Here is a 1,153,433-nt window from a genome sequence, read left to right as displayed (position 1 = left end):
CCACCGGGCCTGATCCGCCGGTCGGTTGCAGGTTTGCCTACCCTGCAGGCGCGGGCGGCGGCTCTACTCTGCCCCTACTCCAAATGGGGTGACGTGTCTGTCGTACCGGCAGGCCACTGGGCCTGTCCCGCTGGTCGGTCGCAGATCTGCCCACCTTTCGGGCACGGGTGGCGGCTCTGCTCTGCCCCTACTCCAATTGGGGTGTCGTGACTACCCCGCCTGCAGGTCGCTGGGCCTGTTCCTGGCACGGGCGGCGACTCTGCTCTGCCCCTACTCCAATTAGGGTTGTGTGTGTACCACGCCGGCAGGCTCCTGGGCCTGATCCGCCGGTCTGTCGCAGGTCTGCCTACCTCCAGGCGCGGGCAGCGGCTCTGCTCTCCCACTACTCCAATTAGGGTGGTGTTTGTACCACGCCGGCAGGCTCCTGGGCCTGATCCGCCGGTCTGTTGTAGGTCTGCCTACCTTGGAGGTGCGGGCGGCGGATCTGCCCTGCCCCTCCTACCACGCCTGCGGACCTCTGGGCCTGATCTGCAGGTTGGTCACAGGTCTGCTCACCCTGCGGGCACGGGTGGCGGTTCCGCTCCGCCCCCACTCCAATTGGGGTCACGTGGCCACCACACCGGCAGGGCCTGATCCGGGCGTGGGAGAAGGATCTGCTCTGCCCCTACTCCAGTTGGGGTGACGTGTGTACCACACTGGCAGGCCACTGGGCCTGACCCGCCAGGCTGTGACAGGTCTGTTTACCTTGCAAGCGCGGGCAGCGACTCTGCCCTGCCCCTCCTACCACGCCCATGTACCACTGGGTCGTGGGTCTGCCCACCTTGCGGGTGCGGGTGGCGGCTCCGCTCCGCCCCCTCTCCAATTGGGGTCACGCGGTCACCACGCTGGCGAGCCGCTGGGCCTGCTCCGGGCGCTGGCGGCGGCCCGGCTCCTCCCCTCTGGCTCGACGACAAATTGAGGAGACTCGGGTGTCTGTGCCTCACCCCCCCCTACCAGGAGACCAACTGTTTCTGTCGCCGCTGGTATTGATGAAGTTCTCTCCTCCACCGCTTTCTGATGACATCAGATCTCTGCCATGTTGGTATCCTATGCGAATGGCAGCATTTCGTTCCCCTTGCCGGGCAACCAAAGCAACGGGTGAGTCCTGACCGGCCCTCAGCAGGACCCGGACCGAGAAGCAGTTTCCGTGGGCTCCTAGCCCTGGGCCAGAGCAGTTCCGGGAGCCGGAAATCGGCCGCTCCATGCTCGGTGTAAGCTCCGATAAGAGTAGGCTCCAAGAAGCAGTCCCCGCGGGCTCAGTTCCGGGAGCTGGAATTCGGCCGCTTAGTGCTTGGTGTATGCTCTGATAGGAGCAAGGTCCAAGAAGCAGCCTCCGCAGGCTCCCCAGCCCTGGGCCAGGGCGGTTCCGGGAGCAGGAACTCGGCCACCCCGCGCTCGGTGTTCGCTCCGATAAGATCAGGTTCTAAGAAGCCCCCAGGCACTGAACCCTAGCAATCTGTCTGCAAGCCACAGGCGAATGGCAGCCTGAAATTACCTGTTCTATGGCTGAATGAGCTGCGGTCAGTCGAAAACAGGGATGGTGACGTCAGCTTTCCAACATGGTGGCTGCTGGCCTCCTCTGTGGTCTGACCGGTGTGGAGAACCGAGATGGACCGCTTCCTTCCCCCGTCTCAAACCCAGAATTCAGCCCTGAGTACGGTGCTTGCACGGCTGGCAGAAACTGCAGCGCTGTATTCCTGCGTCGCTATCTCCTCGTTTCCCAGCACGTGCTGCAGACTCTAGCAGTGGGGCGATTTGCTGAATAAGCAGTGTTACCCTCCGTGCGACAAACCTCTCGTGTTTGAGTCCCCGTAGCCGATCCTCGTGCGATGGAAATCCTTCCTCCAGGTTCCGGAGCACCCCACTATTGCTGGAAATTCCTAACAAGATAGCCTTTAGCTGTCCTGACTTGTCATACTCCCACACAGTGAAGCAGCACACGGGGGCAATGCACTCCCCTTGCCGCCATCTTCTATCTCCAAAATCCTAGGATGTAATTCTTAAGTGGTATTTCCCCCAATGAGTAATACAGATGTGGAAATACAGTAATACTGCACGGAAATGGCTCAGTTAAATATTAGATTGTAGTGCCTTATTCACATAATATCAGAGTAAAATACATTAATATTAAATATGTACAACTGGATAAATGTACACATGCATGTATTATAGATTGTTAAAATATTAGAGGAATTTTAAGAATTTAATAATCAATAGTTAAATTCTAATATTATTAGGTTTAATTGATATCAAATATTAATCTTAAATTTTGATAATTAATATGTAAGGAGACAACCTTGTTTTGGCCTGCTCATCCAATCTACTATTTACTATCAGCTTGTGAATGGAATCCTAAGTTTCTATATTAGGTGCAAGAAAAGAAGATATATGGGAAGCAAAAATATAATATAGCTGGCCATGGTTTTGTATGATTTTGTGTAATTTAGTTTTCATGTGTATAATTTAAATATCAAATGGCTCCTGGAGGCTTTAAAGGAAATATAGCAAACCTATAACCTATTCTTTACTCTCTCTTAGACTAATTATTTTGTTTTTCTTTAGCAGCATATTCATAGGGAATATAGCAACCAAATTCAGTTTTCCATGCTAACTTACAAGTCAAGGAATATTTTTTAGTGTAGATAAAATGTCACCATTCTCATGCTGTATTATGATTCTGAGATATATGATTCTGAGATATAAATTGATAATAAGGATAATAATAAATTTATAGTAAACTGGTATACATTGGTGGAGAATATTTCCTTTCTCTCTTTATATCATCTAGTAGCTTCAGTTCTTCTACTAGTACTAGATAACCGTTGATCCTTTTTGTTTCTTGCTATGAGAATAGGGTTCTCAAGGCCGTATATTTTGGTGCAAAGAGCCACTTCAAGATTGTATTCCCCAGAACAGCCAATGCATGCTGTTACTCAGTGACCGGTTTAGAATCATTGTATCAATGCAGTCCATCAAGGCAATTAGGATGCCAGCTCTGCTCTGTAATATACCACTTCCAGTTTTACTTTACCTGCATTTATTAGTTCAATTTAAATCACCACCAAAACTACATTGATCATATTTCTCAATAGACTAAAAAATCCTTATGTGTAAGGATTCTTATTTCAACACCATTTTAATCTCAGAGTCTAGAACATGTTAAAAAATTTAGTAAGTAATTATTGATTTAATGTATGAGTTAATAGAGCTAAAAACTATCTTGTAACAGATCCCCATGTATTATTTTTGTCCCTGTGATTAATTGGCATCTTTAGACAGAGAGTCGTCTGTCAGTGACTAACCAATTCTGTTTCCCTCATTTACAGCTAGTGTATTTCCAATTTTATTTCAGAATATTATGAAAAGAGTCAGCCCTGCCTGTCCCAACCCCCTAGATGTGTCACACTCGTGGGAACTGAGCAGTGTAGGAAAATGAAGTTGCTTGTAGTTGTAGTACAACTGTATGCTGCAGAGTGCTTCCTGCTACCTTACCTGTGGTCCCCACCCCCAATTAACATTCATTATTCTGACAAACTTTCCCTTTTTAGAAAGCATCTCTTGAACTAGAAAATCTCCCCTGATCCCTTGGCCCTAGCAGTGTAAACTGCTTCTTCTCTGGATTTCTGTAAAGTTGCATACCCATCTTATCTGTTCTTATCATGTTACAGTCATCTGTACTGAATTGTACATCATGTAGCTGCCTTTTGCATGAGGCAATGAGCAATGTACAGTACTTACCTCTGTACCCTTGAAACACAGGGTAGGGATTCAGCTCATGTGATTTGAGAGAATGAGTCCTGCCCAAATCTGAGTTGACACACACAGGACTCACAGCATTTCTCACCCCTCTAGCCTCATAACGATAGGAAGGAAATGAGACCACATATTTTTTAAGTGGTTGCTAACTAAACTTTTAATAATGAATTTGGAATTTGTAAGATTAGGGTTTACATTAAAGTCACCAAACTATTGTTAATGAAACTTTCTCAGGGAGAACATCTACCTATTACTCATTCTCTATATAAAGGAAGAAGAGCTTGCACTATAGCAACTGGGAGAAAAGAAAGGAAGGACTGGCTATGAACAACACTGGAATGAGCAACGACACTGCTTATGTATGAGGACGAGGAAGAGCAAGGAGTCAACAGGTTATTACATTGTGTTTAGCCTGACAGCTTTGTGTTTGAGGAGACTGACCGACAATAACCTGACAATAGTTTTGTACCATGGAGACCAACATCATTTCAGGCAGAAGCCAGAGAAGAAACATCATGAAAGCAGGAAACATGAAGGCCTGAGAGCAGAGGTTGGCCCCTTCCCACCCTTTCATTGCTGCCCACACTACTCTCTTCTCCTTCCCCAAAGCATTCATCCAGCTGACTGCTACTCATCCTTCAATAGTCAACTAAATATTTCTGTACAACTTAAAATTCATTAAGCCACTTGCATTCATTGTCTCATCCACCTGCATCAGCCTGCAATACACATTCCTATTTTATAGTCAAGAGAGTTGAGCAGTAATATGAAACAGAATCAAGGGTTGAGCAGGGGTATTTTTATTCTTCATTTATTTAATTTGATGTCATATTGGGTTTTCTAAGAGAAAGGAACATAAGGCATGACCTTTGACCTGGGGAGCCTATAATATTATAGGGAAACGTGAATATAAAGTACATGAAGTGATTAAAGAATAAGTGTGCATCAGTTGACTATCATTTAGTAACTACATAGTCATATGTTAATATGAAAATTAAGTAAAAATCTGCCATCTTAAAAATTCAATATTCCATTTAAAAAAAGCATCCTTTAAATATTTGATTAGTCTCAGTGGTCAAAGACACAGAAAAGTTCAGAACTTTAGAGATTTTATAGCACAACTACATTTTCTTTATTTGCCTATGTGGGACCTGTATCTTGAGAAACTGAATTTCTTTAGTTATGAAATGTATTTTTTTTAATGTCTGATGTCAAGGAGAATGAAGTATATAAATAAAAAAAGAAGAGCTCCATGAAGTCAGCATGATCATTAAAAAGAGGAAAATAAGCATCTATAAACACTATATCTATTTTACCCATTAGAGATTGAATAGGGAAGATAGAGCTCCCAGTGTGCATGGTAGAAATATAGCTGTAATATATGAACTTCATGTTTATTGGCTTTTTTGTATTAAAAATTCACTCTTTAATAATAGCAGAAGAAAATAAAAACTGATTTCAAAAGGGAGCAATTTAGTTCTCTGGGAGGTAATCACTCTGACCCTGATTTAAAATAATTTACAGAACATGAGTTCTCTATAAGGATCATATTTTGCTTTTTGAGGATTAGTCTTTTCCAAGCAGGAGGTAATTAGAATTTTTAGAGACTAGCGTTTGTGGCAAAGAAAAGGCAGTTTGGGGATTCTTTTCAAATCAGCACTCCATCCCACCCTGGTACCTCAATCCTGAACAAAGCTGCATAAAAATAGGTTTCAGTCTCCATGTCAAAGACATTTCACCAAATTCCATGTTTTTTACAAATGAAACAATTTTTTTCTTCTGCCCTCAATAAAAAATGAAAAACAGCTTTAGATCACTCTTCCTAGGAGATTCCTGCGATGTTTTCCTTCAGCTCTTCGCCACCCAGGAGATGAGTTCTCTATTTTCACTTAATGGCAGACTTTTAATTAGAAGAGCTCTACTACAAACAGGAACAAAGAGGCAGTGAAGTTTCTGTTTAAAAAATTAAGAAGAAGAAGAGGAAGAAGAAGCCGCAGCAGCTTGATTTTGAAAAAGGGCAGAGAATTCATTTGCTTTTATTTGTGAAATTAAACTATTCCTGTCTCCTTTCACAAATACTGTGATGCTGAAGAAGGAAGCACACAACTGTCTGGAGGCCCCTCTACCTCCAGGAGGCGAAGAGTGAGTCATCAAAGACACCCAGTTGTGTGTGGGAGTCATCACTGGGGCTCAAATTATCAGGCCAAAAACAACTGGGCCTGGCTCAGTGTCTGGAGCTGGTTCATGTCAGGGTTAACTCCCACTTCAAAGAAAACCAGCAGACGGGAAATGAAAGTTCAGGACTTCTTCCTTGGGATCTGTTTTCAAAATGGCTCATGCAGTTTGCCCTCTGCTATCTTCGAAGGCATATTTCAAGGTTTATAGTTACTATTTGCCTTTTATCAAAAGCCAATGATATGCACTGAAGATACACAAGAACATGTACATTCTTTTTCTTCTCTGATGGGGTTGGTGATGATAACATTGCTATCCTTTTGGAGAATGTGACTAGAAAACTTGATGAGTGACCCACACATTTGCAATAAGATCACATCCAAATAAAGTTGTTGCAAAAAAATGATAATAATTCATGAAATACGATTTTCAAAGAAATACTAGGATTTGGATGCAAGTTTAGTGGACAGGAGCAAATGAAGAACTTTTGAAGGAAGAAGAGAGGAAAATGTGACCTCACTTTCCTTGTTTAGTCAATACAAGTAAGAGGATTGTCCCAGCCGAATCATCTGTGCTTTCACCTTAGAAAGAAAACTACAGTTCCTCTGAGCAGCTTTGCTTTGGGGACATTTTCCTGATCCTTGGTTCTGTCAAGGTGTGAGGTCAATTTGCTTCCTCCTTTGTGCCACGGATTATGTTGGTACCTAGTAATCCAGATTTAAGGAGGTCTTGAGGGTGAGAATCAACCAGAGTCACCATAATTGTAAACAAATTGATTTCATCTAGTTCTATCCTAAGCTCGCTTAGCTTGGAAGTTACTAGGATCTATCACAGAGTTCAGTAAAACAAAACAAACACAAAAAGGAACTCTCTCCTTACTGTTTCTTGGAGCAGATGCTTCCACACGGTAACACTTATTTCTCAGCCGAGGCTGGCCTGGCTCTGTTCACTCACTGTGTCTTCACTCTGGCTCTGCCACTGCTCACCAAGACCGGAACAATGACTGAGGAGAGTCTGGCACTGACCAAGGGATACAGGGTAACTCCATTATAAAACCTCTTGACTCATCCGAAGGCTCTTACTAGTAGTATTTTTTACAATTGCATTAAAATGTTCTTTCCTTATTATATTTTCTCCTCTGTGTTTCATATTGTATAATATTCACATATTCTTTATCTAACTTTGTAAATAGTTAATATATACAAATTGTTCAAATATGAAAACATATTTTAAAATATGAAAGAAAAATCTTCACTTCTACCTATAAACAAAGAAAAACTTCTAGTGTCCCCACCATCACCCCAACCAAGGAACCTACCATTATTAGTTTCTTCTCTATCCATGCAGTGTCATTCAACAGTAAATATAAATGTTTCCTTCTTTACTCAAAATATAGCACTGTTTATATCTTTAATATGAGTAATATTAACAACTGAATACCTTGTCTTTCCTCTATCACTTTCAATGATTTTTTTTCTCTTCCAACAATGCTTTAGAAAATATTACTTAATATGTAAGCTTTTCTTTCATCTACATTTTTAAAGAACAAAAGTAAAAACAAACAAATTTAGAAAAAAAAAACAAAACACCTGATACATAACTTTACAAAGCCCAGGAAATGGTGAAAGGGGAATATCCTTGTTTAGGCCATATAGTAAGTTTTTAACCAGCAATACATTTTTTTTAAGGAAATATAAGATTTTACATGATGTAGATCTCAGAATTAAGGAAAAGTTTTCAAACCCTATAGAATGACTTAGCAAATACAGGAAGAGACAGAAAGATTTTCCTTAAAAAAACAGCTACTAAATACCAAAATCAAAACAACCACAAACAAAGGAAAAATGTGCTCCTTGGAGAAACAAGAATTCTTCAACCTAAGTAATATGATTAAAAAATAATAATAATAATTTAAAAGAAAATAGTATCATATACAATCAAAATTTCTAAAATCCATATGAATAAGGAAGCCAGAAGAGAGGAGAGAAGGGATACATAATTTACACAATTTTGAGTTGCTATTTTTATTTATATTGCTTTAATGCACTTATAAGGAGAGGCCTGATTTCCTTCTCTATCATATCTGTTTTGTCATGTTTCTTTCTCTAGAACTTACATGGTTTCCTTTACCTTATAAGGTTTCAACTGAAGGAAAACCTAAAAATGTTTTTCTCTCTACAGTTCTAGTTTAAAATCGTTTTTAAAGAACACATCTAGAATCACAGATGCATAGAAGAAGCTTCTGGGAGGAAGCGCAACACATTGCTCAGCCAACTGGAATACTTAAACACAAAGAGCAATGTTAGCACATAGAGTAAGCTTCATTATACAAGAGGAAGACATGACATAATGGGTAACGAACACGTTCAGACAAAGAAGGAAACCTGCACGTGAACTGAGACCAGAGCTGATGTTCCTTTTCCCTCCAGTTGTCAATCAAATCAGTTCTGTGTCTGATTTGATTCCAGGAAACTCATAAAATTCAGAACAAATTAGGATAATTTTCTTGGGAGAGAAAATCATCTAGCAAGAACTCATCTATAGCAATATAAAATACTGCTCTCTCTCTCTCTCTCTCTCTCTCTCTCTCTCTCTCTCTATATATATATATATATATATATATATACATATATATATATATGTGTGTGTGTGTGTGTGTATGTCTGGCACTTATAGTACACACAGTTCTGATCTTGTAAAGGAAGGGGCTCAATCACTTTATTTTTTAATAGTGGCAATATCAGTTTTGTTATTGATTCCTGGATAAACAGTCTACAATATTTTCCTTTCACTCCATTGGAAAGGATTATAATTACATAGAAATCTGTGATAATCTATTAAAGATCTCATGTCACTACTCTACCAAGCACTTAGAATGGAGTAACATTACTCCATACATGGCAATTAGAGTGCAACTAATTAGTGTCACTTACTGTGAGAAGCAACTGATTAATTATGTTTAGACACCGCCGCTGAGAAGAAACTCAGAGCCTCCAGTTCTAAATTGCATGCTCTGCCATTCAGCTAATAGAACATATCTGCTAGCTCCATAGTTACTCAGTATTTAATTCAGATTCACTCTTTGGCTAACACAGGCACCCCTGAAGTTCTTCACTAATGCTATGTTCATGGAACGACTGTACATCAAAATTACAGTGTACTTTTCCCTCTGTCATGTTAGGAGCGTAATTAGTGAGGCAGCTGTGCAGCTACCAACTTCTAGGCTCAACTCAGTGGGCACTAATGAATTTCATCGTCATAGAAACAATATCCTAGCACCACTATCACTTCAGCAACTTTCTTCAATGTTGAAAATCAGAATTACTAAGGAATCAAAGGAAGAATAAGCACCTTTGTCACCGTCTGCAAGCTATTGTGTCCAGAAAGCATTCTTAAGAATAAAATGCCACATGACAAATTTTACCAATTTCCCATTTACTCTCAAATCTCCAGTTTTGCTTTCCCAAGCTGAATCTGATGATCGTTTCTTCTCTGTCATCTCCATGTTTATGCCACACCAGGGTGGAAAGTGAGACCAGATGGTTATTTGAAAGTGCTTCGGCCTGCTTTGCAGCTGTTCTGAAATTTGTTCCTGAGCTGCTAAGGAGAGAATCCATATTCCATATCTGTTCCATGCAGGGAGCACAGAGGGGAGGTTCAAGGTGAGTATTTATTCCTTTTTTAAAATGCACTGAATTCTGCCCTAGGAAGCAAGGAACAAGTCCCAGAGGTATCATGAAAAATGATCCACAGTAGTAAACAGAGCCTGGTCCACTGCAGTTATGACAAGGAAAAGCCTCCTTGGTCAGTCTCTAGGTTGACAACTATTCAACTAATACAACTTCTCTCTCTTTTTAAATTTGTTCTAATTAGTTATATACGACAGTGGAATGCATTTGGACACATCATACACAAATGAAGTATAACTACTCATTCTGGTTGTACATGATGTAGAATCACACCAGTCGTATAATTATATATATATACAAAAGGTAATAATGTCTGATTCATTCTACTGTTCTTTCTGCTCCCATACCCCTTCCTTCCCTTCATGCCCCTCTGCCTAATCCAAAGTACCTCTATTCTTCTCTAGTCCCCTCTCTCTCTTTTAATATTCTCTGCATTAAGTCTTCCTTTTCCTCAGATACTGCCGAATTCTGAGCTTTTATTAGCTTCCAACTGCACTATCAGTATTATAGGTCATTGATCTCATACCTCAATATACTTATAAATAATCTGTGAATATACTTATAAATAATCTGTGAATCTTGTTCAAAGCAGACTCTAGTTCATAAGATTTTTGCATTTGGCTCGAGATTCTGTCTTTCTACCATGCACCTAGCTCAATGCTTTAGCTGGCCGACCACATTTTGAGTAACTAGCTTCTAAGTAATCTCCTTGTGTCCAGTTTCTCCCCTTCCAAAATGCTCTTTCATGTAACATTGGATTAATTTCTCTAAAGTGGGAAATTCTGAAATGTGCCCTTAGGACTTTCTGGATCCAACATCAGACCTAATCAATCATAATTTCTCAGGGTGAGGTCCCCGCATCTGCATTTTTAACTATCATTCTGTTATTCTCATGAGAATTACTATTACAAGGCAGTCTGAACCAGGGTTATTTTTCTTCCTGAAACATTCTTGAATGGTCTCTTACTGATTTTAAAATAAAATTCAAAATCACTTACCTTGGCACTTAACATCTTTTCCCCATATCTTCTTTCTGTAGCTTCCACATACTTAGAAGGAGAGAAAATTGACATAATAAAAATGATAATGATAAAAGCTGTCATTACTGAGGGTCTATTTATATCTCATTTAACCTATTGCAGTCTTGCCATTTATGTGTGCTAAACATACTTGATTTCATTTCATTATCTTTTAACCCTTCCAGGTAAGTGATATTCCCTCCATTATACAGGTGATAAATCTACATCAGATATGGGGCTAGCTTGAAAAGTGTGAAGAATTCAAATATGTATGTTGTTTGTGGTCTCCCATATTGACTAACTTGGAATGTCACTCATATTTGGCTTTATAAATCTTTCATTCTCAAATAATTGCTTGCAATAGTAAATAATTGTCATAAGGCTTCTGTATTTTTCTGTTACTAAATATACATGACCATTTTAATACACGAAATGAACATATATGCCAGACAAAAGTAACAGAGTTTTGCTAGGCTGATGAAATAAAATGTTTCTACTTTTCCTTTCTGCTTTCTAAACTTCTATTCAATTTCACTTCCAATATTCTATTATCTCAGAATAGCTTTCTAGACTATCTACAATAAATAATACTTGAAAAATATGCAGGCAACAAATCCATTGTAAAAATGTAAAACCATCTGTGCATTGTTCATCTAACACAGAAACTACTCATGTACTTTCTGCTGTCATATAATATCAACTAATCATAAAGAACTGTTGATAAATTTGAAGTAGTATTTACTGTTGTTTACAAAAGACATTACAAGGAAAATGTAAAAACTATTTTAAATTGGCACATGAGACTGAATCTGGCAATATTTTACATTAACACCTTATAAATGGGGTATATAAATCAACCATCAGATAGCATGTATTAAGAATCCATGTGCATTTGGTGCTATCTGAGTAACAGCATGAATACAGTAGACACATCTCTGTGATCTCCATTCCTAAAATGAAAAGTGTGGTATGGCAGAAGGTGCCCAAGCACAGTTTTATATTTCTTAATGTAATTGTCCCATTTGTCATATGAAGGATTAAGGAAAAGAGAGAAACCAATTTAGCACAAACCATTACGAATTTTTTTTTTCTCCTCGTGAAGTATCTCTAGACTACTTGGAAAATGACAAATGACTCAATATTAACTGGATATCATCAGCATCAAGTGAAGGATTTTGAATGGTCAGTTAGTAATATGTTCTGATTTTGAGAATAAATTAAGAAAAGCAATCAATCAGAAAGAAAATTTTAATTTTCTTCTTTAACATAATACAAGTAAAACAAAAGCATCTTTTTTTGTAATCAAAGGAGGCATTATCTTCCAAGTATTTTAATGAAAATTCCAACCAAATAAGGCAGAACACATATCTATATGTCTATACATCAAAAATCACAAGTAATATGGTCACATCATATGCCATCTGGGACACAGATGCAAATTATAAGTAACAAGAAGAAAAAGAAGAAGAATGACAAAAACCAAGGGAACAGTTAAAATACTACTGCTATGATTTCAGGTTTAAATTATTTTCTGTCTTCTCATTAGCCATGTTGAGCAGAACAATGAGTGCTGAGAGGCAGTATGCTCATTTCTTAAAATATTATACTGCTCCTTGCAGTTCAAATACTCCATATTTTCCATAGGAACTTCTCTTATGAATCTTTCACCTTATTGAACAAAAGGCAAATGAGGGTTATGCTGCTGCTTGAATGGCTGAGGCATCATTCATTATTTTAAAACTTCACAGTGAAACTTCCCAGGTAAAACTGGTTGTAGACATTAACCCATGCTTTAGACTCAAGGATTTCCTATTAGGAAACAAATGATATAACCCTATGTGGTTATCCTCTGTGTAATTGAGTTTATTTGTTCTACAAATTGAGAAATTAGTTATCTTCCAAATTTTCAGTCAGTGACCTCCAATATTCAAGTTGAAATGACATGAAATACTAGAGGATCCATCCTGTGAAGACTGTTCATTATCCAACAGGCTCCTGGAACCTGAGCATGAGTAGTCACCTTTTTTGGTGGTAGCCACCTCTTCTTCTCTTCCAGATCTAGCTCTTTTTAAAAACTCATTTATGATCATTAGAAATGTGTATGCCATGTCACTGGCAGAGGTGACCCAGCTTCATCATTCTCTTTTATTCAAAGTGGTATATTTTCTCTGGACAAAGCTATTAAATTTCATAAGCCAATAAAAATATAGATTTATTCAAAACAATGTTATCAATTTCTGCTTTACTGTGTATGCCTTATTGAAATCAGATGCTCCCTCTGCTCTCCAACACCCCCCCCCCAATTTATAGAAGAGCACCCATCAATTCATCTCTAAATCTTTAGTATTTCTCTTCTGCTCTCCTTCCCTCCCTCCCTCCCTCTTTTACTCCCTTATTATCTTCATTCATATTCCCTTTAGGTTTTAATGCTTTATGATATCTTTCTGTGGAAACTAACACTAACAACTTAATAGTGTGTTGTTCTAGGTTCTTGGTTGTACATGAACTCATAAGAAATCCTATTGCATTTAAAGAACCCGAAAGGCTATGAGTCATCAACAATTGCTTTTGATCTGAGCATCATTCTTAAGGGGAGAGTATTCAGGGACTTGCCATTTAAGAAAAAATAGAATTGAGGATTATAATGACCTAGGAAAGGAAATGAAACAACAGCTTTCTTTGTAATTCTTCCCATATACCAAAAATGCATGTGTATATACCTGTGAATATAATTAGAGGTACAGTGGTCTATATGATACTGATCACAAAATTAACAATAAGTTTCAGCTATTGGAACCGTGGTAGCCATTTCATAGTGTCTAGCAAGAAGTATAATGCTATCTTCACGTTTATTCAGTGCTTGATCAGTTATCATTTCAAATGAAATGAATGGAATGTTATTTCTAGAAGTTTGAAAACACACAGTAGTGACTGAGTAAGAGAAACATTGGAAGCAGCAGACCACAGGAGTGATTAACACAAGAGAGACCAAAAGTAACTTGCAACCATCATTTTACAGTATGAACATCCTTAGGACTGGCATCGATAAAAGTCTTTTTTTAAAAATCACAATATTATTTGCCTTTTGTTGAGTACATGTAATGGTGCTTTATTTCTTTGTTACATCTCTTTCTTAAAGTTAACTTTTCTGTATGTGTTTAGAAGATTTACTTTCAGAATTTTAATGGTTGAAAATTTCTTACCAATCCACTTCCTCCTGTGTCCTCCTCTGTGCTCGCTGGTGGACTTCTGTCCCATGGCAGAAGTACAGGGACACTGCAGAGCCAGTAACTGCAGCAGCAGGTGGTTTGGCCTAGGTCCTGCTTGGTTAGCTGCTTCTGTCGTCTCCAGCAGCTTCCAAAATCCACAGCAGTCACAGCATTCTCTCATCTTTCAAGAGTGGAGGAGTCCTACTCTGGCCCCGGGGTTCCTGCTAGGAATTTGGATTCAGTTCCCCAACATGTATATGATATTTTTTGTGTTTGTCACCCTGCAGGAATACCACTCTCAGGATTCAGCAGGCACATAGCTTTTGCCTCCAAGCAGCTCATTTTGGTTTTATTTCTGATTCGCAGAAATTTTGTGCATTTCTGAGTCACAAATATTTTTGGTTTGGGTTTTCATATTTTATTTCACTGTTTCTGGGTGTTTGGATTGGGATGGGGAGATTTTAATGCAGATTTAAAGCACTACCATGACCTGTAACCTTTGAAAAATTCTTTAAACTCAATTTAAATAAATCCAAACCTGTAGCCAAAAACAGTGGCCTGATACTCCAGATGCTGTAATAATTGGTGTGAACCTGTGATCGTTGCTGTGAGGTTTACAGTGAATGACAGAAGTTGTCTATAATAATTAGAACATATTTTTTTCTTTTTGAATAATCTTGAAAATAGAAAATTCTGGGTTAATATTACTTTATTAGGATCTCTGTGTGTCGCATGCTGCATGCATTCACATTCTTCTAATATCAGAATCTGTTCTATATCACCAGACATTATTCTTCATGTTTTAATGCAAAGAGTTTCTAAATATGTTGTGTGACTATTTCCCAGATAATAGGAAAATAACCTTCTCTAATAACAGTACAACTTCCTAAGAAACAGAATCAATTATGAGCAGAAAAGTCATCTTGAAAATGATCATGGACTCGAGTTCCTGGAGCAATTGTCCCACTGGTCATTTAGTTGTCGTGAAGTGATGGGAAGTGGTGATCTTCTGCCATGTGATGGGGAAGGGGCAACATGATCAGAACCAAAAGCTGGTAACCTAAAGAAGGAGCCTTAAAAATCACAGTCTTCTAAACTCAGTGGCAGAAAGTTCAAAGCTGCATTTATGGTTACAAAATAAAACGTGTGTGGTTATCCTCAGACAGAAAACTCCAAAGAATACTCCAAAGGCTCTGTAATTCACTAATCATAAAACCTGCCAAAGGTGGCCATGGGAGTTTTGGCTCCCGTGATAATTGCTGGAGCTTTGTCAGCTTGTGTGTCATGTATATGTCATTGTTCTTGCAGAGTGAGCAATTGGTTTCTCAATGCCATCTGGGGTTTTTTGGTTAAACACAGATGCAATGCCATAAGGCAAAATACCAACGGTAAGAAATAATAGTTTATATTTATCATAATGTACCAGCCTAGAACCAGAAGCCAAAACCTGCCTAATATTCAAAATGTGTGTCTTAATATTTATTGTTTTGTTGTGCTTTTGTTTTGTCTTCTTTTTGGTATTAGTAGGCCATGAAAAGGGTTCAGCAGTCACTCAATTTTGAGGAGGAAAGGGTGGTAGGATTTTGGAATGAATCAGAAATTGGCACACCTTTTTAAATAGGCTTAATGCATGGATGCAGTAGTCTAAATAATGATTTTGGAAACTCAGTTCACTTTTTGATCATATAGCCAAGAACTGATTATTGGCTCAGAGATACAATGATGAACATCACGGACATGAAAAGCCCCGTGTGTGTGTGGCATCCAAACGCCCTGCACTCTTTTAGGGAGGTGACTCAGATGACAGCCTGATCAAGACATTTTAAAAATATGGCATCATAATTATAATCTGAGGAGGCAGTGTTTCATTTATTTTTTCCCAGAGTCAATTAAATTCTGTACTGAAAGAACTCAGATTATTGCTTTTCTATAGGCGTTGATGAGGGTGTATGGAATCATATAATGAAAATCAATCTTAAATATACTTGGTCATTTAACATGTATTTACCCCTTAAATAACAGCAACCCATTGACTGAGGGTAGGCAGCGTAGGAGAGGCAGCTGCTGTGTCTAATTCAGAGGATGGTGTTTTTGCAGTCACGCCTTTCCATGAGGTCTTCATGTTGACAGCAGGGGCACAGTCCTCCAGATGTGCAAAATGCTTAGCATATTTTTGTTATTAAAAACTGAAATTTTTCTGCACATTTTTTCTGAAGTTTTTCCTTATAGAAAAAGGTAAATTAATAGCTCTGAAGTGGTTAGAGCTAGATGAAGTGGCAGTCGTGATCTTTAGTACCTTAAAGTTTAATTTGAAAAAAATCAGTTTAAACAATCCTATGTGTGTTGATTCTTCTGATATAAATATCTTGATATCTTGAATATAAAAGGTAAGCATAAACAAAGTTCTTTTTTAATAACTTTCTAAACAGCTCTGGGACATAACTTGATTTTGCTTGGCTTTTTTTTTTTTTTCCCCTGGTGCTAGGGATCAATCAAACCCAGGACCTCACACATGCTAAGCAAGCATTCTGTCACTAAGCCCTCCCTGATTGCTTTATCTCCTCTCTTCTTCAGGTCATCACATTCTTGAGTACCTGATTCACAGTCGTCTTGGGTGATATGTAACATTCGTCAGAATCCAAGGAAACTTTGGTGATCATTCAGTCAGCACATCTTCCCAACATCACTATTTTCTGATCTTATTCCTGGACTTGCTTTGTCCCGTGTGGTAGCTACTATTCACATTTGATGGCTGAACATTAGAAACATAGCTAGTTGTAAATAGAGATGTGCTAAGTGTGAGATACACACCTGATTGCACTTACTTAACCTGAAAATGAATGTAAAATGCCCCACAATTGTTATATATTAACAACATGATAATATTTTGGATATGTTGGGTTAAGTAAAATATATTTTTAAACCTTACTTTGCCTGCTTCCTCTTCATTTAAATGTGGCTACCAGAAAATTTAAAGTTAGGTATGTAGCTCACACTATGTTTCTAACAGGTAATGACATTCTACAGTGTTTCACCTCATCATTCCCTTTAGGTCACCCAGTCACTCAGTTTAGAGTAACGGTTTCTCTAGAGAAATCTTGAACTCCTGTGATATATGTTGTGCTAAGAGATAGTATAAATACAAGAAGTAGTGTGTGTGTGTGTGTGTATGTGTGTATGTGTGTAACATTATATAACTATGCAAATGGAAACATCTATAACTTCAGAACAACAACATGGACAGGACCCTCATTGTTGCTGACAATCGTAACTTTTTGGTCAGCACCCTTTTTCTTGCACTCAAAACAATGATCTCTCTTCAATCTCATCATAAATTCCTACTCTCTCTGCCCCAAATCTCAGAAAATGGGCTTACCTCATATGTTTTTGCAAATATTGAGTCCTTTGATATAAATTCTTCCAACACCCCTGCAGGTCACCAGTAGAATTGTTTGTATCTTTGCCCACATCTTTCTCTTACCAGCCAGTCTCTGAATGGAAATTTCCTCTTCTGTTCTTTTTTCTCACCTGTCCCTGTTCTCATAAGTAGAACCCCCTCCTCCAATATACTATACCAGACTTTCTCTGGCTTTACCAATTTTTCTTATACCACATGAAGCCAGAACCCAACCTACCTTCAGTGTCTCTGCAACATTACTCCTTAATTATCACACGTGTACATTTAATGACATCTATAAACTCTTTTTCGCAAGCTTGTAGCAATGATCAGGCAGTCCTTCTCTGTCTTATCCACTAATAACCTCCTATTGAGTGCTTTTTCTCTTATTCATCTCAAAGAAAATAAACAATACTTGCTCTCTCCCAGTGACCATTCTTTAAATTACTCTTCAGTTCTTTTCTTTCCATAAAAGCCAATCTCACTAAAGTCAGTAATGATCACCTAATTGATAAATCAGTCATCAATTTTCAGATCTCTGCTGATCCTTACCACAACTAACTGTTGAGCACTTACTCCTGTGACAACACATTTATTTGGTTATTTCTATTAGTCAGCAATTTAGTTTTCAGCTTATCTCAGGGTGTCTGTGTCTTTGCTACAGCTCTAAATGTTGGGGCTCCCCAGATTTTAACATGTTTTGTTTTTCCACGTACACTCACTTTGTGGTCTCACAACCACAAAAATGTCACAAAGGTTAAGTCAGTGTTCCGTAGTGCACAATTAAATCACATGGGAGAATTTTTAAAACTTTAACGCTTAGGTGCCATCATGGTAACAACTAAATTAGAATTTCTATGTGTTCAAAAGCTTCCCAGATGAATGTATCAATCAGATGAGTTTAAAACCGTTGATTTATGTTATTATCTATAATTATCTATATACTTTTGTCAAACAATAACACAAAATATTTAATTATTTTTGAACAAATTATTAAAAACATGTTTATTAAAAACATGTAAGAGATTTGGTAGATGAGATGGATAAAGATCTAGAAGTTTAAACTGTGTAATTGAACCATTTAAAATAATTACTGAATTATTTTCATAAGATATGGAAGAAAGATTAATTTTATAAGACCTAAGAAATTTTCCAAAAAATATCTCACTCTCAAATTTTCTCTTTACCTATATACATGTATATAGGTGTGTGTGTGTGTGTGTGTGTGTGTGTTCTTTTTTCTCACCTGTCCCTGTTCTCATAAGCAGAACCCCCTCCTCCAATATACTACACCAGACTCTCTCTGGCTTTGCCAATTTTTCTTATACCCCATTATTCTCATATTCATAAGAAAGGCTGAAGAGTCAATCAAAGCAAATAAAGTTCTTACATTCTGAGGAGAGGGAGGATTAGGATACTCACTTTTTACTGTAATGCATGCTTACATCTGTCTCTCCCACAAAAGCAGCTCTGACTTCCTGGAGGTAATCTGGGTTTTTTTTTTTTTTTTTTTTTCATGTCATGTGCTATCATGCTTGCCTATAAGCATGATTTAAATTATTTGTTACTTAATAAACAAATAAATCATATTTCACTTTTACTACCCAGTTACAGTCATGTTCATTGTGTGCACTTATTCATTTATTTCTTTTTTTTTTCTCACAAAACACTTATTGGATATCCTTTGTATGCTTTGCAGTGGAAGATAAAGAGAAACAAATTTTTTCCTGTTTCAATGAATATACAATCTCATATAGTATATGGAAAGTGTCAGACACTATTTGCTAAAAACATAAAAGTACTTATTAAACTAAAATAAACAGTGACTACAATATAATCCCTACTATAAATCAGAATTAGAAAAATATTCAGAATAAGATAAATAAATTTGGATATTTATTGGAGGGCATGGTGCTTATGAACTTTCTAGGTGGAAATGACTGTTTCTAGGCATTCAGAAAAATGGTTCTGGAGGTGAGAGCTCAGAATAGAGGGTTGAATTTAACAGGCAAATGTAGAAATCTTCAGAGGTTCAAGTCATATTTAGATCTTTGACAAAATTATAAAAATATGAAAATGAGAAGAGAATCAAAGGGAAAGTCCTGGGGGCTATTAACAAGTCAGTACAAAGAAGGGCTTTTCAAAGAAAACAAATGAAGAAGACTGGTCAGAAAGATGAAAGAAGAGCTTGTCAGAAATGGCTTCTACTCATTGCTGAAGGCTTAATGTCCCCTCTTCAATGAGGTCTGTTACAACATCAAATTAATACACACACCTCCCAAATGATTCTCTATTCCTGTCCCTGTTTTTATTTTCTTCCTAGAGTTGGAGAAAGGGAAAAAAGAGAGAAGAAAATAGGGGAACAGAGAAAAGCAAAGAGAGGAAATAAAGGGAAACTGAATGGAGCAGTCACTATTTGGGGCACGTGTCTTCATAGATTTCCTGTGGTCAAATCTTTCAATTTACTTAAAGAGAGGATGAGGAGTAGCTCAGTGGTAAAGTGTTTGCCTAGCATGTGTGAGGTCTTGGGTTCAAGCCCAGTACTGAAAGCAAAATTGCTCAAAGAAGCCAGAAATTCAGATATTTACCATATTTTTGGTGTTTCTAAAATATGTGTTTTTCAATTTTCACAACTCTGAAATCAAGACGTGTCCTGGAAATGGCAACATCTTATATGAAATTAGAGATGTGACATTTTTCTGTTTTAAAATCACAAAACACCATTTGCGTCAAACAATGCATTCTGTTGCCTTAGTTAGGAGGTTCCCAACTAAGAAAATTGACCTGAAGTTTTCACACAATGCCTTCTTTGCATCCCTACATCCTCTACCCAGCAATTAAAATGTTATACCTAATTTGTGTTCATACACGAACATTAGGCCCAGTCATTATTGTAGTTGTATAGTAAGGGCAGTATTAACTAGAAACAAAACAACCTCTCATTCTTAACTTTTGGACTGCATACAGTGTGTGCCAAATGCTACATATTGCACATATACAGATGATCAGTCTGTGACTTGGTTTTAAAAAAGAAAAAGAACAAGGAAAAGGAGAAGGAAGAAGAGAAAAATAAAAGAACCCAAGAAGGAAGGGGAACTATAGGCAAGGTGTCTTTTTGTCTGGCATTCACATATATGGCTGATGAATAAAATCTTGGTTTATTTTCCATCTCTTTTCCATTGAGATTATATAAGCTGTCTCTTTATAGCCTTTACCAGATGTTAAGAAATTATATAAATGAGACTTTATATAAATAAATCCTTTTATGCAAAGAAAGTGAGTAATTGAGAGGAAGAGTGGAAGTATATTTTAGGTATTCTAAGATTTCAGGAGAAGAATGAAAATTCTACATGATTTTCCTTCTATTTAGGACAAGGGAGCCCAAGAAATACAATTTTTTATAAGGAAAGAAATGTTGTTTCCATCTTGCTTCTTTCTTTTCATATCGAGATCTATTTATAGTAGAAAACACTAGGTGAGTTCTAGTTGATGCATGGTACTCAGAAAAGAAATGCAAAATGCCTGTTATTACCTTTCTTAAGTACAGGCAACAGTTTTATATTCCCACTTAATATGAAAGAACAAACTCTCCTGCCATTTTGATCTCATAATGTGTTTAATAAAAAGCTCTTAACAGTAAATGGTAGTGTTTGGTTCATGTGTTGACATAAATCAATTTAAAAACTGCAGGTTACATTTAATAGGTATTTCACATTTTGCAAATAGCACACAGAGAACAGTTCACACATTATTGCTTTTTATTTCATCACATTAATGTCAACAATGAGCTTTGATGTTCTATGATGTTAAATCACCTTTAAGGCCTTAACTTATCAGAGAAAAAATCTAGAAGTCCATTTATATAGAGATGAATAAATATGAGAATGATTTATTGACTGGCAAATTCTACATTCTAAATTTAAAAATGCAAATATAAAAGCAAGGATTTAAATATAAATGCATTTCTTAAGGGATTAGAATTTCAAGAAATGATATTTTATGTCTTAAGAAAGAGTTTGGGGTTTTTTTGGTTGTTGTGTTTTTTTGTTTTTGTTTTTGTTTTTTGAAACCCATTGTGCTTAACCACTTAACCACATTCCCAGCTCTTTTTACTTTGTATTTTGATAGGGTCTCACTAAATTTCTTAGGGTCGCAGTAAGTTGATGAGAAAAGAGTGCAAATTTAAAGGAGTTATATTTTAAGCAATATTTCAATGTAAATAGGAAGAATGACAAAGAATTAAGTATTTTATTACACAGGTTAACATATATTCCTTAAATATGTATATCTGAAGACCATGAAAAAAAGTTTCAAGGATAAGCAAAGATTAAATTAGACAAGGCCAGGACTTTAGATAACAGAATTGAAATATAGAGTCTATCTTTAATATGATATGGGGTTTTGATTGTAGAATTTATAATGCGATGTATCTGAATTCAAAACCTACCTTGATATATAATTTTCTTTTTTCATATTTTTGGTGAATTATAATTATACATAATGGTGGGATTAATTGTTAGGTATTTTTATATGTACACAATATAATGAATAATTTTGTCAATATAGTTCCCCAGAATTTTCCCTGTTCCTTCCTTCTATTCTGTTGGTCTCCCTTCAAATTTGTTGAGATTGCCTGCATACCTTCTTTTGTATTTTTTCCTTTCTAGATTGTATTCCTCTTGCTTATATTTTTCAGCTGCTATTCTAACTGGCACGAGATGAAACGTCAGTGTAGTTTTGATTTGCATTTTGCTTCATGCTAAAGATGTTGAATATTTTATCTTATGTTTCTATGTTTTCTGTCCAATTATCTTTTGAGAAGTATTTGTTTACTTCAATTGCCCATTAATTAATTGAGTTATTTGTTTGTTTCTACTGTTAAATTCTTTGTGTTTTTTATGCATTCTGGAATTCAATCCTCTCTTAGAAGAATAGCAAGTGAAGATTTTCTCTCACTCTGTGGGTTCTTTCTTTACTTTCTTAATTGTTTTCTTTGCTGTACAGAAACCTTTTAATTAGATGCCATCCCATTTGTTAATTCTTGATATTACTTCCTGATCTTTAGGAGTCCTAGTGAAGTAGTCATTGCCTACATCTCTATGTTGGAGTGTTGACCCAACATTTTCTTCTTGGAGTTGCATAGCTTCTGGTGTAATTTCAAGGTCTTTGATGCAGTTTAAATTGACTTTTATACAGGATGAGAGGTAAAGATCTAGTCTCATTCTTTTCCATATGTAAAACTGGTTTCCCAAGCACCATTCTTTGAAAAGTCCATCTTTTCTTCAATACTTACTTTGGGCAACTTTTTCAAGGAACAGATGACTGTGTCTGTGTGAGTTTTTCTCTGAATATTCTATTCTGTTTCATTGGTCTGTATATCTGTTTTTATGTGAGGTTTTGTTACTACAGCTCTCTAGTATAATTTGAAGTCAGGTATCATATTGCCTTCAGCATTGCATTTTTGGTTTAGAATTGCTTTGGGTATTCTGGGTCTTTTATTTATCGAAATTAATTTTAAGATTTTTTTTCTAGTTCTATGTAGAGTGTCATTGGTATATTGATGGGATTGCATTGAATCTGTATACTGCTTTTGATAGTATGGCCATTTTAAGAATATTAATGCTGCCTATCCATGAGTATGAGAGCTCTTACTATTTTCTAATGTCTTCTTCAATTTCTTTATTCAGTATTCTGTAGTTTTCACTTTATTGGTTATATTTAATCCTAGGTTGGAATTTTTAAAAATATTTTTAGTTGTTGATAGACCTTTATTTTATTTGTTTGTTTTTATGTGGTGCTGAGGATCAAACCCAGTGCTTCATACATGCTGGACAAGAGCTCTACCTCTGAGCCACAACCTCGGCCCTGGAACTTTTTTAGGCTATTGTGAATGAGATTATTTCCTTGATTTCTTTCTCAGAAAATTCATTATTTGTGTATAGCAAAGCTATTGATTTTGTATATTGATTTTTTAATCTGGCATTTTGCTGATTTTGTATATTAGACTTAGCAGTCTTTCAGTGGGACTTTCCAGGTCTCCTAAGTATAGGATCAAAACAACTGAAAGTGGTGATTATTTGACTTCTTCTTTTCTTATTTTTATCCCTTTTACCCTCTTCTCTTGACTAATTGCACCAGATAGAATTTCTAGTACTACATTGAATAGGAATGATTAGAGTAGCCATCCTTGTCTTGTTCAGGATTTTAAAGAAAATGCTTTCAGTTTTCCCCCATTCACTATGATGTTGACTTTGGTTTTTCTGTATATAGCCCTTATGATAATGATGTAAGTACCTATTATCCCTAGTTTTTTCAGTGTGTTTTTTTATAATTAATGTGTGCTGAATTTTGCAAATGTCTTTATCCATCAATTAAGATGACTATATAATTTTTGTCCTTAGTTCTATTTATGTGATGAATTACACTTATTGATTATATGTTAAACCATTTTTGCAAACCTGGAATGAAAACAATTTGGTTATAATGTACAGTCATCTTATCATATTATTGAATATAATTTACTAATATTTTGTTAAGGATTCTTGTACCCCATTTCATTAGGGACATTGGTCTGCAGTTTTCTTTCCTTGATGTGCCCTTATTTGGTTTGGGTATCAGCATAATCCTGGCTTCACAGAATGAATTTGGAAGCATTCCACCATTTTCTATTTCATGGGATAATTTGAGGAACATTGCCATTAGTTTTTCTTTAAAGGTCTAGCAGAAGTCTGCTGAAATTCTATCTGGTCCTGAACTTTTCTTTGTTGTTATATATTATTACTTCACCAATCTCATTGCTTATTAGTGGTCTGTTTAGATTTTCTGTGTCCTCTTTATTTAATTTTCACAGGGCATGTGTGTCTACAAATGAATCCATTTCTTCTAGGTCTTCCGATTTATTGGAGTGTAAGCATTCAAAATAGTCCTTAATGACTCTGGATTTCTGTGATGTCTGATGATTTCTCCTTTTTCATATCTAATTTTATTAATTTGGGTCTTCTCTCCTTGTGGTTATTTTGGTTAAGGGCTTACCAATCTTGTTCATCTTTCTGTTTCATTAATCCTTTGTATTTTTTATTATCTACTTCATTGATTTTGTTTCTGATCTTAATTATTACCCTCCTTCTACTGTTCTACTGGTTTTGAAATTGGTTTGCTCTTGCTCTTCAAGGGCTTTGAGTACATGGTTAAGTTGTTTATTTGGTATCTCTTGGATATTCATCTTTAGGCACTGATACATATAACCTTTCCACTTAGAGCCACCTTTATAGTGTTCCATAGGTTCTGTTATGTTGTATCATTATTCTTGTTTGATTTAAAAATTTTCAAATTTTTCCTGATTTCTTCTATCATTTATTCATCATTCAAAAGTTGATTGTTCAATCTCCATATCTTTACATAGATTTATAGGGATTATTTTTTGGTGTTTATTTCTAATTTCATTCTATATGATCAAATAATATATAAGGAATTTATTTGCATTTGCTAAGAGTTGCTTTTTGTTCTAAGATATGGTCTATTTTGGAGAAGGTTCCATGAACAACTGGAATGAAATTGAATTTGGCTGTTTTTGGATGAAAGATTCTATAGATGTCTATTAAGTCCATTTGATTTATAACTTTTTTAGGTTTGAAGAGTCTTTATTAAATTTGTGCCTGGACGACCTACCTATTCATAAGAGAGGTATGTTGAAATCACCCAGTATTATTGTACTAGAATCCATCTGAGTCTTTAAGCCAATTATGTAATTAGATGTTCTGACATTTGGGGTATAAATATTTGTAATCATTATTATTATTAGTAGCAGTAGTAGTACTGGAGATTGAATCCAGGGGTGCTTATCCACTGAGCCACATTCCCATCCCTCTTTTGTGTTTTATTTGGAGACAGAGTCTCTCTGAGTTGCTGAGGGTCTCACTAAGTTGCTGAGGTTGGCTTTGAACTCGCAATCCTCCTGCCTCAGTCTCCCAAGCCACTGGGTGTACAGGCATGCACCATAGCACCACTCTCATTATATATTCTTGTTGAACTGTCTCCTTTCATCAGTATAAAGTGAACATCTTTTTCTCTTCTTGTTAATTATGGCTTAAAATCTGCTTTTAGAATATGTGAGTAGTTACTCCTACCTGGTTTGGGGCTCTATTTTTCATGACCCATGAATTTCCATCCTTTCACTTTCAGCCTGTGGCTCTCTTTGTCTCTAAGGTGAGTGTCTTGCAAATACCATTATACTTTGGTCTTGCTTCCTGCCAGTCTACGTCCTTTAATTGGAGAATTAGAACCATGTAAATTCAGCATTTTTATACAGAGGTTTTTTTAAAAAAAAATCCCTGCCATGTTGATTTATTTCTGATGTTTAATTTGGTCCTGTTTCTCATTTGCTTAACTACTCTTTAAATAAGATTTGCTCATTTGGAAGCACTGGAATTTGTCTTTTATTTTTTCTGTATGTAGTATTTACTTAGGTATTTTTTGTACTGCAGATTAATATTGAATTCTTTTAGTTTCATGAAATTCTTTTAATTAACTTGGAAGATTTTCCCCCTCTTCTTTGATTATGAAGGATAGCTTTGCTGGTAATAGCAACCTTGATTTACAGTTATTTTCTTTGAAAACACATCATTCCAAGCCCTCCTAGAATTTAGTCTTTGCTGAGAAATCAGAAATAATACTGACTGGCTTGCCTCTAAATGTTACCTAACATTTTTCTCTTGAGGCTTTAAAAATTCTATCCTTGTTCTATGTTTGGCATTTTAATTATAATATATCATAGAGAGGTTCTTTTTTGATCTTGTCTCTTTGTGGTTCTGAATGCCTCTTATAACTGGAAGTTAATCTCATTTCCAAGATTTGGAAATTTTTCTGTTATTATTTCCCTGAAGAGATTATCCATTTCATGAGTGCTGAATCTCACAACCCTCTTGTGATTCTTAAATTTTATTTCTTAATATTGTCTCATATTTCTAGTATATTCTGGTCCTGGTTACTTATTCTCTTTTCTTTAATACTGTTTGAATGTTCAAGGTCACCTACTATATCTTCTAGCTCTGATTCTGTCTTCTGCATGGTTTACTATATTAGATTTAAAACTGAACATTTTATTTGATTTCTTGTGCCTTTTATTTCTAAGATTTCTTTCCAGTATCTCTATCTCCTTATTGAATTTCTCATTCATATTCTCTACTGACTTCCTTAATTTGTTAAATTATTTTTCTCTGTTCTCTTAGAATTCATTGATCATTCTTATAATGATTATTTTAAATTATTTATCTGGTATTTCATCCTCTTCAATATCTTTGGAGCCAGTATCTGTGAATTATGAACTTTAGGAGGTGTCATGTTACCTTTGTTTCTTCATATTTTTTGTTGGGGTTTATGCATCTGTTGGAATGGATTTCTCTTCCACTTTTGTATGTGGGCCTTTTAAGAGCACAGCCTTCTCTTAGCAAAGTGTTCTGGGATATCAGGTCATTGTGCATTTTTCAATAGATTTCCAAGAGTGTTTTGTAGTTTAATTCCCTGCTGGTTCTTTGGTGATGATAAGCATATTTTGATAAGTGTATGGTGTCATAGCTTGAGGATTCTACTTGTACTATTGGTATCATAAGAGTAGGGTCCTTCTTAAAGATATGGTCATTGTGCTGTATACAGCAGTGTGTTGGGGGTAATACTTTGTGATTGTTCTTCCTCATTCAACAACCCTACATATTCTAAAGAGACAGGAAAGCAATCTAGATTGAGAACACTCGAAGATGTAGTTTGGACTGTCTTGTGTTAATCTCTGTTTTTGCTGTAGCAATGTATGACCATGAGTGTGACCTCAGGGTACACCTAACTGTTCCTGGTGCCTGGTCATTGATTTGGGGTTTTTATCTACACTACTTTTTTTAGTAAAGCGTCATTGAAGTTTTAGCATGTTTAACTTGTGCATGAGCTTTCCCTTGGCTCGGTTTGGATGTAGTTCAGCAGCAGAGTTTCTATATCCCAGTAGACTCCCAGAACCTTACAGAAAATGGGGAAATAAACAACAGCAACAAGAGCAGCAAACAATATACAGCATGAAAATAAATACTCAGGGTCTATGATGACATATAAAAATACTAATTACCATAAAAATAGAATGGTAGGGTATCAGCAATTGCCAACAGTAATAACAATAAATAGCTATAAACTAGATCTGGTATTAAAGTAAACAACAGTCCACCTTGACATTCAAAGTACTGATAACTGCAACAACATAAGTGGTGGGGAATTACGTAAATCAAGTAGTTCAAAAAGATAGTAAAAGTCAGTACTTTAAGAGTAATGAAAATATGAGAGGAGAGTAAAGAAGTTTAGAATGTTCAAAATATGAACAGATAGAACATTAATCTCTAGGATACATAAAGAACTAAAAAATCTTAACAACAACAACAAAAAAAACCCCCAAATAATCCAATCAATAAATGGGCCAAGAAACTGAATAGACACTTTTCAGAAGAAGATATACAATCAGTCAACAAATATATGAAAAAACGTTCAACATCTCTAGCAATTAGAGAAATGCAAATCAAAATTACTGTAAGATTTCATCTAACTCCAGTCAGAATGGCATCTATTAAGAATACAAATAATAAGTGTTGGTGAGAATGTCGGGTAAAAGGCACACTCATACATTGCTGGTGGGACTGCAAATTGGTGCAGCCAATATGGAAAGCAGTATGAAGAATTCTTGGAAAACTGGAAATGGAACCACAATTTGACCCAGCTATCCCACTCCTAGTCTATACCCAAATGATTTAAAAACAGCATACTAGACGGACACAGCCACATCAATGTTTATAGCAGCACAATTCACAATAGCTAAACTGTGGAACCAACCTAAATGACCTTCAGTAGATGAATGGCTAAATGTGGTATATATACACAATGAAATATTGGTCAGCATTAAAAGAGAATAAAATCATGGCATTTGCAGGTAAATGGATGGAGTTGGAGAATATAATGCTAAATCCAACTTAGCCAATTCCAAGAAACCAAATGCTGAATGTTTTCTCTGATTTAAGGATGCTGATGCATAATGTGGTGGGGGCATGAGAGGATTAGATGAACTCTAGATAGGGCAAAGGGAAAAGGGGAGCCAGGGAGAGGGAGAGGTATAGGGGTAGGAAAGATGGTAGAATGAGATGGACATCATTACCCTAAGTACATGTATGAAGATACAAATGGTGTGACTCTGTGTACAACCAGAGATATGAAAAATTGTGCTCTATATGTGTAATACAAATTATAATGCATTCTGGGGTCATACATAGCAAATTAAAATTTAAAAAATAAAATAATGAAAAAATATGAACACAGAGAAAGCAGAAGATATGTAACAAGTGATGACTCTAAAGAAGAATGAAAAAATAAATAAGAAAAACAAGAGAGAAAACAAGATAATTTATTCCTATTAACAGGAGAAGAAAGGAGAGAAAAAAAAAGACAAAGACAAACATACCAAACCAAAATAAACAAAAAAATTCTAACCCTGAAAAGACAAAATAAAAAAACAATATTCATAATAATGAGAAAAAATAAATATGTATATGTATGTATATTCATGAACCAATCAGCACAGCAAAAACACAAAAGGGGAATTTTTACTGAAAAATTAAAGAATTATCTCTGCTGAGGTGGTCAAACTGTTGGGTAGTCACTACCTATGCCACTACCTTTCTTTCTGTTTCTTCATGGGCTATGTAACCTTTAGAGAGAGCAAGGGCTGTGGTGGTTAAATACATTCCTTCTTTGTTTTGTTACTGTAGCTATAATGGCCTGAAATTGAAATGGATTTTAGCTTCTGTTATCACCACTATGTGTTAGTATGAGAAGGAATGTACTGGAATTCTATTTTTGTCAGTATGGACTAGATCAATGCCCTTCAAAATTGAGACACCTGAATAATTCTAAAGGGGAAATTCCTGTGGTTGAGCTTAGATATAATCAGGCCTTTGGGACTTTTTTGGGGTGGTATCTGTTTTGGGAATATTAAATCAACATACATCCAGGTCTGGGCTGATGATTTCTTCTGTCCATCTAGATATCAGGAGCCTCCTGAATATTATACTTATAGGGCAGGGGAGCCAACCCTTAACAGGTCTCATGTACTCTCTCACTCATGAATATAGCCTTCCATCCCCAAGTGCAATCATTCTCACCTGTTCAGTTTCCCAGCCCTGTTCAGCTGGTCACATGAGCCACCAGATTGAAAGGGAAAGAGTTTCACTTCTTCTCTTATCTCTGAGCACAGTCTTTCCTTATCCCTCTGAGCACAGTCTTCTCTGTGCCTGTTTCAATCAGGTTCACTGTAGGGCCACAATAGGCACTTGCTGGGATAATGTGGCAATGTTTGCTATGATCTTCTGTGCTCCTGAAGCAGCAAGCTTCAGCATGGCCTATTCAAGATGGCTCTCCACCTCAGCAATCTTCTTGCCAATTCAGAAACACAGAGCAATTTTCAAACACTAGCTTGTTGGGCAGCCTCTGGTTCAGTTAACTTCAGGCTGCTTTTCTGTTTCACAAGTTTTTCTTCTGTGCCAAATGAACCTATTGTGTTTCTTTCTCTACTTTTGTTATTCTCCCCTCTGTAGGTGAACCAGTGCTGTCGCTGATGCTACTGTCTTAGCTTCAATGTACTCTTTCTTGTACTTTGTTCAATGCACCTGAATTATGGGTTTTCTAAGAGTCTCTAGCTGCCCAATATTGAATTTCAGTGATTCCCTCTTCCACCCACCTTCCTGAGAAGTAGTACTTCTACTGCTTGAATTCCAAACCTTAGAACAAGGCAGCCTTCCTCTAATCCACCATCTTGAATCTGCCCCAATAATGTAATCAGACCCATTCTTTTTTTTTTCCATCTAGAACAGTAAAATATTTATTTCAAAGGGGTGTTGTGAGAATTAAATGAACTAACAGCTACGTTCTGTTGTACTCGGTTAGCACATAACTAATCAATTGTGGTTTAGTTACAAATAAATATATAGTGCCTTCTTTGTGCAAGATGAATAAAACATAGGCTTTTATTTTGAGAGGGTAACTCTGGGAGGGGAGAAGATGTAATAAACAATTACAGTAAAATGTATGCTAAAGAATCAGGAGCCATAAAGGATACACTTGGCCTTGAGGCATCAAAGCTGCTTGAGAAAGGACTGTTTATACCAAAGTAATAAGAAAGAGTCTGTCCAGCTTTAAAAAAGACAAAGATACTCATGGGAATCCAAGGGAATCCGTAGGGTCAATTTCCAGAGAAACAACATATGAGAGGTTTTAAACTGGTTTATCTTACGTTAAAGGCAATTGTTTCAGAAAGATTAGAGTCTCCCAGGGTGAATCATTCTTAAACTCTGTTGTTAAGTGAGATTTTGCTTGTACAGATAGTAGTGTACAAGTCACTGTTTCATTCATTAACTCAGCAACTATTTACTTATTGAGCACCTATTGCATGTCAACCTAGAATCTCAGAATACAATCATGAGTAATTATGCATAGTTCCAGCCTTTGGGAACCCCAAGGTACAGCAGGGGGAGATGAATATTAATTGGATTCAAATAATTGCCTTCAAAGAAGAGTTTGATGTTAAGAGGAGTTGGCCATGTTTGATTAATTTGACTTATGTGAAACCCTATGGAAAGGTCTATGGAGCTGGAATCCAAAGGGTGAGTAGTGGAGGAAGAGGAGATAATTCTACTTGGAAAGTTTGAAATACAAATGCCTTATCAAACAATGAGTCATCGATGTGGAAACTTACTGGAGTGATAATTTTAACAATAAATGTGTATAAATAAATGAAGACCAACTAAATGAGAACAATTAAAAGGCTATTTATTCCAATGTTGCTATATCAAGGAAGTCAGCCACCATTACTTGCATTTTGGCTGAAACTCAAAGGCAGAAAGAGAGATGAGAAAGCTTGAGAGGAGAAAAAAGGAGAAGGCTTCAGGGATGGCCTGACTGGAGTTGTTGACCTGGGAAGCTGTGGGCACATGAATTAAGTGCAGGATATTTCATGTGATTGATAGGGGCTTTCTTAGGTTGGTTCTAAGTTGAAAATGTGGACAAAAATGAAAGATGTTATCAGTTATTAATCATGTCCTGGACATTTCTGAACCATTGTTACAAGGGTTATTATTTTGCTTTCTGGACTTGTAACTACAGAGAGTAATTGAATTTCCTATAAATCTGACCTATATTTGGGCTAGTTACTGTAGATAAGATGTTAGTTTCTTGGGCTGGTTGCTGCAGGTTGTGGTTTAGGATTCTATTTATCTATGGTTTGGCCACTCTCTGTTCATATATTCAGTTCTCACCCCTATTCCTTTTCAAAACTATAAGCCAAACAAAAATGGATATCAAATCCAAAGGGCTCTATGAATCAGCAGAAGTACATGAGTGCTACAATTAACATTGTTTTAAGTATGTAATTTATTGATGCTAAACAAACTAAAATTCAAAATATCAGGAAAGAAATCATTTGAGTCCAACTAGCTGTGCGGTGATAATGTGGATCAAAAAATGCAAAACTTATACACCAGGAGAGCAACAATATTTAGAACAAACATTTTATTATTTTATTCTACCTACTCTGTTTTTCACAAATTAATGTTTTAATGAAAAGTTTAAAAATAACTTAAAAAAATAACAGAGTACATAAAGGCCTAAGAGACACTTGTAATTGCTGCATCTTGACTTAATTTTAATTCAATAATCAAATTGGTTTTTACACAGGCCTTTTTTCTACAAAGTGAAAAATACTGATTTTTTTTGCCTAGTTTAAAACATTCATCTTTGTTCCACACTCATCTTCCAAAGCCATCAGCACAAGCATCAGATTTTCAACTTGTTTCTGAATTCTGTTTTAACACTTCTGGAATGAAAAAAAATTAAATATAAGATGATTTTAGAAATTTATTTGGATGGATTTGTACTTTAAAGTATCTCTTTCTCTGGATCTAGACTTCAGATACCTTTCTTAAGCCTTCTTCCTACCCTTTCTTCTGACAGTTTTCCCATATGGTTTCCAGGTTGGTACTAGAAATCTCTTAGCTGTAGAGTTACATCTATGAGGAACTATGTGTTCCATATATGGTTTCTTTCAATAAATTATTTTCTGGGACATCCAGGAGTTTCTACAAAGTGAATAATTTGCCTTTTTTTATTTTTTAAGAATCAAATGACTATGTTTGAATGATTATGTTCCTCACAAGGAAATTACTTGGACATTATCCAGCTAAAATTTAAACTCCATCTAAGAAAACTGAAATGATTAGCATGGAAAGATCATTATGATGATAAAATCCTCAAATTTCAAAACTCATCCAACATATTAAAGATAAAAATAAATTTTCCTAACATACATTATAAGTTCTGTCTTCTTGGGTGGTAATGGAGAAATAGTTTCTTAAGTTTGAGCTATTTGAGACAGACAACCTAACCTGTTCTTACTTCTGTGTGAGATAGGCTATAATACCCATAGCAAGAATTCATTCCAGACCACCATGATTAGGTTTGAATTCCCCAAGGAACAGATTCTTTGTGCCAAGGAAATAAATTAGGTAATGCACTATTCTTCCCTTGATTCTAGAGAATGATTCTCTATTTTCTTCCATTGGAAAAAACTTGATCCTTAAAATGAAAAATATTGTTGTTGATTTTGTGGAAGTCTACAAATTTACTTAAGGTCCACAGATCTATTGCCACCATGATCAGATCTAAGGACACACTTGGTTCTCCATGATCCAGCTTTGCTCCGTCTTCGACCTGCCCTTCATCTTCAGAACCATCTTGTCTAAAATGGTCTACACACTTTTTTTTTCCTTCTCTTAAATTGAAGGAAGTATCCCTCTTCTATTAAAGGCCAATTCTTTTTAATGTGAGTGAGGCCCCCCATCTTTGTTCTCAGGGACTTCACTCCATTGAGGATATCTTTTAACTCATGCTTCTTCAGCCTTTACCTCAGAGCATCCTGCTCGTGAACATATAAATAAGAATTAGTGTAGCAAGTATTTATTTTTTAAAAAATCAGTTCTTTTCATCATCCTTTTACTAATGCTACTCCACAACCAAATTTTTTAAAGGCATAATTTTATTCTCTTGGAAAAAATATTGAGTCTCTTCTATGTAACCATGTACTATTGGAGGTTCTGAGTGAAAACAGCTAGCAGAAATTCTGCCCTGGGTTAGGGGGGAGAAGAAAAGAAAAGGGGAGGGGAGGGGAGGGGAGGAAATAGAAGGGAAGGGGAGGGAGGGAGCGGGAGGGGAAGGAAAAACTGTAAAATAAAGCAAAGGTGAGCAGTGCATGGTGGTTGATAGAGAATTTAAACTTCAAGTGAGATTTCATCAAGAAGGAAGCTTCTTAAATTGTTTTTTGTTTCTATTTTTTTCAAGGTTTTGTTTCCTTATGTTTTCTTAAACAATAAGGACTAAGTGTTAAATTACACATAGTTCTCAGTTTATGGCACAATATCATTGGTCATCTATGCTTTTACTGCTCCTGATTTATTTCATTTTGTTTTCTTCTCTGTGTCCCTGATTCTCAATTCCCCTGGAGAAAGACTCACTCTGATGTGTTTGGGGTATGTCCTTGGAGGTAACGTGGTGGGTAGGAGAAGGTGGAGGAGAGGAAAAATAGGCAAAGAGGGAGAAAATGAGTATAATCATAATAGTTACTATGTGTAGTTGTTTTAATTTTTTATCCATGATTTTCTACTGTGGATTAACCATCTCTACCTGAGATAGTTAACTTATAAGAGAAAAACATTTATTTAACTAATGGTTCCAGTCCAAGATTGAGTGCACCTTTTGCTTTGGGCCTTTGGTGGTGATGCCATTTAATGATAGTGGGAACATGTGACAGAACCAACCTGTTATATATCACAAGCCAGGCAGCAAAAGTGATGGAGGAAAAGACTAGGTCTCACAATCTCCCTTGAAGACATGCCCCCAGTGACCTAAATACCTCCTACAAAAAGATACATAGCACCTCCCTGTAGAATCATTGTTCGAACCATGCCTTTCCATATGGACCACTAGGAGACACTCATCCAAACCACAGCAGAATTTTTTCTGTTCATAAAATTTGTCGTAAAATAAGGCATACAATATATATTGCATATATATGCAAATACATATATGTATAGAGAATAATAATGTTTTAATGAATATTCATGAATTCACAAGAAATATAGAATTAACAGGAAATAGAAATTCATGTACACTCCTCTGATTTATCCCTTTCCCTCCTCAACAGAGGGAATAACTATTCTCAGAGTTATATCAATAATTCCCTTTTCTGTACAGACCTGAGAAACCCTGTGGATATACATAATATACCATTTAGTGTTGCCTGTTTTTAGAAATTTACATAAATAAACATAAAGGGGTTTTTTTGTGTTTAAAAGCAATAAACTGCAAATATTTTCACAAGTTTGGATGTATAAAATTATTTTCATTTAGTTTTAAATGTATTTTAACTTCCCTTATTTGTAACAGTGTTTTAAAATTTTCCAGATGTAGAGAATTTGTCTATTTCTTTTTTTGTTTGTTTGTTTCTGTGGTCATTGATTTCGAAGTTATAATAAGGTTAGAAAATGAGGTCTATGTGTTATGTATTTGGTGAAGTCATTTCAATGACTTAACACACAGTTAACATTCATAAAATTCCATGTTTTTCTGAAATAATGTACAAGCAGAAATTGTTAGTTCCTCTGGCCATTTTCCAGTTTATTTTTTTATTCTGTTTCATTATACATAAAATAAGTAGTATTACTGTTGTATTATGGTTTACCTACATTTGTACCAATGTATTTAGCCTCTTTTCTCTTTGTATCCCCAATATTCTATCTGAAGTCTTTTTTTCTTAGGCTTAAAATGTCTTTCTAGAGAATCTTTTGGCTTCCACTGTGAAGAAGTCACTCATCAATATAATCATTTTTAAAAAATTATTCCTTTTTTGTTTTGATTTTACTGTAATTTTTCCAGGTGTATATTTGTTTATATATTTTATTATGTAAGTTTCATTGGGTTTCCCGTATCTAAAATCAATGATTTTAAACAGTTCTGTGAAACACCCAACTATTATAAAACAAAAATAAAAGAGAAAAAAGAATAAGCCATATTTAAACATCTTCTTCTGGATCTCTAATTCAGTGTATGCTAGAATCAGTTCATTATCTTCAAATCTTAACTCCCATAGTTTACTTTATTTTCTTTTATGAATAACTTCAGGCACAACTTCTAGCTCTGCCTCTAGATTTAACAAGCAGTCTAGTAATCTATAAGTTAAAAATTATTTTATAATTAATTTTTTACATTTCTAGAAAATCTTTGTTCTTTTCAAAGTTTCTTCATCATTTTAGAGATTGTGTTCTTGCTCATATATGCAAACTTGCCTTTGTTTTATTTGACATATTAAATAAGTATATGTCTAATAATTTCAATATTTAATATTTGAGCTTCAGATACTCTTTTGTTTTTTCTATTGCCCTTGTTCTCAGTGATTTATTTCCTTCTGTGTTTTGTGATTTGGGGGTGTACTCCATTCATTTTCTTAGACATTTTTAAACTTTAGAAATTGTGTTCCTCAAAATAAACTTCAGCTAACCATCTTGAAATTGGCCTTACACCAAACCAAAATGACTTTTAAGTGAATTTTAGTCCTGAGCATTCACAGACCACACAGATAGTATTAATTCAGGTCATAAGCTTATTTGAAGGCTGCCTTCTGGCTACGAATTCTAAAGGAGAATTTTTATTATCCTCTTGACAGCATTTAAGTATAATAGTGTGATATTTCTCAGTATGACTTCTGGACAGTTGTTTTATTTTTGATATGGAATATTTTGTTCTTTTGGGCTCCAGATTTATGTAGATGTCTCTGGTAAATATCCTAACTCTGGAAGTATCATGATCCTTATCACTCATTCTTTTTCCTTTCTAGTTATCAGTCTGAAGCTTAAGAATTTGTGAGCTTTATTGAAATACTTAGGGTAAGATTGAACTTTGGTATTTAATTATCTTATACAGTGTTCACTTTTACTTTAAATTGACTTTTGAAGATTCCTCTGCCTTCTAATTCAGCAATGTATTTTGGAAGTTCTTCACTTTATTTTTTTCCTTCTATTTTACTTTTAATTGACACATAATATTTGGACTTAAGTATGTGGAAAAGTTTCATAGTTCAGTACACACATGTGATGTATAATAATCCTAACAAGGTAATGAAGCTTTTACAACTTCTCAAATATTGTCATTTTTACTTGTTGGGAAACATCAAACTCTCCTCTAAGTGAAGCAATACAGGGACTGGAAGACAAACTGCTTGTTCTCATTCATTTGTAGAAGCTAAAAACGTTGAGCACAGAAGTAGAAAGTAGAATAGAATTCACTAGAGACTAGGAGCTGTAGAAATAGGGGGGACACTGAAGGGTAGTGAATGAGTACCAAAACACAGTTAGAAAGGAAAGTAGTTCTAATGTCTTTACATACAATAGGTAATTATGGTCAGTAATGCAAGTAAAGTAAAATATTTTCAAGGCATTTTTATCCAGTATTTTTTATCATTGGGAAGTTTATGCAGAGGATTTTTGTTGTTGTTGTGTACTATTCTGGTTCTTTCTTGTTTCAGCTAGTCAAAGCTTTAAGGTGAATACAAAAAGTTTTAGGCTGTAATTCTTTTAAACATTTTCTGACTGGAATGCTTTCCACAAAGGTGCTGAATCATCTGGAAATCCCTATGGGGCAAAAAATGAATGTCCACCCTGATCTTTCAATGTGTACTAAAATTAATTGAAGATGGGATATAGGTCTAGATGTAAAGCCTAATAGTATAGAACTTTAAAAAGAAAATGTAGGATGCAGAGTATCTATTTTTTTTTTTTACTTTGAGGTTAAAAAAATACTACAAGGACATATAAAATGCAAACCGTAAAACTGAAAAAAAAAGTTTAGATTTAACAAATTTTAAAACTTCTGCTCATAAAAAAACATTAATAAATCTTTATGATTTCTAACCCTATCTTCATTCCTCCTCCCCAAATGGACTGTTAACTTAGATGGCTGATAGTGACTATGGGTCAAAATTTCTCACATAAATGAAATTAATTTATCTAAAATACTCAAAACGCAGGGTTTCAGGTTTCCCTCTTTTCCCAACATTCTCCCTAAACACTGCAAGTCAGAGACCTGAGTCACATGACTGTTGCAGATTCAGGCTGACCTTCCAGACCACTCACACCTCATTTTAGGCACAGTTGGTTAACCCATCATTTATCAGAAATAATGATATATTTTGATCTTTCATCTGCCTCATTAATTTGGTTTTTTTATTATATAATAGAGTTTTAGAGTGGAACTGAAGATGTTTTTATTGGGCTTCCTTTAAAATATTGCATGTAATAGATTTCTTATACATCAATTTAAAACCAATGAACTTCAGATATGCAATACAATAAATAAACTTCAAAAACATAATTTTGACTCAAAAAGAAGACTGTAAAATGTTATAACATGGTACTATATATACAAGTTTTTAAAGCATAAAAATATTGTATATTGTTTTTAGTACATAATTAATCATGCAATAAAATTATGAGACAGTACATGGAAGTAAAAAACAGTAACTTCATGATAGTTGTTACATGTGGAGAGGGGAGAATAGAGGGACCTAAGGAACCTCAACTCTACCAGGTATATTTGTTTATCAAGATTTGTCCAAAAATGTGGGTGTATGCATAAGTTCTCATACATTATTTTACAGTCTTGTCATTATGTTTGAAATATTTCAAATATAAAGCAAACAAAACCAAAACATGAATAGAATCATCTAATTTCCTGGTTCAAAACTTTATATACCTTCCAATGCTACTTCAGACTAAATCTAAATTGCCTATTTGTCCAACTGTTTTTAAGGGATTTACCAAGTATTTTTCATTGATTTTTTTTTTTTTTTAGTTCTTTGAACACATCATACTCTCGTGTATCAGAGGTAGTTATGCTGTTTCCCTTTCTGAATTTTTTTCTTTATTTCTTGGCTCTGTGTTACTCCTACTTCACATATCATTTTAGACATGAGTTCTTAGCAAAGTCTCTTTTTTTCCAGTCTAAATTGGTTTTCTCAGTTATACTCTCTTAAAACACTTCAAATATCATTTCAAATGTTACTTTTTTCTTTTTAAAAATTCCAACAATTACATATGGAAGAATATGCACGTGCACGCGCACAGACACACACACACACACACACACAAAATCTGTATTCTGCTTCAGACTATAAAGAACAAAAGAACCATAGGCTATAGCATAGCTATAGCCTGTGGTAAATACTGCAGCAGTATCACAGGCTGCTGGAATACAATAGCAGTAAGAAGAGAAGCCTACATGGCAATCTATCATATCCCATACAGATAAGGGTGATCTCTGGTTAACCTAACCTCTTGTCTCTTAGGAACAGAGATAGATCAGGTTGGGGGTTAATATTTATTCCAAGCATGACTCAGGAAGTTAGGGGCATTCATCCTTCCCTCCCTCCTTCCCTGTCCCTTATCTTTTCTCCTTTTTTTCCTTATATATGTATTGAGATTTTACTATATGTTAATACTTGGAAATTTGTTAGCGTAGGAAATCCTACCATATAGGCATCTAATCCAGGTGAAATGGGGGAAATTCTGCAAAGGTCATCCACAGTGTGTATTACTACATCTAAACGAGGTTACAAATACCATTTGAATATAATGAATAAATCATACAGGATTTTCAGTCATCTATATAGATATTTTTTCCTAGGACTGCTTCTTTATTAATTGATTAAAACAAAGTACTTGTACTTTTGTAAAAAGTCACTGTAACTTTGCAGCAGGCACTCGCTTGTTTGAGATCTTGTAAAAGATGTACCCATTTTGCCTAAGATATCATCAGTGACAAGTGTTTATCACAGTTCAGTTCAATAATGATTAAACAGTTGTGAGCTCCTGGCAATATGAAGTTGTTTAAAAAACAACACAAAAGAATCATTAAAAGCCTTGCTTATTTAAAATATCTAAGTACCTTAATGAATTGCTTTGTTTGAAGCCAGATAACCTTAAAAATTGCCTCTAATCTTTACAGTGCACATAGACATAGACCATATCTAACTTCTAACATCAGAACACAATATTGAAAGGCCAAATAAAAGCAATTATGTTTATATTGGGCCAAAAATATTAATGAACCACTTTTGTTCAATTGTAATACTCTGATTTTCCAAAGATCTGTTATTTTTAGTTAAGAATACTAAACTCTGCTAAAGGATACTTATCAAGTTGAAACATATCATTTTATACATAATTTAATATATTATTCCTAAAATATTCTTAGAAATAGAGCTATATATTATTCCTAAAGTATTTTTAAAAATAGAGCTTTATAGTAACTTTCCCTCTAAATAATGACCACTCTTCTATTGATGTTTGAGAACTATATATTAGATTGAGAAATGCGTGTGTGTGTGTATACGTGTGTGCACATGTGTGTATACACACAGTGTATGTGGGCGTGTTTATATTCAATTTAACTAGAAATATTGAAGCCACTAATATATACCAACTGTTTTTCAAAGAATCCTTATAATTTATAAAACTTAACCAGGTGGAAACAATACATGCCCCATAGGATGACAATGTAATAAATATATTCTACTACTTTAGAGAGAAGTGGAATCTTAGAAATCATCAGAGTTAATATTTCTTCCAGCCAAATAATCACCAAAATCAGAATTTCTAGGCATGCAGCCCCAGGAAACTGCTTTGTTGTGTTTTGTTTGGTTTTTAATTTCCTCAGAAGTTTCTGATAACTTTCCAGACTGCAATTATTGACTTCTTTCATTTTATATAAAAGAATACCGAGACTAAGAAACAATGAGAAATGCAAGTGTGTATTTATATGGGTTTGTCTTTGTGTCTTCTAATCTATTACATTGGTCTTCATATCTATTTTGGTACCAGTACCACACTGCTTTTGTTTCTATAGCCCAGTAGTATACCTCTTTTATTTGAATTTCCAATTAATTCCTAAGATTTGGAAAATTTTCTAATTTTATTTCATTGAAAAGAACATGCATCCCTTGGTTTGTATTTCAAAATATTCACCTCCCCTACTGCATTGATTCTCACCTACCTCATTGATTGTCGTATTTGGCCTCCTGATGTTATCCCAGATTTCTTGAGTATTATGGTGATGGTTTCTTAAAAATCTTTCATTTATAATCAATTTTATATTCAAGATTATATACTTTCATGTATAACCACAAAAATGTCAAGTTATACTCTATGTATATATGATACGTCAAAATACATTCTACTGTCGTAACTAAAAAGAAAAAATTAAAAAAAAAAATTTTTTTTAAATCTTAAAACAAAACAAAAAGAATATATACTTTGTCTTCATGGCCTGAAAATCTATCCTCAGAGTGGTTTAGTCTACAGTGAGTGAATATTGGTGATTCTTTTCATTGAATTTTTAATTTGGTTTTTTGAGTTTTCATTTCCAAGATTTCCAATTAGTTCTTCTTCAGGATCTCTATCTCTTTATTGAAGTGATCTTTCTCTTCCTATATTTTCTCTGTAATTTTACTTCTTACATCTTCCTTTAGCCCATTGAACATTTTAACTATGCTTTCTAAATTCTTTCTTTGACATTTCCTTCACTGTGGTGTCAATGGAGTTAGTCTTGGAGGAGTTATGGGCTGTTCAGTGTAGTTTGCTCCCTTGCTTTTTCACATTGCCTATAAGACTACCCATCTGTTAGGATGGTTATTCCTTCTTGTAAGCAAGAAACTATTTTGTGAGCTTCTCTCTTAGGAGTCCCGGGTTTGGTGACTATCCAGGTATTGATATTTTAGCCCAATTTGTGGCCTCTGCTGATTCCAGTATCCGCACATGTTTGGAGACGCCACTGAACCTTATATACTACAAGTCACATCAGAACGAAGCCACACAGTATTCAACCCTTATGAAAATCAGAAAACTTGTTGATATTGATCTCAACAGTTCCTTTAATCCAGGTGTAACTTGTAGATAAGTTCTGAAATAGGTCAAAAACTTATATATTATATATAGTAAAATTGTTGTGATATTCTATGAAGGTTAAGAGGAGAAAGAGAGAGAGTTTAGGCAAAAGGGAGAGAAGAAGAAGAAAGATATGATATAAAAATAATAATACACACCAAGATAAAAAGGGGGGGAGATGGATGGTGAGGGGGAAGGTTGAGGCTGTAGCAGACAGCGTAAGAGAGAGAATGGGGGTAAGAGGAACAGGTGTAATTTGAGTTAATAAGAAAACAGAATGATTTCAATTTATACTTAAAACCATTAGAAGAAATACATCTTAATGGGTTGAAGGTACAATGTTGGCTATTAGGGTAATTACCATCAATCAAGATAAAGAGTAATATATATGATCAAAGTTGACATCAGAGTAACTTATAGTAAACCACACTAAAATGAAGACAAGTTCCTGTTGAATCTTGGTTTGGCTTTCATTAGAATGTGGGTCATTGGAAGAAATCCATTATTCTTTGGCTTTCGATCCCTCCAGAGGTGCTGGAGTGCAGGAGCCACTCCTCTAGTTTCTATGGACCTCCTATCAGACAGTTCTGGTTTGTCACCTCAAGGGCCTTGGCTTACTGCTCAGAGGGTGCAGTGTTGGATCTCTTGGTTGTTTCTGTTGTGTGCCATAGGTCAGCATGCAGGGCTCTGGGATATAGCTGTGATTGCTGTGGGTCACAGTATACCTGCTCCCCTATACAGGATCATTTTCAAGGTGGCCTAGAGCCTGGTGGCTCTCTATAAGCACAGGTCCTAATGTTATGAAATTTTCATGAATTATCTGTGGTGCAGAAGCACTCCCCCTGGCCAGTGCAACTCTCTACTGAATAAAGAGACTTGGCTGGTTCACCTGGGTTCTAGCTTCTACTGCCTCAGGTTGTAAACAGTAGCCACTGTTTTCCTCTCCTGACTTTATGATTGGGGAAGTATCCAGCCAGTGCCTAGACACTCACCAGTTGTGATCATGTTGGGGGTAGTTTCTCTTTGTTGCCTTGAACCTGGGCAACTTTCTACTTTGATCAAACTTCCTCTGGTTATGATAATTATCTAGGAACTTTCTTTTTAAGTTCCCTAGGACTCAGGCAATTTCTAGTCCTGACCATCCACTGGCTGCTGCCATAATTTATGGAAGTCCCTCTATGCCACTTGATATCAAGGCAGCTTCCCCTCAGGATGGGCCCCACAAAGACTATGGCCCTGATCAGTTCTTCTAGGCTCCTTAGGACTCAGGCAACTTCCTGCTGTGTCTCTCCCCAGTATCAGTGGTCAACAGTAGCAGCAGTTCTTAGGGTTTTGCTTTCTTCTACTTGGGGCAAAAACTGCCTTCCCCCTTTGATTCAGCTCTCATTTCCTGCCTCTTTGACTTGCAGGGGACCACTGGTCTCTGCCTGGGTTCCGGTGGATGCTGCATGGAGTGGGTGGAGCACTCCTTTTCTGCCCAGGCTTCTGGGATGCTGGGTGGAGCATTGGGCTCACATGTCTGGGGGTAGGTGTGCTCTACTCCCCTTATTCATAGTGATGCTGACAGGGTTTCAGTGATTTTTGCCTAGTGGCAATCCCTCTATAAGTTCTTTCCAGATGGATTCTTAAGAGATCCCTTTCAAGAGGGGCTGCTTCCTCTCTCTGGCTTAATTTGTTGCTATACGCAGGTGGGAAAATGCCGTGTCGATTGGGTGACTGGTCAACTGTGGAATCCACAAAATGACCTCTGAGCTGGGCATGACTTTCTGTTCACAATTTGGTTTTAAACTGCTTGATCTGCTTCAAGGACACTGCTGCTCCTATCATGTTTTAATATGGTCTATTTTTCTTTACTGATGTTGTTAAGGGGGTGATATTAAGAGCTTTTCCTCTCCCTCTTTCTCTCTCTGTTGTCCCTCTTGCCTTTCCTGCCCCTGACCTGAACTTGAGGTTAGGGAAATCTTCACTTATTTTCTATTCCAGTAAACAATCTTCTAGTCTTTCCAGGTCTCAGGCTTTGTCATATTTGGATCTTGGAGTGTTTATTCTGTCAACCGTCTCTCAGGTCTGCTGTTCCTTAACTCTCCTTTCTGTGTTGTGGGGAGAACAAGAATCACTGTCTAGTTCCATTCTCCCATCTTCTCATATTATTCCCAATTTACATGGTAAGACCTAGAAATAATCAACTGACTTTCTATTCCACAAATAGTAGGAACTTCACTGCCTCTCTGAGGATGTCTATGTATTGGTAGGAAGTACTTATTTTCATCTTTCCTGGTTGGTTGAATTCCTGTTTTCAATAGTTTGGCTTAAAGGCCATTCATAACTCTGCTTATATTATCCTTCTTCTGTTCAGGGTCAGAACATAAGTCTTTTTTGAATAGATTCAAAAGTCTTGTATGCACAAAAATCATTTGTGTGAAACACTGAAGGTCTGGTAAGGTAACAGGACTTGATCATAGCAAGATCACATTTTATATTACATCTCCATGTTGCTAAAAATCCTTTGGCCATTTCTTAAACTCTTGTTCTAGCTTCTCATCATGCTCTCTCTCCAAGTCTGTACTCCAAATTCACTGATTTGCAATGCATGACAGATGGTTATTTCATTGTGAGCTTGCCCCTCCTGCCCCTGACCAACCAACTTGAACGGGTTATTATAATGTTCTCTATTAGGCAGCTCCTATTCTTAAAGGATAAGAGTTTACTTTCAAAATTGGCACAATTATTTTCTTTGGGTTAATCAGTTTTCACAGTGATATCCATTTTTTGGCACTTGGATGCTCAGCTTCTAAGGGAAATTTTTAGGGTTGGATTGCTGTATAAATGGCTATTTTTATATTCATAAATGAACTACTCTTTGAGCATTTGAACCAATTTTATAGTATTTCTCAGGTTAGCATCAAAGAAGCAGGCTCTGTGCTGCCCTAAAACCAAAAAATTTACTTAGTGATCTAGTAGACTGAATTTCAAAATTAGTCTTTTCTCTTTCCATTAAATCTGTAAACACTGTTGGTAATTATAATCACCTCAGACAATTATAAAGAGTAATTGCAGGAACATGGGAAAGTAGAGGATCCTCAATAATTCATCCTGATAATAACTTTAATATTATACATTTCAATGTCATCACTACAAATTTGCTTGAGCTGGGTATCTCTAGTTTGATCTTTTAATGGTAAACTTTTATCTCTTTTATACCACTTATCACATTGGAACACAACAATCCTAGACTCACTAATCTATCAAATACCCTATGAGTTTATTTAGATCCTTTTCCAAAATCTAATCATTTTCCTTAACAACTTGAAAATATGTTTGTAAGCAAGTAACTTACAGTGGTTCTGCATCAGTCCCTGTGTAAATTTATTTTCCCAACTTGCTTTAGGAAAATTAATGAAAACAGTATAATTCAGTGGGAAAAATCGTTTTTACAATTTAAATACACAAGATTCAAGTTATATTCTTCCACTTATTAAGAATGTAATGAAGTGAAAGTAAATAAGTCTCTGCTTCAACATCAGTTTTCCCATATATAAAACAATGTATCTGTTATAGTATTTTTGTAATATTCAATTAGGCAAGACTCTGAAAACAATTATAAATGCCTTTGTCTTTCAATACATAGAAATTTCCTCTCACCTTACTTTGCATGTTTGCTACCAAATGTATTTTTATTTTAAATTTACCAATGATTAAGTGCATTCAATGTAGAACAAAATATTTTAGATGATATGATAGAAAGAGTAGAAATAGCATGTGTGAAGTCAAATACATCTGGGTTGACTCTGCTACTTAGCTCTGTGACTTTAGATAAATTATTCAACCCTTTTATAAGATTGTTTCTGGCATAGTTATGAAACCACTTCCTATGGTTGTTGTCAGAATTTAATTTTAAGATGGCCCAGAAAAAAGTCATCCATGGTTGCCTGCTTACTCCCAGGATAAGTAATCCCACCTACCTAATTGAATAGATAGGTGGTAGAGACTTTTCCTCTGTGTGTGTAAAGTAGCTGTCAATTAAAACTTGAAGATACGAATTTCATCTGATCTATTAAAATATCAAGTCCATAAAAAAGCATTTAATTTCTATCTTTACTTGATTGTATGTGTATCAGGAACAGGAAACCAAAATCTCTCAAAGATTTTATTTCGCAGTAGAGAAATTCACACAAAATTACAGGAGAATCAATGAATGAGCATCTAAGTGGTGACTTCAATATTTATTTCAGGGCCCCGTCCCTCTGACATATTAGTTAAAAATCTGTGTAATCCCTTACCCCTGTGTTTAACACACTAACGAAGCCACAACAACTGATTAGCCACTTGATTAAGTACAGGAAAGAAGACTAAAATGAAATACTTCAAAACAAGCTAGTGTTATAAAAATGTTCTCCTTTACTCTATTTGTTGAAGGAAAGCAAAAATTTTCCAGTGGTGACACATATGGACCCCATCTGCTCATTTAGGAATCATTCTTATGGGAAGAACAGAACCCTGCTCTCTGTTTTTGTTAGATAAACATGACCCATTAAATGAGTAAAGCTAAAAATGATTAGTATAGAGAGCCTCCATTCATTGTTGAACTGTTTTAAGAAGGTCGGTGTGCACATGTGCATGCATAAACGTGTGTGTGTGTGTGTGTGTGTGTGTGTTAGTTTCTTCTTTCTCCTGATCCTCCACTATCAAATGCCATTCATTATGAGAAACAATAATGTCTTCATCCCTACCTTAGCCTTTGGGACTCTGTCTTGAATCCCCAAAGAGCCTGTAAAGAGTGCCCGTTGTCTGGATGGATGGCGAGCAGGTGTGCAAGTGTTATTCTCATGGGCACTTTATCCTCCAGCTGAAAAGTGCTCAATCTGTTCTCATGTCACTGGTGTAAACCTATAAAATTTGAGAGTGCGGGTTCTACATGTTCATGGAAAATGATTTAGGCCTTGCAATTATGTCTGAAATGATGATTATGAGCTGGATCTCAACATTGGTATGCTATCAACTTTTAGGTCCTCACAAAGTTAATAGTCATTAATATCAAAGATGGGTTTATGTTGACAACTTCCTCCCCTGCAATGACAACAAATTAGTTCGGGCCTCAGTTAAAAAAACAAGGTGACCCTGGAAACAAGAACATTAAAACAGATGACAGGAAGAGCTACTATTTATCTCTAAGCAGTAGTCAAAGAAAAACCACCAGGAATTTTCAGAAGTGAGTAGCTTGTTTTGCTTAATTTCAGACCACCTACTGAAACAATGAATTTTTAAAAAATTGCTAAATTGTAAACTTAATTTATTCTTACTCATTTTTATTTCTCTTTTAATAAGGAATCTAAGAATTCCATAAACCAGAAAAACATATACTGTTTCCTGAAGGACAGCACCCCAACCTCTCAGCATATGATTAAAGATACAATATTTGCCAAATATGATTTAATAATTACTGTTACTTCAAGTGGATTTGTGCTTTTTCAGATGTACTAGATTATCTGACTTTAAAATTTACCCATATTCATAACACAGAGAAGCTAACATGAACAATATAAATCACTGTTTGAAGAATATTTGTTATAAATTAAAATGAGCTTGAATTGAAAATTTGCATTGGGTTTATCAGTATAGTGAAGCAGAAAATAAAAGTCTATACCAGAAAACTGAAAAACAGCCACAATACACCCTTTTTTGTTCATTTAGCATTTTTTTATGTGGTGCTGGGGATCTAACCCAGTACCTCACGTGTGCTAGGCAAGCACTATACCACTGAGCTACAACACCAGCCCAATTATACCCTTTTTAAAAAATAATTATTGGAACAATAATATTTAGGAAAAATATTTTAAAATAAAAAGTTGTCATACTTAACAGAGTCTGAAGACAACTACCAGAAATTGACTCAGTACTACTTAAACAAAAGGTAATAGAGTAAATGAAATCTAGAATGATGCCCAAATCATGTGGAAGGCTGGAACACGAGGCTCCCAAATCAAGGGGAGGCTGGGTTTGTTAGAACCCCAGCCAAATAACTCCACACTAGGCCAGGAGGATAACATGGTTGAGCTGCTGAGTTCTGGATGTCCAACTTGCCTCCCTGATACAGCTGGTGCTGGTCCCTGGACCTCACCTTATCCTACCTTACCCCTAAAATGGAATGCTGCATTTACTTCCACTGCCATCAAAGGAATTCTCTGTCATCTCTGTAGAGAGACCCAAAAAAGTATGTAGCAGCTGTTTCAGATTCTATAGTAGAAGACAGTGGACTCCTCTTCCCATAAATAACAAAGGAATAACCATTTTGTCCATGCTATGATGATATTAAGATCTTCCTTTTCCTGTAGTTCAGATTTTGAAAGTGACTTCTTCATGAGAAAATGCAACTATTGATTATTCAAACCCAAACACTCCCATCTTCTCAACAAATGGAGCACCTCAATTCCTTTTTAGGGCATGTGCTCAATTCCATGTTCAGAATTTGGGAGTGATATCTAGTCCTCTTCTGGCTCAGTCAAGATACTGATTCAATATTTTACCAGCTATGAACAAAATTATAAAAAACAATCTCAATACACATCACATATATAATTATGGTCCAGAAGAAAAAATTGCAAAAATGTATGTATGCACATGCACTGCACATACACACATATGTTGTCTATAAGCTTTGTACACAAACCTAAAGACACATGAATGTATAATCTATCTAAATACATATATGTATACATGTATATACAGACCTAGAGGCATAACAAGCAGTTCAAATCATCATTTTCATAGTTTGTCATAGCTCAACTGTATAACTTCCCTTTTCTACTTTATATTCCTTTATATGTACTCCTTAAACTTGACATACCCTTCAGTTGGTTGGGTATCTAACCTCTTATAGTATTCTTTGACTTTTAGTCCCAGAATTGGCAGTGAAAGGAAATATTCACAGAAATAACTGTGTTCTATCCACAGTCTTGCCACTCCTCACTGAATGGCAGCAACCCCATCTCCTTGGATGGTAAGAGTCAACAACCTCAACCAGCATAGATATGTTTTTGCCTATTAATTCTTGGTATGAAAAGTACCAAAAAAAAAAATAAGTTGGGAGTTTTTTCTATCTGTTAAGTGGAACAATTGTTGCATTACTTGGTGAAGTGTAAATCAACAGAGCCAATAGTCTTGGGAATAGAAAAGAAACATTTTATGAGTAGGTTATTTGGTATAATAGAGAGAGCTTCCCAATTCATCCTTTTTAATCTGGCTTCTACTTTATGTCTACAGAAGAAATAGTACCATTATATTGGTCACTGGTTCAGAACATATACTGTTTCCTGAAGGACAGCACCCCAACCTCCCAGGCATTGTCCCCAGATGGTGAGATAAATGAGACTTTTACAAAGCACTCAACCATTCTGCAAGGCCAGCTGCTTGTGGGAAATGGATTCTTCATAAGAACATTAAATTTATGAACATTAGCTCCAGGCTTTTTATCTTTAATTGTAAGTGAGAAAACATGTGGTAGGAGATGTGATGATGGCATATAAAGCATTAGTGAGTCTACAGTAGACAAGAAAAACAAACTCAGATTCAGAATAAATATCTTCCAACAAGAACCAATTGAATAAGGCACAGGTGGAGTATGCCTTATTCAAAATGCTCAGGACCAGCCTGTGTGGGACTTTGAATTTTTTAAAGTACTTACATATAAATAATGAGACATCTTGAGGATGAGACCTACCCAAGTCTAAATACAACATTCACTTATGTTTCATGTAGACTTGTATAACTTAGGATTCTATAGAGGAACAGAACCTACAGGATATGTATATGTACCATTATAAAAGGAAATTTATTAGATTGGCTTACATGATCAGAAGCTTTTGGTCTCACAGGGTGTCTGCACCAGAGACCAAGAGGAGACAATAACTTCTCAGTCCAAGCATCAGAACAAGAGGGGCCAATGATGCAGACCCAGTCAAGACTGAAGGCCTAGGAATTCCCTGGAGAATAGCTGGTTGGAGATCACACCACAAGGGTGAAGTAGCTGAAGTTTGATATCCTCATGAGAATGGCATCAGCGATCACAAATTTTATTATCCAAAAAGAATCAACTTTGCCTACCCAGGGCTTCCTCCTTATTCTGTCTTTTGCTCCATCTGGGCCCCAGCCTATTAGAGAGTCCCACCCACATTCATGGTGAGTATCCCCACTAAATTTGTTGTCCCACATGCCAATCATCTCTAAAAAAATCCTTATAGACACACCCAGAAAACTCTTAATCCTAGATATTTCTTAATCCAAACAAGTGGACAATCCAGATTAACCATCCCAATACCTATACACATCACCTATAAGTAATTTGATACATTATTAATGTGCTTGTGTTTCAATTATGTCTCCATATAAAGTCAAGTATGAAATATTTTCATCCATGAAGAAGTATTCCATTATAATCAATTAGTCATTATGTAACTAGTTGCCTTAAGAGAATGGAAACTCAGGATAGTCTGCTACTTGCAGACTGGGAATTTAGCTAAATCAATCTTGGTGAAAGCCAGTCTATTTTACTAAGTTCATGCCATTCATTCATCCTTGAGAATATGACCCTTTTAATCAGGGCCCTTTGCTACCAAGAGATATAATAATAGATGAGCTTCTTTGCATTTTGGAAGCAATGCATATTATATGGAGGGGTCCATATAGCACTTTTCCTTTGACCTGAAAACCTGACACTTTTAACTGAGTTCAGAGTAATATGAAGAAACTCCATTAAGTCCAAATTTTGACAAATACAGTTCTGCCACTTAGCTTCTTCTCTGCCAGGAACTCACCAGGCGTATGTTATCAGTGACTAAGAAATAAGGCTCAAGGACATCTACAGAACTTGTCAGCATGTGTGGGTTTTTGGGTGGCCGCTCTCATGTGACACATTATAAGACCATTCAAGGCATTTTACTCTGCATCTCTTACCAAAGAGTCATTAGTCACAGACTTGAGATTTTTATGTGTTCTTGATTTGGACTCTCATCTCTCCTTTCACTTTAAGAGAAAAGTGTGATATTTCATGACATTTTAAAACCCAGTCAAATACTCTTCCTTCATTATCTACTATGATTGCACTTTGGTGGAGCTCTAAAGCATTCACAGACTATCTCCAACTAGAGCCAGAATATCATGAAAAAACATTTGTAAAATTTATTCTTTTCTTAATTAATTTCATGAGTCATCTCACAAAGAATGCTCCGTGAAACCATAGGTGGTGTTGAATTGGGTTGTCAAAGCAGCAGATAGAGGAAGACAAGACGAACAAGAAACTGGCTCACGCAAATTTTTTGTTTCTGCAGATCAAATTCACAATCACTTCCATTTTTTTCCCTTCTGATTGCTCATAAAGTACCGTTCAGAATGCTGACTTTGTTGTTATTTAGATTAGAGAGCATCTGGTTCATCTTGGGCACCTTGGATTTTACAGCCATATAATCTTCAATGTCTATGAATGGAAGTTTTTCAAAGGTATCTACCAAAAATTGTAAGGCTGCGCTCCGAAATGCTAGGTGCGCCAGTGTCATTATTCTATTGATCCATAACTCATGCTCCACATGGTCATTTAATCTGCTAAGCTTACTGTGAGAACCATTGTGACCACTGTGTTAAGTATAGTTGCTTCAGTCTTATCCAACTGGTACACTTTCTCTTTTATGGACCTCATCAAAACTGACAGCCTTTCAAGACAAAGGTCAAAATGTTATGTTGACACCTCAGTGTAATACATCTTGACTTCAGAATGTGAAGAAACTTACTATGTCTCTTTCATAGTACTATAGGGCACAACAGCAACTTCCTCACTTTGAAGGGGACATACTTACATACTCCAGTCCTACAGAGGGATGGTTGGCAAATAATAGCCTGCAGGTCAAATGTAGCCTACCATTAGTTTTAACAGCCTGTGAGCCCTGCCTGAAGGTCTCACTGTTAAGTCATATGTACTTACATAATAACTTCGATTTTTGCCTTTTTACTCTCAAGTTCCAAACTATTTATTAGAAACTGGGATGTACAACCTGTATTTTTTTCCCACTCTCTGGCATATGCAGATATCTATCGATCTGTCTATCTCGTACCAAAGCATTTAGAATTCTCTCAAAATTCTATCAGGATAAGTAGCCCTTGATGATGCCCTATAGAATCACAAATTAGAGAAGGATCCTGAAGAGTAAATTATGCTACTGGCAGGTAAAAAGCAGGCTACTTAAGGGAAAAAACACTTGACCATCCCCACCTAAGCTGCATTGATTTGCCACAAGCTGTATTGATTTGCTAAAAAATCATGGCCCAATTAATTTTTGGATAACCAACTGTCATTTTCCTAGTTGAATGTATCTTTTGTACCATGCAAACTGGAGTTAAAAGATGATATTACAGAGTAGAGAAACAGGATTGAGGGTATGAGGAAATACTGCAGAATAAAATCTACCAAATCATGCTATCCCCATGTATGAATATACCACAATGAATCCCACTTATGTATATAATTATAATGCACTAATTAAAACAACAACAACAATAATAATAAAGAGAGATCAGTAGAGTAGAGCCAACAGATCAGGGAGAAGGAGAAGAGGAGGGAAAGGGAAGGTGCAGAGGAATGAGATTGATCAAATTATGTTTTATATATATATAATATATAATAAATACTAAAATATATAATAAATATAATAAATACTAAAATATATAATAAATAATAAAAACATGATATTATAGAGATGGACATCCTTGTATCTTTCTAGTCTTGGATGGTGGCTTTAGTCATTATAATTCTATCAAGGGTGTAATATTGGGTTTGATTTGCTCTTTTCATAAGGTAGGTAGCTCAGAGGACTTCCACTTGACCCTTCCTTTCATGAAAGCTCTTGTTACATACATGGCCAAGTGAGGTCACAAATATTGGGGAAATATACGTTCAAGAATTGAGTGAATAACCACAGTATTGGTTCATAGGAACACTGGGTATGATGAACTATGTGATGTATATTGTACTTGCTTCAAAACTCTAATTTTCTAAACACTTCAGATTTCTACTCTGGTGGTAGACATCCTGCCTTTTATTTAAGGAACTTTATGTCTTTGAACTATATGGGTATGAAAATTAGCTAAGAGACACCAACACTCTCTACTAAAATAGTCCAGATTAGATCTCCCTTTTCCTGAATTGGAAGTATTCTGGTATTATTACTCAAGTAGAACTTCACTAGTTGTGTTAGGCAGAATAACAAATCTGGAAGATGTCTATATCTGGACCACTGGATCTCTGAATATGTTAAATCACATGGCAAAACGAGAATTATGGTTTCAGATGGAGATAACCTTGCTAATTAACTTATTTTAAAATAGAAAGATTAATCTGGACTGTAACCAGATGGGCCCGGTGTAATCGTAAGAGCTCTTATAAGTGGGAAAGGTAGAAAGATGAGTGGGTCAAGATATGTGGTGTGATAACAGTTAATCAACCCACTGTTTTGAGGATTAAGTAAGAGCTCATGAGCCAAAGAATGAACTTGTCCTCTGGAAGCCACAAAGAGCAACAAAATGGACTCTCCCCAAGTCTCCAGAAGGGAGTGCATCTGAGCCAAACCTTGATTTTAACGTAAAGAGACTCATTTTAGACTTTTAAAATATAACACTATGAGATAGTTCATGTTGTTTTCTGCCACTGTTTGGTATTTTGTAGTAACAGGTGTAGAGAATTAATAAATTAATAAAATTAATAAGTAACTTGTATTCTATTAGCCCATTCCAAATGTTTCTGCAGGTTGAACCTTGTGATTTGCCAGGCTGGCTCTGCAATTTTTCTAGTAATCACACACTCTTTCTTTAGTATTTCTAGGCCTCTGCCATCTAGGGATCCTGCTACCTTCCTTAAAATCAGGGAGCTCACTTAAATGCAACATCTTCCAAGAACTCAGAAAAAAATTCACTAAAATGGGATTTTTTGTTTGTTTTTTTAATACTGGTATTTTTTCTCACCAGTGGTGTTTTCAAAACCTAAAGTGAAGAGAGTGACTTCTAGATCCTCCAGAGACATACCTGGGAGGGAATGGTTCATTCCTTATGAACATCAGTTTTTGTATTTATTCCAGAATGTTTCACCAAGAAATTGTGACACTGCAACCTGCTTCACATATCACAGTTTTGAATGTGGGTTTAATGAACTGACTAAATATCATTAAAAGTGTATCTCGGGGGGCCTGGGGCTGTGGCTCAGCAGCAGAACACTGAGCCACATAAAAATAAACAAAATAGAGGTATTGTGTTCAACTACAACTAAAAAATTAATAAATATTTTTTAAAAAAGTATATCTTGGAGGAAATCTGATTTCTCTAATTTTCAGTATCAAAAATGCGAATGAAGATTTTTTTTCAAATATATATTTTGCCAATTCCTTACCAAACTTCCTCTCTTTAATTTCTGTTGGATAGGAATTAGTTTAAAAGTAATCTATTCCACTGGTAACAATGTGCTTTGACTTGTGAGATAAACACATTTTAAACTCATAAGGACAGATCACTATTTAAAATAACTGAACAATCAGGCTTTCATTGAAACAATACATATTCTCGAAAAACTAATGGTACCCACCTAAATTATTACTTTTAAAGTCTAGACTTCCAAATTCTTTTCTTTTCTTCTTTTTTATAACTGTTTGGAGCACCTCGCCATTGTGTTATTTAATCACTTAAAAGAATGACAAAGAATTATTTCCTTGTTACTATTATTCCATCTTCCTGCAAAGTATTTATGAATACATTAAGTTATTTATCTTTGCAATATTTATTACTATCGGTATCTTTGATTCTCTCTTAAACTCATAAGCTATTTGATACTTTTGTGGACATCAGATTCTGTCAAGCTACTACTGGATTCAGGTCATATATTTCATGTCAAATATTTCATTTCAAACTCTATTTTAAGCCAGACAAAGTCCTCATCTTTTTCTGAAAATCTTTTAAATCTTACAAGAAAAAAGATATATCAAGCTACAGAATTTTCAAGATTAACTTCTAGTCAGATTTTCCTTAAAAGATTTATTTCCTCAAATGAAGAAAGTTCTTAAATTAAAAATATGATGCTTTTGGGGAAAGCTTAGTGGTGAAAATGTGTTAATGGATTAATGGTTGCTTCAGGGGAAGGTGTAATTCACATTCTGAGAGGAGCAGCTGTTCCATGATAAATGAGTGAGGGGTTATGCTTGTGGTTGTGGGTACTAGGTGGAGCGTCTGTCTGATTGACAGCTAGCAAGAGCTGATCAGATGGTGTTTTTTTGTTTGGTTGGTTGGTTGGTTTGGTTGCATTTCTGTTGCTATCATTTGTTTGTTTCTTAATATACTCTAGAACATGGCTACTTATATTAGACTGAAGATCTGGATCATTATGCCCTTCACATACCAGTGGTATTTCAGCTGGTATTAATTTTGTTGTCAAAAATACAGCTGTTGTAAGAAATATTTTGAATTTTTAGTACCATCTGGTGTGCTGAAGGAAGAAATAGTGCTCTGAGCATTGGCATCAATCCACTTTCTAAGTGGGTAATACTGGTGCTTTGAAAAAGGGGCTGTCAGAATGGGAGACGAGAGAGTCATTAATCTGTACTGTTTTCATCCTTGTATGGCACTACTACAAATACTGCAATACACCAATTAAAATAAACATACTTAGTATGTGTGCATGTTAAATTTTTTCAGAACATTTGATTACTTATATATAACGCTGGCATTATTAATGGCTCATTTTGGGAAATTTAAATATTGATAAAATAATAAAACTCAAATTGAGAGGAAGATGTATCAGGGTTAGTATTAGGCATAGTTAAATTGTTTTTCTCACCAACCACTGTTTTTAAAGTTTGTATCTGGTTTTCTATAAATATAAATTTACAATTAAAATACATAAAAGTAGCACTGCATTTGATACATGTATACTTGTGTAATGTTTCAATTGGGTTAAACAATGTCCTCAAACATTCATTGTTTTTTAATGGTGAAAACACTGAAAATCCTTCCTTTCAGCTTTTGCAGATATACAGTACAGCATTATCATCTATAGTCACTCCACTGTCCTTGCAGAACTCCTTACTAGTATCTAAATGCAAATTCCCCCAATGTTCTTTATCATCATATATCTTATTCAGATGTTCACTGAACTCACATCTTTCCCCCAAAATAAGTATTCATTGAGTTGGCATAAGTTAAAAACATGCAATAACTTATGACACAATGTATTTTGCTTCAAAGATTTGGGATTTCATTTTTCAGTTTTAGCTCCTGAAAGTTCCCCAAAAGTTAAAAATATAGTAGAAATAAGATATCCTGGCACTTTCCCAGGGCACACATCTAAGTAGAGTGCTAAAATATCATTGGTGTATAATAACATCACAATAAATGTTAGGAAATAAAGAAAATGTGTTTACCAGAAATCATTATACAAAGAAATATAAGTGGTAGGAGGGAATACTTAAACAGGAAAGTTGAAGTATAAAGTAGTGGAAATCAGGATCTCAAAATAGAGCACCTACATTTGAGAAAACAGCAGAAGCAAGGTCTCTCTTCACTTCCCCTTGCCCTTCTCACATGAAGCAGGTTATAAAGAATTCTCTGACCTTCCTCTGAAGTAGATCATAAGACTCTTCGTATGAGAGGTGCCCACTGTATAACCCAGAGGAAAGGAACATTCTCATTTCTGAATGAGGGACACAAAAGAATCTGAGGTGTTGCTGAGTTCTCCCTGTTTATCACCATTACATTATACCCTCGTTGTCCAATCATGTCTCTAAACTATCCACTTCTTCATCAAACTGAGCATAAAAATACGCAGATTTTCCTATTTCTATTAGTCTTTATTTCCTCACAAACTTTCCCATAGAACTTATTAAATAAATTTTCATTCTTTTCTCTTGTTAATTTGCCTATATTATAGGTGCCTCAGCCATGAACCTAGCGGCACGTGAGGGAAAGAAATGTTTTCTTCCTTGCAAGGGAGAGAACTGCCCCCCAAAGGCATTTTAATCATCTGATTAAATAATAACAAAATCTTACTAAAGTCTTTTCCAAGATAATTGTATTATCTTTTGTTGATAGAGTGAGAGATGATTTTGGTATCAAGGACTAAATTTCTAGAGAGAATAAGCTGAATAACAGTGACTTACATCTGTCCATTCCCCTGCAGCACTTTCATGTTCTTTTCCAAATAGATAATAAAAAGTACTAAGTGAATGCATTTATTAAGAAGTAGAAAATGAGAAACTCCCTAGAATACCTGTAGGTTTCAAAATAATTCTAAACTGGAGACACATTTTATAAATTGTGAAGTTTATATAACGCCCAGAGGATAAAGAGAAAAGGTGAAGCTTAATGTGCTATGGAGGTTCAGAGGAAGGCAGAATTTTATTCAATTGATCAAATGAACTGAATTAAGGGGAGAATGTCATAGAAGAGCATTCCAGATAACCTTAAGAAATAGGATTTTAATTGCTGATTTGAGGAGACAAGATGTCCAGTCCAAAGGAAAATATGAGCTAAGACTCGAACAGAAGAAAGTTTGAGGTATTTTTGAAGCAGCTAATAGTCATTGAGCATGAAGTCCTTGTAAGAAAAAAAATGGGAAATAAAATTGTAAAGTTTGAATCTCACTAAGTAGAACATGCAAGGGCTTAAGTGGTGAGTTTGACTATTCATTGGGAAACTGAAAGCTTTGAAATAGTATAACAGACAACATGGTCACAGGTGGAAGGACAGATGTTAGCAAGGGATAATGAGATAATAGAAGTGGGGAATCCAGTAGGTGGCTACTGCAGTTGTTCAAAGTTGCTGATGGTAAGATGTTGTTGATGAATTTTTAAAATTGAAAACAAAAATTTAGAGACAAATAAAAGCAATATTTTAGAGATTGAAGCACTAATACTTAGCAACAAAGCATCTTTGAAATTGTAGTGAGATGGGCAAAATCAAAGAATGATGGATAATCTCCAATGTTACCTAGCATAAAGCAATCAGAAAATGAAATTGTCACACAAAAACAAATGTCAAGGTGATAACAGGCTGAGAAGACTTTGTTATATATTAACTTGATTGATCATAATATGACTTCATATCCTTTCCTTCCTTGTAGCCTATCTTGGTGGAAGGGGATCTTGGAAAAGTGCCATTTATCAATCAACTGTGTGCCAGTCATCATGTAAGATGTCTTACATGATCCCTTTTAAATGCCAAAAAACCCCTGCAATATTGGTGGTTATCCATCCCTCCTTTAAGACAATGAAACTGAAGTTCTGACAGGTTAAATTATCTGATGGAAGTGCTATGGAGGTTCAGAAATAAGGGAGGAAATGTAGAACTTGAATTTAATGGTATCTGATTTCACTAAATAGAAGAGCTGTAATCTGATGGATACAGGATGAGTTGTATCTACAGAGGACAAGCAGACCTTAGGCAGGGAAGTTTATCTTTCTAAGCTAAAAAAGGAACTAATAGAGAAATGAGGGAGACCAAGCAGTCTTCCTCAAAGACAGATTTATTCTATGCAGTTAAGATAGCAGACCATAGGCTTCTCATTGATGGTCAGTATTGTTTAAATTTTACAGTGATTACAGGACTCTGATTTCTGAAATGTTAAATCCTGAAATAATAGAATTGAGACTATTGTATGATATGAAGCAGGCTATTGCTCAATGATTCACATTTTCTGTCACTTCCTTCTACTTAATACATTTTTTAAAAATAGGAAGAGATGTTGGATCAGATTAAATAATTTACTTATGGGTCTTAAATAGCAATGTGTTTATCATCCTCCTCTTTCACTTTACCTACTCTGTCACCACTTATAGTCATCAGATCTTCAAGGATGCTATATCATACATACCTCCTCCTAGTTATCTTCTGAAGCTCCCTGCATGTCCCAGTTCCTATGCTGTCATCCTCCCCAATCTATGACTGACCTTGAACACATTCTTGCTGTTTTACAAAACTCCCTAGACTGCAGCCTTTGTTACAATTTAAAAGTGTGACACTCTTTCTAAAATCCCTCAATAGACTCTCACTGCACCTTAGATAAAAGACTAAAACCCATAGAATGACCCAAATTAAATTCTGCCAGTCTTTGTGTGGTCAGGTATGGACAGTGGGTATGTCAAAGCCATTTGGGGCTGACTTTCCTATTCAGGATCATGATGGTTGGCCACATGAGTAGATTGGGGGGAAAAATAATTGCCACCCATTTCATCTGGATTTTTTAACGCATTGTTTTGTTTACCTTTACTTCATAGGGTTGAAGTCAATTTTTACCTTTTTTTGTGTACATATATGGACATTTTAAATGGAAGTAAGGGGGAGGAAGGTTGTAGTTGGAGTCCTGAAACAGTATTTCTGATTTGCTATTTTAAATTAGAAATCCTCATTGTTGCTTCAGAGACCTGTGGTAAGTTTCAGTCTTTGGTGAGCAAGCATTAGATAGTACTCAAAGAAAAGAAGTGGAGGTGATGTTTGCCAGGGGGTGGGTGACTTCCTTCTCTCACCATATTTATCTCCTTGGATGTTTTGAGAGTCATTCAGGCCCTCAGGGTATACAGACTGGAGACAATCATATTCCAGACACAAATCAACATAAAAGCTTTGCTCGGCTAAGACCCATGTCTGTATATATCAGACTTTAGAGCTCAGTTTTATAAACAAGGATGTTATACACACAGGTTATTTTATTTTATTGCACAGCTTACATCTAACTTGAACTCAAAGCATGAAAGCATCTCATCTTTTATGTACAAATATTTAAGATCTGTACACCCAAAGATGTTTATTTTGCTCTATATTCAAACTATTTTCTGAGGCCTAAAATCATCAGGACATAAAAATAAACTGTTAGAGAAATATAATTGAACAACCCTGAGAGAGGTGGTAAGAAGTGATGGGGACTAACAGAACAACTTAACCAAACTTCAAGCATATTTTGGAAAGAAATCCAACACTGAATTGAATGCAACAGAAGGAGGCCAGAAAAACATTGACTTAATTCATTCTTTAATTGGGCACCAGTCTCAGGAAAGCCACCACCCTCGCACTTTCTGGGCTGGGCAGAGATGCATGCAACATCCTGTCTGATAATATGCAATGTCCCAAACTCTCTTTTCCCCTTAACTTTGTTTTGTGTCCCATTTGTTCTAAATGACTATCCACTGGTCTTTTAAATTTAACGTTAGAAACATTTGACTGATAGCAATAGGTTAATATTATTCCTTCCGTTAGAATTGCATAGCCATAACTCAAAGAGGTCACTCTAATGATATTTATTGTAGGCACCAGGGCAGGGCAAAGGGTGCCTGAGCCTTCAGTCTTAAGTTAGGTACATAAGCGGTCACCCAGGCTATGGAAAGACACCAGATCTCTTTGTTCAAACCTCTGTTCTAAAGTACCCTTGGGCAAGTAAACAGATGGAAAATAAAGTATTTCCATCCCAAGTACAGAGGAATCGATTTCTACTGATGGTGAATAATTTAAGGGAAACTACAGATAATTTCTCCTTTTGATGTCTCAGATATAACAATCCCACCCAACCTTCCACGTTATTTCTGACTCATTTTCAATCACTACAGTTGACATTCCATTAAATAAATATGCAATGAAAATTCAAACCCCTATTTAAAAATTTTAAGTACCTGGGAAAGACAATACATTAGATTACTAACAACAGAGTTGTATTGTAAGATAAATAGGAAATTTCTTGGAAAAGAATTTGGAATACACAGACAAGATATAAAGTGAGAAGAAAAAAAATATGCAACATGGGGCATTTCTCCATTTTCTTCTCTGAAGTATTTCTCCTCTCTAAAACTTTAAGCCCAATTAAGATATAATCAAATGTGCTTAGGTCCTTAGAGTCATTAGAGGCCCCTAGAGAACAAAGAAGGGCTGTGTATGGGGGTTTGGGGGTGCACAGGGAGGAAGAGGAGAAATGACAGCGCCTGTGTCTCATAAAGCCACACATATCTGAATTTCTGCTATCCACCAATTCACTTTGTTTCTTAATGCCAGAAAAATAAGAGACACCTCCAGACAGTGCACACAGAAGACCTTTGTAACAACATCTTAAGAAGGCTCAGACAGGGCTCAGGGACAGAAAAATAAATATAGACGCTTAAGTGCAGTTGGTTTCATCCAGGAACATCAGCTCAGCAGGAACAAGACATGAAAGAGACCTATGGTTCAAAACACGCCACCAAGTATCTAGACTATTTCCTGAAAAGAGCTTCTTGGATATAAATACCATGGAAATACAAATATACATACCTTTTAGTAATGTCATTTCAACTGTTTCTGGACTTTGCTTTGTAATGACTCTGAAAATACAAAACAACTGGGTACAGAGAATTGTTTTTGACTCTTAATGAACATTTGGGTTAATGGGACAGTGCATTACAGTCCCTTACAGGGGTGAAGTAATATTCTAAGATGTGATGCTTTTATTGATGACCCATTCTAATTTTATTTGTATTTTAACTCATAGTCATTCACAAATTAATGTAGTAAGAAAAACAAAACCATAGCTAAATAAGAACTTGGTCCCCAATTTAAACTGGATTAAACTGGTCTTGTTTAACAAATCTGTCATTAGTTTAGTGATGATAATAAGTGGTTGCAACAGCCTCTTGTATGTTAGTAGGAAATTTGAAGAACAGATGGCATGAACGCATAATTTTAAAAACTTTGATTTTTACCACAGAGAAGTAATAGAGTTTAATACAGTTCCTTTAATACAGTTCCTTTGAGAATTTTTTCTTGTGACTGTGAGTGTAGAGTTTTCTGCATGTTTTTAATATTCAGTCATCCTGATTTGAACAAATAAAATTTTTAAAATATTATGGGTCAATTAGGGAAATTTAACCACTGAGAATATATCAGATCATGTTTAGTAATCATTGTTAATTTTAAAATGTAATAATGTTTTTAAATTGTTTTTAGAGATAAAAAGTGAATGTTAATAGTTGCAATGATATGATTCCTTGAATTTGCTTAAAATCATCCAGAATAGGATAAAATTATACAGGTTATGAGTTAATAATTATTGGAAATGAGTGATAGATACATGAAGGTTTATTACCCTATTCTTTAATAAAAAGTTATCATATTTTAAATAAGTTATAGGCCATGACTTGAGGTTGCAAATATATATATATATATATAATAATACATACACATATGTATATACAAATATATATATGTAGATGTACAAATATATTATTTACCATTTATGTATCATTTATATACATACATATAGGTATATACTTTTTTAAGAAATATTTTTATTAGTTATTGATGGAGCTTTATTTATTTATATGTGGAGCTGAGAATCAAACCCAGTGCCTTGCACATGCTAGGCAAGCACTCTACCACTGAGCCACAGCTACAGCCCCACATAGGTATATACTTATATATATAGATATACAAATATGTAATATTTAACTTTTCATTATACACATTCAAAAACACCGTCATTTGACTTAACAAATTATACCACTTAAATTTTCTATATTCTTATTTTTTTCAGTTTAACTTATTAAAATCAGGAGAGGTATGTAAGGTTATTCAAAATAATTCTTCTTGGTTAATCATTTTTCTAAGTATATTTTCCTCTTTATTTTGAATGCAAGTTTAATTCTATTAAAATATGTCATTACCTTTATGTGTATACATTTTATTGACCTATGTCTCTCTAGTTCTCCCCAACTACTTTGCCTTGAGTTTCAACTTTCACATTTATCTTTTTTTCTTTTCCTTTGTCTTTGCTTGACAATTCTTGAGCATCTCTTAGTTATTGTTTTGATGGTGGTTGTTCAACATTCTTTGACATTTTATGTCTAAGAAGCATATAGTGTTTTTTGAAATGTGAATATCTTTTCATTTAATTGATATGTACTGAAGCATATTGACTTTTTTCATAACTTCTTTGTTTTAAATTGTATTTCTCATCTTGAGGGTTTTTTTGTTTTAAGCTCATTTGTATGTATGTATGGTTTCTCTCTCTCTCTCTCTCTCTCTCTCTCTCTCTCTCTCTCTCTCACACACACACACACACACACACACACACATAGAACATATGGATCATTTTTGTTTCCTTTTGTTTTTTTACAGAAATTTGGTAATTATATAAACTGCTTTTAGTTCTACTAGTCGTAAAACTTTAGGCATTGTGAAAACATTCTTTAACCTTGTTTGTATGTATTTGAAAGCCAGTAATGAAAAGGTTTAGTTTCCCTCCACCCTATAGAATATGAGAAATTCAGCTTTTGGCTTTAATTTTTCCCTCCCCGTCCACATCCTGACATTTTCTACTGAAAGGTATAATTTTTTAAATAGTTATTAAATTATTTGCAAAAAAGCTCATCTTTCCAACTGCTTTGATTCAGAATTAATTCCTATAGAATGCATAATAACAAAAATATCTACATGTTATCTACGTGTTTTGTTGATTTTCATGTTTGTGATTTTAAATTATAATATCTTTTGTATGAAACATATGGTGTGTATTTTGTAAGCCATGATATTATAAAGCACAGAACTCCAATCTCACTTTAAAATATTTATTCCTAAATCTATAGTACTTATATAGTCTACTTTTTCAAACAACCCTATGAGAAACTATAAAGGGAGGAAACATTCCCTGTTTATTCTATGAGGGTGGAAGTACCCAGATACGAAAGCCACTCAAAGATATTACAAGAAAAGAAAGCTATGACCAGTATATTTTGATAACTTAAATATAAAATTCTTAAGTTTAGCAAATAAAATCCAGAAATAAGTTTTAAAATATTGTATATCATTATTGATTGGGCTTCATCCAGGGGCTACCAGGCATGTTATAATTTGATAATCAATCAATGAAATACCATATTAACAAACTAAAGAAGAAAAAACATATTATTTTCTCAGCAGATACAGAAAAAAATCATCTGACAAAATTCAACATTCATTTATGAAAAATATTCTCATTAAATTAGGTAGATGAAGAAACTTCCTCAAACTCATGAAGGCTACCTACCATAATCTACAACAGAAAACTCAGTGCTCTCTCTTTTAATCAGGAACAAGATAAGAAAGTTGGTTCTCATCCCTTTCATTCCACAATGTACTGGAAGTCCTAGATAGATTAGGAAGTTCAAGCTAAAACTCTTTTTACTCATAAATAATATGATTACTATGCAGAAAATCCTAAGAAAATCACAAAAAGCTGCAAGAAATAAAATGAGAATTTAGCAAGTACATAGAATGTAAAATCAATATAAAAACATTATTCCTATGTACTAGCAAAAGTTGGAAGTTAAAAAACTTCTATCTAGAAACGACACACACACACACACACACACACACATACACATACACACACTTTGGTCTTCACCTCACAACATACCTAGGAATTAGTTACAAGTACATCATTGATTTAGATGTACAAGCTGAAACTACTAAACTTCTAAGAGAAAAGAGAAGAAAATCTTTTGACCTCAAGCAAAGATTTCTTAGTACACCAAAACACAAACTATAAAAATGAACATTTATAATTTGAACTTCAACAAAACCTAAAGCTTCTGATATTTTTTAAATGGCACTTAAGAAAAATAGAAGCAAGCCACTGTTTCTAAGAAAATGTCATTTCAAAATATATATCTGACAAAACAAATATTCTAAAATGTATAATGGATCTTAGAACTAAATCATATGAAAACAATTCAATGGGCAAACAATTTGAACAGATATTTTCCCAAAAATATATGAAAAAATATTTAATTCTTTAGCTATTAAGAAAATGCAAATTAAACCCCAAATGGGGTACCATTTCACATCCACTAGATTGGCTAAAATAAAAAAGACTGACAATACTAAATGTTGACAGGGATGAGGAACACCTGGAATTCTCATACATTACTGGTGGAAATGCAAAGTGGTATTACCACTTTGTAAAACAGATTGACAGTTTCTTGTAAGATTGAATATTCTCTTAGTATATGATCCAGTAATTCAACTCTTGGATATTTATTGAAGAGCACTGAAAACCTTTGCTTACACAAACATGTATTCCAATATTTGTGGCAGCTTTATACCAGCCAAAATTTAAAAAAAAGGACTATCAATTTTTGAAGGGACAAATTATAGTGCTTCACAAAATGCAATACTTATCAATGATATCTTAATATAAATAATAAGAATCACAAAAGCTTTATGCTAAAGAACAGTACATACTGTATGATTTCATTTATATGGTACTCTAGGGACAGAAGCTGTTGAGTGGCTTTCAAAGACCAGGGCTGAGAGGAAGGGATCAACCACAAAGGGCATACAGAACTTTTTGCAGCAATAGAAATTCCCTATATCATAAAAATGGCAGTGGTTACACCACTGTGTACATTTGTCAAAACTTACTGAAATGTAAAGTGCTGAATTTTATCACATGTAAATTATAGCTGATTTTTAAAAAGAAACAAGGAGGCAGAATAATAGATTTGCAGACTAAAATTCTATGGGGCAAGTCAAATACAACATGAAGAGCTTGAGTAACTTTACACAGAACTACAGCAATAGAGGCAGAACTAGAAAATAAGAATACCAAACCAACTCATTTATTAATTTTGGAGAAATGCACCAAATATTCATCTAATAGCCACTGTGTATGTATAGCATTGTGCAAGTTAATTGAGATATAATAATTATTTAATCATAGCATTTATCTTCCTGTGCCAGAAAAGTAGTTGAAACATAGACCCATAAACTAATAATGGTTTTAATATGAGGGTAGATATAGAAAATGTTTCAGAAGTGCTGTGTGAGAATAGTGGACAGAGTTGGGACTTAACCTTGGCCTCTTCCCTAATTTAGTAAATAATTCAATAAATATTTACTGCTCTATTGATTCCATTCAAAAGTTTTTCACTGGAATATATGACTTGTACCTAGCATGGTCCATGTGTTGCTGAAAGGAAAATGCCCCATGAAACAATTCTTTTGGTAAATATTTCATTTTATCTGAAATCATTTGGCACTCCCACTATTAAAATAATGTCATTTTTATCTCTTATTTAGTAGGATAGAATTGACAGGGAGTGAAAGTGGAAATAAGACATAAGTTGCTCTTGAATGTAAACATCTTAGTTTGCCTTGGCTCTTGGTGCCAGCCGTGGGCCACTCAGCTCCCCCTTCTTGGGAGGGGGAGAATTGGCTGCAGTTGGGTTCCATCAGATTCTTCCCTTTGACCACTGCTCTCAATTCTCCTCCTTTCTTCTTCCCTCTCCTCATCTGTACTTCATCCACAGAGCATTTAATGTGGAGTCTGACAACTTTTTTGTCTCTCTGAGAAATGTATCAGTGCTTTTCTCTTTATGGAATATTCTTCAGAGATTAATTGCTTCCTCTTTTATTGTAAAATTTCTTGGAATGTCAAGTGTATTGAGAAGCACAAGGTCTTTAATTCCTTTCTGTCCAAGGAATTAAGATTCCCAGCAGACTTCAGACTTCTTCCCAAAGAATTCTCTGCTTTGGCAAAAAATGCAATTTTTTCAAGTAGTTGAGTGGTGATTCAGCAACTCTTACAGGAAACAGGAATCCAATATTTCAAAATCCATAATTTTAGACATAAAAAAATTCTAACCTTCCTCACAAAGATACATTGGAAACTCATTCTTCCCTCTCTTCAGGTGAAATTATAATGAGCCCTATAATATTATTTTCTAACTGTTGCTAACCAAAAGTAAATACATGCACAATCCATCTCCCATAAGAATAGCTTTGTACATTTAGTTCCAAATGCAATCAAAGTCCTTTTATTGTTTAATTAATTTCTTTGGATTTTACATACCCTATTAGCAGGAAGTCCAGTATTCTGCCCACATCTTAATTGTCTAAACTCTCTGGAGACTGTTGTAACAGGCTCTTGCTCCGTTTTACTTGCAGCAAGAGAATGCCAATCTGATCAAGTCACCATTTCTGTTTTTTGTTTGTTTTTACTGTCACGTGCTATTTTATTCTGAAAATCCTGACAGGCAGTGCTTGCCCATTGCTATGCAGGATGATTCTGTTTCCTTACAGCCTAACTGTAAAGGGTGTCCCACACATGAGCTCCAAGGTGCAGCCTTAAGCTCTCATCACTTTCAGTTCACATCTTATAAACCTAGAATCCTCGTATTCCTTTCTATGCTGGCAAACACATGCATTCCATTGAGCCACTCCCTCCCTATCCTCAGAACTATTAGAGCATCCTTCAGAGGGACTCTTGCCTCAGAAATCTCAAAGTGATTTCCTGTCCTCATTTGCACCTTGGCATTTCTGTCTATTTTCCTCATTAAGGAAAAAATAAACCACACACACACACATACACAGAGACATACAATCTCTGATGGGACAATGTCTTTAAATATGCCATTATTAAATTATTAAAATACTTGTATATGATAGGGTATTATACATGTATGTATATGCATATGTATACATGCATTTATATATTATAATGTATTTTATGTAATGTGTATCATATATGTTTGTATGTGTTGGTCTGAGTTCATTAATAGAGTGAAAAATACCTGTTAATTGAATACTATTATATACCAGCCACTGAAGTCAAGAGTTAATAAAGTATAATCTCCCTCTTCAAGAAATCTGAAAATCAAACAAACATGCAATTAAAATGGTGTATCATAAGTACCATTTCAAAGTTACACACACAATATAGATTGTAGGGGCAACATTCAAAGATGAAATTCATAAGAATAAAGAGGAAGAAGAAATTCAAAAGAATCATGTAGCTAGCAACAGATTTCATTCTATAGCTAGTCCATGAATATGGCACCTGATTTCCTTCTTTTGTCTTGGATTCCTGACATCACAGAGTTGTTTTGGTTTTTTTGTTTTGTTTTGTTTGCTTTTGTTTAGGCTTTATTTATAGCAGTGTAAATCATATTACAGTTTAGCTAAGTGCTTGTATCCTTATTTCTGCTATGGAGAAATAACATGAGCATATAGTTTATTCTTAGGAAATATGTTTTTATAAAGTTCAAATGAATGGAAAATAGTTTTATTGGCAATTATAACATAGAAAGCCTATTTATTGTATGTAAGGGGTTTTGATGCAAGTGTATCAAATTTAATTAAAACATCTGGCACAATCAATTTGTAAGATTTGACAAGATTGTTTATGAATAAATGAACTGAACTCCACTGGACGAACACAATTTAAACAGATTAATTTCAAGCAATGAAATAGAAGATGCAATTAAAAACCTACCAACCAAGAAAAGCCTAGGACCAGATGGATTCTCAGCCAAGTTCTACAAGACCTTCAACGAAGAATTAACACCAATACTCCTCAAATTTTTCCATGAAATAGAAATGGAGGGAACCCTTCTAAACTCATTCTAAGAGGCTAATATCACCCTGATACCAAAACCAGGCAAAGACACATCAAAGAAAGAAATCTTCAGACCAATATCCCTGGTGAACATAGACGCTAAAATTCTGGCAAATCACATATAAGACATATTAAAAAGATAGTGCACCACAATCAAGTGTGGTTCATCCCAGAGATGCAAGGCATGCAATTGATTCAAAATGTGGAAATCAATAAATGTAATTCATCACATCAATAGACTTAAAGACACAAATCATATGATCATCTCAATAGATTCAGAAAAAGCATTTGACAAAATACAGCATCCTTTCATGTTCAGAACACTAGAAAAACTAGGGATAGTAGGAACATACCTCAACATTGTAAAAGCTATCTATGCTAACCCGAGGCCATTATAATTATAAATGGAGAAAAATTGAAAGCATTCCCTAAAAAAAACTGGAACAAGACAAAGATACCCTCGATCACCACTTCTATTCAACATAGTCCTGGAAATTCTAGCCTGAGCAATTAGACAGATGAAAGAAATTAAAGGGATATGAATAGGAAAAGAGGAACTCAAACTCTATTTGCTGACAACATGATTCTATATTTAGAAGGTCCAAAAATTTCACCAGAAAACTTCTAAAACTAATAAATGAATTCAGCAAAGTAGCAGGATGTAAAATCAACACCCATAAATCAAATGCATTCCTGTACATCAGTGATGAATCCACTGAAAGAGAAGTTAGGAAAAATGACTCCATTCACAATAGCCCCCCCCCCCAAATTAATAAATACTTGGGAAAAAATCTAATAAAAGAAGTGAAAGACCTCTACAATGAAAACTACAGAACACTAAAGAAATTGAAGAAGACTTTAGAAGATGGAAAGATCTCTCGTGTTCTTGGATAGGCAAAATTAATATTACCAAAACGACTATACTACAAAAAGCATTATATAGATTTAATGCAATTCCTATTAAGTTTCCCATGACTTTCTTCATAGAAATATAAAAAGTTATCATGAAATTTTTTGGAAAAATAAGAGACCCAGAATAGCTAAAGCAATCCTTAGCAAGAAATGTGAAGCAGGAGACCTCACAATACTAGACCTTAAACTATACTACAGAGCCATAGTAATAAAAACAACATGGTATTGACACCAAAATAGACATATAGATCAATGGTACAGAATAGAAAATACAGAGACAAACCCACATAAATACAGTTATCTCATATTAGACAAAGCTGCCAAAAACATTCAATGGAGAAAAGATAGCCTCTTCAACAAATAGTGCTGGAAAAACTGGAAATTCATATGTGACAAAATAAAATTAAACCCCTATATCTCACCCTGCACAAAACTCAACTTAAAGTGGATCAAAGACTTATGCTCCAGAACAGAGACCTTGTGCCTAATACAAGAATAAGTAGGCCCAAAGCTTCACCATGTTGGCTTAGGAACTGACTTCCTTAATAAAATTTCTAAAGCACAAGAAGTAAAATCAAGAATCAATAAATAGGATGGCTTCAAACTAAAAAGCTTCTTCTCAAAAAAGGAAAAAAATCAATAATGTGAAGAGAAAAACCTATACAATGGGAAAAAAAAAAACCCTCACCATATGCACCACAGAGAGAGCATTAATCTCCAGGATATATAAAGAACTCAAAAACCTCAACACCAAAAACAAAACAAAACAAAAATAAATAGACAATAGACAGTTGACAGAAGAAGAAATACAATCAATCAACAAATACATGAAAAAATGTTCTAGCAATTAGAGAAATGCAAATCAAAATGACTCTAAGATTTTTATCTCACTCTAGTCAGAATGGCAATTATCAAGAATACAAGCAACAATAAATGTTAGCAAGGATGTGGGGGGAAAGTTACACTCATATGTTGCTGGTGGGACTGCAAATTGGTTCAACCATTATGGAAAGCAGTATGGAGATTCCTCAGAAAACTTGGAATGAAACCACCATTTGACCCACTCCTTGGTTTACACCCCAAGGACTTAAAATCGGCATACTATAGTGACACAGCCACATCAAGGTTTATAGCAGCTCAATTCACAGTAGTCAAACTATAGAACCAACCTAGATGCCCTTCAACAGATGAACAGAGAAAGAAAATGTATAGATACACAATAGAATATTACTTAGCCTTAAAGAAGAATAAAATTATGGCATTTGCCAGGAAATGGATGGAGACGGAGAATATCATGCTAAGCAAACTAAGCCAATCCAAAAAAAAAAAAAAAAAGCTGAATGTTTTCTCTGATATGTGGATGTTAATTCACTATGTGGAGGGCTAGGCAAAAATAGAAGTACTTTGGATTTGGCGGAAAGAAATGAAAGAGAGGGGAGGGTAATGGGAGTAGAGGGATAGTAGAATAAATTGGGCATTATTATCCTATGTACATACATGATTACATGACTGATGTAATTCTACATCACGTACAACCAGAAGAATAAGAAGTTATACTTCATTTATGTATGATATGTCAAAGTGCATTCTACTGTCATGTATAACTATAGAACAATAAAAAAATCAAGTGTTATATGACTTTGTAATAATAAACATTGAGAAAGAATTGAGCTTAGCCTACTCTTTCTTTCCCCCTTCATATCAACATCCATAATTCCATGTAACACACTTGGAGTGGCAAACACAGCCTAAGAAGCAAATGTCGTCAACCCTGTGCATGAGCCAACGTGAGAATCTCTCAACAGATTTTGTCTATCATTGAGTTGTTTTGACACATGAAATTTTGATTTAAAAAAAAAATGGAAACTTCAGCTGGGCACAGTGCTGCACTCCTGTAATCCCAGCAGCTTGGGAGACTGAGGTAGGAAGATCGAGAGTTTAAAACCAGCCTCAGCAATGGCAAGATGCCAAGCAATTCAGTGAGACCTTGTTTCTAAATAAAATACAAAATAAGGCTGGGGATGTGGTTCAGTGGTTGAGTACCCCTGAGTTCAATCCCAGTATACCCTCTTCCCCCAAAAAAGATATGGAAACTTTGGTATGCTTTATTTTTTTGGAACAAAATAATTGTTATTGATTTTAAATATTTTATTCTATTTCTTAAATTTATTATGTACATTTGAATCAAATAGGGGGAGGAGAAATGGTGGAAGAAGCATTATATCAGTTTCATTACTGTTCTTGGCTATTAGGGTGTTCCGGGGCCTTCCCTTCATCAGATTCTAAGCAAGACCAGACATACTGTGGAAGATGTTTAAACCTATACTATTTACATGCAATCAGACACAAGCAAGTCTCAACCACTACACAGACAGAACTTTATACCTGAAACTTAAATGACCATGTTATTTGAGCAAAACTTGGATATAATTTTGAACTGAATAAATAAATTGATGGATGTCAGTGACTGTATACATACGTCATCTAGGATGAGTTTAGGCAGGAGTTTGGGCAGAAGTCAGGTTAATTTTGACATCTATAATCCCTGATTTAATGTCTCAAATTTTCAAATCATTTTCAAAATACAGGAATGAGATGTCCTTCACTGATTGTGGTTCCCCTTGAAAACCTCAATCTGATGGGTACCTGTTTTGCAGGAAGGTGCATTTCTGGGAAAAGGAGCCGTGTTCTAGTGACCAGCACTAAGGGAACAACTGGGTGGAGTGGATGTGTGTAGACGGCCTTGAGGGGCATGTGTGTGTGCTCCTATTTACAACAGACATCTGTGTAATTGAGCAAATATTGGGCATCATGCCTATAGGACCTTCAATAGAACCTCCAGGAAAACACCAATAAGCAATATTGGTCCAATATTACTTTTAATGCTTTTAATTTTTTCTTCCAAAAAGAAGTAAACAAAAGACATTTGACCTTTGTTTTGTTTTAAGGTAACAGCTACCTCGTTAGATAGGGTTGGCTCATTTGTCAGATTATATTAGTTCAGCTTTGCCCTGGGAAATAATTCATGTAAAATCCCCAAATTAAGCTTGAAGTGAAAGCAACTTCGTCACATACCTAGAAATACTGCTCAAGGGGAAAAAAAAATGATACAATTTATTTTGCCCACCTTTTGGAATTGTATTAGTTTTATTAGTGTTAAAAATTGCAGTTATGTCAGTTCTGCTGCTGATAGTGGTTGGGTTCAAACCAGAGTCAGTGGCAGCTGCAAAAATAAGGAACCATCTTGTCTGTTGCCATGAGAGGATTAGTGTAACTAATAGCAAGCCAGCTTTATGCTAATCACCTCAGGTTTATCATGTCACAAAGTCACATGTCTCTACATGAGCTGTGTCAGCTGAGAAGCTTCCAGCCTAACCAGCAGAGAAAGGCAACCACCAAAGCCATGGGGCTTTCTACATTTAAAGGACAGATAAGTGGGACATTCTCTTCTGAAAGAACCATTCCCTTCACAGAAGTCCGCGCCATTCCTGCAGCTCTTTCTTGCCTCCTCACTCCCCCAGTCAAAGAGTCTCTGAAGAGAGATTGGTTAGAGGGTTGCTTCCAACAACCCAGGGCTCCCCTCCAAGAACAGCGCCGTCTGCTCTTCTCACGCCTCCACTGCCAAGTCACAACCCCTAGACGGGTGCTTTTTAAATGCTGTGAACCCATAATCACAGTAAGGAATTCATGTTCACCCAGACGGGTATGTATATAAAGTACATTTATGTGCGTACACATATACATAGATCTCCATAGGTATTTTAATATTATAACGGAAGAAAAAATTTATAAAAAATATTCCCCCCCAATACATGCCTTGTACTCTGATAGTTTTTGTTATTCTATTGTTTAATCTTTACATGATCACTGCAGCCTGCCAAGTTGACTTCATGGCAACCAAAACATGTAATGACCCACAGTGTATAAAATGCTGCCAAAATTCATTACTTCTTATGGCCAACCCATCACCTGAGGAATATTCTCAAAACAAGAAGCCAGGGCTGAGAAGAGGGGAATTAGAGGTAACTGCCAGTTAAGGAAGGCAGACATCTGCCAATTATTTACTATACGGCCTTGGTCACTCAACCTTTCAGTCTCAGTTTCTTCACCTGTTGAATGATCATGATAATAATAAAGTCTTCCATACAGGATCATCATGTGCATGAAATGACATAATACATGCAAAACACTTTGCTGGGAGTCTGAAACATGGTAAGAAGACACCAATGTTCTTCATGAGTTGTAAAACCCTACTGTTTTTATAGTTGGGTTGAATTACTGATGTCTAACAGGGATTTTCCCAACATGTCCTGATCTGCCTTAAACTCTGTGCCTTTGCTAGAGTCCAAAGTAGGTTAGAACTCAGTCACCTCATTAGTACCTTGCTGGCTACTAACTGGAGGTGCAAGGTACTAATGAGATGACCAGGCTGGAACTCAACTTGGGCCCCCACTAAAGGCTATAATGAGGTGACCAGGTTTTAACCTGTACTTGGCCTTATGTCCTGTAAATGTTGGTTTCCAAAGCAGGTGAGAACTTGCTTTTAAAAGACTATTAATATATCAAATCACAAGCCAATTTGAGTTTCTTTCTTTCTTTCTTTTTTTGTAAAGTATCATGTCATGAATGAGGGATGTAAAGGGAAGAAAAGGGCAAGGTTAGTTAGAAACCTAAGGTTAGTTAGAAACTATCCTATGCCAGTTTTCCTGAAGAACTACAGTAGATTGCATTTCACATTATTTAAGTAAACATAGGGACTTTTCCAGTGAATTATTCTCAACTTAATACAATAATATCCTAAAATTCTAGGTCCTAAATTGAATCAAGTAATAAGTGTTTATTGAATAACTAATACAACCACACTAAATTAAGCACTGCAAGAATAACAAGAAAATGCAGTATGATCCTTTTCCTCAAAGTGCTTGCAGTCTGGCTGGAGGAAACTGTTTAAAAGGTAATATATTGATAGAAAGTTTGAAGTATATTAAGGCAACAGGTCAGGAAAAGAGTGCCAGTTACAGTTTCCAAGAGAAGGATACCCCATGCCATGGGGGCCACCTGCAGAAACCCCTAATCAGGAGGCACACGTAGGATAAGACCTTTCATTGTAGTTTTTATGGGAAAAGCAGATAAGGCAGGGTAGTGTAGAGGGTTGGGTAGTTTGAATAAGTTTGGCCTATTTAGGCCATAGACTCATTGATTAGAACTAGGCCCAGGGTGATTGGAATAGTAGATGGATGGTGGTCCAGAATTTGAGATCCTGATAAAGGACATGACTGGGGTGTGGGCTGTAGGTTGGCTGGTTTGTAGTTGCAATGCATTCTCCCGGGCAAGTCGTTTACCATCTCTAGGAACTGAGAGCTCTGGCAAGGACAGCTCTTCCTGAGTCAGCAACAGCCCCGATGTCAAAGTATCAGAATTCGGAAAATAAAAGACACAGTCAATTTAGAAACAACCCAAAACTTGGTAAATATTAATAACACAATTTACCACTAATATATGTATGGTATACCAAAAAAATTTAAAGGATTTAGAGAAATTATTCTTAATCTTGTGATATATTGGCATCATCTGGGGAATTAAAATGGTACTAACATTAAATCTCCGTCTTACATCTGACTTAATTTGCCTACCAGGAAGCCTGGGAATCACAATGTTGAGGAACTTCACCCAGGTGATTTTAATTTGTAGTCCAGTTTAAGATCTGACACAGAGCAGGAGTGAGCAGGACAGGTGCAGACGGGTGCACTTGTACATTTCATGCCCTGTACCCAGCTAGCTTGTGTCTCATCTTTTTCAGTAGAGAAGAGGAAAAGGGGGAGATCGAAATAATAATACAATAGAAAACAATGGATTTAAGATGTACAGAGTACCTAATACATGTCAGGCCATTTTTAGGTACTTCAAATATATTATCTAATTTTCTCCCTGCAACATAGGCGAAAATAAATAGTAGCCTCATTTTCCTGAAAGGAAACTGAAACTCAAAAAGGTAAATGATTTGTTTAGAATCCACAGCTAATAAATTGGCAAATTCATACCTCTTCTCTTCAAAATTAGAATCTACCTAGCTAATTTTTTAGAAAAAAAAAAGAGAAAAAAATATCATTTTTTTTGCAGAAAGCCACCCATGAATTACTTGAGGGTCTTCTCTTGGTATAGCAGCCAGGGAGATTGTAGGTTTAAACTTGGGAACTATTCAGGGCCCTCCCACACAATAGATTGCCCAAGGCACATGACGTTTATCTCTGCTCTACTGGGAATATTCCTCATAGTAGCTCAGGAGATGGGTGTAACCCTTTGGGAACTGGACAGCCCACCTATAACTTTTTTTGGTGAAGAACATTGTATGGAAGGCCTTTGATGTTCCCCAATATAAATAAAGTCAGCGTGGGCTCCATTTTGCTTTTTAGGATAGAAGCTGGATCTATATGATCAGCTAGCCCATCTTGCCCCTGCTTTCTGGAAGTATTTTCTGTGTCCTGTGGTTTTTTTCATTCTATTTTTTCTTAGCTTTTATTTTGCAGCTAGCCCATTCCCTGCGGGGAACCTCATTTCCAATACCTGTTTGGGACATGGGTGAAAATTTTTCTCCTAATAATCAATATTTTCCCTAATAACTCAAACATAAAATTATTTCTTTGTATGCAACTACAAATTGTATTAACCAAATACAAGTTGGATTGAATATCTTTATAGCACAATCTGTGAGCCCTGACATAATTGACATTTATAATCATCCCCACCCCCCAGTATCTCAGTTTCTATTAAGCTTTTGCCCAAGCCCCATCTCATACAGTTAAGGTTAACCTATGAATGACAGCAGTTGGCATAGGACTGGGTTATACAACTATTGGTATTCCAGTATTTTATTTTTCGTGATTGGTACAAGATATGATCACATGAACGAATCAGAATAATTACATGAAGCCAATAAGAGTGTTTCCACCAAGATTTTAAACATAGACTCTGGAGAGATAATGTATTTCTATCTTATAGATTGTAGGCTCTAAAACACAGAGTAGAGCTTCTTTGAGATCATGTCTAAGGCATGAGAGAATGAGGCCAACAGGAAGAGAGATGCAAATACAAATAGAACCAAGAGATGAATAAGCTGATATCATTGTTTAAGCGTCTGGATTTAGTCAGGCTTAAATGCAAACATCTCCACCCATGGATTCTACAATTGTATGAGCCAATAAATTTTGTATTTACTTAAGCTGTTTTGAATTGAGTTTCTGTCTCTTTCAACTATCCCTTATGCATTCAGACTTTTCCAAAAAGCACACGTCTGCTCTGCTTAACCAAAGTATACTCAAAAGTTTGAACTAGGGAGTGCTTTTCTTCTGGTATGGACTTGTTGTATGAGCAGATTTTGCAGATCAAAGTTTAAAAGAAGGCTACAAAGTTAAAAATCAATGATAGAATGTTTTTTAACAGTCTTTTAGAGAAGAGGACTGAGATCTCAATGATAGAGGAGTCAATCAGTCAAAATCAATGACTAAGGTAAAGGAAGATTCCAAAGGTGGAGATCACAGATCACTACCCTCAAGAAGTTCAGTGCTTGTGGGGGAAATATGGAATAACCAGAGCGAGAAGGTAACGAATGCATGGTAAGCTGCCAAGTGAGCCCGTATAAAAGGAATTTAGGGTTACAGGTTACGTATGTTTAAAGAAATGAGCAATAGCTGTTGGATGGAGGTGGACAAAAACACTTGTTATTTTTTAAGGAAGTGTAACCTGACCTGTGCCTTGAAGAATGGAAGATTTACCAGGCAGATTTCCTTTATGGACAGAGAAAATTTCATGTAACATATATTGAATTCTTCGTCCATACTAGACCAATGGCAGTAGAACTTAATAAAGCAGAAAAAACCATCTCTTTATCTCTCTTTGTATCATTATTTTAATTTTTTTATATTCTAAGAGAGACACTTATTAAAAATAATGTCACAAACTATTTGAATTCATCATGGTTCTTGTCCTTAAGGGGTTTCAGTCTATTCAGAAATGTCAAATAAACAAGTCATTGTTTTGAATAACAGGAAACATAACCCAAATTAAGGAAAGTCAGAGCAGAATTCTTGGAAAAAGTAGCATCTACACTAACATTTTACTGAGGGCTCAGTAGAAGTTAGAAAATGTTCTTAAATGAGAAAAAGCACAATACACATGATTACTTCAAGGAAGGTCAAAGTAATGACATCAAGGTACTTCTGAGAATAGAAAGGACAACATGTGAATTTAAATACTTAGAGAAGAGAATGCTACAAAGATGCCATAGAGCAGCTGTTTCCTAACAATAGGGACCATTGCAGGTCTCTGAGACACATCCATGGAGTTTTTGAAGATAAATAATGTTAAATAATTTAAATAAATAATGATAGTACACATTTGCCTGTAAAAGCTCATTTTCTCACGAGCACATAGTGGAGTTTTCTGCTATACTTTTGAAAGGTCTACATAAAAGAGTGGATCTGGATCGTTATGTTCCAAATAACAAATCATGATATTACAAAATCATGCATGGGTTAAAAAATTTATTCAAGTTGCAAGACAGGCCAATGTAACTGACATTAAAAATTACATAAATATGGTTTCAGATTTCATATTGCAACTAATCTCTAAGAAAATACCACTTTTTAAATTTTGGTGTAGAATGCAAGATAAATATTCACTAAAATTATCTAAGATAGCTATTAAAAACTGTCTTTCCCAACTGCGTATGTGCATGAGTCTAGACTTTCTTCATCTCATACACAATCAAAACAATAGCAGATTGAATGAAGAAGCAGAAGGGGCAGTCTAGGTAACTTCCATAAAGCCAGACCTTAAAAAAGAGGTTCAAAATTATAGAACAATTATACTTATAACTAATTTGGGGGTAAATAAATATAGTTTGTAATAAAATGCTTATTACTGATATTTTTAAACAAATTAATATTTTATTTTATTTTAAATGTTAACTTTGAATATAGTAAGTAAATAGATATAACCCATATTTTCTCTTTGGGATCCTTAATTTTTAAGAATGTAAAGGGATTCTAAGGGCTGGGGATGTGGCTCAAGCGGTAACGCGCTCGCCTGGCATGCGTGAGGCCTGGGTTCGATCCTCAGCACCACATACAAAGATGTTGTGTCCGCCGAAAACTAAAAAAAAATAAATATTAAAATTCTCTCTCTCTCTCTTTAAAAAAATAAATAAATAAAGGGATTCTAAGACAAAAATATTGAGAGTGACTTCCACAGAGAGTGCCATAGGATTTGGCTTCAAATCTCTTTGAGATTTTTTTTTTCTGGACCCTGTGTGAACACTTCATTCTCTCAGTTAATGTTGAGTTGTTTCTCCTCTTCCATTCACTAATGGTCTCCAACTATCTGTTGTTATAAGCCTGGATGAACAAAGGGATCTTGCCTTCACATCACTACTCCACAATAAGACTAGCTCCTTTCATTTCCCATTGATAATGTGTCATGAGTAATAGCTGTTATTAGGACAATTTAAGAGAATCATGTAAGGATCAATAAGCAACAAGATCAAATTCACAAATATGCCTACCTCTCTGCCAAGCACTCTCAATAAAAACAGAAATTGACTGAGGAGACTATTCTGTTAAACAAGGGATACCCAGGGAACTTTGCATGTTTTGCATTATGAAAGGAGAAGCTTTAAGGCCACAGGGCACTAGAACATATGAAGACAGCAAAAAGTTATGACTTTTGCTGAACTAAACACTTGGGGAAATGGTTACACTGACTAATTCCTTATATTTAGGGCAAAAAGTCTGATTTCTTCCTTTGCTTTGAAGCCTCTGATAATTTCTGGCTGTTCGCCATCCCCTTGTTTTGATCTTTGGATAAGGATGTTATCACCCGAGCATCTCTCCTTCTAAGGTCCACCAGGGAAATCTTTCTGATGGCTTTCACTGGGACTTTCTATTTTACTCTTGGCTACTGAAAATTTTAGAAAAAGGAAGCATCCATTCAGTTACCAAGCTCTAGGATCCTCTGGAGGAAAATGATGTGGACATGGAATCCAGTGGCCCTGCAAGCCAAAAATGAGAGAAATAACAAGGACTCAGTGCGGGCCCTGTCTCCTGGGGCCTGCTCCTGGCCCTTGGCACGCTGCTCCTCCAGTGCCAGCCTCCCCTCACACAGGCAGTTGTGGAATTGGCTCCCAGGGTTACCAGGTTGCATTTGTTTCCATCTTCCTGGAACTGACCAGAGCCCACCATTTTTTTTTTCCAGTTATAAGTTTTGGCAAATTTGATTCCATACATCATTTTTTTCAAGTAAAAAAAATCTAGCTTCTCCTAAATTTTGATTTTTTTTTTTAAAAAAAAGGTCTTTTTCATTTTTTTGTTCTTTTCAAATAGCATTATTTTTAAATAGTTGCTTATTTCAGATTAAATCAAGCCTGGTAGAAAAGGATTTTTATGTCTGTTTTATTTGAATTTGCTTGTCAACATCCTTTGAAAGCTATCTATATAGTAATCTTTCAAAAACTTTTTTCCTGCCTGATTTTCCTTATAAAAATATCTTTGTATCAATGTTTTACCTTTATTTTACATTTTTCAAATCATTTCTTAAAAATCACTTTTCACTAGTCAATCCTTCAACAGCTGGAAAATTTATTTGCAACCATATATGAAGTACTTGAGTGCCCTCTCTTGTTCGCCTCAAAGTAAAACAGTTTTATAATCAATGAATTTTTTTCTCTCTTAGTGGAAGCAAATAAAATTAGCTACATCTAATAATATGAGTCAAATTATTTGTCTTATCTCTTTGAATATTTGATGTATAAATACATGTTATATTTCATTAAGAAGAAATGGAGTTATTGAAAGGATATCAACTTAAAGTACAAGCAACTTCTTTTATAAGTAGAATGATAGATTTTAAAATATAATACTGGTAGAGTTCTAATTTTTTTTAAATTCAGAGCATAAACTGCAAGTAAATCTATAAATAATAAATAATTATCTATAAATAATCATATTCTAATTGTCATTAAAAATTTTTATTAAAACCACTGAAATAAAGGTAACACAAATGTAAGTAATTTCTTCTGTTGCTGCTAAGTAATATGGAGCTATACAAAAGATATACTATGCTATTAATTTTAAAGAAAGTTCATATTCTATTTCTAAAGCCCTTCTTTAGGAAGTTATTGAAACAGACAGAAAAACATTGGTTTTTGTGCTTGATATGAAAAGCCAACTTGATGGAAGATTTCTGGATAAAATGACCTTAGAAGTAATAGGACTAAAATTCATGTAGGGCTCTATGACGATAACAGGGAATGCTCTCTCCTATAGGTTTAAGAACCCTATGCCATTTCGATTGCAATCCCTGAAAAGTTTGAGTAAGTAAAAAAGCACTGGGCCCTATGTAGATGTCTTCTGGAATCTCAAATGAGGCAGTTTTCAACCATAAATCCTTCACATCCTATGGAAAATGTTTCCTGAAGGCATGGAGGGAAATGATATTTATTAGAGGGATTTTTGAAAAGAAGAGCACAGCATAGGTTTCTAAATATGAGAAGATCTCCCTGCTCAGCTCCCCAGCTCCACGTGTTTTCCATTCTCAAGTGTGCTGGCTGCCAAATAAGGAACCTAAGTGCCACTACCACTGCACGTGTTAAGATTACTTCCACCAGTGACAGAAGTACTGCTAAGCACCTGTATGTGCACAAAGGACCCAGTCTCTCAACAGGGTGCAATAGCTGTTTGCAGAGTAGAGGGTCATGTGTTCAAGGACCATGTTATGTCTGATTCCCTCTGAGCCATGCTATGGTGATGCTACTGGATATTGCCAATACTGCATTTTCCTGAAGAAGTTTTGCTCTTTAGGCAAGAACTAGATAGATCACCAGTTACTAGAAATTTCTCTGTTCTGATGTTGAGCCTTAATAAGGAAAATCCAAAGACCAACTTGAGTGAGCCTCACAACTCCCCTGAAAGATAGAATCTATTATCATCTTTCTTTTCCCAGAGTGATTAAGTAACTTCACCCATAGCACATGACCAAATTTACTAGACAGAGGTAGAATCTGAACCCAGACCAATCAGATCATGTCTATACTGATCCTCACTCTAATCCTTCTCACCACACAAACTCATGCTATTTTTCAATGCTGTGTTCACTAATGACCTCCTCTCAGAAGCTTTCTTGATTTTTCTAGTCATCCATTGTCTCTTTCTCTCCTGAATTCCCATATACTATCTTTAGTTTTTCTCTAATGTTAACTTTGTGGTAATGTTTTTAAATTTATTACTTATATCTTTGCTCATCAACTAGTAAGTCATCAGGCAGTATATACATGTATTTACATACACACGTGTGTGTATGTATATATACATATACATATATACATATATATATATATACATACACACGTGTGTATGTGTGTATCTAAATATATATATATATATATATATATATATATATATATATATATATACACACACATATATATATATATACACATACACACACACATACACATTTTTTGCAGGAGAGGATGCTTACAAAGTTGGTGGTGAGATATGAAACAGCATTTTAAATAAAGTTATTAACTTTACATGCTTTTATGGATGCATTCATTCATTCTACTGGTTCTTATTAAGACCATTGATATGGCAAGGCCTGTATCTACATGCTAGGATTACCAGAGATTGATAAATAAGTCAAACTGATGACACAGTTTTATGACAGAACTACTGGACTATATGCAGTAGGATTTCTAAATATGAGTCTATAATGCACAATATTTATTATTAAGGGTCAGTTATTAGTGGAAAAACAGCTCATTGATGTATTGCTCATTGTTACTGACAGGGAACTCAGAATGAACAGGGATGTGAGGAGGTTTCTGTGGAATATCATGTTATAAAACCTAGAAGCATTACAGACAAAAAAAAAAAAAAAGGAAGCACATCACTTATACAATAGCAATGGACCAATGTGGGGAAAATGTGGGATTTTCTCATGTTTGAATATAGATAACCATTTGAAATAAGTTTCAGATGATATTGCTTTTTTTTTTTTTTTTTTTTTTTTTGGCAGAAAGCATGGAAAGACTTGGAATTCTTAACAAGTAAAAATGAACCAGGATCTAGTTCCATTTCACTTAGCCAGAAGATCACATATCCTCCTCAATGGGTTCAATTTTACTGGGAAATGTCCAAATTATTTAGCATCAGTTTCTGGGTAAGGGGTTTTTGTTGTTGTTGTTGTTTGTTTTGTTTTGTTTTGTTTTTGTGTTTTCCTGAAGAATTCTCATTAAGGTGCTATTCAGACCTGACCCTGATTGTCAGATATATGAATGTAACCTCAAGTTCTTTGACTACTTATGGATGAGATTGGAAAATGTCAGGTTGCAGTCAGTCCACAAAGAACTGTATTTGCATTAAGTGGCTTGTGATTGTGTGTGGTACCCCACTGCTAGCCCATCTCTATGGATAATTTATAGCAAGTTCAGACTCAAAACAAATAAAGTAACCTGACAGTTCGTAAGGGTGGGAAAGGATGTTGGTTCATGTCCCTGAAGACTAATCTCATAGGAAGGCCATATATTATATGAAAAAGAAATGTAATTTAACCTTTCTTTTCCAGAAAAGGCAGCCAAAATTTTTATATTGTTCCAGGAAGAAAATGATCTTTCTGCGATTTCCATTTACTCCTTCCTCACCAAAGCTATGATTTGATTCTTTTGAGACGGAAATGGTATTGCCACATTTTCATGAAGTGAAGCTTTAAATAAAATACAAAGAAGTTTCAGTGCACAAACCCCCAACCTCTCTCTTCTTTCCCAGATGAGACTCATTGTTGTCTTTAGCTTCTCTTGTTCATGGTTTGGGCTTCCTGATTACTACATCATTTGTTTCTCTGTCTTGTCTGACCCTTCACCACAACACTGAAGTATTCACTGTAATAACATGTGGGCCAAAATGAGCTCATGCTGATTAGCATAGAGTATGTAATTCCATAGGAATTTTATGATAATTGAGCAATAATTCTTGTATACCTATTAAACAATTTATCTGGAAAGCATATTAAAGTAACATATTTCCCTGAGGCTCTTAACATTATAAATTTTATTATAACATTATCTATTTTTAGGAATTCTCCCTCCTTATTGAAGACTTTCAACTTATTAGCTCAATAGCCTTGACAACAAAAGGATGAAAGAGGTAGAGATGTTCAAAAAGCTATTTTTAGTTTAAATCTAGGTTTATTACCAGCAATATGTCCCTATTGTGCTGCTTACAACAGCCCAAATAATCAGAGTATAATAGATAGATAACAAAACTGAAAGATAATTATTTGCTAAATATACATCTCTCTATCATTTTCCCTATCCCAGTCTTCTTTATATATGTATTAAGACACAGATGCAGTGTTTAGTTCTGACTAAGCATTTTGTTTTCCTAGTTAGTAGTCTATTGTGGATTTCTGTTTTTTCCTGAATAGGTTGCAGAAGGGGGTCTCTATTCAGAGTAGGTCTCAGAACAGTGAAAAAGGAATTAATATGCATTTATTCCCAAATATAGAATAAAACAAGTTTTACATACATCCTCTTACTCAATACTGATAACTACCCCCATGAGCTGGTTCATGTGGCCTCTTAGAAATGAGCAAACTGAGGCTTTCAGAGGATAGTATATCTAATCCACTGTTAATAGTTTTATCTGCTTAAGCGCAACAATTCCAAACAAAGCTTTATGCAAAAGAAATTCTTACTTTCTCCATTCTACCCTTTTATGGAATCATTGCTACACGCACATACACAAAAATACAAGCGTGTGTTTGCACATACTTAGGATACTGCACACTTATACCACAAAGCTTAGGGAAGCTGTCCTGAAATGGATTTGTCTGTAGGATCTCAGGCCATCAATAGCCAATGATATAACACAAAAAGCTCCTCATTCTAAATGAGTAAAATAGACATTTTATATATGCAAATAGCATATATTGAACTAATAAAACTAGAAAGACTAAGCATCTCAATTAGAAATCTTTAATAGGGTAGTTCAGATATCAATGTGATTAACCACCTTGTGCCCCCCCTGGTGTTTCTTTAGCCCCTCAGGCTAGGTGCTGTCCATATTATTTCTCACTGCCCTTCATGCTCTCATATCATCAGCTTTTTGAATGAGTTGTCAGGGCCACTTGTGAGGATCTTCCTATGGATTCTAATAATAGGTCAATTAGAGAGCCTGATGGTTGGGGAAATGACTTTGGTAACTCCCTCCTGCACGGTATGAGCGCAGTTGATGAAAGAATAGAACATTTGCTTTCTTTTCTTTGTTCATTCTGTTATTTTTTCTGCAATCCAATGAACCCTTTCTTTCCTAATGAGTTTTCTGCTCAACAGCTTATCAAGTTTGTCTCTTCCAAACTAAACAGATCAAACAAGCCTAGATCGTTGTCAGGAGACAAAGTTAAATCATTTGGGAAGGGAGTAAAAATAGCTCTAACTGAATCTCTACTGGCCTTTGGAGAAATCTAAAATATGTTCATTTTTCTTTCAAATTGGCTGGCTGGCTTCTTTCTTCACTCTCTAGCATGACAGTAAAGTGCATTATTTTTTTTATCAATAGTGTGGCAGTATTGAGATAAGGCAGGGGCAATCCTATTTTCCTCTCCTGGATGAAGACAAGCAAAACAGTGTGGTTTGTCAAGATGGATATTTCTCTACTAAGACAGTCCCCGGAACGGTGCTACATAAATGTTATTAAACTCCACATTAAACAGCCTGTGTGTGTGGGTACTGAGCCCAGAAGTGCCTGACAGCTAATGAATAAACATATACTGCATTTTTAGCAGGGCTTTTTGTAAGGGTATGCTGTCTGTACTTTTGGTAAAAAGACCCATTTATTTTTTGAAAGAACACATATGCTTATATGGAAACACAAGTAAACCAGGCAGAGTGTTTCCTGAGTTTATAAATAGGTAGATCTCTGATGGATTTGCCTAAAGAATTTCCAAGGGACTCAGCTTCATTCAGTTCAGAGAAATTGCTGCTGCTCCAACCCCACACTCAAGATCAGGTGGCATTTACCCATCCCAGGCCCTCTCAGGATGCTTATCTCCTTTTCAAAACATGGACTTGTGAATGCAAAGTTCAAAGGACTTTCTAAAGTTCAGTCCATTTGGTCCCTATTTGTAAAGAAAAAAAAGACCAGTAGGGATTCCCAACATAGAGTTTGGAACTGAAATGTTCATTCAGAGTAGTGGGGGCCTATGGGTGTGTGTATCCTTATTTGTGTCTGTGGGTTTACATTGTCATAGTGCCTTACAAACATTTAATACCTAGATGGAATACCTTACTTCCACCTTTTAGTGAAGGATGAAGGATGGCTTCTTACTTTTTCATCTCATGTATAATAGTGAATTTATTATACATTTTATAAAGTTTTTCATGATTTGTCTGTGGGATCTCAGGCCATCAATAGCCAATGATATAACACAAAAAGCTCCTCATTCTAAATGAGTAAAATAGACATTTTATATATGCAAATAGCATATATTGAACTAATAAAACTAGAAAGACTAGTATGTGATATAAGGATACATCTGCAATAAATTTTCAAGAATGAAAGCCACTGGGACTGGTGATGTGGCTCAAGCGGTGGCGTGCTCGCCTGGCATGCGTGCAGTCCGGGTTTGATCCTCAGCACCACATACAAACAAAGATGCTGTGTCCGTCGAAAACTAAAAAATAAATATTAAAAAATTCTCTCTCTCTCTCTCTCTCTCTGTAATAAAAAAAAAAGAGAGAGAGAGCGAATGAAAGCCACTTCTCACCACACTGTGGTGTCTCTGGTTTACCAAAGTGAGAACTATTGTGAACGGCTGGAACTTACATCACCCACCAAGCACAATGAGGCATTTGAAGGTTGAATGAGTGTAGTGATAGAGACATGCTGAGAAGGAAGTTCAGGGCAGTCAGGTTTGGTGACAGCTCTGTGGGTAAAGTCTTGGGCTCATCTTTGCATCATCACCTTGGCACTGGAACAGTGATTAACAACGGTCAGTCTGGGACTTTGAGCCTCTTGATGAACTCTGCTTTAGAACAAAGCCATCCTTCTAAGGAGGAGTTTATTGTGCTATAATGAACTGGAAGAAAGCGGAATGTAAAGGAAGGGAGATACAGGCACTCTGCTGGGAAGCAGGGTTGTTAAAAATAATGAGCAGCCTTTCACTTCCTTCTCTTTATTAACTCTCTGCAAAGGACAACCCGACACTTGATTTTTTAACACAGTCTCTCCTTTTAGTAATAGCCATCAGCAGATTGCTAAAAATGTTTCCACAACATGCTCCATGTGCCATAATACTTGGAACCACACTGCAAAACACTCAGTCTTTTCCTTCTTTTATTTTTTTTCCTTTCCCTTTGTACCTCTCAGAATTGGCTTTTCTATTAACTGCCTCTACGCTAAACACAAATTTGTCATCCCTCCCACCTCTAAAGTATACAAAGCTAGCATTTGAGGGGAAAGTTGAACGCTCATAGCAAAGGGAAAGAAAATAACTTTAAATATCCAGCCTAAAGTTCCATTCATTCCAAGTTTCTCCCTTGAACTGGCCCTGCAGGATTAATTCACTTCCAGGAATCTTTAGGAAAGGTTTCGACACCTAATTGTTGGCATGGTTTTGCCTTCAGATAGGAGAAATCTGAATGAACCAGATGGTTGGTAAAAGGCCAGAATTTTAGTCTTGAAGAGATTTCTAGAATGAATTATGAAGCTAACTACCCAGAGTTAGTACTTTGTTCCCTCAGAGAATGCTGCCTCAGTGCCAAATAACAGAATTGAACTCTTGACTTTTTCCCCTTGTAGTTAACAACTTAAGCCAAGCTTTTGATCAAAGGGAAGGAAGCACAACTGCTAAGACCCAAAGAAATTGTCAGCTTGACCATAAGTCTCTGTGACTGGGGATCCAAGTGACTCAGCCTTCCAGTGATCAGAGGATGAAAGAGGAAGTAGTGGTATTGGGGCACCTATTAGATGTCAGGACCCTGTCAGATACTTTATGACACTATTTCATGGAATCCCCATACTAACCCCAAGAAGTTGTCATTTTCAGTCATGAGTGAATGACACATAGAAGTCAACATTTATTCACTCACTCATTTAACAAATATTTATTATACAATAATCATCACCCAGGCACAGTGCTGGATGGTGAGGCTACAATGATAAAATGGAGAGAAGCAGCGATTACATTCATAAGGCTCACAGTTTAGTTAGGATGATTGCTAAGTGTATCTGTAAACCTGGGAGTGTTTCAGAAGGGGAAATATAAGGTGATAAGCAGCTATAGAAAATAGGCCATTTACTCAACCAGTCAACACATGACTATTGGAAACACTAAGATACCACTTGGCTTTTGGCTTCAGAAACCACGTAGTACTCTTATCAAGATATAATCCTACCTCTCCTGAATGCACCCTTGGTTAATATATTACTTACTAATGGCAAAACAAGAGAGAAAGATGTGTATTGTTAAAATAACCACATATATGAATGCTCACATAGGTAGAGCAAAACCATACTTCAATGAAATACTGGTGTCTATGAATATCTGCTAGAACTTTCTGTGCTAGTAGAAATGTGTTATATCTGTGATATACATGGACATATGGTTAGGAGCACATGAAAAGTCTCTCCATGTGACTGAGGCACTGAATTATTTTAATTAATTCAAAATTTAATTTTAAGAGTCATATGTGGTTAGTAACTATCATATTTGAAAACATAGTTATAATTTCCATGGGGCATGAAGCACTCTGAAACTTGTTTCCTCCCCATTGTCTTTGGAGAGGTTTGGGCATGCCAGACTAAGAAGCCTGTGGCAATTTGTTTCTGCTACGGTCATACTGAGACTCCCCATTCCACAGGAGCCTCGTATTTTGGGGATAGCTCCAAGGAAGATATTAGATGGCTATAAGAAACCAAGTCCAATCTAGAGTCCAATTAGATTCAATCCTAACTAGACCTGGATTTGTTTTTAAACCATACTATCCTCTTGGTGTTGGTGTTAGTCAATCTGGAGAAATTCAGCATTGGGCCATTTCAGGGAAAAAGAAATTTCTTTCTGGTTCTCTTGCAACAGCTCAATTGTAGAGGAGAATCGGGATCCCAAGGTCAGTCAGAATAGGAGAAAAAGGGTGGATTAATCTTTAGGTATCTGGTCACATATATCGAGGTGGATTCAAGTTCTCCTGAGATCAGAGAGGTAGCTGTAAGAAAGAGCACCCCTCCCCCCAACACAGTCACATTCACAAGCCTTTGGGTGCTGATGTCTCTTGGTGACCATGTGTCTTGACACTGTTATTTTGCTAGGAATCCTAATCAGAGAACAAAGTAAAGAAGAGGTGATTTAAACCTAAAAGAAATGAAACTTAATTTGCTTTAGATCCTTTTGTCAAAGCAACTTACTCATTACACGAGTTTATTTTAAATAAAGAAATGCTATCTATCAAGCAGTAAATTATATTAGTCCTGCTGGATATTAATGTATTCAATGACAACATCGACTCCACTGCTGCTGACTTCAGCTTCTACTTTTGGTTTATCCTGTGGCCTCAGAGACATTCTTTCAGCTCTAGATATTTTTCTTAGTAACATAGGTATAGTTTAAATCCCTCTTGGATGGCAATGAATTGACCATTCTTTCTCTCTGCTTAGGTCTCCTGGCTACTACCACCTCAGCCAATTACTTGACCTCACCACTTCCCCCTCCCCACTGTGAACTGATGCACACTTTTCTGACATGACTGCAGTTTATTACTAATTGGGCATTACTGACAGACTGCTGCCTCCAGGCCTGCCATGGGTCTGGCTGCCACTTCAGGAAGCAACATGAATCAGCATCATGATTATCGCTTGCTTTATTCTTAAGGAAAGGAAAGGAACCAGACCTTTAAAAATATACTACGTGTTGTATTTCAGTATGCTGTCCAGTTGCCAATTCTTCTTTCAAAAATTGGCCCTATGCAAACACTATTTAAAAGAAAGTTGGCTTGGGGTATGACTGATATCAGATCATTTCATGAGATAATAGTAATAAAAGTTTCATTTATTGGAAGCCAGTAATGTGCTAAGCGTATTATTGAAACATCCATTGTTGTATTCAGTTTTCACAATGACCAGTAAACTTTAAAACTTTGTTTTTCTGTTTTTCAGATGAAGAAATAACATTTATGAGTCTAAACAACCTGTCGAAGGTCACAGTTTGGAAGTCACAAACTCATCTAACTCCTGTAGCCAATGCTGTTTCCATCCTGATGGACCAACTTCTGGGGTGCAAGGTTCCAGAGAGGAGATAGAGATGGGAATGAAGAAAGGAGGGACCAAGTATGTCAAGGTGTCTAACTTCACAGGGTCAGTTGAAAGTGATAAAGTGTCGTCTGTCTTTCAATACTGATGTCACTTAATTTTGCCTCACACAGTACTAGGCACAAATGAGGCACTTGCTGAATGAAATAAATGTTTAAAAATCTGTCCTGAAAATATATTTTCGAGCAAGATTTAGACACAAACATTGTACTAAGCTTGCCCTGGAGAGAGCAAGCATGCAAAGGTCTTTCCTTTTGTGGGCTTATTTTTGGGCATGGGATAGAATAGAAAACAGTAATCAGAGCAATGAGCAAAATAATTTCAGATGGTGCCAAAGTGCAAGGGGGAAAAAAAGACAGTGTAAGGTGACCCAATGCTCTGAGTGCCTATGAATGCACAGGAGCACTAATTTAGACTCAGTGGTCTGCAGTGTTCTACTAAGAGGCCAACACCCAAGGAACCTTCAAGATCTGTAAGAAGACTGTGCCAAACAAAGGGAGCATCTCACTAAGTGGGTAGTACAGAAAGAAAAATTAAAGGTGCTTCCTGGGGTTTAAATTCAGCAACTGGCTGGACCTTGATGATTTACTGAAATTGGAAGACCTGGAGGAAGCAAATTGTGGAGGGGGAAATGTAAGAGTTTTTTTTTTTTTTTTAATTTCCAAAAGGCATTTCAATAATGCTTACTTTTACCAGGTAGACTCTAAATACAATGTCTTATTTCTGCATATTTCTATGAAAAGTTGATACATTTAGTGAATCCATCATTTTCATTTTAAATAAAAAGATACAAGTTATGTTCATAATTATTCTTTTTAAATTAGTTCTATTTTACCAGTCTGAATAATAGACAAATGAAAATCTTTAGGAAATTATTTCTAGTTTTTCAAACTCTGCAGTGTATTTTTTAACTACCAAATTGTATTCTTAAACATATTTTTTTAAAGAAATGCCATATGAAGCCAAAATTCATGTTTCTGTGAATCTTATCAAAAAGGTGCATAAAGGCTTACAATAAACTTTTCATTTTTTAATGCCACCATGTTCCTTGAACTTGAAGATTATGAATTAGGAAAATATTTCATTTGAAAAACCTAATGGTTTTATAAAGTGAGTCCTGGGAAAAACAACATCATAGTCACATTATTACAGTACAACTGTATGATGAAATTACTATGAAGGTGCAAGATAAGACAATTCTTTACCCTTTGTAGGGAAAAGAGTTAAATTTCTTAGCCTAGTCTTGCAAGAAGAAAGATTTCCCTTAGAAGCAAAGATTAGGGCTGTTGGAAGGGAATTCCAGGCAGATACAGATACAAATGTATCAATTGAGAACCTGACAGCTATGTGACTAGAAAATTTAACATCTTCTATCTTAAAAGAAAAATAACAATTCATTTAAAAGTCTTAGGATCTAATCTATTTTGATGTTTTGTTTCATTTTACATAAGTAGTTTTGCTCTCCCAGTGTTACCAAATGATGCCCATTTTGTCCACAATACAGAATGCCAATCACTGAAACAAAACAAGTTGTGCAAAAGAGATTTTACTCATACAGCACCAGTCCTGATAAGGCAGCAGCTCCAAATCTCAAATCCACTTCAAATCTACTTCCCAGCAAATAGACTTTAGTGGTGTTCATGGGATGAAGAAAATAGGGTTACCTAAGGTAGGGGGTAGGGTAAAGATGCCTGGAATAAGAAAAGGGGTGGTAATGATGGTCTACACATGCCTGAACAAATTTATAGCTCTTCATTGGCCTTGTTCAGAAAATGGCTGAGTAAGTGTGATATAGGGTTAGGGTTTTGGCCCTCTGATGTCAGAAAGTTACCCACTGGACAACACTGGACTATGCCCTGACCCAAGTCAAGGGTAGGTGTTTTTAACCAGTTTGAGATAGGCTAAAGCAACCTTTGAATTCCTAAGAAAATACTGAAGCAATTACAACAATAAGTCAGAGATGTTACCCATAGCAACGCCAATGGAGAAATACTGCTTAGCTCTCTGACTCCCAAAATTGGCAATAAAAGCAAGTAACTGAAAGCAAAAGAAGCTAGATGGTTTATTCAGGTTTTCCCTTGGATTCACCAATTTTAAAACAACTTCTCAACATCAGAAATAACAGCAAAATTTTAAATGTTGATTGGCTTATAAAGCCATTATTTATTACCTCAACACTATTCTGAAGATATTAGTTGAAAATTATAAAGATAATTATTTAAATAGTTGGAAGAATAACAGTGCATTTGCCAGAGTTCTAATACTTGCATAAACAAAATAACTGGGCAATCGACTGAAGCATTTATTATTTAATGAGATACTTTAGTGCTTTCAGCACTCTCTCCTATAAATATATCATTTTAGCATAAATGCCTTGTAATTTATAATTTTCATGTTCTTGGAGATTCTTATAAGTTAAAAGCATCTTCTATAACAAATTAAATTTGAACATAAAGTATGTTTCAACTAGTTCTTTGACCTAATGATTTACTCTTCACAAGTGCCAAAGAATACTGACTTCATTCAAAGATGATTATAAAATCTAAACATTTTAAAATGTGAAGGCTGTATAACTTGGCAAATTTGTACTGACTAGTCATTTTAATAATTTTTTAAAAATTTTGTTAATGATGGTGCTCTAGATATCTAACTTCCCTTCTATACTAGATTCAGCTGTTAACCATTGTTTATAGCCTTTGATGATTTCTCCTCTTAATCCTAATTGTGAAGGCAGTAGATTATGCAAATTACTAACAAATCTCCTACTGATAAGCTATGCAAATGAAGCACCAAGTGAGTGGCTATATTCTTTTGTCATTAATCAGTTGATTTAACTCTCCTAAAAAATGCAAGATGACATGATTGACCCCAACTTGCAAGCCTCCAAAGATCATTTATGTTGTCAATAATGTAGCCAAGAAAGCAAATGCATATTATTTGCATTTAGTTTTTAAAAGCCTGGAAGTTTTCAGTTGTCCTTGCAAGGGCTCCAGATTCTAGCCTCTCTCTGTTATATCTGCACCATCTATAATATCATTAGAATCCTAAGCAAACCCTGAGGAGGGGGAGTTGGACTTACTCAGTATGCAAAGCAACAATAGATGAGTTTTCCAGACAAGAGTTCTGAGAAAGAAAACCTGTTGGGAAAGAAAAGAGGGAAAGGTTTCAAGTATTGTTTGTTTTCTTTTCTAACTTGGCTTTTCCACACTCCTTTTTCTGAGAAGCCATTTGTATGTACAAATCACTTCGGTTTATTTTTAAAACCCACACACAGAGAGATGTTGTTTTGTTGTGGTTACATCCTAGTCAGTAGAGGCCCAAAGCTTCCCATCGTGAGAGGAAATGAAGGCTGGCTGGATCTTTAAGGAGTCTCTTAATGCACGTGGCTCCTTTCATCTCATGCCTGTGATAGCTGTGATTCAGTCCCTGGTTTATTTGCAAAGGTAGCTTACCGAGAAAATTGAACACAGGCTAGGAGGTGAGTCCCACAAATGGAACAAAGTTTGCATGTTTATTAAGAAGAAAAAGGACAAAGCAATTTCTTCCCTCACATGAAGAAAACCAATCTGCTATGTTGCAGGAGTCCTACAACTAGTAGAACCAAGGCACTTGGATGAGACAACAGAACATCAAGATAGATCAGATTCCAAAGTTTACAAATAAAAAATTTTGAGGTGCATATGCCCAGAGAAGACCAAATTTTCCAGTTGTGTGGCAGACTACGTACTCCAACAGTTTCATGTTTTTGTGCCTATGTGGACCTGGAATGCCCTTCCTGCAGCCAGAAGGACTGCCTGAGAAGAAAAGACATTTTCTTCCAAGACTGAGCTAAGACTCTCCTCAGCCTTGATTCCCTCCTCCTAAAGGGCAGAGGGTTATCTTTTCTGGTCACCTCTGTAGCTCTTGCTGCATTATAGTATTACTGTTGGACAGCCTGGCCTCCAGATTAAATTAGACTGAGCTTCATGAGGTTGGAGATCTGTGTAGGTACTTGAAGAATCGAGGAACCATGGTCTATCAGGTATCCAAATTTGGGTTCAGAAAACTGGATCATTCTAAGACTGGTTTGAATCTCTCCCTCTAATGATACACTTTCTGCCACTTAGTACTACTGAGCAAGTGCAAACTGGTCAACCCTGAATGGGAATTGAACCACTTTAGTACTCGATATGTTTCTCAGGAACAGAAACCACAACTAATAACAACTAATAATTGAAGAAAGTGAACTGGGAAAGGGAGAGATCATATTATCAGACAAAGACAAGTTATGTGAAAAATTTTCAATAAACTCACTGTGGTTAATCTGAATTGTCAACTTGATTGGATTCAGAGATGCTCAAGATTAAGAGGCTTCTGGGTGTGTCAAGGAGGGTGCTTCTAGGAATCATTGACACGTAGGACAGCAAACTGAGGGAAAGACCCACCCTAAATGTGGATAGCACAGTCCTATATGTTAGGGGCCTGGACAGAACAAAAAGGCGAAAGATCAAGGAGGCAGCAGAAGAGAGGATTCCCCATTCTTCTTTGGAGTGGGTTCCATTGCTGCTGTGTTGCAACGAGGACATGAGACTCCAACTTCTTCACTCTTCAGAGCAGGTTCTCACTGGTGACTCTCCAGGGAATTTCCAGGTTTTCTGTCCTGGACCAGGACAGCATCATTGGTTCCTCTGGTTCTGAGGCTCCAGCTTCTTAGACTGAGCCGCTACTGGTTCCTCCAGTTCTCCAGCTTTCCATCATTGTCAGTCTGATATATAGATATAGATATAGATAGATAGAGAGAGAGAGATATAAATGATTTTTTATATATATCACCTGTTGGTTCTGTTTCTCTGAGAACCCTAACAACTCAATATCAGCCGTACAGATTCCTACCTTGCTTTATTCCTTTCTTGTTTTTTCTTTTATGACCTGTTTTATTCAATAATTTAAAATGATGTTCCCACTATGATATAAAACCAATTTTTCTTGCTGTATTTTTAGTTTTTTGTTGTTGTTGTTGTTTTATTTTTTAAATACATGACAGCGGAGTGCTTTATTCCTTTCTGACCAGTACTTCCACAAATTGCCTAAGAAACCATTAAAGTTCTGAGTTTTTTAAAGAGATTATTCGTCTTTGAAGAAATGTGTTTTAAACCCATAGGAGACATGCTGATCTTACATTATGGTCTCTCTAATACCCATATTTAGGTATATGCAAGAATATTTAACAATTGGAAATAAAACTTTAATACAGTATTTATCAATAAATAATTTTAAAATATTCCGTCACTCTCTTTTGTCAGTAGTTTAAAAAGATGTCCCTGTCTGAACTATAAGACAGAAATCTTGCCTCTTGCCTTATTAAACTGATAGTCATTAGGTTCACTTGTAGTTTTTGACAGCCAGCAAGAGGCTGGGTATGCTGAGTCTATACCCTGACAGCCTGAAACTTGGGCCCACCCAGCATATACTGTTATCGTCACCATCTGGCCAATCTCTCCTTATCACCCATATTGATGCTGAGCCTCACTCCCCACCCCTGTCAGCATCTGGAGATGTGCACACAGATACAAATGCCCCTCCTATTTGAGACCACTCTGCAGCTAGATAGGGTCATCCTCATCTGCAGAACACTCTAAGCCCCAATATGCATTTTATCGACTGACATTTGGGTTCCATACAGTAAACCATTTACCAACTGGTTCTGATGCCTTATATTTCAACTTTTTAATGAATGATATGTTTGTAGTAGCGGTGAAAATCAGCTCTGCCTAGAAGGTTCTGGTCTTTATACATGACCAACAGTAAAAGTCTAATTTTCTTCAGCTAGCCAAGTAGCCATCTGGTATTTATACCATAATTTCTAGAAACTTGGTTTTGACATGAGGTCAGAAAGAGAATAGATAACTACTTATATCATTCAATTTTTTTTAATGAATTAAATAAAAATGAGCACTTGTACAAATTAAATACATTTTATCTCATCCAGTCTTTATATCAATCCTGTTTTCAGGTAAAATTATCATTTTATAATTGGGAAAGCTGAAGTGCAGAGAAATTAAATTGCCCAAAATTCATATGCTCACTTCAGAATTCAACCACTATGATATACCATCTTCCTATTAAGTAAATGGTTCTCTAAATGACCAGGTTTGTGTACTGAAGTGAACAGAAATATGGTTTGAATTATGATTTCCTCACTTACTAATTGAACCTCTGAAAAAATTACTTTACCACTGTAAGCTTTAATTTTCTCACCTCCAAATCAGAAAGAATAAACTTTCTTTGACATAGTTATTATGAGAAATAAACAATATAATAAACAGAAAATGATTACTATTGTACCTGGAACATAATAATTCTTTCATGAAAATTAATTCTGCTCTGTAAAATGCCTCTCATTGGCACTATGTGGGCAGGAACCATATCAGGCTCATCCTCATAATAACAATGATAAGGATAATACTAACTACTGTAGACCGAACCCTTGGCACATGGCAGGCACTGCTCTACTCTTTTACTTAGAATAACTCATTCAATCCTTTCAACTATCTTCTATATACATGAGATTAGTATTATCCTAACTTATACAGGTGAGGAAACAGGAGCAAGAAAATCATGTAACTCACTCAACATCATCCATAGATGGCAAGTGGTAGACCCTGAATTAAAATTTAAACCAGGCACACTGGCTCTAGAGTTTGTGCTTTTAACCACTGTTCACTCTTAGTGCTCTAGAGTTTCAATAAATATTTGTAGAGGAATTGTAATCCTGAAATTATACAATTATTATTTGTTGTGTTAATTTTTAGCTTTCTAATCCCTAAGAAATATGAAGCTGATATTAGACCACTAATATTTTTTTCATTTGAATGTTGATGAATTTGTTTATTGGTCCTATAAAGATAACAAGTTTGAAAGGACAGAGAAAATTACAAACAACAAAAACAATAAATATGGGCTAGGAAAGAGATACAGTTAAGAAGCCATACCAAACATGAGAGCCCAAGCTGGGGTTCGAATTCTATTAGCCTCATGAGAATCTAATACTTCCCAAGTCTTAAATATTAGCTATAATCTTTTTAATTGCTATGATTGGAAGAAAAGATAACAATGGTATTTCTTTCTAGAATATTTATAAACATTTTAGCAGGTAAAATACAAAAAAAAATAATAATTTGATTGTAGTTTTTCTTTCTGTCTGTATTGTCTCAAGAATACATAAAATATGTAATCCTAGTCACTTGGGAGGCTGAAATAGGTGGACCTCAAGTCCAAGACCAGCTTCAGTAAACTTAGTGAAACGCTGTCTCAAAATAAATAAATACCCTCACACCTCAGATAGAGCACTAATCTCTAGGGTATTTAAAAAACTCAAAAAGCTACCAAAAAAAACAAATAACTCAATCAATAAATGGTCCATGGACCTGAACAGACACTTCTCAGAAGATGACATACCATTAGTCAACAAAATAGGAAAAATATATTCATCATCTCTAGCAATTAGAGAAATGCAAATCAAAACCACTCTAAGATTTCATCTCACTTAGTCAGAATGGCAGCTATTATGAAAACAAACAACAATAAGTGTTGGTGGGGATGTGGGGAAAAAGGTACACTCATACACTGCTGGTGGAAATGCGAATTGGTGCAGCCAATATGGAAAGCAGTATGGATATTTCTTGGAAAATTGGGAATGGAACCCCATTTGACCCAGCTATCCCTCTCCTTGGACTATACCCAAAGGACTTAAAAACAGCATACTACAGGAACCACAGCCACACCAATGTTTATAGCAGCAAAATTCACAACAGCTAAACTGTGGAACCAACCTAGATGCCCTTCAGTAGATGACTGGATAAAAAAAAATGTGGCATATATACACAATGGAATATTACTTAGCAATAAAAGAGAATAAAATCATGGCATTTGCAGGTAAATAGATGGAATTAGAGAACATAATGCTAAATGAAGTTAGCCAATCCCCAAAAAACAAATGCCAAAAGTTTTCTCTGATATAAGGAGGCTGATTTGTAGTGGGATAGGGAGAGGGAGCATGGGAGAACTCTAGATAGGGCAGAGGGGTGGAAGGGGCAGGGCCAGGGCATGGAGTTAGAAATGATGGTGGAATGTGATGGACATTATTATCCAAAATACATGTATGAAGACATGAATTGGTGTGAATATACTTTGTATACAATCAGAGATATGAAAAATTGTGCTCTATATGTGTAAAAAGAATTGTAATGCATTCTGCTGTCTTATATAAATTTTTTAAAAAGCAAAAAACAAATAAACAAACAGGCCTGGGGATGTAGCTCAGTGGTAGAGAACTCCAGGTTCAATCCCCAGTACTATCAAAAAATTACATAAAATATTATCAATAAGTTAAAAAAAAGTATGTGCATCTTAGAAAAAGAAAACCCTCTTGTATAAAAAATGTTTGAAAATTCCATCTAAGGTAGAAGCACTGCTTTAATAAAAAAAGATAATCCTCTTTGACAAAAAATCTACTTTTAATACTTCATCCAAGTTATCTTTTAGTCTTATGTCAATTTAGAATTTGTTCATATAACATAGTATAATAGGCCATTTGAAAACTGAGACACAAATACTACTAATCTTAGTTCTTATTTATTAAAACATAGTATTTGTGAAATAATTCCATGCAATGAATTTGCCACTGTATTTTCTCATGTTTACTGTGATGGAAATTGTGAACTTGACCAGGATGACACAGATTTGACTATGTATCCTTTAAGGTGGTCAGAATCCTTTTTAGACCTGTGAGGTGGCCTAATTGACCGGTCACATTACTCAGCATTAAAAAAGAACAAAATCATAGCATTTGCAGGTAAATGTATGGCATTGGAGAAAATAATGCTAAGTGAAGTCAGCCAATTCCAAAAAAATAAGTGCCAAATGTTTTATCTGATATAAGGGGGGTGACTCATAGTGGGGTAGGGAGAGAGAGCATAGGAGGATTAGATGAATTCTACATAGGAAAGAGGGGTGGGAGGGAAAGGAAGGGGGATGGGGATTAGCAAGGATGGTGGAATGTGATGGTCATCATTATACAAACTACATGTATGAAGACTTGAATTGGGTGTCAACATATCTTGTATACAAAAAGAGATATGAAAAATTGTGGTATCTATGTGTATTAAGAATTGTAATGCAAAAAAGTACATGTATAATGGCATAAATTGACGTGAACATATTTTATATACAGAGATACAAAAAATTGTGCTCTATGTGTGTAATAAGGATTGTAATGCATTCCACTGTTGTGTATTTTTAAAAAATAATAAAATCAATTAAAAAATACTAACTTTTGAAACTAAAAGTCTTAATGCAAGTCATCTCAATCCAATGTCTGCTGTATTAATCACAATACAAATAGCTAAATATCAGGATATCCGAATGATATTTTGTGGAAAGGGAAGGATCTGAAGGCTGTCAAAGCTTGATGTACTTATAACCTGAAAGCTGACTCACATCAACTTTGACACTATTGTTCTACAGGAAATGCTCATCTTTGATCTTATCTTGAAATTTTGAAAGTAGTATCACTACTTTGCATTTGTTTGAGAGGTAATAAATGAGAAACAAGAATACAAGCTATTTTAAACTTAGAAAACATTCTCAAGTGAGAAATTCAGAAGGCAAGTAGAAACACTATAAACCACTATAACTATAACCACTTAGTATAATTCATAGCAAAAATAAGTAAATAAATGAACCAACAACAAACTTCCTCCAAATCTCTCATTTCCCAATTGTTTTGCATTGACATTGAGCAAATTAACTTATTTCTCTATGTCTTAATTTAATTAACTATAAATATAATATAAATTTTGAAGGCTTGTTATAAGGATTATAAAGAAGATGTAAAATTTCTGACATTTAGAGTGTATTTAATAAATGGTTTAGGGTTAAAATAAACCTTCAGTTTTGATATATATCATGAAACTAAACACCTAACACTGACTTTATAACCTGAATCCCTGTGTAATAAACTTATTAGTACATAGTCAAGCTAAAAGCTTGATTTTTTTTTTGTAACAACTAGCTGAGTCTCAGCCAATCACAGCAGAAGAGCTTCAACCAATCACAGGCTGAGAACATGCCCAAATAGTGCAATCGCCAAACTGGAATCAAAAAAGCTGTGTCTGTTCCTCATTTCCATTTTCTGTCCATAAATGCTGCCTGCCTATGAACTCAACCATGAACTCTTCTGCTGTCTAATTTGTAAATTATTCCTCGCTCAAGTAAATTCTATTAAAGTTACTTGTTGCAAGATTTTGTTTAACAATATATGGTATATGTATGTAGTGTGTTACATTTAAATTTTATTATACAATTTTAAAACAGCTATTGATAAGGATAAAATACAGAAGGTATAAATTAGCTAGTACCTCTGAGATGTTGACATGTATTTGAATGGGGTAAATAATTAAACAACCCATTATTTTAGCTTAAGTTTGTCAGATGAAATCAAATTAGAGTCTCAGCATAGAAGCAATTTTTAAGGTCCATCATCAAAATGATTTATTTAGATGCATTTTCAATAGTTTCTAATTTCAGAAGAGGCACACATTTCTCTTTTTGCGTTCCAAGCAAGTCAAGCAGAACCCTTTATGATTTGAGAAGCAATTTTCTCATTTGCATATTCTGGATGTTCCATTTAAATTTCTTGTCTTGTTTTTGTCTGTTTAAGCTTTTATTAATATTACAACAATTTGCATTTTTGTCCCCATAAAGAAGGATTTTTAAAGTGTATTTTTGTTGGTTCTGCTTTCCCTCAACACAATGGCATCTGAGCATGAGAAACTATTTTTTAAAGTTTTCTATTCAATTCAGCACTATAAGAAAATATTTTTAAAATTAACATAAAAATAAAAGCCTATGCATGTTTCTCCTGAATTTGAGCAAAGAAAAAAAATGTATGCAAACATCAAGCTGGTGAATTTCATTTTTGGTCCCCATGTCAACACAAGATGGCCACAGCAAAACCAGATCATTTGAATCCCATCTCACAAGAGTATTTCCAAGGCACAAGATCCACTAAAATTGGAATTCCATTGATTGGTTTCAGTCACATGCTCATCCTTGAAACTGTTCTAGAGGGATGAAATTTGCTCATTGGTTTAGGCCTAGGTTACAACTCTATTTCTTAACTGAACCTTGGAGCCCACCAAGCTTCCTGGCCAAAGGATATAAAAGTGTTGTAGCCTAAATCCCAATTAGAAATGATTGCTAGAATGAAGAATACGAACCTCAAGATGGCCAACAATCAATGTTTTTATCAAATATTCACATTATTTTGAAAAATCAGTTCAAGTTTCTTTCCATGACTAGTTGGCCAGTTTCTGAGGGCTGGGTTATTATCACAGCCCCTGACATACAATAGGCATTTAAATAGTGTATTGGCAGGCTTTGTCCTTGAGTTCCTTCTTAACATAGCAGGCAAAGAGACCCTGTATGGATATATCAGATGATATAAATCCCTACATCTTTCTATCTCATGTCTAGCAAAACCTAAATTCCTTATAAAGTCCAAAGAGCTTTTCACATTATGGTCTCCCAATTCCCTTCCGCTCTGTCTTCTTCTCCTGGTACTTCTTTATCTGGATCTCTGCTCCAGCTACCCTGGTCTCCTTGCTATTCTTCCAAAATGCCAGACCTTCTGCAGGTGGCCTTCTGTCTGAAGACCTCTCCTGTCAATCAGATCTGAGTTCACTCCTCTTCCCCCAGGTATTCCCTGGCTAGCCTATTTCAGTTGAATCCACCCTTGTATGAATGTCTGTCCTTCTTTATTTGTCTTTTCTCCATAGCATCATCTAAAATCCTTAGGGTAATTATTACTGTTCTGATCTCTAGAGTATAATGTTATTAAGGCAGAGGTTCTGGATATTTTTCTTCATGACTGTATTCCCAATTCTGTAGTGCTCAATAAATATCCATTGAAATAAAGAATATGCTTCTCTTATTCATCCTCCAATAACAGGTGCACTCCAACTCTGCATTTCAATAACTTTCTCCATCATTCTTGCTCCTTAACGTGGGTTAACTTCACTCACTCTCAATTCCCTGATTTCTGGCACAGAGAATATGCTCAATAGATAAGCAAGTAAAGGTGTATAATTTCTTGAGTGTACATTAGCAGTGAATGCTCCGAAAGATTTCAGGAAATATTACATCATATTTTGAAATTGAATTTTTGTTATGCCAATCTTGGAGCCCTTGGATCATCCCACACATGAGAAGTTATGTACATGCCCAAATGAACTTGTTCTAAATCTAACCACATCCTCGAATTTTCTTCAGCCATTTGTCTTTCAAGGCCCTTTCCCTAACACACACACACACGCACACACACACACACACACATCCAGACTTATTTTATCATTAAGTAGAGCATATTACAGCAATAGATTTATTAGCATGAACATGCTGGCAGGGAATGGAAGACTTCTGTTACTTTCACAAAGCTTTCTATAGAGTAGAATAAGAGGCACAGGCCTGCACAGACCCAGCAGGAGTGGGAGGGAGGAGGTGATGTGGTTGCTCAGGATTCTGGGGCTTCCTCTGGCCCCAGCACACTAGGGTGGACCTATCAGCATGACTCAATTTGAAGCCTCCTCAGAAGATTTGGCCAACTTTACTTCCTGCTCCAGTCAGACTTGGCTCAACAACTGAACAGGCCAAAGCCTGCTAAAGAGCCCATTAGCAGATTCAACAATACAGAGATAGGGAAGAGAGGAAATAAGGCAAGAACTGAACCCTTCTGTTAAAACAACATCAATTCCCCTTAATGTCATCCTTTATAAACAAAGCTCCCATGGAAGACTTGTGAAAGGTTTAAAATTCTCATGAGGTTTTTCTGACCTGAACACAATTTTATACCCACTGACAGGGCCATAATAATGTCAAAGTTCTGGTAATTATGAACCTAAATATGTTAGAGCATCAAAATTTAAAAAAAAATTAAAAGAGGGCCCCAAATAATCTGATATAATTGCTCGAGTCTATTGAGAATATAAATGAGTGGTTTGAATATGTTTGTTTGGAAGTTTGACTTAATTTTTAGAGGAGAATATACCTTTATAATTGCCCCATGAGTTGGAATAAAGGCCAGATACATATGGAAACACTCTAAGAAACTCATTAGCCTCCACTTCTGGATTTTAAACCTTCTAGTAAATATTGACTTAAAATTTTTGAGTCCTATCAGGCATCAAGCATAATGGCACTTTCTAAGTTTCTTGGACACTAATAATTATACCACTAATATTATGTGCTTACTATGCTCCAAACAAGACATTCTATGCTGTTGTAGAGAACTTGCTTTATCTTCATGACAAGCTCTGTGATTTAGGTAACACCATCTATTTATACAGCTAAGAAAATGGAGCACAGGGAATGTAAGTAGTTGTTTTCAGTCACACAGCTAGCAACCTGCAGAACAGGATTTAAATCCACATCCTGTGGCTTCTGAATACACACTAACCATCATACTTTACTTCTTTTCAGTGGATACCAATCATTCTTAGCAATCACTGAGTCCTTTTAGCCTGCAGACTAATGATCCTTGAGTTGGAAATAGAGGCTCTTAGATAAACATTCACAGTACATGCTCTATTCTCTAAAAGGAGATCCAAATGACATGTTTCTGCTAGCTGGAAGTGTGTTGGACCATCTATGTTTCCTTCCCAAATTGCCATTCTTGGGCTTGGCTCTTTCTGATTAGAGGCCACATTTATTCTATCTGGCTCTTGGATCCTCCTGTCATATCAGAAAAGTGGCATTGCTTGGCACTTCTGATGTTTCAGACTAGATTTAGGACTTGCTCTTCTTGGTATCATCCAGGATTGGCCCTGATTTGTATTTTACTGTGCTCTGCAGCTGGAGTACAACAGTCTGGAGGCCTAGAATGGATATGAATATTAACAATTCTATTATCAAGTGCTCCATATGCTTGTGTCTTGAAGCCCATTTGGTCATAGCCTGTTTTCCCCTCGTGGGCTCTGACCAAGATTGCTTATCTTAAGAAACATTCCAAATGAATACTTCAGAACATTTTCTCAAAATGATTGAATGCATCCTTAGGGACTTTTCAGATTTTTCCAAAAAGTTATAATTGTGAACCAGACTTTGCAACACACAGCATGACAAATGTTATCCTCTGGCCTTTTAATTTTGTTGAATTGTAGGATAGAGACATATTCAGATGCTACTTCTGTACATTCATCCTAAGCCAACCCGTGGATTGCTGGAGGAGATAGAGTAGCTACTTCTGTCAGCTTTTTTTTATGTCTAAGCTGTGATTTCATGAGCAACAGCACACTGAATTACTAAATAGGAAGAGTCTCTCTCTCGAATTAGCTAAAAACTTAAAAGACGATTAAGAACTTTTAGAGTAAATTTAGTAATATTTGCTAAATATAAATTAGGTATTATGTAGTGGAATAGACTACACAGATATAGGAACAAATAGTAAAAACAATGGTTAATAATTTCCATCTCTTTCTATGCTAAGATTGATACACTAAAAATTTATTTCATCTAATTGTCAGTACAATATATATATATATATATATATATATATATATATATATATATATAAGATAATCCTATTATCTCCAGCAAAGTAACTTGTTCAAAGTCATATGGGTAATATTTGGAAAAGCTGGATTCTTTTTTCTTTTTTAATATTTTTTTAATTGTAGTTGGACACAATATCTTTATTTTATTTATTGTTATGTGGTGCTGAGGATTGAACCCAGTGCCTTGCCCGTGCTAGGCGAGTGCTCTACCACTGAGCCACAACCCCAGCTCCCCCCAAAAGGTGGATTCTAATTCTGACTTTAATGTGCATCCAGAGACCTCAGCTTGAACCATTTTCAGCCAATATATTTATAGAATAAATCGATGTGATATGTAAATAAATTATTTTAATATTGTTTGTACTTACGCCTGATCTGTGGGTTTCAAAGGCTCCTCTTTGGTAGATACTCTCCTATTCCATCAGTGTGGCTGGGGTCCAATGTTCAGCAGATAGTGTGGTACCTCACAGTGAGCAACACTGGCTTTCCTCCCTGGTTGCATAATGCAGGAGAACTGACAGAATATCCTGCCCAAGACCATATGACCTTGAGCTTTGTATGATAACTTCTGGTGATTAAAGCTACAAAGCAAGAGGAAAAATGGCTATTTACTCCTGGGAAAACTGAAGTGTGGAGTCACAAGCTATTTCCCCTCTATGATTGTTTCACCATTACAAGTTCACAATGGAGCGTTATCTTGATGCTTTAAAATGTTTTCCCTAGAGACAGGTGAAGACTGACTACCAGAAAATACTGTCCTTGGTGGGTACTGCTTTTATTCCTTTTCAGTTCTTGGAGCTATTGGCTAATGAGTAAAATCCTGCAAAATAGTCAAAAATAAAGAATTGTGTAGGTCACGCTATGAAGTTTAGACTTTTATATTTTATCTTATTCCAACCCACATGCTCCAAGTCCTGGCATGGTTTCTTCCCAAGGTCTGGGTGTCACACATGTACTAACTTTTCACAGTCTCTCCTGGACCAAACGTGAATCAGACTCCATCCTCTTAGTTCTCTTTTTGACTAGGCTTGGGCTTGCACTGTGATCATAGACTGTTTAGTCTGGTTTTAACAATAATCCTGCTGTATCCATTTATGGGATATCCCCACCCTTAATATCTTATTACCCTGCCTGCCTCCAGCAAGCAACTTGTCAAGTAGATCAGTAGGAATTCAATCCCCATAGCTTTATTCCTCCTAATTTTCTGAGTACTCACTCCCACCTTGCTCCTTGGCTATTAATCTCCTTGTCCTCATCATATACAGAACTGAGCCTGATTTCACTACGCTACTATGAAACTTCCATTACAGTACTCCATCTTGAGTGAAGACTTCTTTACCATCTTTAATAAGCATCATGAAAATTTTTCCTTTAACACTTTTTAATGTCCTTCTGTTTTTTGAAAGTATCTTTTGAAATCAGCTACTCTTATAAACTTTGATTAATCATAACAGATGTGCCATTATTTCTGCAGAAATTTTAAACTTTATATCATTAGTTTTTCTAATTTTCATGAAAACCAAAATTGTTAGAGTCTGTAAACAAGTCAGGATGGCTCCTGGCATTTTTGCCAGAGAAATGTTAGAGTCTGTAAACAAGTCTGGATGGTGCCTGGCAAAATGACAGAGGGAGTGGTTTGTGAAGTAACACCAGCAAACCATTAAGTGTGGAGATTTCTTATTGGTTGACTGATGTATCTAGTTTATGCTAATTAAGATAAGCTGTGTGGAATGTATAAATACCGCTCCTGTCCTACAATAAAGGCTCCCACTCCTGCTGTATCAACGTACACAAGTTGCTCGTCACCCCCCGGTTATTTTGCTGCAGCCGGACTGCGGCACAAAATCAATGATTTTTTTTTTTAAATTTTGATTTATACTTAGTAAAGTTGCCTAGAAATTTTTATAAATATCTGTCCTGAACCTGTCATATTATCTGAGTGAAGTATAGAGATGAACTCCAGGTAATGTTCAGTTGTTTTTGATAATGAAGAAATACTCAACAGTATAGAAAAAAAAATAAGTCTACTTAAGTAGAGTCAAAGTTAACAAATGAAGCAGCTTTAAATTCAAAAAGAAACAAGAAATAAATGATGATCACGAACTATTAGGGCTCTGATCAAATTGTAAGCTTATTCCATTTTCCTAAACAAAACATGCCATTGAAGGAAATTAGTTTTAAAATCTTTCCAATTAAAACACTTCGTGGATTAAAGGTGCTGTTTTGCTAGGTGTGGTAGCACATGCCTATAATCCCAGCAACTGGGGAGGCTGAGACAGGAGGATCCCTTGCAAAATAACAAGGCCCTAAGCAACTTAGTAAGACCCCATCTCAAAATTTAAAAAATAAATAAATAAGGGCTGAGTGTAGCTCAGTGGTAAAGTGATTGAACCCCTGGGTTCAGTCCTGATATGTTCCCACCTCCACCCCCTGCCCCTCAAAAACAGATGTTGTTTTGAAAAGCTGCATTTTTTCTAACTTCCTGAAAATGTGCTTTGATAGATTACAACCAGAAGAACTAAATACAGAAGATGGATCCAAACAGATGAATTGCTAACATTCCAACCTGCTGTCTTAATTTGATAATTCAAACCCCCTCATGCAAGTATCCTAAACCACATTTAAATTATTAATTATGGTTAATAAGATAATGCAATAAGCAGGATGTGTTAGTTGTCATTCTAAAAGGCTTGCATAACTCAATGAGGATTTCTGGAAGTTAGCTTTTTAGACTTCAGGATCCCTTTTGTTTCTTCCTCCTCTTCCTTCAAGAATTTCAAGGGTAGGAACAAACTCATGCTATTTAAACTCTATCTGAAGTCTATCTTTGACGTTGGCATAAGTTATATCGGATATTATTTTTCATTGTAGGGAACGGTGGCAGATTTTCTCCAGGGAAGCAGACAATGAGGCAGAAAATTCCAAAAGGTTTTGGTTTACAAGTTTCTATGATTTAAATCTCTAGATTTATGAAAGATATAAAGCATCAAGTTTAAAATAAGCACTCTTTTAAATATAACTCAATTTTATCAAATGTTGGCATTTTTGTCATATTTTTAAAAGCCTTTTTAGTTATTGTTGTTGATGTTTTGTACCAAGGATTGGACTCAGGGGCAGTTTACCATTGAGCCACATCCCCTGCCCTATTTTGTATTTTATTTAGAGACAGCGTCTCACTGAGTTGCTTAGCACCTCACTGTTGCTGAGGCTAGCTTTGAAATTGCAATCCTCCTACCTCAGCCTCTGGAGCCACTAAGATTGCAGGTGTGCTTTCCATATTGGCTGCACCAATTTGCAGTTCCACCAGCAATGTACGAGTGTGCCTTTTACCCCACATCCTTGCCAACACTTATTGTGTTTATATTCTTAATAGCTGCCATTCTATTGGAATGAGATGAAATCTTACAATAGTTTTGATTTGCATTTCTCTAATTGCTAGCGATGATGAATATTTTTTCACGTATTTGTTGATTGATTGTATATCATCTTCAGAGAAGTGTCTTTTCAGTTTCTTGGCCAATTTATTGATTGGGTTATTTGGTTTTTTTTTTTTTTTTTTTTTTTTTTGTGTTAAAATTTTTGAGTTCTTTGTATATCCTAGAGATTAGTGCTCTATCTGATGTGCGCGTGGTAAAAATTTGCTCCCAAAATGTAGTCTATCACCTCATTGATAGTTTCTTTTGCTGAGAAGAAGCTTTTTGTTTGAATCCATCCTATTTATTGATTTCCTGATTTTAATTCTTGTGCTATAGGAGTCTTATTAAGGAAAGCAGTATAGAGATTCTTTGGAAAACTGAGAATGGAACCACCATTTGACCCAGCTATCCCACTCCTCGATCTATACCCAAAGGACTTAAAAACTGCATAACACAGGGACACAGCCACATCAATGTTTATAGCAGCACAATTCACAATAGCTAAACTGTGGAACCAACCTAGATGCCCTGCAGTTGATGAATGGATAATGAAAATGTGGTATATATACACGATGGAATATTACTTAGCAATAAAAGAGAATAAAATCATGGCATTTGCAGGTAAAAGGATGGAGTTGAAGAAGATAATGCTAAGAGAAGTTTGCCAATCCCAAAAAAACAAATGCCGAATATTTTCTCTGATATAAGGAGGCTGATTCATAGTGGGGTTGGGGGCAGAGCATGGGTGGATTAGATGAACTCTAGATAGAGCAAAGAGGAGAGAGGGGAAGGAAGGGGGTTTGGGGGTAGGAAAGACAGTGGATTGAGATGGACATCATTACCCTAAGTACATGTATGAAGACATGAATGTTGTGATTCTGTGTACAACCAGAGATATGAAAAATTGTGCTCTATATATGTAATATAAGTTGTAATGCATTGTGGTGTCATATATAACAAACTAGAATTTAAAAAAAAATAAGATTACCACCAGCACTGCAGTTGGCTAAAGTCTCTTTTAAGAGAAGTCTCTCAAATTGTCGAAACCCACAGTCTACCCCTTCTTCAATTCAGATGTAACCACTATCTTAAATTTGTATTTATTACACTACAAATAATTTCATACTTCATCATAATTAATAATATATCTATATATGAAAATATATATTTGAAATAGAATACATTTTCATCATCTCTTAGCAGTATGTTTTATGTTTTTAAAAATTTATATAATCATTGTACATTTAAAAATAATTATATGCTATATTTGTGATCCTAGTTAGTATTTTTAAGTTATATATTATTTTATATCCATTTTCTCCATTGATGGGGAAAGTTGTTTCCAACTTTTTTTCCTATGATAAATAGTTAGGTTTTGGTGCTCTCAAATGGAACATAAACAATTTTACACAACATCAACATCAAACAAGGCCATCTGTGACTATAATAGATCAGGACAAAAAGCAGGAGTTCTGCGTAATCCTGTTTGGATATAGACAAAAACATGAACATTGTTTAAACAACGAAAATGACTAAACGCACCTCTTTCCTGGCTAATAAGAGTGCTGATGCTTTTTTAGCAATTATAGCCTTAGATGTGTCCTAGACTTCTCTCCTTTTAGGTAAGATTTAATAAAATACCCAATTATACAATTACCCCACTTCTCGACAGTATTCATTTCGGAGCAAAATCAAACTTCCTAAGCCTCTCCCCATATCGCCAGGCACAGACCACAGTAGAGATGACTCACGGTGAGCGTCCTTCCCCAGCACAGCAAACAAGCAACCCAAATGGTTATAGGAGCCCTCCTAGTGGCCCTTGGCTGTAGGGCCCCAATTTCAGTGAGTCTGAAGATCTTTTCACTTATATATCAGCAAAGATAACCACCAGGGGTGCAAGCTGACTTTGACTCTGAGATGATCAGAAGGGGCTTCAACTCTGTTTCCTCTTCTTGCATTTACTTTCCTGAACTGCCTATTCATGCCCTTTTCCCATTTCTCTATTGTTTTTTTTTTTTATTTTGTTATATATTTATAAGGGCTCTTTATATTTTCAGGATACATCCCCTTTCTGGGTGCTGTAAATATTATTCAAATCTATAGATTTTACTGAAAATTGGTTTTTATACACTCATTTTTATTGCTTTTGCAATGGTTTGTGATTCTTGTACCTTAAGGAATTCTTCCCTATTTAAAGGGAATAGATATATATTTAAAAGTCATAAATATATCCTTTTCTATTTTCCTATTTGTTTTTGAAAAATATTAATTGTATATATTCTATTTATGGGAGGATAATGTGATGTTTACATGTACGCTTCCTTCTTCTATCCTATTTGTAATTTTGAAGTTTTTTGCTGTTTTTATATTTTGTCCACTAACATCCCAGAATTTATTTTGTCTATGGTGACAGTACAAATTAAATTTTTTCCAGTCTGGATAGTGATAAACCTTCCTGGACAGTCTTTCTTTCCCTAATCATTTATGAAGTTATTTCTGACAAATAGTAAGTTTCCAAAGAAATGTATGGGTCTGGTTCTTGATTCCATTATCCCATTATTTTTATCATTCCTCACTCTAACATTCATTTTTTTTTTAATTTAATTATTGTGCCCTATTCTTCTCCTTCGAGACACTTACTATTTGTGTTTAAATGAGCTTTTCTTTAATGTCTAATTTCTCATTAAACTAAGCTCTGTGTGGAAAGCTCAGTGTTCTGCATAGGGCCTAACACAGAGAGCACTCAATACAGAGATTCAGTACATATCTGTTAAATGACAGGATGAATGAGTAGAAGAATAAATTAACATTTATTAGAATATGGAATAATGCTAAGTCTAATGACCTGAACTTTAGCTGCATGTGGCCTCCCGGCATACGCAGTCACAACTCTTCTGATTTGAACATGCTACTGGGATTCCACGGGTCTTCTCTATTTACATCTCCCTGTTTGGGTTGTTCCTTAGAAGGAAGAGCAGAAAGTTTGTTTTTATTGCTTCACTTTGATCTCATCACACCTGTATAAATACTTAAAAATTTTCACATAAATGAACATTTTTCTTGTTGTTTGTATTGCCAACTTTTCGATATATTCTCTAATATTTACATCAACTTTTTCTTTTCATAATAATAATTATAAGAGCAAATACTTAAGTACTGAATACCATGCACAAGACTCTGATCTATAAGTCCTTTCAATATATTAGCTCATCTCATCCTCACCCTTCAGGGGAGTGCATCCTTATTATAGAGGAGGAAGCTATCACACGGAGTTTAAGCAGATCTCTAAAATCACATGGAGACAACTTCAAGTCTATTTATAGCTTATTTTACATAGACATTCTGATTTGAAATGCATTTCAGATAATATAGTTTATATAAAGGTAAGGAGGATATCCAGGGTGGTGTCTTGCTTCATTGGAAACTACAGGGCTGGCCTCCCCAAGTGTGCTGAGTTGTGGCTTGAAATCCTTAGGGAAGAAAGATCCTCCCTCTTTCAGGATCCATATACTGTAATAGAAAGTAGCACACTTACACATGCACACATACCGATTCTGTTTTCTCCTCTGAATTATCTGTTTCCTCCAGAGTTACTGTTGAGTGCTCAGCTGGCTAGCTTCCCTTTGCATCATACAGACCGGAAACTGGAAAGTCAACTTAGGAGAGGAACCTTGTCTCCCCTACTGTAACTTTTAAACTCTTTTAGAAGAAAACTCTTATTCACTGTGATGTCAATGTCTTTGTAGAGAGTCAGGTTTGGAATTAGTAGATTTGGGTTGTATCCAATTATTTTCTGTTTCCAAGTATACGGCCACTTGAAGGAAAGTATGGGAAATTCATTTTTTAAAATGTTTTTTTAGTTGTAGGTGGACACAATAACCTTTATTTTATTTTCATGTGGTGCTGAGGATGGAACCCAGTGCCTCATGTGTGCTAGGTAAGCACTCTATCACTGAGCCACAACCCCAACCCCGGGTTTAATAAGTATTTTTACTGATTATAAAAGTAGCTCATATTCATTAAAGGAAAATGTGGAACACATCCTAGCATAATGAATAAAATAAAAATAAACATATCTCCTAATTCATTAGAATGGGGAACTTCTTGAATCTGATTGACCTCAAAGTATTTAATAATAAAACCAAGAAATGTGTCAAACATTTTCCTCCTCTGATCTCACTGATTATCACTTAATAAGTTGCTTTCCCAGGATCACTCAGAGAACTACCTAATGAAGACTTTATAAATACTTTTCCTTTTCCAGGGCATAATTTGGCTCCAGAAGATCTGTCACTCTTGTAATTTTTAAAACATATTCATATATTTTTTTCTTTTCTTTCTTCTTCTTCTTCTTTTTTTTTTTTTTTTGGTAGAAATAGGGATTCTTTCAGTCATTATGTATCAACTTTAAAAGTCAGCAATTCCAAACCTGGTTTGTCTGTATTTTTCCTCTTTTTGTTTGTGCAAGTAAGATTTGAAAAATGCATGTGGGTTTTGAAACTCCTGCTGCGCCAGCCACAATTTCCCATAAAAGGGGGAACATTTATTTGTGTATATGAAGTCCTGGACAGCAGTACTTGGTTAGACGTGAGACAGATGTATGTATGCACAGCTGTTTGTGTTTAAGGACAGAATACAGACATAAATAAGGTTAGATATTCTTGGTTTGGTGCTAGAATATTTTCATATACTATATTCAAAGGAATATCTGTCATAACTGAAAACAAGGAGAAATTTATCAGAAACAGAGCACAGAGCCCTTCCCCTGAGCCAGGATAAACAAAACCAATATGGGCCTATCAAACTATGGTCTTGTAAAATAAACTTCATTGTACAAAAGGAAACCATCTTATTTATTCTTAAAGATACTGTCAGATATTTTCCTAAGGTCATATAGTATGTCTTCGATTAAATTAAAGGGCATAAGTAGATCTTTCTGGCTTGTCTATCATGATCAGAATTGCAATCATATTAAAAGCCAATAACACTAGAGAAGAATGTTTTGTGAAGAGCACTATTGCTGTCTCCACTATTCAACTCCCTTCCTGAACTGAGAGAAACAAGCAATCTTTTTTCTTTTCTCTGAAAAAAAGTTTATATTCCAATAATGCTGCTATTTCTCCAGTACGTTTCAATGGCAAAATGATTCCCAAAAAGAATGTTTTTCCCTACCAAATACCAAAATCACAGAAAAAAAAATATTACAAATCTGACAACCAAGCTCACAGAGATTTCTAGAGAGAGCCTTGGCATTTGTTGCATGACTTTGATGATCCAGAACTTTGAGAAGTATCTCAGGAAAAAGACTTACAGGAATGTTGCTAATTGCTTTATTTATTTTTATTCTATTTAAGCCTATTCCGATTAAGAAGTCATTCACATTATGCACAATCTGGAAAAAAAAATTTAATCAGAATTTATTCAAATAAAAAATGTGTAATATTTTTATGTTATGTTTAATATTTATTTTCACACTTGCCAGGATTTTCACATAGCCTCTCTCTTCCCCTCTCTTCAGGTCTTTCCTTGAAGAGCATTCTTTTAAAAGTTCAGAACAGACCTTCAAAGTAACTATCCACTTTGTTAGAAGGTACTCTTGTTTTGATGAAAACCCTAAAACAACTCCTTTAAAGGATTTGTTTAAAAGAACCTAAGACATAGTGATATCCATAAGACTGAAATGCTATACTTTATTTACCTAAGTTTGGACTTTGAAGAAGTGTTTTGATTTGTTTTGTTGTCAACCCAATAAATCATATTGAGAATCACGGGTGACTTACAATGTTCAAGATCCAAAGAAGACAACTAAGAAAAGTCTGTTCTTTTAACCTTGACTCTGATAACTTAGCCATTATTAAAATCATGTGATGAAAACAGAGGATTACAAAATAGAACTCCCTGGAAATAAAATATTCCATCCTATGTCTAAAAGTAGAAATAACTGGCTAATGTTTTATAGGTTTCAAGAATTATAAAATCTCTTTAATACCTATATGCAACATTTCTTTAATATGATTTTCAGAATTACATATTTGGACCATTATACATGAGGATAAATCTAAAAGTAAAATAATGGAAAGCAATGAAAAGTACTCTTCATGTATTTTACATTTAGTTCTGTAACACTTTCTTTCAACATTATATATCTGAGATTTATAGAGGCTGATTTTGAATTATCTAATTGGTTGTATCAGAAGTATTGAAATATATGAGAACCTGAAATGTGTTTATGCATTCTAAAAAGCATACATAAATTATAAATAACCAAACATTCCCCCAAATATTTTATAAAACTACAAAAGCTTTTCAAAAGTATGTCATATTGCAAAACTACAAAATTAAACTCCATGTTTGCCTATTTTTCCAGTAATGTGATTACTTTGCAAGAAATATCCTAAAGAATGAACAAATAGTTTGACAGAGAATACTGCATGACATATGCATTCTTTATGTGATAAGATATGTGGATTCTGAACAACTGCTACTATTCATCAGAACAATTTAGAAAGAAGAATTCAACAAAATCATTGCTTTAAGCAGGAAAAGAAGAGGCTTAAAATATGCATACTCATTGATACTGTTAATATGAATGAATTTCGAAATGAAAAATTTTGACAATACTATTTTTAATCATTGAAATGCTGCCTGACACTCAGAAATATGACAAACTTATCTCAATATCACACTTTTTAAAAATAAAGAACAAAGTACTTAAAATGTCCTAAATCATTGTAAAATTTACAACCACAAGAGGGAGCTTTGAGTGAAAAAAGTCCAAAGATTCACATGCCTTGTTCCTAAATTATAAACAACATGGTAAAAACCCAAACAAAAGAAGAAAATGGATAGACAGAAATTGAAGTGTTGAATTAGCTGCTGTATATGTCCCATTAATGTGCTAAGTCAAAAAAATTATACGTTGTCAATTTCAACCCAATGTATTTGTTAACCAGGTTTCTAGTTCTTTTTGACAAGATATTATTAACAATGTCAATAACAATAAAAACTACATTCTACTGAGCTTTTAATATATCCCAGGCACTACATGTAAAAAGACTGCATTCAGGAATGAGAATAGCATGATTTTCCTGACAACCCAATGAGGCAGGTTTGTGTGGGCATTTGCTTCTTGTTTGATTTTTATTGTTACTCTTGCTCCATCTCATGGTTTGGGAAACAGAAGTTTAAAGAAATGAAGAAAATTTTCCAAGGTCACTGAACTAATAAATGACAGATCTAAACCTAGACCTATTAAATTCTAAAATAAGTTTGCTAACATAGCAAATAAGGGTACAGGATACCCAGTTATTTTGAATTTCAGACCAACAATAAATAATTGTGGAGTATACATCCTGTGGGATATCTGAGATATCCATATGCTAAACAGTTATTTGTTGTTTTTCTGGAATTTCTTATTCATCTGGGCATTGTGCATAAAAACTGCCAACTCTACTTTAACACTGACCCAGAGTTTGAAGTCTCTGCTAGCCTGACTCTCCAAAGCCAGGAAGCCTGTGCTGGGATGAGGCTGGAATGGCCTCTCCTTTGCTTTTCCGGATAAGTGAAGCTCGGTGATAACTGTGTAGTTGCACCTTGAGCATCTTTCAGTGGTTCAGTGGTTCTCAAACCAGTGAGGGTAAATATCATCTGGGGTGCCTGCTGAAATGCAGATTCCCTGCCAGAGTCTTTAAGGAGACTTTAAAGTATGCATTTTAACAATACTCCTGATGTTTCTGATATAGGTGGTCCTAACCTAGTCCCTGAGAAATAGTGAAATAGTTGGCCTACTCAAGAACAATGTAACATTATTAGAAAAATATGCGAGAAAATTAGCTTAGGGACTATGTGAGGTTTGATGTAATCTGGAAAAATATAAGCTGAGGAAGATCCGACTGAATTTTATGTGGTCATGACCTAGATTTCAATAATATCATAAAAAGCAGGCTGATCAATTAAACTCAATATACTTTCGATAGTCTACTGCTGTTCTTCTAGACAATGGCCTTGGGAAATAAAGGCCAGTGTTCCTTAACATGCTATATACATTAAATTTTAATATTATCTTTCTCCTTACTAAGTCACTCATTTCCAATACAGTCTTACTCTTAAGTACTCAGGTTGGCATTCAGGGTACAGGTGAGTCAAACATTTTGACTTTCTCCTAAACTTTATATTATCTCATTGATTTTTACAACCTTCCTATAGACTAAGAAATTAAAGAGAAAACCAAATTTAAGTAAATTTGTATAACTAAACGTTTTTCTTCTAAATGTTTTAAAAGAGCTCAAGATCCTAAGGAATCTTGAAATGATATAATTAGGTCACTTTGGGATTTTTCTCCACACTCTTTTGAACATTACCTGCAGTTATTTTAGTCTCCCTGTTCTTAACTGTTACTCTATAGTTTCTCTTTTTAAAATATACACAGTATTTTAAAATCTTATTTCAGTAACAAAATGGCTGATTAAAAAAATACGCACATGCAGCTATTGAACCACTGCCTTTAATTTGCTGTTTTCTGCCTCATAGGAAAGACTGAAAGAAGCCATAAGCAGATATTAGCTGACTAGGACTTTTAAATGAACCATCTTTACTTTATATATTACCCACAGGATTATCCCAAGTTTCAGTCTGTATGCTGAAAGACAACATTAAGTAAACCAGAAATAAATCTCAGAGCCTTGCCTCAGGTAAATAGGCATAATGACTCTCCAGGGAGATTGTTAGGTCTGAATTATTTCCAAGCCTCCTTTTTGAGGAACCTGTTTGAATGAATCAAATATATCTGGGCACATGTACACATGTGTCTGTACACACACACGCCCCTAGAAATGTCTTACTTACATCAACATGCTCTGGACTGGTTATGTGAAAGTGGCTTCTCATCTTTCATAACTTACAGCAGGAACACTGTACAGCCATTTCTTTCATAAATAAAGATGTTTTCTTATATGTCATTCACTTTTTCTATATAGGTGAGTTTCTGGGAAAATAAGATGAAACTATACCATCCTTGCTAAAAATTATACACCCCCTCCCCAGTAGACAGCATGTAAAACTCCTCTTACCAAGAGAATTCTGGGTCCTTTGGCTTCCTGCCTATCATTTTCTGCAAAAAAAATGTCTGCAAAAAGTTGGATACAGTGGTTCATACCTGTAACTCCAGCTACTCCGGAGGCTGAGGCAGGAGCAGAGCAAGTTTGAGGCCAACTTCCACCACTTAATAAGACTCTGTATCAAAATAAAAAATAAAAAAGTTCTGGCAAAGAATCTCAGAGGTAAAGCACTCCTAGGTTCAATCCCCAGTTTAAAAAAAAAAAAAAAACACACACCTATCAGGATTTTGAATATAACTGCATTAAATCTATAGATCAGTTTGGAGAGGACCACCATGTTAACAAAACTGAGTCTTCCAAGATAACACTCTTCCAGTTTGTGGAAATATCTCTCCATTTGTTTAGGTCTTCTTTATTTCAGAAAGTTTATTTCTCTGATCTAGAGTTCTCATTGTGATCTTATAATTTCCATTCCTCTGATTAATATGACATTTCTCTATGATTTTTATTCACTGAAAACATAAGTTATTGTTGTTACTTTATTGAAGATGAGGATATTATCATGCTAAATTTTTTCTGATACATAATCCATGTTAAACTCACTCTCCATCAAGTTTTCTTTTTGCTTGAGAATGTGTGTTTTGTTTGGGGTATTCAATTGGGGTAATCTTAGAGTGTTTGCTAGACAATAGGAACTTTAATTTGTGGGGATTCAGGATTCTGCTATATTCTTTGATGAGTGTGGTGGGCTTTTTTAAAAATTTCTTATATACATGACAATAGTGGAATGCATTACAACCATAATTATCCATTCACAGCACAGTTTTTCGTAACTCTGTATATAAAGTATGTTCACGCCAAATTATGCCATTATACATGAGCTCTCTTATTATTATTGTGGCATGTATACACAATGGAATATTACTCAGCACTAAAAAAAGAATAAGATCATGGCACTTGCAGGGAAATGGATGGCATTAGAGCAGATTCTGTTAAGTTAGCCAATCCCAAAACAACAAATGCCAAATGTCTTCTCTGATATAAGGGGGGTGACTTAAAATAGGGTAGGGAGGGACAGCATGGGAGGAAGATTTGCATGTGGGATTTTTTTGGCAAGTAATTTTCCTGCCTGGGCTCAGGCTTCAATATCTTGTTTTTTGTTTGTTTGTTTGTTTGTTTGTTTGTTTTGAGTGGCATCTTCACACTCAGGCAGAGCTTTAACCTTTTACTGGGCTGCTTGGAGTCTGTTTTGTTTGGTTTCACTTTTATTCTTTCTTTCTTTTTTCCTACATGGTTTAAAGGTGAATAGAAAATATGGACAGACAGATTTAAGGAAGCCCTTTCTGGCTTTTAAGATTTGCTTACATTCTGATTAATGTTTTGTGGTTTCATATTTCTGATATCCCTGGGCATATTTTTTTGTGTCTTATTTTTCATCTGTTTATTTTTAAATTTTTGGTGTGTGCACTTGAATTGCAGTTAACCCAGAAAGAAAACTGTAGAGAGGAGAATTTACTTAAGGAGCTCCCCAAGTTTCCTCCTCCAAGTGAGCATGGATTCTCCACCAGATTCTCTCTTCTGTTCACTGCCAGTATCTTTATCATTGCTTCATGCACTACATCTTAGTTTTATAAATATTTTCTGTGAAGTAATTTTTCTGGTAGAGTCTTAAGTCTGTCATACCTAGAAATGAAACTCCCTACCTAAAAAAAACTGATCTTCTAAACTGCAAAGATATCACTGCAACTATGAATTAAGCTTGTTGAAAACACTGTCATTACTGCACTAGAGAAAAATGTCTTTTTATTGCTGAGTTCAACATGATTAAAACTTCTCAACTATTCCATGGCAGCCATTCTTGAGCACCTAGCTTCTAGGGATTCTGTATCCATGAACTGCAGTTTTCTCTTCATCAGTATGGCCCTAAGTCTATGATATAATATTAAATGGTAAAGTCGAAAGTGCCAGAAACTTGGTCATTGTTTTCAAAAGTCTTCTAAAAAATATAAAAGAAACCGGACAGCTTTGGCTAAAATGATACTGAAGAAATTCCAGAGGAGCCGTTTTCCCACGCCCTGCCCATTTTAAGTGTGATTCCCAGCACAGCTGGGCTCTTCCAGGTCTCTTTGGGAAACTGATTTTAATCTCTCCCTTTGTGTTTGGTGGATTCACCAATTTACTCAATGCATATTTATTTTTCAAACCTTTACTTCTCTTTCCCAGTTGTAGTTTTTCCTCTGGCATTTATCTCTATTTCTCATGTTTTCTTTTATGGACCACCCACCCAGTTTCTGGCACACCCAATATTCTTAACCTAACTTCCTAATGGAGCAGTCCTTGAATATCACTTTTATTCTCAAATCTTCACAGATTCATGACAGAGACAAGTTACAAAAACCTAAATTCCATTCCTTCTTTTACTTCATATGTTTTTTCCCAAAAGCTGACTTAGAGTTCTGCTCAAAATAGTGTAAATATTTACTTAGGCTATTGTCCTAATACCCACTCAGTAAGACATCAGTGCTAATAAAACAGCAGGGAAATATCACAGAGAAATTTCTACTTTCTACAGCTTAATGACTAAAGGGATCTTTATTTAATTAAATTTTATTATATCTCTTTTCTGCTCTTAAATAACATTGAATTTCTCAGGAGACCCTTATTTGCATTTTCCATTTCCTTTAAGTTAAGGATTATCTTGAATTCTTGGCCTGAATTCCCTATGGTGTGAGTAGCAGAAGGAATTTACCTCTTAGGCGTACTCTAAAGTCCCTCACCAGCTTCAGGGTGAAGAAGATTGCTGGCTGGGGCCATCAACAGGAGTACCTAAAAGTCTCCAATCATAAAGATCAGGTAAAATATAAGGAGGTTGAAAGAAATGATTTTTTAAAACAATTATTTTTATCTGTAGGGCAAAAGAAAGATAATTTGCTGATGTAACTGGATCTAAAATAGTTCAATGGTACCTCCTCTGTGTCAAGTACTATCTAGAGTATTAACACAACTCTAGTTGGTTCAGTTATCATTCTCATTCTACTAAAGTTCAGTATGTGTGTAAGACATTCACTAGATTTGGGCTTAGCTAGGGTGTGAACCCTGTAATTTGACACTAGAGTCCCTGTCCTTGACCACTATACAACACTGGGCTCTTATTGTATGTTGTTTATCCCGGTCTAAAGAAGAGTTCTCTCCAAGGGATTCAAACCTAATGGTAAATAGTTCATAACAGAGATGCCTATGTATAAGAAGGTGCTAAAAAAAAGTAATAACTCATCATTACATTAAATATTAAATTGATCTAAGAGCACCATTTTGTATATCAAAAATGACTGAATATCAACAACTTCAAATGGGTCAGTCTAATATTAAGTCAAAATACTTGAAGTTGATTCTCAGAGGGAATACCAAATAATATTGGAATTTAAAATGTTAGCTATTTCACAAAGACCTAGGAGTTAGTGAGATGTGGCTGGAGGAGATGACAGAAGTAAAGTCTCCTTAAAGATCTCTTTTGTCAATGGGGGAGTGTGGGAAGTAGTAATATGCTGGAGGGCTTATCTTAGTGAAGAGAGAGTAGGGAGCAAGAACGCCTTTGTGTGGGGGGCAGGGGGGTAGTCTCTTATTTTTGGAGCATGGTGGAAAAATGAGTATTTGATTATAGACATCGAAAAAGGAAGGGTGCTCCTGGGAAACTGACCTTCCCTGCAGGAATGTAGCCCGAATCCACAGAACAGGCTGCTCAGGAAGGGTGGTGGTCCTTCAGAAGTGAATAAATCCCTTGAGAATGGCAAGAGGAATGTCTCACACCTGGTCAAAGGCTAGCTCTCTGTGGGTGGTATCATCCACAGCTGTGCAGAATCTAAATATACTGGTGTTTTCTATGAACCACCTCTGTTGGAACACAGCAATGTAAGAATAATGTGTCCTAAGAAATTGTTCTACTTTGAACTCTGGGCAAAGTTCTAAACACTGCTGACATTTCTTCATGTTGAATAGGTAATGCTTTCTAGCACTCTTAATTGGGTTGACTGAAGTGACATACACTCACAATTTTAGTATTCTTAATAATTACATCTACAATTGTCCAAAACTATTTATGAAAACTAGAGCACACAACCAAGACTATTTAAGAAAAAAGGTTGAAAATGAATTCAGTGCTGGTGAAAATGATTAGTTGGAAGATAATTTTAGGTGAAATCTCAAGAGCCATATTTTTTCTTACTTCCCACTTTATTCCCCTTGTCTGTAGAAAATGGTGCTCTTGTGGTTGTTGTATGTTCTAGGCTTGTATAGCATTTAAGTACCTTTGAAGAAGGTTGGAATTTCATTTTCACTTTTCATACAGAATTAGCATATGTACTGGCAAATGACATACTTAGACCAAAACCAAGGTTATTGAAATGGGAAATGAAGAACTCAAAATTATGGAAAACAATATAATTTGAATACATTGCTTGATATGTCTATTTTAATAAAGAGTACTAAATTAAGCAGAAAGGGGGAAATGCATTAACAAGCTTTTATATAAGAGCAAAGTACAAAGAAAGCTACTTGAATTAGAAATAATAGTTGAAAGAAAGAAGGCTAAAAGAAATGGGTTGAATTATGACAGACTACATATCTATGAGGATGCTGGAAAAAGGCAAAAATTATAGGATATGCTAAGAAAAGTCATATCTGCTGATGGGAGTCCATGCTCAGGGCTCAATAGTCACTGAAAATGAAGGGAATTAAGACAAATAATTTTCTTACTAACAACGATCAGGTATTTTGAGCTGCTTCCTTAGTAGATTATACTCTTTTCTGATTAGACAGCCTGACTGAGATGTGACAAGTACTGATAAAACCGGAACCAAATAAAGTAGGAGAAAGGAAAGAGAGAAGAAAATTCCCAAAGAAGAGACACAAATTGAATTTTGGATCCTAGAATGAGGAGCAAGAATAGACTTTGAACTACCTGAAGACTGTTTGGTGAAGGGTGCTCTGGTTTTTTAGGAAAGTGATCTTGACTTCTTCCTGTATCTGGAAATGTTGTGCACTCCGAATACACTGGGTTTGCTTATTTCAGTCACTTGTGGTTAGTGGGCCGGATTTCAGAGCAGGCAGATGTAAGGGAGATAGAAACAAAGCCCTCCCCTCCATGAGAACAGCAAAGAAGCTTCTCATGTCTGTGAAGGGATCTCCTCCCTTGGGTGAGATCATTCACATCCCATATTCTCTCTCTTCCCTCACTACATTTTGTACACACTTTTGCTGGGAACTTCTTGTCAGTAACACAGTCATCCTAGTATAACAAGCATGATAAAGTAACCACTAGTAGAATAGAATAGCAGAATTAACTTCCAAATTAGCAAGGGGAAAATTTTTTTAAAGTCATAAAATCAAATACATAGCAATATTAAGAGAACAGAAAGGAGTAAAACCAAATATATAATGGAAAACTTAAAATGATCAAGATAATTTCTTTTAAAAGGCAGAATTGGAAGGTGGGGTTAAAAAGTTAGCACATGTTTTTAGGAGAAATATGCTAAAAACTATTAATAGATAGAAATAATAGAATGGAAAAAATGATATCAGCAAAATATAAATGAAATGAAAGAAGAAGCGGCAATATTAATAATAAGTAAAGTAAAATTTTAGGTTAAAATAACTGAATGGGATAATGACATTATGTACTAAAAGTCATAACCCATATGCACCAAAAAATAGATAAATATGTAAAGTGAGAATATCAGGAATGTATGTAGAACTTACTAGAAAATGAACTTATACTTGTGGGTATTAATACAACTTTTTAAAGATCAGACATACTTAAAAAATAAACAGAAAAAGATAAAGGATTAAAATAAAGAACTCTCCCTTTGATTTAAAGCATACAATCATAAGTGTGTGTAGAGAATGAGCACCAGAGAGAAAATGTCACTTCCCAATATTAGACAATTTATAATTTTTAGATGTTACTGGTATCCATATAAAATCAAGATATCATTTTACCACAAAGGCAGACTAGATAAGATCAAAATAGTAAAGATTTCATAGGCCACTTTTTCTGATCTTATATTAATTAAAAATATTAAAAGATAGTGGGGAAATAACTATATGAAACTATCTAGAAATTAAGACTTATCCTATTTGAGGATTTCTAAATCACAAGCTAAGATCCCAAATTACAAAACTATATTCAGTATGAGAAAATATTGCACCACAATCTATGGATACCAGCTCAAGCTGAAATATCTTCAAATTTTAAGAACATAGGATAACAATTAGAAAGAGACCAGCAAATTCAGTCAAGGAAAATACACAGAATTAATAGAAAGTACATAGAATTCATAATAAAACTTGGAAAAAACTGCTGAGAGCCATAGCCAAGTAGGAATGACACACGGCATTTTGGTTTGAAAGGTGATCTGCTGGGAATAGGGCAGCCCCAGGTTTAGGGTGGATCCGGCGATTAGGGTATATCCTGCTGCCCGCTCCTTTGGAGTTCCCGTTGAGTTCTCGCGGAGTTCTGAGAGTATTTGGTACACAGAGCCCGGTGGAGGGAGTGATTTTTTCCCAGAAAGTGTGTGTAGAGTGCCGGTGAGAGTTCGGGAATAAAGAGTTGCTGTTTGAATCTACAAGGCTTTGGTGGTGGTTCGGTTATTTTGTGCCCAGCCAGACTGCGGCAAACAACAAAATATATAAGATATATGAAAATCACATTATTATGAAATGTCCAATAAGAAAACAAACCCCTGGGGCCTGGGGTTGTGGCTCAGTGGTAGAGTGCTCGCCTAGCATGAACAAGGCACTGGGTTCCATCCTCAGCACCACTTAAATAAACGAAGATGTTTTATCCACCTAAAAAATTAAGAATAAATATTTTTAAAAAAACAACCTTAGCAAGCTTAATGAAAAATAGAGAAACAAAAATGATACAAGTGTAGAAATGAGAGGACACATGCAATTGGTAACACAAGAATTAGGAAAGAACACCATTGTCACCAGCTTTTCATTGCCATAACCAAAATACCTGACAAGACTAACTTACGGGAGGAGAAGTTTATTTTGGCTCCGAGGTCTCAGCCCACAACCAGCCTACTCAGTTGCTCTGAGCCTGAGGTGAGGCAGCACATCCTTATGGAAGGGCCCAGTGATAAGAAGCTGTTCAGCTCCTGGCAGCAAGCAAGCAGAAAAGAGAATGAAGGAACTGCAGGAACACCAGCCTTGCCAGGGCATGCCTCCGCAGTGACCCACCTCCACCAGCCTCACCCCACCAGCCTACAGTTAGCGCCCAGTCCTTCCATCGAAACGAGGGAGGACTGATTAGATGTCAGCTCTCACAATCCACTCACTTTCCCTCTGACTATTCTGGCATTAACAGATAATTTGGGGGGCACCTCACATACAACTGTAACAAATACTGTCCATCATCTATGGTAGCCATTTTTAAGGCCTAGGAGAAATTCTTGATTTATTTGCAAAAAAAAAAAGCAACAATTGACACACGTAGGAGTAGAATCCTGGACTTTACTGATTATAGACAGAATTTTAAATGTTTAGTAGATTTCTCATATTTTCATGTATCCACTCCCTAGTCATTGTGTATTTTTTTCTCCTCCTGATTTTGGGCTTGGCCATGAAACTGTCTTTGGCCAGTAATACGTGGGTAAGTGTGAGAGAGCCAATCTGAGCCTAGGCCTTCAGAAGGTTCTGGCATTTCTGATCTCTTTGCCTCTGACACAGCCATGAAAAGGATTTGCCCTTCCTAGCTGCTGCTAATAAGGAGATTGTGAGAGACATGTGACAACAAAGCTGCCTCAGAGCCAGCAAAAATCCATGATCTGCAACAGACTTGTGCATGTCTAAGAAAGACAAACTGAGAAAAAGAGAGTTCTTCCCTATAGCTGCAGACTCATGAGAATAGAATGGTGTGTTTAAGTCTCTGTGTTTGGGGTTAGTGTGTCACTAAGCATTCCCAAGTAAAAGCTAATGCATGCCAGTGTTAGTAAAGTTCTTCCACCATACACTGCACAAATACGAGAAGGTCTCACAGCTGATTTTTTCTCTAATCTTCCATGCAGATAATTTCAGAATTAATTAAATCTTAATTCCAAAACATGATATAATACAAGAGAGAGAGAGAGAGAACAGACAATAGGAGAGACAGATAAAGTTGGAGGGAGGTACAAAGAAGAGAGGTGGTGTGGGAAAGACAGAGAAAAGTATAGCCAATCTCATTTCTGAATATAGAATAAAATGTACAAATTGTACAAATGCAATACTAATTATGAATCTGATTAGTAACTGAAAAATGTTAATTTGTGACCAAATTTAGTGACAAGTATTTAATCATCTCTCCCTAAATATCTGTTAATGGAAATCCTTCCTGTGATTCAAGAACAGTTTGTCAAGGGATGCAACATGAGCTCATCTTTCTTCTGAAACACCAGTTCTGTTTATCTTAGAGGGACTGGCATTGCACCATGGCTTTTGAAAGCTCCATTCTGTTCTTTTCACTCCTTTTTCTCTTTGGGTTTCAGTTTGGGTGATTTCTTTTGACTTACATTTAAGTTCATAAATTCTTTGCTCAGTCTGTTGAGTCTATCAGTTGACCTTCTAAAGGCATTCTTCTTTTCTATTGCCATGCTTTTTATTTATAGCATTTTGTACCACAGGTCTCCTACTAAGATTGTTAAGTATTCACATTTTGAAACTGCTGCTGGGTGTGTGTAGATTGAGAACTGTAATAATGTTCTGCTGCAAGATATCATTATGAAATTTTCTTAATCTCTACTCCTGGTTTGTGCATTACAGTCTATATTTTTTCTAAGTGTAGTTACATCAGCTCTTTTTTTTTTTTTTTTTGGTTAATGTTTGTATAGTCTAGATTTCCCCCATAACTTTCTTGAACTGTCTGTGTCCTTATTTAAGAGGTCTCTTGTAAGCTGCTGGTAGTTCATTTTTGGCTCTTTATCCACTCTGAAAATCTCACTCTTTCACTTGAACTATTATTTAGTCCATTTACATCTGTTGTAGGTGCATATATCTGTGAGGAAGACCCAATGCTCTGCTATAGGGAGCGTTATTGGCAGACAGTCTACTGTTCTCTGTTCCTTTCAGGTCTGCCCCAGTAGCACAGAGGTACTCTGAAACAGATGTTCTTATCTTTCTAGTGCAACATGCATCTGGTGATTGAACAAGTTCTAAATGACAAGAAGGCTCAACCCAAGAGAGGACAACTCTGATGGCAATATCTGCTCCACAATTCCCTGCTGGGTTTGCTGGGAATTTGCTGGACCTGAATTTCAGTTCAGCCTCTCTTTCTGCCCAATTCATCTACCTCTGGTTCTCTCCTGTTCCTAAAGGAAGACCTATGACAAAAGCCCTACAGGTTTTTGTCACCACAAACCCTGAGTGTTGGAGGTCTCAGTTATCATGCCTGCAGTGCAAAGTAGCTTTAAAATCTGCCCAATGTCTTAAGCAGAGAGCCTGTGGAAGGCTTTGAAGCAGGCTCTTCCTTCCAAGGTACAATACCGCAATATATTTCACTCTGCCTTTAGAGTGAGCAGTATGTAATAAATAGGTAGGGGTTGGTGAATCTGAATCATCTCAATCTTCTAACATGTTACACCAATCCTTAAAGTAGTATAAGCTTTGCTGCCAGGATAAGCCCAAAGATTGCCTGTGCCCAGGTCAGAATCAGTAAAATCTCCAAGCAAAATAAGAGAAAATAGCTGGAGACTATCAGCTCAACTCAGAAAGCATCTTCCTCTTTCCGAGTTTCATTGTCTAATAGTCCTTGTTTACATGCTCTCTGATGCTATTTTAAATGGCAGTATTGGGTTTTGTTGTAGATTTTAATCTGCTTCCTCCAGTTGTTGAAGTAGGGACATTGATTTGCTGTGACCTCCCATATCCTATGTGATGTGGAAATCTCATTTATCTACCAAAGATGATGCTTTTATTCTTCTCCCTCTTCCTCCAGTCAGTTCCCAAGTCTCTTAATTCTACTCCTGCAACGTCCTTTCCATCCTGTGCCATCTTTTCTTTACCACCAACACCACTTTAGTTACTCCCTTATCTTCAAAGGATGATTACAATGTCACCTAATTTTCCCAGCTCTAGTTTCTGTCTGGTACAACCAGTGCTCTAGACAATTCCTTAAATTATTGGTGAACGCAGCTCTAATGATGTTGGTCTCCAGACAAAATATTCCCATGGCATTCTGTCCCAGTTGAATGTCAGATTTTAGTCCTGAAATATATCCTGTTTTATGACTCAGATTGCTTACGCTTCATCCAAACCTGACTACTTAGGTTTCCTTTGACATATTCCATACATTGCTACTATCTGCCCTTTGTCCATGCTATTACCTCTTCTTGACAAGTTAAGATGACAAGTATTTAATCATTTTTCCCTAAATATCTGTTAATAGAAATCCTCCCTATGATTCAAGTCATTGTTTAAATGCTGCTTTTTTAAATTAAAATCTCACTTATATTCCAACAGGATCTCACGATTTTCTCTGCTTCTAAGTATTTCAGATATGTAGTTTTTATGTCACTTGGCATTTACTAAATTCTATCTTCTTTTAAATTGACTTGTGTATACTCACAACTAAGAAGTAAAATTTTGAGGTCAGGAAACTGTTTATATTATCTGGTAAAATTTATTAAACATTTATTAAGCCCTTTGCACAAAAAAGAATAATAAGTATTTGTAAATGAACAGAAATGAGCCACATAGCTGATCAGAGTGACCTGATGTCTAGTTATATAGAGAGAGTTTCTGATGTGGAAATCTATTTTTATCTTTTTCCCTGTTGCTTCTCAACATGTTTCTTTAATACTAGCATCAGGAACCATTCAGATTTCCTCTAATGAATGTTTGGATCAAAGTAAATCTCCTGCTTGGTTTTCTACTTTAGCTTTATCACCCTCAAAATCATTATATAGAGAGGCATGATTAGGATCAAGTACAAAATATTTCTCTAAGCAACATCGTATATTTGCCTTAATTTATAGTTCAGCCTTTAAGTTGAAATTATTCAAATATTTGTCCACAAAGTACTTTCAGCATCTCAAAAGAATAATATAAACTAAACACAAAATGCAGCTTCTCAGTTTATGAGGTAATATTTATAACTTACATAGTTGGATGCTTTACATTTGCACGAATTCTTCCCAGAAATAGCCCCACCCAAAATAAAACTGTTCAAAGTGATGATACTTAATTTTCAAGTAAAAATAAATAAATGATGAAAGTGGGTAAAATGATCTGTCCAACCCCATTTGGAACAAAAGAGCATCAATGAGAAATTTTATAAAAGACGCAGAGAAACATTTATTTGTATATCAGCTAAACTCCTTTCCCCTTCGCCTGCAAAGTATCAACTGTCATGTTCTATAAAACTCTGAGTCATGTGGTTCCAACAAGTTCTTATCATTGCCTGTCATCAGCCTACGTGGACTCACAACTTGGAGAAAACAAGCATAAGTGTCTCAGGCTCAAAATGATTAATAATATAGTTGAAAGAGATTATAAAAGCACTGTTATTTCCTGTCACTGGATAATATGTTATAAGCTTTTTTGTTGTAGCAACATAAGAAAAAAAAAAACTTAATTCAGTAAACCTGGTTTAAAAATGAGCAAATGAATAAATGTAAATCCTGTAAATAAAACAAGACATGTTGTGATTTGCATACTTTCCAGCCGAATTTTCCTAATCTCTAAACATCAGGAGGAGATTGAAAAGGAGCAGATGAAGAGCAGGGACAAGAATATAGGTCTTAAAAACAGATGGCCTGGGGTCAGACTCCAGCTCCACAGTCAGCTAGGAAGCCTTCAGCAAGTTACTGGTGCTTCTTGTCTTACCCAGAGATTATATCCTGATTATGTCCACCATAAATTGAAAATACCATAAGCCAAAAAAAATGCATTTAATACAACTGACATACCAAACATCATAGCTTAACTGAGCAACCTTAAATGTATTCAGAACATTTCTATTAGCCTACCATTGGGCAAGATCATCTCATACAATGCCTGTTGTAAGGTAGTATGACTATTTCACAGGGTCACAGGGAGGTGTGTCTTCAGGCTGATGCTAAGTATCTTGAGAGAGTATCCAACTGGATATCACTAATTAGAGGAAAGGTCAAAATTCAAAATTTGAAGTGGGGTTTCTATTGATTGCATCTTGCTTTCATACCATTGTAATTTCAAACAATTGTCAGTAGAATTATCCTAATTATCTGTGTTATGATTTACATATGAGGTGTCCTTCAAAAGTTTCTGTCTGAGACAATGCAAGAAAGTTAAGTGGTGAAATGATTGGGTTATGAGAGCCTTAACCTAATCCGTGTGTTAATGTTAATGGCCTGGTAAGAATTAACTGAGTGGTAACTGTAGACATGTAGGGTGTGGCTGGAGGAGATAGGTCACTGGAAGTTGACTTTGGGGCATATATTTTGTACCTGGCAGGTAGAGTGTCCCGCTGTCTCTGTTTCCTGGTTCCATGTCCCCAGATGTTCTCCTCCAGCATACTCTAATGATGTTCTGCCTCACCTTGAGCCCCAAGGAATGGAGCTGGCCTTCTATGGACTGAGACCTCTGAAACCATGGGCCCCCAATAAAATTTTTCTCCTCTAAAATTGCTCTTGTCAGGTCTTTTGGTCAGTGAAAAAAATGAACTTAAATAATCTATAAATTAAAATCAAGGTTTCTGTATATTTTTTACTTTAGGGTATTGTTCAGTGATATATATACATTTGTCAATTTTATACATTATACATTTTATTCTATATAAATTATATCTCAACAAGAAGGCAAAATTGTTTAAAAATCAGCATTCCTGTCGGAAGGGGAAAATCACAGTAGTTATTATATGTATATGTTGGATAGATTAAATAAGATAATGCATATAAAATGCCTCACAAATCATAGGCATTATTATCTGAACAAATGACCAGAACATTGCAAGGTAAATGTTATTATCTTTTTTTGTTTGTTTGTTTCAAAATAGGGATAAAGCAGAGTTTCAAAAATTTATACTACCTAGCTAAAGATCTGAAGCTGAGCTTTAAATACTGGTCTGTTGAATGATTTAAGTTTTTTGCACTCTAATAGAAAATTACAGTGTGGGCCCTTTAGGAAGTTGGAATGGAACGAGCAGTTTGGTACAGATCTTGTTCCTTTCTTGGAGTGTAACCATGGGAAAAAAGCTGAAATGATTTAAATATTTTTTAAAAAATCAAATTTGTGATTTTACCATTGAGAATTTCGTAATTTGATACAGCAAAGGAAGGATACATTGTGGAAGATGGGAAATTCATTCCTGCTGTCTTTAATTGCTAAGGGAATATTTTTTTGTTTTCAATCTGTTTAAAACTGGTACTTTTCACACTGACAGCCTAATGGATGATATTACAAAGCAGATAAAAACACTTTGTGTATATCTTCTTTGGGCATGTGGGAAATATACATAAACATGGAATTGACTGCAAACATATTGCTTATGTGATTTGAATAAGAACAAACTCACTCTGAACTATATGGCAAATCTATATGAACATATTTCCAGATGACATTTCGTACATTATGAATTATTCTCTAAAAACTATCATTCCCACATAAACTGTTTATATTAAAACATTGCCAAATTTCTGCTTCACCACAGTTGAATTTAGTTCTACTTTAGGCTCATTACCTTTTGCCATTAAAGAAAGTGATCCTGAGAAATAAAAATCATTCTAAGACATAAATCATCAGCTTGATTTTATATCAGTATTGTAAATTCATTTATATCCTAAGACTCATTCTCTCTGATTTTGGAAATTCTGACATTTTAAAGAAATTATGTAAAAGATTTTACCATCATTTTGTAAACTTTATTGAAAATAAATTAACAACATCTTCATATCTAAAAATACAACTTTTACTTACTCATTAAAATAGTATGGGTGATTGCACTCAGGAAAAAAAAAAAAAAACCTGCATTGCGTAATTGTTATACATAGGCAACCTCAAAGAACTTTCAATTTCAAAGGGAATTTTCAAAGGGAAATGGAATTATACTGAAAGAACCACATACGAAATCTGTACTAAGGATGTCAATTAATCCAAGAGTAGAAGGAGAAAAGTAAAAAAGATATTTCAGAGAAGACATATTATTCTCATAATAGAAAGTTCAATTGAAAGGTTCTAATTGAAAATCTTATGTTTGATAGAGTAAGGACAGAGAAGATTTAACAGGGTATTTTAGTGAGAAGAACTAAAATGAGAAGAGACATAAAAACGCAAATCAAAAACCCAAGAGTAGGAAAATAAAAAGGAGCTCAGTAGCAAGTGGCATAACTACTACTATAATTTGGATCTTAAATGTCCCCCAAAGGCCTGTGTGTTAAAGACTTGGTCCCCGGACTGGCACTATTGGAAGAGGGTGAGAACTTTAACAGGTGGAGTCTGGTGGCAGGTCTTAGGTGATTGGGGGCATCCTTTAAGGGGATTGTGGGACCTTGGTCTCTTCCTCTTCCTTGTCCTCTTTTATTTCACATCTGGATCATTTCCACTTTCATTCCCTCAACACAGGCCCCAAAAGCAATGGGGCCAACTATCCCTGGATTGAAACTTCTAAAACTATGAGCCAAAATAAACCTTTCTTCTTTATAAGTGAATTACTTCAGTTGTGTGTTACAGCAACAGAAAGCCTACTAACACAACTACATAATTCAGGTAGTAGAAAGATGTGAGATGAATGTCAGAGAGGATGCTTGGAAACAGATGACAGAGGTTTAAAGATGCCAGGGTAGTTTTGATTTTTATTCCTCAGACTCTGAAATCCTGGTTTTATCTTTATCCTAGTAGGTGGTCTAAGAAACACTGGGGTCCTCCCTGAGATTTTTTAGGGAGTCCATGAGGTCAACACCATTTTCATAATAACACCAAGACAATAATAGCCATTGTCACCTTCATTGTGACACAGGTTTGCAATGTAGTTTTCCATAATGTGTACCATTAAGGCACATAGAATGCAGAGCAGATGTAAGAATCCTGGTGTCCTCTCTTCTGCCAGACACTATGAAGATTTGTGAAATACACAAACACATGCCATTCTTCTCAGTAGCCATCCTTTTGTAATATACAGTAATTTTCATAAAAATAATGATGTATTATGGGTATTTAAAACTAAACCAATAAATATTTTTGAAGTTATTTTTCTTTTTTCTCTCTGTGTGTTGGGGATCAAACCTAGGTCCTTGTGTTTGTGAGGCAAATGTCTACCACTGAGCTACATTCCCAATCCCCTTAGTTTTTATTTCAAAAACACTACATATCAATAGATAACCCCTCCCAAATTAAAAAAAAAAAAGAACTCTTCGAGATCTTCACAATTTTTTCCTTTTCTTCCCCCTATTCAACCCAAGGGGCCTCTACCGCTGAGCTACATCCTCTACCCTTATTATTTTTTTTTATTTTGAGACAGGGTCTCACTAAGTTACTGAGGCTAGCCTTGAAACTTTGGATCCTCCTACCTCCGTCTACCTAGTCAGTGGGATTACAGGTGTGCACCACCATGCCCAGTGGTCTTCACAAATTTTTCGAAGTTTAAAGAGATCCTAAGACCGAAATGTTGGCCAGCCACTGCTTAAATAGCAATTTGGTCTTGATAGACACTCAAGCATGACCTCTAGTGGATGCATCCAGCCATTTTTGTATACTTCTAGAAATCAGTTATCCAAACTAAAAGACATCATTTGAAACTCCACTGTTATTTCTTCTTGAGACTTCATTCAAGCTCTTCTATTATAGGTGCCAAATCTAGTTTCTGCTACATGGGTTAGGACTAGGTTTTTCCCTGGTGTCCCTGGGCCACTTGCTTCAGAATCTCTTGTGAAGCAGGTTTCCAAGGAAGATGCCCCGGTCTTTCTTAGAGCTTCCAATCAGAACCTCTATGAAGGAGCTCATCTGCAGTTCATCAAGAGCCCCACGTTGTTCTTATGAATACTGAGATTCATTTTTTTGTTCTGGTATATTTGCGGTGTCCTCGGGACCTTACAAAGAGTCATCATAAAATGGTGGTCTGGACTCCTGTGGAGTCAGACATTTTTACTCAGCTTAACTTCAGTTCCCCTAGACTGCATGCCTTTCAACACTCATCAAGGCAGAAATTAAGAATCTTGAAGTTGATGGAGCTTGTTCAAGGAAAAAGAAATACTCATGAGTCAGTTACCAGTGAGACCTTAATTCATCAGAGATACCACTCTACCCTCATGATGGAGGTCAGCATGAGTGAAACCCATACTTCTGAGGTTTGTAAAGTACAGAAGAGTCACGGGAGACTGCTGAGCCTAAAATATTTACTATCTGGCTATTTATAGAAAAATTCTCAGCCCCCTATTCTAGATGTATGATTTTTTGAATGTGACAAAGAAATCAGCCTTCCAGGGATCTTGCTAAGACATACATTCTGACCCTGTGGACCTGATGCTAAAATTCTTATGTATAATTAGCAATTTAGATGGTACTGGCCCATCAGCAACCTGAGCACGGGTTTGAAATGCAGAATCTCAGGCCGCAGGGCCATCTCATTGAGTTTGAGGCTACATGGCACCAGAATCCACAAGTATTCTCATGCCCATTAATAATGAAACCAGAAACATTGGCGTAAACTATACAAAGAGCATGGCTTTTGACTTCAGGCAAAGTGGGATTGAAATCCCATTCTTATACATTAGGCAGGTATAAGAATGCAGTAGGTTCTCAAAAGTCTCCAGACCTCATGGTCTGCATCTCTAAAATGGGGACAAAAATTCTTAGTTCACTCACATAAGAACCCTGTTGTGAAAATTGAACTAGATGATGGAAACCTTTTTTGAGTAATAGGCAAAAAATTAACACAACACTGGAGCAAAACTGTAAGGATCAAGGGTTCGCTATATGTAAGACACAGTTGTGAATAATTTACAAAGGTCTTGAGGTTCAGAGTGGGAACACAGCTTGTTTGACTTCACAGAGTTAGCTGCAGAAATACAGATTTGGTCAGCTTCAGCCAGTGGCTGCCAGCTCTTGCACTCTGTGACCATATAAGCGTTCCCTTCAGTCCCTCCCAGCACTATTTGAATGTCTGTGCCAATGATTTGTTACTTTTTCATGAACATATTCCAAGACACATATTCATGCCTTGCAAAAGAAATCTGCAATCCGGGTCAGTAAGGAGAATGCTCCAAATCTTAACACATATATGTGACCTTGCCAGAAAGTCCAAAAGCAACACAGTAAATCCAAAATTTTCCTAATTCATATTCTATGTTAGAGCAACTTTGTGAAATGAACCTGGAGCTTACACAGTTGACTGTTATGAGGACTAAATCACATATCAGAGGAGATAGCAGTATACAAGTACCTCAATTATATGATTTTCTTGTCTTTAAAAATCACCTTCCTGTGATGCTTGCAGGAGACAGCTTTGGCACCAAAGTCTCCATCTGCTTATAATCTCCCTTGCACATAAGGGGCTTTTTCAGAGTTTGTTGTTTTGCCCAGCAGGAAGTCCCGATTCCTGCCACTCACTTTCATTTTCCTTTCTTGCCCTTAGTGAAGGTCACAGACCTTGAAAACTTTCTGGGGAAGAGTACTCTATAAAAGATGCAACAGCATCCTCTACTGACCATGACTTATAATGCCAAATGGGCACCAACTCACCAGTATTTGAGCAGGTCTGGGTCACTGCTGCTATAGCGCACTTATCCATGATTTTATTTTCTTACTTTATTTTATGCTGATTTTGTTATTAATACAAAATGTTGGTGTTTCATTTTGAATTAAATGGCCTTCAGCAGGAGAGTTGTTTTGATAAGCACATAATTCTTATCTGCATGTGGTGTGGCCTTGTTTCATTCAGAACTGTAGGGACTTTCATTGTGATTCTCCCATCCAGTCTTGTTACAAATTGTACACTGTGTCTTTCTGCCACTGCTACTCCCAACATCATAGGGTCTGCTCCCACGGCCACATAAGCTACTGTCATCCAAGTGGCAAAGCTCCTTGTGCTCCAGCCTCAATGAGCCCATAAGCACTTTCCTGCCTTGGATTCAATGCAGAGAACACTCAGACTGCCACATATCACCCTGTAAGGGCCAAAGTAATATCCTTAGTTGTGGAATTTGCTGCCTCCAGAATCCCAAGAAGCCCAGAAGATACTTCACTTGCTTCTTTGTGGTAGGAGGTATAAGATGCAGTGCTTTGATTTTTTATCAGGACAGTATGTCATAGTACACCTCTGATCATTGCACCTCTAAAAGCATATATTTGAGCCATTGTCCTGAAATTTTAGAGTTTATCTCCTTCCACTAGAACACGTGTGTTTTGTCAAGACTTCCATGTACCACCTGCTTCTTGTTCACCTACTCAACTCTACATAGGTCATCTATGTAATGGATAATGTGATGTGTGGGATGACCAGATTATCCATGGTTTTTTTGGATTATGCCAAAGAAGAAGGTGAAAAAATTAACACAACACTGGAGCAAAACTGTTAGTATATTTTTGTTATTCAATCCTTATGATTATGAATTATTTATAATCATCTTTTCTTATTAGGATAGAAACAAATTCATTTGGTAACTCAGAAACTATAGACCATGTATCTGAGGCCATACTAATCTGCTCTAAGAAAGATACCAAATCTGACATGAAGACTCCACTGGCAACTATGATTTGGTTGAGATTCTATTAGGCTATCATCATTTTCTAGGACCTATCCAGTTTCTTCAGGGGACAGACTAGTGAATTAAATGGCAATAAGGTGGGAACACTACTCCTGCATCCATTAGAGTCTTCATATGGCACTAATTGCTGCTCTCTTTCTATAAGAATATTACTACTTGAATGTGATGCTTCTAGGTTTCCATCTTGCCCACTGTGATGGATTTTACTCCGCAGTTCAAGGGTTTAATGTGGAAGTTATACTAACTGCCAGGTATTGCAATTTCAGTTATATATCCAGGGATGGGGAATGATCACCAGGTGGGCCTATGGACCTGTGAACTTAGTGGGTCCACTATAAGTCAGAACTTAGCCATGATTCCATTTATTTCTAGACCACACACAGTGGTGATGTCCCTGTGGGTCCTTAGATATTAGTATCAGCTCAATCCTGTATCCAATAGTCACTGAAATGTGTAGAGCATTCCCCTTTCCCTAGTGAACAACATATGAATGAATGTTCATAGGACTTTTGGGGGGAGGACAAGAGGATTCATTACTATAAGTGGAGTTGAGACCCAGTCACTCTTTCAGTCAATATGTGCTGGATCTGAAAACTGGCTCAAGTCCCAGAACTTGACAAGGGCTGACAGTGCTTGGCTTCTTTTGATGTCTTGTGCTTGTGCGAGCTGAGTAGTGCCCTTTCTGATTCCTCTTGTATTTTGCCCCTGGGGGAAAAAAGTTCTATTAACCCTTTCCATAACTTTTGGCAGTTCAGGTCCCCTTGGACACCATTTCTCCAGCTTCTGCTAGTACATGTTGGCTAAGTCTGGCAGCGCATTTGGAATATAGTTCTTTTCCTTTGTTATTGGAATTAGTGAGTCCCCAGCTGCATTGTACAGTGACTTAATCCTACCTATATTTCCAATGGCCTAGTGCCCAGTAGGAGAGTGAAGTCTAGACCCAGAGAGGGACATTAAAGTCTTGTGTAAGAGAGGTGTCTGCATCATCTTCCAGGATGGGGGAAGTACTACATCTCACAAGAGAGAGGTCAGTCATTCTGCAGGCCCAGAAGATTTGGGAGGGTCTTTGGAGTCAAACTCTTCAGGGCCATAAGGTCCAGATGATTACATCTAGGGTTTCCCAAATAGGGTTCTACACTTTCTCTTCTTGTTGCTTCCTAATATTGCAAACATTGACCTGACAAGTTGTGATAAATGATGTTTTGTTTTTATTCAGTTCTAAGTATTTTGTAATTATAAGTTTTCCAACCTAAAATTATTTGGAATGTTTTTTTTTTGTAAATATTTTCTTTAGTTGTAGATGAACACAATGACTTTATTTTATTTATTTATTTATTTTTATGTGGTGCTGAGGATCAAACCCAGTGCCTCACACATGCTAGGCAAGTACTCTATCACTGAGCCACAACCCCAGCGCAAGGGTTTTTTTTTTTTAATATTTTAATTTTTTGTAGTACTGGAGATCAAATCCAGGATCTTGTAGAAAGCACATGCCCAGCCTGATAAATATTCTATTGTTTATGTATGTTGCAAAGGAATATTTATTCTATAAATATTTGGCACAGAATTTGTTAATTTACATTTGCTAATGCATTGTTTGAATTTACTAATGTAACTTTAGTTTCTGAAAAAAATATTCTAAAATTTCCTGCCATCATTGTATTTTTACATTTCTTTTTGTAGTTCTGTGAATTTTTGCTCTTCATACTTTGAAGCTATGAGGATGAATAATTTGGTTCAAGATTTCAGTGTTCTTCCTGATAAATACTTTTCCTGGTTATAATAATTATCATTACCTTTTCCAATGCTTTAGCTTAAAGAATATTTGGCTAATTTTAATAACACTGTCCAACTTTGTTTTGGTTAACAGTTGCCTAAGGCATCTCTTCCCTAATCTTTCACTTTAAATCGTTTGTAGTTGATACATTTTTATATGCATATTTTATAGAGCAGGTAAACTGAACTCTTTTACAAATCCAAGTTATGGATGCATTTTGATTCTCTTTTACCATGTATTTTGTGTTTTTCTTCATCGTGCTTTTTCTTGGTTTGCTTTCCTTCTTCCTTCCTCTCTTGATGAAGTTTTGTTTACCTGACCTTTATCCTATCCTTATTCAGAAGTTAAAACTTTTAGAAGTTAACCTCATAATTTTAAATATGCTTATTTGACTAAAGTCAAAATTTTATCTCTCTGCCTTCCTCTCTAAAATGAGGTCTTTGGAGTTTTCATTGCAAATCACTTCCTCCACCATTTCAAACTCCTTTAGTCAGCATTTGAGTTTCAAAAACAAGACATTATCTTGATTGTTCATTTTTTTTCAGTCAGTGTTTATTCACATCAACACAGATGGTTAGTAAAGTTTTGCCTTCATGTTCTGGCATCAACATCCTCACTGTTGATATAACTTCTTTAATGGTCATTTAGCAAGGGTCCATGAATAGCAAATGTGGCCTTGGATAATAAATGTACTTCACTTTTATTATTAACTATCTGAGTATTTGATATTAGAATGATCTCTCTTTTTCCTCTGCATTTTGAGCTTGGCTATGCATTTTGTGGTTGCTGCTGCTCTACCTTATTCAGCATCTCTGCAATAAGGGGGAGGTCCATATGACCCCAGTCTATGGAATGACTATAATCACAGGCCTTTCTAATGATGCAGCCCTTAGAGTTGGGTTTTCTTTTCCTTCCAAACAAAAACATCCTAGCTTACCAAGTTGGCTTATAAACCCAAATCTTTGGTTGAGATTGCAGAGAAGCTTTATGAAGTCTTTTCCTATGGTACAACCCAAGTTGAAGTGAAAGTGATTATTAGTTCCTTCTTCTTGTCCCTTGTACCATGAAGTGACCTGAATTATAGTACTGTCACACTAAAGGTCATCAACTCTGCATGTGGCAAGCTCCCACACTAGACTATAGTATCAGGAGTGCTGAGATAGTGCCTATTAGATGTATAATCCCAGCCCTTCCTCCTTACAGCATGGGAAATCTATAAATGATGTTTCTTGTATGAGAGAATGGGTGAACAAATAACTTTTTCAGGGCACAAGATCTTGGGCCTCTTTCTGAATTTGGGTGGCAGTTCAGATATTGCTCAGACTTCCTTACTAAGTTGAGTAGAATGGAATCTCAATAAAATGAGCTTTGTCCTTGACAAATATATCTAATTCAAATAAATACATATTACTTATAGGCTTCTTTATAACAATAATAGCAGTGGTAGCAATACTAACATGATGCCACTTTATAAAGAGCATGAACCTTGTGTTAGAGTTTGGTATGCATCCTCCAATGTAGCTGTAGAATGTGTCCTTGGAACCTACAAGGCTGTGGCTGTTGGCAGGTATGCTGTTACCAGGAACATATAATCAGATATTTGTATTTTCAAAAAATACTCCATATGTTTTTGACTTTGCTAAGCTATTAGTCTTCAGAGTCTCAAGTTTTTTTATTTTACATGGTTGTGAAATTTAAGTTTTTATCCCCAGTAATATTTACAAAACTATTTTAAAAGATTCCAGGAAGCCATGCTGGACCAGAATGACATTTAGCAGTTTTATATGGCTTATAACTTGGCATATGATTAGAATGAGAAATTGACCCACCCGTTTCTGTTACCAAGAGCATTGCCTCTAGCAGCACTGATCACAGACTGATATTAAACATTTTTTCCCTCTTCTTTGTTTCAGAAACTGATTGGTTCACTCTAGACAATATAAATTATTAAAACATATCTAGTTGGAGACAGGGGAAAAACCCAAATCATCCCCGTAGTTGATGCCATCAATATTTGCTGACACAGCAGCTATGCTTTGGGAGCTTCAACTTGCTCTGCTGATGCATGATGCTGCCACAGAGCTCCCACTGCTGCCTCTGGGCCCTGGGTGTAGCCATCTCCAAGGCACCATCTGTCACTAGTGCGGACTTCACTGCCTCTGTTTAGAGTCACCACCTTCTGAAGAAAGTGGAGAAGGTGATTCCAATTGAAGGAGCAGAGGTCATATGCCTGTGTCCTAGCTGCAAGGATGTCAGGAAAGCAAGTACTGTGTTTGACCCTTGCAGCAACTGCACTGGGAAACATGGTCCACCAAATAAAATAGGGGATTCACAAAGAAGGGTAGTTCCGATGAATCTCTGGCTAGATTCTGTTCAACTGTCCTTTTCAGTTATTTTCTCATACTCCTCCTCAAACCCCAAATCTGAGATTTTCCCTGCCTATGCCACATGTATTTTTCCCCCCAGGCAAGGCCTAACTAAAAACAAAAGCAAAAACAAGCAAACAAACCACAACTTTGCCACTTGGTGCTTCAGAGGGTTCTGAAATATTGTATACCAAACTGCATACCCTGTGACAGAAGAAAGCTGTTTACTTTGTTTCTTAGTCTGTTGGTGACCAGAGTTGTTTTCAATAAATATATGCTGCATCACTTTGGGGAATTTATCTCTTCCTGCCTAATTAGGGCATAAGACTAGGCTCTGGAAACTTGATCCTTCCTATCTAGCTAGACCTGGTTCAGAGAAAACAGAGAGATAGCCTATGAGGTGCCAAATTTGATATACTGGAAATGGTTACCAGGGAAACTATACTAAGAGTTTTGAAGAGGTATCCAGACTGAATAGTAGGAAATGTCTGGAATGATTAATGCCCACCCTGGGTGCCATATGCAAGAGCATTGGCACATTTCCTGGCATGTACCATATCTAACACAGATACAGAGAAAATATTATATATTTTTAATTTGATCACAGCCAAATAAGATTTCTCCAAAAGTCTCCTTTTATAAAATGATGGAAGGACAAAAAGACCAAGAGTAAGAACCAATACTAAACTGTGGAATAGAAAATAGTCTCCCTCTAAGCAGAGTCTGTGCTAATGTAACTGAAGTTGGCTATGCTCTGGCTTGGCTGGCACCTTGACAGACACGTCACACTGAGAGCATCTTTTTCAACCATCTGGGTTATACATTTGATGGAGCTGCCTAGAAAGCACTCACCATTACCTCCTAAGATGGTTTTATGACAATTCATCCTATGGCATTCAATTTTGGGTATGTTGAAACAAGAAAAATCAAGCAAGAAAAAAGAGCAGAGAATTAAATGGAAGTCCAGAGTGAGAAGGGGTGAGAAGAGCAGAAACAACAAACACAAAATGCCAATCTTGAGATCTAATTCACAAATTGGGTTGTGATTAATTCCTCCCAAGGTGATTTCTAACTTGGAGCTGATCAGGAGCACAGCAGGGATGCTGAGCAGAGACCATACAGCATCAGATGGCTCAAGGTAACCTATGCCATAAGAAAAGGCAAAGAGTTTCTCCACCGTCCCTGGGGCCCGGGGCCTGGGTTTCCCTCCGCCCTCTCCACACATGCATGGATGTTTGTATGCCTTCGGATGAGCTCACAAAAGCATTATCCATGACCTGGAGGTCCTGATGGTAACAGAAATGAAAGCAAACATTCATGAAAACTGGATGTGCCTAGCCTAGTGCCAACATTTTACATATAAATATTTGAAGTAACAAAGTAAAATAGGTTCTACCTATATCTCAAATTTATAATAGAAACCATGAAATTCAAAAAAGGGGAGTAATATCTCTAAGATGACAGATGCTGCTGGACTCTGGACCCCTCTGCTCACTGGTAATGCTTTCAAAGATGTTTACATTAAAATGAGGAATGTAATTTGGCACTTTCAATTAAAAGTGTATAATAACTCATTCAATTCAACTTTTTTTTTTCTTTTTGGTAGTTGTAGCCAGACAGAATCCTTTATTTTATTTGTTTATTTTTATGTGGTCCTGAGGATCAAACCCAGCCTCACATGTGCTAGGCAAGTGCTCTGTCACTGAGCTACAGCCCCAACCCTCATTAAATTCAATTTTTAATGTTAGGAAGGTAGAAGGGCAATTTTATTTCTATCAATTTTACAATTGACAATGTTGAGGTTCAAACGAAGTGTTTTGCTATGAGACTGTGTGGCTAGAAAACAATCAAGCACATCAAGAACTTTTTTTCACTCACATTAAGTACTAACTTTATGAATTTAACAAATAATAACTGTCAATTAATATATCAGACATGAATTATACTTTTACACCTGAAAAATACCTTAGGAGGCAGTTCTTTCAAATCTCTTATTTTATGGCTATGGGACAATCATAAGTTGCTGACTTGTTTGATAATATCTTATTCCTTACTTCAGCCTATTCCAGAATACTCCTGGGCTCCTTCCAAGTATCTTCTATTTACCAAATGAAGATTCTTAAAAAAAATTTATTCCATGAAAAGCCATCTCTTGGTCTGCTTCTGAAGGTCAAGGAAGATTTTATGTTGGTAAGAATGTTCGGGGGGATAGTAGGGGATAGGAAAGGCAGCAGAATACAACAGTCACTAATATGGCATTATGTAAAAATTGTGAATGTGTAACTGATGTGATTCTGCAATTTGTATTTGGGGTAAAAATGGGAGTTCATAACTCACTTGAATCAAATGTATGAAAGATGATATGTCATGAGCTTTGTAATGTTTTGAACAACCAATAAAAAAAAAGAATGTTCTCAGATTGAAGTTGTAGAAAGCAACATGTATGAATGCATGATATAGACATGGATATTATATAGACATAAGGATCAGTGTTAAGTTGGCTTAAGGAAGCCTCAGAGAATTTGCCCAATGCATTGCAAGCGATCATGTCACAAGCTCTCCAGCAAAGTGAAGAAGAAAATTGGTTTGGCCGCTTTTCTTTATCCTGCTGAAGAATAGTTATAAGTGGCCAGCAGATGCCACTGTTGTCAGTTGTATTTTTCAAGTTTCAGATACGAAAGGGCGAAGTCATTACAGAAAATAATGGGATGAGTAAAATGTAGCAAAAAAAAAAAATCAAATTATCTTTAAGAAATTATGTGGCAAAAGTACTGCAATAATTGGATTTATTATATACACTTTAACAAATATTCAATTAAACTCTTGGCAACTAAAAACTAGGCACTAAATTATTACAAAAAATAACAGGAGAAACAGTGAGACTCTTAGGTTTGAAATTTTCAAGAATTACAAGTTCATGCAATAGCCAGTGTTAATAGGTATATTTAATAGCCAATATGTAATCTAATCTGATGAGTGACATCAAAGAATAAAACAAAAATAATTCTACTCCTTTTCATTATTATTATGGTATCATAAAACAATTTTATCAAACTTGTGCTTATTTGTGAATTATTTATTACAAAACTTATTGTTAATTATACTACTATCTTTTATTTCTATTCAGGTTTCTAGGTATTCATAAATCTTTTAAATTAATTTAAGACATATTAAAGAAGACCCAAGTAACTGATTCCTCAAACAAAACATGCATGGTGACAGTTGTCTTCTTTAAGCTAGGCTCATAAATTGTACAGTGGGGAAAATAAGCTCCAATGAGCTCTTCAGGGACACCCGTATCTTCTGACAATATTCCTGGATTGTTTCTACATCTTAAAAATGAAATAAGTTCTACTGAGTATCTATAAAATACAGTTCATATAGATTTTTTTTTCATAAATTTTCATATGGAATCAAACTCCTAAATATTTTATCTTAATCACATGAAATATTAAATACATATTGGGTGGTAGATATTCTTAGAGTTATCATGAGGAATACAAAATGAATAGTTTCTGCCCTTAAGTGAACTTGTATAGGGTGGGGTAGAAGAAAAGCTTTTTGTCTAGACAGTTTACACTAAGCTAAATTGTTTCTACCATTACTTAGAAATGATCCATAAAATGGTGATGCTTCATAAGGTTGTTGCAAGGATTAAAGAAGGATGTAAAGTGTCTCTCAGTACCTGGCACAAAACAGTAACTGAATAAGTGCTGATTTTTACCCAAATAACATAATCTTAGCAGGTAAGAAGAGTAGTCAAACTCCTGTTCACATAGAAAGTAGAAAACAGTAAGAGATATAGAAAGAAATAAAATACATATGGAATTAAAAATAATGCATTTCAAACAAAATTGTCTGGGAAGGATTTATGGTGAAGGTCTCATTTAGAGAATGCTTGATGGAACAGGCAGAATTGTGGGACACAGTTATCTAAGATGGAGAAAAGAGAACAAATAAAGCATGGCACCCATCCTAGCCATCACTCCTACACTAGCATACCCTTTTCAAACACTGTTAGGAAATTAAGTGGTGACATTTCTGAATTTGCTAATTGTATCTGACAATATTCCTAGATTGCTTCTACATATTAAAAATAAAATAAAATAAGTTCTATTGAGTATCTATAAAATACAGTTTTTGTAAGTTTATTTAAGAGAATGTTTTCTTAAGAAATATATACTAAAGTATTAAGGGCCAGAAAGTCCTGAGATAACCAACCTATACTCAAATTATTAAGAATAAATAAATATGTGACAATAAATATGTATGTATGCATATCTGTATGTACATCTAAAGAGAAAGAAAAGGACAATGATAAAGTAAGTGTGGCAAAATGTTATAAGTTAATAAATATGAGCAGAGGACAGATGGCAACTATTAGTGCTTGCAATTATTTGTAAGTTTCAAATTATGTCAACATTTATAGATGAAGATGAAAAATATGAAGGTGAATTAAGGCCATCCAGTTAAACAAATGAAAGCTGAATTTGTACCACCTCACTAACAAAATAAATAAATAAATAAATAAATAAATAAATAAAAATAATTTTGGAGAAAGTTCTTTAAGTTGAAGGGGAATGATAACAAGAGAAACTCAGATCTATAGGAAAAAATGATGGGAGTAGAAAATAACAAGTACATGGATACATATAAAGTAAAATTTTATATTACCATATTTATTTAGAAAGATACTTTAAAATGTACATAAAATGTTTTGGAAGTTTATAGATTTCAAGGTACATTATGATAGATTAAGCATATATACTAGAATTCCTATTTGAGCACTAAAAAATTTAAACAAAGAGGCAACTATAAAAGAAAACATAAAATTGAATCCAGAAGAATCAAATAACTCAAAAAACAAAACAAAATCAGAAAAGGAGTGTTTTAGTCAGCTATTTTCCTGCTATGACTAAAAGACCCAACCAGAACAATTGTAGAGGAGGAAAAGTTTATTTGGGGACTCACGGTTTCAGAGGTCTCAACCCATAGACAGCAGGCTCCATTCCTCAGGGCTCAAGGTGAGGCAAAACATCATGGTGGAAGAGTGTGGCAGAAAGAAGCAGCTCACATGATGATCAGGAAGCAAAGCAGAGAGAGAGAGAGAGAGAGACTCCACTTTCCAAATACAAATATATACCACATAGCCCCACCCACAGTGAATCACTTCCTCCAGCCACATCCCACCTGCCTCCAGTTACCACTAAGGGATTAATTAATCCCACCAACAGGGATTAATTCACTAATTAGGTTAAGACTATGGCCCAATCATTTCTCCTCCAAACCTTCTTGTATTGTCTCACACATGAGCTTTTGGGGGACACCCCACATCTAAACCATAACAAGGAGAAATAAGGGAAGGAAGAACACATGAGACAAATAGAAAACAAACAGCAAGAAGGTAAACTTAAATCCAACTACTGCAACAATTGCATTAACTATAAATGGCTTTAAATTCTTTTTTTTTTTTCTTATTGGTACCAGGGACTAAACCCAGGAGTGCTTTACTCATTTTTTAAAAATAGATATATTTTTTTATTTAGAGACAGGATCTCACTGAGTTGCTGAGGCAGGCTTTGAATTCACGTTGCTCCTGCCTCAGCTTCCTGAGGCACTGGGATTACAGGCATGTGCCACAGAGCCTAGCCCAAGGCCTTAAATTTTTCAGGAAAAAAAAAAACACACAGAGAGATTGTTGAACTGGATTTGAAAATGAAAGGAAAAAAAAAACTGAACACTCATATATTATTTACAATAGCCATTTTTAAATATAAAAATATATTTTGGTTAAAGATAAAAGAATGAAAAAGAACATATTGTATAAATACTAATTAAAAGAAATTTGGTAAGGTTACATTAATACCAGGAGATGTAAACTTTAAGACAAGAAATATTACCAGAGGTAATGATAAGAGGATCAATTCCTCTCAAAGATATGACATTCACAAACAGGTATGTAAATAATAATAGAGCTTCAAACCCATGGGGAAAAAATGGCACACAAAGGAGAGAAATTTACAAACCCACATATATAGTTGAAGAATTTAATATTAACCAATAGCCAATAAGTTTATACTAAAATTAAAATAATATTACAGCAGAACAAAACTCAATGATTAAGACTACTTGTAAGAAAAATTGCATCTTTGAGTAATCAATACTGAAAATAGAAAAAAGAAATAGTAAGACATAGGAAAGATTTTAATATGATAAACTAACTTGATGAAACTTTACTTTTATAGAAAACTACATAGAATTGCTGAACAAATATTCATTCTCTTTAAGTGGATGTGGATATGTACCAAGATAAATCATATACTGGATCCTTAAAGAAGCCATTGCATTTTATGGAATTCTCCCTTTCTCTTGATAGACATTACTAGAAAATCAAAAGGAAAAGGTCTCAAAATATGTCACTGTTTGGCAGTTAGGAATATATTTGTGATTTTATTTTATTTTTTATTTTTTTTATTGGTTGTTCAAAACATTACAAAGCTCATGACATATCATCTTCCATACATTTGATTCAAGTGGGTTATGAACTCCCATTTTTTACCCCAAATACAAGTTGCAGAATCACATCGGTTACACATCCACATTTTTACATAATACCATATTAATGACTGTTGTATTCTGCTACCTTTCCTATCCCCTACTATCCCCCCTCCCCTTCCCTCTCATCTTCCCTCTCTACCCCATCTGCTGTTGTTTAATTCTCTCCCTTGTTTTTTTTCCCCTTTCCCCTCACAAACTCTTATATGTAATTTTGTGTAACAATGAGGGTCTCCTTCCATTTCCATAGTTTCCCTTCTCTCTCCCTTTCTCTCCCCCCACTCGTCTCTGTTTAATGTTAATCTTTTCTTCATGCTCTTCTTCCCTGTTCTGATCTTAGTTGCTCTCTTTATATCAAAGAAGACATTTGGCATTTGTTTTTTAGGGATTGGCTAGCTTCACTTAGCATAATCTGCTCTAATGCCATCCATTTCCCTGCAAAATCCATGATTTTGTCATTTTTTAGTGCTGCGTAATACTCCATTGTGTATAAATGCCACAGTTTTTTAATCCATTCATCTATTGAAGGGCATCTAGGTTGATTCCAAAGTCTAGCTATTATGAATTGTGCTGCCATGATCATTGATGTGGCAGTATCCCTATAGTATGCTTTTTAAGGTCCTCAGGGAATACACCGAGAAGGGCGATAGCTGGGTCAAATGGTGGTTCCATTCCCAGCTTTCCTAGGAATCTCCATACTGCTTTCCATATTGGCCGCACCAGTTTGCAGTTCCACCAGCAATGTACAAATGTACCCTTTTCCCCACATCCTCGCCAGCACTTATTGTTGCTTGACTTCATAATGGCTGCCAATCTTACTGGAGTGAGATGGTATCTTAGGGTGGTTTTGATTTGCATTTCTCTGACTGCTAGAGATGGTGAGCATGTTTTTAATGTACTTATTGATAGATTGTATGTCCTCCTCTGAGAAGTGTCTGTTCAGGTCCTTGGCCCATTTGTTGATAGGTTTGTTTGTTATCTTGTTCTTTAATTTTTTGAGTTCTTTGTATATTCTGGATATTAGGGCTCTATCTGAAGTGTGAGGAGTAAAAATTTGTTCCCAGGATGTAGGTTCCCTATTTACCTCTCTTATTGTTTCTCTTGCTGAGAAAAAACTTTTTAGTTTGAGTAAGTCCCATTTGTTGATTCTAGTTATTAACTTTTGTGCTATGGGCGTCCTATTAAGGAATTTGGAGCCCGACCCCACAATGTGTAGATCGGAGCCAACTTTTTCTTCTATCAGGTGCAGAGTCTCTGATTTGATATCTAGCTCCTTGATCCATTTTGAATTAACTTTTGTGCATGGCGAGAGAAAGGGGTTCAGCTTCATTTTGTTGCATATGGATTTCCAGTTTTCCCAGCACCATTTGTTGAAGATGCTATCCTTTCTCCATTGCATGCTTTTAGCGCCTTTATCAAATATAAGAAAGTTGTAATTTTGTGGATTGGTCTCTATGTCCTCTATTCTGTACCATTGGTCCACCTGCCTGTTTTGGTACCAGTACCATGCTGTTTTTGTTACTATTGCTCTGTAGTACAGTTTGAAATCTGGTATCGTTATACCTCCCGATTCACACTTCCTGCTTAGAATTGCTTTTGCTATTCTGGGTCTTTTGTTTTTCCATATGAATTTCATGATAGCTTTATCTATTTCTACCAGAAATGCCGTTGGGATTTTGATTGGCATTGCGTTAAACCTGTAGAGAACTTTGGGTAATATCGCCATTTTGATGATGTTGGTTCTGCCTATCCATGAACAGGGTATATTTTTCCATCTTCTAAGATCTTCTTCTATCTCTCTCTTTAGGGTTCTGTAGTTTTCATTGTATAAATCTTTCACCTCTTTTGTTAGGTTGATTCCCAAGTATTTTATTTTTTTTGAGGATATTGTGAATGGGGTGGTTTTCCTCATTTCCATTTAAGAAGTTTTGTTGCTGATATACAGGAATGCCTTTGATTTATGCGTGTTGATTTTATATCCTGCCACTTTGCTGAATTCATTTATTAGTTCTAGTAGTTTCTTTGTGGACCCTTTTGGGTCTTCTAAGTATAGGATCATATCGTCCGCAAATAGTGATATTTTAAGTTCTTCTTTTCCTATTTTTATGCCTTTAATTTCTTTTGTCTGTCTAATTGCTCTGGCTAGTATTTCAAGGACTAAATTAAATAGAAGTGGTGAGAGAGGGCATCCCTGTCTTGTTCCAGATTTTAGCGGGAATGCCTTCAGTTTTTCTCCATTTAGAATGATGCTAGCCTGAGGCTTAGCATATATAGCTTTTACAATGTTGAGGTAAGTTCCTGTTATCCCCAGTTTTTCTAGTGTTTTGAACATAAAAGGATGCTGTACTTTGTCGAATGCTTTTTCTGCATCTATCGAGACGATCATATGGTTCTTATCTTTAAGTCTATTGATGTGGTGAATAATATTTATTGATTTCCGTATATTGAACCAACCTTGCATCCCAGGGATGAATCCTACTTGATCATGGTGCACAATTTTTTTGATATGCTTTTGTATTCGATTCGCCAGGATTTTATTGAGAATTTTTGCATCTATGTTCACTAGAGATATTGGTCTGTAGTTTTCTTTCTTTGAAGTGTCTTTGTCTGGTTTCGGGATCAGGGTGATGTTGGCCTCATAGAATGAATTTGGAAAAGCTCCTTCTTTTTCTATTTCTTGAAATAGCTGGAAAAGTATTGGTATTAATTCTTCTTTGAAGGTTTTGTAAAACTCCGCTGTATACCCATCTGGTCCAGGGCTTTTCTTGGTTGGTAGTCTTTTGATGGCTTCTTCTATTTCTTCCTTTGTTATTGGACTGTTTAAATTGTGTGTGTCTTCCTGACTCAATCTGGGCAGCTCATATGACTTAAGAAATTTATCGATGTCTTCACTGTCTTCTATTTTATTAGAATATAGGGTTTCAAAATACTTTCTAATTATCTTCTGTATTTCTGTAGTGTCTGTTGTGATATTGCCTTTTTCATCCCGTATGTTAGTGATTTGAGTTTTCTCTCTTCTTCTCTTCGTTAGCATGGCTAAGGGTCTGTCGATCTTATTTATTTTTTCAAAGAACCAACTTTTAGTTTTATCAATTTTTTCAATGTTTTTTTTGTTTCAATTTCGTTGATTTCCGCTCTGATTTTAATTATTTCTTGTCTTCTGCTATATTTGCTGTTGTTTTGCTCTTCCTTTTCTAGGGTTTTGAGATGTAGTGTGAGTTCGTTTATTTGTTGGTTTTTTCTTTTTTTGAGGAATGAACTCCAGGAAATGAATTTCCCTCTTAAAACTGCTTTCATTGTGTCCCATAGATTCCGGTATGTTGTGTCTGAATTGTCGTTTATCTCTAAGAATTTTTTGATTTCCTCCTTTATGTCTTCTGTAACCCATTGATCATTCAGTAACATATTGTTTATTTTCCATGTGATGCAGGATTTTTCCTTCCTTCTTTTTTCATTGATTTCCAGTTTCATTCCATTATGATCAGATATGGTGCATGGTATTATCTCCACTCCTTTATATTTACTAAGAGTTGCCCTATGGCATAATATATGATCTATCTTTGAGTAAGATCCATGTGCTGCTGAGAAGAACGTGTATCCACTTGATGATGGTTGATATATTCTATATATGTCGGTTAAGTCTAGGTTATTGATTTTGTCATTGAGTTCTATAGTTTCTTTATTCAGCTTTTGTCTGGAGGATCTGTCTAATGGCGAGAGCGGTGTGTTGAAGTCACCCATAATTATTGTGTTGTGGTCAATTTGACTCTTGAACTTGAGGAGAGTTTGTTTTATGAACGTTGCCGCACCATTATTTGGTGCATATAAATTGATAATTGTTATGTCTTGTTGGTGAATAGTTCCTTTTAACAGGAAATAGTGTCCTTCTTTATCCCTTTTGATTAACTTAGGTTTGAAGTTGATTTTATTCGATATGAGTATGGCCACTCCTGCTTGCTTCCAAGGGCCATGTGAGTGGTATGATTTTTCCCAACCTTTCACCTTCAGCCTGTGTATGTCTTTTCCTATCATATGAGTCTCCTGAAGGCAGCATATTGTTGGATTTGTTTTTTTGATCCAGGTTACCAGCCTGTGTCTCTTGATTGGTGAGTTTAGTCCATTAACATTTAAGGTTACAATTGAAATATGATTTGTACTTCCAGTCATGTTTATTTATTTATTTATTTTAGTTTGGCTAGTTTTTACTTTTTGGTTGTTTTCCTCCCCCTTTACTGAGATACCTCCTGCTGTTGGTTTTGGGCACTGTTTTTCCATTCCTCTTCTTGTAGAATTTTGCCCAAAATGCTTTGCAGTGCTGGTTTTCTGGCTGCGAAATCTTTTAGCTTTTGTTTATCGTGAAAGATTTTAATTTCATTGTCAAATCTGAAGCTTAATTTTGCTGGATACAGTATTCTTGGTTGGAATCCATTATTTTTCAGCGTTTGAAATACATTGTTCCAGGATCTTCTCGCTTTCAAAGTCTGTGATGAAAAATCAGCCGTTAACCTAATTGGTTTACCCCTGAATGTAATCTGCCTCCTTTCCCTCGTAGCTTTTAATATTCTCTCCTTGTTCTGTATGTTGGCTATCTTCATAATTATATGTCTTGGAGTTGGCCTATTACAGTTTGGATGTTTGGGATCCTGTAGGCTTCCAGGATTTGGCAATCCATTCCATCTTTCATCTCTGGGAAGTTTTCTAGGATTATTTCATTCAATAGGTTGTCCATTCCTTTGGCTTGAATCTCTGTGCCTTCTTCTATCCCAATGACTCTCAAATTTGGTTTTTTGATGAGATCCCATATCTCTTGGATAGATTGCTTATGAGATTTAAGCATCTTTTCAGTATTGACTATATTCTTTTCAAGTTGATAAACTTTGTCTTCATTATCTGATGTTCTGACTTCTACTTGATCTAGTCTATTTGTAATATTCTCGTTAGCATTTTTAATCTGATTTATGGTTTCTTGCATTTCTAAAATCACTGTTTGGTTTTTTTTAAGATCTCTATCTCCTGGTAAAGCTCGTTCTTTGCAGTTTGAATTTGTTTGTTTAGTTGGTTTTCAAAATATACTTTCAATTCTTGGATTTGCTGTCTCATGTCTTCTCTAAAATTCCGTTCCATCTGAGTTAGGTATGCCTTGATTTCTTTCCCTGTCCATGTTTCTGATGCTTCTAGGTCCTCCTGTAGATTTAAGTTGTCCTGCATTATCTGTACTCCTTTTTTTCCCTGGTTTTTTCATGTTGTTCACGTTACTTTCCAGCTCTGTTTGACTGCTTTGTAACTGCTTTCTCCTATACATTTGTTTTGGCTTTGTTTATCTCTGTTGTCTCTCCTTTGTGGTAGGAGATTATGCCTATAGATGTTGGGCTTTATTGTACTTTAGAGCTGATTCATTCAATTTATAAAGGGCTTCCAGATTTTGTATGCATATAGTGATTTGTTTTTTGTTCTTAGGACTTTAGGTTAGGTGCTATGAAGGTATAAGGGTTAGTATGTCTTGGCTACTTTAGAAGATTGTTCTACTGAAGGGGGATGCTAACCGTCAATTGGATCAGGGTGTTGGTAGTAGCTAGGTATTTAGGAGCACTATAGACGGCCTCGAAGCATTCACCTGTTTGCGTTTAGACAGTTACACGAAATGGAGGACGTAATGCTTGGGATGAAAGTTGGGGGGAAAGGGAAGGAAGGTGCTCTTGAAAAGAAAGAAGGAGGGGGAGTTAGATAGCATAGAGGAGAATGGAAAGAACAATAAAACTTGGAAGGGGAGAGAAAGAGGGAAAAAGGGAGAGAAAAAATAAAATAAAATAAGAAATAAAATTAGGTCTTAGAGATCCATTTTCTTCTCTTCCCGTAGGCAAAGCTGTCCCCTCCGGGCTGAGATTTGCCCTCAATGTGTCAACAGCAATCCCTGTAAGGCGGCTCCTGGGAGCCTCTCAATCCTGTTGGTCCAGAGCCGTTTCACTTCTACGGCCCCTCCTCCCCTTCCTCCTGCCAGCCAGCCAGGTCCTGTTCACCGGAGGCGGTTCTCCAAGGATCTGGTTACACTTTCAGCCCCTCTGAGTGCTCTATTTCCCTAACGACTGAGCACTCTCTCTGTCATTCATCTAAGCCCCAGTCCTGTGGAGCTGTGTTCTGGGAGTCAATAGTTTAATTTTTCCAGACCCCTTTGGTGGGCACACCTTCGGAATCTGGCGGCTAAGACCATTGGTGTCGCCACTGGTGGTAATGGGAGTTGGGGGTCGAGGATCCCCTCTGCTTCCCTCAGCTCCTACAATCACGACCACTCCGCTGGCGGTAGGAGGAGTTGGGGGTCTGGAGTGTCCTCTGTTTCCCTCCTCCCCTACCGTCACGCACTCTCAGTTGGCAGTTGGGGGAGTTGGGGGTGGGGAGTCTTCTCTGCTTCCCTCCGCCCCTACAGTCACGCCCATGTCACTGGCAGTATTGGGAGTTGGGGGTATGCTGAGAGCCACGGCTGAGTCTGTATGGCCCCTGGCATTTTGCCAACAGTATTGATTGACAGGCGAGGCATTACTATCCGCCTCTGCCGCAACTTTTGAGTTCTCGCACTATTTTGGAGTTCTCGTGGGGATTTCCGGGGATTCCCCGAGAGTTCCCATTGGTTGGGGAAGTGCAGGAGGAGGGATTTCCGGGAGAGATATTTCCGGCTGGGGGTTCCTGGACAAGCCTCGTGGCACGTTCGGGAGGATTCCCCGGGAGCTGTGTGAAGTGTTTTCTTGAAGTTTAAAAAATAAAGTTTGTTCCTGCTTCAGTGGCTCGTGATTTGTGCCCAGCCAGACTGCGGCAGGGGTCGAGAGTCCTTTGGCCCTTATGGTCACGCCCACGGAGAGATTTTGAAGTTTCCCAGTTGTTTGTATCTGATGCGGGTGGGAGTCACACACCTGCTAAAGTAGATTCCGCTTTGAAGGAATCTCTTTGGCCGAACTTTGATGACTTCCCCTCTCTGCTATGGCGGGCCCCTGCCTCCTTGCTGGAGTGTCCGAAGGGAGGGGTGGAACTGGCTTGTCTCTGGTCTGACACAATCTCTGGTTTTAGTTCCCAGTTTGCTATTTCATAAAGGCTTGGTTAGATTCCCTTCACGTTGTCTCAGGGGGGGAGCCGTTCGCAGTGGGGGCGGGGCCGTTAGCAGAGCCAGGAGGGCACAGGCCATCTGCCGGGCCAGGCGGGGACCCTTCTCGCTGCACGGGGCCGCCGGGGGCGCCTGCAGAGCCGGGCCGGCGCTGGCCGTGGGCGGGGCGCCAGCAGAGCCCGGAGGGCAGGGGGCCGTTTGCTGGGTGGGCGGGGCCGTTTGCAGAGCCAGGAGGGCGCAGGCCATTTGCCAGGCCAGGCGGGGACCCTTCTCGCCGCGCCGGCCGCCGGGGCCGCTTGTAGAACCGGGTAGGCAGCGGCCTCGTGGCTAAGAGCCGGGCGGGCGGGGTGGCCGATCACAGAGCGAGCGGGGCCGCCAGGAGAGCCGGGATGGCGGGGGCCGTCTGCCGGGCCAGGCGGGGACCCTTCTCGCTGCCACGGGCCGCTGGGGGCCGCTTGCAGAGCCGGTCGGGCGGTGGCTGCGGGATTGGACCTCTGCGCCCGCGTGGCCGGCCAAGATTCACTTGTCTGGGGCCAACTGTCACCTCTAATAAACTTACTAATTCCTGGCAGGTCTCCTTTCAGCGGAATTTTGCTAAAAGTTCCTCAGTAGGTAGAATGTAGCTGTTTTAATGGGTGTTTCTGATCCGGTTAATGTGGAGATACTGAAAGTGCTGCTTCCTTGCCGGCCGCCATGTTGGAAGACTCCTATATTTGTGATTTTAAAGAAAGCAGAATTGGTGGCACAGTGAAAGTCGGAAGCCATGTTATCATGCACCAAAGCATGAAAGAAAGGCGAAGGTGAGGGGAACACCAAGAATGTGGATTCTCCCAGGGGATTTGACAGAGGGAGGGACACCATATGTGCAGTAAAGTAAGAGAGAAAATGAGGTATTTTTGTTTTAAAATATGAGAGAGGAGCAAATACGGTTTTTAAAGGAAGAGGAGGAAAGAGAAAAAAATGAAAAAAAGAATAGTCTATGGAGAAAAGTCCTGGAGAATTCAGAGTGGTAGGAAATAAAGAGCAGTTTTGGTGATCACCCTTTTCATTTTGAGACATGGTCTGTCTAATTTGCTTAGGGCCTCAATAAATTGCTGAGGCTGGCTTTGAATTTTTGATCCTCCTGCTTCAACCTCCAGAGCCACTGGGATTACAGGTGTGCACCACCGTACTCAGCTGTGACAAGAAATTTTTAAATGTTTTAAATCATATCCACATAAAACTGCTTTACTTTTATTTAGAAATGTTTGCTCCCCACCCCTTTTCTTTTTGGAGGAGTGGGGAAGGTACAGAGGAGAGGCAGAAGAGGCAGGAAGTTGAAGGGATTAATTTCCAATGGTCTTCTTTTTCTTAAGGAAAAAGAAAGTAATGCTCCCTACTAAGAATTTGGGGCAAAAAATGAGACAAAATATTTAAGTAAAGCAATAGTACTTTGAAATAGCTGCTATAAGGAAAAAGCCAGGAAATTACAACATCAGCCTCAGACAGAATTTTTCTTTTTCTTTCCCTCATTTGATCATAACATTTAAAAAGCTCTTCAATTTAAAAAACCCTAAAACAAAATTTGAAAAACTTAATGAACAAGCAATTCTCAGAAAAAGAAACCTCACAGTATATACAAAAGGATCTCCTCCACTCTAGCAATCAGATAAATATAAATTCAGACAATGAAATATTATGCTATATCCCATTAGATCAGGAAAAAAAAAGTTATATGTCCCTGAGAATGTGGATAAACTAGAATTTTTATATCCTGCCAGTGGTCATTTAAATTGACTTAACTAATGAAAAAATGTTCAACATCTCTAGCAATCAGGGAAATCCAAATCAAAACTACACTAAGATTTCATATCCCTCCAGTTGGAATGGAAATGATCAAGTATACAAGCAACAATAAATGCTGGCAAGGTTGTGGGGGAGAAGGTATACTTGTAAATTCTCCATGGGACTGCAGACTAGTACAACCACCCTGGAAAACAGTACAGAGTTTCCTCAAAAAACTAGGGATAGTATACCACCATATGACTCAGCTGTTCTATTCCTTGGTGTTTTCCCAGAAGATCTAAAATCAGCATATTATAGTGATACAGCCACCTTAATGTTATAACAGCACAATTCACAATAGCTAAATTTTGGAATTAACCCAGATGCCTGTCAATAGATGAATAGACTAAGAAAGTCACACACACACACACACACACACACACACACAATGGAGTTCTACTCAACCATAAAAAAAAAAAAAAGAATGAAATTATGGCGTTTGCCAGTAAATGGATAGAAATGGATACTATCATGATAAGTGAAATAAGCCAAACTCAGAAACTTACAGTATGCAGAAGCTAGAGTAAAATAAAAGAAAGGGGAGGGAAGGGTAGGATAACAAAAAGTACCAATCAAATATAAATTAATAGATGAGCAAGAAGAAGTCTAGTAGAGGAAGAAGAATGGGAGAAGAAGAGAAGATGGGAGAGAAAAAGGAGAGGGGAAGGGGGGACCACAAACTTAAGTCCATTTCCATGCATGTATGAGTTTGTTGGGATGAACACAACTACCACGTATAACAATAAAGAAAGATGATGATGATAGATATAGATAGATAGATAGATAGATAGATAGATAGATAGATAGAAAGAAAGAAGATAGATAGATAGACAGACAGACAACCATTTCAGGGAGTACTTTGGCAATTTATATGGAGGTTGAAGATGGTCGGATATGTCACAGGGAAGACGTGACAGATATGTCTGTTGCCTGGTTTGGGAAAGGATTGTAGGCCCCCACCTATCTCCCAGCTTCACACCCTCCTGCCCTGAAGATGGGAAAGATTTCTGTGTCCTAGGTCTGATCATGTGATTGTGTTCAGTGAATAGAACCTAAGTAGACATAAGCACTACTTGTGTGGACATACATATTGGAAGCTTTTTTCTGCCTTCCTATCCTTTGACTTTTGTCATAGGAAGAGTGTGCACCAGGCAGAAGTTGTTTTCCATACCCACTGCAACAATTTCTTTTTTTTTATTGGTTGTTCAAAACATTACAAAGCTCTTGACATATCATATTTCATATATTAGATTCAAGTTGGTTATGAACTCCCAATTTTACCCCAAATACAGATTGCAGAATCACATCGGTTACACATCATTTTTACATAATGCCCTATTAGTAACTGTTGTATTCTGCTACCTTTCCTATCCTCTACTATCCCCCCTCCCCTCCCCTCCCATCTTCTCTCTCTACCCCATCTACTGTAATTCATTTCTCTCCTTGTTTATTTTCTCATTCCCCTCACAACCTCTTATATGTAATTTTGTATAACAATGAGGGTCTCCTTCCATTACCATGCAATTTCCCTTTTCTCTCCCTTTCCCTCCCACCTCATGTCTCTGTTCAATGTTAATCTTTTCTTCCTGCTCTTCCTCCCTGCTCTGTTCTTAGTTGCTCTCATTATATCAAAGAAGACATTTGGTATTTGTTTTTTAGGGATTGGCTAGCTTCACTAAGCATAATCTGCTCTAGTGCCATCCATTTCCCTGCAAATTCCATGATTTTGTCATTTTTTAGTGCTGCGTAATATTCCATGGTGTATAAATGCCACATTTGTTTTATCCATTCATCTATTGAAGGGCATCTGGGTTGGTTCCACAGTCTAGCAATTGTGAATTGTGCTGCTATGAACATCGATGTGGCAGTATCCCTGTAGTACGCTCTTTTAAGGTCTTCAGGGAATAGTCCGAGAAGGGCAATAGCTGGGTCAAATGGTGGTTCCATTCCCAGCTTTCCCAGGAATCTCCATACTGCTTTCCAAATTGGCCGCACCAGTTTGCAGTCCCACCAGCAATGTACAAGAGTACCCTTTTCCCCACATCCTTGCCAGCACTTGTTGTTGTTTGACTTTAATAAAACAACTTCTTAGAATTCCTGAAGTGATTTTATGCATAGAGACTTGTGGTGAGGGATTCCTTTCTTACATGTAAGGACAATGAAAACAAAGTGCTAAATCACCACACAAATATTTTTATTATTTAAATGTTTATAAATTACAAGATTTTAATTATGAATGAAAACATTTCTGGAAAATGTAACATTTCATATTAATGTTTGTTACTGGTTTAAGGCACATAGTGCATAATACTTCTTTTCTGATACAGAGATCCCCAAATGTTTATTTAACCACATTGGCACAAAATTGCTTTAGCACCTTACGTGGTACAATATATCCTTCATAAATGTTTGGGGATAAAACACTTTGTGGGTAAAATGAGTACACCAGTATCTTGTAAAATTCTGTTAGTGGATTCTGTTTATTTTATTTTATTTTATTTTGGTTTACAGAGTAGGTTGTCATAGATAAATATTATTAGTAACCTGTCTTTTTAAGTTACATTATTACATAATACACAATTCTAAATTATTCACATAAAATACCATAATGCCCAAGAATTTGACTCTAAACAGTTAATTTTTATACTGCCCTTTATTTTCTGACATTAAGAAACCTCCAATATAAAATAACTTGACATTTCTTATAAAATTTGGTGTCTTAAAATATAATTTTACTTTTACCAAAATAAGATCTTTAAACTTTCAAGAATTTCTACTTTTCTATTTGGTTAATAAAATATAGTACATAACTTTGAAAAAATAGATTTTTAAAGACTAGATATATAACATATACAAGGGTTATAAAGGCATAAGAGTATATAAACAGTTTAAAAAGAACATGTTGCTCTTATAAGTACAATTGAATTAGAGGTAGGTTTTAAAAATCAAATTCTAATATATCATATCTTCTCTATTATACCCACAAAATTTTATGTTTAGTATTTAACCCAAACACAAATTCTTAACACAAAATTTGTACCACATTTTTAGGACTTTTTTTTTCCATTGAAGCACCATAATCCCCAATTAAAATTAAAGGAAAAATAAAACAAGGTGTCTAATCTGTATCAGCAGAAAGTATAGTGGCTATGTACTTCTTTGATATAACTATTTATTTGATATTCACCTGACAGTTTTAATAATGTTTATAGTAGTTTTGTATACATTTTCCCGAATTTAAACTTATTCCATTTCAAGAAATAGAATAAAAACCTCATTGTACAATAGGATATTGAGGAGGTTTACATATATGTTTAACAGTATGACATAATTGTGGTCCAGTGTAAGCTGTTAACAGCACCGTTGTCTGGCATAATTCATCACACATGCTTGGATTCCCTATCATAAATTATGTTCTTCAAAGTGATCCTGATGCATATATCTGTTCGTTTTGAAAGCCTTGAAAAACTCAAGTGATTTGAATCCATGATGAGCACCTTGAATAAAAGACAGACATACTGGACATGGAAATCGCAGGAAGAGAGAAATAAAGAAATGAGCACCAATTGTTTGCATGTTCCAGAAAAATCTCTCCCCATTGGGGCATACTTCCTACTTCTGAATGTTCATATCACTTGAATTGGGAGCCCAGTAGTCATGTGAGGAACACACTTTCCACAGAACCCTCCACATCTACCATAGACTTTGGTTCCATCCTGAAAATAGGAAGAGACAGAAGTACAGGAGAATATTATACAAGTTGGTTTCCATGTGCACAAAGCAGAATATGGAAATGTTTTGTATCATGTCACTGAACTCATTAGTTAAGGTGTCTAACAACTGCCTTTGATATAAAAAATCAGGTCATTTCAATATTAGTTCAAATTGGTGGTCATGGCAAAGTTAAAATTAGATAACCTAAGATTCTGAAAGTTATATTAGATAATAAGATTCATTTTAGCTACTTGATGATTGTAAACCACAAAATAGACACTTCATCACAATTCATATATTTTTCACCAAGGTATCTGCATCATTGAGTCATTAAAGCCTTTCCCAATTTTCTATCCAATTGTTACATAATTTTATATAAGATTCTCTTAAGTTAATTAAAAGATATTATACAATATTGACCTTAAAGGTAAAGAATTCATATTCTACCCTTTTACTGCCTCATGAAGCATTGCCATGGAGAAAAGCACAGAAGGTGATGAAATGGAGGGGGGAAAGCTGGGCTGAGAGCAGTAATCACAATTAGAGAAGAACTAGAAAGAGATGCTTGAGTAGAGTAGTTCAACGAGTGGGTGAGGTAGGCGGGGATGGGTCTAAGCAGAAGGTCCTCTCAGATGACTCTGTCTTCAGGACCCGAAGTCAAAAGACTAAAGACGTTTTTGTAGAATGAGACAAAAATAGATCGAACTCCTTTCATTTCTTAGGGAGGTAAGTTTTTGTTGTTGTTTTTAGTCTAGGTAGGAAAGGAAGAGTAGAGAAGGCAATTTTTGGTTCTTGGAACACATTAAAATGGAAATTGCTAGAGACCAGGTGTTTTAAAGTTGCCTTTCCTTTCAAAGGCTCATTTAACTCCAGAGAATCTGAGTAAGCAGAGAGCGAATGACTGTGAAACCTCAATTTTGTATACTTCTCTATTTCCAAGCACATTGTTGAAGTAAAAACTTAATCTTGATTGAATTTACTGACTAAAGAAAATATGTTTGCATTTCCATAAGTATATTTGGGTTTGATAAGGTTCGATTTTATACCAGGCCTGGGATTTCAAAAAAGGCTTTTATGTGGAACATTTTGATTGAAGTACTTCTCCATAAATTAAATAAAAAACAATCTTTAGAAAAAAAGTTAAATAGGAACAAAATGAATGATTTTACTAAATATTTACATCTTCTGATGACTTCAGCCAGGATTCCAGTCTTTACATTTAACCAAAAGATATCTAAAAGCTGCCTACAAGGTTAGAAAATTTCATTGAGCTCTCTACATTTATACTGCTCAGGATATACCTTAAATAAGTAATTAATTTTTCCTATTCTTTTGCCCAAAAGGATTAAACCTAAATATGCTGAATAAATGATTTAAAATAGTCATTTTTGAAAGCCTACTATATTACCCATAAAAGAAAAATAATAAACAATTAAATTATTTAATTATTAATTAAAACATAATTTTAGAGTCTTCAGAAATAAAATATTTTAAAGGTTATATGTGAGAATATTGCATTTCATATTCAAATAATATTCATATAAATAAAATATAACAGAAGTCACTTTTATTAAAATAAATAGAGTAAGCACGATTTGTTTCTGGTAAAGATTACATGCAAAATGGTGAAAACACTCATAACCTAGATCCAGATTCCGTGTGGGTGGAGCCAAGTTACCCAAGGCACTGTAAGTACTGGAAGGCATCTCTTGAAATGTACATGTTAGTATACCTACCAGCTAAAAATTAAGTGGATTCTACTTTGCATAGTACTTGTGCTATTGTTCAAATAACTATGAAAATAAATTATAAAAATAGTTACAGCTACATGCAGAAGTACTATATAATTTTACTTATATAGTTAAAATAACAGTGTTATCTATATAAAGATAGGGAAATATGAGTAAGACATAAATACTCCTTATTCTTGAAATCACTGTGAAGGATATTTGTTAGATGACAAATGGCTTCAACACTTCATCACTAAATCAAAGCAGTGAAGTAAATAAACCAAAAATTTACCCTCACTTTGAAATATTAAACACTATAAATATCTAATAATTAAAGTGGAATTAAGACCACTATCTCTGACTGCAGTATCTGCATGTGAAGTCATGATCTTCAAGCCTGAGAAAGACAAAGTCTGCATGTCCTCACATTTGGTACTTCATGTTAAGATATCTATACCCTGTGTATGGATGAATTTTTGTGTGTGTGAAACCTACAGTTGTACCGCAATAAAAATGAACCCAATTTCACTTTATAAATGGATGTTGTACCCCATTGTATGTCATATACTCACTATATACAACAACTCTCCAGTCATTAGCTCCATGAAATTTAAATTTGAGGTAGAGGACCTTTACTGCTGCTTTGCAGCAGAGAAATAGCTCCCACAGGCTCTTTGGTTGAGCAGGACTTACTTGGGATCTGTGTATTGTGACAGAGGCATACCTCCCCTGAGCAAGCCACTTCGCTGTGCTGGATATCTTCATCCCGGTTCCTGCCAAGTTAATGCTGAACTGTCCCTGGATTGTAAACAAAGCAAAACAAAAATAGATGGATTCATAAACTATTTAACAATGTTCTGTTCTGGAAACATCAAATGACTCAAATTACTTTTTCCAAGGGTCTTCTTTTATAAAATGAAAAATATTGATGCAACTTTATTGTCTTGAAAATGAGCCAGTTAAGGATCTTAAAAAATTGATTACCAGTGTCTTCTCAATTACAAATGATGACAAAATTAATACCATAGTGTTTCTTTGCTGAAGTTCAACCCCACATAGGATTCTACAGCTCGACAAGCAGAGCTAATGGCTCTGTAGCAGTTGGCAAGTCCCGACAGAGAGTTATCCACAGGGACTATCAATTGCTAGACTTCAGTACTCCTCTTGTTTCAGTTCCTTCCTTTCCTCTCTCCCTCCCTCCCTTCCTTCTTCCCTCCCTCCCTTCCTTCCTTCCTTCCTTCCTTCCTTCCTTCCTTCCTTCCTTCCTTCCTTCCCCTGCTCCTTTAGTCGCTTAGGACCTCTATAAAAAGCTGAGGCTGGCTTTGCACTTGCACTAACTCCTCTTGCCTCCGTCTCTGGAGTTTCTGGGATTACAGGTGTGTGCACCACACCTAGCTCCTATTTCAGTTTTTGATTTCTCATCGCAAATTCTTGGCTGTTACAACTGTTTCACGTATTTTCTGGAACCTACTTTCCTTTTTATGCTAAGAATATTACTTCTTTACCTACCACACAAAACTACTGAATGTGGGATTTTCATCTTGGCCATTATGTCCTTTTTAAGTTCCCAGAAGTGTACCTGAATATGTGATGCCCATATAAGACCATTGTGTGGGTCCCCTAGTGGCTTTGTGACATTATTATTTTCTAATACAGAGATCATTTTATGTCGAAATATTTCAAACTATCTTTGTTAAAAAACTTCAAATAACTGTGTGAAAAAGATAGACACTAAAATGAGTAACATCTTATTTACATTATCTTAATTCATCCAACTACCAATATTCAGTATTCATGAAAATTCAGAGAAATACTAAGGCATTCTTAGATCATGTCATAATATTCCAATGGCCTAAATCTCACAAATCTTGAGCAAGACTGTAATGGAATATTGAAGTTTACATTATGTGAATGAGAATATGATCTTGTCATGAAAGTTAAGGCTAAATAAACATTATATACATTTATAATAAAACATTAATATTGATAAACCAATTAAATATTAGTTTATTAATTTAAATTTTTTCACAGACCTATATTATATATCTCATTTAAAAATGAAACAGATTCAAATACATTTATAGTACAATGACACAAAATGGAGAATTTTTATAGCAGAAATAATCAATTTTAGACAAATTCCAAAGATTTATTAAGTACAACATCATTTGGTTATGAAATTTAGCATATGACTTATCTGTTTGCTTCATTTCTATATCCCCAGAGCAGGACCTAGGTATTTAATAGTGATTCTGAATGAAAGAATTAGATGCAGCATTATAAATATTAAATAATAGCAACATAAAAGCAAATATATAAACACACATATAGACCCATCAGACTTCATCCTGATAGATGACCCTAATACTAGACACAGGAGCATTTTAGGTTGTAGATATTTGAATTTGAAGAGCTAACTCCTAGGATAGATTATACTATCTGGTACTTAATCTGACATAGGTTTTGCACTGGTTACCTACGGACCCCATTCTCTCACAGACAGACTTCTCACTAAATAAAATTCTTCAACAATGGAGATGTATTCAGTGATGTTGGGGTGCTGTAACCAGGTAATTGCTGAGGGCCATACAGCGTTAACACACCTGACACTCATTCCACACTTCCATCATTCTCTACCTCCTTGTTCATGAGGCCTGGAAGCATCCAAATGCTCACACACTGGAACGGAAAGGAGAAAGTCCCAACTGACTGCTTAGAGGATTAGGGGGTCTTTAATCATTGGTCTAGAAATATCTACTACTCCATTTCTGTGGACTCATTTTCATGAGATTTACTTCTGTTCTTAGTCATTTAAAAAACTACATGCTACAATCTCAAAAAAAAATTGAATAATTTATTTGAAATTTGGGATGATGTTGACAGAGCTAAAAATACATTATATCCATTTGTTCAAAATAAGTTGAATGGTAGACAAGTGTCAAGTAGTGTAAGAGTTCAAAGTTCTCACTTTAAATCTGGTAAGTGAAAGAGCATAAATATATAAATGTAATGCAGTGTAGAGAATTACAGGTGCTGTAAGAAGGTAGTGGGACATTCCCGTGGAACTCCAGAAGTAATATTTGAGTGAATAATATTAATTACTTCAATTACAATACTTTATTTAAGATTAAAAGTTGAGCCTCTTTAAGCATGATCTTTAACCAAAAAAAAAAAAAAAAGTTCTGCCTGGGAGTTGCTAAATATATATGCTATTTTAAAATAGATCTTATTGTGCGTATTTAAAGTATTCAACATGACACTGCATGGTACATATAGATAGTAAAAAGGTTACTATAGTGAAGCAAATTAACATATCCATCATCTCTCATAACTACCCTTTTTTGCTTTTGTTTTTGTAGCAAGAGCAACTAAAGTCACCTCATTGAGAATGAATCCTGAATACAGTTTGAGCTATTACCTATAGACTTAAGCTGAACATCAGATCACTAGACCTGTTCACCTTCCATATCTGCTACTTGTACTTTTGGCCCCTGCCTACCCATCTCCTCTCAACCCCCACCATTCGCGGTAACCACTCTTTTGTTCTCTGTGTAACTGAATTTTTGTTTAGATCCATATATAAATAAAGTCATACTGTATTTTTTTCTTTCTAGATCAAGATTGTTTCATTTAGCTTAATGCCCTCCAGGATCTTCCCCACTGTAGAATACAGGTAGATCCTCATTCTTATTCTTATTCTTTTTTTTTGGCATCTATCTATCATTTATCTTGCAGTTTCTTTATCCACTCATTCACTAATGAACACTTAAGTTGTTTCCATGTCTTGGTTGTTTTTTTACAGGACCGGTGATTTCATTTTCTTTCAGGATGTGTCCAGAAGAAGAATTGCTAGAACATATGACAGTTATACTTTTAATTTCTGTTGTACTTTTAATTTCTTTAAAAAATTCCATACTACTTTAGATAATGGCTGAATCAATATACATTCCCACCCAAAGTGTCAGAGCTCCCTTTTTTTCTATACTTTCACTGACATTTGTTGTCTTTTGACTTTTTGGAGGTAATGGGGATTGAATCCAGGGTTTTACATGTAATACACAAGTACTCTACCACTTAGCTATATCCATAATCTTTAAAAAATATTTCATTTGGAGACAAGGTCTCCTCATAAGTTGCCCTAGCTAGTCTCAAACTTGTGATCCTTCTTGTCTCAGCCTCCCAAGTAGCTGGGACTCTATAGGCTTCTCCTATTGTACCTAGTTTTATTTTTTTAAAATATTTGTTTTAAATATTTATTTTTATATGTAGTTGGACACCATACCTTTATTTAGTTTATGTATTTTTATGTGGTACTGAGGATCAAACCCAGGGCCTCATACATGCTAGGCGAGCGCGCTACTACTGAGCCACAACCCCAGCCCCCAAGCTTTATTTTTTAACAATGCTAACATAACAGTTGTGAAGTGATATTTCCTAGCAGTGTTGATTTGTATTTCCCTGATGATTGGTAATGCTGAGCTCCTTTTCATATGATTGTTGGTGATTCATATGTATTCTTTTGAGAACTGTCTGTTCAGATCTTTTGCTCATTTTTTAACTGCATTACTTAAACAAGTAATTACCTAAACAGCTGTTGAGTTGTACAAGTTCTTTATAAATTTTAGATATTACATTTTATTTTATTGATTGTTTCCTTTACTGTGCAGAAGCTTTTTGGTTTGACAAAGTCCCATTGATTCTATGGCCTGAGATAATGTCTAGCTTTTCGTGTTCTAAAAGTTTTATAGCTTCTGGTCTTACATTACATTAAGGTATTTTATATATTCTGAGTTTAATTTTGTGTATGGTGTAAGATAAGGGTCCAATTTCCTTTTTTCACTTGTGCAAAAACAGATTTTCTGTATCACTTATTGAGAACCCTATCCTTCCCCTTCATGTCTTCTTATTTCCCTTGTCAAAATTTGTTGACAGTATATGTTTAGATGTATTTTGGGACTCTCTTTATTCTGTCCTACTGGTCTATGTGTCCATTTTTATACTAGTACTATACTGTTTTGAATATTATCATTTTGTAATAGAATTTTAAATCAAGAATGTGATATATCCTGTTTTGGTTTTCTTCTCAGAACTGTTCTAACTATTCTGTCTTTCCTTTTTCTATACAAATTTCAAAAATTTTGTTTTCTCTTTCTGTGGGAATGCCATTGGCATTTTGATAGGGACTGTGTTGAATCTGTATATTGCTTTAAGGAGCATAGATATTTCACTACTAATATTTCTTCAAGTCCTTGAGCACAGGATATTTCTTCCCTTTCTTTGTGTCTGTATCAATTTCTTTCATCAGTGTCTTATGATATTCAAGGACGAGATCTTTACCCTCATTGGTTAAGTTTATTCATATGTTTTTTGAGTTTTCTTTGATGCTACTGTAAATGAAATTATTTTCTTGATTTCTTTTTCAATTAGTTCAATATTTGTGAATAAAAATGCTACTGACTTTTCCAGGTTAACTTTGTATCCTCTAACTTAACTGAATTTACTTATTGGTTATAACAGTTTGCGTGTGTGTGTATGCATGCAGAATTTTTGAAGTTTTTTATTATAGAAAATTAGGCAATCAATAAATAAAGACAGTTTTATTTCATCCTTTCCAATTTGGACCTCTCTTTTTTTCCCTTGTTTTATTGCAAACCACAACAACAGAGAATGGAGTAGTGTTTGCTAAGAGTTAGGTGGGAGGAGCTGTCTAAGTCTAAAAGGGAAGTAGGGAGAAGATATTTGAGGTAAGAGTACTGTACTGTATTCTGATTATGGTAATGCTAACATGAATTTGTACATATGTTAAAGCTCAAAGAACTGTATAACAAAAAAGAAAAAGAAAACAATTTTTCTGTATGATATTTTAAAACATATAATAAAAAATGTGAAGGGGAGCAACATCTGTTTTAAAAAAGGAATTTTTAATGGGTTGCCAAACAATGCCCAACTATCTGCTATATGTATGGAATATACCTAAAGCAAAGGGACAGCTAAAAATAAAAGGGTGGGTAAAATGAACAAATAAATAAACAAAACAAAACATGAAAACAGGTAAATGGACATAAAAGGAGAGCAGGAATAGATCCTGATACGGGTCAAAAAGACTTCAAGTTTTAAATTACAGTACCATGACAAAGAGCTGGTAAAAACCATGATCCATATAAAACAGTTCACACGTGACTATTATGCATCAAACAGTACAGCAACAACTTATGGCAGAAACTAAGAAATGCAAGGAGACATAGAGAGATATACCCTAAAAATAGGAAAATTTAATATACCAGTTTTAATACCAAGACAGATCAAGTAAGGCAAAAAGGGAGAGAAAAGTTCTAAGCAATATAATTTAAAAATACATTTTATATATGTATATATAAATATGTTGTATGTACATATTTTATGTATATGTATATATACACACATATGTATATGTGTATGTATATATATATATATATATATATATATATATATATATACACGCACAAGTATACACACACATGTGTGTATCTGTGTATTTGTCAGTGCAAGGGAATGAATCTACAGCCTTGCACATATTAAGCATATGTTCTGCCATTAGGCTAACCACCCAGCCCCTGGCAGATCTTATATATTAAACTACTCACCTTGATAATAAATAATATATACTCCATAGATTTAATACACTGACTATACATACTCAAAATGGGTACTACCTATGATCCATGGGTGTTGGTTGAATGTGATTATTTCTCTTGCTCTATATAATCAAATATTAATTATAAGTCAACTAAAGAGATGCACATTAAGCTTTTTAAAATTTCTGTGGCTTTGTGGAAAGCAAAGAACATTTACTTTTCTTCACTTTTGACATATGCATTTGAAAGTCACATTACACTCTTTAACTTCATCTCACATTGCAATGTTGCAAAGTTTATTTTCCCTAAAGAACACCATATGTGTCCATTCTCTTTTTATCATTCATGTCCCGAGGTATTCAGTCATAAGCAAACATAGAGGATGTGGTTTTGATGAATCCCAAACAACAGAATAAGTTCTTTGTAACATCAAACATCTGGAGGGTATTCATGCAAATGTTGTATAACTTAACACAGAATCTGGTTTATATATTTGAAAGAACATCTCCCAAAACACTGGGCAGTTTGTATTTTTGGTAACAGTAGCCTAAGGCAGATAAATACAAACTGAATATAAATGGACATAGCTCCTTTCGACAGCACACATCTATGCCCAATAACATGTAATCTTGTAATGGAGCTCTACATTCCAGAACTGTCTCAAAAACCATGTGAGGAAGATAACACATCCTGATGGGCAAAAAGAGGGCCTTTTTATTGCTGGTTCTGCCTATAATTTTTTCAAGGATCTTAAACAAATTGGTAACATGGAATGTCTCTCTGCAACTATAAGCTGGAATTACACAGTTTATAGATACATAATTTTCTCAAGATATTTTAGGAAAAAAAATCAGGTTACCATAAAATCAGAGAAAGGGAGTTAGAAAGAAATGGAAATGGTTATCTTATTTAAAAACCTGATTATGCAAATGCCTTTAATCCAGATTCTACGCTCATCAAGAAATGATTTTTGTTTACAATAATTTATTTTGCACTAAGATATTTTCTAGGGGGAAAGTTCACGAAGTGAGATAAAAAGAATTTTGTTTCCACTTAACAATTAAAGAACTTATCCTTTTATCAATCCCCTGTAAATTTTGTTGATGTCTCATTTGACCAGACCTTACTCAATTCAATATAAAATAATAAAGACCAGATTTCCAGAACTTGGTCACCTTTCCAAAGAAATAGCATCAGAGAAGTCTTGTATTAACATACTGTTCACATATCTAGGTTGTGTTGTCAATTTACTTCTCTCCAATCAAATAAATGAAATGATCAAATAAGTGATCAGAAGGCATAGCTTAAAAGATGGATGGATTGTTCGACAAAGTTGAGCAGTCAGAAGATGAGTTGACCATTGGAGAATGAACATCCATTTAAGAGAATCAAGATGGAAGTTTTGTCAACAAAAGAAATGTATATATCAGGGAAAACACTATTTAGAATGTTAAAAGTTTTAAGTTAGACAACTTTAACTTCAGAACATGAAGAGATATCCAAAGAGACAATGCCAGGCTTCAGAAGCAGAAGGGGAGTCATGGGAAGGACGGATCTAGGAATGAAACTGAATGATATAGATAAAAGATAAAAGAGGCACCAGCTGGGAGGCAGTTTTTATCACCACATGCATAGAGTAGGAAATTGGGGGGAAAAAGTATGGAAGTGAGTTGAGCTAACTAGTAATAAAGATTGAATGAGAGTGTAGGATTCTTCTGCAAAGTTACCCATCTTTCACTAAGAGAGGAAGAACTTTTAGAATAGCAATTTGAAGGAGCCCATGGGCATTCTCTCTGGCAATAACTGGTGAAAATTAATATATATATATATATATATATATATATATATATATATATATATATTCCCTGAAGAGACTCTGCAATGAGCGAAACAAGCAAAATGCTTAATAGTTTAAGAAAGATTCCTCTTGGAGTCTTCCCTAAGCTCCAAGATTGACCTATAAACCACCCTGGTCAATGAGGAGTATTTGGTGTCCACAGGATGTTTTTGAAAGACTAGAGCAATTATCTAGCAATAGTGAAGACCAAATACTGAGAATTATGTCAATAAAGATGGATCAGCAAAAATCTCCATGAGGAGTCAGGGAAAGATAACTGAAGAGAGCCCAGCCAACACCACTGTCATTCCTGGGGGAAACAGCAAGATCAGGATAAGTATGTGAGCCCAAGGATGTACTCTCTGAAGTAAAACATCAAAGGGGTACACTTCAAGGGAAACAGAATCCACTGAAACAGTCCAGCCAAGTAATTAAACAAATATACACACCAGCAAACAATAATAAGAATTCCTAGATGGGAGGGGAAAACGGTATCCACAATTTCTAAAGTATTGTATCTAAAATATTTAACTTTCAACAAAAAAATACAAGACTTATAAAGAAAAACTGGAAAGGATGACATATACTCTGGGGTAAAAGAAAAGAGTCTTTGAGAGGTATGTGATCTCAGATTGAGAAAAGAGGTATGTGATCTCAGGTTGAGAAAAGATCAGCTACTATAAACATGTTTAAAAAAAGAAACTAGGCTTTAAACAGTAAAAAAAAAAAAAAGGATGGCGATAATGTCTCATCAAACAGAGAATATCATTACAGATACAGAAATTCTGTTTTTTAAAAATAGTTTTAGTCACCCGGAACAGGCCCAGCGGCCCGCCGGCGTGGTAGTCACGTCACCCCAATTGGAGTAAGGGCAGAGCAGAGCCGCACCCGCGCCCGCAAGGTAGGCAGACCTGCGACCGACCGGCAGAACAGGCCCAGCGACCCGCTGGCGTGGTAGTCACGTCACCCCAATTGGAGTAGGGGCAGAGCAGAGCCGCCTCCCACGCCCGGAAGAGGCCCAGCGACCAGCCGGTGTGGTAGACACGTCACCCCAATTGGAGTAAGGGCAGAGCAGAGCCACCGCCCGCGCCTGCAAGGTAAGCAGACCTGAGACCGACCGGCAGAACAGGCCCAGCGGCCCGTCAGCGTAGTAGACAGATCACCCCAATTGGAGGAGGAGCACAGCCGCCGCCCGCCCCTGCAAGGGAGACATTTCAACTATACAAGAGCAATATAAATTTTGGGGGGAAAATTTCAATAACACAACAGTTTCACCAAGCAGAAAGAAACACGAGCAGTATGAAAAGACAAGGAAAGAAAGGACCACAAGCAATGCAGGTCAACTCAACTTTAGAAGAGGTAATAGCTGCAGCAGATGGAATGTCAGATAAAGAATTCAGGATATACATGCTTCAGATGATCTGGAGTCTCAAGGAAGATATTAGACAGCAAAATCAGACAATGAAATATCACTTCGACAATGAATTACATAAACAAATCCAAGAAGCAAAAGATCAACTATACAGGGAGATAGAGGTTATAAAAAACAAACAAACAGAAATCCTAGAAATGCAGGAAGCAATAAACCAACTTAAAAACTCAATTGAGAATACTACCAGCAGAGTAGAACACTTAGAAGATAGAACATCAGACAATGAAGACAAATGAAGACAAAGTATTTCAACTTGAAAAGAACATAGACAGCTCAGCAAGACTGTTAAGAAACCATGAGCAGAACATTCAAGAAATATGGGATAACATAAAGAGACCAAACTTAAGAGTCATTGGGATACAGGAAGGTATAGAGGTCCAAACCAAAGGAATGAGCCATCTATTCAATTAAATAATACGAGAAAACTTCCCAGACTTGAAGAATGAGACAGAATCCCAAATCCTAGAAGCCTACAGGACGCCGAATGTGCAAAATCATAAGAGATCCACACCTAGACACATTATAATGAAGATGCCCAACATACAGAATAAGGAGAGAATTTTAAAAGCTACAAGAGAAAGGAAGCAGATTACATTTAGGGGCAAACCAATCAGGATAACAGCTGATCTTTCAACACAGACTCTGAAAGCTAGAAGATCCTGGAATAACATATTTCAAACACTGAAAGAAAATGGGTTCCAACCAAGAATCGTGTATCCAGCGAAATTAAGCTTCAGGATGGAAGATGAAATTAAAACCTTCCACGATAAACAAAAGTTAAAAGAATTTGCAGCTAGAAAACCATCTCTTCAAAACATCCTCGCCAAAGCATTACAGGAAGAGTTAATGGAAAATAACAATGAAAACCACCAGTGGGAGGTAGGACAGTAAAGGGGGGGGGAATAATCAAAGAGGAAAACAAACCATGTTTAGTAACAGAAATAAACAAATATGGCTGGAAGAACAACCCATATCTCAATAATAACCCTAAATGTTAATGGCTTAAACTCACCAATTAAGAGACACAGGCTAGTAGAATGGATCACAAAACAAGACCCAACAATATGCTGCCTACAGGAGACGCATTTGATAGGAAAAGACATACATAGACTGAAGGTGAAAGGTTGGGAAAAATCATATCACTCATATGGACTTCGGAAACAAGCAGGAGTGTCCATACTCATATCAAATAAAATAGATTTCAAGCCAAAGTTAATCAAAAGGGATAAAAAGGGACACTACATACTGCTCAAGGGAAACATACACCAACAAGACATAACAACCATAAATATATATGCCCCAAACAATGGTGCAGCTATGTTCATCAAACAAACTCTTCTCAAGTTCAAGAGTCTAATAGACCACCATACAATAATCATGGGAGACTTCAATACACCTCTCTCACCACTGGACAGATCTTCCAAACAAAAGTTGAATAAGGAAACTATAGAACTCAATAACACAATTAATAACCTAAACTTAATCGACATATATAGAATATACCACCCAACATCAAGCAGTTACACTTTTTTCTCAGCAGCACATGGATCCTTCTCAAAAATAGATCATATATTATGTCACAGGGCAACTCTTAGACAATATAAAGGAGTAGAGATAATACCATGCATCTTATATGATCATAATTGAATGAAACTGAAAATCAACAATAAAAGAAGGAAGGAAAAATCGTGCATCATTTGGAGAATGAACAATAGGTTACTGAATGATCAATGGGTTATAGAAGACATCAAGGAGGAAATTAAAAAATTCTTAGAGATAAATGAAAACACAGACACAACATATCGGAATCTATGGGACACATTGAAAGCAGTTCTAAGAGGAAAATTCATTGCTTGGAGTTCATTCCTTAAAAAAAGAAAAAACCAACAAATAAATGATCTCATACTTCATCTCAAAATCCTAGAAAAAGAAGAGCAAAACAACAGCAAAAGAAGTAGAAGGCAAGAAATAATGAAAATCAGAGCTGAAATTAATGAAATCGAAACAAAAGAAACAATTGAAAAAATTGACAAAACTAAAAGTTGGTTCTTTGAAAATATAAATAAAATCGACAGACCCTTAGCCATGCTAACGAAGAGAAGAAGAGAGAGAACTCAAATTACTAGCATACGGGATGAAAAAGGCAATATCACAACAGACACTTCAGAAATACAGAAGATAATCAGAAATTATTTTGAATCCTTATACTCCAATAAAATAGAAGACAGTGAAGGCATCGATAAATTTCTTAAGTATTATGATCTGCCCAGATTGAGTCAGGAGGATATAGACAACCTAAACAGACCAATATAAATTGAGGAAATAGAAGAAACCATCAAAAGACTACCAACTAAGAAAAGCCCAGGACCAGAAGGGTATACAGCAGAGTTTTACAAAACCTTTAAAGAGGAACTAATACCAATACTTTTCAAGCTACTTCAGGAAATAGAAAAAGAGGGAGAACTTCCAAATTCATTCTACAAGGCCAACATCACCCTGATTCCTAAACCAGACAAAGACACTTCAAAGAAAGAAAACTACAGACCAATATCTCTAATGAACCTAGATGCAAAAATCCTCAATAAAATTCTGGCGACTCGGATACAAAAACATATCAAAAAAATTGTGCACCATGATCAAGTAGGATTCATACCTGGGATGCAAGGATGGTTCAATATACGGAAATCAATAAATGTTATTCACCACATCAATAGACTTAAAAATAAGAACCATATGATCATCTCGATAGTTGCGGAAAAAGCATTCGACAAAGTACAGCATCCCTTTATGTTCAAAACTCTAGAAAAACTAGGGATAACAGGAACATACCTCAATATTGTAAAATCAATCTATGCTAAGCCTCAGGCTAGCATCATTCTGAATGGAGAAAAACTGAAGGCATTCCCTCTAAAATCTGGAACAAGACAGGGATGCCCTCTCTCACCACTTCTGTTCAACATAGTTCTCGAAACACTGGCCAGAGCAATTAGACAGACGAAAGAAATTAAAGGCATAAAAATAGGAAAAGAAGAACTTAAATTATCACTATTTGCAGGTGACATGATTCTATACCTAGCAGACCCAAAAGGGTCTACAAAGAAACTATTAGAGCTGATAAATGAATTCAGCAAAGTGGCAGGATATACAATCAACACACACAAATCAAAGGCATTCCTGTATATCAGCGACAAATCCTCTGAAATGGAAATGAGGACAACCACTCCATTCACAATATCCTCAAAAAAATAAAATACTTGGGAATCAACCTAACAAAAGAGGTGAAAGACTTATACAATGAAAACTACAGAACCCTAAAGAGAGAAATAGAAGATCTTAGAAGATGGAAAAATATACCCTGTTCATGGATAGGCAGAACTAACATCATCAAAATGGCAATATTACCAAAAGTTCTCTATAGGTTTAATGCAATGCCAATCAAAATCCCAACGGCATTTCTTGTAGAAATAGAGAAAGCAATCATGAAATTCATATGGAAAAATAAAAGACCCAGAATAGCAAAAACAATGCTAATCAGGAAGTGTGAATCAGGTGGTATAGCGATACCAGACTTCAAACTATACTACAGAGCAATAGTAACAAAAACAGCATGGTACTGGTACCAAAACAGGCGGGTGAACCAATGGTACAGAATAGAGGACACAGAAACCAATCCACAAAACTACAACTATCTTATATTTGATAAAGGGGCTAAAAGCATGCAATGGAGGAAGGATAGCATCTTTAACAAATGGTGCTGGGGAAATTGGAAATCCATATGCAACAAAATGAAACTGAATCCCTTTCTCTCGCCATGCACAAAAGTTAACTCAAAATGGATCAAGGATCTTGATATCAAATCAGAGACACGGCGTCTGATACAAGAAAAAGTTGGCTACGATCTACGTACTGTGGGGTCGGGCTCCAAATTCCTCAATAGGACACCCATAGCACAAGAGTTAATAACTAGAATCAACAAATGGGACTTACTCAAACTAAAAAGTTTTTTCTCAGCAAAAGAAACAATAAGAGAGGTAAATAGGGAGCCTACATCCTGGGAACAAATCTTTACTCCTCACACTTCAGATAGAGCCCTAATATCCAGAGTATACAAAGAACTCAAAAAATTAGACAATAAGATAACAAATAACCCAATCAACAAATGGGCCAAGGACCTGAACAGACACTTCTCAGAGGAGGACATACAATCAATCAACAAGTACATGAAAAAATGCTCACCATCTCTAGCAGTCAGAGAAATGCAAATCAAAACCACCCTAAGATACCATCTCACTCCAGTAAGATTGGCAGCCATTATGAAGTCAAACAACAACAAGTGCTGGCGAGGATGTGGGGTAAAGGGTACACTTGTACATTGCTGGTGGGACTGCAAATTGGTGCAGCCAATTTGGAAAGCAGTATGGAGATTTCTTGGAAAGCTGGGAATGGAGCCACCATTTGACCCAGCTATTCCCCTTCTTGGTCTATTCCCTAAAGACCTAAAAAGAGCATGCTACAGGGACACTGCTACATCGATGTTCATAGCAGCACAATTCACAATAGCAAGACTGTGGAACCAACCTAGATGCCCTTCAATAGATGAATGGATTAAAAAAATGTGGCATTTATACACAATGGAGTATTACTCTGCATTAAAAAATGACAAAATCATAGAATTTGCAGGGAAATGGATGGCATTAGAGCAGATTATGCTAAGTGAAGCTAGCCAATCCCTAAAATACAAATGCCAAATGTCTTCTTTGATATAAGGAGAGTAACTAAGAACAGAGTAGGGACGAAGAGCATGAGAAGAAGATTAACATTAAACAGGGATGAGAGGTGGGAGGGAAAGGGAGAGAGAAGGGAAATTGCATGGAAATGGAAGGAGACCCTCAGGGTTATACAAAATTACATACAAGAGGAAGTGAGGGGAAAGGGAAAAAAAATACAAGGGGGAGAAATGAATAACAGTGGAGGGGGTAGAGAGAGAAGAGGGGAGGGGAGGGGAGGGGAGGGGGGATAGTAGAGGATAGGAAAGGCAGCAGAATACAACAGACACTAGTATGGCAATATGTAAATCAATGGATGTATAACTAATGTGATTCTGCAATCTGTATACGGGGTAAAAATGGGAGTTCATAACCCACTTGAATCAAAGTGTGAAATATGATATATCAAGAACTATGTAATGTTTTGAACAACCAACAATAAAAATTTAATAAATAAATAAATACAAAAAAAGTAAGTAATAAATTGCAAAACTGAAAAAAAATAGTTTTAGTTGTAGTTGTCACAATACCTTTATTTTATTTATTCATTTATAGGTGGTACTGAGGATCAAACCCAGGGCCTTGCACATGCTAGGTGAGCGCTCTACTACTGAGCCACAACCCCAGTCCCAGAAATTCTGTTTTATTAAAAATAGCTAAAAGGGCTGGGGATGTGGCTCAAGCAGTTGCGTGCTCGCCTGGCATGCGCAGGGCGCTGGGTTCAATCTTCAGCACCACATAAAAATAAAATAAAGATGTTGTGTCCACCAAAAACTATAAAATAAATATTAAAAAATTCTCTCTCTCTCTCTCTCAAAAAAAATAGCTAAAGGAGAATTCTGGAGTTGAAAAGTCAATAACCAAGGTAAATTAAATTCACCAAGGGGGCTCAAGCAACAGATTGTAGCTAGCAGAGGTATTGGAAAATTTGCAAGATATCAATAGCAATAATCCAAACTTAAGAACAGAAGGAAAAAATGGAATAAAGAAAAATAAACAGAACATCAGAGAAATAAAGAGATACCATTAGGTGTACCAAAATATGCATAATGAGAGTACCAAAAGGAGAGAAGAAAGAGAAAGGAGCAGAGAGTTACATGTGAAAGAAAATAGATTTCAACTTTGAAATGTATTAATCTATACATCCAGGAAGTTTAATAGACTGCAATCTGAATAGATACTAAAGTTTGAAACCAAATATATCACAGAAAAGATGCTGAAAGACAAAAATAAAAAGAAAATCCTAAAGCACCAGTAGAAAAATGACCACTTACATGGAAACCCCAATAAGGTAAATAGTTGATATTTACTATTTATCTAGCCGCTGCTCACCAGAGGGCAGTGGAATGACATATTCAAAGTGCAAATGATCATCATCATCATCATCATCATCATCACTGCAAATCAAGGATTTTATAACAAGCAAATCTATCTTTCAAAAATGAAGGCAAAATAAAGACATTCTCAGATAAACAAAACTCAGTATTCTTATTAGCAGTGTATGGAAGAATATGCACAGACTATATGCAAATACTATATCATTTTATATGAGGAACTTGAGCATACACAGATTTTGGTTTCCATGAGGCATCCTGGAACAAACGCTCCACTGAAATTGGGGATAACTGGAAGTACAAGTATATGTTTCTATGTCACTGGAGTGACCACGCTAGTATTGGAAAAATTAGACTTTAAAATTAAAAACAAAAAAAGTTACTACAGTAAAGAAGAACATTTTATAATGATAAAAAGCCTATATATTAGGAAGTTATGATAAATAAAAATAAATAAATACATAAGCATGTACAACAAGACCCCAACAGAAATGAAACAAGATTGAACTTAGAAATAGATAATTCAGCAATTATAGTTGCATAGTTTCAGTGGACTGAAGAATCAAGTAGAAGATCAACAAGGAAAAAGAAGAGGTGAATAACATTATAAACGAACAGGGCCTGTAGTCTATAAAACACTTCACCCAACAACATTCTTTCCAAGCACACATTGAACGTTCTTTAGCATAAATCATATGTTACACCGTAAAACAAGCCTCAATAAATTCAAAAGGACAGAGACAATATAGACCATGTTTTTCAGTGGAAATGAAAGTAGAAATTAAACAAAGAAAAGAAGAAGGAAGAGGAGGAGGAGATTTGGAAAATTCACAAACATTTTGCAATTAAGCACCATACTTTTAAATAACCAGTGATCCAAAGAAAATGTTCTATTGTCAAACAAAAGACAATAGAAAATATTTTAAGATATATGAACATAAAAGCACAGCATACAGAATTTCTGAGATGCACAAATTAAGTGCTTGAAGGGAAGTTATTGCTATAAATGCCTATATTAAAAAGAAAAATGTCTTAAATCAAGAACCTAATCTTCTACCTTAAAACACTAGAAAAAGAAGAGACAATTAAATCTAAAACAAGCAGAAGAAAAGAAATGATGAAGATTAAAGTGAAAATTGATTGACTACAAAACAGACAAATATGACAGAGGGGATGTGACCACTGATCTTACAAAAATACAGAGGTTTATACATTCCATCAGGAATGTATTGGAACCAGTTAGATAACTTAGATGAAATGGACATCCCTATAAAGAAAACTACCAAAACCAATTAAGGAAGAACTAGAAAATCTGAATAGATCTATAATAATAAAGTGATTAAATTAGTAACTAAATTTCACAAAGAAATGTACAAGGTCAGATGGTTTTGCTGAATTCTACCAAACATTTAAAGAGTGAATTCTTCATAAAGTTTTCCCAAAAAGTAAAAGAATGAATACTTCCCAGTTCATTCTATGAAGCCATTATTTCTCTAATATCCAAACCAGACAGACACCATAGAAAAATGACAGAATAAAATCTTAAGAATATAGACAAAAAATTCTGAACAAAATTTTAGCCAAGCAAATCTAGAAGAATATAAGAATTATACACTATGACCATGTGGGATTTATTCCAGGAATTCAAGTTTGCTTTAATATACTAAAATAAATCATTATAATATATTTATTATATTAACATAGTAATAGACAAGAACCCAAAATCATCTCAATGGATGCAGAAGAACCATTCAACAAAACCCAACATCCCTTCTGGTAGCAATACTTAAGCTAAAATTAGAAGGGCACTTCCTCAACCTGATCAAGGGCATCTACAAAACACTCATAGCTGATATATCTACTGAGGAAGGACTGAAAGCTTTTCACCTAAAATCAGAACATAAAGAAATATACTCTTCTATCCAACACTGTACTGGCAGAGATGACCAATCAATGAGGCAAGACAAAAAAATTAAAAATACCCAGATTGAAAAGGAATTAGTAAAAGTATTTTTACTCACAGATGACATCATCATGCATTTAGAAAATCCTAAGGAATCTACTAAAAACCTATTCTAATTAAAAAATAAATCTTCATTTTTCTTTTCAGCAAGATTGTGGGATAACAGATCAATCAAAATTATGAAAGCAATAAAGAAGTTTGGGGGAAAATATGGAAATAAAAGATGAAAGCAAGAATGAAAATGTAATCTCTACATTTCACACATAATAGAACATCATTTCAGGAATGTATATAGTCAGTCTTGTGTTACTACAACAAAATACATGAGGCAATTAACTTTCTAAAGAGGAAAGCTTTATTTAGGCTCATGATTTTGGAAGTTCAAATTCAAGATTGTGCAGCCCCATTTGTTTGAGTCTGGCAAGAGCAGCACATTAAGTTGGGCGTGTATGCCAGAGCAAGGGATCTCATCACAAGCCAGGAAGCAGAGAGAGAATGAACCAACGGAGCTCCACAATCCCCCTCAAGTTTATGCTCCCAATGACCTAAGTACCTCCCATGAGGCCCTGCCTCTTGAGTCCATAGCACCTCCTACTACTGCCATCTGGGGACCTATCCTTTAAATATGAACTTTTGAGAGACCTTCATCCAAACAATAACAGAGTGCCACAGACCCAAAAAACTAATACTGATGCTAGTAGTGGTATATGAAAGTCACATGTTTATGTTCTATTCCTTTACCTTTTAATTAATACCCAAATTATGAAGTATCATGAAGGAGAAATAGTATATGAACAATTTAAAATTCTTGTTATTATATCTCTCAAACAAACCCAATATTTGCAAATGCTCTTCATCTAAGGTTTATCTATAATCTTTGAAATAAAGTGCATATAGAAACTTGTGCTTATTGATTTACTTATGCTTCTTGCAATATTATGGTAAAGAAAATGAAACAGGAGAAACATTTTCAATTTTTTTCATAATGAAGGAAAAAAATTAAATACATATTAAATACCTGTGGGCATCTGGCAGCACTATAGCAATCTCCAGCCGTGGCAAATGGAACTGCCTTACCAAATATTGTCTTGGAAAAAAGAAGGTCCGTAGCTAGAAAATAGTAAAACTCTTTAGTATTAAGATAACATTGCAATCTTTATTGTCAAATGTACACAGAATTTGCATACAATTGTCTTCAGTGTATTTACATAATGAATTCAAAAATTTAACCAAAAAGCCACAATTATAGTACATAGTGTAGAAGAGTTTCTCAATGAATACATGTTCTTTAATACAAAAATGTTCATCTCATAACTTACCCTAAAATTGGCAGGTACATCTGTAATTAAAACAGAAGATTTAAACCAAATAATTGATTTATTATATTTTATATCAGAGCAAATACTAAAATAAGAAAAAGTGAGATCAGGACCAAAATCACTAAAGAAAAAAAAAAGATTAATTAAAGAGAGATAAGTTATGCTGAAGTGCTTATGCACTGCATATGTATCAATTCATTTGGGAAATTAAGGACCACCAAACTAAAATACTTGCTGTTTTCTTTGATATCTTACATTACTGCATTATAGTATTCTTTTCATCTTAATTTTGCTGACACTATTAGCAGAATTTTCTGATTAGCAATAGCTGGGGATTCTACAATTATCAAAGGAACAAAAATAGAATCATGAGATCAAAAACAGGTTGAAAGGAATTCTAAAAGTCAGCTGCTTCAATCATTTAATCATGCCTGACTCACTTAAATAATATTCCAACAGAATTATCCAGACAGTGGCTATCAGCTTCACAGAGTTGTCACAAATTATTTCACTTTTAGAGAAAACTGCAAGATCATTGCATATCCCATGATGACACCAGTCCCTTGGAGGCAATTCTCAGAAATAGCCTTGCTGCAAAGAGCTATCTTATCTCCAAGAAGGGTTTCCAAAACTAAGAGCACTTCTTGGTGTGTGAAGCAAGCCAGTACCAGTGAGAGCCAATTGTGGGCATCTCTTCCCAACTCCACATATAATAAGGTCATGTTGGTAGCTTATAATTGGCTGTGTGCAAGTATAGATACCATGAAAACAGACACAATCCAACTTTTTCCAGCATATCTGGTCATTAAACATTTATACATCACTACTTATGGCTATTATGAGTTAGACTGGGGCAGAGCTAAGTATGTATATAGTCCACTTGACTCTGATCAATTTCAGGACATCTACCAAACTCCTATAGAACAACTACTTGGGTGGCTCAACATCTCTCTCTAATTTAACATGTATGAGATAAATGTGTTATCTATTTCTCCACATTTATTCCCTTGCATTATTCCCATCTCACCAAATTATACAACTATCCACCTGTTATTTTAGAAATCTTTCTGAACAGTCCATGTCACTTATTCCCACGTCCCTTCTGTGAGAAAATCCTATTAAATCAACTTCTTTAATATTTCACTATATTGTGACCCATGTCCTTAACTGTGTACCTCATCACATGAGATTCTTAATTATTTTCATGGATACAAGTTGTTCTCCCTCCAAGCAAGTATAGAATATGAGTTTCCCCTCCTCCTCCTGATACTTTTAGTCCAATGGCTTCTATGATGTCACAGATAAAATTCAATTACATACAGTAGCCCACCATTATCCATAGGGAATATTCCAAGAAATTTCTCAGATGCCTAAAACTGAAATGGAAATGAACCCTATTTATACAGTATTGTTTCACACGCACACACACACACACACACACACACACACCTATGATAAATTCTAATTTACAAATTAACCACAGTAAGATATTATCAGTAATAATAATAATAATAAAATTAAAAATGTAAGAATATACTGTGCTAAAATAAAATAAGGATTTCTTGAACTCAGGCACTGTAATACCACCAAAGCTGATCTGATAAAACAAAACACTGCCAAGTGATTGACAGGCAGGTAGCATATCCAGTATGAATATGCTGGACAAAGGGATAACTCATGTTCCTTGTAGGATGGAGCAGGACAGCATAAGATTTCATTAAATTACTCAGAATGGCATGAAATTTAAGACTTAAGAATTATTTATTTCTGGAATGTTCCCATTTAATAATTTCTGAACGTGGTTGACCACAGGTAACTGAAACCACAGATAATGGGAGGTCACTGTCATTTAGTACACATTGTTCTTCATGGTCTGTTCCATGGAGACTTCCTAATATGCTATCATCCCTCAACCTCCACTCAATTTATGGTTCAAGATAGCTGTCCTTAGAAGCTTCTTGGTGAAACAAATATTTATTTGTAACTTATTTTATATTGGGCACTGTTACAAATACTGTGAACACAATAGTGGATGAAGCAGAAGCTGATGGAAGCAGAGTCCTACCAAAGAGAGACTAGTAATAGAGTAAATTTCTATATTATGTTAGGAGTGATAATTGCTATGATTAAAAATATACATATACAGCATGGAAGAGCACTGGGGAGAGAGGAAGATTAATAGTGCCCTAGTGATCCTTCATGGCCTTATTGAGAAGGTGAATTTCAGCAGTTATACATAACTGTGGGATGAATCTTCCAGGCAAATTGAACAGTAAGTGAAAAGGCCTTAACACAAGGGCCTGCCTAGTGTTCAAGCAAAGAGCCACTGTGTCTGGAGTCCAGTACACAAGGAGGTGGGGAAGGGTGAGAAGCAGAGTGGTAATGGAGGTGGGGAGATCATGTTGAGTTTTGTTGATCAGTGAGAGAATTCTCTATTCACCCTAAGTTAGGTGAGAAATGTCTGGATAGTTTCAAGCAGAGTTTGTTTGTTAAGAAATCAAATGAGAGAAGCACAAGTCATAACACAACTGAAGTTCTATAGGATTGTTCTGGCTTATCTGTTGAGAAGAAAATCAATATCAGAAGTGATATGGACTTGGACCAATATGGTAGCAAATGAGTTAGTAAGAAAGGAGATTTGGCACCTCTTAGACAGTTCAGGCTGCCATAACAAAATTCCATAGACTGGATAACATAACTAACAGAAACTTACTTTTCACACTTCTGAGGGCTGGAAATCCAAGAATCCAAGATCAGGGTCCCAGCATGATTGAGATCTTGTGAAGGTGTTTTTGTTTTCTGTTTTTTGACTTGCAAATGAAGACCCTATTGCTGTATTTTTCCATGATAGAAAGCTCTGATAGCTCCTCCTTTACTTAAAGTGTGCTCCTCCTATTATGAGGGACCCTTCTTCATGTTTTCATTTAAACCCAATTTTGTGGAATAGTTCCATCTCTAAATATCATTGCATTGAGGGTTAGGGTTTCAACTTTTTAATTTTGGGAATGTGCAATTCAGTCCATTGTGGTATGCATGTAAAAGGTTCACCTGATATAATTTGATGATGGATTTCATATGGTTGTAGAAGAAAGAGAAACATTAAAGATATTGCTAGTTTTTAGCTACAGCAGAAGGAGAAGTTTATAGTTGCCACTTTGGGCAATGGTTAAAATTGAATTGAAGGTAGAGGTTTAGCAGGAAGTAGTAGAAGCTCAGTTATGTTTGACATACCTATGACACATTCACATGGATATACTGAGCAGACAGGTGGATGTTCAGGGTAACAGTCCAAGTTGGAAATATACACTTGGGACTATCATTTAATAGATGGTACTTGAAATCTATAGAGGGAGTGGGATCTCCAAGGCAATGAATGAGTCTTAAATGTTCCAACATTAAATGTTATGGAAGATTAAAAGTAATTGGCCAAGTTAAGACATAGTGAGAAAGACAAGACAAAAAGTGACCAGGAAAGGCACAAAGTCATTATAGTGTGGTGTCCTAGAAGGCAGGTGCAGCAGTTAAAAATCATGGAAGATGAAAACCAAGAATCTACCATTGAATTTAGAGGAATGGAGGCCATTGATAATCTTAATTGAGCTATTTCCTAAAAGTGGTATGAATAAAAAACTGATCTGAATGAGTTCAGGAGGGTATGGAGGAAGAAAAATGGAAGAGAGAGGAATGACACTTTTAAGGAATTTACTGTAAGGAAACACACAGAAATTGGACAGTGGCTAGAGAAGAAGAGAGTAACAAGGATTTGTTCTTAATTTTAATGGAAGAAACAAGAGCATTTTCTCTGTGTAACGCGCAAATTAAAGCAGAGAGGAAGAACTGATGATGTATTGTATTGATGGGGATAATATAGTATCTGACAAATTCTGTTCCATGGCATAGGTACAAAATTGGTGAAAGGTTTCATTTAATCAATACTTGAATTTTGCCACATTCATTGAGGAAGGAAAAAAGAAGAGCTAAAAATGTATGTAATTGATCTTGTACACTCAGGACCCAGCCCAATGACTGAAAATATGGCAACTTTGTTTGATAAATTTATGAAAAACAGCTAAATATGTAAATATATACTTAGCAGTACTAATTACCTGATACATAATAAAATAATAACCAATATTTTTAGTGCATTTATTACATGCAAGACATTGACTATGTATATCATCTCTTAATCTTCACCAAAAGTAAGAAAGAAAGATAAGAGAAAGAAAGAAAAAGAAAGACAAAAAAGCAGGAAAAAAGGAGAGAAAAATTGGGGGGCAATTTCTTATTTCACAGTTGAGGGAATTTAGACTTTAAAAGGTATGTTCAAGGTCATACAATTAATAAATTGAAACAAAGAATTTACACCCAAACAATATGACTCCAGAGTTTCACTGAAATCACTACTATAATTTGAATAGGATCTGTTCTTACTAACTCATGCAGAAATTCAATCCCCAAAGTTTTTTGTTAATTATATCAAGGGAATGGAAACTTAATTCTGTTATGGTGTTTTGTTGTGAGTTTTTTAGGAAATGATGAGATTATATTAGGTCAGTGGGGTGGAGCCCCTATGATTGAACTGTGGTGCTGCATAAAGAGATGGAGAGAGATCTCACAGACACAGAGATACCCACACATGGCCACCATGATGTGAGGCAGCCAAGGATGAGGACTTTGCCAGAGCCTGTGTTATGCCATTTGAATTTTCAGCCTATAAAACTATGATCCAAAATAAACCTCTCTCCTTTATAATACAGGAAATAATTTTGTTACATTAGTGAAAAATGAACTAAACATCCACTGTAGTAAATGTTGAAGGTTTGGTAAATGGTAGTCATCAAGTTCATCATCATATTAACTATAATTTAGATACTACATATTAATGCAAATACTGCTTCAATAAATATTCTCTTTTCATTTCTTTCTCTAGTTTATGCACTGGGCTATACACAGTTGATCCAATGAGGACTGAGATCTGTCTCAGCTTTTGAAATAAACTCTTTGCCTCTTTATGCAGGCATGTCACTTTCAAGACAGCAGGCTGCATCATGCTCAGTGTATTTAGATTCCATAAATATGTTTTGATTTGATTGTATCATAAATTAATTTCTAGGCAGTATTATAAATTAAGGCAGTATGATTCATTACTTGAGGTCCGTAACTAGGTCTTTATAATCCCCCCAACAATTACTAACTAGGAAACGGACAAGTCACTGAACTTCCATATATATATAAATTTCTCATCACTGCTTACAGTGTGATATAATAATTGCCCTAATACAGGATTGCTGACATATTAAATGAATACTGTATGGGAAAATGATTGATCAATTATAATTTATAATTAATGTTCATTATTAATTTAAACCCTGAAAAAAATACTTACATGTATATGTCAAAGAAGTTAATTTTCTTGCCCTTTTATAGTTGGTTTTTTTAAGGTAGAGGGTTTTGATTTGAAAGGGCAGTATCTTATCACTGCCACAACCATTACATTTTGATTAAGGGTACCCCTGATATGTCATTGCAGAGAAATCAGATAGCTAATAATACTTTTTAAATTAAGTAATTGTTTTGCAGTGCCAGGTCCTTCTCTAAACCCTGATTATCATATATATCAGCATATTGCTAGACTTTCATTAGGAAATGGAGGATTTTGTTTTAAAAATAGAGTCAGCACTTACTTTTAATTTGCAAAGAAGTAAGATCAATTCTTATTTTGCTGAAAACAGTATATCCAGCAGCTAGGTAGTCATTTTTACATGCACAGTCTTGCCTCCTACTTCCATTAAAAGGGCATTCATATGGATTTTGTAGTCTGTAACAACATTGGAATATTTTTAATCTTAGATAGTTATTAGACCCCAGCATGATGAATGGTAAGCTTTGAAAGTGGGAAAATAAAAAAATACTCCTGTTCTTCAATATCCTAATTCCAACAAGTTAAATGTGAAAGAAATAAAAATAATTCAATATACAAAACTAATATACGATTAATATACAATATTCTTGATGGGCAATTTAAGGATAGTTTGCAGAAAAATAATTCCTAATGTTTGTCACTGGAATTAATTTGATTTTTATGAAAATACACACAGATCTTTAGCTAGTCCCTTCTCTATTGTCCCACCATTCACCCACGTTTAAGTCAATTTCTCTGTGAGTAGAGCTTAACACTCATGTCTTTCTTATTAAATATGCATGGAAACAGATGGCTTAGGTCCTCATATGTCCATCTGCTCTTAAATTACTTGCCCCATATGTGATCTATTCAAGTGTCATACAAAGGTTAGAACTTCTAAAAGTCATAAAAAATACACAGATAGAACACAACACAGCTCATACCTAAAGCCATACACTTCAGAAAAGTTGTCTTCTTCACCTTTTACCAGTGATACATATTCCTTGGGGTTCTCCAAGTGCATGTCTGCACAGTGGACCTAAAAGAAAAATGCAAACACCTATAAAACTTTATCAATAGACAATGAACAGTGGTAAAGTCAACTAGGAACTCTTTCTGTAATACCTTTATTATTCTTCCCTTAATGTTAAGGTAATAGTCACCATCCTTGGTAATGTTGCTTTTAACTTGGATTTCCTTGCAGGTGGTAAATGATTTACCTTCAAAGACAAGTTAACACATCTTATCAACACTGAACAAATTACAAACACAGCATGAGCTTAATCATATAGATACTGCCACACATTGACGACCTGAACCCTTCAGGTTGTAGAGTATGTGACTATCATGTCCATTTATTTTTACACTTTACTAAAACTTCTTAGAAAAACTTACATACTAGGCTCATTTTTGAAATTTATTAACTTACAGTCATTGGCATAACATTTCCTTTGAGCATCTGGTTTTAAATGCTTCAGACACAGGTCACTGGACCCACCATTTTCAGCTATGCATTCTACTCTTCTCTCCATTATCCCACTTCCACAAGTCACTGAGCACTGTGAACAGAGTATAATTTACAGAAAAACATATAATAAATACTAAAGAAGTCCAGTAAGTCCATGCCTGCTCAGAGTAGGTCCTTTTGAAATAAATGGAGGGTCAATAAGGGTTAGAACTACTGAAGATAAAGAAATACACTGAAGACTGCACAGTTACAGATGGAAAAAGTTCTCAGTCCTGGACTTAAGTCTATTATTTCTCAGTTACTGGCTTCTTTTCATTTATTTTGTATACTTATATCTATAATACATTGTAAATACTTAATAAATATTAATTAACAAGGATATTAAGACTCCTAAGAGTTTTTTTCTCACTGAGTTAAGATGCTATTTGCAAAGTAGTATTTATCTGCTTTCCATCAATTAAATTGAGAATATGATATAGTGAAAATAATATTTATTACTCATATATTAGATTTATTTATTTCTTCACTTATTAGTAAATATGTTTTAAATACTTCCTCAAAGTGTAATCTCCTTACAGGGTTCTCTGAGGAACAGAAATAAGTATTGATATGGCATCTATTATTAAAAAAAGTTCCAGAAAGCATAGAGGAGAGATAAGATTATATGTACAAATAACTGATACATTAGTTTTCAGACAAAAGGAGATGAGACAACTCCAAGAATATAGCTAGACATGCAGATTACCAGGCATTCTACCCCCTGGAAAACCGAATTCAAAAAGTTTTTAATTCATTATTTCACACTGACCTTGCTCCATTTTCCAACTTTCCAAGTGGCCACATGCAAACAGCCTCTCATATTGCATTTGTAAACCTGAGAGGAAGGTGGCACAGGGCATTCTCGATAGGATACAGGCCAAAGCTGATGGAGCTTATGTTTCTTAGTAGACCGGATCCCAATGCAATATGTAATCCTTTGTTGATAACTAAATCCACAGTTACCTGCACACTTAAAAATACATAATTGCAAGATGATAAGAAGATGTTTTGAAACTTAACAACTAAAATTAAACAGTTGTTTAATTATTATTCATAATAATAATTATCTATAATAGCTGCATTATCTCCACAACAATCTTAGTTGATCAGCCTCATTTACAGATGGGTAAACAAAGTTTCCAAGCCATTTGCTCAACTTTTCCAGAGTTGTACCAATAAATAGAAAGAACCCAGATTCTGGCTAGGCTTTGTATTTTGTAAATTTTCTATTTATTTTTCAACATCAAGTTTTTTGAGTTTTTTACATATTCTGGGTGTCAAAGAGTAACAAAGATTTTTCAAGGTTACCACAGGGTCAAAAGGAAGAGAATAAGAATAAGGCAAGATAAAATCCCACATATGTAAAGAACTCAAAAAACTAATGTCAAAAAATAAATAACCCAATTAATAAATAGCAAATGAACTAGACTGACATTTCTTAAAAAAAAATGAAAAGGCCAAAAAAAATTGGAAAATCTGTTTAACATTTTTATCAGTCAGGGTAATGTAAACCAACTACACTGAGATTTAATTTCACTCTAGTTAAAATAGCATTCATCAATAAAACAAATAATAAATGCTGGTGAGAATGTTGGGGGAAAGGAACTGTTGTTAGGATTGTAAATTAGTACATACAACTACAATGGAATTCAGTATGAAAGTTCCTCCAAAGACTAGGCATGGAATCACCATATGACCCACTGTATACTCTTTGGTGTTTACCCTAAAGAACTAAAGTCATTATACACAAAATCAATTCAAAGTATATGAAAAACCTAAAAGCATAAACAAAAATTATACATGTCTTAGAAGAAAACATCAATATTCATCTTTGTGACTATGGAATAGGCAATAATTTCTCAGGTGTAATACTTAAAGCACAAAGACAACAATAATTTTAAAAGTTTGTCAAATTTGGCTTCCTCAAAACTAAACACATTTGTGCACCAAAGTACACTATGAAGAAAGTGAAATGACAACCCACAGACTGAGAAAAAAAATATTTAAATATCATATAATTGACAAAAGTTGGTACCTGAAAAAAAGTTCCTAACTTAACAATAAAAATACAAATGGGCAGAGGATTTGAATAGCTATTTCTAAAAAGAAGATATAAAAAATAACAAATAAGGGGCTGGGGATATGGCTCAAGCGGTAGCACGCCCGCCTGGCATGCGTGCGGCCCAGGTTCGATCCTAAGCACCACATACAAACAAACAAACAAAAAATAACAAATAAAAGAAGCTAGACACAAAAGACCACATGCTTTATGATTCCATTTATACAAAATGTCCAGAACCAGGCAAATCAATAGAGACAGAAAGGAGTTAGTGGTTATCAGTGACTAGGAGGAAAGTGGGAGAATGAGAAGTGACTACTAATAGGTAGAAAGCCTTTTAGGTGTGACACAATATTCATGGTGATGCTTGCAAAAACTTACACTGAATTTCTCTAAATTGCAAACACACAGACTTTACGATTAGCATAGAAGGACATTAAAAAGTCAGTAATGACTGTTATATGCTTAAAATATTAAGTATAGACATGGAGGACTTCTTAAAAGATAAAATTGAGCTTTAGATGAAGATGGTGATGTATGGAATGAAAAGTAAACTGGATCAGAATTAAAGGCATATCAGACATCAGAGAAGAAAAGATAAGAAATCTTGAAAACATCTATACAATTTATATGAAATATTACTCAATAATAAAAAAAGAATAAACTACTGATACATATTGTGACCTCAATGAATCTCCAAAACTTGTATTACATCAGACAAAAAAATAATTCTATTTATATAAAATCCTGGAAGTTCAAACTAATACAGTGACACATAACTAATATAGAAAATAGTGGGGGTTAATTGTGGGGTGAAGGGAGTATAGGGAGGATTATAAAATAGTACAAGGAAATTTTGGGGCTGATGGAAGTATAATATGCTATTTATTTTGTATATTATACTGAGCTTATGGATACATACATATGTCTAAACTTAAGCTGCACACTTTAAATATGTACAGTTGATTGTCAATTATACCTCAATAGTACTGTTTTTAAAAAGTGAGAACCATGCAAGACCCATTTGCTAAACTATTCCTAGTAGTTGGTTTCATGGATGGTACCAACGGACACTTCAGACTAACATTTTGCTGTTAGTACTCTACACAATCCAATGGTATCACTCATTAGATCAATATGCATACCCATTATCTGTCCCCACTTTCAAATTTGAGACCCAGCTGTTGTGTACAGGAACAAAATTTCTCAATTCCTTTTTTTTTGCCTTACCTGGGATGGGTCTCCTGTTACTACCACATATTTGCAGGGAGGGTTTCTGCACTTTTTGATTGACAGAGGCCTGGTTGAAGGGTCACAGAAACTTTCATTTACTTGCATGTTCTGGGCATCAACACACTTCACAAGCCGATGTGTCTCTTTTGTCTTACATGATGTTGAGCACTAGAAATGCAATAACAAAATGAACAGCACACTCTTATAGACATTGTCTTTGAAAGCTCACTCATCAATACTCACATCCAGCCACTGTCCCGCTATCCATTGGTACTGCACACAGTCCTGGCGCCAGCATTGCCTCTGAAAATAAGGCCGGGTGGACCGATCACACCTTTCTTCAGCCACCCGACCAACGCCTCTCAGTCTGCAGTAGACATCTCTTTGCTGAACTCCAGAGCCACAGGTCACAGAGCACTGCAAAGAAGCCCAGATGCATTGAACTATATAGCTAACAAATATCAAATTATATAAAAATAGCAAGATTGAGCTATTGCACATTTTTATTTCCTTTAAACATCATTTAATATTATATTATGCATTAGGCAGAAATTACATGTGTTGTAGCGTGTGTGTGTGGAGTGTGTGTGTGTGTGTGTGTGTGTGTGCGTGTCCTCTTTTTCAATAAATTGCCTGAAGCCTTCCAGAAACTTTGACAAGTGAATTATGTTATGCTAGACCACATCCAAATTCCCAATTGATAACCCTCTCTTTTGACTTAAATGCACTTGATGTCTATAAAAATGACCATGAAGTCATAAACTATTCTACTACATTGCTTTTATGTTACACTTAAATTCTTACACTATACACATTATATCTCAGTGAATAATGCTTCCAAGAGTGTTAGGTTCACCTTTTTACTTATAATATTTCAGTTTGTACCTATTAAGGGATCCATACATTTGCTATTTGTTGACTCCCAATTATATTTCAGTGGATAAGAGTTTGGGAAGCTACTGTATAACTTATAAATTTAGCCTCTCCAGGCCTCATTTTTCTTATTTGTATAATGAAAATTTTGTGTTATTTATATAATTTTACAAAACACTTATATATTTTTCTTGTCAAGAGTTTTCTAAAGGAGGTACCATGCTGAAGACACCAAGACTCAGAGAGTTTCAGTCACTTGCTGGCCTCGGTAAGGTAAGGTGCTACCTATGTGAGGAGGTTTCTTAGTCCATCCAGAATGTTAATTAGCAAAATAAGATAAACTAGGTGACTTATTAATGATAAAAATTTATTTCTCACAATTATAGAGCCAGAAATTCCAAGATCAAGGTGCCAAGAGATTCAGTGTATGGGGAGGGCCTCCTGTCTGGGTCATAGAGGACACTCTCACTGTATTCTGATTGGACATGACATCTCAGAATCATGAGAGCAATGCGTTCATGATCTAATTAATTTCCAGTCCCCTTTTTGTCTCATCACCTTGGGAGTAGGGTTCCAACATGAATTTTAGGAGAACATGAATATTCAGACTATAGCATTCTGTCCCTCACCCTGCCAAATTCATGTTCTTCTCACATGCAAAATATAGGCAGTCATTTCATCGCCATGGCCCCCAAAGTCTTAACTCATTACAGCATCAACTCCAAAATCTAAATCCAGAGTATCAATATCTAAGTCAGACATGAGTGAGATTCAAGGTATGATTCATCTTGAGGCAAATGAACCTGTGAAATCAAACAAGTCATGTGATGGGAAAGGCATAGGATAGACATCCCCATTCCAAAAGGGAGAAAAAAACAATGGGATGGGTAATAGGTCCTGAGCAATTCCAAAACCCAATGGGACAAATGACATCAAATCTGAAGTTTCCAGAATAATTCTAGGCTCAATGTCCTGATTTCTGAACATACTGGGGGAGAGTTTGGGCCAATGCCTTGCCTTCACACTCCAGGCACCTCTATCTTTTGAAATCTATGTGAAATGGCCACATTATCATAATAACGTGGTTATGTACTGTGCATGCCTGGGAGATGCACCACGTTGACATATGTAGCCAAAGCTAACCACCTATGCACCCTGGTGGGGCAGCCACTTCAGTGTCCACTGCGTTGGGCCCACTGAAGCCATACCTGAGACAGCAGAGGAGTGCTTTTCACCAGAATGTAGGGACTAGAGCTCATGGTGTGAGTTGGCACCAGGTAGCTGTCACCCTATCCTCCCCCTCAGCTCTGGCACTGGGGCCTATGAGGGCAGGGGTAATCCTTGATAATCTCTGAAATGCCTTTGCAGGTCATTCTTCCATTGTCTTGGACAACAGGCCATGGCTTCTATTTAGATGGCTGTGTGATATCCACATTGTCTTGATAAATAACTCACAGCGATGATTGAAATGGCCATCCCAATTAATCTAATTATCATTAGATAATTTTCTAATCTGATTATTAAATTTGGCCACAGCCTTCACGTTCTATATTGAATAATCTTCCTCATTTTGACAAATAGGAAACACTGAGAATATTTTAAGTTCTCTTACCCTTTGATTTATATTCCATTTTTTTAAAAAAATCTTTTTATTTATAGATGGACACAAAACCTTTATTTTATTTGTTTATTTTTCACGTGCTGCTAAGAATCAAACCCAGTGCCTCAAACATGGGAGGCAAGCGCTCCACTACTGAGCCACAACCCCAGTCCCTACATTTCTATTTTAAGTCACTTCTCTGTGGTGGCATTTTACAATAAACAGTCAGGAGAAATCAAGTTGCAACTTCAAAGCTGTGCTTAGTAACTTCTTTGATATCCAGTTTTATTACCTACCAGTTCTACTTTCCACAAAACACAGAAACCCTAACACAATTCCCTGAAATGTGAACACAAAGTAGCCAGATTCTTTGTAACTGTGTATCAAGGATGGCCTTTCCTCCTTTGCCTGCCATCTCATCAGATTGGCCTTTACAGTTCACAGTCTCTAAGATTGAGCTCTATCTTCGGTTCTTCTCTTTTCTTCTTGAGCTCTCACCAGAATTGCCCTTAATCCCTTCAGGGCCACACAGGATTTTGTAACATACACATCAAAACTCTTACAGTCCCCACACATTACCCAGTACCAAAACCACTTCCACATTTAGATGTTTGTTACAGCAGCATCCTGCTATCAGTACCAATTTTCTCTTAGTCTGTTTAGACCTCTATAAAAATATACTCTAAACTAAGTGACTTATAATCACAGGAATTTATTTCTCACAGTTTGGGTGCCTCAAAAGTCCAAAATTGAAGCTCCGGAAGATTTGGTGTCTGGTGAAGACTTGGTTCTGATTCATAAAAGATCATCTGCTTATGCCTTCTCATGTGGTAGAAGTACAATGACGTCCATTTAAAATTAGAAATCCCAAATTGTTTATTATTCTTCATTTCCTGATAAAGCTGTTTCATCCATCCCAGCTTCCTATAAACCATCATCTTGTGCTGAGAATGGGAGCTAAAACTGCCCTCCCCAAAACCCCTGGCACCAACATGCTCAGAGAACTTGAACTGTGATAGATCTATTGTAGATTGGGTCTGAAGTGTCCCCCAAAGGTTCATGTCTGAAGGCTTGTTCAGAAATGAGCTTTTGGACTGGGTGTGGTGGTGCATGCCTATAATCTCAGCAGCTCAGGAGGCTGAGGCAAGAGAATCACGAGTTCAAAGCCAGTCTCAGCAAAAATGAGGCACTAAGCAACTCAGTGAGACCCTGTCTCTAAATAAAATACAAATTAGGACTGGAGATTTGACTTGGTGGTCAAGTGCCCCTTAGTTCAATCCCTAGTACCCATCCCCCACAAAAGAGAGAGAGAGAGAGAGAGAGAGAGAGAGAGAGAGAGAGAGAAGAAATGAACTTTGGGGAAGTAATGCATCATGAGGGCTCAGACTTCATGACCTCATGAGTGGATTAATCCACTGATGGATTCATAGCTGAAGGAAGTATTGGGAGTTGATGGAAACTGTAAGAGGTGGGATCTAGTTAAAGAGAGTGGCTCTTGGGGGGCATGCCCTTGGAGACTGTATCTTGTCCCCAGTCTTTCTCTTTCTCTGCTCAGATGTTATGAGAAGGGCTTCACCAAGCCCTTTCAACATGAAGTTCTGCATCACCACTGGCCCAGAAACAATGGACCAGGTGACCATGTACTAAAACCTCTGAAACTGTGGGCCAAAATAAATCTTCCCTTTTCTAAGTTGATTTTCTCAGGTATTTTGTCACAGCAACAAAAAGCTGACTAACACAATATCTTGGCTAGCACAGATTGGAAAAGTCTACATATGTATATTTTCTGGCTTTTTCCCACTGTGAATCTAATATTTCTGTAGGACAGCACAAACAGAGAGCTGTCTTCCCAGTTTGGACCAGGCTATGATTAAATTCATTTTTATTTGGTATCATTTTCTCTTATTGATGAAGCAACCAAATTCAGTGGGTTCGGATCCCAGCAACCTCCGTGGTGACAGAAGAGACAAGCTAAGTCTCTGGGGTAGTTTTTCATAAGAGAGTCAATTACGGGGATTCCACCCTCATGATCTAATCAACCCCACACTCCACACCTCCTAATACTGTCACTCTGGGGTGCAGGATTTCAAACCATGAATTTTGAAGGGACATAAACAATTGAATCACAACAGTGGTAAAGCACAGTCAAAGCTCCATTCTTCCTGTTGAGCTCTTCTCACTCACTGCCTCTGGGGGTGGAAAGACTTCACAGTTTTGTAGCTGTGGAATATGAGGTTTTCTAAAACTAAGTGGTGAAAATCATATAACAGAGCTTGACAACAGCACAGAGTTGTGGTGCATCCTTAATAAGGTGCGGGGTCTAAGAATATTTATTTAATTTGTGAGTCCAGTGCTGTATATTCCCTGTCATCTCAGAAGAGATTTGAGGTAACACTGGATAGTATTGTGTGAAGACCCATCAGTATTCCCAACAGCAATATTATAAAAAAGAAATCAGGTTGTTCTTCAAGTTCTCTATTTTTACAGGAGTTCCAGAGTAACTAATTTCCTTTTTTATTTATTTTAACAACATTAACACATATCTGCAAAATATAATTTTGCCATGAGAAAAAAATATATAAATCCCACAAAATCTAAGAATTTAATTTACCAAGTAGGCTCCAATTCCTTGTACAAACTGTAGCAGCATTTTCACTATAAAGACACTGTAAAATTTAGTATTTCTATCTTGCATGTATAAGCAGCAACCGCTGACTTCAAAGAGAATTTGTATGCATAATTTTACTTATCTACATAATTCATATATACATTCAAGTTATGCTTAAGCTATTGAATTTTGCCAACTCATTGAATGTTTTCACAAAACATATATACCTCTTTGTAGGGAGACAAATAACTTAATATGTGCTGTGCTTCAGGAACACTATTAGATAGACTAAAACATCTGGATGCAGTTTAGCCTCATCTGAACCTCTTATGAAAACATTTAACCTATAAAATATGGCTCCTGCAAACTTTTCAGAGATAATTTCAAAAAAATAAACCATATTTGGAAAACATCCTGCCTCCAAACCTGAAAAAAACAATTCCTGGAAAAAACAAGTTCACAAAACATAGCTTAGCAAAAAGTTCTAATGAACACATATAATTTCCTATAATTCACTAAACCACACTGCTTTATTGTTCCTTTGATCCTAAGACAAGTTTAAAAAAAAAATCCACTGAGACCAGGCATGGTTACTATATTTTATCATGGCCCTCTCCTTCCCAAAAGGAGAAAAAGTGGACTGCTTTGAAAAAAAGGTAACTTTTGTTTTTCAGTATTTTAGGGAGTAAATTGATATGGTTTTAGATTTGAATAGAGGATAAATTTACTTCAATTTAATATTCCTCAACCCTTGTGTCATCAACAACCTGCAAATTCAACAGACACTTTTCAAACCTCTTCTTGGCTAATCTCACCAACACATTTGGCACAACTAACCACTTCCAGTGCATTAGTCTTACTTCTAGGATTGAAATCTTTCTGGTTCTAGGTGCTCTCCTCTTTCTTCTCCTCCTCACAGGGTCCTTACCTGACTCCACTCTCTCTGATCATATTTTAAGCATTGGCATATCCTACTAAAGCATATCAAAGGCTACTGAAGCTAAATGTTTTCGTAGCAGAACGCATCACCTTTACCTAAAGCCAGTTCCTCTTATGGTCATAGATGCGGTGAAGGCACTGCCATCCCTCTTAAGTGGCTTAACAGAATGGCCTCCCAAGTACATTACAACCCCCATACACTCATCCTTATTTTAGTAGTTTTATAGAACTACATATTTATATGCGTGTTAAATTTTATTTTAAAAATATCCCCAGATGATGTGTTTGAGGGCTTTGTGAGGCCATGGATGCAAGTATAACACAAATAATTGGAATACATTAAGTTAGCAACCCTACATAACTCAATTTTGATAGAAAAATCATACTGACACATAAATATAACATTGCTTAGACTAGAACTTGAAAGGCTTAGTGAAAACAGAAGATAAATTTTAGCAAATCCACAAGTTCTGTAGCTATTGTAGAACAAAGATAAAGAAGTATCACAATCTGCATTGCCAAATGGCTTCAATAATGCTGACTCACTTTGCCATTTAATAAATAATTATTTAAAATAAAAACAGTGAAGTCCTCTCTTGATGAGTTGGTTATAATTTTCATTGTGAATAAGGTTTTTGTTCCATTAGTTATTTGCAACTATAGTTTTTTCAAAAGAATCAATAACATAGTAGTAGTATGCCATTTTGAGTTAGAAACTCTAAGAATACCTAGTCCTAATCTTTCCTTAATTCTGAAATCTCTTTTACAGTAATGGTGAATGAGAGCTTATCAAACTAAACATAACCAAATATACTTTCTTAAAGCATTCACTATATCTTCAAAGCAAACATTTGATTTTTAGATGCCTCCAATGTTAGCAAATACTCTCTTATGTTGACCTAAAATTGTCTTTAAACTTTACCCACTTTCCAGAATCTGTTCTCTTCTATTAATTTGAACAAAAAGACGTCTACTGTCGTATAAAAGTATGAAGGTGTGAGGACTAGAACCATGGAAGCCACCTAATGACCATCAGGAGCTGACAAATGAACTGGAGATACGTCAATCCAACTCCTTGATATCGTGGAGCTGCTAAATCAAAATTAAAACTAGCCATGCTGTTTTTGTTGTGTAAAAATAAACATTAGTGCTTTAATCTGCTAATAATCAGGGCTTTTGCTGCTTACAACAGAAGACAGCAGGACTGATAAAACAGTATTGTTGCCATTTGATTGTTCTTCACTGGAAATCTGAAACGTAATGATTTTCTTAAAGTATGGATCCCGGAGTATGTATCCAAATACCTGACTATTAGAGCCAAAAAGTACAAACATTATCCTTCTGTTAATATAGCCTAATGTGCTTCTAGTCATTTAAGTCATTGCAGTTTAGTAAACATTGTGATCAACTAAATCCTCAGTTTCCTATGCATATAAAATTACTATATATTTTTCATTTAAGAACTAGCCATTTTTTACATGAATAAGCTTGCAATAAATTTAGCACAGGATATATTACATTTCTACTGAATAAATTACTATGTAAGAGCCTACAATTATTGAAACTATGCCCTTCTTGGCCAGAGAGGGCAATATATTATTAAGGAAATATAAGGATAAGCTAAGATACAATGATAATAATGAAATAATTATGATAGCAAACCCAGTGGGAAAAGCTCAAATAGATCTGTGTTCAGATTTCTGTCCCCCAATATCTCCTGGCCTGTGACCTGCACACGCTGCTTGTTTTTTCATCTGCATAATGGATGCATTAACCTCCAGTATACTGTTGTTTTAATAGAGAAGCTTCTCATACATTGTCAGGAAGGGAGTGACTGTCCCTGACTCCTCCCTCCCCCCCTACTCTTTTTTGCTTCACTTTTCTTGCTGAAGTACAATTATTTCTGCATTGAAAAATTCATTGATATATACCTCATCTCAGTCATTCAGAAGCCATCTTAAATTTTTAGAAAAATGATAAAGAAAGAGATTTGACAAGCAGCATTGAAATGCAAAAACAGAAGATTGAGAACCATAGCACCCAGCCCCAGAGGAGGGACGGCATCCCTTTCTGAAATTGTACCCAGCCTGCCTGCCTTAGTGGACACATCACTGAATACCCTGAAGACAGAGATGAAGGTATTCTGGATCCTTCCTTGATGGCACTAGGGACTTGAAAAAGATTAATTATTTTTAGGACTGGGGTTGTGGCTCAGTGGTAGAGCATTTGCCTCACATGTGTGAGGCACTGGGTTCGATTCTCAGCACCACATATAAATAAAATAAAGGTCCATCAATGTATATATATGTATATATATATATATATATATATATATATATATATATATATATATACATATATATGATTATTTTAAAATTATAAAATATAAATGCATATCTCAGAAATTTTTGAAAATATGGAAATAGACATGCATTTGGAGATGAAAATATGGAATTAAATACAAAATCACTTAAAATCCAGCATATAGTTTTAATTTGTCCAAATTAGGGGCTTCAGGTGGGAGGTACTAGATAGATTCATGGGATTTGGGAACTTATTAGCATCTTTGGCCCCAGCTCTGACCTTAAAATGTGAGAGAGAAAATATGATTTCAGAGAAGGCGAATGAGGCAAGTGGCTGATTCCATTTGGCTCAAGATTGAATAAGATTGAATGAGCCTCTCATTCTTTTCTAAATTATCCAGCAGGTTCAGCCTGATCAAGGGAAGGTAAGAATTCAAGACATGTTTTGTTTTTTGTTTTTTGTCCCCAAACATAGGGACTATTCATCTATTCATTTTGTCAACACTTAACTTAGTAGGTGAGGCCTGAGACACGAAAAAATCTAGTGGTATTCTCACCTTGAACTTAAAAAGGGAGCTGATATTCTCAAATACATACATGATAAAAACATCCCCTTGTTTGTGAAGGTCTTTTTTTTTTTTAGGACTTATTTGATTTGCCTCTAAAGATACACATCTGGACACAGAAGACAAATGGTCTTGTATAGCAATGTTTGTTCTTGTTTAGCAATTGTCATTAAAATTCATTACATTAAAGAAAAAGGATATCAACACCAAATGAAAAGTATCTCTTCAAACTCATTTGAGTACCTTTTTGATCAACAATTTACCAAATGAGCCTTTCCACTTAAAGCCTCATGTAAATGGTAATGAATGGAATTATTTTATAGCAGGTGATTTTATTAAAGCAATGTTAGCAATTTATACAAGCAGAACAAAGCAACAACCAGTGATTTTCTTGTAACCACCTCTGAAATTACACTTCTGTTGAATATAATATTATATGTAGTGCAGTGACAGCCTGCAATTGTGACTTCATATGGGTACTTTTTCTAGAATAAATCAAAAGCCAAGGACTTTACAAGTGGTCATTTGTTTCTGGCAGAGATTTAAGGACTGTGTGGGTGAATGAAGCTAATTTCTATGACAAGGAAAACCAATGTAAAGAGGAGAAAGCAGACTCAGTACAAAAGCCTCTCTTTTACAATCTATGCATGTTCAAATCTGTATCTTTGAAATTTCTGAAATACATTCCTTTAGTGGATCTTGTACAATTTCATGTTTGGTGGTAAGCCAAGGCCAATCTGTTAGGACTAATGATGGATTCACTGTCGTGGGGCTGGAGGTCAAAGGCCAGAAAGTGTCCTTCATGAATATCAATCACAGCAGCTACAGCAGCTGCATAGCAGCAAAAGCACCCTTGGGATCCATAGGAATATGGTCAAGAAGCAATGTCTCTTCCAGTTTCACTGCAAACCCCCATCCCCACCCTGCTCGTGGCTCCTGCCTGATGTCAGAATTTGGAGCTACCTGTTGTCACCTGGTGCATCTGCAACTTTTCACATCCAGTGCCCTTTTGGCATTTCTCCTCGGAGAAAGTTGCTTTAACATTATTCTGCCACACTGGTCCAGAGAAAGTAAGGTGGCCCTCTACTTTAAGTACAACCACAATATGACAAAAATAATAAGAGATGTTGAGATCCTTTGCAACTAAATGGAAGTATTCAAAATAAGAAGTATTTAGCTATGTATGAAGTTAGGTGCTTAGTGAAAAAGATATCCATTGTCTCTAAGAGAGAAAAAGATAGTGGTCTGATATAATTCTAAAGAAAAACCACGATTAAGTTTTAGACTTTCTGCTTGAAGACAATATAAGTCATAGAAGATATTAAGTGGCACAAGTATATTTGAGTTCTGGAGTTCACAAAATATGAAGGCATATAGTGGCCAAAGTATGTGGGGGGAGGCCATTGGAGACCTGGGAACACATAAATTAACCATTGAACTAGAGCAGGGTGGTGGCCATGGAGATTCAAAAGTTGCTTTGACAAGAGAATTGAGACAACCTATTGAACCACAGACACATAGTGGGAGCAAAGTAAGAGAGATAAGATGGATCTAGTTCTGGAACAACTCTGTAAATATTAATGACATTAAATATAGCAGGTTAATTAATTGTAGCAAGTCAATGAGGAGAACTTTTTAAATCATAGTCTCTTCTAAAGAGTGAAAAATAATCTAGTTACTTGACCAAAATTTAATGTAGAAGGAAATGCTCAAGAATATGTCTCTTTTTGTGGAATGAAAAACGGAGGGTTCAGTCAAACATCAGCCACAATTTCCAGCACGCTGATGCTTGGCAGAGGCTGCATCTTCTACAAGGAAATTTGAGACTTTTGCTCACTATGAGAACTTTTTATTCAATATGGATGATGAACTGGCATAGTACCATTCAAAAGCTGAGTGCCCTATATTGTGGTATTAGCTCAGGGAAAACGGTGATGACTTGGGAGCCCAGGGGAACCCCATACCCTCTAGCTGCTATTTTCTGTCCTTGTTTTCAATGGACTTAACTACTTAACTTCAGCATCTGACAGAAGGTAGTTCCACGCAGAGAACATAGGTTTCTTTTTTTATTTTCAGAACTAGTCTCTTTAAGAAATGGATAAGCAATTGTAGGTACTCTGGGAGCAACCAGAGGACTCTGTTGAAAGCCCAGCCCAAGGCAATCAGCCCTCTGGAAATTATTCCATTTAACATTTTTATCTTGTTCATGGCTTTTGTCCCATCAATATTTGCCAAGCTGGTGTTTGCTTGACAACCACTTTCAGATGTATGACTCCTCCAATTCAGATTTTGCGCTCTCTTCCCTGAGGAAGTCAGGGCAGGTTATCAATCACCCTTCTTTTACAACTGAATTATCAGCCTGGGCCTCATTTATTTGTGAGCTTCACTTCACCCAGGAGTCTTTCTACTCTAATCTCAGCCTAGCCTAGGTTATCTAACTTTCACTCCTCCCTAATTATCAATTTCCAATCCTGTCTGCAATTTACCAGTCACTTCTACAAGATGCAGTCTAAGCTGAAATCCAAGCTTTTGGGGATGGAAATAAGGTCATTCCTAAATGCAACCACAGCAAAATATATATCTTGCTGCTAGACTACCAAGATGATTATCAATAGTTGTCCCTCTAATATTCAGAAACAGAATGCCTTGTAAAATTTATAGCCACAGACAAATCAAATAACTAATTAGTTATTTAACTGTGGACTTAAACAAATGCATTTAATACTGTACAGTGTTAATTTAGATTATAGTGCAGAAAATTCAATAACAGAATAAAGTACACTTTAAAGAAAAAAACTTTCAAGGTTATAGGAAACAGAATAAATTAAGATTTTAAAATGCAAAAAATAATTTTATAATTATAAAATTCATCACATACCTCCTTCCATCTATTGGCTTTCCATGAAGGGCATCTGATAGATCTACAAACTTTGTGAGTTCGAGGTTTCTGCAGATGGCTACAATATTTTTCTTCTAATTTCCCTTGGAATTTGTCAATGCAAAGCACATCACGGTACTTTATCCCTTTACCACACGAAACTGAACACTAGAAAAGAAACATGAATGCCCTTGATTTATTTTTCTTAAGTTTATCTTCAAGAAATATAAAACAAAATGATCAAAACATCATTGCTTTGACATTCCTATTAAGATATACTCCAGTACTTCAAATTAGAATTTGAAATTCGCCAATCTGCCCTCAACCATCAATTGATGCTGATATCAAAAGGTATTCATTCATTCTACAAAAAAAGTATTGCTTGTCTACAATATACCAGGAATTCTTTGACACATGATGTTTTAGATATTTTAAAAGACTTCAAATAACTCCTTTTATCATGCATAATAAAACTTGCTTTCAGTTTGTAGAGTCACTTCCACCTATTATATTTTTATTCTCATATGTTTTTCCACACTGGAAAGTATGTTTTCCTTGTTAAAAACCAAAACAAACAAATAAAAAAACAATCCAATGACCTCTCAGAGCAGGGAACTGAAAAAATGGATACTTTATTTTTTAAAGTATAATTTCATTTAAGTATAGTTTTTTGCATCAATCCAGAAGACAAATCTCTGTACCTTCAATGTGTTTAGTGAAAAAAGAAAACCTTGTGAAATACAAGTAAAACTCTATTTTTTAGCCAGTTGTCTTTTTATGAGCCAGGATATTGAAATGTGCTGGAAAGAGCTTGGGCCCTGGCATTGAATATGGATTTTGTCACTCACAGATGAATGACTTTCAGGCACATTTCATCATCTGTCCAGGCATCAGTTTCTTCACTTACAAAATGGGAATAATGACACCGATCTTATAAACTTTTTATGAAGATTAACATGAGATAAAGAATATGAAATATCTAATCCAGTTCTCTTACACCAGGCAGATTCTCAGTAAACATTAGCTTCCTCTTCTACCATTTTCGTTCGTGAAGTCTCAGAGAAGATATTGACAATTTCAGCATGACACAGATAGCAGAGAAAGCAGGGAAGACATGGATCCCAGACAATTCTTATTCCTCTGAGACAGCTGTTGATGGTGTTTAATTTAGAAACATACTGAGCTCTGAGAACATTAGTTAGTATATTATGCATTTAATGGGTGTCATGAGTTCACAAACTATTATACTATCTAATGTGGGCCATTAGATGTTTAAAATTCTTTAAACTTCAAAAAATGAAATTTACCTTGTTACATTATTGGCAATACTGTATCTCATTTGTATGGGTAATGAACTTGGTGCCTTCATTAAGCCTTGCTATGATCATGTCCTAGATGTTTACTGCCCCCTTCACTAATACTTAGAGCCTTCCTGTGCCACTTGGAACACACTTAGTTCTTTGAAAACCTCTAATGAATTTCATATTCATATACAGATAGCATCCTTTCCTTCTACTGATGATCTAGACCTCCCTATATGCTCTACTCTTCCTGGACACTTATCTTGGGCACAACTTTGATTCTTTCTTCATTGTTTATTTTTCTAAGAATGTAAATATTGCACATTAAAAATATTATCAATTATCTAGCATATACTGTCATGGAGTGTGCTAATTACTTTGCATACATACATGTTCACACATGGAAGTTTTTCTCCTCAGATGTATGTAATTTTTCTAACATTTGGATTGTGATCTTTTGAAACAAAATAACATTCATTATTCTCCCTGTTAACCCTTTATTTAAAAAGTAATAATTATTGAAATGTGCAATATTCAATAATATTCATGTGCAAGTGCTTATAATCTAAAAGATACGTGCCATTTGTGAAATGAATTCTGCCAGAGTAGGTCTTAAATAATGTTAAACCCAGTGAGGATCAGAAAAACAAAAATGCTACGAAACAATAAGTATCACTAAAATGGTAGAAGAAAGAATATTGTGAAATTAAGAAATTCATGAAAAGTAGCCAATTCTTTCTAGGGTTTTTGGTAATTACTTAAGATAGTGACATTCACATTCAGTCTTAAAGGAGAAGCAGTTTCCTGATGGACAAGATGGGTGGTCTACATATATGCTTTCTATACCTTATCTATATATTGCTCATGTGTGTCTATTTTGTAAAATTTCCCAGGGTTCTTTTAACCATGCCAAGTATCCAAGAATCACACAGTAAATATGAAGCAAATTGTTAATATTTCTGGAAAGAATGATCAATTTTCAAAATACATAGGATGAGGAGAAATATTAAACTTGAGATTCTATTTTAGAATTCAGCAATATATTTCCTCTATGAGCAATATATATGAATGAAATGTAAATTCAGAAGTGCAGAGTACTATTAAGATTACTCTTCAGACAACTGAATGGTCTCCTACTCTAATTCTAGTTCATCTTCTATTTTTTTCTCTTATTCCTTATTTTAATCTATTAGAGTAATCTATACTATTGTCAGTCTAATTTAGATTATGACTAAACATAATTTAAACATAAACCAATTTTATCAACTTGTTTAGTACATTTATATTTTCAAATTTTTTTTTGGCAATGGCTCCTTATTGTTTTTAATCCATTCTCTTCCTTCTTTTGTGGATTTTGGTTGGCATAATTTCCCAGCTGTATTCTGCTACTTTTCACCATGCAAACTTCTCTATTGAAGTACAATGTAATTGCTTTCTCTTCAATCTTCAACAGAGTTTAATTCATTATCTTCTTTACCCAAACTAATCACTTCCCCTGGTGTTTTCTCAGTGTTACTTCTCCTTAAAGGCCTATCCACCTCTCACTTTGTTGAGTTCTTCTGAGTCTCACCTGGTTTTTAGCACTTCATTATTTTCTATATTTGTCACATGCTTTATCTACCCAGCCTCCTGGAGGTCAAGTCATTTTAGATTATTCACATCACCTACAAAGTAGCAGGTATAATAAATATCAAGTGGATTAATTGATGTTGGATTTTGGTGTAAGCAATTTATTTGTTTTTATTGCACACTAAACTAATTTATTTAAAAATTTTAAATTCCATAAAATATATTTATTAGTTAATAAATTCAAAGTCCTCTAGGTAAGATAGAAAAAATATAAAATCAGATAATTATACAATAAACTATGTTTTGAACACACATTTGAAAGTAGAGCTCTTTTTCTTCAAGATCTGAAGAGGACTAAGTACAGATCTCTTTTCTTGATCTAAAGAGGAATGAGGCCATTATTTTATCATGTCTGGAATTCCATGTGGAATTTCTCTGAAGTAAAAGGGAACATGTTATGCAAAGAATTGTGTTTTAGTTGGAATGAGGCAGCTAAAGAGTAAACAAAGAGTGAAATGTTACCTCTTTCCTCTCCCAAACCACAGTACATTCTGTGTTGTCAGGATTCCACAAAACAGCCATTGGAAGGGATACCAAAACATAGCAATTCTTTCCTCTTGTATCACAGCAATCACTTCTTTTTCCTGTACTTTATATTTCTATGCCTTCCTTTTCCCCTGAGATTTTCATTAATGCTGCATAATTCATTTCTAGCAGTCTGACAAAAGTGATATTTTTTTTTTCTGAAAGGTAACCTCTATGTCCCTTAATAAGAGGTTAAGACATAGCCTTAAGGAGAATGTCTATGGAACAGTAGATATAGGACCCAACCCACTTTGGAAGTGATGATACTGAATAAACACATAAATATCCTGAATTGACTACTCATATATTAGGTAAAGACAGATTTCTATTTAAGACAGCATTTGAAACAAATGTACCACTTGCAAGCACTAAAACTGTGGTAGAATCTCCAGAGTCATTTGGGATAGCTGGTACTTTCCATTCCAAGAAAATTAATTAGTCCCTCTTAACTTTGGAACAAGAATATCCTTGTTTTTAGAGAAAAGTTGTACATAATTATAGGAGAAGGCTACTTCTGATATTTGAGGTGAGGATCATTTTGTTTGTTTATACATAAATGTACCACAGAAGAATGAATGCATTGACTTAATTTGTGGGAGTCTTGATTAATTTAATTCTGGAAACTTAAATTGCTGAACAAAATTAAATAGGGAAGTTTGTTTATTTCTAAGAAATGGAAGTCTTGGGATTTGGGGCTTTTATAAACTGTTATGTTAATTTGTACTGTATTCTTTCTGACAACAGTGGGGAACAGTATTTGTACTGGGGAATTAGCAGATACTGTAGCTTGTTATTAAATAAATACTGAAATATAAGTGTTACACTCTACCTCAGTCATGCATGTGCTCTTCGCAAAGTATGCAAGCTGAGTAACTACAGGTAAATTTTTTACCCATATAATACTCCATTTTCCATTTATAATATTGGTAAAAATAATATTTACTTTCTTTATGGGTGAAGGTAAAATGAAGTGAGTTTTTTTTGAAAAGACAGAAATAAAACTAAGAAAACTGTAAAGATACTTGTAATGGTATAGAAAAATGTTAAAATTGACAAAGAATATTGCATAATACCACATTGATTACATGAGAACATGCTTAAAAATGTTTCTTTTTCCATGTTGTGAATAAAACAGGGAAGATAACATAGAGAAAAGAGCAAATGGAAACCTATGCATGAATGTCATTTTCTAGAGTGTACTCTGCTTATTCCCAGCTCAGGACCTTTGCCTCTGTCCCCCAACTCAGACCAGATTAGTCATGACTCTTATGAACTTTTTTTTAACACCTTGAGTTTCTCCTTTGTGACCCTCAATACACCTCTAATTATCTGTTCTTCATCTGTTTTCTCTTCCAGACAGATTACAGAATCTACTAGGAACAGACATATTGTAAGGAAACATGATAAATAGAAGAACCCAGAATCACTTGTTCCAAATGAAATTTGTCACGAATCATTCTTCATTCCTTCTAAATGGAGGAAATAATTCTAATGTATCATTAACCATAGGAAATTGCATAGAGGAACATCCTCTAAACTGGTATATATTCCACTGGTGGCACATGAACTGATTTTAGATGGTATACTTCAAATTTAATGGTTACTTACATAATAATGATCAACCTCAATTTTATTTATAAAGATTAGTTAATATGTAATTTGAAGGAAAAAAAGAATCTGTACTTTGGTCTATAGGACAGCAAGAACAATCAAAATTAAGAGAAAGAATTATTTATTCATTACATCTATTTTAACAGTTTAGAAAAGTAGAAATATCTATTTCATATGCCACTGAATAGTGTCACTTATAAATAAAATTATATATTTTTCCTTCCATGTCAACCACACAGATTTAAGCTAAAATTCTCTAAGATTATTGTTAAAAATAATATTCAACACTTAATATTAGGAAATGGCTCTGACACCAACTCAGTTCTATGCTAAGATTTTTTGATGACTACCAAGATAACAAGTTATTGAGAAGAATTTTAAAAATAAGCCTACTTTCCTTCATATGTAATTTCTTCATATATATTCTTGCTTAATAATTTAACATTTTCTAAACTAACTCTGTAACACAGGCTAAATTATTGCCAGTTTTCTAAATGGACTTTTGTGAGTAAATTTGTCAAAAATCCATTTTAAAATAACCAGATCATAATTCCAGATCAATTAGTGAAAACAAAAAATACCTTAACAACTAATCTGCTGCTCCCTTAACATTTCTCCTCACTGCTGAGAAGTAAATTATTAACAATTAAGTATAATATTTCATAATTTTATAATTGTAAACATTTTGTTTAATAATCCATTTTTCTTCTGAAAACCATACTGAGGTTGTTGATATGGCTCAGTGGGAGAGTCCTTGCCTTGCATGCTTGAGGCCCTGGGTCTATTTTGAGGCTAGCTATAAATTATGACATTTAGTTTTTTAGCAACCATAAATCAATAATCTAACTAGACATAAATGTAATAGTCATGACTTTTCTCTCAGCAATTTTATTTAATTTTTGTTTTCTAATGTTGTAATTAAGCAAATAAAAATAACAAGAAAATACAAGACTGAACAAAAATAATAAGGTACTATTATTCAATTTCACTTCGCCAACCAAAAGTTTTGGAATTTAATGGTTCTTTGCTTTTAAAACATACTCCTTAGAAATCAACAGATCATCAGATGAAGAACAAATTTTTACTTTATAACTAAATATCATATTACCTCTATGTTTTCCTGATAGCAAGTTCTCAAAGTCATTTGTTAAAGATGTAAACTCATAACCAGGTGACTGGTGTTATGTCTATCCCACTGCTCACCCTAAGCCAAGTATTAATGACTTCTCCAGACAACAAAGAAATCCCACGAAGGGAGTAGGATTTGTAAAGTATTCATAAACTCTTCTTGTTTAAAGAGCTTGTCTTAGAAATGTACTTCTTATATATTAGAAATCAAAATCTGTCGCAACACAAACCAAAAAATATTTCCATCAAGACAATGCAACACCATAATAAGAAGCATCAATGTACAGTAAATAGAGTGATCTTGACTTAAACACCAGTATGCTAATATAACTTAAAGAAAATCAGGTGTTGTAGTAGCTCTCATAAAATAATTTGAGAGGATTAGCTGTGCTTTCCTTAGTCTTTAAGTGACATTAAAAAGCATCAATGAAATTTTCAGTATTGGAGTATGAATCCTTTATCTCATTTATCTCATAACTAAACAATTTTATGCTCCTTTAGCAAAGTTAAATCAAAAGTTCGTAAGGGAAAAAATCTGGGCCATACTATTTTGCTAGAGAATTTTTTAAAGTGATATTTTAGTGATTGTTTTAAAAGTCTTTAGAACATTATCATGGAATAAAAGATTAGCATATGAAATTACCTATTAAATAGGAAATGACAGAATTTCCAGTAAAAATTGACCAGAAATTAGTTGTTTTGTAGAATAAAACATTATTGCATATATGTGTACATGTGAGTTGTTTTTGTTTTTTAAGAAGACTATTACAACACTAAATAAAATAGGTTGATTCTAAACCATTGCATGGTTAAACAGCATGGTTGTTGAGATCTTCAGGAAGACAGATATTTCTGTATTATCTATGAGAAAAGTCCATTACAGTAAAATCTTAGATATGAGTTCCATACAACTACTTTATTATTATGTTCTCTATAATAGAGAGAACCTATTTCTAAACTGAACATCTCAGTTTATTAGAGAAATAAAACATTAAATTAGTTAAAGTACAGTAGTGTATCCTTCTGTTTAAAAGAGCTATAGAAAGGACAAAATATGCATATGAAGAGTGTCAGCTCTGTAAAATAATCCCACTACTGTTCTCTTAATTCACTGCACATGTGGGCCAAGGAGTGAGATACTAAATCCACCAACAGGGTCCCCATTCATACTGTTTCCTGAAAGATTATGCTTATAATTTAAAGTTTCATGGAGTTTGAAAACTTCCTTTTAAACCTGTTACAAACATCCTTTGACAACACAGCATTAACAAACCAGGACAGCATTTAGTTTCTAAAGTATTTCCCACTGAAACATTTTATTCTATTGCAGTACATCTAATTATATTTAAAATTTGCAATTTTGGCCATTAAAAAAATTTAAGTAAGATTGATTTGCAAAGTGTTTGACTCACAATTGAAAGCACAACAACCAAAAAATGACAAATAGCCAACATATCCAGCAAAGTTACTTTATATTAGTTAATATCATCATAAAACTTATAACTTTAATTTCAATTTTGTGTTATAAGTTTTTAATTTTGAATGCATGGATGTGTATATTTATGTACATTCATAGACTTAGAGTTCTAAGCTGATCAATGCAATATGTGTGATCTCACATGTAATTCATCTGGCTAACTCAATTATAAGTAACAGTTAAAGATAATTTGCTGCAACTGTTAATCTTGTCTAAATTATAACTTTGGAAAGTTTTGTGATTATTTTCACTTGCAATGTAAACATGAGGAGAGTTTCAGTAGTTGATGCAGTGTCTTATGTAAAAACACATCTGTGTAAATGACACACATATCATATAATATTGTTTGCCCACAATTTAAATATTAGAAAATTAGAATGAAAAATTACCCCAGTAACTAATAATTAAAAGGTTCAACTAATAGATTAGTTTCAATAATAAGATTTGATGAAGAATAATTGAAAAATCTGCAAAGATTAATTATTAAACTCAGGTTTATTTTACTGGAAGAGTAAATGTAATTCTAATTCAAAATGTAAGCATTATTTGTTTTGAAAAACACTTAGGAAAAACTATCATTAGTTTGAAGCTTTTAATTTATTCTTTTAACTCTGCTAATGGCAAAGTTTCTGTGTGCCATAAAGAGGTAATGAACATTTCAGCCTCCTCTATAAAATTCATTTGCAAGTGGAAATCATCTAAAAATTTCCTGTTTGGAGTTTTCATTGACTTATTCAGTAACATGAATCTTTACAATTATATCCCAACCAAGAGAAAAATGGTATGGCAATATGAAATTGATGTAAATATTGTCTAATTTTAAGAATTATTTTGGTGGCATGATTGTGAACTTACTTATTATTGCTGTTTCTACATGAATCACAATGACCTGGGACATTGCTGTTACAAGAATGTAGGCACATTCCATAATAAAAAAAAAAAAAAGAAAACCCACTCCCATCTTACTGCAGAGAACCTAAATCCAGAAATATGAGCATCTGCCTTTGTGGGTGCAGCAGAGCAGAGAACTCTTCAGTGTGGTTAAACCATACAAAGGTAAAGGGACCAGAAAAATAACCAAATCACACCTGCCTAAAAATTATGACTTTTAAAGCATTACTTACTATGGAAACATTAACCAAATTCTTAAAATCAAGTGCTAACAATATAGCAGGATTTACCATTCAAGTTTCTGCATGTTTTATGTACAGGCTGTGGGAGTTAACAGAAATAAAGCCAAGAAGTTTGCTTTTAAGTAGGGTTATAAAGGTCCAAAAAGGAATATGCAGAGAGCTCTGTGATGAGAAATAAATGAGCTCTTTGAATGCTTGAAAAAGGAAAAGTCAGAGTTGAGATGAAAGGAGCGACCCTCACTGCACAAATTAATATCTACTTAGCATATGCAATAGAGGTCATGAGGGAAGGATGTGTTAGGAATTAATTTCATATTTTGGTGAATTTAAGCTAATTTAAAGTTATTGCTTTAATCACATAAAAATGAATTATATATGTTAAAATTGAAGGTGAGTTTCATGATTTGCACTCCTCGGTGGTAGTAGATGGAATAATGAAAAGGGCACAGAATTAGGAGTCAGACACTCACATTTGAATCTCAGCTGTCAGTAGTGGGGAAAACTTGGGATAGATGCTTAATTTCTGGTCCTCCAATTTCACAACATAAAGTGACAATAATACCTATGCTTCAGTGAGGTTGTGATATTAAATGATCTATAAGTGAACCCCTAAAACAGTGCCTGACACAATGAAATAAATGCATATTAAGCCTCTATTCCCTTTTCTTTTTCCTCCTTTCTCAAATTCAGAGGGAATATAAAATTGTAAAAATACAGTGTCTGATGTAGATTTGCCAATTAAACACATAAATGCAACATGGGCATTGTTCAAAGCTCCTACATTTGCAACTCACTCAGTGATGAGATAAGGAGACAGTGAGTCCATTGGAATTCCAGGGAAATTCCATTATGTTCCCCCTAAGACAAATTATTTTAAAGGTAGGGATAAGGTAGAATAAACCCCAAACCAAGAGAACAAATTTTAAACACCTGGTTTTAAGCAAAACAGATTTAGTTTAAAATGATAGAATGATCTTTTGTATTTATTTCCTCTCCCTCTTTTTTTCAACCCACAATGTCCAAGAGCATAAAACTATACTTCAGTAACTTAGGAAGATGCAAAGAGGATAAACGGAAAGGAGAAGACCAACATGAAGCAATACAGTTAGACCTGCAGAACCCCTGCCATGCTCAGCACCCAGAAGCAAAAAGTCAGAGAGAGAGCTTTTTCGCAAACAAATTAAACTGCATGGGGTTCTAGAAATGGGGCACTGGAAGAAGAATAAGAGGCTTCTATACATTGAATTCTCAGGTCTTTAGTATCTCTGCCCACATTCTACTCTAAGCAAGAAATTAGGGGGGTTCTTCTCTGGAGAATCTGGGTGTCCAAGAGAAAAGATCTCAAAGCACTGGCTTTCAGGGAAGATCACTAGTTACTCATCTATCCCAATGCAGTTTTCCAATCACTGATGCCTTACTCTAATGAGTTGCAGAGAATCATCAAAATTTGAAGAAAAATTTCAGTGGAAATGACAGAAAAACACTTTTCCTTAAAGAAAGGGTCTAATGGATAAAGATATGTAAGGGGAAAAATCTCCCCTCAAAAAAAAGATAACAGTAATTATTACATGTAATATAAGATGTCATCAAAACTGAAGGCAAGAATATCACAGAATGAGAGGACAGTGTGACAGAGGTACAGAAGGTTAAAATCATCCACCCTACATCAATGGAAGAAGATGGGAGGTGTGGGCGAAGGAGTCTAGGGAAGAGAAAATACCTGAACACTTAGGGAAAACAATTCACAGAGATTTTACACATCTGGACAAACACTTGAGAGGAAACAATGGTGATTGAAACAATAATAAAAAATTGAATGAATTTATGAATTAGGAAATGATTAACTTGAGAAAAAGTAGAGAAGTTGTACAAGACAGCAGGATTTTAAAGTATACGACTTGGCTTCATAATGACCCAGTGGCACTGACTATTGACTTGATCAAAATTTATTTGAAAGATAGACTGTAGAGCTCATGATTTTGCATAAGAAAGCTAAATTCTCATGCTCTATGGGGGGACGTCAACAGGTAATTTTTTGATACATCAAGAAATAGCAGAATAAGCCTTATTTGTAAATATGGAAATAAAGATAAGAAGATAAATGATTACTTCTAGAGTGGGAGAGATGAGCAGGAGACAGCTCTTTTTCTTTACTGACTTTTTAACACAACAATATTTTAAAATTTTGTATGTGTTACATTGGTAAAGTTGCATTCAGAATTATAATCACAGATATTTGATTTATTAGTGGAAATCAACATCTGCCGATATATTCTAGAGTTTTGGAGCTGCCTCATGAAGGCTACTTAGTGAATACATGAAAAGCATGCTTCCCCAATTTATTCATGTCATGAATTTGGGAGGATTTATTAAAATCAGATGTGAGTATTAATATGAAAGATGTATGCTACTGGGCAATCAGGAGAAAATAAATATTCTATTCTTGGGTTTAAAATATTAACTATGCTAAAGATGCATAAAATCCAATTTAATAATAGTATCTGATTCCATGTGTATAGGTTTATACTGATACAAAATCAGTGTAGAAAAACTGGATGACTAGTAAAAATTGAAATTTGATGCATTTTTGATCATTTTGATCACATATTACATACAGTACATATAACAAAGCTGGCAATATTCTTTATAGCTACATTCTTGATAGTAAGACCATTTTTTCTTCTACTAGTGAAAATTCTAGATATCACTCTTTGAGATGGTCATAATAAGGAGATTGAGAAGACTGAAGAATTGAACAAAATGTTTATATTTTACTAGGAAAATAGAAGACAGAAAACAATTGTCTTCAAATATTTGCCTGGTGGAAGAGGAATTTCATTAATTTCAACTTCAAGATGGCAGAATGAGAATTGGAAGTCAAAGTCTCATATGTGTATTTAGCTAAAGAATACTCCTAAAGAAAAGTGGGTTACATGTGCTGTGGTATGGTCTCCAATTTTAGAAAGGCTTGCTAGGACATGGGAGGTGTGTGTACTTCAATTAATACATTTGTTTAAATAATTTATGCTTTGTGTAAAAAGACAGAAAAGAGAAAATTTGAGAACTCTCCCAATTTTAAAGATACCCAAAACAACTAAACAGTATCTCAAAAGTATTTCAAGAATCTCAAAATGTTATTGTTTAGATAAATAATATTTATGGGTCTATAAAAACATATTGCATCATTATTGCTTACTTAAATGAGAAAAAGGTAAATTCTGTATACCCGAATTCTCCTTTGGTGAAATGGAACTTGTCATCCTTTAGTCTTAAAAATTATTAAAGAGTCACAGTTTGTATGGATTTCGGTATCCGAATGAAATTCTGAAGTTATTCCCAGACCTTTATATTTCAGTTGCTCACAAAATAATATTAAAAAAAATATTTTGCAATAGCAATTAGCTAACAATCTTTGTAACTAGTGTCTCTTTTCAACTAATTTTACTGAGCCTTATAAAAGGAAACACTTTCCCATTCTCTAAGAAACTGAGTTTTGTTCATTAGTTTTCTCAATGCTTTTACATTAAAAGTTATATAAAATCCTTGTAGTTTGAAAATAAAACACAAACTTTGGAAACCACATTTAATAAATTTTTTAAAAATCTCTAAAGCTCTCTCCTCAGTGTAGAAAATAATCTTAAATGATCTCTATATAAATGTAATACCTTAGTAACATAATAGTAATTTGGATATTGGAATGATTATTATAAGCAAATTTGTGTGTCTCAAAAATAGCTGAACTTTCCACCGAAATATATCCAAAAATTAGTCAATAAAAAGAAGAAATTATGCATAAGGATTCTAAACTTAATAAGGGCAGAAACCACATCTATAAATATTTACTGAATAAATAAAATAAATAAATGGTGTAGAGAGAAAATATACTTGTAGATAAGAGATCCTTTGACTTACAGATACCATCTGTATTTCTATTTATTTTTACATCTTTCTTTACATTATGCAGCTTTACATTATCTAGTATTTTTGCCCCAGAAATTTAAAAGCTGATATACTATTCTAAACTTCATATTTGGTAGAAAGAAAATTTAGTTGCTTTGGCATTTTTATTTCAAAAGGTGCATTTTGCCAAGTATACATGTAACAAAGACCTTTTAAATATAAATCTATTTTATTAGAAAGGGGTGGAATTGAATGACTTTTAGTCCCACAGAAAATCCCATGGGAAGCAAAACTACATGTAATAAACTTTTTTCCTTAAAATTTCTTTTGCTGTTCTGGTTTTTTGGGGATGTGCTGTGGATCTTTTGAGAAAAGAACCTATTCTTGGGTTCATCTATGATTGAGACTTTGCCCATGTTAGCAAAGTGAGAGAGAAGTCATGCTTAATTGTCTTTCCTACTTCTAGATATAAAAATTTTTTCTAAGGTTCCAAAACAAACAGTGAAGAGGTTCAATCTCAGAGGAAATGATGAGAACTCTCTCTGGTTGGCAAATAGGGCCTATTTTTCATTAGAGTAGAAGTATAAATTGCCTTTACAATCTACTAAATGAACATATTAGCACAGTTTCACATTATCATTTATACAATATAATTTATATATTTTAAATCTTGCACTATATTTAATGATATCTCAATCAGAACAATTAATCATTAATGACACCAAATGCCTTCTTGTTTTACTCATCAAATATTATTATATTTGGATTTATATGTTATGGGCACACTCTATAGAGAAGCAAATTTTCTGCTATATTTAACAATAAAAATAATCACAGGATAGAAATAGAAATGGTTCTATTATACAAAAACCTGGTAATTTTAATGATTACATTGAAGTGGAACTCTGATTGCTACCATATTTTAAGAATGTTATTTATATTTTAGAACTGGTTTATCTTAAAGTATTTCTTACTATTAATAAACATCCATTAAAAATATTTTTCTCAAAAAATAATTTGGTAGTTATCTAATTAAATAGGTATTTCAATAGTTTATGATTAAATATCTCAAAATTATTTTTTCCCCCAATGGTAGGGCTTGAACCCATATGCTAGGCAAGCACTTTACCCCTGAGCTACAGCTCTCACTCTCAAACTGTTTTCATAAAACTGTAATTTTTTTTTCTGGGAAATCTACTTTTAGTACTTCTTTCTACTGATTTTGAGTAGATTCTAATTCCAGAATTCTTCACTGAATATCAAAGTGATATTTAAATCATCTGAAAAAAAAAAGAAAACTAATAATGGTGAAATTTAACTCTCAAGTGAAAGAAAATTCATTTTTCCCCTTCTCAATCCTTCAGGATTCTTCTCATTCTGTGTCCCACCAAGCTCCTAAATTCTTTCCTTGGTACATGTATGTGGTTGAGTATGCAAGAATAATCATATACTTATTTTCATTTTACTATTTTTACTTGTTGTAATATAAACTGTTCCATGTCCTGATTCACTGGTATTTTTATTCTCCACATCTAACACATAGTGACTGTTACATAAATACCTACTGAGTGAAAAAAATAATGGAAATTCATGAAGATTATAAATCAGGAATTTTACATTTTCTTCAAAAAAGAACTGAGGCACATATTAGCTAATCTTTCTTCTCTTAATCAAATTAGTGGTGTAAAGTAGTACAATTTGTCTCTAACATTACACTTTCAAATAGTTTTAAAATAAATCTTTACTAAACACTTAAATCATGAATTCTGCTATTTTTTCTATTTGTGTCCACTACAACCCCCTTAGAGTATCCCACCCTTCTACTTACTGAGAAGTAGAAACCCCTTGTTTCTTTTCAGTATCCATGGCTGAGACTGGATGACAGCAGAAGACTGAAATGTTAGTTGATTTTCGTCACTATGTATTTCCAACATGGCACTTACATACAAAACAAAACAAAAAATAACTCCTATATAAGGTGAAGAATAAGAATCAATAGAAAGATGGCCAAAGGACTTCTATCAGCACTTTACTAAAGAGGATATCACAAGGCAATAGACATATGTGAAGGTACTCAACTTAGCCATCCAAGAAAATCAAATTAAAACCACCAAGAAATTCCACTACAGACTCAATAGAATTACTAAAATTTAAAAGTCTGATAATATCATGTTGGCAAGAATGTGGGGAAATTGGAATTCTCTTTAAAAAACCATGTAGAAGACTGTCTGTTTAGTAGTATTTATTAAAACAGAACATATGCATACACTATCCTTTAATGAACTCCTGTCTACATATCCAATGGATATGTATGCACAAATTCATTAAAAGACATGTAAGAAATGTTCAGCAGAGAATTACTTATAAATCCCAATTTTTAAAAAACAATCTCAAATGCTTGTCAACTAGAGAATAAATATGCATTACAAATCATAGTCATTCAAACAGGTCATATAATTTTGTTTTCAAAGAAGTAATACTAGATGGCAATTGAAAACTGCAATTGTATACAATATGATCAAATCTCATATATTGTGACTTTCACAAATTATCAAAATTCCATTCATCTAATGTTGACAAGCAGGCCAGCTAATTTGTGACATGTGAAGTCAGAAATGGAGTAATATAGTGACTGCAAAGAAGTAAATGCGAGAATTTCTGGGGTGCTGATGTTCTTAGTTTAGGTCCTGGCTGTACATATGTGATCACTTTGGAAAATTCATTGAATTGCATCTTTGTGATTTGAAATTTCTCTGTATTTTTTATGGCTATAAATGTTTACTTAAAGGAAATAAAACCAAACCTGAATCCAAATTGATTTATTTCTTATACTGGAGTATAACTTGCTTAAGTGGGTTTTGTTTCAGATTGTTTGATGTGTTATTAACCCTTTCTTCTGTATTTGGATTTTTAGTTTCTTGAGGAAAGGGAGTTTGTATTTACAGGATAAGTAATAATGGTTAGCAGAACACCAATCTTGATATAATGGGCCTTCTGATAATCCCTTTTGTATTGCTTCATTTTATTCTATAAATGTTCTCTTTAGGTAGGTATTATTCTCATTCCAAGAAAATGAAATCTTAGAAATGTTCAGTAATTTGCCAAAGATTATTCAGTAAAACATGAGTCTTACTGAATTCCAGGCATTTTAATACTTCTTACCCTAACCTGCAGGATGTAGGATAGATTTATTATTTAACATATTTCAACAAGCTTAAGAATGATGTTAGCTGGGTCAGTGGTGCATGCCTGTAATCCCAGCAGATCAGGTGGATTGCAAGTTCAAAATCAGCCTTAGCAATTTAGCAAGGCCCTAAACAATTCAGTGAGACCCTGTCTTTAAATAAAATATGAAAAAGTCTGGGGATGTGTCTCAGTGGCTAAGCACACCTGGGTTCAATCCCCTGAACAAAATAATAATGATGATGAAGATGATAATAATAATCTCTTCATATTCCTTACATTAAAGTTTGCATTTTCTCTCAGTGAATATTATCCTCTTTATGTGAGACTATATAATACAAATCTTGTCTTCATCATCAAATGGATCCCTCACAAAGCAGCATGCAAACTCAGTGCCCTCAATTGGCTTCTTTGCTCATTGTTCAATCTTTTACTCTCTTCAAGTTCAGGTTTCACTGATCCCTTCAAATTTATGTTTGTATATCTTCTACAAATCATATAACCACATTAGTTTATATATGCAATGTATAAATATATAATATATAAGAACACATGCTCAAAACATTTTATTGAGAAATATACACATACATACATAAAAATATGACCAAATAGGAAGTCAATTAGCAAATGTCAAGCAACATACACAAACTTTTAATGTATGATTGTCATGATTATGTAGAATAGACTGCTGAAAACTGACATGTAAAATCTGTATAATAAAAATTTAGAATATCTAAATGTCCTAATATTAATTAATGCTTATGTATCTTATATAAGCAGTCTCATCATATAGCACATAAGTGGAGAACTCTGGGAACAATTTCTTCTAACATCATCTAAAAATCTATTTCCAGATATCTTTAAACATTTTGAAGCATTATGCCTGGGAAATTAGTAGCATTACTAGAGACACACAGGCATTTTTACTTTCTTTAACATGGAAGTATAAAAAAAATAAAACATATTATGATTTATGTTGAGATTTTTCTTAGAGTTACTTTATGCTCTACATTTGAACTTCACTTAACATCAAAACACACACAATCTCTTTACTGTTTTATGATCTCATCATTGCTTCAAGTATCTGCTTACATTTTTCCTAGGTCATACATTTCAAACCTGCAGGTCAATTGTGTCACTTTTTTAAAGTGTGGTTTTTTTTCAGAGCATTATATCTAGGACAATCTATAAATCTTTGCATGTTTTCCTTTTTGGTAAAGCATAAAATCCATATGTACAAAGAAGGAAGACTATGTAATTAAACCTAAACTATTCTTCTAGGGTAGATCAAGACACTATTCATCTTTGCCAGGTTATGATGGAATGTGTCTTACTGGCTTAGGCTTTCTAGAAAGATCTGCTAGCAGAATTATTCTGTTGTCAACTACAGTGTTCATTTCTAATTATTAGGTTATTTTAACCTATTAAGCACCAAATATTTATAGCTCCTCAATATTGTAAATCACACGGTTGTTACTGAAATAAAATAGGAATCCTGCCCTGCACTCTGATCATCTGTTTATTACATTCATTGCAAAATTGCAAACTCCTTGGACACAAAGATTGTGTCTGATTTATTTTTAGTAATTTGTAGTAGATATTCATGATGTGGGGGAGATCAATGAGTGTACTTTAGAAAGACATGATAATACATACCTTATATATAATCAGAGATATGATAAATTATGGTATAATGGTGTATTAAGAATTGTAATGCAAAAATAATTAATTAATTAATTAATTAAAAAAGAAACACATGGTAGTAAACATAATACATGGAAAGACTATTTCAATACTTAGTAGATATTTCTATGATACATTTTCTAAAAATTTTATTTAAAAATTTATTTCCAATCCACTTACTATGCTTGTGTATATCTTTTCCAAACTTAAGAAAATAATTAATAACTATGAATGTTTTTACTCAACACTCCACTTTACAAAGTCGAAATAAATAATGGATGGGTTTTTGAAGCATTTCCCCACACATTACCTTGCCTCTGGGGCTGCTGCTGGTCAAGCTTCCTGAGCGAGTTTCTCCCACAATGGGAACTACAGTGGAAGGAGCCGCCCCATTCCACTGCTTAGCCCCTCGGTGTTCTTTTGTTACACACAACTGTTAAATTGGCAAACTTTGGATTTACTAGGTGTGTACTAATATTTTCACCTCATTTCTGAAAATGCTTTTGTTTGTGGCATTCCATTGTATTGTATTAATATATATTTTTCTACATAATAATATAGGCATTTTTTTTTAAAAAAAAAGAAACACTTTGAGGAAAGCAAGAGAATTAAGAGATTCAAATGGCTATTTGAACCTCTTTTTTTAAAAAAACAACTTTCTCATATTTTTTGTAAGAAAAATGACCTTTAAAGAAAAAAATGTATTTTCTTTACTTTTGTTGGTTAATCATCATTACCAGGACTCACTGGGACAAAAGTATCTGTTTGTCAAATATGATTTCTTTCTACATAGGAAGTAAAAACATCCTAAGAAAGTGAATTAGATTTTAATGTAGCTAAGTGGGAAAAAATATATAAATATAAATTGACTTAAAGAGAATTTGCTAGAATAGTTCAATTTCATTATGTGTAACATCCCTTACCAAATATAAAAAAAAAGAAAAGTAACGCTTACTCATCTTTTGAAGATTATCTTAGTCATAAGTACATGTTTTTAATTCACTAAACAAAATTGTTCATATCACTAATTTTTATTCATTATTCATAATATATAAAAGAAAAATATAAACATTTTTAGGATTTAAAAATTGATATTTAAACAATAAATCTTATGCTTAAAATCCCAATGTTAGTGTATAACAGAAATATTATCTTTAAAACAGCAGCAGCTCATACAAGTAAAATTACGAAAGCATACACTATTCAACAATTAAATATTTAATAAGAGAAATTAGCAGTTTGTTATTTAAGAAAAAAACATAAAGGAGGCATCCATTACAACATACAATCTGTTCAGTGACTTAAAACATTTCAGATATTGATCCAAGGAGTACAACTGAGCATACATATGAATTATGCAAAGCACAAAGCCACAACAGATCATTAATAAACAAGAGTTAAAATATAATAACATCACATTGAGAAATCACAAAAATGCAGTCATTAAATTAACAGGCATAGGTTAAGATTTATTTATTCTTTTTGTTATTACAGCACAAGATTTCCCACAACATGGAGAAAAGTTAGATGTATTCTTATAACTTTCTTTCTAATAGTATTTTAAATGATTTTGCACTTTATATTTTTATTTTCCTTTCAAATTAAGAGATTTCATGTTATTTGTTCACACACACACACACACATATACTCTTTACTTTTCTACTTAATGAATAGGATCTGTTAAAATTAGTTGCCCATGAAAGACTATTAATCTGATATGTTGACAAGAGGTATTCTGAAGTTTGGCTAATATGTAATAACATTGAAAAAGGCAAAAGATTAGATCTAGTTTTGATAACAAAACTTCAGATCCCCTAAGCCCTTTTAATATAAAAGGCTAATTTAACAAATAAATATTCTTCAGGTAATAAAAGAAATCCAGACACTCTAATGATATATGTGTACTTTATACATATACAAAAGTAAATAAATAAGTTTGTAAAAATTCTAATATAAACATTTATTACAATAGTAAAAACTTCATTTTCAGTTTATCAAGAAAAAAAGACATCAAAGTTCTTTCCTAGTGCAAAGACTGAATTATTCAAAGAACTCCTTTTGGAACAGACGTGGTAAACGATGAGAATTCTGTACTTCTGCCTTCCTACTTTGTAATTTTTTGTTATATGTTTTCTTCATTATTTATTTGTATAAGATTGAAAAAGATGTCTGTGCACAAGATTTGAATGAACACTCAGGTTTTTCACTTATGGCACCATTTATGTACAAAGATAGCACAACACAAATATATTGGAATTCCAACACAATACATAAAATTATGCAAAAACCGAAATAGATATGTAGAAAAGGTTGGTAAACCTAAAAGTGTTTTTGAATGTCAAATGAAGGACTGAAAAATATCTACCTAAAATTGATTCAAAAGGAATAATTGTAATTTTAATGGTCTGTACATTTTTTATGTTAAACTTAAAATGTATTATATTATTCATTAAATAGGACAGGGTCAGAAAGGGCCAAATAGTAAATATTGCAGGCTTTGCGGATCATACAGTCTATTGCAACTAATCAGCTCCACTCGCTGCTGGAATGCAAAAAAAGCAGCCTTAGATAATACAAGAACAACAAGCATGACTATACTCAAATAAAACTTATTTATAAAACTAGGTCGGGGTGAGGTGGTGGTAACTAGATTTAGATCAGGGGCTATACAGAAAAATCTGACTCAAAACACTTTAGTTTCATTATTTCAATATCTACCACAAAGCAGGAATAACAAGTAAATGTTTAGTGCATTGCGATTAAAGTCATAAATCAGTAAGGAAAATAAAACCTTTGTGCTGAGAAACCAATGCCATTACTACTCAGTCTCTAATCAGTGAATAGGATGCTGCTTTTTTAATTAAGGCAAAATTCTAAGAGGGTCTTATTAAGAACGATGCCTGACAACTAAAATCAATGAAGTGAAAGAGAAAGTAGAAGAGCTATAATAAGGAGAAATTGAATTTCCAATCTAAGATAGTTAATAAAAAAAGATTCCTTTTAGGGTGAGTTTCTATAGTATTTCTAATCCCCCTGAATGGACTGTAAAATCTACACGGATAAAAAATATGTTTTAATTAACTCTGTAGCATAGTGCCCAAGACATAGTAGATGACCAGTTAACATTTATTGAATAACTGTGTGAGTGCTTTCTATGGCAAAAAAAAAAAAAAAATTTTTTTTTTTTTTTTTTTTTTAGTTCCCACAAAGGGATGGTGCTCTGAAGTAGTGATTTTATTTTAAAATCTTCTTATAAAGTTAAAATGTTCTGTTGTTTTGTAACATGAGTCACACTTGGACTATAAAGATAAATTTCAGCCTGAACTAGAACTTGACCTATATCTCACTGTTAAAGTTTGTCTTGGGCAAAGCAAATGCTTTACCAAGGGTTGGGTCTAGTCAGAGAGGATGGTGGAATGGAACTAGACAGCAATTCCTGATCTCTCATAATACAGAAAGAAGGTAGTGAAAGATCAGCTGGCCTGAGACCAGATAAATGCTCTAAGATCCAATATTACATAGTTTGATACCTGAAGAGAATTGAAGCTTGAGTACTGGAGTAAAAAATAAGGACAGAGTTCCCTAACCCTGAACCCAGCTAGAGTGGAGGGAGGGAGGAGGGGCAACAGAGAAAGAAAGAAAGGAGAAAAAGGGAAAGAAAGAGCACATAAGCTCATCCCCTTAATAACAACTGGAAAGAAAAGCAGACCAAAATAAAACATGGCAAGAGCAATGGTGCCCTTCAAGCAAATCAAGCAGTTCACATTCAAACTGTAAAAAGAAAGCCAAGAAAGCTCAGCATTTTGTGGAACCCACAGGTGACCATTCATCCCCATCATTACTGCATCTCCTCATCACCAGATAATAGCAAATTAAACTAGAGGGAGCACCCCTGCAGTGGGATCTCTTATGAATCCACAAGAAAGAACTTCTAATTGGATCTCTACTAACCAAAAGTTGCTGCAACCCCCACACTTTACCTGGAACAAGGAAAGCAGGGTGGAGCAGCCCCACTGTGAAGTGCTAGCTTAACCCAGCACTCTACACAGCTTTCACAGGAGCCCAAGCAGAGACAGAGCAGTTGCCTGCAATTCATAGTGGCTGAAAGTGAGAGATCAGATCCCAGCAGGAAGGCGGTTTTGTCCCAAGAAGAAGAAAGGAAAGCTGTCAGCATCACAGCCACCACTGACACTGATGGAAAGCACATCATGGTGGGAAGTGGTCTCAGTCCTGATGAACCTAAAGGGACTGATCCCCAGACTGCAGCCACAGTCTGCATGAAACAAATTCCAGTGGGAAGCTGCCTAGGTCTCCAGTGGCATAGAGGGATGATCCCCAGATCTTGGCAGCAGCCAGAGAAAGATGGTTATGGAAAGATGTTGCCTGTGTCCCAGGAAGCTTAAAGGGAGGGTTCCTGGATTGCAAGCATAGACAGCAGGAGGTCAGTCAAGGTGAAAAGTTGCCTGGGTCCAAGGCAGTAGAGAGCAATGGTACCTTGTCTCAACCATGGCCACAGCTGGAGAGTGTCTGGACATGGACTGCACACTGCCTCAGTCACAGTCAGCAAAGGGAAGCAGCACCCACAATAAACAGTTTGGGGCAGTGGAAGCTAGAACCCAGGCAAATCACTTGAATCTCTTTACTCATTCCTAAGGACAATATCCCAGTGAGCTGCACTGGCAAAGGGGAATGCTTCTGCACTACAAATTACTCACAGAGAATCTACAACCACAGGACCTGTGCTTGTAGATAGCCACCAGGATCTAGCCCATTTTGAAAAGGATTCTGTAGAGGGGAGTGGGAACATGGGACCCAAGGCAATCACAGTGACCGCCCAGAGCCCTTGCATCCTGAAGTTCTGCACACAATAGAAACAACCATCAGACATAACTGCTGTACCCCTGAGCACTCAGACCCAGACCCCTGAGTTGACAAACCAGAACTGGCTGATGGGAGATCCATAGAAACTAAGGGAGGGGCTCCTGTGCCCCAGTATTTCTGGAGGGATAGAGGGATCAAAAGCCAAACAATGATGGACATCTTCTAACTGTCCAAATTTGAATGAAATCTAAACCAAAAGAATTTTCTTCAACTCAACCTGGTTTGCTATAAATACCTGTAACATCAACTTTGATTATATACATCAATTTTTATTTTGATTTGACAGTTGTTACCGTAATAGCTAACACTGTGCTCTCAACCCATCAGAATGTATCTCTTCTAATGCTTTAAAGCATTATTTGGATCATTCTGTTTTTGTAGCTCCAGTTTATACCTTACCCCTTCTTCTCCCTTTTATATTATCAGCTACTGCCTCAAATACCCCTCATTCTTTTCTTCTTTTTACCTTGAAATTATTCTTTTCTATCTTTAGTCTTTTTTCTCTCTTTTGCCCAGTTTTCTCCCTTTTACCTTTCAGTCTCCATATAATGGTAGCAATTTTTACAATATTTAATAACTACCTTTCCGGAACTTTACAAGATTATAACTGAATTAGAGAAATTGTAGAGAATGATATAAAGAAGATTTTCACTTTTCATAAGATTGAAGAGTATGCAGCTGTGCTCTGAAGTGACTGTAGTAAATAAGATTCAGTGGCTTCTCTCAAAGTGGTGTTGATAATGGGAAGAGCAGAAGCCACAAAATGAACTCAAGTATCAATACCTGGATATTTGCCCAACTGAGTGCTCTTACAGAAAAAAAGATCACAAAACAGTCCCTTGCCTACAAAAAGAAGCAATAAACATCTCAATAGATAGGTAGATATACAAGTAATGTGAAAATAAAAGGGAGCAAACCATCCCAAACAGGCTATAACACTTCAAAAATTGACTCCATTGATACCACAGTGAAGGAAATGTCAGAGAAAGAATCTTAAAAGTTTATGGTTAAATTGATCAGTGGGCTAAAAGAAGACATCAGGGGTAAAATTAGAATATACAGAAAGTGAAATGAAAGAGAAATCCTGGAAGTAAAAGATTCGATAAAAACAAATTAAATGGAAAGAATCACCAATATATTAGACAACTTGGACGATAAATTTTCAGGCCTTAAATACATAATCTTGAAAACAAAGTTAACCATAAAAAAAAAGCTTATCCCATATTCAAGAAATATGGGATAACATCAAGAGTCCAAATTTAAGAATCACTGGGGTAGATGAAGGCTCCAAAATACACACTAAAGGAATGTACAATCTTTTCAATGAAATAATACTTAAAATTTTTCTAAATCTTAGAAATGAGATGGAAATTACAAGATGCATACAAAACTCCAAATTCACAGACTCAAAAAAGATTTTCTCCAAGGTACATGATAATGCAAATATCTAACATGCAGAATAAGAACATAATTCTAAAAACTGTAAGAAAAAACCAGCAGGTCATATTTAGAGGGAAACCTATTTGGATTTCAACTGATTTCTAATCCAGACCCTAGAAACCAGGAGGGCTTGGGATAATATATACTACGTTCTAAAAGAAAATGAGTGCCAACCAAGATTATTCTATCCAGCAAAATTTTCCTCAGAATTGAAGATGGAATAAAAACCTTCCATAATAAGCAGAAACTAAAAGAATTCATAATCATAAGGCCTGCACAACAAAACATACTCAATAAAATATTTCATGAAGAAGAAATGAAAAAAAAAGAAAGAAAACCAGCATAGGATGAATCACACTAGAAGAATAGTAAATTTAAAAAGTCAGATCTGAATGAAGCATTAGAGATAAGTTAAAAAGGTAAGAAATAAAAACCATCTCTCTACAATAACATTAAATGTAAAAGTTCTAAACTCTTCAATCTTAAAACACAGGGGCTGTTTGGATGAAAAACAAGACCAAACAATATGTTGTTTGCAAGAGACTCACCTTACAGACAGACATCCACAGACTAAAGGTGAAAGGAGGTGAAAAGATATACTATACAAATGGTACTGGAAAAACAAAGAAGGGTAGCTACTCTCATATTAGACAAAGTGGACTTCAAGTCAAAATTAACCAGAAGAGACAAAGAAGGTTACTGCATACTGGTTATAAGAATCATCCAATAAGATATAATGATGGTAAATATTTATCTCACAAACAATGGTGGATCTACATATATAAAATAGACCCTCCTCAATATTAACAATCAAATAGACTGTTATAGAACAACACTAAGTGATTTCAACACACCGCTTTCATCACTAGATAGATTATCCAGACACAAACTAAAGATTCTTCAGAACTAAAAAATACCATTAATCAAATGGACCTAACAGACATCTATGGGATATTCCATCTATCCATGAATTAACTGTCTTCTCAATAGCTCATGTAATGTTCTCTAAATAAATAAAATTAAGAGTTAGTTTTTTGAAAGGATAAATAAGATTGTTTAACCTTTAGCCAAACTAACCAAAAGAGAGAGAATACATAAATTAATAAAATTAAAGTGGAAAAGAAAATATCACCACAGATACTACTGAAATCCAGAAAATAATTAGTAATAATTGTTATTTTGAAAATTCATACTCCAACAAACTAGAAAATCTTGAAGATATTGACAAATTTCTAGAGGCACATGATGTACCCAAACTGAATGAGGAGAATATAGGAAACTTAAACAGATTAATATCAAGTAATACACTGAAGCAGCTACCAGACCTTCAAAGAAGAACTAACACCAATTCTCCTCAAATTATTTCATGAAGTAGAAAAGGAGGAAACACTGTTAAATTCATTTTATGAAGCAGGTATCACCCTGATCCTAAATCAGACAAACACATCAAGAAAACTTCAGGCCAATATTTTTCAAGAACAAAGATGCAAAAATTCTTTTTTCAATTTGTTTTAATTAGTTATATAAGACAGTAGAATGCATTTTGACATATCATACATAAATGGAGTATAACTTCTCATTTTTTCTGGATGTACATGTTGTAGAATCACACCAGTTGTATAATCATACATGTACTTAGTGTAATAATGTCCAATTGACAAACCACATTACAAAAACACATTAAGCAGATAGTACACCATGATCAAGTGGGCTTTATCCCAGGGATACAAGATTGAGTTAACATACACAAATGAATAAATGTGATTCAATACAAAAATAAAATCAAGGACAAGAAGCACACGATTACCTCGATACAGAAAAAGCATTTGACAAAGTACATCACTCATTCATGTTTAAAACACTAGAGAAACCAGGATAGAAAGAATTTACCTCAACTTTGTAAAGGTTATATATGACAAATCCAAGGCCAACATTATACTAAATGGAGAAAAACTGAAAGCATTTCCTTTAAAAACAAGAACAAGACAAGGATGTACACTCTCCCCACTCTTATTCAACATAGTCCTTGAAACTCTAGCCAGAATAATCAGGCAAATTCAAGAAAATTAATGGGATACAAATAGGCAAAGAAGGGGTCAAATAATCTCTGTTGGTTGATAATTAGAAGACCCCAAAAAGTGCACCTGAAGACTTTTAGAGCTGATAAACACATTTAGTAATGTAGCAGAACACAAGATCAACATACATAAATCAACACTTTCCTATACTCCAATAATGAATCTGATGAAACATAAATTAGGAAAACTATCACATTCACAATAACCTTAAAAATACTTGAAATTAATCTAACCAAGAAAGGGAAGAACCTCTACAGTGAAAAGCATAGAATACTGAAGAAAAAAAAATAAAAGACCTTAGAAGATGGAAAGACCTCCCATGTTCTTGAATCGGCAGAATTGATATTGTCAGAATGGTCATACTGTAAAAGCATTGTACAGATTCAATGCAATCCCCATCGAGAAACCAATGACATTCTTCACAGAACTAGAAAAAAAGCAGTTCTAAAATTCATTTGGAAAAGTAGGAGGCCCAGAGTAGCCAATGGAATCCTGAAGAAGAAGAATAAATGTTGGAGGCATCATGATTCCAGACTTCAAATTATAATACAAAGCTATAATAACTAAAATAGCATCATACAGGCACCAAAGCAAACAGGAAGATCAATGGAATAGAATAGAAGACAAACACATAGATATAGTTATCTGTTACTAGACAAAGATGCCATAAATATATGTTGGAGAAAATATAGTCTTTTTAACAAATAGTGCTGGGAAAATTGGACATCGATATGTAAAAGAATGAAACTAGATCCCTATACCTCAACTCAAAGTGGATAAAGACCTAGTAATTGGACCAGAAACTCTGCAACTGAGAGAAGAAAATGTAGGTCCAACACTCAAACATTTACTTCCCTAACAAATTCCTAAAGCACAAGAAATAAAACCAAAATCAATAAATGAGATGCCATCAAATTAAAAAGCTTCTTCACAGCAAAGGAAAAAAATTAATCAATGAAGTGAGAGCCTCCAGAATGGGAGAAGATTTTTGACACTTCCTCACCAGACAGGGGATTAATATTCAGAATAAAAAAAATAATAAAAAACATAAAAAAACCTCAACAGGGCTGGGGTTATAGCTCAGTAGTAGAGCATAAGCCTAGCACATGTGAGGCACTGGGTTTGATCCTCAGCACCACATAAAATAAATAAATAAAAGAAAGGTATTGTGTCCATCTACAACTAAAAATAAAATTTTTTAAATAAAAAGAACTCAACAAACTTAACAACAAAAAACCTAAATAATCCAACTAAGTGGACAAAAGAACTGAAAAAAACACTTCTCAAAAGACGAATATAACAAATATGTGAAAAAATGTTCAACATCTCTAGCAATTAGGGAAATGCAAATCAAAATCACATTGAGATTTCATCTTCTACCAGTCAGAATCACAATTATCAAGAATACAAACAATAACAAGTGTTGGTGAGAATGTGGAGAAAAAAATACTTGCATACACTGCTTGTGTGACTGAAAATTAGTGCAACCACTCTAGAAATCAGTATGGAGATTCCTTAAAAAACTAGGAATGGAACCACCATATAATTCAGCTATCCCACTGCCTGATATCAAAGATATAAAATCAGCATTAGCAACACACCCACTAGCCAGACAATGGAACTAATCTAGGTGTCCTTCAAGAGATGAATGGATAAAGAAAATGTGGTATATATACACAACAGAATATTACTAAACCATAAAGAAGAATGAATTGCAGCCTTTGCTGGTAAATGGATGAAACTGGAGACTATCATGCTAAGTAAAATAAGGCAGACCCAGAAAGTCAAAGGTTGAATAAGTTTTCTCTGATATGCAGAAGCTAATACAAAATAAGGGGTGGTGGTGGGGAAGGCAGGCAAGGGGTATTCCATCAAACTAGAAGCAAAATCAGTGAAGTAAAGAAAGGAGAATGAGGGGGAAGGAGGAGAGACTGGATAAGGGAAGAATTGAGGAATGAATCTGACCTAAAGTTCCTAAGTACATATAAGAATAAACCACAGTGAATCTCACCATTATGTATATCCACAAGGCACTAATTTAAAAAAAAATGTTATAAGTAAATAGCAGAAAGGTTACTAGAGGGAGGAGAACAGTAGGAGGGAGGGAGGAGGGAAAGGGGAAGTATTAGAGACTGATTTAGAGAAAATTGTATTCTGTGCTTTTACAATTATGTCAAAATGAATCCTAATGTTATATATAACTAAAAAGAACCAATAAAAAATTATAAAAAAGGGTTAGTTGTAAAATTGCAGTTATGATTATTTTCTAAATAAAATATGATTTAACTTCATAAATACAATTATAAATATATTATAGACTCACATCAATTTTTCATCTGAAAGAAATGAACTTAGTTGTCCACGATTTAAAAAATCAGAAGTGACCAAAAAACTAATTCAATATACTTATGTATTAAATATTCTTCAGAGTTTAGATATCTGAAAACAACTAGAGAAAATAAACCATTCATGAGCAATATTTATGAGTTTGGTCTATGGCTCCAAAAAATAACAAAACAGAAAATTAAAATATTCCTAAACCACAGTAACTCCACACAGTGGAGAAAAATGAATATTCATATAAATTATTATATAAATCATACTTTTCTGTGATGTAACAAACTGTAAACAATTAATTTATTTTATGTAAGTAAATTTCTCTATCTTTTCTTTAATATAAATTTTCACATTTCCAAACAAAATAATGAGTTTTAACAATGATAAAAACAAGTTTTAAAAGATTGTTATTTGGTTTTGGATCAGTTATTGGACATTGACAGACAAAAGCCACATACAGTTATATGCTCAAACAAGACATAGCCTTGATTTGCCATTGTTACAAGCAAAGTGTTAACATTACATACAAATGTAAATAGTGAAGGCAAACAAAAGATGTAATGAAGAAAAATATTTCCATGGGAATAGTGCTATGGTTCAAACTTCACATATAAAAATAAATACTTATAGAACTATTAAATATTACAGTACTTGAAATTGAATCAATCCTTCTTCCAACTATCAATTTTAATAATATAAGCCAAGAAGGCAAACGGTCTGCTTTAAAAAACAATCAGAAATCATAGTGTGTAGATTTCATGATTTATAAAGAAAAGAAATTAAAGTAAAAGAAACCTAGTAAAATAAAACAAAATTAAGATTGAGAATACTATCGTACCGATTTCCATGGTCCCCGATGCCATGATACATCATCAGGGCAGGCATGAACATGACATTGTATCACACTAGGCGGCTTGTTTAAGATTTCACAGTTGTGCTCTTCTGACAGTTGGCCATTGGGAAACTGGCATATTACAAATCTTGATTTTATTCCTCCTCCACATGTTTGTGTACACTAAAAATAAGAAGAGGAAATATCAAGCCTATGTAACTTTACAGAGACTGTTATTCATTCTTGAAATATAATTAGTAATGCTAGAGCTTAAACATTTATTATTTCTAATTCTCAACATTTCTCCCTGAATTTAAGAGTTTTAATCCCATGATTATAAAAACTGACAGTTTCTGAGACTTATTAAGAAGATATTTCAATAAGGTATGAAGTCTATAAGATACTAATTGCAGGTTATGACAGAAACAAAACTGATTTACCTAAATAAAGAGTATCAATTATAAAATGTATGGATTATAATCAATGAATTATTATGTAGCCATGAGAGCTAATGAGATAGGTCAAATTTTATAAACATGGATAGATGTTTAATACATTTTATATAAAAACCAGACAGAAAACAGCATGTATAATATAAATCTGTTTTTGTAACCTATGCAGAACAAAAATCTAGCAGTAAATATACCAAAATGATAAAAGTTTGTATTTGTTTATAGTTTTCCTATGATTTAAACTTTTAAAATGAATATACCTACTAATACTGTAATACTAAAGTTACTTAATTTTGGAAAATATTAAAGTATATATGAAAAATGTACTTGATGTTTATTAGCACCTAGCCAAAAGTATGCCTTTAAGCAATGATTTCCAATAAATTCCCTATGAAGAAAATTACGTAATAAAAACAATTAAGCAAAAACATTTGACTAATTAAATTAGCTGATTTATATTATTCATCCCAAACTAACATACATCATTGCTTCTTACTCTTTCCCATTCAAAATATGGGTGGGATTAATATTCAAAGTGACCATTTTAGAAATTATCTTTACATTTACAGTGCCAAAGAGCACCAGGGCATGATGAAAGTGCTTAATAATTGACAACTATCTAGCTTAAAGGAGAAAAATCATCAAATGAATGACTAAACAATAGGAGTAAAATATAGTCTACATATCCACCTTGTTTTCTGTGTTTACATCAATCCAATTTTCTAAGATATTTGAATAATAATGTACAAAAGTTAGAAAGATATTAGTAATTCACAGACATACTGAGTAGCATAGCAGGTTCTATTTACAAATCTGGAATACACGCTTTCCTTCATGAGTGAGTGACTTACACACCTATTAAAACACCTATTATTAGAACACCTATTAAAAGAACAGGGTTTTGATCTTTCAATTAAGAAAAATATTTCTTTCCATATATAGTGAAATAAAATTATCCAGCAGTATGGGATAATGAGGTAATGTCAAAAAGCACTTTACTTTAGGTCTTCAGATATGTAAAATTCTCCACAAATTTGGGGAATCTTATGACTTACTTCTCCCCAGCTTCCATAGTTCCAGTGTGGACAAGGTCCCGAATCACAGTGCTTTGACTCTGGGGGTTTTGAGGCTGCATCACAGTAACTTGCACTTTGTCCATTCTCATCCTGGCAGACCACAACCCTACGCTGGAGACCTCCAGCACAGCTGCTAGAACACTGGCCAAAAGAAAATAGAAACACACATGAACTGCAGATTCCACAATGTGAATTTGCATGGTGGGAAAAAAAAAAAATCATGCCTTGACTCAACCCAAAGCAAACTTTGAATCATGAAAATCTGACAAAAACACTTAAATTTTACTGAGGGCTTCATTAAAATTTGTCGATGAAAGGTAGGACTTTCAATTATGCATTAGGAAATAATCTTCCACCTTCATCCTGAATGTTAAGTAAAAAGGAATTAAAGTTTTAAGATTAACTGGGAAGAAATTAAAAAACAAAAACAAAACAGTGTTAAGTCACTTGATTTTTACCTTGGTATTTTTCTTTAATTTGTATCATTAATATCATGTAAAATATGAACTACAATCATACCTTTGGTAGTTTACCATGATTTTACCCTAGTTTATTCCATGTCGATCACAGTAAGTTTTTGTTTTATTTTTTTCATAAACATTTGTAGTCTTACTTCTTAAAGGGTTTTCTCTTATTTTTATTATAATGGACCCTAATCAGATTATTTTTAAGTGCATTCCTTTGTAATCATAATATCACATTAGTCTATAATTCAATAAGAACTCTGGGGAGTTATAGTCTGCATCAAAAATGCTTAATCCATTTAAGATTTAAACTATTGATCTTCAGATAAATTTAGCATTAAAAGCATTTGATGTCATTATATACAGATCTGTTAAAGGGCTGAAATATAACAAAATTACAGAAATAATATAACTCAATAAAGAATAGCTTACTGATCCCCATGGTCCTGTTCTCCATTGGTTTCCTCTGATTGACAGATGGACCCCCTGATTTTGATTATCTTCGGGTTTGTGAGTTAATGGAAAATGCCTGCCTGGGAAATGGCTTGGCTGCTCAGAAGAACTAGGAAAGTGGCTGTACATGGGTGGGCAGGCGGCCAGGTTACAATCTTGTTCTATCAAGGGGCGAACTTCAGGGTCACAGTAATTCTCATCAATTGGCTGCTGGTGGTTGATGCATAAAACTTGTCGAGTTGTTTTTCCATGGCCACAGGATGCTGAACACTGACCAGAAATTTAGTCAACATTTACTATGTAATATACTTCATTGATATTATATAAAATATCATATATTATATTTAAACATTTCACTTCCTATTTTTTCATGAGGATACTTACAGGTGACCAATTTCCTGCTTGCCATTCTCCACAAGGGCTAAAGCAGACAGATATTTCAGCAGGTCTAGGTAAGTGTGCACAGTATGATTCATCTGCTATTCCATCATGAGCGTCACGACAGCTTACATAGCGGGCTTGATTACCTCTTCCACAAGACACAGAGCACTTAAGAAATCAAATAATATTGAAATGTTAGATAGTACCTCTCCCACTTTCCTTAACCTTAACTGTTACTCACATTTCTAAAACATCAAGTTTCTTGAGAAAACATAAATTAGAAACAACATTACCTGGCATCATTTCTCAATTAAATACAGATGGGGCAATAAATATTCCAGTTTAGATCATAAATTTCACAGATATAAAGTTTGAATGAATATAATGTTTTGAAATGCTTAGTTATATTTCAAAATTAAAAATGCTATGTAAGGGAATCTTAATATATCATTAAAATAATTTAAAAGACAATTAAAATTTAAGATGAAAGCAAATGATAATACTAAATACATTAAAACTTTCAGTTCAGAAAAATAACATGAAAATGTCCGTAGTTTAACTAAAAGTTGATGAATGCCTAATATCACATCTGTTTCTTATAACAACCTGTGACATAAGTATCATTATCCTCATTTTATAGATTAGAAAATCTATAAAAGGCTCAAATTTCCTGCACATAAACACAGGCTCTTGAAAGTCAGAGCATGAGTTAGCCATTAAATGACCTATTTCTAAACCCTACACTTGGTCCATACCATCAAAATACTTGAGAATGAATACATACATTAACTTAAGAAAATCTGTCCCAAACATTTTGCTGGTGTCTAAAGACCTCCATAAGAAATACTATATCACTTCAATAAATTCACTTACTGGGGTCCAAGAACCATGTCTCCACTGTGCTACCTTTCCAATAGGAACAGCTGGTAACGAAGTAGCCCCAACATTGGGGACAACTGGGCAGGGAGTAACTATACAGTCCTATTCAAAAGAAAAACAGATTTCAAAGAATATCATTTAATTAATCAACCACATTTAAATTCATTCTGGCATTTCATTGTCTCTATTAAATATCTAATTCAACAATAGTTGCATACCAAGTCACAAATAAATGATGTAAAGAATTTTATTTTCAAAAGTTCAAAGTACTGTCAAGTGCTAGCAGTGGACAGTAAGACTGAATATCAATATTTGGATCATTCTATCTGATAGTTGAAAAGTGAAAGAGCAAAGTCCTTCAAAAATACCACTAGACTGAAACATTCTGAAAGTACAGAGCTCCACTTTAAAAAGGCAAAACACACTTCAAAAGTCCATAATATTCATAATAATAGATCTTGTTATACAAGCACAGTTCAAAAAATGGGAATACACAAGTTAAATGAATGATGATCCAAAGGCAGATAAAGGGTAAGCTATGTCATAAGAAAGCTATAAGAATTTCAAAACCAAGAATAACAAATTCTATTTCATGCACACATTTTTAAAGCATAGAAGTTTAAGTGGAAAAAGTACATATAAAAATAATTTGAACATGTTAGCAATCCTCCTGATAAATAATAAATATTTTTATTTATAATCCACAAAAAAGGCTTCCTTTACCTGCCTATCACCTGGGCGACTAGCCCCTTGACATTCTCTGTCATCTAATACTGCACTAAAGAGCTCGCTGACACATTTAACAGCACGTATCTGATACCCAAGTCCGCAGGTAGCTGTGCACTGAAAGATAAAGATAAATAGATATCAAAAAACATTGTTTTTCAAAAATTACATAAACTTCCATTTTCTTAATAAATATATAGTTAATAATATACTTTCAGTAGATCTTCTTATACAAGCACTTTATACAAGATTCAAAAGACCTAAAATTAATAAATTCAATCATCATGCCTACTTATTTAAATACTTTATGTAGACATTACTAAAATACTGAAGTTCACAAAATGTATATTGTTAATATAGTTTTAAAAGTTATCATGTAAAACATATCATTAAAGGCCTGATATTTTGGAGGCAGACTCAATATAATTATAGGAACAAAATACTTTCAAACTCTATCTGGTGTATGTATGTCACTTAATACACTGAAGAAATTTCAAAGAGATAAAGAAGAAAGAGGTAAGAAGGTTTCCATCAACTTTGGTAATCTTCACAGGATAATACACTATCCACACTCATCCAGTCTGATCATTGCTCACTTTGCAGATTTCTAGCTTCCTGGTTGGCTATTCTAACAATGCCTATTCTAAATAAGGTAAAGATGCCAACGTAAGCACAGAATGTGAAAATATTTATAGTTTAATCAAAGCTAATAAAAACATGAGATTTGAAGACTCTTATTTAACTAAAGTGAATCCAAAAGCAAAGCTGAAATATTTACCACAGCAAAATTAACAGTAATGTCAAAATTTTGCATATACTCACAGAACTCCATGGTCCTACTTGCCAAGAAGCACATGAGTGAAGCTCACATGGTCTTAGAGATTCAGGTTTGGTACTTGGATTACAGAAGCCGTCACTCAAGTGATCTTCATTTAGTTGACACCAAACCTGCCGCTGCTTTGATCCTTTTCCACATGTAACAAGACACTGTAAGAAGTCAACACGATACATTACAAAATGATGCAAGGATCAATTTACATACTAAAATACAGCTGTGAGACCATTTCTAAGTTCGGTATAACCCAAATCCTCTACATACATCCACTGGGCAAAACCACCACCCCTAACTTCTGCTCCCCAAGTATCACTGAAATGTCCACTAGTCCTAGAAACAAAGATACAAAATTAACCTTAGAATAAGTATATATCCCAGGCCACTGCACTTTCTTATAAAAATAGTTATAGTTGTAGATTAGGCATCAGCAAATGTTATTGATAACTTAATAACTGTAAATAGTTTAAGGATAGCCATTTTAAAAATTTTACTGCCTTTAACAAAAAATATTTTTAAATGATAAAGTTAAATATGTGTGAATTTTATAAAGTCTTTGATGTGAAGTTTCCTAACACAATTTATAATAGTTCTAAGCCTCATGTTTTTAATGTTACCTCACTCCACTCACTAGCAACCCAAATGGGACAGGAAAATTCATTGCAATTCTCTACAATCATTTGAGGCAGCTCTTGACATTCTCTGTCAGCAAGACGGTGGCCAAAGTTGTTTACGCAATAAGATTCTCGAGACCGTTCTCCTCCTCCACAACTCCTAGAACACTGATTAAAAAAAAAAAAGAAAAGAAAAGAAAAAGAAAAACAGAAAAGAAATGAAAAAAAGATGACTTTTGGAGATAAAAAATTAAATTGTTTATAAATATGTATTTCAGAGAAATTAAATATTCAGTTAAGAAAAAGGAGACAACCTTCTTTAACCAATAATTATTGTACCTGGGACCATTCTAAATAATGCCATCTTGTTAAAACACAGTCACCATGGCATGGCTCTCGGGTAGGAGGTTTAATTTGGTCACTGCAGTCATGGTCATTTACTGGAACAGTCTGTCCTTTATGGATGGAGTACTTCATGCAGTGGACATCCAAGGATCTGTATCCTGAACCACAGTGGGATGAACATTCACTTTTGCCAATGATGTGCCACCTAGAAAGAAAGGATAATGTGCTATTAACACAAATTTAAAAGTGAATTTAGAGAAACTCATGCATGAAATTCAATTTTAAGAATTCTAAGAGCTAACAGAAATGCAACCTGAAAAGATGTAAAGATGTAGTTTCAAGAGATTATATAGCTCAAACTTTCAGATTACAGATAAAAAAAAAAAAGAAGCTTCAAAGAGATTATCTATTCCAATGGTACAATGCTTGAAAATTTTTCTCTTTTGATCAGAAATTCTACTTTTTTCCACATTAAATCTTAAATTGCTTCCAAAATATATATAAATGAAATATCTAGTTAAAGCTAGAGACAGGGCATCAACACTACATCTACTGATATTATCCTGACACTTGATAGTAACTTTGGAGGTATGTCCAAGGAAGTACAAGTTTCAAAAGCATTTGAAAACACTGGGTTTAGATCAAGATGAATCAAGTAGTTAGTGGCAGATTTAATACTATAACTGAAGACATCAGTTAGTCTGATGTTAGTCAATCAAATAGTCTCTCCGTTTGAAAACCTCTGACAGTACTTTGATACGTGAACAGAGAATATCTGGAAATCTGAATACATCAATAAAGATATAGTCCTTAAAAATTGGCAAAACAGTTTTTGTAAAGAATATCACACTCCTTCATTAATTCATTCCAATCTCTATTTAGACATGTTTGCAGGGAAAATATTTATTATAAGCAAAAATGCTAGTTATAGCCAAGTTATCTCAATTACAGTCTAGTAAGCAACCAAATTATAAGGATCCCTGTATAAAGAAGCACAGAATTCACAGAGTTCATTTCTGATAGCTTCTCAAGAATTTCATTGTGTTTTATGCGACTTAAAACAAGCAATTCTACCACTGGGCTAGGTATATAAAAATATATATACATATAAATTCTTATCCTTCAATACTGAATATAACCTGCTACAATGCAAAAATAAAAAATGAAAAACTGGAAGATTTTTATCGTTACTATTCTTAGTATTGGTCTGTTACCAATCATCAAAGGAAGAGGAAAGGATAAGAAATTTAGATTAGAAATACAAACTTTCCTGCCATGATCTACCATAATGTTGCTTAGTACCCAATGGATTAACTACTAAGATACCAGGAAAATTGATACAGTCTCTAATCCATAAAACTTATAAATTTAGGTGTTCATGAGTTCAATGGTAATTACAGAATCAGGCTACAGATATGTTGTTTTAGATCTTTAAACCATGGCTTTCAGACAAGAGTTTACTTATATTTATTTTACAGGCAAAATGACTTCTGTTTTCTAACAGAGTGTAGGACCTGGGTAACTGGTATTCAGCCAGTAATATGAATAAAAATTCAGATACATTTCTGAGTTTCACCACACATTAGTGAATCTGAAATTTTATAATAGAGGCAGATGATGGGTATTAGTGATATGTCCACTTTGTGTTAGGCACTGTTTTATATTTATCTCACTTATTAGTTTAGTTGCATTTATATAGTAGTTATATCACACATTATTTCCTTTTTACCTTAGTTCACAGTCTGTATTGCACTTTTCAGTCACAAACAATGGGTGTGGCAAGTGGTCACAATTTTGATCAGACACAATCACATGATCACTCTTACGTATGCAGATAATTTTTCTTCTACGAAGACCTTGACCAAAATCAAATGAAAATTAAAAATGAAATGAGAATTTACATAAGTAGAAGTTCCCTAAGTATTTAATTCTACTAAAAGCCTAAAGGATATATGTAAGAAAGCTAAATTTTCAACACTACATCTAAGATATGCTAGTATATTAATCTAGTCAGGAATGACTTTTTATAGTAAGTAAGCTGAATCCTAAGAGATTGAGAAGTTTGCTTAGTGAAGAGGAAAAAGGAAGGTGGGACAAGTACAGAGTAAAAAGAAATTCATCAGAGCCAAGACAGAGATTGGGGGAAATTGAGTGGCTAGGGACAGGGCTGATTCTATGTGGTACATGATATTATTGTTCCCCAGTATTTGCTTTCCCTATATATGAAGGGAAGTGCCCATTTCTGGTTGCTCAATGTCATAGTAACTTCCTGTGGGAGAAGATCACTTCCGTCTGTCAACTGGCATCAGCCTTATGCTGACCAACTAAAGTGGATGAGACCTATTCCAGCGATTCTCAGGCAAGGGCTGCTCTTTCAGCCTGGAGTCATGAATGAAAAGACATTGACAAAACAATAAAAAAAATCAGTGTTGTCACAGGTTGTAGGGGAGGAAGGCAAGATGAAATGGTGAGCACAGAGGACTTTTAGGGCTGCAAAACTTCACTGGATGATACCATCATCCATATATTTGTCAAAACCTATAGAATGTACAACACAAAGAATGAATCCTAATATAAACTATAGACTTTAGTTGACAATAATGCATAAAAATTGGCTCATCAGTTATACACACGTGCCAAACTAATATAAGATGTTAATAATGGAGGGAGAGAGTAAAGGATGCACAGAGGGAACAGAGAGGGAAGGGACAAGGCAGAATATTCAGCCTTTCTATCCAGTGTTTTTCAGTAAACCTAAAGATGCTCTACAAAGTAAAGTCCCTAAAAAGTTTTTTTAAAATGACAATGGTTGCAGTAACAAGTTGGAGTACAGCCATAACCAATTAGCAGCAAAACATGACATGGGCAATAAATAAACCTTCGTTCTAATCCATTGAGATTTGGTGGTTAGTTGTATGCAGCATAACAGCAAAAGTAAACTCAGAGAAATGGTCTTAACCAGCCAGAATAGTCTGAATTTACATTTCCTGCAATGAAGAGACAGTAAAGAGTTTAAGCGGTCAGAGACATGATCAAATTTCTGTTTATAAAGTTCCACTTTGTACTGCCAGTTGACTGAAGATGAACATATACGTTTATCTCTAATCTTTCCCAAACCCCCTTTAAAATAAAGAATTTTGAAAAGGCATATGTCTAAAAGAACAGGGAAAAAAGGAAACACAGTAAGCAAGATAAGAATTTTTTTAAATATGAAAAGCAGATGGGAATAGATTTTTGACTGTCAAGGATATGAATCCTAAGCCTATGAAGGTAGAGAGTAAATAAGGAAAAGCCTGTGCATGTCACAAAATCCAAAATCCAAAAGAAGTCCAGGAATCAAAGACACCAGGTTTCTCTGAAGAGGTGAATGTTGTGAGGGTAGGCCAGAAAAATTAATACTTGATTGAAAGGTATTTATGAAGAACAGTTAGATGACTACCCTTCTAGCCAAGAGCGGCACTGGCTAACAGAAGCCACCTGTGTCACTTGGCATTTTCTAGTAGTCACATTAAAAAGCAAAGAGAGGCAGGTGAGATTAATTTTAATAGCATTTATATTTAATCCAATTATCTGGAATTTTAATATAGCACCAATTTATAAATTATTAATAATATATTTTAAATTCTTTTTTCCCTATTTTTTCCAAATCCAGTAAATAATTCACACTTACAGCACATGGACTAGCCACAGGTGGACAGCATAGCTCGAGGAAAGGAGAACTTGAAGGAATAAGACACAATACAGGGAAGCCACAGCACAGCAGACTGAAATGGGGTGATGAAGTAAGTCTCCAAAGTGAAAGAACAGATCCCAGCCCCAAATCTCCATCCACTGTGGCCCCAAGATGTCTTCTATTATTCCCCACCCTATCATGACTGTCAGGAGATGGGAGAATTCCTCTCTTGGGCAACTGTTTAACCCAGAAAAAGGATCAACTGACAACAACATTTGGTTCTTCACCCTGCTGACAAACAAAAGAGCCTCTCAACAATCCAGTTATTCTAGAACAAAGCCTCTGGTTGACGCATCTGACACATGTAGAACTTTCAATTAGCATCTTGGTACTTCCTAAATATGAACAAACAGCCAATAATCATTGGAAATTCTAAAAAATCCACTAACAAAAGAAACAAAAACACAATATAACTAGAATAAAACCAATATGTCAGAGCAGAAGAAAACTCAAAGACTACACTTAATACCCTCAGAGGCCTAATAAAAGATATTATACCCATTAAATAAAAGTTATGAGAAGAAACCTCAAAACAGTGAAATGAAGAGAAGAAATTAGAAAAGAAATCCTCAGTTTAAGAGGCTGAGTACTCAAATAATAAAACTTTCAGAAAGAGAAGAGAAAAATGAGTGTGAGGAAATTATCAAAAAAATTAATGAATGCAACTAAATTTTTCAAGACAAAGAATCAGTGTTTCCAAATTGAAATGACATCCTGATTACTTAGGCAAATACAGAATAAATAAAATCAAATGAAGCACCAACATCAAGGTAATAGCATTGAGGGGATCTACAAAACTTCCAGAACCGAAAATACCCCATACAAGGGCATGAAATTGAAAAGCAAGCTGAGGAAACAGTCATAAAACAAGGCTTTCAAAATTCTCAAGGGAAATCGTCTGTTTCAGAATTTGTACCAAAGTACTGAGCAAGAATGAGAATGACACAATGCAATTTTCAGAGATGGGAAGCCTCTAACATTACCTTTCTTTCTCAGCAAAGTACTGAGGAGCATGTCCACCTAATGAGGGAAGGAAATCAAAAAGAAGAACTCGTAAGACTTAGAAACCAAGGAATCCAGCCTAAGAGAAAGTTGAAGGAAATTTCCAGGATAATAAAGGAGGGACATCTTGAGGTGATGGTCACATAAAAGCTCTAAAAAGCAATGCAAACAAATTAGTGCAAGAGAAAAGAGGGTCACAGACAAAGATAAAAAATGTGAAGGAAAATTAAAGCTGATAATATGCTTCTAATACCAGTAAAATGTGTAGTACTGACAGAAATCTTGAGGACTGATGACTTTCAGCATACTAAAAAACAAGTCAACAAGTAAACAAAGTTGAGGAAATGAATCTTGAGAGAAACCAAAGCCTATACAAAAAAAGGAATATGTTCACAGCATTCTGTGTGGTAAAAGAATTAGTAGCTCCTTTTTTTCATGCACGTGATTCTTTAAGGTGGTTCTCCTCGTCTGGACACCCCCATCACTTCTTACCAAATTTTCCCCAACCTCCCAGAATCGTAATATTCTTTATTTGGTGTGTCTACTGCATTTAAGAATGTGCCTTTTTTCACCTGTTGCTTGGCTTTGTCCCCCTAGGTCTCGATGTCCAAGGCCACAGACCAGCTTATTCACTCAGCACTGGAATATCAGCTCCCCAAATTCCAATTCTCTCCTGTAAAGTACACCCAGGGCCTTCCTGTGAAAGTGAGTCCTTCCTTCTTCTGCATTATCAAAGCCCCTGGTTTCTACTTTAGCATTTATCCCAGCTGACCTGGTGTCATCTACTACCATAGCCCTTCTCTGAGACACTACTGCCCAAGCAGTCACAGGAATGCCTGATCTCATACAATCACTCTGTGGGTCACTGTCCCAATGCAACAGGACCACAGTTGGGCCTCTTCCTCAATGAATCAGCACAGTTCCTTTGGTATCTGGTCACACCAGTTAACTAAACTGTTCCTCACATTCTCATCATCTGGGGCCACTGCCTCTGGTCACCTCCTTTCTCCTATAGGATCATCTCCATACTGTTCTAAGCTTCCTTTCATCTGACCGCTGCTCTCCTGTATTTTTAAACATTCTCTACTCTCCATGAAAATGACTTCTCCATTCTATATAAACTTCTCTATATATACCTCAGCTTCAATCTCCTCATAACCTTTTTCTGTGATCATCTCTGATACATACAGAGATATAGTATTGCATTTACCATTTTATTACTATTATATTACTATTTTAAATTAAGATATCTACTCATACTTCTTTTGCAACCACTAGACTTTAAAACCTGAATGCAGAACTGCAGTCTCATTAATAATCTAAAACAAAGCAGTCCCTAGATAATTGTCCTGCATTGAACACGGTATTACACAACTAAGCATCCAAAATTAAACATTACACAAAGACTCTAGTCTTTCTATTTGCTGTCCCTACTATAAATTTCTCTGCCATTTCCTCTCTGCTCCTTTCAGTTAATCATGCCACTAGTACAAATATATTTTCCCAGAGCCTGGGAAGGGAAATGAAAGAATGGTTGATATCTCAACACTAAAAGAGGGAGACAGGTTTCTAAGAAAGAGTGTGTGTAGGACAGTAGATGAGAGGGCAGGTAGGAAGTAAGTAAGTTAGAGAAAATTTCTGCAACTGCAAAAAATATATAAAAATAAAAAAGGATAGGGGGGGATGAATGAGAATGTGAAAATGTACCAGGAACAGTAAGTAGAAAGGGGGAGTTTTAAAAACAGGGTCTGTTGAGTAAGAGAAAAAAAAGAGTGAGAGGAAAAGTGAGAAGAAGAAAATAAAACTGTACACTTTTGTATGCCTGTGTGTTATGTTTATGGAAAGGAGGAGGATTCTATAGGCAACCCAACTCGAAGGAATTAAATGATAACAGCATGCACAGTTAAACCCCCATCTCTTTAATACTAACATACCTTGACACATTTTGGTACAGTCTTGCCATGGTCCATGTGCATCCCATGTGAACAGGTCACTCCTCTCCTCCATAGGGATGTTGAAGGAATAGCGTACATCAGGGTTATATAAATTACCCACACATAGCACCTCAATAAAGATATAAAGGAACATACAACTTATAAAAGATACCTTCTTCAGACATAATGTCTATCTTTAATAATAAATGTTAAGCATTTAACCAGTATAGATCACTAACATGATTAAAGTGAAGTCTTACTGACCACTGAAGAGTTACCTGTAAAACAAGTTCTTCTTCCAGTCTATCAGTACTGTTAATTCTTTCAATTGAGTTGTTTGATCCACTGTATTCAAAAATAGCTCCTTGTATGTTTATTTCCTTTTTTGACATACTTACAACAAAATTTCCATTTAAAAGAAAATTCCCTTGGGCATCAGATAAGGCTGTAAAAGGATAAAATATTGCTCATGAAGTCATAAAGCAAACCAAAAGTACAGAAAATGATTTTTTAACTTTTTAAATTAAAATCCTGTTTTGAATTCAAAGAATGGATTGTAAATTCATAGTAAGGATAATATTAAAGAAATAAACCTTATTTTGCTATACTGGGTATCTATTCGGTAAGCAGGTAAACTTTAGCATGTCAGCCAAAGATATTAGAATAAATTCACCCTACATTTTTCTGCCTGAAAGGGTCATCTTCCCCTATGGGGCACAGAGCTTCAGGAGGGATATATAAGAAGTGGTCAGGCTGAATGAAATCATGCCTGAACCAGATAGATCAGCTAAACCAATTGTGGTCATCAGCAGAAGGAGACAAAGAGCAACGGACTGCGGCAACACTCCATTTACACTTGTCTTGGAAAAAATGAATGAAGCTTTAACTCTAGGGTCAATAATCTAAAAGGCAATGCAATGACTACGCTGTTCTCTATACAGCTGTCTCAATCTTTTTGTAAAGTGGCACTCTATCACTGTTGAAATACAAGTGAATATCAGCTTCTCTGAATAATATTCCTATCATCTCCCTCGCTATTCATGCCCTTTCTTGTTCTCTCTCTCCCATTTGATGGGTAATAATATAAGCCCATTAAATACATGCATATTTATTTGTATAATATACACATACCATACAAAACAACAGTATAGTATATATTCATAATTTGTTGCTTTTTAAATTAAAATTGCACGATGTCTACAATAATGTGGTTGTAAAAAGACAAAAGAATTTAGGTATTCAAACAGTTCAACTTAATTAATTACTTTGTGGTGTGACACAAACTTGTAGCTCAGTTTCCTAAACTGCATAATAAAATCAATACATATTTCTGCCTTAACAGGACCTTAATCAGAATCAAATTTGGAAAATGTTTATAAAGTATGTAAATGGTAAAATTTATGCTATTTATTTTTAATTTTCAAGAGAATATATAATATTTAAAACTTTACAATAATAAAACTCTATAATAATCAAGTTCTTCTCTTCTTGTTTTACTAGCATTATACTTCTCAGTGGAACAATAACCTTTTGGGGAAAATGTATTTGACGTCCAGGGAACTGTACCAAAAGCACACAGTTGACTTACAGATAAACTTTATAATAAATACAATACCCCTCTGAAAAAGCAATCTTGAAGGGATTATTGCAAAATCAGTTACATGTTTCTGTGTATATGTGAACCAGCTTAACAGCCTTTATATATTATATTGAATTCAGTGAAGAACAAATAACATTCTATATTTATTTTCTAAAAAAGAAATTCATCTGTGTAGGAATCTGCACTGGATCAAAGGTAGAGAGTCCTATTTAAAGAACCATTGGTTACATTAAATCTAAGGAAAATAAACAAAGCCTTTGTGAGAAAAATTCTACACATTTTGTTACTTTTGATGATGAAATTTCATAAATGTTTTAAAAATCCTTTCTAGTGACTTTATGTTTGTTTTGCTCACTTCAAATCAGACTTTAATATTTGCATTTGCAGTTCTCCTAGAAAGTAACACTTCTAATCTTTTAAACTTGGGAAGAACCTGTGGTTCATTCTCGGGAAGATATAGGTATGTACATTTGGAACCTTAGAGAGACATACTGGATTATTTATCTACAGATACTGTAACATTTTTCTGTATCTATGCACAGGGGTAATATTTTTTAGCAGAATAAAAAAGTTTCAAATAAATGTAAAAGAATAATATATCAAAATATTTACATTTTATTCTCTTGGGGAAATAAATGATTTGCATTTATTAAGATGAAACTCACAAAACACAGAATTAACCACTCTTAAGTGAACAATTCAATAGCAATTAATATGTTCATAATGTGCAACTATCACCTCAATATAGTTCTAAAACTTTTCTATCATCCCCAAAAGATACCTTGCACCCATTATGCAGTTGTTTCCTTTACATTTGATTTTGGTAATGCCAAATGTAACTCCTAGAATAATCTGTTCACAACAGATTCTCATTCCCTGTTATAAATTTTAGTTATCTGGGCCAATATTTCATATTTTATTAATGTGAAGTAGATTATTTCTCTACATTATCACCTATTCTAGCATGGTAAATTACAGGTAAGTCAATTTTTAAGATGTTTTTCTGATGGAAAAGTTTTGTAAAATATCCTTTTCATGTTATAGCTAAGCAAAATTCTCTAAACTTTAAAGCTAATTTCAAAAATAAATGCCAAAAAGTTGCATAATTACTATTAGCTAAAAGGAAGAATTCTCTAAACACACAGGTAACTTTAACTGAACATGCATTTGGTTATCTAAAATATTCTTATGAAGAAAAAAAAACAATTAAAAAACAATTTTTCAGACTGGGGTTGTGGCTCAGTGGTAGAACAATTGCCTGGCAAGGGTTCAATTCTCAGCACCACATATAAATTAATAAATTAAATAAAGGTTTATTGATGACTAAAAATATTTTTAAAAAATACAAAGAAAAACAATTTTTTCAGAATTTTGTTAAAAAAAAGGACATATTTTGTGTAGCTTAAGAAGAACATATGCACAGCGAGTCAGATGACCTAAGCTACATAAGAACTGAAACTACATGTTTGCTCCAGGGATTCTTGTTGCCTTCCAGGAATTCACATCAACCACAGACCTCCATGAAATTGCACACAAACCACATATTGGCTGCTGCTTACTAAAAATGTTTACCAAGGTAATTGTCATCTTCTGGTTTTCCGGAATAGCTGTGCTGAAGAATTTCAATGTTTGTTGCTCCTGTGGGAATCTTTACAATGACATTGTAACCTGAAATATAATTTTATAAATGTTAAATTTCACAAAAGCAGATGTCCTAGAGGACATTACTACTAAATGTATGATATAGTCAGTCTTAATTTCATTTTACCTTTAAAAAATGAAACTGGTCATTCCTTTTGAACCAATACCTTAATAAGTTACTGAGGACTGGAGAAAAGCAGCTGTTATCTAGAAGCATATAGAGTTTCAGATTCTTAAAGTATAACTCTTCCTAATTTTTTATTTCTAAACTTCTTTTATTATCATTATTATTATTTTCAGTACTAGGAAATGAACACAGGGATGCTCTACGCTGAGTTACATCTTCAGTCCTTTTTATTCTTTGAGGCAGGGTCTAAGTTGCTGAGGCTGGCCTGAAATCTTCTTGCCTCAATCTCCCCAGACACTGGAATTACCGGCATGCACCACCATGTCCAGCATAGAATTCTTAACATAGGATAGAATAAAATTAGTATATTAATTGAGCCCCTTAAATGCTCAATTGGGGTATTCATTTTTAAGTGTGACTAATGCATTTAGATTTTCTCCTGGGAAAAATATGAAATTTCAAATGCTATTCACAAATCTGAAAGATATCAATAAAATTGGTCTTTGGTGTGATAATGTTAACAGATAGTAAGCAGCAAATTTCATTGCTAAGAAATAATAATAATGAAGAAAAAGCTCAATCTCTTTCATAAGGTTTTAGTTTGTAGTAAAACCTGGAATCCCTATATTTATTTGCCCCCAACAATCTGGATTCCCTATATCTACCTCCTGCCAAATTCTGCATTGATTTTTAAAAGCCTATTAATAAACTAGCTATGAGAAAAATTAAATGTTTACTGGAAGTAAATGAAAGTAATACCTCTATTGTACAAGACCAAATTCAATAAAGAAGAAAAAAAGAGAATACTATACCAAACATACATTAAACAAGAAAAAAATGTTTTCTTGATACAGAAAAATTCATATTACACAGTTGTCCAAATACTCTCAGGGTAAGTATACAAATGATTATATTCTAGTTACATTAATCTAAGTTTTCACTTGTCCTTTCTTATTAGTATTTTCCCCTACTTAATAAATGAGAGAAATTGTAATTTTTCTCATGCACTAAAATTTTAAAACTTGGGAAAAATTTAGGAAGTAGCAGTTTTATAAAAGCTTAAATTTGTGATCCTGATATCAGATTCCTTTGAATGGTCTTGCAACAGCCTTTTTCTATCTCTTTAAGGCATCCCATTTTAAATATAATGTGATAGATGATTTAAAGAGTCTGCATAAACCATACATACATATTAGTTGTAGATTATAAATATTCAAGAATAAATTCAACTCATCTTCTCTTCACTATAAAATATCCCTGTTCACTACTTCACTATTTATGTCTGCTAGTGCAGTTTTTCAAGAAAGCAAGCTTGAAACATTTCAAAGGCAACAAGATGAAGGTGACCACCAGGGGGCAGAAACGTCGTCAGTGCTATTCAAACCACTGCAAATGACTTCACTTTTCTCCATTTTTTACAAACTGATTAATTCACAGTACAGTTTTTGCAGGTTAACTATTTAATACTAATTTGAAATATGTGGCTTTTCTCCTTAAAAAATATACTTTTCAACAGATTATGCTAAGTATGTGTCATTGATAATAGAAGGAGAACAAATTGTATAGCTTTTGTGAAACAATGAATAAAAAAAAAACAGAAAAATAGTATGTCAAATCATCTAATAACTAATGATCATAAGTACCACTAACATGGGAAAGTATAAAATGTACTACACTTACTGTATAAATAAAAATGTAAATTTTTGAGTTTTAAGTTATACCTCTATAATTGAAGTAATTCATAATAACCCAACACACGTTTAAACACTTATGAACACAATTTAATGCTGAAAAGCATAGTAGTAAATAATACACTTTTACTGTGCAAGGCGAGTTTTAATGTTCTGCTTTTATTTCATAAAAAAGAAAAAAAAATGTTTGTCCAGAAAATTGTAGAATGGAAAATATTTGAGATATTCTCATAACAATTTTGAGTAAAAATGAAATCATGGCCCAATATCAATTATATCTATCATTCAGATACTGCTTGGGAAACCAAATGTGATGATAATTATGATTAAATATTATGTTAATGGTTTCATCCTTCTCCTTCAATCAACATTTTCAATATTGATAACAAAAACAACAGACTGACCAGGTCAGACCAAAAATAGTGTTTCAATGATAATAATTTAGAGCAGGTTTCCTGAAAAATAGTCATAAGTATATACATTTTAGATTACAGGAACAACACTAAAAGCACTTCATTCATTGGGGGACTATTCACAAATTGTGGTCAAATAACACTGAATTTACTTTTTCTCTCATAATGCACCTAATTTATCTTTAAAAATTAGATTTGTCTTGGATGGTGAATTCATGGATTTAAAAGTGCATTTGGTATAAGATGTAATTTTCTCATATTTAGGAAGTATTTCTTTCACAATCATTTTGAACTAAGAGTATGGAGTACACAAAACAATAACCAAGTGTTACTATTATACCTTCATTATATACTCACTACTAGATCAAGTAAAAGGGAAAACTTGAAGCAAATACACAGCTTACCATAATGGGCACTGTTGAAGACACCTGCCATTGTCCTGCATGAAGAGTTATCTCCACCACACACTCCACATTTGTCTCTCTTGGCCTTGGAGTTTAACACATGATCACAGCCAGCTTGCTTCAAAACACAATTAGTACAATTAAGACACTCCTTGAATGTATGTAAGAAATGAGAGCCAGACGGCTAGAGAGAGGGTTTAACAAAGATGTTGACTAAATGTCACCATAGAAGGTCACAATCGAAGTAGCAAAAGTAGTTTACAACCTGTATGAATGTATGTTCTACCATTTTAGGAAGCTCACATCATCTTTATCCTGATTCTGAATAGCACAAGCTAACCAGAATCAGCAAACTTAGTGCTTTATGAGTCATTATTAAATGACAGAGAATTGCCTAGTAACAAATTAATCATATTCCTATAGATAGCATAATATAAAAATTACTTTATTGGAATTCATAAGAATGTACCATGAAGCAGCAAAAGAAATATTTGGTTAGAGAAATAGAAAAAAAACTATTGTTATTAAATCACTATACATGTATAGAAACTTCTAGTTTACTTACCCGACACAGGCCTTGAACACAGATGTCATTGGTTTCAGTTCCACAAGGGGTACCATCAGCAACCCTATCCTTCAACTGGTAGAAGTTAGTGGTTCCAGCAACCCGACAATAGAGCTTACAACGATCTTTTATGGCAACTGTAAAAATTTTAAAAAGTCAATTTGGGGGTGTACAATAATAAAGCCATGTGTTCTAAGGTCTCAAAAAAATTTACACTAATGACATTATAAATACTTACTCCCACTGTACTTTGGAAGCCACCTCACATTAGGGGAAAGACCATTGATGTTGAAATGTTTACCATCAAAATCAGAGCACTGCTTCTCTCGAAAGTCTTGCTTGCCTTTTGGACATGAATCAGTGTTACATGATCGAAATTTCATCCTGCGGCCCACACAGTACTTTCCTCCGTTTCTTGGCCTAGTCAAATTCATTACATTTTAAAGCACATCAGTACAACATTATTTCTGCCATTTACTTCTATAATTGTTCCATTCTTTTCCAGGATCAGGAAAACCACTGATGTTCCACTAACATAAGTTTTTAAATGGAAGTATGTAAAGGGGATTTTTAAGCAATTCTCTGGCTAATAACTATAAAAATATCTACCTTCACATGGATGCTGAGGCCTGGAAGGCAGAACTAACAAAAAACTAATGATGCATATAAACGAATTAGAATAAACAAATTAATTTAAAAAAAAACTGATAGACTTTTTTTTTAGTTGTAAATGGACACAATACCTTTATTTTGTTTATTTAGTTTTTTTGTTTTGTTTTGTTTTTAATGTGGTGCTGAGGATCGAACCCAGTGCCTCACGCATGCTAGGCAAGTGCTCTACCACTGAGCCACAACCCCAGACCCTCATAATGAACTTTTTTTGTAAAACATCAAAATGGATGTTTTACTTTCTGAGGGAAAAAAAAGACATGTAATAGCCAAAGACAATAAAAAAGGAAGACAGCATGTTCAAAAGGAAGTATATGTGCATCTCCATCATGTATATACTTCTTCTCACTCAGTTCAAGGAGTTTCATGGTATCAATCTATATCCCTCTCTATTTCAACTTAATGCTGGAAAATAAAAACTCTTCAGAATTTTAGAATATAAATATTTTTAGTATAATGTAACTATTCTAAAGTTCAAATGAATTTAGATTTTATTTAGAGTATGTCACATTTCTGCATTAAAATGCTTTTAATAAGACATTGAAAGAATGTCACATTGATTGCCAAATTATATATCATACATACAACAGAAACTTTCCTTTAAAAAATCTTTATGAGCTCTCTAAGCTCTTTTATATATTTCAATGAGGGGGGGGATATGTTTACTTATTCAGCTAAATACAATGATGCATCTATAACATGAGCAGAGAATGAAAATGTGACACATAAAATTATATAAGACAATAAAAACTGCCAACCAAACTATAAATTTTCTCCAAAAGAGCCAAAACTAAGTGAAAGGATTCAGGACTTTTCATTAGAAATACAGTAAATGTGAAAATGCCAGTGTAACTGTCATTCATATTCAAAAATATTTCCTAACTGATATCAAATCAGAAAACAAATTTAAAAAAAGAAGAAAATGATTCTGTATCAGTTCCGATTATAAAATTTTATCTATTTATGTTTTTAAAAGTCTGAATCTACAAAGATATATAGCAATATGGTTAAAATATTCCAGAAGTTTTCTGAATCTCAGAAACTTACAGACTGACCTCCAGTTTTAGAAGTGAATGAAACTGGTGTTTACTTTCTGGTGCCTTGAGTTAATCTTAATTTACAGTGACATAAAAAAGACATACTCAGGATGATTACAGAGCCTGGCTGTGCTTTTGATTCCACCTCCACATGTTCTTGAACAAGAACTGTAAGGTCCCCATGGTCCCCATTCACCATCTACAGGTCGTGTCTCCATTTCTTTGTTTACACACAGCCCATGGCGGCAGTGCTACAAAAATAAGACACACAGAGAGAAATGACTCATGTATATCTAGTTGGAACATCACAGTTATTATAATAATATTATCAAGATTAATAGAAGGACAATATACAATTTAAAGTAAACCACTATTAATTCAGAAATAGGATTACATTTGACAACAACTTATGAATATTTCCTGTCTACTGAGTAACCATAATATCTGTGGAATGCAAAAAGAATCTCTTCCCTTTGAGACTTAGAGGCTCACTGGAAAAAAAAAAAAACATAGTAAAATGGAAAATGATGTTTTTTAAAAAGAAGTAACAAATATTAGTTTAATACTGCATATGTTCACGGTTTCATTATTTTATTCCAAGATATCAATCCTCTTTCCCACTCTTTTAGATAACTTTCTACATCTCATTCATCTTCTCAGATGACCTTGCTTCTTACTTTCATTGATAAAACAGAAACTTAGAGAAGAATCTGACCACAATTCCCTCCTACTCCTTCTATCCAACCAACAGCATCTGTACCCAGATACTCTTCTTTGTCATCTATTTGTGCACATGAAAACTCTATGATACTAAAAGAAGTCAATCCCTCCACCTGTGCCCTTATCCCCATCTCTTCTCACTACTTAAAACATTACTCTAGCAATTCTCCCTGCCATCTGTCTTATATCATCATTGGTTGGTGACAGCTAATCAAGGTGTCCATGCACCGAAATCAGTCTTTACCAGTTTGGTAAGCACAGAACTGAGAGTTTAGAAACATTTTTTTAGGCACATGATGCTGGAGACCAAACCTAAATCTTGCACATGGTATGCAAGTGCTCTACCACTGAGCTATTTACCCAGCCCCGCTTTTGAAACTTTTATAAGATTCTAATAGAATAAGTTTGTTTATTGAAGTAAATAATTTGAAAATTGGCTTGCATTTATTTTTTAAATGTGTTAAAATACACATAAAATTACTATCACAACCATTTTTATGTGTACAGTTCAGCAGTATTAAGTATATTCACCATGTTGTACAAGCATTCTCCAGAACTTTTTCATCTTGTAAATCCCCACACCCATTGACAACTCCCATTTATCCCTCCTTTTGCCTCCTGGTAGTTACCATTCTACTTTTTACTGTTATGAATTTGACTATTTTGGACACGTCTTATAATGAGAATCACATAGAATGTCTTTCTCGACAGGCTCACTTCACTTGGCATAATGTTGCTAAGAACCATGTTGTTGCATGTATCAGAACATCCTTCATTTTAAAGGACTATTAGAATGGAATATCATTCCTTTGTAAATTTCCATATATTAGCCCATTTGTACAAGGCTCTAATTCTCGATATTATTACATTGGCAATTAAATTTCAACATGAATTCTGGAGGAATACACATTCAAATCATACCATATGTATATATAGCATTTCATTTACCCATCTCCCCATCCATGCACTCTTGGGCTATTTCTACCTTCTGGCTGTTGTTAATAATACTGTGATGAATATAGATGTACAAATATCCCTTCAAGATCCTGCTTTCAATTCTTGGGAATTTAGTCCCACAAGTAGAATTCCTGGATTATAAAATGACTCTATTTCTAATTTCTTCAAGAAAGGCCATACTGTTTTCCACAGAGAAATTTGGAATACACTTCTATTTTCTCTTTTTCATTTTATCTTTCTAGTTATAATAATTTTTATTTTATATAAAAGTACCAGTTAATAAATAACCAGAAATTTTGAACAAAAGAATACAATCTTTTACTACAGATAGTTTGAGAAGTACTTCATTAGATCATTCCCATTAACATACACACTTCAAAACAATGGCAACAACGAAATCTTTCTTAGCTCTCACTTCCTTCACCAGCTCCAGTACTTTTCTCCAGTCTTATTATTGACTAACGCTCTCTGCCTATGTTCTCATAACATCACCCCAGCCAGGCTTTCATGGCCTTCATGAAATAGGCCTTCATGGCCTATTTCTGCATGAACCTGCTCAGGTTTAGGTCATGGATGTCTTTGCACTGCTATAACCAAGGGTCAGTTTTCATTCTCTGTCTTCTTTGATTTACCAGCAATATGTGACTCAGTTAATCACTCTTCCTATTTGATATACTTCCTTTCCTCTTGGTGTCCAGGACCATCCTTAGTCTTGGAATATGCTTGGTTTTCTTTCTTCTTTAATAATGAATCCATCACAAGTATCTTCTGCTATTTTTAATTTGTCTTTGTGTTCTCTTAATATTGGAACCAATAGCATCTGTACACAAGCTGCTTGCTCGTGTTTAATTGATTTTCTAAAAAACATTTCAAAAGGAATCTGGAAATCAAAATCCTGCCTCTCCCCCATCAAAACCTGCTTCTCCTGAATTGATCTAAGTTGTTCAGTGAGAAAGCTAGTCATCCTGCCTCTTCTTCCTCATCAAATTGTCCACATCAGAAACATTAGCAAATGCTCTGGTTACTTTTAAATACATCAAGAATTGAACTTTCTTCAACCTTGCTGCTCCCACTCTGGCTTGAGCTACCAGTGTCTATCACCTCTGTCACTGCAATAGATACCCTGCTTCCATTCCTCTTCTCTACTGTTTAGCCTCAACATGGTTGCCAGAATGATCCTTTTTAAAACCAGTTCTTAAATTAATTAAGTCAAATCAGATGATGACTCTCCTCAAATCCTTCAATTACTTTACTTTATGTAAACACTAAGTTCTTACAGTGTCTTCAAGGCTCTATATAATATTTTGCCAGTTAGTTCCTCCAAGTCTCACTCTCTTCACTTTACTCCAATGGTAAGGTGCTCTGTGATCTGCACTGAACACTCCAGGTTTCTCTAGAATTAGCAGTTGAGCTGTTCTTTGTTTGAAACTTGATTATCCCAGATATCCTCACAGCTAATCCCCTTACCTTCTTTAAGAGAGCTCATTTGGCAAACTTCATGAAGCTCTTCCTTGACCACTAGATTTTGCATTGCAATCTATCTTCTCCTACTAGAAAACTTCCGTCTTCTTCCTGCTCTGCTTCTCTTGTCTATGGCATTGATTAGTTTCATGGCACTATTATATATTAATTATTCATAATATTTCTAATTTGTTCCTGGAATGTAAACTCTGGGAAAGCAGGGAGAGCATCTGTTTTATTTGCTTATATATCTTTAGCACTGAGAACACCCTTGAAAAATCTTTGTTGAATGAAATAATCCTATTCTTAATTTTATCAGCAGAAAAAAAATTGCTTTGTGCCTTCCATTAGAACAAATTACCTAATAGCATAAGGCTGTTAGAGGTAAACAAAAACAAAGTATCAGAATAGACTGTATTATGTACAAGTGCATTTTGTGGGAATCTCCCAGAAACAATTAAAATAATCCTCATGTTCTCATGTGTGTTCTCTCTCTCTCTCTCTCTCTCTCTCTCTCTCTCGATATAGATATCTATAAATATCTATAGATAACATATATACAAACATATACACACATACATACAAATACACATACATACATAATTACATATAAAGAGAGAATATAGCATAAAAAGATAGGTTATACTATTCATCATGTAGTACAATTAACTCATATTCAGATGGATTCACAATGGCTTCACACAAATTGCTTTACTACCAAAAGTAACACAGACTCATTTTTTAGACAGTCACAAAATAAAGGAACTAAAGGAAAATGTTATGACACAATTTATTTATTTATAATGTCCCACCAATTAGAGGTTCATTTAATACTGAATAGAGATAACATATAGGGTTCACTATTTTTAATAAATATATAAAGAGAATGTATATCTGTCATGCCCCACATGTTGCAACCTAACTGCCATCTCTGTTTTTTAATCTTCACTGGCTTTAAAATACATCTCATTATCTCATCACTTTGACCTAGAATCCCAACCATGCCCACCTTTCGATCTCATACGGGAAATATCCAAATGGCTATTCAAATGGCTAGTAAGCAAATAGAATGATGCTCAAGATACATAATAATCAGGGTAATGCAATTAAAGTCACAATGAGGTTTCATTTTGTACTTAATTAAATTGGCTAATTTTTTTAAAAGATTATCAATATCAAAATCTAGAAAGAAATGCAGAGCAACTGAAACTTTCTACATTGAGATAAGTGCAGTGTTGCACATACTTTGGAAAATGGTTTGGCACTTTCTTATGAAGTTAAACACATGCTTATCCTATGACCCGCAAGTCTATCCCAAGAGAAACACAAACATGTCTACAAGGAGACTTGCACAGAGATGCTCATAGAAGCTTTGTTCATAACAGCCCCAAGCCAGAAAGGATCCAAATCTTATAGACAGGAGGGTAGGTAAATTATGTGCATTTGGACAGCTGAATTTCACTTCCATATAAAGGAACAAGTGCTGATGCACCCAAGAATGCGGATGAAGCTCAAAACATTATGTTGAACAAAAGAAGCCTGATCCACCCTCCCCGCAAAATCTACACTGTTTCCACTTACACTAAGATCAAGAACACGCAAATTAATCTGTAGAGATAGAAATCAAAACAAGAGGTTTCTTTGGAGAGACAGGAAATGATCCAGAAACAGGGGAGACTGAACTTTTCAGAGTGATAGGAGTGTTCTAATTTTAAGGGAGTTCTAATTTTGATTGGGATGTTGGCATTTGTATTTGTTAAAACCTATCAGACCATAAACATAAGATCTATGCATTGTACTCATATGCCTCTGTTTCAAAAAATAATGTTTATGCTCAAATTGAATTAGGCTACCCAATAAATTACCTATAAATAGTAGATCCCCATTTTGGCCACACGACATTAGTCCTAAAGATTCATGACATACAGTAAACTGAAAGTTTGCTAAGGAACAGAATAAGGTCCAATCCCAGATTGAATCAGGTGAACATCTTGGAGAACATTTCTTATTTAGTGGTCCAATAATCAATAGCCCAACATCCTCACTTCTAAAAGGTCTTTGTCTCTGCTCAACCTCAGAGTCAGTAACTCTCACAAATACAACCATTTCCCTCAAAAAGTCACTTACAGAGGAAATGAGAGGAAAAAATATAAAGTTATTTAAAATAATTCTTACCCCCTAAATAAAAATACCATACCAATTAAAAATCAAATTTTAAGATTCAGTGCTAGTTAAACTGAAAAATTCCATTAAAACTTTGATCCTAAAATTATAAAATGAGAATTAGAGTGTTACATCATTTCCATGAGTACTTCAGCTACTACATAAATTACTGAAGTTCCACATAAAACTTTAGTAATCAGTTATTTGTGATGTGAGCAACAGTCATAGGAAACACATGCCTTTTGGTGGAAAAGTGATTCCAAAGAAAAACAATAGCTGGTATAAGCATTTCCATAAAGCAACAGGTGGGAAAGATGCACTTTTAGCTACTGAATGGACTTTAGTTTTGAAAAGCGTTCAATCTTTGTCCAAGGTAAATGTAAGAAAGGGGCAACATTAACCAACTCATTGCCAAGGAAATGTTTTGTCTATATGAGGGAGTCAGAAAAGACTACCACACCAAAACCTAATATAGACAACACTCTTTGCTAAATCTGAAAGAACATGACTTTATCTTGGAGCATAAAGCACAATTTGACATCAGCCCCACCTAACATTTCCTTATCATGTTGAAACTTATCATTCAACACTGTATTGACAGATTTAGATGACTTCATGAGTTATGTTAGAATAGTAAACAAGTAGTTTGGTAGGCAGTTATTTTAGGGGCATAATGTATTTTAATACATGTAAAACCACAAAGATTTGAAGACACCACTTAACACATTCAATTATACTTGACTGAATTTTATGGGTATAAAATGTATGTAATGGAAACATCTTTAAATATGGGGGATTTGCTGAAAGGTTAGGTTCTTGACGTCTGTATTAATTTTAATAAAAATACTATTATATGTGTGTGTGTGTGTAATTATATGATGATTAAATCTAACTTTAATATTCATCTGCTACATGCTGAAAAAAGGGTAAAATTGAACATTCAATTCAGCCGACAATGTGTACATCCAAAAAACATGGCAATAACATTAATTCAACCAGCTAAACAAAAATTGACAGCAAGTAATGAACAGAGTACTGAAATGCAGAGCAATCACATCCTTGGATAAACTCTTGATACAAGACTCACCCTTTGAGAAAACCTACCATCCCAGGACCACAGTTTGTTCCATCTGCCAGTGGCATGTGTTGAGTGCGACAGCCCTTGTGAATTCCTTCTGCACTTGTGCACCATAGACGCCGGCATTGTCTCTGCAGAGAAACCAAAGGCAGGCAATCAAGCGTAAGCATATGATCACCCAGACCAATTCAGTATAATGCATATCATAAGTTGATCCTATCTATTTCCTAGTTTCAAAGTCAAAGCTGGAAATGGTTACCAAACATCCTTACAAAGTAAGTTCTAGTCATTGTTTTTCCTCTAAGCACAAAAAAATGGCAACATTTACTTTTGAAGAAAGGTTAAATTTTATTCATTGATGAACAATGGGAGAAACGAACTGGAGTATAAATATTAAAATTTACATGAGACATTTTTCTTTCTTGACGAGATATTTTTCTAAAGGGACTTTTTGTTGCTAAATGTTATTCATAATGAGTTTCCAAAAAGTCCTTTTTGATATAGTGGTGGAATGTATGAATAATGTGCATAAAATGCTGTATAATGTACTGAAGTTTCCTATTTTGTGAATATAATGCATACTTTAAATTTTTGAACAAAGGGTTCTGAAGTTTGCACAAGAAATTAAAATCCCTGCAGGGCCATAGGGTATATACTCAAAATAATTCCTTTCTTTTTCTGAATTTAAACTTGAAGTTTATCTAGAGTCTAAATCAGATCAGGAAGCAATGTATATTTTATAATGAAATATTAAGAAAATCTTTCCTCCTGCACGGTAAATGTTTAAAGGCTTATTAATATTTTTTATTATGAATTTAGGGTTTTAGGAATTATATTCCTATGTGTAATGAGATTTGCATGTCCCTACTTTCACTGTTAACTGACTTATCCATGCATTCATTCAATATTCAATAAGCATTTATTTTGGCACAGCCATTATTGTTGCAGATCCTGAACTGGACACTGAAAATATAAGTCGAGAATCCCATATCTGAAATGCTTGGAAATAGAAGTGCTTCAGATCTTGTATATTTTCAGGTTGTGGAATACTGGCACATATACAATAAGATAAATTGGGGATGGGACCCAAGCCTAAACAAAACTTCATTTGTTGCATATGCACTTTATATACATAGCATGAAGGTAATCCCTTTTACATTATTTTTAGTGCACTTGTGTTTTGACTAGGACACATATGAGATTGGATGTGAACTTTTCCATTTGGGGTATGACATCTATATTCAAAAACTTGGGGCATTTCAGATTTAGAATTTTTGGATTAGGGATGCTCAACCAGTATGTATGTGTTTAAATGAATAAATAAGTCTGCATTTCTGGACCAATGAGCCTCACAATCTAGGAAAGCAAAAATCAATTTGGCAAAGTTGTACAAAGGCATGAAGAAAGCAAAGTGCCTACTCTGCTTGGCAAAATGAGGCATGGATCTGCAAAAGCAGTGATATTGATTATAAACTACCTCCTAGGGCTGGGGATGTGGCTCAAGCGGTAACGTGCTCGCCTAGCATGTGTGCGGCCCAGGTTCGATCCTCAGCACCACATACAAACAAAGATGTTGTGTCCGCCAAAAACTAAAAAATAAATATTAAAAAATTCTCTCTCTCTCTCTCTTTAAAAATAAATAAATAAATAAATAAACTACCTCCTAAATTTACCATAAAGTAAAAGAAAATCATAATTAGAGATCCAGTAACAAAAGTGTTAGGATCATTTATTTTAATGGAAACTAAAAGAAAATACCATATTAAAATCCTCAAAGTAAATGATAAAGTAACAGCTTAGTGAAAAATAAGTTACAACTTTAATTCTTCTGTATTTGACTCTATGTAAAAGAAAATGTAGTATATGTTAGATTCCTGAGGCCTTTAAAAAAAACTCAATATCAAAACATCTACATTTCCCCTCACCCCCAAAAAATATCATTTGAAAATAAATATTTGAAGACTTTTAATTTTAAAATTTTACTACTACTCTAGGGCTCAAATTTCTAAATGAGAGTATTTTGCAGGAATCTGTGAGAATTAACAAATTTTAAGTATCTCACATAGTACCTGGTAAACAATAAGAACTCAACTAGTTTTAGTTTTTTATTTTTACCCACTTTCTTCCAAATTCCAGATTTTTCAGAGATTTAAAGACAGTTGTTCTCTTCCATTCAAGAGAATAAACATAAATTTTGAAATATATACTAACTATAACTTTACGGTAGTTCTTGAACAAAGGGACAGAATTTTTCTTACCAAATAAGGACACACTTGTGATCCAGGACCAAACATAAGCTCACACTGTTTGTTTACATCATACATTAACCCAGGCAGTTGTGAAGACAGGTCATATATTCTTCCATTCGGTTTATCAAGAAGGCATTCTCCATGGCCAGTGCTGTACCAATGACAGAAAATAACATGTTGTGAATGCAAGTGGATACATTTCAGTACCACATTCATCACATTTGCTGTTGTTCTTACACTTTCAAGAAGAATATTTTCCATAATTTAAAAACCAATGCATGTCAACATGCATAAGACAGCCTCACAGTTTACAAGGGATTTTTAGTATGATTGTTTGCGCTTGATTCCCAAGTTGCACAATACAAAAATAAAAAATAAAAAATAAAAATAAAAAATAGGCTGGGAATGTAGCTCAGGGTAGAGAACTTGCTTCAATATACAAGACCCCGGGTTCAATCCCCAATACCACACAAAAAAAAATTTAATGACAAGAAATAAACATAAATTCATTGCAATATAATTTATATCACAAAGTTGGGTCTACTTTGCTATCCAGTAGTAATGTCTTAAATATAATGTCCAAACTGTCAAAATGTGGAAAAAATAAAAATTAGTTTTCAAATCATTTGAGAGCACGGTTTTAGTTCTAAACCAACAAAAAAGGAATTTCAAGAAGTCTCATGCTATCTCCAAGTTTCATGTTTCTCAAGGAGAGAGAGCACAGCACAGTCAAGGTCACTGGCTTTGGGAGCTTACATTTTGGTGCCACCACTTCCTAGAATACTTAATCTCCCTGAGCCTGGGTCTCCTTATCTCTGAATTGAGAGTGGTAATGTCTTGTCATTTACTATTAGAGTATAGTCACATGCCACATAACAATGTTTTAGGCAATGATGGGCCTCCTATGAGATAGTGGTGCCATTAAGATTAGAACAGAGCTTAAAACTTCCTGATGCCCAGTGACATCATAGCTGTCATCATGTTGTAGTGTAACACATTACTCACACGTCTGTGGTGATGCTGGTGTGAACAAACCTACTGCACTGACAGTAGTATAAAAGTGTAGAACATGCAACTATGTTCAGTATATCATACTTGATAATAAGTGGTTTTATGTATTTACTATACTACACATTTCAATCTTTATTTTAGTATACTCCTCTTTATAATAAAATTTACTGTGAAACTCTGCTGTTATGCTATCAACAGCCTGACATTATATTCTGTTTACTGTGTTTCTTGATTACATCAAGGTTACATTTAGTGAATGACCTGCATCATACAGGTTTGAGAAAACATGTTCTAAGATGTTGACACAATGATGAATTGTTTAGTGAGGTACTTCTCAAACTGTATCCCCATCACTAAGGAATGCATGATTATACATGATATATTTAAATTACTTAGAAAAACAGTAAATAGCATGGGAAATATGTATGTCACTCCTTTTTTTATGAAATGCCCAATCTATAGAAAACTCTGTGAAAATGTTCAGCTACTTCAACTGTGCTAAAAGCAATAATTCATTCCACTGTAATAATAATTAAAAGAAATATTTTTGGAAACTTTTGCTGGCTAAAATGGCATTTTAATTTTTCAATAAAATGAACATGTATAAAATCTCCATTGAAGAGAATAAAAATATTATTCGTTTCTGAAAAAAAAGCACACTCAGTGGTATTTTTAATCAATACATTAGTTAATCATAGAAAAAAGCTAGATGAACTATGTACAGATCAGAAATTATATGTTGGGCTTTTAAATTAAATTCCCATATAAAGATAAATGATTCTCTGCTGGTTGTAATTATAGGTCATACTTATGAACATACATTCTAAAGCAAAGTTAACTAATTCCCATAGTTTTCATCAAGAGAAAGGTAGCTATAGAAAATACTAACACTGTTAAATTGGTGATTAGACTGTATATAACAGTAGAAAAAATAAAGGAGCAATGCATTTATGAGAAAAGATTTTCTGTAAAGAGCTTAGGTTTGCATTTGGTTAAGTTTCAGTGATAGAAACACCATTTAGATGAAAATAAAAAAGTGGAAAGTAGAGAAAATTGGCAGAAGGTAAATGAGAAGGCAAGAAAACTTTATCTGCCTCCTCTCTTCAGAGTTAGAAAGGGCCTCCAGAAGAGTATGCAAAGTTGGAGGCTCCACGTCTCTGTGCCTGTTCACAGCTACATTAACTGTGTAACTCATAATTGACTTTAGAACTATTCTCTGTTCTTTAGGAGCATCCAAACTTCATCCATTCAACTCCTCCCAAAATATGACTAATAACTTCTGAAAAACTCAAAAGCACATAAGAAGCTGTGATTGCCATTAAGTTTCTCCCAATTAGAGTTTTCATCATAATAAAGAGTTCAAATAAAAAACATGACAGGTAGGTATGAACTACAATAAAAATATTTTTTAAAAGGAGAGAAATTATATGTATATACATGCTTTTCTTTTTTTAAATATCCATTTGTGCAGTGAAAGTAAGCTTAAGTCTAAACAATGAAAAACAAATTTTTCATAATTTAAAGTTGGGGCCATTACATGATAATGATGTTTAATTCCAATTTCTTTGCATTTAAAACTATCATCATGTGGAACATTAAATCTAAAAATAAAAACATGAATTAAAGAATACACCTTTCATATCTCGTAATCTAGTAGTAAATAACCAATTACTCAACTAAAGAAATATAAATTCAGACTTACTCTAGGAATTCAGTGATGTATTTCTGACTACATTTTGACCAGGTCCAAGGACTCGTGTGGTAATTTAAAGTTGGGGCCATTACATGATACTGATGTTTAATTCCAATTTCTTTGCATTTAAAACTATCATCATGTGGAACATTAAATCTAAAAATAAAAACATGAATTAAAGAATACTATCAAAAATAAACACAACATTCGTAACATATCTCATATTTATACTATAATATAATGAAGAAATATATTAATCTGATTATATTGGATTTTTTTCACTCTTGATCACTCCATAAGGCAGTATAATTTCATGTTTGGAAGCACAGGATTTCTGAGAAGCACTAGATTATACCTGTGATCAGCTGCACTGTCAACTTGGCATCTGAGTCTAAACAATAAAAATATTTGGAATCTGGCTCACCTCCTCACAACACAAGCATAGCATTCACATAAAAATGCCTGCAGGTTTCAACAAGGATATCCTAGAGATACATGTGGACATATTAGGTAAGGCGATACCCCATTAACATTCTAGGTCTTTGAATGTTCATACAGTATCCAAAAGACTTCTTTAATCCCTGACTCCAAATCATTCTATACTATTCATCTGTATTATATGAAACAACCTAACTACTGTTTCTGCTCTACAATTATTAAGTAAAATGGATTGAATTAGAATAATAAAAAATTTCCAAAGGACAACCAATACTTCACAGTGATAGCAAAAATATTAAATATTAAGCAGGTTAACCACAAGTCCTACACTCTTTTACAGACTCAAGTAGAAACCCAAGTTTAGAAGAATCACCAAAATCGCCTAATTCAGGTTTTTGCATGCTGAGACTTGTATTTAAAACACTGTTTCAATTGAACTACTTACCCATATTCTAGACACCTAAAGTTTCTAAGGAAGAAAAGAAATTCTAAGCACTCTTTGAGAGAAAGGCTTCTATGACTTGTCAGCTTTGGAGACTAGCAAATGGTACTTCCTACTTGTTGCTGCAATACTTCAACAGTCTGTAGGTGCTCTCTTCAACAAACTTACAAAACTGGCTAAGACATAACTATGCTAAAAGGGAACTGAAAAGGTGCTAGTTAACTAAAAATTATGTCCATTTCAAATTTTTCTACATAAAAGCTCTAATGACATCTTGAGGAATAATCAGAAAAAAATGTGATAAAACTACAGGAGGTAATTCAGCCTCAGTTTCTTATTAGCAAAGTAACAAAAGAAACTTCAGGATATACTCTGGGGGTACAGTTGAAATCGTTTTTCAGAGGATGAGTTGTAGGGCTTTCTGATTTTTAATGGATGCTCAAAAGACATCATGGGAAATCATGGCCTCCATTCTTACAGCATAGAGTCCCAGCAGAATTTTAGTAAAGCAGGAATAGATAGCAGAATCACAAATTTTTATGAGAAAATATAGAGTGTTGGGGGGGGGGCTTTAAAAATATTTTAACAAATAGAAATTTCCATGGGCTATGTCCACTGTTGAGACTCTGAACTATAAGAGTAAGAAATTGTGTGCGATTTCCTCAGCACCAGGAGCCCCTGCAGGCCTTCCCATAAGATGGTATTTGGACAATACTTGGTCATGTATAGGGTAACAAGGAATAGAGGCAAGAAATGCTCGTCATGTAATCCAATAAAGTAAATCAAATAAAAGAATTGTCAAGTTCTAGTTCTTTGCTAAGTCTGTTGATTTATACAGTCTGTTTGACCTAACAGAACACAAAAGAGCTAGAGGTAGCACTGCAAGGATAAAAATTATTTTATAAAGAATTTTATAAAACTCTATCTCAATTGAAGATAGAGTTTTAGGTATTCTGTACAATGACAAATAGAAGGCACATTACTGAGGGAATAGAAGGTACTTACACATGCCCAAGTTCATGGGCTATAGTAAAGGCGGCACTAAGTCCATTTTCTTCACTAATAGAGCAGCTCCGTAAGGGATCACACAGGGTACCTAATTCTGCTAAGCCTGAAAAATTTTACATTTGTACTTCATCAAAATGGGAAATAACCATCAAAATCATAAAATAAGAACTAAAATTTAAAGCATTTAACCATTGTTATTACTCCTTAGAAATGAGTACAGAGTGAGCTGTTAATATCAAATTTTCTTTAAAAGTTAAACAAAGGATTGATTTTTCTGCAGCTTAGGAAATTATTGGACTCTTTCACTTAAGAAATAATCCAAAAAATATGGGGTGATCATATAATTTTTTAAAATATAAGAAAAGAAAAATATAGTTGGTTTTGTGTGGGCAGTAGGAAAGGTAATGAATATATTAACTGGTAACAGAAAAACTAACAAGAGAAGAAAAAATAGCACAGAACTCTACAAGTATATAAAGTGTTTTTAATTTTTAAATTTAAAACAGCATACAAATATTTAATTGTTGCCTGATAATTAAATGAGTAAAACGTTAAGTGGCTAAAATAGTGCCTGCCACTTAATATATGTTGAAATAAATAAAATGATTATGATATAAGAATTATTGTAAGTACTCAGTAATTTTGTAACATTTCAGCAATAGAAACTGTTATTATATATCAGAATCTACTCACTCCTATATAAAAATTAGTGGGCAACTCAAATATGCTGTTGAAAGATCAAGATAGTATGAATTGGTTGTATACCAAAGGCAGCAATAATTATGGTTTATATAGAGTCCTCTAAAAGTAATATAGATAAGAAGCTGAGTACAGTGGTACATGCCTGTAATCTCAGCAATTCTGGGGGTTACCCTCAGCAATTTAGGAAGATCATGTCTCAAAATAAAATTTAAAAGGGCAGGGGATGGAGCTCAGTGGTTCAATCCCTAGAACCTCTAAATAAATAAATAAATAAATTGATTAAAACCATAGATAAGAAATTCAAAATAAATATTCATTAGAATAATACATATTCCATCATTATTCAAGTTAGCTTTTCATTTTTTTTCAATTTACATAATACTATATTCTTTACTAATGCTATCATTCAATATTTAGTTGTCAATTTATATGCCCTCCTATGATTCCTTTCACAAAAGAAAAGATTTTTCATATAAAAGATTAGCATTTCTCAAGACAATACAAAAAAAGATTAGCATTTCTTATTACAAAGTTTCTGCATTTAGAAATTTCTTAATATAGAATAAGTAGATTTGTATTAGCTACTGTGCTTTTAGCTCCCTTTTTCAAGGTAATCTTTGATTCACAAAAGTTAAAAACATGAACATCTTCCTAGCATTTTAGATAGATTTTCTAACAATTTAAAACAATAGAATGCTCTGTTGTACACTAGAGAAATGAAAATTAAATTAAGGAATCTAAAAGGACTGGAAAAAAAAGTCAAAATCAAACAAGTTCATTAACCAAAAACGGAAAGATTTGTCCTCTTTCTGAACCTATTACTAAAAGGTTTTTTTCATATTTAGAATCAAGACCATAAGTAGGGAAAGGAAGAAAGGAAAGTAGAAAGGAAGGAAGGAAGGAAGAAAGAAAGAAATTAAATTAATTCTTGGACAAACTTCTATAGAGAATATAAGGAAATTCCTATTGTCCTTAAGATCCTAAAATTCATACTTGCATGTATAACTTTTTAGCCAATTCCCATGTTATGTGTTTGTTGTTGTTGTTGTTGTTGTTGTTGTTGTCAGAATAAATTCAATAGGAACATGTTTTCTTCATGGATATATTGCTGTTCCCATGCCTTAGTTAGTATTTCTAAAGGTCTGCCCAGTAGCTCAATTTTAATATATTTATTTTCAGAGGTGTATAGATATTTGAACACAATATCAACTCTATTATCACCCAAACTTTTTGTTTCATGATTAAAAATATAAAATTCTAAACTGAACATTTTAGTCCATAACAGATTTGTGAGGATATATATTACATGTGACTACACACCAGGCTCAAACACTCCTATAAATGGTCAACACCAAGAAGCACTGAAGTGAAGGATTAGTATTATGGTACCAGGCAGCCAGGTAATGGCTCATGTCTAGTTACACTCAAGCAGATTCTGTTTTTTTAAAAAAGTGTTTGAGAATAATAAGTAAGCTTGGGCCCAAACATGATACAGTTTCTATGTGTTTAGAAGAAGAAAACACTCCATAGACATCTAATTCAGTCCTCTTGAAGAATGGAAAACATTTTTCGACATATTTTGTAAAACATTCTCATGGGTCAAGGCAACAATACATACAAAGGAGATACACCAGGAAGCCTAGCAATTATTAACCAACACTCACCATATCACCAATAACCTCTGAATGTATTTTTGATATATTTTAGATGAGAAAATAAAATGAATAATTAACATAAGCTGAAAAGCCTTGGGTAAATTATTTATCCTCATCTATAACACAAGAATAATACTAGTATTGACCTTATAGTTTACTCTGAAGCTTAAATAAATTAAATTATAAAACCCCTTTACATGATGTAAGATACACAGGAAGCATTCAGATATTGTAGCTATAACTATCATCATTACTACTGATTTAATGGATAATATGCTTTCACTTTCATAGTCTTTATTTCTAAATGGCAGTATAGTTTATTTGCATAGAGTGCCTGAAAACTACAAAAAACATAAATAAGGACTTGAAGACCACCCACTTCTACAGGAATAGTCCAGAATGTCTAGCACCTAACAATTTAATAAAGTTTAATAAACTTTAATAAAGATTTGACAAGACACAGATATAATAAGAAATATAACTGAGAGATTTTTATAAAATGATTGATTCATAAAATATACCTAATTAATCCAGAGAACAGATTGTAGGGAGGGGGGAATTCAGTTGTATAAAACTTAAGAGCATCAGGCATTTAATTCCACAACTGAGTAAGAAGAGAGTTTTTAAGGGATCACCTAACATAAAGAAATTAGATGTTTAAGTACAAGTATTTTTTAGTGAATGCTGAGCTGCATGATTTACTAAGAAATATAATCTTCACCTCTGAAACCAAACACAGACATTCTCCCTCTCTCTTGCTCCCTGAAATAAGTATGCAATGCAGGCATACGTACATATACACACATTCGTATTCTGAACTAAATCCTAAATGGTAAGCAATAAATAGTTAAGAATAGAAGCTACTGTGGTAGTAAATACTGATAAAAGCAATATGGTTCAAAGAGTGAGGGCTTGCTATAGGAAGCTTCAAGGTGGATCTAAATCCTGAGTTTCCTGAATTAATCCAAGGACCCAAGTAATGAAGATTCTTTGGATTCCTACAAAATCCTCTCTTGAGGAAAACACACTTTTTGAACTGGCTATGTCCCAATCCCCTGGGTTAATATTAAGTAAATGTGAGCTCACAATGTACACAAACAAGTCAACAAAGAGAAAGCAGAAATGACATATCTGGGTCTGAAAAATTTCATATGTGGGAGTTTTCAGGGACTAATATAAAATTACTCCATATAAAATGTTTAAGGAAACATGAAATTCAATTACAAATATGAAAAAAATGTTTTAAAATGTAAAAAATGAACAAATAAATTACAATTAAGAATTAAACAGCATATTTTAAATTAAAATTTATGTTAAAATACAAATTTTGAAGGATTTTTGAAGGATTAGTTAAACATCTAATTAGATACAACCAGAGAGAGAGAGAGAGAGAGAGAGAGAGAGAGAGAGTAAAATGGAATATAGAGCTGCTTGAAGAGATAAAGAAATGAAGGTATGGAGAAAAGAATAAGAATTCAACACAGATGTAATCTGAAACCCAAGGTAAGAACAGATAGAATTAAATAACAAAATTTGAAATAATACAATGAAAAACAAATGACAATTTTCAGAAATGATGCAGGATAGTGATCAGCAGATATTGAAATCACAATATTTCCCAAATGGGATAAATGAAAAGAAATCTATCCATATTAAGGCAAATTTTTCATGAAACTACATTATATCTGAGACAAGAAGAGGATCTTATTAAAAAAAAAAAAAAAAAAAAACAGCTCATCGATGAATCTACAACTAAACAGGCTGCAATTCTCAATAGCAAAATCCAGATGACAAAACAATGACATTAGAAATACTGAAAGAAAATAACTGTCAACCTAATATTGGTACCTACAAAACTATATTTTCAAACTGAGAGTATATTGAAGACATTTCCAATAACATTCAAATTTTAAAAAATTTGCCACTAGTACATCATCACTAAAGAATAATTTTAAAGAATATAAATGAGGAAAAAAGGAAAACAACTTCAGAAACAAGATTTGAGAATAAAGATGAAATTATGAAAATTTTGTAAACATGGGAACAGATTTAAACAAATGCTGAATATAGCACAATGACATCCAATATGCAGGCTATGAAATGACACCAATAAAATAGTGGACAAGAATGCCAGGTAAGTTAGGAAGAAGCTAAACAAAGTTAGTACAAGCATCATTTATTTAGGAGAGAGCTGTAGACAGGTAAGGTATTTCTTCTAGTAAAAAGCCAGAGTACCTCCAAAAATAATAAAATAGTGTATATATTTTTTTTAATCTGTAAAGGAAAAATGGGATAATAAGACTAATTTAACTCTTAATAAACTTAGAGAAAGACCAAAAAAAGGTGGCTGTGAGGCTAGCATAGAACAAAATGTGATGAACAGAAAATGGTAATTATAACTCAATAATAGTAATAATAACAACAAATGGAAATAGAGTAATAAAGGTTTACTATAGTTAATATTTTTTTAAAAAAATCCTATGCTGTTTCCAAGAAGAGAAAAAAAATAAAATAAAACTAGTATGTAAGGACAACAAAAAAATTGGAGGATGGCTCAGGAAGCTGGGACAAGAGGATCACGAGTTCAAAACCAGCCTCAGCAGCTTAGCAAGGCCCTACACAACTTAGCAAGACCCTGTCTCTAAATAAAATACAAAAAGAGGGCTGGGGATGTGGCCCAGTGGTTAAGTGTCCTTAGGTGCAATCCCTGGTACTGACCCCCCTCCCGCCAAATTAAAAAAAAAAAAAAGAAAGGAAGGAAGGAAGGAAGGAAGAAAAGAAAAATTGGAGAAAATGATGTATCTATCTATCTATCAAATATCTAATAGGAGAAAGTTGGGTAGCAACTGTGTTATCAGACATAATATATTTTAAATACAGGATCTTGAAGAAAATAATATATATTGACATTTTTAAAGTCCTACTTAAATGAACAGATCAATGCTTTATGAGGATTTTACATGCTGGTTCTAAAGGTTTTATGAAGGGTTTCTTAGGATACAAAAGTACTAACCGTAAAAGAAGAGATTTCTAAATTATCTGTTTTTACACACAAAATAAAAAACAAACAACAAATTGTTAAAAGGTATTTGAATACTTATATAAAACACAAAAGGTTTAATACCAAGAAGTGATTTAAAAAAAACAACAACTAAAAAACAGTGGGGCTGGGGTTGTACCTCAGTGGTAGGGCACTTGCCAAGCACATATGAGGTGCTGGGTTTGATCCTCAGCATTATATATATATATATATATATATATATATATATATATATATATATATATATATATATAAAATAAAGATATTGTGTCCATCTATAACTAAATTTTTAAAAAATCAGGAAGAATACCACAGCACCAAAAAAAGTGCCATATTTCTTTCTCTTATTTCATTCCTAATAGAAAAGTAAACATCAATTGCCAATAAATATATGAATTGGTGTTCAAACTTGTTAACAATCAGGGAAATGAAAATTATGATTTTTGTGATATATATTATCTTTTGATTAGCAAAAATGAGAAACTTGAAGATAACCTCTATTGACAGGATACTATCAAATTGATGCTTATATTCTACTGAAAATATGTAAATTGGTATGACCACTTTTTAAAATAATTTGCTATGTCTTACAAAGTTGAACACAGGTTAAGTATTCCTTATCCAAAATACTTATAACACATGTTCTAAGATTGGAACCAAATGTTCTAGACTTGAAAAGTTTTCAGATTTTGGAATATTTGCACAGAATTTTCAGTTAATAATTCCTAATCCAAAAATCCAAATTCTAAAATGCTTCAAAATGTGAAACTTTTGGAATGTCATGTAGGCAGATTCAGATTTTGGAGCATTTTGAATTAGGGGTGCTCAACCTGCATTAGCACACATAGTAACATCACAATTCTAATGCTAGGGAATATACCATAGCTCTTATGGCAAGATTCATGACAGAAAAAAAAAAAGCTAGAATTAGCCCAAATATCCACTAATAGAATATTGATAAAATGTGGATGAAATATTTTACATTAGTGAAAACACATAAACTATGGCTCCAAATTTTTAAAAGAAGTAAAAGCAAATGATTTCTTGTTTAGAAACACATACATATGTAATGTTACTATTCTTCAAAAGATGAACATTCATGGTAGTAGCTACTTCTAGGACAGAAGCAGAGAAATGTAATAAGGATTGAGCACAGGCCATGTAATAGTACCAAACTAACCATTAAATCTAGTGATAGATTCATGGCCATCCATTTCATTATTTTGCTTTAAACTGGCATGTAGGTTATGATGTATTATTTCTCATGAATCAAATGTTACATAATAAAACACTTTAAATCAAGTACATCAAATTCATACTGCAGTTATCTTTAGTAATTGGAAATTAGTAGTTCTTGTTATTCTATAAAATTATAGAGGCAAAATTAAATAACAGTGACAAGTATAATTATTTATTAATACAACTAATAATAATTATTGAAATTTCAAATAAAAGGAAAACAATCTAAATAGTACTTTTGTTCAATTTAATAAACAATTATATAAGCTAAGTTTAACTGTTAAAAACTTACCTAATGTGTCACATTTCTCTCTAGCTCCACAAATGTCTTCCCTTAAAATAAAAGATACATTTTTAAACATTTTCAGAAAATACTTTTATGATTAGCCAAAACAAAAATAAAACTATTACCATAGCTAACATCAAAAAGCTCTCAAAATGTTTATGCACATTCGTGAACATCAAAAGGCATACTCTATATAAGCATGTCAAAAAACAGTTGAGGCTTTAACCAAGTCCAATGAAAAACATTCTGAGTAGATAGATAGTTTACCTCCCTACCTTTACACAGTATATATAACATTACTAACCTTCTTATCAATAATTCAATGTTTTATGTATTTATGTTATACAAAATAATGTTGTTCAAATGTTACCATGTTGCTTAAATTTTTTACTTCTGCATTATTTAGTCCCTGACCATTCAATTTGAAAGTTCTCTTATCTCTTTTCTATGTTCTTTTTCCATGGCCATTTCTTCCTCCCATTAAATCTATAATCCCCCAATCTTTGCAGCTTGATATCCAAATACAATGCAGAGCAGGACCATGGACTATGATAGAGCACTATTTGTAATTTAAGTCAATTCTGCTTTAATTTAAAAAAAAAGATAAATTACATGAGCTATATATGGCAGCTATTTTACATGAAGTAAAGATTTTTACTTCAAAATTCTAGTCAACCTCATTTCCTTGAGGTTGACTCCCAAGTGAAAGGTTTTCACTGGTAAACCAACCAACCAAATAACAAACCTAGGATTTATATGATCTGATAGTATTAGTACTGCAGAAACAAGATGTGATTTAGCAGTGTACATATGTACTCATAAAATGGAAACAATTTTATAATATCAGAACCTGTTTTTATTATAAATAAATAGGATTAAAAACAATCCTAGCAAAGGTAATCTGGTAATTATGATATGCAGTAAACATTAAAACAAGGAATAGATGGATGGATTCATTAATAAATGGATACATAGACAGATAGAAAGAAAGAGTACAGGTCGTCCAAAAGGGGACAATCAAATAAATTTAGACACTATTTTCTCACAAGCAACTGAAACATCGATAAGGAAACAAATAAAACCTACCCTGGTTAACTTAGGTTTATTTCCAGATATTATTCCTGTTAATTTCCAGATATTATTCTTAATTCTCTCATTCTGTCTTTTATGTAATAAAGTTTTTGGTTTAGACTAAACTATTATTCAATAACCTGAAATTGCTCATTCCTAAGGAACTACCTAGCATTCTAGTCTGAAAGAAAAGATGATTTTATTATGTTTCCATGGATCAATTCCATTTATTATTGACAAAGAATTAAAGTAATGAGAAGTATCAGTCATCATGCAGGAAAGAGAGTAAAGAATTGCAGTTTGAAGGGTTATTTCCAAAACTGTACCTGGTGATAAGGACAGCAGTATCATGGTGGGAAGGGTGAGCATCATCAAGAACATTCTGAGTTTGCTGCCATAAACAAAAGTTGCGTAATGTGGTAGCTGCATTAAAACTGATGACTGGTCCTTCCTACACAAGATAATAAGCGATTCAGTATGATGTCAAAACATTTATATTCTCCCTCTTCTCCTCCCAAGTTTATTGGCACCCACACAATTTATCAAACAGTATTTTCCAATGAACATGTGGCATAATTTCTCCTTCACAGTTTTATTTAAATATATTTTAGCAACATCTAAAACATTGTTATCAAAATTGAATCTAATTAGCAAAATAACTTTAAAAATTAACACATTTAAAATCCTTCAATCTTAGGATTGTAAAAATGAATTGTTTATTGATTTTTGTTACTTCCTTAGCTCAGTTCAACACTTTTGTTATCCTATTTTATTTCCATTCATCACAACAGAAAAGGGTAACATCACTCCTCTTCAAATTAAGTTTTTAAAGTAAATTTTTAGAAATTTCTAATAAGAGTTCTGTGGTCTACATAAAACCCTATTAAAAGACTACCACAGCCAGGCGCGTTGGCGCATGCCTGTAATCCCAGCATCTTGGGAGGCTGAGACAGGAGAATTATGAGTTCAAAGCCAGCCTCAGCAACAGCGAGACACTAAGCAACTCAGTGAGACCCTATCTCTAAATAAAATTCAAAAAATAGGGCTGGGGATATGGCCCAGTGGCCGAGTGCCCCTCAGTTTAATCCCCGGAACCACCCCCCCCAAAACAAAGACTACCATAAATAAAATTACATTTTAGATCTGTCCTTACCTGTTCATTGTGAATTACAATTACTTTTACAATTACTATGTTTATAAGATTTCCAATACTTGAGTCCTTGTAGATTGCTGCAACCTGAAGTAAAAAAACAAAAAAAGTAGGATTATATGTCTAAAATGAAAATTTCTTCTCAAAACAAAATTGAAACCAGTCCTAGAGCATCTATTCTCCAATTTAACTGCACAGTGAAGTCTCTTAGAGAACTTTTACAAATTCTCATGTTCAGGTCACATTCTTTTTTTTTTTTTTTTGTAGTTGTAGATGAACACAGATGCCTTTATTTTATTTGTTTATTTGTATGTGGTGCTGAGGATCAAACCTAGTGCCTCACACATGCTAGGCAAGTACTCTGCCACTAAGCTACAGCCCCAGCCCTCAGGTCACATTCTTTATCTATTAAATTAGGATCTCTATGGCTGTGAAATGGGCATCAGCTCTTTTTAAAGATGCTTTTTAAAGTCCCTATAGTGAAACAAAAGTTTGAGAACCAGTATCCTAAACCTTGCTACTGAGATTGGTCCATGTATTGGTAGCATCCACATCACCTAGAACTGGTAAGAAATATAAACTCTCAAAACCCTCTTAAACAAAATCCTAAGTGATTTGACCGCATAATAGATTCTAGAAACTACTGTTAGGGATGATTCAACAAGAAATTCACTTTATTCTGGGTCTTATCTACAGTTTAAATGACCACAATATTCCATAAAATTGTAAATTTGTCATATTCTTTTCTGGTAGTTTTATGTTATATTCTTTTCCATAGTTGCATATTTTCAATTCTGATTATTTTTGACATTTAACACTACTTTAATACATGGAGGTAGATTCATCTAGAATCATACAAATAGCTGTAGAAGAGGCCATACGTAAATTAGAATCTAACCCTCAATTGTCCAAGACTGACATGCAAATCTATGAGGCACTCTGGATGGATTCAGTTCATGATTCATATTAAGGTGCTATCCTCTTTCCAAATTCATATTCTTTTCTTATATCCCTCAAAGAGGTTATCACAAACCAACCTAGGTGTCCTTCAACAGATGAACGGATAAAGAAAATGTGGTATATATCCATACACACATACACACACACACACACACAATGGAACATTATTCAGTCACAAAGAAGAATGAAATTATGGCATTTGCCAGTAAATGGATAGAACTAGAGACTATCATGCTAAGTGAAATAAGCCAATCCCAAAAAACCAAAGGCCAAATGCTCTCTCTGATATGCAGATGCTCACACCGAATAAGGGGAGAGGGGGAATAGAAGTTCATTGGATTGACAACTGATATGCAGATGCTTACACACAATAAGGGGAGAGGGGGAATAGAAGTTCATTGGATTGAAAAAGGGGAATGAAATGAAGGGAGGAGGGATGGGAATAGGGAAGACAGTGAAATGAACAGAACATAACTTTCTATGTTCATATGTGAATACACAACCCCTGTAACTCCACATCATGTACACCACAAAAATGGGATCTAATTAGAATAAGTCATACTCCATGTACATATAATACATCAAATTATACTCTATTGTCATGTATATCTAAGAAGAACAAATTAAAAAAAAAAAAAAAAAGACGTTACCACTGCAAAAGAAATGCCTTCCACGGGCAATGCCTCTGCCTTGTACTCCTTCAGAGACATCACACGGTCTAGACACAAGCCACCTGTGCAGTGAAAACTACCTCTGATGCCTAGATCACCTTCTCATGAGCTACTGACCAAGCCAAGACAGCTAACTGCTTCAGGGAATACTACTTCCCTCATGTGTTTAATAAACAAATGTTCAGCATCTACTCCTTGCAATGTTTGCAGGAGATAAAAAGAGGACATGGTCCCTGGCTTTGTAGAACTTACAGTTTGCTAGAAGCAATGGGTACCAGGACCCTCACTCCATCAGCCAAAACTTCTTCTACACAATATATAACATGAACATGACTACTGTCAATGCCTCTAGTGCCAAAGATACCACTATCAGAACCAGAGCCAAAAGCATCTCTGGAGCTGCTGACACTGCTGGGTCAGCATGGGCACAAATACACATTCCAGCACCTTTATTGTTGTAATGGTGCAGCCACAAATACTTACAGGTTTGTCATCTTTACCAGCAGTAATGCCTTTGGCTCTGGTGGTAGCATTTTTTGGCAAGAGTGGTAGTAGCCCCAGTGGGGTTGACAGTAAGTTAAGGCAGTGAGTCAGATGATTCGTGATTTCAAGAAGGTCTGTTAGCACTGCAGTATTGCTCACTTTAAAATGAGAGCTGTGGAAATGTATAGTTGAATTTATAAATATTCGTTTTACATGCAACTTTTAAAAATATATTTGCCATAAGAACCAGTATACCTATATGTCTGGCTTTAGAGACTTCCTTTGATACTATGAGTTTAAAAGTAGGTATTTTCTAAGTCAAATTACAGGGCAAATGACATATAGCAAAAGTATTTATAAAGTCTCTTTTTTCCCAAATAATGAAAAACAGTTGTGTGCTCATACACAACAGGTATACCTTGTACTACATTTGGTGTTTAAAGGTACTGTCACTGAGTAACTCTATTCAATAATACTGACCTATGATTTAATCAATGGATAGCCATATGGCTCATTTGGTATTCACAGAATTTTAGAATCAGTATGTACAATAATGTGCTTTTCTCATCCATAAAACCAGTGCCCTATATTAGAAAGTCTTGATGGCAGTGTACTAGTTCCCTACTACTAATAAGTACATAAATGATAAGCAATAAATAAGTAAAGAACAAATACATAAAATAAATATTGAATGATTATTACATACCAATGTGTTGTAAATTTAAATGTATTAATTCATTTTAAAAAAGTTCAATGAGATAGAAACTATTATAGTGTACTTTTTACAAGTAAGAAAACTAAGATACAGAGAAGTTCAGTAATGTATTGAAGTTTAGGCAACTGGTAAACAACAGAACCCAATTTCCATCCTAGGCAGTCTGACTTTAAAGCTCTGACTATTTCATATTATCTTGCAAGTTTTCAGCATTTTATCTCAAGTTCTCATCATTATTTCTTGGTATAAAAACTACTTCAAACCCTGTTTCAACTCATTCCCTAACCTCTATTGCTACTCTCCTGCAGGGTCACTTGACCATGGCATTGGAGAAGTTCTATGTAGTCAAGAGACTGGGTTTAAATTTTATCTCTATTACCAATTACAAGACAGTTGGCTCAACCCTGAAAAATGGAATTACATATTTTGGTCTTAATATTGGCAACAATGTTGACCCACAGCATTGGGTCCCCTTGGCCACAATGCTCTTGTGTACTGAATTAGAATGAACCAGGTAATGTTGGGGGGTACGAATGATATTTTAGAACTTTTTATTATACTCATTAACACATATTATTTGTGCAAATTTATGGTTTCCACTGTGACATTTCTACACATGCATGTGTCATGCTTTGATCATGCCCACCCCCCCTTCTACCCCTACCCTTCCCCTCTCTCTCTCTTGTTTCCCCCAATGCCCTTTTCCTCCCCAAGTAGATTCTTTCTTTTAAGGTCATCTTTTATTCTTTCTTTCTTTCTTTTTTTAAGGTTTCCACATATGACTGAAACATGTGATACTTGTCTTTCTGTGTCTGGCTTATTTCACTTAACATGATGCCTTTGAATTCCATCCATTTTCATGATTAGTTTTTATTTTAGTGTGGCTGAAATTTGCCCCTTACTGAAAACATCAGGAATCCAAGGAATTGAAAAATATAAATTTAATTTAATTCAAGTGAAATAAATGCCTCTAATAATAGCAATTACGTCTGAATTCTTGAGGCTCAAATGATTTTTCTTACATTATTAAGTGTGTGACAACGTGAATATTATGAAGTAAGCCTTAGTAAACACAATGGCATGTGAAGCTTTCTGGCCTATAGTAAATACCTCAGGTATATTAAATAAAATATCACTGAATATCAAAATAAGCATGCTGAAGAAAATAATTGCTCTACTTACATGTATTTTGGTAGTTTAATAATATCTATAAATGCCATTTTAACTTGATGCTGTTGTCCAAATATGAGGATAAAAACTTTAGAATAGAAGATTGGAATATGACTGCTCATTTAATATACCTATTTCACTAGTTATACACATTTGTGTTCTTTCCCAGTGCTGCTAATTACAGATACCCTTTGAAAAAATAGAGATCCATGAGCTATATTCACAACATATCATGGAACTCTAAAAAGTAAATTAAATCACATTCACTTTTCTATATCATTGTTTTCAGACATTTTGTTAAACTGTCAAAAAGTTTAACAAAATATCACATTTGTTTACTTGGTGCAGGATAGGTAAAGGTAAATGATCTTCTTTCTAAATTTTGTGTCTATAGTCCAATAGCTTAATTCAATCACTTTCCCATTACATGTAAGAACTCAATGCATAAAAACTTTTTCTTTACTTTGAGCTTTCCTTCAAATAGCTTACTATCACATTCCAAATCTCAATCACATTTTCCTAAATTACGATGATCCAATCAGAACATTACCAATAATCCAAGTATGTATGTTTGAATAATGTAATCAGTACCTTCCAAAATAATGGGAAGAAAACATGCAAAACTTGCATGGTTCTTTCTTCAACCAGAAACAGCTGTTGACACTTAAGTGGAGGATGCATTCCTCTCGCCTCTTTAGAGAAACTTTGGAAATGGACTTCACAAGTAGAGATAAAACAAGCTGGACTAGATTTGATAAACTCTGCATATATGACCAATTGGCTTAGTTTGCCCAAGTGTGAAGGATTTGCAAAGAGACTTTATGAGACTTTCAATGCCAGAATTTTAAAAGTCCCACACAAACAGTAAGAGCTTTCATTTTTTTTTCTAAGTTGCCTCCCATCTTCAACATTATTTATATAGCGGTGATTGGTTTGTTACCAATAAAACAACAATGTGTATAGAGTACTTTATAATCTGATGACTTCTCTATATTCTCATTTGAACATTCTTTCAATGAAAGAAAAATGAAGAAAGCACCAAACCCAGATATTTAGAAGTCACCTGAAATTTGGCCTCTGAGTAAGAAAGCCGACATACACACAAACAAAAAAAAAAAAGAAAGAAAGAAAAGGAAAGGAAAAAAAAAAATCCTCAAAAAGAGACCCTCCTTGGGGCTGGGGATGTGGCTCAAGCAGTAACACACTCGCCTGGCATGCGCGGGGCTAGGTTCGATCCTCAGCACCACATAAAAATAAAATAAAGATGTTGTGTCCACCAAAAACTAAAAAATAAATATTAAAAAAGATCTCTCCCTCTCCCTCTTTAAAAAAAAAAGAGAGACCCTCCTAAATTTTTCCTCCTACTCCACCTATATTTGGAATGTTCCCCTTTTACTCAACCCTACTGCATCTGTCTCCCTGTAAATGAAAACTTAGTGCAAAACAGATGACAGATTCTACAAAAATCCCACCTTCAGCTAAAATCTGCTATCATTCTAGTAGGACTAAAAATCTAGGAAATAACATGTATACATGCATTGGTCTGTTATTCCAAGCAAAATCAGACACAGGTCTCTCCATGAAGTCAGACCGTTAGCTTCTCCCTCAAAGAACTCTGCTTTAAAACTCACATAGCCAACTTCAGTTACTTCATGACATGCCACAATATCTTCGTTTTGTTGTTGTAGATGACACAATACCTTTATTTTATTTATTTATTTTTATATGATGCTGAGTATTGAACACAGTGCTTCACACATGCTAGGCAAGCTCTCTACCACCAAGCCACAACCCCAACTTCACAATATCTTCTTAACAGTGATGATCTTAATTGATTTGCATGTAAAATCAAAATAAATATTTTTGAGGGTGGTGATGGCACCAAAAATGCATGCAAATATTCCAAAATTATTCTTGTATTCCTTTACTTCTTCTAGTAAGTTTCTCCAAAGTACTGACATCAGTTATCTGTCTCTTAACAGCTTCAAAAACTGTTTCATTTGTAAAATCTAATATTTTCCTTCAATATTCCCCTTAACCTAATTTTCTTAATAAGTGTCACTACTTAAACCATTTCAATTGCAAAGTTGATTCCAATATTCTATTTAATTGGTACCATTTCCTACTTTATAAACTGACATCCTCCACATCTAGTTCTCATTAGAATTTCTTGATTTTAAGTACATCACACTCACATTTATAATGACACACCTAAATAATTATTTTGGATTCAGAAGTGTAAAAAAATGTCATCAGGATAAATATCTATAGATATCCCTGTGTCATTTAAAACTTTCAATTTCAATAGACAAAATGAGTTTTGCATTATATAATTGCAGAAAATTACTTTGGATCATCTTTGTTTTTGTTTACCAAAATGTACTACATTCAGAAAAAAATATATTACTTTAATTTTATTCACTAATAAATTCTTTCAGTAATGTTCATTGAGCACCCACTTTGTAGATACTACATTTAGGCAGCATAGAACATGATATAATTATAAAAATTTAAGATAAAATGTAAAGTAAAATGATAAGACTCTCAGGATCTTCAAGCTACAAGAAATGTAACTGGTAATTTCTGGTTAAGGGAAATTGACAAGGTACTACAAATGTGTCTTAACCAAGTCTTTTCAACCAACTGGGTCTAAATTCCCTCTATGTGTACTTCTAGCTGTGGTATATGTTCAAATTATCTGAATCTGCATAAATAGGTGACCGTATCATTTGTCAACTAAATCAGAATACTCATGAGAATAAAAGGGGGTGCTTTTAGTAATAACTCTAAAGCAACTACCCAAATTCAAGAATGTTTCAGGAAGTATGACGAGTGTGTGTTTATATTTGTACACACATGTATACATGTGATATAGAAAGCTGCCTCTCACAGAGAACTGGTGCTTTTCACTAGCATTAGAACTTCAGTCTATGAACAATGGTACCAACATTGCTCAACAGAGAAATTAACATCAGATCAAAGACTCTTACACCTATTGTGATCTTTACTCTGAGATTGCTAAGATAGCTTTACTGGCAATAATTTATTTCTTTATCCCTAAAAACATATTTATAACTTAAAAGATTGTTTGTCCAAATTTCTGATTTAGGGAATGTAGCAACAGTACAAAAAACACACTCTCCCCTTGAGTAGGGTAAAGTTTTAAAATTCAGATTCAAAGATCAGTGTGACAAGGATATTCCCTGTCACTAGAGGGCAGAAGCTATGCATGTGATGCAGTAAAGAACAATTCAAGCATTTTCTATCAATGGTTTCACACATTTTCAAATATTTAGAAAGTTGTGCAAGTAACAGAATAGTATTCCTGGTATATATCTTTCTAAGCTAAACTTCAGTGAAGTCTAATTTCTAGATACAATTTGTGTACATGAAGAGTTTGGGGAAAAAAAACACATTGTTTTAATTATGTAAAAAAATTAAGTGCTTTAGGCAATATAAAAGTAATAATAAGTTACTTACAATTGACATTAGGGTTAGTACATAGTGCTGCAAATTCTGTCCATGATGCTGAACCATCTTAGCATCGGCTGTAACCATAACTTCCACATATCTTGGGTATGATAAAAAACGTTTATTCCTGGAATGTAATTGACTTCTTTCATCTTCTAATGATATATTTTTTGAAGTATATCTGAGAACTCTTTCCTTCTTTATATTAAGATCTTCATTCATGTTGCTATAGTTGTGAAAGCGTAAAGCAGTTTTCTTTATTTGATTTTCTGGGAGGAAAAAAGAATACAATATAGAGCTATTAAAAGTTGGACAGGACTAAAGATATTTCACAAAAGTGAATAGCCAAAATATTTAATACTTACACATCTGCCTCTAATATGAAACAATAAAAAGACAAAGAGTAACAAAATGTTTGCAGAATGTTCAAATTTTTACAGAGTATACTAACAAAATTGTATGTATGTCTTATTTTTAACAATTTTAAGTATTCAAAAATATCTATTAATTACTGAGTGGAAAATAAAAAGGGTCTTATAATTTAAAAAGCTGAGACCACATTAAAAACTATATAAATTAACAATTCTCAACATAAAATTGTTGAATACTGGAATATGAGATATGAGGCAGGATGAATTAGGTATATGTGTTTTGATAATGAAAAGATGTCCCTGACACATTTATAAATTAAAAATATAAGTAGCATGTAAAACTGGCTCCCATTTTTGTAAAAAATATTTCTCAAAATATATAAGTACATATTCAAAAATTTATATAATGAACCAAAAATGTCTGGAAGCACACATGTCAAACTTTTAACATTGACTATACTGGGTAGGTAGGAGAGAAGGGAATAGAAAAGCTATTGGAGCCAAGCTAGATGCCCTTCAGTGGATGGGTGAATAGATTAAAAAAAAAAAAAATGTGGCATATATATGCAGTGGAATTTTACTCAGCAATAAAAGAGAATAAAATCATGGCATATGCAGGTAAATGGATGGCGTTGGAGAAAATAATGCTAAGTGAAGTTTGCCAATCACAAAAAAAACAAATGCCAAATGTTTTCTCTAAGGAGGCTGATTCATAGTGGGGTAGGGAGGAGGAGCATGGGAGGAATAGATGAATTCTAGATAGGGCAAAGGGGTGGGAGGGAAAGGAAGGGGGCAGGGGATTAACAAGGATGGTGAAATGTGATAGACATCATTATCCAAAGTACATGTATGAAGACACGACTTGGTGTCAACATAATTTATATATAACCAGAGATGAAAAATTATGCTGGATACGTGTAACAAGAATTGTAATGCATTCCACTGTCATTTATTTTTTTAAAATCAATTTAAAAAAATAATTTCCTTAATATCTCAATGCCCTTTAACATAACTTGTTTTGTCATCATAATTTAATAAATAAAATTTTATTTATAAAACAGCACCTATTAATATTTTGTAGACTTAATATTTAATTATATTACATTTCCTTGGTACTTATACAAAAGTAGTATAGCAAATGACAAGGTAACCTTTGCAAATACCCTATATAAGTCATTACTCCAAATATACTTGCCAATTCAATTATGTCACTAATTTTAGGGGGATGGGGGGACTGGGGATGGAGTCTGGAGATACTTTATCACTGAAATACATCCTCCAGTACTTTTTATTATTTATTTTGAGACAGGGTCTCATTAAGTTGCTGAGGCTGACCTTGGGCTTACAATTCTCCTGCCTCAGCCTCCCAAGTTGCTCAGATTATAGGCATGCACTACCATGCTCAATTACATCACTTCTATGCAATGTTTTCCTTTCTATTTCTGTTCCATTAAGTCAAATGTTAAAATGATGTCTCCTCCTTTATTAATAACCAGTGTATTATGACCCAAAACTAATTTAGACCAAACCAAAATGCAAGATCATGCATGTCATGGAAAAATGATAATCTGCCTGCTCGAACATAAAATCCTTAAAAATTAAATCAGTGATTATAATACTTATACAGTATAGACTTATAATGCCAGAAGAATATTAGAAATTAATGATAATATAAACTACCAAAAATTGTTAATGATAATGTGAATAGAAGTCCTATTGCCACCTAACAGTCAACATGTATGTAACTAAACTCATCATTTTCCTCTCCCGTTACCAGTTCCCCTATTTCTATTGTGAATGAAGCCTCCCAGTGCCCATGATTCACACTCAAACCTGTACACCATCATGGACTCTTTCACTTTCCCCTCATACTTAGGTTCTAGTTGCCACATTTTGCCATTTCTCCTTCAAAATGTTCATTGAACTGCTCCTCTTATAATGACCTTTCCTTTAAACTCATACAGGTCTTTCTCAGAACACTCTTAGAATCAAGAACGCAAAATTAGACACAAAGAGTCCCCCAAATAGTTCTGCTATTATCAATTTATTGTCTCTCCCAGTCATATTTTATTTATGTCCAAAAATGTTCACTTTTAGAAATATTCATTTTTTTTCTCATCCTTATTAAGCTGAGATAAACAGATTTTCATTAGAACATCGGCATAAGATTAAGTCCGAGTTCCGTTTCTCATCAGCTCACCATTAAACACAGTCACTATCACAATCGCCACCACCAAACTGTAAATTCCTTAAAAACTGAGAAAACTGTTGGGCAATCTGTTCTAAGTGCTCAATAAATGTTCATGGGAAATAGAAAACAGGGTTAGGATAAAGAAAGGAAAATGGAGAATGGAGTTAGAAACCAGAAGGATAGAGAGGGAGGGAGATGTAAGAAAGGAATACACAGAGGAAGAAGACAAAAAGAGTTTATCAGTCCAGAATTCATGGTAGGGAAAATACTAATGTGATGTACAATAGAAGCAGTTAAAAGATAAATTACCTTCGACTTTTCTAACACAAGTATAATGTTTATTTTGCTATCTATGTGTAGACTGGAATTGATAAGAGTGCTATGTATTTGACCAGATGGAGAAAAAATATTTTCCCTTCTCCAACAGCATATAACCAGTCATTTTTAAAATTGGGGCATAAAATCCAAGGACATATATTTTAGTCTGTCAACATTTGAAATCACTTGTTGAATGCCCTACAGCTCAAAGAACTGAGGGTTCCTTGGAATAAAATGACCACGTCATTTTATTGTGAAATCTAACATATCTTCACAGAGTTTTAAGTTATTGCGTTTTCTTATTAATACTAATATTAACAATAATAATAATACACATAATACCAACAAAGAGTTTATTACCTACCATGTACTGGCACACTTCACATGTTAGCAAAACCTCTATGAAATAAGCACTGTTATTATTCTTATTTTATAAAGCAGGAAAATGAGGAACAGGGAGGGTAAATACACTCCCTGACCATGGTAATATAGCTAATAAGATATAAATCTGTAACACACTTATATTTTAAATCAGTGGCATTAAAAAACAAAAACCATGAAAACCTATAGTTCCCTATGATTTTTTGATATCATTAGAAATCTCAGACACTACTTTAGAATTAGGGCTTATAGTTTATAAATTATTTTATAATGCTCTATTTCAAAGATTTTCATAAGTTAGAGTGCCTTCTAGTAATAAATGTGGAGAAGACTTTCCTTTGGCCAGCTAAAACTTGAAGCATAAAAGAATCATTACATCATCACTCTTGCCAGCATCACTGAATCAGCTACTATTACTGTGCACATTTTAAAACAGACATGTGATACAAGTTAAGTGAAATTTCGAGAGCCACCAGGCTGAGTAAGTGGCATAACAAAGAAATGAATTCAGATTTCCTCAACATCAATTATTACAGCTAAATGCCATATCACATGACTCTTCCAAAGGTCACATGTAGTAATACATGCAGAACGTTGAGAATTTAGTAACCAGAGTCATGGGAAAAGCTGCTTCCTAAAAGACTAAAAGAGGGAACTAGTTAGTCATATTCACAAAAATATGGGCTTTCGTCCTCCCTGCATTACAGAAAGACAGAGCTGAGCCAGGACTTGAATATAAAAGCTTGCAGCTCTACTTTGGACAAAGATTTGAGATCAATCTGGTGCTGTTCATTCATTCAGTGGCCTTGAAGAAAGATGGCAATAAAGGAAACTCCCAAATAACTCTCATTAATGCTACACACAAGAAATTCCAGTTATTCCGTTATGTGTGCCGGCAGGACAATGAGGCACAGTAGTCATGTGTCACAGAATAAATGCTCTTTTATCTCCCACATTCTCAAGAAGTTTAAACCATAGTTCTTCCTCTGAAGTCAAAGCCAGTATTGTGATTTACAATGTCCTAAGTGTTCAGGTGAATTCACCATGAACTTAAAGAAGTTTACATTTCTGGCCTCTCACTTGCAAAGTCCCTTTGTAAGGCTTTGGAAGGAACATTAGAAATGTCGCAATCATAATTTTCTATTATTTTTCTTTAAAAAGTTTACTTTAAATTGTTTAATCTATAGGCTTTGAGAAGTGGTCATCAGATAATCCCAATTTGATAGATTATATGGCAAATTATTCAAATCATGATAATGGAGAAATAAGTTGAATGAAAATCCTAGTCAGTTTTGCACTGAGAATTTTACTAGTTCTTTCCTTTACCACAGAGTGTATTTTATTTATAAATATCTCAATCCCCTACATAGTTTTGTCTCCCTAAATACAAATAAAGTTTAACTGTTAATCCATTTGTCAAAAATTTCCCATTCCTTCTGAATCTCTTATCAATGACTCACATCTCCTTTTGCTCAAATGTATCCCCAAAAGTTCTTACAATTTCAGTATCTTAACTGCCCATCTTGTGTTTGTTCATATTTTGGTTTTATTTGACCAGCATCTCTTCACTAACTTTCCACAATTCCCTGGGTACCTATTCCCATCCTCTCTTTGTTCATAGCTACAAGCATTGCCCTGACCCCACTGGCAGGGTAGATCTGGCTGATTGGACCAATGCCTCCAACAACAGGGATTGGTAAAGGACAAGTCAGGGCAAACGGTAATCAGCCCCTATACCAGGACCCTTGCTGGAACTACTCGCAATACCTGCTGGACAACTGTAGAAATAAAACCCAAGTCCCCCAATGAGGCTTACACAGACCTTCATGAGCTTTCTTCTGCTTACCTTTGCAGTGTTACATCAACTTGCCATCTCCAAGAGTCCCATATTTTGTCTTTATCAACCACCTTTAGCTCCCTAAATGGGGTAAGCACTGCCTCATCTCTATAGATATTTGCACATGCTGTTTCTGCCATACAAAATGCTTCCCACTCCCTCCCTTTCCCTAACTAATTATCTGGAGGTACAACAGAAAAATAGGTGCACAGTATATTTCAAAGGGTCAGTAATCTCAATCCCTTCTCAACAGTAGATTTGATCAACAAGATGACATGGGCCAGAAGAAATCATCAGTCTTCCTAGCAGTGAGCAAGAAATGCTAACTTTAAAAACAGTGGAAGCCAATCAAATCTTAACAGAACTACAAAAAGTGGTTTGACACCATTATTTTCAAGATACTGGAATAGTTTACTCTTTGATTAGGGGTTATCAGTATAAAAGCTTCTTTCATATCTCAAGATTCAAAATCCTCTCCTATTCATTTCTGGGCTAATAGGAAAAAAATGTTAAGGAAAAAACCCTTGCCTTCCAAACTAGAAAACAGTGAATCATTATGTCTGCCACAAAACCTTCTCTAGTTTAATAAATGAAATACATAATCCTAATACAAAGAAGGGAATTTAAAAAGAAACTTGTTATATTAATTCTTCAGAATAACCACATAGTCCTTCCTGGAAAGAACTATTGTTTTCATAGCATCTGAGGACTACATAAGTAAACTCTCTGGTTTATATCATATTGGTTCTCTTAGTCATTTGTCCATTTCACATAATTCACCCTAGTTGAGAATCTTTAACTTTATTAAAAGTAAAACTAGATAGCATAAGATTTCATAAATAAATGAAATGAAACTAGAAAGCTCTAGTGATTATTGCCACAGAAAAAATAATGGCAATGCAAAATGAGTATCACATACAGGCAAACTGATCCTTCTCTTTGGAATATATTATTAATAATGTAATAGTACATTCACTGTTATGGCAAGAAGAACACACAACTGGCACAACAGGTCAGCTAATAGGATAACCCTCTACACATGGAACCAATACTCACACCACCTCTAGGTTTTACCTCAGATAGAAAACATCTGGAAACTGAGGATGAGTATGCTTCACAGTTACAGGATCAATGAGATTCGACTTTGAAGAAAGAAAGGGTATGTGTGGCTGTATAAGTGAAGTAGTTCTACTTCATAGGATTCCTAACCTTAAAACCTGATTAGGTCAAATTTCATCATGTAGGTTTTTTGTTTGTTTGGAACAAATTTTAACTCAAGAACATGACTGTAACAATAAGACTGAAGAATAGCCACGTAAGAAAATAAACTACTTTCATGAGCTATGGAATACTGATTAACAAACAAAGCAAAAGGGGATATCCAAATGATTGAGGCAAATAGTTTGTCATTAAAATATAAATAAATCTTTTCAGGTTAGTAGAGTAGGATCTTTTCTTAATAAAAGGTGTACCTGTTAAGTTTCCATTATAGCCTTTGCTGGGCTTAAACAGAAACTTGGGCACCAAAAGAAAGAAGGCTTCTTCTTGGGCATGTGGCTGAACTGGGAGATAGAAGAGGGACAGTGGCTTCAGGCTCTGCTGTGCTGACTCTAGAGGCCCCTGGGACATCCAAAAAACGTGAGCATCTTGCACTTTGTACACCCAAGGTTTAATCTTAAAACAGGAACTAAAGTTAAAGCATTTTCAAAAATTATGTACTGTTCAAATTAGTAATTAAAATTTGGAAGGCAGAAAAAATAAATCATAAACAAATAAATAAAAATAAATATAAAATAAAGTTTTATATTTATCAGTTGATCCTGTAACTGTAAAGCATGCTCATCCTCAGCTTCAGATGTTTTGATAAATAAAAATAAACATAAAAAATGGTTTAAAATGGTGGCCAAGAAGAGCACTTTAAAAAATGCTTAGCCAGGTATGGTGGTACACTCATGTTATCCCAGGGGCAGGAGGCTGAAGCAGGAGGAGAGAGTTTTCAGAGCCAGACTCAGCAAAAGCGAGGGGCTAAGCAGCTCAGTGAGACCATGTCTCTAAGTAAAATATAAAATAGGACTGAGGATGTGGCTCAGTGATTGAGTACCCCTGAGTTCATTCCCTGATACCAAAAATAAAAAACAAAACAAAACAATGCTTAACTCATAAAGTGAAAACAAAAATGACAACCAGCAAAAGAAATGTGAGGAATAATTAGAAAGCAGAGAAGCAAAGATGAAAATAAAACATATCTGAGAACCTAAAGAAACGGAAACTCAATTAGGGGAAGTTGACTGAGAGTTGGGAAATGTACTCCCCAAACAGTAACAATAAGACTAAGAGTATTGCTCTTGACAAGTAGAAGGTCAAAGTCCCATGTGACCTTTGAGAGAGCAGATTGCAGTAAAACAGGGGGCAGGAGAATGAGAATCTATCCTCATCTCTCTGTATATGTAGAGCTTGAGCTGACCTTGAAAACACCATTAACAAGTTATTAGTTCAAAATACCAGCCATGGTGATAGCCATGTTTACAATCCTTCTGTAATGACACCTTCTTGGCCAATAAATTTTTTTAAATGCTATAAAAGGCAATGATTTCAGAAATCAATAAGAGATTACAAACTGGTGTCTAACAAATCATGTTCAGCTCTCATTTTTAAAAAATCTAACAGCAAGGTGTAGTAGCACATGCCTGTCATCCCAGCCGCTTGGGAGATTGAGGCAGAAGGATCAAAATTTCAAGACCAGCCTCAGCAATTTAGTGAGACCCTAAGCAATTTAGCAAGACTCTCTGACTCAAAAATAAATAGATAGCTAAATAAATAAATAAATAGGACTAGGAATGTAGCTAGGTGGTCAAGCATCCCTGGGTTAAATCCCTGGTACCTCCTTCAAAAAAAAAAATATATATATATATATATATATACATATTTAACTACTTCATAAAATATAAAAGATCTGGCAATATGGTCCCACATTACCAAAGTGCCTTTTGCAAGGAGCATGTGCGTTCACTGCCCTATGGATACTCAGTGTCCTTCTGACACCTCCCCTCATCATTTCCAGTAATCACTTGATTTCTATAGCTGTAAATTATCTAATTGTGGCATTCATTTAAGAAGGAAACTGGCCAGATCTGAGAGTATCCAGGGTGATATGGCCATAGATGAAAAGAATGAATTCCTGCCATTTGCAGCAACGTGGATGGAACTGGAGGACAAGATGCTGAGTGAAATGGTCACAGAAAGACAAATACCACATGCTCTCCCTCACATGTGGAAACATAAAAGTTGACTTCATAGAAGTAGAGAATAAAACAGTTACCAGAGCCTAGGAAGGGGAGGGGGATGAAAAGAGCATTGTTAGTGGGTACAGTGTTGTAGCTGGCGAGGAGGAATAACTTCTAATATTCTACAGCACACTAGAATAACTATAATGGTTAACAATTAATTGAATATTTCAAAACAGCTAGTAGAGAGAATTTTGAATGCTCTCAATACAAAGAAATAATAAGTGTCTATGGTGAAAGATATGCCAATTATCCTAACCTGATCACTGCACATTCTGTACATGTACAGAAATATCACTCTGTACTTCATAAATATGTACAATTACTATATATCAAATAAAAATATTTTTTAAAATAAATTAAAGGGGGCTGGGATTGTAGCTCAGTGGTAGAGAGCTTGCCTCGCACGCATGAGGTCCTGGGTTCGATCCTCAGCACTACATAAAAATAAATAAGTAAATAAAAATAAATATATCAAAAATTAATTAATTAACTAATTAATTAAAAATAAATTAAAGGAAACATATTAAATTCTCAACTATTTCCTACTCTGGCTACAACCAGAGAGGTGTAGGTCTCAACTCAGAACTCAAACTCTGTTTTCTGACTTCCAGCTTACTAAGTGCATTTTTCCTTCCCAATTAAAACATTGTTCAGAAATACTTGCAGAATTTTCTTTATTCTAATCAGTGCACCTTCAGGAGAATCCTTCAAACAGGTGGTCCTACATATAAGTGCATTGTAGCCTCTGCTGACACTAAAACCATCTGGATTTTTCCCAGACAGAGGCTGATTAAATTATTATCTTCAAAGGAAAGGGAAATAATCTTCACAAAAATATAATTTTATTGAAAGGAGGCTGACTTTCAGCCTAGTGGAGTAGGAAGGGAGAACATAGGAGGAATAGATGAATTCTAGATAGGGTAGAGAGGTGGGATGAAAAGGGAGGGGACAAGGGATAAGCAAGGATGGTGAATGTGATGGACATCATTACCCAAAGTACATGTATGAAGACACGAATTGGTGTCAACATACTTTATATACAACCAGAGATATGAAAAATTGTGCTGTGTATGTGTAATAAGAATTGTAAATGCATTCCGCTGTCATTTATTTTAAAAAATATCAATTAAAAATAAAAATATAAAAAAAGAAAAAGCAGTTCTCATAAATTCATAGAAATATGCAAATAGATTACTCACAAATAAAAATCTTTAAAATCTTATCAAAGTTTTGAAAATGCTTAAGGAAATTATCTTCAATTTACTTTTTAATGTGTACTTTACTTGTTTGATATTTCAATCCTTTGTTGTCAGATTGCTTCTTTTCAATTTTAGTCTCCCTCCCTTCAGTCTCCTCTCATTCAAATCCAAAACTATCATTTTTAGTGTATGATGGTTATACATGACATTGGGTTCATTGTGGCATAATCATACAAGCATAGAATATACTTTGCTCCAAAACCATCTGGGAAAAAAAAAAGCCACCATATCAACTGAGTAATACTATTTATTTATTTATTTAGAAGATCATGAGCTTTCTTTGCTTTAAAGTTTGTTTCCCCAATGCCTATGGAATAGCCAGCAAAATCCTGAAGTTCTTTCAGGTCTGTGGCCTTGCCAGCCTCCCAGGACTTCACACACATCTGCACCCTGCTCTCTTGAAATGATAAATGGGTAACTCTTCTCTCTACACATCAGGATTCTGAAGATGCAAAATGCTATGCTCTCTCTTGTCTACAGCCCTTTTCTAATCAATTTTTATATACTTTGTAATATTAAGGACTCAATAACTATATGAACAAATAAATTTCGAAAAATTCAAGAAAAACACAGAAATTTAAAAATCAGTCAACATCCTAAAAACTCATTTAAAGATATTTCACTTTTCACTCACATTTGATCCTCCTTCCTACCCCAAGACATTCAGATGTGGGGCAGGGGTTGGGGATCACAAAGTCTCTTGATTGGCCCTTGGAGGATAAGCAATGAAGAATTATACTCAACATAATTCTGAGACATTTTTCTTTCCCCTTAAGTTTTATTTATTTTATTTTGTTTGGGTGGTGATGTGTGTGGGGTTTTTGTTTGATATATTTTTTTTTCATACTGTGGGGTTTCTTATTTGCTTGCTTTGCTCTTTCCCCTGAATTTTTTACTTAGAGTATATCTGACATCTAAGAACCTAGTATACACAATGGCTAGGTCTGGCTACCAAATTTAATTTGTATGGCTTCAAGACACACAGTGAATTCTGGCCTTGGAAACAATTTAATCTAATTCATCAAGGCTGAAGCCACTATGAATTGTAACACGTTAGGTTCATGACGAACCATCCATAGAAAAATGAAAAAAAGAAATCACTTTTCCTTCTCCATTTAATCACATTAGCTCATGTGCTAAATCCGTAGGCCCACCTGTTTGAAGGATTCTCCTGAAGGTGTGCTGATTAGAATAAAGAAAACCCTGAAAGTATTTCTGAACAATGTGTGAGTTGGGAAGGAAAAAAAAAAAAAACACCTTGGATGACATTTCACTAATTACATTCACAACTCTTCACTTTTACTAACAAAATGATGATTAGTAGCTAATTTTAGGCCATTAATTGATTGCCTTTATTAGTAATTAAAACTGTACATGTTAATTGTACCAAAAAATGGAGGAATTTAATTATTGAAAAGAATGAATACCACTTCATACATTTTAACAGATATTAAAAAAGTATTCGTGATTAAAATTAAATCCTATAGATTTCCATTCAATTTTTTATTTGTAGTTTTTAAAATAAATCTTTAGTATAAATATTTTTAAACAAAAGAACCCAGCTTTACTTGAATCATTTTCTTGCTGATAATTAACGCTGATCATGAATGTGAAACCCTGCATATCATTATGTGAAACATTTATGCATTCAGAATGTCTACTTGGTGGTTTTCTTCTTAAGAAGCTAAACAATTCATTAAACAAGTTGCTCCTGAATGGTAGATCAGAACAAGCATAAGCTGCCTTCTGTAGAGTTCTATTGTGAAGCTGTACCCATTTGTGTTTTCTTTGAAGCCATAAAAATGAAACCCTTATGCTCATATTAAAAGCATAAGAAAGGCATCTATTATGTCAATAGATTTAAAACAGGGCCTTAGACACAGTGAGAACCACTCCAAACTGGCACCCTTATAATAGCAAAGGTTAAGAAGTGCATTCCCAGGGAAAACCTTCAAAGGCCTACATATCATTATATCCCAAAACAGATGGCATCACAGTGTTTGGAACTATAGTTTATGGACACCTACAATCACAAATAAATCCTTTCTAATCCCACTCTTTTGTCTAGATTTTGTACTTTGATGATAACTGCAGGTGCCTTTTCTCCACTATATCATAGTACACCATTTTATAAATAATGAAGATTCACATAGATATACGGACACAACTCAATAAAAACAACTTTTATACAATGTATAAGTAAAGTATTTTAATGGTAGCAGATTTATACTTTGTAGTAATCTATGACTTCCAGATTCTAATCTATTATAAATCTTTAGTAGTCTGAATTTTACAGGAAAAATATGATGAAAATATACTTCTCTCCTATATTGCTGGAACTATAAATATGATTTTTTTAAAAAGCCTCTCCATAAAACAACGTGGAATTATTTAGTGTCTATTTATATACCACGGAGAAACTCTCAAACACAGGAGATAGGGACAATAACATTCACAGTGGCATCTTTTGTATTAGCAAAAACTACAAAGAAGCCACAAGTTCAAGAGGAAAACGAGTGCAGGAACTAGTCTACCAGTGTCTGATACACTCAGCAAATGCAGACTGAGCAGCAATGACAAGGGATGAACTACGGCTCCACACACTAATGTAGACGAACCCAGAAACAATGCTGAGCAAAAAGGAAGAGCCACAGCTATATGCAACTTATTTCCACTTGTGAAAGTTAAAAACCATGCAAAACTGAGCAATGTGATATTGTTATTTATGTTCAGTTGTACTTTTAATCTAAAATTCTGCTGAGAATAACCAAATCACACTACTGTGGATGACAGATGACAAAAAATTTCGTATGATTGTTCCCTATAAATCCCTTTTTTTTAAATTTAAACATAGTTTACTACAAAAATTATCTACAACAATTTCTAATAGATACTTACAAGTCAAAATATTGTTTAAAAATCATATACTTCAATATTGAATAACATATGCTCTCACTTACATATAAAATCTAAAACAGTTGAAATCATAGAAGTAAAGAGTAGAACAGTGGTTACCAGGGGCAGGTGGGAAGGGTTGGGGAGATGTTGGTTAAAGGAAACCAAAATTTCAGTTAAATGGAAGAAATGAGTTCAAGAGACATATTTACAACACAATGACTACAATTAATAAGAATGTATTAGAATCTTGAAAATTACAAAGTAGATTTTAAATGTTTTCACCTAAAAAAAAAAAAAAAGCTATGTGAGGTAACACATGTTAATTAGTTTGATATAGCCATTCCACAATGTATACTTGTTTCAAAACAATAAGCTGTACATGGTAAATATATATGATTTTTATATCTCAATTAAAAGTAACTAAATACTTAAGAAAATATGTAAAAGCTAAACCATAAGAAGATTTGAATTGTATCACAACTTAACAGAAAAGTTTGACTTTATAGGTTACCTGAAACTTCACAAGGTCTGTGAGACTGTAGAAAAGAACTCTTCAATTCCTGTCTATATATAAGATGTGGCTTATTGTGGTCTTCTTCATGTTCACTCCCATCAGCCTTCATTATAGGTTCTAAGAAATATTCACCATCATGTGCTTTAAATGTTCCCATCTGAAAATAAAGAAAACAAAAGTCAACATTTTTCCAACTGTAACTAAGAAGACACATTGCACCGCAGGTTAAAATGAGCACATGGGGTTAGCGGAGTGGCTCAGTAATAGAGTGCTTGCCTAGCATGAGTGAGGCCCCGTGTTCAATCACTAGCATGACAAAAAAGTAAAATAAAATAAGCACACAGAAGTAAAACAGCAGAACCTGTTTTACCACAAATGAACATAAAAATTTCCTTTTCAAGACTCATTCTTCTTTCTCCATTCTTATATATAAAGTCATGAAAAACATAAATATTCCAATAGGCAGAGCTGCGATAATAGGTATTCCAGATATAAAAAATGGCAAAAGCAAAGTCCTCAAAATGGGAAAAGATAGGTATAGAATAGTCTATAAATAGAAAAGGCTGTTTGATTTAGTCTGTGTAAGGCAATAATGTGAGATCAAGACTAAAAAGTAGGCTGGGTCAAAATTGTTGAATGTGGTGCTAGAAATTTGGATTCATCAGCAATGAAGAGCCATGAAAGAATTTTCACAAAGACCTGTCTTCTGAATTCCAGAATCCAGCACCCAAATTGTTGTTGACATCATCCACACAACATTCCCAACCTTAAGAGGTCTAAGACCATACTCTTTTTCTTTTTTGTGCTCTAATTTTTATTTTAAGTAAAATAAAAATTTTTGGTTCAGAGATTGAATCCAGGGATGCTTAACCACTGAGCCAAATCCCCAGCCCTTTTTATTTTTTATCTTGAGACAGGATCTCACTAAGTTGCAAAGGGCCTCAATAAGTTGCTGAGGCTAGATTTGAACTTGTGATCTTCCTATCTAAGCCTCCAGAGTCACTGGCATTATAGACATGTGCCACAATGCCTACACATACTCTAGATTTTGGGTCCAAATTTGTTGTTTTTTAGAAAACACTCCCTACTTCAGTAAATGGCCTCAATATTTTCAGATTTCTGAGACCAAAACTTCTTTTAGAGAAATCAAGGATGGTTCTTTCCTTCAAATCCCACATTCAGTCCACCTGCAAATCCTGATGGCTCAACTGTCAAAGTGTAATCAAAATCAAATGAGTTCTCCCATATTAGCACTACATCTATGATCAAATCTTATGATCTTTCTTCCTGAACTAAATCGATAGCCTTCTGTAATCTAGCTTCTATATATAGTCATAATAATTTTTTTCAACAAAAGTATGGATCATGTCACTCCCCAGGAAAAAAAGAAAAAAAAATACAACTAAGGAAAATCACTCAATAAAATCAAAAGTTCTTACAATATTCTTCAATATTCTATGTGATGTGTCATCCCTCTGTACCCCTCCATTCCTCCAAGCACACACTGACAACAATTAGGCTCTGGCTTTCTTTTCTCCTACTTTTACCTTATCTCAAACTAGAGCTCTCTCCTGGTGCCTTTTCTATTTCTCAAACATGACAAACAGAGTTCCACCTCAGGGACTTTGTGCTTACTAAACCTGCCTCAAGCACTTCTTCATGGGATTTCCCAGTTATCATTTCTTTGGAATCTCCACTCAACATTCATCACCCTATACAAAATGGAACTGAACCACCTCTCTAGTACCCATATCCCAGTTCACTTTCTTGATATCACTTATCACCTGATACATTTGTATTTATGCTTCTTTGTAACTTGTCTGATACAATCCACTGAAATATAAGCTCCATGAGAATAGGGCTTTGCTTGTACTCTTCTCTGTATGATTGCCACATACCAGATACTGAATAAATATACACTAAATGAATGAATTCTTGAGACCATAAGCTATGAAATTTAACTTAGTAAGATTTAATGTTAGAGGTGATAGGAAAAAAAAAAACTAGCAACTACAAGACAGGCTATAACCCAGAAGAGGTAACAAAATCTGAATAATGGTAATGGTGATAGTGATGGTTTGGCAGCTGGAATAGATTGATTACAAAGATATCAATGCCTAAAGAAAGTAGAAAAAGAGACAGTGAGAGGAGTGATAGAGATGATTTGGGGGGAAGATACAATTTACTAAAAAGAATTCAAAAAGATTAGATATCCTAACAGATCCCTTTCTACCAAGAAAAAGATGTCCAAGTTACATCACATATAAAAAAAAACCCTAGCCTTGATGGTTTCACAAAAGAATTCCACAATACCTTGAAAGATCAGATAATTCCACCATTATTGAACTGTTCCAAAATATAAAAAGAAAAAAAATCCAAATTATTTTTATGAAATTAATGTGAACTTAGCATCAAAATCTAGAAATGACAACACTAAAACACAACAAATGAATACAGAGCAAGCTCATATGTGAATATCAAGGTAAAAGTCCAAAATTATATTATCAAAAGGAATAATAAAATCTAGCATCACATTAAAAGACTAATACATGGAGCTTATCTTAGGAAAGCAAGTATGATTCAATATTAGGAATCCATTAATAAAATCCATAATAAAGTCACATGGCTTTTGATAAAATTAATAAATATTATTTTTTAAATTGTAAAATAGATGGATGCTTCCTTAACATAATAAATTACGTCACAACCAAAAAGACAACATCAAGCATAATGAAGACATAACAAAGCACTTCACATAGGTCAGGATTACAAAGATTCCCTTTACTATACAACAGAATTAGATAAAAGAAGGAGAATAGAAGTATAAAAATTGGAAAGGTAGACGTAAAACTGTCATCTTCCTATATTACACCAATATATACTTTAAAATAATAATATTAACTGAAAAACTACTGCTAACCCAAAGTAAATTTAGTGAGATACATATATCCAAACAATCGCCCTCTCTCTCCCTGGTCAGGTGAGGCTAAATCATCCAAGGTAGGCATATATAATAAAAATGGCTTTACTCCAATATAGAAGTCAGATATCATATTCTCATTCATTCTCTCTCTCTCCCCTTCTCTCTCTCTGATTTTATCTCTCTCTTCTTCTCTCTCTCTGACTTTCTCTCTCTATCTCTTTATATATATATATATATATATATATATATATATATGTGTGTGTGTGTGTGTGTGTGCGTGTGTATACCTCTATATTGATATATATTCATCCTTACATAATTCATATATCAAACTAACAATAACTTTGAAACATGTTATGATATACTCCTCACTTTACAGGTAAGACAAATAAGGAGTAGAGGGGTTAAGAAACTAGTCCCCAAGTCTCACACCTAGTAAGTGAGAAGAGGAACAGCCCAGCTCAACAATTCATGCCTTAACTCATTACACTATACAGTCATCATATGCCAATTTTGATAAGTTCTATGAAATAATCAACAAATATTTCATATGTACCTACTATGGACCAGACATAGTTTTAAGAGCTAAAGATACAAAAGTGAACATGACAAAATCCTTTCCTTCAAAGAACTTATATAGGAAAAGACAGAAAACATGTAAAAATGTAATACACCAATAAGTGCAATAAAAAAAAAAACTAGATCAAAAAGATAGAAAACAACAGGTGGGGAGACCTTCTACAAAGGGAGAGCAAGGTTGAAGTTGGAATAACAAGAAGGTAGCCATGGAAAACTTCCAGGGAACATTCCAAACAGGAACCAAATAGCCTAGAGACAAGGAAAGCTTGACAAGTCCAGGTGACAGAAAATGGTAAAGCTAAAGCTGTGCCAACCAGGAAAGATGGACTAGTAGCATATGAGGTTCAATCAGCAGAGGTCAGCACTGCTTGACTTTGAAAAGCATTCATCATCACACCTCAGAATATACAAACATATATTTACCTATACTTAAAACTAAGCATTTTTCCACTTAGAAAAGCATATTTCTGCAAAGAACCACTTCAGAAGTGATTTACTGAATTATAGGTAATACTATAGGCACAGGTTTAGTGACTGACACTCCATTTCTTAATTATAAATATGTTAAGATAATTTATAGACAACTTTTAAATGGTTGTTTTAAATTCTATTATAAATAATAAAGGTATATTTTAAATTGCTATTTTAATGGAAAAAACACTAATGCCATTTAAATATTTATGGCAATTGCAGGCATAAAATTCTCTTTACGATAATTACTAGATCAGTGTTTTTACTCTCTTTACAGTTCAAACATTTAAAACATTGCCTGAAACGGACACTCAACATTTCTGTAGAAATGAAAATTATGAGAACCAAGATGGTATCTGAGATTTTTCTCATATTCCCTTTAATAATTCTTTGATTTTCTTTCTAAACATTCTTAAGTTATGGTAGCCTTGAGACTTGTCTGGGATATATTTCCATGATAATTGTCTTTCTTTGCTGAAAACTAAAATATTTAGGAACTCTTAATGTGCTATTAGGATTGTATATTTTAAATGGTTTAAAAGTTAAAGAAATTCCATCAAATATACTAACTATAAATTAGTGTCTTTTGGTAAAAAGCAAAACTATACATATTAAGATATTTTATCTATTTCCTGGATAGTTTCCTAGTGACCTGTACCCTAGCATATTTCATTAATGCTACCAATATATAACCACAATCAAATATTTTCAGTATGTACCAAAATTCTAGCATTCTCTATTTTATAATAAAACTAATTTCAACTGTAATTATAAGAAGTAACAAAGACACTGGTTTTGAAATCTGAGTGCATGGATCCATGCAAAAATCCCTTTCTGCCTTTTAAAAAAAAGCTTGCTGAAGAGGGGAAATGTGATATCTAGGGAAAAGATGCAAATAGACATGAACTAGCCTGTTACTTGGCTAACTGCAACTACAAAACCACTTTGAAGAACATCATACTATTCCCAAATAATACTGAAAATTATTTACACCTGTGGAATTTCTTTCATGCTCCCTGGGCTCAAAATCTGACTATGAGGTACTTCTATTTTAATGTTCCAATAAAACTGCACATAGATCCAGCTCATGCTCCCATATCAGATAAAGCAAATACAGTTCAGTCCAGACTCATCAGCACCTCCTTTTAGTTGTGCTAGAACAGCTTGTGAAGAATAGTGCCTTTGCAACTAAAAAGTTCTTTCTTAAACAAAACCTTCAGGTTTTAAAATATAAAATTTGGGGGAAAATGTGAAATAACTTGTTTTTTTTAAATGATTTCTCTTTTGAATTATCAGTGAGGGACCTAGAAGTATTTTACTTCCATAAGTTTTTCTATAATCCATCCCATTAAAGGGAATTTCCTGTTCAAATAATAAAAATATTAAGGTTTTGCCTAAAGGCTCCTAAGGAAGCACTTAATTTTTTAAAAAACTTGGAAAGGAACCTGGTAAGGAATCTGAGGACTTAGCAAAACAGGTGGCTCATAGAATTACATTTAGATCATGCCATATTTTTAGAAACCTATCTGCAGATGAGCACTACAATTCGATTTATGAGAAATGTCAATCAGATTCCAAAAAAATACTTTCTTTCAATGACTATTAAGAATCTGCAAAACTAAATTTCCACTTGGGCAAGGGTACCTAATTTCTTAGAATAATAATTATCTATTGGCCAAGCTGCTTTGAAAGGCAGTAAATAATTATACAACTAGTTCCAAGTTATTCCCACAGGCCAAAATTCTTATGTTTAGAAGATTTTTATACAATTGTTTTTCCTAAAATATTCTTATCTCAGCATTGTGGCATTCATCCATGTATTTTTTTTCAAATACATGGCAAACACATGTACTGTTGCTACCAATAATGTGCTCTCAGATTTCATTAAAGGGTAAAAACAAGCACAAAACACAAATCCCTTTAACTCTCTTCCCAAATCATTACAGTATTCATATTAAGCAGTAGCAAATGGAGAACAACATATAAAAATAAGGTACTGTTGAACTGTTTTCTGAAATATGTAATGGTTTCCCATCTTTAGTCATACACCATATCCTAAACATATTTATAAGAAAGCCAATAAATGTGTACTATGTTTGCACTCATGGAACTTTGAGCAAGTTATTTCATATCTCTGACCCTCACTAGAATCATCTATAAAACTCTATAAAGTGCAAATATAGATCTTTATCACTTGGCACTATGTGAATTAAAAAGACAAATTATCTGCATAATTTTGTTTATTCCATTTCCAACAAAATGTAATATACATTAAGATAATGTTCATAATAGGAGCTCAATAACTGTCTTAGAATTGAACATATTTTCAAACAAGATGAAAAATTCTCCATTAAATACACATATGTTATAGTCACCCTTTGTACCATAGGCAGAGCACAAATGTTGCATAATAAAAGATCCCAACAATAACTCTGAGATTCATTTTTATTCTGGAATAGTCTGTTCAATGCATAAAGGTTTCTCTCCCTGACAATTCCTCATTGTAACACCAATGATCAGACCTAGGAAATAGTGTATTGAATAATGAATGAATCAATATGAAGAAAACATCAGAATTGGATCTGGAAGAACAAAGCAGAAAATTTATGGTAAAGTTTACTTTTCTCTTCTGACAGCATTCTTTACCTTCCCCAACTCCAGATCTTTAGAGATCTTTAGAGATCTGGAGTTGGGGAAAGTAAGAATGCTGTAAAAGTGAGAAGAGACAATAGAAAGGAAATCCATGGCTGACCCCTCACCTAAAGAGAATGGTCCTTTACTAAGTGCTGGTCCATCAGGATAAAGAAAATAAAAACAACTGAACTCATCTACCCAAGATTTACACTGCCAGAGGACTCAGGTTCAAATACTGAATCCCAGCAACCTCAAAAATGAGGAATAAATTCTGTAATATTTCTCTTTCTTTGAAGCACTGAGGTGTTTTTGAAGTCATATGAACTTCAACAAAATAGACAATTATCAAGGAAACAGCCACATTCTTGTAAAGTCTGGGTAGCAGTCCTCAGGTCAGCCTCTCCCAAACTCTCCCTAAAATGTCAACAAAGACATAAAATCTAAAATCACCATAACAGTGAGAAATTACAACAATGACAAGAAAAAGTATTTTAGATATATAACAGAAATTTAAAAATATATTAGAAATTTTTAAAATAATAGAAATTAAAAAATATTTTAGATATATAATAGAAATATGCTCATGATATATTGTCAAAATAGTATAAAGTAATATTACTTACAAACAAAAACAAAAATTACATAGATTAACTAGAGGGAGACATGCTATCAATATGCCAAACCATCTTTCCTATTAGTAGCATATATTTTTCTAGCTTATTTTAAATTTATTCATAATTATCTTGACATGTAATACTCTTCAATTATTACTTAGGCAAATCTAGCTATTTTTTTTAATTTGTGTATTTCCCTTTGTATTTTCCCCCATCTAAAGATTATAAACATATTGTCATTCATTGGTGCTGGGGATCAAACCCAGGGCCTTGTGTATGTGAGGCAAGCACTCTACCAACTGAGCTATATCCCAAGCCCCTTCTTTTAGTTTTGTAATAGAGCAATAGTTTTATTTGTCTTACTAGTAGGGTGAGAATCCAATACATTGTTTTTCCCTAAAATAGATTCTTAGCATTATAAGATTTAATATAAATGTCTTTGGCAACTGTCACAAGAAAATAGTTTAAAGCAATTATCAAAATTTGATCTGCCTTGAGAAGCCAAATCAGTTTTTGACAGATTATATTAGTAAAGAAACCATGAGCCTGACTCAAAATTTTTTGACGAATTTTATTGTAAAACAAACTATAAGCCCTCAGAACTATCCCAGCATTCCTGAAGCTTCCCTCCTTCGAGTCAGCAGTGCCCTCAGAACCCATTTAGATAAGTAATGGAAGAGGAAGGACAAGACCCTTATAGAAGGCAGGTAACTGATGACTTTCCAGAAAAATGAATCACGAAACATAATGAGGAAACTCCGCCCCTCCTGACAACCAAATGGTCTCCACAATTCCTCCCCAGAAGGAGTAAAAATTTTTTGTAGATCAGTGACTACTAGGTGTCTCGCTTTCTTCCTACAGGAAGTTAAGGTTAGGATACCGCCCATGCTGGTCATGCTGGGTTTGGAGGGGGTGCAAATAATTAGTCTTTTTAATTCACAAAGTGCCAAGTTCCAAAGATCTACATCTGTACTTTATAGAGAATATTGTGCATTACTCAGAGACCACAGAATCTCAGTCAGAACATGTGCAACTGTGAACATTCATAGACAAGAAGAGTATGTCTGCTGTGTAGCAAGAGAACAGCAAAGGGTTGTTTGGTAAATGGAAGGGCAGCCTGTGGTAGAGACTGTTAGTTATCTCCTGTCTTCTTCATGGGAATACTACTACTCCCCATTTCCCAGACTTTTTGTATCATGGTAAAGCCAGGAAACAAGTTCTCATCAACAGAATATACAAAGAAATTGTTTGTGACTCCTTTAAGTTGAAAACATCAAGACCCAGTATGCCTTCTCTATGCTTTTACTATGGTGATAAACGATTTATCTAGCTCATGGATATATTTTTAATTTAAAAGTACAATATTTTTCCAATTGGAAAGGTAATCTATATGACCAATACCTAATAGTGGTTGCTGGGTACTAAATGATAAAGTATTTATTGAAAAGAATGAGCATTCTGTTTCTTCCTTTTAGTGTAAACTGGACGGCTGAAATATATTTTATAGAAAAGTGTAATTATGATAAGAAAAACAAGAATAAAACCACCAGAATGTGATGTAAGCCTATATGAATAATGTGACAAATGGAATGCAATTAATCTAGGTAATATCTGAAAGTATTTAATCATACACAAATTATAAAAATGTCCAAGTACTTCAACTAAAATAATTTTCCTACATTGAATGGCTAATATGAAGCAGAACTAGCTAAATATTTGGCACATATTAGTGAACATTAACTATTTTAGCATATTCATTCACAAACATTAAGCATTTCTATATAATGCATTAGCCGCTAAAATAAATATGACTATATTTTCTGTCTTTAAAGTCTATTAATGGGATAGAAATGTAGACAAGTAACTTCAATATATATTGAAAGTATACATGCATTATATATTGCATAGTAGTGGGGTAAAGGCCTGATCATCACTGCCCCGAGAGGATTGGGAAAAGGAAGAAAAGCTCAAAATAGATCATAAAGAATAGGTAAGAATTTGAAATAAAAGATATTCTAGACAGAGAGAAGAGCAAATATAAATTTAAATAATTATTAAGACTAAAGGAAATCTGTGATTGAATCAAATAAATGTTTCCAGAATTTTTCTTTCTCACCTGCTCCTTTGTCACTGCCTTTCTTGTTTAATGGCCTCGAGATCACTAATTCATCTAAACCCTATCATTAGAATCATTTTGGTCTGCTTCTCTTATGGTGCAAATTCTAATGGGTCAGCTACAAGATTGCTCCCCTTCAGCACTACTGACAGTTTGATAACTCTTTGTTATAATGGGGCTTTTTAAGGATTGTGGTATGTTTAGCAACAACCCTGGTCTCTATCCATACTTGGCTAGTACTATGCTTCTCTCATGTTCCCATTGAGTATGAAAACAAAAACACCTCCAGACATTGCCAAATGACAAAACTGCCCCACAGTTGAGAAAGAACAACTGTTTATAATAATTCACCTTCCATGGCCACCTATTCTTATTCACTACAATATTACTCAGGTAACCTTTCTCCCTCACCCACAGTAGACTACAACAGTGGTTCTCAGTAATTCACTGCCTTCTCTGTAGCTTGCACCATGTTGCTGAGGAGAGATGTGCCTCCTATCACACAGAACTATCCTGCAATATACAGTTCAAGCATCCACAACTTTGCAATATATTTAAGGCTCTTAACAATTTGATTCTAACCCTACTTTTAACCCTTCCTGTGAAATCTACCCTATTGTTCACTATCCCTCAATGTCTAGTGGAGAAACTGTTTTAGTCAGCTTTTTCACCTCTGTGACCAAAGACCTGAAAAGAACAATTTTAGAGGAGGAAAAAATTATTTGGTACTCGTGGTTTAAGAGATTTCAGTCCATGGGTGGATGGTTCCATTACTCTGAGCCTGAGGTAAGGAATCACATCATAGCAGAGGAGGAAAGCAGCTCAGAATATCACCACCAGGCTGCTGAGAGGCTAAGCTTGGCTTGCCAGAGACCAAATAAATACCCCCCAAAATCATGCCTCCCAGTGATCTCCCTCCTCTAGCCACACTCTCTACCTGCTTCCAGTTATCACCCAGTTAACCCATTTGAGTGGATCAATGCACCAATTAGATTAAGGCTCTAAAAACCCAATCACTTAACCTTTAAACATTCTTGCACTGTCTCTCATATGAGTTTTAAGGACACCTCATATCTAAACTATAACAGAAACCTTCCTCAACAACTCCCTTAACACCTCTTTCCTCAAAGTTCTCATAGAACTTTTTATACACTCTTTTAACAGCACTTAATAGATTGTGTCTTAAGTGTTTATGTGCATGGTGTCACTGTGTGGTGACTCTGAGAGTGTCAAACATAGTGGACAAAGGCACTTTGAAACCCATCAACATTTGCTACCTCACCATTATTTCCCCAAACTATTCCCTGTCAATAACCAAATGTGGCAGGAACACCAAACAGACTTATTTTGAGAAGGTATGAGATTTTTCTCCCAGCCATGTCTGGCTCAAGGAGGGCTTTGCTGGATTGCTTGTACTTCCAAGTGGCCGAGGGTGTTTCTACCCAACATTTTCATTCTCTGGCTTCACCTGTTTCACACTTACATGACCCTATCCCCAAGTCTCCCCTTAGTTTCTCTAGCACAGGTACTTCCGTTGAACAAAACTCCATCTTTACATTTGCTTCTTGAAACCTGAATCACAACACTCTAGAATGTTGAAAGTACATGTATAGGGAATTCTCTCTACTGTGGTATGATCGAGTATTTGAGCAAGCACATGAATAACTAAAACCATTACGAGTTTTTTCCAACAAAATATAAATAAAAAATGGCATATGTAATGATCTGGGACTATATTAGTTATGGGAATGTAGGAAATTTGGAAACTGATAAAACTTAATTTTTCCAGAGCAGACAAAAAATAGTACAGACACCATTGATAGTTTCCATACTTTTATTTCCTGTTTGAACAAGAAATTACTAGAGCAACTCAATAATCAGTCATCCAAGAGCAGGAGAGCCTGACAGGCTGCAGAATGGTTCCTATGTGAAACTTCAAATAAGTTTCACATAGCCACTGCAAGCTGCTCTCTGAGAAAACTGTATAAGCCAGATGCAGTTTCTGGTTTTATGACATCTGGAAACTGTTTCCTTCAACCAAAAAGACTGCATTGCTTCAAATCCCACCAAGAAATAGTGAAGTTAGCTGACTAGGTGGTCAAGTTAATCCCTACGGGACTTTGGAAGAAGGGAACCCCTAGGTAATATGAGAAGAGAGCTACCAATGACAGGGCGATTGTCAGGAATAACCTCTGGAAAATGTATGCATCACATCCTGGCAAGTACATGACAATAACACCACAATTTATGAAATATTGACTCCAACTCTGGCAAGAACATTTTTCAATGTTATATAAGTTTACAGTTAAATATAGGAATATTAAATCCTGATAACTATATATTCTATCAATTGGTTAATAATGGTGGTTGATTAGCTATTACACTACTCATAGATAATTTTAAGATCCAGCTTCATTTTCATATCTACCATAGATTTTGAAGATGTATAAATAAATCTCTGTTCAGAAAAGTGTATATCATAACATAAATAAATACTCATACTTGTGGGAAAGAACGACTATAGAGAAGGAAAGACTAGGAAAGCAGGAGTTACACATGTTAAAGAAAGAAAATTTCTGGTAGACTCAGCCCTTTCTGGTTGTTGTGCCCAACACTTGGGAAGAAAACTAAACAACAGTAGTTATGGTTCAGTGATTCAGTAAAAGAGAAAACGTGTAAATACAAAGACTTCAAAAAGTGACAGAGTAAGGATGAAATATAGAAATTGAAAAAAAAACCATTAGTTCACATGTTTTAGGTAAACTCAACACTGAAACTTTGAAGTGTCAGTTTGAACAAATGATTGGACAGAGATAATATTTTCAAAGTATTGATTTGAATTTTTGTTCCTTTCCTTTAAAAGTCACATTCCCCAGCAGTCACCAGAGGATGGAAGGGTAGATGCTACCCCAAATGGGAAGATGGAAAAGTGATGGGTCAACTAAAGAAAATACAAAAGAGTCCTCCATAGAGTTTGGGAAGAAAAAGGCAAGAGAAGCCAAAGAAAGAAATGGTAAGATGTCTATGTGCTAATGTCTCTTACGTAGGTTAAAATTCCAGAATCAGAAGGCATATTAGATTGTTGAAATAGATGGCCAAGAGAAGTGCTCTAGCCTGCTTAATATGTAGGACTCAAAAGAGATTTTCTGAAACAGTTCTCTCCACACAGAGAAACTGGAGGTGTAAAAGAGTTTGGCAAAAGGAAAACTCAAGCTATTATTTATGGCATTAACTCTCAAATGCCATAGAAGGTTTCGCACCCTCGGGGAGATCTGGAAGATTACCATAGCATCACCAAACTAGCTTAACTGGAGAAGATACTGCACCAGGAATAAAGTAACCCTGTGTCTTAGGACTGTACAATGCATCAGCCTGACAAGAAATCAAACTGGTATTACAGCCAGAACTCAGCCAACAAGACCAGGGAGCTATAACTGAGCAAGAAAGGAAAGGCTATTAAGTTCTCAGGCCCAGAATTCAGCTGCTGGTACCAGAAAGGTTCAAACAGACTTGGAAGAAGGATATCACCAGGAACTTAAAGAACAAAACAGTACAATTTCCTCGCCTTTCTCCCAAATAATATAAATATCTCAGAACATTTTATGGCCCTGTATATGGTCAGTTGTCATCAATGATCAATGTATGCTTGAATCAACAGTGTATGATATACATTGAGCCAGGCTCAATAGCTCACTCCTGTAATCCCAACATCTCAGGAGACTGAAGCAGGAGGATCACAAATTCAAAGCCAACCTCAGCAACTTAGTGAGGCCCTAAGTAACTTAGTGGGATCCTGTCTCTAAATAAAAAGAGAATGAGCTGGGGATGTGACTATGTGGTTAAACACTGGGTTTGGTACTGGGTTGAATCCCCGGTACCAAAAGAAAATAAAAACAACTACAACAAAAGAAAACAAAAAAACCAAAAAAAAAGCAAGAAAAAATAACATCAAATGCTCATTTCAAAATATTCAGGAAAACATTTAATACAATGCAACATCACAATTTGAAGCAAAACTAAAGCAAAGCAAAAAGTAATTAGAGAAAGAAGAGATTTCTAAGTTAATAAGACAACTCCAAAAGTCCCTCAGCAAACTGCAAACAGTGTCTAATAGATTAACATTGGTCAAGCTAGACCATTATTAAGTACACAAGGAAACAAAGGTAAGTTAGGAAGTGAGGAGCAGGACCAGAAGGTTGGTATTATTTAGTTCTTAGACTTTATATCAACATCTATCTACAAACACCAGGCCCAGGCTGTGGGTACCACAATTTTATCCAGATATAAAGATTAAATACTAATCTGAGACTAAAAAGAAGAATCTGATATAATGTTAAATCGATTCTAAAATCTGCCAAAAGTGCTTCTCTTTGATGAAACTATTCATCTAAAGAAAGTTAATGTTAGATCAGGTTAGAAATATTCACAATTACAAATAAGTAGCAATTAAGTGTTTTAGTGCTAATATCAGAAATAGAAAAACTCAAAGAAATGCCACTAAAATAATTCTAATAATTCAGACTTAAAATTGGTTATGATCAAACTACTGAAAAGTTATCTATTTAGATCTTGATACCTCTTGTTATTTATTATATCATTGGAAAATTTTTATCTTTATGTAGGTATGCAATTAATTTTTAAATATTAAATTAAAAAACCTGAAAGTATCACTAAAGTTATCAAAAGCAAATAGCATTTAAATATAGGATTAATAATCCAGGATGATGACTTAGGCAACTATATCTAAACTGGCACAGTGACAAGAAAAGATGAATTCTAAAAGGGAATATGGAAAAAATAATTTGAATTACATCAATATTGTGAATCAAAATGAGCAAAAACATCATTCCTAATACTGTTTCCCATATGGACTGAGAGAAACAGCTCTAAAATACTGAATCAAGAAAATATATTGACCATGACAAATTTGCAGTAGTAAATCTAGATTTTCCAGACAAACTAAACATTATTTTAAAAGGCTATAGAAAAGAGAATTTTTTCCTTTGAAGTATAATTGACTGTGTAAATATTAGAGTATGTTTCTGCCATTCTGATGTTGCAGATATTTTACGTTTATCTACAGCAGAAAGGAAGGAAATTGTTCAAGGCATTTTGTGTAAATACAACTCAAGATAATAGCTTGAAAAAGAGCAAAGAATCCAAATTTACTTAGTAGTGGCCAACACTCACCCAAGAAGACATCTTAAACCTGCAAGGAAGTTATTCATTTGGCTTGGAGAGACCTTTTATTAATTTTTTATTCAATCATATAATAAATAGTGAATATGTTCTAAAAATATCTTTGAATACCTTTCTAAAAGTATGGTTGTTTTGGTTTGTTGATTGGTTTTTGCTTAAAAATATTGACAGTATTTGAAAACACTAGAACCCTTTAACCAAATTCTTAGTTCTTTTTTTAAAAAAAATATTTATTTTTTAGAAGTAGTTGGACATAATACCTTTGTTTTATTTTTATGTGGTGCTAAGGATCGAACCCAGGGCCTCCCATGTGCTAGACGATCGCTCTACCACTGAGCCACAATCCCAGCCCCCTTAGTTCTTGATTCTTCTTGAACATACATTTTTTCAAAGGAGTCACTGATGAAGTGAGCTAAGATCTGTTTTAGAGTAAACGTCCTTAACCTGGGGTTCCAAGAAACTGGATGGAAAAAAAAAAATTACGGCTTAATTCTCACTAACCTCTGATAGCTGAACATTTCTTCCAATTATGACTATAAGTGAAATCACAGACATTGTGGCTTTGATAACAATAAATTGACACTTTCATATTACATTAGAGTTCATGTAGCTATCTGAATTGCTTACGTTCATCAACCACAAAAGTACAGTAGTAAATAGACTAATAGCTTTTATTATTTAATGTGTTAATAAGCAAGTATATGTTACTATATCACAAATTGGCTTTGTAATATTTTGACTAATGAATTTAATTGACTTTCTTTTTAATATTATGTATGTTATGTTGTATGTTTAAAATAATTACTGAAAAGAGGTTCTGGGCTTAAGCAGACTGCTTATGTTCACGGGGAAAAAGCTGAGAATATGTTTTAATGGGAGAGAAACAAATCAAATAGTTGAATATTTTATTTCATTTCCTTTCTCCTCAGTAAAGTTTTAAAACTATCTTTGTCCTTTATTCTTCTAACACTAATGATCATTTCTCATTTGCAGGATGCAGGTCTTTTTAGATCACTTGAACCTTGCAGGTGCAATGCATTTTAAATAGATTCTACCTCCTCCCTGTTCTGTACTTCACAGATGAATGGTCATCCCTATACTATCAACCAAACAAAGTTCTTTTCAAACCTTGCCAGTGTGAACCTTTTCATTCCACACATATTCATTCTCTTATCATTCTACATTCCAGTTAATTTACCAAATTTAAGTAAATGTAGAGGGTTCTGCCTCAGCAGGTGACCAGGTATGGGTGCATTTAAACAAAATAGCCAGCCCTGCTGTTGGAAATCAGACTCCACTTATAGCACAACCCCCACAAGCCACACTACCTGAGGCCCATCACCACTCCATCTTCTGACACTTGTAGTAAAGATGCTCTCTCAGCTTTGCTCAGAGGCGTGATTTTAGCCTGCAGGCAGGGACTTGCTCATCCTGGCATTAAAGATTTCCAAACTCCTCTCCCCAACGGAGTGGCCTTTAGCTTGGCTTTATCTATATGTTAATTCCTCTGGTGGCCCACCATGAACTCCTAAGTCATCAAACGTCAACTAAAAACCCCACTGCCCGGCTCGCAGGAAAATGCCCAGGGATCAGAGCAAGCTTACCAGTCCTCCACATAAGCTGAAGACCGCTGTTTGATCCTCCCGCGCGTTGACCTGACCGCGATAGAAGCAGTGGCGCAAGTCTGGGGGCGCAGCGCTGTGCTCCTGTGCGCCGCGCGCGGGGGTTCCCAAGTGCACTTCGGTGTAGCCCGCAGCAAGGAAGGTCGAGTCCGCGCTCAGGTTCAGCTGGAAGAGCTGCCCATAGGCGCTGATGCGGTAGTGGGTCCTGAACGGAGTAGGTTCCAGAGCCTCAAAGCTGCGTTTCTTCCGGCTGAAGTGGCGGCTCTGAGGGAACACTTCACCGAACTCATTGACCCGCGCCGGGGTCACCACTTCGTAGGAGGCTAGTGTTTTCACCAGAGCTTCTGCAGCCACAGCGATATAGCCATTGAAACCTCATGCGCTCCCAACCCCAAATTTCTTCAACCAGTCATCTCCGCTAAAAGTCCCAAGATCCTGGTACACCCAGGGTCGGAAGAGATGCACTCAGGCAGGCGATAGCGTACACACCCACACACCCTCAAGCGCCTGTTGAGACTGTTCATGATCTGCTTTCCCACACCCCAATTTGTTCTAAGCAAAGACCTTGCCACTTATTGCCCTGGGCAGCCCACCTCCTACCCCGATCCCTCTTGGCTTCTCTGCCGCCACCCACTTGTGCCCTCTGGGTTCAAGCGCCACCCTGCCCCACGCGCCCCAGCCGCGTGGTCAAGGGAATAAGATGTGTCCCCAGTGCGCGCGATTCCTCGAAATCCGGTGCAACCAAGATCTCTCGGGATGCTTAGGACTAAATGGTCCTGGAGTCCCGGGATTTCCTGTAGCTCCAGAGTCCCTCAACCCACAGAGTTGCTCGCCCCCTCCATACTCATGTCCCACTCTGGCCTCGGCCCCCATTGCTGCTGAAGTGCCCCCCACGGTAACCTTACCTTGTCTGGGGTGGAAATGAACTTCCCAAGACCTGGTGATGAAGAGCGAAAGCTGGTAGAGCAGCCCGGTCAGCCACTTGGCCACCCGCATGGTTCCACCCAGGGGATCCCAACCAGGGAGACCAACCGGAGCCACAGGCCGCCTAGCCGGCTTTCCCCTGCGCTCCGCTGCTTCTCCTCCCTCGCGCCCTCCGCTCTCCCGCCGGCCGCCCCGGCGCCTCAGCAGCCTCCCGAGAAGTAGCCCGGGCCCCGCGCCGGCCAGTCTAGCCACACCGCCAGCCTCTTCTCCCTGAGCCGCAGCTTCATCGCACTGCAGCCCCACAGCCCCTGGCTCCCTCTTGGCAGCTTTGCTCCCCTTTCTGCGCCCACACAGCGCTCGGAATCCCTCTCCTTAAGTCCAGCTCAGCGCGGGGAAGCTACTCGACCTAGCAGGAACCGTGGCAATATAGCCTCCTCCAGCCAGGCAAGCGCCGGGGAAGAGCCCGCCCCTAGGGGTTGGCCTGGCCAATCAGTGTGAGACGCGGTCCGCTCCCCCTCCTCCCCAGCTCCCCCAGCCCCACTAGGACTGAGATCCTCTAGAGCTACTGCTCATACTGAGGCTAGAAGAGTGATGCAGGAGGCATCACAATATCTTATCAGAAATTATTTTGTTACTACAGGGCTGTAGTAACAAAAGCAATATGGTATTGGCATCAAAATAGACATGAAGACCAGCTGAACAGAATAAAAGACACAGAAACAAGCTCATATATTTAGCCATCTGAGACTCCACAAATGTGCCAAAAATATACATTGAAGAAAAGCTTTTTAAACAAATGATGCTGGGGAAACTGGATATCCATAAGTAAAACAATGAAACGAAATTGTAAATGGATTTCAAAAAATAATGCTATATGCATATATAAATATACCAGAGGGAATTTCACCTTTATGTATAAGTAAAAAGAATCAATCAAAACTGAATAAATAGATGAGCAAAAGGAAGACCAGTAGAGGAAAGAGATTCAGAGGAGGAAGGAAAGGAGAGAAAAAGGTGATAACTTGAACTAAAAATGAATTCTACACATGTATGATTTTGTCAGGTTGAACCCAAATATTATGTATAACTATAATATTTTAATGAAAGTGAGAGAGAGAGATGGAGGAGAGATATTGCTGTGAGCATGTGATGTGATGGGCAGCAAGAGGCTTGCCTGGACAACAACCCTGAACTTAAAAACCTCAGCATGATACAAGCATCCAGAGAGATGAGAGGTGCTGGCTATTAGGTAAGTATTAGATTGAAAGTTTTCTATTCCTTTTGTTTCACAGTAATTTTAGACTCTTCAAACAAAAAATAAAATAAAATAAATAAGCTATACTAGAAAGTTCTGGTAGGTAGAGGAAGCCACCAATGGAGCTTGGTGACCAGGCCTCATTTTCAAGAGCCTCTGTGTATGCCAGGAATCTCTGGGACTTAAAGAGTTATGGGGGTGGGGGCAGGGAAGAAGCTGAGTTTGCAATAAATAAGTACCTCTGAATGAAATTCATGAAAAGAATTTAGTCTCCAAAATTCCAGCTAGACTTGTTTTTATTTCCTTCTAAATACTCTTTTGTGTGTGTGTGTGCTTTATTTTGTATAAAGCCCTCCTCAAATTTATATAAACAATAAGATCTACAAAATTATTTACCCCTGCCTAGAGGTCATTATTTTTTAGTTTCTCCTGGTCATTCCACAGTATTCAAATACCCCAATGAGTCCTGGTATCCACATTCATTCTCCTCAACAATTATTGTAGCTCTGAATCCAGTTTTGTGGACAGCTGTCAAATTGAATAAACCTCAGTGGAAGGAAAAAGCAATCATAATTTCAGTACAAGTTGCCCTTGTTCTAAATCCACCTGATTGACTTACAGATTCAATAATTACTTCTCTCTATAACCAGAATGAAAACAAAAAGAGAAGCAGTGGTCAGAGTGGCTTGAAATCCAGTCAAAGGAGACAAATAATATGAGAGGAAAAAGTAAAGGAATAAATGGGTAAATCTTCCAAAGAGAATGGAATGCACTCTAATTTAGAACTTGGTTACCCCATCTTCCTCTACGCTCTTGACAATGGAAATTCTGGTGTCTTTGGATTGACATCTGATGACATGCCTCTTTACTTTTATGTGGTATTCTTGGTCCATTTGTTGTTCACCACAAAGGTGGAACAATCTTTTTCAGAGATGGAGAGTTTAATCTTACATCTCCCAAGGAAATCACCCTGCTTGGCCATGGTAATTCTTTCACAATTGCTACCCTCCCTTTGTACCCCTTTCTCACAAATACCATTTCATTCATCAGAGAACTTTAGACTGCTGGTGGAGGTTTTTTTCCCACTAAGTTAAGCTTACTGTTGCTTTACACAGAAAAAAAAAATGATTTTTCTTACACCTGTCTATTCAGTATATTATAATTTGGTCATTTTAATTATATTGCAATTCTGAATGCATCTTTACATCAGGAGCCAGGCTTTTCCACCTACAAATAACAGAGAACAGAACTGCACCTGTTTAATTGGCTGTCTGATTGCTGACTACAGACAAAGCAGATATTTCATTTCCATCACTGAATATTTGTCATTCAAACAGTATTTTCAAGGGAGCATTTGATTTTTTTAAGAATGGGAGGACAATGTGTATGCTCTGTGTCATTATAGTCTTTAAAGTGTTTAGCAAAGAGTATTATTTTCCTAATTTTTTAGAAAATTAATGTTATATTTTTATAGTATATAAGTAACTAAGCTGAATTTCTTCCAATCCTTTCTATATTCAAATGCTTTCCAACGTATTAGACTATTAATATTATATTCCTTCCCTACTAATGAAAATGTCATGAATAAACTAATCTATGATTATTTAAATCAAGCTGGTTCCTCATATTGTGCATTAATTAGAGGTACCACTCATGGAATTCTCTGCCATACTAGGCATACTATAGCAGACTTTAGAAAGGTTACCTTATTTAATTTACCTATTACCCCCATGAGAAATTAAGTAATTCACTATGGATCTCCTCTCATATTTCTTTGGTTTCAAATTCCATACTTTTCCATAGAATAAAGCTGAATATTCATACCAGCTCAAAACTTATGCACAGTTGTAACCAACAACAAATCAGAAAATGAAAGCCATATTTATATCAAATATAATTTTGTTTGACTTGTAATTTAGATAATTATCCTTATAAATACAAGCAATGCAGCCAGGTTGACACACTGAAAATATTTTCAATCTTGAGAAATATGAATACGCTTACTATTCTTGGGGGTTATATATACCTTGTTTGATAATTCTAATTCTGTAACCAGTATGTAAGTTGGACAATTTACCTAATGTAATCCTACTATTTTCCATTGTAGAATAAAGAGATGGTAATTTATATAATTTTTAAGATGATTTAAAAAGATAATACAGGTATTTGGCATAATACTGGGCAAAATATGGTCGTGCTGATTATTATTTTCATCATATTACTATAGGAGTCTGAATGTTCAAACCAGAGGGAACAACTGCAGAAAATCTGGTTTTCTAATACTAGTGGTTAGAAGTTGAGGGTGGCCATTTTCACAGTTTACCTCAGGGAGATCCTGAAATGCAAGACCTTCAGTACCAAAACTTGGAAAGTTTTGAGAAAATCGAGATGAATCGGTTGTCCAAATTCAGAGCTTTTCAACCAAGGCAATATTGAGTTTTTGGGCTGAATGATTCTTTGCGATTTTGCCCTGCACATTGTAAGATATTTAACAGCATTCCTTGCCTGTACCACTAGCTGTCCAGTAGCATCCTACCCTTGTTGTGACAGCCAAAAGTATTTGCAGACATTGCTAAGTGTCCCCAAGGGAAAAAAACTGGCCTCAGTTGAAAACTACTGCTATAGTGGGTGAGAATCTATAAATAGTAAATGCATAAAAGTGTGTTTGGCAGGATACCACATAGACACTGCTCCATTCTTAACTAAGAATGACCAATTGCTTAGCAGAAAATCTTTATGTATTTTAGCAGGTGTGAAAATGATCATCAATGCAAGCAAAGCAAAGTAAGTTGTGGTCATTCTGTGGATATTTTAAGAGAATTACCATTATTTCCAGGTATGCAGAGAAGAATCAAACTTCTCTGCTCTAACACATATCACACTCTCTTCTAATTGTCTTTTGACTTCTCCACTTTCAACACTTCATTATCAAGGTCATATGAGGAGGGTTTAAGAAAAGTATTTGAGGCAATATCACTAGTACTAAAGGTATGGGCCCCATGGAATAGGAAACAATTTAAAATGTTCACTAAATATATAAATACTAGCATTGAATTTTTATAACCTAGTGATAACTAGGCAAATTACTATCCAGTCTTTCCAGCTCTGTCTTTTAAATTGAAATATTTACACCATTCACATTTAGCATAATTATTGATGTGGTTATATTCAAGTTTATCATCTTGCTGTTTGTTTTTCATTTGTACTATAATACTTTGTTTCTTTTTCATTTTTTCTATTTTCCCATATTCTTTTAGATGGATATGTTTTATGATTCTGTTTAATCTCCCTGTTATCTATAACTCTGTCTTTTGTTATATAAGTGGTTACCTTAGGATTTGTAGTGTACATTTTTATCTTGTTCACCTTCAAGTAAGAGTGTGCCAATTTGATTTCTTCCCTCCCAATTTTTGTTCTGTTGTTGTTATACATTTAACATTTACATGTTACCATTCCCAAATATTGTTGTTACTTCCATTAAATACTCATTTCCATCTTGTACAATTTCCCTTCTACCTGAAAGGCTTCCGTTACCATTTCTAATAGGGAAAGTCTGCTGGTAAGGAAATCTTTAAATTGTTGTGTCTTTAAAAGTCTCCATTTTACCTCTTCTCTTGAAGCCTGGTTTTCCCTTCAGGTATTATATGTTGGGAGTTGTAGTTTTTTTTGTTGGTTTATTTATTTTGTTTTGCTTTTAATGTTAAGTATTTAAAAGATGTTGCAGTGTGAATAGCACTGCATCAGGACAGTTCACCTTGTTCTGTAAATTTCTTTTGGTAAAGAGAGAGAGAGAACTCTCAGCTCATATAACAGTTATCATAAACAAATAAGGAAGAAGCCATGTAGAGGAAATTAAAAAAATATTTAGAGAAGAGCAAGAAGGCTCAGCAGGAGCAGATATCAAGTAGCAACAAGGAAATACATGCTTTCTGAAGTTGAGAGCTGACCCTGCTTTATGGAACACTATATTCCTTGTGTGGAACTTCAGAGATTGAGTATTCCAACAGGTAGTTAGCAGAAGTCATCCTGGACCAAATTTTGTTCAGAGATGCAGAGGAAGTAGACTACACAAATAACAAAGTCAGAGCTTAGGATACAGTTTGCCTCTGTAACAGCTAAAAAGAGAGAGGCTAGATGGCTGCTGCACACCTCTCAGTCCAATATCTATTTTCTGAAAATCACCAGTCATCAAGGAAAGGAAATAAAAACACAATGAGATACCACCACAAACCCACAACATGAACAAATTTTAAAAATGAAGAATGCCAAAAGGTGGGAAGGATATGGTACAGCTGGAACTCTCATCCTCTGGTGGTAGGGATGCAAATTGCTATAACTGCAATATATCTGAAAGTTGTGCATAAATTTTGTATGTAATTTGTAAGTATATCTTCACATTCATAAGTATAAGAAGTAACATATGTAATAATGTGTGCATCAACACCTAAAACCTTATCAAAAAATACTAATTAGAGACAGAACTACACCCTACAGGAAAGGCTGGTATTGCATGATTCCATATCAGTGCAATATATAAAATTAACAGGAAAAACAACTTTATATTATTAGAAGTCAGGGTAGTGGATACTTCTTGGGTTAGAGAGAATAAGAGACTGGAGTAAAAGTGAGTGGGTTCTTAAGACTAGTAACCTGATGTTCCTTGATTTGGATTCTAGTTGTACAAGTGAGTTGTTATGCATCTGCCTTCTTTTGTTCATTTTTCTGCATAAGTGTTTAATACAATAATAATTTTTTAAATTAAGGTATTTTAATATTAATAAAACACTCCTTTAACGGTGGAGTTGTAGCTCTGTGGTAGAGCACTTGCCTGGCATGTGTGAAGCCCTGGGTTTGAGCCTCAGCACCATAGATAGATAGATAGATAGATAGATAGATAGATAGATAGAAGAAAAGATCCATTGACAACTAAAAAAATATTTTAAAAAATACTCCTTTAATATGTGAAAAGGCTTAAAAGAACTTCTGGTAATTAAATATTAAATTAATCTTTTGAGGTGAATATATATTTTCAGATATGATTTAATTCAATAATAGAATCTCCCAAGCCAAAAATATCAGAGAGACTCTGACAAAAAATATGCCCTATGACTACTTATTAGTCACTTGTCCACAAATTCAGTTTTTCTTTCAAACATAAAAAAGAAAGAGGGTCATATATTTCTTACAAAGAGTGTATTTTATTTAACTAAAATACATTAATAACTACATGGTACATGCTTTTATTTAATTAAAATACTTTCATCTGCATTTTCCTTAAGTACCATGAATTTTAAAAAAGAAAGGAAATAAGGGGGAAAAAGGGAAATCTAACTTCCCTTGTCTTTGAAGGATTCTTGAATCATTCATGAGATTTCTTTCTTAATTTTTTTACATTTTATCTTATTTAATTTTTTATTATAGTATTATAGTTATACATAGTACTTGGTTTTATCCTGACAAAATCATAATTTTTTAAAATTAATGGATTTTAATATTAATAAAACACATATAAAATCTTCTCTACTAGGTGTTTTGAAATATTCCATGGAATTTGTGTTCAGTTCAGGTTACCTTCTTTTCCTCTCTCTCCTCTTCCTCCCCACATTCTCCTTCCTCTATTCTACTGCTCTTTCTTTTGCTAGTCTATTAATTTATTTTATTGGTTCTCTCTACATATACATAAAGGTGAAATTCCTTGGGATATATTTATATATGCACATAGCATGGTTTTTTAAAAATTCATTCACAATTTCCTTCCCTTTTCTGTTTCTTCTTTTTCCCTCTCAATCTCCTTCGTTATTCCACTAACCTTTCCCATATCTTTAGGATATCCGATCCTCCCCTCCTTTTTTCCTTTATTTTGTGCTACCTTCTTCATATAAAAGAAAATATTCTACTTTATGAGTCTGGCTTATCTCATTTAGCATGATGTTTTTCGTCTCTATCCATTTATAAGCAGATGCCATAATTTCATTCTTCTTTATGGCTGTGTAAAACTCCATTGTGTTTTCTGTGTGTTTGACTTGTTTTTATTTTTGATATCTTGTTATTTTTATATATATTTTTCAAACTATATTTTATTTCATTGATACATAGTAATTGTACATACTTACAGATACAATGTGACATTTTATTATATGTATGCAATGCACAATGATCAAATCAGGGTAGTTACCATGTCTGTCAACTCAGACATTTATTTGGGTGGGTGTGTGCTTTGGAAACATAAAAAAAATCTTCTCTACTAGGTGTTTTGAAATATTCCACTAGCTACTGTCACCCATAGTTTTCCTACTGTACTATAGAACAAGTTATTTTCCCCTGCCAACTGCACCCTGGTACACAGAATCATTCTGTCTCCATCCCTCCCTCCTCTCATTTTTCATATCATCTTTTAACTACTATCTTATTTTCAACTTTTATGAAAGCAACTCTTTAGATTGTACATATGAGTGAGATCATGCTGTCTTTATCTTTCTGTGCTTGGCTTACTTCACTGGGCATAATGATTTCTAGTTCCATCTATGTTGTTGTAAATTATAGGATTTTATTCTTTATATAGCCAAATAGCATTCTACTCTATGTATGTACCATGTATTCTTTATTCATCAGTTTATGGACATACAAGTTGTTTCTATTTCATGGTTAAGGCCTATGGTGCTACAAGAAACATGTGAGTGCAGATGACTCTTTGACACTGAGTTCATTTTCTTTGAATAGCTATACCCAATAGTGGAATTGTTTGATTGAATAATAGTTCTAGTTCCGAGCTTTATAGTTACATATGGTATTTGCATTCATCCCAACAAAACTATACATGCGTAGAATTCAATTTCAGTTCAAATCCCCCCTTTTTATCTCCCCACTTTTCCCCTCCTGCCCTCTACTCTGCCCCATTGTTCTTCTTCTACCCTGCTAGACTTCCTTTCACTACTCTATTTATTTTTGTTTGATTGGTTCTTTTTACTTATACATAAAGGTGAAATTCCTCATGGTATATTTATACATGCATATAACATTATTTTTTAAGAATTCATTCCACATTGTTTTCCCTGTCCCATTCTTCCACTCTGCCTATCCGTCTCCTTCTTGTACCGTAATGATTTCCCCTATATCTTTATGCTATCCTATCCTTTCCTTTATTTTACTCTAGTTTCTACATATGGGAGAAAATATTCAACCCTTGATTTTTTTGACACTGGCTTATTTAGTTACCATGATGTTCTCTATTTCCATCCATTTCCCACCAAATGCCATAATTTCATTCTTCTTTATGACTGAGTAAAACTCCATTTTGTTTATGTACCACAAATTCTTAATCCATTTATCTATTAACAATATCTGGGTTGATGTAATAATTTGCTTCTGTGATTGTGCTGTTCTAAACATGGAAGTGCACTATTAGTATATATAGTATGCTGATTTTAGTTCTTTTAGATAAATACAAACAAGTGGGTCATATGGTGGTTCCACTCCATACTGCTTTCCAGAGTGATTGCACCAATTTGCAGTCCCACTAGCAATGTATGATTGTACCTTTTCCCCCATGTCCTCACCAGCATTTATTATTCTTGTGTTCTTGATCATTGCCATTCTGACTGGAGTGAGATGGAATCTTAATGTAGTTTTTATTTGCATTTCCCTAATTTCTACAGATGTTGAACACTTTTTCACATATTTGTTGGCCATTTTATTTTTGACATATTATACATACATGGAGTATAACTTATACCAAAGAAGATCCCATTCTTGTGGCTGTACATGTTTTGGAGTTTTACTGGTCATGTATTCATATATGAACATAGAAAAGTTAGGTTTGATTCATTCTACTGTCTGCCACGACCTGCACAGCCAAACCCCAGAAATCAGAGATGGGCAATGGTGGATTAAGAAAGACATACAAACACTAATAAAGGGAAAGCTGGGACTGGGTGGGACACCGACCTCTGATGAAGGAACAGTGATCCAGAGCTAGCTCAGCACATTTATTATATAGGGTCTCACAATCAGGAAATTAAAACAATTGGGACATTGTTCTCTATACTTTAAAAAACTATAGAACTTTCTATTGTTATTTTTTGTCACAATCCCATAGTTGCAATGCTAGGAATATTGTGTTATTATCCTGCTGTACCCAGGAAGCCCATTGTCCAGAATTTGTGCAAAGCAATTGTGCTTGAAGTTTGCAGTGCTTGCAAGATATCGTGGTTATCTTGTTCTGATCAGAATTCTCTATCCCTGGCAGCTGGTGTCTGAGTTTAAGGTCAAGACTGTAACTGTTTGATACTTTTGCACAGAACTTCCTCAGGCAGGGTTTTACCATACCATCTGGGAAATCTTGTCCTGCACCTTTGCACAGACAGTTCCCAGAACAAAGTGCAGCCACAGCTCCACAGCAAAGACCACGATCCAAGTCACTACACATTCTTTCTTTCTTATGCCCATCTTCATTCCTTTCCCCCTTGTTCCCCTTTATCTAATGCAATGAACTTCTATTCTACACCACATACCAGAGAGAACATTGTGTGTTAGCATCCACATACCATAGAAAACATTTGGCCTTTGGTTTTGGGGGGACTGGCTTATTTCACTTAGCATTATAGTCTGAGTAATATTCCATTAATACATTTTCATTATCCCCTCATCTGTTGAAGGGCACCTAGATTGGTTATTGTAAATTGAGCTGCTATGAACATTGGTGTGGAAGCATCAGTATAGTACTATATAATACGTATAGTACTGCTTTCCAGAGTGTTTGCACGAATTTGTAGTCCCACCAGCAATATATGAGTGTACCTTTCCCCCCTACATCCTCACAACATATATTGTTACTTGTACTCTTAATAATTGCCATTCTGACTAGAGTGAGATGGAATCTCTGTGCAGTTTTAATTTGCATTTCTCTAATTGCTAAAGATTTTGAGCATTTTTCATATATTTATTGACCAATTGTATCTCTTCAGTGAAGTCCTTGTTCAGTTCCTCTGCCTATTTATTGATTGGGTTGTTGGAGTTTTGGGTATTAAGTTTTTTTAGTTCTTTGTAAAGTCATAATTATTCTAAGTGGAAAAAAATTGAAAGCATTCCCTCTAAAAAATGAAACAAGACAAAGATGCCCTGTTTCAAAACTTCTATTCAATATAGTCCTTGAAACCCTAGCCAAAACAATTAGACAAAAGAAATTAAAGGAATATAAATAAGAAAAGAGAACTCACATTATCCCTATTTGCTATGACATTTTTCTATATTTAGAAGACACAAAACACTCCACCAGAAAGCTAGAACTCATAAACAATTCAGAAAACTAGCAGGATATAAAATTAGCATGCATAAATCAATTGCATTCCTATACACCAATGATGAAGCAGTGTAAAGAGAAATTAGGAAAAATATCCTACTCACAATAGCCTCAAAAAAAAAAACATTAAAAACCTGGGAATCAATCTAACAAAAGAGGTGAAAGACCTCTACAATGAAAACTACAGAACACTAAGGAAATAAATTGAAGATGACCTTAGAAGATGAAAAAATCTCCTATGATCTTGGATAGACAGAATTAATTTTGTGGGGAGTTAAAATTTTTTATTCTTTATATATTCTGGCTATTAATGTCATCAGAAGAGCAACTGACAAAGATTCTCTTCCATCCTGTAGGCTCTGTCTTAAATGCCTTTAGTTATTTTCTTTGCTGTACAAAAGCTTTTTAATTTGATGGCATCCTACTTATTGATTTTTGGTTTTATTTCTTGTGCTTTAGAAGTCTTGTTAAGGAAGTCAGTGCTGCACCTATAATGATAGAGTGTTGACCCTGTGTTTTCTTCTAGGAGTTGCAAGGTTTCTGTAGAATTGCTAAGTCTTTCTTTAATACATTTTGATTGGCTTTTGTGCAGAGTGGGAGATACAAGTCTAGTTTCATTCTTCTACATATGGCTATCCAATTTTACTAGCATTATTTGTTAAAAAGGTTCTCTTTTCTCCAACATATATTATTGGCACCTTTGTGGAGTCTCAGATGGCTAAATATGTGGGCTTGTCTCTGTGTCTTCTATTATGTTCCACTGGTCTTCATGTCTATTTTGATGCCAACATTATGCTGCTTTTATTACTAAAATTCTGTAGCATAATTTCAGATCAGGTATTATGACGCTTCCTGCATTGCTTTTCTTTTTTCTATTAATTAATTTATTTATTTTAATTAGGTATATATGACAGCAGAATGCATTTTGACTCATTGTACACAAGTGCAGCACAACTTTTCATTTCTCTGGTTGTACACAATGTAGCATCACACCATATGTGCAGTCATACATGTACCTAGGGTAATGAAGTCTATTTCATTCCACCATCTTTCCTGCCCCCATGTCCCCTCCTCACCCCTCCCTCCCTTTTGCCCCATCAAAGTTCTTCCATTTTTCCCATGCCCCACCCCCATTATGGATCAGCATCCATTTATCAGAACATTCGGCCTTTGATTTTGGGGGATTGGCTTACTTCGCTTAGCATGATATTCTACAACTCCATCCATTTATCTGCAAATACCATAATTTTATTCTCTTTTAATGCTGAGTAAGATTCCATTGTGTATATATACCACAGTTTCTTTATCCATTTATCTATTGAAGGGCATCCAACTTGCTTCCAGTGTGTAGCTATTGTGAACTGAGCTGCTATAAACATTGATGTGGCTGCATTACTGTAGTATGCTGATTTTAAGTCCTTTGGGTATAGATGGAGGAGTGGGTTAGCTAGGTCAAATGGTGGTTCCATTCCAAGTTTTCTAAGGAATCTCTATACTACCTTCCAGAGTAGTTGCACCAATTTGCAGTCCACAAGCAGTGTATGAGTGTGCCTTTCCTCCCACAACTTCGCCAACATTTATTGCTGTCTGTATTCTTAATAACTGCCATTCTGATTGGCGTGAGATGAAATCTTAAGAGTAGTTTTGATTTACGTTTCTCTAATTACTAAAAATGTTGAACATTTTTTTTATATATTTGTATATCTTCTTCTGAGAAATGTCTGTTTAGCTCCTTAGCCCATTTATTGATTTGGTTGTTTGTTTCTTTTGGTGTTAAGCTTTTTAAGTTCTTTATATATCCTGGAGATTAGTGCTCTATCTTGTGTGCATGTGGCAAAAAATTTGCTTCCAAAATGTAGATTCTCTCTTCACCTCATTGTTTGTTTCTTTTGCTAAGAAGAAGCTTTTTAGTTTGAGTTCATCCCATTTATTAATTCTTGATTTTATTTCTTGCACTTTAGGAATCTTGTTAAGGAAGTTGGGGCCTAATCCTACGTGATGAAGATTTGGGCCTACTTTTTCTTCTATTAGGTGCAGGGTCTCTGGTCTAGTTCCTAAGTCTTTGATCTACTTTGAGTTGAGTTTTATGCATGGTGAGAGACAGGGATTTTGTTTCATTTTGCTCTATATGAATTTCCAGTTCTTTCAGCACCATTTGTTGAAGTGGCTGTCTTTTCTCCAATGATGTTTTTGGTGCCTTTGTCTAGTATGAGATGACTGTATTTATGTTAGCTTGTCTCTGTGTCTTCTATTCTGTATCATTGGTCTACAAGTCTATTTTGGTGCCAATACCATGCCATTTTTGTTATTATAGATTTCTAGTATAGTTTAAGGTCTGGTATTGTGATGCCTCCTGCTTTACTCTTCTTGCTAAGGATTTGCTTTGGCTATTCTGGGTCTTTTATTTTTCCAAATGAATTTCATGATTGATTTTTCTATTTCTATAACCCTACTCATCAGAGTTAAAATATATACCCCAAAGCAAGACCTCAAAGACCCATCTCCTCAAGCCACACCCTACTTGCATACAGTTACATACAGTTAATTCCTATCAGAGGATTAATTCACTGAGTAAAGACTCTCATAACCCAGTCATTTCACCTCTAAACCCTCTTGCATTGCCTCACACATGAGCTTTTGGAGGATACCTAATATTTAAACCATAACAATCTTGTATCCTGCTAGTTTGCTGAACTCACTGATAAGCTTTAGAAGACTTGTGGTGGAGTTTTTTCGAATATTCTAGATATAGGATCATGTCATCAACAAACAAAGATAGTGGGCTGGGGATGTGGCTCGAGCAGTAGCACACTCGCCTGGCATGCGCGGGGCGCTGGGTTCGATCCTCAGCACCAGATAAAAAATAAAATAATGATGTTGTGTCCACTGAAAACTAAAAAATAAATATTAAAAAATCTCTCTCTCTTAAAAAATAAACAGAGATAGTTTGATTTCTTTTCCTATTTGTATCACTTTAATTTTTCTTCTCTTGCCTCATTGCTCTGTCTAGAGTTTAAGAAGTATATTGAATAGAAATGATGTGAGCGGAGGTTCTTGTCTTGTTCCTGCTGTTAGAGGAAATGCTTTCCATTTTTCTCTCTTCAGTATGATGCTGGCTTTGGGTTTGTCATAAATAGCCTTTTTAATGTTGAGGTAAGTTCCTTCCATCCTTAGTTTCTCTAGAATTTTTAACATAAATGGGTGGTAGATTTTATCAGAGGCCTTTTCTGCATCTCTTGAGATGATCATGTGATTCTATTTAAGTGGTGAATTACTTTTATTGATTTGTGTAACCTGAACCACACTTAAATCCCTAGGGTGAAACCTACTGTTCACGGTGCACTATCTTTGAATGTGGTTTACTAATATTTTATTAAGGATTTTTACATCTATGTTCATCAGGAATATTGGTCAGTAGTTTTCTCTGATGTGTCTCTGTCTGATTTGGTTATCAGGCTTATACTGGCTTCCTAGAATATATCTGGGAATGTTCCCTCCTTTGCAATTTCCTAGAATATTTTGAGAAAGACTGGCTCGTTCATCTTTGAAGGTCTGATAGAACTCAGTGCAGAATTCATCAGGTCCTGGGCTTTTCATTGTGGAAAGGCTTTTAATTGCTGCTTCAATTTTATTACTTGATATTTGTCTTTATTATTTTTTATATCTTCCTGCTTCAATTTGGGCAGGTCATATGTATCTAGAAATCTGCCAATGTCTTCTAGATTTCATTCACTAATTTTCTTTCAAACTATATAATGCTAAGTTTACCCAGGAGAATGTAGAGTCCTGATGGAGCTGATCATCATTTTTTCATCTTATTTAAAACTTGACCTTTTATACTCTACCACATATTAAGGCCTATAACCTGTTCATTTTGCAAATATTATAGAGCTCTTATGTAGAAGTATTTTTTTCTCACACAGTGAATTCATATTAAACATATAAACTGACTGTCTATAGAGTGACTGTAATACTCCATGAGAAGTTAAATATAATTGGAAGACTGTTTTACAAGGAAATAACTTTTTCTAAACATTTGCACAATTGATTCTGTTTATATGGTCTTTATATTGGAATGATGCAAAGCATAATGAACTGATGTGTCTTGCTTCTGAAAATTGATCTTTTAGCTAAGTATTTTCAAAAGTAATTCCTAGTAATTTATAGTCTAAGGTTCATATATAAAATGTTTCCTTCTAGACAAACTATTAAAAAGTAGTATATTGTGGTCTGGGGTTGTGGCTCAGTGCTACAGCACTTGCCTAGCACATGTGAGGAACTGAGTTTGATACTCAGTAGCACATAATAAGTAAGTAAGTAAATAAATAAATAAAATTATTATTTCAATCTACAACTAACTTTTTTTTCAAAAGTAGTAGTATATTCTGTATTTCATTTTGTAAATGTGACAAAATTCTAGCTATTTATTAGAGATAGAAAAGGTCAAAAGAATTATTACCCCCAAGACTTTTGAAATTCTACACTAAGGCAATGATATATGATATTTAGAAAAGACAAGATTAACTTTACTTTAAGGAGTTGTTAAATAAAAAATGGACATTCTGTGGCATTTAACTATTAGAAGGTTTTCCCAGCAGTGTGTGCAGGCAGTAGGGGGTGGCGGGGGATGGCAGAAGATCAGAGAACACAGGAGCCAGTCTTGGACTTTACCCCAGTGACATGACTGAATGTCAAATAAGGTGGAATAAAACGAGGATGGAATGAGAATAAGGCAAAGAGACTTCATCAAACAATGAAGGAAATGACAGCTTTATTCCAAGGGCAGAAGCAGCAGAAGAGAGCTGCTCTCTCCCTATAACTTAAATTACAAAACTCTGGAAGCAATGGGAGGAGCTAAAATTACAACTCTGTTCTAACTGGGGAGGTGCCTGGAAATCCATCAGGCTAACATGATGATGATTGAATGGTTTAAATATAAGAGTCTAGTGATATGTTTGCAAGACCAAGTAAACATCTGCACTCAGGAGAATATGACACCAGGCAAAAATTCATCCAGGCCTTTTCACTCCAGTTTGCATCACCACATATTTAAAAAGTTACAACCACTTCTTTTATGAAGATATTAACTAGTTAGAGTGATGTTAAGGACATATACACATCAAAGGAAAAATATGTCAAGTATCTTCGTCTTTCAAGGTCTCAATTTGTTTTCTTAGGTATGAAATGAGAAAATTGGACTGGATAACTTCTGGGAGTATTGGCATGTTATTGTTATGTAATTTCCATGATATCGAAGAAATACAAGATCACCAGGGAATGGAAGAGTTCATGAGCTGAAGAAGGACAATATGAATATTAAACTTTAATTATGAAGAGAGGGCAGCGAAACAAATGAATGGGATCCTTAGCTTGAAAAAATATTTTGTTCCTTGATGAAACAAAATAAGGTAGAAAACCAAAGGCTGAAATCAATATTTTGACATCCAAAGGAGGACTGTGAAGTTCCACTGAATTACATGTAGACAATCAAGTTTTAACAAACAGGTAAGAGAAAAGGTATACAATACATGATTGATTTTGAAATCTTCTGTAGTAGTGGAATTTATGCACATTGGTTTATTTTGTTCCATCTCCATACACTGCACACAAATATAAAAAGAATTAACTATTAGAGTGATAAAAACTGAAATAAAATCAGAAATACAGTCTTCGTTATTGCATGTTTTTACACAAATTAAGACCAAAATATATATTACATAAGATTGTATATATTTTACCAAAAAAATGAAATAAGAAAGACATTTTATAAAATACAGTCGTGCATTGCTTAATGACAGGAATACATTCTCAGAAGTGTGTCATAAGAGATTTTGTCATGTAAATATAATAGAGTCTACTTACACATACTTAAAAGGTGTACTCTGGTACATAGCTAAACCATACGTAGTTCATTCCAAGATACCATCTTAAAGAATTAGAAGAAAAAATGTTTAAATCTGAGTCAAAATTAGATTATTTAAGAGAAAATGTATTCTTGGAAGGACAGAATTAGTCAACTAGGAATGGGGGAATGGTCAAATAAAATGAGGAGTGATAAATATATATTGGATTCACAAAAAGGCATCATGGATGACTTTTGAGGAGCCATCAGTGTGGGACTGGAACAGACTGAAAGTGGACCTGGAGGTAAGGAAGGAGAGGCAGGGAGCACGGATACTCTTTCAGGTAACTGAGTTATGAAGACATGGAGTGGCCTCTGAGTGACATGGTTATAGAGGCACTTGTGCTTTTTCAACTTTTTAAAGATAAAAGTGTCTGGAACGTATTTAAAGTTGATGGGACAGAGCCAGTAGAAAGGGAGCAATTCAGATATGTACAGTTTACTGAATGTCATTTATTCCTCAATAAAATATTAAAATAAAATCTTAAAAATAAAACAAAAAGGCCTTTTAAAGATCCATAAGATTAAACCACTTAATGGAAGTTGCATAAATTTTGCCTGCCTTTAAGACCAATTTAAAGACATGAATACTAAAGCTTCCAGTGGACTATGTGAGAAATATCATTATAAATTTATTGGAGGCAGAGATCACATCTTCCTGATGTTGCATCCCAGGGACCTAACAAGGCCACATATCACAAGTACATAGCAGACTTAATAACATTGATAAATGTTTATTGAAATCAATGCTAAATTTTTGGATTTTTAAATCCTTGTGAAAATAAAACTTTGGATGCTTGTCTTAGGGACCAAAAGAAATTAGTACAAATTAAAAGGACAGTAGATTATGTATTGGAAAATAAATGTGCTCTCAATTTGTTGCATTTTCACAAGAATATGCATTATAAGAGATCCAAGTATACTTGTTAAAAGAGAGATCATTGAATTGAATTAAAGTATCGGGTAAGCAATATAAGTAAGATAATAGCCAAATGACAAGGATGGTTTCAGAAAATATAACAGGACAAATACAAATTTCACAGACTTTATTGTTGGTGCATGGAATTAATCATAAAACCAGAACTACATTTAGTAAAATAACATTCTGAGGTACTTATTATGTGCCATACCTGGGCTCAGTATTTGGATAAATTCTGTAATTTAGTCTTTCCAGCAACCTTGTGAGTCAGGCACTATTAGCATCCTCTTTTTTATTGATGAAGGAATTGTTGTTCAGAGAGGGTAGGTAATGTGCTCTTAAATACTAGAAATGCAGTAAATGTCAGAACTAATATGAATCCAGTTCTCTCTGTTGCCAAGTATATTCTCTTTACCACACTTTTCTCATCCAGTGTAATGTCTGTATTTGTCAAGCAGAAACTGAGGCCAGGGGATAATGTAAGTTGTGTGTATTTATGCATCTTGTTAATTGTTAAACCATGAACTGAATTCAAGTCTCTTCAATCCCAGTCCAACAATCTCTTATCCATTCTTCAAAGACATAAGCACTGATACATTAATTTCTCACATTTGAAATTTTACTCAACTTCAATTCATCAACTTAATGAAATAAAATCAACCCTAATTAAGTGTATGGATCTATTTTCCATCTTGGAAGATCTTGAATTGGAGGGGGAAACAAATACCCATAGGGGAAGTCAGAAAGTATCTCATTGGATACTTCCTGCCCTGCAAAAACTATTTGGTTCATCCAAGGCTAATTTAAGGACAGTAGTTCAGTAGTAGAGTACTTGCCTAGCATGTGTGAGGCACTGGGTTTGATTCTCAGCACTGCATATAAATAAATGAATAAAATAAAGATCCATCAATGACTAAACAAGTATATTTTTAAAAAATGAAGTATGAGAGTCCTAGTGAATGCTTGGAGTTTGGGGGCTAGAGAATATAAGTATGTGACTCTCAGCTGAAGCACTCTGGATAGAGGTGATATATGGCTGCACTTGCCCTTAGCAGCTGAGTGAGTAGAAGAATGGGCAGTAGTGGGAGTGTCAGTATACACTTCCAGAGTATGAGAGCATTAGAATGCATGAGTTCTAATGGACCAAATGAATGTCACTGAAGGAAGCCAGCTCTAGACTAAAAGTATTGTCTGATAGAGAAAGACATCCAGCAGAAAAGGTTTGTATGAGGTCTACCTTTAGGACAGAAGCCTAAAACTGAAGTTGCCCTGCAAGGTAAGACAGAGAGAATATAATTAACAATAGAGAGCAATGTAGAGTTCCTCCAACATTGGAGATGGGCTCCAAAGGTAGCTACAAAAATATAGTGCATGGGGGGAAGAGCATCATTTGAGCTTCTGCCCTACAGGAGGCACTGGCAGCCAGCTAGCAAAAGCAACATCAGTCAATGAGCAGACACTCTTCTCCTCCTGATCTCCAAAATTATTTCCTAATCAACTCCCTTTGAATTCATTCTACTTAATAAGCTGGTTTCCTTGTCTTCTGCTGCAGTTTCTAAATTGGTCTACTTATCCACAGTCTAGCAATTCATTAATCAATGATTTTATTTCTATCAACATTTTTCTAAAATATATTGCTTCCTTGCTCAGACTCTTTCTTGATACCTGCTGTGCCCCAATTAAATCATAACTCTTCAGTTCTCCTGGACAGGATTCAATAATCCTTTCTCTGTATTCACTTTCCAACATATAAGTGTTTTGACTAATAGTTGGACTCTCTGTGAAGGGGAACATCTCAAAAGAATCTTTAAGAATGCATTTTGGTCCCCCAAAGTTCTGTGACCATGTGCTTTTATTTCTCCAAACTTTTCATGACTAACACAGTTCTAAGATCTATGTCAGTCTCAATCTGAAATGCGTTTGTACTCCAAATCTAAATCCAACCCATGCTTCAAAGCTAAGCTCAAATATCACCTCTTCTTAAGACTGACTACCTGATTCCCCTATTGGAATCAGTTAGTTCTTTGTAGCTTCTTGTATTATTTTGGCTTTGATTTTATTTCATTCTACTTCATATTATAGTCATGTAACACGGGTAGAAGACAAAGCCCAAAATGGAAAATATAAATTTTAGACACAATAAGGAATTTTTTTAAAAATTAGAAGATTTTAGTTGCATGTAAATCCAAAAAGCCTTCTTGGAAGATATGACTGAGACTCTTGAACAAGTCCAGGTTCAAACAGCTTCCTGACTTGTGAGGAGGAAGCTCTTGACAGAGACCTGAGTGGGCTGTGTAGAAGTACTAGGCCTCAGTCCTGGAGCAATAACAGAAGTGTAATGGGGATGGAACTTGTGGAATCAGTAGTGAGCAATACCAGCCACCAACAATGAGTTTAGAAGCAGCTGGAGAAGAATTTTCAGAAATCGAGCCTAATAGGATTTTATGATCTTCAGGGCACCCCACGGGATGCTGTTTGTGAATGGGTTGTTACTTCATTGCAGGGAAGAAGGCTAGTTCTTGATGATGATGGTGATGAAGAAAGGAAAATATTGAAAAACATAAAAACATGGCCATGAAACCAAAGGGAAGATGACAAACCTCAATTCCAGAGCTGAAAACCTATGGGGTGGGCATGAGGGGCTTAGCAATGTCGTATGGGGTCAGTATCCACACAGCCATGGTACTAGTGGAATGAACATGGCAGCCATACCTGCAACACTGTGAAGTGTCAGAATCCGCAATCTCAGATGAATTACAGAACTAATTTAGAATAACAGAAACAACCACTTGTGGTTGCAGGGGGTCTACTCTAAAAGTCACAAGAAGCATATGTGAACCACTCCACCGGGGAAGGGATTTGGATTTGAGTTTCAGCTGTCTCACTCCCATATCCCAACAGAGGAGAAACTGAATGTAAAGAGTTGTAATTGTAGACACTTAATAAATGCCTATAATGATTTGTATCTTAAATGTCCCCCCAAAGGCTCTTGTGTTGAAGGTTTGGTCCCCCGCTGATGGCCCTGGTGGGAGGTGATGGAACCTTTACGAAATGGGGCCTAGTGGAAAAAGTTAGGTCATTGGGGGTGTGTCCTTGATTGGGATATTGGGACTCTGGCTCTACCTTTCTCTCTGTGTTTGCTTCCCAGCCACCATGAGGTGAGCATATATCCTCTCCTATGGGCTTCCTGCATTATATTCTGCCTCACTACAGGCACCAAAGCAATGTGGCCAAGTGACCATAGACTAAAACTTCTGATACTGAGCCAAAATAAATCTTTCTTTTTTTATTAATTGATTCTCCACAGTGGAAATTTAAGTAACACAATGTCTGTTGAATAAATAATAAACACATGATCATTTTCTGTAGGAAGCTTTACTACCAGTTCTTGCACAACAGCATAGCTAGTAATTTTAGTAATTCTCATTCTTTCACTATATCCTCAATTTTCCATGTTGTAGACATCAGTATTTTTAACTCCTGAATGTGCCTCTTCCCTCTTCCTCTTCATAAATGCAACTCCCTTCTCTTGGGGAACTCTTTTCTTTCTCCAAATATTTGACACTGGGAGGCTGCCAGACATGGGAACATGAAGCAGTCACTCAGAGTGTCCTGTTGTTTTAGCAATAGGGCTTGATGTCAAAAATTCATACAATACTCAAGCTTGGTTAATGAAAATGATCCACAGAAATGGTATGTACAGAAGCAGGGAGAGAGAAGCCCTGTCTTTCCTCAGAATCATGAAGCTGTCATGTTTATAATCTTGGAGCTTCTACTCCCTGCTATGTTCTCTGTCATGTGGAGAAAGCTAGTTTGCAGGAAAGAATGAAGCCTAGCAAAGACAAGCTTGTGTGTGTGTGTGTGTGTGTGTGTATGTGTGTGAGAAAGACAAATAGAGAAATAAGAGGAAGAGAAGCGAAGAAAAGAAAATTTTATTAGGAAGACAATAATTAGAATATTTTGTTTTTATTTTTATGAACAACTTCATGCTGCTGAAACAAAAATTATTTCTTTAAATCAGAAGAAATCACAAACACATGTAATAAAACATGTTGGGAAGACACATGTGACTGTTCATCACCGTATAGCCAATCCAGCCTCATCAGCCTTGCCTAGTTTAGACTGCTTAGTTCCACTCTACCACCACGTGTGACAGTAATGAAGGTTCTAGCTTCATATTCCCTGTGCCAGAAGCTGCATTGTTTTCTGTAACACTCTGGAGACCCACTGTAAATATTTAAAGCATGTCAAGCTTCTTATCTACAAGGGAGATTCCAAGCAAAGCTCTCCTAGAACATTAGAGTGGGGGTAAAACAGCCATTATGAAATCAGAAAGTTTTGTAAAATGCAAGTTGATTTTTCCTTATTTTAGAAGTTTTTATTTCTCACGGGATCTTTCTTTGTGTATCCTATTTCTGACTATATAGTCTTGCTTAATATTTATAAAGTAGATCACTACAGTGATTCTTAAAATCAAAGAATTTAAAGTAGAAGTAGAAAAGGGCAATCTTGGAATGGAAACGAGGCAAAGAATAATATGTTGAAGAAAAGTAAATCAAAGTTGTCTTGAACACCAACAGATTTGAAAGTTGAATTATTCAAGGCGGCAAATTTTCTGGATTCCAGCTCTATGCTGCAAGAATTGGAAACAGATAACAGAGGCATTGTTATATATTTTTCACTGCCAGCCTTCTGCTGCCACCACAAAGCACCCCAGTCTGTCTCTTTTGCCAGCCTGTAAGAACTTTACACGGAAGATAACAGAGTCCCTGGTTTTGTATTTAAAAGATAAGAATGTACCTTTAGACTTTTACAAAGAAGCTTCTCATCCAAAATTCTAATTAGTTTGTCTAATAAGGTATCAGGTAAAATTTACTTACATGATTTTATTCACATTAGACAACTGGTGTACAGAGACTGAATATGTAAGGCAGATAGTTTTTGAAATATGCAGAACATTCCCATCATTTCTCTCCAACTTGGAATCTTCAAATTGACATTGCCCAAATTTAGTTACCATAGGTTCACATAAACAATAGATAAATTCTCTCCAACTTTATTCCAAAGTCTGATGCCTCCTAACCCCATACGTTTTTAATAACTGGGAGGGACGTCAATGATACTTATTTAACTTTTTTTTCTTTCCCTTCTTTTCAAACAAACTCTTTTTTTCTTTTGAAAATTTCTACCCCTCACTTCAATAGGACAACCAATGGGATTGTCTTCCTACATGAAAGCTAGACTAGTCTCTGTAATTTGAGGTGCTCTCAGTTTTGTTTTGTTTTGTTTTTTCATTTTTTTTTTCTTTCTCTCTCTATAGACTACTTGGTATTAAGTACTGCTTCTCTAGAAAGCATCAGTCATACTTTGGGAGAAAACTCTGATAGAAAAGAGAGAAGAAGAAAAGAAATGGGTCAGAGCCAGATGCTACTCAGGAAGAACAGGCCCAGGGAAGGAGAATCCTGGCAACATCAAATGGGATGCTGAAAAGATGTGTGAATCAGATGAGCGTTTCTTCAGACTTAAGTGAGGTAGCTCATGGGAAAGCAGGACTAGGAGCCTGGTGTAACACATTCTGGTGCAGTTGTTTCCACCCTTTCCTCCCTCCTTCTGGGTTCTCCATATAACATAACCAGACTGACGTGGGACCCCCAACATACACCAAAAGATGTGAATGTCCACATTTCTGCCACCAATTTTGATTTCAGCTAACTCAGTATTATGGTGGCTGCAGACTTCTAGACAATGCATGTCTAAAAAAATAAGTTTAGAGGAACTAAAAGTCCCCACTCTATCTCTCAGCTAAAATTGCATACAGATGCTGCTCGGTGCTTGTATTAACTTGTAACTGTGAACAAATTATAAGGTTTTAAGATCACAGAAAAGTTTTTGAAGTTGAAAATAACCACCATTACAGACAAAATAACCTGTCACTTCTTTTAGAGTTCAGGGAAATAAAATGTTGTTAAGAAAATAAAACATCCTGGCTGTGTTCCAGAACATAACATTACATTCTCTTATACACTTCTAAAGTGCTTATCTTGAGTGTCAGCAAGTGGCTGTTTGTTTAAATTCAACTCCCTTAAAAATACTTAAGATCTTTTTCATTGACATTATGGACTGTCTGGTATATATAAGATTATGTGTTAACATTTTTCTAAAGGCAATAGCATCTAAACCTTTATATCATCTGAATCAAACTTACATGTTCTGCAAAACTCATCTACAAATCAAAGAAAGAAAATATTTGCTATGTTCAAAAAAAATGACAACTGTACATATCTTAATACTGCAACATGCTTATAATTTTCCTAGTTTTTATTATTTGAAACAAATAATGTACACAGTTTAGAATCTGTGTATAATAACTTAAATTTTCTGTTATAACAATAAGATGCAAGTTTCAGAAAACCTGCTTTACATTATTATTATGGAAATTTAAGTTCAGAAAAATGAAGTCTAATTATAATTTTATTCCATAATTTCAGGAGTATTGGTTTAATCATAAAATATAATACATGAAATAATTATATGAAATTTAAAGGGAAGTTGCTTTCACCAAAACTCTGATTACTCACAATATATACAGTATTTTCTCTCAAAGGGAAGAAAACCAGTTCTCTTGAGATTTCTCATCTGCAGCTGTATTCTACAGAGGTCTAAAAACCATTGAAATGAATTGCCCCAAGGTTCAACCCAGGCTTTTTCTTTGAAGGGCACACTGAGGGTAAATTTTTGAGCCTAATTATTATGCCACTTCAAATACACTCCTTCATCTGGATGGGTGGAATAGAGCCATCTGCACATAGGTTCAGCATCTCAAACGTCTACCCTTCTGACCCTTCTTAGTTCCTCTTCCTATAAGCCAAGCTATTCTGGATTTTATTTGTCTTATTCTATCTTTCTTACTCTCAAAGAGGGAAAAAACTTATGCAAAAGAAACTAAATAATGGTGCCAAGTGCTTGGGTGTATAAAACAGAATCTATCTTACATGGACTCTAAACTCTATATATTGTTTCAAATAGTGAAAATCAGGAAAAGATTTTTAAATTTTACTAGAAATATAGAGCCCAATGTATTTCAAATATGCCAGAAAGTTCAAAGTCTGAGAGCACCTTTTGAAGAATAGAATGATTCATCATACCATTTAACATAAATATTTTAATTTAGTTTTGCCTTCATGTTAATTGATGTTAATTCTTTTGCCTATTTGAGGATTATATTACTTGATATAAAGGTCAGGAGTTCTAGGTTTTACTCTACCATTGAAACACTGTATAACCTTGAGTAACTTATGTAAATGACCTATTCTATGTGATTTGTTCCTTTACTTTTACAGATACAGTACAGTGTCTTCAAATGTGTACAGATGCTGTTCTATTCACAAAAACTAAGTTCATATAAAAGGCTTATTGAATTCAGAATAGCATATTGTTACTTTGTATTTCCATTAATCATATGATACTAAAATTACAACTGATATTATGTTAGAGATCTGAGAAAAACTGGGACATTAAAAAGAGAGCCACATTAAAATATTCAGTGGAATCTGAGATTACTGCTAGAAACCCTTGGGAAACAAATTCTATGCAAAATGCTTATACTGTTCCATAGAGGGGCTCTAGACACTTTAAGATGGAGATAATGGACATTTTTGTTCCATGACATTTTCTGCCTCACTAGCCAATGGTGATTTTTTTCTGTGTTTAAGAATGTCTTATTCTATTTTCTGTTGCTGTTATGGAATACCTGAGACTGGATAATTTATAAAGAAAAGAAGTTAATTCTGGCTTATAATTCTGGAATTCCGAGAGCACGATGCCAGTATCTTTTTGGCTTGTGCTGAGGGTCTCAGAAGAAAATGGAAGGGAAACAGGTACATTCAGGAGAAGAGAAGAGGGCAAAGTGGTCCATACAGTTTGTAACAACCCACTTTCACAGGAACTACATTAATCTTTCCATGAGAGCATGAACTCTTAGGAGTTCTACTACCTATCAATACTAGTACATTAGAAATCAAACCCAGTAAGTTTTGGCAGGGATGAACCATATTAAAACCACAGCAAGGAGCATAGATTCTCACAGAACACCCCAGAGTCCATCTTAAACTAAGAACACGAAAGATCTTAAAACAAGTCTGCTTTTTCTCAGAGTTTCCCATGAAAATAGTTCAGCCTGAGCCAGGTGTGATGGTGCATGGTTGTAATCCCAGCTACTGGGGAGGATGAGACAGGAGGATCATAAATATGAGGTCAGCCTGGCAACCTAGCAGGACCATATATCAACATTTAAATTTTTTTAAATTAAAAAAAAAAAGATGAGAGATGGGGCTGTAACTCAATGACAGAGCGCTTGCCTAGCATGCATGAGGCACTGGGTTCTAAACTCAGCACCACATAAAAATAAACAAATAAAATAAAGGCATTCTGCCCATCTACAACTACAAAATAATTTAAAAAAAAATAAGTATGTAGCTTAATGGTATACTGCAAGGTTCTGGGTTCAATTCACACTGTTGGAAAAAGAAAAATAGTCAAGCTATAACAGTTGCAACATTTTTCTTTGAACATAAAGTTTAAGCCATGAAGCTGGATGCAGGGGCACATGCCTGTAATCCCAGCTGTTGGGGAGGCTAAGACAGGAGGATTTCAAGTTTCAAGCCAGCCTCAGCAATGGCAAAGCACTAAATAACTCAGTGAGACCCTGTCTCCAAATAAAATACAAAATAGACTGTGGATGTGGCTTAGTGATTAAGTGCCCTTGAGTTCAATCCCCCATACCAAAAAAAAAAAAGTTGTTTAAGCCATGATATTCATAGTTTTGAGACTTGGTATAAGAAATTTGTGTTAATTCTTTTAGATTAAAAAATGCTCTTGGGAAGATCGTATACTTCTATAGAATCAGTGCAGGGAGACAGGAAAAACTTTTCTGTGTGCATTTTGTGGTTTAGGCACACAACAGGTTCTCTTTTCTCTTATTTTCTTTTAATAGTCTGATGCTAATATATGCATCTAAAATCAAAAGTGGGTTAGGTTTTTATTTGGGATACCAAATTACCAATTATCAAGACAATTAGAATTCTATAACAGATATAGAGATAAATAGATCAACAGATAGATTCGAAAAGTATATAAGTAATCATCAGTAGGGAAGAAACAGTCAAGTTATTCATTCAATCAACATTTATTGAGTCATCATGATACGACAGGAAATGCACCAGATTAATAAATTAAATTCTTTATCCTATAAAAGGCAAAAAAGAAAATAAACTATTAAGTCGCAATGATTGTAACCATTAAGTTATAATGAATATAAAATAGGCCTCTATAATGAGGAGTCTGATTCCAACTTTGTTTTTAATGTTGACCCCTAATCACTTCATGCCATACCCTCCCCCCTGCCCTTTTGTTTCATGGCAAGGCATGATGATTAGAAGGCCTTAGGGCTCCATCCCTTGGTGCTGATGGAGAAGTTCAAACCATCCAAACCCAGTTCCCGTGGGAATCCTCACCACAGCCCCACCCTTTCATCACAATAAAACCCAAAGCTATTGGCTTCTTTTCTCACTTAAGACTTTCCAGACTTGCTTTTGTGCCTGCTCTGCTTTTCCCAGAAAGTCCCATTATGTGAGCAATAAATCTCTTCATACCATTTTGATGCGTGTGTGGTATCATCAGCCTTGACATCTGAACCAATTATGGGTGGGTGTTTGTTGACCTCTAGAGGGCAACCACAGAATACCCCCTATGGTCCTTGCCTCCTTCTGTTCATGTCCTTATATAATCCCCGCTACTAGAAAAGGGGTTGAGCCTAGAAATTGGCTTTGAATAAATAGAATATAGCATAAGTGTTGGGAAGTCCACTCTGAAATTACATTACCATGAAGATTCTGGCTTTTCTCTTACCTGTTATTGGTCTCTTGCTTGCTCTAATGGAAACCAGTTACACTGTTTTGAGGTACTCTATAAGGAAACCCACATCATAAGAAACTGAGAGATTGTGGTTAATAGCCAGTGAGGAACTGATGCCTTCATTCTATCAGCTTGTGTAGAGCTGAGCCCAGCCAACAACATGTCAGTGAGTTTTGAAGGATACTCTCCTTCATTAAGCCTTCATATGAGACCACTCTTCTGCCAACACCTTTGCTCATAGGCTTTGGCTTAGAGGACCCGGTTAAGCTGTGACTGGATTACTGATCACAGAAACTGTGATACAATATGTTGTTTTAAAACCACTAAATTTGGGGGTAATTTGTTGAATACCAATTGATATTGAATACAGTGGAGTGTTGCAGAAATACACGCAGATATTATTCTTTGGGATAATGGTGAGGGAAGGTCTGCCTGGTCTGGACATCATGAGTTAAACATGGAGACATGAGAAGCCTGGTGAATTAATGAAATGTAGGGGCTTACAGCAATTTAGTGTGGCTAGCCTAGAGAGTCTGAGGATGGTTTGTTGAGGGCTGGTGGACATGTAGAGTTTTACTGAGTCAGGATAAGAGAGTGCCTCAGAAGGCCATGCTAAGTAGGAGTCCCTGAAGAATTGTAAACAGAACAACATGATTATTTCTGTGTAACACAAACCTGTACTGTTTTCTCCCTGAGATTCACACATGTCCAGAAAGGTTTTGAGGGCTACAGGTCCAGGCACTCAGTAACTTATTTGCATGAGTAGTCAAGGAACTTCTTGGTAAATAGTGAGTCTATAAAAAGCAAGAGTTCCAAAGACTCTTGGAGTCGGTGACAGAAAAGCAATAGTTTTAAGCTTAGCAATACAGGGTCTGTTCTTCTGATTGCCCTGCTTCCCAATCCCCACAGATGGATGCTTGACCCCCAAGAAGAAGGAACTGAAATGACCAGTAAATAAACTAAAAGGAATGTTTAACAAGATTCCCATGGGAATCTCAGATCCCAAAACAATATCATTGAATCAGCAGCAGTGAAGTTAGTAATTTGGCAGGAAGCAAGGTACTGGCTTCTTTGCAAGGACATTGGCACCTTAGACTTTGGACACCAGCACTGGCATCAGTGCCCTGCTGAGGACTCCAGATCTTTCAGCAGAAGGCATTATTCTCTTTGAAATCCAGAACAAGACAGAAGAAAAATAGTTGACAACAAAAAGACTATTTCAGGTCACACATGAAAGCACTGACCATTCAGGATCCTGTAGTTAGAGAAGAATTTGAGGGATCTTGAGGTTCCTTTGAAAAGAATGTAGGTTAAAAGAAAACAAGTAGAGAGAAATACTATTTTTAATAAATAGGCATTATTTTTAGAACAGTTTAGATTTATAGAAAAACTGAATAGATGGTACAGTGTCCACATGCCTACCCTCTGCAGTGTTCCCCATTACCAGCATCTTACACTCAGGTAGTATAGTTGTTATAATTAATGAACCAATATTGATACATGATTATCAACTGAGGTCCACAGATTATTCATATTTCCTTGGTATTTACCTAATATCCTTTTTCTGCTCCAAGATCCCATACAGGGCACCACATTACAATTAGTTGTCGCATCTCCTTCAGTTTATCTGAGCTGTAACATTTTCTCAGGCTTTGTTTGATTTTGATGACCTTGATAGTTTTGAGGGGCATTGTGTCGGATATGTTACTCATGGTGAGACCAGGGTTATAAATTTTGAGAAAGAGCAATACTATTGTGGTATTGCTGTGCCATTTTTACTTCCCCCATTATCTTGGCCTGGGAAATAAACAATGTATAGCATTTTTATTTTGGAAAAATTCACTACTGCGAAGAAATATGGATTAGGGACAAGAAAACAAGGATTTTGGGGCCTGGGGTTGTGGCTCAGCGGTAGAGCACTCACCCAGCACATGCAAGACACTGGGTTCGATCCTCAGCATCACATAAAAGTAAATAAAATAAGGCATTGTGTCCAACTACAACTAAAAAAAAAATATTAAAAAAAAACAAGAATTTCGGGCAAGTTGAAGACTATTGTAATGATTCACATAATGAAGATCTGTGCTAAGGCCACTGTAGTACGAGAAAAGAAGAAATGAGACAAAAATACACTGAGAACTTAGAAATGGTGGAAGTCTACAACCAACTGCATACGAATGGGAGAAATCTGAACAAGTGAGAAGAAATGGTTAAAATGTAAAAGAAGAGCCAGCATGAGCCTGTGCCAAAGCCAGAGGAAGAAAAGTCTCATGAATGGCACAGTAATCCAAATGAAAGAGGACCAAAATGACCTTTGGATTTAGAAATTACAATTATTAGTCAGGGGCATCAGCATGATTGGAAAGAGTTGGCAAGTGAATGGAATGTAAGAAAATAAAAATAGTGAGTGCTCATAAACATGAACATTTATATTTAAAAAGAAAGGAGAATGATCAGGGTAGTTACCAGAGAGATTCATATAATTGAAGACTTTGGGTAAGACACAAGACATAAGCATGTATTTGTAGACAATATGGAGTGGAATGAATCAGGAAAAGAGATTGAAAATATAGCAAAATGAAAATTGGTTTTACAGCAGATGAAAAGATGTGATAATTGACAATAATAATAGCTGTACACATTAATTAAAGACTCTTTCAAGTATTTGAGTAGGACTTCAATGCATTATGTGCATTAAATTTAACATTTCTACCACATAGGTGTGATCTATTCCTGTTTTATGGATGAAAAATCTAAGATGCCAAAATGTGAGATAAGATTTGAACCCAAACTGATTAACTCCACATGCTATCTCACTACTTTATATTAATTACATCTCCAAAGCCTGGGTGGTAACCTGAAATAACAAAAGAGAAATCTGTGAGATAGAAGAAAAGCAATGAGTGTGGGTGGCACATGAGTGATTGCATAATAAATATTTGTAGGATGAATGAAAGAATAACAGAGTACAGATATAGATATATAGCTATAGGGCAGGAAGTTGACAGAGGCCACAGTTTACAGTGCTGATTACATCACTATAGATGAATGTGTACCTTGTTGTATAGGATCAGCACAAAGCTTATTTTACAGTATTACAGTTCTGTATTTTACCTCTGTGTCCTCACTTATCTGAATCCCACTTCCTCAGTAAGGAGATCGATTGGGGCTGATCTATTCCTTGAATTCCTCAGGTCATAACTGGAAACATGCTTCAGGAGGTTCCAGAGGCAAAGAGAAAGCAAAGTTCAATGAAAAGTTGAAATCCAAGAAGCTGAAAATCAAAGGTCCCCAAATAGGAGTAGCAGAAACAGGTTTGGAATCCAAGAGTGTGGAGCTGGGGATTTGAAATCCTGGGAGTAAAGAGCCAGAGCAAAGGCCTGGAAAAATGATCTCAACAGATGTTGCCTTCTGAGTTTTACTTTTAGCTGTCAGTCATGATGATGAATGGCCAAACTGGCCAGTTTAAAGGGTTGTGAGGGGTCAGATACCACCTCCAAGTATTGAATATACTGGGGTCAAGGATTATGACTTTTTTTTAAATCTATAATTAAATACTCTTAGCAACTGACACAGTGCCTGGCACAGACAATATGTTTAAAAGTTTCACAGAATAGAACAACAATAATCTGGGTTTAAACTAAAATCTTTCTTAGAGTGATTAATAGCTCTCTTTAATTATAAAATATTTGAATTTGAACTTAATAATGGAAATTAAAATGACAAAGTCACTTGAATTTGCATCTTACAGAACATACCTGGTTTATCATTAGATATTATTGACACAAATAATATTCAGTCCTATTTAGGATAACAAATGATTATGCTTCAAGGGAATAACAGAACTATGATTCACAAATTTATTAACTATTCTTTCTAATTGCAGACAGCTATAGTATTCCAAAACACTCTTACTGAAATCATAAGCAACCTAGATACATCACCCTGGTCTTCAAGTTTTCCCATATATCAGTTAGGAGTTATCTAGTAGAAATACTAGAATTGCTTTGGAAAAATGGTATTACTGTAGGGTTTAGGTCTTATGAAACTGTAGGACTAATGAAGATGTTTATGGAAAGCTACTGTCTCTCCCTCTAGGGTGGGCCTGAAGTCTTTGTAGGTCAATAGGGCTGACAGTATGGATGTAAAGCAGAGGTGGATGAGGACAAACCAGAACCTGGAATCTACAAGTTCAAACTAAATCCCTACATCTGTCTCTCACTGTCTCCAATCTTGAGATGTGGGTCACCTGAAGAAAGGACTCTCTTGCTTCTCTGTGGATCTGCACACATGTTTGCTCATGACTCAAGAATCTGAAGGAAGACATGGGGAGAACTGCAGGCCAACTAAAGGCATACAATAAGGACTTGGGCCAGCAGATCAACCACAAGTACGCAAGCTTCAACCATGCCTGGCCCTTTCCAGAGATTTTTAGAGCACAGTTTCTACTGCTTTGCCTATGTTTTCCTAATCCCACACAAATGTCCTATGACCAATTCTAATCTACAGTCATAGAGTAAAGGTAGTCAGGGAAATTCCATCTCAGATTCACAGAGTTAACACAATATAAAACCGCCATGCTATATGATGCCCACATGCTCTGCAAATTTGAGTTTGTCCCTTATTCAGGAACACTCCATGTGCTTTTTGCCAAGTTGTTGAAACACATCACCTTATTTCTGCTCAAGAGTAGGCACAGCTAAGTCTCTGCTGAAATGCTTGATACACTGCAGTAGCGGAAGTATGACACAGCACTAGAAGTGGCCAAGGCCAATAGACTTCCTTTTACTTCTACCCATAAAGTAGACATCAATGTCACCCCTGATCCCATATCAGCCACCTAGGGTTCTATAGTAATGAGTCAGATTTCAAATTCCTTGCTCCATGCCCCCATTTCTATATCTGACATTGCCTCTCTTTCCCTCCCTCCCTCTCCTTCTTCAAAACCTTTCCACTATGAGACTATGGCAATGGAATATATCTTTCTTCAGGAAAAAAAAAAAACACCTCCCTGTACCCTTCAGGTGTGATTAAGCCACATAGTCTAAGCAAGGAAACAGGACATTTCCTGAGGTTCGCTAAATTAGTCTTATCTAACAACATTTGAGCCAGGTGTAGTGACACACATCTGTAATCCCAGTGATGGAAGGCTGAAGCAGGAGGACTCAAAGTTCAACTTAGTTAGACCCTGTCTCAAAATGAAAAGGGCTGGAGATGTAGTTCAATGGCAAAGCCCACTGTGATCAATCCCCAGGACCAATAGCAACCTTTGTGGAAAACCAAAGTCAAATTAGCGTGTGGAGTGTAATCTGGCTCCTTTGTTAACCTTACCTGGAGTTAGATGAAAGCAGATCCCTGCTTCTTTCCTGCTGTGGTCTAGTACCATGACCATATAGTGGCAATGTTTGGAAAAAGAATATTCTCTAACACACACAAGCATATATCTCCCAAAATATTCAATGCTTTGTGGCATTTGGTAGCCTAAAACCAGACTTAGTGGAAGAGAGGAGAGAATTCTCTGTCTATGGAACACCTCCCCTAAAGATTATTTATTACTAAGTAGAAGTTTTAAAATCTCACCTTAAGTATTGGCTTTTAAGTTCATAGTTGCTTTGTGGTTTTCTCCAAGAACAATAGATCAGTGTTCATCTTATATAAACAAGGTAACTGCCTCTGGTGATTCCTACAACTTCCGGCACCAAATCAGTCTGTTCTGCTTGTGAAATGAAACCTCCACCTCTAGAAACAGATAATTCAGCAGCTTTTAAAGGATTCTTTTCTAGTTTAGTTAAAAAAAAAGCAGAAGTTTCAATCAGACATCTTATTGCCTATCTAATATTCCTCTTCATATAGATTGTTTAATATCTCTGAATCTTGGTTTGTGAAATGGGGATAGTACCTTCCATAAAGAGATATTATAAGAAATAAATGAGGTTCAGTGTAATTTTTGGCACAAACTTAGCATATATTAAATTTTTATCTTGGTGTGTTTGAGCTTCCATCACTAAATGTCATATACTGGATAGCTTACAAACAACAGAAATTTATTTCTCATAGTTCTTGGGGCTGAGAAGTCCAAGATTATGGCACTGGTAACTTTGGTGTCCTTTTTGGGTCCACTTTCTGATGCCTGCCTGGTGCCTTCTAGTGGTGTCTCCATGTGGTGAAAAGGGGAAGGCAGTTCTCAGGGGTCTCTTTTGTAAAGAGAACCAGTCCACTGTGAAGGCTCCACCCTTGTGATTTTATCATTCCCAAAGGCCTCAGCTCTTAATATCATCACCTTGGGGTTAGGATTTCAGCATATAAATTTGAGGGGGACATGGACACTCATACCAGCACTCAATGGAGAGAAACCACTATTATTATGTATTACTCATAAAATTCACTACACAGTATATATAAACAGATGTATTATATGAATACATATTCCTATATATGTCTGCTACAAACACCAGGAAAAATTACTTTTTCCATATTGTACACATATGTGAAGAGGAAATGGGACCTGGAGTGAAAGAGACAGAGTGATATCAAGTAAAGAAAAGTTCAGGGAAATAGAACAGACCTCCTACATAAATTAACTGTAGCAAAACCCCCTTTATATTCCAATTTTAACCTCTAGCAGATATGCTTAGTCTGTTTGATGTTAAGTCTCCTGAAGTCAACTTCCCTTGACCTTTATTCTTACTATTAAAATAATACTTAAACTATTGAGTACAATGAGTTGTGAAAAATTACCAGAGTTTTGCATAAGAACAGATGGTGATGTATTGTCTAATTTTTCACCTTATTTTTTATATTTATTTTTTAGTTATAGGTGGATACAATGTCTTTATTTTACTTTATGTGGTGCTGAGGATCAAACCCAGAGTCTCTCGCGTGCTAGGCAAGTGCTCTCCCTTTGAGCCACAACCCCATTCCTTTTTTTTTTAATATTTATTTTTTACTTACAGGTTTTTCACCTTATTTTAAGCTACTAAATTCTAGCCTGTATTTATTATATTTAAATGTCCCAAACTGAAACAATGCTAATTTTTTCCTGGTATTTTATTTCCTGGTATCTGTTATTATTTTCCTAAGTAAGGGTATTAAATCATATGGGAGGAATCTCTACACTTACCATGCTTTTCTCATTTAGCAAAATAATAAAAATAATATATCATTTGACTCTTATTGTTAATGAACTCTTTCATGCACACAAGACCCATGAAATAATTATTGAGATCCTATAGTATTCCAGTATTGTTATAGTACCTAGAAAAGCAGAAACAAGTCTGTTTCTGACTCTTCCAGAATTATTAAGTTGGCTACTACAGTAGGCATACATCTTATCAATAACTACAGAATATGAGTAGAGATAAACACAAGATATTATGTGGTAAGAAAGGAAGGAAAAATATTCTACCTAGGACAAAGGAGAAGTTAGGAAATGTGGTATCATGGAGGTGATATTTCAATTAGATTTTAAAAGACAAATCAAATCGGAGATGCTGGTCATAAATAGAGAAAGAGAATTTAAAGCAGAGAAAACAGCAAGAGCAGAGTGGCATGGACAGCTGACCAGCCATGAGGTGTCCTGGGTAAGGCAAGTGATGGTCCAGCACAGGAGTGTTTAGGAGCTGAGAGAAATAGGCACAGCAGGGAAATTTGGAAAGGCAGCCTGGGATGCCTGTGGAAGAATGTGGACTTTGACCTAACAGCACTGGATATTCATAGATTTATTCTCAAAATATGGACAGCTCAAATAATGAAAAAGTAAAAATCAAATAAAGAAATTTAACTCAGGCATGTCTTGGAATAAGCTTAGAAAGGAATGCAGATTTTAGTTTTCTTTTTTTAAGGTCCTTATCACTACACTGTGGAAAGACTTATTAGAGAACTTTTTCTTGTAGCTTATCTATCAGCAGTGACTGAAAACTATGTGTAAGACAATGTTTTGAATGCTCCATTTAATGTACAAGAACAATGTTTCTTTGGGGGCAGGAATACCTGTATAAGTAGAATGGAAATAACAGACTTGGGATTTCAAAGAAGGCTAGGATTGATCTATCAGAAGATAGTAGGAGCAATTTTACATGTGGAGGTTTATACTGTGATGTAAAGACTTAAAAAAAAAACAACAAATAATTATAAGCAATATTTAAAACAATGCCAGAAGGTAACACTTCTCTTTGAAAAGAAACTGAAACAATAATGGAAGGAATGCAAAATTAAAATATACTTATTTTGAGAATATCACCCGACCAGAGCAGAAGGAGGCAGAAGAAACACATTGATAAAATTATGTCATGTGCATGTATGGAAATTCCATGATGAAATCCACTTTTCTGTATAATTATTATGTACCAGTAAAAATAAATGAATTTCAATGTCAAAATTTCTAAAACTTAAATCATCTTTACTAACTTTAATGTCATAGAGAAATTCAAATTCATTTCAAATTCAAACCATTTAAATCCATTGACTCCTATTGGATTCTAATTAATACAGTGTATGTTAACTAGGATTCCTAGTTGGTTCAACTGTGTCAGTGAGAAGGCATTCTGCCATCTGCAAATAAATAATCAATACTGTTCATAGTTGAAGTGTATCTGAATGTGAACTAGTCCAGGAACTAGGAGATCATATTTTGGTCCCAGCTGTAGCATTAATATCCCAAGTAGCTTCACTGCAAACTATATTACATTTTTCAGATTCCTTTTTCCCAACTGTAAAATGAAATGGTTGGAAGAAAGGTTTAGATTTTCAAGCTCCATATGCTGAGAACCTCATTCATTTATTCACTCAGTGATATTTACCAGGCATCTGTGTGAGGTGCTGGAGACAGGCTCTGAGTCTATAGCAGTGGGAAAGCCAACAGAAGTCCTTGCTCTCCTGGATTTCACACATTCATGAAGGGAAACAATAAACCAAGAAGTAAATAAAATTGCTTCTGACAGTTTTAAATGTTGATAATATGATTAAGACTATCTTCATATCTCAAGGAGCCAGGGTTTGGTTTGGGTGCATGTGTACAAACTGATGTACAATGCAGAATGTACTTTGCCTACAGTGCTTTATATTGGGGTAGTGTGTCTTGAAATTAGGTCATCTGCTGGTACAGGCAGTAAAATTAAGATGTTTATAGACATTTGATATATTGTTCTTTATTGATTAGCCACCCAATTTAGACAAAGTTCCTTTTAAAATGTAATTATAATCTGAAGCATCTAGAAATACTATTGACATGGAAGTGAAAGTATATTTAAGTGATAAGAAGATTAGAAGAGGGACATTCCCTTGTTTCTTCTTGTGGCACCATCATGAACTGGAAGGTAGGTAATATTTGCCATGTGCAGAAAGGCAAGATAGAATGAATCAAGGATACATGATTTCCCCTAGACTCAACAGTTCTGCTTCCACATTTATCTTTCATTAAGTAACAGAACTAATTGTCCCTTTCCGTTTCATATTGGGAACACAAAAATAAGTATCAAGGGCTGGGGTTGTGGCTCCGTGTTAGAGCACTCGCGTAGCATATGTGAGGCACTGGGTTCGATCCTCAGCACCACACAAAAATGAATAAATAAAAATAAAGGTATTGTGTCCATCTAGAACTTTAAAAAAGTATTTAAAATAAATTAATAAATCAATGTCTAATTTCCCTAAATAGGAAAAGCTGTTTGTTACTATATATATCTACATTGAGTTTATAGGATGTAGATTCACAGAACATATATTTTACAACAAAATTGCCAATGCATAATGTCACTAATGGGTAATTATAATTTTTAAGAAATAAAGAGTGGATCTATGTTTTAGATCATAAAATAAAAAAAAATCCCTAAAAATCATTTTTCTATTATATGATTTAATAAATAAGTTCTACATCTTCCAAACATGTATCAGATACTTTAAATAGTACTAAGCAATATGGATCCGAATAAGATAATGAAACAGTAGTAGTTCAAACTGGATAATGAAGGATGTCTATTTCATTGACACATTTGTTCACACAGAAGCTTTGAATGCTAGAGAGGAGAGGATCTTCCCTTTACATGGATATCACATCCACTTTTTAAAAAAATACAAACAATAGGCTAAATTGTGCCTCCCTCAAAGCACGCATGGCTTGGCCCCCAGAACACTAATCACACTGGCTTACAGCAGAACAGCTGCTGCCTAAACAAGGAGCTCTGGGCAGTGCAGCAAGACAGAGGGGAATGAGTTGACCTCAGCCAGAGTCTGCAACAATGTAACTGCAGAAAATAATCCACCTAATTTCCAACAGTAACTAACTGGGGGCCGGGAGCCGGGGTACTCAAAGTCAGAGTTAAAGATACCATCAACTACTTATTTAGATTTAAAATTTCTCTTACATAATATGGAAAGAAAGTGTATATATTTAAGCCATTTTAGATAAGACTGGTTTATCTGAGCATAAAATTCTTGGAATTTTCTTGTAATTTCAGCCTGCTCAAAAACAGTAAATAATGACCCACTGTGCTCTGAAGAAAATACTAAATACTTTCTGGAACAATTATTTGGCCAATGTAGATAATCTGAAAATAAAAGACAAATTATTTTAAGATAAAAGTTTCTAGTCATACTAGGAACACTGAGAAATACAAATTTCTTCCAGCTCCTTACAAATATGACAGTGAGAAGCATCACAGTGGTCACGCCCAGTGGAGCACAGAACATTGTTTTGTGTGCTCTTGTTCTCATGGGCCCCCCGACAGGTTATGCTCTTTGCTCAATGTACACAAGCTCAGCAAATTGTCAGCACAGACAAAACTATGGACAGGGCCACAGGGCTTGGATAACTTTCAAACGAGCTGAGCTATCACCAAAGATTGTGAAGCTATCCAGTCACAGACATTTTGTGAATTGTCTATAATCTTTTCTCCTGTGTGACTCAGAATTGATTTGTATGTTATTAATTTGTACCTAATTTGAACTAGTCAGTGAATATTATTCACTTCCAATTCTATTTTAGAGGGGTGCATCTTGCTCTTCTTGTCCCAGGGTCTTCCAAATTGATATAAATAATCAGTGCATGGCAATGATTCTCAATATGTGGGGGTAAGGAAGAGGCCAGAGCGCCCCTCCACACACACACACATTATAGAAGTAAGACGCGTTGATCAAATGTCTTTCTAATCTTAAAATAATATCCTGTTTTGCTGACATGCTTTTATGACAATTTCAGAAACCTCTCCCTTATTATTGCATTAGATTTCCAGAGAAAACACTTAAAATATTTCTAAAATATGTGAAAAAAGTTTTTTTTTATTCTCCAGGGCATAACCAAATAATATTTGGTGGTTGACATAGTTCATCTTTACTTTCTCCTATGTCCTTGAATTTGCTTCCGCTATTTTCTCCAGCCTCCCACCCATTGCCCATTAACTTTTTGTTCTGAATTATTTTAGACAAATTGCCTACACGGATCTACTTGTTCAGTTTGTGTTGCTCACTCACATTCCCTAAAAACAGCATAATTGCTTTTGACTTGTAGATATGCTCATTACTTTTCAACTTTAGTTATCATTGGTCAAAAATATTGGCTGATAAGCTATGTTCTTGAAATATTTTTGCCACTTTTTGAAGAATAGAAGCCCTAATGGGGAATGCAAGAAGAAAGATTAACTCATTGTACTTTGGATGAAGCATTTCAGGTATACTGAGATTCATATTTGGCTTGTCAGATTGCTACTTTGACACCCGTTACAGACATGTTAGGAAAGCTAAGGAGATAGCAATTCATATATGTGACCAGACTGGGGCAGGAAACTAGTCAGATCCACCCTGCCCTGCTCCTTAAAACTTCTGTTTTCTCAAGATGTTGCCACATGTTCTTATAGGAATGGAATCATTTGGTGCTAACTTAATAGTATATTTAATTTTTGATATCAGGAATTGAACCCAAGGGCACTTAACCACTGAGCCACATCCCCAGTCCTTTTTTAAATTTTTTATTTACCAGGTTGCTTACAGACTTGCTAAATTGCTGAGGCTGGCTTTGAATCTGAGCTCCTCCTGCCTCAGCCTCCCAAGCCACTTGGGTTATAGGCATCTGACACTATGCCCAGCTAGTATATTAATTTTAAAAGAATCAAAGTGTGGGGAAGCAGGAAATATTAGCATATGATGTAGATATAATTTTTAATTAAACCAGTAAAAAAATTCACACAGTAATCAACTGTGCATTTTTCTCAGTGTATTTCATTAATGTAGGTTTTCTCCAGATTTTAGTTTTGCATCCTCATTAATTCTTAACTGCACAGTCTCCATGGGTGGTCTCATAACACCAGTTACATCAATTGACTTATGATCCCCAATCTATAGCTTTACCCTGTTCCTCTTACTTGAGCTCCAGCTTCATATGGGTTGCTGCCTGCTAAATCTCCCACATCTGTGTTACTTCCCATCTTGAATCTGCATGAATCCCTCCCTCCTGAAGGAGTGTGTTTACCTTCAGTGTACTCTACCTGGTGAAAGCCATCACCATTCACCTGGCTATCAAGCAAAACCAGAGATCCTGCTCCTCCTCCTTTGTCACCCCTCGTACCATCAATCCTGATTGCTTTAATTCAGGTCCTTTATAGATATTGGAGCTATCTCAGTAGACAAATTCTTAAATATATGCACTATTATAGTTCTTCATCACAGAATAGTACTAGGTATAAACTCACAGTTACACTTTCAACAAATATTTGTTAACTGATGATCACCCAATTTACCAAATACAATATACTTAATAGACTTTAATGTGTTTTTTTCAGCACTTTACATGTTATTTGTTTAGCAAACTTACTTTCATACCAGTAAATCTGGATTTTTGATAAGATATTTGCTGTGCCACAAAAATTAAATTGATCAAATCCATTATAATCAAATGCTCTACTTACTATAAGCCAGATATATAGTTTCATGCTTGATTTGGTTTGGTTTGGTTTAGTTCTAAGCAAAAATTATCAGAAAGTGCAAGGGAATAAAAGATGATGGGCAGAGAAGAGGCTTGGATTTTATTTACCTGTGAGATGTGAGGATCACCTGATTGATTAAATGTATTAATTTATTGGTACTCAAAGTGTTTCTGTGGATGAGCTGCACAGACAACTGGCAGCTTGTTGGGAATACAGACTCTAAGGTTCCATTCCAAGTATACTACATTACATTTTTTTACAGTATCTCTTGGTAATTTCAATGCATATTAAAGTTTGAGGAAAAAAACTGTATCAAATTATCTCAAGCAATAATATGTATAACTGAAGGAATATTGATCATGCATCAAAAGTATTTTTAAAATGATAGCCCCAGAAGAAAATGAGAAGAGTCTATTCCAGTATTGTTTACAGGGGGATAAAGTCAGTCTTCAGAGTGTGTCCACTAAGAAAGCCATCCCTCCCATGAACTCATTCTCCATAAGCGTTTCTCCAAAAAGAATGTATGCCTATCATTATACCTGTCTTAAATAGGTGAAGCAATAAGAAATCAATAAGCCCATTTACAACCAAAACATACTTGTGACCAAATATGGGCCCCTTCTAGCAATGGTAAAAGCTCATATCAAATAATAACCTAATTATTTGATATGGTTATTTTTATTTTAGCAAAATCCTAACTACAGTTTCTTCATTCTTCTTAAAGACTCAGAGAAGAGCCTTATTTGATAATCTGATGAAAATCTCCTCTTTTAGTAGATTGAACAAACCTTGTGTGGTTCTGTCTACCCCTGGAACTTGTCACCCTAGTTAAATGAAAGTTAGAAAAAACTCAAGTCTATAAAAAGTGTGATAATTAGACTTTCAGTGGCTTGGTTTTTCATGCTTTCTTTATTCCTCTTCATATAGTCATCTTTACTTTCAGCATTGTCATTATATCTTTCTTTTCTTCATCCCTCTCAGACTCCATCCTTCCAATTCCTTCTAAACCATTAATACAGTATCCCATAAATATCTCTTTGTTTGAACTATTGTGGGATCTTCATACTCAGGAAGTGTAAGAATTTCCCTTGTACAGTCTTCCAGATTGGCCACAGCTTCATTAGAAAGCATGACTATGATTTTCCTTGTATCTGGTGAGATGAGGAATTAAGGAATGTCAGTGGGTTAGGATCAAGGAATCGAATGTCCTTTTGCCAAAAAACCACTGTAGAAGTTCCAAATAGAGCAAATCTTTATGTCAGACCCATATCCATTCACAAGAAACAGCAGATTTTCTTTTGATCATCTAATGGTGGAAATACCCTGCATCCTGGCTAGCAGTGAAGAAATGTTGCTTCAAACTGGATTACTCATGCCTCCTACCATGCAAGGCTGCCTGTGTAAAGAACTAGCTCAAAATTTTAAAAGGAGGGATCAAGTGTCTTTGAGCGTATTTGGGGGTCTGACAAAGAACATTCAATTGCAAGCTAGAGAGGCAGAAAGCTAGACATGGGTTCTGCCACTATCTAGCAATAGCAGGTGAGTTATTTCATGTCTCGAACGCTCATTTCTTTAACTGCAAAATGAAGAACTGGATCTTGAAAGTCCTTTCAAACTAGCATCCTTGGTTTCATAGTTCATCATGAAAATTATTCCAAAGGGGAAAACCCCAGTTGCATTTAAATGAAATAAATGAATAGAATAAAAGAAAAAAGAGGGTGGAGTAAAGTGTGGGATGAAATTGTTCCAAACTGCTTGGTAGAATGAACATACAGCTATTGCTTTATGAACAAATGAGATCAATTTAACTGACAAATTCCTGCCATGCTTGTGGTCTATGGGAGTTCTAAGTCAGGCAGTCTTTTCTCCCTGGCAGGTCAGAACCTTGCCTGCTAATAGGCTGAATTTCATCAGTGAGCTTGGAATCCCAGAGAATATAAAGGGTGTTTGGGAGACATGGTGTAGACTCCTAGGAGCCTTTACTATTGAGGCAAGTGTTCTCTGTTCTATTTCACAGAGCAGTTTGACAGCCAGTCCACAAGCACTGAACATGGAACTTGCTTGTTCTCATGCTTTCTTCTTGAATGTCAGGTGGGAGTGGGATGAGAAAAAAGAAGGTATCTGCAAGAGCTATAAAAAACCCCAAATAAATCTTGCACTTTGATAGAAAATTGAAATTTTACTTTCATAATTTCATTCTTTGAGTCTCAAAAAACAGAAATGACCAGGAAGGGGCCCCTCCTCCCTTTTTTTCTTTCAATGCAATTATTTTAGAAATATTATTTTGCAATGCTGATTTTAAAACTTTCCCACTTAACTGCTCTTTCATTTCTGCAGGGCCTGAGCAACTCCTGAAGTTCAAAGATCACAGTGCTTTACAAGGCTGCTCAGTTTAACATGATTGTGTTCACACAGAGCAATGAACTGTAGTATTTCATGCTCTTTCAGAATGGTAACTGTTGGCAGGGCAAAACTATTGGTAATCCTTTCCACAGCTGCAAAATAGCCTCTGTGTATCATATCACTAAGTTTAGTGGCAATCAAAATGCACAATATCTTCTCAAATCTACATTTAATTGAATTATTAAGACTCAAAAATCAAGATGACCAAAGTTTTACATGCTTACATCCAATGATCTTATTTATAGAAGGTGCAAATTTAATGCGTTAGTAACATTGCATGAAATATGCATTGAATTTAACTAATCTCATCTGACAGTGGTTTATTTGGCTAGGATGCACAGTACTATACATGTGCCAGGAAGATTGCTATTTAATAAGCGGAAAAAAATGGAGCTCATAAATGTTTGTGGAGGACTGGAATGTTCTACACTAAGACAAAATTTCAGTGATGTATTATTTAAAAATTATAACAACACTTTGGAATTTGAAATGTCTGATGTACTGTGTACTCTAAAACTATATACAAATATCCTCTGTTTTGAGACAAATCAAGTAGCTTGTCTTTGCACTGCTACCCAGAGGAGTTAAAAATCAACAAATGAAAAGGACAAACTTCTCCACAGCTAGGTTCTTTAAGTCAGCATTAGAAGAAAATTATTCTGCTGTAGGATTTCTCCAGAAGTTTGTATTTAGAGACTGTCAACCAAAGGAAAACAATAAAAAATTGCGGGAAAAATCTTAAGTGGCCAAGAGAGATCCTTGACTAGAAATCACTTAGCAAATGTGCTGAGGATGGGATGTTAGACAGCAGCATTACACATGTTTTCTTGGTGTAAGGCAGGAAACACAGCATCTCTACATGTCTCATTACTTAAATGCATGAAAGTACCAAGTGGAACAGCTGGGTTTTTTCAAAGCTTTTACCCTTCAGTTAAAGTAACATGTTCTAAAGTTAATTGTAGGTTGCTTTTAAATATAGTGTGAGGGGTCTCCAATTTATGATTCTCCTTTTCTTTATTTCAAAGGCAAAAGTAGTAGTACTAATAGTGTATGTGTGTTGAAAATTTTTATAAGTTCATATCCTGATTATGATACTGATGGTCTTGGGAAATTCATTTTTAAAAAACCTTTTTTTTAAGTTGTAGATGGACACAATACCTTTATTTAATATTTTTTTAAATGTGGTGCTGGGGATCAAAACCAGTGCCTCATATATGCTAGGTAAGCACTGTACCACTGAGCCACAACCCCAGCCCTTATTTTTTTTAATTCTATTAATGCTACTGAGTAATTTTCCATTCTTTCTTCTTTAAAATATTCTAGTTACTTCTGACTTTTTATAACTTTATTTTTTTTATTTATCTATTTATTTATTTATGTGGTGCTGTGGATCAAACCCAGTGCCTCACATGTTAGGCAAGCACTCTACCACTGAACTACAACCCCAGCCCTCTCTATTCTTTATTAATCTTGAATTTTTTTAAATTTTTTTGGTTGTAGATGGACGCAATACTTTTATTTATTTTTTTAATGTCGTGCTGAGGATCGAACCTGGTGCCTCACACGTGGTAGGCAAGCACGCAATCACTGAGCTACAACCCCAGCCCAATCTTGAAATGTTTTTATGCACTTCATTCTTTTTTTAATATTTATTTTTTAATATTTATGTGGTGCTGAGGATCGAACCCAGGGCCTTGCACATGCTAAGTGAGTGCTCTACCACTGAGCCACGACCCCAGCCCCTATGCATTTCATTCTTTTAAACAATCTTCAGCAGAGCTTGATCAGAAAAGGTGGATAACCCAATCCCATCTTTTTTGTAGTCTAATAAAAGATGTTTCCATAAAAAAAAGGCATTAAGAGTCCATTAAGATCACTGCACATGTCCAGGGGAAGATAGGCAAAAGACATGCTCCTTAACTCTCAAGAGTTTATAACTTCATGATAATATAAAATTACATATAATTTTATATTTTTTATACATAAAAAGTCATACTTTTTATGGTAAGAACATTTAAAATCCCTCTTAATGATTTTCGAGAATACAATGTACTTGAGGAACTTGAGACCTGTTGCTGAATATTGGTTCTTCTCTCCATGGCAGTTCCTGAGACCTGTCCCAACCATATTATTTGTATCAACAATCTCAATGAGAAGACCAAGAATGATAAGCTGATGAAATCGCTGTATACCATTTTCTCCCTGGTTGGCCAGAACCTGGATATCCTGGTGTCATGGATCATGAATATGAGGGGCCAGGCCTTTCTTATCTTCAAGGATGTCACAAGCATCTTGCACTCCATGAAGGGTTTCCTTTTCTATAACAAGACCAGGTGCATGCAGTAGGCCAAGAATGATTAATATCATTGCCAAAATGAAGGGCACCTTTGTGGAGAGGGACCATAAGTAGAAAAGAGAAAGCCCCAAGAGCCAGGAGATCCCAGCGGCCAAGAAGGCTGTCTACAGACCAGTTCTGGGTATGCCACCGAAGACGCAGGAAGTCAAAATCATGCACCCCATGCTGAACTAGGCTCCCTATATACTACCCCATGGCATGATCCCACTGCCAGGCCTTGCACCAGACAAGATTCTACCAGAGCCATGCCCCCACAACAGCTTACACCAGCTTATGCCACCTGTCCAATTTTTTCCCAAAAATTCACCAAATCATATCTTGTTCCTTACTACATGCTATCCCGCTTTTCAACCAGTTCCCTGGCTTCAAGGAAGTCCCCAGGCAGCATGACATTGCCTTTGAGGAGTTTGACAATGAGATACAAGCAGGAGCAGCTCTGGATGTCCTGCAGGGCTTTAAGATCACCTAGAACAACACTATGAAGATCTCCTCTGCCAAGAAGTAAAATCTTTTCCCTAGGCTTGCCCTCACCCCTGTTCTGTGGCTGCCCTTCCCGCTTGGCTCAGATTCTGAAGATAAGTCCCCAGTTGGAAGCCTTTTCAAAGCCACATGAGTGCATGGTCACCATACAACACTGTAGTCAGAGTCTGTCCCCAGACCTGAAACCTTGCACCTGGTGCTTAAGGCTGGAATTAAAGTATGTTTTTGAGGTTGGTTTAAATATATTTATAATGCATTTTTATTAATTATATTCACCATACTGTATGATACATGTCTTGGATTTATTCCTCCTAACTGGAATTTTCTATCCTTTGACAACCATCTCCCCTGTCCCTAGTAATCACCTATCTAACCTCTACTTCTGTCACTTCAACTTCTTTAAGTCACACATGTAGCATCATGGAGTGTTTATCTTCCTGTGCCTTGCCTATTTCACTTTATACAATGACCTTCAGGCTCATCTGTGTTATCACAAATGACAGGACTTTCTCTTTAAAGCGGAATAATATCCCATTGTGTATATATACCATGTTTTCTGTATCTTTTCATCTACTAATAGACACTTAATTTCATTCCATACTTTAGCTATTATGTATAAAGCTGTAGTGAACATAGAAGTGCAGATATGTCTTTGGCATACTGATTTCATTTTCTTTAGATGTATACCTAGGAATGGCATTGAGTGATCACATGGTGGTTCTAATTTTATTTATTTACTGAGGATTTCTAGACTGTCTTGAATAGTAGCTATACTAACCCATATTTCTGCCAAGGGCCCCTTTTGTTCCACATCTTCCTAAATGCTTGTTAATTTTTGTCTTTTTGAAGACAGCCATTCTAACAGATGTGTGAGAGGATATCTCATTGTGGTTTTAGTTTGTAATCTCTCAAATAAGTGATGCTGAGCATTTTAAAATATAAACATTGGCTATTTGTCTTCCTTTGAGAAATATCTATTTAGTCCCTTTGCCCATTTATAATTTTTTTTGCTATTGGATTGTTCAAGTTCCTTATACATTTTGGATATTAACCCCTTATTAGATATATTTTTCCCATTCCCTATGTTATCTCCTCTTTCTGTTGATTGTTTTCTTGGCTGTATCAAAACTTTCGGTGTGATGTAATCCCATATGTCTATTTTTGCTCTTATTGCCTGTGCTTTGGGTTTCATTTCCAGAATATCATTTCATAGACCAATGTCATGGAGCTTCCCCCCTATATTTTAATCTAGTAGGTTTTACGGTTTCAAGTCTCATGTTTAAATCTTCAATCCATTTGACTTGATTTTTGTATCTGATATAAGATGAGGGTGAAAATACATGCTTCTGCTTGTGAATATTCAGTTTTCCCAGCACCATTTATTAAAGAGACTTTCTTTTCCCTATCAAGTGTTCTTGGCATGTTTTGCAAACATCAATTCATCATAAATGCATGGATTTATTTCTGAATTTATTTACTTATTTGTCCCATTTATTGACATCCATTATTTTATGTGTCTGTTTTAGCACCAGTACTATGTTGTTTTGATTATTATAGCTTTGTAGTATGTTTTAAAGTCAGGAAGTAATGATTCCAGTTTTGTTTTTATTGCTCAAGATTGCTTTGGCTATTTGGAATTTTTTGTGATTACATTATACATTTTAGGATTTTTTTTCTGTAAAAAAATACTATTGGAATCTTACTTGTTGTTTTTAGATATATATGACAGTGGAGTGTAGTTTGACATGTTATACATAATAAAGTATAACTTATTCTAATTAAGATCCCATTCTTGTGGTTGTACATGATGTTGGAGTTACGCTGGTTGTGTATTCATATATGATTATAGGAAAAATATATCTGATTCATTCTACTGTCTTTCCTATTCCCATCTCCCCTCCCTTCTCTTCATTCCCCTTTGTCTAATCCAACAAACTTCTATTCTTCCTCTCCTCATCCTCCCTTTTATGAGTTAGCATCTATATATCAGAGAGAACATTTAGCCTTTGGTTTTGGGGGATTGGCTTATTTCACGTAGCATGGTAATCTCTGATTCTATTCATTTACCAGAAAATGCCATAATTTCATTCTTGTTTATGGCTGAGAAGTATTCCACTGTGTATATATGCCACGTTTTCTTTATCCATTCATCTGTTGAAGGGCACCCAGGTTGGTTCCACAGCAGGACTATTGTGAATTGAAATGCTATAAACATTAATGTGCCTGTGTCACTGTTTTGAGCTTTTTTAAAGTCCTTTTGGAACATACTGAGGGATGGGGTTCCATTCCAAGTTTTCTAAGGAATCTCCACACTGCTTTCCAGAATCTCCACACTGCTCCATGACATTGGTCTATGAAATGATATTCTGGAAATGAAACCCAAAGGTTGCACCAATTTGCAGTCCCACCAGCAATGTATGACTGAACATTTTCCCCCACATCCTTGCCAGTATTAACTGTTAACTTTATTCTGATAATTGCCATTCTGACTTGAGTAATATGGAATCTCAGTGTAATTTTAATTTGCATTTCTCTAATTACTAGAGATGTTGAACATTTTTTCATTTGTTCACCATTTGTATTTCTTCATCTGAGAAGTACCTGTTCAGTTCCTTTGCCCATTTACTGATAAGGTTATTTGGGTTTTAGGTGTTAAATTTTTGGGGTTCTTTGTATATCCTGGAGATTAATGCTCTATCTGAGGTGCAGGTGGTAAAGATTTTCTCACATTATGTAGACACTTTGTTAACATTTTAGATTGTTTCCTTTGCTGTGAAGAAGCATTTTAGTTTGATACCATCCCATTTATTGATTCTTGATTTTACTTCTTGCACTTCAGGAGTCTTATTGAGGAGGTTAGTTTCTAAACTGACATAACATAGAGTTGGGCCTACTTTTTTCTTCTAGTAGGCACAGGTTCTCTGGTCTAATGCTTAGATCCTTGAACCACTTTGAGTTGAATTTAGTAAAGGGTGAAAGCTGAAAGAGAAGAAGGGAAAACTATCTCATTCACAATAGCCTCAAAAAAAGTAAAATACTTGGGAATCAATCTAACAAAAAAAGAGGTGAAAGACCTCTACAATGAAAACTACAGAATGCTAAAGAAAGAAGTTAAAGAAGACCTTAGAAAATGGAAAGATCTCCCATGTTTTTGGATAGGCAGAATCAAAATTGCAAAAATGGCCATACTACCAAAAGTGCTATACAGATTTAATGAAATTCCAATTCCATTCTGCAATTGGAATTTTAATAGAGATTGATTTGAATTTTCAGATCACTTTGGATATTATGGACATTTTAACAATATGAAATCTTCCAATCAATTAACATACTATATATTTCCACTTATTTGTGTCTTCTTCTTTCATCAATATTTTATGGTTTTCAGTGAATGGATCTTTCATATCCTTGATTAAGTTTATTCCTACATATTTTATTTTTGCAACTATTATAAATAACATCATTTTCTATATTTTTTATATCCTGCAACTTTACTGATTTTATTAGGTCACAATTGTGTGTGTGTGTGTGTGTGTGTATCTGTCATCTTCATAGTGTTATCTATAAAGATTTGCACCTAAGACCATGTTATCTGCAAAAAGGGACAATTTAACTTCTTCCTTTCTTATTTTTTCCTGTTGCCTAATTTCTCTAGCTAGTGCTTACAGTACTATGTTGCACAGAAATGGTGAAAATATTTATCCTTATCTTGACCCAAATCTTAAAGGAAAAACTTTCAAATTTTCATAGCTGATTATGATATGAGGTTATGAACAAATTTTGAATTTTGTCAAATGCATCTGAGATGATCACTGGGTTTTTGTTCTTCATTTTGTAATGCAGTGTATCTCATTTGTAGATTTCTGTATGTTAAAACATCTTTGCATCTCTGAAATAAATTGCATTTTATGATGATCAATGATCCTTTTGATATTATATTGAATTCAGTTTGCTAGTATTTTGTTGAGAGTGTTTGCCTCTATGTTCATCAGGGCTATTGGCCTGCAATTTTCTTTACTTGAGTTTCCTTGTCTGGCTTTAGTATCAGGGTAATTCTGGCCTCATGAAACAAATTTGGAAGTGTTCCCTCTTCTTCAATTTTATGGAAGAGTTTTGGAATGATTACAGTTAAATATCCTGTAGAATTAAGCAGCGAAACCATCAGATATTGGGCTTTTCTTTGACAGGAGACTTTTCATATTGATTCAATCTCCTTGCTCATATATAGTTTGTTCAGATGTGCTATATTTTGTGATTCACAAATTAATGTTTCAGGATATTTTATTTCATGTTCCAAAGGAGAAAACAGGTTTTGTTTTTGTATAAGATAGAAGCATAGGGAATATCTATTCATGCAGAATTATTTTATTACCATACCAACTTATAAATAAGGTAAATAAAATTCAATGTTGTAATCACATCAGATCCAATTTAGATATACAATTGTAAAACCCTTGCCACAATAAAGAAAAAATACACTTCAATCCTCTCCAAAAGTTTTCATGTGCCCCTTCACTCCCTTCACCCTTGCCATAGGCAATTGCTGACCTGTTTTCTTCCCCTATAGATCACTTTTAATTTTCTAGAATTTTATGTAAATGGAACCACAGAATATATACTGTTTTCTCCTACTTCTATCCATTCAGCATAACAATTTTGTGACTCACTCATATGGATGTTTATATTAATATGTTCTTTTTTATTTCTGAGTAATATCCTTTTTATGGATATACAACAATTTGTTGATCCACTCTTGTTTTGATGGACATTTGAGTAGTTACTGGCTGCCATGAAGCATTGTGTACAAATCTTCATATGAGGTTTTGCTTTCTTTTCTACTGAGAATATTCCTAGGAGTAAAAAGTGAAGCCATAAGGTATGTGTATGTTCATTTAGGACAGTGCCAAAATGTTCCAAAGAGGTCCTACCAATTTATAACCCCTTCAGTAGAAATGAACATTTCAGTTGATCCACATCCTCAACAACACTTAGTATGGCCAGTTTTTAAAATGTTATATATTCAAATATTTAAGGTGTGGCATTTCATTGTTAACTTGATACTAGAAGTCCTATTAATAACTACTGCTCTGAATAAAGGCCCTCTTAGCTTCACGTCCAATTAGCCCCCAAGAGTTTAATTAAGAGGTATGAGAGTATGTGTTGCTCGCTTCAAATGCCTCTGACTGCTTATTGGATAGGCAATTTTACACAGATATATAATGAGAGTAATTACAGTCAGGCATGCTTTTTTTCCTGTCCTAAATTTTGTTTATCACAGATATGCCTTTTTTTTTTTTTTTTTTTAGGAAAAACACTACTCCCTTGTTTCTGGTATGCCATTTATATTGGGATGGAAGCTATACAGTCTAGCTGTCCAACCCATGATTATAGTAGAGATCATTAGTTCAACAGCTCTACATAACTTATATCCCCATTTTCAAAATCTCTCTCACCACTGTCCTAAGGCAGCCAACTCCAATTAGTTATTAAAACAGGAAACAAATTGTATTTGCTTTCTGTATTTTTGGTTAGTGGCAAAAACTTTCCCAGTAAGTTGTACTTTTCCAAATTTTACAAATGGAATTGCATTCCTATAAGATAATAGTCAATGACGAAAGCAATAAAATATTGAGGCACTTGTCAGTGGTGCTTTGGAATACCTACCCTACTCATATTCTCTTCTGTCAATGTCTATTCTAAATTTTTCAAGGTTTTCTAGGCACCATTTTTGGTCATAGAGAAAATTAACTGAACATATGTAGTTAAGAAAAACGTACATTTAGACAAAAACAAAGATTCTTTTTACAGGGAAAATACTTCTTTCCAGTCTGCTTATTTAAGTGCTGATCTGGAAGCAATTTAGTAAATCTATTGCATGTAAATTATAATTAACTTTGGACAGAAATCATTTATTTTCTTAAAAAAAGAGGAAGATAAACTCAAGGACAAAGAGATCATGTTCAAATCTTAATCTCAGAGTTAAATGAGGCAGAAACAGAGCCAATATGTGGTGCCAACTATATGTATGTGCTCGACTGTTTAAATTGCTGTTACTGTCTACCATGCTACATTGTTATTTTACAATAACAAAATCTTACACATTTATTACTCAGAATACTCAGTATTATGAATATGATCACTTTAATTTATTCTGCCAATCACATAAAACTGAGGTGAATTGAAATTACTATACAAGCAAGCACCAAGCCTGAAAATGCGACTTTTAAATTCAAAGGTTGTTAATATGAGTGTCAGTGAAATTTCTTAAATAAAACCAACATTAACCATCCAACAAAATAGATGATCTGAGGCAGAAATTAAAATTCTGCTTATGAAAAGAAATAGTGGTGCTTTGGAATACCTACCCTACTCATATTTTCTTCTGATGCTCATAGCTTTGGCTTAGTGAACAATGGGCCCTACGTTTCCACCTCTCCAGCCTATAGATGGCTAGAGAGGTGTCAACCATTTTCAATCCTGAGTAAGATAAGTAATAAAAATTTAAAGGAATAGGTGCGGGGGGCAGGACAGAGGCATGGAGAAAAACAAAGATGACTGAACAAAAATATAAATAGAAGTTGTATCTTTCTTTCTGCACATCAAGGAATTTGAGATGACTGATTTTTTGCCTGGGGAATTCCTTCAAGGATGAGGTTTCAAAAATTATTCCTGTGCAAAAAAGCAAACATCTGCTGGCCAGGGGACCAGTTCAAGGCATTCTGTTTCTATTGGGGACTATACTGGCTACATCAGACTGAGCACTAAGCATACCAAGGAAATAGCCACAGCCTTCCATGGGATTCATAATCCTGGTTGAGCTTTTCATTATCTTCTTTTCTATCATATTTTCATAATCATCAATCTCACAGAACCTGTTTGTTAGGTGAAATGTATGTCCAAATTTACTCTTTTCTCCTGTTCTGGACCTCAGTTCCCTTGTGTTCCTTAGGCATTGCCTCGTTAGATACACATCTCCCCATTCACTCTTTTTACTCAGCTTTTATCATTAAACCTGTCTCTCTGGAGCTCTCACAGCACTGCATCTTACTACTTAGGGCCTCACTAAATTGTTGAGCCTTGCTTTAAACTTGTAATCTTCCTGCCTCAACCACCTGAGCTTCTAGGATTACAGGCATATGCCACTGCACCAGGTTGGTTTTTTACTATTTTTGAGCACTTGATGTAAGGTTATATAATTAACATGTTACCTGATTCTCTAGATTCTTAAATTTTTTTCTTTCCCTTCCCAATTAAGAATTTTGACAGACTCGGATGTACTCATAATTTCACACCTCTCATTTGCCCCTCAGCCTACTGCAACTGCCTTCTACTCTCATTCCATGATGCTCCTCTCATTATACCCTTGATCTCCAAATTGCCAAGTACAATGTCTTTTATAACCTGAGCAGAATCCTCCTCATGTACTCCACCAGATTTATTCTCCACCCTCTCCACTCTGTGCCTTGCTGAGAGAAACTGACTTATAAGAAGTACATCACCAGTTCTCCTTCCTCTGACATCAAATTGGATTTTTGTCAATAAGAGGCACCACAGGAGACCAGAAGATGGTATATGCTTCCCCAGTCCCTTCTTGATACACCATGTTTTGGCAGCAACCATGTTTCTGCCACAACCTACATTGGGAGGCCTTCTATAAGTACCCCTGCAACCCATTCTATTCTTAGTTACACCATTTGAAGAGGCTAGAGGTTTCCTGGGGCAAATCTGGTTGATTCAAGTTCTTATTATAAGTATCTTACTATTGTATAATGTATATTGTATATGTATAATTATCTTACTATTGAATTTTGTACTGTTAAACATCTCCTCCACCACGATATTCTCTAATGTTTTGATACTGTAAATTTTTTATTCCATTTTCAATCTACTTTGTCAGTTCATTTTCCTCTGTTAGTTTTTTTTAATTGGTATTATTGCAGAGCCTGGATCATATTTTCTTCATATTTTCACTAGGCTCTCTTGATCCAGTACCCTAATTGCCAAAAGCACAATGGTTGGTATCAAATAGGTACTCAATAATAGTTTGCTGTTTAAGTGAATTAATGCGTGTGCTGATGACCACCAACCTTAACCTCTACCTTGGGTCTCTCCCATGTCTATTTATATGTGTTTCTTATTCTCCTCTAAATAACACCACTTGGATACCTCACAACCTTCTCAAACTTGACACACACACAAAACTGGATGAATTTATCTTTAAGTCTGTGTTCTTTTATCCTCCATATTATCTAACTCAAACTTATTTACTGAGCCACTTAATTCAGAAATATAGAGGTAATCCTACACAACCACCTACTTCTACACATTGCTCATTAAATCTTGTTGATTTTACCATACTAATTTCTTATTTTTCCGTATGTTATTCTCCCTCTGCTATTCTCATCATTAAGGTTTTGGTGGCCTCTTATCTGACTAATGTGCAACATTTTTTTTTCTTGATCTGGATCTTGTTGGCTCCTCATTCCTTCCCTAAGGATTCTTCCAACAGCCTTCAGGCCAATCTTTTTATGTCATTTCTCTACTTAAAATAATTTAACAATTCTCATTTGCATGGCCTTCTTGATAGGCTTCCTACCTCACTTTCAAGTATTTCATCTTAAACTTCCAACAGGCACTTCACTTCAAAAAACAACATTACCTATACCCATTACAACTTTCTTTCCATATTTATTCTTCAAATTCTTCACATAATCCAAGACAACTTAAAAGTGACTTCCTCACTGATGTCATTGTTTGTAACTTCCTCTCCTTTTCTTGTTGCACATAGTTCTTTGTATTCGTATTATAAACCTGAACATGTTGTACCCAAATTTTTGTAAGACCTTGGAAAATATATCTTTACCTAGTTTGGAGTCTTCAGTGCCTATCACCATGTCTGCTGGGTGTGGAGTTTAATAAATAATCATTAAATGAATTGATCTTTAAGTTCCTGCTATTTCTATTCAGAATTACCATTCCTTTTATATTAGTCTAATATAACTGATGCTGTATTGATGATGTTTTAAATCTGAAGTCCTTAGACACCTGGAAATATCTGAGCTCACTGGAAAAAAAGAGTTATAAAAATCCATTTATCAACTTAGGAGTGATACTGACAAATTAGAAAATGTTCCTAGTGAATATGACTGGAATAGTGAGGGCCTGGAAATCTATATTAAATGAGAAATGGTTTTGAATTATGTGTGCTTCATGTAGAAAAGAAGAAAGTTGTAAGCAGGGGCATCATATGAACCTTCACATATATGAAGAACTTTTCTGGGAAGGAAATTAAACTTCCCCAGCTTCTCAGGGGGTCAAGCAATAATTGATGTACTATAGTATCATTCCTGTAGGAAGACTGTAGCTTGATATCAAAATACACGCCACTGTCATATATATCTAAAAAGAATGAATAATAAAATAATAAAAGAACAAAAAAGCAAAACTTTGACAAGTGGCACTGGATAATGATTTGACTGTCTTATGAAGTGGATGTTACCTCAAGGCAATTTTTTTTAACAAAAATACCAAAATGTGAAGAAGAATGCATTGTTATATATAATACTTAGGAATAAAAAAATTAGTGATGGGTTTATTAAATACATTTGAAAGAAATTGACTCATGACTCATTTAAATGAATTTGGGAAGTAGTTGACTAATGTTTTCATAACTTTTGTCTAGACTAGAAGCTTAAAAAGCACACCTGTGACTCCCAAGCTTCCAATAAATCATGTCTGGTAAGACAGCCTTTATGTACAATAAAAAATTCATCACCCACAATACCCACAACTATGAATCTAGAGACTAAGGATGCTGAGTTGTCACTGTTAGGATCCCAAATGCTGTTTCCATATATGTCTCCAGCAGATCTTCCAAAGAGCTTTTTGGCTTTGTGTTGGTACAGAATGTATGTTCCAAGAGTGGCTCAAGGAGGGGCAATTGTGGGAATGAATAAAAGTTTGGACCATCTGTTAGTTTCCACTCCATAAAGTTTCACCACCCTTCTTCATAAATCAATTCCAGGGGCCCTGATTCTTTTTCTTCTCCCCTGCCACTCCTACCCACATTTGAGACTTTGTCACTTTCTCGATTTAACACTTGGGAAAAAATGTTGTTCAAGCTGCACTAGTTTATTCTGTGTGTTTTTAGCTAAAGTGCAATACAGTTCTTCCAAATTATCTCACTGGGTAGATGTAACCATTTATTGAAAAACTCTTAATCTAAGTTTTCTATAACCTAGGAATTAATAAAATAATCCTTTAAAATAATTAAAACTTTTGTAGTCATCCTTAAGCTTTAGTTGCTAGCAGTTAAAAAAACTTTATTGATTAAATCATGTTGGCTCTCTCTGGTACATATCACAGAGCTAAATATCTCTGGCTAAAATAGCATTAAGAGTCTGAAGTCTACAGACTCCACTTCTCCAGGGCTCTGCCTTTGAATCACTCCTTAGTTCCACAGGCAGCTCTGTTACTTGAGAGATGAGACAGACATGCAAATAACTAGACAGAAATTGGGAAAGGTTAAATTTTTTTTTAATATTGATATATTAGTTTTAGGTGGACACAGTATCTTTATTTTTTATTTTTATGTGCTGCTGAGGATCAAACCCAGTGCCTCATGCATGCTAGGAAAGCGCTGTACCACTGAGCCCCAGCCCCAGCCCAGGAAAGGTTAAATTTTATTAGGAGTTTTGGACAACATCACCAGATTGGCATTTGCTTTATACACTGATAAAGTGGCATTTTGATAAATGTACAGAGAAAAAGAATGTGAATAAAGGGAAAGTTGGAGCAAAATTCACAGAAGCTTGGAAGTAGAAGTGTGTTTTCAGAACAAAGACACACAAAAGGTGCACCCTCTGTCCTTGTTCCCTATATTCTTCATCTCTGCTTCACTCTAGAATGTTGCTTTGGTGAGAGTGATACAGCACAAAACATAGAAGGTTCACAAGTTACAGAGGCTTTATCTCTGCTCTAAATAAGCTTCCAAAGAGGAAGATAAGACTAGTAGAATATAGGAAACGTTAACATATATAAAAGCCTTACTTACTGAATCCCAGGTCATTCACAGGTAAAAAATGCATTAGGCCTCCCAAATTAGCATTGATAATTTCTCACCATTTCTTTTCTCATAATCTTTGAAATTTCTCGAATTAATAACTCCAGATAATTAAAGATATAACCAAGCTGAAGCTTCTTAGCTCTACTATAAATTGAAGGGGCTGGATTAGCAGGTCATGAATGTTTTCTTAAGTTATAGTAGTGTTTGATTCTATATGTATAAATATAGTCAGTACATAATATCTTTCCTTTTTCTATTCTCTGTCTTCCCCTTGTTTTCTATCTTCCTCTCTCTCTCTCTTGCATACATATAGCATAAAAATGACATATAAGTTTTAACAATAAAAAAATCACTTAATCCTAATTTTTGTCCCTAAGTGAACATTTTTATAGTATATTTATAAACAGAGTACAATAATTAATATAAAAATACATCATATGTATATTGTGGGTGGCACTGTTACAGACAAAATGTGATTGTGAAGCACTTATAATATAAAATGGTTAATGACAAATGTGGGTCAACATCACTATTCATCCTGAAAAGAATATCAGAGACAACTAGAAGATATAATAGAATGCTTATTTCAGTAGCCTCACTGGGCTCATCAGAATTATCCTTGCCCCCAAAGTTTAGGCTCAAAGCAGCAATGGTTAGAGTGTCTAGAGATTTCATTCTAACAAAACTGACCACCCCATAACAATTCCTCAGTCCTTGCAGAAAAATGAGGTAAATGCTCAAATCCCTTGGAGAAGTTCCTCATGGTGATCCTGAACTCTTAGGGTCCTATGGGATTTTCAGAACTATCTTCAGGAGTTCAGGGTCTTTCGGGACTAGAGTTAGCCCAGGCCCCAGACAGACCCTGAAAAACAACTTCTACTTAGAACTCTACCCATCCTGATAGTGTCCAGTTACACTGAAGCCCATACACTCACAAGAAGTTCTATTACATGCGGTTTCTTAATGCCAAGTGTTAAAAAGGAAAGTGAGAGCTGTGGAAATGGAGAGTCAGCCCATGAACCAGGCCATGAAAAGTCCTAGAATGGTGGCAAAACCCAGGGAACAAGCATCTAAGCAATCCATACAAACGGAATCATAATGTATATTTCATAAACATAATGATATTTAGCTTCTCTTAAACATGTTGAATGTTACTAATTCATTAAAAGTATTTGGATAATTTCACAATAGGAATAATAAATAACTTGATCTAAATTAACAGCAATTGACTAGACTTTACTCGACTGTTATATAATGAATTATTTCTTGCAAAACAACATAGTACCTTCTATATGTTAAAAAATTCATAAACTCCATAAAAACTTTATTCTAACATCTGTAAAAATTTATAAAGAAGAAATCATATGGAAATCTTCACTCAGTAAATCTCAGTAGCAAAATACTTGGAGATATCTTAAACTTTCTGACTCTGGGTTTTAACAAATTTTGTTAGTATATTTTAGTACATTGGTTATAACATATTCCTGGAGAGATACTTAAATTGTACCAGAGGAAAACAGAGAGAGTCTTTCTAATCAAACAAACCACACTCTAAACATGCTCTGAAAGTTAAACTAAGTAAATTTTATAGAATCTTTGAATTAAACTAGCCTTTAATTAAACTAGAACTATTAGTTCTGCAACGATTAAATTATGTGTTGTCAACGTTTCCTTTAACTCCTTACATTTGGAAATTAATAACTTGATCAGAAAGTTTTACTTTTAGATAAAGTTTGATATGAGATGAGTATAATTTAACTTTAAAACTCATAATAACAACTTTACCTCAGATACAGTCAAATAGAATTTTCTAGTAATCCAGATTTTATACATTTTGTCAATGGCATCTAGTTCAGATTTGAATTGATTAATTCTAGGTTGTTAGAATTTAACATAGGTTGTACTAACATGTCATTCCCACAAAAACAAGTTTAAAATGCATTCAAAAAAATTTTTATGTTTCCTTTAAAAGTTTGTACACAGAACTTGGAAGGTAACCACAGAGGGCAAACGTATTACATATACAATGATTACAGAGAAAAACACATTATCAATTTGTTATTTCAAAGTCATAATGGATGAACTATGAAGAAACTGTCTTTGAAGCTTTTGTTTAAAAAATAACACTATCATTTTAAGAAGTGAACATGATATTTGGAACAGATTACTATAATTTTAAAAACAGAACCAATTTTAAACTTTAAATTATAAAATTATTTTAAATGTTTGTGGCTTTCTAGGAAATCTATATTTTAAATTGCCTGTGCATATATGAATAAATTACATATTCCCTTAAGCAACAATTATAGTGAAGTATTAACTACATGTTTTAAACTGGTTTAATAAGAACTTAGATAAAATAGGGAATAATGGAACTATGCCCAAAGGCAAAGAAAATTATTTTTCAACTTCTGCCTGTTATTACCACCATGATAGACTGACTTAACAGTAACTATTAAATACTGCCTTACAGAAATATTAACTTAAAATATTTATACCATCTTATAGTGTCATTAAAATAGTGACTTAAATATCTAAATCTTATAAATCTGGTAATTAAATTTAAAACATGGCTGCCCTAAGTTCTGAAACTATAAATTCAGACAAGTGTGTGAACCATCTCATAGAATGTTAATCATTCATAGAATGTTACCTATATATGAAAATGAGATGTAAAGTTTGTGCCTCCTTCTCAAGGTTTCCCCAATGTCTCTTGATCATGTAGTTCAATTATTTAGCAATTTGGGAGGATTAATTAAACATTTTAAAAAGAAAGACCCAGGAAGAGATTGTAAGATATCCCATACTAAAAAGATTATGTGGTTTATGCTTGACAAATGTGAAGTGACATCTGCTGGGCCCTTTTGTAGAATCGGATAAAGGAATTGGTTCATCAAAGAAAAAAGAATCCTTACCAGGAACCAATGAGAGGGACAATCATCATCTAAAAAGGAGCAGGGCCAAGTAAATGTTTCACAGGGCAAGGCTCACAGGAGATGAAAGGGGATGATTTTTGATTCATCCTACGTATACCACAGATAAGGAATCCTCCAGATCAAAGCCTACCAACATAATGGGAAGGAATTGAATACAACTAGATTTTAAAACTTCTGTCAAGAGTTTATCTTTTTCTTTTCCACATTTTTTGTTGGCACATTATAGTTGTTCATAATGATGGGATTTGTTTTTACATATTCATACATGCACACAATATAACTTGGCCAAAATCACTCCCCAACACTTCCCACCTTCTTCCCCTCATTCAATCTCCTGGTTCCTTTCCTTTACTGACCTCCCTTTGATTTTCATGAGGTTCCCGCCCCCTGCTTTCTTTCCCTTTTTCCTCTCTAGCTTCCACATATGAGAGAAAACATATGACCTTTATCAAGTGTTTAATGGGCAATAATGAATACATTGGCTGTATCAAGTGATCTTTAAAGATCCTCTCAGCTTTACTGTTGTAAATATTATGTTATGAAATAAGAACTAAGAGGACTTGTTTACTTTCAAGTTGGTATTTCCAATGGGAATGGTGAAGAGTATATCACTTCGCCTCGCAATAATAAATGAGGCTATGACAAATGGCTGGAATGTAGGTACTTAAAAGGTTTTCAAGAATTTCTGATACTATTTCAGGCAAGATTCCATAAGTTTTAACATTTATAAATGAAAATCATTGGGGAAAACATTCAGTATTTTAATATTAACTGGTCAATGAGTCTATTAAAGTGTATGAGCTAAATTTCAAGTATTAGGCTCAGATCTTCATAATATCTTCCTCACAATGTTGCAGTTCTCTTCTTATAGGTGTAGCAAAGAATTAGTAGCATTCTAATGCTACTAATTCTAAAGCACAGATTTGTAACTTTGTTTTGTGAAGACTCATTTGTCTCTTAATGATGTATGGCTCTTGGGCCTCATCATTCTAGGCAAAGGATAAATAGATAAATAGCCTTAAAGAGATATTTTGCTTATTCTGCAGAGAATCTCTGACCTGGCCTTCCTTAGATATGTAAATGTTCAGCTAGCAATGCCATTGCTCTGTCAGAAGATATGATAAAACACTATTTTGAGGATTTTTTTTTTTTAAAAAAAACTGCCTCACTCAAGTGTGAAATGAGTCAGGTACTTGGGAAAATATGGTCTACAAGGAAGCCCTCAAGTTCTTTTACAGCTGGATGATAAAAGGGAGGAACTAGTTAGTGCCTTGGTGAAGGATAAACTGGACCTTTGGACTTCATGCATGAAAGAGCTCAAACACTGCAGACTGGGGAACAGCTGGAGAAGGTATTTACAGTTCATGAGGAGCAATGTAGAAATTACAAACTCATAAGCCCACAGATGCTAGCTAGACAGGTGTATTGTCTGAGTGACTCGCACTAGAAGACTTGTCTCATCTAAAAGGGACAGCTGCTTCATGGCTCCCTACAATGACACTGGTCTAAATACTTCCATGAGGAAGTATTTAGACCAGAACTGCTAGACTTTCTAATACTTTAAAAGAACCCAGAAATCCAAATTTTCACATCAAAACTGCTTTTAAATGAACCCAATGAATTTTAGATTTTATTAAAGCACAGGGATAGATTCAGCCAGAGAGATTTACATGCCATCTCCAGTTAAAGGAAACACTTTGGTTACAAGTGACTATCTATACAATAGAACTAGCTTCAGGGGTAAAAGACCAGATCTTCAATACCCTAGAAAAAACTGGTGCCATAATTAACACAGGGTTTTAATTCACACAGAAGTTTTTCATATATTACATAGTGACACCTCTAAACAGTCTACTGTAAGGGAAACTACAGAAGAATGTTTTGCAGAAGGAACCCTCTGGTTCCCTTTCAAAGCTCGCAGAGCCAATGTTTTGTTTGCTTTCCTAGGGTCATGGACCTGGGTTCAAGTCCCCTCCCTCAGGACTCCGTCTCTGTCCTTATCTTATCATTTTCATTCATACTCCCCCTGCAGTTTTTGGAGATGATAGACAAATGGGTTGAAGGATAACAAATTAGGGAGCCGGAGAGGAGGGAGTCACATGCATAGGGTAAGGCCTTTATTTAACTTCTATTGGATTAGATATTGAAGGCAAAAATCTTTCATAGTTATCTTCTAACTAGCTATTCCACACTTAGAAATCTATATATCATTACTTGACCACATGGACCAAGTCAAGGCAGAAAAAGGAGTGAAATATATGGCCTATGTCTTGCATATGAATATTTTGAATCATAAACTGTTATACTTGGTCCAATGGAGACAAAGCTATACAAGTCATATATAGGAATATCTCATTTTGTGGCTCCCTGGAAATGGGCTCCACCTTTTATTATGTAAAACTATTGAACTCAAGCACTTTACATATTAAATAAGACAGTAAAAATATATGTACAGACCACTGCTCTTTAAACATTTTGGTTATGCTGAGAGTTTCCTATTAGAATAGGGCATATTAAAATTAAAAGAGGTGCATTAACTTGTATATGATGACATCTCTTATAATCTCAGAAATATGTCCTCTAACCATTTTTTAACCTATTATATTATGCACTCTTGTACTCTACTATGTAATACTCTTCACTCCTATGGCTTCAATTATTATTTGTATGCTCATGGCAATCAAGTTTTTCAGCCTTTGTCCCATACAACAAACCACTCACTAGATTACTCTTGACCTACCACATACTCACATAGCTCACTTTTATTCAGTGTTCAGACTACAGTAGTATTTTCTCGGAGGAACCTACTCCAGCCTCCAAAGACCATTTCTAATATCTTTCCCATGTACTTATCTGCTCTTATCACTGAGTTTTTTCCATCTTATGTTTATTCAATCAATAACTATTGAATGCTAGGTGCTTGGAATATAAAGGTAAGTAAGCACAAGCAAATTATGTGCTAGGAAGTGATCTAATGTAGAAAAACAATTAAATAAAGAAAAACATAAAGTTACACAATGAAAATAAGTACAAAATAGAAACATCATGCTGCGAGAGAATAACATGGGTATTTCAACTAGCCAAGGAGGTCCAGGAAGAAACCATAATAAGCATGAATTTGAGTTAACTGGGTAAAAGAGAAAGAAATAGAAATCTCAGCAGGTTGAAGAGTAGGTTGCCTGGAAACTACTTGAGGACTGGCACAGTATCTTATTTACAATCATATCGCTGACATATATAAAAGTGCCTGACCCACATAAATATTCCATAAATAATTGTCAACTCTAGACAATTGTCAACTTATTTACAATCATATTGCTGACATATATAAAAGTGCCTGACCCACATAAATATTCCATAAATAATTGTCAACTCTAGACCAACATCAATATTCAAGTGGGTGCTGTAAGACGAGGGATTACCACCAACAGAATGTTACAATGCTACTCTAGGCCAGCGTTTATGGAAGTGTGATATACGAACTAACTTCTGAGCTCCACCCCAAATCTACTGAATTTCTGTGAGTTAGATATGAAGATCCATATTTCTAGGAGCTTCCCCAACTAAGTAGATAATTTTGGGAAATCATTGGTCTTAGACAAGAAAATGGCAATGAAAGGCTTAATTTTTTTTAATGGTGCTGGGGACACAACTCAGGGTCACTCTACCACTGAACTATATCTCCAACCATTTTTAAGATTTTTTAAGACAGGGTGTCCCTAAGTTGCCCAGGCTGACCTCAAAGTTGAAATCATCTTGCCTCAGCCTCCAAAGTAGCTGGGCTTACAGGTGTGCACCACTGCACCCAGCAACACAGGAAATGGATTCAACTTTAGCCAACGGTTGTTAATCCAAACAACAGGTTCAGTTATCTTGCAAAGGTTGAGAAAGATGTCAACAGAGTCCCAACTATGTGAGCTACAGATTCATGGCACACTTCAATATGAAACAACAATTTGCACTCATTAATAGTTAACATTAATGTCAACAATTGGAGACAACAATATCCTATGCTCCAGGCTGAGTAATCTGTAAGATCTATGTGCATTTAAACCTCACAACAACACTATAACATAGCATTTTTATTACTCTCAAATTACAGTTAAGTAAACTGGACCACAGAATTATTTTCTAAGCTTCCCAAGATACACAATTAAATAAGGCAGAATTTTATATAAACCCAGGCAATCTATCTCCAACTGCAATCATGGAGAACCTTACACCTGTAGACTCAGCTCTGATTGGCAAAGTAGGAATCAGCAAAATAGAAGACTACTTTGGATCAGTCAAATCTCCTGGTAACACCTGCATTACTAGGAGAGGACCCATTCTAGTCCAGCTTTCTGGACCAAGGAAGATGAAGGAAGTGAATGGCTCCTGGTTTATTGAAATCTTTCATGACTTTTGGAGATGTCACTCTTTCATGCCCAGAGTCAATTGTCAATGAACTCAGAACACTTACCACTTCAGCTTACCACTGAGTAATTTCCCTAAAACAGGAAATTAGCTCCATCTTGTTCTCATACCCCAGACCGCACCAAAAGAAGACTGCCTGCAGCCTCTTGCTGCTGAGGTTTTTCATGCACAAGAGATATCAGCAACATAGGCCAAGAACAAATCTATTCTGTGAGAAACTCGTGTATGCATGCCAGGACAAAAAGTGAGAGTGAGGGTCTCATACTTCCATAAGCCTCACATCTCCTTCCAGTTCTTCCTTTCTCTGCTCACAAGATCCAAAGTTAAATCAACAAAGCTGCTGAGTAGCTGACCTCCACCCAAGAAATAAAATTCCAGTCTCCCTATTTCTCTAAATCCTCAATCTTTCTTAAGCAATTGTCTTAGATCACTCATCCTTGATAGAGAATATTGGAAACAGCCCTCTCTCTCCAGATTTCCTTCATGGACATGATCACTTCCAAAATTTAATGACTCTTGTCCTCCCTTGGGTCTATTTTTACATTGACTTGAAGGAGAATGGGTAAATGTGGTTGTTAGTGATAGAGTGGGCTTTATAATTAAGCAAGACTTACAAAAACAGTGGTTAGCCTGACTTCAATATGAAATATAAAACTTCTAGAAACTTTGCTATTCAGTTTTTGGCTTTAACTTATATATATATATATATATATATATATATATATATATATATATATATATATATATATATATATATATGGAATTGAACCCAGTGGAGCTTAATCACTAAGTCACAATCCCAGCCCTTTTTTATATTTTATTTAGAGACAGGGTCTCACTGAGTTGCTTAGGACCTTGTTAAGTTGCTGAAGCTGGCTTTGAACTCATGATCCTCCTGTATCAGCCTCATGACCTGCTGGGATTACTGGCATGTACCACTGTGCCCAGCTTTGGTTTTAGCATAAATTTAAGGAAAACAAGAAAATACCATTTGATATTATCTTACAAGAATCATCATCTCTAGCAATCAGAGAAATGCAAATCAAAACTACTCTAAGATATCATCTCACTCCAGTCAAAATGGCAGCTAATATGAAGACAAACAACAATAAGTGTTGGTGAGGATGTGGGGAAAAAGGCACACTCATACAATGCTGGTGGGATTGCAAATTGGTGCAGCCAATATGGAAAGCAGTATGGAGATTCCTTGGAAATCTGGGAATGGAAGCACCATTTGATCCAGCTATTCCTCTCCTTGGACTATACCCAAAGGATTTAAAAACAGCATACTATAGAGACACAGCCACATCAATGTTTATAGCAGCAGCACAATTCACAATAGCTAAACTGTGGAGCCAACCTAGATGTCCTTCAGTGGATGAATGGATTTTAAAAAGTGACATATATCCACAATGGAATTTTACTCATAATTAAAAAAGAACAAAATCATGGCATTTGCAGGTAAATTGATGGCACTGGAGAAGATAATGCTAAGTGAAGTTAGCCAATCCCCAAAAGACAAATGCCGAATGTTTTCTCTGATATAAGGAGGCTGATTCATAGTGGGGTAGGGAGGGAGAGCATGGGAGGATTAGATAAATTCTAGATAGGGAAGAGGGATGGGAGGGAAAGGGAAGGGGCAGGGGATTAGCAAGGATGGTGGAATGTGATGGACATCATTATACAAAGTACCTGTATGAAAACAAATTGGGTATCAACATACTTTATATACAAACAGAGATATGAAAAATTGTGGTATATATGTGTATTAAGAATTGTAACGCATTCCACTGCTGTCGTGTATTTAAAAAATAAAATAAAATCAATTAAAGATAAAAAAGAATTTATCTTGTGAAAAATACGTCTCTACCTTATTCCATTTTTTATCAGTCCATGAGAGTTTATGGTGATAAAGTGAACTGTATAAATTAAAATTTTTTAAAATTTTCTCTGTTACCTAAGTATCAACCCAACTATGAATGTAGACATGTGTATTATTGGATAAAAATTGCACCAAATCTGTTCTTGCTAGGAATAGCTCCAATTCAATCGTAGCTCAACTTCTCTCTGCAGAATCGTGATTCCATCACATCCTTTCCTCATTGTTAATTTCAAGCAGACTCTGCAATACATATCCCATATGTGTTCTTTTGTTTAAATTCTGGAAAAAATGTTATCTAAGGAAATATTTTAGAATATAAGTTAAAATGATAATTTGAGAAATTGGATTTAGTCTTAGATTGGAACAATCACAAAAGGAATAATAGAAAATGAGACAATTAGGTTATTTTTAATGATAACATTCTATAGGATTTCTGTACTCTGTTGTTTTTGTGACATTTGAATTTTAAAAATATTACATAGATAGAATCTATACAATAAGAGGATTGTTTACTGACAGAAACAACTGAAGAACATGTAAGAAGAACATGTATGTATGCAAAAATAACCACAGGTACACATACAGCTCAGGAAAGGGAGTAGTCAGGATAAAGAGTTGCAACATTATGCTGAGGCCAAGCTCCACACTAGAAACAATGAGAAGGTCACTATCTTGTCTACTCAAAGTTTCTTTTATAAATATTTCTCCAAGACCCCCACTTTGCAATAGAGTTAGCCTTCACACAGGAGAGGAGTCTGGAGTAAACACATTTTGTGTCTTTTCTAAAGTTTTCTAGTATAAAACCTTTCTCTTTCAGTGATCAGTGGTGGTTCCCACTTGCCCTCTGTTCCAAGTGAAGAGCATGAAATTGAACCCGTTTGCTCCCATGCGGACAACGCAATAACATGCCTTAATGAGTGTTTTGAATGTACTTGATTTCAAGTAGGTGGAACTCTATTTAGTTCTTTTTAAAACATTTCTTTCTATTTTGATCAAACACACAGAAAACCTTGAAAATATATGGTAATGACTTTCTTGCAACATTTTGCAAGAGATATCTAGGAAGTAACATATGCCTAAAACTTTTCTATTTAGTCATCAGAAGTTTTCATTAAATCTAGCCAAATAGATCTGATAAACCTATTTCAGTTCCATGATGAAAACAAATATTCCTAAGTAAAGGCACTGGTATGACATTGAATTTTCAGAAAATACATTTTAAATTTGACACTAAGAGCAATTTTGTCTCATAAAACACGAAAAAGAAATTTGCTTACCTTGCTGACTTATTTTCAATGATTTATAATTTTACAAGCAGACTTGTAATTGTAGAAATTTATAAGTGTATGTACTTCTTGAAATTATATTTAATTATAGTTATAGGAAACACTGGTAATTAAGCAATTGAAATATAATTTCCTAAAGTAGTATAGGTTTGTTCTTGCATCCTGGAGATTTGAATGGGCTTTGGTCAGATGGCATTTTCCTCAGGCACTACCTAGAAATACTATCTTCGAAAGGAATCAAACTTATTAATCTACTAATCACATTATTTAAACTTACTTCTTGATTTTTTGAGACTTTCCCAAATTTTCTTAAATAATGGTCACTTCTGTAACTCCCAGAATTGCATAAATAACCTCAAATAATAAAAAAATTATGGTTTTAATACACATGTTAAAGTGCAAAATATCATGTCCTTCAATTTATGACAATATTATCAATTTAATGTTAACTTTCAAATTCTAACTTTTTACTCATGTTTTTAATAAAAATCATTTGATTAAAATATGTTATGAGTAAATATAATTTTATACTTTGATTTTAGGGTAGTAAAGTCATGGTTTTATTAAAATACAGTGAGTAAACTGAAATATATTTACCCTTTTTGCATTCTTGTAATATTTGTGATTAATTTCAAATGAGATCAAAGAATTGGTTTAACTTAAAAGGTAGATAATACCAAAACAATAACAATACAGAATCCACAGTGGAATTATGTTTACAAAGTACTTTTACTTCTGTTAGAACATTTGATACATCAATTATCCCTTAGAAGAGAACTAGTATGTTAAGGAGAAAGTATGGGTTTCAGTATCTAGTGGATCTCCATATAGGCAACTTAACTAAATTCTAAGCCTCAGTTTCTATAAATAAGGATGTATTAAAGTAAATTATATTATATGTATATATAAATATGTTAAATGAACTCCACTACTGTGTATAGTTGTAATAACACTAATAAAAACATTAACAAAAGGGAAAAAAAGGTAACTTACAATGTGATTGTAAGAAAAATCAAGATGATACAGGTAATTCACTTAGCAGGTATAAAATCCCTGGCACATAGGTAGGATTCAAAATACCAAAACTATCATTAATATTTGTAGTCAAAATATCTGAATTCCTATTTCTATAATTTGCTGAGTTCTGGACAATTCAAGATCCTCTGCCTTGCATACAGGGTATTAATAATATCTGACTAGTCTTTGGACGAGTTGTTTTGAGGATTAAATGAGATAGTGTCTATTAAAGTAAAATTTTCAGATGAGGAAACTGAGAACTACTAGTTGAAAGTAAACTGCTCATTGTCATAGTACTAGGAAGTAGCAGAGCAAGGACAGGTAATTAAAGCTTTATTCCAGAACCCAGGACTCATTTCATTTTATCACACAGCTGCCTCTCATAAAGTTTTAAAGAACTTCCTTTGCATAGGCCAGGATTAGTTTCAGAGCATGGGATGGGATTAAACCAAAAAAAGAAGTGAAAGAATCTCAGCTGCTGGGGTGAAAGGTTATGGGAGTGGTGAGTTAGGACAGATAACATACCAACCAGTCTGCTTCTAATAATAGCCTTCCGTCTAGTGAATTCAATGTCCTAAAGTCAATCTTTGACTTAATCATTCATAGTTGTTCTTCCAAATCCCACTATCTTTTCCTTTAAAATATTTCATTATCCACACACCCTTCCCGCTTGCATAGATGCCACTGTAATATAGCTTTTATTGCTCTATTCCTGCCTACAGCAAACACCCTCCGTCTGCTATCCCCTTCCTCTGCCAAGTCACTCTCAGCAATACTAATCGAGAGTTCTTCCAAAGGTATCACTTCTAAGATTTATGAGAGCTGGGATCTGCCAGTGCTGTGCTGGAGCAGGCTCACACCAGGGGAGAAAAGGGACTATGAGCATTTCTTCTCAAACTTCACATTTGATCATGTCATGTGGATAGCCTGAAATTGTTCATTCTGGGTGTATTTATGCCATTGAAATCAGCAAATACTATAAATTAGGGCTTTCCCCAAGGAGCCAGTTCTTAAACATGTAACAGCAAAAATCACACAGTAGTCACTCATTATAGGCACTATGCACAGTGTCTGACACATAGTAGCACTCAATATGCATTTGCTCAATAAATTTAAATCATTCTCTAACTCAAAAATCTTACTTACCATACTTATAGTCCAATTTCTCGCCTAGCTGTCTAGACCTCCCTGACTTGGTTCTTCTCTATGAAGTCAATATTGTTGTCATTTTTTTTTTTTTTGTAAGACCAAATTCCAGTTAAGCTGGCACAGCCAATCTTGGTGCTGGCACAAACTTATCCTCATTCCCCTCCCCCCACCACTGTGTTTCATTTCATGCTCTTCCTCCTACTTGGAAAGATTTGTTCTTCTTCTGAATTAACAAATCCTACTAGTTCCTATGATCAGAATTTCACATCTTCCTTAAGTTTTCCGTCATTCTAGGGCCTTCTGAACTCTATAGTCCATTTAGTTAGCTTTTAATTATTTTGTATTGTTTTATTTCTGTTAGTTTTATTTTTGTAGCTATATCACAGACTCCTTGAAAGCAAAGTCTACATATTTTTCTAATTTGTATTTCCACAAATAAAGTAATATGTATTAAGACTCAAGAAGTTCCTCCAGCCCAGTGGTTTCCAAACACTTCTCCATTATCTTATGCAAATCATGCTTCTCAGATACATTCTAGACTGCTTCTCTTGGAGGCATTTGGTACACAATCCTTCCCCATCCCCATGCTCACTGTGCTCAGTGAGAAGAGAACCCTTGAGCTCCACTTCGTCACTGGCCAGCTCACCCAAACTGCAGTCAAAGGCATAGGGCAATCGTTGCTTTGACTTTCAAAGTTTTCCCAGAACACAACACATCTAAATGAAATAGTATTTTCTATATTAAGTTATAAAAAGTAATATAGGAGGATAGCAAAAAGTTAGATGAATGAGCTCTACTTTGTGATATAGAATTAAATATGGATTTCCAAATTAACAATTTTCAATAAATGACTAAATAGAGAACAATAAAATAAAATTTTTATATTATAACATATATTTAATAATATTTTTGCACTGTGTTGCATATTTGTATGTGTGTGCATGAATATTTTTTCCTGATGAGGTCGTTTTTATTATGTACTTGAGTCCTTACACATTTTTTTGCTGGTAAAATGATCTTTGTTTTATGAAATGATGGTGGTAATTTAATATAGTCTTAATAGCTTTATTTGCAAAATTAAAATTGGTAACTCAATGATTTTTTTCCTACATCCATCCTCACAAAATCTTAAAACTATATACATATTTATATATATTTATGTGTGTGTTTGTATTAGTCCATTTGGGCAACTACTATAAAATTACCATAGATTATTTTATAAATAATAGAAATTTATTTGCTTATAATTCTAGAAGTGAGAAGTCCAACATCAAGGCATCAACAGATTCAATGTCTAGTGAGATTTTGATCTCTGCTTTAAAATGGCACCTCTCACCGTGTCCTTACATGGAAGAGAGAGAGAATAGTAATTGATATTGCAAAAGGAACTGGAGAGCTCTCTTCAACTTCTTTCATAAGGGCACAAACTCTTTCATGAAGGTGGAACCCTCAAGACTTAATCACATCTCATAAGGTCCTACCTAATAATACTATTACAAGAAGAATTATGTTTTAACATGAATTTTGCGGTGATGCAATATGTATATGCAGTAAATATGTATGTGCAATAGAGGGTTAACTCAGGCTTGGGATGTCCAAATCTGGTACAAGTCTTTAAGACTGGCCCTCAATTGTCTCCTGGATGATAACCTGTAAGCCCTTGAAATATCTTGCCTAATAACAATGTCTTTGTATACCTGGGTTTGATTATTTATCATCAATTACATTACTAGTTGACATTTTTTTCTGTGCCAGAAAATTTCAACTAATATGTAATTGATGATGAATACCTTTTTTTGTTCACTGGGTCCCTATTACATATCTGTTTGACCTAGAGAAACTGTAAACTGAGAAGCTAAGGTTGGTTACTCCATGCCATATGACTGACCCCCAATACTAACCCTGGATACTAATCCTGAACACCAACACAAGTGAACTTCTCTCTTTGGCCACACATTATAACTGAGAGAATTAAGTGCCGTCTGCTGTCTTTGATTTCGCAGGTAGAGGACGCCTGAAAGCTTGTACCTTATCTCTCCTAGATTCTACCCTGTGTGCATTTTTCCTTTGCCCATTTTAACTTGTAACCTTTTGCTATAAACTGCAATTAGGGACATGACTTAAATCAAAGAATACTGATTCGTAGAACAGAGCCAAAGCTCTTGGCCATATAGGCTATGAGAGTGGCACCTTCTGGGGGTATTTAATACAGTGGACTTACCTTAAGCCAATTTGCTGGGAAATTGGGCACTTTGAGAAGTTAAAGGTGTAATAGAGGGATAATAAGAGGTTTGCAACTGGGATTATACATTTATCTGCAAATAAGATTCTACTTATAGTGCAAAAGGTTAGGTGTTTACGTTGTTGTTTGCTAAGTAATTCAGAGGATACAAAAATGGATCAGATCATGTTTCTGCCCTCATATTTCTTACAATCTAGTAAGAGAGAAAGGCCAATATGCTACACACTGATAATAATTCACTAAAGACTGAAATCTACCAGGCCATCAATTTTAACTCAAAACAATGCAGCAAATTCATCATCATTTTCTGAGAGACAGAACAATGATGTAGCTGACAACACAGATGGGTGAATTTGAATCCCAGCTTGCAATGCCAAAATTTCCCATGCGTTAAATGTGGGTAATAATAATTATATCTACCTCTTAGGAGTGTTAGGAGATGTAAAATGAGTTGATATTTTGAAATGTTTATTTAGTACAAGGTCTGTCATGTGGTAAGTGCTGAGAGATAACTTGAAGATCTATTTTCTTCCTGGTCTTTTTTTCTTTTTCTTTTTTTGTACTAAAGATTGAAGCCCAGGAACACTTCACCACAGAGCAATTCAACTACTCAGACCTTTTTTTTTTTCTTTGAGACTGGGTTATACTAAGTTGCTCATGATGGTCTCAAAATTGGATCCCCCGACTCAAGCCTCCAAAGTAGCGGGAATCCCAGCTACATGCGTGTACCATCACACCTTGTTGCTTTACCAATTTTTTGTTGGTGGTGGTACCAGTTTATCAATTCTTAACCTTGTCTCATACATCAGAAAACTATTTACATTGTTTGGTCTCATTTGAGGAAAGAACAAGACAAAAACAAAAGAGGGTAAGTAATCTGTATTATATCATTGCTTTTCTTATCATGAATAGAATGAAAATTCCCTCAGGATGCAGCATTTCTGGTTCCTGGGAAACTGTAAAACTAGAGTTACTTCACTTCACAGAAACAATCACGTGCAAATATTTTACGAAGTTCTAACCAACAGGTGAGGAAATTAAAGCCTGTTTGGAAATTAAAGTCTGTTTGGAAAAGGCTTGAATTCTAACCTAAATTTAATTTGCATCAGCTGGATTGGAGGGCTTCAATAAAAACTGGAAATTTCAGGGGCTCACAAACAAAATAAATTCAAAATTTAAGTTAACCTCATAATTGCCTTCTCCTGTCCAAGCAGATTGACAGAATGAAGCACAATTCTGAAATGCAATGACATTGAGTTACCCTGCACAAATACTTTTAGGAATTGGCCTAGAGTCTAATCAAAAAAGCATTGGAACAAAAGAAAGACTTCTATATTTGTTATATTTTCTTTAATCTAATTTAGTGGCAAAACCAAGACTCAACATTTACAATAATCATGTACATACCACTGGGATATTTAAAGGAGCAGTAGACCTTTTACATGTTGAGATGGTTATAGTTTATTATTTACTTAAAAATAACATAGTAGCCATTTTAAGTTAACTTTTCTTACTTTCTATCCTGTTGATTTAAAGCAGACTTTTCCTATATAAGCAAGCAAAATCTTAATGATTAATTGACAGCAAGAAAATTTAATCATGATCTCTTCTCCCCCACAAGAGGTAGCAAAGATTAAGCCTTTAAGCCTACATATTTCACTTAGGCATGACTCCTTAGCTGTTAAAAAAAAAAAAAAAAAGCCTTGGAAATATTTCCAGATAACACCCTTCACTGGTTTCATCTGAAGATACCTGAAAATGCTAAAATAAACTGTCCAAAATAACTTTTCAGAAATTGTGATCAAATCAAATAGCTCTATTTTTATAATATCTATTTTAAAAATTAGGACAAAAAATGTGATTCCATGAAAGCACAAAATTACCACATAAAAAGTGAGCAAAATTTCTCATGTTTTTACTTCTTAAACATTATAAAAAGTAGAACGATTTTAAAAATTGCTTGATTAACGCTAGAGAAAGGAGAGAAAAGGGAATATAAAACACAAAAAAGGCCTGTGTGCCACAGTCTGGCTGGGCAAAATAACCGGGGGTGGGGGGGAGAGTGGGGGTGGGGGGGTGACAAGCAACTTGTGAAGATTGAAACAGCGGGAGCCGCTTTATTGCGGGACAGCAGAGGTATTTATACCTAACTGATTATACCCAGCTTGTTTCAATTAACATCATCTAGATACTGCAATCAGCCAATAAGGAATCTCCATCATCTTAATGGCTTGGTGGCGTTAGCTCAGAAACCACTCCTCCTGGCAAACTGCCAGGCGCCATCTTGACTTGGTTGTGGCCCTCAACCCCTGTGCAATGGTGCATTCCTGGAATCCCAGCGGCTAGGGAGGCTGAAACAGGAGGATCACAAGTTCAAAGCCAACCTCAGCAAAAGTGAGGTGCTAAGCAACTCAATGAGACACTGTCTCTAAATAAAATACAAAAAATAGGGCTGAGGATATGGCTCAACAGCCAAGGGCTCCTGAGTTCAATCCCCAGTACCAAACACACACACACACACACACACACACACACACACACACACGAAAATAACAGACTTAAGTTAGATATACCAATAATTAAATTAATATAAAATATCTCAGTTAAAAATCAAAGATTATTAAAATGAATCAACTATACACATTTAAGTAACACATCAAATTAACAGATATACCATGCAAATATTAATAATTAAAAAGCAAGAATAGCAACAGTTGTACTTATAAAGCTGTATCAGTTAGGGTAAACTTCAAGGCTGAGGTATTGTTAGAGATAAAGAGAAATATTTCATTATGGTAGAAATGTCAAGCCACCAGGAAGATGCAAAACTCAAATTTATATGCATATAATAGTATAACCCCAAACTATATAAGGCACTATTTGACTAAAAACTAAAAGGAGAAACTGACAAATATATTTAAAACAATGAAGAATACACAAGGAAAAGAACGCACAAAGAAAAATCTAATCACAGTGGCTGTTAGTGAATTCAACCAAATATTTAAGAAATAATAGCAGTCTTACACATTTCCAAAGAATAACAAATTGAAAACACTTCCCAACTGATGAAATTTGATAAGGAAAAAGAATGATGGGAGTTGATTTTTAAAATAGTTTGTGGGAATATGGACATAAACTTTAAAGATGCATACAATTTTGGAACTTTTAGACTTTTTTTAACCTTGTTTTGATCTTGAATTTTAATCAGAACTCAAATAAATTACTATTAATGTGACTCAATTTTTTTTAACCAATGGAAGGTGGGGTTGGCAGTAATTCTAGTTAATTCAGATCCATGCAAATTCATTAAATCAGAATTTGAAATAACACTCTATAACATATGTTAGATGCTTTTCTTCCAACTGCCTTTTAACTTCTCCCCTGACCATGGCTTACCCTCTTCATGTGAGCATGCTCAATCACCTTTCTTCTTCAGAACTCTCCTTCACCCCTGCAGTTTCCTCTGCCACTCTATTCCTTTTCCCTGACCATCAGGACTTTAAAAAAAAAAAAAATTAACCTGATCTTTTGTCGCTATTTTTTAAATTTGCATTTTCTCTTTCAGCCTTAGCAATCTGATTTCCAACCATACCTTTCTAATCAAAGTGCTCTCAGAAATTTCCCCAATGAATCCCCAATTGCCAAACGCAATGGGAGCTTTTTAGTCTTTGTTTTACTGGACTTTTCTGGTGCATTTAACACTGTCAACATGGACTGCTTCTTGAAACAGTACTCCTTTGACAACCTTGACAATAATCTCTTCTGGCTTTCTAATCAGTGTGTTTCTGCTGGTTTGGATCCTTCCTTTTCTAACTATTTCTTATCTTTCCTTCAGGGGCCCAAGGAGTGTCCAAATTATAGATGAGTACAGCATCAAATAAAAATAAAATAAAAGTATTGTGTCCAACTACAACTAAAAAAAAAAACAAAACTAACAGCTTTTCAGAAAAATCTAATGAAAAACAAATTTATGGCTTACACACACGAAGTAGAATTATTTGAATATATTTTGAAATAGATGTCCTGTTCAACTTTTTAACATGCAGTATTTTTATTTAGCAAAATAATTTGCACATCCATAATTGCTATAGAAAAAGCTTTAAGAGACATTTAAGTTGGTTAAATATTTCCACCTATTTCACTATGAATGTACCTATTACCAAAAATTAAATAGTCTAGAAATAAAATCTAACATGTACTAGTATGTTGCCAGAAATTCTGATTTGTTGAATTTGCCTGGGTCTGAATCAATTAGAATTACTGCCAACTCCACTTCCATTGACTGAAACATTTGAAGTAATTTTAAATGCATGATGAGAAGTCGTATTATCATCCTTAAAATAAACAATAATATTCAGAAAAGGTAATGACCACACATTGAATCTTCTCTTTTGCTCATCTTTTGAAAATTTAAGAACTGCCTCTGAGTTTGTTTGTTTGTTTGTTTTGCTTTGTTTTGTTGCTTTCAAGATAAATCAGAATTTTCAGAGTTCAGAAGATAAATGACAAGATTAATAAAATATATGTTACTCTCCCTCAAATCCTTCAAAGACAATGCAGCTAATCACCAGGGCTTCAACCTCATACACAATTCAGAGACTGGGATAGATTCTTTCTAGAAGAACTTCACAATTGGCTCTTTCTACATGGGAAATAAGAACATAATTGTAATCTCCACCTAATAGCCTAAAGCTTTCCCCTTACTTTGAACTGACTTAAACTACACATGAATTTACAAGTCGACAATTAAAAGGAGAGTACAGAATATGGGCAAAGAGAGTACTGATCCAGATGTTAGAAAACTACAACTTTCATAAGTACCTGATAGTATTTAAATTAACTTGTCCTTTGGTTTAAAAAAAATGATAAGTTTTTACATTTGTCAAACACTTGTCTTACATCAGAAAAGCAGTGTTCTTCACCTCACTGTAAACTGATAGTACATTTTAAATTCTAAATGTCCCCTCAAATTAAGGGACAGCTATTTTATTAAAGTAACCATTCATAAACTTAATATATATGATTCTGGTAAATTCCCTGTTTAAATTGAGTTTGGCAAATTTACAAAATAGGAAAATATATGTTGAATTCACCCAAACAAAGCACTTCTACTATTTGTCTACAAATTATTATCTCTCACGGGTATTGACTCCTTTCATAAATTATAGCCTGATTAATAATCTAGTGCACCACAAAATTAGAGAAAAACATACCAAAGAATTTAGTATGTTTATTTAAAATTTTTAAATCTTTCTAAAAATAATTTTAAAACATTGTCTAATAAAAGTTATATTCTTTATTCTTTAGTTTGGCTTTATCTCTAATTATCACATAATCCTTTCATCAAATGGATATAAGTTATTAAGGAATGAAAATTTTCTAAGTAGGAAAAAACTCAATGAATGAGGAGAAATTTGTGTGGAAAAGTTACTCTACTTGGAAAGGTATAGCTCAGATTTGTAAATAAATTTTTCTGTTATGAAGGACATAAAGTTATTAAACTGAAACAGAATCTATAACTCTTTCATTATATTTCAGTTTTAGGTAAAATTTCTTCACCAAATATGAGGCCATTTGTCAAAAACAATTCTTTCTTCCTACATAAAATGTCTAGCTGCCCTTTGGGTCACTGTGAAGAATGGGCCTGAAAAACACAAATATGTATGTGCATTAGCATATAATCCAGTTCTAAGAAAGAGCCCGCTAATGTCAATTCCTGTGAGTCTTCATCTAGTGGAGAGTTTTGCAAAACTGATGGTGCCTTCTTTGAAAGTGTCTTCGTTCATAGTCACAACATAAAGACAGAATAAGGGATACCATAAGAGTGCGTAACATATCTGGCTGAAATAAATTTGAGCATTTTCAATTGGTATCTTAATGTCTGTTTCCCATTAATGATAGAACAAAGTACTAGAGGCAGCTAGTGCCTATGCCTCCCACCACCCCAGTTCAGCCCTGTCAATCTTCACTGCAACAGATTTTTCTATTAACTGACATGAACAGAAGTCTCCACCACGCCTGTAACCCTAGCTCTCAGCTATGACTTTAAAGATCTAGCAGAACCAAGATAAGATGAATGAGGCAGGAAAGAAAATTGAATCACATTTTCATTTTGTTGACCCTAGTCTGGACTCACTTCCATGCCAGGTTTCTTGTCTGGCCTTTACCATAGATCATCTGAATTTATCTGAGTTTCTTCTTGTTACCTTACAAACCTCACACTCTCCTCTTTCTGCATCTTCCTGGTTGCAATACCACAGCCCCCTTCAAGGAAAATCCCTGTCTCCTATTAAAACTGTCTTTCTCCATCCTCATCCTCCTCTATTTCTTCCAAATTGTCTAATGGAGAGAGAGAAAATCCTGAAAGCACCAGCCACTCCCCACAAAAATAAATACATTTTAACAATAATTTGGTATAGAGAAAAATAATATTTTTGGTCAAAAAAAGAGAATTACATTTTGAGACTGGATGAAAAACTGAATATCTTCCCCTCCCTTTTTCTGCACTTGTACTATTATTTCTTTTTTCACTCCTCAGATCAGCACATTGCCATAGAAAAGGTTAAGTGCCCAAGTGTGACCCTCTGTGCAACTTACTGGGTATATTTTCTAGGACAAGTAATTTAGTCTTCCTATCAGGCTCTCAATTGTACATAGAATTACAAAAAAATGCCTAACTCTTGAGGTTGTTGTATGGATCACACATGAAAAACATCACAAAAATGAAAATTTCTCCTTCATTATTTAGTTAATTCTATTATAAGCCCTAGCTTTCTATTATCTGATTCTAACTTATCAAACAATATTTTTCTAGTTTTAATCAAAGAGCACATTCTCTAATGCCACATTTTAAAATGTGTTGCAGCTTTAACTCTGTACAGTCGGTAACATTTTCTTAATGAACTACATGTGACACATCCTTCACAGTAAATAACTAGGCAAGAATAACTAAAAGCAAGACCTTGGCATGTGGCCAAGCTGTCATCATTGAAACTGGGTTTGGCTTGTGTGAAAAGAAGATGGTTGAATTTCCCGATAGTCCTACAGCAAAAATATATTGTCCATATGCCAAGCAGGCAGCAAAGAAATGAGTATATAGTGGTATAACTGCAGGCTTTTGGCATAGCTATGAAAAACACAGAAGCTACACAGAGTCACCACGTTTCAGGAAAGTTATACAAAAGAAGAGGTTAACATTAAAGAAATGTTTTGAGAGTCTTAAAGTAGAAGAGAGAATCAACAATACTGGCCAAATCTCAAGGTCTCAAAATAGTGGTCTATGGTTAATGTTGACATTTTGCTGTTAGGAAGACTAATGGTTACAGATTGACTAAACAACATTTACTGACAAAGTATAATTACACATTTTATTTTAAAGCCTCTAAGAATCTCTCCCCCACTAATTTTTAATCTGAATGACAATTCCTTTGGCAACCAGAAAGTAAAATGGCTGATGAGCTCAAGGCTACCCAGTCCTAGGAAAACCTAAAGTAGATTTCAGATAACCAGTTCTGATATTGCTCAAAGAGATAAAGATAATTCTCTCTCTTTGGAATAGCTTTCTTCTTTGGAATGCATTCTTCATATTAATTTAAACATTTCTAATCATGCTATGTGTTGGCTGTCTTTTTAAAAGTCTATATTAGGGTTGGGGATGTATCTCAATGGTTAAATGCTTGTCTGGCATGAGGCCCTGTATTCAATATCCAGTAACACACACACACACACACACACACACACACACACAGAGTCTATTATTAGAAAAGTGTTATTTCATTCAAATGTCAAAATAGATAAAAATTTATCTTTGAAATAATATCTCCTTCACTATTTCTTATTCCACAATAAAATTACTTATCTTGAATAGTTATGAGTGGGATTTATTTATTTATTTATGGTAAACAGCAATTTATTCTCACAGCTCTGTAGGCTGGAATATTAAGGTACACCAGATTCAGTATCTGGTGGGGCCCATTCCTTATAAGTGTCACCTTCTATGTGTGCTCACATGGCAAAGGGTAAATAAGCTCCCAGGCCTCTTTTATAATGTACTAATTATTCCATTCATGAGGGCTCTATTCTTATGACCTAATCAACTCCTCAAGGCCTCACCTCATAATATTATCACCTTGAGAGTTCAGTTTCAATGTATGAATTTGGGAATCACATAAATACTCAAACCATACAAGGCCTTCTCATCTATGTTTGGGGTTTTCTTATGTTGAATTTTTAAATTGACAAACTAGGCATGATGTCTGCATGGATAGTGAGTTGCATTTCAGAAGTGTAATCCTGAAGCCTTAGAGAGAACCCATATCTTCATAATGAGTAATTAGCCTGCTTGACTTTGCACTTAAGAGTGCCATGTTCAGTATATTGCATAATAAACAAACGTGCACTTTGCCCTGGAGAAGCCTACTATTTCTGTCTTCCAAGGCCAATTCTTATACCAGGGGTCAGCAAACTGTTTTTTTACAAGATAGAAAACTTGCTAAGCTGTCTGGGCCATATAGTAATGTTGCATTTACTGCTTTGCTGTTATACTATAAAAGCAAAAACAGACAATATATAAATAAATGGTCTTGGAATGTTCCAATAAAACTTTATTTATAAACAACAGATGGTAAGTTCATTTGACTTGACCCATGGCCATCTATGGTATAAAAATATCTCCTGAAAATATAGTATGAAACAAAGGCACTTAGTGTCTCTGCTTATAAAATATGTAGCAATGTAAGAGATCATAGAGAACTGTTTCCAAACACTATGAAGCAGTTTTCAGATATAATTTAAGGCCAGATATCTAAATAAATTATATATCCAGTGATACACACATGCACACACACACACACACACACACAATATCAGAGAAAATATCATTTAAAATGACTCTGTATAAGCAAACTGGCCCATTTATTCAATAAATGTTTATTAAGCATCTGCTTTGTGACGGGAATTATTCTAGGTGCTGGGGAAACAAAGTTAACAAATCAATAGAGTTTAAAGTGGAGTAGCAGGAAAGAGATCATGAACAAATATGCAAGTTAAGTGTAAATAAGTACTAAAGAATACCAAATAGAATGACTGTGAAACATTTTAATATTATAAAAACACAATCAACAGACTTAACATATAACCTAAACTGATACCTGACAGATGAGGCAAATGGGAAAAACCTGGAAGTTTCAATAAATAATTTTTCAAAACTGGCTAACAAAATGCAAGAAACAAAATTACAACTTTACCTCATATAATACACACAAATACTGTCTAGATGAATCAATAATCTGAACACAAATTAAAATTCAAGAGAACATGAAGAATATGTCTGGTTGTGGAGAAAAGATTTTCCTTCATACACTTTTTAAAAATATTTTTTATTTGTTCAGACTCTTATTTAATACTACATTTGTACACAAAAATTCCTATTCCAGGATACTGTCTATAATAGTAACATGATTTACACAGATGATCCTCAACTTATGATAGTTTGACTTGCAATTTTTCAATTTTACAATGATGTGACACTAACATACAACCAGTAGAAGCTATACCTGGAATTTTGAATTTTGCAGATGAGCTATACAGAACAGCTATTCTGTTTTTCACTTTCAGTATAGTATTTAATAAATATCATGAGATATTCAACACTTTGTTATAAAAAAGCCTTTGTGTTAAAATAGTTTGACCAAATGTAGGCTTATGTGAGTATTCTGAGCACACCAAAGGTAGACAAAGCAAAACTATCATGTTTGCTTTGTTAATTGTATTAAATGTATTTTGACTTATGACGTTTTCAATTTACAATGTGCCTATTGGAATTTAACCCCATCATAAATCAAAGAACACCTATAATACCAAAAGCTAGAAGAAATCAAATATCCATAAATAGGGGAATAGAAAAAATATGGTTCATATTTTAAGATAGAATACTGTAATTAAAATAAAGCATATTTAACTATGTCAATGTAAGTTTATTTCAAAAACATTTGGAGTGGAAAAAAAGCCAAGATGCATAATAATTTGTATAGTTTGTTAACATTTGGCGGGTTTAAATTATGTGCACATAAACACAATAAAATAGTACTATATATTTTCTATGGATGTGAACGTATAGAGTAGTAAAGGCTTTTAAAATTACTAGTATAGTTATTGCTAGTGGTACTGCAAATTAGTGCAACCACTCTGGAAAGCAGTATTGTGATTCCTCAGAAAACTTGGAATGGAACCACCATTTGATCCTGTTATCCCACTCCTGGTTATATATCCAAAAAACTTAAAATCAGCATACTATAATGATGAAGCTACATCAATGTTTATACCGACTCAGTTCACAATAACTAAGCTATGTAACCAACCTAGATACCCTCCAATAGATGAATGGATAAAGAAAATGTGGTACATATACACAATGGAATATTACTCAGTCCCAAAGAAGAATGAAATTATGGCTTTTGCTGGTAAATGGATGGAACTGGAGACTATCATGTTAAGTGAAATAAGCCATTCTCAAAAAACCAAAGGCCAAATGTTCTCTCTGAAATGCGGATGCTGATTCACAATAGGAAGGAGGGAGGGAGGAGTGGAGGTTCACTGAATTGGACAGGGAGGAGTTGGAGGAAACATAGGAGGGATGGGACTGGGAAAGACAGTAGAATGAATCAGACATAACACTCCTATGTTCATACATGAATACATGACCAATGTAACTTCACATCAAGTACAGCCACAAAAATTGGAATTTATACTCCATGCATGTATGTCAAAATACATTTTATTGTCATGTATAACTAAAAAGAACAAATTAAAAACTTTAAAAATATTAAAGAGGAAAAAAAAGAACTAGTATAGCTAACTAAATATAGTGATGATATTTGAAAAATTGTGGAGACGTCCAAAATTGGGAACAGCAGTCAATTGGGATTTTTAGCTTTAACTGTAACATCCTATATTTTAATTCAAATAGACCATATATTTACATATGTGGTAGGCTGAATATATTCCACCTCAAAAAATAGGGTGTTCGATTCTAGTCCCATCTTATAACTTTAATTAACCATATATGGCAAACCAGTAGTCTGCTTTTCACTATTGTAACTCAAATACCTAACAAGAATAACTTCGAGGAAGGAAGGATTTGTTTTGGCTTACAAATTCGGGCGTTGTAGTCCTTAGTCAGGAGGCCCCATTGTTTGGGGCCTGAGGGAAGCAGAATATCATGGCGGAAGGGTGTGGCAGAGGAAAGCAACTCAGCTCATGGCAACTGGAAAGCAGAGAGAGAGAGAAAGGAACTAGGGAGAAGATAAGCCCATCCAGGGCACACCCCAATATTCTATTTCTTCTAACTAGATCCCATCTCCCTGTAATTCATTGAGCTACCAGTGGATTAATCCACTGATGGATTAATTCACTGCTAACATCAGAGCCCTCATGATCCATTTACTGCCCAAAAGTCCCATCTCTGAACCTTGCTGCATTGGGGACCATGCTTTCAACATGAGATTTGAGGTACATTCAGATCCAAACCATAACACAGATATGATTACGTTAAGAATCCTGAGATGAAGAGATGATCCTAAATTATCTGGATGGGTCCTACAGGTGATCTCAGCCTATTCATAACGAGAAGTACAGGGATATTTGGCACAGAACACAGAGGAGAAGAAAGACCAAAGAGAGATTTGGTGATGCTGACCCTGAAGACTGGAGTAACACAGCCATAAGCAAAGGACCAGCAGCATCCCCCAGAAGCTGGGAAAGGTGGGGAAGAGAATATTAAGACAAGAGCTTCTGGAAGCAGCACAGCCCTACTGACATCTGAATTTCAGGCCAGTACAACTGACTTCAGACTTAGGGCCTCCAGAACTGTGAGAGAATAAATTTCTGTTGTTTGAAATCATCCAGTTTGTGATGATTTTTAATAGCGGTCACCGGAAATTAATGAAATGTTACTTATGCAATCTCTTAAAAGAATACACAGAGAAAAGAGAACAGCAAAAAAGCCAAAATGTTAACAGCTATTGGTTCTGGTCATGGAATGTGGTCATTATTAATTTTTAATAGCAGTCACCAGAAATTAATGAAATGTTACTTATGCAGTCTCTTTAAAGAATACACAGAGAAAAAAGAACAACAAAAAAGCCAAAATGTTAAAAGCTATTGGTTCTGGTCATGGAATGTGGTCATTTTTAATTTCTTCCTTTTCTGATTTTCTGATTAAAAAAGGGAAAAAGAGAACAATAAACAGGACAGGAAGAGGAGAAGGAGAATCACTCTGAGAAATTGTGAGAAACTAGAGTACTTAACAGAATTTCATCTTGGAGCTAAATTTCTCAGATAGGCTATTAATTTAAAGATCATATTGTTTTCTAAAATGGATTAATGTCCTTAAAAATCAAAGAACCATTCCTTTTAGATTAATTTAGTTCTTATATAAGTCCAAAGTTTTTGGAATACCATGAAGAAAATCTGGATTCTATGTAATATTCTTGGGGTTCCTTGCTTGTTTCCAGACACTGGAGAATTAGCATTCCATAGACCCAGACTACAGAGAGCTCGCTTTGGCCCGGAGCTTCTATGTCAAAGAAGGTCATTGGCCTCTGGTGGAGAGCAGAGGATTGGACAAGGCTATTAGTCACTATCTAAATTAGCAGTCTTCAAATTGACATATGTTTATCCCAGATACACCTAGATAGCACAAACACAAGAATATTTTTCAGGTGATTACATTTATAGGGATCCTAAAATAATATCCTAAGACCCTGATTGAAAAAGTGCCTTTGCTAGAAAGCAGGTTTTCCTTCCCCATATTACGTTCTAAGGAAAAGATAGCTTCTCCCTTGCAAGAAAATATAATATTCTCACCCACCCTATATCTTACAATGTATATTGCCTTAGTAAATACCTTAGCATTAACTAATGCTCATCCATGGATACAAACTAATTATGGAAAATAGTCCCCCGCCCCTCTCACTTAGTGACACGTTACCAATAACAGTTTATTTTTATACTTACCATTCATGTATCAAATTGCATATGTTCATGTTTTAACATTTGTGTATTCATTATTATAATAATTGAGAAACTTTTTTAAACTTAGAGCTTATGATCACAGAACATAAGAAGTTAAATCCCAATGTATATATACATTTGTATGAAAAATAAGTATGATGGGTACTTAATTTAGTATGTCTCTGAATAAAGTCATTATTTTTTGCACATTTATTTATTTTTGATTGGTACTTTCTACATGCAAGTAAAGGTGAAATTCTCTTCTGTACATTTTTATATGCATGTAACATGCTTTTGTTAAATCCATTTCATATTTCTTTTCTATCCTTTTCTATCCCCTTTTCTATCCTTCCTCTCTCCCTCTTATTCTCCTTCTTCTACTCCACTGTTCTCCCTTTTATACTTATGATATCCAATCCCCACCCCATGACCTTCTTTCCCTTATTTTTCTCTAGCTTCCATGTATGAGAGAAAACATTTGATCCTTGATTTTCTGAGTTGGGCTTTTTTCACTTAGCATGGTATTTTCCAGTTCCATACATTTACCGGCAAATGCCATTATTTCATTCTTCTTTGTGGCTGATCCATTCTTCTATTGATGCTTATCTGGGCTGATTCCATATTTTGGATATTGTGAATTGTGCTGCTATAAACATTGAAGTGGTTGTATTACTATAGTATTCTGATTTTAGTTCTTTTGAATAAATACTAAGGAGTGGAATAGCAGGGTCTTATGGTGGTTCCATTTCTAGTTTTTTGAGGAATCTGCACACTATAAAGTTATCATTTTAATGAGGGAGGTAAACCCAGGACATTGGGGTAAAGGATAAGAAAAGGAAGGCACAGAAGGAGGATGTACAAAGGAGGGCCAGATTTGTGCCCAATACTAAGAAGACTCAAAGTGGGGAAGGAAACTTATTCCAACAACCTTGGCAGCAACAGAGCAAAAGGATATGAGTACTGGCAAAATGGGTGTTTTCCTATTGCCAAGAGTCCTTAGACCTGAAATTTTTAACCTTTTGCTTCATTTATCCTCTTTAAAAAACAAACAAACAAATTTGGGAATGGGGCATATAATTCAGTGGCAGAGATTTTACCTCACAAGCATGAGGCCCTGGGTTCAATCCCAAGTATCACAGACACACAAAAACTCTCTACTTTACTTTTATTGCTTGATATGTTTGCTATTTTAGAAAAAAGAAAAACAGACTAGGAAAGGAAATATACAATGGGATGTAGTTTTACAAAACCATTCATCTTCTCCTTGATTTTACATTTTGATACTGTAAACAAACTTCTTTGTTGTTTAAAAAACAAACAAATAGAATTATAATTTTACAGAGGTTTAATTTTGGATTTTAGAATAACAATCATTTCATTAATCCCAATTGCTCCATTGAAGTATCTAAGCATCTCCAATTATAAAGGACATTTTCAACAGGCAGACCAATAATTATATTATCTTTAGTCTGGATATTTGATCAAGGAGTTTCCGGTCACCTTGGAGCAGGAATTTCTGTTTAGATTACCAGTCAGATACATGCTCTATATTCTTTTTAATCAAGCTAACAACTATTCAGGCAAGACTACAATGCAACCAAAAGAGACAGAGAAGCATGCATCTGCCAGGAGGGAAAGACCCACGTCACATCACCACACACTATGATGACCTGTTTGCTGTTAGTGAAAAGGCTCACTGCTTCTTTAACAAAATCACACTAAAATTCATTTTAGGCATATCCTTCCAGCATACAGTGGTCTAGCAACAGTCTATAACCTAATTCTCAGTCAATTTTAGATTATAAATCTTTTTAGAATAACTCTGTTTTATTAATCAATAACCCCACATGCCTTCTTTTGCTGTACTGATTCTTTTTTTCTTGATGGATGACACCTAAGAAATTTTGTGTTCAAAACCGAATTTTGAGAATTATTTCTCTCAAGCAGTTCCTAGTGAGAATTAAATTACCCTCTTAGCTCTCACATTCCTAAACTATAGGAGTAATGATAAGACCTTTTCCACTCTTGGCGACTGTCCCTTACCCCACAGACCCAGAATTTGAGGCAGAAGTAACAAGGGAATTGGATGAGGCTACTGTAGTATTTTTCTAAATGTTTCGAAAACATTTAGGGATGATCCAAGAGTCTCTGCTTCCTACCACTGAATCTTCTTGTCAAGGACTCTGGGGCCTGATTTTTGCTGAAAGGTTGCTTAAAAATACAGACCAGAGTTTTTTGGGGTTTTTTTCTAAATGAAATGCTTTAAGTGGGTATTTAAATAAATATTGTTATTCTCCAAGTCAAATAAACATTCAGGTAATTCTGAGCTTTGAAAGAAATTTAATTATCAAGGACAAAAGCCCCCTCATTTTGTTGAAAAGCTGAACAATTTTCTACTGTGTTTCCTTTTAAGTGGAGGCCTCTCAATAGTGTTCAACCCTCAATAAGAAAACTCTGGGGTGGACCCATCAGCTCTGGGTACATCATTATTTTTCAGGATGATTGGTGATTAACAAATGCATTATATCATCAACTTGCATTTATTAAGTGCCCAAATGAACATAATGTTATGCTGCGTGCTGTATGAGGCAAGTTAAATAGACACAATCCCTACCCTCTAGAAGGAAATTATTCATATTTATCAGATAGCAGCATGACGTAATCCATTGTTCCTTTCTTTTTGCATAGGTGTTCTAATACTGCTTCATTTCAGTATGGGAAAATCTGGCAACCATGAAACCAACTTTAGAAAAGTTTCCATTTCGTCTGATTAATTAAGGTGGTTATGAGAGAGCTTCCAAAAGGGTAGTAAACTTATGATTACCTAAAACTAACTCAAGGTAATACATGAATGACATTTCAACTTAAATAGCTGTATATTTATTATAAAACGTGGTAGAAGATATTAGTGGATTAGATCCTTAAATCATGATATAAAATGTCCTTTTAGATAAACTTTTTTTTTTTTTTTTTTTTTTAATTTTTTATTGTTGGCTGTTCAAAACATTACATAGTTCTTGATATATCATATTTCACAATTTGATTCAAGTGGGTTATGAGCTCCCATTTTTACCCCATATACAGATTGCAGAATCACGTCAGTTACACATCCATTGATTTACATATTGCCATACTAGTGTCTGTTGTATTCTGCTGTCTTTCCTATCCTCTACTATCCCCCCTCCCCTCCCCTCCCCTCCCCTCCCCTCTTCTCTCTCTGCCCCCTTTACTGACATTCGTTTGTCCCCCTTGTATTATTTTTCCCCTTCCCCTCACTTCCTCTTGTATGTACTTTTGTATACCTCTGAGGGTCTCCTTCCATTTCCATGCATTTTCCCTTCTCTCTCCCTTTCCCTCCCACCTCTCATCCCTGTTTAATGTTAATCTTCTTCTCATGCTCTTCGACCCTACTCTGTTCTTAGCTACTCTCCTTATATCAAAGAAGACATTAGACATTTGTTTTTTAGGGATTGGCTAGCTTCACTTAGCATAATCTGCTCTAATGCCATCCATTTCCCTGTAAATTCTATGATTTTGTCATTTTTTAATGCAGAGTAATACTCCATTGTGTATAAATGCCACATTTTTTTTATCCATTCATCCATTGAAGGGCATCTAGGTTGGTTCCACAGTCTAGCTATTGTGAATTGTGCTGCTATGAACATCGATGTAGCAGTGTCCCTGTAGCATGCTCTTTTTAGGTCTTTAGGGAATAGACCGAGAAGGGGAATAGCTGGGTCAAATGGTGGCTCCATTCCCAGCTTTCCAAGAAATCTCCATACTGCTTTCCAAATTGGCTGCACCAATTTGCAGTCCCACCAGCAATGTACAAGTGTACCCTTTTCCCCACATCCTCGCCAGCACTTGTTGTTGTTTGACTTCATAATGGCTGCCAATCTAACTGGAGTGAGATGGTATCTTAGGGTGGTTTTGATTTGCATTTCTCTGACTGCTAGAGATGGTGAGCATTTTTTCATGTACTTGTTGATTGACTGTATGTCCTCCTCTGAGAAGTGTCTGTTCAGGTCCTTGGCCCATTTGTTGATTGGGTTGTTTGTTCTCTTATTGTCTAATTTTTTGAGCTCTTTGTATACTCTGGATATTAGGGCTCTATCTGAGGTGTGAGGAGTAAAGATTTGTTCCCAGGATGTAGGCTCTCTATTTACCTCTCTTATTGTATCTTTTGCTGAGAAAAAACTTTTTAGTTTGAGTAAGTCCCATTTGTTGATTCTAGTTATTAACTTTTGTGCTATGGGTGTCCTATTGAGGAATTTGGAGCCCGACCCCACCGACTGTAGATCGTAGCCAACTTTCTCTTCTATCAGACGGCGCGTCTCTGATTTGATATCAAGCTCCTTGATCCATTTTGAATTAACTTTTGTGCATGGCGAGAGAAAGGGATTCAGTTTCATTTTGTTGCATATGGATTTCCAGTTTTCCCAGCACCATTTGTTGAAGATGCTATCCTTCAAACTTTAAAAAATGATTTGATTTAAAAAAATATAGTAAATGGCTAGTAGATGTGAAGGTAGAAAGAAGATAATAAACTTTAGAAAACATTTGATTAGAGTATGAATTTGGTATCTAAGTATCAAGAGAGCAATGCCAACATAGACAGGCTGGCTTTTCACATTAAACTGTCTCATTTGATATTGTGATGACTTTTTCCGCGTAGAAACACACAATTGAAATATTGGGTAAGAGACTGAATACATTTATAAAGTCTATCAAAACTCATTAAATAATTTAAAATTTATAGACAAAACCCCCAAACCATTATAATTACAATAATGTAATAAAATGTTATAAAAACAATAGAACAGTTAAGAAAAATTTTTATTAAATTTGAAATAAAAAAATACCATTGAGGCAAATTAAAGATATAAATGAATGACATATTGCTTGTAAATGGTTTGAATGACAATATTGTTCAAATGCAGTACTCCACAAATTGACCAGAGATTCAATGAGATTCTTTGTAAAATTTCATCTCTTTTGGAGAAATAGACAAGCTAATTCTAAAATTCATATAGACATGTAAGGGACCCAGAACACACAAAACAATCTTTCAAAAGAAGAACAAAGTTGGAGAATTCTCACTTTTTTATTTTCTAATTTTATTTTGTTTTCTTTTTTATTTGTTCTTTTAAATTTACTACATAATTAAGACAATAGAGTAATTCCTAGGCATAGGAATAGAAATGCAATGCAGCTTAATGAAATATAAATTAGAGTCCAGAAATAAACTTATATCCATGGATTTTGGGCAAGGGTGACAAGAAAATACAATGAGGAAAGAATAGTTTTTCAAAAAAAAATAATAATTCTGGTAAAACTGGACATCCACATGCAAAAGAATCAAGTTAGACCCTTACTACATCCCCTATTTATAATTTAGCTCAAAATGCACCAAGTAACTAAATGTAAACATTACAACCACAAAAATCCTGAAAGAAAACATAAATATAAATTTTTACCTGAGAAAAAGGTGCTCATTCCTTAGATATTACACAGAAGCACAAATAGCAAAAGAAAAAGTAGATGGGTTGCACTTAGAATTGAAATCATATAGAGTATCTTTTTCAGTCACAATGCAATACAAGTAAAAATCAACAAGAAACACTTTGGAAACTATACAAGTACATGAAACTTACTTTTGAACACCCAGTGAGTGGATCAAGAAAGAAATCAGAAAGGAAATTTAAAATTTTCTTGAAGCAAATGAAAATGTAACCACAACATAACAAAACTACTGGATAAAGCAAAAACATTAATAAGAAGGGAAGTTTATAGCAATTAACACACCAAAAAAAATAAAATAAAAAGATCTCAAATAAACAACCTATCACTGCATCTCAAGGAGCTAGAAAAACAAGAACAAAAATTAATTTAAAAAACAGACCTTAAATTAGTAAAGGGAAAGAAATAAGGTCAGAAGAGAAATAAAACTGAATCTTTTTTTTTAACACAGCAAATTTTACTTATTCAAGTAAGTGCTGTTTTAAAATGGTCCTCCCAGGAGGAATGCACTCATTGCCACTATACAATTCTTGCTCAATGTATTTTTGGAACTCCACTTTTGGACCTATCTTCAGAATCTTTTTATGAATTAGCAAGAAAATCAACTTTTCTGCTACATAATTACGTACAATGTAGCATTATCTGCCTCATTCATCAGACTTAGTCCCAGATGATTCCCAGTTCTTAAAAGAATTAAATCCATCTGGTAGTGTATAAACGCTGATGACTGTACATATTTATTTTAGGAAATAAATAAGCAAAAAGGAAAATTTCCATCAACCTAGCAAAAAGTTTCCTGTTTGGAATGATTTGGTATATCTCTTTTCAGTTCTTTTTCTATGTAGGTATATGTTTATAAGCCTATTATCAAGCCATATCACATACTCTTTTGTAACAAAAATTAAATGTTACTTAAGTGTAAGCAATTATTATTACTGTAATTACAACCATTTTTTCATTTGAAAGCATTTTTAAATTTTTTTTTAGTTGTAGATGGACACAATACCCTTATTTATTTGTATGTGGTGCTGAGGATCAAACCCAATGCCTCACACATGCAAGGCAAGTGCTCTACCACCTAGCCACAACCCCAGCCCCCATTTGAAAGTATTTTATGAATATTTATACACACACACACACATTAATTTATTGGCTACATAGAATTTCACTGTTGGTTTTACCACAACTTATCTAATCAACTTTTGTTAAAAGTCATGTGGTTCAAATTTGCTTTTACTATTATCATGGTGATACAACAAGATGCCTGATACATACGTCTTTGAAAACTTGTCCAGTTATTTATTTTTTAAATATTTGTAGAAATGAAATTGCTGAGTTAAAGTTTGAGTTTTGATAAGTTTTGCCAAATGATCGTTCATATTATTGTCCAGATATTGAGGGCCACGTATTGCTCAGGCCTAGAGGTAAACAAGGTTGACAAGATGTTTGTACTAAGATAATGTACCTTCCATTATAGGGATAGATTTGGGTCAATAAGTATAGGTTTGTGAGAGGGGAAAGAGTGGTTGATTGCCTAGAAGTGGCTCTCAATCTAGGGGTTCAGTGAATATTTTTCTGAGAGATATTTAAACTGAGATTCTGAAGAACAGTGGTTACGCCAGAAAAAATGTATTTCAGGAAGAGTGAAACAGTATAATAGATGAACCAGGGTTAAAATAGAATACATCATTCAGAGAAAATTAATCAAGTCCAGTTTATCCGGAGATATACATTTTTAGGGACAAAAAGTTAATATCTTTGCTATATGAAGAATTCTTACAAATGAGTAGAGAAAGTTTGATTACATCAGTGGGAAGAGACAATTCATCAAAACAGAAATATGAATATACTACATTTTTAAGTTCAATATCATTAATCAATAATGTGATTTTAATAAGAAATTTTAAAAATTATTTTGACCATTATATCAACACTGTTTCAAAATAATCAGTATCCAAAATCTGGCAAGGGGCAACATGAACAGCAATACCTAATAGTGAAGCACTTGGCTTTAGAGCCAGACTGCTAGGTTCAAAATCTGCTTCTTTCACTTAGCAACTATATGATCTTTGACAACTTTTTTTTAAGCACTCTAGGTTTTAGTATCCACATCTATAAATGGTACTAATACAACCTCATCAGGTTATTGTGAGGATTAAATCATATATGTAAGTGCTTACAGTAGCATCTGATGCATAGCGAATACACAACAAATGCTGTTATTATGCGACTTTCCCGAAGACTTTACAGACCATTGCATTCATATACTAACTCATAAGAGAAATGAAATTTTGGCTTACTTTCCAGCTTGACACTGTTACAATACTAATTTAATTACACAATACATGCTAATATAGTACATGTTAATGACTAAAGTCTTATATTTTAAAATAAATATTTATGATAGGATAACTTCCCTGATTATTATTCTTTTGAAGTTTGTGAAAATTGCCTCACTATTTTCACACATCTTTTTCCAAAATCCATGGTACAATACTTGTTTTAATTTTCAAATTGAAAAGTAAAATGTTAACAAAACTAAGGCTTGGAAATATATTTAATATTATACAGTGATATATTGAGAAAGGACATTCTTACCATATTGATAGTGTCCAACAACAATTTATATGCTATCCCCCTTTATTTATTTTATCCATTTATGTTCCTTCATATATATGTTTGTGTGCTATATGCATATATGTTCAATAAATAGTTCATATAAGCTATTTGAAGAAAAAAACTCATATACATAAGTATGTGTGCTGTGTACATATATATGTTTGTATGAATGTAGATACAAAATAAATTCTGCAGAAAAATTCCAAAATTCTACTTATTGCAAGCACTGTTAAAATAAGTGAATAAGCATGTCACTTCCAAAAATGACTCTATTTTAAAGGAGAAGCAAATCATTTTAAAGTAAAATTACATTTAGCTAAAAATGAATCCCATTACGTCATAGTTAAATTATGTACATTAGTAATACATAAATATAAAGTATTGAGAAATTATTTTTTAAGTAAAAATACATTTACATACACAAATACATCTGTTATGTTTGGATCTTGAAAAAAAATCTTTGTATCCCAAAGACCCAAGTATTAAAGGCTTGGTTCCAGCCTGCAGTGCTTTTAGGAGGCAGCGGGTCATTTAGGAGGTGGGGCCTAAGAGAAGTTAGGTCACTGGGGGGAAGCCCTTGAAGGGGATATTGGGACACCAGGCCCTCCTCTTCCTCTCTGACTTTCTAGCTGCCATGAGTAGCTTCCTCTACCAAGTACACCACAACGTGCTTCCTTATCACAAGCCTCAAAGCAACAGGCCAACCAAGCATGGACTGAAACCTCCAAAAAAGTGGGCCAAAAGAAACTTTCCCTCTCTTTAAGTTGATAATCTCAGGTATTTGTTACTGTAATGAAAATCCAACTAACCCAATACCCAACTTTTTATTTTATTATTTAATTTATAGGTGAGTTATACTCACTAGATTTCGTGGTACTTCGATTGCTACTTGAAACCGTTTTCATACCAGAAAATCAATATATATAGGATAAACAGATGTCATTTAACATAATTCTTTTCAGAAGGAAAAATCCTTTATTAATCATTTACTTTTTAGAAAAGAAACTATATGGTCTCTTGTTAAAGAGAAAACAAAAGGGCAGTCTCTAAGTCCTAGCACATGGGCTGAAATAGTTCCCCATGAACAGTCAGGAGCCTGGTATGCACTGTTCCAACTTCTATTCTGTCACTTAGTAAATACAGTACTTAATACCAATAAAAGCTATTAAGTAAAAAGGTAAGATTAGATGAAGTATAAGAAGTCCAGGGCAAAGCCTCTAAAAATACATGAACACTGTGGACCAGACTCTCTATGATGCTGAAAGCTTCAGGGTCTCTCACTTACACAGGCAGCCTCCAAGACCCCAGGACAGACCTCAGAACTGTGGATGCATGGTCATTTTTTAAGCTTGCAAAAATATTTGTATTCTTATAGAGGATTCTCCCTCCACCCCACCCCCTGCCATATTATGTGAATTTCAGGCCTCAGAAAACTAGAATTTATCCCTCTTCTCACTCTTGGAAAGACACTCACACTCCCTTTAGTGAGTCTTCTCTCCACTAAAAGTAAAAGGAATGCATTCTCTTGACATGTCAAGATCCTTGTTGCTCTTGGATATCACTCCAATAAGCTAAAGGAAAAAGGAAGGATGAAAATTTTCCAAATAATTTGAATTTCTAATTAGAAAGAAAAAAAAGGATGGTTTGTAGAAGTCTTATTATACTGCACAGAGTGTTAATAGCAAACTTATAATTCTTGTGTCCTACAAAATATATGTTGATGTTGTTATAAATTCCTGGCTATGGTTGAGGAAGAAACCAAGAAAGACCTCTTTGTATTATCATCCCACCTTATTCTAAAACACAGCTGCTTCTATAAAGAAAGGAAGGGAGTGGGCAGTAGATGCCTTGAACAGTCCTTAAAGTTTTACTTTGGTTACAATTTCATAGCAGGAGAGATGAGAAACATGCTAAGATTAGTGAGGGAATATAATTATTTAATAAATGACATCTGTTTCAAAGTAACATTAAAGAATTCAATCTTTTCAAGTGTAAAAACATTGAGAACTCTAAACTCCCCTTCAAGAAGTAAAGTATAAATTGAATAAAGCATTTCTGAAGGAGGGGGGAAAATAACACATTTTTTATATATTGAAAATTAATATGCAAGAAAAAGGACAAAACTGTGGAAAACAAGTGATATAAACAATGAATTAAGAAAGCAGTAAAGTTGGAACTTTCTGGTGTTAATATTCTTTTTAAACTTAAGTTTCTAGACATTTATTCCTCTTAAAAATGTATTCATACATGATACCAAAATACCAAGGAAATGTAAAAGCTAACATTGTTGCACTAAGATTTCATTATAGTTTTTTTCTACAATTTGTGAATGTCTTCCTAATTGTCTCTCATGCTGTCGCTAAATGATGCTTGTCAGAATTCTTAATGATGCTTGTCAGAATTCTTAATCCACCTCATTTGTTTCAACCACATGCCTGTTCTTTTCTTCACCTACAAAGCAACAATACAGGAATATGAAGTTACTGAAATGCTAACTGACTAAGGAGATTTAAATCAATTTCAGATAATTTTGAACTATTCTTATTCTTTGTACCTGACCTGAGTTGGTAAATAAATAATCAAAACATATGGCTAATGTTTTATTTTTACTACTTTTTATGTCTTATTCCAACCATATTTAATTTATTAAGCTGAAAACAAACATGGCAGGTTATAAGACATAAGCACATTGTAATTTTTATGTTAAAATATCACAGACTATCTCGACTATCTACCATGACTAATTGAAATATTTCATTTATTTTCAGAGCATCTTTAGCTTAAAGTAACTTACACTCCACATTGCCTCCAATAGTACTTCTTTTCATCTAGATAGATTCATGGATGCTTCAATGGTTTGGGTATTGGATATTGAGTTTCCACCAAAGGACCATATGTTACTGTTCAGTACTCAGGGTGGAGCTTTAGGAGATGATGGAACCCTGAGGAGGAGGGTCCAGTGGGAGGTTCTTAGGCCACTGGGATTGCGTTTTCAAAAAGAATGTGGAAGACTCTAGCCCTTTCCTCATTCTGTTTTGCACCCTGGCCATAAGGTAAAAAGTTTGTTTTGTCTTGTGCTCCTGGCTATTGTCATTTGGTATCCCCACCACAGTCCTAAGAGCAACCAGTCCACCCAGTCATGGACTGCACCCTTTAAAATCATGAACCAAAACACATTTTTTCCCTTCATAAGTTAATTATCTCAGGTGTTGTTAAAATGATAGAAATCTAACTAACCCAGCTGTCCAAAATACAAACAACATTTTCTAACATCCATTGTAGCTTCCTGTGGCATACAACTGAATTCTAGCAAGAATATGTGAACAATAGCTTTGTATTAAAAGAGGAGATACTGAAGAATGAAATCCACCAAATTATTATTGTTATCTTGTGTGCATATATGTAAAAATGAATCCCACTATTATGTATAATTAAAATGTACAAATAAATTTTTTTACAAAGGTGACACACAGTTTTTGTCTTTTTCTTGGTCTATTTTCCTTCCTGCCTGGTAGAATATGGATGGAGCAGTGAACTTAAACCATGAATGGACTTCGGGAGTTAAGTCCTTGTATATCTTTAATAACCTAGAATGTAAATTCAGCAACTACAGAGATTGGTTAATTGGATGAGAACTCAAGAACCAGCCATATTCTGCCTAAAAGAAATTCACTTCATTAGTAAAGAAATGCAGGCTGAAAATGGAAGGATGGAAAAAGATATTCCACACAAAAAGAAATCAAAATAGAGGAAGAGAATCAATTTCTGTATCAGACAAAACAGACCTGTTTTAGTCATTTGTTTTCTCCTGCTAAGACAAGAAGACCTGAGAAGAACAATTATAGGAGAAAAAGTTTATTTGGGAGCTCACAGTTTCAGAAGTCTCAATCCATAGACAAGTCACTTCTATTCCTTTGAGCGCAAGATGAGGCAGCACATCATAACCAGACAGTGTGGCAGAGGAAAGCAGAAGGGAAGCAGAGCAAAAGAGAGATTCTCCTCACCAGGACAAAATATAAACCCTGAAGGCATGCCTGCTAGGGATCCACCTCCTCCAACCACACACTCTCTGCCTACAGTTACCACTCAGATAATTCCTATCAGGGGATTAATTCACTGATTGGGTTGAGGGTCTCATAACCCAAACATTTAACCTCTAAACCTCTTGTATTATCTCACACATAAGCTTTTGGGGGTGTCCTCACATCTAAACCATAACAAGACCTTATGACAAAAACTGTAAAAAGGAGACAAAGAACGTCATGATATAATGATCAAGGGGTCAATTCTACAAGAAGACAAGAAAATCATAAATGTATATTCACCTAATGCCAGAGCACTCAGTTTTATAAAACAAATCTCATTAGAGCTAAAGGAAGAAATAGGATTCAATGCAATAATAGTGGAAGACTTCAAAATATCAAAAAAGAAACATCAAATTTAAATTATAATATAGATCAAATGGACTCCCAGACATTTCCAGAATATTTCATCAACAGCTACAAAATACACATTTTTTTTCATCAGCACATGGAGTTTTCTCTAGAATGCATTTTCATACATCAATAATGAGATTGCTGAGAAAGAAATTATTAAAACAAATCCCATTAACAATAGCTATTAAAAATACCTAGGAATAAATTTAACCAAGGAAGTAAAAGACCTCTACAATGAAAATTTTAAAGCTCTGAAACTGAAGAAAACATTAAAAAAAAGGGAAAGATTTCCCATGTTCATGGATTAAAAATAATTAATGTCCACATTACCCAAAGTAACTTACAAATTCAGTCCTCATCAAAATATCAATGACATTCATCACATAGCTAGAGAAAAATGTTAAATTTCATATGGATGCAAAAAAGGCTCCAACTATCCAAAGCCATCTTGAGCAAAAAAAAAAAAACCCAAAGGTGGAGCTGGGCTGGGCATGTTGGTGTACATCAGTAATCCTAGTAACTAGGGAGGCTGAGACAGAACTCATGAGTTCAAAGCCAGCCTCAGGAAGTAAGCAAGACCCTGAGCAACTTAGTGAGACCCTATCTCTAAATAAAATATTAAAAGTGCTGGGAATGTGGCTCAGTGGTTAAGTCCCACTAGATTGAATCCCTGATACCAAAGGGAAAAAAAAACAACAAAGGTGAAGATATCACAATACTGGATTTCAAAGTATGTTACTGAGGCATCAGTAATTCAAACATCATGTTGGAATAAAAACAGACACAAAGACCAATGGAATAGAATAGAGTACTCAGAAATAGTACCATGCCCTTATAGCCTATTGATTCTCAACAAAGGTGCCATAAACAGACATTGGAGAAATGACAACCTCTTCAATAAATGACTCTGAAAAACATGGCTATTTATGTGCAGAAGATTGAAACTAGACCCCTATCTTTTATCCTATAAAAAAATAAACTCAAAATGGGTCAAAGATCTAAATGTAAGTCCTAAAACTGTGAAACTACCAGAAAAAAAACATAGGCAAAACATTTTAAGGTATCAGTAATGATTTTTGGATAAACCCTAAAAGCATAGTATACAAAACCAAAAATAGATAAATGGGAACACATAGAACATCAAAGGCAACAGATAAAAAGCCAACTGACAGAATGGGAAAACACTGCAACTATTTATCAGATTAAGCATTGATATCCAAAAAAATATATAGGGAACTTAACTCAGTAACAAAAAATTAATAACCAATTTAAAAATGGACAAAGAATATAAACAGACACTTGTCAAAAGAAGAAACTCAAATAGCCACCAAATTTATGAAAAAATATTCAACTTCATTTGCTGTCAAGGAATGCAAGTCAAAATTTTAATGAAATATCATCCCACTTCAGTTTGAATGACTATTAGCAAAAAGACAAAAAAATTAACTATATTGGTAAGGATGTGGAGAAAAGTGAGATTGGAAGTTAGTATAGCCACTATGAAGAGGAGTCTGGAGTTTTCTTGACACTAAAAATAGATCTACCATATAATCAGATATCCCACTTATGGATGTATATCCAAAGAAAATGATATCAGTGTATCAAAGACACACAACACATCCATATTTGTTGCTGCATTATTCACAAAAGCTAAGGTATGGAATCAACCTAGATGCCCATCAATGGATGATGGATACAGAAAATGTAGTTTATATACCCAGTGTAAGATTAGTAAGTCTATCCTATCATTTTCAGTAAAATGCACGAAACTAGAAAACATTATCTGAAGTAAAAAAAAATTCAGATGCAAAATAACATGTTCTCTCGCATATGTAGATATTTTTAAAACGTTGATTGGACTGTATAATAGTGGTAGACACTGGGAAGAGTTGGGGGCAGGAACAAGGTGGGAGATTACATACTGGGTGCCTAAAAATAATTAAATAGAAGTAATATATTCAATAGAAGAGTGAGGGGACTATAGGTTGCAATAATCCATTATATATTTTGTAAATAACTAGAAGAAAGGAATTGAAGACTCCAAACTCAAAGTAACAATAAGTTAATAGAAACATTAACTACCTTGATTGTATCAGTACATACTAATATACTTATTGGAATATCATACTATACTCCATAAATATGTATGTTTTACATGCTAATCAAAAAATGTTGGGCTGGGTTGTGGCTCAGTGGTAGAATGCTTGCCTAGCACATGTGAGGCACTGTGTTCTATCCTCAGCACTACATAAAAATAAATAAATAAAGTTATTTTTTAAATGTTATATGTTTAAGGAAATGGAAATGTTAATTACTCTGATTTGATTATTACATACTATACACATGTGTCAAATTATTACCCTGTACTCCATAAATTTTGTATAATCAAACTAATAATTTAAAAGTTTAAAAATTTTTTAAATGAAGGGATAGATAAATTCAGTGGATACTTTTATCACATTCTTACTTTGGTAGAATTAAGTATATGCTGACCTGTCTCATGTCTTAAAAGGATAATGCATAATCTAAATTATTGCTGAGAATCTGAAATAAGATATTTGATTTCAAACCTAACAATGTGAACCCTAGAAGTTGAGTCACCTGAGGTCATAACAGATACTGTGAATACTGCTATGAGGAAAAACCAATCAGGTAATAGGAACAAGCAGTACTGTGAGCTCCTTGTACACAAAATCAGTTTATTTGCCTCAGTGTAGGACAGAAATCTACCAACTTTTCATAGTAACATTTTACTTACCCAGATTTTACCTACTCCTAGAATTTCATCATCATTAAACAATATAAAATTCTAGTTTTTAAATTTAGATTGATTTTTAGAAAGAGGGCAGGGATAGGCTTTCTTCCATCCACACATAGCTAAATTATGAACTCTAATAGTATATATGTGATATGAATAGATAAACTTGTTCTGCTGTACTGTGCACAGAAAAATAGTAAAGTTTGAACAAACACAGATAAAGAGATACTGCTATAGAAAAATCAACAGATCTAGATTTCTAAAGGGAGAGGGAAAAAAGTGAGAGCACAAAAATCTAAAGTAAAGGGGTAAAATTACAAAATGGGCTTTCAGACAAGCTGTAAGTACTCCAGGCAGTGAAGGATGACTGACGACTTGAATTTAAAACAGATTCAGCCAACAAGAAACATATTTTGTGAGGAAGGACAGATGCAATGGCTTGAGGGGAAGAAAGGAAGTAAGCAGTGGAGCACCAAACAGGAAAGAGTGACTCAGCTGCAGTCACAGAAAGGTGATCAGAGAAGAGAGGTTAGAAAGTACAAAAATGAATGAATAGAAATTGGCTTTGCAAGTCAAGCAGGAAATCTGAAATTTGTTTCAGAGTTTAATTAGACAGAGTGAAATGGTAGATGATACATAATTCACTGTCTCTCGTTCTCAAAATTCTTGAAGTGAGAAGAAGATGGGAATGTGCAGGTGAGAAAAAATTAACAGCTGCTACATTAGACAAAACAAGTAGAAAGGAATTCAAGCAAAGGACAACTCATTGATTACCTAATTTAGTAACTATAAAATGCAAAGAACTGTGATATGGTGAAAGGTTTTCAGTTCAATTGTTGGCTGTTCCTCTTACCATCTCATCATCTCATGCAAGCTCTTGACTTTGACCAAAAGAATCTTCACTGATAAAGTGAAAATAATAACCTATTTAACAGAATATAATCAGGATTATATCTAATATACATGTAAATCATGTTTATTATTATTGAAAATAAGAGCAAATATTTGTTTTTTAGAGTACTTTTAAGCAGAAGAGAAAACTACTTAGAGAAGTGGAGTCATGTACCCACAGGGAAACAGTGACAGAGCATACATTTGCCCAAGGTAGTGCAGCTATGAGGAAGTTCATGATTCAAAAGTCCTCGGCTATACTGCCTCAGTCTCCAGTTTCAGGAAATCTACAATCTAGTTGAGAAAGTATGTGTAATGCTGAAAAATGAGACAATAAAAGGTAACAAAGGAACTATGATTCCATGTCAAATGAATGTTAGACTCAGGGAGGTTTACATTGGAATATCTTTAGAAGGCCTCCAAAGAAAAAGAAGAGGAGTTATGCTAATGGGCATAATTGGAATTGGCTAATAAGAATAAGGAATAAGAACAGAAAAAAAAACAAGTGAAATAAAAGGCTAAAAATATAAAGCATAGTTTTCAGGTTACTTATTCCCATTTATGTGAAAGAGTTTCAAAATAAAACAGAATAGAAATGTAAAATACTGCTTACTTTGAACTTCAAATATTGAATACTCAATATCAACATATAGGATATAGCTATTAAAAGTATTTATTTACTATTTAAAAGAAGTTTCAAAATAAAGTTTCAAAATAAATGGGGCATACCAACCAGGAACAAAAAAAATCAATAAAAGAAAATATAGGACAAAATAAGCATAATACTTTAAATATTTTATATTTAGATTAAACAGTAGTTTTTAAAAGAAAAACATTTAAAATATTGTTTCTTAGTTTTAAGGCTTCTTTCAGAAATGAGGTTTAATAAAATACGGTTTCCAAAATGTTTATTTCCATTGGCCTTGAAAAAGGCTATGAGAAAAATTTACTCATAAGAATAGTCCTATCTAAAAAACTATTAAGCCTTATTATAACATGGACTTACAAAGTATAAAAGCTGCATTATATAATCTCTTTTTACTCTGTGGGAATTTTGAAAACACTAAACTAAAACTCAACCTGGAAACCCAGTAAAAATATATGAGAAAAGATCTGTGTTTAAATTAAAATGAAGATTACCAAAGCTTGGAGGTGCATTTAGGAAGCATAGATCTGAAAACAGTTACTACTTTCTGCATCTCTTTGTATCTTTCTTTGCTTTTTTGACTTCTGACAAAAGTATGAAATCTGAATGTTGTCTGTGTACTGGTAAGAGTGGGAAATATTGTTCAGGATGGTCTCTGGGAAACTTCTGAATAAGAACTTACCATATTATAACCAAAATGTTTGTTCCACTAAAGCATTTCTTATAATAATGCAAGTAGTATCTGGCAAGAATAATACATTCTATGATTAAAACCATGATTAACATTCATTATCAGCTTAGGTATCTACTTCCCTGGCAGGGCTAAATTTCCCAGAGGACTTATATGGAAAGTTAGAGAAGACACTGGCATGGCTTATGTATTATTTAGGATTCTTTCGTAACAAGCAACAGAAACCAAACTTGGATAACTTAAGTCAAAGCAAACATAATATGAACAGCTCTTAGGACCTAAGGGACGGCTGAGAAAAAAATGGGCAAAGTGAAACCAGACAACTTCAAAAGATCTTCCCAATCCCACGTGGACACCAGTGCACAGATATGAACAACTGTTTTTCCTATCTTTACATTACTTCACTCAAGAGTCAGTGTCTCAGGAGAGTAACTGATTGACCATGTGCATTACTTCCTTTCCTCTTGACAATACTGGGAAGCTCATGGGAAGCATTTGGCAGAAAGATCCAAAGAAATTCTCTGGTTTCTCTCAGAGCAAACCAGGCTCCTGGATTTTATACAAATGTATGAATGTATGAATTTTATACTTCATGCAGTGAAGGAGAGTAATATGAAAAGAACAAAATCAAGGTGACATTAGTAAAGGGAAAAAGTCTGGATGGGGCAGAGGGGGAAGCAAATGGCTATAGTAAGAATTTTCATGGAAGTTCTTCAAATGAAGCAGCCCAGGACATCCAAAGGCCTAGAAAGAAATAATGCTAATGTGCATTTATTGAGAACATAGAACATACACTATTAAATAACTCAGTATTGAGCACTGGAGAAAAGAAATGAATATAGAATATACTAATCAGAAAACAAAAGGCAATTTTAAAAATGCCAAAATAAAGACAACAGAGTTTTAAAAATAATTAGTCAATAAAACAAAAAATAATAAAATAAAATAAATACTATTGGCTAAGAGCATGGACTCTGGGACCAGCTTGGTTTTATAACCCTTAATGAGCTATTGAATCTCAAATAGTTCATATGACTTTGCATACCATAAAGATTGTTTTCATGTATAGATAAGGAAAATTCTTGAAACTGGTAGCATATGTAACACAAATTGCTATATAAACTTGGGAAACATATAAAGTTACTTCTTTTTTATTTTCCTAATTAATTGCTATGTCCGTACTTTAATAGTAAAGTTGCTACTTTAATAGTCAATTTGGCATCTTACCTTTGGATGCCTCTTTTCCTTAGAATTTTCCAAAATCCCTGGCTTAACCCAGTAGAAGAAAAGTTCATTCTGCCTTCTTCACACACACAGAGAAACAGAGAGAGTGCAAGCTGGTTCTGCCATTACTCCTTCCTGCTACCATATGTATGTTGATATTGAAAGTTAGTGCTATAGTCTTGTCAAATTGTGCATGTTCATCCCACTGAGGAGAGGATACCCCACACTTGGTTCCCAAGGTTACAACGGGCTATTCCGATTCTTTACCATATTAAAGATAAAGACCCAGAATTTCTGTCTTTTTTTTCCTCCCTAAAGATCTGAGAGTGTTTTGCCATTGAACCTCCTAAACCCCAAAATTCAGTTTACATCCTTCTCCCCCTAACAAGGCACTTTTCCAGAAATGACACTCTGAGTGTCTCCTCCCTCCACTTCCCAAAGGGATCACCTTCAGTGTCTTCAAGGTGGTTTATTGGCCTCAAAGACTCTCCCACTTTCAATTTCTTGATTGAGTTCATGTTGTCTTAGATATCAACTGTAAGCACAGTTTACTTATTTTATATTTTTATCAAACAATCTCGTTTGTGAATACCCATGCTCAGTGTGGGTGCATGAAGAGTGGAATCCATGGCTTGGGAAGCCTTGCAGGATGGGTCTTTCTGAGTGTTATACTATATAACCCATGCGCTCATACCATCAGCCTTCCTTTCCATTATGCCAAGCTAATGTGCTGCTCAATGCCTTGGAATCAATGCTCCCTCTGAAGGCTTTTCCCATGACTTTTCAAGTAGTTGATTCTTACTCTTCACTTCTCAGTTCCAATGTCACCATCTCAAGAGAGTCCCTCCCTGGATTCCCTCTCTATAGTCACTCTCTAGTTGCATCACTCTATTTCTCTTATAATAATTATTATCACTACTAAAATCTATCTTTTTAAATTTAACACTTTATAGTTATACATAGTAGTTGGGTTCATCCCAACAAATTCATACATGCTTGGAATTTGAATTCAGATCACGACCCCCTCTCTTTTCCCTCTCATGCTCCCTCCCCTCTCCTGTTCTCCTTCCTCTACTCTGCTAGATTTTCTTTCGCTTTTCTATTTACCTATATTGATTGGTTCTTTTTACTCATACATAAAGGTGAAATTCCCTGTGGTATATTTATATAACATGACTTTTAAGTACTCATTCTGCACTACCTCCCCTTTCCCATCCCTTCATTCTGCCTTCCAGTCTCCTTATTTTACACTACTGAACTTCCTTTTTTTCCCTAAACTTCCTTTTGTCTTTTTTTTAATATTTATTTTTTAGGTGTAGATGGACACAACACAATGCCCTTATTTTTATGTGATGCTGAGGATCGAACCTGGGTCCCGCCCATGCTAGGTGAGCGCTCTACTGCTGATCCACAATCCCAGCCCTTCCTTTTGTCTTTATATCATCCTCTCCTTCAACCCAGGTGCCTGTCAATAGATGAATGGATTAAGAAATTGTGGCATATATATACAATGGAGTTTTGCTCAGCCATAAAGAAGAATGAAATTATAGCATTTCAAAAAATGGATGGAAATAGAGAATATCTCGCTAAGTGAAATAAGCCAAACTCAGAAACTCAAAGGTCAAATGTTTTCTCTCATATGCAGAATCTAGAGTGAAATAAAGGAAAGAGGGGGGAAAGAATAGGCTATCAAAATAATTTATCTTTTTACTTTATTCATTTATTTTTTACCACCCTCAAAATGAAGGATCTTTCTATCTTGTTCATTTCTGTCTCTTTTGGCTCCTACAAATATTGCTGACATATTTTTTAATGCAGAGTAATACTCCATTGTGTATAAATGCCACATTTTTTTAATCCATTCATCTATTGAAGGGCATCTGGGTTGGTTCCACAGTCTTGCTATTGTGAATTGAGCTGCTATGAACATGGATGTAGCAGTGTCCCTGTAGCATGCTCTTTTTAGGTCTTTAGGGAATAGACCAAGAAGGGGAATAGCTGGGTCAAATGGTGCTAGCCAATCCCTAAAAAACAAATGCCAAATGTCTTCTTTGATATAAGGAGAGTAACTAAGAACAGAGTAGGGACGAAGAGCATGAGAAGAAGATTAACATTAAACAGAGATGAGAGGTGGGAGGGAAAGGGAGAGAAAAGGGAAATTGCATGGAAATGGAAGGACACCCTCAGGGTTATACAAAAGAACATACAAGAGGAAATGAGGGGAAAGGGAAAAATATACAAGGGGGAGAAATGAAGGACAGTAGAGGGGGTAGAGAGAGAAGAGGGGAGGGGAGGGGAGGGGAGGGAGGATAGGAAAGGCAGCAGAACACAACAGACACTAGTATGGCAATATGTAAATCAATGGATGTGTAATTGATGTGATTCTGCAATCTGTATATGGGCTAAAAATGGGAGTTCATAACCCACTTGAAGCAAAGTGTGAAATATGATATATCAAGAACTATGTAATGTTTTGAACAACCAACAATAAAAAAAAAATAAAAAATAAACACAATGTACATTAAAAAAATATTGCTGACATAGTGGGCACTCAATAACTATTTGTTAAACATAAAGCATGACTTTTATATATATATATAAAATATATATATCTTCTCCTTTATGTGAGAAATGGAGGAAACATCTACACTGTGAGAAACAAATAAGAAAACAAACAAGACAGCCTTCTGTTAGAGAACGACTACAAGTGTATATACAGGTGTATATAAAATATTAGAAATGGAGGCTTGATAAGTTTAAGAAGTTATTGCCAGATAATCCCCTTCTCAGGGGCAGGAACTGTCCTGCCCATGTTCACTCCATGCTTAGTATAGTGTCTGCCATGCTAAGTTAATGAATGAATTAGTGAATGACAATAGACTTCCATGTAGAAGGAAAAAAATCCAGTTATAGTACTTCATAAGAAATTATATCATTAGTATTGTCTTTCAGTTTTCATTTATTCATTCATAAGAATTATTGAGTACCTATTATGAGCTAGGCACTGTGACTGGTCTCATGGGACTTCATATTATGATGAGAAAGATATTAATCAAATAATCACTCAAATAAAGGCTTATAATTACAACATTAATGTTGAGGAATTGATTTAAATCACTGTGAAAATTATAATGCATAACTATTTAAATCAGATGTTATAATATTTGTCAGACAAAATATATATTTTGGTCATTACTAAAGAGAGATAGCTGGATAAGAAATAAATTGGTATTTTTGGCTCATCCACATAGGTTTACTAATTTAAATTAATTACAGAACAACTAACATGTTCAAATATTTATTTTCAAAGGAAATTTTCTCTATGTTCATCTTTAAGTTCATAAGTTGCCTTTAAAGTCACCAGTATTTGAGATGTCTATCATTCAAAATGAATATTTCCTCTTTTGAATTGTTTGTCTGAGTTCTTTTGAGATAAGAAGGATTGAATAACAATTTTAAGAATTTAAACTATCATGATAAACATATATGGATGAGCAAGTAAGTATGAAATGAGAAAATAAAGAAAGTACTAGTGTTTTTAAAGTTGGAAATATTGTCTTTATCTAGCAACTCAGAAATTATTTCCAAAATCTCCTAGGTGATCAGATGTTATTTTGGATGCATTGATGGTTCTTCTGTGTGGACTTTCATTTCTATGTCTTGAATGCACACTCAATAATATAAGCCAATTCCACAAAATTACTAAAAAATTCTTAAATATAATTTTAGTAGAAAAAAATCCACTATGGATATCCATATATAATTTAAATTTTTGTTATATCCTTTCTGTTGATAATGAGAGATTTAGTTTGTGTCTTTTTCCCACTTGGCAATTATTCATCATATTTAAGATCTAATACAAGTAGATATGGAAGATATAAACTATTAAAACATTGCATGTTCCTTGAATAAATATTCAAGAATGAAAACTGCAGAATACTTGACTTTTACCTGGGTTATAAATAAATCATTAGAATATTATATAGAGCTTATAGATTTCTACCACTATTAGAATGTTTTATATTCCTAGGGAAGGAGTATAAGTATATTCTCTACATTTGCAAGTGTCTGTAATACAGGGTCTACAGTTTTATTAGATCATACTTCCAAATCAATTCTTGATAAATTTATCATTGTTTGAATACTGTGATTACCATTTCATGCTTACTTGCTCTCAATGTCCCTCTCTTTTTCCTTTCATTTGTTCATTTTTCTCCCTCCCTTCCTCATTTCATTCCTTCTTTCTTCCCTTCTCTTTCCTGTTCCTCCCTCCCTTCTTCTCTCCCCTTTCTTCCCTTCCTCCCTCCCTCAGTTGCTTTCTCCTTCCCACCCTCCTTTCTTCCATTGGTCCTTCCTTTCCTTTTTTGATAGGCAGTACATTCACATATATACTTTATACATATGTAAAATATGCATAAAAAATTCTCTCCCATGTTTACATTCTATTACCCCAATTCTCAATTCTCAGTTCCATTCCAGAGAAGTAATCATTCTTTAATTTCTTTAGTATCTTTTCAGTTTCAATATGTGTATATGAACTGTATATTCTTACTATTTTCTCTTTAAAGAAATAAAAAAAGAACTCATAAAATACCATACACACTGTATATTTTTTTACTTAATATGTTGAGAAGATTTTACATGTTAGTACATAGCAAAATTTTTCTTTTTTTCTAACCATATGGTATTTCATTTTATGGAAACAATATTTTAAGTTATTCCATATAGAGGAAATTCTCCCAGATTTTTTTTGCTGTTTCTAATGTTTTTGAATTTTGTAACAGGTATACAATATTTTTCATGTATGCACATATTCTGTAGGATAAATTCCCAGAAATAGAATGCCTATTCAGGAGGTAAATGCATTTGTAATTTTGTAGACTTACCTGATTGCTTTTGTAGCTGTAGTGGTATGTCATCTCACAAGCAATGCAGGAGGTTGACACCTGCCCCCTCCCCCAGACACACATACACAGATCTACCAACAGAGTATAATCAAGATTTTGAATTTTGGCCAATCTAATAGATGAATTTGACCACTCCCCGTCTACCCCACCCCCACTCCCTGCCCAGATCTACCAACAGAGTATAATCAAGCTTTTGGATTTTAGCCAATATAAAGGATGAAAATGGTATTTAAGTAGACCTTTATTCAACTTTCTCAGTATAAATGATGTTTAACATCTTTTTCTAAGCTTTTGAGCCACTTGTATATACTTTTCTGTAATACTGTCTATTCATATAAACACTTCATATTTTATGCCCCTTTTTCTATTTGTTTATTAATCTGTATCTCACTAACTTCTAGGATGTCTATATATTGGAGAATATGTATAATATAATTTGCAAACATTCTTTCCCAATGTATTGCTTATACTTTTACATAGTTTCTTGTTTACATTTTGACATTATCATCCAGAAATTTTTTAATATACTTGATTTTATAAATCTTTTCTTTTGAAAATTCAAACATCCAGATTTTGGGCTGTGGTACAGAGGCCTTTTGCAATCTGATATACAGGAATTCACTCATGCATGTCTTCTTAATTTAAATAAGTGCATATTTTACATTTGAATCTTTGTTCTATTTTTTATCCATACTATAGAGTACATGAAATGGATATAATTTTACGTTTTCAAATGATTAAATCATCATCCCAGAACTATTTGTTGAATAATCCACTTTTCTCCATAATTTGAAAGTATACCTTTATAAGTTTCTAATTTCTACATGTATTTGGGTCTATTTCTAGACATTCTACCCCACTGATATTTCTGATTATGCTCCATTAACTATTGGAGCTTCTTATTAGTCAGGGTTTTCCAAAGAAACAGAATCAATCAAATATATCTATAGAAAGAGATTTATTATAAAGTATTGGTTCACACAAGTATGAAGGCTCAGCAATCTTGTCATCTGTCCTCTGCAAGCTGGGGACTCCGAAAAAACAGTGATATTAATTATGTTAAATTTATGTTTTAGCTCAGCAGACAGAGCAGGTAAATTCTCCCTTTGTCCACATTTTTGTTCTGTTCAGGCCTACCATCTTGAGGAAGGCAATCTGGATTATTTAGTCCACTGATTCAAATGCTAATCTCTTCTAGAAGTACTCCCATAGACACAGACAGAAATAATGCTTAACCAGATACCCAATGATCCAGTCAAATAGACACACAGTTGATCATCACACCCTTACTAATATATTTTATATCTATGCAAGTTAACTATTGTCATTTTTTTGTTTCTTTCTTTTTTTTTTTGCAAAGTTCTACAATTCTGATACACATATGTAACATTTAGAATTGGTCTAAACAAGTTTTTTTATGTAAAATCTATTAGATGATTGATTTGGGATTGCATTGAAGTTATGTATTCATTTAAGAAAAATGGGTATATTGTGTCTGATTAGTTTAAGTCGTCTTTTGAATCCTTTAGTGGGTTTAAGCTTTTCTTTAATAAAGTGCATCCTTTTCTTTAATAAAGTTTTTCTAAGTTTATTTCTAGATTTTTTTCCTTTGGATGATGTTGCAAATAGAATCTTTACTTCCCTTGTATCTTTAAATTGACGTTTTGCATATATGTAATTTATGGGGCCATATATTTACATACTTGTTATATACTCCAGTATGATTTAAATGTATACTCATTTTTCCATTGACTCTGTTAGGTTCTCCAAGTATACAATTATATTATCCTCAAACAGCAATAATTGTATTTCTCCATTTCAATTTGTCTGATTGTATTGGCTAATATCCCCAGTCCAATGTTAAGTAATAGTGGTGACAGTGAGAACCCTTGTTCTATTCCTGGTGCTATGAGAATATCTCTGTTTCCTCTCATTCTAATAAATTTTAGAATGAGACATAGTTTGTCATGTTAAAGAAGTATTCCTCTACTCCAAGTGTTTTTCTCTATTTTAAAATCAAGAAAATAGATGCTGAGTTTTTCCAAGTGTCTTCTCAGTATCTATGAATGCCCAAATAATATTGTTCTCAATAGCCTACTTACATGATAACATATGTTAGTGGTTTGTATATACAGATAAAACCATCAGTTCATTCCTGGAATTTAAAAAATGGGGTTATAGTATGTTATTTTTTAAATGTGCTTCTGGATTCTGCTTAGTAATAAGCTGACAGATAAACATATGCATTTATATATTAACATCTTTACATAATTATTCTCAGTAAGATTGATCTGTAATTTTGTTGTTTTGTTCAATCTATTTCAGCTGCTGGTATTAGTTAAAATAAAAGCAAAACTATTTTAACAAGGAGAACTGAGTATACAATGGAAAGTTCATCTCTCTCTCACATCACTATTTTGAGTCAAACAGTCAAGCTCATGGGGAGTTTCTATTTGACACTGTTATTTGTGTGGACACATTTGTTTCAGTTTATTCCTTAACAAACTCTCTAATGCTGCTTTTCTCAGTGTGGTTGAATCTGTGTGAGAAGTCTCATTCCAGCATGTGGCAAGAGGAAAGAAGGTTGAAGGGTACACATTCAATATGTGGAAGCCCAGAGGAGGAAGCATCATACATTCTGCTACTTACATTTCGTTAGCAAGAAGCTAGCCATGTGGTCATACTCAAGTACAAGGGAATCTCTAGGTGGAGATCCATGTGCCCAGGAATAAGTATGTTACTGTAAAAGAAGGGAAGAGAGATTTTCACCAGCAATTTGTAACCTTTATCACGGGTTTCATTGTCTTTGCTTTGCCTGGAAATGGTCTTTATAATATTCTGAAATAAACACTTTTAAAATTTTCTGTATTTTTATTTGTTTTTATTAGTTATACATGAGAGAAGAATGTGTTTTGACATATTATACATATATGGAATACAACTTCCCATTCTGTTTGTACATGATGTGGAATTACATTGATTGATCATTCACAAATGCATATAGGAATGTCCAATTCATTTTACTATCTCTTCTATTCCCATTTCCCCCTCTCCCTTCATTCCCTTTTGTCTAATCCAAAGTACTTCTATTATTCCCTACCACTCCCCACTTATTGTGTTAGCATTCTCATATGAGAGAGAACATTTGGCCTTTGATTTTTGAATTCCCTATAAAACCATCAGATTCTGGAACTTTTGCAAATACAGGATAACGGCATTTTTTTAAATTTAAATCTTGATTTTTTGAGTCAGTATTAATATTTTCTTGAAAATTTTACATTTCATTCACGTTTCCAAATTTATGTGCTTAAAGTTAACTAAAAGAATAATTACAATTCTTTCAGTTTCTCTCCTCTCTCTCTCTCTCTCTCTCTTTTTTCCCAGTACTGGGAATGGGACAGTGGACCTAGTGAATGCTAGGCATACAGAAAACTGAGGTTATGATCTTAATAGCAGATTAAGTACAGTGAATTAAAGAATTAATAATTTAATTCACTCTACCCCAGGCTTTTTTTATTTTTTGAGGCAGAGTCTTGCTAAATGGCCTAAACTGGCCATGAAATAGTGATCATCCTGCCTCAACTTCCTGAGTAGCTGGGATTATAGGCAGGTGCCATTATGCCTGGCAGTTTTCTTCTCTTTTGGTGGTTATTTCTCCTTTATTTCTTCTTGTGCTTTTGTTATGTTCATTATTAATTCTTTAATTCAGTTGTGATTTCAAAATGTTACAGTCCTTCCATGTTTTGTGATTTACTGACTTTTATGTTGCTAATATAGGCCACATAAAGTTTACCTAGAATACTATGTTGGTAATAAGAAGGAAATTTTATTCTCTATTCCGGGTGTATAGCTTATATTATTATACAATGTCTATCTTATTAAAATAATTTTTCTATATACAAACATATTGTTTCCATTTAATCTGTCATGTCTGGAAGAAAATAGTATCCTAAAAGTAGTATATTTCTATTTGTCCTACCTACATACTATATGCTTTCTGATTAATGCAATTACTTTATTCATAACTAAAAATTAAATCCATTATAATCCTGTGATCTGGAAATGTTAGCTTTATAAAGTCTCCCTTTTTTGTCTCATTTAATGTGTTTTGGTTTGAATTCATCCTAATCTGCTATTAAGATCATAACATCTGTTTTCTGTTTGTATTTGCCTTTTTTACAACTGTGTACATAACCATTTTGAATTCATTTGTGAGGTGAGCCTGTGGCATAAATCTCATAAAGTAAGATTTGTTCTAAAAACTTTTTTTGTTAATTAATCAAATATAAATATATTGATATGACATAAATTTGTCCTCATTTCCATCATAATTTAAATTGGCAGTTTGTATCAGAAGCTGAGAAGAAATTAGACAAGCAAAATATATATTGGGTGGAAAGCCTATGGCAAATAGAAGAAGCAAGGGTAGGCAGCCAAGCCTTCAGACCAAGGAGAGGACAATTGGATAGGAGAAGCCTCACACTGCAATGCAGTCTGGAAAAAGCCTTTGCCAACTTTTCAGAGAGTTCCAGAACAAAGACTGTGCATTAGAGAAGTCTCAAATTGGGTAGAAATGACCAGGCTTTAATACCCCTGCCATGTCAAATCACTGGCTGGAGATTCTGGAGAAAACACATTCATGACCCCAATACTGTTACCCATGCTGGAGGTGCTACAGCTTGAAGTTATACTGAATTGCACACCTCAAAGCAGACTTACTCTTGAAAGAGCGTCTGAACGAAATATCTCTATGGATGCCACACACATTCCATAATATTTTTATTCAAATATAATTAACATACAGAAATGCAAGATCTTAAGTGTACACAGTGAACAAGTTTTGACAAAGTCATAAATTCATTTACTCCATCCCAAACAAGATATAGAATATTTTCTTCACACAAAAAAAGGTGCCTTGGGCCATGAGATCCAATCAGTCTCCCTTCCCTCTGCCCACCCATCTCCCCCCACATACACCACACACACATATATAAACTGAGACAACCACTCCTCTGATTTTTATTACCATTGTTTATTTTGACGGCTTTGAACTTCATATAAATGGAATGAGACCACATGTTCTGTTTTGTTTCCAGCTTCTCTCATGCAATACAATGCTTTTATATTCATACATGTAATTGCATGTATTAGTAGTTTTAAATATTTTTAATCCATTGTATGAATAGACCATTTGTTTATATGTTTTCCTTTCATGGACTTTTGTGCAATTTCCAGTTGTTAATTATTACAAATAAAGTTACTGTGAATATTTTTTATACAAGGTTATTTTTGTGTGTATGCATGGACATGTGTTTTCATTAATCTTTGGTAAATATCTAGGAATGGAATTGCTGAGTCATTTTGTAAGTGTATGTTAAATTTATGAGAAACTGATGGTTTTCCAAATCATTTGTATCATTTTTCACAAATAGCTGGCTGTATGTTGGTTGGTATTAATTAAGTCTATACACCATTTTGGAGGAAACTGACATCTTAACAAATAGTTTCCCAAATAGTATATATCTCTCCATTTACTTAGGTCTTATTCTTTCAGAAATGTTTTGTCAACAATGTAAAAAAAATACGTAATCACTTGTTAAATGTTTCATGTTTTTATGCTATTGTTTGAAAGTTTTTCACTGTTTTTCATTGATATTATTTAGAAATAGTTTTTATACAATAACCTTGAAGTGCACAAACTACCTAAAATAATTTATTAGTTTTAGCTACAATTTCATTTGTAGATTCCTTTACATTTCTATGTATAACATTATATCTTTCAAAGATAAAAATTTGATTTCTTCCTTTCACAATTTATACATTTAATTTCTTTTCCTATTCTATCTCACTGGCTAGGACCACAAGTACAATGGGAGTGGGTAAGAACAGATATTATTGCCTTACCTCTGACTTTTAGGAGTTGTTCAACATTTCACCATTAAGTTTTCTATTCATTATGGATTACATGCTCTTGTTCCATTTAATGTCTTATTTTTTAAATTTTATTCCCAACAGTAAGTATAAAAAACAGGTTGTTTTGTCAACTAGTACAGGTGCTTTTTCTTATTTGGCTATTAGAGGAAAGGCCATTTAGTCTGATTCTAAACAGGATTTGAGTTGAGTTGAGGCTTGTCTATGGCTGTTAGGTTGAGTTTACCTACTCACAGAATGGAAACTGATATGACTTTTCTTGGCTAAAAATAATTCATTTCACTGTAGTACTTAGTCTACCAAGGCTCCCTTGCACCTAAGACACTCTTTTAGTTCCAAAGTATAATATTTACTTTATCCCCTATATTCTTGTTACCTCTAATGAGATCTTTTATGTCCTTTGACATCCTAATCATTAACATTTGGAAGATTTCAATTGTATCCTAGTTGGAATCTAGTTTGTCCCTTAAAGTGTGTTCCTTATTGTTCACTGTTACTAGTATTTCTTTCCCTTTATCTTCATTTCTCTAAAGATTTGTTTTTGCATCTTTCCTGAGATCTGCTATCCCTCCTCCTCTTGTTTTGTCATATCTTTCCTATGTTCGTTTTGCTTGTTCCATTTCTTTCTGTAGTCTTTCTTCACATGTTATTGCTTTACCCCCCCCCCAAAAAAATTAAAAGGCCTGTCACAAATTTTTGCTTTTTTAGTGGATACTTTCTTCTAGTCTGCTGGTGAATTTTGCTGCTCCCTTCCACATGTTTATCATATAGTATATGTATTGGGGTTGTGCCAGTATCCTTTATTACTCCTTATTGAATGGGGTTAATTTCCTGGACCAGCCACTCACAGGAGTTTCTTGGTTAGGAGAAAGAGGCCAAGATAATTTGTCAAGCTTTAGAACTAAAAAATTCTCTCCTCTGCTCCCTATAATTACAGCCCATGAGTGTTTATGATGCTTTGTTTAGCCCCAAGCTAGGTTCAGATTTTCTGCCTCTATTCTTGCTTAATTTCTTACACCATTGAAAACAAGGAATATAATTTTTCTTATTAAGAAAACTTTTTTTTTCTTTTGTTGCTGTTGAGGTCTGCTTTATTGAATACTTCTGTTACTTTTTCACTTCCAATCATGCAACTTTTTCCAGATCCCAGCTATTGCATGTACTTTAAGTTTGTTTACTATGTTGTTTGCAAGTTTTTTAAATTGTCATTTTCTTTAATGCTTCTGTATGATTTACAGGAGAAAGATGAAAATGCCCACTTGCACAATCATGTTCCTATCAGACCTCACTTAAAAGTATTCTGGCAGATGCCTAAATTCTAACTCATGTCTTAAGACACAGTATTTTGTCTCCTCTCTTGGATAACAAAAAATACAATCAGAAACACAGTGATCAAGGATTTAAAATGCTAAGTTCACTAATTTGTCTCATTAAAGAAGACATATAAAACGTTTCCCAATAGCGCCTATTAAGAGAAATTCTATTCATCTGCAATTATTAGAGTGATTCAATTACCAAAATACTTTTTTTTATCACCTAAAAAGTGATTACATGATAAAATAAGGATTTTGAAACTCCAGAAATAGGCAGAGAAAACTGTTACATGGTGCCCAGGTTTTCGTAGAGAACTAAAGTATAAAGAATACCTAGTAAAATTAGATGAGCCATGGGGAAGTTATAAGTGCAAGGATATATTTCACTGTGAAATTAGAGTAGGCATTGAAGTTGAAGGCTAGCCTCCTGTGCATTTTCTTTTAGGAACACTAAGTAATCATCAGTACAAAGGTCACAGAAGTATCTTATGAAACTAACCACTTATGCCTTTTTGTGGCTATAGAATTGATCAAGTCAGTTGTCAAAGGAAGGCCTGAGAGCATGGGGCATGAACTAAAAAGAAAATGAAAGAGAAATACACAAGGAAATAAACATGGATATTATTTTTATGTATATTAAAGTTTTGTTTTTTAAATAAAAATTTTGGTTTTAATGTCTGGAAATGAAGAATTATTAAAGATATTGAGGAGTTTTGCCTCATGTTCTTCCCCCATTCCCTCTAGCCCCAGATCATGTGGTACTACCCCCAATTTTTTCCTTATACGCAAAAAAAAAAAAAAAATGATACTTGTATTGCACTAAAGTAGACTGGAAATTAGTGGTATTAGTTAGTGAAATGTTAATTATCATGTTTTATATAATTATGATAAAACCATAACTACTAAGGAAGATACTAAATATTGAGTTTATATAAAATTTCAAAATAAACTATTTTCAATTTTTTAATGAGAAACTTAAATTTATTTTTCTAACCATACTTTCATAGTGTATTTCATGTATAAAATTGCTATGTATACTTCTTGGCCTAAATTTATGATTAAAATAATAATAAAGTGTTTGTGACAGTGAACAGTAAATAGTAATTGCTATTTAACTGTATATAAAATTTTATAGAAAATTTTTGGTAGTCATTCAATGTCTACAATAGTTGAGATTATACTTGAAAAAGCTAACAACTCTTCCTATTCTTGAAAAACTCAATGTTAAAACTTTCATGATAATGAAAATGATTCTCTCATATTTAATCAAATTCTTTCTTATTCAGAATGCCAAACTCATCATGAAGCTCCAATTTATAAGCCATACATTGTTAGATCTGTAATTTGCTTGTACACTAACAAGACAAATCAGCCCCAGATCCTAAGGAAAATCTCATATATAAAAAGACAGAGATCTGAGGCTCCTACCCGAAGCTACAGCCTCTCCCACCCTTTACTAGTCATACTTAAGCCACCTGGAATATGAGCTTTTCTCTAGGTCCACAGGTTCCCAGCCCTGGGCACATTGCTAAAGTGGCAATTTCCTGATGAAGCAGATATACAGGTGATAAAATAAACCTTTGACTAGCCTTAACATACTGAGGAAAAGCAGCTAGTGACAGATGTCATCCATCATACTTGCCATCTTTGGTGATTTCAAAATATATCATGAGATATAGTCCAGGTTGTAACTCTATGAAGTCTTAAGTAAGGCCATTCATGACCATTCTGACTGTCTTGATGGTTCTGGAGATTTGGAAGTTTGAGGGAGTCCATATCTCACTGCTTTTTAGTGTATTCTAGCACATAGGTTAGGAATCTGAAATAAGACACGGCCCCTTCAATAATGTGTTGAAGTGAGACCTTTAATTCCTTAATACAATGGCATGAATATAGCATCTACAAGCCACAAAGAGAGATACTTTGGGTAATGTTGGAGAGAACCTAGCAGTGGTTTTAGGGAAGGCAGACAACTGCAGGTAGTTACAGCTCAACTCTCAAATTTAGGAGTCCAGTCTGGTTCTAAATCCTAGCAGCAAAATGATCAAATGTTTTTAGTGCCTCAATCCCCTACCCATGTTAATATTTAACACATACTACACATTTGTAAGTGTACTTTATTCAGTACTAGTTGTTCTCAAACCTTACTTCTCAAGACTCTCATTTCTTTCATTTTTGTTGATTCATATTAGTTATATATTGTTATTCATTCTGATATAATTACAAAAGCATAGAATATAATTCACTCTAATTCAGTCTCCAGTAATTCCCTTTCACCCTTTCCTCTACTGATCTTTCTGCTATTTACTTATGATTCTTATTTAATTAGTATCTTTTGGATATACATAATGGTGAGATTCACTATTTATTTATTCTTTATTTTGGACTAGCTTCTACATATCAGAGAAAACATTCGACCTTTCGATTTCTGGGTCTGCCTTATTTCACTTAGCATGATAGTCTCCAGTTCTATTCATTTTCAAGCAAATGCCATAATGTCATAATATCATTTTTATTCATGGCTAATACTCCATTGTGTGTATACATACTACGTTCTGTATCCATTCATCTATTGAAGGGCACCTAGGTTGGTTCCATAGCTTAGCTATTGTGAATTGTGCTGCTATAAACATTGATGTGGCTTTATCTCGATAGTATGCTGATTTTACATCTTTTGGACGTAAAGAGTAGGACAGCTGGACCATATAAGGGTTCCATTCCTAGTTTTTTGCAGAATCTTCCACACTGCTTTCCAGAATGGTTCATTGCCTATGGAGCAGAATCAACAATGTATGAGTGTACCTTTTTCTCCACATCGTTACCAACATTTATTGTTACTTGTATTCTTGATAATTGCCATTCTAACTGGAGTGAGATCAAATCTCTGTGTTGTTTTAATTTTAATTTCTCTCATTGCTGGTGGTGTTAAACATTTTTTCATTCTTTCATTTCCTTCATTTGTTCATTCATTTCTTCTGATAAGTGCTGTTCAGTTCCTTTGCCCATTTATTAATTGGGTTATTAGGTTTTTTTGGTCTTATTTTTTGAGATCTTTATATACTCTGGATATTAATACCCTATCTGAGGTGTAGGTGGAAAAGATCATCTCCCATTCTGTAGGCTCTCTCTTCACACTGTTTCTTTTACTGTGCAAAAGCCTTTTATTTGATGCCACCCTACTTACTGATTTGTGGTTTTATTTCTTATACTTTAGGGGCTTTGTTAAGGAAGTTGGTTCCATGTCAACTTGTTGGAGTGTGGGTCTACATTTCCTTCTAGCAATTGCAAAGTTTCTGGTCTAATTTCTAGGTCTTTGATCCACTTTGAGTTATTTTTGTGCAGAAGTGTCATTTTTTGTTAATAAGGCCAATTTTTCTCCAACATGTTTTTGGCATGTTTGTCTCAAATCAAATAACTCTATATGGGTTTGTCATCTATTCTATTCCATTGATCTTCATACCAAGTACCAAGATGTTTTTATTATTATAGCTCTGCAGTATAATTTGAGGTCTGATACTGTGATCCTTCCAGCATTGCTCTTTTTGCTCAGAATTGCTTTAACTATTTGAGTATAATTTGAGGTCTGATATTGTGATCCCTCTAGCATTGCTCTTTTTGCTCAGAATTGCTTTAACTATTATGGGTCTCTTTTTTTAAATATCTTTGTTTGTTTATTTTTATGTGGTACAGAGTATTGAACCCAGTGCCTCACATGTGCTAGACATGTGCTCTACCACTGAGCTACAACTGCAGCCCTATTTTGGGTCTCTTATTTTTCCAAATGAATTTTAGTACTGTTTTTTCTAGTTCTGTGAAGCATGCCATTGGTATTTTAAAGGGGATTTCAATGAACCTGTATACTTTTAGAATGAACGTTTTGACAATATTAATTCTGCCTATCAAGCAGACTACTGCAGGAGGTCAAGCCCAGCGGCTCAGGCCCTCCCACACTAGCCTCTGCAGGACCGAGGCACACAGCACGCCTGGTCTACCCCTCCCCTGGTGGGGCAGAGACTGCCAGAGCCTAGCCTTTGGCGCAAGACTGTCCCTTATGACCAGTAGACTTCCAGGGGAGGTCAAGGTAGCGACCCAGATCCACCCTCACCAGCCTCTGAGGAGGCCCAGGCATAAAGTGGGCAAGGTCCACCAAACCTTACCCGGGGGTGGGGGCAGACACTCACCAAAGCCTAGCCTCTGGTGCAGGGCTGCCCCCTCTGATCAGCAGACTACCACGGGAGCCAAAATCCAGCCCAGACAGCCCACATAAGCCCATGTGGGATCATGGATCTCAGTAGGCAAGGTTCACCCTTCCCCTTGTGGGGCAGAGACTGCCAGAGCCTAGCCTTTGATGGAGGACTGCCCCTTCGGACCAGCATACTACCTCAGAAGGTCAAGCCCAAAGGCCCAGATACACCCACACTGGCCTCTGCAGGGCCCAGGTGCACAGCATGCCTGGTCCAGCCCTTTCCTATTGGGGCAGACACTTGCCAGAGCCTAGCCTCTAGTGCAGGACCACCTCTTCTGACCAGCAGACTACCACTAGAGATCAACCCCAGTGGCCCAGATCAACCAACTCCAACTTACCCAGGTCCCAGATCCAAGATGCACTAGCATCCATTGAGGGATACCAGCAGGGTCTGGAAGCCCAACATCAAGGTGAGGTACAGACAATCTGTACAAGTATTACAAGAATATAGGGAAGAAATTGTAATATCTCAGAGCCACACTTCAAGAAAGACAGACACATAGACAACATGAAAAAACAAGAGAAGAAAATGCCCTAAACAAACCAAGACACTATAATAACAGAACCTATAGACAGTGGTTGGAGAAGGATTTCAGAAGGTTCATAATTAAAATGATCTGTGAATGACCTAAACGAGCAAATACAAGCAAAAATTGATCACTCCAACAATGAAACAAGAGAGCAAATATAGAGAGCAAAAGATTACTTCAAGAGAGAAATAGAGATGCTGAAAAAAAAAACAGTTGGAAATCCTTGAAATGAAGGATACAATAAATCAAATAAAAAATTATAGAAAGCATAACCAACAGACTAGATCACTTGGAAGAAAGAATGTCAGAATATGAAGACAAAGTTTACAATCTGGAAAATAAAGTTGATTACACAGTGAAGAAAGTTAGAAACCATGAACAGAACATCCAAGAATTATGGGACAGAATCAAAAGACCAAATCTAAGAGTTATTGGGATAGAGGAAGGCACAGAGTTTCATACCAAAGGAATGCATAATTTCTTCAATGAGATAATATCAGAAAATTTCCCAAGCATGAAGAACGAGTTGGAGAACCAAATAAAAGAGGCTTATAGGACACCAAATGTACAAAATTACAACAGATCTACACCAATGCACATTATACTGAAAATGCCTAGCATACAGAATAAGGATAGAATCTTAAAAGCTGCAAAAAAGAGGAATCAGATCACATATAGGGGGAGACCAATTCGTATCTCAGCAGATTTTTCAACCCAGACCCTCAAAGCCAGGAGATTGTGAAACAACATATACAACATATCTGAAAGAAAATGGATGCCAACCAAGAATCTTATATCCAGCAAAACTAAGTTTTAGATCTGATGATGAAATAAAAACCTTCCATGATAAACAAAAGTTTAAAAGAATTTATAACTAGAAAGCCTGCACTACAGAATATCCTCAGCAAAATATTCCAAGATGCGAAAATGAAAAACAATGATGAAAATCAGCAGAGGGAGGGATTACACTAAAGGAAAATCTAACCAGAAGAGAAACTAAGTCATGTTAAATACCAAAAATAAACAAAAATGGCTGGGAATACAAATCATGTCTCAATAATAACCCTGAATGTTAATGGTCTAAACTCACAAATCAAAAGACACAGCCTGGCAGATTGGATGAAAAAAAAAAAAAAAAAGACCCAACAATATGCTGCCTCCAAAACAACAGAGCAGCAATGTTCATTAAAAAAACCCTTCTCAAGTTCAAGAATCAAATAGACCACAACACAATAATTTTGGGTGACTTTAACACACCTTTTTCATCACTAGATAGATCTTCCAAACAAAAGCTGAACAAACAAACTATAGAACTCAATAATACAATCAATAACTTAGATTTAACTGACTAGAATATTTCATCCTTCAATGAAAGAATATACTTTCTTCTCAGCAGCACATGGATCCTTCTCTAAAATAGACCATACAATATGCCACAAAGCAACTTAGTAAATAAAAAAAGTAGAGATACTACCCTGCATTCTATCAGACCATAATGGAATGAAATTAGAGATAAATAATAAAAGAAGAAATAAAATCCATTCCAATACCTGGAGACTAAATAATATGCTACTGAATGAACAATGGGTTACAGAAGATATCAAGAGGAGATTAAAAAGTTTTTAGAGGTGAATGAGAACACAGATACAACATACCGAAATCTCAGGGACACTATGAAAGCAGTTTTAAGAGGAAAGTTCATTACATGGAGTTCATTCCTTAAAAGAAGAAAAAGTAAACAAATAAATGACTTAACACTACATCTCAAAGTCCTAGAAAAAGAAGAACAAATCAACACCAAAAGCAGCAGAAGACAGGAAATAATTAAAATCAGAGCTAAAATCAATGAAATTGAAACAATTGAAAAAATTGACAGAACAAAAAGTTGGTTCTTTGAAAAAATAAATAAAATTGACAGAACTTTAGCCATGCTGATGAAGAGAATAGAGAAAATTCAAATCACTAACATACGTGATAAAAAAGGAAATATCACAACAGACACTACAGAAATACAGAAGATAATTAGAAACTATTTTGAAAACCTGTACTCCAATAAAACAGAAAATATTGAAGGCATGGAAAAATTTCTAGTCATATAATTTGCCCAAATTAAATCAGGATGATATATACAATTTAAACAGATCAATTTCAAGTGATACAAAATAGCAGATGCCATCAAAAGTCTACCAACCAAGAAAAGCCCAGGTCTGGATGGATACACAGCCGAGTTCTACAAGACCTTTAAAGAAAACTAAGATCAATACTCTCCAATTTATTTCAGGAAATACAAAAAGAGGCAGGACTTCCAAACTCATTCTATGAGGCAAATATCATTCTGATTCCAAAACCAGGCAAAGACACATCAAAAAAAGAAAACTTCAGACCAATATCTCTAATGAACATAGATGCAAAAATCTTAATAAAATTCTGGCAAATCGAATACAAAAACATATCAAAAAGATTGTGCACTATGATCAAGTGGGTTTCATCACAGGGATGCAAGGTTCATTCAACATATGAAAATCAATAAATGTAATTCATCACATCAATAAACTTAAAGATAAGAATCATATGATCATCTCAATCGATGCAGAAAAAGCATTTGACAAAATACAGCACCTCTTTATGTTCAAAACACTAGAAAAACTAGAGATAACAGGAACATATCTCAACATCATAAAGGCTATCTATGCTAAGCCCCAGGCCAACATCATTCTAAATGGAGAAAATTTGAAAGCATTCCCTCTAAAAACTGGAACAAGACAGGGATACCCTCTTTCACCACTTCTATTTAACATAGTTCTTGAAACACTGGCCAGAGCAATTAGACACACAAAAGAAATTAAAGGGATACAGATAGAAAAAGAAGAACTCAAATTGGCACTATTTGCTGATGATATGATTCTATACCTAGAAGTCCCTAAAAGTTCTACCAGAAAACTTCCAGAACTAGTAAATGAATTCAGCGAAGTAGCAGGATATAAAATCAACACCCATAAATCAAAGGCATTTCTGTATATGAGTGACAAATCCTCAGAAAGGGAAATGAGGAAAAGTACCCCATTTATAATAGCCTCAAAACAAATAAAATACTTGTGAATCAACTTAGATGAAAGATTTATGTAACGAAAATTACAGAACCCTAAAGAAAGAAATCAAAGAAGACCTTAGAAGATGGAAAGATCTACCTTGCTCTTGGATAGGCAGAATCATATTATCAAAATGACCACACTACCAAAAGCACTATACAGATTTAATGCAATTCCGATCAAAATCTCAATGACATTCCTCATAAAAATAGAAAAAGTAGTCATGAAATTCATCTAGAAAAGTAAGAGACCCAGAATAGATAAAGCAATTCTTAGCAGGAAGAGTGAAACAGGTGGCATCACTATACCAGACCTTAACCTATAATACAGAGCAATAGTAACAAAAACAGCATGGTATTGGCACCAAAACAGACTGGTAGACCAATGGTACAAAATAGAGGACACAGAGACTAACCCACAAAACTACAATTATCTTATATTAGACAAAGGTGCCAAGAACATGCATTGGAGAAAAAATAGCCTCTTCAACAATTGGTGCTGGGAAACTGGAAATCCATATGCAACAAAATGAAATTAAACCCCTATCTCACCATGCACAAAACTCAACTCAAAATGGATCAAGGACTTAGGAATACAACCAGAGACTCTGAGTCTAACAGAAGAAAAAGTAGGCCCTAATCTCCATCATGTGTGATTAGGCCCCAACTCCCTTAATAAGACTCCTATAGCACAAGAATTAAAACTAAGAATCAATAAATGGGATGGACTCAAATTGAAAGTTTCTTCTCAACAAAAAAAAAACAATCTGTGAGGCGAAAAGAGAGCCTACATCTTTACCCCTCACACATCAGATAGAGCACTAATCACTAGGTCATATAAAGAATTCAAAAAACTAGACATCAAAAAACCAAAAACCCAATCAATAAATGGCCCAAGGACCGGAAGAGACACTTCTCAGAAGATGATATACAATCAGTCAACAAACACATGAAAAAATGTTCATCATCATTAGCAATTAGAGAAATGCAAATCAAAACCACTCTAAGATTTCATCTCACTCTAGTCAGAATGGCAGCTATTATGCATACAAACAACAATAACTGTTGGCGAGGATGTGGGGAAAAAGGTACACTCATACACTGTTGGTAGGACTGCAAACTGATGCAGCTAATATGGAAAGAAGTATGGAGATTTCTTCGAAAATTGGGAATGGAACCACCATTTGATCCAGCTATCCCTCTTCTCCGTCTATACCCAAAGGACTTAAAAACAGCATACTACAGGGACACAGCCACATCAATGTTTATAGCAGCACAATTCACAATAGCTAAATTGTGGAACCAACCTAGATGCCCTTCAATAGATGAATGGATAAAAAAAATGTGGCATATATACACAATGGAATATTACTCAGCAATAAAATAGAATAAAATCATGGCATTTGCAGGTAAATGGATGGAGTTAGAGAAGATAATGCTAAGTGAAGTTAGTCAATCCCAAAAAACCAAATGCCGAATGTTTTCTTTGATATAAGGAGGCTGATTCATAGTGAGATAGGGAGAGGCAGTATGAGAGGAATAGACAAACTCTAGAGAGGGCAGAAGGTGGGAGGGGAAGGAGAGGGGCATGGGGTATTTAATGATGGTTGAATGTGATGATCATTATTATCCAAAGTACATGTATAAAGACACGAATTGGTGTGAATATACTATGTATACAACCAGAGATACGGAAAATTGTGCTCTATATATGTAATAAGTATTGTAATGCATTGTGCTGTTATATATAAATAAAAAAAATTTCTGCCTATCAAAGAACATGAGAAGTCTTTCTCTTCTCTACTGTCTTCTTTAACTTTTCTTTAGTGTTCTATCATTTTCATTGTAGAGGTCCTTCACCAGCTTTGTTAATTTCCCAGTTTCCAGGTTTTTTGTTTTGTTTTTTTAGGTTATTATGAATGAGACAGCTTTCCTCATTTCTTTTTCAGCAGATTCATTATAGGAGAATAGGAAAGCAATTGATTGATGTATACTGATCTTATATCCTGAAACTTTATTGAATTCGTTTGTCAACTCTATAAGCCTTCTGGTGAAGTTTTCTCCATCTTCTAAATACAGGATCATGTCATTAGCAGAGATAAGTTGACCTCTTCTTTTCCTATTTGTGAATCCTTTTAATTTCCCTTTCTTGCCTGATTGCTCTGGCTAAAGTTTCAAGGACTATGTTGAATGGGAGTGGTGAGCGTGGGTATCCTTGTCAAGATCCCTTTACACACTCAAAGAGCATTTTCTGACAGTTATGTGTACAATATTTACTGTATTAGAAATTGAAACTGAGAGATGTTTTAGATATTAATTCATTTAAAATGATAATAATAAACCTACCACCCACTAGAATACATTACAGTCAGTAAAAATAAAAACTTCTAATTAAATTTAGTGAGAAGCATAGATTTGTTTTACATTTAAAAAAAAAAAATCACTTTAATACCAGGACCAATAAAAGACAATTGGATTTCCCCATATACTTCTGCACTGAATCTACTGTGGTATCACATAACTTTAAGCTTTTGGGAAAATGAGAGAAAATTAAAAAGACAAATATCAACTTAGTGGGAAATTAGTTTTGATCTCAGACTTAATGAAAAGGTCCTGGGGAGGACCAAAGATCCTGTAAGCACAAATTAAGAATCAGCCCACTTATACTGACTTATTATATGGGTGTCATTTATCATATGGGTGTTGAAGGAAGAATAATGACAAAGTTCCTAAACACCACTGATTTGTATTTGAAAAGTGAGATATTCAAGATGCTTCCTGAAGGAGTCCCTGTGGTGCTTTTTTGAATGGGACAGCATTTAGGCTAAAGCTGTTTCTCTCTGGTATATGCTTTTGGTTTTAAGAATCTCGTGACTTTTTCAAACCTCTAAACAAAATTAATCACTCCCCAGTGGCACTTATTACTGAATTAAATGGGTTAAAGTTAACAGCATAACTTTATTCAGGAAAATCAGATAAAAATTATTCCCAGTATAATGTCTCTCTTAAGATAACACAGTAAACAAAATAACAAGTTACAAAAGTTGCAGTTAAAAAAATACCAATTCATTTCAAAATATTTTTAATGATGGTTATATTATGTATACAACCATAGATATGAAAAATTGTGCTCTATATATGTAATAAGTATTGTAATGCATTCTGGTTTCTCTTTTATTTTTTAATCAGCAAATGTATTGAATATATTTAATGTGTACAATACGATGCTTTGAAATATACATACAATGTGGAATGGCTAAATTAGCATATGCATTACCTCATTTTAGTGTGTGTGGTGAGAACAATTAAAATCTAGTCTCAGCAATTTTCAAGTGTACAATACATTGTTGCTAACTATGGTCACCATGTTGTACAACAGGTTTTTGAACTTGTTTCTCATGTCCAACTGAAATTTTGTATTCCTTGACCAACATCCCCTGAACCCTCCATCCTTTTTCAGTTTCTGGTAACCACTATCCTACTCTCAACTTGTATGAGATCAACTTTTTTGGACTCCACATATGAGATCATGGCAGTACTTGTCTTTCTATGTTTAGCTTATTTCACTTAACATAATGTCCTCTAGAACCATCCATGTCTTCACAAATAACAAAACACTCTTCTTTTTAAAGGCACAATTGTATTCTACTGTATATACATACCATATTTTCTTATCTGTTCGTCTGCTGATGGACACTTACACCTTAGCTATTATAAATCCCTTAGCTATTATAAATATTTAGCTATTATAAATAGTGCTGCAATGAATGAGGGAATTCAGTTATCTTTCTGACATACTGATTTCATTTTCTTTGTAAATGCACCCAGTAGTGGAATTGCTGAATTATATGGTAGTATTTGTGTGTGTGTGTGTGTGTAAACTCCATGCTATTTTTCATAATGGTTAAACTAATTTACATTCCCATCGACAGTGTATAAGGGTTCTCTTTCTCCAGGTCTTCTCAAATACTTGTTATCTTTCATTTTTTATGATAGCCATCCTAAAAGGTGTGAAGTCATATTTCATTGTAATATTAATTTATGTTTCCCTGATGATCAGGATGTTAAATGTTTTCTGATAAGCTCATTGAACATTTGTTTTCTTTTAAGAAATGTTAACTAGAGCCCTTTGTCCACTTTGGAGAGGTGCTGGGGATTGAAGAGAAGCTATATCACCAGTCCTTTTTTAAATTATATTATTATTTTATTTTGAGACAGGATCTTGCTAAATTTCTGAGGCAGGTCTTGAATCTGCAATCTTCCTGCCTTAGCCACTTGAGTCACTGGGATTATAGGAGTGCATCACTGTACCTGGCCTTTGCCTATTTTAAAATTTAGTTATTTGCTTTCTTGATATGGGGTTGAGCTTTTATATATTTTAAATATTAATCCCCTATTAGATGCATAATTTGAAAATACTTTTTTCTATTCCATAAGCAAAAATTTCATTATGTTTTCTTCCTTTGCTGTGTTTAGAAGTTATCTCAAAGACTATTATGCCCTAAAATGCTTAAAATGCAAGCCCAATATGTGTTTGTCTGTGAACTTTAAAGAATATTTTAAAAGCATGTATTTATGTAACCACATCCAAGTTGCATGACAGTCTGAAAATAAAAATTTACAATATATTAACAAATAATATTATAACAAGACACAAATAAAGATGTGTATGTTTCCATTCACACAAAGTTTAAAAATGGGCTAACCTATACAATTTTATATGTAAATGAATATAGAGGAAGTGAAGCTATAAAGAAAAGGAAGAAAGTTATGATTAAAGCTGGAATAAAGATAACTTCAGTGGGTGGGGATTTGTTAGTAGGGAGGATTTATGAAGAATTTCTTGAATGCCAACAATGTTATATTAGACTTGTGGCCTCATAAAATAAGTTGGGGACTGTTCCACATTTTTCTAATCTCTAGAAGAGTTTGTATAGATTTGAATTCATCACTTTTGAATATTTAGTAGAACCAGTCATTAAAGTCATCCAGGCTTAAATTTTTCTATACAGAAAAATGTTAGGAAACTGGTTCATTTAATGGTTGTAAGATTATTCAATTGTAGTATATTTCGGTGACATAATATCATTAAATTACATTTTTAATGAGCTTTCCATTTTATCTAAATTTTGGCATAAAATTTCTTATCACATCCTGTCTACATGTGCTACTTTGAGGGGTTTTGACTTTTATTCCATTAATACTGAAACATTATGTAGCCTAAAAATAATTACAAGATCAGATTTTCTACTTTTAGAAAAATTACTGACATTAGTGTAGAAGATACACTGGCTAGAATAAAGAATAAAGACCACCCAGTTAGATAATTAGCACAATAATCTAAAGAAAAGAAGATATGAACATAGAAAATAGAGTCATCAAAAGCTTCACTATGAAATTCAAAGAGAATGCTCTTTGAACTCAGAATAAGTGTTCCCCTATGTGAAAACTGCTTTATTGTTTACATAGCATTAAAAAATGTAATTAAAATTAGGTTCCTCTTGAAAATCATGTGCAAAAAAAATCCATTTTATTATAACCTAAGGGGAATTATAACGGTTTTAATAGAATCTTCACCTTCCCTTTTTAGAAAAGAACACTAGTCTTTTATGACCGGGGTTTGGGGTGGAAACAATCAGTTAAGGTTAAACCCTATTGTAGTAAAAAGTTCAGAATCCTGACCTAACCAGTCTAAGAAAATGTCACTAAGGCTTACTGCAAAAAGGGTGCCTTAATATAAAAGCATAAAGAATTGAGTTCCTATCCCCTTACATTCTCAACCGGATCCTGATGCCCAAACACCTTCAGCTAAGAATTGACCAGCTCATTGATCTTTTCCCTTTTAAAACAACCAAATAGCTCTAATTTTGCCTTCATTGTTTAATTTTCCTCCTTATAACAGGGTTTTATTTCTACATTTGTGGCTGAGTTGGGTATTTATTAAGAACACTTGATTAAGAAGACTTAAAATTAAGAAGATAGTTTAATATCTTATAATTTTAATGTTTTCCAATGTCTACATTTAAATGATTTCATGGATATCCTGACTTCTTCCCATAATCAAAATATTTCTTTAGTAATAGAGAGTCCTGCCTCAAAGTCTCTGAGAAAATAAATTGCTTAAGAAGATTAGACTTATTTTCTTTACTTCGAGGCATTTCTGACAATCCACACTGAAATTACACAAGATTAACTCCATTAACATTATTTCCCATTCTTGAAACCAGTAGATATTTAGAAAGCAGCATTTGGACCGAATAGTTCAAAATATATTTTAAGAACATCTCAAACTTCTTAGTAATGCTAATACAAGCATCATTTAAGGATTAGAATAGGGTGCTGAGAGGACAAGCAACATATAGTGAGCCATAAAATATAAAGATGTTGCTTCTTTTTCTCTTTGTCATTTAGTCTGCATATTATATTTGCAAGTGTATTTCAAATCAAATGAAAAGCTATAGAATATAACACTATTATCCCCTCAAAAATAGGGCTATTATCTTGTATTTGTCTTTCTCACTGCAGATCATAGAGTGCCTTTAATTTAGGGTCATTCAAGTATTTGTAGACTATTATATTTGGTGCTGCTTAGTGGCCAAAAAAAAAAAGTGTAAAGCAGAAGGTTTAAAAAACCAGATTAAAATAGTTCCATAGACATCAGCTCTCCCTAAGATGGATGCTACCGGAAATGTGAAAACAAAAAATTCCTAATATAGGCATTAAATTTTAAACTAGAGTACTAAACTGTCATTGGCACTATTAAAAGGTATAATGCATAGATTCTCTCCCTGGCATTATTTGTTGGCATGGACTACCAGAACCACTCTGAATAAACACAATCATAATCCATCAATTCTTTTACCTTCTACTTTCTGAAACTCAAGTAGTCTTCAAGGTTTTTATTTACAGAATTAATACCCAACCATATTAGCCAGGCACACTGGCACACACCTGTAATCCCAGCTACTCAAGAGGCAGGAAGATTGCAAGTTCAAAGCCAGCCTCAGCAACTTAGAAAGACCCTGTTTCAAAATTTAAAAATTTAAAGGCCTGAGGATATGGCTTAGTGATTAAGTGTCTCTGGTACCAAAAAATTAAAATAAAATAAAATGCAAACATTTCAGAAGTTGAGAAAAAATGTCCCATTTTGCTGCCTTTTGAGCATTCCTTCAATCTCTTTTCCAACCTTTCATTAATACAAAAAAACTTTGCATTTAGTTATGCAGCGTTTCATGCTCTTTTTGGTCTCTTAATGGTTGTTTCCAGATGGAAAATGTTGGGAAACACTGCTAGATAGTTTGAATGAACTTCTGAATCTCCAGATTTAGAGATAGTCATTTCCAGTTATTTAAAAAAAAAAAACTTTCTGTGAAAGCTAATTTTAATGACTTCATGACAAAACACATTGATCTCAATGGAAAGTCATTAAATAAGAATTTTATAAGAGAGCACAAAGAAGTAATAACAACTCTAAGAACACTTGATGAAATTTACTGAGTTTTACTTGGTGCCAGACACTATTCTTAGTGCTTCACAGGATTTTCTAAAATGAATTCCTTATCAGTAAAAAAAAAAAATTTTTCCCCTCCGGGGATTGAACTCAGGGGCACTCAAACCCACTGAGCCACATCCCCAGCCCTATTTTCATTTTTATTTAGAGACCGGGTTTCAGTGAGTTGCTTAGTACCTCACCTTTGCTGGGGCTAGCTTTGAATTTGCGATCCTCCTGTCTCAGCCTCCCAAGCTGCCACCGGTGGTTTTTATCAGTAAAATTTTAAGATATGGTACATGTGATCATTAGTACCTCTATTCATAATTTTATTTTATTTTAATTTTTTGGTACCAGAGGTGCTTAATCACTAAGCCATATCCTCAGGCCTTTTAATTTTTTAAATTTTGATCAGAGGTACCTCTATTCATAGTATTGGAGCCCATGTCTGAATTAAAAGTTCTCAACTACACCAGTATTTCTTAAACTTTAATCATTCACATATTATCATCATAATTACTGCTATATTTTCACTGTTATTTACTGAATACCCTTCAATTGATTCTCCCTCTTTAAAATTAAATTTAGTTTTAAAGGAAATACAGTATTATCACATAGACTAGACACCAAAATTGTTTGCCATAAATACACATTAAGTGGAAAAATACATTCAATAAAACAAAGCAATCTTACTAAATTCTAGTTAGATATTGCAGGCTGCTGATATTCCTGAGCATAAGATCCTAGATGTTTCTGCTAAAAAAAAAAATAAATAAATCAGCAAGCATTACTAATATATGTAAATTAGTATCAATCAGGTTTAAGCAGAAAAATTGATGAGAGGACTAAAAGAGAATTCCAACTTCCTTGCTATGCTTTTTCAACGATATTTAACTTGGACTAGGTACTATCTAAAATAACGTCCTAGGACCTATATGGTTTTGCATTTCACTACAAAACAAATCCCAAAATATTCTGCAAAATATTCCAAAATGATTTGGAAATTTCCTGGAGGATCTCTTTTATTTCTATTTTAGTTATGAATCTCAAAAGAAATCTTGTTTCAAGACACACTCCAATATGCCTATTAACTAGTGGTAGGCAATATCAAGCTAGCAGAAATGAACTTATCTAAAAACTCTGTCTTCAGAAGGCAAATATTGAGTAGATGAAATAGTACTGATCTATGAAGCATAATCAAATTCAACTATATACTACCTTCTTTGACCTTAAATAGGTCCATAACACTCAGATATGTTTCTAATCCACAAAAAAGAGGGAAGGGGGATGCTACCTCCCCATAGGGTGGGTATATGGACAAAATGAGACAAACTTGCATAACAGACACTCAATACATGACAACTGGATCAAAAGTTACATGTAACCTTTAGTTTTTTCCAACTGACAAAACATCCAGGTGTTTTTATCTTAATAAAAAGAACTCAAAATTGTTTCCCTGTAATAATCTATAGAAACTATTATTCAGTTTCAAATACAACCTTGAAAACTGAAACTAAATTAAAGGTCATGCTCATGAAGATCTGAAATATCCCATAAAAAGTATAAAAACCTGGGTGACTGGTCATCAGTTAGTCCAAAGTACAATAATATAATTCCTAAACTGAAAAAAAAAAATTATCAAGGCAAACATTATTGGTACATAAAAATGATTTCCCACATGAATAATATCTAAATATATTTTATAGTGGCTTAAAATAAACTAAGTCATTCTTTCTTCCTTCATGTATGGCTGAAATATTTACTAAATAAATAAATAAGATAGCTAAAATTACAGTGCCATCTAGAGGCAAAGTAAATAAGATGGCAAATTTTATTCCTTTCATACTCAACATTTACAAGAAAATTTTTTTTAAATATTTTTCCTTGTTGATAGAACTTTACTTTTATTTATTTATATGTGGTGCTGAGAATCAAACCCAGTGCTTCACATATACTAGGAAAGCGCTCCACCACTGAGCTACAACCCCAACCCCAGATTTTTGTAATTTATACACTCATTTTCTAATTCCATTTACAGAATATAACTTATGAAATAAAGTTAAAACATTTTTTTCCTAATAAAAAAATTTTACTACCTGAAGAACATCATTTCATTCTCAATAAACAAACTCTGAAGGCAATTTAAAAAAAAACAACAGTGCTATAATATCCAATTATTTTGTTTTGAGATTTATTTATTGGCAAGTTATAAAATTCCAAAAACAGTAACTTTTCAGTATTAAAAAAAAAAAAAACACTTCATCATCTTAAACGAACATTTTCTTTTATTTTTTCTCTTTCAAGCTTGCACCTTAAGACATTTATTTATAATAACTTAAATGTTTGTTAGGCACTTCTTATATTAGTTAGTACTCTTGAAATCCTCACACAAATCCTATGCACTGAGTAAAGTCTATATTAACATTCCTATTACAAATGTTGAAACTGAAGCTCAGAAACTTAAGTATCTTACCCAACGCTATAACTAGCAGAGCCAGGGTTCAAACTGGGGGAGTTTGTCTCCAATATTTGTGCTTTTAATCACCATGCCAACATGCCTCTCATTTGTAAGTTACTTACTTACATTTGTAGCATCTTTTAGGGGAGCAATAGTTTCTAATGTTACTAAATCCTTCATCATGATTTTTAATAACTACATGTTTGCCATCAATTTGTATATCTCATTTTATTTATATTGGTTATTTAATGCAGTCATTGAAATTATTTCTGATTTCTTTTACCATATAGAACAATACTGCAACAAGCAAATTTTGCACTGCAAAGAATTTTTTCCCTTCTTTTGAATTTTCTTATGCTGACTTTCCCTAAATGGATAGACTGACTTAAGTAGATAAAAGTGACTTGTTATTAATATATAATGATCCATACTGTTTTCCAGACTTCATCATGATATAATGCAATGAAAGGATGCTCAGATCTTCTCTTTTCAATTAAAACATATCTGTTCTTCTCCCCAAAACACAATTTAACTGACAAAAAGTCATTAGGATTGATACTATATTTATAGCAGCACAATTTACAATAGCGAAACTGTAGAACCAACCTAGATACCCTTCAGTAGATGAATGGATTAAAAAAATGTGGCATATATACACAATGAAATATTACTCAGCAATAAAAGAGAATAAAATCATGGCAATTGAAGGTAAATGGATGGAGTTAGAGAAGATATGCTAAGTGAAGTTAGCCAATCCTAAAAAAACAAATGCCAAATGTTTTCTCTGATATAAAAGGAGGTTGATTCATAGTGGGTGAGGGAGAGGGAACATGGGAGGAATAGACCAAATCTAGATAGGGTAGAGGGGTGGGAGGGAAGGGAAGGCGCATGGGGCTAGAAATGATGGTAGAATGTGACGAACATTATTATCCAAAGTGTATGTATGAAGACACTAATTGGTGTGAATATACTTTGTAAACAACCAGAGATATGAAAAATTGTGCTCTATATGTGTAATAAGAATTGTAATGTATTCCACTGTCATATATAAATAAAATAATTTTTAAAAAAGAATGATTCATGATGTGAGACAGTGAAATCAACAAACATTAAGTTTTTGAAATGGGCAAAATGCTTTCTTCTTTTAGCAACAGAAAAAGTAAAAATAATCCTCTTACTTATCACTTATGAAGATGACATTGTCTTGATTCTCAAAAAAGAATCAAATTCATTGGTAATTTATCAGAGCTGGATCTAAGTAGAGATCTGACTCTAAAGTCTGTATTTTAGATAATAACCCCAAAAGCTAGGGATCAATACATGTGGGGATATAAAAATTATATGAAAATATTTATTTCAAGTTTTATCAATTATTTGTTTCATAAAGGGGTAATAAATAACCTGGGATAGCTATTATAAAGAAGGATAACGATATTTTCCTCATATGTAGCTATAAACAATAATTTCAAAAACAGAAAAGGATGATATTTTTTAAAAAATATTTTTAGTTGTAGATGGATACAATACTTTTTATTTTATTTATTTATATGCGGTGCTGAGGATTGAACCCAGGGCCTCATACGTGCTAGGCAAGTGCTCTACCACTGAGCTACAACCCCAGCCCATGATGACATTATTAATTAGCAAAATGCTTCATCTGTTTCTCTCCAAACATAAATGATTTCAATGCAATCTAGTTTCACCTGTGTTCTAAGCAAGGAGCTAGAGGATATGAATACTATTTCACAATTTTTATCTTAAGTGTTAGCTTACAGCAATATATGGTATTAACAGTTTAAAACAATTGGCACCTTTATGACATAGAATAAAGTTCACTGAAGCATGATAAAATAGAAACAACATAGGCTTTCACACAGACCTTAAATTCAGACCCTGACACTTACTTGCTATATGCCCCCTGGAACTTTAAAGCATCAAATTCCCCAACTTCTCAGGATGCTGTGAAAAATCAAAGGAGACAACAATTACGAAGCTCCTAGCATATGGTAGACAGTCACGAAATTTTAGCTACTTTTCCTTCAATGACTGGCACACACACAATTAATCAAGGATATCAGTTTTGTTTTTTTTTATTTAAGGGTATCAGTTTTAAATGTCATACTTCATTACTTCCCTCAGACAAACTGTGGCATAACATGAAGCATCAAGATTAAAAGAGATCAAAAGAGATAAAGTTGATTCATCGATGTGGGAACCTTCCATTTTGACATCATGATCTCCCATTAGTTGGTATGAGAGATTATGGGCATGTTTCAAAATCTGTCTATAGCATCCTGGTACGTTCAGTTTCAGAGTAGGTACTTTAAACCTACATGTCTGTAGTCCATCTCTGCTAAGTGTTTCCTGGTACCATTGCCCTACTTGATTCTTTGGGTACTGAATATTGTATCCAAGTACGGGAAGAACCACCTGTGAATGGGAAAAAAAAATACATGAAACAGCCTTCAGAAAGATGTATGTATGATCATATTTTACTTTTATGACTGGGACCTACATCTGTAAAAAACAGTTCAAGATGTGTGGTGTATATGTGTGTGTGTGTGTGTGTGTGTGTGTGTGTGTAAATATGCACACTATAGTCAGCCAACAACATGCTTTGGACACTAAACTACAATATTTTTAATGCCACCAAGTAAAGAAAAAAGCAAACTTTTTTGTGAGTCCCAAATAAAGGACTCACAATAACTAAGGTGATTCCATTTACCAAGATGTGATTCTATTTATATGACATTCTTTCAAAAGCAATACCATTTGACAGAAAATAAATAAGTGGTTGCCAGGGGTTGTAGATGGGAGTGGAGGTTAACTATAAAAGTACATGGGGGCCGGCTGCAGTGGCATATGCCTGTAAACCCAGTGGCTCCTGAGGCTGAGGCAGGAGGATCTTGAGTTCAAAGCCAGCACAGCAACTCAGTGAGACTCAATCTCTAAATAAAATACAAATAAGGGCTGGAGATGTGTCAGTGGGTAAGCACCCCTGGGTTCAATCCCAATGCTAAAAATAAGTACATAGGGAAATTTGGGTAAGAGATGAAACTATTCTTTATATTTATTTTTATGACAGTCACATGACTTTATATGCTTATAAAACATGTAGAACTGTAAAGTGAACTTATACATAAATTATAACCTAATTTAAAAGTTTTTAAAAATTTCTCTAAAGCAGGGGGAACTGGTCAACATTCTGTCTTTAGGGAACAAGGTTTACAGTTAGATTTTAGTGACCGTGTTTTTTAAGCAAGTTTACCTGGTGTATTGTATATGTGTTAGCTGATTCCTCTTCTTCTGTCACCAGATGAACCTATTTAAAATATTTATATATATGAATAACTCCCAAATGTTAAAATTACCTCAAATTTCTCTAACTATTGCGTATAATTTGATTCCTATACTGAATATGCAAACAAACAAGATCTTTTCATAATTTGTCTCTGGAGACATAGACTACATAAAAACTAGAATATTTCTTCCTGCTTTAACTATTAATAACTAAAGTTGGAAAACAAGGAGAATGGTGGGTTAATCTGAACCAACAATCTTTTCCTGATTTATAAGTTGTTTTTTATTATGGTGAATCAAAACTCTGTTTCTGTAAAACAAACCCCTCTAATGCCACCAACCTCTGTCCCCAACAAATATCATAATACTCTATGCTGGTGTGGTGTTTGTCAACATTTGTTTCATAGAATAGTAATAAGTGTCACAGAGAGGAGGAAAAAAAAAAAAGATGTACATGATGAATTCATTTTGAAAATTATTGCTATCAACATTTAATATATAATATATATCATATAATATAGTGTCTACATCCCAAGTCTACTTACCCACTGAGCCACATTCCAAGCCCTTTTTTGCATTTTATTTAGATACAGAGTCTCACTGAATTGCTTAGTGCCTGCCTCGCTAAGTTGCTAAGGCTGGCTTTGAACTTGTGATCCTCCTATACAATTCTGATTTCTCTTCTATATAAAAGTTCAAGTATAAAGGCAGCTATCATCTTGGATTTAAAGCATTCTGATATTTCCAAAATATCACATTAAAAGGATTAAAAGCATTCTGATATTTCTAGAGCAGACATCATATAATATGCTATCTACAACCCAGGTCTACTTGCTTTCCCCTCAATTTTTCCTACTCATCAGAAATTCCCCTCCTCTTTTCTCATTTTAAGTTTTTTTGTTCAATTATTGGTAAACAGCCACTTTTAACAACACTCAGAAATGATATAAAGTTCTAATGCCGAGATGTGATCTGACCAAAATACAAGGGGTAGACAAATGATATAGGACTATGATCTTTCTTGAATCAAAACTTCTAGCTTTCTGTCTTCCATAGATTCATACACATAAGTATAATCTGTCTTCCATAGATCCATAGGCATATTAAATAACAAAACAGATACAGTTGTTAATCTAGTAACCCATCAAAAGAGGAAATGAGATTAGTCCCCTATAGTTTTTAATTACAGAAGTATAATATTGCATGCCCAATTATGCCATTTTTAGCAATCTTGTTCCTTTTCATCTTCATATTTTATAGTTTACCTCCTGTCATGCCTTTTCTTTTTTTTCTAAAGAGAGAGAGAGAGAGAGAAAAAAAAAAAATTTTTTTTTATATTTATTTTTTAGTTTTCGGCGGACACAACATCTTTGTTTGGATGCGGTGCTGAGGATCGAACCTGGGCCGCACGCATGCCAGGCGAGCGCGCTACCACTTGAGCCACATCCCCAGCCCCCTGTCATGCCTTTTCTTCTGTCAGTGCTAATAAAATATAATCAATAAGATTTAAAATATATAGTCTCTTTTTTCTGTTAGCAAAAGGAAATTCTGCAATTTTTCCAGCTCCAAAAAGAAGAATAGATACAATTCTGATCACAAAACTATCCTTGCAAATGTTATTTTGAATTAAAAAATAATGACTTAAGTAGATCAGCTTTCTCAAGTTTTTTTTTTTATTTCTGATTTTTAATTATTTTTCTGATTTTTAATTATTTATCAGAAGATCACTTGCATATCTTTGCCCACATGATGTAACTACAAAACCTATAAAATTGCTAAATTTCTTTTACCACAGTTTGAGAGTCTGTTTCAATCAAATAGCCATTCTTAGTAATAAGTGCTGTCCCCTGGTGATCACTTTCTTACCTAAATATTTATAAACCATCCATTTAATGAAACAGTGAAGCACACATCTGTTGTCTGGCTTGTACAACCTTTACTTCCACTTTTCTGTACTAGCACCCTCATTTTCCAGGGGATCTTCTTCCAATTCTCAGACACACATTAGGTGGCATGGTCCCAGGAACACAGACTTAGTCAGATATTCCAGTCTACATTAATTTGTTTGGTATGGACACGTGACCCAGGCCAGGCCATTCCTAACCACTAAGATTCAATTCCATGACTCCTGTACACATTGTTGGAAAAGAAAAGCCTCTTTCCTGCAGGAAAATGAATAGAGTTACGAGAAGTAAGCCTAGAGTTTCTAATAACTATCTTGCCGTCAAAAACATATGCCAGGAAGAAAAGACATATTATTTAGAACACTGCTTAAGTCCCTGGATATAGCTGCATCTGAATCAATCATAACTTTCAGTCATAAGGATAAATAAGTTCCTGGTGATTTTTCCTTAAATTAGTTTTACTTGAAACTAAAACACACATCTAGAATTTGTCATTAACTTAAATAATGCTTCCTTTATACAGAGTTTAGATCTATCTTTCCTTAATTTTTGAAAAATCAGGCCCCACAATCTAGTTCTTGATGCTGGCCCCTTTTTTATCTTCATGTAGTAGAGACCAATCTGGGTTAGGAGTCAAGAAGCAGGGTCTTTCTAGTTCTGTTACTTGTGTGACTCTGGATCTTAATTCTTATCTATAAAAAACAGTCTCACAGGTAATCCCAGAGGCTCAGAAGGCTGAGGCAGAAGGATCGTGAGTTCAAAGCCAGCCTCAGCAACTTAGCAAGGTCCTAAGTAACTCAGTGAGTTAATATCTCTAAATTAATAAAAAAAAAAAGGGGGGGGATGGGAATGTGGCTCAGTGGTTAAGCACTCCTGGGTTCAATCCCTAGTACCCTCCCCACAAAAAAAAATAGTCTCTAAAGTCTTTTTCTTCTTTAAAATTCAATTGCTCATATGATGTAATATATAAGCACTGCTCAAATCCTTTAAAACTTATTTGGGAGACTGATTTAAGATAATGCTGGAAAACAATCATTTATTCCTTTTTTATTACAATATTATAAAATAAATTTTCGCACATAATTTATGGAATCTAGTTTCATAATTTAGTTAAAACCCACAGAGATAACATACTACTTGAACAGAGAAAAAAATGAAAGGATCAACTTTTATGATATAAATAGTTATAATTTCATTAATGTAAATGTCATTAAAACATTGTTAATCTAACCACTATGGAAAACAGTATGGAGATTCCTCAGAAAACTTGGAATGGAACCACCATTTGACCCAGTTATCCCATTCCTCAGTTTATACCCAAAGGACTTAAAATTAGCACACTACAGTGACACAGCCACATAAATGTTTATAGCAGCTCAATTCACAATAGCTAAGATATGAAACCAAGTTAGATGCTCTCCAACAGATGAATGGATAAAGAAAATGTTGTACATATACACAATGGAATATTACTCAGCCTTAAAGAAAAATGAAATATGGCATTTGCAAGTAAATGGATGAAGCTGGAGAAAAATCATGCTAAGTGAAATAAGCCAATCCCCCAAAACCAAAGGCTTATAAAATGTTCTCTCTGATAAGTGCATGCTTATCCATAATTGGGATGGGGGTAGAAGAGAATGAAGGAACTTTAGATTGTGTAGAAGGGAGTGAGGTGTGGGGAGGGGATGTAGGAATGGGAAGGATGGTGGAATGAGATGGACATTATTACCCTACATACATGTATGATTACACTACTGGTGAGACTCTGCACCATATACAGCCAGAGGAATGAGAAGTTGTGCTCCATTTGTATACAATGTGTCAAAAATGCATTCTACTGTCATGTATAACTAATTAGAACAAATTAAAAAATTTTTTTAAAATGTTGCTCTGAAATAAAAAACATTGTTAGGAGGAAAAAAGGCAGTTATGAAATCATATTTACATAAAATCACATTTATAGAAAAGAAACATAATATTACATATTCTGTATATCATGATTATAAAACTTACTTTTCTTTTGACATTTTAAGTTTTGTGCTTCTAAGCCTTGCCTTTTCTTTTCTCAATGTTAACTAATGGAATAAAACCCCACTTTCTGTGGATATTTATGTAAAAGCATGGAGAAAAATCTAGAAAGTCAAACGCCAATCAACAGAGGTTGATTTTCCAGAGACAAGGAGGGAATCAAATTAAGGTAGCTAAAGGAATGAAGCCCCAACTGCTATGTTTTGACTTTAATTTTTCTTGTTTTGTGCATTGCCCATGTGATTTTTTTTTAAAGTCAATTCTTTAAAGGAAGTTTTAAATGGCACCATGCACCATTCTCACTCCATACCACTTACTATTTTTATTTTTCCATTTTCTTTTTTTTTAATATTTATTTAGTTGTAAATGAACACACAGTATCTTTATTCATTTTTATGTGGTGCTGGGGATTGAACCCAGTGCCTCACACATGCGAGGCAAGCACTTTACCACTGAGCCACATCCTCAACCCCAATATTTTTCCATTTTCTAACTTGTTAATCCTCAATTGACAGAGAATAGAAGCAGATGATCAAGACTAAGTAAAAATAAATAAAAAGTATGCTTAGTTTGAAAGTGTTTCCAAAATCAGAGGTTCTGAAAATTAATGTCCCTGATATGATAATTAAATCTCCTTGATGAATGATACTTACTTTAGTACTTGGAAAATGCTCATCAACATCTTCATCCAAACAGACCAAATCACCCTCCACTACTCTTGATCCATAGGTTTCAAGTCGGTAAGACGCTGCCTCGTTCCAAATTTTGCTGCTATATGCATGAATATAGAATAAGCGCATGGAATGGGGAAAAGAGAACCATGCCTGGATACAACCCTCCTCTGTCATGCCAAAGCGATGTAATGCCTCCAACAACGCTCTCTCTCGAACTTTGAATTCAGGCATCAATGAAAGTGTGCCTTTAGCATCCTCTGAAATGAAAAGCAAATCAGATAGCCACTTTTATTTAAAAGCCACTATGGAGATTTTTCTTATGCTGTCTAAATGAGAGGCAGTCAACATATATATGAAGAAGACTTTTTTATTTGTTCGTTTTAGTTATATATAACATTACAATGTATTTTAATATATTATCCATACATAGAGTATAACTTCCCATTCTTGTGGTTGTACATGATGTGGAGTTACACTAGGTGTGAATTCATACATGAACAAAGGAAAATTATGTCCAATTCATTCTACTGTTTTTCCCATTCCCATACCACCTCCCTTTCCCTCCAACCCACCCTGTCCCAATCCGGTGAACCTCCACTCCTTCCTCCTGGCACCCTGCCTATTGTGAGTCAGCATCCACATATCAGAGAGAATATTTGGCCTTTCATTTTTGGAAATTGGCTTATTTCACTTAGATGATAGTCTACCATTCCATCCATTTACCAGCAAATGCCATAATTTCATTCTTCTTTAAGGATGAGTAATATTCCATTGTGTATATGTAACACATTTTCTTTATCCATTCATCTACTGAAGGACACCTAGGTTGGTTCCATACCTTAGTTATTGAGAACTGAGCTGCTATAAACACTAATGTGGCCTCATCACTACAATATGTTGAGTTTAATTCCTTTGGATATATACCTAGGAGTGGGATAACTGGGTCAAATGGTGGTTCCATTGAAGGTGTTCTCAGGACTCTCCATACTGCTTTCCAGAGTGGTTGCACCAAATTGCAGTCCCACCAGCAATGTATAAGTATACCTTTCTCCTCACATCCTCACCAACATTTACTATTACTTGTATTCTTGATAATTGCCATTCTGACTGGAGTGAGATGAAATCTCAGTGTTGTTTTAATTTGCATTTTTCTAATTGCTAGTGATATTAAACTTTTTTTCATATATTTATTGACCGTTCATATTTCTTCTTCTCTGAAGTGTCTGTTCAATTCCTTTGCCCACTTATTGATTGGGTTATTTAAATTTTTTTGGTGTTAAGTTTTTTGAGTTTTTTATGTATCTTGGAGATTAATGCTGTATCTGAGGTACAGGTGGCAAAGATTTTCTCCCACTCTGTAGACTGTTTCTGTTCTTGATTGTTTCCTTTGGAGTGAAGAAGTTTTTTAGTTTGATACCATCCCATTTATTGATTCTTGATTTTATTTCTTGCACTTTAGGTGTCTTGTTGAGGAATTCAATTCCTAAGGCGACATGATGGAGATTTGGGCCCACTTTTTTTTTTGTACTGGGAATTGAACTCAGAGGCACTCAACCACTGAGTCACATCTTCAGCCCAATTTTGTATTTTATTTAGAGACAGATTCTCATTGAGTTGCTCAGCACCTCGCTTTTGCTGAGGCTGGCTTTTGAACTCAAAATCCTCCTGCCTCGGCCTTCAGAGCTGCTGGAATTAAAGGTGTATACCATCGCGCCTGGCTGGGCGGACTTTTGTTAAGACGATTTTTAACACTATCAGTTAAACCTAGCTATCCTTAAGACATTCATTGTATTGCCCTTCCTTTTACTTTCCTTGCTTTAAAAAAAAAAAAAAAAAAAAATGAAAAAATTCCAACATCAACATCAGTAACAGCTTGCCAGAATTCCTTCCTTTAGAATAGAGCTAAACTAACTTGCAGGTTATTCAGAAGACTGCCAAACAAACAGTAATAACAACAAATATTCCCAAGAATTAAATAAGCTTCTGAGCCAGTAGGAACTAGAGATTTTAAAGAGTTATTTTGGACATATACACAGAATTTTGGGAGTAAGAAAGGATTGAGACCTGGATCCTTTCAGTATACTATTAGGCCTCACTAATGAGACACTTTTTTAAAGCATAGATTACTAAGCACTACTGTAAAGATGCTCATTCAGGTAGGGCCTTATAATTGACATTTTAATAAATACACAAAGTGTTTCTCATGCACATTAAAGTTTAAGAATTATTGATATGAGAAAATTATCTTCACAGTCTCTATATCTATAGTAAGGTATAAACAAATAAGTCACCTTGAAATGTCTTTTATTATTACTTAGATTATTCATAAAGTCAAAAATATTCATACTATTTATATATTATGGTGTGACACAAAAATATTTCTCTTCTGTGAATAATTATCTATATTAATATGTATATGATTAAAAATAATGACTAGAGATTTGAAAACTGATGTCTTTTATTTCAATGTAAGTGAAATTTAGTACAAACAGGTATGTTGATTGGGTATTTGAATGAACCTGAAATGGTATGGTTGCTTTGGTTATTTTTTAAGTACAAGTACTATTTGTTCAGTATGGAGTATATGCCAGCCACTATTTTAAGGGTATCATTTAAATCTCTTAACATCTTTTAGGTAACATTATTAGCTAAAATTTACAGACAAGAAAACAAAAACAATGGAGTTAAATGGCCTGCACAAGATCACACAGGTGGAAAGTACTTAAGTGAAGAGTGAAGTCCATGCCTTTTGACTGCAGCCTCACTCATTGCCACTTTTCTTCACTGCAGCCTATTAAGAGTTTTATGTATACACCATAACATTAATCTAAAATTATGAAGGCTGAGAATCAGGAATATTTTACAACTAGATCAAAAACAATGCATAAAGTATTAAATATCAAAAATGAACTTTTAATTAGATTATGTTTCAATTCTTCACTGATTCTAATGAATTACACTGCCATCAGTACCATTTAAAATTTGGACCTCTTCTCTGCAGAGGATTTCAGCTTAGAAAAACAAAAATACCATCTTATATTATATATCAGTATGGCTATGTATGGGATAAAGAAACTAACATACCAGTTTGAAGAAAATATTTCTTTGCTCTATTTACAGGATCATCCAAGTCTTCTGGTGTAAGAAATAATTTTATGGCCTTCACCTTGAAAAAATGAAACAAACAAATATATATTTAATGAAAATCTCAACTTACTTTTTTAAAAACAAATTTAAATTCTTGGACACCCTAGTAGGATAGGCATTTAATGAATGATATTTGATGCTATAATTTTCTCTGGAGGCTTTCAACAGTTAATAGTCAATGTTAAATAAACCTCCAAAATGAACTAATTTTATATTTAGGTTTAAAACACTATAGACTGGGAAAAGTGCCCCCTCCCCCAATCACTTCCGTAATTCTTCTTTTGTCACTTTTCCTAAATTGAGATGTGAACACAAATATAAAGTAATGACATAAATATTCAATACACACAACAAAATAGGGAAGGAAGCAAGTACAGGGAAATGGCATGCCATTGATTTCATTTCATTTGTGTTCTCAATTCCCTGAATTTCTTGGTCTTAAAAATAACTGCCAAAATCTTAATGAAAAGATTCTCAATTTTAATATTTTATTTTAAATTTAAAAATGACATCTACTCAGTTCCTATATTTTATCACTGTCAACAGTACTGAGATTTATTTGTAGTATATATCTTAGAGTAAAAAGGGATCTTAAAAGAGGTCATTCAACCCAATCTCCCACTCAAGCTTCTTTTATAGTATTCAATCATTCAAAAAAAAAAATCAAAGCTCAAATTTTTTTTTGACATATGGAATCTAAACCACAATAAGGGGGTGGGGGAAGAAAGAAGTTCAGTACCTTAGATAAAGGGGAATGAAGAGAAGGACAGGGAAACAGGAATAGGAAAGATAGTGAAATGAATCTGACATAATTTTCCTGTGTACATATATGAAAAAACATAAGTGACACCCACCCTTGTGTACATCCACAGAATGGGGTCCTAATTAGAATAAGACATAAATGTGCATGTATAATTTTACCAACAGAGTCTACTATCATGTAAAGCTAAAAAGAATAGATTAAAAAATTTTTAAAGAATAAAGTGGTAAATAGGAAAATAAATATTTAAAAAAATGGAAAAGGAAAAGAGAACCAGAGCATTAAAAGTTCAATTGAACTTTTTAAAATATATTTATTTAGTTTGTAGTTTGTAGGTGGACACAATATCTTTATTTTATTTTTATATGATGTTGAGGATCGAACCCAGCGCCCTGCGCATGCCAGGTGAGTGCGCTACCGCTGAGCCACATCCCCAGCCCCTAAATATATTTTTGATAACTTTATTTACTTTTTTTTTTTTTTTAATGTGGTGCTGAGGATTGAACCCAGTGCCTCACTCATGCTAGGCAAAAGCTCTACCACTGAGCTACAGCCCCAGCCCCTCAACTGAACTTTTCAACAATCATCTGCTATGGGTCTGGCTTTCACAAAAGCTATATCCTTACTTCTCACAAAAATCTTGTGCTATACATGTTATCTCTATTTTACAGATAAGGAAACCTAGGCTCAGGAAAGTTAAATAGTCTCCCTATAGCAACACATTTGACAAATAGTGGAACTTAAGTAGAATGTATGCTGTATCTTATAAATCCCAAACATCTCTTCTTTCATACAACAAAATTTCAAATATTTTGTGTTAATTTTCTCTTCAGAGTTTTCCAGACTGAAGCAATACCATTTGTTAAACATTTTTCATGAATATGGCTTCTGGATCACGCTTTAGGGTATCAGTTATTTTCTAGTTGTTAAAGTCCTTCCTAAAATGTGAGGCCCAGAACTGAATACAAATTTACAGATGTGGTATAAATATACTGCTGTTAGCCATACTTCCATATATGATGTTTAATGCGCAATGCTTCTCAGAAGTTTTGCTGCTTTTCTCTTCCACTCAAAACATTAGAACACAAATGAGTGAGCATTACACCATCATATGAATAATCTTGTATTTGTTCAAATGTACAATTTTTATTATGCACTCCATTCCAATGTAAAAATATGTGAATATATAACATGTAATTATAAGTATAAATATATTAAAGTTACATATATACAAATATATGTGTGCATACACACACACAGACTTTTAACTGGTGAAATGCAGCTTCTTATTTGTGACATACATTTTTATTTTCATTTGAGACTAGTCAGATTTTGTTTTCAAATTTGTTGTTTCACTTTTAGTCTTTGGACTTTCTTTTATATGATTTGTGCGCTAGTCAGCTTTTTGTCGCTATGACCAAAATATCTAACAAGAACAACTTAGTCAGTCAGTTTAGCTCACAATTTCAGAGGCTGTCTATGGTCAGCTAACTTCACTGCTTTGGATCCAGGGTGAAACAGAATGACATGGCGGCAGGGAGTAGCAGAGGAGTGCTGCTCTGCTCATGGTGGTCAAGAGGCAGAGAGAAAGGGGGAAGGGGCCACAGGGAAATTGAACCATTTCAGGGAATACTCTTAGCTATACCCCACCTGTCTACAGTTACCACCTAATCAGTCTGTTCAAATAAGGATAGACTGATTATGGTACAGCTTCACAATCCAATCATTTCCCCTCTGAATATTTCTGCATTAACACAGGAGCTTTTGGAGGATCCCTCATATCAAAACCATAGCAATCTGATACCTGATTTCTGTATGTATAGGGTATGTTTCCTTTAAATCTTCTATTCGGTTCACTAAGAATTGAAGGAGTGTTAATTCTTTGCCAAGTCTCAAATGAGTATTATTAAGGTACACAACATGTGGTTTGCTTCTTTATAACATAATATCAAGAAAACAGTAATTGTTTAATAAATGTTCAATAAATATAATCTATGTGTGTATAAGTGTTCATAAGCTAAGGTTAAGAAAGCAAGGGGCTGGTTTATGTGATAAGTATAGATGACTCAATAGATAAGATTATATTTTCAAAATCCATACCATTTCATTCTTCAGCAAAGCCAATCCAATTTGGTCTGTATGAACTTTCCTTCCCTTCCCAAATCTCTGTGGTCCATAGTAATTCACGAAACCTTTATTCTATAAATACAAAATAGTCAATAAATTCAAAATAAATAAATATAATCATTGCATCAAAAATTTACCATAATCAAATGTTTTTCATCATATTTATTTTTTTTAAATCCTATAATCAGTAATATGTACTCAGGGAGCAAATAACTAGAAAATTAAAAGCACATAAGACCAGTGGAAAAAGCTTAAAAAATATGTCAGCTTCCCATTCACAATACTGAGGATTTCCTAGGACATGCAACCTTCACTGTTAAAGTCAGGAAAGTTCAAAGAAAACTGAAATGACGTTGGTTACCTAACAATAGGATCTGATCTCACCCTTAGGTTCTTTCTTATTTTGAGACTCTTCTGCTGTTAGGAAATGTTAGGAACAAGAAATATTTCTTTTCAAACCTCACAAGTCTTGACTCATTTATATATTCATTTATTATTTAGTTTGACTAGTTTCTTAAAAGCTGCGCCAACAAAATGCCACAATATCACTCCAGCAGTACTCTAGCTTAAGCCAACATAGCACTTAGATTCCAGGGTGGAGCACAGAAATCACCTTTTGATGGAGGTGAATTTTGATGCCATGTTTCCAAACTGCCATAGTACTCAGAAGAAATAGAAAACAGTAATTTACTGCTCCAAAGTGTATGTATTCAGCCAATAATTATTGTTGAACAACAGCTCAAAGCTATTCAGTAAAACATGCTAAGATAATTTATTATCAGTATGATACAAAAGGAACTCCATCTTTATGTCATGTACAAATCAACTGTAGTAGATTAAAGACTCTACATTAAATCTCAGTTGAATATTTTTAATTATTTCAAATTTGAATAAACTAATATCAGACAATAACTTAGAATGACCAGGATAATTTTAACTTTCCCTCCAAATTACTTAAATATAATAAAAGGTTGATAGCAATCAGTTATTACTATCTGAAGAAAACTTTAAAGATTCCTTATTTTCAAGGCTACTCAACTCTATTATTTGATCATGAGAATTAAAAGAAAGCTGACTATTGGAACATTGGGAATGGAACCACCATTTGATCCAGCTATCCCACTTCTTGGTCTATACCCAAAGGACTTAAAAACAGCATACTACAGGGACACAGCCACATCAATGTTTATAGCAGAACAATTCACAATAGGTAAACTGTGGAACCAAACTAGATGTCCTTCAGTCGATGAATGGATTAAAAATGTGGCATATATTTATACATAATGGAATATTACTCAGCAATAAAAGAGAATAAAATCATGGCATTTGCAGGTAAATGGATGGAGTTAGAGAAGATAATGCTAAGTTAGCCAATCCCAAAAAAACAAATGCCGAATGTTTTCTCTGATATGAGAAGGCTGATTCATAGGGAAGGAGAGGGAACATGGGAGGAATAGACCAACTCTAGATAGGGCAGAGGGGTGGGATGGGAAGGGAAAGTGCATGGAGTTAGAAATGATGGTGGAAAGTGATGGTCATTATCATCCAAAGTACAGGTATGAAGACACGAATTGGTGTCAATATACTGTGTGTAAAATCAGAGATATGAAAAATTGTTCTCTGTATGTGTAATAAGAATTGCAATGCATTCCACTGTCATATACAAATAATAAATAAATAAACAAAATTTTTTTAAAAATTAAATTTCACTTAGGTATATAAATTCAAAATCATTGTTGGTGCAATGCAACTCTCTTCACCTTTGTAACTATTTTAACAGTATTACTCCTTTCTTAATATGTAAGAGAAATTGACAAGTTTATAATATTGTCTTTTTAAACCAAAGCCTTACGCTTTGGGAAATAAATCCTGGAACATAACTCAATAAAAAAAAAGAAAAAGAAGAAGAAGAAGAAATAAAAAAGCTGGCTAAGCCACTCTTTTGACAGAGGATATATAAAGACATCAAAAAACTTTACACCAAAAAAATCAAATAGTCCAATTAATAAATGGACAAATGAATTAAACAATTCTCAAAAGAAAAAATATAAATGGCCAACAAATACATGAAAAAATGTTCAACATCATTAGCAATTAGAGAAATGCAATCAAAATTTTACTGAGATTTCATCTCACACAAATCAGAATGGTAGTCCAAGAATACAAATAATAGTAAATGCTGGAGAGGATGCAGAGAAAAGGAACACTTTTGCACTACTGGTGGGACTGTGAGTAAACTACTATAGAAATCAATATGGAGGCTCCTCAAAAGACTAGGCATGAAACCACCATATGACCCAGCTATACCACTCCGTGGTATTTATCCTGAAGAATTAAAGTCATCTTACTACAGTGATAACATGCATACCCATGTTTATAGCAGCATAATTCACAATAGCCAAACTATGGAACCAGCCCAGGTATCCATCAATGAATGGATCAAGAAAATGTGGTTTATATACTCAATATATAAATGTGGTTTATATACCCAATACGTTTTATTCAGCCATAAGGAAAAATGAAATTCTGGCATTTGCTGGAAAATGGATGTTAAGCAACATATGTGAAACTCAGAAGGTTAAAGATTGTTAAGGATTGTTTTCTCTCATATGCAGAAGCTAGAGAGGAAAAAGGAAAAGAAAGGTGGGAGTGGATCTCCTAAAATCAAAGGGAGGTCAGTAACGGAAAGGGACCAGGGGATCACAGTTGGGAAAAGAGGAAAGTGCTGTGGAGTGATATTGAACAAATTATGTTTGAGGATTATATTGTGTACATATATAAATATATAACAACAAATCTCATCAATATGGACAACTTATAACACACCAGTAAAAAAATGTAGAGCTAGGTATGGTGGTACATGCCTGTAATCTTAGCAGCTCAAGAGGCTGAGGGAACAGGAACACAAGTTCAAACGCCAGCCTCAGAAAATTAGGGAGGCCCTAAGCAACTCAGTGAGACCCTGTCTCAAAATAAAAAACAAAAAGGGCTATGATGTAGCTCAGTGGTTAAGTGTTCCTGGGTTTAATCTCTGGTACCAAGAAAAAAAAAAAAAAGCAAGCAAACTGGCTAAAGCTAAGATTATTTCTAATGGAAATTTTATAATATATAGTTGTATCTTCCTAAGTACCACTGGATGACTAGTAATAAATGTTATGGGAGTTCAGTGAATTCCCCCCATTTTTTAAAAGACATATCATTTTAGAAATAGTTTTTTAGGAAAAACAGAATTTTTAGATAGATCAGTCATGGAAAAAGGTAAAACGTATAGAATACATAGTCAGAGAATTCCTACACCTATGTGACAGTGCTAAATTTAAAAACTCTTTAGTTGAAATATATTTTCTAAGGCAGCTAAAAACCATGCTTTGTTTGTTTTCCTATTAGAGAAATATAAAATTATGCAAAAAGATCTTTGTGGTCAGAACTTGGATCAGTGTCTTTCTATGTTAGCTACAGAGTAGAATTACTTAAGAAGCTGTTTAAAAATACCAATGCCAGGGGAAGAGAGAGGGAGCATGGGAGGAATAGATGAACTCTAGATAGGGGAGAGGGGTGGAAGGGGAAAGGAGGGGGCATGGGAATAGAAATGATGATGGAATATGATGGTCATTATTATCCAAAGTACATGTATGAACATACAAATTGGTGTGAATATACTTTGTATAATCCAGAGATATGAAAAAATTGTGCTCTATATGTGTAATAAGAATTGTAATGCATTCCACTGTTATATATAAATAAAATATAACAGACATATAAAAAATAATAAAATATCCACATAAGAAAAAAAATACCAATGCCAAAGCCACACCCCAAATGTTCTTATTTAATTGACTTAAAAGTAGAAATTGATTGTTGAAATTTTTTTAAAGTTCCCCAGTATGAGAACTACTCTCAATTAGAAGTTGGCAAACCACTAACGCCCACAGGTCACACTTGGCTCAACATTCATTTTTAAAAATGAACTTCTATACACATGTTCATTCAGTTATGTATTATCTATGACTGCTTCTACACAAGGCCAGTTGATTAGCTGCAATAAGAACCATATGCTTACAAAGCCAAAAATATTTATTACTGGCTCTTTATAGAAAAATTTGCGGATGCCCTAGTCTAGATGATTAAAAACTGTGGTTGTATGTGCATATTTAAATAACTGGCAGATGTCACTTAAAAATTTAAGTAATTTTTTACTGTAAGACATAATAAAATGTGCATGATTTATTTTTATATATTGAAGAAAATTTTAAATCAAATTAAAAAGAAAAAAAATTATGTATAATTTTGAAAAGTAATTAACTATTTAACAAAGATTTCTAAAAGAATTACTGAAAGAATTTTCCAAAAACTAACTAAATAAATTCCCCTGACAAAAATAATAAAGAAGATTCTAAAAAAAAAAAAAGAAAGGAAGAAAAGAAAAAAAGAAAGAAAGAAATCTCTTTTTAAGCAAGAGATTGTTCTCCTTTCTCTAAGGGATCTCCATATACTGTATTTTTAAAATTATATTTATGTTATTTTAATAAAACTGAATTAAGAAGAACACAGAAAACAAGCCAAATAACCCTATCATTTTAAAAATAATTATGCACGCATATAAAAAGGTACAGAAGGTTCTGTTCTCACTTCAATGTAAAAAGAAGGACTATGAAGGTTTTCCTGTGATTCTCTATTTAAAAATTGAGTTTTCTTACCTTAACATTTTCTATCGCCTCAAAAATTCTCTCTCTCAAATTTACAGAATCATTTATTTGATTTTGTAAATTTCTGACGACAATATCAAAATGATTTCCTTTGAGCTGTCCAAGTCTAAGGGGCTTGCCAACAGATCGAATATTAAACACATTCATTCTTTTCTTTTCAATTTCTTTTTCAATATTTTTCAACCTGCAAATGATAAATTATATAGACTTGACTGAATCTTACATTTAAAAATTACTTTAATATAAGATTTGAAATGATAGTTGCCATGTAACTCCTTATACCAGAATAATACTTACACAGTATTTTTTCTGGAACATTCTAAAGTTAATGTTATTTCAACAAGTAATATGCACTAGTCACTATTATAGACTACTAAAAGAAGTAGTCCTATTTAGGAACTTGTACATGTATTACTTACTAATGCTATCATGGAGTACGTATGCAGAACTTCTGACTTCTCCTTAGTTCAAATGATAGGTGTTGATGTTTCCCCTGATCTGGACTTTGCTCCTTTCCTTGTCAGTCCCTTTCCCCAAAATTATCAAGAAAACCACTAGCACAGAGAATTTTCCTGAAATTCTGTTTTGAACACTTCCTTACTCAAACTTTCAGTTCTTACTCAACACCTAAAGTAGATCTCAGCTTTCTTAGAATGAATTTTAACATTCTGAAGGAGCCAATGAAAATTTTCTTTTACCTTCATATTCTGTAGTCTTTATAAAATTATGTTTTATTAGGAAATTGTTTATTTTATTATCCCTCTATATATATCTCTAGGTTTTTTGCATCTACTAAAATCCTGCTATTACTTGGAGAGTAATTAAAACCCCATACCATGAGACAAATGAAAGCAATCTCTCCTGACAGAAACTAGTAACATTTGTTTTCTTTGGTAGTTAAAAACTAGCTTTTTTCTCAAAGGTCCAAAATCTAAAGTCTTTCTTTCTTACTTATACTGTATTTCTTGACCGCAAAATCAAAAATCAGAATTTTTTATCTCTTATACAAGAAGCTCAGAAGAATTTAGACAAGTCTACTTGTAAATAGGTGAATACTTAAATATCTGATGAATAAGGATTAAAATATTAATATTACATCAAATTAGGCTGAATTTTGACCCAATGATTCAACTTTTTGATTCTGTCTTGAGGAAAGTACACATGAGGTATAGATTTAAGTATAAAAATATTAATCATAGTATTATTTATAATAAAAAAATTGAAAGAATTCCTATTTCCAAAAATAGGTAACTGTTAATAAATCTGTATCACAGACATGATTTTGAAATATTTGATGACATAAATTTTCATATAATTTAATTATTTTATTTTGAAAAGTAAAACATAAACTGCATATGTAATACGACTTTCATATATATAATAAATATATGTGTGATATGAATACATGGTAGAGTCTGAAAAATATCTTAAAAGAAATCAAAATGTTTATGCTAGTTATCTCTTAGAATAATCAGTGATTTAATTTATTTTTATTCTTTTTTCTACTTTCTAAATGTATAATAAATTTTTTTGCAATTACAAAAACTTTTAAAAACTTGATTAAGCTAAAGGGAAGCTAATTAGAGTATTTTATACTTAACAAGGATTATTCTAAATAAGGATAATAAAGTTATAAAAGTATTAAAAAATTAGGAAAAAATTATTCATGACACTTTCCTGAATATAATTCATATTTGAATATAGTACAGAATATTTAGAAACAATTTGGACAATTTAAAAATTGTCACTTCTCAGTTTTATTCTAAAACTTCCAATATTTTCAATGGAAAATTGAGACAAAACTCTATGTAGAAGACAATTATATGTATAATACAGAGTATTCTGGTCTATAATAAATTAATTAATGTTGATAGGTTAATCTACTTATAATAATACCTTATTACCTCTCTGGAGTCACTTTTCTCACAACCATTGCTTGATAGGTGATGGCTTTCTTGTCTTTAAGGCCTGCATAAGTAAAATCCGAAGGAATCACACCAAGTTTGATAGCTAAAAAACCAACTGCTTCAAACATCTCCAGATTTTCCTTTCGTAGGGTAAAAGCTAAAACACAAATTATCCTAGATTATTAAAAAAGTAGCTACCACATATCTATGACACTCTTACCAGACTATACAGATCAGGATAATGAACCAATTTAGATAAAGAACATTTTTAATTGAAATACAAAATCAGTATCATAGATTTCATCTGTTATTTTTTTAAAAGGAGTTGGCTCATTGATGGTCTACAAATAAAAAATAATAATAATCCAAATCCCTTAACCTGTCATTCATACCTGGCACAAATTTAGCTTTTCCATCTCCATATGTACCCCTTTCATTTGTGTACCCTATAATTTTGACACAGAGAACTTCTTTAATCCATGGCTAGATTAGAGCCTTCCACAGTTCTGTACTTTTTGTACAAGTCTCTCTGTCTAAATCGTGTTCCTTCCATATATTATTCATCATACTTTTTTTTATTCTTCAGGATCTAATAACAGCAGCATCTCTCCCTCAAATTCTTTTCAGGTTCCAAGGTAAAATGCTCCCAAAAAACAGATTATTCTTATTTTATTAACTATTATATTCAATGACTGGTAGTTCTAGGCTAGCAATCCAATTTAAATTTTGTACAATAACATTCATTGTAGGAGATTAAAGACTAGGGTTCAATATGTCATATATATTCCTGATAATCTTGGGGATGTCATTAGGAAAGGTCAGCCATGTAAGAAGGAATCCCCAACTCAGTTTGTTGCAAATTAGCCTAAGGAAATAAGCACTTTTCGTTCTTTCTTTTTTTTTTTTTTTTTGGTGCTGAGTATTAAACCCAGAGCCTTGTGGATGCAAGGCAAACACTCTACCAACTGAGCAATATCCCCAGCCACAGGAAATAAGCACTTCTGTATCTATGATTATTTGGAATTTCATTTAAATATTTTAGATAATCAAATCAATGATATTATCACATCTACGTAGAAGTTTATATACTTGAATTTAAGACAATGAGACTTTTAGTTCCAATTTAAAATAATCTAATTAAATTTATCTTTCTACACCGAATCTTATTGAAGTAACACAAAATGGGAACACTTACAAAAACTTAAACGTCACTAAATTTATAAGATATATAACTTTTTCTTATTTGTGAAAAATGAAGCATTACAAAGAAAATCAATGATACTAAATTTTAAAATTTAGTTTCAGACTTCCACCTTGAGCTATGTTGGAATCATGAATACCAGCCCATTGTAAACAATTAGAAAACTGAACAAAACATATAAAACAGCTGTTTTTGGAAACTGAATAACAGTGGTCACATGAGTTGAGTCCTGAAATGCTGCTGGTTTTCTACTTAGAAATAATTTCTGGACCACAACACATGGAGGTAGAATCCAAATAGAATAGAATAGTCTTGCTGAATTAAAAGGGTAAAGAGACTGGAGTTCAGGAAGGCTAAGTGAGCTGGAATTCACCAGGCAGAGTTCCAGATAAGAAAGATTTCCAGAAATCAGAATAGGTAATCCCTTGAGCTTGTTGCTGATTAACAATTTGTATATATCTAGGGTTAAAGGCTATGTATTATTAATCTAATGTTGCATAACAAGTCACCCCAAACCTTAGTGGTTTACAATGTTAATATATCTCTCATGGTTACTATGGGTCAGGAATTCAAGGGCATCTCAGTTGGGTGGATCTAGCTTAGGTCTCATGAAGTTCTAGTTAAATGTAGCTAAGGCTACCATGACTTAAAAGCCTAAGAGGAACTGGAGAATCCATTTCTAAAGAGAATCACTCACATGGTGAGCAAGTTTGTGTTGGCTGTTGGTGAGAGGGCTTAGTTAGTTCCTCTACAATGGATGGCTTCAGTATCTTACATTATAGTAGCTGGTTTTCCCCAGAGTAAGCAATCCAGGAAAAATGGACCAAAAAAAAGTATAATACTTTTAAGATCTAGCTTCAAAAGTCATATCATACACCACAATTACTGTCCTGTCCTATTGGTCACTCAGGCCAAACTGTGGCAACATAAGGAGGATTGGCACACTGAGAGCATCATGAATGCTGAAAAGTAAAATCCATGCTCTGAATCATATTTAATTTCCAATCCTATTCAAAATATACATATTTTCTATGGCCCCAAAGAATCATCCTATTACATCAGCTCAAATTCTAGGATCTCTACATCTACATCAAATTCAGAAATAAATAGGGCACAAGTTGGGTATATTTTCTTTTGAATTTACATCCCCAAATACAACTTCTCTTAATATAAAGGATACAAAGAACTGTGAAAGAAAACATAGATATTTTCACACACCTCAATATGTTGGGACACACATGGCATAAGCACTCTGGATTTCACATTCAAACTGTAATTATGAAGAAGTCACTGATCCTTAGTAATTCCATGCTAGCAAAGTAAATGTTAGTAGTCCCTTTATTAGAATTTAGTACTATCAATGTCTAGGAATTTGTTAATGGCTCTTACGTTTACCTCTGGTTCTTAGTTCTGGGAGGAAAAAAAAGTATTTTTCCATAAATGTCTATTTGTAGCAAAGTAGTTTTCCCACACTAGTGACTGCCTTTGCAAGTTTGGGAGTTCAAATACCTCTTTATTTAGTACTTACTGTCTGACCCTTTAAAAGAACTGTATGGATCTTCTTTGGATTTACTCCCTTAGACAAAAGATACTCAAATTTATTAAGAAAAGACCTTTCCTACTTTGGGCTAAAGCTGCAGAGATATATTTCCCCTAAAAATCCTAGAACTACTGTTTAAACAAGAGTCCAAGAATTACATGTTTAGAATCCTTAGAAGGCCTCTGTCTGTCTGAACTACTCTCTAAAGCATTATTACAAATCTTTCTAAAATTTTAACAAAATGATTTTATAATCACATCTAGATTTCCTTCTTAGAGCATGCTGTCTGGACCTTGCCTGGAAGCCACTTCTTAATTTAAACATCATGTGCTACTTGGAGTGATTGGAAATTTAAATATATATGCATATAATTTGCTTGTTTTTTTTTTTGGACACAGAATATCCAGTTCCTTTATATGTGACTGGTTTTCCATTAGAATTTTACTATAAGCAGTAAAAAGCCAGTTTACATTTCAATATTTGCCTGGAAATCTTTGAGCATTCCTTCAACAGATACATTTTCTGCTTTCCATTTTAACTAAAGATTTACACAATGTTAAATTTTCTGGCACTATATAACAAGGATCCCTTTTGTCTTGATTCTAACATTTTACTGTAAACTATCATAATAATCCCTTTTCATAATAGGGACATTCAAACTTCTGCCTAAGAATAGGTACCTACCAGTTTTAGGCTTTTGTTATAGAAGCAACCATTTCTGGTACCAAAATCACTATTAACTTCTGAATACTGCACTAAAACTTAGTGACATAAAATAATAATAATCATTTATCATCTGTTATGTACTGATTATATGTATATCCTCAAAGTTCATATGCTTAAGCCCCAAACACCAGTATGGCCAATTTGGAGATGGGGTCTCAAATGAAGTAATTAAAGTTAATGAGGTCATCATGGTGGAACCCTAGTACAATAGGTTTAGCATCTTTATAAGATACAACACAGCATTCTCATTCTCTTCCCTCAAAAGCACACAATGAAGGGCTGGGGTCATAGTTCAGTGGTAGAGCATTTGCTTAGAATGTGTGAGGCACTGGGTTCATTTCTCAGCACTGCATATAAATAAATAAAATAAAGGTCCATCAACAACTAAAAAATATTTTTTAAAAAATGAAAAGGACATGTGAGAGAGAAGGTGCTGATCTGCAAACTAAGGAGAGAACCAGACTCTAACATTACTGCACCTTGATCTTTATCCTGGACTTCTTCTAGACAAGAGCTCTATAATGGTCACAGAGTAAAACCTACTGTAAATTTCCCTTTAAACTTAAAATTTTTGAAACCTCAAATGAATCTGCAAAATACTTCTTACTTGACAAAACAAGACAACACAATTCAGATACTCAACAATGCAACAGCACAATTTTGGGCCTCTAAAAAAAGTATTAGACATGTGAAGAAGCATAAACACATGACCCATAACCCAAATAAAGATCAGTCCATGAAAGAGGAAATTAGTAAACATTTTTAAGGCTCTATCAAAAATAAACTCAAAGATTAAAGGAAAGCACAAACATAGTGAGGAAATTCAAGACCTACAAGTCAAGTGAATCCTCTAGAGATGGAAAATAAATATCTAAAATGAAATTTTCATTGGATGCTTAAAGTCTTTTTTACTAGTATTTCAAAAAAGTGTCATTGAAAAATGGCAAAGCAATTTCTCAAAATATTAAACACAGAATTACCATATAACCTAATAATTCTACTTCTATGTATATACCCCAAAGAACTAAAAAGGCAACTTAAATATAACCATATTCATAGCAGCATAATTCACAATAGTCCAAAAGTGGAAGTGACCCTATCCATTGGCAAATGAATGAACAAACAAAATGTGTTATATACATAATGGAATATTATTCAGCCTTAGAAAAGAAAGAAAATCTAACACATACCTCAATATGGATGAACCTTGAACACATTATGCTAAGTAACACAAACCTTCATTTAATAAGTATGGAGTGTCACCCTGGGAAGATGACAAAATTCTGGAGACAAATAGTGGTGATATTTGTGCAACAATGTGAATGCCCTTACCATTGAACTATACACTTAAAAATAATTAACATGGTTTTACCACAATTAAAAATTTTTTAAGGATTTTTTTTAAAAAGGATCCAGGTTTTATATAGATCTAGTTATTAAATATTTTTACCTTTTGATTCTCATAAAGCATTGCCTAAGCAAAAATATGGAGTAGGCAATACTTATCTTTGTCTCTCTCTTTGTTCTTGGGCTTGTAGGTATCCCAGCACCTTCATATTATCCTCAGGCAAACCATTAATTCTTCTTTTAATATATCCCTCCAACCATTCATAGCTTTACAAAATTTATTTAAATTAATATAAAAAGTTTCCACATTTGACTCATTAACTCAAATTAGTACTATTAGAATTTCAATTAGTATTAAAAATAAGAATTCCTAGAGCTGTTTAAATCACTTAACAGCAATTCTTCTCCCTACATATAAAGTTAATATTGTTTTTCCTTCATAATAGACTTATCTGCTAATATTTATTGCATGCCTGATATGTCAAATTCTATGTGAGCAGCTTTATCTTGGGAAAGTCAAGTCACACAACTAGACAGAAATTACCAAGAGAGAAAAAGATGCTAACGTTTAAGTAATTATTATATACTAAATAATTTCATGAGTTTCATTTAATCCTGAGAATATTATTGTAAGGTTTTACTACTATCCCATTTTTAAAGTACACTTAAAAGTTATGAATTGTGCGAGGCATGGTAGTGCACACCTGTAATCACAGTGCTTTTGGAAGCTGAGACAAGAGGTTCTGAAATTTAAGGGCAACCATGGTGGCATCTTAGCAAGACTCTGTTGCAAAATAAAAAATCAGAAAGGCTGGGGATATAGTTCAGTGATACAGCATCTCTGAGGTCAATCCTCAATACTGAGGAGGGGGAAAAAAAGATATAAATTGTTAAAATAATTTGCCTATATATTATTTCCATTTTCACATTTAAGGAACTTAAATCTTAAAGATATTTAAATTTCATAAATATTTTTGTGAACTAGAGTCATAATGAAAAGTTATACTCACATAACTCAAAAATCCAAACTCTTTTTCATTTATAACACAAAGTATGTACATGGTACATAATCCTGTTTCTGTGCCACATTAAACCGTGCAAACTTGGGTTACTGGTCTTCTTTTAAATGATTCACTAAGTAAATTTGTAAAACATGACCATATGAAATACTTTCCAATCTTCGAACAGGATACAGACCAATTAAACTTTGTCAGCTAGAATTGTACAGTGAGATTTCATCAGTTTCATCCGTCCTAGGAATTCTATACATCCCCTAAAACAGTGATTCTAAAAACGTAGTCCCCAAACCAATAGATAAAGTATTAGTGAAGGATTTGTAAAGTCCCCCTCCAACCCTTCTGAATCACAAATTGGAGTGGGACTCAAAAATTCATTTTACCAAAAATTTCTGATGATTAAAATGCATGCCAAAATTTGAGCACATCCTAGAGAAGACTGACACAGCCCAGTTTTAGGAGTCTTTACCATGGGTAGGGAAGTTTAATTGTTTTGGGTTATGGGGGGTTCTTTTCAACTTTTCCAAACATAGCAAACAAATTTTTCTTATCTCCAAAAACTTAATTTTAATTGATGTTCAAAATGTGAAATCAATAAAACTTTTTGAGCACAAAACAATGGTTTCAACACGATACAATTCAGACTATGTTAACTATAAACATCTTTATTACCCATATTATTCAGGCCAATTTTTACACTAATATAATTTGGAAGGATTCATCTTCCTTTAAGTAACAGACCAATATATTTTTTCCCAGAATCTCTCTAGCCACGTCTATTCAATTCATTGAAGGTATTCAGCTTCCACATAATTTTAAATTTAAGTAAGCTTATCCAAGACATGATTTTTTTATTTAGTTACCTGTATATATCACTTTTCTTTCCTGGCATTCAAGAAGAGATCTTTTCTTGTGCTTTGTTTTTTCCCGAAATCTTACTGTTATTACTACATTTGGATCACAAGCACTGTAAGTCTGTTCAGGAAAAGATTTGGTTTCCACAAGGTTTCCAAACTTCTTATTGACAAAATGGTGGACAGCTTTTCTGTGGTCTTTGTTTGCATCAGGTTTAAAGGTAAATTTGGAATTTTCTTTCTTTGCATCCAAATACTTAAAAAAGTCAAGTGCTTCTTCTTCAGATACCAAATGGCAAAGTTCTTTATACTCAAGATTTGGTTTTATAACAACTTCACTGTTTTTTCCTACAGTTATTAAGAAAGGAAATTTCTGCCTAATAGCACTGTGTAAAATAGCCCTTTGGTTTTTGTCAAGGATCCTGCCTAATGAGAATTCAGGAGATGGCCCAATTAGCTCAGTTTCTGAATTCCATTTCTCTTTTACATCACAGGCAAACTGATTCAGTAATTCATTTGTTTTTTCATCTAAAAAGAAGTTTAATACATCAGCATTTTCTTCTTCACAGTTGAAAGTCCTATCACTGATGGTATCTTCTTTTTCTGAATTAGATTGATGATTTTGGTCACCATCAGAGCACCTAGACAAAGTATTAAGTTCTTGGTAACTTCCATCTTCAAAGGACAAATTTTGAAGATCTAATTTTGGCTTTTTGGCAAAATTATTCAGCTCAGGTATTTTACTAACTGCATTAATTGGTTCATCAATGGCTTTATTAACTAACTGTCCTTGTTCATCAATCTCAATAACAATAAAGTCACCTGGTGAGCTTTTTATAGTACCCTGAAATCCAACATGCTCATTGATGAAACACAAAGAACTAAACCTGATTCTATAATGTGTATCCTCTTCCATTCTTCAATAATAATGCCTACAAAAGAAACAAAAAGACAATTAGTTAATCAGAAAGAGAAGTTGTGGCTAACAAAAAAGGGAAAAGGTTTGCAAGATGTACATAGATCTGTGTTCCTTTCAATCCTGAGTCCCCTTAGATGACATTAACAATTTATGACTATAAATCATGTGTATTTGACCCATTTTTGGCACAATTAGTGATTTATAAATTGATTTTCATTCATTTTAGTCTTCTGCCTACTATCCAGAATTAAAAAGGATCAATTTCAAGCTTACCAAAAAAAAAAAAAATATCTGTAGGTCCACAAAGAAAAGACAAGTACAATGATTTGTCCAATCCCACCTCTGGAACCTAAAACTTGCAACTAATTCCAGAGAAATAACAGCTAGATTTTATATATTAGAAGTTAAAATAGGAGAGGGGACAAGATCAAAAAAAAAAAAAAAAAAAGGTCAAAATTGATAGCTTAACAAAGTTCTAAATGCCAACTTACTATGAGTTTACATTTCATGGGAGGTCTAGGTTAGTCCTAGACTTTAAGCCTTCCCTAAAGCCCCCAATTAATATTGATATAAAAATGTGAGGTTGATTCAGAGAAAAACTGTAATCCTACCCTTGGCATCATAGACAAGAAACCCTTAGAGGGTTTTTTTTTTGTTGTTGTTGTTGTTTTTTTTTTTGAAGCAGTAGACAAGAGAATAGTTCTCTGAGAACACCTTCACTCAGTAGGCATAAAATCCACTGCTACCATAACTCATGGAGCTGTTGGAAAGATAAATTGTCCAGGGGGCCTCAATACTCAGTTTGTGTTATTCATATTATCCAGATAATTTATCATCATCTGGACTTTCATCTCATTTCTAAAATATACTGTACTAAACTGGACCAACTGAGCAAACCACTTCCCTTCTCAATCCTTTCCATTGTGCTATGCAGAAATCACAGCAAATTCTCTATATCCTAATTTCCTAGAAAATGTAAATGGAGATATACATTTTCCTTAATTCTTTAGTTTCCTACAGTCTCTTCTATTTCTTGCCCTTATTAAAACCTGGCTATTTCCCCAGGTTCCTTCTTCAATAGTCCTCTCAAGTAAAGTGGTTTTTGTTGTTGTTGTTTTTGTTTGTTTTTTTCCTACACTCATCTAGTTGAGGACCTGGAGATTATACTTTCTGTTTCCCACTGATCTTTCCCTATCATTTCTTCCCCTACCTCTAAAACTCCCAATTCCTTTGCAGATCATGCCATCAGGCATTATCCTCCACTGCCATCCTCTCTCTCTCCTGATGACTCATCTTTATTCACTTATAACTTCTGGTTCACAATATTCTTATCCAGCATTACATCATGATCATCTATATGGATAATCCATTTAATTTCTTGGTTTCTCGCTTCCTCAATTTCATTCTCAAGCTCCCACTTTCACTTTATTTTTGTTATTCTTTCTTATGGTCATAACTTTGACTTTCTCACCAAAAAACCTCTGCACAAACTGTAAGGATATGACTCCCTGATCACTCTCACTGTCCTTTCATCACCATTACTTTAAATACTTCCTCCCCCAAATTCTCAAGACTTTGTGAAGGACTCTAATCCCTGCGTATGTATCCAGCCTACTATAGTCCTTCTCGATGAGGTATCCAGAATGTTGTTTAAAAAGGTAAATCATATCACAATTCTGTTTAAAGCCCTCTTATTACATTCATAACAAAATTTAAATTATTTGTACTGGCTTTCAAAAACATTTTGCCTTCATTCTCCAAACTCATCTTGTACCTTTACCCCATTACCCACTATATTCCAGTTACACTGGCATTCTTCACTATCTTCATAACTGTTTTTACTACTTAAACTTGTCCTTATTCATATAACTATCTTTTAGGATTCACATTCTGAGAGGGTTATCCTGACCAATAATCCATAGGAATATGCAAGTCATTCTCTTCCACAAAATCCTATTTAATTTTCTCCATAGCATGTCTAGCTAATGTTTCTCTTTATTATTTACTGTCTATGTCCCCAAACCTAATATCAACTCCATATGAAAAGGAACTCTGCATTATGCACTGATTAACCCGTGTTTAGAATAGCATCAAGCACACAGTAAGTCTATAATCAATACTGATTGTTGAATGAAACACCTAAAACAAAATAAGAGCTTTAAGAATGAAAAGGAAGAAAAGGTGACTTTTGCCTAGGATAATCGGGAAAGACACAATATAAGAAGCAGACATAAGTCTTTGAAATAATTCAAGAGATAGAAACATGGCAGAGGCATAAGTAACGTGCAAACAAAATATGCAATATGTTAGAGAAAAATGGCCCAGATACAGAGCACTTAGAGGTGGGAGGTCAAACTTTGACAGAATTTTGGGGAAAAAAAGCTGGATTAAGGCCAGAGTATGAAGGACATTGAATGGTCTGTCAAAGATTTAGAATCGATTGCACCGTCACTAGATGACCACTGGAGATATTCGAGTAGAAAAGGAACACAATCCAAAAGGACATTTTTCTAAGACGACTTTGAGGAAACTGAGCAGGATGCATCTGATGGAGTAAGAGTTGGGAAAGAAAAACAAGGGGTTCAGCTGGAGGAATTGGCCCCGGAAGATGATCATCATTTCTTTCCCCACGAAAAGGAAAAAGATATGAAAGACTTCTAAACTAATGAAATAGGTGGAAAAAACTTGAGGGGACCTTGAGGGTGGAAAGGGCGCCCATTAAGGGCAGTATTCCCAGGCAGAAGTCTGCTGATGAGGGAAGAGTCGGGCGCTGAGAGCAGTTGGCTGGCAGTGGTTGAGGAACTGCTGGTTGAAGAGGGATACTGCGACGGTGTTAGAAACAGAGAAAGGTAGCTCCTTGTCCTTCATCCTCTTTCACCAATCGCCCAGGCCTGTGAAACTCCTACCGAAGCCACCCCTCCACAGAACTACAGCCTCGAGCGGCAAAGCCTTCACATCCAAACACTCTCCAACACTGACAGCAGCTCTACTTGTTTCTTCGCCCACCCCTGCCCCCCCCATACAAGGTGCGACCCTGGCCCACGTCACCCTTCTCTTGAGGATAAAAAGTAGGACTCCTCAATCCCGACCCGATCATGAACACAAACACGATCCCCACGTGGCGCCAAAATCTCGCACCGGTGTTAAGTCCAGAAGAAGGCGTTCCTCTGCACGCTCTGCGCATGTCCGGAAGCTTTTGATTTTTCAGCCTCCGACGGAGGCATATTTAAAGGGACAGGCTCACCCTTAAAGAATCGACCTTCGCAAGAGTTTCTCCAGTCGTAGAGCCGCCTACAGGCACCTAGAGGAATCAGGGGGCGTGGCCTTCAGAATGGCACCTCCCCTCTCCAGCGCTTCCGGGTGCGCTGGCGTTCCACTGCTAGCTCGGCCTGGCGGTGTCGGGTCAGTGCCTCCCACCTGACTCCCCGGCAGGTAAGGATTTCCGGCCTGTGCATCTCCTTCTCGGAAGGTTGTGGGAGTCGAGCCTCATTCTCTTTGCTCAGGGTTGTCGCGGGACCGCTGCAGAACGTAAATCGCCTTACCATCAAAGTAAGAAAAGTTAGGAAATAGGCTGCATGGACAGAGCTTGGTGGGTCCCTGGGGATCCAGAAGTTCGTCAAACCAGAGCACGAACCTGTGGCGTGGAGGGGCGTCACCCAGCCATATGTTGGCTCAGACACTCTCTGTTTCTTGGCTCCCAGGGTGTGTGTTCCTGAGCCTTTTTCCTCAGAACCAGGAAGTCAAGTCAGCACTCACGGAGATGCTTGTGGCGGGGGAAAGTTTCTCTGGCTTTCAAGATTCCAATTAGAAAGTGGAGAGGCATTGTAGGATCAGATAAGTACATTACCAGACTTGGAACATACGTGACGACAAGGAAGCAAAAGACACAAAAGGATAAAAAGCAAACCCTGAGAAAATACTTTTAGCCACTGAGAATGGAAACTAACGCTATTGGTACCTCAAAAACCTGCCTGCCCCAAGCGCCTTAAAAGCACAGGATATTAAAATCTGTCGTTTTCCCTTTCTGGTAGTGATCCTTTAGACGTCTGTTGGAAAATTCATATTTCTTTTATTCTCCTGTTTTCATACTAAACATTCATGGGAAGTTTGATTTCTATTTGTCCGAACTGACCTCCTGATCTTTCAGAACAAACTTACTCCTTCCACAGTCTTCCTGTCAGTATATGTCAGGAAATGTGTTCAAGTCCAAAGACCTTGGTGCTATCTTCTGCCTCCTCTCATCAGCACACAAGATTCTATTGGCTGTACCTCAGAATATACCAGCATCCTGGATCTTCTGCAGCTTCTCTGCTCTACCCACTAATCCAAGCTGCCAGCATTTCCCATCAGATTGTTGGTACACTCTCCTAATTTGTCTTTTCCTGCTTCTGTGTCCTTACTTCAACATACTATAGAATTCATTCATTTGCTTATTCCCTGACTTCTTTATTAGAATATAAGTTCCAGCAGTTAATTCTCTCCCCCCACCCAATTGTCCTAAAGCTCTATTTCCAGGAGCCTTCCAGCACAAAGAGACACTCTGTAAATATTTGATGAATGAATGACATTATATAATTTTTAAATACCCCAAACATTTTAAATTACTTACCATTGAGTTAAGTCATTTTTTTAAAAAGATACATGTTTATTTATGATATGCCAGCACATATCCCAGTTTGAAAAAGGCTACCCTGTAGAATTTTGTAGGAAGTTATCATCAGTTTTTGTATTTGGTGATGATATTGAGGTGTTCAAAAATAAACATTAATGACTATCTGGCATATTTTGCTAAGAGCATATGAAAGCAAATAATGTATTTTAGAAGGGTTACAAATATATTAAAACGTACTGTGCTTGATTAAATAAGACTACCAGCATCTGAAAAACTCAGCTATATTCTCATATCTATTGTTTGTACCCAACCAGTAACCCTTCAACACTACTGTAAATATTGAGGTTACATATATTTCTGTGCATTACTTTTAAAAACAATGTTATGTAATAAATTCTGTCAAAAAATAATTGTTCCCACACCCATGCAAACCCAAAGTCCATCATTCTCCAACCCCTATACATTCCCCTCCTTTTATCACAGTCTTAAACTGTATTAATTCATTTGACAAAAATGTTTTGAAGTCTCTTGGGGCATACTATGGGCATATGAACAGAAACGCATTTGGATTCCACAAGCAGACATCGATTTTAGTATATTGCAACCTCATCTAGTATACTTGTCCTCATTGTCTTATTTGAAAATATGAATGGTTTGTCTTCACCATAGAAATTAGTAATATGAGAAAATAATCATAAGGATACTTATAGATCCAGCACCACTTCTATTAATGCAGAGTACATCAAAGTACATTTTAAGGAGTTTAAAAAAGATGATACTTTCTATACAGTTTATTTTCATTATTGAAAAGCCATAAAAGCAAAATTAAAATCACCATAAAAATAATCATCAAGAGATAACCACTGTTAATATTTTGGTTTATATTCTCCTGATGTCCCTACACTATCATCTCAGCTGGAAATCTGGGTGCAGGAGAGCTACAAAATTTATTTCTGACCATGATGTAGCCTGTTTTTGTTCTCAATTCCCTGCATTTTAGCTGTAGTTTTTAGAATTATTGAGCATTTTGTACCTTTCTAGCTTTGTCAATCATGTATTTCTTACAGTTTAGAGAAATCTGGATAAATAAGGGAAAATAACTTGAAGGAGACAACTGCATAATCTATACGTAGACAGGATTTCTTAATTTAAAAATATCATCCTTTCATTCAACACAAATGTTTTCTGTAGCTGCTGAAGTAAATTTGGTTGAATTGCTACCCAGGAGAATACACAAGCAGGGAAGACAGAAACACAATAAAATATAATAATTGTTGTAATAGAAGAATGATCAGGTGACATTTTGGAGCAAAAGAGTTGATTATCAGGAAAAGCCAATACTACCTTCTGAGTTGGACTCAGAGGAGTAGCTGACTCTTAAGGTGCTTGAGCTTTTACTTAGCCCTAGATGACTTTGTGTCCTACTTCATAGAGGAAATGACATTGTGTGGGAGCTCTCCCTCTATTCTTCTTTTTAGATTCAGAGGAAGAGATTTCCTTCTGCTCAGCACTGACCTTTTCACTATCTCATTTGTGTCAACAACCAGCTTAAGCCTTAAACTCTTAACCAGCAGCTCTCAAAATGTGATTGGGGTCCCTGAAACTCTTTCATAAAGTCTGTAAGGTCCAAATCACATATGGATAAAAGATTCATTGAGTGCAGTGGATTTTAATGTGCAGTGTTCATTGATACAACTTTAGATTCCATATTTCAGCTTCTTTTCCTTCTTCAACTCCCTTCCCCTGTTCCTCTCCTTCTCTTCATAGATGGACATCTTGGAAAATCTATTTTTACCATTCATTCACTGTTCACTGTACTGTTCTTAAGTCACCACTATCCTTCAGGTTTCCAAATTTTACATACCAATTGGTATTTATTTGACCTCTCTAGATTTCTAGAATGGACACCAATCAGTCCCCATCCTATAAATCTAATATGGTACTGTCCTGATTTTCTTTTTGCCTCCATAACTTATCAAGTACTTTTTAAATTGCTTCTTTTACTTCATTCCTTCCCATTCTATATGTCGCTCGCTAATTGGCAAATTTATTTTTAACTTGTTTTCTCACCTGTATATGCAAATATGCTCTTAATTCATAAATTTTTTTAAATTTAGATGTTGATGCATTTTTATTTTATTAATTTATTTATATGCAGTGCTCAGAATTGAACCCAGTGCCTCACACATGCTAGGCAAGCGCTCTACCCCTGAGCCACAACCCCAGCCCCTCAATTCATAAATGAGAATAGATAAGTGAGCATTCTGTGCTGAAACCTCTCTGCTAAGCTCCAGACATTCATATAGCTACTTGATGCCACCTTTCCTAGATGGTGCCAGAAATAGGTATTTCACAAAATCCAGGCATCCTCTCATTATTCTCTCACTCTCCCTTTCCTCTAATCTCTGATCTCTTATGAATTTTCTTTCTTTCTTTCTTTCTTTTTTATGATATGGGAGATTGAACCCAGAACTACTTAACCACTGAACCACATTCCCGGGCCTTTCTTTCTTTCTTTCTTTCTTTATTTATTTATTTTATTTTGAGACAGTGTCTCCAGGGCCTTGCTAAATTGCAGGGGCTGGCTTTGCACTTTCAATCTTCCTGCCTCAGCCTCCCAAGCCACTGGCATTACAGGTGTGCACCACTCTGCCTGGCTATGAAATTGTTTTTATTTGGTCTCTAAACTTTTTCATCTTTTTTTTGTCTATTACCTGAAAGTATACTTTTTTTTTTCAGGCTTTCATTTCTGCTCATCCAGATTATTGCAGATGTTTTCAAACTGGTCTCCTTGCCTTGATATGGTCTCTTGACCTTGACTGATCTCTTTAATTTTTTTATCCAGAGGAATCCACTTAACAAAGATCATACAATACCCTCTTCTTAAAAATCATGAAGTTGCTCCTCTGAAACTTTTAATACTAATTTAAACTCCTTGTCTTAGCCTACAGAGCACGTAATGATTTAGCCCTCCTGTTTCTCCAACTTCATCTCTCTTAACTATATCACATACACCTTGTGGTCCAGCTATAATAGATATTATTTGAGCCTAACCCATGCTTTCTCATCTTTTTCCAGACTGTTCCTTCTATACAGAATTTCCTTTTGGGTTTATCATAACCTTTCACTCATCCTACTAACCTCTCACTCAGCCAAATATATCATAATATATGACACCAAACCAAATATGTCCTAATATACCTGATTTTGACTGCCTCTGCTTGATGCTCCTTCTCTGGGCCACATAACACTCTAAACATACCTCTTTGTTTATCATTGATTTTAATTGTTTGTATTCTCTGCTAGACTGAGCAACTTAAGAACAAAGATTTTCTCTTTGGGATAAAGCCTGATGCATATGTTTGATGAATGTATAAATGAATAAAAGGAAGGGAATGGTCCCTCTAGAAAAGAGAGTGATATGAACAATACATCAATTATAGAAGCAGGGTTATATGGCATGAATTTTGGACTCAAGAGTTCCAAATGAGTTCAAGTTCCTGATCTTTCAGTTACTACTATGCAGTATAAAAGTGGCAAAATTGTCTTAGTTACTGAAAGGATTAAATGAAATACATAATTCACCTAGTAAGGTACTGGGCAATAATTTGTTTATTCCTAAAATAAGCACAGAACACCAGTATCTACAATGTGCAAGTGTCTGGGTATATATTAATTCATAAAATCAGTATGGTCCCTGAACTCATGAAGTAACAACTAAATACGTGTAGTGATGAAAGATAACTAGGTAGAGAACAGGTAAACCTATTTAGATATGGTGGTCAAGGGAAGATAAAGAGAAGAAGTGAATATTGACCTAGAAGCCTATGATACAGAGACTTTGCTTTTTACTGTTGTTTATAATTTTTTTAATTTTTTATCCTATGAATGTATTATTTACTCTGTTAATACATTGTTTTGTATTTTCAAGAAAAAATAAAGGGAAGCAAAAATAATTGACAGAAAAATATCTGTCTTGAGTCATTGGAAGAAAAGATCACCATCTACTGAGAATGAAGGGCATGAAAAAAGTTAAAGCTACATAGAGAGGTAAAAGTATGAAATAGTCACTAAGAACAATGACACAAGAGAAGTAAAAAATAATAGCATTGAATGCCCAGTTGAAAAGGGATTGTCATAAACTGGTGTTCACACCAGTCTGTTCCATTATCTAGTTCTTTACAGCTGTATTCTACAGGTCTGGTAAACAAGTAAACTTGTGAGACTTATCCCTGGCTTCTGATCTCCAGAGTAAAGTTATAGAAGAAAAGGGAGATTGAGGAAATAAAGGTTCTGTTTAGAGAGGTGTTGAAATGGCAAACCACATATTTTGGCTTAGTAGGAAATGAATTGTGGTGAGGCAGATCTCAGGGACTCAAAGTATGTGTAGGGGATCGGGTGTGGTAGGGCTGGCCTACAAGCCCAGCCACTGGGTAAGTTGAGGTAGGAAGATCACAATTCAGAGGCCAGTGTCAGAAACTTAGGGACACCCTGTCTCAAAATGAAAAAATGAAAAGAACCAGGGATGGAGATAAGTGGTAAAGTGCCACTGGTTTTAATCCCCAATACCAGGAGTCGAGGAGGTGAGGATGGCAGGAGTAAAGGGGTCAAGGAAGAGCATGCTAACAAAGTATGTGAATGGACCATATTTTCTGTGTATGTGTTTGTGTATATGTGGTACTGGGGATTGAACCCAGGGGTATTCTACCACTGAGCTACATCCCCAACCTTTTCAATTTTTTTTTTAATTTAAGACAGGGTCTCACTAAGTTGCCAAGCCTGCCTTTAATATGTGATCCTCTTACTTCAGCCTCCTGTGCCACTGGGATTATAGGCAAGTGCCACCACAATCATCTGGGCCATATATCTTTTAATGCTATTAAATTATTTCAGTATATTTACTTTTCACTTTTACCAAAGAATATTGGATAGATTTTAATAGTTAAGTGTTGACAGAAAAAATTGTATTTTAAATGGAAAGATAAATAGACTTGATTCCCAAACATACTCACAGAAATTTTTCAGATAAAGTTAAAATTTTTGCTGCGTTGTATTAATTTCACTTGGCAAATATCAGTGTCAGAAAAAAAGTCCTACTGTTTTTATTGATATTTGTAGATGGAAAAATAAAGCAAAACCAGAGGACAACTTGAAAATGCATTTTAATTTGGATTTCTTCTTAGGACATCAACTAGTTGACTTTGGAGTGTTGCTTTGTTGTGTTATAATCAGTTGCCAACATTTCGTGCAGTATAGCAAAGTATGATATATGAGCTCACAGATGTCACCTCCAAAACTACTGTAAAATTTTAATGAGAATTTTTTCATATTTCAGGAATAGAAGATGAACAAACCCATAACACCATCAACATATGTGCGCTGCCTCAATGCTGGCCTAATTAGAAAGTTGTCAGATTTTATTGATCCTCAGGAAGGATGGAAGAAATTAGCTATAGCTATTAAAAAACCATCTGGTGATGATAGATACAATCAGTTTCACATAAGGTAACATAAAATTCTTTTTCTTTTGAAATTTTTACATTAGTAGGTAGAAATACCTATTAATTGCTTGTTCTCCTGCTATCCCTTCCCTTTAATTTTATTGACTCATTGAATTTAGGAAGTGAACCTCTCTATTGTGGGTAATAAGTCACCCCTTTTTGTTTTCTTCTTTTCCTTTTGCAATTTTTGCTTCATTCTTCAACTTGTCAGCTGGGCTAATATTGTGATCTTCAAAATAAGTTTTTGAGTTAGAGTAAAGAGTCTCACCTTTGCTCTAGTTCTCTGTCACTCTGTTTTACACTTTGAATTTTCAGATTGAAGGAACATAAGACTGTTGTAAAAATCTAGTAAAATTCTGGAGTTTAAACTTTTAAGTGTGTGAATCTCTAAGCACCCTTACCAATGTATTTTGGCAGTTTTTCAAATTGATTTTAAGGCTGTTAACTTGTAAGTGTTCATATCTACAAATGTAATTCTTAGATCATACCCAGAATTTTTCAACACTAGCTTCACATGATTTACATTCTTTGTTTGTACTCATTTTTTTCTTAGTGTAAAATATGTTGTTTTTTTTTTTTTTTTTGTCAGTCACTACAATTAAGACCTATGTCAAAATCTGTCTTTGAAAGCAAGAGAAAATGAAATTTATTTTTGGTATTCAACAATCACCTGGCAAAGAATCTAAAGCCTTGACACCTGTATTAGTCCTTCCAAAATATTTGCTGATATGAAGGCTTAAACATCTTAAATTACTTGTGAAAGCATCAAGTTTAAAACGTGAAAGCTACTTTTTAAAGATAGTTTGTTGATATTACTATTTAAAACTTGATAGTTGTGGGAGAGGGATAGGAAAAGAGCTCTTCTTTAGAGAATAATGCCAGGAAATAATGATTAAAATAGTGATAAAATCAGAAAGTTACAAATTTACAACCGCTAATGATAATTGGTTCATCATTGAACTTAAAAGCATAAGATAAAGGTTGTTGATGAACAGATGTACAAGATATCCACATATTACTCTCAAGTTACTTAAGAAGGGAAAAGTTACTTTTATCATAAAGAAACCTTCCTTAAACAAGTGATCAACAGTAATGACACAAAATGGCATTTTTTTTTTTTTTACCTCTGAATATGACACAGTGAAAAGGGTACATTGTCACCTACGTAGTGTTCTTACCAAAAATTTTAACCTGAATTTAATCATGAGAAAGTAGTAAGGTAAATATAGATTGTGATACATTATGCAAGACATCTGTTTTACACTTAAAACACTGTCACACTCACAGAGATTGAAAAACCAGTATGTTCAAGAACCCAGATTAGCAAAATGTTAGCAGTTGGTGAATCTAGACGAAGGGTAGGTAAATGGTTGGTCATTGCATTATTCTTTCAGCTTTTCTGTAGGTTTGAAATTTTCCAAATAAAATAGTTGGAGGAAAAACAGAGAAAGTTATATTGATTAAGTTTTTAAATGTTACTTCATGAAACTAATTTTTAATTTTAAAGTACTGAACGAAAAAGGGCTCTGTTTTCTTTCAATTTAGTTAAATATTAAGTATAGTTAAAATCAAAGGAGTAATTTCCTGAACGTGTACATATTCTATTTGTTTAATTAAGAAGGTGGATTTATTTTTTAAAATTAAATAAATAAAAATTAATTTAGTTAATAAGTCATGAAGGAAGTAATATAGCTTAGTATGTTGAAAGTACATCCTTATGTGAAGAGAAATCTGAATTTGGATCTCACCTTGGATGTATCTTATTGGCTGTGTGACCCTGGACTGGTTACTCTACCAGACCAACTTTGGATTTCTCATTAGTTAATTAGTTAATTAGTTAATTAAAATGGTAATCCTTAAACAAGTTCATGCATTTGCATCCTGTAGCCTACTAAGTACTCAGTAAATGTTAACTTTTATTATCATAATCTTCAGCATCTTTTCTCCTGCCTCTCCTTCCTGGCTTGTGGTAATTTTTGCTTGTTCTCCTGCTATCCCTTCCCTTTAATTTTATAGGAGGTTCTGTAAGCAAGACAAGGAGAAAGGAGGCTAATTCCTGTTTTCATATGAACTCAAATTATATCCTAATTTGTTTCTTTGTTACTTGCTTTTAAGGAGATTTGAAGCATTACTTCAAACTGGAAAAAGTCCCACTTGTGAATTACTGTTTGACTGGGGTACCACAAATTGCACAGTTGGTGATCTTGTGGATCTTTTGATCCAAAATGAGTTTTTTGCTCCTGCAAGTCTTTTGCTTCCAGGTAAACTGAGTGTGACCAGGGTATCAACAATTAGGGTAGAAAGACAAATGGCAGAAATGGAAACATTTCTACTTACTCTTACTTTCTTTCTCATATTAAATGAACCTTACATTTAAGAATTCCTTTCATTCTTTCAGCTCTCCCAAACTCTTTAACAAGCAGACACAGGACACTTCAGACTGCTGCTAAAGTGAGTCTGATCTCCACCATTAAAATTAGATAATTCTGTGCCATCGGGAAGTTCAGAACTTGTGTAGGCTGTAGGAAATTATTCTTTTGAGCTCTTGTTTTTTCCACCTTCAAATTCCACTTTGATGACACTCTATCATCATGATTTCCCCACACTGCATTGTAGTGTGTTAGTGTCTAGTTATCTTCCTTATAACCTTAACTTTCTCCCTTTGACGCCCTTTATACCAGTGGTTCTCAATCTTTATTGTGCATAAGAATCATTTGGGGTTCTTGTTGAACAAGGAGGTCTTTTCCAGACCTAGTCAGAAATTCTGGAGTTAGATTCAAGGTCTATGTTCTTAAACAAGTACTTCAGTGTTTCTGGTGCAGGTGGCACATGAGCCACATTTTGTAAACTCTGCCTTACTGTACCAATCTTTATTGTGACTGACAAGTTCTTACTAGGTAGCTTCTTATGTATGCTGTCAAAATATAGTGCCAACCTCTGAAAATTCAAATGTTATTAATTAATCTGAGTTCCTAGTTGAACTTTTTTACACACAATTTCTTATGGAAGGAATAAGTGTTTCTTATTCTGTATGTTTTTTATTCTGTTTTGCAGATGCTGTTCCCAAAACTGTTCATGCTGTACCTTGTACAGAAGCTACAACAGTTCAGCAGAAACAGATGCCTTTCTATGAAAAAGACAGGACATCTGTGATACCTGTGCAGAATCTTGAACAAAACCATGTGCTACCTGACTCTTCAAGTCCAGAAAATAAAAGTTTAGAATTTAGTGATACACGTAAGTAACATTTTCACTGCTCTCTTTACTAGTAAATTTGTCAGGATGACAATCACTGTTTTAAAATAAATTTCTCCTTCTTTCATTTGTTTAGCTGTCAAAGGCACACTGGCAATAGCTCTTGCATGGGTTTTTTTTCCCTCTTCATTTATTATGTATTATCTTCATTGCATTAACAAGTATCAGTGATTAGAGGTAAAGATATGCAATAAACAAAAACAAAAAACAACATAGAAAGTGGTAGGCTGGGGATATAGCTCAAAGGTAGAGTGCTTGACTAGCATGCATCTGGGTTTGAGAACCAGTACCACAAAAACAAAACATAGAAACTAGGGAAAAATAAGTTAATATTTCCATAACTTGCAATGACATTTTTTTAAAGAAATTATGTGACTTCACTTTGGGTAGTAACTAGAATGTTTGGTTGGTAAGATCACTAAGCATAATTTTCATAATAAAGTTTAAAATTTGTGTTTTAAACATGGTTTTACCCCATCCCATCTGTCCTGTCTTTTCTTTTGTATTTGCATATGTACGAAATATTAAGTTGAGAAAACATCAAAATTATTAAAACAAATTTCCTTTTTATTTAGTCACTTTTTCCTTATTTTATTGGCATTTTAGGTTTTCATAGTTTTTCATTTTATGAATTGAAGAATGTCACAAATAATTTTGATGAACGGCCCATTTCTGTTGGTGGCAATAAAATGGGAGAGGGAGGATTTGGAGTTGTATATAAAGGCTATGTGAACAACACAGCAGTGGCAGTGAAGAAGCTGGCAGCTGTAAGTAATGTTTTTAGGAGGAAAAGAATGAAAGGAATAGTTGCTTCCTGGTATGTGATATAACAAGCTTTACGTTAATCTTTAGGAAATATGTTATTTCACCATGTATTTTCTTCTAATAAATGCCTTCCTAAAGCTGGTAGTCCTTATCATTTAAAATTCAATTGAGAGGTATGGACCCCATCCCTAGAAAAAAATATTTTGCACACATGCATATGATCATACATACAATTTTGAGAGATGTGCAAAATAAAATTGAGAAATCCTGCGCCACATTGTACCTCATGAGTAATCAAAATAAAAATGATACTAAGAAAATATATATATATTTTGTATTACTTTTCTTGTTTAAAAATATAGTTTAGAAAATATATATCAAGACTAGAAATCTTCTTGTCTATATTCTTTGTTCCCATTTCTATTTACATATTAACCCCTTACTTTTTGATTTGTTATACTCTAAATCTGTTGTTATATCCTAAAAATATTAATAGATCGCATATATATACATTGTCATTCTTTCTCATATATGTTTCAAATATTTTATTTTCCTTTTGCATTCAAATTTGCCAGCTTTCTGTTACTTAAAAATTTCTATGCAGTGAAGTCTCATTCTATTTTGTTTCCACAGTAACTTAGGGAGGCTCATAATTTTTTTTCTGTTCTCTGATAAACCATGGACCTTGAGCAAAACACTAAAATTTCTATATATCAGTTGTTCTATAAATAAGGAAAGTAGTACCTTATTGTTTTAAAGAAAGCAGATCAGCCAGCTATTTCTTGAGCTGCTTCAGCTTTAGAAGCCATGGGTAATGATACTGTATTAAACTGCATATTATTTTTTCAGATGGTAGACATTAGTACTGAAGAATTGAAAAAACAATTTGATCAAGAAATAAAAGTAATGGCAAAGTAAGTATTACTTGGCAGTGTGATAGAGGGGAAAGGAACCAGTTAAGGTACAAGGAACCTGGTTTCTTTACCAAAGTGTACCATGAGCTATGGATATTTCCAAATGCAGTTATATAAAATCAAAGTAAAGGGTTTAGATAAGTACTATTGGCTCAATTCTATGACTGCATACACTCATATGCTTGTAGATTAAACAGGAGTTAGTTTAAAATCATATCAAAGTTACATGGAATTTCAGCAGTTTTCCATTATTATGTTTTCTGCACTCAAAATTCATGAAAAATTAATTGTAGAGATACTTTCAAAAAAGCTTTACAGAATAATAGACCCTTAGATAACAATCATAAAGTAACTAGGGAAGCATTATATGCAAAGATATTTAGAATACTTTGACCTAGAATGCTGGGAAATTGTTGACATTATCAAGAAAGGTAGGAGAAACAAATCAGAAATGTATTTAGTACTTATACTGATTGACATTTGAGTGTATACAATATGCTGGGCACTGTGTTACATATTTTATTTATATTGACTCATTTAATTCTCAGGACAACTCTTACAACCTCCCTTTAAAACAAATAAAGATTTAGAAGTGTTAAATAACTTGCCCAAGGTCACATAGACAGTAAATGTTAAAAGATAGGATTCAAATCCAGATCTGATTCCAGAGCCTGAGCTCTGGATTTGGATCTTAATGGGATTTACCAAATTATATCCCCGAGGCCCATTGCTATAAATTACCAATTCTATTTGGTTAATCTCAAGAAATATTTAATAAACTGAAATTGATTCAGGTATAGTAAAAATAATGCACACTGAAAAAAAGAAAATTTGTTCTCTCTACTCATACCTCTAGTTCTCCAGTTGTAAAAGTAATTTGTTCAAAGTAGATAAACTGGGAAATATAGGAAAATGTTTTTTTTAAATAATCAAAACCAACTCTTAAATATATAACTCAGAGGTAACCATTGCAAATATTCTGATGTACTTGTTTCATGATGTTGTAGCATTTTTACCATGTCATTAAAAATAAATTTTTAAAAAATTAAATTATTTGTAACATTCTGTCATTTATAAAGACCATATCTTACTTAACCATTATCCTACTAGATTTTTTTTCTAATTTTCAGTATTACAAATCAAAGATCCTTTAAGGATCACAAAGATCTTTAAATGTTTAAATACATTTTGGCTTATTTCATCAGGATAAATTCCTAAAAAACTTATCAGGTCAGATTACATTAACTTTCTAAAGACTTTCCAAATACATGTTCAAATGACTTTTTATAGATAAGTAATGGTAATTTATTTAATTTTTCTGATGATGGGGATTGAACCCAGAGTCTCACTCATGCTAACCACATGCTCCACCACTGAGCTACACCCTCTACCCCAAGTTGTGATCATTTTACTTCTACTAGCAGTGTAAATATCATTGCTACCTAATCACCATTGCCTATTATTTTTTTTGATATGTGCCAATCTCTGATCCTTACTAGTAGAATGACATTGACCAAGTTTCTTTACTCTCTGTCCATTAGTTTTCTAATCTGTAAAATTGGATAATATTACCCTGTTGTGAAGATTAAATAAAACAAAGCAAGTGAATCATCACAATACCTTAAGGATAGTATAAATTCAGTAAATGTTAACTACTAATATTTAAAATGTGCCAGTTTGGTGGAAAATGAAACAATTATTTTTTTAAATTTATATTTCTTAAAATATTAATGAAGGTAGAGATAATTTATTTGCTATAAGGAAATGTTAGAAGTATCAAGCATTTTGAATGAACAAAGTGAGTAAGCACTTGGAAGGAGTACATATGTGCCAGGTATGTTTCTAGGCTCTTGTATATTTATTCATTTAATTATAAGTGTTCATATTACCAATTAGCTACTATTTTCTGCATTTAGCAAATAAAGGAGCTGAGTCTCAGTGAGGTTGTTGACCTGCTACGGGTCACATATCTAAGAAGTAGCAGAGCTAGATTTTCAACTTGACTTTAAACTCAGCTCTGTTTTCTCTAAGCTGAACCAGAAATCCATGAAGTTGTGTTATACTGTAACTTCTCTTCAGTTTTATTACCCTCAGGTAGATATAGATATAGATATAGATATAGATATAGATATCAGACAATCAGATGTGATGAAAGATCAGACATGTATAATTTAGATGTGATTAAAGATCTGGCCTATAAATCAGTGCTTTATTGTGTGATAAAATATTTTGGTGTGTTAGAGAATTCTTGAGAGTATTATAAAAGTTTGAGCAGACTTCTTAAAAATCTTCTTTATACTATTGAAAATTGTACTGAACAAATACAGGCATCAACCTAATCTTTAACCAAGTTATAACAAGTTCTAATGAGCCAAATTATTGAATTTTCACTATAAAATAGAAAGAGGTTTTGCTTCTAACATTGATCAGTATTTCAGAAGAGAGAACCATTTACAGAAAATTATGGTTATATAATTAAGACATAGATATATAATATATTTGATATATAACATACTATTTTCTTGATCTTTTTTCTGTTGAAACACTAAATTGAATATTTACAAATAGATATTATAATGATCTACATGGAAAATTTTTTGTCATAGGTGTCAACATGAAAATTTGGTAGAACTACTTGGTTTCTCAAGTGATGGCGAAGATCTCTGCTTAGTATACGTTTACATGCCCAACGGTTCATTGCTAGACAGACTGTGTTGCTTGGTAAGATATTTTGTTCATCATATCATTTGGCTTTCTGTTTCTGTGTTAAAATATTAATATTTACTTTGTACAGGATCATTTAAATTACACTAATCTTAATATTTTTCTTGCTCTATAAAAGCTGTCTAGTTGATATGTAAACAAGTAGGATTGTCAGTCTGTTAGGTGATCACCTAAAATTACTAGTCAAGGTTAGATGTTGAAATGCTCTTATATATTTTTATCTTCAGATAAGAAATGCTAACCTCCATTTGATCTTATTTAGACATATTTTAACAACTTAAAAAATTATAGACCTAAATTCTTAGTGATAGCATTTTTCAGTTATTGCCTAGAAAAAATATTGAGTTACATATTTTCTATAGATTTTTTTTCTTTTTTTAATTGGTTTGTTTCTTCATAAGGATGGTACTCCACCACTTTCTTGGCACACAAGATGCAGGATTACTCAGGGTGCAGCTAATGGAATCAGTTTTTTACATGAAAACCATCATATTCATAGAGATATTAAAAGGTAAATGCGGCTGTGAAAAGTTTTTGGAAAGCCATCTTTAATTTGTTGTCACTGTGTTTATTCACTGTTCACATGCATGTCTTAACCTGAAGCAACTGGATACATTCTCCATAAGTCCATGAAAGCTCTTCTCAATGAGGACATCTGTAATCTGCTCTATTTCAAATCCAATGACCTATTTCTAGTACTCATCCTACTTGACTTTTTTCCCTTTATTTGTTGACATTATGTTATTCTGTTCTTCTTGAACTCTTTTGCCTTGTGGAAAATAGTTTCTTTGTTAGTTTCTGGATTATGACTCTTTTCTGAATCACCTTCATCCTCCGTGAGTACTTTTTCAGTTCTCTTTCTTCTTAAGTATTATGTCAGCTTTGTATCATTGTGACAAAATACTTAACATGAACAACTAGAAAAGGAAAGATGTATTTTGGCTTACTGTTTCAGAGGTTTCAGTCCATGATCGTCTGGCTCTGTTGCTTTGGGCTTGAGGCTTGGCAGAACAAAACTGCTCACCTTATGGCAGCAGAAAGCAGAGAGAGGGACTAAGGAAGGAGTCAGAAGAAATACCCTTGCAAGGCATACCCCAGTAACCTAGTTCTTCCAACTAGGTCCTACCTCCCAGTAATGCCATTATCTACAAATCCCTCAATAGATCAGTCAGTTGATGAGGTCAGAGTACTCCTGAGGATCCCAAAATCCCCACCTCTAAACATTTCTTTATTGGGGACCAAGCCTGCAACACATGATATATTTCATATCTAAACCATCACATGTATTTATATTTCTCTAGTTCAATATTAACCTGCTATATACTAAGTACTGTAGATGATGCAATTTAGCAAAAGTGGCATATATAGAATTTGACATCAATTGAATAATCACAAAATAATAATAGAATCATAGTGTTTAGTATAGGTTCAGTGTGTATGAGTATGTATATGTGAAATATATTATCTCCATCCAAAGAATGAGTAGGAAATAAGCAAGAACAGTTTGAAGGCAGCTATAGAAGATGGAGAGAACAATCTAGACAGAAAGAACCATGTTTGTAAGATCAGTAGTGGGAAGGAATATAGGAGTTCAATGAGTTAAGAGGTGAAATAAAGTTTGACTGTTATGTAGAAAGTGAAGGGATGTAAGAATTAAAATAAAATTAAACAGATAGATAGGGAGTTAAGATCTATAGGGCCTGATAGACCAAGGTAAGGTTTTATATGTGATTAAATCTTAAATGTAATGAGATGTTATTAAAATTATAGTAAGGCAGTGACATAATATGTAAGTTTTACAAGATCATTGTGACTCTGGTATGGAGAACAGTTTGTAAGAAGGGGTGATTAGTAGGCTACCATACTGTCTTGGTCATGGAAGTTAATTTGAAGAGAAGTGAGCAAATTGGAGAGATTAAGATGGCATGCTTTGCTGATATCTTGGCAGTGAAGGGGGGAAAATATCAGGAATAACTCTTGGAATTATGACATCCAGAATTGTACTCTGGAATCATTGTGGCATGATTCACTTATATAGAAAGAGGACTCTGTTGGAGTGGTGTTGGGGAAAATGAAAATATAAATTCTCTTTTGTACATGTTGTGTTTAAGGTTCTTTTAAGATAAAGAAGTGGAGCTGGGTGCAGTGGTGTATGCTTGTAATCACAGCTACTGGGGAGGCTGAGGTAGGAGGATTGCAAGTTTAAGACAGCCTGGCAGTTTACTTTAAGGGTAGCCTAGGTGACTCTCAAGTCAATATCATCAGCTTCTAATACTGAATTTTTCAATGTGCCTGTACCAAAACTCCTTGCCTGAGTATCCCACTGGAGCCTCTAAGTCACTATCTTAGAAATCAAACCATCCCTTCAACCAAACATCTTTTTCTTGTATTATCATGACCTGCATGACATTTACTCAGTTTACCTAAACTCGAGATGATGAGGTGATTAAAAATAAGAAATAAAGACAAAAAACTCAATTAGTAGATTAATAGTGGGGCTCAGTGGGTGAATCAGCCCTGGTAGGGTCTGATCTCTAACAAAAAGGGGAGCTCCATGTGCTTTATTTTATATGCAAACACATCAAAGGGATTTATTATGAGAGAAACTTCTACAAGATAAACCAAAGTGAGGCTGAGGGGAACAAAGCATAATTGGTAGCATATCAACTTTTGCAGTATTTCTTCCTCCTCCAGGCACCTGGTGCCTCAAGTCAGTTCAAGCACACTGCTGTCTCTTTCACTTCCAGGCAGCTGTTTGAATCTAGAGCTGTATGAACCAATAAATTCTGTGGAAGACAGAATTTTTTCGCCCCTGCTATCACGAGCAAATGAGAGATCTCAAAAGAGCAATGCCCCTGCTTTGAGGTGGCTTACACAAACCCATAATTCATCCATAGCTCCCCAAACTGTATTTCCTTTGTAATCAAATGAAGTCAGTATTTATTCATTTCCAAAACTTAACGCTTTTTCAATCCCTATATCCTATTGTCACAAATTTCTGTGCCTGAAAATGTGCACTTCCTATTTATTCTGCCTCTGTTTAGATCTTTGTTATCTTTTATTGGCTTTATTTCAAACCTTCCTAGTCAATGTAAAACAAGTCTGTACCAGTTCTCACCTGTTCACTACAACACTTCCAGGTTATGGTTCTAAAAGATAAATCTGAAATTATCAGTTCCATACTATGTAAACTTTAGATACTGTTCAAATTCACTCCATCTTCCATGAACACTAGTTTTTAAATTGATTCTGTATACCATATGCTCTTGTGTTTTCATCACTTTGTATATGTTCATTTCCCTGACATGCCTTTCTTTCCTTCATGTAACCATCAACTTCAAATAATCCTCCAAAACAAAGTATAATTTATACCTTCTCTTTGGAATTTTCCCCAGTAATTCCTGGCACATGATTGGTTTTCCAGCATTTGGTATCTGATATTCTCATCATGTAATACTGTTTTTTGAATTTTTTGGTAGCTGTACATAGACAGAATGCCTTTATTTTATTTGTTTATTTTAATGTGGTGCTGAGGATCAAACCCAGTGCCTCACACATGCTAGGCAAGCACTCTGCTACTGAGCTATAGCCCTAGTCCAGTGTAATACTGTTTTTTTTTTAATTTTTCATATGCTTTTTCCACAGATAAAGTTCTAAGATTCACCACCACATATTCAGCACCAAGTTTAAATACTATAACACAAAGTCTTTTCAATAAGGTTTTATTGAATGAAAATATGAATATATAAATGGATGCTTGTCATTAATTCATTAATATCTTTTATACATAATTTTACCCTTTATAAGATTCCAGATGGTACAAAAATAGTTCAAAGTAATAAATAATTTAGATAACTTTAGAAATTTGTTTTTAAGTGAATTGAGTATTGTTAGGAAAGTAATTAAGAATGGTGTTTTCAATTTATTTTAAAGCTAGACACAGAAAGACAAATACCACATTTTCACTCATTTTTGGAAACTAATAAGTCAATCTCATATAAGAACAGAATTGAATAATTTCACTAGAGACTTGTAAGGGAAGGGGAGAAGGAAGTTTATAGGGCACCAAAAATAGAGTGAGGAATAACTTCTGGTTCTTCTATAGCACAGTAGGGTAACTAGAGGTTAAAATAACACTATGATATATTTTGAAATGACTAGAAGAGTATGAGATTCCCAACACATAAAAATGATTAATGTTTAAAGAGATAGGACTGCTTATTACCCTGATTTGATTATTATATATTGTATATATCGAATAATTAATATATCCCACAAAGATGCACAAATACTATTTCTCAATAAAAAAATTAAAATTTTGTTAGAATGGTGCTTTGAAGGCTGGTATGTGCAAGTTCAATGGGTTTAATCCCCATAACCACAAAGAAAAAGAAAATGGTACTTTGGAAGACTGGGAAGTTACCCTGTGTTATGGTTTCCTCCTCTGAAATTGTTCTTCTCAGGTCTTTTAGTCACAGCAGCAAAAAGCTGATTAAAATTTCCTGTAAAAAATTATTTATGGGGCTGGGGTTGTGGCTCAGTGATAGAGCCCTTGTCTAGCATGTGTGAGGCACTGGGTTCAATTCTCAGCACCACATATAAATAAATAAAATAAAGATCCATCAGTAACTAAATTTTTTAAAATTATTTGTGAAATATTTATGAAAATATCTCTCACTAGCATGGAAATTTCTATTTCATTTTTATTCTCCTAAATGTTTTTCCTCTTTCTATTTGACTGTAATCTGAATCCTAGATATATTTACACAAACTTCACATATATCATAAATTTCTTTTATGATATATCCAATAAAATGGCAAACAATGTAAATATATGTGTATATACATGTGTGCATATATACTTTCATATATCTATCTAAGGAACTATTTGACTTCCTTGGGAAGAAAACATTTTTTCTCCAAATTTTACATTTTTTCAGTGCAAATATCTTATTAGATGAAGACTTTACTGCCAAAATATCAGATTTTGGACTTGCGCGGGCCTCTGAGAAGTTTGCCCAGACAGTCATGACTAGCAGAATTGTGGGCACAACAGCTTATATGGCACCTGAAGCTTTACGAGGAGAAATAACACCCAAATCTGATGTCTACAGCTTTGGCGTGGTAAGTTACATACAATAATCATTCTTGTACAAGTACGAAATCAAAAGATTATTTTAAGATACCTATCTTGCTTAGCTTTTGTGTTTAAAGATGTTAATCATTTATGTTAACCTTTGACTATATCAGAAAGTTTATGAAAATGTCTCCCAATGTATGATATTTTTGAGTTTTTTTAATTGTTGCAATGAATGATTTTTTTGTGAATTGGATGAGCTTAAATTAAATCATTGTATAGAATGAGTCATGTCATACAATATGTACTTTAGTCTCCATTTTCTTGGCATTTTCTGATCTACTAGTCTGTTCTTAATAGTTACTAAGATTGAGTAAGGAACAGAGTGTGAGTGTTGGAGATATTAGGGGCTTTTTCTTCATCTAATCTTTTTCAAATATATTTCACATATGGAAAGTTGACTTCATTGAACTGTAACATTAAGGCATGGGGTTGTAGAATATGTCTAGTGTTTAGAACATAAGATTCTTCTAAGAGCTAGAGAATTGGGATTAGATAATCAAATTTGATTTTCTTTACTCTTGTGAAGAATACCCTGAAAGACTGGAGAAGGATTGGGAATTCCCGAAACACATGTTGATTGGATTGATTCTTTTACAAGTTGACAATAGGAAAGAATTGCTTATGGGGGCATGGTGGGATCCTAGGTGCCTGTGAAGGAAGGTGATAAGAAATGCCCATGATTTGTGTTCTTTCTGCTTTAATACCAAAAGCTATATATTTTGTACAGAAAATATTAACCAGATTTCATAATCAAGATTCATATTCCTTCTAGTTTTTATGTTATCCTAAGTGTTATATTAATGGATTTTTTTTCCTTCATAGGTTTTACTAGAAATAATCACTGGACTTCCAGCTGTGGATGAACACCGTGAACCTCAGTTATTAGTAACTGAAAGATTCAATTTTTTTCTAGTTCTTTTCTCTTTGCATTTATTGTCTAAATATTTACTATGTATGGGAAAATTTGACATCTAGAAATGGAATTTTATTTTACAAGTATTTCTACTGGCAATACATAATGATATATGGAAAGAGCATTAAATATTTCTAATCTCAACTCTGCCATGAAATATTTGTGAAGCCTAGAACAGTCACTTATACATTCTTTGTGAGTGAAATTAGAATATAACCAAATGATTTCTGAGATCTTCTCCAGTTTACCTTAATTTCTTACTTTCCAGGGTGGTTACTAACAGTTTTCTAGCTCAGAAAGAAATGACTACATTTAAATTTGTATCAGAATAGGATTGCTAGTAAATGTTCTCTATTTATATTATAGATTATTTATAAAGTTTTAGAAAACATTATCTAATTTTATATATTAGACATTTCATTGACAATTTATAAGTAAGTTAGCTGAATGATAAATAAAACTAGAGGAGAATTATGCCCTGCATTTTTTTCTATGTCACAACTTTTAAGAATTTTGAAATTTGTATGAAATTAAAGAGTGATGGAAATATCATGTATAAGTTTTTCTTAAACTTGGATAAATAACCACACTGATTTCATTGGAATTTATGTGTCCAAATGGGACAAACCTGTATAATCATATCAGAAATATTCATATACCAGATTATGTAGCTAGAATTGGAATTAGAAAATCAAAGGGATTGATTTATTTGCTCAAGGATCTGGTGCCATACCTTTTTGTGGAAACCATAAGTAAAGTATCTGTATGTTATAATATTTTGTCCATTATAAAAATGTACATCATAAAGCTCTCCATGATATATTGGTAATGCAATCATGAAGTTACATGCAATATAATATTTCATATCAGTATATTTATAGATACAATGTTAAAGTTATTGTTTTAGTAATATTTTTTTTACTAAAAAAAATTTTTTAAGTGGCACATTAAAAAGTAAAATTTTGTCTTAATCAGAGAAATAAAATTATCTGTTTAATTGGTTATTGGAAGTTGATGGAAAATCCTGGATTGGAGATGCTATTTTTGAGCCATTAATTAAGGTCATAGATAAAGCTTTGGGTATGGATTGAATTATATAAAATATATAGATTAAAAATAGAGGAGGTCAGAGAAAAGAGGTACAGAGGGCAAAAGATGGAACCCAGTGTTTTACTAAGTTGCAGCTTAAACTTTTTAGGCAAGGCTTACCTGTCTAAAGGCCTGCTTTTTCTATCCTATTACCTAAATATTTTTCCTCTTCAGAATGTATAAGAGCCTCAAAACTTCAAACTAAGTGAGGATATAATACAGAAAAGTACAGAATCTCTCTTAGTCACGAGTTTTATACTTCATCATTTAATAGTGAACATCATAAAACTTAAGGAAAGATTATACTTTTTCACCCATTCTTAAGGCTTGAATATGGTATCAGTATAAAATAATAAGATTTTAATGCACATATAGCTAAGAGTGTGATGCTTTAATAAGCCCTTATGTCACTAGAGAAAATTTTCTTATCTTTACATTCTATTTCTTATAAGTAATCTTTTACATCTGTACTAGTTTTCTTGAGCTGCTGTAAAACATACCACAAAGTAGAAGACTTAAAGTGACAGAAATTTATTCTGTCACACTTTTGGAGGCCAAGTGTCTGAAATCAAGGTGTTAGCAAGGCTGTACTCCCTCTGGAGAGTCCAGGGGAGAATCCTTCCTTCCTCTTTCACCTTCTTTTTCTTGGGGAGGGGGGTTACTGGGGATTGAACTCAGGGACATTCAACCACTGAGCCACAACCCCAGCCCTATTTTGTATTTGATTTCGAGACAGGGACTTACTGAGTTGCTTAGTGCCTCTCCATTGCTGAGGCTCCTCTTCTACTTTCTGAAGGCATTCCTTGACTTATGTCTCTACCACTCCTGTCTCTGTCTCTGTAATCACATTGTCTTCTATATATCTTTTTTCCTCTTTTTGTTCATATACAGACACTTGTCTTTGATTTAGTGGCCACCTGGAAAATCCAGCATGACCTCCTCTTAAGATATTTAATTATGGGCTGGGGATGTGGCTCAAGCGGTAACACACTTGCTGGCATGCGTGGAGTGCTGGGTTCAATCCCCAGCACAACATAAAAATAAAATAAAGATGTTGTGTCCACCGAAAACTGAAAAAATAAATATTAAAAAATTTTCTCTCTCTTAAAAAAAAGATATTTAATTATGTCTACAAAGATGTAGTTTTTCCAGATAAGGTCACATTCACAGGTTCCAGGAATTAGGACATAGACATGTTTTGGGAGCTACCACTGTACCACCATAGTCCTAGACTTCTATCCTCATTCATTATTCTTTCATCCTGGCCTCTCCCTTATGCCTTCTCCTTTTTTTCTCTTTGATGAAACAATCTAAGTACCTATAGAGAAGTTTTTCAAATGCAGAGAGGGGTGTATGTATCTTGGAGTTGGAATTGCATTAGCAGAAGCACATCTTGAGGCAGATAACTCTGCCCTGCCTGCCTATTAAATGCTACTAATGGGAACATATAAGCAATTAGCTCACATGTAAATGCAAAAATTAGAAGGCAAGAGGTTAAAAGTATTTAGGGGGTTTAAATAAATATTTAATGTTTGTTCTGTGTATCTTCCATTCTTTTTTAAATTTATTTATTTTTGTGGTGGTGAGGATTGAACCCAGTGCCTCAAGCTTGCAAGGCAAGCAGTCCACCACTGAGCTACAACCCCAGCCCAGTATCTTCCCTTCTTAAAAGTGCTATAAAAGAAGACAGTGAAAGGATAGTAAAAGCATAGATTAATTTAAATAATTAAAATTGATATTTATTTCTCTTGTATTTGAAGCTCTTAACACAATTTTAACACTCATTTTTAAGCTAGATATTAAAGAAGAAATTGAAGATGAAGAAAAGACAATTGAAGATTATATTGATGTAAAGATGAATGATGTTGATTCCACTTCAGTTGAAGCTATGTACTCTATTGCTAGTCAATGTCTTCATGAAAAGAAAAATAAGAGACCAGACATTAAGAAGGTACCAATTTTTTGCACTCATATAAAAAGTAAAGGGAATGAAGGGGATGAGGTTTGTCATTTTTTCCTAAATGTACATTTCAAACCAGCTGTGTAATGTAGTTTTTCATTTGTTCTTTCTTTTTAAAAGGTCCAACAGCTGCTGCAAGAGATGACAACTTCTTAAAACTGTATAGGAAAGGACCCTTGATTTTATATATATATAAACAATTTTTTAAACTATTTTTTCTAAATTCTCTTCTTTATCTTTTACAAGACATCATGATGCAATGCAGTGGTTATTAAAGCATACATTGAACCTCCAACATATAGAACAAATAAAAGTACAGTCACCATATCAACACTTAGCCCTACCCACTTAGTATTAACTTCAGTACACATAATAACCCCTGAAGCATCTCCTTTGAACATCACCAAACATGATTAAAAACTTTTTTTTTTCCATCTATAACATGGACTGATATCTCCTGCCTCCCTGGTAGGAGGTCGTGAAAATCAACTGATGCAGAATATGTACAAGCACTGTGTAAATAGTGAGGTAATAATATTTAAAGTTTACAGATGTGATTATAAAATTTTATTACACTCAAAATGTTTATAGGCTCATGTTCACTTTATACTATTTTCAACAGTCATTCACCACAAACTAAATATTCCCTGATGATGCTGCCCTGATGATGTGGCTGTTATTAGATTATATTACATGGCAAAGTTGAAGGGATTTTGCAGATGCAATTAAGGCCCCTAGTGAGCTAACTATAAGTATTAAAAGGGGTACTGTTTGAAATAGGTCTAAACAAGTCAAGTAAACCCTTCAGGAAGTAAGAGAGATTCTCCTATGGCTCTTGAAGAACTAAGTACCATGTTATGAGAGGGCAACATTTCCAAAACCAAAGGATGGCCTCTAGCACATGAGAGCTATTAGTCAGCAGGAAACAAATGGGAACTCAGTTGTGCAACCACATGGAACTGAATTCTGCCACAACCTGAAAGAATTTAGAAGAGTACTGCATCTTCAGATGATACCACTGCTCCAGCTGACACCTAGATTTTCACTGTGTGAGACCTTCAGAATGTGGGCCTGTCTGAGTTACCTGGACTTTTGACATGTAGAACTGTGATATAATAAATGGGTTGTGTTAAGCCACTAAGATTGTGGTAATTTATTATGTGCAACAGAAAATGAACACCAAGAGACTCCTATGATGATTTGCCTGTGATGATCCCATCATATTTATAGGTTCTGCACACATTCGACAGTGTGTGAAAATTAGAGAGAGTATGATTATACCCTAGGGTTGCAGTGTACTGATTTTCACTAGATTCTTTATTTCATCAGGCCCTAGTTTTTTGAAATTGATTTGTTTTATCATAGTGAGAGATTTCCTATACTAGTGCTTTTTAAAATGATTTTTAACTATTTTTTCTACATTTAAAATTTGTAGTTTGTTTATATTATTTGAAAATGTTATGGCTTTGGATGAACAGAAGGAAGGAATTTATTTTAGTATGAAAAATGACTGAAAAAAACCCTCGTATAAGCAACTGGCATCAACTAAGCAGTACTTCTTTATTCATCAAGGCTTTTCTAACATATTCTACCTCATCTTGGACCCAGAGCAATGGAGTTGACCTACCAGGGGCTGAACTTCTGAAACCATGAACCAAATAAACTTCTCTAATTTGTAATTGTCAGGGCGTTTTAGTCACAGAGACAAAAAAATGAACACAGAAAATTGGTACTAGAAGTGGGGTACTTTTTGTGACTAATCTGAACTATGTGGTTCAGGGTCCTTTGGAGCTGGTTTGTGGGAGGAATTTGTAAAGGTTTAGAGATTAAAGCTAGAGAAGTCTTAGAACTGGATAAGCATACCTTAATGGGTAATTGTGGAGGGAGCTTCAGAACACCAGAATGTTGAGAGGAATGCACACAATAAATTCTGTGCTCATGAGGTTTCAGAAGGGAATGGGGACTCTATTGGAAACTGGACTAGAGGCCATTCTTGTTAAATTCTGGCAAAGAATTTGTTTACATTTTTGTACATGTCCTGAGAATTTGTGTGAGGCTGAGTTTAAAGGTGATGGACCGCTGGGTGTGGTGGTGCACACCTGTAAACCCAGTGACTCAGGAGGCTGAAGCAAGAGGATTGCAAGTTCAGGGCTCAGCAGGTTAGCTAGAACCTGTCTCAAAATTAAAAATAAAAAAATAAGGGGCTGAGGTTCTGGCTTAGCAGTAGAGTGCTTGTCTAGCATGTGCAATGCCCTGGATTCAATCCACCACACAAAAATAAATAGAATAAAGGTATTGTGTCCAACTACAACTATATTTAAAAAAATAAAATAAGTAAATAAAAAATAAAAATAAATAAAATGTGCTGGGATGTATCTCCCTGGGGATGTAAAGCAACTCTGAGTTCAATTCCTGGTACCAAATAAGTGAATAAATGTGATGAGCTAATTAATCTTGTGGAAGAAGGCAGCACAGCATTTAGGCAGTGGCATAGAATTTGCAGGCATCTTCTAATCCAGATTTTCAGGGAGAATCAGAGGCAGAAAGAAGAGTCTGATGATTTTTTAAATTTGCATTTTAGTGAAAAGAATAAGTACATATAATCCCAGCAGCTTGGGAGGCTGAGACAGGAGGATCATGAGTTCAAAGACAGCCTCAGCAACTTAGCAAGGCCCTAAGCAACTCTGTGAGATCCTTTATCAAAAAAAAAAAAAAAAGAAAGTAAAAAAGGCTAGGGATGTTGTTCCGTGATTAAGCACCACTGGGTTCGATCCTGCTAACAAAATAACAACAACAAAAAAAAGGACCATGAGGACACCCCATTCACATGGGTGCTCCAAAAGTTGTTTTCCCAAAATTTATATCATTGTGCTTAATCACGGAAGCACTCACATGTCATTGCAGCCATGGTCCAATGGTCCAAAGCTCAAGCTGGCAGCCAACCTTTGTATCATCCACATGATGCTAATTCTGCAAGAATGCAGCACGCTGGAGTTAGGGATTCCTGGAGGTTTCTATCAAGATTTCAAAGGCAAGCCTGGGAGGCCAAGCAAAGTATGTCAGTATCAAAATACTTGCATGCAGCACCTAAGAGGGCAATATGTGAAGCCATGAAAAGGAAGCCAAAGCTACAGTGGAGACCCCTTAAATTAAGAGATGCCAGTAACATGGACCGTCTTCTGAGGAAAGCTGCTGGCTGCAGAGACAACCAAACTGAAAGAGGCCACATGTGCATGACCAGCCAGGCCAAAGGGGCAAGGCTGCCAAAGCCCTTTGGAAATCATATCTCCCCATCATGTGTCCCAAACGCCAGAGGTAGAGCCACAGGAAATGTTTGCCTGACTGGGTTTAATTCTTGCTTTCATTCTATAAATTCTTTCAATACCCCTATTCCTCTCTGTTGGAAAGTTTACTCTTCGCCATTACATATTGGATATATATAACTTGCTTTTGATCTTTATAGGGGTTCAAAGCCAAGAGTTTGCCTTGAGTCTCAGATGAGACTTTTCACTTGGACTTTTGGACAATACTAGAACTGTTTAGACTATAGGGACTATAGAGATGAACTAAATGCATTTTGTATTGTGAGATGAACATGAACTTAGGGGGATAAAATATTACACTTTGGATTTGAGGTGTCCCCTCAAAGCTCCTGTGTTGATACAGGAATTTTCAAATGCAAGATGATGGATGTAATCTAATCAGACTATCCCAGTTTGAATGGACTAACTGGGTGGTAACTGTAGGCAGGTAGGACACCATGTCCCAATATTGGAAGGGGTAGGTCACTGAAGTTATGCTCCGGAAGGGCTATCTTCCCTGTGTTCCCTTCCCTTCTTTTTCTTACCTTCATGGACACCATGAATGTAGCAGTATTCCTCCACCATGTCCTTCTGCCATGATGTTCTGCCTCACCTTGGGTCCAGGGCAGTGGAGTTGGCAACCATGGACTAAACCTCTGAAACCATGAGCCAAAATATATTTTTTCCTCCTCTACGTTGTTCTTGTCGGGCAATTTGGTCACAGCAATGAAAAACTAACACAAATAAATAAATGAAGTACAAAAATAAATAAATAAAAGTCCATATGGAGGCAGCAGCAATGGAATTCCAAAATTAAGCTAAGATCTGAGTCTTATAATGAGACTAGGAAAAAAATCTTATGAAATAGTCTTACCTAACATAATAATGTATAAATTAATGTAAGAAATGTTTACTAATCATTTTCTCTGGTTTTCATTGTAAAGGTATTGGACATAAAATAATGAACAGTTAAAAAATTCTTCTTAGAAACTTATTCTCAGGAGACAGTCTTTTCAAATGAATGTGACACACAAATAAGACAATATCAGGTAGTGATAAATGTTATGGAAGCATTAAAACTATGTCATCAAGAGAGATTTCCTTGACTACTAAGCTTTAGCAACACTCAAACTCAATAGAAATGAATAAATATAGCATTTTAGTAGGAAAAAATACCATGATCTTATCAATAAATATAGAGCATGTATTTTACAAAATCCAGCCTCTTTTATGATTGATTTGTGTATGTGGAATCAACCTTGTATCCCTTGAATAAATTCTACCTGGTTTTAACATAAAATACTTTTATATAATCTTTTTTATGTTTGTATGTAATTCTTATTATATGGATTTAAATTGCTAGAATATCTTTAGATATTTGTGTCTAGTGAAAGACCAAAATTTTCCCCTAAAATCAGGAACATGACAAAAATATTTGCTCCGACCATTTCTAGTCAATGTTGAATGGAGAATTTAGCCAGGATTATAAGGTAAAACAAAACAAAAAAGAGGAGGAAGAGGAAATGGTGGAGGAAAAAAGAAGTGGTGGGGAGAAAAATAAAATGAAAGGGAAAGAAAAGGAATCCAGACTAGAAAGAAAGTAAAACTATCTATTTGTGGATGACATGTCTTAAATATACAAACCATAAAGAGTCTACACATACAGCAGGGAGAAATACTACTAGAGCTAATGAGCAAATTCATGACATTTGCAGGATGCGAGAGAAATGTGTGAAAATGGGTTGCATTTCAATATGCTAGCAATGAAAAATCTGAAAGGAAAATTTAAAAAACAATTTCATTTACATAGAGTCTAAAAGAATAAAATACTAATAAATGAAATAAAGGAGTGCAAGAGTTATGAAAGATAACTACACACCAATATTGAACAAAAATTAAAGACATAAATAAATGGAAAGGCATTCCATAATCATGGATTGGAAGACAATATTAAGATGGGAGTGCGTCACAAAACAAGTCTACTGATTCAGCAAAACCCTTAGCAAAATCCAAGTTGGCTTTTCTGCATCAATAAAAAAAATCATATAGAAATGTAAGAAACCCAGAATAACAAAGTTATTTCTAAAGTTGGAAGATTCACAATTCCTAATTTCAGAACCTACTGCAAAAATATAGTAATCAATATTACATGGCATTGACATGAAGTCAGAAATATAGCTCAATGACAGAATGAAAGTTCAAAAATAAACTGTTGTGTATAAAGTTAATTGATATGCCAAAAATATTCAACAGGGGAAAAATACATCTTTTCAACAGATAGTGCTAAGACAACTGGGTATCAACATGCAAAAGAATGAAGTTGGACAACTACTTCACACATATGCAAAAATTAAATTCATAAGGAATAAAATACCTAAAGATAGAGATAAAAGAAAAAGCCCTTAGAAGAAAACAAGGGTATAAACACTTGCGATCTTGAATTAGACAAAAGTTTCTTGAGCTACGACACCAGAAACCTAAGTAAGCTTTAAAAGAGGAGAGGCTTAATTAAGATTTAAAAACTTTTGTGTGTCAAAAGACATTATTAGTGGGATTTGGTGGTGGTGCTTGTAATCAACCGGAGGGGAGGCAATAGGATCACAAGGTTGAGGCCAGTATGGGCAATTAAAAATAAAAAGGGCTGGGAATGTAGCTGAGTGGAAGAGTGCTTACCAAAACGCACTAAGGCCCTGGGTTTAATCCACGGTATAAAGGAGAAGGAAAAGGAACATCATCAATAAAGTTTAAAGAAATGATGTTTACAAACTATATATGTGGTAAGAGCCTACTATCTTAGAAGACATAAAACACTTTTTTGAGTCAATAGTAAATTAAAAATAACCCAATTTTAAAAATAGGTGAAGGATCTGAACGAAAATCTCCCCAAGGAAGACATACTAATAATGGTCAATAACCATAAAAAAAGATGCCCAATATCAAGTCATTAGGAAAAGACAAATCAAAACCACAATGTGATATCTCCTGACACTGATTAGAATGGCTACAATAAAACAAATTTTTAAAAAAATCGCAAGTGAAAAGTATTGTTAATGAAGATGTGGAGAAACTGGAACACTTGCACCTTGCTAACGGAAGTGTAAATGGTACAGCAGCTATAGAAAACAATGTTGTTTGGTAGTTCCTCAAACAGTTAAACAGAATTAGCATATGATACAACATATGATTATATTTCCATATGGTATATTATATTTGTTTTGGGATTTATACACCTGGGTGTATACCAAAGGAATTGAGAACAAATACTCAAACAAATGTATGTACATACTGGCTCATAGCTTCTTCCAGAGCTAGCATATGCTCCCAGAGAAATAGCGGCCCCCAGTTGTTGGGTTTGTCTTTTTTTCCTCTCCCAGATCTTGGCCCTATATTTCTTAACTACTTTGTGTTCTAATGCCTTCCAACAAAGGGATGTATGATACCTCAGAAGTAGTTTTGATCCTACATACTGTATGAAAAATCTTTCAATATGAAGATATAGGATCAATTTTTTAAATTTGTTCTTTTTAGATATACATGACAGTAGATATACATATATGGAGTATAACTTTCCATTCTTGTGGTTGTACATGATGTGGAGTTACACTGGTTGTTCATATATAAACATAGGAAAGTTATGTTCAATTCATTCTATTGTCTTTCCTATCCCCATCCCTCCTCCCTTCCCTCCATTCTCCTTTGTCTAATCCAATGAACTCCCCATCCCTTATTGTGTGTTAGCATCCACATATCAGAGAACATCCAGCCTTTGGTCTCTTGGGCTTGGCTTATTTCACTTAACACCATAGTTTCCAGTTCCATACATTTACCTGTGAATGCCATTTCATTCTTCTTTATGGCTGAATAATATTCCACTGTGTATGTGTATACACACACACAAAACACACACCATTTTCTTTATGATCAATGTTTTATATACTTAAAAATAAATCTTCCACCTTACAATGTGTGGCTAATTATATAATGAAAATAAGCACCAAACTACTTACAATATTATCTCAGGCACCTTATCTTAGTTCTCTTGAGTAGAAATGCCTTCAAAAAATTAAAATTAGCCGTTTTGGGGCTGAAGTTGTGGCTCAGTGGCAGAGCACTTGCCTGACATGTGTGAGGCCCTGGGTTCGCTCCTCAGTACCACATATAAATAAATAAAATAAAAGATCCATTGACAACTAAAAAAAAATTTTTTTTTAAAAATCAACTTTTTTAAGAACCTTTATTTTCTATAAAACTGCTATCAAAGTCATCTATTTTGTAACATATCCTCAATTAGAAAGGAAATTGCATAGTAGAAATGTATTCAATATTTCTGGATGAACAGCAAGTCTCTAAAAATTTAATGTCAAGCACGCTAATCAACATATAATACTGGAGTGCTTCTACCACAACAGGAACTGAGTAACCTATGGAATTTTTTAAATGTATTTTTTTTAGCTGTAGTTGGACACAATACTTTTATTTTATTTCTATGTGGTGCTGAGAATGGAACACAGTACCTCACATGTGCTAGGTGAGCATTCTACCACTGAGCCAGAATCCCAGTCCCTAACCTATGGAATTTTCATGAGTGCTACAATAGTGAGAAAGCTCAACTAAACACTCTATAATCACAACTATTCTTGCCAGGGTTTCAAATTACTTAAAATGCTTTACGGATTTAGGCAGACTGGTTAATAAAATAAATAGATGAATAAAATTTCTTTTTTTAATATTTATTTTTTAGTTTTTTTAGGTGGACACAATATATTCATTTTTATGTGGTGCTGAGGATCAAATCCAGTGCCTCGCGCATGCCAGGCAAGCGCACTACCACTTGAGCCACATCCCCAACCCAGATGAATGAAATTTCTAACCTATCACCAGGTATTTAATTGTGTAAAATTATCCAAACATTAAAAAAGTTATACTAGAAAACCAACATAGAACACACACAATTTAAAGAGAAAAAATCTTTATTGTGATATAAAATGCACTTATAAAATGTCCACAGAAGGCATGTTATTTTTCACTGCTATATAAATTTAGTGGGAATATGTTATTCACCATCTAGTGTCACCTAAAACATACTGTAAACAATGAGTTTTACTCTAAAATAAATGCATCACTGATTTTCAGCAATCATTGATTTAATAATAATTAAAGATTATATAATCACATCTATATTCTGGAATGTCCATTTACTTTCATGTAGTGTAGCAGAATTTAGAGTATAATTGCACATAGATGGTACAGAAAAACATTCACTACTAAATTATTTTATATCTTCATGACAGATAATATTCTTCCTGATTGAAAAATGACAGCATCAGCTATGGTCTGCAACATAGCTCCCAGATTCTTAATGCAATAATTTGTTTGTCTATTGGTGTACCCATGGAACAACTTAAAAGTGTATCTTTAGTAAACAAGTGCAACATTACTGTCAACTATTTTGCATGTTTAAATATTATAGTCTAATTATTTGTAAACAAACAAAAATCCCACACAAATACTCTTAAATCTATTTTTTAAATCTTTCAACCCATAATTATTCTTATATGCTTTACTTAAACACACTGAATTTCTGAAAGGTGCATGTGTTATCTTAAATAATAAGGTTTAGCAATGAGTGCTTCATATTTTTTCTATGAAATGTGCATTTCTGACATTTGTTTTACGCAGCATGGAGTTTAGGTCAAGAAATTCCAAATCCTGAATACCCACAGTTCATTTTGAAAACTCCTTAGTTATGGCTCTGCAGCAGGTTTAACAAATTAAATACAAAGTGTTCTAGCTCCCTCTATTTCAAGTATCAAAGAAATATGAGGCTCAAAATCTCTCTAGGTTATAAATGAAAATGCAAAGGTTTAGAGAACAGTTAAATGTGTTTTGAAATAAGATACTAATTGAAACAAGATCATTAGCTAGTTATTTATCTGTGTTAAGCTATTAACCTCTAAAACTTCTAAACGCTTTTATATCTGAATATTTGCACAGAAGTGATATAGAACATAAACTACCCATAATTACAGAGAACAAAGTTTAAAAATTTTTCAATATTTTTTACTTTAGTTTGGTATCCTTTTGAATTATATTAATTTAAATTTCAATCTGTACATAAACATTTGGCCTCATAGTACTTATAATGAAATGAATTACTTTGGAAATAGACATTTTTTTAAAGCACTAGAAAAAAACTTCTAAGGCTATCTTTTGATGTTATCAGAAATATTGCAATATAGAAAACATCTGGTACCCTTAAAGTTTCAGAGTGAGCTGATCTTCAGAAATTTTAATGCCATTTAAAAAAAAAAAAAAGTCAAATAGAAAAAACTGCTGCAGTAAAGCACTGTTTCTAAAAGTTGCAGACATGATCCTAGTCTGTCAGCACAGCTCCTCAGAATAAGCAATTTCTACATTTTCCTAGGCATACTAAATTTTCAGCTTTGAAAATAATCTAACCTGGTCCTTAACTATTCATCAAGTAGTATGAATATTTTAAGGTCTTTCTGCTTCCCTTAAAAAAAAATTCTGATGTCTCACCAAACAGTAATAAGTAGATCCCACTTTAAGACATCAGACTTTCTGGAACTGGCCCATCTATATAAAATTTTAAGAATTATGTGAAAGTGTAGAATCAATATTCTATGAAAACAGTGTGACAAAATTAAACATTACTAGGTTGAAACCATTTCTAGCTTTAACTCAAAAATAGAAATCATGAGTCTTCTATAACGTTAATTTTAAAAACACACAGAAGTGAAAAGTGCTATTTTTCAAAAAGTACGATTTTTCTCCCTACCATATATCAACATGGAATGATTTCAGTTCTCCCGTACTAAAAGCTGTACTTTTAAAAAACTAGTATTGCAATGCTTAATATAACAATTTTAATCAGTAGTGGCTTCTGTTTCAGCTGGACCCCGAATTAGTCTTCGAATTCCTCTTTTTCCTGCTGGACCTTTTGGTTTTGCAAAACTTTGCTTATGTGCATGCTGTTTGGGATGTACTTCCTCATAAAGGAAATCTGCAGTCAATTCATCCCCATTGTCTATCTCAATCTGCAAAGAGGAAATACCAATTTGTGTGACACAATATAAAAAAGCATAACATTCAAAACCTAATATAAGCAAAAAGCCAGTTTTTAGGTATGAATGTTCATAAGCAAATGCATAATACCCATTTCAGTAAAACAGAATCCAGGACCATATATGTAAATTGTTTCACCTTTTTTTCAGGGTATGCTAAATGAATTGCTAAAATACATACCCGACTATAACCACTTTCTATTTGGTTCCCTCTTACTGTTCCTATTTAAATATGTTTAAAAATAGAAGCTACTTATTACATGCTCAAGTTGTTCTGCTTTGTTTCACTATATATTCAAGAAACATTACTCATTACTTCATCACTTGGTTCACTTGAAATCATGCTAGAACAGATGTAGGCAAAGTGGTCTGCAGGCCAAACAGAGCCCAAGTCAAGACTATTTTATATTTTTAAAGGGCTGTAAAATACAAAAACAACAAGCAGAACATGTGACAGGGACCATATGTGGCCTAGCAAAACCTAAAGTATTTACTACCTGATTCTTTGTAGAAAAAAAATCAGCCAATCCTTGCTGTAGAGGTGTTACCCATAGTACAGTGATTCTTACAATCCTAATGGCTCACACAGTTCAGTATCTAAAATACTGGTAGTCTGAAAGGACCTGTATTTTAAAAGTTGAAGGGCTCAAGAATAAACCATTTCTTTCCTTAAGGCTTATCTGCACTGAAGAAAATAAATTTAAGAAAACTAGTAGCTTGGTTCCCAAAACTCATATGTTTATGCCAACTACTTCCTTTCTTAATAGCCGGAATGATTCCCAGAGATCCCCAGATTCACAGATATAAACGGAGACTGTAGTTGTGTATTAATAAGAAATCCAGAATTAATCACAAATATGTAGCTCCAGCAGCACTGTCCAACAGAATTTTTTAAATGGATGGAAATGTTCTGTAAGTGCTATAACTCCCAATACTGATTAAGAAATTGAATTTTGAATTTTACATACATTTATATTTAAGTTTAAATAGCCACTTATGATTTATGGCTACCATATTAGATAGTGCAGATCTGTAGAGAGATGAGAACAATGATAGCTCATCTCTAAGTACGTATAGGATACCCTAAGGATTCAGGAAGAGAACAATAAAAATAAACGTTTTCACTTATAACTCATAATGTACCCTGTCATACATGGAAATGATAATAAAAAATCTAGTGAAAACTGAAGATTTTAAAATAGATGAGCCTACCTTTCTGATTATATCCATTTGTAACTGTCTCTCGACAATTTCTAGCAGAGGACTCTTGCAGCTAGAGTATAGCATCCGTTCTCTTATACTGCATGTGTATCCAGGCATTGAATAAATAAAAACTGTTAAGTTAAAAATAATAACAACAAATACAATCAGTAGCATATCAATTAAAGCAAGTACATAAACCACATAAAATTATAATTAAGCCACTGGAAAAGAAATAAATAAGAATATACTGCTGAAATATCAATAAGCAAAGTGAAAATAACATATTAGAAATAATGTACTATATATATATATATATACCTATGGACTCTAAGTAGTCTCCTTCATGGGAATGTTTATACAGGAAGAAATGATAACGTGCTGAATCCTTGGGAATCCTCTTTGGCAAATCTTTCAGTTCTGTATTTGTTGTGTTGGCCAAAATTATAAATTCATTTTTTATATCTATTTCCTATCAGTAAGAAAAAAAAATGTTCATTAAAGCAGAGATTAAGTTGAAAGTTTTTTTAATATATGTTTTTTTTAGGTGTAGGTGGACACAATACCTTTATTTTATTTATTACTTTTATGTGGTGCCAGGGATCAAACCCAGTGCCTCATGCATGCTAGGCAAGTGCTCTACCACTGAGCTACAAACCAGACCTAAAGTTAAAATTTTATAATAAAAAAACCTATAATATGCCTGTAATCCCAGCAGCTCAGGGGGCTGAGGTGAAGGATCACGAATTCAAAGCCAGCCTCAACAACTTAGGCCTTAAGCAACTCAGTGAGACCGTCTCTAAATAAAATACAAAACAGGACTGGGGATGTGGCTCAGTGGTCAGGTGCCCCTGAGTTCAATCTCCAGTACCCTCCCCTCATAAAAAGCTGCAATACAAAGGGGACTTAGTTCTGAACTGTTTGACATTTTCATAATAAACACATATAGTTTTTGTAATTTTTAAAAACAAGTAAAAATAGTCAAGAAATAAATTTTAATAAATTAAAGTTCTTAAAAAATAAACTTTATACAAGCTGTATAAAAAAAAGCAGTCCTTCATAACAACCCTTATACTTCTCTTACCAACTGCACATAGTTGAGCTGTCTGTTGTTTAGTTTTTCCAAAGCCTGAAAAGCTTCCCGAGAAATAGGAAATGCTACTCCTTGTAGTGTTTGATGCTTAGTGTCCACACCCACATCAGTTTGTACCTAAATATGATAGATACAATAATTTGCTGGTAAAACTATAGCAATTAGGAGTGTCCTATGGCAAAAATGAGAAAACCCAACATCTATGACAGCATCATTCAACCCTTTCCCAACCTATAATTAAAATAATTAAAATTAATACCTAAAACACTGTGAATTTAAAAAGCAAACTATTTTTCACATCTGTTCATGATCCACTAGCACTCTGTTGACATGCAGAGTCCATGGCACATCTTGATGAAAACGTTAGGAGTGAATATTTGAGTAAGTGTGCAGTTTTAGTGGAAATTTGTTGTATTTTTGTTCTCTTTAATCTTCGCTATGCTTGGTTTGGCACAATTTCAATGAGATATACAAACTTTTTAAAGTGTCACCTGATCAACCCTTTTAAGAATAAAATTTTACTTAAATTTACAAATCATAAAATATATGCAGAAATTTACTTGGTTCTCTTGGACATAAAATACAACACAAACACCATGCACTGAATTGAAAGAAGTACAAACAATATGCAAATACACAACACAGCTCAACAAGCTATACTACTGCAGAAGTTCCAGACGTAATAGCTTTCTTTACTAAGAGTATAAGTGTGCATGGATTAGAAGAGGGGGATTTTTCAAGAAAGCTTTCAATGAACATGTTTAAGATTTTTATACCCGATAAATAATAGCTAGGATAGAGTCTCATTTGCTGTGTTTCATCAGAAAGTTAAATACAAATTTTACTTTTTAAAAAATGAATGGAGATTCTACAGCATGATACTGGATAATGAAAACATCATAAAACATATGCAAATGCATACCCCAATATGATCCTCTGGGTTCTGATTGCAAGGAATAAAACAAACTATCAAACTTGTAAAAAAAAAAAAAATTCACATTAAAAAAAAACCCATTCAAATAATGAGTTAAAATAATATAATGATAGATTCTTGCTACTAATAAAATTCACATTAAAAAAAAACCCATTCAAATAATGAGTTAAAATAATATAATGATAGATTCTTGCTACTAATTAATGATATTTAACCCTTTTCCAGACCAAGTCCTATTTGTATGATACTCAAACTACTGAACTGTGGTTTGGGTTACTTGTTCTTTTCTATAAAATCCCAGTAGAAATACATTAATGGTTTCAATATTCAATTAGAATGTCTGCAGAAAACACATTAAAATATGATAAACTATAATGTGGTTGAAATTTATTGACTCATATGCTCAATAACTATGCAAATAACAATCTTCCACACTTATCTCCATCAAAGTTCATAGAAGCTAATTTACAAAGCTTGTAGAAATCTTGTACATTCTACAGCATTTTTATTTTTTCTCTTTAACCTTACTATTCTCTGAAAAACATTTAAAAAAATCTGCTTCAGGCAACCTTATTAGATATGAAATTCTTTGCAACACACACTTCCCATTTATACAGTATTTAAAGCACAGAGTACAACAGTTGTATTTCTAACAGAAGATTTATTGTTGTAACGTACATTTGAGGAGAAAGCTATTTATTAAACTAATATAAAGTTTAATAATTATTTTTACCTTTCAAATAAAAATACATTAACCACACAGGTTTAACTCCAAACTAAACAGAATAAACCTAACTGTGCTAATATCTTTATTCTCCAGTTACCACTGTATCTGTTAATTAAGAATAGGGTATTCTGAAACACTTATAATCTTGCAAGCATTTCAAAGTTGTAATTTACCTCATTAATTTTAATCTGTCGTAATTCCTCCTCAGCTGCAGTCAATGGGGCAGGGGAAGACTGTGACAGCAAGTATTTTTTATATCCATGTAATGACACATCTTCCTGTAAGCACAGAAATGAACTATTATCAGTAATTCTCTAGACATAAAATCAGAGCAAGGTTACTTTAGGAAAAGCAAAACTATTAATTTACTAGAAATGAAATGAAAAAGCATTAAGAATTTTATTTCTTTTAAAAAATCCCCTATTTTGAATATTTTAAAGGTTTCAAATTTTCTTAAGGGGAATGTCTATACTTTATTTCCTGAAGTTTTATAATGATTACATCTTTTGTATGAATTTGGTGGTGGTGATGCTGGTCATGATTCTAGTATATAATTGCAATTAACCTTCTGGGAATAACTGTCCAGTAATTATGCAATAAATAATGTATTAACATTCTGAATTTGATATTAAAATAATTATATAATTTTTCTATAATTATTCATGGAATATTATTATAGTTTTTATGTTAAAAAGAAAATACTTCAAAAAGGTCTTCATATCATCCAAATTTTGTGGTTTGGAAGACAAACTCCAAAGAGAATTCAACCCAACCCACAATTAATGGTGAACAAGCATCATATTCCCATTTACTCTTTTGGGCTATCTAGTAGATTATATTACTTTATGAATCAGGAAAGTTCTGAACAAGTCAATAACAACAACAAAAAAATCTGTTAAAAACATATTTCAATTTTCTTAATTTGTGTGTATATGAATAAATACATTTATTCGCCATGTGAACATTTCAAAAGGAAAAGTATGTTTTAGTAGAACCAATTCTATGAATTCAAAATTACATATTCTTTAGAGTTAACTTATATATCATGAAATACATTTTCTCTCTTATCCTTTTGTGTACTGATTCACCGATCTGAATTCTTATGAATCACCCATTATCTAGGAGTTCTTATTATTTTATTTATAATATCAAGAATCCACATAAAAATATAAGTTTTAGATGGGCACAGTAGTGCACACGTATAGTCCCAACTATCAGAGAGCTGAAAAAATAGAATTGCTTGAGGAATTTGAGACCAGTTTGAAAAACACAGTGAAATCTCATCTCTTACAGAAAAAAAATTGTGTGTGTGTATGTGTGTGTGTGCATAAGTTTTATACCTTTACTGTTCCAAATACTTCATCTTTAATGTGGCCACCTCCAAACTCCTTTTTTAAAGTTGCTCTTGTTGCTGCATACAACATTTTTTGCCGAACCTATTCAGTTGTGAAAATTTACTTAGAAGTTTACAGATGAAAATATACCATTTCAAAAGAAAGCAAATACTCAATGTATGAAAATATTCAAGCACATTAAAAATAAATTGGTAAAGCTGAAGTTCATATTGTAAAGCCTATAATATGCTAAAGTATATGTATATGAATAACCATCATAACATGAGTATGTCAACTGTCAATGGCTATGGTAGATTTTAAATTATATGTCACATTTTTTGTAAAGTGAGGGAAAAAACCCAATTTTTAAAAAGTTCCTCATATTTCAAAGCACAAAATTAAATCCATTAAAAATATTTTAAAATATGAGGAAAAAATACTGAAATGAGGTAACCTGGATAGTGACATTTTTCTCAAAACTAGATCAGATATTATCACTGAAATTGCTAAAAATCAAATAGTCATGGCTTACTTATGGCATATACCATTCTATGAGGCGCACAGAAATGAAAAGAAATACAATACATACTATTATGTAGGAGTTTACTACTATCTATGGAAAGCTACTAAAGTTAACTACCAACTAGCAGAAATAATTTCCTAATCCAGAAATAATTTCACAATCCTAAATGGTAAAATGCAATATTTCTTTTAGAGAGATTATGTAAAATTAAGATGGAATCATGTTTTTTAAATATTTTTTTTAGTTGCAGATGGACACAATATCTTTATTTTTATTTATTTATTTTTATGTGGTGTTGAGGATGAAACCCAGAGCCTCACATATGCAAAGCAAGCGCTCTACTACTGAGCTATGACCCCAGCCCCTGGCATCGTGTTTTGCAAATGGTTTAAGAATTATTTTTTAATACGAAACTTGACAATTCTTAAAATACTAGGTAGTACTCATATATTAATTTCATCTTTTGTTCTATTTAGTCAGTCTACTACCAACCTTTCTAAATGAAATATTTGTTAGTGTGCATGCCCATCACATGAATGATACCTATTAATAATCTATGAAAATTAACAAAATTTAATATAATCTTCATTTAGTTATCAGAATTGTTATTACTCTCAGGGCAAAACAGCTTCATTCTTTAGAGGCAGAGTCAATTATAATTGCCCCAGATTTAAAATTTTTAAATCAATAATAATTCTTTTGATTTCAAGGACAAAATTTCTGAATCTAAGCACATTATTCCTCATTCCACAATACCAATCTAAGAATTATCCACATGATCGATCATTCCCTTCTACTGGAAATGACTACTGTTTATTAACCTTCATTTGGCCTAGAAATATTTCAGAAAATTTTTTTAAAAATTCTAGCACTTAATGGTAAACAAACTAAAAAAATTACTTACATGAGAATGATCTGGAGACCATGCAATGAATATCCATTCATATCCCTGAGCATTCTGGGAATCTAACCTGAATAATATATAGCATGGCTGCTTGTCCTCCAACAGAGGTAAAATAAAGGAATCATAATCTTTATCCCAGGAATCTGAAGGCTGACTACATGATCCAATCACAAGTTGCTCTATGAAAAGAAATTTTTAAAAAGACAAATAATTGGTCTGAAATACCAAGTTTAAAATAGAATATATACAAATGATCATAATAGTTTAGTTTAATGGTTGAATAATGATGATTGATTATATTTCTTTCAAAATGTCTATGCTATAAATTACCAACAAGACACATTTAAATAACTGTACTACCACTTAAAACTAGCATTTCTGAAATTAATATTGAACTGTAAAACATTTTAAATAAAATTATATTTACCAATTTTGCTCAGATTTAAAATTTGCCTCAAAGCATAACTTGTTATCTCCACTTCTAAGTGCTATCTGCCAGAACTGAGTAAAACTGTGGATGAATTCTTCACACAGAATTTTTTGCACATATGCACAAAGGTATTCACTACAGTACTATATAGTAACAGTGAAAACTAGAAATAGCTTCAACATTCATCAATAAGAAAGAACAAATAATATGTGGCAGAGTTATATGAAAACATTCTACTTAAATAGGATCCATAAACTATCAAAATGCCTTATAAAAATAACATTTATAGAATATGTAGAATTAAAAAAATATGCAGAATAAGATAGTATGTAGTTTATGTGAATTTAAAATACTCAAAACAGCACTATATTTTATTTAAGGATACATGTAAAAATAGATTGTACAAACCATTAAATTTTAGAAAATCATAAAATTTAAAAATTTTTTAAATTTATAACATTGACTTTAAAAAGGCTTGAAGCAGGCTGGGGTTGTGGTTCAGTGGTAGAGCGCTTGCCTAGCACAGGTGAAGCACTGGGCTTGATCCTCAGCACCACATAAAAATAAATAAATAATTGTTTTAAAAACACTTTATTTTAAAAAAAGCCTTGAAGCAAGTATTTTAAAATATTTAAGTCATTAATTTAAAGGAAGAGATAGGTATTTGTAATTTATTCTTTGGAATTTATTTTTTTCTCAAAACAAACAAAAACACAGAAAACAATGACATAGGAAATAGTTTTCCTTCTGAAGAGATGCCAGTTAGATGAACTTTAACTTGTTTACTTAACTAGTTACTTAGAAGGTAATGACATTTAAAATTTTAGCTCAATATTGCTAAAATATGCTGCTTTACAGTATACATTTATTCCTTTGAATATTATAATATCTATAAACAACTGCTGATTTTATAAACTATTCTGGTTTTGTTTTTCTGTCTTTACAGTATTAGAGATTGAACCCAGGAGCCCTCTATCACTGAGCTATATCCTCAGCTTGTTTTGTTTGTTTGTTTGTTAATTTTGAGACAGGTTCTTGCTAAGTTGCCGCTGGCCTGGAACTTGTGAATCTCCTGTGTGTACCTCTGAGGTAGCTGGGATTATAAGTGTGTGTTAATGCACCCAGCTGTTCTAGTATTTTCAATAGATAAGCAGAACTAGAAAACAAATTAGATTTACTTCCAGTTTATTAAAGAACAAGTTATTTTTCCAAAGCAAAATATTTCCAAGTATTTAAGAAAATAGGTCATTGGAAGATCTTAACACATTCAACAATCAAGTACTTATAGCAGTAACCGTACAAATTCAAATCTACCTGATTTCAATTCTCCTAAACCAACCATTTTCCCAGTTTATACAATTATTTCTAAAAAGTCAACTTAGAGTTTGTTAATTCTCAGAACTTTCCCGAAAAAAGAAAAGGCAATCATTTCTGTAGTACAGGTTGCAATCAGATGGAAAAAATGAAAGACTACTTCAAAACAAACTTTACCAAACAATAATAATAAATTCACAAGCTACCTTTTTTCCATTTTTTATAATCACCCGTTTACTGATTTCCATACAGAAAAGAATGGAAGCACTGACATTAGAAATAGTGATGCAGAAATTTGAGACACAAAAAAGCATAAGAAAGATGTTACACTAAAAATAAGCTTTATGTTTCCCTGATAACTACAGAATTCAGAAGAAAAACAGGGACCTTTTAGCAACCTGCACAAAATGTGAAAAATCCAAATTTCTTGAGTGAAGTTTGAACTTGCTTCATACTAATTAATAGTTCGAATTACTGACAATACTTAACAAATTTAAAGTATAACACTTAGTAATCCAGGGACACACAACATTTAAAAGTTTAACTAACCATTTTCAATAGATATTTTCAGAAGTCTGTATTTTCCATTTCTGGCTCTGGCAAAGATATCTTTAACGTCTTCACTTGCTGTGGAGAAAGGGGAAAAAAAACCTAGTTTTTATACTTAGAAGTACTTTATTTTACTATCTAAATATAATGAAAAAATAAATTACAATACAAAGGAAAAGCTGGAGCATCCTCTTATTATCAGTATTCTAAAATTTAAAGGCATAAAATAGTGGGTATTGAATACAACTAAAAAATATAAATGTTAATATATGCTCTTCAAACATTAATTAATATACATATTAACATATGTTCTTTAAACATATTAATTCCAATCCTTCTTAGCTAGATAATTCTGCAGGAATAACACAAAAGTAAACATACTGAAGGTACTCAAACCAAATAATCAGCAAATTATTGTTTTGAAAACGCTTTTACTACTTGTTTGAAAATGTTGAAAAGTTGTTTTCATTGTCTTCTAGTTCAATTTCAAGCTTGTGATAGACAGCTTTTTTATCAATTCATTCTCTGTATATGCCTATTAAAAATAGCAGTATCAGATATCTTATCCTGATTAAACAAAAAAGCCAGTTAATACCTGTTAGATCTTATACTTCTTATATTTTTCTTGTATTTCCCCAAAAGTTAAGCTCATTAAAATACACAATTAATAACACAACCTTTCTGCACCTATTAAAACTTCAATTTCGTTTCTGTTTTTTCTGTTACCAGCAAGAGGACGCTTTAGGCAGTGCTTACTATGAGGTTCAGGCATGAAAGTCAATAACTGCATATTAAAACACTAAAATTAATGCGGACAAATAAAACAATGCTTTTAGAACTTAGACTTTTTGCTTGTGTGTCCGTGAGACTGGAGGTTTGCGAATAGTCAAAAGACCCTTAAGAGTACAACATACAATTGGGGAAGGATCCATTGCCTATTAACAGGAAGAGGTTGAGTTTATACTGGAACTCATTAAGACATCGTGAGTAACCCCGGGACATATTATTTGATTCTCATGAGGTGAGCGCTTCCAGGCTGCCCATTTTCAAACCAGGAAATAATGGAGGGCAGATACACAGTAATTGCACATTCAACTGTCGACACGGGATATAATTAAAGGCAACCACACAGATCAGACTTTTTCAGTTCCCTTGGACAGGACCTAGGAAAAAGATCGAAATGCACCCCATCCTCAGGATTTCTCTTAACATAGTTACGCTCACATTTGGAAGAAAATGCGGAAAAGAGTTTGGGAAGCACCCTACAGATTTAAGAAAGACCCTGATATGTTTCTTTTTACAATCAGTCTAGTAACAATCTCTTTTAACTGTGAAAAGAAAACTCGCCCAGCCCGACAGATAAAAAGAACCCCAGGCGCCTCCACTCTCGCAGCTCTTCCCAGCCTGACAAAAGGGGGAAAGTTGAGGTAAAGCCGGGGCACGGAGGGCACGCCCCCTCCACACCGGCAGCCTGGGACAGCAGTTTCCGACGCTCCTCCGAACTGAGTGTTGCCTGTTACGTGGCGGCGGCCGGGGCTGGGAGGAACGCAGGCCGGGAGCACCCGGGAAACTGGAGCGCCCAAGACGCGGGGAAGGCTCGACCCGCAAGTCGCACTCCCAGCGCCGCAGCCTGCCGGTTTCCCGTCGCCTCGCGGGAGTCCCTTCCCCAAGGGCCGCGCCAGGCGCCGTTACCTTGGATGCCGGTCTGGTGGGACATGGCGGCGGCCGCGGGCTCCCGGCTCCAGCGGTGAATGCAGCGAGCGGCCCCGGCCGGCAGCTCCAGGAAGTGGCAGCTCCTCCGCCGGCCGCTGTGCGTCATCCGCCCGCGACCCACGGCCGCCCCGCCCCGCCCAGACCCACGAGGCCGACAGCGCCCCAAGTGCCCCAGCCGCCCGCCGCAGGTCCACGCCCCCGCTGGCCCGCGCCTTGCTCCCTGCCAGGGGTCTATACCTTTCGTCATTTGTAGTCGCTCCTTTGATTTCGCCAGCCGGAAAGCTGGTGCTAGCACCCTGCATACCCGCCGCACGCTGGCTCTGCAAAGGATGCTCAAAAATGGAAATGACCATTTTACTACACGTATATTTTCACCTTAGAGGATGTACACAACCTCCTTCTTGGTTTACTCTTCCTGTGATCCACACAATATGATGTAAAGAAAAGGTCTTTCCTGCATCCTCCCTTTTAAGAATGGAAATTAATATATAAGAAGGTCTTTATTTTCCCCACGATTTAAATTAATCTCAAACTGTTGACTTGACTTTTCAGCTGGGCATATTTAAAACGTTTTTCTTTCTCTTCATTCCCAAAACAGGAAGTCACTGAGAATGAAAAGATTAGTATTGAGTATTCCTCTGTGATCAATTCTACCCCCTGGAAACTGTAAATCTGCTCTGCTCTAGATTGGCCCTCTATTCTCTTAGACAATTATTCAAATAATTTGCATGATAACAGCATATATCAGTTGAAATTCTTTCTCATTCTCTGTACAGTTCCCTTCTGAAAGATAATTTTAGTATCTATGTTTGTACAGCTTTTGTACTACTCCTGGGTATAAATTAAAATCTTGTTGTTAGGCCCTTGGACAAAAAAAATAAAAAACAAATACACAAAATTATTATCTACTTAGGAACCTACTGTTCCCACCAGCAATATAAGTATAAATTAATAAAATCACTCTTTGAATACAACATAGTTTAAATTAGTTACTAAATAGCTGATCTGTGCAGTTTTCTTTACAGAGACCACAGCAAACAAGATTGCTACATTTGGTACTTGTTATTAAACTCTCCCTCAAACAAATCCTCCTATTCAGGAATAAACACAATTTAATCTGAGTTTCATGACTTGTTTGGATTTAAAAACAGGGTGGCATTTAATTCTAACCAAGTTCTTCCTGACATAATGATTCACCCTGATTTACTAGTTTTGATTGCATTGTTGAGCAGAGAAAAAAAATTGCAGAGTTCACTTGCAACTTTTTGGCTGATTCATGTCCTGGTGACTAGGGAAAATTGCTTAAGGAAGTTGGCACTGCTCAAAAGTACTGATGAGAAAAAAAAAAAAAAAAGACTCTCCAACATTGATGCTTAGAAAGGACCACTGACTATATGCTCAGCCCTGAAGAAGAGGAAAGTCCAGTTAAATTAAAGACTACGCTGGCATCCTCCCGATCATGCTAATGTTCTACCAAAATACTTATTTTCTACAGTAGTTTGAATTCAAAGCTGTAAGGGCCTTGGTTGCATTGCTCTGCCCTAGCCACAAAATTTTCTCACTTTTTCTCATCTAATGTATCTCCAGTTATTGAACATTTGCCTTAGAGCTGGCCTTAGAATTTTATAGTGATTTACAATTTTCCAAGAATATATCCATGTACAAATATGTATGTGTATGAGTGTGTGTACACACACACACACTATATTAGCACCAACATGACCCAATCTGGTAGGCTAAATGACCAACATAATCCTGTCTGGCAGGTTTTATTTTTTTTAACTTTAAGAAATTTGGAAATTGAAGTATTGAGGAACTGAGCAGACATCAAGGCTAGGACAAGTGTAAGGAACAGAAAGCATTTAAGACAATGTATACCAAAAGGTTATGTATTATAAGGATATAGTAGAATCTCATGGATCCTAATGGCTTAGCTCTGCTGCCTCTTGCTTTCTATCTGCCCGCCTCCGCACCCATGGAGTCTGCTTATGCAGTCACAATGACAGAATATAGCAAGGCTTGGTGGCCTTTATCTATAATCCCAACAATTTGGGAGGGAGGCTGAGGATTACAAGTTGGAGACTAGTCCAATCTTCAGCAATTTTGCAAGACCATATCTCAAAATGAAAAATAATAAGGGCTGGGGATATTACTCAACAGCAAACTAAAAAACAAACAAACAAACAAACAAAAAAGATTGTGGCCACAAATTAACAGTCCCAGTTCCAGCTTCATGCAGAGATTTAATAGTTTTGCTTTCTTTCTTTCTTTTTAAATAAGTCCAAATTCCTAGAAGGAAGCATATGATTAATTGCCCTTGGTTCACAAGTCATATCAGTCTTGGTCTCACTGACTACTTTATTCAGATCACAGTGCCCAAGAATAAAAGGCAATTATCATAGAAGAAACAACAAGTCTTGGGTTTGGAACACAGGCTTAGAATATAGTAAAGCTGGTGCTAGAACCTAAGTTCAAGGTCACAAACCCACATGCATGCAGGAGTGGGGACAGTTAAGTAACATAAATTAGTGAAGTTGACAAATGCTGACTGTGGCACTCAGGAGCACATGTTCCCCTGAAAGGGAACTGCTGCTGCTCAACTCCAGCTGACTGATGCCCTATGGGAATTCGGGTCCAGGGTAACAGATCTTCTGATTTTCAAGGATGTAGGAAATTCGAATTTTATGTAAAATCTCTATTTCAACTTTTAAAAGTATGAAAATACAGAAGAACCATACATACATACAGATGACATTTGGCCTATGGATTTGTTGTTCATTTACGACCATGACCTGGATCTTCTATCTGGATAATTGTCAAATAATGACATCTAAAAATCTCACATCCTCCATAAATTCTTTATATGTAAGAGAATTAATGTGAACAGTACACATTTGTATATAGAGTAAATATATATAAAACTATAAAGAATCCTTTATCTATCTTGTTGCTTCTCCGAATTAGGAAATTCTGTTGGGAGAGAATCATTTTTTCTTTTATCTGTGAAATAATTATATTATAAAATGCTGCATTATTTATTTTAGGCTTTTATATAGAAGAAAGTCTGGTGTAGAATTTAAAATTGACCTATGAATTTGTATGACTATTAATGAAATTATTTAACCCCTCTCAGCTTTGATTTTATTTTTATTCATATACCAATAGTAAGATCTTATAATTATCATGGAAATAAAGTGAGACATGCCTTTATAAAGCTATTGTTTTAGATGTTCAATGTGTGTTAGGTTTCATATCAGATAGACAGCATTAAGTCCAACACAATATGTTATTATACAATATGTTTCAAAATAATCATTAAAACAGAGCAAATAATGTTAGACTGAATTTCTTAACATCATGAGCAATTATCCGAAGTTGATTTCTTCTGTTGGTTCCTGCAGTATCACTGTTAGCTACTGAGTCTTATATAACATCCTTAGATTTATAAAGCATCAAATTATGAAAAGAACACTTTGGGTCATAAAAAATGAGGATTGAACATTAAAGCAATGTACCTTAGCTGAAATTAACTTTTATCGTAAGCATGTAATTAGTATCCCCAATGATCCCTAATAAACACCTGGCAAGCCTGCTAAAACTTTTAACAAAATGGAATTTATAACAGAAGATCCTTTCATTCTGATCAGGCTGTGTGGTGTTTGGATGAGTCACTGAGAAACAGAACAAAGAGTTTGGGTTAAAGATCAGTTCAAGGAAATAATATCTCTTTATTACTTTCCCAAGTGAAATCTGAACTGAAGTAATCTTAATAAATGATATGTATTTTCTAATGAATAAAACAGGGAACATTTTGGTTCAAAGGAGTTGTTGATAATGATAAGGATGCAACTTGGAATGAAAGTGCAGGAAAGCACAAAGCAGCCAGCATATTAATGTATTATTTATAGTGGGATTTTCACCCTGGGTTGAAGAAGTACCTTAGCAACAGCATCTTGAATCTTTTTCTCCTTATCTCTAATCTCATTCGGGGTAGGATGGTTTAAATGGGAATATTTGCAAACCACTTTGAACATAACAATTCTCTCTCCCTGTTTTCTAAATCTTTTCTAGTGATATTAATTAACACTTATAAAGCTCCTCTGATGATTAAACAGCATGTGCAGAAGATACCCTCTAATATTGAGTTCAATATGAGCAACAACTTTTTATGTCTTTCAACTATTTTTGCAGTCACAACAGACTCCAGCTCTTCCATGTTAGAGGAAAAATTTAAGAATCTGAAATCTGGCTGGGAGATGGTGCAAGGGAAAATGTAAAGCTGAGTTTGCATAGCAGGGTTTTGTTTGTTTTATTCTATTGCATTATTTTTAAATTTTTTGTTCTTGTTGTAGATGAACACAATACCTTTGTTTTGTTTATTTTTATGTGGTGCTTAGGATCCATCCCAGTGCCTCACATGTGCTAGGTAAGCACTCTACCACTGAGCTACAACTCCAGCCCTATTGCATTATGTTTCAAAGAATAAGTTAGAAACAAAAAGTTCATAGCAATGGCAGGGGCCGGGGGTGGGGGTGGGGGGGGTGGAGTGGGGGGGTGGTCATGGGAGGAATGGAGGAACTTTAGATAGGGCGAAGGGGAGGAAGGGGAAGGGAGGGAGCAGAGAGTAGGAAAGATGGTGGAATGAGTTGGATATCATTACCCCAAGTACATGTATGAAGACACGAATTGTGTAACTCTACTTTGTGTATAATCAGAGACATGAAAAATTGTGCTATATGTGTACTATGTATTGAAATGCATTCTGCTGTCATATGTAACAAATTAGAATAAGTAAGTAAATTTAATAAACAAGTTCATAGCAATAAATGAGAGAGGGGTGGGTGACAATACCTAGAGAGATTATGGAAGAGTTAAAGCCTCTTTATGTTCATTTTAAACTAGTTTTTTGGAACTGCCTGGAGACCCTCTGCCCAGAGTTGGGATCCAAAATGGACTAACTTTTCACTAAGCACTGCTCCATAACAAGGACTTTATAAAACAGTTTCAATGTATCTATTATGGTGTTTGTTTGTTAAAAGTAAGCTAGATCAGTCTGGTGATCTTCATACAGGGTTGTTCCAGTGAAACATTTAACTCTTAACATTTTGTTAATATGAGAACAGCGATACAATGAATTGAAGAAAAATGATTGTTTAAAAGACATGAAAATAATTATATTAGAACACATTCATTTCAATGCTTTTGGTGAGATGGACAGTCACTTCACAATATTCTTACCCCTTTATAACAAAACTCAGATTTCATTTGATGTGGCAATGTACCCAGCTAAAAGTCTGTGTTTCTACTGTCCTTGAAGCTGGAAGTAGTTAAATTCCCACATGGGATGGAAAAGTTGTTGGGTGAGTCTTTTTGAAAGTTTTTGTAAAATAGGGCTATTTGGATGATAAGAATCCTTTTTTACTTCCCCATCCCACTTTCTCCTGTTTCCTATTGGAGTAAAGATGTGATAACTGCTGTCTTGTACCTGAGGCAAACATAATTATAAAAACTATAAATTTGGATGGAAGAAAAGACCTGGGTCTTTATACTGTGCTCCCTTATCAGTCCTGTAATGGATCAGATTTATTCTATGCCCAAGAAAAATAGCATCTACTCAATTTAACCCATTGTTATTTCCAGTCTCTGTTACTAAGAGCCGAGTATGTTTTGTGAGTTATTTTACTTTACCCAAACTGTTATGTACAAATATCTCTCATTATACAGTTCTTTAGTTCTTAGCATAAGAATTTGGATAGCAAATTTGTAAAATGAGGGATGCTGTAATATGCAAATCTATTTGGTTCCTGAATTTTAGATTACAATTAGAGAAAATTTGTATACAAGGAGGCACATATAGTTTTAAAGGTGAAATTATAGTTAGTTGATATTCTACATTTCCTGCATATAACAAGATAGTGGCAAAGAATTTTTATAATTTTGCTAAATAGAGAAGCCAATCAGCCTAGATCCAAAAAATAATACTTTGTACAAATGCCAGTAAGTAAGCTTTGTTTATTGTATTTTAAAATACTGCAGATCTTTCAAAATATATAAATATTTCTCTTTAAAAACATCAACTTTAATAAGATTCACCTCTATAGTAATTGAAAATACTATAGGAGATGGATATATTTTCTGAATCTCAACATTTTATTAAATATTGAATCACCCCAAATTTACATAAGAATTTAAAAATTTCTACTATCTTCAGAAATGTTTAGTTTTCTATTTGTTGACTACTTTGTGGAATAATTAAATATTACTGTGAACAGGAGTCAATATTTTCTCTCCGAATTTGTGCTATAATCCTTTAATGCTGTATTGTATTTCATTCTTTGTTACCTACAGTCTAGATCTGACACTGTTTTATCTGTTCTCTTACATGAATTTTCAGAGACAGTTACTGAAAGATAAAGTCCTTGGGAATGCTTTCTCTTTGCTGTTTTATTTTAGTTATGTTTGACATGTTGTCAATGGAGAATCAAGCTTGTTAGAACATTGGGTGGGAAGGGACCAAAGAAGTATGAAGCTTGTCCTGTCTTTTCTTTCTCTGTCTTGACTCACTGCAGGCAGAAAATGTCATTACAATTAAAGTGTATCTTGGATTTACTACATTAAGTGGAAAGTTGGGAATATGCTTACAAACTATTGAGAAAAACGTAGACTACTTATTTTGTTCTATTTCATTATTATGTTAGCAAAAGGTTCATAATTTAACCAGATTCTTCTTGTTTCTGCCTCCTGGTCTATCTCTAGTCCTTGCAATTGACAGTTCTGATCAATCTTATTAAAGCAATTGATTTTGATCCTGGGGCTAGACTGGGCTCTCTCCTTAAAAACTTGAGCCTACCACTCCGACTCCTGAGTCTAATTATCTATTTGGTCTCATTAGAGAACTGCAGTATTCTGCTTGGAGTCCCTGGACTCACTGACTCAATGGTCCCTCCCCTTGCTCTCATAATTATATTCTGACCAGGCTCCCCCACGATGTTGAGTGCTTTTCGTTAAGGTTTTCTGAATTGATTTTCCCTTCCATCCTTCACATCATGAACTCTTTCTTTTTTCTTTTCTTTTTTTTTTTTTTCTTTCTGGGAGATTATATTAATTTATTTCTCTACATTCTGGCCCTTTGGTGTGGCCAACCTACATGGGTCTCAACTGGTTCATTTCTCTTGTCAGTGTTTACTGGACTCCCTCTCAAAGAAGCTTATTTCAAGGCCCTAACTTGTTAACTATTGCTTCTTTCTGAATTGTTCTTTCACAGAACAGAAGCACAGTTATAATTAAATCACAGCTCACTTTTCCAGACTATGGCCAGATAATCTGCAATCCACTTTAACCTTGTTTCATTTGTTTTAAAGATAGTTTCTACCCTTCTCTCTGGCTCCCTCTTTTTCTCATTCCCTCCCTGCCCCCCCCCCCCCCCCCCCCCGCCTGTCCCTACCCCTTTTCCTCTCTTTCTTCCACAATCATTGTCACAGCCTTGATATTTTCTATTGAATTATTCTAGCTCATTAACAGTGAAGTGGAATAGAGGGAAGAAATCCCCAGTGAGTTCTCAGGTATATTCTTATTGTTACAGCCCATCTTAGATGTTTATAATGGAGATGAAATAAAGTGCTCAAAAGAATACAGATCTTTCTGTTCTACAATTCAAGTCTGGGACAGAAATACATTTGAAATAATGTGTAATGTTCATGAGAAAAATACAGCTCTCAGTGAGTTAAATTGCACTTTTAAGAATTCCGTGTTCTAATCCATATACGGGAGGCAGTATTTCTTGATGGGAAAAATCTCCGGGTTGCATTCTCACTTCTATGACTGAGGGCCTGTGTGATTTTGAATAAGAGATAGTGAAAAGGGGGAAGAAAGGACCAAAGCTGCAGTGTCATCTCTGAACAACAGTATTGGCCCAGGATTGTTTTGGCTACTTTTTCATTTTGCTGAGTTATTTCTATTCACTTCATTACCATCCTTCTAATATTATAATATTTTTTGTGATCTTTTCCTCCTGGTTTCTCTGAATGGTGTCTCACCCAGGCCTGCTCATGCTGAGTCCTTTGCTTTGTACTGCAGTGTTCCTTCCTATTAACACAGATAACTTGTCTCAGGTCTCACTTGTTCAGAAATTTTGCCAGGTAACTGGAAGCCAATGTGGTAAACTAGTTCACAGGAAGGTGCCCATTCACTACTTCATTAAACTTTTATTGAGCACCCCAGCTCCTGTGCTAGATGTCAATGACTGATCAAGGCTGTTTTGATGCATTGTCAGTGTCCATCAGAGCAACCTGGGCTTTGTGTTTGGACAATCCTGGGTTCAAATCTTACCCTGTCACTTGCTAGATGCAGCATCTAGGAAAAATTACCTAGTCTTTTCAGAAGTCTCATTTTCCTCATTTGTAAAATGGGGCTAAAACTGGATTCTTGTAGGATTTCTTGAGTTTTAAGGATAATTATATGCAGTAGAGAGCACATAGTCAATGTTAAATAGTGACTATTATGTTATTGTTTATTCTTTCCATATATTATTTATAAGAACCTTTAATGCTTCAAGTTTGGATGTAAATTGCCAGGGCCTTGACAATTAAGAATTTTAGTCTTGAGTCAGGTTAGTCAGAGATAATTAGGCAGTCAGGAAGTTGCCCCTTGCCTCTCATCAACACCCGTTGTCTCAGTTCTGATCATAAAATACCCAGTATCAGCTGTCTGAGGAACTGAAGCAGAGTGAATTGTTGAAGACAGAGGAGAGGTGTTATAAGGATACACAGAGGTACACTTTCAAATGAGGCAGCCTGGCTATAAAATGCCAGGAAACAGCAACTGCAGATCATGAACTGAAAAGTAGGTCACTTGTTTGGAGTCAAGGTGTCAGGTAGCATACAAGGTGAAGAGCCCAAAGCCATAAACAGTAACAGGCTGTGAAAATTGCTACAATAGCCATAAACTAAGGGCTTCCTTTCCACTAATGCTGGATGGAGAGAACTGCTGGTCATGCAACCATCTTTTTGCAACCCTTGCACACATGCAAAACAACACCATCAGCCATCAGCAGCAGCATTTTGAATACAGAAGACAATGCTAAATAACGAGACCAGATAGCTGGCTATGCACAAGAGAAGAAAGGCAATGCAAGAGAAAGCGGAAATAAAACTCTCCATTAATTTTCTTTGTCACCTAAATTTGTGTTGTATTTTTCAAATATTTACGGCCTCAGATTTTAATGTGTCAAGTTTTGGAATGCCTACATGAAACATCTGCTTGTTTGCATATTCTTGTATATCAAGTAGACCTTCTGCTATTGTAAGTTGTTTCTTTGTGGGGAGGATTTTTTAAAATGCTTATTTTCTGTGCAAATTATAAGGATTCTGAGCTCAAAGCTCATGGTCATCACTTCAAATGGCATTATCACCTGGGCTCCTCAGCTCTGGAGGAAGGGAGGAAGTAGACAGGGCTCTTCGGATTGTGGGAGATAACAGTGGGTGGTGGTGTTCCTTCTGCTCCATAGCCTCAATGTCACTTCATTCCTTCTCCACAGTCATTTCTCCTTACTTTACTCACCTCCTTTTCATTACCCATAACATTCTAAAAACTCTAGAGAGATGGCCAAGATAAAAGAGTAGCTGACAGAGAACAGGTTTTGTTTGTTTTATAAACACTGCATTTGGAAAGTAGTTAGCAAGAAGGAAAATACTTACCCACCACATCACCACATGCCAGTGTTTCACTTTGGTGATTTGCAAAATCCTCCAAAAGTTTTATGATTCTAAAGATACCTGCACTATCATTATTACCTTTTAAGAAAAATGACTTATCTATCATGAACTAAAGATTCTTTAAAATGGGATATCAATACCATCAAAGTTATTGAACATAAACCACCTGACAACCAAAATATGATGTAATGCTAGCATTATTTTCTCTGATAACTATGTTCATTCTATGAAAAATGACCTAAATAAATTTCACATGACCTGAAGTTCATTAAGAGTTTAAAATGAGTGGCAGTTATTTAGGCACTGGGAACTATGAACTATGAAAGAATATAAACATCTCCTAACTGCCAGTGCTGTTAGCCTTCATGAACAAGCTGGATTCTTCAGCATCTGGACACATAAAGGACCTTTGAAAAAGCCCATATTTATATGAATAAACAAATTGGTCCTAAAATGATTTTCTTAAAATAACAATAAGCAACAGACTTAAATAAAAATTTACATGGTTTTAAATTGTTTGGAAAAGCAAGCTGGGCTCAACAGCCTATTGACCTACTCTGGGAAAATAATTTTTTTTTTTTTTTTTAGATCTCTGCCAAAGGCATTGGCCTTACCTAAAGGGATAATATACTGGTTAGGGAAATATATTTCTGCCAGTAACAGTTATATTTTTAAAATACAATAATCAAATATATATTCCTCTTGGAAGAAGAATGAGGATAAATTAGGAGATTCTCTCTTTATTGTGTGATTGAGAAGAATATGTACATTTGTTTATTTCCATGTAGAGTCCTGACTTGACAAAAGGAAAATTTGAATTTATGGCCTTAAATTAATGGAATGAACTCAGTATTTTTACAAATTTGACAGCACCTAAGATATTTTATTACTAAAAGCATAGAAAGTATTTAAATATTTTAAAGTCAGCTGAAAGAAACTACACGATCTGTGAGTTTTTTAAAAATATATTTGAGGGCTGGGGATATGGCTCAAGCGGTAGCGCACTCGCCTGGCATGCGCAGGGCACTGGGTTCGATCCTCAGCACCACATAAAAATAAAATAAAAAGTTGTTGTGTCCACCAAAAAATAAATATTAAAAAATTCTCTCTCTCTCTCTCTAAATATATATATATATATATATATATATATATATATATATATATATATATTTTTTTTTTTTTTTTCTGACCATAAATTATGTAGAAAACAATTGTCCTGAGTATTATTGAAGGGACATTATATTAGGTTAGTTAATTCTAGAAAAATAAAATTGCAATCCTTCTCTAAGCTCAGAATTAGATGCGAATTTATTTCATTATTTCCTACTTACACAAAACTTACTTATATCAGTTGTATTAATGCAAGCAGAAGAGTTTTATTCTTCAGAGAGATTGGTTTTGTGAACTAAATTTAGAGTCACTCTTAATTTTATCTTTTTCATGAAAGATTTAAAAAAAACATACAGAAGCAAGGAGAGACTTTAATGCTCACATTTTACTTATCTTACTTGAAAATGTATATTTAGTTAAAGCACAGGTATATGTATGCACTTACATAGCAGCACAAAAATATAGGGAAGAAGTTTTATTCTTCAAGGATGCCTCTCTGATGAGTTAGTAGAATCTTAAGTGCACCTCCACAGTGTTATTGAAGAAAAGGACTTCGATTTTTTTCCCCTACATGCTCTTCAAAACTTGAAGATAAAGTTATACAAATAGATTTTCACTTCTACCCATTTATGTATGATTAGTTCTAAGTGTTTGAGTGAATCAAGTTTCCTATGGGAAATGGAAAGTACATAAATGTAAGTGCTAACAATTTTTCTTGTTCCCTTGACTGGAAAATAAAATCAACTTTTTTTTTTCTTTTCTTTTTTAGTACCAGGATGAAACCCAGGGACACTTAACCACTGAGCTACATTCCCAGCCCTTTTTAATTTTTATTTTGAGACAGGGTCTCTCTAAGTTGTTTAGGGCCTTGCTAAATTGCTGAGGCTGACCTCAAACTTGCAATCCTTCTGCCTCAGCCTCCTCAGTCACTTGGGATTACTGGCATGTGCCACTGGGAAATCAACTTTTAAACACATTTGTTTTCTAATTTATAAGTAATCTGTATGCATGCCTGTCGCAGTCTGGCTGCAGCAAAATAACGGGGGTGGGGGGGGGTGGGGGACGAGCAACTTGTGTAGATTGATACAGCAGGAGTGGGAGCCTTTTATTGCAGGACAGGAGCAGTATTTATACATTCCACACAGCTTATCTAATTAGCATAAACTAGATACAGCAGTCAACCAATCAGGAATCTCCTCACTTAATGGCTCGCTTTTGTTACTTCTCAAACCACTCCCTCTGGCATTTTGCCAGGCACCATCCAGACTTGCTTACGAACTCTAACATTCCCCTGGCAAAATGCCAGGTGTTATTTTGACTTGTTTACAGACTCTAACACATGCCCACCTCCCTAGCTTACTTTTCATATTTTTAAATTTTGTATTTGTTCCCTTAAATGTAATATTTTAACATTATTACTCTTACAGTCTTTGTTCAGATTTTGATACAATTTTTTAATGGAGTCAGGAATGGAGATTAGAATGATCCATATATCCATGGTGTTTAAAGGAAACACATACCTTCATAATACCTCTCTCCATTTATTAATTTCCTTCTGTAACTTTCCTTTTTCTTTCTCATAACTTGCTCTATCAATTTGAAATGTCTCTCAGCACTACATCACTCCAGCAAAACTGGTAGAATTTCCATAGTTCTCTATGATGTCTTGCATAAATTGAGAACACAGGGTTAAAAAGAAGCTAAAGGCACAGACTCATAGGAAGAGGGGCAACACTGCACCACAGCTATTGATGAAATCACTAAGTACCCGGGGAGGGGGATTTGTTAAGTTAGTGGTTTGTGGATTTAACAATCCACTTTCTAGGAAGTGTTGCAGACACAGACTATGTCAAATTTTTGCTTTATTTCTTGCTCCTTAGCTTTGCCAAAGGGAAAAAAGAGGACTTACCTGATTCTAAGTCTTTCTATTTAATGTAGGTTTTTCTGATTTTCAATTCTGAAGCTTGACTGGGGGCAGACTCCACTGTAAGATGAACTTCCCTATCTTATTTCTCAGAATAGTATCACATTTCCCCTTGTGATATTTCAGAAGGGATGTCTGACCCAATAGCATTGATTTTCTCTATTATAGCCAAGACTGGGTGGTTAAACTGAAATCTGCATCATTACAGAGTGTAACTGCAGGCTGATGCTGAATTCTAGAAAAGAGTTGTATTTGATATCCTAAACATTTTGTAGTTTCTTTCTATATGGAAAAGATCTAAACACATTTCTTAAATCCTCTAAATTTATATTTCATAAAGTTGAATAAGCATGGGCAAATAAAATTAGAAAAAAAAAAGAGAAAGAAACATGATTATCCACAGCTTGAATTGAGCGTTTGACCACTGAGCCATATCCTCAGTCCTTATTATATTTAGAGACAGGGTCTTGCTAAGTTACTTAGGGCCTTGCCAAGTTGCTGAGGCTAGCTTTGAACTTGGGATCCTCCTGCCTCAGACTTCTGAGCCGCTGGGATTATAGGCTTGTGCCACTGAGCCCAGTTTCTCTAGTTCTTATCAGCATGTAGTTTTCAAATAGAATCAATACATTACTGAAGATGATTATATAGCAAGCATTCTTTATTCTGTTGATACATAATTGCATGTATCTTGCCCACTTCTCTGTCTTCATAATAAGAAGATAGCAAGAGGGGCAATGCTCACTCATAAATGAAAGACAAGAATTCTCAAACACAGACAAATATAAAATTAAATTTTCACCCAAATATTTCTCTTCCTACAAGAAGTAAAGGCACAAAATAAGATTTTCATTTATTGGCATTTGATAAAAATTATTTAGAACTATAGAATTTTAGAAATTAAGTAGACTTAATTGTTTTTGGTCTATTACCTTATTTTTTACAGGAAGAAATCTTGTGCCTTAGTAAAGATACACAGATGCACATGGAGAGAAGCTTGGGTACCCATAGTAGTCTTGAAGTCTTGAATATTAATACCATATCCACAAATGTTTGAATCTATTAAAGTTTATAAAAATGCATTTATAAAATGATTCATTTATTTGCATCATTTCATTTATTTGTTTATAAAAATGAGGTGTTGAAAGCACAGAGATTAAACAACTCATCCAAGATGATTCATATAGGCAGTGGCAGAGTTGACTCAAATCCACCTTTTAAGCTTTCTAATTAATTCTCTTTTTGTTATATTCCAAATGTGATTATTTGCAGGACTACCTAGTTAGATCATTGGGGAAGGGCAGAGATTTGGATCCCTCAAGACAAATAAAATTTGCATTATTTTATCTTATTTTGTACATTTCTAAGATATAGTCCATGAGGGTAAGAGCATTATGTTGTATGACCCATCTGTGAGTGTGATCATGTGGGTATGGTTGTTCAGTCTCATCTATCTCTTGTGGGAATGACTACAAAGATGACAATAAAGAAGTAAATCTTTGCTAGGCTTGATGGCACATGCCTGTAATTCTAGATACTTACAAGTCTAAGTTAGAAGGATGTCAAGCTCAAGGCCACCATAAACAACTTAGTGAGCCCTTGTCTCAAAATTTAAAAAGGATAGCAGGCTGGGGATGTAGTTTAGTGGATTAATGCTTGCCTAGCATGCACAGGGCCCTGGGTTCCATCCTTAGTACTGCAATAGAAGTAAAATATTATGGGGCCCAATGCATTTTTTAAAAAGACTGTAGTGAGTTCACACATTTGTGGGAATATAATTGACATTCAAGATTTCAAGACCTCTCTAAGATGCTCCTCATGTGCATATGACATTTTTGCTAAAATACAAGTATGAGTGACTTCTATGAGAGACCAGCTCAAAGTAAGATTCTTCTTTTTTTACTATTAAATCTTTGATTTTTCAGATTAAAGTAAATCAAGATTAATGCTCTTTCATTATTTCTATATTTTAACATACTTTGGTTTAATGACAAAATTAATTTTTAACAATTTTATAAATGGCTATAATTTGGGACTTATAAAATCCTTAAAGAGCTTAAGGAATACTTAAAAAATTTCCATTATGAATAGCAAATATTTAACAAAATTATATGCTGTAATGATATTTATTGAAGAGATCTTTTTAAAATTCTCTGGGTGTATTTTTCTTAAACACGCATATTTATTTTGGATAACGCATTCATATACAAAGCAATCCATGGACTGACAGAGCAGAATGTAAATTAATGCAAAGTAGTATACAAGTAAAACACCACTAAATCAAGCTCTGTTTGTCATAGTAAAAATAAGTTTTCATGTAATTTTGAATCATTTCAAGTAATTTTGTAATATTACTTGTTAGTTCTTCTGTGAATCTTTCCATATCTGTAAGTTAAACTAGCAGTTCGGTATTCTGTGTTCTCATAGAACACTTATTTCTTTGTTCTTATATTGGATTGTAATGATGATGTGTTTACCTGTCTACCTTTTTCTTTGTAAGATGAGCAGGGACAATGTCTTCTTTTTTGTTTCTCTGACAGACTGTAAAAGTTTGTAAGATAACGTTATGGTTTCAGTATGAGGTGTCCGTAGAAAGTTCATCTGTGAGACAATGCAAGAATTTTCAGAGAGGAAATGATTAGACTAGGAGAAGTGTAACCTAATCAGTGGATTAATCCACTTATATGGATTAATTGGTGGTTACTACAGGCAGGCAGGATATAGCTAGAGGAGATAAGTCACTGGGGCCTCCCTTTGGGGTTTATATTTTGTTCCTGGTGAGTGCAGCTCTCTCTGCTCGCTGTTGATTAAGTCCTGAGCAGCTTTTTTTCCCCTCTGTGTCCTTCTGTCTTGATGTTCTGCCTCCTCCGGGACCTGGAGCTATGGAGTCTGCCCCCCATGAACTGAGCCTCTGAAACTGTGAGCCAAAATAACTTTTTTCCTTAAAATAGTTCTTGTAAGATCTTCTGGACATAGAGATGAAAAAATTGATTAAAACAGATGAATCAAATATTGCTTAAAATAAGTATAAATCCAATGAAATTTGAAAACCTTCTTCTCTACAGATAACTCTACCTAATAGTAGTGGTTATGATATTAGACTTACTGTACCAAACAAATCAACAACACATGTTTAAGAGATACTAAATGAAGATCTGATGATTTTTTTTCCCACTAAAATGTTGGTGAAATAGTCATACATAAATTTTATTTTAAAAATTTGAGGATTTTCATTAGACATGTTATCTATTGGAAAGAAACTTAAAGACTTATAAAGATGGTAACAGAAGATGTGCCAGGATATACCAGATGTTTATTTTAACAATTTCATCCTAAGTATAGTTTACAAATTATATAATAGTCAACATTTTCAGACAAGGATATCTGTTTTAGAGAGGTTAAACATTTTGGCCAAGTTCATAGAGCATATAGCAAAGTAGGACTTGACCCCAAGACCATCTAACTCCAAAAACCTATCTTCTTTCAATTGTACTACACATTTACTCAAGGGAAAAAAAATGAGATAATCAAGAAAAAAAGTTGGGCATAATCCTTTAGGTATGTCTGGAAATCATCTCAAAATACTGAAAACAAAATTATATAAGTGAGGTTTTATTGAAAAAAATATTTTATGTGCTGATAGTGAATTAGTTGAAACACTTTCCATATTAGTTCAAAAGCTAATTTTCCAGTTTTTTTTTATTGAAGATAAGAGATATTTTTGTGCCAGCTTAATAATTTCAAGTGACAAATTACTTAGATTAATAAATACATACTCATAGCACTAAAGCAATAAAAATTACCTGTACATTCCTAGCATTGATATTTTTTAAAATAATGACTCATCAATTAGCTAATGTTGGTGATGTAAGGGAAACAGGAAGTTCATTACTTGAGGAAGGGACAAGCTTTCTGCCTTTCACCAAATCCATCCATTTAATTCATGGACTCTGATGCTGTCCTCCACAGACCTTCACTCTCATTCAAATGGGCAGGTCCTGATGACTCTGGAGGAAGAGTAATTTTACTGAAGTTCTAAGGGTTTGCCAAGGCTCTTTTGGGGGGACCCTGATGTCCTGCTGACTTTGGTTAATGAAGATTCTAGTACTGTTGGTAGTATGTAAAGGTATTCGTGTCAGGCTTCACCTTGGCGTGAGATAAGTGCTGCTTCCAGAACAGCATTTCTAGGTGTCTCCAAGGGACCTGAGCCTTTAACAGCTATAGTTCCAAGAAATGAGTTCTAGAAGCAGAGGATAAACCCCCAGGATAAACAGGAGGGCCTGTTTTCACAAATCATATGCCAGTTCATGGGGACTCTGGGATCTATGACAAGAGAGCATGTTTTTGGGTCTAGTATCTGGGGATGGGGAAGATGAAGGGAGAAAGCCCCTCCATAGGGTGCATTTTAGGCTGCAAATGCTTTCAGAGGCCAAGCAACCTGCTGTGTAACTAAATGACTAAAGATCTTGTTGGGCAGCTATTTGCCATTCAACAATGAAAGCCAAATCTGACCAGTTCTTGGGTTTTATGAGAAGCTAGAAATCAGTTTTATTTTGTTTTGTTATGTTAAACCTACTAGTTTTTAAAACATTTGCAACTAAGGTAAGTTTTTAGAGTAGTGTGTAAGTCAAAGAAAATAATCCAGAGGCCACATCACTACCAGTTTGCAAGTCTTGGTGAAGGGCAAATATTTAGGAGTCTGGAGGGGAGGGGTGCACTTAATTGATGCTAGAAAGTGACTGAATTTGAATGTCACAGGACTGTATCAATGACCTTCCTTGGCTGCCTTCTGTCCTCATTTTCTTTAGGTAACTATATTTATAGAGCATCACATCAATAATTTCTTCTATCTATGACTCTCCAAATTAAATGTGCATAAGAATCACTAGGAGTATATTAAAATGAAGATTACTAAATTCCATCTTAAGAGATTCTGATTCATTAGGTAGGGTTCTGGAATTTGTTCTTTAGCACCTATCTTAGTTTACTGTAACACAGATGGTCTGGAGACCACACTTTGAGAAACACTGACTCATAATGGATTCCGATGGCTAGCACATCTGTTATTTCAGCTCCAGTTTCTTGCCTGAGTTACAGCTCTCTAAAAGCAACTGCCTGCTGGAGATCTCTACTATCTCCTGTCGTGTATCTTGAATTTACTATTGTCTGTACCTAAATTTATTATGTTGCTGCATAGCCTGCACACAGGCCTTTTATTCTTTAATTCATTAAAGTGTACCATCAGATTTGTTGCCAAAGTCAGAAATTTGCCCTTCCACCTTGGGTGGATGGGAACTACCCCATTCAGGGTACAGGGAGTAGGTGGCAGGTACCAGCGTGCGCTCCAAACAGCTGCTTTCCTATCTAAGCCTTGCTATGCCTGCTCATTTATTCTATTTTGGCTTCTTGAGAAGAAGTTTTGAGAGAAGCCAATAGTAATGACTACTTTATTTATTGAGGTTTACACTTCATTTTGCATGTCTTAACTCAATCTTGTCTTGAAGTCACTGAATTCTCTGTCTAGGTTTTGGCAGTTCAATAATCCCTGCGGCAAGATCTGCTCCCTATATTTTTAATTGCCAGCTGAGAACCTCTGCTTCAGAATAGATGATGTCATCTTTCCACAGTGAGACCACCCACACTGGTAGAGGATTCCTGCTACTCTCTCTCTCCTCATGGTTCCAGGGTTATTGGTGACTGCCTAAATTGAGATCATATTAAACCTGTCTCCTTAGCTATTGTTAATCAGGTTGTTGCTACCCTAAAACAACAGAGTGCTGGAGTCAGAAGGGAACTCAGATATTGTCTAATTTACTTTCCTTAGAAATTGAAGGCTAGAGCTCTCAAGTGATTTACTAAGGGTAAAGAGTGGAATGAGAGAGTTGAACTTCAAACCTTGGTTCTCATTCAAATCTAATAATGAAATACAAGTTACATTCTAGTGAAGTTGTGTGATAATGGAATTTTTGTCTGTGTTGATTTTTTTCCTGTATCTGCCTGCATCTAGAATAGTGCCTGGACTGAAATGATTGTGAATGGATACACTACAAATGTATCAGTTTACGGTTTGTTGACAATACAATGACCAAAATGCTCCCTTGACATAAAGAATTGAGATTATATTAATAAGTATTATTTAAGCATCATATCAAGTTATAAGAAGATAATATTTAACTTTAGTATGTGGGCTGTTTATCACCTCTACTAAGGATACAAAGGAGAAAATAGACATAAAACTGTAGTAGCAAGGAACTAGCTTAATTATTCTGCATAAATGTCACCTTGGAGAAATCTACTCTGGTCATCCTGTCTAAAATTGTGCCCCACGCCCTCCTCAATGTTCTGATCCTATCTTCTTCTTCTTCTTCTGTTTTTTTCTTTCTTTTATTTTAGTAGTTGCAGAAGATTGAACCCAAGGCCACAGGCATGCTAATCTACACTGAGCTACACCCCCAGCCTCTATGTACTTTTCTTAACAGCACAGTTTACTGTATGATATTATATCATTGTTCATTTTATATTAACTGTATGTCAATAAGCTCTATCAGAGGATGGACTTCATCTTTTTCTCCAACAAAAAATAGAAATATCTGACACAGAAAATCTTCCTGAAGATGTTGGATTTACATTCTGGAATGGAAACTTAAATAACATGCAATACTTTGGCATTCAAAAGTCTAATATATGTCTTTGTAAACAGAAGCAAAATAAAAATCTAATGCAGTAAAATGCTGAAATAAATGTGAGAGATTTGGATAATATTGACTGGAAAGATATTTGCAAAAAATGAATTATCTTTGTTATTAAGTAAATGATTTCTTCTATGTATTTTTACCTTATATCAGAGAAATAAATTGGTATTATACATAAAATTATGACATTTATATAAGGGATATTTGCTTATTTACAAATGTGAATGTAGTGGGTTAAATAGTATACCTGCAAAACTCATGTCCATCTAGAACCTTAGATCATGATCTTACTGGGAAATGGGGTCTTTGCAAATGTATTTACAGTCATGCACCCTGTAACAACACCTCAGTCAAATTACATAATGATGATGGTCCCATAAAATTGTATCTCCTGACGACATCCTAACAATTTTAGTTTGTGTAAGTACACTCAAGCATGTTTGTACAATGACGATGTTGCCTAAAGATGTGTTTCTCACAGCATTTTCTAAGAATGCTCAACTATAATATCAAGGCAAAATCATTCTGGATTTGGAGTGGGCCCTAAATTCAATGACATGAGTGCTCACTATGAGCACATAATGCTCTCTGTGAGGCTTGCCCTTTCAATGGCATCGTAAAACAAAGAATCGACCAGTTATGTCTCTGATTATGGTACAGGAGGGACCCCAGTTGTGCAGCCCACTGGAGAAAAGAATTCCAAGCTCCTCCTCATTTCTTTATATGAAATGTTGAAGGTGAGGGTTCTCCCCTCTGTCCTTTAAGGAGGCAGGGAGAGCAGCCCTCCCAGTCTATGGGTAGAAGATGAGGCTTACTTACCATTTTTCATTCCATAGCTACAGTAAACATGATCATTGTCTTCAAATACAAAAATAAATAAATAAATTCCTCTTATTATTTAAAATTCCTGGTGCCAATTATTTCTTGTCTTCCATTTTACCCATCCACATACTGTCTCTTTGGCCATTTCCTTATTGTTAAAACAGCTGAAACTAAGAAGTCTGGTCTCAACAACCCAGCAATCCCAACTTCTCTAAATAATCTGCTTCATCACCCCCACACACAAATCCCTCCTCCTGAGAATGGACCACACCATTTTTGCTGCTACAGCTTCCTTTCTTCACCCCTCCCTACTTTCCCTCTTCCTTTCTCCCCTGCTTTTGCACAAATTTTGTTGAGAGCATTTTGGGAGTCTGCACTCTATCTCTGCTGCTCCCTTTGCCTGGAATTTCTTCCTTAACCAGTCCACCCTTTTGTGTTTCTGAAGTCTCTTTATCATTCAATGTTTGCCTTAAGCTTCTTCCATTTGGCTTTCTACAGCAATTCCTAAGGATAGTTTTTTTTCTTCATTTCAAATTTCTACAGCCCTTCTGGTCAGGAAAATACGGTTGGCCCTGATCATATGTCACCTTACATTACTACTCATGGTAATTTATAAGCCATCTCTTTTCTGCTCATTTGGATCACAAAGTCTCTACGGAAACACATACTCTATTTGTCTTGGACACCTCAGCATGTTGCTATGCTTTGATAGCATTCAACCCCAAGGCTATGAACACTCCAGCATACTGTTCACCAATCCCAAAGAAAGAACTTGGAGAGGGTTTGGACATTTTATTACTCTTGCATTCCTTGGTGACGTTGAGCCAGGAAAAAATGTAGGGCTACCCCATGACTCTAAGCAGAAAAGTGTACACAGGAGAGATGGCTTGCCAACTGGACATATGAGTTTCTTCAGATGTTTTAGAAGAATATGACTTTACTTCACAACCAAGGTTTTTCTGCTTTGATCCTCACATAAAGACTGGAGACAAGAGAAGTGGCCAGTTTTCTTCTTCCTGGCTGCCCCAACACATTCTTGGGAGTCTTCTTAGTTTACTTGCAAGAAAAAGCAGAACTTTTAGGCACTGACTATGTTTACCCCAATAGACAGTCTAGATGCTTGGGGTATATTTATTGACTGGATGGTGTGTTTGATACTTTATATGAAGTCAAATGTTTCTGAAAACTGGTACTTTTTTGTATTCCCCAAATCAAGTCTCTCCTGCCTTGGGCTAGATTTCTCAAACTTGTCTAAGTGTGACCTGTTGGAAACAATTTTGTAGAAGAAGAGAAAAAGACCATTTGTTTCAGGAGAACCCAAACTAGAAAGAACTGGAAGTTCAGCTCAAAATGCCCACAGGCAAATTTGCCATTTAAAACCAGGAGTCACATTCTTGTGGATGAGGTCATCATAACCAAGCACTGCAATCTGAAAATGAGGCCCTGGGTCAGTTCTCAGGGCCTCTGTATGCAGGAGTGATGGTGCAGTAGAAGAGAAAGTAAGAAGAGGTGGTGAAAGGAACCACAAAGGGTTCTACAATTGCCCTTGTCTGTCACTACAGGAGGAATGTCCCTTTGAGCAGCTGCTGCATTTGTGTGTACAAATTCTGCAAGATAATGAGTGTATGAATGGCATTGATGCCGGCCCCCAAGCAGGCAGCAGCTCTACCTCTGGCAGGGCACTTAGTTCACCCTGTTTGCATAACTCTTTTGCTTTAAAAACTATCCAGAAAAGTGTCTATGCCCAGTCATTTACAAGGTTAAGTGAAGACTAAGTGAATTAATCCTTCAGTTAAAGAAACTCTGTGGGACATGCAGAATATAAGGGCAAGGGTGAGATGAATACTACTAATAATAAAAGCCAACATTTACGGACAACTTAATATGTACCAGACCAAATGCTAAAATAAAACATACATTATGTATTCCTTCTAACAACTTATGAAGCACCCACTTACTACTAATGTAAAGGGAGGATAATTTCTTTAGAATCATATTGCTATTTGGCAGAACCAGGATTCCAGAACACAAGGTTTTAATATTCCAAGAAGTAGACATGTGATAATCAACTTTTTCCAAGCAAAAGCTGGGACATGTGGTCTAAAACATATCAGTTTACATTGGGTTCAATGGGAATGAACATTTGAAATTAGGTCTGCTGAGGAAAATTCTGGCAATAGAGTCACTGCCCTTTAAATACCAGAATAAAATTATGGATTGTATTCACTTTTCTTGCCTCTTTAGCAATAAGGATATTATGCCACTTATACTTATAATGAGCAATTAGCATCATCCCAACTGACCCATTGAAAATTAAAAATAGTTTTGCTTGGAGTCCATTGAATTATGGACATACGTGTTTCTTGATTGATTTGGTAGAGGGTACAGATACTTCCAGCTATGGTTTCCTCTTGCTTTAAAAGGGTCATTTAAACAAGACACAATTTGTTCATAATCAAAGGTTTTTAAACGATTGAAATATATATTAACTTTGTATTTTCTCTTTCTTGCAATACAGAGTAAATTGCATAACAGATTTCTGGGACAGGTGAGGTAAACAGAAAAACATGTCTCGTTATTTCTGATGTTGAACTCTTGCATCAGATTTTATTAAGGAATTATATGAAAGCAAGACACATTTTTATGCCTATCAGCAAGGCTAGCTTTGTATGTAGAAGTCAAATAAGCAAATGATTGGCTAGTGTGATTTGAAAATTTCCTACTTAGCTGAGTTTAGTGGTGTACATCCAGTGGCTTTGGGGCTGAGGCAGAAGGATTGCAAGTTCAAAGCCAGCCTCAGCAACATAGCAAGGCCTTAAGCAACTAGTGAGACCCTGTCTCAAAAAAAAAAAAAAAAAAAAAAAGATAAGAGGGGGATGGAGATGTAGCTCAGTGGTTAAGTATCCCTGGGTTCAATACCTGGGTTCAATATATATTTTATATATATAAAATCCTACTTAATCTATTTCCATCATTGTCAGGATAACAATAGAAATAGTTTAAGTTTCCTAACCAGAAACTGTGGCCAATTTGCCGAACTTCTATATCTGAAAAAAATGGAGATGTTTGAATTGAAATATGGGTGAGAGAATGGGAGATCTGAAGCCCTATTATCTTGGTTTCTTTTTGAACTTCTATCTATGCCCTTTTAAAACTGATGAACAAGAGAGAAATGGCTAATCTCTGTGAGTGAGCAATCACCACTTAAATACTAGGCTAACGGATTTTGGCCTCAAGGATAGTTTTCATAGACTAATGAATTTGATGGGAAGGAAAAAATGCTTTGTATTAAGAACCTATTATATACCTGACCAATAGGTGTTTTGTACACCTCAGGTCATTTAAAACTCATAACAGTTCTGTGTGGTAATGACTGGGATGGAACAAGACTGAAGAGTAGGGAAAGCAGTAGCCCAAAATCTGGGTAGGAGCTGTTCTTGAAAGTTCCCAAAATCCATATTCAGATTGAACATCTCACCACTTTGGATATGGAGAAAGGCAGAGCTATCCCATTGTAATTTAGTAGTAGCAGTTGCCTAAGATTATAGCTAGAACCAGAATTCACACTAACATTCCTTATTACATGTCTCTTGACTATAAAATGCACATCTTTCCTGATGGATGGGAAGGAAGTATACAATGAGAGGTTACAATGTGGTCTCACAAAGCCACACTGAGTGGCTTCTGATTCTTTCTCTACCACTCCGGCTACTTGTGAGATCTAGAATGAGCTACTTAGTCTCTGTATGCCTCTTTTCCTCAAAGGAAAACATAAAACCTCCCCTTCATGTGTAGTGGCTATCTCACAGGACTGTCAAGAGATTAAATGTTTTAATACAGGTAATGAATGTGATATACAATAAGCCTGCAATAAGTTGAGACTTTATTATTATGTGTTATTATGACACAGATCAAAGTATAAATGTTATTCCCCCGCCTGATCGTGAACTGGAGATCCTGGGCAGGTCCCAAAGTAAAGGGAACAAATTTTTTGGTCTCTGGTGAAAAAGAAACTTTGATATAGAAAACAAATCTTGCCCATTTCAGTCTTTTGCTTAGAATGCTCCTGAAGAAATATATTGTCTAACCCAAGTCCAATAAAAAGAAAATAACACTGATCAAGCTTATTCTTAAAGATAATATTAAACAAAGAGTGATCTAAAGCTAGGATAACAAGTTCCATGTAATTAAGGCCAGAAATTTAATATTTTCCTGTTTTAGCTGACAAAAGTCTTCCCTTTAAATGGAGATCCAAGGAAAACACAACACACACATAACACATGTGAAACAGTTATACAGTTTAACAATTCTTTGGAAAATAATTCCAATTAAAATTATGAAGTTAGAGTAGAACCTGATAATTAATCTATGTAATGAATCTACAATTTGTTGGATTCATTACTACAATTTACTATATTTAGGTGTTGAAGATGCAATGGTAAGATTTAGTTTTTGCCTTTAAAGAATTCATAGCTTGGTGGGGAAGAAAAAGAAGTTGCAATATAGTACAAAAAGAGTTTACATAGAATATACAAAGTACTAGCTTGGGAAACAACTCTTTCTGGAAAAAAACTTGGGAAGCATCACAAAAGAGAATCTTACTAAGCTAAAAATCCCATTAAATTATTTTGAACTATGACTACAGTGTAGATACACATTGGTTATTCTTAAAATCCAGAAACATATCAATCTAATGTAAAGTATGACCATGAACTTCTACTTATCTTTTTGCAGATTTGCTACACTGCAGGATTTGGGAATGGCTCTCTCCATCCCATCTCAAAATATGCTGCCATCTCAGTTCTCCTTGCTGCTCAACCAATTTCTGAATCATCATTTTAGGAGAGGGCTACTCTCCCTTCCTAAGTTTGCTACTGTAGGCACATATGAATCACCCCAGTTCCATTTGATTATTCAAACTAATGATCACTTACACTTGCATGAACTATCATGCAATATCATCACACTAGATTGCAGCTTTTAAATATAATATAAGCACTAGTAAACTGACACAGCAGTTGTCATAAGCTATGGAAGGAAACAGAGACAAACACATATGATGAAAAGGAGATTACATAAGGAAAAAAGGAATTCCTCAAATGTGGTCAAAGACTCTTCCTGCCCTAGGCTGCAGAGAAACATTTAAACACTACAGAAAGAGATTTTTGAGAAACTTGGGCTACAAAAAGTTTAACAATTGTGCATGTGTTTGCTCATCTATGTTTGTAAAAATGTGCGTATGCATGAGTGTGTGTTTATATGTGTGTATACACGTGAACACATGCGTACTTGTGCATGTCTCTTATGAATATATATGCTTATGTGTAGTCATGCATGTATGTATATATGTGAATATTTGTATAGGGGTGTGTGTGTGTGTGTGTGTGTGTGTGTGAGAGAGAGAGAGAGAGAGAGAGAGAGAGAGACCAGACAAGCTGCAAAGTATGTATAAGATATAAGACTTCTCAACTCCTGTGGGCTCGCTCTCCCTACCCCCACCTTTGGCATCTCCAAGACACAGGAGCAGAAGGATGTTCTGTGACCTGAAGCTGCGTTAGAAAGTTTGCTGTTCTTTAAAGACATTCCAACTGGGAACCTCATTGGTTACCTGCAGGATGTGGATTGTACAAGTCTGCCAATTCCCTCAGGAGGAAGGGACGGCTGTTGACACCTTGGGCTGAAGCTCGGTGGCCCCCACCCCCCTTCCAGGTTCCTAAATCTTTCCCTGCCTGCGGCTGCCGCTCTGCAGAGGCGGGCCAGCCGGGGCAGGCTCTGCCGCGGCGCTCGGGGCCCACGGGCTGGATTCGGCCCGCGGTTGGGGCGGGAAGGAGGGGAGAGGGCGGGGGCGGCAGGAGGCCATGCCTCCAGCTGCGGAGGCTGCCGCACAGCTGGAGCGGCCGCGGTCACCTGCGCGGCGCCATCGCCCTTGCGCTCGCAGTGTCCAGCCTGCCACGGCGGACTTCACAGTGCGCGGTGAGAGTCAGCACCGAGGGCGCCCGGCGTAGGCGGCGGCGGGTGTGGGCCGAGCCGGTATTTATAGCTCGGTGACAGCAGCAGTGGCAGCGACGCCGCCGGTCTGTCTTGCTGCGCTTCCCAGCGAGGCCGCCGGCGCGCCGGAGGGCTGTGCTTGACCCGGTCTCCCGTGTGCAGTCGCCCGGAGCCTGCGCAGCCCCTTCGGTGAGTACGCGGCCCCGCGCCGGGCGCCTCCCCCGCCCTGGTCCCGCCGCAGCCGAGCCCTGCCGGCCCCGCTGCCCGCAGCCCCGCTGCCTCCCGCTACTGTGGAAGCGGCCGCGGAACGCCGGCCCGGACCCCGAATTCCCCGGCGCCTTCTCTCCTCCTTTCCGGAGGATGTTATCGAAAGAGGCTGGGTGAAGTGTCAAGGAGGCAGGCAGACGCACCAGCCCTTGGGTAAGGGCAGAGGAGACTTCCAGGCTCCAGGATCTTGGTGGGAACCTCAAAGTCCTGGGCTCCAGGCGGTAAAAGATGGTAGAACAGTCCTTGAACTTTCTTCGCTTCAGTGATTCCTTGGGTGGGACCTGAACACAAGCCCTATTTTTGTTAATTAAATTAACAGGTTGCAGTTCATTGGTGTCGTCCTTAAAAAAAGGGGGGGGATGGGTGGGCAGAGAGATAAAAGAGAGAAGAAAAGAGGGGCGGGGGAAGAGAGAGAGAGAGAGAGAGAGAGAGCGAGCGAGCGAGCGAGCGCGGGAGAGAGAGAGACAGACAGACAGATCCATTGACTTGACTTGAGTATTTGAATGTTTGCTAACTTCATCCTGATTAAATAAAACTATTTTTTTTCCTATTTCTATTTTTGAAAATGCCTTAGGCCCACAAATATGTTTGACCAACGAGGTAACATTTTGGCTGCCATTATTTATTCAACCCTCTGTGAAACAATGAAGTGTGTATGAGTGTGTGTGGGTGTGTGTGTGGGGGGGGGTGAAAGTAAACATCACATGCTTACTTTAGTATTTATATGTAGATATAAGTCTCAGGAACCAAAAAGAAACAAAATGTTGACTAAAAGAATGGTTAAATATAAGGTCATGCATTTCTCCTCTAATTATAAGTGATATATTGGCTGACACGCAAGAAAGGACCTCTGGGATGCTTTTGGGGTTTTGTTTTGTCTTCAGAAACAACTACTTCCAATTTATTGAATATAAAAAAATAGTAGAATCCCTGTAAAATTCTATTTTTGTTATAAAGTATTGACTTAAAAAAAAGTCCTAGCTATACTTTCTTTTACTCCACCAAACTTTGGAGTTTAAAAGCAATTAGGGGTTTTGACATTTTAACTCAGGTAGTTATCCCTCTCCTCCCACCTTTCATTAAATCCATGTGATCAGAAACCCACCAGTACTTGTCAGCTGGGCAGTTTGGCCCATGCCTGTAATCCCAGATACCCTGGAGGCTGAGGCATCAGGATTGCAATTTTAAGGCCAGCCTGGGCAATTTAGCAAGACCCTGTCTCAAAATAAAAAGGCCTGGGGACATAGCTCAGTGGTAAAGTGGTTGCTCAGCATGTGTGAGGCTCAGAGTTCAATCCCCAGGATCAAAAAACAAAGAAAAGAAGCCAGTACTTGTCAGTCTTATTTAATTTGCTTGCTTAAGCTTCAGTCATTTAAAAAATAAGTTCAGACATGTGACTTTTATTTAATATATTAAAGAATACTTAATGAATATTAGCTTTGGCATTATTGATAGAGTGCGACCATGGCAATTCATTCTTTATCAGAAGCGGATGCCACTGAAAAGGACATTCACATTTTTAAAGAATTTATTGGTTACTGTTTGATTCTTTTTTTTGCTTTATAACACAATGGGCCTTTAAAATATTTTGCCATTACAACAGAGTTGTCATCGTCTAAAGGACTCAGACCTACTTCATTTTCAGATTCTGTTTTAAAAACTTTCATTGATTGTTGTCCCAAGGACTGCAGGATAAAAAGGGAAGGAAACCACTAAAAGGTAGAAACAATATGAAGAGAAAGTCTAGGAAGTGATTTATGGTTGGGATCCTCTAAATAAGCTAGGGCATCACAAATGCTGTCCTGGTATCTATGCAGAACCACTTATGGCGGTTTCATTGATTGACTTAAAAGGTTGCTTTTTATTTAAAAGGCTGTGTGGTCTTTTGTATTGGACCTAAAGTAAGAGTTTCAGCTTTACATTTACATTGTTATTATTGCTATTTGTATTTCTTAAACCTGTATTAAGCACTTGCATTATGTAAAATGCTCTGTATCATTTCCCCTTGCCTGTCTTCTATAATCATCTAGGATTATATACTATGATCTGTCCTTACCTCAGAGCTGGTATATTCAACATATATGCATTTGGTTTATTTATTTTTCTATCATTTCTCCTTTTACAGACTTGGATGTCCCATTATTCAGAGTCTACTGTCTCTGGAATGGATTCTTCAGTGTTTTTTTTTCCTCACCCAAGGCTGGACTGTTATCATCTATCTGCATGTCTATTTATTCATTTATACATTCATTAGCAAATATTTATTGAGTGCCCACTAGGTGCAAGTCATCACCTAGCACTTGCTCTTCCTTCCCATTGAAACTTTATTCTGTATTTTATACTTCATAGTCAAGGCAATATGACAATAATTAAAAGTATTAAGTTTAGTGTTATATAGACGTAGTTGTACCTATTTCTGCCAGTTGGTAGCTGTATGACCTTGGGAACATTACAACTTCTCTGAATCTCTTTTTCTTCACTGGCCAATACAAATAGTTGCTGTAAGGGCTAATTGAGATAATATGTGAAATGTGCATTCCAACAGCACAACACATAAAAAACATTCAAAACTGTTAGTATGAGTATGATTCCTACATCTACTGAACCTCTGTCCATCTCAGGAAATGGCAGTTATATTCTGGATTTTGTCTAGGTCATGTCCACATCCAATCCATGAATAACTCTTCTTTTGTGTGTGTGTGAGGTGGTACTGGGGATTGAACTTAGGGGTGATTTACCAGTGAGCTACATCGCTGGATTTTTTAATTGTTTATTTTGAGACCAGGTCTCCCTAAGTTGCTCAATGTCTTATTAAATTGCTGAGGCTGGCCTCAAACTTTTCATCCTCCAGACTTAACCTCCTGAGTCATTGGGATTACAGTCATGAGCCACCATACTTGGCTCCCTTAATAACTCTTATTGGCTCTTCCTTTTGAATGTGTCCAGAAGCTGAGCTGTTTAAATTCTTCCTCTATACCTGTGTGGTTCAAGGTACCTGGCAATAGCTTCCTCAATAACTTCCCCACTTCTGTTCCTTGCCTCCTACAAAGTATTTTGAACCAGCAGACAAAGTGGCCCTTCTTGATATGAAAGTCCGATTCTATCACCATTTCTCTCTGGGTGAAAGCTCACATCCATAGGATGGCCTCAAGCCTGATCATGATGAAATACTTCCTCCTAGACTGCATCTCTTCCGTATTCTCCAGTACCACATTCTGTCCAGTCATTTTAGCCTTCGTGTACTACCTTAAATGCACCATGCATGCCCTGGCAACAGGCCTTTCCAACTTCTGTCCCTCTATCTGGATTGCTCTTCTTCCATAGATATTTCCTTGCCTCTGGTCCTTCTTTCATGTGTGTCTTCTACTATCAGCTTACAGTGAGACTTTTAACTTCCCTCACTCTTGACTCCCTATTAACTTTTCCTTGCTTTAATTTTCTCTCTCAACTTTCTGAAATACTGTGTATTTAATTTTTATCTTTTGTTTTTTTCCCCACAAAATAACTATCAGATGCATGGAAACAGGGATTCTATTAATAACATTATGATCCAGAATCTACTGTCTTCTGGAATGAAATCCTCAGTATTTTTTTTTTCTTATCTCAACCTGGTCTGTTGTCTGTTTTCAACAACACATCTATTTATTCATGAATTTATCCATCAGCAAATATTTGTTGGCTGTCTACTAGGTATAAGTAACCTCAGCACATAGGCTACTGCCTAGCACAAAATAGATAATTGGTAAATATTGAACAAGTGAATTAATGAGTGTTATTATGGAATAAAATTTGACTTCATCACTTTTTATGTATGATCATTTCACTATTTTGCTTTGAAATGTTTTATGATTTCCTAATCTCTTCTTAGTACAGACCAACACTTTTTAAATAATATTCTTTGAATTGGCCCCAAATCATTCTTAATTCTCACAAGACACTTCCAAACACCTTATGTTCCAGCCACACAGAACTACTGATATGTCTCTGCATCGGTCCCAGGTGATTTCCCCTGTGCCTTTAATCACAACATTCTCCTATTTGAGAGTCTTACATCTCTCCTTTTTATTTTATTTTTTTTGTTCCTTTGCATTTCTCTGAAATATTGGTTTGTACTAAAATTTCTGACTTTACAAATATCCAGTATAAATCTTGTTCCCCCAGAGTTAGAAACCATGAAAGGCCTATGAGTTTTCAGTTTTAGCCTATTCTTACCAAACATCATTATTGTTGCTATTATATGAAAAAGCAGAGGATTCCAAAATAGTAGCATCTACCTAACAATGTCATTACTTATGAGAAGGAATTAAGTTTGTGTGAATTAGTCTTGTTTTGAGATGCAGAATGGACACCAGTGATGTTCAGCAAAAGGACAATCAGATCAACTCAATTACTTATACTGATGCTCAAAGAAGAAAGAATTCAAGTACTCCTATAGTTATATGATTCCCATTTTTTCTGATCATGCTACCAAGGTCAATTTGAATGGTAATAATAGATCCATTCATCCTGGAAGCACTGTGAATATTTACATCAGATGGTTTTATTATCAGAAACTTTCTAACCAACATGTAAACAGCAAGACATTGGAATTTATGTTGTTGTACAGGAAAGGCATAGTATAGAGTGTTGAGGCCAGGTAGCTTTAACTTGAATCTTTGTTCTGATATAGACAAGTTTTATTCCTTCATACAACCTACTAAATTTGTGGGTTGTGGTGGTGCATACCACTCAGGAGGCTGAGGCAGGATCACAAGTTCGAGGCTAGCCTTGGCAACTTAGTGAGACCCTGTCTCAAAATAAAAAATTAAAAGGGCTGGGAGTATAGCTCAGTCATAGAGTACCCCTGGATTCAATTCCCAATGCCACACAAACAAACAAACATAAGCAAAACAGCAATAACAGCAACACTGTTAAACTGTTCCTCTCAGTTGCAACATTTGAGAAATGGGGAAAGTAAGAGCATTTTCCTCACTAGGCTGCTATTAAACTTAAAAGAGATGCTTATAAAGCTCATGAGTATATTATTTGGCAAACAGCAAGTCCTCAGTTAGTGTTATCCCTAAGTGATGATGATGATGATGATGATGATGATGATGATGATGATGATATGTGGAGCCTGGTGCTAAAATGAAATGGGGTTGTGTGTGGGTAAATCAGTAATGTTGCTGGCCGAGTCATTACTGCAGTCTTTGAACCTGGCTGCTTTTCTCTTTTCTAGTGGAAGTTGAATGTAAGGTTGCTCTGCCTTTTTCTCATTTCACCTAAACAATGAAGGGGTTTCTCTTTCTGAGTGTTACCACTCAGATCATTCATATGTGTCTATAGATTGCCCACTGTGAGCTCAGCATCATGCTGTTCCCAAGAAGTAAACAGCCTCTTATGACCTCTCTAAGGAGTTTATAATAAAATAAAATGATGAAAGGATCAATATCAGGGTCCTGTTTCATTCTGCTAGTATTTAAAAGTAGAAATGAAGAATGAACTTTAAGCATGATGAAAAATGTCTTACTGAAAGAAGCACTTCCAGCTATATGGTATATTAGATAGATTAAGGACTAGGTGTCAATGTGGATTCAAATTCTGTCTCTTCCACTTGCTGAGTATGTGAACTAAATGGACAATTACTTTGAGCCTTCATTTTTTCTTAACTGTAAGAGTGACAGTAGCATTCATAGCATTACTGTGGGAATTAAATGAGATTAGATACTAGTACAGGATTGTTGCTCAGTACTATAGTTCTCTCTCCTGAAATAGCATAAATTTAGGAGAGGAACAGCTGTCTCCAAATTTTTTTGCATGTTCTAATTTAACTTGGGCATGTGGAAATTATATAGCCCACAGGCAAGATTCTGAAGTTAAAAATAGCAACAAAATAAGTATATGCTAGTCCTCCACAAAGTATTTTTAAAAAAGAATCAAGGTCATGTAAATTCAGTGGTCTAAATCCTGCTGTCTTGATTATGTGTGTGCAAGGAAGGAGAGGAGGTGGTGGTGGCTCTCACTAGAATCCCTCACTGCTAATGGGTGCCTCATAGGAAGTAACTCATTTTAGTAACTATCTAAGGGATATCTTTGTGCAGTTCTGATGGTCATGTAGTACAAGTCCTTCCTCAAATGTCATTGGTCCTTGAGATGATTTTTGTGAATTTCTTTTTGGTGGTGGTTTTTGGATACTTCCAAAGGTGTTGCGTGAAATTGAAAACTGACCCATTTCTGCATTTGTACACACTAAATATCATGAAAATGCACAATGCTCATTTTTGTACTTCACTACGTGTTCTGGTCTCTGGTGTGAGAACCATACACACAGGTCCTTGCTGCTATTGTGGGTGATAGTCTTGTGGAAAGGAAGAAAGGAAAGAAAGAAGGAAGGAGGAGAGAGGGAGGGAGGGAGGGAAGAAGGAAGAAAGGAAAGAGGGAAGAACAATTAAAGAATCTTGAGAAAGCCACCATACCTAAGTGATGTGAGCTGGGAACAGATATTTCAGAGTGTTCACAAAGATCATAAGGGACTTGAAATTGCTTAGAAGGCTTATGAGTCCAAGATTGTAGTGATTATGGGTTTGGCTGAATTTTATTGCCAATTCTTTTGCATGTTTACATTGATTTTCTAAAATATCTGCAACGTGCCTTCATTAACTTAGATTGTGAGTTTAATTGACATTCATCAGCCCAGAGTATTGGATTGAGATTTGGGACCCTTGGAAACTATTTTCAGATCTTTCGATGATTTAGAAGCACTTCAGGCTTGTGGTGTAATCTTTGGACTTTTTACCAGTTGTAAAATGATGTTTGTCAATGGATTCCCCTCCCCCCCACCAAGTGTCCAGGATCAGTGAAGGATTCTTTTACTTACATAATCTTCCCTGTCCTATATAAGTATATAATTGTTTCTAAAGAAGAATGTACCTCCAAAAGGCATTCTTGGGATTGGGCTCTGGATCTTTCCTTTAAGAAGGAAAAGTGCTACAAAGGTTGGCAATGGTGCCTTGGGGTCATACTTCAGAGGCTCAGATCAGCTCTCTTTTGCTGAGTGACCTAGGGAAATTGGCATAACCTATGTGAGCCTTAATTCCCTCCCTGTAAAATAAAGGGATGGGAATGATAATAGTATTTCAGGGACTTATTATGACAAAAATGCTGTAATGTTGCAAGCAGACATCCACCAGAGAGCCTGTCATGTTAGGGACTATAGACTTTGCAAGGGTCCTTCTTCTCTCTCCTTCCTCTCTGAGGTATAAATAAATAGAAAGAAGAAAAAGTAAATTGGTTGATGGAAGTCAAATTGCTGCCTTTATTACTTTTGTTTTCAAGATTTAAAGAGTTTTATTGCTGAAAAAGCAGATGTTACTTAGTATGAAAGCTAAATGAGTTCACCAAAATGAACTCTAGAATTGGATATCTACTCACAAGCCCTGGCTGCCTAGACAAACCTCCCCATGTAGGAGTTACAGTTTTTGTGCTTTCTGGGAAGGCTTGTTCCTGAAGAGGAAAGAGGGCAGAGCACAGTGAGACTTTGAAGGTGGGGCCTGGACATTCACACTTTGAGATGGCAGTGCTTCCAGAGTAAATTTGCAGACCCGTTGCTGTAGGCACATTATGAGTTTTTGCAAGACCTCTGTGCCTTTGGGTATTACAAAAGGTTACACACATGCGTGCATCTATCCATGTATAGAAAGAAATTGGAAAGTTTATTTACCAAATTTATTAAGTGATCATGACTTTGAGGAGAGGGATTTAGGCAGAGGAGAATGTTTATTGGGTGTTTTATTGTTGTTAATATGTGTTCACTTTACTTTTATATTATTTCATTCTTTAGATGGCTATGGTTGTAAGGTGAAATAGTCTAAAAGAAAAAAAAATGGTGGCATTGGTCTTATTCCCTGTGCTTCTTCCTTCCTATGTCATCTCGGTCATCATCCCAATTTTGGATTGTGTCCTGCCCTCTCATGTGTCCTGTCCTCTCATTTATTCCTTTTTTTTTTTTTTTTTGGCACCAGGGATATTGAACCCAAGGGTGCTTAATTAACCACTGAGCCACATTCCCACCCTGTTTATTTTATTTTATTTTTTTATGTTTTATTTTGAGATAGGGCCTAGCTAAATTGCTGAGGCTGACCTTGAATTTACAGTCCTCCTGCTTCAGCTTCCCAAGCTGCTGTGATTAAAGGGAAATACCACCACACCTGGCTCCCCCTACTCTTTATTCCCCCTCTTTACCAAGTTCCCAACTAGTAAGAGGTATGATTAGATAGTAGAGAGGGACAATATTAACTTTCCTCAACCTCAGACTTGTCTTGGTGCCACAGTAGGAACAGGCATCAATCATCTCATTCAGGTACCTCTTTGCTGAGCTGTTGTAAATCTGACCAAATAACAGGAAGAGAATGCTGCTTGTTTCCCACTCTAACTCTGTGCCTCTCTTCTCACACAGGTAAACTGCGGCATTGAAGTTTTGAAGGATGGGTAAAGACTTCCGCTATTATTTTCAGCATCCCTGGTCTCGCATGATCGTGGCTTATTTGGTGATCTTCTTTAATTTCTTAATCTTTGCGGAGGACCCAGTTTCTCACAGCCAAACAGAAGCCAATGTTATTGTTGTTGGAAACTGTTTTTCATTTGTAACAAATAAATACCCTAGAGGAGTTGGCTGGAGGATTTTGAAGGTGCTTCTATGGCTACTTGCCATTCTCATAGGACTAATAGCTGGCAAATTTCTCTTCCATCAGCGTTTGTTTGGTAAGTAGCATAACCCATGAAATGTAATGTTGCTAATTATTTAATTTCTGTTCTCTAAGATAGAGCTCCTATATCACTAAATGCCAATTTAGATGCATTTTAGTTTGTCCTCCAGCCTTAATTTGTAATGCATTGTTGTAACTAGATTCTTCAACTGTTTTCTCTTTAATAGTGTACTTTTTCACTGCCTAAGGAGTTAAATTAGCATGAAGTAAAATTAGTACCAAACTTCATTATAAATGGCTTTGGAGATAAATGAATGTGTGTATAATCTTATCTAGGGAAGACATGGAAATACTCCTTTCTCATAAGTAGTACCTAAGCGAGGTACAGTAAAGAGGTTGTAAATTTTAAAAAGAATGGCTCCTTATCACACTATATTTTCATTAAAGTAAGCTAACCATTGCCATTTAATGTTCATTCAGGGAATGAGAACCAGAACACTAACTTTTAATCCTCATTTTTAAAAAAGTTGGGTTTAAGATGTTTATTTTGTACCTATTCATCCACAAAGCAGTTCATTAGTAAGGAATCTCTTAGTAGTATACAATGCAAAAAGAGACTGAATTAGTTTAAAAGGTAACTTATGATGGGGATATTGGGATATTTCACAGAGACTAAGGAGAGATCATTTTGGACTTTGGGATGGAATTGGGACCTTGAATTCTATCAGGATGCTCTTTGTCTCAACTTCTGTATCACATCTGCTTCATTCTCCTTTCACCCTGAAGATCTGTTTACATCCACCCAGAGAAGCTGGCTTGACTCTCCTGGTCCCAAGTTTAAACTCTCAGGAAAGGGACTGGAGCTGACATAGTTTGTGGTGGCTTTCACACTAGCCTAATCAATTTGACCAAGAGGTGAGTGATATTTATTCAGCAGATATTCATTCATCACTTATTACATGTCAGACCCTCTTCTAGAGAGGGAACCAAACAGACAAGGTTTCTGTCCTCATAAAAACTTACCTCCTACAGAAGAGAGATTAAACACATGTATGTCTAACATATAAAGAGGAGATACATGCCATGGCGGTAAAAGAAACTAGTTTTAAATGCTATAGCTGGATAAATTAAGAAGAGAATTTAATGAGAGAACTTTGCATTTGGAAATTATAAGATCACAGGCAACAAAATATTTGTAGTCTAGAAGTTGAGTTAGAAACAAATGGCAATGTTCTAAGGAATAAGCAAGAAAATATTCACATATATACATATAAATACAATACATATACTGTATAATCTCAATCTCTATTTCTCAAACTGTTGCCATCTGCTTCTATTACATATATATATATATATGTAATGTACATATTCTATATTTATTGTCTATGTGCATGTGTATGTACATAGTTTCAAGAAATTTCTGAGAGAATGGAAGAAAGAAATGGGGAAGTAGCTTAAAATGGAAGACAGAGCGAGGGCAGGTTTTTGAGTTGGTCTTTTGTTGTTGGTGGTTTTACTTAAGGGACAAGATTAATTGACCTGTCTACAGTTGCACAGGAATGAATTAGATTGAAGTGAAAATATAGAAGAAAGTATCTCTGAAGGTCTTTGGGACTTAGTATACAGGTTTAAATGGTGGCCTTAAGACAGGTCTCAAGTCCTAATGCCTACAAGGAACTAAATCATGCCAATAATCATGTGAAATGAGCTTGGAAGCTGATCTTTCCCTAGTTGTGCCTTCACATAAGACTGGAATTCCAGCCAACAGCTTGACTGCAACCTCATGTAAGACTTATAGCCAGAGGCTCTGAATTTTTGTGTAATTTGTTAGAAATCAACAAATAAAACAATATTTTGTTGTAGTTAAGGAAAAAGACAGGAGGAGAGACCCTGGCTCCTGATATTGGGCATGAGTAAGATAAAGGATAGCACTCTGATAGATAAGTTTCAGGTGGAGGAGCAGGGAGGGGAGTGTTGCTTTACCTGATAGGCTTCATTTTACTATGAAGAAGAGCTGAAGACAAACATGGAAGGGTTTGATGATACAGGGGCTAAACAAAGTGGTCAAGGGTTGGAACAGTGATCCTGGGGAGTATAGAAGTGAATAGACTATACACAAATGAAAGGATTGCTTACTGTCACTAAGAGCCAGTGAAGTTAGCCACCATAAACTTGAATGATATTAATCTGAAAGTTGAGCAGTTTTCTCTTTGAGAGCTCAGTCACCTGGAACACAATTTGAGTGTGAATCATCTGCGTGGGACTGCTCAGGCTTGCCCTATTGCAAACAAAAGATGGAAGATCAATGAAGAGATTTTGCAATAGAGTTACTAATTTAATCAACAGAGGGTTCTGAATGGACATGAAAAGGAGATGAAGGGAGATAATGGTCTGGAAGAAGTGGGCAAGGGCCTGGAGATTTGGTGGAAACTGAACAGGTGAAATGGGAGTAAGAAAAGGCACGGGAATGATGGGTGTGGTTGAACGACATGTTGTAACAGATGTAAAGTCATCCTGTAGTGGTGATTTCCATCTAGGGTGTGGACTTTTGAGTATGTGGCCAAAGTGGAGTTCAGAGACAGATCATTGACACAGAGGGTATGTAAGAACAGAGTGTTGGTTGTGTCATCTATCAAATACTGAATGAACATGATGTTGTCCATAATAATCATGGATAGACAAGGTTAATGATGGGTGGTAAGTGGGAGAGGGTCCTCTCAAAAAATGGGTAGAGAGTGTTAGGTACCAAAACAGTAAGCATCCACTACAATTAGTTGCTCAATGGGTTTGTAAACCACTTGGGGAATTTTTTTTTTCAATGTAGCAAGCTATGACAAACTTAGACCAGACTATTCATTTTGGAGAAGTTGTTTTCCTTTATTAAAGATTGATTGAGAATCACATGGTTAAGGTGCAGGTGTTAAGGTGCAGGTCTTTTTATTCCTTACTAAAAAAAAAAAAACCTGTGAAATTATATGGGGTCCTAGAGAAGAAATGATAACTTGTAAATCTTGGCAGGTAAGGATAGTGGACTTTCGATTCAATTTCCTGATGAACTCAAAGCTTATCTCCCCTTTCTGTTTTGCTTTATCTCTCTACATGGCCATTGTTTTATGAACTATGTTTCCTTGGTTCATGAACTCTTAATCATTTCCTCCTTATAATTTTCTCCTCCTCCAGTTCATTATAGATCTAACAATAATTTTTCTATGTTGCTAAATGGCTCTTACCACCCACAGAATAAAATCTAAACTCCTTTTATTGATTTCCAAAACTGCTTATGACCTACTCCTGCCTGACTGCAAACTTTATCTCTTGGCATTCCATGCTGTACAGAATTATTTTTGGTTCTCAATCCTGCCATGTCGCCTTATGTCTCTGTGCCTTTTGCACTTGTACTCTGCATTGCCCATCATTCTCATTCCCCTACTGTCAACCTGGCTCACTTCTCTTTTTTCCTTCAAGTCCCAGTTCAAGCATTCCTTCCTCTGTGAGGCCTTCTTTGACTCCTTCCTGTTACATGTAAGGTGTCATCTTTTCAGCTCCCATTTGTGACCACAAGAACCAAAAGAGTACAACAGGGTGCTCTGGAACTGACAGCCTGAAGCATAATGGGAAGGAATCCAAAATTTAATGCAAACACAAATGTTCTTATTGGCTTTGTGTGTGATAAATGTTTCCATCCTTATTCCCAAATAACTAGCATTTATACATAATTCATCTTAAAAGGCTATATTTAAGCCTTTAACAATTTGTGGGTACAGCTTATGTTACATGGTGGTGATGAGGGTAATGATGATGGTGTCTTATGTTGGGAGGGGGACTGATAATTACAAGCATACAAATTTTATTACAGAAATATTGAGATGGTTTACAAATGATCAGAATAATTTTGTGGCATCAACTAAACAGTATTACTTTTTGGGGTTCTTTACTAAAATACCACACATAAATATTAAATAGAATGTTATTACTCCTTTCATTTCATTAGCTGGTAAGTATTCTCTCTTTTATTTTTATTTTTGGATGGGGGATTGAACCCAGGAGTGATTTACCACTGAGCAACATCCCCAGTACTTTTTAATTTTTTAATATATATTTTTAGTTGTAGGTGAACACAATTTCTTTATTTTATTTTTATGTGGTGCTAAAGATCGAACCCAGTGCCTCACAAGTGCTAAGCGAGTACTCTACCTATGAGCCCCAGCCCCAGCCCCTTATTTTTTATTTTTGAGACATGATCTTGCCAAATTGCTGAGGGTCTCACTAAGTTGTAGAGGGTGGCTTGCAATCGTCCTGCCTCAGCCTCCTGAGCCTCTGGGATTACAGGTGTGCACAGAGCCTATTCATTTAAATTTCATGATAGTAAATCTCATCTTTGAAAACATCAAAATGACAACACAACATTGTCAATTTAAGGCACAGTGATGAGGGAGAGAATGATTCTGTGAACACATAATAGAATCCAATTCATTGGTTATCAATTTTATTTTTCTATCAAACATAAATATTATAATTTTATAGTGATTTGGATATAAACATTGGAGCAAAATGTAATCAGAAGTTGATACATTCAAAATAATGTCTTTTATTAAAACTAAGTCTTATTAAGGTATTAGATTAAGATTTATGAAAATTAGATTTCACTGGAATGTCAGTTTATACTCTTCCAGTGCTTCTCTTTCCTGTTTGCTTGGATGACTCTAGCTTTGATGGGGGGAGGGTCAGGATATTTTAGAGATATTTATGAATAAAGAAATCCAAAGTATTATGCTGGTGAGAAGACATATACAAAGAGGAATTTAATTTTTTGAGCTTATTAAAGAATAATATTTATTTCAAAAATGAATTGAAATTATTTACAATTATATATATATATATATATATATATATATATATATATATATATATGTATTAATACCATAGGGATAGCAAATTAAGACCACTAAAAACAGGGAAAATCCAATATGTTTTGATTTCATGAATTTTGTTACCTTTCTCAGTTTGAGCTTCCTTGGAACCTGGGAAAAAGGAAGATGTGATATATTATATGCCTCTGGTTATTGTCAATGACAAGAACTTCAAATTCCACAGGGGGGATTTTTCTTTATCTTAAATTTTAGAATATCCTTGCTCTAAATTTTAGCAAAGATTTTTTTCTGCTTTGTACAGGAAATACTGAATGGTGAATTGACAAATGCAGAAATATTTTCATGTTTTTGAGTCTTAAACTTTCATTAATAGATAGAATGTAGTATTTCAGCATAAAATCAATTTTATGATACTTTAAATTCCATGGAAACAATTCTATGAAGGGCAAAACAGAGTCCAAGTAATGCCTTCTGATTGAATAACTTTATCCAAGGATAGATCTTAGAACATCAAGATTGCAACAAATACATGTCTCAAATAAACCGTGTCTCTTCTGCTGTTTATCTTCCCTCCTTTATTTTTTATTTATTTATTTTTTTTAGAGAGAGAGAGAGAGAGAGAATTTTTTTTTAATATTTATTTTTTAGTTTTCGGTGGACACAACATCTTTGTTTGTATGTGGTGTTGAGGATCTAACCCGGGCTGCCAGGCGAGCGCACTACCGCTTGAGCCACATCCCTAGCCCCCTCCTTTATTTTTGTCTTCCAGCATGTGCCAAGAACCTCTATTAGTTGCAGTTTTGTTATAACATCGCTCTTTTTTTCTGTGTCCATCTTACTTTATTTGTTTATGAAAAAATTGTTCCGAACAAAAATTTCCAGAAGAAAGTAGAAACGATAAGGAAAGTATTAATGAACCAAAACAAAAACTTTTTGTGAGAAAAGAGAACCTTTGGGGTTTCTTTCATTTGTTTTATAAAGTATAAATATATTTTATCAGGTGAACTGTAGCATGAGAAGCTAACACTGCTCTTTTAACACATTGTCAGATGAATTCCACATGAAGGAGCTGTCAGACTCTTTAAACAAGAAAGACAGTGCTACTTATTCATTGAAGGCAGGACCCAGCTGAAACTGGAGTGGATGGAAGGCAGCCACTCAGAATGAGTTGAAATGTGTAGCATCTAAAATGATTTTAAGCCTATTCATATTTTCCCAAAAAACATGTATAATTGTTTCATTAATGTCTGATTTCCCAGCTGTAAGTCATATGAGTGCAGACATTTAATTCTGAGTCTCTAAAGCATACGAGTATTTATTAAATTTGAATTAAAACATAAATGAATATGATCTTCATCTTTTACATGTTAACTTTGCCAATGTTGCCTTTTTATTCTAAGCTATAGAAGGGTACTCATCTCATCATTCATAAAATATAAAATAAGGTATTTAAAATATGGCTAAAGAGACAAGGTATATATATACATGAAAAATTAAATACTCTGATAATACAAGTAAGTGCATATCAAAATCAGATGAATAGTACAGACTATGAGTGCTGTGGGAATTCAAGAGGGGAGAGCATAGTGGGCCAGCAAGGTGAAAGAAAGCTTTGCTGCCAAGCTGCCAATTTTGCAGATCTCAACTGAGGCTACAGTGTGAGTGGGATTAGAATAGAAATGATGTGAAAGTGAGCAGAAGAGATGAGGACAACTGTTGTGTTTTCTTTCTTTTTTAATGTATAAGGGAAAAGAAACCTGAGGGCTTATTTTAACTGAAGGAATTTGTGTTAGGAAAGAGCAGGAAAGGCAGGGAAAGGGAGGTTGGGTCTCTTAACTTTGGACTTTATATCCTCCATGGTGGTCTTTGAATTCAGGATAGTATGTTGAACAAGGTATGAGATGATGCCATTATTAATCTTGAAGCAGAATCCAAGGGGAATGAGAAAGGGAGAGATTGAAGAGTAACTAGAAGTCAGAAAGGCATTTTTAGGAGCTATGGGCAGCAATTCAGGGTTGAGACTGCTCTGGCCTGGCTGCGTTAGGGATGGAACAATGGAAAGTCAAGCAGGATGGAAGTAAATGAGACAGTGAATCTTCCGCAACTAATGGATGTGAGGAGGTAAAGGTGATATTAAAGGTAACTAAGAGGATTGGGCTGGGTGACTGACAGAGTAATTGAGAGAGAAGGAGAGGAATAGAGGGAGAGAAAGTCATTAGGAGAAACTGGTTAGAGAAGAAGGTACTGAGCACGTAGGTAATGACTGCTATACTTTGAATAGTGGTCAGAACAGTATGCAGTGCATCTTTGCCAAGCTTAAACCAGAATTGCTTTTTAAAACTCAATCCTGAGGCCAGCCAGGTGCGGTGGTGCATACTGAATGGCTCAGGAGGCTGAGTCAGGAGGATCATGAGTTCAAAGCCAGCCTCAGCAACTGCTAGGCACTTAGCAATTCAGCAAGACCCTGTCTCTAAATAAAATGCAAAATAGGGCTGGGGATGTGGCTCAGTGGTTGAGTTCCTCTGAGTTCAATCCCTGGTATCAATCATCATCATCATCATCACCACCACCATCATCATCATCATCCCTAGGTCAGATTTTTCAGAATTTTGTGTATGTGCCTATATTTAGTAGGCCACCTGCTAAATACTTTGTTGTCAAACACACTAATAGTTCTGTAGCTTTGTATCTATTTCTGTAGATATTCACATGAAGACTACAAACAGTGCTCAAATAAGTCCACATTAGGTTTTACTACAAAAGATTTAGATTTATTCCATGCACAATGGTTCATGACTATAATCCCAGTGACTTGGGAAGCTCGGGCAAGAAGATTTCAAATTTGAGGCCAACCTCTTCAGCATAACTTCGTGAGACCTTGTCTCCAAAAAAAATTAAATAAATAAATAAATAAATAAACAAATAAATAATCTGGGGGTGTAGCTCAGCAGTAAGGTGACCCTGGGTTAAATCTCTAGTACCACCAACAAAATTATCTACAAAGATCAGAATCTTTTGGATTTCATACATGTGTTTGTTTTCCCCCAAGGTCTTCAGCTACATAAAAATTATTCTTGATTTCATAAGGACAGAAGAAAGATCAGTGGAGTAGAAGGAGATTGAGGGAGAGAGAGGAGAGATGGGAAAGTGGAGGAAATGTGGAATTAATTTGACAAAATTATGCTTTGTGTATGTATAAATATAATATAGTGAATTCCACCTTTGTATATATATCACAGATTAAAAAAAATAAGGAAGACCATTAGACTAGAGGAAGGAGATCAGGGGTGGAGAGAAGGAGAGGGAAAGAGGAGGCACTGAGGACTGAAATGGGGCAAATTTAATAATCATGCATGTATGATTATGCCAAAATGAACCCATCTATTATGCATAAGTATAATGTGGTAATAAGCATTTAAAAATCATTCTTCTTCAAAAAGCTGTGATTTTATTTTATTTTGGTATTCATGCTTGAATCCAGGAGCACTTAACCACTTAGCCACATCCTTAGCCATTTTTTAAAAAATTTTATTTAGAGACAGGATCTTGCTGAGTTGCTTATAGCCTCGCTAAATTGCTGAGGCTGGCTTTGAACTCATGACACTCCTGTGCCTGGCAAAGACTATGATTTTTAAAAATGGAATCATTTCTTGATGGGTTAAAAGAATAATAATTAAGGGGCTGCAATAGATGAATACATGCTGAAGGTATATTTCTCTTGTGTTTATGTTATGTAAACTAATAAGGGGTTGGCTTTTTCCTGTGTACTTATTGTCTGTTTTAGTTCTAAACAGAAAGCTAGGGGGTAAAAAGTATTCTCAATATATTGAGAAATTTGAGAGGACAAATTCTACCTTGTTTCTTTGGTTTTATTTTAACAAAAGAACATCTCCCAGTCAACTTAATAATATTTTATCACTTAGTGAATTAATAATGTTAAATGCCTATTTGTTTTCTGTTGTCTTAGTTTTAAGCCTAGTTTGAATTTTTTTCCTTGTATTTTGAGCTATATATATGATTTTATTTAAAAACTGAGAAGATCCAGATATTCTAGAAAATTTGGGTAAGATAGTCATAGTAATTCAGGACTATCAAAACATGGAAGTCAAATATTTAGGAAAGAAAAACCATTATTTCATACTATGATATGAGTATGGCTTGACGTCCTTTGTATTAATTTGATATCTGAATAACTGAATAGTATAAATGATCCTCAAGTTTACTTACTACTTGATAGTGTATTTTTAAAAAGTATATTTGGGTCTACTCAGCATAAATGTCAACAATCTTAAGTACTGTATTATCAAGATGATAAGTACTCCATTTTAGGAGAATTATTTTAAAAACTCTATAAGTATAGCAAAATGCAAGTTAGAATATATATATATATATGTATATATATATAGTTTTAAATGTTGTCTTCTCAAAATATATAAATCTACAAAAATATAAATGCTTAGTATTCATAACAACTATTATTTAAATGTTGTATCATCATCTTCATCCTCAGCCAGTCTTACTGAGTGCTAGTATCTTCATTTTTCTATGTACTTGAACTGTCAACACACAATTCCTTTTCACAGAGGAAATAATTTTTGAGCCAGAAGGGACTAAAAAATACAAATTAGGAGGAAATGTTATTCCAAAGCTTGGAGTGGCTTTGTGGTATAAGAATAATAGAAAAAAAGCACAGATTAAAAAAAATAGGTTAAAAGAGTAAATTGGAAAAATTATTGATATTTGAGATTTTAAACAATTCCCAGAGAATACCATTTTTAATAGGGAAATGTGGTATATAAGAGTAATTAAGCTTTGTAGCCTTTTATAAGAAACTTATCCTGTGAATTTAATGTTCTTCTTTGATAAAACAGGAAAGGAAGGTGAAGGTGGAAATCCTAAGTACACGGCCATCTCCTCCCACACCTGCTTCATAGGAGTCTTCATTAGCTCTCAGTACAGCCAGTTGTACATCCATTAGCACTAACGGGGAATCAGCTGTAGCCTTCAGTGTTTTAGAAACGTCCGGCTGCTCTAGTTCCTGTAGGGCAGAGGATACAAGCACTGTAAAAAGACACCTCAAGGACTTAATAAACTAGCTCAGGCTAGATCATTATCATTAAGCAAATATTAACCAGGGTAACTTTCTAGGTATGTTTTACTGTACCTAATGTGGATGCATCTTTCAGGGGCCAAGGGACCCTTTCCTTTCTGCATCTGGTTATTGCCTCCACCTCCTTTTCTCATTTCCTACTAATGGGAGGTAAGGGTAGAAGTTTCTTAAGTGGAATCGCAGCAGGCAGACCCATACATACAGTGCAGAGCAAAACCTCTTCACTATTTGATATAACTAATCCAGAATAGAACTCGACAGCTGATTAGATGATATGTAGTAAAATTGAAAGTGAAGAGTGCTTGTTTATTTAATTCATTTAAAACCATTATTAATAGAGGATTTTGTTTGTTGCTCAAATAATGGAGTCATCAGTACTGGCTGGAACAGGAGTATGATTTGAGAGGATGATAACAAGGTGGGACTAAGTAGGACAGTGTTTTGATATGGTGACTGTGTTGTTTTGTAAGGATATAAGGAGACAAAGAAAGGCTATTAAGAGACATGGGAACACAGGGTATCTGACTGAAGTAAGGACTTCTACAGACTTTGTTGCTTTATAGTCCTGACACTATCTTTAAGTATGAATATATCCGTGGTGTAGAAGCTGTCTTTTTGTTTTTTATTTGTATTCTTTTTATTGCTGTGACCCAGAGTTATTGTTGATGGGTAAACAGAAACATTCAGCGTTGATTTGCCTGGCTCCAAGGTCACAACAATAGCCAACAGTAAAATTGGAACATAAACTGAAGCCTCCGGATTCCCAGACAGGCTCCTTTTCAGGCATCACAGATGGCGAATTGGCAGCCGCAAAACCTCGTCTGCCTCAGGACTGGATTGTGCTGGGCCACTCCCTACAGCTTTGCTCCACATTGTCTGAGTTCAGGGATTTTTTTTTTTTTTTGTCTGGCACTGCCTCCTGCCTGACCAGCCCTTTCTTTTGCTTAAAGAAAGTCATTTAGTTGACCCAGCAAGAAGTTGTACAGTACCAGCACAAAGTCTGTCATTGCTGCTAAACCCAGAAACTGAGCACAAGGCTTCCTGTCCTTGCAGCCATTAGTAATCTAATGTTCTTGACTGGACTCTGTTTCTTTGCTTTAACTTGAGAAGAATGTGATTACACATCAAGATGTCCCTTGCCTAGTCCATCCTTGTTAGGATACTTCATGTGCCCTTGAGGACATGACCATTGAAATGTGAACAGCAAATGCTGTATACATATAAACTTGAGATAATGAACTTACCCTTTAGCAGTCCAGGAAAGCTAATGTTTCCTGCTGCTTCATAACTTCTCTCTTTCTCTCTTTTTATATCCTTCCAGTTTATTCCTGTTTTAACAGCAACATTTCTTTAGCATCATCACTGACGAACATATTTTTGAGTATTTATTTTTTGGGACAGTGATAGGTGCCATTAAGTCTTTGTCTTTTAGGAGGTTTCAGTCTGGCAAAGCAACCACGCAGGCATTTTAAACCATAGCCAGTATCAGATATTAATATACAAAAAAATACCCTCAAAGTCACTGCACTGCCAGCACATGATAACTACCACATAGGTAGGGTAGCCCATCTACTCTGAAGGGGCAAGAAGTCATTCCAAACAGAAATGGCCCAATAAGGTTTTATACTGAAGTAGGATTTTTTGGGTGTCCTGGATTCTCAGGATGAATGCATTTGGTACGAGCTTCCTTATTCCATCTTCAGCTGTCTCTGGGTACCTCTGATAGTGATGAATTCACCATTTCTTGAGAAGTCTCTGTGTATGGTTGACGCTTCCTGAGTTTGAATTCAAGCTTTTACTTTGCAGCACCACAGAGGATGAGGTATTCCAAGTAAACACAAAGCTGTGGGGGAAGGAAAGGGCATAATATTTTGGGGTAGAATATGCATAAGGCAGTTTTCCTTCAGTAGATTTGGGGTGGACTAGAGGCAGGAAATAGAAAGGTCAAGGTAAACTTTGGAGGGTCTTCACTTCCAGGTTTGAGAGCTCAAAATATATCCTGAAAACATTAGGAAGCCATGGATCATATCCCTCCCTTTAGAATTTTAAATATAAAAAGTTATATAAGTTGATTGTGGGGGAAAAAACCAAAATATATGACATGGAGGATGAAAGTTAAAAGTTTTTGACCACAAGAATGACAGAATCAAGACAGTGTTGTGGGAAAATAGATGCAGGATTAGTTGGCCTTGAGACAGCCAGTTGTGCCGCAGGTAGTGGGGTTCACCTGACCTCAGTGATCAAGGCTGCATTAAGGAGTGGTACCAGTGAGGATGGAGGGAGGAGGAGGAAGAAGAGAGCATGTGAGGAAGACTTGACAGCACAAGTACGCTCTCTCCCTCCTCCTCCTTTTTAAAATAACATCTTCATTTTAAGGACTCCTGTTCCCTGAGTCCACTCCCATCATATACCGAACACAAGACATATCAATCTATTTCTAAAAGTGGAAACTTAAATTCTCATTAGATCATCCTACTTTATTTTCCAAGTTTGCTCAGAGAAACGAATATATAATTCTGGTTATTCGCAACTCTAGGAGCGGCTAAGAAAAAGCAGATTTATGTTCACAGATGTATGTGTTAAGCTGTGAAGGTATTAATGTCATTGAGTTTCTCTTTTTTTTTTTCCTGAACTCTTTGGATCATGCTTACTGGTTTGTCTTCACTTATTTGCAAAGTATGGGAGTCTATAATATAAATCTTAATTTTGTTCATTCAATAAAAACCGAGCATTATCTAGGCTCTTGGGATAGAGCATTGAACACAGCAAAGCCTCTGCTTACATTCTAGAGGGAAAAGAGACACTGAACAAGTCAATTTGCCATTATGTTATGTCAGAGGACAGTCAGGCTGTTTGGTACCTGAAGCAGGAGGAGTTAGGAGAGGAAGCCCAGCAAGTTTCTGGAATCCCCTCTCTATTAAGATGACATTTGAATAATTTAAAATTGGTGTTTTTGGGGAAATCCTCAAGCTCTGTTTCTGGATTCCCTCTAAGATGATGCATAACAAATGATGTTTGTTTTGGCAATCTCTTTACTCTTCTGAAATCCCCATTGTGTTCCTTGAGGAGGGTTTCCACCCCACTCCTCTTTCCAGTGGCATATGGAAGTAGAGAGGGCTCGGTTTTATAGTGAGCGAGATATTTCTTAGGAGTGTCCTTCTGTGTGCCTGGCCCATCCCTGGCAGTACTGACTCTATTAAGATGACATTTGAATAAAGACCTGAAGAAGATAAAGGAGCTGACTCTGTGATAGTATTGCTGGCACTAGAGGTGGGGAAGTTCATCCTGGAGTTGGCCGTCATGGGGACAATCGTCATTCTTTAATGTTCTGACTTTCAGATGCCCCGTAGAATAAGAAAAACATCTTTCTTTTCTGGGAATGAACAGATGCTCTGTCCACATGAGCAAGGAGATTTGTAGTGATGAGGCCCCCAATGCCCTACCCCCAGGTTCTCCCCCATTATAACCCCCGCAGAGTCTGTGAGTTTCGGCATCTAAAAATTACCCTATCCACTTATTTTGATGTTGCTCTCCTGCTTCTATTTAGAGTCTAAACAGATTACTGAATTTGTTCCCTCTACAGAATTTTGTAAACACAAGTGCTTGACAATTCATGTTTAAGAGAAGACAGACATTTACTTAAAAGCTGAATTCAAGCTGACAGATTAAACTGAATGTAAAAGAAGAATATTTTTACTCTACCTCAGAAAACTGCCAGCAGTGGGTGGAAAATCTGTAGATACAATACTTTGGCAAATCTAGACATATTTTAGCCTTAGATATACAAGAAAGATCAATAAAAGAGATGTCTAGCATTCATTCCAGAAGTACTTTTAGAATACCCATTAGTGTGGGAGGCTCAATCCAAGGCACCGGGGACATAGCAGTAAATACAATATGTAATGTTCTCAATCTTATAGGTTATACATTCTGGTGAGGGAGAATATACATTATTATGGTCATTCATGGTCATCAGATATTTGTTTCACCATCTCTGACACAAATACTTCTTGCTCTTGTGATGAGTTCTGGCTGGTTAGGTGAGAGCAGGGGTGACCTGTGGTGTATCTGAGCAGGAGCATTTGATTACACATGCAAGACCCTCTGGCTTTTTTTCTCTCTTCCCTGGCGATCACTAGTGTCCCAGATAGTTGCTGCACCGTCTGCTTGAGTCTCAGTGTGAAGACAGCATGGAGCAGAGCCCATGGCTGACCCTTAGTGGACATGTAGTGTGAGAAAGGAATAAACTTGTTTTGTTCTAAAGCCCCATGGTTTGATATCATGGCATATATCAGAACTGATGGGATGTAACAAAAGTAGTACTTAGAGATAAGTTTATATTTTAAATTCTTAGACTATAAAGAAGAAAAAAGGTTCTAAATCATTGCTCTGTTTCCATCTTAAGAGATTAAAAAAAGAAGAGCAAATTGAATTAGAAGTCAGTTGGAAGAGGGAAATAATGAAGAGCAGATGAGAACAGAAATAAAAAATAAAAAGACAAACAGTAGAGAAATGAATAAATCAAAATGTTAATTTTAAAAGATTAATATGACTGGAAAGTTCAAGTAAGGCTGATCAAGAAGCAAAGATAGAAACCAAGGTAGAAAGCACAAATTATTAATAATGAGCCTCAAAGAAGGAATCTGGGCATGGAGGTACATGCCTATAATTCCAGCTGAGGCAGGAAGATCACAAGTTCAAGGTCAGCCTCAGCAATTAGGGAGACTCTGTCTCAAAAATCTCAAAATTAAAAAAATAAAAAGGGCTGGGGATGTAGTTCAGTGGTAAAGTGCACCTGTGTTCAATCTCCAGTATGGAGGAAAGTAGGTGGGGGGGTTTGCAAGGGGAAGTGTTAAAGAGGGAATATCATTACAGATTTAAACAGGTAGAAAGTAGAGAATGTTAATTTATATCAACATATTCCAAAAACCCCACAAAAGAAATAGATAAATTTCTTTATATATATAATTTCACAAAACGGATACTAGAATAGCTGAAAAGCTATATAAGAAATCTAATGCATTATAAAATACTTTTCCATAAGGAATTTTTCCAGTATTCTTGAGGTCTTTGTGTGTGTGTGTGTGTGTGTGTGTGTGTGTGTGTGTGTGATCTTGAGGACATGTACCTTCTAACCTTTTCTAAGCAAAAGGGAGAATCAGGGGTTTAGTTATATATTGGATTTATTTAATGCTAATTTAGTGCTTATTTTAAGTGCTTTATAAATAATATCTTATTTTTCAGAGATGTGTATCATAGTAAGGAAATGACAAGAAGGGAAATTTTAGGAATGATGATTTTCCACAATATATGCCAAATAGTAGCAACTATTTTCTACCCACTACTGACAGAAATTTGTTGGCAAACTGAAATATGCTTTAAAATGTGTATTCTGATGGCATGATCAATCGATGCCTTACTCTCATTTTCTTTCTGTATGCAGAATGGAAAACAATTGTTGAAACACAGGATGTGAGACAAAACTTGGATTCTTTCTGTTCCCTGTTTTTGGCTTGTCAGTTTCTGCCTTTTGAATACATGCTGTCAATCCCCTTGCATCTCCACATTTGAAATCTTATCTGCTTTCAAAATTAATTTCAAATGTTATCCCCTAATTTTTCCAAATTTATTTCAAATGTTACCCCTAATTTTTCTGTCTATAAACTTTACCACCTGGCCTATTTAAGTGGTTTAATAAACATTTTTAAATGGGTTCCATGAATAAACCAATGAATGAAGGTGTCTATTATGTTAGATGATGCAAAAAAGCAACCTCTTATTTCCAGCTTTATCCTCATTGATATCATGGTTTTGTGACTGGAAATTAATAAATATCTGCCCTTGGCTGTCTCCACAACAGTGACTAGTGTTTAATAAAGCTAAATAAACTATCACAGAGAAATTGTACAATACTTGAAAAATGGATTGACTTGTTATTGACCTGATTTGATAATTTTTGATAACTGATACATGCCAACAAGAAACTAACAATTCATAAAGAATTAATTGGAGAATATTTTTCTAGTATTTGTTGAATATCCTATTTGATCTTTAGCAATTCTTCCAGGTATTGTTCTAATAAGAAAAAAATATATATAAGGTGTAATTATATAATTATACATATTACAATTATATAATTATATAGTGCATCCTACATTATAAATCGACTTATTCATATTGATCAATATTTATTCATACTAATCATATAATTGTGCTGTATCTAAAATGTTCAAGTTGCTTGAAGGTTATTGATGTGATTGAATGTGGCAATTCCTGCTCCTTTTCTGGAATTGTGACTAAGGCATTTTAGAGCGCTCTGTCTTCAGAACCACCTGCCGCCATCTCAACCGCAGGTTCATCATTTTCCCTTTTGGGCTCATATCCTGTAGTGATCAAGGATTGGCTTGAAAACAGTATTGGCACGGACCATCCTTATGAGCACCAATACTATTCTAAAAATAAGTGAAAAAAGTATCTGCTTCCAACCATAGGAAACCTATGACTAAGGCATTGTGAATATTTGGCTAATGTGGAACTCAGTGACAAAGCAGGTATTCAGAAGTTGGACACTTTTCTGCACAATACTTTCTTTTGGACCTAGTTTTGCTAACTTTAAGTTGAGGGTTCTAAATACTTGTTGTTACAGAGCTTTTGTATGTTGTTTTATGTTATCAGAATTTACTCAAGTATTAAAAATTATACATCATGATATGGCATACTGTATAGAAAGAGGTTGAGCATAATTTGTTGATAATCTCCTACTTGTAAAGGTACTTTTGAATTTTTCCATCTTACAACTATGATATTTAAGATAATAACATGCTTACCCACTGTACCATCAGGTAGCATGTCTTGTTTCATGGTGCAAATAAATAAAGTAGCCAGTCTTTGAATTCTTAATACCCTTAATAGCATTATAAAATTTCTTTAATAGACACAGAATACAGCCTTCTTCCCCCCACCCACCCTGTTTCTTTTTTGGCAAAGAGAGAAAGATAAAGAAATGATGATGCAAATGAGGTTATTTTACTGCAATGGAAAATGTCTTAAAATAAAAGATTATAAGTCAGAGTCGAAAGTGTAGGAAAAATAGTCAAAGAAGGTGTAGGAAGATTAGTAGAGAATTGCATCGAAGATACGGTATGAAATACAACTTTAAGAAGTGACTGGATGCTTTTCCTATAATCCCAGTAACTAGAGAGGCTGAAGTAGGAAGATTGTAAGTTCAAGGTCAGTCTCAGCAATTTAGTGAGGTCATAAGCAACTCAGTGAGACCCTGTCTCAAAAGAAAAAATTTAAAAAGTCTGGGGATGTAACTCAGTGGTAAAGCACCCCTGGGTTCAATCCCTAGTACTCCCTGCTCTCAAATAGAAGCAGATGCTCAATAGAGATGAATGCTTTAGGAAAGACACAGTGGTTAAGTGTAGTGATAATGATAATAGAGAAAACAGTTTCTAATCAAACCTGCTTTCATTTTGTTCTTTTTATTAAATGATGACACTTTACATATCTGAATTCTCAAATGTTATGCCACAGTGTGAATATTAAAGAACATCTCTTTTTTCTTTAGCCTTAGTACAGTATAAGCTGCCACATTATGTACTGTACAGCATAGGAAGTATTTGAAAAGTTAAGTATTTATCTGAGAATCCACTTTTATCAAAATCTTCTGAGATCAGAAGAGATCAGGTACTTTGACGGTGGTCTGGCCGTAGACTCAAAATCTTTCTGTATATGAGAGTATATTTACATTTTACAAATATATATGAAATTCTACTAGCTTTAACATATGATATAAAAGAAGTACACTTATCCAGCACACAGCATTTCACTTTTCTCATGAAACTTGTATTTAACAATTAATTTTGGTACCAAAATATAATAAAATAAATTAGCTATTCTTCTTGCTTGCCATGATAATAGCCATAAGCTGTGGCCTGTGCTGAGGCAGGAAGGCATTTTTGTTAATTTTATGTCATTAAAAAAATACTTGTTCACTTCCATTTTAATCTTTAAATTTTTTTCTATATTGCTTTCACCTATTTTTTCTGTATTTTATTTTCTGCTTTTATTTCTTTTCTGCTGTTTTGCTTTGTTGTTTTTTTTTTTAAATTATTCTGAGTCTGTTTCTTGCTTCTACCAACATTAGTATTTAAGCTTTTGCTATTTTTTTTTGCATTCATTTTTTTCTCCCCTTAAAGCTATCAAGCATATGCATGTTTTTTTTTTTCCATTTTTTATCCTTTCAACATTCTTCTGAACATTTAGCATTACAAGAAGTGGGTTATAATTGTGTTTGTTATAACTTATTTTTAATCTGAGTTGAAAAATTCGTATATCTTTTCACTAGCCTTTTAATTTTACTTCCTTTTTTTCATTTCTTTTTCTGTTCTTAGTTTCCTACCCTCATTTTTCCCATTTTTGTAGTAGTAGATGTTTTTCTCTTTGGACTAATAAAACTGAACTTTCTTACTTTACAAAAAAGAAATTCTGCCTTTCGATTGTAATAAACAGGAAAGAATTATGGAATTTTAATATGACTCTTTTCAAGAGTGAGAGGTCAAAAAGTCTTATAAAACAATATTAAATCCTGAAGATATACATAGATAGTCTGTTTTCCCCAGCTTTTCTTCCTCTTTTGGTTTTTAGGTTACATAGATTCTTGAATAATTGATTTCGCACTTTTAGGTGTTCTTTCTTTCTCTTTAGTTTAAGACTTTGTTAGTCTAGCATACAGTAAGCACTCCATAAGTATGAGTTGTGTTCATTTGAACTACTGTCTACTGTACTAATTTCTTCGCCAAATAAAAACACACTCAAATCCTTCATTTCTGGAAGGGTAATGGTGCTATCAAATTGGACCCAGTGGGATGGAGTGAGACCAAGGTGACTGAAATCCCTCTAGGGATGTAGGTAGGAATTACACTCTCTCACTAGTAAATAACATTTGATATCTGATAAGTTTTCTCTTGTAGTTTTTCAAGAAATAGGAGATTCCCAGGGGAACTGAACAGGTTCATACAAAGTGTCTTAATTCTCCTTGGTAAAAAGCAAGTTACTTCAATTATTTTGAGCTGCAGGTAATAGATACAGGTTGCCCAAAATTATTTCCTAAATTATGTATTTTTAAGAAGTGAATAGGAACAGTTGCTTTGTAGCATTAAATTTTACTTACACCCAGAGCAGGGGCTTAAAAAGGATGGTGGGGAAGTGTGTGTGTGTGTGTGTGTGTGCACGCGCGCGTGTGTGTGTGCGCGCCGTGCACACGCACAAGTGCACACTTGTGTATATGTGTAAACAGAGTCAAAGAATAAGCAAAATGGACTACAACTTCACTGGGAGCCTGTCCACATGTCCCCCACTATTGACAATCCTGAGCTTAGAGCTCTGGACCACATTTACCTGGGATCTTTTGAGATGTTGGAAATCTGCGACTGAGTTTTTGGAATATGTTTTTGCTTCATGCTTTCACTAGCTCAAGCAATTCAACTTGGCTTGTTTTCCTCATTTCCCTTTCTATAAGTCATGCAGGATCCTGTCCAGTAGAGTTTCTTTCATAAATTCAGTTTTTAATCTCTTGATTTTTTTTTCCCCTTTTCCCTTGTGTCTTTGTTTGGATTGCTCATCTACCTTCTTAAAATTCAAAGAATCCAATTTGGGAGAGGGCCTAGAACAAAACTACATTGAGTTACTTTATTTGTTATTGAAAGGAAGAATGATAAATTATCACACCATTGCTACATTTGACTGCCAAGGAACAAGAGAAGTTCTGAGGGCATATTGTCTTGTCTTCATGTTCTATGCTTTTCTCTTTCCCATTTTGTTATCTGTATTTTTATCCAGCATGATACCAGTCCACAAGTCCCATCCTCTGTGTAGCTGGAAACCCCTTCATTTAGTCTCACTGGATACACATTTACTCATATGGAATAATTTGAATGGTTTAAACTGCAAAATTGAAAACCTTATTGGGTAGTGTTGATTGATTTAATCCCTTTGGGTAAAATATTCTTGTTTTTAGATTTCTTCCTTATCTTTTCCAATATGTCCCCTGTAGGGATGGGAGAAGAACGTCTTTCATGATCTGTGTGGTGTCTAATGGCTCATTCTGTCCCTAGGACTCCATTCTTATTATTGTTCAAGAATAGTAACTGGTATAACTCATTATTTTTTTCTAGGTGTTCTTCTATGTGTTCCTATGTGGTGGCATTCCTGGACTTCTCTCTGACAGATTCATCTGAGGTCTCGTAATTTGGTGTTCCATCTCTTCTTTGCCATTTGGGCCCAGTCAGGCTGGTGCTGTTGTGTCACCTCTAGGGTCATTTGAGAGCTTAGATTGAGCCTCCAGATCTGGCTTTCAAGGGCTCCCAGCTCAGATCCAGCACAAGGTGCGGTGAGAGGATGGAGAAGATGTACTTTCTCTTTGCTGCCTCTGCTTGAAAGTGGCACATGTTATTTCCACTGACACTCAAGTAGCAGGAATATTGTAATCTTAAAATCTGACCCAATCTTCTATCACTTATTTACTCAATAGTCTTAGGTAATTTATTGAACTTTTACAGTACACTGCATTTGGAAGTATCTCATAGGCTTGTCACAGAGTTAAATTATACAATTTCAAATGTTTTTTGAACTCTGACCTGCCCCCTCTCTCTCCTAAAATTCCACTGCTTTACTTTTTCTGGGCTCCCGTATCTGCTTGTCCTCACCAACACAGTAGTTTTTTTTTTTTTTAGTAAGTTATTGCTTTTTGCCTCCAAACACTGTGCATAGCCTAGTGCCTGATATGTAGCTACTTAATAAATATTTGTTGAACAAATATTGGACCAACAAAATCTGAGAGGAAAAAGCCTTACTATATAGAAATAACTATTACTAGCATTTTTGCTATATCCTTCCCTTCAATATCTTTTATTTGGGATTATTTTGCAACAGTGATTTTCAATTAGATATTTTCTTTCTATCTTATTTAGGAATATTTTAATCAATAATAGTATACATTTTTAATACATAAATACTTCAAACCCAATTTTAGCATATGCTTATTGTTTCATTAGGTGTGTTTAACATAATTTATTTATTTTTTCTTGAATTTTTGGATGTTTCCCATTTTTATCTTTTGTAAACAGGGCTTCAGAGAATATCCATGTACTAACATCTTAAAAATCTATCCTTGTTTGTCCAGGCATGGTGGTGCATGCCTATAATTCCAGTGACTTGAGAGGCTGAGGCAAGAGGATCACAAACTGGAGAGTGGTCTGAGCAACACAGCAAGGCCCTAAGCAACTTATTGAGACCTTGTCTCAAAATAAAAAGTAAGGGCTGGGGTTGTAGCTCAGAGGTAGAGCCCTTGTCTAGCTTACATAAGGCACTGTGCTAGACCTCAGCACCACATAAAAGTAAATTAATTAAATAAAGGTACAACTAAACAACAACAACAACAACAAAAATAAAAAGGACTAAGGATGTAGTTAAGTGGTAAATTGACCATAGATTCAATCCCCAGTACCTATCAATCAACAAACAACAACAAAAACCCGAAAAACCAAATAACCCCCCAAAACAAAAACAAACAAGCAACAACAACAGCACAATAACAAAACTATGAATATTTGCTCAATTGCTTCTTCAGGAAAAAAAGACTTGCTACATATTTCTAATTGGTCTACGAACTTTGATTTTTAGTTTTCAGAAATATTTATTTGTATAAAAGAACCCATATATTTTTTTATCCATTAATTAGGAGAATCTGTCCTATGAACACATATGTATTTGGGAACTGGTAAAGTAAATAGCTGAAATCAATGTGAATGACAGATTGTCTTTTCTTTTTTTGTTGTTCATTTTGTTTTGTTTTGTTATTGTTGTTGTGCTGGGGATTGAACCCAGAGTTATTTTACCACTGAGCTATATCCCTAGCCTTTTTTGTTTTTTATTCTGAGACATGATCTCATGAACTTGCTCAGGTTCTCTCTAAATTGCTGAGGCTGGCCTTGAACTCTCCAAGGCTGGCTTCAAACTTGTGATCATTCTGCATCAGCCTCCTGAATCTCTGCGATTCCAGGCACGCGCTACTACACCCTGGCAAGAACAGCTTTTCATAAAACATGGACCGTATAATCTATATAATATTATGTAGCCACAGGTCCACATCTATTAACATATGACAGCATCCATGATGCTAAGTGAAAAATACAAGTTGCAGATTAGTGTGTATAGTATGATTCTATTTCTGTAAAAACAAAAAGCAAGCAACACACACATGCACACATACACATAAGTACTCTTTATATATGCATATATTTTGTTTGAATATACAGGAAGTTGTGAAAAGATATATTAAGGTTCTTAAAACTGTATCTTGATGTAGTTGAAGATATCTTTGTAATGTTTCACCTGTTACAATGAAGAAACTTTACTTCTTTAATAAAAAATTAGAAACAAAGTCAAAGGAAAAAGTCAAGGCCCTGATCAGCTACTCACTTTCCTGAAAACTATGTTTTCTAAATTAGACAGCTTTCTTTGTCCTCAGAGGAATCTCAGAGCTTTGAAGATGTGCCCTGAAGTCAGGATGACTTTTATAGTTAACTTAGTTGATATATTATTTTATACAGGTAACAGCTAAACTATTGGGATTTCTTTAGTTATTGATGTTCTCAGAGGTAATCATCCTCAGAAAGCTGCTAAGAATATGGTTAGCTAACATCCTGACTTGTTTCTCTCAGATAACCAATTTTTCAGTAGAAGAAATAGAAGATTAAATAGCATAATATACCAGTTCAGGAGATTATTTTCAGAGATAACCTATATTTTCATATTCATAAGAAGAAGGAACAATTTTTTTTAGTAATTAAAAATAAAGAATCAAATGAGGTGTTAACAATGTGTAGCAAAATTTCTGCTTTTATTAAATCACTTGTTATTGATATAATTATATAATATGATTTTGGTAGAAATTTTGTCTTTCTGCAGGAGACTAACATAAAGAAAAAAGAAAACCCCTTTTATATATTAGGGACTTTAAAATCTGGTAACACTCTATAAAAATTATTTTCAAATAGTTGTTTTAGTAATTTAGAGGACAAAAATAAAACAAGCATTTTATTTTGAAAAGTAGAATTGGTTATTGCTCATGAAAAAAGTCTTGATCATTGAAAGTCCCTGAACAGAGATGGCGAACAGTGACTTAAATATGGTAGATGTGTATTAAATACGGTAGATTTATAAATGTGTACCAAGGATATATTGGAAATGTCTAATGAAAAGAGTTCTTGGAAATCTGTACTTACACTTGATTAGCCAGTCAGCCAAATATATTTGAGTTAAATTATAGGTGCTAATTATAGATACTGACAAGTGAATAAGCTTGTCAAGCATTTTTAGATCATGGATGTGAAAACTCTATAATGATAATATTATTTTAATATGGGTATATTTTGGATGCACATATGAACAGTTTTATCTAAAGCATATGCTGAAATTATTCTATTCCTTATGAGTCTCAGCATTTAAACACAATTTCTGTTTTTGATATAGGTCATGAGTAGATGGTAATAGATTAATGAATAAGGCAGATTATATTTTGTATTTCCTAAAACTTCATCCTCCAAAGAACTTTGAATGATTTTCTTCAGTGTTGATGAAATTGAATGCTGAAATAGAAACAAAAAGCTTCTGTGGTGGTCATTGTGTTATATGTTGCAGTGCATAAATCCATATGTAATTCCATTGCTGCCCATTGGCTAGATGATGGTAAGTGCCATTTAATCCTGCAGCAAACTCTTACACGTTTCCCTGGTGTGGGTCCCAATTAATAAACAAGTAGAACTTTGTAATTGGTTAAGACAAGTGTATCAGTGTGTGCAGCCAAGATGCAGAGAGGTGTAGTCATGCCTCTTCCTATTCAGGGTCTCTTGTGGGCTGTGGCTTCTCTATGGCGAGTTTGGATTCTGAATCATCCTATTTTGCTTGCTTGCTATATTTTAAGGAGTGCTCTGACTCCTTTTTGCAGATCTCATCGATGTACATTGTATACAAATGCTCAGTTTAAAACATTCCTTTATTCAACTTTACCTAACTCAGCTGTTAGTTTGTTTCTGCTGCATTTGAAGTAATCTATCTCCAGGCCTTTCAATGTTATCTTGAATAATTGAGAGCATGCTGGTACACAGAGACACATTGCTATAGAAGCTGCTGCTAAGCCTCCAAGAGGTTCTCTTCACTTGAGCAAGACTGAAAGCGATTCCAGCTGGCTAGAGAAATTTAACATGAAAGCTGTGATAGACCCTTAGGTAGGAAGCATGTTTTCACCAAGAAAGAAAAATGATTCATATGTTAGGAATATAAATTAAAGCTTTCTTCAAGTCATTAAAGTGTTTCTGGTACATTCAGGTAACATTTTTCATGTTTCCTTACTCATTGACTTTTAGTAGGAAATTTTCTAAGCCTCAGTTTTCTCATTTATAAAATGAAATAATAAGACCTGTTCTCATGTCTACAAATTTGTAAAGATCAGATAAGGGGATGTGAAGGCTCCCATAAATAATAAAGGTTTAAACTATTCTAAGTCATAGGTTTCTTTATTAGTGTGTTTTTTTGCCTGTTTTTTACTTTTCATAACTTCATGAATGATATGCTGATATTTGAATACCACAACATAAAACCAATCATGTTACACAGTTAGAGAACCTAAAAAAATATTTGTTTCTAACTAATCTGTATTTTTACTTCTTGTTTTTCATATACAGGAAGAAAATCAGCCTGTCAGTTATTCATATCCAATTTCAAAATTGTTTTGCAGAATTAATAGTTAAGGTTTGTTGAAGTTTGCAGAGCATAAGGAATTGAAAATGAATGCTTGCTCCTTTTGGGTGTATGCATGTATTTCTTTTCTTTTATTCCTCCCTTTCTTTCTCTTTCTCCATCCCTCCCTTTATTTCTTCTTTCTGAGGTAGTGGGGATTAAACCTAGAGCCTAGTGCATCTCCTGAACTACAGTTCCCCAACCCATTTGTTCCTGTTAGCCTTGAGCTCGAAATCCTCCTGTTCAGCCTCTGGGGTATGCAGTTTCTAAAAATAAATTGTATTTTGCTCAGCATCAGTTAGTAGTGCTTCGGATCTGGGTGCAGGGACACTGAAGAATCACCCACAGACACAGAGACAGTGTCTCCCTTCATTTGTCCAAGAGTCAGAGTGGTGTGACCTCTTGCTACTGCAGTTTCTCAAAGTGATTGTCTTTCACTGCTCTCATAAACACATCTTGTAAAAGAAACAAGGTTTTCTTTTAAACTTGTGCTCCTGCTAGACCAGAAAAACAAAGCCCAGTCTACTTTCAGGACCTTATGGCCTTATAAAATTCAACCCTTTTCAGTTTTGTTAAGAATGTTTTTGTATCAAGTTGCCTTTCTTCATTTAGAAGAGCAATATATTATGAAAGAAGAGAATTAAGACTGAAAAATAGGCCATTTATGTCTTTCATTTGTGATTTATGAAATTCTAACTACTGGAGCTGGTTAAATAGAAATTCTAAAACTTAAAAGGAGGAGATACTTGTTAAAGTCACTTCTTTTTTGAAAGGAATATAAATGGACAAATTTATCTTGAAAAATAGCATATTTGGAGAACTCAAATTTTCCAATTTTAGCATTTACTCTCAGAGCTATGTTAAGTATGTGGTACTTGCATAAAATAGACATAGAGAGCAATGGGATAGATATGTGATTTAAGAGCTAAATTAACTCATCTCTGGACAACAAGATTTTTAACAAGTCTACAAAAAGTTCTACTGTCTGTACAATAGTCCCTTCTACAAATGCTACTAAAACAACTTAATTATCACATGCAAAAGAATGAAGTTAGACCTCTACTACATACTATATATAAAAATTAACTCCAAATAGATCAAAAGCTTAAGTATAGGAGCTAAAATAGAAGATGCTGATTAAAAAAAAAAAAAAAAGAAGAAGAGGGCTAAGTCTTTGTGACCTTGGATTATTTGATAAGGCATCAAAAGTAAGAGCAAAAAAAAAAAAAAAAAAAAAAAAAAAAAAAGAATAACAGGTAAATTGGCTTTCATTAAAATTAAAAGATATTTTCAGCATAAATAACATATTCAAGAAAGGGAAAAAATCTATAAAATGCTAGCAAAAATTTTCAAATCATGCATTATGGGGAATTAATGTATAAAGAACCACTACAACTCAAGAAAATTAAAGCAACTAAATGGAATATGGAAAAGGACTTGAGTAGATGTTTCTCACAGTTTAAGTCAGCTTAACTGCAGCAGAAGTCACTGGAGCAAGTACCTCCTGCAAACATTTCCATGGTGATTTTAATGAATTTCTGTAGACTGAATGTAGAGCAGCATCAAAATTAAAGTCACTTTTTAATGCTTGTTTATTTCATTGTGTCGATGACATGAAATATCCATCTTATGTACATAAAAGCTTGCCACTTTGGGTCTATTATACTTTCCTATATATTTTATGCTTGACTATAACCAACATAGGTATTATGAAACAAGACCAGGATTTATTATTTGTATTTATAGGCTATTATTCTGTTAAAAGATTAGAGAGTTTAGGCTAATTATTTTCATGTTATTATGATATATGTGATATATAGCCAAAAAGCATTTGTGTATTCCTTTGACTATTTCAAGCATTAGAAAAAAAATGATTTGCAATTTTGTATGTATGTATTATATAGCCCAAGAAATTCAGGCCAAATATTTGCTTTTTTAAAATCAAAAATTAAATTTGGTACTTAGTGAAATAGGTAGAATTCTCTAGACGTGCATTGTTTGATGTAATAGCCATTTAGCTACATGCATCTACTGAGCAGTTGAAATGTGGCTATAGGCATAAAATGTATACCAGGATGATACAAATAAAATATAAAATATTTTACTGATAATTTTATATTGCTTACATGTCAAATGATAATATTTTGGATATATTGGGTTCAGTAAAAATGTTATTAAATCAATTTCACTTTTTAAAACTTTAAAAATATGGTTATTAGAAAAAATATGGTTATTACATATGGAGCTTGCTGTTTGTGAAGGAGGCACTCTTCCTAGGAAAGGGCACCTTCTTGTGGAATTTACTGAATATAGCAGCTTATTCCGCAATCAGCTGTAGATTTTTAAGATTCTGGAGCTGGCAAAGAATTTTTTAAATTTTTTGGCAAATAAATTTTTAAATTTGTGTTTAGATGGGGGAAAATTCTAAGACTAATACTAAAGATATTCACTTTTTTGCAGATTCTTCTTTCATAACTGAGTCTCTTCTTAGTTTTGGAACTTACTTTTCTTAGTAAGTAACCAATGCTGAGGTTGAAAAAAATGTAATAAGAGGATTCTGGTTTTGAAGTGTTTCTTAAAAAATGCAAAGCTCTCAATTAAGTTTTTATTTTTCCTCCAAAAGTTTCTGAGGAGTTTGAGTTCTATGTGTTTGTCCTTTTTCTACATAAAACTTGAGTGTGCATGTTTAAATTATTTAATACAAACAGGTAAGCTTTATTAGAGAATTAAGCTTTATTAGAGAACTAATTAAAGAATAGGTGTGTACAAATCATATTACATTTTCTTAACAACTGGTATTATTTATTTTGGAGATGGGTTTTTTACAAAAAGGAAACATTGAAAAAAAGGGAAACTGTTAAAAGGCTCTGGATCATGAATTTTTTGTTTCTTATGTTTCTTCTTGAAGTATTATATTTACATACAAATATTGATCATTCAATTCATATCTCAATTCATATTTCATATTCAAAACCTGCCAGAAATAACTATTACACTACTGAGATCTTAATACTGTGAACAAAATAGATTTCTCATGACTTGGAATTACATTTCTCAAATTCAGCAAAACAACATTGAGCCCATCAGCTAACTGAAATTTTCCAAAGTGTTTCTGGCCTTTGCAGGCTGAGGTAAGAAGAAGAGTTATAAGTTGTTAGATTTCCTCTTAGTATGGAGACCCTGGCCACCCATTTCTAAAGTTGTGCTTGATTTATACATGTTACCTTCTTTGGAACTCAATAATAATATGAAAAACAATCCTCAATATGAAATACAAGACAAATACTGGTTTGTTGAAAGATAAGCAAAACCAAGGAATCACCAACTAAATCTATCCTAAGAAAGGAAACAGGGAGAGACCGACTCCATTAGCAAAAGGAGCCAAAATTTAACCAAATGGACAGAAATAACTGAAATAATTACTTCATCACTATGAAAATATCTTTTGTTCATTGCTTATTAGTTAAAATGTTTTCCTGAGTTTCTATGTGGCAATAGGTTTTTAGATCATTGTATTTAATACTATGTAATATTACTTTTTAATCTACTAGACAAATTGGTTCTTGATTAAATTAAGAAGTACATTCAAATCCACAGCATTTGTTTTTTTTAATTTTATTTTTAAATTTGTTCTAATTAGTTATACATGACAGTAGAATGCATTTTGACACATGTACACAAATGGAGCACAGCTTTTCCTTCCTCTGGCTGAACATGGTGCAGAGTCACACTGAAAGTTTTAATCATACATGTATATAGGGTAATAATGTCTGTCTCATTCCACTGTCCAGCATTTGGTTTTAATGATGACTATTATTCAGTTCTCTCTAGCATTTCCAGAAATCTGTGCTTATTTTGGGACTCCAGTACAGGCTTTTTCAATGAGAGGTCTTGATTCAGTATCCTGTCAGGGATGTTTTTTTTTTTTTCTTTTGGTATGGGAGTATGCACTCAAGTGGAAACTTCCAAACAACTGTCTTTACCATCTCTCACACTGTTGCTCTGATCTGCATGTTTTGTTTTCCTATTTCATCCCATTTGTGAAAATGAGGCAGTGAGCCGAAAATCACCTCATGGATTTGATGCAGTTGCAGTCTCTTGAGAGCAGGGTGGCCACCTGGCCTTTTTTGGCATGAACAATTCAGCTTTGTGTGTCTTGGTCCTAGTCAAGGCGGGCTCTGTAAGGACAGAGTTTGAGATCAAGGTGCCCCATGCCCTAATAGCCTTGTTGTCAACACGTGAGCCTTCTAAGGGAACAGGATACAGCTTCCCTCCTTTTTGTGCTCTTGCTCTTGATACAGATTTATGGGCCTCACCTATTTTTTGTGAGGGGTTGGGTAATGGCAACAACTATCATTCTCTCCCAAAGCAGGAAGCAGGACTACCACTTGTATTAAAGCTAGAATCCAGTATTCAAGAGGTTTCCTAGGAGAAAATTTTATTTGGCATCTTGTAAACAGCTACTCCCCAGACAGAGTAATGATTAATGAAAGTTAAGCATAAAGAATATGCTTTTCTCTCTGCTTATTTCTGCAATGTACACAAACTGATTAAAACAAATTATTGCAGGTTATTGAAATAGCATCATGCAGGTTGTTGAAATGGCATCATGAAAAATTAAACAATTGAAAGGCAATCTTTGTTGCAAATATAGGGGCTTCCACAAGAAAGCAAACTAAGGATGCTCTTTAAAAAAGGTGTAGCTGGAGTCTGCTAAGGATTTAGCCTGCTTTTTGACCATGCCTTTCAGCCACTGCAAACATGGGATCTCGGAACAGGGGCCCCTGTTGTAGGAGAGGCAAACACTCTGACTCCAGGAACTCCACCCAGTGGGTAGTTTTTCATTGAAAAGGCCTACGGGCAGAAAGGTCAGCAGGAGTTACACTCATTTAGGATCAGAATAGGACCTGGGGTAGCTTCAATAACTGGGACAAAGCAATCTACTCAAGGATAGCAGTGTTGAGAAGGCACCCATGGACTGGGTATGGAAACAATGGCGATGTGTCCTTAAGAGTAAATTGTCCTCAACTATTTGCCTCTCTCTCTCTCTCTCTTTCTTTCTTTTCTTTCCTCCCTTCTTCCTTCCCCCTCCTTCTCTCTCTCTCTCTCTTTCTTTCTTTCTTCAGTGAGGATCAAACTAGGACTTACAATCCTTTTCTTTCTGTGGTGTTTTGAAGGCTACGGTCTCTAAGATGGCTCCATGTGTTTTTAAATAGCTGATGTACCAGAAGCCTCTAATTGGAGCAAGTCTATAGAAGAGTAGTAAAGCATAAGAAATCTGATAGTACAATACATACCTAGCTACAGAAAAACTAAGCTTAAGTATTGGTTCTGCCACTTACTAGATGTGTAGCCTTAAAGAGTTTACTTTCTCTGAGCATGGACAGTTTCATATCTGCAAAAGATGAATCATTCTTGCCTTACAGTGTTGTTTTGAGAATTAAATAAAATATAAAATGTAAAATACTGTATATTTGCTGTGTTGTGCATGCTCAGTAAATGATAAGTTATTGTACTGTATTTGATTCCATAGAGGATGAATAATACATTCTCATAACTCATTGATCAGTAATGCTATCCATTATACTATGGAACTTTCATAATTCCATGCTATTAATCATGAGGGGTTTGCATCAGCAGTGCAAACTGTAATGCATGGCTGTTAAGGGGAAAGCAACTTTAAACCCATGCCCCATTGATAAATAGCGCAGAGAAGAGATGTGACATTTGGTGGTTCCTTACTATGTATTTTTGTTTACATCACCTTAGTTAAACATTACATCAACGTAATGAAGTAGGTATTATTATCTTTTCTTTAATAATGAAGCAAGTAAGGATCAGAGAGATTAAGTTGCCCAAGGTCATGTAGATAATTAATGATGGGATTGGCATTTATTTTATTTGATTTTTGAATGCCGCAGTCTGGCTGGGCACAAAATCGCGAGCCACCACACAGCTTGTAGATTCAAACAGCAACTCTTTATTCCTGAACTCACACCAGCCGTCTACAACCACGTTCTGGGGAAATCCACCCCCACTGGGCTTCTGTCTCCCCAAAAAATACTGTCTGAATCCCGTGAGAACTCAGGGGGAACTCAGGCAGCAGGATACGCCCTATTCCCAGCAGGAATAATCTTAAACCTTAAACCTGGAACCTAAACCGGGAACACCCTAAACCCGGATCCGCCCTGGTCCTTGAGCAAGGTCACTACATGCAATGTCACTGCAAAATGTCCTGTTTCCATGAGTCCTTCCACTAAGCAACATGGGGTACGCTGGCAAGGAAATTGTCATACCTACTTGGCTAATGGCTCCCAGCATTTGAAAATTTTTTTTAGTTGTTCATGGACCTTTTATTTACTTATATGCAATGCTAAGAATCAAACTCAGTGCCTCATGCATGCTAGGCAAGTGCTCCACCATTGAGCCACAACCCCAAAGGCATAGTTTACTTTGAAAGCAGAATGTATACATTTTTCTCTTTCTCACATTGTATTTTTTCTAAGACAAGATAATTTGGGGACTATAGACTATAATAACCACTTTGCTAAAGTTATGAAAAAAAAAATACGTAAATTTCACTTAACATTTCATTCTTAGAATAATGGCTGATTGTTATAGATTGGGTTTCCTGGGTAGCAGACTCTGAGAAGGAGGTGTAGGAAGTCTAATGGGAAATGGTTTTGGGAAGGGAAAAAAGCAAAACAGAATTAGACAGATGGAGAATTTGAGTTGCAATATAGCCACAAGGTTCCAGGAAGCTCTGCACAGGGAGTTCTTAGGCTGGAAAGGTCCTACAGAGTGTTCCAGATAAGGACTGAGGTTTTATTTGTTTGTTTGTTTTGAGATACTAGGGATCCAACCCAGGGCCTAGCACAGGCTAGGACATGCTCTACCACTGAGCTACACCTTTACCAGGGGTGGAGTTTTAGACCCCTACAGAAACCAACCATTGGATGAGGACTGCTCTGGGAAGGGAGGATAACCTTGGACAGGAGCTCTCTTCAGACAAGGGCCATTCTTGGAGAGGATTGAGGGCTGAGGGTTGGGAGAAGGCAGCTAACAACCTCCCCAGCAGCTTGGCAGATAACTTCTTCAATCTTGAGGGGGATCTGAGAATTCCAGCATAGTACCAGAATGTGTTCTATATTATGTGATTCATAAAAAAGGAAGAAAGTAGCTTTAAATGTAGGAATATAGCCTTATTTTTAATCTTCTGTATTTTGAAACAGTGATAAAATAGTGTTTGAAGTTTAATTTGCAGTGTTTTCTTTTCAAATGCTAACAATTCCCTTTGCAGTCTTAAGGTTGACTGTTTCTGTAGTTTAGTCTGAACTCTTAAGACCATTAGTGAAAGTCTGTCAGCAAATCTCACCCCATGCAGTGTAAAAGTACCTTTTCTCTTCTAGTTAAAATGAAGATCACATCTATGTCCTGTCATTCTAGATGGGTTTAAGATAAAAGCAGTGTCTTTTTTCTTTTTCATCAGGTTTTAGACATAGAGATAAAGAATTCATCCAAGAGTTATTTTCTTAGGAACACTGTTAAAGACATTGATTTGACTGAGTTCAGTTAGGTGTCATGTTATATATATTCTAAAAGTATTTTTAAAAATTCATCCAACTTTTTTTTTATCTCTAAAAAGGAAATCTGGGCAAAAAGACTGTGTGTGTGTGTGTGTGTGTGTGTGTGTGTGTTTAACTTTCTTATTAATTCATTAATGTGTGTGTGTTTAACTTTCTTACTGATTCCTTAATAATTTCCCCAGAGAAGTAGTCACAGATGTTCTTCTCTTCAGGATCTTCCTCTCCAACTCACTAGCTTCTTACTTTGCTGACAAGTATGGGATAATCCTACTTGATGTCTCTCCAGTTTATTCCTCCATACTTCAAGATTTGTCTATTTTTAAAATATGATCTATCTTTTTTTCCTTACCACTTGAAAGTGCATACCATATGCCAGGCATGCTTACACATGCTTGGAACATGCTAGTGAGCAAAATCAATAGATGTCCCTGTTCTCATTGAGCTTCAGTCTGATCTCTATTTTTGGTCCCATTTTTGTGTTTAAGTCTGTCTCCAAATGTTTTCTTTTCTCAAGCTTCATGACTGCTTTAAAAAAAATCTACTCTTAACCACTTAGTCTAATTTGGTTTTTCTCATTGTCAAGCAACTCTGAAACCACCATGTCCTCTTAACTTTTTGTTCATTTTCTGAGTAGTCTGTGCTCACTGTCTCAGCTTCTTTAGCTTTCTTTCATTCCTTAACCTGTTGTAATCCAGTGTATTCTATCAGAAGTGTCAAAACTGTGCCTTGGAATATATATTCTCACAGCATCCCTTTTTGCTTTCCACCTCTCTTTTGGACCATTGCAATAGCCTTTTCCCTACCCTCCCTGTTTGACAATAATTACCAAAATCTTCAAAAGGCCTCTCTGAAATCTATTTTATAAGCTACTGGCAAAATGTTCCTTTTATCTGAAGATTCAGACTATCCGTGTTGATGATTCATGAAGAGACTCACAGGCTTCAGTGTGTACTGGGACTCACGACTGGGATTTATTATGATGAACAGATCCAAAGTAATATCAGCACAAGGAAAATGTGCATGAGGCAAATCAGGCACAAACCTCAGAGTCCTTTCCCAGCGAAGGTACACAAGTCACACTTAATTCTCCTATCAAGGAGTTATGGCAACATGTGAAATGTTGCCCCCAAGAAAGTTCCTTTGAGACTCAGCATACAGTTTTCTTATTGAGGGATGGTCACCTTGGCACCCTCTGGCACATAACCAAAGTCCAGATTCCCAGCAGGAATACAGGTATTCATCATAGTCAGAGTGTTTATATAAACAGTTTAGGGTGCCATGAGCCAAACTAATTAGAGAATGGTGGGAACCCTCCCTAAATCCAAGCTCACAGATGATGGCCAAGGGCCTAATTGTAAGAAGACCTTTCTATGAATAGTAATTCTAGTCTGCTGTTTAAACTCTTTTCTTCACATTCCTCTGAAAGTATAGCTTAGGTATTCATTCATTCATTCATTCAGCCAGTCAGTCATTCATAAAATATTTATTGAGCATCCACAATGCTTTAGGCACTGTTTTAGGAATGAGGGATAGAATGATGAACAAAATACATACAAATCCCTGTCTGGTGTTTTGACCTATAATAGAGGATAAACTATAAAGAGATAAGCAAAAAATGTATAATAAATCCCAGGTGGTAATGAATAAGATACAGTAGTCTAACTGGAAAAAGGACAATGAAATAGTGGACATTATTTTAGATGGGGTGATCAGGGAAGGCCTCTCTGAAGAAGCAAAGCTTTATCAAGGCTTAAAAAGAGCAACCAGGCAGAACCAGAAATGAAAATCTCAGAGATCAAATGAGCTTTGTGTGTTCCAGAAACCACAAGGAGGCCAGTGTTGCTAGAATGGAATGTGAAAGATGGATAGTGGGGAGAGATGAGATTAGAGAAATAGTCAGGAACAAGATTATTCTGGGTCTTTTGGGAAGCAAGATGAGGAATTTGTCTTCCACTCCCTCAGATCCCTTTTGAATTTTTCCTCTGCCTGTAGCCTTTGCTGAAGTCCTTGGTGGCCATGGTTCTACCATATGCCTTACCCCTCCCTCATTGCAACTGACTGGTCAGGAATGTGCACATGACCTAAGGCCAGCAAACTCCTGGGATAACCCACAGTTTATCAGCTTTCCAGATTCTCTGGCAAGTTTGCATTAAGACAATGAAGTTTCAATTTGTTGTGAGTGTTTGCCCTGTAATTTATTTTTTAGTCAAGTGATCACATTGGTCATATTGTTTGTGCAAAAGGAGAATAGGCTGCTCAAAGAGAAAAAATGGAGAAGATGAGATTCATCATGTAAACTCTGAATGACTGGTTGTTTCCCAGTTCAAGTGCTTACAGGACCGAATTGTAGTTTCTTTCCCTCAGGTCATTAAATAAATACTTGTTTCTTTGAACTATACTCAAAATGCTTTTACTAAATTATTGCTGGAACCAATCTTCTCTTCTCAGAGCACATCTTCCTCAATCTCTCACAACATTCTTCAATTCCTATCTAGGCTAATTTCTTGAAATAGTTGTTTTCCTTGGCTTCTCTGATACTGAACTATCCTAATTCCTCTTTCATCTGACAACCTTCTGTGCTTGCCTTTTGTAACTCTTTCTTTTTATTCTACTAAACATAAGCACTCTTAATATGTTGCTGTTGTCCATCTTTTCCTTTGTGGATAACTTATTCATTGCTCTTGTTCATTCCCATGGCATCAGTCTATGAAGGTGATGATTAATATACTCTCTCTCTCTCTCTCTCTCTCTCTCTCTCTCTCTCTCTCACACACACACACACACACCCAAATACATTTGAACTTCATAGCTTTGACTTTTCTTCCAATTTCTACTGTTTACTTATTGGCATCTGAAACTTAACAGATCAAAACAGAATTCATTATCTCTCCCCGCAGGGGGGAGTTTGTATAGATTTTGGATGAATTTTAAAGTACTTCCTCACTCTTAATCCTGTGAGTCTGAGTTCTTGTGACTTTTTATTTTCTGTTAATGGTATGATTTTCTCTTGGTAGTCTAGTTATAACTTTTTAATAACCTTATAGGTATTTTCAGTATCAAGCTAGACTTTCAGGATATATGAACAAAGATTAATAATAGACTCCAACTTAGTAATGATTAATAATAATAGGCTCTACCTAAACCACACATTTGCAGACCAGAGCTAGGTCAGTATGCAAGATAGTAGGCTGTTTTCATCTCATCTATATTCCATTTTTGATATCTAGGATGCAAGGAAAAACTGCCTCCAAGAGTCTCAGGAGTGAGTTGATCTCATTGACCTATTATAGTGTCCCCTAAGTAGGTTTTCATGGGTAAGTACACCATGTGATGTTGGTGTTAAATAACTTACTTCACAATGTCCAGCACAGTAGTTAGTTGTGCTCTAATAGGCTGCTTCTCTTACATTACACTTTCCTTGAAATTCAACTCCTGAACTGATTTGTTAACATTTTCAATAGAACCAGAGAGTCTAAGGAGATCTACAGAAAGTCAGATTGACTCTCAGACAATAGTGGCCTCACAAGTAGTTAGAAAGTAACCTATCTGACTAATTTGAGAACCTCCACATTCTCATTTCAGCCAAGAAACACAGCAATGATAATTTTCCACTTGGATGGAGCAGCTGTCAGTCAATGTGATATCTCTCAAGTATATGCTATATGTAGATTATCAGACATTTGGGAAAGACCAAGAAGATCTTGACACCTCAGCTCCCACCCTCACAAAAGAACTTTTCATACTATTGAGAATCCAATATGTGTCTTAATCTTGTCATATGAAAGTAGCCAATAATCATTTTATTTTATTTAGACTCATATTGCTTGAAGTATGGTACTGAATATGTTTAATGAGGAAACAAAAATATCTCCTTTAGTTCCTATTAAAGGGCATCCTGTTAGTAATGAATTTTGTAGGGTGGTAGGAATTGAATTATCTAGAATTCAGTTTACTGAATATTTTTACTGATGGTTCCTCTGTCTAAACCAGTAGCAATTTATGTTCTTAACTGAACTGTTTTGTGCATCATTAAAAAGATAAATTCATTTTTAGCATGTGTAGGGGTTTTTTTATGTGCAAAGTAACACATTGGTAATATATATATTACAATAGTCTCATATTGTGATCATGTCTATTCAAAACAGGAATTTTACCATATTTTGAGTTTAGCTTTATAGAATCATGTAAGACATTATGCCTTGTTTTCTTAATAAGCAATTAAATTAACAACAAAAAAACCCTTTGCAATTCATTTTAGTTGTGTTTTTCTAACATTTTAATTCTTTTTGAGATCAAAATGTAGAAAACTCACTAGCTTTCAGCAATTATAAAAGATGAGTACCTGCTCAATGCCACCATAGTGCAAGGTATTTTTACATACATTCTCTTTGTCTTCCTCTGAATTTGCAGAATCATTACTTTTAAGTGGTGTATTAGGAAGAAAATGAGCTTTGGAGGTAGGCAGAGCTGGATTTGCCACTGCCTAGTTATGACCTTGTGTAAACTGTTTTCCTTATCGCTGAGGAAGTTTATGACAAGGATTTACATGTTCATTTTATCTCCATATGTATATGAATATAAAGGTAGTTGAAATTGGAAACCCTCAGTGTTTATATCATCCAGGATCCTCTCCTGTTAAAACAGGTTGGTTTAGAATTGAAAGTGAGTTTTTATTTTTAAGTTTTGAGTCTACTCACAACTATTTTTTCTTTCATATGTTTTTAAAGTGTCTGATTCTCCTAAGTGCAGTATAAATGTACAGGTGGGATCAAACAGCTGGAGTTTCTAACTCTATACTGTTGAACAGGGTACTTAGATACAGTGTTTTTGTGTTTTGTTTTGTTTGCTTGTTTGCTTTTTCTTTAAGGTCCACCTTAGAGATCTGTTGTTCCGGTGTTGTAAGGATAGGGGTGGTTGCCACACAGAGGTAGATTAGGAAGTTCAAGTAGCTGTTTTTGTTTTTGTTTTGGTACTCAGAATTGAACCCAGGGGCACTCTACCACTGAATGACAACCCTAGCCTATTTTGCTTTTTATTTTGAGACAGGGTCTTGCTAAGTTGCTGAGGCTGGCCTTGAACTTTAAATCCTCCTGCCTCTGCCTCCTGAGTCTCTGGGATTATAGGCAAGCACCACCATGCCTGGCTAGGAGCTGTTTTGGACAATTGCTCCTGTTAATTTATTAAGGAGTTAGAAGAGAAACCAATTAGATCCTTACTTTATGAACTTGAAGATACACTCATGCCCTTAAAATATTTTACTTTCTTTATAATTCTTTTTTTTTGGAGGGGGTATTTTAAAAGCAGTGCATGTTTAGTATAGAGCATTTGGATATTATATAACAAAAGGAACAAGTTAGGAGGAGGAAGAAAGAAAGAAAAGAACAATGAAAAAGAAAAACTTAAAATCTCCTGCCATTCCACCATTCTTCACTAACCAAAATTCAATTTTATTTCTAGATTCTCCGATTTCCTTAAGTATTACAAGATAACATAATTTTAAAAGACTATTTGGTTTCTTATTATGTAGCTTTACTGCAATTATTGAAAGGAATTTCATTGCTGATTTAGGCTTATTTTTTTTTATATCATTGAAACATCTTTGTGTGTAAATCTTTTTATAAATGTCCAAATTTTATTTTTGGGAAGTACTCCCAAATAGGAAATTATTGCTGGTCAAAACAAATTGACTTTTAAAGAAACTCTGGGAACAAATTGTTTGATGGCTTTTTGAAAAGAATAGAAGTTATGTTCCCGCCAGTGGCATATGAGAGTTACTTTTCTCCAAATGCTCTTTTTCAACAATAGATCATTCATTTGGTATCCTTTAATTTGTTTGCATTTGCCATTTTCCCTATGAAGAAGATTATAAAATAAAGTAAAACTGCAAAATGAGGGAACAGAACTCTTATCACAAAGCTATTTATGTTTTTGAAGAATTTGTAAAAATTAGATGAAGCCTCTGAAAGCCTGTTTTAAGACCTATGTTTCAAAAAAAAAAAGTATTACTTATTTCACAAAATTCTGAATCTTTTTGCCTGATCATTGTTTCAAGAGCCTAGGAAAATATGAGACTCAGTATTCAATAAATATGGTACAATTTCATATGGCTTTATATAAAAATTTGCACTGTTTCTTTGGCTTATTATGTGGTAGTAATGGTGACATATTATATAGAGAGAATCATGTTGCTAACATTTATAGACTTTGGTAAGACTTGATTATTCAATGTACATAAGTTTATAAATCCATCAAAAGTCATGTTTATCAATTATGCATTTTGTTGGTGAATTTACAAGTAGTTGTCATATATCTTGAGACAGAGTTGGACATGACATTGTTAGCTCCACTGGACCAGAGGATATTTGGGGGAATCTGAGAGTTAGAACTAGGAACAGCTTTGAGTGGGGGAGGTTAGGAATGGGATGTGAGGCAAGGATATAGCTATCTATATACATTGGGGGTAAAATTCATTCATTCATTATGAAATCCAGAGATGGTTTTATCAGGACAGAGACCTAGGACTAGAGGGAAATGATCAGGAGACTGAGTTACCACATCTAGAGGATCAGTTGAGACTTGGTTTCAGGAACAAGGCAGAGCCTGACATTAGAACTTTGCCAAAGAGGTGGTTATCAGAGCTGGACTAATAGCAAAGTTGACTTGATATCTAGTGCAGTATATTGAGCTAAAGTTCCCTTCTCATGAGGATGCTATTGGTCCAAAGCCTGAGATAAGACCAAACACCCAGGAAAGATTAAGTGGCTCCCTCTGTGAGGAGAGAAGGCATAGAGGTAGGCGGGTATTGGAACAAGACAGATCATGGAGTATCACTCAAAGGTGACTATGAATGTTTTAGAAGTAAGAGGGATATATGGCAACCCAGAAGAGCCAGTTCTAGATTCAGTGCTATTTAACACTTCCATTAAATTGATAGATTAGATAATAAATCACTAATTACTTAAATGGCATTAAATAAAATAATTACTTGCATATTAGGAAATAAAATAATTCAACATTATCTTAAAAAAAACCCCAAACCCTGGATTTTTAATTAAAGTCCAACAGTGACTTGTCTAGGTCAACAGCACAGTACTACTTTTAAACAGAAAAACAAATGCTACAAGTGAATTATTTCCTCTAAATTACAGACCAAAGACTTGAAGACCTTCATTTTCTGTTTGACCTTTTGAAAACTCATGAGATATTCATGGAATGTTTAAACTGTGACATGAGTAACTTTATTCTTGCCAGTTTTAAGGTCTCCTGAAATTTATTTGATTTTGTGGAGTCCAGTTACATTTAGAAAAGTAATAAAATATTTATCAGACCTATCTTGGTGCTACTTGGCAGGTACTTTTTTGTTTTTAATCCTCTCCTGATTTTTTTGGCTATAAGCCAAGGAAAGTGAATGCTGTGAAATTATGAAAAGAAAAATCTAGTTTCTCTAGTGTTGGATGGGCAAAGGTCATTAAGCACCAGTAATTACTGTTTTGCTGTTATTTTAATGAGAACTTCTCTAGGAAATTGGGTGTTGAGACATGAGGTCAATTGAGTACAGGGGGGAGTTATTGAGTATAGAATAAAGTACAGATTAGCTGAAAGGACACCAGAATGAGTCATCCCACTTTTCCTAAGTGAAGATAGAGCAGTGGAAAATTTTGTTAAGCTGATTTTATATGTCTCATTAATAACCTGCTGTTAATTTCTTTAAAATTGGTTATAATATTTGACACATTATCTGTTGAAATGGGCTAGTTCCTTTTTAGATAAAGACAAGATGAAGTGGCAGGTGATAAGGGAACATTTGTAGTCTGAGATGTGGGCTGTGGAGGAGCCTGACATTAGAGAAAATGTTAATTAAGTTTTCTGTATTACAATTTTTAAAGTTTTTTTATTTATTTTTTTTTTGAGAGAGTTTATTTGACTCAGGCAATACTTATTATCTTGTAGCTCGGCTCAGCCTGGACCATTTATATATCATGATTATCTGGTTATCTGACCTCTTGGAACAGGAATACTGTCCTTTCTCATCTTCCTACCACCAAGAGTGGCTGAGCAAGTGTTTAACTCAGCCTCAATGACTCCTTTATGTACTCAAATAGCATCATTCTGATGGCTGAACTTCTTCCTTTATGAAACAAAACAAAACTCAATTCTTTAACTTGCATGATTATCATATTTAATGATCACACATTCACTGAGTATTGTGCTGTCAGTGAATGCATGGTCATTTTACCAGACAGTATCATTTAAGAAAAGAAGTATTTTGATTTTTTCAAGATCATTTTGCATGAACAGTTTGACATCTTCACAGATTAAAAAGAGTAATTTTTAAATTTCTTCATAATTATACAATAAAACAGATTCATTAAAAAGTTCAATAAAAGAAAGTTTATTTCCTTAAACACAGTTTCATACTTATTTATATTAGTGATCTGAATTACATCTTCATCTTTTGAATAAGAATTTCTAAGTGTACCCTGAGTTACATGCCACCATTTCTTTTTTTAAAAATTTTTATTGTTGGTTGTTCAAAACATTACATAGTTCTTGACATATCATATTTCACACTTTGATTCAAGTGGGTTATGAACTCCCATTTTTACCTCGTATACAGATTACAGAATCACATCGGTTACACATCCACTGATTTACATATTGCCATACTAGTGTCTGTTGTATTCTGCTGCCTTTCCTATCCTCTACTGTCTCCCCTCCCCTCCCCTCCCCTCCCCTCTTCTCTCTCTACCCCATCTACTGTAATTCATTTCTCCCCCTTGTTTTTTTTCCCTTTCCCCTCACTTCCTCTTGTATGTAATTTTGTATAACCATGAGGGTCTCCTTCCATTTCCATGCAATTTCCCTTCTCTCTCCCTTTCCCTCCCACCTCTCATCCCTGTTTAATGTTAATCTTCTTCTCATGCTCTTCCTCCCTACTCTGTTCTTAGTTACTCTCCTTATATCAAAGAAGACATTTGGCATTTGTTTTTTAGGGATTCCATAATGTAAAGAGTCAAGTTTTATCTCTGAGTGAAATAAGCATTGAAATTAGTGGAGAAATTCATGACTAGACAGATAAGATATTATTGTTTCTAAAACCAAATAAATGGCAGAGAAGGCTGTACATGACAGAGGAGTTCTTCAGACACAGAGCTGATCTTTGAGCTACCAGTGTGTCTCTGTAACATGAAGAGAAATCATTACCCATTTCAGGACAATGCATACACTTCTCTGCAACTTGTATATATTAAGCTACTCCTAACTTCAGTCCTGAAGAGAACATGGCGATATTAGATGGCTTAGAGCATAAATGTTAACATTTTCCTACCCCCAGCCCTGGACTCCTCAGCAGGTCCTTGCACAAAGGGTTACATCTTCCTAGATCCCACCCAACTCTTTTCTATCAGTTGATCATTTTTTACTCCTCCCACACCCCCATCAGTGCCTTGGCTTCCATCTCCTTCATCCTACCCATCAGAAGATGAAACAAACAATCATCTAGCTCATGTTCTCTGTATCTAAGAAAACTCCTTCACAAGTTTTTTTTTTTTCATTCCAAATAGCACATTTGTATATCAAAATGTCCACTTTTAAGTGTGTGTGTGTGTGTGTGTGTGTGTGTGTGTGTGTGTATGTGGTCTCTTGCAAAGACTTCTGATCCCCCATAAGTTGCAGAGAAAGGTTGAAATGACAGCTTCAATTGAAAAGCATCAGATGAGTTTCTCTGTACTCAAGCTGGAATACTTGGGGAGTTCTTATTCATTTTCTTGACTCCACCATGCACCCTTTGAGTTTTTTATGCACAGAATGGGAGGGGCAATGGGCAATCCTGGGGGACAGTGGGAAGCAGACAATAATTTCCCTTCTCTTCCTGGCAGACCTCATGGATCAAGACATTTTCCTGTTAGGTTTCTGTCATTTCATCAATTGTTGTATACTTTTAAAACCACATGTAATTATTTAATTCTTCGTGTGTATTTATATTTAAGGGATAATTTCAGAAAATTGTATTTCTGCACTCGTTGATGAGCAGCATAAGTGTGTTAGAAACAAAGTGTTCAGATTAGAGGAGGAAGACTAATTTACTCATTTAAATTAGGAAAGTGATTTAGGTCTGGAGTAGGAACTTTCTATTCTATGAATTTCTGGATCTGGCTTGTCCTTAGGTTTTCTAAAGAAGGGGGCAAACTCAGTTTCCAGTCTGATGAGAATCTTATTTTCCATCGCTTCCCTGTTATGATTGTGTGCTCCCAAAGCATCAAAACTTTATTATAGTTTTTGCTTAGATCAGGTGACTGAATATGTTAAAACATATGTGTGTACATATATACCTACATATATATAGTATATGTATTTTTTATGAGAATTATCAAACATGATACCATTACTGTTTACCTCTTTATTTCTATGTTTCATTACAGTTAGTTTATTTTTACCAAGTATTTTTACTCACCTGCTAAACGTTATTGTATTTTGCCATTAAGAGTTGTCTACCCATTTTCTCTACAGCATACTTTCCTTCAATATCCATTTTGTGTTTTATAGTTTTTGTCCTATTTGTATTTATATATTAATTGTTGAGCAATGTATGTTAGATGAGTTGAATTGTTAAACAGGCGACAGAATGGAAACTCCCTGAGAATAGGCACTTTTGTTAACTGCTGTATGGTCAGCACTTACAAGAGTGCCTGGTAACATGGGAGACACTCAGTAAACATTTATACAATGACTAAAAAGTAAAATGTGACTTTTCCCCCATTGATTAATATTATTTGTAAATTGTTAATGTTTCTAATTGGTGTTTTTTCCCTGTAATTTTTAATTAACATATACCCTTTAATCTACATTCCCTAATAAATAACTCATTATTTCATATTTGTATTAATTTTAACAAAAATAAATTGCACAGTTTATTCATCTACCTATCATGTTTTCCTACCATGTTTTCAGACAACTTTAAAAATCAGATCCCTTCTCTAAAAAAGACTTGTCATCATTGAGATTATTCACGGAAGTTATCCTGTACTTTGAAACATTCCAGAGGAAAAGTTCAAAGAATACTTCAAGCAATTGGAAATGTTTTGAGAAATGCAATACTTTTTAAGCCTTGAGGCAGTGGTTCTTAACCTTGTTGGGTCTACCAGTCCTTTTGAGAATTCGATATTTATTGAACGTATGGCCCTGTTAAATGCACATCCTAATAGGTAAACACACTGTTTGTACTTTAAAGGATTTCTAGGCCTCTGGAAGCTTATCCATGGTATATGTATGGGTCCCTGGACTCCAGTTAGGAAACCTGACTTTAAAGGCATACTTATCAAACTCAAAGTTCACAGACATAGCACCTGAATCTGACTCCTCCTCCACCAGAAGGGAGTGCCCTGTGTTTAACAAATGTGAATGGACTGAAACAACAGTGGCAAAGTCATATTGTTTTATGATCATGTTTTAAATTTCTTGCTGTCCACATATTTATATAGGTCAATAAAATTTCTTTTAGGATCTACTCTGTCATACTGGGATAGACTTTACTATAATTGAAGGGAAGGGAGCCAACAGGGAGGGCTGAATTTTCCAGGTGGGGGACTGGAATACCATCTGAGAACTGAGCACAGGAGGAAGGAGCAGCAGTTGGAGGTAAATCTGTCCATGTCCAGCTGTCACTCTATTTAAATATAACATCCAGTTGTTCTCTAGGTTTACGAGTCATTCTCATTTTTGCCACTGTGTGACAAATTGCCCTACAGCAGGCATAATATCATATTCAGAAAATCAATACAAATTGGATTTAGGCAAGACACAGACTCACAAAATGCACTTTAACAAAATAATAAAGGGAAAATTTAAAATCTTTTGTGCACTTTGTTCACTTCCAACATGGAAAAACAAAAATACTTATTTTTCACTTATGTTTACAGAAATACAATTGAAAGCAGCAATATTACAAGTGACTAAATATTAAATATATCTCATCAAATAGGACATAAGTTCCCATGGGCTCTTCCATTTATATTGATTCATTTCAATAGATTTAATTTTTTGGGATATTAGATGTAAATATACAGATGTGAAAAGTAGAAATGATTTATTCTTTCCATACTTAAAAGATCACAAGTCTTTGGCTAAATCCAATCGAACACATGCAAGCTGTGATCTTAATATTTAATATACACCAATGTGTGGATCAGTGGTGGGCAGGAGGGAGTTATCCTATGCCCTTGGAGAGTAGTGCTGGGAACATTCATCTATGGAGGGAAAAAGTTGAATTAGTAAATGTACTCAGATTCTGCTTTGGTCTTGCTCCTTTTCTTCTCCATTGCTAATGCCTGTCTCAGACTTAAAGTCTGTTAAGAATCTCAGTGTTGGGCTGGGGATGTGGCTCAAGCGGTAGCGTGCTCGCCTGGCACGCGTGCGGCCCGGGTTCAATCCTCAGCACCACATACAAAGATGATGTGTCCGCAAAAAACGAAAAAATAAATATTAAAAAAATTCTCTCTCTCTTAAAAAAAAAAAGAATCTCAGTGTTAATGAACACATTCTTCTTTTAGATTGTGATCACAATTTTATTATTTCTTACCCATGCTCCAGATCTGATCTTGTGATTGAATGAACTAATTCATTCATTTCACAAGTATTTGTGGCACTCTTTCTATGTGTCAAGCCCTGTGCTAGGTGTTCAATGGAGAACAAAACAGACACAGTGCCTACCATTGGAGCTTGCAGCCTCTGCCTGGATGCATGATAAAGAGGGTTGAAGAGAAAAATAGTGAGGAGCAATGGGCTACTTTTCCTGTCCCTGACCAGTACATCTGCATGTGGAAGCGTGGCTGGATGGCTGAAATTGGGTGTTAACCGTAGCTCCTCTCTTTTCCTATCTCTCTCATTCATGATATCAATTCATTTTGGGTTGAAGAACTGGGAAAAACATTTGGTTATTTGGAAACTTTGGGATCAAAGGGAGAGGAAGCTGGAAAGCTTCAGAGGGTAGGAACTTGACTGTGTTTGACTTTCATAGTGTAACTTGTAAATATCTATAATAGTGGTATAAAACAGAAAGAAAGAAGGAAGAAAAAAAACCCCTGTAATATTCACTGTGTAAGTGTGTGTCCTCAACTAGAGGAGGCACTAAGGGTGAGGGTGAACTCATCCTTCAAAATGAGAGGATGTGACTAGTTCACTGTTGCTGTGGCAGGTATTGCTATGTCCTTTACCTCACCCCAATCTTCACCCTAGCGACTTTCTTGTCTGATCTAGAAAAAAGACAACTGTGGTCAGTACGGCAAACAGTGGCAGGGAGAGGAGAGAAGAAGAGCTGAGTAAGTAACAAAGAGGTGGATAAACTGACGTCACTGCTAACCCATCCTCTTCACTCCAGGGAAGGCATGGAGGGAAGAGTTGGGGAAAACAAAATGCAGAGGAGAGAACTTCAGTTCACCTGCCACAGCAACAGTGAACTGGTCACATCCTCTCATTCTGAAAGATGAGGTAGTGAAAAGCCAGTTGTTCTCAGTGACTTAATGACAACCATGCTAACCTCTTTTTTTTTTCCTTAAAATTTTTTTTCTTAAATTATTAAACCAAAAAGAACACTGTCTAGAATTTAGAAAATGTAGAAAGTTCGAAGAAAAAAAATTCTCTTGTAATTCTGTCATCTAGAGGTCACTACTGTTAATATTTTAGTATGTTTTCTTATGGATCTATAAAATGTAAACTTGTGTATTGAATATTTATTATAATTGTACCCCCCCAGATCATTAAGTAACTGTGATAAGTACATCTTAATGGCTGCAGGATGCTGTTACCTCCTGTACCATGATAGGACGGTTCCTGACTTAATGATTGCTTGACATGGAATTTTTTGACTTTGCCATGGTTTGGAGAAAAAATATGCATGCGGTTAAAAAAAAATCACACTTTGAATTTTGACGCTTCTGAGCTACATGATACTCTTTCATGATGTTTTGGCAGTGAGACAAAGTGCCAGGTCAGCCACATAATCAGGAAGGGAAATGGCCCTCACTCTGCAGTGTACTGTGTCGCTACACTACGATGCTCAGTAGGGGAGGTGTAGACAACCCATTTGTGTCTCGTTATGGTTTCAATTTATGTAGAGTTCATTGAGATGTAACCTGTTCACTAGTTGAGGAGCATCTGCATTCCATGGAACATGTGGGATGTTCATTGAATACTGCCTTTATTTTGCTACTAAATGTCCTGGTCTGAACCTCTTTGACAATAAATCTTCTACATGTTCAGAAGGACAAACACGGTGAGGTGTTGTTGCATTACTGCTGCTGGAATATGTAACTGCTGAGTTCTGGTGACACTCTCTCTTCAGCTCCTGACACTAGAAAGTCAAAAGTAGATCTCTTGCAGCTTTCCCGCTTCATACTAAGTATTGAAGGGGCTAAACCATAAATGAGGTAGATGTACACCAAAGAGATTCTGGCACTTTCTGGTTTCTCATAGACCTGAAGTACATGGAGTATTAGAGCCCATACTGCCCTCTGCTGTTCCTCGGTGGTTCTTATTCCTTGCGATTGTCAGATACCTTTCCATGTTGCCTGCAGCCTCCTAGTGCATATTCAGATTACTTGAAGCCATTGGTTGACTGAACCATTTAGTCAAGACCTTCCTGTGCCTTGTTTTAGATGTGATGAATTATACACAGAGATCAAATATGACTTATCAAAATAGTGATAATAGTACTAACTCATCTTGAGGGTGTGCCATCTGTCAGGCACTTTAGTAAAAGATTTATAGAACTCCCACTGTAATCCTAACAACAATCTGATGAAATAGTTATTATCCACATTTTACATATGAGGAAGCAGAGGGAAGGAGAGGGAATAACTGACTAGTTGTGTAACTGGCTCTATGTCACCTCAATGGGCAGTGGCTAAACCAGTCATCAAGCCTGTTTTCTGTCTCCTGTGTCCTCATCCTTAATCATTATACATATGACAAATATATATATATATATATATATATATATATATATATATATATATATGTAGTAAGTAATTTACTTTTTTCAAGTTCTTGGGCAAAACAAAATCAGGAAGCTTCATAATTCTTCCCTGAGTTTTCAAATCAATTGTGTATGTCTAATTTTAGATTTCTTTTAGATATTTATCAGCAAAATCCAGAAATTTTCATAAAGATTTATAAACTCACAGATGGTTGGAGCTGCAGTGAATGATCTCAGTAATCCCCTTGCCTTGTCACCTAGTTGCACAGAATTAGGATATAATTTTAGACATTGGCTGGTTGAGGTTGATTTATATTTCTGTAGAAAGACTTGATCTCTGTTCCGGTCTTTTGGTCTGTGGCTTTGAGTCATCCTCACCAGCATGATAGATTGATATCTTTATATTATTCTCCAGTGAGTAGGGGAATCCTTCAGTTTCTATTTCTGATACACCAGAGCACTTTTATCATCAAGGGCACAGCCTGTGATAGAACATTACTGTCGGATGCATTCACATTGTTTGACAAAAATACTGCTTACGTGATGCTGCGGGACAGGCCGCAGGGAGCTGTGATTCAGCTGTTACAAGGCGATGTCATTCTGTCCTCCCAGAACATTTCTTTTTTTTTTTTTTTTTAAATGTAATTAGTGACAGTGCCCTTTTTGTGTATGCAGGCTCCATCTGGTCTAGTCCGATTAAAGTTGATGGTTATTTTTATGTCGTCAGCAATCACAATTTTGTTCCATTTTTAGAACATCTCTTGCAGGGATTTTGGATGCTTTTTTTTTTTTGACTTCTCTTTCTTAACTTGTCACCAAGTTATTACCAAGGTTAACAGCGAAGTGTGTCAGTGCCAGTCTCATTTGAGAATTAATCACTGCCTAAACAAAAGTATATTTCACCTTATGCTGATCCTTTTAGATAGCTTTGTAGAGCTCGGTAGTTAATTAGGCAATTAGAAGCTACTGCTGATTTTATTTTTCAAGATAAATGCTCGCTTGGCTCTAGACCTTTTCTTTGAATTACTTTTTCTTTTTTAAAACCGGTTTGATGCTTGCCTGGTACAGAAGCTTCCAGGGCGTCCTAGCCCTTACCTCCATGCCTGCCTTCTGAATGCTGGGAATTATAGTGTGTGGTACTGAGTTCCAGAGCTGTCTACTATAAAAACTCAAAATTGTTGATTTTGTCAACATGCATCTGAAAATGCTTTCTTCCATCTCAGTTGATCATTTAAACACCAAATCTTCTTTTCTTTCTTTGTTCTCTTTAACCTCTGTATAATTTGATACTGTAAACTGTTCCTCCTTTAATGCTTTGTTATTTGACTTTCATGATAAAAGTTATCTTCTATATTACTTTCCTTTTTTTTTGGTTTCTTTTATTGGTTCTTCTTTTGCTTCCAGTTTCCTCCAACTATTCAGTGAACCACACGAGAAGTTGCTTATGTAGTTCAGAAACTCCAGTGCTATGTCCCTAGCCCTGATCTGCCCCCTTCATCTCTCTTCATTTTATGGTCTCATTCTTTTTTAAGAATTTATTTTATTGTAGTAAGAACACTTAGCATGAGGACCATCCTCTTAACAATTCTTTTTTTTTTAATATTCATTTTTTAATTGTAGTTGGACACAGCACCTTTATTTTACTTATTTATTTTTATGTGGTGCTGAGGATCAAACCCACGGTCTGGCACATGCGAGGCAAGCACTCTACCTCTGAGCCACAACTCCAGACCTTAACAATTCTTTAAATGTACAATATTTTTGTCTGTAGACTCCAAGTTGTACAGCAGGTGGCTAAAGCTTATTCATCTTGCTGGACTGAAACTTCAGACCCATTGATAAGTAACCACCCTCCTTTCTCAGGCCCTGGCACCACCATTCCACTCTTTGTTTTTCTGAACCTATTTCAGAGACCTCATATAAGTAGAACCAGGAGGTATTTTGTCCTTCCATGATTGGCTGAGTTCACTTAGCACAGTGTCCTCAGGGTCTACCCTGTTGTCCATTTTGCAAAATTTACTTCTTTTAAAGGCTGAAAAGCATTCTATTGTGTATATGTACCATATTTTCTTTATCCATTCATCTGTTGATGGATATTTAGATTGTTTCCACATTGTGGCTATTGTGAATAGTGCTGCAAAGAACATAGTGGTGTGGTACTCTTAGGGTGTCTATTATAATAAATTCTTAAGAACTCATTGATCAGATCTAAATTGATGCAGTTCCAGTTATATCTTTAGGTCCAGCATCACTCAAAATATTTCCATCTTCTCCAGTACTTTTCTCTCCATTCTGATATTTTATTGGGATTTCCCCCACCACCCCTGATCCCAACAGTTAATTTCTGTAACTTCTGTTTTTCTGTTATTGCCATTACCATTTCCCCAATGACCAAGTCATTCTCTGTGTTCCCTCTGTCTTGCACTTAACAGGATATCAGTTATGACGTTTTGTAGGTTTAATCCCTAAAAGATCTTGAAACCTCTTCTCTCTTTTAAAAATACTTTTTGCCATCACACTACCTCAAATCTATAATGGTTTCCACTGTGCAATTTCATTTTAAAGATCATCCTTTAAAATTTGGGTTATTTTGTATACATTTGTCTTCTAACTCACATTCTGAGTGTGCCACCCCCTTGCTTGGAAACCTAGTTATTCATTGCATTCAAAGATCAGTATGAAACCTTAATCAGCTCTTTGCAGCCCTTCCCATATTGAACCCAGCCTGCTTTTCTGCCCTGTGCTCCTGTGGTCCCCTCCCTGTTCCTCCCACTTCAGTCACATTGTTGCTTCTTGTTGGTCCTTGGTCTCTATGGTGAGCTCCACTTCTGCATGTTTAGGCCTGTTGTCCTCTAACTGGAGTCTCTGGCTACAATTATTATAAAGCTTTTCATCTTTATTGTGGATTTATTGATTCTTTTAAAATAATCTCTCCTCATTTGAAATCCATAATATTTCCTTTCCCCCCCTCCCGAGGTACTTATTTTATTGAGTTCCACATTTTTTTGTATTTATTGGTTTGTCTGTACCTAATTGTCTAACTAGCCTAGAGGCATCAAAAATGTAGCAAAATGCTGATCTTTTTGAAAATTTTTTCACTGGTAATTTGCTCAAATAGAGAAAGTATTTAATAACAATTTAGTGAATGAATGGATGCAGGACTGTGCTTGCTCGTTTTCTAGTGCTGTGTCCTTTACATATAATCTCTTCTAAAATAGTATTGTCTAGTGGAAAGAGAAGAATTGGAGTCTGATAAACCTAAGTTTAAATCCACACTTCCTAGCTGTGTGACCTGGAATAATCTAAAATCTCTCTGAGCCTCTGCTCTGTTGTCTATAAAATGGGGCCAGTTATACCCAGGGCATACTATGAAATTTAAATAAAATATTATGGGAAAGACCTTAGCAAGGAGGAACAGCTCAATAGAAGTTTTATTTTTTTCACCTTGTCTTTTTTCCTTTTTCCCCCTACTCTCATATATCACATTTGCTGTCCAACTCAATTGTTACTTAGTTACAGTTTAATATTATCTGCCTTTTTCTTTCTGTATATAGTTACACAGAATTAAATGTCAAGTTTCTTGAGGCAAGGAACAGTGTTTATATTCATAACAACATATAGGCTTCATATAGAAGTTCGCTCCATAAATATTCAACAAATAAACAAGTTCACCTTTTTGCGTAGCTAACATCTCTTTTTTTTTTTTTAACCCTTCCCCCACTTTTTGCAGTATTGGGGACTGAACCCAGGGGCCCTCTACCACTGAGCTACATAGCAAACCCCTCCCTGCTTTTGTTTTGGAGACAGGTCCTCTCAAATTGCCCAGGATGGCCTTGAACTTGTGACCTCCCACCTCAGCTTCCTGGGTCACTGGGATTATGGGTGTAATCCACACCCTGTTCATCTGACAAACTTTCCCTTCACTCACTTTCCATGTGAGCTGCTCCTCCATCCCTGCCACTGCCTGCTCTCTTGTTGTTACCAGGTCTCCCAAAAGCCCACTCTCATGTTCTCAGTGTGGCCTTCCTTCGTGAATTCCACTGTAGATAACTCTAGATCTTTCTTTCTCTAAGCTAACTCTCCATGCAAATTGCCCATGTCAGATTACCTGCTTTAGGCAGGACCAGTAAATTTAACAGTAAATGATTTTTTTTTGTTGTTGTTGTTGGATTTAACCAGTGAGTCAATTATATTGCACCAAATTTGGTTTCTCTCAACACCTGTCTAGTCTCTTTTCTCTGGCAATAGAAGGTATGCGTGCAGTGGCTTCTCTTAATAGGAAGGGATATAAAGTTAGAGATTGGGGCAGTAAGTTAACTATCTGTAAAAATTGATTATTCTAATGATTTCTTGTGCCCTCCCTCCCCCTGTTTGAATTTAAGGATATACTAGAAAAGATGCCATCCATGATGATATAAGGGGACAGATAGATGAGAATGGTGGGAAGTGAGGTTAAGAGAATAATTCTATAAAATTGGCCCACTGTGCTGACCCCCCACATGCTTTCTTTGCCAAAAGCAGTCTGCCTAAAGCCCCACCTGCCCTGAGTGGACAGGATATGTCACATTCCTCAGCAAACTGAGGCAGGGGCAAAAGCCAGGCCGTCAGTGTAGCTAATGAATGGATGGGAGTTGAGAGAGGATGATGATTGGTTATCAATGAGACCACGGATTGTTAACTTCTGCATTCCTTCTCCCTGGCACTCTGGGTTGCTAACAATTAACCTCCTCATCCCTGCCCCCAGGTATATACATAGAGGAGAAAGAGAAGGCAGTAATTAAAAAGTGGTTCTGGGGTCTATAAAAGAGCAAGATTCATCCCACCTCCCTCCACTCTCCCCTCACCACCCCTGTGTACACTCAGCTCAAGGGTCCCTTCTGTTCGGAGAAGATTATCTCACTCCTTTTCTTGAATAAAACTTGCTTTCTATGTTTGCCTCAGCATTTCTTTGGTGTTTAATCTTCAAAGCTGGGGAGCATGGACCCTTTCCTGATCTACTAAAATGGGTATTAATGATTTTCTCATAGTGAAAGCAAAGGGAATCAACACACAGGCAAATCTAGCCCTTATTTGCCGCAGTCTGGCTGGGCACAATTCAGGAGCCACTTGTCAAAAGAAACGAACTTTATTTTTAGAACACACACACCAAACCACACAGCTCCTCAGGAAAAACCTTCAGAGTCCAACTGCCACCACCGGCTTCTCACAAGCCTCTCAACCTCTGGCTGTGGCTCTCAACACTTATTTGTGCTTTTTGTTTAACCATAGTTAGTAATTTAAATATCTGCTTGTGTTTGTAAGGCAAAAGCAAATTGGGTCAATTGGAGTCTTCTGTTAGCATGACATTACCTAGTTATGTCCCAGGTGGCGTCTGAGAACCAGGAGTGCCTTTGCTTGGAGGTATCCTTTGTCAATCTGAGGCCGGGCAAAGGTCAGCAGTCAGTATAGGTAATGAGTGGTGGGGATCCAGAAGGTGACAAGTAGTTATCAAAGCAAGGACAGCTGATGTTAACCTTCACAATTGGGCCCTGCACTCTGGATTGCTAACAATTAACCTGTGCACTTCTGGTCCTAGTCTTGTATACAGGGAAGAAAGAGAAGACAATGATTAAAGACAGTGTTCTGGGGTCTATAAGAAAGCAAGTCACACCCCCTACCATGGACTTTCTGCTCTGAGGCCCCCTCCTTTCTGGAGGAGTCTGTCTTCTATCACTTTCTCAAAACTTGCTGGTAGCATTTGGTGTTTCTCAGGTGTTCCTTCTTTAACACTGGGGAAAAAGAATCCTTTCCCATTCTGCACTGGAGCAATATCAAATCCATACCAGTTAAATTTACCTTTACCTCATTTCTTTGCATCTTTTCATTGTAACTTCAAACAATCTAGGTAGTTTGCAAGAATATAAAAGTTGGAGCTCACGGAGTCTGGGTGGTTGGATTTGATCATTTGTAATTTGTTGTTTTTACCACTGATATTTGTAAGTCCTTGAGGAACCACAATAAGAAGTACCTTTCTATTTTGTCCAAGTTCTAAATAAAGTAAGAAATAAGAACAAATAAAGCTTATGGTGAGCAAAATCTCATCTTTGTTATTGGAAGACTATGTACTGGAGCTATAGCTCCTATCTCCTACAAGGGGATGTTCTAATATTAAACCCCAAAGTTAAACAGGTTTCCACAGTTTTTGACAATGATGTTTCTCACAATGACATATATGACCACTGGACATATCTCCCTAGGGGAGCAGAACCAAATTTGGAGTGTTCTCCAGGAGAGATTTGGACTCTAGAGAGAAGGACCTGACTTAGGCATGCCAATTTTCTCCCAAAATGGTCTGAGATTCTTCTCGCATGGAAGTGGAGATGTTAGAAGGATTTGGGCTAGTTAATCCTTCTCTACCTGGAAGGTAACAACCTGGACTAGGGAATAGAGACACTCCCTCTAACAGGGCTCACCCTTTTATAAAAATATGATTGTCAGCAAAAATGATATGAGTGATTATAATGGATTTATATCAACATCTTTACTAGAAGGAATAGTTGAGATTTTAAGCAATCATTTGCATTTAAATGCTATCTAAAATGATTTTTTAATGTAGTCTATGTGCACAATGGGGGGGGGTACCTGGTCATTGGCAGTTTCACCAATGTGACACTGATCTCAGTGTGCTTCTATAATAGGTAATCACTGGTTTACCTTAACATGTTAATGATAAACCACAGTAGCTTCTAGCCTATTATGGTTATCAGATTCTTTACTGCAAACTCAATAAGTTATTACTTTGCACAGGTACCAAGAAATAATTATTTCTAAGACTGTACAAGATATTAATTCAAATTAAATTGTGTTTGAAAAGATTTCCTAACTAACCAGGCTTATATACTCAATTAAGTAAAAACTTATAATTTTTCTGTCACAATTTCAAGTTAATGTAGTATAAGAATAATCAATTTCATTTTGTTTGGTTATGTAACAGCATTAAGGACAGATGGTTCTTGGAATTGAAAGTATTGAGAAATATACCAGTGTTCTAACTACATATTTTTCATGCTTTCATATATGGAAAAGTAAATGTCACTAATGTTCAACAGTGTTCAACTCATAGAAAGATAATATTTGTGAAATTCAAGGTGGGAATGCAACACACAAATATTAAGTAATAGACATCACATGTTAGAATAGTGGCTAAATAAATTTATAGATCATGTATAACTAGGCCTAAAACACAGTATCACTAAATGTTAATAAGAACTAAATAAAACAGAGTTTAGTAAGAGTGGAATTTCAAGCAACACTGGCACTGAGCATCTTAATTTTTTTTAGTCATTATATCTTTTCTGTAAATACAATTAGTTGGTTATCCAGAGTATGGATATTGTGGCTCCTTCTTTGTTTTGCTGATTAATTTTTCTATTTGTGGCACAAATTGCAAATCTTGGTAGATTAAAACTTTGAAACAATATTGCCTAGATGCTTAAAGATGAAAGAACTTTAACATTTCAATTATGGAACTTTATTATTCATTCAGTTTGCATAGATACTGATCATATAAAATAACTCCTATGTTTGTTATTTTATTGTTAATAAATGTATCAGCATTGTGACTGAAAGGATAGAAAATATGGTAAGAAAGAAAATATGACATATTAATGTGAATTATAGTAGAGATAAAAACTGTCATTAGTGACATTTACTACACAAAAGTTGCCCTTTGAAATTATTTGATTATTTCAAGGCTTTCATGCCATAAAGGTTATTTTCACAAAAGTTCTTTTGCTCTCTCTTCATAATGTCAAACACTTTGATAATATAAAATAAGCATTTTCTACCATGAATATTATACTTTTATTTCTATTTTATAGTCTCAGATCTCTCCTCATAACCACCAAATATCATAGATTTTCATGTGATTATTTCTGTGCTTCAAATTCTCAAGAAACTCCTATTAGTTTTCAGAATAATTACAAAGCATAAAGTTATCTATTACTTTTTAACAGGTTAACCTAAAACTCAGTGGCTTTAAATAAGATCAAGCATTTGTGATCTCATACAGTTTCTCTGTGGGAGTAGTTTGGGAGCAGCTTGGCTGGTTTTGGCTTGAGATCTCCCATGAGGTTGCTTTCAAAATAACATCAGCCAAGGCTGGTTATCTGAAGGCTTGACTGAAAAGTTCTCTTCCAAGATAGATAGACAATGCTTCTCAAATGGATGGCAACTTGGTCCATGTGAACTTTTTCTATAGGGGCAACTTGATTGTCCTCATAACATGGTAGCTAATTTCCCCCAAAGTGAGCATTTCAAGAAGGAGACCTAGGTGGAAACTGCAATAACTTTCACTACCTAGTTTTAGAAGTCACTCATTTGTCACTTCTGCATGTTCTGTGGGTCACCCTGGCCAATGAGAATCCATTGTGGGAATATATGATACAGGGTGACTAGCAAGAGGTAAGACTCTTTGGGACTATCTTGGATACAGGCTACCACATGTTACAATACCTTTTTTAACAACACCTGTAATTTATTTATTTTTTATGTTGTGCTGAGGATGGATGCTAGGTGAGTGCACTATCACTGAGCTACAACCCCAACCTTACTTTTGCCTTACTTCTGAAGTTGGATATTTAGCTTATAGATAGATATCTAGCCATTCTTTTGTAATATAAATAATTGAAGATCAAATTTCCCACCTTGTGCTATTTTTGTTGCATTCTGAATATTTGATATATAGTATATTTGTAATTATTCAATTCTAAAGTTTCTTAATTTCCCTTAGGATTTTTATTTTATTTATGCATTATTTTGAAATGTTTTTAAATTTCTCAAGGAAGAGGTATGAAATTCTTAAACTTGTTATTAATTTCTCTTATTGCACAATAATTATATCAAAATATAAGGTTCTGCCGGAGTCCGGCTGCAGCAAAATAACGAATAACTTCGTTATTATTTTGACGAATAACTTGTGTACGTTGATACAGCAGGAGTAGGAGCCGTTTATTGCAGGACAGGAGCAGTATTTATACATTCCACATAGCTTATCTAATTAGCATAAACTCAATACAGCACTGAACCAATAAGAAATCTCCACACTTAATGGCTCGCTTTTGTTACTTCTCAAACCACTCCCTCTGGCATTTTGCCAGGCACCATCCAGACTTGTTTACGAACTCTAACATTCCCCTGGCTAAATGCCAGGTGTTATTTTGACTTGTTTACAGACTCTAACAGGTTCACATACATTTTGCGATTAATGACACATTTGTAATTCCTGAGAAAGAACCTTCCATACCGACCAATTGTACAATGAATGTTTTTCATTCACCATCTACTAGTAAAATCCTGATTTGCCATGACTAGAGGATTTCTAAGGTACATTGAATTTGACAAACAACCTGTTGAATATCACTATAGGTCCTTAAACATTTTTACTAACACACATTAATTATACATAATGATGGGGTTTTATGTGATATTTCTATATATGCATACAACATTCACTGATCAAATGCACCCTCCACCTTCCAACATCCCTTCTTCCCCCTTCCTAATCTCTAGTAATCACTATTCTACTTTCATGTTGACTTTTTAAAGCTTCCACATCCGAGAAAGAGGATATAGTATTTGTCTTTTGAATCTGGCTTATTTCACTTAACATAATGTCCTTCATTTCCATACTGATGGGTACTTAGGCTGATTTCATAGCTTAGTTTTTATGGATAGTGCCATAGTGAACCTGGGTGTGCAGTTATCTTTTAGGTATGCTGATTTCATTTCCTTGGATACATACTCAAAAGTGTGGTAGCTGGATCATATGCTACATCTATTTTTATTTTTGAGAAACCTCCATATTGTTCTACATAATGGTTGTACAAATTTACATTCCCACCAACAGTGAATAAAAGTCCCTTCTACATCTTTGCCAGCATTTTTTTTTTTTTGATGGTACCTGTTATTCTAACTGGGATGAAATGATATATTCTTGTGGTTTTTATTTACATTTCCCTGATGGTTAATGATGGTAAGCATTTTTTTTCATATTTTTGTTGGCTATTTATATTTCTTTTGAGAAATGTCTTCAGATCATTTACTTATTTTAAAATTGGATTATTTATTTCTTGTTAATTTTTTTTAAAGTTCTTATTTACACAAGATATTAACCCTCTATTAGATAAATAGCTGGCAGATATTTTCTCCCATTCTTTAGGGGGGTTGTAGTTTCACTCTTCTTATTTCCTTTGCTGTGTAGATATTTTTAGTTAGAAAATAATAATAATAATAATTTCTTTTTTCAATTTTTGCTTTTGTTTCTCAAGCTTTTGGGGGTCCTAGCAGAAAATCTGCCTATAACAATGTCCTGAACTATTTTCCCTATGTTTTCTTTTAGTAGTTCCAGAGCTTCAGGTCTTAATTTGGGTCCTTGATCTATTCTGAGTTCAGTTTTGTATGTGGTGAGAGATAGAGGTTGAGTTTCAGTCTTCTGCTTGTGGGTACCCTGCTTTCACACAACCCCTTATTGAAGAAGGTATAATTTCTCTAATGTAGGTTTTTGGCACTGTCCTGATGTCGCAAGGGGGCAAAATTGTGACATATGCAGTCGAGGGGAGAAATAAAGAATGTCCACGTGCTTTTGCCCCTTTCAATGCTTTATTCACTTAAATTACTCAATGCAATTTCACTCTATAGGTTCTTAATCAAGAAAACGACAATCCTTAATGCTAGGCACTGCAATAGGCATAATCAATGTATAGCAAACAATTCTAGATTAATTAATTCACAGTAAACAATTCTAGATTAATTCTAAGCACTGCAAAACACACTTAATCATGATAGGTTAATGACAGACATTCCCTCTGCATGCTAAGTTCAAAAGTCTTAAGCCTTATGCTTTATGTCTAGCAGATGCACACTCACTCAGACCTCGGTGACCAGTTCCAGAACCGAGGCAGGCTTTTCCTGGCGTGGAGTGAACGACTGGTTGAGGAGAGGGTCATAAGGAGAGTTGCGGTTCTCACCAAGGTCCAGACCAGGCGGTAGAGTGGTGAGGATCATGCAGGGGCTCAGGAATGATCACAAGTGATGGGATGTCACATCCTCATCAGGCTCTCCAGCTTGAGTGCATGGCTGAATCCCTGTTCATTTGCTCTATTATTTATACTTAATTTTGGGGCTTTTGACCCCCCCTTTCAATCCTTATTAGCTACCACCGATTTCTCAGTGACATCATTTATCTTGGGGTCAGAAACATCTGGTTTGATGGTCTCCACAGCCTGCCAGGGGTTTCACTCTGTTTATCAGGGTGAGGGGAAGTATCTTGTTTGAGGCCATACTGGAGGACTCTGTGGGGGTGCCTGGTGAGAATGCAGGTTTCAAACTGGAGTTTTTAAAATCGAGTTGCTAAAACTCAGGTCTAAGGCCTTCCTCACAATTGACTAATCTGAATTGGCAACCTGATTAGATTAAGAAATGTTTAAGATTGAGGCTTCTGTTTCTAGGAATGATTGGCATGTGGGACAGGAACTGAAGTGGAGACCCACCCTAAGTGTGGGTAGCACCAACACGTTGGAGGCCTAAATGGAACAAAAGTTGGAAGAACAAGGAAGCAGCAGCAGATGCAAGTTCAATTGTCTTGAACTTGTTCTTGATTGCTGCTGTGATCACCTGAGGACATCAGATTCTAGTTCCTTCATTCTTCCAAAGTGGACTCTGCCCAGTGACTCTGTAGCAAGTTTCCAGGACTTTTTTTTTTACCTGAACTGAGGTGGCATCATTGATTCCTCTTGTTCTGAGGCTTCAGCTTCTTAGACTGAACTACTGCTTCTTTCAGCTTTCCAGCCTGCAGAAGATGGCCATTGTGGGACTATTCAGCTTCTAGTTATGTAAATAAACCTAATAAATACTCTTTTAATAATCACATATATATATATATATATGATTTATATATTCTATCTTTATTATATATGTGGGTATGGTGGTGGAATGTTATGGTTTAAATATTATGTATATATGTATATAGCATGGATATTGTTTCCAGCTTGTAGCCAAGTTTATTGTGGTCATCAGGACAGGAAAGCAAAGCAGAAAGATCTGAAAACACTTGGAGTTAGGCCAGAGAAGAGTGAGTAAAACTGGGGCTAAGGTTGTTAAAGATGTACTGCCACTTAAGCAATGCTAAATGCTTGGCCTGGAGACCATAGGAAAGATGGCTCGAGGGCATCTCAGGAATTGGAAAGACCACACCCTCTCAGGCTCTTGGGTGTAAAAGTAAAAATCCCTTTGATCCAGACCAGTGGGGCACCCTGCCTGCACAGAAGTGCCTAGGAAGTTTTTTTTAACATACTCAGCCAACCCAGGCACTGAGAGGCTGCTGCAGCCAGGGTCCCTTGAAGCTTGGCTATTGCTGGAGATGGCAACACACCTCGGTGGCAACCTCATGGTGCAGGTTCTGCAGGAATACAGATGCTGTTAGGGGATCATGGAGGCTTCCACTAAGATTTCAAAAGGAGGGCCTGAGAGGCCAGACATAGTGCAGCAGGGTTGGAGTCCCTGCAGGCTGTGCCTGAGAGGGCAATGCATGGAGATGTGAGGAGGAAAAGCCAAAACTTCAGTGGAGACCCCTGAGATTAAGAAACACCAATACCCTGGAACATCTGCTGAGGAAAGCTACAGGAATTGAGCACAGACAAGCCAACAGAGAGCCCCTGTAAGCTTCAAACCAGCAAGGTCACAGGGGCAGAACTACACTAGTCCTTTGGAGAAGACCTCCATGACCTAGATGCTGGATATTGAGCTAAAGGACTTGTTTGTCCACCTGGATGGTCTTGCTTTGGTTCCATTTCTTCTTTCTACATCCTTATTTTTTCCTTTTGGAATGGAAATGTTTACTTTTTATCTGTATATATTAGATATATGTAACTTGCTTTTGATTTTTATAGGGGCTTACACTGAGGTTTTGCCTTGAGTTTTTGAAAGAGACTTTGAACTTGGACTTTTTTGGGGCGCAGTCTGGGAACTCTTTAGACTATGGGGACTTTTGGAAATGAACTAGTTGTATTTTGCATTGTGAAATGAGCATGAGATTTTGGGGTACAGTGGTGGAATGTTATGGTTTAAATATTAGGTATTCCTCCAAAGCTCATGTGTGAGGTAATACGAGGAGGTTTAGAGGTGAAATGATTGGGTTATGAGAATCTTAATCTAATCAGTGTTAACTCCTTAGTAGGGATTAATTGAATGGTAACTGTAGGCAAGTAGGGTATGGTTGGAGGAGGTGGGGTCTCTAGGGGGTGCCTTTGTTGAGCAGAACTCTCTGCTTCATGGTGCCAAGTTCCCAGCTGCTTTCCTCCACCATGCCTTACCTCCAAGATGTTCTGTCTCACCTTGGGTCCCAAAGAAGGAAGTTGGCTGTTTACGGACTAAGACCTCTGAAACCATAAGCCCCAAAGTAAACTTTTCCTCCTCTAAAGTTGTTCTTGTCAGATTTTTTGGTCACAGCAGTGAAAACGCTGATTAAACCAGAAATTCAGTTGCTGCAGATGCACGGGTTTATTTCTGGGCTCTCTATTCAGTTTCACTGGTTTATGTGTCTGTTGTTATGCCTATATCATACTGCTTTTAACCTCTGTGTGGCTCTGAAGTGCGTTTCAGGAATTATAATGCCTCCAGCTTTTTTGCTCAAAATTGCTTTGGCAACTTGGGGTCTTTTGTACTTATATATGAATTTTAGAATTGTTTTCTTCCTAGTTCTGTGAACAATGTTATGAGTATTTGATGGGGATTGCATTTAATCTGTAATATGGACATTTTAATAATATTTATGTAATATGGACATTTTAACAGTATTAATTCTTCCAGTTCATGAACATAGGATTTCTTTCATCATTGTTTTGTAATTTTCATTATAGAGGTTTTCATAGCCTGGCTTATGTTTATTCCTAGTCATCTTACTCTTTTGTAGCTATTGTGAATGGTATTGTTTTCATTATTTCTTTCTCAGCAAATTTGTTACTGATTTTTATATGTTGTGTTATGCTCGAATTCGGGACCCCCAAAAGACCACCAGAGACCAAGATCCTTGTAAACAGCAAAGAGGTGTTTATTGCAAGCTAGCTCAGTCCTCCGCGCGCACACACAGCAACTGGTGACGCTGAGAGGCCCCGAGCCCAGGGTTTGCAGCAGTTTTATACATTCTTTGGAGAAAGCAGGGACCCCCACATACATCATAGCATCTCTTAGCAAATCATCACACACCGCGGGAAAATCAAATAACAACTGTAAAACATGATTAGCACATTCACTGGCAGGAACAAGTTGGGTAGGGGTGATTGGATACTACAAGAGGGGGATTCATTTGAACTGATTGGTTTAAGCCAAGAGAGGTGTTCGTGCTGAACTATATGGTTTCTCAACACCATAAACTACTGGGAGGGTCATCTGGAATCCCAAGTATTTCCCTGTCTTATGCTGATTGGTGGCTGCTAGGGGGTTGCTATGGGTCCCCACCTAGCCTGACTGAGTCAGGGACACCTGGCCCAGCAGATCTCTCCTGTTATTTGTAGATAAACCACTTAGCAGGGTGGGGATGTGCCTAGGAGTGCTCTGTGGGTCTTTCCAAGGACAAAGGTCATGTCCCTTCCTTGGACAGGCTTTGCTCTGAGGTAGAAGCGGGTTTTTCAGTTGATTTTGTGTCCTACGACTTTACTGAATTTGTACACCAGTACTAATCTTTTGGTGGAGTCTTTATGTTTTTCTATGTATAGAATCTATCATCTGCAAGCATACAGTTTGACTTTCTCCCTTTCTATTTCTATACTGATTACTCTGGCTAAGATTTCTAGTATTCTACTGAGTAAGAGTGATGAGAGTGAACAGCTCATCTCGTTCCTGTCCTTATAGAAAATACTTACAGTTTTTACTCATACAGTATAATGGTCTTTGGATTTGTCATGTGTAGTCTTTATTACGGTGAGGTATGATCCTTCTACACCTAATTTTTCAGGGTTTTAATCATGAAGTGATGTTGATGCTGGTCTTGAAAATCACGATTGAGTCCTCATCCCCCCAGTGTTGAATATTAAACACCCAAGTACCACTGAGGCAAGAAAACAAGTTTTATTTAAGGGACAGAACAGACAGAGACGAAGAGAGGGGGAGAGAAAGACACACACACACATGCCACAGTCTGGCTGGGCACAAATGCCGCAGTCTGGCTGGGCACACAATCACGAGCCACCACACAGCTTGTAGATTCAAACAGCAACTCTTTATTCCCGAACTCACACCAGCCGTCTACAATCACGTTCTGGGGAAATCCACGTTCTCTGCCCAAATCCACGTTCTCTGCCCAAATCCACCTCCACTGGGCTTCTATATCCAAAATATACTGTCTGAATCCCATGAGAACTCAAGGGGAACTCAGGCAGCAGGATACGCCCTATTCCCAGGAGGAATAATCTTAAACCTTAAACCTGGAACCTAAACTGGGAACGCCCTAAACACGATTATCTTAAACCCGGAACACCCTAATCCGCCCTGGTCCTTGAGCAAGGTCACCTACATTCAATGTCACTGCAACATGGGGTACGCTGGCAAGGAAATTGTCATACCTACTTGGCTAATGGCTCCCAGCACACACACACACACACACACACACACACACACACACAGAGATATTGATTGATTTTAGTTTTCCTTTCTTCTCCTGCCTACGTGACCAAAAAATGACAAAAGGCAGGAAGAGAACTGTCCAGGGGGTGAGTGCCAGTGTTGGAAAGTACACCCCACCCCCCACCACAAGGCTGTTAGCAACTAATTGATGGGAAGTGCTATCTACCCTTTTCCTTTTCTTTGATAATCAACTACTTGTCCTTACTGCAGTCTTTTTTTTTTTTTTTTTTAAAGAAATGCATTTTTGTAACCTTTATTTGTTTATTTTTATGTGGTGCTGAGGATTGAACCCAGTGTCTCACACATGCTAGGGCAAGTGCTCTACCACTGAGCCATAACCCCAGCCCCTTGCCCTAGTCTTAATATTGAATTTTATCAAATGTCTTTTCCTGCATCTATGGAGATGATCGTATGATTTTTATCATTCTATTGATATGCTATATTATGGTCATTGATTTGTGTAGGTTGAGCCATTCTTGTGTCCTACCTAGGGATGAAACTGACTTGACTGTGGTGAATGATCTTTTTCATATGCTGTGTAAAAGATTCAACTTGCTTTTTGTTGAGAATTTTGGCATCTGTGTTCATTAGTGATATTGGTCTATAGATTCCTTTTGTTATTGTTGTTGTTGTGTTGTCCTTGTCTTTTTTGTTTACTCTGTTGGTCTCATTGGATGAGTTTGGAAGGGTTCCCTCCCATTCCATCCTATGGAGTAGTTGAGAAGTATTTAGAAATGTGGTCTGAGTGATATCTAATTTAATGAGATGTTTTATAGCATAGTATATAGTTAATTTTTGAGTGTATGTTAGAAGAAAATTTGCATTCTTTAATTGTTGCCTGCAAAATTTAATGTAAAGCCCATTAATCGAGTTTTAATTGTTTTATTAAAATATTCTATTTCTTGGTCAGTTTTTTTTTGTCTTGTTTTTGGTCTGCACGACCTATTAATTAGTAAGAGGGAAGTTAAAATCTCACCCTATGGTCATGGATTTCCTAATTATTCCCTATAGTTCTATCAAGTTTTGTTTTATATTGTTGACTCAACCTTAGCTATATATTTAGTCTTATCTTTCCTAACAATTTAAAAATCACTGTATTTACCTGAAGAATTTAATATTGGTCATAATATAATGATTAATAACTACCCTAGCTTACTTTTGGTTAGTTTTGTTGGCTATATAATTTTACAGCCTATTATTTCCAAAACTTGTATTCTTGTACACATTTCATGCAAACATACATCTTTGGCTTTTATTTTTTTGATCAATTATCTGTATTTTATCTATAAATTATTGTTTTTAAGTAGCAGGATCAATATATTGCATTTATATGAGGTCTTGATTCTGCAAACTTTTTTTGCATTTTCTTTTAGCAGAACTCCCTTCCTTCCTTCTTCGTTTTTCTGTCCAAATTGATTGAATTTTGTTTGTCCTTTTCTTATTTCTATCCTTTTTCATTCCTCTACTGGGTTTAGAAATTATGCATCCAATGCTACCTTTTAGTGGCTTTAGCTATGCTTGAAAATTTATAACACATGTTTAAAAACCCAGCAAGTCTATCATTGATCAATATTTTAATCATCTTCCAAATAGTCAAAGTTCCTTAGAACATTTTAACAATGATTAACCTCTTTTATCCACATGGGATTTTTGTTTAGTTTTTAATTTCTTTTCTAGTCCCAGAAGAAAATAGGCATTAATTTTATTGTTTTATATAATTTTTTTTAAAGATTTAATAGATGTTTATCAGTTTATTCTCCCACTGTTCCTTCTTTTTTTTTTTAATTGGTTGTTCAAAACATTACAAAGCTCATGACTTATCATCTTCCATACATTTGATTCAAGTGGGTTATGAACTCCCATTTTTTACCCCAGATACAAGTTGCAGAATCACATAGGTTACACATCCACATTTTTACATAATACCATATTAGTGACTGTTGTATTCTGCTACCTTTCCTATCCCCTACTATCCCCCCTCCCCTTCCCTCTCATCTTCCCTCTCTACCCCATCTGCTGTTGTTTAATTCTCTCCCTTGTTGTTTTTTTTTCCCCTTTCCCCTCACAAACTCTTATATGTAATTTTGTGTAACAATGAGGGTCTCCTTCCATTTCCATAGTTTCCCTTCTCTCTCCCTTTCTCTCCCCCCACTCGTCTCTGTTTAATGTTAATCTTTTCCTCATGCTCTTCTTCCCTGTTCTGATCTTAGTTGCTCTCTTTATATCAAAGAAGACATTTGGCATTTGTTTTTTAAGGATTGGCTAGCTTCACTTAGCATAATCTGCTCTAGTGCCATCCATTTCCCTGCAAAATCCATGATTTTGTCATTTTTTAGTGCTGCGTAATACTCTATTGTGTATAAATGCCACAGTTTTTTAATCCATTCATCTATTGAAGAGCATCTGGGTTGATTCCAAAGTCTAGCTATTGTGAATTGTGCTGCCATGATCAATGTGGCAGTATCCCTCTAGTATGCTCTTTTAAGGTCCTCAGGGAATAGAACGAGAAGGGCAATAGCTGGGTCAAATGGTGGTTCCATTCCCAGCTTTCCTAGGAATCTCCATACTGCTTTCCATATTGGCCGCACCAGTTTGCAGTTCCACCAGCAATGTACAAGTGTACCCTTTTCCCCACATCCTCGCCAGCAATTATTGTTGCTTGACTTCATAATGGCTGCCAATCTTACTGGAGTGAGATGGTATCTTAGGGTGGTTTTGATTTGCATTTCTCTGACTGCTAGAGATGGTGAGCATTTTTTCATGTACTTATTGATAGATTGTATGTCCTCCTCTGAGAAGTGTCTGTTCAGGTCCTTGGCCCATTTGTTGATAGGGTTGTTTGTTATCTTGTTGTTTAATTTTTTTAGTTCTTTGTATATTCTGGATATTAGGGCTCTATCTGAAGTGTGAGGAGTAAAGATTTGTTCCCAGGGTGTAGGTTCCCTATTTACCTCTCTTATTGTTTCTCTTGCTGAGAAAAAACTTTTTAGTTTGAGTAAGTCCCATTTGTTGATTCTAGTTATTAACTTTTGTGCTATGGGCGTCCTATTAAGGAATTTGGAGCCCGACCCCACAATGTGTAGATCGGAGCCAACTTTTTCTTCTATCAGGTGCAGAGTCTCTGATTTGATATCTAGGTCCTTGATCCATTTTGAATTTACTTTTGTGCATGGCGAGAGAAAGGGGTTCAGCTTCATTTTGTTGCATATGGATTTCCAGTTTTCCCAGCACCATTTGTTGAAGATGCTATCCTTTCTCCATTGCATGCTTTTAGCGCCTTTATCATATATAAGAAAGTTGTAATTTTGTGGATTGGTCTCTGTGTCCTCTATTCTGTACCATTGATCCACCTGCCTGTTTTGGTACCAGTACCATGCTGTTTTTGTTACTATTGCTCTGTAGTACAGTTTGAAATCTGGTATCGCTATACCTCCCGATTCACACTTCCTGCTTAGAATTGCTTTTGCTATTCTGGGTCTTTTGTTTTTCCATATGAATTTCATGATAGCTTTATCTATTTCTACCAGAAATGCCGTTGGGATTTTGATTGGCATTGCGTTGAACCTGTAGAGAACTTTGGGTAATATCGCCATTTTGATGATGTTGGTTCTGCCTATCCATGAACAGGGTACATTTTTCCATCTTCTAAGATCTTCTTCTATCTCTCTCTTTAGGGTTCTGTAGTTTTCATTGTATAAATCTTTCACCTCTTTTGTTAGGTTGATTCCCAAGTATTTTATTTTTTTTGAGGATATTGTGAATGGGGTGGTTTTCCTCATTTCCATTTCAGAAGTTTTGTTACTGATATACAGGAATGCCTTTGATTTATGCGTGTTGATTTTATATCCTGCCACTTTGCTGAATTCATTTATTAGTTCTAGTAGTTTCTTTGTAGACCCTTTTGGGTCTTCTAAGTATAGGATCATATCGTCCGCAAATAGTGATATTTTAAGTTCTTCTTTTCCTATTTTTATGCCTTTAATTTCTTTTGTCTGTATAATTGCTCTGGCTAGTATTTCAAGGACTAAATTAAATAGAAGTGGTGAGAGAGGGCATCCCTGTCTTGTTCCAGATTTTAGCGGGAATGCCTTCAGTTTTTCTCCATTTAGAATGATGCTAGCCTGAGGCTTAGCATATATAGCTTTTACAATGTTGAGGTAAGTTCCTGTTATCCCCAGTTTTTCTAGTGTTTTGAACATATAAAAGGATGCTGTACTTTGTCAAATGCCTTTTCTGCATCTATCGAGACGATCATATGGTTCTTATCTTTAAGTCTATTGATGTGGTGAATAATATTTATTGATTTTCGTATATTGAACCAACCTTGCATCCCAGGGATGAATCCTACTTGATCATGGTGCACAATTTTTTTGATATGCTTTTGTATTCGATTCGCCAGAATTTTATTGAGAATTTTTGCATCTATGTTCATTAGAGATATTGGTCTGTAGTTTTCTTCCTTTGAAGTGTCTTTGTCTGGTTTCGGGATCAGGGTGATGTTGGCCTCATAGAATGAATTTGGAAGAGCTCCTTCTTTTTCTATTTCTTGAAATAGCTTGAAAAGTATTGGTATTAATTCTTCTTTGAAGGTTTTGTAAAACTCCGCTGTATACCCATCTGGTCCTGGGCTTTTTTTGGTTGGTAGTCTTTTGATGGCTTCTTCTATTTCTTCCTTTGTTATTGGTCTGTTTAAATTGTGTGTGTCTTCCTGACTCAATCTGGGCAGCTCATATGACTTAAGAAATTTATCGATGTCTTCACTGTCTTCTATTTTATTAGAATATAGGGTTTCAAAATACTTTCTAATTATCTTCTGTATTTCTGTAGTGTCTGTTGTGATATTGCCTTTTTCATCCCGTATGTTAGTGATTTGAGTTTTCTCTCTTCTTCTCTTCGTTAGCATGGCTAAGGGTCTGTCGATCCTATTTATTTTTTCAAAGAACCAACTTTTAGTTTTATCAATTTTTTCAATGTTTTTTTTTGTTTCAATTTCGTTGATTTCCGCTCTGATTTTAATTATTTCTTGTCTTCTGCTATATTTGCTGTTGTTTTGCTCTTCCTTTTCTAGGGTTTTGAGATGTAGTGTGAGTTCGTTTATTTGTTGGTTTTTTCTTTTTTTGAGGAATGAACTCCAGGAAATGAATTTCCCTCTTAAAACTGCTTTCATTGTGTCCCATAGATTCCGGTATGTTGTGCCTGAATTGTCGTTTATCTCTAAGAATTTTTTGATTTCCTCCTTTATGTCTTCTGTAACCCATTGATCATTCAGTAACATATTATTTTCCATGTGATGCAGGATTTTTCCTTCCTTCTTTTTTCATTGATTTCCAGTTTCATTCCATTATGATCAGATGTGGTGCATGGTATTATCTCCACTCCTTTATATTTACTAAGAGTTGCCCTATGGCATAATATATGATCTATCTTTGAGTACGATCCATGTGCTGCTGAGAAGAATGTGTATCCACTTGATGATGGTTGATATATTCTATATATGTCGGTTAAGTCTAGGTTATTGATTGTGTCATTGAGTTCTATAGTTTCTTTATTCAGCTTGTCTGGAGGATCTGTCTAATGGTGAGAGCGGTGTGTTGAAGTCACCCATAATTATTGTGTTGTGGTCAATTTGACTCTTGAACTTGAGGAGAGTTTGTTTTATGAACGTTGCAGCACCATTATTTGGTGCATATAAATTGATAATTGTTATGTCTTGTTGGTGAATAGTTCCTTTTAACAGGATATAGTGTCCTTCTTTATCCCTTTTGATTAACTTAGGTTTGAAGTTGATTTTATTCGATATGAGTATGGCCACTCCTGCTTGCTTCCGAGGGCCATGTGAGTGGTATGATTTTTCCCAACCTTTCACCTTCAGCCTGTGTATGTCTTTTCCTATCATATGAGTCTCCTGAAGGCAGCATATTGTTGGATTTGTTTTTTTGATCCAGGTTACCAGCCTGTGTCTCTTGATTGGTGAGTTTAGTCCATTAACATTTAAGGTTACAATTGAAATATGATTTGTACTTCCAGTCATGTTTATTTATTTATTTTAGTTTGGCTAGTTTTTACTTTTTGGTTGTTTTCCTCCCCCTTTACTGAGATACCTCCCGCTGTTGGTTTTGGGCACTGTTTTTCCATTCCTCTTCTTGTAGAATTTTGCCCAAAATGCTTTGCAGTGCTGGTTTTCTGGCTGCAAAATCTTTTAGCTTTTGTTTATCGTGAAAGATTTTAATTTCATTGTCAAATCTGAAGCTTAATTTTGCTGGATACAGTATTCTTGGTTGGAATCCATTATTTTTCAGTGTTTGAAATACATTGTTCCAGGATCTTCTCGCTTTCAAAGTCTGTGATGAAAAATCAGCCGTTAACCTAATTGGTTTACCCCTGAATGTAATCTGCCTCCTTTCCCTCGTAGCTTTTAATATTCTCTCCTTGTTCTGTATGTTGGCTATCTTCATAATTATATGTCTTGGAGTTGGCCTATTACAGTTTTGGATGTTTGGGGTCCTGTAGGCTTCCAGGATTTGGCAATCCATTCCATCTTTCATCTCTGGGAAGTTTTCTAGGATTATTTCATTCAATAGGTTGTCCATTCCTTTGGCTTGAATCTCTGTGCCTTCTTCTATCCCAATGACTCTCAAATTTGGTTTTTTGATGAGATCTCATATCTCTTGGATAGATTGCTCGTGAGATTTAAGCATCTTTTCAGTATTGATTATATTCTTTTCAAGTTGATAAACTTTGTCTTCATTATCTGATGTTCTGACTTCTACTTGATCTAGTCTATTTGTAATATTCTCGTTAGCATTTTTAATCTGGTTTATGGTTTCTTGCATTTCTAAAATCACTGTTTGTTTTTTTTTAAGATCTTTATCTCCTGGTAAAGCTCATTCTTTGCAGTTTGAATTTGTTTGTTTAGTTGGTTTTCAAAATATACTTTCAATTCTTGGATTTGCTGTCTCATGTCTTCTCTAAAATTCCGTTCCATCTGAGTTAGGTATGCCTTGATTTCTTTCCCTGTCCATGTTTCTGATGCTTCTAGGTCCTCCTGTAGATTTAAGTTGTCCTGCATTATCTGTATTCCTTTTTTTCCCTGGTTTTTTCATGTTGTTCACGTTACTTTCCAGCTCTGTTTGACTGCTTTGTAACTGCTTTCTCCTATACATTTGTTTTGGCTTTGTTTATATCTGTTGTTTCTCCTTTGTGGTGGGAGATTATGCCTATAGATGTTGGGCTTTATTGTACTTTAGAGCTGATTCATTCAATTTATAAAGGGCTTCCGGATTTTGTATGCATATAGTGATTTGTTTTTTGTTCTTAGGACTTTATGTTGGGTGCTATGAAGGTATAAGGGTTAGTATGTCTTGGCTACTTTAGAAGATTGCTCTACTGAAGGGGGATGCTAACCGTCAATTGGATCAGGGTGTTGGTAGTAGCTAGGTATTTAGGAGCACTATAGACGGCCTCGAAACATTCACCTGTTTGCATTTAGACAGTTACATGAAATGGAGGACGTAATGCTTGGGATGAAAGTTGGGGGGAAGGGGAAGGAAGGTGCTCTTGAAAAGAAAGAAGGAGGGGGAGTTAGATAGCATAGAGGAGAATGGAAAGAACAATAAAACTTGGAAGGGGAGAGAAAGAGGGAAAAAGGGAGAGAAAAAATAAAATAAAATAAGAAATAAAATTAGGTCTTAGAGATCCATTTTCTTCTCTTCCCGTAGGCAAAGCTGTGCCCTCCGGGCTGAGATTTGCCCTCAATGTGTCAACAGCAATCCCTGTAAGGCGGCTCCTGGGAGTCTCTCAATCCTGTTGGTCCAGAGCCGTTTCACTTCTACAGCCCCTCCTCCCCTTCCTCCTGCCAGCCAGCCAGGTCCTGTGCACCGGAGGAGGTTCTCCAAGGATTTGGTTACACTTTCAGCCCCTCTGGGTGCTCTATTTCCCTAATGACTGAGCACTCTCTCTGTCATTCATCTAAGCCCCAGTGCTGTGGAGCTGTGTTCTGGGAGTCAATATTTTAATTTTTCCGGACCCCTTTGGTGGGCACACCTTCGGAGTCTGGCGGCTAAGACCATTGGTGTCGCCACTGGTGGTAATGGGAGTTGGGGGTCGAGGATCCCATCTGCTTCCCTCAGCCCCTACAATCACGACCACTCTGCTGGCAGTAGGAGGAGTTGGGGGTCTGGAGTGTCCTCTGTTTCCCTCCGCCCTTACTGTCACGCCCTCTCAGTTGGCGGTTGGGGGAGTTGGGGGTGGGGAGTCTTCTCTGCTTCCCTCCGCCCCTACAGTCACGCCCACGTCACTGGCAGTATTGGGAGTTGGGGGTCGAGAGTCCTTTGGCCCTTACGGTCACGCCCACAGAGAGATTTTGAAGTTTCCCGGTTGTTTGTATCTGATGCGGGTGGGAGTCACACACCTGCTAAAGTAGATTCCGCTGGGAAGGAATCTCTTTGGCCGAACTTTGGTGACTTCCCCTCTCTGCAATGGTGGGCCCCTGCCTCCTTGCTGGAGTGTCCGAAGGGAGGGGTGGAACTGGCTTGTCTCTGGTCTGACCCAATCTCTGGTTTTAGTTCCCAGTTCGCTATTTCATAAAGGCTTGGTTAGATTTCCTTCACATCATCTCAGGGGGGGGAGCCGTTTGCCGGGTGGGCGGGGCCGTTCGCAGTGGGGTCGGGGCCGTTAGCAGAGCTGGGAGGGCACAGGCTGTCTGCCGGGCGGGGACCCTTCTCGCCGTGCAGGGCCTCTGGGGGCCGCCTGCAGAGCCTGGGGCGCTGGCTGCGGGCGGGGCGCCAGCAGAGCCTGGAGGGCGGGGGGGGCCGTTTGCCGGGTGGGCGGGGCCGTTTGCAGAGCTGGCCGGCAGGGGGCCGTTAGCCGTGCGGGCGGGGCGTTAGCAGAGCCAGGAGGGCGCAGGCCGTTTGCCAGGCCAGGCGGGGACCCTTCTCGCTGCTCGGGCCGCCAGGGGTCGCCTGCAGAGTCGAGCCTGCGCTGGCCGGGGGTGGGGCCGCCAACAGAGCCGGGAGGGCAGGGGGGGGTCCCATTTGCCAGGTGGGCGGGGCCGTTAGCAGAGCCAGGAGGGCGCAGGCCGTTTGCCAGGCCAGGCGGGGACCCTTCTCGCCGCGCCGGCGGCCGGGGGCCGCTTGTAGAACCCGGTAGGCAGCGGCCTCGTGGCTAAGAGCCGGGCGGGCGGGGTGGCCGATCACAGAGCGAGTGGGGCCGCCAGGAGAGCCGGGATGGCGGGGGCCGTCTGCCGGGCCAGGCGGGGACCCTTCTCGCTGCCCCGGGCCGCTGGGGGCCGCTTGCAGAGCCAGTTGGGCGGTGGCTGCGGGATTGGACCTCTGCGCCCGCGTGGCCGGCCAAGATTCACTTGTCTGGGGCCAACTGTCACCTCTAATATAACTCACTACTTCCTGGCAGGTCTCCTTTCAGCGGAATTTTGCTAGAAGTTCATCAGTAGGTAGAATGTAGCTGTTTTAATGGGTGTTTCTGATCCGGTTAATGTGGCGATACTGAAAGTGCTGCTTCCTAGCCGGCCGCCATGTTGGATTCCTCCCACTGTTCCTTCTTGTCTCAGATATTTCTTCTGAGATCACTTCAGGAGTGAGGTTCATTCTTCCTGAAATATAATATTTAGAAAAGAAGGTATTTAGGGGTTATGCTGTTTCAGTTTTTGCTTTTATTTTCCTTCATTTTAAGAATCTTTATGACAATTGTTTTTTAATTGTGATAGTTAATAATTTTGCATTATGTAAACATCAACATACTTGGATTTAAATCTATCATTTTGCTATAGTATTAGTTTTTGATTTGCTTTATACTTATTTTGTTCTTTTTTCCCTTCTTTTTGCATTCCTTTGGATAAACCAAATATTTTTATACCTTATTTTTTTTCTACTCCATTTCTTTGTTAGTTATAAATGCTTTTATTCTTTTTGTGATTACCCTGGAGAGTCAATACAGATAACTCATTAGTGTCTAAATGCTATTGCCAACATTTTCCAATAACTTTATAGCATCTGTTCATGTACCGCATTTTGCCTTTGGCCTGTTTTTGTTAAAAAATCGAATTACACATATCTTACATCTTAAATGATATTATTGTTTTTTATTTTTAAACAACTTTATTATGGTATGATTGACATTCAAGACACTGCTCTCATTTAAGTGTGTGGTTTTGACCTGTGTTTATGTTTGTAAAACTGTCACAACAACCAGGATAAAAGTTTCTTTGTGAGCTTTTGTAACTCCTCTTGCCTGTCCTTACATACTTTTAGGAATCACTGTTCTGCTTAGTTTGAAACTTTTGGAAACATATAAATAGAATCCAACAAGGCATGTATATGTATAATTGTTGTTAAATTTATCAGTTATTAATTCTAATTATTCTTTTTCTGTTCTAAATTTTCCAGTTGATTTTAAAAAAAAGAGATCCCAGTTCTTTGGAAAAATTAATAATCTTTTCATACATTTTTGGACATATTAGTTATAGTCATTTTGATATTTATGCTTATAACACCAGTATCTTTATTATTAATGAGTCTGCTTATATAATTTACTTCACTCTTGGTTTTCAGTAATTTTTTGTTTTCTATTTATTTGTATGCATAATTTTAATTGAATATTATAAGATAACATTTGTAGAACAGTAAATTTTCATGCTTATATAATCTTTCCTAGGAAACACTTAATTTTTTTTCTGTCATGAAAATAGAACCTGTATTTCAGGATTCCTTTGGGCTGGTTTGTTTCTGGTTTCTTACTGCATTGTAGCCCTTCATGTATTACAACTTAAAGCCTGACATTGCCCAGATTTCTTTTACTTTGATGTACAATGAACTCCAATTTTTATTTCCTCAGCATGGTGATACTACTAAAATGTGTACTTAGCTTTTTTCTCTTATCAGCAATTTTCTACTTGCTCTTTCCTCTCACCTACATAGTTTAGGTGTTAGAAAATGCTCTGTGAGAGATTGTGTTAGAATTTTAAGTTACTTTTAGAGTTTCCCTTTTTCTGATATTTTGGTCTCTCATGTCATGAGTTCATAGGTAGACATAAATTTCAATTTTTGTGTTTCTGACACAGTGACATTGATTCTAAGTGTAGGCCACAGTTTTCCATTTCATCCCTAAGGAACACTGGTAATCAGCAAATCTACAAGCAAATCTACAAGCAATGATAAACTGGTCTCATCTAAAATGCATTTCTTTCTCTTAGCCATCTTGGCCCTTTAAGTCTCAGCTGCCTCATTTACTCTTTGATGCTTCAGGTGAATGCCTTCATCATCATAGGTGATTTTTCTAGGTGCACAGTTCTAGGTGGATAGCTACTTCTTGTCAGCCCTTTGAAGTCCTGTCTTGTGACATCCACTATTGCTGTTTGCCGCAGTCTGGCTGGGCACAAAATCACGAGCCACCACACACCTTGTAGATTCAAACAGCAACTCTTTATTCTTGAACTGTCACACATGTTCTGGGGGAAATCCACGTTCTGGGCCCAATTCACGTTCTGGGTGAAATCCCAAATACTCTCTGAATCCCGCGAGAACTCAACAGGAACTCAAGGAGCAGGCGCGCCTGAGGCAGCAGGATACGCCCTATTCCCAGCAGGGTACACCTTAAACCTGGAACCGCCCTAAACCCGGATTGTCCTAAACCGGGAACGCCCTAAACCCGATCCGCCCTAAACCCAGATCCGCCCTGGTCCTTGAGCAAGGTAACCTTACATGCAATGTCATTGCAAATGACCTGGGTCATGCCATGCGTCATTCTTACTTAGCAGTGGCCCTCAGCAGCTGTTGGGAAGTCTTCTATAATTATTGTTCCTGTGGAGTATTTGTCTTCATTGTCTGATTTTAAGATCTTTGTCTTTTAAGATAAGTGAGCCCTACAAATTACTCCAGCTTACTTCCTGGACAGAGTTTCTTGACTTCAACACAGGAACAAGGAAATCAGATAGAACCTGGAGTTTCCCTGAGTTGTAGAAACAGAGTAGATTTTGTTTCGTTGCGGTACTGGGGATTGAACTCAGGTATGCTTTACCAATGAGCTACATCCTCAACACCTTTTATTCTGTTTTGAGATGTGGTCTTGTTAAGTTGTTCAGGCCAGCCTTGAATTTGCAATCCTCCTGCCTTAGTCTCACAAGTCACTGAGATTACAGGTATGTGCCAACACTTCCTGCCCAGGGCTTGTGGGGGGATTGGACAGCTAGAATTTGAGGGAAGACTGCCATAGAGGAAAGAAGAGCACAGAGAAATTATTCCAGAAAGCTGAAAATTTTCTCAAATTTTTTAAGAGTAATGACGTGAGAAACCACTTAAGGCTGGGAAAAGAACCTCAAAAGGAATACAGGAAGAATTCTTAGAGCTCACACAGGACCAGGAATAGTGGGTCCACAAGGTAGAAAGACAAAACCTTGTCATTTATGGTGCATCAGATATAGTACTCAGAAGAATACTAGTGGGACAATATTAACCCCAAAGACTTCTCTGGTCCTGCCATCTTACAAGCTTAAAAGAAAGACTTATTAGGATCAAAGTATTTCCAAGTAACTTAAATATATCCTCAACAATAAACTCGAAGAGTATTCATAGAATAATAAAAATATCTAGCATTCAAGAAGGTAAAACTTCACAATGCCTGTCATCTACTAAAAAATCACCAGAAAAATATGACCCATAATAAGAAGAATATCCAATAGAAGAACCCAGTAGTGGTACTGTTCATATAATAAGTGCAGGAAGATGTTGAAATTATAACTATATTCCATATGTTTAAGAAGGAAGAAGAATTCCTAAGAATGTGAAGTTGGGATATAGCAGATTAAAAATGCTTTACATTTGATAATTCCAATATATAGTCCTTGTATTGCTTAGATACTTTATTTGCTATTGCTGTCAACTCTCACATTTCTTTTTATGTTGGGTGAATTTTTATTTTTAGCTCATACTGTAATACTATAATTTATCTACATTTTGAGGATTTAAATTTAGTTTGTTTTTCTCCAAGGAGTATTTGCATTTGCCAAATTTGGAACCCAGGAGGTACTATAGTTTTATGACAACTTCAGATTCTTTGGAGGATCCTGATTTCAGTTGAAGACTCAGGTTTAGTTCCTCTACTTTGCAGTATCCCCAGACTTATTTTGTTTTCTTAGTGTTGTTCTGAGCCTTTTGTCTTAAAGCAACCCTAGATTTTAAATTTTCTTACTGGCACTCTTTCATTTTTATCTTACTAGTCTCCCTGTCTCCTAACTTCTCTTACTATGCATAAAATATATGTTGGCTCTGTTTTCCCCACTTGCCATTATATTTAAGTTACAAATCACTGATCAAGCCCATAGCAGGTACTCAACAAATATGTAGTACATGCATTTTTAATTATGAAAATATTGTCAGTTAAATGAATACTTTGCCATATGACCTACTACATCGATATAAAAACACACAGTATTTAAAATTATACTATTATTTCTAATTTTTGTTTTTAGCTTTGGAGTCTGAGTAAAATAGGGCAAGTGACTCTTACCACATAAAAAATTTATGTAAAACAGCCTTTATTAAATTTTTAACAAAAATTCTTATGTTGTCTGATTTACTTTGCTTCCACTTCATAATACTGATATATTTTTAAAGTATTAGATACATTTTTATTTTAACTGGAGTAAAAACACCCGTTTTGGTGCTGATTATCCAAGTGATTGCTGAGCCTTGATCTTTTGGTTCTACTTTAACCTTGGCTTAGAATTGTATTACAGAATTTCCCAAAGGGTCCTTACTCTTAATTTGAAAGAAATGATAATTGATAGACTCCTTTACTCACCTTAAAGTTCTTCAAAAGAGACCAAGACTCTGTCTTAATTTTTTTTGTGTGACCATTCTTGGGCTATTTCTACTATGCCTCAGTTTTCTTATTTATTAAACAAAGGAGTTAGAATACATTATTCTGAGATATAACTGGGGAATTGAAAAGCAAAGCAACTGTAATTAATATCTCTCTGTGTTTGATACTAGTACTCTATTATTTAGATTTCTGTTATGAATTTTTAATATCTTTATTTAGTAAATCTATAAAAATGGAAGGCGTAGACAGAATAATAAATCTGCAAGTACAAGATACAAGTCTGCAAGAGTTTGAGGAGAGCTCTGAATAAAAAACAAATCCAGGATGAAAATAGAGACCTGGATACCTGGAGACAGATAATAGGAATACTGGAGATGTGAATGTCGTGGCCCATTCTTGACCTCTGACCTAGTTTTCCTTTCCTTTTCCAATATTTCTGTTTGTGGGAAAACAGATTCTCTTCTCTCTTCCACCCTGCCTGTGGTCAGGGGCCTGGCTTCCAACTCTTATGATTGATTAGGACAGGTCAAAAACCAGGGACGTCAGCGTTTCCTTTTTAAAGTTTTTACACAAATGGAGCACAACCTTTCATTTTTCTGGTTGTACATGTACATTTCTTCAAATCATATCCATAAATAGGGGTAATGATGTCCATATCATTCTACCATCTCCCCCCTCACACTTCCTCCCCTCCCCACCTCTCCCTCCCTTTTTTCTCCTCTACTCAATCCAAAGTTTCTCCCTTCTTTCCTTGCCCCCTGCTTTTAAAAGAATTGATTTTAATCTAAGATAGCTTATTATGGCTTATTAGTTTGAACAATATAAAATTGGGTTTGACCTTAGAAATTTTATTTCATATGATTACACTTAGTACATCTGTATGTAAAACACAGACCAAATGGATTTTATCTAAACTATGAAGTATATTTTACATATAAAATTAAGTATGCTACTAAATATTTTCTTGGGCTACAAGCTAAGATATAATGTAAATTTATTTTCCTTTTTATCTGTGCCTAGTTTTACTTAAAAGGTAAAGTATTAGATAATAATAAATGAATGCCTTTTCTTTCCCTTTGGTGTTAGGGTTTTTCTGTTGAGAAATAGTAAGCAATTTAAATTAGTTAAGCCTAAGGATGGTTTAATGGTCAAGAGTCAAATTATAATAGTAAAACATTGCATTTGGACTCTTTCAATAAAATGGAAGGTTTATTACTGTTTTTCAGTGAGAATAGTTTATTCCACATGTTTAGTTAAGAGATTCTTACTTTATTAAAATTGTATCTTAATACACTTTCAAAATTGGCATTAAACTCACTCTGGGAGCACTATCACTTTTGCAGTTTTCTAATTACACTCTCACTTTGCTTTCTTTTTAGAATCTCTTTTTAATTTCACATTTAACAATATTTTTAGTATTATAAGGAATTATATTTCAATTTTCAATGTTTGTTTTTCTGCCAAATTTAGTGAATAACAAACATTTTTTAAGTAAGCTCCTACTCCTAATAGGGAAAGGTAACCATCTGTGCGGTGTTTTAAAATTCTCTTTGTACACTGAAGTAACAGGATTTGATCTGAATATTAATGGATTAATGCCCTTGGGGAGCAAAAGTTTTATGATCTTATTGTATAAAGCCAAGTTTGTCTACTGAGAGTACCCTTTCTCCCTAATGGTATTCTATTGTGTTTGCTAGATAATTTTCTTTGTTGATATTTGAATCTTGGAATGATTCCTTTATTCATCTTTATTTATTTATATTACTTATATATATATATTTTTAAAATTTTTGGTGCTGAGAATTGAACCTAGGACCTCATATATTCTAAGTATACCACTGAGCTATACTATGAGTCTTAATTCTCTTCTTGTAGTTATTTGTACTATGTTAAAATTTTTCAGTTAGTAAATTTTAAAGAAAAAAAATGAAAGAAAGAAATAGGATTCATGTGGTTAGAAACTATAAATTTACACAAATCTGTAATGAGTACTTCATGTATTCACTTTTATCTGATTTGAATAATTTCAAATGCCAGGATCCAATTTAATTTTAAATTCTATTCTCTATTCAAGCCATAAGAAATAGTTCTTACATTTAGTATTCTAGTATTTAAAATATTAAATATTACCTTGACCTTTAAAGAATATCTTCAGTATGTTACTTTAGGTTTGTCTCATATATGAGAGAGGCATATAATGGCAGATAAAACCTAAGGAGGACCACTTTTTATTTTAATAAGGATAATGTTTTTTAAAAAGCTAGTAGTCATTTAAGTTATCAGATTTTGAGCTAATTTTTTCACTGACAAAACAAATTATACAATCCCAGAATTGGACTGGATCTGAAATGTTGTATAATCAAATCTCTTACAGTATATCTGGCAAGGGGCTATTCCTCCTTGTCTGCACTGAAAGGAACTTAGTTCCTCTGAGTCCATCCTACAAGCTATTTTGAATGGTTACTTCAATATATGAACTTTTTAATAAGGAGATCTGTAGAAGATTGCCTCTGACATGCATTTCAAGGAGTATAGGAAGTATAGGAGCTAGTCAAGTGATGGGAAAGGAAGCAAGAGTATGATAGGCAGAGAGCTCAGCATAAAAACCCATGGCCAGCTTAGTCTTAGTGGAAACAGAATGGAAGGTAGAGAGTAACGAGAGAGGGATAAGCTTGCGTCAAACCAAGTGATGTCTCAATGTTGAAGAGCTTAGATTTGATACAATGGGGGAAATAATGATCATTTCAATGTTTTACATAAAGAGGGAAATAATGATCATTGAAATGTTTTAAATAAAGGGATCATGTGATCACATTTGCATTTTAGTTAGATCTGTGGGCTATAGGTGAATTTGAGATGGAAAAGGACAGTTATGCATTTGTTGAAAAAAAATCTCATCCAGAGAAAATGAGAACCTAAATTTTGAAAGAATAATATTCAAGTAAGGACCTAAAATAATAGGAGTGTTGATTGAAATGGAAAGTAAGCTGGAAGAATGAATTCTACCTGGAGTTATTCTGAAAATGATAAAATAGTAAATTCAGAAGTAGGCATGGATTTCGGGATGAGAAAGGCCACATTGGAGATGAGGGCATTATTATTTGTTGGGGCAAAGAGTGAGAATTTCTAATTTGTTTTTATATACTGAGTTTGATTTTCCAATAGGATATCCAGAAGGACAGTGGGCAAGTGAAACTCCTCTGTGGGAGATGCTGAGGGTTAAAACCACGAGAGTGGATGAGACCATGTTGTGATATGATAAAGAGAAGACTCAGGACAGACCACGGGAACAATATAATTTGTGTGACAAGTGAAAGAATAAAAAAGTTGCATTGGTGTTAGGGAAGTCAAGAAAGAAGGATACTATGTCATATGCAGCCAAGATGTCTAGTACCTCAAAGGTCAATACATTTCTACTGGAGTTGGCAGTGGTTGAGGTAAATTACATTGGCCAGAAGAATTTTAGTGTTGTGTTTGCATGGCAAGTAAGATCTCAGTGAGGGATGTCATGGTTCCTCTTTCATGAAGTCTGCATGAAAAGGCAAAGATAGTGGATGATAGTTCAAGGACATGAGATCAAGTAAGTATTAGTTTTAGGATTGACTTAAGAAACTTTTGAGGCAAGAGAAAAAGAGTGAGGACAAAAGGAGAACTTGGATATACAAAGAAGATGAAGGATGGCTGGAGCAAGATCCCCAGGGAGGGGAGGGTATTCTTTTAGAAAGCCACAGATAGGGTATTTTCTGAGAGGATTACATCATCCTCTGAGAAACAAGGGTAGGAAGTAGGAATATCCCTGAAGTTAGACAAGTGGAGTGTGAGTGGGCAGGAGGTTGAAGGAAATCATGTTTGATGGCAATAATACCTTTTAGAGGTTGGGACCAGTGTCATATTCTAAGAGTGAAAGTGGCTTTACCTAGAGGCTCTGAGGGGAAATTTGAATAGATGTTGAGGAGAATAGAATGAGAATTGAAAAGAATAAGGAAAAGCTTTGGCACATTAGTGTGTGATGTGGTGACAGCAGCTAATGTTGGGGATGATTGTATTGTGGACTTACCAACTATATTCAAATCCTAGCACATATTGTAGGGACACAGTGGTAACAAAAGGCCTTCACTTTGTTGCAGTTTGTAGATAGTGTAGTATCTACACAGTAGGTAGTAAAATAAAATATAATAAAGAGATAATATAATAATACTATATAGTGCCTCAGACCTATTGAATTTTTTACTCACAATCAGTCCCAAACATGGCAGTCACTTCTATTCCAAACAGGGACTCAAGGACTCTGGAGCCTTCCAATTTATGGCTGTGTATTCTTCAGTACCATGTTAGGCAAATTTCACTTGCATTAGGGATCAAGAAGGTGCCAGGGAACTAATTTCATCTGTATCTCAGAGTGTAGCAGGTGAGACAGGCTTAGCCAATCATTGTTTTTATTTTTTTTTAATTAAAATTATTTATTCATTTATTTATTTTAGGTATACATGAAAGTAGAGTGTATTTTGACATATTATACATGCATGGAGTATAACTTATCATTCTTGTGATTGTACGTGATGTGGAGTTGCACAGTCCAGTATTCATATATGAACAAAGGAAAGTTATGTCACACTCATTCTACTTCCTTTCCTATTCCCATCCCTGCTCATTTCCCTTTATTCCCCCTTGTTTAATCCAATGGACATCTATTTTCCCCTACCTGACCTCTTACTGCGTGTTAACATTCACATATCAGAGAGAACATTCGTCCTTTGGTTTTGGGGATTGGTTTATTTCAGTCCCACCAACAATGTATGAGTGAACCTTTTCCTGACATCCTTGCCGATATTTATTGTTACTTGTATTCTTGATAGTTGCCATTCTGACTGGGTGAAATGAAATCTCAGTGTAGTTTTAATTTTCATTTGTCTAATTGCTAGAAATGTTGAACAGTTTTTCATATATCTGTTGAGGGTAAAAGCATCATCTTCTCCTCCCTGGACAAAAATGAAGACACATTCCTTAAGACTGCTTCCATCTTCTGGGAAACAAAAAGGTGTGAAAATGCATTGGAGGAGAGGGTATATGGCATTAGCTATGATGAGATTCCAACCTAAGGAGCTGAAATTATGAAATGGAGATAAATCAAGCCTTCAGTAATAATACTTGTGTGTTGGATCAAGTCTTGATTGAAGTCATTCCATTCCTTTAGTTAAATAGTTTGCATTATTTTCGGAACATTTATTGTATGCAGAAAACCAATTATGTTTGGTTTAGGGAGCAAAAATGATCTTAAAAAAGGAAGAAAATCTGAGAAGAAAGCAAATAAAGAAGGACTCCTTATAATTTAAACTAGTTTTAGTTTTGTTTTTGTTATTTGCAACAGAGAACATCCTCGCTGGTTTGTGAATGCCTGGTAATGTGTCTTTACCAATGTTCTGACTTTAACAAAGTAGATATACTCCTTTAAATCACTGCAGGTGCCATTTGTTTCTTGTGTATGTGGATGGCCAAATCATGTAGGAGGTTTGGGAGCAGAAGTCTTAATGGATAATAGTGTAATTTCAGCTTGGAGTCCTCTAGAGGAAAATATCTCCTCATTTCCCCTTTTATATTTCCTAGTCAGCATCTTATGTGTAGTGCCATACTTTTTTCTCTAAATTAAAATAATCTTGCTCTGAGTTTTGCCTTATGAGGTGAGTAGAGGGTACAATATTGGTAAATTTTTTAGATGACTATTTCTATCACTAAAGGTTTATGGAAGTCTCCAGAAATATAGGGGTTCTGAACATAAATTCTTCAGTTTGAATTTACCTTTCTACCCCTTCTTCTAATGCTGCTTGGGTGATGGTCTTCTATCATCTATTTGGCTCTATGGCTCTAACATGACTGATATACTCAGCTCATGTGCTTTAATGGAGGTGGGTGGCTGCACTATCTGCCCCATTCATTCCGAGGACTAAATCATTATGAAAACCTGGATCTCCAAGGCCATGACCCTTGATACCTTGATCTTCACCAGAATTCACCTAATCATCCCTAAATGCTCTGCCATGTTGGAGACCTAAGTTCATGTATTCTTTATGAATCTAGAAGCCTCTGCTCTTTCTGATCCTCTGCATTAACAACCTCCCAAGAATAGGGCCATGATTGAAAAAAAAACCATGATTTAAAAAGGTCTGGCAGTGAGGTAGAAATGAAATGTTCCTTTTCATTCTTTTGCTAATGAGAATACAGAAGCAAAATTTTTTTCTGAAGAATTTTCTCTTACACTTGTTTACCTATGTCTTCCACAAAGTATATGAGCACATCGTATACTTTTAAATATGTTTCTAAATAATCTTGTTAAAGTTTTTTGGTATCTTAGTGGTCCTAAGCCCATTGAATTTCCAGGATAGATTCTGATATTCTAGGCCATTTCAGTTTACTAATATTGTATCTAGCAGTCCCACTTTTACCTCACGTCCAATAGATGCATAGGTTTGTGTAACACCAGATTATTCTGATGACTCTAAACTATATTTACAATCACCTTTACCATATCGAGGTTGATGATCTGCATAATTCAAGATGGTTCTTATTGATAACATAAACATATACTTAGATTTATAAATACATATATATGGTCATGTCAAAAATGTATCACTCTTTTTTTTGGTCTTGGGGATTGAACCTAGGGATGCTCAATTAATGAGCTATATTCCCTGTTCTTTTTATTTTTTTATTTTGAGTCAGTGTCTTGCTAAGTTGCTGAGGCTACCTTCAAACTTGTGATCCTCCTGCCTCAGCCTCCTGAGTCACAGAAATATACCATTCTTAATGATGCTTGTTTCTTCTGTTGACTTATAAGGAATGTTTTTACTCTGTTATTTCCTGAAATTCCTCTAATGAATGTTACAAAATTGCACACTCTGTGACCTATAGGAAATGTGGCATATGCAATCAGCCCCCCATGTCTGTGGGCTTTATATATTTATGTTCAACCTACCACAGATTGAAAATATTTGAAAAACATTACATGTGTACTGAACATGGACAGATTAATTAACTATGCAGCATAACAAGCATTTTAATAGCATTTACATTGTACAAGGTATTATGAATAATCTAGTGATCACTTAAAGTGTATGGGAGGATGTACATGGCTTATACACAAATAACATGCTGTTTATATAAGGGACTTTAACATCCATGGATTTTGGTATTTGTGGAAGTTCTGGAACCAATCCTTTGTGGATACTGAGAGACAATTATAATTTATTATCCAAACCAGTATACTTCAGAAAGGAGGGAGGTCACTATTATTAATTATGCCAGAATTATAGTTATAAATCACTACTGTCCCATGCCAACACCACGAATGGTCACCCCACAGGGCAGAGATAGTAAATTTTCACGTGATATTCTAAGATAGCTCCAAGGTTCTTGATTGGATTGTATTGAAATATCATTTTTGAGAGCAGTCATCTGATGGCAGTCTGTATGTACGTTTTTAGTAGATCCATCATTGAGTTAATTTTAAAGTTGTCCACAAGAAACTTACAATGAAATTTGACTAAAAATATGGGTCAATACCAGTTCTAACCTTAATGTATTGTAGCACTTTTATTGTTTTTTTCCAGTGAATTTCAAGCCGTGTCAACCTGCCATTTTGTTCTTAATGACTCTAATGGCCGAAATTAGTACCAGACAATCAGCTTGCAATGACAGCATAAATGGTACTGTCATGTTTCTCCTTTTTATTAACTTGTATTATTTCAGCCAGTGCAAGTCAACCCACAATGTTTTATTTGCAACTCACTCTTAAAACTACCATCATTATTATTTGACTCTTAAAGTACATCCATTAATAATTTTTTGACACATGAATGTTAAGAAAGAAATTCACATTTAAATCTTAAATGAACTCTAATTTCCAGTTCTTGTGGTTCTTGGTTATAAATTACTGAATTAAATAAATAGATCTTGGTCTGATGCCAAAAGGACTTGCAACAAATGCATTCCTGAGTGAAGAGAGCCCATGAGTCTAAAACATTTCCTAAACATTTCTAAAGCATTTCCTCTACATTTCAAAATAATGATTGATTCTGAGCTCTCTCCTAATTTGCTCACAGCTGTATCTCTGACACCTAGGACTTTGTCTGGCATATAAGGTCACACATTAAATATTTGTTTAAGGAATGAGTAAATATTCTTTGTAGTTTGCTTTAAGATATGTACGTCATATATTTTAACTTCCAAGCAGTCTATGCTTAAAATCTTTTTACTGACATATTCCTGTCAATGTGTTGTGTGGAGGCTTGAAAATATCTGGCTTTCCATTAATTGAATTAATTAATTGGATCAATTACTCAACAAGTTCTGTAATCTGATAATTTTCAATACTAGTATTATTTGTTTCAGTAGAGAGTTTTCCACATTTTCCTTTCAGTTATGCAGTCATGTTCTGCTGACTTTTGTATTTGCCCTTTGCTTCTCTAGCACAGGTCAAGAAACCAGGTAATGAAACCGAATCTGCCTTTTTACTTTTTTGTTCCATCTAAGAATTTAAGTAGGATAGTGTTTCTGTTAGCCTGGTTTCCAAATGACATTAACATGCTATTTTAATAAAAGTAAGATCCAAGGGAAAGTTTGGTAATTAAATCTTAAAAGATTATTTTTTCCTATTATATTTTTCCTATGGCTATATGAGAGCTAGAGTGGTCATTTCCAGATGGAAGCATGCATGGGTGCGCATGCATGCGTGTGTGCACGCAGGCATGCACACACATACACACACACACACACATAATTTCATAACTTTTAAAAAGGTGATATTTTCTCTAGTGAGAAATTTTATTATAAGACTTCAGACCTACCCAATTTTAATTATAATTTCTACATTTATATAATCTATCTTATCATTATTCATACATGCTTTATCAGGAATGGAGATAAGTATAATAGAGAAAATTTGTCTTGGGAGAGACCAGGGTGATCTATGTTCAATTTTTTATTATTCTCACTTAAAAAAAAATCTTTCTAACCTTTCAGGATACTAGTGCCCTCATTTTTTTCCTTTATCATAAATCAAAAAATTTGTTTGAACTAATTGTGATATTGGTAATTTTTACTTCATTGTTCATTTAAAAATATTTTTTTCTTAAGGTATTTGAACTTAAACATTCTAAGTTTGGTATTTGTCTTTGTGAATGGGATTTTAGGGATCTGAGTGGAAATCATATTTTGCTGAGATCCACACCAGCCTCCATAACACACATCCTTCCCCCTTGAGCTTGCTCATGTGACTGCTCTTGAGTATGAACTATTTTAAAGTCATCTGTGACTTATTACAAAGATTTTATTTCCTTTTCAGGTCTTCATGTACCTTAAACAATTGTATCTTCTTATAAATGAGGTTGTGCTTCATTTTATCATCTGACCAGCATTAAGAATGGATCTAATGAAGCAAAAGGAAATGATATGGAATTTAGATAACTTCTTTGTCACTTACCCTAAGTGGTTTCAGTATGAACTAAAGACACATTCATGAAATAAAAAATAGCAAGTAGTGTGTGTTAATTTATTTTTTTTTTCATGCCACAATAATGAACAGTCTCTGGATACTAAATTCTCACATTAGGATTATTTTGCTCTAGTATCACATGTGATATGATGATTATCTTAGACTTTATTCATGATCATTTAGTTACAAAAGACATTATATATTAGTTTCCCCCATAAAACTGTCCTATGGCAAAGACTTCATAATTTAGTGAGAACATAACGATTCAATAAAATAGAGATGTGTGTATTTTGATTTACAATGTATGTTGATTTCTGATACTATTTATATTTCAGGTCAGTTGCTGAGGTTAAAAATGTTTCGAGAGGATCATGGATCTTGGATGACGATGTTCTTCAGCACAATTCTCTTTCTCTTCATCTTTTCTCACATTTACAACACGATTCTTCTGATGGATGGCAACATGGGGTAGGTTATCTTTCCCCTTTCTACTGTGGTGAGTGTTAAGTTTGAAATTCAGAAGAATTCAATCAGAATTTTTTGGTTTGTAGTAACATGAATCTCCTTTACAAATAGCCTACCCTGAAGAGGGATAATTGTGTTTTCCCTAAGGCGTGCAGAATTTTTTTTCCCCTATAAACATAGTATTTTACAATACTTAAATTTGTTCCTTATATTTTCAGACTTTTCTGTGGGGTAGTTTGAGGGCAGGTACTAGTTTTATTATAGTGACAGAGTATGAGAAGCAGTAAATTTAATGACTTGCTTATATTCACCTAGTTAGTACAGCAAGGATGCAAGGAGGATCTTCATGTTTTCATTTCTAACACTCTGCAGTGCCTGGCTAAATAAGGTACTTGACATTTGTGGCTTTTAATTAATTAATTAAATATTTATTCTTTAGTTATAGTTGAACACAATACCTTTATTTTATTTATTTATTTTTATGTGGTGTTGAGGATTGAACCCAGGGCCTTACATGTGCTAGGTGAGCGCTCTACCACTGAACTACAACCCCAGCCCTTATTTATTTATTTTTATTTTTTATTTTATTTATTTTTTACTCTTTTGACAGTTCAATAGAGAGACCTTTGTTCCAAATGGGTCATTTCGAAAGTAGGCTACCTTGAATTAAATGCTTATCAAATCATTAGAGTATGAACATGTGCTGATAAGTAGATTGCAGTTTTTTCAAACTTTTTCCAGTTCTTTCATTATATAATGAGACACAAGGATTGGTCCTTCGGCATAATTTCCTCTTGGTTTTCCCTCAGTAAATTTTAAGGGCAGCATACAAGGAGATTGGTTTAGCCTACTGCATTAAGAAATTGCTCAGTGTTAATAATAAACCACTTTAGATATTTGTTATTCATTGAAATAGTTACTAAGGAAGGTCTTGATCTACCTTTCCCAACAGATTGGAAAGCCAGATAATATCCTTTTCTTCTAAATATTAGTCTAGGCAAGATTATTGCCAGTTCTATAGTAAGCAGTTTTTTGATGTTATGTATAGATTTTAGCATCATGTTCAATGCTGAAATGAAGATAATTTAAAATTCTGCTTTTTCTCCACCTTTAAAAGGAAAATCAGATATTTTACAAGTTTTATACTTTAGTCCTTGATAAGAAGTGATAAATTCAAGAATTCAATTTTAGATCAAATATTCAGAGCTCATAAAGTTATTAAAATGCTTTGTAATTGTTTCTTGTAGTTAGAATTGATGCTATTAATATTGAATCTATTTTTAAGTGATGCAGTTACAGGCTCTAACCTGGGGTTGCTTAGAATGTGTATTATTTCTAGTAACAGAAATAATAATAATGTAGTATATAAAATATATTTTTGCTCAGAAGTTACCTTTTCATCTATTTGTATTTTTATATGGAGCTAGTGAGGAATATGTTAACCAGAAATGCTTACTCTGAAGAAAGTAGAAGATAAATCAATTGTGGTAATAAATAATCCCTTGCACACTGCAAAGCATGCAGTAGCTAATAATAAAAATAATCTTAATGACAGCTAACAATTACTGAGCACTTCTTAATGAGACATGAGTCATCTCAAATCTCACACTGACCCTATGCAATAGATATCATCTCCATTTCACAGATTAAGAAACTGAGGACTAGAGAGGTTTTGCCACTTTCCCAAGTTTACATTCGAATTAAATATTCATTTTAAGCAGCAGTAGAGAAAGAGTTGAAGAAGTAAGTAGTGAATATCAGTAACACAACCCTTTGAAAAGCTAGCACAGATCTGACTGAGGGCTGGTTTTGCTACTCATTCGCCACATGTGTACTAGTCTTTCTTTGAATTTCAGTCACATAAGCTGAGTTTGACAATTGAAAGGAGTAGTAAGTACATGCAGGAAATAAGATAATAGTTTAGAATTTATGTGTACTATCTTAATGAAAATTATAAGTGGTTCTCTTTTATTCTCAGACTAAATACATTATCACGTTTCTATGTAACTGTTGGATCCTTTAGCAATACACCTCATTTTTTTTTCTAGAAAAGGATGTTTTGCTGAGAAGATTTACAGGTATAATTTTAAAAAAATTCCAAAGCCAGGAACAAATTATTTAGTTCTACAGATTAAAAAAAAAATCACTGTTTATAAAAGCTGTTTACCCACTTTCATGATACACATCATTTGAACTAGTGAACACTTCAAAGTAGGAATGTAAATCTGAAGGAAATTCAGTTCTAAGAGCAAATAGATAAACTGTACTTTGGAGTTTCTTCAGCGGAAACTGTTATTTGAGGCATTTCTTCGTCCTATGTGGGGCAGAAAATGATGGCGTCTGAGTGTGGAATGGACACTAAACACACAGACATCTCAGCTGACTGGTTTATATCAGATGATTGCCAGTGCTAGAGGAATTCAGGATTCTTATTTACTGAATTTTATTTGCATGGAGGATTTCGGTCTGTCTTTGTTTATGAATTTCTCTAGGAACACTGGCCTAGCACAGTCCCCAAAAGTGTTTTAGAGACTTTTCAGTGAAGGCTAGACTTGAGTTCATATATTTTAGGACTCCTTTCCAAACAACAAGACTTCAGGAATAGTATGAGCAGTGAGTGGCTGTACTGCTTCAGAGAGGGAGAAGAAAGAAATTTTCCCTACTGGTCCGCTTTTAAAAATTGTTTATTTTATTTTATTTTTTTCTAGTTTTAGAACTGGGTGTAAATATGGGCTAAGCTGGAGTCCCATGATGTTTTGCCACAGAGGACAGAATCACGAGGTGTATCTAGAACAGAACCTAGCCACAACTGACTTGATAAGGGTCAAGTTGTCTGGCTCCTGGTTTTTCATTATGGGGAATTCCCTGTGGTAGGCACTGACTCTTATGGCTTTAGACACCTTAGGGGAGCTGAAGAGAGAGGCCGTCAAACAGAGAGGAAAAGAGGTAAGGTAACTGAAGGGGCTAAAAGGGACCAAGACTCAGACTGTCCATATGTCCTGGCACTGTGGAGAAATGACTACACTTTCCTTTGATTCTGTTTCCACCCCACTCCACACCTCACAGCACCAAAACGATGCTTTTAAAAATCTCCTTTTGTTCTTTAAGTCACCTTTACTAAATAAAATAGTGAGGTGGTAGGTGAGGGTTGTGCTGCAGAGAAAGTGCTGGCCCTGGGCAGTTTTGTTTCTAACCCTTTTAGGAGCAATTTTTTTTTTTTCCTCACAAGGTGGCAGACTAAAGTAACCTGAGGCTTCTACTGCACAATCCTTAGAACTGCTGGAAAATATAATGCAGCTGGATAGGCTCTTAATATGCATAGCTGAGATTAGGTAAAGGTAAGGAAAAACTAAGGTCAGAAAAGCAGAAAGACCTAAAAACCAGTCGAGCAAACCTGTGGGCTGTCCATGACTCCTGGACTTGAGGTTTTACCCTCCTGCAGGGACCAGAAACAAGAATTTAGGCTTATATTAAGTGAGACGTTTAAGCAAGTCTTCATATTAGACAGTTCTGCAAAGGGTTGTGGAGGAAGAGCAGGCTGGAAACAGAAGCATGAGCACAGACAGGTGCTGGGGAAGCCTGTCTGACGCCACACTGGGCTCCAGGGAGGAGAATTTCCCCAGGGAACTCATCTGGACACAGTTTTTTGGCTTTAATGTACAGCTTCTTTAGGATCTTTGAACATCTACCAGCTGCTAAACATTCCGGTACATTCTCTTCTCCCAGTTTCAGATTCTTACCTCCCTCTGGAGCCCCCCCCCCCATAGTTTGGAGAGTTTCTGTTTTATCATGTAGACCAATTTCATTCCCTTTTTGCCTCAACTTCTGTTCGCCTTTGATTTATTTGGGGGCATTTTCATAACCCAAATCATATAAATGCATTTTTCAGTCCGAAGAACCAGTATCCTGAGATGATTGCTGCCTTCTCAGGATACGAAGGGGCTGCTGCTGCCAGAGTGTCTTGGGCTTGGGTTTACAGTATAATTGTTTTGGTTTCCTTCTACTGTTTGGCTATCTCTTGGGAGAGAAAAGGGAAGATATTGAAGAAAAAGGGGCAAAGTGATCATTCAAAAAGAGAGTTATATAAAAAAAGTTATATAAAAACCACAGTTGAACTTCTGCAGTGACAATACAATATACTGCATTATTTACAGGACCAAAAGCCCCCAGAAAAATAAGACATTAATAGGGAAGAAACACGAAACCATTTTCTTCCACAGTTGTATGATTTTACTTGATTAAAAAATGGTTCCAAATGAATTTTCTTGAGGCCCTCTGTGTTCAACTAGGCAACTTACAGCCACTCCAGTTAGACATTCTTTATTTAGTAGGAATGAGAAGGATGTACTCCAAAGTCCAAGTCAAGGTCTTTACTGACTAGAAACTGAGCAGGTCACTTACGGCTGGGGAATATTTTTGGTTTTTGGATACTTCAAACACTTTGAAGTTGTCCTTCTGAAGAAATTCTCAATAATCTAATTTTTATAGCACCAATAGCATAAAGCTTTAATTCGGAAAGGCTTGGTTGGTCTTTTCAAATATCCCCATCCCCTAAAGGATAATGCATATCTCAGGTCAAGCAAAGAAATGGTGTGGGGAGGTAAAGCTAACACACCAAGGCTGCCATTCAAAAGACTATTCCAGAAAGAGCCACTTGATGGCAGCAAAAGGCACCTTTTTGAGCACTGATCAGCTCATGAATGAGTAACAGGTTTTCTGGTAAAAGAAGGGAATCTTCCTTTTCAGTTCTAAAACTTGGTGTTAAAGTATTTGTCTTGTTGTTCATGAACCTTTTGCAGAAATCCACAGTGAACTCTATAATAAGCACTGATTATTTTGTGAAGTCCCTGGCTCCTACTCATGTTCTGACATAGGCTTAACACATTCCTACAAATATATCTGCATGTTTATAGACTTATTCTAGTATTACAAAAATGGAAAGAACTATATTTATTACTGAGGAACTTAGACATTTTATTCATCGATAAAAATTCCTCTGTGAACTGGAATAAGTTTTAAAATGGTACATACATAGTATTTAGGGGCAGGATATGAAGATGCTGAAAAAAAATTCCTTTTCAGAGAATTTTTACAAATATTAATTAACATATCAATAGGTGTAAGTATTTCAGAGAGAACTTGAAAATGGGACAAAGTGATATAAGCAATTTTAAAAATGTGTTAATATTCATATTTTAGACATCAACAGTGAACATGTGAAGTAGGTGGTGGGTATGATAAAATTGGGATAGATTTGGTCTCTTTTCGGTCTCCTTTCTGATGAAGTTTAATAAGAAACCCTGTGGGAATTCACATGGTGGTGAGCACCCCCAGGAGGTGTGGGCTGACAAGGACAAGTGAACTAGGGCAGGTAGCAGAGGAGAACACTTGAATGGATACTTTTCTGAGATCTAAAATGCATGTTTTCTCTGTACAGAGGGACAGCCCAAACAAGCAAGGATGAATAAGAAAAATAAATAAGCGAAAGACTAGCAGAGACTTAAAGGACTGAATGAAACTGCTCAAGATCTAGTGCTTTTAGAGTCCCTGCACACGGCTGACCTAAGCTTTGCCCCCTGAGACGCTCACATTTGCATGATGTGTCCCACATCATGACAGAAAAGACTCTGATTTATAGCTTTGGTGTCTGTTGCCAGAGGTGTATGTTTCAGCGAAGTATTATATCCAAGACTGAATTACCGGTTAATGGGATAAATTCAGGGTGAACTTTCACTTTGAGCAGTATTTTATTTTTTGACTGGGTTTACTGTTTTCACAATCTTCATTAATGTTTTCAAATTCCTTACTTGAACTTTTTTTTTTCTTCTTGCCATTAAAAAAACATTTTTAATGGACGCATAGTAATTGTACACATTTTTGGATTCAGTGTGATGATTTGGTAAATCTAGTCATCACTGATCTAGAAGTAGCAGGCAGGTACACCTGTTTACGAAGAACCATTACATTTACTTGCTGCTCTTCAAGTAGAAAATTGCTTATCTTGTTACCAACGTTTACACTGATAGATTCTTCTAAGAAAGGAATGTTTCTGTTTGTTTCTTTGTTTTTAAAGGTGTTATATTTATTTGGGGGCAGGGGAATGGTAAGAAAAAACTTAAATGGTCTTGAATGACTTTAAACTACCAACTTTTGTATGACCCAAACTGACAAAACTGAAATACAAAGCTAGTGATATGAATTGTGGTAAATTAAAAAAAAAAAAAGACACATTCTTTCCAAAGGTATATAATGAGGCACTTTGTTAGGATGGATAGCCGGTGGAGAACTGGGGCAGGGTTCTGAAGCTGAGTGGGAAGGGCGCTTGGCTGTAAGTTTTAATGAGGCCTCAAAGTACTCAAGTCAAAGCTGAAAAGCTTGATTGGGCTGCTAAAACAAGGCTGAATGCAAATTCTGCTGGAGTGGTGCTTTAAATAATTTGTTGGCTTCACTCTTAATTAGGCTAAACATTGACTTGCTTGTATAATTAATTCACCATAATAGCACCATTAATTAGTAAGGCTGGGAGTAAGGGGCAAAACTGGTTGCTGGGAATGGGTTGGTGAGAAGAACAACTTCTGAAAGGAACGTATGGGTCTGGTCAAGAGGGTTGACCTGCTGGGTCATAGGAGAGAGGGAGGAGGGGAAGGGAGGGGTGAGGAAGAGAAGGAGAATGGGACTTAATTAGCTAGAGAATTCAGGAGTAGGGTACAGCTTCTTACTTTAAATGCTCTTGGTTTTGCAGTACTTTGTTTTATTTATTTATTTTTTATTTTAAAATTTTTTTTTACAAAGCTCTTGACATATCATATTTCATACATTAGATTCAAGTGGGTTATGAACTCCCATTTTTACCCCAAATACAGATTGCAGAATCACATCGGTTATACATCCACATTTTTACATGATGCCATATTAGTGACTGTTGTATTCTGCTACCTTTCCTATCCTCTACTATCCCCCCTCCCCTCCCCTCCCATCTTCTCTCTCTACCCCGTCTACTGTAATTCATTTCTCTCTTTGTTTATTTTCCCATTCCCCTCACAACCTCTTATATGTAATTTTGTATAACAATGAGGGTCTCCTTCCATTTCCATGCAATATCCCTTTTCTCTCCCTTTCCCTCCCACCTCATGTCTCTGTTTAATGTTAATCTTTTCCTCCTGCTCTTCCTCCCTGCTCTGTTCTTAGTTGCCCTCATTATATCAAAGAAGACATTTGGCATTTGTTTTTTAGGGATTGGCTAGCTTCACTTAGCATAATCTGCTCTAATGCCATCCATTTCCCTGCAAATTCCATGATTTTGTCATTTTTTAGTGCTGCGTAATACTCCATGGTGTATAAATGCCACATTTTTTTTATCCATTCATCTATTGAAGGGCATCTGGGTTGGTTCCACAGTCTAGCTATTGTGAATTGTGCTGCTAAAACATCGATGTGGCAGTATCCCTGTAGTACGCTCTTTTAAGGTCTTCAGGGAATACTCCGAGAAGGGCAATAGCTGGGTCAAATGGTGGTTCCATTCCCAGCTTTCCCAGGAATCTCCATACTGCTTTCCAAATTGGCCGCACCAATTTGCAGTCCCACCATCATGGGAACAAATTTTTACTCCTCACACTTCAGATAGAGCCCTAATATCCAGAGTATACAAAGAACTCAAAAAATTAGACAATAAGTTAACAAATAACCCAATCAACAAATGGGCCAAGGACCTGAACAGACATTTCTCAGAGGAGGATATACAATCAATCAACAAGTACATGAAAAAATGCTCACCATCTCTAGCAGTCAGAGAAATGCAAATCAAAACCACCCTAAGATACCATCTCACTCCAGTAAGATTGGCAGCCATTCTGAAGTCAAACAACAACAGTGCTGGCGAGGATGTGGGGAAAAGGGTACTCTAGTACTTTGTTTTAATAGCACAAAGGCAAAATAGTGCAGCATATCTGAATTATTATATGTTCAGTTAGTGTTGTCTGAATTGATGAAATTTTAAAACATTATTAAAAAACATAATCAATGCTATATCCTTGTTACTCTGTGAGAGAACATTATTATCTGCCCACAGTCAACATTGATTTGACAAACTTAAGAAGTGTTCTGTGGTCATTGTTCACAGTTGTTTCCTCCAACTTTCTCATTTAATATTTTATCAGCTTGTCACAAGAGACAACTAGGAAACAGCACACCTTGATGTTAGCCTCATCTTAGTCACCTACTGGAAAAATTAATGGCGGAATAGTGTGATAGTTTCCTCATTTTTCAGAAATGGGTTGTTACAGCATCATCACTAGAATCACTACTCACAACATCACAATCACCAATATTAATCTGGAGGAAATGCTTGCTTATTAATCTGGAGGAAATGCTTGCTTCTGAAGTGCAGAAGCAAACTAAACCCAAGTTCACTGAAAATCTCAGTTGCCTTTAGCTTTATTTGATATGAAACGCAAAGTGGTGTAGTAGAAACAGCATGGTCTTTTGTCCTAACATCCTTAACTATATGAGCTTGGGTTAACTTCCCCTTCTGAACCTTAGTTTCCTCAAGTGCAAAATGGGATATTAGTACTTATCTTAGGGTTGTTGTACCAACCAAGAAGACCATGTGTGCCAGTTACTTAGTATGATGCTCACGTGATAATGAACACCCAATAAATGTTAGTTGCTATTATAATAATATAAAATATATGCTTTAGTTTCTCAAATGCAATATATATTCTCAATAAATATTAGCTGCTATAGTAACAACAACAAGTATTTTGTCAATATAATAAAATAATCTTTTATGTGTGGGTGTGAGGACTGGGGATCAAATCTGGGGCCTTGTGCAAGCTAGGTAAATGTTATACCATTGAGCTACATCCCCAGCCCCAAGATGGTAAAATTTATGACAAAACAATTATTATATTACTACATGCAATTTTAGTAATTATTACTACTTTCATACAAAATGCCCAAATGAACAACTGGCACCAGTAGGTTTTAATATGAATTTCCTGAGCCATAATACATATATATAATCATAAATACACTTCACTTAAAACATGAAATTAGTCCATGGAATTCATGGCTTCTGGCTCAAATGTTATTGGAACTCATTTCTATGAATGTTTATAAGCTGTTTTTTTATTTTATTTTCCATCAATGAGAAAAAATACAGAAATCTAATATAACACTTCATTAGGATTCAGAAGAGAAAATTGTGAATCTGTTATGTTACTAAATGGCTATTTGGTAATATTGGTGTTTTTGAAAATAGAGGGAAACTCTGATGGGATTATGGATGAGATGCTAACTGCTTGCATAGCAGGCTGTGCATGTGCATGCGTGTGTGCATCTCATCTAGAGTACATATAATAATGAGTACCTTTAAGTTCCATTTCAATTACATGGAAAATTGATGTATATTTCTAGCTCAAGTCTCATGGCTTACCAAAAGTTATATAGTCAAATTTAACAAATGAATGAGAGACAGCCTAGCACCATCTGAGGAAACAACATTTCTGTGACAGGTTATCCTATTTGTACTATATTAACCCCATGGTCATTTTTGAGGGATTGATGAAGAAGAGAAACAGAGTTCTATTAATAAAATATTTCAGTATGCAAATATCTTCCTACTAAGGAAACATCAATTGCAGCACAATTGTATGTACTGTTTATGCTGTTGGGTTAGGGATGTCTACAGTCTCTTTTATCCTTGACATCAGATCAGAAGCAAATTGGTTTCATTGTGTGGTGGACTGAGGTGAGCAGCCTGGACTTTTAAGGACCGAATTGTGTTGGAAATGTTTAAATTCTGTCTGCTTCAGTCTCCTTTAGGCTACCACCAGGTACCCTGTACATAACATTGCTGCATAAGTTGGTGACAAACGACATAGAATTAAATGTGAACAGAATAAATTTGTAATATTGAAATTCTTTAGAAATGGAACATGATAAGGCCTGATTTAATCAACCTATTAATGAATACACTTACCTAATTTAAAAAGTCACCACTTTGTGTCCTTTAAAATAAAAAGTCACTAAAATAAAAGAAATATGAAGAAATAAAAGAATGTATTAGATTTTGGATGTATATTTTACAGCCTACATAGTTTCATTCTTGCTCTCTCAAACACATGTTTTAAAAAATTAGAAGGGTTCCCAGGCATGTTGCTATACACAAGTTGTTAAGTATCCTGGGGGTGACAGGAAAGAATATATACATCACATATAACATACTTAAAACAATTAATAGATTTGATTGTTTCTAGATTGTATGTATTATCTACACATATATTCTATTTTTAGTATATTTAAAACATCTATTATATAATAACATATAATGTTTAATATACTATTATGTATGTGCACATATGCATATATATGTAATATCCATTGTTAGCTTTTAGGTAAGCAGAGTTAATATTGTCAAAATGGCCATATTACCAAGCATGACATTCAGATCCAATGTGATCCTCATCAAAATACCAATAAAATTCTTCATGGAGCTACAAAAAACAATCCTAAAATTCATATGGAAGAATGAAAGATCCAAAATAGCCAAAGCAATTCTGAGCAACACAATATCTCATCTCAAATTATATTACAGTATGATAGTTATAAAAACATCATATTATTGGCATAAAAACAGACACAAAAACCAATGCAATAGAAGACAAGATACAGAGTCATGTTCACATAGATGCAGCCAACTGATCTTTGACAAAGGTGGCAAAAACATGCATTGGAGAAAATACAGCATTTTAGCCATATGTGTAAGAATGAAACTAGATACTTATGTCTTATTCTGCACAAAAATTAGATCAAAGTGGATCAATAATGACCTAGAAATTAGACCAGAAACACTCAAACTGCTAGAAGGAAACAGAGGGTCAACACTCCAACAACTTGGCATAGGCACCAACTTCCCTAATAAGATTCCTATAACATTTTACTTTTAAAAAAATTTAGTTGTGGTTGGACACAATACCTTTATTTTATTTTATTTATTTTTATGTGGTGCGAAGGATTGAACCCAGAGTCTCACACGTGCTAGGCAAGCGTTCTATAGCTGAGCCACAACCCCAGCCCCTAACATGTTACTTTTATTAGAGAATTTGATGTGCAAATTTAAAGCTAAGTATAAAAATAAATCATTGGTGATAAAATAGTTGAGAATAGTTAAGCTCACAGAGATGTATTCTGAACCTTATAGAGTCATCTTAGTTGAATATGTGGGTATACACAAAACTGTGTAGTGAACAGGATTTCATAGGCTAGGTTTTAATGGAGCAACAAATATGATATGTTTGTTGGGATCTATTCAAGTTAATTTAGGGGTCAGCAGAAACAAGAGCAATGAACTAGGAAATTCCAACTTCTTAAATAATTTAAGTGTCTGGGGGAAGATGGCTTTGATTATCATTTCACAACATCATCTGAAGGAGAGTCAGTTTAGGGTAAATTTATGAAAATTCAATTACCTAAGCTAGTAAAGAAACTTTATTTCTGCATCTATTTGGTGAATTGCTTCCAGAGAATTCGCTTATTAATTTGACACTTCAAACTTTGAGAATGTTCTTAAAATTAACAATAGTCATTTCTCCATATGTTTCTTTTTTAAGTGTATTTATTTGTTCTAATTTGTTACACATGAAAGCATAATGCATTTCAATTCATAGTACACATGTAGAGCACAATGTTTCACGTCTCTGATTGTACACAAAGTATTTTCACACCATTCATTTCTTCATACATGTACTTAGAGTAATGATGTCCACCTCATTCCACCATTTTTCCTACCCCCATACCCCCTCCCTTCCCATCCCTCCCCTTTGCCCTATCTAAATTTCCTCCATTCCTCCCATGTTCTCCTCCCACCTGTATTATGGATCAGCATCCACATATCAGAGAAAACATTTGGCATTTGGTTTTTGGGGATTGGCTTACTTCACTTAGCATGATATTCTCCAACTCCATCCATCTACCTGCAAATGCCATGATTTTATTCTATTTCAATGCTGAGTATTATTCCATTGTGTATGTATACCACAGTTTCTTTATCCATTCATCAATGGAAGGGTATCTAGGTTGGTTGCACAATTTAGCTACTGTGAATTTAGCTGCATAAACATTGATGTGGCTGTCACTTAGTATGCTGCTTTTAAGTCCTTTGGGTATAAACCGTGGAGTGGGATAGCTGGGTCAAATGGTAGTTCCATTCCAAGTTTTCCAAGGAATCTTCATACTGATTTCAATATTGGTTGCACCAATTTGCAATCCTACCAGTAATGTATTAAGAATACAACAACAATAAGTGATAATGAGCAGTGTCATCTCACTTTGACTGGAATGAGATGAAATCTTAGAGTAGTTTTGATTTTCATTTCTCTAATTGCTAGAGATGTTGAACATTTTTTTCATATATTTGTTGATTGATTGTATGTCATCTTCTGAGAAGTGTCTGTTCAATTCCTTGGTGCATTTAGTGATTGGGTTATTTGTTTTTTTGGTGTTTTTTGAGTTCTTTATATATCCTAGAGTTTAGTGCTCTATCTGATGTGTGTGTGGTAAAAGTTTGCTCCCATTCTGTAGGCTCTCTCTTCACCCCACTGATTGTTTCTTTTGCTGAAACGATTTTCAATTTGAATCCATCCCATTTATTGATCCTTGATTTTATTTCTTGTGCTATAGGAGTCTTGTTAAGGAAGTTGGGACCTAATCTGACTTGATAAAATTTGGCCCTACTTTTTCTTCTATTAGGTGCAGGGTCTCTGATCTATTCCTAGGTCCTTGATACACTTTGTTCATGTAAGAGATAGGGACTTAATTTCATTTTGCTCTATATGGATTTCCAGTTTTCCCAGCACCATTTATTGAAGAGGCTATCTTTTCTCCAAGATGTATTTTTGGCACTTTTGTCTATTATGAGATAACTATATTTATGTTGATTTGCCTCTGTGTCCTCTATTCTGTATCATTGGTCTAACAGTCTGTTTTTGGGCCAGTACCATGCTGTTTTGGTTACTGTTGCTCTGTAGTATAGTTTAAGGTCTGGTATAGTGATGCTACCTGCTTTATTCTTCTTGCTAAGGATTACTTTTGCTATTCTGGGTCTCTTATTTTTTCCAGATAAATTTCATGATTGCTTTTTCTATTTCTATGAGGAATGTCATTGGGATTTTGGTTGGAATTACATTAAATCTGTATAGTGCTTTTGGTAGTATGGTCATTTTGACAATATTAATTCTGCCTATCCAAGAACAAGGGAGATCTTTTCATCTTCTAAAGTCTTCTTTAATTATTTCTTTAGTGTTCTGCAATTTTCATTGTAGAGGTCTATCACCTCTTTTGTTAAGTTGATTTCCAAGTATTTTATTTATTTATTTATTTGATGCTATTGTAAATGGGGTAGTTTTTCTCATTTCCCTTTCTGGGGATTTGTCACTGATATGCAGACATGCCATTGATTTATGGGTGTTGATTTTATATCCTGCTACTTTGCTGAATTCATTTACTGGTTCTAGAAATTTTCTGGTGGAACTTTTTGGGTGTTATAGGTAAAGAATCACGTCATCAGCAAATAATGAAGTTTGAGTTCTTCTTTTCCTATTTGTATCCCTTTAATTTCTTTTATCTGACTAATTGCTCTGGTTAGAGTTTCAAGAACTATGTTAAATAGAAATGTTGAAGGAGGGCATCCCTGTCTTGTTCCAATTTCTAGAGGGAATGCTTTCACGTTTTCTCCCTTTAGAATGATATTGGCCTTGGCCTTAGCATAGATAGCTTTTACAATGTTGAGGCATGTTCCTATTATTCCTAGTTTTTCTATTGTTTTGAACATGAAGTGGTACTCTATTTTTTCAGATGCTTTTATTCAATATATTGAGGTGATCATATCATTCTTATCTTTAAGTATATTGATGTGATGAATTACATTTATTGATTTCCAACCTTGCATCCCTGGGAAGAACTCCACTTGATTGTGGTGCAGTATCTTTTAAATGTGTTTTTGTATTCAATTTGTCAGAATTTTATTGAGAATTTTTGCATCTATGTTCATTAGAGTTATTGGTTTGAAGTTTTCTTTCTTTGATGTGTCTTTGTCTGGTTTTGGATTCAGGGTGATATTGACATCATAGAATGAATTTGGAAGTGTTCCCTCTTTTTCTATTTCATGGATTAATTTGAGGAGTATTGGTATTAGTTCTTCTTTGAATGTCTTGTACAACTATGCTATGTATCCATCTGGTCTTGGGATTTTCTTGCTTAGTAGGCTTCTGATGGTGTCTTATATTTCATTGCTTGAAATTGATCTGTGTAATTTGTTTATATCATCATGATTCAGTTTGAGAAAATCATATGACTCTAGAAATTTGTCAATGCCTTCCATGTTTTCTATTTTATTGGAGTACAAATTTTCAAAAATAATTTCTAATTATCTTCTGTATTTCTGTGGTGTTTGTTGTTATATTTCCTTTGTCATCATGGATGTTAGTAATTTGAGTTTTCTCTCTCCTTCTCTTCATTGGCATGGCTAAGGGTTTAATCAATTTTATTTATTTTTTCAAATAATCAACTTTTTGTTTTGTCAATTTTTTCAATTGTTGCTTTTGTTTCAATTTCATTGATTTCAACTTTTATTTTAATTATTTCCTGTCTTCTACTGCTTTTGGTGTTGATTTGTTCTTCTTTTTCTAAGGCTTTGAGATGTAATATTAGGTCATTTATTTGTTGGCTTTTTCTTCTTTTTAAGGAATGAACTCCATGCAATGAACCTTCCTTTAGTACTGCCTTCATAGTGTCCCAGATTTTTATTTCATCATCAAACTAGTATTCTCATTTATCACTAATAATTTTTTAATCTCCTCTTTGATGTCTTCTGCAACCCATTGTTCACTCAGTAGCACATTATTTAGTCTCCATGTGTTGGAGTAGCTTCTATTTTTAATTGTAAATTTTGATTTAATTTTTAATTTGATTTAATTTTTAATTTTAATTTTGATTTCTAATTATTCCATTATGATCTGATGAATGCAGAGTAGTATATCTACTTTTTTGTTTTTGCTAAGAGTTGCTTTATGGCATAATATATGGTCTATTTTAGAGAAGGATCCATGTGAGGCTGACAAGAAAGTGTATTCCCTCATTGATGGATGAAATATTCTATATGTGTCGGTTAAGTCTAAGTTATTGATTGTATTATTGAGTTCTATAGTTTCTTTGTTTAGCTTTTGTTTGAAAATTCTACCCAGTGGTGAAAGAGGTGTGTTAAAGTCACCCAGAATTATTGTGTGGTGGCCTATTTGACTCTTGAACTTGAGAAGAGTTTGTTTGATGAACATAGATGCTCTATTGTTTGGGTCATATATATTTATAATTGTTAAGTCTTGTTGATGTATGATTCCCTTAATCAGTATGAAATGTCCTTCTTTATACCTTTTGATTAATTTTGGCTTGAAGTTGACTTTATTTGCTATGAGGATGAAAATCCTTTCTTGTTTCCACAGTCCATGTGAGTGGTATGTTTTTTTCCCAACCTTTCACCTTCAGTCTGTGGATGTCTTTTCTTTTGAGTCTCTTGGAGGTAGCATATTATTGAGTCTTTTTTTAAAATCCAATCTGCCAGTCTATGTCTTTTGATTGGTGAGTTTAGGCCATTAACATTCAGGGTTATTATTGAGACATGATTTGTATTCCTGGCCATTTTTTTTGTTTTGTTTTGTTTTGTTTTTGTGGTGCTGGGGATTGAACCTGCAGCCTTGTGCATGCAATGCAAGCACTCTACCAACTGAGCTATAACCCAGCCCCTCCTGGCCATTTTTTGTTTAGTTTTGGTATTTAACTTGACTTGGTTTCTCCTTTGATTGGTTTTTCCTTTAGTGTAATACCTCCCTTTGCTGATTTTCATTGATTTCCTCCATGGAATATTTTGCTCAAGATGTTCTGCAGTGCAGGCTTTCTAGTTGTAAATTCTTTTAACTTTTGTTTATTATGGAAGATTTTTATTTCATCATCAAATCTAAAGCTTAATTTTGCTGGATATAAGATTCTTGGTTGGCATCCATTTTCTTTCAGAGCTTGGTATATGTTGTTCCAGGATCTTCTAGCTTTCAAGGTTTGGGTTGTAAAATCTGCAGATAACCTAATTGGATTCCCCCATATGTAATCTGATTCCTTTCTCTTGTGGCTTTTAAAATTCTCTTCTCTGTATGTTTCTTAGAAACAAGTTTTCAGACAAATATAGAGCTGGTGACACTGTTTATTTCTCTGGCCTTGGCCTCAGTGATTTAAAATAAATAAATAAATAAATAAAAAGTGTACTTTGAGGATTTTACTTTAGGCATCTATCACCAGTCACAGTTTAAGGATAGATCTCTCTGAAGTCAAATAAGAATGTGTCCAGAGCTGGGTCTGAAAGCAGGGAATGAACATACTTGGGCATATCCAGATAATGAAGGGTTATCAAAACCAGGTAAGAATCCAGTACTAAGAGATCCAAGTCAAGGTTGTCGTAACATCATAAACTCAAGGATTACTTAGTAGTTTTGGAGAACTGGATGAACTCTCTTGTCCTTCTCCCAACCTCCTGTTTTAGATACCATTATATGAAAAAGCTTATGGACTTCATGTTAAAAGCTAGTGAAGTGTCTCAGAAGTAGGATAATAATCAGGAGACCCCAACAATAAGCTCTTAAAAATAAAATATATCAGTCAGATGGGTTAGATTTTACCTCAGTAACAAAATTCAAAAATCTCAATGGCTAAAAGCAACAAACTTTATTTCATGCTACATTTTCATTGTGAGTCAGCTAGAGGGTCCTGTTTTCGTCATTCTTCCCCTGGGATTCAGGCAGAGAAAGTGGCTTATGTTGTTTTGGGGAGAATCATAGAATTAAATATTCTGCCTGAAAGTAACATTGATCACTTATGCTCAAAACTCTCTGATTAGAATTAATTATTTGGTCCATCCAAGCACAAGAAAGCTGGGAAATACAATCATACTAGGTGAGTGGAATGGGAAGAATCAGATTTTTTTCAAGAACAACACTGCCAATCACATATGCAAGTGTGCCTGCCTCAACTAGGAAGTGATTTTATACTTCCTAATATTCTACTTCTCCTCCCTATTTACAATACCTTTTCTTTCCTTAGCCAATCAGGACATAAGTGTGCAATAACTGATCAGAAGAGAAATATATTTCAGAAGAGGAAGGTAAAGCATTAAGGTTAGTTAAACACTGTACTGGTGATTAGTATGCACTGGTACTTATCCACACATAGTGCATAAGTATATAGTCATTTTACCTAAAATCAGTAGGATGATTTTGACTATATCCATTCTGGTACTTCTCATGTCATGTTTGTCCTAAATATCTTGATTATCAATCTCTGGTTGGTGGAAATGAATGTGCTAATAAGTTAGTGAATTCAGAAAGAGGTACTAGTCAGTGAGAATTTATGAAGATATGGTTAAGATTTGAATATTAAGTCAGAGGAATTATAAAATTATATTTCTCCCCCCCTCCTTTTTTTTCTTCGTTGTATTGGGGATTAAACACAGGGTGCTTTACCCCCGAGTTATAGCCCTAGGCTTTTTTTATTTTGAGAAAGGGTCTTGCTAAGTTGCATAGGGCCTCTCTAAATTGCTGAAGTTGGCTTGGAACTTGAGTTCCTCCTGCCTCAGCCTCATAAGTGTCTAGGATTATAGGAATGTACTGCCAGGACCAGCTAAAATCCATTACCGTCTTGTACCTACAAAATTGAAATGAGTCAAGAAATGGGGAATTTGACCAATTGGAAGAGAAGATCCAACTGAGGCTGAACTTATGCATACCTCCTGGTTTCCATGGCAATGGGGCTTTCTTCAGTGTAAGGTAGAGAAATATGTGTGCAAGTACCTCCTACTTTGGGAAAAGTAGAGAAGGTATTTGCCGAAGACAAAGGATGAGATCAGGAAGGAAAGAATCTGAGTTAAAAAGAAAAAAATCAATTGAACCTGGGTCTGGAAGCTTCTGGGCATATACTACACATAGCATGTTTCTCCCATAATTTTGGTTAAAGCCAGGGAGATAGTAAATCTGGTGGTTGCATACCTACACGATCTCTTCCATCACAGCCCAGAAAAAAAATGCTGGTCTGGAAAACCAAGAGCTGTGTAAATGCACTTGGATTGAAGCCACCTGCTGTGTGGGTTGCCCATCTGCTTCTCACCCAGGAAGTTCTCATCTACCCAGCTGGTTCAAGAGGGAGTCAGAACAGGCTTTCCCATATTTTTCTGTGAGTTTGTTTACTTTGTCTTTAATATCCTTCAGCATATTTCATACTTGCTAAATATATCTGTCCAAATTCTCCTCAGTGATCTGAGCTTTTCCTGGTTTTATTAAATATATGTTAAACGTACACCACTGCTTGGAGAACTAGGACTGGGAAGAGTCAACAATGAGCACTTCACTCTTTTCATTGCTATTTTCTCCTCTGACCTTTTCCCACCAGAAAAAGGAGAGAGGAAAAGGCACCCCCCTCTACCCTTCTCTCTATAGCTTCTAAACAAATCCTAATAAAACTAGAACATAAATAAAACAAAGCAACACATACTTCCTAAAAATAAGATGGCTTTGTGACTTATCATTGAAACCAGTACAGCTGAAAGTGAAAGGGGGCATGGACTGTGAAGTCCAGGGATACTTTAAGTATATAGTCATTTTACCTAAAATCAGTAGGATGGAGGGAGAGAGAGCATCATTTGTGATGCTCTGGAAGGAAGTGTTGGCTTCGATGCACACTGAATATCCATGGAAGTTGCAGCTAATTTGCAGCAAATTTCAGTTCTAATAGGGAGCAGTAGATTTAGATTATTTTAAGAAAAATGAGGTTTTCAAGAAATGATTGGTATCAGGATTATTTACCATGTAGTAATAACCAGCTAACAGAGAAAAAAAATAGCATAATAGAGATCTACATTTGTACTGAAACCTCAGAAAAGTCCTTGGTGGTTGACAGAGGCTGATTGTGTTTTCTGTATCCATGACTCCAGTTTAAGAAAATTAAAATTAGTTTCATTTTGCTGAAGGCAAACATACCAAACCCCAACAGGAGTGAAGAAGAGTGCTTTTGTAATGTGAGAAATGATGTCACTGTATGGCAGGTAGCCTCTGAGATGGTCCCAGTGATTCCCATCTCATGACATTCAAGCCTAGCCCTTGCATATTCCCCTCCCCTTAAGAGTAGGCTAATGACTGGCTTCTACAGACAAAAATTGATCAAGGCATTGGGAGACTGTTCTGTCGTTAAGTAGGCTTCTGCCCTGCTTGCTCTTACTGTTTCAGAGCCCTTACTGTGAAAGAGGCAAGCTGACACATTGTTATGCCTACAGAGAGGCCCATAGGGCAAAGAATTGTCCCAGACAATAACCAGGAAGACATGAGGCTTCCCACATGAGTGAGCTTAGAAGCAAATCTTCCCCAAGTCAAGCTATGATGTAACTGTAGCCTTGGCCCATGTGGTCATTGTAGGTACCTTGTGAGAGACCCTGAGCCAAAGGATTCAGCTAAAGTGTGCATAATGACCCACAGAAGCTATGGGATAATAAATGTTTACTCTTTTAAACTGCTCTGTTGTGTTGTAATTTGTCCCCCAGCATTAGATAACTAATATGCTGCATTTAGTGTAGTGTCTTCTGTATGTATAATGGAAACGTACATAAAGAAACACACACACACACACACACACACACACACACACACACACATCCCAGAACGGCTACAGAATCCCCAAAACTTTGATGGGTCAGAGTTTTCCTTTTCTTTCTTTCATTCTCTGCACTAATTTTATTTTCTGTTCTATGTTCCTCTGGATATTTTTTTCTATCATGATGGTGGGAGTCCTCAGAGCAGTTCCATGAAATATGAGCAAATCAGACTCACAGACTTCAAACTTAGGTATAAAGGCAACATATTACACATCATCTCTTTGGGAGAGGCACTACTGATCTTTGTTACTGGAACAGAGAATGTCTCCTGTGAGTTTTCATAATGAAGACCCTCTAAAACCTAGAGAACAACATCCTCAGTAACATTCCTAACAATGCCCTCACAAGAAGCAGTGATTTTTCCAGTCCATGGTCTTTATTCTGCTTTTAAAGGACCTGCCTAACTGTGGGGATGGCATCCAAGTAAATTTACTAGTCTCCAAGGGCATGTCTTGCATGAAATGTTTCAAAAGTTATCAGGCATCATGACAAAGAGGTTTATCACAGTTCCTCTGCAGATGCAGATCTTTGGGGGATGGTTTCAAGTTCTATTTGTAACAAAGGAGAAAGTAATTGGCAAGTAACATTTTAATTGTGTTTAACACTTATATAAGTCTGTGATTCGTTGTCTAAGCTTATTTTTCTTTTAGCATTTATTTTAAAAAGTAAGTATTCAGCTTGAAAAAGTGCCGAGGAAAGGTTAAGTCCAGGCTACTTCTCATATTATTCTGACTTTGGGGTAGGTAAAACTCTTGTAGATGTTTAAAATGTCTATTTTTAGCTCAATAAAATTTCTTGGAATCATCAGATTGTAGGTGCCATAGACCACTTTAATTTAGGAATAATGATGCAATGCTGTTTCAGTTAGACATGAGAAACTACCTGTATTTAAAACTATTTCCGTCTTGGCAGTTTTTACTGCAGCTTGAGCATGGACAAATAATTCTTAGTAAAATCACTTAACACTTCCTCTTGAGCTTTGTGTGACACATGGATTTATATGTATATCCTTTTAGCAGGAAATGAGTTTGAATTTTACTTCAGGAGTTAAGAATTATATCATGAGTGGAAATATAAAAAGATACAATAAAACTGTTTCAGCTGGTAGTGTCACTGCATCGCTAATCAAAGAAAGCACAACAGTCACAGAATTATCTTTTTACTTTGCTGAATGAAGTAGAAATACACTTTAATTGCTTTCAAGAAAATATAGAGCAAAATGTTCTTTGTGATAGACATCTGTTAGCGTGCAGGATAGATTTATCATCTCCTTAAAAATTAATTTAAAATTCTATCCCCACCCTCATATGAAAACCCTTGGAGGCTTCTGGCATTCACCCATACTTCCTCTAGTCCTCATCCAGCAACTTACTGGTTATTCCCCCACCCACTAAAAGGTTTGAGTGCATGTCTCACGGTCCTGCTCTTTGCTGCAAGTCTTGCTACTACCCTGAGTATGTCCAAAATTCATGTTCTCTTACCTCTGGCCTCTTTGGCAAACCATCTAATGGATATGGCTCAGTCTTTATTCTACTTGACCTCTCTCCCTATCCCTAGTCACTTATCACCATTACTGACTTTTGAAAATGCTGTTTCCATGGTGCCTAACTCCATACACTCTCCTACTCTATTCTCTCCTCCCAGGTACTGAATTTCAGTTTTCTTTATATTCTCATCATTAAAGGTTTTAATCTTCCTTTCTTACTCTAGTCAAACTCCTTGTATGTTCTTTCTCTCCCTTATATCATGCCTGCAGTAAATCACAAGGGCTCATGTATTCTAGATGCTAAGTATCTCTTTATCATGTCTCTTTGGATTACTTGCAATAGCTGCCTTTCTCATTACCTCTATATGGTGGCAAATCTTCTAAAACATCTATATCTCTGCAACATTTCAGAGGATTTTCATTGTCTCCATGGTAAAGTCCAAGTTCTTCCCTTGAATTATTAAGGCTTGAAACAATGTAGCCTCAGCTTATCTCATTGTTCTGCCCTTCCTTATTTTTGCACCCACATGAAGTCCCATGCAAAGTGAACTTCTTTTAGTTCTATCAATAGAACTTTGTCTTTCTCACTTCTGGGTCTTGAAATAAGTACCTCCACTCCTCATTCTCCACCCCTTCACTGCTAACCCTAGGCAAACTCAAACCCATTATTCAGGTATCTGCTTAGATGCCACTTCCTCTGGGAAAGCTTTTCTAATATTTTATTTAAGGTCAGATAAATTATTCTTTTTATGTGTTCCCATAGCACCACACCAGCATCCATACCACAACATTTGCCACACACTGTTTTTTTTTCCCCTAATGCTCTTTAATTTTTTTTCCCCATAGTATTGGGGTGAGCATGGGGCCTGACCCATACTAGGCAAGGGGTCTTCTACTGAGCTACAATCCCAGCCCCTGCAATGCTCTTTTGATGGAAATTTTATTTATTTTTTATTGTAGTAAGAACAATACTCATGATCTATCTTGACAAATATTGAAATGTACCACACAGTACTGTTGATCATAGGCATTGTGTTGTGTAACAGATCTGTAGAACCTAATTATCTTGTGATACTGAAACTTTCTACCCATTGATTAGTAACCTCCCATCTCCCTGTCCCTCCAGCAGAACCACTGCACTCTATGGTTCCTGTGTCTGACTATTTTGGAGACCTCATGTAGGTGGAGTCATGATGGATTGGTCCATTTGAGACTGATTTATTTCACTTAGTATAATATCCTCAAAGTTTGTTCATGATTTCCATTTGGAAGGATTTTCTTCTGTTTCAAGATTGATTTTCTCTATCCATTTACTCACTGATGTACATTTAGGTTTTTCTGTCCCCTGGTTGTGAATAGAGCTGCAATGAACGTGGGAGTGCCGATGGCTTCTTTTCAAAGTACTGATTTTATTTCCTTCAGTACATACCCAGAAGTGGGTTTTCTGGATTATATGGTAGTTCTGTTTTCAATTTTTTTTTTGAGGAACCTCCATACCATTTTCTACAGCAGCTGTACCATTTTACATTCCCACCAACAGTGTGAAATGGTTCTCATTTCTCCACATCTTTGTCAACACCTGTTATCTTTTTGTTTTTGGTAACCTGTTATCTTTTTGTTTTTGGTAACAGCAGTCCTAACAGATGTAAACTGGTATCTTCTTGTGGTTCTGATTTGCATTTTCTGAATGATTAGTGATGTTAGGCAACCTTTCATTTGTCTGTCATTCATATGCCTTTGGAGAAATATCTATTTAGGTTCTTTGCCTGCTTTTAAAATTGGCTTCTTGGTTTTTGTTTGTTTGCTATTGTTGATGAAATTCCTGATATTTAGAATATTAACCCTCCACAGACAGATGAGTTGCAAACATTTTCTCCCATTCCATAGGCTGCTCTTTCACTCTGTTATTATTTCCTTATGGCTCAGAAACATTTTAGTTTGATATAGCCCCACTTGTCTATTTTTGGTTGTGTCACTGTTTTCTTGCAGGAGTTTTATAGTTTCAGGTCTTATGTTTGAGTACTTTTGTCTAGTTCATGTTTACTTTTTATTAAGATGTAAATAAGGTTTCAATTGCATTCTTTTGCAAGTGAATATTCACTTTTCCTATACCTTTTGTCAAAGAGACCATCCTTTCCCATTCTACATTCTTAAAACCTTTGTTAAAAGATCAGTTGATGACATATGCATGGTTTTTGTCCTGAATTCTTTGTTTTGTTCCATTAATCTGTCTCTTTGCCAGTACCATATATTTTTTTTACATCTTATGTAATGGAGTGTAATTTCTCATTCTTTGGGTTATACATGATTAGAATCCCACAAGTTGTATAGTTATATATGTACATAGGGTAATAATGTCTGATTCATTCTATTCTCCTTCCTACTTCCATACCCCCGCCTTCCCTCACTCCCCTCTATCTAATCTAATGTAACTCTGTTCTTCCTTAGCCCTACCCGCATTGTGAATTAGCATGTGCATATCAGAGAAAATATTTGACCTTTGGTTTTTTGAAATTGGCTTATTTTGCTTAGCATGATATTCTTCAGCTCCATCCATTTATCAGCAAATGCCATAATTTCATTCTTCCTTAAGGCTGAGTAATATTCCATTGTGTGTGTGTGTGTATCACATTTTAAAAATCTATTCTGTTGAAGGGCAGTTAGGTTGGTTCCATAGTTTAGCACTTGTAAATTAAGCTGCTATAAATATTGATGTGGTTGTATCCTTGTAATATGCTGATTTTAAGTCCTTTGGTTATAAACTGAGAAGTGGGGTAACTGGGTTAAATGGTGGTTTCATTCCAAGTTTTTTGAGGATTCTTTATCCTGTCTTTCATAATGGTAGCACCAATTTGCAGTCCCACTAGCAATGTATGAGTGTACCTTTTTGCCCACATCCTTGCCAACATTTATTGTTGTTTGTATTTTTGATAATCACCATTCTGACTGGGGTGAGATGAAATCTTAGAGTAGTTTTGTTTTGCATTTCTCTAATACTAAAGATTTTGAACATTTTTTCATACATTTGTTGATTGATTGTATTTCTTCTTCTGTGAGGTGTCTCTTCAGTTCTTTAGCCTATTCATTGATTGGGTTATTTGTTTTTTGTTTGTTTTGTATTGTTTTTGGTGTTAAGTTTTTTGAGTTCTTTGTATATTCTGAAGATTAATACTCTACCTGAAGTGCATGTGTTAAAGATTTTCTCCCATACTGCAGGCTATCTCTTCACATTATTGATTATTTCCTTTGGTGAGAAGAAGCTTTTTAGTTTGAATCCATCCCATTTATTGATTCTTTATTTTACTTCTCGTGCTTTAGAAGTCTTGTTAAGGAAGTCAGATCCTAAGCTGATATGGTAAAGATTTTTGCCTACTTTTTCTTCTATTAGGCACAGGGTCTCTGGTCTAGTGTACCATATTGTTCTAATTAGTATAGATTTGTAGTATATTTGGAATCGAGAAATATGATGCCTCCAGCTTCATTCTTCTTTCTTAAAATTGTTTGACTACTCAGAGTTCTTTTTGGTTCTATATGAATTTTGGGATTTTTTTTTTCCATTTATGTAAAGATGTCATTGGCATTTCAATAAGGACTGTAGATCATTTTGGGTAGTATGGCCTTTTTAACAGTATTAATTCTTCCCGTGCATGAGCATGATGAGTGCTGATGTGCTAGTTTCAATCGCTGTCTTTATACTCAGTGGCCCTCAGGCATCTAGAGTATGACAAGTCCCAACAGTGCTGGAAAACAGGCAAAACAGAAGCTGTGCTTTGAGTGCATTCAGAAAAATCAGAATGTGACTATGGTCCCGCCCTTTCTTTCCCTTCTCAGGAGAAGCTGGGAGCTGTGTGTTTTCTCCTGATGACATGGGATTGTGCTCTGGCAGTGAGGATTATGGTAGGAGGGTGTCTCCACTGTTCCTATTGGCTTAGATTTGATCACTTTGCCACTTATCCTGAGCACAGATTCTGAGTGCATTAGTGGATTTTTTCCACAAAGAGAATTGTTGGGAAGCAGGGTCTAGTGTTTCGTACTCTGCTATCTTGCTGAGGTCATTCCACACTGTATTTTAATTCTCTTTTCATCTGTATATATTTGCCATCAAATAATGAATTTTACGAGAGCAGTTTTACCTGTGCTTACCAACATTTGATTCTTCTCTTTCCTGAATACAGATTTCTATTATTCAGGTCCCCTTGAAATTAGGTAGAGCAAGTTACTGTAACCAAAAGTGATAGGTTCCATTTATTTCCAAAGCCCTTTCCCCCAGAACATGGTTCTTTTTGTACTTTTATTCTGCTGTAGTGACTGAGAAGGCCACGTGTTTAGATGGTAGAGCTTCAGTGTGATGTGTGTCTACCAGCTCAGGTCCTAGAGTGAGCAGAGCCTCTGCAGACCTATGTGGATCATGTAACAAGAGGAGTGAGAAACCAACGTCTGTTGAGTTAAAGATTTCTGGTGATTTGTTATCATAGGATTATTTAGCCTCTTATGATCAGTGCAGGCCAGATTTGTGTTTGTTTTCTTTGGTTTAGTATTGACAGGATCTAGTCCAGTGTCTACATGGTACATAGTAAGTGATTGATAAATATTTGTTAACTGAACAGATGGCTTTTACTCCCAGCTGATGTATTACTTAGTATCCCATAAAGCTGTAATTTTAAATGGTACTGAGGTAAACTGAAAAATTAACATAATTCTAAATTGCTACCAGAAAATGAAAGATTCACACACATAGGGAAATCTTTTAAATGGTTGAGTGGCTTAGTTCCACAGCACTACAGTATCCATCAAAAGGTAACATTACGGACCAAATATTAATTAGATATGCATTTACATGGTTTTCCTGAATCATGTGTCCATAAAGCTACTGTGTTTAGTAATGACATTTTATTTTTTTGTTCTTCAGCCTCAGTCAGCCTTTCAAAACTTTTCAGCTTGCTCATCACATTTGTCAGCATTTCTGCATGAGAGGGAGTTTGCAGATAGGAAGAAAATATAAAGCTGCATTCTAACCAGAAGTGGTTACTTTGAGGGAAGGATGGAAGCCAGCTTTTTTGCAATATTAAAGTATTTTTAGTTCACATAAATACCTTCATATCTACATTTTGAAGGTGCCAATTGCAGAGTTGCCTGGGTGAAATAAGTTTCCTGTTTTGGTTCCCATATTACATTAGCTGACTGGGTCAGGGATAGTGCTAATGTGAGTATAGCAAAGGTTCAAACCCTCTATGCATCTAATAGCTGTGTCTGGCTGCTCTCCCTCTAGCAGTGCAAAAAAAAAAAAAAAAGGTAAAATGGTTATCCATGGCCTTGTTGACCACAGTGAGCATGATGAACAGGGCATGGTGATTTGAGATGTATCCCTGTAGTTGTTTCAGGTCTTACTGTTTTCCTGTGCTTTCATGTATCATCCTCATGAGGAAATATTATTTTAATTTTAAATAAAAGAGTCAGAGGAATGCCACACTTTTTTTCCATATATTTCTTGCTGTTCTTACAAAAGGAAAAGGGCACATAGCAGAACCAAGAAAGGCAGACTCAGGAATGGAACAATAGATGACCCTTGAAGGGTCAGGGATACAGATGGACAGTGACTGCAATTTGGAGGATGTAAGATGCTTTGCATTAAGTAAGTTGTTTAGGTCTTTGAGACTCTATTTCCATTTGTAAGTTGAAAAAAAAAACCTTTCCAGCTTGCTTTGAAGAGATGATGGATATGAAAATTCCATGCAGTGTATAGTCATGTAGCTCTTTTGGCTGTGGAGTTATTGTTGCTCTTACCTTATTGTTTTTTTTTTTTCCAGAGAGGAAAATAATATTAAGAAATAGCTAATACTTTGGAGTCTAGGTGGCTGAGAACTATGAAACAGACCACAGCTTCCTGCAGTGGTGTGTTGCTTTAAGATTCTCACATGTCTACTGCTGCATGGCCTAGCCTTCAAAGCTGCTCAGGCAATTTGGGGTTCTTGGTTTTGGGTGAGTTTCCAAGATGGCATAGTTATCATTGGGATACTTCTTTAGTTACCTGCTGTTTAAAGGAATCTGCAGGTAAGTATCTTTGGCTCTTTTTAATTCAAGACTATGACCATTTTCATTTGCTGAAATTTTAGTGACTTCTTAATTTTTAAAGCAGTGATGTTTGCTTGAATATGGAGAATTTTCAGAAGCTAAAAAAATTCCACTTTGCATCTTTTTTCCAGTTTAGGTATATTAAACAAGAAGTTTTATGGGTTATATCAGAATTGTGGTTGACTTAGCTTTTTCCATAAAACTATTCTAGTTGCCACACTAGAGAAAGAAAGGTTTGATTAAATTGAATTAAGTAGCTTTCTCCATGCCCTTCTTGACTTCAAGCCACTTGGAAGAGAAGAGCTTCCTACCTTTGTCAGGCTCTGGAAAGATCTATCTGTATTATTCTGTTTTTTTTCTCGCCTGGAACTGAGAGTAGTACTTCAGTCTCTTTTTTTCAAGGACTTTTGTATCTAGAGAAATTCTGAGTGTACTTTTCTAGTGAGTTCCAACATTAGAGGCCTTATAAGATTTTATTTTGTAGGAGAATACTGACATTGTTTGCTTAAAATTAAGGAATATGTAGGTGGGAATTATTCTTTGAAAAGTATGTTTTGTGAATAACCTGCTGTTTCTGAGTTCTTGTTTCTTTAACATCTTTTAAAAGAGTGCTTATGATAAAGTACCCTTTAGATTGATTGGTAGCTGACAGTGAGAAAGTACTCCTTGGGATTTCTGTTCTTATTTCTGTTCTTATTTCAGGGTCTCACTGAATTTCTTAGCACCTTACTTTTGCCAGTGCTGGCTTTGAACTCTCAATCCTACTGCCTCAGCTTCCAGGCGTGTGCCACCGTGCCTGGCTAAACTGCAAATTTTTGTTTTCTTCTATTCCATTTATCAAGTATTTAATATAACCTCAACTGTGTTAACAGCATGGAAATAGATTTTTTTTTTTTTACCAAAAACCATAGACTATTAGGTCTTCTTCTATGTTTATATCCTTAGTAAGAGTGCCATGTCTGTTAATGATATGTAATGCTATCGAATAATTTAGCTTCCTGATGTAGTGTTTACTTATGAAAGTGTAGAGGGGCAGTCCAAAGCTCAGGAAGGTGAGGAAGAACTGGGGCAATGTGTTTAACCCTTCACAATCAATATGCCATTCAGTCTTTGCCCTCAGATACAAAGCAGCAATTAAATACATTGTTACTTCATAAGTGTCCTGCCTTGAGCTTCTGGTCTACCTGCCTTGTAACTCATCTTTTCAGTGACCTACTTCTTCCTTAGCTTGTTTTTCATCTTTAAGTTGTTGCCATAAAATCTGTAACTGTGTTATATGTCTTTGGTTGCATTGTTCCTTTTATTTGTCTCAAAATTCTATTTTTATTTTTTATTGTATTGAAGGATGTGGTCAAGAAGACAAATTGTTATTGCTAGAGGAAAAATAAAATGAGTTTTGTGTGTCCTTGACTGTGCATATTTGTACTGGCTTGGGGTCATCACTGCTTCAAGTGCTGCCTCTGCTTCTTTTCTAACTCTCTTGTCTTGAGCTGTAATAATTATAGATAACACTTACCAAGACCTTACAATTTTACAGGTACCATGTAACATGATCTATATGTATCATTTTATTTAATGCTCATGAGTGACCTCAGGAGGCGAGACTAACCACTAACAAAGGCTAAACAGTTTGCTGACTGTCATGTGGTTGATAACCATTTTAGGCAGAGTCAGAATTCAGGTGCAAGTACTTTGGCGCCAGACTACCTGCAGGTGTAGCCATGAGTTTCCCCAGCCATAAAGTAAAAATGATCGTACCTACTTGATAGGATTAGTTAGGTGATTAAGCAATATAATGTCTGAAATAAATATATTCTTTTCTGTCTAAAAATCAATCTCTTACACTAGATCTTAGCAGATTCTCAGGGTGCATCGCTTTCTCCATTAACAAAGGTGGTCTTTGCTGAAAACTTATTTTTTTGTGTGATAGTGATTTATAATCTTATGCTCAAAAAAAAAAAAAAAAAAAAAAAAAAAGAAAGAAAAGATACAGGAGTACAAGTTTAGGATGACACAAAGAAGCACATGTTGAAAACACAACAGCCCCATGACCCTTACCAACATCTGTTGGCAAGTCACTATGCTCTGGATATGCCTCTGACTTACCCAGTCACCTATCAGGAGTTGTGATGATGGTAAGGAAATTGAGGGAAGTAGCTATAGGAATCAGCATTAAGGAATATCTCTATAGGATACTGTGGTGGGTTGAAAGTAGCAAGAGTAAAATCAGAAACAACTTTACATCCTTCACCTGGATTAAAATTCTACCAGAAACAAAGGTTGAGTGCCCTTCTCCCAAATGCTTGGAACCAGAAGTGTTTCAGGGTTTGACTCTTTGGATTTTATAATATTTGCATAGATTTTACTGACTGAGCATTGCTATTTTGAATATTTGAAATTAGAAATGTTCTAAATTCCAGACCATTTCATGCATTATCTGCATTCAAAAAGTTTTGGCTTTTGGAGCGTTTTAGATTTTGGATTTTCAAATTAGGGATGTTCAGTCTTTGCAGATTGTACTTATAACAGAAGTTTATTTTACAAAGCTCTAAAATTTTTTTTGGAGGCTGAATAGAATTCACCTGTGTGAGATGACTGTCAAAAGAACTAATGCAATAATAAGTAGTAGTGTTTCCAGAATAACAAAATTATTAGTACTGTTCATTATCAGACAATATATAGAGAATTTTGACTGGATTTCAGTCCATATTCTTCAAGGTTCACTTGGTATCTGCTTGCATTTGGAGGCCAGAACACCCTGATATGGTCTTTCTTGACAAATTAATTTGAGTAATGTTAAATTTGAGTTTTAGCCTGGGGAATATTATCAATATCTTCAAATAGCTGACATCCGTCATGTACAATGGAGGAATAGACTTACACTGTAATTCCCCAGGACAGAAACCAAAGGGATGAATGGATGACAGTTATGGAGAATCAACTAGGGCTAAATAGAAACATGAATGTTTTTAACTATTAGAGGCATTTGAAAGTAAAATGCCTGTCCCATTGGTATAATAAGTTACTTGCCAGTAGAATTGTTCAAGTAGCTCCTGGATGAACCACCTGTCCAGGAGAATATAGATAGGATAGATCCTTTGAATTATTGGTTAGACCTGATGACCTCTAATGTCTCTACCAAGTCCAAAAGTCTTTAATATGGAAAAACAGAAGACATAAATGTTTGCAACAAAGCAAAATATTGCTTCACGCAATTAGCGGAAAGTAGTTCTACTACAGAAATTATCTTTTCAAGAGATGTGAACTTTTCTATTTTATCATTAAGTAAAATTTTATTTTTATCTATACATAGAAATGGGAATTTCTTGTTTTAGGATGAGATTGCAGATGTTAGGGAAGCCAGATGTTTGGGTCAACTTAGTTTCCCTGAGGAGCAAACAATGATCAGAGGGGCTATAGCGATTGTAACACTTAAAAGGAAGGAGATAGGTGCACCATGAAATGATTAATGACATTAGGTTCCAGGTATCCATCTCCACAAAAGGGAGACGTCTGCTAGGCAACATCAGGTGCAGGAAAGATGGGTCCTACCAACAAATCCACAAACTCTTATTTTATACCCAATTTTATTCTAATACATATTAAAAAAGAATACCTTTGATCAAGTTATAGTCAAATCTGTGGGCTTGTAGCTATCTTATTTGCCTTAGAGTACATTTGTTTATTTTTACTTAGATTCTACTTGTTTTTGGCCAGACTTCTCATGATTCGTATCTTATTGTGAGCCATATTTTAAAAATTACTTACTTTGATGTTTCTGTACATTAGAATGTCAAGAAAGGCCAGTGATAAAGACTTTTAAAGATTAATGGTGAACTTCTTTTATTTTTCCTACATAATTAACTTATTCCATCTACTTCCATATATAGTATTGACAAGTTGTTTTTTTTTTTAAAGAGAGAGGGAGAGAATTTTTTTTTAATATTTATTTTTTAGTTATCGGTGGACACAACATCTTTGTTTGTATGTGGTGCTGAGGATCGAACCCGGGCCGCACGCATGACAGGCGAGCGCGCTACCAATTGAGCCACATCCCCAGCCCTTGACAAGTTTTTAAGATGGCATCTTAACCCCTTAGCTCATATTAGGAAAAGACTTCTTTTTTAAATTAACTAATTTATTTAGTACTGGGGATTTAACCCAGCAGTTTTTATTCCTGAGTAGCATTCCCACTCCTTTTTTAATTTTTAATTTTGAAACAGGGTCTTGCTAAGTTAACTAGGGCCTGCTAAGTTGCCGAGGTTGGCCTTGATCTTGCAATCTTCTTCTTCAGCCTCCTGAGCTGATGCGACTCTTTTATCTTTTTAAGAGTCATCTCATATGCTTCTCTCCTTCTGAATTTTTCAGTTGCAATCACCCCTGGGACATAGACTTGGAATAGAATGGTCTTTCTCTTATTTGTCCTGTGATACTGCCAGTCAAAATATAGAGAGTATTTATGTATTATACATTCTGTTTAGGAGCCCAGCTGTCAAGAATTTGAAGTACATAATTTTTTTTTTTTTTTGGAAAAAGTCCTTTGACCTCTTTCATACAGTACCACATTTTCCCTGCTCACAGATTTCCTTAATATGTGGCTTCTCAAGCTGATTAACATATCTTGTTTTTCAGTTCTTACTACAAAGTTGAAAATAGCCATGCACTTGAAAGAGCTGCATAATAAACCACCTCGAGGTTTAGCAAAGCTGTTTTATTTGCTCATTTTCTATGGGTCAGCAATTCTGTCTGGGCTTAGCTGGGTACGCTTGTTCATCTTACATGGCTGTGGTCTGACATGCTATAAGATGGCCTTTCTCACAGGTTTGTCTGTTGATTACGGCTGTTGGCTGGGCTCTTCCCTTGTACAGGTACATTCCCATGATGGTAACATTCCAAAGGTAATAAGAGAGAGTTTCCAGCACCAAGAGGACCAGACCCACATATACAAGTCATTTTTTAGCCTCAGTTTATGTCATGTTTGCTTATATCCCATTAGTCAAAGAAAGACCTCTGGACTTGTCCAGGTCCATCCGACAGAGCACCAGACAGGGTTGTGGATGTAGGGAAGTGTGATGTGAGGTGTCATCACCTTCAGTAATCATACTTTATGCATAAATGTTATTGTTTTTTTGATGCATTTAGCTTTTGGTTTTGGTCAACATATTATAAGGATTCCCAGACAATTCATCCACTAATTTATATAAAGTAAAAGAGTGGGATGTACAGGAAGGAATGCATTGAGAGCTCATTATGTGCTAAGAATTTTACATATATTTTCTCATAATTTTATAAAACTAAAGTGAAAACCATGAGATGCAAGGAGGGTAAATAACTTGTTCAGGGTCACAGTTAGCAATTCACATTACAGTCTATGGGATTCATTAAGTTAATAAAACAAAAACAGAAAAGGAGAATAAGAAATATTAGTAATGGTTCATATTAAGGATAAGTACTATGTCATAAACTTAGTTGTTTTTGTATGTTGGATCACAATATATAGAATTCTTCCAATGGGTTGTTTTATTCTAAAGAACTTGAAAACGCCTCTATCAATCCGTGTAGCCTTCCACTGGCATGTAAAACCAGAGTGTTCAGAACGAGGGGCATTTAAAATATACACTACTTTCCCATTCCTGATTTATCTGAAAGGTGTACCTTGATTACTGAATTACATTGACATAGTGTTTTAATCAGGTGATGAGCACCTGACCTTTCCCACTGCACTAAATCTCTTTTTATCAGCATCTACTAACATTTCTTTGTGAATTAAAGCAAATCATGACCTTAGGGAAAGATTTGAATTCTAGAGTGGAAGAAATTAGAACATAAATTTCTCTTATTGATAGACCTTTTTAGAAACCAATAAAGGAGCACAGGATGTGCTGAAATAGTTTGGAAGCAATACCCTGGTTTTAAATGGAAGCATTTGTTACTCAGATTTGTGTCTGAGGAGGTAAGAGGAAAGCATCCTGTCACAATCTATTACTATTTCTTTGCTAATCTCATTTCTCTTCGATCATGTAAAATGGAATGTTCATTTTAAAATCAGCTCACATACTGAAATGTCTTCTTTTATTTGCAAAGTGAAACCATTCCATTAAATTTTGGAGGGGAAAGAGACTTTTAAGGAAATATCAACAAATAGGCACATTTCCAGTAAAAGTTTCTTTGAACTGAAATAAGTTCCTGGGTGATGACTTTATTTGAAGCTTCTTCCTTTGAGATTATTTTTTCATATCTACCCAACATGAATAAAGATCATAAATTAATAAACTGGGAATCATTTGATAGAAAACAATGGGAAGAAAATGTCCATAAATTCCTACAAATCTCTTCATGCAAAGAATTCAAACAGTTGCTTGAAATTCTCTAGAGTGCTTTATGGATTGATTAGAGATTTTTTAAAGCCGTCATCTTCTGGGCTCACCAAGTGAAGTGTGGGCTGGAAAGTTATTTTAAAGTCATTGTATTGCAAGGAAAACAGCAGGATTCTGCCAAAGCTCAAATGCTAGTAAAATTTCAATGAAATATTGAAAATTACAAGGTCAAAGCTTTATATTTATGTGAAAGTAATATTCAGACAAAAAAGGTGATGTAATTATTTAGAAATATTGAAAGCAAAAGTGGCTGGGGAGTTTACCATAATCTATTCTGATAATCATTTCAACTTTAAGAAATTATAACAAAGAACATAACTTCTTAGATGTTAATTATAATAGTTTTTCATTTTAAAAGTGTTTGTGCAATAGAATTGTGGTGTGATTATGTCTGGCTGATTTTATTTTCAAATGTTTTGTGTATGGGGTATTGTTTGGAAGGAGTGATTAAGCAACAATACTCAGCTTTTAATTAGTGCTTTGTGTGTTCATAAAAACAATCAAGATGTGGTAAGCAAATGCTAGAAACTGAAAAGGGAAGTAGTTAACAGAAATCAATTTCCGAAACAAGCTAAGATGAACTGTGTGTGGATTCCAACAGAATGCCTGCTTTGACTCCTTGACTATACTTGTGACTGCCCATGTAAAAGGTTCATGCTGGAAGAGCAAACCTGCAGAGTTGACTCTTCAGAGTTCCAGACTTTGTTGGCCCAATGATGTTTTGTTGACAAAATTTTATAATTCTGTAATACCTGAATTCCAAGTCACTCTTCTACTTCTTGCTTTAAATCATCATTTTCTAACCACAGATTTTACTGGAAAGGAGTAATAGCCTTTAAATGAATCCCATTTTCTTTTAATTGACTCTGAGATGCAATACCCCAAGAAAAGTAGATTTTTGGTTAATGTGGAGAAAATGACTATGAAGTTATTTTTCATCATTTAAATATGTATATGTTTTAATTATTCAAATGTTTTGTTTACATGTTGCTTATAATATAGTGTTAAGAGGTTAAAGGCAACAGATTCATTACAGACTTTTTTTGAAAATACAGAAAAATATAAGTAAAATGTCATCTATAATTAATGTACTTGGAAGGAATCATGGTCAACTTTTTATTATCAGCACATCTGAGTGTTTTTCCTTTGTCTTTTACATTCTTCTTAAGATGGTAGTGTAACTAGTTGTAGAAGTAGAAATTGATTATTATTTTCTTTCAACACTTTGCAATGTTACTCTGTTGTCCTGTGACATCCCTTGTGACTGATCGCTATAATTTTTATTCCAGGATTGTAGATAATTATCTTTCCTTCCTTACTTATTGCTTTTAAAATCTTTTTGTGTCTGGAGTTCTGCATTTTACTATGTAGAATCTTGATGTAGATTTCTTTTAAATTTACTTGCTTAGAATTTCTTGGGATTCCCAAATTTTAGAGTTAGTGTTCCTCCTGAGGTTTGGAAAATTCTCAACCTTTGGCTCTGCCTATCCCTCACTTTGTAATATCCTTTCTAGAATTTCAATGAGAAAAATTGGACTATGTGTTTCTATTCTTCTCCATGGATCATTCTTTCTCATTCTCTTATCTTTCTATTTCTTTGTGCCATTGTGCATTTTATTCATAGATATTTTTCACTCCATTTAGTTTTACAATTTTTTTTTTTTTGATACCAGGAATTGAACTCAGGGGCACTCAACCACTGACCCACATCCCCAGCCCTATTTTGTATTTTATTAAGAGACAGGGTCTTACTGAGTTGCTTAGCGCCTCACTTTTGCTGAGGCTGGCTTTGAACTTGTGATTGTCCTGCCTCAACCTATTTAGCCACTGGGATTACAGGCATGAGCCACAGCACCCAACTTTATTTTTAGAAATATTAACTGAGCTTCTACTGTTTAAATTACTAAATAGATTTTAAATTTCAGACTATATTTTTCATTCTAAGTTTTATTTATTATTTTTAAAATAATCACTTCCCTACTTCATACAGGAAGTGGTTTGTGTGTTGGAAGTCCTAACCCCAGTACCTCAGAATATGAGTACACTTGGAGATAGGGCATTTAGAGAGATAACTATGATAAAATGAAGTAACATGATTGGACCCTAATCAATACAACTTGGGGCCTTGGGTGTTAAGACACCAAGCATATGCACACAGAGAGATGACACCTGAACACATGGCCAGAAGGAGCGCCCTGCCAGCCAAGAAGAATTCAAACAATAAACTAATCCTGTGGACCCCTTGATCTGGGACTTCCAGCCTCCAGAACTGTGAGAAAATAAATTTCTGTTATTCAAGCCAACCAGTCCCTTATATTTGTTATGGCAGACTGAACAAATTCAGGCACATACTAGGATGTTTATTTTTTTCAGTCTAGTTTATATTTATTTTTAATTTCTTTAATTATTTTAAATTTATTTTGATCTATTTTATTTTTTTTTTGTTTCTTGCTGTCTTATCCCTATGATATTTACTTTGCCTTGTGCAGCCTGTACAGTTTATTATGAATTAATCTCTCAGTGAAGTTTTTAGTTAATTTTGTTTTCTAGGAGTCTTGTGTGTCCTGTGCCAGTTAAAAAAAATAATCTAGTGAGCAAACAACTGGATATTATTTTAATTTTTTTATTATTTTAAGTACTGAGTTAGAATTTTTTCATGTGCTTTTTGGTTAGATGCATATTTATTTTGTAAAGTTAAGGTCAATGCATGTATTAAGTCTTCAAAACAATGATGAAGCATACAAAACAGCTTACATGTTTTATCTGATGATCCCATGTTATCCATTTCTGAGCTCTGTGATGTCTGCAAGTTATATGTCTTGACTTTCTTCATTATGCTGAAAATTCTTATTCTTTTTATATCTGTCAAAAAATACATAAGTGTTTAAGATAAACACTTAATAAGAAAGTGTTTATGATAAACACTTAATAAGAAAATCTTATTTTCACCTTGGTTTAGTACCAGCAGTTAATCATAGGAAACCACCAATTTCAATTCGTCAGGATATTGTTATCATATTCTTATTTTGAATTAACTAAAATAATATACTTTTTTTTTTGGTTGAAATGCCTTTAGAATCTTAGAGGAAGCCTTAGGAAAGATGTTGGTGCTATGGAAGACATGAAAACTTGAAAAATTATGATAGAAAGGTTTCAGTCAAATGTCTTCTTATAACAACAAAATAAGATACTGTGTGACAAAAGATCTCTTACAAAAAGGACATAGCAGATTCATTCACATGTGTGTGTGTGTGTATAAATATGATGCTATATTGCTATATGTGTGTATATATGATACTCTGTGTGTGTGTGTGTGTGTGTGTGTTGATTGGCAGCATCTAGAGAAATGGGGCCTAGGTATGTGTATTTATGTTATGTAACTCAGCTCACAAGGGTGAAGGTTATGAGTTATGAGGTTTAGATTACATAAATATATGTGACATACCTTTTTCAAAATTTAAGACAAATTTGGCAATGTCATAATTTGTCATTACATTCATATGGTAGTGTTTTAGTATTTGTTTTTCTCTTCAGGAAATCTGTTGTTGTACTGCTGCAAATTAGAATGAAAACACTTAGACTGAGGAAATATGTATTGTAGTGCATCAGAAAATTCTAGAAGAGTTACATCAATGAGTGGTTACCAATGGGACTTGTGTGGAGACGGGATGGGGGGAGTCATTAAGAAGTTCCTCTGAATGGTGGTTGGTAATTTCCCAAACTTTTAAAAGTGAGTATTTAAGTATTTGCTCAGTATAATAAAGGGAAACCACTGCTTTTTAAATTATAAGCAAGTTTTCCTTATGAGTTTTTCAGTTGGAGATAAGAAATAGCTGTCACCTGAGAATCCAACTCCAGTTGACAGATGATGACTACTAAGAGGGGCAGTATTTTTTAAAGGATTCGAAGCACTCTCCATACTTGGTGGAAAGCAGTCATATTCAGTAAGGGACGCTTATTGTGGGCGAGAGAAGAGAGGGATGGTCCTTGGGTGATTTAACTGCTCTTCTCTGGGTGCTAAGATAGTGTAGGCTACAGCCTACCTTTTGTGATCTGGTCCTGATAAAATATTTTAAAAGTAAGTTTACAAATGAGTACAGCTTTATTCCTTCCAACTTTACATTTATGTTTCTGGGATGGGTTTTCAGAATTTGTTTCTCTTCAGCACATGTTGATAGTATTCATTGCTTTCTAGTCACTGTGCTTGATTCAGACCACCCCAAAATGGAAAGTAGGCTGACAGGCAATTTTGTAGTTGAGCTTTCCTGATGACATATTTGTATTTGAAATTTCATTTTGGTTTCATAAAAATAAGACCTAGAATCTTTCTACTGCCACATTTTATTTAACTGCAGAGTTAGTCTGTATTCTAAAGTTTATTCTACCTATTGATGGTTTCTCTAGTTTTTTAAAAGACTAGTTGACAACTGCAAAAGTGACAAAGTTTGGGTATCAGAGATCTCAATTCTGACATGCCAGATTCCAATCACATTCAGGTCCTCTTTTTATTTGTATGTATTCGTTTACTGGACAATTCTCCCCAACTTAGGGTATTCTATACTTAGCTGTTTAAGCCTTCAAGAATGTCAGAGCTCTTGTTAGGAATTCCAGTTCCATAGATCCTGTCCTTCTGTATACCAAATCATTATTATGCACTACTTTTATTATTTTCCTTTCTTCTTGAGGTTTCATGATCAAATAAAAATCTGAAATAACTGACTTTCATTTAGGAGCTTAGATCTTAAAATCAATCTTATCTTCTGGATCAATGGCATTTCCTAACTCACAAAGAAATAGACTTTTATTTCTGTTGTTTCTTCATGCCCAAAATGCAATAAGATAATGACCATATCTTATGCTAGTTCTCCAGTAGCATTTTAGGTCATTTCTCCAAAATGAGAAACATGCCTCCCCGCTTTTTTTTTTTTTTTTAAAGATTTAAACTAGCACATAAATCAAGGCCAACATTTCCTAATGTGGAAGCTGATCTGCCTTAGGAAATATTAATTATAGAAAAACTGATTTAAAATAGCCTCTGAAAGGCAGTGCTTGCAATAGAGGATGCTAGAGCAGTGAGCATCACCCTTTAGCCTAGAATCCCTGTCATAGCTGCTAACATTCTGCCTGCCCTAAGCCCACCTAAGAAATGTGGATGAGCATGGGAATTGAGGGACCAGTGTGTCTAAGGTTTTTATCCTCCAGTTTCAGAAATTGGACTTTGTACCATTTTATTATACAGAAATGATTTCAAGGTAACTCTGCATTTCCTTTTAAAATACCATCACGGGACATTCCACTATCCTCTGGAGTTTTAGAAGAAGATGAAATTGAACACTACTGGCTTTTAATCTAAAAGGAATGAACATTTAGAAAATGATCTTGTATTTAAATGTTTTCATGCCTCACATCATAAAAGTTTTTAAATAGCTTATGATTTCATAGTCCATTCCTCTGAAGTGTATACATTTAATAGGATTTGTGTCTCTTTAATTCATTAAAATTAATTAGGATTTAATATGCTGAATCTTTCATCCAAAGTTCTCAAAGCATCTTGCTGATCTACATTAGCTCATTATTTTTTCAGTATGTCCCTGTGAGGTAGTTGTTAAGTATTATTCCTTATTTTACAAATGAGATACAAATGAAGCTGAGAGAGGCTTAAGAGACTTGCTCAAAATCCCAGAGCAAGTTAATAGCAGAAAAGCAATAAAGGCACAGTCCCCTATTTGAGAGATTTTCAACCTTTCCTCAGAATATAGCTCTAATTTCACTTTAAATTGCTACATTTTCCATGAAAATTAGCATATTATTACATGCCAGTGCTTTAGGAAATTAAAGTGGACCAAAGAGGCATTTAATAAAATATCTCTTTCTCTCTGTTACACTTTGATTAGATTTCTGGGGACATATGTATGATTGAAGTGTCCTCCCTATATATAAGTGGGTGCTTCCTTTTGTCCAGGCATGTGGGAGCCCTGCCAGGAGAACCTCAGAAATAGTAGTCAGAGGGGAACATGGTGACTCCCAAGTGTCATTGAAATTAGTGATGATGTTTTTGCTCATGGAGAATCTTGTAATCTCAGAGGTTTTCCCACTAATTATCAAGTTCTGTCTCCTTTAAAATCACTGAATCATAAAGCCATGGGAATATTAGTGTTATCAGAAGGACTTAGGATTTCTCCAAGTGTAACAAAAAATGTAGGATTTTGTTCCAAAGCATGCTTGACAAGTCATTGCCCAGTGTCTGTTTTGAGGTCTTTGGGAGATGGGTCTCTTTCCATAAAATTTCCATGAAATTTCATTCCATTGGTGAAAAATTGTATCCAGTCCACAAATACTTATTGATTTTCCTCTCTCTCCCCTCCCCAACATCAGTATTTATATAAAATGAAAAGTATATAAGATGTGGTTTCTCATCAAGAACTTTAGCCATGTTACTTGTTCGCTTGTTTACATAATGAAGAATTGATTTATTTTTGAGGATTGAGTCAAATATAAAGCTTTTAAGAAGGAGACTGCTGCATAATAAATGCTTTACAAATATTATTATTATATAAAGACAGATGTGAGAGAACAAGAAAAAGAGTGCAAGGGAGAAAGACAGATGTTCATTATTATATCTCCATATTTTGTTTTCCATCCTATTGCCTTAAATCAGAGCATCATAATTTTCACTTGAATTACTGTGGCAGCCTCTAAAACTGGTCTCCTTGTTTCCAGTCTCTGTCTTTGCAATCCATTTCCCACACTGAAACTAGGGAGAACTGAATAAAAATGCAAGTCTCAACATGCTAGCCACCATCTTAAAATTCACTGCTCCTCATGTGCTTCACTCTGAATTAGCTTATGAGACTGACGGCATCCTCCACGATCCAGCCTCCAGCTGCCTCTGCAGGCTTCTTTATGCCAAGTATGTCCTCTTTCTTCATGCTCCAAATTCTAAAATGTGGACAGTGGGCCCGCTCTACATGCTATCCGAGGTCTGCAGATCTACACTTCCTGCCTGAGTGGCACTTTCATCTGATCCTCTTTCATGTCTGTTCTTTGAGGGATGTTCTATTTCTGTCAAGGTTCAGTTTATATGCTTTCTCCAGGAAGTCTTCCCTGAACCCTTGGTGCTCTCAAGGATTTCTATTCCAGCCTTCCTGTCTACCTTTAACACTCAATCACAGTAACCTTTTTGTCTCTCTTCACCTTTAAACTGAAGAGTCTTGAGGTCAAAGACTGTGTCTTGCTCACTGGTCCTTTCCAGGGTCCAGTTATTCTCACATGATTGATGTTCAATGAACTAAAATACATATATGTTGAATGACGATATATAGCAGCAAGGAACAAAAGTTACATAATTCACTCAGAAAAAAAGTGTGAGAAAAGTTACAGAAAGCAGAGATCATCCCTGACAATATAGGTAGAGAAAAAAGGGTCATAGAAATGGAAGTATTTCGGCTGAAGTCTTTTTCTCTATCTTTCTGGATTAAAGGGATTCAAACTAACCTCAGGCATCAGTTAATCAAATTATAGAGTCAGTGCCAGAATGTAATCCCAACCCAGCCAGTTCCTAGCCTTGAGATAGTATACATCTACAAAATGGATATTAAAATAACACCTATTTTGCAGGCATGTTGAGGAGACTTTATATCACAAATGTAAAGTGCCCTGGCACATAATGGATGCAGAACAACTAGTGTTTGTCACACTTATAATTATCACTTGTACTATATACCTCATCTCAAGGCAACAAATCCTTAACTCTTTCCAGGACAGATTATGTAAATGTTAGCTCTCTTGCTAAATCTGGCAATCAGAACACATATCCCTGGTGTCTGCACTAGATTTTGGTAATAGAATGTGGGACTGAGAGAAGGGCCTTTGACAAGTTGGAGGGGGTGAAGTCTGTGAGGGGAAAATGGGGGAGGAGATTTTTTTAAAAATTCACAACTAGTTTGTTTCAGGCCACAGATATATAACGGTTTACAATAAATTCCTTTAAAGTACCTACAGTTCAGATATGTTTTTTTTTCAAAACTCTAGTTTTATCATTAGAATATTTTTGTAAGACTGGAGATGTTAATGCAGAATATTTAGGTATTTTGATCCTGCAGAGGCAGACTTGTATCCATGGAAGGTGTGTAATTGTCTTCTGGAGTGAATTAACTACCTGAAATAAAACACTGCCAAGTATCATAAATATACTTGTCTTTCTTTGGGAGGGACCATCATCATGTTTGTAGATGGTCCCATGAGCTGTCAAAAAAAAGTTGGCATTTTTGTGCTTTTTCCTATTAGAAATAAGGCAATGTGTTGCATATCTGAGGAATGGGGTTATGTATATTAACAATAGATTCCTCAAAATATTTGGTAACAGAATACGATGATTCAGTAAAACTTGATATCTCTTTATCTTCACATATTTTGGTCCTTCATTATAATAAGAGTTTTCTAGGTCAATTTTAAATTTAGCATTTGATGTGTAAATGTTTTTTCCATAGAGTAACTTTTGTATAGTCTCTAATCTTTAAGAATTGAAGATTAGAAACAAATGAATATACAAATAAGAAGCAACAATGAAACAGTAGTAAGGGCCAGGATTTTGGACATTAGCAATAGTTACATTGTCCAAATACTTCATATGTTTTTTTTTCCTTTTTTATCTAGCAGAGTACTTTATAGCTACTATTACTTTTGAATGAATTTAAAGGCTTATAATCATCCCTTTATCTTAGTGAATATGTATACTCAAGGAAAATCATGTTTTGCATTTACTTATACAACATATTATGTTGAAGAAACATGGTCCTTGTTGGATTGGGGAAAAGGGGGAAGAAAAGAATTTGTGATGGGGTTGAACTTTTGATGAGCGCCTTCTGTGTGTTAGGCCCAGCATGAGTTGATCATATGGTTTCCTTGCTTAATCCATACAGCAACCATGTTATAAGTTAGATGTAGTATCTTTACTGTAGTGAGAAAATTGAAGCTCTAGAAATTAAGGAATTTGCTGAAGGTCACACAGCTTACAAAATTGTCCTCTAAACTTTGTGTCTGTCCTGCATCCCTTACATACTTTTTGTAAAATCTGGTATCTTCTAAAGGCTGATTGTAGATGAATCAGTGTTTTACATAGGGACTGATTACCGTTTCCAGGTAAACTGGTACTCCCTACCCACTCTCTTTGAAGAGCTGGAATAACCTTCAAAAAGTGAAGGCATCACTAATAGTTAGTTGTCCTCACATTAGTTAGTACTAGTTAGTGATCTGGCCCTTGTATGAACTGTGAAATACTGAATGATCAGAAGTCATAGTATCTAAAAGAAAATTGACCAACAATTCAAAAATCACTGATATAATAATGGTAACATGATAAATAACCAACTATAAAAATTAATCTATATGATCTTAGTGGGTGATCTCCAAAAACTTTCTCCTGTAGTTCTATTTCTAAATAAGCACATTTAATTTCCAGATAATTTTCATAATTCCTATAGAAGTTATAAGAAAACATAATAGAACTCTTGTCTCAGTTTCTTGGACAGTTATTAGGTTTATAAACTGAGCAGGGCATGAATTTGAATCTTAGGTACTATAGAATTTAATCTGAAAAAACGTAGGTGATATTAAAATAACAATAGAAATCTTTCTTTGTTTTCTTATGGATTATGAAAGCAATACAAGCTTAGTTTAGAAAAAATGTTTCCTTTTTTTATATTTATTTTTTTAGTTGTAGTTGGACACAATACCTTTATTTATTTATATGTGGTGCTGAGAATTGAACCCAGGGCCTTGCACGTGCTAGGCAAGTGCTCTCCCACTGAGCCACAATCCCAGCCCCTTAGAAAAAATATGTAACAGTTAAAACATTTGGGAAAAAATGAAAATTATCAATGTTTTCATCACCCAAGGAAGATAAATACTATTAATCTTTTAGTGAATTTTCTTATAATGATTTTAGTACATAATCTGCTTTTTAAACTTGAGATTATATTCAACATACAGTTATATACTTTTTACTTAAAGTTAATGTATCTATTTTCACTGAAACATATCATTAAAATTTTAGATGGGCACTGTGGCGCACACCTCTAATCCTAGCAGTTTGGGAGGTTGAAGTATAAGGATTGTGAGTTCAAAGCCAGCCTCAGCAAAAGAGAGGCACTAAGCAAATCAGCAAGACCCTGTTTCTAAATAAAATACAAAGTAGGACTGGCTGTGTGGTCCAGTGGTCAAGTGCCCCTGAGGTCAATCCCTGGTACCCCTGATTTTCATTAAGATTATTGTAAATGGTTTAAAAATACTAATTTAGTAAATATCTATATCTCCAGTGTTCATGTTTTCTCCTATGCTGCACCATGGTTACAATAGGAGCAGACATATTCTTATATAACCATGTACCATTGGCCATATTTGGTTGGATCAGAGGTAACTTTACTTAAACTTAGTTTATTAGAATGCTTCTTCAGAAAAAAGAGTTAACTTGGGACCTCTGTGTTAGTCAGCTTTCCACCATCATAACAGAACACCCAAGATAAGTTATAAAGAGAAAATGTTTATTTGGCTGACAGTTTTGGAGTTTCCAGTCCATAATTGGTTGGCCCTGTTGCTTTGAGCCCGCAGGGAGGCAGCATGTCATGATAAGAGTGCATGGCAGAGCAGAACCCTCACTTCTTGTCCAGGAAGCATGAGAGAGGAAGAATAGCTGGCTGGGGTTCCACAATATACTTATAGGGAATGTCTGTATCTAAAGCCCTCCCAGTAAGCTTTACTCTTAAAGTTTCCATCTCCTTTTCCCCCAAGAACATCATCCTGGGGACCAAGCCTTCAACATGTGGGCTTTTGGAGCACGTTGACTAATCACCAAAAAGCAACAACTCAGCTTTATATGCAAAACAAAGAAATAAAGGCTTACTTCTTAAAAAAAAAAAAAAAAAAAAAAAAACCTGAACAGACACTTCTCAGAGGAGGACATACAGTCAATCAACAAGTACATGAAAAAATGCTCACCATCTCTAGCAGTCAGAGAAATGCAAATCAAAACCACCCTAAGATACCATTTCACTCCAGTAAGATTGGCAGCCATTATGAAGTCAAACAACAACAAGTGCTGGTGAGGATGTGGGGAAAAGGGTACACTTGTACATTGCTGGTGGGACTGCAAATTGGTGCAGCCAATTTGGAAAGCAGTATGGAGATTTCTTGGAAAGCTGGGAATGGAACCACCATTTGACCCAGCTATTCCCCTTCTTGGTCTATTCCCTAAAGACCTAAAAAGAGTATGCTACAGGGACACTGCTACATCGATGTTCATAGCAGCACAATTCACAATAGCAAGACTGTGGAACCAACCTAGATGCCCTTCAATAGACAAATGGATAAAAAAAAATGTGGCATTTATACACAATGGAGTATTACTCTGCATTAAAAAATGACAAAATCATAGAATTTGCAGGGAAATGGATGGCATTAGAGCAGATTATGCCAAGTGAAGCTAGCCAATCCCTATAAAACAAATGCCAAATGTCTTCTTTGATATAAGGACAGTAACTAAGAACAGAGTAGGGAGGAAGAGCATGAGAAGAAGATTAACATTAAACAGGGATGAGAGGTGGGAGGGAAAGGGAGAGAGAAGGGAAATTGCATGGAAATGGAAGGAGACCCTCAGGGTTATACAAAAGTACATACAAGAGGAAGTGAGGGGAAAGGGGAAAATAATACAAGGGGGAGAAATGAATGACAGTAGAGGGGGTAGAGAGAGAAGAGGGGAGGGGAGGGGGGATAGTAGAGGATAGGAAAGGCAGCAGAATACAACAGACACTAGTATGGCAATATGTAAATCAATGGATGTGTAACTGATGTGATTCTGCAATCTGTATATGGGATAAAAATGGGAGTTCATAACCCACTTGAATCAAAGTGTGAAATATGATATATCAAGAACTATGTAATGTTTTGAACAACCAACAATAAAAATTAAAAAAAAAAAAGATCCAAACTATAGCAACTTCCTTGGTAGCTGAAGCTCTAGGAGCTTTCCTAGGCCATATCTGTTGGTTTTAATGAGAGAAGATTAAATTGACAATGCAAAGAGCAGATAGGAGTCAGAAAAAAATATCCAGTTGGTACCTGTGGTTCCATTGTTCCTCATGCTGAGCTTCATCTCTGGCTCTCCCATGATTCATTTGATTAACTTTTATTAGGATGCCTTGATCCAGTAAACTTTCTTCCTGTGGAAGCTAGTTTAAGTTAGATTTCTGTGGTTTTGTACAAAATATTCTGACACAGATATTAACTTTGAGAGGTTTGAGATCAGAAAACTGAAGCTCTGAGAGGTTATTAGGTCAGCTGGAAAATGGTCAAACTGGGGTACAAACTTTATGTAATTAAATGAAAAGCTGGCACCCACAACCATAATGATTCATATGCCAGGAAGCTTTCTGAGACTCCTGTCTAAATGTGGTTTTCTAAAACATAAATAGCAGTAAGAATAGGAGAGCCAGGCAGGGTAGCACGGACCTGTTACCCAAATACTAGGGAAGCTGAGGCAGAAGGATCTCAAGTTTTCAGGCCAATCTTGGCAACTTAGCAAGATCCTGTCTCAAAATAAAAAAAATTGAAAATGAGCTAGAGATGTAGCTCAGTGGTGTAGTGTTCCTGAGTTTAAACTTCAGCACCATAAAAACAAAATAAAAAGAATGGGAGAAATGATACATAGGTTCTTGCTTGTTTTAGTTTTTCATTTCATTTCTTTTTTCCTTTTTGTGGTGTAGGGACAGGGGTCTAAATGTGAAATGGAATGAGGAGATCTTTGGTATGGTTTGGGTGTGGTTTGAATGTCTCCTAAGAGACTTAGAAAATGGTGGAGCTCGGATTTGACTCCAAGTTTGTGGTATTGGGGGTGTGTGTGGATCTATAAGAGGTGAGGCCCAGTGGGAAGTCCTTGGGTCATTTGGAGCTTCCCCTGAAAGGAATTGTGGGATCTTTCTCTGCTCTACTTCCTGGTTCAATATGTGACCACCTGCACTGACATAGTCTCATCATTGCCATCCACTATTTGCCATTGGCTATAGGTCCCTTCTCAGAACTGGGCCAATGCAGGTACTGTACCCTTGCAACTGACCTAATAATCTCTCAGAGCTTCAGTTAACTAAATAATCTCTTTCTTTTATGAAGTTAGCTGCCTCAGCTATTTAATTATGGTAAAGACAAGCTGACTAATGCAACCCTTATTCTGCCTTTGAGTTTCTGAGTTTTTGCTTGTAGATTCCCACTTCCTACTCTCCAAATATACACTGTTGTTAAAGTTTAGACTATTCCTCACTTAATTGTGACCAGTTATTAACTCTTTTGTTAAAGATGTCTGGCTTCCTCCTTTGCTTTTTTTGTTCCTCCCCATTCCTCTCAAATTATAAAAGTAACATCTATATGAAAACTATAATGCCTCGTTTGCATCAAAATCATTATTATTGTCCCTGACATTAGCATTTACTGAGTGCTTGCCAAGGGCCTGGTATGAGTAGGGTACATGGTAAGTATTACATCATCTAATTTTACTGTAAGGCTCCATGGGTACTCCTCTTCTGCTGCTCTTATTGATGTATCATCAATGAGCTGGGGATGTAGCTCAGTGGTGTATTGATCCTGAGTTTAATCTCCAGCACCATAAAACAAAATAATCATTTTCTTTGTTTCACGTGAAGAAATCAAGCTTCAAAGAGATTAATTGTCTTTTCTGGCTTTTTCCAAGGTTCCATACTTAGAAAGTGGTAGAGCTCAGATTTGACTCCAATCCCATCTCTTAAAGCCAGGGCTGCACCCACTCTAAGATTGTCACTCACAACAAATTCTGTGATAGGTACTGTGCAGGGCAAGAGGGAGATAAAATGACTATATTCCTCCTAATGAGGGGATGGATGCTGGGTCAGAAGTTTAGATCAAAGGGCCATAGAATCAATAGGTAAGGTCATATCTATAGCAAAAATCCATCTCAACTGGTGCAAAACATACTTCATTTTGCAAGTAGGTGGTGGTTCTGCCTCCAAGCACAGTACTTTAAATTGCTGTTTGGGAATTATAGAACAAGGTCATCTAGACATTAACAGAAGGAAAGGTGAGGACTAAAAGGCTGTCCTGACTCAGCCAAGAATATAGATTCTTTTATTGTGTTAGCATAATAAAAGATATTTGGGTCTTGTTTTCGTTGCTCTTTTTCTATGTTTTTGTTTTCCATACCTTTTCTGCCTTTTGTAGTTTAAATTGAGCATTTTATGATTTCTCCTTTCTTAGCATGTTGATTGTACTACTTATAAAAAAAAAACATTGTTTAGTGGTTGTCTTAACGTTCACAGTATTTACTTACAGTCACTCCGTGTCTACTCTCAGTTAACACTGTACTGCTTCATGAGCAGCACCAGTACCTTATAATAACAAAATATTGCTAATTCCTCCTTCCTATCCCTTGTATCGTGACTATCATTTATTTTGCTTACACAGAAGCATGTTATACACAATGTAATTGAATACATTATTACTATTATTATATTTAATGCTTTTATCAGTGCATTATAGGTATACATGATAGTGGGACTCATTTTGACATATTCATAAATGCATATAATATAGTTTGCTCTATTTAAATCCCAAGTACTGCCCCTTTTCCTCTCTCATCTTCCCTCTCTCAATTCCCTTTCTTAATTCTATTGGCCTTTCTTCTATTTATTTATTTTTAATTGGTATATTATAGTTCTGTATGAAATTAGAATGCATTGATACATGTTCATAGCATAATTTGGTCAACTTCATTCCCTATTTCTTCCCCTTTCCCTCCACTCCTTCTTCCCTGCCTGTGCCCTACTGACCTCTCTTCTATTTTTCGCAAGATCTCCCTTTTTAAATTCTTTTTATCTCTTTAGCTTCTTTATGTGAGAAAAAAAATATTTAAATCTTTGATTTTCTGGTTCTTATTTATTTCACTTAGCATGATTTTCTCCAGTTCCAGCCATCTATCAGCAAATAATATAACCTCACTCTTCTTTCTGGCTGAGAAGAACTTCATTGTGTAGATATACCACATTTTCTTTAATCATCTGCTGAGGGGAACCTAGGCTGTTTCCATAGCTTGCCTATTGTGAATTGTGCTGCTGTAAACATTGGAGTGCATTTATCACTATAGTATGCTGATTTTAGTTCTTTGGGACAAATACCAAGAAATAGGGTAGCTGGGTCACATGGTGGTTCCATTCCTTGTCTTTTCAGGAACCTCCATACTACTTTCCAAAGTGATTGCATTAATTTACAGTCCAATTAACAATATATAAGTGTATCTTTTCCCCCACACTCTCATGAGCAACTATTGTTGTTTATATTCTTGATGATTGTCACTCTGACTAGAGTGAGATGAAATCTCATTATAATTTTGATTTGCATCTAATTATTGCTAAGGATGTTGAACATTTTTTATATATTTATTGGCAATTTGTATTTCTTCTTTCAAGAAATGTCTATTTAGTCATTTTTCCATTTTAGTGAGTGGATTATTAGGGTTTTTTTTTAGGTGTTCAGTTTTTTGAGTTTTTTGTGGTTTTTGGTTATTAATTCCCTGTTGGAAGAGAAGCTAGAAAAGATTTTCTACCATTCTGTAGGTTCTTTCCTTATACTCTGTTACTTTCCTATGCAGAAGCATTTTAATTCAATGCCATTCCACTTATTATTTGTTTTATTTCCTGGGCTTTAAGAATTTTACAAATGGAGTTGGTGACTGTGCCAATATATTAGAGTGTTGACCCTTTGTTTGTTTGTTTGTTTGTTTTCTAGTGGCATCAGTGTTTCTATTCAATTCTTAGGCCTTTGATCTATATTGAATTTATTTTTGTGGAGGGTGAGAGGTAGAGATCTAGTTTCATTTTTCTACATATGAGTATCCAATTTTCCTAGCACTATTTGTTAAAAAGCCTATCTTTTATCCAGTGTATGCTTTTGGCAACTTTCTCAAGGATAAGTTGACTGTATTTATATGGATTTGTCTCTGTGTCTTCTAGTCTATTACATTGGTCTTCATATCTGTTTTTATGACCTACCACACTGTTTTTGTTACTATAACGCTGTAGTATAATTTAAGATCAAGTATTGTTATGGCTCCTGTTTCACTCTCACTACTCAGAATTTCTTTGTCAATTCTGGGTCTTTATTCTTCCATATACAGTTTAGAACTATGTTTTATAATTCTGTGAAGAATGTCGTTGGTATTATATGGGGATTGTATTGAATCTGTAGATTGTGTTTTGGTAATATGGCCATTCTAATATTAACTGCCTATCCATGAACAGGGTAGGTCTTTCTTTTAATGCCTTCTTCAATTTATCTCTTCAGTGTTTTATAATTTTTATTGTAGAGTTCTTCCACCTTTTTAGATTTATTCCTAAGGTTTTTTTGGTTCTTTTTGCACATTTATTATTGGAGTGTAGGCAATTTATTAATTATTCTATGTTGATCTTATATCCTATTACTTTGCTTAATATGTTTATCAGATCTAGAATTCTTCTGGTAGATTTTTTTGGGTCCTCTAGGTCATCAGCAAACAACAGAGATAGTTTGATTTCTTTTCCTATCAATATTCCATTGATTTCTTCTCTTGCCTTATTGCTCTTGCTAGAGTTTTAAGAACTATATTGAATGGGAGTGGTGAGAGTAGGTAGATATCCATGACTTGTTCCTGATTTTAGAGGAAATGTTTTCAGTTTTCCTTTATTCAGTATAAGGTTAGCTTTGTGTTTGTTGTATATACCTTTTATGATGTTGTGGTAAATTTCTTCCATCCCTACTTTCTTCAGTGTATTTAACATGAATGGATGCTAAATTTTATCAAAGAGTTTTTTATGCATCTGTGAATTGATCATGTAATTTTTATCCTTGATTCTATTTATGTGATGAATTACATGTATTGATTTATGTATATTGAACCAACATTGTGTCTCTGGGATGAATCCAACTTGATTATAGTATAATCTCTTAATGCATTTTGAATGGGGCTTGATAATATTTTTATTAAGGATTTTTGCATCTATGTTCCTCAGGGATGTTGGTCTGAGTTTCTTTTCCTTGATATGTCTTTATCTGTATGTATGTATGTATGTGTGTCTGTGTGTATATCTATCTATTTATCTGTCTATATAGATATCAATAGACCTTTATTTTATTTATTTATATGTGGTGCTGAGAATTGAACCCAGTGCCTCACACATGCCAGGCAAGTGCACTACCGCTGAGCCACAGCCCCAAAATTTATCTGTTTTTGATATCAGAGTGATACTGGCTTTATAGAATGTATTTGGGAGTGCATCCTCCCTTTCTATTTTATGGAATAATTTGGGGGAAGATTGGTGTTGTTTCTTCTTTAAAGTTCTGGTGAAACTCAGCTGAGCACCCATCTGGTCCTGGACTTTTCTTTGTTGGAAGCTTTTTATAACTGCTTCTATTTCATTGTTTCATATTGTCTTTTTAGTTTTACTATATCCTCTTAGTTCTATTTTGGTAAGCAATATGTGTCTAGAACTTTGCCAGTATCTTCGAGATTTTCCAATTTATTAGAAAACCGATTTTCAAAACAGATCCTATGGTCCTTTGGATGTCAGAAATGTTTGTGGCAGTCTCCTTTTTCATCTCTGATTTTGTTTATTTGGATCTTCTCTCTCTTTTTTTTTGGTTAGTTTGGATAGGAGTTCATCAATCTTGTTTATCTTTTCAAAGAACCAACTCTGTTGTGTTGGTCCTTTGTAATGCTTTTTTTATTCTCTATTTCAATAATTTTAGCTTTGATATTAAATATTTCCTGTATTCTATTTGTTCTGAAATCAGTTTGTTTCTGCTTTTTTAGTTCCTTGAGATGTTGCATTAGATTTTTTTTTTGGAACTTTCTCTTTAAAAGGCACTTAATGCTATAAACTTTCCTTTTAGAACTGCCTTCTTAAGGTCCCAGAGATTTTGGTACATTGTATCCCTATTCTTGTTGTCAAAGTAGGAATTTTTAAAAAACTTCTATTTTTTTCATGATCCATTCCTGGTTTAGAAGATTATTGTTCAATCTCTATGTGTTTATGTGATTTCTATTATTTTTCTTGCTGCTTATTTCTAATTTTATTCCATTATGATTTGATAAGATGCATTGGTTAATATCTTTTTTTTTGTATTTACTAAGACTTGCATTTTAACCTAAAATATTGTCTGTTTTGGGAAACATTCTATGAATTGCTAAGAAGAAAGTATATTCAACTGTTGTTATATGAAATATTCTATGGATGTCTATTAGGTCCATTTGATTTCTAGTGTTATTTAAGTCAGAAGTACTTAATTGATATTATGTGTAAACGACTGATCTATTGGTAATAGGGGTGTGTTATGCTTTAGGGGTCTAAGACTTACTGTCAAGAAGTATTTGTTTTATGCAATTAGGTGCATTGAGATTTGGAACTTAGATATTAAGTATCATTATATCTTCTTGTTGGATTGTTCTCTTTAACAATATGTATTGATCTTCCTTGTCTCTTCTTATTTTTGCTTGAAATATGCTTTGTCAGATATGAGAATAGGTACCTTGCCTATTTTAAAACACTGTTTGCATGGAATATCTTTTTTTTTAAACTTTCAGTCTGTAGATATCTTTTCCTATAAGGTGAGTCTCTTGCAAACAGTATATGGTTGGGTCTTGTATTTTAATTCATTCTGTCAGTCTGTGTCTTTTAATTGGGGAGTTGAGACTATTTACATTCAGGGATTCAAAGTTATTATGGAAATAGTGATAATTTAAGTTCTTCTTTTCCTATTTTTATGCCTTTAATTTCTTTCGTCTGTCTAATTGCTCTGGCCAGTGTTTCGAGAACTATGTTGAACAGAAGTGGTGAGAGAGGGCATCCCTGTCTTGTTCCAGATTTTAGAGGGAATGCCTTCTATTTTTCTCCATTCAGAATGATGCTAGCCTGAGGCTTAGCATAGATTGCTTTTACAATATTGAGGTATGTTCCTGTCATCCCTAGTTTTTCTAGAGTTTTGAACATAAAGGGATGCTGTACTTTGTCGAATGCTTTTTCCGCATCTATCGAGATGATCATATGGTTCTTATTTTTAAGTCTATTGATGTGGTGAATAACATTTATTGATTTCCGTATATTGAACCAGCCTTGCATCCCAGGGATGAATCCTACTTGATCATGGTGCACAATTTTGATGATATGTTTTTGTATCCGATTCGCCAGAATTTTATTGAGGATTTTTGCATCTAGGTTCATTAGAGATATTGGTCTGTAGTTTTCTTTCTTTGAAGTGTCTTTATCTGGTTTAGGTATCAGGGTGATGTTGGCCTCGTAGAATGAATTTGGAAGTTCTCCCTCTTTTTCTATTTCCTGAAGTAGCTTGAAAAGTATTGGTATTAGTTCCTCTTTAAAGGTTTTGTAAAACTCTGCTGTATACCCATCCGGTCCTGGGCTTTTCTTAGTTGGTAGTCTTTTGATGGTTTCTTCTATTTCCTCAATTGATATTGGTCTGTTTAGGTTGTCTATATCCTCCTGACTCAATCTGGGCAGATCATATGACTTAAGAAATTTATCTATGCCTTCACTATCTTCTAATTTATTGGAGTATAAGGATTCAAAATAATTTTTGATTATCTTCTGTATTTCTGAAGTGTCTGTTGTGATATTGCCTTTTTCATCCCGTATGCTAGTAATTTGAGTTCTCTCTCCTCTTCGCTAGCATGGCTAAGGGTCTGTCGATTTTGTTTATTTGATTCTATACCTAGCAGACCCAAAAGGGTCTACAAAGAAACTATTAGAGCTAATAAATGAATTCAGCAAAGTGGCAGGATATAAAATCAACACGCATAAATCAAAGGCATTCCTGTATATCAGCGACAAATCCTCTGATATGGAAATGAGGACATCCACTCCATTCACAATATCTTCAAAAAAAATAAAATACTTGGGAATCAACCTAACAAAAGAGGTGAAAGACTTATACAATGAAAACTACAGAACCCTAAAGAGAGAAATAGAAGAAGATCTTAGAAGATGGAAAAATATACCCTGTTCATGGATAGGCAGAACTAACATCATCAAAATGGCGATATTACCAAAAGTTCTCTATAGGTTTAATGCAATGCCAATCAAAATCCCAACGGCATTTCTTGTAGAAATAGAGAAAGCAATCATGAAATTCATATGGAAAAATAAAAGACCCAGAATAGCAAAAACAATGCTAAGCAGGAAGTGTGAATCAGGCGGTATAGCGATACCAGACTTCAAACTATACTACACAGCAATAGTAACAAAAACAGCATGGTACTGGTACCAAAACAGGCGGGTGGACCAATGGTACAGAATAGAGGACACAGAGACCAATCCACAAAACTACAACTATCTTATATTTGATAAAGAGGCTAAAAGCATGCAATGGAGGAAGGATAGCATCTTCAACAAATGGTGCTGGGAAAACTGGAAATCCATATGCAACAAAATGAAACTGAATCCCTTTCTCTCACCATGCACAAAAGTTAATTCAAAATGGATCAAGGAGCTTGATATCAAATCAGAGACACGCCGTCTGATAGAAGAAAAAGTTGGCTACGATCTACATACGGTGGGGTTGGGCTCCAAATTCCTCAATAGGACACCCATAGCACAAAAGTTAATAACTAGAATCAACAAATGGGACTTACTCAAACTAAAAAGTTTTTTCTCAGCAAAAGAAACAATAAGAGAGGTAAATAGGGAGCCTACATCCTGGGAACAAATCTTTACTCCTCACACTTCAGATAGAGCCCTAATATCCAGAGTATACAAAGAACTCAAAAAATTAGACAATAAGAGAACAAACAACCCAATCAACAAATGGGCCAAGGACCTGAACAGACACTTCTCAGAGGAGGACATACAATCAATCAACAAGTACATGAAAAAATGCTCACCATCTCTAGCAGTCAGAGAAATGCAAATCAAAACCACCCTAAGATACCATCTCACTCCAGTAAGATTGGCAGCCATTATGAAGTCAAACAACAACAAGTGCTGGCGAGGATGTGGGGAAAAGGGTACACTTGTACATTGCTGGTGGGACTGCAAATTGGTGCAGCCAATTTGGAAAGCAGTATGGAGATTTCTTGGAAAGCTGGGAATGGAGCCACCATTTGACCCAGCTATTCCCCTTCTCGGTCTATTCCCTAAAGACCTAAAAAGAGCATGCTACAGGGACACTGCTACATCGATGTTCATAGCAGCTCAATTCACAATAGCAAGACTGTGGAACCAACCTGGATGCCCTTCAATAGACGAATGGTTAAAAAAAATGTGGCATTTATACACAATGGAGTATTACTCTGCATTAAAAAATGACAAAATCATAGAATTTGCAGGGAAATGGATGGCATTAGAGCAGATTATGCTAAGTGAAGCTAGCCAATCCCAAAAAAACAAATGCCAAATGTCTTCTTTGATATAAGGAGAGTAACTAAGAACAGAGTAGGGACGAAGAGCAGGAGAAGAAGATTAACATTAAACAGGGATGAGAGGTGGGAGGGAAAGGGAGAGAGAAGGGAAATTGCATGGAAATGGAAGGAGACCCTCAGGGTTATACAAAAGTACATACAAGAGGAAGTGAGGAGAAAGGGAAAAATAATACAAGGGGGGAGAAATGAATGACAGTAGAGGGGGTAGAGAGAGAAGAGGGGAGGGGAGGGGAGGGGAGGGGAGGGGAGGGGGGATAGTAGAGGATAGGAAAGGCAGCAGAACACAACAGACACTAGTATGGCAATATGTAAATCAATGGATGTGTAACTGATGTGATTCTGCAATCTGTATATGGGGTAAAAATGGGAGTTCATAACCCACTTGAATCAAAGTGTGAAATATGATATGTCAAGAACTATGTAATGTTTTTAACAACCAACAATAAAAAATTTAAAAAAAGTTATTATGGAGAGATATTCATTATTTCTAATGGTTTTGGTTTGTTTCATAGACTTAATTCATTCTTAATTTTAATTTATTTAATTGCTTTTCTGGGGAGCTGCATCCACCTGAGAACTCTGTAGTTTGTTTTTGAATTTTTTGTGTATTATTATTTCAAGTATTTTCTGTTGTGCTGGTTTACTGTCAATAATTCTTTTAGTTTTGCTTATCATGGAAAGTTTTTGTTTCCTTTTTGATTCTGATTGATAGCTTTTCTGGATATAGCAATCTTTGATGGCAACAGCTTTCTTTTAGAACTTGAATTATCTTATTCCAAGTAACCCTAGCCTGTAGAGCCTGAGTTGAGAAATCAGGATTTAGCCTTATTGGCTTACCTCTGAATATGACTTGATGTTTTTCTCTTGTGACTTTTAATAGTCTATCCTTGTTTTTTGTGTCAAACATTTTGATTATGTTGTATCTTAGAGAGGTTCTTTTTTCATTTTGTCTCTTTGTGCTTTTGTATGCATCCTGTATGTGAATGTCTATTTTGTTCCTTAAGTTGAAAAAAATTTTGCTATTTTTAATCTGAAAAGGTTCCTAATGCCATTAGTTTATCTTTCTATACCCTTTTCTATCCTAATAAGTTTGGTTTCTTAATGTTATCCTTGTGTTCTTGTATATTCTATTATGTTCTTTTAAAATCTGTTTTTATTTACTGCATACTGAGTGTTTCAGTTTAAATATCCTGTTTGCAAGTTCCAAGTTCTGTTTTCTATGTAATCTAACCTGTTAATAATACTTTTAAGTGCATTTTCTTTTAAAAAAATTTTTAAATTCATGTGTCTTTCATTTCCAGGGGTTCTAATTGGTTTCTTTTCAGAATCTCTCTTTATTGAGATGATATTTCACTTTCTGTATTTTCTCTCTTAATTTATTTCTTAATATTATTTTAGCCCACTAGCACTTTCAATAATCAATTTAAAAAGTCTCTTGAATTTTACCCCCTTTCATTCATGCATGCTTCTTTGTTGAGGGATTGTAAATTTTGGGGAGAGATTTGTTTGTTCCCATAGGTTTTCAGAGGCCTCGGACTTGCACATGTGTTGAGATGGATTCCTTTTCCTCTTTTGTGAGGTAGTTATGTTTTTGTTTTTTTTTGGTAATAAGTTCTACATTGTTGGTATCTCTTAACTTCAACACATAGGCTCAGTGAACACAAGTATTGATTTTGGCCAACAGTGCATTTCAGTTTTATGATGGAGAACTGCTGACTAACTCATTAATGAAGAGTTGCCATATCAGTGTAGGTTCCTCTGTGGAATATATATTTTATATTTATATGTTTATATATATGAAAATACATATTCTCTCTATAATTTACAAATATATGTATATATATATATACATATATTATGTAAAATGGAACAGCAAGAATGTGTATGCTTGTATGCTTGTGTGTGCGTGCACACACACACACACACACAAACACATACACTTCATGTAGGGGGGCAAGGAAAAATGAAAAAAGAGAGATTGAGGTGGCCAAACTGTTCAGAAGAAAGGATGTTCACTGCCTATGCCATACTGTCCCTCTTCATGTTTCTTCTTTGGCTACTTTTTTGTTTTTGTTTTTGGTACTAAGGAATAAACCCAGGGGTGCTTTACATTGAGCCACATCCCCAGCCCTTTTAATTTTTATTTTGAGATAATGTCTCACTAAGTTGCTTAGGACCTTGCTAAATTGCAGAGGCTGGTCTTGAGCTTGCAATTTTCTTGCCACAGCTTCCCAAGTCACTGGGATTACAGGCATACACCATTACACCCAGCTTGGTTGTGTACTCTTTAGGGGGAGCAATGGGTGGGGATTGTTGAACTCTTCCTCAGTGAGTTGCTCACTAAACTGTCTGTTGGAATGTCCTAGAATCTAAACTGGTTGTAATGGCTTTCAGCTTTTCTTCTCACCAGTATAAGGTAGGAAGGGAGAAGTATAACTGGAGTTTTGTCTGGACAGACTAGATAGATATACTCCAAAGGCAGGGCTGAATGTGAATGTGAAGTTCCAGTAGCTGGTTTTAGCTTTGATTGGAGTTGGGAGTTTTGTCAAATTGATATCTGCTCTAGACACAATAGCTTTACACACTATTTCTGGGAAGATACTGATCTCTGTTGGTCATCTGGATTTTGGGGGCCTCCCAAGAACTCCATTCAAAGGACAAAACAACCAACACTTCACAGGTCTCATACACAAATGTGGCCTTTCCTGGGTGCAAATGTGATCACATGTCTGGTTTCACATTCTTTCTGGCTAATTTCATGACTGTATCTCCAACCTGAATCCCTTTAGGTGCAATCCTTCTCTGCCTATTTCATTCATTCCCTAAAGAACAGTCTGATAACCCTTGTTATGAACTCTTGGCCTCCCACAGCTGCCCCATGACTGCTTCAAGATGGCTACCTGCTTCTGCTCACCAGTGGATTTTTTTTTTTTTCACATTCTTAGTTTTCTGAGCTGCTTCTGGATCATTTAAAATCAGACTGCCTCTCTGTTTGTCCACACAGAGCCTTCAGCAGTACATCAATTAAAGCTCAGGTTTCTTTCCATGTCTCCTGTGCCAATAGTTTTTCTCTTTCTGCTTATGTCACCCTTCCCCTCTATGGTGAACTGGCACTGCTAGTGTTACCACCTGGGTTTCCAAGGTTTTCTTTCCTGTCCAATGATCAAAGCAGACAAATTTTATGTTTCTATTTTTCTAGAATTTTGAATTTCAGAAAATTTCCTGTTACCCACCTTGCTGAGAAGTAGTACTGTTGCTCCTTGAATTGCAATCTCAATTGCAATATATATATATATATATAGAGAGAGAGAGAGAGAGAGAGAGAGAGAGGGGGATATATATATACACATAGAGAGAGATTATATATTATATATAGAGATTATATATTATATATTATTATATAATATATAATTATTTTTAAAAATTATATTATATATGTAATTATTATCTTTTTTTGTTAAGGAAGTCTTTGTTTCTTCACACTTATTTTTCCCCCTGAGGCAGGAGGATTTCAAGTTCAATGCTAGCTTCAGGAACTTAGCAAGGCCCTAAGCAACTTAGCAAGACCCTGTCATAAATTTAAAAAAAAAATAATTAAAAAGAGTTGATGATGTGGTTCAGTGGTTAAGCACCTCTAGATTCAATCCCTGGTACCAAATGAATGAATGAATGAATAAATAAATAGATAATAATTAAAGGGCTTGGGCAAGGAACAAAATACTTGTCATACTTCAAAAAATCCACTCTCTTTAGTTAGGTCCCACCTCCTACAGTTTCTATTACCTCCAAAAAAATCCATTTAATTGTTAACTCATCAATGGATTAATCCGTTGATGATATCAAAGTTCTCATGACTTAATCATTTTCCCAAAGACCCACCTATGAACATTGCCACATTGGGGACCAAGCTTTCAACACACGACCCTTTGTGGGGCATTTCAGATGCAAACCATAACGTCCTCCATGATCGAACCCACCCCTGTAGTAAAATTTGTCCACACAGAGCCTTCAGCAGTACATAAATGAAAGCTCAGGTTTCTTTCCATATTTCCAGCATTGGTTCCTCCAGGGATTTGGACTCTTGGATTTATGCTCTGGTAAATTCTCAGTATTCACCTGTCTGTCTCCCATTTTTGGTGCACTAGTGTGCCCTGTGACTTTACTCCACTGACAGAAAAGAAGGGTTGTTGAGTTTTCAGTTTGTTCAGGTTTTTCCCCTTGATGCTAGGACACTGTGGCAACTCACGTGCTGGACTGGAAGGTGGAAACTGAGAAAGGATTTTAAACGCATTGACCTTTCAGAGGATTGGCATAGGGAGAAAAATAGACACCTCAGGTATCGTAGTGGACCTTGAAGAATGGAAGACCTCATTGTGTGAAGAGTAGAGATGGTAAGCCAAGTTCAGAAGTCCTTGTGTCCCCCACGGCATAGAAACGTTGTGCAGGAATGGGCTGCAGGCAGAAAGGCCAAGGGAGGTTGATGGGCTGAGGCAGCCTCTTGGAATCCAGTTCTTTGTGGTGCAGGCCCAGAATCATTTTCCTTTGCCACTGAGAGTGCTTTGAACCTGATCCCTATAATTTTTTCTTTCAAGTAGAATATGAGCTACAGATAGAAATATGGGGTAAATACCGGGAGTTTTTAACAAGTTCTCAGGTGATGTGGTGCCCATGATTCTGGGGCAGCATTTTAAAACTTCTGTACTGTACTATTGCCAACTTGCTAACCTCATATTACTTGATAGGTATAAGTAGGTCTATGCATGATCAAAATGCATGTTATACTACCCAATTCCACTGTGTAGACTTTCCCTTATTTTGTGGCTAATCATCTAGTCACAGCAAAGAAGATGGACACTTGCATTTCCATCTTTTGGTTACCACTATTTTTTTGTTTCCTTAATGTGGTGCTTTTATGTTGACACTTTTCTTGTTTTCTTTGTTCTCCTTACTCTGATCTCTCTCTTTTTTTTTTACAACCTCTATTTGAGGTTGTATTTTCCCCCCTGTTCTGTGAAATCCTGTGGTGAGTATGAGAAAATAATATGATTTAATTAAGCTTAAGGTAAATTACCTTGCATCTAGCCTGAGAACAGCAAACAGCCTCCAATAATTCCCATGATTAGCCTCACGTTGGGTATTTTATTTTTTCAGAGGCATATGAAAAACCTTAGTAACCCAGTTCAGAAGGAAAAAGAAATTGGGTGACTACAGTAATAATGTATAAATCAAAGATTTGAGATTTTACACACAGGATGAAGTTACCATGGGAAAAACATTTTCCCCCCCTTTGGCTGTTATTACTCTGTGACTAGCTATATGATCTGTCCAAGAACAATGCCTCATCTGAGAAAGGGAAAGATGGACTTAAAAAAATGAAAAAGAATATTCAAATTATAAAAGAACCTCTTAAATCACATATTATTGTTTCCCCATGAATGTCCTTAATTTAAAAAGGATGAAATCCTGGAAGGCCTCCATTTATTGATTCCCCAAAGAAGATATTCCTTTTGTGTCTTGATCGAGTGAATAATGATTAATTTTCGACTACATAATAAGCTCAAACAATATTTCTTAATATTTTCCAGATTTAAAATACTCAGATATTATGGTTCCAAGATTTAAATAATTACATACATTCATCTCATGGAAAATCTTTTGCTCAGAGAAATCTTTTTGTCTGTGTTGAAATGAGATTTAAAACCACTAGAGGGCACTGTAGATAAACTTTTGTAACCATAATATCTTCATAGGAGATAGAACTTGCCAGAATTTAGTTGTACAGGGAATCTTTAACTACCTATCTATACCGATCCCCAGATTTGTTCATAAATTACTTCTTCAGAACTCAGAAGGCATTTTTTTATAGAAACACTGGAATAAATAGTAGTATGTTCCTAAATCCCCCCAAAATACTATAAAATATATAAATATACATCATAAGTCAGGTTTGTCATATAAAAGTCAACAGTAACAAAAGTAATAATACCCCTACATGCCCCTACTAAAACTACACAGCCAGTTTAGATTAAAAAATGGATTTAAAAAAAAATCTAAACATAGAATGTTTCTTAAAGGTGGAGGGCAAGTTTAATTCTAGAGGCTTACTGGCTTGGAAATACTACAAAGTTGACAATCTCCATCCCTAAAAACAAGAACAAAATAAGAATATGCAGGAATGAACTGTTAATCTGCCCAGCACCTCCATTAACTAGAATGATAGCACATCCCCCTCCTCCCAGGGTTTTTTTTTTTTTTTTTTTTGGTAGGGTGGGGTTCCTAAGGTCCTGCCTTCTCCTGGAGTCCTCTAAGCTTCTTTTGATTTCTAATGGCCACTGTCTTTGCCACTTTTGTTTTTCTACCTGGTGCTGTTCTGTAGTATTTCTTGCTTCTTTCCTATTCAAAGACAGCCTGGTGTCCAGCCAAATCCCACCTTTGGGTGAAGGCATTCTTCCTAGTCCTGGGCTAGCAAAGGGGATTTCTTACAGCACTGTTCTCCCCAGATCTGGTTTTAGGAATTCACAGAGCTCACTTCTTCATTGGGAATGGGAACATCCCCATGGTTATGATAACCTTTTTTCACTGCCTAGAAACAGTTTCCCTATTATTCTTCCCTCTTCTACTTTCTTTCTCCTAACTTAATCACTGTATTTGAATTATCCAATTTTTTTTTTCTCTAGAGCTTTCACTACATGACTGTATATTTCGATCAATGACTATTTTAAACAAGACAGGAAACTAAACATAGCTTGTGAGTTAATTTCTCACCTTGATTGCCAACCTTCTCTTTCTTCTGTAGTAGTAGTAGAAAACCACAATTTCATTTCCTCTCTCAGAGGTAGTGGTGATGGAGGTAAATAGTGAGCATAGTACCTGCAGGTGTATGCATGTTGAAGTCTTAGGTGAGCACCCAGAAACCACAGCCCACCTTCATGATTCAGGTCCCATTGGTATCACCTGAGGGTACTTGTCAAAAATACAGATTCCCAGAGGTGCAGGGCAGGACTCGGGTAAATGCATTTTACATAAGCGTCTAGGATGGTTCTGATTGAGGGTGCTATTCTGGCCACACATGGATGAATAATGCAATGGGACCTGTATCCTCAGCTTTTCTGGTGAGTGTGTCATAATGTGATTTCAGAATGTTCTTTTGTATATGGGTTTCTGTTTTAAGGAAGAAAATGTGTCACTATCACTAAGGAGATAGGTAAAGTATTATTAGGTATTGTTAATGTTTTTTTTTTGTGTGTGTGTGTGAGGTTATGAGAAGTGTTTAGTAAAGATGGGCATTGACCTGATCTTATGTAAGAATATACATGTGGTATATCCACCTACTTTTTGCAAAAAGAGAAAACATTATTCATGCAGCCGTGTGTGTGTATGTGTGTGTGTGTGTGTGTGTGTGTGTGTGTGTGTGTGTGTTAGATGATGAATAATTGAAAGTAAAGGTTGGCATCATGATGCCACATCAAACTTTTCCTTTTCTTTCTTTTTTTATGGTAACGAGGAGACAGATGGTATTTTTTCTATAGATGCCAAAAAAAAAAAAAAAAAAAAAAAAAAAAGCAAGCAAGCTCTCAAATCTCCCAGTTGTGAAAGCAAATCTTATATAATTTCTAAAACCAATGCTCAGATTCTACAGGCACCCTCTTTAGCCCCTACAACATGGACAGTAGATTTGCATGTTCTGGATGTTTGTCACTGTATTGGCTAACTAGAGGGGTTTTTAGTTGAAACCAGATCTTTCTGCATATGCACTTAATAAATATGTAGGAAGAGAAGCCAATTTGTCCTGCTGATTGTAGTAGATATTCCAAAGGGCTGGTGCTTAAATGGATAATAGGAACTACATACACTACTTCTGCACATTTTAAAATAGTGTACCATTTGAAGCTTTATAGCCCTTTCCTGACATCAAAGGTAACGTTATTACTTACGTAGAATGAGGACATTAATTTTAGAAAGATAAAAACAAGTTCTTTGTTTTGTGCTTTGGCTAGACAAATGATAGCATGAAAACCTTCCTGATCCATCATTTTTAAATAGATCATTGAAATGACAGAGCTTTGATTTTTTTCAATGTTCTTTTTAACATCTGACAAGTCTAAGTGCTTCTATTTACATAAGTCACATACTAATTAGTAATTAACCACTGTTATTTAATTAGACTATCCAGTTGGTGCGTCATGCATTAATCACTGGCAATTTGGTATGTGCCGGCTGCTCTTGGTGACTAGGCCACTCTGCTGGGTTCATTTCATGCTGTGTGTTGCAGCTGTGCCCAAGCACAACCTTTTTCTGCCTTTGTCTTAAATTTGGACAGGAAACATCAACACATAGGGAACTGTGCTAACCTTAGTGAAACAGATACCTGAAATGGTTAGGAAGGCAAAAATGAACCTTTGTTGACTGAATAAAGCAAGGACTATTTCACTCAAAAGATTCGTTGTATGTATTTTTTTTTCTTTTCTACACTTCAGATTTTCTCTCAGATCATTTGAAAAATGATAGGTTTACTTTAAGGAAAGGTCAAAATTGTATCAGACCTACCTTATTTGTAGAAGTTCTCGGTATGCAATAAAAGCTCACGAACTCATAACACTTTTCTAAAGCTTTTAGTGAAGAGTATATGATAGGTGAAACACATTTGAAAGAATTTAAATTAGAAATGGCCACAGTAATTTTAGAGACAGTTATTTTAATAAAAATGTTATATTTTTTAGACGATGAAAGTAATCCATTGTACCCTTTATCCCATTCCTTGTTATGCTATTGTGAATTCCTCAATCTGCATAATGAATCTTGAACAGCAATTCCTAGGACCTTATCACTTACTTTATCCAGAAAATATTCTTGTTAATTAGCTCTACTCTTATAGCTGCATTTAGCCTTAAGTATACTTCATCCAAGTCTCTGGGCAGAGAGCAGGAAGGAGATTTGTGTATCCAAATTGTCTGTGGAGTATTTTGTTTTGTTAATTATGTTTTTGTATGAAAGATGTTTGTTTTGGGTGTGGATTTGTGATGGACAATAGCCATTTTTGGAAACATGCTTGGTGCAGATTCATCTGGTATGACCAGACTTGTCATTTCCCCAAAATGCCGTGCATGCTGAAACCCCAGGTGAAGATCATTTCCGGCAAATCCTGCACAGCAGTCACATCTCCCTGAATGACTGGACAGAGGCAATGCCTGCTGTCTGGAAGACTCATGACAATCTCCCAGTCACACTCATCAACAGTATCCCTGAGAGAGTGGCAGAGATAGATACAGGCTTGGAGAGAGTGTTGGTTCATTCAAATTTGCAAAGTTAATAAGTACTGGAATTAGGAGCAGGACTCAGATCTTTCGGTCTGGGGCTCTTTTCACTACACATTTCTTCTTTCTCCTCCTCTTCTTCTTTCTTCTTTTAGATAAAGACATTAAGACAAAAAAGTTTTTAATATGGCCATTATTTCATGTTCTATTTCATAACTTCTCATTAATTTTCATTTAGGTTTGCAGGTTCATTAATCAGTGTAAATACATACAGATGATAAATTATGCAAGGGATTATTTTTACACTACATACATATGTGGAAGGCTTTCCTTTTAAAATTCCTAATTATCAACAGATGGACTTCTATCTCTAGGAAGTTTTGGAAGCATTTTAATAAAGGCTCTGTGAACATGACTAATGCATTTGGCCAAATGTCTTTGATTTTTCCTCAATCCATGTATGATAATCCCCAACTTCAGGAAAAAAGCTCCTTTGAGTAGAATGAAAGGTCTGATTGTTGACATGTTGTAATAGAATCTGGTTGGTGAAAATAACTCAGCAAATAGAAATCCTTTTCCCTCTTCCACTCTGTGGCAAATGGAATGTTTCAGTCAGTAATGGCATTTCCTCAGAAATTTGCAGTATTTAATCATGCATATTGAAAGTTATCTAAAAATTCAGAACAAACTGAGATGAAAAAGTTCTATGTCTTTTGGTTAAATCCAAGATCAGATCTTTGATAAAAGAAATAGCTTGACTCATTATTTATTTATTTGATACCGGGAGATTGAACTCAGGGCCACTAGACCACTGAGCCACATCCCTACTCTAATTTGTATTTTATTTAACACAGGGTCTCACTGATTTGCTTAGTGGCTCACTTTTGCTAAGGCTGGTTTTGAACATCACAAAATCCAAGCCTCCTGTTTCAGCCTCCTGAGCTGCTGGGATTATAGTTTTTCAGTGAAAAAAAAAAAAAGATTCTGTGTTAGCAGTGTTTAGATATTATTATCAGTCAATCATTTACTCACAATGTTGTTTTCTGTCTTTTATATTATATGGAGCTCAGTCTGACAAGAATCAGCATCCTAAAAGCACATAGGAGTACCAAGCCTCTTACCACCGACCCTCTATTGAATCTTTTCTTGGCTCAAGATCAACTGTGAAGGATGTTTAAAGTGACTTAACGGAACTTGAGACCTCATTCTGAGCTCAGGACTCTGACTTCTAGTTTATTGATGGTTGCCATCTAACTTTGTTACCTTGGGAAATCATTCACTCCCCTCTAGAAACTGAGGGAACTGGCCTAACATTACTTTTAGGCCTTTTAATCCTAAAGTTTTATGGAAATATTTCAGCAAATATGCCTAAAATTCTGGGCATAAGCTAAGGCTATGAATAATCATTTAAACCCGAGGCCAGGGAGTTTTCATGTAAACAGCTATTTTGTAAAATTTCTTGAGTTCTCAATAGTCAGGCTACTTTATGTATATTTTAAGAAAGCAACAGTTGGCCAAAAAGCTAGGAGCCATAATTCAGTCCATTATCTGCACTCCATTTGGGAAAAGTGGTGAAGACAGAATGGAGGCTACAATGCACAGACATCACAAAATCCAAGATTGTTCTGCAGTTTACACACCAGTTTGTTCAGTAAATAGGGTCTGTCTGCTTTCTGGTGCTAGCTGATTTGGTGAAAGAAATTACAGGGCTTGTGAAACTAGGCAGTTATTCTTTTCTGTGTGTAGTCTGAAATCAGGGCAGAATTTATGAGCTTATTCTTTAAAAATATAAACAGGAGGATAGCTCATGGATTTAACTATTATTCTTTTCCATTTTACAGGTTAATGAGATTGAGTCTATTATTGAGAGATTTGTGTATTTTTGTATAAATGGGCTAAAGGTGGCCCTGGTGTGTTAGCCTAAACTGATCCTTGTGTTATTTTCTTATTCATGGCAGACTCGATGGCTAACTAGTACCAAACTCAATTTCTTACACATGCAATTGCTTTAAATAAAGCCCCAATGAGCATATGTTTAGTCATTTAGAGCCTGACTGTTTTACATAGCCTGTGAATCTGCACCCAACATCTGCTAACCATTCATAAGACTAAGTCTAGCTCTAAGACTCCAAACCCTGCAGCCCTTTGAGTCCTCTGACCCAGAGCACCTTGCTGTTGATTGGCATCACCTAGACAGGTAAGCCCCCTCTCCCGGTTCTTCTTTCCATGCAAGTCCCTTGTCCTATTCCCCTCTGAGTGATGGCCTCCTGCTCAGTCTTTGGAAGTGTTCTTGCTGAGAGGAACATCCCTCTCTTGCAGTCAGTCTTAAGAGCCACTCAGTAAAGCGTGTTCTATGGCGTGGCTTCTTATGGCCTGTTTTTTCCTTGATCAATCTCTAATTACTTGAATTTACCACATGTGCCTATCAAAACCATGAGTAAATCACTTATGAAAAATAAACTGAACTGAGTTGCTTTTTACTATGCATGAAGAAAATGAATCTATATGAATGAAGCATTAAAACTTGTTGTTCCTTCACAGTGTGAAATTGTATCTTGGTTACTCTTTTTATGTGAACATTAAAGGTAGTATGTTATAGTGAAACATCAAAGCAGTTAGTGTTGCGTGTTAAGAGCCAGAGTTTAGTCAGAATGAGGCCTGGCATTTTTGCCAGAGGGAATGGTTGAAAGGTGACCCTGCTCAGGGATTAGGGTGGCTGGGGGTGGGGGATTAGGGCGGAACCTTCTGGGAATAGGGCGGCTCCAGGATTAGGGCAGATCCTGCTGCCTCAGGCGCCCGCTATTTTGGAGTTTCTGTTGAGTTCTCGCAGGGTTCTGAGAGAATTGGCACGTGGAGCCCGGTGGAGGCAGTGTGTTCCCAGGAAGTGTGTGTAGAGTGCCGGTGAGAGTTCGGGAATAAAGAGTTGCTGTTTGAACCTACAAGGCTTTGTGGTGGCTTGGTTATTTGTGCCCAGCCAGACTGTGGCAGTTGAGTTTGAATATTGTCTATTTATTGATTGTGTGATCTTGGATAAGTCATTTGGCCTCTCTGAGGTTCAGTTTCAATGCCAAAAATAATAATAGTAGTATGTTATAATCTAAATACTCCATACACTCACATATAATCTAACTGTAATACAGAGATAGAAAAAGGGTGTAAGAAGAGTTGGGAACTCTAAATCAAGTGCAATCAAAAGTGTTGACTTTAACTTAAAATCCTGGTATCAGGTGACGGAGAAGAATCTCTTTGAACTTTGTTTTTTAAATTGTGGAGTAAGTATAGTTATACTACTTGTATAGATACAGCTTGACATGACCACAACCACTTGGATCATAACTCTGTGATTGCCCCAGAGTAACCTAGTCAGATTTCCCTGTGGTTTCCCAGCAGACTATAGATAGACAAAACCATTAGCATCATATGTGGCATTTTCCAAATGGACCCTGGTGCCAGGAATGTACTCGGCTTTTTGATGTTAGCTTAAGATAAACCAGATACATTTTGGTGAGGATGAAGTCACTTTTGTTCTGACCAATATATGTATCCCTCCTTCTTACCCAAATTGAAGGAATCAGCTTGGTCTTACTGCTACCCAGGACCACACTTCTGTCAGTCAGTCCTGCAAGAAATTATGCTTAGTGCTATTCCGAATCTGTCTACCTTTTTTTTTTTAGTCTCATGGCAGCTTGGGGACAGTTTTTATACACTGGGACCAGGTTGTGCCCTAATACTACTTCATTCATAGGGTTACTCCCAGAATTAGAAGTCTCTTTCACATATTTCAGTGCACACAGACAGACAATGCATATTATGCATGTGCTTCAGTAGTAAAATGAAGTGTAAGTATCATATAGGGCATCTACGGGTGTTCGGGAGGATGTGAGCATCTTAAAGAAGCAAGAAGCTTAGCAGTGCTCATGTTCAGTTCCAAAAAGCCATTAGGTCTTTAGGCAGTAATTCTTTATTTATATGAAAAAACAACTTGGAAATGTGCATAGCATGGAAGGTTAGGAGGGAATAATGTTAAGAATAAAGTGCCCTCAAATGAGCAACATAATCTTTATCGTGATTCATAGAAAGTCTTCACATATATTATATTCAAATTATAAAAGTATCACTCAAGTTTAGAGATGGATGAGGAAAGAAAAGCAACAAGGCTTCCTTTTAATTTAATTTCCAGACTATGAATTATATAAATGAAGTCTGGCATCTAATCAAAAACAACAAATAAAGAAAGCAGAGTAATGATCAGATTACGGTTTAGTGGCTTCAACATGATACTGAATGTTTTCACTCATGGTAGACTGACAAACCCAGCCTTGTAGCAGAAAAATGCAAATCCTGTGCTTGAATGAGAGCAATAATGTGTCTCCTTCCTTAAACTATTCACATGAGCACGGAAAAGACTTTTCAGAAGACTACCATGGTGATGTGTGATCAGCACAAATGATGCACAGCTGGCATTTGCTCTTTGGGAGCCAGCTCATAATATGGCTAAGTGCAGCTCTGAGGAGGTGTACGCTGTGGTCTGGTGCACAGCGTTAGGGCTTCACAGCAAAGACAATGCAGCCAAAGTGAAGAGAAGTTAATTCGCACAACCACTTAGAGTACATGCTGAGGAACAGAAATGCCGTTGATGGAAAATGAAGTCAAATAAAAATAAGGTGACCTGGATAATGCATAGGATAAAAATATTCTTGCTGTCTGGGCAGATGTGAAGGGCAGAACTCCTCAACCTTCCCCTGTTTGTTTCTGTGATGAATGGTTCAGAGAGCTCAGATTGATCACAGGCACTGATGAGGACTGGTTATTAAGGAACAAGAGCAAAGAGTTATTTAGTGTCTCCTTGTATGACATCAGTAACTAAATTACAAAATTTGGGGGGAAGCAAGCAATGTATAGTTGAATAAATGGAAAGAAGAAAGCAATGAAAGATGGGAGGAAGGGAAGGAAAACAAAATTGAAATCAAAGTCAAGGGGTTATAATGATTAAGAGGAGAGTTTACTCAAACATTTCATATTGGATTTCCTAAACATTTTAACTATTATTTTCTATAGATATAAAAAAAATATATCTTTGAACACACACACACACACACACAAACACACACACACTACTTCATCTGTCCGACTCACTACTTAGTAACTAAGTGAATTTTGACTTTGTTAGGCTTTAGTTTTGTCTAGTATAGAATAAATATAATCATGCTCAATGGTTTTTGTGAGGAACCCATGAATCAGTGCCTATAAAATGTTGACCTAAGTTAAACACTAATCATAATAATGATAATAATAATAAAGCAATGAGTCAGACATCAAACTGCAAGTATAGTCCACAGGCACATAACCACCACACCCAAGGTGTATGCAACGATCAGATGGATGCAATGTTGATTTTTTTTATTGAAGAAGGAATTAGGTAACCTCCAGATTCCCTTAACGTTTGATAAATGTTTATAGTCATCAGACTTCTCCTTCTGCTAACATAGAAATAAGTAGAGTTTAAATTCCAACTTGTGAAATTTTAGGAAATAAACTGTGGATAAATGAAAGATATAGAAAAATGGGTAAATATTAAAATTGAATTTATCTCATTTACAGATAGAAAACAAAAATGCAGAGAAATATTCCTTATTTTTATTGTTATATTGATTGGTTTTTAAGGGAATTCTCATGAGTTTAGGAACAAATATGAAATGCTCAGACAATTACTGAATTCAGATGTATTTTTTTTGGGGAAAAATGTTGCAGGCATCCTGTTGGAACATCTCATTTTTTATTCTACTAAACTTATATTAAAGAATCACTTTCCTTGAGAAAACATTTTTAGAGAAAATTTTTAGAGAAGTTTAAATATAACAGATGGTATTTCAAATCTTCTGTCAATTACATATGTGATAGAACTCCAAATTTAGATTCATTACACAGCCACAATTCTTGACAGAGTTTATGGGATTCTGGTGTAATCAAAGGATTATCCATCCCTTCACAGAGGCATTTGTAGGAAATTTCAGATAGTTCAGGTCACTGTCCTTCCCTTTCAAAGAGGGCTCCTAGGGTGGTTATTCTTTAGCTGTCAACAAAAATTAATGTGGACCCATGATCTTTTCCACCCTCTGCACAGTCAAGCCTATTGACTGCTTTGTGACAATAGCAGGTGACCCTGTTACTATATGGGCATCACCTCTTGGTTTTGTGATTATTCTCACTCCTTCACCCAAATGAGAACTTTTTTTCTTTTTCCCCAGGATTGCCTTGTTTGCTTCTTGCTGTGGTTGTTACCTAGCTGTCTGCAGTGTTATTATCTTGTTGGAAAAATGTCCATATGTCCAAACTAATTCCATAGGCTGTTCTGATTTTGCACTCCTGCTCTTCTGGTGCTCTGCTGCCATATTGTTTTCTACTGTCCTTTGTAAATTTAAACTGCAATTAAAAGCCTGAGGACCCACATGAAGATCTTAGCACATGTGCCCACAGGCCTTTGCTGCTTTCCGCTGGGTTTCTACATGCCTCTGCTTTCGTGTCACCTTGTCATAGTTCCTTGACCTTTACATTAGTGATTTCCACTGAAACCTTTTCATTCACTTCCATCATCTCTTACTTAGGTGTTGTGGGTTTTTTTTTTTCTTTTGGTATCACTTATCACAATTTACAATGGTTTGTTTTATATTTTGTTTCTCTCTTTCTCCATTATATTCCTCAGGACAGGAAGGTTCTGTGTCTGCATGGAACACCTGCATATTCTCAGATTTCTTTTGGCAAATACACATGCAATTATTTTGTCAACATTTTATTTAAAATAATTTAAAGGAAAAGATGTTAAAAAGAAATACAAAAAAAGTACAAAAGTTCCCCAATGGCTATATTTAGTAATCATGAACATTTTCACCATATTTGTACTATTATTTTCTCTTTGTAGTACATGTTATCGTTGTGTATATGCACCTACAAATTGAACTATATTTTCTAAACTCAAGAACATTCTTGTTCATTAACACAGTTTTAAAGATCAAGATATTCAACCATGATGCAATGGTTAATCTGTAGCTTGTATACAAATTTTAACAACTGTTCCATGAATAGTCATCCTAACAACTCTACCAAGTCAAGACACAATTCAGGATCACAGATTCTATTGTCTCGTTTCATTTCTTTACTCTCCTTAAACCTGAATCCATTATTCATCGTTTTATAACCTGGACAATATAAAGGCAAATAGATCAGTCATATTATAGGGTATCCCTCAATTTGGGTTTATCTGATGTTTCCTCATCTACATTTTGATAGAAACACAAGAGGTGTTTCCTTTTTGCTGATCCCATGGGGAGGGCCATGATATCAGCAGCAACATTTCAATTATATCTTAACAGTGACTGAATGAATGGTGGAGAGCTGTCCTGGGTTTAAGACCTTTTGCTTGATAGTCAGTGTGCCCTACAAGTGGCAATAATAAAAACTGTTCAGATACAGAAATAAGACGTGAGTGTGAGTCGAGCACTCTTCTGTTAGATTTAAGATGGATATTACACACTCTTAGATTTTCTGTATTTGAAGTATATGCTTTTTATTTACTGCCAAAAAGCAGTTTAACTAGGTGTAGATTGTTTTAAAAAAGAAAACATATTGTGACCCTTACATCATTCAATATCTGGAACCGGGACTTGAGGTGAATGAATAAAGAAGGAATGTTCAAGTTAATGTTATTCTGTAATAATGTCTCAGCTCTGAAAAACTGATCCCTTGATTATCTCCACAATATGTCCTGATTGAGCCATAAGAAACCACAGCTATAAAGCTGACTCTCTTAACTAATAGATGAAAAATTGAGGCTCAGGATTATAGAGTGATTTGCCAAAGGTCACACACATGGTGTGATTTGGATCTAAATATTTTTTCAATGATGGTCTCCAGATTTGTGACAAATTCTCTTAATCTTTTCAGTAGGAAGAATGTCTAAGTCTAGAAGCATATTTTGACATACGCTTCAAAGTTTCTTCTTTCTCCTTCAAGGATGACTGAGTAAAATCTAATAAAAATGCTTTTAATGCAATGCTCCTTGATTGACAATGGGTAAAAGACTATTCAGAACTCAGCCAATAGGATGTTACTTATCTTGCCTTCAGCTTAAAGATGCTGGTGATTTCTTCAGGGCACAATCAAAGACCATTATTAATAGAACCTGATTTTTAAAAAATAGTTTAATAGAGGTAATGTACTGACTTTGTTAATTGTGATTCTTGTCTACCTGGCCAACAGTAAAGTTCATATGTATAATTATTGTAGTATCTATTCATTCTCTGATGCTGTAAGACTCTTAGAACATCACATACATTTCTAAGTTGCTCCACAAAAGAGGATGAGAAAATGTAGAGATATGGGATATGATTTCTTAGGAAACAGATTATACTTTCACAAATTGCACTCTGACAGATTTTACATTTGAAAAAAATCCTTCTGCTACAACATCTAGAAATGTTGGATAAACTCTAACATTATTTTATCTTAGTCCCTGAGACCATAAAAAATATAATATAAATTAACAGAGTCCAAACTCTGAAAAGAGAGATGAAAACATAACATGGAGTGACTGTCCTTGGTTTTAATTGACTCTCAGGGAAATCAATGACATTTAGTCTTGCATTAGTTAGCATTGGTATTAGGTATAAATAATTGATAAAAAAGTATAAATAATAATTTCTAAATTAGTCCAAATTGATTAAAGATACTTTAATATATGATGCAATTAATCTATGGTGATTACTCCTTAAAGTTGTGTTAAAATCCTGCCAGTGCAGAATTTGCAGTTTTTGGTAGCTATGTTTAGACTTCTTAGACTCAGTATTGCTATGAAAATTGGGTTCACAAGCTATTTACTGAATAAACCAAACAAATCAATAAATCAAAGTGTAGTGGCTAATTTTACATGCCAACTTGATTGACCCCAGGTTGCATTTTTACAAATGCAAGCATTATCCCTAGATTAAACATTTTTTGTGGGTGTGTTTGTGAGGAGATTTCTAGGTAAGATTAACATTTGAATCAGTGGACTCAGTAAAGCAGATTGCCTTCCCTTGTATTAGCAGGCATCATCCAATCTGTTGAAGACCTGAAGAGAGCAGATGGCAAAGGTAGAAGGAAGTTGCCCCTCACTGCTTTCTGCCTTGAATTGGGACATCTCATTCTGACTTCTCCAGTTCTCAAACTGGGGTTTATTTACTTCATCAGCCTCCCTGGCTCTCAGACCTTTTCACTGGCACTGATTTACATGTCTATCTGTCCTGGGTCTCTAGCTTGCAGATGACAGATTTGGGGAATTCTCAGCTTTCATAATCACGTGAGCCAATTCCTCATAATTAATCTGTGTGTGTGTTTGTGTGTGTGTGTTTAGTGTCTCGTGTGTATCTCCTATTGGTTCTGTTGACTTCTCTGACTGGTACAGTAAAGGATATAAACAACAAAAACAAAACCTCTAGGCATTTTGAGCAGCCTGGATGGTCTCGTTTTTCTTTTCTTTTTTTTTTTTTAATTGTTTATTGTTGGCTGTTCAAAACATTACATAGTTCTTGATATATCATATTTCACAATTTGATTCAAGTGGGTTATGAGCTCCCATTTTTACCCCATATACAGATTGCAGAATCACATCAGTTACATATCCATTGATTTACATATTGCCATACTCGTGTCTGTTGTGTTCTGCTGCCTTTCCTATCCTCTACTATCCCCCCTCCCCTCCCCTCCCCTCCCCTCTTCTCTCTCTGCCCCCTCTACTGACATTCGTTTGTCCCCCTTGTATTATTTTTCCCCTTCACCTCACTTCCTCTTGTATGTACTTTTGTATAACTCTGAGGGTCTCCTTCCATTTCCATGCAATTTCCCTTCTCTCTCCCTTTCCCTCCCACCTCTCATCCCTGTTTAATGTTAATCTTCTTCTCATGCTCTTCCTCCCTAATCTGTTCTTAGTTACTCTCCTTATATCAAAGAAGACATTTGGCATTTGTTTTTTTGGGATTGGCTAGCTTCACTTAGCATAATCTGCTCTAATGCCATCCATTTCCCTGTAAATTCTATGATTTTGTCATTTTTTAATGCAGAGTAATACTCCATTGTGTATAAATGCCACATTTTTTTTATCCATTCATCCATTGAAGGGCATCTAGGTTGGTTCCACAGTCTAGCTATTGTGAATTGTGCTGCTATGAACATCGATGTAGCAGTGTCCCTGTAGCATGCTCTTTTTAGGTCTTTAGGGAATAGACCGAGAAGGGGAATAGCTGGGTCAAATGGTGGCTCCATTCCCAGCTTTCCAAGAAATCTCCATACTGCTTTCCAAATTGGCTGCACCAATTTGCAGTCCCACCAGCAATGTACAAGTGTACCCTTTTCCCCACATCCTCGCCAGCACTTGTTGTTGTTTGACTTCATAATGGCTGCCAATCTAACTGGAGTGAGATGGTATCTTAGGGTGGTTTTGATTTGCATTTCTCTGACTGCTAGAGATGGTGAGCATTTTTTCATGTACTTGTTGATTGATTGTATGTCCTCCTCTGAGAAGTGTCTGTTCAGGTCCTTGGCCCATTTGTTGATTGGGTTGTTTGTTCTCTTATTGTCTAATTTTTTGAGTTCTTTGTATACTCTGGATATTAGGGCTCTATCTGAAGTGTGAGGAGTAAAGATTTGTTCCCAGGATGTAGGCTCTCTATTTACCTCTCTTATTGTATCTTTTGCTGAGAAAAAACTTTTTAGTTTGAGTAAGTCCCATTTGTTGATTCTAGTTATTAACTTTTGTGCTATGGGTGTCCTATTGAGGAATTTGGAGCCCGACCCCACAGTATGTAGATCGTAGCCAACTTTTTCTTCTATCAGACGGCGTGTCTCTGATTTGATATCAAGCTCCTTGATCCATTTTGAATTAACTTTTGTGCATGGCGAGAGAAAGGGATTCAGTTTCATTTTGTTGCATATGGATTTCCAGTTTTCCCAGCACCATTTGTTGAAGATGCTATCCTTCCTCCATTGCATGCTTTTAGCCCCTTTATCAAATATAAGGTAGTTGTAGTTTTGTGGATTGGTTTCTGTGTCCTCTATTCTGTACCATTGGTCCACCCGCCTGTTTTGGTACCAGTACCATGCTGTTTTTGTTACTATTGCTCTGTAGTATAGTTTGAAGTCTGGTATCGCTATACCGCCTGATTCACACTTCCTGCTTAGCATTGTTTTTGCTATTCTGGGTCTTTTATTTTTCCATATGAATTTCATGATTGCTTTCTCTATTTCTACAAGAAATGCCGTTGGGATTTTGATTGGCATTGCATTAAACCTATAGAGAACTTTTGGTAATATCGCCATTTTGATGATGTTAGTTCTGCCTATCCATGAACAGGGTATATTTTTCCATCTTCTAAGATCTTCTATTTCTCTCTTTAGGGTTCTGTAGTTTTCATTGTATAAGTCTTTCACCTCTTTTGTTAGGTGGGCCTGCTCTGTGTGTGGTCACAGTTCCCTCTACCTTGCCGGTGCAAGGGGAGGGGGCGGCTCTGCCTCTCAGCAGGCCGCTGCTCCTCTTCTGCCGGTGGGTCGCAGGCCCGCCTACCTTGCAGGAGTGATTGGAAGCTCTGTCCCGCCGCGGGCCACTGGGCCTTTTCTGTCGGTGGTCACAGTTCCATCTACCTGGCAGGCACGGGGGGTGGGGGGCGGCTCTGCCCCTCAGCAGGCCGCTGGGCCTGCTCTGTGCGTGGTCACAGTTCCCTCTACCTTGCCGGTGCAGGGGGAGGGGGCGGCTCTGCCTCTCAGCAGGCTGCTGCTCCTCTTCTGCCGGTGGGTCGCAGGCCTCGTTTTTTTTTACTTGTAAAAACAAGAGTTGATGAATGCTCATGTATTTACTGATCATGTCTTCATTCATTTACTATTTATTGAGTGCTTACTATATGTCTAATGCTTGGCATTTGAAGATGATGAAATAAATATAGTTTCTAGGCTCAAAAAACTTTTAGTCCAGTAAGAGAAACAATAAAAATCAAATAAGGCCCAGTGTGATATTTAACTAGATATATACATGGAATGGACTAAAGAAATGAAGTAGCTAGGACACAGCCGCATTAGTCTAGAGTTAGCTCTGTGTACTAATTCTTCCTATTTGTTGCTTTTTACCTTAATCTACATGTGAATTGAGTGAACTCTTATGATAATATCTGTCATTTTCATCATACTCAGTCTGGCTTGGATTTTTGATGATTTTTTTCCCTGCTAACAGTGCTGAAGTGTTGCAGTTTTGCAATTATTTAGATAGGCTGTGCTGGACAACAAATTATTGTGAGGACTTACCAGGGAGAGAGACACACCATGTATTGCTTGCACCTTATTATAATTTGATTCCAGATGAGAACATCTAGAATCATATTAGAAGAGAAAGGAGGCTTGGGAGACAGTTGAGGGCTCCTGAGTTTTCTTAACAACTTTTGAAACATGAAAGATAATGGCAGATGTTTTATGACATGATGGGAGGATATGTCCTGTTTTCTATGCGTGCGTGTGTGTGTGTGTGTGTGTGTGTGTGTGTGTGTGTGTGTTTTAGCTTTGCTGTTCTGAACAGATTTTCTGACTCTAATAATATAGTGGAAAGTTTCTAGATCATGATCAATACAGATAACAGAGGTTGTTATCTTACCTTGTGGTAAAAGAAATCTCTTCTGTTAAAGTTGTGTACATCATCCATTTTAAAAACAATAAATGCATTATGAAATATATCAAATGTAGAAGATAATATATAAAATATTTGTAATTCTCTTTTCTTTGTATTTTTATCACTTATAAATATATTTTGATTAATATTTTAGCATTTCTGAAATTTAGTAAAATAGAATCATGCATAATGTATTATTGCTTTTTTATTGAATTAAATTTCCTGAGATGTATCAATGTTCTTATTTATGGCCAAAAATTATTCATTTTTATTGTTGTATTACATTATAGGAAAATTTAACACAAAAGTTGTCTTTTCTATCCTTAGTGATTTTTTTTTTTTTTTTTACGAATGCAAGCATTGTCCCTAAAAACGTTCTTGTAACATTTCTTCATGTACATATGTGCAAAGAACAAATATAATTAGAAGTCAAATTGTAAGGTTGTAGGGTATGTGCATCTTCTAAAGGTTGATTGTACCAATTTATGCTCCTGTCAGCTACAGATCAGTTCTTATTCACACACTTCTCTAACATTTTTATTAGTCTTTATAATATGATATTTATTTGTGGTTTTAATTTTTAATTTCCATGATTACAGATGAGGTTGAACATCTTTTCATATGTTTATTAATCTTTTATCTTCTTCTTCTTTAGAAAACATATTCATGTCTGTGGGCCATTTTCTTTCCTGTGGAGTTCTTTTTCCTCATTAAAAATTTAGGATTATTTAAATGCTTTGGATTTTAATCTTTTTTTTTTTTTGCAAAGTATGTATGTCATGACTGTCCCCCCCCACACACTTTTCAGCCATTTCAAACACCTGCGTGGGTGGAGATAGTACAGTGGACCCAGGTACTCACTATTCTGCAGCAGGTGTCAAAGCCATCAGTTTAGGTCACTCCTGTTGCTTCTTTTCCTCTACTTACAACTTACTGCGCTTCTCCCCCAGCAAATGCCAGGCAGCATATCATTTTATGGTGGCCATTTTCCATTTATTGATTTTCTTTTTGATGGACAGAAATTGTGATTATAATGTAGTTGAATTCATATAGTTCTTTCCTCTATGGACCATGTGTTTGTATCTTATTAAAGAAATTCTCTGTAAACTGATTTCATGAGGAGATTGTTCTGTGCTTCTAAATGTTTTAGAGCTTTCTGTAGGCATTAGTTGTAATAATCCTCCTCCCCTCCACTGATCTTTAACACTATCTGTGGTATATTGATTTTCCAAATTGAGAGGGTCTGTTTCTGAACTTTATTCCTTTGCAATGCCATATTATTTTAATCACTGTAACTTCATAATAAATTAAGATTCAAAGGGCAGGAACTACCAACTTGGCTCTTCTTTGAAACCTTAATTATTCATAGACCTTTATTCTTTCATAAAATTTTGGAATTAGATGATCAAGTTCTATCAAAAGCTTTTGGGATTTCCATTGGCAATCCACATGAATATAAATTTTCAATGAAGTTGTGCCTTTCAAATTTGGAGGTTGTGATCTATGAATATATTACATTTCCCCATCCATTTAGTTTTTAATCCCTCTCTTAAATATTTAAGTCTTTAACCATAATCAGCTTTCTCCTTCTCAGTGAAGTCTTTCCACCTAGACTACTTTACAAGTTTCTTTCCTTTTTGTATTGTATGTTTGCCTTTTGTTGAATAAATACTTCTGGAAACTGAGATTATGAGGATATTGTCATTTTTTTTTAAATGTTTCAAAGTTTTCTCTAGGCACTAGTTATAATAGTGTCCCTCCTTTTCTGGAATTATTTTATTTACTACCAACATGCTTAACCCAATATTATATATTATTTCCTCTTGATACAATGTGAGAACAAAGATTCTTTTTTTTTTTAATCTGTTTGGTATTCCTAGAATTATGCCTGGTACACAATAGGTGCTCAATAAATTAATTTTAAAATAATTTTCTCCATGAAAGCCTTTTTATAGTGTTTGATACATTTATGTCTTGGCTCAGTGGTATGACAGTAAATGCTTAACAGTAATCTTTTTGGGAATGGGATTAGGGAAAAGATTTGTAGAGTTGGCTCATTTCTATGCAATAAATCCTACCATGGCCAATTTCAAGTTACTAAGGTAACATCACTGAATATAAAGTTGGGAAGAAATGTTGTCTAGCCCACTGTTATATAGTACTCCCACCAAACAAACAACAGATGCCAATTACTTCAATAACACAAACAATTGGAGGATGCAATAGCTTAATTAAGTATTGTAGCTTACATAGCTTATTCTTAAGTAATGGTTGTATTTAACAACTGTTTCATAACATCCTCGAAAACTTAGCAAAGGCTTCTTTTAGGCAGCACAATCTGGTCCCCCAAGCTTCCATTAAGGTTCTTTGTATTCTGTGTGAATGTTTAATACACACACACACAAGCACAAATGTGTGTGTTTTAAAAATTGAGTTTTCTAACAATTTGTTGCTGGTTTAAAGAAATGCAATTTACTTTTATATAATGTTCTTATATCTGTCACACCATCTACATTTATACAATGATTTATTTATATATTCTTTAAGGTTTCTTTGTAGACAATCCTGTTATTTTTAAATAATGAAAGGTTTGTTTTTCCATTTCCAGTTTCTATGTATTTTATGTATTATTGCTTTGTTATTGCATTGACATGAATCTCTACTATAATATTTATTTTTAGTGGTAATGAAAAGCATTCTTGTCTTGCTTCTGAATTAAGTGCTTTATGTTTTTTGTTTATATCTTCTTTGTTGGACAAAAGGGGTTTTCTTTTACTTATAGTTAGATAAAAATTATTTCTACTTGTCATGAGATGAGTGGATGTTGAATTTTATGGCATGATCACATCTATTGATGTGATCATATACTTTATTATAAAACACGCTCAATTTGCCAGGGATATTTTATGACATATCTAATAATATGGTGTCAAAATGAAAAAGCAATGATTGACAAAAAGAAAAACAGAAATAGAAAAATAAGTATATGGAAAAAACCCATAAATACACATGAACAACATAATTAGCTCCTTGATCTGCTGGAAAAATATAGAATAATTCAGTCAATAATGCAGTAATACTTGCATTTTCAGCCTACAATGGAATATTTACAAAAACTGACCTTTTGGTGAGTTAGTTATATGTCAAGTGTTTAACAAATTTTACAAAAGCTGTATTAAGTATGCAATGTTCTCTGACTACAGTTAAGCTTCTTGTACTACTTCTGAGTATTGTCTTCATCTTTATATTCCACCTCACAAATTCACTTTGTTGTTATCTGTCATCTGCCTTTTATCCTATTTATTTCACTTCACTTTTAATAATCATGATTTTCAATTCTTGAAGTTCTATTAGATTTAAAAAATCTGTCAGGGTTTGTTCATTTATTTAAAAATAATTCTTAAGACTTTCTTTTTTCAGTATGGCAGATTGAACCCAGGTGCACTTTACCACTGAGCTACATTGCAAACCCTTTTAAGTTTTTTAAAAATTTGAGACCAGTTTTGCTCAGTTGCCTGGCTCACCTCAAACTTGCAATCCTCTTTTCTTAGCCTCCCGCGTAGCTAGGATTATACATGTGTACCACTGTGCTAAGCTCTCTTAAAACATTTCAAAATCATTTGTCAAAATATCAGCAAAATAGCTATTTTATATTAGATATCTGCTAAATACAGGGTTATCAGTCTTTATCTTATTTTGATATTTTCTAATGTTTCTACATTTTGGTTAATTATTGAAGCTCATATTGCATGGAACTTTATCTGTAGTAATTCTTTGAGCTTTTTATTTAGAGTACTTTACTGAAGAGAGAATTTGACTTTGCTTCATCCAAAACTTTAGACTGTAGCAACCTTGGATAACTTGATATTAATAACTTGGCTTTTTTTTTTTATCTTGACCACACAAATATTGTGAACTCAGTCCTCAAGTCCACCATTTCCTTTCATTCTCAATAAAAAATTTGTTGTGTTTCTTTACTTCACTCTGCAGGGTGTGTTTTAGTTCCTCATTTGCTATTTCATGGAAGTTATTGCTTTTTCAAAATTCTCGCTTTGGAAGGTGGCTATAATTTTACTTACTTGAGTTGTCCATGGGCTCTGTCTCTTAAGTCCTCACTTGATTGTAGACTATGAAACCCCAAGTGCTGAACCCTCAGGAAAATATACCAAAGTGATCAAGTTGTATCATATGTTTTATGTATTACTGGATATGGTGGACTGATATTTTATTTAGGATTTTTGCATTTATTTCCACAATAAACTGACCTATAATTTTTTTTGCATTAATTTCTTGTGAGAATGTGTTATCAAGGTGATGCTGATCTAAAATAAGTTGAAAATAATTTCCTCTTTATGTGTTCGCTGGAACACTTTGCATAAAGTGGGGGTTATACTTCCCTTTAAGCATTGGTGATATCTCACAATGACGCTGTCTGAGTCTGAAAGTTTGCAGAACATTTTTTAATTGTAAATTTAATGTCCTTAGTAGTTATAGCACTATTGAAAATTCTTGGGGTTTTGTCTGTCATTTTGTATTACTTAGCAATTTAGCCATTTAATTTTAAAATTCATTACCATAAATCTCATCACTCCCTCTTATAATTTTAATATTCAATATGTATAGATTTTGTGGTGATGTTACTCCTTTTATTCCTAACATTATTACTTTACTTTCCCACTCTTTTCCTTGTATTCGTCATTTTCAGTTTTGATTTTATACAAAAGAGCCAACTTTTGGTTTTGTTGGCTTTTAATTTTTGTTTTCTATTTCTTTGGTTTCTACTCTTCATTGTTTCTCTTTTTTCATTTGTTGTCATTAATTTTATTGTTAGTTTTATATTTTTTCAAGATAGATCCTTAGCTCATTATTTTTTAGTTATTTTTCCTTTGTGTTGTATATATTAAAGGCTAGACATTTTCATGAGTATTTTGAAACATGCAGCTGGGTCTTACAAATTTTGGTATGTACTATCATGTGCAAATCCGTTTTTAGCCATCGTGGGTCAAAACTATTTTCAGTGCACAAAATGAAGGGCCAAAAATGAAGCTATGATGAACTAAAAAGTATATGTTTCAGAACATGTTCAATTGCTAGTAAGGTAGCATATTCATCACAGAGCATATTTTTTAGCATGGCATAATAACACTATTGGCCAAGACAGTCTGGGACATGTTCATTGCACTCTCATTGACTGTGAATATATATGAACACTCAGAACATAAAAATACAAATATATGCCATATAGGGTATTTCTTTCAGAAATAGAGTATTAACAAATCAATACTTCATGATTTCTGTAGTCATTTTTGTATTTATATACATATAGCTCTTGGCACATTTTGATATTTACATGACTGATATTAGGAAATATATATTAAATGATGGAGGATTCTATTCTAGTTTTAATGGTAGCTGAAGAATGCCTAGGTTCTTCCTATCCATGTGGTTATTTCCTTGCTCAAGAAGAATTTTGTGAGAGTACCAGGAGACAAATTTATGTATATTCATGTATAGTACTATGATAATTTTTCATCATATTATAAAATCATTCATCTAAAATTAAAAGTGTCTTTAAAAATAATTTTTTATTCATAAGACATATTCTGAGAATAATTTGAAGACTTAAGCAAAAGTAAGTGACTATAGTTTTTACAAATTGTAATTGGGGCATTCAGAGTAGGAAAAGAGTATAAATACCCACTTTTTTATATTTTAAAGGATTCATCAAAATATTTTGTTTAAAATTATGTAATATAAAATGCTGCTAAGACAGTAGGAAAACATAATGAAAACTGAAGCGAAATTTACCTGAAATGTAGACAAACCATTTTAAAAGTGACATCAAACATAATTATTTGTGCCCTTAGAACAAAGAGATAGGTTAATGACTTTTCTGTTGGAAAGAAAGACCTGAGGAATTAATTTTATATTTCATCACCTTGCAAAGAACAGCTCTCCCAGAGCAAATAATGATCGATGCTCAGCAAGTAATAAAGTTTTATTTTATTTGACAATTTTACAGAAAAGTTAACTACAGTCAATATTTGATCAGCCATGGGGATTGAGGGACGGATAAGAGAAAACAATCAATAATTCACAGTTTTATTGCAGAATTGAGAACAGTGAGGGATGGGGTTGGAAGGAAGGCTAGGAACTCAGCTGATGAATAAAGCTATTGGATAATGGGGAATACGACCACAGTCTTTGTTTGCCGGGTTCGACTTTTAGAATAGCAGAGCTTCTTAACATGGTCAGAACTTTAAGGATATGAATCACTTGCAGGGACTGAGAGGCTGATATGTAGATAAATCTCTTTCCTGGGATCTTCCTCAACTGTCTCAGTCTGTTTCATTCTGTCCTTTATGGAAAATCTTATGTTGACAACACAGGCACGCTTTGTGGCATTGTGCTTGTTAGGTACATGGATTCAAGGAACTTTCAGAATCATTAGGAAATCTCTTGCTAATATAGTTCTAAAGAGTGATTTCTTCAGCCATTTTCATCTGTCACCTTTTGTTTCACAAACAATGTCTTATATTCCCTTCAGTTAACAATTTACATCAGTAAAGACTGAAGATTTAATCTTACTGACAGCCCTGAGGACATTCAAGGGCAATATCACCCAAGTCCTAGGAAGTCTAGGAGTGAGAGTGAGGCTATGTATTAAGGATATTCAGTTTGTCATTCCTTCTAAATGAAAATTTATTATTTCATTATTCCTAAGATTTCATTTATTATGATCCTTGGGATTTGAGATAATTGAAGACAACAATAATAATCCCTTTATGTGTTACATATGGAGTCATTCATTTTGACGGATTCCCAAGTGTGTCACAGACTGCATATAAAGTTCAGGGTGCAGAACAGGAGTGCGGGAGTGGTGAAGGAAATGTGTGCAGATGTATACATGGATGCCCTGGATGTCCTGAGGGAAACTTGCAGACTCAAATTGTGATAAATCCTGTAGAGTGTCAGAGGTGTTGTGAACCCTCCCCACAACTCACAGTCACTATGGCAATTTGATGCTGGAGGGAAGATAATAATAACAATGATGGCAATAATGATAATAGATAATATCCACATCTGTTCTAATGAACAGCAGTAACAAAAACCTATGCTATGTATATATGCAAGAAATGTCAGATTTTCTTTCATTTCTCAAGAATAAATGAATAATAAAATATACTCGAAGCCCGGAGGTATATAATTAAAAATTATTGTAAAACTAGCTCTGGCAGAGCTTACATTGTAAGAGGAAAATTGTACACTATGTATTCTTTCACTAAATATTTCCCCTCCTGTCAAGTAGTGAATCAGGTAACCATTTAGAGGCATCTATTTAAATTGGCTATGATCACATTGTACAGTAGAAGAAAGCATATCATCTTGGTAAGGAGATTGAGATGCATTAAAACATATTTTAAAGACTGTCCATGGCCTGGATGAGACAGAGGTAGGGGGGCATTAATTCTCTGAATGGCTGTGGTCCCTATGTACCCCCACTTATTTTTCAAAATTACTGGAGTAGCAACTTCACAAAGAATCACATGGACTTCATCATCATTGTGCAGTTTGTCAATATGATTTCTAAAACCTGTATCCAAAGGGCAAGTCAACATGATGGATGTGCCCCTCAGTCATGTACAAGTTTTTTTTTTTCTTTAAGTTTCAGTTTCCTTATTAAAAACAAAGGTCATAATGCTAGTACCTGCCACTCATAGGGTTATCATGTGAATTAAATGTATGCTTACATAATGTAACTCAATAAATACTAGCAAAGCCGGTAAATTCTAGCAAGATGTTTATCTCAATGAATGATTAGACTTCTCCAAAGACTCTAACTATTTTTAGTAGCAGTTCTGATGGGATTATTTATCCCTTCCCACCCTCTTTGAATGAAATAGAAGCTATCTTTCATGACTTTCCTGGCATCTTAGGTAAATACAAATTTATTTAAAATTATTTCTTCTGAAACAGTCTCCTCCAGTCCATGGCAATAACGAAGCCTACCAATACTGAGCTTTCCTCCTGGCTCAGATTGCTGCACGCAGGTTGTGGCAAAGAAATTTGACCTTTTCCCACAATGTTCTCAGCCCCCTCTCCTCCTCCAGCAAAGGGCATGGAGGTAAGGAAAAGTCATTATTGACTGTTACAGCCCTGGTCAGCCCTTCTGGGAATCTTGAAGTTGCTGTGGGCACTTTTGCAGGTTCTTTGGAGATCCTTCTGCAGAGTTTTGGGGAACCTCTCCCATGCCATGCCTCTGATGTAGGTGAATAAATCTCTTCTGGCTGGTTACTTTTGGTTTGACCCTCAATTATTGTTATTTCCACTAGGTCCCTAGGGCTCTCTTGGGCAGAGCCTAAGACAACTAACTCCTGCTAGCCCTCTCTAGAGTGTCCCCCTGTCTGAGTCAGGAGAAACAGTCACATAACCTTTGCCCTGCACCTTTTGTGGTTGTGACTTGTTCCCGATGCCACTCTTGGAAAGTGAAATCAGGTCACCAGCCAGAGTCTCTCCCCTTTTAGATTTCTCAGGTGTAGGCCACATTAGTGCCAGGAGACACATGTGAATCTTTCTAATATGTATTATCCTGGGCTTGAGGTACAAGGAGTACTAAGAGCTTTTATAATTTTCAGCTTTTCTACCTTCATTGGTGGGTGTCTAGGTCAGTATTGAAAAAGAATTTCTTGATCACTTCCTTTGTAGTGCTTTTTAAGAACTGTTTAGTGGTTTCTGACACAACTTGTGTCCTGTAATTCAGTTCAATTCTGATACCACTCTGAGTTCATGCAGACACCACAGGTTAAGGGCTTAGTCTCATGTGACTGCCCCCACTTCAGATACTAGTTCTTAGTCCTGCTTTTCCTTGCTACTCTCCCTCTGTTCAACTTGTCTAAAATTTGGGATTTCCACAGCCTTCCTTTAGGTTTACATTTTTGCTAGAATGACATAGAACTTAGGAAAGCACCATGAAGTTGGCCCTCTATCTCTGGATTCTGCATCCTTGAATTCAACCAACGGCAAATTGAAAAGAATTTTTAAAATTGCGTTTTTAATGAATATATACAGACTGTTTTTCTAATCATATTCCCTAGACTATACAGCATAATATGTGTTATACATAGCATTGACATTGTATTAGATATGCTAAGTAATCTAGAGATTAAAATATGTAGAATGAGCACAGGTTATATGCATTTTATATAAGGGACCGGAGCATTCATGGATTTTGATATTCGTAGGGGCTACTGGAACCAACTCCTTATGGTTACTGATGTGCTTCCAATTCTGGTTATATTGTAAATATAGAAAATGAATGGCCAGGGCTGGGGTTGTAGCTCAGCAGTAGAACACTTGTCTAGCGCATGGAAGTACTGGGCTCGAATCTCAGCACTGCATACAAGTAAATAAATAAATGAAGGTCCATTGTCAACTAAAAGGAAAGAAAATGAATGGCCAGATGATGAGATACAGTAGCAAAATCTGGAAAGTTCCTGGGTTTCCATGTACTAATTTCCGTGTACTAGTTGCTTCGCTTTTCCATCACCTCCCTATGTTCACCAACCAGGAAGCTCTCCAAGTTTTGTTGTTTGGAGGGTTTTTGTTTTTTGTCCTGGAGATTGAACCCAGAGGTATTTAACCTCTGAGACACATCTCCAGCCTTTTTTATATTTTATTTTGAGACAGGGTCTCTCTGAGCTGCTTAGGGCTTCGCTAAGTTGCTGAGGCTGACTTTGAAGGTGCGAGCATTCCACTATTGTCATGTATGAAAGAAAAAAAAAAGAGTTGACAGTACAGGTGGCCATCTACAGAGGGTCTGGCAGCCTGCTGTAGGGGACCTAGATTTCTGTTTATAAAATTCTTTCCTGTCTTGTTATCTTTAGACATCACACTCATCATGTTTTCTATAAAAGACCTCTGGAGGGGGAGGTGTTTAAGTGGATCCAGTTTATTCCACAAGAATCATCAGTAATATTTCAGCGATTCTCTCACGGACTATGGATCTTCCCATCAGATATGTTGAATAATGCTAAGCAAATGACACAAAAATCATGTATTACCACTTGTGCGTTATAGATTTTAAAAAGTTATGACTCAGAAAAAAAAAAAAAAGAAATTGTGAGGCTCCTGTTTCAGCCTCCCAAGCTGCTGGGATTACAGGTGTGGGCTACCACATGCAGCTTTACTGTTTGGAGTTTAATCTAGGTTTCAATTTATAGATGTGATTGATTAAGTCAGTGGCCACAAGGTTGAGCTCAGTCTCTAGCTCCCTTCACTCCCCAGAGTTGGAAATGAAAGTTCCAACCTGCTGATCACATGGTTATTTGTTCTGACAACCAGCCCCCATACTGAAGCTGTCCAGGCAATCTTGTCCCCTTACTTTCAGAAATCACCTTGCTAGCATAAATTCAGGTACAACCCAAAGGGGCTTATGTGAATTAAAAATAGACACTCCTGTCACTCAGGAAATTCCAAGGGGTTTTGAAGCTCTGAGCCAGGAACCCAGGACAAAGAACAAACACAGTTTTGTTTTTTGTTTTTTTTAAATTTTATCTCAACCTTGGAACTTGGAAGTGGTTGGAACTTGTTTTCTAAAGGGTTAAGCCAAAAAGTAAGACAGTGAGACAGGAAGGAAACCATTTGTTATTATGGAATGAAAGTGCAACACAATTATTTCAATATAAATGTTAGTTCAGGTTGGACACATGTGATCTTTAAATTTGAGTGTGATCACTTTAAATGTTCTTGGAATTTTTTCACCAAGTTATATAATTATATTTGAAAGGAAATGATGCAGATCAAAGAACTTGTTGAAAAATTGCATCTCTGATAACTACTGACATATTTTTAATGTTTGTTGAAAACACCCTGAAGGTCTTGCCTTCAGTGAACTGATTTAGATGGAGATCCCCTGGGTACCAAAGCCTTGAGAGCAATGACATATATTGAGAAGGATATTTTCCCATTTTGAAAGGTTTGTGCTTAGAAAGAATATATGTGCCTATAAATCTTAATCGAGAATTGGAAAGGAATAACATCAGGTAATTTGTAAATTTTCAGGGATGTTTGAAAGAAATAAAATGCTTTGAATTTGAAGAACACCTTGGGGTTATATTCAGACTTTTTGAAAGAGTGCTTTTTTTGTAATCTGAAAATCAATTTTATTGCAAATCTCCCTGAATATATGAACAATCCGTTTTGAAATTCAGCTAAACTGTGTCAGAGTGTTGGTTATAATAATTGTGAAAGCTCTATAGAGAGGTTAACTTAAAAACCATATGGCATGTATTTTTTAAAAATTTATATGATAGTTGAATGCATTACAATTCTTATTACACATATAGAGCACAACTTTCACATCTCTTGTTGTATGCAAAGTATATTCACACCAACTTATATGTTCATACATGTACATTGGATAATAATGTCCATCGCATTCCATCATCATTTCTAACTCCATGCCCCCTCCCTTTCTCTCCCACCCCTCTGCCCTATCTAGAGTTTGTCTATTTCTCCCATGCTCCCCCTCCCTACTTGACTATGAATCAGCCTCCTTATATCAGAGAAAAAATTCAACATTTGTTTTTTTGGGGGATTGGCTAACTTCAATTAGCATTATCTTCTCTAACTCCATCCATTTACCTGCAAATGCCATGATTTTATTCTCTTATTTCTGAGTAAAATTCCATTGTGTATAAATACCACATTTTTTAAATCCATTCATCTATTGAAGGGCATCTAGGTTGACTCCACAGTTTAGCTACTGTAAATTGTGCTGCTATAAACATTGATGTGGCTGTGTTCCTGTAGTAGGCTGTTTTTAAGTTCTTTGAATACACACTAAGGAGAGGGATAGCTGGATCAAAGGGTGGTTCCATTCCAAGTTTTCCAAGGAATCTCCATACTGCTTTCCAGATTGGCTGCACCAATTTGCATTCCCACCAGCAATGTATGTGTGTGCCTTTTCCCCCCACATCATCGCCAACATTTATTGTTATTTGTATTCATAACATCTTCCATTCTGACTGGAGTGAGATGATATCTTAGAGTAGTTTTGATTTGCATTTCTCCAATTGCTAGTGATGATGAAAATTTTTTCATATATTTGTTTATTGATTGTATATCCTCTTCTGAGAAGTATCTGTTCAGGTCTTTGGCCCATTTGTTGATTGGGTTATTTTTTTTTGTGTGTGCTTAGCTTTTTGAGTTATTTATATACCCTAGAGATTAGTGCTCTTTCTGATGTGTGAGGGGTAAAAATTTGCTCCCAAGATATAGGCTCTCAATTCACTTCACAGATTATTTCTTTTGCTGAGAAGAAAGTTTTTAGTTTGAATCCATCTCATTTATTGATTCTTGATTTTAATTCTTTTGCAAAAGGAGTCTTACTAAGGAAGTTGGGGCTTAATCCAACATAATGGAGATTAGGGCATAGTTTTTCACCTATTAGACGCAGTGTCTCTGGTTTTATTCCTAAGTCCTTGATCTATCTTGAGTTGAGTTTCATGTATGATGAGAGATACAGGTTTAATTTCTTTTTGTTGCATATAAATTTTCAATTTTCCTAGCACCATTTATTGAAGAGGCTATCTTTTCTCCAATGCATGTTTTTGGCACCTTTGTCTGATATTAGATATTTGTAATTTGTGGGTTAGTCTCTGTGTCCTCTATTCTGTACCACTGGTCTACTAGTGTATTTTGGTGCCAATACCACACAATTTTTTGTTACTATTGCTCTGTACTATAGTTTAAGGTCTGGTATAGTGATGCCACCTGCTTCACTCTTCCTGCTAAGAATTGCTTTATCTATTCTGGGTCTCTTACTTTTCCAGATGAATTTCACGACTACCTTTTCTATTTCTATGAGGAATGTCTTTGGGATTTTGATCAGAATTGCATTAAATCTGTATAGTGCTTTTGGTAGTGTGGTCATTTTGATAATATTAATTCTGCCTATCCAAGAGCAAGGTAGATCTTTGCTATCTTTTCTATCTTCTAAGTCTTCTTTGATTTCTTTCTTTAGGATTCTGTAATTTTCATTATATAGATCTTTCACCTCTTTCATTAAGTTGATTCTCAAGTATTTTATTTGTTTTGAGGCTATTGTAAATGGGGTACTTTTCTTCATTTCCCTTTCTGAGGATTTGTCACTCATAGACAGAAATGCCTTTGATTTATGGGTGTTGATTTTATATCCTGCTACTTTGCTGAATTCATTTACTAGTTCTAGAAGTTTTCTGGTAGAACTTTTAGGGACTTCTAGGTATAGAATCATATCATCAGCAAATAGTGCCAATTTAAGTTCTTCTTTTTCTATTCGTGTCTCTTTAATTTCTTTCATCTCTCTAATTGCTCTGGCCAGTGTTTCAAGAACTGTGTTAAATAGAAGTGGTGAAAGAGGGCATCCCTGTCTTGTTCCAGTTTTTAGAGGGAATTCCTTCAATTTTTCTCCATTTAGAATGATGTTGGCCTGAGGCTTAGCATAGATAACCTTTATGATGTTGAGATGTTCCTGTTATCCCTAATTTTTCTAGTGTTTTGAACATTAAAGAGGTGCTGTATTTTGTCAAATGCTTTTTCTGCATCTATTGTGATGATCATATGATTCTTATCTTTAAGTCTATTGATGTGATGAATTACATTTATTGATTTTTGTATGTTGAACAAACCTTGCACCTGCTTGATCGTAGTGTATGATCTTTTTGATATGTTTTTGTATTTGATTTGCCAGAATTTTATTGAGAATTTTTGCATCCAAGTTCATTAGATATTGGTCTGAAGTTTTCTTTTTTTCAATGTGTCTTTGCCTGGTTTTGGAATCAGGGTGATATTGGCCTCATAGAATGAGTTTGGAAGTGCTGTCTCCTTTTCTATTTCCTGAAATAAATTGGAGAGTATCTGTATTAGTTCTTCTTTAAAGTTTTTTTTTTTTTTTTTTGTAGTTGGACACAATACCTTTGTTTTATTTATTTATTTATTTATTTATTAATTCTATAACAGTTGTATTTAATGAGCTATTAAACCAATGAATACATATCAATTACAATCTGATGAAAACTCAGTGACTCTCTGTATAATGACCCCCAGAAACACATTTTTAAATGCTGTGATATCAAAAATGTTGATTTCCTTAATCTCAATATGTAAAATGTCTTACAGATATTTATTCACCTTTTAAGTATTTATATATTAAATATATCACTTAAGTGGATAAATTTACTTCAGAATATTTTGATCATGATCATCTGCAACTTTTTTAGACATTCGTAGATGTTAAGCTTAAAATCCGTTTCCATATACATATAGCTAGATAAGATAAATCTGAACAAATTCCTACAATTTGTTTATTTGGTTATTTCATTCTTCTGCTGCATTACATTTTTCTTTCATTTCATTATCGCTCAGCTCAACACAAAATGCTGCTGTGTGTCACCAGCTGGCCTGGCTGGTGAGATCAGCTGGGTTAAAGGAGCTGGCTGTATCAATATCTAAGAAAACAGTGAAGAAACCACACAGCACACAAACATGAGTTTTTAACAACAAGGGAAGGACAGAGCTGTGACCCCAAGGGTCAGCTCCATGCTGGGCAGCACTGGAAAGAGCAAGAGAGCAAGCTTACCCGAAACCCCCCTATTTATTGGGGAGAAGATATTCCATAGAATATTCCACCCAAATAAGGCATAAGGCAAGGGGTAGGATTTTAAAGGGTGGAGTCTTGCTTGGTGATGTCTTGGATCACTGAACAATTCAGGTAATAAGTAAAAATGACTGTAATGACAGTGAGAAGTGTTCAAGATTGATTCACATCTTGGTAAGTCATACCCATCTCAGGTGCTGTGTGGGATCACAGGCAGAGTAAGAGGAAAGGCACATTTGCGTTGCACAACCCAATCAATGTGCAATGCCAGACCAGTCCCCTCAAACATTCAAATGCACATAGCTCACACACACAGCCCATGGATGGCTTGCAACAGCTGTATCCAACAATCAGTAGACTTAGGTGTACATTTTATTCATTGCTTCCTGACAAATATTTCACCATTTTTTTTTGTTTTTCTTTTTTCTTATTGGTTGTTCAAAACATTATAAAGCTCTTGACATATCATATTTCATACAGTAGATTCAAGTTGGTTATGAACTCCCATTTTTACCCCAAATACAGATTGCAGAATCACATCGGTTACACATCCACATTTTTACATAATGCCCTATTAGTAACTGTTGTATTCTGCTACCTTTCCTATCCTCTACTATCCCCCCCCTCCCCTCCCATCTTCTCTCTCTACCCCATCCACTGTAATTCATTTCTCTCCTTGTTTATTTTCCCATTCCCCTCACAACCTCTTATATGTAATTTTGTATAACAATGAGGGTCTCCCTCCATTACCATGCAATTTCCCTTTTCTCTCCCTTTCCATCCCACCTCATGTATCTGTTTAATGTTAATCTTTTCTTCCTGCTCTTCCTCCCTGCTCTGTTCTTAGTTGCTCTCATTATATCAAAGAAGACATTTGGTATTTGTTTTTTAGGGATTGGCTAGCTTCACTAAGCATAATCTGCTCTAGTGCCATCCATTTCCCTGCAAATTCTATGATTTTGTCATTTTTTAGTGCTGCATAATACTCCATGGTGTATAAATGCCACATTTTTTTTATCCATTCATCTATTGAAGGGCATCTGGGTTGGTTCCACAGTCTAGCAATTGTGAATTGTGCTGCTATGAACATCGATGTAGCAGTATCCCTGTAGTACGCTCTTTTAAGGTCTTCAGGGAATAGTCCAAGAAGGGCAATAGCTGGGTCAAATGGTGATTCCATTCCCAGGAATCTCCATACTGCTTTCCAGATTGGCCGCACCAGTTTGCAGTCCCACCAGCAATGTACAAGAGTACCCTTTTCCCCACATCCTCTCCAGCACTTGTTGTTGTTTGACTTCATAATGGCTGCCAATCTTACTGGAGTGAGATGGTATCTTAGGGTGGTTTTGATTTGCATTTCTCTGACTGCTAGAGATGGTGAGCATTTTTTCATGTACTTGTTGATTGATTGTATGTCCTCCTCTGAGAAGTGTCTGTTCAGGTCTTTGGCCCATTTGTTGATTGGGTTATTTGTTTTCTTATTGCTTAATTTTTTGAGTTCTTTGTATACTCTGGATATTAGGGCTCTATCTGAAGTGTGAGGAGTAAAAATTTGTTCCCATGATGTAGGCTCCCTATTTACCTCTTTTATTGTTACTCTTGCTGAGAGAAAACTTTTCAGTTTAAGTAAGTCCCATTTGTTGATTCTTGTTATCAACTTTTGTGCTATGGGTGTCCTATTAAGGAATTTGGAGCCCGACCGTACAATATGTAGATCGGCGCCAACTTTTTCTTCTATCAGACGCAGAGTCTCTAATTTGATATCTAGCTCCTTCATCCACTTTGAGTTAACTTTTGTGCATGGCGAGAGGAGGCGATTCAGTTTCATTTTGTTGCATATGGATTTCCAGTTTTCCCAGCACCATTTGTTGAAGATGCTATCCTCCCTCCATTGCATGCTTTTAGCTCCTTTATCAAATACAAGATAGTTGTAGCTTTGTGGATTAGTCTCTGTGTCCTCTATTCTGTACCATTGGTCCACCCTCCTGTTTTGGTACCAGTACCATGCTGTTTTTGTTACTATTGCTCTGTAATATAGTTTTAAGTCTGGTATCGCTATACCGCCTGATTCGCACTTCCTGCTTAGAATTGCTTTTGCTATTCTGGGTCTTTTATTTTTCCATATGAATTTCATGATTGCTTTATCCATTTCTACAAGAAATGCCATTGGGATTTTGATTGGCATTGCATTAAACCTATAGAGAACTTTGGGTAATATCGCCATTTTGATGATGTTAGTTCTGCCTATCCATGAACAGGGTATATTCTTCCATCTTCTAAGATCTTCTTCTACTTCTCTTTTTAGGGTTTTGTAGTTTTCATTGTATAAATCTTTCACCTCTTTTGTTAGGTTGATTCCCAAGTATTTTATTTTTTTTGAGGATATTGCGAATGGAGTGTTTTTCCTCATTTCCATTTCAGAAGTTTTGTCGCTGATATACAGAAATGCCTTTGATTTATGTGTGTTGATTTTATATCCTTCCACTTTGCTGAATTCATTTATTAGTTCTAGTAGTTTTTTTGTAGACCCTTTTGGGTCTTCTAGGTATAGAATCATGTCATCTGGAAATAGTGATAATTTAAGTTCTTCCTTTCCTATTTTTATGCCTTTAATTTCTTTTGTCTGTCTAATTGCTCTGGCCAGTGTTTCGAGAACTATATTGAATAGAAGTGGTGATAGAGGGCATCCCTGTCTTGTTCCAGATTTTAGGGGGAATGCCTTCAATTTTTCTCCATTGAGAATGATGCTAGCCTGAGGCTTAGCATAGATAGCTTTTACAATGTCGAGGTAAGTTCCTGTTATCCCTAGTTTTTCTAATGTTTTGAACATAAAGGGATGCTGTACTTTGTCGAATGCTTTTTCTGCGTCTATTGAGATGATCATATGGTTCTTATTTTTAAGTCTATTGATGTGGTGAATAACATTTATTGATTTCCATATATTGAACCATCCTTGCATCCCAGGGATGAATCCTACTTGATCATGGTGCACAATTTTTTTGATGTGCCTTTGTATCCGATTCGCCAGAATTTTATTGAGGATTTTTGCATCTAGGTTCATTAGAGATATTGGTCTGTAGTTTTCTTTCTTTGAGGTGTCTTTGTCTGGTTTCGGAATCAGGGTGATGTTGGCCTCATAGAATGAATTTGGCAGAGCTCCTTCTTTTTCTATTTCCTGAAATAACTTGAAAAGTATTGGTATTAATTCTTCCTTAAAGGTTTTGTAAAACTCCGCTGTATACCCATCCGGTCCTGGGCTTTTCTTGGTTGGAAGTCTTTTGATTGCTTCTTCTATTTCATCTATTGTTATTGGTCTGTTTAAGTTGTGAGTATCCTCCTGACTCAGTCTGGGCAAATCATATGACTTAAGGAATTTATCGATGTCTTCACTATCTTCTATTTTATTGGAATATAGGTTTTCAAAATAATTTCTAATTGTCTTCTGTATTTCTGTAGCGTCTGTTGTGATATTGCCTTTTTCATCCCGTATGTTAGTAATTTGAGTTCTCTCTCTTCTTCTCTTCGTTAGCATGGCTAAGGGTCTGTTGATCTTATTTATTTTTTCAAAGAACCAACTTTTAGTTTTGTTAATTTTTTCAATGGTTTCTTTTGTTTCAATTTCGTTGATTTCCACTCTAATTTTAATTATTTCTTGCCTTCTGCTACATTTGCTGTTGTTTTGCTCTTCCTTTTCTAGGGCTTTGAGATGAAGTGTGAGCTCATTTATTTGTTGGTTTTTCCTTTTTTTGAGGAATGACCTCCAAGCGATGAATTTCCCTCTTAAAACTGCTTTCATTGTGTCCCATAGATTCCGATATGTTGTGTCTGTATTTTCATTTATCTCTAAGAATTTTTTGATTTCCTCCTTTATGTCTTCTGTAACCCATTGATCATTCAGTAACATATTGTTCATTTTCCATGTGATGTAGGATTTTTCCTTCCTTCTTTTATCATTGATTTCCTTTTTCATTCCATTATGATCAGATAAAATGCATGGTATTATCTCCACCCCTGTATATTTACTGAGGGTTGCCCTATGGCATAATATATGGTCTATTTTTGAGAAGGATCCATGTGCTGCTGAGAAAAAAGTATATCCACTTGATGATGGTTGATATATTCTATATATGTCAGTTAAGTCTAGGTTGTTGATTGTGATATTGAGTTCTATAGTTTCTTTATTCAGCTTTTGTTTGGAGGATCTGTCCAATTGTGAGAGAGGTGTGTTGAAGTCACCCATAATTATTGTGTTGTGGTCTATTTGATTCTTGAACTTGAGGAGAGTTTGTTTTATGAACGTCGCAGCACCCTTATTTGGTGCATAAATATTGATAATTGTTATGTCTTGTTGGTGAATGGTTCCTTTTAACAGTATATAATGTCCTTCCTTATCCCTTTTGATTAATTTAGTCTTGAAGTCAGTTTTATTCGATATGAGGATGGCCACCCCTGCTTGCTTATGAGGACCGTGTGCGTGGTATATTTTTTCCCAACCTTTCACCTTCAGCCTGTGTATGTCTTTTCCAATCAGATGTATCTCCTGGAGGCAGCATATTGTTGGATTTGTTTTTTTAATCCATGTTACCAGCCTATGTCGCTTTATTGGAGAGTTTAAGCCATTAACGTTTAGAGTTACTATTGATATATGGTTTGTACTTCCAGCCATGTTTGATTATTTATCTTCTTCTTTTTTTTTTTTTTAATTTAGTTTGTTTCTCCATGGTTAGCTTTCCCCCCGCCCTCTGTCTTTATAGAGGCACTTCCTACTGATGGTTTTGGTTATTGTTTTTCATTTCTTCCTCGTGTAGTGTTTTGCTCAAGATGCTTTGCAATGCTGGTTTTATGGCTGCAAATTCTTTTAGCTTTTGTTTATCATGAAAGATTTTTATTTCGTTGTCGTACCTGAAGCTTAATTTTGCTGGATACAGAATTCTTGGTTGGCATCCATTGTCTTTCAGTGTTTGAAATACGTTGTTCCAGGATCTTCTCGCTTTCAGCGTCTGTGATGAAAAATCCGTTGTTAACCTTATTGGTTTACCCCTGAATGTAATCTGCCTCCTTTCTCTTGTAGCTTTTAATATTTTCTCTTTGTTCTGTATATTGTATATCTTCATAACAATGTGTCTTGGCGTTGGTCTACTGTGATTTTGTGTGCTCGGTGTCCTGTATGCATCTACAATTTGTATATCCGTTTCCTTTTTTATTTCTGGAAAGTTTTCTATAATTATTTCATTCAGCAGGCTACTCATTCCCTTGGTTTGAATCTCTGTACCTTCTTCTATCCCGATGACTCGTAGGTTTGGTTTTTTTATGTTATCCCATATCTCTTGGATATTTTTCTCGTGGTTTTTAACCAGCCTTTCTGAGTTGGCTAGGCTCTTTTCAAGATGATATATTTTGTCTTCATTATCTGATGTTCTGGCTTCTACTTGCTCCACTCTGTTGGTGATACTCTCAATTGAGTTTTTAATTTGGTTTATCGTTTCTTTCATTTCTAGAATTATTGTTTGTTTTTTTTTATAATCTCTATCTCCTGATAAAGATGCTTAACTTCTTCTTTTATCTGTTTATGTAATTCATTTTCAAAGTGTTCTTTCACTGTTTGGATTTGCTGTCTCGTATCTTCTTTAAGTTTCCATTCCATTTGTCTAAGGTATTCCTTGAGTTCTTTATATGACCATTTTTCTGCTGACTCTAGGTCCTCCTGAATATTTAGGCTGTCCTTCTTTGTTTGTACTCCTTTTCTTCCTTGCTTTTTTATGCTGCTCATGTTACTTCTTGTTCTGTTTGACTGCTGAGTTTCTGTTTACTCTTATAGATTTATTTGATGCTTGGGAGGAAAGATATTAGAAGGGAAGGGAAGAAGTCACTAAAGAGAATGAGAGTAGGCAGGTAGAATTCAAGGAAGGGGGAATAAGAAAATTGAAAAGAAGTGAAAAGACAAAAGAAACAAAAATAACAAAGATTAGATAATAAAGAAAGAGAGAAAAGACGAGAAAAAAAATTTTAACAAAAGTAATAATGATAATAAAAAAATGAAAATTAAAATTTAAAAAAAAATAATAATAAAATAAAAAAATTAAAAAAAAATTAGAAACATTGAAAAAAAGTTAAAGAACAACAACAAATAAAAATTGAAAATGAAAGAAAAAGAAGAAAAAAAATGATAATAATAATAATAATAAATGCTTTCCTAGAGTTCTATTAACTTCTCTTCCAGTAGGTGGAGCTGTGCCCACTGGGCCAAGCTTCTCCTCTCAATAGGTGGGAACCATTCACTGTGCAGCAGCTCTTTCTCCTAGACTGGGCGGGTCTCCAATCCTGAGTGTCTAGGGCCTTGTCTTGTGTTTCCTCAAGCCAGGCCGTGCTCACCTGTGGTGCTCACCACAATACTGGCTGCACGCCAGGTCTGCTGCTCCTGGGAGCCCTGTTTTCATGAACACCTGGGCTCACTCTCCCTGTTTGCCTCCCTCAGACCCTAAGTTTGTAGAGCTTGGGGCTGAGATCCCCCAGCGAATTTGCTTGCCCTCCTGTAGCCACGCCCCTGGTAGCTGGTGCAAGAGACCTCAGTTGTCAGCACTGGTGGGAGCGGTAGCCGGGAGTTCCGCGCCGCGAGTCCCGCGCCACTCCTGATTCCCTCGGTCTGGTTATTGCGTTCACAGGAGAGCTGGGAGTGGCCTTTATTTATTTTTTTTATGTGATGCTGAGGGTTGAATCCAGGGCATTGCACGTGAGGCCCTGTATCCATCTGGTCCTGGGCTTTTCTTGGTTTGTAGACTTCTGATGGCATCTTATGTTTTGTCACTTGAAATTGATCTGTTTAAATTGTGTATATCATCCTGATCCAATTTGGGCAAATTATATGTCTCTAGAAACTTGTTGATGCCTTAGATATTTTCTATTTTATTGGAGTACAAGTTTTCAAAATAATTTCTAATTATCCTCTGTATTTCTGTAGTGTCTGTTGTGGCATTTCCTTTTTCACCACATATGTTAGTAATCTGAGTTTTCTCTCTCCTTCTCTTGGTTAGCATGGCTAAGGGTTTATCAGTTTTATTTGCTTTTTCAAAAAACCAACTTTTTGTTCTGTCATTTTTTTCAATTGTTTCTTTTGTTTCAATTTCATTGATTTCAGCTCTGATTTTAATTATTTCCTGTCTTCTACTACCTTAGATGTAGATTTGTTCTTTTTCTAGAGCTTTGGGATATAATGTTAGGTCATTTATTTGTTGAATTTTTCTTCTTTTAAGAAATGAACGCCATCCAATGAACATTCCTCTTAGAACTGCTTTCATAGTGTCCCAGAGATTTCCATATGCTAAATCTGTGTTCTCATTCACCTCTAAAAATTTTTAATCTCCTCTTTGATGTCTTCTGTATCCCATTGTTCATTCAGTAGCATATTATTTAGTCTCCAGGTGTTGGAGTAGCTTTTATTTCTTATTTTATTATTGATTTCTAATTTAATTCTATTATGATCTGATAGAATGCAGGGTAGTATCTCCATTATTTACTAAGAATTGCTTTGTGGCATATTGTATGGTCTATTTTAGAGAAGGATCCATGTGCTGCTGAGAAGAAAGTACATTCTTTCATTGAATGATGAAACATTCTAGTCAGTTAAATCTAAGTAATTGATTGTATTATTGAGTTCTATAGTTTTTTGTTCAGCTTTTATTTGGAAGATCTATCTAGTGATGAAAGAGGTGTGCTAAAGTCACACAAAATTATTGTGTTGTGGCCTATTTGACTCTTGAATTTGAGAAGAGTTAGTTTGATGAACATAGATGCTCCATTGTTTTGGGCTTATATTTTATAATTATTAAGTTTTGTTGGTGTATGATTCCCTTGAGCAGTATGTAGTGTCCTTCTTTATCCCTTTTGATTAACTTTAGCTTGAAGTCTACTTTATTTGATATGAGAATGGAAACCCCTGCTTGCTTCCACAGTCCATGTGAGTGGTATGATTTTTCCCAACCTTTCACCTTCAGTCCGTAGATGTCTTTTCCTATGAGATTCATCTCTTGGAGACAGCATATTGTTGGGTCTTCTTCTTCTTCTTCTTCTTCTTCTTCTTCTTCTTCTTCTTCTTCTTCTTCTTCTTCTTCTTCTGATTGGTGAGTTTAGGCCATTAACCTTCAGGGTTATTATTGAGACATGATTTGTATTCCCAGCCATTTTTGTTTATTTTTGGTATTTAATGTGACTTGGTTTCTCTGATTAGATTTTCCATTAGTGTAATCCCTCCCTTTGCTGATTTTCATCATTTTTCATTTCCTTTTCATGGAATATTTTGCTGAGGATGTTCTGTAGTGCAGGCTTTCTAGTTGTGAATTCTTTTAACTTTTGTTTATCATGGAAGATTTTTATTTCATCATCAAATCTAAAGCTTAATTTTGCTGGATATGAGATTCTTGGTTGGCGTCCATTTTCTTTCAGAACTTGGTATGTGTTGTACCATGATCTCCTGGCTTTGAGGGTCTGAGTTGAAAAATTTGCTGAGATACAAATGGTCTCCCCCTATATATGATCTGATTCCTCTCTCTTGTGGCTTTTAAGATTCTATCCTTAGTCTGCATGCTAGGCATTTTCATTATAATGTGCCTTGGTGTAGATCTGTTGTAATTTTGTATATTTGGTGTCCTGTAAGCCTCTTGTATTTGTTTTTCCAATTCGTTCTTCATGCTTGGGAGATTTTCTGATATTATCTCATTGAAGAGATTGTGCATTCCTTTGGTATGAAACTCTATGCCTTCCTCTATCCCAATAATTCTTAGATTTGGTCTTTTGATGATGTCCCGTAATTCTTGTATGTTCTGTTCATGGTTTCCTACTATCTTCACTGTGTGATCAACTTTATTTTCCAGATTGTATACTTTGTCTGACGTTCTTTCTTCCAAGTGATCTAGTCTGTTGGTTTATGCTTTCTATTGCATTTTTTTATTTGGTTCATTGTATCCTTCATTTGAAGGATTTCTATTTGTTTTTTTTTTTTTCCCCCAGAGTCTCTATCTCTCTCTTGAAGTAACCTTTTTCTACCTGTATTTGCTCTCTTATCTCTTTGTTGGAGTGATCAATTTTTGCCTGTACTTGCTCATTTAGGTCTTTGTTTAATTTATAGATCATTTTAATTATGAATCTTCTGAATTCCTTCTCTGACATTTTATCATCTTCGCTGTCCATAGGTTCTGTTATTGTAGTGTCCTGGTTTGTTTGGGGCACTTTCCTCCCTTGTTTTTTCATGTTGTCTGTGTGTCTTCCTTTCTTGCAGAGTGGATCTGAGATATTACAGTTTCTTCCCTATATTCTTGTAGTACTGGTACAGATTGTCTGTACCTTACCTTGAGGTTGGGCTTCCAGACCCTGCTGGTGTCCCTCAATGTATGCTACTGCAACTAAAAGTGGTGGCAGCATTAGCTGAGGTAACTTGAGATAATAGTTGAGGTGCCCCAAGATGGAAGTGTTGACTTATAGAGATGGGGCTGAAAGGGTGGGCCTCATACTGTCTTTGGGATGCCTCCTCTGAGACACAGCTGCTTCTAGGCCCTATCTATTGTCAAAAAGGTAGGGGCTGCTGCGTGGGAAAGGCTATAGGGATGACTGCAGTGTCTCAAGATGGAAGTGGGTTAGGCTGAGGCTCCCAGGTATGTGTGGGGGTGCGAACTCAGACCTACCTTGGATCTGGATCCTGTGTAAGTCAGTGTGTGCAGATCTGGGCTGGGCCTTGCCTCTCACAGTAGTCTGATAGTTGAATGAGGCGGTCCTGTGCCTGAGGCTGGGCTCTGGTGGGTGTTTGCCAGTGAAGGGGGATGGACCTGGGCCTATTGTGAACCTGGGTCCCACGCAGGCCACTGTGAGCGGATCTCTATATGGCATATTTTTAAAAAGATGTTTATAAATAAAATTTCAAAACATTGGAATTCTTTGCAAAATATGTTTTAAATATCAAAAAGATACATTTTCATCTCTTAAAGCACAATTTCCCCTAGCTTTTTGTCTTTTGAGTTTGGTTATGTAGTGGTGATATTTTTCTGAAGGATCCCAATGGGATTATTCATGTAGACTGCTCTTATTCTTAAAACATGTGTATGTCCCCACAGTAGAGAATGGTGTGCAAAATAACCATAGCCAGAATCTAACCAAAGTGTTGATCCTACTGAGATCTTCATTGGAGAACTACATGTCTATTAGTCTCTCTGTAACAAGTAGACAATTGGATGATTCACATTCCACTGTTAGCCTAGAAAACAACCTAGATAAGAAAAGTATACATCTGTGACGCAAACTGTTTTATTTTTAAGAACACACAAAAGTGGTATAATTATCAGGAAGCTTTTTATTCTGTGAAATTTAAGGAGATATAAAATTAGGTGAAATTCATAATAAATATAAACTTTGTATATCTTTACTAATTATTTACATTTAGGACAATATCAATGAAATAAATACATACTTTGGCAAAGAATACACATAATTGTTGGGATAGCTAAGAAAATGCTATTACCCTTTATGTCTCCTATTATACAATTAAAATCACTTTGGTTATAAAAAAATACACATTTACTGTAGAATATTTTTAAAATATGGGTAGGCAAAAGTTAACTTTAAGAAAAAAAATAGTGAATTAGCATATGGACTCTGGTGCTAGAGTACTTGGTTGAAACTCTGGCATGTCCGCTAGTAAGTAAACTTTATGACATTGGGCAGTTTTCTTCTTTTTACGTGCACTCTTGTCTTCACTTGTAAAGTGATAAGAATATTATCACCTTATAGTGTTACTATAAGATTAAATTAGTTAATATTTTTACAGTGCTTAGAACAGTATTTTAAACATAACAAATGCTATATTAATGTATTTTATTTTTTAATATTTATTTTTTAGTTGCAGTTGGACACAATACCTCTATTTTTAATTTATTTACTTTTATGTGGTGTTGAGGATCTAACCCAGGGCCTTGCATGTGCTAAGCAAGCACTCTACCGCTGAGCCACAATCCTAGCCCCTAAATGTATTTTAAATAAGATATACATGCTGCTTCTTTAAGCAAAAAACATTTTTTTTCATACTTTTATTGAGGTAAAAATGAAGTACAATAAAATGCACATATTTGAAGTATGCAATTTGATCAGTTTTGACATGTATGTAACCAATACAATCAATATAAAAAGCATTTCCTTTACTTTTGTAAAATTTTAAATCATGTAGACTGTGTTTCCTGCATGATTTATTACACTAGAAATTAGTCACCTTAAGATATTTTGAACCCCAGCCCCATGTCAACTATTTCATAATTAAGTGGCACACTTATAACTCTGAGGTTAAGGAAAAAAGCACCAGAAAAGTAAATAAAAAGTGCTTTGGACTAAGTGATAATAAAAGCTGAAAATATCAGGATCTCTGGAATTAAACAGTATTCAGATGAACATTTAGAACTTAAAATACTTGTATCAGAAAGAAGCTAGAATAACAAATTATTTTCAAATTAATTAAGTAATAGGAAGGAAAAATAAGTAGAAGCAGAAATATCTGAAATAGGGAAGAAATGATATAGCTAAAATTTGATAAAAATAAAACAATTCTAATCAAGAAAAAAGAAAGAACACAAAAATTAATGTCAATGGAAAGGGAGCTATCAAAATAACACTACAGATGCTAAAAATATATTAGGGTAATATTACAATTGTATGACAACATATATGATAGTTTATAAAACATTGTCTGTATTAGAGAAGGTCTGTGTGCTGCTGAGAAGAAAGTGTATTTAGTCACTGATGGATGAAATATCCTATATATGTCTGTTAAGGCTAAATTATTGATTGTATTATTTATTCTACAGTTTCTTTGTTTAGTTTTTATTTGGAATATCTATCCAGTGGTGAGAAAAGTGTGTTAAAGTCACCCAGCAGTATTGTGTTGTTTTCTATTTGATTCTTGAAATTAAGAAGGGTTTGTTTGATGTATGTAGATGCTCCATTGTTTGGGGCATAAATATTTATGATTGTTATGTCTGGTTGATATGTAATTCCCTTAAGCTGTATGGAATGTTCTTCTTTGTCCCTTCTGATTAACTTTGGCTTGAAGTCTACTTTATCTGATATGAGGATAGACACACCTGCTTCTTTACATGATCCATATGAATGATATATTTTTTCCCATCCTTTCACTTTCAGTCTGTGGATGTCTTTGTCTATGAGATGACTCTTTGGGAGAGAGCATATTGTTGGGTCTTGTTTTTAAATCCAGTCGCCAGTCTGGATTAAATTTGGGCCATTAATGTTCAAGGTTATTATTGAGATATGATTTGTGCTCCTGGTCACTTTGGTTTATTTGTAGATTTTAATTTGTATTAGTTTGTATTAGTGAGGAACCAGGAGACGGGCAATTTTGAAATGAAAGACCGAGACGAGAATTGAGAAATGAAAGACCAAGACCAGGCAGAGATACACACAGAACTGACAAATAAAGACACATTTCTCCATAGATAAAGAGAGGCAATACAGGCTTGAGTTTCACAACTTTTTTTGGACAGGCTCAGTGATTAGAGCCAGTTCTAATGCAGTGGTTGCTATGAGGGAGTGATCAGTCATATGGCCTTGGGCAGGAAAGAATGCAGACAGTGAAGGGTTGATTGGTATGAAGGAGTGGTGAACTTTACCCAGAAGCACCCTGGGGCTGGAAAGTGAAATTTTTCTTAAGATGGCAGCTGTCACTTAAGATGGATATCCAGATGCTAAGCAAGGACCTTACATTCACCGCCATCCCCCTCTTGTTTGTTATGGGGCCCCTTAAGGGATAGGGGCATAGATTAATTTTATGTAGCTTCTTCCTGCTGGGAAGGTGCAGTATCTGGTCCCTCGTTAGGGGAACGGGGTGTCATTGAGGCAATGGTGATAGTCAGGAGGTGCTGGGCGATGTAGACTCTGGATAGCCCAATTTTGGTGTGGGGTTGGAAATCCTGTAACAGAAGCCTGTCTGACGAACTCCCTACTGAAAGAAGGAGGAGCCATTTGTGAACCATGTGTATGTTGCCTGGAGCAAGGGGCCTTCTTGTATGTGGGAGGGATATGGAAGAAACTCCTCCAGAGTTTCAAGTGTGAATGGTTAAGAGGAGAAGAGGTGGAAGAGTCCTGAGGAGTGGGGAGGAGACTAGCAGGATTTAAAGGTGAGCATGTGAGGAAAGTAAGACTGGGATCTTCCACCAGGGAAACCTGTAGAGATAAAAGGTGACAGAGGTAAGGAATATAAGTCCTTGTAGGTGAGGAGTTCCTTTAGGTGATGGGGAGCCAGCATGATGAGTGGGGCCCAAAGGTGAGTTTCTTTGACTTGTTAATGAGAGGCTGAAGCAGCATTCATAGGCAAGGGACCCATCCCCAAACAGTAGGGTCAAGACCCTTCATAGGCAAAGGTTGGCCCCAGCAGTGTTGAGGACCCCTAGAGCAAATCCCTGCTTTTCAGCTGCAAATAGGTGAGATCAGGGAGATAGAAAGATAAAGTTTTGAAGTCATCGTATGTGTTGTAGCCAAGGGAAAAGTTAAATTGACACTTCTTTCTTTTTTTTCTTATTTTTTTTTCCTTAGGCCTCTTATCAAGCCTGCTGAGTCTGCCCTTTGTATTTCAATAATAGCTTCAGTATGGCCTTGGCCAGGGAAATCGCTGCCCAGGGCTTTACAATGTAGGAGAGTTCTGGGTCCCTTGATTGTCTAGAAGTAGGGTCTCTGGAGGAATCCAGAGCTTTAGTGGCAAGTAGAAGCTGGGCAAGGCAGCAAGAAGAGCAAAGGGGAGGCTTAGAATGGAGAAAGGAGAAAGCCTGTGCATATGGGATTTTCTTCCCTTTTCCTGAGCGCTCCCCAAAGTTATGGAGATTGGAAGGTTGAATTGGTTGATGGGCCTTTAGATCAGGAGCCAAATTATGTGGGGCTAAGTGGGTGAGGAGGCAGCTGAAAGGTGAGTCAGATGGGATTTGGGAGTTCCTCATGGCAAGTTGGAGTCTGGGACTGAGAGAAGGGAGTCACCCACTACTTCCCTAGTCTCGGGCTTTGCCCATTGAGAGCCAACTTGGTTGCCTGGCCAGGGCTTCTGTGAGGTCTGGTGAGGAGCTGAGAACCAAGACCTGAGAGTGAACTCACCAAGGGGAAAGGATTGGGAGTTCCCCATGGAGAGTAAGAGTGAACTTGCCAAGGGGAAGGGAGGGGGGGGATCTTGATGCTGGGCCAAGATCTAAGTTCTAGAGAGGAGATCTGTCACTGCCATCTCTAGGGAGTAGACTTGTGAGGAGGAGGGGAGGGGAAGAGCGAAGTCACTTACACAAATGAGGCTGGAGTGTGGAAGAAGAAGAGCGCTGGGTGACTGGAAGAAGGTGTGTGGTCATTATCCTGGGCTCTCAGGCCAGGATCCCAAAGCAGCTCTAATCCCCAGAGGGGAGAGCAAAGCTGATAAGAGAATGTGATCGAGTCACTGGCACCAATGAAAGACAAGTGGCGCAGGACTAATCACACACATACCTGGGATAAGAAGTGGGTTGATTGTCAGGAGCCTGACAAGGCTGCTCCACAGAAAGAGAGGGACAGCAGCAGCAAGGGGGGAGAGCAGGGTATTGTGATTGGGCCAGAAAATGGAGGGGGGGTTTGAGACGGATGTGAATGGGCTCCTGATGTGAGGCGAAGGAAGGACTTGAAACATCCCAGACAGTAGGGTTCACATCGGAAGTGGGTAATGGGAAGGCACTGGCAGACAGAATAGGGGATGGTCCTAAGGTCAGGGTGAGGATCAGGGGAGCAAGCAGGTGAGTCTGGATGGAAGAATATATGAGGGGAGAAGAAAAGAATAGCCCCCAACTTCGTGAGAATGTCACTTCCCATAAGGGACACAAGGCACTGTAGAATGACTATAAAAATTAGAGACCCAAAAAAGTAAACAAGGCTAGGTGTCTGTAAGGGTTGCTAGTAGGCCCCCAGAACTCCTTGAGGACTGAATATGTAGCCCTGGTGTCTAGGAGGAAGGAGACAGACCCACCTGAAATACGCAGAGTTACCCTGGATTCCCGTGGAGTGATGGTAGTGGTCAGGTTATGGGTACCTGGGCCTTGTCAGTCCTCTGCAGCCAGTTTCAAGAGTTGGAAAGGGGAACCAGAAGGGCTGGAGGGTTGGGGGCCACTATGTGCTTGGGAACATTGCCCAGTGTCCCTTTTGATGGCATTTAGGACAAGGGCCTGGAAGCTTGCCAGGCTTAGGACATGTACAAACCCAGTAAACTGACCACAATTTAAAACAGGGTCCAGGTGGTCCCAAGGGACCCTTCCATGGGCCAATGAACCAGGGACAGATGCTGAGGCTGAACAGATGGCTTGAGCAAGCATCTGATATTTCTGCTTCTGGGCCTTCTCCTCTCTCCTTAAAAGCCACACCTTAAAAGCCACTCCCAGAACCTCAGCTTAGGGAGTTAGGGGATCCTTCTCTAGGCACTTAAATTTGGTGTTAATATCAGGGTACCTCTGGGAGCAAAAGTAGGTCATTAGTAGTTGTCTCCCATCTGGAGTCTCAGGGTCCAGATTAGTATATTGTAATAAAGCCTTGGTCAGGCGATCTAGAAATGCTGAAGGGTTTTCATTTTTATCTTGGATGACTTCCTGGAGTTTTCATAATTGATCGCCTTATGGGCTGCCTTTCTAAGTCCTGCCATGAGACAAGTAATGAATTGGTTTCTACTTGTTACTCTTCCAGGTGAATTATAATGTCAGTTGGGGTTCTGATCAGGGACCCCTGCAGTGCCAATCAGATGGGCAGGGGAGGTCTGATGTACCTCATCAGCATAATTTCTATCTTGCTCCCAAACTTCCTGTGCTCCTCAGGCAAGAGGGTGTTAGACAAGATCATATGGACATCAAGGAGGGTCAAATCATATGACTGAGTCAGATATTGAAACTCTTTGATATATGTGGTGGGGCTTGAAATATAGGACACAAGCCACTTTTCTACCTGTGAAAGATCTGACAAAGAGAAAGGCACATGAACCCAGATTATACCATCTACCCCAGCTACCTCGCATAGGGGACACAGAGATGTGGGTTGGGCAGTGGCAGCTCGTGAGTGTGTGGCATGTGGCGGGAGAAGAGAAGGGAGGAGAGGCGGAAGGGACAATTGCTGGGAAGCGGGTTGAAGGAGGAGGAGTCCTGGGTAGGATTTTCTGTCCCTTTGGACAGAGTTGAAGAGAGAGGGCTTAAAATGTAGAGAGGAGAAGGCCTCAATGGATGATATCTCTTTCCATTTTCCCTAGTGCTCACAATAGTTTAAAAGATTCCTGATGATATTGGAATCTAGAGTGCCATTAAGTGGCCATTTAGAATCCAAAGGATATTGAGGCCAGATCTGATTGCACAAACAGATAAATTTTATGGGGTTTAGGTCGGGGGTGAGAGAGAGAGAGAGAGACCCTAGGTTAGCCAGGAGGCAGACTAGAGACTGTGGGAGGGAATGGATGAGGAGCTGCCCAGGGTGAAACATAGGAGGTAAGTTTAAAGATGGGGAATGCCCCAATCTCTAGTATCACCCAGTCAAGATGACAGTTCCACTCGGGGTTGTCACCACCACTGGTTAAGTGTCGGGAGCAGGGCCCATAGAGGCATTGGGAGTTCCGGTGGGACTACATAGGGGCAGAAGCCATAGAGATTAACCCAATGCAGAGAGGTCCCATCAGGAACAACTCCCCAATCACCCTCGGTGGTTTTTCTCAAAACCCAGGACCCAAATAAAAGACCACTTATAGACCTGGTCAACAGTAGTGATCAGCCATAGCTGTGAAAGCTGAGGCTGGGGGTGCCCCCAACCACACAGTAACCCTGGAAGTGCCAGACAATCTTTGTCACTTCCCAGTCCTTTAGGTCGACCAGAGACAGGGTTCTTACCTGGAATGTCCTGTGGCGGGTGTAGAGAGAGTGTTCGGCTGAATTGAGGACCTAGTCCCACAGTGGAATTTAGATTGAGGCCAGGGACACTCAGTGACCCTTGAAGAGGGGAGCAGGCACACCAAGAAACCCGGTCCCGGGTTTCGGCATCAATGAAAGGAAGCCAGGAACGAGGAGACAGGCAAGCAAGAAATGAAAGATGGAAACCAGGCAGAGATACACACAAGAGTGATGAAGACAGGCAATACAGGATTGGGTTCTGCAACTTTTATGGGACAGACTCAGGGATTAGAGCGTGGGCCCAAATGCAGCAGTTAAGAGTTGGGTTGGTATGAGGGAGTGATGAGCCTTTCTCAGATATGCCCTTGGGCAGGAAAGTGAAATTTTTCTTAAAATGATTGCTGTCACTTAAGATGGCTGTCCAGATGCTAAGCAAGGACCTTACATCCAGTCATTTTATTTATTTATTTATTGTATTTTATTTAGAGACAGGGTCTTGCTGAGTTGCTTAGGGCCTTACAAAGTTGCTGGGGCTGGTTTTGAACTTGTGATCCTCCTGCCTTAGCCTCCAAGTCACTGGGATTACAGGCATACACCACCATGCCTAGATTGCTGTCTTATTACTTAAAGCAAGGTTATAGTATAATTCTCTCATTTAAATTTTCAGCAGTAATAATTTTAGGATAAATTGTGAGAAGTGAAATTACAAGTGTTTGCATGCATACACATTTGAAAGCATTTGTAATTATTAACAAATTACTTTTAGTGCTATCCCGCTAATTTTCCTCCAGTATTTGTCCTCTTTTAAAACCCTGTTCTCAAAACAGTTGCTTACATCATGTTGGAAAAGGTGTTCCCAATAAAAACCTTCTCATTTGTCTCAGATCTTTTATTTTAATGTTAATTTACATACATTTTGTGAATGTTGGAGGGAGTTTTGTAAAGTTAGTAGAAGTTGTGGGTGTTAGAATACAACTTTGAAAAAGTGTGTGGTAACTTTAGCAGCTAGTATGATCTTGACTTTCTCTTTTGTATTTTAACATAAATTATGCTTAATGCACATCTGTGGGAAACTGGGTGATGTAGGAGAGTAAAACAGATTACAGACTGCCCATTGAACCTGATAAGAACAACAAATACTAACACTCTGTTGCAGACACTGTTTGGAGTGTGTGTGTGTGTGTGTGTGTGTGTGTGTGTGTGTGTAACTTTGAATCCTCAATGAATCCTTATTGGACAGGTGATGTTGTCATGTCTGTTTTACAGATGAAGGGATGAGTCACAGTGAAGTCCTATAACTTGCTCAAGTTTCCGTAACTGTAAGAAGGGAGTTTCAATTTAAATCTAGGCAGTCTGACTTCAGAATCTATGCTTGACACCAATTACCTTTCCAAACTCCTTAATCCATACATCAAAGAAGAGGAAGAAGCCACATATTTTGGGTTTGGAGAGAACTTCCTTCAGAAAATGGAGGCATAAATGCTGCCTACAATATCATTTCAAGGATTGAGAAATAGCAGCCTCACTTAGGTCACCTTCAGGCTTAATGAGTCAAGTGGGAAGTAAGGCTTTGGTTCCACTGCAGGCCAGTGCAACTCTTTATGCAGGGAAGGCTTGAGCAGGCACCTGTATGCAGGGTGGAGAGTGGGAATCAGCCCTCTGATCACAGCAAATCTCCAGCCTGAGAGCTCTCTCTGACTTCAGGAGGAAGCCAGAGATCTCAACCCAATTTGTGTCTCAGACATTTGGAAGGAAATAAGTTTAAATGATGGCTGTCTTTCACTTATACACCTTGAAAAGTTATATTTTATATTGAAGTGTGAAATACAAACTTGTGGCTGTCTTTTGTGAATATTTGCCTCCATTAGGGGAATAATCTGTATATCTAAATTACTAAGTTAATGAGAGTATCTTCTGAATGAATCATTTATTCAAAAAACTTTTTTTTCTTTTTGGTAACAGGAATTGAACCCAGGGATGCTTAACTACTGAGCAACATCCACAGCCCTTTTTATTTTTTATTTTGAGACAGGTTCTTGCTAAGTTGCTTAAGGCCTTGCTAAGTTGCTGAGGCTGCCTTTGAACTTGCAATATTCCTGTTTCAACCTCTGAGTTGCTGGGATTACAGGCATGTGCCAACACACAGGGCTTAAAGAAAACTTTCTTGGTAACTATGTCCAGTCATGGTCCTGCTAGGTTTTGGACTAAGACAATCGGGAGACTTGCTCTTAAGGAACTTCTATTGTGTGATACGGAAGAGTAACTGTTTTGTGAACATCTCTCCCACCTCCCACAAAATGCATCTGTAACTACATAATACTTTTATGTCTGGAATGAAGTAAAAGATTGTCTCTCCAAGTTAGCACATAGTGGCAGATGATGTCATAGAGAACTTGAGAGAAAATTTGTCCCAGAAAAGCCTTAAGTCTTTGGGATCAAAAGATAGGAAACATATGGCCGGTTGATATGTTAGAAAATTGAAACTTTGTCCAAAAAAAAAAGGAATCAAGCAATTAAAAATCATTCATGGGCAACTCAAAAAACAAAGTGTCTGGAGATCTAGATTCTGGCCCAAATTCTGCAACTTATTAGCTGTGTTAGCTGTGTGACTATAGGGTAAGCCATATACTTATTTTTTTCCTTGATTTATTTATTTTGAAATAGAAATTTAAAAATGCACATCAGGATAACACTGGGCATCAAACCTGTGTGAAACTGATTTGTTCTTTGTTAGGTGGTGTCCACATGTTCAGCACTGGGGATTCCATGTGTCTACCTGAGACCTGCTTAGCTTCTGATCAGTCAGATTCACCAGTTTTCCCTGAGTTTTAACTGAGCTTATTCTGTGTGAAAGTAAATTATTGCAGAAACACTTTTTATTCTAAATATGTTGATGAGAAGCTGTTTGAGAGCAGCTGTTTTATTTATTTTTGCTCAATTTGGAGTAAATCAACAGTATAGAGACATCAAGAATAGAGACACTCTTTTCTGGAAGATTCATGATCTATGTTATTGACATTAGACACAGTGCTATTGAACTGGCTGAAAGTAACATATTCACTAAGCATTTCAGCAACCTGTGGTCAAAAATGAAAGCTCACGTATGCCACAGGAGATAGTCAAATCAGTATGACAAAATCTAAAACCTGTATTTTCTTGCTGAACATGATCTTCCATAATCACAATAGAAAGCGATTTCACCAGGTGTTCACCAGAAAGACATTGGTAGGTGGTGTTACCTGGATCAGTTGCTCTATGTTGTGAATACCAATGTAATCATTTCCTTGGGTTTTTGTAATTTTTTCCTGCTATATCAATTTAAAGATGAAGCAAACACTGCTTCTTGTTTCACAATACTTTTCCTTCACATTGTCTCAAGCAGTTAACAAATTTCATATACTGAAGAAGCAAAAGTTGTCATGGTGATTTAAAAAAATGTACAGACACATTCATGCTGAAAAGTGTTTCTTCTTTGGGAGGAAAGTGGTTTCCATAACAGACATATAATTATTGCAATAAATTATGTTGTAGATATGAAGCAAATGAAATTTGAGCTCTCTAAACTCATATGGATTCTGCTTTTTTTCAGCTTTTTTCAGTGTGTTGTGAAAGTATTTTGTATATTCTCTTCTGTGAACTTTTCAGACCAGAGAAATTGAATGAAAGGACAGAATATATTTAATTTGTTCAAAGAATCTATGCCTAGAAATAAATTAGAATAACTTATAGATTTATTAAAAATAGCTTCTCACTTCATCAAAATCTCTTTAAGATAAAAGGAAAATGTGTAAATAAATAACTGGGAAAGAATTATGTGCCACTTTTTTTTTTCCAAACTCACCATTGTTAAAAGATAAGAAACTCAATTTTTGACACAATTCTGCCAACATTTGTGCAAGTAAATGCATTTTAGTAGTTCAAGAATATGTAATAATTTCACTCTTTCATTGTGGAGAGGTCATTATTTTTAAAAAATGTATAAATGGGTTATGGCATTCATTTTGTAAGTCATTTACAAAACTTTTCACCATTCACCTCTTGTCGCGTTGAGAAAATGGGGCACGGTTTTCGTTTTGTCAGCAAATCGCTCTGTGACAGGCAGGAGCCAACATAGTGTATACAGCAACATTCTCTAATGGATTGCAGGTCCCACATGAGAATGTGCAGTGTGCTCATTAAAATTACAGCAACAGAAAAAGCAGAGTAAATTGCCACCAACTATTTGACTATGACACTTATATGTATTTCTTCTTGACATGCCTATGGGCATGTCACTGCAAATTGTCCATGAGGATTGTGGTGACAGCTTTATGGACTAAAGTTAGAGACCCAGCCTCTCACTTAGCTAAATGATGACAGCCTAGATGAGAGGAACACAGTGAAAATAGATTATGAATAACCATATAATTCTGTTATGACAAATTTTAGGCACAAACTATTCCGCGTACCTTGGGAATTTGGAACAAAAATGAGAAAATGAATATTATCAAGTGACTTCTGAATATAAGAAATATGAGAACTCCTAACCTGGAACTCTAAAACATGCAGCAGTACTGTGTCTCTCTCACAAACACTGGGAGGACCAGTGAAAGCTCCTGGCTCAGTGACAAGGACACACAGAAGACTTCATAGATAATTAGATTTTCCTTCTCTTCCAGCGTTGTCCCTGTTTTCCTTCACGAGACCATTGAAAGAAGTAAATGTGACATGGAAAATGTGTGGTACAAACAATAGCCATGGATGCACTCAGAGGAAAAGGTCAGGGAAATTGTAGAATTATTCAGGGAGAAGAAGAATTTGTCTAGTCTTGGAACTTAGAGCTTAAGGTTGAAGAAAATGGGAAGTATTCTTGGTAAGAGGAACTGCAAGTTCGAAGGCTCAATTGTGGGTTCACCTGGTGTTTTTTTTTTTTGTTGTTGTTGTTGTAATGGGGGACAGAGAAGGTGGGGAGGCTGATTGTAGAGGGCTTTAATTTGAAATGTCTTGCAGCTTGTCATCTACGCATTGAGGAAGGTTTTGAGTAATTTTACTTTGCCATAATAATGGCAATGCTTATATAGAAAAGTATCTGGAGAGGAGCAAATTTCAGAGACAAGAACGTTTGTTATTATATATATGGAGAGTGTAAGAGATGAGGAAGGCACAGAAGCACAGTGAAAGGTTAGGTGTATGTGTGTGTGTGGGTGTGGGTGTGTAAAGTCATTGAAGTCATTGAGTCAGTGAGTTTTCTGAAAGAAGAAGAAGGAGAAAGAGGAGGAAAATAAGGAGTAGAAGGAAGGGCGAGGACTTGATTAACTTTGGTGTATGCTCATATTTAGTAGATTGGAGAAGGCAAAACCAGTAAAAGATTAAAAGAATGTTCTCTAAGGAGAAAGGAGAGAAAATCAGGACTCTCACATTTAGGAGGAGGCTTATTCATCTCCTACCAAGTTCAGCCACTCTGTGGTTAACTTTACATGTTTTAACTCATTTTTATAACAACTCAATGAAGCAGATAGCCTTTTAGCTGAATTATAGGACGTAACAGGCAGCATTGGTTATTAAATAGGGCTGTAAACTTAAGTGATAAGTTCAAACCAAGGATCATGTCTGTAAGCTGTGCTCTGTGTGCTTTTGTGATACAGTGTCATGGCAAGAACTCAAAGAGGAAGGTTTAAAATGATCTGAGAAGACACAAAAAAACAAAACCGGACAAATCTATTAGCTGTGATAGTTAAGAGATCTTTGGTGAATTTCTAGAAAGTTGTTTCAACTGATGGTTAGAAAGAGTCATTGCAGGGGATTAAGCAGGAGTTGGTGGTTCAAGGAAGAGGGCAGACTTCCTGGAGCAACCTGGTAGTTATGAAGAAAAAAAGATGGTGGATCTTTGGTGACTGGGGTCAGTGGGAATTTTTTTAGATCTGATATAGAGAACACTTTGTCTTCTTAGCACCTCATATGAGAATTTCTTTGGGTTGGAAAGAAAGCTTCTGAGAAAATAATAAGAGGGAGCTATTACAGTTTGACTGGGCTATGTTTTTATTAAAGCAAACATATTTACCCTGCAAGTTAAATGAGGGAGAGAGAAGAAGGTCTCAGCACTTTTTAGTGGGAGGATTGTGAGGCAAGATATGGTGGCTGGGAGAGAAAGGGAAAGGCAGAGGAAGAGATGTGTCTAATGGAGATTTTTCTGAGTAAAAATCTGTTTCATGTGACATGACACCTCCTGTTATCCTCACACATTTCAGTCAAAATACAAAATCCAGGATGTTTTTGGTATGATTAGATTCCCCACCCCATGACTTATTGTAAGAAAGATGAGATTTATATCAATGTCACTGAATTACTAAAATAATCACTCCAAAAACCAGGAGGACCCATATTCAAGGCATTTAATTTATCATTGTCATTTTATATTGCTTTAAGACTGGAGTAGTTGTTAAATTTGTGGGATGAGGGAGGAAAGTAGGAGAGAGTGAGAGATTAAAGATATAGAAGTGAGATTAGGTGGACTAAAAATAGGTTTGTAAGTCATAATAGGAGGTAGGCACTTTTTCCTTAGAGTTAGAGAGAAAGAGATGGAAAGAGAGGGATATGATAAGTGAATTGGTGGTTGTGCCTACAAGAATTTTGGGAAAGACACTCAAGTAAAAGGTGGTGCCAAGATCGATGCCTCCTTGCTCAGTAGAGAGCAGTATCATTCAGGAGTGTATCAAACAGGATTGAATGTAGGGCTAAAAAGGCAAAGGATGCAAACATCTGATTGAATATACGAAAGAACTGATCGCCAATCAGCACAGGAAGAGTTGTGAAAACCATCAGATAAGTTTCATAAAGTTTTCTAGCAATGTTGTCATTTGGAGACATAAATAAAGATTAGGTTATATTTAGGTAGGAAGGACTAGATCTGGAAACCATGAATTTAACCAGATGACCCTACTGTGCCCTAGGCCAGAGCTGATTGGAATATGGGAATCCCCTGACATGGAGCAGCTAAGCAGTAGTTAGTATCTTATGGACCATGGCCTGACCAAAGAGGGGAAAAAAAGTGTCAGGATGTTACCATTCTCTTTCTAGTGAGTCTTACTTGAGGAATGCTAAGGTGAGAAACCACAAGTGGTTACTAAAATGGCAAGGTTGTCCTGAAACTTAATTGTGGCCATATTGGTGGGTTAGTCATGTTATTTCAGTTTTAGTTTTAACATGACTGTAAGATGTAAGCCTAAAAACATGATCTTAAATGTTTGCACTTAAAGAGCCTTCACTCTCTGGCTTGAAGATAAAACCATGTAGGGCACCTGCTGTTGGAGTCAAGGTCTCTTCAGTTGAGCAGGCAGAATGTTTTGCAGAACCTGAAACCTGACCATCCTTCCTCCTGCAGAAAGGTACTCTCCTCAGAGACTTGGAAAGAGACACTGAGACTTGAAAAGCCTGTCTCCCAAGACTTTTTTTATTATATTATTTACTGAAACATGAAGAATGTACATTAGTATTTCTCTAATATATAATTATTTCTATTTTGAAGCAAATTTTATGTATGATGGAATGTTATAGATCTAACAAGCAGCATTGACAGTTTGTATTCTCTGTATAACCTTGAATATTTTATTATCCATGCTAGTTTGCTAATTTGCTTTTAAAAATGCAATCTAATTGCTCAAAATAACCTCCAACATGTTTGCCAGTTGAAAAATGAAAGTTCCTGTATGGCTAAATAGGATCCGGAATTGTCAGTCTTGGGTTGGTGTCTTTACTCTGTACATTGTTCTTATTACAGATGCACTGGGAAGAGGTAATAGAGCCAATTAAAATTATATGCAATTTTCTGATGTTGTAAAAGAAGTATGACTCTGAGGGAGTAAAAGAAGAAAAGGTGGTTGCTAGGGACAACCAACAAAGAGGCAGTGAATACATGGGCTCTCTTCTTTCAAACATGGCACCAGTCAGATGGAAGGAGGGAAATTTAAAATCATTTCTTAGAGGAAAACCTCTTCCAGTGTTACAGAGATTTTAATAAGGTTTATATGCCAAAGTGAACGTATGGGCTTCTTTGGGAACTCTTAAGGGATTGCTGAGAGACAGTTCTGGAGAGAGAAGTGCATCTTGCTAGATCAGAAAAGAAAACCACAGAGAATGAGTTGATTCCCTAAAAAGAGTGATAATAAACTTCTGGAGCTGAATAAAAATTAACTAGGTTGATGCCATAAAGAGGTTTCTCCTTAGAGTCATCAGAACAGTGTGAGTCAGTTGACATTATTTGTATTTTGTTTCCAAAGGAGAGCATGTGTTTAAATATTGATGTTTAAGTTAATTTAAACTAGCTATTTGCATTATTTATACATACATACATACTATATATTTTTAAATAAGAAAACAGTTTGGAAATTCATACAACTTTGTGATTTCAAAGACGTTTAGGGCTTCTGATTAAAACCAAAAAATAAATCCATGATAATGCCACTGACTTATGCTAAAGTTATTTAAGTTAAAGTGGTATTTTATCAAGTGGCTCTTTGAAGAGAAAATGTGTGTGTGTGTTCTATCAGTTGGCGGATGAAAGCTTCTAGGAGATGTTTTGTAGTGGCATTGGTACATGAATCCAGTAATGCAGTTCTCTAATTTTTTTTTTTAAAGCAAAGGGTTTTCTTTCCTGAATGGTGTGATTACTAATGCGATGTGATAAACTGCCGTTTCTCTCTTTGGTTTTAAGCACTGGGAAGCTTCCGTTTAATTTAGTGTTCACTTACAACAGTCTTTTTTATGGGGAGATGTAGGTCAAAGGACACAAAGTTGCAGCTCTGTAGGATGAATAAATCTAGAGATCTAACAAGCAGCATGAAGATTATAGTTGATAAAGACTACAGTTAAAATATCCTGCTGTTTCAGGATAGTTTCTATGAATATAAATTTTAGATGCTCTCACCACAAAAACAGGAGAGTAACTATGTGAGATGATGGATATGTTCATTTGCCTGATTATAGTAACTATTTTACTGTGTAAATCAAAACATTGTGTGATCTGCCTTAAATATACATAATAAAAACTGTAGCACATTAATTTTAGTAATGTGATCTGATGAAATTAATACATGAGAATAAATGTAAACTAGAATTCCATGAAACAGTCTTAGGGCATATTCCTTGCTATCCTGGAACCTGTTTAGAGCACAACAAATATTTATTTTTAAAAACCAGAGAAACCGTTCATAGAGAACCAAAGATGTAATTAGAGGTTTAGGTTTTTTTATTTGGCAAAAATAAAACTCTACCAAATTACAAATTTTATAAATTATATAAATTTTATTTTATGTAAAAAATCCACATAAGGCAGTTGGGGTAGAGGGCTTTATAAAAAATGCTGAGCTAAAATTGTCCTGATAGGCAAGAGATGGAGAATGAGTCTGTGTGGTAGGCTGCAGAGATGAGATGAAGAAGAAAGGCCAGCTGTGTGCAGGTAAAGGCATAGCTGAAACTCAGCAAGTGGGGGAGAGGTTCACAAAGTTACACTTGTAACGTGGCCCCCCTCTCCATGGTAATGAGAACCATCATATCCAAGAGAGTAAACCACATATAAGCTTTGAGATCCAGCTAGGATCTTTGAGAAACATCAGGTGAAGAGTCTGGCAAGGGAGTGAGGGATGACTAAATGAGTTCATGGGGACTGGCCTTGACTTGAGATGTGAAAGATAGTGTAGTAAGCATTCTCCAGAATTATTTGCAGCGTTGTTGAGCTACATTCAACAAACTACGGGTTTTTGGTTACCTTTGTCACTTTTGCTGTTTTGAGGTCATTATTTGGAGTAACGCTTTGACCTTGGAGAAAGGAGACTTCATTTACTTACGTAGGCATTTCTGAGGAATGATGTGGGTTTCTACCAGTGATGACAGCCTGCTGTCACAGTTAATTAATTTTCCCGGACTCTCATCAAGGAGTTTGAGCCTACCCAAGGAGCTTAGAATAAGGAGAAAGGGGAATCACCATCATAATCTTTTATGTTTATTTAGGTTATGGTTTACCATGCATAAACTATGTGGCTTGTTTTATAAGGTACCTCAGATCTCTCTTGGAATTATGGCATAAATAATAAAGTGATTTTTTTAAATGTTGTTTATCTTTTTTTATGGACCAGAGGAAAAAAACCCTTCAAGTATTAAATCAGCTTTTTATGTGAAACTGGAGTGTGCAGGAGATATAGGGGATCTCTATTAATTTAAAAAGTTATGGACAAGTAAGAAGTGTTGGGGACAGCCAGGTGTTGCAGTCTGATGTTGGGAGGCAGAACTTCTTCAGGAGAGAAGACATTCCAGCACAATCCAGGCAGTGGAAAGGGAGATAGTTGGTTGCTGTCAAGGGAAGGAGAGTTCCAGGCTGAGGCAACCATAGGAAGAGAAAGGCCCGAGGAAGGAAGGAGTGTGCCTGGGATTATGTCGAGACCAATGGGCTTAATGTAACTAGAGTGGACAGAGTAGGGGAAAGATAGAGGAGATGAGGTCAAAGGGTTCATCAGGGGCAAATTGACCTTACAGGTCTTGAGAAGGCTGCCTTTACCCCGCGTGAGATGGGAAGTCCTGGGAATGTTTGGATGCAGAGAAGTGACATGATCTGATATGCTTTAGAAAAGATTATTATGGCATCTGTTTTGTCTCAGGAATACATTTGGCTGCATGCAATAGAATATGTTATTGCTAGTAATTTAAACAAACAGGGGTCACTTTTCTCATTTTTCTTTTAAACGTAAGAGGTTTCTAGAATTGGTTTAGTTTTTCCACAATGCCATCAGGGACCCAGGATCTTTTTACCTTTCTTCTTCACCCTGCTTCACTCTTTGGCTTTTCTCCTTGCATTTTTGGCCTAATGGTTATAGGATGGCTGCTACAGCTCCACACAGCATATTTATGTTCAAAGTAGAAAGAAGGAAAGAAAGGCAGTGCTAGCCAATCTACTTGGAAAGTTTTACCTCTGTGTTAAGGCTATCTGTGGCTGTGAAGAAAGAGGAGTGTTAAATATTTGCATATCTTAACTCCTATGGAGAGGTAAGAAAGGGATAGAGAGTTAGGGAATTGTTATGATTTGGATCTTGCATATCCCCCAAAAGCTTGTGTATTGAAGGCTTGGTCCCCAGTGCAGCAACATTCCCGAGGTGGGGCTTTCAGGAAGTGATTGGATCATGTGGGCTCTGACTTCATCAGTGAGTTAATTCATTGATGGCTGAATGGTCTACTGGTAGGTGGTAGAAGCTATATGGTAGGGCATAGTTGGGGGACATAAGTTACTAGGGGCATGCCCTGCAAGGGCTTTTCTTGTCTCTGTCCTCTTCCTCTGTCTGTCTGTCTCTCCCTGCTCTGCTGCCCTCTGGCTTGAGCTGAGCAGCTTTCCTCTGCCATACTCTTCCACCATGATGTTCTGCCTCACCTCATGCCCAGAGCCATGGAGCCAGTTAACCATAAACTGAAAACTATGAAACCATGGACCAAAATACATTCTTCTTCTGCAAGTTGTTTTTCTTAGGTATTGATCACAGCAATGAAAAGCTGACCAACACAGGTGCTGGATCAGTCAATCTACAGTGTCAGACAATCATGACTCATTCTATCTGGGCTGCTTTATCACTTTTCCAGGCTCTAGCGTATACATTTTCTTTTGGGTCCAATAATGATCTGCTGAGGGAAAGCCTGGAAGGGAGAGTAGGCTCCATCGTAGAGATGAGAAAGCCCAGGCCAAGTGACTGCCTCACAGGTATTTTAATGACAGGACAGGGACCACTATATCCCCGTACTTACTTTAGAGTCATGTGAAAAGTCTTTTTTTTTTTTATTGGTTGTTCAAAACATTACATAACTCATGACATATCATCTTTCATACATTTGATTCAAGTGGGTTATGAACTCCCATTTTTACCCCGTATACAGATTGCAGAATCACATCGGTTACACATCCACATTTTTCCATAATGCCATATTAGTGACTGTTGTATTCTGCTATCTTTCCTATCCCCTACTATCCCCCCTCCCCTTCCCTCCCCTCTTCCCTCTCTACCCCATCAGCTGTTGTTCAATTCTCTCCCTTGTTTTTTTTTCTCCCCTTTCCCCTCACCATCTCTTATATGTAATTATGTGTAACAATGAGGGTCTCCTTCCATTTCCATACAGTTTCCCTTCTCTCTCCCTTTCCCTCCCACCACTCGTCTCTGTTTAATGTTAGTCTTTTCCTCATGCTCTTCCTCCCTGCTCTGTTCTTAGTTGCTCTCCTTATATCAAAGAAGACATTTGGCATTTGTTTTTTAAGGATTGGCTAGCTTCACTTAGCATAATCTGCTCTAATGCCATCCATTTCCCTGCAAATTCTATGATTTTGTCATTTTTTAGTGCTGCATAATACTCCATTGTGTATAAATGCCACATTTTTTTTTATCCATTCATCTATTGAAGGGCATCTAGGTTGATTCCAGAGTCTAGCTATTGTGAATTGTGCTGCTATGATCATTGATGTGGCAGTATCCCTATAATGTGCTCTTTTAAGGTCCTCAGGGAATAGTCCGAGAAGGGCGATAGCTGGGTCAAATGGTGGTTCCATTCCCAGCTTTCCCATGAATCTCCATACTGCTTTCCATATTGGCTGCACCAATTTGCAGTCCCACCAGCAATGTGCAAGTGTACCCTTTTCCCTACATCCTCACCAGCACTTATTGTTGTTTGACTTCATAATGGCTGCCAATCTTACTGGAGTGAGATGGTATCTTAGGGTGGTTTTGATTTGCATTTCTCTGACTGCTAGAGATGGTGAGCATTTTTTCATGTACTTATTGATTGATTGTATGTCCTCCTCTGAGAAGTGTCTGTTCAGGTCCTTGGCCCATTTGTTGATTGGGTTATTATCTTATTGTTTAATTTTTTGAGTTCTTTGTATATTCTGGATATTAGGGCTCTATCTGAAGTGTGAGGAGTAAAAATTTGTTCCCAGGATGTAGGTTCCCTATTTACCTCTCTTATTGTTTCTCTTGCTGAGAAAAAAAAAACTTTTCAGTTTAAGTAAGTCCCATTTGTTTATTCTTGTATTTAACTCTTGGGCTATGGGCGTCCTATTAAGGAATTTGGAGCCCGACCCCACAATATGTAGATCTGAGCCAACTTTTTCTTCTATCAGGCGCAGAGTCTCTGATTTGATATCAAGCTCTTTGATCCATTTTGAGTTAACTTTTGTGCATGGCGAGAGAAAGGGGTTCAGCTTCATTTTGTTGCATATGGATTTCCAGTTTTCCCAGCACCATTTGTTGAAGATGCTATCCTTCCTCCATTGCATGCTTTTAGCCCCTTTATCAAATATAAGAAAGTTGTAATTTTGTGGATTGGTCTCTGTGTCCTCTATTCTGTACCATTGGTCCACCTGCCTGTTTTGGTACCAGTACCACGCGAAAAATCTTGACTCTCTCCTGGGCACCGGCATTAACATTTGCATCCAGCTTCTGCAAATGATAGGTTCCTGGGGAGGATTCCTGGGGTCTCTAAGTGCCTAGAGACTGTGGTTACTTTGTGTCTTTTCTCTAGTTGCCCCAGAGCTGAGCTCCCCAGGGCAATACAGAAAGCCAAGGAGTAAGGAAAAGCATTATTCTTTTGGAGAGAAGAGGAAGAGTCCTCTGTCTGGCCTGCAATACAGTGGAAGAATCCCTTAAATTCATGGGTAGAATGTGAACTATCCTCATATTTCCTAATGTTTAAAAATTACCAGAAGACCTCCCTCTATAGAGAAAGTATATTTTCATTAATTTTATAATTCTTTTTAATCAAGATAACAATTGTCTTGTGCCTTTTGACTAAACCTGTAGTTTTCTATGTAAGATATGCTTAAACCGGGTTTCCAAGTAGCTCCGAGAAGCAAGACAGCTGCATTCTGTGCCAGACGGGCGTTTTTCCTCCTGTCTGAGTGGATGCAGCTGGGAGAGGACTGTGCTGCTGTTCAGATTCATTTTCTGTCCAGGTGTGCACTCACTCTTCCCTTGCACATGACTAATGCTGTTTTATCCAAGAGACTTTGGGACTGCAATAATTAATGACCCAAAGCTCCGACTTGGCTATGAAAGAATACAGCAATGCCCTGCTTTTAAGCATAAAGAATAAAAATGTACAAAAATGATGAGGAAAGGGAATTTCAACTTATTTATGATCTGGAAATGCAAACTACATTTAATTCATACAACAGTATTGTGAGATGTTACCATTTGGTTTCTTTTTCTGTTTTGCAGGAAAAAAATTATTGAAATTTTGAGAGATAATTAAATTACTTAGAGTTACAGTCAGTAGTAAATCAAAAACTGGAATTTAGATGCAGGTGTCTTCTACTTATCCAATTATTAACAGCTTTCTGTGGGATCTTGGACATTCTGGCAAAAATTAAGGAAAAAATTAGGAATGGTGGTGACATTCTAGGAGTTTCAGAGACTGAATTCACAATAGGTAATACCAGATGTATCCTATAAATGGGATATACCACAGACTAGTTCAAGGTTGTGTTTGTTTCACAAATTTCTGTGTGCATAAAATCATGTAAGGAATGTCGTTTAAAATTCAAGTTCCTGAGCTTTAACCTCAAAGTTCTGGTTAACCAGGGGTGTAGAAGAGTCCAGGAATCTGTAATTTAGTCAGCATCTAGATTTTGATGTGGGTTTTCTGCAAGTGACATTTTGAGAAACGTTGCTCACAATTGGAATTCAATAGCCAGAACCACAGCAAGCATCCAGAGGGCCTCTGGCTTTCTATCTAGGAATCACTAGGAAACAGACTGCCATACTTACCTCCAATGCAGACATCCCCGTTTTTCCAGTTTGAGTTCAAACTGGAATTGAGAACTCAGTGACCGTATTGAAGAGATAGAGCAGCATCTAATATTACAGAAGTAAAACAAACAAACAAATAAACATCAACAAAAACAATTCAGAAAGGGAAATGTACAGTATGCCCCTCTCCCTCTTACTTTAGATCTATAGTTTTCTATTTCCCTCATCCATCCAGACATAATGGAAGGGACTCTCAGAGGATGCTAAAAATATTGTGCTTGTCACTTCAGGCTTTGCATTCTCATTGCTCTCTCTCTTCTTGAATCCTCAGTCAAGAAAATGTCTTTTGTTTTTTCCCTCTGCCTGACAGGCATTAGGATCTTGGGTTCTGAGTTTCTTTTGTGATAGGTTCTTGACTTTCTGGCCAAGTCCCTCAAATCCATTTTGAGGTCAAGCATTCAGGTCTCCTGGAGGGCAATATGACCCTAACTGGGGCTTAGGCTGTGCTCAACCTGGCAATGAAAACAACAAAACAATACAAAAATACAACCAATGCTGTAGTCTGAAAATAAGTGTGTTCCTTCTTTCCACAAATATTTATTGTGAGGCTACTGTTAGTTAGATGTGTGTCAGGTGCCAAGCAGATAAATAATTTATGATTAAAAAGGTCTGATTTAGAAAACCATGTTTTTTTTTTTTTTACCTATTCTTTATATGTTCTTAAAACCTATTAATACATAGATAAGTCATTTCTGAACATTTTTATGTCTGATGCCTGGAGAACTCTCTCTATATTCAGGTCATATAAAAAAAAGAATGTCAGAGCTAAGCATCAGACCAACCATGGGCCACATCTTGCTTCTGCTTCCTGTTAGCTAGGTGAACTCAGGCAAGTTATTTTCCCCCTCCAAACCTCGCCCCCTTTATTTTTAATCTGCAAAGTATAGTTTAAGGGCTGCTTCTAAAGATTAAATAAATACCGTAAGGCATTTGGCACACATTTAGTGCTTAATAAATTTCAATTAGTGTTATTATTGAGGTTTTTTCCAACTGCCCTTGAGGAGCTGGGGACACAAATATGTCTTCATTTAAAAGGACGATGATCAGCAATGTGATGAATGCCGAATCAGTCAGAGCAAAGCAGTGCTGTTGGAGGTTGAAGCAAGGAGAGGGGCTGGAGGAGCCTCACAGACAGCCAGTCCTGAAGCGTGGTACCAGGCAAGGCTTACAACCATGCTCTTATTATTTGCACATTGATCTTCAACATCCTTGCTTTCCATTTTCAGTAACGCACTTTGGGAGATGTGCAAAACTTAAGTGGCAGAAGAAAAAGGGCAACTATTTCTGCAAGAAAAAGTCAAAGGCTGTGTGATTATTTTAATCTAGAGATGTGGTTCTTGATATCTCTAGACCTGAAGTGGTTTAAGACAACAAGAAAACTAGTAATAGGGACTTTTGCATTTTTAATTTTTTCCAAACTCACATGCCTAAACAGGGGTTACAAGAAGTAACTACTGCCTAAACATTGGTTCATAAATCAGTATGATTTCTCTATTTTCTTTTTTGATTTGGCAAAGTCACCGATAAAAATAATTTTTGAGAAAAATCTACTTATCTGGGATGGAGAGACTCATGACTTCTGAAGATATACCAGTTGCATTATGGACAAGGTAATCACAAAATTTATCATCCAAAATGGGACACTTTTGACAATCAAAGAGGATTCTTTATTAGCAAAGGCAAAAGGGTCCACCTGGACTGTCTTGGGAAAGTGGGACATGCAGACCCCCTGACTATGGTTTTTATTTATTAAATAATTCATCATTAGTCATTGATTATTTAATACCAGAAATAAATCTATAGCTCCTGTAAAAAAATAAGTGTATAAGAACTCAGCCAGCTGGGCACTATGGTGCATACCTGTGCTCCCAGCAACACGGGAGCCTGTGGCAGAAGGATCGCAAGTTCAAAGCCAGCCTCAGCAACTTAGACCCTGTTTCAAAATAAAATAAATAGAAAGGGGCTGGTGATGTGGCTTAGTGGTGAAACACCCATGGGTCCAATCCCTAGTACCAAAAACCAAAAAGCAAACAAACAACTCAGCCATGCTATAGGAAAAGTTAAGGGATTAAAATAAAAGGAAGAAATGAAAATTGATGGTTTTTGGATGCTTATTTACTAGGCATTATACCTCAGGCATAGCTATAAAGCTGAGAGAGATATGTAGATACCTCAAAGTTCCTTTGCTAGTAAGTAAAAGACATAAATGAAACTTTAATTTCAAATTTGTCTTACTTCGGACTTTAACAGAATATATATCTACAGTTCTGGGCTAAAACAGAATGATATATAATAATTATACTTAACTAAAAATTGCAATTCTCAGAAAAATTCATAGCATCTCAGAAATAGCAAGAGCATTGCAGAGGAAAAGGTGGATTGGCTCTTTCCACGAAGGCTGGGGTCCCTTTTCCTAGAACTCTTAAGAACATGGGAACATTTCTTGCTTTAAGGCAATTTAGACAAAATTTAGAAAAGGAGATGAACTGCTATTGATGTACACCAATGCATTATTTTTCCTAGTCCTTTTCCTTTTCACTCCAGTGTCCATTCAATTTTCTCAGGAGTTCAGGGTTTTTTAACTAACACAGAAAAGCCTTGTGCTTTTCCCACAATGATACATTTTGATTTCTCAGATGGGTTCATTAGTAATTGTGTCCACATGTGAGACTGGACCAGGGTTATTTCATGATTCCCAACTTGAATCTGAGCTATTCTGTCATCTTTGGTGTTGCTCAAGCCAGAACATGTGTGAAGGATGGTGGGGATGTTGTATGAACCTCCATGTGTAACAAGAATCTGCCCTTTGTGTTCAGGTCCAGAGTCAGGTATGCAGTAGCTCTGTGGTTGTGGGCACATTACTTCCCTTCTCTCTATATGGTGGGTTTTGAGGGCATGTGACCTGCGCAGTTTCACAGTCCCCATAGTAAGTAGGGACCCTAGTTGCTTCACCTGTGTTTTCATGTTGCTGTCTTAAAATTTGTGATATATTTTGAACAAGGAGCTCCATGTTTTCATTTTGCCCTGCATTTTGCAAATCAGGTGAATAGTTCTGTTTCTAAGCCTTAGTTTTTTTTTTTTTTCATTTGTAACATAGGACCAGTCATATTTTTTTTTCCTTTTATGGTATGTAAGATTCTCCTAGGAAAGGATATGACAGTGGAGTTAGAATCAGGCAATAAGTTTAATCCAAAGTATTTATTAAAAAGGAAAGTTGAACGTGGCTATCACATGGTGTCCATTTCTTGTATTATTATTATTATTATTATTATTATTGGCTTAGCTTGCCATGAGGTAGGAAGGGCAAAAATTACAGTGCTCTTTTAAATTAACACATTTATGAGACTTTATGGGCACAAGGCAGCCTTGTTTTGGAACTGTGGTCAGGCAGTGTGGTGTGAAGACTTCTGTATCTTGCTTCAGTAAAGCCGGACTTTATCACCACTGTGTTGGTGTGGTATCAGCTTGGGAGTTTGGCATGGCTGAGTGCCAGGGGCAGTGGCAACAGTGGAGATAAAGTTCCCTTTTAGTCTTTGAATTTCTCTTGCTTTTGTTTTGTGGTGCTGGGGAATGGGCAAAGGGCTTTGCACATGCTAGGCAAGGGCTCCACCACTGAGTACATCCCCAGTTCTCTCCTTCAGACTTTGAGGTGTCTCAGGGAGCCAAGGAGCGGATGCAACTACTACCATTCCCACCACCAAAATGAACTAACATCGTCTCAGGAGGAGGAGAAGGGAGATGGCAGGTGCCAGGTGGTTCCTTAGGTGCTGTATTAAAAACACATGTGAGACATTTCCTGCATTCCCTGAGAAGTAATTGGATTTTGTAAGGTGTTACAGGTACTTTAAAAGCTAGTGAGCAAATGACTTCAGAGAAATGTGGGTTGTTGATAAATTCAGACCTATCTTGCCTTCTGAGTTTGTGTGGCCTGTGATATCAAAGTTACCTTGACATATGAGCCTCTTTTTTTTTTTTTCCTTTTAAAATTAGTGATGAGAAGAACTGGATTTTAGTTATATAGAAAGCAATATAACATTCAAGCATTATAATTTGAACACTAAATGCAAGGAAAAAACAATCCTTAGTAAAATTTTTACTAATTAATTTCGTCTTTATTAAAATAATAACAATGGATTGTTATTGTGGGGTTAGAGGGTTTCATGTCTTGCTCACACCTATCAGGTTATGAAGTTGAAAGCTACTTAGTATGTGAGATATTGTTTGTGATCCTATGCTTATACTGCAGATTTAAATATGGATAGCAAATCAGCATATTTCCCCAATTAGCCAAGTGCCGTTATATATTTGAATAATCAGTGTCCACAACAATATGTTAATTCCTGGTTATGCATGGATAAAAAATATTGTCCCTTTAATAATTGAACTTTGGTATAATAAATATAGCCCTTCAAGAGCAGTGATGGATAAAGAACAGATGGTGGGATCATCGTAGCAGGTTGTAAAATGACTAATCCAATGGGGAATATAAAAAACAAAACAAAACATCAGCCATTGCTAGAAGCAGGGCATGTAAAGATGGGCCTTAAACTATTGATTTGACACTTTGTGTAATTAAAAAAAGCAGGCCAAACTAAGAAGCAGATTTCTCCGTCTGTCGAGCCTGCCATAGAGAAGAAATATGCCACTTAACAAGTACCTGGCCCAGGTGTTTTTGTTCCTACCAGCTGGCAACTACAGGATGTGGTTCCATCTCATACTCACCAGGAGACATTACAACAAGTTCCTGGGGAGTTAACAAATAGAAACTATCCAGGCATGCTCAGCAGGACTCAAGCTTTAATATTCCTAACCTGCTGAAGGCAGTGAAAAGTGTTCATTAGAACAGTCGTTCAAATGAGTCACGTTGATGTGGCTTTCCTAACCTGTGTTTCTTTACTATCTGCTACTCCGAGGCTGACATTTCCACAGGTACAGGCTGCTGCATACAGGTCAAGAACTCTGAAGTTTTGCAAAATGTACTGAACTTTATTTTCATTGAATATTCAAACCATCTTAGATTATCCTCTTTGTAAGAATGTTTGTCAAAACTCTCTCTTTTTATTCTTATCTTTAAATAGTCTGAGATAAATTTTCTCCTTAAAAGCATAAATAATGGCTTGAAGTGTAATACATTTTTTTCAATCTTTTAAGTGTTTGGTTATTTTACTTCACCTTTGTGCTGGTCTAAAGGGAAGGACTCCTAGAAGATTTTTCTCTTACTTTGAAACACCATCTGTTAAATTGCTGAATTATGGTTTTTTTTTTGCATGAAGGGGTTACTTTCTAAGAACAACTTAGAAGCATCAAGATAATTTCACCTGAAGTTGTGACCTTGAAAAGGATTCAAAATGTTACTGCTTCATGATTTTGCCAGCGTTCTTCAAAACTACAAAAATGATTCCAACAACATAACTATTATTACTTGTGCTGACAGTTCCAGTTTCTTTTCATATCTTATATTTTCTTATTCATAGAAAATATTTTTCTCTCAAAGACTTAGCTTTAGAAATTCTCTGATCCTGAAATATGTTGTTGTACTTATATTATAAAAAGAAGAGGAAAAAAACCCAATATTTCTTTGACATTCTCTACAAGCAAGTAACTCAAAAGAGATGTAAAAACCAAGAGACAGAATTCAGAAAGGAAAATTATAGGAATTAAATAATCATAACTTCTGTGTTGATGATAAAAACTCAGAAAAAGGAAGTGGCATAATTATCCAAAATGTTTAATTTTGAAATAGAATACTATTTGCTTGAAAGACATTTTCATATTAGTAGCATTTCTTTTTTTTTTTCCCCTCAACCAATGTTTTTCAGGATCATGCCTTCGGAGCAGAAAGATATGCCAACTATTCAGATATATTTAAGATCCCACAGAATTATTTAATTTCTTATCAGAGTTCTTAATAAAACTGTATCAATTAATTTAAACTGGAGTTGGCTCAGTTGGCTGAGAATAGAGATCATGCAACACACATGACATAGCTCTTTCATATTCTAGGAAAAGTGATTCTCTGCAGCTGGGGACACCATCTTGACAGAGCTTGTACATACACAGCTTGTTCATCCATGGTGGATCCTTTGCAGTAGAGGATATACTTTGTGAACAGCTCAAGAGCTGATACATGATTAAACAAACCACAGGGAAGGCTCTTTGGGGTTCAACTTGTAATGCAGTAGTCCTTCCTCATGTATCCTCCATATCCCATGTGGGCCCAGGAATGGGGTTCCCCTTACGTGGGATGGGTTGGCTGAGAAATAAAAGCTAGGAAAAACAGTCCAGCAAAGTAACTATAGAACACAGAAAGTAGTTTCAAAAGTGAGGGCAGGACGAGCAAAGCTCACCAGACGGGTCCAGCTTCTAACAAAAAAAGGAGACTTTTTGCCTTGTTTATATTGAAAAACACCAAAGACATTCTTGGAAAGTTCTTCACCAAAGCAAGTTAGAGGTTAGAGGCAGGCTGACTGCTCAGTTCCATCTCCAGTGCTGCATGGGACCTTTCTCTCAGAGCAGAGGGGAAGCTCACTGTAACAGGCAGTCTGTCTCTGAAGGTCTGCCCACGGAAAGTTCCTAGTGCCAGATCTACCCACTCCCTGGCTATGATGGTGAAAAAAAGTCCTCACGCATTTCTCAGATGGCTTGCTGCACTCATCTGTCTTTCCTAAAAAGAATAAATGGCAAATTCCAGAAATAAACAATTCCTAAATTATAAATTGTGCATTGTTCTAGTAGTGGGATGAAATCTTGTGCCATCCCACTCTGTCCTGCCTTTTGTCATCCTTTTGTGCAGCGTATCCATGCTGTATATACTACCTGCCCACTAGTCACTTAGTGGGTGTCTCAGTTACTAGATCAGTTGTCACAGTATTGCAGAGCTTGTGTTCAAGTAACCCTTATTTTACTTAAAAATGGCCCCAAATTAAAAAAAAAAAGGCAATGTTGCAAAGGAGGCATCAGGACATACAACATGGGAAGACAGGTTAACTCTGGCGCTATATGGCAATGCTACAGGGCACACAGATAAAAAAAAAGGAAAAAAAAATATATGTAGGATTCAGTACTGTCCTTTGTTTGGGGCATCCATGGGGAACTTGGAAAGCATACCAGTGGATAAGGAAGGACTACTGTATATTTTGCTTTTGCATACTTAAAAATATATCAATATATGTTGAGTAAGACCTGATGTACTTGTAAGACAGATTTTATGAGATAGAGAGGAGACGGACTACAAAATTCTTCAACCTCAAAGAGATACAACTTAAAATGAACTCAAATTAAGTGCATTAAGGGAGTCTTTCACTGAATAAATGTAGTGAGGTTCAAACAGTATCATGGAACTTGTAAAACTATATTAGAACTGGAACTGGGCATTCATCTGTATCCCAGAACTCAGGAGGCCGAGACTGGAGGATTGCAAATACAAGGCCAGCTTTGATAATTTAGACCCTGCCTCAAAAAACAAAGAAACGGGGGCGGGGGGGGGGGGGGGGGGGGGCTGGGGATGTAGCTCAATGGTAGAGTGCCCCTGGGCTAAATCCCCCATACACACACACACACACACACACAAGAGAAACTCAAACTTCTTTTTTCTTTTTCTTTTTTTTTTAATTTTAATTTTTTTAAAATTTTTTATTGTTGGTTGTTCAAAACATTACATAGTTCTTGATATATCATATTTCACACTTTGATTCAAGTGGGTTATGAACTCCCATTTTTACCCCATATACAGATTGCAGAATCACATCAGTTACACATCCATTGATTTACATATTGCCATACTAGTGTCTGTTGTGTTCTGCTGCCTTTCCCATCCTCCACCATCCTCCCTCCCCTCCCCTCCCCTCCCTTCTTCTCTCTCTACCCCCTCTACTGTCAAACTTCTTTTTTCATGTGATTTTTTTTTAAAGGAACATTTCTAAAAGAGAATAACTTCATGGTTCTGAATTGGGGTTGGCAAATCATGGATTATGGGCTAAATTTCTCCCCTCACCTATTTTGGTTTGGTACATGAGCTAAGAATGATTTCTGCATTTTTAAATAGTTGAAAAAAAGTCAAAAGAATACTATCTCATGACTAATGAAAAATTGAAATTTAAATTTCATTACCCACATGTTTATGTATTGTGTGATATATATTGTTGGTTATATATAACTGCTTTAGTGCCACAATGGCTGAGTAGAGTTGTTGCAACAGAGACAAAGCCTAAAACACTTATTGTCTGGCCCTTTACAGAAGAAGTTTGCCAACTCCTCTTCTAAATTTTTCATTTAATTTCCATATTTGATATATAATTGCAAAATGAAAAAGTAAGTGGCATTTATGGTTAAATTGGACTTTCTGTTATTGTTATTTCTGGACTAGTTTTTTGAAGACTTAATTGTCATAGGTTTGAGGAGACCATAGCATTATTTTCCAGAGGCAATTTTATGACATGTAGTAGGTTCCCAGAAATATATTTTGAAGGAATGAAAGAATAAATTGACACATAAGTCTGAAAAAAATATCAGTTCATAAGTCTGAAAAAATAACAGTTCTTAATAGTTCATTTTGGCCATCTAATTTTTGTTCTAATTTAGTTTAAACTATAGTTTTAAAGACTACAGTTAGAATATTCATCATGTCCCTGAACTAATCAATAGATATAAATTTGAAAACAATGCATTTGTGGAATCACACTATATTTGTGCATGATTTAACTCAGTTAAATGTAATCCTAATTAGATGCCTGGTAGTCTAGTGTTTCATGTCCCCAATTCATTTTTTATGGTTGCTCTGTGCCATACAGTATTAAAAATATATGCAAATCTCTAAGATTATTCACACTGAAAGACAGAAACTTCTGTGATCTGTGATCATCCATTTATACACAAAGAAATTGATTTGTAGAGAATCAATAATTAGTTTGCCTGGAATATAAATCCAAGATTTCTGCTGTAAAGTGGTTTTCTTCTGGTAGAGTCTCTAAGTTCTGAGTTTCAAGCTTTCATTATTGATTTTAATTATTTTTAAAGTTAATGACTCCCTTGGGGCATCTTTTAAGACTGGAGTAAGTTCAACATGCAAAACTTCTGACGAAGTTAGTAAACAAATAAATCCCAAATCTCATCAAGCAGGTTATTGTACTGAAAGCCTTATAAATTAGAAACACAATGTCCCACAATTCCATTAATAAAAACACATTAGCATAATTTAATGTCACATATACAAGATTAGGTTTCAGAGCCAGAACCAGAATCATTGTGAGAGGGAGTTGTATGAATCATAATGTGAGGACCTTTTAAAATCATTTAAAACAGACAGGAACCTCAGCAAAACTTCTCTAGGTAAAAAAGGTTAAAATATTAGCTTACTTTTAATGAAATATTAAGATGTATAATTAAGATGTAAGGATATTTCAATAAAGGACTATATTGTTCATCTATAAAATAAATAGAATAATTCTATTAGAATGATGTTGATACTATAGTAATTTTTATTTATACTATTTGATATAAAACAGAATTGCATCCATGTGGCTAATAAGCATGGGGTCTATGATAATGCAGAAAATTTGAGGAAGAGTTAGAAAAGAATTTAATTAACATTTTTAAGGTCTTTAATTTTGTCCACATTTGACATATTTTTCAGTAGGAATATATTAAATCTAATTAGGCTACTGACCATTTTAAGTGATTTCTAATTGTGTATAAAGGAAGGTTCTGTAGCTACTTTTTCTATAGATTTTCTATTCTAAGTCACTCTATCTATAGAGATACAGGCATTTTTGATTTGCCCAAAGGATATTCTTAAATCTTTTTCTTATAAACTAAATAGTAAATATCATGCTACCTTTTCCTTTTATGGTTTCCAGAAACACATATGAATGAAAACACATAGAATGGATTTGAGGCAAACATGACCATACTTTCTAGGAAGTATAGGAGAAAAATTGGAAATAATTTCAACCATAAAATAATAATTACGTAATATGATTTTTACACATAAATAATTGAAGTCATTGATTATACACATTTATAAATGCAGTTCTGACCATGAAACACTCCTATATAACATCAGTCCCACATGGCCTGGGTAAGTTGTAGGCTATAACTTCTAGTACATGTACACTCGATGATGTTTGCACAATCATGAAATTGCCTCACAATGCACTTTTCAGAATACATCTGTTTATACTATCTCACAGTATTCCATCTGATCCACATCCTCACTGACATTTGGTGTTGTTAGACTTCTTAATGTTAATCTATGGATGTGAAATGATACAATTTTGGTCTTAATTTTCATTTCCTTGATTACCAGTGAGACTAAACATTTAAAAAAATATTTTTATTACTATTCTTTTTTTCTGAAATGCCTTCTTTCTTGTCATATATTTTGCCTATTTTCACTCTCCTTATTGGATATTTTTTCCTATTAATTTATCTTAAACTCCTCTTCCTGAATAAAGAGTTATCCTTAAAAACAAAGTGACAAAAACAAAGCAAAATATATATAAAAAAAAAAAAACCTAAGGAAAAACAAACCCCAAACAAAAAAATCCAACAAAATATTTTTGTTAGTTTGAACATAATGGAATTTCAAAATATGGAAATGCTGTAAAGCAATAAATTTTATTTGTTTAAAATGATCTCCAATAAGAAAATGCCCAGCTTTTGTAAAATACTGTTTAAAATTAGACAACATATTAAATTATATTTAGGTACTTAAAATACATTTATGTTTTTTTAAACCCAGAATTAAGAGTAATTCTTTACCCTAAGACCTTGAGATTCTAAAAAATTGGTGGGATAAACTGAGCACTAAACTTAGCCATGGCACTTTTATTTCATATTATTTAATTATCAAGCTACACTTGAACTTTGCAAAGCCTTCCAATATTAATGGAATTAAAAAGTTTGGTGCAGAATCTACTTATGCTATTTCTACCTTATCTGTTTTTGTTTTTTTTTTTAAAGCTCTGGCTAGTAGTATATCATTGTGTCAATAAAACACATCAATATAAAAGATACTTAAACATCATTATCCTAATTATTATAATTATTTAAACAAATTTAAATATAGATTGATTCCTAAAGTAATATTTCAACTCTAAGAGGCCAGTGTGTTATTTAAACTGTGAGTTTTCCCTGTGTGGTATCTTTCATTCTTTCCTTTTCTGTGTCAGAAAAGGTCACTGTGTGGGGATAATTATTACTTCTCTTTTCTACCTGTTGAGAAGGATTGAATTCCCCAGAACTGGCCCTTTCAGTGCTCCATCCTGGCTCTCAGGCCCCCATGCTAAGCATAATTTACTTGTTAACTTCATATGTTTATAGTGGCGTTACAATGATCCCTTTGGATTTCCTGCTGAATATATTCTGGTGCTGTGCCTGCCTGTTCAAAAGAGCACTCTGTCCTGCTGATATCCTGTGCTGATATTTAAACCTGTGCTCTCCAGGTAGGGTGAAAGTGTCTTCAGTTTCTGAAGAGTAAGGCACTTTATAGGGGAGGACTTTCCTGTGAGCTTTGTATCTCTGCTCCATCTAAAATACACAGAATTCCTGAAGATCACATTGAATTGTGAAGGTTAAACAAGAACTGTGTCTGATATATAGTGAATGTTCATTAAATGCTACCAAGGAAGAAAACTATGTTGATTTTTGTATTGTTAGAAATCTTCACAAGTTTGACATGATTTACATTTTGCTATTAAATATGGCCATCTTATTAAACTTTCTTTGTTTTTTTTTTTTTTAAACATAAGGACATCTCTCATAGTTGGGGAGGGCTACTTTGATACTTGTTTTATTTCTTATGATCAGCTGAAGTTAATTTGACAGGGACTTTGTGTCATTTATTTACCATAATCCCTAGAAAAAATGCTTTACATATCTAATAAGTTTGCCAATAAATATAGTTTTGATTAGATTAGTAATTGATAACCAGAGTATCTTTATAGTATAGCTATAGAGTTAAGAAATATAAAAGAACAAAAAAGGTGAGCAGTAGAAACATAACATGTACTCATTAAACTTAAGTAAGAATCATGATTATGAAGCTATTATCATTTCAAGATGGCTAGGGGTTGTGGGCACTGTGGCATGAAGACTTTGGTTCGCTATCACCAAATTATCCCTGGGGAGCTGGATCCAAGTGCACCCTCAAGAACATGCCATCTTTAGCTCTCCCCCTGATCCCTGGCCTAGGTTCAAGACTACTTGTATAGTAGTACAGAAAATTGAGAGTGATACGTTTAGAGGAAAGCATAATATGTCCTTGGACCTGTGCAAGGTAGTTTCTAATGGTAAATTTTAGCCCTTTTATGTAATGTCATTAAATCTGCATTTGTTTGAAATTCTGTAACCACTCTTCTCCCTGGAAGAAAAAAAAATTATCTTTGATATCCTTGTGTCTAATCATTCTTGGACATAAAGATTTAAAAAAATGCAAAGAAAATACTGTCCCTTTGGTCCCCTTTCTGCAGATATCTTTTCTAGAAAGGAGAAAGAAGAAATAAAGTAGAGCTCCTCTTAAAAGTAGAATTCCTCTTAAAATTGTAACTTCTTCTAGAGTCACAGAGAGAGAGAGAGAGAGAGAGAGAGAGAGAAGTTTTAAATTGAATGATGTTTTTCTCCTTTACCAAAGCTTTCCTCCTGTAAGTTGTCTAAGGATATTTTGGTCTCAACAATCTGTTTTAACAAAGTGCAGTGATCTGGAAAGTGAACAATGAGGAACAATGCCATAGCTCCTATTCCAGTGGATGAATGTTTAAAATGCTTTGGCTCAGGGACTCTTGGATGTTGCTTCCAACTCTTCCTTCTTGCTGGCATCAACTTTTGTCCTGTTTTTCATTTCAGAGCTGGGTTGATTCTGCCTGCTGGCTTTAAATTCTAGTTCTATTCAGATCCAGACCTACTTGACTTTCTGTGCTTTGCATCCAAATTCCAAACAAATATCTATTTGGAGAGATCAGAGACTCAAATGGTTGGGGGCCCTTTAAAGTGGTTCTGCTTTATATTTGAGAGTTTGGTAGATTCTTTCACTATCAAACAAAATACCATAGCTCCATTTTTTAAAAACATTTTTCATTTTAGCAGTGTAGTATATGGACATAGTGTTTGAGGCCAAACAATATTTACAGCTTATCTTACAATCACCAGGATCAATTTCTTAAGGACAACAATTTTTATCTGGTGTTAATTAAATGAACACTGATTATTTATATTATGACTCTGTAAATAATGTTGACAGAACCAAGCAGAAAATTATGATGACTCTTTTCTTTTGTAGTAGGCCTCTCTTATCTGGGGGGGAGCTACATTCCAAAACCTCTAATGGAGGGATAGTATCAAACCTTACATATAGACGCTTCATCCTATGTTAAAGTTTAATTTATAAATTGAATATAGAAAGAGATTAACAACAGATAATAGTTGGATATTTATAATAATATAACGGAATAAAAATTGTATGATTGTGCTCACTCTCAGACCCTCAACTGTCCAGGTCAGGTAGTACATACAGAATGAATTTACTGGACAAAAGGATGGTCCACATCCCAGGTGGGATAGAACAGGATGTTGTGAGATTTCATTATACTGTGCTACTCAGAACAGCAGTTTAAAGCTTATGAATTGTTTATTGCTGAAATGTTCCATTAATATTTTTGAACTGAAGTTGACCTCTGGTAACTGAAACTGCAGAAAATGATGCCAAGATTAAGGGGAGACCAGTGTACACATTGACTGTCACAGATCTATTCCTATCCTAATTCATTTTTTTGGTTTGTAGCACAATTAGTACATTTAGTTTCAAATTATACCCAATTATATTACTACTTTTACAGAAGAAAATTGTTCAATTGGAATTTTAATCAGCATGTCATATTGCTGTATAAAACACTCTCTTATTTGCTAATTAGTACAAGGTTTTTTTTGAGTGGGGAGCTTGTTGGACTTTTACGTGTGTGCCTTAGAGCAACATGTTAAAAGTAGAAAAAGCACTCCATAGTGCCATGGTTGATATAACAGAACTTGCCATTCTTTTTCTTCCTGTCTTGTTATTTTTAAGTCAGTAAATTCACAAATATAGACTATTCAAAAATATTTGTCTCCAATCTACACAGATTTTTATCAGAGGAACAAATGTGAGCTTTATTTACTTAAAAGTACACTTAAAGAACTCTAAACATGTTGTAAAAAAGTAGTTCTCAAACTTTTTGTCATTAGAACTCCTTTATATTCTAAAATTTATCAAGGACTCTAATAATTTACTTTAGAAAGTTCTAGAAAACCAAACAGACACAAGCATGCCATTCTATCAGCTGATAGAGTCATGATGTCATCATATACCACTTGGCCTCTGGAAAACTCCCTTGTAACTTGAGATAATCAAAGTGAAAAAGTCAAACAATGATTTAGTTTGGTTAAATAAATAGCTTTGTTGTTGCAGAAACAAAAGAGTGGACATATCTCCAGGACCTCTTGTGACAACACATTAGGAGCTGCTAATATAAAACATGAAGTGGTAATAATAAGAAATAAGTATACAGTAACTTAGTTTGCAGTGTGGTTTCACAATTTTTTTCTCCTTTCTTCTCTAAATAATACTATGAGATTACAATTATTTCATTTCATAGGTAAGAAAAACTTATGTTAATGGAAATTAAATGATTGGCTCGAGGGTGCTGTGCTAGTAAAATCAAACTCCAATCTTCTAATTTCAGAACCTGTGATTTTTCCAGTGCAATGTATTTCCCTTCATACTTGACAACCTAAAAATTCTCCATAACTTTTCTGAGTTAAATCTAGTGAAACCAGAGTTTGAAATGAAACTGGACTCTCTGCTTCTGTTGCAGGGTAGGGTCTGTATAAGCTGTGGACCTCTATAATGGAGAAAAACCAAGTCTTTTCCATTGCTACTGAGCAGCACATTGTAGCTCTCAGTGTTGCCTCTCTTAATTGGGCTATGCGTTTGAGTGTTGCAATAGACTCCATCAGCTCCCTGACAACTTCTTTCCAGGTTCTTATCTCACAAATCTGAAGAATGAAATTCATGGGACAGTGGAACGCCAGAGTGAAAGGACAAGGATATTCAAGTGTGAAGAGAAACAGAACTCTTGCAGGGGCAGGAGGGGACCCCCATGGGGGGTTACCCTCTGAGTGTGCTACTCCAGGGGTTTATATAGCACTTAGGTCAACACTATTGATCCAAACTTATGCTAATGAGGTTTTTGAAAAATACCAATGCTATTGGTTAACTCTTGAGACTGAATTTCCATTCAGGTCTACCCCACTTCTGTTTCTTACACTGTGTTGGGAAATAGGAGGTTGAGGTCCTCCAGTGCTGGGCGGAGCAGGTGTGGCACTGTGCAGAGCTGCCACCCAGTGGGTGGGAAGGGTCCAGGTCTGAGTGCCTTGGTTCCTCTTGGCCCTGGCTTGTCGCATTTCAGGTCCACAATGGCTTGATGGGCTCTTTATAGCTGAGGCCTGTGCTTGGTGCCCATACTCCAGACCACCCTGGCCACAGCTCCAGGACAAGGGCTTGGCTTCACTAGTCTTATCACTGCCTCTGGAGAATGAGGCTGATTTAAATAAAAATTGAAGTCTCCCTTTAAATTTAAAGTGGTCCTGTGATGTTTAATATGGTCCAGGGTGACACCTGAAAGGTGAATTTGGCTCAAGGGTAATCTGAAGATTGGGGAGTCTTCCTTAGATGGATCCTGGTAGTTTGGGAATATACCTATTAAGAAATTATAATTCTGCCACAGAATTCTTTGGACTCTTAGGAGAGGTCTGATGGGTACAAATGGTTTGCACCTGGGCTACACCACTCGGTGTCACTGCTTACCTTCACAGACCTGCTAAGCCTTTCCTGGGCTCAACTGTTGCCCCCAGCTAGACTGAAATAGCCAGCAGCCAGGAGCAAAAATATCAAAAACCGTTTGCCTGGGAGCTGGCCCTAGTGTATTTGACTCTGTGGAGGACTATACTTTCTGTACTGTCTTTAAGCCTTAACCTTTGGGCAAATCAAAATGACAGCACCTGTACTCCCTGTAAATCAAAAGGGACAGGGTCAAAGTCCATTCTTTTTCCCTGTTGCTACTCAGGGCTTTGATTCTTAGAGTATTAAACATGAAGAAAATACGGATCACAGGTGTAAGGGATACAAGTATGGGCTGGGAAAGAAACTATAAATAACAATGTTAAATGTTCTTTGAAAAGAATGAAAAGGGAGGCTGCATTTATAGAGATGGTATAAAAAGCTCTATGATGATCCTTTCTCAGCAGTAAACTGATCTAGTTAGATAAAATAAAATGACTGCTTTACTGAAATTAAAAATGGTGAAATTTTCTAAACTATATCTTTCATTGTTTTACCTATCTACTAAAAACAAGGCAAGTCAAATAGATTCACAACTACCACAGAGCTCTCCTGTGTGAACTGGAGAAGAGAAAGTCCCTCTTTCTTCACTTGGTAGTTAGGGGCTTTGATAGTCTTGTGCAAATTAAAAACTACCTATTCCATTTGGTCTTCACTTTTCCAAAAGAGCCCTTACCCATGTAAGCCAGGCTGGCTTAAATATTTTCCCACCCAGAGATTCCCATTTCTGTGATTTTTGCTTATGTGTCTCTCTGAGCTTAGAGTATTCTCTTCTTCCCTTTCCTCACTGATTTCTTCCCATTCTTATAGCCTATCTTTACCAGGACTTTCTTTACCTCTCTTCTCTGATTTTACAGAGTAAGTATTGGCAAACTTTTTCTATAGAGATAGTAAAACATTTAGGCTTGGTAGGTCATAGGTCCCTGTGGCAACTACTCAGTTCTATTGTTGTAGAAGCAAAGCATCCATGATATAATAAAATTATCTTCAGATATTTTATAATAGTTACTTGCAAAGAGGTATAGTTTTCCAACCCTTGTTGAAGAACATCTATTAGGATTAGATTATACTTATCAAAGTAGTGTCTTATCAATGTAATTGCAATTAGCAATACCTATCATGTACTGCCTTACTTTTTCATATGTTCACGCAATACTTGTACAGCAAGACTCAAGAGTTTAATGAAGACAACTTTATCATTCTTTATATTCTACACATCAACCCCCAGTGTGTAAAGTATGTGTTCAATGTGTTCAGATATTTGTGATTGACTTAAACATCTTTTAAAGACCAGAAAAACAATTGATCCCTCTTTACTTCCTTTGAGTTGACTTTTTGTTTATGTACTAATTCTTGGGCCTGTGTTTATATGTTGGTTGTTTTTTTGTGAGTGCAGGCATGGGCTCAGGCTAAGATATAGTGAGATATAGTCTCTATGTTAAGATATATATTAAAACAGATCAGGATTAATGCCTTAAAGTGTGTCCTAGGGGGGAAAAACCCTTTATGACTTATTTGCTGACAGAATGGTTATGATGAGGCCTTTTGCTTAGCCTGCCAACATAGCACTCATTTCTTAGGAGAATAAAGTACCATGGGTTAGCCTTCTGATAGAAAGCCTGCTGAGTTTTACCATTTAATAAAATAGAGTACGCAGTGTAATTTGTACAATGTCAAATTTCAAAGAACAATTTATAACAATAATGTTTCTATTTACAGCATGCCACTAAGGAAGGGACAATAAAATGTCAGGTTTGACAATGTCCACTGATTGATATTGAGGTCAGAAGGGAAATACTTCTGTTCTCAGCATTGCAGAGTCAGTTGGCACAACAGAGGGCAGAATACAATCAACTTTCCATTCTTTTTAAAATTCACGGCTTTTGCAAGGACAGTAGTCTAGATGTCATTGTTATTGCAGAAAAGCTGTATTATAAAACAGAAACAATTGAAAATTGCATGTTTCCAGTTTATTTTCTGTTAGGCTAGAAAAAAGTCTGATAAATATAGTCCAGTCATCAGTTTTTATTCATACTGTGTTATAACCATCTATTTGGATATGTTAACTGTTTATTGCAAATACTACACCCACATCTTCTGGTGATATAGATGGGGCCAGAAAAGATTTATTGTAAGTTATGAGATTTGTAGAACTGATGAGGGGGGAAAGGTATAGCCATTCCTTGTGACATGAGAAGATACTAAATTCAGATGCTTCATCTTGGAATATGAATTAGCATGGTTCACTGTTATGCTGATCATAGTGAAGAATCTGAAATGTGCCAGCTATTTCTCTTTATAATAAAATAACATAGAGCTAAGAATAGAAATAAGTCATTCTCTTACTAGTGCGTGGGATGACATGTTCATCTTTGTGTAGGCATTTATTACATTCTAGATTCTTCACACATTGATAAGGTCATAGAATTTCTGAAAGTGTATTTTTCACTCACACCCTCTGGCAGGGTGCTGCTTTCAAAAAGCAAAGTAGTGAGCAAATGAGCTCAACACAGTGGTCTGTGCACAAAGGAGAGCTTGAAACCTAGAACTAGGGGATTTCCTGAGTGACATGCAAGTAAATCACAATTTCCCTTGGAGGCAGAAGATAAAGTGCTTTAAGAATTGTCTTAGGTTGTATGAGTCAGCATTTCATCTCTGTAACCAAAATAACCAGTAAGAACAACTTAGAGAAGGAACAGTTTATTTGGGTTCACAGTTTCAAATCACAGTGGGCTGACTTCATTGCTCTGGGCCCAAAGTGAGGCAGAACATCATAGCAAAAGGATGTGGTGAAGGAGGACTTCTGTGTTCATGACAGTCAGGAAGCAGAGAGAAATGGGATGGAGACACAAAGAAGATGAACCCTTTTGGGGCATGAACCCAGTGACCCACTTCCTTCAGCCATAGCCCATCTGCCTATAGTTTCTACCCAGTTATTCTATTCAAACTAAGATGGAATGATTAGGTTATGATTCTCATAATATAATCATTTCACCTCCTGCATTAACATAGGAGTTTTGGGAGAATACCTCATATCTAAACCATAGCATATATAGATGGCATATTTTTTTTTTTTGTACTTGGAATTGAACTCAGAGGCACTCAACCACTGAGCCACATCCCCATCCCTATTTTGTAATCTATTTAGAGGCAGGGTGTCACTGAGTTGTTTAGGGCCTTGCTTTTGCTGAGGCTGGCTTTTTTGAACTTACAATCCTCCTGCCTCACCCTACCGAGCTGCTGGAAGATGGCATGAGCTTTATTACTGTCTTGAGAACATCCAGAGGCATTGAAATAACATTGTCTCTCATCCCACAAATAAATGTAATTGATGGGAACAAGAGTCACAGTGTCCAGGATGCTTCTCAAGGGGGATAAAGGGCAGCACAAACCTCACAGTTCTGTCATAGACTAATTTAAAGTTCATAGTGATAATCAGACAGACAATAATAAAAATCATATATGATTTCTCAATATAACCACAGGAGTCTCCTTTTTTATTTTCAGTTCCTAGGAAGTTATAAGTCATATCACTGAGAATCACCTGTTTTTAAATCAAATAGCATTACATAGATCTTTTAAGCAATGCCATTAACTCATTTCTTTTTCTTGGATGCTACTGAGAAAGAGAGAGAGTCATCTAAGGGACAAAGAGGTAGAACACATGGGAGAAAATCAATTCTTCTTGGGGAAGGCATACAGACTAGCTGGCTACTTAAGTTTTCTTTTTCTTGCATTTCTGTGCCATAAGAATACCTCTGAAAAAGTGTGAACTGGTTTGCATATCACTGCATGATTTAGGAATGCTAGGGCTAGTATAAAGATGATTTAGTAATGTTAATTTACCAACAGAGTATATTAATCTACTAACAGTGGCATTTAAAAAGCTCGTGAATGAAAAATCAAGCAAAATGTAGAGCAGAGCATGGAAGGATCTACTTTAGCTGTGTCATTTATGATATATTATGGCCCTTATTTGATACATGGCTATAATAAAGCATTGCCATTCAATTAGAGTAAGTTAACTTTAAAATTAATATTGTGCCTATACTTGATTCCATTTAAAGGTCTGGAGAAAGGGAAGAGGATTTTGAACCATTCACTATACATTAGTTCCAAGGACAGAATATAAATCATAGTAAGTCATGGGCTTCTGCCCAGTTCTGATTGCTGTGTGGTGCATGTCAATGTCAAACTTTAAAAATGTGCTCCTTGGTTAGAACGGTATGCATTTGGTAATTGGACAGAAGTAGAATGAATTGGAGGTTAAAATCTGGTCCTCTGGAAATGTTTTGACACTTTACTCAGGAGCAAGAGCCTGCATTTATTAATAGTAATTGTTTCTAAATTTTTATTTTGGCTGGCTTTCTGATTATATAGAAAGTCCAAGAAGGAGCAATGAAGGAAAAACATTAGGGAAAAGGCTTTTAAAAATTATCTTTGACATCACTAGCACAAGAATCAAGTCCAGATAATTGATAAAAGAGAATAAATCAATCAATAGGAATATCTACTTTAATGTTTTCTTTCATGTCTAGTATTTGATTCTTCCCATTCCTGTTATGAACCTGCATCAGGAATTCCATAATTAGTAGAACATCTATCCTGAGGGCATCTAGACTCATATTTCTCAAAATTTATTCATTATTAACTAATGAATAAAGCAAATTAGGGAAGTTATTTCTGCATATTTATGTGTAAGTATATATGGATAGGGGACATTCAACTGAAGGAAAAAGAATGGGATCACAGTACAAATATATTGTTTGGGTATAAAGGCTTTCACTATATCACTACAACTTGGTTTTGCTGCTTCTGCAGTGGGATAAGTATTATAAAGGAAAGAGCTTTTGTCTGCACTATACACATATGTTTCCCGTGTGTGAGGACTATTGCATGAACCCATACCAGCATGTTAATGAGAGTCCAGTCCTGAAGCCTTAACACTCACTAGCATTTTTATTTGCTTTATTCAGTTTAATATTTTTCAATTTTTACCTATTCATTCAGAATTATTAAAACAGACAATTCTTTCACAAAAACACTGAGAAAAATCAGCAAACTCATTGAGTGTCCAAGATTGGGAAGTCAATTTACATGAAGTTCATATTGAAAATGGGGTAGTTGTTCTGTTAAAAGTAATACATCCTAGTTCTGCAGCACAGCGGGGTGAATTTAGTATGCAATAACATTATATATTTTATGAATAATGAGAAAAGAGGAACCCACATGGTCCAAACACAAAGAAATGACAGAGTTGGACATGTTAGTTACCCTAATTTGATCATTCTACAATATATTTGTGTATTGAGTTTTCACAGTGTACCCCAAAATATACACAATTAACATAATAAAAAGTAATACAAAAGTTTTAAAAGTTGAAATTTAATGTGATTACTATGAAATAAGTAGGAAAGTTGGGGGAAAATGGAAATTATTTATTAGAACTTGGATAGAATGGAGGCTGGGTGGTGTATAAATTAGAACAAAAATAGAAAGGAAAAGCAAAAATGGGTCTGGAGATTTGAAGAAAAGTTGAGGGTAGAAAGTACTGGTGAGGAAGGGGAAAGAGAGAGAATAAAAAGCTCAATTCAAAGTTGCCACTTGTTTACAGTTTAAGAATTATTTTTCATGACCCATAGACAGCTTTCAGATCTTACCAGTAGCCAAATTGAAAATAAAATAATTTGGAACAGATCAAAATGAATGTTGCTGGTGCTTGGGGACAGTTCAAACATGTATCCACAATCAATTTTGAAATAAGGAATAGGATGATTCTCCAAAGAGTCCAATTTAATACGTTACAGCAGAGATGAGTAATGTCAGCTTTTGTACAAAGTGGCCCCTGGGTTAGCAAGTTCTATATTGACCAGATTGAATATTAACATATTTGAAAACAGAATATTCATTGTTCAGCACTGCAAACATAGAAAAAAGGTTAGTTGAGTTGGTTCAGTCAGAAAATATATATTGAATGTCTTATAGATGCCAGACATGGGATACAGTGTTCTTGTTCAGACAGAGTTCTTGACCTCTCAGAGGTCATACATTCTCTAAGTTGGATGTTGGCTCTAATGTGGCTGAGTATTTTATCTAGGAGACAGTGATAATAATGACACTATTCTCTATTTCCCATAACACCTGTCTTTTGAAGAGAGAAGCAGCAGACATTTTTGTTTGTTATTATTAAAGAATTGAATCATCCAACTATTGTCTTCTTTTTTTCCCCTGAGTCCAGGGTAGTTTCTGATTTTAATTAGGATTCCCAGATATACCTGCCTCTTGGGAAAGAATACTCTATTTGAGCAAATGTGAAGACCTTGGTCACTGCAATGTTTGTATCTCCCTGTTTAAATGTGGCTCTTTTGCAATCTCTGTTTTACAACAGTCTATTCTGAGTTCATTTCTAAAGGGATGTACCCCTTCTTGGATTGCTGCCAAAGTCAAGTTTTTGAGTCTTGAAGGCTAGGGGCCAGATTCTGTGCTATCACCTCTCTCTGAGTTTCTTGAGAAACAGCTAGCTGGGCTCATTGGTGACCCTGATACATCGGTTAGCTATTCTTATTCTGTTTTTAAATTTTCTGGAAGGAATAGATCTTATTCAATTTCTTCAAATAATATTCAGCATGGATCTGGGAGATATTTCTTAGAACAATTGATTAATCAATAGTAGGCTAGATAAACTCTTTTTTTCTTCTTGTTTTCTTTATGGTTCCCTTTGTCATTGCTTGATTTCATCTTATTGCAGACCTCTACTGCCTCAGGTATGGCTGGCAAAGGGCCAACTCATCATCTTATAGGATGTCTTTCAACTGTTCAGGGGATGGAACAGTCTCATGATGTGTTAATTTGCTTTTGACATCTGGTTCTTGTCCATCTGCTTGGAAATCTGCTGTTATTATTTGGTTACTGGCAAAGTCAACCTTAGGCATTCTTAAAAAAAAAAAAAAGCCAACCTGAAATTACTGCCATTATTCTAAAGAAATCTTAAGTAGGATGGTAGCTAATTATCCTTTAACAAAATCAGTCTTTTCTTGGTATCAGCATTTTTCTTTTCTTAATTTAAAAAAAAATCCTTCAGCACAAAATACTTAAATAGATTTCTGGCTGGTGAGGAATAATCTATTTTTTACCACCGTCTTTTGCAGATCTCAGTGATATTTCATTTCTTGTGTGCCAAATGGTATGCCGTAGTGGACTTCACTGAAGAGATTAGTATTAATGGTGTACTTTTTAAATTTACCTAAGTCCATTTCCATTGATATGAAAAAGTACCTGATGCTGGGTTATTTGTAAAGAAAAGAGTCGTATTTAGCTCACAGTTTTGGAAGTTCAAGAGCATGATGCTGACATCTGTTCTGCTCTGGTGGGAGCTCTCTTGCCTATGTCACGGGGCAGATGGCATCATGGCGGGAGCACATGTAAGAGGGAGGAATCTCACGGTGAGACTGAAAGCCAGAGAGTGAGGATGGGCTAGGATCACTCTTTATGATAATCTCTCTCCCAGAAACTAACTCAGGGTCCAAGAGAGCTACCTTAATCCCTTCAGAGTGCAATACCTCCAATAACCCAATTCACTAGTCTCCTCCTCTTGAAGGCTCAAATCACCACACTGGGGACCAAGCCCCAACATATGAACCCCTGCAGGACAAACCACATGCAAACTACAGTATCATCCAAATTGAAATGGAAAGTCATACAGTGAACACTTCTTAGGATGGTAAAATTTGGAGTATGTAGCTGTTTAATTATTTAGGTTTTTGAATTTTTCACTTTTATTTTTTGATACTAGAGGTTGAACCTAGGGGCACTTAACCACTAAGCAATATCCCAGTCATTTTTATATTTTATAGAGAGACAGGGTCTCACTGAATTGCTTAGGGCCTCGCTAAAATGCTGAGTCTGGCTTTGAACTCATGATCCTCCTGCCTCAGTCTCCAGGGCCAGAGTAATGCATCAAAAACTTAAAATTTTTTTTTCTGTTTATTAAACATTTGGGTTAGCAGGGCAACTCTGTTTTATATTAACTGTTGATATCCTGATATTGGACACTGATTTTAACATTAGAGATACTCTAGATGAAGCCTTAATGGTGAATTACATGGAGTCCTGGCTTAGAACTCCATGAAATACAAATTTGAAATCTAGAGGTTAGAATTCCAATGCCAAATGCTGTTGGTGAAGAAGAGAATGACAAAGACACAGAATTTTGTCATATTATATGGAAGGATGCTTTTAAAAGTCCACCAAAACAAATGGGATATTAGTAAGAAGCCGGAAAAAAAAGAAAAGAAAAAGAAAAAAATGGGCCTAGAAGCCATAGCAGAATGATAGCTGAGTAAGCCATGTGGGAATAGGGACACCAAGAATCATGACCTGATGTGGCACTAAAGGAAGTGGTAGTTACAGATTGTAGAGCAATAGCAAAATTAGACTGAACAGCTTTCATGTGATGTTTAAAAGCATATTAAGATTTGGATGATTCTTTCTGAACAAGGAAATCAGGTATATCAGGACTCCAAAGATAGTGACAGAGTTTAGTTCAATTCATTTATCCTCTGTAATGCTGTAATCGGCCAGACACAATGCTAGGTACTTCTATATTATGTGATGCACTAAAAATAATGCTGGAGCTAAAAACTCAAATCATGGGTTATTTTATGCCCCATAAACATGCCAGATGGAATCACTAGCTTTCTATTACCTACTAATATGTTGGACAAGGATACATAGTGACAGAATTTACATATAAAAGAATTGGGATTGATTTCTTTTTACTTGGAGTATTGGTCATTCCTCCCTTCCCATGGGCAGTGCTAGTAGAGAATTTGAAATATATATAAATATCTATGCATGCAGAGACCAATAAATTCTATTTAAGTGTTCTAATTGTCTTTTAGATTTACTGCACACATTAATGCTTATAATACTTCATGCCATGGGAATATTTAATACCACGTTCTTCTATTTTTAGCTAAGGCTTACTTATTGCCAAGTGATAATGTGTTTTCACCTATAAAAATGTAATGCTTGATGATGCTTTGCTCATATTGTGCTTATTCTCCTCTGTATATAACATCCCCGAAGGAAAATTCCTTCTCTGCCTCTTACATTTCCCTCAAGTTACTGCCTTGTTTCTAGTCATCACATAAAACTTCTAGATAGAATGGTTTTTATTTCTCAGTATTTACTCACTGCAGTTCCCTGTACCCCGTCCCCTGTCTTCCTGGAAGTGCTGCATTAGAGCTGTTCTTGGTGACCTGCCACACACCCACTCTGGCTTCTTGGCAGACTTTGTGCTGCTTCTGTCCAGTCTTGGGTTTGATGCTTACTTCATCTGAGCCACTGCAACAAAACTGCATAAGCTGTGCAGCATAAGGACTAGAGAAATTTAGTTTTCATGGTTCTAAAGACTGGGAGGTCCAAGGTCAAAGTGCTGGCAAATTCAGTGTTTGAAGACGGTTGTCTTTGGATTTACAGAAAGTGCCATCTTGCTCTCCTCACATGGTGCATGGGGTGAAGAGTTACTCTTAGTCCTCTTTTACAAGGGCAGTGATCCCATTTATGAAGGTGACACCCCATAGTTGAATTACCTCCCAAAGTCCCCTGCTGAGAGCCATAGCCAAGTAGGAATGACGCATGGCATTTTTGGTTGAAAGGTGTGCTAGTAAGCCATTGAGATGATAATGATTATGTTAAGATGTGCATTCAATTGGAGATTAGACCCCTGCTGTCCGCCTAGGCCTGCTACTTTGGAGCTCTCATGGGACTCCCAGAGAGTTCCCATTGGTTGGGGAAGTGCGGTAGGAGGGAATTCCAGAGGAGGGATTTCCTGTTGGAGTAGTGTGTCCTGGGAGAACACCGCATGCGTGGTTCCCGGGAGAATTCCCAGGGAGCGTGTGTGGAGTGTGCTGGTGGAGTTCAGAAATAAAGTTTGTTCCTGCTTCAGTGGCTCGTGATTTGTGCCCAGCCAGACTGCGGCAGTCCCCAACTCCTAAAACCACTGTCACCTTGTCACCTTGGGGGTCAGAATTTCAGCATATGAATTCTGGAAGAACAAACATTCATACCATAGCAGAGCTATTTGCCTTGGATTTCACTCTCCTCATCAGCTCTTCCTGCTTCATGGCTACTCCTTTTCAGTCTCTTTCAGGAGCTATCATCTCCTGTCCCCTAATGTTCCCTGAATACATGTCCAAATCTTCCATTTCTATCGCTTTACCTTAGTTTGGGACTCATTGCCTCTTGGTTCATTGCAAGAGACTCCCAAATCCTCACAGTTGGTTTGGCATAAACCTCTCCTGCCGCTTTAGATCATATCCCACTTGTGGGCAGATAGCCTCCCACTTAAATAAATCTGGTCCTGCCCTGGATTGTTCAAAACACCCATCACCCAGTGGATAAAATGGCAGACACAGAAACCTCCTCAGAGTCAAGCTCCCATTTTCTGTTCCTGCCTCCCATCTTTCCACTCTCCTCCTTACCATAAAGGTACTAGCTGCTACTGAACTCATGTGTCTGCTCACATGTCTGTTTTCCTCTCTGTGTCTAGCAATCTCCAAGGGGTTTAATTGCGCTGTGCCTTTTGTTCATTGCTCAGGTGACTGTAACACCTGTTTTAATGGGAGACGGGGATGGTCAAAGGAAACAAGACCCGTGCAACTGCTTGGTTTCCTGCAAGCACTGTAAGATGATCTATGCACGTTCATGTGATTCTTCTATTAGATCATTCTCAGGTAGGCTCAGGGGGGATTGGCAGAGGATGCTCAGGAAACCAATAAAGATAATTAAAAGTTTAGAAAATTAGAATCACAAAGAACAGGAAAAGGAACAATTATTCAGACAAGAAAAGAAAAAGCCTGAGGGGAGATATAAGAAAGAAAAATTACTTCCTAGAGGATACTCTCAGACCATCCTCCATTAATACTGAGAAGAAAACACAGCAAAGCATGTAGGATTTATATTGCTATAAGGAACACTTCCCGCCTAAGGGAATTGGCTATCTAAGATAGTTTATTCATGAAACTCCTCCAAATTGTTTATCTATAGAACTAAAAAGATATATTTTTGTCTGTCTAACCAATTTGGCTATGAAAAGGCCTGAATGTAGAGAGGTGAATTGGGTGATTTCTTGTAGTCTTTTTTTTCCCCTCAGTAAGTCATTTTCTCAAGATCTTCTCTGTCTCTCTTTACTTCTATTTCCCTGTGTGTCTCTCCTGGCTTTCTGTCTCTTTGTCTTCTGTTCTTTCTCTGTTAACTTCTCTTTTCCCCTTTATTGCTCAGTTCTTCATTTGAGCCCCTATCCTCCCAGCCTCAATATGTATTATAAGCAAAAGATTTTCAGAAATGTCCCAAATACTGCTCTTCTATCTCTTTTTGGTCTCAAGTTCATGTGTGTGTGTGTGTGTGTGTGTGTGTGTGTGTGTACTTTTGGTTGGCATTATATATATTTTGGATTAGAGAAAAATTTCCATTTCTTTAATCAGTTGAGGAGAGACATTTTTATGATCACTTCATATTATTTAGTGAGATCTTCTTCCTTTTGCAATATACTTTCCTCAACATAACTCCAGATCTTTTCCTTTTGAACATTACCCCCCGCCCCCTCCGTAACCTGTGGACAGCATATTTTGCCAGAGAACTGTAAAATTGCTGCATTACATGACATTAGAAGTCCAAGGCAAGGGGACATTAATCAGTACTATTGCTCTGTGGGGAAGGAATGCCACAGAATGACTTGCTTACCTTTAAGCTATATTTTGCAGGTTTCATTTTTAGCCATTGAATTTAGTAGATTGCAGTTGTTTCTGATATTATCGTTTCACCTATGTCTGCACTTCTTCCCTGTCTCTTGTTAATGTTAGTGGCAATCTTCTTCCCTTTCTTTCATTTAATTTTCCTCAGATTTCTCCTCTATGATCTTTCTCCATTCTCATTCCTTTCTAATATACAACCCCTTGGGGCAAATTTCATCTTGTCTTTTACTGATATTGGCTCCTCATGGATGTAACCTCCTCTGCCATTCTGTGCCTTGACATGGAGTGGATCCACATAGCAAAGAGGTGACAAGTGTTCAAGCTTGTATTATTTGTGGGGCAGTCATGTGGCTGAATTGATGTAATCTTTTTTCTTTTCTCCTGAGCAGGCACAATATCTCATCTTTGACTTTTTAATCTAGTCTCTATTAGCTTTTCCCCTTGGAGCTCTTTAGAAGATACCACTAATTTAATTTTGTTTCTTTTTCTGCCCCCACTAATTCTCATGTCATAGTCGAAGAAGATGAGCTAATGTCCGTTAGCACAAATTCATGGTGAACTCAGTGGACCCCAGAACTAAAACCTTACAGTGTAAATTCTTGTAAGAAGAATGAAAGTGACATCTCTAGGAAGTCAAAACAGGACAAAGGAACAGAGCTGACCAAGAGCCAAGATAGGGAGCTACCAGTTTTCAAATACCTGCTCTTATTTTAGTTATACATGGACACAATACCTTTATTTTGTTTATTTATTTTTATGAGGTGCTGAGGATTGAACTCAGTGCCTCACATGTGAGAGGCAAGTGCTCTGCCACTGAGCCACAACCTTAACACCCAAATATCTGCTCTTTACTACTACTTCAACAGGTGCTGTTAATTAGCAGCTGTCTTGGAAAATGTATTTGGACCCAAATGTAAATATTGTTGCTGTGAAGTGAAATAAAAAGTTAGTATATCACCTGTAATAGCGATAGACAGTCACATAAATTATAACATTGAGTTCTTTCCCTCCTTTCATCTCTTTATCCCTTTTTCCAGCTCTCTACCCTCCTTCCCTTTATTTTTTTCAACAAACATTTTGAACACAGTCTGCTCAATCAAAATTTTGTCAGGCTTTTTTTTTTCCAACCAGATAATATTTAGGGATTTTTCTCTGTCATAAATTGAGCACCTACTATTTGCTATTTGTTTCATCAGTTAATTTAGTAACTCTTTTATTAACTCACGTGAGAGTACAAATGCTCTGAGATTGGTATTATTATTTCCATTTACCTTTGCCCATTCCTTCTCCATTGCTTACCTTTCTTTATTTAGAACTGAATTTGTAACATGTAATTTTCCTTCTCGCTGAAGATCTTCTTTTTAGCATTGTTTGAAATGCAGGTCTGCTGGCAACAACTTTTTTGTTTGCCTGAGGAATTCTTGAGTTCTTCACTTTTAATGGGTAATTTCACATGGTACAGAATTCTAGCTTTTATTCTTTATCAATCCTTTAAATATTTCACTTCATTCTTTTTTTACTTCCTTAGTTTCTGCAGAGAAGTCTCTTCTCTAGGTAGGATGTTTTATTTTTTCCCTCTGGCTTCTTTCAAGATTTTTTTTCCCTTTTCTTTGATTTTCTGCAGTTTAAATATGATATGCCTATGTGTAACTTTGGTTATTATCCTTCTGGATATTTTCTGAGTTTCCTGGTCCTGGGGTATTGTATCTGACATTAATTTGGGGAAATTCTCAGTCATTGTTGCTTCAAATAGCTCTACTGCTCCTTTTTCTATTAACTACATATTGTGTACTTTGTAGTTGCCTCACTGTTCTTGGATATTGGGTTTCACTTTCTTCAGTCTTTCCCCCCGCCCCCCTCTTTGCTTTTCAGTATTGGAAGTTGCTGCTGACATAACCTTAAGCTGAGAGATTCTTTCTCTGGCAGGTCCAGTTTACCAACGAGCCATCAAAGGCATTCTTGATTTCTGTTATAGTGTTTTTGGTCTGTAGCATTATTATTCTTAGTATTCCCATCTCTCTACTGACATTACCCACCTACTCTTGCATGTTGGCTCCTTTTCTTAGAATTCTAAGCATATTACTCATAGTTTTCATAGTTTCTTAAAAAAAATTCCTGGTTTGATAATTCTAACACTCCTGCCGTATCTAGCTCTGATTTGGATGCTTGCTTAGTCTCTTCAAGCTGATTTTTTTTTTTTTGGTGCCTATTATATGCCTTAAAATGAATCACTGGATGAGAGAGACTGTAAAAAATAGGCATTTAGCAATGTGGTGGTAGGATGTATGGGCAGGGGAAGTGTTCTATATTTCTGCAATTGGGATCAGTCTTTCAGTGAGCTCTGTCCCCGGAGTGTGAACTTGACAGGCACTACTTAGTTTATCCTACCCCACTGTCTACCTCAGGCAGGATGGCTACAGGGGCTAAAGTTGCATACTTTCCTCCCCCCAGGTCTGCTGGACTCAGGGAAGACTCCAGAAAGAACAGACCCTCTAAAATGTTTGATTGTGAGGACAGACCTTGTGAGGAGCAGAGTGCTCTGACATACTTCAACATGAGTACTTTTCTCTTCCCCTTTCTAAAAACACAGGGATTTTTTAAAAAAAATACATTTTTTTTCCACATTGAAAACCTGGTAGAATTTCCAGGGAGTAAACTTCCAAAAGTTTGGAGGCCTCCCTAGGACTCTCTCCCCTGGAGTTCTTTACTCTTAGGCTGTCCACACAGAGACCCCAGCAGTCCAGCTCAGGTTTTTCAGTTGTCTACTTGCTGTAAGTGTGAAGTGATGGTTTCTAAGCCCTGAACATGCTGGACTGGAAACCTAAGTCTACTATCTTTATTTTAAAAATATGAAAGCAGACACAGTTTTCAAAGAGGCTAAATAACGTGACTGAGAGTGTTTCATCAGTTAATTTAGTAACTCATTTATTAACTCATATAAGAGTACAAATGCTCTGAGATTGTAAATTGTAGGGGTTAGAACTTTTAAAAATTGAATTTTGATTTTCTTTCTATTATATCTTAGCTGTTCCAAATGGTCTTTTTGTTTTGAATGGTAATTAAGTATTGTCATTACTTGGAGTAACAATTATATATCTTGGTGCCTAATAGTCAAAGGGTGTAAAGTTTCAGTGAGAGAGGAGGACTGAATTTCTTGAGATTTACTGCACAGCATGGTGACTGTGGTTAACAATAGTTATATATATCATGACTTCACTTTGTATCCCATAACTGTACACCATTATAATTTGTCAATTTATAACAAAACTAATAAAAAATTAAGTAAATGAATATTTTATGTCAAGGAAAGTACATTTGAGTTATAGAATAATTATATAGGTTATATAATCCAAATTAATAATTGATATAAAGTTATAGATGAATTCTAATTATAATCAGTAGTACATTTCTAAGTTTGGTTTCTTTCATAAAAATCAGGTTTTCCTGTTCCCAGTTATATTTCTGTAATTGGTGTGAGTCTATTAGGATAGTTTATTTTATCTCTTTCTTTAGTCGTTCTACCAGTTAATACAAGGTGTCACCCAAATACTTACATGTGAGACAATGCAAAAATGTTCAAAGGTGAAGTGATTAGAATATGAGAGCTGCAACCTAATCAGTAGATGAATCCACTGATATGGATGAACTGGGTGCTAACTAAAGGCAGATAGAGTGTAGATGGAGGAAGCAGGTTATTGAGAGCATGCCTTTGGGGTGTATATTTTGTTGTTGGTGAGCTGAGCTCTCTCTCCTTCTTGGACACCAAGTCCTGCTGCTTTCCTCTGCCACACCCTTCCACCATTATGTTCTGACTCACTTTGGGCCTAGAGCTATGGAATCAGCTGAGAGAGGACTGAATCTCTGAAACCATGAGTCAAAATAAACTTTTCCTCCTCTAAGTTGTTCTTGACAGGTCCTTTGGTCACAGATGAAAAATGGACTAAAACAGATATGTATACTTTCCTAAACAAAGTTAACAGAGTATATTTTTATTATTACATATCTTTTTTCTTTTGGTGATTTTTAAAAAATTAATATATAACAGTGGAATGCATTACAACTCTTATTACATGTAAGAGCTCAATTTTTCATATCTCTAGTTCATAGTATATTCACACCAATTCGTGTCCTCATACATGTACTTTGGATAATAATGATCATCACATTCAGCCATCATTAATTACCCCATGTCCTCTCCCTACCCCTCCCACCCCTCTGCCCTATCTAGAGTTTGTCTATTCCTCCGTGTTCCCCCTCCCTATTCCACTATGAATCAGCTTCCTTATATCAAAGAAAACATTCGGTATTTGTTTTTTTGGGATTGGCTAACTTCACTTAGCATTATCCTCTCTAACTCCATCCATTTACCTGAAAATGGCATGATTTTATTCTCTTTTATTGCTAAGTAATATTCCATTATGTATATATGCCACATTTTTAAAAAATCCATTCATCTATTGAGGGCATCTAGGTTGGTTCCACAGTTTAGCTATTGTGAATTGTGCTGCTATAAACATTGATGTGGCTGTGTCCCTGTAATATGCTGTTTATAAGTCCTTGGGGTATAGACCGAGAAGAGGGATTGCTGGGTCAAATGGTGCTTCCATTCCCAATTTTCTAAGAAGTTTCCACACTACTTTCCATATTTGGCTGTACCAATTTGCAGTCTCACCAGCAGTGTATAAGTGTACCTTTTTCCTCACATCCTCGCCAACACTTATTGTTGTTTGTATGCATAATAGCTGCCATTCTGACTGGAGTGAGTTGAAATCTTAGAGTGGTTTTGATTTGCATTTCTTTAATTGCTAGTGATGATGAACATTTTTTCATGTGTTTGTTGATCGATTGTACATCATCTTCTGAGAAGTGTCTCTTCCGGTCCTTGGCCCATTTATTGATTGGGTTATTTGTTTTTTTGGTGTCTAGTTTTTTGAGTTCTTTATATACCCTAGTGATTAGTGCTCTATCTGATGTGTGAGGAGTAAAGATTTGCTCCCAAGATGTAGGCTGTCTATTCTTTGTGATGTTTTACCATTAACATTGTACTCATAAACTAAGGGATCTTACCTCCCATTGCAATCAGGATGAATTTGACTATCTGTTAGTTAAGTTGATGATGGTATAATAAAAAAAGTGAACAATACCATTTATTGAATACTGATCAGGGATCAGGTACAATGTTTAGAATTTTATAAGAAATTATCTCATTTATTTTTCAGAATAACCCTATGTATAAACTCTCACCAATTTCTGATAAGCTCTAGGGAAAAAGGTTTGAACATGGGCCTCCTTGACTTCAGAACTGTCAGTGTTAAAATACTCTATTTATATCTGCCTGATTAGCACATTTTAAGAAACATTGATTTGTGGTCAGTATGAAAAAGAGGGAAAGAATGAGTCTCATCTGTATATTATATTATATATTTTTATAGAAGGGAAGTAAGAATCTACTGAAAACCTAGACCTCCTTTACTCTATTGTGGAGTGATTCATGACCATTGTCATAATTAAAGAGTTGTACACTGTGGTATTGTATTTTAATGTGTGTTGACATGGAAATACAACATAAAGATACTTTAATTGTTAAAAATATAAGATATAGTGTTGAAGGGTAGACAGAAGCACACACTGAATTTTAGACTTTCCTGATAATGCTAATGAGTCACATTTAAAATACTCCAATGGTATTTAATTACCCTCCAATTACGGGTTTATGTAGTATTTCTTCCATAAGAAATATTCAGAGTTTTACTCCTTTGATCATTTTAATACTTACAACTCCCAAGTCAACTTTTCCAAAACAAATCTTGTTTCCTTTGTAGAGAGATGGCTAGAATATCCGTGGAACATTTCATTCATAATTTAGGAAAGGAATAGGCAATCATTGTAGGATAGGGTTTTCAGAAATTGCTCATGTCCTATAATGAACCAATTTAATCCTATGGCAAAAGAAGTCCACAAATGTCTGACCAAATAAATCCTTTCTATGTTTGTTTGTTTATTTCTATAATATTGTTTTGTTTTTTTTAAATTCTTACACTGAATAGTAAAATGAGTAAAATTTTCTCAACAGTTGGAAGTAAACTAAGTTGTCTTTCTTAGATCTGTTGAACTTGGATTGATGCTTCCACCAAATTGAATTTAAAATGGATAGTTTATTTTATCTCTTTCTTTAGTTGTTCTACCAATTAATCAAGTTTAATACGCCAAACTTAAGCAAGTTTAGGTTGGTATTTTAAAGAAAACTGCAACTTCCCACTTCTCTGTGTTCTTCTTAGATATATTCATAATGGGAGGCAGGAATGAGGTAATGATGGTGGCTGGGAAGTACAACTTCCTTGTAGCTAGATGTACACTACTCCTCTAAGTTGTTCTTGACAGGCCTTTTGGTTTTGGTAAATTAAGGGATTCACCTCTGAGTTTAGGGCTACCTTTTAGGTTGCTATTGAATGAATGATAAAACTTAGGACTACTGAATTTAGATCTCAGAAATACCATTTTCTTGATAGCTCTGAAGCAGCTGAACAAGTGACTAAATCAGGCCTTCTTGTCAGCCTTCTGTCTCTGTAGCAAATACCTGAGATAAATCAACTTAATATGTGAAAACGCTTATTTTGCCTAATGGTTTCAAAGGTTTCAGTCCATAGTCACTCTACCCAGTTACTTTTGGCTTGTGACAAGGCAGTAAAAATCATGGAAAGAATGTGTAGTAGAGAATGCTGCTCACTTATGGCAGGCAGGAAAGAAAGAGAGGAAGAAGGGTTTAGGATCATGTCTGCTTGGAAGGGTGTGCTAACACCCTTTCACTAGATTCCACCTCTTAAAGGTTCTGTCACCTTCCCGTGGTACCACAGATTGACAGCCCAGCTGTTTTAGTCAGCTGTTTAATTACTGTGACCTAAATATCTGGCAAGAACAACTTAGAGGAGGAAAAGTTTATTTTAATTCACAGTTTCAGGGGTCTCAGTGCATAGATGGCCGACTTCATAGTTCTGGACCTAAGGTGAGGCAGAACATCATGGCAGAAGGGCCAGGTGAAGGAAAGCAACTCAGAATATGGCCACCAGGAAGGAGAGAGAGAGAGAGAGAGAGAGAGAGAGAGAGAGAGAGAGAGAGAGAGAGAGATCTGCTCACTAGTAGGGAATAAATAGAAACACTAAAGGCACATCCCTATCACCTACCTCCTCCAGCCACACCCTGCCTGCCTACAGTTACCACTCAGTTGATCTATGTAAGTAGATTCTTGCACTAATTAGGGTAAGGCTCTCCCAAACCAATTATTTCACCTCTAAATTTTCTTGTGTGTCTCACACATGAGCATTTGGGGGACAGCTCCTAACCTATAACATTCTGCCCTGACCCCCCAAAGCTCATGACCATCTCACAATGCCAAATACATTTAGTCCATTTACAAGTCTCCGTCATCTTAACAGTTTCAACATTGTCAAAAAATTCTAAGTCCAAAGTCTCTGAGATTCAAGGCAAACTCTCAGTGTAAGCCCCTATAAAAATCATGAGCAAGTTACATATATTCAGTATTTAAAGGCACAGAGTAAACATTTCCACTCCACAAATGGGAAATAGAGGTATAGAAAGATGGGATGGGACCAAAGCAAGACTGAAATCCAATGGGTCAAACAATAGCTTCTGGGGCACAAGGCATCCTGATGTTTTCTTTGAAGGCTTGCTTAACTCCGCTTTTTTGGTCTTGCTGGTTGCAGACCACATGGCCTCTCTCTTGGCTTGTTTCTGCTTGATTCCCGCAGCTTTCCTTGGCAGACATCCCACAGGACTGGCATCTCTTAATCACAGGGTATCCACTGCAGCTCATGCATCTTTCTCACATCTTCATCAACCACTTCTCAGGCGCTGTCCACAGGGACTCTGACCCTCTTCGCTTTGTCTGGCCTCCCAGTCTTCCTTGGAAATCTCAGTAGAAGTCTCCATGACCCCCTAACTCCAGCATCCTGCAATCCTGCGGAACCAGCACTACATGGTTGATGTCAAAGTCAGCCACCATCTCAAGCAGTAGCCAAGACTCCAGGGGACAGGGCTAGAAATAACTTCCTAGGCCCCCTTGTGCAAGTAGGATGCCCTGCTGGTCTCTCCTCAAAGGAATTTTTACTTTTATATCCTTGAACCTGAGATGGGAGTGGTCTTGCCCATTCCTGAGATGCCCTCAAGCCAAGTTTCCTATTGTCTCTGGACTAAGTATTTTACATCTCTTTGGTGGCAATCACAACTTCCTTAGGCCCAATTTGACTATCACTTTTCAGGCCAAACTGCAAGTTTTTCAACTCTTTCTTTAGGAAGCACCCCAAATATAGTACTTCCATCTGCTTGAGTGAAGCCATTTCTACATCCGCTTTTTGCTTTGCTCAATAACCCCTGGAAAGTAATTTATTCTCTCTGTGCTATTATCCCATCTGGTCAGTGAGGCTAATCACACTTAACACCAACCTCCATCATGTCAGTCTTCTGACATTAACAGAGGATTATCCATTGAGTGGATGCTGAAAGTCTCTTTCTAAGTATTAGTGGAAGTATAAGGAGTAGGAGCAGGGAATAGTATTCTTTGTATATTTAGGTAATAATATATATTCTCGTAACTCCATTCCTTCTTTTTACTACCCCCATCCTCTAAATGATGAAATTCATGAGTTCTCATCCCTGTTTGCTTTTTTTCTTGCTAAATATGGTTTCCTGACATGACATAGAATACACCTTTACAGGGCTCTGTTTATTTCCGTAATCTGACAAAACCAAAATCTCTTCTCTGTTCATTTCCCTCTTAATAAAAGTAAAGCCTCCAAAAGGCATAAGAAGTCATGACACTCAGTTCAGAAAGCTCAAAATTTGTGGCTACTTTTTGTACCCAGTAGATTGAGAGTCCTGAGTTTTCTCCCCAGGTTCTTAGATACCAGTTTTAAAAGAATGGCATTGATTTTAATCATGAAGCCAGTTAAGACAATTTCAGAATCCCCAATAGTACACAGCATGAACAATGATGGCATTTTCTGTTAACAACTCTGCAACACTGACTGTGGGCAACATTCTTTTTTACAAAACTGTATAAACCCAGAATGAATATATTAGCAAAGAAAGTGAAAGAAAAAATAATACTGTTCAAGCCGATACTCTCCATCTTTCTTTACCATATAAGATTTTTTTTTTCTCCTTTGGATGAAAGATGATGGTATTTATGGAAAAGCAGAAAACTTTGTGCCCGTTACTGGAATGGCCTATTTGTTTTCCATGGTAGACTGCAAGACCATGGATAGTAAGAACTGAGGATGAGTGTGGTTCCTGGACCACAGGAGAAACCCCTTAATAGCTTTTTTAACTGTAAAATAGCTTTTCACTCATTTCTACCGCTATTTCCTTATCCAGACCTTTTTCTTTCACCAGATTCACTGCGGTAGCCTCCTAACAGGTTTAATTTCATTTCTTCATTGCCCTATCAATCAAGTCTCCAGGCTGTTGTCAGTTTAGTCTTGATAAAATACAATCTGCAGCATCTGACTTTTAAGCTTAGAATACTTGAAAGCTTCCTTTTACTCAAGATTAAGTTTAGACTCTTTAACTTGGTGTCCAGGAGGATCTGATACCTGCCTGCCTTCCCAGCTTTGACCCTCTATTCTGTCCCTTCTCCATTAACCAACTCCTTAGTTGTGCTTCTGTTTGGGGATACCTTAAGGACTTTGAATACATCATTGTCTCTCATCTCATTATTTTTGCGCATCTTATTTTTTTCTTCTTCAATTCCCCCATATCTCTTGCCAAATATAAATTATTTTATCCTTTAAATTTTAATTCTGATGCTATTTCCACGTTATGTCCCCTGACCTCATAGCATATTATTGTCATTATTGTTATAATTGTAGCATTTCTTCTCTTTTATCCCTAGTTGTAGCAACAATCCTCTTTTACCTTGAGCTTTATATCCCAATGAGTCAGTTTTGCCATGGTTTGTGCTGTCCCCAAAAGACATGTGCCTTGGGCTCCTAGATATGCCTTTGGCCTGATTCCTCTGCTAGTCATTGTTCAGTGCATTGGCTAGTGGCAAACACTATGTAACAGTCTGATCCTAAATTCAACTAGTGAGGGGGAGAGAAACAGGAGAATTTTGCCAACTTCCAATGATTTTGATATTATCTATGCTGGACATGGAAACTGTCATGATATACATCTGAATGACAATACAGATCATGCTTGACTTTAAATGGTTTCAACTTACTTTTTTTTTTTTTTAATTCATGGTAGTACAATAAGCAATATGTATTCAGTGGAAATTGTAGAATTTTGAACTTCTCCTGTGCTAGTGATATATAGTATGTTTTTCTTTCACATTGCTGGGCATTGACAATAAGGCACAGGTCCCACTAAGCCACAGAGTAAACAAAACTGGTTCTATGTTGCAACGTGTTGCCAAGCTAGAATGGGAAGAAGGTGGGTATGTTTTTTGATTAATGCTATTTTCAATTTGCTATGAATTTATGAGGACATAAACATACTTGAGTTGAGGGACGTCCATATTTGACCCTCCTTTAAATTCTTCTACTTCTTTGAGCTAAGAAATCTCCATAGAAATCTTCACTACACCTTTGTTACAGATTTATTGAGTTAGGTGGATTATCAGTTTTGGTTTTAGATCATTTTAGTTTTGTAAATCATGACCTACATAGTTTTATCTCTCCTCTCTAATCTACTGACACATTTTATCCTTACGCACATCTTGATTTCTTTATTTAAAAATATGTATAGAGCCAGGCATTGTGGTGCATGTCTATAATCCCAGCATTTTAGAGGCTGAAGCAGGAGGGTTGCAAATTTAAAGCCATCCACAGCAACTTAGGGAGGCCCTAAACAACTTAGAGAGACCCTGTCTCTAAAAACAACATTCAAAAGGGCTGGGATATGGCTCAGTGGTTAACCCTTGGGTTCAATTCTCAGTACCAAAATCAATTATTTAATTAATTTAAAAAATAAAAATATGTTTGGAATATATTGTTCAGTGGGCCCAACTCTGTTTCAGAAAGAAGAGGAAGTGATATTGAAATATTATTTCTTGAATAGATAGGTAAGAGTTGACCTTTGTAAACAATAAGGGAAAGTGTCCCAGGCATAGGGATAGCATTGCACAAAACCTCAGAAGTGGGAACGCTACAATTCAGAATGATTGGAGATTGCTATGTGCAGTAGATGAAGAAAAATAGTAGGACTGAATGTCATGTTATTTTGTTAATCAACAAATTTTATTAGAAATTGGTAAGAGGAAAGAAAAGGTTTATTTCCCCCTTGATGAGCTCTTCAAGTGTTATAAAGTGTATGATCTTATTAAAAACAATGCACATAGTATTTTTCTTCAATCTTCACTTTCTAGGCAGAGGTGTTTTTCTCTTTAAACAACACAGTTCATTTGTATAACACTTTTTGAACTGATGTTGTCACCCTTTTATTTTGTTATTGTTTTAAATAGGTGCATTTTCATCTGTGGTTTTAAAACACATTTTTTCATTTTACTTTCTAGTTTTCAGGTGTTGTTTGAGAATATAATGCAGCCATTAGCAAAGCGACTTTGCAAAACAAAAAATTTTTTTCCTGTATTGGTGAGTGAAATCTTGCACTAGCTAGGCAAGTGCTGTACCACTGAGCAAAATTCTCAGCCCTTTATTTTGAGACAGAATCTTACTAAATCCCTCAAGCTGACCTCAAACTTTTGATTCTCCTGCCTCCACTTCCTCAGTCGTTGGGATCATAGGTATGTGCCACAATGCCTGGCCTTTCCCCAATTTCTTAAATAAACTAAAAGAATATTAAAATACATTGAAGCTCATCTTGACTCATAACTCATGTTTCCTAATTATTTTTTGGTGAAAACTGACTCCAAAATAAACAAAAGTAGTTTGGGTGGGGCTCTTTTTACTTATTATGTGACTTTGAATGCAACTGTGTGCCTGGCACATCACCTTATGACGGCAGCTTGCTTCAACCAGAAGGTCTCTAATTTAAGTCATTCTGGTTTTGTTAATCACCAAAGATATAATTATGTCATCATATGCTGTGTGTTTTTAAATCAATGATTCTGAAACAGACTGCTCTTTGATATTTTCATCATTTTTTCATGAGCATGCAGAGGGAATTCAGAAAGTTGAAAGCTGAGCACCCAAAGAAGACTCTAGATGCCTCCTGGTGGCAGGATATTTGTGGTTTTTCTGAAAAAGAATGACTACTAATCTGGTGAACACCCTGTCTCATGAATAAATAAGGACCCTTGTTGGAAGACAAGAGGTTGTACATAGTTTCTTTTCATGGGTGCTAGCTTTGATCATTCCTAATCTATCCAAATGTACTTACTTGTGTCATTTCAGTGCTTATAATTATTATGGTGCTTACGATTCTTGACAGTGCTTATGATTCTTGTAGCACATTCTACTTTCCAATGGTCTTTTATGTGACATATGAGACCCTGGGTCCGTGTCGTGACTCTGGCCACAAATTACCTTCCATTTTACCCATGCAGCACATGGGAGCTTTAGCCACACTAGTGATTAAGTCTGGCTGTGCGTTAACATCACCAGAAGGTTTATAAATGTACTAATTTCTGCTCCCAACACCAGCTTAGTTAAGTGAGATCTTTTGGGGATGGCCTAGGCCACAATGTCTCTTCAAAATGTAACCATGTGGCTCTTACATATAACCAGGACTGACAATGAAGAGGGCCTGGGCAGGAGTGAGGGGTGAGTTGGGCATGTTCTATTTGTGTGGCAGTGAAGGGAATTGAGATATCTGGAAATAGTGTCTTGGGGAAGTGGCACTTCCAGGTAGGCATTTAAGGAAGCAGCTTGAAGTGAACAGACTGGAGTCTGGAAGACTTGCTGAGGGAGAAAACCCAGGACAGAGTGTGGGAGACGGGGCCTGAAATGGTTCCTGGACTATTGTCTGGTATCAATGAAGGTGTGTGCTCAAAACAGGGAAGGTTATACTGGAAAGAGAAAAGAACTAGGAAAAAAGGGACAATTCAGTTGAGCTGACAACAAATACCTCAGATTTGTCAAAATCGTAGTTTTCTGTTTGTTGCCTTCTGTTTTGGGGTTTGATTCTCAATGTAGATTGTAAGGCGAACTAAGGTTACTGGAAATGTCATCAGTGCAATGTGAAATACAAGTTGCTATCTACCTGTTTTTCCTTGCCCAGTACACTCACTGCTTGACTACAATAATCAGATATGGTTCACCAGGCTCAGACACAAAGATTTATCTAGAGGCAACCCTTCGGCCTGTTCTGCCCATTTTAAGAGCTCCTATCTCACAGATCCAGGAGCAGGATGAAAAGCTGACTATGTGTGTAACCAGAGGGCCTTCCTTTCAGCCCAGGAATTGCTGCTGGATTCCCTGGTGCCTACCTATGAAAAGTTTCTGATTTTGTATCCTGGTGTCCACATTATTATTAAACCGTCTCTCTGGATTTGGTGATATGATTTTTTAGTTGGCAGAGCACCCCTAATTTGGCCTTAATTACCTGCTAACCCCTAGATGAGGGATCCCAGTTTGGACTCTGATTGCTCAGGAACCCCTCTTGCTTTTGAGGGTTGGGACACAAGGACACATGACTGGCAGCCATAATTAAAAGTTCCAGCAATGTGTCCCCTGTTCCCTTCTCCTATCCTTCAGGCCTCCTGCTTACATGTAGTGAATCATCTCAATTAAGGACTTTATGAAGATGTTTAAAAGTATATTTTTGAGTATGAGTGAACCTACAATCTGTAATACATATGTATTATTCTATCAATAAACTGACCATTAATATACACATGTTCCATTTGGTTTGATATCCACTTCTATTTCTTCCTCCCATCCAATGCCAGAAAGTGGAATTTCCCTCCCTTTCTCTTTTGATTTAATTGGTATTCACTGAAAGCTTATAGTCTCAAGCATTGGGCTAGGTACTTCTGCCTGTATTCATTTAATGCCCTAAAACTATCAAGATTCCAGACTGGCTTCTGATCTTCCAGGTTCTGCCTGTTGGTGATTTCTGTGTTATTGAACTTTCTACAGCATTTCTCACAGGCTGATGACTGCTGAGTTCAGTGTGCTAGTTGCAGAATATGATTCTGTTAAAGGGGATGGTCTATTTTTAATAGGAAAAAAATAGGTCATTTGATAAAAATACCTAACCTACACATGACCTCTGCGTTCAACAGAAATACCTTTGGATTTCAACTGTGAATACTTTTGGATTTCAAAGGAATGCTTTTAGGCGGGACCTGAATGTGAACAATTTACCTGTTCACATGTACCCATTCAGATGTGGGCAGGACTTACATGCTCAACAGCACTGATAATTCTGGTGTAAGTAAGGACTTCAGAAAGGAGCTAGAAGAAAAAAAGGAGCCACATAATTGTGTGTTGAAATGAAACAAAACTCATTACTGCTGTCGGCACAGGTATGAAATAATGGGAACTGACTTAAAATTTCAGAAATATTATAAAATCTCATAGTTTGAATTATAAAGTATTAAGGGATGACCACATGTATGCTGACTTCTCAATGACCTAGTATTGATGAGAAGCACTATTTATACTTAAGGGGGTACCATTTTGTGTGTGTGTGTGTTGGGGGGGAAGTGGAGGTGATGTCACAGAACTTCTGATAAATTTTAAATTTGGGATTGCAGGGGTTTTAAAATTTTTTTCAGATGTCAAAGGGATTTACAGTTTTAGATGTAAAACAAATAGATCTAAATGTAAATTGGTAACATGGCTTCTCTGGTAGTTAGTTAGGATTCAGCTTGGCTAGGCTGGGGTACCCAGTTATTAATCAAACACTCATTTCAATTTTGCTGTGAAGGTGTTTTGTAGAAGTGAATGACATTTATAATCAGATGACTTTAAGGAAAAGAGCCTACTCTTATCATGTGAATTGGCCTCACCCAGTGATTTGGCAGATTTTGGTGCAAAAAAAATGGTTTCCCAGAGAAAGAAGAAAACTTAACTGAAAACTACAACATTTGCTCCTGCCTGAGAAATGCCAGCTTACTGTCCTGCCCTACAGGCTGTGGAATGGTCAGCCCCAAAATTGCATTAGCCAATTCCTTAAAACAAATCGCTTTATCTGCATGTAGGTGTTGTGGCTTCATCTCACACTCTGTGTCCCTATCACCTAGCCATTCACCGTCACCTGCTAGGTCTGTTTCTCTGGAGACCCCTTACTGACAGTTTCTTTAATGAAAAGCATCTTACAGATATGAAATAGAAAACATCCAGGTAGATGCTGTGGTAGGAGAGAGGGGCTTGTCCTTCTAATGTTCCCATTTCTATGAAGTTTTAAAAAGCAAGCTTCCTTAAGGCAGAGCCTCTGCCTCCTGAGTCACCTGCCTGTCTCCCTGGGCGTTCCAGAAGCAGCCTAGAGCTGCCCTCTCTGCTCCCTGTAGCATGCCCTCCTGCTTTAAGTCTTCTTTTCCTTTGGAGAACTATTTCCTTGTACTTGAAATGCTTTTTCCCCCTCTGTGAGTCCTTCTCTTCTCCCTGCTCCTCCCCCTCACACTGGAAGAATTAGGCGCCTTTCATCCTTGCTTCTCTTCTTATGCATAGCACTTTCCACCAGGGCTTGCTGGTTTGTTTGCAATTCTTTTTTCATTTGCTAAATGGTAATGACCATGTCTTATTCATCTTGGTATTCCCAGCATCTAGCACAGTTTCCAGCATATAGGAGATGTTCAATCAATATAGTTGAAAGAATGAATAACTATCTGGCTCCCTCCTTCAGGGATAAGCAAGCAGTGGCCTTAATGTCAAGTTGCAAGAAGGCTGGGAGGCAGCCTAAGTGGCCAGTCTTTCAGGGCAGGGTATGTTCTGAAGCTCCTTAGACCTGCATTGCCTGAAGAGAAATCCCCAGACAGACCTTTAATTACTACAAAAACCTATACCGTCAGTATTTATGGGGGATTATATGTATTCCAAGCAGATTTAGGCTGATTGTGCAGAAATCTTTGGCATCATATGTTGGTGATATATATAATGCTTCACAAAATCAAGATACAAATTTGGGCTTGATATATTTTAACCTTTCTAATTAGTTCTACCTGTATTCTCTACCAAGGAGTACAATATCCTTTTGAAGTTTTACTTGCCCAATCAACCTTAAACTTGATGCCTTGACCTAGTTCAATATAGAGTCATTGAGTCTATGTTTTTCAGACAGCAGGTAAAGAAAAATCTATGCCATCTGATTGTTCTTCACATGTGTCTTTTCAGTACTGCTATATGGTGTTGCTGTTATAGCTACAACGGCGTTGTTGTAAGGACTTCTGCCCACTAAGCAATAGTTCCTTCCCTAGCCCAAAGCCTGCATAGGTCACAATGGAGTCTCTAAACAACCCCCCATGGCTGAGTTCAGAAGAGCTTCCACTCATCACACCAGGTGCTAAAAACAGCTCTTCCACCCATTCCCCTTAGTAAATGGCCCAAGGGCTAGGCCTGCCACCCATTCCCCAGGCTTTGTTTGGAGAGGTCTCATCATTCTTCCTTACCACTGGGTCCTCCTCAGCAAGTCTCCATGCTTCCCATTTGGGAAGCAGATCTACATGCTTCCTCCCTGCTGATCAGCTTTACAAGTGTCTTAGAGAGCTGTGCTAGATTTATGGAAGTGTATTACACCCTTTCTCACTCCCCTTCCCTGGTAACTCTTACCTTAACCCAGAGAGCTACTGGAAAGTTACTTGAAGATTCTTTGTGAAACTGAGGGAATTTGCCTTGAGGTGGCTTCCTACTTTACCCTTTGAGATATATAAAGTATATATAAATTTTTATGGGTTTTTCAAGTGACACTTGACTTTATTTCTACCTTATCAGGCATTAGTGTACATAAAAATGGTAGCCCTGGAATGCAACTATATTATCACTTGTCTGTTAAGGACACCAAGAAGCATGATCAGTGAAAAAGCAGAAAGATGTTTAAAATGCTGTACCTTATGGAAGAAGCTCAAATGATCTAATTTCTAAATCTGAATTGTCTATAGGCTTTAAAGTAGGGGCTAAATTACATTGTAGGCACCTAATTCTCTTTACTAAATCATTAATTTTAATCTTCATATTTTATTATTCCTTTACCTTTGTCCTTGTTCTAGCTAAGATATGTCACTGATTGCACTGCTCCAATAAGCAGAGGCTGAAGCAGACTTCTGGATTCTTCTGTCGTTCCTACACCTCCCTTTATAGCAACCTCCAATTCAACATTAAAAATAATTTTCTTCTAAAAAGCTATGTTGATCTTTTATTGCCTCAGTGTTTCTACCACAAAATTATAAGAATAACTACTATTTCTGGAGCTTCTACTATGCTAATAGATTGCTTATTTTTTTGAAAAAAATTTGGAAGTACAAATAATATACCTATATTAAAATACATGCAATGCATATATGCAGCTTAATTATAGCAAAGTGAATTATTATAAAATGTTATTGAGTGACTACCATATTGTCACCATTCATGGGAAATGAAAAATTTCTAGTATTTGGAAAGCTTCTGGCTGAATTTTCTAATAATAAACCTCTCCCTCCAAAGCTACCACTGTCTTATTTTTTGGTTCTTCACTTTCTTGCTTTGCTGCATAGATTTACCATTTGTAATATGGTCTCCAACATTACTTAGTTTTGTCTGTTTCTGAGCTTTATATATTTGTAATTATACAATATGTTCTCTTTTCTTTTGTTGGGTTTCTTTTGTACATTGGTTTCTGAGATGACTAGGCTTTGTCTAACAATAATTTGTTCATTTTATTGTTAAATCATCTCCATTGTATGACTATGCCATAATATATTTATCCATTCTTCTGTTGATAGACATTTGAATTGTTTCCAGTTTCATACTGTTATAAATAATGATGCCATAAACATTCCTGCATATTTCTTTTGGTGCCTATGTGCACATCTGGGCCTCGGTTTTTCTAATGGGAAAGTTTCTGATTACAGATTAAGTTATGTGAATAATTGCGGATCTATTTTTGGTTCTTTTTTATTCCTATGTACATTATGGTAAATTCTATTGTCTCTATAAATTTGTCAGTTTCATCTAAATTTTCATTTTTATTGGCATAAAGTTTCTTAATATGCATACTTAGCTTCTTTAATTTCTGCAGTATCTTTAGTAATACCACTTTTACATTTTCACATGGATTAATTGTACCTACTTATGTTTTGTTCAGTCTTGTCAGGGAATGATCAATTTTACACATTTTCATAGGACCAAGTGTGTTCGTGAATTACTCTTTATTCATTAGGTAGTTTGTTAATCCTCTTATTCAAATCCTTTATGCCCCGACACCCACACCTTTGTCTTCTTGTTCCATTGGCTACTGAGAGAATTTCATTGATATCTCACATTTTTAATGTGAATTTTCCTTATAATTTTTGTTGATTTATTTTAATTTACATATCTTGAGGACATATTCTATCTTCCTGATGAGTTGAAACATTTAGTTTTAGGATGGCTCCTATTCATTCATGATATTATTTGCCTTTAAATATTCATATTCATAAAACTACATCAGTTTATTTTTGTTATTGTTTGTATATTGTCTTTACTATTTTACTTTTCACCTTTAGGTAGCCTTAGTTTTAGATTACTTTTTGTAGACAATATATAACTGAATTTTGCTTTTACAGTACTAAAATATATCTTTATTCTGTCCTCACAATTTTTCTTTGCTTTCTATACTATTTTTTTCCTCTAAGTTCCTTGGTTTTGCTTATTTTTGAGCTTTTTCTGCCCTTTCTGATTTTTTTCCTCAAATATATGGAAATGTCTGAAGTCTGCTCATATTTCAGTGTGGGCAACAAAAGATGGTTGGAAAGTTCAGTGCATGGACAGGCTTGTTGATGGGTGAGAACTGCGGGACAAAGGTTGTGATTGTAGGGATTTGGCCTTTTCACTGGGGGACCCTCAGTTGTTAATATGCCTTTGGGGAAAGCTTATAAGTTTTTCTTTGAGATGAATTTCTGTTTTCTCTCACTCACCTCCCATGTGGGCAAAGGAAAGGGTTCCCGCTGGAGGGATGGGTTAGCTGCAAAATAAAAGCTAGGAAAATAGTACCATAAAGTAAACACCAGAGACCAGAAATATGTATTCAGAGCGGGGACAGCAAAGGCAAAGCCGACCAGAGGGCTGAGCTTCTAACAATGAAAGGAGTCTGCGCTTGCTTTATTTATAGCAGTACAGATTAAAAGGGATCTATAAGAACTTCTTCACGACAAAACAAGATAGGGGTAGGGGAAACCAGGCTGTTCGGTTCTTAATGGGTCACCCCATCTCCTGTGCTGTGCAGAACCTCTGTTGGAGCTAGGTAGGAAGTCACATGAATCCAGCATTCTCAAACCAGCAGGGATGCTACTGGGAGTTCCCGGCACCAGACTTTCCTACCCAATGGCTTCTATGTGGTGGATTTAGTGCATGCACAGTGCACAGATGGCTCCCCACAAATTTCAACCCAGACAAACAGCATAGTGGATAGTGGAACTCTTTCAGATTGATCTGGCTATCTATCCCTGTAAGATCTATACACGTGGAGATCTATATATACAACTATATATACATCTATATATGGATCTATAGAGATAAATAGATAAACCAATCTTAGAAACTAGGTGGGATGAAAGTCGTTCTTCTTTCATTGGCTAGAGCAGGGCTCCTGGTGGCCTAATAACTCATCACGGAGCATTTCCACTGATCCTTCTGAGAAGGTCCATCCTTTCTCTCCTTCACCCTTCAGAAATACCAACCCTCCAATCCCTGAGCATTGTTGAGGTCCAGAGGCAAAACTCAGCTTTTTTTAAAAATACATACCCCAGAAAGAGTTACTACAACAAAGAAGCTGAAACCATTCCCTTAACCATTCCTCAATCAGCTTTCTAACATTTTATTAAAATTTCCCATCATCTGTCATGCCTTTGCCTACTCTGCAGGTTTATTCTTTTATTTATGTTTTATTCCTGTACTGTCATTTTGGTAGATTCTAGAGGAGGGAAACATAATTTCTCACTTGACCAAGTTGACATGTGAAAGTGCCTTTAGAGTGATGTTTACATGTGGCACCAAAGAATCTCCTGGGGAATTATATCTGAGAGAGGGTTGAAGCAAGGATATCCTGTTTGAAGACAACAAGCAGGTATTGAAAGAAAGATATTATTATAAATAAAACAGAATCTATTTTACACCTACTCCATTGACTCACACCTGAATGTGAAAGTAAGAAGCTATTGTACAAGAAAAAGTAAAAGTCAAAAGAGGCATTTGTTCATAGTCTTTGTGGGAATTTGAGACTGCAGTGCATCAGGACTTTCGATATTGGGTTATGGTGGCACAGGCAGGTGAAGTGATGTGGTGAACTGACGCTGATCTTAGAATTTACAAGGGTGGCACTGGTTGCAGTATTAGAATTTTTTTCTTCATTGCTGTTGGCCTAGATTGGGTCTTGGCACACATATTGACAACATGAGGAGGGTCTTAGGTAGAGGTCAGTAGGAAATAGAATCTTTGGAACCGCATTTGGCCTCAGTAACAACAGGACTTCATTACAGTAAGTGGTAAAAGAGACAACTAGTTCTGTGGGAGCTAAAAGGACTAGCTCCAACAGCATAAACAGTTAGTCTCAGAAAACTGACTGAATTATTTGGGAGCAACTTCATGGATCTGAAATGTTCACAGGGTAAGTGGTAATGCAACTTTCACTCTGTCTTTTTTTTTTTTTTTAAACTGTGAGCTGGTGTGGTGAAGCTTGTGAAGTACACATGCAAAAGCAGAGCATGAAATTCTTTACTGTTAAATCAAACGAAGCTATATCATTAGTAATGTTGCAGAACAAATTTATGGAGCAATAAGAACCATCTATCCTAATTTGAAGGCATTTGATAATAATAAGGCATTATCTGACTAAAAGGATGTCCCATAGGCTTTGGAGTCCTTACATGGAAGGACCAAGTTCAGGGAGAGCTGAGCACCGTAAGAGAAGATGCTTCAAAGTCCTGCATTTGCTATCCTAGGTCACTCTTATGTCGTTGTCAGACTCACTACTATGAATCCTCTCCCAAGTTCCTGTACTCCTGTCTTCAGCTCTATTCCACAATGCTATACAATGTCTGATTATTCTGATCTTCTTTTACCTTCTTCTGACACTTTGTATGAGACTTATAAAAATGTTTGATCTGTCAGAAATGTAGCCTTCACTCTCTCCAAGCTACACATTATCTGTCTTTGTCTTTTTTCAACACTTTTTATTTCAAAATCAAGCTCCATTTGCATTAGCTAGCTGAGAGATCTGAACTCTTGATCTAGCTTTTTATCTATTCAAGGCACAGATACTTCACTTACTGTCACTCATTTGACATACGCTCCTAGTTTGCCCCACATATCTCAAAATGGAGACACATTCTAACAGATTTTTCTCATTTAGAGCATATAGAAGCATTTTCAATTGAGGAAGAGAGCACTATTCCAAACTTAAGCACGCATATAGAATCTGCTCAGGTAAATACAAGTCTCCCTATTGCCTTGGGCAGTGTCATAAAGGATGGGCACATATATATTTATCCTTGTTCTTGTGGGGAATAATGAAAACCAGACTTAGTCTATAAGCTACACTAGTGACTCTTTTCTTGCATTCAATTTAGTGATATTCCTCTCAAAGGTATAAAAGTATTGTTGTATTGTTAAAATTGAACAACATATTCAATACCATATTTATAGGTTATAATATCTTTTCCATTGTAAATAGTTAACAACACTTTTCATTGGTACTAATAGAAGATCAGTCAAGTCAGCTGAAGAACAAAGATGGGGTTCAAAGGTGGTGTTACTTGTAGTAACAGGTGTGCCCCTTGGAACTCAAAAAGTGGGAGTGCAGGTCTCAGGCAGACATTGGAATTAGACTTCCACATCACCCTTGGTCTCTCCTGTTTCTTCTTACCTTCTTTACAAGAATCAGTCTGTTTGAATTTTCTCCCTGCTTCTGGACTCCTTTTATCTTGCTGTAGATTTTGTTCCTCAGTTCACAGGGGATAAAATGTGGTCCCCAACAATCATTGACATTTTGTAGTGAAATTTTTTTACCTCCATGTGTTAAGAATACTTAAGAGTTTTTGTGTTAGTTTCATTGTGTTCAATGCAGGACTTTTCTCACGTACGTCAACTCCTTACCCATGATTTACTTGTATATGAAGCCCCCAATCTTGTTTATGCTGCCCAAACATGACTGGGAGAGACAGCTGTGACATTATGAATCCAGCTGGCCACAGATGGATCTTCAGTGAAGCATGAATCAATTTTGGTTTGGTGATCTATGTTTACTGCCTCCTGTTAAACTTTCAGAGATTCAACCCCTAAATCACCTGGCATTGACTGCAACCACTTAGGTATAAGTAATAGACTGAAGTGAAATGAAACTTTTATTGTTAATGATCAAGACTCTCACCCATAAGACCAATTCATAATATTATAGTTTTATTATTTAGTTCATGTTAGAGTCTGTTTAGTTTAGTCATTTAGCACATAGGTCTCAATAGGGGTGAAAGTTACTTGCTCATGTTGTTGAGTTGTTCCAATGATTATTAACCTTTTCCAGATCCTATATATTGCAGTTTCCACACATTTGTTATGGACTTGACAGTTAAGTTTGAAGTCTTAAGGAAGAATAAAAACTGAAGTTTTAGCCTATGAAAAAATTTATGTAGCATCTTTAAAGACTGTATTAATGATTGATATTTACCTGAAAGGCTGGTAGATCTGCATTATTTTCTAAATCTATGCATAGTAGAAATAATAGTTAAAGTACAAATAAAAACAACCAAAAGACATATGAATAGTTGAAATATTCAACTGAAGTGATGAACAAAACTGAAGTTTTAACAGTGCCTCCTAGTAAATATTTAATCCTGAATCACTTCTCCAAACCCATGTGTATGTGCAGCTCTACAACTTCACTTTCTTAAAGTTCATGTGATATTCAAACTGGCTGATTAAAAAATATACATACACTGTCCTTTACAATCCAACTGGGAATTATTGTTAAATGTTAATAGACAATGAAAATCAATGAAATAGTAGTTGAAAAATTTTATGACAAGTTTGCATATTAATAACTCATCCTCATATTTATCTGAAGCAGCAAAGAATAACTACTAGTCTTCATATATCACTGTTCACTTTTCAGTACATTAGTTATTTCATAAATTATCCATGCTATCTCATCTGCATTGTTATAGCAACTAGAACTTATCATGTGCTCACAGCCAGAGGAAAGAATAATTTATTTTGTGTTGATCTGACTTTCTAGGTGATCATAGGATAGCAAAGAGCTACAAACGTCTTTGGGGAAGTAAAGTGAACAACCCATCAAACAATTTAAAACTTTTTAAGGCCTTTTTATATGGGAAAGGTTCTTTGTGATTCAATCCCATTTTATTTATATTCCTAGGGTTTAATGTACATAGGTCTACCCATGTCATATGGAAATAAATCTGAATAATTTGGTCACTTCATTAATTTAGAAGTTTAACAAATGTTTGCTGATCACTTAGTATATGCAAGCAGTGCTCTAGGCACTGGGGATTCATCCATGAACAAAATAGCCTGTCTTCCTGAAACTTATTATCTTGCTTTAGATTTTTTTCCTCTTGTGATATGGTCCTATTTCTTGACCTCATAGTAATTTTTGAATGGCTGACAGATGTCCTGTATAAAAATTTATATCAGATCTAGAGTATATTTTATTTTTCTAGAAAAAGCTCACTCGTTCCTCTGTTAGGGGAAAAGAGCAGAAGCTGACACTATAATCTGTCATAGAATGGACTGGGAAAGGACTGATTTGTGCTTTTATCAAGGGTATGTCCCTCTGTGCTTTGTTCTAGCCCTCCACAACCCTTATTCTCTTGGATCACACTCTTGGAAAGTTCTGAGGTATAATAGTCTCCTCAGCACAGTGAAGTTGCTGAACCTCCACATCCTTTATTTTTATTTTTTATTTTGTTGAACTGGGAATTGAACCCAGGTGTTCTCTACCACTGAGCTATATCCCCAGCCCCTTTTTGTTTTGTTTTGTTATTTGGAGACTGAGTCTCACCAAGTTGTCAAGGCTGGCTTCGAACTTGGGATTCTCCTGCCTCAGCCTTCCAATTGCTGAGATTACAGGTGAGCACCACTGTTCCCAGTTTCCATAGTGCTTTTTTGAGACTTATACTTAGTCTGATAGCCTCCTCCCCCAAATTCAGAATATGGCAAATGTCTTGAAAGGCAAACCAACTGTAGGTCATCTTCTCCTCTGGGTCCTCCTTTCTTTCTATAATATTGTTTTCTTAAGTTACCAATATTGTTTATTCAGATCATGAGACTATCCTCTGCCCAGGTGAAATTCAGATTGTTAACCTCTTGCCAAGCATGTAGAATTAGCAAGTGTGTCTATCAAAACTATAGCTAGCCTTCCCATGATTCTAACTTTTTCCATAATTCTCTTCAATCTAGTGTCATGTTATTTCTAGTCCTCATTGCTTTATCAAATCTTGGGTGCCTTTTAGAATTTTGGGTGGGTAATTTTTGTATTTTATTTAGATTTTTTGTTGTTGTCCTTGGCTAGATCATCGATCTTTTGCAAACATATCCAGCCCATCCATATTTTTAGATATTGAAATAAAAGAATGATGCTTTCCCTTATACATATTGATACAACCACATGGAATGTACAATAACATTTTCATTTGATCCTCATGGTTCTAGGATTCATTGACAAAGCAGACAGATAGGAAAGTGATATTGAGCAAGTTCTTCAAAATAGGTGAAACTGAAAGAGCTGGACAGTTACCAGTGCCAATATTCTATAGTACATTGAAGTCACTCCTCAGAGTTATTTTGTGATCATGGTACTGAATGGACTAACACCAAGATGTCCTAGTTAACTAGGGGGTTCCAAGCAGAAGCAGCTACTTAACTTGGAACCTAAAATGAGTCCAAGACTTGATGGTAACTCTGAAGAGCTGAAGCTTCTGCAGGCTACTGTTATTTCCTCTCATAACTTATTTTCAAGGGAATTTTGTCTTGATTGTTGCTGTCCACTGAAATATCCAGTGCAAGGGTTTGAGGGGAATATATATTCTGTGTGTTTTTACATCTTCACTAATACTTGTAATACTGGTTAAGTGCCTATATTTGAGAGTCAATCAAGTTTAAATTCCAATCCTGTCCAGATACTACATGCTTACCATGAGCAAGTTGCAAAGATTATCTAAACTTCAGTTTCATTTATGTGAAATTGTAATAGGTAAAGGTACTTTGATATAAGTACCTTTTACTGTAACTTACATCAAAATTGATGGAGTCACTATTTTTAAAGGGCACAGTGTAAGCATGCAATTTATGGTAGTTATACATTTTTTTTTTGCTACTGTGGAGATCCATGGAATTGGAGACCCCAAATTTGGGGTTGTGACCATAACACATTTATATAGACCTTCCAAGGTAGGTGAATGAAACTTGTGGAAAAAGAATTGCTTTAAGATTTTATAAGTTTACCTTTGTTATTAAGTGAAACATTCTGGTTGTTATTTTGGTAGTAATTTAAATTATATGCGTTTAAATAAAATTTAACATTGTTTCCTTGTATGGAAATTTTTCCCAAATCTTGATATTATTCTGAACATTATCCAGAATATTTGTTATATAGGTAACAAAAGAACCTGAAATAACTCTGTGTTGGAAGGGACACAACTGAATTAGAAATAATTTACCTCTTATTAACTTGAAAAACTTGCATTTTCACAATTTCAATAGGAAAAAAGGAGCATATCATTATCTATTATAAAATTAATCTAAGAATAATCAAATTTAATACTGAATATTATATAACTATCATTTATAATAAAAGGAACACAATTTAAAGTAAAAATCAATCTGAGTTGAGAAAGGAAAAAAACAAACTCAGTAACTGAGTTAAAAAAAAAAAAAGGAAGGAAGGCAAAATTGATCCTAGCAACTATTCATTAGTTATGTATTATTGATTGGGCCAATTAAGTGAACTCTGGAGTCCCAATTTTCTCTAAGAAATCACAAAGTGGGAAAATAACACTTAATTAGTAAAAATTAGTATATGAGAAAATTGAAAAAGAAAATGCTTAATAAATGACACTGTGGTCTTATTAATGATGGTATTTAATGATCTATTGTTTCCTTAAATCTGTCTCTGAGTAGTGAAGAATATGAATTGGTGTTATCTCAAGCAAACATGAATTAGATATAAAAAAATAAAGTGATAAAATTCAATATTCTAATAAATATAAAAGCCTAACTTAGCACCTTTTTAGTAGTTTTTGAGTTGACATAACTGCAGCTAACTTAGCTCTCCTCTCCCCTTTCAAGCTGTCTAATTCAGGAATCATTTCTGCTCTGCTCAGTCTTGAGTGAGCCTGAAATGATGCCTTTGCTGAGTATTTCTGTTTGATTTTTCAAAAGCTGTTGCTAGTCTTGCAGTTCAAATATGAAATGCACATGATAATTGCTAGAGCCACAATCAGCCTTCAAATCTAATTGAAGCTGACCCAGACACCTTCAGAGCTCTTCCCAGCCTTTCAAATATATAAGCATACGTGGTGAGACCAAAGCAAGGTAGCTTGTTGAGACCCAAGGGAACGTCTCTTTGTGTGTTGTTGAACTAAAACGCTTTGACTAGATGGCTCTCTGAGTCCGGGCAATGTCTTGTGTGTTTGTTTCCACAGAGCATATATCATTACAGACTATATGGGCATCCGCAATGAAAGTTTCATGAAATTAGCTGCAGTAGGGACCTGGATGGGGGACTTTGTCACAGCTTGGATGGTAAGACAATTTTAACTTCTCCCATTTCTAACTAAGACAGAAGATGTGTTCCTAACATTGGAAAGACACTGCTTTTGATGGTTTGAACAATTATTTCTTTTTTGAGTAGAACAAACTTATGAGTATAGATAAGTCCAGAGATTATATGAAATATCTGTGGACCTAGAAAAAAAATTCGTGCGATTTGAATATTAATGATGGTTTTCCACAGGGACACACACACACACACACACACACACACTATATTTGAACATACAAACATATAGGTGTTCCTAAAATTAAAGGAAAATTTTTCCTTGCAAAATTCTAAATTGTATTGTGAAGATCTTTTTTTTTTTTTTTTGCATGTATAATTTTCAGGTAAGAATTACGGTCTGGCTTGTCTCAAGACCATATGAAATATTTTTTAAGAACTTAAAAAATAGATCTCTATATTTATTTTCCTCATTGAACCTACTAACTTATTGGTAACTAAGAGTTCTGAGAATTTTGTTTCAATATTTTTTGTGTGCATTTTTACTCTTTATTATTTTAAGGCTACAACAAATAGGCCAATCCATATTTCATGCTAAGTTCAGTTGTTAACACAGTAAATTCTGTTCTTAACCATTGTATTAATCAAACTTGAAGATAGTATACTGCTAAAAGGCTCCAAGTTCTATAAATTTATGAGAGAATCACAGAGTGCCAAAAGCATAACCCCATACAGACACAACACTGTATCAACACCTTTCATAAATGCAGTTGTTTATCTTTGTCAGTCCATTCACTTGAAAATGAGAACTACTAAAAGAAAGATATATCTGACCCCAATAAGATTTGGTGTGGACATAACCCTACAGATGCATCCCAGAGTTATATAGATAGATCTTCACAACAGAGGCCTTGCCATTTCTCTTGATAGCTTTGCTTCTCACCTAGAACAGATGTTACTCAGGGAACAGAGTCTAGCTTACCTGTGCCCAGTGATTATCCAAGAGAAGTGTCAGGTGCAATAATGGGCTGCATGATGATGTTTTGACTAACTATGGCTGCATATGTGATGGTACATACCACATAGCCTAGGTTTATAATTGGCCCTACCATCTAGGTTTGTGAAGTGTACTCTATGGTGTTCAAATAACAACAAAATCAACTAAAGACACGTTTCTCAAAACATCGTCCCATGGTTAATTGACAAATGGCTATAACCACAGAAGTTTTTATGGTCTGTTTTTGAGCCTTCCCTTACCCTGCTGATTGAATGCTAATAGAACATAAATGATTTATTTTTAATCACTAGAAATTGCAACTGGAAGAGGCTGGACATTGAGACCAGGCTGCCTCATAAGAAAATTTCCATTTCTGTTGGGAAAAGTTGTTTAGAAGAAGTTACATAAACTCTGGAAATTATAATATCCTTGAAATTTGGAGTAATGTCTTTTGAAAATTTTCTGCATTAATTATGATTGTACTTTTGACTGTATGGTGACTTTGCTTAAAATGTAAAACAACAACAACAACAACAACAACAACAAAAAACCCCAAAAACTAGATCAAGAGTTCAAAAATTAGAATTCTCTGGTTTTGCTACCTATGGTTTGATCATCCATAAATGCTATGTAATCTTCAGAGGTCCATTTTGCACATTCCTCAAATGGGTTTAATAGTTCTTACCTGTATTACATGTTTTATATAAAGAATAAATGTATGTCCTTGTGACAGGACTTAAAATGCTGAGATGTAAGGTAGATATAAAGTGTTTTATTGCTGTTGTTCACATTTTTGGCTGGTCCCGGTTCTTTGCAGTGATGGCAAGGTAGTATGGTTTGGATATGAGGCGTCCCCTAAAACTCTGTGTGAATGCAAGATGTGAAACAATTAGATTATGAGAACTGTAACCTAATGAATGGATTAATGCAATTGATGGATTAATAATTTCAGCAGATTACTGGGTGGTAATTGTAGGCAGGTGTTGGCTCCTCAGGCTCTCTCATTCCCTGTTTCCTGGCTACTATGAGTGAGAAGCCTTTCTCTGCCATGCCCCTCCACCATAATGCTCTGACTCACCTTGGGCCCAGAGCTATGAGGTTAGTTGAGTGTGGACTGAATCTCTGACACCTCTAAGTTGTTCTTGCCAGACATTTGGTCACAGTGATGAAAAGCTAACTAACATATAAGAGCTGGTCACTGATCTAGGCCTGATGCTGTCTAAGCTTCCTGACCCTTATTCGGAGCCCCAGGAACCTTACAATCCCACCCCACAGGCCGATGTCCAGAGTGTCTGGAGTTTTCCTCCACTTACTAATGCTGAGGTGAACTGAGATGACGTGGAACATTGCTTCCTGACTTTATTCAAATGCTACTCTGATAAAAGTTCAGGGAGAAGTGGCAGACTATCGGGATTTAGGAAATCACTCGAGTTTATAGGCTCATGACAAGGTTGACACATAAACCATTTTTTTTCCCATTTTGACATCATTATTGGTTTGTGATCCAATTTGATCTAATTTGTCCTCAAACTTTCCTCCAAGACAGTGTTTCTTATCCTATATACAGATCTGCCACTATTTCCAGGTTACATGTTTTTTTTTTAGGATTTTTTTTCTTTTTAATGAAAAGGTAGGATTTAATTGCTAGGACAGACTTTAGAGGAAAATACAGGATGCAGCTTTGATCAAAGACCTTTAATTCTTTCTGGTTGAATTTTCTGCCATGTGCTTGTCTGTTATCTCTTGTGGTTAGGAATACAAAGAACCCGACAGTTCAGCCTGTTGTCTTGGTCTCACTCCAAGGTCTGGCCACACTTCATAGTCCATCCTAAATTCACTATTGTAATGCTTTCTATTTCTGCTAGCAAACCTGATACCTTTTTCCCCACACCAAAGATTATTGCTTTACCACAAAACTAGGACTGAATTGAGGGTCAAGAAAATTGTGTTCTAGGTTTAACCTCCAAGTGTGATCTTAGGCCACCTAGCCTTCTGAGGCCTCTCATCTTTTCCTTTCTGTAAACTGGAACAGAATCCAGAGTCGCTTTCTGCTTATGTTATATGAAACATTGACCTTTCCCCATTAGACACAGGGAAAGAAATAGCAAAGGAAATACCGAGCTCTTCTGCTTTGAAAGTACAGTCACACAGGGAGGATTCCCAGAGCACATCATTGCTATTCCCGCTTCTATTCACTGAGTGGGCAGTAAGTTTTCATATAAATATTTATACGTCTACATATGTGTGCATTGATAACATTTTAAAAATAATATTTTCCTCATGAGAGGAGTCTCAGGTGACTTTGACCTTCATCTGTGTGTAGAATTCTCATCATGAAATGAATATTAATGATGAAGGTGCCTGTCATGGAAAAGCAAGTGACTATTTACATTAACACCTTTTTTTGAAAGGAGGATTTTACTTTTTTGGAAATAATACAAAGCTTTCCCATGGTTTAAAAGAAATATTGGGACTGAATAATGTGATCCAAAGATGAGGCTTATATCAACCAATCTGTGAAGTATCTTTGGCCTTCTCATACGAAGTGTCAAGCTCTAGTAGATACAATTTCCTGAGCAATCCTGAATGGCTCTCAGTAGCCCCATGTAGAGGACAGAAGTATGTCATGCCAGGTTAGGGTTACTGATTTTTGTGTTAAATCGATTTTAATACAATTAAGGTCAAAGAATACATAAAGTGAGGAGCATTGTGATCCAGCACTAAACTGACCCTCTGATGTTGGCAGGAGCAGAAGGAGCTCTGTATGTGAAGATGATCATAAAACGACACTGGCTATCTCCTTCATTACCACATCCATATCTGTGTGTGTGCCCATGCCCTGGGCCATTCAGGGAGGAGTCCAAGGAAACATGGCAGGTCCCACAGCACATGTCTCCAGCTTGGCCATCCTGTCTCATCCTCTGCTGAGGTTTAAGGTGGCAGGAGACTCCGTGGACATCATGGTAGCACTTGCTTCTCCTTCAAATTTAATACCAGAGGGAAAAGGCACTTCCTTTTTATTTTTACCATGCTGTCTCCTTTCCCCGGCCCCTGATAAATCCTGTTCTAGTTGCTTCTCTCTTAAATTGGCAACTAGTATGACTCATATCAGTGATGGGGTTCGGGGTTCTTGTGAAGTAAGGGGGATACAAAGAAGTAGGAACATGATCTAAGAAGACAACTTGGATGGTAAACACTGAAGTCATGAAGTATCCTTCATCTTGAAATCCATGTGCCATGTATGTCAACTCCCAGCAGTGACAGGATATGTCATTCTCAGGATTAAACGTGGGTTTTAACATACGTGTGCAGCAATCAGCAAAGATTCTACCATAAAGTAATGTCATAGACGCCAAAACCCATTTAGTTATTTACCAGTTTTACCTTTATTTCAGGAGAATATAGTTATAATTTTTTCATAAAATTGTGTATGATTTTAACAGTTTTTTTTCTTGAAACTTGGAGTTTCATTAGAACCAGACAAGTTTATTCAAAACCTTCATGTGGAAATGCCTTTGGATTAATAAGACATAGCCCTTGTAGTTGTGTTACAACAAGAAAAATTCTAAATATTCTTTTTTTAAAATTTGTTTTGGTAATTGTAGATGTAAATAAAGAGTGCCTTTAATTGATTTGCTTATTTTTATGTGGTGCTGAGGACAAAGGCAGTGCCTCATGCATGCTAGGCAAGCACTCTACTACAGTCCCAGCCCCCCAAAGATTCTTAATAATTTCTTTTGAGACTCCAGCAAGTATAGTATTTTTAGAAGAAAGCAATTTTTAGAAATATTTTAACTGTACCTATTTTATGTATAAATACTATATTATTTATCTAAATGTTTAAGTGACATATTTTGCCTTTTTATTTGTCACACATTTTCTATTTCTTCAGAGAGATTTTATAATTAATATTTATCTTGGGCTATTGTTTTCTCAAAAAGGCTGTTTTATAAGAGGCCAACCTGAAAACTCCAACTTTCCTTAGCTAGAAGCTTCTTGAAGGGAGTTGTGATGCCAATCATATTCATAACTGTACTCCTAGCACCCAATGTGGAACCAGGCATGATAAGTATGTTTGTGATAAACTTGTCTCCATAACCATGAAGACACATACCTGTGATAGCCTTGGGTGAATGTAATAGATTATCAATATGATTGTTCCAGAATGGTGATGCAATCCTTTCAGGTAAAGGGTAGGAGTATAAAACACAGGTGGACCTTTGCAGATCCTGCTATACTTTCCTTGAATAGTCATTGTTGCTGTCATTGCATAGTCCTAATCCCAGCTCTAGGGAAGAAGGAAGCTGGGTTGAGATATGTCCCTGAAATCAGAGAATATTACTTAAGACTGGATGATAAAGTTTCAGTGGAGAGTCAGAGATAATTAAAGTATGGTGTGTATTTGAGAATTATTCATTCTCCTTCTTGGTTAATACTTATTTTCAATCTAGAACAAAATCAAGGAAGGGAAAATTTCTGTGGTGTTTGAAAGAAAAAGTATTCCTTCCAACTTAAATATTTTTAAAAATAAAATAATTTATGATTATATATACATACAATGTTAAAATGTGCTAAATGTTCTGTTGTTCCATGCTTATCACACAGTTTTGAAGGAGGAAAGGAAGGGAGGGAGGCAGGAACAAAATATCTGTGTTATTTTTATCTCACAAAATTAAAAAAATAGTTTATTGAATTAAAATTTTTTCTAATATATACATGTCACTGTATTTCAGACTCTTTTGCAAATGCTAAGTTTATCAATGAACAACAACTTGGAATATAACCAACATCAAATCTGGCTTGTTATTCTGTCTGGAATGGAGCTTGACAATTCATATTATGATCAATGCCAGTTTTCTAATTATTTGTCTTCCACTGATCTCAAAATGACAGAATAAAAAGCATAATTGAATTTGATTTATTGCTGGAAATAAAGTGGCAATGATAGCTTTTCCGAACTTTATGATGAAAATAATTTAAACTGTGAAACATGGATTATAAGGGCAGAGTGAGCAAACTCAATGAACAAGTGGATATGACAAATGGAAGGGTACAAACCAGGTATTTAATGACTGGAACTGGACCTGAGAGCAAAACATTACTCTGAGTTTTTCCTCATTTGCTTTTTCTTCCTGCCTATTCATTGAAGCTACGTCATGACTTCAGCCATCTTCCTAATTAGTTAACCCCATGTTTGGAAAATTTGTGTGTTACCTTTCATTATACAGTGAAAATGAAACTAGATTAAGCATTTAATTAAGTAATTTATTATCTTTCTATTAAGATTTTTTTTTATGTGAGACTCCCTGGAGAAAAACATATATCATGGATTTGGTGGCAAATGGCTTGCAGAGGAACTGCTCTTAAGGGAAACCTGGAAGGAGATGAAGTAAAATAGGAAAGCAAAGACATGGTCACGGGGCTAGGTAGAATCTGCCCTTGACCTGGTCAACCAGGCGAATACTGTGCTCTGGGGAATGTAGTGCATGAGCAAGTGAAAAGGGTATGGAAAGGGCATCAATATGAACTAGTGTGCAGAGGAAACCCAAGGACAGTAAACTCAATGGCACCTACAATTTCCAGAACAGCATTGCCAGTTTGTTTGATCATTTGACTGAAGCAAAGCATGTAAGAGAGGAATTATTTTTTACATTTCCTTTTTATTCATTAGGAAATATAGAGGGCACTAAATGTGGTCATTTTGCTTTTGCATGTATAAATATTTTAATGTCTCTATAAATATTTTAGCTTTGTGTTTCATGTTCCTTCGAAATAATAAGTTCCCACTAAAAAATTAATAAGACAGGAGGGTCTGACCTCCTATGTTCAGATAGCATCACAAATGATGATCAAGAGTCTTTTAATTTTTAGGACTCCTGAATTTTACAAAAGCATAAATAGAGTATGATGTAAAGTTAAAAAAAAAAAGGAATTCTGAGTAAAAAAGTGTATTAAATAGTGTAGAGATGATTCAAGAATAGAAGCAAAAATTCTGGCTTTTGCTATGTGTTTTATAACTTCAATGTATCTCAAAAATACCAAAACATTCCATAGTATGTAGTAGGTGTAGTGTATATAATTTATATTCATTTATTAAAAATTTATGGAATATGTTGCACTAAGAGTATGAAAGACACTTAGGAAAAGGTATTGAATTGGACTATATTAGAATACAAAAGACACTGAGGACATGCCTTATGGAAAGGCATTCCCACTAGAGGCAAGAGATATTCACTTTTTCTTTTCCATTCCCAGCTCAGTTTAAGTCTCTTTCAATTCCATTATCCTTTATCTCTATTATTTGGTTTAGACTTCCTCCAGGGCAGGTGTACCCTTTGTCCCACATGTTGTTTATGATTTTCCTAACATAATATAATGTTCTATACCTATTAAAGTACCATGTATCCATCATTTATCTGAAGAAGTTTAAATAAATGCCAGAAGACATTGATATTTGATTTTTTTCCCCTGAGAGTCAATGCTATGATAAAATGAGGCAGGTTGTTAATATTAGAATTTTTAAAAAGAAGCTATGTGCTTCTTTTGTAGTTCTTTTATAAGTAGTTGAATTGCTCCCCTCATCATTTCGTTTACCTATTATTTAGCACCTCCTGTAAGCCAAACGCTATTTCAAGTGTATTTTATTTACAGTACTGCTTATATATAAACATATGCAGTATTTATATTAATATAATTATATCTGCAAAATAATGCTTACATGTATTATATATACACACTGTATACAGATGCACGTGATATTTAGAATAGACCTAGGCCCATGGGAAGTACTAAAAAAAGATAAAAAACAAAAACAAAAATAATATACAATGAAGAAAGTAATAGAGTTACTTCTAAAAGTACTACAAAAAAGGTATGTAGCTTCTTTTTTCAAGGTCTAATCTTAGCTAACATTAATATCTGATACTCATTTCATTATATCATTGACTTTATGTTCTATATACACTCATTTCTCACTTAAAATAACCCTAAAACAGTTGGAGGCATTGAGGCTAAGGGGGGTTAAATGCCTTGCTCTTGCCCAAGGTCACTCCAGTGGTCAGTGCAGAAATTGAATTTAAACCCAGACCATCTGGTTCCAAGTTTTCAACTGCTATGCTATCCTCCCAAGCTAAATAATTATCTTGGGAATATTTAATGGAAAATCTTAATATGGCATGGAATATACACAGATATTTGTTTGAAATTTTTTTCTGCCAGCATGTCAATTAAATTTGCTGAAGTTTATAATACTATGGAGGGAGGAGAATGCATATCTTTTCAGTTAGCAAGTGATACTTCCATTATGTACAGCCAAACTATTACTTTTCGATTTATCAAAGTCAGCTATTTATTCTGATTCTCTTTTGACAAATATGCTATTTCTAGAACTGAAAGAAAGTGAAGGAATAAGTTATACTATCATTGTTTAAGATAGATACTGCAGTTCCTGGTTATTTAAGTGCTAAGTGTCTTGTTTATGTGAAATTGCTATCCTTTAGCAGTTGTTTGCCCCAAGGATTTTGAAAGTACTAAAGATTTTATATTCATAGAGTATGTTGCATTTGTAGTTAAATGTTCTATGAACATCAAAAGGAAATTTATAGCAATGAAGTACCTTGTACTTATGTTTTGTCATTATTGCTTTACAAAAGCTATTACATCATGTTTCAAGTGATTGAAGAGTTTGAATGATCGGAGACTTTTTTTGATAAGAAATGGTTAAGCATTTCTTTTCTTTCTTTTTCTTTTATGGTGCTGGGGATTGAATCCAGAGGCTCACACATGTTAGGCAAGTGCTCTAACCACTGAGTGACAGCCTCAATCCTGAGAGGTTTCTTAAAGCCCTGTTTGACATATATATTCCTCTGTCCTATGTATCTGAAGGCTGATTAGGAAATGAAGAGATTTCTTTTACCCTGGCTGCTGATATATGTAAGGTTTGTCCTAGATCTTAACCTGTGATAAACCTGAGTCCACTAGCTCACCAATCTACCAAGATGCTAAATGAAACATCCTGAGTTGCTTTTTGAATATTATATTGTACAAGCAGAGCAGTCAGTTAAGCAAGCAATTCTAATTACTGACTAGTCAAGTTTAAGATCAAATAAATACCTTTGCCATTCCCAAAGATATCAATTAAAATGAAAGATAAAGTCCACATCAACAATTTCTTTAATCCTATAGACAAGGGCTCACAAAAAGAAAGTTAGGACACCACATGTGCTAATTTAGAAATTACAAGTTGTTCTTGCTTTGACTATTAACCAGAGGATATGCGAGAAGCAGTGCCTAAATGAGTCAAATGCTCAGATGAAACAGGAAACCTGGAGAGAAGCTATCCATTTTCATTGAAAAGAACAGTATCTTTTAAAGATTTTAAAATACATCATAAAAGATACTATGAATCTGTAGCCACTGGTAAGAAAAAGAAAGCTAAGAATTTTCAAGATCTGTGTTCTTTTTTTCTTTGACTTCTATTATAATTAGACTAATTTCTAGTTGGAATTTTCTATTTCAACTAGAGATGGTAGAATTAATAGAAGGGTTTAGTTTCATTTTGTTTGTTGATTTGTTTTGCATTTCTTCAAATCAAAGTGCAGAGTTTTTAAAAAATGCATTTTATTTTGACAAAATAAAAAATTAGTAAAATGAACCATTTTTTTTTTTTGCCCAACCAGGTCTAAATGTCTAAAAGTTCTTTATTTTGATAATACAGACACACGCCATAGAATAAATATTCCTGGCATCTGTTTTGCATTCTTTCTTAGTTCTATAAGCCTGTATTATAGTGCCATTGCTGTCTTTCCAAAAATTGTCAACATCTCCAACTGACTGTCTATATAGACCATAAAGATTTTGGAGAAAACACTTTCTGTGGTATCAAGGGACTTGTGAAGCTCAAAGCTTCTTTAACTAACTGAAGGATAATCCAAATTTATTTTATTTTATTCAAACTAACATTTTCCTCCAAAATCTTTTTACATGACAAAACTCATAAGTTGTCTCTCTGCATAACTTAAAATATTTTATTAAATTAAGCCTTTAGTATTCCAAACCCCACTGAGGGTCTCACTATGTATTTATTATATTCACTTACCAAGTATATACTAAGCACCTATGGAACCGTAATAAATGAGTGAGAGAGTAAACTTTATGCTCTATTACATTTGGTAAACATGTCACAGACATTCCCTCATGAGACTTGCAGGTTTGGGAATGCTCATGCTGTGCAGGAGTTGTCCTGCAACTCCTTTTGATCTATTTGTACCTTACCAACTTTCTTTCAGATATCTTAAGTCATCAATTTGTGGTGAGATTTTAATGAGTGACAGTGTCTTTCTGTGTTAAACTTGCATAAATAATAAATGCCAGAGTTGCAAATTCAAATGTCCCTAAGGCCAGGCTGATCTAGTAAAATTGTGAAACATCTGGTGTGAGATAAAGCAGTGTGTATGGATGGTGGGGGATGCTGTATTGAACCAGAGAGCATATTCCCTGCAAAGAGACACTGTCTTCAATTTAACGCAAAAATACCACTAATGCTAAGTAGAATATAACTTCAGTACAAACTTTACCCATGGGTTACTAGATAGAGACTCCTGTTTTGTGCCAATTTGTAATTTATTTTTCTGGCTGCAAGTTTGTTCAACAGAAAAGAGTCCCCTCCAACATTAATGAGGAGGCTAACCTCATCCATGAGTAAATCCTCCTCTGAACTAGAATTCCCTTATTGACCGAGCCCTAGTGCCTGCTTTCTTGTTAGCACCAGAGGGCACAGCACTCTGCAGGTTTCTCTGCTCCCTGTCTTGTGAGGCTTGCAGTTCACTCACTCTCCAGATCTTTGAGCAAGATCTGCCAATCTTGGGACAGCTCTGGTGCTGGGGACAGGCATGCTTTCAGGGGGCAGGCCGAAGTAATCACAGAGACACTGGATGCACTTGTTTGTAAAGTACCCATAGAAATGTCTCCAGGAAAAAGTGCTTCTTATATAGTCTCAAGATTTAAGAGACGGTGTACCCCTCATGGCACAAAGATTGAGCATATTATTTTCTGCCAGTTCTGGGTGCTATAGCATTTGGAAATCCTTCTTGGCTCCCATTAATCCTTCCTTATAAAGGAATTTATCATGGCAATCAGGTTCGTCTTAAACTTCCACACGGTGGTGGCTGCAGCCTGGTAAGGAAAGGATATGCCTATTTTATGCGTTTAAAACAGGGTTTGTGAACCTGGAAGTGGACACATGACAAGAATGTTGATAGAAAAATTTGGGGGGACTGGGATTGTGTCTCAATAGTAGAGTGCTCACTTAGCATGTGCAAGGCCCTGGGTTCGATTCTCAGCACCACATAAAAAACATATAAATAAAATAAAGGTATTAAAAAATTGTGGGGAGTGGATTTGGGGCAGGTGCCACTCTGGTGCCATTACCACACCACATAAACTTATCCATTCTCTAAAGGGTTAGTCCTCCCTGTTTTGACATTACCACTAAAATTTAGGGAAGGCAAGAACCCTTAAACTCTAATCATATCTCATAAAAACAACCAGAATCCTTGTGCCACTCAGCACTTATTCCACCCAAACATTTAAGGCTCAAGTGGGCAGAAAAACATTTTCATAATAACACTTACTGAAGTGTTAATGAAATGCTTGTTATTGCGGTCAGGTTGGCCGTTACCAGCATGGATGCAGAGAGACCTCAAGCTCATGCTGTATTTGTTGACTGACTTGCTAGCTTTGGTTTATCATCAGGAATGGTGTGCAGATGGGTTCTTAATGAATATGCATTGTGCAAATCTTAAATGAATACAAATATTATTAAGATGTCAGTATTTATAAAGCTGTTAGGCAATTTATGTATAGGTACAGTGAAACAAGCTTATTGTCTAGTTGTTTGCCCTGATCAATTTTTACCCGAATTCCATAAGTCAGTGGTTCTCCAACCTGTCTGCACATTTGTAGCACACCTGGTAACTTCAAATAGTACTGACACCTGTGTCCCTCTCCCAGAGACAGGACTGGGAACTCCCACTTCCAGTAAGTTGGTCATAGGAACATTTTGACATGCTTTTGTCAAACCATCAGGCATTATGGAATCATAACCATCAGGTATGAAGGCTGAAGGGGAACCCAGGGGAGGAATTTTTGGTGCTGCAACATGCCTGGGAGAAGCAGGCTTGAAGGAAAGACGGATGAGAAGAGTGATGGCTTCCCCTTGGGCAGCATCCTGAAGGCACATGGCCACAAAGCAATATGAGGGTTCAGTTAATGTTATCTAGCCATCAGTGAGAATTTGAGAACTTGGTTTGGGCTTCTTACCAAACAATTTTGTAAGATCCTTTTGATATAGCAAATTTTCTTCAAAGTACATCAGATTTGAGGAAAAGCTGGCAAGTGTCACTGTGCCCAGGCTTTGGATCAAATTATTCAAGATTTTTTCCTCTCTGTAGTTATCAGAACAAGTACTTCTATTTCCACCCTTTCAGCTCATAATACTGAGAACAGTCATTTTGTAATTTTGCCTATTGTAATAATGTGTCATCTACATAAAATTCTTCCAATCTACCTTCCCACCTGCAAATGACCTGCTCTTCCAGTTCTCCATGTGCTTTAATTTGATTTTTTTTTTTAACCTCTCATTAAATGTTAGGAAGTATTGTTGCCATTTGCCCAGGGGGTGGCTTACTTTTAGTAATTATTACTTAGAGAATATGGCTGTGAACTGCTGTGAGATAAAAGATAAAGCTTGTGGAATTATGACTGTTAATACTGTTAGTGTTACTTAATTTAAAAAATTATAGTGTTTCATAAATGAGAACATCTTAAAATATAGTTCATAATTTGCATTTTCTGAATGAAGACATTTTACTAATTTTAACCTCTTTTTATTTTCACTGTACTGCCATTCCATAGCTCAGCCAAATACAAACTGATACCAAGATTGTATAATCACTATTTCACAAAGCAGGCTTTCCCCCCCCCTTCAAATGAGGTCAGATTTAAATAGGTCACTCTAAATTATAAATATACGTGATGCTAGTGTTATGTCATTTGCCAGAATTTTCTCTGCTTTAGGAATTAAGATATGAATGATATGAATTATGTATAGTGATGAAAATGCACAATGAAGAGTTTACATTCTCTAAGGAATACTTTTATCTCAGGTATACTTTTCAAAAGATGAGAAGAGTCTAGAATGGCCAAATCATAGTGACAAAATAGTGGTGTGAAAAATGTAGAATTTTGCAACCTAGTCTTGGCACAATGTGGATAACTTGAAATTTTAACTGCTGTAAAATGTTTCATCTTTTCATTTTCCCTCCAGATGGGTTTTGAGTTCTAAATAAGTCTACATTTGAGGCAAAATTAAGACACTCTTTTAAATATTTTCAATGCATACACTTTTTAGCCCTGCTTATTTTAGTAGAGTTCAAGTAGGAGATTTTATTAAGATACTACTTTTGTATTCTCTAAAATTAATAATATGCAGAAAAACATGAAGGGAAGGGAACTGGTGTCAGATATGCTATTCAGGAAACAAACTTGGGAAGCAGGTGAGTGAAGATGCTACTTTCCTATTCAATGACAATTAATCAGAAGACACTCATCCAATTTTCCTGTTGCTTAATGTTTCCACAACACTTCATTGACTTGTCTATAAAAGTAAAGTTTCTAGTCAATTAAGGGGTGACAACAAAGGAATTCAAAGCAAACCCAGGGGAATCATAAAAGTAAGGTAAGTGTAGATTCTAATTCAGAAGTTTTGAGAAAACAGCTGCGCAAGAACAACAACTTTTGATGCGGAGTGGATCTTGACAGAAGCTCAGATCCCTGATATTTCAGTCTGTTCATTTGTCAACATAAAGGCGAGATAGAGTCTTATGGGATTAAGCAAACTCCATGGCTAAAAATATAGTTTGACATTTCTTGAATGCACTTGACAAGGCTCCACATAAAATTATATTAGTATTCTTTCCAGCTAAGAGAAGAATTTTAAGGGAGGCTGAGTTCTTTTATTCAAATTCAAATTTAATCTTTGGTTGCCATGACATCTAAAAATTAATCATATATTGTTGGGCTTTACATGTTGGGTATACTGATGTTTTAGTTTGGATGGAAAATAATCAAGTTTAGGAATATTATTGCAAAAATTAAATTGCATCTGGGAACTTAAAAAAAATAAAATAAAACAGCCAGCCATGAAAGTCAATTACATGGATTCTACACAATAGGAATTCAACACAAAAGGCAAGTGATTATTGACCATGTTGTCAATAGCTGTTGGTGCCTGCCCTGCTCTTTGGCATCCTTGCTGTGGTACATCTGGCTGACAGATTGGAGCTAATGTGCAAGTGAAGAAGAAAGGTGGTGAGGAGGAACAAGGGTTGCATGGTGCAAGATGCCAGCAGCCACGAGTCTGGGGTGCTGCCTGTGAGATGGACAGTACTAGTGGAAGAAAGGATCTGCAGGGAAATTCTGTGATAATTAGGTTGATTGGGATGTGTGTGTGTGTGTGGTGGGGGGTGGGCAAATGGCCAATCTTTAATGGGGAAGGAATTGGAAGGAATTGCATAGCCACTCAAATAATATTCCATCAATGGCAGCCATGAGTGGCAATCAGTAATCCCTAAATATTGTAGCCATGGCAAAAGGAGAGATGGTACTTGTAGAGCTTCAAAATGTTAAGTCCTTCTCTTTACATGCAACATTGGTTACAGCCTTAAAATCCCTGCCCTTCACTTTTTTCCTTTTCTTTGAAAAATGTTCCTTATCAGCTTCTTGGACTCTACCTCTCATCCTGTTTAGCTGAAGGAAATATGAAACTAATGTGTCCAATGGCATTATTTACTCTTTAAAGATCCTTAAAAAAAAAACACAAAACACTGCAGATGGTTCAGTTTTCTAAAACAAATATAAAGGTGTGAATGGTTAATCAGGCTGAAATAGTTGCAGAGCTGTGCTTTTGAAAGCTTACCAAATGCCAGCCTTCCTTTTGATGTTAGCGTTGTTGTTGTTGTTTTTTTTTTCCTAAACAGTGTGTCCATAATTTCTAATGAAGGCTTTGCCCATTCATGCTTGAAATTCATGAGTATAATGTGTAGCCAGATAATTACAAGATTTGATGTCAAACTGTGAGGCATATAATTTCTGCATGCCTATGAATTAGTACTGATAACCCTAAACCATAAGTATATTTACTATTCTTCCCACACATATCATTAAAAGTAAAAATTTGAACAAAATTATTAGTTATTTTGGGATTTTGTTGAAAATATCCACAGAATGAGCTTAATTGAGATGATTCTTGAGGATACTAAAAAGTAACTTTAAAAAAGGATCCAAGCCACCAGATGCCTGGTGAGAAACAAAATGTTGGTGTGGAAATGACAGAGAAGGCACAGAAACAAATGTAGGCAATTTGGGATAATGCTCTTCTCCACCCAGGTTCCTAGTTTCAAACCAGAGAGTGGATGGAAACACAAAATCTGTGGCCAAAGGCTGACAGAGAAGTGGCAGATTGTAAATTAGCAGGATCCTGTTACTAACCTGGAAAGCAACATGACATTTCCTGAAGGTGTTCCAAGGATAAAAATAAATAATGAGAATGTGTAGATGTCCAAGCCACTCCCTAGAGTGAGGTTCCTGCATTTGTAAGCAGCATTAACTCTTTTAGGTCACCAAGTCAATTAAGCGGCACTTTATTGAACATCTAAATCACTTTGTTCATATCTTAAGAAAATTATATACAAACACAGAAGTATACATATTTATGTAATTAACATATAGAAAGCTAATATCCATGTTTCTTCACTTTTCCCTTTCCATTTAAAAATTTTATTTAATGCTGGAGAGGATGTGAAGAAAACTTTTACACTGTTAATGAGATTATAGATTAGCACAACCACTATGGAAATCAGTATGGAGACTCCTCAAAAGACTAGGCATGGAACCACCATATGATTCATCTCTATCACTCCTCAGTATTTATCCTGAAGAATTAAAGTCATCTTACTACAGTGATACATGCATACCCATGTATCATGCACATCCATACCCAATTCACAAGAGCCAAACTATGAAACCAGACTAATTGTCCATCAACAGATGAATGGATAAAGAAAATCTGGTAAGTATACACAAAGTACTTTTATTCAGTCATAAAGAAAATGAAATTATATCATTTGCAGGAAAATGGATGGGACTAGAGACCATTAAATTAAGTGAAATAAGTCAAATCCAGAAGATCAAGGGACATGTTTTCTCTCATATGCGAAAACTAAAAAGAAAAAAAGGAAACGAAATAAGATGGTGGATCTCATGAAATTTGAGACCAGTAGATGAAATGGACAAAGGAGTGAAGAGAAGTGAGGGAGAGGGGGAAGTGCTGGGGTGTGCTATTGGCCTTATTATATTGTTATAGTGTATATTGTGTGTGTGTACAAATATGTAACAACAAATCCTATCAGTATGTGCAACTATAATGCACCAATAAAAAATATGTGGTGGTTGTGGGGAAACAAAGTAAACTGTAAAATAAAATTTATTTTTAAAAAGTGATAAAAGGAAATGAATAGTGGAGAATAATCCATCAATGGAGTTTATCTTAAGAAAAATGCTATTCAATGTATTAAAGATTCCATCTCTACATAATTTTTCAAGAATTCAACTATTGAATGATGTTTGATTTCATTACATTGTTTAATAAATTACCCTACCAGTGCCTCCATTCACACTAGCAACTTGAATTGAACTATTGTAGTTGCCATAGTAACAATAATGACATAAATTTACTGAGCCTCACGTGTGAGAACTTCTTCTAAATATTTTAAATCTATTGATTTATGTAGAGCCAATGCTATTAGGTATCTTTTTTTATTATTCCCATTTTACAGTTAAGAGAATGGAGATACAGTGTGGCAAACACAGTTACTAAAGGACTATAAAAGGTCTCCTGGGCTTTGGGCAATGGGGTTATTATGGATTTTGCATAACATCTCATGTGAGATTTTTTTTTTTTACTCAATATTTAATATAAATGCCACTAAATTACTGGAAATTTGTGGTTATTGTTGTGGTTTTAAATTAAATATTTTTTTCATTTTTTAAATTAGTGCATTATAGTTATACATAATATTGGGGTTCCTTTTGACATAATTATACAAGCAAAGGCTATAAATTGCTGTAACTCGGTCCCTAGTACTTTTCATTTCCCTGTCTCCTCTCTTCCTCTGTTTCCTTTCCTCTACTTGTCTTCCTTCTATTTATTTATACCTTTTTAAAATTGGTGCTGTATAGATATTAAAAAAGTGAAATTCACTATAGTATATTCGTATGTGTACATAGGATAGTTTGGTCAATTTAATTCCATTGTCCCTCCCTTTTCCCATCCCTCCTCCCTCCCCTTCAGTTCCTTTCCTCTCCTCCACTGATATTTTTTTTCTATTTTCATGGGATTCCCGGCTCTTCTTCCCTTATTTTGGTCTAGCTTTCTGTCCTGTACTCCAATAATGAATCTGCTGAAAAAGAAATCAGGAAAATTATCCCATTCACTATAACCTCAAAAAAAGAAAAGAAAAGAAAAAGAAACAACCTTGAAATTAATCTAACAAAAGAAGTGAAGAACCTCTATAATTAAAACTATAGAACACTAAGGAAGTTAAAGAAGTCTTTAGAAGATAGAAAGCCTTCTATGTTCTTGGATACACATAGTTAATATTATTAAAATGGCTACACTACCAGAAGCTTTATTTATATGGATTCAATGAAATCCCCACCAAAATACCAATGACATTCTTCACAGAACTAGAAAAAACAATCTTATTGTGTTTTGATGAAATGTTCCTGAAGATGGTTGCATATGTCCTGCTTAATAAACAAATGTTTTGAAACCATCAGAATATATCTGCTATTTGGAACTGTTAAAGTGAATTTAAGGAATATGTGAAGGAGTATGCTGTGTTGGAGATCCAGAGAACATGGAAATTCTAGAGAATACAGAAAAATAAAGTACTGTATGAGGACAAAGAATCTGTGGTCCGCCTGGGCCTTTGAATGTGTGTTTACTTATTTTTGAGAATGACATAGAACACCTTTATGCCTTCATACCAACTTGGCTGAGTGCTTCTTAGGCACACTCTCCCAGTTTTCATAATATTTCCCAATATTCTGTGTTTTCTTCAGGGGTAATAGGTGCTCCCTGTTCTCAGGAAGTATTTTCTCTTTCTTCTGAGAGTTAAATGTTGGACAAAATAACTTGTCTATGGTCTTTTTCTATCAGAACCAATCCCTGAACTATCACTCAAACTGTCTCTTACCTATTTACACTGTGACCTAATGCATATCCATTACTAGGAACCGTAGACTTCCCTGGTCAAGCAGTTTATTTTACCAAAAGCTTATTGCTTTCACAAGGGACTATAATATCTTATCCTGTTTTCTTTCTTCCTTCCAGCTGTATCTATTTACTCTAGTATTAATGTTGAATGAATGATGTTATGGTAGTTCTCAGACTGCATGAATACTGGTCATTCAACAACCATTGATTGCACTGGTTCCATTGAAAACATCTCTGATGTCCTCTTGCCTTCATTTCATAAAGGTAGACTAAAGCACATGTAGTTGCATGACCTTCTAAGTAGATATTCCATGATTGTTTCTCTCAAAATTAATTATTGAATCCAAGATTTAAAAGAAAAATAGACTTTTCCATATGATTTTTGCATCCTAGAAAAATCCTCACTGATTCTCCCTGTGTATATTGACCGGTCAGCTGCACTATGACAATTCAAATGCCTATTCCCATAACACGAGCCAGCGGACCAAAGACCCCACCAGCTCAGACTCAGACCTCTCTTCTTTATCATTTACATGCCTTTTTAAATGTTTTAAAGAAGGGATTCTCTGTTTGAAAAAATGAGGCTGGAAAACTTTATAGATAGCTTACTACAAAGCTTCCTTCTTTCCATGGATGAAAGAATAATTTAGCAAATCTATAATGTTTGCATTTTAACAGAAATCCAGAACCAACCACATTTAAGAAATAAGATTAAATTTTTTCCTGTTTCGAGTGCCTCATTTTAAATTTGCTCACCAAAGCTTTTTATGCCTACTTAATATCTTCTGTCTACAAAATGATTTCATGACATAACATTTAGGGATATGGAAAGTTTAAAAATGCTCTCAAACTTTTTTTCCCCCAGAATGAGCTCTACATTCATCTAGAAATAGTATTGAATTTCTATCTTTACCCAAGTCTGCATTTCTGAAATGATCTTTCACCGAAGGTACAAAAAGATAATAGAAACAGTCAGTAAATAAATTCTTATCTTTGGATGCTTTGCCTTAGAGGCAATAGGTAAATGTGTGGCACTTTTGAAAGCACTGCGATAAAGGGTTCTGATTGTCATCATTTTTATTTATGGGAATTTTTAGCACTAGAATGTAAAAAAATTAAAAAAAACCTGGCGTTGTTTTGCTTCAGCCAAATAGATGATTGAAAGAATTATTTCACTGACTCCTCCAAGAGTAAATAGATGAGTATTACCAAAATGTACTAATGTCAATAACATTGTTGGGTTGCCATCAATTCACCGCTGTTCAGAAATGAGATTTCTAAAATGTGACATTCCAGGTAGCATTGATTTTTATATCTTTATATTTTAAGAAAAACATATCTTCAAATGACATGCAGAGTTATTGAAGTTAATCATCCTAATATGCCACGTCGACTAATTTTCCTCAGTTTCTTTTGTTTTTCCCTTCCCCAGATGAGAGAGATCCCATGATAATTCAACTGGCTCTCAGTGATCCTGAGGGCGTGGCACAGGAGGTAGGGCAGGATTGGACACAATATCTTTTCCACTCCACTCCCAGGGGTTCTGGAGTGAATCAATTATACAATGGAGGAAGAGATACTTGAGAGATAGCCCTCAGGAGTTGAAACATAAATCAAAGTAGGGAAACCATAACCACTGTAAGGGAATGGAAAAAAATCCTGGTAAAAGATCACAGGATGGAAATATAGGAAAAAGAATTTTGAAATAAAAATAATAGCTTAAAATATTCCTTATGCCCTGAGGTACAATAAGAAGACTTCTGAATTAGGGAGCTAACAGCCTTAGACTTAGTAAGTGTAGCAGTTAAAGCAGAAAGTGTGAATACAGGGAACCTGTGAAAACTGTTTAAACATGATCCCAAAGCAATAACTTAACCACATTCATGATAACCTTCAGTTGATTAAAAAGCAAATAGACCTCTCCAAAGTTAACCTTTTACAGAAATCAATTTTGTTGAGGGTTGTTATTATTAATACTTTTTGCGGAAAAAAAATGACGTTTCATGTTGTAGTTGGACCAAATGTGCCAAAGACAGCTTGAATTTCCTTAATACAAACATACTAAGAGAAAAGCCCAGCTTAAGAATTGAAAATGCTTATGATTTGGAAATGAGTTCAGTTTTTATAGAGTGAATTACACAAAACTAGTCTCTTTCTAAGTGAACAAATAAAATTTTCTAAAATAAACATGTTTTACTATTTAAGTGGTCATGCTGCTGTAAACTTTTCAGTAAAGAAGATTATATTTATTAGTCCTCTGTGAGACTCTTATGTTCACACAAATATAAGCATTTTGCAAACTCTTCTTCTGTATTGAGTGGTTCAGGGCAATTTCAGCACAGCATTTCAAGTTCTTCAAGTACTTCTGCCTCTGAATTTAACCTTCCTACCCATATTAACAAGTTGTCTTATCAAATATGATCATAATTTAAATATACTAGAGTCTGTCCAAATTTAACACCTATCATCCTTAGTTCCATACCTGTGTTATGTCTAGCCCCTTTAGTTGCTTAATAAATATCTGTTGAATGAACAAATTGATTTTGCAATGATTCATCAAAATGTGCTATTCTTGTAAGGATTGTCACAGTCTCTTTTATCATTATAACATCCTTTTTTTCCACTTGAGTTTTACATAATTATAGAATCCATGCATGAGACTGGTCCCTACAACCACAATGCATCATGTATAACCGCAAGAATGGGGTCCTAATTAGAATAAGTTATGCTGCATGTATATAATGTGTCCAAATACACTCTACTGTCAGGTATATCTAAAAGGAACACATAAAAATAAAATTAAACAAAAAAATGGTCCCTAGAATATATATTTTCCCCTGAAATTATATGTAATTTAATGTTTCCATTTTACTAGAATGTAAAGTGTTATATACCATATTAAATGGTTTTACTATCAAATCCTTAAGCACAATGACACTGAATGAACAAATTGATTTTGCCATGATTCATCAAAATGTGCTTTTCTTGTAAGGATTGTCACAATCTGTTTTACTATTATAACATCCTTTTTTTCCACTTGAATTTTACCTAATTGTAGAATCCATGCAAGAGACTGATCCCTACAACCAACCACACTGCTACTGTATTGTAGCCCTGTTGGCTTTTTAAAAATGTGCCTCAGAGACCAATACAATGCTTCTGATGCCTGGGTTCACTCTTCTTGCCCAAGTAGAATAACACTTGTAGTGTTAAAAGAACTCAAGATAAGGAATCAGATAATGAGTTTTCAGTTTCAGCTCTGCCATTTCAATCCACAAGTAAGCAAATTGTCTAGAATTGTTGAGTCTTCATCTCTTCCCCCAGAAGAGTAGAGAAAATGATGTTCATAGGTACACAGTTCTCAGGTTGGCATTACCTAGTATTGGTCTGTGAGTAATGCAGTGCCTGGTATGGTCAGAGCTACAAGTTATTTACCCTCTTGAAAGCTCCAAAGTTTCTTTTGTTTTTTAAGTGCCTATATTCATTTAGGCCATGTAGAAAAGATTTGGATTTGCAAGATTGATGGCTAGCTTAAAGAACCTACTATGGTAACTATTCTACCCCTGCATCCCCCTCCAAAAAAACAAAAACATTTTATTTACACATGACACAAATGGGCATATGGAAAATAAAAAAGAAATAATGGGAAATAAAAACAAAAAAATTTACTCAAATTCCTATCATCTTGTGAAAACCATGGTTAACGCTTGCTTTCTTTTTCTTTTCACATTTGTACATTATTCTTATTGTTTGTATATTATTCTTATTACTTGTCCTTTTGTGTTGGACTCATTTCACTTTTGGGGCATTTTGAAGATGTCAAAGCATTTATTGAGCACATACTATTGGTGAGAAATGTGTCATCTTGTACAGAGTTTAGCACTTAATAGTCTTTTGAACCTATTTGTGCTGAATGACTAAATCTTGCCTTGTATATTGGGGGAAGGAAGGAAGTTCAAGGAACTTAGGATCCAAGGGAAGTTTGAAGAAAGTTTGCTTTCAGCTCTTAATTGAGCTCTGCTCTACTTAAACCCAAAACAATATGTTTTCCTATGAGAATAATCCTGTATGATGATTAAAATCTGGTGCTGTTCACTTGGCTATAGCCATTTCCTTCTCTGCATTGTGAGGAGTCCCAAACACTATGAATTTCTGCTGTTGATGGAAACCACACTAAAATATGGTCTTGAGATAATTAAAATGCTACCCTCAAAGTCTTTTTATAAAACACTACAGGGAGAGAGTAACAAGGTTAATAATATAAAAAACAGCGAGTGAAGGTTGGTATGGTATAAAGGATAACTAAGTATCCCAGAAAGGAAGGGGCTGAAGTACTGCATGACTTGTAAAATGCAGCCAAACCATGTCCAGTGGTACACAACTATAATCCAGTGATTTGGGAGGCTGAGGCAGGAGGATCACAAGTTGGATTTTAACTTCAGCAATGCATTGAGACCCTCATCAACTAAGTGAGACTCTGTCTCACAATAAAAAAAAAATTAAAAGGGGTAAAGCATCTCTGGGTTCAGTCCTAAGTATCAAAAAAAAAAAAAAAAAAAAACCCAAAACCTGGGGACTCCAGTCATATAGTCATGTTACTCATATTGAAAAAATGCTGTTCCATATGAATTTCTCAGATTAACAAAAACTGAGCTACAAACCACTAAAAAACATGTGATTTCTAGCTCCAAATCCAGTACTACTTCTTACTGGTTTTCTGTAGGAACATTTAGTTTATAATGCAGTACATTTCAAAAGAGGAACATTGCTTTCTAACAGAATGATACACAGCTGTTTTGGACTAAATGGTCAAGTCTCTAAATCTGTAAACTTTGCTGGATGAAAATATATATATTTATGCAGGGCAAAATATTACTGACCATCTATCTTCATTTTCTTCTTTACACAGAAGATTTACTGTTATAGCTCATTTAAGGCTCAATACAAAATGAACAATCTCTTTGCAGTCTCACCACCTAAATCTTATAAACAGTCTTCTCTTTCCACAATCACCAGCCTGTTCTATAATGGAAATATTTATTTATTTATAGCTTATTTGTGTTCTACATTTGCCTGTGGCTGTGCTTCTGCAGGTACAGTGAAGCAGATTGTTTGCAAATTTAATTAATAATCATGTACTGCGTACACTCAGCCTGAAACCCTTCACATTTCTTCTTTTTCTTAGATCTTTACCTCACCCGATTCATCATGCCTCAGGAAAGTTATTAATAATTCAATCTTCCTAGCTTATAAAATGGGGACTGTTTGGGGGTACAAATTGATTAAAATTTACAGTTACAAATCATTCATTTAATTAATGTGTCTCAGTTTGAGAGGAGAAGGTAATGATTGTCTTATTAATCTCGATGATCACTGCTGTGTTGTTCTGTATAAAGTGGTTATGATTGGTCTAGCTTAGGCTTGCCTCCTGGGACAACCCACTCTAGACCTTTTAGGTCTGACTATTTGATAGTTTGTCAAATCACTTTTTTATTTTTTGAGCTTTCATTGTGTGATGATTATTTCAACTGCTGAGGCTATGTCAAAACTTCCTTTTATATGATATACTCTAATATATTTAAAGATATATAATATAATTCATCTAAGTGTTTTATTCTCTGAAAAGGAATCTACAATTTATTTCTCAATTGTCTTGCCTTTAAGATATCAGTATCCCTGCTATTTTCCAATATTTCTCTCTACCCCAGTGGTTCTACAACACAATTCATTACTCCAGTTATGGCCTGATCAACACAGAAAAAAACACTAAGCTGTTGCTTCTCATGTTTTAGGTAGTCTATTAATTTAGCCCAAGAGTACATTTGTTTGTGACAATCACATCAATTAACTGATCCATACTGAATGTATGGATGACTTTGTTATATAACTTTTGTCACTGCTGAACTGTGCTTTTCCTATTCTGTACCTGTCCATTTTCTTTCTTGGTTATTGTAATAGAAACTTACATTTAACTTGTAAGATCCAAGTCATCCCTGCATTCTTTTAATAAATGCTTTGATCTTTCTCTCTCATCTAATCTACTTATCTCTGCTAGCTCCCTGGCACCTGCAGGTTTGATACATAGAACTGTACATCTTTATTCAATTCATGGATTGATATATTAAACCTCAACAATCCCTCTAGGTGGGCATCATTTCATTTATCAAACTCTTTGGATAAGGTCATTCAACCAATTTCAAACATGTAAATATCACATTGTAGTTAAGAGCATGGGTTGAAAACTCAGAGATCCTAGACATCATTCCCAAATCCGCTATATAACAGATTTTTAATCACCCAGGGTAAATTATGCAGTCCTTCTGTTATAAAGATTTTCTGCCTTTAAAAGGAAATGACATATCTACTTTGCAGAGTCTGGGAAACACTTAAATGGGATATTGCATATAAATTGCTCAGCATAGGGCTGGCACATAGTAAATAGTCCATTAATACTGGTGATTTTTATCATTGCATCTATCATCTATTTTATCATTGCTGAAATTTAGGATGACTGCAAGGATATTATACCCTGCTTGTGCTGATTGGCAACACTGTGATGAGTAGGTTCCTTTTATATATAGTGAAATAAACAGCCATTTTAATCAAAATAGTTAATTTTAGATAATTTTCTAGATCTAGAAGTCACCTTCTCTAAATATATACCTTTAGTTGATTTTTTTTATGCTTTAGGGTAATAACATACTCCTCTAAACATCACTGTTAACCACTTATAAACACCAGTTGTTTGTTGTTTAAAACATATTTATAGTAATTGTATGCATACACAGGAATAAATGAAAAAATCATGCAGGATTTAGAAAATTTAGAAATATATAAACAATGCAAATAAGTTAGCAAAACTTCTCAACTAGAGATAATTAAAATTTTGGTATACTTCTATAATTTTTTTCTATGTATATATGGGAGAATTACAACTAATGTTTATGTATTTTTAAGGACATAAAAATTAAAATTTTGGTATACTTCTATAATTTTTTTCTATGTATATATGGGAGAATTACAACTAATGTTTATGTATTTTTAAGGACATAAAAGTGTCATTGTTTATTTAAATATTTCCTATTATTGAATGAAAGCCAATATAATTGTTGTAAATGCCAACATATGGCTGGGTGTAATCTTAGTAAGCTCACTGATCTCGTAATTTAAATATTTATTTACTTTATATAAGGGTTGTGGGTATTTACATGTTTAGGTGACAAAAATCTGGACATGACTGATTATAAAGTACACAAGTAATTATAACATACTTTACTAAAGTCATGTGCTCCACAAGTTTTGGCCTAGTCCTTGTACTATAATCACTATATTGTTTTCATATATGTTTCCTGGACAGTCTTAGAGGGTTATGTATTGTGGCCTCTGCAAGCACTTATTTTAGAGAAATAGCATCTACAGAACATTCAGATTGATTTTTGTACAATGGAAAGTAGGTCTAAGAAATAAGATCCAAGATAAGAAATATGGTCACAGAAGATCAACTGAATAGTTTGCTGAGAGAAAGAGTGGGTAAGGGGCAGGCTCACACCTTTGTACTGGGTTTTGGCACTTAAAGAAGTGGCGGAACTGAGGGAAAATAATTCCATTTTCCACCAACTTGCTACTTCCTTCATACTTAGCAAGATTGTCCCAGGCTCAAGGCCTAAAATAATCCTCCCTGCAATAGACTGAATTCTAAAAATGTTATCCAAGATTCTTGTACCTTGGCTTCTCAGACATCAATCTAGAAGATTCTGGAGGGATTTTGTACATAGAATTAGGTTTTCTAACCAGTTGGCCTTGAAATAGGAATGTTGGCCTGGATTATCTGGTTGGGTCCAATGAGATCACAGGAGGCCTTAAAAGCACCTGACAAAAGCAAAAGTTTTAGGAAGATGCAACTGTATAGATGAGACAGAGGGGAGCTCAGAGAGGTGCAAAGCATGAAAAGGACTTGGCCTTCCACTGCCTGATTTAAAGATTGGAGGAAGGAAGGTGACCTCTAGAGCCTGAGAATAGCCCCAGACTTCATCCCACAAGGAGATAGGGGCTTCAGTCCTATAAATGCATGGAACTGAATTCTCCAAGCCACCACGAAGAGCTAGAAAGCAGATCCTTTCCTAGAGCCTCAAGAATGGAACACAGCTCTACCTATACCTTGTTTTCAACTTTGCGAAACTTGGATTAGAAAACCAGGAAAACCACACTGTGCTTTATTTTCTGACTATACAACGGTGTGCTAGTAAATGGGTGTTGTTTTAAACCATGGAATCTGTGGTGATTTGTTACAGGAACAAGAGAGAATCAACACAATCCCCATCATTTTAAGAATGACTTCTTATGCCAAAAGCTCAATACCTTTGCCTAAAGGCCTCTCTTTTTCCATTTTGTTTTTCCTTTATTCCTTGAAATAGCCCTTGCTTATCCTTTGAAATACCTGTATCACCTTTTTCAAAGAGCTTTCCTGGATGTGATTCAGTGTGACTTCCATGCCATTGTTCCATATTGCCATAGTAATCTATGCATACTCTGTCTTTGAATTTATCCACTGGTAATCATGGCTTCATTTGTCTGTATTCTTCTTCAACCTAAAATGACTGTTGTTAAGTGTATCTTGTCAGACTTTTGTATCTTCAGTGACTATTAAAGAACCTAGCACTGGGAAGTATGCAAATCATCATTGCTAAAACAATAATTGAAGGAAGAATGGCTCCTTGGCTAAGTTCAATGAGCTAGACCAAAATATCTAATCACAAATATGCGGCAATTGTATTTTTTGGCCAATTTATAGAAAAAATACAGCAATGAAAAATTCTCAATTTTAAGCTTTATCCTATAAATTATGTCTCAGACTTTTGCTACCTGTTATTCTTCTAAGAAGAACAAGTTCATAAAAGCAGAAGAAAAAGACAAAATTATTAATAATAGCAACACAAAACAAAGCCCTTAGTTAAAAAACAAAATGCCATTTATTTCATGAACTTATGTTTATAGTGTAAATTTTTATTGTGTAAATATAATTTCATCATCTGTTAGTAGTTGGGAAAAATTATTCTTAGTTTATATGATACAGATACCCTAGTATTTGACTATGTTCTATAAATAGCACTGATTTCTTAGTTTCAAAATCAGGTAAGTGGTCCCTGGTCAATGAAAATTAGAGATTTGGGATCATTTAATGGTTGTCTCACTTCTGGTTAACATGATGCAGAGCAAACATAATATGATTAGTGTTTGAGAAAAGGGTGCCTATATGGTATTCCCATTTATCCTACTTAACAAAAAATTACACATACATACATATAATTTTATAAAATTATAAAGTAGGAATATTATATAAATATACATATATGTATTTATAGGATCCTGATTTGGGAGGTACTAGGGATTGAACTCAGGGACACTTGACCATTGAGCCACATCCCAGCCTTATTTTGTATTTTATCTAGAGACAGTTTCTCACTGAGTTGCTTAATGCCTCACTTTTACTGAGGCTGGTTTTGAACTCACAATTCTCCTGCCTCAGCCTCCCAAGCCTCTGGGATTTACAAGTGTGAGCCACCATGCCCAGCTATGGTCCTGATTTTTAATGGTGGTGTTATTTGTGCATTTCTTACCTACCACCCCTTCTAACAGAGCAGCATCATATTTTTAACAGGCTACCAGAATGTTCTTCAGAGACTTAAGACAGAAAGCAATACACACCCAATAGAAATTCCTTAGGACAATTCAGCAGGTAGAATGTAGAATGATCAGAGATGAGTTGTCTAAAGTCTCTGCCAAAACCTCCAGTTTTGTGGAAAGCACCTTTGCAAGCCTGATAATGAGGTGTGGTTAGGATTGTGACATCTGCTCTTACAGATATCATGAAGAGTGTTTCCAGCACCAACACTGACAGACGAGTCAAGGAACCCCTGGTTTGCCTGCCTTCCCAGTGAACCTTATGCCTCCATGAAAATAATAAGAACAATTTTTCCTCCAGAGACCTGGGGTTGGCAAACCAAGAAAGGTCAGTCTAGTGAAAGTGGTACCCTTCATTCTACAACTTGTTTGTTTAATTGACAGCCAACTTTGCAAGTTCTCTCTGAGCTGTTAAGTGCACATAGAAATATGCAGAGAGGGAGGCATGTATGCGTGAAGTGCTTACTGCCAAACATCTCCATATGTTATGTCACACTTAGCCTGTTTTCCTATGGGATGGAGTAGGTGAAAATGAGAATAATTTACTATCACAATAGCCTATTTTTGTATAGAACATATGTTTCAAAATTCTAATAATCAGAACTCTGTTCAGTTTCAAATAATTTTGAGTTGCCACATTATATATCCAATAAGGCTAATTTTACTGTGCCTAATAGGCTTAGTATTCTTCACTTTGTAACATTCCTGTGAAAGAAAATTAAGAGGAAATAAAGTTATGAATTTATAAATAAAGCAGTTAGAAAATAATGGCACTAGAACAGCAAAATTAGTTTCTTCTCCAATCTTTCGTTACTATGTGATTGTGTTTTTAGTACTTTGGAAGCACATTAAAATTTCAACTCACAGAATGCTCCTTGATAGTGGCTCCCTGCTAGACTGAAGGAGCTACCCTAGCTTTAGGCAAGCCTGACTTACTCCTCAGTAATGATTTGAACAGTGGGAGAACCCAGGAGTGCATATAAAATAATCCTATAGTAAGCCAGTGGTAATTTTATATTTAGACAGCCTTATTCAATTTTTAAGGAAAATAAGTTTTCTTGTACATATTAGTTTTTCACACAGATGGGCTCTCACTAGGGAAGCATCTTAAAATTATTTAATGTATGTGTTTTTTAATTATATCCAGACTTTTGTATTTGCATATTTCTTTTCCCATATCAGTGTAATCCAGATGGACAAATGTAATTGGGAAAAAATCAAGGTCATCATGAGCTTTAATATTTTCATCTGTTTCATTGATCCTATGATTATTGAAGCAAAATTCTCATTTTCCTATTTTTCAAAAGTATATCATTTTATATTATACACTAAAAGAGTAAATCTGACCATGAGTTGTTAGTTCCTCATATATGCCCTTCAGAACTCATGTTGTATACTAGGCATGGTGGTACATGCCTGTAATTCCAGTGGCTTAGAAGCCTGAGGCAAAGGGTTACAAGTTCAAAGCCAGCCTCAGCAACTTAATGAGGTCTGTATCAAAATTAAAAAAAAAAAAAAAAAAAAAAAAAAAATATATATATATATATATATATATATATATATATATATATATATCTTTTAAAAAAATGGATTGGGGGTGTCACTAAATAGAAAAGCACCCCTGGGTTCAATTTCCAGTACCAAATAAACAGACTCATATTGTTATCCTGATATTTATTTATAAATTTAATAATTTATCAAATATTTGAATGTTCCTGAAGGAGATATATATATATATATATAAACATGTATATATATACATAAGTCAGGCTTGCCTAAAGACTATATATATATATAGACTCTCTCTCTCTCTCTCTCTCTCTATATATATATATATATATATATATATATATATATATATAAGCTTTGTATTCAGTTAATGTTTTTTAAATTAATACTATGTGCCAAAGGAAGTGTGGAGGAATTCAGATGGATTAAGATGGACTAACCTGGAGGAACTCAGGTTAATGATGGAGACAAGAATGTTATCTTTGTGCTGGGTCTTGATTCATGAGTAGAAATTATCAAACAAAAAAGTGGACACTTTTCCATCAATGCACTGTATTCTAACATTTGAGGATCAGTTATATGTTGAAATAACCCCATTTTATTGACAGAATTTTTTAAAATAGGTATATAGTACACAAATACCACGCCAAGAGACCCTCTGTAACATCGAAACTGACTCATGGCACTCTCACCAATGATTCACTCACCATTGATCTGTCTAACCACTATCTCTAAGGAAGAATCAATATGGCTTGCTTTCTATTTCACGAGGCAGTTGATGAAATTAAATACTTTTTTTCAGGTGAAGCTGAGAATGGATAAAGAGAATCCAATCTGGTATACATGGGGACAAGACATAGAGCTTCTTATATAACACATATGAAGGGGGGCTATAAAATACTGTAAAATACTTGGGGACATTATGAAGAGGCAGGAAGGCATAAATATAGCCCTTGTAGATCACATTAAATGAGCTGGCCAATGTGAACTATTTACATCTCCATATCAGAATTTATTTATTCCTTTGGGTTCCTTTTAGTTTTGCAGAACTGTGCATTTTCTTGAATTTTGGTCATCATGCAATAGAACAGAGAAGAATCGACTTTGATTTTGCTTTTTTGCTTACCTTTTCTACAAATACAGATTTTTCCTGTTTGTTTTTGCAGTACTCACTTTAGTTTTGGTACTTCTTGTTTCTTAACTATTTCGAGGGCTCATTATTGGCAAAGAGACAGAATTGGAGAGTATAGGTGGATTATCATGGTTTTTAGAGAAAGTCAGCCCTAATAATGCCAGTCCCAATAACCAGAGGGCCCCAGGGATTCTTATAGGCAGCAGTTGCTTCTTGATTTTTGTCTACCAAGGTAATAGAGGGGATCAGTTGACTTGAGTAGCAAGCTTCTGTGCTCCTGCTACTCTGCATTTTGTGTATAGCATCTCCCACCTGCCGTCTACTTTGTTCCCATGACGTCTTTTCAACAAATCCTACCCTGACCAAACTAAATGCACCTGCAGCCATCCCCTCTGCTGCCACCTCCTCCTGCCACTCTCATCTGATTTGTCGCAATCAATCTTTTATTTTATCTAGGTCACTTATTGTCTTATATCATGAAATTTATTTATGGTGTTAATTTCTTAAGTTTTTATTTTCTCAGTGGAATGTACATTTTTGTTTTTATTGATGTAGCCCAGGAATCCAGAAGAGTACTTTAGCATATAGCTAATGCTGAATAAATGCTTAATGAATAAGTGATTTCCATGTTCATATAACTGTCAGAATGAATAGTAGACTTATTTTGCATTCTTAATTTCAAATATCTACTTGAAAAGAATTTTTCTGTCAATTGTGTTAACAAGAAAATGGTATTTCTCTGTTGGGTATGAAAGGATTTGCTATCAGAGTGAAAATATGTAAAGATATGTGAGAAAGGCTTTGATAAGCTAGAGAAGTGGAAAGAATGCTAGATTTGCTTCTATACAATAGAATACTCTGGGAAATAAATGTATTTATCTTAAGCTCATGTTATCATGAGCATGAATTTTATTAACTTGCTTATAGTGTCCAAAAGAAGTTGAAGGCATGCTGTACCTGAAAGAAGAAATAAAATATTCCCTTGAAACTCCTCCAGAACAAAATAAAAAAGCCAGTAACCTGCAATGCTTAAAGATCTTTTGTGTAAAAGGGAAAGAAAATCAGTTCAGAAATCTTAACTAGGGAAAGAAAAGCAACAATGTGCATCTGTTCCTCCACACTTAGGGAAAAAAAAAACAAAACAAAAATGCTGTCAAAATCAGCTTGTCTGTATCATTGTTACAGGGTAGAGTCGTGATTTGGGGGGAAAAATGTCGATTTTTTAGAAAAATATCTGGAGTTTAAATCACTCCTTCTAAATTCTTGGAAATTATATGATTGAGGAGATGGCTGAGAATGTATGCAATTCTGTAGTTACTTCTTTGTAAGTGAATAACAAGCATCATTTTTGGTTTGTTCTTTTTTAAATATAAATGACAGTAGAGTAAATTTTGACATTATATATATATTAGGCATATATATGGCATAACTTATCCTAATTAGGATCCCATTCTTGTGGTTGTACATGATGTGGCATTTCACTGGTTATGTATTCATATATGAATATAGGAAAGTTATGTCTGATTTATTCTGCTCTTTCCTAATCCCATTCTCTCTCCATTCCCTTTATTCCCCTTTGTCTAATCCACTGAGTTCCTATTTTTCCTCCCTTGCTTATTGTGGGTTAGCATCCACATATCAGAGAGAACATTCAGCCTTTGGTTTTTTGGGGACTGGCTTATTTCACTTAGCCTGATAATCTCCAGTTCCATCCGCTTATAAGCAAATGCCAAAATTTCTTTCTTCTTTATGGCTGAGTAATATTCCATTGTGTATATATACCACATTTCTTTATTCATTCATCTGTTTAAGGGCACCTAGGTTCAATCCATAACTTTGCTATTGTGAATTGAGCATCGTTTTTTCATAGAAGGTTTGCAGGTCTATGCCTACAGAAGATTAAATTGTTCATTTCACTGAATAGAGATGACAAACAGGTTCTGCTGAAACCAAGTATTAGTCCACATGAACTGTGCACGTAGTATTGATTCAGGCTATAGAACGATCCATCTAGGGAAAGTAATAATAAGGAAAATGACCATTTTGAAATGAAGATTTTAATAAAGTGAACAACCCACTTTTTTGATATTCCAATACTTTTTAGTAGCATCCAAAGTGCTAAAACTTTAGAAAAACCTTGAAATTGGGGTGTGGTTAATTTGACATGAAATATTCTTGCTTATTGAATTTCTTATGCAATTCAGCCTCATAAATATAAGTGTTTTGTATCTTTATCTATCATCATAGATAAAATATTAATATGTTGTCACTTCAAGCTGTGTTTCTTAGTAAAGGGTACATAGCAAATCATTGACAGGACTTTGGAGAAAACAGAATCCTCCGTCCTACTTCCAGTAGACAGAATACAAATGTTTTGAGATGAGACTGCACAATTATATGACAGAAAATTGCTTGGTGATCCGTTGTCTGTTATTGGTTTCTAGTTATTACAAAAAGAGAACTCACCTAACTTTATATCTAGATACATAGAATGGGTGGAGTAGCAAACAAGTAACCACATCACTTAAACACGCCTGAGATTTGCAACTCCTTATTCATATTCTAAACCCTCAGAAGCTTTGAATTTTGAATTTTATTTCATAAAACTTGCTCTGCAAATTGACATAAGGCTTTTCATGCACATTATTTGGCCCAACAAGTATAAAGAGTCATGTGTTTTGTTAGAGAAATAGGAATGTGCTTTCTTGAGGAGAATTTATAGGTATATGTCCTGTATTCTACATCTAAAAGCTGAAGATTAGACATTTTTAAAGTGTGCCTGGCCCTGAGAAGTTTTGGAAAAGAGATTACTGACTTGTAGTAATGGTCTCAGTTGACATGTTGTTCTGTTCTATTCAAATAACTTCAGCATTCAACTGCCACATTCTAAACTTTTTGAGAGTGGATATTTTGCATGCTTCCTGTGTGCAATAATAACCTGACATGTTGGACCATTTAAAATAGTATTTGCTCCAGACTCTAAAGAAATTTTGTGAAGGATACAGGGCTTGCCATTCCATTGTAAGGAAGCCCAGCCTGGGGTGAGTTAATGAATTATCAATGTGTAGTAGAGGCCAGAGTATTCCATGGGTACTTAGCAAATTGAGTTTTGCTTTAAACTGAGTTGGATTAGCAAATAAATTTTTTCCTATGAGTTAAGAAATACATAAGTGTATGTTGCTCAAAAAAACATTAAAAAGAAAATATTTAATAAGCGCTTTAATAAAACATATAAGCATTCTCCAAATCCAGTGAGCACATATAAAAGGATCAAGGAATGCAAATATTACTTATTTATTTATGATCAGAGTCAGCATTAAGATTAATGTATAAAGGTAGATTTGACACTGAATTGTGGCTAAAATGTTTTTTCATAATTTTTCATATTCATACAATAACCACATTTGTTTTCGTAAACTTTCCTCTAATAACTTATGCTCAATCTTAGAGGAGTCTACGAGTAATGCAGAAAGTGTATTTGAGATAAAAGGATGCGGAGTGTCAGCCTCATTCCTCAGTGGATTCTTCAATAGCAGAGTCAGTTGGTCACATCCAACATCCCAGGTCCTCTGCAGTTGTAGCTTGGTTTCAGGCTTCCTACTTTGGCTTCATGATATTTAAGACCCACTAGATGCCCAATGTTTTCAGTTTTTTTTGTAACAGAATTGTCATTTTCTAAATGCAAGTATAAGTGAAGGAAGAAGATTAAGAATGAACTGGCCTATTTGGGCTGCAGAGAAACTGGGCTCTGTAAGTAATTGCTCTGTGCAAATCACGAAACTTCTCCATGTCTGTTTCAACATTTTGTACAGAGAAGATTATCAAACTTGCAAGACAATGATTGGTTATGGGTACAAATGCAAGAGTACTTTGAAATTATTATATAATTATTATTTATTTAATGTCAGTGAAGTATGGAATGAATACATTGAGTAAATAAATGGATTTTCATAAAATTTTCTGAAAATAGAAAATAAATAAATTATGGCTTCATCAAACATTGTGACTATTGAGGGAATAGACACACAGTACTTGGACTTTGGAGTCAAGCCTGCCTGCATTGAATCTTCATCTTGGCACTGCCCCACTATTGTGACGGACCAGCTACCAATCCTCTCCAAGCTGTTTGTCTCGGCTTATAAAAGTGTGAAGGTAATAATACCTAGATCATGGAGGAAATGCATATTCTTAGTGGTCTTAACATTAAACATATGTTAGGTCCCTGATGGTATGAAGTGAAAACATGATTAGCCTTTCCTCTACTTCAGAGAAATAAAGGTAAACATGGGGTATGTGGGGAGAGGAAGCAAGTCTCAAATATAACCTTAGGGAAAAAAAAAAGAGAGATATCAGTGGGGTTTCTTTGGCTATATACCTTTGAAAATTATTAATCATGTCATTCTAAGATTAATGATGAAAACTTGAATTCTTTGCTAAAACATTTCATTCTATACAATGCTAAAATGAGGATGAGAGGAAAAGTGTGCAAAAAAGTCAAACTGTTTTTGGAAATATGGTGGGCTGCATAACCAGGGAAAAGCAACAGCAATGATAATATTCTGTGTTAAAATAAGCAAACAGATAAAAACAGTAATTCTTTTAAAATCTTTGTGCTTTGGGGGAAAGTAAAGATATTCTTATAGACCAAAACCAGAGTGTGACTCAAACCCTGGTATAGAGTGGGAAAGCAACTGGCTTAAGGGAACTTGCCCATCGCTGGTGACTTAGAGCTCTTGTTTTTACACTCACCTGAGGGGGAGGAGACAAAACAACAGCCCAGGTAAGGTATGTTGAAGAATCAGAAATAGTCAAGAGGAGGCCAGGAACCCCCAAAAGCTAGACTCTCAGTGAATCCATTAACTGTAAATAAAAATGCCCTAAAGAGGAAGGCACCTTGGAAACTTGATTGTCTTCTCTTAAGTTCTAGAGAGAGGAATAACTAAAGTCTCCACTGAGAATTTCTAACCATAAACTCTTCCTCCAGCATGTTGAAGAACAACATTCTCAGGTTGGAAGTATCCTTAGGCCTTTCACAAAATCAAGCATTTCTTCTCTCAGAGTGCCAAAATTAACAAATTAACAAATTAATATTAACAAATCAATCTTTAAAACCTCTCCTTAAATAAAGTGATGATACACATGACTGCATAATAAAAATTATATAGTACTCAAGGAAACACATATTATTAGAAATAATAGTAAATACAACTAACAGAATTAAATCCACACAGATCATAGATATTAGAATGATCCAAATGGAATATAAAATAATCTAGTAAGGAATATATGTAAATTAAGAGGACTTTGAAAGTAAAACAAGGAATAAAATACTAGCCATTTGAAAATGACCTAAAAAGAACTTTTAGAAATTAATATTTAAAATGATTAAAAAGAAATGTTCAGTTTGGGGTTTAAAGAGCATATTGGACAAAATAATTAATTAGTAAAGTATAATACACTTTAAATTATATTTTTCCAGATTGATGCACAGAAAAATCGAAAATATTTAATTGAAGGTAACACACACAAATGGCAAAACTCTATTTTGCATTTAATCAAAATTTTTGAAGGTGAAAATACAATGGGGAGAAGCAATATTTGAAAAAAATTGATTTATAATTTTTCCTAATTATCAAAATGTATGAATCTTCAGATTTGAGAATCACAATAAATTTAAAACAAAAATACTCATTTCCAGACACATGAGAGTAAAACTACCATCAAAGTAAAACTCATCCCAAAAGTGTCAGAGACAAAACAAGTATGACAGTGACAAATGATTTCTGACTAGCAACAATGGAGACTAGGAGAACAGTACCTTCCAGGTACTAAAAGAAAATTATCTTACAACAGAATTCCCCAGAGACACTGTTTTATAAGGGGAAGAGCCAAACACATATTTTCAAGAAAAATAAAAGTCAACTTTACCTCTAACAGACCCTCACTAACGAAAATTTTCAAGTTGACATTACAGTTAATACAAAGGAAAAAACATTAATAAGGCAATCAAAGATGCAAGATGGAATTTGTGGGTACTGTATGTTTAATATGCTTTTAAATATATATGAACATTAGCTATATTAAACATTAACTATAGTAAATGAGTTATTCCTTAAAATATCTAAGTATTAATAACCAGACAGTATTGAAATTTTGGAAAAATTTACATGTAAGTTTACGTCATGAGCAAGCTATGCCACTAACATAGACCAAATATGTTTGTGTCTTTTTCCAATATCAAAGTTTATTGAATAATAATAAATTCACAAGTTATACCACTTTTAGCAGCTGCAATTCACTAAATACTTGTGGGTTACCCGATAGGCTGGGCAATCACAAGTTCTTTTATTCCATACTTTACTTCTAATATCTATAACATTCAAATCACACATCACACTTTATACAAACACACACACACACACACACACACACATTACAGAAGGCTAAGAAAGGGTTATAGTGGCCACAGGTGTTCACAGGCTGAACTGAGAGCAAATGCAGAGAGCAGATACTAATGCAAGTCACTGGAGGTTGTCAGAGAAGATTAGATACCAGGTGAAGAACTTGCTTAGGATACAGAGCTGTTAGAGTGCAGAACTTATTCTAGGCCAGTGTATAATGGACAGCAGTGTGAGAGCATCAACATGGAGTGTCAACTTGATGTCTTGGCTTGGAGTGGGCCATGTGTAATCATGGGCAGGAGAAACCGTGTTATTCTGAAGCCTGGAGGGACAGAAACCACAGGTCTCTTGCTGTGTTTTTCTGGGCATGGTTCATGATGAATGACCAGGTGATAGGGTCATTGAGCTACCATGTCCAGTCCTGGAGTGATCCTCCTTTGGGAGGTCTTAGGAGGGTGTTGTTTCATTTGGTGGTTCATATGTTTGATAAGTTATGCGCTTGGTATTTCTGATATGGGATTGTTACTCCCATGTATCCATGTCCTCTGATTAATTCAGTAAGTTCACAGGCAGTCATTTTTATTAGTACGATTAATTTATTTATCAGTTTATGCCTTGTGGTTGTTAGGCAGGTGGTAGATGTTTACTTGTACAGTGTGTGTAGAGTAATTCTACCTTAGCACTTGTACTCAAAATGGAATAACTTACAGAAAACTACTACTTTATAAAATGGAATAACAGGATTAGGCACAGTCTAAAAATTACTGTTCTCTACCTCAGGGAGTAACACAGAGCAGGGGACAGTTTGCTGTGTAGAGTTTGGAAGGTGTTATTAGAGTTCAGTCATTGTGAGGTTTTTGTTGTTAATTTTGAGTGAAGTGGTGATATTGACTAGTTATTAGATTTTGCTAATTTGAGAAGGCAAAGTAAAATTTCCAAGTAATCTTCATTGTGATTAGAAGTAAAATGATATTCAAGACAATACAGAATAAATGCAAATAAAAATTCAATCTATCTGAAAAAAAGACAAAAGTGAAGGAAAAGAAGTCAGGAAGAGATTCTATACAATGAAGGGGTAAAATTGGTTATTTTAATTAAGCCAAATCAATGAGACTGTTCTTTTAAGGGACAAAAACTGTCAGATTAGCTTAAAACATTTCCTTCTATGTGCTGTTTTAATTATCTATTGTTGCCTAACAAACAGGCAGCTTAAAATGAGATGTGTTTGCTAGCTCACAGTTCTGGAGATCAGAAGTTCACTTGGGCTCCTCTGCATTCTCTGCTTAGGATCTCAAGAGTCTGAAACCAAAGCATTCTCCAGACTGGGCTCTTGGAGAACCTGAGGAAGAATCTACCTCAAAGTTGATTCAGGTTGTTAGTAGAATGCAATTTCTTTTGAACTGGGCTTAGGTCCCTGTTTGCTTGATGACAGTTAATGCTGGCTACTCTAGGTCCATTCAAACGGTCTCTTCCATGTCAGCAAAGGAGAACATCACTTGCATTGAATCCTTCTCAAGTTTCAAATATCTTTGTCTTCTACTGCTTTGAAGTGGCTCATGTGATTAAATTAGGACCACTCAAAAATCTTTTTACCATAGGAAATAGCAATCAATGGGACATAACTCATTATAGTCACATGGTTCCACAAGGGCCATTGCAGGTCATTCTTAAAATTCTGCCATGGTGTTTTCAAAGTCATGCCAGAACATAAAAAAACAGAAAAATTCTAAGTAAAAGACTGAAAGACATACCAGGAAAACACTCTAAAAAAAGCTGATATCTAGCAAGATGGACTTTTGTGGGGAAGCAAAATATTTTTAGGATTAAATAGGGTGAACATATAATGAAGGTATAACAATTTAAACTTATAAGAACCATTAACATATTTTTTAAATTTATAAAGACTAAATTGAATAAAATAATTTGGTAATTGAAAAGTCTAACATTATTATGCTTATGGTACAAAATTAAAAAAAAATCTCTGAAAATGAATATAGTAGGCATTTAACATTAAGAAACTAAGGAAAGAAACAGAGAATTAGTCAAAAAGTAGTGATAAGGAAATAAAGATATGAAGAGAACTTAGTATAATAAAAATTAAGTTCTACCAGAGGGTTATGATATCCAAAATTTGTTTTTCAAAATCTTGTAAAACTAGCAAATATTTATAAAATTAATTAAGATTAAAAGGAAAAAGGAGTAAAACCACGTGAAAAATAAAAAAAAAATATTAAAAATATGCATCAGGAATCAAAGGTACAAATATTTGATTCAGTATAGATAAATAAATCTAAGGAAACTAATATTGAATGATAAAAACCAGATGCAGGAAAATGATACTATATTATTCTGCTTAATTACAAACATGCCAAAAATATATATCTAAACAACTTATTTTATTTCATTTATAGATACAGCAAGATGGGGTAAAACCACAGTGGAAAACAAAGGTACAGGAATAGTAAATACAACATTTAGATTAGTGGTTTCCTTTGATGAAGGTAGGGAGGATAATGACTGGGGACAAGTACAGGAAGGGCCTTTTGTTCCCTTTTTGTCAAGGCAGGCTGTACAAACTTGCTTTCTATCTATTCCTATTTTTTATAACTTGCATATGTATGATATGTATGTATATCAAACTTAATAATTCTAGTGAAAACATCTTGAATTTTTAGCTATCACTGATATAGTAACTAAACAACAGAGCAAGAACAACAATAAAAAGCTTGATTAAAGCACTTTTATTTGGTGTAATTTTTAAAATATGCCCTAAAACCCAATATTTCAATTTTACCTGAAATGCAAAAAATACAAATAGCTGGATTTATTTTCAGACACCAAATGTTGATACAAGTTATTTCTTTTTACAAAAATATGCTTTCAGGTTATAATTTTTGATTTTCTAAGCTTGCTAATATGTCATTGTGTCACAGGTACACCTGTCTTCAACGGTCATAAAACAGAAACAATGCTTGCTTAAACTTAGAGACCATGTTACTTCATCATTGCCTTACTTTATAATTTCTCAAATTCTGCAGTCGTTGTGGTTATGTCAAATGGTTGACTTAACAGTCTTTTTGGACTTACCATTTTTTACTTTAGGAATATCAAATCAGTTGAACTTCTCCTCCCACACTGGCCCACAGTTTTGGATTCTTTACCCCATAGAGCAGGCTGAACCATCCTGATAAATGATAATTATATAAGCAGTATGGAAGGGTACCAAGTGGTGCTGGGCCTGGGAGACTGAGTTAGGGTTCTGGACACTCTCATTAGGGGTAGCATGTGTTAGGCATTTCATTTAGAAAACTGGAATGCTGGGCACCCTAAAAATAATTATTTTCCCATTGAAGAGATGTTTGCTCTTTTTTCTGTCCCAAGGGCTCCATCTTGAATATTTCTTCTCATAATTACATGTCTGAAAACACCCTTTACTTTTCTTCCAGTTGGCCTTCTATTCATATATTAAGTTAGAAAGCCATCATATGATAGTGTCTTTTGTGTAATTATTTTTTCAATATATGTTAACAAAACAGAGCAGGTATGCATACTGAAAAGTATTCCTTCTTTCAGGAAAAAAACAAAAATAAATGCCCAACTATGTAATATTGGGCTATTGTTGTTTTATAATTTATACCACAATGGGGAATAGCATGTCAAAAGATGCCATAAATATTTTTTCTGCTTGCTTTTTCTCAGCAAACCAGTAGTCATTCTCATTTTTTTCCTATTCATTCTAAATTATAATTCAGTGTGGTAGAAAGCAAATTGCACTGGAGCACATCATATTTATTTTGTATTTATTAACACACTGTTTGAAATTCTGCAGAACTTTTTGATTGTGTATATTTTGGTGTTCAGGTGATTCAGGTGTCTTTCTCTAAATGATTCTATATTCTGAGACATGCCCAATTTCCTTAGTTAATAATAAAACAGTCCATGATGCATTGTAAATCAGTAGGGATCTAGCAATAAGGTGCAATACATCACAAAAGCAGTGCAGGTTATCATTGGAGATAATAAGCAAGTGCATTAATATTCATGCCTTATGAAATCCTGGTTGTGCTTCTGAAAAGCTGTAGAATACATTCCAGGTTTAATGCTCACTAGTAGATGTTTGCCAGTGATTTTCCGATACTCTTGTAGCAATTCATTCAAGGCATCACTGGGTAATTTAGGAAACTTTAATCCATGGTTTCCATTTACTTAATTGCATACTCAGCTAATGTTTCTCAGTGAGTATGCGTAATTCTTTCTGGTTAGACCTTGGGTTTTTCTTTGTCTCAGCTGGAAGTGCTGTTGTATAAGAATGATCATATATGCATGTTTGTATGTGGTGTGGTGTGTGTGGTGGGATCTGGGAGGGCAGAACAAAAGGGAAAATAAGTGGGTGCATAGAAAAATACAAAACAGAGCCATCACATAAAGATGCACAGACTTAGCACCGTACAATCCCAGAGGCCACATTCACCATGACTCACCATCCCCCTCCTGAGTTGTACAATATAATGACACTGCAAATAATGCATACAGAAGCATACTACTTTTTTAAAATTTATGATTAATACATATCCTTATTTAGTTCTTCTATAAATAATTCACAATCAAAGAGATACATTGTTCAGTTGGATAATGTAAGTAGTCACGCCTCTTAGGCTTGATATCCCTCTTGTTCAAAATCATATTTGGTTTCTTTATTTTGCTAGCAGTCAAGAAAGACTGTATATACTTCTTTTGACACCTTAACATCTCCTTTCCAGGCATAGAAGGAACAAGATCAGGAGGAAAATGAATGCTCTATTGTACATGTACCACTGTCAGTAATACAATCACTACTACCACCTCCATAACCATCATCCCTTCTGTAATTGCCAAGGAGACATTAAATGGGGACAGTAAAGGAGCTCCTTGTAAAGGAGCAGTAAAGGAGTGCCATTTGTCCAAGCCTTCCCCACTTATCTACTTTGCATTTTGTGCTTCTCTTGATTCCCTTTTATTCATACAGTCCATCTATTTATTCATTCATTCATTCATTCAGTCAGTCAGTCAATAGATATTTACTGACATCCTATAACTGCTAGATTCTCCACTAGATAATGGGGATCGAGTGTGAACAAAACAGATAAAATCCTTGCAGTAATGGAGCATTTTCAGGGTTAATTCTTCCACTTAAGATCTCTTGCATTTTATAGAATTTCCCATTATGTTCAGGGTTTATTTAGCCAGAATTAGGATCTTTTACTTCCTCTATACTTTGTAGGAAGGATTTAAATATTAGCAGTTTTTTATGCATGGGGCTGGAATTTCAGGATTACATTGAAGTTTCCTTAACACAATCTTTTAGAAATGTCTCAATTTATGTGAGGCCTCTTGAACTATGATTTAGTGATGAGAATATGTTTGTAACAGAAGATGACACTATCCCATATAAAAAGCTGGGATCCCCAACAAGACAGCAAAACAAATTGCAAAACACTGTACTTGTGATGACAATGTTGGGTTTGTTATTGTTGCAGCCACTCCATATAAACAAGATAGACCCATGCCCAAATTTTGTTTGGGTGTTGAGACGAATGATGTCACACTATACCAATAGGAAATCAGAAAATTCTTTCCTCAGCACAATAGCTTCCATGCAGGTCTGAACATGGCTCAAGAGACAAAAAAAGTTGTGGAATTTTTATGGTGCATATGGGGAGAAATCTAGAAAGAAGTTTCTATATATGATATGAATTTCCTGTTGGTGCCAAAGAAAGAAGCCTCAAAGTTTCCTTATCAGCTTTCCCAGATATGGTTAGAAGGGGAAGAAAGAGAAATGAGGCTTAGAAGTTGTAAGCAATCAGATATCCCCTGCCCCCTAAAAGCATTTAGTCTCTGTGCTACAGTTATGATGGTGTTGGAAGGAATTTTGAGAGATAGTTTAAATGCAGACTTCATGTCTACATACTTAGAAGCAGGGAAGTAAAATCACAATTTTAAAAAATATTGGAGCCCTGCTCTCCACCTCTCCTCCTCTCCAGTTAGGCAAATTTCCTGGTTTGTGACCAATGGTATGTAGCTTATGGTCAGTACTCCTGTTATTCATAATGATATGCTGTCTTTCCTCTTGGCCTGGGTGTGTGAAGATGCTCTCATTTTGATGTTGGTTTTAACTATTATAAATCAATATTTCCTGAATCATCATCTTTGGGAAGCAAAAGTCCTTACACATAAGGTCTGCTCTTACAAATTAAAGGGAATCCTGTAACTTCCCATTCTATTTCTGAATTAGCCACCATAAGGAATTTCAAAGTATGTGCCAAAATATGAGTTCTTTGATATTGAAAGTTTGGCTTTAATTTTCTTTACATGCTTACAAATATTACCTTGTAATTTTATCTAAAGAGTTTTTCTAAAATGGATGTGTACCATAATATTATGGTTATTAATATAAAACATCAACAATCTCAATGAAATTCAGATAAAAGTGTAAGCAACAAAATCAGGAAGAGAGTATTTTGTGAGGGAACAATAATTCACTAATTATCTCAATTTTCTGAGGTGGATAAGGAACTAAAAGAAAATATTCACAATGATAACACTCCAAGATCATTCCCCAAACATTTAAAAGATAATTATAGAAGTCTATAAAAATTGTGTATAGCTGGTGCCATATTTTTCTGCAGTTTTTAAGAGATGGGAGACACTACCAACCTGGGCCCACTAGAGTATGCCAATTAACATTTGTGGAAATTCCAATTTGATCATTATTTCTCTAGTTTTCTCTCTGCATTTCTTTCTTGGGTCTGCCATCTCATTTGTCTATTATCTTTATGAGATGAGATGAACACTCCACCTACTAAATGCTATTATAGAACTCTTAGCATTCCATTCACTAGCTACTTTTTATTTTTATTTGTGTGTTGTCAGATAAACTAACTAAATGTTTATGTAACCACATAAGCTAAATATGTGACGAAGCTTTCCTTCAAAGTTCTCTCTCCAAAAAACTGAAACGGCCTATGTTCAAATTCCTACAGGATCTCATATTGTAAATTATATTTTGAAAAAAAAGTTACATTAGGGGAAGACATTAATAAAAATATAGCTAATTTTAAAAGTAGAAAAACATTACAGAGATGGAGTAATTATTTTTGGTGGTATTACCTCAAAATTGCCAAAAAATTATCATTATACATAAGCTTCTGATTGATAATTTTAAACAGTACTACAGAATTTTGTTTTAAAATAGGGAGTTTTTGGTAGTCAAACAAAAGAAAACCAAGAACAAAAATAAAGAACACTAGTTTTACCTTTTAAGTGAGACTAAATGACATCTCTCTTAAGCACAATCCATTATGGGAGGTTGTCAAATACAGTCAACCACATTTCAAGGCAATGCTAAGAGGAGACATGTTGAGTGCCTATCAAAGGCAATGTTGACAGAGGATAGTTCTCACAGGTAGGTGCTGGGGTGTGCTGAGGAGGGGTGTGCTGGCTGAAAATGGGCCTTGCTACCCCTCAACATGAACCTCTTGCAGAGAGCAAGTCCAGGAAATACTGACATCATTCAATGGCAATCAGTCCCCAAAGAAGCAATGTAAGGATTTCATTACTAGGAATAAAAAGAAGAAAATAACAGGGAAATTCAATAGTGGCTGAAAAATCTTCCAGTAGAAAAATGTTACCACAGAGTGAAGAAAAAAGGTGACCCAAAACATCCCCGTGACTTAGAAAACTATTAGTGAAATAATTGTCTTTACAATATAAGTTTTAAAAAAATGTTCCCAGATATTATGGTGTGGGAAGGTAAAACAAGAGATGGTAGGCTCAGTGAAAAAAATGAGGAAATGAAAAAAAAAAAACCTGAGAAAATAATAGTCAAAATGGAATTTTCACAAATGTTAATTGATATACCTCAAAATCCATAGTATGGGTCAGGACTGAATGAGAAAAATTAAAGGTAAAAAGAAAGTAGATATAGAAGACAGAGAAAAACCAGCATAGGCATAGCTGTTGTCCCTAAATTATAGAATTACAATAATAAAAAAGAAAAATAATTATTAATAATAGGATTCTAGAAAGACTTAAAAGAATAAAAGAAATTTTTAATCACCAGAAAAAGGTGATTTTCCCTTTATTATGAAAGGGGAAACCATGCCCAGAAAAATAACAGAGTAATCAATAAACTTAGCAAAATTATTACACTCAAAATAAAAAAAAATTGGGGTATCCAAGCAAGATAACCAAATCACCATTAAATATGGAAAATAATAATAATAATAATAATAATATCAATTTCCAGTTTTCTTCCTGGCATCACTCAATCTTAAAACTGTGAAGCAATGCCTGAAATTCCTAAGGGCAAATGTGTGAGCCCAATAATTTTGTATTCATCCTACCCACTGGTCAACTGTAGAAAAATTAAACAACTTGGCTGAATGCAACATTTTTCTCATACACTTTCCTGAAGAATTTATTAGGAATGAAGTTCAGGCACTAGAACAAACTCTTGCTGAAATATTGGGAAAGATCATTGAGGCAATTTAATTGTAGGACTAATGTTAAAAGAAATATGCGATGTAGAATATTCCTAAACCCTAACAATATAGCAATGACATATGGTACAAAAATGTATTTTTATTTGCTCATCTTTTATAGATAAAGGGAGAAGAGATCATTTAAAGATGATAAATAAAACAGAAATATATTCAAAGAGTCAGAAAGTTAATAGGAAAATAATACAATAAATAAAAGAGAATGGTAGAGGGGAAGAAGACAGAGGAAGAGGAAGCAGAAATATAACTCCTGCTAATAATACTGCATGCTCCTAGATGGCGAATTAGAACTTGAGGTACAAAGAGGTTAATTATCTTGCCTTAAATAAAAAACTGGGGAGACGAAGAAGCTTGTATTAGAACCCAGGCTGGCAAATGGTACACAGAAAAGTTCATTAGGTTTGTGACTTTGCTATTACATAATCTCACTGGCTTCTCTCTCTTCATTGGTGAAAGGTGGAAAATAATGACTTAGAGTTGCTGCGACAATTAACAGGGAGAGCACACCCCTAAGAGTTGGTAATCCATGAAGCTCTATGGTGAATGGAAGGCATGTCTGTCACCAGTGCTGTTTTCACACTGTCACTGTCGCCAAAGCATCTTTCAGGCCCGCCTCACAGAGGAGCAAAGATTTCAATTAGGTGCCTGTAGAAATAAATTGTTTTTACAATCCTTTACTGACTTTTAAACCTCAAAATGGATTTTCTTGCTCAGACTGAACAATATCAATCCCCTAAAAGAGCTTATATGCTGAGAAAGACCGCCTAACAAAGCGTGATGTGGTAAGTGCCACAGTGAGGCTCTGTGCTGTATGCACACAGGAGCAGGGAAGGGAAGGATGGTGAGATTCAACGAGTGAAACAAATTTCTCTCTGCATAGAAAGAAAGACCTGCAATTTCACATTCTAATATCTCCCTTTGGGAGATGCATCGACAGGTTTGTGTTGTATTTATACTACACAGCAACCTTTTTAAAATTGCCTTCAGCCTCTCTTTCCTGCATCTTTTCCCACAAAGATTGTCCTTGACCAACATAAGAAATGAATTTGATTTCTCTAATGCAGAAGGTAATTGGATTTTCCTTTATTGAATGCATCCCTTAATGACTGTCTCTGTAACTGCCAATTTAGCTGCAAGTGACCTGACATTGATCTTATGATATGACTTAAAATAAAGAGTTGAAGCTGGGGTGAAAAAGATCAGCTGCCTGCCATCAGAAAGAATGAGTCTTGGCCCTGTCTTGCCATTTTCCTGAGAAAATGCTTTATCTTTGATGTCATTTTCACAAAACATGCTGCTGTAATAATTGGTCATACAGCAGCAGATTGCCTCCTTCTAGAAAGTATGATAAGTACTTCCCAGAAAGTGCCCTGGAGAAAACACTGAAAACGGAATAAAACCTACCCAGTAATCATTTTGTTCCCTGAAAATATTTATTATCATGCAAACTCTTTCAGGAATAGAATAAATATTGCTGAACAGAATGCATTAAATCTTTAACAAATGTGGCCAAACATGAAATATTTATTAAGTATTTATTTACTTAACCTTGAGGTTTTAGTAAAATATTTGACACAAGAACTTTTGTCCAAGGTTATGAAGAAGCAGTGGCTGAAATTGTTGTATTTGAAAGAATAACAATTCTTTCCTCAAGGGAAGTTATAAGACTCTTTTATGCCCCCCAAATGTATAAGATTTAAATTTCTCTACTTTCATCTTTATTTACTTTCTAGTAATAATATAGTTCACTGGACTCATGGTTAATCTTTATTCTATTGTCTTCCCTTTCTCATTTTGATAAATATCATGAATCACTTTAGGAGGAAAATACAATCCATGGGCATTAGTCTGAGTGAGAAAATGAAATACTATAATTTTAAAGAATCAAGAAGAAATTATAGGTAAAGAAAATAATGCATAAACTAGATCATTTTAAAAACAAGTAAAGCAAGTGTTTTTCCTTTTAAAATTATTAATATTAGTTGCATTTCATATTTATCAAAACAATTGACAAAGAAATTAACTGAGAGTTTATATTAAAACCATCTGTGATTCTTGAATGTTTTCAGATTCAATAGTGAAGCATCAAGTAAAATTATTAGAGGACTGTTAGGCAGAACTGCATAAATCTGCATTGTTGCTCAGTGAATTACAGTGAACTAACTTTAGTTCTCATCAACAGAGAGAATGTTGGGAACTCTGTTCTTAGAAATGACATTGAGAAAGAAAATAAATAAGAATCAAGCTGAAGTCTTTCCTGGAAACTGGGCTTCTTAGACACCATTCGGATTGGCATCCCAGTGAATATTTTCAAGGGACAATTTTTTGGACACTGTGTGGCAAAATAAGATGGGCTTGCTTGAGTAGCAATGGGAAACTCAGTACTATCCAAAGGTCACTGATCCAGAAAGACTCCCCATTGACTCACAATCTTCTGTCATAAGTGATTAAATCTCTCTTCTTTCAAGGCCATTTGTTGGAAGTTTCAATTACATGCAATGCTAAGACTTTAAGGGCAAGAGAAAAGTATGCTTTAATGGGTAATGAAAATTCTTCATTACTCAATACAGTATACCTAATTTTGTATGAGTTTTTCCTTCTTTCTTTTTTTTTCCATTCTGGGGTGTGTGTGTGTGTGTGTGTGTGTGTGTGTGTGTGTGTGTGTCTGGGAATTTAACCAGGGTTACTACACCATTGAGCTAAATCTTCCACCCATTTTATTTTTATTTTGAGATAAGGTCTCACTAAGTTCCCAAGGCCGACCTCAAACTTGCAATCTCCCTGCCTCTGTATCCTGAGTTGCTTGGGTTATAAGCATATGCTACCATACCCAGTGCAGTTTTCTTAATTTTGAATCTTTTTGTGTGTTTGAATTTGAACGTTATTAATAGAAATCACAGCTAATGAAATAAAGTTTTCATTTCTTGAAGGGAGGACAGATTCTATGGGAAAAGGAGGAGAGTGGTGTGTGTGTGTGTGTGTGTGTATGTGTTTGTGTGTGTGTATGCATAGACAAACATATTTTCATCATTTTTCTTTAAAAAAAACAGAATTCACCTTCCACTGACATAAGACTTTTAAAATACTTTCATAATAGGTTACCTGTTTATGATATATTGGGCATTTGCAGAAACGATTAATATGTGATTTGACTAATGAGCAATTTACTTTGTTATTGGGTCTTTAAAAAACAAGCATTTATATCCTAATTCATTTTGTCATTTCTTCTTTAAGTAAATGCTTAATTCTATTATATAAAAGACTCTATAGACATTAGAAAGGAGATAAAGTTAAATCATCTTTAGAGATTTTAAAGTGTAGTAGAGAGAGAAAAAATATGCACATAAGTAAATAAAATAGAAGATGGAACATGATATATGACATGAGAAGTGTGTCTCAAGAACTGCAGATGTCTGTCAGCAGAGAAAAGTGAAGATATCATGGTGGTAACAGGACTTGATGTAGACCTCAGAGGATGGGCACCGTCTCTGCATGTGGGAAGAGAGGAGGAATATTTTTGGAAGAAGGCATAAAATTGTGGATGGGAGAATGCTAGCTAATTAGAATAAGCATAGCATCAAACTGAATATTAAACACTGTACTGCACATACAATTATATGATAAAAGAAAGAGAAAAAGAGAAGGTAATATTTTGACTAATAGTATAGCTAAAAATCTAGGCACATCAGGAATTATTTGGATTTTGAAGTTTCTAATTTAGACAAATTTAAAAAGAATGTAGTGTTTTCTTTGTTATATATGTTTGTTTCTATGGAGATATTGATATTTAAAGGTGGTTTATATCAAAGGTAATTTTAATTGACTTGTAAAAAAATGGTCTCAATATTTGACATGCTGAATGACCTTATATGTGCTCATTCAGTATGTAAAGTCAAAAAAGCTATTAAAATTTTTAATTTAATGAAATATATTCTAATTTTTATCTCTTCACATATCCTAATGTTAAAATATGTACATATTCTATCTCACTAGAATGTAAATTATGGGCTGAATATTCAGATTGTGATTTCTGAAAGTGTTAAACAAGTTCCTGTCATTGTTTCAGGTCACTGATATGATGCTGCAGGACAAACCCTATCCTGATTGGGGAAAATCTGCAAGAGCTTTCTGGAAGAAAGGAAATGTTAGGATCATTTTATTCTGGTAAGAAATTGTTTTATTTATATTCTTTGTTTCTGCCTTGCCTCATTTATAAAACCATGGGTAGGATGTAATCTTTTCCTAGATATATAGAGTTCTATCTAGAGATGCTACCATGCCCAATTAAAATCATTATCCTAATTATTTGATGAGTTAATTTCTACTTATATACTGTTACATGTACACATTCATAAGGCAGAAGTTTTGCTAATACAGTGATGCATTACTTGACCAGAGGTAAGTACGTTTTTGACTTAGCAAAAACAAGCTGTAATTTTCATCAGTGAAATCTGATACATAAAACTAGCTCCTGTATACACTAAATTGCCCAGTATTTGAAAAAGTAATTCCAGGAAGGAAGGAACCCCTTTACAAATCATATCTGGCCCATTTGTGTTTCTTCTTCACATGATTTCCTTTTGTGCCTTATCATAATCATTGCAATTAAAAAGCAACCACTGTTTAATGGGATTTTGTTTTTGTAGAGTCACTATTATTTATGTGTATTTGGACACATTAAAATAGAAAAGATAGCTATCTCAAGACACAAAGAGGGGTGATTTCACCTGTCTGTGGGGTAACTCCAGCAGCACAGTGGTTCTGCCAGATATGTGAAAGTTATGTACGCTAATGTTCAAAAGCAATGTGACTGATGATAACTTGAGCTGGAAATTTCCAGCCTGTGCACCTGCCTTTTGAAATGGGAGAAGAAAAATCTGTTTATTCTTAGATTTAATTCTGTTTTCTTATTTGCTTTTTTAATATGAAAGCTACAAAAATCATGGTAATCTAGTGCTTGGGGGAAAATAAGTACTCTACATTATATTTTGTGCTTTGGCACTATCATTAAATGTTGTCAGGGATATATGACATTTTGAACTCAATTCTTAACAGATAAACAGAAGTGGGTTTTTCAATAATGCGAAAATGAATATAATCTTGTAAATGTTTATTCACACCTTGTCCCTATAAGTCAAGAGTGGCCTATTTTTTCTGGTGCTATTTAACCTTCATATATTTTCCTGTTTGTTAGCTCCTCATGTACCTTGTGTGAATAATATATAATAATTATAGCAAATATTTATTGAGGATATGTTTTGCTCCAAGCACTCGGCTAAAGACTTGACATTCTATATGTTTACTCATTTAATCCTGACAACCCTATAAAGTACGACGTACTGTTATTATAGGAATAGGTCTCTGATACCATTAATCATTGTAATAGCCTGCTTGGTGTGCAAATTTCCAAACATCTTGTTTATTTTTCATTCTTGTGCTAACTAAAACCATGAGATTCTGGGATTTCTTGTACCCTACAGAATTCAATGCAGGGTTTGAAAAATCATAGTTTGAAAGGGGAGAGACTAATAGCATTTATGGATCATCTCTCTTAAAACAATACCCATTTACTATGTCTATACGTATTCTGTATTAGTTAATATATCTTCAAAGTCAGCATCTTGATGACTGCTGCTACCACTTACCAAAGTCACCCATATAATATTTGCAAAGGTAAGCCATGAATATAGTAATTAGAAGGCTTCTGTGATTGTTATCATTAGCTATTCTTAATCACAATAGCTATTTCAGAAGAGAGAAAAATCATGCTAGATATTTCCTGAAGCACCCCAGTAAATTTTTCCTTGAACATTGTTACTCAAGCTTATATATCATCTGTCTCATACAAATGGGTTTGTTTTGAGCATGTATGATAACATACCCTCAATGGGTAAAGTGTAGTCTAAGTGGTTTAAAATAATAATTATAGTCACTGGCAAATGGATAATATTCTCCAATGGAGAGCAAACTAAAATTCACACTTATTTTTATAGTCACTGTTTCTGTAAATTAATAAATAGATAATATATTTGAGAGTCTTTCACTGTTTTATTCAAAGTAGTATTTCAAATCATAAAAAGCACAAAATAATTAAAGAAACATATTTAAATTTAACTTTAAATATATTTTTCCATTTTTGTTTAGACTGTCTTGACAACAGTATTCATAATTTGAAAAAAAGGAAAATCTGACGCAACAGTTCAAAATGGGAATGATGTGAGAAGCAAAGATATCTTCCCTTTTGTTCACACTCTTTAGATAAAAGGGATTTAATGTATATAAAGGGCATTTGTTTTCTTTTTAATCTTAAGAGATAAAAATACAGAAATCATTGGAAAGACTCTAGATTCAGTTAAAGAAAGTATTTGCATACTACATGTCACCCACTCAAAAAGAGGTATTTTCTTTTGATTTTGCTCTAATTAATAAAGATAAATTAGTATGAAAAAAGTATATTTTAGAGAAGAAATTTTGCAAAGGAAATCTTTCATGAGTTGCAGTGTGATTATGTGCAGCAGTTTGAACAACATTGCAGTTTGTTCGATGTGCAATTTGTTCTAGTGAATTTACCTCTTACCTTGTATAGCTCCTTTAACTCACAAGTGCCTGTCAGAAACTATATCATTTGCAACTGTGGAGGTGTTTTCTTTCTTGACTCTTAGTGTTAGATATCTCTACATTGAATGAAGTGCTTCAATTTATCTCTGTAGTTGTGCAAAGATGAAACTGCTATAACACTGAGGCTTTCATACTGGGAGGAGACCTGATTATAGCTGCATTTGAAAATATTAAATGATAAAGAAGGAATATTCATAAATCTTTTCCAAAGCACTTTCACCAGCCCTTTTGATGATTAAATAGACAAAGATGTAAGAATCTAAATCTTATGCAATTGCTCTTCTATTTTTCAGAGGGACTAACAACTACTGTTTTCACTGACTTATGCCTAAAGTAAAGAAACACATAAACAAAGAACAAGTGATATGATACTCATGTTATCCTCTCTCTTCCTGTTTTATTTTTTTTTCTCCAGAGACATCATTGGTGTGTTTCTGATGGGAAGCATCTTGGGATGATATTTCCCAAAGACTTGGTTTATTATTTTTTAAAATAAGAGACACTCTTTTATTTTTATTAGTAGAGTGATTAGCAGAAGAAGAAATTGGAGGATCTATTGTTTCTCCAGACACATGAGAGGATTCTACTTCTCTGCTCCTACTGATTATGTGCTTTGCTTTGACCAAGGAAAATGTTTATAAAAGTTCTTTGGTTGGTAGTTACTGTGGGTGCTTGGGTCTAGCTGAAAAAATGCAGAATAAATCAAGCATCCTTAGCAACTCAGTGAGCATACAGTGTGAATGAATGTTAAACCTCTGAGATTTGGGGATTATTAGATATTGCAAATGAACAATATTTTTTCCTTTTAATATCATACTTTTAAATGTCTAGCAAAAGGCACTTAGTCACTTAATTTTGACCAGATAAGAGTTTAACAAGAAACAGTTATTAGTTTAAGTTGCATTACTCATGCTGTAGGAGACTAATATGCTAATAAAAAATATAATAAATAAAAACATCTAAGATTCAGGGAAAACGTCAGGCAGAATTTTAGTTACAACTCTGCTAATATCTGATTGTATAACCTGTATGACTACTTTAGATTTCGATTTCCTTTTAATTTTCTTTTCCTTTTCTTTTTTGTAAAATGATACATTTTATTATACTATGAAGGCTCTTTCAGCTCTAATATTTTCTATTGTAAGACTAAAATGATGACCAGAAAATAATATTGTACTATTTTGCTCCAGAGGGAAAAATATGGACTGTAGAATGTAAGTCATACAGAAAGGATTCCCTAAAACAACATGAACTTCTCAGTGAACTTCTCATGAATCCCTCACCAGAACTTTTATGCAAAACCTAGATAATCATCAATTAGGGATGCTATAGAAGGATTTTCATGTTAAATGGTACAAAAAGAAATTACTTTTAATTTTGTATCAAACTTGTAAATTCTGTGACTAAATTTTAACCAGAAAAGTGTTGTATATCTCCACTTCATAGTGGAGGAGGTACTAATTAAAATGCAATATACTCTGCACAATCCTTTCTCAACATGTCTCTTTAGGCAGTTGTTCATCCTTGATTAAAAGGTGCCTATGTAATTGAGGAAAAACAGAACAATTTTGGTCACAATTTGATAAATTTACCTAGTAAATTAGCTATTGTAACTTTTAACATGGTACTAAGTTAGCAGGTTCTAATTTAAGTGTGCTGTTTTGGACCTTCTACAGCAAGGTTCAAGGATATGCTTCAACTGATTTTCTCACCAGACATAAGAGTACTACATTTTGATAAAAAGATGATTGATGCTGTATTATTATGTTGTATTTTATGAAGATTTTCATTAAAAAATAAACCATATTTATGCTTGAGAGATTTAACTCTCAATCCTATACTTATGCCTGAGCATTTACTCAACCCAGTGTCATTGTTGATTTAATATTGCTGAGTTAAGAATAACCATGATTTTATTGACTTATTTAAATAAATACTTATTAAATGCTGAGTACATTGTAGAATAGTGGTTAGCAGTACAACCTTTCGAGCCACCTGCCTAGCTTTCAATTCTGGCTTGACTACTCAGTGCTCTGTGTAGTAATTTCATTGTTGCCAGGACATGGCACTGTCCATGGTGCTGAGAATACAACTTTGAAAGACAAAATAAGGACTTTGACAGAGTAATTTTCAGAATGAAAAATACACACAGACAGACAGACACAGACACACAAACACACACACACACTGAGAGAGACAGAGAGAGAGAGAGAGAGAGAGAGAGAGAGAGAGAGAGAGAGGAGGGGTTGGGGGGCTATAGCTCAGCGGTAGCATGTACTTAGCACATGAGAGGCACTGGGTTTGAGCACCAGCACAATATAAAATAAATAAATAAAAAATAATGTGTCCCTCTACAACTAAAAAAAATAAAAATAAAAAGAGAGAGATATACAGTATTAGCCATGGGAGTGGGTGCTGTGCTGTGGGGCTAAGCAAGATCCAGGTATTCGTTTGTAAAGCTGAAGTGTCATCTTAGGATAAGTAGGAGCCAGACAGGAGGAGACACAGGGATAGGTTAGGTATGTGCAGCATGGAAGAGGGAGAAATCAAGAGTAGCATTGGCTGTTTAGGCTTTAGCCACTCAATGGATGATTACACTGTTCACAGAGAGAGGAGGTAGTGGTAAAGAAGTAAATCTTAGGTATGGGGCATAATGAACAACAGAATATGTTGAGCATGAGCTGGCTTGTGGAAAAATTCAATAAACAGTTTTATATGCAGATATGAAGCTCTGGAATGAAGTCTAAGGCAGAAATATAGCAAAAGTTCTATTTCATTTTATACTTCTATCTTCAATACAAAGGTTATCTACATGGCATTAAAAAGAAATGTGAGTAGGCATAGAGTAAGAGAAAAGACCTGCTAGGATAAATCCTGTAATGCTCTTTTAGTTAAGAACAGGTAGAAAATAAGTCTATGGTATTTTTCTGGAACATTGCTCACAGATGTTAGACTTGTCCTAGGTCAAGTTATGATTAGGAGAGGAGCAATTGGAAACACTGAGTGTAGCCCAAAGGCAAAAAAAGAGATTGGAAAGACATATATAATATATATATATATTTAGAAATGAATATTCCCAAGGAAAAAAGTTACTTACTGGTTTTGCTACTTATTGATTTGCCTTATCCAGAGCACGTCCATTTTTTTTGTCAAAAAACCGTGAATTTGAATATTTGCTGCATAAGCATTGAATTAAAACATCTATAATTTCTGTGGTGAAATTTGTTATTTGTGTAGTCTTCATTTTTTTGTCGGACGATTGAGAATAAATAGTGCATAAGATTTTAAACTAAAATTCCTTTACTAGTTTGAAGGAATATATTAAAGTAAAAATAATGATTAGCTTTTTACTTATTTCTACCTTTGTCATACTAATGTAAACAAGAAAAATATTTTATTTAACATGCCCTTAGGACATGGCACAGTGCCTAATACAGAGGACTTCATTGAAAATAATAAAATGATAGATCATTTAAAAGCATTTTGATTTTGAAATTAACGGGTGCTTCATAAGATTCATAAAATTTGTGAGTTCTTTAATGAAAAACTTTAGGCATTTATTTTCAGTACTTTAAAAAATCAATTTGATCTTAAATTATGTCCTCTACTTACAAGTAGAAAGTCCATTAAAATACTGAGATTTGTACAACCATAGTGCTACAAGATCATTCTCCTAATGACCCTGAAAATTTTTGTCTTAGAGATTATGTCTTTATTTCTCAAAGGTGAGTGAAGTTTAAAAGAGAAATAATGTTAATCCTAATTTGCTTGAATAGGACCCCCTATTATAGGCCTTTATTCCAACTGCTAAAGTCTGGAATAGGTACATTGAGTCCAAGAATAATACTGGATTTATGGTTCATTGAAAGAAAATCCCCTGAATAAAGTCTTTGAGATACTGCATAGTTTCTATAGTAGTTTTTGGAGAATACAGTTATTCTCTTCAATCTTAAATTTGCTGGTTGAATGGAATACTCTTCTGTTCAAGGAGACCTCAGTCATATTTATTATGTTTCTAAAATACAGGTTGTGTTTTCAAAGGTCCCTGAGTTAATACATAATAGTATAAATGCATGAATTCAAAATAAAAACAATAAATTTCAGAAGAGAGAAAGCAATATTTAAGTTTGGATAGCCACTTGACCCATTTCAGCAGTACAGGAAATCTCTGCCTATGCTTTCATTCTTTTCCATAATTTATGCCCTGATCTCTTCTATTGTTTCTTATACTCTAACAATGCTAGTCTTCCACACAAAATAAAACTTCAAATATTACTATAACTTGACCTGTTAGAAAGTGCAGATATTTTCACTCTTGCTATTTACTCACATCTTCCAGTGTCTAAGTGAAATACTTTGAGGTATGTATCTTCATTTTGCAAATATTTACTGTGACCACTATGCAAGTTCCTTATTGAGAAAGATGTTATTATAACAATAATGTCTTTTGCAGTCATAAGAGTCTTCCTTTTATAAAAAATGTTTAGTTTTGTGTTTTTTGATTAAGATCTGCTTGTTTAAATTAAGATTTTCTGCTCAGGGGAGAATTGCATCAGAGTAGTTGTCATCCTTTGTTTAATTCATCTGGATCATATGTGTCCATCAGCTATTTGGCAAATTTAGTGGGAGAACAATAAATGTTCTGAAGATACAGCTGGTTGCTTAGGGCCTATGACTCACAATGGTTCAGATCTGGTTCTGAGATTGGCAATCCATATGCTCAATTTTGTGCTACATTAGTCATTGTTGGAAACTTAGAATTGATTGGTTTTCAAATTAGAATTGCTAGTAACTAATATTCTGGTGTCCTCTACAAGGCAACTCATTTACTGTGATCAGGTACAGATAAATCATTATTTGTTTTGTGAGTCAGGGATTAAAATTAAGAGAGCTACAGAGTGCAGAGGAAGGTTTATCCAGGACATGTTATGACTGGTGACAGTACCCATCAATGATCAGTCTTTCTGGGATCAGACGGTTGCCATCACCCAGATTTAGTATGCATTTCCCACAGCAGTGGTGGTTATATAATGTCCACTCTTGTTTTCAGAATATCATTTTCCTACATTTTCACCACTGGTCACAGTTCCCTCTGTGAGTGCCTTCTGTCTTTAAAAGAAGTGATAATACATTAACTGTGTTGAAGATAGAGATGCTTTGATACTTGTTTTTTATCTAGGAAGTTTTATGACAAAGCAGAGGTAAATTCTATTTAAGGCAGGTGTCACAAATCAGATGAGTCACTCTGTAGTTTATTCTTATGAAGCTTAAATAAAAACTGTTTATAATACCTGGCATATGAGTGACTCACATATCAGAAACCAAACAGAAAACAATGTCTTCATGTATAAACTAGGAGAGCTTTTATGGGTCAGAGAAAAGGGCAAGCTTGCCTTGTTTATTCATTTGTAATTATATATGTTGATGGTGTTAAGCATTATACCTGTCAGGCAACACTGAACAAGAGCACATACCCTGTGAACAAAGATGCAAAATCCTCAAAAATACCTAGGAAACCTAACACAGCAGCACATTAAAAGGATCATGTACCATAACCAAGTGGGATTTATTCCTGGGCGGTAAGGATGGTTCAACATATGCAAATTAATCAATGTAATTACAACACATTAACAGAATGAAGGAAAGTCACATGATCATCACAATAGATGCAGGAAAAGCATCTGATTAAATTTAACCCTTTTTTCATGAAAATATTCTTAACAAACTAAGTATAGAAGGAATGTACTTCAACATAACACAGACCATTTATGAAAATCCCTTAACCAAAATCATATTTAACAGTGAAAAACTGAAAGATTTTCTTCTAAACCAGGCAAGGGTGCCCATTCTTCACACTTGCATTCAATATATTATTGGGAAATCCAAGCCAGAGCAATTGAACAAGAAAAACAGAAACAAAAAAAGAAATCAGGATTGTTTTATTTAGACATAGACATTTAACCTGTCAGTCATATCAGACATATCAACTACCAGTCATTATTACCTCTCTATTGAATTATTCTATAATCCTGTTCCAGAACAAATGCCATTTAGTGAATGCTTTGTGTCTCCAGTACTGGGTTCTTCATAGTCACTGTTTCATTTAATCTTCACTACTACCCTACAAGGTAATACTGTTACTAGCTGTATTTTAAGAACAAAAACCTTTGGCTGAGGTTGCACAGCTGGTGATCAACAAAGCTGAGAGTTGAGTGATAGCAAGTTGATCTCAAAGCCTGCAAATACTACAGGGAACAGCTTCATTTATTTAACACCTTCAACCACTATTGTTCATATTTTAAATGTGTATGTTCACTATAACTTTTCTTTCTTCTTGAAAATGAATGTAGGTTAGCTAAAGAAAGACATGAAATCCAAGAATCTTTGGAGTTTTTCTGCTTATGTTCCAGTAACTTTGTATTATTGCCAAAGAAATTGAAATAACAGTAAGTGATTTGCTCAAGGTCACAAAATTAATTATTGTTCCTATGGGCAACAAACTCTCAGAGCTACAGAATCCAAGTCTAATAGTCTTTCTGCTGTACCATATTGCCTCCATATATTCTTTTTCTGTTTATTTGTTTAAAAAATCAATAAATTCAAACTAAAAGGATTTGCTGATAACTGGATGTATTGAGGTAACAGCTCTTGGAAGACAGTAGTAATAATCAAAGCATTCTGCACAGTTTAACTTGATGTAATTGTATATCATTTTCTCTCGATTATAGGAATTAGGTGAGAAAAAAGATGTACAATATGTAGTTTAATATGCCAATAAAATGTGATGTATTAACAGAAGCTTTACTTAAGTTCACATATGAAAAGCCAACTGATATTTTTCTTGTTTGGTTTATATTCAGGGTTTTCAAGGACTTAATTTCTTTAAAACACATTTTTAAGATTAAAAATAAAGATTTCATTGATGTCTTAAATGTTGACAATAACAACTGCAACAAAACCCCAGCATTTTTACTAGGAAACACTAAGGAGATATTAAACATTATAGGTAATTAAAGAAGGCACTTTGCCTTTGAAAATAGTGATTTCAGTGGTCTTACAGAAAACCAGTGTCAGGGAATGTCTCAGAAGTTTTTAGATTAGATGATAGTCAAAGTTTTTTTGTTCTATAATTCTATAATTCTACATAACCTATTTCATATCTAAGTTTACCTATATATTTGGATAGACATGTAGTACTTAGAATAATGATTAAATCAACTCAAAGTAACATCCTAAGGAAATGTTGAGTTAGTTTGAGCATGCCCATTCTATGAACACTATCCAGCCAATAGAATCTGTGCTTTGCAATGGGACTGGAGGTAGGGGGGGGGGGAAAGATGCTTTTGTAGTTAACTTTAGAAAATGATGTTTTGATATGGAAGTGAAAGACTGAAAACAAGATAAATTAGATAAACAACCATATTTTAACTGGTAGAGTGATTTCTGATGTAGGTATCAGTTAATACTTGTGAGCCTGCTTTATATATTGTTATGGTTCTTTGAAGGTGTCCCCAGAAGCTCCTGTATGATGCAGGAAAGGGACATGGTTAGTTTATAATAGCTATAATCTATTCAGTTTGTCCTAGTATGAATGGACTAAATAGATGGTAACTATAAGCAGATAGGGCATGGCTGCAAGAGGTGGAGCACTGGAGATTTTGCCCTTGAAGTGTTTCCTTTCTCTCTCTCTCTCTCTCTCTCTCTCTCTCTCTCTCTCTCTCTCTCTCCAGACCCTACCAGAATCTGAGTGACTTTTCTTTGATAGGCACTTCTCCCATGCTATTCTACCTCACCTTGAGCCCAGAACAATGAAATTGAATGAGACCTCTGAAACCACAGGTCTGAAATAAGTTTTTTATCCTCCAAGTTTTTCTTGTTAGGCATTTTGTTCATAGTTACCCAAATGCTAAAACCTGTATATACTGGTATTGATCAATCGGTAAATGCATAATGGATGATAGAAGCCAGTTTTATCACTATTGAAGGTTTGTCATATTGTTGCAGATAAGCAAGGCTATAATGAACAATGTGGAATTGGATTACAGTGAGAGACATCAATATGAAGTCATATATAGACAGATGGACAGATGCAAAAATAATCTTAGATGTTTGTAGGTATAGGTACCATCATGCACCACATAATGACATTTCAGTTAATTACAGGCCACATATACAATGATGGTTCCATAAGATTATAATGGAGTTAAAATTTTTCTTCTACCTGATATTTTATTGTACTTTTGTATGTTTAATTACGTTTAGATACACAAATATTTACAATTGTGTTACAATTGCCTATGGTATCCAGTATAGTAACGTGCTGTGTTGTTTTGTAGCCTAGGAGCAATAGGCTAAGCAGGTAGTAGGCTAAACCATTTAAATTTCTATAAGTACATGCTATGATGTTCATACAATGATGAAATTACCAAATGATACATTTCTCAGAACATATCCACATTATTAAGCATGACAGCATTACTTTGCTTTTTCTATGGAGAGGGCATATACAGGATCACTCCTTAGTGGCAATGAGCACATCTAGTGCCCAGATCTTGGTGTATAATACCAATCTCCAATTAAAGGAACCAGGAATGCTGGGAAATGACTAATTCTAAGATGTGGCTGAAAATACAGATGATCCTGGAGCATCTTATCATGTCAGAATAAAAGGAAGAGTGCAAAAACAGAAAGAGAAAAGATAATCTTATATATCCCCTTCTCTGATAATCTGAGGGGTCTTCTCCCAAATTAATGAGGAACTATTAGCTGTTTATGCAGGAGATTTTGTTGTTGCCTACTTGTGCTAAGACCTCAAGGCTGCAGCAATCATAGTCTTCATGTCACCAGTGTGACAACCTTAGAATAGATTTCTAACTATGAATTTTTTTACTGATACTGTTTTTCTTTCATTTTAGTGATATCTCAAGTATATGTATACATGTACATATATATGTTATGTATGTGTATATTTATGAATATACAATAAATCCATTAGAATATTTTTATGATCTATAACGGTTCATGTCTTAGTTATGAGCACACTCCTTTGTTGCTAGGGTGTTGGATGTGGTGAATCATCAGAACATTTTAAGTCACTAATTAATGAGGTTTTTTTGTCTACATTGCACAGGAGATTGACTCATCGATAATAATAACAGCCTACATATTTCAAAAAAAGCTAGAAGAAAGAATTTTGAATATTTTCACTACAAAGAAATGGTGAATGTTTGAGGAGATAGAACTGGGACATTACATAAGGTAGACATGTGTTGAAACATCATGTGGTGCCCCATAAATATATACATGTGTCAATTAAAAAGTAAATTAAATCATTTAAAAATCCTCTCTTTCAGAAGACTCAGTCTTATTTGGTCAAGTCTGTCCATTTTGGATAAATGTCTGGTTTTTCAGTAGATTTCTTGTTTCCCTGGGCAAGAGTTTCTCTTACATCATTTCCATTCTATCTTCTCTCCACCCTGTGGTCAAGTCAAGGTGGCCTCTTGATACAGGATCCCTGAGATATTAAAAAGTGGGAGTTATCATGTACTTTAAACCCATTATACTTATGCCCTGGTCTTGTAGGTAAGTAATGCTATAATGCCACATACTGAGCTTTCTAGGAGTCTAAATCTTTTCAGAGTGCTACAGTAAATCACATATTTTGGTGAATTTGGATCCAAGAAGAAGTGAGACGATAATGAAGGGTGCACCTCAATGAAAAGTCATAAATCAAGCCAGGTGCAGTGACGCATAGCTGTAATCCTAGCAGCTCGGGAGGTTGAGGAAGGAGGATTGCAAGGTGAAACCAGCCTTGGCAACTTAGTGAGGCACTAAACAAATTAGCAAGACCTCTCTCCAAATAATTTTAAAAGGGCCAGGGATGTGACTCGGTGGTTAAATGTCCCTGGGTTTACTCCCCAGTACCAAAAAGCAAAAACAAACAAACAAACAAACAAAAAACCTAAAAGCTTCAAGAATGTTTTTCTTAATTTTGTTTCAGTCCTCAGTTTCCAGGCCCCATTCCATATGAAGTTTGGGGACTCTTCTTATTCAGCATTATAGGACCAATGATTCTGTAGATGAATCGAACCTTTCCATTCTGCCAATCCCACCTAAACCTTCTTCTATCAGGCCTTAATTTGGAACTAGATCCCTCCATTTATATACATGATTGATGGAGTTTCTTTCTTACTCCCAAAGGTAAAATTTATTTATTTTTATGCATTCCTTCAAAACAAAGACGATTCAGAATATTCCACTTTTCTCTAAGTTGTCACTTCCATTACTCTTCAAGATATGCTGCTCACTTTTTAATCCAAAATGTTCTCTATTTTTAAAATAAACTATGAGTTTTCCAAACTTTAGAGCCCTGTCTTACTATCTGTATTGTAGTTTCATCCTAGTAACTAACTCAGCAACCTACAGCTATACTGAGAGGTTGTATAGCAAACCAGTGCAAAACCAGAAATTCAGATGAATAATCAACAAGAGTACTAAAAATGCTAAGAGAAGTTTCTGAAATATATGATTGTCTCTCTCAACCAACTGGCTTGTAACTTCCCAAATGAGGATTTCCTGGATGTCATCCATCCCCCATCTGTGGATCCACTGCTTTCTGGTATCTTGGTGTGTGCTATATACTTACTGGTCTCTCCTCTTTTTTGGTGAAACATTCTTCCCCACCCTGTAACCCTTAGAATCTACACATCCATTGGTAACTCTTCTCTACCCCTTTGTCTGTGCCTCATCTATAAGAAAGGGGATCCAGGAATGGTTAATAATTTTAATGTATTTTTAAACAATGTCTTAATTGAAAAGAGATTTTTGGCAAAGTGTCAAGAATTAGAAAGCATATGAATCAGCATACAGGCATCATTAGGAGCTTCATTTTTTTTCTCTCTGAACCTCTACCACATAAATGTGGTGCCCCAACCCCTTTGTCTATAAAGCAAATCTTGCTTCTCAATACTCTTAGTAACTAAACTCCACCAGAGACAATAAGACATGCTATGATAAATCAGTGAGCACAGCTGTCATTGTAGGGTAAATGGAGAATTTTTTAAAAGTCACCCTAACTTTGTTCTTCCAAAGAGCCCACTTTGTTTAATTTTTACTCAGCCCTCCTCTCAATCTCCACAAGATTATGTCCTTTAAGCTTCAGGTAGAACAACCACCTATAACACCAGGCTTCTATGCAGCATCTTCTCCTTTTCCCTTCTATAAGCAGTGGGAAGGTTAACTCAGTGCTCCTGGATTTGCATGATTTATTCATACCTGCAGGCTTGGTGAGATAGAATCACTGGATCCTGCATTTTACTTTATTTTATTAATTTTCGTGCATCTCCATGTAGGGACAATTTGGATTAGGAAGAGGAACAATGACTATATTTCAAAGGAAAATACTTTACATATTTTATCTAATTGAGAGAGAACACAACACTTCTAGGTTTTCCCTCACACTTCTAAAATCCAGCTGGTTGGGATTCTCTTGTAGCATACCATGAAGTAATGTACTACTTAATGAAAGGGAATTTGACTATCGCAGAGAGGAAATGACAGGCCAAAAAACTGCCATGAAACTAAATTAAAATGTACTTGGCATACAGTTGAATTACCCCAGTTGCATTGCAAAAATAGTGCAGTGACAGAGTTTCTGGAATTAAAAGAACAGAATGTGCCAAGGTTGAAACTATCAAAGGCAATTTAGTATGGTTTTTTTCCCCTTTGAAAAAATGAGCCGAGTTTTTCCTTTTAGTATAAAATGCATATGTGTGTATATGAAATCATATATTCTTCCACTGAATTCTGATTTTACAGCTATTTTATAGGAAGATATTCATTATTTATTTCTATTAAGGCAATTTAGTATGGAAACATCTTCACTTTTGCTGTGCCAGATGTGGTAGTGAAAAATTCAAGTCTCGGAGTTTAATGAACTGGACACCTAGCATCACCACTTGCTGTGCACCCATCCTATACTATATAAGACTATAGAAGACTTTGGTTAAGCTACCCATAATTTTCTGCCCTCTAGGAATGTGTTTAATAGATTTGTTCTGACAGTGGGTTTAAGTTATTAGACTGGATTGGGGAAGGAGGAAGGGTACTAACATCTCTGAACTCTCTACTAAGGGTGGGGCTTTAAATATATTACCACACTTTTTAAAGCCCATTGAGGTAGATATTGTTGCTTTTGTATACAGTAAGAAATTCCAGTTTATCTAACTTAAGTCACATAAACAGACTCTACATTTACATGGTGGTCCAAATGTTTAAGAAAAGAAAAGTTAATGTATCCCCTTGAGAAAAGCATCTTTCTTCTTTGGGAGAATCATCAAAATTATCTAGAGTCAGTTAGAATTACCACCAATGTGTATTCAGATGTTTTCCTTATTGCTTCACTTTTATGGTCTGCTAAGTCACCAATCATTTCCTCCCTGTAAGTTGGCTTCAGACTGAGAAGTGGTCTCTCTGGATAAGAATAGGATGAGGAGGGCAGAGAAGGATGTCATTGGAAATAGCCTTAAACTAGCATAGTGATAGAATTAATTATGGGTATTTACCACTTAACAGGGACACTGAGAAATGCATCTTTAGTTGATTTTGTCATGGGGTGAACATCACCTTATGCTTATGTAAATGAAAATGTATACTCTTATTAGACCTTTGTCCTATATGTGGATCACCATTAACTCATACATCTTTGTGGGGTGCAAGATTTATCTCTTTCTAAAGCCATTAACCAGCATGCTCCCTGGGTTTAATATTAGGTTTCCTTTATCCTGGAGTAGGGAGGGTTCATCTCACACTCCAACTCTCTCCTCCTCTCTGTATTTGTGTGTATGTGCCTGCATGTGTGCGTATGTGTATATAATATATGTACAATTCATGTAATTATTTATGTATAATGTACATATTGTTTTGGACTGAATATGTTCTCTCAAAATTCATATATTGAAAACTTAACACCCAGTATATCAAAATGTGACTAAATTTGAAATAGGGACTTTAAAGAGGTAATTAAAATGAGGCTATTAGCGTGGGCTTTAATGAAGTATGACTGTGTCCTTATAAGCAAAGGAAATTAGGACACATATATCCAGTAAAAACCATATGAAGACAGAGAAAAGACAGTTATCCATAAACCAAGGAGAGAGGCTTTAGAAGAAATCAACCCCTGATCTCAGACTTCTAGCCTCCAGAATTGAGAAAAATTATTTTCTTCTGACACCATCCAGTCTGTAGAACTTTGTTTATGGCACCCCAGCAAACTAACAGTTGTATTGAAAAAAGCACAGTAAGATCAGAGCAACTAACTTTAATTCCCAATAGAGTTAAAAATACAAAAACAACCTTATGTCTTAGATTTTTACAAAGATATTTTCTAGGGCTTGGATGCCTTTGGCTCATTACATGTTATGCCCTATCTCCCACTTACTCAATATTTGCATTACAGGGTCACAGCAGTAAGTTGATTTGCAGAAACCTGACCCTGGGGCACATTATTATATGCAGTCATGAAAGAAAAAAATTCAATCATGTTTAGTCTATTACACTTATGAAAGCAAGAAAATGGATTATTAGATTTTAGAAATATTTGCAAGTTGGAACAAAATGGGTTTTGAGGATTGGCTAGAAATTCAGCTTATTCAAACAGCTCATTCTGCCTAATACTGTATTAGGGCAGCAAAGACCTTACAAAAACAAACCTCATACTTCTAAATTCAAACAATGATACTACCTTGCTCACTTTGCATTTCCATAGTGTCTCACAACATACAAAGGATCTTGGGGGCATTTTCCCCTTTGTGAAGCCTTCTCAGTCTCCATCAGATTCCACCATGTTTAATTTCACATCACTCAGCTTTCCCTCCTGATAGCTTTTGCTGCTCTGTAACTGTATTTATGCTGAAGGCAGTGACTATGTCTTTCAGATGTTTGTTCTCAAGGCCCAGCATAGTTGCTGCCATACAGCAGATGACCAGTAAATTTGCATGGCTTTCCACATTAACTGTTTTTATAGCTGAAGAACCTAAGATCCAGAAAACTTGCTTGACAGGTAGGGCTGGGGCAGGATGCACAGCCCAGAAATTAGGGTTGAGGAGGGAGTTGACAGCAGGCAGAGGCTAGATCATTTTACATGTGGATTTTTTTTTCCTAAGAGAGAAAGCCATGGATGGTTTTAAATAGAAGCATGATGTGATTTCATTTACATTTTGGAAGATTGCTCTGGCCACTGAGAGAAGCAAGGAGACCAATTAGGAAAATATTGCAGTCACCCTTGAGAGAGGTCATGGTGACTTGGACTACAGAGGAAACAGCTGAAATGAAAAGATGGAAATAGATTCTAGAAATACTTTCGAAAAAAAAAAAAAGACCTGACTAGATCTGTTCACATTTTTTAAATGAGCATCCTATTAATTTGATTATTACCTGTTATGTGTCAGACACATAGATAACTAATCAGAGAACTGAATGACACGAAAGCACAAGCCATGTGAAGATCTAGAACAAAGAATCTCATGCAGAGGGATGGCTAATGCATAGGGCCTGGAGTGGGAGCAAATTTGGCTTGTTCTATGAGTAGGAAGAAGGACAATGTGGTGAAAAAGGTGAAGGGTCATTTGAGATGACACTTAGATGGTCTAAGAAGTAGTTGCAGGCAAGATGTGGTGTGAAGCCTTGTGGGCTACCTAAAGAGTATGACATGAAGCCAAGGTGAACTTTAGGCTGGTTTATAAAATGATTGATTTAGTTGCAGTGTGGAGAATTGATGGGGGGGCGGGGCGCAGAATACAAATCAGTGATCTGAGAAAGACATGATGTTAGATTGGACCAAAGAGGCAGCAGTAGAGATGAAGAGGAGCATAGATCAAGCATATGTCTGGGAGGAAAGTAGACACGAAGAATAGCAGGAAGACACTATTTGAAGATGACTCTTGTGTCCTTGAGCACTGGAGATGACACCATTTAGAGATGGAAAGATTACTGGAAGAGCAGGTTTGGAGAAGAGAATCAAAGTTTCTCTTTGGACAGACACCTACCAGGCCCCCAAGTTATGATGTTAAATAGGCAGATTATTATAAAAGAAAGGAAATACTGGGCGAGGTAGCTCACGCCTGTAATCCCAGCAGCTTGGGAGGCTGTGACAGGAGGATCACAAGTTCAAAGCCAACCTCAGCAAAAGCAAGGTGCTAAGCAACTCAGTGAGATCCTGTCTCTAAATAAAATACAAAATAGGGCTGGGGATGTGATTCAGTGGTTAAGTGCCCCTAAGTTCAATTCCCAGTACCAAAAAAAAAGAAAGAGAGAAAGAAAGAAAGAAAGGAAAAAGGTGTGAATTTCTGGATTTATGATTTCAGGAATAAAATACAAACACTTAAACATCATATTAGAAATATTAATAAAGCAAGCTGATTTAAGACTTCATTTTCCCTTACTTAGACAAATCAATACCTAACAAAACCAAACCCCTAATCCCTTTGTGAATAGAATCACACCACTATGATCTTCTGTCTTGGGAAATGTGGTTGCTGTTCCTAGTACCTAATCTGCCACAGAGTGCCTAGCTGCATGCTCATGGAGTCCGGGTGAATGCATCACACCAGAGGAAAAGGCACACGGTATAGCTTATAAGCATCATATGGGGATTTGGGGGTGATTTGCTTCTGGATTTTCTTTCCCTCCATTTCTCACTTTTCTAGAAAGCATTCCTTGACTCCCTCTAATCCCTGGGAGCCTTTGCCTCACATTTGCCTCTTTGCTTTGTAAAGATATAGACAATATATATGCTCATATTTCCACCTATTCCACTGTTTAAGGTATCCTCTGGGAGCCACAATTAAGCTGTAACATTTAACAAGTGTTAGCTTTAACTATATTGGAAGAAAATTTATTGTAGATTACCTGTGTAGGCTGTGGGAAAAAAAATGTTACTTTTAATTCCAATATACTTTTAATATAGAGTCACATTAAACACAATAAATCAGTGGAAATATTTACTTATAAAAATTACATAAACCAAACATTAAAACTTTACATTTCAAAAATCTAACTTTGTCAATTTTGTGAGCTACTTAACTCTGCAGTCACATTCCTGATGTATGTGCTAATGGTGTGCTTTCTCACAGTTATCTAAAAGTACCCTATTATGCTCATTTCATAGTCAGATTCCTGTGTCAAGCCCCTATTATGATCTGAGCAAGGTGTTTTTATACTACCTTATTTAATCAGCATATCAGCTCTCTGAAGGAGTAGTTTTCCCACTATTATATTTTCCATTTTCTGCTTTTGAATGGTGATTAAGTTAGCTTGGTCTAAAAATTAATCATGCCACTCTGCCCTACTATATTGTCTGTTCTTTTGGTTTACTGTTTATCCAACTTCCTGAATCACATGCTATGATTTTATAAAAATATGTTTACTCACTAATAATTTTCATGTTCCAAAATATGATATGTAGAGCAAATGATGACTTGAAATTCCCTATTTCCATCCTGATTTTCACCTGAGCTTCAGCTATATGAAAGATTCATAAGAGCAGAGACTCTGCTGTTTTATCCTTGTATTCTCAGTGCTTAGACCAGCAGACACTCAGCATGTGTACCAGGTGGATGAGAAACCTATATTGCTTACTGCATATCTCATCTTCAATGTCCTATAGAATCGAAAAACTTAAAAATTTCCAAAGGCAACTCATTATTTTCCCTCCTCCTTAATTTGTTATTTTTTTCCTGTTCCTTTCTCTCCCACCCCCTCACCCTCTGTCTTGGTATGACAATATCATCCCCTCAGTTTCATTGTAGTCTCATCACCTCTATATCCACAACTCTTCAAGTCCTAAAAATCCCTCCATTTTATAACTGTGAAGTCCAATATTTTCTTTCTTCTCTATCATTTATTTTATTTTTTAAAAAATGTTTTAGTTGTAGATGCACACAACCTTATTTATTTATTTATTTATTTATGTATGTATGTATGTATGTATGTATATGTGGTGCTGAGGTTCAAGCCCAGTGCCTCACACGTGCTAGGCAAGTGCTCTACTACCAAGCTACAACCACAGCCCCTCCTCTCTGCCACTTTGCTGTTATCATCCTTTTTCTCTTGGAATACACAATAGGCATTTAACATTTCTTGCTACATCCTTGTTTCCTTTTAACCCATTCTTCACTAAAATTCAGAATAAAAAGACCCAAACACAAATCTTTATGCCACTACTGTTTATAGTTGTTCAGTGTTTCCCTTGTGCTCTGATAAATTTCAGAAAAGTTGTCAGGATTTTGTAAATCTCCTTGAGTCTTCAGCGTCATCCTTTGTAATTCCCGCCACCGCCCCCATTCCCCTTGACACTCTTTGTTATAGGTATAATGAATGTCTTTAATTCCAAGGTGACACTATCACTTGTCTTTGGGTCTTTGGATATTTTATCACCTGCCTAAAGCACTTAAAATATGTGAATTTTTAAATTGTGAAATAAAACACAATGCAGAAAAAGTCTTAAGCACAGTGTATTATATGAGTAAAACCCTGCATATCCTCTGCTAATGTGAGAAGAAAAGAAAGCATCTAACGTATCAGATACTCTCTGAAGTCTTTGATGTTATACCCTCTGGATCTCCTGCCCCCAAATCCTCAGTTAACCACTATCTGAACTTCATGGTCATCATCTGCTTTTCTATATATATTTTTTTATGGTTTCACCAATTGCACATGCATTCCCAAACAGGGAAGTTTAGCTTTTCCTCCTTTTGAAATTGACATAACCATGTTTTCTTTTTACCACTCATAAGGTTTTAGAGTGTATCTGTAAAGTTTTATAGTATATCTCCAGTTACCACATTTTTATATGGCTTTAAATTACATTATATGAATGTAACTGTTAAAAAATCATTCTGCTCTTAGTGGGCATCTTTGTAGTTTCCCATTTTTAACTATTTTAATTAATACTATAGAATCATTCTTATATAATGGTCCCTTGGCGTGTATGTACACCTATAACTCTAGGACACATATTAACTCAGAGGATGGGAGAGAAATGGTAAGCGTATTTTCACCTTCACTAGAAAATTCTATAGTTTTCCAGAACATTGATACCAGTTTACATCTTCAGAAGCAGTGTGTGAACGTTATCTTGGTTCCATCCCTGTTGAATATTGTGATATTAGAATTTTTTTAGCTTCTACAGGATGACTTATAGTCATATTTCTCCTTTGGTCATAAGTTTGTGCTGATGAAGCATACCTTTCATTTGCAGGTTTTCTGCATTTCAGATTTATTTGTATGAAGTTGTTCTTAATCTTTCCTTGCTATCTTAGGGCCTGCAGGATTTGTATTGATGGATCCTTTGTCATTCCTGATATTGTTTATGTGTGCCTCTTTTTTTTTTAAAGAAACAATTATTTTCTATAGTCTCATTAGTAGTCTTTTAAAAAATGAATATTTTTCTTTGTTGATCCTTTTAGTTGCTTCTGTTTATTTTCATTAATTTCTGTTGTTACTTTTCATTATTTTCTACTTTTTGCTTGTTTCTAACATCCTTAAGTGAATATTTTGTGAATTACTTCACAGGCATACTTCTTTTCTTCCATGTGTATTTCAGGATGTGAGTACTAAGGCATATGTCACTACTTTTGGTTATCTATTTGTTATTGACTTAGCATAATAGATTTGTGGTCAAAGCATATTCTTTGCAAAATTTCAACATTTGAAAATTTGTCAAGGCATATTTAACCATCCTTTATCACTTATGAGCCTATGATCATTTTTTGAAGAATTTCTGATTTGTTTTAAAATGTGGGTCCTCTATTTTGGAGATGTATAGTTCTCTATGTGTCCATCAACTAAAGCTTATTAATTGCATTCAGTTCTTCTATATTTTTACTGATTTGTATGGTCTTCTTAATGAAATCAATATGTAGATACATTAAAAACCATCAAGAGATAGAAGTCATTTTATTGTGCTAACACTTTTATAGTTTTAAAGAGATTTTAAATTGTATATACAATCAAATTGTTATATCTTTTGTCATTTTGAAGTGATTATTTTTGGAAATACATTTTGCTTTTAAAGTTTGCTTTGGCTAATATATTTTAGATGTTTATGTTCATATAAGGTCCATATCTGTAAGTACACACTGATTTTCAGAAATAATAAGAAAATATTTTTATTTTGATTGAAACATTTGCCCCATGTATGTTTAATGTAAGTACTACTGCTGTTGTATTTAAACATATCATCTAAATTTGTACTTTTCTTTTCATTCCTTTTGTCTTTTTTGGGTGGGAGTTGGATTAATAGTATCCATAATTGCATTTGTTGTCTCTTATCAGTATGAAAGTTAAAAATATTTTAATTCTGTTTGTGTTAACTGGAAGAATTTGAAAAGATGTATCATTAACTTATCAGTGCTCAATATTAGTATCTGTTCTCTTATCCCAATATTATTTCTTTTCTCTTAATTCTTTTATGCATCCATGACTTCTTCCTGGAATTATTTTCTATCATCCTTTCTCCCTAAAGTAAAATTTAAAAATTTTTATTTCTTTAGTTGTAGGTCTGCTGGTGACAAAATTCCCCAGCTGTTTCTTTGAAAATGTCTTAATTTCACCTTAATCTTGACAAACATTCTAGGTTCAAATTCATTTTTGATTCATGCTGAATATATTATTTTAAGTATATCACTTCAATGTCTCCTTGCTTCCCTTGTCTCTGTAATCTGTAATCTGTAATCTGTCCTTTCTCTGTGGCTTCTCTGGAGAGTTCTTTGCTTGTCTCTTTATGTTTTACAATGATTTTTCCTAGATTGGATTTTTTGAAGTTTATTTATGATGCTTTGAATTTCTTGGGATAATTCAAACAGTAGATTGGTTTCATTCTTGTTTTAGAAATTTCTTTTCTTATTTTCCCTTTGTTTCTGTCCCCACCTGCCCACACACGCATTGCCACTCTGCCATTGTCTTCCACTTTTCTATGTGGTGCCAAGCAAACTTTCACACTGTATCTGTGATTCTCTCACACTCTCCGCTGTTTTTGCCCGGCCTTTTTCTCTTTTCTTGCTATGTTCTTCTGGTCTTATTTTTAGCCAACTGGTTCTCCTCAGTCTTCTGTTAATGTATTTCTTGGTTTGAGTCATTGGTTTTTACTTACAGAATTTCTCTCTCTGTGTCTTTCAGACTTGCCACTTCATTTTAAAAGTTTGGGGTCCTTTTTGAAATTTTACAGTCCAAGTTTTATTTCTTGATTTTTATTTCATGGGACATAGTAAGCTTAGTTGATTAATAGTCCATGTTTGCTCATTATCTCTGGGCCTTTTGAGTGAATGTGCTTCTGTGGCTCCTCTTGGTTGTAGTGTTAATACCTTGCTTCCTTGGAAACCTGGTTATCATCTACTCTATAATGGGTATTTTGCATTTGAAAGCACTCTCTGGGAATAATCTGAGGCTTAAGAAGATGGCTTCTGTCTCAGAGTAGGTTTTTGTTTGTGCTAGGGAATGCTTCAGAACCTCCTCAATACAAGGCCAAGTCCTGGGATAGTAGAGCTCAATTGAGTGTTCATCCAAGGGCTGTTTTATTCACAGTTCAACTTGTCTTCAGGGCGTGGCTATTCATATTCCCAGTGTAAAGTCAGGAATGATTTGTCAGAGCTCCACCTTTTCAAAAACTTAGGCTTTAAAAACTCAATTTTATGAGCTTCCAAGGGTTGCCAAAGTCCGAATTCACGTCTTCTTCCAAGTAAAACCAGCTTTGATTGCTAGGTATACCCATTGGAATCTTTTGGTATACCCGTTGGAATCTTTCTACCTTCTATTTTATCACAATTATACCTTGCTTCCTTGTAGCAGTTTTATGTTTTAAAAGAATGCTGGTTTTATATAATATTCAGCTTTTTAAAGTTTTTCAGCAACAGATTTAATCTAAATTTTCTAGTTCTATCTTAACCTAAAACTGAAATCTCAAGTTACATCTACCTAGAACACTCACTGCTCATCTACGTAACTTTTAATATTCTTTGCATTGTAGCACGTATTTGGAATTGTAATGTACATTTGTTTTTATACACCCCATTAGTCTGCATGCTCTTTAGATACAGGGACTATACCATTTTTGATCATTTAATCATCAGAATCCAGTGCAATTCACAGCATATAATAGGCATTACATACTTTTCTGTTGAAAAAAAATGAATGAAAGCCAAGTAATCTAAGGTCACAGATGAAACAGTACAAATTGAAACAAGTCAGTGTATTTTCATTATATGTGACTAGGAAAACTATTTCCATGAAAGCAGGCTAAATAAAACAATGATATCTGCAGGTATTTATTGAGCACTACTGTGTGAAGAGTTTTAGGATACTAAAGCTCAGTATAGAGTCAGGAGGAAAAAAACAGCTAAGAAAGTAATTATTTTTCTATAAACCATTATGACTTTGACTTCACCAACAAAACCTGCTTAAATTCTCACATCACTTATATGAAGAAATTACATATAAGGAGAAATGTATATGTATGTTTGTGTGTGTTTGCAGCTGAGCATTTATGGCAAAGCTGAAAGAAGTTGCTTATAGGCAAGAAAGTGAAGCATTACTTAAGTACCAGTTCCATGTGAAGTATAGTTGAGATTTTAAGTACATAAGGAGAGTGACTTTTAAATTGATTTTTGTATGTCAAATGCTGATACAATAGTACATAATAGTAAACACAGTAAAAATTTATACAAGGGATAAATGGAAAGAAAGAGGGAAGGGAAGGCAAGCAATATATTCTGGTTTTTACCAAATCTGATGTTTTATGGTTTTAAAAACTCAATTTCATTTTCAGTAGTAGTCTTTATAGTATCTAAAAACAAAGGTGTGTTTTCTTAATCATCTCTAGAGTCAAAGTACTAGTTCAATCCTGGATCCTATTGACAAATTCAACTGCTTTCAAGTGGATTAGGAAATTCTATCAATTTATCTTTTAAGACAGGTGCACTCAATTGATCATGGAACTCCACAGGTTATCTGTCATTTGGACCATTACCAGTTGTCCTTGGTACTGTACTTTGAATTTTTCCTAAACTTAATTTATATTTTTGTTATTTTATCACTGTTGATTATTTTGATGACACATTGTACAGTAAAATTGAATTAATTGTCAAAAAACTACATTAATATAGATCCCTGCATTTCATAAGACTTTACATTTTTTAGTATAGAGTTTTTAATATTTCACCTTTAAATATATTTCCTTGTGATTTCTAGTTTTAGACTATTTTTTTTTCTAGCATTTTTGATCTATTAATCACAAGTTGTTCAAGCACACTTTCTTTGTGTTTATCTACATAGTTGATAAAAATGTATAACAGGGCAAGGTTGAACACAAGCCTGGCGACTGGACACTAATGCCTGCTACAGGCAGCACCATAGCTTTTGCTCTTTATTTTTTGAGGGCGTGATCATTGAATAAATACCTGTACCTGTGGTATTAAGGATTATCCAGCAGAAAATGTTATCAAATGCACTGAATCAAGATGGCAACTAATGATTATTACTTTCCTTTGTCAAAATTAAACCTTTCATCAGGACAAAATTGTTAATTTTGTATGACTTGCTCTTCTTGAACCCTGTTGACTTTTTATGATCTCCATACTTATTCAAAATAGTTCAAAAATTGATTAGCAAGCATATTTATCAAAAATCAGTCCCATAATCAGTTATTAAAAATTTTAATGAGAGGTATCAAATGTACTAGCATATTGTTTTCAGAAGTATAAAATTACAAAAGAAATTGGTACTAAGAAAGGAACAAAAGTCGTGTGTGGAGCAGGAACAGATCGGATTAAATAACACTAACAATCAATTGTGTATAAAGTAGTGCCTTTTTTTGGTTAAATAAAGCTGAATCTTCCACTTAAAAGAGAGAGAGAGAGAGAGAGAGAGAGAGAGAGAGAGAGAGAGAGAGAGAGAGAAATATTTTGGATCCTTTTTCCTGATGCCACTCAATTCATTCTTTAAAATGAATGATGATGGATCTTGCCATCATATAATTTTTCAGAAAAAAAACATGCAAAAAATCAATACTTGATGACTCCAAAATTTTAAACACATTCTACATTTTATTAAATATAGGAGAAAATAGATTTCTTTCCACAATTTTTGTCTTTACTCTTCAAAATAAAATCTCAATGAATTAAAAATAATGTGAGTTTGGCAATTGGGATATTTGATTCTCTTCATGGCTTTAGCCTCTTTTCTATTCTTTATAAATTTATCAAGGCCAAACAACAGTACCAATATGATAACTTTTATTCCAGATGCTTAGAATCCAGGATGCATGTGCACATGCCTGGAAAGACGCGTGCGTGCGCGCATACACACAGACACACATACACACACACACACACACAAATGAAGAGATAGTTGCTGTTTCACTCTTTACATCTCCAAGTGTCTGAGCTATGACTTTATATGTCTTTGTTAAAATTTCAGTTTTACCCAGACGTAGTGGTGTACACCTCAGGAAGCTGGGGCAGGAGGATCACAAGTTCCAAATCAGCTTCATCAACTTAGTGAGACCCTAAGCAGCTTAACAAGATCCTGTCTCAAAATTAAAAAAAAAATGAAATAAAAAGTGGGGAGGTGAGGATGTGGCTCAGTTTTTAAGTGCCTCTAGGTTCAATCCCTGGTTTAAAAAAATCATTTTGAAAGATAATTATTGATATATATTATTTTATTTACAATTATAATTTACAAAAATTATTTTTGAATAGGAAATGCATGCGTATGAATCAAAACTGGATTCGACTGTCATTTACAGCTAAAAAGAACCAATAAAAATAATTCAAATTTATTTATTTATTTATTTATTTATATTATTGGTTGTTCAAAACATTACAAAGCTCTTGACATATCATATTTCATACATTTGATTCAAGTGGGTTATGAACTCCCATTTTTACCCTGTATACAGATTGCAGAATCACATCGGTTACACATCCACGTTTTTACATATTGCCATACTAGTGACTGTTGTATTCTGCTGCCTTTTCTATCCTCTACTATCCCCCCCTCCCCTCCCCTCCCCTCCCATGTTCTCTCTCTACCCCATCTACTGTAATTCATTTCTCTTCCATGTTTTGTATTTTTTCCCTTTCCCCTCACATCCTCTTATATGTAATTTTGTATAACAATGAGGGTCTCCTTCCATTTCCATGCAGTCAAATGAAATTTAAAGATACTTGGGCAATAGTGATTTTCATGCTGTCCTAGATCATGTTTTACTGAGAGTGACAGAAATTTGACAGCAACTGGCTTAATAAGAGTCCAGAAGTGACCAACGTAAGGCCAGTGTTATGGCTGCACTATTTACAGATTCCCAATATTCTTATACTTTACTGCATTGCTATCATTGTCATTTTACCTCATGGCTAAATAGATGCTTGAATTTTCACACTGTAGTCTGTGGGAAGGAGGAAAAGAATAATCAATGCAATACATATTTCTCTTCTTTTAAGAGTACCTCCCCAAAGTTGCACATATGACTTACATGTATTTACATCTCAGTGGCTCAAATCTAGTTAGTGGCTAACTTTCATGTGGTTGACATATGCATTTTTAATATCAAAATATTCTCTCCTTAAGAAATAGGAAAACAGATATGCAATAACTAGTGGCCTTTGCCATTATCTCTTGTCCTTGTTGCCCAGTTACCTAGTTCTTCTTAGAAACTCTTACTTATTTCTTTTGTATCACATAAGAAATGGTGTGTATAAATTTATAGATGGACCACAATTTATTTAACCACTCCCCTATTGATAAAAAGTTTGGTTGTAATGAAATTTCATTTAATTTTTAGCGAATATCTTTCTACACATATTATCTCACTCTTGTAAGAAACTGTAGTATATATTGATAGAAATTTGATTATTGGGACAAAGGAACATGCATTTTTAATTTTGGTAAGTACTAGCAAATTGTTTATCTTAAAATATGTACCAAATGTCACCATTGCTGGATAATGTAAGGTATTATTTGATATTTGTCTTATCAGACCCTTTTATTAACACAGTATATGATCAAAAATTTTAATCTTTGCCTTTGATAGATGAAACAAGAAGTCACAATTCTTTGCAGTTTTAATTTGTATTACTTTTAGTTTGAATGAGAATAATAATTTTCTAGTTGATAACTATGAGATTTTTGCCATATGAAAATATTTTATTTGTATATTATCTAACTTACCAATATTTCTGATTATGTCTTCTAGGATTCATGTTATTATTAGAAGCTCTCTCCTACTTTGAAATTATGGAAAAATTTTTGTATGTCTTCTAATACTTTTATAACTTTCTTTGTTTTTAATTTTTTAATTCTTTTGTTTTTTTTTAGAGAATGAGGAGTAAAAAACTTTCATGATTTTTTAAGCTGGCAGTCCAGTAGTCTCACCATTTTCCCAATGATTTTCCCCACATATTTGAGATATTATTGACATTATCACTAATATCTGGACTTTCTAGTCTTCTCTATTGATCTGTTTTACAACCTTTTATGAATACTAAACTTTTAAAATTATTAGTGCTTTATAATATGTTCAGAATATAATTAATTTCTGGACAATGGTCCCCAATTTTTTACTTTGTTATTTCTTTGCTGTTCCTCTCTTACCTATTTGATTTTAGAATGGGCTTTAGACATAGTAGAATGAATGTCTTCACATAATACATAGAAATGGGCTAGAAGGTCACTGTCATATAATTTAAAGACAGACTTAATAAGAAAGCTAAACCTGAGACAAACTGGAAAGTTCTCTGTGAATTATTACAATCTAAGAGTTTACATGTTCCCAAGGGTTTAAAAATTTAGATTTAACACCAAATATGAAGAAATTCAAAATTCCTTTCTTTTTTGTAAATTTTATTGTTAATTGACAACTAATGATTGTATAGATTTATGGGATACAATGTGATGTTATAACATACATAAATATATACATTGTGAAATGAATAAATAAGGCTAATAAATATATCTATCACTTCATATACTCATTATTTCTTTGTGATGTAAACATTTTTTAATACAACACAATTTACTCTTTTTGAGGCAAAATTTACATAAAATCAAATTCACTTATCATAAGGGACAATTCAATGATGTGTTAATAAATTTGGGGGATCCTGCAACCATCACCACAATCCAATTCCTACACACTTTTCAAACATTTTCATCATCCTAAACCAAAGAGCTTCCTCATGCCTGTTGCAATTAATCCCTCCTCCCATACCCAGCCTCAGGCAACTACTGAAATGTTTTTTGTCTCCATAGATTTGCCTGTTCTGAACATTTTATATAAATGGACTCATGCACTATGAAGTATTTTCATCTGACTTCTTTCCCTGAAACTTAGTGTAATGTTCTTCACATGCATCCATGTTATAGCATGTATGAGCATTTCACTCCTTTGTGACTGATGCATGGTGTCGTATTGTAGAGATACATTTTGTTTATCTATTCACCTGTTAGGTAGCTAGTCAGCTCAATACAAGTGGATGGGGAAGGACAATGAATGGCGGTAACTTTCAGGGAGGATGTCAGACATAAACAAAAACAGTTCATGTCCTCAGGACTGGCAATCACAGGGAACCTTATCAAAACAAACATAGAAAATGGAATTGGCATGTCAAACCTCCCTCCACCATAGTTAATGATAATTAGATCACGTCATACCTACACTTGTGACTAGGTTATTGCAACCCTCACAAAGAAAATTTGCTGAGGACTCAACAAAAAGGTAATAAACTGTTGAAGTGAGTATGAAAGAACAGGAAAAGAACAAAGTGACCCCCCAAATATCTATAAATCCCAGGGCCATGCCATCCCCCACAGAGGCAGCCATCAGTGCCTATACCTAATGTCTATACTCTCTTTCTAATAAATTCCTCTTCATTTCTCTGTGCAACTTGCTGAAAATTCTTCCTGTGGGATTGCAAGAACCAGTGGCCATAGACCCCCATGGCCATTTCAGCTCCATGGACAGGTCTCCTCTACAACACACCTGTCAATGTTTGTCAATTTTGTGCATTCTATTATGAACAATGCTCTTTTGAGCACAATTGTGCAAGACCCTTTGTGGATATGTTTCTTTTCCCTTAGATATATACCTGGGAGTATAATTGCTGAGTATTAGGTAATTCTATGTTTAACATTTAAAATGTATTCTCCAACTTTTTGGGGGTGGAGGCTACCAGGGATTAAATAGGGGACTCAACCACTGAGCTGAATCCCCAGCCCTATTTTGTATTTTATTTAGAGACAGGCTCCCACTGAGTTGCTTAGCACCTCACCATTGCTGAGGCTGGCTTTGAACTCTCCATCCTCCTGCCTCAGCCTCCAGAGCTGCTGGGATTATAGGTGTGCACCACTAAGCTCTTTTCCAACATTTTGAATGTGACTATAATCCTTGTACTGTTCAATAGATCACTAAAACTTATTCCTCTTGTCTAATGTAAATAATTTGGTATTCTTTGACCAACATCTCCCCTTTCTCCCTTCATCTTTATCCCCTCTGATAACCTTTCTACTCTCCACTTCTATGAGGTTGACTTTTTGAAATTCCAGTTGAATGGGAAACTATACAATATTTGTCTTTCTGTGCCTGGCTCATTTTACTTATATTTTACTCATATCCTCTAGGTTAATCTGTGCCCTTTATTCAAAGGTTGAATAGGATTCCATTATATATATAAACCACAATTTCTTTATCCATTTATCCATTGATGGGCACTTTGATTGATTCCATATCTTGGCACTTGTTGAACAATACTTCAATGAGAATGGAAATGCAGGCAATGATTTTATTTCCTTTGTACATACACACAGAAATGGGGTTGATGGATCATCTGGTAATTCTATTTTTAATTTTTTTGTGAAATCTCCATAATGTTTTCCAAGATGACTTTACTGTACTAATTTACATTCCATCATAATGTGCAAATATTCCCTTTTCTCCACATTCTTACCAACACTTATTATTGTTCACCTTTTTGATAATAACAGTTCAATAAGGATTAAGTGGTAGTCATGATAGTTTTAATTTTCATTTCCCTGGTGATTATTGATTTTGAGGATTTTATCAGATACCTGTTGGCATTTGTATATCTTCTATGTTTTCTTGCTACTGAGATTTTTTTAGTCCCTTATATATTTTAATATTAACCTCTCATTATATGTATAGTTGCACATCTGTATATATGTACATTTGTACATCTATTTTGTAGCTTGTCTCTTCATACTGTTGATTGTTTTCTCTGCTGTGCAGAAGATTTTGAGTTTAAAGAAATTCCACTTGTCTATTTTTGCTGTTTTGGCATGCATTTTTGAGGTGGTATCAGAAAATCATTGCCTAGATCAATGTTGTAAAGCTTTTTCTTATGTTTTCTCAACTAGTTTTATAGTTTCATGTATTATATTTTAGTTTTTAATTCAATTTGAATTGACTTTTGTATGTAGACTAAGCTAAGGCTTCAATTTCATTCTATTGTATTGGATATCTTATTTTTACCAACACTTTTGGCGCAAATCAATTTATTGGACTTTCTAATTTATTGCATTGACAGATGTGTTTTTATGCCAATGCCATGCTTTTTTGATTATGATAATTTTGTGGTTTATTTTGAAATTAGTGATTAATGCTTCCAACTTTGACTTTTTGCACAAGATTACTTTAGTTCAGAGTCTTTCATGGTTCCATGCCATGTACATCTTAGGATTGATCCTTTTTACTGTTTCTCAGGAAACTACGCTGTAATTTAGAAAAGGAATGCATTGAATTTGTAGACACTTTGTTAGTATAAAAAATTTAATAATATTATAATTCTTATTCTTATTCATGGGCTATCTTTCCATTCATTTGTATTTTCTTTCATTAGTGGCTTCTATTTTCAGTATTTCAATGTTTTTATTGTTTTCAGGACCTTTCTGTTCCTTGGTTAAATTTCCTCCTAAGCATTCCTCATTTTGGACACTATTATAAATGGAACTGTTTTCTTAATTCCCTTTCAAATACTTTATTATTGGCATTTAGAAATATTACTAAGTTTGTGTGTTATTATATTATGAAACTTTACCACATATTACTGTTCTGGTAGTTTGTATTTTTGGTGGAGTCTTTAAAGTTTTTTTGTATATCAGATCATGTCATCAGCAAACAAACAATTTCACCTCTTCCTTTCATATTTGTATATCAATTATCTCTTTATGTTTACTTTTTTTAAGAAAAGCAATTTAAGCAGCAACTAAGTGCTTCTGAGAACTCTGGTATTATAGTAAGAGGACTACAGAGAGCACTTTGGGCATTAGAATGATTGTTAGCAAAAAAAAAAAAAAACAGTAATAGGGTCAGGAAAGTAGAATTCTCTATAATCAAAAAATAGCTTACATATTTAGAAAGGCAATTTAAAAGAAACACATTATATATAAAATATATGTAGCACTCACAAGCAATATATTACATGTACAATGTATATAGCAATCCTGTAACTCAATATGTACAGCATCAAAACTATTATTATAATATGCATTTTTAGAAATTATTTTTACTCATCTTAATTAGGCTAGATGATTAAGAATTTTAATTGATCACAGTCTATAGGGTAACAAAGAATTGAATAAGCATGGAAATCGTGAGCTGTTTCTCAAGCCAAATCACATTATATAAGTATCACTTAAGTGTATCTTATCTTTACAAAGTATGTATGAAGATAGAAGTTTTATTTTGCAAGTAAGGTACTATACACTTAACCATTTTTAGTTCTGTGTGTAGAAGGTCTCAAACATTTTGTTATCTCTCCCAAGTAGAACTAAATTATAAGATATTTTGGGTTTTAGGTTTCTGTAATAGAATACAAGAAATTTTTTATGTATTCTGACAATAAATACATCCACCATGAGAAGAACTGGAAAGTGCCAGAATAAGATATTAATATCTTTGTTTATTCTTTCTTTAAAGAAGACATTCTGGTTTTGCATTGAAAAATCTATTTTAATTAGATTTTTTTTCAAGTTTTGTAACTGAATTTGCTGCACACCATGTTTTAAAAAGCCAATTCAGATAAGAAATTTAGTGTCATCATTTAGATGTGCCATTTTCTCCTGCAACAAGAAATTTAATGACAGCAATATACTTTAAACATTTTCTGAAAACACACTTTTTCTTTTAATCTATACACAAACTCAATTAATGTTCAGGTCAGTAAGTGGAAAGGCATTTATAGAATCAATCATTTTGGGTTAAGGAGTAGACACCCTGCAAGCTTACTAATGGAATGGAAATAATGCCTGGAACCTCTCCAAACAGTAACAGTCTCAATGGAGCAATTAAATATGTATGAAGAATGTTTGCTGAGAAGTTCAAACACATCAACCTGGGGTTTATATTTTTGGTTTAATTTATTCAGCATCTTTCAGTGAGCTGATGCTTGATGGGCTAAAAACATTTCTGAGCCCTGCATCTACTGCATCCTACACAGAGCTTTGACTGACAGTCACTCAGAAGCAGTGGTTATTTTTAATCATCTCAAGAAGTACAAGCAGAGGAGGGAGAATGGGAGTTGGGATTAGCATTCAGCTACCCAACACTACCTCATTGATAAATTTGCCACTATTAGAGTATGTGAGACAATCTTCAGCCCATTTAATGGAAAGTATCAGCATTAGCTAAACCCCCATTTCTGTTCATAACAGTGGTATTTAGACCTTCCAATTACTATTCACTTATGTTATTACTTCAATCTGTATTTTCTGGTCATTACTTTTCTCTCTCATATAGAGAAATCTGTATAGTAGTGACTAGCTGCACTTTATACTACTAGTGAGTAATGGAGCTATTACAATATTACTGATTAAATCAATACTAAAAATGTTTGGGGAGAAAAGCTACAGGAGGAGAATGCCACATATTCTTACATACTTTAGTACTCTTAAATAACAGAAGAAAAATATTTAGCATAGGGGAAGAGTGTGGGTTTTCATTATTTTCTTGGGGTTTGCATTCAGATGTATGTGGTATATGGGTTAAAATCTCATTCTATAAGTTTGCTCATTCATTATTCTAGGCTGAAGTCTGCACCAAATAGAATTAGCAAGTGACTGGAATTCATACAATGAGCAAAGAAATCTACATAGTGTCAAGATTTGGAGATGGTTCTCTGGGATGGTACATGTCCTGACACTTTGGCATTATAGATTATCTCATCCTAGAAAGCATTTGTAGAAATGAGGGCTGGTACTCCAGAGTGAATGACATCTCTGATGGATGCACTACCAAGCCCATGCATTCATCTCTGAAATAGATTTACAACATTATTAAAGGAAAAAAAGTGAAGCATCACCATAATTTAACTGGATATAAAATGAAAACAGGTCTTCTAAAATGGAAACCTGAAATCCCAGGGAAGCATTTAAAAGGTGGTTACTGACAGATCTGCCATAGCCAATTTATGAGCTGTGAAAGCTCAGCGCTTTCAAAGCTTCTTTCAGGACACTGGTGTTTAAGGTCTCTAAGGCCATCAGTTGAATGCTTTTCTTATACTGAGAGAATCCTCAAGGTTGGCTATAAGATGATAGGTTCATCTCCCTTGAGAACCAGCATTTAATCATCTGCAATAGCAACATGAGGCAAGTGTAGTTTGGCCACATCCTTGATCACTGAGGACACATTTTACAGCTTGTTCCTTTATATGTAATATGGATTTTAAACAGCTATATATTGAATTAATTTATACCATAGGCCACAGAATAATTGGATAGACCAAATAATCTTATTAACTGACCTTGAATCTACCAACACTGCTAACTAGTCTTTTAGTCAGTGCCTGTGTACCCTGGTGGTCAAAGACAATATTTGAGATCATTCACCTCGGCAGAAGTCAAGCACGAATTGCAGAGGTTATAAACAAGTAGGTCACAAATTTAAAATACTCAGCATGTACTTCTTAAAAGGGATTAGAGCAGGTCACCTTCTGAAATCTTTACTTAGTGCTAATTCCTTACTCAGAGATCAACCCACCCCATCCTTACTACTTCCTGCATCCAACTTAATTACCTACATCGGGAAAAACAGACTTCTTAGCATAATGTTCAAGGCTTTACAGCATTTGCTTCATCCTCTCTTTTTGCCTTTTTCCTATCTCTTGACCTATCTATACTTTAGTTTATCCACACACTACTCACAGTGTCACCAGCTTGCCAGGTGTCTCCTCCCTGGTGTCGTGGCATTTCTGTATCCTCCTCCCTTCTACTAGTGTTGGTCTAATTTTGGGGGCCAACAGAGGTGAGGCTGCTGAGAGCCAGGCTGAGTCTGTATGGCCCCTGGCATTTTGCCAACAGTATTGATTGACAGGCGCCTCTGCCTGTCCGCCTCTGCCGCAACTTTTGAGTTCTCGCACTATTTTGGAGTTCTCGTGGGGATTTCCGGGGATTCCCCGAGAGTTCCTATTGGTTGGGGAAGTGCAGGAGGAGGGATTTCCGGGAGAGATAGTTCCGGCTGGGGGTTCCTGGACAAGCCTCGTGGCGCGTTTGGGAGGATTCCCCGGGAGCTGTGTGAAGTGTTTTCCTGCAGTTTAAAAATAAAGTTTGTTCCTGCTTCAGTGGCTCGTGATTTGTGCCCAACCAGACTGCGGCATTTGGTGGCCCGTACGGGGAACATCTGAAGCTTCGGGGTAAGTGAAATTACTTGCCCCTAAGGGAAGGCGAGAGAATGGGTGACCATTTTAAAAAACAATGTGTTCTTGTTTTGATTTGTTTTGTGTTTGTTTCAAGCTGCCTATCCCTAGAATTTTCTCAGGCAGATTGGGAAAAATGGTTGGCTCAAGGTTTGAAGTTGTTCACCCCTGAGGAAGAGATAGAAATAGACCACAAATGCACATATCAAGAAAATAGGAAAATTGATACAACAATTTTTTGTTCCGTTTTTGTTTCATTCTGTTTCGGTTTTGTTTTGTGCTATCTTATTGGGTTGCGTTATCTTTATAACAGATTAGAAATTAGTAAAAAACAAACTGAAAGAGTGTTAAGTAAATTGTTAGAGGTTCAGACCATGGAGAAAGACATTTTAGATCAAGCAAAAGAGAAGGTCTCTCAAGCTAGTCAGACAGAGGAAGAAAATTTAAAGGAAGAAAGCTTAGAGGAGAAACAGCTATTAGGGAAAAAGCTACAACAGGAGGCTGCTACTAACACCGTTCTATCATCAGAGGGCATAATTCAACCAACAGCTCCCCCTATGGAGATAGCTGAGTGGCCCTCAAACCCCGTAGTTGATAGATGGGATCCTGAGACAGGACCTCAAAGATTAGCATGCCCTGTACTTGAGCAGGCAGGAGGGCAGCGAATTCACCGTGCTTTAGATTTCAAAACAGTGAAGCAGTTAAAGGAGGCTGTAACAACCTATGGTCCTCAAGCACCGTTCACTGTAAGCATGGTCGAATCCATTACCAACTTGGACATGACACCAGCAGATTGGGCTAGTATGTGTAAATCTGTGCTAAATGGAGGACAATATTTGTTATGGAAGGTTGCCAATGAGGAATTTTGCAGGGAGACAGCTAGGCGAAATGCAGCAGCCGGTTACCCTCAAAGAAATCTAGATATGTTGTTAGGAAAAGGACCTTATGAGGGTCAACGGCAACAAATTGAATATGATCCTGGCGTATACGCACAAATTGCTGTAGATGCGGTTAGGGCATGGAAAACTTTACAGGGGCATGGAGGTTTACAAGGTCAATTATCTAAGGTAATACAAGGAACTAATGAACCTTATGCTGAATTTGTAGATAGGCTTATTCAAGCAGCTTCCAGAATTTTTGGGGATACAGAACAGGCAATGCCATTTATAAAACAACTGGCTTATGACCAAGCAAATCGTTGTTGCAGAGAGGTCATTAGACCATGGAGACATGAAGATTTAAACACATATATTAAATTATGTAGAGACATTAATGAACAAGGGCAAGTCTTAGCAGCAGTACAACAGGCTTTAGATGCCAGGCCAAAAACATGCTATAATTGTGATCAAACAGGACATTTTAAAAGGAGTTGCCCCATAGGAGGAGGGTTTAACAAAGCTAGATATCAAACGAATAGAATACCGGGTATTTGCCCACGATGCCGTAGAGGGAAACATTGGGCTAATGAATGCCGTTCTCAAACCACCATAGAGGGTATTCCGTTATCAAAAAACAGACAAGGACCAAGTGTTTACCCACGATATCGTGGAGAAAGGCATCGAGCTCCATAGCCAAAAAACGGACAGGGGGGCCCAATGCTCCGGGGCCCACGACCACAAATGTACGGGGCACTGGAGGAACCCAGAAACACCGTGGAGGAACCCAGCAATACCATCAGGGTAGTGCCCAGGACACATTATCCATCAGATCTCTCATCAGACGAACCAGAGGGAGCGCAGGGTTGGACATCTGCGCCTCCGCCAGAGCAGTACTAACTCCAGAGATGGGAGTTCAAATCATTCCCACAGGAGTAAAAGGACCTCTTCCCCAAGGAACAGTAGGCTTATTGTTAGGACGCAGTTCTTCTACGCTAAAAGGACTTATGATAAGTCCCGGGGTAATTGATCCCGATTATGAAGGTGAAATAAAAATTATAGCTAGTTCTCCAAAGGGTATATCAGTAATTTCACCAGGAGATAGAATAGCACAGTTATTAATAATACCCAGCCTACATGATAAATTTTCCAGTAGTACTATAGAAAGAGGTTCCAGGGGATTAGGCTCCACAGGTGTAGATTGGGCTATGCTGTCTTTAAATTTAGATTCTCGCCCCATGCTAAAACTAAATATTCAAGGACATGAATTTAATGGGCTACTGGATACAGGTGCAGACCTTAGCATCATATCTCGTCAAGAATGGCCAAAACATTGGCCGTTACAACAAGCCACTCAAACGCTTCAAGGCCTAGGAGTGGCAACTAATCCCCATAGAAGTGCAATGGTATTAGATTGGAAGGATCCTGAAGGATGTGAAGGAACTATATAGCCATATGTATTGGATCATCTTCCTATAAATTTATGGGGACGAGATGTCCTAGATCAATTAGGTTTGACATTAACAAATAACATCAATCCAAATGCGCCCACTATTAGGGCTAGACAAGGTTTCAGGAAAGAAAAAAGATTAGGAGAACAAGGCATAGCAGCACCCATTCAAATAGATCAGGGAATAAATAGACATGGACTGGGTTTTCAGAAGGGGTCACTGAGGCAATAAAAATTACTTGGAAATCAGATAGACCAGTATGGGTTCCTCAGTGGCCCCTGACTAAAGAAAAGATACAAGCAGCCCATGACCTGGTCAAACAACAATTAGCGGAGGGACATATACAACCTTCTGTATCTCCTTACAATACTCCCATTTTTGTCATTAAAAAGAAATCTGGTAAATGGAGATTATTGCAAGATTTAAGAGCCATTAATAATGAGATGGTTATTATGGGACCTGCTCAATCGGGGATTCCTCAATTGTCTGCTTTGCCAAAAACCTGGTACGTTTTAGCTATAGATATTAAAGATTGTTTTTTTTCAATTCCAATTCATCCTGAGGATAGTCCATATTTTGCATTTACTATCCCTGCACTGAATCATGAAGGTCCTGATCAGAGATATGAATGGAAAGTACTCCCTCAAGGGATGGCTAACAGCCCAACTATGTGTCAAATTTATGTTAACAAAGCAATCCAGCCACTTAGAAATCAAAATCCTAAACTACAAATATTTCACTATATGGATGATGTATTGTTAGCACACAAAGATAAAAACACATTGCTAGAATGTTATGCCACACTTACAAATTTATTAAAAAATTATAATCTAGAGATAGCAATAGATAAAGTACAATTAAATTTTCCAATTAATTATTTAGGAGTTCTATTATCCTCAACCATGGTCCGTCCACCAAAAATTCAAATACGAGTAGATCAACTCAAATCACTTAACGACTTTCAAAAGTTATTAGGAGACATAAATTGGATAAGGCCTTATCTAGGCATACCAACAGGAGAGTTGGGACCTTTATTTGATATCCTAAAAGGTCCATCAGATCCAAATTCACCCCGCATGTTAACGCCTGAAGCAAGAAAGGCATTAAAAATTATTGAAACATATATGGAAAATATGCATTTGGATAGAATTGATATAACTTTGCCTTTATTATTTATTGTACTACCAACAAAAAATATTCCTACAGGAGTATTTTGGCAAGAAGGTCCATTATTGTGGATACATTTATCTTATTCTCCTAACACTATTCTTACTAGGTATCCTGAGGCTGTAGGACAATTAATACTCAAAGGAATAAAAGCAGCAAAGGGAGTGTTTGGAATTTCTCCCAATAAAATTATTACTCCATATACTATGGATCAAATTGATGAGTTAGCTAATGAGTTAAATACTTGGGCAATAATCATGTGTAAATCTAATGTTTCATTTGATAATCACTTACCATCTAATCCTTTGTTGTCTTTTTGGTCTTCGCATCCTGTAGTTTTTCCAAAAATGACAAGAAAAACCCCTATCATGAATGCTCCAAATGTATTCACTGATGGGTCAAATAATGGTACAGCAGCAGTAGTTACCCCTGATCAAACTTTTACATTTTTAGTACCCAAACAATCAGCTCAAAAGGTAGAGCTTAATGCAGTTTTACAAGCTTTTGTGATGTTTAAAGATTCTGTATTTAATTTATTCTCTGATAGTCAGTATGTAGTTAATGCTATAGTATCCCTTGAAGATGCTGGCAGGATTTCCCCTTCCTCTACTGTTTTCTCTTTGTTTTCTGCTATACAAAGTCTAATCTGGGACAGAAAAGATCCATTCTTTATAGGACATATCAGAGCACATACAGGATTGCCTGGAGCCCTTAGTTTGGGCAACGATTTAGCAGATAAAACTACACATGACATACATATTTTCTCTACACTAGAAGAAGCTACACATTTTCATAAAAGGTTCCATGTCAATGCTAATACTTTACAAAAGCGTTTTAAAATAACTAAGGAACAAGCTAGACAAATAATAAAACAATGTCAAAATTGTGTGACCTTTTTACCACAAGTTAATCTTGGAGTCAATCCTAGAGGACTGATACCTAACCATATTTGGCAGATGGACGTCACACACTTGCCACAATTTGGAAAATTAAAATATTTGCATGTTACAGTTGATACTTCTTCCGGATTTTTGATGGGCTCCCTTCATTCCGGAGAAAAAACTAAAGATGTTATAGCTCATTGCTTACAAAATTTTGCCACTGTGGGCGTTCCAAAGCAGTTAAAAACAGATAATGGTCCTGGTTATACTTCTACCTCTTTTAAACAATTTTGCTCATCATTTGGCATTACTCATATAACAGGAATTCCATACAATCCACAAGGACAAGGCATAGTTGAAAGAGCTCATCAAACTATTAAAATGTACTTACTAAAGCAAAAAGAGGGAATTGGAAAGGGGTATATGTCACCAAAAGATAAACTTAAAATAACCCTTTTTACTCTAAACTTTTTAAATTTGGATTCCTCAGGGCTTAGTGCTGCGGAAAGGCATATGTGTCCAAAAAATGTACATAAGCCTAAGGTACTTTGGAAGGATATTCTAACAGGACAATGGAAAGGTCCTGACCCAGTGATTGTCTGGAGTCGGGGTTCTGTTTGTGTTTTTCCACAGGGAGAACAGCAGCCGATTTGGATTCCAGAGAGATTAACTAAAACAATTTCTACAGGACAAAAGGAAGATGATTTGACTCAAATCCATAACAGCTGATATCCAGAACTCCAGTTTGGCTATTCTTACATCTGCGACAGTGATTAACCAGGATGCTTTTTTCAATATTTATTTTATTATTTGCCTTTTACCACATCATAAAGTTCTATTTTATTTTTGAGCTCATACAGACCTAGGTTAATGTTTTTCTGATCAGTTTTATTTTTTGACTGTGGAGTTTTTAAGCATTGAAATGGAGATTTCACCTAGGTAAAGCTTCAAGGCCTTTACTATTGTCTTAAGTGTTGTATGTTATGTGTGCACACTTCTGTTTTGTGTTGTATGTCTGTATGTGCGTATGTCCATATATCATATATGAGGAGCGCTCATGAATAAATGGATCCGAATTTTTTTATTCACGTGATTTTAATGGTTTAATTTAGATTGGGTAAACAGCTGTTGAAAATTGTTTTAATATGTGAACAAATAGGAGGTTAACAGATCTGTTTGTTTACTTTCACCTTTCCTTCTCATTATATTTAATAATTCTGTTCAGGATAATGTAAATTGTTCAAAAAATTGTTTTGTTAGTGCCTGTTGGAATGTTACATAATTTTTTTCTTAGCATCATTGCCAGAATTCCTATCTTCATCCCAGTGCCGGTGAAGACAAAGATAAAACCAAACTACAGCTTCTTCGATAGTTATCACAACAAACTGTAAAAACTGATGCATCAATGAATAATAACTCCACAAGTAATGCTCAATTAAGGAGTCGATTTACTTTGGGAGGAAATGGACATATTGACAGATTCCTCTGCTTTGAATTGCTTGCAGACCTTGCCTGGACTATGTATCACTTGTATGCATTGTGAACTATCTGTTGGTACAGCGAATTGTGGTAGTGCTGGAGTATTTTTGTTGATGGTGTCACCGGTGGTACAATTTTTCAAAGGAGCCCTCAATTGGCTTAGTGTCATGGCATTTTGCATCCTCCTCCCTTCTGCTAGTGATGGTCTAAAATTTGGGGGCCAACAGAGGTAAGCCACATTAACCTCACTCCCCCACTGGCACCAAGGCCAAATTTGGGGGCCAACAGAGGTGAGGCAAAGAACCTCACCCCCCCACTGGTGCATAGACCTATCCACAAGTATGGCTGTATGCTGGACCGGTAGTCAGTGACGGGTATGATCCAATTGCAGTGGTACCAACCTAAGACAGGAGGCTGACGCCTAGAGGTCAGTTCATCCGATGACGGGTAAGGACCATATGTTGAATTGGACTGCCTAACAGGCACGGTCCCTAAGCCACATTGCTTGTTGTTTAATTAAACAAAAAGGGGGAGATGCTGAGAGCCAGGCTGAGTCTGTATGGCCCCTGGCATTTTGCCAACAGTATTGATTGACAGGCGCCTCTGCCTGTCCGCCTCTGCCGCAACTTTTGAGTTCTCGCACTATTTTGGAGTTCTCGTGGGGATTTCCGGGGATTCCCCGAGAGTTCCCATTGGTTGGGGAAGTGCAGGAGGAGGGATTTCCGGGAGAGATAGTTCCGGCTGGGGGTTCCTGGACAAGCCTCGTGGCGCGTTTGGGAGGATTCCCCGGGAGCTGTGTGAAGTGTTTTCCTGCAGTTTAAAAATAAAGTTTGTTCCTGCTTCAGTGGCTCGTGATTTGTGCCCAGCCAGACTGCGGCATGAGGCAAAGAACCTCACCCCCCCCACTGGTGCATAGGCCTATCCACAAGTATGGCTGTATGCTGGACCGGTAGTCAGTGACAGGTATGATCCAATTGCAGTGGTATCAACCTAAGATAGGAGGCTGACGCCTAGAGGTCAGTTCATCCGATGACGGGTAAGAACCATATGTTGAATTGGACAAACCTAACAGGCACGGTCCCCAGCCACATTGCTTTTTGCTTAATTAAACAGAAAGCGGGAGATGCTAAGAGCCACAGCCAAGTAATATGATGCATGGCATTTTTGGTTGAAAGGTGACGCCAGCAAGCCATTGAGATGATATGATTATGTTAAGATCTGCATTCATATGGATATTGGACTCTTGCTGTCCACCTCGGCCTGCTACGGGACTCCTGGAGAGTTCCCATTGGTTGGGGAAGTGCGGTAGGAGGGAATTCCGGAGGAGGGACTTCCTGTTGGGGTTCGGGAGAAGCCGCGTGGGTCGGTGGGCAATCTTCCCGGGAGCATACGGGGCATTGGCGGCAGTTTCAAAAATAAAGTTTGTTCCTGCTTGAGTGGCTCGTGATTTTGTGCCCAGCCAGACTGCGGCAAGGAAGGAAGGAAGGAAGGCACAGAAGGAGGGAGGGAAGGAGAGTGGGAGGAACCCTCTCCTTATTGAGCCTCTAATTATGATTTGTGCAAAGTTCACTCTGCCCTCCAGGGAACCAATCATCCCCTCAAGACCCTGAAACTGAAGCCTAATAGAGAGCCAGGGGAGGGGGGAAACTACATGGGCCTCCCCTAATTGAAATCCCCAAGGCAGAGATGCTGAATTTCAGGTGTTGGTTATAAGGAACTTCTTTTCCCACACGCACATCTAAGTAGTCTAAGTAGTAGACTCTGGGAGATTAGACCCTGAGTTGGTAGATTGGGTTGATTGATTTGGCTGCTGCCTGAGTTCATGCTATTCTTAAATCTTATGAGGTCAATATTATTGTTATCCGTGCATTGCACTTAGAAATTTTGGGCATAGAAAGATTGAATAATTTGTTCAAGTTTATTTGCTAGTAAGTGCTGAAGCCACAGTTATAAATGCAGTGTGACTTCAGAACTTGCATAAAAGCTGCTATGCTATGTTGACCCTGCCCTACACACATACATGTATGTACTAAAAGCATATCCTCATTTCCCACCCCAACACTCACAGCTGTATAGAAAATACTGGAATAAAGTAGTCAAAGAATAAGAAAATAATGTCAAGAAAACCATCATTAAAATACTGTAAAGCTTTTTTTGTTATGCATTCTTCTGTATTTATGAGCATTTAAAAATAATTTTTAAATTGAAAATACATTTTGAAAATCAATACTTTCATATTTCAGAATGAGGATGTTATTACTGGACACTGATAATAACTGTGAGATTGTTGTTCAGTGAAGCAAGTTGTTAATAACCTGTCTTAGAGAGGCAATTCAAGCAATGCCTCAGATTCCCAAGGGCATTTCCCACTAACTGTATTTGTAATTTATAAGTTCAGTTACTTTCTATGGAAAACACTAGTTAGTGAGATCATTTGTGGTCAGCAGTTTTGTAAAAACTATAAACTACAAATAACACACATATACACACATAATAGACAAGCATATATACACATACATGTGCAATAAAGATACATATAATTTTATATGCTAGATTATATATGTGTGTGTATAACTTTTGAAAGGTACAGGACTTTAATGCATTTTTATTGCATTTCTACAATTTTTTTTTGTTGCAGCCACATTCAGTCTACAGTATTTAAAGCTCAGTTGATCAGATAATATGGAATCTCATTATTATATTTAAACTACTTATTGTATTGAATGTGGACCCAAAATGTCATGTTTTAACCTTTTAAATAGGAAGAAAGGAAGAAATATGCAATCATATATTTCTATAAAGCTAAATTCCATTTTGGGCTTCTTCTCATTATTTATGATTTGATCAGAATCACAAGATGAAATTACTGTTATAAATAATATATGGTTAGTTCTGGAGAATTTTGATGTTGATTTATACTATATGGAATTTTACTGCATTACAGCACTGTGGATTCTTGGATTTTACAACAAAAGATATAACCAGTAGAAATATTGGCATTAGAATTTAGTAGGATGTCATAAACCCCTCCAAAGAATTTATAGTTACAATTAAAGGGCTGGGGATGTGGCTCAAGCGGTAGCGCGCTCCCCTGGCATGCGTGCGGCCCGGGTTCAATCCTCAGCACCACATACAAACAAAGATGTTGTGTCCGCCGAAAACTAAAAAATAAAACATTAAAAAATTTTCTCTCTCTCTCTTTAAAAAAAAAACAATTAAATATATCATATAATACAGTCACTTATTTTACTTTATTTCTTTTTCTGAGAATATCATTTTTGGAATAAACAAAGTAATGTTATCATTTTATTTTTTAAAAATTCAGTGCCTTTAAAACATTATTATTATCTTTAAAGTTGTACATTTGATTCACAGGTTATGGTCTTTATCAATCCTAGTATGTAACAATAATTTGTTTGGCTTTAAATCTTTTCTTAATTTTTTGAGCTATTTTTAATTTCTATTGTTTCTTTTTAGTTATACATGACAGTAGAGTCCATTTTGATAAAAGTTTACATGCAATGGAATATATATTATTCTAATTAGGGTCCCAGTCTTGTGAATGTATGTGATGGTGAGATTCATTGTGGTATATTCATGTATGTATGTTCATAAGAAAGTTATGTCAGATTCTTTCCACTGACTTTCCTATCTCCCCTCCTTTCTCTTCATTTCCCTTTGTCTAATCCTCTGAACTATATTCTTCCCTTCCCCTCTCCTTTTTGTTAGTTAGCTTCCACATGTCAGAGAAAACATTCACTCTTTTTCTTGAAGTCTTTTCTAACTTGGAATTCATTTACACATATGACCCAGTTCTGTGCTTCATGCCTTTAATTTTCCAGGTTTGTGATGGAGGTCCTTGCTACCCTTGACAAATGACATCCATCCCTACTAGATAACCCTTTCATGAAGGAGGAAAGGACTTATGTAATATTTCCTATATTGCAATATCTATACCCATGTTACTTCATCAATTCCTCAAAGAACCTATGCCTTAGATCATTGAAGAGACCACACTATTCAGACAAAGAAGAGGAAGACGGGGAAAGCTGAACACCCAGAGGAAGAATTTTCCTCCTACTGTGACCTAGAATAGTTCTGATACTCTAGGCCTAATATCATGTACCTAAGCTGAACCCTTCTCATTTGCAAGTGTATTCATTGCTGATTCTTCCTACCCTCTCACATGTTGATTCAAGTTCTATGTATAGATTTCTATTCCATTTGTTTTTTCACCTAGTTTGTTTTGGGCTTGTAGCTCTGATTTAGTCCTTTCAACTATTTCCATTAGTGGCAAACCCTGTCTGCCATTCCTCTACTGCTGGCTAGGATTGTATTCCTAAAGGATTGATAGCTTAGATATTTGCCACTAACATCTGATTTCTCCTCTACATAAAATCTTCTCTCCTAACCAGAATTTTCATTGATACTAGGGCCAAATTACCTTATGGATTTTATCGTAAACTACTATCTCAGGCATTCAAAAAGCAAATCAGCTACTCCAACTTAAATTACACCTGACACACTTACATCTGACTTTAAATCCTGAAATAAAACACAATACATAGTAAACACTCTTTATTTTCTATTTTTTACTGCAGAACAAATATATACACACACACAAATAATATACAATAAGGGGGAAATTCCTGAGAAAATACAGTACTTCTATTTTTAAAAGCATATAAATACAGCACATATGTGATATATATAGCATATATATTTTATATATATCACATATATTTTGGGTTGAGCCAGAATTATTTTTGCCATAATTTTCTGAACTCATTATTGTAAGATCATGATTTTTTATTTTCATAGTCTTCTTTAGAATAATTTGAATCTAGTGTCTTTCAAACAAACAGTTTTAACAAACCTAAAGATTATTAAAATTTCTTACTTTTATGGAAAGATTGAACAAAGGTTAAATATTGTCATTTTTACGGGAGAGAAATTTAATTACATTTTAACTAGGAATTGTTTCACCTTGGTTTAGGGCTGGATTCAGCTCCAGAGGTACCAAAACAAGAATTAGTCTGAACAAAATACGTCTGTGACATAAAATTTGATGCTAGACAGTACAACCCCTTTCAAAGCTTAAAGGAACCTCCCTGTTTATCCCATTTTGTTTTCAAAAATAAGTGTTTATATTTTTTCTTTGACATGAGTTCTCCTCACCTTAGGCTATTATATATGAACAGATGTGGTCTTGCTGTATATTGGCTGTTCTTTTTCTTTCAAGAGCTAAAAAGAAGGAGCTGGGGTTGTAGCTCAGTGATAGAGTGCTTGCCTTGCATGTTTGAGGCACTGGGTTCAATCCTCAGCACCACATTAAATAAATAAATAAACAAACAGACAAACAAATAAATAAATAAAATAAAGATATTTTACAAAAGAGCTGAAAAGATTATAACTTTTATGAGTGGTTATGAAGTTTCATTTACTTGTAAAATTTTTTTTCTTCCCTCATGACATATGGTATATATTCTAGGGAAATATTTTAACATTAAAGCATCACTAGAGAAAAAAAGATTAGAGTGTTTTGACATCTCTTTTATTTAAACTCTTACTGAAGAAAAAAATCAACCTTGTTAGATGAAAGAATCTATATTTATTCAAGTCTTTTGAAGAAACATTAAAGATGGGTTCAAAACATTTGTAATTACATTTTACCTTGGAAAGCTTCTCACAATTCAATAGTAAGTGTCTCTTTCAAGGCATCTCAATGGAGAAGATAGATTTTCTTGAGAATCACATATGAAATTTATAGAATTAGCAAAGGTATAGTTGTGGCTGTGTCCATAGGCTGCTGCAATATTGAAATGAATATGGATGAATTCAGCTCATTCCTCTGGATACGTTTCAGTCTGCAGTGTCTAATAAAGGAGCCACTAACTATAGGTGGCTACTGAGCACTTGAAATATTTCTGAGTTGAAACATGCAATAGTATAAACTACACAGCACACTATCCATGATTCAGTATGAAAGAAGAATGTAAAATATCACATTTATTATTTTATACAAATTATATCTTATAATAATAATGCTTTTGGGATCAAAATGCTTTTAGAATTAATGCCACTTTTTCTTCTTGATTTCTTTCAATGTGATTACTATAAAACTAAAATTTACATGTAAGGCTCATATTTGTGCTCTATGTCTTATTTCTGTGTTTGTGTACAACATATTTGAATAAAAATATTCCTCATTTTCGTATTAGTATTTTTATCCTTATAACATTTCCCTAGTCATTGTTTCTTGCTAAACTATGTATGAGGTAGAGCAGCTTCCTGAATGGACTCAGCTATGTCTTACTATGAGGTGGCAAATCTTAATCTAAATTTTCTGGTTATGTGATATAATAACCATTGTTACATGCTGAATGATTTGCATAAACGATCTCACTGATTTTTCAGAATATGGCACAGTCTGATGTAGCTATTGTAGCCTCAGTTTTAAGATGAGAAAACTGAGTCTAGATGGTTCAAAACCTATCTAATATAAATATTACAAAGCTGCTTAAGTGGCTAAGTCAATATTCAAAATAAGATCTTAAGTCTTCACAGCCCTTCTTTCTCTCATTGTGGGACTACTTTTCTTTATTTGAAGGCATTTCAAGAATTCTGTTAAGGTGTTGATTTATTGCAAGGAGTATAGTGGAGAGTGGTGACTTGACTCATGGTCTCTCTGACTGTCTTGCACTGGGAACTTCCTGTACAAAAGTGTAGGTCAAGATGGCCCAGTTGCTGTGGTGATGCCCAGTTGGAGGAGGCTCCCTGCAAAGATAGAGCTGTATCAATGTGGACCTTGAGCTCTGGCACTAATTCCAGGGGATAGAGAATTCCGAGCATAACAAGACAACCCTAATGTCTCTCCAGTCCTGTGTCCTTCAGATTTCCTGCTTTGCTGAAACTTTCCCACAAAGAACCTTTGGATGAAACTTATATACTAAACATGCTGTACTAGGTCTGAGTCAGTGCTTCTTCATCATAGGTCAGCGTCCCACGTAGCCCCTCCTTTCTCTATGTGTGTGTCTGTTTGTCTTTTCTCACTCCCCTGATGCCCCTTACCAGTTTTTCTGAATTATTTGCCACAGTGGAGAGATGAGGCCATGACAGAGTATTTTAAAGTTTCCTGATGTTTGGGGTGATGATGGTGATCAGATGATGGTAGGTGAAAGCTACAGAAGACATCTTTAACGATAGGTGTACTCAGCATGCAGCATGTTCCCATGGAATGGTAAACCATGGCATTCACTGAGGTGGACCTTGATCTAAATGTTTCTGTTCACACTTATCATTACAATGACTAAATAATAATGATGACTCTATTAAAAATAACATTACCTATTTTGAATTAAAATTATCTCTTTGAATTAGGAAAAAAAAACATTTGGAACAAAATGGTACTAAAATATCATTATTAAATTATTTTTGTTACCCAGCCAGCCCCCATTTAACAGTACTAATATTTGATGAGCTAAAGATTGAAGCACAATTTTTTTAGAATAATTTTTTTTAGAAACCAATAGTTTTTTATTTTTAAAAACATGAAAATTGTTAAAGAAGTACAGGACACATGAGAAGAGTTAAAACATTGTGTTGAATCCTGCCTCTCCTAGGTCATACTGCCTTGGGAAGCAGCTGTGGGCAACTTTCCTCCTGCTGCCGGGCAGAGAGGAAGGGACTGGTGGTAGTGATAACGTTCTTACAAAGCACATGGTTGTTCTACAGAGAAGGCTATGTTGGCCACTAAGATTATTATTCCCAAAGGCATCTGTAGGTTAGATAAAGGGGCAAAAAAAAATGTCTTTCTAACAATTTGCAATTTACGCTGCATTTACAAAGATAATCTCATGCCATTGTATCTTGTGGTTTTCTGAAGTGTCTTCCAGGTAGGTGAGCTCTAAATCTTTCCTCATATCCTGTCTCAGACATAAAATACACAGGTGTGGACTCCTTTCATGTAAGATGAGAAGGTCTATTATTTCACATGAAATTCTACCTAAAGGATGCTGTATTTCAAACTTACAAAAAAGTTCATAGTAATGAAGTACTTTCCATTTTCCTGTTTTCAATCCATTGATATCACCCATTAGTGACTTCTTCAGTAAACACACAGAAAAAAAAAAGGTGTACAGTATTTATTACTTGTATGATGGGCAAAAGTTACTTCAAACCTTAATTTTAAAATTGGCTACTGTGGTAATCCTTATTTGCTATGACAAAATGTATTTCGGGCTCCATGAGTTTAATGGTAAAAAGACAAATGTTCACAGATAGAGATAAGTATTGCTTTAAATCATTCTCCACCCTTTTCTCCCCCTAGTAATTTGATAGTAGGAAACCACCTGTAGATCTTTAGACGATCTACCACACGTAGATCAAGAGAAGAAAGTTTAAGGAAGCAGTCCAACTTAAATAAGGGGAATGTATATGGAAGGTACTGTGTTGTCCCATAATCCTCTTGGTGCTATTGTGGCATTATATTTGTAAAGAAAACCCATTATAATTTTCCTAACTAAGTGGTAAGTGGAGAAGTAGGAGTCTTTGAAAAACCTTTGTGTGTTCCAGCATTCTTAATAGGGTGCGGAACAAAGCAGTACATTAAAAACAAATCAAGAAATCCATCTGAATGAAGTCTCAACAAGCTTTTTCTTTGCTTTGCGTTCTATAAAATTTTTCTTATTGTAATTCTCTATTGATTTGAGTATGAATTACAAGATAATGACCTTTGTTCAAAGTTGGAAAATTACCTTGTTTAATGAAATGGAATGTAAACAACCAATTTTTTTTTGCCATTAAAAAGAAATCCATGCAGACATTTTATAGAAGAAAAACTGCTAAAGATCAACATAGGTGTGAACCAACTCCTCTAGAGTTTTCTCTGAACATTTGTATACAAAAGATGTATAAAGATATAAGTTCTGCCTCAAAAATAAGGAGGAAAATGGGTAAAGGGTTCCACTAACTATACTTAGCATGCTGATATTTCAATGGTACTACAACATTTTTAGTCAGCATGGACTATGGAATATGCTGTACATATGTGTACTATAAATCCACAGGCATAATGTGTATATTCACATGCACACATTGTTTCTTTATTTCAGGAAATAATAAAGAGATAGAAAGTAAATTTCTTTTAGCAGGAAGTAAAAAACTACAGCAGAAAGTTTTGCATATCCCAGCCTCCTTTGCTCACTCAGTGACTAAAAACATTAACAGAGAAGTCTGTTCTTTCCTGTCACTTCTACAAACTTTTCTGTTGAGAGAAATGAAGGTGGTATTTTCTTCAATATAAAAACTTATCACTGGATACAAATACCTTTATATTAAGTTAGCCACCAGAGTGAAAATTTTATGTGGTCTGCTTTAAGTATTATACAATTTTATAGTAGCTAAATTAATATGATATACCACTATTTTCATTGCACAAGTTTCATTTTTAATATTGCTGTCTTAGCAAATGAAACAGTTACCTTAAGATGGAAGGTAGTAGGAAAGTTTCATGATCATAATTTGTGTTAATCCCTGCTCTATTTTTCTGCAAGAATTCTTTATTTAAATTGCACTTTCTTATAAAGCTATGACTTTTCTTTTTCTATGTCACAGAGAGGTAATGGCATTTGTAACTCAACCACTTTAATTTAAATAAGCTGGTGTTTGAAATAGATAAGACTTTCATTTTGGGAAGTCAATGATAGGGTAAAATAAATTCAGAGTTGCTTTTACCTATAGAATAATGCATTTTATAAACCTAATTTTTCTCTGTGCTTATTTAACTAATTCTTTGTCATTTAGAAAAGCACAAAATCACTTTGTATTCATTATTTTTTAACCATTTCTGCTGTGATATAATAACTTTGAGGCAAGATGATGCCACCTAGATAAAAGGAGAGAATCCTTTTATCTAGGTGGAGAGAATCTGCCATTTCATTGCCTGATGCCAATGACACTATACCTTCCTGGAATCATTTATCCTTATGCCTTTCATATAGAAAAACAATTGAAAAATACATTAGCACCCAGGAAATGTACTATACCTGAAAAATATAAATATAAAATATATATAGTCCTTTACCTACAGAACAAAATAATCATTCCATATTCTTTTAGTTCATAATTTATTTCAGTGAAGGTACATTTATTCCCTGCAGGATCATATTAACATTTTCATAGTACTAGGATTGTTTAATGTTTTACAATTCCACTCAATAATTAGAATCTCTGTTTTAGACTCTAAAATGTTGCTAATTCAATTTCATGGTTTTCGTAAGGATTTAAAGAGTTTTCAGTAACATGACAAGTAGTCTAATATGGACTGTCTACCTGTGTAAGAGATTCAGTTAATATGGTAAAGCTATCTATCTATTTAATGGGTGTCTAGGAGATTACCTAATTGTTTCTGAATAGTTTTTTTTTAATCGGTTTATTTTTTTTTACTGTTTTTCATTGTCGTTGTCTATCTAAAAGGTCTCATGCTGGTTGGAAATGCAAACCCATTATAAATGTGCCTCTCTTGCTTTATATTATAACAATTAATCAAGTGTCACTCTACATCACTTATCTTTCCTTCACCAAGCACAAATTGTGAACGCTGTACTGCATTCAGAGTGACCCACTAGTGGTGATGTTCCCCCTGGTATCTTAGCCCCTTAGCTCTCAGGACACTAGAGTGTCCCTGAACATCCCTATGCATCCCTATGCATGTGTAGGGATGAAGGAAATAGAGAAGGCTACTTGCAGAGCCCTCAGATGAGAATAACGATGATGATGATAAGACATCAGGGAAGACATAAGGAAAGCAGAGCTATCTCCTTATTGCAAAGGAATAACATCATGGGCCGCCTTGTTATTTAGATAGTTTGTGTCAGAAGGACTAAACAGCCCCAGACCACAAAATCTGACAAAATCTAGATACTCAAACTAACAGAAAAAGATTAAAATGTTGGTTGAATATGTGAAAATAATACTGAATTTCATCATTTATATGAATATTTACTAAAAATAATAAAAAGTAAATAAATAAATAATGCCTAGCATACTTGACAGCCTTTTAGTGTAAAGTTTTTAAGCATTCTATAAATATTACCATACATAAGCCTCACAACAACCTTATGAATTATTTATGGATAATATGAGTTGTCACTAAAGTGACATTAGAAACTAAGCAGTGTGATTCCAACATACATATTCTGAGGATAGTAGTTGATGAACAAATGACAAAAAAAAAAAGAAACAGTCCAAGAAAAATTTCACCTTGTGAAGATTGCTTGTCAGGAAGTGAAAGAGGATGAAGTGAGGGAGTGCTCAGGTGGATGCTTTTACAGTTCAGAGAACTCTTCCCTGAAGTTGAACCAGAACACTGGGTAACAAGAGACAAGCAAAGACTGATGGGAACAGCCAACCAAAGCCTGCACAGCAGGATGGATCTTGGTGGGGTTTAGAAACAGAGGAAAGGCCAGAGTGAAAATAGTGCCACATGACACTGGAGAGAGGTGGTGTAGATCCTGCAAGACTAAGGTAGAGTGCTGGGATTTCATTCCAAATGCAATGAAGGAACATTGGAGGAAGGGAATCATCTGACCTGGTCTAAGTTTACCAGGTCATCTTGGCTGCTTTGTGGAGTATTATTATAGGAGGTACACTATGAGCAATAATTGTATTTACAAGACTATACCAGTGGCCCAGGAGAGAGAGAAGAGTAGGTCAACGGCTTACGCTACAGCATTAGTAGTGGACTTGGAGACAAGAGAAGAAATTCTGGATATGGTTTTCTTCAGCTTTTTTTTTAACTGAGGTAAAGTTGACATGACTTAAAATTAGCCATTTTTAAAATATGCACTAGTATTTAGTAGGTTTATAATGTTATTCAGCACCTAATTCAAAGTCATTTTCATCATCCCAAACAATACCTTACCCAGTAAGGAGACGCTTCCCCTTCTATCTCCTCCCAGGTCCTAACAACCACCAATCTGTGTCTTGTCTGTTTGTATTTACCTATTCTGTGTATATAACATAAATGGTATTACACTATATAGTCTTTTATGACTGTTTTTTCAGTTAACATAAATTTCCAAGTTTTGTCCATGGTGTATCACTTATCAACAATTCATTCTTTTTTTTTTAAATTTTTTATTGTTGGTTGTTCAAAACATTACAAATTTCTTGATATATCATATTTCACACTTTGATTCAAGTGGAATATGAACTCCCATTTTTGCCCCATATACAGATTGCAGAATTACATCAGTTACACATCCATTGATTTACATATTGCCATACTAGTGTCTGTTGTGTTCTGCTGCCTTTCCTATCCTCTACTATCCCCCCTCCCCTCCCCTCCCCTCCCCTCTTCTCTCTCTACCCCCTCTACTGTCATTCATTTCTCCCCCTTGTATTATTTTTCCCTTTCCCCTCACTTCCTCTTGTATGTACTTTTGTATAACCCTGAGGGTCTCATTCCATTTCCATGCAATTTCCCCTTCTCTCTCCCTTTCCCTCCCACCTCTCATCCCTGTTTAATGTTAATCTTCTTCTCCTGCTCTTCGTCCCTACTCTGTTCTTAGTTACTCTCCTTATATCAAAGAAGACATTTGGCATTTGTTTTTTAGGGATTGGCTAGCTTCACTTAGCATAATCTGCTCTAATGCCATCCATTTCCCTGCAAATTCTATGATTTTGTCATTTTTTAATGCAGAGTAATACTCCATTGTGTATAAATGCCATGGTTTTTTTATCCATTCGTCTATTGAAGGGCATCTAGGTTGGTTCCACAGTCTTGATATTGTGAATTGTGCTGCTATGAACATCGATGTAGCAGTGTCCCTGTAGCATGCTCTTCTTAGGTCTTTAGGGAATAGACCGAGAAGGGGAATAGCTGGGTCAAATGGTGGCTCCATTCCCAGCTTTCCAAGAAATCTCCATACTGCTTTCCAAATTGGCTGCACCAATTTGCAGTCCCACCAGCAATGTACAAGTGTACCCTTTTCCCCACATCCTCGCCAGCACTTGTTGTTGTTTGACTTCATAATGGCTGCCAATCTTACTGGAGTGAGATGGTATCTTAGGGTGGTTTTGATTTGCATTTCTCTGACAGCTAGAGATGGTGAGCATTTTTTCATGTACTTGTTGATTGACTGTATGTCCTCCTCTGAGAAGTGTCTGTTCAGGTCCTTGGCCCATTTGTTGATTGGGTTGCTTGTTTTCTTATTGTCTAATTTTTTGAGTTCTTTGTATACTCTGGATATTAGGGCTCTATCTGAAGTGTGAGGAGTAAACATTTGTTCCCAGGGTGTAGGCTCCCTATTTACCTCTCTTATTGTTTCTTTTGCTGAGAAAAAACTTTTTAGTTTGAGTAAGTCCCATTTGTTGATTCTAGTTATTAACTTTTGTGCTATGGGTGTCCTATTGAGGAATTTGGAGCCCGACCCCACCGTATGTAGATCGTAGCCAACTTTTTCTTCTATCAGACGGCGTGTCTCTGATTTGATATCAAGCTCCTTGATCCATTTTGAATTAACTTTTGTGCATGGTGAGAGAAAGGGATTCAGTTTCATTTTGTTGCATATGGATTTCCAGTTTTCCCAGCACCATTTGTTGAAGATGCTATCCTTCCTCCATTGCATGCTTTTAGCCCCTTTATCAAATATAAGATCGTTGTAGTTTTGTGGATTGGTTTCTGTATCCTCTATTCTGTACCATTGGTCCACCCTCCTGTTTTGGTACCAGTACCATGCTGTTTTTGTTACTATTGCTCTGTAGTGTAGTTTGAAGTCTGGTATCGCTATACCGCCTGATTCACACTTCTTGCTTAGCATTGTTTTTGCTATTCTGGGTCTTTTATTTTTCCATATGAATTTCATGATTGCTTTCTCTATTTCTACAAGAAATGCCGTTGGGATTTTGATTGGCATTGCATTAAACCTATAGAGAACTTTTGGTAATATCGCCATTTTGATGATGTTAGTTCTGCCTATCCATGAACAGGGTATATTTTTCCATCTTCTAAGATCTTCTTCTATTTCTCTCTTTAGGGTTCTGTAGTTTTCATTATATAAGTCTTTCACCTCTTTTGTTAGGTTGATTCCCAAGTATTTTATTTTTTTTGAAGATATTGTGAATGGAGTGGTTGTCCTCATTTCCATTTCAGAGGATTTGTCGCTGATATACAGGAATGCCTTTGATTTATGCGTGTTGATTTTATATCCTGCCACTTTGCTGAATTCACTTATTAGCTCTAGTAGTTTCTTTGTAGACCCTTTTGGGTCTGATAGATACAATATCATATCATCCGCAAACAGTGATAATTTAAGTTCTTCTTTTCCTATTTTTATGCCTTTAATTTCTTTCATCTGTCTAATTGCTCTGGCCAGTGTTTTGAGAACTATGTTGAACAGAAGTGGTGAGAGAGGGCATCCCTGTCTTGTTCCAGATTTTAGAGGGAATGCCTTCAATTTTTCTCCATTCAGAATGATGCTAGCCTGAGGCTTAGCATAGATTGCTTTTACAATATTGAGGTATGTTCCTGTTATCCCTAGTTTTTCTAGAATTTTGAACATAAAGGGATGCTGTACTTTGTCGAATGCTTTTCCGCATCTATCGAGATGATCATATGGTTCTTATTTTAAAGTCTATTGATGTGGTGAATAACATTTATTGATTTCCGTATATTGAACCAGCCTTGCATCCCAGGGATGAATCCTACTTGATCATGGTGCACAATTTTTTTGATATGTTTTTGTATCCGTTTCGCCAGAATTTTATTGAGGATTTTTGCATCTAGGTTCATTAGAGATATTGGTCTGTAGTTTTCTTTCTTTGAAGTGTCTTTGTCTGGTTTAGGTATCAGGGCGTAGAATGAATTTGGAAGTTCTCCCTCTTTTTCTATTTCCTGAAGTAGCTTGAAAAGTATTGATATTAGTTCCTCTTTAAAGGTTTTGTAAAACTCTGCTGTATACCCATCCGGTCCTGGGCTTTTCTTAGTTGGTAGTCTTTTGATGGTTTCTTCTATTTCCTCAATTGATATTGGTCTGTTTAGGTTGTCTATATCCTCCTGACTCAATCTGGGCAGATCATATGACTTAAGAAATTTATCAATGCCTTCACTATCTTCTAATTTATTGGAGTATAAGGATTCAAAATAATTTTGGATTATCTTCTGTATTTCTGAAGTGTCTGTTGTGATATTGCCTTTTTCATCCCGTATGCTAGTAATTTGAGTTCTCTCTCTTCGCTAGGATGGCTAAGGGTCTGTCGATTTTGTTTATTTTTTCAAAGAACCAACTTTTAGTTTTTCAATTTTTTCAATTGTTTCTTTTGTTTCGATTTCATTAATTTCAGCTCTGATTTTAATTATTTCTTGCCTTCTACTTCTTTTGCTGTTGTTTTGCTCTTCTTTTTCTAGGATTTTTAGTCGAAGTATGAGATCATTTATTTGTTGGTTTTTTCTTTTTTTAAGGAATGAACTCCAAGCAATGAATTTTCCTCTTAGAACTGCTTTCAGTGTGTCCCATAGATTCCGATATGTTGTGTCTGTGTTTTCATTTATCTCTAAGAATTTTTTAATTTCTTCCTTTATGTCTTCTATAACCCATTGATCATTCAGTAACCTATTGTTCATTCTCCAAGTGATGTATTCTTTTTCCTTCCTTCTTTTATCGTTGATTTTCAGTTTCATTCCATTATGATCAGATAAGATGCATGGTATTATCTCTACTCCTTTATATTGTCTAAGAGTTGCCCTGTGACATAATATATGATCTATTTTTGAGAAGGATCCATGTGCTCCTGAGAAAAAAGTGTAACTGCTTGATATTGGGTGGTATATTCTATATATGTCAATTAAGTCTAGGTTATTAATTGTGTTATTGATTTCTATAGTTTCCTTATTCAACTTTTGTTTGGAAGATCTGTCCAGTGACAAGAGAGGTGTGTTGAAGTCTCCCATGATTATTGTATGGTGGTCTATTAGACTCTTGAACGTGAGAAGAATTTGTTTGATGAACATAGCTGCACCATTGTTTGGGGCATATATATTTATGATTGTTATGTCTTGTTGGTGTATGGTTCCCTTGAGCAGTATGTAGTGTCCCTCTTTATCCCTTTTGATTAACTTTGGCTTGAAATCTATTTTATTTGATATGAGTATGGACACTCCTGCTTGTTTCAGAAGTCCATATGAGTGATATGATTTTTCCCAACCTTTCACCTTCAGCCTATGTATGTTTTTCCTATCAAATGCGTCTCCTGTAGGCAGCATATTGTTGGGTCTTGTTTTGTGATCCATTCTATTAGCCTGTGTCTCTTAATTGGTGAGTTTAAGCCATTAACATTTAGGGTTATTATTGAGATATGGGTTGTTCTTCCAGCCATATTTGTTTATTTCTGTTACTAAACATGGTTTGTTTTCCTCTTTGATTATTTTCGCCCCCTTTACTGTCCTACCTCCCACTGTTGGTTTTCATTGTTATTTTCCATTTCCTCTTCCTGTAATGTTTTGCCGAGGATGTTTTGAAGAGATGGTTTTCTAGCTGCAAATTCTTTTAACTTTTGTTTATCGTGGAAGGTTTTAATTTCATCTTCCATCCTGAAGCTTAATTTCGCTGGATACACGATTCTTTTGGTTGGAACCCATTTTCTTTCAGTGTTTGAAATATGTTATTCCAGGATCTTCTAGCTTTCAGAGTCTGTGTTGAAAGATCAGCTGTTATCCTGATTGGCTTACCCCTAAATGTAATCTACTTCCTTTTCTTGTAGCTTTTAAAATTCTCTCCTTATTCTGTATGTTGGGCATCTTCATTATAATGTGTCTAGGTGTGGATCTCTTATGATTTTGCACATTCGGCATCCTGTAGGCTTCTAGGATTTGGGATTCTGTCTCATTCTTCAAGTCTGGGAAGTTTTCTCGTATTATTTCATTGAATAGATTGCTCATTCCTTTGGTTTGGACCTCTATACCTTCCTGTATCCCAATGACTCTTAAGTTTGGTCTGTTAATATTATCCCATATTTCTTGGATGTTCTGCTCATGGTTTCTTAACAGTCTTGCTGAGCTGTCTATGTTCTTTTCAAGTTGAAATACTTTGTCTTCATTGTCTGATGTTCTATCTTCTAAGTGTTCTACTCTGCTGGTAGTATTCTCAATTGAGTTTTTAAGTTGGTTTATTGCTTCCTGCATTTCTAGGATTTCTGTTTGTTTGTTTTTTATAACCTCTATCTCCCTGTATAGTTGATCCTTTGCTTCCTGGATTTGTTTGTGTAATTCCTTGTCGAAGTGATCTTTCATTGTCTGATTTTGCTGTCTAATGTCTTCCTTGATACTCCAGATCATCTGAAGCATGTATATCCTGAATTCTTTATCTGACATTCCATCTGCTGCAGTTGTTACCTCTTCTAAAGTTGAGTTGACCTGCATTGCTTGTGGTCCTTTCTTTCCTTGTCTTTTCATACTGCTTGCGTTTCTTTCTGCTTGGTGAAACTGTTGTGTTTTTGAAATGTTTTTTTCCCCTATATATTTATATTGCTCTTGTATAGTTGAAAAGTCTCCCTTGCAGGGTCGGGCGGCGCTCTGCCTACCTTGCAGGCGCGGGCGGCAGCTCTGCTCTCTCCTTACTCCAATTGGAGTGTCGTGACTACCACGCCGGCAGGTCACTGGGCCTGTTCCGGGCGCGGGCGGCGGCTCTGTTCTGCCCCTACTCCAATTGGGGTGACGAGTGTACCACGCCGGCAGGCCACCGGGCCTGATCCGCCGGTCAGTTGCAGGTCTGCCTACCCTGCAGGCGCGGGCGGCGGCCCTGGTCTCCCCCCCCTCCAATTGGTGTGACTTTTCTACCACACCCGTGGACCGCTGGGCCTGTTCCGGGTGCGGGCGAAGGCTCTGTTCTGTTCCTACTCCAATTGGGGTGACGTTCCTACCACCCCGGCCGGCCGCTGGGTCTGTTCCACCGGTCGGTCGCAGGTCTGCCTACCTTGCGGGCATGGGCGGCGGCTCTGCTCTGCCCCTACTCCAAATGGGGTGACGTGTCTGTCGCACCGGCAGGCCACTGGGCCTGTCCCGCTGGTCGGTCGCAGGTCTGCCCACCTTTCGGGCACGGGTGGCGGCTCTGCTGTGCCCCTACTCCAATTGGGGTGTCGTGAATACCACGCCGGCAGGTCACTGGGCCTGTTCCTGGCACGGGCAGCGACTCTGCTCTGCCCCTGCTCCAATTGGGGTGACGTGTGTACCACGCCGGCAGGCTCCTGGGCCTGATTCGCCGGTCTGTCGCAGGTCTGCCTACCTCCAGGCGCGGGCAGCGGCTCTGCCCTGCCCCTCCTACCACGCCTGCGGACCACTGGCCCTGATCTGCAGGTTGGTCGCAGGTCTGCTCACCCTGCGGGCACGGGTGGCGGTTCCTCTCCGCCCCCACTCCAATTGGGGTTACGTGACCACCACACCGGCGGGGCCTGATCCAGGCGCGGGCGAAGGCTCTGCTCTGCCCCTATTCCAGTTGGGGTGACGTGTGTACCACGCTGGCAGGCCGCTGGGCCTGACCCGCCAGTCTGTCGCAGGTCTGCTTACCTTGCAGGCACTGGAGGCGGCTCTGCCCTGCCCCTCCTACCACGCCCATGTACCACTGGGTCGCGGGTCTGCCCACCTTGCGGGCGCGGGTGGCGGCTCCACTCCGCCCCCTCTCCAATTGGGTTCACACGACCACCACGCCAGATAGCCGCTGGGCCTGCTCCGGGCGCGGGCGGCGGCCCGGCTCCTCCCCTCTGGCTCGATGACAAAGCGAGAGAGACTCGGGTGTCTGTGCCTCACCCTCCCTACCAGGAGACCAACTGTTTCTGTCGCCGCTGGTATTGATGAAGTTCTCTCCTCCGCCGCTTTCTGATGACATCAGATCTCTGCCATGTTGGTATCCTATGCGAATGGCAGCATTTCGTTCCCTTTGCCGGGTAACCAAAGCAACGGGTGATTCCTGACCGGCCCTCAGCAGGACCCGGGCCGAGAAGCAGTTTCCGTGGGCTCCTTAGCCCTGGGCCAGAGCAGTTCCGGGAGCTGGAACTCGGCCGCTCCGTGCTCGGTGTATGCTCTGATAAGAGCAGGCTCCAAGCGGCAGTTTCCGCGGGCTCCTTAGCCCTGGGCCAGGGCAGCTCCGGGAGCCGGAACTCGGCCGCTCCGTGCTCGGTGTATGCTCTGATAAGAGCAGGCTCCAAGAAGCAGTTTCCGTGGGCTCCTTAGCCCTGGGCCAGGGCAGCTCTGGGAGCCGGAACTCGGCCGCTCCGTGCTCGGTGTATGCTCTGATAAGAGCAGGCTCCAAGAAGCCAACAATTCATTCTTTATGTACAATTTTAATAATCCATTATATAGGTAAAATATATTTTATTTATCCATTTAGTAGTTAATGAATATTTAATTGTTTTCATTTTCTGACTATTAAAATACTGTTGCTATGAACATTCATGCATAAGTTTTTCTGTGGATATAGGCTTTTATTTCTCTTGGATGTACAGCTAGAAATGGAATTTCTCTAATACAGTAGATCTATAACATTTTGAGGAACTACCAAATGCTTACTAAAGTGGTGATACTATTTTATAATCCTACCAGCAGTGGATGGCGCTTTCAGTTTCTTCATATCTTCTCCAACTTGTTGTCTGTCACTTTTATTTTAGTCATCCTTGTGGGTAGGATGTGGTGTCTCATTATGATTTTAATTTCTATTTCCTATATGTATAATGATATTGAACATCTTGTGCTTATTGGACATTTTTAATCTTACCAGAAAAATGTCTATTCGAATTCTTTACACATTTTTAAGATTGAGTTGTCTTTTCATGGTTGAATTATAAGAATTCTTTATGTATTTTAAATACAAGATACTTATCTGTGATTCACAATTTTTTCTCTCATTGTGTAGTTGTTTTTTCATTTTTTGGTGTTTTTTGAAGCACAAAAGACTCAAATTTTGATCAAGTTCAATTTATTGTTATTTTCTGTTGTATTTTAGGTATCACATCTAAGAAATAGTTGCCTAATTCAAGTTTTCAAAAAGTTCTTCCCATAATTTCATATAAGAGTTTTATAGTTTGGCTCTTTATAGGTCTTTGACTCATTCTGAGTTAATCATTATATATGGTGTGAGGTAGTATCCAACTTCATTAGCTTTTAATGTGCTTTTGCAGTTGTACCAACATCATTTGTTGAAAAGACTATTTCACCCCATTGAATAATCTTGACATCGTTGTTAGATATCAATCGACCATGTATATATGGATTGATTTCTGAATTCTCAGTTCTATTCTATTAACTTGCATGTCTGTTCTTATTCTAATGTTCCCTTGCATTCCCACATGAATTTTAAGATTAGTTTGTCAGTTCCTACAATTTTGATAGGGATTGTATTGAATACGTGCAAGAATATGAGGAATATTTCCATCTTAATAATGTTAAGTCTTTGAATCCATAAACATGGAATATCTTCCTATTTATTTGGGTTTTCTTTCATTTTTTTTTCTGCATTGTTTTGTAGTTTTCATAGTACAATCTTGTACTTTTTTGTTTAATTTTCCAACATTTTATTCTTTTTGATGCTATCATAAATGCAACTTTTAGTTGCATTCTTAGATTGTTGATTGCTGGTGTATAAAAGTACAGTTGATTTTTTAAACATCCACTTTGTTGAAGTATTATTAACACAAAAAGCAGCACATATTCAATGTTTACAACTTGGTGAGTTTGGATAAAGGTATACATCTGTGAAACCATGCCCACAATCTATGCCATAAACCTGTCCATCACATCCAAAAGTTTGCTCCCATCTTTTTAATTTATTATTACTATTTGTATGATAAATACATTTAATTAGATCTGCTTCTTAGAAAATTAAGTACACAATACAGTATTATTAACTATAAGCAGTATGCTGTACTATAGGTCTCCAGAAGTCATTCATTACACATATTCTTTATATTTTCATTGATCAGCTGATACTTAGGTGGCCTCTGCATCCTCACTGTTGTATGTTGCAGTGGATGTGGGAGTCCACACATCTTTTATTTTTTGTTTTATTATTTTTATCAGTACATTGTAATTATATAGTGGGATTCATTATGCCATATTTGTATATGGACATAATTGGACCAATATCATTTTCATTACGTTCCGTTTCCCTCCCCTCCTCCCCAGATATGTCTTCAACATACTGATTTCATTTCTTTGGGGTATATACCACAGTAGTGAGATTGCTTGATAATATGGTATTTCTATTATTAATTTTTTCTTAAGGGATATTGGTGTATAGTTTTCTTTTCTTAAGATGTTTGTCTGACTTTTGTATTGAGGTAATTGCAGCCTCATAGAATAAATTAGGAAGTGTTTCTTTTCCTTTTTGGAAAAGTTTGAGAAGATTTAATATCAATTCCCTATTTAAATATTTGGTAGAATTCACTAGTAAAAATACTAAACTCAAGGCTTTTCTTTGTTAGGAGATTTTTTATTATAGATTCAATCTCCTTGCTACTTATAGATCTATTCGGATTTTCTATTTCTTCATGATTTAGTTTAGGTAGATTTTGCTTTGCTAGAAATCTGCCCATGTCATCCAGATAATCCAAATCTTTTGTGTTGTTCTTTTTGTTCAACATTATTTCAGCTATCTAGGTCTTTTAGAGCCTCCACATGAATTTTAGGATTGCTTTTTCTATTTCTGTGAAAACTGCCACTACAATTTGATGGGGATAACACTGAATCTGTAGCTATGGTCATCTGAAGTAGTGTACCAATTTTGATAATATTGATTTTTCTGATCTATAGACATGAATGTCCCCATAACTGTCTTTTTCATTTATTTCATTAATGTTTCATAGTTTTCAATATACAGCTCTTTTACTTAGTTAAATTTATTCCTAAATATTTTAAAATTTGATGCTATTGTAATTGTTTTCTTAATTTTTTTCAGATAGTTAATTGTTAATGCAAATGATTTTTCATTTCTGTATGTTGATTGTGTATCCTCTAACTTCATTGAATTCATTTATTATTTATAACAGTTATTTTGTTTTACTGAGTCTGTAGGGTTTTCTACAGATAAAATCAAAGGACATGATAATATGAAATATTTTTTACTTCTTTCTCTCTAAAGTGGATGCTTTTTATTTCTTTTTATTGCCTAGTTTCTCTGGCTGGGACTTCCTTACTATTTTGAATAGAAATAGCAAGAGTGAACATCCTTATCTTATTCAGGATCCTAGTGAAATTCCTTTCAGTATTTTACCATTATATATGATATCATCTATGAGTTTTTCATAGACAACTTTTATCAGGTTATATAGGCTCCCTTCTGTTACTAATTTGTTGAGTACTATTATCATAAAAAGTCAATAGACTTTATTATTGCTGTATGTATATATGTGACTGCATGACCAATGTGAATCTACAACCTGTACACTCAGAAAAATGAGAAATTATACCCCATCTTATTCAAATGTATGATATGTCAAGATCATTGTACTGTCATGTGTAACTAATTAAAACAAATTTAAAAAATAAATAAATAAATACATAAAATGAAAAAATTCATGCTGAGAAGTTTTAAAATTACTAATTTCATACTTGTTAGAGTTCTCTTACCTTTTTATGGATTTAGATTTTTTTATTAATTTTTCTTATTTGTTGAGAGTTTGTGTCTTCCTAAGGAAAAATCCATTTCATCTATGTTTTATAATTCGTTGGCTTGCAGTTGTTCATGGCATTCCTCTGTAATCCATTTCTTTCTGTAAAGTCATTAGTTATATCAGTATTTCTTTCAATTCTGATTGTAGTAATTTGAATTCTTTTCTTGATTGGAGTGTATTATTTTATTTCTAGATACTTGTAAGCTTTCCAATCTTTTGCTAATAATGCCTAATATAATTTTATTGTTGTCAGAATACACACTATTATTTCAACCCTATTTAATTCATTGAGGCTTGTTTTATAGCCCACCACATGGTCTATGCATTTGCACTTGAAAATAATGCACATTCTCCCTATCAAGTACAACAGCAAGAATGGATTCCTCATTAGAATTGGTTATATTCCATGTATGTATAATATATCAAAATGTACTCTACTGTCATATATATCTAAAAAGAACAAAAAAAAAGCAGGTAGAGTTTTCCATATATATGTGTTATTTTACTTAGTGTATGATACTGCTCAAATCTTGTATTTCCTTGCTAGATTTCTGTATGGCTGGTCAGCTTATTATTGAAAAAGAGGTGTTGAAGCTTCAAACAGTTTTTGTTAAATTATCTATCTTTTTTAATTGCATAAATTTATTTGCTCTATTTTGGGGTCTGTTAGGTGCATATATTTTTATAAATATTATATCTTCTTGATGAATTGACCTTGTTTTCATTATACAACTTACTTCTTTATTTCCAGTCACAATGTTTACCTTAAAATCTTTTCTCTATGCTGTTAATGTAGCCACTCCACCTGTCTTGGTTACAGTTTGCATAATATATCTTTTCCTATACTTTTACTTAAAAATTGTCTCGGTATCTGAAGTATGTCTCCTATAGGTATTACATTTAAAAAAAATACTTTATTCTGTCAACCTCTAACTTGTAGCCAGAAATTTCACAGAATTTGTGTGTGTTATTTTACTATTTACTTTCTACATTGTCATATCTTTTTTGCATTTGTATTTTTCCTTTACTCCTTTCTTTTGTGTTAAATAGTTTCCTAGTATACTAGTTAAACTCCCCTTTTATGTTTTTACTATATATTTTAAAAAATTACTTGAAAAAGTGGTTGCCTAGTAAGTAAGAATTAAATTTTTAACTTAAAACAATATAGTTTATATTAAACTCAACTTAATTGTTTCTCAAAGATGAATTTTTAATATTAATTTAATACTCTTCCATGAATTTGCCTCTGGTATTATATCTAAAAACTTCTGGTCAAACACAGAGCCATCTAGATTTTCTTCTATGTTATCTTCCAGAGTTTTCTACTTTTTACATTTTACATTTAGATCTATGATTTATTTTGCATTAATTAATTTTTGAGAGTTGAAATACCTGCCATTGCTTAGATTCATTTTTTTCCTGGCATGTGGTTGCCCATTTGTTGTTCTTTTCCCCATTGAATTGCTATCACTCCTTTGCCAAAGGTCAGCTGACTCTATTTGTTTGGGTATATTTGTGGGCTCTTTTCTGTTTCATTAGTCTGCTTTCGTCATCTTTCACCAATATACCATGTTGTAAACTAATATTAAGAAGAAGAGTTAGATAGTGTCAGTCGCCAGATTCTGTTGTTCAACAATATTTTGCTGGCCATCCTGGATCTTTTTCTCTCCATATAAGTTTTAGAATCAGTTTGGCAGTATCCATGAAGTAACTTGCTGGGATTTTAATTGAGTTTGAAGTGAATCTTTAGATCAATTTGAGCAGAACTGATATCTTAACAATACTGAATTTTCTATTCAGAAATGCAGAATGTTTTTTCACTTATTTTGATCTATTTTCATTTTGTATTAAAGTTTCATAATTTTTCTCATAAAGCTATTATACATATTTTGATATATTTATACCTCAGTAAAATCATTCATGTTTTACTTACTTCTAATATAAATTAGAACATTTTAAGTATTTCATCATATTAAAAATTCTCCTATTGATATTTATTAAGAATTTTATCAAAGCACGAAGATGCTCTTTGTCTTTAGATGTATTCACTAAAAAGTCCTAGTGGGAAAATTCTATACTATTATGGTATCTTTTTCTGGGAAGAAATGAAGTAAGATTTTTTCATAATCATGAGATATATTATATACATGGAAGAGTTAAATATATATATTTAACTCCCAACACTCAAAAATTGACAATTATAGGGACCTCCCCAACTCTTATTTTTTCTTCCCAAATCACAGTTCTTTTTCTCCTTAAGATAACCATTATTTCTTTTTTCAATAATCATTCACTTGGTATACTTTATACTTTAAAAAAAAACTATATCCCCAAGTAGTACAATCTAGATTACTCACTTCTGAATTTTATGTAAATGAATAGAGTCTTTTGTTTATTTTCTTTTTCTTGTAGCATTACATTTGTGAGACTCATTTCTTTTGCTGATATACTTGTGGGTCATTCTTTTTTATGTCTGTAAATATCTCTTTATATTAATATAATTGATACATTCATGAATTGTTGTTCTTTCCAGATTTTGTATTATTACAGTAAATAAAGCTGGAAATGTTCTAGAGCACATACTTAGAAATTTCTGTATTACCTAAATACCTAGAAGTGGCATATACTGGGTGTACATCTTACTACATGATGCTAAATAGTTTTTCAGAGTTGTTTTCTTAACTTAAAAACCTATCATTCAGTTCACAGTAGTCCATATACTCATCAGTATTTGCTATTGCTTGACTATTCCATTTTTGTCAAACTAGTAGATATGTGTAGGTATTAACAGAAAGGAGAGAGACAAGGAGATCACATATATGAAGAACAGAAAGGGTATTGTGGTGGAAGAAAGGTTGATAGACCTCTAATCATTCTCTTACTCCCTCTTCATGGTTTTGGACAATTCATTGAATATGAGAATAACATCTCTTGAAACTCAATGAGTATGAGCAGCATTTCCTATTGAAATCGGCCCATAATTTTCTTTTCCTCACCATCTTTGTCAGATTTGTCAAATAATTGGGAAGTTACTCCAGTGTTACAGAATAATATAAATTTTATGGAAGTCTGACATGTAAGCGGATTTTCACCTTCCTCTGTTGTCTGAATTTAACTTAGGATGACGTTCACATTTATGATATTTTTATAACTAATACATGTACATGGTAAACAAAACCAAAAATGCAAGTGACATTAAAAGGCATAATTAAAAGCAAATCACTACCGACCTAATCCCACTCCCCAAAATGACCACTAATTTCTTCCTGTACCTGGCTTCTCTAGTTTTCATAATCCTAAACAATTTGATTACTGCATATTTTGTCAAATTTAAATCAATTATTAACAACAATTTTGCTGTCTTATAAAATTCTTCAATGTTCCTCTAAGACTACTTTTTGCAACAGTTCTTATTTATTTTCTTGGTTTGGGTTCTTTATCCATTGTGAAGTAAAAGATTTAAGTTTGGAATATTACAAAAACTACCTAAAACTTTAATTTTTCTCTTTTTATATAATTATGACCTAAATTTTGCTTAGAGTCAGATTCTGCATCACTGCAAATAAGGCTGATGGTAGAAAAAGTACAAATTATGTACTTCACTGACAAGTGTATACCTTTAAGAATTTGAAATTTGGCACTAGCAGGCAATACAGGGCTGGTTGTGACTTATTTGCAAAAGCAAAGCATAGAATAAGACCAGTGGGAGAGAGAGAGATTCAGTAGCCTCTTTGGGGATTAAAGATCATATTTGCAAGTACTATAAAGAGAGGAAAAATAAATTTCCTTTGTTTTCTCTTCATAATATTGTTTTTCTCTTTATGTCACGTGGTTCTACAGTTAAGCATCAATTTTGTTTCAATCTCTTCTACTTTTTTATGTTCCCAACCAAACATACCACTGTCCCTTAGTTTGGCCTTTCTGAATTCTGGCAGTGAAGTCATTTAAGTAGAGAGTCCCCTGAAGGGTACACCCACCTTCCAGGGACACTTGTGGCAATAATTCCAACTATTAACTGTGAGAGATAAGATGCTAAGAGAGGTTTTGAGTATTTTCCCTACAAAATATCAAGCATGCGAGGTAATATGTGTATGCTAAATGTCTTGATATACTTATTCTTCAACACATACATCTATCAAAACATTATGTTGTACACAAAAGCATGCAAATTTTACTTGTCAATTAAGAATAAATAAAAAATAGCTGGGTGCGGTGGCGTATGCCTGTAATCCCAGCAGCTTCAGAGGCTGAGGCAGGAAGATCTTGAGTTCAAAACAGCCTCAGAAAAAGCAAAGCAATAAGCAACTCAGTGAGACCTTGTCTCTAAACAAAATGCAAAATAAGGCTGAGGATGTGGCTCAAGTGGTTGAGTGCCTCTGAGTTCAATACCTTGTACGCACCCCACCACCACCAAAAAACCCCACAAAGAATAAATAAAAAATAAAAATAAAATTCAATTAAAAATAATTAGTGTGAACCAGGCTAGTTGCCAGAATCTTTCTTTTGAAATTTTGCTTTTTAAATGTATGAATAGGTTCTCTTACAGAAGATCCTAAATAATAATTTTCTAGGACTATGGTAGTTGAATTTAACTAAAAGAAATTGCATGTAGATTCTAGGTACCAAAATTTAGTATGACTGGATACATACTAAAGGCAATATTCTTTCTTGTTGGATTTTTAAAAAAGACATAGATTCAGTTTTCCCTGCACAATTGTTTATGTACTTGAGGACATGTATATGGACCATATTTTTTTTCAAGATTAATTGTATTTTTCTAATTCAGGAAGAATTTTCCTGTAACTGGAAATTCAGATGAAGTCTAGGTTCATTTTCCAGATTAAATAGGCAATCCTTTATAGTTTATCTTAATTTATTCAATATTAATGTCTAAGCATTTCTTTTCTAAATTTGGTCTAAGAAATATTTCCAATAACCAATCATTTTAGGATTCCCTCAAATTAAGTTTCTAGAACTTTATTAGTTTTCTATTACTGCATAACAAATTACCAGAAACTTGCTGTATTGAAAAAAAATAAAAGAAACCCATCAACCAAAACAAAAAGTCCCTACACATTAATTACCCTACAGCTGTACTGGTCAGAGGTCTGTCCTGATGTGGTTGGGTTCTGTGCTTAGGCCAAAGTCAGGTTGTCAGCTGGCTGCATTCTTAACTGTTGGTATTCTTTGCCAAACTCATTTCTGTCATTGGCAGAATGTAGTACCTTGTGGGTATGGACTGAAATCCCCATTTTCTTGTGTTTGTATTTCAACACTGCTCTCAGATCCTAGGGTTCCCCTCAGATTTGACCCCATGACTCCCTCTCTCTTTGCAACAGAGAACCTCCCTCTCATGCTTTCAATGACTCTAGCTTCCTCTACTGCTATCAGAGAAACTCTCTACTTTAAATAGCTTATGTGATTGAGACCCACCCAGATGATCTTTCATTTTGATTAAGCCAAGACCAATTTGCAGAACACAAAATAACCCCATATCTGAGTTTATAGAGAAAAATATCTAAAATTCTCTTCACATCCAAGTGTGCACTATTTAAAGTAGTCTTGTGTTAATGGAAGGTGGGTTCAATGCTGGTCCATCTTTCATTTTTATTCCAAAACCTCTGTGGAGGTTTTGGGAAGGTAGGTCACCAGTTCATTGTTCAAATTCTCTTCTCCTCTAGCTTCCATAATAGTGACAATCTCTGAGTTATGATGTTTTGACTTAATTTTTCAACTTTATGATGGTGTAAAAGTAATATACATTCAGTAGAAATTGTACTCTGAATTTTGAATTTTGATCAGTTTCTTGATGAGCAATATGTTGTACAATACTTTCTCATATACCTGGCAGAGGCAGTGAGGGGCAGCACCCAGTCAACCATGTGATCATGAGGGTGAGCAGCAGATTCTCTACAGTGAGCTATATTAAGTTAGGTATATTAAATGCATTTTTGAATTATGTTGGGTAACTCTATCTTAAGTCAGTGAAAACCTGTACTGTTTTCTTCCGATCTCTACTTACCTCTGGCCACATCTTATTAGCCTCCATCCTTCTTAAGTTATACCTTAAAAAAGAATAATCTGCAAGATTCTGTCCTTGATTTTCTCTGTATTCCTTTCAGTTTGTTTACCTGAAAAAATTGTGTCTTTAACAATTATTTGTATTTGAATGCTTCAGATTTCAGGACCTGACCTTTCCTGGGCCCAGGTTCCTATCTCCAACTAACTCTTAATTCCTGTGTAAATATCCAGCCTGCCCCTTGAACTCAATGAGTTCAGAATCAAATTCATATTTTGTTTCTGCTCCCTTCATATCTCTCACTTTAGTTCAGTCACTTTAAGTGACACAACCTAGAAACTTTGGAAACATCTGCCGCCCTTCCTCCATATTTCACTACATACTCATTACAATTTCCATATTTCCTTTCAAATTTGTCTTTCTGCCTACAATATTTATTCCACTGAATATGTCTACCAATCTTCTTGTTTTTTTTAATTTTTTTGTAGTTTGTATATGGACAGAATGCCTTTATTTTATTTGTTCATTTTTATGCAGTGCTGAGGATTGAACCCAGTGCCTCCCACGTGCCAGGGCTAGTACTCTACCCCTGTGCCACAACCCCAGCCCATGTCTACCAATCTTTTAGGATTAATTTTATTAAGCCTCCCACTCACCCTTGATGCTCAAATGAAAACAAAGAGGATATTCTCAGAAACTTCCAGAGCATTATGATTTTCACTTGATTTTAAACTTGATTGTGTGTACACACATTGGCACTCCTCAATGGATGACAAGTTTTCTAAGGGCAGAGATCACTCCTGTGTCCTGACAATCTAACTGTATGTCTTTGTAACAGTGGATGTTCCTCACATACTTCCTCAGTTCCCTGTACTTTTGGAGATATGGCAATATGACTTTCCCATTCAAATGTAATCCTGTTTCTCAATTCTTTAAATTACCTGAAGTAATATTTTCTATCAAGAGGCTTTCTAAATTTTGATGAAATTCCACTTTTTATATAGCTTCAAAATTCTCCACTAGATTTATCAGACAAGGTTGATGATGTGTCTTTAAAATGTCAACATCGCTTCTTAATTAAACTGAATTAATGAGTAGATCCCCCTGATAACTGGTGCTAGTTTCCCTTATTTTTCAGTAAAGCCGTGGGTTTTTTCCATTTTGTTCTGAATTAGTCTTAAATAAATTAGTCTTCATAAGTTCCCAAGAAAAACAAAATATGTTTTCACATATATGGTTTTATATCTTTGTAAAATCTTTTCCCTTAGAATTTAAGGGTGAAGTAAGTCTTTTATGAATCCCAGTACTAAGTATTTGATCTTTCATTCTGGCACAGCATTACTTCCTTCCAACATTTTTTATAACTTTAGGGAATTTTTCTGTTCATGTGGTATATTTTCAAGTCTTCTTTCAAAACAGAAAAAAATATTTTGTGTTTATAACATCTGCTTTCATAGTCATTATATCATGTGCACATTGCCATGGAAAAGATATTCTCTTCCAGGGGTACTTGTGGGGAGTTACAAAAATATTTTTTTTTTCTGATAGAAAGTCTCCTGATGACATACATTCTTCAAGAGATGTTTAAGATGAAACACAAAACTTATTCTTGTCCTCGGTTTTGATTTGTGTAAATTTCTTGATTGGTCAAAGTCACCAAGTATTATGGGAACAATTTTCTTAAACCAGTAAACAAATCCAACATTTATTAAAAATAAAATGAAACATACTCTTGTTCTGTCTCCCCCACCTGAAAATATCCTAGTTTTTGTTTCTTTCCTTCCTGTACTCCCCTCCTCCTCCTCCTCCTCCCCCTTCTCCTCCCCCCTCCTCCTCCCCCTTCTCCTCCCCCCTCCTCCTCCCCCTCCTCCTCCTCTTCCTCCTCCTCCTCCTCCTCTTCCTCCTCCTCGTCTTTCTCCTCCTCCTCCTTCTTTTTTTTTGGTAAGAAAATTTAAGAATGGGAAAAAGATGCTTCTCAATGTCCCAATGTGTTTAAAATTTCCAATTGGTGTGTTTAACATTTTCACTTTGATATTTCAAAAGTCAAGACTGTATTTGGAGTGTCATAGCTTTCATTTTATTTTCATTAAATAAATAATGATGAATAATGTAGTTCTTGCTGGTATTATCTGTAATTTGCATAGCCCTCTCTTTATTGTTTCTTTTATTTCTGAACTTCATTGTTTTTCTCTGTTGAATTGATGAATCATTTAGTATGCACAAGATAATTTACTAAGAAGAAACACTGGGCTGTGAGTTTGCTAAGAGAGGCACAAGATCAGCACGCCCACCTGGCCCATCTAACCTAATTTAACATAGCCCAGGCCTCTTTCTTTGCTCTGTGAACACTGGAGGAAGTACCATAAATTACAGTAGCATCTGTGCCTGGCAAAGAATAAAAGATGAGCATTTTCTATCCCACATTAGATAGATGAATTTATTCATTCAGCTGCTTATTAAGCACCAATAATGTGCCAGTCAATACTAATCAGTAATAAATGATGTAGCTCATATCTTAAGGATTTTGCTGTCCAGTAGGTACAATTTTTTTCTTAGCATACATTTTATTTCCTACTTAAAACTGTGAAACACAAAGACACTAAATTTGTTCCTTCTGACCAAGACTAATCATACTCTATACACATGAATGACTTTTAAGTGTCTCTGATTAAACAGCAACATCACTCAGAGATAGGCAGAGGAATTCAAGTCACTAAAAGAACTATGGTTGTTTCACTTGACACCTCTTGTATCATGTTGCCGATGCCCAGAGTTTCACATGGCTGGATTCTTGGGCACTACAGAATTCCCGGGGGCATTGTTCACATAGATGTGTGTGCCATGGCACCGTTTCAATACATTACACTGTGTATGGCCAAATGCTAGGAGCCATGGTGACTTTACAGCCACCTCTTTTATGGCCTTTTAGGAACAAGAGGTACCAAGTTATTTCTTCACTTCAATTTGTTCAGTGCTTTTTGAGTTCCTGCTGTATTCAGTGCACTTTTCTTTGAAAAGTAATAGAAAGATATAAAGATAAATAATACAAAAATGTATAGTGTAATAGACATTAGAGTCTAATAATTTCCTTTACAGATTCCTGATCCCAATGGAGCCACAAACAAGATGAGTTAATAACTGCATCTTCCTTCTCAAGCATTCTATCTTAATGAATGTGTACAGGTTGGCCAATAACTGGCAGTAGCATTTACTTAATGAAAGCCATATGGAGAAGCTGTGTTGTTTCACTAGGTCACTTGGCAAACATTTCTTTGTGCTCCCTTGGTACTTCCTGATCTCAACAGTAGGAGATCAGGAGGTTGCTCTTCCCAAGGTGCAACCTTGAGTTCATCAGCTGGGCTGTGGGGCTGAGGAAACTCACATTTCAGAATGAACTGGCTTAAGGGCATAAATGTGATTGTTTTTTCTTACAGAGTTGCAGTGGCAACACTGATAATTAAAACAAGCAGAATGAGAAGTGTTGGCATTCTCTGATGGCCATCTGTGACTTCAGTGTGCTGGTACTTAGTGTTCAGAGGGGAACTGTATGTTTGAATTGGCTCTTGGTTTTGCAGTAAAAAGTGAAGGAAAGTGTTCTGTTTATGCCTGCTTGTTTTATTTTTTTTTCCTTTTCAAGCAGCATGGTTAAAATTATGATATTAAATACTTTTAAATTCCTTTGCCATGCCACATTTTATTTTATGAATTTAGCACTTTGGAATATGAGACTATACCTCAATTCATGCATTGTTTTTTTTTTAATTCTTTCAGTTTAAATAGGATTTATGGATTTTTGTTTTTTCAGTGCAAAACTATGAAACATGATCTGGCTTGTTTTGATTGAGTTCCAACATTTTAACATGAATATTGTTGAAGGAAATAAGTGGTCTTTAACTTCTTTTAAGACTATAGTAATTGTGTGGCATGATCAGAAAGCAATATAATATATATGACTGAAAGTAAAAAATTTACACATTTTAGAAAATAAAAAATGGCTAATATATTAAAACATAGAAAATCATATTAATTATGTTTGGTCACGTGGAATTGCTATTTTAAGTTGGACAAAAAATGGTGGAGGGGCTCAGTGGTAGAGCACTTCCATAGCATGTGCTGAGTTTGATCCCTAGCACCACAAAAATTGGAAAAAAAAGATCAAATCTTGTTTTTTGACTCAACTTGTATCAGATGATTCTTCACATTTCTCATCTTTTGTTTAATTAAAATGAAATTGCAAGATAGTTAATGCTAAATGAGTGAGCCCTTTGCAGGTTATTCAAACCTGAGGTCAGTCAGTCCTTGAAGGTCAGTCCTTCAGTCTCTTGACACCTGCTTTCAGGCTATTTGACTACTGAATAAATATATTGTAAAGTGGTGATGAATGAAAGAAAAAAAATCACAATTTAGATACTTAAAAAACATTCAGCATTTTTTAAAATCCAGGATCTAGGATGAAAGAGAGTGTAAGTTTATGAATTAAACCATGTTTCAGATGATGTAGTCTTATTTACATGTACTTCTCTGTCTCTAAACAATCTATAATAGACATTTGAATAGACTGTAAGATGAGTATGTTTCCAACAGATGAGATGAAGATGATATCAAATTTTTGATAATTTCTACGGATCTTTGGCTGAAGAGACACAGACCTGAACTCTTATTAGTTAACGTCACTGGCACATTGTGGCTTGTGCAATTGCCCTAACCTCTGGGGAAGCATTTTGTTTGTTCACTTTACCAACCACTCAGTGCACTTGTGAATTCACCCTTCTTTACCAGCAGCTCTGTGGTGCCTCAGAACCTCCCCAGAGGTTGGGAACTATTGGATTAGAAAAGCTCTGTTAACCCTTCTGGTCTCACATTCTAATTCCTATTAATATAAGAGGTATTAGCAACAATTGAGGAAAAGGGAACAAATTAACTGGAAATTTGAAACCATGAGAGTGAAGAGACTAACCACTCAAGCTGATAATTATGTATGAGTTCTTTCCATTTGACTGGTGGCCAGAAACCAGAGGGAGTGAAATTGATGAGCCAGTATGTCATGCTGGCACTGGCTGTGACAGAAAGGAAAATAATCCAAATAATTGTTTAATTGGATACTACTTAAAAAGAGAGGCTGGGACTCCCTAAAACTCAGGGTACAGAGTAAACATCTTTCTTTTCAACCATATTGATTAAATAAAAACCAAGGATGTTGCATTGATGGCTAATTCCATTTTCAGTGCCACAAGATTATTCACTTTATGTTTCCTGTCAGTACCTGACAGTCTTTCCAGTTTTATTGTCAATGTTAACGACTTTGTGATGATAATTTTCTAACACTATACTTACAATGAAAAAGGAACTAAATGAAATTCTAGCTACAAATGTAGTCACAGGAGGGTGTATGGCAATGGTCATGAGTCAGCCTGGGCTTGAGACATCTTATACCACTTCTATCTTGTATTCTGTATAGTTATTTTATATAGCTTTTGTTATAGTTATTTTATATTATTTAAACTTTCTGTAATTCAGTTTCTATACCTGAATATTAGGGGTGATGTTAGCAAGGTTGTGGTAAAGGTTATGTAAGTTAATTTGTATACAGCATAATGTGCCAGAGCCTGGCATATTATGAATGCCAGGTAGCTATAATAGTAAAGTGCTATTATTTGCCTTTCCTTAATGGCAGTTTCACACAAGAAACTGTTTCTATATAACCTTACTGAGCCATTGAGTCACCACTTCTAATCTGGCAGTTTTACTTGAATTATCAGTGTGGTAAAATCTATCAGTTTTACAAAGAGAGGCTCAGAAAAATCAAACCACTTCAATACATTCGAATGAATGAATGTGTATAGCACAGAGTAAGATTTTGGAGGTTCTATGACCACTTAATATTTTTGATCCCCATTTTTTTTTCCTTTTCCCATTCTCTCGAGGCTTTATTTTTAGGACCCTTTCTCTGAGCTGTATGCATTCATATTTAATGATTGCCATTTTTATTCCTTTTGTAGTATTAAATATTAAATATCAGGCAGAATACTCCTTTAATTTCCCTTTGGAGTAATAAAATGTTACCAGCAACTATTTCTTGAGGTCTGTAGCAATACCCTTTGTCAAAAGAGAAGCATATAATAAAGCCAGCAAAACACTTACAAAGAGCTCTTAAGAGTATTATATATTGCATAAATGAAAACTACCAAATAAAGTAATTATCCATGAGGTGAATAAGTGCTGATTTGGTTTCAGGAAGCTGTCACACAAAAAAAGCATTCTAATAAATTCTAATTGCCAAGGTAACCACTAAATTATAACAAAAATTTAATGACTAATTTTAATGACTTTATTCATAATGAGATTATTTTAGCATGAATAACTCCTTTTTTCAGCTTTAATGAGATATAATTGACAAGTAAAAATTGTACACAGTCAAGGTGTACATTGATTTGATATACATCGTAAAGTAATTACCACCATAAAATTAATTAACACCATTAACATCATCAAAAATCCTTGCTGAGGGGGGTAGGACTGTCTGTGGGTGGTGAGAACTCTTAATATCTACTCTCAGAAAATTACAAGCAAATATTACAGTCTTCTTAACTATAGTTAATATGTTGTATTAACATAACTATATCATATTATATCCCAAAACTTATTTTCTTATAACTCAAAATTTAGCCAGTATTTCTCCATTTTCTCCACTGTTTTCAAGAATGTGCCACTGACAGACCACAATAGGGTGCAAAGATTTCCTTTTTCTCCACATCCTCATCAACATCTCTTTCCTCTCTATTTTTTAACCATAGAGCTTTGTTTATTTAATTGAAAAATCATTAATTTAAGCCACCTCATAAATGGATAACCAAAAAGTGTTTAATTTTTATTCCATTTCATTCATATCTAGGGGGAATTTATATATATATATATATTTTATTTCACCCTGTCATTTTTCTTCATGTTTTAGTGCATTTTAGTTATACATAATAGTGTTGTTCTGGATATGTGGCTCAGTTGTAGAGTGACTGCCTGGCATGCATGAGACTCTGGGTTCAGACCCCAGAACTGCAAAAAAAAAAAAAAAAAAAAAAAAAAACCCACCCTCATCTTCTTGGTAACACTCATCCTAAGAGGTGTGAGATAATACCCCATTGTGATTTTCATTTGCATTTCCCTCATTATTAGTGAGGTTTTTTAGTGTACCTGTTGACCATTTTATGTCTTCTTTTCAGAAATGTCTATTTAGGTTCTTTTTTTTTTATTGGTTGTTCAAAACATTACAAAGCTCTTGACATATCATATTTCATACATTAGATTCAAGTGGGTAATGAACTCCCATATTTACCCCAAATACAGATTGCAGAATCACATCGGTTACACATCCACATTTTTACATAATGCCATATTAGTAACTGTTGTATTCTGCTACCTTTCCTATCCTCTACTGTCCCCCCTCCTCTCCCCTCCCATCTTCTCTCTCTACCCCATCTACTGTAATTCATTTCTCTCCTTGTTTTTTTTCCCATTCCCCTCACAACCTTTTATATGTAATTTTGTATAACAATGAGGGTCTCCTTCCATTTCCATGCAATTTCCCTTTTCTCTCCCTTTCCCTCCCACCTCATGTCTCTGTTTAATGTTAATCTTTTCCTCCTGCTCTTCCTCCCTGCTCTGTTCTTATTTAGGTTCTTTACCCATTTTCTAATTGGGTTAGTTAACTTTTGTCATTGAGTTACTTACATATTTTGGGTATTCAGTTTGCAAATATTATCTCCCATTTCACAGATTGCTTTATCGTTTGTTTAATGTTTTCTTTGATGTGCAAATTTTTTTTTTCATTTTATGTAATCTTATTGATTTGTTTTTGCTTTTATGGCTTGAGCTTTTGGAGTCATAGCCAAAAAAATCATTGTCAAAACCAAGCAAGGAGCTTTTTCTCTGTTTTTTTTTTTTTTTTTTTTTTTTTAGTAGTCTTATGGTTTCAGCCTTACATTTGAGTTTTTAATACTTTTTTTTTTAATGGGGTGAGCATAGTATTCAATTTTTCTTTTGCATGTTGTTTTCTGTTTTTTTCCAGTGCCACTTGGTGAGGGACTATCCTTTCCCCATGTGCCTTCTTGTAAACTTGTCAAAGATTAATTGACTAAATATATGTGAGTTTATTTCTGTGCACTCTAGTTTTTTGAATTGGCCTTCTTACCCATTTCTATGCCTTTTTTATTGCTATAGCTTTGTGATATAATTGGAAATCAATGTCTTCAGTCTTATTTTTCAATATTCTTTTGACTATTCAGGATCTTCTTTTATGACTTATGTGAATTTTAGGAATGTTTTTCTATTTCTGTGAAAAATGTCATTGTAATATTTATAGGGATTGAAATGAATATATAGATCAATTTGAGTTGTAATATTTTAATAATATTAATTCTTCAGTCTACTAACACAGATATCCATTCATTTATTTCTATCACCTTTAATTTTTCCATCAATGTCTTTCAGTTTTAGATCTTTTACTTCTGCAGTTAACCCTGTTCTTAAGTATATTTGCTCTTTTTGATTCATTAGTAATTGTAATTCGTTTTTTGATTTAATTATCAGATAGTTTGTTCTTAGTTTTTAGAAACACAAATGATTTTTTATGTTGATTTTAAATCCTCCACTTTCATTCAGTTTTATTAGTTCTAGCAGTATTTGTGTGTGTGTGTGTGTGTGTGCGCTTGTAGTTTTCAGGATTTCTATTTATGACATTGTGTCATCTGCAAACAGATAATGTCTTCCTTTCTGACTTGTATGGCTCTTATTCCTTTTTCCTACTTAATTCCTTTGGCCAGGACTTAAAGTACTATGTTGAATAGAAGTGATGACCAGGTAGTGCTGGGTACTAGGAAGGTGAGGAGGGGTCCTGTGAAGGAGGCCAGGAGGCAAAGAAGAGGAAACTTCATGGAATTGGGACCCTCCCTACTTACCAGCCAATATAACCAGTGCATTCTGAAAGAGTATATATATCCATGGCATCTTTGGAATAAATATGTTTGAAAAGCCAAGGGTGACAATAAAATACCATTATTATGAAAAGGAGCTTTGGAGAATATTCCATATTTATCTATTCTTCGTGGTGGTTGTTCTTATAGTCCTTGTTGACAAAATAGAAGGAAGAGAAGGAAGAAAGGAAGAAGAATAGGAGGGGTAGAGAGACAAGGAGGAGGAGGAGGAGGATCATTAATTTCATTCAGATCACTTAAAGTTTCTCAAATTCAAAAACCAAAAACAAATTGCCTTAACCTTGCCAAAAAAACTTATTAAAATCCCACTATTCATATATATGAATTTATGATATTTGTAATTTCTGTTAAATTATAATAATTTTTAAGGTTTTCTCCTAAGCTTATTTAATCTGTTTGAATTTCTGTGATCAAAATTATTCTAAACAGTAGGAGGAGACAATCTTGGTTTTTCTACTTTGGAAATCATGAGTCAAAGTCTTTTAAAATGTATCTTTTCCATTCATAGAGAGGAAAAACATCTAGGAAGGTTTCATTGTGTTTATTATATCAAAATATAACTTACTTCAAATAGGGAGCTGTGAAAAGGAAACCCATAACTTTTAGTTTAGAAATGTATACCCTTTATAATTAAAATAGAGACTTAAGGGAAGATTTGTATTCTTTGTGGGGTGTCATTTATTATAAGACGTTAGAGGTCAAATGTAGTCATTAATTGCCTCTTGTAAGGTTTTATTTCACAACCATATTTTTTCTCCTTTTTCAAATATTTATTTTTTTTAGTTGTAGTTGGACACAATACCTTTATTTCACTTTTTTATTTTTGTGTGGTGCTGAGGATCGAACCCAGGGTCTCGCACGTGTGAGGCACGCACTCTACCGCTGAGCCAAAACCCCAGCCCTTTTCTTCTTTTTCTTTATTGGCTTTTTTTCTTTCTTTTACTTAATGCTTTCTGGTTGAATTTATTTCAAAATAATTAATTTTTTTCCTTTTTAAATTTCAGTACAAAATGCAGATACCAATATATCCCTGGAAGCAGAAACTTCCCTGACTTCTGGACAATTATCTTGCAAATTACATTTCTACCGCCCACATGTCAGATCTATTTTGAATGTTAATAATATTAAAGACTAATGTGTCTAATTTTTTGATTTTATAAAAGTTTTAATTTCAACAAATAGCCATTAAAACCCATCTGTGAATGATAATGCACATTGATGTGTAAGAGAAAATCTCAGTCTTCTACATCTTATAACAAGGAGCAGATAATACAGCGAGGGAGGTCATTAGGCCACAGCCTTCTATTTTATGTACCTTATCAGGAGAAGAAGCTATAGCACTATCCTTTGGTAGTGGTTCCTCTAATGAGCTCATCATGACTGATGATGGTCATGAAGCTGGTCAAACTGTTCCTCTTTCCTATGAGAGGATAATGGAATCCAAGGCCTTCGTTAGCCTTTCACTAACTGCTGTGAGCTTTTCACAAACACACCCACTGCCTTAGTTCAACAATGTACGTGGACTGAGAGCTAACACACCAATGTTCTCTTTGGGATACTTACAGCATTAGCCAAAGTCATTTGTAATATTTTTGTTGTCAATTATTTGTTTCCTGATCATTTTCTTAATATTCTTGACAGAAAATCTTGGAAGAGATGTTATAACTTTTTCTAATTGCTTTTGAAAGAAAGCACTTATTTCTTTTTTTATTTTTTGGTGAATACCAATATATCCCTGGAAGTAGAAACTTATTTCTTTTTTTATCTTTTCAGGGTAGGTATTTGCTAGACATTTAGTACAGTATGGATAGCATGCAGTCTTTAGCACTATATTATTATGTCTACTGTAATGAGTGTCCTCTGCCTTGCAGGACAGTTCTTTTTACTCTGACTTCTGTGGTCGTACTTGTCATTACAACTGACTGGATCAGCTGGGACAAGCTGAACCGGGGATTTTTGCCCAGTGATGAGGTTTCCAGAGCATTCCTTGCTTCTTTCATCTTGGTCTTTGACCTTCTTATTGTGATGCAGGTAAGTGTCTTTGTGTTTCCCTCCTCTCTCCGAAATTGTTCTATGCTTTGTTCTCCGTATAACAAACACTGTAAGCTGCAGGCTCCATAAAACCAGAGAAGTGCATAGTTTACAGTGGCTATTAATGGGGCTTTCACTGATCATACTTTCAGCAGTTTACTGGGAGGAAAAGCCAAATGGGATTTTATGAGAGGGGCACCCAAAGTTCATTTTATTTACATTACAAGGTGGGCCTCTAGAAGCCATGTAGCATGGTGGCATTTTCTGCCAAGGCTTGAGGTGGGGGACATGGGGAGGGACAAAAATAAAAAAAATACTGTCATTTAGCAAACAGAAAAAAAAGCTACAGAGATGAGGATGATATAAAGCCAGCAAAGCAGGGAAAAGCAATTGTCAAAGCAACTCAGGGTTTTTATAGCAGTTGAAATGGAGTGATGTAAAGATGCTTTTTCTACTATGGAAATTATTACTTTCTTTCAGTGTTCACCAGAGATGATTCCATTTTCATGTAAACAATATTTCTGTCCTGCTTAGCAACAGAATTTTTTTGTACAATAATATCACACTAACCAGCGTGATTTGTGTAATCTTCTGGTGTGAATGTTTGGGGCTTCAGAAATCATGTTTTGAATGGGGCAGAAAGAGATATTAGCTATTTCTTCGTGCCTTATCTTGTTCATTAAATGTCCATCCATTTGCTAGACATTTTTGTATTGCTTTCATAAGGCAATTTTGGTCTTTCCCCTCCTGAGGCATTATAAGTCATCAGAACAAAGGGTCCCATTGCCAAAGGGAAAGGAGACTCTATTGTATTCTGAATTTATGTGAGATTTTGTAGGATAGCAGATTGTTTTTCTTATTTCTAGAGGCAAAGAGGGGCCCTTTTAAGAGCTATTCTGTGTTGTCTCAAAAAAGAACAATAGTTTGGGGGTTTTTTTTGTTTGTTTCTTCATATTGGCATATAATATATCCTAGGCAACAGGTTCACAGTGATTCTTAGAGTATATTATTTTTTGAACGGATGATATTTAAAATACATTGTTGCCTAAAAATTGTTTGAAAACATAAAATTGAATATTCTTGTCTCATCTAGAAATTAACACATTTTTCTTTCCCTTGCTGTGAGGTAGTTTAGCACAGTGAAGCAAACCTTAGACTTAGAGTTGAACAGCATTGGCAGGTTCCAGATTTGTCTCTCACCAGCTGTAGGAAATCCTCTGGATAGCTGAAAATTGAATTTATAACCCTTAGGCAACAATGCATCACGCATTACTGTAGAAAGGCCATTTTTATCTTCTTCCACTTCCTAATATATGTCCTAATGTTAAATGTCCTCTTTGGTTAAATGGCCTACAGGTACCTCTCTGAATCCATCTTAAAGTCAAAAGTCTTAAGTAACCAAGTAGACCATTGTCTCCTTGAATTTGCTCCATTTGCTGCATTTACATATGCAAGAACACACATTCTCTTATTGCCCACTACCATGTTCTGCTTTCTATCCTATTTATGTACGTTTTAAGTGTTCTTCCAAATAAGATCATTAAAGCTAGGGACATCAAGTAGAAAAATATAACATTAAAATTTACAGATATTATAGATTCACTCAAACAGTACTTAATAAAGACAGATGGAAGAAAAGAAGGATCGCCAGGATTTATTCATGCAGAGTCAGCGAGACTGGAAAGGGAAAGTCATTCTAGATGAAAGAACGGCATAAAATGCCAAGGAGTCAGTAAATGCTCAAGTGTTCAGAGAGTAGCCCGAGACCAATTGACTGAAGATGAAGAGTTCATGCTGAGGAATAAATCAGTTTGGACCACTTTGGCTGCAAGTAACAATAACCCTGCCAAGGCAGCTTAATAAAGGGAGAACGTATTTCTGCATTATAGGGACATCCTACACATTTCAAGTGAATGGTTGCAGCTGCCCGTAGAGACACTTGAAATCAGAGACTGAAGTAAAACAAGTCCTAGCCTTTATTTTCCATCTCTTGTCTTTGATTCTCACTTCTGTTTTTACTTTTTCCACCCACTGGAAAGCAGCTCTTTCCATTTTCCAGTTCACGTGAAAGAAAAGGGCTACAACCAACAGCTCAGTGGGCAGCCGCTCTACTTTTCAGGCCCAATTCCAGATTCCCATGCAGCAATTGCAGAGTTTGTCCTGCACCTGTCCCTGTCTGATTAGGTCAGTGTGGGAGGCTGTGGAGATGGGGCAGACCAAAGAAAAGGGGGAGAAACTAAGTCTCAAAATCAAGTTAATAGGTGTGAAATATAAAGAAGAGTTGGGAAGGAACCCCCCAAAAATAGACTCAACTGCTTTGCTCTCTCGCCCAATACCAAGTCAGCAAGTCAGGCCTAATCATTTATCTTTTCATGTCTTTTTGTTCCAATCCTTTCTTCTCTCTTTTTTTTTTTTTTTTTGGCCACTATTCCAGTCCTGACTGTTCTTTATATGATTATAAAATAGGTGATGGAAACTTTTGCTTCCTGATGACCCCATCTACCCTCTTTGCCTTATACAGCTTGCCCTCATTACCCTCGATTCAGAAATGTCATATTGTACATATCACCAGCCTCAGATACTGTCAGTGACTCCTCAGGGACCAATAATAAAGTCTGGACCCTCCAGTGTCTTCCAGGGTGTAACCCTAGCTCTGTTTCCTCCTGGGTCTCCAGGGCTCCCACTCTTCCCAGACAAGGGGCTTGCTTCTTTGCTCTTGAGCACAGCACACTTATTCCCAGGATGTCTGGGAGCCTCTCTTTCCTCACTAGACTGTGTCTGTCCTACTCTACTTATCCAGGTCTCATCATTCACTCCCCCTTCACTGAAGTCAGGGGATTACTTCCTCTTTCAAACTTCCACAGCACCTTTTACCTGCACTGCAAGCCAACACTCCACTTTTTTCTTATTATTCTTTGTGTCTCTGGAGTTTTGCTAGCACAATGCCTTACAAAAACAGAGTAGGCCTGGAGTAATAAATGCTTGAGGAGGATGAAGAAGTGAAAGTCCAGCATGAGTCTCCTGCCACTGCCATATGTTCCCCTTTGACAGCATCATGTAGAAGCTCTGGGACCTGGCTCAGGTGGTAAAGGAGTTCAATAAAGAAAACACAGCTCCTAAAGACATATGTCTTCAAGACATTAGAAAATATATAATACAAATGGTCTAACAAGTCCTTAGCCAACTAAATTATGATCCAATTCATCTCATATTCACATATTTAAGATAAAATAAAAATAGAGAAGTAGTAAAATTAATGGAAACGGAAGGAGCAGTTTCATTAAAAGGCCTATCTTCATTAGAATTATTTAGGGATTTAAAAGCAGTTGACCAAGGCTTTTCTAATTGTAGGAAAATTCCACTTATTTGATAGAAATGTACTTTAATGTTTGATTATTAAAAAAAAGAAACCATTAACTTTTTTTCTGATGCCAGGAAAGAACCCAGAGTCTTAAACATGCTAAGTAGATTGTATACCACTAAACCCAAAGAATTTGATATTATTTCCATAAAGATTTTTACTTTTAACAAAATTAGTGGTCCAATTATTAATACTTCTAGAGAAAGTACAATCATTTTATAGGTGTTCATGAGATAGGAATTTGCTGCATTTATTATTAAAACCATTTGTTGTTGCACATTTATTTCTCTTCTGTTTTAGTAAAGTCATCACAACTAAGACATAAGAGGATGCCTGCAAAATGTAACATGATTTATACAAAATAATATGCTACAGAACACAAGAAGTAAATTTTCTAAAGAAAAGATCTTTCTGGGAAAAATTTCATCTCAAGTTCTATGTAGTGTTTGTTATTATGACATTTGTTATTATACTTCCATTTATTTCATTGCATAAGTATTCGATTTGTAATATGTTCCACCCACCTATTTTCCCTGCTAGGTTAAGGAAAAGATATAGCTAAGACATATTGGAGCTAAAAATGAGTGTTGTGGAATGAGTAAAGAAAATATCAGAGGTGTTTATAAAAGGCAGATCAATGCAGACAAGTGTAGAAGGGGAAAACTTCAAGGAAGAGATGAGACCTGAAGGGCAGCCTGACTGTGAGAAAACCTAACAAGAAGCAAGTATATTGTTCTTCCAGTCAGATGTGATAGCAGGATTATCACATTACTCAGTTTTGTTACATAAAGTTCAGAAAACATTTATTGTTCATTCCTAGTGTACTGCAGGTGCTGAGGACAGAGAATGGAGTGAAAGACATTAAAAGATCACTAAGACTACAAGAGTTTGTAGTTGCACGGAATTTGTAATTTAATAGAAGAATTAAGAGTGGAAAGGTAGAGAAATTTTAGGAAGATATTTTTATATAGAAGAATTCTTCAGGTAGAAAGGGAACATCTATACTCTTGCCACTTTCAAAATCCACCTCTCTCACTATCTCAGGAACTAGCATATCTGGTATGAATGAGGGCCCGCATAAAGGAAGTTTTTCTTCATAAGAAAAAGAATATTCTGTGTTCTTTTTACTAGACAGGAAAAGACAGGGAGACAGTAGAAGAGCAGGAGGAGAAAGAGGGGTATAGGTAGAGAGATGTGAGGAACCAGAAAGAAGGTAAGTGGAGGAATCCATACAATTCTTCAGTGTGTGTGGATGGGCTCAGGGGCAGGATTAGGCAGTGGTGATGACTGTGGAGACTGATGGAGCTATGTCCATTTCTCATGGACACTTTACATAACTGGACACTAGGGAATTGGTGTTAGAGAAAATTAAAATCCATTCAGTTTCATACATGGACCAATGTGATCGAGCACTGAGATAATAACTGCATACCAAGTGTTCAGAAGGCCAAGGAAGCCATGACAAAATAAATTTCTATGAATGTATTGGTAAGTATGAAAAGGTTTTGCACTTCTACTTCTTTGCAATTAGTCCCAAGCCAATTATGAAGTTATCTAACTGCCACCTGGATTTTAAAGCATTGTGGTTAAGTATACAGGGTCTGGAATCAGACATCTATGGCTCAAATTCTGCCTCTGCCTTTGACTAGCTGTGTGACTTTGAGAGTGGGTATTTAATTAATCTGGGCTAATACTAGTGTTGACTTCATATAGTTTGTTATGGCTCAGAATTGCATACAGCTGTGGCTGGCACATAGTAAGTACTAAAAAATATTAACTGTACTCAACAATGAGTGAGAATGCTAATAAAGTTATACGTGAGTTCTAATACTAAGTTTGTAGTAGACTGAAGCCACATCACATTTCAAAGGGCTTGAAAAGCTCTGAAAAGCATTTGGACTTTATTCTAAGGATAATGATGAGCCAATTAAAGTTCTAAGCAACAAGTTCTAGAAACTAAATGTTACTGAAGCCACATCACTGAAGGCCTTGAAAAGCTCCGAAGCATTTGGACTTTATGGATAATGATGAGCCAATTAGAGTTTTAAGCAACAAGTTCTAGAAACTAAATGTTATTTTAAAAATTTTCCTTTAAAGGTTGAAGAATGATTTGAAAAGAAGTACTAAAAGAAGGAAGTTAAGTTTGCATGGTAGTGTGGCATTTTATAAATGGAGTGTTAGGGGACTTAATAGGGTTGTGGAAATAGAAATGAACACAGAAATGTATTATTTGAAAATGAAAATAACAGGGATTGTTTATGCATATGTTGAAATGAAAGGAAAGCTACTCAATATAATTATTATGGCATCATTAGCTGTGATTGTTCACCCTGCCATTTTGTGAGCTCTTTCAAGTAGGAATCACATATTACTTTTATATACTCATCTTCTTTATAGCTTCTTACAGGATTTCTGTAATACTTTAGATATTTTTAAATGTTGTTAGCAAATAACTACTACAAGATTTCAAGCAATAAATTGAAATAATGGTGGAACTTTTGACTAAAGCCCAAAAATGAGACAAAATATGTGGTTTGAAGAAAAATGTCAGGAGTTTTGAATTAGGCTTATGGAGCTGCAGGAAGGGCCAGATGTCCCAGTCTGGAAATAATAGAGACAGAAAGAGGAGATGTTGGTGACAGTATACAGAGTTTCAGTTAGAAGGAGTAAGATTTTGTGATCTATTGCATGACATGATGACTATAGTAAATAATAATTTATTACATATTCCAAATTGCTTAAAAGCTAGATTTTAAATGTTATTATCCTAAACAAATGCTAAGTATGTGAGGTTATGGATATGTTAATGCGTTCCACAATTTATACATTTATCATAACATCACTCTATATATCATAAGCATACACAATTACTATGTCAATTAAAACGGAAACAAAATTTTTTTAAAGAGACACAAAAAAGCAGAAGAAAATTGGAAAGTAGGTGATAGGCCTAGCAGAAATCTTTCTAAATACATAGATATAAATATTTGTACACATATGTGTATATATACATATGCATGGATATGTGTGTGTCTGTATATAATATCTTAGAATTATGTGCATCAAGGTGATGAGAGAAGCTTTGTAGAAGAGAGACTATTTGTTCATTAAGTCCCAAGTTTTCATTTTTGCAAATACTTCAATGACATGGGTGCATTATAATAGGTTGGAAATCATATGCATAATCTACAGCTATGTATCATTTATAATAAATGAGAATAAAATAGACACAGTCTTATAAATAGGACACTGGGACAATATAAAATATTTGGCACATGTATTTACTGTCCTATAATTAGGACATTGGACACACATTACATAATATACAAAGAAGTAACTTTCATTACCTATTCAATAACTATTTTTGCTGGAAAGTAGCAAAACATTTCAAACAAAGGGTTACATTACGTTTTTTACAATATGGTGTCATTTTCCTATGAAATATCTTATTTTGGCATTTTTGCAATTTGAAAATAATATGGCCTCTCCTGTCAAATCATGCATCATCTTGGGTGTGATACACTTTCTTCCCCATGATGGCTTCCCATGGCATTGTTGTAGGTATGCTGAGCAGATGTCTCTTCTGAAATCCAACAAATTTAAAATATCTTTGTTCACAAATTTGTGAAAAATCCATGCATTTAGGATAAACATATGAATTATTTAAATAAACACAAGCCAGTGTCATTTTTCACTTCTAGTAGAAGTGGAATATTTGGAAATCAACCCATTGTGTCTGTCCACACCACCATTGAAACTGTCGCAGGTGCCACTGACTGCTTTTGCTGAGGCACACTGGCTCTACTCTCCTTTTTCCATTATTGAACTTTGACAAATGATCTACTGTGTTTGTTCCCCAAATGACACATTTATATCTAACCAATTTACAATGAAAATTTCATAATTTGTGTCAAACATATAATTGTATTATCCTCTTACTTGTTTTTTCATCGGTGTTTTGGCTTTAGAGGACTCTAGTTTAGTCTGTTTTCCCTCATGGTGCCTGTAGGTTGGAATCCAATATTTCAAAGCTATACCAACAAATCATAACCAATGAATAGATTGTCAAAAAAACAAGAGTGATTGTGGATTCTCTGCCACTTCAAGCTTTTGTAGAATATCTTATTCCCAAGGAAGAAAATAAAAATAGATTTTGAGCAGATGACTAGAAACATCCACCTGTGCATCCATTGTACTTTTGGTTTATCTTTATTACAGCATTAGGCATAAAATGTTGCTTACTTATATATGTGACTTGCTATGAGACTATTTCTCAGGAACAGTATATGAGTCAAGGCCTCAGAAGAAAAAGAATGGCATTCAAAAGTGTTCTTTGAAGGCAGTGCAAAAATGAAACTGTTTATGAAGGTATAGACAGGATTATAGAAACTAACTAGATAGAGAGAATCACCCAGAGATTGCCAACAGATGGGGCAGTTGTTATCCAGTTTATTATTATTTCCTGCTAGCAAAGCCAGTGAGTGCTGAAGCAGCAGAAGTTGCGGCTCTGGGTAAAGGTTCACCCTCAGCCATTTTACAGCATGTGGCACAGGATCATGAGTACCCCGACCTCCTCTTGTCTCATTTTTGGCAGTGTCTTCTATTGGCAAGTCCAACAGGAAATCAGAGGGAAAATAACCTTGTTGACATGGTCCTTAGAGGTCAGCCTCCTAGAACTCAAGGGAGGGCAGAGAGGGACAAAGATGAATTTTGGTATATAAAAAAGAGAATAACGGGGGCAGGTGGGCATCATTTCTGCAGCCCAGAACATCCAGACAAGCACATCGCCCATTACTATGCAGTATACATTGTCCCTGTGTCCTATTTATAGGACAGCTATTTTTCACCAATGATAATTTGAAATATAGTACATTCCTTGAAGTAAAATGACAACCCAGTTCTAGGAAATACTTTAATGAATGCATTTCTTATATTAAATATCAGTTATGAATGTTATATTTTGTTCAGCTGAACATTTAATAGAAGTAACTTTTGCAGTAAAGTGTATGCCATTTTCATAATGAATTTAAAAAATACTTTTGAATGCCCTAATACCTATTACTTTTCTCAAAAGAATAGACCTCTAAAAGCACACTAATTGCTTCAAAGCTATCGTAAGTGATCCATTTGTGGCTAAAATTTTTTATAGGTGTTCTACATCTGGATGATGGGACATAATGGGTTAAAAAGAAAAAGGCTGACAGGGCGAGAGCTGGTAAATCTCCATGCTGTTGACACATCTTTTTGATACTTCTCTGTCTTATGTGCCTGTCTGTTGCTTGTGTACCTAGGTTCTTGCTGTAACTTGTGAGCCCCTCGAGGAGAGGAAATATTTTACCAGTAGTTTATTTCCACAGCAAGCTCATGTTTGGTGAATTACAGTTTTACAATAACTATCTTGCCAAAGGAAAGAATAAACAAAGGAATGAAAATACCATTATTTCAGGAAAGCCAAAGAACATGTGTTTTTTTTTTTTCAAAAGGTACAAGGTTTTACTAACAGCAGAAAAATGAACCATCAATAATACCAGGTCATTTCTACTAAAGTATGACCTTATAATAATTAAGTATCCAAATAAAATCTGAATAACTTGCTCAGCTAAGTGTTAGAAAGGACTCTGGTCTGGTCTAAAAGCACTTAGAGAGAAGTGATATTTCCAAAAGCAGTTCTTAATGCACTGAAATATAATTATGAAAATTGAATTCTACAAACATTTCACGGTATAACAGATTTAAAGTGTGCTTGTTTTGTTTCATACATAGTTTTGCAAAGTAGGTTGACTAGTTATAAAATAGACATTGAGGCTCTTGTAGACTTCATTTTAAAACCCCATTGACCTGACTTTAGTAGGACACTTCATTTGAAGTCACAGTAGTACAAACTGGATTCAATCATTTCAGAATATAGGGCAGAGCGACAAGCAGAAACCTATTTTAATTAAATAGCCTTGGTGTTTTGACAAGTTGGAATATATTTTCAGGCTACTTTATTCCAACTGGTTTTGTTTACAGGATACTTAGAAGGAAAGGTCTATTTAAATGGCTGTCCCTGAGATTTAATGTGTTCTTGAGTTTAGGAATATTTTATATAATTTCTCCAAAGTATTTTGAACTGCTCTTTGTATTTGTTTAACATATTCACTTTTCTTACTCTAGGGTTATGCTCCTACTTGAAAACCCAATAATGGTGATTTCTGTTACAGGTCCCAAGTGATAATACATGGTAAATAGCTTATAATTTAAGCACTACCTGAATCAATAATAAATGCCCACTCTCTTCATGGTAGATGCCTGAAAGATTAAATCTCAGCTTTATTTGCTAACACAATTTTGCTTCCCATATCACTGCTAGTTCAGTGGCAATATAGATAGTTCAAGGAGAATGAGAAAGGGAGATCTCATTATATTGATTTGCAATTGTTCTCCAGATAGTAGACAGAATTACCAAAGTGGGTTGTGTCTAGGCAGCATGAAGGAATCCAGCAAGTGGACAGTCTGCATGAGGTGCCTAGTGGGATGTCTTGAGAGGTGACCCATGGTAAAAAGGGCATTTTGGATAAGGTAAGATGGAAGTATTGGGATTATCAGGCAAAAAATTTTAGGATCTAATCATGAATACTGGAGTACAAACACATTCACTTGAAAATGAAACCAAGAGTCTGCTTGGCATATAATATAGATCACAGTTTTCAAAGAGGCATGAAGTTCTGTGAGGGATTATTGTGAACAGGAAAGATTATTTGAGTCTTTATGTATAATGTGGGAAGAATATAGCTTGAAGGAATTATAAGATTTGGTTAAGTAAGTGGAAAATAGAGACATTCAAGTTTTATTCCAATTTCAAGTAAAATTCTTCAGTCCCTAATGTATTTTATTAAAAGAAAACTAGGACACAATTTAAAAACTAGAAAGATATAAATTCTATGCTACTCCACATAGGCAGTAGTTTATACAAAGCTACATTGAGGCAATGAGATATAACTCTTTAAAATTAGTATTTCTCTAGGAGATCTCTCTCTCTCTCTCTCTCTCTCTCTCTCTCTCTCTCTCTCTCTCTCTCTCTCTCTCTCCATCCTCCCCCCAGTTAATGTCTAGACATCACCCTGAAAAAATATCTCAGTCCTCACCCTCACTTCCATCTTTGTAAATGATGTGTGGTTGGCCCTGGAAGTCTCTTTAGCAGTTGCCAATTGTCATTATACCGTTTGTGCATGATGATAAAAAGTGCAATGTTGAAGATGTATATATTCAGTCATTGTATCAGGGTGCCAGCCGTTCTGGGGCATGTGGAGGTAAGGGTAGACATAAGCTCTAAATGTGGCAGACAATCATCTCAATGTCCTCTCCATAGATCAGATGGGCCAAGAATCCTCCATAATTCAGAGTATTCTTGTAAAACTCATGCCAAAATAAAAAATGAAAAAGAGCTATTTTTAGACAGACAAATTCAATAAATCACAGAGTCATGGTATTTTAAAATAGAAGGAATATTTAGGATCACTTTTTTTATGTCCCAATTGTTACAGCTGAACCCGGGGCGGGGGCCAGGGGGGAGGCATTCTGTAACTTGCCAGATGTCATAAAGTCAGTCAGTGGCAGGACCCAATCTGGAACCTGAGCCTCCAAACCAATTTCCCTAACATGTAGTTCCAAAGTCAAGGGCCACTAACTCTGGAGATGGACATGAAAAAGCCTGGGGAAATGTTGTCAAGCAAGAGATTCAGTGTCTAGTTTAGTTACAGGTGTGTCCAATAACAGGAGACCATAACAAGGACCCTTCATAGTATAGACGAGGAACAGCCTACTCAGAAAAACAGAGTAGTGCAATGGAAATGCTACTGGGCTAAAGAGAAGAAAGATGGAAGCCTAGAGGCCGGGAGGAAGAAAAACAAAACACTAGCACTCACTGTGTGTGGGCACTGTCCTGGATGCTGTTATGGTTTAGATACAAGGTGTCCACCAAAAATATGTGTGTATGAGAGAGAAAATGCAAGAAAGTTTAGAGGTGAACTGATTGGGTTAGGAGAGCTTTACCCTAATCTGTGAATTAATTCCCTAATAGGAATTAACAAAATGGTGACTGTAGGCAGGCAGTGTGTGGCTGGAGGAGGTGACCACTGGGGGCATGCCTTTGGGGTTGGCATTTTGTCCATGGTAAGGGGAGCTCTCACTCTCTCTCTGTGCTTCCCAGAGCCATGTTCTGAGCTGCTTTCCTCGGCCACACCTCCATGATGTTCAGCCTCACCTCAGGCCCAGAGCAGTGGAGCCAGCCGTCTATGAACTGAGACCTCTGATAATTGTTCTTGTCAGGTCTTTTGGTCATATCAGCAAAGAAATCAGACTAAAACAGATGCACTTTGTTAATCTTCTAAAACCTGCACAAATAATATTATTATCCTATTATTACTATTTAGTCTTACTAGTATATATTATTAAGTAGATAATCTATATATTATTACCTATATAATTTTACAAATGAGAATATTCCAAGGCAAATAGTGTTTGGATGCAGCAGAATGAGGGTTTCAAAAACATATTTCTATGACTCCAAAGCCCAGACAATTTTCATAGTTCATTATAGTGTTGGGCATATCAAAAGAAATGATATACACAATGTCCAAAGAAAAGAACTTGACAAGTGACAAGAAGCTTAGTGACTGATAGGGACACTCCTGGCAATAGACTAAAGTGAGGGCTGTATTTCTTAGTGATTGGGTGACCTTGATAAGTCATTTCTTTTCCAAGAAGCCATTTTTTAAATTTTTAGAATGATAGTCTCTCTTGACTCTCATTTTAGGATTCCTGTGGTGATCAAATTCAAAAAGCACTTGAGGTCTAACATTTTTGTGTAACAAAAACACATAAGCTATATAAAAGAAAATTTAATTAAAAAAAAAAAGATTCAGAGGTCTGGGGTGTCTCTGTGGAAGAGCACTTGCCTAACGTGCATGAGGTCCTGAGTTCAACCCCCAGCACCTCACTAACAATAAATTAATAAATAAATGTTTAGACTTTTTCTTTGAATTACAATTGATCATTCAGACTTCCTTTGATTCCAGCTAAGGAGGATTATGTGACAGTACATAAGGAAGCTGGAGTCTGAGAAACCATAACCATAGCACTGCAAATGGAGGTGTACACTGTGGGAGTGATTCTCTTACTTAATCATATCATCACCGGAATCTTTATGACGTTATGAGTTGTGTGGTTAGCCGATCTCCAGAAGTTTCTTGTTTAGTAAGTGTGCAGTGGCAACTGGAAATCTTCATTTACATCCTTACATATAATTCTTGTTACCATAGTCACCTACATTAGAATCATTTGGTTGCTGCTTAAAAATGCAAATTCTTGGGTCTTCCTCTTTCATCTAGTGGACTCAGATTCACTGGGGTATTTGGTTGGAAATATTAGTTTTTAATTAGCTCAACTGTAATTTTTCTGAAACTCACTGTTCTTAGGTAATACGTTATTGCTTGTTGTTGCTTGGATTCAGATGGCTATACATGATAGAACCCCAAGAAAATTCTAAAGTGCCAGATGGCTCTCTGAATTTATTGTACTTGATGGAGTATGGAGAAATTCTCAATACTTTGTATTTTATTCTAAAACTGCATTGCTCCTGTGGTACCTATTATGAAAAGCTGAAGAAATAAAACTAAATACTACTTGCTTTTTTCTCTAATTTTGATGAAAGTTCATTTCATAAATATCCCTTTGCTAAAATGGTATTCATGTCTGAGATGCTTAGCATTCATTTAATCTTTGTTTGATTTTAATAGCTGAGTATATTTATTTGGCAAGTTGAAGAAAATCTAAAGTACAGAAATAGCATGAAACCAAAAGGTGTATTTTTCAATTATTTAAAACAAACTTAATATGCAAAAACATATGTCTAGGAAAAAAATAAAAATAATTGTTTACAAGCTCTTCTATTCCTTCCTGGCCCTTCTAAAGAGGGAGAATACCAAGGAAGACCCCTTGTTTTAATGAATAGGGAGGTGGGCATGGATTCAAAATGGAAAAACATGGGGACCTAAGTGGGTATTTTGTGTATGAAATAAGATTTTAGAGTTAAATATTGGAAGTTTAGGGAAAGAGACAGGGAAGACCTGAAGATAACAGCTGCCATAGGTAATAGAGCTTGGGAAATAGAGGATTCTTAGGAATGTTCCCTCTGTCACATGCAATGTTGCATTATATATCCAGCATCTCTTTAAAATTGTAGAAAAAAGGTTGGGATTATAGCTCAGTGGAGGAGTACTTGCCTAGCACGTGTAAGACACTGGGTTTGATCCTCAGTACCCCATGTAAATAAACAAAATAAAGTACACTGACAACTAAAAAATATTTTAAAAAAAGATTTTAGAAAAAGAACATGTATATTTTCTAATTCTTTTGGCATTTTTCCCCTGCAGCCCTCATCCTCCTGTTTAGATTCAAGACTGACTTTCTAGAAAAGATTGAGGGAGAGGCAATGTCATGGATGTCAAGGTACATTCTGATTACACAAAAAGGAAAATTAGTGGGTTCTACACTAAAGAGTTAAGTGTGGAAACCAGGTCTGGTGGTTATATTTTCTTTTACCATTAGCTTTTAATTCAATATTTGAAATATTTTCCTCTTTTTTTTCAATGAAACTACCTCTTTTTTTTCCCCTCAAAGTCAAACCATATATCTCTTTCTTTTCAGTCCATTTTGTCCGACCCCCTTCCTCTACCTCTCTCTTGGGTATCTATATCCTTTGAAGTTCTGTCCTGGGTTTTCTTATCTTCTCATCCCAGACTTTTTATAAGGCAGCTCTGTCACTTAGGCTTCAAATTCTGTCCGTAGGCTTGTCTTTTCAACTGTTTCTCAACTCCAAATGTCTCTGCTTAGTTTCAGACCTGGATACCTATCTGCCAAACTGCATTATCCACCTAGAGGTTTCATGGATGTGTCTGGTACATTATGCCTAAAACAAACCTACCATTAATTATTCCAGCTGTTATCTACCCACTCAAGTAAAAAATCTTGGAAATAGTGAAGATTTCCCTTTATCACTTATATTGTATTCAATTATCATGTCTAGATGTTCTTCCAGTTAAATACCTTTCAAATCTGTTTCTCCCTTAGACTCATCATCTATGCTTTAGTTCATTTACCATGACTTTCAATTTTATTAGTACAATAGTCTCTTATTTTGTCTTACACCATTTCCCCAAAGTAATCTTTTTAGTGTAAAAATTTGATTCTCCAAATTTTTTCATGCCACACAAGCATCTTCTCATCTAGCACATCTTGGCTGCTAGCTTTATCTTTGGATCACCATCACCACCTCCTCTGTCCTAATGTGAATCTTCATCTTTACAATGATGAAACACCTGCTGGTTACCTAAGCAACAATGCCATTCTTGTGATACAGGCTTTTGCATATGCAAAGGAAGGACCTCTCCTCAACATGCATGCTTGGCTCATCACACATGACTCCCAGGTACCCCTCCACCCTCATCTGAAATGCTAACCTCTCCAAGGAGTCTTGCCTACCTCTCTCAGATAAGCTTCAGTGCCCTTTCTTGTATGTCCACGGCAGTGTTTAGATATTTTAGTAATAATCATTCCACTGTTGCATTGAATTTCTTTGCTTGCATGTCAATACTTATCTTACTAAAAAGTCATGAGAATTATATGGAATAGGTCAGGTCAAATACAGAGAATGTTCAACAGATGTTGGTTAAACAGACCAGTACCTAAACCAGTACCTGACAGGTCACTGGGACTTACTACTCACATTTTAAACGAAAGCTTTTAGAGTATAGTCAATGGGGAAACTTTTATATTTTTAAATTTTTACAATTTGAACAGTGCACTTGAATGAGCTACTTTCTTATGAATTTTCTATGTAAGATTTGTTTTTTGAATTGACCAGAAACTGGAATGTTTTCTTTTATAGAGCTTATTTAAGTTCCCATTGATGATACACAATTTCTGTATTAAATGTGATACAGGCTCTAGAAGTACTTAGGATCTCATCAGTTTTCTTCTTATTTTGCAAAGCACAACCATCATAAACTCAGAGTAGGGTCTTTGCTTTGACTCTGAGTAGGGTCTTTGCTTTGACTCTGATCTTTGCCTTTTCCCTGAGCCCAGATTTTGTTCAGCTTAAAGTCTTAATTGAAATTAGTATCCTCCATTAATTCCAATAATGTACCTCTTATAGACAGCTTTAAACAATTCTAAAAATATGACAAAATTAGAGACTGTTATTGCTCCTCCCTATGTTATGAAGCAGGCTGGAAACTCTGAATTCAATGTTATCAGGAAGAGATTCTGAGCATGACAGACCCTGTTATTTATTTTTTTCTGAATCCCTGGAATGGGAAAAGAAGGAAGAATAGTAAGACTAAACCTGGACTCATTGTCACTACCTACTGAAATTTGACCTGGTGATTCCCACCCAGAATTACTACCTTGAGATTGGAGCAATAGGAAATTGCAATCACAGACTTTCACATGAGGAATAAAAACTTCTATTAGGATGGGTAAAAAAACAAAAATAAAACCTTCATGCCGCAGTCTGGCTGGGCACAAATCACGAGCCACTGAAGCAGGAACAAACTTTATTTTTGAACTGCAGGAAAACACTTCACACAGCTCCCGGGGAATCCTCCCGAACTCCACATGGCTCGTCCAGGAACCCCCAGCCGGAAAAATCTCTCCCGGAAATCCCTCCTCCTGCACTTTCCCAACCAATGGGAACTCTCGGGGAATCCCCGGAAATCCCCACGAGAACTCCAAAATAGTGCGAGAACTCAAAAGTAGCGGCAGAGGCGGATAGTAATGCCTTGCCTGTCAATCAATACTGTTGGCAAAATGCCAGGGGCCATACAGGCTCGGCCGTGGCTCTCAGCATCTCCCCCTTTCTGTTTAATTAAACAACAAGCAATGTGGCTTAGGGACCGTGCCTGTTAGGTAGTCCAATTCAACATATGGTCCTTACCCGTCATCGGATGTACTGACCTCTAGGTGTCAGCCTCCTGTCTTAGGTTGGTACCACTGCAATTGGATCATACCCGTCACTGACTACCGGTCCAGTATACAGCCATACTTGTGGATAGGCCTTTGCACCAGTGGGGGGGGGGTGAGGTTCTTTGCCTCACCTCTGTTGGCCCCCAAATTTTAGACCATCAGTAGTAGAAGGGAGGAGGATGCAAAATGCCATGACACTAAGCCAATTGAGGGCTCCTTTGAAAAATTGTACCACCGGTGACACCATCAGCAAAAATACTCCAGCACTACCACAATTTGCTGCACCAACAGATAGTTCAAAATGCATACAAGTGATACATAGTCCAGGCAAGTTCTGCAAGCAGTTCAAAGCAGAGGAATCTGTCAATATGTCCATTTCCTCCCAAAGTAAATCGACTCCTTGATTGAGCATTACTTGTTGAGTTATTATTCATTGATGCATCAGTTTATACAGTTTGTTGTGATAACTGTCGAAGAAGCTGTAGTTTGGTTTTATCTTTGTCTTCACCGGCACTGGGATGAAGATAGGAATTCTGGCAATGATGCTAAGAAAAAAATTATGTAACATTCCAACAGGCACTAAGAAAACAATTTTTTGAACAATTTACATTATCCTGAACAGAATTATTAAATATAATGAAAAGGAAAGGTGAAAGTAAACAAACAGATCTGTTAACCTCCTTATTTGTTCACATATTAAAACAATTTTTAACAGCTGTTTACCCAATCTAAATTAAACCATTAAAATCACGTGAATAAAAAAAATTCGGATCCATTTATTCATGAGTGCTCCTCATATATGATATATGGACATATGCACATACAGACATACAACACAAAACAGAAGTGTGCACACATAACATACAACACATAAGACAATAGTAAAGGCCTTGTAGCTTTACCTAGGTGAAATCTCCATTGCAATGTTTTAAAACTCCACAGTCAAAAAATAAAACTGATCAGAAAAACATTAACCTATGTCTGTATGAGCTCAAAAATAAAATTGAACTTTATGATGTGGGAAAAGGCAAATAATAAAATAAATATTGAAAAAAGCATCCTGGTTAATCACTGTTGCAGATGTAAGAATAGCCAAACTGGAGCTCTGGATATCAGCTGTTATGGCTTTGAGTCAAATCACTTTTTTTTTTTTTTTTGGTCCGTAGAATTCGCTTTGGTTAGTTTCTCTGGAATCCAAATCGGCTGTTGTTCTCCCTGTGGAAACACACAAACAGAACCCCGACTCCAGACAATCACTGGGTCAGGACCTTAGTTAATCTCTCTGGAATCCAAATCAGCTGCTGTTCTCCCTGTGGAAACACACAAACAGAACCCCAACTCCAGACAATCACTGGGTCAGGACCTTTCCATTGTCCTGTTAGAATATCCTTCCAAAGTACCTTAGGCTTATGTACATTTTTTGGACACATATGCCTTTCCGCAGCACTAAGCCCTGAGGAATCCAAATTTAAAAAGTTTAGAGTAAAAAGGGTTATTTTAAGTTTATCTTTTGGTGACATATACCCCTTTCCAATTCCCTCTTTTTGCTTTAGTAAGTACATTTTAATAGTTTGATGAGCTCTTTCAACTATGCCTTGTCCTTGTGGATTGTATGGAATTCCTGTTATGTGAGTAATGCCAAATGATGAGCAAAATTGTTTAAAAGAGGTAGATGCATAACCAGGACCATTATCTGTTTTTAACTGTTTTGGAACGCCCACAGTGGCAAAATTTTGTAAGCAATGAGCTATAACATCTTTAGTTTTTTCTCCAGCATGAAGGGAGTCCATCAAAAATCCGGAAGAAGTATCAACTGTAGCATGCAAATATTTTAATTTTCCAAATTCTGGCAAGTGTGTGACGTCCATGTGCCAAATATGGTTAGGTATCAGTCCTCTAGGATTGACTCCAAGATTAACTTGTGGTAAAAATGTCACACAATTTTGACATTGTTTTATTATATGTCGGGCTTTTTCTTTAGTTATCTTAAAACGCTTTTGTAAAGTATTAGCATTGACATGGAACCTTTTATGAAAATTTATAGCTTCTTCTATTGTGGAGAAAATATGTATGTCATGTGTAGATTTATCTGCTAATTCATTGCCCAAACTAAGGGCTCCAGGCAATCCTGTATGTGCCCTGGTATGTCCTATAAAGAATGGATCTTTTCTGTCCCAGATTAGACTTTGTATAGTGGAAAACAAAGAGAAAACAGTAGAAGAAGGGGAAATCCTACCAGAATCTTCAAAGGATACTATAGCATTAACTACATACTGACTATCAGAAAATAAATTAAAAACAGAATCTTTAAACATCATAAAAGCTTGTAATACTGCATTAAGCTCTACCTTTTGAGCTGATTGTTTGGGTACTAAAAATGTAAAAGTTTGATCAGGGGTAACTACTGCTGCTGTACCATTATTTGACCCATCAGTGAATATATTTGGAGCATTTATGATAGGGGTTTTTCTTGTCATCTTTGGAAAAACTACAGGATGCTTAGACCAAAAAGACAACAAAGGATTAGATGGTAAGTGATTATCAAATGAAACATTAGATTTGCACATGATTATTGCCCAAATATTTAACTCATTAGCTAACTCATCAATTTGATTCATAGTATATGGAGTAATAATTTTATTGGGAGAAATTCCAAACACTCCCTTTGCTGCTTTTATTCCTTTGAGTATTAATTGTCCTACAGCCTCAGGATACCTAGTAAGAATAGTGTTAGGAGAATAAGATAAATGTATCCATAATAATGGACCTTCTTGCCAAAATACTCCTGTAGGAATATTTTTTGTTGGTATTACAATAAATAATAAAGGCAAAGTTATATCAATTCTATCCAAATGCATATTTTCCATATATGTTTCAATAATTTTTAATGCCTTTCTTGCTTCAGGCGTTAACATGCGGGGTGAATTTGGATCTGATGGACCTTTTAGGATATCAAATAAAGGTCCCAACTCTCCTGTTGGTATGCCTAGATAAGGCCTTATCCAATTTATGTCTCCTAATAACTTTTGAAAGTCGTTAAGTGATTTGAGTTGATCTACTCGTATTTGAATTTTTGGTGGACGGACCATGGTTGAGGATAATAGAACTCCTAAATAATTAATTGGAAAATTTAATTGTACTTTATCTATTGCTATCTCTAGATTATAATTTTTTAATAAATTTGTAAGTGTGGCATAACATTCTAGCAATGTGTTTTTATCTTTGTGTGCTAACAATACATCATCCATATAGTGAAATATTTGTAGTTTAGGATTTTGATTTCTAAGTGGCTGGATTGCTTTGTTAACATAAATTTGACACATAGTTGGGCTGTTAGCCATCCCTTGAGGGAGTACTTTCCATTCATATCTCTGATCAGGACCTTCATGATTCAGTGCAGGGATAGTAAATGCAAAATATGGACTATCCTCAGGATGAATTGGAATTGAAAAAAAACAATCTTTAATATCTATAGCTAAAACGTACCAGGTTTTTGGCAAAGCAGACAATTGAGGAATCCCCGATTGAGCAGGTCCCATAATAACCATCTCATTATTAATGGCTCTTAAATCTTGCAATAATCTCCATTTACCAGATTTCTTTTTAATGACAAAAATGGGAGTATTGTAAGGAGATACGGAAGGTTGTATATGTCCCTCCGCTAATTGTTGTTTGACCAGGTCATGGGCTGCTTGTATCTTTTCTTTAGTCAGGGGCCACTGAGGAACCCATACTGGTCTATCTGATTTCCAAGTAATTTTTATTGCCTCAGTGACCCCTTCTGAAAACCCAGTCCATGTCTATTTATTCCCTGATCTATTTGAATGGGTGCTGCTATGCCTTGTTCTCCTAATCTTTTTTCTTTCCTGAAACCTTGTCTAGCCCTAATAGTGGGCGCATTTGGATTGATGTTATTTGTTAATGTCAAACCTAATTGATCTAGGACATCTCGTCCCCATAAATTTATAGGAAGATGATCCAATACATATGGCTATATAGTTCCTTCACATCCTTCAGGATCCTTCCAATCTAATACCATTGCACTTCTATGGGGATTAGTTGCCACTCCTAGGCCTTGAAGCGTTTGAGTGGCTTGTTGTAACGGCCAATGTTTTGGCCATTCTTGACGAGATATGATGCTAAGGTCTGCACCTGTATCCAGTAGCCCATTAAATTCATGTCCTTGAATATTTAGTTTTAGCATGGGGCGAGAATCTAAATTTAAAGACAGCATAGCCCAATCTACACCTGTGGAGCCTAATCCCCTGGAACCTCTTTCTATAGTACTACTGGAAAATTTATCATGTAGGCTGGGTATTATTAATAACTGTGCTATTCTATCTCCTGGTGAAATTACTGATATACCCTTTGGAGAACTAGCTATAATTTTTATTTCACCTTCATAATCGGGATCAATTACCCCGGGACTTATCATAAGTCCTTTTAGCGTAGAAGAACTGCGTCCTAACAATAAGCCTACTGTTCCTTGGGGAAGAGGTCCTTTTACTCCTGTGGGAATGATTTGAACTCCCATCTCTGGAGTTAGTACTGCTCTGGCGGAGGCGCAGATGTCCAACCCTGCGCTCCCTCTGGTTCGTCTGATGAGAGATCTGATGGATAATGTGTCCTGGGCACTACCCTGATGGTATTGCTGGGTTCCTCCACGGTGTTTCTGGGTTCCTCCAGTGCCCCGTACATTTGTGGTCGTGGGCCCCGGAGCATTGGGCCCCCCCTGTCCGTTTTTTGGCTATGGAGCTCGATGCCTTTCTCCACGATATCGTGGGTAAACACTTGGTCCTTGTCTGTTTTTTGATAACGGAATACCCTCTATGGTGGTTTGAGAACGGCATTCATTAGCCCAATGTTTCCCTCTACGGCATCGTGGGCAAATACCCGGTATTCTATTCGTTTGATATCTAGCTTTGTTAAACCCTCCTCCTATGGGGCAACTCCTTTTAAAATGTCCTGTTTGTTCACAATTGTAGCATGTTTTTGGCCTGGCATCTAAAGCCTGTTGTACTGCTGCCAAGACTTGTCCTTGTTCATTAATGTCTCTACATAATTTAATATATGTGTTTAAATCTTCATGTCTCCATGGTCTAATGACCTCTCTGCAACAACGATTTGCTTGGTCATAAGCCAGTTGTTTTATAAATGGCATTGCCTGTTCTGTATCCCCAAAAATTCTGGAAGCTGCTTGAATAAGCCTATCTACAAATTCAGCATAAGGTTCATTAGTTCCTTGTATTACCTTAGATAATTGACCTTGTAAACCTCCATGCCCCTGTAAAGTTTTCCATGCCCTAACCGCATCTACAGCAATTTGTGCGTATACGCCAGGATCATATTCAATTTGTTGCCGTTGACCCTCATAAGGTCCTTTTCCTAACAACATATCTAGATTTCTTTGAGGGTAACCGGCTGCTGCATTTCGCCTAGCTGTCTCCCTGCAAAATTCCTCATTGGCAACCTTCCATAACAAATATTGTCCTCCATTTAGCACAGATTTACACATACTAGCCCAATCTGCTGGTGTCATGTCCAAGTTGGTAATGGATTCGACCATGCTTACAGTGAACGGTGCTTGAGGACCATAGGTTGTTACAGCCTCCTTTAACTGCTTCACTGTTTTGAAATCTAAAGCACGGTGAATTCGCTGCCCTCCTGCCTGCTCAAGTACAGGGCATGCTAATCTTTGAGGTCCTGTCTCAGGATCCCATCTATCAACTACAGGGCTTGAGGGCCACTCAGCTATCTCCACAGGGGGAGCTGTTGGTTGAATTACGCCCTCTCGTGATAGAACGGTGTTAGTAGCAGCCTCCTGTTGTAGCTTTTTCCCTAATAGCTATTTCTCCTCTAAGCTTTCTTCCTTTAAATTTTCTTCCACTGTCTGACTAGCTTGAGAGATCTTCTCTTTTGCTTGATCTAAAATGTCTTTCTCCATGGTCTGAACCTCTAACAATTTACTTAACACTCTTTCAGTTTGTTTTTTACTAATTTCTAATCTGTTATAAAGATAACACAACCCAATAAGATAACACAAAACAAAACCGAAACAGAGTGAAACAAAAACGGAACAAAAAATCGTTGTATCAATTTTCCTATTTTCTTGACATGTGCATTTGTGGTCTATTTCTATCTCTTCCTCAGGGGTGAACAACTTCAAACCTTGAGCCAACCATTTTTCCCAATCTGCCTGAGAAAATTCTAGGGATAGGCAGCTTGAAACAAACACAAAATAAATCAAAACAAGAACACATTGTTTTTTAAAATGGTCACCCATTCTCTCGCCTTCCCTTAGGGGCAAGCAATTTCACTTACCCCGAAGCTTCAGACATTCCCCGCACGGGCCGCCAATTGCCGCAGTCTGGCTGGGCACAAATCACAAGCCACTGAAGCAGGAACAAACTTTATTTTTGAACTGCAGGAAAACACTTCACACAGCTCCCGGGGAATCCTCCCGAACGCCACGCGGCTCGTCCAGGAACCCCCAGTGGGAAAAATCTCTCCCGGAAATCCCTCCTCCTGCACTTCCCCAACCAATGGGAACTCTCGGGGAATCCCCAGAAATCCCCACGAGAACTCCAAAATAGCGGGAGAACTCAAAAGTAACGGCAGAGGCGGATAGTAATGCCTTGCCTGTCAATCAATACTGTTGGCAAAATGCCAGGGGCCATACAGACTTGGCCGTGGCTCTCAGCACCTTCCTTCACATCTCATAGATCTCAAGTTAGCCATGGAGAATCCATAGTGCTCTCTAAATTTACAATCACCTATTTTCAATTGCAAACTACTTGATATTAATAATAACATTAGTTTCTGTTTTATATTTTTATATTGAGTAGCTCAAGATTTCAAGGTCAGTGGCTTATAATATAACTTTAAATATATTAACTACATTTTCTATAATAAAATAAAACATTGTGTTTTATTTGATGTGGAGAGGAAGAAAATTAGTAGTCTTTAACAATTAAAAATGGAAAACATGAAAGAGATTATCATAAAATTTGATTGTTTTTTAAACTGAAAAACATCTCTAGCTATAATGACCTGAGAAAGAGTAAACTATATAGCAATAGCACAATTTGATTGGATAAAATGAATCAATGATTTGTGTTGGAGAAATAGTGTCATAGAAAAGACACTAAAGTTGTCACTCCTTAGCATGATCCAGGTGTGAGTTCTGTCTACATTCTCATAGTTAGTAGCTATGAAATATTCTGCATGACCTCTAAGATCCTCCAGGTAATACAGTGTGTATTTTCAGAGATTGACTCAATGAAATAAATATTTAAATGAATAATGGAACATCTTTTTAAAATTATTAATTCCTACAGATCTAGAGTATTTAGAAAACCTCATTGACTCTGCTCAAAGTCACAGTAAGCTTCTAAAAGGTTTTCTAATTCCCTCATCTGTCATTAAGTCCAACTTAAAAATTGTGTTTTAACAAATTACTCCCACATCTGCATAGACTGGAACTAGCTTAAGGCCATCATAAGGAACAGATCACCACCACTGGATTTGAGGGAAGAAAGCCAAGTTAAATGTTTTCAATACTTTTTTGAGAAATGTTTTTAAAATATGCTTTAAAAATGGAACTTCCTAATCCAATCAATATATGACTATAGTCCTGTGATGTAAAGTAATCCACATGGACATTTTAATGCTAAACTACCAGAAAGGTTGTAAGAATATATACTCCCACCAACAGTGACTGGAAATACTTGGCGTAGTAGGCAGAATAATAACCCATTTCCCGAAAATTTCAGGATGATTGATGATAAATCTTTACTTTTAACATTTATATATTTCAAAATTGAGGACAAGAGATGGTGTACATGTAGTGAAGATGCTTATTTTTTATTTCTCTTGGCTATTTATATTTATTCTTTGGAGAATTGTCTATTTATACCCTTCTCTCAAATTCCTGTTAGAACAATGTAATATTTTTCTCATGAATTCTTTGATCATTAAGTGTGTTACCCCATTTCCTGTTACATATATTACAAATATTTGTTCCCAGTTTCATTTGGATAGGAAAGATAGTAGAATGAAACATACATCATTACTATACGTATATATGTGACTACATGACCAATATGATTCTGTAACATGTACACTCAGAAAAATGAGAAATTATATCCCATCTATGTATGATATATCAAAGTGCATAAATGCATCTACTATCATATATAACTAATTAAAACAAATAAAAAATTTAAAAAGATTAACTATAACCATTGTTTGCTTTCAAGCTGTGGCCCAAGAATTGCCTGGTTAGTGTGTATCCATGTCTGTATGTGGTGGGGGCTGAGTCTGATGTTGGCATGTCTATGCAAATTCCCGCCCATAAAAAGACATTTATATGAAAGGTCCATGTAGAACTCTGGAATCTGAATCTTAACCCAAACATGATTCTTATATAGGCAATCAGAGATCTATCATTTGGTTTATTATAGGCTATGTTCAACATATATTTTTTATTAGATCGAGTTAATTTTTTCACTTCTTTGTTTAATTGCAAAGGTTGAGCAATATTTTTTTCTCTGCTTATTTTTATTGGTACATTTATAGTAGTACATAATGGTAGGATTTTTTGTTACATATTTATACATGCAAACAATATAACAAAATAATTTGGCCAATATCCTTCTTTAGCACTTCCCCCTTCCCTCTGTGGCTTCCACCCACTGGTCCCTTTCCTTTATTCTACTGATCTTCCTTTGCTGGTTAAATTTATCAATGTTTTTCTTTGTGATTTCTGCCTTTTATGATAAGCTGTGGGCACTGTGTTAGAAAAGGGACCTTGAAAAACTGGAGAGCATGTCCAAAGGCCAGCAAACAGGATGCTGAGAGATACAAGAAAGAGTAACATTAGAACGATGGAGGAAATGAATGTGTTTAACTTGAAGCTTAGACTCTGGGGAGGAACATGCTAGCTACCTTCATGTTTCTGAGAGACAGCCAAGTGGAGGAGAGAACGTAGCTCTTCTGGTAGCATCAGAAGCCTGTGGGTACTAAGAGCAGCATGCTTGCTGGAAACAGGGCACTTAGTCCACCTTCCACTGGGCTTTCCTTTATAAACAGCACTGCTCCTGTTACTTCCCCATTTGGAATCCTTCTGTGGCTTTTGTCACTTTCAGGAGACTTTTCAGCATCTATGAGACCCTTCACAATCAAAGCCTCATTTGGCAACCTTGGTGCTCCCCACCCAAGGAGCTGCCCAAGCTTTCTCATTGGCCATAACCCCTTCCCTCTATCCTGAGCCACATGTCACATCCTAGGCAGTGCAGAGTCCTTGGGAGTCAGCTTTTCTCATAATCCTTTCTTTGAAATGTCACCATTATGACCTACCCAGAAAACACATCCCTGAAAACCCAATGATATATTTATATGTATTTACATATGATTATATGCATTTAATATTTATTAGCTGTAGTCTACTGGGGCTACAAAGACAAATAAAATACATATCCTTTTCTCTGAGATCCTCAATATCTCAAAAAAGAAAAATCAATGAAAATTTAATAGGAAAGATGAGTGAATATTTAAAAATTGGAGAGGGGATCACAACCACACAATTCACACTTTAGCAGTTACCAAAATTTGTGTTAATTTATAATACTTTCAGACATAAAACTATCCTTAGTAATAGATCATTTAGGAGGACACATTAAAGAAAAGAATTAAACTAATTTGAGTTGTATAGAGAAATAGCAGGATTGTGCTCTGAGTCTAAATGCACAATTTTTACCAAGATGATTAAGTGGAAGATGTTTATGCTTCCGTTGAAAATTTGATTGGTGTTAAACAGTATGTTAACTGAAAGACACATTCATTTTTACTTGCTTAGGAATGCTTATAACATTCAATAAAGCGTCTGAATGTTTTTGCATAACAAAAGAAAATGTGCATAGTTAATCACTGAACGTCTTGGGATAATGAGCGTGTTATGTATTGTAGCATCTGTTATATTTATATTTCATTGTGACCATTAATGGATAATTTTCCCTTCCACTGTATAGAAGAAAACAGTTTTTTTCCTCATTGTTACATAGCAATTTGAAGTAGGAGTTGTAGTTTTTCTAGGAGCAAATTACATATATTGCATTTGGAGTTGGTGCTTTCAGATAACACTGTTGCCATGCAGCTAAAGTTCCCAGTCACTAAGAACCCAAAATTGCCCAGGTCAGAAGCCCTCAGTATTTTAATTTGTATCTCCACACTTCCAGAGCTGGCTAGTGGGCTGTCATGGAATGCCCATTAAGGAAAATGCGTCCTGCCACATTACATACAGCAGGCTAGACCTGGGCCTGAACTTCTGTGACAGATTACAAATGTGTTTCTCTGTGGAGCAGTGAACCAGTTAAGAAATTTCTAAATAGTAGACTTTTCATCCAAATGTGCTTTGACCATTATCTCTAGTTGTTCAAATACCTTAGCCTTTTCTCAACATGATATATAACCCTTTTACTCTTTCACTATGGAGTATATTGAATTGATACTAATTGCTTTGGTTATGCCTGGTTTCCTTTGGAAGTTCCAAAATGGTGCACAACCCACTGTACTATGGACTCCCTGAAAGCCGGGCCATCACCTTTAGGGCAGTATCGCCACCATTTGGCCAGTGTGTTGCAGTAAGAGTTTGCATACTTGTGCACCAACTTAAATTGAACTGCGAATTGCATTAAGTTCATTTGCCATGGAAGATAAACACCATCAAGAATTCCAACTCAGTTAACATTTTCAGTTCTATTAGGGTTGGAAGCTTCATAGAAACAGTTGCATTTTATTCTGACAGTAAGTAAGTAACTCCATGAGAAAACTATTAGCTTTTACGGTTCATTCATTCTACTACTTTTGGAAAATTATTGTGACAGTTTAGCCAAGCAGTAAGTTCTAGGTAGATGTGGAAAACATTACAATCAGTAGAAGATATCTTAGACTTATTTTTTCCAATGTTCATGTTAATTTTTTCTACCATTTCGATTTATTTATTTCTAGAGAATTCTAGAGTTCTCCTGTAGCAGAAAGGTCTCATTACCAGAGAGGTCAGAGACCATTCAGGTAAATGGAACATCAGAAATAGTTATCAAAAGATAGTTTGTAGAAGTACAAGTTTTCTGTTGCATTAATGACATCTTGTCTCAATGACTTTTGGAATCAGGGTGAGATGTTTGAGAAATTTAGGGACCTAAAATGGTGTTAGAAATAAGAAAACATCTTCATAGCTTAAGACACAAACCGTATTTCTCATAATCCTGGCTTCTACAGTGATGCTGCAGGGGCCATGGAGAGCCATAAAAGGGATGCGGACTATTCTGCCTCAATCAGAACACCTTCAATTTTATTGCAGATTCCTATAAAATAAATATCTCTCAGGATTTTATGGTGAAAAATATTTTGAACACCACAATTCTATAACAGTGGCAGAAATATAACAGGAAAACACACAGGAAGAAGAAGTATAAGGGTTCTTTAAAAATCAGGAAGAAGTATAAGGGTTCTGAAAAATCAAAGGGCAAACAGAATAGAAGCTTAGTAGCAATGGGCAGGAAAACACAGTTATGAGAACCAGGGCTGTATTAAAAGAAATATGGAATTTGAAACACTGGAGGTGATGATTGGGCCCTAGTCTGAAGTAGTTATCCCTGCTCATCTAGGATTTTGTTCAGAAAGATATAAATAAAATGGGAGCATTTGTTGGAGAAATTGTCCAAGATAGTGAGAAGTGGTAGAAAACTTGGGGGGGGGGGGTCTCAAGGAAAATTTAAAAAGTTATTTTTAGTATTTTTTGGTGGTACTGGGTATTTAACTCAGTGCCTTTTATGCATTCTAAGCACACTGAGTCTACCACTCAGTCTAGACTACTCAGTCTACCACTGAGCTCCAGTCTCCAAAGATAATTTTCTTAAAATACAAAGCAGTTAATAGAAGGCTGAACTTAACTTTGTCTTAAGGACAAAGGCCTTAACCTTGGCAGGAGATAGAAATGAAGTAGTAAGAACTGAGAGAAAGAGGAGAGAAACTGTCATGATAGGTAGAAGCCATTAACTTAAAAAAAAAGTGCTAAAATATACAGATCATAAAACTTATGTTTCAACCTTTTTGAACGACATAGTTCAGGGGCATTAAATACATCCACATTGTTTGGCGATTGACAGACTCTCCTTGACCAAACTGTAGTTCAGGGTCCTCTGAGCTCTCCTCCTGCCCAGGTCTCGTTCTCCAGCCTGGTCCTCGAGCCTGTCTTTTCCAGATGTACAAAAGTTCCACTCAGAGAGCATCTCTTCCTTGGATGTCTGCTCATCCTGGCCTGCTTTTAAGCAAGAATACTGTCAAGATGGGTTTGCAAGGACGTTTCCTACCCTGCCATCCAGAACCCCACCCCACGCCCTTTCTGCCTTGGCTAAACATCTCCAGCTGCCTCAACTCTATTGAAGTTGAGCCCAGTCTCTCTCCCCTGTCGTGACATTCTTGACACCCATCACCAGAGTCCTCAATAAACTCTTCCTCACCATTTTAACAAGCATCAGAATAATTCATCTTTTTAAAGCCACTATAACCCCATCTTTGTCTATAGAGCAATAACTCATTCCCTGTTCACCCAGGGCCTAGTAGCCAACATTCTACTTTTTTTTAATCAATCTGACTACTGTATGTACCTTGTAGAAGTGGAATTATATGGTATTTGTCCAGTTACAATGGGCTTATTTCACTTAACATAATGTTTTCAAGGTTCATTCACATTGTAGCATGTATCAGAATTTTCTTCCTTGTTAAGGCAGAATATTCCATGGTCTGTGTCTATCACATTTTATTTATTCATTCATCTGGCCATGAACACAAGAAAAATGGATTGCTCCCATCTTCTTGTGGTTGTGATTGATGATGTTATGAACATGGGTAAGCAAAGCTTTTCTGAAATTGCTGCTTTCAATTATTTTAGGTATATTCTCAGAAGCTGACTAGTGGATCATATGGACATTCTATTTTTAATTTCTTGAGAATCTATGAAACTACTTTTCATAGAGGCTGTACCATGTTATATTCCCCCCACCACACAAGAGTTCCAATTTACCCTCATTCTCCTCAATACTGTTCTTCTCTGGATTTTGTTTTTAATTTTTGTTTCTTTGTTTTTTTTGGGGGGGGCGGCGTTCAGGTTCATTTGTTTTGGATGATGACCATCTTAATGGGTGTGAAGTAATGTCTGATTGTGGTTTGGATTTGCATGCCCTACTGATGAGTCATACATTTATTTTTCTTTACAACTATGAACTTTTCCTATAAGTTTAAAGAAAAATCTATATTTCTAGCTAAATTACTTGGAGCTGCACTCCCTAGGAGCCCCAAACCTCCTAAAATCCCACACTTCAAGATTGCTCTTTCCAATGAAAATACAATACCAACCACATATGTAATTTAAACTTTTCTTACAGCCACATTTAAAAACACAAAAAAATGCACATGACACTAATTCTAACAATGTTTTATTTACCTCAATATGTCCAAAATACCATAATTTTAACATGCAATAACATAAAAATTATTATTTCACACTTTTGCCTGTTGTTATTAGCAGGCATTTTATATTTATAATGCAGGTCAGTTCTGATTACTTGTGTTTCTAGTGCTCAGTGGCCATATATGGATAGTGACTCATATATTGGGAAGATCTAAGATCTTCCTTCTAATGAAATATTCATTAATGCTGTGAGAAATTATAAGCCAGACCTAACCAATTATCAAATATGATTTGCAGAAATCCTTTGTTCAGAGGCAGTTTGTGCATGGGTGAGCCATGCTGACACCTTACCACCCTCTGTACATTGACCACAAGTATATTACATTACTGCAAGTCAATGGTATTTTTCATACTGTTTTTTTTTTTTTAACTTACAATATTTCAACTAAATTCTAATTTGAGAAGCATTGTTCAGCTCCTCTGAGAACCTGATCACAGATGTGTGGACTTCCTGCTAACCAGTATATGAGATATATACTCAAGTATTTGATTTAGAACCCAAATAAAGGCTCTAATATTTCTTCTAGAGGAATACTTTGAGTCACATATGTGATTTATTCATATTCTTTGATTATTTAGGAATATTTTTAGTATCTACAGAATATAAGGTACTGTTACATAAATATAGCACCATGGATACCAAATCAGAAATCGTCACATAAGATATTTGACCTTGAGATTTTTGTCAGCTTTAGCAACTGTGCTGTTTCTGGTGCACGAGCCCTCCAGAGGCCACTGTCACTGATGACCACTGATGTAATCCCATGTCAGTGCTCCTCTGGGTTGTTTATTTGTTTCTTCTCTGTACAGCCTCCATGCCAAACAGTTAAAGAGCTTTTAAACAATTAAGAAGGAAACTTTTGTCAATTTAAGCTTCAGTGTTGTCAGTTTGGATTGCAGGGTAATTGTTCATGAAATAATGATGCAGTGAAGTTGATTGAAATTTAATGAACAATATTGACTGTCTTTCTAAGCTTCCAATAGAATCTAACAATTTTTTGCCTTTCTGGTGTACTGGATTTTCCCCTTCCATAAAGGGAGTGGCAGCTACCTTGGAACTGAACCCACAACTACAACTTTTTCATCCCCCACTGACTTCTCTCATAGTGCTCAGTGACACTTGCCAATGCATTGATGAAAAAAAATGTTCATTCTTGTTACCTTGAAACATGGGTTTTATCCATGCAGCCCAAAATTAAATTGGATCAAGATAATAAAATCTGTTCAGTAATTATGTGTGAGTCCCTACCAAGCACCAAATTTGTGCACATTTAGGCACAAATTAGGTGGAAAAGTCACTTTTTTGTTACATGTGTGTAAACTGAGGCCCAGAGAAGACATGTCCTGACTGCCTTACTCGCCAGCTCTGGCACCCCAACTATGTTATGTAACGTCTCTGAACTTTAGTTTTCATTATCAATGAAATGGGAACAATAAGACAAAGAGGTTCTGTAATAAATAAGTTATGCAATGTGTTATTTTAATACCTTTCCTTCTTTGCTTTGCAGAATTGTTATAAGTTTGTGCAGAGCAATTCTTATTAGAAGGTGAAAAGAGATCTTGCTTAGAATGATAAAACCAGTCTTTCATTGGATTATGCCAGATTGCTTTCTATCAATCAAAAATCTAGGCCAAATGAAAAAAAAAAACTGAGTGGGCTTATATAAAGCTACCTTTGAATTTTTTATAACAATATGACCACTGATAAAATTGTTGTAGGTCTCTGTCATCATCTAAGTAAAAGTTATTCCCTGGCATACTTAAAGTTTACATTCTCAAGCATAGCATGAATAATTCTATGATTTAGGCAGAACCAGCTCCCAGCTAGAAGTTTATAAAAACAAAACTACACAAATTACACACACACACACACACACACACTCAAATTCTTGACTGGAAACAAAATATCCCCATTGAATATATTTCCATAACAGGTAAAATCCCCAGGGTGTGTGTGTATGTGCATGCGTGTGCACATGCACACGCGCATGGGCACATTTGTACACAGTTTTAACTAATTCTAAAGGACTAAAAATCTGTAATTTTAAAATAATTTTACTTTAAAATTTTATGTAAAACCTATGCCTATTCCATTGTAAATGCTACCAAGAGATTTAAAAACATCTTTGTACATTTTTAGTTTCTTATCACATTATATATTTTATTACAATTTGATAAGAAGCAAAAGCTTCCTGGAGCATGTTTCTTAACATTTCAGACTGATATTTTTGTGTTGTTAAAATTTCCCAGACAATTGGCACATCACTCACCAATTTGGGACTGCATTGATCTTAACTGGAAGTATCTTTTGTCAACTTCTCCCAAGGGTCTTGCTTCAGAATGCATGGGGCAAGTGTCACTTATTTGGTAAGGAAATTTTAAATGCCAACAACATGCCAGGCAACGGGCATAAAATGTGGTAGATAAAAATAGAACCATCTTTTAGGACCTTCTGATCTAGTGTCAGAAGCAGATACTAATCAATGAATCACAGAAATAAATACTAGGCACAAGCTGTGTTGATTTCTGTTATGGAAAAGTATGGGGAAATATGAGGACAATGAAAAGGAAGCAACTGTCACATCCTGATTGGATAAAAACTCTTGAGTAATCAGCCAAGCGAAGAGGTTAAGGAGAAATGACGTGGGGCTTTGGAGGAACATAAGCTTGAGTTTCAAGCTGACTGCTGTATCTTGAAATAAGATGCTTGACTTCTCTGAAATATCTGTTCTTCTCATTTATAGAGGTCTTTTTGTATTTAACTCATTAGAAATTTTTAAGAATGTAAACATATTTTTGAGTGGCCAGCATATAATGTGCATCTAATACTTAATAGTGTCTTGCTTCTTATTGCTCTTTGATGATAGACGTTTTCTTAGTGCTTAATAAAGTTGTAGTCTTCTTAAGCATTATTCCATATTCTATGCAGGTCAAAGACTTTCAAGACAATTATAATATAAAATTATAAGTAATTATAATATAAAATAATATCTTCTGTGGAAATACTGATATTCAATTTAGGGTGCTTTATTTCAACTGCAGTGTTTGGTAATATAATTAAGAAATGAATTCATAGACTTTAGGAAAATAGCATGCATCATGCATATCATTAGCTTGACTGAGTAAAGCCACATGACTTAGTGGAAAAGCAACTGAAGAAAGAGTTAGGGACTCATGATTGTCACTGAGGCTATTGAAAAGGCCCAGTACGGATCTGAGCCTCAGTGAATCCTGAGCCCCTTTTAGCTCAGTTGGAGAAGCTGAAGGATGAAGTTGTACCCAAATCACCTAGGTGATCCTTATTTTTTCTGAGATTCTTTTCTTAAGGGTCACCCTTGAGAAACCTGCCAAGAATCCTATGGTTTGGGTTTGTGTCACTCCCCTGGGTTCCCCTGAGGAAGAACCTTGCAATTCTTCCCTGAACATCTGCTCAGGACTGACTCCAACCCACTGTGCTCTCCATGAGGCATGGCATGGTGCTCATTTTGCTCCACAGCACAGTGCCTGACATTTAAAAGACATTGTTGAATGATTATCTGGTGCATAATCTAAGAGGAAAAAAAATCAGCTATCTAGTCAACCCTATAGAAATCTTCTGAAAAAGTATAAAGAGTGGCCTTTCACCACAAGGAGATATAGTGTAAAGAGGAGAGCCAGACTAAAACACAAATAGCAACCAAAAACATCAGGCAACATAAGGGAGGCATCGTAAAATGAGGTCTACTCTACATAGATTCTTCAGAGGCTCCAGGGATAAATAATTTGGGGTTTTGAGGACTGTAAGAAAATTCACAGAAGAGAAAAAGGGAACAGACAGGGCCCAGTGGGAGCATTATTAGGGGGATTTGGAACAGTGCAGAGACAGGTCTGAGGAGAGCAGTAGAGTGGATAGTGGTTGACACAGGGAACCAACAGGGGCTATGTAGCTTGAAGACAGGTTCTGGAAGTGCTTAAGCCCAGTGGAGTGTCCACTTGATGGGGTCAAAACTGCAGAGCCATTGGTGGCTTTGAGCACAAACCTGATATGTTCAGAATAGGGGCTCTGGGTGTTTAGAACAGATTTTAGTAGATCTACCAAGTCTAAATGAACTAAGGCTCAGAATAAAATCTCTTTAAAATAATTTTTTATATTTTGTATATTTAAATTGTATTTTAAAGTTTATAACTCACCCTCATTTCCTTTATCATGGCAGTTGGACAGGTGAACTAGTGTATGTATTTGTTTCACAAAGGAAGAAGTACATACTTGGAGAGGTTAAATGGTGTGTTTAAGGTCATCTTGTTAATTATTGGCAAAGTCTGAATTTGAAGGAAAAAATCCTGAATTTTAAATCTCTTATCATTGAAATTAAAATTTATCTAGCAATAGTAAAAATATAGTTCAGATTTTAATGCATATTGTCTAAAAACTTCATTTTATTTTCTTGGCAAAACATGTACAGATTTTAATTCAAGTTTTATTTTTTTAATTATAGGTTAAACATGTGTGTGTTTGTAAGCCTGCACAACAGCATTGAAGAGAATTAGGCAGATTTCACTGGATTAAATGAATTTATATTGCTCAAGTATCATAATGCTCAAATAGTAGTATGTGTTAGTTTATGTATCAGTAGTCAGAAACTATTTTTTTTAACCAATAAAACTATATTCACTGCAGTCTAAAGGGGGAAAGTTTTAAGTATAAGAAATAAAACAAGAAATTGGGATTGATTTCAAAAACTTTTTTTCTGTAGAAGAGACATAATATGCATTCCAAAAGCAGATCAAATTTAGGACATGGCAAGCAACACATTCAACTTTTAATTTCTTGAGTACTTGATTTAGACTCTGGCTACGTGATAATACATCAGATCATTCATTGTTGGAAACTTTGAGGAGAGCCTGTGTTTAAGAGGATAGATTCTAGAGCCAGATTTGCTGGGGTACAAATCCTGGTCCCTGCATTTGCTATGTGATATTATGAAAATCTCAGCATTTATAAGTCTTATTGTCATTATCTATAAAATGAGGATTAAAATTCAGTAAATTTTTATCTGTAATTATTTTTTTGAAATAGGGAATGAACAAAGAAATGAGCTGATGGTAAGCCATAAAACGTTCTCAATGCCAGCAAAACCACAGTTATGCATCCATTGCCTACATAGAAGCCTGCGTGCCTGTATTTCCTATCTGCCATGAACTACTAATTTGTATTCTAGAACATGTTGAGTCCATTCAATTTTGTAACCCTTCACCATGGAAGTGTCAATCTTAGATATTCAGGAAAATGGAAAGCAAGCTTTTATGACATTTTACTGATTTTTAGTGATCTGTGATGATTAATGAAGCTTTATGGGAAACCAGAAACAAATAATTTCTGGATTCCTGGTTTTATGTTTTAGAGCAATCCATTAGGCCTTGGAAAAATGCCTGAAGGTTGCATTTTATAGGCAATTTTAGAAACCATAGCTTTTTTTTTCTAAAATAAGCTATATATGTAAAATATGGTATCAATCATAGTGTAAGAACATTGCAAATGATTAAATCTAGTGTTTCTTTCTTGTCCTTCTTTTCTTCTCATGTTCTTTTCTACATCTGTTACACAATTATTATTTCAAAATGATTTGAGTAAACCATTAACTGGACCCTCTCTCCTGGATATAGCAGTTCCTAAAAATATGTAATAATACAGTTGATGCTGCTGACAGGATAGTATTATGAAGTTAAACATATAAAATGAATATTTTAAAATGTTATCTGAAGCTCAATGCCTTCAATATCTTCTATTCCTTTCTGTTATATTTAAAATTCCTTTGCATTTGTGGAAGTTTCTAGAAAGCCTTAGTCCATTCTTGCTGCTGATAAAATAACTGAAACTGGATAATTGGTAAGAATAGAAATTTATTTCTCTCAGTTCAAACTCTGGGTAGGTCACATGAGGTGCTGGCAGTTTCAGAGTCTGGTGAGGGCTGCCCCTCTGTATTTCCAAGATGATACTTTGTTGCCATATCCTCCACAGGGGACTGAGACTGAGTCCACACATGGCAGAAATTATGGACAAGCAACTTGTACCAATCCATTGATGAAGGCTCTACTCTCGTGATTTAATTACCTCCTGAAGTCTCTAGCTCTTAATACTGTCACACTAATAATGAAATTTCAGCAAATGAATTTTCAGAGACACATTCAGACCACAGCAGTGCTTAGTGGCATTAGTAGGGTAAGAATGTAGCAGAACTCTTAAGAGGGGAGAAGGAGATCCATAAAGATGAAAAGGTGATTCTGCTTCCAGTGAATCCTGCCCTTCATCTTTCAGGGACATCCTTGGCTAAAGATTGAGAACCTGACTGCAGATTCCCAAAGGACTACATCATTCATTCATGTAAAAAAGAAAAATAACTAATTTGCCTCCTGATTGAGATGAGGAAGACCAGTCTTGCAAGAAATCCTTGAGTTAGTGCTACAACATGCAGGCCATTCAAACACACATTTTCACACCAAAATGCATTTCATAGTCATACAGGGAATACACTTAATACATCATTCCACTTCTTTTTCTGTCACAAAATGATTGTTAAAATTGTTGTTCGTGACACTTTTCTTCTCAAAAACAGTTGACATTTGATTGATTCCACAGCTGTCCCCTCATTGTGTGTGTGTGTGTGTGTGTGTGTGTGTGTGTGTGATATCTTGGCATTAAATGAATTAAAGATTGGACAAAAATGTATAAATCAGATGCTATCGAAGAAAAGTGTAGCCTAACATTGTTTCTTCCTTTTACAAACCAAAGAACAAAAGGAACTTCAGTGAATGATTAAGAACCACTGACCTAGAATGAAAAATGCTGACCAAACATTTAAAGTAGAAGGAAAAGCACTATTGATTTACATTTCTAGAGATATTAAGGCTTCCCATTGGAACTGGAGTTTGCAGAATCTTGTTTTTAACATGTTTTTATAAGAATTATTTTTAAATAACATAATGAAATTGTGTTTAAAAAGAAATTGGGATCCTTTAGGCAATTGATTATTTGTGAAATTTAACACAATGGCCTGATTTAAAATTAAAATAAATAAATGTGGGATAAGTGTGAATATAATTCAGCATGTTTGAAACTGATAAAAATCATAACTTAAAAATGCCACTTAATAAATTTATGTCAATTTATAAAGTGATTTCTAAAGGTCTTACATCAGACTTCTATTTTCACTCCTATTCTTGTAGCCATTTTTTTAAAGTAAAAAAGAATTTTATTCTGATCAAATTTACCGATAAAACGAAGTTCCAATATATAGGTAATGTACTGGATCATAAAACTCTAGGACAAATCTGTGTTCTGTCCTTTAAACACACATGCACATGTGTCCACATGCATACATAAAAGGATGATGGAAAATAGGTTTAAAAGTAACATGTAAAACATTTTTTAAAGTTATCAACTTTCATTGGAAATTTGCAATCACCAAGGAGGAAAATGCCCCATAAAATTAGCAACGAGAAGGGTAAACATCCATAGATTTGGAATAAATTAAAGGAATAATTTTGGTAATATTTTAAAATCATTACACACATGTATTTATATACACACATGTAAATATTTTCAAATATTCAGCATCATCTAAGTCACAAAATATTAGAATTCTCAGTTTGTTTTCTTTAAAGTTGGAAGCAAGATAAAGATGTCCTATCAGAGTTTGTTGCAAAAACAGAAAACACTGAGCTAGTTTAAGTAGAAAAGGCCATATGGCAGAACCGATTATGAAATGATTGGACGAGTTGGGCTTAACTTCCAGGTAGATCAGAGCTTCTAAGTATGTCTCCCAGAATATTGTACCTAGAATTGATCAGCCAAGAAAGTTTGTGCTTATACCATCATTCTTTATCAGGGAAATGTGGTAAGTGCTGCCCAACAGTTGCCTCCATAGCTACAAGGTCACTAGTAAGATCTACATAGCAAAATGAACACCCTGCCCACTGCCTCTCAACACCTACAAAACCAGGAATTGCCACTGGTATTTCCCCCAAATTTCTATGACCCAGATTCTACTTTGTAGATCACCAGACCAGAAGTTCAGCCCAATTTTTCTTACTTCTTCCCTCCAAATCTCATGAGGAGACTTCTGCTTGGTGTAAACTATATTATAGGTAAAAATCCAAGTTCCAAGGAATCTGAAAAAATATAGTCTTTTGTTGTGCAGGCTCTTGCAAGCGATAAGTCCTTTGAAAAGAAAAATGAAATGGCTATAATTGCAATAATCTACAACATCTGTCCTTTAATTAGACCTAAGTCAAACATCACTCTGAAACTAGCCATCAACGGAATAGTATAGGATGCAGAATTTTCATGTTTGCAGGTAACATGGTCCTATACTCAGAAAACCAAGAGAACCAACACAAACACTATGAGAAACATTTAGGTTTCAGAAAGATCAAGGTTATAACATTGATATATACAAATAGGTTTTCTTTAATCAGAAACTAATTGTAAAATACAATGAAAGGAATTATCCCTTTATAGAAATAAAAAGGAATATTCTAGCTGGCATAAAATTAGAAAAGAAAGATGTGTTATGTGAAGAAGTCCCTAAAAAATTCTGTTAAGGCATTTGATAAAAAGCAAATAAAAATAGTTTATTGAAATGAAAGAGTCAATATTATCAGTATTCTAATGTTACTAAAATTAATCATATATAATTAATAAATATGATGTGTATATAGGTGTATTATTTTCTCAATTTCACAGGTACACAATTAATGCATGTAATGTACATATAGAACCTATATTAATGTATCCAAATGAAGACTTTTTGAACTTGACAATTTTACATTTAAATGAAAACTACATGTACAAAGTTAACAATGAATAGTCTGAGAGACACTGTCAGATATTAAAATATTTCATGAAGACAAAAACTAAAATCACTTTGCATTAAGGAAAAATAATAGTTCAATGAGTTAGGGTAGAGAATTGGAGTGTATCCTAAATAGATTAGAAATCATTTAATATAAAATGAAGGTGGCATAGTGCATCTCTAGGGAAAAGGTAAACTTACTCAATAAATGGTGAGACACGTGGCTAGATATTTGGGGGAAAAAAATAAAGTAGGATCACAACCTAATTCTTCATACCAAAGGAATAAATATGACACAAATGAAGTAAATGTGTGATAGTAAAATGTGAGTAAAGAATATTGATAAACATAAATGGTTAATAAACTTCTAAAAGGAGGCTCAACTTTAGTTACAATGTAAAGAAAATCAACAAAAAATATACCACGTTGTGGGCTGGAGTTGTAGCATGGTGGTAGAGTGCTTGCCTAGCATGTGTGAGGCACTGGGTTCAATTCTTAGCACCACATAAAAATAAACTTTAAAAAGGTCCATTGACAACTAAAATACATATATTTTTTTAAAAAATGATATAACACTGTACCTATTGAATCTAAAAGTCAAAGAAGTACATTTATAAACACTGTGATTTGAAGTGTTTTCTCTAGTGCTTTGGAAAGATTAGCTAGCATTGCCATGACTCAGTTTGCTGTAACATCTGGGAGTCTGTCTGCTCTCTTTTTTCAGCCAGTTATGAGCTATCAAGAATCTTTCCCCTTAAAAATATACCAGGCTTGGGATGAAATAGCTCAGAGACCCATGACCAAACCATTAATTCCTTAGCTGTGTGCATCAAGAATTCACGCTTTGAAAGGGTACCCAGTAGTTGCCTTTGGAAGAGGATAGGGCTGGAGGCTATGGAGGAGGAAAAAGAATTGATTTTGTATTGTAGGCATCTAGGTGCCTAGGGGCATGTTTGAATTTCTGGCCATGTGAACCTTTTCATAACTTAAAAGAAATGTAGCTTCTGGAACAGAGTTGATGATGATCTTGTTCTGTTCTGAGGTGGTCAACCTGGCCTGAGATGGAACCAGAGGTCTGTAAAGCAGCCAGAACATTCCAGGGAAAGTGCAGCCATGGCATGAGGGAATTTGCAGTCCAGCAGATGATAAAGGCTACAAGCGCCTGTAAGGGTACATACCTGGATAAGGAGTAACTGGGGTAGGAATTACAGCAGTGTTCTTGGAAAAGAGTCTGGAAGAGGCAGTAGACATATTGGCTGTGGGCTCAAAGGATCTGGTTGCATCAGGGAAGTGTTAAAGCAAGCAATGTTGGATCAATAATGGAGGAGAACACTAAGCAGGCAGGCTATAAGGTAGGGGCCAGTACTCTCATATGGAAGCTGTTCAAAACTAAGCCAATTTGAATAAGAAAAATGAAAAGAATAGAGTTCAAACTCTGGGATTCTTAGAGAGTATCCTAATTCTTACTCGTACTCACTATTAGTAGGAGTTCCCAGATACTTTAAAAAACAAAAAAGGAATAAATTTATATAATAAAACAACCTTCAAGTATATTGTGATACTACAATTCAGTCACCTAGTTCCTCAATCACTATTCTATTGTACCAGCTATTTAAAGCCAAGCCACAGCACATTGCTTGAGTCTAAAGGTCATAGGACCACCTTTATTATCTTTTTGACTTGATTTTGCTCCCTGCTTTTTTCTAAAGGTTAGCCAGCTTTACATCTCAGCTTGTCAGGAAAATCTTAGGGACTTGACCCTCTTCTCAGCCAGCTTCCAGCTCTTAGGTTCCAAGAATCTGTGTACAGACAGCAAGAGTGGGTGTGGGCTTGGGGCAGAGGTGATGGAGGAACTTGGGTCTATAATCTTTTCTTCCTCATAGATCTCAAAGTTCTGAAAGTAAATGGTTAATACCCCTGGGAAGATTTCTGGCCCCTGTTCCAAACAATTACTGAACTAATCTAAATAACACAAACATAGACCATTTATCAAGGTCAGCCTGCAAAAATTTGCATATCTGTGCAAAGTGTTCCCAGTGCCAAGGGTGAACTGAGAATAAGAAAGCAGAAATGAGTGCTGATTAGCCAAAAAAATTTTTTTTTTCTTTAAAGACATTAAATATCTAACAATGAGTTGAGTTTGTAAGTTGAGTTTTATTAGTATGAGACAAAAGACACTTTTTTTTCTTTTGTAATAACTCAAGAAGCAGACCACCTTTCAAATTTAGATTGAAGCATTTGACTTCAAGGTATTTTAATACTCTCCTTGACAAATAAGGAAGAAGCACCTGAAAGAGACTTAGCCTGGGGAAAGTGGTGACAGAATATTTACAACCCAGGGACCAAATTCAATACTCTGTTTCAGGCTGTATTTCCTATAGAAATAAGCAGATTCTCTAAAAGTTACTGGCTGTCCACTGATTATCCCTAATGGGACTTTTCTCCAGTTCACCACACTCACCTGGAAATTTCACAGCAAAAATTAAAATCAAATAAGCCAGTCACTAAAAGATGAGAACCATAGACTCCATGTGTTAGCCTTCTGTCACTATGACAAAATACCAGAGAGAATCCAATTGTAAGGAGGAAATCTGTTACTTTTCAGAGGTGTCAGAGTGTGATCACTTGACCTTATTGTTTTGGGCCTGTGGTGACCTAGTACATCCCAGCAGGAACATGTGGCAGATTGAGACCTGTTTACCTCTTGGAGGCTAGGATGCAAAAAGAGAGGCTGGGGTCCCAATACTCTCTTCAAGATATGACTCAGTGACCTAATTTCTTCCAACGAGGGTCTACCTCCTGAAGATGCAACCACTTCCTAGTAGCACCAAGCTAAGGCCCAAATCTTTTATTTAACACATGGGCTTTTAGGGGGTATTCAAGATCTAACTTATGAGGTACCTAGAGTCGTCAATTCAGAGAGACAGAAAGTAGAATGTTGGTTGCCAGAGGCTGGAGAAAGGTCAAATGGTGGAGTTGTTTAGAGCGCAGAGTTTCAGTTTGAGGAGATAAAAAATTTCTGAAGATGGATGATAAAGAATTTGACCAAAATATAAATGCACATAATACTATTGAAATGCACTCTTAAAAGTGGTTACAATGGTAAGTTTTACGTTATGCCTATTTTACTATGATATCAAATAAAGTTAAAATCAATAAATTATGTTAATAAAAGGTAATCTTACAGTGACTAGAGTTTAGAATTTCAGTTTTGCATGCTCAGTGCCATAATCTCCTCTGCAATAATACTTTGGGTCAGAGGAGCTTGGTGATAGGCTGTTTCTCCTGGAGTCTGTTTGGCTGGCACTTAAGCAGACTAAGAGGTTGGGGCTGTGTCTAACCTTATGGCAGGGAGCTGGAAACCTGGGCAAGGCCAGATGGGTATGAGTAGCTCTTATTGTTGTTGGCCTAGCTTGTCTAGAGCTAGGCACACACAAAAGATAAGAAAATGAAAATTGGTTTTCTGCTAACATTGAGAGGCAAGTAGGGATAAACAGGCCTAAATTAAAAACCACAATTACAACATCAGGAAAATATAGGAAACTTATTAGTACTGTCTGAGAGCTGAAAGGTTTTATGAGAAGCAAATGTCTGCTGCTTCACATAGTTTTGGTAATGGAGCCATCCCATGGTTCTTACCTCTTCTCCTCAGAGGAGAGCCAACTAGAAGTAAAGGAAACAGGCCCCCTGGGCGAACTCCATCGACGTGTTACTTGTGCCGGTATACTGCTTCCCACACTCAGACGGATCCTGTACTTGGTTGAATATTCAGCTCTTGCCTTCTTGAAATGTTTGAGATCTTTTAAACAAAGGCTCCCGCATTTCAATGGACCCCTCAATTGTGTGCCCCGTGTTGGCACTGATAGCATCAAACTACTGCCCAAGTTAAACTCTCATGGCAATGCAAGGAGGCAGATTCAAGGAGGGACTTACTGTAAGAGGGCCTGTTGTGTAGGCAGAGTTCTCTGAGCTAGGTGTCTGGAGAGAATTTTATTACCTCTGGATTTCTGTTCATTTCACCAGTCCCCATTTCTTCCATGCATGTTCAGCTCAGTTGCTTTACACATGGAATAATGGAAGGAGCGGCACCTCAACTTCAGTCTGACCCAAACTCAGTTCTTGAAACTATCACAGGAGATGCGAGACCTTGAGTAGGTGACTTTACCTCTCTGAGATGAATTTACAGTTTCTCATTTTATCAAACAAATGAAACACACATGCATATGTTACTGTGAATCGTGTCTTAGGTAAACTATGTCACCTGCAGAACACAAAAAAGATACCAAAATGACTCATGCCTGTGTTTCATATAATCGATGGTGTAATTATTACTCAATTTGAAGGACTAAAAATGTAACACATAGACTGGTACAAACATCTGTAAGGATTAAGGTGAATAAAACACTAATTGCTGCTACTCAATTACCCTGTCAACATATCACCTTATTTTCTGATTGTCATTATTGTTTTGTATGTACAGATGTGTTAATGCTACATTTTAAAATTGAAAATACATATCTGAATAGTGAGTGCTGGTGCTGTTAGAATCTCTTTTATGGTTCTATAAATAAATTTACAGTTAGGGACAGTGTAATCCCTTATTTTCTACTATGGTTGTTTATTTCACTTCTATAGAAACATAATATTCTAGCTCCACATAAGATCTTACAGATCATATAATAATATTTCCCCTTTTAATAAATGAAGCAATTTAGATCTGTGAAACTATGTCTTTTAAAATGTTGGATTATTTTCTGCTAAACTTCTACCAGTTCAATAATAATAATACAATCTTGTTATTTATCTAATTTGGTTACCTTAAAATGAGCTAACCTAAATCATTTCAATCTAAGTCTTAGCTGGGGGAAAGAAAAGGCTTCTCTTATTTGATTTTCTTGTTTTCGTTTTAGTATGCTCTTGAATTGATTATTTTGAACAAAATGATTGGTAGTACATGTAATTTTAAAATGGCATGTTGTGCTAGTAATGGTGTATACCATTGCAATATTCCACAACAATGGATCTGAGTGAATCTACCTGCATAACCCTCTGCTCCTGAATAATGATGCCTATTCTATATCAGTCATTTACAAAACAGATGCATGTGGTCATCTTTCATTCTGCTGCAGTCTGCACTGTGTGGTGGTCTATAATCTCCTCCTCAAAAATACCCAGGCAACATGAAGCACACAAAGTGCACAACGAGAGTCTCTCATTCTTGCTCTTGCTCTCACTCTGTTTCCTTTTCCCTGTAGGAAAACCACTCAGGGAGTCTATTTGTCTTGCAGACTCTTGCACACACTGTGAAGTAGCAGTGGTCCCGGGAAGCAGGACATGCTTTATTCCTTGTTTCCCAGACTGTGTCACTTCAGCATACGTTGCTACGTTGTTCCTCATTGTATCCAATGCAGCTTGACCAATTCCCTTCAGAACACAATTTGAATCAGCACAGTGATTTCGGATCTGAGTGCCTACTCTGTAGTTGACAATCTGTGTGTATTTTAACTGATGAGTTTTCCAACATAGGGGGAAAGATGCCACAGGCCAAATATAAGGAAAATATTCAGCTCACTGAAGTGGTATAATAGTTGTTCCTTTGCAAATGGTTGTATTAAGTAAGCATGTCATTGAAAATAATGCCCCTCTGAGGGTCGCCATGGTGGAGGAGATTGTTTTTCTGGGCCAATGAATTAGCTTAAGTCACTTTTTTTCCTAATAAGGATATTGATTTGTCATTTATTTAGACCAGTGAATATAATTTATTGACAAATATTCATCATGATTTTATTCTGTCTGTCTAAACACACATGCATGTGCAAGCACACACACACACACAAACACACACACACACGCACGCACACACAGAAATAAAGCATACAGTAATTAAAAGAAACCTTTTTCCCATTGTTTAACCTTCCAATTAAATCAATCCTACCTATTCTGTAACCTTTCATTCATGGCAAATAGTCTTCTAGATTAAAAGTTTGGAATTTTGCCCATAGGTTACAGATTCTGGAAGGAACTTCAAAAACCCTGAATTTTAAACCTCGTCTCAGGCTACAAAGATGTAGAAATAAATTTGAGCTCTAGAAAGTTCCCAGCCTCTGATAGAATCATGAAAGTCTCAGATGTGTCCCAAGAATACTCTAGGGTTGAGTAACTTGAGTTTGAAGTAATCACAGAGGACAAAGGTGTTGGTCCTGCTGAATGATTCCTATCTTTCAACATTATCTCAGTTTCAATAGAAATTTCTACACTTTATAAGCCTCAAGTCCTTCCTATATGAGCAGAGGAGATCTCTGGAGAGATAATCATCAAAATAATGAATAAGTTTTCTTATATCTGGCACAGTTTCCAAGAGAATTTAAGGTGGTAACAATCTCAGGTAAGATGTTCCTTTCTTCTTGGAAACTTTGTGTTTTTCTGAATAATAGGAGTGAATTTCTTACAAGAGTAATTCCCTAGTCAAGGATGGTATTTTCTTAAAACTCAGAGAAATAAACACCACTAACAATAACAAAAACTACTACTACTACTACTATTGCTACTCCTACTCTTCCTCCCCAATAGGAACAATAGGCTTTTTTCTTCACTCAGTTCTTAGAGCTGTGTTTCAAATCTGGCTCTATATCATAATTTCAGGATTTAAAAAAAAATACTCCTGATTCTCATTGCAAAGCAATCCAAGTGACAGAGCCCAACTGAGCAAGAAGTGAGAACCATGGATTTAGAGGGCTTTGTTTTTGTTAAATTAAAGGCTGTATCACAAGGAAGTAGTGAGCAGCATAGTAATAGAAACTACTTTATTCAGTATTCATTCAAAGTCCTATTTGGACATGGCCATGAAAGAGCATAAGATGTGGGCGTAGATTATATTTCACTTTGAAAAGATGTAAAAACTGTGATCACAGAGATCATCTTAAAGAGGAACATTGTTTGACATCAGGACATCACAGAAAGTAACCAAGGTTGACTTTAAAATGGAGCACAGACAGTAGTTCTTAGTGCTTTGTAGGTGACGGTGTTAATTAACATAGTCTCAGAAATTTACATGTAAGCCCACTTGGGTGGGAAAAGTATGCATTTATATCACTTGAATTTTTTCATGATTTTTCTTTGGAAAGTTAATGATACAATAAGTTATATTTAAAAGAATAAGGGGAAAAATTTTGTCAAGTTGTAGTGTTTGCATTTGGACTAAGCAATGGAGCATTGATTCGTGTGGAGAAGAATGTATGGATAAAACTCTAGAACAGATAGAAACTAGAGGGAAAATGTTGAGGTCATCTGCATGGTCCTCTTTTCCCACCAAGTTTATCTCTGCAAGGTTCACTCTTTACTCATCCGTAAACAGAGTCACTTTTGTGAGAGAGATGCTTCCTCTATATCTTAGCCTGTAGCTACAGGTTTAACATCCTAGTCAGGGAGATAATTAAAACAAACTTCTTCAGTTGGAAGTCTTTCCCAATCCCAAGGAGTACTAAAACTATTAATATCAATAAAGAATGAAAATTTGACAAAAATCCACTGGTATTAGAGTTCAGAGAAATTGCATCTTTACCCCCCTTGAAGTACTGCAGACTGGTATCAATGAAGCATTTCCTTATGGTTTTCAAAGGCTTGAATTATAAAGTATGATGAAGAGTGTATCTTCCAACTTTTGAAAAAGTGTGTTTAATTTTTCATGTGTCTAATTGCTAATAAACCCACTTAGCTCATTCTCCAGGGCCTCTGTTATACAAACTATTTCCTATTATTTAAACAAATAGTAAGTTGAATTCTTCTTTATCCCCACCCATTCAGTAAAATATGAATGAGGGAGTTATTTTAACAGCTATAAAACTTGAATCAAGTTGTGGGTGCTTAGTAGAATTCATAATGGAGGAAATTGGTCTTGTGCGGTAGTGTTAGTTTAAGCAGTGCAGGCTGCTCCTGTCTGAGTGCTTGTCCTCCATTATTAATGTCAACCTGGCTGTTGACATTCTTGTCAGATCCCCTTCAGAGTGCTGAAGTCTTTGTCTCTTCATGTGAGAATACTTTCCAGAACCTGCATTTTATGTTCCTACAGAAGTGCCAAGCACTCTTTTGGAAGCAGTATTCTTCTCACCAGGAGAGCTTAATCTGTCAACTTTTTCTAATTTGGAAAATTGTAGCTGTCTCATGGAACAGATATTCATTCACTCTCTCCCTCACTCATCCACTCTTTTGACAATATCTTTGTAAATCGGTATATTTGCTGCATTCCTGATGCTGTACCACATGCTAAGAATGTAAAAGATGAATAAGACATAGTCCTTGACTTCAAGGTACACAGTCACAGCTGAGAAACTTGCCACATGCAAAGTCACCTAATACCTGGCATAATTGGAAGGGCCTGGTAAACTCAGCTTCAAAAATGTCAATTTGAGGAAATGAAATAGGGATGGTAATTTAGAGCAGTGAAATTCTGAAAAGTGATTTCTGAAAACCAAACTGCTTTTAAGAAGTTCCTGTTCCCCCCATAGCATTGTCATGGGTAGATATATAGCCATGGCATAAAGAAAAGCTAAAATTGCATTTCCCAGCAATCACCCTCAGTACAGTTTTTTTCTGTGTTGGGGTCAAATAGAAGGCTGGTGAATGAATTTATCTTCCTTTCCTTTTTTATTCACTTTTCTTGCCCTTCCCCTTTTGTTTCTTCATTAAGACAGACACATACACACAGTATCTAAGAGTTATAAAAGGAGCTTTTCACTGAAAAGTAAGTGAAATACCTTTAAATTGGGAAATAATTTTCAGTAGTATTAAGCTGTAAAGAGAATTAGTCAAAGGAGGAAATTTTATGTCTTTTCAATTCTTTTAACAATTTTATGCAGAACCATAATTACTGGAGAAAGCATGCAGTCAGAATTAATCTGATCAGCATCCTCACAATATATAAATTTTTATTAGCATTAAAAATAATAAAGTCAGCAGACCCAAAGTAAATGGATATGCAGTGCTATTTTTTTATTATTATTTCCCAAGCCTGAGGTAACTAAACTTTCAAGCATGATGTTGTAAAAATTAAATGATGCACAGTAATTTGAAATATGAGTTTTCCTTCTACAAGTTGGCATTTTTAGCTCTATATTTTGTTTAGAAATCTATCCATCTTCTGATGGTTATTGCTTTATACTTCATCAAACTTCTATTTGGATTTAATAGTAATGTGGTGTTTTGAGTTTCTCAAAATAGAAATCCAAAGTATGTTTATTTCTGTTTGATTTGACACTTTCTTTCCATTGGCTATCTAGAGGCTATATAAACACTGTTCTGATTATTCTCCTTGAAATATGTGGTTTTACATACGATCAGCCAATTTGTATTTCACTGAAGTTAGATATGATTAGATATACCTGCACAGTGATGGAGGATTGGCCTTCCAAGAGTCCATTTGCCTGATAAATTGAGGCATCTTTGAGAAATAATCCATCTCATGGGAATAGAGAGTTGAAATAGAGGAGCTTGATGTAAATTCAAGTCTTTAAGAGTGGAAAGAAACAAACCATGAATGTTATATGGTTCATTCTTCCATCCACAGCAATATACTTGATTCCTAGGGAGAGTGTGTGGGTTGATAAAAAAAAATTTTACAGAAAATTTGGAAAGACTATGCATTCTGTTTTGTAGCCTATATGGTACCAGAAAAAGAGAACATAGAGCAGAATTACTCAGTGCAGCAGGAGGCTGGACCCCCCATTACCTGCCTTGGAGAAGAAATAGGACAGGAAACCTCTTTGGCAGTGTTAGCTGGAGGCAAAACCAGTACTGTAGGGAGAGGGTGCCACAAAGGTCAGTGTGGTAACTTACTGGTATCTGCCGTTTTCTAGCAGGTACATGGGCATTGTCTTCTGTGGTAGGTTTCTGTTGTCAGAAGAAGAAAAAAAATAGGAAACAGACTGGATGTCTGTGCAATTGTGAGGATCATTGGTAATTTCCCATAAACTGTGTTTGGAGGGGGCAATTAAATAATAATAATAATAAGAGATCTTAAAAAAGCCTTAAGTTAAAAGGGCTGGGGTTGTTTCTCAGTGGTAGAGCACTTGCGTAGCATGTGCAAGGTGCTGTGTTCGATTCTCAGCACCACATTAAAGTGAAGGTATTTAAAAAAAGAAAAGCCTTAAGTTACTTTTCCTCTGAAGGGTGTGTTGGGGAAGAGAGAATATTCTGATGTGATAAGGAAAAATGACAAATTACATGATTACATAAAAAACGGGGAATGAGAAGAAACCAACAATATTAACTCAAATGCACAGCATAAAGGAGCATAATGTAGTTACCTTAAGCTCCTTCATCCATTTCCATTTATTTTATTGTCTTTTGAATGAGTTCATGGCATCAACAGCATCCCTGGAAGAAATGACAGAATTCACAAAATAAAGGAGATCATAGTAAATCTCAGTAGGTATGCAACTGAGTTCATCCAAACTATTTTTTTTCTACCTATTTTAAACTAGGTTTTCTTCCCCCCCACCCCCCAGTTTATTTCCATTTCTGACTTCTACCCGAGCTGGAGATCCACATTTCCAGCTCTCTTCTGGACATCTTCAGCTGAATATCCTTTAGAAACCTCACACTTAACAAATCAAAACTCATTCTTTTACCCTAACGTTCTCCCCGAAATTGCTCTGTCCCCTGCATTTTGTTGTTGGTGGTGATGCCACCAGCCATCCAGTCTTCCAAGTAAGGAAAATAGTTTCACCTGTGCTTCTTCTGATGCTGTGGTTCCCATATCCAGCATGTTGACAGCAGTGACATTATTTTCTCAAATTTTGCTCCTGTTTTCTTACTATAGGACTGTAGGTCATCATCATGTGTTTCCTAGGCTTTGCAATAGTTTCATAGTACAATACTTTCCTTGCTCCTTGCTCCAGCAGAACAGAATTTTCTTGCTCTAAATGTACGGCAGAATATTCTAGGTGTCAGACTTTTTTTTTCTTTTTTTAAGAATTTAGCTCTGTTCCATCATTATAAGTGCTCAGAAAAATGCCTGACTACTTTTGAGCCACTAAGTAGGTTGTTTGTGCATTAGGTAGTGGTTGGCTATACTGCATCAGCTCAAAAATTGTGTTACTCTTCACTAATTCACAATCCCTTGAATTTATGAAGGGATTAATTTTGATTTTTCAGGAGTCAGTAATATCTGCTTTTTAACCGTAGCTTTGTAGGTTTATTTACCATAAATAGATGAGGAATATTTCCAGTTGGAACTAAGCAGAAGAGAGAGAGGAAGACAGAGAATCAAGTAAAAATAAGTGACATGTTATGATTTTTTAAAGATTTCATATGAAAATTAAAGTATTCTGTTTTTAAATCAAGAAGAAATGTGGATTTGCATTTTAGTACCAATAGATGCAGGGAAAGAGAAGCAGCAACTGCATCCAATTCCTGAGAGCTTGGTATTAACGGACCCTGCCCAGCCTATACTTGGAGCTAGTCCAACCCTGTCTGCTGTGCTAAATTGTAGCTCTAATATCTCTGTGGGCTTTATAATAACATAAATAATTATAATGCATTGTTTTTTATACAGCACCTTTCTCTAAGGAACACAAAGTGCTGTGTGGACATTATCTCATTAAATCCACAGCACTCTGGGGACATAAAGGAAGGCAGGTGATATTATATCCCCTTTGAACCCTGAGCTGAAAAGGAATTGCTCCAACCAAAAGTAAATAAAAGCAAGATTGAATAAAAGCAAGATTTATAGGAGGATATAAGGTTAGAGGTTAAGGAAAGATATTGACTGTTAGAATTAAAGAAAGATTTAAAGCCAAAAGAAAAGAAGAAAAAAAATTGCTTTGAAAATGGGAATATGTCTAGAATGTGCATAAATATCTAGAATGTACATAGTAATATATGGGTACACAAAATTAAAATAATATTAAAATACTTTAGAAATTCATAAAACATGATCATTTTAAAACAAACTATAATTTTACTGTAATGACAAAACCAATTTGATATATTATCTTGCTGTCTTTTGTTAGTTTTTGTTTTATTTTCACTGTGCATCTGCAAATAGCCACTTAAAATTATAGCTTATATTTAACTTTGCATTATGTAGTTTCACTTAACAATATATGGTAAAGCTTACATAATTTTAATTCTGAGTAGCTGTATAATTTTCCATGGAATGATATACTATATTCAGTTTCACTTTTATCTATCAAAAGTTTCTTTCTACTTGTTCACCTAACAAATAACAATAGATTGAAAGCCATTTTCTCAGCAGAGTTTTCTAGAAGTAGAATCAGCAGATTAATGTGGACTATTAAAAGATGACTGCAGAAACATGCTCCCAAATTAGCATGTTATAGAAAAAAACCAAATAGTAAGAAAATATCTAAAGACAATGTTTACAAATTAGCAAGGCAGCTAATTTAAAAGTGAAAATGTTAATAATTTTTTGCCTCTATGTGAAAAGTCATTTGGTTTTATTTCTCATCACATCTTCATTTATTTCAATTACTTTAATAGTGTGGAGCCAGATAACAGAGAATGTTGAATCACATAGAAAACATGAGTGTATACATGATGTAAAAAAAATAGGTTTACTCAGACAGACTAAGTAATTTTTCTGCCCTTCTAATTTTAATTTATGTGGCCAAATGTTTATGAAAATAATGTATGTGTATACCTGAAGCCCCATTTCAAGAAGGTAAATAACATTGCAAATTTTTCTAATTATAGAGGCACTGGGGAAAAGGATATGCATATAACTATTGTCAATGAGGGTTTGTTCCATGGTTAACTAATTTATGCCATATTCATTTACCAAAGTAATTACCTCAAGGATGAGAAATATTGACTTTTGTTAAGATAAACATTAAAAATATATATATTGATGATGTGATGTAAATACTGACCAAGGAAACTGCCAGGCCAATGTTACTCCAGTGGCAATCAATCTGAATGACAACAAGAATATGAAGTCAATACAAGCTTAATTCTGAGTAAGGAATACAGAATGAATCATGGATTCACAGTTTTGAAGTTTTAATCACTTTTCTTGATAGTATTCTGTTGATTTAAATTCACATGCCCATTGTTAACTGTTTTATGGTTGGCTGCAATGTGCAGACTGATGCAGGGTAATCTGGGACACCAAAATCATTTCTATTTTCTTACAGAAAATTTTCAAACCATTCTTGATAACATTACTTTAGTAATGGCATTCACATGATGTTCACGGAACATTGTGGCAGTTCTATACATTGCATTTTCTGTTTTACTATATCATCAAATAAGCAGTGTCTATCTTTGGGTGAAAAAAGACTTAATTTTAAATGTTATAAGAAAAGAAGGTCTGTGAAGAGATGATCTTTTAGATGACCTAATGTTAGGTAAACCACAGATATTCACTGGAAAAAGGTCCATTTTGGTCTGTGTTTTAAACTAAAAAAGATGATCCATTTATATGGCAATGTTCTATGCCTGAAGCATGGGATGATCTACATGATCTTAGCAGCCTGTGGTCACTATGGAGATGGAAGGTTGACAATGGCTGGTTAATTCACTCATTTTCTTGAAGTTTGAGTGAGGTATGCTTTCTCCATTAGCTCCATAACCCCAACTTTGATAATTCTGTATCATCTTATAATAATGTTATAGAAACAAATTATAGTAATAAGTACTGTTTAACTTGTTTGCCTCTTCCACTGCAGGGTGAGCTTTCATGAAGGCAGGAATTTTGATTTCTACCTTTGTTGCCCCAGGGTCTCTCATGGTTTCTGGTACATAATAAACACTTAGTAAATATTGGTAAATGATCAAACAGTTTTATGTTTTTTAACCTTCCTACTATGTATTTAGCATTGTGCAAAGGACTGAGAGAAATACAAAGAAACATGCCATCAATGAATATAAATATATCATATATAGTTGGTTCTCTGTATCCTTCAGTTCCACATATGTGGATTTAAATCATCTATTGATGGAAAATATTGCTTCTGCACTGAACATGTACAGACTTCTTTCCTAAACAATGTAGTATGACAACTATTTACTTATCATTTTCTTTGTATTTGGTATTATAAGTAATCTAAAAGATCATTTGAAGTTCATGGGGAAGATACACATAGATTATAAAGAAATACTCTTTCATTTTATATAAGGGACTTGAGCATCCATGGATTTTAATATCTCCAATAATCCTAGAACCACAGATACCAAAGGAGAATGGTAGTGGACGCATGTATATGAAAAGTTAACACCACACAATAGTCTACCGTGGACCTATAACAAAATGTTCTTTGGTGCTCTTACTGAGGAAAATAGCAAGGGTTAAATAAGACAAACATTGTGATATTGTGATATCTAAGTTAGTGATTGATGAGCATGATCATACAAGTTAACTCAGAAATACTAAAGTCTATTCCCATTATTATTTGATTAATGTTAAAATCCCTACTAGACTATAAGTTCAAACCAGGATGTACATGAGTTTTTGTTCATCAAACTCCCAAAATTAGAGGATCTAATTCCTAGGATCTAAGAGAGCTCATGACATATAGTACTTAACTCAGCACTTGCTTTACTCAGTATTATCCACTTTATATACATCTGGGTCAGTATTGGCCTCAGTTCTCAGATCAGGCATCATCACTAATTAGCCACTTCCCCAAATGCCTTCCTTGTTGTTTCTCTATCAATCCCTAGTTTATTTTCTTTGTAACTCATTTCATTTATTTGACTCTTCACCAGTTCTTTTACCTGTTGTTCCCACTAGGAGCTCTGTTTGGGTTCCTGTTGCATCCACAGCACACCTTATAGAATCTGGTGCCATTTGATGCAGAGGCTCCATCCTCATAGAGATCTTTCTAACCCTAGCTAAAGTAGACTATGCCCAACTGTTGTCCTGGTTTATTTTCTCTGTAGGAAAAATAATTTCCTGAAATTATTCTGTTTATGTGTTTATACTACATTCAAACTATAAGTCCCAGGAAGGCAGAATCTAGAAATCACATCTGCCTGGTTCATTGCTATATTGTCAATGCTTAGAAGAGAGACTGAAACAATTATTGAGTGTGCAGACATTTAGCAAATATAAGACAGTGACATAAATTAGAGCCAGGATAAACTAAGTAACTCGCTTCATCAATGTAATATATAAAACACTTGTATAGAACTAGACATGCCTACGTTGGCTTCTACTCTTCTACTTATTAGCAAAATTACAGTGGGCAAATCAGTTACCTTCTCTGAACATCAGTGTCCATTATTGCAAACTGGGAAAAATAAAACCTCTCCTATAGAACTGTTTTAAAGAATAATTAGGGAAATATATGTGAAGAACTATTCCGGTGCAGAAACTGTTTTTTATAGGAGCTCCTTGAATGGTAGCTGTTGTTAAAACAGTACATCCATTATATGGCCCAGCTGGAGGTGTGACAAGCAGAACACTTAATAATATTAGAAAAGGCAAGTCTGTTTCCTTTCATTTAAATAACTTTAGAAGCTATCTTTTTATTTTAGATCAGAGCATGAGTAACCTATTGATCAGAATCTTTAATTATTGGCAAGACCATGCTAAATCATGGACAATTGACTTGAAAAAGAAAACCAGGAAAAAATGTTAATTACGAAGATAATATTTGTTCTTTTACACAGTGTGCAGTTGACGCTAAGGAAGCACAATTGAAGGACTCTTTCACTGAATCTGAGTTAATTTGCATATTTTGCAGGTGCTTCCATTAAAACAACAAATCATTCTTCCTATGTATTGTTCCCAAAGATGAGATGTGAAGAAGTCCCCATTTCTGGCTAATGCTAATTGAAAGGCATATGATACATGATTAGTTAAGGGATTTGATTCATCTTTGTAGCTGTTGAAGTACATTTATCATTAAAGATAAATAGAGTATTAAAAGTCCAGAATTCTCTAAGTTGGGAATTAATGGTAGGGACCAGTTGGCAAATCATAGGGAACATGGAACTTTTTTTCAGAGAACTAATTTCTCAATATACTCTGTCACCTGAACAGTCTCATAATTATGTTGATTTGCCAACTTCTCTTCTAGTGAGAGGCAATGAATCAAGCACACCTGGGTTTATATATGAAAAACCATATTAATTGATTTGTGTATATAACATTACAGATATCCATAAAGCAAAGCCTATGGCAACTGGAAAATGTGATAATTTCACATTTACCAATGGCTCACCAAGTACAATCTGATGCTTGAAGGCAAAATTTTATGTTTTATATTTAGTTTTCATTAGTACTACCATATAGCTTTTCTGTGCATTAAAAGTCAATTTTCAGAACCATAGGCATACCATTTTTTATGAGCAAAAAATTTATGAGATATTATCCTGAGGTGGCATGAAATTATTTTCTCATCATTTTTACCTCCTTCCCAAAGCCCACTGTTACTTTGTTTCCACATACACTAAGAATATTGTCTGTAATATTTCTAAGTATGACATATTTCATTAGATTTCTGATATACTACAGAGATACAATGTAAAACTTTGACCTCATAGTAACATTACACTTGTACTTTTTAATATTGGTCATACTGATAATTCTGTTTAAAATCAAATATAAAGAAGAACATTGAATAAAAGGATTACAATTTTATATTTATGAACACTATGCCATCTCTCAAACATAATTATGAGAAAAAGAACTAATCTTTGAAATGTGTGGATCATCATAAAATTATAAATTAAACACTTCATTGACATACAGAAAAGGAAGACTTCAAATAAAAGTTTGTTAGGTTGCTATAAAATGTGTGTATAATTACACCTAGAGATCTTTTCATGTGTTTCTGCTTTGCCTCAAGTAATGGACATAATATGAAACTTTAACCACTTAATGATATGTGCAGCCACAATATGTTAGTAGCATAAATCTTACCATTATGTAAGTTCCAAAGAAACATAAAAGATGTGTCTTTTTAGCAAGTTACAAGGATTGATAACTATCACTGATGGACCCTAAATCATCCCCAAATCTATTCTTTGCCATCAGAGTGTCTGAGCATGATGAAAATATCTTCATCTGAGAAAACCAAAGAATAAATACTTTTGGAAGATAATATTCATTGTTTGAAATATTATAAATTTAGAGCTTGATCTATGCATTGGCACTGAAAATTATAAGAGGTCTACAAACCATCTACAGTTAAATGTGCACCTCAACCTAGATATTTTGCAAACTTTGTTAATGTCTTGTATGATAAAAGTAGATTCATTGCCACTTCTTAATTTTGCAATGAAAATTAGACAGGATAACTTCCTAATGTGCTCCAAGAAGCAAAATATTCCAGAGAAAACTTCATTTCAAGGTGAGCTGCAGCATACCACTTTCATTACAGACACAATTTATCATCAAACAGAAATACATATTAGCAAGGCAGTTGGCTTTTAGGCAGGTAGATAACTGCAACATTAATAGCTCAGTGGTAGAATGCTTGCTTGGCATATGTGAGGCACTGGGTTTAATCCATAGCACCACATAAAAATAAAGAAATAAATATATTTTTTTTAAAAAGAAAAAGTCATGAGAAAATTTCACGTGGCAAGCAAAAACGTCTTTGCAGTTAGACTGACCTGGGACCAAACCTTTTTGGCACCAATTGTGCAGCATTGGGAAAACTACTTGACTGCTCTCTGAGCCTCAATTTACTCCCATACAAAATGAGAAAAAAAAAAATCTGTTATATATATTTACATGCGGCTTACAGTAGATTAAGTATTTTAAATGGATGGCACAGAGCAGATTTATAATAAATATTTGTTTGCTTAGTCTGAAATGAATATGAAAATATATCCAATCTCATAAATAAGACTTTTGTGAAGATTTCTCCATAATATAAATGGAGATAAAATGGAATATATCATGGGTTACTGATTTAATTTCATCTTGTCTCTTTCCTACTAGTAATCTGTTAGGTTCCGTGGTGGGGGAGCAATTCCTGTAATCACCATTGTATAAAACTGTAAAAGTAAGAACTTAATTTATTTTTTAACTTATTAATATCATATTTTTATATATTTTGAGAATATATGCTTTGCATCTAGTAAGCATTAAATAACCGTTGATTTAGTTCACTAATAATGTGATACCATTCATTGGGGAATTTGAATATGTTTTTGGGAACTTCTTTGAGAAATGTAGACCTCATATTGACTGTATAAGGGATTTATGAAGTCTACAGGCCACACTCACTGTGGCCACATCAGACTTTCCTGAATGGATTGTGTCAGTATGAAGATATGCCATTGCTGACATGCATGGAAGATTCTTTACCCCAGCTTGTAGTTCTGTTTTCCAAAAGGACTCAGGGTGATGGGATATCCCTCCCATAGGTGTTGAACAAGGAAAGCAATGCATGTTAGACTTTTGTTGGCCATTGACCTCTGGACTAACAATAATTTCAGAAAATTTTTCAATTCACTGAGGATATAACTCAGAAACAACAAAATATATTTTATTCTTTCCATCCCTCTAACCTGCACCAATATATCTTATTTCCTAGTCTTTGATTTCTTACTTGAGGGTGGATAATTTTTCTCTAGAGCTCAAAGGATGAACACTCTTGACCTAAAATTCATTGAAGGCAGACAAGGAAAATCTGACAGTTCAAATTCATTGCTCTAAAGGTTTTACTTTCTGTTACATGTTATCATTGAGTGGTCCAGGGGGTCACAAGCAGTGGGCTCTGAGGTTGTTCCAGAGCCTGAAGTCTTTACAAAGAAAGATGAAAATAGAAGGAAACCACACTGGGTACAGAGAAGTGAGGACCCAGCCTCTTGTTTCTAAAAGCCTGCTGTATTCAATAAATAGGGGCTCTTTTGCTTTTTCAGAAAAATTGCCATTTTGAGATCACAGATAATGATGGTCAGAATGTTTAACTACTGGCCAAAGCAGTAGTACCCAGTAGTCAGTACTGAATAGACACTGTCCACTAGAAATGGACAATAGCTGTAAACAACCAGTATGTCCATACTTGTGCAAATCAGTTTTAACACTGGTAATTGCAAAACTACTGAAAATATAAAAAAGAAATCATAGGTCTCAGACTTCCTTAGTCTATAAAACTCACTCTATTTTATACTAAGAAAATCATTTGAAACTAACCTAACCATGGTCTCTCCTGAATTACTGTCTATTTACACTATTCTCTCTTACAGCAGAGCTCCTAAAAGTTCTATATGTATTAGCTCTACTATTTTACATTTTTTTTTCATTTTTAATATTCATTATTTTCTTTAAATTATTTTTAAGTGATACATAAAAATGTGAAAATTGTACGTAGTAGTGAGGTCCCATGTAACAGTTGAATGCATGTACACATTGTGTGATCATATAAGTCATAAAAGTTTGAAATCATAAACATGTCTCAAACATTTATTACTTATTTTTAACAAAAACATTCCAAATATTTTTCTAGCTTTCTGAGATACATAACAGTTATACAGACATACAGACATAGTACAGTATTTTCTATAGTCACCCTGTGGTACAACCGCACACCAGAACTTCTTGTTTCTAACTGTAGCTTAATACCAGTCAATCATACTTTGCCCTTCCCTCCTTTCCCTCCATCCTCCCCAGCCTCTGGCAACTACCACTCTCTCACCTTGTATGAGATTAATGTTCTTAGATACATATATAAGTGAGATCAGGTGATACTTTCTTTCTAAGCTAGGCTCATTTCACTTATCTCCACTTCCATCCAAGTTGTCACAAATTACAGGATTTCATTCTTTTTATGGCTGAATAGTATTCCATTGTGTTTATGCAGCACAGTCTCTTCATCTGTTCATCAGCTGAGAACACTTGTGTTGTTCCCATTTCTTGGCTGTTGTGACTAGTGTTGCAATAAATATGAGAGTGCAGAAACCTGTTTGACATACTGATTGTATTTCCTTTGGATATATACCTAGGAGAGGGTCACTGGATCATATGGTGGTTCTATTTATAGTTTCTTGAGGAACCTCAAGATTGTTTTCCATAGTAGATATACTAATTTGCATTCTCCCCAACAGTGTACAAGAGTTTCTTTGTCTTCACATCCTCACCAGCACTTATTATCTTCTCTTTTTGATAATTGGCCCATCCTTACTGGAATAAGGTGATATTTCATTTTGGTTTTAACCTACATTTCTCTGAAAATTAGTGATGAACTTTTTTTTCTATATCTGTTGACCATTTATGCATCAACTTTTGAGAAATATCCATTTAGGTCTATTGCCCATTTTTTATTGAGTTACTTGCTTTTTTGCTATTGAGTTTTTTGAGTTCCTTATAAACTCTGAATATTAACCCCTTGTTAGATGAACAGTTTACATACTTTTACTCAAACATGAGTCATCTCTTCACTCTGATGATCATTTATTTTGCTAAACACAAGCTATTTAGTTTGATATAATTCCCTTTGTCTATGTTCACTTTTGTTTCCTGTGTTTTTAGGGTATCTTTTAAAAAGAAAAAAAATCCTTTCCCATTCCAATGTTCTGAAATGTTTTTGCTAGGTTTTCTTCTAGTAGTTTCATGGTTTGGGGTCTTATGTCAGTCTTTAATCCATTTTAAGTTGATTTTCATAACTGGTGAGAGATAGGGCTCCGGTGTCATCTTGTGACTGTTTCTACTCATTTTCCCCAGCACCATCTATTAAAAGGCTGTCCTTTCTCCAGTTGACTATACATCTCATTTCATTTTCTTTTGAATCAACTCCAATTGTGTTTTTGTCCTTCACTTGTGCTTCTTCTGGAGCACAGAGGTGTTGTCAAGAACAACAACCCTCATACTGTCAAATCTCATGGCTAATATTCAGTCCTATTCTTCTTCAAACCTTCAGCTACATTTGACATAGTTATCACTCCTTCTTGCTTGAAACATTTTTTTTTTTAAATCCTGGCTTCTAGGACATGACTGTTCTTTTCAGGTTACTTTGCTGGTTCCTTTTAAAGATTCTAAATGCTGAAGTGTCTTACTATTAGGCTTCTGGACCTCTACTTTTGGCTTTGTATACTCCCTTTCTATGTAATTTTATCCAATTCTGTGACCTTATATCAATAGATACACTGGTGACTCCACATCTGTGTTTCTAGGCTCAGCCTCTTCCCTAAGCTTCCCAACCGCCTACATGATACTTCAACTTGGATGCTGGGTTAGTACCTTTCTGCTGCTGTAATAGAATGCCATAGACTTGGTAATTTATAAGCAATAGAAGTTCATTTGACTCATTGTTTTAGTCAGCTTTTTTTTGCTTCTGTGGCAAAAAAAAAATAACAAGAACAGTTTTAGAGGAGGAAAAGTTTATTTGTGAGCTCACAGTTTCAGAGGTCTCATTCCAGAGACAGCTGACTCCATTCCTCATGGCTCAAAGTGATGCAGAACATCATGGCATAAGAGAGTGCCAAAGGGAAACAGCTCACATGATGATCGGGAGGCAGAGAGACTCCACTCACCAGATACAACATATATATCCCAAAGGCATACCCCTCAATGACCCACTTCCTCCAGCCACACATAACCCACCTTCTCTAGTTATACACTACCCACCTTCAGTTACCACTCGGATAATCTGTCAGGGGATTAATTCACTGATTGGGTTAAGGCTTCCATAACTCAATCATTTTTCCTCTACACTTTCCTGCATTGTCTCACACATGAGCTTTTGGGGGACACCTCACATCCAAACCATAATACTCATGTTTCTAGAAAGTTTAAGAACATGGCACCAGCATCTGGGATGGGTCTTTGTGCTTCATCATAACGTGACAAAAGGGCAAGCAGGCACATAATAATGACATTACTCCGTTGATCACTTTTTATAGGCCCCATCTCTTCATACTGTCACAATGACAATTAAATCTCAGCATGAGTTTTGGAGGAGAGATTCAAACTGTGACAGTTATCTATTTAGTTTTTCATATCAGCGTATTCTGAGTAGCTCTCTGAATTTCTTACCCACTTCCCCATTTTCTGAAAGTGGATTCGTCCCCCAATCTTCTCCTTGCCAATAAATGCTATTACCATTTACCAGCTGCTCCAACCAGTTGTAATAACTTCAAAATGCATCTTGACCTGACCATCTGGTTGCCCGTGTTTTATCCACCTCACTTCACACCTGAACTTCTGCTGCAGTCTCCTGGGTGGACTTTATTCCTCCCACCACTCTCCACATCACCCACATTCCCATAACCACTCTGGTTTTCCTGCTTCTTGAACACAAAAAGGTCCCATCCTGCATACTTCAGGGCCTTTGTGCTCGCTTTTCCTTATAGTTGATATTATCCTCCTCCAGAGGAGTTTTACAGTGCTTTCTCTTCATATGAACCAGTACTCGGTAGAAAGATGGTGCTTAGATACATTTACTTTTGACCATCCAAGTAGCACCCATGACATCTCACTATTTTCCATCCCTTTCCCTCCTCACTTCAGAACACTTATCATTGTTTGACAACATATTATGTCCTCATTTGCTAAAAGACTAGTCTGTGTTCCCAAATAGAATATATGCTCCATTAGAAAATCCTGAAAAAATAATAGAAATGAAACCACTATAAGGAACTTTAAAGGCCATTTTTTTTCTACCACCCATCTGACATTAAGATCAACTTCATACTCTTTCCATTGTTTGTGAGGTGAGCATTTATATATTGAATCACATTTTCCCACTGATATCCATTATCATTATTTTTTCATGGAGAAAAATGACCTCAATATTACATAAAGAATTTATGAAGGACAATAATATCTACTCTTTTGACAGTATTCATTAATTTTCCTAAGTAGCCCATAGAAGAAATTAGTCATTCAGACAATTGAATGTGACCATTGCTGGCAGCATATGTAAAGCCAGAACAGACACTAGAGCAGTGGCATTTTGTACCAAATATGCAAATATAATAAAGCACAGAATAAGAAGGAAATACATATTATTTTGCTATAGCCCGTGTCTGAAAAAGAACACAAAAAATGTGTTGTTTAATAACTTTCTTTAACTAGATTTCATTCTTTCCTTATAGGAGGAATTCTTTTTTGAGTAAAATACATGTCACTTTATTATATAGTTAACATTTGTTCTTCTTAAAAAGTACTGAGTAGATCAGTTGGAAGACTATGTAAAATGACCCAGTGCACAGCATTTCTTCAGACTCTGCACTAACTTTAAGTTATCAGCCACTCTTCATAGCCAAAGGCTTCCTCCCTCCCCGTTTCATGGGAGTCTTTAAGATGTTGAACACTCTTACCTTCTGTACTGGTGAACTGTGGTGCCCTAGTAAGGGATATTGATTTTCCATTATTCCTGGATGCCACATGATGCATTTCCATTAGTTGTAAACACTTATAAGAATGACTTTTATTTTGTCCTTCATCACATCAGTCTGTGAGGGCAGGACATCTGTACATGAGGCTCAGTGCATTTCATTAGACACATTTCCATTTTGGTGCTCAAAGGAATGATGCTTTCAGATGTCTAGATGTAATGGAACTTCTTTTTAAAAACCCACTGATACCTTGCCACAGCCTTTAGGCAAGTTCTCTAAAAAGTAATAGACTATATTTAGTTTTCAGACCTGCTCTGGGGTTGACATGTTTTTTTATATAGGCACTAGACTAATATTTATATCTCACTGGTAAATGTCTTCAAAATTAGCCAGAATTTATATTGTCTTTTGTGAGTTAAAAAAACAATAATGACGAAGAAAAGATATGACACTAAAAAGTAAGCCCCTAATATAAATTACATTTTAGACCACAATAATATTGAGGGTTCTTTAGGATACACAGAAATATGTAAAAGAGTCAAGTTCTTTACAATTTGAGTAAAGATTTGCAGTTCAGCATGGATTTGTTTTAGTGATGAATGAGGTCTGCCATCTCTACTACTAGTTGACAAAAGCCTACTTCAACCAGAAACCCAAGACTTTTCCCCCAAAGGTTTTAAATCCTTTATGTAGCCTATTTGCCTTCTAAAAGAAAACTACAAAAGGTTATATAATGCATTTGATCTTCAGGGGAAAAACAAAACAGTGAATATCAAGAGAAAATCAGAATACAACATATGAGAAAAGGGTCAATGTCAAAGGACATCAAAAAGTGTCCTGAAACCTCTATTGTGAACACCAGATTCTGTCTTGCATTCCACTTTGCCTTAACACTTCTCCTACTGTCATCACTGTGTGAAGCTATTCCTTCACCCTTTCCAAACCACATGCTCCTTTATATTCTCATTCCTGTTCTCCAACTTGTTTGCACATTATCTCATGAGCTCCTTTGCAAATGGCAATTCAAAAGGGGACCCCTTTTCAGTCCCCCAACACACATTTTTTGCTGTTTTTTTTTTAATTAATTATTTATATATGACAGTGGAATGCACTATAATTCTTATTACACATACAGAACACAATTTTTCATATCTCTGGTTGTATACAAAGTATAGTAACCAACTTCCCAAACATTTACTAGCTCAGCTCACGATATTTACACTTGACCTTCACTCCCTTCTTTCTTTTGTGATCTTTGGCTAATGGCTTAGACTTTTTGTTGCTCTCCATACAATTCCGGTATACCTGGTGAATAAAGAAAAAAAATAAGACAACAAATTTCTTTATAATAATTAATCTTAGGTGATGTGTAACATTTATTTACAAAAACAAGTTTTTATTGTGCTGTTTCTGTTTAACTACATCCATCTGTGTTTCCATTTGCATGAAACCCAAAATGGATTGTTGTATAACTTTCAGAGCACTCCATTCATCAATTAGCAAATATTTGAGTTCTTACTCTATGCTGAACCCTATTTCAGGTATGGGAAACACAGCAGTGGACCAAACAGGAAAAAAATTCCTCTTAGCTCCCTAGAGCTTACATTCCAGTGGGGGAGACAGGCAATAAACAAATAAATAACAAAACCAACTGTATGTCAGAGCTTCCAAGGATTAATTCAACTGAATGATACTATGGCAACTTTGCCAATTAGAAGAAGCACAGAGTTTCTGAAAGAAACCAGGCACTCTAGTTGCTTAATAAGAAACAAAAATATCACCCAAAGCATAAGTACAATTCTTCAGGCCACCACTGCTCACTGTCATCTAAAATCCTGTTGCTAGGACACTGCTAAGCATGGAAAAGCTAAGGATACTTTACAAGCTGGGAAGATCTTTGGCAAAATGTTCTGATATTCAGGGATCTAAATTCAGCTCTAGAGAATGGTGAAATAGAGATTAACAAAGAAGGAAAGAAAAATATCTGTAAAGTTGGCTTTTGAAATAATTTGAAATTTAATAATCTAATATCTATAAAGAGGAGATAAATAAATTATTACATTGAAAAATGCTGATATTTTTAGTAACATTTAATAATCTATTGTCAATTCAATTCTAAAGAGTTTCCAGCTTTTCATTAAAATCTAATTTCTTTCTTAATTTCCTCAAAAAACAGGTGGCTAATCTTTAACCCAGAAAATATAACTTCTGTTCTGATACGATGGCTCTAGTTTTGCAGGATAGAGTAATCAGTGTTATTACATTTTTATCGTCAAACACTTCCCTAAATAGAAATGAGGTCTCTTCATTTGATTTGGGAAATTGAATGCTAGTCAGGGAATTCAAAACAGTGTTGGTTTCAAGCTCGAGTTCCTCTGAATAGTACCAAGTTCTTTTCCTTGACCCTGAGGCATGGATCGTAATGAGAAAGCACTGGGAAATGATGAATCCAGGATGTCCTGAGACTAGCTTGCTTACGTACTTAACATTGTCCTGAAATTCTGTCCAAATGTGGGCCATGAATAATAGGGATCAGTAGCTGCTTTTTATTGCCATAGGCAGAAGTAAACCATAGTATGTAAGAAATAAGATTGGATATATATCATGACACTGCTCATTTATTTTTATATGGAAATATGCCCATCTGAATGAAAATTAACTGTTTCTCCTATATGAGGCAGATGCAAGGCTAGTGGTCTGTTCACACTGTGGATATCATCACGAACTGATGAGAACCAGAATAGCATAATACCATGTGCCTAGATAATTCTCACACCACTGAACCACAAATCTGATAGACTTCTGCCAGTTATTGCTGGATTTAATAGCAGAGAACAGTAAGAAGGCTTTGAGTTACCAAACACTGATAACACTTTTTGAAGAACAAAATTAATGAACATTTCATAATGTGCATTTCCAAGATGTGCCTATCTACCGTGAGTTTAGTAACTGAACACATCTTGCTTATTATTCTCTTAATAAGTACTTTATCTTGTGTTCAAAATATGCAGTTTTACATTCATGCAGAAGGAAAGGAAACCATGATTCTCATAACATACACATATTTAACATGTGTATAAAACTGGCTATGCACCCATATTCATGATGCCAAGACAGTCTCAGTATTTGCTGTAAATCACCCATTGGTCAAACCATCCGCCTCTTGGCAGTCTGATAAAAGCCAACAGTCCCTGGGACAGCTGCTCCATGGAGAAAGAGTTAAAGCTGGTCTTCCTGTTCACATTAGGGTCAGATAAATGGCAGCCCTTTGGGGTTGGGGAGAGAAATTTTAAAACCCATATGACATTGGTTCTTAGAGATATGTAGATGATCATTGGTGCTTCTCATTCAGAACACAAAGCAGGTAAAAATAATTCCATTTGCAAATTAAAAACAGAAAATAATGTTACTTTTCATGGTTAATGACAGCCTGGCCTGGTGGAAAGTATGGGTTCTTTGGAACCAGTTAAAACTTGGGCTCTGCTGCATGACCCTTTTTTCCACTTTGGACAAATAACTTCTCTGAGGCAAATCTCCATCTGTGGATGGATGTTTTAATTAATTTATGATAGTTATTTCATAATGAATACATATATCGAAACATCACATTGTGACTTTAATTAAGTACATATAATTTTTATTTGTACACTATACCTCAATAAAACTGGAGAAATGTGTCAATAATAACAAGTTTTCAGGATTATTTTGAATGTATGTGCAGATAGATAAATAGATGAGGTATTTAAATTCACACACAGAGAGACAATAAGAGCATACATCCTAGGATGATATTAGAACATTGCAAGTACTCAATAATTTATAACACAAATGTCCATGGTTTCCTCAGCCTTTAATTACACATGTTGCTGGCTCACTCTCCTACATGCATAGAAGTCCTCTCTGAATCATTTAAATCTCCCACAGTTATTTCTGGAGGTCACTGTGACTCACATTGCACCAGGAAACATTAAAGTCTTTTCTGTCTTCCTCATGAGGCCACGCCTATATGCCTTTGAGGGAGGTGCTCCCCCTTTTTTCCTGACCTGGGTAGGTCTCTGCTCTGGCCAAATCCCAGCCAGAGGTGTGGTGGTGGGGAGTGCTATGCAAGGGATGAAGGCAAAAAGATAATTCTCTTTCTTTTCCTTTAGATCTTAAAGCCGACACTTCATTAAAGCCACCAACATGTGACCCTTAGAAAACAGATCCAGCTTCCTCTGCTTTACTCTTAGAATAAACCTGACCTTGGAATCATTCGAGGAAATCAACTATGCATGTTGGCCATTTCCATGACTTTCCCCTGTGTGCCAATTGCTGTTCAGGCATCACCTCATCCTCCCCCCAAAAACTGTGATGTGGATATTTTCAAGAGCAATCTGTACATGAAGAGACTGAAATCTAGGAAGGCTCAGAAGACCATCCTCCTCCTTTTTCTGCCTTCTTTCAATAAATAACCGACATTTTATTAACCTCATACATCCATTTTCCATTAAGATGAGCTCAAAATGTTCTGAAAAAATGGTAGCAGTTCTTTCCATCCCACCCCAAGTCAATTTAGGCCAGAGTTTACACTGATTCAAGAATAATAAATTTGAAGAGCTACGTAGAGTAGGAATTGAATTGTAATAACTGGAGTAGTTGAGGAAGAGATTGGAGACAGGGAGTTGAGGGATTAAAAGTTTTGACAAAGCAAAACATGATTATTATAAAAATAAAATAGAAGGAGTGGATCTGGAAGACTTTATGAATAAGACATCATCTTTTTGCTTATGATTTTTAAGAAAAAAATTTTTATATGGCACCACCTCTTTTTCTCATATCTCAACCCCCAACCCCTGCCACTGACTCCCTTCCCTGATCATCTTTTAAGAATCCCAAAAGTCATCATCCACATAAACATCAAGACTTCTTCTTCTCCCTTTTCCCTCTACTCCCCATTTCCTTAACTCTTCTTTCTATCTCCAAGTACAGGTGGGAAATAATTGAGAAACCACTTTTTAGTGAATGGAATTTTGATCGCAGTTCACATGAAATCTCCAGAGATTGCTTTCAAACCAAAACCAATTTCACACCCAGTAGAAAAGTTCAGTTTCACAAAAGGAAAAACCAAATGGGAGCATCCAAGAAATGTCTTTCTAAAAAGAAGCCAATTCTAAATACAATGGCCCAATTACTACCAGGAAATATTCTTTTCCTTAAGCCAAGAAATAAAAAGAGAATTGCTGTATCGATGATAAGGTGTCATTTATCCAGGGCAAGTGAAAGATATTCTAGTTACAAGTCATTTTCTTTTCCAAGCATATGTTTTCATCAGTTATATTTTAACAAAGGCCTAAATTTAATATCAATTTTCTTGCAAGTAGCACAGAAAGAGCAAAAGATGGTATTAGTGAGGGAAAAAGGAAAGGCAAATGCTACACTACAGCCTTACCAGTAGTTAACAGCTACCATTACCAATTCAGTTTTTGCTAATGTTTCAGATCAAAATATTCCAAATTCATTCAGCTTTAGTGCTTTGGATTTTCTAAACTTTCCAAATGACATGTCTATTTGCTGATGGTATCTGAAAAATAAGGGGAGGCGAGACCAATATGAGATTCATTCACACACACACACACACACACACACACACACACTGATAGAAAAGATATGATGCATTATTTCATCTTTTTTCTTTGTGTACTTTTTTCATATTGTCAGTTTGAAATGATTCCCAGATGAGGAACCTACTAGATACTGAAGGCTTTACTCTACTCACACAGCCTCCTTCCCTCCAGCCTTATTCTTCTTTAGTCAGTGTGCTCAACAGACAGAGGAGTGGAATGGACATGGAAACTCCTAAAAAGTTCAGGCAGTCCTATTTGCAAACTTCTGTCAGCTACATAGGTAGAAGTCTTGGATAAATTTAACTGTTTTACATTGAGCTAATGGATTGAAATTTCAAATTAATATTTTGTTCAAGACTTTCATATTTAAGTTGGTTAAAATATTAATTAGATATAGCACTGATGATTTCATGAAAATTTAGTAATTAAAGCAGAATTGTGTGTATTAATGCCTGTGAATCCATCTCAAATGTTTTTTCAGATTTAATGTATTGTTTCTTTATATACTCATCATGAACTTTAATTTGGTGCCTTTCTCTAAAAACCAAGAGCAGGTGAGACACAAAATAACTAATGTCAGTGTGGGAATTAGTTCCCTGTTGGTCTCTAGTGCCACCGTGTCAGGTCCTCCATCTTTTGGCTCAAATTGATCTGAATTCCAAGAAATCCGGACAGGAATATTTGATACTGTATATTCTGAACAGCTGCTAGCAGAGATGATTAATAAAGCCCCCTGGTATAAGTTGAAGAATTTGGTTAAGTGAATGAAATCCTCTTTACTTTGTCCTCTTCTACAACACATGTTATTAGAGGTTCATATTTTTGAAAAATAACAAAACAAAATATAACATATTTATTTCAAATTTATTAAATACAGATCACTTCCTTTCTCTAAAAATGTAAGATCAGTTCTCCAGAATGCAAGAGATAAACATATATAGATGTAAATCATTTCTGTGTTAGTTTCTTATGACTACATTAAAGAGAAAAATCTAAGGATCTAAGTTATGACTTAATTTTGATTTTGAATGCATACTGCTACCTAATGTACATAAAATAACCATCACAGAATGAAATTGATGCATCCAACAGCTGTCTGCATTTAAATGATTATAAAATGAATACTTTTAAGAAGTCAGTTTGGGACGTTTTTGCTACTTGGAAATGAAACAAATCACAAATATGATTTTATGTTGATTTTCTCTGACAGGACTGGGAATTCCCCCACTTCATGGGAGATGTCGATGTAAACCTCCCTGGGTTGCACACTCCTCACATGCAGTTCAAGATCCCTTTCTTCCAGAAGATCTTCAAGGAGGAATACCGCATTCACATAACAGGTATGCTATATAACTGAACACCATTCGATTATCTGCTATCCAGTGTTTGCTCTAAACAAGCAAACCAAAACATTTGAGAGGCACCAATTCAATTTTCTCTCTCAAAGGTGGTTCGTGTTGGCTGGGGACTGAGCACCATCAATCTGAGACTTAGGCTACTAATAGCCTTGACAATTTTAGTGTTAACATCCAACAGGTAGATGATGATAAAAATAATAGGGAAGATGTTTAAGACTTACCTGTTGTTTAACCACCTTGGCCTGAAAAATAAACATGTCACCTCTACTTATGTTCCAATTGTGGTAACTAGCAGATATTCCTTCTTGGAATCAAAGTGAACCAGGGGCGCACAGACCCCTGCTGGGTTGCCCCTCGTAGCATTCCAGTGTATGATTATGGAAGGGGGAGGACACATCTTTGAAACAGATAACACTTCTGCCATTCTCCATGTACCACACGGCTTTGATCTTGCTCATTGGGTATTTCTTTTCTCACAATGTGTGGTATACATTTTCAACATTAAAACTTCTTCATTTTCTACTGAGATCAAGACAATGGAATTCCAAATGCTCCAATCAGTTCATATGCCATTATGGAGTTAGGACACTTACCCGTTCATTTTGTTAAACCTACTTCTGTTTCTGAACATGGGTTTGTCTTAAGTGATTCTTTTGTAGACCCCAGAGTATTTCATTTTCAAATATTTCCTGCTTTTGAAATGACTAAAATATGATCTGTTGTAATGTTCTTTCATGAAATTTTAGTCATTCTCATCTGAAAAAAAAAAAAGGCTTCCTGGAGTTACATTTTATACTTCTTTTTCTTTATAACAAGAAGCAGACAGCTGAATTATCACAGATAAATTGGCATTAGCTCCCAAGCTGTTCAAATGCAGGGAATGAAGGCACATGTGTTTTAAGGACAATGGCCTAAGATCCCACACCTGCTATAATAAAAATTGCTGAAGAAATCTGTGCTTACACTACCGTCTGTGCTGCTGAATAAAAATAGCCCAAGCACAGAAAACCTTAACATCTGAACACTGCAGAAAACCTTTGCTTCCCAGCTTGGAGGCTGTTTTTTCCTTTGAGCGTGAGGCGACCTTCCTAAATTGGAGAATGAGCTCATGAATAAGGAAGATGCAGCAGGTTTCTTTTCCTATTCAAAATGAATGAGTCCCATCTATTAAATTCACTGGGTAAATCAATCAATTTGAGTTCAGGTCACATAGTGTGGTTTCTGAGTCCCCACTTAATCTCTGCAGCATGCTACCCTCTCGGACTTCTAAAACAGCTATCGTACACATGGCATCAGCATATCCCTTTGGGTGGGCTTTTGCCTGGACCATCTGTTCTAGCTACTAGCTCTTGTCCCAGGCTATCACTGTGCTAATATTGTCTCTGACTATCAGAATGCCTGTCAAAAATATACTGCTTAAGTGCAGAACATTGGTTTAAGGCAATAAAAAAAAAATTGAAGAACACATTAGTTAAAAAAAATTGAGCTGTTAAAAATATTTAATTTAGGGCTATTTTACATGACTTTGTTATTATATACACTGTCCTTTATTGAAGGAAGAAGATTCAGGATTTGTAATAAGCAATGTTTACACAATTTGAATACTTTTTCTTGAAAAGATGAATACAAAAGTATATTAGAAAATTATCTGAAGTGCCTTGGAAGGGAGCCATGCACACAGGACTCCCTGAAACTCCAGTGTCATTGACATTAAAGTAAAGTCCACACTACATTTAGAGAAAAGCAGACACGTGACTTGAAACTCTTGCCCCTTCCCACCCCCTGTATTATTTTCTAAAAGCTGTACAGGAAGAAAAACTACTTAAATTTTTGTAATGAAGATTGCATGTAAATAAGATTTTTCAGAAGGTGGGAACATAGCCACATCACTGGAGGAACCTTATATGGATCATTGGGCTCCATCTCTAATGGGTCTGACCTAGAAGGTCTGGGAAAGGGCAAGGGAATGAGATTTCCCCAGGTGACATTGATGATTTAGAAGTGCTCCTCTTTGATGGAGAAGCTGCAGATGACTCCAGAATGTCTCCATGAAATTGGCCATGAAAATAATTATTACTTGGATCTACTGGGAAGGCCTTTGAGGATTCTGGTGTTTAAATTCAAAATAAAGTAGGGGAGGGGAGGGCTTTGCCATTAAGAATTCTCCCATTAACTCTGATTTGTGATAAATCCAATTTGTTCACATGCCTCCACAGACCCATTGTTAAAATACCTGGGAAAATGGCTACAAGTTTGAGGCTGAAGAAAGAGCTCTTCCCCTCTCATTGTGCTCTGTTTCTATTACTACCTCTTTTCTGTTAATCAACTGAAGAAGCTGGCAAGGTGCAGAGATTACTATGGAAAAGCATCTAATCCTGAAGGGCCTTCTACTTTATCTCACCTTATAAGACAATTGTTTCTGGGGGGAAAGCTTAGATAAAATTTCCAAAATACTGTGCTTTGTCATGTATTTTAATATTCTCCATAATTAGATGGAAAAATTTCTTGCAAGATTCCATGTGAACTGCAAATGCTTACTTGTTGACCAGCTGCCCCAACATTTGCTTTGTTTTTAAAGGACACTTCAGTACTTTCCTTGAGAAGCAAATATACTTATCACACTGGGGTGGTGACTAAGCATGAAGCCCTCTATATTCATCATGGAACTCAAACTTTAAAGTATGCTAGAATCACCTGGAGACGTTAAAAAAGAAATCCATCAGTCGTACATACACCCAGGATTTAATGCCTGTGGTATGGGGGCAGGGCCTTGAATTCATCGTTCTCTCAACAACATGTGATAACGGGGCAGGCAGCCAGAGGAGTACTCTTAGAGAAATTCTGCTGCTGAGAAACATTTCTATAGGCAGAATTCATCTAATCTCAGCTTTTATTCATTTTCATATGCAATTGTTAAAACCAAAATGCAAATTCAATAGAATAGCCGGTAAGAAAGGCATATGGCAGAGTCCTTCCTTCCAGGAGCTGGAAAGTTCAGAGCTGAACCAACCGAAATTGTCTCAAAGTGGAGAATGATCAGGGAAAGGTGCTAGTCTGGGTGTTCACAGAAGAAGCAGGGGCCAGGGATAGAAAGGAACCCTGAGGGCTCCTAGATGCCTTCCCCCATTGCTTCATTTTTTTTTCTTTTTTTTTATTGGTTGTTCAAAACATTACAAAGCTCATGATATATCATCTTTCATACATTTGACTCAATTGGATTATGAACTCCCATTTTTACCCCAAATACAAATTGCAGAATCACATCAGTTACACACTCACGTTTTTACATAATGGCATGTTAGTGACTGTTGTATTCTGCTACCTTTCCTATCCCCTACTATCCCCCCTCCCCTCCCCTCCCATCTTCCCTCTCTACCTCATCTGCTGTTGTTTAATTCTCTATCTCCCTGTGTTTATACTGCACTCGAAGAGCCAGGGCAAAGACAGCCAAGGGTCTTCCAGAGTCAGAGGCGGCCCCACCTTGGCCCCAGCTGCCACGTTTCTATGACCTAGACAAGGCATTCAGCACATTCTGAAGCAACTGAGGGTAAAGGTTTGATGCATGTGCTGCAGCTCTGTACTTATTGGTGGTGTGGCCCTCCTTCATCAAGTTCCTTAACTTCTCAGAGGCTCAGTTTCTTATCTCCTAAATGGGAACAGTTCTGAGAATTAATGTACAAGTGCAAGCCCCTTAAAACATCGCCTGCCCTGTAGTAAGCTTTCTCTATTTTTTACCTAAAGTTTTTCCTTTCATTCATGCAGAGCTTGTGTTTCCTATTTAATTCGAAACATTGGGTAGCCTGAGAAAGCGTTCTCTTACCATTTATCCACTATTCTGAGTGCTCTGCTGTTACCTCAGAGTCCTCAGGCAGAAGAAAGCTGGAATGGAAAATGCTCTCTCCCGGCGCAATGCTCTATGCAGAGGGTTATCTGACACTGATGAGTTCCCATTGACATTTTAAAAGCATTTAGGATTTGAGTATTTTTTAATCCTGATTCCAAGCTAGCTTTATTTATGCATGTCAGAAATAACTTGAATTGTTGCATCTGTTTAGCTCATCTGGATCCCCCTTGACAGATGGTTTGCTGCAGTATGTATGAGCTTTCATTTTATAAGCTGGGCTACAGCTTATAAAAATAAATCATCTTTATCCAAGGGTGTGTTAAAACATTTTTTCTTGGAATTTTGACTTCAGCTAACAAAGGGATAAGTGATTAGTGATTCATCACATTGGTACTTTTAGCCCAAGTCCATTGTTCTTCTCTTAAAGAATAATGCTAAAAGCGACTGCATAATTATCCCCTCTGCCCTCTTCCCTTTTACCTAAAAGGTGAGTGCAGAGATGGATTTAAAAAATGTGATGCACTAAACCTCTGGAGGCGAGAGAGGAATGGCCTCTCAATTCAGTCTCAGAAACTCCTCTGAGTCCTATTAATGCCAATCCCGGTGGAAACTCTGCCATCTGTCATCCCAGCTAGACAAAGGAAGTGTCCCATCGGTGGCCATCATCTGAGTAAATTAGGAGGGGTTTGAGGGAAAGGCCAGAAGGAAGGCCTGTGCAGCCACGAGAAGAGTTCTCACTGTTGGCACAATGATGCCCCCGGGAACCCTTTCGGCAAAAATGGAAAATGTAGAAGTAAACAAGCTTCCACAGCGTCTGTGTTCCACTTCAGTTTCCTGAGTGGTGTGAGGGCACAGGTGCTCAACAACAGCGAGGATGTGCAAACTAATGAATAAAAGCCCTTCATTTTATTTCCATAGGTGTGTGATTTCTGGAAAATGAGCTCCCAGAGATTGTTTTCTTAAAGAGTTCTCCTATGGCAATCAGCTGAGGGGTAGTGCCGGGGAGGGTCAGGATTCTAGTCCATTCAGCAAAAGATTCTGACAAGATCAGCAAGGGACTTGTTATAGGGAAATATGATACATCCTGTCCACAATGACGGTCCCCAAAGATCACAAATTTTCCAGAGTACATGAAGACCTCTTGCTCGTCTCTCAATGGGGAATTTTTCCAAATCTCTCCTGAAGCTATTTTCATTTTCAATGCGTTTGTACAGTTCTGGAAGTTAACTATGTTTACTTTTATAGGAAGCAACAATTCCTTTTATTCATACAAAACTTGTCTTCAGGGCTCTGGTTGCTTTGCCCCATAGCCTGTGAGTCCTTGCTGGACCTGAGTTAGTCTGCCCAACTCAAGCTGAGCATCCTGTCTTCATTCATGCATTTTTGCAATAAAACTCACATCCCCTTCAGGAATGTCTTCACAGCCAGAGAAAAGGACTTAGAATAGAGAATAAATCATAATTTTAGAGATATGAATATTTTGCTTTTCCCAATTTTCCAGATTATATCCAATTTAGGCATATCTGGTCGTCACCACATGATTGCAACATATGCATTTGACTCAAAACACTAAGACTTCATTCTTTGTATTTTTCTGGGCACATTGTCTCAGAATATATATGTTGGTTAACGGACATTTTCTGAGTTAATGTGTGTCAAAAACCAGGCTAGGATCCAGAGAACAGAGAAATGAGCATGACACCATTCCCATGATACATTTTCAAGAAAGTCATAGGCTAATGGCCATCTAATTCAGTACACCCGCATGGCCTCTTCTTTTTATTTTTATTATCACAAAGTGATCTACCAAGTACTACCTGTACTTGTCATATTGAATTACTTCTGAAAGGAATAGTCTCCCACTTAGGAAGTTAGTAATGACAAGAGAGGCACTTTAAGAAGCTTTATCAATTTGCTTTTAAGTCTTAAGAAGGTACTTTACTAACTCAATTATTATTAATTCATAAATTAGTAAGTAAATATCTTCAGTTTACTAAATGGTCTCTTCATGACCTAAGTCCTTAAGTGGTTTCTAGTGATCCCCCAATTATTTAGGGAGAGACCTGAAGAGGTGATAACTCAGTGAGCCCTGTTTTCACTGCTCTGTCTAAAATAAGAGAACATTGAATATGGCCAAGAAGATTGATAGAAAACTATTTTATTTATCCAAAATTTGTCTTCTTCAAGGCCATGGTTTCCTGCTGTCCCATGATGGATGCTGAAGAGCTTTGTGGACCATGATTCTAGTGCACCTGCCCTGGGTGTCTGGCTGAGTAGTGTCAAATCCCAGTTGAAGAGGTGCCCACAGAACAGCTCAATCATAGTGCTAACTGGCAAATGTGCTGAGTAAAGGATTAAAAACTGGAGTTACCAGGCATAGTGGTACCTGTGCCTCAGAAGGCTGAGGCAAGAAGTTCCAAGTTCAAAGCCAGCCTCAGCAACTTAGCAAGCCCTTGTCTCAAAAAAAAAAAATTAAAAGGGCTGGAACATAGCTCAGTGGAAAAGGTCTCCTGGGTTCAATCTCAGTAACAGACACACACACCACACACACACAATCATAGTTGCATGTTTGAATCATGACTGGTTTATTATATGGTAGAAATATCAGCACTTTATTGCCTTTCCCCTTAACTTATAAAAATAACACTTTCCCCCAAATTGTTGTCATTTGCTGTGTTAAGTGAGGGTGATATTTAATGAAGAATCCTTTTAAAATTAACTGTCCCAGAATTCTATAAAATCCCACAAAGTAAAAAGATAAAATTTCCATTATAATATCATTTCTGACAATCAGTAAGATTCATTAAAAGCACAAAATACAAGAAAGTGGTAATCCCACCAACACCATGCAGTGATTTCTCATTAAAGGAGACAGTGAGATATTTCAACAAGGAGATTAATAGGAATAACGTATGGATTCTTAGCCTACCTCCTTGCTGATTTACATCATGCTGTGCAGCTGAAACAACGGGGGGAAATGCAAAGCTCTCGTGTGATTAATGCGGAAACACTGAACCTCTCGTCACTGTTGATCATATATGCACAACAGCACACTTGGAGAAATGGCTACAGAAGAAGTCCTTTCTATTCTCTCCATTTTGTGTCTATATCCTTTCCATATGGGTCATTTCAGGGACTCAAATTTATTTTTTATGGTAAACCGTGTTTCTCAGAATATACAGTTTTTTTTAAAGGAAACCTTTCTCCATATGAAAACTGTGTATTCCATCTGTTTTGCTCTAATGGTGAGATTTTTCTGGCCCATCATAAAACATTAAGGTTTAGGCAATGTTTATTTCACAGACTCATCAAAGAGACTTTTCAGGCTAGGAAGAAACCTGAAGGATTATACAGCTCAACTCCTTCACTTTATAGACAAGAGCATAGAGATTGTGATGCCCTGACTGACTTTGCTTTCTGGTTTACCACATCTCGCAGGGCAAAATAATTTTTTTTTTTAAAGAGGAGAAAGCATTACCAAGGTAACAAAACACTGTGTGAGAAAATGGGAAGATGGATGATAGAGAGAAAGATGAATATCCTTCCTCTGTGCAAATAGATAAATGGACTGGAGGTCGCATCAGGAGGTTGGAAACACACACAAATAAAAAGAAGGACCATTCCTTCTGCCCTTTTAAACAGCTTCAAGTGTCAACTGAGTGGCTATGACAGTGAGGGGTGAAGGGCAGGGGTGTGCTGGCCCATCCACAGGAAAATGAAAGGAACTAGAATGTTAATATGCAGCCTGCTTCACTCCCTTCTCCCATCTCTCCCCTCTGCTCTTTCCCACCTCACTTGGGCCTCTCAACTCTGGGGAACACCACCCCTTGCTGTTTCACCTCAAAATCTGTGTATATAAAAGAACTCTTCTCAGACCCAGTGCTAGTGCAAGTTGTAGACAACCTGTCAATGACTAAGGATTTTTCAGCTGTTAAATGTGCTGATTTAAAGAAGTCTATTTACATGGATTTACAAACTGGGCCTCTTGGATTTCTGGTCCCAGGTGACTTACCCATAGATGTCAACACTCAGAATGTCATGCTAGTTTATCCAAACTGAAAACTTTGATCACCTTTCAGGTATATCTTTGTTACAAGCCTAATACACCTGTCTTTCACTCTATTCTATCCCCAAGATGTTACATTATCTGGACTGTGGAAGCAAAAGAAAGAAAGTGGAGAAATAATACCACCCTATATTTTTTGGGCAAACTTAATATTTCAGATATAGCCTCTTATTTTATTCTCACAAAAAGATCCTTTGAATAGTTACACTGGTATTAGTTCTTCATTTCATAGAATAAAAAAAAATTGGACTCTACCTGGAGTTAATAAATAGAAGGATTTGGGGGAGGAAGGCAAAAATCATAGAACTGGAAGCCATCTCATTTAGTGTCCTCAATTTGAAAATAGAGTAACTGTGGTGAAGCAAGTCTGAACAGGTTACCTGGGGTCATATTACCAAAGTTTGCTGTTGAGATGGGACCTACATCTGCTGATTTTCTCACTGCATGCCCTCTCACAGTTTGGTAAGGATGTATGGGAGCCTGGGGATGATAGCCATTAATTGAAGTTAGGCTTCACAGTTTTAATTTTCTTCTCCTCTACTCCATGTAAATATTCAGACTTCAGGGCATGTGAGAAATAACATAAATTGATTATTTCATGTGGAAATGAAGGGCCAGACTGTATCCAACTGGTAGAATATCCAGCAGTATCCAACTGGTAGAAAAATAATTAGAAACTATAGAGAAAAGCTCCTCCCATCCTCTGTGTTTTTTTCTTAGTTTGGCCAGTGCCCATCACTTCCACTTTGCTTCAGCAATTTTATTGGTCTTTTATGTTTTCTATGACCATGAACACATGGAGCATCTTCTCCCCATCAGGAAAGTACCCTTTGCCAATCTCCATGAGTGTTCTTGAGTCCTCTGATTCTGCTATCTCCAGTTTTTTATATCCTGTTAACCCTAGCAACAGAAAACCCATTATGAGGGATTATCCTATTTGTGATTTTATTTTTAAAAGACTTAAAGAGGGAGACATTTGTGGCAGACAGTCATACAAACTCAAGGATCTCTTACCTGTATTATTTAGTCTAGTTTTGGTAACACATGCAGTTTATAGCAAGAGAATAGGTCTGAATCTCCTACAGCAGAGAAGAACCCAAAGCCCCTCTTCAACTTTCTGTTTGTTGAGGAAACTGCAGATTAGTGCCCCCTTAATACCAGACAAGATTTGAGACACATAGTTCAGGGGACAGAGTGCTTGCTTGCTGCACAGGAGGCCCTGAGTTCAGTCCCCAGGACCTCAAATAAGCAACCTCTGTGCTTCATACCAGGAGAGAAGCTCTGAACATTTTCACTTCATCTGTTTTATCCCTACCCTGCCTTGCTTTTCCTGTAGTGATCTCTAGTCTTTTTCCTCCTCTCTCCTCTTGGCTCTTCTCTTCTACGTCACCTTATTTTTTTTGAAGGATAATAAAAGCATAAACTAAAAAAATAATAATTAAAAAAGCTAATTTTTCCAAAGTGTTCTCTGTCGTGTTTTTCCTTCAAGGACCTAATGAATTGGAACTTCCTCCAAAATCCTAAAATTACTCCTCCGTTTTTATTCCATGTTCTCAACATCTACAGCATTTGTCTTCTGTATTACTCTTTTGGTATCTATCAAATGTGACCTCTTATTGTTATGTGTTGATGTCTTTGTCCTTTCCCCTAACTAGATGATGAATTCCCTCTGGAAGGCAGAAACATATGCCTTCGCTATCTACCAATGTGTCCTACACAGAGTGATTGTGAGCTCAATAAATATTGTCACCCCTTGTTTATTTGCTTTTTTTTCAAACCCAAACTAGAAAATAACTTAGAACAGTGAGAATGTTGTTTCCAGACATGATAAAATATTTATAACATTTGACACTAAGTTCAAATCACTCCTTAGAACTTCAAAACTAGATCAGGTGCATACTAAGAACCTACCATAAAACAAAACAAGAAAAGAAGTAGTAACTTAAAATGTCCAATGCTATTATCTTCAAATAAAAAGAAAATAATTTGGGCATAGTAGCTGAAATTATAATTGAAACTTCTAGGGCTTTTTACATATATCACCAAATTTGCTACAACAAAATGACAAAGTGGACTTCACTATATCATTACAATATACTTGATGCTATAAATCTGTAATGAAGTAATACAAATATTATAATGGATACTAGTAGTATCCCTTGGAAATTTTTCTACATTCTTTGCATTTGCAGATGTAAAGACACCACTCAGTAAGACATCACTAAATAACATCTTGTTTATAAAAGATTTTAAAGACTGCAAAGAAATCGTAGTAGTTACATTCTCTCCAAATCATGTCTTTTAAAGTAGTTCATTAGTTTTGATCATATTTGTGATGAATTCATTCCATCCATTGATAATTTGATGCAATTATTTTTAAAGTCTTGAAACAATTGCTCAAGGATTATTGATCTGAATCACATCAACTAATGGCTTAATCAACAGGTTACCTGCAACAGCAATGTGAATTCAATTGATATACTACTGTGCTTGCATTACAAAATGATTTATTTCTTGCCCAAATATAATTATAAAACTGCAAGAGCTGTTCAATCATACATTGGACTTTCTAAGAATTTCATTAGAACTTTGTTTTCAACACTAATTAAAATGTACTAGAAAATAACCTACATGGAACCAAATTTGATGTAGCTGTGGTGCCTATAAAACAAGGACTTAATCTTGTTGCTATAAATATCATAAGATATTGGTTTGGGGATCTACAGTTAGGTTTTTCATATGTCTAGAATGAATTTAGTTAGCTTCCTTTGCCAATTCACTTTACGGCAGCATAGCACTGTCAAAAATTTAATTGTTAACAGGTTTAAAATATGAACAATTTATATTAATGCCATTATCTTCATTTTATTGTAGAAAACCCTATTGCAATTTTATGGGTCTTTGATTAATGCAGTATTTCTTTTTTAATGCAGGTAAATGGTTTAACTATGGAATTATCTTTCTCGTCTTGATTTTGGATCTTAATATGTGGAAGAACCAAATATTTTATAAACCTCATGAGTATGGGCAGTATATTGGCCCAGGGCAGAAGATATATACAGTGAAAGACTCAGAAAGCTTAAAGGATTTGAACAGAACCAAGCTGTCCTGGGAATGGAGGTCCAATCACACTAACCCTCAGACTAATAAAACGTATGTTGAGGGAGACATGTTCTTGCACAGCAGATTCATAGGGGCTAGCCTTGATGTCAAGTGTCTGGCCTTTGTTCCAAGTTTAATAGCTTTTGTGTGGTTTGGATTCTTCATTTGGTTCTTTGGGCGGTTTTTGAAAAATGAGCAAGGCATGGAGAATCAAGACAAAACTTACACTCGCATGAAAAGAAAATCCCCATCAGAACATAGCAAAGACATGGGAATCACACGAGAAAACACCCAGGTCTCGGTGGAAGACCCACTGAACGACCCTCCTTTGGTTTGCATCAGGTCCGACTTCAACGAGATCATTTACAAGTCCTCCCACCTGACATCTGAAAACTTGAGCTCCCACCTGAATGAATCCACCAGTGCAACAGAAGCTGATCAAGACCCAACAACTTCTAAAAGTACCCCTACGAACTAGATTCACTTATGTGGAGATAGCACAAACAGTAACCTTGAGTGTAACTTTAAAAAATTAGTCTTTCCTTTTGTAAATGTAAGGTTTACGTAGTGCTAGGTAAAGAAATATGAACAATGCCACAAAGGTGCTCAACATGCTTTTTCTAGGACTCATTGTTTTCTATTTGTATTATGATACATGTGCCTACTATATATTTAACAGTCCTCTAGAGATTGCTTTTCACAACTGCACAAGCTACATACCGACTTTCCAGCCTAGTAGATTAGCCAACTACCCATGTATCTGATGTTCAACCATAGTGGTGCCTTGAGACATTAAACTGTTCTTAACTGTACCAGAAATGAAGTGTGGAACAGTTCTCTAACTTATTTCACCTGGTATTTTTTTTTATACAAGTCTTTTGATTTACGTTTGATGTCTGAGCAGGAAACAGACATTGACAAGATGTGGTTTGGGAAGGATCTCTTGGTTGTCTCTTTGGCAGCAGAGTTGGTGACTTTGGCACCTGCACTGCAGAGAAGCATAGTGGTCACCTTTTACATTGTATTGGCTGTCTGCCAAATACAAATATAGATGCAAAATTCAGTAAGAGGAGAACTGTAATCCAATGTGGGTCACTACTCATGAAATATGACTTTCTCCAACCAGTAATTATAATTAGGTGATAATACCTAATTATGTTTTCCTAATTAAAGATAAATTGCTACTTGATTAAAAATCCTGCCCTTTACCTTTGGGAACAAAGGTTAAGAGGTACAGTTGGGTGAACTTTCACATTTATTGGCATTTACACAAAGCCCCAGACAACTAAGGAACTGAATTTGTAATCATGTGGAAGCGGCACAGCCCACCATCTACAATATTTGTACATTTTTCTGTAACTGTGGTTCTGGACAGTGAAAATTGAAAAACATGCCAATGCTGAATAAGTGAACTGTTCTACAGATCATTCAGTGGAACCTTATGTGTTGGGAAAAGCTGTACAAGGAGAAAACGTTCAGTGTCTTTGATGTGTGCGCGTTTTGGGTTTTTTTTTTTTTAAGAACTAAACATTGCACATTAATAAATAAGAAGTATTCATCATAATTATGTGATGTGGTCCTTTTTTTAATAGGATTGAATGGTATCTTGGCTTAATGAGAGCCCATTTGAATGGGTTTTTAAAGCCCTATGCAAGGCAACTTAAGCAATGGAACACTACTAACTTGCTTTCAATTTTATTCCATAAATTGTGGTTACATGTTTCTTGAGGGGCTGAGGGGAGATCATTTTTAGGACAAAATTATTTTCCTGTCACATACTGACATAGCTGCATTTTGTCTTTATGATTTTTTAAATCTTTCTTGTTTTGATCTATCTGCTTTTAAGCCTGCACATGCTGAATTTAGCATGCATAATAGAACTATGCATTTATCTGTCACTTGAGAGCCAGCTTTAATAAACATCCTTCTACAATTGTTTACTAAGCAGTTGGAACCATGCCCCTGCTGTTTCTTTTACCTTTAAGCTATGCATGATGTACTTAGAATCATAAATATCTCTGGCACTGAAAATGCAGAGATCAAGTTCGCTAGAGTAATTGTTGACCATGCTGTCCAAAGAAATGTGATCCCTGACATGTGGCAATGTTAGCCATTAGACCAAATTCATACAGCATAGAATATTCAACTTTTAGCTCTGGGACAAGTAAATAATACCATCTGGGACCATATTTTTGTTTATTCCAAAAGTCATTTTCTTGTAGGATGAAAAAGGAAGTTGATTTGGAAAGTAGGCATTTATTACCAGTATGCATTCCTTATGAAAATATGATTTGAGAATTTTTTCATGAGTATTAAGGGAAAAGCTGAACAAGAAGGTCTAATTAGTAGATGTAAAATAGAAAAAATAACAACTGTAGGGCACCATGCTTATGTGTTTCTGGGAACTGGCTAGAGACGATGACTTTATCAACAGCTATGAAAATATGTATCTAAAGTTTCCATAAGTTTGGCACCATTTGGAATAATTTCCAGAGGTAGAATTTTAATGTACTTAAGATTTGAAACTTTTAAGGCTTCAACTATTCCATTACATATACTGATAATGACCTTTTACATCTATTCATGAGCCCCCTTTCTTTTTTTGCCACATCTGTTTAGATATTATATTTACACCAAGTAACAATTATAAAATTAAATAAAATCAAAGTTAAAATTAAACTTTTAATTCATATTTAGTCTCAAATCCTGTGTCATATACCAATAAACTATTACTCTGCCCAGCTTTTGAACTGTTAACAGCATTTTTTAAAAGCCATGTAACAAACACAGAAGGTGAAGAGTTAAAACAAAAAAGATTAAAAATAACTCTAAGCACTGATTCTAAAAACTTAACACATGTGATATCTTAATTGTAGCAATGCTTAAGGACTACAAACAATTACATTTCTACTGTGTAGTAATTACTATATTTTCTTCCATGCAGTGCAGAATTTTCTCTAATTTGACATAATTTCAGTATCCTGCACTTATAAAGTACTTCATTTGTAGTTTAAATGGAAAATTAAATAAACACTATGAGTTTATGCCTGATAATATACACTTAGACATAAATCTCATCACCATATGACCATCTGTATTATATCACCATATTTAGTTACCACATTTTCTCCTTTGTGATGGCTACTTATCAGAATATCTTATCTTTCACACATCTAAGACTTCCAGTGATTCTTACTAGAAATATTAAGGATTGTTTTTTCTTCATTTATCCTAAGGGTCCAACAGGTACAAAGTCTCCTTTTATTCTCATAGCCTTAGATTTGACAACATATAGTGTGCAGAAGCACTACTAGTGGGCAGTGCAATGGGGAGAAGTTCAACACAGACACTCAGATGCAAAGGTAGAAGTCAGTATGCCGTATATCACCACTGGGCTCCATGAGCAATTCCGTTATATTACTTGGCTGCCCTTTGGGTCAGCAATGTGACCCAATATGAAGCATGAAAAAGATAGTGCTAATAAATCACTTTTAGCTATGCCCATGACTGATAGTCCATAATGCCAACTGGATTATCTGACAGTCAGCCAAGACCTCAGGACCCCACCATTGCTTATCGTCTATCTGTCCTCAGTCAGAACTAATCCCAATTTTAAATTCCAACTTGTGGTAATGCAACTGCACCCTGGATGTGGTGCTTACAGTGATTTTTCTCTCTGAGACTGTGACTTCTCTCACTACTTTATGTGGCCCAATTTTCTCTAGTTTTGTCCCTCAGAACCTAAGGTGTCCTATTGGCCAGCCAGCCACACATATATGAAAGCAAGAGCAACTGCATTAGTTCTGCAGCAGATAATCCAGCATTTTTCTCATTTTTCCCTATACTTCTATTTTGACTTTAATACATTTTTGTGTGCAAAGGGTTATGATTCATGGGAACCAATATGGATAAGAGAATCAAGCTCATAAATACTTGTCTTACTACCTTTAGGCTAGACTAGCACTTTATTATCATTTGAACAACTAGAGAAGTTTAGATGGAGTGCTTATAACTCACCAGTCACTCTCTAACTAGAAAGAGTTAAAAGAGGTGGATATGTATGATAGAGGTTAGGCAGAGAGTAGAGGACAAGTCAAGGTGGCTGCAATGAAACATTAGGAATAAGAATGGCAATTTACTGTGAACAAGCTTTGAAACTGTAGAGAGAGGATCAAGGGCTTTGCAAAAGGAATATACAGTTCAGATGAGTCCAAAACTCCTGTGGGTTAGATGGAGAACTCAAAAAGATATGTTCAGCTGAGGAGATTACAGAAACACCTGGATGGTCAGCCAGATGTTCTCTTAAACTTGCTAGCATTAAACTCATTCTGTCCACCCCAGTTAACACGGCGAGACCTGGGAGAGGAGAAGCAGCACCTGTGGAGCAAACCCCAAAGGTAGAGGAAGAAAATGGGCAACATAAGAGACAGATAAAAACCAACACTCACTTCAGGAAGACTGGGACATTCCTGATGAAAGAACAAAGGGGCAAAGTCTGCTTGTAAGCAATCATCACCATTTAAAACTGACATCTTCCTAACGAAAGTATTATTCAGGAGCTTTGTGGTGGTAGAGATTCTGAAAAATGTTAGTGGAAATTAAAATCGGAAAGTGACTATTACTAACTTAGTATGTAGAAAATATTCCTGATGATATTTTAATTTAGGGTAAATTATCAATGATTTTGCTTCTGTGAATATAAAATATGGCTACTATATCTCACAGGTTTATTTCCTACCTCCATCCTCCAGTGTGATTTTTCACAGGGTCTTACATTGCTTAACAACAAATAATTATTCTACTGGGCTTCATGGGGACTTCCCCACGTACCTGTAATCTCAGCAGCTCAGGAAGCTGAGACAGAAGTATTGCAAGTTTGAAACCAACCGAGACAATGTAGTGAGACCCTGTCTCAAAATGAGAAATAAAAGTGGGGAAATGGAGTTGTAACTCAGTAATAAACACCCTAGGATTCATGCAATTCCCAGTACTGAAAAAAAATCTTACCTATGTAACTGAGGATTCTATAATATAAAATGGAGAATTATAGTAACCAAACCAATTCATAGGTGCTTCTTGCATTAATATATTTATTACTCTATCCAGATCTTTGCTCAATCCTCAAATTAATAATACCATTTTGAATATTTTCCAAGTTGTTCACACAACTTACCTACTTAATCTTCATGTTCACCCTTGGAGGTAAGTTTGATTAATTTCACTCTACAGATATTCCACCTGAGCACAGAGAGGTTTATTGACTTGTCCCAAGATTATAAAGCTGGACAAATGCAAAGCTAAGATTTGAACTCGGGTTTGTTTGGCCTTCTTAACCTTCTAATTTTCCATTACAATCATTCACAAATATCCATCAAAGCCAGAATATTTCAAACAAGATCTTTACTGAATCACAGAGGGAATAGTTGCAAAAATACAAGTTACTTGATTTCTAGCAATTCTTATCACTCAAGATCCTAAGTTACATATTTTTAAATAAATTTATACAGCTGCCTGGGTGCAATTTGCAAGTTAAATCATATGATTGAAAAGATAAAGTTGAATTAAATGGCAAGAGCAGTCACTTCACTGCCAAGCATTTTGATTTAAGCTACATTTACAATATCACAACATAGATTGGTCCTGAAGCAATTTCTAGCCTTGGGATCAGCATGCGTGTGTGTGTGTGTGTGTGTGTGTGTGTGTGTGTGTGTGTGTGTGTGTGGTGTGGTGTGTGATTACACTTTCTTGGGGAAAGGAAGCAGATAGAACTCTGCATGTTTTGAACACCCCCAACTGCTAAAGGACAAAAGAGGAATAAGTAGTTATGAACATTTATATGAGAAAAAAATACTAACTAGTGGACAGTTCTAGGAGGCATAATTTGAATACATACTTTGAAGTGATCATTTCAAAACTCACTATTTTTTTCTCAAAACTTACATTTTAAAACATCTTTGGCAAGGTGAGCAAGCTGCATCCTCACAGGACAAGCACCAGCCATCAAGAGTGGACCTTGAACACTCTTAGTCTTTATTATCCAAAAGTGGGAGATCCTCTCCGGGTTTTGAAGAGGACTAAATAAGACTGTGAATGTGGAAATTTTCTGAGCTGCGGTGAGTCATGCCAGTGTGAGGTAAATATCACAAGTGGGCTCCAGTCCCCTCCAGCACCCTGCTTTCAGCAGCACCCACTGAGCTTGCCTTCTTCAGCAGTTGTAAGTAGATGTTGCCACTGAACAGAGCTGGGCCATTTGCTCCCAATTTTCTGTCCCTTGGTCATTGTTTTGAACTCGACAAGTTGCAATATAATCCCTTTTCACTTTTAACAGAAGTTCAGATCTCTTAGTTTAACACAAGTGGATATGTTGTCTGAAATAAATGGCCATAATCCCTTGGAGCTGCTGGGCCAAACTAATTCTTCAATGTTTCCTGAGGCTCTGGAGGTCTAAATTATTTCCTTCCTTTATGATTGCTTCTTATCACGACTTTCTCATCATGTCAGTAATCCACTACCTTTTATAAATCCTAAAGTGAAAGTGCTTGTGCCTTCAGCATTTAGAGTGAGCTGACATCTACACCTGAGCCTCAGCCCTTCAAAAATCGTGTACTGTGTTTAGATGCTGTCCAGGTAGCCGTTTCTGAAACAGGATGTCACCCGAGCTGTGCCCTTTTAGAAAGAACCCACCCTACCATCCAGTGGAATAAAGGTAACACTGTGGGCAAGCCGTGGCGCTTTATAGAACAATGTTCTAAAAAGAGTTTGGTTTTCCATTCAGGTTTTAGATTTACTTACCTTGAATACAGTATTTCATCTGTACAGTCCAGCTGACTTCAACTTAATCACACTAGAAAAAAAAATCTACATTTAAAAATAGTCATTCTTGACAGAAACAAAATGTTATAAGAAAAGAAAAAGGACAATAGCCACGTCGGGAAAGACAACTCTGACAATTGTTATTCAGATTTGGTAACCATGAAATTTCTGTAAAATTGCCTTTGAACAAATTATAATGTTCTTGAATTTGAGGAGCAATATTTAGAGCTTCAGAGACTCAGAGGCCCTATCATTTACATACCCAAATGGTCTCCAGAATGAATAGATTTTGTTAGTTTGGTGTCTCCCACAGTAGGTCCTCTCTCACACTCCCCATCATCGCCACTGATCTCCTCTTTTCCTAGGATAACGACAATTGATCTCAGTGATCTCCCTGACTCACACTTCATCCAGCAATCCATTCTCCACACTTCTACTAGAACAATCTTTCCAAAATTCAAATATGATCATATCACTTCCTTCTTTTAGTGGCCAAAGTTTCCCATCAGTGGTTTATAATACTATTATGTATAACTCCAAAAATTCCAGTGTCTTAACTCACACAAAAAAATTCAGTCCTTGCTCATGCTGAAGTTGTGCATCAGTATAACCTCTCATTCAGTGATTCAAGGACTCAGAGGTATTCCAGATGGTTCCTTGGCTCTCTTGGGTTTTAGAGTCATCCATGTACCCAGCTGGCTGATTAGGAAGGAGAAAAGGTGAGGAAGATCCTGTAGGAAGTTCCAGGAATAGATATGGAAGAGGTTTCCATCACTTTTTTTTCCGTACATTCCATATGGCTCTGTGTTCTGACTCAGTTATGAGGTCTGTCTTCCTGCAAGGGATTCTAGGAAATGCCATTCATCTCTGTGTCCACAAAGAACAGGGAACAAGTCTCAGGAGTTTCTAGTCATGAAGGATTTAAAAAATATACTCAGATGTGTTTTAAGCCTAGAAGTTCCAATTCAGTGGGTTTGGGATGGAGTTGAGTTCTTAAGTTATTAAAGTGATTTTCTTACAAATATTATTTTGAGTATCACTAATTAAAAAGGGGGTCTAGTCATTCAGGCATGTGGAATACTGACAGCTCTCCTAATGAGCCACTGTACTATTCAACACTGCTTTTACTCAATGTCTTCTATTGAGATTCCCCCCTTTTCACACTGACTACTGAAATAAACTCATATATCATCACTTTTATTAAGTTTTCCTTCACCTTCCAAAGTAGGATTGAGTGCCCCTTTACTGAATTCCTTTGTGACTTATCTTTTATCTATTATGGTATCTTGAGCACTTTCTTCTACTATATGTTTACAGTCTATACCTCCTTTTAGATTATACACCATTTTATCCTGTCTATAATGACTACCTGGGATGGGGCAAGGGTTACATATGATTTTTATTATAGGTTTTGACTCAATAAAATTTGAATGGATAACTATGTATTGAATGAAATAATAAACTTAGAAGTGACTTATTTATGTAGATAATATTCTCAAATTCTCTGATCCTCTCTCTGAGAGTTCTTGTAAGGATGCATGCAGACTCTGCCAATCAAATCCTTTAGGTTTGGTTGGGAGGCAGGGTCCTTTCTTACATTTGATATGGGGAAGGAGGTAAGGGTAAGAATATTTTTAAAAATCCAATTCAAAGAGAGTATCACAGTGAATCCAGAAAACATGCATACAAAGTAAGGCAGGCTCAAGGTAGGTACTAAGAGCCCAATCAGGGAAAAAGCATGATATATGATTTTATAAAGATCTGCTAACCAGAGAAGGCAGCTGGGAGTCCGCTGGCCTCGTTTCTGAGACAGGAGTGCTATATCTTCATCTACTGTCACCTATTTCTATTGATGTGTGAGTTGACTGTGATGGGTCGATTAGGCAGTTACATGATGGCTGACTGTGTGTCCTGAGACACCTTCTATGAGTACAGTTCCATCGTTCTTAGTGACACTACAGGGAAGGCTGGACGGAGAGAAGCTGTGATGAAATAGCAGTTTTTCAGCTTTTACATGTTGTTCTCTGAAAGCCAAAAGTAAAAAATAAACACCAGTCAGAAGTTCTAAAACCCAAATGAACTGATTATAGCTGTACTCTTATAACTTGTATCTCAAAATTCCTTACAAGCCTATTTACATGTTGAAGACATCAATTATTCCTCCCATTTGAAATATGTGGTTCTTGTAATCAATTGCTTTGAGTCAATGTTTAGAATTATTCATGAAAGAGTTATATTTTAATGGTATTTGATGAGAACCAGCAGCAGCATCCATTAATTTGATTAGATTTGTAGGGGCTGGAAGAGAAAGCTGGCACTCAGCCCGAAGTGAATCAATAGTGCGGGGTCCAAGTGTGAGCACGCAGCCAGCCCTGCCAGCCTGGATCCTGCAGAGTGCTGACGGTGGGAGGGCGACATGCCAGGCAAGGCTGGTCTCATGTCCTTTCTTTCTGCCCTTTGGCATTTTATCATCAGTCCCCTCTTAACTCAAGGTAGTGAGTGTGAAGATATTTTCCTCTTGTGCCCCTCCCCCAACCCCACTTATTGTTGTCCCTTCAGGAGAACAGACAGAGTTGAGATGATCTATTTTTTTTTTAAACCTAAGTGCTTAAATATGTGTCATAGCTCAAACCTGAAAACAGGAAAATAAATCTGACATTGAGGAAAACAGCAACCAGGGCCAAGGGCCCAATTTTCCTGCAGAGTGCTTCTATTTGAGAAAGTCAGGGAGTAGATGTCTAAGAGGGCAGAGTAAGCATTATATCCGAGGGACCCAATAAGGGAGGAGGTGTGGTGACAGACACTACTGAAGATGTGTCACCTTCAGCACTGCCAAGGTGCTATCTTGGTTCCAGAGAAATCTGTCCAATTTTAAATAAAAAGCAACCCTGAAGGAGGCCAAAGGAGGGGCACAGGGACAACCCACAACTGGAGGATGGGCCACTTTGTACTTGGTGATAGACCAATTACTGGTGGCCAATCAAATGATATTGGGTTCAGGGCAGTGTACAGGTAGAACAGGACAACAGACAAGGGGCCAGGCCAGACTAGTCCTCCCCAGAGCCACGCTATGTGGGGGAAGATAACACCTCAGTGCCCCCAAACAAGAATAACTGGCTTGTAAGAACAGACCTCATTGATGAGGATCTGGATCCTGGGACACTGCTGGACTTCAATAGGAGTTAGTGCTGAGCGCAACTGAATCCACAAATGTAAGGACATTCTTGTACACAAGCACAGAAACACACACACACACACACACACACACACACTCACACAAGAACTGAAATAATAACAGAATTACCAAGGCAGAAAGGATCATATTTACTTTTACAATAGACGACATAAAAAACAAAGGAAGATACAGGGATTGAGCAATTCATCTATCAACATTCTGTCCCCATAACAAAATACCTGAGATAAATGTCATATAAAACAAAGTTTCCATTCCTAATTTTTTTTGAGGAATCTCCAAACTGCTTTCCAGAGTGGTTGCACCAATTTGCAGCCCCACCAACAATGTATGAGTGAGCCTTTTCCCCACTGTTGGGAGCGGCAGATGAATTGTGGGTTTGTCTAAGCCATCTCTAAGCGAAGGTGTGCTTCTTGGAAAACTCTCGGTATGGTATGACCCATCTGAGACTGCTCTGTTCCCTTGGCAATGTCCAGCTCAAAGAGAATTCTGTGATTCCGCAGAATTTATTGGTTCAGACAGCCCTAGGTTCAAATGCAACTCCCCAGAGGTGGAATGAGATATCAGTGCTGCAGCTATGTTTGAGGTGCCAGCTGCCTGGAGGAGGAAGAATTACTGTGCAAATGATAAGCCCCTAGTCAGGCCAACTTCCCCACAGCCTCTCACCTCTTGTTTACCATGAAGAACCCTTCCCCACAATAAATTCCTTTGGTGTGTTTCACTATAAATAAAGTATTTGTGGGCTTTTCCCCTTTGTTAGGATCAGACCCATCAGTCTTTTCCACCTGTCAAGCCTCAGCTTTCAATACATATTCCTTGTGTCCTATGTATGTATGTATGTATGTATTATGTATGTGTGTATGTTCTGTGGTGCTGGGGATTGAACCCAGGGCCTTATGCATGTGAGGCAAGCACTCTACCAACTGAGCTATATCCCCAATCCCCTGTTTTTATTTTTTTTATTCTAATTTGTTATATATGAGAGCAGAATGCATTACAATTCATGTTACACATATACAGCACAATTCTTCATATCTCTGGTTGTATATAAAGTATATTCACACCATTTGTTTCTTCCTACATGTACTTAGGGTAATGATATCCATCTCATTCCACCATCTTTTTTTTACCCTCATACCTCCTACCTTTCCCTCCTACCCCTTTGCCCTATCTAGAGTTTGTCTAATCCCCTCATGCTCTCCCTACCAACCTCATTGTGAATCAGCTTCCTTATTTCAGAGAAAACATTTGTCATGTGGTTTTGGGGGATTGACTAACTTCACTTAGCATTATCTTCTCCAACTTCATCCATTTACCTGAAAATGCCCTATTCCATTGTGTATACATGCCACATTTTCTTTATCCATTCATCTACTGAAGGGCTTCTAGATTGATTCCACAGTTTAGCTGTTGTGAATTGTGCTGCTATAATCATTGATGTGGCTGTATCCCTGTAGTATGCTGTTTTTAAGTCCTTTGGGTATAGACTGAGGAGTAGGATAGCTGGGTCAAATGGTGGTTCCATTCCCATCTTTCCAAGGAATCTCCAAACTGCTTTCCATATTGGCTGCACCAATTTGCAGTCCCATCAGCAATGTAAGAGTGTATCTTTTCCCCCACATCCTCGCCAACACTTACTGTTGTTTTTGTTCTTAATAACTACCATCCTGACTGGAGTGAGATGAAATCTTAGAGTAGTTTTGATTTGCATTTCTCTAATTGCTAGAGATGTTGAACATTTTTTCATATAGTTGTTGATTGATCGTATATAATCTCTGGAGAATTTTATGTTCATTTCCTTGGCCCATTTATTGATTGGGCTATTTGGGTTTTTTGGGTTTTTTTTGGTGTTTAGCTTTTTGAGTTCTTCAAAGACCCTAGAGATTAGTGCTCTTTCTGATGTGTGAGTGGTAAAAATTTGCTCCCAAGATGTAGGCTCTCTATTCATCTCTTTTGTTGAGAAGAAGCTTTTTAGTTTGAATCTGCCCCATTTATTGATTCTTGATTTTAATTCTTGTGCTATAGGAGTCTTATTAAGGAAATTGAGGCCTAATCTGACACGATGGAGATTTGGGCCTACTTTTTCTTCTAATAGGCTCAGTGTCTCTGATTTAATTCCTAGGTCTTTGATCCACTTTGAGTTGAGTTTTGTGCTTTGGTGAGAGATAGAGCTTTAATTTCATTTTGATTGGGTTTTTGTTGTTGTTGTTTTGTTTGTTTGTTTGTTTGGTGTTAAGCTTTTTGAGCTCTTTTTATATCCTGGAAATAACACCTTATCAGATGTGTGGGTGGCAAAGAATCACCATTTGACCCAGTTATCCCACTCCTCTGAATATATATTTTGGCTGCACCAATTTGCAGTCCCACCAGCAATGTAAGAGTGTATTTAGGATAAATAAGAGTGTATTTAGTGCAAAATGCTCACTGACCTCAGGGCCAGTAAGCAGACTACAGTTACATAGCCATATCAATGTTTATAACTGCAAATTCACAATAGCTAAGCCATAGAACCAACCAATATGCCTATCAACAGAAGAATGTGTAAAGAAATTGTGGTATATACACAAAATGGAATACTACTCAGCCATAAAGAAGAATGACTTTATGATCATCATCAGTAAATTGTTGGATCTGGAGACTAACATGCTAAGTGAAATAGCAAATTCCCCAAAGCCAAAGGTCAAATGTTTTCTCTGATATGTGGATGCTAACAAGGGGTGGGGAGAAGAACAGAAGTTCAGTGGGAATGAGGGGATAGGAATAGTTATGACAGTAGAATGAATTTGATGCAAATTTCCTATGTACATATATAAATACACCACGGTGAATGGAATCATCATGTACACCCAAAAGACTGAGATCCTAATTAGAATAAGATATATTCCATGCTTGTATAAATATATCAAAACATTTTTCTACAGTCATGTATAACTAAAAAGAACAAATTTTATAAAGATTTATTTTGTCTCAAGATTTTGAAGTTTCCAATCCAAGATCAAGAGACCCGTTGCTTTGGACTTTTTATAGGAACAATGACAATAGCAGTGAGCATTCAGTGGAGCAGAATGCTCACTGACCTCAGGGCCAGGGAGCAAAGAGAAAAATAGGCTGGGGTTCCAAAGTCCCCTTGGAGGGCATATTCTCAATGATCTAAGACCTCCCACTAGACCCCACCTCTTTAAAGTTTTACCCCCTCCCAAAAGCACCAACCTGGGCACCAAGTCTTTAACACATGTCCAAATTAGAGCAGGCAATATTTCTTATAACTAATATTAAGGGATTATCTGCATAGTTCTGTCTCTAGTATTTGTAAGGCTCACTGCTGCATCTCTGGTGTCTCTCTTGAATATGCTGATGTGGGGGGGTGTGCAGGTGCCAGATTATGTTTGACCATGTTGAGAAATTTGCATTTTCTTCTAAGGATAATGGGAAATCCTTGAGGAATTTTAAGTAGGAAATGGTATCTTTAGATATAGCACGTTTTAAAAATTACTCTGATGAAGAATGGATGTTGAAACCCAATCAATATTTTAAAAAACCAATTAAATCAATTTAGTCTTCAATTTAGAATGCAGTGTTTTAGGTCTTTTCTGTACAATTGAATGAAATTACTCACCACCTGCTTGTGTGAAGATACCACACCAAACTGGCTCCCTCTTAACAGGGATTCTAATTTAGGGAGCTCACCGCAGACAGCCGGGAAATGGTGATAGAGGGTTGAGCCACCCAGTAAAAAGACACCAAAAGAGCCTCTTGTAACTCAGGTCTTTCTAAGAACTAAAGGATTACCTTCAAATATTTCAATTTGTCTAATGAAGTGAAATACATACTGTTGTTCAGAAGGTTAATGTAAGCAAGACATGGGGACATAAAGAGATAGATGTGTTAAAATTTCTATGTGCAGATGACATGCAAAAGTAGGAAAGTCATCGTGGTGTCTCAGCTCTAACCATGGTCTGTTCTCCTTAAAAAACAACCTCAGTTCTGCAAGTAATTTTCATGAAACAGCAGCAATTCCAATTAAAGACATCCTAATGACTGGTAGCAAAACTTGCTGCCCAGCTGCAGGGGAAGTAGTCGTGGACAGCTTCCTGCTGTCTTCCCCAGTTGCTGATAGCCACCTTGTCCAGGGGAACACCCCTCCTGGAGCAACACACAGTCTGTAATAAAGCTCTGACACAGTCAGAAGAGCCACTGGATAATCAAGCTCCAAAGGAAGCCTCAGACAAACCATTTGCCAAGGACAAAGGAATACACTGATAAGAGGAGCAACAGTATTATTTAGAAATAGACAACCACACTCAATCTAATAGTAGTTCTAATCACATCTGCTATGCCAGATGTGGAACAGAATCCAGGAAGCCACAATTATTGTAATTCCTGACAATATCAGTGGCTCCCAATAGTTTGATCTATGGGAAATAAAGGAAATGTGTCTATAGCAAAATAAATGGGGTTTTGAGTAGAGTACTGGTAAGCCTGTTCTAGCAAAAGAAACCAAGTTCAGAGGACCCAGAAGCTGATGGTAGTTATTCTCACAACTCATAACCCTTGTACAGTTTCTAGATCCTGAGCCAACTTAACACCCAGAGCCCTCTGACTAAAGAGAGAACCAGGTTTCCATGAAGAATTATTCTAAAACACCACAGTATACATCATGGTAATGATTCTACTACTGGCCCTGCTCCCAGATGGACCTATGGTCATATATCAAGATATGGTGTCCATGAAGAAAGTCAAATACTGAAGTATTTTGAGGACTGTTGAACATGGAGTCTGAATTGACAGTGATTCCTGGACACTCAACGTGTTGTAATAGTCTCTTGTTATATTGGGAAACATTCAGGGTCTAGGTTATAAATGAATCCTGGCCAAGGTCTGGCTTTCAGTAAGCCCACTGGATCCTGACCTGCCCCATGGTCATTTCTCTCATCCCAGAATGTGTAGCTGGTATGGACATACACGGCAGGTGAAGTAACCTCCAGATTATGTCCTCGGTTATCAGAGTTAAGAGCTATCATGAAGGGGAAGGCAAAGTAGAAGTCTCTGAAACTGACCATCTATGCCCAGTTAAAAAAAAAAGTAAGGAAAATACATATGCTATATTGAGGGTGGGGGGAGAAATTAGTGTCATTCTTGAAGCTCTCTAAATGTAGGAATGGTCATCCTTCTTATATCTCTGTTTAATTCATTTCTCTGACCTCTACAAAAATTGTATGAATGCTGGAGGAAGTAGACTCCCACAAATTCAACTGAAATGCAGTTCCCATCTCAGTGGCTATGCCAAATTTAGAATCTTTGCTAGAACAGATTAACGTCCTCAGGTAAGTGGTATACAGCCACTGATTTATCAAATACATGCTTTTCTACCTTAATCAGAAAAGATATCAGAAATGCTTGGCATTTACAAGAAGCCAACAAAAATATATTTATAGTGTTATCCAAGAATAACTACTGCTTCAGTCATAACAGTCCAAAAAAAATCTGGACCATCTGAGCATCCTACAGAAATTGACATCGATCCCTTTCACCAATGATATTATAGTTATGGGGAGATCAGCATGAGGCAGATATCATACAAAAGGTCTCAGTAATAGGTATGAATCCCATAGGGTAGGAAAAGGGCCCTGAGAGAATTTAGGGATCTGACATAGTCACAAAATTTTTAGAGGTGGTCCACCTGTCAGGAACATGCTGAAATCTCCAAATGTGTTCATCTTGCACTTCTAGCACACACACGCACAGTACAATGCCTAACAGACTATATTTCACTTATAGAGACATTATTTAAGTTAGTATTCCAGACAATGGGAAAGCCTTTCAGGTTTACAAAGTGGGTTTAAGCCTGGTACAGAAACAAGTTTTACAGCAGCTTGGCCCATAAGATCACTAGACCCAAGGTGTTGTAAATATCAGTGGTGAGAAAAGAAGCTAAATAGGATAGGTATTTTGCACAAGAGAGGCCAAAACACTGACCTTTGAGTTTCTGGAACAAGGCCATACCTCTGTAGCTAAGAATTATTTGTTTTTAAAAAATCACCTCCTATGTAGTTCTGGTGCTTGGTAGACACAGGGAACCTTACCACTGTACACCATAGGATCATATGATTCAACTGCCCATCATGGGCTGGGTCCTTTCTGACCCAGACACCAGGTTGGGCAGGAGTTGCTATAAGATGGACGTGGTATACCTAGTACAAAGCACAAGCAAGACCTCAGAGAACAAGTAAGCTGCGTGAACAGGTAGGTCAGAGGACCTATGGCATCCTCCTGTATGACAATAGCCTTCCTCTCTCTACTCACACTTAAGGAAATATATATGCTGGATCCTAAATTTCCAACTAATAGAAAGGAAAAACATCCAACTTTGGTTTATGAATGGCTTGGTTTAGTATAAGGATGCTCCCTGAAAATGGACAGCAATTCTACCATGGCTCATTCAGGGGTGGCCTTGAATGACCTTGAGAGAAATAGTCTTCTTAATGATCAGTTCCTTGGTGTTGGATACCTACTCACATACTTTGTATGGAAAGAAAAGTTACCAAAGTTTAGAAAATATATATAAACTTATGGGTCAGGGCAAGTGGCCTGGCTAACTAGTTGGGGTCATATAAGAACATAAGTGAGTGGTGATCACAAAATGTGAAGATCTTTGTATCATACATCTCTCTCTCTCTCTCTCTCTCTCTCTCTCTCTCTCTCTCTCTCTCTCTCTCTCACACACACACACACACACACACACACACACACACACACACCATGAGAGAGAAATTAAATAACCAAGAGACAAAATGACTCAGCTATGGATATCAACTTCTGTCATGGACACCCTAGGTGAAAAAGACATATCAGAGATTGCCTTTGTTTTATAAGGTTTTGTATTTTCATGAAAATGATGAGGCTAAATCATTGAAGCAAATTAAAAAATAGTGATAACTAAGAACAAAACAGAATAGGTAAGCTGAACTGTCAGCCTCTCCACAAAGAAACCAGAGTGGTCCAAAGAAAACATGTCACGTTGTGAAAGATGTTTTGTCTGTCATAATCCGGAGAGATTTTTCAGCAAAATCAGTTAATTTGTGCTCGTTAAGACAGCAAAAACAATCTGTCAATCTGACCCTCTTCCACTGTCTTTCTGTGGGCCTTGGGGCTGTCCATAAGCTATGGGGAGATCTGGCTGACTGACAGCTGATTAGAATACTTCAGCGAGATGCTGCTATGAATAGGAATTTTTAAATAAGTGTAGTGAGCTCTCTCCTCATTCTGCATAGGTGTTCAAAGACCTTACAAGAATACTGGAATGTTTTAAAAGATTGAGTTAATTAAGGAATATCCAATCAGATGTCTTCTTGCATCCCAAGAATATGTTTATTCCCAGCATCCTAGGATCAGAAAGCAAAATACAAAAGATTAGAAAAGGAACAAAGATAGTGGTCCACAGACACAGCCAGTCCTAGCTTTCCTGTACTATTAATAATATTGCTCTAGTTGAACAGATGCAGAAATAACTGATAATCCATGACAGGTGGGAATCCATTTATTCTAGAATCATAAGGGCTGTAAGGGTAAGAGGGTATTTATTACTGAGTGATAAGGAAATCTGTCTGTCAATACCTCTTCTGGTGTGGTCAGTCTATCTTTGTAATCAGAAGAAAAGGCCATCAGTGTTTCCACGGGATGGAGTCTGATACTGAATTTTCTCCATTGGTTTGTGAGGGAGAACTCCTCAGGGCATGCTTTCTGGGGTTTTCTTTTTCAAGTGGTGTGGTTCAGATTTTTTAATTGTATGTTGAAAAACAAAACAAAACAAAACAATCCACACCAAACAGCAGTCACCACACTAAAGCAAAGCAATGACTGGCATATGTACTTTGTCCTTCCAAGAATCTTTAAACACAAATGCTTGCACACACACAAGAGTAAAACATTTCAGCACATTTGGCAACCAAACCCCTATTTCATAAGGCTTTCTAAACAGCACCTGTATCAGCCAGCTTTTGCATCGCTCTGACCAAAATACCCAAAAAACAACTTAGAAAACAGAAGGTTTATTTGAGGTTCACTGCTTCAGAGGCCTTAGTCCAGAGAAGGCCAACTCGGTTGCTCTGGGCTCAAGATGCAGCACATCATAGGGAAGAGCTCAGATGAGGAAAGCTGCTCAGCTTACGACAGGGAGAAGGAGAAAGAGAGAGAGGAAGAGAGGGAGAGAGAGAGAAAGGAGCTGCATGAAACATGCATCCTTCCAAGCATATTCCCAGTGGCCCACTTCCAGCCATACCCACCTGCCAACAGTTACCACCTAGTCAGTACAACTAGGATGCACTGATTATGTTATGATTCTCATAATCTAATCATTTTGCCTCCAAATATTCCTGTATTAACAAGAGCTTTGGGAGGACACCTTATATCCAAACCATAACAGCACCTTTAGTAAATGCATATTGCAAAAATGAAGAAATAAAGGAGTGAATACATGAACTGATAGATGGATTAATACAATTAATATAATAGGAGATGTGACAGCTTTGCATAACATATTACTTTTATTTTCCTCATCTTTATTACTTTTATTTTCCTAACTAATCTCTTAAACTTGCTTGTCATGGTACAGGTTTGGAGTATTCTTTTTGCTATTATTCAAAATTATTCAAAATCTGGTATCATCTCCCCAAGGTGTTTGTCAACTGTTAGTCCTGGGGACTCATGAGCCCCACCTTTTAAGAGACATGGTAGTCTGCTTAGTCCATTATCATTATTCATCCCTTCACTAGTATACATGATTGCTATTGGAAATTGGTCCCTTTTAATCACATGGGTTGTTTCACTCTGCTGAAATTATCCCTTACAAACTTAAAACCTTCAAGAGGAATGTCCAGTTTATAACCCTGTAAAAATATCACTCCAAAGAAATTGTCTCACATTCGAGTTCACGAAGTGAAATTCTTTTAGTTTATCCTCATATGCAGGAAGTTCTTCATACAAAACACAAAGCATCAGGAATGGACTAGGAACTGGGTCCTGAGAGTCCTCTGATCTTGTTCCCATTATGAACTAAAACTATACCTGCCCTAAAAGCATTCTTAAATTTTGAACCTAGACTTTCCCTTTCCATATGATACATGACCATTTGGGATGCTTGTTCCTTCCTTCCAAATGAATAATCTTGAATCATGGAGGTCCATCATAGAGTTTATGATAATTTTGAACATCAAAAGAGAAGACAGAGGTCTCTTTTCCTCCTAGGAAGCTCCTTGGCCATTGTGCCAACTTAATCTCCTCTGCACACCAAAGGGTGTTGATAGAGACTCCCCCAACAGGCTATCAAATGCCCTGCTCCTTCTTCCTCGAGGGAAACCATCCTCACCTTTACATAACTAACAAGTACTATTCAACTGACTTACCCAAATGCAGAACTCCTGGTGCAAATAAAATGATGAATTTACCCAACAGAAAAAAACAAATGCAGAAGATATTTCTCTCGCAAAAAAAAAAAAAAAAAAAATGAGTTCTGGCTCATCCAATGTTGCATTTCAGTGATAATATATCACATTTGACATATATTGAAGCCTTCATGGTGTGCCAGCTCTTTGTTAAGCACTTCACATGTAATGGCACATTTAATACCCACAATTTCTGTGACTGACACAATCCTTACCTCCTTTTTACAGATTGGGAAACTGAGGCCAGGAGAAGTTAAGTAACTTGGGCAACAAAGCCAGATTCAAATGGAAAGCATCTAACTTGTGGCACTTACTGCTCTGGGCTATACATCTATCTTTCATGTGTGCAACACAGTGGGCAGACAGCAGGAGGTGTGGAAAGGGAGAGGGCAGAGACAGGGTCATGGTACAGGTTTGGAGTATTCTTTTTGCTATTGGGGTCCTTTCCTAGGGTATAAAAATAGAACTTATTTTTTCATACCCCTCTTCAGCACTTCATAGAATTGAAACTGGAGGAATCTCATTCTCACCAAGTCATATTTTATTACAGACATATTATGTGCTTCTACTTTCTGTAGCATTCTGAGAGAATTAATACTTAAAATCCATACATGTTGGAAAAATATCATTTCTTGGGTCGGCCTAGACTCTTGCTTTTCTACCCTTTGGAAAACCAACTTGCTCAAATGCAGATCCCAGGAAAAAAAATTACTGATAGAGAACTGCTTTTAGTTTTTGTTATTTGTTTCTAGTGGCAGAGTATTTTACATGGTGCCAAAGACAAGAAAAGACCAAGTCGGTTTTAAAAGAGATTCTTTAGAATGGTCAAACATCCTCCTCCCATTATGTATAGTGAATATTTTTGTAAAATGTCAGGATTTACATAGGCAAATTATTCTCTCCTCAAAACATTTCTCCTTTCTTATTCCAGATCTTAGTGTTACTATATATGATTTTACTTTGAAATACTTCAGCACAGGCACAGTGATGTAAATGTGTGTCTATTTGTTTAAGGCATATTCAAGCTAACATTACATCAGAAAGGCTACATGCCCAAGGACTTCCTACAGTGTTTAAGTCATTGATCACTTATCTAATGTGGCTACGTAGTAAAATTAATGTCAGAAACAAATGCTCCTTACCAAAGTAATCCTTCCTGCTTCTATTACTACATGTATCTAAGTTTGATGTGTCTCATAATTAGGTGTTTTAGATTATCTCACCTAGTAAGCTGTGAGTGTTCAGGAGGCATAGATCACATTTTTTTATTGTTTATGTTCCTTAGAGCACAAAGAAAGTATATAAATTCAATTGATACCTCTGAATTTTTCACAACATTCATACTCAGTTTAACAGTGGTTTCTTGGATGTCTCCTCTAAGAGTTGTGGCATTCAAATTTAAGTGGATAGAAGAACCGTGGTGGTTTTTGAGCAGGAACAAGAGGGAATTCTCACACACTTAAGGTCTTGACTCAGTATCTAGGACATGAACTTTCAAACACACAGATGAGGTAATTATGAAGGAGATGATTCTGGAACCATATCCTATCTATGTGTTGGTAACAGAGCCTGAACAAGGAAATACTGGTGTAAGCCAAGGAGGGAGGACTCACATTGACACTGGAAAAGGAAGTCTGGATAACTAGTAGCAGAGCAGAATGGCTATCTTTTCTCTGGGGTTCTATGTCTCTAAATCAAGCCAACCCACTGAAATTAGTGACTCAGTATTTCACTGATATGCCAACTGATTTACAGCATTTGTTCTGTTGAACTATTCTGAAAGAGCACCTGCAGAAATCCATCAGTGTTGATTGTTTCCTTATTTTGAGCACAAAATGCTGGAAGTTGTCTAACAGAATGTAATAAGTGGTTTGGGAAGTGGGAAATGATGAGGAGCAGTAGAAAATTTAATAGAATCTTGTTTCTTGAAACAATTCGCAACCAGTCTGTGATACTCCTGCTATTACTAATTCAAGTGTTTAAATGTAATCATACTGCAATAAACAAAGGAGCAGTTGATCAACTGAATGGATGAGCAAAACACTTCTGGTTTCAACCACAACATGTTTAGACCTTTGAAGTAATCACTCCCCACCTTAAAATATGAAAAAAGCTGAACATACTGAAAATCCACAACTTTTCTTGGACTCCTTAAAAAATTGAGGTCGATCTTACTGGAGTGAGATGGTATCTTAGAGTAATTTTAATTTGCATTTCTCTGATTGCTAGGGATTGTGAGCATTTTTTCGTGTATTTGTTGATTGATTGTATATCCTCTTCTGAGAAGTGTATGTTTAGGTCCTTGGCCCATTTGTTGATTGGGTTATTTGTTTTTTTGTTGTTTAACTTTTTGAATTCTTTGTATATCCTAGAGATTAGAGCTCTATCTGATTTGTGAGGGGTAAAAATTTGTTCCTAGGATGTAGGCTCCCTATTCACTTCACATATTATTTCTCTTGCTGAGAAAAAACTTTTTAGTTTGAATTCATCCCATTTGTTGATTCTTGGTTTTAATTCTTGTGCTATAGGTGTGTTATTAAGGAAGTTGGGGCCTAGCCCCATATGATGGAGATTAGGACCTACTTTTTCTTCTATTAGACACAGAGTCTCTGGTTTAATCCCTAGATCCTTGATCCATTTTGAGTTAACTTTTGTGCATGGTGAGAGATAGGGATTCAATTTCATTTTGTTGCATATGGATTTCCAGTTTTCCCAGCACCATTTGTTGAAGATGCTATCCTTTCTCCATTGCATGCTTTTAGCACCATTGTCTAATATAAGGTAGTTGTTATTTTGTAGGTTGGTCTCTGTGTCCTCTATTCTGTACCATTGGTCTACTAGCCTGTTTTGGTGCCAGTACCATGCTGTTTTTGTTACTATTGCTCTGTAGTATAGTTTAAGATCTTGTATAGCAATACCACCTGTTTCACTCTTCCTGCTTAGAATTGCTTTAGCTATTCTGGGTCTCTTATTTTTCCAGATGAATTTCATAATTGCTTTTTCTGTTTCTGTGAGGAATTCCATTGGGATTTTGATCGGAATTGCGTTGAATCTGTAGAGTGCTTTTGGTAATATGGCCATTTTAATAATATTAATTCTGCCTATCCATGAGCAAGGCATATCTTTCCATCTTCTAAGGTCTTCTATTTCTCTCTTTAGGGTTCTATAGTTTTCATTGTATAGATCTTTCACCTCTTTTGTTAAGTTGATTCCCAAATATTTTATTTTTGAGGATATTGTGAATGGGGTAGTTTTCCTCATTTCTATTTCAGGGGATTTTTCACTGATATACAGGAATGCCTTTGATTTAACACAGCCACATCAATGTTTATAGCAGCACAATTCACAATAGCTAGACTGTGGAGCCAACCTAGATGCCCTTCAATGGATGAATGGATAAAAAAAATGTGGCATTTATACACAATGGAATATTACTCAGCACTAAAAAATAATAAGATCATGGCATTTGCAGGGAAATGGATGGTATTAGAGCAGATTATGCTAAGTGAAGGTAGCCAATCCCCCCCCCAAAAAAAAACAAATGCCGATTGTCTTCTCTGATATAAGGGAGGTGACTCAAAATGGGGTAGGGAGGAAGATCATGAGAAGAAAATTACCTTTAGATAGGGAAGAGAGGTGGGAGGGAAAGGGAGGGAGAATGGGAATTGCATGGAAGAGGGAAGGAGACCCCCTTCGTTATACAGAATACAGATATGAAGATATGAGGGAGAAAAAAAAAAGAAGAAGTGGGTCACATTAGATTGGGTAGAGAGAAGTGATGGGAGGGGAGGGGAGGGGAAGGGAGCGGAGAGGAAGGGGGAAAGGAAGGACAGCAGAATAAAATAGACATTATTATTGCTGTGGGTATATATGTGACTGTATGACTAATGTCATTCTGCAACCTGTACACTCAGAAAAATGAGAAATTATATCCCATCTGATTCAAATGTATGAATTGTCAAGATCGTACTGTCATGTGTAACTAATTAAAGCAAATTAAAAAATAAAATAAAATAATTGAGGTCAAGGCAAACTAACATTCTGAAAATTGGAAGGATAGATGGTTACAGAAAAATAGAATCAGAAGTAAGAGCAGTTTATCTGGAGAAGGAGCTGCAAGCACCATAAACTGGTAGGAATACCTAAATGATGATTTTGATGAACTGCTGGAAGCTAGTGTGAATGAGCTTGAGAGTGAGAAACCCTGGGGACCCAGTCTTAGAGGACTTCCACACTTTCCTGGGTTCTACCTCCCATAATTCCCAAGTTCTGATAGTAAACAGCAAAAAACAAACAATCAAAACCCTTTCTATTTGTGGAAGGATAAGGGGGAAAAATTATTTTGGTGAAACATTCTTTACAACAAGAGCCTGATCTCCAAGGGAATAACTTCATCAGATCCATATTCCACCCATGAGAAGAGGAATTATCTAAATCCATTCCCTCTTGCCTTCCTGTCTGACCCAAGCGAGGAAAAATAAGTTAGGAAATGGTGAAAGTTATAGTCCAGGGAAACAGGCCCATTAAAAGACTGAGATTTCATTATACAATTAGAGAACACTTCTCCTCCCTCACACCTTGCCATATCAGCAGAGCTCCAGTATATAAGAGTGGGTGATAGTGAAATAACTGCAAGAAAGACTCTATTTAAAGATCAGTTCTCTAGAAAAAGTCAAAGACAAAATTGGAGACAGAAACAAGGACATTAAATGAAACTGAGGTCTCTGGTTCCAATAACTATAATAAACAGTAAGTACAGCCCAATTCTCAGTCAGGTTAGCATGAAACTGCACAATAAAGGTCTATTTACCTAAGTTTTCGTTATCCAATACATATTCAGATTTCAACAAAATATTGCAAGGCATGCTAAAAGGCAAGGGAAAAAAAAGCAATCTCACAGACTAAAGAGGCAAAGCAAGTGTAATAACCAGACTCAGATATTGATTTTGGAATTATTAGTGGATCTAGACAATATAATTAATACATTATGGTCTCCAATGGAAAAAGTAGGCCACATGGAAGAAAAGATGTCATTTGTGGGCAAAGAGACAGAAATTCTAATAAACAATAAAGAACATTTTCTAGAAACTAAAAATAGAAGTGAAGGATATAACAGAAATGAAGAATTCCTTTGGGCTCTGTGGTAGACTGGACATGGATAATCAGTGGCCTTGAAAATGTGGTAATAAAACTTCTAAACTGAAATACAGAAAGAAATAAAGAAAAAATAAAGTTTTTAAAAAAGGATAGAACATCCAAGAACAGTTAGGTAATTTCAAAATGATAACATTCATGCATTGGGACTATGAGAAGGAGAAGAAGGACAGGAACCGAGATTAAATATTAAAAGTAATAGTATCTTCAGATTTTCAGGTTACTGACATACACCAAACCACAAATATGGTAAGCTCAGACATCACCAAGAAGGATCAATATTAATTATTCTGCACTTAAGCATATCATATTCAAACTGATAAAAAAATAGAGCAAAACAGAATTTTAGAAGAAGCCAGATATAAACAACAACAACACTTATCTATAGAGGGAAAAGGATAAAAATTACAGTGGACTTCTTGACCTAAACAAGGCAAGCAAAAAATAAATAAATAAATAAAAACAAATAAATAAATAAAATAATAGAGTAAAATCTTTAAGGTATTGGGAAAAAACACAAACGCAGAATATTTTATCCATCAAAATGAACTATCAACAACAACCAGCCCTTCTCATAAGGACACTAATTTTATTAGATCCGGGCCTTACCTATGATAATATTTAACCTTTTTATCTCCTTAGAGGCCCAACTCCAAATTCAGTCACAGTGGGGATTATAGATTCAAAGTATGAATTTGAGGAGGACATAAACATTCAGACAATAACAGCCATTTTAAATGAAAATGGTCTAAATTTGCCAATTCAAAGATAGGGATTATCTGACTGGATTAAAAAAAGAGACCCAACTATATGTTGTTAATAAGAAACTCACTTTAAATACAAAGACACATGTATATTAAAAGTAAAGGAATGGAAATATAATACCATGCTAATATTAATCAAGTGAAATCTGAATTACCTGTATTAATTTCAGATGAGCCAAGCTTCAGAATTAGGAAAATAATGAAGGATAAAAAGAGGCATTGTATAATGAAAAATGGATAAATTCTCAAAGAAGATATAACAGTCCTTAGTATGTATGCTCCTAACAACAGATCATCAAAATCTATACACCAGAAACTGACAGAATTTCAAAGAGAAATTGATAACTCCTCTCTGACCGTTCGAGAATTTCATTCTGCCTTTTCAGCAATTGAAAAAGATTCAGTAAGCAAAAAATCAACAAGGTTATGATAGAACTACACAAAATCATTGATCAACTTGAACTAGTTGACAGAGAATACTTCATCCAACAACAGCAGAATATACATTCTTCTCAAGCTCACAAGGAACATTCACTGAGAGACCATGTATGGGCAATCAATAGAACACAAATCAACAAATTTAAAAGAATGGAAATCAAACAAAATATGATCTCAGATCACAATGGAATTAAACTAAATATCAATAGCAGAAAGACTGGAAAAACCCAAATAAACCAACACATTTTTAAAAAATAAAAGGTCAAAAAAAGAATTCTAGGACACTTAAAAATATTTTGAACTATATGAAAATTAAAATAGAATTCATTTGAGTTTGTAGAGTAAGCAAAATTAATGCATAAGAGAAATTTATAGCATTAGATGCCTGTGTTAGAACAGCAGAAATATCTAAAATCAACAATGTAAGAAAATTATAGAAAGAGGGTCAATTTAAATCTACAGCAAGCAGAAAAATGAAGTAATAAAGATCAGAATGTAAATTGATGAAATGGAAATCAGGAAATTAATAGGAAAAAACTCAATAAAATCAAATGCTAGTTTAAAGAAAAAAAATCAATAAACTGATAAACCATTAGTTGGATAACTTAGTCAATTTCTTGCTGCTATAATAAAATGCCTGAGGCTAGGTAACTTATAATGAACATAATTTTAAAATTTGTTTACTGGTACATAATAATTATACAGAATAGGTCACTTCATTGTGACATTTTTGTACATGCACATAACATAATTTGATCAATTTCACTCCTCAGTCTCTCCCTTCACCCCCCTCTAATCCCCCGCTGAGCTCTGTCTTCTACCTAAACAGAGATTTATTTCTCACAGTTCTAGAGGCTTAAAAGTCCAAGATTGAGGGGTCAGCATATGATGACGGCCTTCTTGCTTTGTCACCCCATAGTAAAATGTGGACTGGAGAGAGACAGAAAGTTACACACACACACACACACACACACACCCCCCACACACACCCACACACACACACACAGAGAGAGAGAGAGAGAGAGAGAGAGAGAGAGAGCTCCAGAGAGAAAGAGAGAATATAATCCTTTTATGGGTAACCCACTTCCATAATAATAGCATTATACATTTATGAGGGCAGAATTTTCATGGCCTTTTCATACTCCCACTTCTGAATACTGTAACAATGGCTATTCCATTTCAACATGAGCTTTGGATGCAACAAATATTCAAACCATGGCACCAGGCTAATAAAGGAAATAAAGGGAGAAGACACAAATTTCTAGTATTAGAAATGAAAGGGAAATCATCACTACTGACCCCATAGGCATCAAAAAAGGTATTCAAGGAAGATGGCGGCGAGGGGAGTGCATTGTCCCCGTGTGCTGCTTCACTGTGTGGGAGTATGACAAGTCAGGACGGCTAAAGGATATTTTGTTAGGAATTTCCAGCAATAGTGGGGTGCTCCGGAACCTGGAGGAAGGATTTCCATCGCACGAGGATCGGCTACGGGGACTCAAACGCGAGAGGTTTGTTGCACGGAGGGTAACACTGCTTATTCAGGAAATCGCCCTGCGGCTAAAGTCTGCAGAGCGCGCTGGGATAGAGACGCAGGGTTACAGCGCTGCAGTTTCTGCCAGCCACGCAAGCACCGTACTCAGGGCTGAATTCTGGGTAAGAGACGGGGGAAGGAAGCGGTCCATCTCGGTTCTCCACACCGGTCAGACCACAGAGGAGGCCAGCAGCCACCATGTTGGTAAACTGACGTCACCACCCCTGTTATCGACTGACCGCAGCTCATTCAGCCATAGATCAGGTAATTTCAGGCTGCAATTCGCCTGCGGCTTGCAGACAGATTGCTAGGGTTCAGCGCCTGGGTGCTTCTTAGAACCTGATCCTATAGGAGCGAACACCGAGCGCGGGGCGGCCAAGTTCCGGCTCCCGGAACCGACCCGGAACCGCCCTGGCCCAGGGCTGCAGAGCCTGCGGAGGCTGCTTCTTGGACCCTGCGCCTATCAGAGCATACACCAAGCACTAAGTAGCCGAATTCCGGCTCCCGGAACTGAGCCCGCGGGACTGCTTCTTGGAGCTTACACTTATAGGAGCTTACACAGAGCACGGAGCGGCCGAGTTCCGGCTCCCGGAACTTCCCTGGCCCGGGGCTAGGAGCCCGCGGAAACTGCTTCTCGGTCCGGGTCCTGCTGAGGGCCGGTCAGGACTCACCCGTTGCTTTGGTTGCCTGGCAAGGGGAACGAAATGCTGCCATTCGCATAGGATACCAACATGGCAGAGATCTGATGTCAGCAGAAAGCGGCGGAGGAGAGAACTTCATCAATACCAGCGGTGACATAAGCAGTTGGTCTCCTGGTAGGGGGGGTGAGGCACAGTCACCCGAGTCTCCTCAATTTGTCGTCGAGCCAGAGGGGAGGAGCTGGGCCGCCGCCAGCGCCCGGAGCAGGCCCAGCGGCTCGCCAGCGTGGTGACCGCGTGACCCCAATTGGAAAGGGGGCGGAGCGGAGCCGCCACCCGCACCCGCAAGGTGGGCAGACCCGCGACCCAGTGGTACATGGGCGTGGTAGGAGGGGCAGGGCAGAGCCGCCATTCGCGCTGGCAAGGTAAACAGACCTGTGACAGCCTGGCGGGTCAGGCCCAGTGGCCTGCCAGTGTGGTACACACGTCACCCCAACTGGAGTAGGGGCAGAGCAGATCCTTCTGCCACGCCCGGATCAGGCCCTGCCGGTGTGGTGGTCACGTGACCCCAATTGGAGTGGGGGCGGAGCGGAACCGCCACCCGTGCCCGCAGGGTGAGCAGACCAGTGACCAACCTGCAGATCAGGCCCAGTGGTCCGCAGGCGTGGTAGGAGGGGCAGGGCAGATCCGAGCCCGCACCTCCAAGGTAGGCAGACCTACAACAGACCGGCGGATCAGGCCCAGGAGCCTGCCGGCGTGGTACAAACACCACCCTAATTGGAGTAGTGGCAGAGCAGAGTCGCCGCCCATGCCAGGAACAGGCCCAGCGTCCTGCAGGCGGGGTAGTCACGACACCCCAATTGGAGTAGGGGCAGAGCAGAGCCTCCACCCGTGCCCGAAAGGTGGGCAGATCTGTGACCGACCAGCGGGACAGGCCCAGTGGCCTGCCGGTACGACAGACACGTCACCCCATTTGGAGTAGGGGCAGAGTAGAGCCGCCTCCCGCGCCTGCAGGGTAGGCAAACCTGCAACCGACCGGCGGATCAGGCCCGGTGGCCTGCCGGCGTGGTACACTCGTCACCCCAATCGGAACAGGGGCAGAACAGAGCCGCCGCCAGCTCCCAGAACAGGCCCAGTGACCTGCCGGCGTGGTAGCCACGAAACCCCAATTGGAATAAGGAGACAGCAGAGCCGCCGCCCGCACCTGCAGGAAAGATACGCAAGCAGTATGAAAAGACAAGGAAAGAAAGGACCACAAGCAATGCAGGTCAACGCAACTTTAGAAGAGGTAACAGCTGCAGCAGATGGAATGTCAGATAAAGAATTCAGGATATACATGCTTCAAATGATCTGGAGTATCAAGGAAGACATTAAACAGCAAAATCAGACAATGAAAGATCACTTCGACAACGAATTACGCAAACAAATCCAGGAAGCAAAGGATCAACTATACAGGGAGATAGAGGTTATAAAAAACAAACAGAAATCCTAGAAATGCAGGAAGCAATAAACCAACTTAAAAACTCAATGGAGAATACTACCAGCAGAGTAGAACACTTAGAAGATAGAACATCAGACAATGAAGACAAAGTATTTCAACTGGAAAAGAACATAGACAGCTCAGCAAGACTGTTAAGGAACCATGAGCAGAACATCCAAGAAATATGGGATAACATTAAGAGACCAAACTTAAGAGTCATTGGGATACAGGAAGGTACAGAGCTCCAAACCAAAGGAATGAGAAGTCTATTCAATGAAATAATACGAGAAAACTTCCCAGACTTGAAGAATGAGACAGAATCCCAAATCCTAGAAGCCTACAGGACGCCGAATGTGCAAAACCATAAGAGATCCACACCTAGACACATTATAATGAAGATGCCCAACATACAGAATAAGGAGAGAATTTTAAAAGCTACAAGAGAAAGGAAGCAGATTACATTTAGGGGTAAGCCAATCAGGATAACAGCTGATCTTTCAACACAGACTCTGAAAGCTAGAAGATCCTGGAATAACATATTTCAAACACTGAAAGAAAATGGGTTCCAACCAAGAATTGTGTATCCAGCGAAATTAAGCTTCAGGATGGAGGATGAAATTAAAACCTTCCACGATAAACAAAAGTTTAAAGAATTTGCAGCTAGAAAACCATCTCTTCAAAACATCCTCGCCAAAGCATTACAGGAAGAGGAAATGGAAAATAACAATGAAAACCAACAGTGGGAGGTAGGACAGTAAAGGGGGGGGGAAATAATCAAAGAGGAAAACAAACCATGTTTAGTAACAGAAATAAACAAATATGGCTGGAACAACAACCCATATCTCAATAATAACCCTAAATGTTAATGGCTTAAACTCACCAATTAAGAGACACAGGCTAGTAGAATGGATCACAAAACAAGACCCAACAATATGCTGCCTACAGGAGACGCATTTGATAGGAAAAGACATACATAGGCTGAAGGTGAAAGGTTGGGAAAAATCATATCACTCATATGGACTTCGGAAACAAGCAGGAGTGTCCATACTCATATCGAATAAAATAGATTTCAAGCCAAAGTTAATCAAAAGAGATAAAGAGGGACACTACATACTGCTTAAGGGAACCATACAACAACAAGACATAACAATCATAAATATTTATGCCCCAAACAATGGTGCAGCTATGTTCGTCAAACAAACTCTTCTCAAGTTCAAGAGTCTAATAGACCACCATACAATAATCATGGGAGACTTCAACACACCTCTCTCACCACTGGACAGATCTTCCAAACAAAAGTTGAATAAGGAAACTATAGAAGTCAATAACACTATTAATAACGTAGACCTAATTGACATATATAGAGTATACCACCCAACATCAAGCAGTTACACTTTTTTCTCAGCAGCACATGGATCCTTCTCAAAAATAGATCATATATTATGTCACAGGGCAACTCTTAGACAATATAAAGGAGTAGAGATAATACCATGCATCTTATCTGATCATAATGGAATGAAACTGAAAATCAACAATAAAAGAAGGAAGGAAAAAGCATACATCACTTGGAGAATGAACAATAGGTTACTGAATGATCAATGGGTTATAGAAGACATCAAGGAGGAAATTAAAAAATTCTTAGAGATTAATGAAAACACAGACACAACATATCGGAATCTATGGGACACATTGAAAGCAGTTCTAAGAGGAAAATTCATTGCTTGGAGTTCATTCCTTAAAAAAAGAAAAAACCAACAAATAAATGATCTCATACTTCATCTCAAAATCCCAGAAAAAGAAGAGCAAAACAACAGCAAAAGAAGTACAAGGCAAGAAATAATTAAAATCAGAGCTGAAATTAATGAAATTGAAACAAAAGAAACAATTGAAAAAATTGACAAAACTAAAAGTTGGTTCTTTGAAAAAATAAACAAAATCGACAGACCCTTAGCCATGCTAGCGAAGAGAAGAAGAGAGAGAACTCAAATTACTAGCATACGGGATGAAAAAGGAAATATCACAACAGACACTTCAGAAATACAGAAGATAATCAAAAACTATTTTGAATCCTTATACTCCAACAAATTAGAAGATAGTGAAGGCATAGATAAATTTCTTAAGTCATATGATCTGCCCAGATTGAGTCAGGAGGATATAGAAAACCTAAACAGACCAATATCAATTGAGGAAATAGAAGAAACCATAAAAAGACTACCAACTAAGAAAAGCCCAGGTCCGGATGGGTATACAGCAGAATTTTACAAAACCTTTAAAGAAGAACTAATACCAATACTTTTCAAGCTACTTCAGGAAATAGAAAAGGAGGGAGAACTTCCAAATTCATTCTATGAGGCCAACATCACCCTGATACCTAAACCAGACAAAGACACTTCAAAGAAAGAAAACTACAGACCAATATCTCTAATGAACCTAGGTGCAAAAATCCTCAATAAAATTCTGGCGAATCGGATACAAAAACATATCAAAAAAATTGTACACCATGATCAAGTAGGATTCATCCCTGGGATGCAAGGCTGGTTCAATATACGGAAATCAATAAATGTTATTCACCACATCAATAGACTTAAAAATAAGAACCATATGATCATCTCGATAGATGCGGAAAAAGCATTCGACAAAGTACAGCATCCCTTTATGTTCAAAGCTCTAGAAAAACTAGGGATAACAGGAACATACCTCAATATTGTAAAAGCAATCTATGCTACGCCTCAGGCTAGCATCATTCTGAATGGAGAAAAACTGAAGGCATTCCCTCTAAAATCTGGAACAAGACAGGGATGCACTCTCTCTCCACTTCTGTTCAACATAGTTCTCGAAACATTGGCCAGAGCAATTAGACAGATGAAAGAAATTAAAGGCATAAAAATAGGAAAAGAAGAACTTAAATTATCACTATTTGCAGATGATATGATTCTATACCTAGCAGACCCAAAAGGCTCTACAAAGAAACTATTAGAGCTAATAAATGAATTCAGCAAAGTGGCAGGATATAAAATCAACATGCATAAATCAAAGGCATTCCTGTATATCAGCGACAAATCCTCTGAAATGGAAATGAGGACAACCACTCCATTCAAAATATCTTCAAAAAAAAATAAACTACTTGGGAATCAACCTAACAAAAGAGGTGAAAGACTTATACAATGAAAACTACAGAACCATAAAGAGAGAAATAGAAAAAGATCTTAGAAGATGGAAAAATATACCCTGTTCATGGATAGGCAGAACTAACATCATCAAAATGGCGATATTACCAAAAGTTCTCTATAGGTTTAATGCAATGCCAATCAAAATCCCAACGGCATTTCTTGTAGAAATAGAGAAAGCAATCATGAAATTCATATGGAAAAATAAAAGACCCAGAATAGCAAAAACAATGCTAAGCAGGAAGTGTGAATCAGGCGGTATAGCGATACCAGACTTCAAACTATACTACAGAGCAATAGTAACTAAAACAGCATGGTACTGGTACCAAAACAGACGGGTGGACCAATGGTACAGAATAGAGGACACAGAAACCAATCCACAAAACTACAACTTTCTTATATTTGATAAAGGGGCTAAAAACATGCAATGGAGGAAGGATAGCATCTTCAACAAATGGTGCTGGGAAAACTGGAAATCCATATGCAACAAAATGAAACTGAATCCCTTTCTCTCGCCATGCACAAAAGTGAGTTCAAAATGGATCAAGGAGCTTGATATCCAATCAGAGACGCACCGTCTGATAGAAGAAAAAGTTGGCTACAATCTACAGTCGGTGGGGTCGGGCTCCAAATTCCTCAATAGGACACCCATAGCACAAAAGTTAATAACTAGAATCAACAAATGGGACTTAATCAAACTAAAAAGTTTTTTCTCAGCAAAAGAAACAATAAGAGAGGTAAATAGGGAGCCTACACCCTGGGAACAAATCTTTACTCCTCACACTTCAGATAGAGCCCTAATATCCAGAGTATACAAAGAACTCAAAAAATTAGACAATAAGAGAACAAACAACCCAATCAACAAATGGGCCAAGGACCTGAACAGACACTTCTCAGAGGAGGACATACAGTCAATCAACAAGTACATGAAAAAATGCTCAACATCTCTAGCTGTCAGAGAAATGCAAATCAAAACCACCCTAAGATACCATCTCACTCCAGTAAGATTGGCAGCCATTAAGAAGTCAAACAACAACAAGTGCTGGCGAGGATGTGGGGAAAAGGGTACACTTGTACATTGCTGGTGGGACTGCAGATCGGTGCAGCCAATTTGGAAAGCAGTATGGAGATTTCTTGGAAAGCTGGGAATGGAGCCACCATTTGACCCAGCTATTCCCCTTCTTGGTCTATTCCCTAAAGACCTAAAAAGGGCATGCTACAGGGACACTGCTACATCGATGATCATAGCAGCACAGTTCACAATAGCAAGACTGTGGAACCAACCTAGATGCCCTTCAATAGACGAATGGATAAAAAAAATGTGGCATTTATACACAATGGAGTATTACTCTGCATTAAAAAATGACAAAATCATAGAATTTACAGGGAAATGGATGGCATTAGAGCAGATTATGCTAAGTGAAGCTAGCCAATCCCTAAAAAACAAATGCCAAATGTCTTCTTTGATATAAGGAGAGTAACTAAGAACAGAGTAGGGATGAAGAGCAGGAGAAGAAGATTAACATTTAACAGGGATGAGAGGTGGGAGGGAAAGGGAGTGAGAAGGGAAATTGCATGGTAATGGAAGGAGACCCTCAGGGTTATACAGTGGAGGAGGTAGAGAGAGAGGAGGGGAGGGGAGGGGAGAGGTGGGGAGGGGGGAGGGTGGAGGACGGGAAAGGCAGCGGAGCACAACAGACACTAGTATGGCAATTTGTAAATCAATGGATGTGTAACTGATGTGATTCTGCAATCTGGGTATGGGGTGAAGGTGGGAGTTCATAACCCACTTGAATCAAAGTGTGGAATATGATATGTCAAGAAATTTGTAATGTTTTGAACAACCCACAATAAAAAATTTAAAAAAAAAAGGTATTCAAGAATATTATGAACAATTCTCTGTCAACAAATTTGATAACTCAGGGGACCAATCCTGGAAAGAAACAAGCTACTCAACTTACACAAGAAAAGAAAGATATTGGTCCCCTTTGACTGGGCCCATATCTGTTATCAATAATTAATTAGCTTTTGAAGCATAAAGTAGCAGGCCCAGCAAGTTTTAATTACGACTTATACCAAACATTGAAAGAAAGCATAATACCAGTGTTCTATTATCTGATTCAGAAAATAGAAACAGATACAATGTTTAATAATTCATTCTATGAAGCCAGCATATCTTACACTAAAACCAGATAAAGACATTACAAGAAAGGAACACTGTAGACCAACCCTTCTCAAGAATCTAGAGGCAAAGAAATATGAGTAGGTCAATGTCAACGGCATAGAGCAGTTATAGACCATGGACAGGTGGGATTTAGTTCAGGTATGCAATGCTAGTGTAACATTAGAAAATCAATTAATGTAATCCACCACAGAAAGCGGAAATATATTGGACAAAATCTACTTATAATTTTAAAACTCTTGGCAAACTAGCACAAAAGGAGGACCTCCCCAACCTGATAACAAGCATCTACAAAACCCTGCAATTAGATCATGTATAATGTTGAGAAACTAAAAGCTGTCCCCCTAAAATCATGTCATGCTATAAGCCCCAACTAGTGCAATAAGACAATAAAAGACAAATAAAAGTATGAATTTAGGAAAGGAAGAAATCAAACTGATAAAAGGCTGATACACAATAGTCAATTGCTTTCCTATACAACAGTAATGAACAACTGTAATTGAAATTACGTACACAGTCATTTATTTACATCAAAGAAATGACCCACATGGGTATAGACCCAATGAACACAGGAGCTACATGAGGATTTCCAAAATATGATGAAAAGATAGAAAAGATGTTATAAACAAATGGGGAGACAGCCCACATTCATGTGTTGGAAGACTCAATATTTTAAGACTTCCATGCTTCCCAGGTTGATCTACAGGTTTACCTCAATTGCAATCAAAATCACAGCAAGCTATATTGTGGATACTGGCAAACTGATTCTGATTCTAAAGTTAATGTGGAAAAGCAAAAGATCCGAATACCCAACACAATATTGGGTATAAAGTGGGGGAGGGGCTCACATTACAGTATAGAATTACATTACAATACACATTACAGTATATAATCAAGACAGCATATTATTGAAAGAAAAACAGACACATAGAGCAGTATAACAAATTAGAGAGCTCAGAAGTATACTGACAAAAATGGCCAAATTATTGACAAAGGGGCAATGGAGAAAGGAGAGTCTTTTCAACAAGTGATGCTGGGAAATTTTAATATCCGCATGCAAAAAAGAAAAACAAAAAGAAACAAGAAATGATACACAGGCCACATAGTCCCCACAGAAATAAAAGGATCCTGTTTAAGAATGTAAAACAACAAAACTTGTTGAAGAAAACATGAGAGAAAATGTAGATTTTGAATGTTTTTCAACACAATTCCAAAACTATGATTCATGAAAGAAAAAATCAAGTGGGACTTTATTAAAATTAAGAACATCTGTTCAATTTGGATACCACTGAGAAACTAAAAAAGATAAGTCACATACTGGAAGAAAATGTTCGTAAAACACGAGTCTGATAGAGGACTGCTATCAAAATATACAAAGAACATTCTTATTGAACAATAAGAAAGCAAACAACCTAATTAAAAGATAAACAAAACAAAAAATAAGCATGAGAGAAGATGCTCCATATCACTTATCATGAGGGAATTCAAATTAAAACAACAATGAGATAATGACACACATCCATTAAAATAGTTAAACTTAAAAAAAAATCTGTAAATACCAAGGGCTGGTGAAGAAAAGAAGCAACAAGAGCTCTCTTTCATTGCTGAAGATAATGTATAATTATATAGACACTGTGAAGACAACCTAGCAGTTTCTTACAACACTAAGTACAGTCTTCCTCATGTTCCAGAAATCACATACCTACTTACTCAGTTTACTTAGGTTCAAACAAAACTGGACATAAATGTTGATAGTACTTTTATTCATAATCATCAACAACTGGAAGAAGCCAAGATGCCCTTCAATAGATCAAAGAATAATTATGGTACACCTACGCAATGGAATATATTATTCATCAATAAAAATAAATGAGATCACACCACAAAAATGTATGAAAGAAACGTGATGTATATTGATAAGTGAAAGAAGCCATTTGGAAAAGTACAAAGTCTATCATTTGAATTGTTTTGAATATTTGGTATTGTAGGAAAAGGTAAAGCTAAAGAGACAGTTAAAAAACAGAAATCAATGGTTGCCAGAAATTACCAGGAAGGATGAATGAGTAAGTGACAGGGGAGTTTTAGGGTCACAAAACAATCATGTATCTTATAATGGGAACATGGCATCACTTGTTAAAACCCACAGAACTTCATAGCACAAAATATGAACCTTAATGTATACAGATTTTTAAAGAAATATCTTAAAAGTTGGAGCATCTCAGTTAAAAAGTCAGACTATGACAAAAGAATCTATATTAAAAATGTATAAAACCACCTTACTGAAGGGGTGGTGGGAAAAGACACTGACCTCAGTATATTTGGTAATGAGTGGAGACTAAAGACCAAAGCAAAAGGGATTGCATATAAGCACTACACCCACAGCGTCAGGTTCATAACTGGAGTGGTAGACTCTGTGTGTGTTCTGGAGTCAAACAATTACATAAACAGAGCACAGGGCGAGTGAGGTTTCTCACTGTTGGAGTGGGAATTTACAGGTGAACAAGGGGATTCATCTAGAATGACCTATGTAGTAAAGGATTAAAGTTGGAGAGAACAGTATGAAGACAGTTCATCCTCACATAGTCACAGAGAGTTGCAGAAGGAAATATTCATGAACACACGTAAATACATGAGTTAGTTTACACACATGCATTTCTTGGCAGTCAACTCAGAGGACTAAATGAAAAGGTATTCCAGCAGCAATGAGCATACACAGGATTCAGCTCTTGGTCTTAAATATTATTCTCTACTCAAGGCTTCTTGAAGAAATGGCCAGTTCTAGGACTAGGCCAAGAAATACATGCTAAGAACCTGGAGCATGTTGTAGTGCCAGAAAATATGGGAATGAAAAAGCAAAAACATTGATGGGGTTTGTCAAAGGGACATAGGAACCTATTAAAAGGGTTTCTAATGGCCAAAGCTGTTAACAGTTTGAGCCACAAAATAATGGAGTCATAGTGAATTATAAAATGTACCCATGAACTCTTGCTCACATAAATAAATGACTGAATAACTTAGTAAATGGAGGGGAGGGTCAAATCCCCTATGCAAAAGAATTACATTTATGCAGATATTCGAACCTAAAAGAGAAAAGAGCATAATTCTCCAATTCTTCATGGAATATACAGAGTGACTTTTTTCCCCAAAGAATACAGTATGGAAAGGAGGAAAAAGAGTTACATCAAGGTGATCAAGGTCAACACACATCCGACAAAAATCATATTGAGAGTGTGTGATGAAAATGCTGCTTTACCTTGGTGATCTTCACCTCAGAACCTATAATCTCCATCTAATCACTGAAAATTACAATACAAAGCAATGCAAACTACAACAGAGAAGCATTCTATCTAATCAGTACTCCAAAACTGTCAAGGTCATTCACAACAAGGAAGAGTCTGAGAAAACATCACAGCCAAGAGCAGCCTAAGGAGACAGGGTAACTAATGCTAGGTGGTATCCTGGATGGATTCTGGAACAGAAAAGGAACACTTCGTTAAAAAAAAAAAAAAAGAACTAAGAAATTTGAATAAACTACAGTAATAGTAATGTAGCAACATTCGTTCATCAATTTTAACAACTATACCATAGAGCATGTGGGAACTCTGTCCTTTCTGCCCCATTTCTCTGTAAATGTAAAACTGTTTGAACAAAATTATCTATTAAGAAAAAAGGAAAAAAATAAGTATGCTCAGCTCACTCTGTGCACACTGTAGAATGGGGACCACTCTGATGACAATTGTCATGCTGAATGTAAAGCCTTTTGGAATGATAAGTGACCCCAACCACTTCCATTTCCTGAGACTAGTGGAAAAAAAAATTTTCAAGTAATGACCAAAACAGGGCTATAGAAAAATTCAATGATCTAAATATTTTCCTATATTTCTTCAACAAATATTTTAAATAGGAAAATAAGCATACATAATGGATAGTGCAATATAATTGTCTGATTTATTAAAGATAATACTGGGTTATAAAATGTTTTTGTTTTATAAGCAGTGACTTATAAATATAAAGTTATCTGATGAATATGACATCCTAGTCTTCTCAGTATTGCTGATTGAATTGAAAAATAATAGTAGTTATTATTATAGCAACTAACATGGACTAAACACATACTGTGTTCTACTGGCGGCTGTTAACATCTTCCTAATAGCTAAGAGATAGATATTACCATAATTCTAGTTTCACAGGTGAGGAAATTAAAGTATGATGTGCCCAAGGTATCACAACCAGTAAGGGCAGACCTGAGATCCAGACTTGGGTGGTCTGTGTGTATCAGCATTAATTCTACAGTGTCTGCCTCCACCTAGGCAAATAAAATCATCTGCAGAGAACATGGAAATGTCTAAAATTGAGTCTCTTTGCATTGTAAGTGTAAAATGGCTTCCTTTCCCTAGAGCCACCTTAATGAGGAAGCATACCACACTGCCCACGGCCTCTGTCTGCTTCTAGGAAAAACACCTTGTGCTTTTGTTCTCAGTGGCCTCACAAATGATTGACGACTCTTACCCAGTGCTGATGCTGGTGTGAGCAGTCCTGGCAGCCCCAGGAGAAACTTGAATTCAGTGTAAGACCCCAGTGGCCCAGGGAAGAGGCACTGCTTTCTGGGGCAGTCAGTAAGAACCTTCCTCAGGTAGCCCATGGGGAGAATTATGCAAATATTGTTCTTCCTGGTCCTGACAAACATCTAGTTCCTTCCAAGCTGGGGCGAGAACTAAGCATCACTATTCCCTGAGGTTCTTCCTCTGGGTACTGTCACAGATTGCCTTCTCCTTTAACCTGTCACTGAGAAATGCTGCTTCACAGATATAATAAATACATACAGTTTTATATGTGAGTTAAAAAATAAAAATAAATTTGAAAAAAAAAACCCACGTAATTCTCAACCCTGGATTTTTTTTTTATTTATTTGTTAATTATAGATGAACAAATGCCTTTATTTTGTTTATTTATTTTTATGTGGTGCTGAGGATTGAATCCAGCGTCTTACACATGCGAGGCAAACACTCAACCACTGACCCATAACCTCAGCCCCTCAACCTTGAATTTTTTAAATGACATTTCTTCATGGTGTTTATCTTCTACCAAATTATCAATAAAGATCTTATCCATAATACAAACACTTCCAAAAAATACACTATTTTGCAAATTACCGCATTGTTCATTGAGAAGCTTCATTAAATTCTAAGATAGAGTTGGGCCTCATAAGAAGAAACAGAATATTTTCATACTTTTATTTGAAGAGAATAACCCAATTTTCTATTCTAAGCATAAACAGGGGGAAAAAAACAATTCCTGTATTTCTCTCATCTGATAAAACCACTTACTATCAGGACTTTATTTCCCTTTGACAGATGAAGGGTACAGGCACTGTGTTGCTTTTCTGTGATCGCAGATAGTGAGTCACTTTACCTACTTGAGCCTTGATTTCCTCTTTTATGTAAGTAGAATAATAATTATAACATCTACCTCACATGTTTATTGTGATAAATAAATGAGTAAATACATGGAATTAGTTTGGCCAGTATGACTATTATCCTAGGAAAAGAAACTTGGCACGCTACCCAAAGCAGTTATGCAAACAAATTTATGACTGTGTCCTTCTTTTTGATCTATGCCCTTGTTTTGATGATAGCTAATTGTATTTTTCCAAAACCTCAGTCTTGAAACATAGATTTAAAGATGAAAACATGTGCAAAGCATACACACTAGGACTCTGGTAGACATTTTTAGTGTGTTTAGAACTTTCTGATGGACCTTCCTATTATATTAGTAATTTAATTTAAAATATTTACTTATAGAGATTGTTGGACATGTTTAATTTTTAAACAGTTGGGTTTTTGTTTGTTTGTTTGTTTTGTACAATTTAATTCTAATCTATGCCCTATGGGAAGAAAGGGGATTTAGGTATGTGTTGAAGTACCCTATCAGAAGTCAATAATACTTCCAGGATGGCTCTAAATATATGAATTATCATTATCAAAATCTAAGACCCTAGAGTTTTATGATTACCTTTTAAGACTATTAGAACTTTAAAAATTATTAAAGAAATGAATGTGAATATGTGACTGGCTAGAAATCTTCTAGTTTCTATTGCCCTTGCACAATCATGGAATAGGAACCCAGCAAGCCCCTCAGACTCAGGTGCAGAGCCTGAGGCTGAAGCCCCAAGGATTTGGCACCCCTCCCACAGAAGGCACAATAATCTAACCTGACTCAAAGGTTGGCTGCCCCTCTACTCAAAAAGTCCTGAAGTCCCTTCCTGTGAGACTTTTCTACAAAGTACCTGGTGCAGAGTGTGATCCCATTTTCATGCTTTCTTGCCTGTTCTGTTTGGGCATTTGGTAGAATATGGCTGAAGACTTGCTTTCAGGGTAATATCCCATCCCATCAGGAACAAGGTTCCTTGGCACAGGAAGCATAGACTGTGCCCACTTCTGCTCCATTGGAGGCTATGACATTTTCTAAATAATCTGGCATATTCTGATCTGTCAAATTAGCAGACTGGATTTTTATCTGATTTTGTTTGCAGATTTAATCCAACTGTGTAGAATAGTGCCTTGCCCCCAAAGGCATTGTGAAAGTGCTTTTCTTTCCCCTTTCTTCATGTATATTGGTCCCTTCTCATCCTCTGCTCTCATTTTGTGATCCATGTTGTCAAGGAAAATGCTGGAGCTTAGATCTTCCTGAAAGGCCCATGTGTTAAAGGCCTGGTCCCCAGCTTGTGGTACTTTTGGGAAGCAGTGGAACATTTAGGAGCTGTGGCCTAGTGGAAGGAGCTTAGGTGTCTGGGAGTATGCCCTTGAAGGGGATATGGGGACCCACACCCTCTTCAGTTTCTCTCCTTGTTTTCTGGCTGCCATGAATTGAACAGGCTTCCTATGACATACACTCCTGCCATGGTACACTGTGCCAAGAAATCATGGACTGAAATCTCTGAAACCATGAGCTGAAATAAAAATAACTTCCTTCCTTCAGGTTGATTTATCTCAGGTATTTTGTCACAGTGACAGAAAGCTGACCAACGCAGAGACCTTCTCTGACAATCCCACTCAACTCTCAGTCCAAGACCATAGTCTTCTTGTACTTTTTCTACTTAAGCACAATTCATCAACGTTTACATTTGTGAGTACTTGATTAATGTGTGTTTCTCCAGCATGTGATAATGTCAATGAGGATGAGAATTGTTTTGCTCACCATTTTATCCTGGGGCTAAACACATTGGCTAGTATGTGATAGGGTTTAAATACCAATGAATAAGGAATGACTGAATAAAGGAATGAGTACCCACATTTCTTAGCATGCAATAGATGAGTGAGAATTCTGTGATCTCCTCATGTGAACATCTTACAGTCATTTGCCATTTTAATTTTCTTCACACTTCTGCCTACTGTGATGGTTCATTTCATTTAGTTCATTTTATTAAGCCATGGGGCACCCAGACATTTGGTCAAATATTATTCTAGTTATTTCTGTGAGGGTGTCTTTGGATGAGATAATATTTAAAGTAGTAGACTGGGTCAGGTAGATCGCCTTCTTTAATGTGGGTGGGTCGCATCCAATCAGTGCAAGGTCCAAATAGAATTAAAAGGCTGACCCCCATAAGTAAAAGACTTCTGCCTGACTATCATTGAACTGGGATATAGGATTTTTTTTCCTGCCTTTGAACTCACACTGAACACTGGCTCTTCCTGCGTCTCAAGCCTGCTGCACTTCAGACTAGATCTGCACCCTCAACTCTCCTGCTTCTCCAGCTTGCTTACTGCACATCTTTGGATTTTTCTGCTTTCATTGACTCATCACATGAGCCAATTCCTTGAACAAACTGTGAATACATGCGTACACACACACACACACACACACACACACCTCCTATTGGTTCTGATTCTCTAAGAAACTGCAATCAATACCTAATTATTTAACATGATCCTTACCACAACCTTGGAGTACAGGTAGGTCAGTTGGTCTCTTATAAAGTCATGCCTCTTTGATACAGTCAAACCCAAGTTGGAACCCAAGTGTTCTGACTCAGTGTATTTCTTGCTTACCACACTTAAACATTTGGTAGAATTTAATCTAACACTTGCTTTCAGTATAACATCCCGCATGGTAGTGAGATTCATGAGCCACCCTTATAAAAGCTGTATACTCTTCAACTTAAAGATTTCCTAGTAATCAGACTCTGAAGTCATTCAAGCTAGCCCCTCCAGTGCGACCTCTGTCTTGCCTCCATTTTTCTCTTTGCCCTCAAACTGCAGGGAAGCCCTTCTTTCCACTAGACTGAGAGTTTTATTTTTATTTTATTTTTTTTTTGTTTGAAGTATGTCAACGTTTGCCCTCAGACTACAGGAGGACAACTATTACTGCCTAATCACGGCTGGCAGAAATCGGTTAAGAATGTGAATATATATAATATGGGATTTGATGTTATACAAAATACATTTCTAGAGTCATTGAAGGCACAAGTGAGAAAAAGAAATAATGTATGTTGACTGTAGACTTCAAATTAAACATTGAAAATGTAAAATGCAAAATAGATTTTAAATTAAATATGTCAAAGCTGGGTGTGGTGGTGCATGCCTGTAATCCCAGGGGCTCAGGAGGCTGAGGCAAGATCAGAGTTCAAAGGCCTCAGCAACTTAGGAAGTCCTTAAGCAACTCAGCATGACCCTGTCTCTAAATAAAATACAAAACAGGGCTGGGGATGTGGTTCAGTGGTTAAATACCCCTGGGTTCAATCCCCAGTAACAAACAACAACAACAAATCAAATATTTCAAAATTTTTCTGACCTATGAGATCAATAAAAAAAAAATATCAGCACCTTTTTAAAGCCTTATCAACCTGTTCCAATAAAAAACCCATCTCCTTTGCCTCTGTGTTCTTTCCTCTGTGGAGAAAGGTAATTCACTTATTTTTTTGAATTACCATACACCATAGCAATTATTTCTTTACATGTCTCTCTTTTCCCTAGACTGAGGGTTTTGCTTTTTACTTTTTTGAAAGTACAGCAATGCTATTCTTAATCTTGTAGATTAAGCTCAAGAAAAGTTCCAACCATACTCCAATTGCTCTGTAAAGTTTCATGTCACCTTCAAGTCCCCCTATACCCTACCAAACACAATAACCTTCCTTTTCAAGGAACTTTCAGAGAAAAAGAGGAGAGGAGATATGTCCATTAGGCAGAACATTTTCTGACACTAAACTGACATCATTTAACCAAAAATAACTAGACATTTGTCACTTTTTCTGGTTTCCTTGATGATGTTGGGCTGACGGGGGCATAGCTCTTTAGAACTTGTCTTGGATTAATGAAAGGAGAAAATTGCTTACCAAGGCACAACTACCCAAGCTTATGCTAAAATTTTCAGATAATGCCGTTCAGGAAGAGAAGATTTCTGATGAATTTCTGCTGCCCAATTCATGCACAGAGAAATAAAGAACAGCAGCCAGTGTAATTAGCAAGCAGTTCTTCCAGAAACAGGATTTACACCTGGACATAAACATGCTCACTGTGGTTGGGATGCACATTTGCTAAGGCAAACGCTTTTTGAAAAATTGTAAAGCTAATGATCTTGCACTGACAGCATAACCTTGAGCTTATTGCCAAATAGAATGCCAAGTGTAAACACTTAATGGAAGAAAACAAGCAACAATAATGGACCTTCTTGTAACCCCCAGACCAGTGACTCTGATTACTTTTGAGGTGAGTGGAAACGCTTTTCTATTTGCTGATAATTCTTATGCAATTTTATGTATTTTATGATCTGACTTGATATGGATGAGCAACACTTCATCAGTCAGAGCCAGATGCAATCATTGCTTCTCTTCCTCCAATTTCTTATTCTCAGTAGTGGAAATAATCAGCCCTGGACTGCAGTAGGGGTTGGTCATTATTTTGAAATATTGGCAAAGGCCATAGTTAAAATCATTAAAGTTGATTCTAAGATTAGGGACATTTGTGAAATTTATCTTGTATGGAGGTGGGGACATGTAATGATAGACAAGCATACAATAAACTTCCCTTTATTTGGAATCCCAATAACTACACCTTTCTATTAAGAAAGAAATACAAGTGCATAGAATGAAAGCACTGGGGTATGAAACCTGTTCTTACCCAAGTTCAATAATCACTCTGATCTTCTAGTTGCCATATCTTAAAAAAGGGTAAATACCAACTTTAAACTTACACAGATGTCATAGAGATAAAAGGAAATAATATACATGGAACTGACTTGTACAGTGCCTAGAACAAAATATCAGAAAGTAAATACGAAATAAGATCTTTCATCTATGCTTTAAATTAGACAATATCCATGTTATATTTTTCTTTCCTTCTTTTTGTGTCCTCAGCATCCAATTTCTTCCTCACATTGGAGGAACTCCCCATCGCGCCTTTTTGGAAAAGTGTCCATTGTGATTATTATAGAAACCCCAATGAGGAGATATACCTGATACTTCAGGGAAACCTGGACCAGGTATATTATCATATTGCACATTTCACTGATTATTGTTTATACTGTTATTTTTCTGTCTTTTCCCCACTAGCATAAGCTTCCCAAAGCCACACATTTGTATCTACTTATTCATTAGTAAACCCCAGAATCTAGAACACTGCCTGACCCACCAAACGGTGATCAACAAAGATATGTTGAATACATTTGATATTTTTTTCCAAAACACTTTATGAGCAAATAATGAAAAATTAAGGGAGAGTTCAAGTTCATTCTAACTGGTAGACAGCAGTCGTTGAGATGCTCAGTGGACATATTCAACAAAGAAGCAGTCAGCCAATGGACTGAGCACTGCGAGAGGAAGCAGCATCACAGAATCTTTCTGCATTTCAGTCTCCAGAGTCTACTTGATTCCTGCTCATTTGCCAAGACTCCTTTTTCACATTCTCTCAAATCTTGTGAGCTAACCAATCCCCTTCCTATGAATCCATTTATTGCTTAAAATAGGTCTCATCTCCATTGCTTGTAACTCTGTGACTGATAATGAATTTGTGCTTATTTGGTGCCTGTAGAAAAAAACTGCTGCTCAGTTAGTGAGGACATTGTAACATATGAATCCCATTTTGATGGGGTCACATATGGCTTGAGCTAGCCACCTATATATTTAAACTTCAACTAAACAGCTGGGATGACAATTAACTGATCTGAATCCATGCTCTTCCAGGTCTGATAACCATAAGTTCAACAATCACATAAACATTTCTACAGATACCTGTGTGCAGTTCCTTAAACCAGAGAGAAATCTTGGTTTAAATTGTTACATTGCAGGAAGTAAAGATTTTTCAGTTCATAAAAAGAATGAAATAGAGAAAATGTATTCAACCTATGCCTTTTAAAATATAACATTAAGAAAAAGAAAAGGTAAGCAACAGTGGGAAAATATTTGCAATTTCTGACAAAGGAATTATGTTCAGAATATATCAAAGGTATGTAAGTATATGTAAATATAATAAAATTCTCCATGTGAGAGTAAGAGAGAGGTCAAGCATGATTCAAGTATTTGTTCCTGGCAAGTAAAATATTATGTCTATAGTTCAGGGGTGAGGTCCGAGGTTGGGATATACATTTAAGAGTAGTGTGGGTATAAATAATACTCTATGTCCTCAGATGAGATCACCAAGTGAGTGCAAAAAAAATGCATTCAGCCTGGGTGAATTCTAAAATTTAGGAAATTTAGGTGGATCCAGTAAATGAGGCTGGGATAAATAGCCAGAAAAATGTGGAAATCGGGAGAATGGTGGTGATGCAGAAACCAAATCATGAACAATTTTCAAGGAAGGAATCACCTTCAAATGGTCGTTGGATTTGGGAATATAGGAAGCATGAATGACTTTGGAAAGTGTTTCTTTGCTGAAATGGTGGGTGTGCAAACTCGATTAGAATGGCTTTTAGAGAGAATTAAAGAGGAAGAAGTAGAAACAATGAGTTTATACAACTCTTTTAGTGCAGCTTTGGTATAAGGGAGGATGGGAAAAAATGAGATGTAGATGAAGGAAAAGTACTCATGGTAAGAACTATCTATGATAGAAACTAGTGCTCAATGCTGCATGTTGTTAGACTTCATAGAATAGACAAAGAAAAGGTATAAATGCTGGGTGACATTCTTGAAAAGGTGAGAGAATAAAGGAGAGAGTGGCCTCAGAGCCTCAGCAACAGGTGGTAAGGTAGAGTGTATGCAGTTAGATCAGGAGAAGTAGATAGATATATTATGAACTTGTGGAATTTCTCGTTGATTCAATTTTTCAATGAAGGAGAAGGCAAGACCATTAGCTCAGGAAGGAGAAAAGATGCTAGGGATGTGGAAAGTGGGGATAGATTCTTACAGTAAGACAAGAGACTGGAAGAAAGGCTGAACCAGGGAAATGTTACCTGACTGGCAGCACGGGAGGTCAGAGGCAGAGAAGTCAACATGAACATGGCTGTTGTTTGATTTTCCAAACAAGATACAAACTCTGTCGAATGTAGGTAAAGTGTCAGAGTTAAACAGGGTTTTGTCTGACAAATACAATGCAGGGAGACAAAGATACACAGGAATAGAATATAGGGGAACCATAGTGAAATTGATGGGATCAGAATCTAACAGGATGAGAGGACACAAACAATGAGAGACAGAGTCAAAGTGATAGATAATTTGAGCATGAATCTCTGAGAACAAGTCAGAAAACTTGAAATTTGAATAATAAGAGCAAACATAAATAGGTTTTAATCAGAGAGAAAGAGGATTGAAATTCATATCATGGAGGTTCAGAAGCTACTCACCATGTCATATCCTAGGGTTTCTATGACAGGAGGTTCTTTTTTTATGAAATAGTTTTATTCATGTTCCAGAAAATGAAGAAAACAATTAAAATGGTTATTACTTAATTATTTAATAATTCAATGATTTTTGTTCACGTTGATTTCAAAGATGGGTGTCACAATTCTTTTTTATTGATTTTTTAAATAAATGACAGTAGGATGCATTACAATCCTTAATACACATATAGAGCACAATTTTTCATATCTCTGGTTGTATATGAAGTATGTTGACACCAATTTGTATATTCATACATGTACTTTGTATAATAATGTCCATCACATCATCATTGCTAGCCCCATCCCCCCTCCCTATCCCTCCCACCCCTCTGCTCTATCTAGAGTTCATCTACTCCTCCTATGCTCCCCCCTACCTCCACTATGAATCAGCCTCCTCATATCAGAGAAAACATTCGGCATTTGCTTTTTGGGAGGATTGGCTAACTTCACGTAGCATTATCTTCTCCATCACCATCCATTTACCTGCAAATGCCATGATTTTATACTCTTTTATTGCTGAGTAATATTCCATTGTGTCTATATGCCACATTTTTTAATCCATTCATCTACTGAAGAGCATCTAGGTTGGTTCCACAGTTTAGCCATTGTAGTTTCACAATTCTTTATAACTATTGATATACAAAATGTTTTGAGATTTTGAGAATTAAATGTGATAAGTATGTTTTGGCTCATTTTTGGGAAATAACGAGTAAGCATTATGGTAAGATGGTAATGCATTGACTTAGATCAGAAATTATAGATGTTCATAGTGTTCATCCATGGATTTTGAAAAGTTTTCAGGAGGTACTTTTAAGCACTGATGAATTTCAGATAGAAGATGTGGAAGAACTGAGAGGCCAAGACATTGGAGGAGTCATCAGAAGATACTAAACTCACCAGAGTTAGAACTCGGTGGAAGAAACTCTTCTATGTTTGGTTGGGAACATCCTGTTTTCAGCATTGAAAGTCTTGTGGCCCAGAAAACTGAGTTCCAGACAAATGGCAGTGCTTTTGCTGGGACTGTCCCTCAGGTTAATCATCATATTTAACATAAAGTACTATTGAAGTTAATACAGTGAGGAAGAGAGAGAGAGAGAGAGAGAGAGAGAGAGAGAGAGAGAATGGAGTACACAGCACTACTGAAAAAGAATGAGGCTAGATGTTACCTGGGGTTTTCACCAAGGTGCAGAAGAGGAAGGTGGAGGTCATCTGGAAAGAGCAGTAAAAGCAAAAACACAGGTAACCTTTATCTAGTTCGAAAAGGCTTCATGGGAAGTGGTAACTTAAGGAGAAAACTAAGTTCAGCTGGAGCATGAAGGCCAAGAGGACATTCAAAGAGGATGAACATGGAAGGGGTGTGTAATATGCTGATGCTTGGCTACGAGCAAGAAACAGGAATAACTCAAGTTGGGGCTGGAAATATAAGTAAAGCCCAACCATGGAGAACCAAAAAAAAAAAAAAAGAAGAAGTAGGGAGAGATTTTTTAACATATGAGGAAATAACTAAATAAAATTCAGAGATCACAATGTCAGACAATGTTCCAAGTAAAAGGTAAATGTAAATGTTCAAATAATATAGAGGAGTTTAGAAAATAAAGAGATATCATTGAGAAATGAACAAGTACAAAAGATTATTTTGAAGCTGAATTCTTTCTTAACTTTAAAGAAAGTATGTTTTTCTCAAAACTGTTGTAATCTTTAAGGAAAATGTGGGAAGCTAATTCCTTTTATTAATAAATCTGATTTAAAATGGTTCAAACAGTTAAACATATCATTATGTCTATAGGTAAAAATTGTCTCAATAAAATATTGCCAAACAGAATCCATCAGTATCCCTCTAAAATGATTTAATATGAATAAATAGTGATTTATGATTACCTAGTCATGCAAGAATGACTCCACATTAGGAAATTTCTCAAAATGGTATTTCTTTATTTTCCAAAGTTCTTCCTATAAATCAACCTTTAAAAATTTTTAAGGGCATTAATTTTGGTACTTTGTACTTTACTGTAATTGTTATTTCTAAATTTACTTAGTAGGCTCTCATAATTATTTTAACCTTTCTTATCTTTTGTTTTATCTTCCTCACAATTTCTTAAGATTTTATGATATCCTCTTCCTAAGGCCTAAATATGTGCATTTTCGCTCTTTCCCTTTTTTCCTTAACCAAGTTCACAAGGGGTTGTTTTCCATTTATTGATCTTTTCAAAATCCTGCTTAAACCCTTTTTCTTTCTAACTTTTCTATTTCAACAAGTTTAATTATTTCCTTTAAACATTCATCACCTTCTGTGTGTTTCCCCTTTCCATCTTTTCTTTTTTCAGCTTATTTTTTCCTTCTATTTCTTAAGATAAATTTAAGATTCTATTACGTACGTACGTGTGTGTGTGTGTGTGTGTGTGTGTGTGTGTGACTATTAAAAGGAGAATTTATTGGCTTGGCTTCCATGACCTGTAGCTGGATAGTTCCACAATGTATGGCTGATTGCTGGAGAGCTGCTCAGTCCAAGAAGCTGGAGTCTCAGAATAAGAGAGACCAGTGATGTAGCCACAGTTCAGGACCAAAGGCCTGGAAACTCCCTGGAGAGTCTCCAGTCCCTGTCCACTTTGGAAAAGTGAAGGGTCTGAAGTCTGATGTCCTCAGGTGATCCCAGCAGCAATCAAAACACCTGCTCTTGAAGCATCAAGCTTGTGTCTGCTGCTGTTTCCTTGTTCTTCCAAGTTCTTGTCCCATCCAGGCCACCAACCTAATATGTCCTGCCCACATTTAAAGTGGATCTCCCACTCAATTAGCTGCTCCATATGCCAGTCATTCCTAGAAATACTCTGATTGAGATTCCCCCAAATCTCTTAATTTTAGGCATCTCTTAATCCAACCAAGATGACAATTCTGATTAACCATCACAACCCCTTAACTTCCTAAACCTATGAGACCTTACTGATGCTTAACCAACCAATGCTGAACTGTTATGTATCACATCTACATGACTGGAAAAGGGAAAGTAAATATAACCTGATTTTATGAACTTTTAGAAATTCATCCACAGACTTGATGAGTTCAATACCAGGAAATTAAATTTTTTAAAAGGTTTTGAAGGTAGTTACAAGACAAAGGGCAAAAAATGAACTAAATAATATTTTATCATATATATTATTTTTACATGAGTAACTACAATATTATACCTCTGTTTTCTGGCGGCAAATTGTTTGCTTAAAAACACTGCCATAGATAGAATGGTCCAAAGAGGGCAGTGTAAGATGCAAAGGAAGGTCACTAGGTTTATTTTAACCCTAAATGCTGGTGAATAATGAGAGCTTGTTGCTTAAACACAGATAGGCAAAATAAAATCAAACTCAAAAATAAACAGCTGCTGAGCCATTCCATCCACCTATTCTCTGGCAGATCTGTACACAGTCATATGTCATTTACATTTCAACATAGATCGATAGGATTATTAGGAAGATGGCAATTGATGCTTACTTCTAAGCAATGAGTAAAAAACAAACAAACAAAAATCCCTAAAAAAATATTTTTCAAGAAAGAAGTATTTTTCAAGAACATCACACTTGAACACAGGGCCTCACACTCTTTCTTCTAGAACTTACTGTCTTATGGTAGTAAAATATCTACTCCAGTTTTATCAATTGCATTATTTTCAATGCACTAAGAAAGGAATAAAGCTTTCTAATTTTATTGGCCCCTCTGCGAAGAGGTGTCCATGCCTTCCCAGAGGACAAAATCTGTTTTCATGTCCCCCTTCATCATAACACACCAACCTTGTCTCCTAATGAGGCTGGGGAATCAGAGTCTCACATGGACCTTCTCTGACACTCCTGCCTTAAACCAAGTCTGGGTTTTAAGTAAGTAAGAAGAATGATGCAGATAGTAGTTTATGAGCTATTTGTGTCTATGAGTATGCCAGTGTGAGTAAATTTGCATTGAATTTGTGTAACTGCCAGGTGTCATATTACACACCTGTCATCCCAGCATTGCAGAAGGCTGAGTCAGGAGAACAGCAAGTCTGAGGCCAGCCTGGGCAATTTTTCAAGACCAGTCTCAAAATAGAGAGTAAAAAGGAAAAGGGATATAGTTCCATTGTAGAGCACCCTGGGTTCAATCCCTAGTAACACAAATTAAAATAAAAAGAAGAATTTGTGAGGGGAGGGAAGATGGCGGCAAGGGGAGTGCATTGCCCCCGTGTGCCGCATCACTGTGTGGGAGAATGACGAGTCAGGACGGCTAAAGGCTATCTTGTTAGGAATTTCCAGCAATAGTGGGGTGCTCCGGAACCTGGAGGAAGGATTTCCATTGCACGAGGATCGGCTACGGGGGCTCAAACGCGAGAGATTTGTCGCACAGAGGGTCACACTGCTTATTCAGCAAATCGCCCCGTGGCTAGAGTCTGCGGCACCCGCTGGGAAACGAAGAGATAGCGACGCAGGGATACAGCGCTGCAGTTTCTGCCAGCCGTGCAAGCACCGTACTCAGTGCTGAATTCTGGGTTCGAGACGGGGGAAGGAAGTGGTCCAATTCGGTTCTCCACACGGGTCAGACCACAGAGGAGGCCAGTGGCCACCATCTTGGAGAGCTGACATCACCATCCCTGTTTTCGACTGATCGCAGCTCATTCACCCATAGAACAGGTAATTTCAGGCTGCCATTCGCCTGCGGCTTGCAGACAAATTACTCAGGCTCAGTGCTAAATAACCCGCGGAAACTGCTTCTTGGGGCCTGCTCTTATCAGAGCATACACCAAGCACGGAGCGGCCGAGTTCCGGCTCCCGGAACTGCTCTGGCCCAGGGCTAAGGAGCCCGCAGAAACTGCTTCTCGGTCCGGGTCCTGCTGAGTACTGTGGAGGTAAATACCAACGGAGCCTTCGTGGGCAGTGGCAACAGGACTGAGACGGGGCCTGTGAGGGCCGGTCAGGACTCACCCGTTGCTTTGGTCACCCGGCAAAGGGAACGAAATGCTGCCATTCGCATAGGATACCAACATGGCAGAGATCTGATGTCATCAGAAAGCGGAGGAGGAGAGAACTTCATCAATACCAGCGGCGACAGAAACAGTTGGTCTCCTGGTAGGGAGGGTGAGTCACAGACACCCGAGTCTCTCTCGCTTTGTCGTCGAGCCAGAGGGGAGGAGCCGGGCCACCGCCCGCGCCCGGAGCAGGACCAGCGGCTCGCCGGTGTGGTGGTCGCATGACCGCAATTGGAGAGGGGGTGGAGCGGAGCCGCCACCCGCGCCCGCAAGGTGGGCAGACCTGCGACCCACCGGCAGATCAGGCCCAGCGGTCCACGGGCATGGTAGGAGGGGCAAGGCAGAGCCGCCGCCTGCGCAGCAAGGTAGGCAGACCTGCGACCGACCAGCGGGTCAGGCCCAGTGGCCTGCCGGTGCGACAGACACGTCACCCCATTTGGAGTAGGAGCAGAGCCCAGCCCGTGCCCGGAACAGGCCCAGCGGTCCGCGGGTGTTGTAGACAAGTCACACCAATTGGAGGGGGGGCAGAGCAGAGCCTCTGCCCGCGCCTGCAGGGTAGGCAGACCTGCGACTGACCGGTGGATCAGTCCCAGCGGCCTGCCGACGAGGTACACACGTCACCCCAATTGGAGTAAGGGCAGAGCAGAGCCGCCGCCCGCGCCTGCAAGTTAGGCAGACCGCCGCCCGACCCTGCAAGGGAGACTTTTCAACTATACAAGAGCAATATAAATATATACGGGAAAAAAATTTTCAAAAACACAACAGTTTCACCAAGCAGAAAGAAACGCAAGCAGTATGAAAAGACAAGGAAAGAAAGGACCACAAGCAATGCAGGTCAACTCAACTTTAGAAGAGGTAACAGCTGCAGCAGATGGAATGTCAGATAAAGAATTCAGGATATACATGCTTCAGATGATCTGGAGTATCAAGGAAGACATTAGACAGCAAAATCAGACAATGAAAGATCACTTCGACAAGGAATTACACAAACAAATCCAGGAAGCAAAAGATCAACTATACAGGGAGATAGAGGTTATAAAAAACAAACAAACAGAAATCCTAGAAATGCAGGAAGCAATAAACCAACTTAAAAACTCAATGGAGAATACTACCAGCAGAGTAGAACACTTAGAAGATAGAACATCAGACAATGAAGACAAAGTATTTCAACTTGAAAAGAACATAGACAGCTCAGCAAGACTGTTAAGAAACCATGAGCAGAACATCCAAGAAATATGGGATAACATTAAGAGACCAAACTTAAGAGTCACTGGGATACAGGAAGGTATAGAACTCCAAACCAAAGGAATGAGCAATCTATTCAATGAAATAATACGAGAAAACTTCCCAGACTTGAAGAATGAGACAGAATCCCAAATCCTAGAAGCCTACAGGACGCCAAATGTGCAAAATCATAAGAGATCCGCACCTAGACACATTATAATGAAGATGCCCAACATACAGAATAAGGAGAGAATTTTAAAAGCTACAAGAGAAAGGAAGCAGATTACATTTAGGGGTAAGCCAATCAGGATAGCAGCTGATCTTTCAACACAGACTCTGAAAGCTAGAAGATCCTGGAATAACATTTCAAACACTGAAAGAAAATGGGTTCCAACCAAGAATTGTGTATCCAGCGAAATTAAGCTTCAGGATGGAAGATGAAATTAAAACCTTCCACGATAAACAAAAGTTAAAAGAATTTGCAGCTAGAAAACCATCTCTTCAAAACATCCTCGGCAAAACATTACAGTAAGAGGAAATGGAAAATAACAATGAAAACCAACAGTGGGAGGTAGGACAGTAAAGGGGGGGGGAATAATCAAAGAGGAAAACAAACCATGTTTAGTAACAGAAATAAACAAATATGGCTGGAAGAACAACCCATATCTCAATAATAACCCTAAATGTTAATGGCTTAAACTCACCAATTAAGAGACACAGGATAGTAGAATGGATCACAAAACAAGACCTAACAATATGCTGCCTACAGGAGATGCATTTGATAGGAAAAGACATACACAGGCTGAAGGTGAAAGGTTGGGAAAAATCATATCACTCATATGGACTTCGGAAACAAGCAGGAGTGTCCATACTCATATCAAATAAAATAGATTTCAAGCCAAAGTTAATCAAAAGGGATAAAGAGGGACACTACATACTGCTCAAGGGAACCATACACCAACAAGACATAACAATCGTAAATATATATGCCCCAACCAATGGTGCAGCTATGTTCATCAAACAAACTCTTCTCAAGTTCAAGAGTCTAATAGACCACCATACAATAATCATGGGAGACTTCAACACACCTCTCTCACCACTGGACAGATCTTCCAAACAAAAGTTGAATAAGGAAACTATAGAACTATAGAACTCAATAACACAATTAATAACCTAGACTTAATTGACATATATAGAATATACCACCCAACATCAAGCAGTTACACTTTTTTCTCAGCAGCACATGGATCCTTCTCAAAAATAGATCATATATTATGTCACAGGGCAACTCTTAGACAATATAAAGGAGTAGAGATAATACCATGCATCTTATGTGATCATAATGGAATGAAACTGAAAATCAACAATAAAAGAAGGAAGGAAAAAGCATACATCACTTGGAGAATGAACAATAGGTTACTGAATGATCAATGGGTTATAGAAGACATCAAGGAGGAAATTAAAAAATTCTTAGAGATAAATGAAAACACAGACACAACATATCGGAATCTATGGGACACACTGAAAGCAGTTCTAAGAGGAAAATTCATTGCTTGGAGTTCATTCCTTAAAATAATAAAAAACCAACAAATAAATGATCTCATACTTCATCTCAAAATTCTAGAAAAAGAAGAGCAAAACAACAGCAAAAGAAGTAGAAGGCAAGAAGTAATTAAAATCAGAGCTGAAATTAATGAAATTGAAACAAAAGAAACAATTGAAAAAATTGACAAAACTAAAAGTTGGTTCTTTGAAAAAATAAACAAAATCGACAGACCCTTAGCCATGCTAGCGAAGAGAGAGAACTCAAATTACTAGCATACGGGATGAAAAAGGCAATATCACAACAGACACTTCAGAAATACAGAAGATAATCCAAAATTATTTTCAATCCTTATACTTCAATAAATTAGAAGATAGTGAAGGCATAGATAAATTTCTTAAGTCATATGATCTGCCCAGATTGAGTCAGGAGGATATAGACAACCTAAACAGACCAATATCAATTGAGGAAATAGAAGAAACCATCAAAAGACTACCAACTAAGAAAAGCCCAGGGCCGGATGGGTATACAGCAGAGTTTTACAAAACCTTTAAAGAGGAACTAATATCAATACTTTTCAAGCTACTTCAGGAAATAGAAAAAGAGGGAGAACTTCCAAATTCATTCTACGAGGCCAACATCACCCTGATACCTAAACCAGACAAAGACACTTCAAAGAAAGAAAACTACAGACCAATATCTCTAATGAACCTAGATGCAAAAATCCTCAATAAAATTCTGGTGAATCGGATCCAAAAACATATCAAAAAAATTGTGCACCATGATCAAGTAGGATTCATCCCTGGGATGCAAGGCTGGTTCAATATACGGAAATCAATAAATGTTATTCACCACATCAATAGACTTTAAAATAAGAACCATATGATCATCTCGATAGATGCGGAAAAAGCATTCGACAAAGTACAGCATCCCTTTATGTTCAAAACTCTAGAAAAACTAGGGATAACAGGAACATATCTCAATATTGTAAAAGCAATCTATGCTAAGCCTCAGGCTAGCATCATTCTGAATGGAGAAAAATTGAAGGCATTCCCTCTAAAATCTGGAACAAGACAGGGATGCCCTCTCTCACCACTTCTGTTCAACATAGTTCTCAAAACACTGGCCAGAGCAATTAGACAGACGAAAGAAATTAAAGGCATAAAAATAGGAAAAGAAGAACTTAAATTGACACTATTTGCAGTTGACATGATTCTATCCCTAGCAGACCCAAAAGGGTCTACAAAGAAACTATTAGAGCTAATAAATGAATTCAGCAAAGTGGCAGGATATAAAATCAAGACGCATAAATCAAAGGCATTCCTGTATATCAGCGACAAATCCTCTGAAATGGAAATGAGGACAACCACTCCATTCACAATATCCTCAAAAAAAATAAAATACTTGGGAATCAACCTAACAAAAGAGGTGAAAGACTTATACAATGAAAACTACAGAACCCTAAAGAGAGAAATAGAAGAAGATCTTAGAAGATGGAAAAATATACCCTGTTCATGGATAGGCAGAACTAACATCATCAAAATGGCGATATTACCAAAAGTTCTCTATAGGTTTAATGCAATGCCAATCCAAATCCCAAAGGCATTTCTTATAGAAATAGAGAAAGCAACCATGACTTTCATATGGAAAAATAAAAGACCCAGAATAGCAAAAACAATGATAAGCAGGAAGTGTGAATCAGGCGGTATAGCGATACCAGACTTCAAACTATACTACAGAGCAATAGTAACAAAAACAGCATGGTACTGGTACCAAAACAGGCGGGTGGACCAATGGTACAGAATAGAGGACACAGAAACCAATCCACAAAACTACAACTATCTTATATTTGATAAAGGGGCTAAAAGCATGCAATGGAGGAAGGATAACATCTTCAACAAATGGTGCTGGGAAAACTGGAAATCCATATGCAACAAAATGAAACTGAATCCCTTTCTCTCGCCATGCACAAAAATTAATTCAAAATGGATCAAGGATCTTGATATCAAATCAGAGACACGCCATCTGATAGAAGAAAAAGTTGGCTACGATCTACATTCTGTGGGGTCGGGCTCCAAATTCCTCAATAGGACACCTATAGCACAAAAGTTAATAAAGAGGAATCAACAAATGGGACTTACTCAAACTAAAAAGTTTTTTTCTCAGCAAAAGAAACAATGAGAGAGGTAAATAGGGAGCCTACATCCTGGGAACCAATCTTTAATCGTCACACTTCAGATAGAGCCCTAATATCCAGAGTATACAAAGAACTCAAAAAATTAGACAATAAGATAACAAACAACCCAATCAACAAATGGGCCAAGGACCTGAACAGACACTTCTCAGAGGAGGACATACAGTCAATCAACAAGTACATGAAAAAATGCTCACCATCTCTAGCAGTCAGAGAAATGCAAATCAAAACCACCCTAAGATACCATCTCACTCCAGTAAGATTGGCAGCCATTATGAAGTCAAACAACAACAAGTGCTGGCGAGGATGTGGGGAAAAGGGTACACTTGTACATTGCTGGTGGGACTGCAAATTGGTGCAGCCAATTTGGAAAGCAGTATGGAGATTTCTTGGAAAGCTGGGAATGGAGCCACCATTTGACCCAGCTATTCCCCTTCTCGGTCTATTCCCTAAAGACCTAAAAAGGGCATGCTACAGGGACACTGCTACATCGATGTTCATAGCAGCACAATTCACAATAGCTAGACTGTGGAACCAACCTAGATGCCCTTCAATGGATGAATGGATAAAAAAAATGTGGCATTTATACACAATGGAGTATTACTCTGCATTAAAAAATGACAAAATCATAGAATTTACAGGGAAATGGATGGCATTAGAGCAGATTATGCTAAGTGAAGCTAGCCAATCCCTAAAAAACAAATGTCAAATGTCTTCTTTGATATAAGGAGAGTAACTAAGAACAGAGTAGGGTCGAAGAGCATGAGAAGAAGATTAACATTAAACAGGGATGAGAGGTGGGAGGGAAAGGGAGAGAGAAGGGAAAATGCATGGAAATGGAAGGAGACCCTCAGAGTTATACAAAAGTACATACAAGAGGAAGGGAGGGGAAGGGGAAAAATAATACAAGGGGGACAAACGAATGTCAGTAGAGGGGGCAGAGAGAGAAGAGGGGAGGGGAGGGGAGGGGAGGGGGGATAGTAGAGGATAGGAAAGGCAGCAGAATACAACAGACACTAGTATGGCAATATGTAAATCAATGGATGTGTAAGTGATGTGATTCTGCAATCTGTATATGGGGTAAAAATGGGAGCTCATAACCCACTTGAATCAAATTGTGAAGTATGATATATCAAGTACTATGTAATGTTTTGAACAGCCAACAATAAAAAATTAAAAAAAAAAAGACCTAAAAAGAGCATGCTACAGGGACACTGCTACATCGATGTTCATAGCAGCACAATTCACAATAGCAAGACTGTGGAACCAACCTAGATGCCCTTCAATAGACGAATGGATTAAAAAAATGTGGCATTTATACATAATGGAGTATTAGTCTGCATTATAAAATGAAAAAATCATAGAATTTGCAGGGAAATGGATGGCATTAGAGCAGATTATGCTAAGGGAAGCTAGCCAATCCCTAAAAAACAAATGCCAAATGTCTTCTTTGATATAAGGAGAGTAACTAAGAGCAGAGTAGGGACGAAGAGCATGAGAAGAAGATTAACATTAAACACGGATGAGAGGTGGGAGGGAAAGGGAGAGAGAAGGGAAATTTCATGGAAATGGAAGGAGACCCTCAGGGTTATACAAAAGTACATACAAGAGGAAGTGAGGGGAAAGGGAAAAATAATACAAGTGGGAGAAATGAATGACAGTAGAGGTGGTAGAGGGAGAAGAGGGGAGGGGAGGGAAGGGGAGGGGGGATAGTAGAGGATAGGAAAGGCAGCAGAACACAACAGACACTAGTATGGCAATATGTAAATCAATGGATGTGTAACTGATGTGATTCTGCAATCTGTATATGGGGTAAAAATGGGAGTTCATAACCCACTTGAATCAAAGTGTGAAATATGATATATCAAGAACTATGTAATGTTTTGAACAACCAACAATAAAAAATTAAAAATAAAAGCATCGGGGATGTAGCTTAGTGCTAAAATACCTCTGGACTTCATCCTTAATACTTAAAAAAAATGTGATCTGAATTCAAACATCTCAATTCATAAATTAATCTAAAATATGAAGTCTTTGTTCCAGATTACTTGGCCAGAATTTATTTGTGGAGTATTATGAGGTGATAGCTTGACAATATAAATGACCGGATCTGATGGAGAAAAATCTATGAATTAGATTTATTTTGAAATCAACTTTACAAAAGTAGCTTCTCGGGATAAAAAGAGAAATCTAGTAATATATGTGGTTCACACCTGTAATCCCAACTGCTTTTGAGGCTGACACAGGAGGATCAGAAATTTGATGTCAGCCTCAGCAACTTAGCCAGACCCAGTTTAAAAAAAAAAAAAAATCCTGGAGGTGTAACTCAGTGGTAGAACATGTGCCTAGCCAGTGCAAACTTCTGGGTTCAATCCCAAACACTTACTTTATTTCATTTTTTTTTTAAAGAAGGAAATCTAACTGGCTTGATTGAAAGAATAAGTCACAGATAAGAAATGGGTAGGAAGTTTGGACCTAAAGTTAGGCTCCCAAAGTGGGGAAAAATGAAATTTAAAGATTTTACCAGCATCAGATGGAGCCTAGTTGTATGAATGAGTATGTGGAGTAGGGCCCTTGCCAACCCACATTAGACTGTGACATGAAAAAACAAGTAAACCTTTATTGTGCTAAGTCATTTAAACTTTGGGGTTATTTGCAACAATGTTTTGCCTGAATACCAAACAGTTATTACAGACTTGATAGATGTGTTGTCAAGATTAAAGGAAAATAATCTTGCCTAATAACAGAAGCTCAGGTTCTGTAAAAATGGATGTCAAACCAATGGTCTTTTTTCTCTGAGAAATAATTCACTAATACATTCTAATGAATCTCTAAAATATTTATTCCAAACTAGGGAATTTTGTATAAATTACTTGTTAAATTTCAAAGGTGATTAATTTTATAATTAATTGTGGAAACCCACTCAGAATCCCACATGTCAGAGTTAACATAAAGATTATTTCTAGCTGAAGTTATGTGAGGTTCAACAGATGCAGAAAGAAGCCTTCTCAGACCTCCTTGTCTAAGATCAGGAACTTCAGAGGTCTGGGGCTGTAGCTCAGTGGTAAAGTGCTTGCCTTGCATGTGTGGGGCACTGGGTTCGGTCCTTAGCAGCACATAAAAATAAATAAAGATACTATGTGTTCATCTACAACTAAAATAAATAAATAAAAAGAAGAATTTGTGTAACTGACACTTTAATTACCTGATGGTACAGGTGTGCTATTGTGTTAAGAATAACATTTATAGAGGGTTGGGGGTATGGATCAGCAGAGTGCTTACCTGGCACATGTGAGGCCCTGTGTTCCATTATGTGTAGTTTTTTCAATGACACTCAGGATCATACATTCTCTGAAGATGTTAGTACCCATGGATTTCAGTGTTGTGTGTTCTAGTGCTTGTTTTCAGGATAGCAAACATGTAAGTAGCCTTTATTTTCTTCAATGGCTATTTAGGAAGAAGAATGTTTCTTTTGATTTTTTTTATTTAACATTTTAACTATTTTTCAACAACTTTATTTTATTTATTTTTTTATGTGGCGCTAAGGATTGAACCCAGTGCCTCACACATGCTAGGCAAGCACTCTTCCACTGAGTCACAACCCCACCACTGGGTGGATCTTTCTTAATACAAAACAGAAAATATGTTTTTCATATTATATTCCTTAATTCTAAGTAACAATGGGACTTTTTATATAATATACAAATATTTTATTTGTCCCTTTTACGAAGAGGTGCCCATGCCTTCCCAGAGGACAAAATGTTAAGCTATAATTTAAGAATTTTGAGAATTTTAAGACTTTTTTTTCTGTATGTGAGGATGAGCATGTGACCAATTTTTTTTTTATCATTTTTTTTTTTAGTTTTCAGCGGACACAACATCTTTGTTTGTATGTGGTGCTGAGGATCGAACCCAGGCCGCACGCATGCCAGGCGAGCACGCTACCACTTGATTTTTAAGTATTTCAGGCATGTAACAAAATGTAAGTATACGCTCTCCTTCAAAAACACAATCTTTTTGTTGATTGAATTAATCCAAACAGCATTCTTGCTTATTTCTGGTTTATGTTATTTGTCTAGCTCTGAAGGAAATATTTTTAAATCCCCCAGTGTAACTATATTTTAAATCATTTTTTCTTGTATTTCTAATAAGGATATATTTGGCTGCAATACTATTAGTTGCATATGTCATATTGTTTGCTTTCTTCATGAATATCTTGATTGTTTAGGGCTTTTAGACTTAAATTCTTTCTTACCTGACATTGATTTTATCAGCATAACTTTCTTTGTATTCATTTATTTTCAATATTTTATCATTTTAATATACTTTAGTATACTTATTAATATACTTTAATATACTTAGTTAAATTTTTTAACCCACTGACCATCCCCATCATAGGTAGTGTTATCTGTAACCATGTGCTCTTCCTTCAAGAACAACTTGAGTGGATGATGTAGTATATTAATACAAATTACCACAAACTCAATGACTTAAAATAACACATATTTATTATTGTATAGTCCTACTGGTGAGAAGTCTCCCATGGCATTCACAGGGTTTTGTGTTCCTTGCTGGAGGCTCTGGGAAGAATTTGCTTTCTTTCTTAGCTCCACTCCCAGAGTCCTCCTGCCTTATTGAGTCAAGCCCTCTTCCTTCTCCTTCAAATCTAGCAATGCTGAATCTTTCTGATCATTTTTCTGTAGTCAGACTTCCCACCAACCATACTCAGGGAGCTTCCAAGCCTTAAAGAATTCATGTCCTAAGATTGAGCCAACCCAAATAATCTAGAATAATATCTCCATCTGAAGTTTTATAATTTATTCACATTGCAAAGTCCTTTTGCCATGTAAAATAATATATTCGCATATTATTGGAATTCTGATGCAGACATACATTGGGCAGAACATTATTCTCCCTACTACCTGTCTGTTATGAATCCTCCTGCTTGCTGTGTGTCTCTTCTTTTTAATTACCACAAGTTAGCATGTTGTCTGTATATTTCCTATCACTCTATCATTATATTATCCATTTCAATTTAGCAAGTTGCAGAAGTATTTGCATCTGCTTCTCAGAAATTAAAGATTCTCTTCTAATTTATTGTGTATATAAATCACTGAATGTTATTTTTTCTCAGAAGGGTAGTAGTATAGAAATTATTTGAGTTTTTGCATTTTGCCAAATATTTTTCACCCTAATTGGTATATAATATCACCCCCAGATGTGGGATTACTAGGCTGAAGTCCTTTTTTCTCATGAACTTATAAGGTTTTCTTTCTCATTCTCTGGCATTTTTTTTTATTGCTGCTACCGAAAACTCTGATCCAAAACTGTTTATGTTTTATATGGGATTTAAATTCTGATACAAAACTGTTTTTCTTTTGACCAGGATTTTCATTGGAAATTTTTAAGTGTTCCCCTGAAATTAAAAATTTTTATCTGGATATTCCTACATGTGTGTCTTTTAAAATATATCTTCATATCTTGACAGACCTCAGCAAGGCATCCTAATCCATATATTCAGATTTAAGTCATTCTTTAATTTAGGTAAATTTTCTCCCTTGTTTTTTAAAATATAACCTTCCTTCCATACATTTCCGTTTTTTCTTTTGGAATCCTCATTATTTAAGTCTATTATATCAGCTTTCCAAGTCTTTTATACATTCCATTATGGTTTTCATCTGTTTGTATTTCTTTTATCTATATTACAAAACATTTCTTCCACTTAATCTTTTGGATTTCAATTTTGAGTCTCACTAGTGACAATTCTTTTCTTTAATTCATTCATTAAATGTTTTAAGTTTAAAAATCAGTTCTTTGAGGAGCTATAATTTAATGTCTAGGTACCTTGGTTCCTAGAGGAGTGACTGTTTTGCTGGCCACATATGGAGATATTCCCATTGGTATTAGCCCGAGCTTCCGGTGCTTCTTGGGCCTCAGCATTCCTTGGTGTGCTCAAAGAATGTAGCAGTTTCTTTTCCTGTGGGCTAATTTGGAGACTCATAATTTTCCTACTTGGGTTCCAGAAAATGCTCTGCTTTATCACCTACCAACTATGAAGCCTATGCATCTCCCCAGGTCAGGAGTAGAATACCCAGCCACTACAGATCTGCCCTGAAATGACTCAGAAGCTAAGAATGCCAGCAGGTCCCCAAAAGAACAGCTGAGCAAGACGGTACTACTCTGTTGTGTTGTTTGATTTTGTTTTGACTTTTGAGAGTCTAGGGATCTCTGCTGACCAAGCCCAATCCAGGATCCCAAATCTTCATTTTTTTTTTCACAAAAAAAAGGAATAAGAATCCTGAGAGAAAGAACATTATGTATCCAAAATGTAAAAATAAAAGCAAATGCTATGGGAAAATATTTGTAGTTGATACATGAATTTATTCCCATATCTTCTACTTCTCATATTAAAATTTAACAAATAATGATCTTTTAGCTTGAGTCAAGAAAAGGAATGCACTTTCATGTATATTATTTTATTTCCAAAGAAGAAGAAGAAGAAGAAAAAAAGACCTACAAGTAGACATCTAGAGATAAGAAAAATATTGCCCCAGGAACTCAGTACGTTTTTCAAAGTCACTTAAGTTGTAAATCCAGGATTCAAACCGAGATCTTTTGGTTCTAGTTCTGGTGTATTTGCCACTGTTGCACAGAATTGCCCTGAAACAATGTAACATTACACCTTCAGGTTTATAGAGTTCACTCAAGAGCTTTATACTCTAACAGCATTTATGTATCTTTTGCAAATCATAATATCCCTTAATTACTCAAGCAATAAATTCATGCTTGTATTTAATTTATGAAAAAATTTCTCCACTGACAAATTTGAATACTTTCTTCTTCTAGAAAGTCAATATGTCATAACTCTCACATCCCCTCTCTTTACTCCACTGCCAGGAAATTTAATTCAGTCAAATTTAAGACCTAATTGTAGTAATCCAATCATCTTGGTAACTGATAACAATGAATTCCTTTTCATAAATTTAAGGAATTGCCTTCTCTTTCTAACATGCTTTTCCTTGAAAATATCAACAAATAATTTTGAATAATAAAGTAAATTGATAATATAAATAAACTAATAAAAAAAATAAAATGAAACTTTTACACTTTTGACATATATTAAGGTGTTCTAAATTCAGAAAATCTGAGAACCACTGAGTTAGCCAAAGAACTTATTCAGAATAGATAAAAAGCAAGATAGATGAACTGCCTTAATTGCTTAAGGAGAATTTGGAGGGGTTAGAAGGAAGTCATTCGTGGAGGAGAGGTGAAGGAGAGGAGACAGAGAGGAAGGGATACACAAACTCTGGGAATATAGAGTTCAGAGAGAAGCAACAGTCAATGAGATTCCCTCAGGAGATCTGGAAGCCGAACCCAGAAACTGGCATGAGTTGTGCCCTCTCCAGCTGACATCCTGTGCCTTTCCTTCAGATTTTGTCCCTAGACATACCTCAGTTGGCCCTTTACTACTTGGGTCATATCAAGACAGCTTTAGGACAGTCACGTTCTACAACATCCACCTGGAATATGGACATTCGTGCCCCTTGCTACCGATTCTGTACTACTCTCTCCTTTCTCCCTGCTACTAAAATTATTCAAGCCTCCTGTCTACCTTTAGGCATCTCCAAAAATAAAACAAGCAGCATATTAACATCACCCCAACTTTAGATGATATTTGTCTAGCTCTTCCAAGAACTCTCTCTGCAGGGCCATAAAAAGCCTCAGGATCCACAATTCTGGTAAATTCCAGCTGGGGAATAAAATGTCTATCTGTGTGGACACCCCCAAACTCAACTGAAAGCTGTTCTAGGGCCCCCTTTCTTGATATGAAATGATGACCAAAGGTGGTCCATAGGGAATGAATGAGAAATCCAATTTTTCTTCAAGTCTATAGCTCATTCTTCAATTCTTGCTTCAAATGTTTGCTAAAGCATCATTATCTCAGACTAGTTCTCCCTTTAAGTTTGCTCAGCGTGTTTTCAGCACCCCTCATTAAATTTGAAGGCCATGATTACTCATTGTCTTTTAAAGGCTCAGTTGTGGGACTGCCTCTCTAGCACAGATTCTGAGGGTCTGAGATTTGTATACAGTAGGTGTGTTGGAGACTTTGCTTCATATCTATATTTGTAAGGGGAAAGATAAGTAGAATTAGGAGAAGGAGACATGGGCCTTCAGTGGAGTTCTAACAAGACTCTTATACAACCCCACAGGGAGTCTAAAGCTGAAGGAGTCCTTCAGAGTTGCCCCAGATTGAGACAAAGACTAAACTCTGCAGGAATGGGACATAATCTTGGGAGATGGGGAAAGGAAAAGTGATAAAAGAATGAGTTACTAATCTCTTCAATAAGGAACTTCCATGCTAATTTTGCTCTTTTATCCTTGGCTTGCTATTTTCAATGGTAATTTGCTATGCCATTGCACCTGGGTTTCTACAGCAGAAAATAAGAGATAACATCTTAGGTGAACATCAACTTTACTTAAATCTCAATTCTTTAAATAGAAAAGTTCTAAAAAATGACACCAACATCAGAAGGTACCATTAGTCAAAGATCATGTTTTCATGTTAGTAGGGACATAATTCAATGTTAACAGTTGCAACCAAAGAATACATTCCCCTCAACCCATTACAAGGGCTTTGAATTTATCACCTGTTTTTTTTGTTTTTTTAATTAGACCTTTGGAGACCCAAACAAATAACACAATCAATTGGAACTTGGAGTGGAAACTAGCTCAAAGAGCAGTATTGTATTTTCTGTCAAGATTTGCTCATTACACCCAGTGAAAAAGATCTACACTCCATTTGCAATGTCTGCATTGGCACAAACCACACCACAGAAAGGAGCATTACTGAAACACAAGAAGTATTTTCACCATCTAATGCAGATTCACTTAGAAAAGCTGATTTGCTGAAATGATTTCTAGTAGTGTTAACCTATAACTATACGGCAAAAAAAAAATGCTTTCAAAACTGGAATTACTGTGTTACTTTGGGAAAATTTCTCTTCCTGTCATTGTCTCAATCTACATCTACAGAGGCACTGGGGGAAAGAGAGGCAGGAAAATAGATACCTGTTCCAAGCAACAGCAGGATTTGTCCTTAGGAGGAAGTACGTTAAACAAACAAACAGATAAAAATCATTCAAAATTCTAACGTACAGTAAAACAAATCACATTTTTTTTTACCCTCAAAGTCCCATATTCAATGAAACAAATCATGATTTTCTCAAAGATATCATAAGAGAACATAGGTATTTGCAGATTGAGAATGCATTGGAGTTCCATGTAATATTATTTAAATCTCTTAAAAGAGATTTTCTTTCAATCATCCTGATGTGGATCCCCTACATGAGTATTGTTAACAGGCAAATGATGCAAGTGGCTTAGAGCTGTGCAGAAATATTGAGCTTATTCTCATATTCGCTGAGCCCTAGCAGTATTTATTTCAATGACATTCCAGATCATGCCTACTTTTGTTTCTCTCTAGGAGTTATAATTTTTAATAAAGATGCATTCTAACATTATAAGCAATACAAGAACGGATTTTTGTTCCCAAGTAGTTTCCCATTCGTATGTTCTAAAAAGAAGTAATAGCTATATGCCCTCCAGGATATATGAATGAATTAATTATGCTCAAGGGCACAAAAATGGCTTTCAGATCTGATTAAATCAACTTCTCACCATTCTTTGATTTAACCAGGAGAAAAATGAAGTAGATTACAGTTCATACTACCTTTGACAGGTATTTAAAGTGAAAAACACAATCCACACTAACCTTGTACCTTTTGGCATATAGGACGCATTCGGGTTTCTTACTATTCAATCACTACCATCTGGTTTTGCAGGTGATTAACAGCTTTCTTCCTGTTACTTCGATAGCCTTAACTTTTATTGAGTACAATCAAGGGTAGAAAACTCTTATGGAATTGAACTTGGCAGGAAAGGGTGGTTATAGATACACTCATAGCACACTCAGTGAGACTTTAAAGAGCCACTGTGATAGATCTAACCTCAGGAAGTTCTGCAAAACTGTCAATTGCTGCTTGTAAACTGTGCAGCTTGAAATAGGAAATACATGTATTTCCCTGTCAGGAGGATGCAAAGCTTGGCTGAAATTCTTCTGGGCTTATCCATCTCACTGATGTTAAAAATGAACTATTGATTTTCCTCACACCATACAATCTGTAGAGGAAAACTAGCAGAAGTACATTCCTGGTAAGAAGTAGGCCAAGGTTATTATGCTATAAAAATGAAATGCTGGAAAAGTTTTGACAACATGTAGAACTAATTAGAAAGCACTACTCAGAACACAAAGCAAGTTACCATTATATGAAACATTTAAAAGTTTATGTCCCAAATCTCATCTCAGGTTATTCTGTCATCAAGTACAATGCTGGGCTAGCATGTTAACTATTAATAATGCCTCCTTCTCTGCAAATAAATGACATTATTTTTTAAAAAAACATATTCTTCCAGAAAAATAACTGAAGACAGATCATTTCAGAGGCACTCACATATTACTCATTAGAAGAACACAGTATAAAGATGAAGAAAAAAAGATAAAATGAATAGAAAGCAACTTTTGGGTCTAAAAATGTCACATTAAAAATTCAGTCATTGTCTTTTTATGTATTCAAATCAAGAAGATAAACTTCATGTTCATAAGAAGGAATCAAAACTGTGACAGGTCCAATGCTTAGGACAGTGGCTGGCACATGGGAAATAAACAAATATATCTACACTGGAAGAAGAAAAAAAATTATATATATATATATATATATATATATATATACACACACACACACACACACACACACATATTTGCTGTTGAATTGTCAGATCACGATACTCACACCAATACATCTGTTGGCAGCTTGGATAAACAAGTAAATGTGATTAACTGGCATGAATTTAATAGTTCATAGTGAAATGGACCAAACAACTTACAGAGGGCAATAAGGAACAGTATTCTAATTCCAGGGAGAAATCATAACACAGGCGAGTTTTCTCTCACAGTTAGCTCATTTAATTGACTTTCACATGTCCTCACTGTGTCATAAAGATCTTAACATACTTGGAAGTTGTGCTTTTTTTGATCTATCTAGTAATAAAATTCTTTACCAATGCCTTTTCCAAAATCATTAGTCCTACAAGAAAGTGTATTTAATCCATTAAGTTAACACTGCCTCTTAGGTCTTCTTAATCTTGAATGGGGACATCATAGTAAGGGGTGACAATATGAGCTCTGTTCACATTGCTGGGGTTAAGCCCTGGCTTTACCCACTCACTAGTTATGATGCTTCATTTCAGCTAACTGTGCCTCAGTTTCACCTTGTATGAAGTGAGCCTAATGATAGCACTGTTGTAAGAAAGAAATTAGTTAACTATTTAATTAACTTGGTTAATACACCTGAAATCCTTAGTAGAACAAAGTAGGTATTATATAAATATTGGTTATTATAATTATTCATAGTTTATTTTAGTATAGAATATAATTTGTTTATTACAAGCAAAGATAATCACAAAAGTGAAAGAATTAGGGGAAAGGAGAATCCAAATGTAATATATTTATTCATGACCCATGACTTGATTTTTATCAGTTCCATTTTTTTTTTTCATTTTACCAGTCTTGAAGTCTCATAAACTTATTTGGGGTAAGAACTTGTGCTGACTATAGCATTATTATATTTCAGAATGATCAACCTATAGCTATGTATCTTTGTGAGGTCATTCGTGTGACAGTTGACCCCATAGAAAAGCAAAGAGACACTTTGGATCTCCTGGATCATAAGGTCATGAGCTCTTCTGAGTGGACAGCAAATCCAGCTGCCCAGGAGTCACCTTGATTCCTCCTCCTCATCTTTCACATCAAATTCATAAGTCCTGTGTTTTTGATTCATCCATTCCCCTGTAACTAGAGAGCCACCATCCTTATTGTGATATCATCTCCTTTATTCCATCTACATTGGCCTGCTATACTCTTTAGATTTGGGACTTTGTATTTGCTGTTCCTGAGTCTAGAATGATTGTCACTTAAGCTTCTCAAAAGGTGGTTAACTTCTCCATTTTTAACTTCATTTCATTTTCCCAGAGAGTTCTTCCTTTTCATCCAAAAGTATGTCTTTTATCCCTGTACTTTGTACCACATCACTGTATTTATTTCTGCTGTTGTCTGAATTGTGTCCCCCCAAAATGCATAGTTTGAAGCCTTAACCTCCAGTATAATGGTGTTTGGAGACGGGACCTTTGCAAGGTGATTAGCTTTAGATCCCCGTGATGGTCTCTCCTTGTAAGGAGAGACCAGAAAGACTGTTCTCTCCACCTCTCTCTACAATCTGAGGACACAGAGAGAACTGTGAACCTGCAAACTCTGAGGAAAACCCTCACCAGAAACTGAACTCTGCCAGAAACTTGATATTGGATCTTTCAGCTTCTAGAACTGTGAGAAATAAATTTCTGTTGTTAAACCACATAGTTCATGACATTTTTAAAAAGGCAACCTATGCTAACACAATTTCCTAAACTGTATATCACCACCTGGATTTATCTTGTTTATTTGTTTAACTCCCTAGGGCTAGGACACTGTTACCCTGTTCACTGCTACAACCAGGGCGTGGGATACTTGTAAGTGGTGCAATTATGATCTCAATGGAGAACAGGATAGGACACCTAGAGAAATTTCCCCAAAGATCCAAGAATACAGTAGATACAGACACACAGTAGATAACTAACAATTTTTTAAACCAATGAGCAATATTGTAAACATAAGATTTTTTCCAGAAGTGGTATTTTTCCTTTAAGGAATCTTACCTAAGGATGAAATGTTGAAATTTTGGTAGAAATTTAGTTTAAAGTCCACCAATTGAATCACAGATTTTTCTCCCTCACATTAAAAAAAAATGTATCTCCTGAGGCAACTAGTTGCATACTCTTCTTTAAAAAATGTTCTGCAGTATAGAATGTACAAGTGACTCCCGATACTCCATGGTTAGGATATTATTTTTATAGCAGAGAGACCCAATCTGGCAACATGGTACCTCTTTATTTCATTCTTCAGTTTAGACTTGACTAAATAATTCTGGAAGACTAATGATAATGGGCATCCCATCAATTTATTTGCTTTATTAATGGAAAACATGATCCTGTGAGGAAAAGTTTGTCTAGAGAAATTGAAGACTGAGGTCCATAAGTTTGGGCAAAGGGCAATGGGTCATTGTAGAAAATAAAAGTTAATGACAAAAGGGAAGAACAATTTTGAGTGAAACATGGAGTTTCTCATCCATCTCCCTGAAAGAAGTGGGGGACATATAAGATATCCAAAAGCAACCTGAAAGAGCTACTTTGCCAAGATTTGTAGAGATGGTGGGGTTCAAGGGAGCTCTTCTCTGTAGCCTGGGAGGCTATACCGTAGAGCAGAAAAGGTGGTTCCCCATTCATATCTCCAGTTGAAGCATAAGGTGGACCCAGCCACCCCAATATTAAGCCAGAACAATTAACATCTAGAATAGTCACAGCACAGAGGAAGAGGAAGATGTCCTGTCTTGGTGACTGCTCAAGTTTGGCCTCCATAATAGCAATTATGATCTCAATGGAGTACAGGATAAGGCACCTAGAGAAATTTCCCCAAAGACTCCGAGAATGAAAGACCTTAATTAAGGTGACCTGTTAAGAATGGAGAATGGATTCTGTTGTTGGAACTTCTATTTCTGTTTCTTGGCTGGTGTGCTAGGTCTTAGCATAACATTCATAGTACATAACTTCACTCTTCATTGTGACTCTTGTCCTCAGGAGGATCAGTAAATCCTATTTAATGAATCAGCTGATATTCTACCACACATGACAATTACTCAAATAATATTCATATGGTACTTTATAGTATACCAAATCATTTCAGCAGCTCAATAGTGAGAGAAGAAATGGAGTCCAAGGAAACAGCTTAGTGATCTCTGAAGGAAGAATCAAGAACTTCCACTTTAATCTCTGGATCTTAATCAGACTGAGAAATTTAGTGCTTAAAGGTAAAGCTGCTCAGAGTGCTCAGCATGTGCAAATGCCTTCAGTCTTAGCATTCCCTCCCCACTATAGTATCCTCCAGGGACCCTGAGAAAAAGGAGAGAAATAACCAGTAAAAGTCAATGGGACTTCTACCTCCCTCCTCTGTTTTAGCTCAGCCTTTGAGCAACTTAAACAGGCCATTTTGAAGAACCAGCCCAGAGAACACTGTTACCAGGTTAAGGGGGCTCATGTGAAAAGGAGCCTCTATCCAGGCTGTCTTATCCTGATTTGTAGAAGTTATATAATTGTGAAATATCAAAATAGCCTACCCTTGATTTCCGTGCATTATAAAGATCATTTTACAAAAGATAAAAATATTATCACTTTAAAAAAGAAAATTCAAGAAATTACTAATTGAAAGGAAGGAACAAAAAATTATTGCACTGTTTTATATTCAAAGGAGGATTAAAGCACTTCCGTTCATAATTTTCTCCATATTCTATTAGGACCTACCATTTTACAAATGAGAGATTTTATGAGAGATTTAATGAGAAATAATTGGTGAAAACAGGCCTCCGCCTCCAGAATTATTTTCTTCAAAAATTGTGGTCAGTTTTGGACCTCTTAATTACACAGTTTTCACTTAGGCTCATCTTTCCAGAAAAAATATTACTATTAAGAATTAAGTTGTTGTCCTCCAAAATTGTCATTAATTTATATTTGAATGAAACATCAGAGTATTAACTGACCTTTCCTTTCTACTATTTATATTTCTGCAGCAAAGATTTCATCCCTGTCATACGCTGACATTCTGATATGTCTAGAAATCTTTGGTATGGCCCTGACTCAAGTTTATTTTCATGAGGTCTGAGAAGCTTCCTGGAAAACAATTCATCTATGGTGAAGGAGGAATCAGGCATGACACAATTATAACAAAGACTTTGTCATTGAAGGAGAATAAGAAATTTGAGTACAACATAGTGACTGTCATTCAAATACACCTCCAGCCTGGATACACGTCTAGAAGAAGGAAAAAGCATACTGTAAAACTGAAAGAGTGATTTCACACAAAAACACTGATAATGTTGGTGTATAGGTAGGGCTGCTTGGGGACTCCTCAGGCAAATTATAAAACAAGGGGAAGAGAGGCATTCTACCCCTTCCCATTTATCTACTGTGGGATTTGCATGCGTTGGCAATGATGCCTGGGGGAGCAATGGCGGAGCCTACTATAAGATTATGGTGCCCAAAGGTACATTTGGAAGCTAATGGAGCAGCAGCAAAGTCCTAAGTAGGCATAATTGTTCATGAGAACACATGAGACACCCTTTGGTTTTTCTAGAAATATTTGGTGGTGAACAATGCAGAAGTTGGGGGCAAGTGGGTTTACACCCACTATGAAATCTATTTCCAATAATATTATTTATTTTTATTTATCATAAAAATAAATTATGAAATTATAAATAATAAAATAAAAAATATTTAAATAATAACCTCATTTCTATCCACAAGCAAGAAGTGACTTATAAACTCAAATTAAATTTTATACTGCTTTAGCTTCTCTCAATTGAGTGTGTAGGATTACAGAGGGTGGAATGGGATGAGGGAGGACCTCTAAATAGGCAACACATTTCCATGAGCTATTGTAGTAAGGTTGTTTAACTATAGTGTAATTGGCATAATAGTAATGTATGCAGCTGTTTACATCTACTAATTGTTCATACAATTCCAACGTTCTGCCACATCTTCCAGTTCCTGTTTCTATTTCTTCTACTAGGGCTTTAGTCACCCATAGAAATGAGAGCAAAATGTACATAATAGTAAAGCCATAAGTCAGAGTCTCAATTGAAACACTACATCTTTTGCTGTAATATAATGAAGTAAATCTGTCAACACAATCATGTTTTTATTGCTCACCTAAGGAGAAGTGGGGTAATCTTCTAGCATTATGTATATACACAATGTTTCCGTATAAAATTTATACAGATTTAAATGGAGCAAATTATGCTATGTGCATGTATGAATTTGTCACAATGAATTCCAATATTATGCATAGTTATAATACACTAATAAAGATATGAAATATCATTGCATCAAAAACAGTACATGCATATATATTAGCTTATGTGCACATGTTTAGATATATTTTTACTTTTATGTACATGCATATATATGTTTCATGAGTATTTTTGGCTCAAAGCCCCTATTTTTAGTAATATCTCTTCAATAGTGACTGTATTTGACTCTTTAGAAATATTTTCATGAAATGTTGTTGTTGTTTGAGGCAGGGTTTTAATGGATGAGCCATTTTTGTCCTAGGTTAATGGGGACATGTTGTCCTACTGATAATTTTTGTATAAATTCAAAAATATATCTAGTTAGGAAATTTTAACATTTTCAGAAAGGTTACGGGAGAGATGTAGAGATCCTGTGCTTGTTAAAGAAAATTGCTTTAGACATTTTAAAAAATAAAAAAATGCTTAATTTTGGGCATTTATACAAGTCAAATGTAAAATTGTAATGGGTAAGGTGACACTGGTTCAACATAGGTACATTAACCAAAATCACAAGTCAAAGTTCCATTTAAATTGTTTGACCCTTTTGTCTAGTTTTATGGGAAAAGTATTACATAAGGACCCAGGTCTCATCTTGTAAGCAATATAAAAAGTAGTTTTGACCTAGGGCCAAAAATGCACATTTGCAGGCAAAATTAAAGAATAAAAAGACTATTTAAAATATTCTGCATTTTTCATGTTTTAGGACTCTTTTAGGAGAGCAGAAATGATAGAAGCTAGTCTTCTCTTAGCATCAGAAGATTGGGGAAAAGCAATGAATAGAGAGGCAAAGAAAATATTTGTAGGCAGATCATGGTCTGCTATATGCCTAAGGCATAATGACGAAATCTTACACAGGCATTTTACCCTATAATTTTATGGCATGTAAAACTGGTTTAAATCAGTAAATATTATAATAATTTCATTACTTAGTAATTGTCGATCATAAGCCCAATACTTTGCTTTTCTGAGCCCCAGTTCCCAATCTGTAAAATGGAAAAAAATAGTTGCTTCTAAATATCTACATCAGCCAGTGTAGTTTATGATAGGCTTTCTCTAAAAAACAAAAATAAGATAATATAATTTAAGCTGAATGTATTCAATCTGATTCTTGATAGACAATACTGTCCACTGATGAACTTTTATCAGAATAACTAAACCAAATAAAATATTGGAAAACACTATGAATTCACTTGCCCTATATTTAGAATTTATAGAAACAAATTTATACTGCTTTATAGTCTTGTTTTATTCTTTGTGAAATCTATTATGTTAAGAAAATTAAATATATAAAAATATAATTATATATAAATATACATAAATATATATTAATATATATATAAATGGAAGGTTATACATAGGAAGAAAGTTTAAACCTCTTGAGAATAAACTTTTCAAGATGCCCTCAGGCTCTTTAGCAATATCATTTACATATAAATAATTGATACCTAATTATAAATCATTTTGATCTGTTCATTAAACAGGCTCAAAGGGCTGCTAGTAAGCAATGCTTTCTCTGACTTGTTCCAATTATTGTATTAATTAAAAGGTAGTTGAACAAACAAGCTCAGTTTCAATTACTTAATTAAGTAACTAATATAATAGAAACCCAACAGTAAAAACAGTGCAATTTTACAAGTAAGACAGCCAAAATCAAATTAGCTTCCCCAGGAAATGTGAATTATTGTGGTGGTAATGCGGTTGTATTTACTGGCCTATTTTGGTCCTTTAATTCTCAAATATTTCATATCTGTAACCCTTAGACTGCCTTTTCCTTAACTCTGCCATATCATAATGTTGACATGTCTGCTTTTGTTTCCTCATCCAAGCTTCAAGGCAGGTTTGTTCAGCCAGCTGATTCATAAATATTTGAACTTCACCGAGATGGGTCGCTTTGGTTGAATGATTTACAATGGAGAGAGAAAAGAAAGAAAGGGAGGCATTCTGACTTCCTAAAGTTATCCCCGGTTTTAAGACACAAGAAAAATTAATATGAGAAGCTTGATTAATTTCCACAGCATTTTATTAGTCTGTTTAATTGTTGAATTCTCTTCCATACTTAGAAAATGTGCTAAGCCAGCAGTTGCTTTCTTCAGGAGTGTTAGGAATTCCTAGAAAGGGTCTAGGGAATAAGTTTACTGATTTTGAAAATGTGCAGTTCTCTTACTCAACCTTAAAAAAAAAAAAATCGTTTTACCTATAAAAATGGAGAGAGCCATACTATTCTACCTGTGAATCCATTCCAGAAAGCTGCCAATATATCTGATCAGAGCTCTCACGATAGTATTTCTGTGCTCAGAGTTGGACGACATGAGATGTAAGAAAGGGATTCTCTTGCAACAATGGGCTGTGCATACACAGGGAAGAAGCAGAAGTGGAAGCTGGAACTCAGGAAACCAGGAAAATCAGTTTCCCTGCCATCTCATCCCAACCAGCACTGTCCGAAATGCCCTTCTCATGCCAACTCTTCCTCACTCTCTTCTCTCAGCAGATGGTCTCTTTTTGTTGCCATGAAGCTCCAATTATTGGACTTACTCCAAATGTGTTTGGGCAGTGGAACAAATAAAACACTTGGACTGTGTTTGGAAAGTTTTAAGAGCAACAGTGCATTCAGCAGTGGCTGGGGGTGAACCTTACATTGGAAGGACTAGAACTATGGCTTCCTTTTTCAATTTTTCTCCCCCTTTCCAGCATCCACCACCATTCCTGGCTTACCACAGTGTTCTAATAAATGTTTGGATAAACAGTAATAAATCAATAAGGTTGGTCACTGTAGAAGGAAATCTTGTACTTGGGGTCTGATTTGCCTGCCTTCTTTGTTTAATTGTCTCTTTCTGTGTTTTCACAAGTCCTGTTGTTTTGATAAGTGGACTTTCTATGAAAACAATTTAAGTTACCACAGTGTTAATTCTTACACTTTATTGTAACCAAGATGAAAGCAGATTCATAGGGAATTGAAACTGACTTGCCTGAAAGTTTAAATGTATTTGCTGTCAGTCTGAAACTGAGGAGGCACTTGGCTGAACTGCGAAGGCATTGAATCTGATATCTCATTAACATTTCCTAGTGCTTTCAAAATGCTACCAGTGCTCAGGCAACAATCCAGGAATCCTGCTATGCCTAATTTAGAATCCACCAGAGCCAGTGGTCCTTCTTTTAAAGTTAGAAAATAACTATTAAGTCAGCTCAACATTATGGTTTTCAAATCTTTAGCATCTAGTAATAGTGAACTAGGTAATTTGAACCAACTCAGTCACTGAGGACAGCTAGAAAAGATGCACCAGAGATCAAAATCATCTATCTGAAAGCATCAGAGAGAAGACAAAATAATGAGAAATATAATACCAAGATCAGAAAGAAAAGGAGTGCAAATCCTGGAAGTTTAGCCCATGAATTTGGACTGGTCTTGTCCTAAGAGAATTTGTGAGCTGGATGAGACTTCTGACAACTCAACAGAATTTTCACACTCTTAAAAGGGGAAGAGCTACACAGCAAGCTTGGTAAACCACCAGCATTTTGGATCACTATATTTCATGAGTAAACATGACCCAGAAGTAAACCAGCCTTCTCCCTCACTGTAGCCTGTTTCCTCACCATCAGATTGCCCAGAAAATTTTCACTTTGAAATTGGATTAAAATAATCCCTGGTTCCTAATGTTCCCAGGGACTTGCAGAAGCAAGTAAAAAATTCTCCTAGAGGAACATAATATTACTCTATTATTCAAATTATTTCTAGGAATGTTTTTCCAAACCAAAGTCCTGCACACAGTCAATGATAAAACAGAGCCCAGGAGGAGAAAAGACAACATGAATGAAAATGAGCAGAAAAGAAAGAATACCAGGGAATACCCAGAGGATCCAGTGTCTCATGGGTGTTATTAGATCTCAGAGTCACTAAAAAGAATTTAAAATCAAGTTTATTTTAACAAAGAGTTATTTATTATTCTTCAAGGTAAATTTATGAATCCAAATCTGCACAAGTCATGCATGGTCTCTACTTTCACAGAATTAACAGTGTAGTCATAGAAAAAGAACATATAGATATACACACACATGCAATTTTCTTCCTTTATTTATCTAGTGTTTTCATGAATATAAAAGCAAAAAAAGAAAAAAAAAAGAAAGGCAATTTTTATCCCTATTAAGTATCCAGATAAGTGTGGCAGAAAAGCATTAATCAAAGAATGTCCACAAGAAGTGAAAAATCATTCTGCAGTTCTCTGCAAAAAAGGCAAATACTACTATCAGCATAAATATTAGATATTGGGAGAACTAACCAATGTGAAGGAGGGAGAGGCTCACCCGAGAAAGTAAAGAGTGAGCTGTGAGTGAAGTGCAGATTTCACTGTTGTTATCTTCCAAAATGATGTGACTCCTTGACCTAAGAGCTTTAGCCACTCTGCTCCCCTTACAAGATAAGGTGTGTGCAACGGGCTTATTAAATGGATTGAGTGAGAAGGTACAAACAATTTGCAGCTAGAAGTAGAAATAAATCAAGTCCAGTCTAAATTAAAACCCGAATGTAGTATTCAATTCAAAGCTCAGGGTCCTGTAATCAAGAAAGGATAAGAAAGACCTTTCCCCCCCCCCCTCTTTGGGGTAGTGAAAATAGGTTAAGAAAAATTGGTACAGTCATTCTGTCAGATGGGACTCCATCTAACTCTCTTTTAATCATGAGTGCCTTCCCAGTGTTAGCAACTAAATGCTCTCTCTCTCTTGTGAAATGCATCCACAGGCTCTTTAGAGGGATCCTTACACCACAAAAGTCATGCACTGGGTGAAGCATTCTCTGGTGAGCCTATTTTAGGACATTTCCTGCCCTGGCCAGACAGCTCCTGCCCAGGAACACTAGGCGCTGTGCCTTATGGTTGAGGCATCCTCACCCAGGACGCAGCTCCTTCTTGGGTGGCTATTGGTGAGGCAGGCTGGGCCACAACAAGGCTGAGAGTGCAAAGTGCCTAGCTGTGCCCTTGCTCCTGGGCTTGCTACCATGTGGAGACTTCCACTCAGCTGGTCACGTTCAGGACCCCCTAGTCAGGAAATATACACAGCATCTGGGTCGCATGTGTTTCCCAGGGATCTGCTCACTGCCTTTTACACTGTGGGTTCCCCTGGAAAGGGCCTCCGGAGTTCCACAGTTGAACAGGCATCAGCTCAGGGCTGAGATACTCGCCTCACCTACTCTGTTTCATTTTTGTCTTAGGAGAGGAAGAGAAGGGAAGAGGAAATGCAAAGTCCTTTCCTGTTAAACCTGAGTCACTGCTGCTGTGAACCTACTCTTCCACACCTTGAATTCTTATATAAGCTAGAAGGAGGAGTGTGGAGAAGAGGAGAAAAATGACTCTGCGCTGTTCTTGATAAGAACTAATGAGGTGTCCGCAGTACTTCTTAAAGGCAATTGTCCTTAACTTTGAGTCTTTAAACAAAATTGAATAGAATAATTCAATGTGCAGTCACATTTGATTTCTTAATTATGGCTCAAAAGACTTTCAAACTGTGACTCCTGGTTACTTCTCAGTCTTTGCCTGATGCTCCTACATTCCAGGTGTTCTCTCTCCTTAGAACATCCCACTCATGACAGGTTCTTTCATACCTCTCCCAAACTCTTGCCACCTATGCTTGAAATCTCTGCTGTTCCCTACTTGGTTCGTCAAATGCTCATCCATTTTTCCTGTATAAGCAAGCATCTTGTCCCAGGAAATATCATTCCTTCATTACCCATTGCTTCTTTATTTACCTATCCTTAAAAGCTATTGTGTTGAAGATGCATTATTGAATTCAACCAAAATTCATAGAATATTTACCAAGAGATGAAATTTCTGTCCTTCTGTAGCGTATAGTCTTATTCTGATTAGCTTAGAGCTTCATAGGTGAGGGTATGTCTCATTCACTTCTTATTTCCAGACACAAAGTTAACACCTGTGGGAAAACGGATCATGCCTCCTCAATACATGAAGGATTGTTGAGATGAAGAAGATACAGTTCAACCCGCAGCACCACAAAAAAAAAAAGATACAGGAGAACACTCTGTCCTCTGTCCTCTGTCCTCCCTCTCTTTTTCTAAACACAAGCCATAGATGCATGAAGACAAAAGGCATTCCTTTCCACCAGGAACAACAAAGGCTAACTACTGAAGACTGCTGCAGACCCGTAGACCCTTATTTTTTGGAGATGGAATCAGAGGGATCATGTCAACAAACTTTACTCCAGCTTACCTGTCATTTATTTACCTTCCCACAAGTTGCTGCCCCTAGAGACTTGTCCTGTTCCATTGTCTCGTCACTTCCCTAAAAATACATGGTTTTTTTTTTTTTACTAAATATTCTGTGTAAGCTGGAATTCAAAGCCACCTCTTGAAGAACTACTCATTCCCTGTGAAATACACATGCTAATAAATTTATGTTTGTTTTTCTTCTGTTAATCTATCTTTCATTATAGAGGTCTGTTCCAAGTAGGAACTTGTTGTTGAAGAAAAAAAAATCATTATTGTTTCCAGCTCACTCATTAAGTATTGAATGGATAATGAATGAGTTAATGAAATAAGTATTATAAAAGGAAGAATCCAGATATAAACCCAGCAACAGGACAACACAGAATAAAGAGAATTCAAATAAAAATTTGAGGAAAACACTTTGGAGAAAGTGATATTTATTCTAGATTTTGAAGAAGGTTCCACAAATTGAACTGTGCACCTACACCCCACCCCACTACCCCCAGCCACCAGTAAATCTATATGTAGAAGTACAATGCCTAGTACCTCAGAATGTGACATTATTTAGAAATAAACTTCTTGTAGATATGACTAGTTAAGAAGAGGTTGTAACCCAAGGAGGATGAGTCCCTAATCCATACAACTGGAGTCTTTAGGAAAAGGGGGCATTCAAACACAGCACACACACAGGCACAACACCATGTGAAGATGAAGGTAGAGGCCAAGGAGAGGCACCAGAGGCCAAGGATTGCAAGCAAAGCTCCAGATGTTAGGAGAAGGGGGGCATAGAACAGTCTTTTCCTGACAGCCTTCAGAAAGAGCCCTGCTGACATCCTAAGAAAATCAGTGCCTGACTGTAAGAGACCTTTAATGCTATGCTAAAAACCTGAGGTATTTCTTAAGATAATGGGACATTTCATACCAAGTTAAGTTCTAGAAAATCTTATTGATCATGATTCATCATTCATTTAACCAACAGGTATTCATTGTATGAGAACTGCATTATTCAAGGCATGAGCATCAGGTAGGAGAGGGACAATAAAAATATAAAGCCACTATGTAAATGGCATATTGAGAGACATTGTTTAGAAAAAATAAAGATAATAATTGGGGAAGATATAGGTAAACAAATAAATATATGCCAAGTAATGGTGTCCAATAAAGAAAATAAACCAAGAAGGTTGAGAAGATAGATAATTAGCCAAAGGGGGAGCAGGCAGGGAGGAGTGCATTGAGGATAGTGAGGGAAGGTATTTCTAGTAAACAGCATTTGAGATCAGCAGTAAGGGCAGAGGAGGCCTCGCAGTCTTTGGAGGATTAGTAGTTCTGGATCCAGTGATGGGGATGCAGGTGGGTGGTTTTTGCCTCATGGAGTTGGAGGAAACAATAAGAAAGCCACTCTACTCACTGCCTTGCAGAAGGGAGAGTTTTGGCAGATGGAAGTCAGAAAATTTGGAAGAAGGTGGGAGATAACAGGATACAATGGTGAGAAATAATTAGAATTGCTAATACTTGGGTCTTTTCTCTGGGAGTCCACATGAATAGGTTTGACCACCCAAAGCTTTTCACTATAAATTCAGTCAAGAATCAAGTATATACTACCACTCCTGAAATAGCCAAATGCTACTCGTCAGGTATTTGCACACCCAAAAGACTCAAGAATCTGGTGACACTCAGCTCTTCCAGTGTAGAAAAGCAATTTTAGCATTGCTAGGTGTATGGATATTGCCTGTAAATGTAAGTGCTGAATTTTCACCTTGGAAGAGTGATGAATTATTGAAAAACATGCTGCTTCATTCTTCTTTCTTTGCAACAGATATTTTCTCATAGCTTTTAGTGCATGGGAACCAAGAAACTTTGCCAAGTATTATGTATAGAAAATATTCTCAACATCTTAAGAGTCAAGTCAGCAAGATAGATGATTGAATATTTACATAATTAGAAAGCATGGTCAGAATTTAAATAAATCATTATGGGCACTGTCTCCATGAAAAGCCCTAAAGCTCTCATCTAGCTCCAAATTAATGCAAAGGGAAGAATGTCACCAAATTACACACCAAACTCAAGCTATAATAATTACTCAGACCTCAGTCAGTAACCTGGCCAATTTTAAATTAGAGGGAAACTGTATTTTTTCAGGTATCCATGCCTATCATTTGATTAACATTTACAAACAGAAATGAGTTCTTACTGGTGAAGCATGAAATATTTTATTTTTCTCTACTTGAAGGCAGAAAAATTTGCAAGAGTCACTTTAAAGTTTTTTTTTTAAATGATTGCACAAAAAATTCAGGGATAAGGCAGAAAATAGAACTTGGTCCTATGCTCTGGTTGAAAGGACAATCTCATTTTCAACTTCCTGGAGGTTTGAATTTTAGACATTATGGGATGACTGAAAAAATCTTATCCAAATTGCCATTTTTCAAAATCTTGCTGAAAATGTAGTAGGGAAAAGCAGCACCTCTTACCTTTACCCTTACATAAATATAGCATATCCTCATTAAGATTTCGTTTTAGATTCATTGAAAAAGATTCAGTTTCACTTCTAAGATTTCTATCTAACCAAGTATAAAGAATACCCATGGGGAAATTGAAAACATTTTTGTAAACAGACTCTAAATACTGTTTCTGTTAGGTGACATTCACATAAGATTTTATTTTTCCTTTTGAGCACATTCCCTTGAATAGTGAAAGCAGGTGATTTTAAACTTCCTATGACCAACACTCTCTTTTATGCAAAGGGCAAGATTCATGGATTTGAATTAGAAAGATCATACAGCTGGAAAGGGACTTAAAGTTGATCCTAGTTTAACCTGTTCACTTTAAGAGCAGATGCCCAAGGATCTAAATAACTTGCCTTAAGTGATTTGGTAAAAAGCATTGCCCTGAAATTAAATAGAGCTTGAGATCCTGATTTGAAGTCTTCTGTTGGACATGAAATGCTTAAACTTTTAGGGAATGAAGTGAATTTCAAACCCCCCAGTTCCAGCTTGCTGTAGCCTCACAGGCTCCGTGAAATTGGGTAATGTTTTAGTCAGCTTCTTTCACTACTGTGACCAAAAGACCTCCCAAGAACAATTAAAGGAGGACAAATTCACCTGAGGACTCATGGTTTCAGAAGTCTCAGACCTTATATAGCTGACTACAGTCCTTGGGGCCTGAGGTGAGGCAGAACATCATCAGAAGTGTGTGACAGAGGAAAGTGCCTGGGGAGATGGCTCTAAGAAGCAGAGAGGGAGAGAGTAAGAGATTTTCCTCACCACAGACAAAATATAAACTCCAAAGCCACACCCCTAATGATCCACTTCCTCCAGTAGTACCCTACCTGCCTTCAGTTACCACTCAGATAATCCCTCTCAGGGGATTAATTCACTGATTTGGTTAAGACTTTCATAATCCTATCAGCTCACCTCTAAACCTTCTTGCATTATCCCACACATGAGCTTTTGGGGGACATCTAATATCTAAACAGCAACAGCTAACAATACCACCAAGATATAATGTATGAAATATATTTGGTATGTAAGTACTTCAAAAGTGTTAATGATTATTATTAAAAAATAGATTTCAGCTTTCACAAACATTAGGCAGCTTCTGTATACCTGTACTTTTATGATATAAAACCTTCCAAAATTTAGTGCCTCAATAAGAACAGTGGTTTAGCTATGATGCCAGATGGAGATTTAAGAGCACAGAGAATGTGACTATGCAACCAACCTTATCATCCTTATATGACATTGAAGCAAGAGCATCTGCCATCTCAGACATCCTTTTGCTGGACTCTTAAAGATACCTGAGATTCTAGCCAAGAACATGTTGCCAGGAGCTTTCCTGAGGAAAGAGGAATCTCAAAGTGGCTGAACACATACATGCTCAGTAGGAGCACTGGCTCACACCCTTCTCAAGAGGCTTTGGTCTGCCTCTGAGCTGGAGTCAAGGTGCAACCTAACTGAGCCCAAAGCTGACACCATCACCTCCTGTTCTTCAAATCTTGCTCAATTCTGTCAGGTGTGTCATCTCCAACTGGGGAAGGAAGAAGAAAGAAAAGGGAGACTATTTCTGGACCTAGACTTTCTTCCTCTGCATTTATTAGATTCTTCATCATTGTCCCTTTTATCATCATACCATATATAATGAAGATCAGTTAATCATTTCTTTCAAGTGAATTCCTATGAGAGATAAATTAAGCAAGAACAGGAACCATGTCTGTTTGATTAATTGCTAGCAACGGGAATCATGTCTGTTTGCCTTAATGCCTAGCTTGGTGCCTGACACATGACATGTAGCAGATACACAGGAAAAGCTGTGGAAGGCATGTGTGCATTCCTTCTGATAATAACTAGAGTAACCTCAGAACTCTGCTTTGCACGCAAGGTGTGAGGTGGGATGGAGGAGGAAACTGAACTACTGTTTGTCGACTGCCCCCTTTGTTCCATGTGTTTTCTCAAGTTGCTTCAGGAAAATGCTGGACCACCTCAAGAAGAATGGGTAGAAAAACAGCCAGCTACCATCTAACAGCCACGTGCACCCTCATCAGGGCAGTGAGTTTGCTTCCTGCTTACTTTTCCTACTGTTCATCTGGGAGTGATCAATTTGGAGTCACTTTACTTATACACTAATTAACCAATTAGCAGCTGTCAACTTTTTTTTTTGAAGCTCTCAAGGATGCATGGCTTCTTTTCTCTGTTAAATTTCTGTCTAGGAATTGACTTACATATATGGGGATCCTACCTCTGAAATGGAATATAAGAGGGAAATTCTTCCTGTTTCTTTCTGCCCCCTAAAATCATAGCCTCTGACCGTGTCCCAAAACCCTGTCCCTCTTGAAGGTAAGAGTATTTGTTCCCTTCCAAGTCCTCCCTAACCCACCAAGAGAATAAATAAAGGTCAGGATAAACTGCCTAAGTAAATAGTTAGAGATGGAGGGGGAAGAGACAGTTTCTAGTTTCTGTTCTGTTTATATTCTATGATACACTTACATTGATGATAAAACTTAGCTCAAGAATGATGGCCAGGAAGATGGCGGCGAGGGGAGTGCATTGCCCCCGTGTGTCGCGTCACTGTGTGGGAGAATGACGAGTCAGGACGGCTAAAGGCTATCTTGTTAGGAATTTCCAGCAATAGTGGGGTGCTCTGGAACCTGGAGGAAGGATTACCATCGCACGAGGATCGGCTACGGGGGCTCAAACGCGAGAGATTTGTCGCACGGAGGGTCACACTGCTTATTCAGCAAATCGCCCCGCGGCTAGAGTCTGCGGCGCGCGCTGGGAAACGAGGAGATAGCGACGCAGGGATACAGCGCTGCAGTTTCTGCCAGCCGTGCAAGCACCGTACTCAGTGCTGAATTCTGGGTTCGAGACGGGGGAAGGAAGTGGTCCAATTCGGTTCTCCACACGGGTTAGACCACAGAGGAGGCCAGCGGCCACCATCTTGGAGAGCTGACGTCACCATCCCTGTTTTCGACTGACCGCAACTCATTCAGCCATAGAACAGATAATTTCAGGCTGCCATTCGCCTGCGGCTTGCAGACAGATTACTCAGGGTCAGTGCTAAATAACCCGCGAAAACTGCTTCTTGGAGCCTGCTCTTATCAGAGCATACACCGAGCACGGAGCGGCCGAGTTCCGGCTCCCGGAACTGCTCTGGCCCAGGGCTAAGGAGCCCGCGGAAACTGCTTCTTGGAGCCTGCTCTTATCAGAGCATACACCGAGCATGGAGCGGCTGAGTTCCGGCTCCCAGAACTGCTCTGGCCCAGGACTAAGGAGCCCGCGGAAACTGCTTCTTGGAGCCTGCTCTTATCAGAGCATACACCGAGCACGGAGCGGCCAAGTTCCGGCTCCCGGAACTGCTCTGGCCCAGGGCTAAGGAGCCCGCAGAAACTGCTTCTCGGTCCGGGTCCTGCTGAGTACTGTGGAGGTAAATACCAACGGAGCCTTCATGGGCAGTGGCAACAGGACTGAGACGGGGCCTGTGAGGGCCGGTCAGGACTCACCCGTTGCTTTGGTCACCCGGCAAAGGGAATGAAATGCTGCCATTCGCATAGGATACCAACATGGCAGAGATCTGATGTCATCAGAAAGCGGCGGAGGAGAGAACTTCATCAATACCAGCGACGACAGAAACAGTTGGTCTCCTGGTAGGGAGGGTGAGTCACAGACACCCGAGTCTCTCTCGCTTTGTCGTCGAGCCAGAGGGGAGGAGCCGGGCCACCGCCCGCGCCCGGAGCAGGACCAGCGGCTCTCCGGCGTGGTGGTCCCATGACCGCAATTGGAGAGGGGGCGGAGTGGAGCCGCCACCCGCGCCCGCAAGGTGGGCAGACCTGCGACCCACCGGCAGATCAGGCCCAGCGGTCCACGGGCGTGGTAGGAGGGGCAGGGCAGAGCCGCCGCCCGCGCCTGCAAGGTAGGCAGACCTGTGACCGACCAGCAGATCAGGCCCAGCGGCCTGCCGGCGTGGTACACATGTCACCCCAATTGGAGTAGGGGCAGAGCAGAGCCGCCGCCCGCGCCAGGAACAGGCCCAGCGACCTGCCGGCGTGGTACACACGTCACCCCAATTGGAGTAGGGGCAGAGCAGAACCGCCACCCGTGCCCGAAAGGTGGGCAGACCTGCAACCGACCAGCGGGACAGGCCCAGTGGCCTGCCGGTGCGACAGGCACGTCACCCCATTTGGAGTAGGGGCAGAGCAGAGCCGCCGCCCATGCCCACAAGGTAGGCAGACATGCGACCGACCGGTGGAACAGGCCCAGCGGCCGGCCGGGGTGGTAGGCATGTCACGCCAATTGGAGTAGGAGCAGAGCAGAGCCTTCGCCCGCGCCTGAAACAGGCCCAGCGGTCCACGGGTGTGGTAGACAAGTCACACCAATTGGAGGGGGTGCAGAGCAGAGCCGCCGCCCGCGCCTGCAGGGTAGGCAGACCTGCAACTGACCGGCGGATCAGGCCCAGTGGCCTGCCGGCGTGGTACACTCATCACCCCAATTGGAGTAGGGGCAGAGCAGAGCCACTGCCCGCGCCAGGAACAGGCCCAGTGACCTGCCAGCGTGGTAGTCACGACACCCCAATTGGAGTAAGGGCAGAGCAGAGCCGCCTCACGTGCCCGGAATAAGCCCACCGACCCGCCGGCGTGGTAGACACGTCACCCCAATTGGAGTAAGGGCAGAGCAGAGCCGCTGCCCGCGCCTGCAAGGTAGGCAGACCTGCGACCGCCCGCCAGAACAGGCCCAGGGGTCCGCGGGTGTGGTAGACACCTCACACCAGTTGGAGGAGGGGCAGAGCAGAGCCGCTGCCCGCGCCTGCAAGGTAGGCAGACCGCCGCCCGACCCTGCAAGGGAGACTTTTCAACTATACAAGAGCAATATAAATATATACGGGGAAAAAACATTTCAAAAACACAACAGTTTCACCAAGCAGAAAGAAATGCAAGCAGTATGAAAAGACAAGGAAAGAAAGGACCACAAGCAATGCAGGTCAACTCAACTTTAGAAGAGGTAACAGCTGCAGCAGATGGAATGTCAGATAAAGAATTCAGGATATACATGCTTCAGATGATCTGGAGTATCAAGGAAGACATTAGACAGCAAAATCAGACAATGAAAGATCACTTCGACAAGGAATTACACAAACAAATCCAGGAAGCAAAAGATCAACTATACAGGGAGATAGAGGTTATAAAAAACAAACAAACAGAAATCCTAGAAATGCAGGAAGCAATAAACCAACTTAAAAACTCAATGGAGAATACTACCAGCAGAGTAGAACACTTAGAAGATAGAACATCAGACAATGAAGACAAAGTATTTCAACTTGAAAAGAACATAGACAGCTCAGCAAGACTGTTAAGAAACCATGAGCAGAACATCCAAGAAATATGGGATAACATTAAGAGACCAAACTTAAGAGTCACTGGGATACAGGAAGGTATAGAACTCCAAACCAAAGGAATGAGCAATCTATTCAATGAAATAATACGAGAAAACTTCCCAGACTTGAAGAATGAGACAGAATCCCAAATCCTAGAAGCCTACAGGACGCCAAATGTGCAAAATCATAAGAGATCCGCACCTAGACACATTATAATGAAGATGCCCAACATACAGAATAAGGAGAGAATTTTAAAAGCTACAAGAGAAAGGAAGCAGATTACATTTAGGGGTAAGCCAATCAGGATAACAGCTGATCTTTCAACACAGACTCTGAAAGCTAGAAGATCCTGGAATAACATATTTCAAACACTGAAAGAAAATGGGTTCCAACCAAGAATTGTGTATCCAGCGAAATAAAGCCTCAGGATGGAAGATGAAATTAAAACCTTCCACGATAAACAAAAGTTAAAAGAATTTGCAGCTAGACAACCATCTCTTCAAAACATCCTCGGCAAAACATTACAGGAAGAGGAAATGGAAAATAACAATGAAAACCAACAGTGGAAAGTAGGACAATAAAGGGGGAGAAATAATCAAAGAGGAAAACAAACCATGTTTAGTAACAGAAATAAACAAATATGGCTGGAACAACAACCCATATCTCAATAATAACCCTAAATGTTAATGGCTTAAACTCACCAATTAAGAGACACAGGCTAGTAGAATGGATCACACAAAACAAGACCCAACAATATGCTGCCTACAGGAGACGCATTTGATAGGAAAAGACATACATAGGCTGAATGTGAAAGGTTGGGAAAAATCATATCACTCATATGGACTTCAGAAACAAGCAGGAGTGTCCATACTCGTATCAAATAAAATAGATTTCAAGCCAAAGTTAATCAAAAGGGATAAAGAGGGACACTACATACTGCTTAAGGGAACCATACACCAACAAGACATAACAATCATAAATATTTATGCCCCAAACAATGGTGCAGCTATGCTCGTCAAACAAACTCTTCTCAAGTTCAAGAGTCTAGTAGACCACCATACAATAATCATGGGAGACTTCAACACACCTCTCTCGCCACTGGACAGATCTTCCAAACAAAAGTTGAATAAGGAAACTATAGAACTCAATAACACAATTAATAACCTAGACTTAATTGACATATATAGAATATACCACCCAACATCAAGCAGTTACACTTTTTTCTCAGCAGCACATGGATCCTTCTCTAAAATAGATCATATATTATGTCACAGGGCAACTCTTAGACAATATAAGGGAGTAGAGATAATACCATGCATCTTATCTGATCATAATGGAATGAAACTGAAAATCAACGATAAAAGAAGGAAGGAAAAAGCATACATCACTTGGAGAATGAACAATAGGTTACTGAATGATCAATGGGTTATAGAAGACATCAAGGAGGAAATTAAAAAATTCTTAGAGATAAATGAAAACACAGACACAACATATCGGAATCTATGGGACACATTGAAAGCAGTTCTAAGAGGAAAATTCATTGCTTGGAGTTCATTCCTTAAAAAAAGAAAAAACCAACAAATAAATGATCTCATACTTCATCTCAAAATTCTAGAAAAAGAAGAGCAAAACAACAGCAAAAGAAGTAGAAGGCAAGAAATAATTAAAATCAGAGCTGAAATTAATGAAATCGAAACAATTGAAAAAATTGACAAAACTAAAAGTTGGTTCTTTGAAAAAATAAACAAAATCGACAGACCCTTAGCCATGCTAGCGAAGAGAAGAAGAGAGAGAACTCAATTTACTAGCATACGGGATGAAAAAGGCAATATCACAACAGACACTTCAGAAATACAGAAGATAGTCAAAAATTATTTTGAATCCCTATACTCCAATAAATTAGAAGATAGTGAAGGCATCGATAAATTTCTTAAGTCATATGATCTGCCCAGATTGAGTCAGGAGGATATAGACAACCTAAACAGACCAATATCAATTGAGGAAATAGAAGAAACCATCAAAAGACTACCAACTAAGAAAAGCCCAGGACCGGATGGGTATACAGCAGAGTTTTACAAAACCTTTAAATAGGAACTAATACCAATACTTTTCAAGCTACTTCAGGAAATAGAAAAAGAGGGAGAACTTCCAAATTCATTCTACGAGGCCAACATCACCCTGATACCTAAACCAGACAAAGACACTTCAAAGAAAGAAAACTACAGACCATTATCTCTAATGAACCTAGATGCAAAAATCCTCAATAAAATTCTGGCAAATTGGATACAAAAACATATCAAAAAAATTGTGCACCATGATCAAGTAGGATTCATCCCTGGGATGCAAGGCTGGTTCAATATACGGAAATCAATAAATGTTATTCACCAAATCAATAGACTTAAAAATAAGAACCATATGATCATCTCGATAGATGCGGAAAAAGCATTTGACAAAGTACAGCATCCCTTTATGTTCAAAACTCTAGAAAAACTAGGGATAACAGGAACATACCTCAATATTGTAAAAGCAATCTATGCTAAGCCTCAGGCTAGCATCATTCTGAATGGAGAAAAACTGAAGGCATTCCCTCTAAAATCTGGAACAAGACAGGGATGCCCTCTCTCTCCACTTCTGTTCAACATAGTTCTCGAAACACTGGCCAGAGCAATTAGACAGACGAAAGAAATTAAAGGCATAAAAATAGGAAAAGAAGAACTTAAATTATCACTATTTGCAGGTGACATGATTCTATAACTAGCAGACCCAAAAGGCTCTACAAAGAAACTATTAGAGCTAATAAATGAATTCAGCAAAGTGGCAGGATATAAAATCAACACGCATAAATCAAAGGCATTCCTGTATATCAGCGACAAATCCTCTGAAATGGAAATGAGGACAACCACTCCATTCACAATATCTTCAAAAAAAATAAAATACTTGGGAATCAACCTAACAAAAGAGGTGAAAGACTTATACAATGAAAACTACAGAACCCTAAAGAGAGAAATAGAAGAAGATCTTAGAAGATGGAAAAATATACCCTGTTCATGGATAGGCAGAACTAACATCATCAAAATGGTGATATTACCAAAAGTTCTCTATAGGTTTAATGCAATGCCAATCAAAATCCCAACGGCATTTCTTGTAGAAATAGAGAAAGCAATCATGAAATTCATATGGAAAAATAAAAGACCCAGAATAGCAAAAACAATGCTAAGCAGGAAGTGTGAATCAGGCGGTATAGCGATACCAGACTTCAAACTATACTACAGAGCAATAGTAACAAAAACAGCATGGTACTGGTACCAAAACAGGCGGGTGGACCAATGGTACAGAATAGAGGACACAGAAACCAATCCACAAAACTACAACTATCTTATATTTGATAAAGGGGCTAAAAGCATGCAATAGAGGAAGGATAGCATCTTCAACAAATGGTGCTGGGAAAACTGGAAATCAATGTGCAACAAAATGAAACTGAATCCCTTTCTCTCACCATGCACAAAAGTTAATTCAAAATGGATCAAGGAGCTTGATATCAAATCAGAGACACGCCGTCTGATAGAAGAAAAAGTTGTCTACGATCTACATACTGTGGGGTCGGGCTCCAAATTCCTCAATAGGACACCCATAGCACAAAAGTTAATAACTAGAATCAACAAATGGGACTTACTCAAACTAAAAAGTTTTTTCTCAGCAAAAGAAACAATAAGAGAGGTAAATAGGGAGCCTACATCCTGGGAACAAATCTTTATTCCTCACACTTCAGATAGAGCCCTAATATCCAGAGTATACAAAGAACTCAAAAAATTAGACAATAAGAGAACAAACACCCCAATCAACAAATGGGCCAATGACCTGAACAGACACTTCTCAGAGGAGGACATACAGTCAATCAACAAGTACATGAAAAAATGCTCACTATAGCTAGCAGTCAGAGAAATGCAAATCAAAACCACCCTAAGATATCATGTCACTCCAGTAAGATTGGCAGCCATTAGGAAGTCAAACAACAACAAGTGCTGGCAAGGATATGGGGAAAAGGGTACACTTGTACATGGCTGGTGGGACTGCAAATTGGTGCAGCCAATTTGGAAAGCAGTATGGAGATTTCTTGGAAAACTTGGAATGGAGCCACCATTTGACCCAGCTATTCCCCTTCTCGGTCTATTCCCTAAAGACCTAAAAAGAGCATGTTACAGGGACACTGCTACATCGATGTTCATAGCAGCACAATTCACAATAGCAAGACTGTGGAACCAACCTAGATGCCCTTCAATAGACGAATGGATAAAAAAAAATGTGTCATTTATACACAATGGAGTATTACTCTGCATTAAAAAATGACAAAATCATAGAATTTACAGGGAAATGGATGGCATTAGAGCAGATTATGCTAAGTGAAGCTAGCCAATCCCTAAAAAACAAATGCCAAATGTCTTCTTTGATATAAGGAGAGTAACTAAGAACAGAGTAGGGACGAAGAGCAGGAGAAGAAGATTAACATTAAACAGGGATGAGAGGTGGGAGGGAATGGGAGAGAGAAGGGAAGTTGCATGGAAATGGAAGGAGACCCTCAGGGTTATACAAAAGTACATATAAGAGGAAATGAGGGGAAAGGGAAAAATAATACAAGGGGGAGAAATGAATGACAGTAGAGGGGGTAGAGTGAGAAGAGGGGAGGGGAGGGGAGGGGGGGGATAGTAGAGTATAGGAGATGCAGCAGAACACAACAGACACTAGTATGGCAATATGTAAATCAATGGATGTGTAACTGATGTGATTCTGCAATCTGTATATGGGGTAAAAATGGGAGTTCATAACCCACTTGAATCAAAGTGTGAAATATGATATATCAAGAAATATGTAATGTTTTGAACAACCAACATTAAAAAATTTAAAAAAAGAAGAAGAAGCAGATATAAGGAATCTGTAAGCCCTCCTTCTATTTGACTAAAGGCAAGACACAGAGTTACAAAGATGATTGGTATAATTTTCCATCTCTGTCAAGGAGAATAAGCGTTAACCCCTGGAGCCAACTTTAGGCCTTCACGGGCGTGGTGATGATACCACAGCAATCTACATTAACAAGCTTTACTAATGAAACTTTGTCACGTTTTCAGCCCCAGAGACTCACAGTTGTTTTCCTGTGTCTGGTCATTTCTTAAGACATTTACTATTCTTTGTTGAAGATGCTGTATAGTTGGAATTCAGAGCCACCAACTTCAGAAGTTCAGAAGGGAGTTCTTCATTCCCCTCCCCTTTGCCCTTCTGCCCCTTCGTAATCCCTTGGCTGAAGAGAAAGCATACACAGGCAGTTACGATTTTACTGTGAAATCTTTTTTTAGATTCACAGATCCCAGAATATCTGATGGTCTTTTAATACCCTTCCTTACTCTTTGTTTACTGGACATAGGAGGGTGAAGTTTACTGCGACGTTCTGCCTAGAGAAGAAGAAAAGGGAGACATACCCCACAGACATCAAGACCCCACCAGCCTGTATTCTCCTTGCCCACTGTCTCACTGTGCCTGCCTCCCTTCCCATAAAAGCCTTTTGTGTACTGTTCCCCTCAAGTTAGAGGTTTGAGGTAAATTTCCCCGAGTCTTCTCAAGATTTCAGGCCCTTAAATAAACCTGATTCCTTCCTACCAAAAAAAAAAGAATGATGGCCAAAATAAAAGTGACAGCAGCCCTTTCTTGGGAGCATAGTAGAGCATATGTTTGAGGAAGTACCCCATTTCCTGTTTCCCTCTAGACAGACCAGGATTCTGGTCATGCTGCCACTTGTTACCGCTATGAAATTGAATGTGTTGCTTAACCTTATCACATGTGTTGCCTCATTTATTAAAAAAAAAAGGATAATATTAGTGACCATCAAATAAGATAATGCATATAAACTGCTTTTCACAATGCCTGGTATATAGCTACATGTCACGTAAAAAGTAGCTTCTTAGTATTATTCATTCAAAAACCATGTATTGAGCATTACTAAGTAGCAGGCATAACATCAAATGCTGGGAGTTATAAAGACTACTTTTCCCCTAGATTTGAAGGCCATTTCAGCCTGGAATTATTTTGAAGATAAAGTACCTTAGGTTTTGAGACTATTTCCTACCATCTGTATTTCTCACAGAAAGGAGTCCTCCTATACTCTGGTCAGGACTCATCATTCACCCAGTTAATGTAGAAGTGTAAAGACTCTGATTAGATGCATCAGGATAATGTGAAATTAGGCCAAGATAACTCTCTGATGAACTGGGAAATTGTTTATTTAATGGTGAATTCTTTAACTAATATTCAGACATTCTTCTGATCATGTAGGAATGCAGCATCTCTCACTAGAGAATGGATATAACCAGAGACCCTCTCTCTTCTCATCCTGACAGTGGCAGGCATGTGACTCAGGCTAGCACAGTCAAACTTGAACTTTAAATCTTGAGAGAACTAGGAAAAAGGCAGAGAAAATGTTACCACATATTAATGTTCACCCCAAATTCATGCTGGAACCTAATCCCCAGTGTGATAGTATTGAGAAATGGGGCCTTTAGGTTATTAAGTCTTAGTGGTCCTGCCCTCATGGAGGAGATTAGTGTCCTTATAAAGGAGGATTGAGGGAGCTTATTTGTCCTTCTACCATGAGAGGACACAGCAGCAAGTTACCACTTCTGAAACAGAAAAACCCTCACCAGATATTGAATCTACTGGCACTTTGATCTTGAACTTCCCAAATGCCAGAACTATGATAAATAAGCTTCTGTTGTCCTCAGTCTATAGGTGGTATTTTTTGTTATAGCAACCTGAATGTACTACAACACCCTGTTATCAGAAGCAGGACTGTGAGTCTAATGATGACTGGCTATGGACTGTCCTTTAGTAGTGGTGGCCACTTAGTTGCTCTCACTAGACCTAGCTGTACTAGGACCAGGTGTGTTTCTTGCTGCTAAGACTTGTTGATTCAGGCCCATTTTCTAAGCTGGCTCTTCATACTTTTCAATATTTTTGAGTTCCCAAAACCTTTCCAATATTTTATTGGCTTAAGTTAGCTAAAGTTGATTTCTGTTGCTTGCAATCAAAAATCTTAACTGAAGCATTGATGTTTAGTCTGCTGACTAGGTATACAAAACTGAGGTTCTAAGTTTACAGTGCCTCTCTTTTAATCTGAAGCTGCAGAGATTTCCTTTCCACTTGCCTCAGGAAAAGAAGAAACACTTGCCTACCTGCAGAAAATATTTGCTGGTTTGCAGAAGATATTTCTTGTAACTGCATGAAGAAAGAGGAGAAAGACAGGGAAAAGTAGACAAGGGATAGTAAATGTGTGTTAGAATCTACCAGGATAATTTTAGGCCTTGAGTCCAGAGCAGTGATTTTATTTTTGTATCAGCTCTGACAAGTTCAGGGCATAAACATAACTTTGTTTAAAATACACACTCACACACCAGAAAAGGACTCCATGGAACATTTTACTTAATTCTTAATATAAATTTAAGTTATAAAGCATAAGTAAATAGTTAAGATGAAAGCACAATTATATAAATTGATAGCCAGTGACAGTCATTAGCAGGCATGAAGACATCACATTTAATTTTCATAGCCTCAATCTTTACCCTGTCAATTCTGTTGTATGTAATGAAATAATGTCAGAATATGAATTTTATTTTCTCAAAATCAAAGTTAGTACATTTTAGAGGAAGTAGGGTGAGGGAAACCATTGTTTGTAAGGCATTACTTTTTCAAGAATTTTCCTGGAGAATCTTTGAGAGGATCATGCCTTAAAACATATGAGCAAAATAAATAAATAAATAAAACATATGAGCCACACCATTAGTCTTACAGAAGGCACATATAGCAGGGAATAAGTTATGAGTCGGGGGGCCTCACCTCCAGCAGGCCAGAAAATCTACTGAAGCCTCAGTTAACTGCCTCATCTTCTATAGGAAAGAGGGTGTGTCAATCTTATCTCTAAAGTCTCCTTGCAATTTTAGTTTTACTAGTGATCATTTAAAAGTTTACAGGAATCAGGCAAAGTTAAAAATAAGGCTCACAGCCAGGCACAGTGGCACATGCCTGTAATCCCAGCAGCTCCGGAGCTGAGGCAGGAGGATCACAGGTTCAAAGCCAGCCTCAGCAACTTAGTGAGGCTCTAACTAATTCAGCAACACCCTGTTTCTAAATAAAAAAGATGAAAAAAAAAAACATAAAAAAGGGCTGGGGATGATGTTCAGTGGTTAAGCACCACTGGGTTCAATCCCTGGTACCAAAAAAGAAAAAAAAAAAGAATAAGGCTCAAGCCTCACAATAGGAATTAGGAAACAGAGGTGGAAAATGGGGATATTAGTCAGGAAGAAAAGAGCTTCAGTATGCCATCTGGCAGAGCACATGATACAGAAATTGTTGGAAGAACAGAATTTAATCCAAATAGAGAGTCTATGCTCAACTACAGTTACCTCACCTGAGCTGCAATTCTCAGGTAGAAGCATGATGAAGCAGGAACTATACCACTTCAATCCTTCCTACCACAGGTGGCTCCAAGGAAGCCATGAAGCTTCTTTGAGTCCAGGATGATCACCTGTCATGCAGTAGAGAAGAAGATTAGGAAGACCAAGGTGGTCTGCCATGGCTCACTCACTGAGGAGTTGAATGAATTTGAACAAGTTTATTAATCTTTCTGAAGTCTAAGTTTCTTCATCTACTGGAAGAGAATAATTACACTGGCCTGTAAAGTTTTGAAGGTTGACAATATTTTCTTTTCATTGCTTTGTGGTACAAAGTGAACAATCATTAATTGGTAACAAACATCATTGTAGGGCTGAGGATATAACTCTGTTGGTAGAGTGCTTGCCTCACATGCACAAGGCTGTGGGTTCAATCCCCAGCACACCACACACACACACACACACACTCACACAATGATTGTAGTTGCTGTTGTTACTATATTATTCTTGAGGAACCATGGGATGCCTTTGAGGTTGTAGACCTGGGTTGTATGGAGAGGTTACATGGAAAACTTTCCCCTACTCATAGTATTTGATAGAGTGGACACATTTCCAGAGGGGATGAATAGACTTCACATTGTACTCAGGGGGAAATCTGTGCTTCATCTGAGCTCCAGAGAGAGATGAGTGCCACTATGTAATATTACATAGGTTATCCTAACAAAGAATTATCCTAAATTCTTTGAAAAGGTTGTATAGCAGGATTAAATGAGATGGCATATAAGATGCCGCAATCCAGTTGTAGCAAAATAACGGGGGGGCGGGGGGGAGGGGTGACGAGCAACTTGTGTACATTGATACAGCAGGAGTGGGAGCCGTTTATTGTAGGACCAGAGGGGTATATATACATTACACACAGCTTATCTTAATTAACATAAACTAGATACAGCAGTCAACCAATAAGGAATCTCCACATTTAATGGCTCGCTGGCATTACTTCACAAACCACTCCCTCTGGCAAAATGCCAGGCGCCATCCTGACTTGTTTACAGACCCTAACAATAAAAGGCATGTATAGGATGATTCTGGCAGCTTAAGTACCCAAATGCAGCCTCCTTCTTCTTCTGAACATATTTTAGATACTTAGTTCTCTAGAGCCAAGCAACTGATGTGATATAAAATTACCTGTATAATTAAAAGGAACACATAAAATCACATATACTGGTTTTTACACTCGATGTAAGTGAAAATTTGAGGATAGAAACTGTCAGATTATGTTTAAAACAAAAGAATCCTCATGTTGCTTTTAAGTAACCTGCACAAATAAAGTAATAATGAAATCCTTTTGTGAAAAAAAGGAGACTGATGGGTATTGCAACACTGAGCAAATGCAAACATAAAAAATCAGGAAGAGCAATATTAAAATCATTCAAAATGGAATTTCAGGTTAAATGCATTTAAGAGTTTAAAGAAGAACATTATATTATGGAGAGAGTTTCAGTAGAAAGGAGTAAGAGAATAGAGCAGAAACAATATATGAATAGTCAGTGAACAATAATTTTCCCAAATTGATGAAGGAAATCAGACCACTTATTCAAGAATTTCTATAAATCCCAGTCAAATAATAGTAAATCATATATAGACATCATAGTAAAACTGCCTAAAAACAAAAAAGATAAAAGCAGTAAGGTAGCCAGGAGGAATGTGGCTGTTTTAATGCAGTAGAGAAATGACAATAGCCAGGGAACAATGGAATGATATCTTTCACAAAAGACAATAGCACAAAAATATAGGAGGGAAAAGAAAATGGAACTTAAAAGTTACAAGGTCCTAACATCACTAAGGATATAGGAAAAGTAATTATTTTTATTATACTGTAAAAAGCCTAGTTATTGGTGAAAAAGTAAAGATAAGCTGCCTACAGAAACATGCATTAAGAAGAAGACTGAAAACAAAAGGTAGGAAAAAGATCTATAATACAATCACTTTTTAAAAAAATGATGTAAGACTGTGAGAAAAGGAGTATTATTTGAGACCCCAAAAGACATTCCATTTGGATAAGTGTTAACCACTAAGAATATGTAACAATTCTAAATTTGTATGAATCTAATAATATAGAGGAAACAGGCAACTGTCTCTCCTGATACACAACACCATTGGAAAGCCCCAGAAGGAGGAACAGTCACATATGGGGTGTGGCAATCTTACCCTGGGTGGTCCCTGATCCTCCCTGCTCCTTTAATGAGTTGCCTTTGAAATCTGAACAGTGGCTCAAAATGGCTGTTGTTTTATTTTTATTTTACAGATTATTTCTTCCTAGAAAGAAACCTGGGGTCCAAGGCTAAGGAACCCCATACGGGGCCTTACAGCAGGTAGCAAGATTTTATACTGCAACTGAACACCCTGATTTCTGGTGGATATGGCTCAAAGTTATGAAGCTTACACAAAAATACCTTCCATGCCCTCAAGCAACTTTTACTCTGGGAAAGACCTACCTATCTATCTATCTATCTATCTATCTATATTCTAACTTTAATAGAGAGACCAACTAAAATAAAAAGAATAGTAGAAACAAAAGTTTACAAGGCATAAGATGTTACGTGTCCTAAAGAGAGCTAAAAATAAAGGCAAAGTTGAAGTATTAAAAAAAGATTTCCAAGTGAGCACAGAGGCTAAAATGCAATAACACCAGATCTCCCTGGCTTCTGTTTGTCAGGGTGTCACATACCCTCAATTATTACATCTAAGTATAGTTTAGACCTACTTTTAAATAACAAAAACAAAGGATGTAGAAAATCAAAATGTGAAAGATGTGGAGGTTCCCACGAGACCCTTGCTTCATGAAGCTTTCTGTAGGAATTGGCTTGCTTGGCATGGATCTGATATTTACAGTCTCTATTGAGCCTTTAGCAAGTGTGCCTGTCTTTGGAGGAAATGCAAATGCACAGCTCTCAATGTCTTCAAAAAACAGTCACGCCTATTCATCTCAATAGCACAAACAGTTAAGATGATGCAGCTTCTTGAATAGCATCCCGCAAGCCCCTCCACCTAAACTTGGCTGGGCAGAAATCTAAGGAAAAGGAGAAGAGTTCAGAAAATGGCTTGTGGAATACTTTGTCTAATTACTACCATGTTTGCTGTCAGACTAGCCTAACGTGATCAATGGTCATGCCCAGCTGACCCTAGCTTCCCTCTTTCCATCTCCCTGAATGTAAACCAAGGACACAGCTCCTGGTGGAAGATGTAAGTTTACATTCTCCACAGAAACACTAGGCCATTTGAAATTTCTTATAGCAAAAACTATGTCCAGAATAATATCAGAAGCAAAACTACGTGGTTTTTATTGTTACTCTTCAATTCTGCATAGTGCTCCTTTTCTGCTTGCCCAGGGGGACTAGAGATTTGAGATAGAAATCAGAAAAGATTATCAATGTCGTTCATTATGTACCTGTGTGTTTATACAGAAAAGGGGGGATTAATTAGTTAGTGAACTAAGCAGGGTATTGTTTAAACTATGGATATGGTGTGTGTGTGGGGGTGTGTGTGTGTGTGTTCTTTAACAAATATTAAATGAAGGCATCCTCTGTGCCAGGACTTGATAAATAGTAGAGTTATAGTAATGAACAAAATAAAGTCCCCAACCCTGGGAAGCCTATCTTCTGGTTGGAAACAAAATAAGGAGATGTAGTGATAATGTATAATATATACAGGGGTAATAAATGCTATAAAAAATAAATTAGGGAAAATGAGATTGGGGGTGTCAGAGAAGATGTCAGAAGATAAAGCAGAATTTGAGCAGAAATATGAAGTAAGTGGGGAAACCAAGTAAAAGGAATCTGGAGAAACAGCAAAGGAGCATAAATCCAGCAGACAGCACAGCTAATGAAAATGAGAGGAAGCAGGCTTAGCATGTTTAAGGAACAAGAAGGCTACTGGGCTGGGCAGGAAGAAAAGATAGAGGGGGAGAATGATAAGAGGCAAGAAATCATGGAAGGAGTAGGAGACAGAAGATCAAAGAAGATCACGAAAGATCTCATGCATGGTGTATGGTGATGACTCAGGCTCTTCCTCTGAAGGACTTCATGGGGATATCTAAATGAAGGAGAGACACATCAAACATACTGTCAAATGATTACCTTTGTTGTGCTGTGGAAAACAGACAAAAGTAGATAAGAGCAAAATCTGGAGGGTGAAAATATAGAAAGTTATGATAAGCCAGACACATGGTGACAGCTTAAAAATGTGGTAACATGTCATGCCACTCCACAAAAGAGAGATGTCCTCCATCCCCACCAAAATTTGATTCTGACATGGAGATTGATGTTGACCCATACATAATCTCAGGGGGCATGAAAAGGTTTATTAATCTCACAATGGGACTTGGGGAAAATGAGCCAGGCCTCCTGAGATGGGCCACTAAGACCAAATCTACCCTGGAAGACAGCAGGGAAAGATGACTGCCTTGGGGTTTCATGATAGTTAGGCAATGGGGCTGGCTTGAGAGTTCCCTGATGGTTTGAACTTTCACTAGTGCAAAAAAGAGGGTACCTGGGCTCGCTCATCTGTCTTCTCTGCTATGGGGCAGAAGAGAAAGAAGGAAGCTTAAAAACTGTAAACAATCAAATATCAAAAAATTGAGCCAGACTCTTTATTATATAACAGCAGAGATGTAAGAGATGATCAGATTCTGGAACTATTTTTAAGACACAGGTATAATATTTACACTTGGAACAGGATTTGGATGTAAGAGAGAAGGAGGTTAGAAATGATTCCCTCTCTTCCTATATCTTAACAAATAAAAAATTCAGAAGACCTACAAAAATCAATAAGAGAGTTGTTTTATTTGTTCATGGGCTTTTCCCACTTCTCATTGAAATATGAAACCCATGTCCTTTCCTTCTCTTTAATCCTTTCCAACCTCCTCAAACACCTTACCTTGGAACTGGGACGGGAGTGCTTTGCAGATAAGAATGTTCCAAAAAATGTTTATGGATTGAAAGGATTTACAATAATACCAATTAGAGTATTATGTTGACTCAAAATTATACTTTGCTTATCTCTTAAGTCAAACACTGACTTATCGTGAAATTTTCTTAAATGTTCTCAATTACAAAGCTGGGATTTTATACCAGTATTTATCACAGTATATTCAAGTGTCTAGGGCATTTTAAAGAATATTTTACTTATAACTTTTACATCAAAAGTGACCTTTTACCATTTTATAGTTAATTAAAGAGGCACCTGTGTTATAATAAAAGGGTCCTAAAATGGGAACCTAGAACTGTGGTTTTTATTTCCATTTTTGTCATAAACTAAGAAAAATACATGGCCCCAAACACATTGGTTCTATTTTCTGAGTTTCTCAGGACTAATTCTCAGGACTTTTCTTTCAAGTGACACTATGCAAGTGCTGATACCACATGTGAAAGTTTCAGGCACACTGGAACAATTGTGTGGGTCCACAATTTCTTGTAATAAGACCCTTAACTCTTCTCTGTCCTGTTAAGTAAAAGGGAAAATGATTAGCAGTGAGAGACATTCCAAGGCAACAAATTGCCCCCAAGTTAGGAAATTTTGTGAGAATTATTCTAAAATAAGTTGTTGTTGGGGCTGGGTGGTGTCTCAGTGGTAGAGCACCTGCCTAACACATGTGAGGCACTGGGTTGATTCTCAGCATCACATATAAGTAAATAAAATAAAGGGCCATTGACAACTAAAAATATTTTTAAAATAAGTTGTTGTTGTTTTAAAATGAAGTCATGCCTATTGTAGAAAAGAAGAAAAAGGTTAAATAGTATATGAGAATATTTAATGAGTAGTAATAGGATTGGCTTGGGAATTTTATTTCTGATTAGGAGGATCAGTAAGTAATACAAATAAAATGAAATTTTCCTTTCAATTCCTGATTTCTTGAGATTTAGAAAGAATATGATCAATCAGTAGAGCCTCTGTGTTATTAATATTTAACTTTCTAATCCTTTATTTTAACTTACGTTAGGTTTTTGTAGATTTCTCTTTTGAAATAAAAGAAATTTAAAAAAAACAAACACAAACCATTGAAGATTGCTTTGACCACAGGTTATTCATTTTAAATATAAAAATATCACTCAATATAAACTAAGGGAGTATTTTCAAAATTGATGTAATATTATTTAGAAATGTTATGTCTTAAAGAGAGTATAGTTCAAACTCACCAAAATTACTCTCTTAAATGTCTCCAGTGGGTATTTGCTGTATCCAACAAATTACAATCTTCATTTATCTCAATGCCTGCCAAATTTGGTAGTTACCTTCATTAGTTCGTTTGATTGTTCAGTTCAAATCTTATCATACCTTGCCTGCTATTGGGTTTTTGTGGCCCTGTCCATGTTACTTGTTTTAGTGAACTTTTTCACTGTTGTGACCAGAGGACATTTCAAGTATAATTTTAGAGGAAATAAAATTCATCTGAGTCTCATGGTTTCAAAGGTCTCAGTCCATAGAAGGCTGACTCCAACCCTTGGGACCCAAGGTAAAGGAGTACATCATGGTGGAAGAGTGTGGTGGAGGAAGGCAACTCAGGACATGGCCACCAGGAATGGGGGGGGGGAGAGAGAGAGAGAGAGAGAGAGAGAGAGAGAGAGAGATCTGCTCAACAAGGACAAAATATATGCCTGAAAGGCATATAAAACCCCAGGGACCCATGTCCTGCAGCCACAGCCCACAACCTACAGTGGTTACTGTAGTTAATCCCTATCAGTGGATCAATGCACTGACTAGGTTAAAATTCTGTAACCCAATTATTTCACCTCTAAATTTTCTTGCATTGTTTCACGTATGAGCTTTTCAAGGACACCTAGTATCTAAACCATAACAGTACTGCAGGCAATTTTTGAAGGGAAATGCCGTGGTTTCTCATCTCGGGATGCCCAGAACCTTGCACAGAACTTGACACATGAGAGGGTTTCAATATATGTTCACTACCCTAACTCCATGGTTCTGTACCAAGTTCAATTATTGGAGAGTATCTCATCAAAATAAAGTCTATTCTTTTTCTCTGATGTGGTCTGAGTGATGTACATTTAGTGATTTAGAAACACTAGTAAGTAAGTTGTGGGGGAACAATGTCAATAAATGCTGGAATTTAAGGTATCTTTGTCTAAGAAAGAAGATTGGCAAATTCATCCGAAAATCTGAGACAGAGATATGATGGCATTTGATTCATGGAAATAGGTGAGAATCAAAAAGAGCGGAAGGCAAGGCTAGAGAAAGGGGAAATGTATCAGGCCTTTATGGAGGAAATTTCTACACAGTTATGTTTATTCTTAGGAAAAGAAATCGTTTTCAGGGCTGGGGATGTGGCTCAAGCCGTAACGTGCTCACCTGGCATGTGTAGAGCGCTGGGTTCGATCCTCAGCACCACATAAAAATAAAATAAAGATGTTGTGTCCACCGAAAACTGAAAAATAAATATTAAAAAATTCTCTCTCTCTCTCTTAAAAAAAGAAAAGAAATCGTTTTCATGATGTTCATGTTTTGTTCTCATTTAATTTCATCTACTGCAAAAGCACTAGCAATTTTTAAATGCCTATATATCTCAGTTGTGCTGAAGGTTAATAGTTTTAGTAGACTTTTTTCCCCCATTTTTGCATCATAATTTTAATGAGTGAATAATGATGGGGATAATGGGATTGGGAAGCCCTGGAAGGAAGATGTAACTCATGAAATTACAGAAACATTGCCCAGAGGTTATTTTTCCAGAGTTTTTATCAGTTCAGATCTCAGGAATTTCATCTCTGATGATCAGTAAGTAATACAAATAAAATGAAATTTTCCTCATTACAACTCATTTCAACATATGTAACTCTACGCCTTGGTATCAACCTGTACTCAATAGCTCTCCCCAAATTTCCATGACCTATCTTGACATAGGCAAGAGGAATAGAAACAGCATGCACCCAATGCTGTGGGGTTCAATTTTAAGTTTCCTGATGGTTGCTTGATTATAGATGTGGGTGTTGCTTTTGATATCGTAGACTTTGCTCTTATTACTAAAACATAGCTTCTACTCAGCACACAGCCAGTTTCAAGGGGATTACAAATCCAAGAGAGTGCAAGGTTAGACTTGGGCTTCTGGTGGAATGTGTCAGAGTTGGTTCTTATGCAGAGAACCCTAGCTGCATAAGACTTGAGGACTGACCATAGAGAGATACTAGCTCAGAACAACATCTGAGAACAAAACACGGGATCAGAGAGTCCCCTGTCCTGTTGGCAAATCATAAAGGTGAGAATAATACTATTTGGAAAGTTAATGTTAGAAGACAAAATTCAAGCTACTTAGATCCTCTGCTTATTTCCAAACCCTGGTAACTCATTTTTAAAGCCCTACTATCCCATTCTAGCTCCAAGGAAATAAATGGCTCTAGAAGCTTTACCTCAATAAGAAACAGTAATTTCTCTATACTCTATACATTTTTCTGTTTATTGAATGCCTTATATAATTATAATCAAACACTAGGCACTCTCCTAGGAGGTGCAATTATAGCATTGAAGGGAAAATAAGAAAATAAAAGCAAACACATCTAACCTCATGAAGTTTATATTCTGGCGCGTATCCTTCATCTACAATGTGTTTTCCAACCTTCCCTGAAAGGCCTGCCGTCCAGCCTCAGCGCAGTCTCCAACAGTGGTTCAACACTGTGATCCTTGGTCCTTTGGCAGGTATGTGGGGTGTAGGGTAGCAGTATACAAGAATATTATTTGTTCAAGTATCAATCAAAGACATTCAATGATATGTTGATGCCATTAGTGAATTCTTCTCATCAATGCTTTCCTATATGATGAGAAGAGACCATATTTCTAGGAGCTACAAATGCTAATGCTGCTCTATAGCCACTGCTCCTCAATGTCAACACTGATGTCTTATTCTTTGTTATCCCCATTTTAGTTCAAGAAACAAAACCATTATGAGTATTTCAAATGGGAACTGGCTTAATGTAGGGAATTCGATGCTCACAAAATAGGTGAAAGTCATTTAAGGTAATTTCCTGTCTGGACCTTCAGAGTCAGTTCTAGAACAATAGGTCATCATTGAAACTGCTCCAGGAACAAAAGGACACCACTGCTCCCGCTAAAACTGCCACTGTTCAACACATGGAATTCCAAATGATAGACAATGAAATGTTACCTGTGCAGATCCATGACTGTAATCATGCTCAATAGCAGAAATAGCAAAAACCAGGCAAAAAGATGGCTTCTACATGGCTTTGTCTTCTGAATTTTCTGCAAGTGCATCTGATAGTAGAATTAATTAGCAGCCAGAGCCCTAGCTGCAGGGGAGTCTAAAAGGCAGTACAGAGGCCAAATTGGTCACTTCATAATATCCAGCACAATATCACCAAGTGAATTTGCAAGTGCATCATCTTGGCCATTCACCACACCTACTGAATCAGATTCTGGGAAACAAGAACCAGTGTGTTATCAGACACCTCCTCACTCAGTAATTTTTATGATGAGAAATATTTCAGAAATATTGCTTCAGATGGTTAGGATGAGATCTGAGACACTCAGTCATAGTATACATGTCCAAAAATATGTTTTAAAAGGTGTGATTTAAAAATATTAACACTGAGCCAGACTTATGTCATTTAATTTTATGGACCTGATTCTCCTCTGAATCAGAAAGTGAAATGTTTTTCACCTCAGGTAATTGTTTTCCACATTGCCAAATGGAGAAAAATTTCTCTCCTTTGTGTTTTGCTCTCTATTTCCCCACACAATTTGGACAAATATTGGCAATTTGATGACTGCATTTTATTATAGGAGTTTTTCTAGTGCTCTCTCTCGGGATATTTCAAAGTAATGTCCCATACAGACCTTGAAATTTATTCTCTTTTAGTTTTCAAGCAGGGAACAGTTTAGCATCATTCTAAGAGGAAGAGAAATTTTTCATTTTGGAAAGGAAAAAATGTTGTTCTGTCTTTGAGCAGACTTCCATGGAAAAAATGATATCATGGAGCTTCTGATGACTTATATTGATTTAAATATATTAAATTGTCCAATTCACAAATAAGGTAAATTTATAATTTAAAAAAAATCAGATTAACTTTTCATACTACCTTTGTCATAGCCTTGAACAAATGTTGGCTGAATTAATGAAGAATGCATTCACTATGCTGATTGACTTTGCATCAGATAATGCAATGGTAGCCATTTCCTGAAGTAACTTTGTATTTCCTGGAGATGGGTGTAGATTCCATGATTTTTTTAAATGTGAAATTTAATCATGGAATTAAGAGGTTTTTTTTAGTCATGATAAGTAACACTGGCTGTTGTAACAAACAATCCATAAATCTTAATGGCTTACCATGATGAAGGTTAATTTCTTATTCATGCCATACTATTCAACTGAATGTTCATTAATCTACCTTTCACATAAGGCTTAGGAATACTTTGTATCAAGTAACTCCACCATTTTCTAGAGCAAGGGTAAGGAAATTTTCTTTCTTTCTTTCTTTTTAGTTATAGATGGACAACATATCTTTATTTATTTTTATGTCATGCTGAGGATCAAACCCAGTGCCTCACATGTACAAGGCAAGTGCTCTACTACCAAGCTACAGCCCCAGCCCAGAAAACATTTTTTTTAAATAAAAAGCCAGACAGTAAATATTTTAGACTTATCAGTCAAATGATAAAAATCAAATATATCATCTATGTATCTATATAACAGGAAAGAAAAATAATTATCAAGTTTTATTTTGATGAAATTTAAAATACAATAAGGGTACAATTTTTTTGTAATACAACCCTAGTAATGAGAAAGAATTGGAATTGTTTTGTTGGGGAGGATACACTTTTGCCTAATTGTGTTCAAAATTAATTTCATTATAATCAAAATGATTGAGAAAGCTCATAAGTTAAAGCTGATCTATAATAAAATTTTATATATTTCATCTTTTTACATTTAATCTTTTGAAAATGTCTTTTCATGGAGGTAAATCTGGCTAAATGTTGGTCTGTAAACATAATTTTAATTGACAATATTCATTTTTTTAAAGGCATTTGTGGAATTCTGTTTTGTTATTTTCTTGTAATATGTCATTACATTGCAGACAAATCAACATCAATGGGAGATTAAGAGGAAGTTTCTAAATTTAAAAATGTTGAGTTATGGAAATATGGATTTTGAAATATGGGAAATTCTTTTGAACTTTCACTGTGGTAACAATACTTCTACTGGAATTATGGTTTGAACCAGAGTAAAAAAAATAAAAAAATAAATAACCAATTTGTGTGAGAATAGAGATTTGGTTTTTGAAACTATATAAAAAACAGTTTGATGTAGTTTGTTACTCAAACAGCATTAGTTTCTATGGAAATTACTTCATAAAGCTTTACATTTTATCACAAAATTTTAGGTAGCCATCACTAAATGCTATCAATTTTTTGAGAAAAGCTGATTCCCAAAGCCATTTATTGTTTTTTTTTAAATTTATTGTTTATTAACAGTGGCTATGTGGTTTCTCTTGTTCAGAAAATTTATAGTTTTGACTCTCAAAAGAAAAAAAAAGAAGTAATTAAAAGCACTAAACCATAACCATTGATCCGCTATATAGTAGGAACAGTGAATATATACAACTTCTGTTTATGAAATCAATTAAAAAGTAATGGAACCAATGATGGATAAGTCTATGAGAGCAAATGAAAATCACTGTTGATTCTTCTGATTCAATAATACATGATCGCTGGGTGTGCTGCTGCATGCCTGTAATCCCAGCAGCTTGGGAGGCTGAGGCATGAGGATCACAAGTTCAAAGCCAGCCTCAGCAAAAGCAAGGTGCGAAGCAACTCAGTGAGACCCTGTCTCTAAATAAAATACTAAATAGGGATGGGATGTGACTCAGTGGTTGAGTGCCCCTGAGTTCAATCCCTAGTTAATTCAAATATTTTCTGCAAAGTAATTACCGACAACCATATACTTTAAATGCTTCCCTCCAAACTACTTCTGTGAATTTGTTCAACTAAACCTTTTTTTTTTTTTTTTCTGCTCTACATGATTTTACCACCATCTATTGTAACACATTACAACAGATTCTTCTTCAGGTTGTACTGAATTAATAGTCTCTCAACTTCTTTGAAATATGCTCACCTCTACTTGTTCCACACAAATGATTAAAAAACTTCAAACTCAGTGTTGAATTAGTAAGAACATAAAATGTGTATGTGTAAGTATAGGTGTGTATGTGTATGTATACAACATCCATTTATTAAGAACAAGACAAGTCACTCAAAATTTTTGCCGTGTGTTTTGTTGACTGTTTATATCACTCCCAATATCCTTAACTTTTTGAATGGCTTATTTTCATCAAAAGGCTAATAGTTTAATATTCATTTTCTCTGAACACATTTCTTTGGCTACTGCAATCAAACAGTTCAATTAATTCACCATCAGTTAACTACTTTATTTGCTTGGCTAACAAATGAGACACATGGAAATTTACTTAGGTTCCAGTCTTATTCTCTTTTTTATTTTTATGAAGAAATTCTAACATGTAAGATACTTTATCTTAAATTTGCTATTTTTTTGGGACATTGCTTTCCTGTGAGTTGGGAATATTGTGATGCGTGCTTAGTTGGAATTATCAGTGTGTATTATGTTAGTTTTCTTTTGCTGTTCTAACAAATTACCACAAACTTAGTAATTTAAAACAACACAGATTTGCCTTATAGTTCTGGAGTCTAGAAATCTAAAGAGAATAGTACCAGGTTAAAATCAATGAGTTGAATAAGCTGTATCTCTTCTGAAGGATGTACAGAAAAAAATCTATTGGTCTCTCCCAGATTCTAGAAGGATTCCTGAATTACTTGCCCCATATCTCCCAGAGAAATCATAGATTATCTGTGTGTTCAAAAGTGAAGAACATGATTTGGTGAACTTTACCATTTATATCATAATCTGCTCTTTCCAGCCAGCAATCACATGACTCTAACTTTTGCTTCCCATCATCCCATTTCCTCTTATGTTTCTGACTCTCCTGCTTCCTCCTTCTAAGGACCCTTGTAATTACATTGAAACCATTATGATAACAAAGTAATCCAAACTTCACTATGCCTTGAAAGGGCACCATTTAAAGTCATTTAACCATTTTCTTTCTTCATTTATTTTTTTCTTTTTTTGGCCCGATAGGTATGAAGATAGTGTGTGTGTGTGTGTGTGTGTGTGTGTGTGTGTGTGTGTGTGAGAGACAGAGAGAGAGAGAGAGAGAAAAAAGAAAATGTCATGAAAAAACCAATATCCATGGATCCAATAATGGCAAGTTACAACTATATCCCTGCAATAGTACATAATCAGCAGAATAACATAATAAGAACATTTCTATATTCTCTGTGGCAACCACTTGACTCTTCCATTGTAGTGTGAAAGTAGCAATAGTTAATATACAAATGAACATGGAACCAGGATGGTATTCCAATAAAACTTTGTGATATTAAAATTGAAATTTTTTATAATTTTTGTTATGAAATATTACTCATATTTTTAAAATGTAAAATTTTTAGAATGTGAAGTCTTTTTAGTTTTGTAGAATGTATAAAGATAGGTAATGAGTCAGATGTGAGCTGTCATTTTCTGACTCTCTTTGTAGGGTTTCAGAGTTATTCACTGAAATGAGATATTTTTTGATCTGTGCCTAGAATTACAATATTTCATTTTTTCTCCGATTCCATCAGCTAGAACTCAATCAACTGATCATACAAAACTGCAAGGGAGGTTGGGGCTGGAAAATCATAGTTTCTCTGTGTGTTTAAACAATGAGAACAGGGTTTGTGAACATTAGCATTTATATCATAGCCCACTCTTTTCTAGTGACCAAATTTGCATTCTGCCCCCCACCCTTTTCTGCACAAAGTTTACACTCTCTTCCAAAGTCCAGCTCAAAATCTTGGACCTCATTGTAATGCATGTCCTCCCTATCATCCAGCTATAGTATCTAATTGTTCTATGACATATGCCCCTGATATACACCGTAACAAATAGTCTCACTTAGAAAGGGGCAAGAAGGGAGACACAGCCTAACTGACCAAGGATGATCCAGATGGGCACACACTGAAGGCTTCTAACCCTGAGAGCACAGGAGACTATCAGACCTCGAGTCTTTCCTGGATCTGCTCTCTGAAAGGCACTTCTCCACACATTATTCTACGCCCCTCCCCACAACTCTACCCTCTGGAAAGTTCTTTCTTATCTTCCTTGGTACATCTGAAGTTGTCTACCACTTCCTTAGAACTGCATAGCTTGGCCAGTATTCTCTAATTACAACTCCTTTAGACCACCCCTGTGATTTTATCTGGCATTCAATTTCTTTCTTTCTTTATATTTTTAAAAAGCTTCAGATGTTTGGTTGCAATTAGTGCCATGTACCTGTAGCCACACCTGGTAGGGTTTGAATGTAATCTGTCCTTGCCAAAAATCATTCTGAGGCTTAATTTCCCAGAGGTTCATGTACAGGAAGCTTGAGTTGCATATGTAATGATGTTAACATCTTTAAGAGGTGAGTCCTAATGGAACATGATTAGGTTATGAGGCACAACTTTCGGAATAGATTATTGTAGTTTTCAAATGATCAGTTTAGTCCCCAAAAGAATATGTTTGTTATAGAAAGCAAGAATCTCCCCAGATTCTTGCTTCTTACTTACTTTGTGATGTCTTCTGCATATTCCTGCCATGTAATGCTATCTACCATGAAGCCCTTCCCATAGATGCTGACACCATGCTCTTGGACAGGTAGAACTGTGAGTTAAGCAGATCTTTCTTCTTTACAATCTACCCAAATTTGAGCATTTTGTTCTAACAACACAAAATGAACTAAAACTCAAAGTTGCTTCCAAACATTGGTCCCAAATCAGTTTGATTTGATTTCCAGATTCACCAACTTGTCTTTTAATTTAAGATGGCCAAAATCATTAAGCCATTTTAAGGTGGCTTAAAATGTATATTAATGTGATCTTTTTTTTAGACTATTTACTTTGATCCATAGAGGTTTTTGACTGTTCAAAATCTTTCTCAATTATATGACCTAGTGTTTGTGATCTAAATGCCACAGTAATAGATATTTCCAACTGCTGAAGAGCTCAAATTTTTAGACATTTTCATTTTCTCTCATTTCTACTTGCAAAGTGGCCAACTCTTTCCTCAACTAATCTCTTTCTCACATACCCTGCCAAGTACTAGCTGATCTGCACTACTAACATTGTTTTTCAACCTGTTCCTCTAGATCTGTGTAATAAGCACATGGTCGATCTACCAAATTACTACCAGCAACACAGAATTGCAAATATTTTCTTCATAACATAATACTTTCCCAGTCTTCAACTTGCTGGCCACCTTTCTACAAATATGCCAGATTCCCCAATTTCTTTCTTTTTTTCATATGACTTAGATTTAATCATCAGAAGCAAACTAAATGGAGAGCTTACAATAGAAAAGAATTACATGTCAGTGCCTTCTGCAAACTGAGCTGGGATAGAAAGGGACTAGAGGCTGCCCCTCAATTTAATCCCTTCCAAACAAAGATGTCCACAGTGTTCCTGGCACCCTGGCTCAGGAAAGGGGGAGACCACTGGTTCTGTGTGTTGAAGTTTCCTTGCCTGCCATTCATTCCTGGCCAGCATCAGGAGCCCCTCCTTTCCGGCTCTGGTCATCACCCTTCTTTCTGTGGTCTGATATGATGTCATCTATCCACAGTAGGAGAACTGCCATCTCCACTTATATGTTTGCAGCTTCACAACCAATGGCTTCCATATGCCTAGTTCTTTCATGTCCACTAAAGTTCCCATCTCACCACTAACTTCCCAGGTCTCACAGTTCTCCTGGGTGTGCTTGGCCCAAAGGGAAGTGAGTAGATTTATAATGCTGGCCCCACAATTCTGGATCAAGGTATGAGGGATGACTTCTAAAGTCTGGGAAATAGCCCTGTATGACCATTGTTCCATACCAGTCATGGCCATGGATTTTTCTGTTAAGGTGTGAGCTACAGCCATCTCAGAAGCCCCATCCCCTGGCACCAGCTAAGGGTCCAGGAGAACATTTCAGCACACTTGCATGGCATCCTGGAAGGTTGCGATCTACATCTGAGAGAATTTCTTTGTTGGCCTCCCTGAGAAGAATGGTGTAGGCCTTGGGGTCTCTGTGCTCAATGATGAACCTAAAATACTCTTCTCCAATTTTCTTGATTTCCAACAGGTCTGCCCCTGTTCCAACATCATCTTCTCTCAGTTCTTCTGGTCAGCTGACTATCTGGGCCCTGCATGCTCTAGCAATGCAATTATTGTCTGTCCTCTGGACTCTGCAGATGGCTGAGATATTGGCCTGCATGAGGTAGTGCTGAGCTAAGTCTGAGATGCCTTTTTTCTGTGATGACCACATCAGACTTCAGTTGAATAATGTCCTCACAGAGATGCTGGATATACTCTTTTTCCATTTGGAGGATTCAGGTGAAGTCTTCCTCTTGGGTAATCTCAATGTCAGTCTGGCTTTCTCCTTTCTGTATTCCAGAGAAGAATCCAATACCCCAATATGAGGGTTCTTCATATAATGCCATATTCTCGGATGGGTCACATCTTTGTTAATCATGACTCCATGTAATGCACATGAGTCTTCAATGATGCTCCCAAGTATCTTTTTCCACTCTTGCATATTTCTTGATGTCAATCTCCTTCTGATCCTTTTCCTCAAACTGTACAGTTTTGACAGCATCCAGGATGATATTGCAAGCTAAAGAGGACCATCCACAAATTACTTTGATGGTAATGGAACTGTTTATGATGTTCAGCATCATAGTTATCAATGTCAATGGAAATACTGATTAGAGTGCTGTTCATATCACCCAGTGCCTTGTAGTAAACATTAATTACCACTGTTGGGTGCAGCTGCTGCTCTAGGAAGTGATCAGCAACAGATTACATTTTTACAGCAAGAATAATTACTGATGTGTTTCCATTTCCAGCTTCTTCATCCTGGGTCCCGCTAATATCAATCATGGACATGGCTGCTGGATGTTGGGCTTGAATCTCTTGAAGAATGGCATTGCCATAATTGGTCACCATGATGCCTCCTGTTGGGTCCCAAAGCATCTTCATGGACTTGGGTCCCATACATGTTTGGATGATATCTGCGATAGTCTTAGCAGCACTGATGTTTGCAGATTGAACTTTTCTTCCATACTCACAGTTTGTATTCTGGCTGAGCATGAGCACAGGATAGTGGTCCATCATGGAAACACAATGCAGAGCTGGGTACCCAAAGCTGAAAGAACCAGCAGAACCTTCTAGAGAGAGCAGATTACCTAATTTTGGATGGGAAATTAGGCTAAGTGCTGTAGCAAACAAACTTAAAATCTTAGTAGTTTAACACAATTGAGTTTTATTTGTCATCTATGCCGTAGTCCAATTTGATTTTCACAGAGAAGCTTTGTGTATAGTGATCTAGTTTTGGGGAAGAAAATTAAAAGAGCAATTTAAGGTTCCAAATGTAAAGCTTCTGAAAATGCACTGCAGGGAATAAATAGGAATTGAGAAAGTAGAGAAACATTAAAACTTGGTAAAATTACACCAAATGTTAGATCCATATGAAGAACAAGACTCACTGAAGCTGATTCCCAGAGAACTGAGCTCTTAAAAGTATATCCTGGGACTCTCCAATGGCTAGTATTGATCCAGAAAGCCCCTTCAGGAGAGAGGTACATATTAGCCTCAGCTATAGGACCCAGCAGACAAAGGATACTAGGCAGCTGTTACACTTCCCTCCGAAGGGCTCCCTAGCTTTGTATGTGAGATGAGCAGGTTCCAGCGAAAGCTCCTACTCTTACACTCTTTCCTTACATTGATGGTCGTTGTATTTTCATTTTTCATTGATCAAGAATAACTTTTCAATTTCCTTCATTTCATTTTAGAATTCACAAGATTATTTATATCAGACTTTGCTGCCTATTTTGTTCTATAATTAACCTTGGATAGTAATAAATTAAATTAAAGAAATATAAAAATATAATGTTCTTGACAACCTTATATGTTAGCTATATCTAATATTGTTAATCAAAACATACTCTGTGTTAGGTTATATATCCAACTGCTAGAGAATAAGGATCAACGAGTCTTAAGTTAACAAGTGACAGAGCAGGAATGTAGACACAGGTTCAACACATTCTTTGTTTCTAACAACTTTCAGATCTTTTAGGATATTTAAGATAATTCTGGATATTCTTATTAAATCTTCACAAAAGCCCTATGAGGTAGGTAATTTTATCAATTACATTTTATAGGTGAGTACACTCAAGCTCCAAACCCTATAGAAAATATTTGAGTCAGCCTCCCTGGGTTCAAAATTGGCAGCTCTATCCTGCCTATGGATTAGGGAAAGTACACTTACTTGCTTCTACACTCAATATAAGGAGAGAAAATCCTGAATGCTGGGTTTGCCTAGTTCTGGCCCATAGGCCTGGAAAATCCTAAAAATCAGTTTCTGGAGATTTGAGGTCTTGACATTTACAGTTTTAAGACCTTGGTAGGCTTTTGGACAGACAGAGGCCTTTCTGTGGTCATAGAACCTCAGTTTTAATTGGTTCAGGATGAACAGCAAGGAATTTGAGTGCTGTAAGTGCGGGGGCAAGATTTATTGGGCTGGGCAGGATGGCTATATTTGGATTTGAGTTCTGAAAATGTCATCTCCTTCATTTTGGATTTCCTAAACTGCTTTTGAATTTCTTCTATGTTCACATATAAAAAATGGAAAAATAAATTTACTCTTGAATAGCGAATAGGCTATATACATTGCTGTAGCAGGTTTCCCAGGGTATCTGTAGCTTAGAGTAGAGGTTGACAGACTGTCAAAATGATCTGTCATCTGTTTCTGTAAACAAACTTTTGTTGGACACAGCCACTCTTGTTCATTTTCATATCACATACAGCTGCTTTAGTCCCACAATGGAGAGTTGAGGAGTTGCAATGGTGGCTTAAGCTTCAAACCTGGACCCTATGTGATCTAGAACATTCTTCATCCTTTTAGGAAAGGGTGAGTTAGAGCCCAGCTAAGAGGCTTCTGTGGTCTTCACTGCTCTCCTATTTAAGCACATCAGTGTCATTTTTGTCCTTGCATCAGAACAAACAGTATTCAATGTGTTTCTCTAAGGCTCAGAGCACAGCAGTTTAGGTAATCTTGTCCCTTGGAATAAGGACAAAGTGATTGTTCTCAGACAGTAAGAATGATAGAATGGAAAGAAATTATAGAAGCAGTAATTTTTTAAATGTATGAAGTGGTGCACAAAAATAGTTGAAGTTTGATTAAACTCAAAAAAGAAGCAGTCTTTAAGATTTGGATAAAAACCAAAACTCTGGAATTGCTAACATGGGTCATATACTGAATAATTAAAACTAGCATAGAAAACATGGGTTAAATTTATCAATGTAACACTTCTGTCTTTATTGTTAATCACCTGGTAAAGTATTTTACTAGTGTCCTGTTCTATGTGGTGAGAATTTAACCAAAGTGATATAATTCCATTTCTATTGACTTTGTTTTGCAGTTAAAATGTTTCAAATTGCTAAAATAAAATCAATGTATTTTATTTATAGCAAGGCAAAGATATCTTCCCTTGGAATATCTGTTAGAAATGATGAAGTAATGTTCAAAGACCTGTGCTGAGAAATGTATTTACTATAGACGAAAAACTCAAATTACTAGAAAAATTCAATTTCAAGTTGAAAATACATGGTATTGGATTCTTTATGGAATACTTATACACCACTAAATAGAATGTGATTTTACACAGTGTTGAATATGCTTTTAGAAATATGATTACCTAAACACACTTGGGAGTACATAATTTGAATACAAATGTATTCTTATTTAGCATTTTACAATTTTTATGAATTTCAAATATATCAGAAGAGATCAGTTGGTGTATTGGAAAAAAAATATATATTTTTCTTCTTGGTAAGATAGAGATGTCCAGTAAAGAAGTCCCAATTTACTCTCAGATTCTAAATCAAATCAGTCTTTTGCTAAAATTTTCCTGTAGTGTGGTACTTGGCTTTGGCATGATGCAGGCACAGGTAAGTGAGCAATTCGAGATCATGAGGAAAAGAACAATGGAGATATTTTGTGAGGACAGAGGAAATTTAATATCGAAGAGGGTCTGGAAGGACATTGGAAAAGGAGTTTGTCAGTATGACTCAATGAGTAAAATTAGGACCGACACTCTATAAATTAGGCTGAAATTTAAGGAAAATAGATTTCAGGTGAAGGTTCATAAGAACTCAAATAGAGGATTCCAAAAATGAAATGGATAGTTTCTGGAGGTGGTGAGTTTCCTATTCCTGGAATATGCATAAGTAGTTATTTAGAAGGATAATAATTCTTAATTTTTAAGAAATATAAGAGGTTACAATAGAAATCATCAATGGCATATATTAAAATTATTTAAAATAAAAATTAAGATTAAAAAACTATAAAATTTCTTAACATATTGAGGAAAGCATAGGTAAAAATGTGTCAGAGAATTTCTAACAATCATACATGAGTATTTCATTTCGATTTATAAAACAACACACAGTAGATATATGGACATAAGTAGACACAGTATCTTCACACATGGACAGCTCACACATGATGGAATAAACACTGGAAATCTTTAAACTTACAGTTGTTTAAAGAACTTCAAAGTAAAACAGAAGTGTATCATTGTATACAAAAGAAACACAATAGAGGACTAAAATTAAATTGATACTATCCAACAGGACAAAGTTGTTTTAAAACTAATTCCACACATCACTGCTGGTATTATACATTGATACAGCCTTTGGAAAAGCAATAACACAAGTCAAATCATACTATAAAGAGCTGTTCAGAGCTGGCTTCATTAAATCTACTCTTGATATTGTCTTAGGAAATAACTTACACGAATTACAGAGGCATCTAAAATAGTGGGGGGAAAAGAAGTAAATAAACTGTACTTCCAACAAATCAAAGAAATATTTACCTGTCATCAAAATTTCGTGGAAAAAATAATTTTATTGTAATAATTATTTACAATAAAATGCTAGCAAATATAGAAATAAAAATAATACATGAGTAACTAAGATATTTAGATACATAAATAAGCAAAAAGTAAAAGTAATTACAAAGGTGGCAAGATTATTACAGTATTTCTTGTTTTATAATTTGTCTTTAAAGTCATACTGTATTTAAGTAAATATTCAGGAATGAAAAATTTTTAGGTATTACTGCATATACTTCTTTTAAAGATTTGCTTCAATAAACATAACATTTCCTATGCATGTAAAAAACTAACCAGCTTAGTCTGGAGAGCATAAATATAAGTATATATTTAAAATAAAATTATGTATTATATTAACTATATTTGAATGCAAGTATACACATATTTCTAGAATGAAAAAATAAATAAATAACACATTTAATCAATTTGTAAATTCATGTTCCTGAATATTAGAAATAGCATTATTTGGAAATAGTTGGTATATGTGAAATAATAGGACAATGTTAACAAAAGAGTTATACATCCTATATACCTGACACCCTTCTTCTGCCTTTTAAAGATAATCATTATCTTAATTTGATGTTTATCATTCCCATGCATTTTAAATATTTACACATTTATACATAAATTCCTAACACAAATTAGTTTTCAGACTTAAAAAATTTATATAAATGCCTTATTATGTATCTATATTCTGCCTCTTGATATTTTCTTTTTTTTATTTGTTCCTTTTAGATATACATGACAGTAGAGTGAATTTTGACATATACATATATGGATGGAGTATAACTTATTCTAATTAGGATTCATTTTTGTGGTGATTTATGATGTGGAGTTTCACTGTGGTGCCTTCATATATCTTGATATTTTTCTAAATATTGTTTCTGAGACTCATCCATTTTGCTATATGCCATTCTTATTCATTTTCATTGTTGTAGAGTTTTCCAAATGTATGATGTTTTGTTTATCAGTGAGCCTATTAAATGATATTTGCATGGTTTCTGATATTTTGTTATTATAATTAATACTATATGAATATATTTATGTGTCCTCTTGTACACATGCATAAGACATTTTCTACGTCAGTGCTATTCAATAGAACTTTCTACGATAAATAAAAATGTAGATTGTTGTCTAAAATAGTAATCAGTAGATGCTAGTCACAGAGTGGCTACTGAGCTCTTGAAATGTGGATCATGCGACCATGGAATTGAATTTTTATTTGCCTGAATTTAATTTAAATGTAATAGTATCAGATGGCCAATGGTTATTGACAGTGCAGGTCTAGATCATGAACTATGATGCTCAGATGTACATCCTGGTCATGAGTGGTTCGAAGGCTCAATTTTAGACCCTGTGAAACTATCTTCCAAAGTGGCTATAGACATGTGTATACTGTGTGAATGAGTTCCTCTGTTGTCACTTTTTCCAAGTTTTGTCATTATGGTTTTAAGATACACTTATTTACTTGATTACTAGTGAGACCAAGCAATTTTCACATATTCATTAGACATTTAGGGTTTCCTTTCTTGTGAAATACCTATTATACACATTTTTTTGTCCATTTGTCTCTGGAATACTTTCTCTTAAAATGTGGCATATATACACCATGGAATATTACTCAGTAATAAAAGAGAATAAAATCATGGCATTTGTAAGTAAATGGATGAAGTTAGAGAAGATAATGCTAAGTGAAGTTAACCAATCCCAAAAAACCAAATGCTGAATGTTTTCTCTGATATAAGGAGGTTGATTCATAGTGGGGTAGGGAGAGGGAACATGAGAGGAATAGAAAAACTCTAGATAGGGCAGAGGGGTTGAAGGGGAAGGGAGGGGGCATAAGGTTATCAATGATAGTGGAATGTGATGATCATTATTATCCAAAGTACATGTATGAAGACATGAGTTGGTGTGAATATACTATGTATAAAACCAGAGATATGAAAAGTTGTGCTCTATATATGTAATAAGAATTGTAATGCATGCTGCTGTTATATATAAATTTAAAAAAAGAAAAAAAATCTATACATATAGATAGATAGGTTCCAGTTTCCAACTTTTTGTGATTACATATAATAGCATTATCTTTTCAAGTCATTGATCTTTTCATCCATCTTAAATAGCAGAATTTAATTATGCTTTTAGTATATGATTTTGTTAGTCTGTTTTAAAATACTTTGAGGACAACAAAGTTCTCCTAAATATTTTTGTAAATTTATTTCACTTTCCATATCAAGGTCATTCACCCATGTGGAATTGATTTGTATGAAATAAGGATAAACCTTTATGATTTGGTTTTCCTATAACCAATCTTCACAGCTCCCTTGTTTAGTGTAACATCCATTACATATCAAGGATCTAACTATGCATGGGTTAATTGGTTTCTTAGGTCTTATTGCTACTTTATGTATCTATTAAATTGATCTGTGATTTATCTTTTTTATTGCCACAGCCACTCTTAATTCCTACAACTTTATATCTTCCTGATATATGGAAGAAATTTCCTTTGTCCCTAAATGTAATTCTTCAAAATAGTTAAAATAGTCTCAGTCATTTGTTTTTCTAATAACTTACAGTGACCTTTAGGAACTCTTTTTTTTTTCCTTGCTAGAATTACTGGGGCGAGTTGGCATTTTTTGGGTGCTATTCTTAGCCTTCTTACATATTGCTTCATTACTGGATCTTTTTCTTATTAGGTCCTTTTGGTTCCCAGTCAGTTATCATTCTAGTCCAAACCATTCACATTGGGTCTGAAATTCTGTGGTTAAAATGTACCTCCTGCTTTCTTCTTACCACCTCCCACACCCTGTGTTCTGCTCCTATTTTCCACACAATCAATAGAGTAAATCTTTCAATGGTCAGAGGATGGTGCAGCTCTGCTCAAAACTGCCTAATGACTCCAATGTCACTTAGAATAAATTCCAATGCCCTAATCATGGTCTTGGAAGACCTCACTTAGTGCTGGCCTCTGCTCTGACTGCATCCTTCACAAGCAGGCCTCAGTTTGCCCCTGCCACTCAGACAAATATAAGTATGTTCCCACCTCAGATGTGCAACTCAGTTCCGTAACTCAGTTCCCTCTGCTTATAATTCTCCCCTCTGGGTATGCAGATGGCTCATTCTCTCACTTCAAATATTTGCTCCATTGCCTCTTGATGTTAGAGAATGTCTTTCTGATCACTGTATCTAAAATACCGTGCCTGTTTTCATCACTACCTAACCCACCTTAATTTTCTTCACAGCATTTAATCACCACCTAAAATCACATCTACTTACTTGATAATTTTCTCTTCTACCCACTGGAATGTGTAATGCATGAGAAAACAATAAATAAATGCTTATGGTGTGTCAAATTTTGTTCATTGTCATGCCTTGACACTTCTCTTTGCAGTGGCTGTGTTGCAGTGAATTTGCTACAGGGGATAAGTTGTACACAGTGCCCAGCACAGTGTCTGGTATACAATACATCCTCAAAACAGAATTGTTAAGTATGGGTTTATATTTTCCCCATATGTTTATACATTTCTTTTGACAGAGGTATTCCTAGATTCCTTATATTTTTCAGAAAATTTTCTATTTTTCCTTATTTATGGCTGCAGTTTCTAAAAGAGAAAATTATTAAAAAATAAACTCAATATGATTTATACACTTGCATGTAGTCACTCTCTTATTTCAGACATTTTTTTAAAAAGCACCTAGCACTAGAGATAAATAGGAGAACATGTTTTAAATGCAATATTTTGGTGGTGACAGTAATATGTTGTGTCATCTGTCATTCAGAATAAAGAAGAATTTCAGAATCTGTTATGCAAACAGTCTGTGGAAAATAATTTAATCTCAGGACAGACACTAAAGGTTTGGAGGAGTTGTCCTTGCCTCTTGGAAAATAGAAGGAATATAAAACTGTTACTCAGTTTACACTGTCCAAACTCCCCCAATGGTTCTGTTCTTTACCAATTTATGTCACCACAGATCTAGAGCCTCTATAGCCCAAGGAACTCTTGCCTTTCTACCTGCAGGTCTATTAACTAAGGGCAATTACTCTGCAAAGAGGTGACAATTCCTTTATGGAGGATATTGAATTCTAAGGTAGAAAACAGTACATCGATAATGAAAGGTCAGTGAGAACACAGGAACCAACTTTACTGCAACAGCCCCTGCAGAGGGGGAGCATCCAGGTGCCATAGTGACTGGCACGTACACAGAGCTTAAGCATTCACTTACTGCCTTCAAGGATCCTTTCAGCATGAAACTCTGAGATCAATTTGCTCTTGCACCAAGAACACGTTACATTGAAAAACTAAAAAACAAAAAGTTTTGCTCTAAAAGCAATTGGTGTCATCAGTGCTTAAGCATTAGATCCATGGGCCTGGGACCACACAGATGTCTGTGGGATCTGCTGACCTTCAGAAGAACTCCTAACTAGTCAGCAATGTGGAATCTTGATAGATGAGATAATGCTTAGTGAACTGAAGCTCATCTTTTATTCAGTACATGTAGCTTCAGCTTTGTTCAGCTGAATAACTTCTGTATTCCAACACTCGAGAGTATTGACTGCTGTTTTAGAGCTTTGATATACCGTTCATTTTGTAAAGGCAATTACAGGGCATCTCAACTTTGGCTATAGATAGCCAAGTTATTGGGAAGATAAAAGGGGTTCTGTGATATTACAGTGTAATTGAACAAACCATGACACTCTTTACCAGCATATAAAGCAGAACAAAAAAGCAATACAGCAGTCTTTTAAAAGGGAGATAAATGATACAGGTTACCATGTATTACTTACCAAAGAATCATATTTAAATGTTCTTGTGCTTTTTGTTTTTTCAGAAAAGGGGTATAAAGGAAATGAAGTAAGGACTGTTTCTACCAAGGCTTGTATTTAAAGGAACCAAGCACTTTCAAATTAAATTCATGCTTCTTAGTTCTCACTTTCCCAGAAGGTGGGCATTTTTGCCTGGGTATCACCAGAGAGCATTAAACACCTCTTTTTCAAGGGACAAGGTTTTTAATAATCACTGATTACTTTTATGGGGGGGTCTATAGATAAAATAATTTTCCTGGGGTTCTAATATTTATGGTATAAACCTTGAGTGTGGGGTTGGAGTGGGGTTCCATGTGAGCAGATTCACTGATATAATGTCCAGGAAGGGCATGGTTTTATTTTCCCCCCTCTTTCGTCTCAGCATTTTAAGGGTTTTCTTTCTTTCATTTGTATATGAAAACAGGAGTCTACAAGCTACCAATGTGCTCAAAACACTGCAAGGACTTAAAAAAAAAAAGATGTGGGATATAAAATCCCAGCCTTTCTTTCCAGAAAGACATAACATATCTAAATAAAGAATATATGTGTGTTCAGAGGTAGATGTGTAAGTATGCACACATACACAGTTACTCTCCTCATAAAAATAAGTAAAGGAGAATTTAGTATGAAATCTCAAACCTATATAAAAAATCATGTGGAATAAATGTTAAATTAGCCCTCCTGGA

The 1,153,433-nt window shown here is 35.7% G+C and overlaps 5 protein-coding genes and 1 pseudogene across 17 annotated transcripts; 2 read left to right on the top strand and 4 right to left on the bottom strand.

Annotated features, from left to right (window-relative positions):
* Nucleotides 1-158,027: 158,027 nt before the first annotated feature.
* Nucleotides 158,028-311,296, bottom strand: Adamts20 (ADAM metallopeptidase with thrombospondin type 1 motif 20). Its single transcript, XM_027934237.3, has 39 exons — nucleotides 311,206-311,296; nucleotides 310,283-310,644; nucleotides 294,140-294,299; nucleotides 281,096-281,355; nucleotides 273,620-273,703; nucleotides 272,793-272,917; nucleotides 271,402-271,442; nucleotides 264,471-264,576; nucleotides 262,595-262,741; nucleotides 259,891-260,032; nucleotides 257,659-257,763; nucleotides 251,359-251,504; nucleotides 249,786-249,967; nucleotides 249,548-249,684; nucleotides 248,983-249,100; nucleotides 246,279-246,374; nucleotides 243,385-243,551; nucleotides 243,107-243,236; nucleotides 238,167-238,293; nucleotides 236,432-236,642; nucleotides 236,096-236,260; nucleotides 235,469-235,633; nucleotides 234,644-234,763; nucleotides 233,915-234,022; nucleotides 233,045-233,209; nucleotides 232,640-232,930; nucleotides 231,723-231,884; nucleotides 230,222-230,398; nucleotides 201,078-201,245; nucleotides 189,554-189,727; nucleotides 189,308-189,478; nucleotides 186,788-186,988; nucleotides 185,941-186,070; nucleotides 185,637-185,731; nucleotides 185,456-185,550; nucleotides 184,795-184,928; nucleotides 178,810-178,901; nucleotides 160,539-160,643; nucleotides 158,028-158,117 (listed from the first exon to the last, which is right to left on the bottom strand). Exons 1-39 carry the CDS (start codon nucleotides 311,294-311,296, stop codon nucleotides 158,028-158,030), a joined length of 5,745 nt encoding a protein of 1,914 aa, XP_027790038.3.
* Nucleotides 311,297-446,476: 135,180 nt separating this feature from the next.
* On the bottom strand, nucleotides 446,477-476,222 carry Pus7l (pseudouridine synthase 7 like). Of its 5 annotated transcripts, none has more exons than XM_071609949.1 (9): nucleotides 476,202-476,222; nucleotides 471,658-472,580; nucleotides 464,962-465,121; nucleotides 463,049-463,241; nucleotides 458,325-458,423; nucleotides 455,402-455,483; nucleotides 452,297-452,574; nucleotides 447,680-447,733; nucleotides 446,477-446,841 (listed from the first exon to the last, which is right to left on the bottom strand). In XM_071609949.1, exons 2-9 carry the CDS (start codon nucleotides 472,562-472,564, stop codon nucleotides 446,521-446,523), a joined length of 2,094 nt encoding a protein of 697 aa, XP_071466050.1. In that variant the 5' UTR covers nucleotides 472,565-472,580; nucleotides 476,202-476,222; the 3' UTR covers nucleotides 446,477-446,520. The 5 variants fall into 5 exon arrangements, with proteins under 5 accessions (XP_071466050.1, XP_027789946.3, XP_027789948.3 ...); XM_027934145.3 differs by lacking the exon at nucleotides 476,202-476,222 and adding an exon at nucleotides 475,657-475,744; XM_027934147.3 differs by lacking the exon at nucleotides 476,202-476,222 and adding an exon at nucleotides 475,657-475,744 and having other exon boundaries at nucleotides 464,962-465,025.
* Nucleotides 475,914-500,581, top strand: Irak4 (interleukin 1 receptor associated kinase 4). Of its 8 annotated transcripts, XM_071609950.1 has the most exons (14): nucleotides 475,921-475,999; nucleotides 481,111-481,229; nucleotides 481,934-482,013; nucleotides 482,515-482,684; nucleotides 484,796-484,941; nucleotides 485,735-485,917; nucleotides 486,542-486,702; nucleotides 487,550-487,614; nucleotides 490,221-490,335; nucleotides 490,740-490,849; nucleotides 495,279-495,462; nucleotides 496,301-496,363; nucleotides 499,273-499,431; nucleotides 499,561-500,581. In XM_071609950.1, the coding sequence occupies exons 4-14, from the start codon at nucleotides 482,524-482,526 to the stop codon at nucleotides 499,594-499,596; spliced, it is 1,383 nt and encodes a 460-aa protein (XP_071466051.1). In that variant the 5' UTR covers nucleotides 475,921-475,999; nucleotides 481,111-481,229; nucleotides 481,934-482,013; nucleotides 482,515-482,523; the 3' UTR covers nucleotides 499,597-500,581. The 8 variants fall into 8 exon arrangements, with proteins under 8 accessions (XP_027789989.2, XP_071466051.1, XP_027789993.2 ...); XM_027934192.3 differs by lacking the exon at nucleotides 481,111-481,229 and having other exon boundaries at nucleotides 484,799-484,941; XM_027934187.3 differs by lacking the exon at nucleotides 481,111-481,229.
* Nucleotides 500,582-507,694: 7,113 nt separating this feature from the next.
* Twf1 (twinfilin actin binding protein 1) lies at nucleotides 507,695-520,639 on the bottom strand. 2 transcript variants are annotated; one of them, XM_027934139.3, is made up of 9 exons: nucleotides 520,528-520,638; nucleotides 518,836-518,913; nucleotides 516,543-516,721; nucleotides 515,122-515,217; nucleotides 513,955-514,059; nucleotides 512,112-512,237; nucleotides 511,349-511,499; nucleotides 511,040-511,161; nucleotides 507,695-509,800 (listed from the first exon to the last, which is right to left on the bottom strand). In XM_027934139.3, exons 1-9 carry the CDS (start codon nucleotides 520,550-520,552, stop codon nucleotides 509,630-509,632), a joined length of 1,053 nt encoding a protein of 350 aa, XP_027789940.1. In that variant the 5' UTR covers nucleotides 520,553-520,638; the 3' UTR covers nucleotides 507,695-509,629. The 2 variants fall into 2 exon arrangements, with proteins under 2 accessions (XP_027789940.1, XP_071466048.1); XM_071609947.1 differs by lacking the exon at nucleotides 512,112-512,237 and having other exon boundaries at nucleotides 520,528-520,639.
* Nucleotides 520,640-546,871: 26,232 nt separating this feature from the next.
* Nucleotides 546,872-1,031,575, top strand: Tmem117 (transmembrane protein 117). Its single transcript, XM_027934218.3, has 8 exons — nucleotides 546,872-546,983; nucleotides 555,496-555,800; nucleotides 642,398-642,530; nucleotides 820,334-820,433; nucleotides 870,066-870,163; nucleotides 950,703-950,862; nucleotides 1,019,657-1,019,786; nucleotides 1,030,648-1,031,575. Exons 2-8 carry the CDS (start codon nucleotides 555,524-555,526, stop codon nucleotides 1,031,292-1,031,294), a joined length of 1,545 nt encoding a protein of 514 aa, XP_027790019.2. The 5' UTR covers nucleotides 546,872-546,983; nucleotides 555,496-555,523; the 3' UTR covers nucleotides 1,031,295-1,031,575.
* A 110,970-nt stretch (nucleotides 1,031,576-1,142,545) lies between these two features.
* LOC114091597 (T-complex protein 1 subunit gamma pseudogene) lies at nucleotides 1,142,546-1,144,164 on the bottom strand (annotated as a pseudogene).
* Nucleotides 1,144,165-1,153,433: the final 9,269 nt, after the last annotated feature.

The sequence above is a fragment of the Marmota flaviventris genome, chromosome 3 (assembly GCF_047511675.1).
Source record: "Marmota flaviventris isolate mMarFla1 chromosome 3, mMarFla1.hap1, whole genome shotgun sequence".
NCBI classification, from domain to species: domain Eukaryota; kingdom Metazoa; phylum Chordata; class Mammalia; order Rodentia; family Sciuridae; genus Marmota; species Marmota flaviventris.
The sequence above is the reverse complement of the archived record's forward strand: the minus strand, read 5'-3'. Positions and strand labels throughout refer to the sequence as shown.

Coding starts and splice junctions, on each gene's coding strand:
- Adamts20 (XM_027934237.3), bottom strand. CDS start 311,296: ATGCGGGTGGCCAAGTGGCTGACCGGGCTGCTCTACCAGCTTTCGCTC. Junction 189,728..201,077: donor AAGCCAATAGATGGAAGGAG/GTATGTGATGAA, acceptor GCTTCTTTGCAG/TGCTCTGTGACCTGTGGCTC. Junction 189,479..189,553: donor TAGCGGGACAGTGGCTGGAT/GTGAGTATTGAT, acceptor TTGCATTTCTAG/TGCTCAACATCATGTAAGAC.
- Pus7l (XM_071609949.1), bottom strand. CDS start 472,564: ATGGAAGAGGATACACATTATAGAATCAGGTTTAGTTCTTTGTGTTTC. Junction 465,122..471,657: donor AAGAAAAGTGATATATACAG/GTAACTAAATAA, acceptor TTTGTGTTTTAG/CTTTTACCCTACGAAAGGAA. Junction 446,842..447,679: donor ACACATATACAATACACCAG/GTAAACTTGCTT, acceptor TCCCATTCACAG/GTGGTTCTTCCCGTACTTGG.
- Irak4 (XM_027934188.3), top strand. CDS start 482,524: ATGAACAAACCCATAACACCATCAACATATGTGCGCTGCCTCAATGCT. Junction 485,918..486,541: donor TTTAGAATTTAGTGATACAC/GTAAGTAACATT, acceptor TTGGCATTTTAG/GTTTTCATAGTTTTTCATTT. Junction 486,703..487,549: donor CAGTGAAGAAGCTGGCAGCT/GTAAGTAATGTT, acceptor TTATTTTTTCAG/ATGGTAGACATTAGTACTGA.
- Twf1 (XM_027934139.3), bottom strand. CDS start 520,552: ATGTCCCACCAGACCGGCATCCAAG. Junction 518,914..520,527: donor CCACCAGACCGGCATCCAAG/GTAACGGCGCCT, acceptor CTTTCTCCACAG/CAAGTGAAGACGTTAAAGAT. Junction 509,801..511,039: donor AAATGGATATAATCAGAAAG/GTAGGCTCATCT, acceptor TCCTCTTTGCAG/ATTGAGATAGACAATGGGGA.
- Tmem117 (XM_027934218.3), top strand. CDS start 555,524: ATGGGTAAAGACTTCCGCTATTATTTTCAGCATCCCTGGTCTCGCATG. Junction 555,801..642,397: donor CTTCCATCAGCGTTTGTTTG/GTAAGTAGCATA, acceptor TTTATATTTCAG/GTCAGTTGCTGAGGTTAAAA. Junction 820,434..870,065: donor ACTTTGTCACAGCTTGGATG/GTAAGACAATTT, acceptor TCATTGTTTCAG/GTCACTGATATGATGCTGCA.